The sequence below is a fragment of the Hemicordylus capensis genome, chromosome 2, assembly GCF_027244095.1.
Source record: "Hemicordylus capensis ecotype Gifberg chromosome 2, rHemCap1.1.pri, whole genome shotgun sequence".
Taxonomy (NCBI): Eukaryota; Metazoa; Chordata; class Lepidosauria; order Squamata; family Cordylidae; genus Hemicordylus; species Hemicordylus capensis.
Genome location: NC_069658.1, coordinates 402,178,939 through 403,165,978, shown reverse-complemented (window position 1 = coordinate 403,165,978; position 987,040 = coordinate 402,178,939). Strand labels below are relative to the sequence as shown.

General features: G+C 44.1%; 5 protein-coding genes and 2 long non-coding RNA genes across 29 annotated transcripts; 3 read left to right on the top strand and 4 right to left on the bottom strand.

Moving 5' to 3' along the window:
• Positions 1-24,354: 24,354 nt before the first annotated feature.
• PVALEF (parvalbumin like EF-hand containing) lies at positions 24,355-63,246 on the bottom strand. Of its 3 annotated transcripts, none has more exons than XM_053297067.1 (5): positions 63,098-63,246; positions 30,726-30,835; positions 28,560-28,695; positions 27,274-27,389; positions 24,355-25,195 (listed from the first exon to the last, which is right to left on the bottom strand). In XM_053297067.1, exons 1-5 carry the CDS (start codon positions 63,244-63,246, stop codon positions 25,149-25,151), a joined length of 558 nt encoding a protein of 185 aa, XP_053153042.1. In that variant the 3' UTR covers positions 24,355-25,148. The 3 variants fall into 3 exon arrangements, with proteins under 3 accessions (XP_053153042.1, XP_053153043.1, XP_053153044.1); XM_053297068.1 differs by lacking the exon at positions 63,098-63,246 and adding an exon at positions 61,308-61,432; XM_053297069.1 differs by lacking the exon at positions 63,098-63,246 and adding an exon at positions 44,546-44,605.
• On the top strand, positions 63,098-177,736 carry AATK (apoptosis associated tyrosine kinase). Of its 4 annotated transcripts, none has more exons than XM_053297049.1 (15): positions 63,098-64,041; positions 153,064-153,197; positions 155,625-155,768; positions 157,371-157,512; positions 161,534-161,613; positions 163,082-163,200; positions 164,912-164,999; positions 165,511-165,644; positions 168,104-168,188; positions 168,714-168,835; positions 169,891-170,040; positions 170,461-173,377; positions 173,876-174,032; positions 174,881-175,114; positions 176,855-177,736. In XM_053297049.1, the coding sequence occupies exons 1-15, from the start codon at positions 63,954-63,956 to the stop codon at positions 176,881-176,883; spliced, it is 4,623 nt and encodes a 1,540-aa protein (XP_053153024.1). In that variant the 5' UTR covers positions 63,098-63,953; the 3' UTR covers positions 176,884-177,736. The 4 variants fall into 4 exon arrangements, with proteins under 4 accessions (XP_053153024.1, XP_053153023.1, XP_053153028.1 ...); XM_053297048.1 differs by having other exon boundaries at positions 173,876-174,038; XM_053297053.1 differs by lacking the exon at positions 155,625-155,768.
• Positions 177,737-191,256: 13,520 nt separating this feature from the next.
• Positions 191,257-414,429, bottom strand: BAIAP2 (BAR/IMD domain containing adaptor protein 2). Of its 15 annotated transcripts, XR_008316360.1 has the most exons (17): positions 376,422-376,668; positions 313,476-313,551; positions 307,228-307,314; positions 265,151-265,212; positions 260,716-260,787; positions 258,498-258,635; positions 227,744-227,896; positions 221,627-221,854; positions 219,939-220,137; positions 218,077-218,278; positions 215,547-215,615; positions 214,737-214,887; positions 213,514-213,612; positions 211,548-211,582; positions 206,626-206,678; positions 198,724-198,764; positions 191,257-197,708 (listed from the first exon to the last, which is right to left on the bottom strand). XR_008316360.1 is itself a non-coding variant. In XM_053297059.1 (16 exons), the coding sequence occupies exons 2-16, from the start codon at positions 313,543-313,545 to the stop codon at positions 197,671-197,673; spliced, it is 1,644 nt and encodes a 547-aa protein (XP_053153034.1). In that variant the 5' UTR covers positions 313,546-313,551; positions 414,370-414,429; the 3' UTR covers positions 191,257-197,670. The 15 variants fall into 15 exon arrangements, 13 of the variants coding, with proteins under 13 accessions (XP_053153034.1, XP_053153035.1, XP_053153030.1 ...); XR_008316361.1 differs by lacking the exon at positions 213,514-213,612 and having other exon boundaries at positions 376,422-376,665; XM_053297059.1 differs by lacking the exons at positions 206,626-206,678; positions 376,422-376,668 and adding an exon at positions 414,370-414,429.
• Positions 224,726-225,703, top strand: LOC128345287 (uncharacterized). Its single transcript, XR_008316363.1, has 2 exons — positions 224,726-224,892; positions 225,514-225,703. It is a non-coding gene; the product is annotated as an uncharacterized LOC128345287 (long non-coding RNA).
• An 11,794-nt stretch (positions 414,430-426,223) lies between the features above and the next one.
• CHMP6 (charged multivesicular body protein 6) lies at positions 426,224-446,256 on the bottom strand. The gene is made up of 8 exons (XM_053300870.1): positions 446,098-446,256; positions 434,508-434,617; positions 432,369-432,456; positions 431,348-431,434; positions 431,192-431,257; positions 429,878-429,958; positions 428,529-428,583; positions 426,224-426,504 (listed from the first exon to the last, which is right to left on the bottom strand). Exons 1-8 carry the CDS (start codon positions 446,158-446,160, stop codon positions 426,452-426,454), a joined length of 603 nt encoding a protein of 200 aa, XP_053156845.1. The 5' UTR covers positions 446,161-446,256; the 3' UTR covers positions 426,224-426,451.
• Positions 446,257-476,488: 30,232 nt separating this feature from the next.
• RPTOR (regulatory associated protein of MTOR complex 1) lies at positions 476,489-986,717 on the bottom strand. Of its 4 annotated transcripts, XM_053294863.1 has the most exons (36): positions 985,004-986,717; positions 931,395-931,497; positions 918,432-918,514; positions 808,861-809,019; positions 800,448-800,594; positions 778,039-778,214; positions 746,514-746,573; positions 676,614-676,714; positions 675,955-676,099; positions 637,865-637,940; positions 625,811-625,912; positions 612,750-612,833; positions 611,450-611,560; positions 598,881-598,955; positions 595,615-595,680; positions 595,261-595,452; positions 594,695-594,835; positions 589,735-589,852; positions 588,451-588,591; positions 587,489-587,647; positions 567,154-567,272; positions 557,393-557,496; positions 555,619-555,802; positions 553,126-553,236; positions 535,127-535,232; positions 531,754-531,868; positions 531,264-531,388; positions 528,838-528,942; positions 512,893-512,940; positions 500,276-500,382; positions 490,758-490,885; positions 489,566-489,652; positions 481,426-481,542; positions 481,284-481,313; positions 480,639-480,768; positions 476,489-478,880 (listed from the first exon to the last, which is right to left on the bottom strand). In XM_053294863.1, the coding sequence occupies exons 1-36, from the start codon at positions 985,163-985,165 to the stop codon at positions 478,812-478,814; spliced, it is 4,086 nt and encodes a 1,361-aa protein (XP_053150838.1). In that variant the 5' UTR covers positions 985,166-986,717; the 3' UTR covers positions 476,489-478,811. The 4 variants fall into 4 exon arrangements, with proteins under 4 accessions (XP_053150838.1, XP_053150841.1, XP_053150840.1 ...); XM_053294866.1 differs by lacking the exon at positions 512,893-512,940; XM_053294865.1 differs by lacking the exon at positions 481,284-481,313 and having other exon boundaries at positions 985,004-986,715.
• On the top strand, positions 614,825-740,546 carry LOC128344540 (uncharacterized). The gene is made up of 3 exons (XR_008315907.1): positions 614,825-614,858; positions 651,634-651,766; positions 740,166-740,546. It is a non-coding gene; the product is annotated as an uncharacterized LOC128344540 (long non-coding RNA).
• Positions 986,718-987,040: the final 323 nt, after the last annotated feature.

Here is a 987,040-nt window from a genome sequence, read left to right as displayed (position 1 = left end):
AAATTTAGATCCCTCTCAGATTGAATCAGGAAGGTCTCACTCTGAATATATGTGTGCACACACTGCCTTGATACTGCCACCCAGAACAAAATTCATTCTGCGCACAGATGGAAAAAAAATTAGAGAACACACTGCTGAGGACTGTCCTATTTGCACCCCATGAGGAAGGAACATGTATCCCATAGGAAGGATGAGCATCTGGCTTTGGCCTATTGGGATCAGAAAGGGCTTTTCTCCCCTATGATATTGGATCCCCTTCCTCATCATTCCTTATGAAATATCTGGTAAATAGGTTTTGTACATGGGCCAGTGGAAAGTTGCCCATCAGCCTATTTAGAATTAGGAAGGTCATCTCAAGTCAGGAAGGTTGGTGAGTTCTTGATGGTTTGTTTAATTTGCACATTGCTTGTTGGAGAACACGACTCTCTTCCATCTATGACTGAAGAAGATTTCACTTTCTGCTGAGTGCTTCATCACTCTGAAGAATCATTGTAGTGCTGAAATTCCAACTGGTGTCACCAGGATAATGAAGGAAACCAACCTTCTCTCAAAGTGTTTTTTTAATTCAAAGTGAAAGATCTATTAAATTTACAGAAAGCAATAACAGATTATGTGAGAGACAGAAGCAACTCCAACATGACAAAGTGGTATGTTGAGAACAAAGCTGGTGTTCTCTCTGCACAGCACCCCTCTGCCCATAAATCAATACTGTGTCTTCAGGGTATTTAAGGACTGTATTATCTCTGGTCTGTGTTCTTTCCACTTGCATCTTTGCTTTGTCCCACTTTGTGTCCCGTCCCCTACCTTAGTGCGTGAGCCAGCTGGGGTGAAGGAATGATTTTTGACAGGTTCTACAACCCTAGAGATGTAAAACAGGTGATAGCATTGCAATGCTTTCAGCATGTTATAATGCTATTGTCCTGACCATCAAGCTGCAATGACCAGATTTGCAATGGTGTTTTAAAAGCATTAAAATGTTTCTAAAACACAAAAATGACTATAAAATGTTCCCAATGTTGTCAGAAGAAGGAAATGAAAATTGGCAGGAATGTCCTCCGATTACTCCATGGAGAGAGTAAAACAGTCTGTTCATTGTTACCCGAACCCTTTCCTCAGTGCATAAATGACTGCAATTTTACCCTAATCATTTGGGGGTAGAGATAAAGAAAGGGTGAGCATTGTTGCACTTGCAGCTTTTTGTGAGATCACTATTTTCCATCTTTAGTAAGGTAGACATTGCCAAAAATCACTATGAGCATTCATCCCAAGATGGTACTAACAGCCAAAATTTGTGGGCCTGGCTCATGGATTATCTGGGATGTTTTGGGGTCATGGGACTGCATATGCAAACAGTTGGTTTTATAGGGTTTCTTTTAAACACATATTTGGGTGTCCAGTTCTTGATTCCATTTCACCTCAGCAGTGAAATGCTATTCAATATGGCATTATAAACAGTTTGTCAAAAAAGACTGCAATAAAACATGGGGGGTCAGGTCTATGGGAGAATATAGGGTATTGCCTACTTCTGTTTCATGAAGGACTGGATACTGTGACTAGCATAAATTCCTATAGTTTCCATATGTTATGTTTAATGGATATCATGCCTCAGCCTCCATGCTCCAAGCAGTTCACAAAAACTTGGCACTTTTCCCTTCCTGCTTTGGCTGGTCGTGAAGAAGAGCAGAGGCAAGAACCTGCATAAGGCACTGTGAAGATCTTGAAGGGGATCAATGGTTTTGTGGGTTTTGTGCGCATGTGACTAAAGGTTAGAGAAGAATCCCAAGCTCCTCTTGGGGTGCTCTTTGTCCCACCGCCTTGCGCCTGCAGCACACAGTTTTCTAGGCAGAAAAGCCCCCAATTGCCTCAGTTCCTTCGTGACTACTGTGTAGGCTGCATCAGGAAGGTTAGCTGTCGCTCCTCATTCCTGTGCAGAGATTTTTTTTCTCGACTTCCTTACTTCAGGCTTTTTAAAAAAACTTTGCTTTTTCCACTATTCCTTGGCTTTTTTCTGACTTTGGACCATTTATTGACCATTCCTTGCCTACCATTTGTCTGATTTGGTACCTCAGAGCTCATGGTTTGACTCGGAACGGCTAGCAGCTTTTGCCCTTTTGGACTCACACTGAACTTTCTCTTATCTACTCAATATTTGATCTGTTTTTAATATTTGTTTTTCATTTTGTCTTGTTTCTCTCTGAGTGCCAAGAAAACTTTTAAGAGGTGCACCTCTTGCTGAGGAACCTCGCCCTCTTGTGATAAAAATCATTGTGTCTCCTTTGCTTAGGGGAGAGTCACAACACCCACACTTGTAAAAAATTTGTCTCTCCTTTTCTAGATGGACACAGAAGTGCAGGGAACATAGACTGAAAGCGGCCATTTATGAGTCTGTCCTTTGTCCCACAACACTGAGGTCGCCGAGTCCATCAAGGTTGATGGAGTCGATGTCGACAAAACACCGTGGCTCAACATTGGGCCCAATGTTAACCCCTAAATCGAAGATGACTTCTTGTTCAGGGGAACGTAGCGAGGCTACATCAAAAGCCCAGCTATCCCTGAGAAGTCTTCAAAAAATCATCAGCACAAGAGATCGGCTAGCCCTCTTTATTGCTCAGGCATTCCAAGACTTTGCCTTAAACCCTCAACATCAGACATCTCCCACACCCACACACAGTCTCCGTCAGCGGCTCAACATTACCACGATAAAGCGGCTATTCCATTTTTATCCAAGGTGTCATCAACATCATTGCCAAGAGTACCCTCTACACCAGTGATTCTCAAACTTGGGTCCTCAGGTATTATTGGACTTCAACTCCCATAATCCTCAAGCAAAGGCCACTGAGGCTGGGGATTATGGGAGTTGAAGTCCAATAACACCTGAGGACCCAAGTTTGAGAATCCCTGCTCTACACCAAAGACTGCAGTCCCACCAGCCACCATTCCTTGGACATTGAAGGCAACACTTGTGACACCGACCATCATGCAGGCTTCAACTTCGATGATTCATTCAACATCATGCCCTCCTTGAACATCATAAACACCTGCAGCATTGTCCATCAGATTGGACTATTCCTCACCTTCGTTGGCCAGGTCTGGGGATTCTACGCCTATCCGAAGTCGGCATTTGTCTACACCACTCCTACAAATTCTCTGGAGTCTCTCTTGGCATTCTCTGAGTACACCCTCTGTGTCTACTTTTAAGGGCTTCCCGTTGTTCGCATTGAATCATGATGAGGACTCCACTCCTGACACACCGGTCAACGTGCCTAAGACACCCTCATCTTCACCAAGCCATTTGCCTCCAGACTGTCACCATATACACTCTGGTGGGGAAGATTTAATTACTCTGATCCAGTTAAACACACATTTGACTACTTGACCTCGCTTGGGACTTTGGATCATGGATACATCAGGGGGTTTTGGTGTTGCAGAGATCCTTTTCCATCAGCTCTTCCTTATGACTTTGCTGATTACGGTCTTATTAATTAATTGATAGATTGATTTCTATACCACCCTTCCAAAAATGGCCCAGGCTGGTTTACATTAAAATAAAAATAATTAACTCAATTAACAGTTAAAATCAAAAACTATGAAAACAATTAAAAATTAAAACATATAAAACAGTTTTGAAACCTGGAAAATGAGGCCAAACATTTACAGTTTAAAAGCAGTTTAAAAACCCTGGAAGGCCAGCCCAAACCCAGATAGGTCTTAAGGGCTCTCCTGAAGGCCAGTAATGAATTCAGATTAGGGATTTCTGCAAGTAGTGCATACCACAGCACAAGAGCAGCTACAGAGAAGTCCTGCCTCTGAGTCGCCACCAGACATACCGGTGGTAACTGGAGACGGAACTCCTCAGATGACTTTAATGTGCGATGGGGATCATGTAGAAGGCGGCGCTCTCTAAGGTAACCCGGAACTAAGCCACTCAGGGCTTTAAAAGTAATAACCAGCATTTTGAATTTTGCCTGGAAACATATTGGCAGCCAGTGCAACTGTTTCAAAACAGGCATAATATGGTCTCTCGGATTGCCCCAGAGACCAATCTGGCTGCTGCATTTTGAACTAACTGAAGTTTCCAAACTACGTACAAAGGCAGCCCCACATAATGCACATTGTAATAGTGAAGCCTGGAGGTTACCAGCTGATGCACCACTGTTTTGAGTTCGACCTCTTCAAGGAATGGACACAGTTGTCGAATCAGCCAAAGCTGATAGAAAGCACTCCTGGCCATAGCCTCCACCTGAGATACCAGGGTAAGGCCTGGGTCCAGGAGTACTCCCAAGCTGTATGCCTGCTCCTTCCGGGGGAGAGTAACCCCATTCAGCACAGGAAACTCAAACTCATCCCTCAAATTCTGAGCCCCCCGACTTGCCTGGATTCCGTTTCAATTTGTTATCCCTCATCCAGCGCATTACTGCCTGTAGGCAGGCATTTAGGGAATGAATGCCATTTCCTGATGATATAGATGAAAAGGAGAAGTAAATCTGGGTGTCACCAGCAAACTAATAACACCCAGCACCAAAACTCCTGATGACCTTACCCAGCGGGTTCGTGTAGATGTTAAAAAGCATTGGTGACAGAATGGAGCCCTGAGGGACTCCATATAACAGCTCCTGTTTTGAGGAGCAACTGTCACCAAGCTCTACCATCTGCAGTCTACCCAAGAGATTGGAGTGGAACCACTGCAAAGCAGTGCCTCCTATCATCAACTCCCCCAGGCGATCCAGAAGGATACCATGGACAATGGTATCAAATGCCGCTGAGAGATCCAGAGGAACCAGCAGAGTCACACTCCCTCTGTCAGTTCCCCAGTAGAGGTCATCCATCAGGCCAACCAAGGCTGTCTCAACCCCATAGCCAGCTTTAAAGCCAGTTTGAAATGGGTCTAGATAATCAACTGCCTCCAAGATTGCCTGGTGCTGGTTGGCCACCACCCTCTCAATCGCCTTGCCCAACCAAGGGAGATTGGAGACTGGCCTATAACTATCCATCACTAAGGGGTCCAGGGAAGGCTTCTTAAGAAGCAGTCTAACTATTGCCTCCTTCAAACAAGGAGGTACCCTATCCTCCTCAGTGATACATTTATGATATTAACTAGGCCACCTCCTACAATCTCCCTGTTAGATAGAAACAGCCAAGTTGGGCAAGGATCCAGAGAACAAGTGCTAGGTCACATCGCTGCAAGCAGCTTGTCCACATCCTCAGGAGTCACAGATTAAAACTGATCCAATCTAATACTGCAAGAGGGACTGCTGGAAACCTCCTTCATCAGCCCTGTAGAAATAGTGGAGTCCAAGTGGGCCTGAATACAGGAGATTTTGTCCGCAAAGAACCCATTAAAAGCATCACGGTAGAACGTTTCCAGGGACTGATTTAAAGCAGAAGGAGCAGAAATTAAACTCCTCACAACCCGGGATAGCTCTGCTGAATGAGAACTTGTGGACACAATGCACGCAGACCAAAATCTTTTTTTTTGCTGCACACACTGCAACTGCATAAGCCTTCAAATGGGTCCTATGCTGCATCGTGTCAGATTCAAGCCGAGTTCTCCACATTCCAGTTGCCTACCCAGCCGCTTCAGCCCCTGCAACTCCTCAGTATACCAAGGGGCCATTTTAGAAGCAGGTTGGAAGGGACTGCCCTGGTGAGTTCCCTGTTCCAGTTTTCTACCAGGGCATTGTCAGAATCTCTGGCCACACCAACTTGGAAACCCTCCAAGGCTTTTTGGAATTCTAGTGGGTCTAGCAGCTTTTTTGGGCGGACCATCCTAATAGATCCACCACCCCTTAATGGGTAGATTGTGGCTGTGAAACCTACATTAACCAGGTAGTAGTCCATCTATGAGAATGGAGAAACCACCGAGTCCTCCACCTATGGAACAACCCCCTGATCGGAACCAAAGACCAAATCGAGTATGTGGCCAGCAACATGAGTTGGTTCAGAAACTAATTGGGATAGGCCCATAGTTGTCATGGCTGCTATGAACTCCTGAGCCACACCAGACAAGCCGGCCCCAAAGATGTTGAAGTTCCCCAGCACCAAAAGTCTAGGCTCCAACACCAACTCCAAAACTCCAACACCAACTATCAGCTCAATTCAGCTCAGTTAGGGAGTCAGTTTGGGCAGTGCACCAACAGAATCCCCAATCTATCCCTAGTTCCCAGCTTCAAAAATGCACACTCAGTTTAAGTCAACTGTCTCACAGGGGCCCTGGGAATGGAGATGGTATTCTTATGGACCACAGCCACTCCACCCCTCGCCCACTTCCCCTACTCTGCTCCACAACAGAGTAGCCTGGTAGGAGAAGCTAAGCCCACACTGGACCACTAGCCTCCCACAACCAGATCTCAGTTATACATGCCAGGCCAGCTCCCTCATCCATGATCAAATCATGGACAATTTCAGTCTTATTCTGAACTGATCTGGCATTGCAGAGGAGCAAGGCCAGACTCTGTGGGTAGTTGGAGCTGCTCCCTGAGGCCTGAGAATTGACAAGGCAGCTGGAAGTGGAAACAGTTACTAAATTACTGATTTTCCTTCCCCTATAATGGCCAGCTGCTCTGCCAGCACCAATTCTTCAATTCCCAACCACTATAGTAATAGCTGCCCCAGAACAGCCAGGTGCTCCCCCTGCACCATCCCACCCAAGAGAGCCCAAACACATATCTGCAATATTGGCAAAGAGGCACCTTGGCAATGTGGTGATTCTCTCTTATTTAGCAGGGGAGAGTAACTGGCCCCATTCACCCCCAGCACAGTACCTCCAGGGACTGTTGCTGGTGTCTATCTTATGTTTCTTTTTAGATTGTGGGCCCTTTGGGGACAGGGATCCATCTTATTTATGTGTTATTTCTCTGTGTAAACTGCCCTGAGCCATTTTTGGAAGGGCGATACAGAAATCAATCAATTAATCAAACAATCAATCAAGAAAAGGCCTGGTACAACCCAATAAAAATAAAAGACCAGCAACCTCTAGCCCAGATCTCCACCCCTCCCCCCACAATATAACTTCCCTCAGTCTCACCCCAAAGGCCTGCCAACACAGTCCCTCCCTAAATAGCCCCCATGCCGCTCCTCTCAGAAGAGGCACCTGGGGCAAAGCTGGTACAATGAGTGCCGGCAGATGTTGATTATCAGCACTCAGAAGGAGGGAACTGAAACTCCAGCCGATGTTCTGGCAAGCAAGAAGTGGTGGTGGGGGGCTGTTAATCTCACCCACAGTCTAGCAGGGGAGATAGGCCGACAGAGAAGGCCACTGACTAGTTATGGTCTTTGCTAGGAACAAAATGCCCCAAGAAGTTCAAGAGGCTGCAATCCTAAGCAAAGTGATTATTTGGAAGCAAGTAAAGGTAAAGTGTGCTGTTGAGTTGGTGTCGACTCCTGGTGCTCACAGAGCCTTGTGGTTGTTTTTGGTAGAATACAGAAAGGGTTTACCATTGCTGCCTCCCACACAAAATGAGATGATGACTTTCAGCATCTTCCTATAGCACTGTTGCCTGATATAGGTGTTTCCCATAGTCTGGGGGACATACTAGTGGAGATTCGAACCAGCAACCTTCTGCTTGTTAGTCAAGCATTTCTCCGCTGTGCCACTTAAGGTGACTTGGCACTTCTTTAGGTCTACTTAATCCACCAGTAAAACTTGCCACTCCTCAGGTCCCTGAGGAACCCCTCACTACCTCCAGTTCAGCCAGCTGACCCACCAGCTAGATCATTGCCCACCCCCCCAGCTGGGTTGATAGCTCTGATGCATGACTCTCAGGATGACTTATCACTGAGATTCCTTCGGGGACATCTCTAGATTGTGAGCTCTTTGGGGACAGGAAGCCATTTTACTTATTTATTATTTCTCTACATAAACTGCTTTGGAAACTTTTGTTGAAAAGCAGTATATAAATGTTGTAGTTGTAGATGAGAATGTGGCTAATCTGCCTTCTGCATCACCTGCTCAAGAGATGAAGTCTTATCATCTTCAAGTCCAGCCCAGAGACTTGCATCCAGAAACTGCCCAGAGACTTGCATTTTGAGCGGTATATAAATGTTAAATAAATAAATAAGTCTTGGATATGGCCAAGGCTCTGGGCATTGAAATCAGAGCTTCTGCACACGATATGTCTGATCTTGTCTACAACTTTATGGCATCATCATCTACAGTGCAAGCTACGGCTCTTCCCATGCTTCTTGTCCTAGCCAATTCAGCTAAGGTAGCATGGGAATCCCTGGAAGCTTCTGTCTCTACTTCCAAGTGTTTTGCAAGCTTCTACAAGATCCCAGAGAATTCTTGTCTTTTTTTTTTTTGTTTAAACATTCTCCACTGAATTCTCTTGTTGATTGTTTTGTTTAGGAAGTCAGGTAGGACTCATTCTGCACCATCTGCAAAGGAAGGGAGGAAACGATGCTATGGCAAGGTGTACTTATTCCCCTTTGTACTTGGCAATTAAGATCGCCAACTACATGGCTTGTATGGGATGCTACTCTGTATGAGACGAGCTCAGTCAAGATCTTGAGCAGGTCTCAGACTCCTGTGAAAAGTTTTTAAGGCTGCCCTAGCTAGGTCAGCAGAGATCACAAAACACCACCTCAGCACTGCCAAGCATCTCAGCAAAGCTGAGTCAAGGTCCTTTGCTGGTGCCATCTCTCCGTCACCATGCATGGTTACGATCAGCTTTGCTGCAACCTGAAATGAAGGAAAAGATAGAAAGCTTAGCTTTTGAGGGTGAAGAGCTCTTTAGTAATTTGACTGATGAGACCATGGGAAAAGTGATAAAGTGTTGTGACACTGCAAAAACCTTTGCCTCTTTGCCTTACCCAGCTACGTATTCTCAGCGCTCTATTCCTTACCAGAGGCAATGCAATCGGTTTAAGCATTCTGAGAAAAAAGAAATCAAATGCCCCTTTATAACTCTAGACACCAATATAAGTCAAGGCCTAAGCGTCAGCAACGACCCAAAGGCCAGGACTCTCACAAGCAGCAGGTTTGATACATTTCTTCTGGAAGTTCTTCAACGGCCACCCCAACCCCACAATCTGGCTGGCATCTTATTTGAAGACTTGGCATCAGCTAACAGACGTGTGTGTTCAGCATAGTTTCCACCAGCCATGCTATTGAGTTCTCTACCCTTCCTGCGTTTGCAGGAATCAAATACACCCACCCAACTCCTACCCTAGAAGAGGAAGTAGTTTCTCTTCTCTAGAAAGATACCATAGAACCTGGTCAACCAGTGGTTTAACGAAGGAGTTACTACTCAATGTACTTACAAGTGCCAAAAAAGGATGGGGGCCTTTGGCCTATCATGGACTTGAGGGGTCTGAACAAGGTCATAAAGCTCAAAAATTTCCGAAAGCTATCTCTACAACAGATCCTCCCACTTCTCATGAAATACCACTTCTCCAAACCTCTCCATAACCTCTGATGCATCCCTTCATGGCTGGGGTGCCGACTGTCTGACTTTCAAAACTCAAGGCTTGTGGACCCCACTGTGGTGCCACCAGTGCATTAACTTACTAGAGCTAATGGCTGCCTTTTATGCCCTGAAATCCTTTCTACCCCATCTCAAAGGAAAAGTTGTCCAGCTTCTCCTAGACAATATCACGGCGATAGCCTACATCAACCATAGGAAGGAACAGCTTCTTGATCCCTTTGTCTCCTGGAAACTCGCCTGTGGAACTGGTGTATACAACATCATGTCCGGCCTCTAGTCCTGCATATCAAGGGTATGGACAACCTGCTAGCAGACAACCTTGGCAGAGACTTCAATCAATCCCTGTCACATGAGTGGGAGTTGAATCCTCACACTCTTTATCACTTATTCATGCTTTGAAGAACACCATCTGTGGATCTGTTCAGAACAAAAAATGTCACCTGTATAGTTTCAGGGCAGAGATAGGTGTCAACTCTCTAGGAGATGCTTTTCAGATCATGTGGAAAGGACCCCTCTTTCTCCCTCTCCTACGGATCTCCAGGGTACATCTCTTTGCATCCGGTCACCGGTAAAGCCTTAGAGCCTGTCCCTTGGTTTATCGTGGCCCCCTAAGCCATCATTTGAGCCTCTAGTTTCGACTTCCCTTAAGCTTTTCTCTGAACACCAACTTTTTTTACCGCTGTCATTATGTGTCAGATAGTGAGCAAGCTTGCAGCTCTGTGGGCTGATTCTCCCTACACCAAGTTTCCTCCCACAAAAGTGGTCCTTAGGCCTGACCCTTCTTTTCAACCTAAGATTATGTCTGACTCTCATTTACACCCAATCATTATTTTACCTACGTCCTCTAATCCTTCCACTGCCATTGATACGCCCATGCATTCACTTGACGCGAGAAGAGTGTTGCTGTTTTATCTGGACAGGACAAATGGCTTCAGGAAGTCCAGTAAGCTCTTTGTTTCCTATATGGGTACCATCAATGGCTCATCTATGTCATGCCAACATTTATCCCACTGGTTGGCTGAATTGATTTACCTCTGTTACAAGTAGCATTTACCTCTGTTACAACCCCCTACTTGCATCAGAGCCCATTCCACTCAGGCGATGGCTACTTTGGCTGCCCACATGTCTGGAATCAGCATGCAGGACATTTGCAGAGCTGCCACTTGGGCGACAGACTTATCCTTTGTTAGGCATTATGCCTTGGACATAACACTCCACTGCCAAAGCAAACTTTGGTTATTGGGTGCTTTAAGAAGTTTGTTAGCTGCATCCTAGTTCCCCCCCTCCATTCTTGTTATGAGTTTGCTACCCATCCAGTTGTGAGGGACCATGGATCCCCTTAAAGATAAGCAAGTTGCTTACCTGTAATAGGTGATTCTTTGGTGGGATCTATGGTCACTCACAATACCCATCCGACCTTCCCCTTAACTAGGATGCTTCTGACATTTTCTGACAAAAGTGTTCTTACCTATATATCTTCTCTCCACTTCAAATACTGAGGCAATTGGGTTCTTTCCCACCTAGATAATGGTGTGCTGCAGGTGCGAAGTGGCGGGATAAAGAGTGCCCCAAGAGAAGCATGTGATTCTTCCACAGTCGTTCTGCATATGTGCACAAAACCCATTTGTGAGTGACCATGGATCCCCCTAAATATCACCTGTTACAGATAAACTTGCTTTCCTTGGCCACTGAGTGCCCTGCTTCAACTTCTGGGATTTCATGAAGCATTTCCCACATATATTATAATCAGAAGCAGCCTGGAAACCTTAAAAAAAAATACTCCAGAAGCTAGATTCTGCTGCTCTTTTCGCCTGCTACCAAAATAGTTTAAAAGACATTTGATGCAGGAAAAGGTGGATCAAGGTAAAGATCAATAACAGCAAACTCCTTTTTAAAGCTTGAGACCACTTGAAACTTCTCTTAGTGGCTGCTGTTGATTCATGGCTAATGAGCCACTCTGTTCTTTTAAATAAGTGTTTAGTATTTACATAGTGTGTTCAAGTGCCCAAAGCACTTTCATTATTTCCTTAATACATTATCTCAGATTAATTTTTTAATTTAACTAATCTAAAGACAAAATAATTCCAAAAAGCTAGCTGTGTTTGACTCTTGCAGCAAAGAGTTTTAACTACTGCTGGCTGTGAAGCATAACACATTTGTAAGTTAGTGGACAGAGGCAGCTGTGAAGTGAAAACCTGAAGCCCAATCTAAATTTTTCTTGTTTTTTTTGGAGTGTATATTCCTTACTAATAGAATTTTGGCCTGGATCTTGAGCTCCCTTTTTAGGAGGAACACAGAGAAACCTTGCCTATTGCTCACTTGATTATATTGTGCCAAGGTATGACAGTCTGAACACTCCCTTGCAGGTGCTGCACCATCCTTCCACAAAATCTCCCCTGCAGTCAAATACCTTGCACATCTGGATCAGGTACCAGCACCATGGCTAGACTCAAGTCTCAGCTCTTGATCTTATCCAAAGCCACCTGTTGTCTGATTCTTCATGTGTCAAATGTATGGTTCATAGTACTGTTTTTTCTGGTCAAAGGAAATAATGCAATGAGCTGTCTTTGCCACAAGCAAGCTCCTTGGGATATTTTATTAAAGTATATCTTACATGTAAGTTTTGAAACCCTGGATTGTTGACATTAGGACAAGGCTACATACGTTTGAACTTAAGCTTGTTTATTTAACAGATTTATTTTTCCTTTCTCCCATTTGCCTTCAAGGCAGCTTACAAGCCTGTTTTCAGCAGGGGGCAAGTTTCCACGTGTAGGGCGAGTTGCCCTATGGCAAACCAGCAGATTACCTTCTCTCATTTGATGTCTGTTCTTGAGAGCCACATTAGCTTGATGGCAGAACCTTCACATTAGGGACGGGAGGCTGGAGGAATTGTTTTAATGCTCCTTTACTTTAGGTTCAGAGGTAGGATGCCTCTGAGCATCAGTTGCAGAGGAGCAACCAAGAGCATATCCTGATTGTTAGGCTTCTCAGAAACATCTGGTGAGCCATTGTGGGAAACAAGATGCTGGACTAGATAGGCCTTGGACCTTGTATAGCAAGGTGGTTCTTTTGTTCTCACTAGCATCTGTGCCTTGGCAGTGAAGCAAACAGCAGGCTTTCCCTAGAAGCATTCACATCCTGCCTCCAGTTGGTCCAGGAGCAGAGCAGATAGTCTTGCTCCTACTGCTACAAACTTTAATTTAACCAGAATTGGACTAGCAGTGCTTTTAGTGAAAATCTGATGTTGGTATCTTCAAAATGTGTGTGTTGCATTGCATCATTACAGTTCCAGATATAGTTTACCGTTTTTACAGATACAAACACTTATGGAGATGGGCAGCGAAGCGAACCCGTGCTGGAAAACCATGTCTGTGTTGGTGAAGCTCCTTCTGTCTTTACACCCTTCTTTGGCTTTATCTGTTCTCATTAATGGAATGAATGTGTTATGAATTTTGAGCCCTTTGTGGTCAAAAGGTGTCTAGCTAGATCATTGAAAACAGACAAAATTGCGTATTAAAAGTATTCAAAATATTTATATACCACCTTTTTAATAAAAGGTTCTCTGCAGGTTCTAACCACCTTTTTGTTTCTGTAATCAGGCTGACTAAAGCATAGCAGAATAAGGAATTTTCACCGCCCCTTAGTATCTTCTTTGTTTAGAAAGATGAGTTTGAGGGTGGAAACAGATGGGGCAGTAGCTAAAGGTTCCATGCTCACCCAGGCATAAGTGCACGTATTACCTGAGTCGATCCATTTGCATGTAGAATTAGCACACCAGAGGGCAATGACCTGTGTGAGACCACTGGACTCCTAACTCTACACAAGGGTGAGATCCTAAGTGTGCATTATTACTCAGGGCATTGTGTGTCCGGTAGATTGCCTCCTAGCCTCTGCATTTAGAACTGCCTTAATATTCTATCTATGAATTTGCTAGCAACTGGCTGCCTTTACTCTCAGGCCATGATTGATTGCCCCTAGGTAGAATTTTTCACATTACTTAGGTTGGGCTTGTTTAGCAGTAGGAAATGCTTCCTTTTGGAGCTGTACTCTACCATTGAGAATTGTACCTGGGAAGACCTGGCCTTGCATTGTCTTTTCATCTCATCTACTTAATTTAATTACGTTAAACATTGCATTTGCCATTACTACAGCTAAGTGCTTTTCTGCATGTATAAGTTATTTGCTGTTCTGGTTGTGAGCTGGAAGATTATCTGAATTTTTGAGATGCGAGTTTGACTGACTGAGAAGCATACAGCCTAATGTGTGTTGAGGCCAGGACAGTGAAGAAATGGCAATCAGGCCCAGCAACTGCGATTCATGCCCTAAAGGCCCAGGAAACACATTACATTATATCTCTATCATCTCTATCTCCTAACAAAGCACTATATGGAGCCAAGAGAGCAAGTCATTCAGGAGACTGACAGCCAAGACTGAGACAACCTGAGCTTTTGTCAGAGAAGAACTTTTGCAGAAGCTGTGAGCACAACTATTCACACACATGTTAGTAACGCTCCCATTTCTGTGTGTGCCTCATACAGTAATAAAAGAGGGGACCATGAGGGAGAGTATTTGACTCATTGGGAGACACGTTTGCCTTGACTTGGATGGGACATTATACTTATCTTGTTCCTCCAATCCTGTTAATTCCAAGGATACTCCTAAAAATCAGGAAGGAGTGAGTAAGTTGCATTTTAGTGGCCCTGGAGGCCAAGGTTTCCATGGCTATGGCAGATGGCCTCAGAGAACATACTGCTTCCATGTCATGCTCACCTTCTTTCTCGGGCTTTAGGCCATGTCCTGCATCCGGACGTGAAGTCACTCTATCTGACAGCATGGAGGATCTCGCCATCTTTCCCCTAGGTCTTCAGGAAGTTCTCCAGGCATCTCGGAAACCTGTAACAACAAAATCTTACTCCCATAAGTGGAAGTAAGATTCCTTGTGTTTGCAATTCAGCATTGGTTCAATGTTCATTCCTTACAAGTTCAGTAAGTTTGCTCTTAACTTTAACCCTGAGCATTTCAGGAGCAAAAGGTATCTCGGTTGAAAACTTACCTGGCAGCGATTGTAGCCCATTCTTCTAAGACTGAACACTCCTAGCTCCGCCATCCCATTGTCAAACTATACCTTAAAAGCCTCTTTCATGTCCTCCCTTACAACCCAATCATGGCCCATGTGTGGGACCTGTCCTCGGTTCTGGCCTTTTTATTAGTGCCCCTCCCCACCCCATTTGCCTCCAGCCACCATGGATCCCCACTTGCTTACCTGGAATGTTGTGTTCCTAGTTGCAATTACTTCAGTGCTCAGGGTAGGTGAACTCAGTGCCCTGCAGATAGATGCACCATACCTGATTTTTCCATGCAGACGAGGTGGTCCTATGGCTATGCAGTTCCTTCTCAAAATGATCTCTGCCTTCCATTGTCACAACCAATCAACCTACCTGCTTTCTTCCAAAACCCGTTTACACCAGCAGACTGCAGATTATACCTCCTTGATGTATGGTGGGCCTTGGCTTTCTGCCTCCAGCGATCAGCGGAGTGGAGGCAGTCGGAGTCCTTGTTCATGTCTTCTGAGGGACAGCGACGTGGCTGTCAGATTTCTGCACAAACCTTATCCAGGTGGATAGTCTCCACAATTGAACTCTGTTACAAGTTGGTGTGTAAAGAACTGTCACCTACCATAAAGGCACCCTCCACCAGAACCATAGCATCTTCTGTGGCCTTTGAAACTGATAGCACTGGAAACTACCAGGCAGCCACCTGGGCTTCACCACATTCCTTTATCCAGCACTATGCCATTGATGTGCGGGCATGCAGGGATGCCACTTTTGGGAGAGCTGTTCTCCAGTCTATTTTTCATTAGGCCCACCACTAGGTAAGACAGCTTGCTATGTGTCCATTTGTATAAAAGACACTGAATGACAGGTTGCTTACCTGTAACTTTGGTTCTTCTACTTGGTTCTTCTTGGTCATCTCTGTACATGCATGAAGCCCATTTCTGGAAAAGGACAGATGACCACTAGAAGTGCCAAAGCCTTAAGGTTCTTTTTAAAAGCAATCAGAGATGGATAAGTGCTTATTTTGACAGGGAATGCATTCCAATGTCCTGGGGCAGCCACAGAGAAGGCCCAGCCCTGAGTCACCACCAGACAAGCCAGTGGCAACCGTAACTGGACCTCTCCAGATCTTAATAGGTGGCAGGGTTCGTGGCAAAGAAGGCACTCTCTTAAGTACCCTGGACCTCAGTTGTTCAGTGCTTTATAGGTAATAACCAGCACTTTGTATTTCACTCAGAAACATATCCGCAGCCATTGCAGTTCTTTTAGAATTGGTGTTATATGATCCCTTCAGGTTGTCCCAGAGACTAGTCTGGCTGCCACATTCTGTACCAGTTGTAGATTCCAGACTACATACAAAAGCAGCCCCACAGAGAGTGCATTACAGTAGTCAAGCCTGGAGGTTACCAGCATATGTACTCCTGTTTTAAGGTCACTTACCTCCAGAAATGGGCATAGCTGACATATTGGGCAAAGCTGATAAAAAGCACTCCTGGTCATTGCCTCAACCTGTTAAACCTGATATAGTTTCAGATCCAAGCTACATACCTGATCTTTCAGGTAGAGTGTAAGCCCATCCAGAACAGGCCGATCTAAACCATCTCTCGGGTCTTGACCCGACCCCCCCCCCCCATCAGTACCTCCATCTTATTTAGGTTCAACTTCAGTTTGTTATCCCTCATCCAGCCCACTACTGCTTCCGGGCAGGCTTTTGGGGAAGTTATGCAATTTCCTGATGAAGTTGATATGGAGAAATAGATTTGGGTGTCATCAACATATTGATAACACCCTGCACCAGATCTGATGATCTCTCCCAGTGGTTTCATATTAAAGAGCATTAGAGACAGTATGGAGTCTTGTGGAACTCCATACAGTAACTCTCAATTTGCAAAGCAACAGTCTCCAAGCTACACCATCTGAAATCTAGCTAAGAGATAGGAACAGAACCACGATAAAACAATGCCACCTAATCCCACCTCTCTCAGGCGACCCAAAAGGATACCGTGGTCAATGGTATCGAAAGCTGCTGAGGGATCCAAAAGGATCAGCCACCCCACTCCCTCGGTCAATATCTAATTGGAGATCATCCATTAGGCCAACCAAGGCAAACAAAGACATTTTGTATCTTCTCTGATGCTTCAACAAGAGCAATAACCATTTCTAGCCTACTGAACAATGTGGTACAGTACTTGTAGTGGAAATAGTGGAGCTAATTTCAGCTGAAATGAGCATTCAGACAGACACTGTCAGTGTCTGAACTGACAGCAAGGTAGTGCTATATTTTACATACACAATCCAAGGAGATTTTATGCATACATAAGCAACAGGACAGAGCACATTAGGCAGTCAGTGCAACCAGAACAATGGCACTAAGTTCCTATAGGCCAGAACCATGCTGCAAGATCAGTTTTTCCAGAGCATAAGAGAAAATGGGGAGAAGGGGCTTCATCTGCCCCTCCCTTTTTTCATTATAGTGTGGACTTGGAATGAGGGGCATTGTATGGATGGCGAAGGTGGTAACAGGGAGTTCCCTTTTACTGTATTTGCCTGAATCCAAGACTAAGTTTTTTCCAATTTCTTTGATGTAAAAAATTGGGGAGTTGTCTTAAACCCAGTGTCCTTTTTTGCGGGGGGTGGGTGGGGGATAAATACACGTATAACCTCTATTTAGCCTGTATTTAAGGAGATTGTCTTAAATTCAGAGTTGTCTTCTATTTGGGTAAGTACAGGCATTTGACACATTGCCCTGAGTCTCTGTACTTAGAATCTGCTCGCCAGTTATTAGGACTTACTATTTGTTTTTAGGCAGTGATTAGGACTTACTATTTGTTTATTTGCCCATAGGTAGAATTTCTATCCTTCCTTAAGTTAGACATTATTAGCACTAGGAAATCCTCTGCCATCAAGAACTGTAGCCTGAATGCCTTGACCTTGCGTTGTTTTTTCACTTGATCAGCCTCATTTAATCCTGTTCAACCTTGCATTTGCCATCTCCCTACAGCTAAGTATTTAACTTTCTGTATTTACAAGTTGTTTGCTGTTCTAGTTCTGCTTTTAATGAAGTGGAAGATTGTTTATCTGAACTTTTGAGATCAGATGCAAGTTTAACTAACTAGATAGACATACAGCCTAACATGTTGAGGCCAGGATACAAAACCTTCGAAGTAAGTTCCTTTTGAAAGCCGTGTCTCACAGTTGCATTATTCAGTTGTAATAGTGCTAAATAAGTAAATTGATTTTTTTTTCTGATAAGCACAGCAAGTAAGAATGGGTAACGTTAGTCTACCAGGCCTACTTTGACCTTCACAATGGCTGGGTACGTAAGAGCACGGTTTTCTACACCCAGTCACAATCTGCTGTTTGGAGTGGTCTGTGGCAGTGGCTGAGTCCCATGCTGATCTCCTGGTTCATGGAGTGCTTCCAAGATCTGGACCAGATTAGTCATGAGACCGGACTTTGTCAGAAAGGGAGAGCTACTACTCACTTCTCTTCCACACTGGGGTTGAGAAATCCAGCTAAATGCTGCTAGAGATGCCTTTGTGCTTGTTTATGAAATACGTAAGTATAAAAGAGATGCTGTCCTTCAGCGCAAAGCATCTTGTATATGCTCAAAATTTTTGGGTGGATTCTCGCGATCAGTTTGCTGCCAAAAGGAGGGGAAGGCACAAATGCTCCTGTGAGTCATGGCTGCAGTGATCATGCGTTACATAAAAAGAGGGCAGATCTCACCTTGGTGCAGTACCAAACTGACATTTAACCACCATAGATCAGATCGAAGATTCTTGGTTGTGGTTAAATGTTTTGGCATTGGTCGTTGAAAGCTGCCCTGTTGGTGTAGCCTTGTCTCATGGGTCTGGATCAATTCCATGAGGTGCACTGAAGTTTGAAGTCATGGTCTCTTCCTCTGAATGAGGTATGAAATGGCTGAAAGGGCTTCCTGGTAGACTGGCGTACCTGTTGTGCTGTGGACGACATGGATTTTTTCTTGTCCTTGAACTCTACAAGTATTTCCTTAAGGGCCTCATCCCCGAAAAGTTTTGATCTGTCGAATAGCACTGCTGTCAAATTGTTTTTGGAGTTGGAGTCTACTTGCAAACTTTCATCTCAACTCGCCCTTGAGGCAACCGCATCTACTCTTCAGGATGACAGGAGTGAGCGCTTTCTCCATGTGCATGCCCTTCTCTATAGCCTATACCTACCTGGTTATCACTGATTTCTCTCATCTTTTGTTTCAAGTTACGTTCTAATTGGGTTAGTTTGTTCGAGGTGCTATTCTGCCTCTTGGCCTAAAAGAACTGGGTGGGGCTATCTTCCCCAAGCTCTTAAGGCATCTTCAAAAACTAATTTGCATAGTCCTGCCTATGGGCCACGTGGAGAAGATAAACTCATACAGACATGTCCTCAGATGCAGCAGGAAGAAGAAGCCTTCACAAGTAAGTGAACCAATGCTCTGTTCTCATCAGGAGGTGAAAGCCTTGAATAGTAGGGCTGACAACAGCATTCTATACATGTTGAAAAGAACGTGGGTCTTCTTCCTTTTGCTTGGGAGGGGAAAGACTCTGCACCTTCTCAGAGGCACTTAGTTTGCAGTCCAGATTTTTTTTTTTAAAGGTGGTTACAAGTTTGCTATTGTCTGTGCTGCTGCTGCTGCTGCTGCTGCTTGATAGAACTTCTCGCCCAGGTGTGTGCACATGCAAAACACATTCAGTGTGGTTTTGCTTTTGCTTACTCACTATGCCCTGAATGCTTTGTAGTGGCACCCCCACTCCAGCACCCCATTGTGGAGCATGGCAGTGCCAGTCACAGTATTAGCCGCAGCTCCAGCTCCGCATGAGCACCCAGGCTTTAAATATTTAATCATGCAAAATCTAGTGTGGGAAAACATCGCTAGAAAGAGCTCTTTTGTTTCAGATGCGAGGTGGGAGGGTATGGATTTATTCCGTAGGGGGCACAGAGCAAACTGGCCTTGGAAGGCTGCTGTGCCCAGAATTATGGGCAGCGGGCTGGGGGGAACGGGGTGGAATAAACAGCCTTGTACATAGTAGGAGGCACAGAGGCAATTGTCTCCTTGCTTGGTATCCATGTGAAGGAGTGGGGAGAAATAAGATAACATGCTTGCCAATGGTGGAATGCACTATTGCCACCCAGCCCCATTCTCTCCCAACAAGATGCAAAATGTTAAGAACATCTTTCTAGTTCTCAGATTCTGGTGGTTGCTTATTACAACCACCAATTATTATAGCTAACAATATTAGCTATGTTGTTGCCTTGTCCACAGAGTTAAGTTTGTTTGGGATGGAGAGGCTGATTCCTGGGGGGTTGTCAATGTGATTCATTATAGAAATATCCAGGATAGCTCAGGATCTGGCCAACACAAATCTGTGCCATCTGGGGCATTGCATGCCCCAGTGTGCTATTCTTGCACCCAGGTGTCTGGCTGGGTGAATTCCCAATGGCAGTGTCTAGGAGACCAAGTTATTAAGTGGTGAGGCTTGTATTAATTTGGCCAGGTTTTTCAGGCAAAGGTTCCTGTGCTGCTTTGCTACAAATTTCCTTGGTAGTATAGCCCAGTACAGTGCAAGTTCTTAATTCAGTCCAGTGGAATTCAATGGGACTACTTGCTTCCTATGGCGCAGCAGGGAAATGACTAGATTAGCAAGCCAGAGGTTGTTGGTTCGAAACCCCACTAGTATGTTTCCCAAACTATGGGAAACACCTATATCGGGCAGCAGCGATATAGGAAGATGCTGAAAGGCATCACCTCATACTGCACAGGAGATGGCAATGGTAAACCCCTCCAGTATTCTACCAAAGACAACCACAGGGCTCTATGGTCACCAGGAGTTGACACTGACTCGACGGCACACTTTACCTTTTACTTGCTTCCAAATAATCACTTTGCTTAGGATTGCAGCCTCTTGAACTTCATTGGGCATTTTGTTCCTAGCAAAGACCATAACTAGCTTTCCTGAAAGAAACCTCATGATTTTGTGCTTGTTGTACTGAAAACTCAGGGGCTAAACTTGTCTTTAGCAAGGTTTATTTCTTCTAATTTAGCAGAGCATGGAAAACAGTCATATTCTTATCAAATCCAAACCCCATGAGGTTGTGGCTAGACACTGTATGTTTTGGTTAACAGTCTCCTAGATATCTGAGTCCCTGAGCTCAATATGATTTATTTACCCATCTTGCTTCAGAACTTATTCACCCTTCAGAAAGACGGCAGTGAGAGCTTCTCTGTTGTAGTAGTGTGTGTGTGTGTACACACCCATTGCCTGTACAAACATGTTTCTGTGTGGATATGAACATGCCTATGCATTGAGCACAAGATGTCTCTTGAGGCTACCATCAAACAATGACCCACACATGTATACCTATAGGATGTATCATAGCTGCTAGCACAAGACTTCAAAGGTCCACCCCTTTCTTACCTTGGCTGAGCCCTGAGTTCAAGGATTTCTTTATTCAGCCAGGTATTCAGTGGGGCCAGCCTGGCCATTCCTGATGCTTGCTTGGAACCAGGTGACCATGTAGCTCTACAAAGCAGATGTGCTTAACTCAGAAATATTATTTTGATCTCTCCCATTCACAAGGCCAGATCCGCAGCTAATGGAAAGTGTTCTTGTTCTTCTGGGGTCAAAAAGGGCCAGCCCATGTTTTTGTTTTCCTGTGTTAATCTATGCAGAGTTAGTAGTGTGTGATTATCTATATATTGCAACACTTGTGAAAATCCTCAAAGTTGCTGTCTTCCAGCTGCCCATTCTAAATGCTGAAGCCTTTTGCTTCCCTACAGTTAGCTTTGGGGTGGCTTCTTCTGCACAGGCAGATCTCCACTTTGGCTTGGATTGCTTTGGAATTTGCTGGGAAGAATCTTGCTATGCAGACCTCAGACAGCCATTGCTAGCACTGCACACGACTCACTGAGGAATGTTGGGGTGGTGAGTGCTGTAATTTTGTGCAAGCATTTCGGTATTTCCGTCCTCCCCCTAACCTCCTTGTGCTAATCCTCTGATTCTTTTTGTTCAGTCTGTTTGATCTTTGCTGTTTGCTAATTTCTAGGCCAGTACCCCTTTCAGACATGAATAATACAACTGCATTATATAACAGATTATGTAGGGTTTATCTTGGATAGTTGCCCAAGCCCTACAGTTGTGATGAAGCTTGAGATGAAGCTAGCATTGGTGACAGGCTGCTGGGCCATTATAGGTCTGGGATTTCTAGCATGGTTCAGAGCCAGTAGCTGAAGATCAGATCCAAATGTCAGCATAAATTGAATTGTTTATTGGATTCTAACATCTTGGCATCTTCTTAATTCAGATGCATGATGCAAAGCTACAGTTATAAATGAAAATGTTGACTGTCTTCAGTAATCTTGATGGAAGCAGATTTCCATGGCAACACACGGCATATATGTGAGACTTTGGATGTCTGAAAGTGAGAGGCTGCTCCTGCATCATCATCATTTTATTATTTTCAGCAAATCCCAAAAGACAGATTAACTCTGTCCAGAGTGTTTCCCTGGTAGGTTCATAAGCCCTATAGGGAAAGAGAAAGCAATAGCCTTCTCAGATCTCTGAGTCCCTAGGAGAGACTGTAAGGTAGTGTAGCAAAATGTCTATCACACCTGCCTTTTCTTAGGGCAAATTTAAAATATATTCTTCCCCTTTAAAATGAAGGTTGTATGCTGGTCACCTTCATGAATGGCTTTTTGAATACTCTGGTGTGGGTTTCGATCACAGGTCTGCTGTGTTCTGAAAAATCTTCAAGAAGGGCTTTGAGCCCAGAGGCCATGAGCGCTGTATGTGACGGAACACTCCCCGAGATCCATGGCCATGCCAAAGTTCTCTGGAAAAGCCCAGCTTGGCCAACCGTCATTTGAATTGTCTCTCTTGTGCTTGTCCTCTGAAGTATTTAAAAGCCTGCTACAGCCATAGCTACCAGTAGGTGGTGTCCTTCTCTTAGCTGAAGTAGTGGAAGCATCCTCTTGATTGTGCTGGGTTAACTTCGAGCCTGAATGGAGCATCTTTATTCATATCTTGCTCTGCAGCAAGTGTTTTCTGAGGTCTCCATTGTAGCTTGCCAAGAACCTGTACCCACACTGACTATTTCTGTTGGCAAAATAGGGACCCAGGCCTAGGTTCCCATCCAGGACCTATCTCTCTCAGGCCATGAGCTAGAATTAGTTGACAGTTCTGAATTCACAGTGCTGCGCGAGCTACTCCCTGCTGGAGAAGGGGATGCCTATAAGAGGTTATGTCCTTTGCCAGTGCTCTTCTGCATTCTTTCCATCCTCCTCTGTAGGATAAACCCCCCCTACTGGGGAATTATCTCAGCAAGGCCATTACACCAGCTAGTTAAGGGGGACAAAAACTAGCCTCTTCTCTAACGGTTTAGGATAATCTGGATCTATTCGCCTAGAAACAGCTGTGCTACTTCTTTGGAGAAAAGTCAAATGTTTATGATGACTGACAGCTGACTGTGGCATGATGGCACAGTCTTGTTTGCTCAGGGTGGAAAAATGGGGGGCAGATATTGGTCTCTGGCCATACTGGGAAGAAAATCCTACATAGGTTCTCCCTTCCACAGTGGTACCAGAAATGGCAATCAGACAGCTGATATACTGGTGTTCAAGCACCGAACATGCAAAACATGTACAGTTTTTGCTTTTGAAACATCTTGGTACTCTTGAAACATCAATGTACAATCAAGGAAGTGAGTGGAGGCTGGAAGAGATCAGCACTTACCCTCATTCCTCTTGGCTGTTGGATTATCACTGGTAGAGCACACTGTTGTTGGCTTGGTTCACAAGTATTTACAATGCTCTCAGAAAAAGGTGGTAGTGCCACGGCTGCAATCCTAGCCCTGAGTGGGCATATAGGTGTAGCAAACCCACCTCTGAGATAAAGGGTGAAGCCACTGCAAATACCAACAAAATAATGTTTGCTGAAGAAGGGCTGGACAGTTGAATTACCAAGCCCACAAATGCTTGCTTTTGGCTGAGAGGGAGGGGGAAAGGCCCAAAAAGGAAGAACAGAATAATCTTGCACACAAGTGGATTCAATTCTGTCACAACAGGAGATGAGTCACAGTGTATACTTGAAGGAGGTCGGTGGAAAGGAAGAGTTGCTATCAAGTATACACCCCCCCATTATGAAAACTCTGTGTTTTCATAAGATATCTCATCCTTCTAGACTCTGCCAAAACAGCATTTCCAGAAAGAGGAGTGTGGGGTCTGAAATAAAACATGTTATTGTTCTGGAATAAGCTACCCAGTAGTGACGACAGTGATGGGCAGAGCATCCATGTGCCCATCCAGCAAGTGATTGAATGGCGACAAGCTGCCCCTCCTCCTTGTGCTTGGTTCTGAAGAGAGGAGCAAGAGAAGTGAATTGGAGGGGAGAGTGCTGCTGTTAGAGTTGGGATAGAGTGGTGTTGCCAGCAGCAGGAGCCCAGGAGGATGCAGGGAGGGACAGCCCCAAATCTGCCACCAGAAGCATCTTGCCTCACCTTGCTGTATGGCTGGGCTGTCCCTGCCTCTGAGATACTGGTGAGGCCCCTGCAGATGGAAGTGGACAGGAGAAAAGGTTAGATTACCTTTTTTTTTTTTTTTTTAAACAGGAAAGGCTTGAGCTGCAATCTTGTCATGTTCTTTTTGCTTCGTTGTCCTATGGAAATAGATTCACACTGTACTGTGGAGACTAGTATCGGGGCCTATTTGCACAGGCTAGAAGGTTCTGTCACTAGTTTTCCTCCACCCCTTGCGTCCCATTTCTAGTGAGCAAAAGCACGGGATCAAAGAAAGGACACAGCAGCCAATGAGGTAACATAAGAGGGACTTTATTTTGCCCCAGAAAGGCATGACTAAGATAGACTTTTCCATGAGTAATGTTCCATCCATTAGGCTTTCCCTTTTAAAACGCTTGCAGTGGAGTTGGAGAGAGAATATAGTGCTAGGTGATGGGCTGTGGGTAGACTGTAAAACATGCGTGTGCACACACACACACACACACACACACACACTTCAATTACTCCCATGTTCTCCATAACACAGGCCTGTCTGTGTCTGATATCATGCAACCAGACAAGTCTCCCTCTAGAAAAGACAGGAGCCGATGAAAATCGGCAGAATCTCAGCTCAAGGGAAAGGAAGGAAGGTACCAGGCTACAGCTAAGTTTTCTAAGCAGTGCCCAAGGAATGGTTGCACCAGAGCCAGAGGGAGGATGTGCCTCTGGCAATCATCTTGCTAAGAATCTGGAGAGTGGGTCTTGCTTTTTTACACATTCCACTGCAGAAACACATGCTAAGCCAGATGAGAAAAAAATAGTTCTAGAGAAAGTAGCATGACTCCAGGCAAATATTCAAGGGGCAGGAGACATCTGATGACTGACTGGTTCCCCAGTGAGGAGAGAGGCACAGAGGTCATGTAACTAACATCTTCCGATCCTTTCTATCCTCATTGGGGGTACACAAGCCCCGTGCACTGCAAAGACCTCTCAGCAAGCCCTGGCACAGCTGTAGATTTCCCCCCACCCCATCCTGCAAAATAATAGGGAGAGGTCTTTCAGCAAGATCATCATAATCAGCAACATGGATAAGATATGTTCCAGTAGTCCCACCCCAGAAAAAAGACATCTGAGCAGAGAAGCAGGAGGCAGCTCATCTTTCTCTCTCCTATTTTTTCTTCGGAATCTTCTCCTTTGTGACCATATCGGAAAATTCTGCAATGGAAAAAGTCAGCCAAAGTAGGAAGGATGAAGAGGGAGTATTTAAAGTTTGTTGTTGAGCACTGGTTTCTTCTTTAAGGCCTAAGCACACTTTCCAGGGAGTATGTACTGCTGAATAAAATACAGCAGCACTTATTTCTGAGTAAACATGCATAGGATTGCACTGTTAGAGAATCAGACAGTGTTCCTTCACCATTTCAAGGAACTGTTCCCACTCAGGGCCAGCCCATCCACTAGGCAAACTAAGGTGCTGGTTATTACCTTTAAAGCCCTAAATGACTTGGGCCCAAAGTACCTTTGGGACCTCCAACTCTCAGTTGAATCTGCCCACCTGACTCGATCAGCTGGGAGGGCTCAGCTCTCTGTACCAACACCTACCTGGGGCTCATTTCTCAAGCACATGGGACTGGGCCTTTTCAGTGTTGTTGTTGTTGTTATTAATTGTTTGCCCCCAAGCTATGGAGCTCGCTCATGGTTGAGATCTGCATGGCTCCCTCCCTCCCAGCCTTTTAGAGGAATCTGAATACTGCACTTTTTAAACAGGCATTTGGCCAATGAGTGCCACCCCCACCCCCAGCTCTCTTTTACATAGCTGTGTCTTTGTTTTAGCAGTTTTTTATTGAAGTTTTATTACTGTTTTATCTTAACCACCTGGGTCCATTGGATGAAGGGTAGTATAAGAATATAAATAAGTGGTCGCCTAGGATACCAGTTCTGGGGGCGGGGGCACTGCAGCTCCCTGGGTGGAAATTAAGTGGGCAGTGCCCTCCTATCTGGTTTCTGGCTTGTTTTCCTTTCCCTCTTCCTCAGTGCACTCTGTCCTGCTCCATCCTGGTTTCTGAAGTGCCCAGACCCTGAATAAGGAGAGAGTGGTGTGCGTGACGGTTGGCTTGGCTGCAGTCGGACCGGTCATGCCATGCTGGTCATGGAGGGGAGCTCCTCACAGTGCTGTCAGAAGCTGCCTCTCAGGAGGTCACAGTTTGGTTGGTCCCGAGGATCTCAGGGCCTTCACTGCTGAGGGGAGGGAGGCAGCAGCAATAGAGGAAGGGTGGGTGTAGGGCGGGCTCCAAGCTCAACTCTTTCCCCTCTCCCACTTTACCTCCAAACCAGCGTGGGCAGCATGGATGATCAGCCATTTGCTGGTCACCCCTACACACTGATCATTTGACCCAGCAAGTAAACGGCCTGCATGGCTCATGTGAAATCTGAGGCTCCACACTTCTTGGCTGGGAGGTGGGAGTGCCAAAGACAAACTTCACCCAGGGCGCCAAAAGCCTTGAGGCAAGCCCTGTCCTCACCCCATGAGCCATAGGTTTTCCTCTATGCCATGCTGCATAGTTCCAAGTCCTAGCCCAAGAAGAATCAATGGATGGGAGCGGTTTTCTCATATGGCAGCACAAAATTTCTGGACACTTGTGTTGCTCTGAAGAAAATAGCTCCAGTCATCACACAAGCAGCCTTACCACTTTATGATATAGTACCCGAGATAGTAGTTTGAAGTGGCCTCTAGCTAGTGGCTACAATTTATAAGCCAGTCCTAAGTTATCTCCAGTCAGGCACTCCAGGATAATTGTAAGTATAGGGCCCCAAGCCCTATTTGCAAGCTGGCAGGCAGGCAGCCTCAACCCATCCTCTTTGAACTAAGAGTGCAAAGTGGCCATCGGAGTAGTGTAGGCTGACACTCTACATCAGGGAATTCCTCCATTGATTATTGCTTCTAGTCTCCACCTGTCTCATAACACAGCTTGTCCTAGTAGTCTCTCCCGCATGGCTTAGGCAACTTAGCCATCTCTCTCTTCTGAATCTCTTTGGTTCTAATCATGCCCTCAAGACCAACGCAAAGGATAGTGGCTGTGCAAGAGCATAAGACCTGCCAAGGGCGTATTGCCTCATTTCCCATGTGCCTAGGTGTTTACACCTTCAACTATATTATTGGAGACAGGAAACCCGGCTGGGTAGAGCTCTTCCTGTGTCAATACTGCCTCTTCTTAGGCCACTTTCTCTTTCAGAAAGACCAGAGTCTCCGTGTTATCAGTCACAGTCCTCATCACTACAGTGCGTTCTCTGCCTACCTTGAAAATCAATCCGTCCGTCTCCATCAGTGTCAGCGGCTTGGATAATGGCTTCAGCCTCTTCATCTGATAAGGGCACCACTGGCATGCTGCTGGGCACTGTGGATAAGATGTACCTGTAGGAAGGCAAGGGGTGGATTGAGCCAGAAGGAAAGCATATAACTAAGATCACTCTTGAAGCTGTAACAAAGCTAGTAGTAGAACCAAAGCTTTGTGTATTGCAGGCACTAAGCTATTCTTCCATCTCTCCTTCCCCCGGGGGGTGGGGGGGGATCTGAAACAAGGGGGCATTTCGGAAAATCTAAACTGCTGATTAATTTAGAGGGACTCTAGCTCAGCAAGCAACCTGGACATATTGTAGGGTGGCCAGATGCAACAGAAGAAAGTGTTCCTGCATTTGTAACAGTTGTGGAGAAAATGGAGTTTCAGCAGATGCAGCCAAACATACTGGGTCACAGTTGCACTTCTTGACGTTTCCTCTTCTCCACAACTAGTAAAGGCAGAGGGGTCAAGATCTGTCCTCTCTTGCAAGGACAGGTAGGGGGGTAATAGATATAAATTCACTGATAGATCTCTGGGTGGTTTGCAGATTAGCAAGACCCAGTAGTTTAACAATAGGAACAATAGCTCCTCTCCTGCTCCACAACAAAAAATAAACAAAAGCTTGTGGGGGAAGCTGGAATCTATATTCATGAGGCTAGCCCTACCCTTTGCATGGACACTGTCCTTGGACACTGTAACTGCATTCAGCACTCGTCTGCAGTAGGGATGTGCAAACAGATTCGATTCTGAACAGGTTCAACATCAGACTCATTTGGTCCGATAGCGAGCCAAACCCCTCCCCCCCCGGCCATTTGGGGGGGGGATGTGATTTTTTAAAATTTACTCATTCCCTCCAGGAGGCTTCTCTGAGGCCTGGGCCGGCCAACACAGAGGCCCATTGGGCATGTGTGGCAGCCTCCAAAACGAATGCTGCCACACAGGGCAGGCCCGGAACAGGCCGAAGACTGCCCAGACCAGGCAATTTCTACCAAACAGGAAGCTCCCACTGGAGATAACTGGGAGACTGCAGGTTTCCAATCCATCATTTCAGAATCTCAAGCAAGCCTTTTCCAGTCTAGGCATCTGTGATTATGTTCAGCTTCGGACTTTGAGGTTAAAAGTGGATATGTAAACACATTGAGTGATACCCCAAATGATTTGTATGTGTATTATGCTACCCATGCATATTTCCTTAACTTAATACACATACAAGTCATTTGTGACTGATGTCAAAGTTATCTTACTTGATTTCATTCCATTCGATGAAGCCACTGCCATCTTTGTCGAGCACTTGGAAAGCCTTCCGCAAGTGTAGCTCCCGCTCATCTGATGTCAGAAATTTCTGCATATAGTCAAAGAATTTGGTGTAGTTGAATGAAGCTGCAACAGAATGGATTCAAAAGCCACTTTCAGGTGAAATGTACTTGGACTGCTGCAGAGCCTCACAAAGTCGAGGTAAAGTCTGTTTCCCTATTAAGGGCAAAACTATGGGTCACCTCCCAAATATGCAGAGGGAAACTTGAGTTTGTTACCACATTACATATAAGGCACAAAGGCACAGCAGCTATTTAGAGTTCCCTGATCAGAGTACCTGCAAATATGACTGCTGTGTGCACACACTTTTTAGGCAAACTGTGTGTGAGAGAGACACTGACTTAACTCTGGTGACCATTTTCTCTAAAGAAAAAAGTGGCTTTGTGATAGGGAGGCACTGAACCTGTTTGTCTGCTCCAAATTACCTGGAAGCTGCTGGCTTCCTCCCCCTCTTCAAGATGCATATATTCAGCTTGGCTCAAACAGGAGCAACTGGGAGCAGAAGAATGGCTGGTGGGACAGGATTAAGCACCCCATCTGCACCTGCTGCTTTACTCACAGTGAGTCCCTCCTTAATCTGCTTTTCTTCCAAAAGTGATCATTGGAAGTTTGCCCCTTAGGTGCATGTTTTAAATGTCTTATGTGCATACCTAAGAACATAATACATGAAATAGCTCCTTACCACATAATTCCCCCATCTCCCTTATGTCCCATTAACTAGTGAACTGGGTTGGTATTGGTTTATTTCATTGTCTTAATACATGACACGGGGTCACTGGAATTTTTAAAAAAATAAACATCATTTGTCCTACAAGTACATATGACATGGCATGTTTCTCACTATTGATGTAACCACTCAGAAACAGAAGTTTGGGGTTGTCTACAAATAAATGTTGGACAATATGACCATCTTCTAAAGGGTGCTCCATTTTGAGCTGCTCTTCCCTGTTCCCTCACAAGTTTGTGTGTGTGTGCGTGCATGCGTGCATGCATTTTGAAGCTTTTAAGGTAGGAGTGTAGAAAATGCTACCAGTGTAGAGTTAATTGTTATTAGTCAAAGGTCCATAAAAATGGGTGCAATGGTGGGGAACTTGTTGGTTTTATGTGTCATGGGGTTTGTTGGTTTGTTTGTTTGTTTTCATGGTGGGCAGCTGCATTTAACTAATTTGGAGCATTAGTGGTTAAAATTCTTAGATCAGCAGCAGATGTCATTGGTCAACATCAATACTGTGTAAAGGAAAGCAGACAGCAATGTGAAACACAGAAAAGAACAGTGCTGCCTGCTTACTTTGTCAGAGGTGCTTAAGCTTGCCTGCAAACTCTCAGCTTAGATATGTGGGTTGTATGTGATTTTTCCCCCAGTGACAGTCCCAGCAGATCAGTAGGTTGCTGTCAAGAAACATCACCCATATAAAGAATCACTAGACGCCATAGAATTCTCCTGTGACTTCCCACTGCTTTGGTTTTTTATTGTGTCAGGTGGTCTATGTTACAGCATTATTCTGGCACCCTATCATCCCTTATGCAAACTAAAAGAAAGGTTTTTCATCTTGGTAGTTTGAGGAAAGATCATCTGTGGTTTATTATCATTTGATGAAACATCTTTCTCACACCTATTAATGTCAGCAGGAGAAGCAAGGAATGCTTGCCTGTCCATAGGGATGAAAAAATATACCCCTATGAAAATCTGTTTGAGACCCAAGAGATCTTCATAATCATGATATAAACTTTCATGTGCCAGTATGATAATACAAACAGCTGGGTGGTTACAGTTTCACAACTCAACAGTAGGTGAGCCTCTCAGGTATGACAATGCACTTTCAGCTTCCCACAGAGTCTGGCTAGTCTGATGGTACATATTCATCAAGATAACTTGATGTAGAATGTTAAACCCTTCACACCCATCTGTACTCAGGACTAAAAGGGCATGCAATCTGAATGCAGGTTCCTGAGGAGGGTTAATTCTTAATTGTTTCTGCATATGGAACCTAGGGACACGGTTTGCTCCATGGGAATGAATCTAGTATTCATTTATGTTCATTCACTGGGGGTCATGCCCACTATCTCTTGCAAATATGTTGCATTCTGTTCCTTACCATGATGCCTCACGTCAGAAGGCAACAAGTCAAGATCCTTGTCGGTCAGGGATGCTCCCATGGCCAAGGCCATCTTCTTGACTTGGCAAGCAAAATCGTCCTCCATTTTGCTGGTTGCAAATAGAAGTTAAATGTGAATGGAAAAAGACATTGTTGCACACAGCAGCAATGCTAGTCTAACCACACTCATCCTGCCCTCCACTAAACAACTTAGCCATACAGAAGACGCTAGAAGCAGAGAGAGGAGCAAAAGATCAGCTCTCAAGATCAGGAGATAAGCCTTAGAACTGTGTCATAACAACAACAACAACAAAATTGCACTTTATAAAGTATATTTCAAGTGTACAAACATTTCAGGTTTACAAAGCACATTTCAGGTGTAGCCTTTGCATTATGAGACTACAAAGCACCTTCAGTATCTTAAACAGTGATCTCAATAATCCTTACAATAGTCGTAAGGTATGTCCATATTATTGTACCCAGATTAAAGGATGAAACTAAGGCTGTGAGTTTGTGGTAAAGGTGATGCTTGAACCAAGGATCTCATGGCTCATGCTCTTAGCCACCACTCTGCCGTTTACATATTGCACTTTCCCTGTGTGAGTGTAACACTGATGTAAGGAGGGAAACACATGCCAGTGTACACAAAGATCATTTGGATATCCATTTTGCCAGGTGTGCATTCAGTGGAGAGCAACTGGCCCTATCCAGCCCCAGCACAGCATCCCTCCAGTGGCTGTTGCCCCCCCCCTTTTTTTTTCTTTTTTAGATTGTGAGCCCTTTGGGGACAGGGATCCAGCTTTATTTCTATGTAAAAGTTCTTGGGGAACTTTTGTTGAAAGCAGTATATAAATAGTCAGCATTGTAACACAGACAGGTGGGCTCAGATAGTGCAGCTTGCTTCCTTCATGCGGTGGTGGTGGCAGAAGTTAGCAGTTAGCTAATGAACTTTCCTCAGTTAGACGCTACCCCTGCTAACTGAGTAAAAGGGCATCTTGTAACGTGGTGAATCTCTTGTTTATCATGGGGAGAGCAACTGGCCCTATCCAACCCCAGCATAGTATTCCTTCAATGGCTGATGCTGGTGTTACCTTGTGTTTTTTAGATGATGAGCCCTTTGGGGGCAAGGGAGCATCTTATTATTCTAGGAAAACCACATCTTATTATTCTAGGAAAGCCTATTGAAAAGCAGTCCATAAATGTTTGTAGTCATAAAGAACAGCAAGCAAGTAGGGGGCTGTACATGCACCTCTGTGCCAGCATAGAGGAGGAGAGCTGGTCTTGTGGTAGGAAGCATGAATTGTCCTCTTTGCTAAACAAGGTCCACCCTGGTTGCATTTGAATGGGAAACTTGATGTGTGAGCACTGTAAGATATTCCAGCACCTGCCTGCTTGCATGCAGAAGGCTCCAAGTTTCTTCCCTGGCATCTCCAAGATATGGCTGAGAGAGTCTCCTGCCTACAACCTTGGAGAAGTTGCTGCCAGTCTGTGTAGGCAATACTGAGCTAGATGGACCAATAGTCTGACTCAGTATATGGCAGCTGCCTGTGTTCCATGCAAAGAGGCGGGCTCAGCAGCTAGCTTGCTACTCTGCCTTGAGCCAAGAGGTGAAGTTGGTGGCCTGGCTGGGGAGAGCAAGCTGGGTGAGCCGTGGGGAGGAGGACAGAGGACTGTTCATGTGGTAATCCTAACCAGGAGATGAATTGAGAACTCTGCACCTAGACAGCAGACTGAGCAGACAGGGCTCACCTGGTCATCAGCTTCACCGTAGTGAGCTGTATTTATTCTTAACTGATCCAATTTTTATCAAAATATGCATATATAATACCGTTAAACATATACAAATATTATGCAAAGTGCAGACTTGGGATGCTTTTCACCAAAAGTCTCCAATTTCCACTTCTTTGGTGATGGATATCAGCTTTTCCCACCATTGGGACCTGGCAACCCTAACACAACCCCATGTATCTTTCCCCATTGATAGCAGGAGCTACCCCAAGTGCAACAAAACATGGCAAGAGCAATGACAAATGGGAAAGGGATCAAACACAAGATCAAAGCTGTGACCCTGCTGGGCGAGATTCACGCCTGCCTTTGAAAGAAGCTGGCAGAGCCTGCCTGCCTGTGCAGATCCTGTGCTTTGACAGTGATTCCTTAGTTGTTCTAATAGAATATCCTGTGGGTAAAAGAACATTCTTCACACAGGAGGCAGTATGTATGTATAGGACAAAGTTGGTTATATGAATGCTTGTTACAGAGTGATCTGCAGTTTGCTAGTTTGCATCTTAGTAATGCCCAAAGGGCAAGCAATGACTAGTTTGGTATCGCCAAGCTAGGAAGAATGAGTACTGATGACCATGGAACATAAAGGGGGCTAAGGCAAGCTGGCAACGTCTGGGGTGCGGGGAGAAGACAACATCACCTGAATCCCCAGGCTTAAGGTGTTTGAAAACCAGTGATATACAGAATGATGGAAACCCAGCTAGCTATCTTAGAACAAGTGCTTCAGGCAGGATATCAGACAGGAGCTGGGCAGTATCCGGTTCAGCAAATGCCATCCCTTAAGGTGCAAGAGTGTAAATGCTGCAGATAAACCAGAAGGGGACAGAGTAGAACCAGATAAAGAGCTCAGACAGAAGGATGTGCGAGCTGGTCAAAGAGATCAAATGGCAATAAGAAAGACAGCACAGACCACGTAAGAGATTCCGCAAATAGATGCTTATATGCCAGTGCCAGAAGCCTCTGAGCCAAGATGGGTGAGCTAGAGTGCTGGTTGCTAATGGAAACATGGTGGAACATGGTTATTCCTGGATATAAACTCTATAGAAATGGAGATGTGAATTGGGTGTGGAGTAGCACTATATATTGAAGGGATAGAATCTCACAAGCTAGAAAACCTAGGAAGACTGGAGTCCTTCACAGAAACTCTGTGGGTGACAATATAAGGCATGAAAGGAGATGTGTTACTAGGGGCATGCTATCACCCTCCTGATCACAACAGTGACTGGGAGCTGCAGAAGTAAATCAGGAAGGTGTCAAAGAGAGACAAAGCTGTAATAATGAGTGGCTTCAATTACCCACACAGACTGGGTAAACTCATATTTGTGTAATGACAAAGAGGCCAAATTTCTAGATAGACTGAGTGACTGTGCCCTAGAAAAGTTGGTCATGGAACCAGCCAGAAAAAAGGTGACCTTGGACTTGATCCTGAGTGGTGCCCAGGACCTGGTGCGAGATGTCAGTGTCATGGAACCTTCTAGGGAACCGTGGCCATAGTGTGATCAAATTCAGTATACATGTGAGGAGAGAATCTCCAACACAGACATTTTGAACTTCAGAAGAAAAAACTTCTCTAAAATGAGGAGTTTGGTGGGGAAATGGGAAGGGGAAATCAGGAGAGTCACTTGGCTCCAGAACACATGCATGGAGGCTATTCTCACCACCAGGGGGAACTGGGATAAGGGAGCCTAGCCTGGTTCCTCCTGGCCATGGGAGCCGCACAGCTCCCGGCAGTGAATCTCACTAAATACCTCCTCCCCTTAGACAAGGTTAGTGGAGCGAGCACTCTGCTAACCCCGTTTAGTGCATCGTGTGCTGCCGCAGTGTCACAAGAGAAGGCCCACGGCCCAAAGGCTACGACAAGCCTCTCGGCCTCGGGGGGGGGCCTCCCTAGGGTGCCCTGTGCACTTGTGCGGGGCATCCTGGAACTTCTGGGAGCCAGGTGGCCCCCGATCCACACTGCCCCGACCAGCTCCGTGACAGAGCCAGTAGTCAGGTGCAAGCTCCCTGCTCGTCTGTGGGGAGAGCAGGCTAAGCCCTATCTCCCCGCAAAACCCACCTGGGCTCTGTGCACGGATCGTGTGTAGAGCCTCATGGAGTTTATTTAGAACTTCCACAATATTCCAGGTGGGAACCTGGAATAGGGAACTCACCAGGGCAGTAGACATGATTGCTCCTAAGCGTCTCATCTGACCTGCTTCTAAAATGGCCCCTTGGTATACTGAGGAGTTGCAGGGGCTGAAGCAGCTGGGTAGGTGACTGGAACGCAAGTGGAGGAGAACTTGGCTTAAATCTGACAGGACTCAGCATAGAACTCATTTGAAGGCTTATGCGGTAGCGGTGTGTGCAGCAAAAAAAAAAAAAAGAAAGAAAAAAGATGTTGGTCTGCGCACATTGCATCTGCAGGTAAGCGTTCAGCAGAGCTATCCCGGGTTGTGAGGAGTTTAATTTCTGCTCCTTCTGCTTTAAATCAGTCCCCAGAAACATTCTGCTGTGATGCTTTTAATGGGTTCTTTGGGGACAAAATCTCCTGTATTCAGGCCCACATGGATTCCACTACTTTTGTCAGGTGTATGAAGGAGGTGTCCAGCAATCCCTCTTGCCATATTAGGTTGGATCAGTTTTAATCTGAGGATGTGCACAAGCTGGTTGGGGCAGTGCAGCCTACCACTTGTTCTCTGGATCCTTGCCCAACTTGGCTGTTTCTATCTAGCAGGGAGATTGTTGGAGGTGGCCTAGTTAATATCATAAATGCATCGCTGAGGGAGGGTAGGGTGCCTCCTTGCCTGAAGGAGGCAATGGTTAGACCACTTCTTAAGAAGCCTTCCCTGGACCCCTCAGCGATGGATAGTTATAGGCCAGTCTCCAATCTCCCTTGGTTGGGCAAGGTGATTGAGAGGGTGGGGGCTGACCAGCTCCAGGCGGTTTTGGAGGAAACTGATTATCTAGACCCATTTCAAACTGGCTTTAGAGTGGGCTAAAGGGTTGAGACAGCCTTGGTTGGCCTGGTGGATGACCTTTACCAGGGAATCAACAGAGGGAGTGTGACTCTGCTGGTTCTTTGGATCTATCGGCAGCATTAAAAAACCATCGACCACGGTATCCTTCTGGATTGCCTAGGGGAGCTGGGGATAGGAGGCACCGCTTTACAGTTGTTCCACTCCCATCTCTTGGGTAGATTGTAGATGGTGGAGCTTGGTGACAGTTGCTCCTCAAAACGGGAGCTGTTATATGGAATCCCTCAGGGCTCCATTCTGTCACCAGTGCTTTTTAACATCTACATTAAACTGTTGGGTGAGGTAATCAGGAGTTTTGGTGCTGGGTGTTATCAGTAAGCTGATGAAATCTACTTCTCCTTTTCATCTGTATAATAAAATGGCATTCATTTCCCTAAATGCCTGCCTATAGGCAGTAATGGGCTGGATGAGGGATAACAAATTGAAACTGAATCCAAGCAAGATGGAGGTGCTCATTGTAGAGGCTCAGAAGTTGAGGAATGAGTTAGATCTTCCTGTGCTGGATGAGGTTGCACTCCCCCAGAAGGAGCAGGTATGCAGCTTGAGAGTACTTCTGGACCCAGGCCTCACCCGAGTATCTCAACCTGGAGAGACCATTTTATGCCCATTTTTAAACAGCTTCACTGGATGCTGATATGTTTCCAGGCAGAATACGAAGTGCTGGTTATTACCTTTAAAGCCCTGATCGGCTTAGGTCCGAGTTATCTCAGAGAGGGCCTTCTTCAGTATGATCTCCACCACACATTAAGGTCATCTGAGAAGGTCTGTCTTCAGTTGCCACCAACACGTCTGGTTGCAACTCAGAGGCTGGCGTCCTCTGTGGCTGCTCCTGGGTTGTGGAATGCACTCCTGGCAGAAATCTGTAATCTGAGTTCATTACTGGCCTTCAGGAAAGCCCTTAAGGCTTATCTGTTTGGCTTGGCCTCCCAGGGTTTTTTAACTGTTTTTAAACCGTAAAGGTTTGGCCTTTATTTCCAAGATTTTAAGAACTGTTTTAATAATGGTTTGATGTTGTTTTTACATTTTTTCTGATTTAACAGTTAATTGATTTTAGTGTTGTTTTAATGTAAACCACCCTGAGCCATTTTTGGAAGGGTGGTATAGAAATAAAATAAATAAATAACTAAGGCCCGGTTAGAATGTATACCGAAGAGGAGGACAGGTACCACCAAGTCCAGGATGCCAACATGGCTAACAAGTAAAGTCAAAGAAGCTATAAAGGGGAAGAAGACTTCCTTCAGAAATGGAATGGCCTACCCAAATGAAGAACACAGAAAGGAACACAAACTCTGGCAGAAGAAATGCAAGGAGACAATAAGGGAGGCAAAAAGATAATTTGAGGGAAGCGTAGCTAAAAGCATCAAGGGGAATAATAAAAACTTCTTAAAATACATCAGAGACAGGAAACCTGCCACGGAGTCAGTTGGTCCATTAGACAATGAGGAAGTGAAAGGGATTATTAAGGAGGATGTGGAGATTGCAGAGAAGCTAAATTAATTCTTTGCATGTGTCTTCATGGCAGAGCATATGCCTGTGTGAACCAAGCTTCTCTGGGACAGAGGCTAAAGATCTGAGTCAGACAGAGGTGACGAGAGATGTTCTAATCTGTCTGGGAAAATTAAAAATTAACAAATCGCCATGGCTAGATGGCATCCACCTGAGAGTCCTTAAAGAACTCAAATGTGAGATTGCCAACCTCCTTGCAAAAATGTATAAACTATCCCTACAATCAGGTTCTGTACCAGAGGACTGGAAAATAGCCAATGTAACACCAATTTTCTAAAAGGGATCCAGCAGGGATTTGGGAAATTACAGGCCAGTTAGCTTAACATCTGTTCCAGGCAAATTGATGTCAAGCATTCTTAAGGATAAAATGGTTAAGCATATAGAAGAACAGGCCCTGCTGAAGGAGAACCAGCATGGCTTCTGCAAAAGTAAATCTTGCCTCACCAACCTTTTGGAGTTCTTTGAGAATGTCAACAGGTGTGTAGATAAAGGTGATCCAGTTGACAGAGTATACTTGGCTTTTCAAAAAAGCTTTTGACAAAGTTTCCCACCAAATACTCTTGAGAAAACCTAGCACTCATGGGAAAAGGAACAGGTTCATGTGTGGATTGGTAACTGGTTGAAGGACAGGAAACAGAGGGTAGGAAGAAATTGACAGTTCTCTAAATGGAGGGAACTAGCAAGTGGAGAACCCCAAGGAGCTGTACTGGGATCTGTGTTTTTTAATTGATTCATAAATGATCTAGAAGTTTATTTTTACATTTATATTCTGCTCTTCCTCCAAGGAGCCCAGAGGAAGTACATAGTTAAGTTTCTCCTCACAACAACCCTGTGAAGTAGGTTAGGCTGAGAGAGAAGTGACTGGCTCAGAGTTGCCCAGCAAGTATCATAGCTGAATGAGGATTTGAATTTGGGACTCCCCATTCCTAGTCCAGCACTCTAACCACTACAGCACACTGGCTCATTGGGGTAACAGTTGGAGTAATAGCAAGGTGGCCAAACTTGCAGACCACACCAAACTATTTAGGGTAGTGAAATCCACAACATTGTGACTTTATTCACCCTAAGAGATTTTGCTTTTATGGATTGGGGAGAAGGCTGAAATCGGTTCATTAGTTGTGCATACTAACAAACTGATTAAAAAGGCACCCACAAAATTTTCCTTAAAAGCAAAACGGGGACAAAACAGCTATAACAATATGCCAGGAACAGATGCCAGAAAATCAAGACTATCCTTGGTTAAAAAGAACAATGGAGCTCATGCAGAGGTCTCTCTTTTTTTAAAAAAGTGTTCACTGCCACACAGAGGAACAAAAGAGGCTCTGTATCTAATTTGCAACTGCGTAGATTTTCTGTAGAATATTCAAGAAAAACTTCCTACATGCAAGAATAAAGAGACAACTTCAAATGCATCATTTGAAGAAGCTGTGTAATTTCTGTCCACTGTTTCTGTGGGTCATGCATATCTCTAGGGATGATTCGGGCAAGTGTACATGACTTAAGACATCTTTCAGATCTGTTTCTGTGTTCCTAGGACAAGTCACTAGGGCTTATCAGGGCACTAAGGCATTCTGTCCCCACACATGAAGGCAAGCGTGTGCCTCTGCTCCATCCCTTGAACCATTTACTTCCCCAGAGGTGCATTTGAGGATATTCAAGCATCTACAGTTGAATTCAATACCACGTAGTGGGACTGTGCTATTTACTGAGATTATCTTGCATTTAATCCGAGGGAAGGAAGTTTTCGATTGCCTGCTAAAACCGCAGGCAGATTTCAAATTCCACTAAATCCTGTTGCACTGAGCTAGCTGCTCATCTTGCCAATCAAGCCACCCAGTCTCATTCTCTTTGGCTCTTTCTCCCGTCACAGGCAGCCAAGTGTCTGCCAGCTGAGCTTAACTCCTGGGTGAGTCACCCTCTCTTCCCAAACCCTGCATTGCACACTTCATTTAACAAAAACTGCAAAATGTTGGATGACAAAGGAACACAAGTGATCAAAGAGGAGGCGGGGGGTGCATTTATTGAAGAGGGCTGCTTTCAGCTTAGCAGCAGGATCAGGAATCCAAGTATTCAAAAGAGCCAGGGTATTGCAGGGGTTAGGCTGTTGGATTTGGACTGGGGAGACCTGGTTCAAATCCCCCACTCAGCCATGAAACTCATTGGGTGACCTTAGGCCGGCCACTATCTCTTCGTCTAACCTACCTCTCAGGCTTGTTGTGAAGTTCAAAAAGATGGTAGGAGAACCATATACACCACCTGGAACAACTTAGAAGAAGGAGGGGATAAGAATGTAAAGAATCATGATCCAGGAAGCCCACTCTTGAGGGGGCTGTCTCCTTTGCACTAGAAAATGGTGAGAAAGGTCTTTCTAAAAGTGTGGAAATAATAAATGATCATGGGTTGGTGTGATGAAGCAAATTCAAAAAGCAGTTAATATATTTCTTGGGAAAGCATTCTAAAACTTAGAGACCCCCCCTGCTCCCCCACCTCATAAAACTGTAGGGAGACATATTGCCCCTTCTCTGGCAGGGCCCAGAGATAAAACTGAATGCATTTCACAAGCTACCCTAATCATGGTCAATCAGCTCATATTAAAATCTATCAAGCAAACTATTCTTCTTCTTATTATTATTATTACATTTATATCCCACTCTTCCTCCAAGGAGCCCATAGCAGTGTACTACATACTTATGTTTCTCTTTCACAACAACCCTGTGAAGTAGGTTAGGCTGAGAGAGAAGTGACTGGCCCAGAGTCACCCAACTAGCATCATGGCTGAATGGGGATTTGAACTCAGGTCTCCCCAGTCCTACTCCGGCACTCTAACCACTACACCATGCTGGCTCACTCTATGATAAACTATGCTCTCTGAGTCAGGAAAACACACAAAGTTTCCTGGTTTTTTGTTGTTGGAAGACAAGGTTAGGTCAATTATTTCAGGCTAATCTAGGACCCTTGCTGAGATCTTTTTAATGCAAATAAAAAGTAAAGCCATTTCTGCAGAAACCCCCTTTCCTTTATGCAACATGAGCTCTTCATCAGCTTCTCAACATCCTCTTGGCCCTGACTGCAGGGACCCCAAGACCACTTTCAAACTTACACCTAGAGTGAGACTGCAAAACACATGAGATTCCATCCTATAGGAGAGGAGGAGAACAATCTGGGTGCACCAGGAGAATGTGCTTTGCTACAAACCAGAGACACAATCTTCATATGCATTATTTTTCTTGCCCTCTTAGCATTAGGGATGTGCATTTCGCTTCGGATACAAAACGTTTTGTGCACAAAACAGGCCGTTTCGGCTGTTTTGTAGCCAAAACAAAACACCCAATGCTCAAAACAGAAAATTTTGTAGCAAAAACAAAACGTCCCTGTTTCGGATACAAAACGTTTTGTTGTTTCGGCTGTTTTGGAACTCCATTTTGCAATTGCAGAAAGTCTTTCTCCTTCAGTCTCCATTTTGAGTTTTGACATCTGTTTGAATTTCCAGCCCTTCGGGCCCGCAGATTGGCCAGCGAAAGCATGGGCTGATCTGCTGGCAATTGCCTCCTTATTCCTTTTAAGCAAATTTAAGGGTAAATTTTACCCTCATTGGCTAGTGGGGCAGTGTGCTTTTACCCTCATTGGCCAGTGGGGCAGTGTGCATTTCATTGTTGTTGTTTCACACAGTTGTGTATAGATCAATTGCATTTTGAGTGGGAGGGATGTGGATATGCATGACCTTTGGAAATCTGCCTGATTTTTTCCAAAGCTCTGCTGCTGTTAAAGTGTGGTGTTGATGTTATTTGGGGTGGATCTGGGGCAGAAAGGGGGCTTTGGGGGCAGAAGAGTGGTTCAGGTAGTAGTGCCCCAATGGGCTCCTGCTGCCACCCAGATTCCAAAGGAATTGGGAAAAGGGCTGATTTTTAAAGAATTTCTGAAGTTGACATGTCTTTGGGGCAGATTCGGGGCAGAAAGGGGGCCCGAGGGGCAAAACAGTGGGTTGGGTGGCAGTGCCCCAAGGGGTGCCTGCCACTTGCCCTATTCCAAAGGAATAGGGCAAAGGGCTGATTTCTTAGGAATTGTTGAAGTTTACGCTTCTTTAAGGTCCCCCCCCCCAGGGAATAAAAGAGGTTTCAGAAGACGTATAACTCCGCCTTGGGGGCACTGGGGTAGCCAGGAGCAAGTGGTGGTATAGTGCACACAGGGTGCCAACCACCCCCATGGGGTGCTGACCCATGGGGTGCTGGGTTCTGTTGTTTCTGAGGTGTTCTGAGTATAGATTCTCTGGTAGCATATGAGATTTTCAATGACAAACCATGAATCCACTCTCACATGCTACCAGAGAATCTGAATCTATACTCAAACATCTCAGAAACAACAGAACCCAGTACCCCATGGGTTAGCAACCCATGGGGGTGAGTGGCACCCTATGTGCTCTACACCACCACTTGCTCTGGGCCACCCTGGTGCCCCCCAAGTGCAGTTATGGGGCAGGAATTATGGAGGTCCATCATTCCCTATGGGTAAGAACTTTACAGACGTGCAAACTCCATTACAAATTTAAAAATCAGCCCTCTGCCCAATTCCTTTGAAATAATTCTGGCAGCTTCCTTGCCCCCACTGGGCACTACCACCCACCCTACTCTGCTCTGGGCCACCCCTTTCCCCCCAACATGAAGCTATACTTTTGCTGAAACCTCCATTCTTCCCTATGGGAAAAATCCCATACTTCAAAAATTCACCAAAAATCAGCCCTTTGCCCAATTCCTCTGAAATTTGGGTGGTAGTTTCCACCCATTGGGCACTACCACCCCCACCCACTAGTTTTTTCCCCGGGCCATTTTTCAAAATCCAAAACGTTTTGGATTCGGATTTTGCAATTTCGAACAAAGAACAAAACGGGGGAGTTTCGGATTCGGGGAAAAAACAAAACGCACAACCCTACTTAGCATAATCTCATGGTTGAGGGGAAATGAAAGGGTAGGGATTCTGAGTTAAGTTTGCTATGACACAGGAAGTCAACAGGTAGAACTGATGTTACACAGTCCACAAAGTTTCTGGAAGCATAAGCTATCCTCCAGGCTTTTAAGTAATACTATGGGAGTTATTCAGGCAACTGGCACCCAAGGGAGCTTCAGCTGACTGCAAGTATCTTGTGATGTCTACCAAAAGGGATTGGAGCAATGTATTTACAAGGGGCCTAAATCTAGCTGAGCAAGAAATAGATTCTCATCCAGGGTGGCTTTAGAAGGGGGAAAGAAGCAAATCAGCAGCACAACCTGGCAACCAAACTAGATGGGGACAAGCGGTTGCCAAGCAAGATCAGCCTTAGCAGGTGTTCTTGCACAGCTACTTAAAGGACAGGGAGGTGTCCGTGAGATCTCATGGTTTAGCTTACTAGTGACCTTTCTGGCTGAGGGGTGGGCATCTTTATGTGCTCAGTTGATGCTGAGGGGTGGGCATCTTTATGTGCTCAGTTCCCATTGCGTGGGAAGATTGCACAAAGCAATCATGCTTGTCCCTAGAAATGCTGTGCTCCACAACAGTGAAATAATAAAAGATTAGCCAAGTAAACAAACAGCTCCATGTCCAATTGTTACTCTCTTGCCCTCCTACAGGCTCTGTCCTAGCTAGTCTTGCCCTGTATAAACACGCTCCAGATGTTAAGCAAATGAGGTACCAAGATGTGGCCTTGATTGCTTTGCAATGTAGCAGAGAGCAAACCCTGTTTTTGTACTTCCCTGAAGCCACCAGGAGCAATGCATTGTGGGATGTGTGGCCCTGAACTTCCATTGAAAATGCATAGCATAAGCAACTGAACAATTCCTGCCAGACAGCCAACAGTGTGGGCTTCTCCAAGACCTCTGCTTCCCTACCCTACTGAAGGGGAGCAACACCAGCTAAAAGGCCAAACCTTAATCCTCCACAGCTCATTTCTTGAAGTCTAAAAAAGTATATCTGACATTCTCTGTTCTTGTTTGCAGGAGGGTTGTTTATTTGTAGGGCTTGGCTGGTGCTCTGAAGAAAGCTCCTTCTCCTACACGCTCCTTGACCCTCCCTTCCCTCCTCTCAGGGACTCTTATATTCGCAAGGCAACATCTTGTGATGTGAGCTTGTTCTAGGATTACACTCAGCCTAAATAACTCAGTTTTCCCCATGGACCCCATGTTCTGTCAGACTCTGTCTGCCAGGCATGTATTTAGGGACGAACAGTGTGGCTCCTCTCCCATGACTTTTGAGCATTCGGAAAGAACAGCCATTCTCATATGAGATAACTACCATGGAGGTTACCCACTGCTCAGAAAAATGAAGAGTGAGGGAAGGAGTGGAGCAGGGTGGTATCTGTGTGAAGTGCACGTTTCCCCCTCCCAATACTTCGACCCAAACCCCTTGGCTGGTACTGTATGTTAAGCCAACTGGCACTGCCAAAGGTGCCAGTCTCTATTAACCAGATTACCTCAAGTTATTGTGTCCCAACCCGTGTGGCTGTTGTACTCTCTCTACTCTGCCAGGGGAATGCCTTAATTTGCCTGGCTGAGTGTCGCTTGTAGGTAGGACTGTGGAAAGAAAGCTCTATTTTCTTGGCTAGACAAGCGGTGTGCTGAATCTGTGTGGCAGCAAGACCTGCCCCTGGTTACCTTTTAAAACCAAGTCTCTTTGGAGGCCTTCACACAAAAATATTCTTAGCAATCACGAACATTTTAGAGTCTTACCCCCACCCCCGCACTGACATTTTTGCAACGTTTTGAACATGCTTTCAGGGGAGGTTTTGAAATATCCTTTCCCCTCATAACAATAAAATAGCATTTTCTGTTCCCTCAACCACTCTGATTTTTTCTGTGCCTTAATTAAAAGGCTGCTGTTACCAAATTGTTGATGCAGAATAATCATGGTTTTTTGATACTTCTACTGCAACGGTAGCAAGCTGAAGCAAAGAGCATCTTGTAGCCTTGAGCCCATTAATGTACTGAAAAGCAAGACACACACTCAAAATCCCTTCCAATTCTTCCTCTTTTCCTGACCCCAAATGGAGAAATCCGAAACTCAGTATGAACTAGCCATGACACTACCCTCTTTAATCTGCCCAGTCCTTCCCACAGCAACGCCATCACTAACCCCTATGCAACAACTTTCAAAAAGGAAGCTGCCCAGGAATGATGGTCCCTCAGTGGGTTGGTTTGCTGTAGCCTTGCTATGCACTCACAGTAGCTGAACTTCATCTTATAGTAAAACAAAACCACATGCATGATTTGTGAGCAGAGCACACTGACTCTACACCCAGGTTCACAGAGCATCAGTATGAGATAGCTGGCATTCCTCATTAGCTCACTAACCTTGAGGTCTTTTCTTCCTCTCAGAGTCTAAATGGTTGCCTTTCTCAGTTCCAGTCATCCAATCCCACTCACTAACCAGAGAAACCTCAAGAGTGGGGCTCTATCATGTTTGGCATCTCTAACTGTGCTCCTGAATAACTGTGGCAACTGGACTGGTCAGCAAGCTAAGCCTTGGCACTGCATAGCCACATGAGGTACTTACCTGTTGCAGATTTCCTCAGCTCGAGTCTTGGCGGGCTCCCTTTGGTCAAGCTAAACCACATCCCTGGTTTATATAGGGCCAGGTTCCTTTGCTCAGCTTTGCTATTTATGGAGAGATGCACCTGTCAGAGCTGCATCCTGCAAATCTCCTGGGCCCTTTCAAGACACTAATGGATCATCTTAGAGGCTGTGGTATTATCAATTGTCACTGGCAACTAGATGCTCAGCATCAGATATCATACTGGTGGTCTGGGTGGAATCTACAGAACATGCTCTCCACTCCCCACCCCCATATGCCCACACAAACAAGTTCCCCACTCTGTAACAGAACCGGCTCTTTCCCATGTAGAGGGGTAGGCTGAGGAAGATATTGCTCTGCCTTCTGTGGCCATTTTTATTCCAACTCTCAACTCTTCAGAGGTAAATTGTCCCAAAGGAAAACAAAGCAAATTAGTTTAATTTGACATGTTAATTCATTGAAATATATGAATATGAGGCACACACTGCCTAATTTAAAAAGTTGTGAGGCAACCCTTGCCTAAACAAGTATCTGCTACTTGAAAAAACAGGCCAAATGTCAATCATATTCCCATGTATGTTTCCCCCTAAATATATAGTGAAACTAAACTCTTATCATAATTCCTACACTTCTATTAATTTCTACCTTCAATACCCTGGAACAGCTTTCCTACTTCTTGGAGCTACTACATTATCTTGCTGGACTTTCCAAAGTCCTTATCAAAGGTTCCTGAGTAAACTTAACAATCATTGGAAAAGAGAATGGGTTTCCCTTCCCTTTAGGACTGGTAACTGGTTAAAAAAAAACAGAGAACAAAGGTTAGGAGTAAACAGGTAGTACTCACAATAAAGGGAAGTGGGTTTTGCCAAAGATCTGTATTGGGAACAATGCTTTTAAACTTGTATATCAATGGTGTTAGGGGTGAGCAGTCTGGCAGCCAAGTTTGTAAAGACACCAAATTACTGAGGGTGGTGAAAACCCAATCAGACTGTGAAGGGCTCCAAAAGGATGTTTCTAAGCTGGCTGTACGGGCAACAGCACAGCAGATGAGGTTGAATTAAAATAAGGAAATGTATATTGGGGCAAAACCCCACTAATTTCACATAATAATTCCCATTATTATATTTAGCTGCTAGTCGCTGAGTGATCACCACTGAATAATGAAATATCAAGTGCTGGGTGGGTATGTGTGTATACACAGACGGTTCAAATGCACCAGTGGCAAAAATGGGGTGGCAGTCGCTCTTGCTTCCAGCCTGGCACATTCCTCCTCTAGACTCCTTCAGATCTCCTTTAACATTACATTTGAAGCCACCTCCCTCCCTATCTTTGGCAGCAGCAACCTCCTTGCTTTGTAGCCAAGTGGTGTTTCTTCAGACCCCGAGGAAGCTGTTTGTACTCGGCCCATACGGGAGACACATTTTGTTGAAGGGTCATGGGAAGGTCAGCACACCAGGCCCAGAAACTGTCACAGCATTGTCAGGGCTAGAGGCTCTTGTGCAAGAAGAGACAAGGGATTCCATTCAGCTAGGTACTTCCTCCACCCTAGCTTTCTTCTATGCCACGCCCACTCTATTGACAAAACAGCTGTGATGCAACCCAGGCTAAAAATGTTCTCTCTCCAGAAGTGTAATGTGTAGTTAATGAATCATTGCATGCGTCCTCTAGCAACCTCCAAACCCCCACACATCACTTCTCTCCCACTTTACATCGTCTAAAGGGGAACACTTCTAGTGGAATCCCCTAAATGAGAATGGCAACAAATGCTATCACATTAAGGCACCCTGATGCAAATATGTCGGCTGGCGTAATCACCTATCCCATGAGCAAACAGAATGGCTGAAGCTCAAGTTCTGAAGCAAATGTAGGAACGGATGATGGCTATGTTTGTGATTCTTATTTAAACTCAGGCAGTCCCATCCTAGGCTTAGCTGAGAGATGGCTGCTACTATACCAAACCATACATCTATGTGAAATTTTTACTATGCAGTCTAGCTTCCCTATTCTGGTGTCACTTTGTGTTTAGTTGCAGGTTTATCCTCTTCCAGCCAGCATAATCTGAAGATAGGACTACAATATTAACCAGCTGATATTTCACCACTGTTTTATGTCTGAACCTTGGCAAAGAGTCAGATATACTGAACTATATATTGAACTCCCCTACTAACTGAGCAAAGAGGCACCTTTTAAAAGTGGTGATTATCTTTATTTAGCAGCGGGGAGAGCGAATCGCCCTGTCCATCCCCAGCACAGCATCCCTCCAGTGGCTTTTGCTGGTGTCTACCTTATGTTTCTTGTTTCGATTGTGAGCTCTTTGGGGACAGGGAACCATTTTATTTACTTATTTTTATTTCTCTATAAACCATTTTTGTTGAAAAGTGGTATATAAATATTTGTAGTAGTACCCAAAGTTCTGGGCATTCAATCTACTGAATTATTGTTTATGTGGAGATTTCAATTATCATTATTACACACTATATATATTTATCTGTTGTTCACTTCCTTTCAATCTGCATTTTATTCTGGCATACATTTTGGTTTCTTTTTGCAATCTACTTCCCTGCCATTCTGAGGGTTCTATCTATCATTTAGTAATTGCTTTTTCCTTCATTAGTTTCATCTAAAAATGCTGTGAAGTGTTAATTTTATTCAGGGAGTTTTTCACTAAATGATGTCATTACAAAGTTGGATAAGTAAGATTAAGTTTTACAAGTGCTGAATTGCTAGATCAAAGCAAAACTCTTCACTGAAGCAAATGCCTCTAAAGACTGATTAATATTAACACAAAAGATCTGCATGTGGGTTAGTTAAAATCAATATGTAGCATTCCCTTCTTCTGCTATTTCTTTGGCCTGTTGGTTTCCTGGGCCACATATTTTAGTTTTCAAAAGATCACTTGCCTATTCATTCCTTCCTCCACCACAAAATCTTCACATGTTAGGAGTAATATTTTGGACCTGGGAGAATGTGACACTTTCCTCAAATGGGACATTCATTGCTATTGTGATCGCTGTTGATTGACTCTCACAAACCATAAGCATGGCAAGTGCATCAGCAGCACAGCTAGCCAGGGGTGTCACCTTTGCATCTTTTATATACAGGCAGGATGATGCTTTTAAAGAGACAGGTACCCTTACGTCTATGGTGGAAGATCTGGCAACCCTAATTGTCACTGAAATGTCACTTGTAGAATTATTGGGAAATGGCTGCCACGCTTTTGTGGAACATTTTGGGTAAATGTAGAGCCAGAATTCTAGAAAAGTTTCAGAGTTCTATGAGATCACAGCAGTTTATCCAAAGATGGGAAGTAGGTAAAATATAATGTGAAATATGCACCGGAGAGAGAAAGAGAGTAACATATTTCCAAACGGGAAGTTTACAAAGAAACTAAAGAAGTATCTGCTTTTACATGCCTCTTAAAATGAGAACGTAGAATAACAGACTTCATTTACGGACTTCATTAGCAGGAAGAAGAGGAACCTATCTCTATTCTATCTCCCTTGCTTTCTGTGGGAGGGATTTTCAAATGTTGGGAAGCTTGAATGTGACTGAGCTCAGAGCAGTGGAAACAGAATGGGAAGGTGTGGCTTTGGCGAGAGAACGGAGGAGGAAATCTGTCTCTCTTGCTTGAATGTTGCTTTTGCATTTTAACTGCTTGCCAGTAGATGGCACTGGCTCTTGGTCTTTTTTCGAAATCCCTTTGTAAAGCCATTCCCTCCATCTTAGGGTGTTAATTTGGATCCATAGCCCCAAATAAAGTAACTACCATACTTAGTCACTACCCAAGTTGAATATTTAGTGCCTCAGCACCAATCAGGATATGCCTTTCTTTTCTCCCCCACAAGGGTGGGCAGGGATCAATCCAGCCCCCAACCAATCAGAAGTCAGAATAGCTCACAGGCACCAGATTTGGCTTATTTTAAGCCAAACTCTGGGTTATGGCCCATTTGACTCACAAGTATACCCCTTAGGTTCTGGTGATCCTAATTTCTGACCAACAGCCCTCAAACAAAGTCAGCCCAGTAATCTGATTTCCTAGGGTCCTTCTAGACAGGCTGAGCAGAATTTTTGGAGCTCTTTGTGCAAAATAGAAGCACCCATTCTGCAAGCAAATGGAGTTCAGAACAGGTAAGAGTCCTCGCTACCTTTTCCCAACCTTCCCTTTCCCAGAGGGAAGCCAGCCATTTCCTCCTCTATCAGTACCCCAACCAAGCCCCCAGGAGGCACTGGATTTCTCCAGCATTTGCTGGGAGCTCTTTCCTTTACCTTTTAAAAATACCACTGGCAACTCTTGGCAAAATTAAGAGATCTAGAGAATGAGGAGGAAAGTGGGGGATATGGTGGACTGGCACTCCTCTGGGTAGTTCTTCTACTAACCAGCAAGCAGCCTCCTGCCTTCCCTCTTTTGGAACTTTAAGCAAAGCCTCGTGTTAGCTCCTTTATCTTAGTCTTTCACCTCTCTTGAGAATGAAAGGGGGGGGGGCGTTATAGCTTCCAAATAAAACAAGGCATTTTAACTGAAATTACTAATTGTACAACTTCAAACTTATCCTGTTTGAAATGTGTATGTGTCTTTAATGCAGAAATATGTTCTTATTGTTTAAGAATTATTAACATTCTGAAGATTATTGTCTTCTCTTCATGAGCAGGCAGTGCTTGGAAATCAGGCCTGTCCCAAATAGTCAAGTAGCTCTACCACTCTGTAGTTATTATGCCAGTTTTTGTTTGCTGTTGGTTGGTTATTTGTGTTTTACATTCTCTCTCTCTCTCTCTCTCTCTCTGTGAGAGGAGTAGTAGTATTGAAAGGAGTGGTGCTCAGCGTATGTTCTTTGGACAGGTTTGTGATTTATATGGCTTAATTTTCAAATCTGATAAAGGATTCACAGAACTGCAGCCGATTCTACAAAGTCTATTCCACATAAAGCCTTAATGAACTCATTGGGGCTTACTCCCACTGCTGTGTGCATAGGATTGCAGCCCAAGGACATTTCCCAGAAATGTGTATATTGTAAGAAGGGGAGAAATAAGGCTTGCTTAAAAAAAAAAAAAAGGAGGCATACCCATATGTGTGAGAAGAAAGAAAACGAGTGGGCTCTGTGTGTGGCCAAATACATTGTGGTATTTTCAAGTGGTGTGAAATGTGCAAATAGGCACTCGAGGTGCAAAACCTCCCCCCACCCCCAGTAAGCTGATCTTCTTAGCCGAGTCCTGCATGGGATGAGGAGAGGACTGATGTTGCAAGGAGGGGAGAAATGAAGTCAATGCTCCTAGAAGAAGGAATGGAGCAGCTACTGCGGGGAAGTAGAGGCATGGGAACTTTAGAGCAAGTGGGCATTGATGCTTTCCACACTGATGCCCACCATGAGCCACTCTAAGGACAGGATTCCTTTACTCACAGCCAACCAAGCGGTGAATGTAGCCCTAAATGAGCACTAAATAGCCAGCTGCCAAGTGTTAGCAGAGATTTTGGTTGAGATAAGTAAACAACTTTACAGATGAAGAAACCATGGGCTGGTGATTCACTTCTTTCTAACTTAGGGTTGTACCTGCCTAGCATTAGCTTCGCCTATGGTTACCCCTGGCTCTCTTCCCTCCCCTCTGCCCCACCATCCCCAAGAAGAAGCAGCCACTACTGTGAATAATGTGAATAATTGTCTGTTGGGATTGAGTAGCCCTCCAGTGTCTTGCACTCTCTTGTTGCTGTGAGCTGAGATTAAGAGATGCCCACAGCTGGTGGGTGCTGTGCTGACTATGCTGTTAACAGCTGGATTCCTTGGCTCCTCTTGTGCAATACTATATCTCCTCACCAAGAGGTATCTTGGTTTTAAAAATCATCTCCACAAGGCTCCTAGCTATTATCAGATCAAACTTCTGTCTCACACTCTTAGCAGATTGTTTAGTTGCAAATCATGGTGGTGAGGGGAGCAGAGTTGCAGTCTGACAACACTACCTGACTTCATATCTGTGAAGTCAGATATGCTCCAGAAGTAAGGCTGCAGATAAACAAGCCTAGAGTCAAGTCCCTCTGGATTGACCTTGGACAAACCACGCTGAGTGTCTAGGCATCAGTTCCAGTTTATAGGCTGGAGATTGTTATTAACTATGTCTTTCCTTCTACTAGAGCTTCAGGGTTTGGGAAGATATTGAGGGTCTATCTATCTATCTATCAAATTTATACCCCACCCAAACTTTCATCTCTAGGCGGCCAATAATAGTTGTTACACAACTGTAGAATTGTCTTTCCATTATACAGAGAGCCCAAGTATGAGCTAAGCATGATTCAAGTGTCATAATATCTTCGCATTCAGGCCATCCCACACATGATGCTGAGGCAAATCCAGGTTAATCACCAGGCATGTATTCAAGAGGGAGCTGCAGGTAATCCCTGGGGATCAAATGTGTTTGTTGCATTCACACTTTACATGTGTGCACTTAAAATATCTTCAGGATATATCTAAACACAGCGAGGGTGTTCTCACGAGCAGCCTGGGCTAGGCTGCTCATGTGGAGTGCCAGGATCTGCGCGGATCCTGGCACTTCTGCCCAACCTAGGCCTGCTCCTAAGCCCGGCTCTTAGCTGAGGTCAAGAGAACAAGCACCACTGAACCGAGGAGACACAGAGACGGGTGCCTAGAGAGCCTATCTGATGGGGGAATCCCTCAAGGTACCATGTTAGTCGCTTGGTGCCTTGTGGGATATGCAGAAATTTGCGCTGTGTCTTGTGGGATATGGGGAAATGAGTCCTGGCCTCTGTTGCTCCGCAGTGCTGGGAGCAGCACGGATAGTCATCCATGCTGCTCCTGGCAGTGCAGGTTGTGTGGGTGTGTGGCTTGAGCACAGAAAGGATCCAGACCTCTTATCTGGCGGAAAGTAGGTTGAACCCTGCCTTCTCCCGTGCACGCTCACATGGGCAGTCATGTGAATAGCCCCAATGTGTGATGTGGCACTGAGACTGGCTTTTAAAATTCAGCATGAAAGAGCTGTTTCGGGATTGTTTGTTTGTTTATCAAATTTATATACCGTTCAAACTTTCGTCTTAGAATAGTAGCAGCAGCAGCAAAGCAGTTGTATGCTACTGTTTAAGTCTTCAAAGTATTTATATACTTTAGTTCAGTTATTCTGAAAAACTGATTAGTTACCCTGGGATAACAGGCCCTAAATTAATTTAATTCTCTGACTTATTTATATGTTTAGGTGGGACTCAGACATCAAAGTGAGCTAAACAAAGAGTCTGGCAACATCAGGGAGTTCAGGCTCATCTCTCTTTTATCCCAGGATAATGGCCACTTCAAATGTTACACATTTCTGACACTGGAAACACTTATAAGTAAAGCCAAACTAAACATGACACAGGAGAGCCATGATTAGAATCTCCTGCAGTTTTCTAAAACACATAATATGAGCTGTTGTGGGCCCAGAAACTGGATCAGGACCATGGTGCTGGAAGAAGGGGGTTTAACCATTTCCTCCAGTGCTATTTTCCCAGGGGAAAGTGCCCCTAGATCTGTTATGGGCACCTTTGAGAAAAGCATGCAGATGACCTTAAGGTATTGTATGTTTCCAGCAGCTTTGGGGAGGGCACTTTTAATAGCAGGGGGTGGGATGGTTTAATGCCATCCTCCCCCAACACCACAGTCTATTGAATTCATTCCTCCACTCACATCCCAAAACATGTTAATGTTACAAAACATGTAATGGGATCCTGATTATGGATCCCCTGTGTCACATCTAGTTGTGCCCAAAGAAAATAAATGTGAAACCTGTGTATACAGATCAGGTCCGCACAACCTGTGACCAATCAAGCCAAATTCAGTCTCAGGCGTGTATAGTAGCCTAGCATGGGCTCAATGAATTTTTGGCTTCTTTGCTGCTTCTCCTTTGCAAGCCACACTATGGGGCCATTCACACGATTAGCAAAAATCGGGCTAGGAGAGCCTAGCCCGATTTTTTGCTATACGTGAGAACCACCGGACTCGGCTACGAGCCCGGTAGTTCCAGAGCGGGTAACCCACTCGGGAACCCCTGGTAAAAAACCCAGGTTTGCAGAGCGAGCACTCCTCAAACCTAGTTTTTAGAATTGTGAGTAGCCGCGGTGTGGCTTTGCGCTGCGCCTACTCACGAGTAGACCCCCGGCTGGGAGGCTTAAAAGCAGCTTCCCGGCTCGGGGGTCTCCCCAGTTGCTCGCGCAGTGCATACTGGGGCTTGCGGGGGCTGTGCGGCCCTCAAGCTCCCCAGCCCCCACTGGCTCCATCAGGGAGCCGGCAATCGTCGCCCAGGGCTTCCTCCCCGCTCACCCTGCAGAACCGGGTCTCATGGATTGTGAGACCCGGCTCTGTGTGTATGCTGATGGGTTCCATTGCCTTGGTTGGTCACAAGTTATGCAGCCCTGTTGTGAACTGTTTTGTGATGATCACACATGTGTCTCTTTCACTTCATTCGAGCATGGTATACATCTACTGGGAAGTAGGGATGTGCATGGAACCGGGTGGGGGTGGCTCGAGGGGGTGGGGGTGTCACTTTAAGGGCGGGGAAAGGTGCACTTACCCCTCCCCCCGCTTTCCTCCTACTGGTGCTCAGTTTCCGTAAAAGCCTTTGGGGTGGCAGTGTACCTCCTTGCCACCCCATCCTCCTCTTTGGCTGGAAGTACCAGGTGCATGTGCACGTCAGACGTGCATGTGCCCAACATGCGTACGCACACCTGGTACTTCCGGCCACTTCCAGCCAAAGAGGGGGAAGGGGCAGCAGGGAGGTACACTGCTGCTCCGAAGGCTTTTACGGAAACCAAGCGCCGGCCGGAGGAAAACGGGGGGCGGGGGGTAAGTGCACCCTCCTCTGCCCTTAAAGTGACACCCCACCAGCTTTGAACCCCCCTCCCCGGTGTTCGAACCTGTTTGGAGGCCTGTAAAAGGGCCTCCAAACAGGTTCATGCACATCCCTACTGGGAAGCTGTGGCCATCATGTATTCTCGGTATGTGCACATGCAGTTAAATAGACACACATACAGTTGTCATATGTGACAATTCACATGCAGTTTTTATGCTTTTAAATATATAAATATGTAATGTTGAAGCAGGCCCATAATATTATATTAACAAGAAGACCTTCTATTTCCCCAGATAAGCACAGTAACCTGTGAATGACTCCAGATAGTCAATAAGAGTAGGGCTTATGAAATGTCCCTTAAAAACTGGTTCAACCTATCTGGAATGTTTTATAGATCTGCTGGTAAACTGATGTAAAACTACTTTCTATTTTGCATGTGCAGCTGGTGAATTTGTGCATGCAAACATGACAGGTGCATTTTGATGAGCTCTCTAAATATCTGTATGGAGGGGATAGCTTTTCAGATTGTTTCATGGCACAATAGAAATGCATTTATTTCCTGGCTGTTGTGGTTACATCTTTCTCCTAGGGAATGTTTCTGTTGCAGGGAAATTGCATTTCCCCAGCACTTAAGTGGCGAAGGTTGGAGTGGGGTGGGGGCACAACATTTGTGGTTTGGAGTGCTGTGTGGAATGTGGCTGTACAAACAGTTGTCTAGTGCATATGACATGACTGGTGATGAACCCAGAGCCTTGCGAACTTGACTAAATGTGTGTGTTGTTGGCTATTTTATGTTAAGGCTATCCTCTCCCTTGCAGTATGACCTACCATTTTGTGAATCCCTCTTCCTTTAGTTTTAGGATGTGTGCTCCCTAATCCAGTGCTGCAGTTCATGACCCCCCCCCACTTTAAAATACATCAGAGACGTGATTCCCTGCCCTTCTGCAGCAAGTTTACCCTGTTTATTTCTTTGCATGTGCTACTATTGCTAGATCAGCATTTAATTTAAAAAAACAATCTGGAAAGGCCCTGAGCAAAATTGAAAATATTTCTTATTCTGTAGGTGACTGCAGTTCTGAAATTCACACCCACATCTTCCAGCTGGAGTTTTGTCTCAAAAACGGGATGAAATTCACCTCTCCTAACTTTGAAGAGGTAGCTGTCTCCTGTTATTGAAAAGGAATAGTGTTTGAAAGCGGAATGTGGTCTAAGCATTTGTGCTCCCACTCAGGCTAACTGCCTCTGTAACCACCCATTAAGAGTTCTGTACTCTGGTTTTACAAGCAGGAATTGTAGCTGCATACAATGCAATATTATCTTGTGCCCCAGGAAGGCAGAGAATGAGCTTGAAAAGACCAAGACGGCTTCTCAGAGAACATTTATTCGCAAGGATACCTTTAATTCTCTCTCTCTCTCCCTCTCTCTCCCCTAACATAAGATCTATTTATGGCAAGATGACATCCGCAGCGCCATGTTCTTTGCAAGCTTCACTCCTTTGAAAAATTTAATAGTGCACGCAAATTCAACTTTAAATATTAACATGGGCAGTGGGGAAAGAGAGGTCCCGTGCTAAAAACTGTACAACTGCATGGCAAGGGGACTTGCCTTTGCTGACAGTTTTCAGTTACTGGGTATGTAAGTGCTTTAATTAAAATGTCAGGGCTTTCAGGACAGCAAAGTCTTAGTCAGCTTTTATCTATGCTTTGGCCCAGACTCAACATGTTAATTGAGTATTTGAGCCCTCATTAGAATGGTCAGATGGAAAAAGAGACAGGGCTCCTGTCCCTTTAAGAGATGCACAGAAGAGGGAATTTCAGCAGGTGCAGCTAGCCATTTGGGGGGTGGGGGGAGAAAAGCTGCACCTGCTGAAATTCCCGCTTCTGTGCATCTCTTAAAAGGACAGGAGCCCTCCCTGGTGTTTGAACCTGTTTGGAGGCCCGTAAAAGGGCCTCCAAACAGGTTCGTGCACATCCCTACTGGGAAGCTGTCTACCTGTGGTAGACATCTGGTCTTGTAGGCACACTCTGATACCAAAATGCCACTTTAGCTAAAGTAGAGAAAAAGGCAAGACCTTATCCATAGTTACCTTATCAGTAGAATCTGCCATAATGGGCAGCTCCTCTGGTTGGAGTATCAGAATAGGACTTTGGAGATCCAGGTTCAAATCCTCATGAAACACACTTGGTGACCTTTGGCCAGACACTCTCTTTCAGCCTAGCCTACTTAACAGGGTGTTATTAAGATAAAATGGGTGGTGGCAGCAGGGTAGGTCCTCCGAGGGGGACCATGGACACTGCCCTCTGTTCCTTGGAAGAAGGGAATAGAAATGTAATAAATAAAAGCATTTCAGTTTCTTCATCCGGTGGGATCCAAAGTGGTGACAATAGCATTCTAGTACATTATAAACTTTGCTTGGTGACAACGGTCCAATGGTCCAAGAAGTGTAAGGGTCACTACATCCTAGAATCTGAATAACATTGTGCCATTATAATTGTGCCAGTCCCTGCCTAAAGCAAGTCAAGTTTATTATTCTCCACTGTACAGATTCAGCACTCCTTCCCTGCCCCGCCCCACGACAATCCCAGAGAAGGCAAAGAGGAGCTGAATGCAGTTAAAAGTACTTGTCCAGGAACATGTAGGCAGAGAACAGATAAAAAAACACTCTGAGAACCGTTTTTGGTTGAAAACTAATAGTATATTAAATAGTGTATAAATAATACTGGCTGACAGCTAGACTAAATTACTCATGAGTAGTCCCACTGAAATTAATGGGGCAAGTTAGTCAAGACTAACTTATACCATTAATTTCAGCTGCACTGCTCATGAGTAATTTAGTCTGGATGTCAGTCAGTAATAATAATAAGCAGTCTCGCCTGCATAAGGAGAATATTATGAATGTAGAGTGTTTAGCAGTGCTTAATTTCTAGGGTGTGGGTGGCCAACCTGAGACTCTTCAACTGTTGCTGGACTGTAACTCCCATAATAGCAATAGCAATAGCAATAGCACTTACATTTATATACCGCTTTATAGCCGGAGCTCTCTAAGCGGTTTACAATGATTTAGCATATTGCCCCCAACATTCTGGGTACTCATTTTACCGACCTCGGAAGGATGGAAGGCTGAGTCAACCTTGAGCCCCTGGTCAGGATCGAACTTGTAACCTTCTGGTTACAGGGCGGCAGTTTTGCCACTGCACCACCAGGGCTAGGGATGATGGGAGTTGTAGTCCCACAGCAGCTAGAGGCTTTTATAAGGGTCACTTTAGTTTTCAACTCAGCATAGCACATGTCTTCAGGGTTTGGGTTGGTAGTTTTAATGTCAATGTTTCCTAGATTGTACTGCATCATACAGAAGGTGGGGGAATCTGTCTGTTTTTTAAATACACACAGGCAGGGCACACACAAAAACTACCATACCAGAGAGAAATTCATAGCATCGCTCTCTTTGGGCTTTCTAGTTTACCACACAGAGATATGTCTGTGGAGCAGGGGTGGCCTTTTCATGAGGCAAGGTGAAGCAGTCGCCTCAAGTGGCTATTTACAGAAGTGCCATCAGAATGGCAAAATGCCCCCTGATGCTGCCATCAGAGCAGCTTTGGAGGATTTATCTGACCCTTGCAAACTTTGCAAGGAGCACCTCTCCTTATACTCCTTTGAAAAACATTCAAGAAGCGCAAGGAGAAAAGAGGAGGCTGGTAGTAAGCTCCCCTCCTACCTGCTCCCCTTGCACATTCAAAGCTTGCAAGGGTTGGTTTTGAAAGGCGGCTGGTCCCCACCAGAGGTGAGGGTCAAGGCAGCATTCTGCACCTTGCCTCAGGTGCCATAAATGGGCACTTGAGGTTGGGTCATCTTTATGGGCCATCCCTGCATGATCCCTCCTTTGCAGTCTGAAGTGCTGCAGTCCAGAATTCTATTACCTTATTCTGCATAATGTATAACATGGCTTTGGCTGAAACCACACATGCCTTTTCAAACATTCTAATGATCACTCAGGAATCTTTTCCTAGTTCAGTGAATGAGTATTGCCACCATTCACAAGTTATATTATCCTGCTTCAAACATCACAACACAACCTCCAGTTAGTGTGGAAGATTTTCCCACACTTGCTTACTGCAAATACAGGCCCACATTGCCTTATTACTAGATTTGGGTGCCATTTCATTGTGACATGGTGACATCACAACAGCATGTAACCGTCTCTCTACTTTACTTGTCCAGACCAGCCCCACTGCCATTTCCTCCACTATCTGATCCCCAGTGAAACTAAGATGGTGCAGTGGAGAAGCTTTCAGATGCCCTTTCCTTCATTTTCCTCAAAGGAGAACATATGAATCACTGATAAGAGTAGAGAGTCAAGATGTGTGGAATGCAAACACTGTGTATGAAAACCGGGTAAAAATACTATACATGGCAAGAGTTGTATATAGATGGTACAGCAACAGTTACTTACTTCCCACCAAGCGTGTATTAGGTGTTTGGTATAGTGAAGATAGGGCAGATGTTTATTAGTAATTATTCAGTGGTAAATGCTGCAGAATCATTGAGGTGAGCTGCCTGCCTTGCTTCTACATATTCACATCCAGCAGAGTTGTCTAGGGTTGTGAGGGAGTTAGTATATGCCCCTCCTCCTTGAATTTGAACATGGAACCATCAGTCACTCTCTGCGACATCTTTAATGATTTTTTTGCAGATAAAATCTCTCATGTTTGGGCCGAACTGGATTCCACAGTAACGGCATCCTGACTCCCGAGGATGTGAACAAACTGCTTCGGTCTGTGCGTATTATAACCTGTTCTCTTGATCCTTGCTCAACTTGGCTTATGTCATCTGGTAACTGATTATCAGAGACAGTCTGGTAAATATTATAAATGCTTCTCTGAGGGAGGGCACGATGCCTCCTTATCTTAAATAGACCTTATTTGAAGAAACCTGCACCTGCACTGGATCCCTCAGAGCTAGCTAATTACAGACCCATTTCTAATCTTCCATGGTTGGGCAAACTCATTTCAAACCAGCTTTCCAGTGGGCTATGGGGTTGAGACTGCCTTGGTCGGCCTGATGGATGATCTCCAGTTGGCTATCGACAGAGGGAATGTGACTCTACTGATCCTTTTGGATCTCTCAGCCACAGGTGCTCTTACCCTTGGACTTTGGGGCTGAGTCCAGGGCCTCTACAGCCCCTAGAGACCTCCAAATCCTCTTTAGTCTGTCCTGGGTGGTGTGGTGGCCTGGCAGAGCATGATTATGCTTAATTTGTAGGGGAGCGGGGCCTGCAAAGGCCTTTAGGCCCAGGCTTCAAAATTACCTGGGTGCACCTCTGCTTTTGGCGGCTTTTGATACCATCAACCATGGTATCCTTCTGGATTGCCTGAAGAGGTGGGATTGGGTGGCACCGTTTTACAGTAGATCTGTTCCTACCTCTCTTATAGATTCCAAAACATGTTGCTTGGAGAATGCTGCTCTGCAAAATGAGAACTAAAGTATGGAGTTCCACAAGGCTCCATACTGTCTCCAATGATCTTTAACATGTACATGAAACTGGTGGGAGAGATCATCAGGAGGTTTGGTGCAGGGTGTTATCAATATGCTGATGACACCCAGATCTACTTTTCCATATCAGCCTCATCAGAAAATGGCACAACTTCCCTATTTGCTTGCTGGGTGGTGGTGGTAATGGGCTGGATAAGGGATAACAAACTGAAGTTGAATCCAAATAAGACCAAGATACTGACTGTGGGGGGTCAGGACCCAAGAGAAGGTTTAGATTTCCCTTTTCTGGGTGGGGTAACACTCCCCCTGAAAGATCAGGCACATAGCTTGAGAGTAGTCCTGGATCCAAAACTCTCTGGTTTATCAGGTTGAGGCAGTGGCCAGGATCAGCTTTGGCTGGCATGTCGGTTACATCAATTTCTGGAGGTAAATTAACTTAAAAACAGTGGTGCATATGCTGGTAACCTCCAGGCTTGACTACTGTAATGCACTCTACATGGGGCTGCCTTTGTATGTAAACTACAACTGGTACAGAATGTGGTAGCCAGACTGTTCTCTGTTCAACCTGAAGGGACCATATAACACCGATTTTAAAAGAACTTCACTGGCTGCTGATATGTTTCTGAGCGAAATACAAAGTGCCAGTTATTACCTATATAGCCCTGAATGGCTGAGGTCCAGGGTATTTAAGAGAGCACCTTCTTTGTCATGAACCTTGTTGCCTATTAAAATCTTCTGGAGAGGTTCGGTTATGGTTGCAGCCAGCTTGTTTGGTGGCAACTTGGGACCAGGCCTTCTCTGTGGATACCCCGGGACTCTGGAATATGGTCCCTGTTAAAATAAGAACATTTCCTTCTCTGTTTGCTTTTAGGAAGACCCTCAAGATACACGTTTTCTCAGGCTTTTAACTGGAACTAATTTTTAAAATGGTTTAATTTGTTTTTCTTGTGAGACTGTGGGGCTATTCTCATGATCTGCAAAAATCGGGCTAGGAGAGCCTAGCCCAATTTTTGTAGATCGTCAGAACCACTGGGCTCAGCTGCAAGCCCAGTGGTTCTAGAGCGAGTAACCTGTTCAAGAACCCCTGCCCTTAAACCAGGTTTGCGGAGCGAGCACTCCGCAAACCTGGTTTTCTAGATCGTGAGTAGCCGCGGTGCGGCTTTGCGCCACGCCTACTCACGAGGAGACCCCCCCGGAGGGGAGGCAAAAAGCCGCCTCCTGGTTCCCGGGGTCTCGCCAGAATGCCCCGCCCCCAGCCCCCGACGGCTCCGTCACGGAGCCGGCAATCGTGTGGGTGGCCAATCCAGCTGCCCAGGGCTCCCTTCCCGCTCACCCTGCAATATCGGGTCTCACGGATCGTGAGACCCGGCTCTGTGTTTACCTTATTTTGTGAAATTTTAACTTTTAAAACTCTGTTTAATATTGTGTTAAATATACACCACCTAGAGATGTACATATCAGTGGTACAGAAATATGATAAACTAAAAAATAAAATGCGGAAGCATGAAACCTGATAGCTGGTTTCACTGCAGTCTTTCGTACAGTGTATGGTACCCATTTCACATTATTATTATTTTTTGTTGTAACAATGTTTGAGGAATATGTCCCTCTACCCATGCTGTTAAAATGTGTGTGTTTTAAGAATCCCACAATTGCAATGAGACAGGAGACATGCTGTGCTTTATTTGTTGGTTTGAGCATTGAACTAAACATGGCAATGGGTATAGGGGACGGTTCCTGGCAATTGCTTCATATTAAAAACAACAATCAGGGAGTAAATAATAATCAAAGAGGATAATGGTGGGGGGAATGATGGTGTGGGAAGGGGGAGCACCATGCAACAATGGCAGGAGAGGGGAGAAAAAGAGAGCTTATAATTATGTGGTTAATATTTAGGGATATGGAACTGATATATAGTATACTTTAAAACCGTGATTCCGCCAGCATGGTGAGTGCTGGACTAGGACCAGGGAGACCCGAGTTCAAATCCCCATTCAGCCATGATACTAGCTGGGTGACTCAGGGCCAGTCACTTCTCTCTCAGCCTAACCTACTTCACAGGGTTGTTGTGAGGAGAAACTTAAGTATGTAGTACACTGCTCTGGGCTCTTTGGAGGAAGAGCGGGATATGAAATGTAATAATAATAATAATTTGTTTTCTCATCTATTTATGTATTATGTTTTTGATTTATATCCCACCTTTTCAGTCTTAATAGAGTGCTCTTGGTGGATTACAATACAATATAAATTTATTTATCTATTTAAAATATTTATACCCCATCCCTCCAGTACACTACTGCTCAGGGCGGCTCACAACATTAGTAAAATAGATACAATGTAAACTAAGAAATTAATAAAGTTAAACATGTTAAAAGACAAGGCTAAACCACATTTAAAATACATAGCATCAGCTGCTATTTCATCTAATTACCTTATTATCTTTGTCTTCTCCTGAAGTGTGTGGCTAAGCTCGCTCACATGAGTCATCTTGAGTTCTTTCCCCCCTATAAGCTGCCATTCAGCAGCGTGCCTTCTCTCTGCTTGCTGCAGTGCTGCATAGTGTGTGCGGCCTGAGTTGTATGGTGGGAGAGAGATGGCTCAGGGTTGGTGTCAGCATGTGGGTGGCCGCCCTGTGGCAAAATCCTGCATTGGGGAGGCTTAATGAGTGGCAGTGGTGGGGAGCAGTGGGTGCTCCTCAAAACTGAGACTTTAGAGAGTCCGCTGGGCAAGCCATCTGATAAGCCATACTCAGTTTGGCAATCCCTGATCCAGGAAAGCTGATGGATGGATTGATACTGCCTCACCAAGGGTGCTGGACCCTGTGACCTTTTGTTCCCTTCTAATACTTATTCATTTTTTGCTTTTCAGATATTTTAAACTAATTTTAAACATTTCAGCACAGAATAGTGACAATGATGCTAGCCACTGCAAGCATGACTTGCTCTATAATGCATATTATTGCTTTTAAAATTATTATTATTAAATAATAATAATAATAATAATAATAATAATAATAAATAATGCATTTTGCTGCTTATGTTTTCAAAACTTTATGCCTTAGTTTTGCAATTAAATGAGGTTGAGGTTCAGGTTTGTTTCCCCCCTCTTTGACTGTGTGTATAATAGTTGCTTCACAAATTACAGGTTTCCTGCATGGAAAACATTCCAATATGGGAAAACATGCATAAAACCTACATGTAGATAACCACATATGACAATCACAGGTGTGTATTTCACTCAGTGTACAGAGAACATCTACTGGGCACCATTGGTGAAATACACAAATTTAGAATTATTGCCATACATGGCAATGTGCAGATTTCTCCTTTTTACTGGGAAATATGCCATTTCTGACATTATGGATTTAGACTATACGTCATCTATCTACATGCAATCCTCCCTGAAATAATGACGTGTGTCTGTCCCACTGCCTGTACATGGAAACTGTGAGCTATTCTATGCATGTACAATGTGCCAAAGCCTTTGGTTCCTCTCAGACACTGCATCAAAGAATAAATGTGTGCTTGTAACTGTTTCAGACATGATAGTATATGCATGTCTGATACACACTCGAGAATCGTAACCAGGACATGTGAATTGCACACGTGCTTTTGTGTGTGCAGACAGATCTGTTAGAAGGTGGCAGGAATATAGGCGCGAGAGCACACGTGTGTGAGGGTGTTTATTGAATACCACTGTTTCCTCTAGTTCTAGAATGCACACTTTGATTTATTTCTGTTTAAGCAAGCTGACTTCTGGCAGTGCTAGGCAGAGTGCTAACGCTCCAGAAAGCTGCGTCAGACCGAGGGGCTAGGGCAGGATGGGCGCAGGTGTTCCATTATGCAGGTAGGGGCATGAATGCTGTGCGGGTGTCCCACGCGCCTGGTGTGTACATAGACCGGGCGCGCGCACGGGTGTGCATGTGTGTGCGCGCGCCAAGGAATCTGTAGCACGTATGTAGATGAGAAGCGTGTGTGCGCCAAAGGGCTGTGTGGATTGTGCAATGTGCGCGCGCAACCCGCCCGGCTTTTGAGTAAAGGGTGTGTGGCGTGAGTGCGCGTGAGCTCACCCGGGTCACACTTGATTGCACGTGCAGCAACGCCCCTTCTTCACCCTTGCGCGCGCCAGTCCGTGCCACCTGAGCGAGCGAGCGAGCGAGCGCTGCCCGGCTCCCTCGCGCCCCCCCCCCCCCCCGCCGGCCGCCGCTTCCTTGCCGCTTACTGCAGTGTTGCGGGGAGGGCAGAGCAAGATGGCGTTGCTGTTGCTGCTGCTGCTGCTTCGCCCAGGGTCAGCACTGGAACAGCTCCTTCCTTTGCATTCCCACTAGCACCGGCAGCTGCTCTGGAGTGCTGCAGCCGCTCTGCAGCCATCTCTCGTGCCTTGGCATTACTGCTGCCGCCAGTGATTCCCCTCACCGCTCCAGCCTCTCCAGAGGCTCTTGTTTTGGTGCAAAGCTTTCCCCCTGTGTGGCGGGCGGGGGGCGGTGAGTGTGTGGTGGGGTTTTGTTTTTTGGCAAGACACACAAGGCTGGATCCATTCTTTCGGAGACTGCACCAGCTCAGGTGCAATTTGATTTGGCAGGCAGCTTTTTCTTTTCCCCTTAGCTTGTTTTATTTTGCATTTCCAGCCCGGAAAGCCAGCGTGGCTGCCCTTAAAAAAATAAAAAAATGGAATGAAATGAAAAAATCAAAGCAACTCTCTTATGCTACCACTTGCAACGGTGGCAACTGCAACCCGACCCCCGCTCTCCCTTAATCTTCCCATGGAGGATGCAATCTGCTAAAAAAAAAAAAAAATACCTGAAGGAGACGCATTGGGATAATAACATGATGGAGGAAGAGGAGGAGCTGCAGTACTGAATTCCCTGGCTGTGCTATCAAGAGGAGAGGAGATGGTGATTTTTAATGTGGCACCGGTGCAACTTCTGGAGTTGTGAGAGCTTTTAGCCCCCCTCCTTTCCCACCGTCTCACCTGCCTAGTGCCTGCCGCCTCTGTCATTTATTTTGGACCCCCGTTTCTCTTTCTGCCTTTTCCGCACCCCCCCGTAAACCCCCCCCCCCCACTTTTCTGCTTTGCCATGGGAATGGTGGCAAATCTCTTGGCTATTGTCATGTCGGCTTCATTTTTCAACCCCAGCTTTGCCTTCAGTTCGCACTTCGACCCTGGTAAGTTGATTTATTTCTGTAGCTTTGGGGCAAAAGAGAGAGAGAGAAATCTAACGATGTCTCAGTTTTTTCCGCTTTGAACACCCCCCCCCCCCGCTTCTATTTCCTTTCGGGGTTTGATTTTTCCTTGTCTTATCCCTCACTTTGGCTACAGAAGGAGTTCGATTTTGGAGCATGTTCTCTTTTCCCTTGCAGGCACTCCCGCATCTTGTACCGCCAGCCCTGGCTTCACTTCTTGCATTGTTTAACCCTTGACTGAACCTGATCCCGTGTATTGGGCTGTTGGTGGGAAGGTGGCAGTTAAAACAAACAACTGCACAACCCTGCATTTGTCTTGGGTAGTGATTTTAGAGGACTCCAGAGGAACAGATTATTTCTACAAAGTTACATCACCATTTACAGGCTCTTCCTGCCTCCCCCCTCTCCCTGCCACCCTTTTGGAAATTGAGGGTATGTGCAGAAGAGTTCTTGAGCATATAGGATGTGAGATAATTAGACATTTAAAACACGATTCTTGCTGGTGTGAATGAATTCCTCTGAGACAGATTTTTCATGCAAATGAGATATTTACAGTGGCCACTGTTTGAACACGGATTGTTGGGGGGTAAGAGACTGACAGAGACTGGTTTTGGTTTTCCTACCTGGAAGTTGCCTTGAATTGCAAAGGGCTGGAATTGCATATGGGTTTATGACCCTCATGGGCTTTCACTCTGTGTTCCTTAAAGGATCAGTTTGGGTAAAGGCGAGTCATAGAGGGGCAAGGGTAACTATCCACCTTGTACTGGGCCTTTCTCTGTGATGGGCTTCAGTCTGAATTAACTTCCCTTGGTTGGAAATGATTGATGTATCCCTATTCGGCCATAAACCTTTTGGCTGGTAATTGCTAGTTCTTGATTTGTGGAGGGACAGCATGCTGTCTCTGCAAAAGCAGAACTGTTGTATCCCAGAGGGACTTGCATCTCCCGGTGACAGGTTTCACTGTTTTTCCCAGCCAGAAATCCTGAAAGGGAGAAACCTAACCTCTGTGTTAGAGGCTGGAGTGATTTTACATCCATTGTCTTACTGGTGCCTATTGCTCTCATCCTCAAAAGAGCTTCCAGTTCTCTTGATGGGTGTTTGTGTGTGTGCATGAAAGTGCCACCTTTTGGTTTGTATGTCCCCGGTCCTATTTGCACACTGGTGGAAGACTGATTCAGTTGGCTATAAATGAAACATGAATTTGTCTTTAACACCTCCAAATGTCACTTTTATGCTTTCTACTGAAATTGTCATGTGAAAACAATCTGCTTGTTCTTCCCTGATAAAAAAGAACTTGGTACAGTTTTTTTAAAAAATTCCACTGCAGTTGCATCTGGCAGGCCTGGAGTGATGTTTTGGGCTCAGTTATGGGTTGAGTTTTCTTTATAGGCATTTATCTGATGAAAAATGCGCGGGAGAGATAGGGAGACATAAAAAATTCAAACTCCAACCTCACTAAATACATTTGTTTTCTGCTTGGCTGCTTTTCTCTGTTTTGTATGTGTACAATCTTCTACAAAGACAATATATACTTTTAAAAATGCTAGTTATCTGAATTATAGTTTGAGGATATGAGAAAACTCAGATGTTCATTATGCAGTCATAAGGGAACTGTGTGTTATATAAGTAGCTGTTTTGCAGCCTTTGTGTTACATCTGTAGCATATGCCCAAAATGAAGATGGGGTTATTTCCTTATGTATGTTTGCTTTTGCAGTGCACTGTCTGACCTTGCATTTCCCCAATCTAGCCACAGATAGATAAACAGAGGGGGATATTATTACTACTTTGCTTTCATCTCCATGTGTTGAATTCCATAAGCAAAGATTGTTTGGAAACGCCATTGACAAGAAATATAGATGCTTAGTTTTGATGAGTGCGAAGGAATGCACACTTGGGAAATATCATCATATTATGCTTATATAGCATTGGCTATTACCAGTCAAGAAAATGATCCTAGCATAATCTTAGGATAGCATTCTGAAAAATGTTGACTCAACATGGGCAGCCACTAAAATAACAAATGTTTCTACAGATTGTTAGGAAAAGAATAAGAAATAATACAGGAAAGATCAGAAGCCTCTGTATAAATCACTAGGAGTGTTGCATATTTAATTCTTGAATAAAATTATTTGTGCTCATTTTAAAAATTATATAGCAGAACTGGAAAAGGTATAAATAACAACTGCATTTATTTTATGAAGCATCTTCCATATGAGGAAAGGCTTAAAAAGATTTATCTTGGAAAAGAAATGAGAAGGAGAAGATGAGGAATACAATATAAAGTTTGAGCTGAAAAGCAGTGGCTAGTGACTTGTTTCCTTTTTCATAATGCCAGAATTAAAGGGAACCCAATGAAGTTAACCTATAATATTGCATTTTTAAGGCCCCTTAAAAGTCCATATTAGAACTATGCAGCTGCCGCCAGAAATAGTAAATGTAGGAAGCTACATTTGTTGGGAGTTGAATCTTCATGGGCACAATTTATTTTATATTAGGGTCACACTAACATGTAGCTGCCCTGCATGATCTGCAATGTGTCCTGGTTGGAGCATCAGCTCTGTACTAATTTGCAATTGTGCCATGGGATCTGCATCACATCATTGGTGCAATCACTTTCCTAACATTTGCTTGACTTCAGGAACTTTGTTGCCCTGGTTCATTCCATACCAGGCCATTTCTGATTTTAGGGGTACAGAGTAAATGTTGCGGTGGTGGGAGGATATCTGGTGGTGCTGTTTCTTCAATGAAATTTCCCATGGGGAAACTTGGTGGATGGATTTTGCTCTTGCTCAGAATCTGACCACTTGCCATGTTTGGATCTGGGAAGACATTTTTTCCTCTGAGATCAGATGCCTAGTGACTCTGTTCGTTGTGTTATTTCCTTTCTCTTTTTGTACATGATTTGAATCACTCACGTGAGTCACCTGGTGATATTTGCTATACTGGCATCTTTCTGCATTATAGGTGCTCTCTGGTTGTAGTACATAATGTTGGTGTTACAAGAATGGATCTGGAGGTGGGGGTGAGTTGCTTTGCATATGGATTGTCTTGCCTTTTAGCAAGGGGGACTGGATTGAGTGACTTCTGGAACTTTGATGAATTCCCTTCAACTCTTGCCTTCTGCTTCAGAGCTCTGGCTCTATGCACTCCAGAGCAGTAGCATTAACCCACTTCTCATCCAGGCAGCAAAAGAGAGGGGTTTTGTTGCTGGCACTGCAGCTGCCTCCCTGGCATTCCTCCCCCTTTGTCTCACTAAGATCACATCTTATAAAGAACCGAGGCTGGAAGAGAGAGGCCATGTAGTGGGTTTATGGCTGAGATGAGCATTGGATCATATTTGAGCTCAGGAACATATGAATGCCTTGTATCAAGTCAGACTATAGATCAGTCTGGCTCAGTATAGTCTACTCTGAATGGCAGGGTTTCGGACAAGAACCTTTCCCAGCCCTATCTGGAGATGCCAGCGATTGAACCTGGGAGCTTCTCCATGCAAATCTTGTGCTCTCTCACTGAGCTACAGTCCCATTTGAACCAGGGACTTCCCATGACAGATTCTTAATCGCTATACTACATTAGCGCTCAGATGGCAAAATACTATGTTTATAAACATTGGTTCATTTTGTTAGTTTCAGACTAAAAAAATGAACCGATGTTTGGTAAGATAATAATCATTGCTTGAGGGTGTCCACAGCCACAAAGCAGTTGGAGACTGAGAACATTCACACAAACCTTTTCCCCCACACAGAGGTTTTTTGTTGCTGCCTTGTGATGTAGGTCCACTTACAACCCTTTTCATGAATGCCTCAACATGTGATGTGATTCCAGATTGGCACAAACTGACCAGGCCTTGGAAGTCAAACTGGCCCTGGGTAATCGGAACTACCCTGCAATAAGGTTCAGGGGTGGAGGAAGTGAGTGTATATACAGTGGCTGACATACTGTACAATGTTATATGTGTGTTGCAACATAATGTTTGCACAGTTGTGCAAGGATGCTCTTGCACAAGTGCAAAAATGTGTGCAAAAGCAGTTGCGTGACAGACCGGCCATAATTTCCAATAGTAATTGGAATGTTGTGCAACTCTGTGCAGTCTTTGCACTTGTGCAGTTGCACAAACATTACGTTGCAACGCGCACATAATGTTGTTGTTGTGCAGTATGTCAGCCACTAGTCAGAAGGTTCTGTGAATGAGGGGACATCCTCAGCTGCCTCTGGGCACTTATTAAGGTGTTTCTGGGAAAGCCGTGGCTGCTTCCACTGCTTCTGGAGTGCTAGTGGCTTGTGTGGAGCAGCTGATGAGCCACTCCACATTGGTGGCACACCATGGGGATCAGAGGGAAGCCCTGTTGCTAGAGCTGTAGCTGCCTTCCTCGGATTCCACCCTTCTAGCCCCATTGATATTACGTATTGTAAAGGTATTGAAGTCCCACCTGCTGACCCATGTCGTGCCAAGAGAGGTGCACATTCCATGGATCTATTCTGCCTGCCATGGAACACCCAGATATGTCCAAGAGCTGCATGTTGAAATCAAGAATCCCACCTAGAGTGGTGACTGCCAGTCACTGACTGGTGTCTTCATGAATAGTCCTTTGTAGAGAGCAACACCAGTCTAGCAAGGATGAGAGAAAGGGGTAGATCTAGTCATATCCCATCACGAAGAGAAGGGGGGACAGGGTATCTATTCACATCGGATCACATGTTGAACATATTATGAAGCTGTCTTGTAACAAATCAGACCATTCATCCATGTAAACCAAAACTGACTGTCCAATATCTCAGGCAAAGGTATCTCTCAGCCGTATTAAGTCCTCTAGGTAGAGAGTCCATGGATGAAACCCATGACTTTCTGCTTGAAAAGCGTGTGCTTTGGTTCTGTGCTTGTCAGCTTTAAATCAAAACAAAACCTGGCTGCTTTTTAAAAAAAACAGTAATTAGATCCACCTGATCTTGCACATCATAGACCAATCTCCAATTTGCCATTCTTAGAAGGTGATTGATCACCCAGCTTCTTTAACAAGATTGCCTCTAGCAATGAGGTATTAATTACCATTGTAAGCAGACTGATGAATGCCCTGATGTACATGCAGTCAAAGGGCAAAAAATGCAGCATGCATTTAATAGTGTTCTTGTACATTGCACAAGCCCTTGTTTCAACAAGCCTGTGGTGCTATCAGTTTTGTCTTCTATGCCCTTCTCCTAACTCCAAATGATATAGTAACCACCCCAGATTTTCAAACCAGAGGGCAAGTATTTGGCTCTAAAGGCAAGTGCTTTCTTGTCACAACTCATTATAATCTGTTTCTGGATTGTGATCTGTTGGCTTGAGTGGTATCCAGGACTTCAGTAGAAGTCAAAGATGCAGCTAGCTCAAGATAATGGGGATACAGGCTCTGGAAGTTCACTGGATGCCTCTGCAGCAGAGTCTTCCAGTGTTACCTCCTAGTACATACTCTAAAGCTTATCTTTTGCCGTCATAAGAGCCAGGAACTTTTCTGTGCTTGTGCAGGATCACACAATTCTGTTTATGTGGACCCATTGTCGAATTCTCTCCAGTTGAAAAGTGTTCTTAAAGGAATGCATTTTTTATTTTAGGGGAAGGCTGCCCTGTATTGTAACACCCATGATCTCAGTCATAGAGCAAGGGTGTGAAGGAATGATTCCTGCTGAAATCTTTCCCAGTATTTGAGCAGTCTGTCCTCCTGTGGCTTCAGCCACCAGTGGCTGTACATCTGAATGTGCTGAGACAAAGAACACAAGAACAGCCCTGCTGGGTCAGCCTGTCTAGTCCAGCATCCTGTTTTTCACAGTGGCCCACCAGATGCCTCTGGAAAGCCCACAGGCAAGAGGTGAGACAAAGTCCAGTTCCTCCCCCACATCTGGTTGTCAGTTGACCTAAGCCCTATTCACACATTATATTCAACACTTATGAGTGTACAGTGTGCACAGGTACAGTTATTCACATGTTACATTAAAATGCAGGTATAGAAGTATACTTCCTATCTGTGCCATTTGAGGGGCAGTACCCAGGTTCACTTTTAAAATGGATGTGGGTACAGTCATTCACAAAAAAAAAAGTACGAGTGGTTTTTGTGTGAATGTACAAAAACATGTACAAAGATCTGTATATTTGTAAAACATAATGGCTGGTTCACGTGAACATGACAACCACGAATACTCTATTTATATACTGCTTTTCAATCAAAGTTCCCAAAGCAGTCTACATATAAATACATAAAATGGCCCCAACACATGAAGCGGGATGGGGATGCACCAAGAACACACCCACCCCGATGTCACTGAAAGGTATCCTGCCATGCTGTTGGGGCATCCTTCAGTTGCATGTGGGAGTTGTTAATCTGAACGGCCCCCAAACACACACTCCAAAACCACATGTTTAGAGGCCATTTGGATGACCAGCCCCCACATGCAGTTGGAAGATGCTCCAACAGTGCATCAGGATGTCCTTCAGTGATGTTAGGTCAGACATGCTCTTGTGTGTTGGGCCATGTTCATGGGAACCTGCCCAGTGTCTGGCAGTAAATGATGTCAGGTAGAAAATCCCAAAATTGAAAATTTGGGGGCAGTAAGTGGAGATTTGATTCTTTGCTACCTGAAAAACAGGGCTTAACCAATCCCAGGCTTTGATAGTCATGATGCCTAGAAATTTTACTGTGGTGCCTGGACTAGAATTTTCAGAGGTAAAGTTGTTTAATAAAATATTTGTCTCAGGCAGCCTGTTTCTGTTCTGAATATGTTATTTGTCTAATTTACCTTCCCCCTCCACAATGTCCATCACTAAGTTCAATGATTCCGTCAAGTGTCCATTGTCTGACTCCTAAATTTGGGGGCTGTCTCCTAAATTTGAAGAAAGGTTTATCAAGGCATGACCAATTTTTGTCGTGTTCCTTGGGTTTTGTCAAAGCATAAAAAGAAACGCCCACCACAAAGTGAAAATCCCTTTTATTGTTATAATAGGTAACATCTGACATTATAGTTGAAGTGGGGATGTAAGCATAATTTTCTGTATAGTTTGTGGGAGGTCTTGCAATGCTATAGGAGGTCTCACAATGCTTTTTTACCAATTGCTCTCTTGTAATTTCCTTTTAACTTTTATTGGGTAAAAAAATCCTTGCCACATTATACTTATTTTAAGAGGGTGTTGTTGCATGTCTACATCCCCTGTTGAAACAGAAGCAAGAAGGTATTTTTTCTCAGGTTTGTTGATATGTATACCTCTCAGTGATACTTCTATGTCTAGTCAAGGCCACTCTTTCACAGTGTATTTCCGTTGTTTTATGCTTTGCACTGTGATATAACATTCTCTAAAAGTGCAAAATAATTTTCTACAACCTCTACGTAGACTGGTAGACCAAGCTGCAGATTTCTAGAAACAGTAGACTTGCTTATTTGCTTGTGCTGTGCTCTGGCAGAGGTGTGGATTTTCTGGAAATATTTGATTTGAAAATTTAGTTGAAACTTTAGTAGTTAAACTGCAATATTTGATAGGGGTGGGTGGGAAATCAGCCAAGACACTTGGGGCTGGTTTTGTTGAGATGGCTGCTGGCACACACAATGTTTGAGTCATGCAGAGAGTGCACCTGCTGTGACATCTGTGGAGGATGTCCCAACATGCTCTTGACATATGTTTTTCATGTGAGGGGGCTTTTTATCTGAATTGCCCCTCTACACGTGCTCCCAATACCTGTTTAAACATGCAACCCTCAGGCACATATTTTGGTGATGCACAGTGGGCTTCTAAGGGAAGAGGAAATTGGTGAAAATCACACCTTCCCTCACTCAAGCGACAGCACAGCAGTAGTCTAGAATGCACACTGCTGCATGCACATAGTGCTAGTCTGGGTGTTGGCCAATGAATTTTTAGAAATGGAAACTTTTTTCCATGGAAAAATCAAGCCTGGGAAATTATTTTACTCCACATCTCTTTGCTCAGGGCATGGATATATATTCCCTCCCTCATAAGGAATGGAGAGCAGTGAGGGAGTACTTGAGAGACCTCCTCACAGGCTGGCTATCTCTGTTCCCTCTAAGGCATGCACATGTGCATGCACACACGTTATTTGATGTCTGCTCAGTCAATTTTAGATCCCGCTCAGGTTTAATTAGGAAGGTCCCACTCTGAATCCATGTGTGCACACTCTGCCTTGATACTGCCGCCCAGAACAAAACTCATTCCACACACAGATGAAAAAAATTAGAGAGAATACTGTTGGCTTCTCCCACATTCTCTTGCACTTACTGTGGCAAGAGAAAGTGGGAGCACAAGGTAACAAATAGGTGTTCTTTAAATGTCTAACTTTTTTGTTTCTTTCCTTCCTGCTTTTAAATTACTTAGAGTTTTTAGACTAGGAGGGATATGTTAAATAGTTCTATTGTAATCTAATCCTTCTCCATACTGGAAGTGCTAGATAGTAGTGAAAGTAATGGGGACCATGGGCTGTTACAAGTGTGACCCTTGGTATAATCTAACACTACAATTCCTCCTCCCACCTCCTCTATTTTATAGGGATGTGCACGAAATGGATTTTGCATTTTTTCCCGAGCTCAAAACAAAATGCGGATGGCCAAAATGTTTTGCTGAAACAGCTGTTGACCCGATTGTTTCGACCGAACAAAACTCGAACTGTTTTGAGTGTTTTGGCCATAGGGAACAATGGGGAAACTCTAAACACTCCATTGTTCCCCATGGGTAGCTCCAAGGAACACCAAAATGGGTTGTGTCGTAGGGCATGATGGGTGCTACCTACCACCAAACCCACAAAAGAAATGGACAAGCAGGCGATTTTTAACAAATGTTATCTCCCCCCCCCCAAATCCCTATAGGATCACAAGCCAGTGCCAGAAAACCAAACAGCAAGGGAAAAACAGGCCTCCAAAATGGTGCTTAAAATGTTTTGAATCGAAATGGGGTTGTCTTGTTCCAGGTTCGAAACAGGCTCTGTATTTAAAGGCCATTTTGTTTTGAGCTCAAAACTCTTGAAATGACCTGTTTGAGTTGAAGTGTTTCAATGTCAAAACATTTTGCATATCCCTATATTTTAGGGAGGTGGGATTAAAACTGAGGCGCCACTCTTGAATCAGTCACAAGTGACCTCTGTTATAATATGCTTTGGTTTCGGCAACTGTTGTTTATGGTGTTACCTGCTTATGATCTCTTTAGAGTAGGCCTTCACAAATTTGCTTTGGATCTAGGAGCCAGCTAACAACTTTAGGAACCAGACAATAGATGCTAAACAAGATTGCTGGACTTAGTGACTGACTTTACGGAGGGTGAAGGTAAATGGGCTTTTCTTTATCCCTTTGTCAACTAACATGTTTAACAGATTTTATTCTAGCTTTGAATATCCTAGTTACTGTAACTTTAGAATTTTTAGGCACCATGACTCCCTGGTGTCTGGGATTTGTCAAGCCCCGCTTTAGATTCAGAGTACTTCCAGTCTTGCACAAGTGTAATTAGCCTCTGAAGCTCCCTCTTCTTCCCACAGCCTTGGGCACTTCTTGGCAAAAGAAGAGTAGCAGGTGTCACTTAATCAAGATAGGCATAGTTCAGTTCTGAGAGAGATTCTTTTTAAGCATCTGAGTGACCCAAGGACTGAATGTTCATGTAACATCCCTCATCCTTTCTTCTCTGTTGGAGTGTACTGTTTGTCAGTGCTGATGTTGCTCCCTCCATGTGTGAGGAGGCCCAGGGTAGCTGCCTCCCTTGCTCCCCCTCTGCCCCCAAAAACACACAATGAGGGAGAAAATGATTCCATCCCTCAGTGTATGAATTCATTCATAGGGCCACACCTGGCTTCAGACTAGATGAATATGGATGTCGTTCCTTAAACAACTCAGGTCCTCTGCATTCACAGTAACTATGTGCCAAACATATAGCATACTGTTGAACACTTGATGGATGGGTGTGAATAATGGTGTCATATTCCGCAAACACTTGTCCAGCTGTCATTTGTTTGTCATTCTGCAGCATGTGTTTGCTGCATGGCTGGTGAATACAGATTGCCTAGAACTGCTTCCAGGGTAGTTCTGTGCTGGGTTAATTTGTGGGCAGTTTTTGCTGTGTTAAACGATAAGCTACTGTCTGGCATTGGAAGCCATTTATTTATTACATTTATATCCCACCTTGCTTCCATGGCGCAACTCAAGGCAGACTTGGTAGGGTTTTCAGACAGTCCTTTATCAAAGTACTAACCAGACTCCGATCCACTTAGTTTCAGCAAGGTTGTTGCATCATGTGCTTTAGATGAGACTCTGGGATCATGCATAACTTTTGGTGCGTGCATACACACCAAGGGTGCCGCCTTCTACAGTGCAGCTGTCCCAAGCAAGAGTTAAAACAGAACTTAATGTGCTGAAGTTAATGGGACTTGTTTGCTCATGGATCCAGCTTCTTAAAGCTCAGCATCTGGCTGGGCTAGGACTCTATAAATAACTTGTTTGGTCATTGCTTCCTTGTTCCTCCTAGAGGGAGACAGTAGCTGGAACATTAGGGCATCGGTAAGGTACTGATTAAGTCAGAAAGGCTTTGGAGTAATGTGGCTGATTTGTGACAGGTAGCTTCTATGGCAACATCGACCGTTTACCCTAAATAGGTACTTTACAGGTGTGGGCCAGAAATAGTTGTCAGCACTTGAGTATTGCAGATCAGCATATGCACTTTATGCAAGAGAGTTTTCCTGTCAATAGAATGGTCACAGGTTGGATGGATGATGGTAAAGGGAAGAGGCAGGGAATGCTCCATGTTGCTCTTTCTGGCCTCTGCTAATGTGAGTTAAGGGGGAATTCGTTATCACACACACACACACACACACACACACACACCCCCAAATTAATTCACCAGAAATTCCATCTTGCTTTGAAAGCACAGGGTGAGTAAGAAATGTATACTAAGCTTGATTGTGTTGGAAGAATGTGAGCTACATGTCCAGATTGTGAGGATGTGCAAATATAAATTCTTTTTAGAGTATTGGTGGGAGAGGCAGAATTGGAATCTGCCCAGTACAAGTATAAGAGAGTGAGAAACAAGGGGTTATAGTTAAGATCAGTTTGCATAGAGTTTTTGTACTCAGTCAGGTTCGCTAAAGAGTGACAAAGTATGGATTTTTCCTGACTCTTTCAATGCAGTCAGGCTGAAATGGGAATTCTAATCTGGGTTAGTGTCTGTGCACATGGAACTGGGGTATTTGCTGGTTCCAATCTGTACAGCATTAGAAACCACAGAGGCAGTGCCATGTTCACATGAAGAGTTACTTTTATTTAATGGACTTTAAAAATACTCTAATCTGATTCTCTGCATTTACTTGAAACTTTTGAAAGGAAGTCCCACTGACTTCAGTGGAGCTAACTTCCAAATCAGGCTATCAGCAATAATCCCTCTTTTCTTATCATGGAAACTGGTTCTGTATGAAGAAAGAAAAATAGCATTGGCTACTTCTATGCAGTTTATTTACAAGAGTAATTTTTCCACAAGGAGGTTCATGTTTGGAGAAATAATTTAGTGTGGAACCATGGTTTAATCATGGTTTCACACAACTTTCACACTCCCTCTTCCCCTTTGAACAAAGGAGAAGGAGTTTCAGTGCTGATTTAGATTCCAGTTCTGATTTAGAACAAACTGGAATTTGCCATGACATCCAAACTTAGCAAATGCCCACTTGTTCTAACCAGAGTGGATGCACAAACTAGGATACAAAACTAGGATTGAATCCTAGTTTCCTATTGTGGCTTGTTCATCCACTCTGGTTAGAACAAGCCAAGATGGCTGGGATCACTTCAGATGTCATGGCAAATGCTGGTTTGTTCTAAAACAAGACCAGAAGTTTAAAACTTCATCCTCTTGGAAAGTGTAGCATGAGGCTAGTGAATGTCATGCAGAACCATGATTCACATATGGTCCTGTGTGACATCTGAACTGGGCTGTTATTCCAGAGTTCTCCTTTCCCTCACATTTCTGGAGTGGGGGTGGGGGAGGTAGGTTTTAAAAACAGAGGAAGGGGGAAGAGGAGATATTGGTGCTGCTGATATCATTCACATGGACAACAGAATTTGCTCAGGATTTGCATAAACCGCCCAAGCCAGTTGCAAAGTTGGTTTGTTGTTCTAGCCCAGGGCTATTCTGCTATCACCAAATCTTTTATATGTACCCAGAGAATGTGTAGTAAAGGAAAGGTCGTGCCTTCGAGTTGTTGTTGACTCCTGGTGACCACAGAGCCATGTGGTTTTCTTGGTAGAATACAGGAGGGGTTTACCATTGCCATCTCCTGCACAGTACGAGATGATGCCTTTCAGGCTGCTGCCCAATATAGGAGTTTTTCCCCTGAGTAGGAAATCCTCAGGAAGGGTGGTGAACGGAGCATGCCCAAGACAGAACTGGACCATTTGACTTGATTGTAGGCATAGCCACCTCCCAGCCCCAGTTCAGTCTCACTCGGGATAGGACACTTAGAGAGAGAGAGTGCTTTTGCTGGAACGACTTCTTGTTGGTATTTTTGGCCTTTTCCCGCTACATTCTTCCTTCCTAGCTCTTTTCTGCTCCTTCTCATCTCTGTAGCTAGTGCGAAGGTGGGAGGAGAGCTGCACTCTATTCGAACACCAAAGTTTCCATCTACCAAACTACCTTTTTTCGTTTCTATTTGGCCCGATTGGCTTCCTCAAATTAGTTTGTTTACTTCTTGCATTTTGTATCATGGAACTGGCGCACGCAGAGGAGCTCCTACAGGGCTTCTTGTCAGAGGAAACGCAGTTGCCGCAGCACCTGAGCAGTGTTAGATCCACCCTCCCGTTTGCCGCAACTCGGCCAGGAGCATCCCCTTTGGTGCTTCCTTCTACTGCCTCCGCTTTGGCGTCTAAGGCGACAGGGGCAGAGACTTTGGGACAGCAAGCCTCCAAAGTCCACAAGAAGTCTAAGCATGGCAGGGGCCAGCCATCTCCCGAGAAAAAGAAAAAACGCAAAGACTCCCTGTTAAAAGCGGAGGGGCACAAATGCTTAAGCGAGCGGCTGCTCATACAAGCCATTTGTCGGCGTTCGAAAGTGAAACCAGGCAAGAATGGCGCCAAAATGGGAGGAAACTCTAACAAAAGAACCATCATTGAGGACAATGACCGGAGCCCAGTTGGCACCCTCCCGGTGTTCACATCTCTGCCCTGTGAGGGCTCAGCGGTTGAGGGGGAACCGACTAGCCTGCACATTCCCTTCCTGCTTCAGGATTGCTCCTCCACCAGGCCAGCTCCTGAGATACCTCAACAAGTGCCTGTGAGTACTGACCAATTCTCTCCCAGGGCTACCCAGTGGCTTAGATTATTTTTTCAGCGGGAGTTTGCCCTAGAGCAGGCCTGCACAACCTAAGGCCCGGGGGCCAGATTTGGCCCACAGGGATTATTTTACTGGCCCCCAGGTATCCTGCAGAAACACAGGAGCTGGAAACTGCCTTATAGTGCCATCCTATGCATGTTTTCTCAGAAATATGTTCCATGGTGCACCCAGTGAGTCTTACTCCCATGTAAGAATGCCTAGGATTGCAGCCTGAAAGCAATGACAATTTAGGGAGAGGAGAGGAATTGACAGTTATTTTGGGCTGGCTTGCACTCCAGGGCCCTCACTGATTGAGCAGGTACAGGACCTATTTTCTGGCCACTATTTCTTGGTTAAAACTATGGGTCAATTGACAGGGAGAATAGATCCACGAATAACTAATGATATTTTTAATTTTAATATAATAATGGGCTAAAAATTTACCTCAGCCCCTGCATGCCAAGTTGTGGATATTTCTGGCCGCCTGGAGCATTTGAGTTGTACAGCCCTGCCCTAGAGCTACCTGCGGCTCCAATTTCTGGGTCATAAGGACCATCCAATCCGGTCCCGGCGGGGAACCCTCCTTTCTCTCCCCTGGGGCTTCCTACTGACAATTCCATCCCCATCCTGCCCCCAAATCCAGTACAGGCAGTGAGATGCAGGCAGGCACCCAACAGGAGTGGTAGTGATAGGCTATCATCATCTTCGCCTGATTCCAGCATGAGATGTAGGGCTAACCCCCTTTCTGAACGGGGTCTTTTCATCCCTAGACTGTTGCCTCACTGGGGCAAGCACAGGCGCAGAAATTCATCTTCCTCTTCCTGCCCATCTCCCCAGGGAGATAAAAGACCAAAACTCCCAGCTGGGCCTTCCCCTTCAAATCCTCTAACCCCACCCTGCCCTCGTCCCTCTCCCACAAGCGCCTCCATTGGCCCCCACAACTGCTGGACAGGCCGACATCCCCTGCTGCACCTGTCCCCTCCTCAGGGAGCGATTCTTCACACTCTCATCTCCTGGATCCTACAGGGCCTTTAGATTCCGAAAAGGAAGAAGGGGAACTTTCAGAGGAAGAGGTGGTTTCCCCCCATTTCTAATTCTACCAGACTTTTCTCCTCAGTAGACTTTGAGGTCCTTTTGGCTAAGGCGAAATGCACAATTAATGATGTCTCTCCGTCAGAACCTACGCAACCAGCATCAACCCTCGATCAACAGGTTTTTCCGTCCTCGGAACCAGTAGCGTCGGTAGTTCCTTTTCCTCCTCTATTCCATAGAGTAATGTGTGCGGAATGGCAGCGCCCCGCTTCCTCAAAGCCCATTGGTAACTTGCCCAAAAAACACTATCAATTACCCATGGAGGTGTCTAAGTTATTGGCCACTCCTAAGGTGGATCCGCCCATGGCCCAGTTGGTGTCAGGGGCTATGCTGCATTCTGAAGGACAGGAACAGCTTAAATCTCAGGAGGATAGGCGCTGTGACACGCTTTTAAAAAAGGTCCATGACGCCACTACCAAATCTATTTTCGCCCGGGCATCTGTGCTGCGGGCCAAGGAGCTAGTCAAGATGGTCCCCCCTGAGCTGCCTAAGCTGTGCCAGGGCATAAACAAAATGGCCAAAGCTGCTGCACTGACAGCAGATTCAAGTTTGGATTGCATTCAGCATTCCTCCCGCACCATGATGGCTAGTGTGGTCATGCGCCGGTCACTCTGGCTCAAGTCCTGGAATGTAGACTCTAAGTCCAAATTGGCATTAAAGTTCAGCTCCCTTTGCCAGACTCGATCTATTTGGTCCAGCTCTGGACCTTGTCCTGGTGGAGACGCGGGACAAAAAGAAGGCTATGCCATCCTCTCGCAGAGACTCTAGACATCCTTTTCGTGACTCACACAGTTACTTTCGTCCCTACAGGCAGTTCTTCAACAAGACCTATCTTGCCAGGAATTTCCGGTCCCAACCATTCAGAGGCTCCAGAAGGCCATAGTGGTAGCAACAGTACCGGGGCAACTCCTGAGGATCCTCCTCCAGGCAGTTCAACCCTTCCTACTCCCAGCGCAAGCAATGATGCCATCCCAGTTGGCGGGCAGGCTGGCGGACTTCTGCGTGACCTGGATGTCCACGGCCTCTGACGCCTGGGTGATAGATGTGGTGTCCAATGGTTATTCCATAGACCTCATTTCTCCTCCTCATCTCCGCTTCAACCCCACACCTCGGTCCTCCAATCCCATCAAACATCAGTGGATGCTTCAAGCAGTGAGTCACCTACTTCAGATACGGGCAATAGAGCACATGCCATCTACTCAAAAATATCACGGCATGTATTCTATCCTCTTCTTGGTTCCAAAGAATGACGGCTGCTGGAGGGCTGTCCTCGATCTAAAGGCTTTCAATCACTTTGTCCAGAAGAGGACATTTCAGATGGAGTCCCTCCATACCATAAAAGACTCAAAGAGACCGTCCGCCCAGGGGACTGTCTGGCATCGGTGGACCTATCAGAGGCCTATTTACACATCCCTATCAGGGCCCACGATCGGATGCACCTCCGCTTCACTTACATCTGGAGCTATTTCCAGTACCACGCTTTGCCCTTCGACCTGTCATCTGCCCCGCAGGTATTTACGAAGATTATGGTCTTTCTGGTCTTGCATCTATGACTCCAGGGGGTGAATGTCCACTCGTATTTGGATGACTTGCTCATCAGGGCGTGCTCGAAAGCTCAGGCCATCAAGGATATCACCACGACTCTTACGGCCCTGAAGGACTACGGTTTTGTAGACAATTTCAAAAAGAGCCATCTCACTCCATCACAGCAGCTGGTGCACCTAGGGGCTCTGTTCAACACCACACGGGGCACGATCCACCTTCCCAAGGAGCAAAAGGACAAGATCACCAATCAGCTCCACCCGCTCCTACGCAAATGCAAGGAGGACGTCATGGTCCTGACGCAAGCTCTAGGGTACATGATCTCGTGCATGGATTGTACCCCTTGGGCCAGGTGGCACTCGCGCCCCTTCCAGTAGGTTCTGCTGCCTTGGCAAGATGACATCATGGCGGTCAACACAAAGGTCCATATCGATTTCTCAGAAGGTCAAGCAATCACTACATTGGTGGCTGTCTCCATCCCTCCTCTGGGGGCAACCATTGGCGGAGCCCCAACGCACTGTAGTCATAACAGATGCCAGCTTCTCGGGCTGGAGGGCCCACTGCCAGGACCAAGTGGCACAAGGCCAGACGCCCCATAAACTAGATGCCCCATAAACTAGCTAGAGCTCCGGACAGCTTGGCTAGTGCTCTTACATTTCCAGTGTCTCCTATAGGGGTGGCATGTCCTCCTCTGGATGGACAATGTGGCGGTCAAAGCACACATCAGGAGTCAGTGGGGCACCAAATCCAGGCTGCTGATGAAGGAATCAGATCTTCTGTTTCGCTGGGCAGAGACCAACTTGCTCTCCATCATTGCCAAACACCTAAAAGGGGAAGAAAACGATTTGGCGGACTGGCTCAGTCAGAAGTCCCTCGATCCAGGATAATGGTCGCTTCACCCGGATGTCTTCGGACAACTGACCTGAGTGCTGGGACACCCACAGGTGGACCTGTTTGCCTCTCCAAACAACCACCAACTACCCTACTTCTGCAGATACCACTCTCCCTTGTCGGAAGCGACCGACGCCCTTCACTCTCAATGGCCGGACGGCCTTCTCTACACCTTTCCTCGCACTCCCATCATCATGAAAGTCCTCAAGAAGCTAATGTTGGAGAAAGCGGACCTGATCCTCATCATGCTATTCTGGTCCCGTAGGCCGTGGCTCCCTGATATCCTCAATCTAGCTGTTCAGCCTCCATGGCGTCTGCCGTCTCGTCACGACCTTCTGCCTCAGGGTCCCTTCCTTCACCCCGACCGCCAATGGCTACAGCTCTCCACCTGGAGGTTGAGCGCGTGATGCTGGCAGCCAAGGGCTACTCTAAGCTAGTACAGGACACCATCTTGGCCTCGCGATGACCATCCACAAACCAGAAGTACCAGACCACGTGGTCTGCTTTCCTACAGTGGGCACGTGAACACAAGAAAGACCCTCTATCAGTGGGGCTTTCAGAAGTCCTCACCTTCCTGCAAGCCGGATTGAGCCTTCACCTCTGCCCCAGTACTCTCAAATAACAGGCCTCTGCCCTGGCTTTAGTCCTTCATATTTCTTCCATGTCTTCCGGACAACTGGCACTGCACCTTCACATCTCCAGATTCTTGTGGGGAGCATCCAACCTGGCTCTGCCCCCACATCAAACGTTTCCCATCCTGGAATCCGAATTGTGTCCTGAACACCCTCCTTAAGGCACCATTTGAACCTATTGCCACCATCCCGCTGAAGATCTTGTCTTACAAGGTTCTCTTTCTGGTGGCAATCACCTCTGCTCACAGAGTATCTGAGTTGGGCACACTCTTGGTGGGGAAGGAATTCTGCACCTTCCAGTCAGACGCAGTTAACCTCCGTTTAGACCCAACCTTCCTACTCAAAGTTAATTCCACCTTTCACAGAGCCCAAGTTCTCCTTTCATTCTGCCCCTCCCCGGTTCATCCCAAGGAGAAGTTGTGGCATAACCTTGACGTGCACCGGGCCCTGTGTATGTACATACGTAGAACCAGAGAGATTCGGAAGACTGACGCCCTCTTCGTTTCCTTTCACCCGCCATCCCTGGGCAACAAGTTCTCCAAGGCTATGCTGGCCAGATGGATAAAATCCTGCATTCTGTTGGCCTACATGACCCTTCACCTTCCCCTCTGAGGGGTGGGGGTGGAGTAACTGCTCACTCAGCTAGGAACGCAGCTACTTCAGCGGCCTTCTCAGCTCATGTTCACCTGTCCAAAATCTGCAGGGCTGCTACCTGGGCATCTGTCATGCCTTCCATTTGCCATTATAAAGTCTCTGGATTCTCTGAAGCTCAGGCGGCATTTGGCCGCACGGTGTTACAACAGGTTCTCTGAATACATCCCCCCTCCCAGGGACTTATGTTCCTAGCTTGGGCATGTCCCTTCCTGAGGATCTCCTACTCAGGGGGAAAAGGAACATTGATCTTACCGTGAAGGGTTCTTTTCCCCTGTAGTAGGAGATCCTCAGCCCCACCCGGATGTTCTCTTCTGGAGTTGGGGATGCAGGTTTTCTACCTGGCGGTCGCCTTTCAGGGTTGGGACAGGCCAGGGTTCAGTGCTGACTCTCAGGGTTTGTAGAATATAGGTTGTTTCCTTTCACTACTGTGCACTGCCTAATCTGTCCTCTAGTCTAGTGTCTCCCTTTGCTGTTGTTCATGTAGAGCAGGCCTGCTCAACTTAGGCCCCCCAGCTGTTTTTGGACTACAACTCCCATAATTCTCAGCCACAGCAGCCAATAGCCAGGGATTATGGGAACTGTAGGCCAACGTCTGCAGGAGGGCCGAAGTTGAGCAGGTCTGATGTAGAGCATACGACGCGCACTCGCAGAGCTCTCTCCACTGACCTTACCTTGCCTCACTTGACAGCCCTGGAACTGGGGCTGGGAGGCGGCTATGCCTACAATCAAGTCGCATGGTCCAGTTCTGTCTTGGGCATCAAATTAAGGATCTCTGATAGGTGGAATCTCTTCAGTCTCAAGACAAAACTTGTTTAAACTTTGAAGAAAAATGTTTAATTCAGAAGAAAGAAGCAATATAATAATAGCAAATAAATAAGAAAAGCAAATTTTGTACTTTGAAACTATTTCTTTATTTATTACATTTCTATAGCACCCCACCCAAGAGCTCTGGGAACAACAAATAAAAAACAAAAACAAACACCATTTAAAACAAACTGCTTAAAACAATGTAAAAACAAATTTTTAAAACAGTTCAGAGCCATTTAAAACCAATTAAAAATACTTAAGAACAATTAAAAAACCCTGGAAGGCCAGGCCAAACAAGTAAGTCTTTAGGGCTCTCTTGAAGGCCAAAAACGAGCCCAAACTATGGATATCTGCTGGGGGTGCATTCCACAGGCCCAGAGCAGCTACAGAGAAGGTTCCAAGTGGTAACTGGAGACGGACTTCTCTGGATGACCTCAGTGTGCGATGAGGATCATACAGAAGAAGGTGCTCTTTAAGGTAACCCAGACCTAAGTTGTTCAGGGCTTTAAAGGTGATAACCAGCACTTCGTATTTTGCCCAGAAACATATTGGCAGCCAATGCAACTGTTTGTGGTCTGTCTGGGTTACCCAAGAGACCAGTCTGGCTGCCGCATTTTGAATGAAGTTTCCAAACTACCTACAAAGGCAGCCCCACGCAGAGTGCTTTACAGAAGTCAAGCCTGGAGGTTACCAGCTGATGCACCACTGTTTTGAGATCGTTTTGAGAGAACTAATCTCTAGTCCACAGAGAAGGTAAATCAAATTGGGGCATATTTATTTTAATTTACAGTGCCAGTGAAGTGAGTGTTTCTTGGAGGAAAACAAAGCCTCTGGCACACAGCCAGTGATACAGTCCCAAGGATGTGTGGCTCTTTATTACCGCTGAGAGTCCATCATGGCACATAGAAGTACTTGCTCAGACCTTTGATGTGGAATTAAGTTTTCCCATTTCCCTTTCCCAATTGTATCGTCTCAGAACAAGGCTGGAGTTTTGACTCAAGGCACTTTAATAGAGAAGTTAAGCATGCCCTTAAGTCTCTCCCACTGAAACCAGTTGGGTCTTAAAAGTGCTTAACTTTGACTGGATTGTCCCGGAAGTGTTAACCACACTTGTTCTTGCTGTCTCTGGATCTCCATATCAGCACTGAATAATGGGAGTTATGTCTGTGAACAAAGACTGCTATATGGTTCGAGGTTTGTTTTTGACGCCCAGGGCTGGCCCTACCATGCAGTTTGTAGCAAAGTGAAGCAAACTGCTTGAGGTGATAGATTAAGGGTCTGTGGATTTTGAAATGTACTCCCCCCACCACCACTTGCTTCTGAGCTGCCACTGCCAGGCAGTGTTCCCTCTAATTATTATTATCAGTGAGCGGAAAGAGTTTTGTTCTGGGTGGCAGTATAAAGGCTATGTGCGCACATAACGCTCTCTCTCTCTCTCTCTCTCTCTCACACACACACGTATGCACACATTAAAATAATTAATGTGCCGCACGCAAAAAAAATTGGGCTGCTGGAGGAGGGGGGCCTGCTAGGACACCTTGAACCAGTGTCTGGCAAAGGTGAGACTACAGCAGGTATGTTTGAGGTTCCTCTCTAGCTGTTCACAGAAGATCTTTTGAGCCAGCAACAGAGCAATAAACATTGCCTAACTCTTTTGTAGCAGCAGAAGCATGGTGCGAATAACAGTATTTGGCAACCTTTGCTGCACCAAAAATACGAAACTCTACAAGACGGGGTGAAGAATTAATGGCTATCACACAATATATGAAGGAAGAGGGAGGCAAAAGGGAATTGGGGAAAGCGGGGAAAGAGAGGAGGAACACACAATTGGAAGGGAAGAAAAGAGGTTGTGGGAGCATAGGAGGCAAAAGGGAGATGGGGAAAGGGGAGGGAAGGAGAGAAGGAACAAATATATGCTGGTATATGCCCAACAGCTTAGATAGCACTAGGTTTTTTCAGCATGCTTCTTTATATAATAATAATAAACATAATTAATAATTTGATTTCTATACCGCCCTTCCAAAAATGGCTCAGGGTGGTTTACACAGAGAAAAAACAAACACATAAGATGGATCCCTGTCCCCAAAGGGCTCAGAATCTAAAAAGAAACATAAGATAGACATCAGCAACAGTCACTGGAAGTACTGTGCTGGGGGTGGATAGGGCCGGTTACTCTCCCCCTGCTAAATAAAGAGAATCACCACGGTAAAAGGTGCCTCTTTTGCCCAGTTAGCAGGGGTTTACAATGTATTGTGATGTTACAAATGGCAGGGAAATGGATCATTTTGTTTAAAACAGACTGCTTGCATAGCCTCAAGGCCACTATTCTTACATCATTTTAAAAAAGGCTTTCTCCAGTTAAGAGTAGCTCTGCACGTGCTCAAAAGCACTCTCCACTCAAGGTTATTTTTAAGGCAACCGACTCAAAACACAGGAAGAGGGAGCAGAGTCTATACTCTGTATTTCCCGGGGGAGAAACTCTGACAGTGACAGGGAAAAATTCAGAAGAGAAGTTCTTTTGAGCCTTCTTCCTTCCCCTAACACCCAAGGTCGCAGCAGCCTCCTCCAATCTCCCCACGCCTCAGACCAGCCAAGCCAAGGGCAGAGTCCTTACCCAAGCATGCACTATCCATATAGCCCTGCTGCAGCTCTGCAGTATTTTTCTTAAGGTAAAAGGGGGAACTTCCCCCTCTCACTAGCCCCAGTGCATGCGTATAAGAAATGCCTCAGATGCAGAACCTACACCAGGCAGCCACGAAAGACCAAACTTTCCACTTCCAAGCATCTCCGATTGGCCAGACAAGGGTGCCAGGTGGCTAACTCACAACAACCAAGCTTGGGGTGGTGTGGAAGTGCCTCTGGAAACAAGATGGATACACAAGAGATTAAAAAAACTGTAGGGACTCACAATTCTTGGGAAATATTGAGGGCGAAATATTGAGATAGGCATAAAGTAAAGCTGCAAGTTAGAGTCAGAACAGAAACATGCCACTGTTGCACCTGGTGTTCTGTCTTCCTCATAGAAACAGAAAAAGTCTAGAGGCCAATTGTCTGCAGGCATTAATGACACCCAGGAAGTGTCATTAATGCCTGCAGATAATTTGACTCTAGACTTTTTCTGTTTCTGCGAGGAAGACAGAACGCCGGGTGCAACAGTGGGCGGGAAAGGTAGAGGCAGAGGGGGTGGGTGGGAGAAGCAACTGGAGCCAGGCAAGGACCGGACTCCCAGAATCTGAGGCGATGGGGGAAAGGCGGCACGGGGAGAGCAGCAGCCGCAGAGGAAGTGGCACTTTCTGGGAGGGCCAGGGCAAGTGAGCGGCTCTGAAAGATTGCTCCGCAAGGGGATTGGAGAGTGTGAGCACGCGCACCGCCTCACGCCTTGGAGGGAACGGTGCTGCCAGGGACACCACAGAGAATAGGTCACTCTGGCCAAATTCTCTGGCCAGCCAGGGGCGGATTAAGGGATAGGCAAAGTAGGCACTTGCCTATGGTGGCAAAATTTGAGGGCTGGCAAATCAGCTCCACATCTTCCTTTTTTAACCTTTAAAAAAACACTCCGCTGTGCGGTGGTGGGATGGGGGCAGTGTCTGTGGCGGCTGCAGGGAGGGGTGTGAGAGGGGGAAGTTCCCCCTTGTACCTTTAGAAAAATACTACTGTGCAGTGATGGGATGAGGGCAGCGAGAGCTCCTCCTGGCTCTCCTCCTGCCTCCCAAATGACTTCTCCTCACACATGCAGAGAGGCCCCAAACAGGCTGCAGACCAGCTCGTGCAGTCATTAGGGAGGCAGGAGGGGAACCGGAAGAAGCTCTTGCTGTCCCCATCCTCTGCTGCACAGTGGCGTTTTTCTAAAGGTAAAAGGGCAGACATTTTCCCCTTGCCCCCCCCCAGCCCTTTCCTTGGAGGGACAGAGAGGGGCAGCAAATCCTTGGCTGCCTATGGGAGGCAGAATGCCCCTGTGGGCAGCACAAAAAGAGAGAGTTGTGGCATCTTAAAGACTTAATAGATTTATTGTGAACTGTTAGCTGGCAGAATGTCATAAATACTCAAATATAAAATGCAAGTTCTTTTCATGTAGGGAGCTTCAGTTAGACTAACAAAAGAGAATGGTACTCGAAACATGTTAAATGTTTAGAGACCATCGTGAGAAAGGCTTGAAGGGGCGAGTTGAGGAAGCCTTGAAAAGCTTACCTCCCACGCAGACTATCCTTTCCTTGTTGCTGTGCAGGCAGATTGCCCGCCCAAATGATTACTGGATTCTGCCGGCAGCAGGGAGGTTTGGGGGCTGAGTGGTCCCCAGAACTCCCATAATGCACTGCTTGAGTGCGCAGTGCATTATGGGGAGTTTTTCGATGCTGGCCAGGAGGCTGCTGGTGTGTGGGTGCTATGCAGAGCCGTGCAGCACTGACACACTATCAGTTAGCCCGAGTGAATGGCGCGTTTGCGCCCTTAACCCGGGCTAACAGCCAAGGCTCCCTTGCGGGCTTGCTGCCGGGAGCTACGTGGCTCCTGGCGACTCTCATGTGCAGGCAAAGCTGTGCTTCCTTAGTCTGCTTTTGTCTGCACGTGAGAACAGCCTCATAGTTTCAGAAGAAAAGTCAAAGGTGAGAGAGGAATGCCTGCCTCCTGCTGAAAGTCTGTCCAGATTTTATTAGCAAGAAATGGTCTTTGATCCTGAAAGTAATGTTTTCATGTGACATCACTCCGATGTGTACTCTCTAGAACTGGATATATGCATATCTGCCAGCTGACTGGAAAAGCATGCTGTGTTACTGAGCAATTGGTGGTAGAAGTAGAAAAACTGACCTGTGGGAGGATGCTTGGCCAGTAGGGTTATCATTGCTCTGCTTTCCTGTTGTTTATAATTAGCAACCCACCCCACTCTAGTGCAAGCAAGTCCAGGTGTTTGTATATTTCCTGCCCTTCTCTGGGCTCTCTGTATACCAGGCAGGGGCGTATCTAGAATTGAACAGGGCAGGGGTGGGAAACAGATGTCTCTGCTCTCCCCTGCCCCCGGTTCAGAAAGCTGCAGGCGGGGGCAAGGGCCCTTCTTCACCTCTTGTTGCAGGGCCCACTCCAACTTTGTTACGCCCCTGATACCACGTCTTCTCTGACATTATCAGAGTGGGGCAAGAGATAGTGACAACAGCGAGAAAGGACTAAGTACAGGTCACACAGTCCTGTCCTGTTCCATCATGTATACCCAGCATCTTTTGGAGCAGTCTTTTTTGCTGGGCAGGCAGGGCACATTGTGCTATGCAGTTCTACTTCATAGTATAGTGTGTGTGTGTGTGTGTGGGTGTGTGTGTGTGTGTGAGAGAGAGAGAGAGAGAGAGAGAGAGAGAGATTCAAAAGCAGCTCAGCTCTCAAAATACAGGGCACACATCCAAAGCAGTGTTGAGTACACACCAGGTCCTGTTGTGCTCATGATTTCCAATGAGCTTTTGGGGGGCACTGGGTAGGTTGGAATAGAGCTGTGTTGGAACCAAATATTTAAAGTTAGTGAAATAGTGACAATTTTGTCATGGGATCTAGGTTTTGCAATATAGTTTTTGTAAATAAAGAGAGACGGGGAGGATGTGAAGATTCAGGTAGAAAATAGCTTGTGGCATCTATCTTCCAAGTTACATCAAAGGAATGGCCATTGAGTAGTTGGCATCACAAGAGTAAATATCTTTGCTTCTGGGCAGTTGTTTGCTGCAGTGCTGAGAATGGTGTGCTTGGCAAGCACTGCACTGCAGCAGCAAAAGGTTGATTCCTCTTGACTGTTCATGGCCTTAGAGATTAAAGTGATTGGTTGGAAATAAGAAAAAAGAGAAGAAAATCTATATTGTGTGCCTGTTTATGGAGATTCTTGTAGCTATCTTTCCCTGCTCCTGCTGATCTTTCTCCCTTGCTCTCTTCTCTCCCCCTCCCCTGCCTAGCACGGGTGATTACATTTTGGATGATGACAATACAAATTCCTGTCAGAGCAAATTAAGAGAAATTAATACACAATGTTTGAAATGGCTCAGATCTCTGGAATTGTTCGGAGCACAAAGTATGAGTCATGCAATCCTGCCTTTCCCTGGCTATTCGAGATGCAGTGAGCCGAAAAGCCCTGGATGCTGGAGTGAGGAAAGGACTGTTTGCTGTCTACATTTCACTGGCCCTGTGCTTGCAGAAAAGACCTTTGAATGTATGCCGTTTGCAGGACCTGTCTGTGGTGAAAGGGGGTAATTTTAAGGGTGGGTGTCTATCCATTAAACATTACATTAATAGATGGAAGAGATTCCACCTATCCTAGGTCCTCAATTTCACGCGTGGAAAGGGTTTTACACTCACATGGGTGATGAATGTAGTGGCCAAGACTTGAGCTATGAATCGGGATCTCCCTGGTAAAGGTTTGTCTTATAGATGCATTAATTCACCTCCCCCCAATTCTTCCAGGCTTAACAATGGAACGAGCATTGGATACCATTGCATACGGGTTTGCAATGAACAAAGAATGTATTAAACAATGTTTAAGCAAACTTAACTGCATATTATTTGTGAAGACTACCTGATTTTAAAAAAAGCACACCAAAAACTCAAATTTTGGTTTTCCCCTTGTGCTGGAGCTCATCAGATAGGGTTGTGTGCTGAGCATGCTCTAGACAGGACTGGATCATGTGAAAGAGATTTCCTGCCGCCGGAGGTGCCATAGTCCCAGTTCCAGTCCTGTTTTGCTCAAGCACACAGGACTGAAAAGGAGCTTAGCATTTTTTGGCCTAGATTATCTCCATTTTTCTCCTCCCCCCGCCCAGCCTTAGATTGTGGGAGGGTGGGAAGGAGGCTGAATTAGACAGCAATCCAAAAACAAATTCCCTTCCTTGATACTTTGCCAGGTTCCAGTCCCATCGAGCAGAGGCCATGGACACCCTCACAGCCCCGTGGCCAAAAACACTACTATACGCATTCCCGCCTATGGCCATCATCTCCAAGGTTCTCCGAAAGTGACTCATAGAACGGGGGGCAGATCTGATCATGGGAGCTCCCCAGTGGCCAGACTGCCCTTGGTTTTCACAACTGATCAATCTCTCGATTCTCCCTACCTGGTGACTTCCTCCCTTCAGGGACCACTCGACCGAGATCCAGGGTGGCTAAAGCTCTATGCATGGAGGCTGAGCATGTGAAACTAGCTGCACAAGGATACTCCAGGAACGTACAGGATACTATCCTAGACTCTTGGATATCTTCTACCATCAGGATATATCGGGCTACCTGGACGGCCTTTTCCAAGTGGTCCTGGGCCAGATCCCAAGATCCGTAACAGGAACGATTTCCCCAGGTCCTCGCCTTCCTCCAGTCTGGCCTGGACCTCTGTCTGGCCAAACACCCTCAAACACCAAGCCTCAGCCCTGGCTTCGGTCTTGGACATTTCAGCGATGGGTCCAAATGGGCATACCCTCCACCCTCATATTTCTAGATTCCTCAGAGGAGCTTCAAACCTTGCTCCGCCACCACTCCAGTGTTTTCCTTCATGGAACCTCAACAAAGTACTAAACACACTAACACAGCCTCCCTTCGAACCTCTCTCCTCGGTGTGTCTCAAGATTCTCTCCTACAAAGTCCTCTTCCTCATGGCCATTATCTTGGCCCACAGGGTTTCAGAATTAGGTGCACTTTCATTCAGAAAGGAGTGATGCCTCTTCCATCCTGACTCTGTGGTCCTTAAATCTGACCTGACCTTCCTTCCCAAAGTCAATTCCACATTCCGCTATTCGCAAGACTTGGTGCTTCCGTCTTTCTGCTGCTCTCCATCCCACCACAAGGAACAGATTTGGCATAAGCTCGATATCTGCCCTGTGCATCTACATCAGGCGCTCCAAAGACTTTCGCGTCCAATTCCCTATCTGTGTCTTTTTTCATTCTTCTTCCCTAGGGAACAAAGTATCCAAGGTTACTCTATCCAAGTGGATCGAGGCCTGTATCTCCCTGACGTATGAGTCTCTTAATCTCCTCCTCACCCGGAGGAATTACGGCCCGTTCCACTCAGAGTGCAGCTACTACTGCAGAATTCGTGGCTCATACTCCACTCATAAATATCTGCAGAGCAGTAATTTTGGTCGTCTATTACTCCTTTCATACATCATCATAAAATATCTTCCTTCCTTACCTCTCAAGCAGCCTTCAGCCATAGGGTTCTGCAGCAAGTAGTTTAGCTACATCCTTCCCACCCATTATCTCGTACAGCTTGGGCATTTCCCTGTCTGATGAGTTCCAGCACAGAGGGGAAAGGAACATTGGCTTACTGTGAAGGGTTCTTTTTCCCTGTGACTGGAGCTCATCAGGTGTGCCCGGATGTATATAGTTTGAGTTCTTTTTTTATGGGAGGGTGTACTGCGTTTTTTGCATGGTGCCAGCTTCCAGGGATCTGCAGAAGTAGAATCTCCTCCTCTCATTGTTCCTTAGCTTTTATCTATTACTGATTGCCTTATGCTGCTTCTTCTTTGCAGTTTTTTGCTCTTACCAATATCTAGACCACTCAGCTCGAACTACAACATGCCGTACTCTTGCATCAGTCCTGGAGCTGGGACTATGGTGCCTCCAGCGGCAAATCTTTCTCATGTGATCCAGTCCCATCTCAAGCATGCTCAGTACACAACCTATGTGATGAGCTCCATTCACAGGGGAAAAGAACCCTTCACGGTAAGCCAATGTTCTTTTCTCAGAACCAGGGGGCTAAAAGAAGTCTGGCAGTCACTGATTGAACACCTTGCATTAAGGTACTTTGGCAGTAGTCATATAAACCCAACATTTGCATCAGTTTAATGCATATTAGAGATTTTAATGGGCCGTATGCAAAACTGAGTAGCGTGCTTAAGAGACAGCAAATAGGTTTTAATAAAATGTGCCATGGCTCAGAGAAACAGTTCAGCCAAAATGCAACAAAAAAGATGTTTCTTTCATTTTGATTCTTACCACTTATGACTTAGTTATCATGTGCTCCACCTGGTCTAAACAATTGTGCAGGCCATGAACAAAAATAAATTTCCTGATGTGTCTAGCTAAACTGGTCCCTATCCTTCCTACTTACTTCCAGGTAAGGAATGTCAAGTTGATTCCCAGCCCAAAGCTATTACAGTAGTTGCTGATCAGACCTCACTCAGAGCCCTCTAGGGAAGAACTTTTCTAACACCTCCCTCCCCTACTCCTCTATAGGCTGTTTTCCTTGCTCCTCGCACTGGATTGGACCACAGTGATTTGATTATCCTGGTTGATGATAGGGGGTGGTGGCAATTCTATTTTTACCTGCCAGCTTGAAAAAAGATGGTGGCTACTCAGATTTTTAGTACCACTCCTTTAGAATGTGTGCAGTTAATATAAACCAGCTTTACAGTGCATGGAAGGGGATCATAGAAGATTGTGGAGCCACTTAAATGTGAAGCAATTGTTTCTGATCCAAACTGGCTCTAGGCAACAGTGCATTCCATGATGCCTCCACAGTGTTCCAATAGTCACCATGTTGAAAGAAGTGGAAAGTAGGCTCCATTACAACTTGTAATGGCTCTGCCCCCACCATGGTTTTCATCCAGATTTGGGCTCCAGTGTTAGCTCTAGGGGGGAAAAGTTCCCATAGGTGTCAATATATAGAAGCTTGCAGGAGAGAGAAGAAGAGAGACAACATCTGCTCCCAAGTAGACCCCAGGGTGTGACACTGGGTGTCTGCCTGTTTGCTTGCCCTGCTGCCCCCCTGTCTGTTGTCCGCCCCACAGGACTGGTTGCTGTGCTGAGGTGAGGCCTTGCAGGATTGGGGCCGGGGAAGAGGGTGACTTGGCAGTTTCCTGCATTCCAGCTGCCTAGAGCTGCCTGCTCAGGGCTATATAGGCTTCTGCCAGTGGCGGCGGGCCCGCCACCGAAGGGGTGACACAAAAGGGGGTCGCCCCTTTGGGGGAGCCACTTCAGGGGACAGCGAGGGCGAGGGCCAGGTCTCTTGGCCTAGGTATTTGTATGGGGGGCATTTAATAGTGGAGCTTCTGTTTTAATTTGTCCTGGGTGAGACAATCTTAGAATGTGTCTGGGCTTAACTGGAGATGGGGAGACAGGGGGCGTGTCCACTGACTGTGGGGCAACCATTCCAGTCATGGTGGGGAACAGAAGAAGTAACGTTGGCAGGTCAGTGGGCCATTACAGGGGAAGGGGACTTGGAAATCTAATAGCTCTGTCCCCTTCCGGCTGTCCTGCCAGCTCTGTCCCCTTGGGGAGCAGTACTGAGCATCCTTGGAACCTCACCTTGCTCCTCTTTGTAATGCCAGGTTAGTCCAGAACAAATCAGAAACCATCCATGATTTGATTCTGGATGAAGGTGCCGACCTGTATGTGTTACAGAGACCTGGCTGGGGGAGGCTGGGGGCCCAGTGTGGTCCCAGCTTCTTCCTCCAGGCTACTCTGTTGAGGAGCGGGTGAGGGACCGTGGGTGGGGAGGTGGAGTGGCTGGGGTCTATAAGAATAATTTTTCCCTTACCAGGATCTCTGTTAGAGTGTTGGACCATATTGAATGTGTGTACTTAAGTCTGGGGACCAGGGATAGACTGGGACTTCTATTGGTGTACCGACTGCCCTGCTGCTCAACAGGGTCCCTAACCGAGCTGACGGACTTGGTCTCGGACTTGGTGTTGGAGTCCCCCAGGCTTGTGGTGCTGGGGGACTTCAATGTTCACTTTGGGACCAATTTGTCCAGGGCGGCTCGGGAGTTCATAGCGGCCATGATGACTATGGTCCTATCCCAAGTGGTCTCGGGGCCGACACACATTGCTGGTCACATGATTGATTTGGTCTTTCACTCTGATCAGGGTGGTGTTCCATGGGTGGGGAATCCTGTGATTTTCCCATTGTCATGGATGGACCACCATCTGGTTAAGGTCGGACTCACAATCACTTTCCACATTCACAGAGGTGAGGGACCTATTAGGATGATCTGCCCGAGAAGGTTATTAGATCCAATAGGATTTCAAGAAGCCTCGGAGGGATTTAGTGTTGGCTCTGCTGGTGATCCTGTTGATGCCCTGGTGGAGAATTGGAACAGCAAACTCACTGGGGCAGTAGACATGATTGCTCCTAAGCGTTCTCTCCGACCTGCTTCAGAATTGGCCCCTTGGTATACGGAAGAACTACGGGGGCTGAAGCGGCTAGGTAGACAACTGGAGTGCAAGTGGAGAAAGACTCGGCTTGAATCCGACAGATTGCAACATAGAGCTCAGGCGATACGTGTGGCAAAGAAGCAATTCTTTTCTGCTTGTATTGCATCCGCAAGTTCACGTCCGGCGGAGTTGTTCAGGGTTGTGAGAGGGCTAGTGAGTGCACCTCCTCCCTTGAATCAGAATCTGGAACCATCGATTACCCGCTGTGATGTGTTTAATCAATTCTTTGTGGGGAAAATCTCTCGTATTCGTGCCAACTTAGACTCCGTCTCCACAATTACCTCAGTGTCTGATGTGGAGGTGTCTAGCGACTCCTCTTGTGTGATTAGGTTGGATCGGTTCCAGTTTGTGACTCCTGAGGATGTGGACAAGCTGATTGGAACGGTGCGGCGTACCACCTGTTCTCTTGACCCTTGTCCGACATGGCTTATATTATCTGGCAGGGGGGTTGTTGTAGAAGGCCTGGTAGAGATTATAAAAGCATCTCTGAGGGAAGGTAGGATGCCCCCTTGTCTTAAGGAGGCAATTATTAGACCGCTTCTGAAGAAGCCTACCCTGGATCCCTCGGACTTGAACAACTACAGGTCTGTCTCCAACCTCCCGTGGCTGGGCAAGGTAACTGAGAGAGTGGTGGCCTCCCAGCTCCAAACAGTCTTGGATGAAACTGATTATCTTGACCCATTTCAAACTGGCTTTCGGGCTGGCTATGGGGTGGAGACTGCCTTGGTCAGCCTGATGGATGATCTCCAATTGGGAATTGACAGAGGAAGTGTGACTCTGTTGGTCCTTCTGGACCTCTCGGCGGCTTTCAATACTATCGACCATAGTATCCTTCTGGAGCGTCTGAGGGGGTTGGGAGTTGGAGGTACTGCTTTGCAGTGGTTCCACTCCTACCTCTCGGGCAGGTTCTAGATAGTGTCCCTTGGAGACTTTTGTTCTTCAAAATCTGAACTTTTGTATGGTGTTCCCCAGGGCTCCATACTGTCTCCAGTGTTGTTTAATATCTATATGAAACCGCTGGGAGAGATCATCAGGAGATTTGCTACAGGGTGCTACCGGTATGCTGATGACACCCAAATCTATTTCTCCATGTCAGCATCATCGGGAGAGGGCATAACCTCCCTAAATGCCTGCCTGGAGTCAGTGATGGGCTGGATGAGGGATAACAAACTGAGACTGAATCCGGCTAAGACGGAGGTACTCATTGTCCGGGGTCAGAACTCGAGATATGATTTTGATCTGCCTGTTCTGGATGGGGTCACGCTTCCCCAGAAGGAACAGGTACTCAGTCTAGGGGTGCTTCTGGATCTGAGCCTCTCCCTGGTGTCCCAGGTTGAGGCAGTGGCCAGAAGTGCCTTCTGTCAGCTTTGGCTGATACGCCAGCTGTGTCCATTTCTTGAGATGAATGACCTCAAAACAGTGGTACATCTGCTGGTAACCTCCAGACTGGATTACTGTAATGCACTCTATGTGGGGCTGCCCTTGTACGTAGTCCGGAAACTACAGCTGGTCCAGAATGCGGCAACCAGGCTGGTCTCTGGGTCATCTCGGAGAGACCATATAACTCCTGTATTGAAGGAGCTACACTGGCTGCCGATATGTTTCTGGGCAAAATACAAGGTGCTGGTTATAGCCTATAAAGCCCTAAACAGTTTGGGCCCTGGGTATTTAAGGGAACGCCTTCTTCTGCATGAACCCCACTGCCCACTGAGATCTGCTGGAGAGGTCCGTCTACAGCTGCCATCGGCTCGTCTGGTGGCCACTCAGCAAGCGACAAGCCTTCTCCGCTGCTGCCCCGAGGCTTTGGAATGCGCTCCCTAGTGAAATAAGAGCCTCCCCATCTCTGACAGCTTTTAAAAAGTCTTTAAAAACACATTTCTTCACCCAGGCTTTTAATTAATGTTGTTTTAATGGTTTTAATGCTGTTTTAAAATACTATTTTCAAACTTTTAAATTGTTGTAATATGTGTGCTCCCCCCTCCCCTTTTTGTCTTAACGAATGTTTTACTTAGTTTTTTTCTGTTGTAAACCGTCCAGAGACGTAAGTTTTGGGCGGTATAAAAATGTTATATATGTATGTATTGTTTAAGTTCCCCAGGCCAGTCATGGCAACCTTCTAAGATAATTCCAGCACTTACATCTTGCTTAGTAAGTGGGAGACCTGACAGACTTTGTTGTAATTCCTAATTGCCTTTCTATCTGCTTGGAATTCTAGACCCGTGGAAAGGAGAGATTACAAGTGCTAGAACCGTGGATAATGGAACTGTGAATAACAGGGTATTAAAGTCAATGAGATTGAGGGTGTTTTAAGGTTCCTGGAGAGTGGAAAGTTGGCCAAAAACAGGGGGAGAGGTAGAGGTAGAAATATATGCCTTACCATGCTCCATGGGTCTCCAGCTGTCCAGGAATGCCCCCCAGTCCCAAATCCCCCATTTTCCATGAAAAATTCCAGGAAAAAAGCTTTTAAAAAACAAATGAGCCACAAAATGGCTCCTCTGCTTTTTTACTTTCTACAGCACCACTGTAGACCATATCCATACCTATCCTTTGACCATCCCCATCCCTACAGTATGCACCTATCTATATTGAGAACTGATGTAGTGTAGCTATGAGACTAAGCTACCTTGGCAAATTTTCTTTATATCTAGAAGCCAGCCAATGAACACCTAACAAAATTACCAAACTTAGTGCCGGATATTGTGAAAGGGGAGAGTAAATGCACTCTTCCCCACCCCCTCCCAATAATATAAGCACAGCCCTGCTGGGTCAAGGCCCATCTAGTCCAGCATCCTGTTTCACACAGTGACCCACCAGATGCCTCTGAGAAGCCCACAGGCAAGAGGTGTGAGGGCATGCCCTATTGCTGGTGTTGTCCTGTCATCATTGCATAGAACATGGAAATAATTTATTGAAGGGAGCTTACAAGCCTTCCATATCCATACTGTAGAATGAACTGTTCCAGAAGTTAATGCCGCCGCCACCCTTGCTCCATGCTCAATCATTTTTATTGGAATACTTTTAAAAGCTTAAAGACAATACCTATTTAAACTTTGAGAAGGGGGAATGAAGGCACTGAAAACTCCTGTTGTGTCTGCTTCTCTTCTTTCCAGATGCCCCAACCCTGGTTATAGTTCCAATTCCATAGGCTAAACCTGATTCAGAACTGATTGAACCAATTTTCACTAAAGGATGGTTCTACCAATAAGTATATGGGAAAGGGCAACTTACTATACTTCATCCTGTTATTTAGTTGTTTGTGAATTCTGAGAATACTAACTCTCCAGCAGCAACAACAGATTTTGAGAAGTAGAAACAAGTTTAACAGTGCCTTAATTTGTTAGTCCATTCTTTTTGTATTTGGTTTTGCTGAAAGCACGCCATAAGAAACTCTGTTGGTGGAATGTTTAGGAGACTTATAATCCTGGAGATTGCTGGGTGCTAACATGTCTTTTCCATCATGCCTTTTTAGTGGTAATTTTTTTAGATATGGAAAAATCTAAGTGTAAAATTTTGTGTTGGAAAATTTTTTACCCCATACCACTGGAACAAGCCCATGGTTTCCCTGTTGCATGTCTGAAAGCTCAAACTGTGATATGGGTTCTTAACTATGGTTATTACAAACCATGTTCATACATTATGTGTTGGTGGATGTATATAGCTTATATAAATAATGTTTTGCTTGTTTGGGATGGATATTTCTAAATTCTAACTACCTTTCAAATAAGCTGGGACTAATGCAACATGGCACATGCATAGTTTGTCTCTAGGTAGTATTGGGGGAAAATCTAGATGCTCACAATTGTTGATTTTAGAGGTGTATGGGAGATTTAGGAATATTATTGTGCTTCAACTGATATTCATCACATTTCACATTGATGTGTATGTGTTAATTAATGTGAACCTGGGAGTAGATTTTTTTCAGCATATCAATTGCACAAATATTTTCTAAAGGAAAGTGCACAAGTATAGAAACTACTCCATTCAGTGGGGTATCGGGGGGAAACGGCGCCCAGGGCAAGCTCTGGCCCTGAAATGGCTCCCCCCGGCCCCCACATACCTGTGCCGGTGGCGCGGTGGTGCCCCAGGTGGCAGATCGCCGGCGATGGCGATTCGGCGGTGGCGGGCGGCGGCGGGTCACCCGCCGAGTGCGGCGGTGGCTGGTGGTGATTGGCTGTAGCGGCCCGAGTGGCGGCGGCAGGTGTGCCTGCGCAGTTGGGAAGCGACGCCGGGCCAGATGGCAGGCCTTGGAGTCGCTCTGCCTGCACTCCTCGGCGGGCGATCCGCCGCCGCTCGGGCCACTACATCACCGCCAGCCACCAGCCACCACCGCACTCAGCGGGTGACCCACCGCCCGCCACCTCCGAATCGCCGCACGCCCGCTGCCACACTCGGGGGGCGGGCGGGGGGATGCCACTTTTTGGCACCCCCCCACGTGACCCGCCGGGGTGGCGCCCAGGGCACGTGCCCTGCCTGCCCCCCCTATTGTTACGCCCCTGGCTCCATTTATCCTTGGCAAGAGGTTTAACTTTCAAAGCTGTGCCTTTTGCGCACATTAGTGGGAAGCTTTCCTTACTCAGGGCCACACAAGAAATATATATTTATTTGTACTTCGCTATTGCTTGCATTTAGCATAACTGGAACACATTTTCACCAACAGAGTGAATACACAAATCACAGCTAACTGGGCACATAGTGAAAGCATTCAGATCTTATTATGGAATTCTTAATCCATAATAATAAAAAAACCTGTATTTGTTAGCTGCCCCATAACGGATTGTTCTCTGGGTGGCTTACAACACAGGATTAAAACATGAAATAAAAACAAACAACACATTAAATCATAACAGACCAATAAGGGGGGGGATACAAAACACAGTACAAAAAGAATTTTTTAAAAGACTTAAAAAAAAATCAGATCAAAATTCTTTGATGAGGAACTTAGTATACCTGGACTTCCAAAAGGCTTTTGACAATGTCAACTGGATCACCTTGATCCAAACACTTGTTGACACTTTCAAAGAACTCTAAAAGGTTTGTGAGGCAAGATTTACTTTTGCGGAAGCCATGCTGGTTCACTCCCAGCAGGGCCTGTTCTTCTATGTTCTTTACAATTTTATCCTTGAGGATGCTTTCCATCAGTTTGCCTTGAACGGACATTAAGCTCACCAGCCTGTAATTTCCCGGATCGCCCCTGGATCCCTTTTTGAAAATCAGTGTTAAATTTGCTACTTTCCAGTTCTCCGGTACAGAGCCTGACTTCAGGGATAAGTTATATATTTTAGCAAGGAGGTTGGCAATTTCACATTTGAGTTCTTTGAGGACTCTTGGATGGATGCCATCCTACCCTGGCGATTTGTTAGCTCTCAGTTTTCCAGACAGTTTAGAACATCATCTCTTGTCACTTCTATCTGCCTCAGTTCTTCAGCCTCCATCCCCGAAAAGCCTGGTTCAGGAACAGGTATATGCTCAGTATCCTCTGCCGTGAAGATGGACGCAAAGAACTCATTTCGCTTCTCTGCAACCTCCATATCCTCCTTAATAATCCCTTTCACTCCCTCATTGTCTAATGGTCCAACCACCTCCCTGGCAGGTTTCCTGCTTCTGGTGTATTTAAAGAAGTTTTTGTTATTCCCCTTGATGCTTTTGGCTAAATGTTCCTCAAACTCTCTTTTTGCCTCCCTTATTGTCACCTTGCATTTCTTTTGCCAGAATTTGTGTTCCTTTCTGTTCTCTTCATTTGGACAGGCCTTCCAATTTCAGAAGGAAGTCTTCTTCCCTTTTATGGTTTCCTTGACGGTACTTGTTAGCCATGCTATCATCCTCCTCGACTTAGTGGTACCTTTCCTCCTTTTAGGTATACAATCTAACTGGGCTTCTCGTATTGTGGTTTTGAGTAAACTCCATGCACTCTGGAGCGAAGTGACTCTCCTGATTTTCCATTTCAGCTTTCTTTTCACCATAGTCCTCATTTTGGAGACGTTTCCTCTTCTGAAATTCAAAATGTCTGTTTTAGACTTCCTTGGTGATTCTCTCCCCACATGTATTCTGAATTTGATTGCACTATGATCACTGTTCCCTAAAGGGTCGATGACACTGACATCACGCACCAGGTCCTGGGTGCCACTCAGAATTACAGGTGAAACTCGAAAAATTAGAATATCGTGCAAAAGTTCATTAACTTCAGTAATGCAAATTAGGTGAAACTGATATATGAGATAGACGCATTACATGCAAAGCGAGATAAGTCAAGCCTTAACTTGTTATAATTGTGATGATCATGGCGTACAGCTCATGAGAACCCCAAATCCACAATCCCAGAAAATTAGATTATTACATGAAACCAATAAAACAAGGATTGTAAATAGAACAATATCGGACCTCTGAAAAGTATAAGCATGCATATGTATTCAGTACTTGGTTTGGGCCCCTTTTGCAGCAATTACTGCCTCAATGCGGCGTGGCATGGATGCTATCAGCCTGTGGCACTGCTGAGGTGTTATGGAAGACCAGGATGCTTCAATAGCGGCCTTCAGCTCTTCTACATTGTTTGGTCTCATGTCTCTCATCCTTCTCTTGGCAATGCCCCATAGATTCTCTATGGGGTTCAGGTCAGGCGAGTTTGCTGGCCAATCAAGCATAGTAATCCCGTGGTCATTGAACCAGGTTTTGGTACTTTGGCAGTGTGGGCAGGTGCCAAGTCCTGCTGGAAAATGAAGTCAGCATCCCCATACAGCTCGTCTGCAGAAGGAAGCATGAAGTGCTCCAAAATCTCCTGATAGACAGCTGCATTGACCCTGGACTTAATGAAGCACAGTGGACCAACACCAGCAGATGACATGGCTCCCCAAATCAACACAGACTGTGGAAACTTCACACTGGACTTCAAGCATCTTGCATTGTGTGCCTCTCCATTCTTCCTCCAGACTCTGGGTCCTTGGTTTCCAAATGAGATGCAAAAGTTGCTCTCATCAGAAAAGAGGACTTTGGACCACTGAGCAACAGACCAGTTCTTTTTTTCTTGAGCCCAGGTAAGACGCTTCTGACGTTGTTTGTTGTTCAGGAGCGGCTTGACAAGAGGAATACGACATTTGAAGCCCATGTCCAGGATCCGTCTGTGTGTGGTGGCTCTTGATGCACTAACTCCAGCCTCAGTCCACTCCTTGTAAAAGTCCCCAACACTTTTGAATGGCCTTTTCCTGACAATCCTCTCCAGGCTGCGGTCATCCCTGCTGCTTGTGCACCTTTTTCTTCCACACTTTTCCCTTCCACATAACTTTCTATTAATGTGCTTTGATACAGCACTTTGGGAACATCCAACTTCTTTTGCAATTACCTTTTTGAGGCTTTCCCTCCTTATGGAGGGTGTCAATGATGGTTTTCTGCACAACTGTCAAGTCAGCAGTCTTTCCCATGATTGTGATTCCTAATGAACCAGACTGAGAGACCATTTAAAGGCTCAGGAACCCTTTGCAGGTGTTATGGATTGATTAGCTGATTGGAGTGGGACACCTGGAGCCTAGACTGTTGAACCTTTTCACAATATTCTAATTTTCTGGGATTGTGGATTTGGGGTTTTCATGATCTGTACGCCATGATCATCACAATTATAACAAATTATCTTGACTTATATCGCTTTGCATGTAATTCATCAACTTCTATCTCATATATCAGTTTCATCTTTTAATTTGCATTACTGAAATTAATGAACTTTTGCACGATATTCTAATTTTTCGAGTTTCACCTGTAAGTCCAAGGTTGCCTCCTCTCTGGTTGGTTCCAAGACCAACTGTTCTAGGGCACAGTTGTTTAGCATATCTAGAAATTTGACCTCTTTGTCATGACCTGACTGTGAATTTACCCAGTTTATGTGTGGGTAATTGAAGTCACCCATTATTACAGCCCTGCCTCTCCTTGATTACAGCCCTGCCTCTCCTCTCCCCTTGAGTTGAAATGTCCAAAGTTGCAACTTTAATGTGACACCCAGCAGAATTAATATTTGTGCAAGGTGTACATTTTCAAATCAGGATGGTGTTGATAATCTGGTGCCAGATCTACTCTTATAAGCATGCAGATCCCTGAGCAAGGAAGTTTTTGACACCAAAAACACTGCAATGGCATTGTCTCAGGTGTCAAGGAGCCTGAAAATTTATTTATTTATTACATTTCTATACCACCCCATACAAAAAAAGTTCCTAGGTGGTTCACAATCGAAAAACCCACTAAAACACTGACACAATTAAAACAATTTAAAATACAGATTAAAAACGCTAAAACCCGAAGTTTTAAAACTATAAATGAAAAGCTTGGTTAAACAGGTATGTTCTTAGTTGCTTCTTAAGAACATTCAGAGAAGGGGAAACACTAATTTCATTAGGAAGTGCATTCCAGAGTCCCGGGGCAACTCTAGAAAAGGCCTGGTTTCAAGTCGCCACCAACCAAGCCAGTGGCAACTGCAACCGGACCTCCTCGGATGATCTTAATAGGCAGTCAGGTTGATGAAGAAGGAGTTCTCTTAAGTACCTCGGACCCAAGCTATTTAGGGCTTTATAGGTAATGACCAGTACTCTGTATTTTGCCCAGAAACTTATTGGCAGCCAGTGTAGTTCTTTTAAAATAGGTGTAATATGAGCTCTTCAGGCAACCCCGGAGACCAACCTGCCTTTTGCATTCTGTACTAATTGCAGTTTCTGAACTACGTACAAAGGCAGCCCAACATAGAGTGCATTGCAGTAGTCAAGTCTGGATGTTACCAACATATGCACCACTGTTTTAAGATTGTTTATCTCCAGAAATGGACGTAGCTGGTGAATCAGCCGAAGCTGATAGAAAGCACTTCTGGCCATTGCCTCAACCTGAGAAATCACGAGAGGTTTGGGTCCAGAAGTACGCCCAGACAATGTACCTGCTCTTTCCTTGGGAGTGCAACCTGCCAGACCTCCCACATTGAGTAACTCTGTCTTGCTTGGGTTCAGCCTCAGTTTGTTCTCTCTCATCCAGCCCATTGCTGCCTCCAGGCAGGCATTTAGGGAAGTTAGGCCATTTCCTGATGCAGTTGACATGAATAAATAGATTTGGGTAGTATCAGCATATTGATAACACCCCTGCACCAACTCTCCCGATGATTTCTCCCAACAGTTCCATGTAGATGTTAAAAAGCACTGGAGTCAGTATGGAGCCTTGTGGAACTCCATACTGGAGCTCTTGTTTTGAAGAACAGTCTCCAGGTGACACCATCTGGAACCTACCCGAGAGGTAGGAGCAGAACCATTGCAAAGCTGTGCCTCCCAACTCCTTCATGCATCCCAGAAGGAATACCATGGGCTATGGTATTGAAAGCCACTGAAAGATGCAAAGGAATCAACAGAGTCACACTCCCCCATCAATTCCTAACTGGAGATCAACCAACAGGCCGACCAAGGCCATCTCAACTTCATAGCCTGCCCAAAAGCCAGTTTGAATGAGTCCAGATAATCTGCTTCTTCCAAGGCAGTCTGGAGCTGAGTCGCCACCACCCTCTCAATCACCTTGTCCAACCATGGGAGGTTGGAGACAGGCCTGTAATTGCCTAATTCTGAGGGATCCAATGCAGGTTTCTTCAAAAGTGGTCTAATAATTGTCTCCTTGAGACAAGGAGGCATCCTGCCCTCCTTCAGAGAAGCATCAATGATCTTAATAAGACCCTCTCAAATAACTTCCCTGCTAGATCATGTAAGGGCAAGGGTCAAGGTGGTAAGGCAAAGTGTCCCAAGTATCTTGTCCACATCCTTGGGAGCCACAAACTGAAATTGTTCCAATTTAACCATACAAGAGAAGCTGCTGGACACCTCCACAGTAGACACTGCAGTAACTGTAGAGTCTAGTTCAGCTTGAATACTAGAGATTTTATCTGCAAAAAACATATTTTTTTAAAAAACATATTGAGCCAGCGTGGTGTAGTGGTTAGAGTGCTGGACTAGGACCGGGGAGACCCGAGTTCAAATCCCCCTTCAGCCATGAAACTAGCTGGGTGACTCCGGGCCAGTCACTTCTCTCTCAGCCTAACCTACTTCACAGGGTTGTTGTGAAAGAGAAACTCAAGTATGTAGTACACCGCTCTGGGCTCCTTGGAGGAAGAGCGGGATATAAATGTAAAAATAAAATAAAATAATAATAATAATATTTAAAATGTCACAATGGGTAATTGATGGATCTAGGTCCTCATCCAGGGGAGGAGGGGCATGTGCTAGCCCTTTCACAACCCTAGACAACTCCACTGGACATGAGCTTGCAGAAGGAATGTGGGCAGAAAAGAACTGCTTCTTTGCTGCATGCATTGCCAGAGCATAGATCTTTAAATATGCTCTGTGTTGTAATCTGTTGGGTTTGAGCAGAGTCTTTCTCCACTTGAGCTCGAGCCATCTACCTTGCCGCTTCAGCTAATTTAGAAGCGGGTTGGAGAGGGTGCTTAGGAGCAATTGTGTCTACTGCCCTAGTAAGTTCCAAGTCTGAACAAGGGCATCAACAGAATCACTAGCAGAGCCAACCTTAAAGCCATCCAAGGCTTCTTAGAATCCTATTAGATCCAATAGCCCTTTTGGGTGGACCATCCTAATAGATCCTTCACCCCTGCGGAGGCGGGTTGTGGCTGCAAGTCCAACCTTAACCAGATGGTGGTCTGTCTATGACAATGGGGAAATCACAGGTATGAATGGTACACCAACAAGTCCCAGTCTATCCTTGGTCTCCAGATGCAGGTACAGACCTTCAATAAGCTAATTCCCTGACAGGAACCCTCGTAAGGGAGATATTATTCTTATAGATCACAGCCACACCACCTCCTCGCCCATATCCTCTCACCCGTTCTGCAACAGAGTATCCTGCTAGGAGAAGCTGGGCCCACTAGCCTCCCTCATTCAGTTCTCTGTAATACATACCAGGTCAGTACCATCATCCACATTCAAGATCATGAATGATTTCTGTTTTATTTTGAACTGACCTGGCATTACAAAGAAGCAAGATGAGGTTCTGTGGGAGATTGGCACTGCTCCCCAAGGTCAAAGAGCTGGCTGTATGATGTATACTTCTGTATGGTGTATATTTCCCAAGGTTCCTTGTACCTAGCATGTTGTTACTGCAGTGTTCAAGGTACCAGGAAAGGAGGCAGGACTCACAGAGCTTGCCACTTTTCTGCTACTGCCCAGTTGCTGGTGCTGCCCTGTCATCATTGTGTCATGTGTCTTTAAACACCTGTTTCTAGAAACATATTTTAGAGTGTTTAGAGAAGTGTGTCTATATGGCCAAGAAAACAGAAACAAAGCAGGAGAATTACTTATTGGTTTCTGCCAAGCATAGATCTCTTCATTGCTAACACATTCTTCAAACAACCAAAGTGGCACCTATACACATGGACATCACCAGATGGAGTACACAGAAGTCAAATTGATTACATTATTGGTGCAAGGAGCTGGAAGAGCTCAGTTATAACTGCAAAGACATGGCCGGGGGCCGACTGTGGAATAGATCACGAACTGCTCATGTACAAGTTCCAAGTCAAGCTAAAACAGAAAAACAAAGCTATCCAGCTTCCACAGTATGATCTTGAGAATGTACCCACCATTTTCAAGGAGAACATCAGGAACTGCTTTGAAGTTCTGAACCTCATTGATAAGGAACCAGAGGAACTGTGGAATAAAATCAAAGAAGTTGTTAAGGACAAATGTGAAAAGAGACTGTCAAAGACCAAGAAATAGAAGAGAGCAAAATAGATGTCGGAACAGACTGTGGAAATTGCCAAGAAGAGGAGAGAAGCCAAAGTCAAGAAAGATAAAGACCTCAGGAAGGAACTTAATAGGGAATTTCAGAAAGCTGTTAGAAGAGATAAGGAGCAGTACTACAATGACATCTGTAAAGACCTTGAGGATGGAAATTGACATGGAAAAACAAGGCCAGTTTTCCAAAAGATCTCTGAACTCAGAAGGAGGTTTCAACTTCAAACTGGTATGTTAAGGGATGCCAAAGGACAGATAGTAACTGATTCTGAGAAGATCAAACAGAGATGGAAGGAGTATACTGAAAATCTGTACAGCAGGGATGTCACCATCCAAGATGCTCTAGAAGATATTCCCTACTTGCAAGAACCTCTAGTACGGGAAGATGAAGTTAGATCAGCACTCCGGTCATTACCAAGTTTGAAGGCTACAGGAATTGATGGAATAGCTACAAAAATATGGCAGGCAACAGAAGAAAAATCAGTCAAGGCTCTAACCAAACTATACCAGTAAATTTGGAGAACGACACAGTGGCCAACAGATTGAAAGAGATCAGTCTACATACCCATACTAAAGAAAGGAGACTTAACAGATTGCACAAACCATCGTACAATATCCTTAATTTCACATGCTAGCAAAATAATGCTCATGATCATCCAATGTAGATTAGAGCCGTATGTGGAAAGGGAAATGCCGGATGTTCAAGCTGGTTTCAGAAAAGGCCAAGGAACAAGAGATATCATTGCTGATGCATGCTGGATAATGGAGAAAGCCAAAGAATACCAGAAAGAAGTCAATATGGGCTTTATTGACTACAGAAAAGCCTTTGATTGCATCAACCATGTCAAGTTGTGGAATATCCTTAGGAAAATTGGTGTCCCAGAATATCTCATTGTTCTCATGAGAAACCTATACACAGGACAGGAAGCCACAGTCTAGACGGAAGATGGTGAAACAGACTGGTTCCAGATCGGCAAAGGAGTAAGACAAGACTGTATACTTTCCCCCTCTTTATTCAACTTATATGCTGAACATATAATGAGAGAAGTTGGATTGGAAGAAGATGAGTGTAGTTTTAAAGTTGGAGGAAGAAACATCAATAACCTGCGCTATGCTGATGACACCACTCTGAAAGCTGAGAATGCAGATGATCTGCAAGCTCTAGCAATCAAAGTCAAGGAGCACAGTGAAAAAATGGGACTATGACTAAATGTCAAGAAGACTAATGACAACGGGTACAGCAACCAGTCTCAGAATTGACAATGAAGACAGTGAAGTGGTGGATAGCGTCTGCCTTTTAGGATCGACCATCAGCAGTAAGGGATCCAGCAGTCAAGAAATGGGCCGCAGACTAGCACTTGGTAGGGTTGCAATGAAAGCCTTGGAAAGGATATTTAGATGCCGTGACAGTCAATATCTACAAAGATTAGAATCATTCGGACAGTGGCTTACACTCTATGGATGCGAAAGCTGGACTTTGAAGAAGCAAGATAGAAAAACTATTGATGCTTTTGAACTTTGGTGCTTGGAGAAGACCTTTGAGGATACCATGGTCAGCCAGGAAAACAAACAAATGGATCATAGAACAAATCAATCCAAAATTTTCACTCGAGGCACAAATGATCAGGCTCAAACTATCATACTTTGGACACATTATGCGAAGACCCAGCTCCCTTGAGAAGTCCATAATGCTGGGGAAAGTTGAAGGAAAGAGAAGAAGACAACCAGCAGCAAGGTGGTGGACTCAATTACGACAGCAATGAATGCACCACTGAGAGACCTTAAAGGCCAAGTTGAAGACAGATCATCCTGGAGAGAATCTATCTATGTGGTCGTTAAGAGTCAACACCGACTTGATGGCACTTAATCAATCAATCAAAGTGTGTACATGCATATTGTACTGTTATTACTATTACTATTTTACTTCCACGCTTTGCTGCCAAAAGCTTCGGATAGTGCTTGGTTTTTGCTCCAGTTAACTGTAATATGTTGTGTCGTGCTTATTGATATCTTCATGCTGATTTCTACACCATCCTGTTGCATGTGGTCTTCTCCTTTATGATTGCATTCATGGTAGCAGATTTTTTTTAAGGATTTTTTTTTGGGGGGGGGGGACATTTTTCTAATTCTGGTTTGTTCCTTTTCTTCTTGGCATTCTTGCAAAATTTTACAGGAATTATCTAGCAAAAGCACTACCTTCCTCTTTTGACTGAAGCCACAAAAATGGAACAATGGTACCTAGCACCGATATAGTGCGTTTTGAGCATTCAAAGCAGTTCACATACATTACTATATATTTCATGTCAGTAAAACTAACAGCCCTGTAAAGTAGGTCAGTATTATTATAATAATCTCTACAATGCAGATGGGGAGCTGAAGCTGAGAAAATAGTAGCTTCCCTAAGGCCCTTTTGTGAGTCTATAGGTATGGATTTTCCTTGCTTCCAGCTTAGTTCCTATACTTTGCAACCACTACATCGTATAGAGAAGGTCTGTTCTGATATTTGGCAGGTATTGGGGAAGGGGTCATTTGCATGACTAAATTGCCACTCTGTGTTAAAATTATAGCTGAGAAAAAAGATGAAACACTCCAGAACTTCAGTCTGATGGATAAGAACAGGATGGTAAAAGTGAAGGCTGGGGTTTCATTTCACATTTACTTGTTTCTTTCCAGCACAGTCTCCTGTAGCTCCCTACTTGGCAAACCTGGCAAAGGAGAACAAAATGCTGTGCAGACTCGCTTACTGATTTTATTTTTGGCTTCCTCCTGCCTTTCTACACCAGACTGTGAAAGTGTGTGTGTGCTTTCTGTTCTTCCATCTTAAATAGATTATTTCGCACTGAAGCATTTTCTAAAGGTCATGTATATGCAGCCTACTGCTGAGATCAACAAGCAGGGCACATAAAAGGTGTAAATCTAGCTTTTGAGTCTTTCTGAGTGCTAGTAAAGTGAAGTCAACTTAAAACACTGCTTTGGGTTTTTGTTTCTTTAAATCCTGTTTTAAATTACATCTGCACATAAGACTGACACCATGGAATATGATGAAATATTTGCTAAATTGTTTTCTTTGTGATGGGAAAATTATTTGCTGATAGGTTTGCCATCCTATCTGGTGGCAGAAAGGATATATGACTGGTTGCAGGCTTGCAGGTGGTGGTGGGAAGAGAGGGTTTCCTTCTTTAAGAACATGTCGTGGATTGTTCATCTAAGCCATCTGTGTTTGTCTTGCTACACTTATTTCTTGTCTCATGAGCTTCTTTGGCAAGGTTCTCCCTGCTCTGTTTTGGGGGCTCATTATAATCTAGGTGGTGATAGAATAGGGATTTCCAGATGGTGGCTCACAAAAGCATTGAGGTTATCAGGAATGGGTGTTGCAGAAGGGTTGCACTGTGAAGCACATAACATGTAAAACTTCTAGACTACATTGGACTATTAAGTTAAAGCTACTTTTTATTATGCCCACTCATGAGAAGGTTGGGTGAAAGACAACCCCCCACAACAAACATCTATGGTGTTTAAGCCCAGATTTCATAGCCTTCTTTTGGGGGAAATGTGGCTCTTTGACCTTTTCATGTAAATTTTTTAGTCAAGCACAATCCAGTCCATATTTTTTGTACATGAGCCCAAATCTCTATCTCTGAGCAGTTTACAGCAACATAAACAAAATAAAACTGAAATCAAAACCGTAAAATGATTTAAAACCACAGGTCTATTTAAAAAGCTTGGGTGAATAAATGTGTCTTTAAAGACTTTTTAAAAACTTATCTGAGATTGAGAGGCTCTTATTTAATCATTCCAGAGTGCATTCCAGAGTCTTGGGGCAGCAACAGAGAAGGCCCATCCCTGGCAACTTCAGATTAACCTCTCCAGATGATCTCAATGGGACTCATATTGAAGACGTGAGGGTTTTATAGGTTTTAAGCCGCCTGCAATTTAGCCTTCTGTTTAGTTAAACCAGATATGCCATTTTTTAAAATCATTAAGAGATGCATGTGTCTTGCTGGCATGGACAAGTGGAAAGTTTTTCAAATGAGGAGGAACCAAGGCACATTTGACCACTAGAAACTGGGAGCAATTCATTGGCTTACATGTCCTACAGTATAATGCAGGCAGTGCCAGATTTGCCTGCACTGCTGTGTGGCTCTAACATGCACAGGAACAGTGCTGTGCAAGGGGGCTGACTTGTGTGATCACACATTAAGTTCTACTTCTAAATTTAGGGACAGGACACAATGGGCGACCATGCAAGAGTCAGCATTACAGGTACTGCCCTCCTGTACAACAGCATCGCTGAGTGGTTTAGAGCCCCGCAGTGGTATGGACACGTCTTCAGTGCCCATCTTACACTGTGGGACATGCCTGCTAATGGTTTTATTCCCAAACAAGTGCAGATAATGTTGCAATCTATCTTAAAACCATCTCTGCCCTTGAGTTGGCAAGCCCTAGCACTTGCCAAACTACAAAAGATTTACACCTATTCGAACAATATTCATCTTGATATAACACAGAAAAGCAGTTGGTTGGAAAGACACAATAGAAAGATGTGCATAGACATATGTCCATCTTACTCCTGGATTTTGGTGAATACTCAAAGATCCCTGCCTACTAAGCACGGTGGTGGTGGTTGTGACCTTGAGCCTAGAGGCTTCAGTGTGAAATCTGGCTGGCCTATTCTTATTCATGAGTCAGTGCTAAAGGTTGCTCCTGGGTGGTCCTAAGGGTGGCATACATTTGGGGTCATTTGAAGCAGTCTCTGGACCTGAAATACATCAAAGAAACTGCTAAGCGGGGTGGGGGGTGGGGTGGCGGCAGGGTGTGTGTGTGTGTCCTGCACCGAAGATATAAGATTGCCAGAATTAAGCCTCTGGCAGTATCTTCTGCATTTCTTTTAATTTTTAAATGAGAGCTACTTTTCTCAGGGCACTCCTGATGCACTCTGACAGATAACTGGAGCCAGTCACTTCCTGTTCAGCACAGTGGAAGGTGAACTCTCTTGTATTAATGCCGCCACCACCCTTGCTCCAAGCTCAAATCCTTGCCTGTGGCTCATTGAAACAAATTCCCTGGAACACCGCCAATTATGGCTGGATTTCTGTCTTGTGCCTATGCCTGGCTGCCTGCTTAGGCCTGCAGATGAGTGTTTGTTTATATATCCTTGGGTTTAACCTTTCCCTAGACATAGGTTTATCTATAGGTGTATGTTTGGTTTTTTTAATTAAAGCATCAATGAGAGACACTCCCTGTGAGAGACAATCACAAGAATTTCCAAGATGGTCTGTATGAAACTATTTGATGATGCCAACCTGAAGCAAATGACATGATTTGTAAAATTTGGATTGTATAGTAGAAGGTTGCTTTAGTGCAACAGTTCTCCAATCCTATTTTATAGAAGTGTAGAAAATTTCAGAGGGGATATGTGAGAATCTCCATACGTCCTCCAAGTGTTGGACCAGGGTCCATAGCATCAGTGTGCTGATCATGCTTATAATCAGTGTAGCATAGTAATCTCTGTGCATCCCATCCATTATGAGTTATAATCTGTTGCTAAGGAATTGCCCTCATCTGTTTCTTCTTTGGCAAGCTTTTTTGCTTTCCTAGATCTCCTTTTCCAGTGATCTTTATACCATGTTGTGAGCCAAAGGGAACTGCTTCTCTTTTTTTTGTTTAGATGAGCTTGCCCTCAGACAGAGTACAGGAGTGAGTTCTGGTAGGCATGCTGCCTCTGTTTATTTGGCCATAGCACATGAGGAAGCTCAAATTGTTGATTTCCTCCCTCCATGCCATAGTCCCAGCCTGGGCCACCCTCATGGCTGCTGTTTACTTCCCTTATACCCCTGCTAACTGGGCAAAGAGGCACCTTTTACCGTGGTGATTCTCTTTATTTAGCAGGGGGAGAGTAACTGGCCCTATCCACCCCCAGCACAGTACTTCCAGTGACTGTTGCTGGTGTGTGTCTTATGTTTCTTTTTAGAATGTGAGCCCTTTGGGGACAGGGAGCCATCTTATTTGTTATTTCTCTTTGTAAACTGCCCTGAGCCATTTTTGGAAGGGTGGTATAGAAATCTAATAATAATAATAATAATAATAATAATAATAATAGTATGTCAGCAGGACCAGTGTTTAACATAACATGTTGTTTGTCCCTTACTCATTTACTCCTGATGCATTTCTCTCTGTTACATTCCCATTTTCCCTCCTTAGGTATCATTCCAGGGTTTTTTTAAAAAAATAGTTGAGCTCAATGACTTTTGGAACTTCCATTCAGCATAGAAAAATCATTGGAACTTTGTACTGATTACTTTATTTAACATATTTATATACCACCCACTACCAAAGTCCCTAGGCAGTTTACAGCAATAAAACAAACCAAGAAATGTTAACAATTAAAATATATTAAAATATCAAATTAAAATACCCATAAAAACTATAAAAACTACAAAATAGCGAAAAAGCTTGGCGGAAGAGATGTGTCTTTAGTTGTTTCCTAAAAGCCAACTGAGATGGAGCAGCTCTCTAATCTCAGCAGGAAATGCATTCCACAGCTCTGGGGCAACTACAGAGAAGGCTCTCCTTTGAACTGTCACCAGACAAGCTGGTGGCACCCTCAGATGAACCGCCCCTGAAGATCTTAATAGGTGGTGGGGTTCATAACAAAGAAGGCATTCTCCTAAATACCCTGGGCCCAAGTCATTAAGGGCTTTAAAGGTAATAACCAGCACTTGGTATTTTCCCTGGAAACCAATTGGTATCTGGTGTAGTACTTTTAAAACCAGAGTGATATGGTCTCTTAGGGATATCCTGGAGACAAATCTGGCAGCAACGTTCTTCATCAGTTGCAGCCTCTGGACTTCATAGAAAGGCAGCCCCATGTAGAGTGCATTGCAGTAGTCAAGCCTGGAGGTTACCAGCATGTGCACCACTGTGTTACGGTCACTCACTTAGGAACATAGGAAGCTGCCATATACTGAGTCAGACCATTGGTCTATCTAGCTTAGTATTGTCTTCACAGACTGGCAGTGGCTTCTCCAAGGTTGCAGGCAGGGATCTCTCACAGCCCTATCTTGGAGAAGCCGGGGAGGGAGCTTGAAACCTTCTGCTCTTCCCAGAGTGGCTCCATCCCCTGAGGGGAATATCTTACAGTGCTCTAGTCTCCCATTCATGTGCAATCAGGGCAGACCCTGCTTAGTTAAGGGGACGTCATACTTGGTACTACATGACCAGCTCTCCTCTCCAGACCAGCTCTCCACTTCTAGGAAAGAGTGAAGTTGGCAAATCTGCTGAAGCTGATAGAAAGCACTCCTGGCCACTGCATCCATTTGAGGTATCAGAGAGATAGTTTGGTCCAGAAGTACTCGCAAACTGCAAATCTGTTTCTTCTGGGGGAGTGTAATCCCATCCATAATCAACATAGCTATCACATTTCCTGAACTGTGTCTTCCTACAATGAACACCTCTATCTTCTTTGGATTCAGTCTGCTTGTTGTTCCTGATCCAGCCCATTAGTGCCTCAAGGCAGGCATTTAGGGAAGTTATGCCATTGCCTGTTGAAGCTGACATGGAGAAATAGATTTGGATGTCATCAGCATACTGATAACACCCTGCACGAGTCACCTGATGACCTCTCCCAGCAATTTCATGTAGATGTTAAAAAGCATTGGAGACAAGATGGAGCCCTGAGGGACACCATGCAAAAGCTCTTACTTCGTAGAGCAGCAATCTCCAAGTAACACCTTCTGAAATCTACCCAGGAAGTGTGAATGGAACCACTGCAAAGCAGTGTCCCCTGTGCCCAGTTCACCCAGATGATCCAGAAGGATACCATGGTAAATGGTTTCAAAAGCTGCTGAGAGATCCAAAAGGACCAACAAGAGTCATACTCCCTTTGTCATTCCCCTTTGGAGATCATCTATCGGGCCAACCAAGGCAGTCTCCACCCCTAACCTGCCCGAAAGCCAGTTTGAAATGGGTCTAGATAATCTGTTTCATCCAAGGCTGCCTGGAGTTGAGAGACAACCACTTTCTCAATCAGCTTGGCCAACCACAGACAGGCCTATAATTGCCTAACTCTGAAGGGTCAAGCATAGGCTTCTTTAAAAGACATCTAATAATTGCCCCCTTTAAACGAGAAGGCATCCTACTTTCCCTCAGAGAAGCATTTATTATCTCAACCAGGCCCTCTCCAACAATCTCCCTGCTTGATAATAGAAGTCATGTCAGAAGAGGGTCAAGAGAACAGGTAGTAGGACACATAGTTACAAGTGGCTTGTTCATGTTCTCAGGAGTCACAAACTGAAACTGATCCAAATTAACCACACCAGAGGATTTACTGGATTCCTCCACAAAAGACTCTGCACCAACAACGGAATCAAGGTCAGCTTGAATACAAGAGATTTTGTTCACAAAAAAAACTCATTAAAAGCTTCACAGCAACTGCAGTGGGTATAGGAAAGAATCACCCCCTTTGATAGACCTTAAATTCTGGTTCCCTTACATCCTGAAATGAAAACACAAAGAAAATTCCCTTCACCAGCTGTACTTATCCAATGCAACCTATAACATCCAACTGAAAAACATCACAATTACAGTCCAGAAAAAGTGTCAGAAATAAAAAACAAGAATTACTGAGATTGAAAAAGGATCAACCCCCCCCCCCATGTCAATATTTTGTTGAACCACCTTTTGCTTTAATAACAGCCTTGAGTCTGTTGGGATACTTCTCTATCAACCTTGCACATCTAGACGGAGCAATATTTGCCCACTCCTCCATACAGAACTGTTCAAGTTCGGTCACATTGGATGGTAGGTGTTGGTGGACTGCTATCCTCCCTGGATCCGGTCGGCCCTCCAAACTGGATGGAAGAGCAAGGAGGAAACTGGTAAGAGAGGTTACCAAGAGGCCAATGGCCACTCTGAAGGAGTTAAAGGACTTCATGGCAAAGAGTGGTTGTTCTGTGCATGTGACAATTTCAGGAGCGTTCCACAGATGTGGCTTGTTCGGGAGGGTCACAAGGAGAAAGCCACTTCTCAAGAAAGGCCACATTAAAGCTCATTTGAGCTTTGCCAGAAGGCACCTTGAAGATTCTGATGCCAAATGGAAAAAGGTCTTATGGTCAGATGAGACCAAGATTGAACTATTTGGCCTCAACACCAAACAGTACACCTGGTGTAAATCCAACGCAGCTCACCATCCACAACACACCATACCTACAGTGAAGCATGGAGGTGGCAGCATCCTGTTGTGGGGGTGTTTCTCTGCCTCAGGGACTGGGGCTCTCGTTAGGGTAGAAGGAAAAATGGATGGGGCAAAATACCGTCAGATTCTGGAAGAAAACATGCTACCCACTGCCAGACAGTTGAGGATGGGCAGAAGATTCACCTTTCAACATGACAACGATCCGAAGCACAGAGCAAAATTGACCACACAGTGGCTGAAGGAGAAAAAAGTGAACGTCCTCATGTGGCCCAGTCAGAGCCCAGACCTAAATCCCATAGAAAATCTGTGGAGAGATTTGAAGATAGCAGTCCACCAACACCTACTATCCAATGTGACCAAACTTGAACAGTTCTGTATGGAGGAGTGGGCAAATATTGCTCCGTCTAGATGTGCAAGGTTGATAGAGAAGTATCCCAACAGACTCAAGGCTGTTATTAAAGCAAAAGGTGGTTCAACAAAATATTGACATTGGGGGGGGTGATCCTTTTTCAATCTCAGTAATTCTTGTTTTTTATTTCTGACACTTTTTCTGGACTGTAATTGTGATGTTTTTCAGTTGGATGTTATAGGTTGCATTGGATAAGTACAGCTGGTGAAGGGAATTTTCTTTGTGTTTTCATTTCAGGATGTAAGGGAACCGGAATTTAAGGTCTATCAAAGGGGGTGATTCTTTCCTATACCCACTGTATCTGATGGCTCAGGAGTGGAAACAAGTCCCCTCACCACCCTTGACAATTCCTCTGGATGTGAACCTGCAGACGCAATATACGCAGCAAATAATTGCTTCTTTGCCACATGTATTGCAAGAACATGGGTCTTCAGTTCTGCTCTGTGCTGCAGTCTGTTAGATTCGAGTCCTTCTTCATTTGCATGCTGGTCGTCTACCTAGCCACTTCAGCTCCCGTAGTTCTTCTGTATACCATGGAGCTATTTTAGAAGCGGGTTGGAGAGGACGCTTAGTAGCAATCGAGTCTATCACCCTAGTTAGCTCGTTATTCCAATTTCCCACCAGGGTGTCAACAAGATCACTGGCAGAGCCAACATAAAAACCCTCCAAAGTTTCTTGGAATCCTATTGGACCCAATAGCCTCCTCAGGTGGACCATCCTAATAGGCCCTTCACCCCTGCAGAGGTGATTAGGGACTACAAAGTGAACCTTCACAAGGTGGTGCTCCATCCATGGCAGTGAGGAAATTATAGGAGTCCCCACCCATGGAACACCTCCCTGATCAGAGCAAAAAACCCCAAATCAAGTGAGTGACCAACAACATGTGTTGGATCTGAGACTACTTGGGAAAAGGCCCATAGTTGTCATGGCCATTATGAACTCCCAAGCTGTTCCTGACAGTTCAATTCAAAAGTGAATATTGAAGTCCCCACCATCAGTCTCCAATTCCAACTCTGCAACCAAATCTGACAGCTTGGTTAGGGATTCTGTTGGACAGCGGGGTGATCGGTATTAGAGATGTGCCCGAAGTTGCTTTGGCGCTGGTGGGAGTAGTTCTTTAAAGGCGGGGGAGGGTGCACTCACCCCTCCCACTGCATTTCCCTGGCCGGCGCTCAGTTATTTTCAAGTCCCTCGGGGCAGCTGCGTTCCTCCCTGCCGCCCTGTTGTCCTCATTGGCCGGAAGTACCAATCGGGCATGTGCCCATTCCGTGTGCATGCAAGCCCATCTGCTGTGCATGCACACAACGGGCGCATGCATGATCAGTACTTCCAGCCACTTCCAGCTGATGAGGACAACGAGGAGGCAGGGAGGAACGCTGCTGCCCCGAGGGGCTTGAAAATATTGGAGTGCCGGCGGGGGAAATGCGGTGGGTGAGTGCACCCTCCCCTGCCCTTAAAGAACTACACCTGCCAGCGCTGAAAGGGCCCCCGGAGCCGAAACTTTTGGAGGCCTTTATATTGGCCTCCGAAACATTTTGGGCGTAAGCCTAATCGGTACACCAACAGAAGTCCCAATCTATCCCTAGTCCCAAGACTCAAGTACACACGCTCAATATAGGCAGGTCCTCTGACAGGGATATGTTGGTTTTATAAACCACAGCCACTCCACCTCCCTGCCCACGTCCTCTCACCTGCTCCACAACAGAGTATCCTGTAGGGAGAAGCATGTCAGATTGGCTCCCTCATTCACAATCAAATGATAGATAATTTCTCATTAATTTTGAACTGACCTAGCATTGCAAAGAAGCAAGATGAGGCTCAGTGGGTAGTTGGCACCACTCCCCGAGGTCAAAGAGCTGACAGGGCAGCTGGCCGGGGAAACAGCTATTAAGTTTCTGTTTTCCTTTCCCCTGTAACGGCCTGCAAAAGAACTGCCTAACTGATTTGGACCAAATTTAGTCGTAGGGATAGTAGGCCTGCCTACTTTCCTTTCACTATCCCTACGACTAAATTCACAAGGTAGCCCACGTGTGCCTCAAATATTTACACATCCACCATCTTGAATCCGGGTGGATGACATCACCAACTATGCTGTTTAGGTATCCCTATGTGTCCCTACAACTGTACCCAATTTGGTTTATGTTGGTCCAGGCATTGTGAAGCTGATGGTGTGTTTGTGGTTGGGGGGGCAAACACAGAATGCCAGGTGATCTCATAAGCCTACTGGAAAGCAGGCTAAAAATTACAACATAGTTTATGCATAGCTTTGTTCCACTGCTCATCATGTGCACTCACTGCTTTGGATGGATAAAAAAGTGAAATTGACAAAGATTCCCTCTCTTCACCTCTGCAGCAATTCTCTCGAAACTTTCAATTAAAAATGAGGTGAAATGGACAAACCTCATCAATTTCACCTCACGTTGCCTTCTCCTTCCATCAAGTAGTAGCATCAGAAGAGTGGGAGCTTCTACAGGGAAACAAGTAGGCAGAGAATTTCCTCAGCAACATCAGCTGGTGGAAACCTGTTCAGCCTCATTAGCAAGAGAGGCAAGTGTGGAGAGAGTGATGAGCAGGTGACGTTTCCTCTGCATAACGGTGCTATCTGAAGAATAGCTGGTTATCCAACTGTGTGGGGACCACGCATTATGCCATTAGCAATGGATCCGGCTAGTGCTTGCATTGCAGTAGCGAAGGAGAAAAGAAATTACTTCTGTTTTGTAGAGGTACCCAGGCTAAAGACTGGGAAGCACTCACTTGTTTTGGTTGCAAGGCAAGCAGGAAAACCTTCCCTTCAATTAAAGCGAAGATAATTAGTGACATTAAAACTGTCATAGGCACAATGATCCTCCCATTCCAAATGCATATCAGAGTGTCCAGCAATTACTTCTAGTCATTGGGGACCTTGACCCAGTCAGTAGGTTATTTAGGTCCCTGATCCAGATGGATTCTCTGCCAGGAGGGGGGCTGCTAGCCTCCTGTTGTCTCCACAAGTCTAGAAAAATGAACACTGCCGGAATGGTGAACACAATGGTCTAACAGTGAATTAAAACGGAATGAGACCATAATTAGGGAGGGAGATGTTGGTCGAGTCACTAGTTTCACTGCCCAGAGTGGGGGCAGTTTCAGTCAGAGTACCATGCATTCCATTGCTGGCCTTGCTTCTAAGCTGAAGCTGTCGCTCGGAGCTGGACTCATTTCTGATCCTGGGCATGTTATGATCCTTCTGCCTCTGTTTCTGTAAAAGATAGTTAATCATATCCTGCCTTACATGGTAGTAGTTGAGAATGAAATGGGCAAGGATCAGTACTTTGCAACTTGCAACTATGATATGATGATAACAAATACTTTATTGACAGATGTTAAAAAAGGAGTGAAAGAGAAGAAATTGGACACAGGAGAAGAAATTGGGCATTGCAACACTTAAACGGTGACTTCAAAAGTTGACTGTATTATTTCATTGGAATGTGTAGTTATTTCATAAGTCTGATGCTGAATATCTCTCCAGAACAGCACTGTGTGTGTGAGGTGGGGGCGGGGGGAGATGTTTTCAGTTATGACACACATAGAGCAAAACAAAAAACAAAACAAAAAACCCAGCAAAGTTCTTCATGTATCAAGTGACATGCAGGAACACCAGTGTACTATGAACATTGCCAAGTTCCTCCCAGCTCTGATCTCCGGTGGCCTGTCTTGTTAGTATTACTCAGCTTAATGACAACTAAGAAACAGCCTCCTTTCCTTTCTTAAATGCAACTGTTTAGAGACAGACCCAATGGCAAAAATGTGTGGGCAACCAAGAGACAAGCACTCTGCTGTGCATTGAGTGCTGTGAGTCACTTAGCAGGTGTGTAATTAACTTCTAATAACCCCTTCTCCCACCCATCACGCTTGCCTTATTCAAACAGGAGCCACCACAGAAGCTGCCTTGAATATAGAATGCATTCAGGGGCCTGCTCACTAAGCATCTGACAGGCCTGAAGCTCCTGCTGCTTAGCACAACAGTGGAGGCCTGAGGGATGGAGGAGGAATAATAAGTGTTGAATATGAGTGCGACATGATCAACCCTCCTAGTATTCAAACCAAATACATCAGATCCCCTATTGACAAAACCCTGTATCTTAAGACCTTAGTCTATCCCATCCCAACAACTTTTTTTTTTGGAGAAGGAGCTGATATGCATACTAATCCTGTGCTAATGCTACAAACAAAATGCTGCTTCTGACAATTGAAAAATGGGTAGTAGAAGCATTCTACCCAGCTTTGGGAGCTGTGTACGCTCCCAAGTTTCGTGTGTGTGTGTGTGCAAACAATTGTGTAGAAGGAGTGGGGACTCGAGTGATTATGTGTGAGGCAGGAGCTGGGCAGGATGGTGCTATTTTACCCAGCAGTTTATCAAGGTAGGAGAAAAAACTATCTTACCCACTCCTGCAGTGCTCACAACCCCCCACTCCTCTTCCTTGTTTGCTCACACATGATTGAAAACCGGAAGCATGCACAGCACAGTGGTCCTAGGTTTTGACCGTCAGAACCAGCCTAAAGTTGGGCATATGCAAGCGGATCACTTAACTGAGCGTGTGCTCAGTGTTCTGCAACCCCTTGTGCTCTGTCTCTTTGTGCAAGCATTGCATTTGTGCAGCAAGGATAGTGGAACAGGATGTGGGCTTTCACAGCAGGAGGCATGCCACAGGTTGCACACCATGTTGTGCAAGCCTACCTTCTTACCTAGATGGAACACTAGTCTGGAATACAAACTCTCCATTTAGTGGAACAAGCTAGCACAACATGTTGGTGCAAGCGCAGCATTAGTCTGGATGTCAACAACAACTCCAACTTTGATTTGCCAGTGGTGACCCATTTGCAAAGTATCCTGTCCTGGCTAGGTGGTTCCAGACTGAGTGGGCCACTGCCCCACTGAGTAGCTCAATGCAGTTCACTGTGGCTTGTTTACACACTCAGGATCCAGAGATGATTACTGTGCTGACAGAACAACTCCTTTCTACATGTGCAAGGAATTCTAGCACATTTCAGCCACACTCTCCCTTGCTGGCCAGTCTGACTCATTCATAGATGGTGGAGCTCCTCTGTGGAAATGTGAATGCCGCCCATTAGAGGTAGCAACTTTGGTGTAGTTTTACATGATCATTTCCCCCTGGACTGAAAGAGAGGTGAGTCAGGAATTCCTGATAGTCTCAAGGTTTATTCTCCCCCTCGCCCCCCTCCCCCCACTTAGATGTGTAAGCAAATTGGAGGTTGAAATGAGTTCAGAGGTTATCACATGATAATTGACTCTATAAATAGGCGCTTTCTGAGCTGTAACTTTGGAGTCTTGCTTGTTGCTAGGTACTCAGTAACCAGCATTACATCAAGTCAGTAACCCTGGAAGATGAGCTACTTGAATAACTGATGATAGCAAATCCAATTTCCTCCCCTATCTAAACCACACTGCACAATTAGGCAAGTCTTCATTCCTGTGAACAAGAAAATGAAAGCAAGAGTTCTCAGTCTTGATGTGACTGTGCAACAAGTATAGCTGTGGATGATTAAGCATAGAACTACTAGATCCTTTCCCAGGCCGGACTCTTGTACATTCCACATTCTGTGTCTAAGGCAAGTTCTCCTTGGAATCAAGAACCCACCCACAAAGGGCTTTGAAAATCCCAATAGCATAGTGAGTTGCTCCAATGTAAGAGAGATTATGGACTCTTTCTACACTAAGACCCATGTTAAGAATAAAATACCATTCATTTTGTGGCACACCATTGTGAGAGATATTTGCCTGGTGTTTACTTTTTAAAGTGTCAGGCACCAATCAGAGCTACTTTATTTGTTTGCACTTTTAATTAATGGCACTGTTGCTTTTAGTACTGCTTCGAGATGCTGCTGTTCTGTGGTTTTACTGTCCTCACTATTTTATGCTGTATTCAGCGGTTTGTTTATTCTGATGATTTTCTAGTCTGCATTTTATCAGATTTAACTGAAGTTGATTATGATTTTGTTTTGGAAGCCGCCTTTTACAGTTCTTTGGAAAATGTAATGTCTTTGAAATTAAGACAAATATTTTGGCTGTGTTCTCACTACTAGGTTAATCCTGGTTCAGTGGGGTAGATCGACATCAGTGTGATTGTGAGAACTGCAGTAGTGGTGATCTGGAACCCTCCTGGGAAAGGTTTATTGCAGCTGCTGCTCTCCCAGAGGCTCCCCTGCCTCCCTGGGTGGCCCAAGCAGCTTCAAAGCACTCTTGGGACTGCAGAGTGTGACCAAGTATACTTAGAGCTGCTGCTGCCGCCCACTCTGGCATTGGAGCTAATGGAAGCATGGCTGGTGATCTGATGGAGTCTTCCCAGTGTAAGGGCTGCCATAATTCTATCCAGATCCCTGGAGACTGATGGATTCCATGATCCCGTCCCCCATAGCCACTAACTGGGATTGTGTGAGTGCTGCACTGCAGCAGCAACCCAGCAGCAAAAGTGATTGTGTGCCAAGAGTTTATACATACATAAATAAAAAAAATTGTTTGTATCAGAAAGAATATAATACGTTCTGAGTATACATATTATTCTCTTTTTCTAGTTTGTTTTAAGTTCATGTGGTGGAAATCTTCTGTAAAACATTGTCAAATTGTGGTAGTCGTTACTCCATTGCTAGTGGTTTCACCAGAGAACGGTTGTTAGGGTGTTTTTATTATGGGGTGTGTGTGTCTCTCATATATCTCCTGTACAGTGTATATATCAGTGATTATTCAAAACTGAAGAAATAAAGCGGTGGCAGGTAGGGGAGGCCAAGTAGTCTCAGCTGCCAGTCACTGTGTAAGCAAATAAAAGATCCCATCTCTTCTTCTGGCAACAGTCGTGCATGCAGAGTGGCTGCCTCTTGAGGTGTAAAATTACTGTTCTGGGAGCTGCACACAGATTTTGGCTCTCTGCCTCCATAGGAATTAAAATATTTATGTGGCTGTATTCTTTTAGAGAGGGAACCAATACAGATCTGAACATTTGACTGAGAATGTTAACCTAATGCTGGGTGTCTGAACTATGATGCCAGTATGCCAAGAATATTGACCAAATGCTGAGGGTTTTCCTGTTTTGAGATCTACCTGAACAGTTGAGGTAGCCCAATCGCTAAGACCCTTGAGGGTGGTGATTTCAGATACGACACACGCAGTATTGAGTCCATTAGGTTGGAGAAGTCCAAGGCAGCCCAGTGTCAAAGCTTTAGATGAGTCTTGATTTGTAGTATGGTACCACTGCATGCCATTTAGCTAGCGTAAACCTGATGTCATTCAATGCAAAACTCTAGCTGGAGGCCAGGAAATTCTCTTCCTCATGACAGTTCTTGCATGTATCTAAGTAATAGGAGCATTTCCTGAAGGTGAGTAGTGGCTTGTTCTGTTGCTGTTGATGTTAAGCAAGTAGCTCCACCATATAGCTCCATAAAGTTCTAGGCAACTTCATGGTACTGTCAAAAAAACATGTCACACTTCTAAAAATCTTTTTGCTTCCCTGCCCTTTGCCACAAACTGCCATTCTAGTAAGACTTGCCCATTTATGTATTTATTTACTTGTGTGTTTTTCCATCTAACCTTTCCTTTAAAGAGGTTCCACTTTGTCTCATAAAAACACACACAAACAAACTATGAGTTGGTTTAGGCAGGCTAAGTGATGGTGCACCCAATAAGGGAAATTATCCTCAGTGAAATTCAGACTGTGAGCCTCGACACATGATCATTTGGGGCTAGGCAGAAGCCTAACCCAGGCTAGTGAACTAGCGGGTCACAAAAGCAGAGCCTCCGTCGGGCTCTGCAAGCCTCCGATGTGCACACAATCGTGGGAGTGGCCAGCGGAAGGGGAAGCCTGCCTGGGAATTGGAGGAAGCTTCTTATGTAACACCATTTTGTGTGTGTGTGTGTGTGTGTGTGTGTATTTAAAGAGATCCAAGGGAGAGTCTAAAAATTGCAGACCCATTAATTAACTTCTGTCTCAGTCCCATTAACCTAAATTGGTGGGAAATATCTTCAAACTTAAAACTAACAAACGCTTAGAAGAACTTTGGCTTAACATGATGTTTGCGGGTGTCAGGAGCTTGTACTTCCTTCCTCCCCTAAACATGTGACCTTTGGAAGAATTCTGTTTCGCATTATGATCAGTATCACCCATGATTTCCATACTGACGGATCCTGGTTTATTCTGTCCAAAGTTGCAAAATAAAACATGATCTGAACTAGAGATGTAAAGAACTGGGAGAGGGGTGGGAATTGGGGGCCGGGGGGACAGTTTTCTTCCATTTTTCCCAAATGACTTTATCATTTCCCCCAAAATTGGAAAAAATGGGGGGAGGGGTCATGAAATATTTTATTTTGGAATGCTGAGTAAAATGTTTAAGAAAAAGGGTTCAGAGATATTCATATAAGAAAGGTTCTGGCTTTTACTCTCCTAAGCTTCTTACTTGCTTCAGATTCCTTCATCTTTTGCACTTATAGCATATGAAAAATATTGGTCTCAGTTTGGAAATACCACACCAGAATCAAGAAATAAACATGTGAAAAGGTAGTCTCAATCTAGGCATACCTTCAGCATTTAGAAGGTGAAAAAAATAAAGATGGTGGGGTGGGGGGGATCAGAAGCAGAAACTGCTGATAGGGACAGCTCAGAAAGTGAGAATGATTAGACAAAGTTTCATGTGGCAAAAATATGTTCAACAAGTCTTGGAGTTTCTCTCTCTCTCTCTCTCTCTTTTTGCAAGTGAGTATTTTCTGTATTTTCTTGACACTGGAGGAGACTAAATCCAGAATACTTAACTGTCATTGTTCTACTGTAATCCTGATAGTGGCTTAGATATAGTATAGTACCCCCACTGATTCAGGAGTTGGGCACACGTGCTCATTCTCTGCATCCTCAAACTACATCCTCACTTCTACCAAATCCAGAGAGTCTCTGTGGTTCCTAAGAACTATCATTGCTTGTTGCTTCAGCGGCAAGAATAATGGGAGGCTCATCACTACAGTCATTGGTAGCAATAGAGCCTCTGCAAACTTGGTAGAAGCAAGGCTGTGGTTTGGGGATGTACGGAACAAACACACACACACACTGCTTTTGGACTGGTGGCGTGCTGCAATTTATGCAAGCCAGTTTCTTCTGTTTTCAACATTAACTTTTTGCCTGCTTCTCATAAACAGTCAAAAACAAAGAGATGCTGGGTTCCTTGTTAGTAGATTGTAGTCCATTTGTAACAAAAATTAAATAATATTTAAAAGTAAATTAAGTTACTGCATTTGAATTTATTGTCTGGATAAACTATACTTCTAAAAGTAATAAATTATACATGATCAATTTTATGAGCAAATCAGGTTATACATTATAACCTTGGTATACAAAGAGTGACTTTAGATCTGTAAAAGATGCTAAAAATAAGTATTGCAGCATATATTTCAATTTCCCCCAAATTTTCCATTTTCCCTGGGTGGTCGTGGTGGTTCTTTCATGGCTTCAAGATTTCCAGAAAATTTACATCTCTAATCTGAACCTTAAGTTTGAAGTTGGGTTCAGGTCATGTTGTAATTTGCAACTTGGATAGAACAGGCTAGGACTGATCCGTTTGTATATCAGTAGTGGTCCTGCTCTCTTTCTAACCACAACTGGAAGTGGAATTGTTTTGAGGCTCATGTGAGTAGGAGAGTGGGGAGCATGTGCTCCGGAGGCTCAGGAACGTTTACAGCCAAGATTTAATGTTGGCTCCACGTGACATCTGAACCAGCCCATTGCATATTTGGACTTCCAAAAAGCTTTTGAAAAAACCCCTCACAAAAAACTCCTGTGTTAAATGTAACAGTTATAGGATAAAAGGACAAGTCCTTTTATTGACTAGCAGTGGATTGAAGAACAAGAACCTGATGAGAGAAATACGCGGACAACTTTCACAGTGGTGGAAAGTAAAATAATGGTGTTTTCCAAGGATCAGTATTGAGACCAATGCTATTAATATTATTGATCTGGAGTTAAGACTGACTGAGCAGTGAGGTGGTCAAGTTTGTAGATAACACCAAATTATCTAGGATGGTGAAAACTCAAGCAGGCTGTGAAGAGCTCTAAAGGGCTTTGCTGGACTAGGTGAATGAACTACACAGTCGTAAATCAGATTCAAGGTACTTAAGCATAAAACAATGCACACTGGGGCAAAACAATTCAATTTTCACATATACACTGATGAGGTATAAATTGGCAGTGACTCTCCAGGAAGGAGATCTTGTGGTTGTGGTGGATAAAGGTAAAGTGTGCCGTTGAATCAGTGTTGACTCCTGGTGACCACAGAGACCATGATTGTCTTTGGTAGAATACAGGAAGGGTTTACCATTTCTGTCTCCTGCGCAGTATGAGATGATGCCTTTCAGCATCTTCCTATATCGCTGCTGCCCGATATGGGTGTTTCCCATAGCAGGAATTCGAACTGGCAACCTCTGGCTTGCTAGTCAAGTCATTTCCCCGCTGCGCCATTTGGATAGCTCAGTGAAAATATTAACTCAGTGTGTAGGTGTGAAAAATGACAAATTCCACCCTAGAGATTTTAGAAAAGGGATTGGGACAGTGTCATAATGCTTGGTGGTACAGCCATATTTGGAATAAAGTTCTTCATCCTTGAATTAGTAATTAAGTGTGAAATCTGCAGCCATTCTAAACCAGCCTCTTCTACTCCCAGTTGCCTTTCTCCCCTTCTCTATGTTCCACTTTTTTCAACTGCACTTACATCCAGGGATTTCTGTTTTTCTAAGTTGTAGTGTTATCACACTCTCTCACCATTTGCCCTTTTTGTTGGCTCAAATGGTATTCGTTAGCTACAGATGTCTGGCCCAGCAGGGGATTTAGAATACAGACTGCTGTGATAGAGTAGAAAACAGTGCATGGAAATCAAGACCTTTAATGAGCTGCTTGCTGGATGTGAGGCAGGGGTATTTTCCAAAGAACTGTGGCACTGAAGATGCCACTTAACAGCTACTTTCATGTTCCATTTTAAAGGTACTCTGATGTAAAAACACATCAGAAGACACAAAAATGTAACATGAAGGGTTACAAAGATGTGTCTTATTTGAAGAGAGAACCTATGAACTCATTTGCTGCTTTCAGATACTTCATTCTGATATACCATTATATGTCTACATTTTCATGTCTCTTTACATATAGTTCCTCACTAGAGTACAGCTGTTCCTTTAAAACGTATGATGAGAAACAGCTACGAGACAAGCAGGAAGAGCCTGCTGTTAATCTTAAGGACTAGGAGAGGTTTTTGTTGTCAGTCTGGATGAGCAATATTGAGGATAGATCACAGACAAGTGGCAATTTCAGCTTTCTCTGAGGAAGCATTCAGCCCTTATGTTAAAATGTTGGGTGGATGATTATGTAACCAGAAGGATTTAACTGTTACAATGAATGTCCAACATTTGGTGGACATCAGAATTCATATATGACAGGTGACAATCCTAGATAAACTTTATGAATTTTTGTATGCCCGCTTTCCACAAGCAAGTAACACTCAAACTCAGAGATGTACAGTATGCATTAGAGAATGCTGAACAGAGTATATCACTAAAATATGATCGCTAGCTTTCACTAATCTTTGTCAAAGAATGGAAAAATGTATGCCCATTTTCAGACCTTTACAAAATTCAGCTTGGATTCTAAGCATTCTTGTGCAATGTCACACCAAGTTTTGGACACGCAGTTTGACATGCAGTCCCTGTTGTGATTGTGTCATTTCATTTCCTTGTTAGGAAGTAATGTAAAAGCCAAAGACTGTAACAGTTAATGGACTTAGTGGATGGAGTCCACATCTAATTAAATGTGATAGTGAGCGCATGGCTGCTGGTAGAAATGACACCTGCATCTAGTTCCCCAGTTCCTCTTCAACATCCAATAGAATTTAGCACATATTATGCCAACACAGTATTCTGTGTTTCCTCACGTCCACCACTGGCAATGTGGAGTGAGGATGGAGAACTGTCAAGTCATTGCATAAGGTAAATTCTACTAGATGTTACCGAGGGGGAGCGAGAAACATGGCTGCCATTTTTGGCACTAGCCACAGGTTTACCATTATGTTTAGTTTGGCCTTCAGGCCTGCCCATGCATTTTTGTCTGTGTGGTGCATCCCAGCTGTCCCTGAGGATGCATTGCTCTGGGAGGTGTAACATGTAACCCAGGCCCCTGGGGTACAGCTTCAGTTCCACCAGCAGTAAATGTACATCTTTACTTCATTGATTAAGTTTTTGAATGACAGTGTGGCCATTGTGTTCCTTCCCAGAGGCAGTTGTGACATCTAGTGATGTGGAGAAGAGCAAAGGGAAAACTGGGACCTATGTCAGAGGGAGATGCTTTGCCCATGAAGCAGCTGCACAGTGAGATGTCCCAATGTGATTTAAAGGTTTTTGCCCTGGGAGATGAGAAGCCCCTCCCCACACCAAGCTCACTGTATGGCCTCAGAGAAGTCACTTTTTTGGGGCTTTAAATAATTGTGACCCACCACACTATATTAGGATAGATGTTGTAACTGTTCACATTTTAAAGGTAGGACAGAGCAAGATAAGATGTTCAGCATATGAAAAAAAGTTTGAAAAGTGGTTAAATATAAAATAGCTAATTCTTGGCTTATGTTGTTTGGCTGATCTGACCTTCTGCTTCAGCACACATTTCTATTCTCTAATAGATGTGCACACACTGGAAAGCAACTTGAACAAGGAAAATGAGAAAAGCAAAGACCCTAAGCGTGATTTTAGCATCTTTCCCTACAGGTGTGTTGCCTCCTATGCTGGAAGAAGTTGGGTGCCTTCTCTCCTTGCACTGCACAGCCTTGCTTTAGCCAAAGCAATGGCCTACTTAGCTGGTGTGAGATGTGCAAGAGGAACAACCGCCTTTAGCACTAGGCTGCAGAAATGCAGTTCTGCACTAAGGGCAGGTACTTGCCTCACATTCCCTGTTGCCTTCTAGACGCTGAAGTGGCTGTGAGGGGGGCCCTGGGAGGAGCAGCCACCATTAGCGACCTTCTGCTGTTGGACTACAACTCTCATTATCTTCAGCCACAGTGACCAATAAGGGCTGATGGGAATTGTAGTCCAACAGCAGCTGGAGAGCCAGAGTTGTACAGCCCTGTGCTAGGAATGGGTATTTTAGCAAGTTAATAATGGGCATATTTCTTGCTTTTGATCTCCTCACTTCCAAACCTGCATAGTTTTCACTGTCCTTTTGAAAAGGTTTGCCTTTCTGACTCTGCCCTCTACCTGATGATCAGATGGTTTCTGGCATGTGTTTGTAATGAGAAGATTGTATGATTGTATTATGCAATACAGGATTACTACAAAGCAAGAGAGAAAACCTTTTCACTTGGAGTTTGAGATGTAAAGTGTGTTAATCGGCTCAGCCTTCTCTTCATATTCTTTACAAAAAGGTGGAAGCTTGCTTTATTATTGCTGCATTCATTGCAGAGCACACAGCAAAAAGATGAAAAGGTATTTCAACTGGGTTTAAAGTGAAGCTTGAGTAGACTCTTACCACTGCTATCGCTGCAAGTAGCTGTCTTTCTCTGCCTGATATTACTGGAGAGGATTGAACTATATGGCTAGGATGACTTTTTTAAAAATAAACAAATTCATTAGATCTGTCTCCTTAACAGAGGAAGGGAATTCTATATTCTGCAGCCATATCTATAAAAGTTCCCAGTGAAGAGGTACACTGTAATCTCCCTCCCCAACTCCTAACAGTCAAGGATTTAAAGGTTTATATAATTAAGGCTGTATTTCATTCATTCATTCAAAGTTTATTACGGTCTATGACCAGCACAACAAGGGGGAGGGAAACCAATACAATTAAAATATAAATAATTATTAAAAAAGGAAAAAAACAAGTCAACAGTCTAACCCATCAACAATATTATAACTGAAAGGTTATAGAGCAGTACTAGGGCTGTTAATTAAAAACTGGCGCACTCTTCGAGCTGCTGCACAAAAGCCCTCCACTTTCAGAGTAATGGCAGGTATGCTGTCCTCAAGCAGGAAAGCCACTTGCTGGCTAGGTGAATTTCCTGGATTAAGGCTGTATGTACTTAGTGCTTTAAAAAAAAAAGGAAAAGAAAATGAAAAACTTGCCCAGGCAATTCAAATTCAGCTTCCTTGGCAAGGAATTCTGCATCCTGTAGAAATTATGTGAGTCAAACATAACTTCTTATTCTGAATTATTCATTATCTAATCTTTGCTCTTTTGCATAATTCTGGTTTTGCTAGCCAGAGGAGGGGCAGGGGGCTATTTTATATGCTATAATATCCAAACAAGGCCTGTAATATCCCAACAAGGCAAGATTTTTTTAAAAGTCTACATGAGACACGATGATTTGATCTTCTATGCTTCCTTTTTCCCTTCATAGCAGCAACAGGGATCCAAATGGAACTGAGACCATGGAACTGGGGGAGGAAGGTTTAACTCTTTCCCTCTGTACTATTCTTTCCGAATTTACATTACTCATGAGAGCTGCTGCCTGCCCTTGATAAAAACATGTGGTTTTAAATCCTGCACCACCAGCCTGATCTAATTTGGGGCCCCTGCTGCTGATTTGATGGGAGGGGAAAGGGGGGAAATCCATTGGGAGATCTGTTCATGGATCTCCCTGTTTGGTTTGGCCCTCTGTCTCCCCAAATTCATGAACTGTCCTTGTCCATGGTCCTGATTTTAATTGTCTCTGCTGCACAATCCCAACCCTACCACACCAAATGAACCATGTAATGGTTCCCATTCTCTTCCCATAGTATCAAGCCTTCATTCAGTGTCCTATGAAACTATTTTCTCACTTGCTGCCTAGACAATAGCCTATAATTTCTAAGCCTCTGAATAATACCTTTCCCCTTTTTCATCATCTATTTAGGATAGAAAGAGTGCTGTGGTATTTGATTACTGCCACTTACTGGAATTCATGATACATTATATACCTTATATATTGCCTCCCACTCCCATCTCATGATTGGAATTATCTTCAGCTTCCTTTCTTTGCATTGTTTGGTGGAGTGTCATGCACAACACTGTGTTGTGAAATGGCCTTAACAAACCTGGTGCTAAATTTAAAAAAAAATTATCATTAGGCAGGCCCTTAAGTCAACATATTATCACTGTGGCTGTTCTTATTGTTTCATGCAACATGCATCTAATAATCCAGAATGCTGTTGATTTGGCTCAGTAGAGTCATTGAGGGAAGTGAATGCTTTTTGGCTGATTGAGAGAGATCTTGGCTCCCACTAATGAGGCCACACAAGGTAGGAAGGAAGCAATATAACTTTGCACTGAGCTATGAAGTGTGCCTTCTGCAGAGAAACTGCTGAGGTTAATTTTCCCCCTCTCAGTGATAGGATGGATGGTGCTAATTTTAAAAGTGCATCTCTCGAGAGTAATACTGCAATAATTTAACTCCCACTCTGCAAATCTTTACTGAACTCTGTGCTTCTAGCATTTATTTCCATTTGTATTGGAAGCATGGTCAATGGGCCATTACAAGCATGGACAACACACTTTCTTGTCAGACACTTACTTCTCACTGGGTGTGCTTAACATTTTTTTAAAAAATCAATATGTTGTACCAAGAAATGTCAAATTGTTACTTATCGCAAACTGCAGATTTTGCATATGTGGATGCATTTGCAGAATCGTGTGCTGCTTTGTTCTTGCTATGTAGGATGTTCACAATTCAGTCTTTGTGGTGACTAGGACTAGAGGGAGACGGGCTGGAGTACTGGCCCATTGGTCCCATTCCCTGATCTCTGGAAGCCTGGCCAAGAGGACTCTTTGGATTTCTTTTCTGAGGTGTCAACTGGGCACCACCTAGGCATTTTTTCAGACTTCCCTCTGCAGCTGTTGGGGTTAGAAGCCTACCTGCTTTTGCTCAAAAAATAGCAACTGAAATTTTCAGGAAGCCAAATTCTGTACCAGATTTTATATTCCACCCTGCATGGCAGAGATAACGAGTATGCCAAATAACCTGTAGCTCTGCACTGAATGTATCTGCTTTGTTAATTTGATGTAATGCTGGCCTTAGGTGGCCAAATAAAATGTGTCTTCCTTGCTGAGATTTAAGTCAGATAAATAGAAATGGCTTTAGTCAATATTTCTAAAGAAAGATGAAGTAGCACTTCACTCTGGTCTCTGCTTATGTGGGGTGGCAGTTAATACATTGAAGACAAGGCTTAGACCGGGGGAGGCAGCAAACTTTTGATTCTTTCTTAAAGAAGACCGTCAGCAAACACGTATATAAATAAAGAAAAATGGGGGGTGGGAAGAAAACAAATGAGAGAGAGAGAGAAAGAGGAAAAACAAGGGGGAAAGGACAAGCTATGTTTGTTAGGGCTTGTCTTTTTCTAGGGTTTGGTTTCTGGCTGGCTAGAGGTTTGGGTGGGAGATTAGCTCCAGGTAAGCCACACAGCTTGTGGGAGGGGCCGCATCCTGAAGTGACTCATTTTGGAAGGAAGCTCTTGAAGACAAGGCTCAGGCCAGAGGAGCTTTGTGATCAGGGGTTTGCAAACAGATATCAAAGGAGCTTGGTGTGGGGTTTAGTGGGGAAGTATGCGAGGAGGCACAGAAGTGGTCCCTGCTTATTACAAAGGAGACACCTAGCATGAGGAGAAAGTGGGTACTACCCCACTTTTCTAATTTTCTTGGAAAACATTGCTTAAAGCCTGACAACTGGAGCCAAGACCTCGCTTTCAACTAAACAAGCTCTGTATATCCTAAATAGCCAATAAACTCAGTTATGATGAAGGTAGAATGCCAACAGGGGAGGGAGTGCTTCCCAGTGTTTTGCACAGAGTGTATGAGAGGGCAGAAATCATGGGTGTGCTCTTGGTGCAAAGAGCTCCTGTTTCTCAGGGAACAAGTTATTTCCCTCTAAGCCAAGGTAGTAGCTGACCTGGAGAAGTTCCAGGAGGCAGAGAGGTATGTGAATGAGACCCTCAGGGACGTGCTAGAGGCATCCCACTCCCAAGCTGACAAATCCTCTGCTGTCATGGAGAATGAGGATCTCAGGCAGTGTTCACTCTAATTTTTTTCATCTTTGTGTGGAATGAATTTTGTTCTGGGTGGCAGTATCAAAGCAGTGTGTGTACACATGCATTCAGAGTGGGGCCCTCCTGATTCAGCCTGAGTGGGATCTAAAATTAACTGAGTGGACATCAAAAACCTTGTGAGCACGTGCACACGCCTTAGAACACTGGTTTCAGTCTGAGGAAGAGAGGAATTCTCCCTTAGAAGGGACCGCTTCTGGGGGTTGGGGGTCTCCTAGTAGTGAGTGATTCGATTGCTAGGGGCATAGGGAGATGAGCTTGTGACCTGCGTGTAGACCACATGTAGATGAGCCTGATGTGAAGGTTGCGGACATCACACAGTGTATGGATGGGCTGATAGGCAGTGCTTGGGAGGGAGGAGTCAGCTGTCGTGGTGTATGTCGTTTCCAGTGTTGTTGGGAAGTACTAGAAGCCAAATTTAGACTGCTAAGTAGCATATTGAAGCCCAGGACCCCCGGAGAAGTGTTTCCCGAAGTGCTACCTGTTCCATGTACAGGGCCAGTGAGAGAGGTGGAGTTGAGGGGTCTCAATGCGTGGTGCCAGGAGAAGGGGTTTAAATTTGTTAGGCACTGGGATACATTTTGGGGCAAGCAAAGCCTATACAAATACCTGTTGCAGGGGAGCAACAGCAAGAGAGAGGACATGCCCTCAACTCTTGCCTGTGGGCTTCTCAGAGGCATCTGGTGGACTGTTGTGTGAAACTGGATGCTGGATTAGATAGGCCTTGGGCCTGATCCTGCAGGGCTTTCCTTATGTTCTTATATATTCAGCCATGCAGTAGCTCTGCTAAAGATAGTTGCAGGACAAAAGTCATGCTAGAATTAAACAAGACAGAAATTATTAATATTAACAAGCATTAATTATAGTGGAAAACTGGTCTGTATTTGAATAGATTTTCATTTGATTATTTTAACTGTAACCAACCCTTGGTTTCTGTGTGGACTAGCTATAATTTCACTGGAAGCTTGAAATCAAATCTAGAGCAAACCTGACGGTGATGGCGCAATCCCAAATACCATTTTCCTTCCTCTCAGTATTAGCTGAAATGCAGTTCCATCCCTGGACTGAAAGCGAAAAAAGTTGTACTTTGCATTGCCCAGTACCTCTATGTGAGATTTACCTATGTCCATGCATCTATAAAAGACGCTGATAAAGTGGAGAGAGACTTCAGTGAAGATACAGTAATAGAAGAATGTGAAATATGTGAGGAAATGGATCTGTATATAATCTAGCAGATTAGCAAGGTGTGTGGGGAGATGTTGTATAACAATGTTGTATAATGTAAAAGGTTGTTATAAATGGAATGCAGTCTTGTGCTGTCGAGTAAGGCAAAAGGGGATGTGATTACATGGAAAAAGCAGCATCTTTTCCACTATGAGGCAGAATTCCCCAACACTTTTAATAACTACCTTTGCTCTGATTTTCTACAGGGTGGATTTGATTTAAATCAAACTGATTTAAATCACGATTTAAATCACGATTTAAATCACTAGCAGGGTGGATAAAAATCAAAAAACCCGATTTAAATTAAAAAAATCCGATTTAAATCAAAAAAATCAGATTTTTTTTTATTTAAATTGGATTTTTTTATTTAAATCTGATTTTTTTTATTTTTATCCACCCTGCTAGTGATTTAAATCGTGATTTAAATCAGTTTGATTTAAATCAAATCCACCCTGATTTTCTACCCTCCCAATTTGGTGGGGCAAACCCCCACCCCAATGTAAGTGAGGTTTTCCCAGTGCTTCCTGTGGAAGCCTTGTGCACCCTCAGAGGTCATGTATGAAGGTCTGTGAACTAGCACTGGGAATCTCATATGAATTTTTCTAGCTCATAGCAGTATAAATGGCAACAGTGATGTACTTTTGCTAATCATCTGTCTGGAACTGTCATCTCTTAGCTAAGTAAATGTTCTTTCTGTTTCATTTCATTAAGTCTGTTGTGGGCTGTTGCTTGGATTATAAGAGTAGACTAGCAGCTACTGAAGTAACTTCCTTATTTCAGATTTACCTAATAGCAGGGGTGCAGAAAGAGGGAAAGTATGAGGAACAACTTCACACTTAAATTTTTTGAGGGGAGGAAAGACATTTTTGGGAGGAGACGGATAATTAGGTCTAGCAGGAGGGTTCAGTAAAATGAAGGGGAAACTGAAATGCTTGAGGATGGGATCTGCACCTCTGTCTAGACTCTAGCACAATTTTGTTCAGCACCTCCAGTGCTTGCTGCTTTTCTTTCAGTTCTGCAATTCCATGTACACTTTGCTGCCATTATGGGAATGTACTTGAAAAGGGAACAGTTTGCTGTATTAATGACAAGGAATGAGATGCCAGAACTCTGAATTAACAAGGCAATTCAGGAGCATTCTTAAACTACACATATGATTTATTCTGAGAAGGGGGGAAAGCATGTTAAATCATGTATGTAAGAAAATCAAGGCAAGAAAAGGCATGCATGTGAATCATACTGTCCTTTGATAGTTACATTATCACTAATTACTAATTTTTTTAAAGTGAGTCTTTGGCTGTCTCTGGGTTTACATTGCAAAACAAGCTGCTGCCCACAGTCAAGACGTACTGGATTCCCTCAAAGCTACACCTTACATTTATGAGAGAAATAAATTCTGTTATCCTCTACTGACTTCATAGTAAGTTTGGGGCTGGGGAGCACAATTATGGCATTCATTCACATTGCAGAGCTCAGTGATGGGTGGTGGGGGAGGGGAGAATGCAAGTGGAAAGGTGGTGATGATCATTCAGTTTCTGATCCAGCAGCAGAGGACAAAGACATGTGAGTTTGATGCAAAAACATATGAATAGAAAACATGATAGGACAGCCAAGAAGGGGCTTCTTTGATTCAGACAATACAAAACAAGCACATTTCCATATATGATAATATATCTTCAGCCCAGCTTGTTGATTCAAGAGCAGAACATACACACTTTATTGCACTCCCCTCCTTCCTTGGCTGCTAGACCATTAGAGTCGATCAGCCTGGAGGTCTAACAGATGGTGGCTTCTTCCTCCTTCCATTGAAAATTAATTGCGTCTTTCCCATAATTTTTTAAAAATCTGTGTCATTAGGTGAGAGTGTATTCATGAGAATGAGTTAAGAATTATTAGAATTTTTTTTTAAACATTGTGATGATATTTGCTTGAAAATATTGCTAAGGTTAAGTAAATACAACTTGTGATTCTTATGATTCTAAAGGATGCATCCATGTTCAAAGAAAAGCCATATTATATTATTCTCCATGTAGGTAGAGCCATGCAGCATGATTATACTACTTGCTTTAAACATACAAGGTATGCAGATAGAAGTAGCTAAAGATTTTCCAGAAGCCATTAATCTGGAGTAATAAACATTTGCTTGGCTACATGACCCCATCACATGTGAAAAAACCCTGCCTTTTTAAAAAGCCGTGGCTTGTAACTATAGAGCAGAAGGAGCAAAACGAATCCATGCAAATCTGAGATGGGATAAAGCTCTGGAAATTTTGGAGGAGAACACAACTGCTGCAATTGTCCACTTCTGCCAAGACATGCTGCCCTCAGGGACTATGGTTTCTCTGTGTTGAGAGTTTCGCTAGCACGGATTGCTGAATAGTATTTTGCTCTCATGGCCTTTTTTAGAATTTACAAGTTTTTAAAACTTTATTAGAATTTTCACCCTTCAAAATACGACAGGTAGGTATCATATTATGGAATTAAAAAGACATATTTATAACATCAATCACCCTGCATTGTTCCATATAATAAGCAGTTTTGAACATAAGCCTAGAATCAGCTGGTTTCTACAAATGAACATTCACTTTCACCAAGAATAAATGTAGTTCTTCGATGTGGTCTCTGTGCTTTACACGAATGGGCTTTGTGCCTGTGCAGAGAGACCACGTCGGAGCTTCCAAGCTAGATTTTAACTTTTGGCGGTAACCCCGCCCCCTCGGTATATAGGTGGCTGCGCAGGCTTCCCTCTCTAGTCTTTCTTCGTCCGCAATAGAAGACACATCATTGAGCAACTCCTTGCTAGATCTTTGCTAAGTACTGCTTTTATCACCTTTCCCCCTATATTTCTGTTCAGTACTTCCCTTCATTAGCATTTCTATTTCTTCCCCGGTACACACACACACCCCGCTCCTTCCCTTGAGGTTTCGTTTTTTCCATCTCGTCGTGGCCTTCGGGCCCGGCTTGCTATGGCTTCTTTTCCTCCATTTTTCTTCGGTACCTTCTTCGGCCTGTGGCAAAGACTACAAACTTTAAGCATTGTGGTCGCTGCAAATCTAAAATCTCTTCAACAGATGGCCACAAACTCTGCCTTTTCTATCTGGGTGAAACCCATAAAGTTGGCTCTTGTCTGCATTGTGCGGCCTTTACCAAACAGGTGCGCAAGAACTGGGCCTCTCAACTTCGTTCTTGGCTTTGGGAACAAGCATTCAAGGGTACGGGCTCGGACAAACTGTCCACTATGCAGGCCTTGTCCAGTGCCTCTCCTGCAGCCTGGGGCTTACAGACCGTTTCGTCCCCTCCGGGAGTCTTGGCAACCACTCCCAAGATGAATATACTGGTCGATCCTGTGGCTCGGGCTTCAACGTTGGTACCGAGGAGTTCAGTGGCAGTGTTGATCTCGACGGCAGCACTGATTGAGCCATGCTCTGTCCAGCCAGTCAAAAAGAAAAAGAGAAAGAAGGGCCGTCGTGCTCCCTCAGAACCACCAAAAAAGAAGCAGAAGTCGACACACGATACTGAATGTCGATCCCATACTTTACAAAAGGAGAAATTTAGATACCAGTGTGGTCTATGGCTCTAGTCCTCACGATCCTGTATACGAGTCAGAGTACGACTCTGAACCCAAGGAACTCCCTCCGGAGCAACCGTGCTGCTGGACCAATCAAGACCTCGAAGCTGCTCTGGACGAGCGCTACGCCAGGCAAGTGGAGGAAGAGGCAGACTATTTCTATGCTCATCAGGAGGTTCACCAACGCCATCGGGCCTCGACCACTGCGGAGCCGCCCCTTTGGCATTCTGCATCTCCTCGCCCTTCGGTACCGGCTTACCTCAACTTTGGCTTCGATCCCAAATCCGACTCCTTCCTGAAACAACATCCATCTACCGATTCTATTGTTGTGGAGTCTTCCCTCTCTAAATTCCGGGGGTATTCCTCCTCCACCCCACCCGACAAGGAAGGAAAGAAATTGGATACGTTTGGAAGGCATTTGTATTCTGTTGCCTCTTTATTAACAAGAATTACAAATTACCAGGCCTACTACGCCAGGTATCAGTCTTTTCTTTGGGATCATATTGCCCCTTTTCTGGACCATCTCCCTGAAGAACAGCAGGACCCCTCCAAAGTTTTCCTCCATGAGGCCATGCAGGTCTCCAAACAAGAGCTCCATGCAATTTGCCACTCCACGGAAGGGGCTGCTAAGGTGATGGCGACCTCTGTTGCCCTCCGTCGCCATGCCTGGCTCCGATCCTCTGGCCTCATGCTCGACGCTAGATCCAGGGTGGAAGATCTTCCTTTTGATGGCTCCTCCCTATTTGGAGAGAAAACAGATGATAATCTTCAAAAAGTACAGAAAGAAACTTCATAACATGGCCCGTTCCATGGGTTTTCAACAGTCCACATCCCGTCCTTATAAACCACAAAAATGGCAGCAACAACCATACTCCTCCAAGCTTCAATACTATCAACCTCAAGACAAGTCTTTTCATTCCGCCAGGTACCAGCCTTACAGAAAGCATTCACACTTCGCTGGATCCAAACTGCAGCAGCGATCCAAAGGATCTCAGCCCCAAGCCAAAAGACAATGACTTGCACCCTCCTCCCTGCTGGGGCACCAGACACTCCCCTTTCATTCCCACCTGGGAAAATATCACCACAGACTCCTGGGCTCTGACCATCGTGACGGTCAGTTATGCTATAGAGTTTGCATCCACTCCTCCATACAACCCTCCGCTACCCACTCTGCCCACCCCTACTCTCTTGGTGGATGTCAACTCTCTACTCTCTAAATCTGCAATAGAACTGGTTCACAATCCACAGTCCCCGGGTTTCCACTTCCGTTACTTCACGGTCCCCAAGCCGGACGTCTCCCTTCACCCCATCCTGGATCTCTGGGAGCTGAACTCCTACATCACGTACCAGAGGTTCCGAATGGTCACTATTCCCACTATCATCTCCCTTCTGCACAGAAACCAGTGGTTCGTCTCTCTAGACCTCAAGGATGCATATTATCATATCACCATCAGACCCCCAGCACTGCCGTTTCCTCCACTTCCAAATAGCAGACAACACTTACCAATTTCATGCCCTCATCTTCGGACTGGCATCCGCACCCCAGATGTTCACCAAATGCATGGCCCTGGTGGTAGCGGCCCTGCAACAACAGAACTTTCAAATATTTCCACATCTTGACGACTGGCTTGTGGTAGCCGACGACCCTCAGTCTCTCCTGGGAGACTTCCGGATGGTCATCAACCTTCTTTCCAGTTTGGGTCTCCAGGTGAATTACGAAAAGTCCAAGCTCCGCCCTTCACGGACAATAGAATTTCTAGGGATCCTCTTCAACTTGATTCAGTCAAAAATCTTTCTGCCACAGTGCAGAATTCAAGCCATTCTGGACTTATCTACTCATCTCCTGTACCATCTGCGCCAATCTGCACGAACAATCCAGTGCCTATTTGGCCACATAGCCTCCACCACCCACGTCCTCCTGCATGCCCGTCTGCATGCCAGAACTCTTCAACACTGGTTCCTTTCGGTGTTCTCTCTGCACAAGGACTCCCTCGCCTATACCCTCAAATTTCCGCCTTGAGTCCTCGACTCCCTGACATGGTGAACAAATCCTGTCAACCTCCGTGTCAGCTCACCCTTCCAGCCCCCACATCACACCCTCCTACTCACTACGGATGCCTCCATGGATGGCTGGGGTGCCCACGGCAGTGATCACAACATTCATGGCCTCTGGTCCCTGACTGAGGCCTCTCACCATATCAACTAACTCGAACTTCTGGCCATTTTCAAGGCACTGAAAGCCTTCCTCCCACGGGCACAGGGCTCTCATGTCTTCATCCAAACAGACAATACTACCACCAAGGCTTATCTGAACAGGCAGGGCGACACTTCCTCCAGCTCCCTCCTGTTCCTAGCCATGGAAATCTGGTTCTGGTGCATTCGCCAAGGTATCACACCCCTGGCGGTCCACATTCAGGGTCAGGACAGTGTTACCGCAGACAGTAACCCGGTAATGGGTTCAGCAGAACCCATACGACATCCTACGAATGGGAACTGCATTCTCCCACGCTACGCTCCCTCTTCTGCCTTTCATTCCTCCCAGAAATCGACCTCTTTGCGTCAGAGGCGAATGTGCAATGCTGCCTGTATTGCTCCAGGTCCGAGATTGGACTCAACTCTCTAGGGGACGCGTTTGCCATGTCCTGGACAGGTCTTCTGACCTATGCCTTCCCTCCGATTCCCCTACTGCCTCGGGTCCTCCAGAAAATTTTCCAGGACCACCCATACTGCATTCTAATCACCCCTTAGTGGCCCAGGAGGCCCTGGTTTCCCCACCTCCTGCGCCTCTCCAACAACCATTACCACCACCTTCCACCCAAGCCTCACCTCCTCTCCCTGCAAGGCGGTCGCCTCCTCCATCCAGATCTGCAGCGCCTCAACCTCATGGCTTGGCTTATAATCCCAACCTTCTTGTAGATCTGCAACGAATCGTCAATGCATCTCACAAACTGGCTACCATCGTATCCTGTTCCTATCAATGGACACGATTTCAGAATTTCCTCACTACCAGGGGCATCCCTTTGCAGTCTGTCTTGGTGGAGCATATTTGTACATATTTGTTATCCCTCAAAGAGGCAGGACTTAAAATACCGTCCTTATGGGTACATCTCACAGCCATAGTAGCTAACTCCCCACCTTCGACACCATCGTGGTTCCAGCACCCTACAGTCAAGCATTTCCTCAAGGGACTTATGCACCTTTATCCGGATCCCCCTGTTATGGCCCCGGCCTGGGACCTAGCCTTGGTGCTCTCCTCCCTTATGTACCCTCCCTTCAAACCTATGGCCATGATCTCCTTAGATCTCCTATCCTGTAAGGTGGCCTTCCTCACGGCTATTACCTCTGTCAGGCAGGTCAGTGAACTCAGGGCGCTTAGAGTGGACCCTCCTTACCTTGTTTTCCACAGAGAAAAGGTTATCCTTCGACAGGACATTGCCTTCCTGCCCAAGGTAGTGACCTTGTTCCACCATTCCCAACCTATTTCCTTACCTGTGTTCTTCTCGGAACCATCTACTGATGCCGAAAGGTGCCTCCATGCTCTTGACATCCGTAGGGCGCTCGCCTTCTATGTCGATCGGACCTCCACTCTTCGTACCTCCAATTCCCTCTTCGTGCTTCATTCTGGACCCAATACGGGCAAGCAAGCCTCTGCCCAGACTATATCTTGATGGGTAGTTTGCTCCATCTCTTTAGCGTACCAACTCACTAAGAAGCCTCTCCCAACCTCTATCAAAACTCACTCAACAAGGGCAGTTGCGGCTTCTACTGCCTTCAACAGGTCCATTCCCTTGGAAGTCATTTGCCAAGAGGCTACGTGGGCTTCGAAACACTCCTTTTGTGCAGCACTACACCCTTGATGTCCAAGCCAGAAAAGACACAGCGTTTGGCAGGGCGGTGTTACAATCCATCTTCGCCTGATCCTTCCTCCAGGTGGGTATGGCACAGGTGCAGCTTGCTATGTGCCCATTCGTGTAAAGCACAGAGAACACGTCGAAGAAATACAGGTTGCTTTACCTGTAACTTGGGTTCTTCTAGTGGTCATCTGTGCTCTTACACGCCCACCCATCCTCCCCTCTTCTCATTTCTTTTCTGCTAGTCTCATTCAGATTTGCGGACTGAGAAGACTAGAGAGGGAAGCCTGTGCAGCCGCCTATATACAGAGGGTGCGGGGTTACAGCCAAAAGTTAAAATCTAGCTTGGAAGTTCCAACGTGGTCTCTCTGCACAGGTGCAAAACCCATTCGTGTAAGAGCACAGATGACCACTAGAAGAACCCAAGTTACAGGTAAGCAACCTGTCATTTTTAGAGCATTAGGATCATGCATCACTCTTCTATATATTTCCAGAAGGGCTCCCACCTGGCATAGTATAGTGCACTTAAGTTTTGATCAGTATCATCTTTCAGCAGTAAAGAAATTTTATCCATAACCATTGTAGACCATATTCTGTTGAACTATGTTCTAATTAGTGTGCTGATATTTAGCAGCTCCCCATTTGTCTAAATGCAACCATGCTGGACAATCCACAACAAACAGTTCTGGGATATATGGCAGACCAGGTCCAGTTCAGTGTAGACAAAGTTATGTGGGAAAGAGGCCATGTCCCTGCTTTGTTTCGCTTTTCTTTTGCCTTAGCAAGAGCCGAGAATGACACAATATACTCACACTAATGACCCTGTCCAAACCCAATGCAATCTTGGGTACAGAGGCAGAAGAGGGAATTCTTTGCAAGTGTTAGGAGCATTCTTAGCTTACCTTGGTAATGAAGATGGAAACTTGCTCCTGGTCTGGATTGGTTCTTGAGGTCACTTAGACTGCAACAATTTCAACAAAGTCCCTTTGAGCTCTGTAGGATTATTGTAGAGTTCTGCATAGTATGTGATATGGCGTTTGTCATTTCTGTAATTCACTTTTCCTTTATTTAGTGCTTTTGCGATTCATACCTACCCAGTCATGTTGGAATGCATGTAGAATCTGGACTGTTTGATTTCAAAATCAGAACATGCATACACATTTGCATATAGCCAAGGTTTTCCTTACAGTTTTTATTATCACCAGCTGGTTCAATTCTGTCATTTTAGTCATGTACTCAAGACCATTTTGTTCAGACTTGCAGGTTCCTTGTCTTTAAAACAAGTTCTAGTATGTATGCATGTATTTAGTTATTTATGAAAATATTTATACCCTGCCCCTCCAGTACACTAGTGCTCGTGGTGGCTCACAACATTTATAAAAGTTACAATGTAAAATCAGACTAATAAAATTAACCAAATTAACCAAATTTTATTAATTAAAATTAACCAAATTAATTAAAGGTAAAGTGTGCCTTCGAGTCGGTGTCGACTCCTGGCGACCACAGAGCTCTAAACAAGTTAAAAATCCAAGCTAAACAAGACTTAATCTGCCTACTTTCTTTTCCTAGCCCTACAGCTGGACTAAATTTGGTCCAAACTGGTTTGGCAGTTCACAAGTTAGCCCACTTGCGCCTCAAATATACATGCGTCCACCATCCTGAATCGGGGTGGATGGCATCATCACAAACTACGCCCTTGAGGTGTCCCTGTGTGGCACTCACTACAACTGTACAAAATTTGATTCAAATCGATTAGGCGGTTCAAAAGTTATTTATCAGTCGATTGATTGAATGTATTTCTATACCACCTGATAAAGAAATCTCCAGGCGGTGTACAAATTAAAACATAAAACAATATAAAACAGTTAAAATTCATAAAACAGATAAAATCTCAATAAATAAAAACACATTAAAATTTAGATGTAGACCAGGTTTGTGCCACTTGCGCTTCAAAAGTTTACACATCTGCCATCTTGAATTGGGGTGGATGGCATCATCACAAACAATGCTGTTGAGGTGTCCCTACAACTGTACCTGATTTGGTTCATATTAGTCCAAGTTGATGTGTCATATTGCAAAGTTGATGTGGTGAGGGGCACACACATGGACACACACATGGAATGCCGGGTGATCCCATAAACCTACTGGAAAGTAGGCTTTAAAAAAGGCTTTTAAAAAAATCCACAAACCACTTAAATCGGAAACACCTGCTCTTAGAATCTCTTATGCCAGTGGCTGTATTCATTCAGTCACCTCTGGCCCTTTGGGATGCTGCCACCCTTTTTGTCAGCAAGTAATTGGAGTGAAAGCGAATTTGTGTATTTTCAAGATACTCATCTTGCACCTTCAAAAAGTTCCGAAGACCACCTTCTACTGTATTTTCTAGGGTTTTAGGGGATGCATTAGTACCCACTTTGGTTCCTTTTCTAAACATTTGATTTAATAGATTTAAGGTTCATCATATTATTTTATGGCGCACCATTTGACAGCGGTTCTCTCTCTCATGTCATATAAAATTCTTAATAAACTCATTGAGCTCAATACGACTATTTCATTACTCTTGTGTCATAAGTGGTCTGAGTGAGCTGTGGGTAATCATCACTTTGTTTCCACAGTGGTCCTCAAGCATTGCCTCCCCAAAATTGCTACTTAACTCCTTAATAGGCTGCAGAGCTGCATAGTTTCCCTCTAGTTTCAGCTGTTCCTACTCTTTTATTTCTTCCTCTAACTGTCATGACTTTTTCTGTCCATAGTACACTATAATGTTTGCAGCTGGGGCCTCGTCTGTCCTTTCCACCTTCAGTGAACGTCATACCTTAGATTAAGGGTAGACAACCGGAGGCACTCCAGCGGTTGTTGAACTTGAACTACAACTCCCATCATCCCCAGCCACAATTTATTGTAGCTGGGGATGATGGGGAGGTATAGTTCAACAACAGCTGGAATGCCTCCGGTTGCCTGCCCCTGCCTTAGAATGTTCAGCTCCTTGATCTGTTCTTGGCAACTTGCAAAGCCATTCATTTGCTTTGGGGGAGCTTAGGTCTACTTGTCACCTCTCTACCAATGTTGAAGGGAGGAAATGAGGCTCCACTGATAGCAGGAAGACCATTTCACCATTCCCTTGATGCTTTTATGGAGTTCAAGCTGGCAGCTCTCTGAGTAGTTGCTGCCCTCCTCCTCCTCCTCCTGCCCTCCTGTTTCCTTCCACTCTAAACACTTCATTTGTTGTGAAAGGTTCTGGAACAGTGTAGTGATAGCCCAGCTGCAGCTTCTAAGGCAGGGGATCTGCGAGGGGAAGCAGTCCAGTCAAAGGCTCACAAAGCAGACTCACAGTTGAGCAATAAAAGCCATGGGTTGCTCTCACTGCAGGTGCCCCATCAACATAGTGCATGAAGGCCCTTTTTGTCAGGGATCTGTACGATTTTCTATGCTGGCAGCCCTGCCTGCCTCCCTCCTCCTCTTCTTCCTGAAGGGATAGGTCCATTCTGCTTGTTCCAAGGATAAAATGCTCAGCAATTTAATTCAGACAGCATTTTACTATAAACAAACACTGCCCAAAAAGTGAGATCAGTGCTTTTCCAGAAGATCAGTTTATAGCACAACAAATATGCAGGTGTTGCTCGTTTAATGAATGAGATCCAGACATTTTGCTTCCAGGCTAAGTAGCAGCTGAAGGAGAGCCAGTGCACCTCCTTTCTGCCTCCCAGCCAATCGTGGCTGGCCTTTTTCCCGCTCCAAGCCTGGGGAGGGGAGGGCAAATCTGTTGTATCCAGGGCAGGGCTAGGCGGGCTTCAGCATTCTCCCAGTACTCAAACATCACTTTATATAGAAACGTTTGATTTCCCCCACCCACCTCTGTGAGACCATTGTGATTTGAAAGTCTGTATAGAAAGTGGATTGCATGAGTTATAATGCCTGTGATGTCACTGATGATGAATACCACAACTCTACCCTTCCCATGTCACACTGAGATCCTGACACCAGCAGTCACCTTACATAGAGGGGGCTTGTATGGAACCTGAAATGGCCTTCTCTCTTGGCAAAGTGTGGAGAAACTCCCCATAGAGAGTGGCTTCAAGAAGCAGGAACAAAGTCATTTGTGCATCCATTTTTATACTCCAAAGGAGGTGCTTCCACATACCCCCTCTTGTGAGATGCATAAACTTACCTCTGATTTAGTGCCTGTGCATTTTTCTACATGGGAGATGGAAGCACAAAAAATGGACATGGGCATCATTTTGGGGCCTCTCTCTTCCCAGAAATGTGTCAAGCTTCCTTCAGTTTCACACCCTGCAGTGACTTTTCATATTTGTTTTGAGACTTTGCCTTGAGTTGCCAACTCTGGCTGTCAAGGTGAGTCTCCATCTTGCAGAGTGCTCCTTCTCTTACATGCTGGAGTAGACATCGTCCAACCTTTAATAAGGAAGTGTGCATCTCTTTTAGAATGTGCTTGTTCTTTAAGCACAGTTGTCTCTTCTAATATATTATTGAGCTGCAATAGCTCTCTGTGTGTGTGTACACAAAGATAATTATGGCATTTATTTATTGAAAGCATTTTATACACTGCCTTTTAGGCCACAGGTCTCACAGAGAAGTTTATAAGTTTAATTGAAAGGAACTATAATAAAATACTACAAGAGTCAGAAGGGCAGGCAAAAAAACAAACTTACAAGCAGTAGCAAAGTAAATGCCATTCAGCCAGTAGCATGTACAGCAATAAAAACCAAAAGCTTTGGTAAAGAGCTTTATGAAAGAGGAGAGTCTTCATAGCCTTTTTAATTTCAGCCAGTGAAGGGTTTGGTAGATATCTCCAATGAGAGAGTTCCAGGACCGCAGTGCCGCTACAGAAAAATCACTCTGTTCCTGGTCCTCCTCAGACAGATGTCAGATACTGGCTGGCCAGAAAACAGGGTTTGTGAGGGATATCTTGTCCAGGTAGGCACTTATGGGTGCTGGTGGCCCTTCAGATAGTCTGGTCCCAGACCATGGAGGACTCTTAACAGTTAAGACCAACATTTTAATCTGGGCCTGGAACCAATTAATAATAAACAAGAGGTAGTGATATTTTAAAATGTTTTAAAGTGATAAATGTAACATATATAGTGAATGTGATGTTTAGTAATAAGTCCATTAGAGATTTTTGCCGGTGTGGTGGTTAGAGTGCTGGACTAGGACCGGGGAGACCCGAGTTCAAATCCCCCTTCAGCCATGAAACTAGCTGGGTGACTCTGGGCCAGTCACTTCTCTCTCAGCCTAACCTACTTCACAGGGTTGTCGTGAAAGAGAAACTTAAGTATGTAGTACACCGCTCTGGGCTCCTTGGAGGAAGAGCGGGATATAAAATGTAAATAAAATAAAATAAAATAAAATAAAATAAAATAAAATAATAATAATAATAATAATAATACATGAAACAAAGTTTAATTCTTTACAAAAGATGTGGGTGAGAGCAGAACTGCAACCGTTCTCTTTCCCAGACATACACACAGCGAGGCTGCTCCTGATCTTTTATTGGACTAGATTTTGTACTATTGCCTTTGAACTGAGGCTTGCAGGACTGTCCCGTAAAATAAAATAAAATAGGAGCATCCTTAAAATAAAATAGGAGCATCCACTAATTTGAGGGTCCATGCCAGTGTAAGGAGAAATTGGGGCCTTCAAATAAAAGACAGTGGGGCGATTCACCGGGCTCGCAGCCAGGCTCGAGAACCCCTGCTAAAAAGCAGGTTTGCGGAGCGAGTGCTCCAGCAAACCTGCTTTTTAGGATTGTGAGTAGCCGTGGTGCGCCTTCACGCCACGCCTACTCATGAGTAGACTCCCGGCCGGGGGTCTCCCCAGTATGCCCTGCACGCTTGCGCAGGGCATACTGGGGCTTGCAGGGGCCGTGCGGCCCTCGCTCCCCCCACCCCCTGCCGGCTCCATCACGGAGCCAGCAACCTTCTGGGTGGCCGATCCGGCCGCCCGGGGCTCCCTGCCTGCTCATCTTAGCTTAGCCCGCTCTCCCCACAGTTTTTGTAAAAGCGGGTCTCATGGATCGTGAGACCCGCCTCAGTGGCTGACATCCTCACTCTACTTGGAGGAACTGTGAGGATGTGCTCTTGTGCAACCCCTAGTCCTCCCATGCATGTGGTGTTGTTGCTCTAGAAGTGCTCTGTAAGATCAGGAACCCATTGCTGGGGGTCAGCAACAGCAATGTGTTTCCAGTCCTACAGAGCGCTTCTGGGGAGCACAAGTACCACTCCAAACTCTAAGAGCTCTTGTGCACATAGGGAGACACTGGGGGAGTTGCACGAGGGCTCCTGGTGCATCCCTGTCGTCCTTTGAAGTGTGTGCACAATTGGTCAGGTTGTCAGCCACTATTGTTTTCTTTTGAAAGCTGGCACAAAGCACAGAGGCCTGCAGCCAGGAGAGGTGTATTCTCCCTGTCCTCTCAGTCCACCTGTGTTATTGTTTTCGTATTTGAGCCATGAGGCAAACCGCCACTTTCTCTTTGCATCTGCAGTTCCTTATTGCATTAAGACTCTTAATTGCAATTGCTGTAGTTATTTTAACACAAAAGAGTCTAATTTGTAACTTGTGCCATCCCATAGATCCTAAACAGAGAAAAGGAGGGGCAGCAGTGTGTATACAGTAGTGTGTATACACAGGGGAGGGAACTGAGCCCGTTCTCTGTCCTTCAGGGTCCTCCTGATCTGGCCACTCTGCCACTGAGTGGTTGAAAGGACTGTTGAAGAAGAAAGGCACAATTCAGGGCCAAACTAGACAAGGTTGCAGGAGACTGATTTCCTGTGTATATGATTTAAGTTAAAAACAGCCAAGGTGGGGGAATGATTAAATCAAGGCATGATGTGGGGAGCCTAACCCTTTGCCCTAAATCATTTTCTCTGATCTGAATTGGGCCCTTGAAGCTGCTATTTGCCCTACAGGAGGAAAAATATGGTTCCAACATGCATACCTGTATGTTTTCCCTAGGGTGACAGATAACGGGGTGGGGGGAGAAGGTATTTGGATTGTGGAAAATAGTGGCGGGGGAGAGTAAAAACAAACAAAAAACTTCCCATGGTACCATGGCATTGATCTGACCTGCAATAAATGTACACACACCATGGCTACTCTTTTAAATCTGCAAGAGACCCAGTCATGGAGCTTCCACTGTGTCTCATCTGACTGTACACTTGGGTAGAAAGAGAAGAACCTTTTTTTTGATATGCCACACAACCCACTGGGAACATCTTCTGTACTAATTCCATTGAAATCAAGAGGGCATTTCTACCCCACAATCTTCCTAAAGGCCAGGCAGTGCTGCCCCCCCCCCACCAATTGAGAAATCCCCATTGAATTCAATGGGGCTTACTCCCAGCCCCGAATAAGTCATTTAGACTCTCATGGCCAGACTACTCATTATATGCGAGATCTGTAATTGATCTCCCAGTTTGGGGGGTTTGGAGGGGTGTTGTGTTTCAACAGTAAAAGAGAAAACATTCCTCCAAACCCCACAAACTGGGAGATCAATTACAGATCTCGCATATGAGTAGTCTGGCCATGAGTGTCTAAATGACTTCTTCGGGGCTGGGAGTAAACCCCATTGAATTCAGTGGGGATTTCTCAATCGGGTGGGGTGGGAGGACACCGCTGCCTGGCCTTTAGGAAGATTGTGGGGCAGAAATGCCCTCTTGATTAAACTAAAGGTGAGGGGGACTGCCAATTTGGAGCAGCAGAGGAGGGAGTGTTCAGTTCTTTCCTTCTGTGTTTTTGAAACCAAAATGGGACTCTCCAAGCTGCTGTTTGTCCCTGAAGCGGGGGAAATTGCAACTTTTCCTCAACTGGGGAAGCAGTGGCTGGAGGTGGGGGCAATTATTTTGACTGGTAAAACGATGCAGACGGGAAGGTTTAAATCTTAACAAATTGATAAGGGAAGACATTCGGGTTTTTAAGAATGCGAATGGAAAGACAGCTCAATGCTGCCTTAGGCAAAGTGGCTTGGAGAGAAAGACTTGCCACAAATGGAAACAGTCAGGAGGAGGAAAGACAGAAGTAAAATGGACGGAGACAGGGCTTAGTCCTGTTACCTACGCTGCAAGTGAGTAGGCAGCCTGGGAGAGCTAATGTAAGGGTTTAATGGGTAAAAGCAGCAAAGGTGTTTGGGATTCAGGGCCTCTTGTGTTCTCCCTTCTGAGATCCAAGCTATATGTTCAAAGGAGCCATTGGGTACAGTACCTTCTGGGACTGTTCCATTTTATAATGTAGGGCTGTGGGGCACTGCATGATTGAATGCCCTCCCCAACATCAAAACACAACTTGAACATGGAAATGGAGCATGTTAGAAAGAGGGCTAGGGTAGGAACCTTCTCCCTGATTTGCTAGCTTTTCGAGGGCAGAGAGTATTTTTGCCAGGAGGGAGCATTTAATTGTATGATCTGCTCCCACCTGCATTCTGAGATGTTGCAGTCCCAGCATGGCTGCTGAATGCCCAGATCAGCCTGGAGGTCAGGTGTGGTCAGGTAGTTAGAGCAAAGTGGCCAGTTCTGAACTGTATTCCATTTAGTGAGCTCATGCCTATTCTACAGGTGAAACTCGGAAAATTAGAATATCGTGCAAAAGTCCATTAATTTCAGTAATGCAAATTAAAAGGTGAAACTGATATATGAGACAGATGCATTACATGCAAAGCGAGATAAGTCAAGCCTTAATTTGTTATAATTGTGATGATCATGGTGTACAGCTCATGAAAACCCCAAATCCACAATCTCAGAAAATTAGAATATTACATGGAACCAAGAAGACAAGGATTGAAGAATAGAACAATATCGGACCTCTGAAAAGTATAAGCATGCATATGTATTCAGTACTTGGTTTGGGCCCCTTTTGCAGCAATTACTGCCTCAATGCGGCGTGGCATGGATGCTATCAGCCTGTGGCACTGATGAGGTATTATGGAAGACCAGGATGCTTCATTAGCGGCCTTCAGCAATTCTGCATTGTTTGGTCTCATGTCTCTCATCCTTCTCTTGGCAATGCCCCATAGATTCTCTATGGGGTCAGGTCAGGCGAGTTTGCTGGCCAATCAAGCACAGTACACTGTATACTTTTCAGAGGTCCGATATTGTTCTATTCTTCAATCCTTGTCTTCTTGGTTCCATGTAATATTCTAATTTTCTGAGATTGTGGATTTGGGGTTTTCATGAGCTGTACGCCATGATCATCACAATTATAACAAATTAAGGCTTGACTTATCTCGCTTTGCATGTAATGCGTCTATCTCATATATCAGTTTCACCTTTTAATTTGCATTACTGAAATTAATGGACTTTTGCACGGTATTCTAATTTTCCGAGTTTCACCTGTATGTTTGAGCTCAATAGTAAAACAAATAAAACCGTCACTGGGTTGCTTTAAAGGCTAAGTTTCCCTGTCTCCTTTGATGTGTCATTAAGATTGCTTCTGGGATGCTGCCTTCCAGAGCCTAGCCCTTCAAGTGCAACATGCTGTTTCACACCTTTCTGGCTGTGATATGGCTTCTAGTTGTTCCTCCCTACCCCCAGAATGCTTGCCTTTCTTGACATTAATTTCCTTCTGCGTCCCCGCTCTGAAAGAGCAGCTGCATGGCTTCAGAGGGGGCTTTGTTGCTGCTGCTACAGTTAAATTAGAGGCATCTCTGGGATGGGGCGAGTAAATTATCCCAGTGAGCCATAGATTGGGGTTAAAGAGTAAAACACCCTGCCAGAGTTCTCTCCCTTCCCATGGGGTATGAAGAACTTAGTTCAGGTCCACATGTTGTTTCATCTCCAAGCTGGGAGGGGCATCGGGAAGCAGTGCTGGGCAGTGGGGAGTACTTTCTGGTTGCCCAGGCACTTTAAAATGTGCTATTGAGTTGTAACACAACTCTACAACCCACTGAGTATTTTTTAGGGTTGGCACCTTAAGTTGTTCTTCTGGTGCTGAAGAATTCCAGATATCCCTCCAGCCTGGCCTAGAACCTAGGCTGTAATAGTTGACTCCCCATGCTTCAATAATGTCATCCATGCCAGCATACAAATGAGTTCAACTCTTGTCAATCTTGAGTCCTAGGGAAGCAAAAAGGGGCTGTAGCTAGTGGCAGAGCACCTGCTTTGCACACAGAAGGTCTATGATTCAGTCCCCTGACAGAGTCACTGCCAGACAGTATTAGCGGTTGTAAACCACCCAAAGACGCAAGTTTTGGGTGATATAGAAATATTTAAAATAAAATAAAATAGATGGATCTAAGTACCAAAACAGTTAACAGAAGAATGTGTTCCGTGTGACATGGGATTTTGCTCATGACTGATATAGTTTGCAAAAAGTCAGGAATCCCACTGTTAGGCATGAGGAGGCAGGCAAAGCATTCTCATTGCCATGGCAATGATGTAACAGCAAGTTATTTTGCTCAGATTCACAGCATGTGTGGGATTAGAGCAGAGCACAAGCATTTGTAAGTGCATGTATGTCTAATATGCTTACATACAGGACACTGACACACAGTCACAATATACTATCATACACTTTCAAACTCTGTGTGTGTGTGTGTGTGTGTGGTCATTCACCCATGTACGTGTTTTGTCCCTTACATGCATACAGTATGTGCTACTTAACAAATAATAGGAACAACCAGTTAAAAGCTGCCCCCTAGGATGATATTAAATAGCTTAAACTGGCAAATTAGCTCCTTTGCATTACAAAGCATCTTGGATGCCGGTTGCTGCCTTTAATCTTTGTATTGTTTGTTGACGTTCATTTTCTCTCCTTTTGCTGTGAAATTAATTTCTATTGCTCCTATTGTCCCATCTCTTCTTTAATCTTCACTATATCCTCTGCTAAAATGGAATTGCTGTTCAGATTTTTAGGGTACAGCAGGCACTTTCACTCTCCATCTTGCTCCTTTTTCCTTGTTCTGAAATGTGTGCAGTCCTGATATTTTAGGAAGCATGCCATGCTTCATTTTGATGGAGAAGAGGCTGCCCTCTCTCCAAAGCCAGGCCCTGTCCAAGCACCAGGTGTCCGGAAGGCAGCCAGCTAGCCATGAAGTGCAACTGTCTTTTTTGCTCTCCTTCAATAACTGGACTTTCTGAAAGCAGTAATCGCCTCTCTCTGAGAGTATTGAAATGGATGTTTTTCAGCAAAAAGGTGTATAGCAGGGTTCAGACTGAGGGGTCAGGCAACACACTGTGTGTAGGTAGAACAATAGGTTAAAAATCTGGGGCTGTGGGTCAGATTGAGCGGGGTTTGTTGGGGTGGGATCTGTTAATGTTAAAATCAACAGCACCCATCACTCCTTTTACATGGCTAAACCCCACATCCCTCCCCTGAAAGTACACTTGCCTCTGTCTTGCACTGGTTTTCTGCCTGTCCAGGCTGTGGTGAGTGTGGGATGACATGCAGGCCAGGCAATCCACGCTGGTAGAATAGCACTCGAAGTGGTACCTCTGGCTTCTTGAGCTTCCAGGTTAGCACGCTAGCCCTGAAAATGGGGGCCACAAAGAAGGAGTTTTGGAGGCAGGGCTTCCGAGTCTTCCAAGAGTTGGGAGGAAGACACATGGGAGACGGAACTCCTGAAATCCAAGGAAGGTTTGAAGTGTAGCAACTGGAGCAGGGGACAGAATGGGAGGGGGCATTAAGAGGGTGCTTCAGAGTTAAACGAGGGCCTGTAAGTAGGGCACTGAAACTACGCAAGATTTAGTCAAGTGCCCCCTGGGTTTTGCTCCTGGCTGTATGCATTTCTATCTTCACTGAGATACTCTCTTTTTAATTTTTTGTTTCTCCATCCTCTGCTTTCCCCTGCATTTCCTTTCTAATCCTTTTTCTCCTTCTATGTCCATGTATCTCCCTACAGACGGCACTCCCCTGAGTGAGCTCTCCTGGTCCTCCTCTCTGGTGGTTGTGGCCGTTTCCTTCTCTGGGCTCTTCACCTTCATCTTCCTCATGTTGGCCTGTCTGTGCTGCAAGAAGGGGGGCATTGGCTTTAAGGTAAGCACGGAGGGATAGGCATGGCCTTAGGGGGCTCGCAGGAAAGAGGAAGTGGTTCTTCTCTCTGGAGACGGTGCTGAACTGACCCGGTTGCCCCAGAATTTCAGTGCAGGGTGCTTTTACTTCAGACCACTGCTTCTGCTGCTCAGGGAAAGCTGGGGATGGAGGAAGGGCGTGATGTGTGTGTCAGAAATGACAAGCAATGGGCAGAAAATCCTGGCAGCCGTAGGGAACCAGCAAGGAATTCCGTGGGCTGAGGGTGACGTGGGTGGGATCAGTGAGCGGCAACACCTCAACAAAGCCTGGAGGCAGTCTCAGAACCCTGCAGGAGATGGTTGTCTGGCAATCTGTAGGAGCAAGGGACATGAAGGCGGTCCTGCTGAGCTCTAGCAAGCCCAGAGGAAGATGCAGGACTGGTGAGATGGGGCTCTTGGATGCAGAAGCAATAAGATTCAGTGTGAGAGGAGGTGGGTGTCTGTGAGGGGTGTTGTCATACTATTTCCCTGGGGTATTGATTCATCTCCAGACCTGAAGTGGGTTGGGACTGCAGTGTGTCTATGTGGTGAATCAATATTCTCCCGTGATACCCTGCTAACAAACTCAGTGTAGTTTTTAAAGGTGCCCGTCCAGAGGTAGCAGTTGTTGCTCATGGGGTTGGGAGTTGCATAGGAGGGTGTTCTCCTGTAAGCTTGTGTAAGGACTCTTTCCTCAGTCTGGCAATCAGGATGCTTCTGCTGCGGTGCAAGAAAGTAAGGGCTTGGGAAAGAAGGAAAGGAAGACACCAGCAGAGGAACCAAGGCAAGAGGAAAACTCAAAATGTGCACCTGAAACAGTTTTTCAGGGGCAACTAAACTGAAATGGGTTCATCAAGAGGTAGCTCAGGTGCTTCTTGCACTTTATACTGTCTGCCTTAGTATACAAGTGTGCCTTTTGCAGGTAAGGAAGGACTCAGTAGCAGGGTGCTTTCTCTCGCAGACACTGCAGGCACTGGGGCTATTCATTCGTGTGTGTGTGTGTGTGCAGTCAGGGAAAGCAGGGTTCAACCTACCTTACCCCAGACGACCCGCTGGGAGCAGTGTGGATGACTGTCTGCACTGCTCCTGGCATTGTGGGTAAACAGAGGCCAGGACTTGTTATCCTGGCCTCTGAGAATCCCCACAGTGTGTCGCACGCCGGGCACAGGGCACGGGGGGGGGCGGGGGTCAGGTGCTCTAGGCGCCTGTCTCTGTGTCAGCAGCTCACACTGACACACGAACCCAGAGCCGAGGGTAAGGGTGCATTTGCGCCCTTAACCTTGGCTATGAGTCGGGCTTCAGCACTGGGTTTAGTGCTGCAGCACTGCCAGGATCTGTGCAGATCCCGGCAGTTCTCATGGGCAGCCAAGCTCGGACTTGGATGCTTAAGCTTGGGCTTGGCTACTTGTGAGAAAAGCCTCACAATTGTCCTTGTGTCGTGCTAGAGGGAGCTGTGAGCTTTGAGCTTGATGTTGACCAGATAGGAAGGAGGTGGGGTTGTCCCACACTCTGAAGGAAATGCTAGGGAATTGGTTTGCAGGTCACGTTTCTATTATTATTACTATTGTTAACTAAATGTATAGGCTGCTTTTCCGTAAAACACTCAAAGTGGAGTACAATCCTATTAAAAACAAATAAGTGATTATAACAGCTGTGGGCCAGGAGCAAGTCTCTGTCGTTTCTGCCCAGAGCTGCTACTTGGGGTGGGTATTGCTCTAAGTTCCCAAACCAGCTGGGATCTTCCCCTCAACCAGACTTGGCTTGGTCTGCCAGCCTACCCTGGAATGGCCCACGAGGGAGTGGGCAGTAACGTGACCTCACAGGCACAGAATGTGCTGGAGAAATGTGTTCCCTCATTGCTGAGATTCTTGCGGAGGCTCTTGGCGGCCAGACCATGGTGGAGGTGGGGCACTGGAATTGGAGTTATGGACAATCCCGTGGGTTAATGGCTTATAGCCCTGGCCAGGTTTTGCTGTGGGAACAATGAAGCACTTCAGACCCTTGCCCCCTACGCTGCCTATATAGGGGCGCAGATGAGGTTTGTGAGCAGCCTGCATGCTATCCACATGGAAATGCCACCGCTACGGCAGTGCAAGGGCACCATGGCACAGGACGCACAAGGGTGATGCTCACCCTTTCCTACCTGATTGCCGGGGCGGCCTTCGGTGGGAAAAGGCTCACTCAGGTAACTAGAAGTGCCTCCTGGCCTCTGACTGGGTTTTTCAGGGAGTGAATGGGGTGGAGCGACTGTAGTCTTGGAGCATGGGAAGGCTTGTTGCGTGCATGTGGTGGTGGTGGTGGTGGTGGTGGTGGTGGTGGGAGGGCGGCCTAACTTCATGGGCAATCACTGGGGAGTAGGACACTTCAGGATGGTGCATTTATTAACACTCTTTCTCTGGGCACTCTTGCCTAGAGCTGGAGAAGCGAATCCCAGGAGAAGAGGCTGAGGATGGTTTTGAGGTGTCTGCCCTGCACCGGGGCCAGCACAGTGCCAAAAACAGCCTGTAATGTAGAACTGGGAGACCCTGGGCAGCCCTCCCCCTGCCCCCTGACTAAGGTGAGGCTGCTTCTCCCGCAACTGTGTTTATGATGATGTCTCTCACTGGGGGGCAGGGTGGAGGGAGCAGAGCAGCCGCCACTGACCACACAAGTCAACAATCGGGGGTGACAGAATCCAGTGGTTAGACAGGGCTGTAGGCTGTTGCTCTGTATCCATTTCTTTGGGGTCTTGCCAGAAATCCCATACAGAGGTGCAGATGGAGTGGGGGCCTGGAAGCAGTGGCTCTGGCCATGACCTCAGTCCTTCAGTGCTTTGCATGGGGGCTAGCTCCCTCTCTGAATCTGCAGAGAGTTTCATACTTCACCAGTTTTACTTGTGTCCTGTTTTCAAAGCTTTCTCTCCAGCCATAGTTTCATGGAGCATCCTTTTCTTTTCAAAGGATATTGAAAATTGGCTATCATTAAACATCCAAGGAGCCGTTGCTCTGGGCTCTTGGGGCCTCATCCTGAAACCTAGCCTGAGTCCCTTGCACAATTGTGTGTGTGGGGGGAATTAAAAGAGGAAGAGTGTGAGTGAGTGCACGGCTGTCTCTGTCCCACCCACCCCCATTTTTAGTGAGTCTGTGTCTGGCTGGGAGCGTATGAGTGACTCTATATTCCATGTGCCCCTGGCTCCGTGCCTATGTGCTCTTGCCATGTGGGTGGCTGCTTGAAATTGAACCATCCCAGGCATAGCCCCAGATGGCAAGCTGTTTGTGCGAAGTGGTTTTCCACATCTCTCTTCTTCTCCCTAAGAGCAGGGGTTGCAGTGGTATGGTTGGAATAGCCCAGACAGTGTAGAGGTCTGCCTCATACAAATGACTTCCCAGACGGGATTGCTCTTGTGTGGTTCCATTTCAAATGGCTACCCCTACAGTAGGAATGATTTTGGCCTGTGTGTGACAATTGTAAAGATATCTTTTTATTGGCTCTGTTTAAGAGCCTCAGTCTGTTATGGGCATATCTGCATCACACCTATTAATAGTCATTCCCTCTCTCCTGGGAATTGTAATTCAGACGGGGAGAGAGGAAGTAGGGATCTCTAATGGAGAATCTGCAATATCTCATCAGACCACGGTTCACAGGATTTTTGGGGCAGGAAGTCCTGCCCAAAAATGGCATAGCACTGGTGTGGTTTCCTAGTGTAGATAGGGCCAATGTGTGGAAAAGCTGTGAATGTATCTGTATTTTCCCAAGTGCATATATCTCGAGAGTGTGTGCATATATTCTCCCCTTAGTGATTACAAGGAGCAGAGGATGGTGGGGAGGAAGTGGCTATCTTTCACCTGTATGTCAGTTGACACACTACTTCCCTTAAATAAGCAGAAGAGTGAAAGTAAATGTGTTCTCCCAACCCGTGTGTGTGTGTTTATGTGTGTGTGAGAGAGAGGTATGTGTATTCGTTTTCTGTTCTGCATGTGAGATGATGATGATAATACTTTAGAGTGTTCTAAGGACGTCACATGAACTATTTCAGTAAAACTTATATAACATCAGTAGGGGTGTGTGTGTGTGTGTGTGTGTGTATAAAAGGTGAATGCTTGTTTCTTCACTTTAATGTGTGTAAAATGTCTCCCTGCCCTGTGCTGGGCTCCTTTTCTCCTCCCTGTCTTTGCCTCAGGAATTTGATAATGCTGAAGGAGAAGAATATGCGAGTGAATTCTCAGCCCAGGGCTCTCCAGCCACACAGAATGGCCCTGAAGTTTACATTCTGCCTCTCACTGAAGTCTCCCTACCCATGTCCAGGCAACCTGGGCGCTCAGGTAAGCCACCAGGGCCTCTGTATTTAGGACACTGATCTCTCTGTCAGTATGAACAATGATGAGTCTTCCACAATTCATAAGACCATACCCTTGTACTCTGTGCTGCTTATCGACCTCGAATCACTACCTAGATTGCATGCCCAGAAGACTGAATTGGAATCTCTGCTCACCCAGTGCTCACGCATTGCATTGAAAAGGTGGAGGAGACTCCTCCCATTACTGCTGGGGTTGTGGATTTGTCAGTGTGGCTTAAATGGTGTCATGGGTAGATCTGCATTAAGTGAACTGCTATGATTATTGCTAAATTTAAGTTCTCTTATGAGGCTTCCCCCCACTCACCCCCGAGAAGGCTGAAACCAGTGCAGAGACAAGTGGAGTAGGAATCATATTTGGTAGTAGTAGTAGTAGTAAGTACATGCTCTTATTAGTATTCTTGTTATTCTCATTAAAGTGCCATCCAGATACATGGTAACATAAGCAAGAAGACAGGGACCCACCCCAAGGAGCTTACAGTTTAAATTTCAAGAAAGGGGAAGACGACAGAAGCAAGGGTGGTGATATGGATATATGCAAATGAAGTTATTTGTCCTTAGGCTGGGTTTCAGTAGGAGATCAGGGGTGGTTCCACACTAGACTTTTTCTCTCTGAAATGATTGGCCTACTCAGTTAAAACTGAGCCTCCACTTGATGCACGTAGCAGCTGGTTGCCTTTCTGTGGTTTCCCTTTCCTTTTACCATTTCTTTTAAAAACTGGCTTGTGGTGATTTATTTAGCCTCTGAAGCAAATGCAGTGGAGAGCTTTTCTGGTGGACAAGAGAGCCGCCCCCTCCCCCGTTGTTGCTGCTGCTGCTGCTGCTGCTATATTTACTGTTATCCCAGCAATACCTGCTTGTACCTTTCTGCCAGGATTGATGCCTTTTTGTCCCATCCCTCATTATATTTAAGCCCATTTTAGTCCTGCCCCCCCTTCAACTTCCTTGTGTCGAAATGCTAGCACAGTAATACACATTATTTTTTAAAAGAACATTTCTTGTTTCACTCAGCTAGACTTTGGAGGTAGAGGGATTTCACCTGTGACTCTAAGCTGCAGAGAGGCTGGCAAACAGCTCACTGCTTGGCAAGCTTCTCCCAGTCCCATGTGAGAGGGAGATGCTGCTTCTCCCAAGCCAGGAAAAGGTGCAGGAATCTTTCCTTCACATGCATGGAGGGGCTCAGTTGTACTGCCTGTGGAGCTCTGCATTTCTGTGTGAGTGAGAGATTTCTACACCTTCTCCTGGCTCAGGTGGTGGCGGTGAGGTCACTCACTCTGTGCCATAGAGTAGCTCGGTGCAACAAGGTAAAGCCACAAGCTCCCCCTCTCCTTCCCTCTGCTAGGAGCTATAAATAAAGAAAGAAAGAAAGAAAGAAAGAAAGAGAGAGATAAGTGCAACAAGACAGTGCAAAGACCCCTTCACTGCAAAGTGGGCTTTACAAATAATGGGATGCATCATCTCTTTGCAATGGGGATGGGCATTTCAGGATATTGAGTGGAGATGTAACACTATATGAAACGCTGCATGAACGCCAGGTACAATTTCCCTTTTAGATTACTGTAGAATAGCAATGTATGAGCAGCACCAAAGATTAGATTAGACAAGATTGTAGATTATAGCCATATTCACACATTATGTTCAGTGTACATACAGATCTTTATGCACACATGTTCTCATATTTATTTTTGCATTATGTTCAGTGCATGCATGTATGTATGTATGTATGTATGTATGTATTTTTACACTTATATCCCACTCTGAGGAGCTCAGAGTGGTGTACATGCTTATTTTTATCCTCACAACAACCCTGTGAGGTAGGTTAGGCTGAGAGATACATGACTGGCACAGAGTCATCCAGTGAATTTCATGGTTGAATGGGGATTTGAACTCGGTCTTAGTCCAATGCTCTAGCCATTTCCAATCTTTACCCTGCATCTGAAGGAGCCTGTACCCAGGTCACATTTAAAATGAATGTGTGTAGAGTCATTTGTGTAAAAAGCATGTGTACAGGCACCTGTGCATACACAAAACATAATGTCTGCACATGGCTCATATCTTCCATTGATGTAGATATGCAGACCCTTGAGTTACACAGAACAGACAGGATGCTAGCTGTAACATGGAATCACTACCCTTTTAACAAGAGACGTCAGCCCAATAAAAACATAGAGCTGTTTTATATGTTTTCCCTTCTGCAACAGCTACCTCTACTGAACAAATACTTCTAAAGCAGCCAAAAGGAGACAGTAATAGGCTCCTGGTGGTGTACACCCAAAGATCACAGCAGAGAATGCAACAGCTGGCGCTCCCCATGTCCCCCCCCCCCGTCACAGTCTAAGCTGCAATTCTATTCTCAGCAGTCTTTCTTATAGATTGCAAATGTACAGGCGCATCTTTTCCTCCCCACCCCACTTGGAGGATGCTGTCAGCCTTGCTGCCTCCAACCCACTTGCAGCTGCTTGCCGGATACTGTGTCTGGGTAGATCAAATGCTCGTTCAAGTCATGGAATTGGGTTCCCTTCGCCTACATCTGTCCTGGGAGGTGGATGCTTTGTTGTCATGGACAGCCACTGCAGCAGAAGGGAGGGGGCAGCTTTTCTGGCAACACCTTGGAGCACTGAATGGTTTGGGGTTTTTTAAAAGCTAAGTTTCCCCTTGCCCAATATGTTGTTCTTTCTCATAGGCTTTCTTAGGAAATAAGTCTGCCTGTTGTAAGGTTTGTACGATTGCATCTGCCAAGGATGTGTGGTGGGCCATCAACTTGCCCTCTGACTAAAAATCCTGTGGCCTCCAAGTAGTTGGGAATATATTCCAAATCCAGTGCTGAAAGGTTTTGGTGCAGGAGTGCTGATGGAGGTACAAAGGGGGAGAGATGATGGCAGCTAATTTTCTTTAATAAGTGCTGGCAGCAGCTGCTTTGTTGTTTGTTCTTGCTGCAGCCTTGTATAGCTGTTCTTCCAGGCCGCCCCCCCCCCCCAACTAGTATCTTCCGGATTGTTCTGGCTCTTCAGATGGGCCTGCAACTCAACAGTGCCATCTTGTGGGGTCAGGATAGCTGGGCATTCTCATTTAGGGGACACAGGGATTTTGCAGGGAACTTTTCCTGGTCAGAATACCTCCCACAGGCAAGCCCCTGGTCACCCAGGTCCGCTCCATTAACAGGTGAGTCAACAAGGCAAGGCAGGAAGCAGTGAGGTAGAGAGGCTCCTGGCTTCTCTGTAGGGGCCCTGGCATTCCCCTTTTCACCTCAGCAGAATGTGCTCCCTGCTCCTAGCCTGAGCATTTCCTCTCCTTGCCACCCCAGAGACAAAGGTTCCTTGGTCTCCAGCTCCCACGGGCCCTGCATTCTTTCCCATGAAGTGGCTGAAGAATCTGAGGCTTGCTCTGCGGCTGGGTAGGCTGGAGGAGGGTCAAGCCAGCTAGCCCTGCAGTAGGTTCCCCTCTGCTCTGCCCACACTTTTTTTGCCTGGTGCAACCCTGTGTGAGCTGAATGGTGCCCAAGAGAATGGATTCAGTGTCCAGCGGCAGCCACCACCACCGAGCTCAACAATAGGGCCTTTGCTTCTCTGTGTGATGAGAACAGTGGCGTCTGGCACTGAGGGGGCGAAGGGATGGCACTGCCCTCTCACTGGGACATGGGACTGCCCAGTGGGGTGGGCATTGCACAGCTGCTCTCTACTGCCTGAGGCTTGAAAGTCCAGCTAGAGTAGTGGGCTCCTTGGGTGTACATTTGTGGGGGGTCTCACCCACCTTCAGTCCTGGTCCTGCTCTGTCCATAGGGCAGAGATGCAACTAGCCCCAGCAGCTGGGCCTCAGGAGCGAGGATGTCTGCTTATCTTTGTGGACTCTTGTAGCTAGCCTTCTCCCCGGGTTCCCGTCTTCTTTGGAAAGCTAGGATGAGACAGCAGGCGAGGGTCAGGCTGGCAGGACAACAAGCTTGCCGGAAAGGACATGCTGGCACTCAGACTGCTCCATGTGCTCCTTCACAGTGCAGCTGCTCAAATCCACTGACCTGGGACGCCACAGTCTGCTGTACCTGAAGGAAATTGGCCATGGATGGTTTGGCAAGGTAAGCGCTTGTCCTGGGGGTGATTCTGGATCTCTGGTTTGCAGCTCTTGGGTGCTGGGGTGGGGGAGCTGCAGGTCTTGCAGGCTGTGTGGAGTGGAAGCATGGAGAATGGCATGACTCTGGTTCCTGTGCATTTTCCTTGTGTGACTTTTGACCACCACTACCACCCCCCCAGTGATGATTTATGGAAGCAGAATTGGAATAACGTGTTTTAGTTTACAGGCCACCAATAGAGATTTTAGTGCTGACTTTGGATCTGGAGCCATGCAAATGGGGAAGGACAAGAAGAAAACTTTACTGAGTAAAGTACAGGGAGATTGCCAGGACAGGGGAGGCATGGGATTGGGCAAAGAATGGATTATTATTTTATTTATTTTTACATTTTATATCCTGCTCTTCCTCCAAGGAGCCCAAAGCGGTGTACTACATACTTAAGTTTCTCTTTCACAACAACCCTGTGAAGTAGGTTAGGCTGAGAGAGAAGTGACTGGCCCAGAGTCACCCAGTTAGTATCATGGCTGAATGGGGATTTGAACTCAGGTCTCCCCGGTCCTAGTCCAGCACTCTAACCGCTACACCACACTGGTACCACCTATGGATTAGGGTTAGTACCCCTCGCAAAGACAATGATAGCTCACCTATATTTGTTTGTTTGTCTACAATTTGAGATGAGGTTGTTGGTGTGTGTCTTTTTTAAGTGTCTGGCTGGTAACCACCCCCGCTTCTCAAAAGCCAGTTTGAGAACTGGCCATGTAATGTCCCTAAAAGGACATAGGTCCTATGATGATTAGAAGCCAGTGTAGGGAAGAGCGCTTGTTAGTGGAAATGGTCTGCAGAGTAAGGAGGCTGAGGCCTCCTTTTGACAGTGTGTGTTTATCCTGTGTAAACTGCTTTTAAAGCTCATATGAGCTAGCAAGGATACACACTTTAAAATAAATAAATGAAATTGGAGCTATTATTGTGTATAGATTCAGCTTAGGACCAGATGAAGCACAAATGCAGGCTGGAGGTTTAGAGATAGTTCATCGTTTTTCCTGATCTGCTTGTATCATCTACGGGAGTTGTCCTTTTGCATGAGCACATAAAAAGCACAAAGTGATTGCTGAGGGAATGTTGGAGATCATAGAGATTGCTTTGGTTGAGGACTCCATATGTACTTCTGGCCAGTCATTGGCTTGCCTAAGCAAATGGATGACACCCATGCATGAAAAAGCATCCCAGAGTCACATGTGAATTGGCACAAGTGGAAAACCTGAGGCAGCGAGGGAGCATAAGGTTCTTAGTGAAGAACTGTGGTGAGCCATTTGGGTTTTTTCCGCTCTTCACTATGTTTGTCCTCATAACAACCTTCCTATTTGATAAATGCTGAGAGATAACAACCCGCCCTAAGCCTTGTCATGATACAGCTCCATAGCAGAGGTCCAAAATCCTAGTCCAGTGGGATATACTTAATTTTCCTCCTTTCTAGGTGTTTCTTGGTGAGGTGAATGCAGGACTGAGTAGCACTCAAGTGGTTGTGAAGGAGCTAAAGGCCAGTGCTAGCGTGCAAGATCAGATGCAGTTTTTGGAAGAGGCCCAGCCATACAGGTAAGCTACTGGGCTCTTCTGTAACAGGGAGCAGAGAGTGTCTGGGTTTCTCATTCTTGTAGCTCTCAAAGGATGGTTCCTTGGGTTGCAGCTGTGGGTACATTCCTTTTTTCTAATCCACATGAGGATGCCCCACCAATGGCAAATCCCAGCCAGATTACATTTGCTCTTTCATCGTGGCCATTAAGAAAGCCAGGCAGCTCATAGGTGAGAGGTGGAGGGCAGAGTTCATTCTAGCTGAGGACACAACTGTATGGAGCTCCAGCTTGGACTGATTGTGTGATGTTGATATGACACGATCGTGTCAGGAAAGAGGAGGAAGACCAAAATTTTGTGGAGTGGAAATTGTATGTCTTCTAGCCAAGTGCAGTGAGAGTGTGTTTTAAAGGTACAGATTCAAAAAGGCTTAAGAAAATCTAATTGCCTCTGTATTTGCTGTTTTTTCTAGAAATTTGTATTATATTTTTAACACTGTGCAGGGGACCACTGCACAGTGGGACCAAAATGACCAAGATGGACCAACACTGGGACCAAAAACATTAGGGACATAGGAAGCTGCCTTATACCGAGTCAGACCATTGGTCCATCTAGCTCAGCATTGTCTACACAGACTGGCAGCAGCTTCTCTAAGGTTGCAGGCAGGGGTCTCTCTCAGCCCTATCTTGGAGGTGCCAGGGAGGGAACCTGGAACCTTCTGCATGCAAGCAGGCAGGTGCTCTTCCCAGAGCGGCCACATTCCCTAAGGGGAATATTGTACAGGGCTCACACATGTAGTCTCCCATTGAAATGCAAACCATGACAGACTCTGCTTAGCAGAGAGGATAATTCATGCTCGCTACCATAAGACCAGCTCTCCTCCTTAGACCAGCTTTGCTTCTTTTTCCTAGGAATTTAAAGTATTCTGCCACTCCCAATACGTACCATTTGAATGGATTCATCCAGAATAATGTAACACTCCCTGATTTGCTATCCATGATGATGATGATTCTAGGTTACATCCCCATTGGATGTGTTAGCATCTATGGAGATAATTGGAAATAATTTGCTCCTTTCAGCAATCTGATGGGGTGCAACCTTTTAGGGACAGCTGCTCTGCCTTAAGTGATCTTGAGCCTATGTCTTTGAGCTGAAAAGAGGATAGGAGGGCTCCAGTTTGGAATTGAGGGGCGTTGACGGAGTCATGGGAGGGGAGGAAGGGTGCTGGGAAAGCAATGAATTACTTTACTGAGTCATGAACAAACAACCTCCTATTGTTTGTGGCCATGCTGGGGTGGCTGGCACAGCTTAGGACCCATTTATTCATTGCCCGTACAGGCCTGTGTCATAGGAACCCTTCCCTGTCCCCACACGAACGTATTGTGTGAGCTATTGGAAAATACGGGGGGGCGGGGAGGGAGCACACTGAAAGAGATCTTTCTCAGCTAACCTGATTAGGGCATCACCTGTAGGCCTAGCCTCCTAGCTGTGGACATTCCACTGCTCCTTGCTTTCCTAATAACCCTTTGTCATCCCCCCTCCCTTTGGTGTCTGAGTCTTCGTTTCCATTATTCTGCAATGCTGATGTTATCACGGTCCATCCTGAAATCCCCTGCCAGCTCTGCAGATATTCCTCAGCCCTTCCTGATCCCAGCTCTGGACTCTTCCCCTCCCCCCCTTCCCCTTTTTGCTCTTCTCCCTCTATTCCCATTTCTCTTTCTCCCCTGCTGCACAGGGCACTCCAGCACACCAATCTCCTGCAGTGCCTGGCCCAGTGTGCAGAGGTGACCCCCTACCTGCTGGTGATGGAGTTCTGCCCATTGGTGAGTCATTACTAAAGGGAAATCTCACTGCTTCCTCTCTCCCCACCAACTCCGCCCCGATTCATCCCCTGGGCCTTGGAGCAGGTCAATGTGTGTCAGTCTGTGGCTGATCCACTGTCAGATATCGCCACCTCTGACTCTTGCTTGGGTTGTCTGAAGCCATCTGCTCTGTAGATACCTTTCTATAATGTACCTGCTCTGTCCAGAATATGCTCTGGGTTGCATCGGTTAATCTATAGGTGATGGGTGGGTGGGTGTTTCTGCTTTAGATGGGGAGTGGGTTGGACTAAGGGGTTTCTGCACTTTCAAATTCTATGACATTTCCTCTCTGTGGTATTGGTGGTTTGTCCCCTACCTAGGCCTTCTTTGGGGATTGGCATCAGCCCCCTTGACTGCATTGCAGAGATGCTTTCTCTCTCTTGTTCTTCTCCAACCCATCCATTGAGATCTCACAAGAGAGGTCCATAGGCAGTGGTAGCCATGGGTAACGCTGCTGCTGCCACCCTGACAGGGTGACCTGAAAGGCTACCTGCGAAGTTGCCATGCGGCCGAGGCACTGGTGCCCGATCCCCTGACGTTGCAACGCATGGCCTGTGAGGTGTCCTGTGGCCTGCTACACCTTCATCGCAACAACTACGTGCATAGGTGAGAGTGCCTATCTGATCTCTTGCTTTCTGGTGGGAGTATGAACAAATACTGGGGATGGGCATAGTCCCTTTCTTGAGTTGGCATGGGGAGCTTCAGAATTATCAATAAGGTGTGGAGCCTGAGAAGAAGTAGGAAATGATGGGGATTTGTGTGCACACAGAGGCCTGTGAAGCAGCAGCTGTAGCTCTCTGAACCACCTTGAATGTCACCAGGGATGTCTAAAGACCCTCAACAGCACATGGACAGGAAGTGCAGCAAAAAACTAGAGCCAAACGAAAACCTTTCCATTATCCTTAACAAACCTTCAAAAACAAGCAGGGTAAAAGAAAATGCTTTATAATCTGTATATAATAACAAAATCAGTCAACCAGAAACCCATATATCACAATACGCTGAACTCTCAGTGCTCAAAGTTCTAGAAAACAAATTCTCAAAAAACCCTTGGATATAACTTTAATCTCATTACAAATTCAGACATTTACAAACAGATGCATCAAAATTCATTAATATGGACTTCCAATGTTCTCATTAAGGGCACTGAACGTGTTTCAGTTACAAATACTCATCCAAAATCAATGCTTGTAATAAACATCTTAATTTTCTTTTTATTATCTCTCTGTGTAAACCGCTTTGGAAACATTTGTTGGAAAACAGTATATAAATATTTGTTGTAGTAGTAATACTATTAATACAAACACATGACTTCTGAAGTCCAAAAATACACAATACACACTTATTTTATATTACATTTTTTAGGACTTGGAAAGTCAAAAGATTTTTGAATGATTTATGGGATGAAACTGATAATAGCTGAGAGATGGGAAATTTTGGATTCTTGTATGGGAGCTGTGTCCTAAGGGAGAGCAGAGGGCTGAGCTCTCTAAGATATTGTGCAGGGAGTAAAATTTTGTGGGCCTTTTGTAGGGATTCAGTGGGTATGCTATGTGAACAGCAGTGCTACTTACTTGTTCGTTCTTCTTGTCCTGCCTGGACACCATGGTGTTCCAGTATATGATTTACAGCAAGAAACCTGCCCACCGTGGATTCTTCTGCAGCTCCTGATCTCCTCTGACAACCTGCTCCTCCTCCCCAACAATATCCTGGTGCTGAGTGAGTGGCACTCAGAGACTCCAGCATCAGTGATTTTGTTGAAGAGGTTGGGTTCTGCCATCTCCTGGTGACGAACAGTAAGGAGAGAAAGAGGGAAATTGCAGCTGACTCTGGTGTAGTGTAGTAGCTAACAGGAGAATTCTCAAATTTAGGAAGTCCTCTGAATCTTGCCTCTGCCAGGAACTCACTGTGTGGCCTCAGGGAAGCCCCCCTCCCCCCTGCTTCTTCTTTGCACCTGCAATATGGGGATGGGATCATAATGCAGACCTGCGGTTGTTAGGATTGCAAGAAGATAGTATTTATGAAATGTTTTTAAATTTTGCATCTATGCAAAGTGAAAAGAAAATGGCTGTTTTATGGAGGAAGTGGCAGCCGTGGATAAGCTGGATTCAAGCTCAGCAGCTGACCCTTTCGTTTCAAGTAATGAACATGTTTTTGCTGGAGCAGGGAGAGGGACGAGGAGCTGTGCTGAGTAAAAGTGTCTAGACCTAGCTGAAGCTCTACTACAATCGGGTTTCATGCAGTTGCACTCTTAATTATTATTATTATTATTTAAGCATTTGCTCCCTAACCATGAAGCTGAGAAACTTGCAAAAGAAAGGCAGCTGCATTATGAGGAATTTCAAAGGAGGGCTGCTGCCAATTTTCAAACATGTCTCTGTGACCATGAATGTTTGGACACCCAAGTATACTTTGATGTTAGGCCCTCCATACAGGGGATTGTTCTTGCCACAGCACTTTGATTAGAATGGAGGATTCCTCCAGAGGTGGCTTCTACCATCACCTCCTTGCTATGATTGGAAAAAGCTGTATCTAGCAAGAATACACTTTCCATGACATACTTAAAGGTACAAAAGCTCTCTCAGGGTGAGTCTGTGTGGCATTCCTACATGGAATTGTGCCCTGTGATAAAGTATGTTAAAATGCTGTTCTCGTCAAGGATACAGCCTCATTGTTATGGGACTTTGCTGGAAGATCAGGAGAAGAGAACCAGGCAGGCAGCTGACCATGGAATCAGCAGAAGTTTTCATGCCTTGTGCATGACTATAAGGTGACTAAGCAGACTCCAAACCTGCAAGATTTGATTACTGATGCAGCATTTTGTTGGCTGGTCAGATATTCCTTCCTCACGGGCCACATTGGTCTTGGTACACTAAGCAAACCTAATGAGGCTAGATTTGGTATCCTGCCCCAGTACATCTGGTCAGTCCTTCCCTGCTTCATGGCCCCGTGCTGCTTCTGCGACTGGCCTCATCTGGGTTACAATGTGTTATAAACTCCCCTGGCTGGGCTGGGGCTTTCTGCTTTCCGTTGTGTAATCTCAGCCGGGCATTCCTTTTGTCTAGTGACCTGGCGCTGCGGAACTGCTTGCTCACAGCTGACCTGACCGTCAAAATCGGCGACTATGGCCTCTCTCACTGCAAATACAAAGTAAGTCTGCTTGTGGGTAGAAAGCTGAGCAGGGAGCACACAGGGCTGGCAAGCTTCTTGTACAAGGCTTGTCGTGCTGGCAGAGGGAGCAGCCATTTGAGGATGTGGGGTGGCTTGGCTTTGGGTAGATATCTTAAGGAGAGGCAGAAAGAACCAGTGTGGGAAGCCAGGACTTTATCTCTGCACACGCTTGAGCAAGCCTGGAGCCTTAGCAGACTCACACACAGGACCTTGTCATGCGTGCTGTGACTGGCTGCGGGAGGCCTGCTGTTTCTCTCACCAGTAATGTAACGGTGTTCATGACTGAGCAGGAGAGGCGAATGGGATCGGAGGAGGTGGGGAATAGGCTCGGTGTTACTGACTGTGTTTTCCATCAGCAATAGTTTCTTTCTTCTTGTTGGTAGGGAGTAGAATTGCAAGAGGATAAGGATGAGGGGGTGGGGTGGGGGAGTGCTGGTCTACTTCTACCTGACTCTGTGGGCGCCGGTTTGACGTGGTCTTGCTTTGGCCCTGCATGCCTGGCAGGACGACTACTTTGTCACGGCTGACCAGCTGTGGGTACCCTTGCGCTGGGTGGCGCCGGAGCTCATCGATGAAGTACACGGCAACCTGCTTATTGTCGACCAGACCAAGTCCAGCAATATCTGGTGAGGAAAATCAGGGTGGGTGTGGTGAAGAAGGTGGCCCTGAGGGTGGGATCAGGGCCCACGTGGCCAGGAGACTGACCCATAGGCCACGACCTATACATGGGCCAGGACCTAAGCTGATGGAATGAGGGCACTTGCACCTGATCTAGGCCTGCGTACCCTTCTGTTCAAGACGGTCCTGAGCCGGGTGAAAAGGAATGCAACTTGCCATCACCAAGTCAACTCTGGTAGCTCCTGCACTCCAGACTTTGCTCCTTAGGCCTAGGTGCCAGGGGGTGGGGGGGCACCCTTTGTTTAAAATAGTCTCTGCGAGGATGAGGCCAATTTCCCGCCCCCCCCTCCCCACAAGCAGAGGTACCAGGCCCATTGTCTCCTACAGAGTGTGACCAGCAAGAGAGTGGCTCCCATGAAACAAGGCCAATGGATATGCTTGCTGAGTTTGTGCCTTCTGCGTGCTTTGTGAAATGCATGCCCTGGTAACCTCCCTGTTAGACAATTGTAACGAACTCTGTCTCACGAAGGTTGTTCAGAAGCTGCGGCTTGTCCAAAATGAGGCAGCCAGACTGATTCCTGATGCCTAAGCACAGGGAGCATACAACATTGATCCAATTTGAAATCAAAGGACTGGTTCTTACTTTTAAAAGCATTTTTCATTTTCCTGTGTATATCTTTCGCCACTTTAAAGATCCATCATAAATAATCATCCAATGATCGTCAATGGACTTCTAGTTGTGGCCCCAAATTATGGAACTAATTGCCTATTGTGCTCTGCCGGAATCCTGATTATTTATACAAGCTTTTTGTCATGAATACTCCTTTTTGGTTTTATTGCTTGGTGTATTTAGGATCCCCCACCTCTTTATCCTCTCTTTTGCATAACTTTGTTGATGTGTTTGCTTCTATTCACTTTGAGAATTGTCCTGGTGAAAAGCAGACTATTTCCTACATCACTAAATGTGGCTGCCTTGACTTGGAAGGGTCTGTGTGACCCAACAAGTTTCTGACTGTGAATGTTGTGCCTGTCTGTGTGCTTTGACCCTTCTCCTTCTTGGCAGGTCATTGGGGGTGACCATCTGGGAACTCTTTGAGCTGGGTGGCCAGCCCTACTGCCACTACTCAGACCGTCAGGTGCTCACCTATGCGATCAAGGAGCAGCAGCTTAAACTCCCCAAGCCACAGCTCCCACTCTCACTCTCTGACCGCTGGTGAGTGAAAGTGCAGGGGTCTCTCAAGCAGGGGCATATCCTCACTAAGGGTCATTGATGCACAGTAGTCATATAGGGAGAAGCATGGCAGACCCTGGTTTGGGCAGCAGGAGGGACCTGTTAGGTGGGCACATACTGACAGTGACTCTTCTCTCAGAGTCCCACTCTCCTTCTCCTTTCTGCTCCACTGGAGTCAGTGACGGTGCACCTGGGAATGTTGCAAGCTTGGTGCTTAGCTTCAGTGCCCAGAAAGTGATGGGGTGGAGCTGGTTAGGGTGGGGAGGTGGTGAATTAAAGTAGAGAAAAAGGAATTGGCCATGACAGCAAGTGGAATTGGGTTCACAAGGAGTGACTAGTGGGATGGGTGGAGGTCAGTCGGTTCTACGTGGCTGCAGGCTCACCTCTGCTCTCTACTCATAGGTATGAGGTGATGCAGTTCTGCTGGCTGCAGCCAGAGCAACGCCCCACCGCTGAGGAGGTGTACCTCCTGCTCTCCTACCTGTGTGCCAAGGGGGCTTCAGAAGCTGAGGAGGAGTTTGAGCGGTGCTGGAACTCCATGAAGCCCGGGGGAGGAGGTGGGGGCTCTGGCTCTGGCTCCAGCCACGTGGGCGTGGAGCTCTCCTCCTTCCCCCTGCTGGAGCATTTCTCCAACGATGGCGACGACGTCCTCACCGTCATGGAGACGAGCCACGGCCTCAATTTCGAGTACAAGTGGGACCAAGGCAAAGCCGAGCACCTGCCAGCTTCAGCCATGAGCCCTCACGGCGCTGCCCACTATCACGAGCTCTATTATTCAGCCAGTGGCAGTGGTGGCGGAGGAGGAGGTGGCCACCTCAGACTGGGGGTCTCGCCCTCCTGCTACGAGTGCAAAGTGCAAGGCTGCTCAGGCCTGCACACGCCGGGGGTGGTGCCCGTGCTGAGCGCCCACAGCCCCTCCCTGAACAGCGAGTACTACATCCGCATTGAGGAGGCCGCCTCCGAGGGGAGTGGGACTGACCTGGATTACACCATGTGTTCCTACAGCCCTGAGTTTGGCCGTCCCTCCCGCTGGCAAACCAAGGAGGGCTGCTATGAATCGAGTAACAGCCCTACTGTCTCCCTCACTATGGAGCCTCTTCTGGGCCACTCGGACAGTCACTGGGAAACCCCTGACTACTACTCCTATGGAGGACAAGGGGACAAGGAGGCCCCATACTACGAGGCCTCCCCGAAGGACAGTGCTGAGAATTACTTGCTCCAGGAGACTAGGGACTCGGAGTGGCCCAGCCCAGCTTTGCAGAAAAGCATCTTTGCTGATCCTCTGGGCGTGTCTCCGTCAGTGGCTCCCAGCTGCAAGGAAGCCATGTCTGACTCTGTCACTCTGGAACTGGGTGAGGAGAATTCATGTGGCAGTCCTAGGAGTGAAGGGGGCGAGCATGAGGAATCCCCTTCTTCAAGCAAGCACTGGACATCCAACACTTCAGCCAACAATAACAGCTGCCACCCGCTGTCACCGTGTGAACCACCCGCCAATGACAGCTGGTGCTACCGGCACATGATCACTTTCCAGGGCCTCATGGCAGAACCACTGTGCACAGTGCCCCGGGATGAGCCCACCCTAGGGATCAGGGACCTGCGAGCAGCATTGCTGGGTGGGGAGCGTGTGTCATCATCTCACGCAAGCTCCCCGTGCTCAGACACTGACTCGGCTAGAGAGGGGGAAATGCCACCCGAGGTTGCTAGTACAAAGATAACTAGAGAGGACTCCACAGATCATCTGACAGATGGAGGGGATGAGTGCCACCAGGGCATCACACCACCAGTGAGGGAAACAGATTTGGTGACATCGCCGTCGTTATCCGTGCAAGAAGAACCAGCCAGCTTCATAGACACTGGGGATGCCATCGTGTCAGCTGAGCTAATAGCGGAGGCTTCAGGAGCTGGAGAAGATTCTGACCTTGTGGAGGAGCCCCCAGCCGAATGCCCACTCAATGTGCCACAGGAAATTAATATAGAGAGTGGGAAGAGTGTTAACAGTGAGCAGGACCGAACGCCAGACAAGACAGTGTCAAGTGCCAGCTTCCCTGACTTGGATGAGGCCAGCGATGAGGATACAGCTGAGCTCACATTTGGAGTCTTTACTGACTTCCCAGTTGATTCTTCCGAGCGGCAGGATATCGTGCCCACCTTCAAGTCCTTGCAGAAGCAGGTGGGGACCCCTGACTCACTGGAATCATTGGACATCCCCTCCACCACCAGCTCCTGTGAGGCTTTTAGCCCAACAACCTATGTGTCCTCAAGCCAGCCCAAAGCCCTGGACAGTGGCTATGATACAGAGAACTACGAGTCCCCTGAGTTTGTCCTCAAGGAGCCTCATGAGCCCCGAGAGTCCGAAACCTTTGCTCAGCTGGGGAAGATGACACAAGATGACAGGGAGGGCCAACCCACAGAGCTAGGCATCTCCAGTTCCTTCAGTGCTGAGCTGCAGGGGTTAGATGAAAAGAACCCTTACCGTGACTCTGCCTACTTCTCTGACTATGACACTGAGGGGGGAACTCGGGAGGATGGGGAAGGGGACAGTGATGGTTCTGAGGGGCACGAGCCAGAGGTCTCTCAGGTAGACACTGAAGGGCTGGGGAAGGACTCTGACCCAAATGGCAGTGCCGGTGAGTCTCTGCCTTCCTGTCCTGAGCCCACATGCCCATGTGGAGACAGTGTGGGGTGTACTGGGGAACTGTCTATCAGGGAACATGCTTTCAACTTGTCACAGGAGTTGCTGGTGTATAGAGTTGCTGCTGATGAGCTGGACTCAGACTCATCGAGAGACAAGACGGAGGGGACAGTTGTTGTGCCCCAGACCCCTGCCCCCACCACCAGATCCTTTTTCTTGTCACCTGTGGTCATGAGTCCAGAAGCACCTGGGGGAGAGGTAGAGGTAGGGGATGCAGGGCAGGAGCGTGTAGTAAGGGAGTCAGGGCAGCCTGGGGAAGTGCGGGGAACTCTCCATTGTGAGGAGGCACCGAGCAATCCTGGACTCTCCAATCTCTCGCTGGACTTAGCAGTGGTGCCATCCCGGCACTCTTCTACCCCCGCTGATCCTGAGGAAGAGGAGGATGACACCGAGGACAGTGATGAGTCAGACGAGGAACTGCGGTGCTACAACATCCAGGAGCAGAGTGAGGAGAGCGAGGAGGAGTTGCTGACTGTGCCCATTGTGGTGGCCGAGAGTCACAGTGCTCGCAACCTGCGCAGCCTGCTTAAGATGCCCAGCCTGTTGGTGGAGTCCTTCTGCGATGATGAACGCAAGAAGAAAGCTGTCTCCTTCTATGATGATGTCACTGTCTACCTCTTTGACCAGGTGACGTGTTGGGGGTAGGGCTTGGAGGGGAGAACCTAGAGCGGGAGGAGCCTGATGGAAAGAAGAAGGTGGTCCTGAGTAACCAGTAGGGCTCTGTGCCCATAGCTGTAAGCACTGGTGTCATTTCCTGGCCTCCAAGTGCAGTGTAGCTGAACATATTTGTGCTCTTCCTTCTGACTGGCCGTGTTCCCTACCATAAGTCTGTATGCTCAGACCAACTATCAGATTATCCAATGGTTCTCCTTAGGCCCTAATCTTAATCTAAGAGCAACCCTAGGATTTACAACTCTGCCTTAATTTAGCCTGGGAATGACCCAGAGAATACAGAACTTTGAGGATGGGTGAGGGGCTGGTGGCACAATTACTATGGGGAACAGAAGGCACAAGGCAAAGAAGGATTTAATTGTGTATTCCTGGGAGGGTAGCTGGGATTGCAGCAGAGTACAAGCTGGACCCCAAATAGGAGATCATTGTGTCTCTTGTGTCTCCTGTTCACAGGAAAGCCCCACAAAGGAACTTGCAGAGCAGCCTTTCCCGGGAACGACAGAGCCGCCCTTGGTGCCACCGGTGCAAAAGGATAGCAATGGCTCTCCAAGCCCAGCAGACACGACAACTGCACCCAACAGCTCCTCAGAAGGCAGTACCTCTGAAGAGAGTAAGGGTAGGATTTGAACAGGGAACGGAACGTCAGTAAAGCCTATCGCTCCCTCCAGGGTTGTATTTAGGGGGGAGGGGGCCCCTGTTCGTCCCTCTCCCTGGCGGTTCCTCAGAGTGAGGGAGATAATGAAGAAAACAGGGGAGGGGTGGAGCTAGGGTTTGCACCCATCTGCTCAGTTATAGCTACACCCCTGAGTCCCTCCCAGCTCCTGGAGGACCACTTCTCTTGCGCTAATCCTATCTCAGTTCTCAGGGGGAGACTGCATTATCACCCTGTGCAGCGCCCCTCTCCCTGCATTCGGGGAAGCGGAGAACTCACTGAATTCCATTGGGTAAGGCCTTTGGCAGGATGAGCAGGTTCCTCTTGATACTGGGTGCACTCCCACACCCTGACTGTCCGCATCTTCATTGCTTATCCTTTATCTGTATTTATTCACTCAGTCTTGTGGTGCCCTTGCTGTCCCTCTTCCTCCATAGAGAACCTACCTGATACATCCACCGGCTGCTATTCAAGGTGTTTGTTACAACCTTGAGAGCAAAAAGCCCCCCATCTTTCTGTTTTTGTGCTCTCCGAAGCTTGCAGTGTGATTACATCGTGTACAGGCAAGAGCGTCCAGTCTGTAAGCCTGGCTCCAGGTAGCCGCTTGCTTCAGCTATCTGTATTTGGCCACTAGAGGTTGATAGAGAGTGCATTATAGGAGCCTGTATTCTATAGCAAGCTCCTTTGGACTTTGGGGGACTCAGGCGGCGGTAGTTTCGTAGGTGGCAGAGGGCAGTAGGACCAGCATGGGGTGGGATCCGGGCCTGCTTCTGACTCCTCTCGTGTCTTTTTCCCCCCCACTCCAGGTGGTGGTTTTGAGTGGGATGACGACTTCCCACTCATGCCAGTGAAATCATCCCTCATGTCATCATTGACATCCGTGGCCCCTGAGCCTGCCCTCCCCAGTCTGCCACCCACACTAGTGCCAGCTCAGAAGCAGGTGTTGCCCATCCAGTTCTCACGCTTCACTGTCTCACCTGCCCCAGCGTCACGGTTCTCCATCACACACGTCACTGACTCCGACGTCGAGTCCGTAGGAGGTAAGACCCAAAAGCCCCAGTGAGGCGTGGTAACCCCCAGGTGCTTCCGGATGCTGTTTTGACCTTCAGCCAGACTTGTCAGACCACATGACCTGGTGTGGATGTCACGGGATCAGAGAACCGAGGGATAAAAATGCAGGTGTTGCGCATTGCGGGGCAAGGTTGCACTTCTGTGGAGATCTCCTTTAATGTGTTTTCTTACGTTGCTTGCTCACACTCTAAATTTAAAACCTAACTTGGCTAAGGCCATGGTTGTGCGTATTTCAGGTTACCAAATGCACCTTTAAGTAACTTTTGCCATTTTCTCTCAGTGAGAGAATAGGGAATAGGGACAGGAATACAGACTGGTCTTCAAAAAGGGTGATGTAGCTCTAATCCAGAACTTTGTGTGAACATTAATGATCTGGGGATTTTGCTTTTGCCTCTTCCAAAGTGCCTCTATCCAGCACAAATGATGTGACTGCGTGTACTATAGGGAGCAGGGCTAAGAACAATTCTGGGATATGCCAACCTCACTTTATTGACTTGGAACAGGGAAGGAATTGTGTATTTCCGTCTTTAAAACATAGCTGGATAGTACAGAGGTAAGGCTGGTTGTCCTGAATAACCTCCACTGAAACACCTAATACTTTTTCCTTGTGTTTCTGTGGACATGGCCTCCAGGAGAATGAATATAGTGCCTCCATTAACTTACGCTCAGATTCACATGCGCAATCAGTGATAGGCAAGCGAAGGAAACCATAGTGAGTCATGAAGAGCAGTTCCATAGAGCCAACATGGAATGGGGAACAGGCCATGTCGGCAAAGGTCCCATTGCCAAAAATGTTCTGGGCAGCTGAGCTGACGTAGGGACTGATCACAGTTCCCCTGGTTTTAATCTTGTCTGCCACAAACTCGTGAGGCAGCCTTAGGCAAGCCACTCCCTCTTGGCCTCAGCCCCCCAACTGGGAATAATAATGCTTGATTACTTTACAAGGTTGTTGCAAGGACCACATCAAGATAATACACATGTAGTGCTTAGCATACTCAAAAAGTGTGTCAAGTATTATGATGATGACAGTGTCTGAGATGTGATGTCTTGACACAGGCTGCTCTGCCCAAGGCAGCATAAGAAAGACCAAGTTCAACTTGGACTGATGTGGGGGCACCATAATTACATGCTTTCCAACAACAGTAAAGTTCCAGTTGGGGACCAGTGTCAGTCACACAGTTGCCATAGTCATGGGTTGGGGATCTGTGCTTTTTGGTTTCAGCAGCCGTTACAGCCTTGAATTTGTATGTTGAACCTTAATTACTCATTCAGGTGCCACACAGGTGTTGATACCTTAACTGATTTATTAAACAAGACTATTTACAGCTCCCAGAAAATGATCCCAAAAATGGGCCTGCAGCAGAATTTCTTCCAGTTCAAGAGAAGCAGGGTTGGGGGGGGGATAATCTTAAGGGGACTGTGCACAGTTAATTCGCTCTGTCTAAATACAACACAGAGTGTCATGGTTTAGTGCAGGGTTTCTTAACCTTGGGCCCCCAGATGATGTTGGACTACAACTCCCATCATCCCCAGACATGACCTTTGTGGCTGAGGATGATGGGAGTTGTAGTCCAACATCTGGGGGCCCAAGGTTAAGAAACCCTGGTTTAGTAGATAGGAATCTGCAACTAGGAAGCCCAGAGGATTAGGACTACAAGGCCTCTGTGTTGTACTTTCCTATGGCTAACTCAGCCTGTTCCCTTTTCTAGGCAGCAGTGAAGATGGTGACAGAGAGTGAACTTGGCTATGCGCTCTCTTTCGGACTTCTCATCTTGCCCCCTACAGCACTGGTTTCTGCATCGGGGCAGAGGAATAAGGATTGAGGCCCAGAACCTGAGTGGAGCAGAAGAACTCAGTGGGGCCTCGTGCTGTTTTTTTTAAGAGGCAGATTTTATTGGACAGATTGTAACTGCTGCTAGGTTGGAACTGCCCCACAGCAAGGCGGTTTGTGATGCGTGTGTGTGTGTGTGTGAGAGAGAGAGAGAGAGAGAGAGAGGAGGGTGTGTGTGTGTGTGTACAGATAGACATATAGACATATAGACCCTATAGCATTTAAAGGGTAGGAGTATGACCTCGCTAACATCACTGCCCCTCCGCCCAAACCATTTTGATGCCCCCCTCTAGCTCACACCTTGTGAAATCTTGACCCATATTGGCTTCCCAAGTTGGGGTACCGCCTTGAGACACCACCACCACCACATCCTGCCTGTCCTGTCAGTGTGTCACATGTTCTTTCCAGGCCCAGCGTGGCATATAGAGAAAGCACGAAGCCTTTCACCCCGTGCTACTCAGAAATGCTTCTGCTTGGCCCTCAGGCACTGGTACTCCTTTCCCACCCAGAGACTGCAAGCCTTCCTTGCCCTCCACTCAAGACGCTGTGTCAGGAGATCAGTTGGAGCTGTCCTATTCGGCCGTGCAGGAAGAAGAGGAACAGCAAGTGAGCAGGAGAGTGTGGTAGGCCAAATACAAGGGGCATGTAGGGGGACCAGCCAAGGTTATGATGAACTCTTATTTGGAGGGCCCACCTGGGCACAGCAGTTATTTCCCCTTTTTGCAGTCTGGTTTTTCACATAAACGTGCTTACTACTGTCTGCCCATTGCTGTCTGTTCAGCTGCATCACAAGTGGGGACACGGTTCATTTAAAATTGTGCCTGGCATTGTGTTGGCTTGGTCAGAGACCACCCTCTCTCATGTCTTAGTGACTCAACTGCAGTAAATAATCTCCACCTCCATTATGGGAAGCTTGGCCTGAGCCCGGAGTGGCACAGGAGCTGTGCCTTAATGGCCTTGGGCACATCCCTTCTCCATCTTCGCCTTGTGGAAAGCCACATGTTCCAAGCCTGCCTTTCACAAGGCACAAAGCCAAGGGAGCTGCAAGAAATAGGATGTAACATGCTTTAAATGCATCACTGTCCAAGAGGGACCCTGTAGTGCTTGGACCCACACTCAGCCCCTTCCACTCTCCTATCCTGCCTCAATTTTCATCTTCTCCCTGCCATAGTATTATTTAGGCAGAGCCTTTTTAAAGAGCCAAGATGTGCTTGCAGGAGGCAGGGCAGAAGTGTATCAGATTGCCTTGTGGTGTGGGAATGGAGTCCAACTTTCCTCTGCAATGCCTAGAGTAGTTCACACGCAGGAGGAGATTCCTGATGAGTTGTGTAGCAAAAGCAGGTCAAACTGCCACCGGGACTATTTTTGTATAAAATGTACCCACTGCTATGTATCATCTGCCCGGACAGAGTGGCAGATTTAAGTTATTGTTGCCAAAGAGATGTAAAGAGTTAACTTTTATCAAGGTGTCTTGGGGGGGGGAGAGGAGGAAGGAGTAATATAAGGGGTCTTGTTTTTGGTTTAATTTTGATCATTTTAAGGCTTAGGATAATTGTGCAATTTGGATTGGAAGAAGGCACATAATGGCAAGAGGACTGCAGTCAAAGGAGGGTGAGGGGCTCTGGCCTTTTGGGGCTATAGACCAAACATGGAAGCTCAGAATCAAGGAACAGACAGAGAGAAGCAGATGTCAGCTGATGGCAACTGTATTCCTGGCCATTCTCTAAGGGACTCTTGCAGTATTTGCCTAGAGAGCAGCTTCAGCATCAAATCGTGTTTTGTCATAGGGATTTTCTGGAGGTGAGGTGGTTCTTTTGCTTCTGTGGTGAGTTTTCCTGTATTCTGCTGACACCGGATTTGGCATTGGGGCTGATCCCTCTTCTTTGATGCGTGAACATAAGGAGCGTAATGCACTTTAATTTAAATGTTTACACACACATACATGCCTCACCAGTCATCTGATTGGATAGTGCTCTCAGTTTCCAGTGGTGATGGTGGCATCAACATTTTCTCCCCCCGCCCTTCACCCACTAATTTTAGTCAGTTGAAGATTTGCTTAGCGAAGCTGCTATCCTAAACCTCCTTTTAAGGCCCCATTAAACTCAGTGGAACTCACCTCTGAGTAAATATTGCTTAGGGCCATGCTGTTTGTTCCCAATAGTTCTTAATTCTTTCCATCCTTAGTACCAGGCAGGATGCCAGGAACCCTTGGGATTCTGTGTGTAATGTCCTTTCTCTCCCCTGTAGTCAGAATAATGTTAATGTCTGTGACATTCCTGAGTGCTTGCTCAGTTTTCCTGAGATTTGCTGTCCTTGCTGAAAGTGCCACTGGTAATGGCAAGTTAACCCTGCTTTGTCTGTCAGGGACATATGTGTTTAGCGCCAACCTCCTTGTGGCTGCTGTGATCTCTGAATGCAACTGGATAGGACCACCCTTCCCTGTAGCATGGTCAGCCGGCAGCAGTGCTCTTGCTTGGCTTTTGCCTGGTAAAGGCTGAATTTTCCATCATGAAGTTAACAGGCAGTAGTGCCATTGGCTCAGTCCCCTCCCCTTACAGATCCTTGAAATCTGTCCCTTTAATCTCTTTTTCTTGGGTGAACTTCAAGAAGCTGTGGCATCTACAGCCAGGTACTTGCAGTTTGATTCTACCAGGATTGGCTCATCCACTAGGCGAACTAGGCAGTCGTCTAGGATACCAAGCAGAGAGGGGTGCCGAAGGCCTGCGTCACGTGCACCCAGTAAGCCAACAACAGACAAGAGGAGTGGCCAGAAAATAGTTTTCAGTGTTAATCCCTGTGGTTACCAGATATACCTGGCACCCTGAGGGAATTACTAAGGTCCTGTATTCTTTCCTCTAAGTTTTGTCTGCCCGCTGTAGCTGATTCCCCCGTGGGCTGTGTTTTGTACACTGTGTTCTCCACACTAGCACATGCCTGCACCTGGAGGGACTACATTGCACAGGGGGCTGCTGCACATTCTGCTTTCTGCATGTTGCTGTGTGACATCAGAAGTTGTTCCAGCAGCTATACACAGGTGCCACCTATGGGCAAAGCTGTCTTTCATCTAGCAGCACTACTTTCAGTGGCTAATATGAGAACCTCAGACCCTAGGAGGAGAAAGGGAGTCTGCCCCACAAGGTGTAGGGTGAGGCAGCAGCTATTCTTCTGTGTAAACAGTGCAGCTTCAAGAATCCCAATCCAAATAAATTCCCCTGTACACTGAATGGTTTCCAAAACTATCATATTGTTCCGTCACTGGATTTTGAGAAAATGTATGTAGAACTTGCAGACCTGAATAGCATTGTTAAGAACATAAGAACAGCCCTGCTGGATCAGGCCCAAGGCCCATCTAGTCCAGCATCCTGTTTCATACAGTGGCCCACCAGATGCTACTGAAAGTCACAGGCAGGAGTTGAGGGCATGCCAGTCAGTCAGTCAGTCATTTTTATTTCAGTCAATGACCAGAAGCATTATCACACACAGCAGAACGTAATTTGCATAAAATATAACAGAATTTAGCCACTGAGAGGGCATGCCCTCTCTCCTGCTGTTACTCCCCTGCAACTGGTACTCAGAGGCATCCCGCCTTTGAGGCTGGAGGTGGCCTATAGCCCTCCAGCTAGTAGCCAATGATAGACCTCTCCTCCATGAAGTTATCAAAACCCCTCTTAAAGCCATCCAGGTTGTTGTTGGCTGTCACCACATCTTGTGGCAGAGAATTCCACAAATTGATTATACATTGTGTGAAAAACTACTTCTGTTTGCTGGTCCTAGGTTTCCTGGCAGTCAATTTCATAGGATGACCCTGGTTCTAGTGTTATGTGAGAGGGAGAAGAATTTCTTTCTATCCACTTTCTCCACTCCATGCATGATTTTATAGACCTCTATCATGTCTCCCCGCAGTCGTCTTTTTTCTAAACTAAATAGCCCCAGGTGTTTTAGCCTTGCCTCATAAGAAAGGTGCCCTAGGCCCCCGATCATCTTCGTTGCCCTCTTCTGCACCTTTTCCAGTTCTACAATGTCCTTTTTTAGATGTGGTGACCAGATTTGTACACAGTACTCCAGGTGTGGCCGCACCATAGTTTTGTATAAGGACATTATAATATTAGCAGTTTTATTTCCAATCCCCTTCCTAATGATCCCTAGCATGGAATTGGCCTTTTTCACAGCTGCCGCACATTGAGTCGACACTTTCAACAAGCTGTCCACCACGACCCCAAGATCCCTCTCCTGGTCAGTCACCGACAGCTCAGATTCCATCAGCGTATACTTGAAGTTGGGTTTTTTTGTTCCATTGTGCATCAATTTACACTTGCCAACATTGAACCGCATTTGCCACTTTGTCACCCACACCCAGTTTGGAGAGATCCTTTTGGAGCTCCTCACAATCCGTTTTGGATTTCACTATCTGAAAGAGTTTGGTATCATCCGCAAACTTGGCCACTTCGCTGCTTACCCCTGCTTCTAGATCATTTTTGAATAAATTAAAAACCACCGGTTCCAGTACAGATCCCTGGGGAACCTTACTTCCCTCCATTGTGAAAACTCTCCATTTATCCCTAACCTCTGTTTCCTGACTTTCAACCAGTTAGGAATCCACACATGTACTTGTCCCCTTATCCCATGACAGCTAAGTTTCCTCAGGAGTCTTTGATGAGGAACTTTGTCAAAAGCTTTTTGGAAGTCCAGGTATACTATGTCAATTGGATCACCTTGATCCACACACTTGTTGACACTATCAAAGAACTCCAAAAGGTTTGTGAGGCAAGATTTACCTTTGCAGAAGCCATGCTGGTTCTTTCCTAGCATGGCTTTACAATTTTATTCTTGAGGATGCTTTCCATCAATTTGCCTGGAACGGACCTTAAGCTAACAGGCCTGTAATTTCCCAGATTGCCCCTGGATCCCTTTTTGAAAAATCGGTGTTACATTGGCTGCTTTCCAGGCCTACAGTACAGAGCCCGATTGCAGGGATAAGTTATATATTTTAGCAAGGAGGTCTGCGATTTCACATTTGAGTTCTTTGAGGACTCTTGGATGGATGCCACCTGGCCCTGGTGATTTGTTAGTTTTTAGTTTTTCCAGACCTCGGCTCACTTGGGCTGTGATTGCTCTCTTCATGAGTGCATCTGTGAGCAGGTGGAGGGATGATTATTGGACCCAGTGAAGCCTGTCTTCCTTCTCTGCCTCTGTGAGGCTCCATAGCCCACTGCCCATTATCTGGAATGGGAGACCAGAGCATTCCATGGTTTCCCTATTCAGCCCTCCACTTGTGCACAAAGAGAATTCTAGCTTGTTCCCTGTGTCAGCGAGGTAGGGCTGAGTGGAGGAGCAAGGATGGCATTGGCATTCTAGCCTGAGAAATTTCCAGTGCTCTGCAGAACACACATGCTGAGGAGAGGAAGAGGAGGGGGGTGGCTCCAATAGGCCCTATGGCAATCCCTTTGCACCTGCAGGACAGGTCTCCTTTATCATTTAGGGTTATGATGCTCATCCAGCAGCTATTTTTTTAAAAAACACAAAAGCAGAGCATATAGGAACTCTGGGCCTACAATACAGCTAAAACTGCAGATGACCCCACACAGTAAACTTTGAGGGACTATTGTGTGGTTCCCATTCATTTGTTTCTATCCTGTGAGTATAATTTGAGATTTTGAGGTGCATAGTTAGGCCCCACCCCTTCTGCCTAGTATCACACGACTCACCTCAGCCTCCTCAGGTTTTCATTGTTCATTGAGAAGTCAGCGTCTCTGGCTGGTCGGTGCTCTCTTCCTTCCTACAAAAAATTTGCCCAAAATACTCTCACTCCCTCTTCTTTTATTTTTTGGGTTTATTCTTTCTGCCCTTTGCCATTTAGAGTTTTCTTCAGACTCAATCTTTTGTGTGTTTATTTTATCAGCGCCCCCCTCTCCTCTTCAGAGGGAACACTTCTTTGGGGGATTCCCTCCCCCCAGTACAGAAGGCCAAGAAGATGGAAGAAAATGTGCCTCCCGCCGCAGGCGCTTGTGATTAGGAACCAGACACTGCCGCCACCGCCGCTGCTCCTCCACCAGTCCCGATGGAGCGTCTGAGGAAGGCACTACACAAGCACGTGCTTCTGCTGCTACCACCGCTCCTGGGGCCGCCGCCTCCCTCGAACCTGACAGGAACTGAATAGCCCTCTGATTCAGGGGTGGAGTCAGACTCCTGTCTCTCAACCCCGGGAGACAGACAACAAAGCCTTTCCAAGGCAATTCTGTAGTGTTTGCACATAAGGACCGCCCTCACAAGGGATTACTATGCTTTCTCTCCATACACCGAACCATTCCGCGATGCATCCTGTTCCCGCACTACTCCCGCACTCCTGGCTCTCCTGACAGTTATGCTGACACTGGAGGTTAGGCACTGTGACCCCTGTCACAGTGAGGTGTATGGGGATCATTACTGTAGAGTTTGCTCTTCCAGACAGTGCTCTAGATCCTGAACTCCACAGTATGGACATGATCGAACCCCCTTATCCACGCTCTCACAGATCTCTTTCACCACCTCGTTCTTGCACCTGCACTCTAATTTGGTGACTCTTGCTCCACGTTAAAGGAGTCTGCACTTGCCAGCACCAGCTGCTTGTCATCTTCCTTTTGCTGCCCTCTCTCCTCCCCCTGCTCCTCCACTAATGCAGGACCCTCTGCCATGCCCGCCTTCTTTAGACACTGTGGGCCCAGTCCTCCTGGATAAAATCCTGCAGTCTTTTGCATCTTCATTGGACTCGGGTAGAGGAGCACACTGAAACTTCAGGTGTTTCCCCCCCAGGATTGGCTGGAAGACCTTAAGCTTCCATTTCCCTCAGAAGACCTCAGATCTTTTTCCCATCAGATCGCCCAGATGGCTACCTCTTTGGGTCTACACACTGCAAAACCAGCAAAGTCTTCTGTTAATCCTATCTTTGATCTAATTGACAATGATGCTCATCACTCTGTGGCCTTACCTATGAACCCATCCCTGCTGAAAATTACTCGTACCTGCTGGGGAAAACCCTGCTTGGTCCCTGGAACTTCCAAAGAGGTGGACAACCTTTTTAGGGTGCAACTGGATTACTGTCCCTTCCTCAAGAGATACCTGACTCCAAATTCTATTGTGGTTAAAATGGCACATAATAGGTCCTGTCATTGATAATTCTCTATGCCTGTTGATAGGGAAGGGAGGAACCTGGGCTCCATTGGCACACACTTTTTATGCTACATTCTCACTCCACTTAAAGATCCCCATCTACCCGCCCTGCATCTCCAGGTACAATCACTTGCTTTGGGAAAAGCTGTCTCCCTTCCTGGACTCCTTGCCATCAGACAGATGTGATACAGCCTCAGTTTTACAGAAAGAAGTGTTCAAATTAAACTATCAGCTTTTCCATATGGCAAGACACACTACTTGACTGTTCAGTTAGGGTTATGGCGAACTCTATTACCTTGTGACAGCATGCCTGGCTATGCTCTTCTGGCTTGGCCTCTGTAGCTAGAACTAGGATTGAAGAGCTCCTTTTTGACGGCCTGGCCTTATTTGGATCCGTGATAGATGAAACCATGGAGCATGTCCAGAAACTGCGGAACACTGCACACTCAATGAGCCTGCATTCTTCTATGACTTCCTGCTACACTAGGCCTTTTCAGCCTTCTCACATTACACCTTCTAGGCCATCCTCACAGCCTCGGTCTGACCATTTCTTTTGGCAGCAGAGATCTACACTCTACAAGATATTACCTTTCTTTTCGAACAAGCCGGCCCTACCCAAGGGCAAGGTTGCCCCCTGCTACAAGTGTGCATGATTCTTGGATCGTTGGGACGTGTCTGAGATCCTATCTGGACATGTGGGAAAAGATCACTATGGACAATTGGGTGCTTATTGTCATTTGCCTTGACTACACCTTAGAATTCCATGAATGCCCACCAAATTCTGGCCCCAAACTCACTCCTGAGAGTGGGATGAGATAATTTTACTCCACAAACGAGCAATAGAACCCATGCCGGACCATCTGGCTGATGGTTTTTACTTGTCCTATTTAACCATTCCAAAAAAGGATGGAGGTCTCTGTCATATTATGGATCTTCAAAATTTGAACACCTTTCTTACCTACAAACGGTTCTGTGTGCTGTCTCAGACATAATCATCTGAAGACATATGGTTCACCTCCCTCGACCTCGAAGATGCATACTATGGGTATTCTCTAATACAAGAAGCAACTGAAGTGTCCTCTTCTAACTGAGCAAAGAGGCACCTTTTAAAAGTGGTGATTCTTTTTATTTAGCAGGGGGAGAGCATCTGGCCCTATCTATCCCCAGCACAGCATGCTTCCAGTAGCTGTTGCTGGTATCTGTCTTATATTTCTTTTTTAGATTGTGAGCCCTTTGGGGATAGGAGACTGTTTTATTTATTTAGTTAGTTGGTTAATTATATCTATGTAAACCACTTTGGGAAACTTTGTTGAAAAGCAGTATATAGGTATTTGTCGTATTCTTACTATCCTATCTCCATACGTCCACAACGCAGGAAATTCCTGTTTCCAGATAGGTTCCTGCAAGTTCCAGTTCCAGGCTCTGCCCTTTTGTCTCTCTACCGCACCAACAGTTTACACAAAATGCATGGCAGTGGTTGTTGCCCACCTGCAAGAAAGGGCAATTCGGATTTTCCCTAGGCTAGATGATTTGCTCATTGTAGCTTGCTTAGAACACACCCTTCATTGCCGCATGTCCACCACTATTACCCTTCTGCAGAGCTTGGGTCTCAAAATCAACTGGAAGAAGTCCCAACTGACCCCTTCTCACAGAATAAAAGTCTTGGAATTGTCTTCAGTTCTATACTTCAAGCCATCTTCCCAAAGGGCCGTGTTACTCAAATACAGGAAACGGCCTTGTGCATCCTAGCACTTCCTCATCACTTGGCATGCCATATACAATGATTCCTGGGTTTCATGGCCTTCACAATGTCCATACTCCCGCTTACGCATCTGAAAATGAGACCACTTCAACACTGGTTCCTGGACTCCTTCGACCTAGTACCATCCTCAAAATGTTAGTCTCTTTGTTCCTCTAGACATACAGGGATAACATCAGATGGTGGAGCTATATGAAGAACCTGACCAGCTCCACCTCATCCTATCGCCCAGACCCCCAACTCTGAATCATGACAGATGCCTCAGGCTGAGGAGCTCATTGTGGCCGCTTGTGTCTGAACGGCCTCTGGACCCTTTCAGAACATGCACACCACATAAACTTCTTAGAGCTGCTAGCCATTTTCAAGGCCTTGAAGGGCTTCCTCCCGCGTGTCACTGGTTTGCACGTTCAGATCCTGATGAGCAATACTACAGCCATAGCATATATCATCCGCCAAGGTGGCATTTGCTCTCATTCCCTACTGCATTTGACCCTAGAAATCTGGGACTGGACCATTCACCACCATGTCCATTTTGCTGCTCTCCATATTCAGGGCCAAAAGAATGTTATAGCGGAGTCTTTAAGCAGCACCTGTCTCCTCTCTCTCAAATGGCAGCTCCACCCAACCACCTTGTGAAAAGTCTTCCAGTTCTGGGGTCAGCCTGGCATGGGTCTTTTTGCAAGCCTAGAGAACCATCAGTGCCTGCTGTTCTGCTCCTGGGCAGGCCAGGGTCCCGGCTCCTTAGGGAATGCCTTCACAATGGACTGGATCACTCACTATGCTTACCATTTCCCTCCAATTCCACTCCTTTGAGTTCTGCAGAAGATCCAGTGGGACAAGGCAAACTGTATCCTTGTGACTCCATGGTGGCCACAGCACCCCTGATTTTCCAGCCTCCTACGTCTTTCCTGCAGAACCTTTGTTCACCTCCCCTGCCTCCCAACGCTCTTGTCACAACCTCAGAGCGAACATCACCTGGATGTCTCTCACAGCTACAGCTGACAGTGTGGCACATTTGCCCCTCTGGCCAACAGAGCTCCTGACTGTCCTATCTGCTGGAAGGAAACCTTGCACTCTCTCCTCCTACAAGGCAACATGGAAGAGGTTCTGTCCTTATGTTGAAAAACTACAAACAGGTAATCCTGCTCTGGCTCCTCTGCCATTGATACTATCATATTTACTGGACCTGAAGAAGACTAGTCTCTGTGTGGCCTCCATTCAAGTACACCTGGCAGCCATCGCGGTCCACTGGCAACAACACACTCCTATCGCCATCTTTTTGCATGTCCAAGATCTTTTTGCATGTCCAAGCATTTTCTGAAGGGCCTTTCCAACCTGCACCTTGATACTCCCTCTGGCATCCCCTTGTGACTTGCCTTTAGTGTTACACAGTCTGATGTCTAAACCATTCGAACCCCTGGCTACATGTGACCTTCGCTTACTAACATTAAAGAGAGTCTTCCTAGTGGCTATCACCTCTGTTAGGAGAGTGGGTGAATTAAGAGCACTAAGGTGTGACATTCCTTACCTGATTTTTCAATTGGATACAGTTGTCCTCAGAATAGATATCACCTCTCTACCAAAGATCATTTCCTCCTTCCACAGGTCTCAAAACATATCTCTTCCAGTTTTCCTCCCAAGCCCAACATGTGAAAAAGAATACCACTGGCAGACCCTTGATGTCCATCAAGCCTTAGCCTTCTACATCAACAGGTTGTCTTCATTCCAGGACTCCAAATCCTTGTTTGTCTCTTATGGTAAGCTGACGAGAGGCCGCCAAGCCTCTTCCCAATTGATCTCTGCCTGGATTCTATGTACAATAGCCTATGAACTGGCCAAACACACACCGCCTCAAAAGATCACGGCACATTCAACTAGGGCTTTAGCCACATCCTCTGCTTTTGACAAGGGTATGTCCCAGCAATCCATTTGCCAAGCGACCATGGGCCTCTCTAATTCTGTTTTTTCACCATTATGCCCTCAATGTCTGAGTTAGAAGAGATACAACCTTCGGGGGGTGCAGTACTCCAGTCCATTTTTGGCTGAGTCCCTCCTCTCTTCTGGCTAGTTTGATTTTTCCACACATGCTCTGAGACCCATCTCCGATGAGGATCTAGCTTGCAATGCACCCAGTCATGTGAAGGACAGAGACCACTCCGAAGAGCTTTGGGTTGCTTGTACCTGGAGTTCTTCTGGTGGTCATCTCTCCATTCACATGCCCACCCATGCTTCCTGCTGCAGAGTGATTGGCTGCAGTGGATTCCTAAACTGAGGAGGTTGAGGTGAGTTATATGGTACTAGACAGAAGGGTGAAGCCTAAGAGGGATTTGAAAGCGTAGAAGAGTTCCCAATCCTGCATTCACTGAGGCATGAAGCCCAATCATGTGAAGGGACAGATGGCCACCAGAAGAACCCCAGTTAGCAATCGGACAATCCCTTTATCTTGATTTCTGACAGCACAAGGACTTGTGCCAGGTATGGAGAATTCTTGAGCCATCAGGCAGCAGAAGGAGAATCTTCCTTTTTTTGCAGTATCAACTGGTTGGGATTACAAAACTGCACAGTGTCTTATCCCAGTCTTAACATCTGTGCCAGCGTATTAGTACCTAGGGACAGGTGTACTGCAGCCATATAAAACTATATGGTGGGAAAGGGGCAATGTAGGGAGGTTTTGCAATGGGATTAGGAATCATAATTTTGCAGGATCTTTCTTTGGCCGGGGAGGTGTTCCAACTATTTGTCTGCACTGAAATTCTAAAAACCTGCTAAAAAGTCACAGAATGAGGTGTTGGCTGCAGAATTCAACTTCCTAAGAATCTCAGTCCCATTCGAAAAGAAAAACAAGTTTTTTAGACTTTTGGGTTGCAAAGATAAGCTTGAAAGTATGGGGGCAATGCCTGGTCAAAATCCCTGAAGCCAGTGGGTTACTGATCCCTCTTAAGAAGATCTCCAATGGGAAGAGAGCAGGACTTCAGTACCAAGTATAGACCCTTGCGCCTCTCTATTACCAGCTGAAGAAATTAAGCAAGGTAAGGGGGAATCTTGTAAACTGGCTTAATTTACATTAATTATAAAGATAGCAGAATTCAGCTTGTCACAAGAACACAGGCACTAAGGAGAAAGGCAAGATATTCCACTTACTTTGTTGTTCTGATGCTTGCATTCCAATTTTGGTCTCCTCATGAGATGCTACCCAAGTTGTTTCCTAGTCTCGGTTTTTCCATCAGTACAATGGGGTTATTTTAGCCCAGGCCCACTGAACCAATTGGTGGCAAAGGTAGCTGACTGTATAAGCTTCAGAGGCTGCAGACACGGCACTGGGTGATGCAAATGCTCATGACTGGCTCTGTATTCTCTTCTTCCCTGTTAAGTAGAGCAACACGGATCTCTTCTTCCTTACTGATGAAGAACGTCAGCCATGCTGTGCAATGAGGCTGCGTACTGCCATTCTAACATGGCATCATGCAAACACAAACATTGCTGGGATGAGGAGGAAGAGGAGGGACTGAATAGGATTTCTAGTGTTCAGGACTTCAGTGCTCCTCATTGCTCCTTGCCACTCTCCGTAATGCGCTGGAGCAGAACAAATTATGCAAAATACACATATTTGCATATGATTTATATAGAGCATGGAATCCAGCTTTTCTTAGCACAATTTAACTTTTGTTTCCAGAAGGCAAACTGGACACAGCCCTAGTGATCAGGAGGGTGGAGCAAGAAGTGCCTTGAGTTAAGTTGGCAGTAAAGCCAATTGAGCCCCCGGGATCTTGTTACAGCTTAGTTCCAGCCACTGTCCAACCTGCCATTTGGCTGTTTGAGAAATGAAGATGCTTCCGAATATGCTTTTGCATGGGAGTTGCCCAGACAGGTGCACTGAAGTGCTTCCAGAGCAAGCAGATTTAGAAAGCATCTGAAGCTGTAAAACCTTTGGGGGCGGAAGCTGCCCGCTGATGCCAAGTGCACAACAAAGATTAAGGAACAAGTGGGTGGAAATGAAACAGGATTGGCTCTAAAGCTGCTCGTATGGTTACTTCTGGGGCAAGTTAATCCAGGTCCAGTATCCACAGCAAAAATAAGTACTGTGCACAAAGAGGAAAATGCTTTCTCTCAAGTAATTGCCCTTATTTGAACATGTAAAGGTTGCCTCTGGTGGAGAAAGTGAATTTCAGGCCAACACAACTACATTCTCCCTAATTGTGCTTTCGGAAGACATTTGGAAAAGGAGCAGTTATGGGTAGAATGGGTGCTACTCCAAGTATAACTAGTATGCATTTGAGGGACAAAATTCCAGGCATTTCCACCAGGGAAAGGCAGGCAGGCTGGCTTTATACTGGTAGGTATCACCTGCAAATTATAATACAACACAATAGGAATTGCTGTTTGCTTAGGCATCATTAGGGATGTGCATAGAGCTGGGTGGGGGTGATATGAAGGTGGGGGGTCACACTTTAAGGGCAGGAGAGAGTGCTCTTACCCCTCCGCATCCCCCGCTTCCCCCCCTCCGCATCCCCCGCGCTTCCCCCATCCCCGCGCTTCCCCCCTCCCCCTGTTCCCCCCTGCTTTCCTCCTCCCTCCGCTTTCCCCCCACTGGTGCTCTGTTATTCAAGGCTCCTTGGGGGTGGCAGCATCCCTCCCTGCTGCCCCATCCCCGCTTTGCCCAGAAGTACCTGGCGCATGTGTGCGCTCATCACAGTTGCACGTGCGCCCCCGGTACTTCTGGGGATTTCCGGGCAAAGGGGATGGGGCGGCAGGGAAATATGCTGCCGCCCCGAAGAAACCTTGAATAAGGGTGTGCTGACCAGGAGTGGGGGGAGTGGAGGGAGGGGTAAGTGTACCCTCCTCCCCCCTTAAAGTGTGAACCCCCCACCTTCAGAGGCCCTTAAAAGGCCCTCCGAATGGGTTCGTGCACATCCCTAGGCACCATGTCAATTGATATACTCTGTCTTGCAGTCCCATGTCTCTACACTGTAGCCAGCTGTCAGGCATGTCAGTGGCGCCAGTAGGCATAGCATCCGTGGCATAGGGCTGGCGGAGTGCTGCACCCTTGCAGTTGAGAGAGGAACCATTTATAGTATTCCCCTTTCACCATGCTGGATGGTGGGAGTGTTCTACAAGGTGACCTTCAACTGCCACTTCGAAGGCCAAGCAGTGAGTTCACTGGAGAGCAGCCAGGATTGGCAGCTGTCAAGCAATTGCAGTTCAGCCTGACTGCTAGTTGCATTCCTTTTAGTACTGTGTTTGAACAGGAAGTTCCTACAGGTGTATGGTCTATAGCATCAAAATGCTTTCAGCCCCTGGGAGACTGCATGAGGACAGAGCTAGAGCTATGTTTTGGATTACGTTTTTCTAAAAAATGAGAGCGAGAGAGAGAGAGAGGCTATTTACAGTGTATATTTTATTGATACGGGTCATAATTGCTGTATTTTTTATCAGTGCCGATTTCCATACAGCTCCCAGCATGTGTGTCAAATACCATTGGTCCAAATATAACAAATAATAATAAAAGTTTTTAAAATAATGTAATCTTTGCCTACTCATCTATGCCTCCTAGCCAGCACAATATATCGAAAGAGTGGATTGTGTAGGTTGACCTAGGAGCCGTGATAGTTGGTGGATGTGCCTGCCTTGCGATAGTGACTGGGATGTAGGGTTGTCAATTGCTCTTTGACAAAGAAGTGCCTCTGTGACTTGTATGACACAGGACACATTGGGAGATGCAGAAAAAGTTGTACCTGCTGGGGTTTTCTGTCATCTTTAAGGTACAGGAACTTTGTGTTCAGAAAGAGGTGCCAAGTCCAATGAGATGGTTTTCTAGTCACTTCGAAGAATCACTTTTAGTTGCATTCTAAGATTCAGTCTCGCTTTTGTGGATGGTAGTGACTGAATTAAAACAGGGAGTGGGTTCTAGTTGCAGCTGGTGCATACTGTCCTGAATTATAACAGGGGTATGAGTGAGTGAGTGAGTGAGAATTTCAAGATTTGTAGCCTTTCTGCATCCTCACTAGTACTCTTCCTAAATGCTATTTAATAGTATGTTGGGGAGGTGGAAGAAGTGAAACCCCCGCCCCCAAAGTTCCTAGAGCAGATTGATTAGGCTTGTGTATTGCTGCTTAACAGTCATCAGATATACTTTGTTTCTGTAAGCCCCATGGCTTGAAAAGGTGGACTTGTTGCATAGGGTTCAACTGGATTAGGGATTGTTGCCGAGTACAGGGGCCCTTCTTGACTGGAGGCCTCTTAGCCACCACTAAAGAGAAGAGAATAAAATATTACCCTCTTCCCCAGTTGGACTGGGCAACTAAACCTCAGCCCTCTTGTTAATCTGAGCGTGGAGCAGGCATAAGACACCACTCTTCCCTTAGTGATGTGGTACAACACAAAAGCAAAATATTTCTATTCCTGGTCTTTTGACACCGGAAACCATCCTTTCCAAGTTACCCTTTAAAAAATTTTCTTCTTCCGACATGGTCTAAGAAATAAAGGGGGGGAAACCTGTATTATGCAACGGGAATCAGGCTAAGTTTTTAATTTACAAAATGCATTACAGAATTAACAAAATGTAGGTGTGATAGCCAGTAGCAACAAAAAGACAGAAAGTGCGGAGGGCACCTTTTGAAGATGAAATGCAGAAATCTGGAGCATTAGTCCTTAAGACATCCATGGACAAGTCTTCGAGCCAGCACAGTGGTGAGGCCACAGGGCTTGTGAGCAGCTAGTATTAACAAAATACTTCTACACTGTCTTCCAGGCAAGTGCTTTTTGTTTCTCCCTCTTCAATGATAATATACAATCAAAACAAACATTGCATTGCTCGGTGGCTTGTTCTATTTTACTTCACTAAGAGCCACCTGTGAAGAGGTGGGAGCAGTGGTGGTTGCTGATCGATAACATGTCACCCTCCTGTCTCGTCTTTTAGTGTGAATGTCGAGAAGTCCCAGGACAGTTTCACTTGTTATGAAATTAACTCCAGACTAGCTGACTGGCAGTTCCTTTTTATTCTGAAGAACAGATTTGCTGTTACCAGCCCATAAACAAATTACTCGTTTTAAACGGCAAGTGGAAGATTTGCAGTCTGCTAAAGGCATCATATCATACTGTGCGGGAGATGGCAATGGTAAACCCCTCCTGTATTCTACCAAAGACAACCACAGGGCTCTGTGGGCGCCAGGAGTCGACACCGACTTGATGGCACACTTTACCTTTGTCTATCACATTAACACCAGAAATGGGGGCCTGAGGCACAGGCGGTGCTTAAGCCTTAATCACAAGGTATGCCTCTGCGCTGAAGCCTACACGGCATTGAAATATTGTTAATTTGGAAAGCTACTGACCAAGTAATGAGGCACAAACCACAGATGCCATACATAAATACTTGTTACTAGGAATCTAGTAACCAAACTAGGAATCTAGTAACCAAAACCACAGATGCCATACATAAATACTTGTTACTAGGAATCTAGACATCTTTTCTCACAGGTAGTATGTACAGTGTGGCCATGAACACGCCATGGAAGGTGGTTGTGTGTCTCTTCCCAGTTTAACAAGACAAACACCACTTTGAACATGGCTGAAGTAGTTTGTTTTCGGGGGGTGGGGTGTTGCTGAGGGGCGGGCAGCTTAGCACTTACCTACTGTACTTGTTCAAGCAGGGGTGTAGCAAGGTTGGAGTGGACCCAGAGACAAGATTTTGAAATGGAGCCCTCCTCACTGAAGCTCAGCTCATGAAGCAAAGAAATCTTAAATGAGGCTGAATAGTATGTGCCACAATAGAACATCATCCTAAATTATTTTTTAAAAGGTTTTGTAAATTGTGGACAATGCAAGCCATTTAATGGTACTAGAGAAAGACATGCTGTTCTGGTAGCTCCAGGTCTTAACACTCACATAAATTTTGGAGGATGAATACAACTGGAGAAAGCCCTGGCGGGTGCACAACTGGGAGAGTCAGTCATATGACTTGCCTCTGGGGGGCTCCCTAAGGCAGTGGGCCCCTGGACAACTGTCTCCCCTTGCCCTATTATAGTTACGCCCCTGTGTTCAAGCAGAACTATGCATCTCTTAAAACATGGACAATGCTTACATAGTTAACCCCCTTTTCCTGCACTGACACCCTGCTAAAGAATGCAATTTTTACCTCCTCTCCCCCAAGATGATTCCACAATAATGGAACTCTACTATTTTACCTCCCCCACTGCCAGATGGTTCTGCAATGTTGGTAGGAAGTGCAGACCACATTCCCACACAATCTGTGCTGCTGCACACAGCATGGATCTCCAGAGGCCAGGATGATGCGTCCCATTCCACATATTTCACAATGCACCACACAAAGAGCCCAGTGCATTGGGGGATACTCCCGTGAAATGGGCACGCTATACACCCATCTCTGTATGCACTGGGGGTGTAAGCAGCCCAAGCACTCATACTATCCCGGTGTCGGGCTTAAGGCTGTGCTCGTGTCCTCAACCTCTGCTAACAGCCATTTTATTTCTCCCAATGCAGAAATTAGGGACACTGTAGCAAAGGTGGGGAAACTACACCTATTGAATGTCTGCCTGGACCCAGCCCTTGCCAGCCCAATGTTAAGCTAAATGATCAAGGCAAAGTGAGGGTGCATGGAGCTTAATTTGTACATGTTCGAGTTAGTAAAGCCAGCATAACAGATGAGACTGTCAAAGTCTTTACAACTTAAATGACGGCGGAAATTAAGGTGGACTCCCTAAAGCAACTTCCATGCTTTTGAGAGCATATGAGTGAAAACGGAAAGAGCACTTAGCAATAGCACTTACATTTATATACCGCTCTATAGCTGGAAGCTCTCTAAGCGGTTTACAATGATTTAGCATATTGCCCCCCAACATTCTGGGTACTCATTTTACTGACCTCGGAAGGATGGAAGGCTGAGTCAACCTTGAGCCCCTGGTCAGGATCGAACTTGTAACCTTCTGGTTACAGGGCGGCAGTTTTACCACTGCGCCACCAGGGGCTCTTATGAGTTCTAAGCAAAATTATGACAGGAAAAGGAAAAAGGGAGGACGATCCAGGTTTGTAAAAGGGTGGGTGGATGTGGGTGTGTGCTGAGGGAGGCATGAAAGCATATACAGCACCCATTACCGCACCTTAACCTCATCTAAACCAAGGGTGGAGTTTCTCTTCTTCTTCATGATATGATGATCTTGATAAGCAGAGAGGGGCCCCTATTGGTACTGTGTGTGCTTCAGGGAAGGGGAGGAAATCCTGGCACAGGCACAACTTTCCCCTTCCTTTCATTTTGTGATCCCCAGACTGGCGTTCACCTCTCCCACAGATTAGTTGACATGAAATAGTGGTGACCATGCTTGTACCAGCCTGCAGCAAGCCCCTTTTCAAACACTGCACAGTGGTGGAATATTACTAAATAGTAACCAGCTAAACATCCTTTTGTTTTTAAAAGGTCTAGCAAAAACTCTTCAGGGAATATGAGCTTAACCTTAGGTCAATGGTTTCTTCAAATATATAAAACCCCATTGAGAGATCACCTAACACCCCTGTGAACAAAGCCCCTGAGATTATTATCAAGCAATAGGAAGAAAAATGAGGAAAGAAAGTAAATAGATGCAGGGCACAAACCAGCAAGACAGTAGATAACTGCAGCCTGAGCACATCCATATTTATGTAAAAGTAAAGTCCATAGCGTTCAATGAGATTTAACCTTCCAAGAACCATGCCTAGGCTTGCAGCTCTTGCTGGATTGTACCCCTTTCATGCTGAAAATTCTACACTGGCACTTTTCAATAATGGATTAGTAGCTAAAATATTTCCTTTATATAAAAATATAGACATTGACATATGTATCTGGCTTGCGTTGCCACTTTGTGGAGGCACATTAGTAGGTAACTATGCTTAAATAAAAATTCAAGCAATTATACATTTATCTGTGATCTAGCTAATGTGTTTTATCAGTAGAATACCAGAGAGGTCCCATCTGCCTACAAACTAGGCTACTACAGGGTACCATCAACCTTTTGCAGCCTTTCACAGAGGAAAGACACTGAACTTTTCCATCATGAGGTCTGCTGGAGTTTTGTGCACCTGTTGCATTTGATGGCCAGACTACACATTCCAGGTGGTTCTAGGATTTATTTGTTTTTCAAGCAGCAGCCAGAGAGAGCTTCAGCTTGAGCAGGATCAGCAGGTGTTGGGCTGCAGCTTTCCTTCCCTGGGGGCATGGTGGGACTCCATACGTTTTCATTATGTTAGAGAACAGCAACTGGGAACTGATTTTTGAACAAATAAATATCAACAAAATGAGTAAGCCACCTCCCCTCCTAGCCCACCAGTTGGTCCTCCCCTCAACCTGAAGCTACCTGTGACTTCTTGGATTTTTTTATTTTTTAATCATGAGGAAATACAATCAGAGGTCCATGTGTGTATTCCAGATTTGGCCCTCTAGTTCTTTTGGTTGAGATTAGAACAGGCCATGGTGGTTGACCTATCGCTGGATAACTTTAAGGATGAGACAGTGATCACCTAATAAAATGACCAAGTTGCCTTTCAACAGAAGCAATCTCATTTTCATGCAATGACTTCAAAATGAGCAGTAGCTCTACAGCTCTGTGTGTGTGCTCTGCTTGTGGAAATTTTGAGCCTCAGCTGGCCTGAGTGTGCATAAAACTGCTTTTGGGATGCATTAATATCTACCTGACTAAAAGATTGTAAAGAAAGGAAGAACACAGTCTTGTTTCAGTCACAGAACCAGGACTTTTCAGAATGGGATTGACCTGTAATATTAGGTTCTGGGACATCTGAGTCAGCTTTGTTCCACAGCTTGGGACCCAAAAACACTGCATCAAGCAGGAACTGGCCTGCAAGAGGAGTTCTGGGGAGAGATTAAGCTAGCTTTTTAACTGTTGGGATTCCTCTCCTAGCTAGTCAATCAGCAAGAAGTGTGAGTGAGAAGGGACAGGTGCTCAGTCAATAGCAGCACAGGATATTTTCCTGCTTCACACATACCACAGGTTATGCTCTTTGCACAGCAGCCATCAGCCACAGGATGACTGCCTTGCCAGATTACTGCCTTTACTTCATTTCTTTGGGGTTAGTGAAAGCCCAGCATGAGAAGGATGTGCAGGTGATGCATTACCCTCAAAGCCCTCAGCCATTTCAGTCCATACAGTTGTTCCTCTGGCAGTAGAACTGTGCAGTAGAGGCGGTGTGAATTGCATGAGGGATTGGGAGCTGTTAGACTTCGCAGTCTTGCAACCCTTGGGCGGCAGCAAAGCCTTTCTTGACATCCACAGGTTCCGTTTATTCATATCCATATGTTCTGATGGTGCTGACAGAGAGAACTTCCCGGGAGGAATTCTAAGTGGCAAATAGGACATTGCAAAGTAGCAAGTTTCATCCTGCTCACACTAGCCTTTTCTGACTAATTAGAAGACATTGAGCATGGCCTATAAATAGTACAAGCAGAGAATGCAAGGTCTGGTTCATAGTTCTACCTATTTCTCTGTTCAGAACAGACATGCTATGCAATCTTCAAGATACCCATCCTTCCAAGGACGAGGCATCTCTTCTGTTTTAAAGAGCAAAAAATTAAAAACAAAACGAGTGTGCCAACATGTGCTTTTCAAGCAAGAGGCTTATATGTAACCTAGCTACAAAACCAGAGCTGTAGGAAGACAGACATTTTGATTTTACAAGGACACCATAGAAACACTGAACAGAGGCAAAACTGAAGAAAAAGTGCGAGGTATTCGCTGTTGCCCAACAACCCCAGGATCAGCTGATGAGAGGAGCTGAACGATCATTGGTCACAGTTGGCTTGAGCTGGACGTTGGCAAACGGATTCCTGTGGAGAGGAAGCAAGGTGCAATTTTAGTGGGAAAAGCTTGAGGGATTGAGTGCCTCTCACCAGACAGGGACAACAAAACAGAACAAATGAGAGACTCAAGGATGACAAAACACGAGACGGCATTAACTGGAAACAGAGTTCCTATTGCAACCAGGACAACGTAGATCAGCTTGGACAAAACGTTCGCAACAAATGGCTGTGCTTGTACGGTATCTTAGCTCTTCCTGGCAAGCTCTAACTGCCAAAGAATTCAGTGTTTGTCTTCAGGATGGATTCCCACTCTTAATTTAACTATAAGAAGTGTCATTAGGAACAAGGACAGATGGATGGGCATTGCTTTGCCTCATGTGGAGAGCAACCCACACCAGGGAGCACCTTGTGGCATCTAAAGTGAAAGTCTGTGTGTGTTCTGGCTGGTAAGGTGCTTCAGAGTTGGCACACACACATCAGAGTTGCTATGAGGATTCCACCAAAAATGTCCCTTCTCCACCTTGTACAATACAACGAATACTTATATACCGCTTTTCAACCAAAGTTCCTAAAGCGGTTTACATACAGAAATAAATTAATAAATTAATTAAATGGCTGCCTGTCCCCAAAGGGCTCACAATCTAAAAAGAAACATAAGACAGACACCAGCAGCAGCCACTGGACGAATGCTGTGCTGGGGTTGGATAGGGCCAGTTGCTCTCACCCTGCTAAATAAAGAGAATCTCCACTTTGAAAAGGTGCCTCTTGGCTCAGTTAGCAGGGGTAACTCATCCTCACCCCAGCTGCAATGGGCAAAAGTACTTAGAAGAACTTTTGCACCATTGCACTCTGAGAGGTAGCAGGTTGGCTCCAGTCCTCCATGTAGCGGCTGGGTGGGGATGACTACTCATGAGGGGAGTTCTTTGCAGTGACCTTCTCCTGGCAACTGTAACAAGCTTCAGCACTAGGTTTCGAGGCAGGGAAAATGCAGGCTGCTGACAGTCTATGGCATCAGATTAACAAAGACAGCTAAGAAACTTACTTTGAGTACCTTCAAGTTTCAGGCTGGTATTAAAAGTCCCACTGATTAAAAAAAAGAAGAAGCATATCAATTATCGATCCTCCATATATTTGGGGATTAACAAATGCATGGAGGATAGCCAATGATGGACCTATTAGTCATTATGATTATATGGAGCCTCCATGTTTAGAGGCATTATGTCACTGATCACCTGTTGCTGGGGAGCCACAGCAAGTGAGAGCTATTGCCTTCAAGCCCTGCTTGTGGGGCTTTCCTGAGGCATCTGGTTGGCCACAGTAGAAGCAGGATGCTGCATTATGCAGACCTCCAGCCTGATCCACAAGGCTCTTCTTATGGGAGGACCATGCAATTGGTAAAGAAGGAAAAGTCTAAATTTAAAGTGCTTAAACATTAGAGCAAGCAGCATAGAATAATTCTACACCAGGGATTCTCAATGTTGGGTCCCCAGATGTTGCTGGACTTCAACTCCCATAATCCCCAGCCCCAGTTAGGGGTGTGCACCGGACCGCGGACCTGCGGCTCGGCACTGGGGTGGGGGGTTCCATTAAGGGCGGGGAGGGCTTTACTCACCCCTCCCGCGCTTTGCAAGTTTGGTGCCATAATTATTTTTAAAAATGCGCCGCAGAATTTCTGGTTGCTCGCCGCTCCTTCTTGACTTCAAAATCGGGCGGCAGGATACTTCCCTGCCGCCCCCGAAGCCCCCTCAAGCCATTTGAGCTCTTGAAATCTCGCCCGGACCGAGTGCCAAAGCGCTCGGGCGGGCGGCAGGGAGATGTCTGTCCGTCCGCCCGCCCCCTTCCCTGCCTTCTGCGAAGTGCAGGGAGCCTTCTGCGCGCGCGTGCGCAGAAGGCTCCCTGCTTCTGCGCACGCGCGCGCAGAAGGCTCCCTGCACTTCGCAGAAGGCAGGGAAGGGGGCGGGCGGACGGACAGACATCTCCCCGCCGCCCGCCCGAGCGCTTTGGCACTCGGTCCGGGCGAGATTTCAAGAGCTCAAATGGCTTGAGGGGGCTTCGGGGGCGGCAGGGAAGTATCCTGCCGCCCGATTTTGAAGTCAAGAAGGAGCGGCGAGCAACCAGAAATTCTGCGGCGCATTTTTAAAAATAATTATGGCACCAAACTTGCAAAGCGCGGGAGGGGTGAGTAAAGCCCCCCCCCCGCCCTTAATGGAACCCCCCACCCCAACCCTCCCGAACCAAAACCACCCCTTGTCCGGATCGGTTCGGAGGCCAGTGGAATGGCCTCCGAACCGATCCGTGCACACTACTAGCCCCAGTGGCCTTTGGTTGGGGATTATGGGAGTTGAAGTCCAACAACATCAGGGGACCCAACGCTGAGAATCTCAGTTCTACACAATAGCCACTCTGGCTTCAGCTGAAGTGGGATGGAACTCTTCTTCCATAAAGGAATGCATAGTACTCAAGCCATCTGCAAGCAGACGTTTGTCTGCCTAACGGAGAACGCACCTCAAGGACTAGCTACCTGACTCCTGCCACTCATCTTGGGCAAGAGTACGTGATTAAGGGTCTGGTTAGGAGGAGCCGGCCTTCCTAGGAGCAGGCGCTCCTAACAAGGCTGCGTGCACAAGCTCTGGGGGAGGAAGCTGCTCTTGGGACGGCCCAACTCCCTCCGAGGTCTCCTGAGCAACTGGGCTGTTTTCAGATGAGTGGCTGCACCTCCTCCCTCCGCAGCCCCCCAGCAAATCAGAGAGCCACTTTTTACTGATATTTGTGTAGCACCCCCACGCAACGTCTTGCTTCCTCCAGAACATCTTGCATTTATCTAGGACAAGCTGCTGCTCTGCAAACACTTGGTAACAAGAAGCTACTGTGGGTCTACTCCGCACTCTCAGGTGCAGGCTGCTCCACCCTGGAGCCCAGCCACAGGGTGGAGGCAGGGGCGGCATTCCTTCCAGCCCACAGCATTCCTGATCTCGCTCAGCACAGAGAGCAGAGGGGGTGTTGCATCAGCTGCTTGCCCAAAGGCAGAGATTCTCTGAGTGAGGCTCAGCAGCAGAGAAGTGGTGCTTGAAGTTTGGCCAGCTCTGTTGGGCTTATGCCAAGCAGAGCCTATTTCAGATCAGACAGCCTGTCCTCTAAGATAGCGGCCAGCCTGGGCAAGGCGCAGCCCAGCACAACGAAAAGTGCACATTTCACACAATTAATTAACCCCCTTTCATTCCTCTCTTCCTTTTTGATCCCTGGGGATTGTGTAGGATGTTCATGCTGCTCCCCCTCCAGCATGGTTTCAACATACATGCTTGGGCAGGGTGGGATTAAACCATTTACACACTTGTACATTGACACCTCCCTCTTGCTGCTAGGGACTGAGGGCTGCGGCTGTCGAAGCAAGCCTTCCATGGGTCTGTGCTGAAGTTTGCCTCCCTCGCCTCCCTCCAAAAGCCCTGGACAACTGTATAAATCTGTTTCTGCAATCACACGGTCCTCAGGAACAGATTTATACCATTGCAAAGGGCTTTTGGAGGGAGGGGAGAGATGCAAACATTGCTCCCCCTCCACACCTGCTCAGCTGCACAAAGGAACCTGCAGTGCAGGGATGCCGAGGGCTTAATGCACACCTGCAGGTGGCCTTCCGGTGATGGAGGGCAACAGAGGGCTGTGCATCATCCTAGCCACTTCTGTATGTCACTCCCCAGACCTAAATGCAGCCCATGAGACACACTGACAAACACATTTCCCAGAACCAAAACCACTGGTTCTGACCATCTGCTCCTGAGCTATTTTCTTGGAGGCAGTAGCATGGAGTACTTTTATGTATTTAGGGAGCATTCCTGCCCTGTCTTGAGGCCTTGGGGAACAATGCATACACACACACGGCCCGTCCTACCATTTTCCACGTTCAGATACAGCAGAGCAGTTTGCCTGGTTTGAGGAGACGGATCATTGTTGACAATATAAGGATGGAAAGCTGTTTCCATATGGACAGAGGAAAAGTGCAGGGCCAGAGACTGATTTGTGCAATAGCTCTGGTTATAATTGTCCAACAACTGATCAACTTCTTGCCACATGGTGAAAGAAAGGAGGTGTTGCAAGACTAGTTTTATGTAAGGGCAATATTGTCCATACATACATGGACACACTCTGAACTCAAGTCTTTCACTGCTCACTTACCCCAGCGCCACCCCCCGCCGCCCTGGTTGCTGTCATCATTACCCTGAAAAGGCAGCCAATCTGTGTGTGCCATGTAGGTTCCCAGCACACTTACTACTCCACAGAACACAGACACACACCACCAATAATACTTGTGTTTTCTTCAAGGTTCAGAGACTATTGAGGCACATGATGGCCACAGTCTGTAGCAGATTGCTCAAAATATGCACCCAGATAGATGGAGAAAGTAACAGAACAGCAAATTACCGTGCCCCCCCCACAGATACAAGCTCAGTTTATATATGAAAACCTAGTGCCCAGCTATTAATCAGGGTAGCATGCTCTTCCACCAAATCCCACCCCTTTATATTGCCACAGAAAACCTGGGTAATGGGACTATTTCATCTCTGAATGATCTTTGTTTGTTTTATTCAAGCTCGTAACCAACCAGTTTGTCAACCACGGCCACTTCCATGTTGGTGACAAGATCAAATGATGCACTTGAGACCTGATTTCAAGGCCAGCATTAGAAACTGGAAATAAAGGCAGCAGCTCTGATAACTGAAGTAATGTTATAGTGAACCAAGACCCAAAACTTTGAAGGAAGTGACTACCTGTAAGTACACTTAGGGAAGGAAGTACACCCATCCTGACCTAGAATCCAAAAAGCCTGTGAGCAGATGATGGCATTTTGAGAAAAGTGCCCTGTTCCCATCCTTCCCCATGCTGTGGTACCCCAATTTGTCCGGACGCTAGGGGAAAATATTCCCAACAATTTAGGTGGATAGAACACCAGTTAAGTCTAAAGGGGTAGAGATGGTTTTGCAACATCACGTTTTGCAACCAACATAAGCAATTAAAACTCTGTCACAGTGGGCCTTGCTGTGTCAAAAGAAAAACAGTTATAGCAATAGCACTTACATTTATATACCGCTCTATAGCTGGAAGCTCTCTAAGCGGTTTACAATGATTTTAGCATATTGCCCCCCAACATTCTGGGTACTCATTTTACCGACCTCGGAAGGATGGAAGGCTGAGTCAACCTTGAGCCCCTGGTCAGGATCGAACTTGTAACCTTCTGGTTACAGGGCGGCAGTTTTACCACTGCGCCACCAGGGGCTCTTATGAGTTCTAAGCAAAATTATGACAGGAAAAGGAAAAAGGGAGGACGATCCAGGTTTGTAAAAGGGTGGGTGGATGTGGGTGTGTGCTGAGGGAGGCATGAAAGCATATACAGCACCCATTACCATCCATTTAGGAACCCTGCCCTCAGCACCACTTGCATGTGTATGCAACACAACTCCACTTGTGTTGCCAAGATTATACAACTTGAAAAGGAACTGGGTGTGGGTTTGTTTTTTAATCTGATTCAGTCATGATATCCTGAGAAAGAACTGTGGAATTCATACCTCTTTGGGGGTGACTGGCCTTATCCCAAGATCTGTGGCCTTAAAGGATGCTTCAAAAGCAGTCAGAAGAACAAGGTTGGGTCCCCCCCCCCGCTTAAATGCCCACTGGAAAGGCCAGGAGAAGATTATGGGGATAGGGTCTGGCATGTACACATACACACCCAGGCAGAGAGAGCGGATTCACACATTCAGTGGCATCTGAGGTTGGGGCCATGAGTGCCTAGTCCCCATGTGAGCCACTACTTTTGCTCCAGCTTCAGATATGCTGAGATTAGGTGCATCATAAAGTGATCTCAGGCAAACCCACCAGCATATCCTGCCTACTTCCTTCAGGGAACCTGACCCATGTTACTTCTATTTGAAGTGAGTTACAGATGATGGGTTCCCTAAGGAAAGTAGAGCAGGTTTGCACAACATGACCAACCTTGGCAGATTGGAAGCAGAAGCAGAGGCTCATGCAGGGAACGTACAATCCTGGGGAACCAGCTGCTTGCCCCATCCTCAGGTGCCCCTCTACGTATGAACCCATCCGGGGCGGGGCAGGGGGATAAAGATCTCTAGTGGAGCTGGAGTATAAATCCCTACTCAGTCAAGCTTCCCCAGAACAGCCTTGGGCAAAACCATGAGCTCAGTCTCCTAAAATGAGAACAATAGTTAGTGGATAACATTCATTACATTCCTTGAAGTAGGTCACTAAGAGTACTATGTTGCTGATAAATAATAATGGAGATGGATGGTCCGTCTCCACATAATCTGCAAGTCTCTGCTTGGAGATATACTGTTTCATTTACACGGCACTCAGATCAGGTCTCGATGCTCTTACAGCAACCTTTTTTTTTTTTTTAAGTTCATGGCCTTCATTTGGCTGCATTTAGCTAGCTTCTTAGACAATCCAGCAGCATTTCTAAACAGAATTCAGGTGGCTGTAGTTACTTCAACAAGTAGCTGGTGGCTAAAAGCCCTGGAAACCAGAACAGCAGACAGGAGTAAGCATTTGATTCAAGAGCGGTTCCCAAACCGTGGGTCTCCAGATGTTGTTGGCTAACAACCCTCAGCATCCCCAGCCACAATGAGCATGATGTAGTCCAACATCTGGGGACCCAGGGCTCTGGAACCCCTGCCTTAAGAGATGTTTAACAAAATCCTGAAGCTGTTCGAGTAATCGGGAAACAGAACTCAGGATTAGAAAGCCACTAGAGATGTTTATTACCCATGTCATGTTTGCCCTCTGGCATTAGCAGTTACGATAAATATGGCCATTGTAGCTGGAGATAATGGGAACTGTAGTCCAATATTGTCTGGACATCCAAGGCTGGGAACCCCTAGCCACCAGGATGGATTCCAGAACAAGAAAATTTAATTATGTCAATGGCTTCATGCATTTGAATCCTAGAACACTTACTTGGAGGGGCTGCTTCCTAGGAGACTTTTTTGTAGTTTGGTATGATGCACATGCATTTTCTTGTGCCCATCCCCTTGAAGCGGCAATGGCTCGCATGCATGAGGATGTGTTCCTTTTTCATGTGCCCTTGACTCTGATACAGCTTACATCTATTTTATAGCCTGGTATCACACCCAAGTACAAAAAATTTTCTCATAGGAAGTCGTCCAGCCCTGTTCCAAATGGGGAGGGAGGGAAGTTGAGCCTCCTGTGCAAATATGGGAAAGAACATCATCACTCTTTAGGACAGCAGCACCTCTTTGCAGTCAGTGCCGATTATTTAAAAGGCCTGCTAGTTCACAGCAAGATTAATTATCCTATTTTTAAAGCATAGGCAATTAATATCCCCTACTTAATTAATGCAGAGGCTCAGATCATTTTTCTCCCAGGGGATGTTAAAATAGATTCTTGGAGCTAAAAAGAACTAAAACCTAAAACCGGGTGGGGAGGGGGGAGGAGGAGAGGGGCGCTATCTTGAAAATTGTTCACATTGTGACTCATCGGGGAAGAGTTAACTATTCTTGTCATGGCAAGTGAGAAAGGGAGGGGCAAACGCGAGAGACTGACAGAAACCCCAGGAAGTCTCTGTGTTGCTGTGGCGCTTAAACAGAGTTGAGAGGAGGTAGCTGGGTGGGGGAGGGGTGGCGGAATCTGTTCTGTCACTGCCACATCTCAGCCCTAATCTGATGGTCCCTTGGTTGGTGCTGCTTCACTGCATGGTCGTAGCTGCTTGATGATAGCCTAGATCAGCATGTTTAGGTCTCAAATTACTGGGGAGATTGTATAGGGAGATTGCAGCTGTGAAGAGCATAGATCCCTTTTTTGGTGGTGGTGGGGTAGAGCACATTTGATTTGGGCCACCAAATCCGTGGACTTCAGTCAGTTACAAAAGGGGCAGTGCTCTGTTAAATGATACTCAAGAAAAATGTTGTTGTTTCCAGGGACTTGTTTCCAGGGACTTATACATACCCACATGTTTGCCCTGTGCTTGCTGTACTGAAGAGGGAAACTTGCTCACCATCTTAGCGATGGGGCGGGCGGGGGGAAGCACTCATTAAGGCATCTGCCTAATCCAGGGTATTCTTGCATGACTTGAGAGCTCCTAAACATGCAAAGGTATGTCAGCTGACTTCAGTGTGGAGGGCAGCACCTCCACATACGATGCCACACAGACGTTTCCACCATGCAGGTGAAGCTGCCCCTAACATGAACATCAGTGATGAATCTGCTAGCAGAGGTTCATGAATCCACCATCCACCACCCCGCCCCCCCCAGCCCCTTTGCTTTTGACTTGAGTGCACATGTTCAAGACATAGAGACAAAAAGCCAGAGAGCAACTGGAAAATCCATCACATTAAGTGGGGAGGGAAGCGGGTGAATTGAGGCCCAGTGGATTTAGCGAAACCTTACCATGCCTGTGGAAAAGCTTCAAACTACAAGCCTGAAACCAGACTGAGATCCCAGCTCCCCAGGTTTAGAAGCACCCAACGAAGTTCTTCCCAGGGGACTAATGCGGTTTAAAAAGGGTGGGGGATTGAGTATAGAGGCTGAGGTAGGCATTATGCTAGGAGTTGTGAGGATGCAGGAGTGGAACACAGAGACAGAAGCATGGAGGTTTATTCCAAAGGTCAGTGGAGGAGAAGGAATCCCGTTTCCATGAGTCAGAGAAAGGCAAAGAAATTCCTACCAGTGGACCAAGAGTTGCAAGCTAGTGAGTGAAGCTCTGAACTGACAAATCACCTGCGGAGAATGGAATTCCCTAATAGGATTGTCCATAGCTGTTCAAGAGCAGTACTTTTTTCATGGTCAATGATACCCTCCACCCCTGTAAGCTGGGACCAGGTTCACCAGTAGTTGAAGAGTCAGTCCAGAGCACTCTTAGGAGTGAGGTGAGGGGCAGAGGGAAAGGATTTGGCACATGAAAAAAACCAAATGGTTAACTTACAACTATACACAGTCAGGGACACATCTCAAAACCTGGCCACTTCAACATCAGCACTGTAATGGAAAAATAGAGAGTCTGTTTGTAGACTGGTACTTGGCATGCATGTGTACTCCGTAAATAACACCCCCAAAAGCAAAAAAGCAATTATTTAGAGCAGGCGCTGACTGCCCTTGGGATTCAAGACACTCAGCTGAGAAAGAATTAACAATGATGTTACAGCTTGCCCAGTTGCCTTGTATCCTGGATTGGAACAAGTTGCATTGGTCACCTTTGGCAATTTTACAGCTCTAACACAAAATATTAACTAATTGCCACCAAATAACAATGACAGGGTGGATGATTGTTGAAGGAGGATGAATTCAGGCTCTGGTCCTTTCTAGATTGACCAAGTAGTCGTCACCAGAACTTGACTCCCCACTATAAGACACTTAGAAGTCATTCTAAGCACACACCTGCCACTTCCCCGCCTATCAAAATGCAGAACACTTCTCCAAATAAGTTCTTTACTTAGATGTCGGCAACATTCAGATCTCAGGTGTTTGGGGAAAGGCAGTTGGGTACCTGAAGTGACAGGTCAAAGTTAAAATAACATGGCAATAATTGCACAGGACTGAAAGCTGTGCAATAATTGCACAGCAGGCTGCCATGTGATCATTCCAATTATTACATGGGCAACATGGCTGTGAAAGCAGAACACAAACAACAACAACAACATAATCATGCACTAGGTCCAACTGAAAAGTCAGAGAGAAGGCGAAGCTTAATGCAGCCTCTGAAGATGCACATCTCTGAGCTGCAATCCCACTGTAATGACCACACATGAAGCCACATGGCTGGCTGACTACCCAAAAACGACTGCCATGCGGAGAGGTTATAAACTGCTATGATGATCTTTTCTATTGCAAAGACAGTTGACTAAGCCAGGAAGTTTTCCACTACTGGCTTTTAGCCTGCATCTCCTGTGGAAGGGAGGGTGTGTGTTCACATTTTGAGAGCACTCACACACAACTTGGGTTTTTCACTGCGAATGCAGCCTGATTTATATCCGGGGTAAAAAAATCCACTTTTTGCAGCAGTTTTTTTGGGCAGCTTCGAACTCGCAAAGAAGCCTCGCAGTAAACCTGCTGTAAAGCCTGCTGTATGGGAAAGCTGCTGGTGGTGATAGTCTTCTTTTAAGGAACTGAGCTCTTATTATTCTGGGGAAAGCACCTATTAGCTCCCCCATGGTAAATTCCTAACACAGACCCCATTTAATAGCTGGCCAGTGTGGCCTGCTGAGCGTTTTTCACACAGGGCTTTTAGCTCGCTTCTCCTCCAGAATGGAGGGTGTGCATTCACATGATATTGGACAGATTTACCCCAAAGTCTCTGTGAGCTATTGGGGAGCACTTCACACATGATTCAGGTTTTTCATTGCACGCTAAGAGTAAAGCCCGATTTATATCCAGGTTTTAAAAAATCTACTTTTTGCATTGGGTTTTTTTTTTGTTTTTTTGTTTTGGAAACTTCAAACTTCGCAGTAAACTCGGGGTAAACCCTGATGTGTGAAAAATGCCCTGGAGAGCACTTTCAGCGGGATTTAGGAAATCAAACTTAAGACTTTAGCCAGATGCCCTGTGTAGCCTTGACCAAGTTGCTCTCTCAGCTTCAGCTCATCTGTTACATGCAAATAATAATTATCTGGCCCCAGGATTGTGGGAAGAGCTGTAAAGCCCTTTGTACATTCATGGAACCATAACTGGAAAGAGGTGAGTTCAGGAAAATGCTGATTAGAGGGGTGTCTCAGCATTACCAATGAATGGGAAAGTGTTTGGCAACACACACTTTGACTGCATGATCTGTCAGTGATTGATAAAGGTAATAAAACTGAAGACAATCATCAAAGCCCAACTCAATGGAGGAAATCAAACTTTTATTCAAACTCAGTACAGGGCACATTTCTCTTCAGCTTTTTTTTTTTTTTTTGCTCTTAGTTTTTCTTTTTAAAAAGCTTCCCCCCACCCCCCAGCACTTTTACAGTCTTCACATACGTTTTGTGTATTTTTTGTTTTGTTTTCATTTTCTACATACATTCTTTTACTACAGAATACCCTGGCTGTAAAAGTCTTTTGAGCAAAGTTATGACAACAGTGCAAAGAGGTTCTTATTACATATGCCCCAAATCTATTATATAAAACAAATAAAACCTTTGCTATGTGTGTAGATAGATCTTTTATATATACATATAGTCAAGATAATATTGCCAGCAGCTTTCTATACAGGTCAAATATTTCATTTTGATATTGCCATATCAAATTTCATTCCGTATTGCCAGCAGCTTTCTATACAGGTCAAATATTTCATTTTTTTAAAAAAAATCACATTGGGCTCATAAAAGAAAGGGTATATAACTTTACACTGTAGACTTTCAACTGGAACTGAAAGTGTTAAGTCTTTTAACAAGGACCATGTGACTGACTTCCCAGAATTCAGTGAATGAAGAAGCAATATCAGTAGCCATTAACTCCAATTCTACTTCATTTGCCTCTGAAGTTAATCAAGACACACTAAGAAGATTGACATTTTAGGAAGTTAAAACTTGAAATTTGCCAAAATCCATAAGGTCCACACCATACCCGCAAACACACGTATTCTGCCACCCATCTTCTACCCAAGAGAGGGGAAAACCACCCTCCAGTTTTACAAATCTTTGGATTGAGTTGGCAAACTGCATAATTTAATAGAATATCCCTTTCCCCCCAACCCATGGCTCCCAGTACCCCAGAGCACTAACCGTGAGGTAACAATACCTTCCTACAAAATATATATAATATATATATATATAATTATATGTATATATAAAACAAAACCTTTTTTTAAAAAATGGACACCGTGTTGGTGCTCAGCTTAGATGGCTGGATCAGGTTAACAGTCCAATCCTCACTAAGAACCAGCCACCGCTCTCCACGCCCCAGCCCTGTTCACTTTCCCTAAAGGAACCCTTGAAGAGCAATTGAGGGCACCAGCCTCTCTAGGATCTCTATGCACCTTCCCTTTAGACACAGAAAACTGGCATCATGGTCAACTTCAAAAAAGGATAGTTGAAATAACAGTACGTACACCATAGGCCATGCATATTTGTTTCTGGTATTTAAAAGATTTTTTTCTCTCCATTTATTTTGCTATTAATGTGCAGCTCACATTAAAGCCTCTGAAAAGGGATAGTGCATTTTTAAAAAAATAATTTACAAAATACAGAGAGAGAGAGAGAGAGAGAAATGCAAGATCATCATCTAGTTTAGTGTAAATGTAAACTGCATCCAGGCGGCTGCTGTGGGGGGAAAAACTAGCAATCCCTGTTTTGACATTTTCTACTCAAAAATGGTTTGCAAACATCAGGGAGTGGGGAGGTAGCAGCACCATGGGCTCCTTAAGGATCACGAAAGTCAGAAATCCAAGAGAAGAATGAGCGACTTTAAAACAAAAAACAGGGAGCAGATGAGAGGAGACTGCACAGAAGAAGGAGAAAGAAAACGAAGGGGACAGAGAAGCAGAAAACTCTTCCCACCAGCAGCTGCCATTTCTAGTCAAGGTTCCTCCTCTCACACTGTAGATACCAAAGTGCCACTGCCGCTGTAGAACAGAAAGAAAAAGCACAGAATGCTGCCAAACCATGCTTCGCCACAAAGAAAAGGTCTCTTGATGGGCAACCACCAAAACAGCAACACTTCTGGAACACAATGCAGTCTCCCCCTCTTTTGGAAGCAGGAGAGAGGGAGTTGAGGAAGAGGCCATGATCAGGCTGCCTGTGCAGTTGAGCTTTGCTGCAGCTCACATGGGGAGCTCCATCCTACCTACACTCAACTGCATCCATTGCGCTAGGATGGTCACTTCTGCCGCCACCATCCCCACTGTGGAAAAGGCAGGGCTACCTTTAATTCATGTTAAACAAGAGTATTTCCACCCCACGCTGGTTTATCAGACTGGGAGATGACCCGAAAACCATTCCAGCTATTGTTAGGTCAGGGATCTATGTATGTTCCCTCACCAGAGTCCTTTGTTGTGGATATTGACACACACTAGAAAGCTTGCACGCTGGAGGGCTCCTCTTAGTATGAGAACCAGGCAGCTTTCATAATGACAGTCAGAAGTCCAACAGGGTTGCAAACTAAATATCATAATAGAAGTCCATGCCAGGACTAAAGCTTACATTTAGAAAAGTATCTCTTTTTATAAATTTGAGGATTTTTCCCGCCACAGTAGTGTCTTTCTCCTTCCCACCTCACCATACCGCAAACCCAGGTTGCTTGGCTGAATGGTTAACCCCACTCTAAACTAAGAAACAGCCCAATTTTGCCTTGAAATCTATCCTTATTTCCAGGCATTGGCAGCTATTCCTCTACTATAATGGAGATGAACCCTCTTCGCATCGAACCCTCTTCGCTTCAATGAACCCTCTTCGCATCAGCTCGTTTGCCAAGGAATACAGTTGCCTTGTAGAGGATTCTGAGGCATGCCCTATCACCATCCCATATGACCTGACACTATGGCCTGTGACACACTTAATATTCTCCTGCACCTAAGTTGCAGAGGGAAATTTGAAGTGAGTAGGCAAGTTGTCTTTCAGGGACTTGCCTTTCTTTATTGATTTCTTTGTTGAGATTCTTACACTTCCAAGGGGACTCTGATTACTCTGCAGCACTGCTTTACTACTCTAGAATATTCTAACCCTGAAGGTCCTTAAATAAAATCTGCTGCACCAAAAACTAACAAGCTTATCTTGCCTCACATTGGAAATCATGGTTTCCAGTGCCCACCCCGAGGCTTGTGCCTATGTGGGAAGGGTTTGTACACAATCTTCTATCTACCCAGATATATTGTACCCTCCCTTGTTGACATTCATTTTGTTCCTCTACAATAGGTTTAAAGTGCAAAGCTCTTACCTGCTTGAGGGTCTTGCCCCATAGTCATCCATGCCCTATGGATGAAAAAAGAAGAGAAAGCCAGGATTATCACTGCATTTGCCAAAATATGACAATGGAAGATCAACAAAAAATGCACTTGCACCCAAACGGTTCTCAGGCTCAGAGTCAAAGCATGTGATCTCACGAAGGCTTTGCTATAGAAGCTAGACAGGCACAGGTGAGGGGTGAAAAGTTCTGTCCCCTTCACCAGAGGGTGACTTTGGATAGCAAAGTTGTAGGAGTTGAGGATAAAACACTGCAGTCCCACATTCAGCACTGCCTCAGCACAGAAGGAGCCTCTTGGTAACTTCACAGACATGCAGCAGAGGATGCGGAAGTGGGACTGCATAAAACGCTAGTCACGCTGCAGAAACACCCTGTGGAAAAAAGCAGGTTGATAGCATTGCAAATTCTGACAGAAGTGGGAACAGGGCTCCGAGTCCTCCATCTCTTTTGGGCATTACCTCCTCTCCCGTGAAATAATGCCGAAGAGATGGTTCAAGGCATCAGCGAGATGGATGAAATGGGTGCAGTGCCACATGGAAAAATGCAGCCAGCCCATTTCATCCCAGTGCTTCGATGCATATAGAGAAGAAAGGAGAAATGACAAGTGCTTATTTTTCCTGCCAGGTGGTGGCGAGAGGCAAGTCAAGCCACAGGTCTAGATGTGGCCCATTTCAAAACCCCATTACCATGTAAAGGAATCCTGAGCAGAGGAGGAGTTACTCGGAGGTTTCTTCTCTTCCATTCTCAACAACAGTCCTGCTCAAACTCTGCTGAGAAGAGCTTTTTGTTCAACACACAAGCGATGATGCTGAACACAGCAGTCCCAGAGGGGCAAAGGCTGCAAATGCACCCTGGAGCAGAAATTCTAGTCCCCTTTTTCTCACACTTACTGGTAAACATCACGCATTCTGGATAATGTGTACATTTCCCCATGAGGCAGCCATTTGAATCTGCTCAGGGCTGATGGCTTCTAGCTCAGCCACACTTAAGACACCCTAGTTGGGTCTGAATCTGAGCCAAGTTTCAAAAGCTAGGCAAGGAACTCATTTTCCGTGCCAGGACTCAACCCCGGACCATGCTCAATAGCAAGGAAGAAGTGAGCATCCTTCCCCAAACTACTGAACAGCTGTAACTAGCCCTGACACATCTCCAATTAGGGAAAGGGGTTTCCAAGCCAAAAAGCTACAGCTTGAACTCCAGCACTACCCAGCTAAGCACTTCTCCTGTTGCAGCCAACTGGCTATTATTCTGTAACTTATGTGTCCATAGCAGACCCTCAGATAAGCCCTTCACTTGGACTGTCCCTGAGAAATGGGCAGGTAGGTTGCTGTGGATTTTCATTATGGGCACCTTTGTCTCAAAAGGTCTCAACTGGCTTATCTGCTCTGCAGCCCAGTGGCACCCCTTGGTCCCTACCATAAAATGAATTGTCCATTGACTTGCAGCATACCAACTGCCCATGTCCATTCACTCCCTCGTTTTAATAGCTGGTAGTCCTTACTCTTTAGAGAGAGTACTCCCCTCCAGCTCTGGAGGTCTGGGCATCTGAGAGGAGAAAAATAAGCTTTGTTGACCTGTGACCAACCCATTTCTGGCAGTAGATACTCATAGAACAGCCCAATGTTACCAGTTGGGTATTTACGTTGCTGTTTTACTGCCACTCAGAGTGCCTTGCCCGTCATCAAATTGTCAATTGTTCCCTCCATCAATTTTTGCTCACATCTCTCCTGCAGCTTCATTTAATTCTTCCCCCCATTCCATTTTCTTTATTTGTTTTTTAAAGAACATTTCAACTCACTGCCTCCTTTGAGGTGGGGGGGAGGAGGAAGGAAGGAGAGAGGGAGCCAAGGTCTGCGTCCTGGGCAAGTCACAAAGATGCATCAGGCAGAAAACAGTCCCCAGAAATCCCCATGGGAACATTGTGTTCTTCAGGACTTACGGCTGTTGACCTAGGATAAGGCTGGTAGAAAGCAGGTAGCAGTTGGCAGAGGCCACTGGGATATTCATTAAGTGCACAGCCGTAGGGCATAAGGTACTCCTATAAATAATGAACATAAGCACCTGTTGGCAAGTAAGCCTCACCTGCTTGTAAAAAGACCTATGTTAGAAAACAGACACTTGGAGAATGTTCACTTCAGCAGTGGCGCAACCAGGACTCCTTTTAGCAAAACGACCTCCCATCCACCCCAGGCGCACACACAGCTCTGTGCTTTGGGCCCAGCTCTGCTTCTGCTGCTTCGCTACAGAAAACAAGGGCAACTTCACTGTCTGTAGATGTGTCCACATGTGAGAAACTAGAGCTTGCCACAAAAAGAGACAGGAGTAGCGGCTACGTCAAAGAGTTGTTTGCTGGCCTTCCTGTCCTAGCATTTCACTTCACAGAAGTTGCTAAACAGGTCACAGGAAATGCTGAACTGTGTTACAGCAGCAGATCACCAAGTGGGGCAGAATGGATTAGTCCAAAAAGATCAAGATAGAGCTTGGACATCTTATAGGTTACACCCCAGTGAACATTCCTCCAAATACAAATCATTTGCCCCACACAGTCAGCAGATTCCATCCAAGGGTACTTCTCTTTCCCACAGGAGAGAATGATCCCAAGCAAACAGCAAACATTGCTAGTGCTACTCAGGGAGAGCAAGAGTCTGCTCACCAGGGTGAGCCCAAGCACATGAACGTTTCCTTGCAGGCCATCTTGCAGGCGAACCCTCTTGTCCATAAGAAGACTTCCCCCTGAGGTCCTAGCCAGTCAGAAGTCTAGAAAGATGCAGCAGCTCCAGCTATTTGTCCACTCTTAACCAATCAGAGCTGTTAAGGAGAAATAGCTGTGTCCCTAGAGCAACTTAAACAAGATTGGTGTGTGGGCTGACAATGTTAAAGCCACCACTCTATAGTACTATTCATATACTACTTTCCAATGAAAAAGTTATCTATAGGCAATAGATATTTCCACACTTTGAGAACGAAACCAACAGTACACCACAAACATATGCATAGTGGTAGAGCTTCCATTACCATAACATCTAAATGGATTTTGTACAGTGCAGTGGATCCCAGGATCCACACCTTGCAGGAGCTGCTTCTGCCTCAGCTGCAGACAGTTAAATGAGGTTTCCTTCACAATGGGTATAAAATCCTACCCCACCCAATAAGGTCCTTCACCTGGGCAAAAGCTGGCACTGCCACGCTGTATGGCCTCTGTTTGAAAGTGCTGACGTTCTGTGCCTGGAAAGCCCGGGAGGACATGCTGTAATCTGGAGGAGGGATGTCATCTTTGTCCAGCAGGTTCCCCGTACTGCTGCTTTTCCCTTGGCTGAAACAGGACAGAAATAGGGTCAGCCTCTCCAACCCACAGAGTTTCCACAAAAGCACAGCAGACCAGCAGTCAAGTCACCACCAAGTTGCTCTCTTCTTGCCAACTCCCCACCCAAAGCCAGGATGATCAGAGAAATGAATTGCAGCACCTTCTCCAAACACTCCTCTTTCACTGGAGGCAGTGCCTGGCCATTCAAGGAATTCTCACTCTCCTTTAGCTAGGGAATTGTTGATAAATCTCAACCATCCCCACCCGAAGATGCCATTCAACCACGAGGCCCTGACATCTGCTACGCGGATCATCTCTTCATGCTTCCTGGGAAGAGTTTCTCCCCCACAGGCCAAGGTCCTCCCAACTGCAGCCGTTCCAGTACACTGTGTGTGTGTATCATTAATAAACATTCTGAAGGCCATCATTTCATCAAGCATATTTGCTTTGGGTTGCTCCCAGTGAAAAGCACCAAATATTTTCACAGCAAAGCTTGCAATACTGGTTTGACTACCTGGAGCAGGTCAGGGATGTTATTGACAAAAGTCAGTGTCAGGCTGATACTAGTTCTGGCTTGGTAAAGGTGGGGCTTGGTTCTATAAATACAAGTGTCATTTCAAAATCCCACGTGTTTGTGTGGGAGACAGCACTCCATATAACCTTCTTACCTCATGTGTAACCTGTCAGTTCCATCGCTGTCCAACACACGTGTGTAAGAGAAAGGAAACCAGCCTCTCCTATAAGTAAAGGAAAAAGAAATTTGCAAGTTGCTCTCTTACTGGAAACAGGCATTAAAGGCGGCTCTAAAAACTGCTACAGTTACTACACTGGGCAGCTTATCTCTCTCATTCCATTTTGCTCAAGCTCCAGGCTAGTGTGATTTTTTGCATATGCCTCAAATTCTACACCGTGTAATGAAAATGAAGCAATTTTGTATACTTAATGCTGCACTGTCCATTAATGTGCAATTTCTGACATGAAAAAAGTTGGCAGCATAGAGGACAGACATAGGAAGGTACTAGGAATATGAAAGGCAAGGTACTATTTTGGGTTCTAAAGCCCCACTAACTGATCTTTATTGATTGATTGATTGTTAAATTTGTATACCACCTTTCATTAAAACAATCCCAAGGCGGTTCACACAAAAATTAAAAACAAGACTATAAAAATAGTCTTGGTTCCTAAGCTTTCACAACACATCTTGAGCACCCTTTCCATAGCCACACAGAATGGAAAGTCTTCCCTTTCCCTATCCCCACTCTGGAAGCAGAGAGATATAGGATGCCCCAAATCTTCAGGCAATCAAAAATTGCACTGGGGCATATATACATTCAGGGAATTTAAAAAACAGCTTTTCTGAAAGTACACCAATGGTGAGTCCTAAGAGAAAACTTGGAAGCTTGACCAACACGCACCTATGAAGACCTCAACCCACTGAAACCATAAAGCTTTTAGCTGGCAGATTATCTTACAAAATGAAAAATCAGTGCAGCTTGAAGGGCTTTTGCAGTTTTCAGGCATACTCCTTATCCCAACCACCACTTGTATTTGGTGAAAATAAATAAGTGTGCACCATCGCATAGAGAGGAAAGAGAGAAAAACCAGACCAACTGCAGCCCCAGACACAAAGATTTATAGAACCAAAAAATTAGAGCATTAATCCCTTGATCATTGGTTTGTCACAAGAACACCTAATTTAAAACAACAAAAACTATTTGGCCTTCATCTGACCCTCCAGCAATAAGGTCTGTAATATCAATTATGGGTTTTTAATTTTTTTTAAAAAAACCAATATAATAAAATTAAAACAGATATTGGAGTTCATTGTTCTAAAAATGCACCTCATGACGTGTTCACAGCAATCAGCATCATTGCATGTGATGGACACACCTTTTTAAAAGAAATAAATATCTACTCCCAGGCTCTTCCCTGTCCTGCTTCGTTGCTTATACAAGTTGAAGCTAAGGCCCACTTCAGTTTTTACACTAGAGGGAAAGGGCCTTTTGTAACAGAATGCCCTTGCTCTGCTGAAGACATGCATGCACATACACGCACAACCTGGAAATAAAGGTTGACACTGGGACAACGAGCTTCTTACAATAGAAACTTCACGGTTTTTGGTTTTAAAAAAAAACCAAAACCTGGAGTAATTCCACCCTGGGTCTTTAAAAGCAAGCTGCTGGTCTCTGTAGCAGTTCCAACTGGGTCAGATGCCATGGTTCTGCCATCTGGAGCATTTGCTCTGTGAAGTCGCTTGTGAGGTACTCCTGTCCTCTAGGCTTGGTGGTGTAGAGGCTCACTAGCAACATGCAGTCAAGCTGCCCCAAACCCCAGCTTCCCATCTCACCATGTGGATATCAGTTTGGGCTTGATGAGTATTAAGAGCAGGCCAGCAGAAGAGCAACTCACTTGCCCTGGCCTCCAGCTCCTGGACACCAAAGCCTGGTTTGGGTAAGTCAGGTCAGCAATTTTCTGGGCAAGGGCCATTGGTCAGTGAAGCTGGCCAGAAGGCTTCTCGCTCCTCAGAGAGACTGAATTCTTTCCAGCCTCCATGGGGAGAGCAGTAAATGCCAGGAGGTTTTCCGGCAGATGGGAAAAGACTATTGCTCCAGATTTAGGAATTTAAAGCATCAAGATTCTGGTTATCAGCAAGAGCACAAATATACCCAAGGATTGTGGAGGAGCTTACCTACACAGCCGTTGCCGAGCAACAAGCTTGCCCCTATTCCTTAGGGAATCAAAAACAAACCTGCAGCAGCAGTCTTAACCCAGGGGCAGCTTTTGTTCTATGTTATGTCACAAATGCTTGGGGGAGTTAAGTGCCTGCAATTTCTTCCATTATGTTTCCTCAGGGACATATTTCTAGGTGACAAACCTAGAAATATGTTGTTGGACCTATTTCTTGTTGGACCTATTACACCGATTTCTAAGTGACAAAGAGCCCTTCCCGGGGGTGGGGGGGTGGGAGAGTAGGTTTCTGCCCCTCCCATGCAATCACTAGGCCTGCTTTATTTTGGAACTCATCTGTAGCACTGGCACTTCTGCCTGAGCACCTAAGCTTTGTCAGTCTGGGTGCCAGCCTGAGATATGTAACTAGAGGGGGAAGAGGGAGACCTCAGCTCTACTACCTCCAGTTACGAGATGGACACATTAAATCATGGCTGCAGGAGGGAGTCTCCCCATACACCACACACTCACAATTTTGTCTTCTCACTCTCTCCGTAGTGCCACCCATCTCTGGCCTCAGGTACTAGCAATGTGATGAGGTCTCCCTCCTTGAAGCTCAGAAGGGTGCTGTTATCCCCAGCGGCATGAGAGAAGATGGCTCGTACCCTTGTCCTACCATTCTTCTCCAGCCCCGCTGCCATGGAGCTGGAACGGGGCAGCGTCTTGTTTTCTGCTGGGAGGGGGGAAAGAAAGAGAAATCAAAGCTATCAAGTCAACTGCTTTCACTTGTTTTGGTTTGTGGCTGTAACATTAAAGAACTAAAGACTGAACTAAAGACTTGGAAAGGTTTTTGTATGCTGGTCAAAGTCTTTTGCATGGAGGAAAATTCAGAAGGTTTACAGAAATTAAAGCAGATACATTGTCCATTCTTAGATGTGCATCTGCTTATGGACATTTTTGCAATGAGCCACAAACTTTGTTTGGGTGATTTGTTTGTTTGTACTTGTCTGGGTGATTTTTCACCCAGTTCACTTCAGAAGAAAATGCTTCAGACAAAAGCACATCTTGAAACAAGTAAAGATAAGACTAATTTTAAGAAAACTAATGAATGCAGGTCCCTTTACAATTTCCTACCTACCACAAAGGTCTTATGAACGAGCCCCATTAAATGGAAAGGAGCAAGTAGGAGCAACATTTAGCTGGGTGCATTTCAAGTTTAATGCATAGCATCATTATATACATCATAATGCATACACTTATTCAAAGTATCTTGCTGTCTCATTAATTGTAGGCTGCACAAACGATCAGTTGAGGTATCCAGAAAAACTGGATGTTTTAATTTGAATCTTCCATAACCTTGCCATACAGTCTTGAACAAAGAATTCATAACTATTGCATAACAGAATGACTACTGCCCCTTTAGAATCCTTACTTCTCAGGCTCTGGGTATGAGACGGCATTTCCCCACACTATTGTCTGCAACGTGTGTCCAACATTTCATTAATCATCCTAAACATTCCCCTCCTGGTTGTGAATGGCAGTGAAGGGTAAAAACAAGATAACAAGGCTGAGCACGTTTCCTGGCAGAATACTCATGTGAATGTGGAGCATTGAGCCATCTCCTCTTAAAATGAGGATTGGATACAGCTGGAGATATATGCCTGTGCAGCATGGCATAGAAGAGAACAGTGATTACACAGAAGAAGGACCTTCATCATTCTTGTCTGATGCCATGAACTTTTGCTCCTTATGCAGAGTGAGTTCAATCACCTATCGCTCCAACCAAGCAAGAGCAGTAGCTATTTGGGTCCAGCTTGTATCAGTCACTAGAAATAGGACTGCAGAGTCCACCAGCAATACTAGCCGCCTGGCTTCTGATACTATGTGCAAAGACAAAGGGGGCTGTTGCAACACCTGCAAGACTTGTTGTGATGTAAGCTTTCATAGGGAACAGCCTACTTCAGATACATGTAGACATTCAAATGCGCCATACTGTGCAAAAGGCTGCAAAGAGGACGCAATGCTCAGGACTAGTCAGTTCATGCGTCAGCCAGCAGTGCTAATGCAACCTCTTCACTACTGTAGTCCCAAGAATTTCAGATTTTACTGATGAACTGTCCACAAATCTTCCTTCCAAGAATTTCACATTCTTTCCTGACCATGGTTCTAACTTCTGGCAATTCTACCACCAGAAGGCCGCAATTACTGATGCAAAAATAGCACCCAGGTGAACAATCCTCCAGAAACCTTTTGGATCTCCCTGCCGTGTTTCTGGGCACCCTCAATGCTGCCACTGTAGCCAATATGGGGAAGATGGCTCGCTCCCCAAAAGGTGGTGACTTGCTGCAAGCTTGCCCTTGTGCCCAGCCACCTCTCACACAAGACAGACTTACTGGCTGCGTAGCTGTTTTTAGGCATGTTCTTGCGCACAGGGAGAGTGTTGGAGTAAGAGTCACTCAGTTGCTTCTGAGGCTGGGGTGGGGATAAAGACTTGGGCTGAGCAGGCTTCCTGTCCGCCCAGTGGTTGTAATCTTCACTTTCTGAGCCCGAGACACCGTTCATCACTGGAATAGTCTCTTGTGCAGACATTCGCTGAAGGGGAGAGGTGGGAGAAGGGTACAGTTAGATTTTAGCATGGAGGTGACATACAGATCTCTGCTGAGCAAAAGGGCAGCTTTTAAAGTGGCAATGCTCTTATATTTAGCAGGGGAGGAGCAACTATCCCTATACAACCCCATATATCACTCTACCTTAAGTTTCCTTTTAGATTGCGAGCCCTTTTGGGGAACTATCTTGTTTTTTCCCCAGATGTAAGCTGTTTTGAGAACTTTGAAAAGCAGTATATAAATATTTGTAGTAGTGGTAGAAAGTAAGCGATCACATCCATTAAATCTTTTGTGTAAAGCATAACACCTTTTAAAAAAAACTAGTACATTTTATATTTGCAACTATTTCTATTAGAGGGCACTCAAAATACAGTTTTTGCATATTAAAGGTAAAGTGTGCCATTGAGTTGGTGTCGACTCCGGGCGACCACAGAGCTGTATGGTTGTCTTTGGTAGAATACAGGAGGGGTTTACCATTGCCATCTCCCACACAATATAAGATGATGCCTTTCAGCATCTTCCTATATTGCTGCTGCCCGATATAGTACCAGTGGGGATTCAAACTGGCAACCTCTGGCTTGCTAATCAAGTCATTTCCCACTGCGGAATACTATATTCAGAGTTGCAGCCACAGATCTGTTCAGCTCAGCCTCTTTGTGCTGAAGTTAGCACATACACAGACCTATATTACTCAGAATGCCTTTGTGCCACAATCCAAACCTGCCTGCCTCAGAGCATTCACATTAAGCTTCACATTTGACTACCCTGAGCTAATGCATTTTGGATTGCAGCTATACTGCAGACCCTGGAAAACACTAAATAGCCCATTATTATTCAGGTGCAGATTCAAATATTTCAGAATAAGGAGCACATATTCCCTCAGGCATACCTGTCTTACTTTCACAATTTCATCAGTTTTCAAGGGAAAGCAGGATTGGTTTTGGTCTGGCATGTAATTAATAATATGGCAAATATTTATATACCGCTTTTCAACAAAAGTTCCCAAAGTGGTTTACATTAAAAAACACCAAACAAGATAGACACCAGCAATAGCCACTGGAGGGATGCTGTGCTGTGGATGGATAGGGCCAGTTGCTCTCCCCCGATAAATAAAGAGAATCACCACTTTAACAAGGTGCCTCTTTGCTCAGTTAGCAGGAAGAAAGCAGGAGAATATCACCAACAGAGTAGGTAGTTTTGCTCTCTTGTTGCCTTGTTTTTCAAGAGACCACTACACCAAATGCTTCAAAAATGTCTAGCTTTTAAAAGGCTTTGCCTGCCTTACATTGTGAAAATATCATATTTGCAAGCACGAGGACAGCGCCATCTAATAGCATAGGCCCTTCTAGGAGAAATCCTCATTGGAAACACTCTGCATCCTGTAACTGAGCAAGAGACAGCCCCTGCTGCTTGGTACCTTACTGAAAAGGGAAGTATGCAATCCCAAATATATTTTAGAGGCACACAATACTTACGCCTACAAAAGGTGCCAGCTCTGGTGGGACTGGGAGTGGTTTGGCACCAGGAATAGGGTCCGAGATGATGAGGTTTGACTTGGATGTCGAGAGAGGGCTAGGCATGATAGTACCATTGCTGCTGACGGCCATCTGCTGCATAAGCTGGATAGTACGGTCTGGAATCTTGTTGGGATCAGCACAAGACTGCTGCCATACGGGGAGCTTCTGTGTCAAAATATCTTTCCCCTGAAGATATATATTAAAAAAATAGCTGAGAATGAGAACACGTGGAGACCCACAGAGAGTATTTCAGCCAAAGTGTGTGTGAGAGAAATGAGAAAGCCAGCAAACCCCAGAGCATACCACCCCCATCAGTGAACTATCCACAGCACACAGGACAATGGTTATGGGCTTGCGGAAGAAATGAGGCAATCATGAATGTGTAGCTTGTTTGACATACACTTAGATTTATTCATCATTTATCCAGTTAGTACAGTCAATGAGATTCATCTGGTCCCATGTGAGCTATAAACAAGATAAAACCTGATAAAAGACAATCAATATGTAGGTTATGATAGCTGATGGGCCAGTTAAAGGTGTATGAAACATTTGTAAAGGAAGAGAAGGATGAAAGAGAACAATTAATTTTCCCTAGGGCATCCTGAAACATTCTGCTGGGGAGGGAGCTGCTCAGAAAAAGCACAGCTCGGAAATAAAGCTCGAGTGTAATCTGAAAGAGATCTCAACCCAGGGTTTTCTCCTAAAGGGATGAATCTTGCCCCCTGCTGCATCACTAGTCTGCTCCCACTGACCAAGTCTGGGGTGGCCACTGCTGCCACCACCGCCGTCACCACCTCAATGGAACTAGAGGAATGGGACTGAGGGTGGCGGCAGCAGCAGCAGCCACCGCCAGGGTTCAGAAGCAGGGAGGAGGGGGAAGGACTCTCTCTCATCTCATGGGCACTTCAAAAGGGTAGGAAAGAGAGCGAGTAAGCAAGCAAGCAGAGCAGCTCATACATGCTATTTGGAGCTAGAGCAGCTAATTGGATAAGGAACCTGCCCAAACCAAATGTTTATTCTGTGCACTGAGAGACTCTCAATAGGCACCAGCAAAGCAGGAGAAACTGACTAGCACCCATGACATGGGTGCTTTTTGAAAAAAGAGAAAAACATGACGCAACTCTCCTCCTTCAGGTTCAAGTATACACACACAGAGTAACTTCTCTCAGTCTCCATTCACAGCACCTTAGCTTTAAATGAGAAACACTCCTTGGTGAGCAGGTACCTTTCCCATCTAGTGGTCCTCATATCAGCAAAGCAAAGCCAGTTGAGCAAAAGGCATAGCTTGGACACAGCTGGACAACTCGCTCATCTTCTTTGAACTATTGGTGATGGGAAAATCAGCTGGGACCAATGTAGTATCAGCAACCTCAGTGCTTCTGTAGTGCTGGAGTCAGAAGCTCGCCTGATGCAGTTCTGGCCTCTTTCAAAAGGGTGTGGATGTGTGCTTGTGGATGCATCTGGATGTATCCACAGACTGATACATTGCTATGTACTATCCCTCTAAATATAGTATTAAACTTGACTGGAGAAATAAAATTCAGATTCTGAATGCAAGAGCTTCCTGGGGTGGGTGGGAGGGGGTAGATAGATACAGATATAGATATATAAAGTCAAAGCACAAGGGCCACTCCATTCTCTTAAAAAAATAATCCTGGCAGCCATAACCCAAAGATTAAAATGAATGTTTCATATTTTGATAAGAGGAGTTAAAGTTAAGTGGTAGAGTTACCACCTCTACCAATACCCACTCTATGTTCATTTCTTAAGAACTAGTTCTGTGCACACACACACGCACACACACACACACCCCACACACACTTCCTACAATAAAGGGACATGCCAGGAGGGCATTGGGGTATCTGTGGGAGGCATCACAATGGGTGTGCATTTGGCAAGCCCCTCTGGGCTGGGACCTATCATCTGAAAAAGCCCAAGCCAGGATTTCCTTCCACCAGCTCCTTTAATTTCTTGTATTTCAGCTCCTTTAATTTCCCATGGCTGAAGAAATGGAAGGAAGTGGAGGGAAAAGAAGAGTGTGCGATTTTGTATTTCAGTTTGCTTCAAACATTACGCATCCAATTGTTTATTCCAAGCAAGTCAGGAACAGTTAACTTTCCATGTGATCCAACAGTACTCTCATCCCCCTCTTTGATAGTCAACTCTTCACACGATTGTCAAAACATCGGGACCCATCTCCTCCTTTCAGCTCTCCCAGTGGGTCAAGACTTGCATGATGGGTATGGGGAAAACGTAGTGGAATACTACCACACATGGGACACTTCCTCAGGAAAAGCACCCAACTTGTTCACAATGCATTGCCATGCAGCAGCAGGGTGCTGTCAACACACAATGCTGGTTACTAGGCTGCAGAGACCAAATGGCTCCATAGCAACAGCATTCTGTGCAATGAAGCCCTAGAATAGCCTTCGGCAGACTTCAGGCAAGTTGGCTGAGGGTGTGTGTGGGGGGGTGGTTTACAGCACAACAGCTGATCTCCAAGTGCAGCTGAACTACTTTGAGTTTTAAAAGATATGGCCTTTTCTAGAGCTGGAAACTCTGGGATGCCAGAAGACTGGGTTCCTGTAGAAAATGCTGATGTTCCATTAAATGGCGGTGTGTGTCGGGGAGCATTCTGCCATTTTTTGTAGCTCATCGTCTGCTTGTCCCAGTGGTTGGCTAATATGAAGGAGGGGACTGGGGGCACTGCTTGTACCAGTCAGTCTTCCCTTCCCCATGAACTGGAAACGGCGATGCTGCAGAGGGGGGCAAGCAAGTAGCAGCTCTCTGGGGCACCAGCTAATTAAGAACGGAGACCTCCTACTGCTTGATATTGCCAGGTTTTAAGCCCTGCCTCCTATTCCAAGAGAACAGCAAATGTCCCTGGGATTCCAGGCACAAGTCAGAAATGTCACAAATAAAAAATGCAATGGCTCAGCAATGGGAATATGAAAATGACAAATGGCCAACACACTTCTAATGTTCCAGGTACCGTGCAAATTGTTAGCAAGGAGAGCATGAAGCACTTCTCCCTCTTGGGGCTAGTTTAGAGCAGCCCATTGTGCTGGAGGAGGGACTGAAAAAGGCTGGAGCACTACCTTTTGTTTGCTTTTGTTCCTCTTCTGTGCAGCAAACAAGATGAATTTCCTACACTGACATCACTTCTGTTCAGAAAATAATCTTGTGTGAAGCGGCCCTATGATACACCAAATATTCATCACAGAGTGAGTAATGCCAATGATTTGTGCTTCTGGTTCTCCCCCTGCTCCTGGGTCTCAAGTGATGGAGTAAGATGCACATTTTGTCCCCATATAGGGGGAAGGATAATAATTTGTCAAAGCCATCTAGCAAGCTCATGCCTGAGATGAGACTTGAACCTGACACTCTTTCCATTATGACATTATGAGATGTCAGCTCCTAACGACACACCCACTTCAATCACTTTACAACACAGGCATGTCAACTGCACGGCAAGAAATCCAACTGCACTTCAAAGTGCAAAGGGAATGTGCCAGCTTTTTCTGCACAGAGTTAATACATGAATCACTAGGCCACATTTATTACAGCCAACAGACCCCACAATGTCCAGCTACAAAGACTGGTAAGAATGCATACATACCGCTAAGTATAAGCTACATATTTTACTAGAAGTTCACATGCTATTCCCTCTGCAGACTTGGAATACACATTACACTTACACCCACTCACAGTATGGATCAGCCACCTGCATAACTCCCCAGTTCAAAGCAAAGAGGGGTGGGGCGGAATTAAAGGAAGGAAAAAAATCGAAATAGAAGGGGAGAAAGGGTTTTAATCCCACCCTCCATTTTTAAAATCTTCATTAGAGACTGTCATAAGCCACAAAAGAAGAAGGAAAAGAAGAAACTCTACTGGCCCATTCGTGAGAGAAAAGGATTTTGTTCTTGTGTTTCAGTGACATCTCTAACATATGAAGGGCCTTAACATATGTTGGTAATTGACTTGGCATACATTATGCCTGAAGATGTTTACAACTAAAAGGAACTTTTCAGTTAATCCCTTTTATCATCTAATTTTTTTCCCAGTGTTCCAGATGGATATAATAGATGAGATGAGTGATATATTGCGGGGGGCGGGGGATGCAGCTACAGTCACTCATGCATACACAAACGCAATTAAGCTTAGAGTATGTTTGCTCATAACAATGCCAGCAGGAGTTAGCTGACAAGAAAGCAACAAGTTATTTCTTCAGGGAGGGCTCAGGAGAGTGGGCAGTTACACTTTCACAGTATGAAGACAGGAGCGGAGCGAGGCTGGTGGCGGTCTGTGTGCAGCCGCTGCCACGGGCCCTTGGCCGGGCCCCCACATCTGATGTCAGAGGCAGGGCCCAGCCAGCCACACCCCCGCATCTGATGTCAGATGCAGAGGCGTGGTCTCCCTTCCAAACGGGGCTGTGCGACCCCATTTGGAAAAGAGATCAGCCCGCACTGCATTGGGCAGCATGGGCCAGAGCGACTCTCCCTGCCTTATAGGCAGGGAGAGCCATTCCGGCCACGCTGTCAATGCAGCGCAGTCCGATCGCTCTCCTAAATGGGGCTGCACGGCCCTGTTTGAAAGATCGATTGGCCCCACGGCATTGGCAGCAAGACAAAGAGCGGTTCCAGCCACACTGTCAATGCAGCGCGGGCCGATTTTGGCACCAAACGGGGCTGCGCAGCCCTGTTTGGGACCAAAATAATGCCCCTGCATCTGATGTCAAATGCGGGGGGCATGTCTGGGGCCAAACTTGCGGCCACTGATTGGTGGAGGCCCAGGTTCTTTGAACCTGGTTCACCCAATGGTGGCTCCCCTCCCCCACCCTGTATGAAGAACTGCCCAAGACTGGTGCACAAAAGAGCTGATTTTGCTGATAAATAGGAGGTCTTGCTAACTTCTTCAGCCATAACCCACAAGTGCTTTCCATCAAACTGCTTTCTTATTGTTTATTGAATAAATTGGTGACTATCCCATAGCCACAGATGTGTCTCATTCCCTGCACTATCCACTAAATATATAAAGCACAGGGCACGAGACACATCTGTGGTTATGGGATAGAATTATTCCAAATAGTTCTTCTGCAACAGAATGCCTAGACCATTTTGGCATCGTGACGTAGTGAGCGGTACACTAATAAAATGAGATTTCTGTAGCAATTCTCACCTAGCCATAAATTCTTTGTTAAAAGACTGTAGTGAGGGGATCCTCAGATCTCATCCAAGCAAATCTCCTCTGAGGATCAAATAATGTTATGAAGCGGGGAAAGAGTTGATTATGCTACTAGTACTGCAGTAAGTGAGGATAAACACAATCCTCCTGTCTGCTACTGACTGGAAGGTATCTGGATGGGTTGACACTCTGCCTCCAGGTTCAGCTAAACACATCTTCCCCGCAAGGATCTGCCTCTGGGCTTTCCTACAATTACAACTGGCAGCTTATGTTACAAGCAGCAGCAGCTAACCACCATACTTTTATCATAATTTAGTAGCTTTCTTTGTTTATAGACAAACTGGAGCAGCTATTGAATGGAAACTTTTTGATTTAATTAATTACACTGGCAACGATCACAGGACCCTACAGATATACAATACTTGTCATACCCCAAATGCAGCAAAATTCATGACTGCAAGACAGAAGGGATATATGACAGCACAGGAAACCAGGGCCTGTACTGAGGTACATTAAGTGCATGAACAGAGGAAATAAGGGCTCAAGAAAATAAAACATGGAACAAACCAAGGGATATATCCTCCCAGATGTATTACATTCCCTATAGCAGGAGGGAACACTTTTTGCCTGGAAGCTCCTGCAAGGCAGCAACTATCTGGGTTTTAAGGCAGAATTATGGGCCTTAGTTACTGATCCTACAAACCTGCATTAAATGAAGTCACTTCGTACTGATGCTGATTTATAGGTGATCTCGAAAGGGATGTAAAAGGTTTTTGAAAATCAGATGAGGCCCCATAGAACTGCACACACACGGAGAGAGGTGTCTTTCCAATGGCTTTCCACAGATATGGTTTCCAATTGTCTGGCTCACCAACACAGCTGCTTACTCACCTTTGAATGATATGTGAGGGCATTTTTGGCCACAGCACATTGCTTTTCCACCAGGAAACAGAACCGCCGCCTCTCTTCAGTGAGTGCTGTTTTGTAGCCATCAGACACGTAGTTCTCCAGCTCGCCTTGCTTGTTGGTGATCGCTTCGATGAACTGGGAGGAAAAGAACCCCACAAGGCAGCACCCGTTATCAGAGTGTACAGTCTGAACCACAGCATATAAACAAGGCCTTTCATTTTAGGTCACAGCAACACTTGGCGATCTGTACACAGCAGGATCCCTCACACTGCTGGTATCTTTGCCAATTATCAAAAGGAAGAGAAGCAGAGCAGAGCAGCCTGTCTTCCTTTGCCATTATAAAATGTCCAAGATGCCAGTTTCTTACAGAGATCAGTTTAAGAGTGGACAGCAGGGGGCACCAGGCAACAGAGCATATGGAGACTTCATGCACACACACAATTTTGTGTGTGTGTGTGTGTGTGTGTGTGTGTGTGTGTGTGTATATATATATATATATATATATATATATATATATATATATATATATTGCTCCCCCTCACCAACCATCCTTAGTCATCTGACCTCCCCCACACAAAAGCTCCTGACTCAGAACGTGGGCTTCAGATGTTGTGTGGGTGGCAGAAGAGCAGAGAGATTCTCTCAGCCTCCCTCCTACTTAGCCTGCACCTGGGTAGTGCTCATTTTCTAGTGCCAATTGTTCCAGGCTGGCTCTGCTCCTTGCACCAGATTAAAGTGTTTTAAAAGACTTTCACACAGATGAGAAAGGGAACCAGTTGCTCCTCTAGCCTGATGTCCTCTGGATGCTGAGGATGAACACCCACCCCCCAGTCTGAATGATGGGGGAAGGGGGGTGTCTCACTCCCCCCGCCTCCCTCCCCCCCACACCACCACCACTACCATACTGTGGGTGATTCATGTGTACCTTATCTAGCACTGAACAACCTTCAAATCCATCCCCCACCCCCACCCCTGGGAACATAGAACACAATTCCCTAACAAACTCCCACAGAGCCTACTGTTCCTTTTTACAAACATTTTACTAATTGTGTTAAACAACACTCACATTAGGTCTTGATATGCCCACATTAAAATTATCATCATCATCCACTCAATCACCCAACCTCAAGCCTTCAACTTGTGGACATGGACATTCAAATCTCTATTGCATCCAGGCTTACTTTCCCACTTCTGACAGGAAGTGCACCCGATGTTTACTCTGAGCACCCCATGTTTGCTCTGAACAGCTGGAAATATTAGGAGTAAGATCCTGGTAAGATCTGGTTTAACCAGGATTGCCCAGAAAATCTTCATTCTCATAACCAACTCTGCAGTGCTCAGCAATCCTGGCAGGGGAGGAGCCACCATTGGGCGAAAGGGTTCAAAGAACCCAGGCTGCCAATGGGGAAAGGCCGTGGCTCAGGCTCCATAGGAGCCCCCTCCCATAGCCAGGCCGCCGAGAGCCCGGGCGAACCCTTTGCTGGTTATTTCAGGCAGCTCTGACTGCCCAATAGAATGTATTTCCCTTCCTCTCCCTCTCTGGAGGGAAAGAAAAGGAAAGACGTCTTGTTAGGCAGCCAACCCTGCCTGAAATGAAGAGCTGAGAGCCCGTTCCAGCTCTCGGCAGCCCAGGCCACGCCCCCTTGTTATGTGCCTTGACATGTTTGAGGGGGCGTAGCTTGGGCTGCCGAGAGCCTGAACAGGCTCTCAGCTCTTCATTTCAGGCAGGGTCAGCTGCCTAACAGGATGTCTTCCCCTTTCTCTCCCTCTAGAGAGGGAGAGGAAGGGAAATACGTTCTATTGGGCAGTAGGGCTGCCTGAAATAACCTGCAAAGAGTTCGCCCGGGCTCTCGGCGGCCCAGGCATGGGAGGGGGGAATGGGAGGGGGAGTTGGCTCTCTGGGTTCCTACAGAGCCTGAGCCACGTCCCATGCGCATGACGTAACGTGCACGGGCATATTCAATTGGGGCCGCTGAGCGGGGCTGGATGCAGGCCGCCGCTGGACTGGCTCCACTCTTGAATCCTGGTTAACCCTTTAACCAGGATCGCTGTGATTGTGAGAATGCAGCCTAAGACATGTTTAAATTGGGCAACAACCCTACTGTTCACACAAAGATGCAAGCAACCAAGCACGGACCTTAAAAGAAAATCAGTCCCAGACTTGTCTCTTTGGAACACTCGGAACTGTGACCTTGAAGGGCATAGCTACAATTGAACGAGGCCAAGCAGACAAATTCCCCAGCACTTCTGAGTGCTGGGGTCTGCCAGCTACGTGCAGCTTGCTCTTCGCTCCCTCTCACATTTCTCTAAAAAAGATGGGGGAGGGGCAGGGCCCTCATCTTCACTTTCTGTCCCAGGGCCCACTTCAAATCTTGCTATACCCCTAGCGACCTCTATTGCTCCATATCAAAGGGAAAACTGGCACTAAATGGGTTTAGTTTTTACTTGCTCCCCATCATACTAACTCAAGCTTGCTTTCCAGAACACAGTCATTTTAGGGTGAAATGCTTAATTAATGCTTATTCGTTGCAGCAACATTTGCGTTTATATAATCCCAAATTTGGTGTGTGTCCCCCATTGCTACAGTTTCCACACATGTCCTTGGACAAGTCAGTGAAGGAATGTTTACACAGAGTTCAATCAGTTGCAACAGCCAGTGTTGCAGCGCTTGTTGCATTATGGGCACAGAGACATGTACTGTATATGTTCAAAGTCTCTGGAAGCTCTCTTTTCACTCACTGTCTCAGTAACTAGTAGCAGGGGGAAGCGTTAAGTAATAGATCCATTACAGTCCCCTGCATATTACCAGATTTCACCCTCATTTCCTTCATTTATGGATACCTTTGTTAAGATGGACACACACACGTATCCGAACAGAACAGTCACCAAGGCCCAGCTGTAAATGTCCAAACCAAGCCTTGCAGTGAACGTCTCTGCTATTTACCAGAACGTCTCAGGTAGTCGGACCTAAGCAGCTTGAAATTCCATTTATTTCAGTGGAAGAGTGCTAAGCAATGGTGCTTAGCCATCTCCCGGCAAAATAAGTGTGATTCCAAAACCCTTGGCTTTGGCTCTGTCACGGCCAAGGTTAAGTGACAACCTACCCTGTGAGCGCCTGATGACAAGCCAGTGCCCCTGCCTAGGAGAAGCAGGCACCTCAGCCTGCCATTTTCTTCTCAGAAGCAGGCACCTCAGCCTGCCATGGGTCTCTCAAGTCTTCATTTCTACAGCAATTTTCTGTGCATGTGTCCACTGGCACAGATTTTGTGTGGAATCTTTATTTTAAAAGATTTATCCCATTATTCCTGTGCATTGCAGTCCAAAGTGATTTACAGTCTTCAAAATATTGAAACAGTTTAATAGCAGTTCACTTTGTTGCTTCGTTCTATTCCCTCTGTTGAATAGTTTAAATCAGCTGTGACATTTAGTGCTTTCCTGTGTGTTTTCAACTGCTGCATCCTTACTGTTGACTTTTGTGTTTCATTATTACTATTGTGTTAGCCTCATTGATACTAAGTGAAAAAGCAGAACATAAATCCCTAAAATAAATATTACTAGCATGAACCACCAATGAAATAGCATTGCAGCAAGTTAAATTCCCTGAGCACAGAGCAAACAAAAATATATACAGAAGCCACCCTCAGTCCTAACAGAACACCTTGCAAGAGCCAGGTCTTTATTAAATGTCGAAGGAGAGCCAAGCATGGACCAAATGAGTCCATTTGGCTTCCAATGGGAGGGAGTTCCACAATGCTGGAGCCACCACAGAGAAAGCCCTGCTGCTAGTGACCAATTCAACCTTACCCAGATGTTGAACAGAGCATGCAAGGAATCACGTATGGTCAAAGTCAGTCCTCAGTTATTACCTGCTACATCTGCAACCACTGCATAGAAGCCATAGTATATGCAAAATAATGTCTGCTACTAGGGTATTCACTTTTGAAGATTTTCCTGTCTGTCCTGGTAAATGTAATGTATTGATAAATTTTATTTAATGTTGTATTGTGATCAGTTTTGTTGTTTTCAGATTTACATAAGCCACCTTATGCTCTAAATGGAAAAGAAGGATAAAAATTATATTGTTATGCAGGAGACATGCTAACCAAACAGCCAGGGTACTTCTTTGGGCAGAATGCATTTTGAAACAAATGCTGCATTTTATTAGAACAAAGTAAAATGTGGGCTTGTGTAAGGAAGAGCGGGATATACCTTCTTAAAAAATCATTACAGTCAGGACGAGGCAGGAAGACACACATTCTAGCATTCTGAAGTACAATATACTATATATATTTCCCCACCCCCCGGTACAAGAACCTTAAAAAGAAAAGAGTTTTAGCCAGGAGTTCTGCACTAATAAGCAGTGCCTAATGGGAACAGAGATTGTTTCCAGCTGCATTGTCTTCAACAGTCACCTCAGCCATGCCAAACTGCAATTCCAAAGAGACTTGTGGGAAGCCATTTAAACCCGTGCACCATTTTTTCACTGTGACAAACCACAAGAAAAGCAGTTTTCCTTGGTAAATTGCACAAAGATGATATATAGCTGTTGACAAACTAAGTCAGGTAAATCAGGTGTGCTATTTCATTTCATGGAATACTAAAAAATAAAAATAATAAAAAATTTCCACAGGGACAAAGCCTCTTCTAGATTTCCCATGGGCATGTTGACGGCATGAGAGGAATGAAGAAGATGTTTTTCCTTGCATGAGGAAAAATACCCTCAATATTCAACCGTCTGTGTGTTTCCATTTAAAATGATCCTTAAAAGCACCATTATGTTGAAGAGGTTATATTTTTCAACATATTTGGGAAAGGACTCCCAAATGGATTATCAAGATCCCCCAATGAGATGCAATAGAGTCCTGCTGGTGGGTTGTTATTCTAGTGGTAGCATGAAGCCAGGGAATCAGACATAACATCATGGGCAAGAGCAGGCCAGCCCTAGCCATTAGGAAGGTCACACACTTACTAAAAGACCAAGCTCATTTAAGGACCTGGTACTGGCACAAGGTAGAACAGGGCATGCTTTCATTTCATTCAGGGTGCAGCCAGGCAAGAGGCAATACACACCACTTCTGGTCTGGTTAGACAGAGTTAAAAGAAAGCAGTCTGTGTTGTCCATTCAGCCAAAGCATCAGCCGGGTCAAAAGCAGCATGTTATCTCTGATTTGGCTCCAAGTGGAGTGAAAGACTGTTCCCGACCTTCTACCTCCCACTTCAGTGGGAAGGCCCAGTACTAGGCATAGAAAATTCTGCTCATAAACCCTGTTGCTAAGCAACGGTACTATTGTAGAGCATGGGTATGGGATTTGGAGGGCAGGTTTGGGGACCCCACTGATAGTATCAACCATGGTGGGCCCCCAAAACCTGGAGTAAGCCTAGGGCATGAGTAGCCATCCGTTCGCACAGTGCACATGCTGCGCAAAGCCATGAGAGATGTCAGAAAGCACTGAATGACCTGACTGGCAAGACCACACTCTTCTTGAGTGCACCATTTCATTAGGTGGTTGCTGCTGCAAGATGTGTGAATGGAAATGCTTGGAGGAGAGCCAAATAAACCACACAACCCATAGCTTTCAATGACAAATGAGATCAGAAGGGTTCAGACTGGGGTACTGTAGTTATTCTTACAGGTTGCCTGAGAACACTTTTTTCTCTAACAGTTTTATTTAAAAGCTGAATCGAACTTCCCCTCTCTCCTCACTTGCAAATCCACCTCGTTTTTAACTACCTTCACTACTCCACTTGGCCAGTCCAACACTGGGTCTTTCAAAAACCAATGAAACACAGCTTCTAGAGACTCAGTCCAGCACACACCTAAGAACTCAGTATTTTGGGTTTCTAGGTTGGAGAGCCTTTAGATAAATTCATGTTCCTCAGGGAAAGGCACCTGCTTAAAAATTCACCCTGAACAAAGACCTGCTCCAGTTAACAATGTCAGGGCTGTCTCTTCACACGAAGGCTGCAATACTAAATGCACTGGAAGCAAGTTCCACTAAGATCAATGGGACAAGCTTTCAAGCAGACATGCCTGGTAGCATCATGATGCAAAGGAGTCATTGAACATTTGGCTTCTATTGCACAGATTTGTTTAATTGAATCATGTTGAAGTAGAATTGATGATTTAACAAATTTTTAAAAAGTTATGTTTCTAATTGCATTTATTCCTTTATTTGGATATGCAAGCTGAATATAGTCCCTCTGAGTTAATGCTAATCAAAATTTGTCCTGTAGAAAAGAAAGGCTTTGGAGACAGTAAAAAAAAAAGGTGGGGGGGAGGTGGAATTGGGAAGTAATTAAGAGACCTGAAAGGGGGAAAAAATCAGAATCTAAGGAGGGGGGAGGTATGTTATCTCCTGAAGCTGGTGACTAATCACTCATGAGAAGCTGCTGCTGCTTATCCTGAGGGCTTGGATTGCATTGTAAGCAGTCTCCATTGTTCAGTATGTGTGTGGGTGTAGAAAGGTGTGGGGTGGCTGGGGGGGGGAGTGTGAGAAGGAGAAATGGAATGGTGCTGTTCACATAGCTCTCATCTTTACTGCAGCAACGGCCTGGAGGCTCTGCTCACATGCACTGTTCATTAATGTACTGCTTTAACTATTTGCTCATTATAGAGAGCTTGTTGCCGTTATGACTGCATGGAAATGGGCATAATTAGGAACATGGGAACATAGGAAGCTGCCATATACTGAGTCAGACCATTGGTCTATCTAGCTCCGTATTGTCTTCACAGACTGGCAGCAGCTTCTCCAAGGTTGCAGGCAGGAATCTCTCTCAGCCCTATCTTGGAGATGATGCCAGGGAGGGAATGTGGAACCTTCTGCTCTTCCCAGAGTGGCTAGATCCCCTGAGGGGAATATCTTACAGTGCTCACACTTCTAGTCTCCCATTCATATGCAACCAGGGTGGACCCTGCTTAGTTAAGGGGACAAGTCATACTACCACAAGACCAGCTCTCCTCAGACTGCCTTCCTTGAAATACTGTAGTGTGGGATAGCAGTCCAAGAGCAAAGGCACACACATACAGTCCAGGATTTAACATTATTTTCACAATGCCATTGCATCATGGAGGGGTAGCTCAGAGCCACCGAGTTTCCCTTCCATGAACTGGGATCAGAAGAGCAGCCCAAAGGTCACCCATTGCATAAATACTCCAATCATTTACACAATGTTCCCAGAAGGGCAGTGCCATCCAAGCATAGGAATTCTTCAATCGGAATTGCATTTGAAAGTATTATCCAGGCATCTAAATTAAGTGAAAGACACTCACAAGGTCCATATACAACTTAGTTATCTTCAGCCCATAATCCTTCTCCCTCAGTTTAATTATGCAGAGAAATATATTTTATCACTTGTGCGGATTCTGAGTTTGCCATTTGTTACTCACATGTTTGGCAGCATGATGTAACTTGTTTATATAACTAACTTGTGACTGGGTGCCTGCATGCCACGTGCTGCAGTGCTGTGGAAACCTAAAGATTTCTCAGAGGGTGAGAAACTAAATTAACTCTCCAAAGAAACCAAGGCAAAAACAGAATTCTGAATGCCTGCTTGGCTTCTAGCTCAGAGATGGATAAGCCTCTGTATGAAAGCACCTAACTATTGGGATAAGGAAATGGACACATTGTATGATTACCATGGTGGTCATGACTGGGCTGTGGAATTGTGCACTCTCCCCACCCACCCCCAGCTCCTCCCTGCTCATGTGTAAATTTTCCTTGCTGGCCTTAACTATGACTAACTGTGTTATGTTTGCTCTTAACTAATTGCTTGTAATTAGCTGGGATTCCATAGGCTGGTACAGGTCAGTCTAACCCTTAACTGTGGTTATGGCTAGCAAGGGCAGTGGGTGTGCAAGGGGATAAGGGAGGGGCAATTCATAGTTCTATGGCTTCATCCCAATCTTTAAACATGGTTAATGGATTAAGATGATCACATCTGCCACAGGCCTCTGGTCTGTGAAAGTTGCAGATGTTACATAGCGAGGAATTGCAAATATCAGGGAGCAAAAATAAGAAACCAAAATTTTATTTCACCTCAGAAACCAAAGAGAGTTTCCAGGCATTCAAAAGGAAAAACTAAATTTAAAAAGTAGGAAGCAAATGGAGGGGAAGGAATATCTAAGTATGCATATAATTTAAAACTACATATGGAGGTGGGGGGTGGGGTGGGCACAGGGAAGGGTGTCTATTACATCTGAGAGGAGAAAATGGGTACCATTAGGGCCATGACTGCAAAAATGAGTATAAGGTACAGAATTCAGAATCCTGAGAAACTCAGTTTTTATTATAAAAAAGAGAAAGCACATTTCTAGCCTTGAATACTGTGAAGACACTTTGAAAGCATGTGGGCAATGTTTAGTAAAATTTCAGAGCCTGGGGGTGGATGCGGGAGCAGAATTTCTAGAGACTGGGGATGCGTGTGGTGGAGGTGGATGGGGGAGGCAAGGCTTCCAGTGCCTTACACAGCTCTTTCCGCAGAAGCAGAATAATGCAAAGGAAGGAAACAGATGCAAATTGCTCAATTCGCATCATCTGTAGAGATCACAAAATGTAGATCCTCTTGGCATGGAATTTTGATTTATTTCATTTAAATGGAGATGATGCCCAGGGCTGTATATAATAAAAAATGATAGGATAATCTAAGAAAGGCAGTGGGAGGGTGAAGGGTGGAATGCTCAGCGACTAAGCAATAACTCTTCCCTGCCAGCAAGGTACATGGTAGAATAGCCTCTCCAGGGAGTCTCTGGCTAACTGTATCACTTAGCCATTTCACAGAATGGCCAGAACCCAAGAAAGTGACCTGGCAATCAGTGCAGTGTGTTGATTCCTGGTGAGAAAATCTAATGAAAGCCTTTTCCTCTCTGGCAAGAGAGGAATGTGTGTGCTACCATAGAACGTGTGTGCTACCACAGAATGATCGTGCAAAGCCAGAAACTCTGGGGATATCTCTGGGAATATCAAACACTATCAATCACACAACTCCTTAATAACAACTGGCTCTTAAAATAATAAAATGCATGGAATGCGCACCTCGAATTTAGGAAGTGGGGAAGAAACAACCCAACATGTAGCGAGTTGCTAAAAAAACCAGTTAAGTTAAAGCAGAGAGTGTTCCTCTACATAGACACAACACTACCATCAATAGGACGATACAACAATGCCAGTTGTGTAGTCAGATTTATGCTCTGCACTACAATGGGTGAAGGCAGAGACTGAAAGGCAAACATGATATGCCACTATTAAAATAAAGCATAGCTGATTCAAATGCTTGGCAGGGTGACAGATGTGTGTCTTTCACTATCATTACTTAAAACAGCCTTGCTACTCAGAGCACCAAACAGTTTGTGAATGACAGCAAAGACTACTATGCGCCTTGTCTGTTACCGCTACTAACAATTATTCCCAGCTAGACGCTGGCAACAAAGCTAGAAAGGAATTGAGGATGGCAGCAGGGAGAGGAGAGAAGGATGTACACAGGCAGCAAAACAATAACTGCCTGAATCCCTGGAGCACAGCAATGCACACCTAGAGACTGCTCCAGGAAAAAGAAGGGAAGAGGCAAGGCAGAAAAGAGAGAATATGATTGAGCTACTGGTAACCAACAGGTGTCCAGAGAACGAGGGCAGGAAGTCGGTAGGCCAAGGAACTGCCATAGGAATGGGAAGCTAGAGTCTCGGGCCAGTGCCAGGAGAATTTCCGAGCCCATGTTCTTCCTACCCATTCTGTTTGAGTGCCTGCACACACACTAGTTCAGTCATTAAAGACAAGCTTGTGGATATGATAAAACAGCTGCAAGGGATGGTGGCTCTTGGTAAATGGGAACTTCAATGTGTGTAAACTTATCAAGGTATACTTGAAGTTGTCATCCCCTTGGGCATTGACCAGAGCTTAGTAGCAAAACATAATGATGACAACAACAACAACACCAATCCAGTCAAAACATCTGGTAGACTGTGTATGTAAATAACACAACAATAACAATAATAATAATGGACAGAAGACTTTCACAGAGGTGTATGCGAAACAGGTATGCAACGAAACTTATTTCACAACACAGACATAGAGAAAATTTTGGAACAAGTACATGGATATCAGATAACAGTGACCATGCTCAGGGCCTCAGAAACATGAACAGGTGGAAGAGAAGTTAACCATTTTAAAAAAATCAATCATAGCTTCCCTGATGAAAGCACACTTTGCTTGACACAGCCAACACAGGCAAAAAGGCTAGATGAGCTACTAAGCTAACGGTGAGTGCTTGGTTTGAACAAGTATGGCAAGGCCAACCTTTTGCCTTCTGTCTTCATGTATAATGCATCTGAGTGTAAAGGGAAGATGGATTACAAATGGCTGCATCTGAATTAGATTCTTTCCAGCCAGGAGGGGGGCGGGGAGGAAGCTTTTCTAAGACTGAGATCGGAAAATAGCAGGCTTCCATGAAAACTCCAAAAGCATGAACAAAAATGAATTACCATGGACAGTTCTTATATCATTATAAGCCAAGAAATCTAGCTCTCACCTGAATGAGATTATGTGGGATTTTTCCAGGTCTTCGAGCCAACAACTTCCAAGACCTTATCAAATGCCTCACGACACCCCCATGATACAACTCATTTGAGGTACCATGTGCCTCAAGCACCACATCCAAGAATTTCAAGTGAATGTTTGTAGGCTTACAGCTGGAATAAGTATCTATGGCCGACATCCTCCTACCTAGTATTGCACCGCATGGCTGAGAAAATGAACAAACCAACCAACAGAGTAGCCATTTAGCCTCAGAACAGGTATACAGTCTTCAGAAAGGCAGACATATGCTGTTTTTATATACAGCCAGGCTCTATATGTATACTTTTGTATTTACAAAACATCCCATTTCAGATGCACTGTGCTGCCAAGTCTTTTGCACATACAAAACCTCTCCCAACATCTCCAGCTTCTGAAAGTCATCTTAATCACAGGTGCCAAAACAGGAAGGGCAAGGCAGAACGGTGTGCACAAACTCTCAGTTTTAAGAAACCCTGCCCACTGAGAGTATATCTAGAAGAGTGAGCAAAGCAGTCTGATCGCCCCACTCCAACTCCACTTCCCTCACCGCCCTTTCTGTTTCATAGTTCTTCCCAACACATTATCACAACAGCAATGAGGAGGCCTGCCTTTCTCCTTGTTTTGTTCAGTTTAGTAACAAATTATCTCCATCCCCACCCTGCGGTCTCCTCCTAACCCCCCCCTCTTGTTTTCTCTTTTTGTTCAGGTTGTTTTAAACAATTGTTAATTTGCAATCTAAGGCTTATACCCAAAGTGAAAGACAAATCAAGTTTTCTATGATCCACTGTCCTCTCTCTCTGTATAGCTTCCCATCTCACAGGCAGGAGGGAAGCCATCTCTATTGAGTGCAAAGTGCCATGCATATGTGGCATTATAAAGATACAAACGCTCAAATGTATTTCACTTGTTGACAATGTGGGTGTTTCATTTGATGCCACCAAGCACAATCCCCTCCACAAAGAACACATCTGGGATCCATCTTCCTATAAAGCTAGCATCGCAAAGGAGTTTTCCAACAGAGGACATTTAAAAAATTAGTCCCCCAGTTCTAAGGAAAGTCTCCAGCAGAGAATGTAGACAAGCCTTATGGGAAGATTGTTATTAGAGCCTTGAACATTCCAGTATTGTCAGAAGAGTCAAGTACCCAAAGGATTTTTAAAAGGCAGAACCATGCAATGAATTGGTTCTGTTTCAATTGAGATTTATAACACCAATACAACTGATTATTTTGTGTTACAACACACACACACACACACACACACACACACACACACACACACACACTAAACCATGCAGCCATTTAATTAAGCAATGCATTATTGTAACATAATGCAGAACCAACCAGCCCAAAGGCCTACCACAAAATTACCAAGCAAACATAAATCTCTACTTCTCCTCCAAAGGGATGTAGGGGAAGAGATGCAGCAGAGAAAGCAGCCATAGTTCAGTACTAGAGCACAAGCCCGGCCTGCAGAAGATCCCAGCTTCAGTCTCCAGGGTCTCTATTCTATAATGAGCACCCCAGAAAACAGTGCGTGATGGGCCGACTAACAAAAGATGTTTCCATCATCCTATTTCCAAAACCTTGGAGTGGCTTCACTATTGACAATACTGAACTAAAAGAAAGATCAGGTTCCTATCCACCACCACCACCACCCCGGTACTGGGCGGGGGGAGGATATACCTCCAAAAGTAGCCTGCTCTGTAGTAATGGGTATCAACTGCACATTTCTAAAAACAGACGATCTACATCACAATGATCCAAACTAAGTGAAATTGTAATAGATGGAAGGTGTACAGGCCAGGGGTGGGAATTAAGAATTGGCATCCTTCTATTTCATTCATTCATTCATTCATTCATTCATTCATTCATTCATTCATTCAATTTAAATACCACCCTTCCTAAGTGGCTCAGGGCAGTTTACATTCAAATCAAACACATATAATAAAACAATCAAAATTTTAAAAAACCATTCAAACCAGATTAAAATTAAAACTAGATAACATTAAAAGCCAACCACCGAATGGCGCAGCAGGGAAATGACTTGACTAGCAAGACAGAGGTTGCCGGTTTCAATCCCCACTGGTATGTTTCCCAGACTATGGAAAACACCTATACTGGGCAGCAGTGATATAGGAAGATGCTGAAAGACCTCATCTCATACTGCGTGGGAGGAGGTAATGGTAAACCCCTCCTGTATTCTACCAAAGACAACCACAGGTCTCTGTGGGCACCAGGAGTCGACACCGACTCGATGGCACACTTTACCTTTATCATTAAAAGCAAGGCTAAAAAGATGGGTCTTTAAGGCTCTCCTGAAGGCCTCCAAGGAAGATAATCCTCTCATATCCACGGGGAGTGTGTTCCACAACCCAGGGATGACAACTGAGAAGGCCTGATCCCAGGTCACCACCAGATGAAGATGGATCCCTCCTGATGATTTTAATGAGCGGTGGGAATCTTGTAGAGAAAGGCACTCTTTCAGGTAATCCGGACCTAAGCCATTCAGGGCTTTAAAGGTAATAACCAGCACTTTGTCCTTTGCCCAGAAACATGTCGGCAGCCATTTATGGAACAACAGATTTACTTGTTTTCCACACTTCAAACTTTGTTGTTTAGACATGCCTTTTTGCCGTTTCATTTTGAAACCCACATTATAACCACCAACAACTGTCAATCAGAAAAGGCCCTAGGAGAGCCGGCCAGTAGTACTTTCCCCCTTGCTTCTTTCTATGCAGCTCAACAGATCAGACAGCAAAGGTTCAGTCAGCTTTAAACATTTGTGGTACTACAATTTGTCCTTCCCCTAACAGCAACTGAGCTGGTTGCCATATGGATATAAGACACACTGTCTTCTAGCAAACTGTCACTTGTTCAAAGGAAAAGCTTCCTGCTTTTTCACATTGTATACCGACTGCTCCAGAACCAATAGCAGCTGGCTGAAATGCAGCCTAATCCACAGGGACCTAGGAGTAGGCTCATACTCTAGAGCAGGGATTCTCAGCTTTGGGTCCCCAGATGTTCAAGTTCAACTCCCATCATTCCCAGCCAAAGGCCATTGGGGCTGGGGATTATGGGAGCTGAAGTCCAAGACCATCTGGGGATCCAAGGCTGAAAATCCCTGCTCTAGAGCAGGGATTGGGAACTTTTTGGAAGCAGTGTGCCAGGTTTTCTTGGCACACTGACAAATCAAGGAGTGGGGGTGTCTTGAGGAGGGGGGCAGTCGAAGCGAAGCTGGCATCCCTGCCTTGCCCACTATGCCAGCCAGGCCATGACACTGGCCCTCTCTCCACATCACTGGTGACAGCCCCAGCCAATGGACTCACTGCTTGGCTGGAAGCCTCACACTGACCACTGCCACCTCTTCCCGGTGGCATTCAGCATTATCATGAAGCATTGCTGGCTGCCCCGTTTCTGTGCATCAGCAAACTTTTGTGCATTGTCTCCTCAATTTCAGGAGCAGACAAAGCTCAGAAGTTAGTTGCTGGAGGGAAGAGAGAGTGCATGTGTGCCCAAACTCTGGCTGGTGTGTCACTGCTTGCTGTAACAAGCAGTGGACATCCAGGACTGACACTGACAATCTCTCTGGCTATGCCAGGTGGCTGGCTCTCACATGGGCATGGTTGTTTTTTTAAGAGCTTCCATGTTTAAGAGAGAGTTGGCACCTCTGCTGCCAATCCTAGACACAGGAAGCAGTAACCTGACAGCTGGAGGCTGGCAGCAGGCATCTTCGCGGCTGGTCTTCCCAGCAGTGTGAGTGCCACTCAAAATTTCACATGCCACTCTGGGCACCCATGACATCTGTTGCTGACCCATAGATTGCTTTGGAAGCAGCATTCCACAAAACACAGTTGCCAGGTTGCTGCTTGTAACTGAATTACCTCCTGGCAACCACCCATGGGTGCTCACAGTTTTTCTGAGGGGTGGGAGCATAGTAAAATGTGTGTGTGTGTGTGTGTGTGTGTGTGTGTGTGTGTGTGTGTGTGTAAAAGCAACTGTTGCACCACATTAATCTGGCCATGAATCTGGGCAGGGTAAAGGACAACTTCCCCCTTTGCCCTCCCCTGAGGACACCCATGCAAATACCTGTCCAAACCTAGCATAGAAGATACCTCTGATCTCTACTATGTTCTCTGTGCATTGCAGAGAACTCCGGAAGATGGAGAGATCTCTTGCTTCATGCCAGATGGGAGAGAGACATGTGCAGAGAACTCAGAGGAGTGGGGGCAGAAGATCAGCCTCTTTCTTTGCATCAGGATTTTAAGGCACTTGAAAGCAATACAAATCTCTTTGCTGATTCTGTGTAAATGCAAAGCCTGGAGCCCAGTGAAAGGCTGGTCCTCCTTTTTGCCCTCCAAATTTCCATGCACGTGTCAGAGGATGCAGGGGATGGAAAGGCCTGGGGCAGCCACAAATAACAGCAGGTTACCAACACCAGTCAAAATATGTGGACCACTGCTTGGAAGACTGTTCTCGAGTCTACTCTGCTTAGGAACTATGTCATTCCATATGCAGGGCAGCAAATATTTTGTATGGCCATGTCCAAGAAAAGCCAACACATCCAATGTCCATTTTAGCAGTTTGGTTGACAGAAACATAGGAACATCCGGGAACCCTATAAATTTCAAGTATCTGGAGGGTGTAGAAATATGGGACATGACACATCTTGTTAAAAGGGAGAAGTTAGGGGGGAAATAGGGCATTCACACGACCTACCAGGAGGGCTGGCAGAAGGCTTCCCAAACCTTGCCTTCCTCCCAGACCATTGTTGTTTTGTTGGTGGGAGTGCACTCCGTTCTCCCACATGATCAGCCCTGCTCTGTGCAGTGTGGAGCAGGGCAGACTGATCTGAGGCCAGGACTCATTGTCCCAGCCTCTACGAATCCCACAATGCAGTATGCGACACACATGCTGCACTGGGGGAGTCCCCCAAGAGACGGGCGCTCTAGACACCCATCTCTGCATGTGGCTGGGCTGGAAGCAGCCCATGCTTGCACATGAGCAAGTAACCGGGGGTAAGGGAGTGTTCGCTCCTCTAACCTTGGCTAACAGCTGGGGTAAATAGAGGGGCTAGGCAACGCTGCCCCACTGGGATTGGGCCGATCCCGGCGGTTCTCATGCACAGCCTAACCCAGTATGGGTGTCCATTGCCTGGTTAGGCTGCATGTGAGAACAGCCTCAAAGTGTAATTCAGGGAAGTGGGAATGCAAAATTTCATCTAACTGGATGTAAAGCCTGTGGGAAGGGCTTCGTCTTATCCCTCTTCTGTACAGCACTTGTACCCTCTTCTGTACAGGCATTTTCAGGGGCTCCATAAATAATATAATTTTCAGTACTGCTGTAGAAAAGATACACAATGCTACAGACAATGTATTAACTCTAAGACAGATCCAAGAAACAGCCAGCTATAGTCTTCATAGCCCAAGAATTAATGGAATAGAATTGCCTGTTAGATTAAATGTGGTCATTGAATAAAGCCTAAATCCCCCACTCAAAGGCTATTAATTGGGCTACTTTTCACTCTTTGCTCCCTAGTGAATGAGCAGTTTTCAGTGTTTGAGAACAAAGACGGATCCTCTTTTTAATCTTAAGTACCTCTGGGCTTTTTACATAACTTTTTTCCAGTGTCTCTTTTACATAAAACACATATGGCCTGGTTCAAGCCCAACTCCCCATTCATTAGAGTTCCCTGACCTATAACTAAAATTATTTCTCCTTCTGGGAATATCAAAATGAGGCTTCAATTATGGAAATTTTATAAGAACTCCAGGCTATTTAAGCAAATAATGTTTGAGCATTAATAATATTCAGAGGAGGAGGAGGAGGAGAAAGGGAGTTTCCATGGCTCTTAGAAGACACCTAAATACTTAGCCCCGAGTTTTATACAGCCCAAACATCTAACCAGAACTCCCCTTCTAGAAAAACAAAGTCTAGGATATTTTATACCTAGGCATTTTAAAAAATGCAACAAGGAACAGCAAGAGATAAAGAAATCCTTGAAATCTGGTGCCATATGGATATGGTACCATATTCACCCACCAAGCAAATAAAATGTCCCATACAATATAAAAAACGGGCCATTGTGACAACAGGGGGACAGCAGTGGAGCTGATTACTGATACCATGCTAGTATTTGGGTTGGGTTGAGCCACCTTATGAGCCTGCCTTGGTACAGTAGGTCACAGGACCAAACTTAATTTAGTCTCCAATAACTGGGAGGCCTGTCATACCAGAGGATGAGGGGTAGGTAAGGAAAAAGGAAGGAATTTCCTGTTTTAGGATTCTAATTTTGGGGTTTCAGTCAAGTTAAACTGAGTGTCGATACTCATGCTTTTAACAGCACCCCAGCGGTTCAGGCACAAGGAGCTTTATCACTATCTCTCTCTCCCAAATTTTTTGTGTGTTTGTGTCACTGAGCCAGGTTCCAAAACACAAGCAGCCATGTTAGTTCCTCATGAAATGTGCACTAGAGAAAAGGGGTGTAGGGAGAAAAGGTGAAGCCTCTTACAATGTTTTGCTCGATTTAGAGCAGGCGTCCCAAACTGCAGCCCTCCTGTAGATATTGGCCTACAACTCCCATCATCCCTAGCTACTGGCTATTGTGACTGGGGCTGATGGGAGCTGAAGTCCAATGACAGCTGGAGGACACAGTTTGAGACCTGATTTAGAGGGAAATCATTCTGTAGGAGGAGGAAGTATCTGGTCTCCAAATCAGACTGCTTGTACCCAAAATTAAACTTGACTAATGTATAAGACTTGTTTCAATAACTGAAGGAGCAGGATCCTAAGCTAGTGTTTGAAAGAAGCAATTTTACATATTCATACTATTCCAGCACACTGCAGCTATACTGTCATTATACTCGATTTTCAAATTTTATCCAAGCAGATCTTTAAAAGATGATTTTGTTCTGGAGTCAAAAGGCCTGGCCCCGTTCCTCACAGAGGTCCCATCTCTCCAGCTTCACCAATAATTAGCAAGCTGGCTAGTGCTCAATAAACTCACTCCTGTCAAGACCAGAGCCTCTGAACAAGAAGTTGCAAGTCATGGAATGAATCGTGGAAGTCTCCAAGAAGCAATCCAAAAGCAAAAGTGACTATGTAGAGCATCTGTACTTGGCGTATAAATGGCAAATTGGCCAAGCTCCATTAATAGCAGATTTGGCTTGTGTAAGGCTCAGATTCTGATAAGTGTCAAAAAGAGGTGTCCCCCCACCGCTCCAATTGACCAAGTATAATCTGCATTGCTAAAGAATGATGCATTGGGGTTCACATGTTATCAACAACCTGCTTCTTCAACCTGCTTAGAACAGCATCCAGTTTCCTACCACTTTAACCCCCAAATGTACACATTTCCCAAAATGGCAGCCTTTCCCAGCATGGGAACTTCAAGCCTTTCTTTCTTAGAACAATAACCTTTTTGTGATAACTTGGTTTGCTGAAAATCTCATTTACCATTTGTTTGATTCCTCACATGTTAGACCTGCCTGATGCAAACTCCAATTTAGATATTTGTTCAGCCTTATCTCCAGTGCAGCCGTTTTTCCTTGAGCAGATTTTTTTTTTAGAAAGCCTTCAGGACAATGACAAAATGCTATAATTCAGCAAACAATAGGCCATGCACAAAAGCAGCTTTTAAACTTCCTGTGGTTCTAAAACATGAAAACAAGAGATTACAGAGTGTCTGAGCGCTGGATGTTTAGCAGCCAGTTAAATAAACGTATCTACCAAAGTAAAGTCTAGGACTCTTCCTAAGTAGCAAGAGATTCCTATTCCAGCAAAGTGATTATGTTTTTCTTCAACTGCCAAGACTAGTGTGGGGCAAGTAGCATATAACGTGTTTGCCAAGAGGAAAAAATAACCTTCAAAGGCCTGTGGTGGGACTGGCCAGGCAACAAAGCATGGGGACATTCCACTTCCAGCATCAGCAACTGTATTCAGTCTACCACTTTCATCCCTAGCTTAGCCACACAGATGTTCCTATACTAGCGTTTGAAGGAAGGGAGAGGGGGAATAATTCCACAAGCCAGGAGCATCTGGACCAAACATTAATTCCTCTGCCAGGAAGGGTGTGGTGCTCTGCTTTTAAAATAACTACTGTCAACAGGATCACACGCTTGTAAAATAAAATTGGGTGTCACTGCAAGATCAGGAGATATGAAGCCAAGCTTGCATTTCATAGCCATGTTTGGCAGCTCTTTAGTCCCATGCCGAAAGGAAATCCTCCCTCCATAAGCATATTGTCAGCAGGATACTCTGTACTGACCAGCTGCTCACTGACCACAGGCAGTGGACCCATGTCTGAGGAGCCTGCAGAATACAACAGGAAGTGAGATACTTGCTTGATAATGTGGCTGGCACTTGGGAAACTGGGCAAGAAGTGGGGAATCAAAGCAAGGTCAGGAAGTAAGAAGAGGCTGCTACATCTTGACTGAAAAACATTCATGCATCACTGCGGAAAATGACCCCTTCCCAACCCACCTGAATGTAGGCTGCCACAAGAGCTGGTCTTGTGGTAACAAGCATGAATTGTCCCATTTGCTAAGCATGGTCTGCCCTGGTTTGCATTTGAATGGGAGACTACATGTGTAAGATATTCCCCTCAAGGGATGGGGCTGCTCTGGGAAGAGCACCTGCATGCTTGCAAGTAGAAGGTTCCAAGTCTCCTCCCGATGGCATCTCCAGGTAGGGCTGAGAGAGATTCCTGCCTGCAGCCTTGGAGAAGCTGCTGCCAGTCTGTGTAGACAATACTCAGCTAGATGGACCAATGGTCTGACTAGGTATATGGCAGCTTCCTATAGCCCTATGTTCCTACAGACTCCACACACTCCATCCCATTATTAAATCTTCTGTTCCCACCAGGCTGGGAAGCAGAAAGATGGGTTATAAGGTATTTTACATCCTGCCAACTGGAGCAATTTAGCATGGGAAATTCAGTACAGACATCCAATGTCTGTATTCCCATGCTCAGGGTTACCATATGGAAAAAGAGGACCGGTCTTCTAAACCCTCATGCCGGACTGTTCTTAGAGAGCCCTGGTGGGGTGCAGGGCCAGTCAGTGCGGGGCACCCTTCCAAGCTCCTGTTAATTTTAACAGGGATTAAATGAGTGGGGCCAAGGGCAGTCGCCCGGCTTGCCCTGCCCTAAGCACAGCCCCTCCTTCAAGGGATGCACAGAAGAGGGAAATCCGGCAGGTGCAGCTTATTATGCAAGGGAAAGGAAGGCTGCATCTGCTGAAATTCTCTCTTCTGTGCATTTATCAAAGCACAGGACACCTGTCCCCTTTTCCATGTTGCAGCCCTACCAAGCTTTGCCAATCCTTAAGTAAGAATATTGAACCAGAAAGGCATCCCACCAACCATCATAGCTGTGCTCTCCACAATCATATTTCTTCCATGAGAGTTTCAGCTTAACTAAAGCCATACCCACCAACTCTAAAGACTTTTTACCCTAACCCAAGATATCAGGCAAGTGTCTGCAGCACCTCGTGGAACAGCACACTGTACTTTAGCAATATTGGACTTGTTCCAGGACTCACATCCACATCAGTGTTCCTTCTAATTTTTATCATCAGTTAATGGAAAGAGTATTGTTCTGGGTGGCAGTATCAAGGCAGTGTGCGCACATAACTCTTTAACACACACACACTAACACACAGACATTAAAACAGACCAAATATTAAAACCCACAAAATTTAGAAAGCTGAGAAAGCTTGAGCAAAAAGATGGGTTTTCAGATGTTTTTTGAAAATTGCCAGAGATGGGAAGGATCGTATCTCATCAGGGAGTGCATTCCACAATCTCGGGGCAGTGACCAAGAAGGCCCGTCTCTGTGTAGCCACCAAACGGGTTGGTGGTAACTGGAGACAGACCTCCTCAGATGACCTCAATGGGCGGTGGGGCTCGTAATGAAGAAGAGGCTCCCTTAGATATCCAGGGCCTAAGCCGTTTAAGGCTTTGTTAGTTATAACTAGCACTTTGTATTTTGTCTGGAAACCTATTGGCAGCCAGTGTAACTCCATCAGTAAAGGTGTTAAAAAGGTGTTATTGTGTTAAAACACACAATAGCTGTTATGTAAAGAACGTGCATTTTCTATAGCAAAACATTTTTTAAAGCTCAAACTAATAATATGAACAAAATCTACCTCTTTCCTTAAGTACCTGTTGTTTCATACAGTAACAGGATACTGTGCAGAACTACCAATATACCAACAGATTCAGTAGAAAAATACAAGGCATTCTTGCCATTTGTATTTAGTCAAATATATTGCTCAGACCTTTTAAATCAACCCTCCTTTACTCTGCAGTATCCTTTTTGGCAATAGGATGACAACTATCCACAATATTTCAATGGACTAGCAGTAACTTCCTAGGATTTCCCCCCCCCCACATGTCTTCACACACTGGTGGGCTCGATGCCTTGGTGGTGGCGGCAAATGGGACTCTCAGAGGGAGGAGGGAGCTGATTCCACCTCACAAGAGTCCGAGCGGTGGGTGGGGAGAAGCGGAAGCGTGGGCTCTTGGAGCCCAGCCTTTATTGGTAGAAATGCAAAAAACTAGACTGGTAGAAAAAGACAAATATTTAAACATTGACACATATACATTTAAAATTAACTTGCTACGAAAGCAAATTTGGAAGGGACAGATCACTGGAGGCGAGAGAAAGTTAGGGTTTCCAGCTCAGCCTGGCAATCACTGTCTAGAACGGCCTCTTTGGCAAAAGGAAATGGCAGTAAAGATCTAGGAGAGAACACTGAATGATCAAAATCTTGATGCAGGAGCCCACGCCTCTGTCTCTCCCCGCCCATAGCTTGGGTTCTTGTGTGGGGGCGGGACTGGCTCCCACTGAAAGTCCTGTTCACTGCTGCAGCCACGTGGGACCAATGCCCTGGCGGCGGCAGCAAACAGGACTCGAAGGGAGGAAGGTGCAGATTCCCCGCACAAGAGCACGAGCAGTGGGCGGGGAGAGTCAGAGGGGGTGGGAGGGAGAAGCAACCAGCAGCCAGGCAAGGACTGGACTCCGGAGTCGGAATCTGAGGTGACAGGGGGAAGACAGCGCGGGGAGAGCAGCAGCCGCAGAGAAAGAGGCACTTTCTGGGAGGGAAGGAGGGCGGGAGGGCCAGGGCAAGTGAGTGGTTCTGAAGGATTTCTGTACAGGGGGCATGGAGGGTATGTGTGTGCATGCAGCCACGCACCTTAGAGGGAACAGTGGTCAACGTACTAAAGCACGTTCCAAAGCCTGGTGAAATCTGGCTCTGCCTATCAAGTTATTTCTGGGCAAAGTAAATTAGCTATGCAAGTGAATATGCAGAAAATGTTCTTTACTCCAATATGTCTCTTCCAGGTGCAAAAAGCCATGAAGTCCCTTATCATAAGGAACAAGCCTTCCATTCAAAATAAGCACCAGGACCATTAGTCAAATGAGAGGGACTTGTGGGGCATCACAGGGGAAATTTGTTGTCTTTAGCCTTCAGGTTTTACAACAAGATGAATGTCGATAGATGCCATTTCCTCCCCACCTCCACCCCATCATGCAGTGGAAGGAGAATGGGTCTATGTAAATTTCTGCTTCTACAAACTATTGAAGGCACAAGTCCACTGTCATGCTGGATCAGGAAATTCTAGATGAGGCATCCTAGACAAGATACATGCAAAACATAAATGTAGGGAAAAGTAGGGGTGTCAGTTGGCCTGTATTAGGATCTTCCATAAGGATGATTGTTAAAAATTAATCTACATTTGTTCCATGTAATTGGTGGGATGTAAAGGATGGAAAGTGTTCAGTGATTTCATCAACCACGTCTCCTTTAAAATTTCAATTTTAAGATCAGCAGCCAACATCCTAGTGAAGAAGTACTAGTGCTCCAGACTAATGCAGCATTGGGACTTGGGAATACTACAACTTTTCCTTGCCCCTGTGACACCTGAAAATATGTCCCTAGAGGTTGCAAGGAAAAGGTTGGGCTTCCAAGGGAAAGGGAGGTCGTCAAAATTCACCTGTGCCCATTCAAGTGCTGGTGCTGAATTAATCGATTCCATTTGCAGCACAGATGCATCTCACAGAGCACTAGGACTTCATAGGACAGGATGTTGATCAGCATGTTCATTGCCTAAACTTTATCAGGGTAAAAAGTATGGAATTTCCTTCCCTTCCCTAGGACACATGCAGAACTGAAATGTCATCTTAACGTAGGGATTGTTCCATTTGGAGAGGTGTGGCAGAAGAATTACTGTATGAGAGTTTATTGTAGCAAGAGTGTTCTTACATTAGCCTTTAAGGCACCACAAGATTCTGGTCTTTTGTTGTTTTGCTTTGTTTAGCTGCAACAGATTAATACTGCTGCCCCACTATACAATTATAAGAGTTGCATGAAACGATAAAAGTATACATTGAGCACAGGGAAGTTCAGATATTGTTGATGCCAAACAATAGGGCTGTGCACAAAATTGGCTGGCCCGGTTTGGTTCAAGTCTGAATTGGCCTTGAACTGGACTGGGCCAGTTCAGTTTGGCCCCCCTCAAACCCCGCCCTAGTTCAGGGATATATATATATAAAATTTTAGACTTAACCCCTCCAAGGGGCTTCTCCGAGGTTGCGAGGGGTGTTCAGCGGAGGTTCCCCCCCCCCCACTGGCTTTCCTTATGCCGAAAAGCACCTCATTTGGGCGATCTTCGGCCCTTTCCTGGCCTTTCTCCATCTCAGCTGCCATACATGTGCAATGGACCCCTGCGTGGCCTGGGTCATGACACCCCCACAGGCTCGGAGAAGCCCCCTGGAGGGGATAAGTCTAAAAAATCAAAATTTAAAAAAAAATTGCAAACCCCGCCGAATGACGGGGTGGGTGGGTTCGGTCCAATGTCAAACACGTTCAGATTTGAACCTGTTCACACATCCCTACCAGACAACAATGCTCAATACACTGTTTTTGGGCCATGAACTATGGGCATGATCCAGCCAAAACTGAACTATTAAATTCCACCAATATCAGTGGGAGATTAACTCCACTCACTTCCCATGAAATCAATGAAACTTAGTGGTGCATTTGGCTTTTTAATGGAACTGAAAATGTGGGACACACTACAGCCAAAGTGTTCTGAATGTGGCCTGAAACTAGAACACCAACCCCAGACAATAGCAAGGGGGGAAATAGTACCATGTGAGCAGATTTAGAATATTTTATTTAACCCATTGGAAAAATATCCTACAATTTAGCAGTTTTTACAATATTGATTAAGCCCCTGTCACCATCATAAGACTTTTTCACAGAGATAAGCACTCTCTAAACTCCCATTGTAGAAAAGGATTTAATAAGTTTGAAAGTTGATCCCAAATTCTTTTCCTTTTTAACCCAAACATTATCAGAATGCAACATCCACATTACTACTGCATTCTTATTAACTTTTTCACATGCACTGATTGATTGATTAAGTGCCATCAAGTCAGTGTCGACTCTTAGTGACCACATAGATAGATTCTCTCCAGGATGATCTGTCTTCAACTTGGCCTTTAAGGTATCTCAGTGGTGCATTCATTGCTGTCGTAATCGAGTCCATCCACCTTGCCGCTGGTCGTCCTCTTCTTCTCTTTCCTTCAACTTTCCCCAGCATTATGGACTTCTCAAGGGAGCTCAGTCTTTGCATAATGTGTTCAAAGTATGATAGCTTGAGCCTGGTCATTTGTGCCTTGAGTGAAAATTCTGGATTGATTTGTTCTATGATCCATTTGTTTATTTTCCTGGCTGTCCATGGTATCTTCAAAAGTCTTCTCCAGAGCCAAAGTTCAAAAGTGTCAATGCTTTTTCTATCTTGCTTCTTCAAAGTCCAGCTTTCGCATCCATAGAGTGCCACGGGGAAAACCATTGTCCGAACGATTCTAATCTTTGCAGTTATAGACACGTCACAGCATCTACTGTAAATATCCTTTCCAAGGCATTGCAACCCTACCAAGTGCTAGTCTGCGGCGTATTTCTTGACTGCTGGATCCTTTACTGTTGATGGTTGATCCTAAAAGGCAGAAGCTATCCACCACTTCAATGTCTCCATTGTCAATTCTGAGGCTGGTTGCTGTACTCATTGTCATTAGTTTAGTCTTCTTTACATTTAACTGCAGTCCCATTTTTTCAATGGGCTCCTTGACGTTCATTACTAGAGCTTGCAAATCATCCGCATTCTCAGCTATCAGAGTGGTGTCATCAGCGTAGCACAGGTTATTGATGTTTCTTCCTCCAACTTTAAAACCACGCTCCTCTTCTTCCAATTCAGCTTCTCTCAGTATATGTTCAGCATATAAATTGAATAAAGAAGGAGAAAGTATACAGCCTTGTCTTACTCCTTTGCCGATATGGAACCAGTCTGTTTCACCATCTTCTGTCTGGACTGTGGCTTCCTGTTCTGTGTATAGGTTTATCATGAGAACAATGAGATGTTCTGGGTCGCACATTACTCTAAGGATATTCCACAACTTGATATGGTCAACACAATCAAAGGCCTTTCTGTAGTCAATAAAGCACATATTGACTTCTTTCTGGTATTCTTTGGCTTTCTCAATTATCCAGCGTGCATCAGCAATGATGTCTCTTGTTCCTTGGCCTTTTCTGAAACCAGCTTGAACATCCGGCATTTCCCTTTCCATGTAGGGCTCTAAGCTGCATTGGATGATCATGAGCATTATTTTGCTAGCATGTGAAATTAAGGATATTGTGTGATAGTTTGCACAATCTGTTCAGCCGTCTCCTTTCTTTAGTATGGGTATCTAGACTGACCTCTTCCAATCTGTTGGCCACTGTGTCGTTCTCCAAATTTGCTGGCATAGTTTGGTTAGAGCAGGCCTGCACAACATATGGCCCGCGGGCCATCTTTTTTCCTGGCCCCCGGGGCTATTTCCCCTTCCTCCCCCTGCTGCTTAACCCCTCCCCCCAAATTCCAGGCACTGCGTGGCTGAGAAGATGGCTGCGGGGGTGCGGGTGTTCTTCCTTACCCTCCCCCATGGCAGCGGCAGCGGCAGCGCATGGCAGCAGAAATCAGAGCAATGTTTGGGCCTGCTATTTGGCCCAGAGTTGCTTCCCAGCTGCGAGGCGCACCTGCACAGTTAAGTCTCTTAACTGCGCAGGCGTGCCTCGCAGTTGGAAAGTGACGCTGGGACAAATAGCAGGCCCAAGCGTTGCTCTGAATTCTGTCGCTGTGCACTGCCGCCACCATGGGGGAGGGGAGGGGAGGGGAGGACACAACACTCCCGCAGCCATCTCCTCAGCTGCGCGGTGGCTGGAATTTGGGGGGAGGTGGCGGTGAGACAAACAGTGGCGGTGATGAGGTAGGAGGCTACAGCGGACAGTGGCCCCATGTCCAGTGGCAGTGGTGGCAGGCCCTGGCAGAGGGGGTGGGCGAAAATGGCAGGGACGGAGGGAGCCCGGCGGGGAAAGAAAGCGTTGCCAAGGGATGGGGAGGGAAAGCTGTCAGTTGTGGGAGGAGGACGGGGACCTCCGGAACGACGGGGAATGGACTTTCTCTCTCACCAAGATTGCTCCATCATTCTCTCTCTCTCTCTCTCTCTCACACACACACATCCAAGACTGCTCGAATTCATTCTCTCTCTCTCTCTCTCCAAGACTGCCCCATTCATTATTTCTCTCGCACTCTCTCTCTCTCTCCAAGACTGCTCCATTCTTTCTCTCTCTCTCTCTCTCACTCACACACTCATGCCAAGACTACCCCATTTTCTGTCTCAAGCCAAGACTGCCCCATTTTGGCAGAGGTGGAAAGGAAGAAGAATGCATTTTATTGTTATGTATTTTGTACAGATTGCACTGTATTTATTTTATTAGAATTTTTAATTCAATTTATTTTATTTTAATTTAAATTAATCTTGGCCTGCCAGAACTTCAAAAGTTAAATTTTGATAAAATTCATTTTAATTAGTTTCACTTTAATTTGATTTAATTTAATTAATTGATTGATATTAAGTGTTACTTTAATAATCAGCACCCTAAAAATTGACCTCGGCCCACATGAGCCATGTCACGGTCAGTTTCAGCCCACCAGGTCATTTGAGTTGTGCACCCCTGGGTTAGAGCCTTGACTGATTCTTCTTCTGTTGCCTGCCATATTTCTGTAGCTATTCCATCAATTCTTGTAGCCTTCTGACTTGGTAATGACCAGAGTGCTGATCTAACTTCATCTTCCCATATTAGAGGTTATTGCAAGTAGGGAATATCTTCTAGAGCAGGGATTCTCAACGTTGGGTCCCCAGATGTTATTGGACTTCAACTCCCATAATCCCCAGCCCCAGTGACCTTTGGTTGGGGATTATGGGAGCTGAAGTCCAATAACATCTGAGGACCCAACATTGAGAAACCCTGTTCTAGAGTATCTTGGATGCTGATGTCCCTGCTGTACAGATTTTCAGTATACTCCTTTCATCTCTGTTTGATCTTTTCTGAATCAGTTACTATCTGTCCTTTGGCATCCCTTAACATACCAATTTGAGGTTGGAACCCCACTCTGAGTTCTGAGATCACATGTAACTAACAGGTATTCTGCAAAGGAACATACTTGCATCAGAATCAGCTCTCAGGCTTAGCTGGTCTGAACAAAACCTCTCAGGGGCAACTGAGACAGCATACTGCATTCAAGTATGCAGATGGCAGTAAACTCATGCAAAGCACAATGGAGATTTAATGCTCTGTTGCAGACCAGTGTTGATAGACTCCTTAGGGAAAGTTACAAAAGAACGTATGCATTTTTAGATCTACTCAGTTTCATATGAATGACAAAGAAACATGACAAAAACCCACACAAGTACTTTTGGGGGAGATGTCACAGTGCAGAGCAGCGGCAATCCTGTTCAGAATCACATCTTCGTTTGGTAAGGGTCAACACTGCATGGTAGATGGGATGTCTGAAAGAATCCAAAGTCTGAGGCTTCAGCAGCAGCTATTCAGCTCTCATGGTCTGGACAGATGCCTCTTGTGATGTGCTTTCCTCTAGCATTTTAGGAGAACCAAGCATTTAAATAAAGTTTGAAGGCCCAGGTGCATGCCAATTTAATAAAAAGTCTTTTAGATAGCTCAGCTAGACAACAAGGATCATGCAAACCACTGAATCCATGTCAGGTACAATTTCATTTCTATGTTTAATTCCAAACTTTAACCAATAGAATCTCAAAACTAAGAGGACACAAATTCATATAGCTACATGTAGAATTTTAAAAATGAGTGAAAGCTATGTTCAGGAGCTTACTTACTATTTTCAGTTTTTATACTGTCATTAAGCAGCTCAAGGTAGCATCAGAGACAACTGCTGATAAACACTCCTATTTCCCTTCAGTGACCATTTTCAAATCACATAGCCAATTAAGAACAAACAACTCTGCTTTTTCATGCAATTAAAACATGCAGCCTTCCCCAGCATAATCTTCATGTTAATCACTTGGCAATTATTTCGCTACACCTGCACCTAGAACAATAGGAAAGGCCTAAAGGAGCTGTTGCCCTCCATGCTTAGTTCAGCAAAGTATAGCCTTACCCTCCAATTACTGTTGGTTAAACTCTGATCCTACAGGGCACAACTACAGCTGTTAGTGGTACACAGCACATCAAGACAGGAAAAACCTATGCTGAATAACTGGAATCTCAATTCATCCCCACCCACAAGCACAGTGTTGGCAGGTCACCTGGCCACTCTAGTGTGCCGAGTAAGTTGTACCTCAATTCCACCCAGCCCCTGGCAAGTTGGAAGTGGAGGAGAAGCAAGAAGTTTGCAATAAAGAACATGTATTTGTATGCTGTCCTGGGGAAGCAAAACATACTATCAACTTGAAATGGCAGTGGGGTGCACACCCACACAGACACACCAGACTGGACACAGAAAGTCGTTTCTAGTTCAGGATTCAGGAAGATAAGGCAGATGGCAGGGGAAGGCCTGAGAATGGGGGGTGAGAGGAAGCTGGAAGGATAAGACTGTAAATGCTAAGGGGTTGGTCAATCTCTCTCTCTCTCTCTCTCTCTCTCTGGTTTAGAGTGCTTGCTAGGCTCCTAATTTCACAGTATTTGACAATACATTTTCACTGTATTTGACAAATACATTTCCCGCCATGGCTAGGAAAAAATAACAGCTAATAATCAGACAGGTTGGTTTAGGCCAGAACATGTTTATAGGAACTTTATTAACTTCTTGTTAGGACTTGCTGTACTTGCAGGTTTGCAGCAGGTGGGGCACCAGTTAGAAGTCACAGACTTCTGTCAGTGGAAAGAGATGATTAACCAAGCAACTACGCCCATTAACACTTTTGGCACCACCACCCCCTCTGCATGTGTTCAGGTCCACTTAAATATATCCTCAGTGCATAGCAATAATACATAATGGTCTTTGAAATTAGTCTTTTTTGTGTGTGTCTCCTGCCCTTTTCTAATTCTGCCTCTTGAAAAACTGCATATTTTCACAGGAACATAATTTCCTTTCCCCAAGATTCATGCAATGGCATTTGGTTATTCTTGTCAGGCAACAGATATTGCCTGCCTAGGGATTCTCGTGCCACAGTCTCTGGGGAACACAATCAAAATCTGATTAGAAAACAGCATGGAGTTTCAAGTGTGCTTGAAATCAGAAGTCACTTTCTAGATAAGTTATTTGTCTTTGCTAACCCCCCTGGCATATGCAGAAAAGATTTCTTCTTCTACTACTACTTCTTAGGATGAGAAGGGAAAGAGAAGAAGAAAGGAACTGAAAATTATAAGGCTTGGGGAATATTATCAGCAGAAATGTTATATATATCAACAACAAAAATAATGTTGGAGAAAGAAAGAAAAACCTATTTTCCCTCAGTTAATTCATTGACAAAAGAGACATTCTCATAAGAACATAACATAAGAACATCTCAGTTGAATCAGGCCCAAGGCCTATCTAGTCCAGCATCCTGTTTCACACAGTGGCCCACCAGATGCCTCTAAGAAGCCCACTGGCAAGAGTTGAGGGCATGCACTCTCTCTTGCTTTTGCTACCTTGCAACTGGTAATTACAGTAGATTACAGTAGAAGCATCTTGCCTCTGAAGCTAGAGGTGGCCTATAGCCACCAGATGAGTAGCCATTGACAGACCTGTCCTCCATGAATTCGTATAAGTCCCTTTTAAAGCCATCCAAGCTAGTGGCCATCACCATATCCCATGGCAGAGAATTCCATAGATTATTTGTGCTCTGTGTGAAAAAATACTTCCTTGGTCCTAAATTGACCAAGCCAGCATGGTGTAGTGGCTAGAGTGCTGGACTAGGACCGGGGAGACCTGAGTTTAAATCCCCATTCAGCCATAATAGTAGCTGGGTGACTCTGGGCCAGTCACTTCTCTCAGCCTAACCTACTTCACAGGGCTGTTGTGAGGAGAAAACGCAAGTATATAGTACACTGCTCTGGGCTCCTTGGAGGAAGAGTGGGATATAAAATGTAAAGATACACAAATGATTTCCCAGCATACAGTTTCATGAGTTGACCCCTGGTTCTAGTGTTGGGAGAGAGGGAGTCAATTCAAGTCTGTGAAAACTACAACTGCAACCAAGAATCTAAAAAGCAAACATACTTTTCTATTGCAGTTTAAAGTGGAAACTTACATAAATGTCAGACAGCATTTCTACCACAAGGAAAAAAGTTGATTTATTCCAAGTGTCCAGTTATGTTACACAATCCTATTCAAGTTTACATGCAGGGGTGTTGGTGGGGGGGAGGGGGGACAAGAGGGGACAGATGCCCTCCCTGGCTTGAGCTAGTTCCCACTAAATTCAATGGGGCATACTCCCAGGGAGAGAGGTATTGGATTGCTGGCTTCTCCCCCCACCCCTGGCCGGAAAAAAGTCCTGTGGATGTCCATGTTAGAAGTAAGTGCACCTGAGTTTAAAGGGACTTGCTCCCACGTAAGTGGCACAGAACAGCAGCCTTACTCTCTGATGTCTGTACAGCTCTTTGTGGCTTGACTCCTCCTTGAAACCAGAAGAGCAGTTACCAACAACTGGCTTATTTAGTGTGATCTGCACCCAGCCAAGCTACAGCCGAGAGGCCAACACAGCTGCATGATAAAACACGAGCAAAAAAAAGAAAAAGAAAGAAAGAAAAGAGTAGCATGCATATTGCACTGAACTTGGCACCAAGTGAAAATAATAGGAACTGACTTTTTAACCCATAGGCCTTCCAGGCAAAGCAGTCCCTACCTGCAGTTCCTTGTCAGAATACTTCTGAGGGTTCTTGCTCCCTTGGCTCTTCTTCCGAAGTTTCTTCAGTTCAGCCTGGCACTTCTCTAGTGAATCACCCTTGTTCCTTTGCTCAGTCTGGTACTTCTTCAGTGCAGCCTGAAAGTGGAAGAGGTGCGAGGGTGCTGAAAGCTGCAATAATAGTATGCTGCAAAGATTGGCAGAAATTTCCCCTGCTCCTAATGAGCACAGTGTGTACATCCTCCCTGCATGCGAATAGGTCTCTCTTGACCTCTTGCCTGCTGCAGAGGGCATGTTTTGAATGTGTGCATGTTTAAAGACAAAAGCCAATTTCCTCTGGGAGAAGTGGAGAAAATATATTCCCAGTGACCTAGAGAACAAGAATGCTAACTCCAAGAGCGCTTTATTAGCAGTATGTAAAATGAATACAACATGGTATTCTGCAGGGGGCCATGACTGGCTTTAGAAAACTTTCCCCCTTCTTTTTTCTGGGAACTGCTCACCATGAATTTGGAAGTCTTAATAAAAGGGTTATAAACAATATTCACCAGCAATGGTTTATGAAGGCTGATATGAGAGAGCTTTCAAAAGAAATATACCTCTTGAAACAGATGGGTCCAGCTCTGAAAAAGAAATTTTCAGTTTCTTTGAGATGGGCAATAGGGTTGGATGCAGCTATTTTAAAATAGCATCAGCTATAATTACTACATGTTTCTTTCAGTGTTCCTTCTAACAGGGATTCACAGATGTTATTGACTACATCTCCCATAATGCCCAGCCAAAGGCCACTGAAGCTGGGAAAGCTGGGAGTTGTAGTGAACAACATCTGGGAATCCATGTTAGAGGGAACACAGGTTTCTTTCCACCAAACCAGTACTAACCTAGAGCAGACAGTCTGTTACAGCCCAGCCAATCTGTCTAGTTTTAAGGTTAAGCCACAGAGATCTGGGCTTTCGAGTTCTGGTGGATATCAATTCAATGTGAGATGGCGGAGAAGAGATACTAGTCACTTCAAAGTTCTGGATACTAATAAAGATGAAATTACCAGCAAGCTTATACAGAATGCGTTTGTAGATAGCTTTTTATTATTATTATTATTTTAAGGCGGGAGATTCCAGCTCCACTTCCCTGGTAACTTTACTTATTTCAACTTTTGTAACAAACATACACTATTCCACTGAAATGTAATTTCTCATGACTGCCCATTTACATTGCATACCTATAGATGGTCTGGTTGGGGACAGGCCATTGCTCAGTGGTGGAGCTGAGTACATTCTTTGTATGCTGAAGATACAATCCTTGGCAACGCCAGTTAAAAGGATCAGACAGCAGACGATGAGAGAGATCTCTGCCTGAGACTCTAGAGTGCTACTGCCAGCCAGGAAAAGACCATTCTGGTCTAAATGAACAAACAAATCCAACTGTTTCATCTAGCCCATGAAGCTTCTTGTTTGTATGAAATGTGCATGGTTATTCTATGTTCCCACACAATGAGAAGAAATATGGAAAATACTGAATTTTAAGAGAATACTTTGACTGCTTCAGTTCTGTCAACCTGAACAGAAAGAGCTGGGCTCTCTGAAGTCAAAAGCACCTGTATTATCCCTACAAGTAGGATGAGAGGGAATAGGAAGGACACTTGCACTCTCTGTGCTTCTCTGACCTGTTTGAAGGCAAGTGGGGGAGAGAAGGGATCTACAAAAGTTCCCCTTTCAGTATGAGAGAAGTGCAGGACAGAAAGTCCCTCTCCACACACTGCACTCCCAATCATCACATCCAAACCAACTCTGCTTTGAACACAACACCAAACTATAGTGCAATGTGCTTACAACAATGATAAGCTGTAATCAAAGACACTCAGTATCTTTCAAAAGTTAAGGCACAACTAAGCTGTATTAAGTGTTCTTTAATATGTACTGTTGGTTATGAACATAACTTGTCTTCATAAGCAAAGGTGCATGGGTATATGATATTAAAGTGCATATTAAAAGTCTGGCAAGATCAGATCAAGGCTTAGGGAGTCCGGCATTCTTTCCAAGAATCCTAGCAGGCACTTGTAGTCCATCAAGACCATAATCAACCTTTTGCCCACCTCCAACTTATTGCAGCTGGAACATCACCAGTGGTAGTTTTATCAACAATAAGCCATCATAAATACAATCAGATTTGAGAAGTGATCCAGTTTACATAAAACCAATATAGGTTTTGTGTTACTTACACTCAGGTACCGTGAATCCAGTTCCACTTTCTGCTCCAGTTGTGTTAGTAGCTCATTATGGAATGACTTCAGCTGAGAATCAAATAGAACAGATCATTTTGATATTGATGTGTGGAGAGGGACAACTAATGTGGAAGAGGATACCAAAGGGAACATTATTAATTGGTTGAGGGCACAGAGATGAAGCATTGAGGGAGAAACACTAAACAGAATGAACATATCGGTCACTCGCTGTGACATTTTTAATGACTTTTTTGTGGATAAAAGCTCTCAGATTTGGGTCGAGCTGGATTCCACAGTTACCGCAGAGTCTATTGTGGAGGTGTCCAGCAACTCCTCTTATGGGGTTAGATTGGATCATTTTCAGTTTGTGACTCCTGAGGAAATGGACAAACTGCTTCGGATTGTACGTCCTACAACCTGTTCTCCAACTTGGCTTACTATTATTATTATTATTATTATTACATTTATATCCTGCTTTTCCTCCAAGGACCCCAGAGCGGTGTACTACATACTTGCGTTTTCTCCTCACAACAACCCTGTGAAGTAGGTTAGGCTGAGAGAGACATGACTGGCCCAGAGTCACCCAGCTAGTATCATGGCTGAATGGGAATTTGAACTTGGGTCTCCCCGGCCCTAGTCCCGCACTCTAACCACTGGCTCATCTGATAATTATATTATCAGAGAGGGTCTGGTAAATATTATAAATGCCTCTCTGAGGGAAGGCAGGATGCCTCCTTGTCTTAAGGAGGCTATTATTAGACCACTTTTGAAGAAAGCTACACTGGCTAATTACAGACCTGTAATTAGAAAGCTAATTACAGACCTGTTTCTAATCTTCCATGGTTGGGCAAGGTGGTTGAGAGGGTGGTGGCCTCTCAGCTCTAGGCAGTTTTGAATGATGCAGATTATCTAGACCCATTTCAAACTGGCTTTCGTGTGGGCTATGGGGTTGAAACTGCCTTGGCCGGCCTGATGGATGATCTCCAATTGGCTATTGACAGAGGGAGTTTGACTTTGCTGATCCTTTTGGATCTCTCTATGGCTTTTGATACCATCAACCATGGTATCTTTCTGGACCACCTGAGGGAGGTGGGATTGGGTGGCACTTTTTTACAGTGGTTCCACTCCTACCTCTCTGGCAGATTCCAAATAGTTTCACTTGGAGACTATTGTTCTGCTAAACGAAAACTGAAGTGTAGAGTTCCACAAGACTCCATACTGTCTCCAATGCTCTTTAACATCTGCATGAAACCATTGGGAGAGATCATCAGGTGGTTTGATACTGGGTGTTATCAATTTGCTGGTGACACCCAGATCTACATCTTCATGATGACCTCATCAGGAAATAGCATATCTTCCCTAAAAAACTGCCTGGGGACAGTAATTGGCTGGATGAGGGATAACAAACTGAAGTTGAATCCAAATAAGACAGAAGTACTGACTGTGGGGGGACAGGACCCGAAAGATGGTTTAGAGATGCCTGTTCTGGATGGGGTTAAACTCTGCTTGAAAGATCAGGTACGTAACTTGGGAGTGCTCCTGGACTCAAAGCTCTCCCTGGTTTCTCTGGTTGAGGCAGTGGTCAGGAGCGATTTTTATCAGCTTCGACTGATACATCAGCTACGTCCATTTCTAGAAGCAAATGACCTTAAAAAAGTAGTACATATGCTGGTAAACTCCAGGCTTGACTACTGTAATGTGCTCTATGTGGGGCTGCCTTTGTACGTAGTCCAGAAACTACAGTTGGTACAGAATGTGGCAGCCAGATTGGCCTCTGGGACAGCACAAAGGGACCACATAATACCGGTTTTAAAAGAACTGCACTGGCTGCTGATAGGTTTCTGGGTGAAATACAGAGTGTTGGTTCTTACCCATTACACCCTTAACGGCTTAGATCCAGGCTATTTAAGAGAGCGCCTCCTTTGTCATGAACCCTGCCACCTGTTACGATCTTCTGGAGAGGACTGGTTACGGATGCCACCAGCTCATTTGGCGGCGACCCATGACCGGGCTTTCTCTGCGGCTGCCCCCGTGCTTTGGAATAAGCTTCCTGCTGAAATAAGAGCATCTCCTTCTCTGTTTGTTATCAGGAAGAACCTCAAGACTCTCCTGTTTTTGTAGGCTTTTAATGAGAATTTTAATAATTTTAAAACCTTGTTTTAATATCTGTTCTATTCTATTGTTTTTATTATCATGTATTTTAATTTGTAACTTTTAAATATTTTAAATTTTGTACACCACCTAGAGAGGTACATATCAGGCGGTACAGAAGTACAGTAAATAAATAAAAGAAAAAGAAAAAGAAAAAGATTCGGCACTAAGTTAGGCAAGGAAACACTAGGGCAGCCATGTGTTTGCCAAGTGAAGATAGGTACAGTGAGGGCAATAAGTATTTGATCCCCTGCTGATTTTGTCCGTTTGCCCTCTGACACAGAAATGACCAGGCTATAATTGGAATGGTAGGTTTATTGTAGCTGTGAGAGACAGAATAACAACAAACAAACCCTCAAAAGCCCAGTGCCCAAAAGTCAGTGATGGGTTTGCATTGTAGTGAGGGAAATAAGTATTCGATCCCTTCACAAAAGATGTCTTAGTACTTGGTGGCAAAACCCTTGTTGGCAATCACAGAGGTCAGACGTTTCTTGTAGTTGGCCACCAGGTTTGCATACGACCCAGGAGGGATGTTGTCCCACTCCTCTTTGCAGATCCTCTCCAAGTCAGAAAGGTTTTGAGGCTGATGTTTGGCAACCCGAACCTTCAGCTCCCTCCACAGATTTTCTATGGGATTAAGGTCTGGAGACTGGCTGGGCCACTCCAGGACCTTCATGTGCTTCTTCTTGAGCCACTCCTTTGTTGCCTTGGCTGTGTGTTTTGGGTCATTGTCATGCTGGAATACCCATCCACGACCCATTCTCAATGCCCTGGCTGAGGGAAGGAGGTGCTCACCCAAGATCTGACGGTACATGGTCCCGTCCATCGTCCCTTCGATGCAGTGAAGGTGTCCTGTCCCCTTAGCAGAAAAACACCCCCAAAGCATAATGTGTCCACCTCCATGTTTGACGGTGGGGATGGTGTTCTTGGGCTCATAGGCAGCATTCCTCCTCCTCCACACACAGCGAGTTGAATTGATGCCAAAGAGCTCGATTTTGCTCTCATCTGACCATAACACTTTCGCCCAGTTCTCCTCTGGATCATTCAGATGTGCACTGGCAAACTGCAGATGGGCCTGTACATGTGCTGCCTTGAGCAGGGGGACCTTGCGGGCACTGCAAGATTTCAGTCCTTCACGGCGTAGTGTGTTACCAATTGTTTTCTTGGTGACTATGGTTCCAGCTGCCCTGAGATCATTGACAAGTCCCCCCCGTGTAGTTCTGGGCTGCTTTGTCACCGTTCTCATGATCATTGCAACTCCACGAGGTGAGATCTTGCATGGAGCCCCAGACCGAGGGAGATTGACAGTTATTTTGTGTTTCTTCCATTTGCGAGTTATTGTGCCAACTGTAGTCAGCTTCTCACCAAGCTGCTTGGCGATAGTCTTGTAGCCCAGTCCAGCCTTGTGCAGGTCTACAACCTTGTCCCTGACATCCTTCAACAGCTCTTTGGTCTTGGGCATGGTGGTGAGTTTGGAAGCTGAGTGACTGCTTGCTTCTATGGACAGGTGTCTTTTATACAGGTACTGTAACAAACTGGGATTAGGAGCACTCCCTTACAGAGGGTGTTCCTCATCTCAGCTCGTTACCTGCATATAGTGAAAAGACACCTGGGAGCCTGAAATCTTGCTGGTTGATACGGGATCGAATACTTATTTCCCTCACTACAATGCAAATCCATCGCTGACTTTTGGGCACTGGGCTTTTGAGGGTTTGTTTGTTGTTATTCTGTCTCTCACAGCTACAGTAAACCTACCATTCCAATTATAGCCTGGTCATTTCTGTGTCAGAGGGCAAACGGACAAAATCAGCAGGGGATCAAATACTTATTTCCCTCACTGTATGTGAGTGGAACAATAGATAGTCAAAAGCCAAGGTGGATGCTTAAGAAGTTGAAAAGCCTTTATTTTTACCTGAACAAAAATATGAGGAGTTACCTCCTCTTGAATAGCAAGGAGCTTCCTTCTTGCATGAAACTAATTGGTCAAACAGCCATGACTCTTGGCTCAAAATTAGCTTATACTGCAACTCTCTTTAGACAACCATAGGTTTTTTTGTTGTTGTTGTTGTTTTACATTCCAGAGGCCAGCGCACAATTTATGATTTTGTTTGGCTCATGGCTTATTAAAAAAAAAAAAGAGAGAGAGCCCTAATCTTATTTAAGGACTTGGCAACTATTCTGCAACAGATGTATTTTGCATCCACGTCTATTAACCGGACAGCACACTGCCCCTTGATCAGCCTCTGCAAAGCGACATGTCAACAGGAAGTGAAATGCTTACCATATCTTCTAACTGATTCTGAATCTGTCTGTGGACTTCAGCCATCTGGAACAGAACATCCCCTAGAAAATGCAAGACAAAAGCAGGGAGCAGGGGAGACCGAAAAGGAGAACAAGTTAAAGACTGCTGTGCATCAGCACGGTGGCCAGCTTTTAAAATAAATGCACATCCACTATTTGGATATTCCCAAGCCACAGTAGTTATAGCTGTCACCCGTTAATTGTATGGCAAAAATCCAAAACAGCAACAACATAATTTATTACAACCAACTACAAAAGCTGAAGTAGTGGACAAACCCCTGCTTAATATAAAGCTTGAAGAAAAACAAACAAAAAAACGAGAGAAAGTAGGGGAAGTGGGGGGAGAGGTTGCTGGGCATGATGGAGAAGCTCCAGTCTATCATTTGCAATAGTCTTAAAATGAAATTGAGGTGGTATTAAGCAGACGTAATGAGGTTAAATTTGCCTGGTTCAAAGAAATCTCCGATTGCAGCAAGGCATGCTGGGCTGAAGGAGCAATGAAGACTCTCTCACTCTCTCTGAAAATATAAAGGCAAGCAGTTATTTGGATCTCTCTCATCTAGCACTCATTGGAGCATGTGGGTCCCTTTTAAGAAAAACTTGGTAACCCTTATTTTGGCAGAGATGAATTAAACAAAGGGAAACCACATGTTTCACTTAATGCTAGAGATCTGATTAACAGCTTGACTTTGATATTTTCAGAGGAAAGAGAAGTCATTGCTTCTTTGTCCTAGGAATCTTTGGTGCAACCCTAAGGTAATTTTGCACCAGGCACAGCGTAACTTCTCTACTTCATCTACACACTTGGGCTTCTCATCATGTCCAGCAACAACTGTCTTTGTCTCTACTCCCTGTGTCCAACCACTTCCAACTTTTTGTTGTTTGTTGAATAATAAATCTGAAGAAACTAAGTTGTGATGAACACTAAAGCTTGTTTATTATTTTGTTACTTTCAGTTGGTCCGAATAAGTTGGCTGTTTGATTTTTCTTGTAATTGATCAAGTACCTGCCTGCAGGTATGGCAATTTAAATTTTTGAAAATGGTGCTAACAAGTGTGGCAGGGGAGGGGAAGTGAGGATGATACTCTGGGGCAGTGGACTGTCAGAGAAAACACATTTTGAAACACCCATTTATGCACATAAACCGTTAAGCAATACACACATATGCTGCTCTCAAGAAGCAAGCATCTACTCAATGAAGCCACACCTATTAGCTAGCTACACTTCATTGCTGCAAAAACAAAACCGCAACTGAGAAAATGTATAAGGTCACCCCTTCTGTTGAGTTGCTGGATTTCTTGCACATTTGTCATCATGCCGAATTCCTAGGCAAGGGTTTTTCCACTTGCACCTCTCAAAGTACTTTGCAACTATAATCACATTAAACCTTAACATTCTCATAAAGAAGGTGGATCTGCTTTTATTTTTGTACCCCATTTAATAGCTTGGAAATATATTAGAAGGCAACAAGAAGGCCATTGGCTGAATCTATGGCAAAGCTGGGTCTTGAATACAGGATAAGAGTAGAGGAAACCTGAACTCTACCTATAGAAGCATTGTCTCTTCCTTAAGGAATCTCTGAAGTTCAAAGAGCGAGTCTACCTCATTATAACAGAGCCCATAAAACTGAGGAGTCGACTACCTGTTCCACACTCAAAGGCAGCATTTGCTAGTTACCAGAATACTAAGAATAGCCTCAGGTAGGAAACTGAGTAAATAGATAGAAGATCTCTTGGGAGAAAATGCAAGAGGTTTATTTCTTTAAAATTACCAGCACCAACTTTTTAAATCCCCAGGGAGCTGCTGTAATCAAAATTTCACTGTTGACAAGAGGCACCTTATTAGATCTTCCTTCTGGAAGTGTGCACTGTAGTTTTTACAAGCACTCTCCAGCCAGGACAGTAGCAGTGTTATTATTGTCAGTAGACAGTACATGATGCAGTGTGTGTTGTGGAGCTATTCTAGCCTCACAGCCTGAAGCCATTCCAGCTCTGGCTGTGATCCTGTCAGAGAGAATAAAGGTAATCAGGGTCAGACATGGCACCATTTGGATGGGAGGCCCAAGTGATCCAGTCACTACTGAATTAGCGTCTCTGTGCAGGGCACTGTGGAAGTGCAGTGAAGCTGAAGAGGTTTTGGAAGCTGCCTAATGGATTCACGGTTAAAGAGAGATTCTCCTGTTCTTTCTTCCAAATATAGAAGAAGTCAGCCATAAGGTATGCTGACAAGTTTAGGGAGTTTTATTTTACTACTGCACTTTAGCAGAAAGAAAGGCCCTCACCTCCCTCTTTATTACAACAAATGCTAAACTCCACTTTTTAAAGGATTGGCAGTACTTGCAGTTACTTATATTTAGAGTAGTGCTGCAGCTAAGTATGGAAGTTAGCAAGGCCTCAGTTCAAACCTTTTCTCAGCTACGAACTCACTAACAAACCACTATTTTCTCAGCCCCAGGGATCCCCTCACCTGTATTCACTATCTATATAATTCGCGAAGAGTACCCATGGCTAATCCCAGGCATGGCAGCTCTCACAAGAATTCGAGAGCGAGCTGCTGGGAGGGGAAAAGGAAAGCGACAGTGGCAGCGAAGATAAGGCCAACAGGCAGGCGGGCGGTGGGTGAAAGAAAGAAAGCAGTGGCGCGCAGGGGAAGCAGCGAGCGGTCGCAAAAAAAAGGTGAATGGGTGGGTAGGCAGGCAGTGGCGGGGGGGGAGAGGAAGCGTGGGGCAGTGGCAGCGGCTGGGGGGGAGAGTAAGTGGTGGCTGGGGGGAAAGGTGCCGAGTGCCCAGACGCCGCTCCGATGAGACCCGCAAAGCAGGTGATGGAGAAGACGGCACAGCCTCCCTCTCCGGGCCCGCCTGCCGGCCAAATGACAGGTTGGGCCGCACTGGGACCCAATGAGGCCTCTCTGCACCTGTGCAGAGAGGCAAGGAGACAACGCAGACTCCTTCTCCAGGGCAAGCAGAGGGAGGGATGAATGGGCGACCAGCGAGTGGGTGGGGAAGGAGGAACAGGCGACCGGCAGGAGGGAAGAATGGTGACTGGTGAGCAGGGGGAGGGAAGAACGGGTGCCCGTGGGGGGAGGAATGGGCAAGCGGTGGGGGAGCCAAAGGCTGAGTACACTAGCACACAGATGCTCTGTGCGGGTTCAGCTAGTATGGGAATAATACTCTAACCTGCCATACAGGGTTGCTGCTACAAGGATATGAGGTAGCGCATGTGGAGTGCATATTTGTATACACAGTTACACTGTAACTATAATCAAGTGTACATGAATTAATGGCATACTGAATCCAAGACCAGTTTCCCCCCAAGTTTTCTGATGTTTGAAATCGGATTGGGGGGTCATCTTAAATTCAGAGTCCTCTTCCTTTGGGGTAAATGTAGGTATAACCTGTATTTAACCTCTAATTTTTAAAGGGGCTCATCTTAAATTAAGAGTTGTCTTGTATTTGGGTAAACATGGTATCCAAATCAGGTTAGATGATGATGATGATGATGATGATAATACAACTTTATTTGTTAGCTGCCCCATAACAAATTGTTCTCGCTCTCTCTCATCTCATCTCATCATTTTAGACCATCATACACTGCAGCAAGCTTTTCTCCAGTGCCTTGGCTCGGTTGCTCATAGGCCCTCCTCAGTTTTGGAAACATGGCCTTCTGCTCATCCCTTCTATCATGGAAGTTTGGGCACTGCAACAGGAAGGGGAAATGGGGTGGTGCGGGGAGAGCAGTACTATGATCTGGGGCATATCTCCAAGCAGAATGACTATGGCCATGAAGAAGTGTGGAGGCAGGAGTAAGAACCACACAGACTGCCAGTTTTAAAAACAAAAACAAAAGCCCAACCACATGACAGTGAGCCAGTTGCCAGGAAAGAAAAGCCTTCCACATTGACTACAAATGCAGCACAGCACCTGTTTGGGTAGCCAGGGATGGAAGATACAAATCCTAAAATAGGATTAAAGAACAGAGCTTTCTGAATAAAAGCATTCATAACTCTCCATCTTGCCCTTGCTCTAACCCTAACCCCACCCCTACACTTCACAGCTTCACATGCCTGAGGATTAGGAAGCCTGTCTCAGCTACAACTACCCTAACCTTTCGCTACAGTTCCCGAACACTGAAGACAACATGGGGATCACAAGGCAAGTTAAATCTAGCCTGCCTTTCCTTGTAATTATCAGGTTAAGAGAGACTCCGAAGACTGCTTAGTAAAAGTCCTTGCCTTGAGGCATAACATGATATGCCTTAAGTATTCCTCACAAAAAGCCTGTCCAGCCTCCTCTGGAGTTTCCCAGTGGCTGAGACTCTGCAACCTCTCTAGCAGAAGCTGTTCCTAGTTCTTTTTAGAGCACAACCATACAGGACTGCTTAGGTTTGCCAAAAGCACAGCGAAGTCAGGAATATGCCATAGCAGCCCACATGGTTTGCACACTTAGGGGCAGAGTTTCGAGCCCTAAAATCTCTGTCTAAAAGGATCCTGGGTAGCAGAGACTCTGGAGGGTTGTTGCCTAGACAGAAGTACAGTAGGTTAGATGAGCTAATGGCCTCAGACTCAGAGGCTGCTTCCTATGTTATTATTCCACTACACTGCATAATGTTAATAGCTCACCCTAGGGTACGGAACTCCATAGCACAATGTATCCATGCCTGTAAAAATAGATTCCTGTTGTATTATATCCAGTACATTTTATGTTTTGCTTTTCAGAAGTTTGTCCCAGTGGGGATCCTATAGGAAGTATGGGGGTAGAGTCAGAAAGGAAAAGGGAGGGAAAGGAGAAGGAGAAAATAGAGCTGTTTTTGAATAAAACCTTAGTTAAATCTCTATAAGATTACTTTGTGTTTGTGAGGGAAGCAGCTATAAAACAATTCCATTGGAAAGAACAGCCAATTTCAAGCAAAAGATTTATACTTTGCCGCATGCTATCTTCCTTACTGGGCTGCAGGGGTATAGTGGAGGGTGGGGAACGCGCAGGGACAGAGCACCGGTACTTCTCGGCTTCTCTGGCTGTTGGGTTGGGCATGGCCATGATGGAGGCTGTCATGGAGAATGCCTTCTGCACTTCTGAATTTGCAACTACATCACTGCTGGGCTGGGTCTTGAATTTACAAGCAGTTACCTTACAGTTACCTGCATACAGTGGAAGCAGAAGGTTTTTCAAGGCAATGAATACAGCTAATAAGGCTTGCTGCTGCTCAGTATGGTCCTGAATATATCAAAGCTGTCCTTAACTCTGCCAGTCACCTATTACAATTACACACACACAAGTCTGCAGTGTATGGTTTCTTGCATAAAAGGAAGGTCTGGCCAAAGGTTAAAGTCACAAAACCTACAGGAAATTGCTTTCTGGTTGAGAGGCAGAAGTTAAATAATGGGAAGTGCCTGGTCCTTATAGTCAGGAGGAGGAAAGTGATGTAATGTTATGAACTCAGCTGTAATTCATTCCACAGAGCATGCAGAACCTCTCCCCTTCAAAATACAGTGAGGCTGTTCTCATGATCAGCCAAGCCTGGGCTTGGCTACCCATGAGAATCACTGGGATCCACACGGATCCCAGCAGTGTTACGGTGCCAAACCCAGCACTAAAACCCGGCTCCAGGGATTGTGGCAGCATGAGCTGTTTGCAGCTCAGCTCACACTGACACAGAGACAGGCGCCTAGAACTTGGCATGCAAAGCACTGTGGGATACCAGAGGCTGGGATAATGAGCCCCAGCCTCAGAGCAATCCGCGCTGAATGGAGCGGCGCAGATGTGAGGGAGTGCATTCTGTGCTCCCAGTCAAAGAATGCTCATCGGGAGGTGGGGGAAGGAAAGGTTTGCAATGCCTCCCCCTGCCCCGCACCCACCCGGTAGCTCATGAGAACAACTTCAGGACGTCATACAACCCTCACTTGTGTGCAAGTCTCACAAAGCCAGACTATTTACCTGCAAGTTTTAAAGCCTCCATAACCATGAGGACTAGAGACTCTTCAGAATCTGTAGAATTGTAGTAAGAATAAAAGAACATAAGAACAGCCCTGCCGGATCAGGCCCAAGGTCCATCTAGTCCAGCACCCTGTTTCGCACAGTGGCCCCCCAAATGCTTCTGGAAGCCTACAGGCAGGAGCTGAGGGCATGCCCACGGAGGGCACAATATGCCCACTGAGGGCATATTCCACTTATGGAATATTTATAGCAATTACCCAGATTCCTCTTTCTGCAGCACAATAAACCCACTGATTAGATTTATACACAGGACAAGGTGTAGCAACTTTTCTAAAACCATATAAACTATGGCTTAACTTTGAATTCAAATCCAATGCAATATTATCTCATGGACTATTTTGGCTCTAATTTTATTTCTCAAGAACAGTAGCCCATGTAACTTGCAATTACTTAGAACTGTACTTGTCAGTATTCATGAAAGTGTTATGTTTGCTGGCCCTTCACCAAATCAGTGAAGAGATAACACATGCCTGCTTCAAAATGTTCATCATCTCAGAAGAGGGCCAGTGACAGAAGTTGTTTCTGTCAATACTTATCCAGCCAATAAAAACTTAGAAATGCTCTTAGCCTTGAGAAACCGATGGTTTACTCCTTCTTTAAGATAAATGTACATGCATAAATAAAATATTTACAACACAGAACTTCAGGGCCCTCAAGTCAGTACTGGACAGATTACGGAGGTGGGAAAAGATTACCCAAACCTACTGCAATAAGAAAACCCAAACTCACTGCAAGCTTGTAAACATGGACACAGCATCTTAAATGTAGCAAAGAGACCATTGTCACTGTTTTACCATACCAGACGTTTAGCTTTTATGTTAGTTTTTGTAGACCCTTGAGCATAGTACCAAGGCAATAGTTACATGCATTGCAACCTGGGCATAGAACAGCTGGAGCCAGGCACTGCAAATGTTTTTAAGCCTAACTAACCAAAAGTATAAAAAGAAAATTCTCTTTTTATAGAGAGAAGTAGCTCTCATCAGTGGCAGTTCCTGCAGATTTCTATTTTAACTCTAGGTTTAAGAAGAAGAAAAATGGCCCAAGTGGGTATAAAATAAATGCTTTCAGCATATATAAGGAAGTGGAAAATCCAAGTCTGCTTTTTGCCCATTGCTCAAAATAATTTTACTGAGCTGTGCATGTATATGGGTGGTGGAGGGAGAGAGAGAGAGAGAGAGAGAGAGAGAGAGATCACTTTCTCCCATGAAGAAGTAGGAAAGACTTCAGCAAACCCTAATGAGAAAGAAAGGCAACAGATCTGAATAATTAAAAAACCACATTAAAAAGTTGTGCTAGTTACTTAAAAGGAAGGGAGATCTTTCTTTGCACAAATTCTGCAGAGGGGCTCTGAACTATTTCTCTCTGTTGCTAAATACAAGCCAAACCTGGAGGATACCCAAGCAGGCTCATAGGTGTCCTTTGTCCTATGCACTACACTATAGAGACAGTTTACAATCATGTAATGACAGATCAGTGATCCTCTTTTATCAGTAATTGTTCTTTGTTGGTCAGTTAAGGTTTCTAAAACCACACACCAACTGGACAGGGTGGAACAGAAATCAGCATTCTGCCAGAGCAAAGAGTGGAGTGGAGAGAAGTAGTTTGGTGTTGTAGAAGTGGCCAGCAAGAAAAAACCTGTCTGGTTGGAAGAAACAGCCTTGTGGGATTCCAAGTAAATGCAGCCCCTCCCACTCCTGTCCAGGTATGCCACAAACACTTGTTGCCTCTGTTATTTGTGGCATCTGCATACCAAGTTGGCTACCCAAAGTGCATAAGCGCTCAAACTGCTCTCAACAAGAGAGCCATCAAAACAAGGTTTCTCTCTTAGTATTCAAAGCTTCCACAAAGCACCTCAAAAATATCAAAATTCTGCAATAAAAGTCATATATATGTGTGTTAAGCATAATTGTGGGGAGAAGGAAGAGAACTGCAATAAACAGGAAGAGGAAGAAGTATACAGAAGCAGATAGCTAGTGTGAAAGTAGCCCCTACTCGCAGGCCATTGGGAAGCTGTCATGGTCATTCACACTCTTTCTGGTTTCTGATCCTTTAGCAGTTGTTCTGCTGCAAGAAAATTTTAAGCGCTCTCTCTCTCTCTCTCTCTCTCTCTATATATATATGTATGTATGTGGCAAGCTACACCCCCACTGCAGCCACAACCAATGAAAAGGTGGGGGCAGGGCTTGCACATACCACCTTTGTCCAAGGCAGGAATGGCTGCGGAGACAGCGGCAACGATGACAGGGCACTGCGCTGGTGGCAGAGGGGGCTGCGAAAGCTCCTTCCGTAGGCCCGCATTTCGGGGCTCTCTGAGAGAGCCCTGAAACGGGCCATAAATGGCCCAACCTGTCATTTGGCAGGCCCACAGAAGGAATTTATGCCACCATCTCCACTGCCAGCGCCCCATTGTTGCCTGTCCTCTCCACCGCCATGGGAGGGGGGTGTGTTAAGGCAGGGGGAGGTGGGGCCGGGGGCCAAATCGGCCAGTGGGGAGCCGGAAGGAAGTTTCGCCATCTCTGCTGCCACCCGGATTGGCAGAGGGTGGCTGGGGCAGGGGAAGGTGGTGCAAGGAGCTGGATCAGTGGCGAGAAGGAAAGTCAGGGAGAACTAGCGTGCAGATGCTCTGTGCTGGGCCAGCTAGAAAATGATCATTCTACTTGGAACAATTATTTATTTGTTCATTTATCATATTTATATACCACCTAATATGTGCATCTCTAGGAGGTGCGCACAATTTAAAAACACAACAAATATAAAATAGGATAAATCTCAGCCTTATCTGCTATATCAATCTCAATCTCCGTAATACTGTAACATTCCCCCGCCCTTTTATATAGCATTTATTGTATAGTATTACTGTTTTATAACCTGTGCTGGTCTATGACCGTAATAAAGATTGATTGATTGATAAAATAGGATAAAAACAAAACCATCTCATAGAATAAAAACAATTAAACAGTTTAAAATTAATTTCCGTTAAAAGCCTGAGGAAACAGGTGTGTTTTGAGGGTCTTCCTAAAGTAAACAGAGAAGGTTATGCTCTTATTTTGAAAGGGAGCATATTCCAAAGCCCTGGGACAAACAAGAGAAGGCCTGGTCCAAAGTCACCACTGAACAAGCCAGTGGCAACCGTAACTGGACCTCTCCAGATGATCTTAATAGGCCACAGGATTAATGACAGAGAAGGCAGTCTCTTAAGTACTCTTCTCTGCCCCAAGATGTGGTGACAGCCAACAACCTGGATGGCTTTAAGTGGGGTTTGGATAACTTCATGGAGGAGAGGTCTATCAACGGCTACTAGTCGGAGGGCTATAGGCCACCTCCAGCCTCAAAGGCAGGATGCCTCTTAATACCAGTTGCAGGGGAATAACAGCAGGAGAGCAGCCCTCAACTCCTGCTGTAGGCTTCCAGTGGCATCTGGTGGGCCACTGTGTGAAACAGGATGCTGGACTAAATGGGTCTTGGGCCCAATCCAGCAGGGCTGTTCTTATGTTCTAAGTCATTGAAGGCTTTATAGATAATAACCAGCACTTTGTATTCCACTCTGCAACATATAAGCAGCCAGTGCAGTTCTTTTAAAATTGGTGCTATATGGCCCTTTCAAGTTGTTGCAGAGACCAGTCTGATTTTGTGTACTTGGTTTTAAAAGAAAGCAGAGACTTCTCAAAGTTCCTGAGAAACTGACTAATACTGCATCATACAATAATAAGAATGCAACGTAACCACTCCCCTGCACTTAGAATCCTCTAGCACGCTAAAGTTTTGCAAGGAACTTTGCCCAAGAGCGTAAGAGCGCAATTCCGAAAATCCCTGTGATTTAGCACAGCTATGTGACATTCTTGCAAGTGAAGCATTAGGACATCAGTCACAATATACAGCACCAACACTAAAATACAGTCGTCATAAAACAATCTTAAAAGCACAGCTAAATGCAAAATTACACTACATCTTGGGGACTCCTGTATGTAATGGGAAGATCAGAACCTTGTTATCACTTTTTAATTTAGTCCTTAAGAAACCCCATTCATTAAGATGTTTAAAAGCACCTATCGTTGAGAACAAAGTCATCCTAGTCTGACAGCAAGGAAGCAAGAGTCATGACTTGAATCCACAGGGAGTATAAACCACCACAGCTTCCATTATTGTTGCCTGGGCTCAGCTAAATGCAAGCATCAATATTTGCTATCAACATTCAAAGGCTATGAGTGTAGGGCAATACTGCCCAGATAAAATATTTTAATAGAATTTCCCATCTACCACATGAACAGCTTCCTAGCAGGTCTTATATGGAACTATTGATGGATAAAACCTGGAAGTTGGAGTTTCAGAGTCTAATGAACTGTTACTCTCTGTCTGATGCAGTAGGGATGATCAGCAATGACAGACAGAATCTGAGAGATTAGTGTTTTGTGGTTAGACTCAAGGAAGGATTTCTATGTTGTCTAGACCAGGGATTCTCAACGTGTGGGTCCCCAGATGTTATTGGACTTCAACTCCCATAATCCCCACCCCCAGTGGCCTTTGGTTGGGAATTATGGGAGTTGAAGTCCAATTACATCTGGGGACCCACACGTTGGGAATCCCTGGTCTTAGACCACCGTATTATCCCAATGGTTCTACTTGTTTAAGAGTCAACACTTTAGAGCAAGCTATCTATCCAAACTTATATAAGTATCATTAAGAAATGCTTTCATAGGCTTAAGATTTCAGATACACCTACTGCAGAATTAGAAAGGAGGTACCAATGACTCAGGCTATGTATCTGTAAACAAAACTAAGTTGAAGACCTAATACACAGTTTCCTTTATGCAGAGCACAGAGAAAGATGTATATGTCCTCTGCTAAATATGTGGAGAACTAACTCCCCAGCTGAAGTTCTATATTTCCTATTGGGCAATACTAACGCTTTTGTAACCCATAAGGGGACTCTGTTTGGTTTGGCAGCCAAGAAAATCTGGAAAAGGTCATTGGATAAAATTGCTGTCAACAGTTACAGAGATCAGGAAAAGTAAGCTAGAATGTTTACTGGCTCCAGAGTTTGCCAATGTACGTGGCACTGATTGTAAGGTTTATCACATACATATTGATGCTATTCTGTCATTAATATGACTAGTACAATAATATTTTATCTGATCTGATCTGGCTGTGAGTAGGATCAGACAGCTACTATGCAAGATTACATTCAAAAAGATGCAACACATCTCCAGAATACTCAAAGAGATCAAAATGAAAAGCTGGTGAGCAGATACCTTCACCAACAGAGTCTGAACTCGGGTATATTGATGCAGCAGCTACTGAGCAACGAAATCAAATTGGGGCAAGAAATGTTTGACACAGTATGTCATCTGCATTCACAGCACATATATGCAGCCCTCCCACAACAGGGGTGGGTGGATCACCAGTAGTCAATGGCAACACTAGTCAAGGCCACCAAGATTAAGCAGAGATGAAAATTATAGGTGCTAGTTTATGTTTAGTTCTTGGTACTTGCAAATTGCAGATAATAATTTTTATTTTATTTATTTATTAACATATTTTTATACCGCCCAAAACTTATGTCTCTGGGCGGTTTACAACAAAATAATCCACTGGTCTCAGAGAACAATCTATCTATCTAGCTCTTCACAGTGTACCTGGTGGCATCCGAACAAGAGCATTAGATGCCAAAACAATTACAAGAATAGAGAATATGCATCATCCCAAAAAGGGAAATACCAAAGAGTAACAAGTCTGTGGAAGCAAAGTGGCACAAAAGGAAGGTATGTATGCTGGTGTTCTTCACTGCAAATTCCAGGAGCCAATGCCAGCTTCCTTCAACCCTAAGTGCTGAATTGTTTATAAATGAATTCATTAGGCCTGTGTGAAGCTTCAGCCAAAGCCAAATATGCCACGCTACCACCTCTGCCCCCAGCACTGTGCAGAAGTGTCTGTTCCTAGCATAATGCGGTGCTTTCCTAATGCCTGGGGTAGGGGGTGCACTTTAAGCAAAACAGAGCTTTGTTGAGCCCTGGTGACATCTGGGAAGGTGTGCACAGAGCACTGGGAAGTGCAGTCTTTCCCAGCACTTTCCCTAGAGCTCTGTGGCTGGGGATCAATAAGGTTGCATTTCTCTTAAAGGCACCCCACCCCGGACAGCACTGGGGAAATGCAGCACTGTATGGAGGTAAGTGAAGTGGGAAATGGCTCTTGCACTGAAGAGTGTTTTCTTTTTTTAATACCAAAGTGGCTCTCATTTAAAAATTAGTGAAGATCACTGATGTGTGCAGTTTCCAGTGGGGCTTGTGTTTTAGTAGGGATGGGCCCGGACCGGTCCGGAGGCCATTGAAAAGGCCTCCAGACCGGTCCGGACCTGGGTGGTTCGGATTGGGGGTGGGGGGTAGCTTTAAGAGCGGCGGGAGGGTTTACTTACCCCTCCCGCCACTTTCCGCTGTGGCGCTGTAATCTGCAGAGTAATTGGGGCGGCAGGATACCTCCCTGCCGCCCCTTCCCCGCTGCTGGTCTGCAAAAACTCCCAGTAATCCTTTGTGCGTTCAGTTAACTGGCCTGCATTCAGGTCATTACATATAACACGATTTAGTCACATGTAAATTTAGCTCGACTGGGACAGTTATGTTTTCCTCAACAACCAGATCTTTATAAACCCACTCTCTACAGCATTGTACTGACGAATCTTGATCACTGCAAGTACCATCCATGATTAATTTTTAATCTGGAAAGACCCACCACCCAGACCACGTATACTAAAAAAAAAGAAGAGTAGGATAAGCTCCGACCACATTGAGCATGTGTTTGTTTAAAATAAAAATGCAAACATTCTTGGGACAACTACAGAGCAATTGCAAAGCATAAGGAATTTATTCTTTGTTTATTCTCAGCAACCATGTAGCAGTGATTAATGGCCTTCTGATCAAACAGAGCACTAAACTGTGCCAAGATGAAAGAAGCCTGCATGACTTCAGTAACATCAGAGCCTTCTAACAAAAGACAGTTTAATAAAGGTTGTAGTTCTCCACTGGAATGTCAAATCAACTAGGAAACAATTAAAAGAAAAAAGCCCAAGAATTAGATCTCAAACACCAAATACACTACAAACCCCTCACCCCTCCCAATAACACACATTTGGACAAAAACATATCAGGACACAACACTGAACTTGATTACAGAGATAAAGGGTCTGTCAGATGCAGCACGGAGCCAAGTTTGAATTTAACCAAGCTCCTAAAAACAAGTGGAGATTCGCTCCACAGAGAATTTACAATTTAAAAAAGTGGTTTGTTTTGCCTACTGGTGGTTTGTTTGGCTCCTCCCGCCACCCAGTCCTCCTGAACACAAGCCCAGAGTTCCAAGTCTGCCCAATTTCTGGCAATGCTTTGTGCATTACTCTTTCCCTTACCATTGGCTGCCAGCTTGGCATGGGCATGGAAAAATGGGATGAGCAGCTTCAGCTCTTTTCACCTGTCCTCAGTTACTCTCAGGTACTCAGAGCCTAACTGTGGAGCAGCTATGCAAAAACAGGCAGCATACAGCTCTTGTCAGAACAGAGCCTTCTTGTAATAGGTTAGAGGGAAAGGAGGATGCCAGCCCATGACACCCCAAAAGAGAAAGCCACTCGCAGCTTGCTTTTGGCTCCTGCCATCAATCTGCCCTTCTCTCACACCCACTGAAATTCCTGGTCAATGTCTGCAGCCAGGACACAACAGTATAGGCGAGTTGCTGCTGCAGACGGCTTATGGCAGCAGTGACATCAGTAGTTGCTAGGCAGGTTTCACCTGAGCGGAGAAGCCATGCAGAGGCGTTATTCAGCTGCTTCTCAGCCTCTCTGCAACTGTGTCTCTGTGGGCAGAGATGGAGCTCCTGCAACAAGCCAAGGATTAAACACCAGATCGGTTCAGATGCAACATGATGGTGAACCGAAGCACAGTTAAAACAAACCAGCCAACTACAAACTTTGGTTGAAAAGGTCAGTTTGTTGGGCCAAAATGAACCTCAGCTGAATTCCAGAGCCGTGTTCAGCTGAAAAAACAAACACGAAACGCTGACATTCAAACAAGCTTCTGAGTTACATCTGAATGCACCCCAAGTTTGGAATTTTTACCCATCTTTCTTTATACTGCTTCAATTTCTCTGAAGCAGTTTTACTTCTACACCTAGTGGGATATACTACAAGTCACTCTGTCCTACTTCTCTTGCTGTATCCATCCACCCAACTCATTAGCACAGCCCTGTCTCACCCAGAAAGGAGGTCAGACTGGATCCAAAGACTAGCAGAAGCACATTTATCCTGCTACTGTGGATGTGGATGGGGTAATCGGCATGTGTAAAAGCTGAGGAGGTTATAAAAAAGGTTGGTTGGGAGAAATATATAATTCTGTTTTGCAACTAAATAATCCTATGGACATATTCACAAATTATGAAATTGGTGGGCACATAGTCATTTGAGTTTTGTAGCTGAATAGTCTTAAGTAATAGCAGCACTGCAGTGCTTTTAAAATGTTAATGCACAGAAACAAACAAACAAAACCCTAGTGAGGGAAATTGATTTAAAGATTATAGTAACTGGATCCTTAAAAGCAGATCAATTATACAATTATTTCACTGAGCAGTTAAAAGCTTTTGAGCCAGTTATTAAGATGCACAAAAAGAGTGAAATCTAAAGAGTTAGGAAATCAGATGAGAGTATAATTTTTTTTGTTCTGATCTAACTTGGTTTTATCCTGAACTGCCATTAAGTGGTTTGGTTTTGGCCTTCTCTGGTTTAAAAAAAGGTTGGGGAGAAGGGGGAGGTTTGCTGAGAATCCTGGAACTGCTTTTTGTTTCTGTTTGACCCCTTGCAAATATCCTTTCTAAAATTTCCATCACCAAGAGTTATGTAACCTATCATTATTTGAGTTTAAGGAATTTAGGCAGGAACGCCTGTAATGTAGGAAGTAGATGCAGAAACACCATTGAATAGATGCATTTAGCATTTTGGTCTGATCACTAATAAATAAATAAACAAACAAACAAAGTAAGTAAGTAATCTTTATTTGTTAGCCGCCCCATAACAAATTGTTCTCTGGCGGGCTCACAACACAACATTAAAATAGCCAATATCCAACATTAAAATATCCAACACACAACAGCAGGGACGGAGCCACCATTGGGCAAATGGGTTCAAAGAACCTGGACCGTGCCCAATCACGTGCTGCGCCCTTGCGGCCCCCACATCTGACGTCAGATGCGGGGGTGCTGGTTTAGTTCCCAAGTGGGGGCCATGCAAATAATAAAGTGGAGAATAAATAGTTACTGTTCATGGGATGTGGAGTGTGTGCTTCCCACCCTGAGCCAATACCAGCTGAAGATTGCATGAAAATTTGCTACTGTGGATAGAAGAGATTACAGCTAATGTTGTTATATCCAGAGTGGTGAACACTTAACACAGCCCTATGCTTCCTTGGGGAGACAAGGACTCCTTTGGTTAAAGGTAAATGGCAGTTTCCCGCCCAGCATTTCATTGCCAGGGAGCGGGGAGGAGAGAAACAGCTTACCTGCTGATGTTCCCCAGCTACATACAGGGCTCATCCTTAAGGATAGCATTAGATCAGTGACAAATGCAACCCAAACTCTGTGGGATTTTTCCAAACAGAAGGGTTTTGTTTGCAGAATTGTCCATAAAGAGCATTTGGCCTCCAGGCTGAGGAAACGCAGCTCCCCTCCCTATGTTTTCTCTAGTAAGAAAGAGAAAGGTTTACATGGGATGCTGTGGAACAAATTAAGCCTGTCCACTGATTAAAATAATTTGCAGTTGGCATGTTTAACACATTAATAATTTACATTAATGAGCACATTCCCAAAACCTCAACATAGGTGTTGTGGGGTTTTATTTTGTTGAGATATTGAAGTCTAAGATCCCAACTTAATAGAGATCTACCACATAGTTTTAACCTTTGCCTTTTAAGAATTTTTTTCTTTTGATGTGTTATTAGTGTAACACACCAGAAAAACCTTTTTAAAAACCCACAAAAGAGTGTACTCCTCTCAGCTGACCCTCATTGGCTGAAATTGGACCCACCAATTAATAAACGAAAGATTTAGCTGACTGGTAAATTGCTCAGCAGTAGATCCAAATAGATCTCCCAAAAAGGCAAACCAAACGGTTGATACTTTACCTCAAGCTGCATCAATGCTATTGCAACTGCCCCCTTTTTTCGTTAAATATATCCTCAGAAACTCCACTTGGCAGCGCTGAGAAGTGGGGAGATAGACAACTTTTAGGCAAAGGCTAACAAGCTCATCTCCTAAAATTTAAATAGCAGCAGCTGAACAAGCTCATCTCCTAAAATTTAAATAGCAGCAGCTGAATAGATCAAAGTTTCCCATAATATGTTTGAAGAATCTCACAAAAAGAGTGTGTATGTATGTATAAAATGAAGATTGACTGCATTTTTACCAACTGCATGTTTAAAAGCTACGTATGCATCAAGAAACAGCTCTCTGATTCTGTATAGCTGCTTTTCTCTAAAGAGAGATGGCAAAGGAAGTCTGCTTGTATCAGTAGGTCTCTATTGCCCAATTACCCAGGCAACTTACACAGGAGAATGGCACTGACTCTTTTTAGGGTAAAGAGCTAATTATGCCCCTGCTAACTTGTTAAGTCAGTATCCACAACAAAGAAGTGCTATTTCGTTCAGAAACATGCTGCTGACATTCAAGCATGGGTGGATCCAAGGCGCATTATGCTGTGTAACATGTAGGCCATTGCTTTTAACATCAATGTCTAGTCTGCCTAAGAAAAAGAAAAAAAGGAACCCCCACTCCTCTAGCTGCATGAGAATTTCTACTCGCAGAGAAAAAGTAAACAGTAACAAAACCATCAGAAGAGCTTTTGACACAGCTCTTATAAGCCCTTTTTGTTATTCCTATAAAACCATCTTTAAGACAGAAAAAAGTAAGACTTAGGGGAAAGAGTTTTGTGCTACATATACTATCAAACTGAAAGCAAAACTACCTTTATTATTTCCATTTATTTATTTATTTCCATTTAGCACAATTAACAGGAAACAAAGCATGTCCCAAAACAACATGTTGGTTAGCAACTGATTGTGGCAGTATCTGAACAGTAGCGAAATGGCAGATTGTCCCTTTCTCTTCCAAAATGTAGTAAACGCTTCATTATTCAGGCGAAGTGTATCATCATAAGAAAGTATTCATCACAGATCCAGACAATCATTAGATCACAGATCCATCACAGATCCAGACAAATCAGTTTAAGAAAAGCAATCAAGTAAGAACTTGCCAATGAAGCCTCAGAGTTAGGAACTAGGCTTCTTAAAACCACGAGGTTGCACCTCTTTATCCCTTTTGCCCTTTCCTAGAAGCACATTTACCATCCCACCCACCAACCCCCGAATCTTTTGGGAAGTTACAGTGCCTGTCAGGAGCCCTCTTCAGATGTTAAGAAAGAAAGGGTGCTGTATTCACATACAGTATCTCCGAGAATGCACCCACAAGTCATGACTTCATGCTGACACACCCAGAACTTGAAGCCCCACCTGCCTGCTGTTCAGACTTACAGCATTTGTTCAAAGAGACAAACACTGTAACCATGGACAGATTGAGGCTATTCTCACGATCACCCAAAAGCAGGCTAATGGAGCCTAGCCCGCTTTTGGTCGATCATCTGCTCCCAGCAGCAAACCTCCATAAATACCCTTGCCCTTAGATGAGGTTAATGGAGTGAACGCTCAGTTAACCCCATCTTTTTGATCATGTGTTGCCGCAGTGCATAGCGACACATGAGTAGACCCTCATGAGTAGACCCTGCAAGCAGCCTCCCGGGCTTGGGGGTCTCTCCAGGATGCCCCGCGCACTCGCGTGGGGCATCCTAGAACTTCTAGGGGCCACATGGCCCCCGATCCCCGCAGCCCCCACCGTCTCCGTGACGGAGCTGGCAGTCGTGTGGGCGGCTGATCCAGCCGCCCAGGGCTGCCTTTGGATTGTCTGCGGGGAGAGCGGGCTAAGCCTGCTCTCCGCGCAGACCTCCTTTTGGCACCTCACACTGTTCGTGTGACTCGCCTCCTTCTCTTCTGAGTGGCAAATGTCTTTTAGGCACTGTTCCCTGTCCCTGAGATCTAGTGTCCAATCTTCTATGCATCCTCAAGATCAGACCTAACTTATTTAACACACACTCACAAGCCCACCAGCATCACCAGTTTTCACTGACCCTGCGATCTCTATTTCTCAGAGTATTATGGTATTTTCCCCTCCCTCCTGTCACCAGTCAGATGATACACCCTGTTGCTCCTCTTGTATCTGCATAGGGGATGCCAGCTGGAAGACTTGGAGTTGTAATTCTTGGGGAAGTACATCAAATGCAATAGCTCAGTTGTATTTCTCTCATTTAAGTCTTGGAGTTTCCTGTAAAAGGTAGATGTGTCAGCATGAGAGACACATGCCACCACCCCCTGCACTGAAATAATATGCAAGTTATATGCAAGGGTACTCTGTTGAGGAGCAGGTGCAGCGACGTGGGCAGGGAGGTGGAGTGGCTGTGGTCTATAAGAATAACCTTTCCCTGACCAGGATCCCTGTGGAAGTGTCTGACCATATTGAATGTGTGTACCTAAGTTTGGGGACCAGGGATAGATTGGGACTTATTTTGGTGTACCGATTGCCCCGCTGCCCAATGGAGTCCCTAACTGAGCTGACAGACTTGGTCTCTGGTTTGGCATTGGAGTCTCCCAGGCTTGTGGTGCTGGGGGACCTCAATGTCCGCTTTGGGGTCAATTTGTCTGGGATGGCTCAGGAATTTATAGCGGCCATGACAACTGTGGGCCTATCCCAAAGGGTCTTGGGAGCGACGCACATTGCAGGTCACACATTTGATCTGGCCTTTTACTCTGATCAGGGTGGTGTTCCGTGGGTGGGGACTCCTGTGATTTCCCCAATGTCATGGACGGGCCACCATCTGGTTATGGTTGGACCCACAGTCACACCCCACCTTTACAGGGTTGAGGGGCCCATTAGAATGGTCTACCTGAGAAGGTTATTGGATCCAATAGAGTTCCAAGAAGCCTTGGAGGGATTTAGTGTTGGCTCTGCCAGTGATCCTGTTGATGCCCTCGTGGAGAACTGGAACAGCAAGCTCACCAGGGCAGTAGACATGATCGCACCTAAGCATACTCTCCAACCAGCTTCAAAACTCATCCCTTGGTATACGGAAGAACTACGGGGGCTAAAGCGGCGAGGTAGATGACTGGAGCGCAAGTGGAGGAAGACTCAACTCAAATCCAACAGATTACAACATAGAGCACATTTGAAGCTCTATGCTCTGGCAATATGGGTGGCAAACAAGTAATTCTTTTCGGCCCACATGCATCCGCAGGTTCACGTTCGGCGGAGTTGTCCAGGGTCGTGAGAGGGCTAATGAGTGCCCCTCCTCCCTTGAATCAGAATTTGGAACCATCTATTACCTGCTGTGACACGTTTATTGATTTCTTTGTGGGTAAAATCACTCATATTTGGGCCGACTTGGATTTAGACCCCACAATTACTGCAGTGTCTGAATGGGAGGTGCCCAGCGACTCCTCTTATGTGGTTAGACTGGATCAGTTTCAGTTTGTGACTCATGAGGATGTAGACAAGCTGCTTCGAGCGATGCGGCCTACCACCTTTGCCCAGCATGGCTAATACTATCTGGCTGGGAGGTTGTTGTAGAAGGCCTGGTAGAGATAATAAATGCTTCTCTGAGGGAGGGCAGGATGCCTCCTTGCCTTAAGGAGGCAATTATTAGACCACTTGTGAAGAAGCCTGCCCTGGATTCCTCAGGGTTGAGCAACTATAGGCCTGTCTCCAACCTTCTGTGGCTGGGCAAGGTAATTGAGAGGGTGGTGGCCTCCCAACTCCAGGCAGTCTTGTATGAAACTGATTATCTAGACCCATTTCAGACCGGCTTTTGGGTGGGCTATGGGATGGAGACTGCCTTGGTTGGCCTGATGGATGATCTCCAATTGGGAATTGACAGGCGAAGTGTGACTCTGTTGGTCCTTTTGGACCTCTCGGCCGCTTTCAATACTATCGACCATAGTATCCTTCTGGAGTGTCTGAGGGGGTTGTGGGTGGGATGCACTGCTTTACAGTGGTTCCACTCTTACCTCTCGGGCAGATTCCAGATGGTGTCTCTCAGGGACTGTTGTTCTTCAAAAACTGAACTTCAGTATGGTGTCCCTCAGAGCTCCGTATTGTCTCCGATGTTGTTTAACATCTACATGAAACCACTGGGAGAGATCATCAGGAGATTTGGGGGCAGGGTGTTATCAGTATTCTGATGACACCCAAATCTATTTCCCTATGTCAACATCATCAGGCGAAGGCATAACCTCCCTAAATGCCTGCCTGGAGGCAGTGATGGGCTGGATGAGAGGTAACAAGCTGAGACTGAATCCAGATAAGACGGAGGTACTTATTGTGTGGGGTCGGAACCCGGGAGATGATTTTGATCTGCCTGTTCTGGATGGGGTCACACTTCCCCAGAAGGAACAGTTACGCAGTCTGGGGGTGCTTTTGGACACAAAACTCTCCCTGGTGTCCCAGGTTGAGGCAGTGGCCAGAGGTGCCTTTTATCAGCTTTGGCTGATACTCCAGCTGCGTCCATTTCTTGAGATAAAATGACCTCAGAACAGTAGTACATCTGCTGGTCACCTCCAGACTTGACTACTGCAATGCGCTCTATGTGGGGCTGCCTTTGTACGTAGCCCGGAAACTGCAGTTAGTCAGAATGTGGCAGCCAGGTTAGTCTCCAGATCATCTTGGAGAGACCATATCTCTCCTATCTTAAAATATCTATACTGGCTGCCGATAGGTTTCCAGGCAAAGTACAAGGTTTTGGTTATAACCTATAAAGCCCTAAACAGCTTGGGCCCTGGTTATTTAAGATAACATCTTCTTTGCTATGAACCACACCGCCTATTGAGATCATCTGAGAGGTTCGTCTGCAGTTGCCACCAGCTTGTCTGGTGGCTACTCAGAGATGGGCCCTCTCTATTGCTACCCCGAGGCTTTGGAACACACTTCCTGCTGCAATAAGAGCCTCCTCATCTCTTACAACTTTTAAAAGGGCAGACAAGACACATTTGTTCACCCAGGCTTTTAATTAGATACTGTTTTAATTGTACTTTAATTGTGTTTTGATAGTTTTAACTTTTTAAATATTAATTGTTGAAATGTTTTAACCTTTTTATTGGTTGTTTTTATTGTCTTGTAAACTGCCCAGAGAACTTGCGTTTTGGGCGGTATAAAAGTATGTTAAATAACAAATAATACATAAATAAATAAGTTACACATCTAGAAGATACCAGCCAGATGCAATCTTTCAGCACCTGACATACTTCTAATATTGGCTGCCTTTGAACAAGAAGATTAGATGCATTTCCTGAAACTTGGCTTTCTTTGTGTGTCACTCCAGGATGGGAATGCAGATTGAACTGTTCAGCAGTTTCTGCACAACATAACAGAGGTCACTGTAATCATCATTAGTCTGCTCATATAAGTGCAGGTCCCTAGTCCGTTATACATCTGTTGTCATATTAACTCCCTTACCCAGACAAGTGACCTTTTCACATTCACCATGTTTATCACCGTGCTGTTGCTGCTGCTACTGAAAGCAGATACCCGAGACAAAGTACAAATCCAATTAAGAGATTTATTAATCCCCCTGGAGGAGGATTCAAAAGGGACACTTACAAGGAGGTTTCCAATCTGGGCCAAAGGCAATGACAGACACACTTAAGGAGGTGGCAATTCAGAGCAATTTGTCTGCACTCGTGAAGAAGTTCTCTCCACATTCAAACAAGCTATTGTGCAGTATCTATCACAAAATAGCATAAGCCTCCATACAACTATTATTAAGTAGTTTATATTTATATAACATAATATAAATATATATGTATTACTAAAATATGTAGACTTTTTTATTTCTAGATGTTTCTAAGTATTACTCCTAAAACATCTATAAATTTTTACAAGCAGTATATAATGCGTTCTGCAGCAGTTATACATCTTCCACTCTTGATTCAAGCTATCTTGTCTCAGGGCAAAATGAACATGGTATAAATGCTCTGAAGGCAGCACAGGGGGCATGGTTTTACACTGCAAATCCACAGCAAGTCAGTCCATGCCATTGCCTCATACCATACTGATTTCTCATTGGCCAAAGGGTTAAAGACCAGAGGTTGCACCCCCTACCTCCCAGGAAGAACATCGTAGCAAGGGGATTGTGTGCTTGCCCCATCTATTTGCCAGGGAAGGAGCAGTGGCTAAGAGCTTACTACCTCTCCCCCTTACCAGAGAAAAACACTCTCCTCTGCGCCAGCAGTCAGTTGCCCAGAGAGAGACTACACTGGCCTCTGCCATCAGCCAGAAGGCTCCTGACTGGTACGCATGTGTAAGAACAGGCACCAGATGGTAAGAGGCAAGTGAATCAAAATGGGATGAGCACACACCCCATTCACACTGTGACCATTGGTTCTTGGTTGATGATTGACATACTGATGTTATGCCCACAGTCTGGCAATGGCAAGCAGCATCCCAAGTGCTTGAACAGAGCTCAGGAGAACTAGGAAGAGGGAGAAAGTGCTCTAGTCAGCAGGCAGAGGTAATGAAACTGCTGTTATTGCATCGTCTGTGATGCAATTCTCAGCTTCAGCAATTAACCTCAGGTAATCCTGTAGTGGCCACATCCGCACATAATGCAAAACCGAAGTTAAATGGGCAGAGGTTGGAAAGCTCAGTTGCATCCAAGCGCATGCAACCATGGTTTCGTGGCAAACCACAGGCAATGCCGGCCTGTGGTTTGCTTCCCCAAACTCCATTTTGAACCTTTGGTTTGTATAAGTTTCATCACCCCAACCTGAGGTTTAGTGGCAGTGGCATTACATCTGAACGTGGACAGTGCCATAACCATGGTTCCGTTCGCTTTCTGGAGCTGCAGTCATAGAGATGGCAGCACAGACCCACCCGGGATCGTGCCCGCTCCATGCCTGCAGTGCTTCTCGCTGACTGCCTCTCTGAGCACTCACCTCACCACCCTAATTCTGATCCAGCAAAGCAGTTGCCCAGTCTACAACTGCTACCACGTCCCAGCCCAAGCTTGTCAGCCTCTCGAACGGCAAAATCACATAGGAGCATTCCTTCTTCTCACTCTAACCCACCCCCGGCAAGCCCATTAGAGCATGGTTTCTTAACCTTGGGCACCCAGACATGGTTGGACTATAACTCCCATCATCCTCAGCCACAAAGGCCATGTCTGGGGATGATGGGAGTTGTAGTCCAACAACATCCAGGGCCCAAAGTTCAGAAACCCTGCATTAGAGCACTGGGACAGAAATATATGGCAGAGTGGCAATACCCGTGGTTGGATTTAAAATGCAGCCCCAACCAGAGATTCTTGAATGGCTAGGGACTATTTTTTGTACAATAATGTTGGGAATCATGCCCCTTCCCCTTGGGGGTACCTGTGTGGTCCCTAAGCTTACTCATGGGAAGGGCCGGGCAGCACCAGACACATCCGGGCGGTATCAGCATTGCCCCAGTGAAAGGGGCAATTCATCGTATGTGATGACAACGGATGCTTCTCCCGTGTGGATCACTTACTCATGAGAATGTAAGGCCATGGGGATACCCCTTATCAACTCATGAGAAAAACCGTCTGTGGGGACAGGGGTGTTGGGCAGAATCACTAATAATGTGTGACAACAATCCCCCTTCTGCCATGGACCGCTGTCTCATGAGTGTGTCAGGCCATGGGGACTCTATATTGAGCCAGGTTGCTCTATACAGGAAAGCCATGGGGACAGGAACCCTGGCCACTGCTCTCCCTGTCTTGGTGACTGCCACCGAGTAGTTGTCAGAGTGTGCCACCTGCCAGCCCATACACACATGTAGACATGGGCACCCTTGCTTGTGCTCCAAATGGCAACACCATTCTGCTCCAGTCACTGGAAATGGGGGCTCCCCTCTCCAGCGATTCCCTGCAGCAGGAGATCTGCATATCGTGCAATGCCGGCCTGAACGCAGGAATTTTGAATGGGAGTAAAGATCCATCCCCACACCTGGTTCATGCAAAGCTCCCCAGGAGAGGAGGGGGCTGCAGTGCAAAAGTTATATCATTAACCACAGAGCATGGAGGCCCCACACAAGCGGGGCCTCCTTTGTTGGATTAGCTCAACTCATGAGTGTGCAGTCCGACGGAAGACCAAAAGTCTTGATGAGCCTAAGGTCCTCCCCAGTAGACTGGCCTTCTCATGAGAGTGCTAGTCTGCTGGCAGCAAGCTGCCACGGGGGCAGGAGTGTGGTTTAGTTTGCATGGACTGCTTTGCCACGGTGAGGCCCCACAAGAGCATCCTTGGTCACAGCAGGCCAGACCCCAGGATCCTTTGCCCTTCCTTATATACATTTCTCCTCCTAGGAAGTCATCTTGTTCAGTTTCCTGTCCTAACAGGGAAATAGTGCCCCCCAGCCCCCGAAACTGTGCTTGTGTGAGACATTTTTGGGGGGGGCTCTTAGGAGGGTGGCAGTGCAATCACTGTTAGAAGAAGAGCTCTCATGGCATGGCATTTAAAAGGGATTTAAATGCCCTTTCCCTGCCAAGGACAGGCGGTCCATTCTGAAAAGGCACACTCGCACTCGTGCTGCCCCCTTGAACACTGTGTCCAATGACTGCTATTCCAGTGATGTGCAAATGCCTTGCCTACAGTCTAATGATGCAAGGGCTACAGAGCTTGCTGGGATGCAGCTTTGATGGACCAGGAAGAGGAAGGGGCTCCCCTGCCCTGAAATCGGAGGTTGTTGGACTAATGTCTGCAATTTAGTAGTTAGAAAAGTGAATCACGGATTTGTCAACCACTGGTTTTACAATGCAAATGCGACCAGCATGTCTGAACTGGCCCTTTGTTTTTTAAACAAACAGTTACCGCAATTCATTGTAAGGCACCTTGAGAATCATTTAGTTGGTGCATAAATCCTCTACATAGAACATAAACAACTTTGCAAATGAGTATCTGAATTCTTCCACTTGAAAACCTGCTGGATTTAGGAGGATTATTCCAAAACTATGTTGAAAATATATTTCTGGATTTTTAACATTTCAAGTAGATTACTGGGGGGAGGGGAGGGGGAAAAGAGACTATACACACAGATCCAATATAGTTTTCCAGCACCCAGGACAAGCTGTTGGGGTGGGCAAGTGAAGCAGTCACTCAGAGCACCTACCCAAAGGATGTGCTGAGCTGAAAAACCAACTGGAGTGGGGGTGCTATTTATTCTAGGGCCAGCCCTGCAGCCACCAAAGATGAAACTTGTCATCTCCCAACCACCATCACCTACCCGGCAGAGCTCCATCTTTAACTGTGCATGACATACACAATTCAGCAGAGGAAATTTTTCCCTCATCACTGGCTACAAAAATACTGTACCTGTTAAATTTTTGCATATGCACAGGAATTCTGCTAGTGGAAAAAATTAGGCAACATCCTTATTTCTTAGATGTAACCTCTGAAAAATCTCCTCCAAATGCCCCTTCCCCACATAAACTTCACTGGAGAAAACCACAACAAGACTTTTACAGCACTAACTGACAAGCAGCTGCTGCACATTCAAACACACTTTCCAAGCTACTATTGGCATTCCCTCTTGGACTAAGCAGGGTCATATTCTTCAACATTTCCACAAAAACAAATTAAAAACAAACTCTGCTTGTGGTGGAAGGACTCATCCATTCCTAGAAGATGTTTCTCATGCAGTTTTGCTACTTTAATAATAAATGCACAATTGTGCAGATTGTATGCATCTGACAAGAAATCTCTTCAAGGTTGTATTTGTGTTACAAAAGAGAATGGAAAGTGCTCAGAAAACGCAAATTGCAACATTTTGTACCAGGAAAAAAAATATATATATAAACCTCCCCCAGATACTGCATTCGTTGCTACTGCAACTGCTATGTAGGTTGCATGAGTGTCATAGGGCCTTAGTGGACTTCCCTCCCACACTGCCTACAACACTCCCACAGACATAAGTGGAATGCAATCTAGACAGCTTATCTTGGGAGGGAGGGGAAAAGAGCCTATAATTCCAGAGAGTGTGACAGTTCCATTATGAACTTGCTTTCCATTTCTAACATACCTTGTTTCATAAAGTTGCTACTACTTTGCACTTATCCAATACTCCAGTGATACATACAGTAGACTTCAAAACAGCACCACTGCAGGACTTTTTCCAGGATGGGCAAAGCCAGAAATTCAATATCACTCAACCTTGGAGTATGTCCCATCAAACTGAATGGAAACTGGTTCAATCCAGGGTGGAGGGCAACCTCTCCATCTCCCCGCCTCAAACACCCATACTTCAAAAATGTCAACTTCAGAGATTTGGCATACTTTGTTATATGTTATATTTGGCATAGCTGTTATATGGAGTCCCTCAGGGCTCCATTCTGTGACCAATGCTTTTCAATATCTACATGAAACCGCTGGGTGAGGTCATCAGGAGATTTGGTGCTGGGTGTTATCAGTATGCTGATGACACCCAAATCTATTTCTCCTTTTCATCTTCAGGAAATGGCACTCACTCTTTAAATGCCTGCCTACAGGCATTAATGGGCTGGATGAGGGAGAACAAATTGAAGCTGAATCCAAGCAAGACGGAGGTGCTCATTGTGGGGGCTCAGAATCTGAGGAGTGAGTTAGATCTCCCTGTTCTGGATGGGGTTACACTCCCCCAGAAGGAGCAGGTACGCAGCTTGGGAGTACTCCTGGACCCAGGCCTCACCCTGGTTTCTCAGGTGGAGGCCATGGCCAGGAGTGCTTTCTATCAGCTTCAGCTGATTCGACAGCTGCGTCCATTCCTTGAGGAGGATGACCTCAAAACAGTGGTGCACCAGCAGGTAACCTCCCGGCTTGACTATTGCAATGCGCTCTACGTGGGGCTGCCTTTGTACGTAGTTTGGAAACTTCAATTAGTTCAGAATGAGGCAGCCAGATTGGTCTCTGGGGTAATCCGGAGAGACCATATTACGCCTATTTTGAAACAATTGCACTGGCTGCCGATATGTTTCCGGGCAAAATACAAAGTGCTGGTTATTACCTTTAAAGCCCTGAACTGCTTAGGCCCGAGTTACCTTAGAGAGCGCCTTCTTCTGCATGATCCCCACCGCACATTAAGGTCATCTGAGGAGGTTCGTCTCCAGTTGCCACCAGCTCGTCTGGTGGCGACTTGGAGGCGGGCCTTCTTTATGGCTGCTCCGGGGCTGTGGAATGCGCTCCCTGCGGAAATCCGTAATTTGAATTCTTTATTAGCCTTCAGGAGAGCCCTTAAAACCTATCTGTTTGGCCTGGCTTTCCAGGGTTTTTAAATTCTAACCTGATTTTGGGGCTTTTAATTACTGTAACTGTTTAATTGTTGCCCTGAGCCATTTTGGAAGGGCGGTATATAAATCAAATAAATAAATAATAAATATAATCCTAGAAGTCTAAAGGAGAAAGAAATCAGTCCTCCAGGGAGTCTTTATGAGAAGACATTGGGCTGGTTCAGGCATCAAATGGAGCCTCAGTTAAAGCCGAACTTTGCGAGTGCTCGAATCCCCTTCCAATTCCCATGCAAGCGTTCACTTCTGCTCTTGGTTAAAGTAACAGAGATCGCTCATGGCATCTGAACCCACCAGTATTGGTTTATTCTAGCCTATTTACTTCAAATAAGCTGAGAATAAACTTATGGTTTGAAGCAAGTTACTCCAACTAAGCAGAGATCCTTTTCAAACCTTGGCTTACTTCAAGTAAGCAAGCGAAAACAAAGAGAGATCAGTCATGATGCTCAAACCTACTGATCTTGGTTTTCTTTAACCTAGAGCAGAAGTGGATGCTCACCCGGGGATGGGAGAGGGAAATGTGTGCTCCCAAGGCTCAGAGATATTGCGCAGGGCCCAGCTTTAACTGAGATTCATGTGATGTCTGAGCCAGCCCATTCCCCAAAAGGGTCAGCAGGGGAAACTGGACAGCTCTTTTGAAAGCCCCTTCAAATTTTATAGTGAGTGGGTTCAGACATCATGAAGAACATGGCTTATTTAGTCTAACTGTGGTTAGTTTGCATGTCTGAACCCATGCCAGTCAGTGTTTTAGTTTGGACCCCCCCCCCCCCCCAAAAAAGTTGATATTTTGAACCAAAGGTTTGAAGTTGGTTTGTTCAAACATTGGGCTTATATCTCCAAAACCAAACTTCAGATCTTGGGTTTCTAACTGAACCCAAGATTTGAAGTTGGTTTGTTGTCCTAACCATGGTCTCATATGACATATGAATCCACTATCCTAGTTTCATCTTGGTTTGTTTCAGTAGTTCCACTCCTGCAGGGCTCTCACACAGAGAGAGGCAAGCTTAGATCATGATATTCAAGGAGAAGGGATGGGATCCAAACCACAATATAGTCAAACGAGCCAAGATTGGGTGATCGTCTGTGATTCAGGTTCAGATTTGTTCAATAAATCATGATTCTGCTTGTCTGAATCCACATTTCAAGATCAGTAGATTCCTGAAGCAGCAACCCAAATAAAAACCTGGAAAAATGGAAAGGTAGTTTGTTTGTTTATATATTTGTATACAGACATACACACGTGAGGGTGGTTTGGCTACAGACAGTGGACACTGATGTTATCTTTATCTGGATAGATGAAAGTGTGTTGGGGGGAAAGAATTAACAATAAATGCCAGGTCTTATTTTGAAGATATACAATCCTGTATTTACTCAGAAGCAAGTCCCATTGTATTCAGTGGGGTTCACATGCATGTGTGCATAGGACTGCAGCCATAACTTGCAGAGAACCTTTTAAAAAAGCAGACCTAGCATTTTTTCCATTCAAATTATTTCCTTCTCCTATCTAGGTAATAGTAAATGGCAAGATGCCAATATGTGCAAAGAGGAAAAGAATGTTAAAAACTACACCTAAGTAAAATGACTCAGTTCCCGGGAATCTGTCGAGGTCTTTTGTATAAAAGCTCCACCCATCTAAGCTACATACAGTACAGGTACTCACATGTAAGCATAACATTTCTACTGTTCACCTTTCTCTCCCCTAACAAGGAAATGTGCATAATAACTTCTTTAAGAGATGTACATAGCAACTGGGGTTCATGACTGATGAACAGAAGAGACAATGATCAGAGTCCTTTGAGCATCATAATTGTGTAAACTGCTGGTCAATTTGACTTACAAGTTTAAAGGGCTGGATGTTCTGTAATTAGGTCATTATCTTAACTAAAATTATCTGCATCTACAGCCAGCCTTGTTCCATTTATAGCTTAGTAAAAGCTACATTTCCTTCCTCGTAATGTCTGTATTCTGTATGAGAGTATAAACACTCTCAAGGTATACAGAAGTATAGCCAATGAAAAGCTCTTTATGGCTTCCTAAACAAGGAATGTGTGGAATTTATATATTTTTGACACCAAGATCCAATTAGCAAACATAGGCATCTTTGGGGAAGAGTACAGAAATGCAACAGAATCCTCAAACAGTGCCCACAGTTTACTCAGAAGTAAAGTTACCTGTTGCAGGAACTATGATATCAGTTGAGACTTCATCTCAAGACTAGCTGAAGGGATAGAAGGTTAAAAATTTATTGTGACTACTGTTGCTGACATCCAACCTAAATTACTCCTGAGTAATCCTGTCAAAATTAAGTAGGCTTTTTAAATAACTCCTGAGTAGGATTATTGAGTAACTTAGTCAACGGCAGCCTGTGAATTTATTTATTGGCTAGTTCTTTATGGGCAGTCCTCGACTTAAGAAGCTTCAAGTTAAGATGAACAGCACTTAAGATGTGTGTAAACTGCCACAGGATGGGAGGCCCCACTAGACAGCTGTTAGTGAGTAGACTAGAGGAGGAAGAGGTGACAATAGTGGCTCAAGCTCATGCTGTCATTGAGACTGGCAGTATCTACTGCTGCATCGGAGGATGTGGAGGGATGGGCTGGCTCACCTGTTTCCACTTCTCTCCTCCAGCGCCTACTGTGCTGTAATAGCAAGAGGGAGGCAACCTGACCCATTCCCAGTCTACACACTGCTTCGTGCCCATCCTCCTTCCTTCCCTATCTAACCATTGCCTAGGAGGGAATGGAGGTGAGTTACCCAGTTGCCTCCCTTCTAGGAAAAGTAAGAGGGCTGGAAAGGGAGTGGGTCCTAAGGATGAACAACAAAGGATGATTCTCCAACATCAAAGGGTGAACAACCTCTGATTCATCACCATTAGCTTTGCATGTCTGCACATCTGTGACTGACACACTACCAGCTTTGACAGCAGCAGGAAGAAAACAGGGTATCCAGACTTGGTTCAGGAACCAAAGCCCCATTTATAACATTGTTTCTTGTTGGAAAATAGGCTCCAAGTTAAGATGCTTTGACTTAAGACATGGTTTTCAGAAACCAATTGTGTCGTGAGTCTGCAGACTTCCTGTATATCTACGGTGGTCCAGCACTATCCTTTACGTGTTTGACATAAAGGGTAACTTGTTTCATTTTAATGGTGAAACTGAACTGCAGATTTGAAGGTTTAGACAATGAGGTCATTTATATTACCTCAGCCACCTGCTTGGGAGGGCTGGCAGCGGGGAGGCAGGAGCTTGTCTGTCTTCCCCAGCAGACAAGTGGTAGCCATCTTGGACTCCGCTGTGCTGAGTGCCCACACAAGCAGTGGCACAGCGGAGTCCTAAGCAGGGGTCGGGAAGTCCTCCCGCATCCCAGTGTGCCCCCCCCTCTGCAGCAGAGTGCTGCTCTCAGCCACTCCTCCTCCCCGGCTTGCTGCCCAATAGCAGGCCTGGGGGAAGCCATCTACCTGGCAGCGATTGCAGACAACTGCCTGACGAGGTAAAACAAACCTGTGGTTTGTTCTACCTTGGTAAACCACTGGGTAGAACAACTGGGCTACCCTCAACTGGAGCAACCAGGAGTAGAGGGCTCCTGGCACTCCAGATGACACAAGCTGCCTGGTGTAACCCAGACAGCATGTGTCACGGGAAATGTCCTCACTGTCTCTTTGAAATGATCAGGCATAGCAATGATCAGGCATAGCATGAAAGATCACAATGTTGTCTCCAGTTGGGAATCCCATTAATTCTGCTAAGAGGAAATGTGCAGCCTGCAAACAGAATGTTTAGGTTCCTAACACAATGCACATTTTCCTTTGACATAATTCTAAACACAGAATTTGCACTTCTTTCATAAGCTGACTTCTGAATGTCTGGGAGCTCAGGTGTTTGCTTGTCCACTGCTCCTTCACAAGAAACTGGCAGAAGGAGGAAACTCTCAGCCAGGAGACTTGCCTAATCAGTCAGATGTCTAGGACTCAGAGATTATTTTTCTACACACACACACACACACACACACACACACACACACACACACACACACACCCCGAATAGGTTTCCTGTAGGAATTGTGTAAATAAAATAAACTATGTACTGTAGCCCTGATTGTATTTCTAGGTTATAATGCTCTTCGAGCTGCATAAATAAGTGATCCATATGCCTTAATCTATCAAATACTATGTGCCATTATGTACACAGTCATGGTTCAGCATGTTTTCTGTTAACCACGAGGAAGTATACAGGAGATAGGATGGCAGCCATGGCAGATCAAATCTCTCTGTCACTCAGCAATACTGTCCCTCCATCAAATGGAGTCTACACAGCTGGTAATTTTGGTGTACACAGCTGGTAATTTCTGCAGGATGTTTTTAAGTAGATAAAAAATGCTCCTTGGGGCAGGATTACAATAACTTTAGCTCTGCTACTCTACACTGCAATAGAGCAAAGGTCATACTTTCAGTCTTCCTTTGTGCAAAAGATGCTGTTCATCTGCACATGGCTGGGATTGAACTTAAGTTAGATGTTGACTTGGGGCAAAACAGAGTACATCCTTGGAATATCAGATTAGCCAAGAGTCTGGAAAGACTTTTCAGAGTCCTAACAGCTTTCACTTCAGGAGGATTCCCTAAATGCTCCACAAACCAGAGTTTTTATTGGAGCCAGAAGGCTGCATTATGACTTTTCCGGTACAAATCATGCAGCCTCTGCACAATTAGTTAGAATGATGGGGGAAGGGATTTTCAAACTAGGCAACAAGGAAGGAAGGAATTAAATGTGGGTGGTTGCTTGATGAGGATTAGCAAGGCTGCAGAGAGATTTCAAGGAAACCCAAACAAACTCTCATTATGGTGACAAGAATGCACTTGAAACAGTAACACGTGCTAAAATGTCTGGCTTTTCAGGACATGTGTGAAATCATGTGTGAGGATGCCACATTTCAATACACACACCACTGTTTCCAGATATCCAGATATCCCTTACTGCAGGCTGACATCCTGACTAAATTATTCCACAAAAGTCCGACTGAAGTTAAATCATCTTTTAGAGTAGCTCCCAAGTAAATAATCTTTTAGCGTAGCTCCCTACTGAGTAACTTAGTCTGGATGTTGGCCACAGAGAGAAAACATTTACATTTGACAGGGCCTTGCATTTAAACATTTGTTCAGGAATCCCACCTATGGACCCAAACTGCAAATTGAACAGATTTTCCTCACATCAACTGTATGTGGAAATAATGGAAATGGGGGGCCGGCACCAATGGGCTCTTTTCTATCACACTGAGGACCAGAACTTCCGAGTGTCATAATCTGAATGGAAGGCAAAAATGCCAACATCTTCCCATGCCCGCCACACACCCCTAAATCAACTGTGAGCTGGGTCTCACGATCAGTGAGACTCGGTTTAGCAGGGTGCGTGGGGAAAGCGGGCTAAGCCCACTCCCTCCGCACACGAGCAGGGAAGGAGCCTTGGGCGGCCAGATCGGCTGCCCACATGATTGCCGGCTCTGTGATGGAGCCGGCGGGGGCTAAGGAACTCGAGGGCTGCGCGGCCCCGGAAGCTTCAGTATGCCCTGCGCGAGCACGCAGGGCATACTGGGGAGACCCCCAGAGCCGGGAGGCAGCTTTTTGCCTCCCCTCCGGGGGTCTTCTCGTGAGTAGCCACGCTGTGGCTACTCACGATCGGAAAGCCTGGGTTTGTGGAGCGCTCGCTGCGCAAACCCGGTCTTTGGCGAGGGCTACAAAAGCGGGCTAGCTGCTTATAAGCCACCGGGCTTGCCTGCAAGCCCAGTGGTTTACACGATCAGCCAAAATCGGGCTAGCCTCTCCCTAGCCCAATTTTGGCTGATCGTGAGAATAGCCCCTGTGTCTTGCTAAGGACCTATTCAAGGCCTTACAGGGAAGTCCTGATACCTTCATTCACCTTCTGATAAGAAGGAAGATATTTAAGAAGGCAGTCTAAAAGCCATTTTCTCTTCAGTCACTATAAAAAGGAGTGTTTATGAATCAGGTTATGGAGGACTTATAGCACCAATAGATTTTAAAAGAAGTCTTACATCATAGGTATTCTACATTTTGCAAGAGATCCAGAAAGGAACTACATAAGACATTTAACATTAGTCCCACAATTAGTACTGTCATGCTCTTTATATAAAGTGGATTTTTAAATTTTGGATCAGTTCACTGGCATGAGATAAACAAAGCAAGGTTATTTACAGGAAAAATATTTTTTTACAGAACATGCAAATATGGTGCTGCAGGCAAAATAAAGACATTCTAAGGAGTTCCAGGCAGTTTGGATATTACACCAAATCACCATTAAAGTAAAAGTAAAGTTGTGCCGTCGAGTCAGTGTCAACTCCTGGTGACCACAGAGCCCTGTGGTTGTCTTTGATAGAATACAGGAGGGGTTTACCATTGCCTCCTCCCACGCAGTATGAGATGATGCCTCTCAACACTTTCCTATACTGCTGCCACCCAATATAGGAGTTTCCCATATTCTAGGAAAGACAGGAGTGGGGGTTTGAACCAACAGCCTCCTGCTCTCTAGCAGGTTGCTTCCCCTATTAGCGTTTTTATTTTCAGTTCCCTTCCTAATGGTCTCATGGAATTTGCCTTTTTCACAACGGCTGTGCACAGACTTGACACTTTCGATGAGCTGTCCACCATGACCCCAAGATCTCTCTCCTGGTCAATCACTGGCAGCTCAGACCCCACATTTGCCATTTTGTCACTCACTCATCCAGTTTGGAGAGATGCTTTTGGAGCTCCTCACAATCTCTTTCAGATTTCACTACTCTAAATAGTTTAGTGTCATCTGTAAATTTGGCCACTTCACTGGTTACCCCAACTTCTAAATCATATAAGAATAAGTTAAAGAGCATTGGTCCCACTACAGATCCCTGGGGGACCCCACTTCTTACTTCCCTCCATTGTGAAAGTGAGAGGTAGTACGACTGCTGGCAACCTTCAAACCCAGTTGTTATGCCCAGCAGTGGTTCTCTGGCTCTCTCCAGGAGGCTCTGACCACCATGGGAGGAGTTGCCCGGACTCTGAATAGCACGTAGTATAGAAAATAGTTAATTAAGTGTGGCCTTGGTTAACCCATACTATTGTGTTGTGTCTTTCTTGGGGTCTGGGTGCAAGGACTGTTGCTCTGCCTCTGAAGCCCACGGCACGTAGGAGAATGCAGAGCAGGCTGAAAGTGGAAATAGGCAAGCTGCTTTAAACCATAGTTTGACTACCCCATTCGGAAGCTCAAATCATGATTCCTATGTCTAGTAGGAAATCACCTAGTCATCTGTGCAGGTCTATGTGTTCTGCAAGAACTGCATTAACTTCCATTCATTTTTGGATACTGTTCAAAGCACTGGTCTTCTAGTCCCTAGATTACTGATCTTCATTATTTTTCAAGTGGGGGCCATTTTAGCTCTCACATTTTAATGTGAGAGCCATTTCCCACTGCTAATCTCTGTGCAGTGCTTTCCCCAGAAGCACCAGGGGGCACAAAAGAAAAGAAATACAGAGCCCTGGTGATTCCCAGTGCCATCTTGAACGGTGCATACAGAGCACTGGGAACTGTAGTCCTTCCCAGCATTTTGCTCATATGGGGAAAGCACTGGAAAAGACTATTCTTCCCTGTGTTACGTACATGTCTTCCAAGATGGGGTTTGAGAAGGCTCTGTTTCCCTGAAGGGAGCCCCACCAGAGCTAGGCAAACTGCAGTTCTGTGTAATAGACAGCCACTTCTGCATGGTGCCAGGAGGCTGAATGGAGTATTGAGCTTCAGCCAAAGCTTTGTACAGGCTTAATCAACAATTAGTCATGGATCTATACTTGGGATCAATGGAAGCTGCCAATGGCTCCCAGGCCTTACAATGAAGAATACTGCCCGAGATGTCCTTTAGACTAGGTTAAGGGTATCCTTAAGGGAGATCTGGTCTTGTGGTAGCAAGCATGAATAGTCTCCTTTGCTAAGCAGGGTTTGACCTGGTTTGCATTTGAATGGGAGACTAAATTGTGAGCACTGTAAGATATTTCCCTTAGGGGATGGGGCTGCTCTGTGAGAGTAACATTGGAGAAGCTTCCTGTAACCTTGGAGAAGCTGCTGCCAGTTTGGGTAGACAATACTGAGCCAGTTGGATCGACGGTCTGACTCCGTATAAAGCAGCTTCCTATGTTCCTGCGTTCTTTTCCCATATGAACATCCCTACATGAGGATGTTCATATGAGGACATCCAAAGGAGGCCCTGCTTCAGATATCAATGGTCACCAAAAACAGAAATGTTCAAGATGCATGGCTTTCCCCCGCCCCCCCTTTTTTTGCTGCATATATATTATACAAGTTCCTACACAGGGAAATACACAGTTTCCTCTTCCCTGATTATCTTTAGAACCACCGTGAAAACATTGTTTCACTAACTACTATCACTGTTTTTTTAGATTTTATTTTCTGTTATGTTTTTATCTCTGTTGTAATGTTGTGGTTTGATATTATTAGATAGTTTTAGAGTGTAAGTCTACTTTGAGAGATCCCTGGATTCAAAAGGAGGGACAGAAATTAAAATAATTTTAAAAATCCTCAGGAAGCATACCTGTGTCAGATTCCAGCCTGCAGAGTAAAGTGTGCCATCTCCAGGTATGCAGGATACACCCAAACCTGCATTCAAAGCCTTCACCCAAATTGCTTCCTTCAAAAAGGACCTCAAGGCAGTCAAGGAATTTCCATAAAGATCAAAGCTGTCATGCCAGCAGTGATGAACCTGGTTTTTTTTGGAGGCTTGTTCACTCTTTCCCTGACAAGACGGTGATGGTTTGATGGTCTAAGGTGCAAATCTGGTTCAAACATCACATGGAACCATGATTTAGTTCTAGTTTCATATGATACCCTCTAGTTTCTTGCCATTTTAAAATTGTATTGATTTTTACAATCTTAACAATCAAGTTACACTTAATTAAGTGAATGTTGACTTCCTGCTTACCAGTCTGCGTGGTTCTTGTTAACTATACATATAAGCCACTGCTATAATATGACAAAACATATATACTCCGCCTTACAATTCAATTTTACCCTACCCCAACCTGCTGTGATACTAAATTTCAAACCCTGCTGAGAGGTCCATGTTAGAAAAATAGTTCTTTAAGTAAAGTAAGAAAGGTTCCCAATCTTCTTTAAAACATTCCAAGTTTTTGTCCCTTATAAGTGTTAAGTTTTGCCATCTCCGCATATTCCAAAATTTTTATCAGCCAGTCTTCTTTTGAAGGCATTTTATTATCTTTCCATTTCTGCGCATATACTATTCTAGCCGCCATGGTTGCATACATTTAAAAAGTTAAATTTCTTCTAGAGAACTCTCCTTGAGTTATTCCCAACAAGAAGGATTCTGGCCTCTTAGCAGAGGCGTAACTAGGGAAAACGGCGCCCGGGGCAAACACTGAAATGGCGCCCCCCCACCGTGCCCCCCGCCGCCGCCCCCAACATACTACATTATACTTAGGTTTTTCCTCACAAGCGCCCGCCGCCGCTGCCAAGCCAGGCCACTGACTGGCCGCCAGGCGCCAGCAAAGCAATGGGGGGGGCGCAGGCAGCGCGGAAGGGACCGCTCGTGGGGAAGGGGGCACCAACATGCTCCCTTGACTGCTGCAGTGCTGCTGCACTGAGCAGGAAACATTTGTATTAACAAAAAAATTAAAAAAAAAATTTTTTTTAATTGGTCATGGCGGCGCCCCCCACGTGACCAGAAAAGATGGCGCCCGGGGCACGTGCCCCCCCTGCCCCCCCTATAGTTACGCCTCTGCCTCTTAGGAAATGTCATTTTAAAAATTTTCTTCAGCTCATTATATATCATATCCCAAAAGGCCTTTGCCTTCCCGCATGACCACCACATATGGAAGAAAGTTCCTTCACATTGTCCACATTTCCAACATTTGTTTGAAACATTTTTATACATGAATGCTAATTTTTTCGGTGTCAGATACCACCTGTACATCATCTTATAACAATTTTCTTTTAAAGTATAACATGCAGTGAACTTTAAATCAGTTTTGCATAATTTTTCCCAAGCTGCCATCTCTATATTATGACCCACATCTTGAGCCCATTTTATCATAGTCGTTTTAACCACTTCGTCTCTTGTCTCCTCCAAAAGCAACAACTTATACATCTTAGAGACTAATTTTTCATCGTTTTCACACAACTCCTTTTCAAATCTCGACATCTGATCCTCAAATCCAGCTTTAAGATCCTTATTATAAATTTCATTTCGCTGATGGTACTGAAACCAGTTACTAACCAAATTTTGAACTTAGATTTTTTAATTTACAGCCCTTATCTTGAAAACATAACAAATCTCTATAGGTACCCCATTCAGACTGCATATTTATCTCTTTACGTGCTAAAGCTTCAATCGGAGATACCCATAATGGAGTTTTAGGTTCCAGCCATTTTTTATATTTTACCCACACTCGCATTAGACTCCTTCTTACATAGTGATTAAGAAAATCTTTATGCACTTTAGTTTTATCATACCACAAACAGGAATGACATCCAAACCTTCTACCAAATCCTTCCAGATCAAGTATTCTGGGATTTCTTAATGTTATCCATTCCTTTAACCACGTCAAACAAACAGCATCAAAATACAACCTTAAATCTGGCAGGGTGAGACCACCTCTTTCTTTAGCATCTGTTAAATTTTTAAATAATACCCTCTAGTTTCAGCTGCACATGAGCTGATGAAAGATTTTACTTCCAATTCTAGCCTAGAATAAGATAGGATTTTCTGTGACATCCAAATGTGGTGAATCCTGACTTTTTCTTTTTTTTTTTTTAGAGTTTAGTGTGTGGTACCCAAAGTAAAACATACAACCCTCTGGCTCCAGCAAAACTTTGTGCAGATCTAAAAAGAAGTGGGACCATTTATATATCATGAATGAATGTGCATCCTGTTAACACATCTCAAACGTCTTTTTAAAACTGCATATTAAAATATATATTCAAAACACTCAGATTACCAGAAGACAATTACAACCCTATTCCAAGCAACAGTAGAGTTCTAAAAGAACAGCATATGTTCAAGCTAGGGAAGATCTTCATATGTTCTACACCCTTTTAATTATTATGTGGATGGACTATTCTTCCTATCTAGTTCCTCAAAGCTTTACTCCTATGACAAGATAAAGATAGATAAAACAGATTTTAGCTGAAAGGGTACAGGGGAAAAAACCCAACACCCCAACAACCCACCCACACAAACTCCAGGCAACGCTCCAAACACTGCCTTCAACTGTTAGTGCATCTCCACTTATAAGTTTTTTAAATTGTCTATTTATTGCAAAGATTATTGGAGGCAATTTGTTTATTTGGTCATATACTGAGGCTATTCCCACGATCAGCCAAATTCAGGCTAGGGGAGCCTAGCCCGATTTTGGCTGATTGTGCAAGCCACTGGGCTCGCAGGCAAGCCCGGTTGCCTCCCAGCGGTTAACCCACCTAAGTACCCCTCCCCTTAAACTGGGTTTGTGGAGCGAGTGCTCCACAAACCCGGTTTTTTAATCATGAGTAGCCGCGGTGTGGCTCTGCACTGTGGCTACTGACGAGTAGATCCCTGGAGGGGAGGCGAAAAGCCGCCTCCTGGGGTCTCTCCAGCATGCCCTGCGCACTCGCGCAGGGCATGCTGGAGCTTCTGGGGGCCTATAGGCCCCCGCTCCCACCAGCACCCGCCAGCTCCATTACGGAGCTGGCAGTCATGTGGGCGGCTGGGTTTGGCCGCCCAGAGCAGACTGTCTGCTCGTGTGCGGGGAGTTTCACAATGCTGAGCTGCCTCTGAATCAGAAGCAGAAGTGCTTTCATATGTTACATATTTGTGGAGGAGCATGAAGCACACACTTCCTGCATGGCTGCATCACACATTTGAAAAAGAAATTGTGTGAAAAAGACCCACATCTGGAGCTTGTGTAAGCAGCTTGCACAGCAATCCCATGCAAGCCTCTTTTTGAATGTCATACAGCCACACACAAAACAGGAGGCAAAACTACTTTTGCTTTTTGTTACCACACAAATATGGAGGTGGATGGAGTCAGGGCCAGAGGGTCAGTCTACCCCTTGGCTGTTTGCTCTAGGCATGCAGCAAATTCCATAGCTGATGTAAACAGCTCCAGTCCTCAGGCAGTCTACACAAATCGAAAATGCAACTTCCTATAAGCTGAGCTGCTCCACTGAAAAACAAAAAAAGCTTATTGGAGTTCTAAATCAATGTTAATTTTCTAGAATTCTCATTAGCAAAGTAGTGCCCATATCTCAATTGCTCTTTTTTAAACTATTGATTCCCCTGCCCCCCGCCAACTTAAAACATTCTTAAGGGTTCAGATTATATCACAGCAGTTACTAGTACCATGCTAGTCTGGTGAAGTCAGCAGACAGGTGCAGCAGAGGATCATGGGAAGGAGAATGGAATTATCCTAATTCCAAGTGCAGCCATTTTTGAATTGCTACTCAAGATCAATTGCACTGTTGTATATACATTGAGTTCAATAGAGTTACACTGCCTAGAAATACACTCTCTCACCTTCCATAAGTATCGTTCAAAATTAGGTAAGGAAAAGAAGCAAACTAGAGAAGTCACATATAGCACTCACATGTAATTTGGGAACTCCAGGATTACGAACAATAAATATGGAAGAGCATACTGAGTCATTTGTAGAGCATTTTTAACATGTCTTTTGTAGTTTTTCTTTTGTGTTTGTCCTGAGGAAAACTCAGTGACTTGGGCCACAGTTTTTAATTGTTTTAAAAGCCACCATTAAATATTTCTGGAAGGTGGGAAGTAAAACAAATAAAATTTTCAAGGCACAGCACAAGTGTCTACTTTAAACATGGCTACTTTAAGTGGCCTCCACACTATACTAGGGATGTGCACAGAACTGCTTTTCCCAGTTGGGAAAAGCCCACCACAGCAGCTTGGGCTTGAGCTCAGTTGAGCCAGGCCCTGGTCTGGTTGTTGAGTCAGTTTGCGAGGTATACTTGTAAAGGGGAATCCAGCAGGGAGTCACCTTTACAAGTAAAGGGCTCTCCTCCAGAAGGTAAATGCAGAGTGAGAGTGAGGGAAAAGGTAGTTATCTTTTAAACTGCGGTGGCGGGGATAGTGGAATAAGTGGCCACAGAGGCTCCTCCAAACCTCCCACTGGTGTCCCAAATGCCAGCTGCGGCCCATTTTGAGCCTCTATGCATGCATGGCCACCCTTAGAGTGGCCTCTGTGTGTGCACAGAAGCCATTTACATCACCATGCAACTAGTCATCTGCCATCCCCGCAGTCGCTACTGCAATTTAACAGGTAAGTACCCACATCATCTCAAACTGCGCGGGAGATGGCAATGGTAAACCCTTCCTGTATTCCACCAAAGACAACCACAGGGCTCTGTGGTCGCCACCAGTCGCCACCGACTTGACAGCACACTTTACTTTACATTTTCCCTCTCCCTGGCCTTTCATTTACTTTCAAGTCAGCTCGCGCACCCCTACACTATACGTTTTAAGTATGGTTGAGAAAAGGGATAACCCCGCTACCTATTAAGCTAATCAGGGGAGGTCCAGTTGCAGTTGCCACTGGCGTGGTTGGTAGTGACTCAAAACCAGGCCTTTTCTAGGGTTGCCCCGGGGACTTTGGAACGTGTTCTTTAACAAAGTTAGAGCCTCTCATTCTCTGGATGTTTTAAAGAAAAATCTGAAAACATGCCTGTTTAATAAGGCTTTTAATTTATAGGCTTCAAGTTTTAAGTTTTAATCTATATTTTTAATTGTTTTAATTTTGTTAATGCTTTAATTATTGTTGTGTTTTAAATTGTAAACTGCCTGGAGAATTATATATGGGACAGTATAGAAATGTGCCACATAAAATAAATAAATATCCATTAAGCAATATCAAGCATGCACCCTTGGCAAGTTTAGAAAGCCACTCTCCCCTTAAAAATCAGAAATGTTTCCTTCTCTGGAAAAGACAGAGCAATGCTTGTGACATCATCCCTCCCTTTTTGGCAGTCACCACCTTAGCATTTAGACCTTGGCTTGTGCTTGTTTACATATCAGAAGCCAAACCCCACATGCTCCAAATTGTCAACTACAGGCTTGAAAAGACATTTCCCCTGGCTGCATGGTAACAGACCATGCATTAAGAACAAAATGAACCGCATATACAGAGACAGACTGACAGACCCACATGATCTAAGCATCCCTGTGTGTTCTAAGCATTCCATACAGGTAGTCAGTCAATCAACTGACTGGTGGGCAAACCCACACTTGGTTAAAAATTAGCAAAAACTATTCCAAGCAGTCATGTATTTGCCTAACTGATAGCAAGGTACTGGTTTTTACATACTGCCCGTCTTGTTCAATATTTGCCCCTTTGCCTTATTGTGATGTATTAGTGCTCTTTCATGCATTTCCAAAGAGCAAAATCCAGCTCATTAAAAAAAAGTCAATTACGTTTTTGCTATTGACATAATGGGGTCACACCCAAAGGAGCATAAATCCAAGAATCCAGCTTTATGAAAGCACTACCACTTGGAAACCCTAAAAAGCTGAAGGCTTCAAGAATAAGATGCCCTCCATTTTGTGGGGGCATTCCTATTTAAGGTGAACTTGCCACGTTGAGCTAGTCCTATTGAAAGCATTACATTGCTCAACTTACCCAGTTCCTTAGATCCTTGGCTTTCACTGGCCAATTCCCCCATTTTAACCAGAGCATCAAAGTATCCCTTTGCTGCATAAGTCACACCTAGAAAATGAAAACACACACATATTACAGTTATGTTCATTTTTACACCAATGCTCCTTTAATGACTATGACAGAAATGTTTCATATATTGGGATCACTGTTCTCTCTAACAGGGATTCCCAGATGTTGTTCACTACAACTCCCAGCATCCCCAGCTTCAATGGCCTTTGACTGGGGATCATGGGAGTTGTATTCAACAACATCTTGGAATCCTGGTTAGAGGGAACACTGATTGGGATACGCCTGCTAATTCAATTCATGATACAGACATTTTCTTCCCTTTTGATTCTCAGTATTGCATTGTGTCCCGTATAGGCCAGCACTCCACCTAGACGTTTTTCACATCTGGCTTTTAGTTCGCATCTCCTCCAGAATGGAGGTGTGCTTTCACATACTGGCCAAATTTACCCTGAAGTCCCTGCGAGCTATCAGAGAGCACTTCACACACAATTCAGGTTTTTCATCATGCATAAAGAGTGTAGCCCGAATCATATCCAGAGTAAAAAATATCCACTTTTTACGTCAGGGGGGGGGGGCAACTTCAAACTCACAGTAAAGCCTTGCAGAAAAACCGCGGCAAAGCCTGCTGTCCGGGAAAGCTCCTGGTGCCAACAACATGCCCTTAAAACACCTATAGCTTACTGGCAAGTTCTGAACTATCCAATTGTCACCACACATGCTTGGACCCAAAACAAAAGACAGTAAGGAATAGATTTGGGTGTCGTCAGCATATTGATAACACCCTACACCAAATCTCCTGATTATCTCTCCCAGCGGTTTCATGTAGTTGTTAAAGAGCATTGCAGACAGTATGGAGTCTTGTAGAATTCCATACAGTTAACACTCGCTTTGCAGAGCAACAGTCTTCAAGTGACACCATCTGGAATCTACCCAAGAGGTGGGAGTGGAACCACTATAGATGGTTCTACCGTGCTACGTAATCCCACCTCCCTCAGGTATGCCAGAAGGATACTATGGCTGATGGTATCGAAAGCCAAGAGATCCAAAAGGATCAGCAGGAGTCACACTCCCTCTGCCAATACTTAATTGGAGATCATCCATCAGGCCAACCAAGGGAGTCTCTACCCCATAGCCCGCTCGAAAGTCAGTTTGAAATGGGTCTAAATAATCAGTTTCCTCCAGGCCACCACCCTCTCAATCACTTTGCCTAAACATGGGAGTGGAGACGGGCCTATGGACCCTGAGGGGTCCAATATAGTTTTTTCCAGGTATGATAGTCTCAAGACAAGGAGGCATCCTACCCTCCCTCAGATAAACATTTATGATGTTAATCAGACCCCCTCCGACAAACTGATTGCTAGATAAAATAAGCCAAGTTGGGCAAGGGTCAAGAGAGCAGATGGTAGAACACACAGTCCAAAACAGCTTGTCCACATCCTCAGGAGTCACAAAGTGGTCCAGTCTGACCACATAAGAGGAGTTGCTGGATACCTCCATAACAGACTCTGCCCTAATTGTAGATCCAGTTCAGACCAAATATGAGATACAGAGATAGATATATTAGTGAGTCATAATGTGGCCCTCCATCCCTTTCTTGCTCCAGGGCAGGAAAGACTGCCACAGGGCTTGTTGACTTGGCACAGTGTGGCCAAAGCACTCCAGATAACACACCCAATGAAGCCCACACCCTAAATGGAGGTGTGGGGGTTGACAGTCTGGCTCTGTGTGGCAGAATAGTTACCAAACACCCTGCTAGGAAAATGCACGAACCATGGTTCATGCAAACCCCTCCACCCTGCCGCCCACTTCTCTTTCCTGCTCCATATTAGGAAAGAGTAGCAAGGGTGGGATTTTTTGGCAATTTGGCAGCCTCAGCTGACCAAATATTAAAAATACCCAACAACTACAAGTAGTTAAAGATTTCAAAACAGAGACACACACTGAACAGACATCTGAACTTAATATCCTAAAAAGCATGGAAGACAAGCTTTTCCTTTAAAAGCTATTCTAAAATGAAACACTTTCTCCATTCATTTTCACCTGCCATGGATCCCCAATACAACTGACCAGTTTACTGAGTCATCAGCGTGGGGAAACCTCCTCACTTAAGGCCCCCAGTCTTTACCGTACATTGAAATGTATGGCAGAAATTGCACCACATTGTTATTAATATGAATGAATGACCAACACCTTATTACATGGAAATTTGGTGGTCTGTGCCCACTCTGTATCTCATTTACTTGGCACATACCCAGCACAGGGATGAGGATACCTTTTTCACCACCACAGTTACCAGAGTGATGAATATGAATTTAAAGTGTCAAAGTGCCATTTACCCATTTGGGAGAGAGAGATGCTTTTTCACATGAACCTCAAACGGATATAGCTACAGTGGTCCACACTATATGATTTCTATGCAGTTTCTTACTAGACACCGTGTGGTGTATAACCCTGTTGAGGAGACATGGTTTCCAGGGGGAAACTCTTAGGAGTACCCTTCCCAGGGCACACCTCCTGTTGTGCCCTGCACACTATCTGAACCATTACGGAGGCACTACGGGGCTCTGCTTCCTATAAAGGAGCCCCTCTCCACCAGAAGAGTGCATGAAGAACAGCTACCTCCACACAGTACCAATACAACAGAGCTGCTCTTGTGGTAGCAAGCATGACTTGTCTCCTTAGCTAAGCAGGGTCTGCCCTGGTTGCATCTGAATGGGAGACTAGAAGTGTGAGCACTGCAAGATATTCCCCTCAGGGGATAAAGCCGCTCTGGGAAGAGCAGACGGTTCCAAGTTCCCTCCCTGGCTTCTCCAAGATAGGGCTGAGAGATATTCCTGCCTGCAACCTTGGAGAAGCCGCTGCCAGTCTGTGAAGACAATATTGAGCTAGATGGACCAATGGTCTGACTCAGTATATGGCAGCTTCCTATGTTCCTAATAGGACAGATTATTTGGCTTCAGTACCAAAGCACAGGCCTAGACTCTGGAAAGCATTCCCTGTCAGGATAAGAGCTTCCCCATCTCTGGTTGCCTTCAAGGAAGCTCTTGAGACATCTGTTTTTTCAGGGTTGTAGTTATTTATTTATTTATTTAATTTTCTATCCCACTCTTCCTCCAAGGAGCCCAGAGCAGTGTACTACATACTTAGGTTTCTCCTCACAACAACCCCGTGAAGTAGGTTAGGCTGAGAGAGAAGTGACTGGCCCAAAGTCACCCAGCTAGTATCATGGCTGAATAAGGATTTGAACTCAGGTCTGCTTTTCTGAAATTGTATGTAAACTGCCTGGAGATGTTTTATATCAGGTGGTTTATAAAATACATTTAAAAAAAAAAAAAGCAGATACCCCTACAGGATAATCTGCTGTTGGTTCAAGCAGCTTTTCCTGAAGTCTCAGTCAGGAGAGACAATACTCACACAGCCCTGACTCAGATAGCTATTTTTTGTTTTAAAAAGGGAAAAAATCCCAAGGAGATTACTGAATGATGCATTTAAAACAAAAAGGCAGAGTCAGTCAGCAAAGTCTCCTAAGGGACCCCCAGGCCATCTAAAAAGAGAAAACTTTCAGAGAAAGCTTTCCCCAGGGCTTCATCTAGGTTCAGGTGCCAGAAAGTATGAAAGAACAGAACAATTAAGTTCTGTGTGCTAGCTCAGGTCCCCTCAGCTGGGGAGAGCATCAAAGCAGCCTACCTGCACTAGCTTAACAACAGAAGAGCAGATACGTATCATTAGGGAAGCAACATACATAGTCAACTTTACATTTGATCACAGCTAAACATCTGGGTTGGGACTTGTAAATGAATTTTCATGCCCATCTAGGTAGGGCCAAATAAAGTAACCAGAACAACTGCATCCAGCAAAAGCAGAAAACCCAACCTATTAGAATGATAGCAGCAACTATTGCCTTCCCTAGAAAGAGTGCTCCAAAGGCTCAAATTGCCCTTAAAAGGGGTCATTTCGCACACATTTTTGTATGTGTTTTAAGAGGCCTCCTTTTATATTTCCAGAATGGCTTGGCCTCCTGTTCTAAAATTGGCCACAGATGTAGAACAGGTTAGCAGGATACTGTATGAAGCAGATTGGGCAATCCATTGATTTTTAATTATTTTTGAACTTAAAAGTAACAAAACTTTAAAAAGTCCTATAAGTGGCTTGTTTCATGGTAGAAAATTTTCAATAACTTCTGGAACTGGAGGCCCTCCCTTGGACCATCATTCCACCCCCATGTGAAGGATTCTACCCTTTGCATTCATAAAAAAGTACAACATGCCCCACCTTTGCCCAATCCTTTACATTTCCAGAATGGTTGGGCTTAGAGTTCTGAAGTTGGGCACATGCAGCCCAAGATGGCAGGACTCTTGCTTATTTTATTTTTGGAAGCAAAGCAGCCAGAAACAGTTATCTCTATCCATACAGTACTTCACACCTAGTGAAAGTGGAACTAACTGTTAGATCTAAATAAAGAAACAAGAATTTTTTTTTAAACAAATGCACTATGCTCGAGTCGGTTTTTGTTCCAAAAGGTTGCATAAGAACAGTGAAGCAAGGAGCATGTGTTTTGGTTTTAATTTATTTTCCCTTACAAATGCATTATATGTCCAAGTTGGCTTTGTGTTTGAACTGTGGAGCAAGAGACACATGTTGTGTCCCAGTTAGTTTGTGAATGATCAAGAATCTGTGTGAATCTATTGAGGCTTGTGTAGTCTTGGCAGGGGGCAAATGCACTCTGTCCCAGATCTGTGGGTTTGTGGTGAATGATCAAGATGTATGGATCCTTTGTGGGTTGTGTAGTCCTTTTCCCCAGACACACTCTGGCCCAGACCTGTGGGTTTGTGGTGAAATCTATATGTAGAGAGAGGATGCTTATTTTACAGGGGGGCCCTGTAAGCTCATTAGGTCCAGGGTCTAAGATTACCTATCTGTACCTCTGAGAGCCACAGCCAATCCCAACTCTGCTAAGCAAGCAGCAAACCTGGAGATTTTTGCTGTACAATGTATGAAACAGCTTTGGACTCAATTCTATTCACCTGTTGTAACAAAGAGTCCTATGGCACCTTGAAAGACTAGCATATTTGTTAAGGCATGGGATTTCATGGGTAAGAGCTAGCTTCAGACACAATTAATTAAGTAGGATCTTAATCTTGAACAATGACATTAACTAGACTGCAGACCTGACACAGTAAGGCTGCCTCACTGAAGCCAGTAAGATTGAAGGAAGCTAATTATACATAAAAGGGTGACCTAAGGCCCTGAGCCCACCACATTTACCCATGACAAAGACCTATTAAAGCAAGTTAGCTACAATGAACTTAACAGAACGTTGGCTGCAACAAATCACAGTCAGCTTTTAGCTGGTTAAGGGCCTTAGTCAAAGGCAGGGTTAAGCAACCTTGGTTCTCCAGCTGTTTTTGAGCTTCAATTCCCATCATGGCTAAGGATGATGGGAGCTGTACTTCAACAACAGCTGGAGAGCCAAGGTTGCCTGCCCCTGGTCCAAGGTATTACAGTAGGGCAGGGCTGCTCAACTTTGGCCCTCCTGCAGATGTTGGCCTACAACTCCCATAATCCCTGGCTATTGGCCACTGTAGCTGGGGATTATGGGAGCTGTAGTCCAAAAACAGCTGGCTGGCCAAAGTTGAGCAGGCCTGCAGTAGGGGATATGCACTGTGAAAACTTAAATGGAACATTTACCGCTTCTCTTTAAGGATCATCCCAGCTTTGGAACACTCTTCTTGTGCATTGCTAAATGTGATGCTAAATTCCATAGCTGTAACTTCCCAATATCTATTTTAATAGCAATTCGTCAATTCAAAATCCAGACACTATTTTTTAAGAAAGGGAAATCCCAAGTTGTGTTTATCATCTAGTAGTTGTCAGCAAGCCAGCAGCCTGTTTCTGGCTCATCCTTGTAAGGAAGATGTTTCATGTCATAGCTCCTCCAGCAGCCTGCTTTGTAACAGCCCTTCTTGCCTTGTATGTCAAGCAGTGATACGTTTGCATCTTAATTCAAAGAGCTGCTCTGCAGCTTGCCTTTGGTAGGTAAACACATCCCTGACATATTCTCTTCCTTCAAGTACAGTGCGGACAAACTGCACCTGGCAGCAGGTTTTACTGTTTCCCCACCACCAGTGCCAAGAGGGTTGCTCTTCCTGTCGTTTTCATGTGACAGCCATGACAGCATGCACCAATACCACTTCACTTACCTGCCAAGGCTTTTTCATAGTTCTTCCCCATGGAAATGAAGTTCCGGAGGCTGGGGTTGAACTGCTCCATGATAGTCTACAAAATAAACAAGACATTAGCAGGTTAAGGACCACAGAGTGCCAAAGTGTTCCTGTACTCTTGTATACACATGTATGCAGGAGAGGCTGACTCACATGGCCATGCAGAATAAAGCCTTGGAAACAAGAATCCTCCCACATACACACAATGCCACAAAGACAAACACAAACTGGAGTCAACGACATTTTGTAAGACACTGAAGCTAGTTTCACAAGCAGCAAAAAGAAGCCCCGCCCAGCATGGCAACAAGCCCTCTCAAGGAGCCAGCCGCTTAACCTGGGTTTGGGGCATGAGCGCACCCAATTGATTGTGTGTCTGCTGCAGCTGCTTGCAGCTGCTTGCAGCTGTGGCGGATACACTCAGGAGGGGGGCTCCCAGTAATGCACTGCATACTTGTGCGGTGCATTATTGGGGCTCCGGGGGGTGGAGGACACCCCATGGCAGTGCTTCCCTGAGCCAAGCCCCAGAGAGGCCGAGTAAGGCACCGCGAGGAGCGGGCAGCCTGCAGGAGAGCCGCTGCTCGTCTGGGCAGGCAATCCGCCCAACCAGCGAACAGCTTCTGGTTATCTCATAGGATCATAGGAAGCTGCCATATACCAAGTCAGACCATTGGTCTATCTGGCTCAGTATTGTCTTCACAGACTGGCAGCGGCTTCTCCAAGGTTGCAGGCAGGAATCTCTCTCAGCCCTATCTTGGAGATGCCAGGGAAGGAACTTGGAGCCTAGATGCCCCTCCCAGAGCAGCTCCATCCCCTGAGGGGAATATCTTACAGTGCTCACACTTCTAGACTCCCTTTCGTATGCAACCAGGGCGGATCCTGCTTAGCTTAAGGGGACAAGTCATGCCTGCTACTACAAGACCAGCTCTCTTCTCGCCTGCTAACTCTTCACAAGGATCGCGTGAAGAGCTTCACTGTCTTCTTACAATTCAGTCCAGGAATAACTATATGTGATGAATTCCAGACACCACAAAATTCCTGTGTGAACATTTATTCTGTCAGGAGTAGAATTAATTTTAAAACAAGGACAGTGGGTGAAAAGAATGATTGGGAAAGGTAGGATAAGAACCGCTGACAATTAGTTACAAATACTTCACTCTGTAAGCAGAGCATAAGCAAAAGAAAGAAAGAAAGAGAGAGAGAGAGAGAGAGAGAGAGAGAGAGAGAGAGAGAGAGAGAGAGAGAGAGAGAGATGGCAAACTAACCTGGCTAGACACAGTTATACTGCCTTAAGCATGGTTTTTTTTGTGGGGGGCAACATATTTCCCTCTGTCTTTCTACAGAATAACATGCCAAGGACCACACAACATTACAACAGTACATACTTGAACACATGCCTATAAGTTCCAATGGCCCCCAATAGTCAAGATGTGGCATGCCAAGATTATGCCTCTGTACTTTAGCACCTCAAGAGGAGGAACAAGGACTGAGGAACTCTCATTTTCTTTTTAAGTCATCATCATCAGCTTCCCCAAAGAGAATGCAAAAATGTGCTGAATTAAATAATGGAAGCCCTTTCTGCACAACAGGCAATGTTAATCTAAACAAGTTGTCAGAGCACTGGGATTTCAGTAATGGGGAATTGTCACCCACTGATCGTAAATATACAGATAATGCAATTATCCATCTCATACACACATACTCCGCTGGTCTGTTTCAAACATACCCCTTGCCCAAGATTTGTTTCAACAGTTAAAGATTGAGCTCCTTTGCCAAAGTCGTTTCCCCTCTGCCAGACTCGCTCACTCCTGCTATCCTACTAGAAGCAGGAGGGAGAAATATTTTCTACAACCAAGGGCGTCACTAGGCACTTAAGAGATCCAGATCCCAGGCTCAGAGGCCCCCCCTCCACTTAGATAATCACACCCCACAAGAATAAATGCATATGTTTTTCAAAGTTGCTTATATTATAATACAGCACTTACAAAGAGGGAAGCAGCAGAAAGCTAGATGAGGCTAGGAGTTCTCTCCCCCATGCATACTGCAAGAGGTCATGGAGATGCCTCCACTGCCACAGTGGAGGCAAGAAATTCCTCCACTGCTGCGAGAGGACATGGAAGATGTTATGGAGCAGGGAGGTGGGTGGCAAGGTTTGGGACCCATGCCCCATGGACCACCATCTAGTGACACCCCTGTCTATGTTTGGCCTGGCTAGAAAGTGCAGTATAAGAGTTTAATTACACTGCATTATGTTGTCCTACAAGTTATGCTGAGCCACCTAATGGTGCAGTGGGGAAGTAACCTGCCTAGGGAGCAAGAGGTTGCAGGTTCAAATCCCTGCTGGTATGTTTCCCAGACTATGGGGAAATTTATTTATTTTATTTATTTATTGTTAGATTTATATACTGCCTTTCATTAAAAACAATCTCAAGGCAGCTTACAAAAGTTAAAACACATAATAAAAATGAGTTAAAAGTATTTAGCTAAAAATATAAAAACAATCTGATATTAAAATATATAATATACAAATACAGAAAACTATACATGGATAAAAACACACAGAAGCAGCAATTTAAAAAATCATGTAAACGCCTGGATAAAAAGCCAAGATTTAACAAGCTTTCTAAAAACTGTGACGGAGTCTGAGGAGCGAATGGCCCCTGGGAGAACATTCCAAAGCCTGGGGGCAGCAACAGAGAAGGCCCTGTCCTGAGTGCATGACAACCTAGCCTCCCTCATTGTCAGCACCTGGAGCAGAGCCCCCTCAGATGATCTCGTCAAGCGGGCAGAAACCCTTGGGAGCAGGTGGTCCCTCAGGTATCCCGGGCCCAAACCGTTAAGGGCTTTAAAGGTCAAAACCAGCACCTTGAATTGGACCCGGAAACACACTGGTAACCAGTGCAGCTCTTTCAAAATAGGTGGGATGTGATCACACCGGGCAGCTCCAGACAGAACCCTAGCTGCCGCATTTTGTACAAGCTGCAGTTTCCGGATATTCTTCTAGGGCAGCCCCACGTAGAGCACATTGCAGTAATCTAGCCATGACGTGACTAACGCACGGGTAACTGTGGCCAGATATGCCTTCTCGAGAAAGGGACGCAGCTGGCGCACTAGCCGAAGCCGTGCAAAGGCACCTCTGGCCACCGCCTCCACCTGAGTTTCCAAATGCAGAGCTGGGTCCAGTAGTAACCCAAGCTGTGTACCTGCTCCTTCAAGGGGAGTGCAGCCCCATCTATATCTATATCGGGCAGCTGTGGTATAGAAAGATGCTGAAAGGCATCATTTCATGCTGCGTGGGTGATGGCAATAGTAAACCCCTCCTGTATTCTACCAAAGAAAACTACAGGGCTCTGTGGTCACCAGGAGTCAACAATGACTCGATGGCACAACAAGAAGTTATGCTAGGTGAATATATTTCTATCCTCCTAATTACAACAAACAAACAAACAAAATAATCTAAGCACATGTTTAGTAGTGGGATAATTCATTTGATTTTGTTTTTGTTCTGCTCCAGAATTAAGCTCCATGCACCAACTCTGCTTCTAGGCAAACTGACTATGTATTATAGCTTTGTTTGGTTGCTTTGGCAAAAGGTTACCTCCACTCTCACCACAACGATGGCCAGAGTTTGGAAAACTAACCTAACCAGAGCAGTCTCATGAGGTATGCATTAAGACTTGGCAACTGCCAGGGGGTCATTACAAAAACCAAATTGGCTCATATACAGGTAATAAAAGTGGTAAATTCCAGTTGAGCATGCAACTATTGCTTTCTTTGCAGATTTTTTTTTATAATTAGCACTTTATTGCAATAAATTTCATAAACAAGCAATGCATGTATTAATCTTTGTTTCACTTAACATGTTCCCTATTTTAAATTATTTGCAGAACTTGTCCCACTGTTCTGCAGCAAGGCCTTTCTGGCATTTGTGTTCTCTTGAAAATTGACACTAGCATTTATGGTAGCCAGCATGGATGAACATGAGTTCAGTTGCCCGCTTGGTCATGTCTTGGGCACACGTGTTTCCAATTCCCTCTCCGTAGCAGGAGGATAGTGGTGATCAACCTTAAAATCATGACAAAAAGAGAGAGAGCAACTACACACACACACACACACACACACAGCTAGCTGATAATTTTTCAGACATGTAACTCTTGTTATCTGTTTTTATCAAGTCCAAACTTACCCAGACTTTGCTTAGACCAAAATGAAGTAGCAATATGGTTCCTTTTAAATATTATTCTATAGGAGGCATCCAAAAGAGAGGGAAAACTGGCCCCCAAAGCAAGAATTTTTGAAGACTGGGAGTTAACTCAACTTCTTCTTCTTCTTATTATTATTATTATTATTATTATTATTTTTACATTTATATCCCGCTCTTCCTCCAAGGAGCCCAGAGCGGTGTACTACATACTTGAGTTTCTCTTTCACAACAACCCTGTGAAGTAGGTTAGGCTGAGAGAGAAGTGACTGGCCCAGAGTCACCCAGCTAGTTTCATGGCTGAATGGGGATTTGAATTCGGGTCTCCCCGGTCCTAGTCCAGCACTCTAACCACTATACTAAGATACGTGCTTTAACTGTTTTCTTAGCTCTACATAATCTCAGAAGAAAAGAAAATGCTTCTTTGTGTTGTGTGTAACAAACTGTGAATGAGTCGTCCTGCCTATCTTAACTCACCAATCCAAAAAGTCATTCAATCCCTTTGTAACTATGGCACCTTACAAATGAGATGAGGAATTCACCAGCTGAGCTTTGTAGAAAGCAAAACCTCACCCCTGCCTGAACAAATAGGAACTCGCCTTGCAATAAGACAAACCATAGTCAACTAATGGAGGAAAAGGCAGGAAACCAAACAAATTCAGTACATAGTTCACTGGACTTTTCCACCTAGAGCCTTCCAGAACTCTCACACAACCTGGCTAAAAGTTATTTTTTTTTATAGCCTAAGCATATTCAGCAAATTAGATTTTCATATTGAGGAAGATCTGGTTTTCAGTTCTGTCCCTACTTTACTTGTTTCGGGGTGTGTGTTTTTTTTAAGTCCATGGCTTAGTGGACTGGCTAATTGATTAGTGGCTTGACTACAGATTAGCAGGCCAAGCCATCTGGGCTTTCCCACTGTCAGGACCTGACCAGCTGCTAGTAATTTTCTCTTCTCCCATCTCTTGCCTGTTACTAGAATAGTTTCCCAGAGGAGGTATGTACAGATTGGTAAAGAAGGGTGAAAAGGAACAGTGAGAAAAATACAGCAGCGGCGGGGGGAGGGAGCCAGAGGATTTTTTTAACCAACTTGGATTCAGAATTGGAGCCCCTTGAGATTGACAAGGTGGTTTGTCCCAATAAAAGTGTTTATGAACTGAAAAGACTTGAACAGAGTAGCGCCAAACTTATTTGCTTCTGGTAGTATCAACAGAAAGTAGCAATACCTTCAAATTCTAGTGTACCAAACTGCTATGTTTAAAATAGCGCTCTCTCTCTCTCTCTCTCTACACACACACACACACACACACACACACACAGAGAGAGAGAAACTCAAGCACTTAAAAGGGTTCCAGTTTTTTAGGAATGAATTTTCCTGGATGTGTTAGAAATTCCATACAAGAAGCCACAAACAAGCAGAGCTCAGCTTTATTGGCAATCTTCGCAATAATCTTGCATATTAGCACAGGAAGGGATAGTACAGGGCTTCCCCCTCCATCAGTCCTCAGGGGGGAAACAAAGACCTGTTACAGCACCAGTGACAGAGGCTGGATCTGGCTTCAGCCCCAGGGCTTGTATGGAACCGGAACCATGCCATTGACCAAACAGGAGCCGAGCTGCAGAGACAATTTAAAATGGGTACAGCCGCATTCCCAGAGGTTGTTCTCATGTGCAGCCCAGCCCAGGCTAGGGAAGCCCAGCTTGGGTTAGGCTGAGCGTGAGAACTGCCAGATCGGGCCCAATCCCAGCAGGCAGCACTGCCTAGCCCAGCTTTTTATCCTGGCTTTTATAGAGACAGGCACCTAGAGCGCCCACCTCCTGGGGAAATCCCACAGTGCATTGTGCATGTCGTGCAGTGCATTGTGGGATAACCAGAGGCTGGGACATGTTGTCCCAGCCTCCAGAGCTGTGCACTGTGCCATGCAATGCTGCTCATCTGGGAGCGAAGCCCACACTCCCAGAAACAAGCAATCTTTCATCTGAGGGTAAGGTGAGTTTAACCAGCCTTCCCCCCACCCGCCCAGTCGTGTGAATGACCTCCCAGTCTGCCTTTTCCCTTTTGCCCTCCCATACTGCCACAGGACATAGTTCAGTTGCACTCCTCGAAAGGGGAGGGGAGGAGAGGAGAGAGACACAAGACACTTCTGTCAAATAAGCTGATTAAACATCTGCCACCTCAATTGAAGCCAGCCAAGCAACTATAAAGCTCATTTTCTGCCTGAAGCATTTTTATCCCTCGTTCCTGAAGCCTGTTCTTTCAAGACCGTGACCACTGTAATTTACTTCTGCAAATGCAACCCGTTGCTAATGCCAAGGAGCAGCAGCAGCGCATCTGCCTTTCCCCGAGCTCAAAACAGCAGGCTATTAATTTCAAAACAGGCAACAGTTTCTTCAAGGCAATGCATCCAAGCTTGCAGATTTCAGTAGAGTACACTGTGTCTGGAGGTAACATTGTTCAGACTTTAAAAAATGTTGGTTAGCTCAGGAATTTCCTTTTAAATCCTCAGATTAATTCTGAGCAATGGCTTTACTCCAGCAGTTTTCCTAACAGGCTACCAAGTGAGCAGTGACATTTGTGTCGGTAAAGAGGACCACCTGGATCCTTTCTTTAAAGGAGGGAGAGGGAGAGGGAGAGGGAGAGAGGAGAAGAGTAAATGAAAGTAGGGGGATGGTTCAAATGAGCAGGACAGCCAGGCTCTAGAGAAGCAGCAGTCTGAAATGTTCAGCTGATTCACAATTCTCCTCACCATGAGCTGCTTATTATCGTCTTAACTGAATATTCCTAAAAGTAGAAAGATGCAACCCAGCATATTGGAGAAACTACTCTATGATTCACTTCAGTGATATGGCTGACCATTCAAGCTTTGAGACAGATGAGCCAGTCCCTTGATCAGCTACCTGGAGGAGACCATCATCGGTTGCACTAATGTATCTGCTTCTAACTGTACAAAACTTGGTGGCTGACATCCTACTGTTGTTGATATGTAGGCCAAGAAAACATGCATGCAGCTGATGTTTTCCCACTTTGGCTCATGATTTGTAGGAGGGACAATTTTGGCCAATCTCCTCTTCTCCCAGAAGTGCTTTATGCAACTTACAAACATATCCCTGAGGGTCATACAACCCTCAGTGACATATTTGTGGGTTGTATAGATCTCTTCCGGGGAAAAGGTGAGACTGGCAAAAATCATGTGTGTGCAGGCACCCATGTTGCTGAAACAGGAATGCTATTTTTGGCTGAGTGCACAAAGACTTTGTCAGGATGTCAGCCAATAACTGGGATGCTATGTTCTTTAACATAAAATGCTATACATAAAAATAAAAACTGTGACTGGAACTAGGGCTCCAGCAATCACAAGCAAAGGAAAAGTGCCTGCACTATTGTGGGGTGGGGGGCAGAATAGTAGACTTGAGCCTGAAACGTTTCAGAGGCCATTGTAGAGGCCTCCAAAACATTTTGGCAGCTGAGGCCGTTTCAGCGGCAGTGGGGGTGTTCCCTTAAGGGCGGGGGAGGGCGCACTCATCCCTCCCGCCGCATTTCCCCTGCCGGCGCTCCGTTGATTTGAAGCCCCTCGGGGCGGCAGCGTTCCTCCCTGCCGCCCCGTTGCCCTCATTGGCCAGAAGTACTGGGTGCACATGCGCCTGTCGCGTGTGCGCCCGTCTGCTGTGTATGCGCGACGAGAGCATTTGCAGCCGGTACTCCCAGCAAATGAAGGCAACAGGACGGCAGGGAGGAACGCTGCCGCCCTGAGGGGCTTCAAAACAACGGAGCGCTGGCAGGGGAAATGCGGCGGGAGGGGTGAGTGCATCCTCCCCAGCCCTTAAGGGAACACCCCCGCCGCCGCCAAAACATGGCGGAGCCGTTCCGGGCTCAAGCCTATGGAATAGGTCAAAATTGGGTGTGTGTGAGAAAAAGCTGGTTTGAGAGGTTAGATGTACTCTGCAGGCCTTTTGTTACATGAAGAAGGCCATTTTACACTTAATATTACCATCACAAGGGTTCCATATATGCATGGTTATCAACTGCAATAGTGCCTTCGGGTATCTGCCAGCAAGGTATCATTGTTGGGCCCTACGTTCTCTTTGAAGGCTGTGAGGTTTATTTTGGCTACAAATGTAACATGTTAGGAACAGAAAGACTAGAAGCTTGCTATTTCCATTTCTATATCAATCTTCTCTCTGAAGGTGAAAACCCAATATTAATAAGTGGGCTATAAAATAAGCCCAGTAGCCACGAAATTTTGACATTGTTGCATTAAACCGTATTCTGTGTGTAGCCTATATTTTAATTGCTGTATTTTCATTCATATACCCTGCCCATGGGAAGAGCCCACACCTTCCTAGAGCCCACAATTCATTAGCATCCTTGTTAAAAAGTTAAAAGGAAAGCCCACACTCAGCTGCTCCCCACACCTTCTGCTACAGAGAAGACTGGAAACTCTGCAGAAAGGGGGTGCCAGGCTTTTCTTGCCAGCACTGTCTACGTCGAGGATGCAAGGGTGTGAATTGTGGCCAGCATGGACCTGCATGCCAAGGAGGAACAAGGCAACAGCAAGTGGGAGGAATACTGCCCCAGTGGTGGGAGCAGTAGGGAAACAGGAGCATGGCAGGAAAGGCGGGGAGATAAATGGGGCAGCAAGAAGAGAAACGAGGGCAGCAGCAGCTATGCGGGGGAGAGAAATGGGGCAGTGGGGAGAGAAATACAGTGGTCTGTGTTAACGTATTGCTAGAAAGCAATACCATTCAATATCTGCATTCCTTTAAGTCCCCGCACCCCTCTTCTATTGGCAAAAAAAATGAATAGCCTATGGGTTATATGCATGAAAATACATTATAGCCTATATTTATGATAAACCTGATCTATTGTGGAACACAATGCAGCAACTTTGCTGGAGCTAAATAGGTCTGGTCAGTGCTTGCAAACCCTTTGTACACTGCCTTGAGTTCTCTCAGAGAAGAAATGCAGGCTATAAATGTAATAATAATAAGTTATATATGCATGCTTTCACCCTATGCTTCCCCCAACGAGCTGAGAGCAAATGTGCAAGGTTCCCAAGTGGCCTCAAATCCTGTTATTGAGCAGCCCCATAATTTAGCAGTTCCTGCTATTAACAGAGATACATCAAATGCTAATTTATATTCTAGAAGTTTATTCCAAAAAAATGCTTCTGAAAGCAAAGGTTGCCATTAAAAGGAAAATTCATACTGCCAGTCAACTGGAATGTGTCATCAAACATCCTCTACAGCATTACATCAATTGCTCCTGAAGTATAAGAACTCACCGAAACCACTAGTAACAAGGTGTTTCAGGGACTATTTTCCATAATTATAGGAGACATTTATCTAGGACACATTACAAGGAAGGGAATCTATACACACATCCCATCCTTCTCTGTGAATCAAGTATGGGAGACGTTTGAAGGGAAACTGCTGTCATTTCCTTCAATAGGTTTTCCTTCACACAGTTTGATCTTAATAAGTCTATAACCAATGGAAGAACATCACAGATATATAAAAATTATACTTTAGGTTGGCTACCTCACAAAACTGCATTGTGGAAAGAGAGACAAACAGTTTGCATTAACGGCCGGAGACCTAAAGTCTTCTCTGGTTTCAGTGCCACCTCTGCCATGAACTCACTAGGCGGCCTCAGGCAAGCCAATCCCCCTCAGCCTCAGATGCAATGTGGGGATAACACTTTACCTTCCTGCCATACAAGGTTGTTGTAAGGATTACATAAAGATAATACCGAGTGCTTTGAAAAAACTTGAAAGTGCTCTACAAATGCTAAGTAGTATTATTGTTAGTGGCTGTTAGTTCTGCGCAGTGTTAGCAGGATACAGCAGGAGCCACACTGGCGGAAGACTGATCTCCCTGCTTGGCACCCAGGCAGCCCTGGTTGCGCAATGCCAACACTGCACAAAACATTGGGCAGTGTACATTCTAGAGTTAGAAGACACCTTTAAGCTAGACCTGTCCAGTCCCGGTAACAAACATTTTGTGATCACATATACATAGATCTGAAATATGAAATGATGTACCTGAACCCTTTTTAAAAATCAGAAGACTGTGGATTGGATATGTGGTATGGTAATGCTGAATTTGGAAAAAAAGAGTGCCACAGCCATACCAGCATTTCAGAGAAAGAAACGCATGGACTTGTTACCAAAAAAATGTAGATGCACCCTTACAAAAGCCACGTCTCCTTAATGTGTTTTTCTCCAAGCACAGTTACAATCTTTACAAGAGATATAGCAATTATTGCACTTTAGAGAAACTATCTCAGCAGTCCAATCTTGAGTGGTATTTAGCCAAAAGCAGTATCAATCTATTTCTTTATTTCGGCCTATGACCAGCTTAATAAATCAAAAGCCACAGAAATAGAACATTTGCTGTAAGGGAAGATCTTCTATATAGCACTAGAAAAATGCAGGGAGAGGGTTAACATAAGAACATAAGAACAGCCCTGCTGGATCAGGCCCAAGGCCCATCTAGTCCAGCATCCTGTTTCACACAGTGGCCCACCAGATGCCATTGGGAGCCTACAGTCAGGAGTTGAGGGCGTGCCCTCTCACCTGCCATTACTCCCCTGCAACTGGTACTCAGAGGCACCCTGCCCTTGAGGCAGGAGGTGGCCTACAGCCCTCCGACTAGTAGCCATTGATAGACTTCTGCTCCATGAAGTCATCCAAACCCCTCTTAAAGCCATCCAGGTTGTTGGCTGTCACCACATCCTGTGGCAGAGAGTTCCACAAGTGGATCACGTGTTGTGCGAAAAAGTACTTCCGTTTGTTGGTCCTAGACCTTCTGGCAATCAATTTCATGGAGTGACCCCTGGTTCTAGAGTTGTGTGAGAGGGAAAAGAATCTCTCTCTCTCCACTTTCTCCACGCCATGCATGATTTTATAGACCTCTATCATGTCTCCCCGCAGTCGTCTTTTTTCTAAACTAAAAAGCCTCAGGTGTTGTAGTCTTGCCTCATAGGAAAGGTGCTCTAGTCCCCTGATCATCTTGGTTGCCCTTTTCTGTACCTTCTCCAGTTCAACAATGTCCTTTTTAAGATGTGGTGACCAGAACTGTACGCAGTACTCCAAGTGTGGTCGCACCATAGTTTTGTATAAGGGCATTATAATGTTAGCCGTTTTATTTTCAATCCCCTTCCTAATGATCCCTAGCATGGAATTTGCCTTTTTCACAGCTGCCGCACATTGAGTCGACACTTTCAACGAGCTGTCAACCACAACCCCAAGATCCCTCTCCTGGTCCGTCACCGACAGCTCGGATCCCATCAGCATATACTTGAAGTGGGGGTTTTCATCCCAATGTGCATCACTTTACACTTGCTAACATTGAACTGCATTTGCCATTTTGTCGCCCACTCCCCCAGGTTGGAGAGATCCTTTTGGAGCTGCTCACAATCCGTTTGAGATTTCACTACCCGGAAGAGTTTGGTATCATCTGCAAATTTGGCCACGTCGCTGCTTACCCCTGCTTCTAGATCATTTATGAATACATTAAAAAGCACCGGTCCCAGTACAGATCCCTGGGGGACCCCACTTCTTACTTCCTTCCATTGTGAAAACTCTCCATTTATACCTACCCTCTGTTTCCTGTCTTTCAACCAGTTAGCAATCCACAAATGTACTTGTCCCTTTATCCCATGACAGCTAAGTTTCCTCAGGAGCCTTTGATGAGGAACTTTGTCAAAAGCTTTTTGGAAGTCCAGGTAGACTATGTCAACTGGATCACCTTGATCCACACACTTGTTGACACTATCAAAGAAGTCCAAAAGGTTGGTGAGGCAAGATTTACCTTTGCGGAAGCCATGCTGGCTCACTCCGAGCAGGGCCTGTTCTTCTAGGTGCTTTACAATTTTATCCTTGAGGATGCTTTCCATCAATTTGCCTGGAACGGATGTTAGGCTAACTGGCCTGTAATTTCCCGGATCTCCCCTGGATCCCTTTTTGAAAATCAGTGTTACATTTGCCACTCTCCTGTCCTCTGGTACAGAGCCCGATTTCAGGGATAAGTTAAATATTTTAGCAAGAAGGTCGGCAATTTCACATTTGAGTTCTTTGAGGACTCTTGGATGGATGCCATCCGGCCCTGGTGATTTGTTAGCTTTCAGTTTTTCCAGACAGTTTAGAACATCATCCCTTGTCACTTTTATCTGACTCAGCTCTCTAGCCTCCATCCCTAAAAAGCCTGGTTCAGGAACAGGTATATGCTCAGTATCCTCTGAGTTCTTTGCATCTGTCTTCACGGCATTCAGTTTCTCTGCAACCTCCATATCCTCCTTAATAATCCCTTTCACTCCCTCATTGTCTAATGGCCCAACCGCCTCCCTGGCAGGTTTCCTGTTTCTGATGTACTTAAAGAAGTTTTTGTTATTCCCCTTGATACTTTTGGCTAAATGTTCCTCAAACTCTCTTTTTGCCTCCCTTATTGCCACCTTGCATTTCTTTTGCCAGAGTTTGTGTTCCTTTTTGTTCTCTTCGTTTGGACAGGCCTTCCAATTTCGGAAGGAAATCTTCTTCCCTTTTATGGCTTACTTGACGGTACCCGTTAGCCATGCTGGCATCCTCCTGGACTTAGTGGTACCTTTCCTCCTTTTGGGTATACAATCTAACTGGGCTTCTAGTATTGTGGTTTTGAGTAAACTCCATGCACTCTGGAGCGAAGTGACTCTCCTGATTTTCCCCCTCAGCTTTTTTTTCACCATACTCCTCATTTTGGAGAAGTTTCCTCTTCTGAAATTCAAAATGTCCATGTTAGACATCCTTGGTGATTCTCTCCCCACATGTATGCTGAATTTGATGGCACTATGGTCACTGTTCCCTAAAGGGTCGATGACACTGACATCACGCACCAGGTCCTGGGTGTCACTCAGAATTAGATCTAAGGTCGCCTTCTCTCTGGTTGGTTCCATGACCAACTGTTCTAGGGCACAGTCATTTAGCGTATCTAGAAATTTGACCTCTTTGTCCTGACTTGAATGTGAATTAACCCAGTCTATGTGTGGGTAGTTGAAATCACCCATTATTACAGCCCTGCCTCTCCTTGATGCCTCCCTGATTTCCTGCTGCAACTCCCAGTCACTGTCATCATTTTGATCCGGAGGGCGATAGCATGTCCCCAGTAGCACGTTTCCTTTCCGACCTTGTATAGTCACCCACAGGGTTTCTGTGGAGGACTCCAGTCCACTTAGGTTTTCTAGCTTATTAGATTCTATCCCTTCTTTAACATACAGTGCTACCCCTCCTCCAAGGCGCCCCTCCCTGTCCTTTCTGTAGAGTTTATACCCAGGGATAACAGTGTCCCACTGGTTCTCACTGTTCCACCATGTTTCTGTTATGCCCACTATGTCTATTTCTGCGTTAGCAACCAAGCACTCCAGCTCACCCATCTTGGTTCGGAGGCTTCTGGCATTGGCATACAAGCCCCTATACGCTGAATCTTTCCCCTGATGTATGCTACTCTTTTGACTCTTTGACCTGCTGGCACAGGCTCCCATCTGCTCTTTATGTGGTTTTGCTCCATCCCCTTCTGTTTTATTTGCATTCTTTGCAGCCTCACACTTTAAAGGATGGCTTTTGCCAAACGGGATACTGCCCAGCTCCCATCGGCTGTTCCCCAAGTGTCATTTTAAAAGCTGTTCTGAAACCTTTTTGATTTTAAGTGCCAGCAGTCTGGTTCCATCTTGGTTCAAGTGCAGCCCGTCCCTTTTGTACAGGCCTTGTTTGCCCCAAAATGTGTCCCAGTGCCTAACAAATCTAAACCCCTCCTCCCGGCACCACTGTCTCATCCACGCATTGAAACCCCTCAGCTCTGTCTGTCTCACTGTACTTGCGCGTGGAACAGGTAGCATTTCTGAGAATGCTACCTTGGGGGTCCTGGACTTCAAAAGGCTACCTATCAGCCTGAATTTGGCTTCCAGGACCTCCTGACTGCATATCCCCACATCGTTGGTGCCGACGTGCACCACGACAGCTGTCTCCTCCCCAGCACTGCCTAGGAGCCTGTCTAGACGCTGCGTAATGTCCGCAACCTTCGCACCAGGCAGGCAAGTCACCGTGCGGTCAACACGTGGGTCACAAACCCATCTCTCTATCCCCCTAATGATCGAATCACCAACTACAAGGAGGCCCCCACCCCCCAGAGGAGTATCCCCTGTGCGAGAGGATATGGGCTCATCATCCACGGAAGGGGTCCCTTCTAAAGGAGCATCTCCCTCTTCCTCAGACTGATGTCCTCCTTGCCCAAGACCTTCATTCTCCCTAACAGCAGAGGAGCTACCGGCCCTGGAGTGGGATGCCTCTATCACATCCCTGAAGGTCTCGTCCACATGCCTCTCTGTCTCTCTGAGCTTCTCCAGATCCGCCACCTTGGTCTCGAGGGAACGAATTTGTTCCCTGAGAGCCAGGAGCTCCTTACACCGAGCACACACCCACGACTTCTGCCCATGGGGTTAAAGCTGTGTTTGAATCCTCCCCTTTTCCAGCATTATTTAAGAACTGTCTTCTTTTGAGAGAGATAAACACATGTAAGAAGCTACCAAAATCAGATATTTGTATGGAGTTAGCTTGGACACAGTTACTCATGCTCTAGTAACCTCCCACTTATGCGTTGTACGTGGGGCTGCTTTTGAGAACGGTCCGGAAACTGTAACTGGTTTAAAACAGGGCCGCAAGATTATTAACTGCGGCTGGGCATTTTGATCATATCACGCCAGTGTTTCGTCAGATGCACTGGCTTCCAGTCTGTTTCCAGGCCCAATTCAAATTGTTGGTTTTAACCTTTAAAGCCCCAGATAGCTCGGGACCAGGGTATGCGAGCGAGCACCTCATCCCATATCTCCTGACTCTGACTTTAAGCTCCCTGGAGGCCCTGCTCAGAGTGCCCCCACCAAATGAGGCGAGGCAGGTGGCTACTAGGGAGAGGGCCTTGCGGGGGGGGGGGTGGCGGCACCCCATCTATGGAATAGCCTCCCCAGTGAGGCTTGCCCAGTGTTGTCACTTTGTTCTTTTAGATGCCAGGTGAAAACCATTCTGTTCACTCAGGCTTTTTAAAACTTTTTTTTTTTTAAGAAAAAAAAGTTTTGAAATGCTTTATATTATATTTTCTATTTTCTACTGTGATTTTTTTTTAATGTTATGTGTTTTAACTGGACATTTTTTTTGTTATAAGTAGCCCTATGAGCAGCCCAGAGAACAATTTGTTAACAAATAAAAAGGTCATTCACATAGGAACATAGGAAACTGCCATATAGACCATTGGTCTATCTAGCTCAGTATTGTCTTCACAGACTGGCAGCAGCTTCTCCAAGGTTGCAGGCAGGAATCTCTCTGGAAATGGATGTCGGACGTAACCCTCCCCCCCGCTTTACGTGATGTGCCTTGAAATCCCCCACCCACGAGTTACAGTACTACCTGCATATACTTCATAACCTTGTGGGTTTCCAAATCCTTGTGTGTAAATCTTTGTAGATATATCATGTACAAACAACCACTTTGTATATAATTGTGCTTTGGCAACGTACTGTATGCTTTGGTAGTTTGTTGGTTCAATAAAAAAATTCTTGTCCTATCAAAAATAAATAAATCTTGTACTATCTTGGAGAGGGAGGGAACTTGAAACCTTCTGCTCTTCCCAGAGCGGCTTCATCCCCTGAGGGGAATATCTTGCAGTGCTCACACATCAAGTCTCCCATTCAGATGCAACCAGGGCAGACCCTGCTTAGCTATGGGGAAAAGTCATGCTTGCTACCACAAGACCAGCTCTCCTCACCTCACTAGAGGGTGGACGTGGAGGCAGGCTCCTCCCGGCACACAATCACCCTTCTGACAGTTCTGCTGCTCGCTGCAGCACACAAGCCAAGCTGTGGCATGCAGCAGAGCCGGGAGCCGAAGGAGGAAGTCCTCCGGCCTCCCACAATGCACTGGGCCAGGAGCACAGTGCATTTGGGGGATTCCCCCACTGCTGGGTGCTCTTGGCGCCCAGCTTTGTGAATGCTTGGGCTGCAGGCAGCCCAAGTGTTCACAGGATGGGGAGTGGAGTAGAAGGGCATGTTCGTCCATGCCCTTCTATCCCACTATTAGCCTGGATTAAAAACCTGTCACGGAGCAATCAGGACCAATCCCAGCGCTTCTCACGACCAGTTCTACTCAGCTAGGGCAGCCCTACCTGGGTAGAGCCAGTTGCGAGAACAACCTGAAAGAGAATTATATTATTTATTATTATTATACCTGTCCCAGTATTGTACATTCCTACTGGTAGCAAGTCTCCAAGACTTCCAACAAAGATCCCTCAACCATGCTACCAGAGAACCTTTCAGACATGAACCTAGGTCTTTATACATACAGAGGCATGTTTTGTACCACTGAGCTATGGACCATAAACACAAAGGGGGGGAAATCAAGATAATCCTGTAGTTTTGGCTCCAGCTGCTAAAATGTTAACAGGTTGCCTTAAGTCGTAGTGTGCATGAGATAAGATTATTTATTTATTTATTTGACATATTTTCATACCGCTCAAAACTCACATCTCTGGGCAGTTTACAGCAAAGAAAATAAACAGAAAAAGTTAACACATTAGTTAAAACATTACAACTATTTAAATGTTAAAACAACATTTTAAAACAATGTTAAATCTGATAAAACAATATTTAGTTAAAAGCCTGGGTGAATAGATGTGTCTTTAAAGACTTTTTTAAAGTTGTCAGACATGGGGAGGCTCTTATTTCAGCAGGGAGCATGTTCCAAAGCTTTGGGGCAGCAACGGAGAAAGCCCATCCCCGAGCAGCCACCAGACGAGCCGGTGGCAAACGCAGACGGAGCTCTCCTGATGATATCAGTGGGCGGTGGGGTTCATGATGAAGAAGACATTCTCTTAAATACCCAGGGCCCAAGCTGTTTAGGGCTTTATAGATTATAACCAGCACCTTGTATATTGCCTGGAAACTTATCAGCAGCCAGTGTAGATTTTTAAATACGGGAGTAATATGGTCTCTCTAAGATGACCCAGAGACCAACTCGGCTGCCGTATTCTGAACCAGCTGTAGATTCCGGACTACACACAAGGGCAGCCCCACATAGAGAGCATTGCAGTAATCCAGTCTGGAGGTTACCAGCAGATGTACCACTGTGCTGGGGTCGTTTATCTCAAGAAATGGACACAGCCAGTGTATCAGCCGAAGCTGATAGAAGGCACTTCTGGCCACTGCCTCAACCTGGGACACCAGGGAGAAGTTTGTGTCCAGAAGCACCCACAGACTGCATACCTGTTCCTTCCGGGGAAGTGTGACCCCATCCAGAACAGGCAGATCAAAATCATCTCCCGAGTTTCAACCCCACACAGTGAGTATCTCCGTATTATCTGGATTCAGTCTCAGTTTGTTATCCCTCATCCACTGCCTCCAGGCAGGCATTTAGGGAGGTTATGCCCTCTTCCAATGGTGTTAACATGGAGAAATAGATTTGGGTGTCATCAGCATACTGATAGCACCCTGCACCAAATCTCCTGATGATCTCTCCCAGTGGCTTCATGTAGATGTTAAACAACATCGGAGACAATACGTAGCCCTGAGGAACACCATACAAAAGTTCAGATTTTGAAGAACAACAGTCTCCAAGGGACACCATCTGGAACCTGCCCGAGAGGTTGGAGCAGAACCACCGCAGAGCAGTGTCCCCCACTCCCAACCCCCCCAGACGCTCCAGAAGGATACTATGGTCGATAGTATCGAAAGCTGCCGAGAGGTCCAAAAAGACCAACATAGTCACACTTCCTCTGTCAATTCCCAAATGGAAATCATCCATCAGGCCGACCAAGGCAGTCTCCACGCTATAGCTCAACCAAAAGCCAGTTTGAAATGGGTCTAGATAATCAGTTTCCTCCAAGACTGTCTGGAGCTGAGAGGCCACCACCCTCTCAATTACTTTACCCAGCCACGGAAGGTTGGAGACAGGCCTGCAGTTGCTCAACTCTGAGGGATCTAAGGTAGGCTTCTTCAGAAGTGGTCTAATTATTTCTTCCTTAAGATAAGGAGGCATCCTGCCTTCCCTCAGAGGAAGGCAGACCTGAACATCAGTTCTCCAATATAACATATTTAAGAAATGAAGATACGTCCATACGTTTTATGTTTCCACATATCTGCATCCAAGGTTAAACCACTTTCTAATATCATACAATTTGAGTGGTAATTACAAAAGAGAAAGGTAAATAACAGTGGTGCATTGTGTTTTGTTTAATGTACAAACATGAAGAAATTTTATTTCAGTGCACAGAAGTGTTATGTTGTCATCTGTATGCTCAAGGCATCAAGAATACATTTGAACTGTTGTTCAGTTACAGCTCAGCAGTTCCATGCAACTGCTGTTTAATTCAGAAAATGAGAGAGAAACCAGCTCCTTGGAGAGAAAGAAAAATGCCTAGTCCTTGCTGGTTGCTTTCGTTGAAAGAAACACTCTGATGAGATATTTATGAGCAGCAAACACTTCCTGCGTATCTTGCTTCATACACAACTATTTAATAAAGATCAAAGCAGACCACAATGACAGAACTTACACATTATTCCAAAGTCAAGTGTGACCCATTTTGACCCTAACCCCTAGTTTATTTCATGCATTGGTTGGCTTGCTTTGACAGCATTTGAGAACATTTGCTCTGTGCAAAGCATAACCTTATCCTGGACTTCTATGCAAAAACTGAAGACCCTATGAAGAGGGCATGACTCCTGCTAATGGGTCATGCCTCAGACCTGCTGTCCCAAACTCTTAACCCACATTTAAGCACTCAACTAAGGAGTCCCACAGTCCAGGCTACAGAGATACCATTTTGTTCCTCTCATGTCATGGAGCAACCAGTCTTGCATCAGCCAAGTGCTCTATGAAAAGAGATCTAGAAACCTGGACAACACGGCCCATGGGTTCATTGATTTACTGAAGCAGGCTTGCTTTGACAGAGTTTATGAACATTTGCTCAGCAGAGTAAGAGCATTCACCCAGCCTGCATTAGTAAAAACAGTAATTAAAACTGACCAAGAACCCCCAACACTCACACAGAGCAAGGAATATCTATCTACACACACACACACACACACACACACACACACAAGAATAGTTATCCAGATTTTACCCATATTGAACTTGAGATATCAGTATCCATGCTCTTTCTAGCCAGTGCTCACATCTTTTTGGCTTTAGCCAGAGCATCAGGTACAGAAGAATCCAGAGATGCTGAAGCTAAATAGTTTAATGTGAGGCTTTACTGCGAGTTCGAATTGGACAAAACAAAAAACAAAAACAGATGCCAAAAGTGGATTTTTGAGAAGAGCTAAATGCTCCATCTGGAAATGCTCCTGGTGACCTCTTCACATTACTTACTTATACATAAGTAGGTCATACATTACTTTACATAGTGACCTCCTCACACTCTTAAGTAAAATCACTTACCTTCCTTCCACGTTTCCCAAGCTTATATCTTTGAATTTCCTGCTAGCTACGAACTTTGGGTTTGGCACATAAGAGGTTTTTCTGCAACAATATCTTGTCTGATTTTTTTTAAAAAAAAATCTTTTGCAGATGGATGTCCAGAAGCCACTTTTTAAAAGTCATAACTTGATCAGGGGATGAAGTAGGCAACCTTGGCTCTCCAACTGTTATTGAGCTCCCACCACTCCCAGCCTCTATTTGTTGTGGCTGGGGATGGTGGGAGTTGTAGTTCAACAACAGCTGGAGAGCCAAGGTTGCTTACCCCTGACTTAGATCAGCAATGGTGGGCTCTCTTATTTCAATTTCACTTTTAGTTCAGGGTCATATCAAGATTTCTGCTCCTGCACAACTGGTTTTCCATAACAGTCTGAGCCTTCCCAGACAGAAGGAGATGCAACGTGTAGATTATTTCAGCAGGAGGTAGTTACCAGTATCACTGATAATCTTCAGATTTCAACAGAGCCTAACAGATGGTTTGTTGAAAGCCTTTTCCAACAGATTGCCCAGCATAGATTGCCCAGCATAGACTTGGAAAATCTCTCATTCTCCAGTACCATGCCTTGCTCAGACTGCCCAATGCTATACAATTCTTGGCCACTAAAGTGATATATATCCACAAGCAGAAGGCTTCAATAGTTCTTTGAAGTGCAAGTACTGCAGCTTGAAGCTGCCCAACATCCAATGCTTGCTTTGCAGCTCTGCCTTTTCCATGCAAACTATACCTTTATAAGAATGTTTAGGAACCAAATTAGCATACACCTCATTTGTTTTCTGCTTGATACATTCACCCTACTCAAAGCACTTCATTACTTCAACACCTAGCCTGAAGGCTCCATATTTGCTTGAGCCACAGTCTTAGAAGAGATCCTGACAATTTTAGATCATTTTTGTTTTTTGAAGAATGGTTTCTAGCCCTAATGACTGCAGAAGCAGACATGCAACTTCAAGATAGATACCAATGATGCAGAAGTGACAAAGAAAACAAGTGTGTGTTATTTTGGAGTCCTTTATGCCACAGACGTTTATTTGTGATATCTCAATAGGTGGAGTTGTCTGTATTGGGACTTGCCATCACCCTAACCATTATTAATTAGTCCTCTTCTTTCCCAGTACTTAAGAGGACTTAACCACTGTAGGCAAGCACAGCCTTGATTCAGTGTGACATCTGCCCGTATTTATAGTACAAATTACCCCTCTATGTTGTGGTATGCTGCTGGGTAGAGCTGGAAGAATCCATCTGCTTTATACAAGACTGATAATTGATTGTAAATTGCACAAGTTAGAATGACAATACTGTCAAAACTGCCATTTGTCACACTGGCCTGTGGCATAATATTCATGATACCTTTTGCCAAGGTGCAGCTAAACTAAAGTGAGCACTTCTTAGCCAGATGTCTTACTACAGTCGGCACACTGTCATAACAATCAATTAAATTTTTACAAGCAAAACCCTTAACATCTCTGAAAGACAGTAAAGCAAAGACCAACTTCCAGACAATACTGAACATTTTAATGAAGAAACTCCCAAACTCAATGGGCATCACTCCCTAGTAAGTGTGCTTAGAATTGCAGTCTTGGGTGGGTCAAACGAAGCTTGAAATCCCCAAACATACAGACTTCAGCAACACTTTTTCTTGACCCAGTGAAGTGTATTCAGATTCATGGGAGGGCTCTGCAAAGCCTTATATTCAGCAAAAGCCTGGTTAATGAAAGCAAACAGCATTCTTGCTTGAATTCTGCTCCATCAGCATCACCCACAAGTTGTTTGCTTTCTATGTGCTGCCTAGGCAGAGTTTAGGAAAGGGGGGAGGAAATGCAACACAAAACCCTGGCAGCTAAAGGTTGAAAGGGCTTTGTGGTTTTGTTCCACTGCTCTGAATTCCCCTGGTATTACCGCTCAACTCTTTGGGATTGTTACAGCTTTAATTCAGCTGCCAAAAAATTGAAACTAATGCAAAACACGAGGGCTCCAGGATAGAGGGGGTAAAAAGTGCTATGCTGAGAGAGATGAAAAGCAATAGAATGAAGAGGGGGAATAAAAAGTTTTCTCTTACCTTGAGGAATACATTGACTGCTACTTGCAGGCATCTATTTGAGAAGTTTAAGGGGAAAGGATTTGAGCACTGCCAGTCACAGATTTGCACAAGGACTCAGACAGTCAGGAACTAATTAAAAAACTCCAATTTCAACCTCCAGGCCTTTCAAGTGCTGTTTTATTAATGAATCCAAAGAAAGAAAGAGACAAGCAGCAAATGTTTAATGTGAAAGCTGCCAACCCCATCATTTCAGCAGGTCTTGTAACCAAAAATGGACTTAGATTATATATATATACATTCAAAACAATAATGTACCTCATGTATAATCCTGATTTTCTATACTCCTGGGTATACATGAATGAAAACCATAAGGCAAGGAAGCCTTGGGCATTAGTAGACAGGAATGCCTCCAGGAGAATTGGACAAAGCAGGTGTTTAAGTAACTGGACGGTAACACCCCTAAGGTCCTTTGAAGAATCTTTATGCCCTCTCCTTGCCTTGGTATACTAAAGTTCACTAGTAAACTGGATCAGATGGCATTTAGTTAGGGGCATAGCAAGGTTGGAGTGGGCCCAGAGACAAGATTTTAAAATGCCCCCCACTCAGTGAAACTCAGCTTATGAAGTAAAGAAATCTTAAATGAAGCTGAATAGTGGTAACAAAAAGCATAGTAGGTTTTGTGAATTTTGGACGATGCAAGTCATTTAATGGTACTAGAGAAAGACATGCTGTTCTAGTAGCTCCAGGTCTTAACACTCGCATCAATTTCGGAGGATGAATACAACTGAAGGAAGCCCGGGCAGGTGTGCAGCTGGGGGAGTCAGTCATGTGACTTGCCTCTGGGAGGCCTCCCAAGGCAGTGGGCCCCCAGACAACTGTCTCCCCTTGCCCTGTTATAGTTATGCCCCTGCATCTAGTTACTCCAGAGTTCTTGCTGGGATTAAATCCACTTTAACACACTCTCTAGATCAGGGATTCTCAAACTTGGGTCCTCAGGTGTTATTGGACTTCAACTCCCATAATCCCCAGCCTCAGTGGCCTTTGGTTGGGGATTATGGGAGTTGAAATCCAATAACACCTGAGGACCCAAGTTTGAGAATCACTGCTCTAGATCAATAGCTGCCAGCATCTACTGAGTGCAAAACAGGAACCAACCCCCTAGTATTTCCTTTGGTGTAGAGGTCTACAAAAGCAAATATTCTGCCATTTTTGAAACCCTCAAAGAGTGATTGTATTCTTAGTAATTTTGATGAAAGCCCAAGGCATTAATGTGGGGCAAAATAATCATAGTAAAATCTCCAAAAGGAGTAGATGTCAGGTGAACCTCCTTGAAGAGAGAGTTCCATTAACTGAATGCCAAACCCAAAAAGGCCATTTATCTAGTTGGTCACTTTCCTCATTTCAAATGGGAGAGGCCCTTAGAGGAGAACCTCCAAAGCAGACCAAATTGTACAGGCAGACACCTACTGCGAGTACAATCTATCCCAGGATCCTCAGAGAGGCATAACAGGGAATCCAGTGCTGCCGTGCCCGCCCCCCTCTCCGCCACAAAGATTTCAATGTATATTTACAGGAGAACTTGGCTGTGAGCTAGCCCAAGGACACTCTGTGATCCAGAACAATTAATAGACCAGGATAAATTTGGGATCATCTTAATCACGTAAAGCACATCAAATAAAGCAGTTTGGTATCTGGACTCTGGAGAGTCATCAAGAAAACAGCAGCCAGGAGCAAACAATAGTTATGTGCAACCTGTCCTTTTAGAAAAGGAGGCAACTCAGTCTCTGGCAATTGCAGGCACAGACCTACAGTTTCTCTATCATTTCCCAAATGATAGAAACATTTTGAATTAAGACAAAATGGGAAATATGTTCTATCCAATGTATTTGAATCCCACCCTTCCTCCAAGTAGTTCAGTGTGATGTATATGCCTATGTAAAAAGGCTCAAAGCATTAACATAGCTTTATTGAATTGTAAAATCATTCATTTTAGTCTGTGCTGCAACTCCCCTTTTCTTTCAAGTTCTCACTTCACAGGAGAGAGAGCTTCCTCCTATGCCACATGCATTTTAAGAATATAAGAACATCCCTGCTGGATCAAGCCTTTTGGGAAGCTTTTTGGAAGTCCAGTTATACTATCTCAACTGGATCAGCTTGATCCACACACTTGTTGACACTCTCAAAGAACTCCAAAAGATTTGTGAGGCAAGATTTAGCTTTGAGGAAGCCATGCTGGTTCTCTCCCAGCAGGGCCTGTTCTTCTATGTGCTTTACAATTTTATCCTTGAGGATGCTTTCCATCAATTTGCCTGGAATGGACGTTAAGCTAACCAGCCTATAATTTCCCGGATTGCCCCTGGATCCCTGTTTGAAAGTCAGTGTTACATTTGCTACTTTCCAGTCCTCTGGTACAGAGCCTGATTGCAGGGATAAGTTATATATTTTAGCAAGGTCGTCAATTTCACATTTGAGTTCTTTGAGGACTCTTGGATGGATGCCATCCGGCCCTGGCGATTTGTTACTTTTCTTTTTCCAGACTGTTTAGAACGTCATCTCTTGTCACTTCTATCTGACTCAGTTCTTTAGCCTCCATCCTTAAAAAGCCCGGTTCAGGAACAGGTATATGCTCGGTATCCTCTGCCATGAAGACGGACACAAAGAACTCATTTAGCTTCTCTGCAACCTCCATATCCTCCTTAATAATCCCTTTCACTCTCTCATTGTCTAATGGTCCAACCCCCTCCCTGGCAGGTTTCCTGCTTTTGATGTATTTAAAGAAGTTTTTGATATTCCCTTTGATACTTTTGGCTAAATGTTCCTCAAACCCTCTTTTCACCTCCTTTATTGCCATCTTGCATTTCTTTTGGTAGAGTTTGTGTTCCTTTCTGTTCTGTTCATTTGGACAGGCCTTCCAATTTCGGAAGGAAGTCTTCTCCCCTTTTATGGCTTCCTTGACATTACCTATTAGTGATACCTTTCCTCCTTTTTGGTATACGTTCTAACTGGGCTTCTAGTATTGTGGTTTTAAGTAAACTCCATGCATTCTGGAGCGAAGTGACTCTCCTGATTTTCCCCCTCAGCTTTCTTTTCACTGTACTCCTCATTTTAGAGAAGTTTCCTCTTCTGAAATTCAAAAATGCCTGTGTTAGACTTCCTTGGTGATTCTCTCCCCACATGTATGCTGAATTTGATGGCACTGTGGTCACTGTTCCCTAAAGGGTCAATGACACTGACATCACACACCAGGTCCTGGGTGCGACTCAGAATTAAGTCCAAGGTCGCCTTCTCTGTGGTTGGTTGCAAGACCAACTGTTCTAGGGCAGTCATTCAGCATGTCTAGAAATTTGACCTCTCTGTCATTACCTGACTCAGTCTATGTGTGGGTAATTGTTATTACAGCCTTGCCTCTCCTTGATGCCTCCCTGATTTCCTCCTGCAACTCCCAGTCACTGTCAGTGCTTTGATCCGGAGGGTGATAGCACGTCCCCAGTAGCACATTTCTTTTCAGGCCTTGTATTGTCACCCACAGGGTTTTTGTGGAGGACTCCAGTCCTCCTAGGTTTTCTACCTTGTTAGATTCTATCCCTTCCTTAACATACAGTGCAACTCCACCTCCAAAGCACCCCTCCCTGTCCTTTCTGTAGAGTTTATATCCAGGGATAACAGTGTCCCACTGGTTCTCACTGTTCCACCATGTTTCTGTTATGCGCCCACTATATCTATTTCTGCGTTAGCAACCAAGCACTCCAGCTCACCCATCTTGGCTCGGAGGCTTCTGACATTGGTATATAAGCACCTATGCACTGAATCTCTCACCTGGTGCATGCTATCTTTCTTTTGACTCTTTGACCAGCTGGCACAGCCTTCTGTCTGTTCTTTATGTGGTTCTGCTCTGTCCCCTTCTGTTTCATCTGAATTCTTTGCACCCTTGCACTTTAAAGGATCGCATTTGCCGAACCGGATACTGCCCAGCTCCCGTCAGCTATTCCCCAAGCGTCATTTTAAAAGCTGCTCTACAACCTTTTTGAGTTTAAGCACCATTAGTCCAGTTCAAGTGCAGCCCGTCCCTTTTGTACAGGCCTTGCTTGCCCCAAAGTATATCCCAGTGCCTAATAGGTCTAAACCCCTCCTCCCAGCACCAATGTCTCATCCATGCATTGAAACCCCTCAGCTCTGCTTGCCTCACTGTACTTGCGCGTGGAACAGGTAGCATTTTTGAGAATGCTACCTTGGGAGTCCTGGACTTCAATACGCTACCCATCAGCCTAAATTTGGCTTCCAGGACCTCCTGACTACATTTCCCCACATTGTTGGTGCGGATGTGCACCACGACAGCTGTCTCCTCCCCAGCACTGCCTAAGAGCCTATCTAGATGCTGTGTGATGTCCGCAAACTTCGCACCAAGCAGGTAAGTCACCACGCAGCCAACACGCAGGTCACAAACCCATCTCTCTTTACCTCTAATGATCAAATCACCCACTACAAGGAGGTCCCCACCCCCTGGAGGAGTATCCCCTGTGTGAGAGGATATGGGCTTATCTTCCATGGAAGGGGTCCCTTCTAAAAGAGCATTTACCACTTCCTCAGACTGATGTCCTCCTTCTCTGAGACTTTCATTTTCCCTGACAGCAAAGCAGCTATCAGCCCTGAAGTGGGATGCCTCTATCACGTCCCTGGAGGTCTCGTCCATATGCCTCTCTGAGCTTCTCCAGATCTGCCACCTTGGTCTCAAGGGAACGAACTTGTTCCCTGAGAACCAGGAGCTCCTTGCCCCAAGCACACACTCATGACTTCTGCCCATGGGGCAAATATTCATACATGTGGCACTGTGTGCAATACACTGGGAAGTGCCCCCTCCCCTGCTGACTTTCTGTCTTCATACTGGTTCTGTTGGCAGTTTACAGTATTTAGAGAGAGCCTATTAGAAGGATAGGTCTCAGCTGTAATGGTCAGCTATTTAACTGTCCAAACAGCCTTTCTCACGATTTTCTAACATATCTCTTATCCTTCCCCATTTAAATTATTTTACATAAAATACTCAACAGCTATATTGATTTCCTATTCTACATATACTCCACAATATATAATTTCAATAAATTTGGTGGATGCCTCTGCTTTACATCATTTATTTTGTGCTGGTATTATATTTTACATGCCTCTTGCCATTCTCTCAGGCGGAAGTGAAATGCTCCCCCTACCCTCATTTTGTCACCTGATTTACAGATGGCAAGGGGTGCGGGGTGTCCTTTCAGCATTTTTTAAGGAAGCAAAACTTACAGCTGCCACCAGTGGTGTTCTTCCTGGCATCTGTTGTTGTTGTTTTTTTTTTTTTAAATGCAGCAACTGCCTAGAGTGAGGACAGGAATCATTACTCTCAAAAAGATGTGGTCATGTCACATCTTTCTGAAGTCAGATTAGAGCTGGGCCAATAATTCCTGCCCCTACTCTAGGAGGTTTCTGGTTAAAGAAAACAGAAAGCAGCTGCCAGCCACCAGGAGGAGTGCTACCAAAGAACAAGCAGTGGTGGCAAAGAAGGAAAAGGTGAACCAGGAGCAATTTGGAGGCAACAATATAGGAAGATACTGAAAGGCATCATCACATTCTGAGTGGGAGGAGGCAATGGTAAAACCTTCCTGTATTCTACCAAAAGAAAACCACAGGACTCTGTGGGTGCCAGGTGTCAAAATCGACTTGACGGCACACTTTACCTTTAACCTAACATCCCAAATCTGAGGTGTACATCCCTCTTTTCCTTCATAGCAACTGGTCCTTGGATTACCTTCACATAAATTGATTTTCTGGTAACTGAGTGGTCTCCTCTCTGAGTTGGGATCATGGATGCCTTAACTTCTGCTACTGTCATTGGCTGTGCATTGAAGCAAGTATGCAACTTGGCATGAGGCTCCAACTGCAGAGATTTTCATTTGTAATTTCTTCTTGTCATCTGTTGTTTTTTTTCCAAATTCAATTTTTATTGATTTTAACAATAACAATATTATCATTCATTAAAAATACACACACAAAAAGGAGGACTTCCCGCTCACATTTCTTCGTGAATCAACAACTATAAAATTTACCCTTGCTATGTATGATAATGAATCAAAACATAAGTTCAAACCCTTACAAACATAATTAATCTAACCAACCTGAGATTTATACTAAATTTCAAACCCTGCTGTCAAGTCCATAGTAGGAAAGTAATTCTTTAGATACAACAAAAATGGTTTCCAATCTTCTTTAAAACATTCCAAGTTTTGATCTCTCAATAGTGCTGTAAGTTTTGCCATCTCCGCATATTCCAAAATTTTTATCAGCCAGTCTTCTTTTGAAGGCAGTTCACTAGACTTCCATTTCTGTGCATATATAATTCTAGCCGCCGTGGAGGCATACATTAAAAATGTTAAATTGGTTGTAGAAATTGCACCTTGAATTATTCCCAGCAGGAAGGATTCTGGCTTCTTAGGAAATGTCATTTTAAATATTTTCTTTAATTCATTATATATCATATCCCAATAGGCTTTAGCCTTCCCACAGGTCCACCACATATGAAAAAATGTGCCTTCAAAATGTCCACACTTCCAACATTTGTTTGAAACATTTTTATACATTAATGCCAGTTTTTTTGGTGTCAGATACCACCTATACATCATTTTATAATAATTTTCTTTGATAGCATAACATGCAGTAAATTTTAAGTCATTTTTCCATAACTTTTCCCAGGCTGCCATTTCTATATTACGCCCCGCATCTTGAGCCCATTTTATCATAGTCGTTCTAACCACTTCCTCTCTTGTCTCCTCTAAAAGCAACAGTTTATACATTTTAGATACTATTTTTTCATCGTTTTGATATAATTCCTTCTCGAAATTTGAAGTCTGGTCCTCAAATCCGACATTAAGGTCCTTCTTATACATCTCATTTAACTGATGATACTGAAACCAATCTCTAACCAAATCTTGTATTTCAGTTAAGCTTTTTATCTTACAATCCTTTTCCTGAAAATGTAACAGATCCCTATAGGTACCCCAGCACATTTGCATATTTACTTCTTTACATGATAAGGCTTCAATCGGAGATACCCATAATGGAGTTTTAGGTTCAAACCAATTTTTGTATTTTAACCACACCCTCATTAAACTCCTTCTCACATCGTGGTTCAAAAAATCTTTATGTATTTTACTTTTTTCATACCACAAATACGCATGCCATCCAAACCTTCTGTCAAACCTTCTAAATCAAGAATTCTAGGGTTTCTTAACGTTATCCATTCTTTTAACCATGTCAAACAAACAGCATCAAAATACAACCTTAAGTCTGGCAAGGTAAGACCACCTCTTTCCTTTGCATCTGTTAGATTCTTAAAATTAATTCTTGGTCTTTTCCCCTGCCAAACAAACTTAGTTATATCCTTCTGCCATTGCTTAAAACAAGTTAAAGTGTTAATTATGGGAATAGTCTGAAAGAGAAACAACATTTTAGGCAAGACATTCATTTTCACCATTGAAATTCTTCCCATTAAAGACAGATTCATTTTAGACCATCTTTGTAAATCAATTTTCACTGAATTCCATATTTTGACATAATTATTTGTAAACAACAGGGAGTTGTTATTTGATAACCAAACCCCCAAATATTTAACTTTCTTCTCCACTTTCAGCTCACTTATTTCAGAGAATCTGTCTTTGGTTTTCTGATCCATATTTTTAGTTAACACCTTAGTCTTGGTCTTGTTTATATAAAATCCAGCCAGCTGACCAAATTGTTGTATTTTATCCAAGAGTCTTTCAATCTTATCCATTGGATTCTCTAAAAACAGCACATCATCTGCAAAGGCTCTCAGCTTATAATCCTGTTTCCCAATTTTGGGACCGTGTAATTTATCATCTTCTCTAATAGTTCTACAAAGCACTTCTAGAACCAATATAAAAAGCAATGGGGAAAGTGGTCATCCTTGTCTAGTCCCTTTTTGTATTACACAGTTGTCTGATAATTCCCCATTTACAATAATCTTAGCATATTGCTCCAAATAAATTGTCTTAATTGCCCTAATAAAATTATTGCCAGCAGTCATTACCTCTAGTAATCTCAGGAGTTTATAGTGGCCATGGGGTAGCTCAGGAGTTTATAGTGGCCATGAGAACTATGGGCCTATCCCAAGTGGTCTCTGGACCGACGCATATTGCAGGTCACACACTTGATTTGGTATTTTATTCTGATCAGGGTTGTGTTCCGTGGGTGGAGATTCCTGTGATTTCCCCATTGTCATGGACGGGCCACCATCTGGTTATGGTTGGACCCACAGTCACACCCCACCTTAACAGGGTCGAGGGGCCCATTAGAATGGTCTGCCCGAAGAGGTTATTGGATCCACTAAGATTCCAAGAAGCCTTGGAGGAATTTAATGTTGGCTTTGCTGGTGATCCTGTTGATGTCCTGGTTGAGAATTGGAACAACTTGCTCACCAAGGCAGTAGACACGATTGCTCCCAAGCATCCCCTCCTACCCGCTTCAAATTTGGCCCCTTGGTATACGGAAGATCTACGGGGGCTGAAGCAGCAAGGCAGGCGACTGGAGTGCAAGTGGAGGAAGACTTGACTCGAATCTGACAGATTGTGACATAGAGCACATCTAAAGATCTATGCTCAGGCAATACATGCAGCAAAGAGGCGGTTCTTTTCTGTCCGTATTGCCTCTGCGAGTTCACATCCAGTGGAGTTGTTCAGGGTTGTGAGGGGATTAGCATCTGCCCCCACTCCCTTGAACCAGAATTTTGAGTCATCAGTTACCCTCTGTGATGTGTTTAAAGAGTTTTTCACAGATAAAATCTCTCAGATTCGGGCCAACCTAGATGGAGACTCCACAGTTAATGTGATGTCTGAGCTGGAGGTGCCCAACGACTCCTCTTATGTGATTCGACTGGATCGGTTTCAGTTTGTGACTCCTGAGGATGTGGACAAGCTTCTTGGAGCAGTGAGGCCTACTTGTTCTCTTGACCCTTGTCCAACATGGCTTGTTTGATCTAGCAGGGAGGTTGTTGTAAACAGCCTGGTGGAAATCATAAATGCTTATCTGAGGGAGAGCAGGACGTCTCCTTGTCTTAAAGAGGCAATCATTAGACCTTTTCTAAAGAAGCCTGCATTAGATCCCTCAGAGTTGAGCAATTATAGACCTGTTTCCAACCTCCCATGGCTGGGCAAGGTAATTGAGAGGGTGGTGGCCTCTCAGCTCCAGGCGGTCTTGGAGGAAACTGATTATCTTGACCCATTTCAAACTGGTTTTCGGGCGGGCTATGGGGTGGAGACTGCTTTGGTTGGCCTGATGGATGATCTCCAATTAGGAATTGACAGAGGAAGTGTGGCTCTGTTGGTCCTTTTGGATCTCTTGGCAGCTTTCGATACTATCGACCATAGTATCCTTCTGGAGCGTCTGAGGGGGTTGGGGGTGGGAGGCACTGTTTTACAGTGGTTCCGCTCCTACCTCTAGGACAGATTCCAGATGGTGTCGATTGGAGACTGTTGCTCTTCAAAATCTGAGCTTAAGTATGGTGTCCCTCAAGGCTCTGTACTTTCTCCAATGCTTTTTAACATCTACATGAAACCACTGGGAGAGATCATCAGGGGATTTGGAGCTGGGTGTTACCAGTATGCTGATGACACCCAGATCTACTACTCCATGTCAACCTCTTCAAGAGCTGGCATATCCTCCCTAAATGCCTGCCTGGAAGCAGTAATGGGCTTGATAAGGGAGAATAAACTGAAGCTGAATCCAGATAAGATGGAGGTACTTTTTGTGCGGGGTTAGAACTCTAGAGACGATTTTGATCTGTCTGTTCTCGATGGGGTCACACTTCCCCAAAAGGAACAGGTTTGCAGTCTGGGAGTACTTCTGGATTCACACGTCTCCCTGGTTTCTCAGGTTGAGGCGGTGGCCAGGGGTGCTTTCTATCAGCTCCAGCTGATATGCCAGCTGCGCCTGTTTCTCGAGATCAATGACCTCAAAACTGTGGTACATCTGTTGGTAACCTCCAGACTTGACTTTTGTAATGCGCTCTACGTGGGGCTGCCTTTGTACATAGTCCGGAAACTTCAGTTGGTTCAGAACACGGCAGCCAAGTTGGTCTCTGGGTCATCTCAGAGAGACCATGTTATTCTTTTACTGATGGAGTTACACTGGCTGCCAATAGGTTTCCGGACAAAATACAAAGTGCTAGTTATAACTAACAAAGCCCTAAACGGCTTAGGCCCTGGGTATCTAAGAGAGCGTCTTCTTCATTATGAGCCCAACAGCCCATTGAGGTCATCTGAGGAGGTCCATCTCCAGTTACCGCCAACCCGTTTGGTGGCTACACAGAGACGGGCCTTCTTGCTCGCTGCCCCAAGATTGTAGAATGTGCTCCCTGCTGAGATACAATCCTCCCCATCTCTGGCAGTTTTCAAAAAACACCTGAAAACCCATCTTTTCACTCAAGCTTTCTCAGCTTCCTAAATTCTGGGGGGTTTAATATCTGGTTCATTTTAAAATTAAAAACCCAATTTCAGGGGTTTTAAAAACTTGTTGTTTTAAAATGTTTTTAAATTGTTAATTGTTATGTTGTTTTTTAATTTGTTTTAGCTCTGTACTGTTTTAGTGGTTTGTTTTAATTGTAAACCGCCCTGAGCCATTTTGGAAGGGCGGTATATAAATCAAACCAATCAGTCAATAATCAGTCAGGCAGAGCTGCTTTTGTGACTTCAGAATACACTTGTGGCTTGTACACAACTGTACAAGTTGTTTACTTGTAGCTTGTACAGTTCTTTTCCTCTGTGTGTGTGTGTGCTTGTGTTTTGATCTTGTTGTGTTAGATACAAATCTATGCATTACTATAGTCCTGTTAAGCACTATAAAGTAACTGGTGTTTTCTATATATCTCTGTATCTCTGCTGATGAGCAATAGGTGTGTGTGTGTGTGTGTGTGTTTATATTTTGATCCAACTCATTAGCTATAAATCTACACTTAGCCAGTTATTGCTAAGGCACCCACCTAGTCCTGGCTCCACCTCCACAGCTGCCCACAATTGGCTCCACCTCTCACTGCCTGTGGCTCCAGCCATTACTTACCCTGCCTAGCGCGCACACCCAGTCCCAGGAACCACCAGCTGTCACTGCACTATATCCATCTGTAAAACCAGATTTTCTCATTGTAGCTTTGTGCTGGGGTGGGAGAGGGCTCTTCACAATTTCCCCATATCCACTGTGGATGAATTAGGGTGCTGCTCTCTCGCTCTCTCTCTTTTTGCGCAGAGGTTTGTGGCATGACTAATTTGGCTTCCCTAAAATCGGTTGAGTTATGTGTTTCAGTAATGAGTTCATGTTTCACTTCTTCAGATTTTCCTTGTACTGTTCCAATCATCTATCCACCATCTTCTATTCCATATAAGGGTCATTATTTTCTGTAAAATTACATCTTTTGCAGATCATCAAGTAGCACTACTGATTTGGGTATGGGATGAGTACCAAGAAAAAAACGGCACATGTTTATGCTCTTCATGATTATGTACAGCTGACATGCCTGTGCCATTTGGATGGCAAGACAAATAGTCAATTGGCTTGTAATTGCCTGTTTGGTACTTCATAGTGAAGGTACGAATTTTGAGTCACTCACACTTTCTCAGATTTAAAATTGGATAGTTTAAGATCATTTCTAGCCACGTTTCTGTGGTCAATTAACCAGGGGACAACTGCTCTCACTAAGATACAAGAGGGAAATGATCACATTCCTATACAGGCAGTAGACAGGGCTGGCTCCAGAAGTTGGCCAAGTCAGGCAGGGGCTCAGGACTCATATGGAGCATGCTGGGAAAAGGCAGCAGTGGTGGAACAAATCTACACTGCTGCTGCCACCTTCTCCTGGCACCCTCCCCACCCACAAAATGGGAATGGGTGTTCTTGGTCAAGAGACACCCACTGCCACTGCCTTCCCCTCACTTCCCAATGGTAGGCTCCTGCCTTCTCCCCAGCTCCAGTGGTCATATGAACGACCTTTTTGTCTTGCTTACTTAATCATCATGGGTGCTAGAGAATTTGAAAGTGGGACTTGCTCCAGTTAGCATTATCTTTTATTCAGATTGAGCTTGGAGAATACTTTTGCACTTCTGACTGTTTTTTATGAGGTCCTCAGTTGTTGGTGTGATGTCTCCTTTGGATGGCCTTATTAGCCATTTACACATCTGCTTGGAGGTGCACTTCATCAGCGTTTTTGCAGCTAGATGTTACAACTACAGGAAACACACATGGTGCTAGTCCTTCGAGTCACTATCACATCCAGTACTACCAGTAATCTTATCTCTGCTTTCACTCCTACCCATGCATATGAAATTGTATCAAGCTGTATAACCAGCTTCATTTGTCAATGCTGAATGTAATCTTTGACTGTTCTTGAAATCAGTATATTCTTTCAATAATTCTTCTAATTTACTTTGTTGCTAGCTTTTTTGCTGTTCAGATCAATGGCTGCTTCATAGCCCAGCAATGAAGCCAAATTCCTTTCAGCTGCAATCATAGTAGTAACTCTGCACCTGCCCCTTTGACATATTTGCATATATTGTGGTGGCAGTGGTGGTGTGTTCATGTGCCGAATCACTATCCCAAAGGTTACTTTATCTGGAAATCGGTAGTTGCTCTTTTATGCCAAAGCAACAGTGTGCCAGGGCCTCCCATGTAAACAGTAGCTATGTGCTGCTGTCACCACCTTTTTGAGCAGGTTCAATTTTTATTCTTTACTCAAAAGTTGCAGTCCTTTTCACTTCCCAGTTCTTTGCCTATCTGATTCATCAGGTGCTTTGGTCAGTTTGCCCCTTTTGAAGCTTTTGCTTGTATGCATACTTCAATTACTTTGCTGAAATAAAATCATAATTTTTGCTTGGTTCTTCCTTTTTCTTTTAATTCTCACTTCCCAAGTGATAAGAACCTTCTATTCTTAAAGTGACAGGCTTTCTATGAGATTTCTGTATAGCATGTTATTGGGCATAGATTTTTCCCATCCTAAATTACCACAAGCATCAGGAATAAGCATATTTCACCAAAAGTCTTTTTAGAATTAAACCTGAGTAGGCATACACGAGATCTTCAAGAACTACCTGTCCCATGTACACACACCACACTGCACAGAAGGTAGAAGTCCATTTTCTGGAATACATAGTATCACAGCTTTCATTTTGAAAAATAGACAGGCACACACCACACAGTTATTATTGCAAAGAGAATCAAAAGTCAAAGGAAGCTTTATAGTTTCTTACAAGGAAGGTTTCTGTTCTGTGAATATCCCATACACTCTTTCCATAGTCATATCTGTGTCCCACCAATAACTGAGCAGAAAACCCCATCCTTTTTTAGAGTGGTCTGTTATATTTAGCTGGGGGACAATCACTCTTCCTAGGCAACCAGCACCACATCTTTCCAGTGGCTGTTGCTGGTGACTTCTTTGTGTTCTATTTCTTAGATTATGAGACCTTTTGGAATAGGGAACAATTTTATTTACATTTGCTATGTAAACTGCTTTGATTTGTTGTTGAAAAATGGTATAATAACCCAAACCTTGTAAAACACAAATTTTTAAAAAGTGATAAACCTCAGAACTGCAAATCTGTGTAAAAGGACGCAAAGTAAGTGTATGCATGTGTCCAGCCAATCAGAACTGATATTTTCTTAGCAAATATGATTCTACTGTTGAAAAGGATTTAAGGCTGTCATATTCCACAAGTCTCCTTATTACAGCATTGACACAGTTAAATCTGGTCTCCTTTCTCCACTGTCTGTTGTAATACGAACGAGGAGTCCCACATACTACTACCTTATACAGAGGGGAAGGAAAGACAGGCAGCTGAACAGAATGCAATGGAGGGGGCATTCTGGACCAGCTAAAGGGCACACAAACTTTGGTACTGCAATTTTAAAGACTGGTATTTGTGTGCTGGAAATGAGACATTCCCCATAACCTCACAGAAGCTAGGGATGTGCATGAAGCATTTCAGCGCTTCTAATTTGAGGCGCCGAAACGTTTCGAGCTGCTCCAGCCAAATTGTTTTGGCAGGGGGCAAGCAGGAGGAAGGAGGAAGGTCTTACCTGCCCCCCTCCATCACTCCTCCACCTCCCCACCACAGCACTGTCGGTATTAAACGTCATGTCATGCGGCTGCAGGGCTGCTTCTGTGCAGATGCCATTTAGGTGCTGACGCTGCCCATAGGCTGGAGAAACCCCACAGCCGCACGACATGACGTTTAATACTGACAGCGCCAGGTGGAGGAACAATGGAGGGGCAGGTAAGACCTGCCTTTCTCCTTTTAAAGCGCCCACTCTCCACCCACCTGGATGTGTGCAACACGCTTTGTGCACACCCCTAACAGAAGCACACTCTAAGACAAATTTCTGGACCCAGCACAAAATCATGCAATTACTACTGCACTGAAATTCACTTAGGAGGTTCTTAGCATGCACAGAAATACATTACCTTTCACAAGCAACAGATCTAAAGATCAGTTTCTTTTGTAAAACAGAAGACCAGTGTTTACAGGGTATTACACAATCATTCTTTACCTTTCAAAGTTTACTCCAAAAGCCTGTGGCACATGGCTGTTGCTTAATCAGTTGGCAAGAGAGAAACATTCATGTCACTGCATTAAAACTCACTCCAGAAGTATGGGAACAGGTTAGAAGTGAATGAATGAATGCAGTGCTTAATTTTGATACACAAAATATGCTGAGGATCAAGGAGTTCATCTGAAGTCACACCCTGTGCCCTAGAAGCCTTTGCTCCTCATCCCATTGGGTTAAAACTGGCTGCAACCAGCAGTGAAATAAAGTCACTTTGAACATGTTCTGAAGTGTTCTTTTTCTTGAGTTACATATTCCAGGGCAATCTTGGCACTTGGAAACGAGTTCTGGGGATCAGCATTGCATTAGATCAATTCCTGACTGTAACAGTGCCATTATGGCAGTAAACCAGCATTCCCAAAAATCTACCCAGTCACAGCCATTCTGTAGAAAGACTGCTAGATAACCAACACCTCTGCAATGGTGGCAGAGGAATTAGCACCATAAGATCCAAGCCATGCCACCAATAGGATCCTCTTGGTAACTCAGTTGGAACCATTAGTTTACATCCCTGTCCCAAATAAAGGCAGAACACTTTCAACTGGCCCAGCACTTTGTCTTCCAAGGCTTCAATTCTGCACACACTTAGAGCTAAGGACCACTGAGCTCAGCATGACATTTCAGAAAAACATAATTGGAGCACTTTCTGTGTGTTCTCTACAGCCCCAGGTGCATTAACCATAAGAACCTTGGGAAGGAGATAAGCATTCACAGAGCAAGAAGAGTTTGCCCAAGGCTGTCAAATGAGTCACTGGCCAAGCTAGGACTGGAATCAAAGGATATGAACCTATGAGATTTGAGTCTCACAGAACCAGCCAGCTACTGAACTATGCTGTTTCTAAGAGCAGCTTCTGACAGAACACTGCTATCAAGGAAGAGCAATTGTCTTGTGCTTCCGGTAACTCTACATCTTCCCAGCAGGAAAATGCAAAACCTGTGGGTGCAACATGAGGACATTATGATAAAGCAAATGAACAGAAGTGGGAGGCATTTATGCTTGTTGGCTTTTCTAGAGTGCTATTTGGTTCAAATACACTGGACTTCCCTCTCAACTCCAAGCTATTAACATGCACTAAAATGTCAGTTAAATGCCGTGATGAGAGTAGATTACATATTTTTCCAGAAAGTGTATGATTTGTCCCTAGTATGCCATACTTGTCCACTCCAGCCCACATTCAGTTCTGAGTAAATATATCCCATTAGGCAAATCAGAAGGTTTTTCAGAGTGCAGTGCAATACTGCAAGGGGAACCAAAGGTACTAACAAACAGGATTCAAAGTATATAGATACCTGCTTGGGAACAACATCCTTTGAGTATCTCCTTACCGAAAACTCAATCCAGTAGTTTGACTTTAAACAGATTTCAACTTTGTTAGTCCCAAATCAGATATTTCCAAGAAGTGGAGAACATTTTATTAACAAATTGGAGCAATCTACATCAACAGGACTTAGTTTTATTATTCCTTCCACAATGAAAAGAATTGGCCTTTATGCCAACAAAACCTACTCTGTTCCTTTAAGCAAGTATTAGTAAAAATGCACAAAGAGAAGTCAGACTTCCTGATCGTCTTCTTTCCAAAAGACTAATAAAAATCAGACTTGGTTATAATTGCATCCCTTTACTCTCTTAAACATGCAATTAGGGAGTCAGGTGAAACAGCCAAACACACAAGTCTGTATGTGCAGAAGGCCAGACCTAAGTTAGCCCCATTGAACTTGCAGAGCTCCAAAAGCAGGTGATCTTTCCAACATTAAGACTCTGGAAGTTTTTTACCAGACTCAGTACTTCTACCTTAGGCTTTCAGGTGCCGGGGTCAGGCCCCAAAGGCTTGAGAGAAGTATGATACTTGGAAGCAGAAGAGAAATACCAGAATAGAGTTGGGAGCTTGAACAGGAGGAGGCCAAGCTAACACCACAATTGTGGGTCTAAAGAGCACAGTAGGACAGGACAAAGGACCAACAGAGAAACTAGTATGAGAGGCAACAGGCAGAAGACAGCAGTATGGAAATGCAGAGGAACAACCTTGTGGCTTTCCTCAGTTTGCCAAGGTTAAAGGAAACACAACAGACCTAGGTAACAAGATAAAGTGTGCCATCAAGTCAATTTCGACTCCTGGCACCCACAAAGCCCTGTGGTTTTCTTTGGGTTTACCATTGTCTCTTCGCAAGGGTTTACCATTGTCTCTTCGCAAGCAGTATGAGATTATGCCTTTCAGCATCTTCCTATATCGCTGCTGACCGATATGGCAGGGATTCGAACTGGCAAGCTTCTACTTGTTAGTCAAGCTTTTCCCCGCTGCGCCACTTAAGGTGACCTAGGAGTTAAATAAAAGCAGTGGCATGGGATTGGCTTTCTGGGATCATCTGACTCTGTGGATCAGAAGGAGTACCCTTGCTTGCAGTGCCTGTGGTTGTTTGACTAGTAACTCCAATGATGTTTGGAATTGAAACTAGACTCTCAGGTTTTCTAGTTTCCCCATGTTGCAAGTGCAAGGAGGTAAGAATTCAGGCTTTTAAAATGCCATCTTTACCTTCAAAGAATTGACATTTTTACCTAGCCACACAATTACAATACTCAGGAATACTACAGAAAGGGAGCCATATACGCCCCCCCCACCCCACCGCCCAAAAAGGACATCATCTGAAGCACTAGCTGTGGTTTGGCAGTTTCCAAATTCCAGCCTCCAAGGTGTTTCAATGGCTGAACTGGTTGATCCGGATTCAGAATTCCACCTCATTATGTATTATTAATATTTTATTGCTCAAACAAGCTGATTGCTGTTTACATCCCAGTCATTTCCGCCCAATGTTTTCAAAATACCACCTCATAGTTTCAGAGGGCTGTACCTCTACTCAGAAGAAGCTTCACTTCTGCTAAAGATCAGATCCAATTTGGCAGAAGCCTGGCTCAGAAACACCCTTCATTGGGCCTGTAATGACATCCCACTTACGAGGCTGTAAATGGGGTTACATCACTCAGGAGAATGCTGGTAGCTGTGCATTGCAAGTATTACCATCTGGCACAGGTGTTACATAACACAAGAAGCTGTTCAGAGCATTCAGACTCTTGACACTACCACAACTTACAGGTACACACATTATTTGTGTACCTATTCTATTTGAAGTACCTGTCATCTTCCCTCACATTTAAAAACAACAAATTCATGCCATTAACTATCACCACATTTGTCCTCGATATCATTGTAAAAACGGTTGTGTGAACTGGCCCTACATGAAGCAAATATGCAGTTTGATTTGGTCAGCTGTAAGGATATAAGGAACACCACAGCTTATTGGCCAGAAACCAATCACTGGGCTAGAACTTAGTTTGAGGTCACCAAGCCCATGACCACACACACAGTCAATTATTAAAATTATATACCATTCCCCTCAGTTGCTGTCCCACAAAAGAAAACTTTGTAGAACTGTTGCTCCCAACCATACTCTTGTAGCATTCCCCAGCTCTTCAACCCTCCTTCATAGAAAATTATGTCCACAGTTCTCAAAAGGGAAGGCCAGTGTGGCAACACATTACTTTTCCATATGCTATGCAATTCTAGAAAATTTCTTTTTGAGATCAAAATCTTCTACAGGTCCACATGGTCCTGCCTCCCTTCTCTTTTGAAGGCAGACATGCAGAGATCCATGTGATACATCCAAAAGCAGACAAGTTGTTCTAGTAAGAACTAATCTGCCTACCCATGCTAACTTGGCAAAGAGGCACCTTTTAACGTGGTGATTATTTAGCAGGGGGAGAGCAATTGGCCCTATCCACCCCAGCACAGTATCTCCAGTGACTGTTGCTGGTGTCTGTTATATTTCTTTTAGATTGTGAGCCCTTTGGGGACAGGGACCCATCTTATTTATTTATTATTTCTCTCTGTAAACTGCCCTGAGCCATTTTTTGAAGGGCGGTATAGAAATTGAATAAATAATAATAATAATAATACTTTTCTTTCACTATCCCCACAACTGGACTAAATTTGTTCCAGATTGGTTAGGCAGTTCACAAGTTAGACCACTTGTGTGTCAAACGTTCATGCATCCACCATCTTGAATTGGGGTCATCTTGAATTGGGGTCATCACAAACTATGCGTTCGAGTTGTCCCTATGTGTCCCTGTATCTGTACCAAATTTGGTCCAACTCAGTTCCCATTTGTACCTCAAATGTTCACATGTCCGCCATCTTGAATCAGGGTGGATAATATCAGTACAAACTACGCCCTTGAACCATCCCTATGTGTTCCTACACCTGTACTAAATTTGGTTCAAATTGGTTAGGCGGTCCACAAGTTAGCCCTCTTACACCTCAAACATTCATACATCTGCCATCTTGGATAGAGGTGGATATCATTACAAACAATGCCATTGAGGTGTCCCTACATGTTACAAACTACAACTGTAACAAATTTGGTTCAAATTGGTTAGGCGGTCCACAAGTTAGCCCTCTTACACCTCAAACATTCATACATCTGCCATCTTGGATAGAGGTGGATATCATTACAAACAATGCCATTGAGGTGTCCCTACATGTTACAAACTACAACTGTAACAAATTTGGTTCAAATTAGATAGTCCACCAGTTAGCCCTCTTTTGACTCAAAGGTTCACGCATCCACTATCTTGAATTGGGGTGGAGGACATCATCACAAACTACGCTGTTGAGATGTCCATACAAATTTACCTGATTTGGTTCATATTGGTCCAGGCATTGCAAAGTTGATAGCACAGGATAGACAAATGGATGGACACACACACACACACACACACACACACACACACACACACACACACACACACAGAATGCCAGGTGATCTCATAAGCCTACTGGAAAGTAGGCTACAAAACCAGCACTGTCTTAGCAGCAGCACATGTACAGCGCTAGGCTTAAGGCATCCAAAGTGCAGGTGCGCTTGTGTAAGCGCATAACTTTTGCTGCTCTCTCCAAACTCCAGAAATGCTGTCTGACACACAGAAAAACATCCCTGAGGACTGCATGGCTCTCAGGGATGTGTTCCGGCTGGCTAAACAGTGCTTTTGGGGGGAAGAGTGGCAAAAATACATCTACCCTTTGGAAATGCCAAGCTTAGTGCTGTGTGTGCGCTGCTCTTAGGAGCACATGCACAGCATTAATCGGGATGTCAGTCACAGAGAGTGGCCATCGGGTAATTTCCAGTGAAGAGAAGTCTCAGAATTCCATAGTTGGCAAAATTTTACCAAAGTGATACAAGATGGTTGCTGCTCTCTCCTGAGAACACTAACTGGTTGAATACAAATATAAAAATGCAAAGCAAGATTATCATTAGCACAAATGCATGGAGGAACACATCCCAAAGCAGCCGGCAAACTATCCTTAGTTAATACTTATATTTGCATTGTACCTCCCATGATGCAAACGCTTTTAGCGCAAAGCATGAATGGGGTAATCAAAGCACAACTTATACAAGGAGGCATAAATTGAGCTCCTTGAGCCAAAGCTCCCCTCTGTCAACCTGCCTATCTCCCTCTAGCTATCAGGACACCACAACTGCCAGCCAGCCACCATTCTACTTTGAATAAGATTCTCTCCTCTTCCATCTGGATTTTGAGATAAGGCAAATCAGCTGCTCTGCCTGGATAACATTTATTGTATCTGCTGTGCAGAATCATGATCAGGCATTCTAGCTATACTCACCCGAGGCAAATACAATAAGACTAAAGGTGTATGACCAGGTTTCTCTCTGATCCCTTCATAAATGCCAAGACAAGCAGCCCATAACTTTAAGAAGAAAATGTCTTATTTTGCAGCCAAACTGAATAGGAGTTTTCAGTAATAACACAGGTACAATTTCGCTTCCCGGAGAACAGCAAAACAAAAACAAAAACAAAAAGCAGGTTCTTTCTATTGCCTACTTAAATATATACTTGTTCTAAGAGACATGAGTTTACTTTCCTGCTCTAGTTTCACATATACAATATATATCCTTGGTTGTGTACTTATTTTATACCCACCACACACACAAAATGGAGTCTAGGTTGATGAATTTGCATTTCCTGTAGGCACACCATTCTGAGGTGCTGCAGATGCAAATTTTCACAAAGTACAAGCAGAGGTGATAAGACTCCTATCAGCACCACAATGATAGCTTGTTCTATTACAAAGAAGTCCCTCAGGATGAGTCATAGTAGAGGGGAAGTGGGATTATGTTGGCGGTAGGTGCCAAGTTTTCTCCATCTCCCCTGTAATTATTCCAGATGTGTATGCAAGCCGATTGTAGTGGCAACAGTGGTGAGGGGGAGGCTGACAGTTCTTTCCACCATCTCATTAAGTGTAATCATTCCAAGGGTGAGCATTGGTAATCTAGTTCTCTAGAATCACGGCCTTTTTAAAGCAGGGTATCTTAGGAAAGGCTACTGCGGGGAAGCAGAGGGCTAAAGCTCATTTGATCCACAGAGTGAAATATGCTGCAAAAAGCAGCTGATTTTCTGGACTACACACAAGAGAAAGAGGCAGGCAGCAAGGCATCATTGCAGGCTCGCCTGGAACACCCAAGTCAGCAACACAATGGTGACTGCAGCAGAAACTCAGGGAGCACAGATAAGGAGAGAAAGAGATTGGTAGACTAATGGTCAACACCTGCCGTTGCCATTTCTGAATATGTGAGATGGGGGGGGGGAACACAATGGCAACAGGGAGAAGTCGTAGCTCAGTGTTACAGCACTATTTAGGACACCCAGGGTTTAATCCCTACTAGCCGTTGCCATTTCTGAATATGTGAGATGGGGGGGGGAACACAATGGCAACAGGGAGAAGTCGTAGCTCAGTGTTACAGCACTATTTAGGACACCCAGGGTTTAATCCCTACTAGTATTGCCAGGTAAGGCTGGGAAAGACTTCAGTCTGAAACCAAGCAACTGCCAGTCCATGGTCGGGTTCTCATGATCGCTGCAATCTTAGTCAAAACCCTGGTTAGCAATATTGGTGTGATCATGAGAAACCTGCACCAAGGCAGGAATCCCAGATCGCTCCTGAGACACCAACCAACGCTGCTGATCATAGACTTTAGATTGGTTGGAGGATGGCAGGACTCTCCTGTTCACATATGTTGATCAAAGGCCCTTAGCAGTCTCAGTCACCTGCACACAGCACACCCTCGCCTGTAAAACCACCACAGACACCTGTGGCTAGAGCAGCCAACAACTGACAAGCAAGCCTCCCAACCACACTCTGTGGCCCCACAGCCCAAATGTCTTCACCTCCACTCTGCCTGACAACACTCATCCCACACTCCTGCAATGCCCACTGACATCACCACCCCATGCCCTCCCCTTAAGAGCTACCACGCCACATGCCAACAGACGTGGAACCACCTGCCTTGTGCCCAAGACTATGACTAGCTCTACTAGCTGCTCTGTATGTGCGGGCCTTCCCCTGCTGACTGTGTGCTCCCCTGCTCTCAGGAAAGGCTTTTGCATTATTACCCTTTTCCCAGAAGTTGGGTATGTGTTCAGGTCCTGTGGCTGGGAGATGGTGGGTGTGTGGCTAACCATAGGCAATGACCAGGGACCTGCATTGGGTATTGTACTCTGAATGCAGTGGGGGGAACTGTTTTTGGTAGGGGGTGCTGCAGTGCTGGCCTCCCTGCACCCATGTGGGGGCAGCCGTGTTGGTGGATGGGGTGGAGATGCATGTCACTGCAGTTTGGAGGTGGTAGCCAGAGATGTTGAGATGGGTGCTTTCTCAATGGGGATCTGTGAGGGGTGTTGACTTGTACTTTCTGGCAGAGCTGGTTCAGCATGGGAAGGCCCTTGTGGGGGCAAGAGCTGGGGTCGCTTCTCTCTATTGGAGCTGACCCCTTTTTTGAGCACATGGCACTCTATTGTCTCCTAGGCAGATGCAGCAGCCTGAGACATTAATTCTCTGAGCGTTCCTTTCTTCATAAGAAGAGAACCAGCCAACATGGGCATCAGGAGAAGGGGAGCATGCAGACGAGTGTTGCCACCAAGAAATCTTGCTAGATGTCCATGTGAACTAGGGAAACTGATGGAAGATCCCAACTTCCTCCATACACATGTCTTTCTTTGCAACACTGAACTGGCTACTGAGGAGAGTGCATCTGGTGTCTCAAAATCTTAGACCATTTATTACACAGAGATTACTGCATGCAGGGAACATCTAGGGCTCTTTGCCATTGTATGGATTTCTGAAGTTATCCAGATGAAAGACAGAAACAGTAGAAAGCATCTAGGATCAAATGTTGTGAACGTGACATCACTGAAAAGACAAAAACAAGAGCACCAGACTTCAGATACAACAGGATTTCTAGAAACAGAGATGGATTTATTGCTGTCCAGAATTAGTGGAGGACTTTTCATCTGGCAAATGGAGTCCTGCTGAGTTTTCAGCATATAGCTGGAAAAGTTGGCTAAAGATGGAAATATTGTTTCCTTCCTTGCTTCCAGCCTTGACATCAGACATGTCAGCACTGTCCCTACTCTTACAAGCCAACTCTATTGTACATTCACAGAGTCACAGCCAAAAAGGTCGTGCTTATTTGGAACCAAAAAATGTCTGCACTTTTGTCCACGGATTAGACAGTCAAAAATTTTATTTCTGTAAACAGCAATTTGTCTCTGAATACCATTTGTAGAGGAGCAGTGGCAAGAGAGTATTGCCTTCATGCCCTGCTTGAGGGGTTCCTGGAGGCAGCCGGTGGGCCATTGTGGGAAACAGGATGCTGGACTAAATGGGACTTTGGTTTGATCCCAAGGTACCCTTTAGTTCCTGGTCACACATCTTAAGGTAACCAGGTAATTTTTCTTCTATCTTTAGAACAAGCAAGCTTCATAAAGTGCCAATAGATTACAAAACACATACTTTATTTTTGGTTCCTTTTGCTGCCCTGACAAACACATGATCTCAACGTGTGAACCTCATTCAGAAAAAACAGGAAGCAAAGCATCACACTTTGATCAGACTTGGAATCACACAGTAAGGTAAAGGTAAAGTGTGAGTTCGAGTCAGTGTCGACTCCTGGTGCCCACAGAGTCCTGTGGTTGTCTTTGGTAGAATACAGGAGGGGTTTACCATTGCCTCCTCCCGTGCTGTATGAGATGATGCCTTTCAGCTTCTTCCTATATGCTTCTGCCCAATTTAGATGTTTTCCTATGTGTTATGGGAAACATACCAACAGGGATTCAAAGTGGCAACCTCTGGCTTGCTAGTCAATATCTTTCCCGCTGCACCATCAAGAGGACTGGCAAAATCAGTAGCTTTCCCACAGAGAACGTTTGACAATCCCATATTTTCCCAAATCATTTTGCAATTAGATGACTTATTTTAAGTCACCAATAAAATTTCAGAGGCAATACAGTATTGAGAGCCAGCATGGCACAGAGAGCCAGCATGTTGTAGTAATAAGTGCTGGAATAGGACTGGGAAGACCCAAGAAAATTCCCATTCATCCATGAAGCTCATTGGGTGACTCTGGGCCAGTCATGTATCTTTCAGTGCCTAACCTGCCTCACAGGGTTGTTGTGAGGATAAACATAACCATGTGGGATCCTTGGAGGAAGAACAGGATATAAATGAAATAAATGAATGAATGAATGAATGAATGAATGAATGAAAATACTGAGCAGAACAACTATACTTAAATAGCCTGCATGCTTGACATTGCTTACCATGTGAACCACTGTTGCAAATTTCATGAAGAGCACAAACTGACCAGAGTCTCAATGGATTGATTTAGCCAAGGGATGCTCTGCCACCAGCAGAGGTTTCTTTTCATCCAGAAAACTCCTGAGATACAGGGAAAGCCATGGATAATCCAGAGATCCTTCCCCTTCAGAATCCCTTTAGACACCCCAACTACCATATTTCTCATTCAAGGAGGATAAATTTAAAAAGTCACTAGAATTCTAAGGCAAAGTCGATTTAAAGAAGTTAAGCAGAATAGCTGTGTCACAGTGAACAAATATAAACGTCTTTTAATCTTTGGCATACCAGGTGGTAGGTACAATGTGAGACAAGACATGTTTCGGTTTAGATGCAACATTAGGAGGGGGAAATAACAGGTTGTCATGGCACCAAGACCTTGACTTTTTTCCTTGGAAAAAGTCCAAACAATGTAACGGTCTTTGCATGGGTTTCTCACACAGCCCATTTCATGCCTGGATGATTATTCTTGGCTTTGAAACAGAAATAAGATTTTCCCCAGCTCCTTAGCCCCTATGTATACTTCTCCCAAAAAACTGGGACTTAGAGACAAAATTCTATACAATTAGGAAAAAACCAACACATTCTTCCCTCACTAAGCTTATACAAGATTGGTGACCTGGTGGAGGTCTGAGATTACATAAGACTGGGATTTTGATTTTCCTAACCAATGTTGATTAGGTACAGAAAGTGACTATGCATTTTATAATATTTGTCGTGTATGGTACAGAACTTAGCTTATTTTTGAAATCTGACAGTCTACTTAAACATATGGCAACAGAAGCAAGCAAAGACAACCTTTGAGAGAGCAAACCCACATTGAGCATTTCAGTGGTCCCCCAGCATGGGCTGAAGTCAAATCAGCTCCCAGAGATACTCTGCTGTGATACTTTTAGTGGGTTCTTTGAGGATAAAATCTCCTATATTCGGGCCGACTTGGACTCCACTATTTCCGCAGGGTCTGTGAGGGAGGTATCCAGCGATCCCTTTTGCAGTGTTAGGTTGGATCAGTTTCAATCTGTGACTCCTGATGACATGGAGAAGTTGCTTGCAGCAGTACGGCCTCCCACTTGTTCTCTGGATCCTTGCCCAACCTGGCTGCTTCGATCTAGCGGAGAGATTGTTGGAGATGGCCTAGTTAATATCATAAATGCATCGCTGAGGGAGGATAGGGTGCCTCCCTGTTTGAAGGAGGCAATAGTTAGATCTCTTCTTAAGAAGCCTTCCCTGGATCCCTCAGCGATGGATAGTTATAGGCCAATCTCCAATCTCCCCTGGCTGGGCAAGGTAATCGAGAGGGTGGTGGCTAACCAGCTCCAGGCGGTTTGGGAGGAAACTGATTATCTAGCCCATTTCAAACTGGCTTTAGAACGGGCTATGGGGTTGAGACAGCCTTGGTTGGTCTGATGGATGACCTTTACCAGGGAATCGACAGAGGGAGTGTGACTCTGTTCGTCCTCATGGATCTCTCAGTGGCATTTGATACAATCGACCATGGTATCCTTCTGGGTTGCCTGGAGGAGTTGGGAATAGGGGGCGCTGCTCTGCAGTGGTTCCGTTCCTATCTCTCGGGTAGATCTCAGATGGTGGAGCTTGGTGACAGTCGCACCTCAAAGGAGGAGCTGTTATATGGAGTCCCTCAGGGCTCCATTCTGTCACCAATGCTTTTCAATATCTACATGAAACCGCTGGATGAAGTCACCAGGAGATCTGGTGCTGGGTTTTATCAGTATGCTGATGACACCCAAATCTACTTCTCCTTCTCATCTTCAGGAAATGTCACTCACTCTCTAAATGCCTGCCTACAGGCATTAATGGGCTGGATGAGGGAGAACAAATTGAAGCTGAATCCAAGCAAGACGGAGGTGCTCATTGTGGGGGCTCAGAATCTGAGGGGTGAGTTCGATCTTCCTGTGCTGGATGGGGTTACACTCCCCCAGAAGGAGCAGGTGCGCAGCTTGGGAGTACTCCTGGACCCAGGCCTCACCCTGGTTTCTCAGGTGGAGGCCATGGCCAGGAGTGCTTTCTATCAGCTTCGGCTGATTCTACAGCTGCACCCATTCCTTGAGGAGGATGACCTCAAAACAGTGGTGCACCAGCTGGTAACCACCTGGCTTGACTACTGCAATGTGCTCTACGTGGGGCTGCCTTTGTATGTAGTTCGGAAACTTCAATTAGTTCAGAATGCGGAAGCCAGATTGGTCTCTGGGGTAATCCGGAGAGACCATAATATGCCTATTTTGAAACAATTGCACTGGCTGCCAATATGCTTCCGGGCAAAATACAAAGTGCTGGTTATTACCTTTAAAGCCCTGAACTGCTTAGGCCCGAGTTACCTTAGAGAGCGCCTTCTTCTGCGTGATCTCCACTGCACATTAAGATCATCTGAGGAGGTCCGCCTCCAGTTACCACCAGCTCGTCTGGTGGCGACTCAGAGGCAGGCCTTCTCTATAGCTGCTCCAGGACTGTGGAATGCGCTCCCTGCGGAAATCCACAATTTGAATTCTCTATTAGCCTTCAGGAGAGCCCTTAAAACTTATTTGTTTGGCCTGGCTTTCCAGGGTTTTTAAATCTGTTTTAATATTCTAACCTGATTTGGGGGCTTTTAATCACTGTAATTGTTTAGTTGTTCTTTTAAAATGTTTTTAAATTGTCAATTGTTATATTGTTTTTAATTTGTTTTAGCTCTTTACTGTTTTAGTGGTTTGTTTTAATTATAAACCGCCCTGAGCCATTTTGGAAGGGCGGTATACAAATCAAACAAACAAACAAACAAACAAACAAACAAGAAGAGCCCTGCTGGATCAGCCGAAGGCCCAACAAGTCCAGCACCCTGTTTCACACAGCAGCCCACCAGATGCCTCTGAGAAGCACACAAGCAAGAGCTGAGGGAACACCCTCTCTCCTGCTATTGCTCCCCTGCAATTGGTATTTAGAGGCATCTGGCCTCTGAGGCTGGAGATGGTCTATAGCCACCAGACTAGCAGCCATTGATATTGCTGTCCTCCATGAATTGGTCTAAACCCCTTTTAAAGCCATCCAAGCTAGTAGCCATCACCACATCCCATGGCAGAGTTCTTGGCAAAGTCCAGGTACCATGTTAAAACACAAACCTTTCAGTTTCAACACAGTACAGCCAACTGCTTAGAGCCCTGTTGCAGACATGAAGGCTATTGTCAAGAGCAGCCCAGCCTGGGTTGTGCTGCTTGTGTGCAGTGCCGGGACTAAGGCTGATCCTGGCGCTGCTGCCTTGCCTAATCCTACTTTATACCCCTGCCTTTAGCCAGGATTAAGGGCGCAAGTGCACCCTTGACCCAGAGCCAGGGTCATGTGTAGGCTCAGGCTGCATGTAGGCCAAGCAGACACAGTCAGGTGCCTAGAGCGTCGGACTCCTGGGAGAATCCCCCAATGGACCATCCTCATCACACGGTGCATTGAGGGATCTCCAGAGGCTGGGGAAACGAGTCCCAGCCTCCAGCGATCTGCACTGCACAGAACAGCGTGGATCGTGTGGTTGTGCGCTGAAGATGGGGCAGAAGATATTCTGCAAGAAAGGTGGGTGAAACCCTACCTTCCCACCACTGCCCTCCTGGCCATGAGGGTGACAGTGAGATTAGCCTTATTATTTATCTATATATTTAATTCTCCCAGCAGCAGAGGCGAGGCGGCGGTGGGCCCGGAGGCGGTGGCAAGGCGGTGGCAAGGCAGCGGCAAGGCAGCAGCAAGGCAGCAGTGGGCCCAGGCCTGGCCGTGGCACTCGGCCCGGCCACGGTGGTGGTACTCGGCCCAGCAGCCTGGGCCCAGCATGGGCCAGCTGGAGACTGGGGCAGAAGGTAGTGGGAAGAGGTAGCCAACCCCAAAGAGAGCACAGATGCTCTGTGCGAGATTGGCTAGTTATATATTTTACCACCCCATTGTATTGCTCTGGGCAAGTTACAATAAACAAGTGACATGTCGGCAACATAATGATGAGATCATTACAGGTGTGGCTTTTAGAATCATAGAAATATCAACAACTAGCAGCAAAATGTAGGCAAGGATGCTGCAAATTTCAGTTCAGGCTCCCTTCTTTTGCAAGGAGAAGACCTTTCATCACCATTTCTAGCTGTAACCAAGCCTTTGCTTGCCTTCTTCCCTTGTAACCCTCAACCTCTTATTTTCCACCTTTCTCATCGTCATCCAAGTTTATATTGCTCCTTAATGCAAGGACATGTTTTTTGCTTATGCTACTTTTTAAGATGCCATGTTCCCAATGACGCAAAAACAGCAATAACAGGTTGAGATGTTCCTAACTCATGGTCTAGAATAGGGGTAGGCACTCCTAGCTGTTGTCAAATTACAACTCCCATCATCCACAGCCACACTTTATTGTTCAACAGCAGCTGGAGAGCCAAGGTTGCCTGGTCTACAGAAGCTGAGGGAACAAAAAGGAAAACATTTGGATGGATACTATTGTATGCTTTCTCTGTAGCATGTAGCATTTGTCACTGTCCAACCAGTACCCTGGGCTGACCCTACCATGAAGCTCAGTGAAGTGGCCTGCTTCAGGCAGCAGATTATGGGCCAGTTCTCAGGGGTGGCATGGCAGCCTAGTCTGCACTCCACAGATAGCTGCAGAGGAAGGAAGACAAAATGGCACCACGCTTCTTTTCCTCTTCCCTTCTAATGGCGCAGCGGGAAAGCAACCTGCCTAAAGAGCAGGAGGCTGTTAGTTTGAATCCCCACTGATACGTTTCCCAAAATATAGGAAACTCCTGTATCGGAAAGCAGTGATACAGGAAGATGCTGAAAGGCATCATTTCATACTGTGCCGGAGGAGGCAATGGTAAACCCCTCATGTATTCTACCAAAGACAACCACAGGGCTCTGTGGGCACCAGGAGCTGACACCCACTTGCTGGCACAACCTTTTTCTTAAAAGAAGAGGAAATGAGGGGGAGAGATTTGAAATACGGAAGGAGCTGGGGTAAGACTTTGACAGAAAAGAAAAGAAAAAGAAAAGAAAAAGAAAAGAAAAAAGAAAAAGGAAAAAGAAAAGAAAAAGAAAAGAAAAACGGAGGAGAGGTGTCCACAGGTGCCCTGCTTTGAGTAGCAAAATGTGATGGGCCAGCACTTGTCCAGTGTTTACATTCTTACTGATACAACAGATTAAAAAAAAATCTGACTCAATGTCTGCACAAAATAATTTTGTACACTGACATTAATGGATGTCATAAGAGGCACAGCAAACCTGGAACAGGCTCTAGGACAAACGGTGAAGATATGTCCCTGTCCCCCAAACCTTCTTCTTGAGAGAGGTGTGGGGGGGGGAGCAAAGAGCAAGCTATCAACTAGCCGTGGGCCTCTTCTCTCAGGGGCCTGGGGACATGTGTGTCTCCCCCCCACCCACATTCCATTGTAGCTACACCCCTGGATAGGATAAAAACAAGTTTCTTAGTACTGGCCCCTTCAGTACAAGGCTAATAAGGGACAAATCACAGTTGACAGGTAGAGTTCTACTCTCAGAAAAAGGTCCAGTTCATGTTTCCCCTTTTGAAAGCAGGGACATCTGAGGCAACTCCCCCACAAGCCAAGGTCTCTTTGAAGAGTCAAACAATGGCTCTTGTTGAGGAGGCTGCAAACATTCTTACAAATTTGCATCTGCCAAGGTAAACAATGCCAGACCTTGCCAACCAACTCAGCAAGGACAAGCAAGCTCACAAAAGTTCTGTTCCTAAAGTCCCAGAGAAATCGTTACCTTTGTTGCAAGCGTGTTGCTACAACAGCACTTCAAAAGACAACCACCCTAAACAGCCACATCTATCACTCAAAAGCAATGGTCTTTGGAGGTCAGTCTGTTGGATTTTGGACTGGCAAATCCCATTTACTTATGCAGGCATATTTCTCTCTTCCTGTTTGCCCAGCTTATGCACTCACAGGCCTTAGTCCCTCAGTGCGCCCCAGCTCCCTTATTAGAGCAGTCTCTCCACAAGGGACCATTCATCCAGCCTGAAAGGGAAGAGTCTGCCAGACATGAGTTAAACATTTCCATGCCCTGGGACTAAGCACGTTTCAGTAAATATCAGCAGCACTGGTTTAAGTTTAAAATATGTCCCCCACTTGGACACAGGAGAACAAACGTACCATTCCCCAAGTATTCACCTGTGATACATGAGAAAACTAAATCCTTCTGGCCATGCTGTGCTTGTGAACGATGAATTAAAAGCTGGAGTCAGGGGAGAGATAGGCAGTAAAGGTAAAGTGTGCTGTTGAGTCGGTGTCGACTCCTGGCGACCACAGAGCCCTGTGGTTGTCGTTGGTAGAATACAGGAGGGGTTTCCCATTGCCTCCTCCCGTGCAGTATGAGATGATGCCTTTCAGCATCTTCCTATATCGCTGCTAGTCTAGGTGGCTTGAGATAGGCAGTGCAACTACATAAATAATTATGTGAACATAAACCATTTACTAAACTGTGCCCTTTTAAAAATAAAATCATATCCACATTGGTGTATCCTGTGTGCTTGGTTAAGAACATAACAGCAGCCCTGCAGGATCAGGCCCAAGAATTCAGAGCTCTAGAGCAAACTGGAGTGCGAGAAAAAGGCATCATACTGCAAGGTCTTTCCCATCTCCTTCCCCTGGAATGGGCTGTCTCATAGCTAGCTATGCAGACTACCAAGGAGGGAGTCAAAAGAGAAGTATGCATATCATGAAGCAGTGCATCAAAAGCCTTGATGGTTGGTGTGCAGCATATGGCCACATTTGAGCTGGGAAGTCACCAGTTCAACTTTCACTAGGTAGGTGTCTTTAGACAAGCTACTGTCTCTCAGACCTGGGTCCCACCCAATCCCAGGTGCGATGTGGTATGTATTATATTGATCTACATTACAAGGTTGTTGTAAGGTGTGAAGGAATGACTCATTTCCATTGCAGTTTATGGTTTGTTTTTCTTCGGTTTCTTCTGTGTCCCCTCCAGGTTGTGCTGGGGTTAAAGAAAAAAGTAGCAACCTCCATGTCTGAGCTCATTGTCTGCTGCACAGTTTTGGAGGGAAAGTTACATTGTGTTGTGATTGGTTGTCTCCAGACAGAGAAAGAAGGTTCTGGCTGCCTGAGGAAAGAAACTCCCTGATTGGTTAATGTATCCCTTTGGAGCTGGATAAAAGGGAGGGTTGAACAGCTGGTGGGAGGAGGAGGACTGTGAGAGAGAAGAGCTCTGTGCGAGAGAGTGTTGCTGGATGTTGTGTGAGCCAGAAGTTTGGAACACCAGCAGAGTAAGGTTGGGCTGAAATTGCTAGGGAACAGGGGCGGAGCCACCATTGAGTAGATGGGTTCAAAGAACCTGGCCTCAAGCAACGGAAGGGCTGTGAGAGCCCCCCAGAGATCATTCCCAGCCATCATTGGCTGGGTGGGTGCATTTATTTCCCTTCTTCTCCCTTTATCTTCCTTGCTGGAGGAAGAGGAAGGCAAATAAATGTACCCAGCCAGCCAACGCTGGCTGGGAGTGAGCTCTGGAGGGCTCACGTTGGCCCTCCAGTGACTGGGCCCTGCCCCTTTTGCATGTGACACCACGTGCATGTGAGCATGGTCTGGGCTCCAGAAGGCATGTGCAAAACCTCCAAAGCTCATTCCCAGCTAGCGTTTGCTGGCTGGGTGCATTTATTTCTCTCCAGCAAGGGAGAGAAAGGGAAATAAATGCACCCAGCCAGCTGGTGGCTGGGAATTATCTCTGGCAGGCTCGCATGGGCCCTCCAGCAATTGGGCCACACCCAGGTGCACATGACATCACATGCAAGGGGTGTTACTGGCATGTGTAGCGCACGCACAACAGAACCGCCAGGGCCAGGGCAGAACCTGTGCCTCCATCCCCTGACTCTGCCACTGCTAGGAAAGGTAGCAGCAAGAGAGCTGGTCCTACTGGAACCTGCTAGGCCTTGGGAGAGAAGACCTAGAAGCTTGGTTTGTTTTGCATTTTGAACTTTGTACTCTTGCCAACTGAACTTTGTATTATTTATTCCTGTACCGTGTTTGAATTTTCACAACTTTTTATTATACTAAACCTGTTCTTAGTTTTATACTATTTTACTGCTGTCTCTCTTAATTTTGTCCCGCCTCATGCCTACCTGCCCATTTTATTCACCACACGACTGAGTTTTGGTATTGTTTTTAGAAGACTGATGGTTCAGTGACTAGGAGTGGAACCAGTCACACTAGCTAAAGACCTTATTTTGTTGGCAGTGGATGGTGAGACTGAGGGCCAGCTGTGGCCAAGCCCTCACATACAGATTATGGAGATAACCTGTCCTATGATAAATGCATTGCACACCTTAAAAGTACTTTATAAATTCTGTATTAACACATGGACATGCCCAAAAAACACACCCATTGAAGCTTATTTGAAAACAGGTTTTCTATGAGAAACAGCAAGAGGAAATACGTTCTCAGAGGGCAGAAATAATGGAGCGTATAGAGAGGGTCAGTTGTATAAATGTATCCACAAGATTAGTTAAGACAGAATTATCTAGGGCAAGTAGTCAGAACATGCAGAGAGTTGCAATCTCATACAGGCTCAGAAAGTACTTTCAAGCATCCTGTAGATCCCACGGTACCAGAAACTGTAGATAAGATGAAGGATCTACTTCGCCTTCCCCTGTTCCTTATTGTAGTCACCTAAGCTGTTTGTTTTTAACATCACTCTAGCTAATACCGTAAGCCAAACCAGCCTGATAGCAAACCTCCACTGCACCCATTTATATTCCAAAATGGCATTTGAACAAGCAAGTGGCTATTTTCCCTGTAATGCGTAGAGCCCTTCCTTGTCTTACTCACATACACATCTGAGAAGTCACTGTTATGCCAGTACATATGTAACAATTGGGAGTTTTGGCAGGGTTTGTAATCTGAGCATAAAAGATTGTGGTTTGTCCAGGGTCAAGCAGCTATTTCCCAGGACCAAGCCCAACACTAGTCACACAACCTGTTGGCTATGCTAGCAGTTATGCCATGCAGTAAGGATGAACTGACAAAGCAACCTGAACCTGACCTTTGTAAGCAAGGTGTGAAAAGCAGGGATGAGCCTGTAACAGTTTATACCAGGTAGTCCTCGGTCAGTTTGGCTGCTGGCTGTAATCACAGCACGGGCAGAGATGTCAGTGGTACTTGTGCCAGCAGCAAAGCCAGCTTTTGGGGACTGCAGAGAATGGTTCCAACTTCTTTTTGCCTACATTTAAAGGAGGAATCTTGCTCTCCACCTCCAACAGACACAAAGTATGGCAGCCTGCTATTATACCGGTTTGATTTAGGAGCAAACAAATATTCCATATTTGGCAAAGGAGGCAGACACACCCACTCTCTGCCTCCCTTGTCATATAATCCTCTTACTCGAAGGGAGCAGCAGCACACAATCATGCTGCCATTCTTGGCTCCCAAGCCAATTAAGGGTCTACAGCATATAGGACACAGAGCCATCTCCAGCTGCACCCCCAGTAGAAACATGCTACTCCTTTGTGCATCATAACTTTTCCATGAAGAGAACAATAAATACTGATGTGGAAGCACAATCTCTGCTCTGTGTCTAGACCCCAACACCAATGTAAAGAGAAACACTGTGCTAGGATACACTGTTGATAGAACTGCCTTGGGGATGATTCACCCAAACCCCCAATTTGAGCAAATGTGGGGAATTTAGCTCAAAAGGGGAGACAGTTCCAAGCAGTTTTGATTTGTGTAAGCATCTGAACTCAATAAAACCGGCTTGGGAGAGAGGTTTTAATTAACAAAAGGAGTTTATTGTAAAAACAAATAAAAGCAATAAGACTAAGTTACTACGCAGTCCTAGCATAAAAGTAATAGAAATATGTTTAAACATAGACTATTGTAAGGCACATTTAGCTTAAAGTTCCAAATTATGTGTAAATTCACAGGCAGGTTAGAAAGAGTTATTTTAAGATGGGGGGTAAAGTTTCAGAAATTAGAGGGATAGATTCAGCCCTGAAGGGCTGGGCAAGAGGCTATATCACCTGTCCTCACGAAAATCTGACCCGGGCAGCTGGAGACTAGCATCCGTCTGGGGAGGTGAAGTGGGGAGCAGGAGAGTTGTAGGAATTAGTGTGGAGGGAGGCTCACGAGAATGGCTTCTCGGTGGACCCAGCTTCCTGCGCCTGCTCGGTAAGCTGGTTAGATTGGTACACGGACCAATCCAGGTAGTGATTTCAGCTCAGGTGGCCTCAATAGAGAGGGGCACACCAAGGTGGTCTGCTGGAGTTCTTGTGGCAGTAGAGTCCCAGGTGTAAAGCACAAGAGAGCACGGGGATGTCTTGCAGTTGGAGTCCCGAGTTGGAAGGACAAGGGGGCACTTGTAGCAGTGGAGTCCCAAGTGTTTAATAGACAAGGAAGCACACTGAGTCATGGGGTTAGGGATACTTCTATCCCCAAACGTGCCTTGGGGGCACTTTGCTGTTGTCATGCTCTACTGAACAAGGGAGTCCAGACAGGCTTTTTCGGAATGCATTGTGTCCAATCGTCCTTCCTGAGTAGGAAGGTGAATGAATCGCCTATTGTATGCAAGGCTGATTGTAATGAAAACTAGGGTATACAGGTGTGTCAAAAGAGTATCCTGTGCTGGGACTGACTCTCCCAAAAATTCTATCAAAAGTTTCGATGTGCACTTTTCAAAGTTACGTCACTGACTCATCCCTATTGTGAGGGAGTATGCTGCTGCACTTGTCTTCCCTTCCAGGCTAATTGCTTCGTTAGCATCAGGTGTTATCTCTCTTGCGAGATATGAGAGGAGTTTCAGAGTTCATCCTAAGTCCAAAATGACCTTGGATGCCAGATAACTCACAATAGCTTGTTCTGGAGTCTGCTTAGCTGTGCCACCACGTAGGGAGAGGGGATGTGAAGCTAATCCCCTTCGCAATTTTGTGTTACTTGCAGACCAAATCTAGGGGCAACCAGTCTACTGCCAATGAAGCAACTTGTCCCCAGCTTGTCCCCACAAACTGAGATCTCACACTGCGGTGCAGCTCCTGATAGGGATGTGCATGGAACCGTGTCTCTGAGGTTCGAAGATGGTAGGGGTGGCGCTTTAAGGGTGAGGGAGGGTGCACTCACCCCTCCCGCCGCTCCCCCGCCCCACCGGAGTTCCTTCGCAGTAAAAATCTTCAGGGCGGTAGCATACCTCCCTTCCGCCCCTTCCCCATCCTTGGCCGGAAATGGCCGGGAGTACAGGGTGCGCATGCACCCATCACACACGCACCCGGTACATCCAGCCACTTCTGGCCAAGGACAGGGAAGGGGCGGCACGGAGGTACGCTGCCATCCCGAAGATTTTTACCAGGAAGGCGCGCCAGCGGGGGAAACGTGGCGGGAGGGATGAGTGCACCCTCCTCCTCCCTTAAAGAGCCACCCCTGGGGCCTTCGAACCGGCCCCGGGGTTGGTGCACATCCCTAGCTCCTGAGCATAGCAAAAGTGCAATTTCCAGGCCTGGAGATGTAGCTGTAAACAGGGAGGCTTCTGAGAGCCAGGCAGAATAATCTCAGCTAGTAACAACATCTGGGGTTCCAAAACATCCTGCTTCAGGGCAGCCTCCCATAGGACTAAACCATGCCAGTGTAATCCTAAGCACACAGTGAACTTGTTCTCATGACCAAACGGAGGAGGGAGTTGGAGGGAAGGCAGGATCCTTCCTCCCTCCCCCCTCCCAGATGACAAGAGCCTGCTCTGGGCTCTGCCGCTCACAAGCCCACACGAGCAGTGCTGTGTCAATCCTTCAGAACTGAAATTGGGAGCTGGGTCCTCCAGCCTACACCACAATGCATTGCAGAAGCAGCAGAGAGGCAGCCCTCAGTACTGCAGCAGTTCTGCTCTACCTGGTCCCCCTTTCCACCCAACTCTATGATAAAAATGGCCACTGGATTCCGGGAGAAGTTTAAATTGTGCCAGTGTTGCAGACAACCAGAATATGGGCTCTCTTCAAGTCCTACCTCACTTTTAGCCTGGGTAGTGAGTCTGGGCTACCCAGGGGGCTCCCGCTGCTGCAGAAGACTAGGCATTCCTGGGTTAAATCTCTTCTATCCCAGAATCTTTGGTTGAGAGAACAGCCCCATATACTTGTAAGTAAAACTCAATTGAAGTCAGCATGGCTTACTTTCAAATAGGTTTGCTTGGGACTATAGTATAAAAGCACATTAAAGATTTTTTCTTTTAAAAAATGGTGATTCAGTTCTTCTGTCCATTGTTAGACTATTGAGTGTAAGGGGGATTACATCTGCACATATAGTTGTACGAGCCAGAAGAATGAAATCCTATTCAAAGAGCTGCTTAGCCATAGGCAGTGGGCTTGTGCTAGACCAGTGACGTTGTTGTCTTTTGTTGTTGTTGTTGTTGTTCTTTGAAGAGTCCTCATTACACAATCAGGTTTTGAATTTCCCCTCACTTTAAAAAGCAGTTTGCCATGTGCAGCGTGGAAGGCTGCTTCTGAAAGTAGGGATGTGCCGAGCCAGTTCGGTGCCTCCTCTGGGAAGTGCTGTACCAACTCAGGCACTGGCGTTCGAACTGGTTCAGCAGGGTGGGGAGCAGTTCCCTTAAAAATCAGGTAAGCAGCTCCTTACTTGCTCACCCACTGCCCTGCCGCTTTTCCATCAGCAGTACCCGCTCTCCAAAAGAACCCGCGTGACTGCAGTACTGCCCCCTGCAGCCTCTGTGCAGCGTCTGCAGGGAACAAAGCCACAGTTGCACACAGCCTTTTGGAAAGGAAGCACTGCCAGTGGAAAAGTGGTGGGGTGGTGGGTGAGCTGGTAAAGGGCTGCTTACCTGCTTTTTAAGGGAACCACTCCCCACCGGCGGCTGCCTGAGCCATTCATGCACATCCCTAGTTTAAAGTCCAAAACAACCCCCTTGGGCATGAGAATATTTCCATGGTTCTTTGGATCCTTGCTGATCTAAAAAGCGGGGGGGAGGGGGACTTACCAGCTTCTTCATGCCAACAAAATAATTGGGGAAGGAGAAAGAATAATAATATAGAAGTCTTCCAAGTAGATAATTTAGAATGGTCAAAGATGGCCCTGCACCAGTCAAGCGACAAAAGCAAAAAAGAAAAGAAAGCAGCTTTAAGGCATCACATAGAGTCAAATGGTGTGAGCCTAATTTAGGCACTTCATGCTTTTCTCAGATAACTTAATGTTATAATAATTTAAAGACAGGAACGGAGACTGACCCCACACAATAGTACAACCAGCTCTAGTTTAATGCATGAGAGCCTGCATTACATTCTTAAGTTAGCAAGATTTTATTAAGAGCTGTTCATGCGGCCCAGTGAAGCAGAATGGTTTCACTTACCCTCATTCTCATGGCAGAAGAATATTTTATGTTAGCTGTTAAAAGCAAGAGGTGGGGCGGGGGGAGAGAGGTATTTCAAAGATTCACTAATACTTAAAAAGCTCAACCAAGCTACAGTGCTTCTTACGGAACTATACCTAACTCAAAAGCCAAGAACAAGGGTACTTCAGCACACACACAAACTGGCTCACATTACCTACTCCCGCTGCAGATGAGGAACTAATATGGGTCAAATGCCACCTGAAATCATAGATTAAGTATTTTGGTCAACATGCTGCACAATCGAACACCAGCATTTCTGACCTGTCAGGCCTGCTGTACACATGAAAGGCAGACCCAATGGGATTGCAGAGGTGGGCAGTTTGCAACAACCTAAAACAGCATATGGACACTTGTGTTGCAATACTTCCATTGTTTCTAATGGAAGTAACACTACTGAAGTGCCTGTGAACTGTTTAGATCATCGCACAACTGCCCACCTCCACAACACTGCCAGGGCTACCTTTCACATGCATAATAACCCTTGTGGGTCGGAATCACCGGTTTTCGACTGCATAGCATGTCAGCCATTATTATTAACTAGCCAACCCTGCACAGCGCATCTGTGCGCTCTTTGGGGCTGGCGGTTACCTCTCCCCCCCCTGCTTCTGCCCCAGTCTCTGCTTCCAGGCCCAGCCACCTCTCCTCCCCCACGGCCACTTCTGCCCCCCACTTTCTTTCCCCCCTCCTGCCTGCCACCTCTGGCCTCCATGGCTGGGCCGCGGTGGCGGCAACCAATCCTCCTGGGTGCACCTCAGCCAATCAGCTGGGCTCTGGGACCCACATTCCAAGGCACACCCAGGAGAATTAATATAATAGATAATTATCCCAACCTTTCTCCATCAAATCCACAATAGTGTATCTAGTTATTCTCTTCCCTCCCCTCATTTTATCCCCCTAACCAACCTATGAGTTTAAGTTAAGCTGAGATAAAATGACTGCCCCAAAATCATCCAGTGAGCTTCACAGCCAAGCAGGAATTCAAACTCTGGTCAATCGGAAGTTGTTTCATTGTTCCCAAGCATTCAGGGGGATGATGTGGGTTGGGCTTACATTCACATGGGAAATTCCAACACTCCAGTTATGACAGTATGGTTGAGAACCACAGTAACAACCCTCTGTCCCCCAAATAGTCAGCATCATCTAAGCTATAATTCATGCATGTGATGTGCAGGATCAGTACAAACTCTTTTGCATAGGTTTTGGGGACCAGGCATGACTGAAAGTCTACACCTCAGCCTTGTTTAAAACAAAAACCGAAATACCATCCTATGCAGATATGTCCAAGGAGACCCAATTTGGAACTACCATTGAGAGATTATCAACCAACTTCTGTGGGTTTATCAAGGGACAAGTGATTTTGAATGGTGGGATATGCAACTGATAAGTTGTCTATTTATGGTGGAATAACTAACACTGGGCCACATTTATTATTATTAATTATTATTATTATTATTACTACTACTATTATTACTATTTATATCCCGCTCTTCCTCCAAGGAGTCCAGAGCGGTGTACTACATACTTAAGTTTCTCCTCACAACAACCCTGTGAAGTAGGTTAGGCTGAGAGAGAAGTGACTGGCCCAGAGTCACCCAGCAAGTATCATGGCTGAATGGGGATTTGAACTCGGGTCTCCCTGGTCCTAGTCCGGCACTCTAACCACTACACCACACCGGCTTTTGTATCTTACAATTTGAAAATACCTCCCAAGTGAAGGGTTTCCAAAAACTCATTGACTCTTTAAGTGCAACCTCTATATTGACACAAATAGACTAAAGGGTTGTATTTGAACCAACAGATCTAGCTCTTAAGACAAAAGAGGAAAGAGCGTGCTAGAAACAAAAATATTGTTCTTTTATGCACCACCTGATATACCATGTTAGAGCTGTGATTTGACCTACAGTAGTAAAGAAATAGTTTACTATGGCAACAGTGGAAATTGTATCTGTTTTAATTGTGACTCTACAAAAGCCTTCATCTGCAAAAGTCTTCAAACCTCAAATTTCAGAAGCATCCACAGCTGTAAAGTTAAGGAAGCCCCCATTATGTTGGTCATTCTGCCTGGAATTCGTGGGAAGACAATTTTGCAAGATCATCTCTCCCACTGAAGATAGAATTGTCCAAGCCATACAAAACCAGGATGGAGATTCAACCACAGACCACACCTGTACTTCAGGAGAAGAAATTCCTTGCTTTCTTCTCCAGCCATCAACTCTCTTTCCTCTATTAAAGACAGAATGATCCTTACCCCAGAATTGGTTCTCAGACCACAGCTATTAAGAATCAAGTACAAGAAGGCACTTTCATTTTAAGTACAGAAGAAAAAGTTCAATTTAAAAATACTCCTACACACCAGTCACCTGTCAGCTCTGCTCTTACATAAGACATCTCCTTACACCCATTTTAGAACAAACCCAACTTGTTTCTCTTATTTAGAAACAGAGAAAGGGGAGGGGGACCAAACAAGGAGAGGGAGGAAGGGAACTTTATAACTATTTACAAATGAATAGTTTGTAAATGACACTATGACAGTATACTTGCATAATAATGTCTGACAAAGAGACAGCAGCAGGTTACAGCTTCCGATCAGGCTATCTAACCAATATTAGCCAGGCATCAGAATGGGCAAGCTAAAATGCTATTATTTGCCTGTCAATTGGGATTCTTTTAAAGCAAACCTACCTAGTACTAAAAATCAGCTCTTTTTAAAGCTGGGGGTGGGAAAAGCATTAGAGTTGCTGCTTCCTAGCTTCTTTAGCGAACCACTTTCCTGCTTATGTCTCTCCCTCCCTTTCCGAGGCAAGAGCCACACACTACACATACATGCATATTTCTCACGAAAGGTTTATTGGACCCTCTCGCCCAATAAAGTACGATTTTCCATCAATCAGACCTCCACCGCATAACCTCATAAGGAAAGCGATAATCAAGGAAGGAGTTGCGGCGGGAGGTGGCACTGGAGATTTTTTGCCCCCGCCGCAATCACATAGCGATCAGTACAAGGAAGACTGCACTAGACGGGCTACAAACCAGGAGGAGCCAATGAAGGCATTTAGGGAGGTGAGACAGGTGTTCGGAAGGAATGCTTTCCCACACCCTTAAAACAACCCGATTCATCCAAAGACAAAGAGGATGGGGGAAGCCAGCAATTTAGAATGAGAGAGGCAGCGAAGGGAGTGGGGTAGGTTAGTGGTGGGAAGAGAGAGAGAAGATGTAGGCAAGAAGTAAGAGGAAGCAAGGAAAGCGACACAGTCTTGCAACAGGTGATTGCCTCTCAGCAGGGCACACACAAAGCAGGCGAGCATGCAACCCTGGCATCGCCACTGAACCGAGGCGAAGGAAGCCGAGAGTGCAAAATAGAGAAGTCCCGACTTCGGAGCAAGAGGGATCCACATGGGCCAGCGGGCGGGGGAGCGGCCCGAAGGTGAAAGGTTGCTCCAAAGGCAGCTAGAGCACCACCCTCGGGGACTCTCCGGACCCCGACCCGCTGAGGGTGCCGCCGGGCGACCCTCTCTCACCTTGTAGACATTCTCGGTGATCCGGTGCACTTCCTCCGAGCGCGACATGACGATGCCGGGGGCTCCGGGCAGCACCATAAACCGGACAGAGCTCGTCGGAGAGCGCAGGAGAGACAGCGAAGAAGGCTGCTGCTAAGATCCGAGTACGTTGCGGCGCGGCAGGGAAAGGAGCGACGTTTTATACCGCCTCCCAGGACCGGGCTCATCCCACAGCAGCAGCCGCCTCCGCCTCCATCCGCCCCCGGCCCCGCCTGCTCTGTTTTGCTGTGCCCTGGCGGTCGCCTGGAGGAGCGCAGCCTGGAAAAGGCGGGGAATCGGAAGGAAAGGGGGGTAGTAGGAGTCTCAGAGAGGGGGCGGCGAGGGAGGGGGAGAGAGAGGGACGACGACACGGGCTGAAGAAGACATCATGCCTGTCGAGTGAGTGGGGTTCACACAAAGCGGCGCCACACAGAGTCATCCATCCACACACACGTATCCTACCCCGAGGGAGCAGCCGTCCACTGCCCAGTCACAGACTCGACTCTCTGCCCTCCCACTTGCCGCCACACACCGAGAAGGCAGAACAATGCCGGGGGCCCTCCCGCCCTCCCACACTGGGGCGCGGGGGCACAACAAGCGAGTACAAACTGAACTACTAGTCTGCCCCCATCTCTCTCTCTCTCACGCGCGCACACACACCAGGAAATAAGACAATGCTTGCTCTCACACGGCACTTCTCTCATACACATACATTCCGGCCACCTTAGGAAGATCCAATATACACATAACACCACCACGTTATCCCCTCTTCTGTTGCTATAACTGGTGTTTATTCACATGGCCATTTCAGCCCATGGCACCTATTTTCAGTCAATCGCCCTGCTGACTTCCAGGTACCCTGCTAAGGACGAGCTAATTGGGAATGAATCCATTAAGTCGTTCATATCATAAAGCACAATGAAGGAAACAAAAGGATAACTGAAGTCCTCAACCCCAAAGAAAGGCACCCCTCCAATTGGGGTACAATGTATGCAAGTACTCGCCCCCCAGCTCATTTTACAGGCAACACCACATGCATACCCCAGAGTACCCAACTTAAACCATCTCTCACCCAGGTAACACAAGATCTGATGAATGGTGCACACCAGCCTGCCTCTCTGTCTCCTTCTCCTTACTTTCAACCTACACACACAGGATTTAATTTTGAGCCTGAGCTCAGCAGGGTGAGTGCCTTTTCAAAGCTATTGGGAATGTGAAGTAATGCTAAGAAAGTAGCTCTCCGCCTGTGCAGAGAGTTTCCCATTCACTATGAAAACAAACTTCCTCAAAACACGAGGGATAAGATTTAGAAATTAAATACCACACACACTACAATGGGGGGAAAGGACAACTACATAATGACACATTTCACTTCTCCCCCTCCCCTCCCGAAAAGAACTAATTTTGTCTCCTTTTAACTAGTTGTTGTTGTTGTTTCTTTAGTGTATTGGATGCTATGGTATATGGGGGGTCCCCCTTTTCTTATGAATTGTGATGGTCTTTGACTGTAAAACAAAGTTTGTGTTGTTTTTTCTCTTTCATTTGTGCAACATAGGGGCAAGGGCAGCTCCAAAGGAGGGGCAAGAGAGACAAGCACCCCCTCGGAAACATAGTTGCCCCACACTTGCCCCCACTTCTATTTCTCCGCTCTAAGATGACACAGCTTGCCCACCCAGAAATACACTTTGCTCCTTCTGGCCCCCCCACTTTTTTCTGGTGCCCATTACATTTTCTGAAATTGTCCATTACAAAGGCATAGGCACCAGAATACCACTCTGCACAGATATCTGTGCAGATATTTACCACACAGATATCTGCTGCACAGATATTTGCCACAACACAAATATATCAGTCATCTCTCTCTCATATGCCATAAAAAGGCAGCACAAACAAAACAATATGCTGTGTTCACCTCACCATCACACAAACACCTGAACAGGAATGCTTCCACACAATACATATAAGCTTGTTCCAGTGTGCATGCACACACACACCATGTTAGGCTTTAGTCTGCGAAAATTCAGAATATGAGTTTTGCTATTGACTTTAGTAGCCTTGGTCAACAATTATAATTATACTGGAAGGTCATTTTGAGAAGGGTATGAGGGTTAGCAGTTAGTATGAGGGTTAAGAAACTAATTCCCACCTCAGATGTGGATTCCTAGTCCTTTTCCCACAAGCATAATTACTTCCCCACCTCTTTTTCTCTTCTGGCTTGATTACTGTAGCCATCCATTGGGGAAGCAGATTTGGCCCAGAAACCACCAGATCTAGTGATGGAGGCCAGCCCTACAGGAAGGGGGTTCTAGTAAACAAACATTTGTTTACTAAAACGTTAAATAAAATATTATTTTGCCAGGAAAAGAAGAAAAGAAGGGCATACTTAGAGTGGGAGGAATTTTTAATGGAGGATATGTACATCAATAAAATACACTCACACTTAAAAACCTCAGTGATTAAATGGGCCCAGGACCTTGGTTATAACACTGACTTGGAAAAATGGGAAAAACTTTGGATAAAAGTCTGGGACTCAGCAAGCAGACAACATTTGCAAGAAGGAAAGGGGAGAGGTTTGCTGAACCTGAGCAATAGCCAGCCAATCAGGAGATGAAGAGGAGGGAGGAGTGCTGCCTGACACTCCTTCCCCCCTCCTCCTAGAGAGAACTTGTCTCTGAAGCTGAGATTAATCCTCCATTCAGAAATCAAATAGTGTGCCAGTGAAACAGGGAGGTGGGAGAGAGAAAGTTAAGAGCAAATTGTTGCATAGGCAGTGCCCCCCTACAGAGGCCCAGCAAGATTTATCCCCCCCCCCCGCACTGATCAATTTTTGCAAGAATGGAATACTCCAAATACATACATTTGGAATAACTTCTAGAAGTTATATACATATTAATATGACTTTTGAGGTAGAGGGTATTGTTCCCCAATGGATACAAGTAGCTTATACTGTATCACCTGGCCAGTGTTCTGGGGCAGCAATACAAAACAAGTAGTCTATTTGTTTTTCCTCTGTCTTTGTCCTTACCTTTGTTAGATTCTGTGGAATGGTTCATACTTTGTGACTTTTCTAAAAAATTCTAAATATGTAATATTGTGTATTACCACATCAGCTAACTATTTATCAGCCACTGATTGTTAATAGCTCCAGGTATACAGGCATGCTAGTCCTGTGTTGCTGTGAGGTATAAAAACTATTCCACCATTATAAACCCTGTACATCCTATTTGTTGTAACATTCAAACTATCTGTTCACTCTGCCTGAATTTGGCTCAAAGCAACTAGGCGTTGCTCTCCAAATCAGGGCCGGATTAAGCTAGTGTGGGGCCTGTAGCATATGTTATAAAGGGGCCCTAAATGTAAAAAAAAAAATGCACATAAATATTAAAACGTTAATTATTTACTTGCATAGTAAAGTAATTCAATTTTTTCATTTGCTATATTTTGGAGTATGGGAGACCAAGCCACAAACTCACACTTACTACAACAACAGTGAACATTTATATACCATCTCCCCCATTAAAATTCTCAAAGTGGTTTACATAGAAAAATAAAGAGTGGATAGATGATTCTCTGTCTCCAAAGGGCTCACACTCAAAAAAGAAAAATGTGGTAGGCACCAGCAACTGCCACTGGACAGATTCTGCGCTGGGCCTTCTCTTAAAACGCACATTTAGCAGAAAAGGGATACTTGATCTAACATGGACCAAATAAAACAAGTAAAGTTTTAACTTTAATTCCCAGTTGGAAGTCGGGCGTGCGGGGCCCTCAAAAATGCGGGGCCCGTAGCAAATGCTACATTTGCTACTAAGTTAATCCACCTCTGCTCCAAATATCATGCAAATCCATTAAAACCACATGTTATATATACATATATCTCCCATAATCCTGTTGGCGATCCTGTTGATGCCCTGGTGGAGAACTGGAACAGCAAACTCACCCGGGCAGTAGACATGATCGCTCCTAAGCGTCATCTCTGACCCGCTTCAAAATTGGCCCCTTGGTATACGGAAGAACTACGGGGGCTGAAGCGGCAAGGTAGACAACTGGAGCGCGGGTGGGGGGAAACTCGGTTTGAATCCGACAGATTGCAACATAGAGCTCATTTGAAGAATTATGCTCAGGCAATATGTGCGACAAAGAAGCTAATAGCTTGTTTGTCACACATATTGCCTGAGCATAATTCTTCAAATGAGCTCTATGTTGCAATCTGTCGGATCTGCCCGTATTCTGCCCGTATTGCATCGGCAAGTTCACGTCCGGTGGAGTTGTTCAGGGTTGTGAGAGGGCTAGTATGCGCCCCTCCTCCCTTGAATCAGAATCTGGAACCATTGATTACCCGCTGTGATGTGTTTAATGAATTCTTTGTGGGGAAAATCTCTCGTATTCGGGCCGACTTAGATTCCATCTCCACAATTACTTCAGTGTCTGATGTGGCGGTGTCCAGCGACTCCTCTTATGTGGTTAGCTTAGATCAGTTCCAGTTTGTGACTCCTGAGGATGTGGACAAGCTGATTGGAACAGTGCGGCCCACCACCTGTCCTCTTGACCCTTGCCCAACATGGCTTATACTATCTGGTAGGGCGGTTGTTGTAGAAGGCCTGGTAGAGATAATAAATGCATCTCTGAGGGAAGGTAGGATGCCCCCTTGTCTTAAGGAGGCAATTATTAGACCGCTTCTGAAGAAGCCTACCTTGGATCCCTCAGAGCTGAGTAACTACAGGCCTGTCTCCAACCTTCCATGGCTGGGCAAGGTAATTGAGAGGGTGGTGGCCTACCAGCTCCAGACAGTCTTGGAGGAAACTGATTATCTAGACCCATTTCAAACTGGCTTCCAAGCTGGCTATGGGATGGAGACTGCCTTGGTCGGCCTGATGGATGATCTCCAACTGGGAATTGACAGAGGAAGTGTGACTCTGTTGGTCCTTTTGGACCTCTCAGCAGCTTTCGATACTATTGACCATAGTATCCTTCTGGAGCATCTGAGGGGGTTTGGGGTGAAAGGTACTGCTCTGTAGTGGTTCTGTTCCTACCTCCAGGGTCATATCTAGGGTAGGGCAGGCAGGGCACGTGCACCGGGCGCCACTTGAAGGGGGGCGCCATTCTTAAAAATTAAAAAAAAAAAATTTAAATGGCTGCCGAAAACAAAATGGCCACTGAGCATACTCAAATGGCCTCTGCGAGGCCCTAGGCCATGCCAGGCCTTGCAGAGGCCATTTGAGCATGCACAGTGGCCATTTTGTTTTCAGCGGCTATTAAAAAAAAACAATTATTTTAAAAAACGGCCACCGCACATACTCAAATTGTCCCTGTGAGGCTCTAGAGGCCAGCAGGGGGAGGGGGAACCTTTGCAGACCCCCCGCACATGGCCGTTAGGAAGCCCCCCCAAAGGGGCTACAGGTTAAAAAAAATTATATATATATATATATATATATATATATATATATATATATATATATGTATGTCACTGTACACATATTTAGTTTGGCACTAAGTACAGAGAATCAGGGCTTGTGAATACTGAGCTGAAGCCTATGAGTTAGGATTGTATTCATTTGCTCTTACTTTGCTTCTTGTGATAAGTGAGTTAAATGTGATGTCTTAATAATATGGCTATTAATGGTGAATTTGTCTTTGAATCAGTGTGAAATCCTTTGTATTAAGGCCCACTGGGAGTTTCTTGCTCTCTTTCTGTCATTTTAACTGTCTTTCTGAAATACTAGAATATATTCCAAGCAGTGACACAGTTTACTCTGCATAGTCTTTAATTATTTTCAGACTATCTGGGAAAAGTCAAATTCTCCATTTATTTTTAAAACTTATGCAATAGCTATGCTACAAGGCATAGTAGAGAATTAGACAGGCACTTCTGTTTAGTTTTCCAAGTACACCTCCAAATAGTATTTGGGTATTTCATGAGCCCCAGCATACTGAAATGTGTAGTTTTCCAGCATTTTTTGGTCTGGCTACGTCCACTGCTAAATAGTTTTTGAAATATTAAAAGATTAAGGAGCTTGACTTGTATTTTTCAGCTGATATTATGGTAAAGTTATCTGAAAGATGGGTGTCAGATGTTTGGACAGGGGGTGCAATTTCAGTGCTTGCCCTAGGAGCTATTTTCCCTATACACCTCTGCCTACCTCTTGGGCAGGTTCCAGATGGTGTCCCTTGGAGACTGTTGTTCTTCAAAATCTGAACTTTTGTATGGTGTCCCTCAGGGCTCCGTACTGTCTCCGATATTGTTTAACATCTACATGAAACCGCTAGGAGAGATCATCAGGAGATTTGGTGCAGGGTGTTATCAGTATGCTGATGACACCCAAATCTATCGGGAGAGGGCATAACCTCCCTAAATGCCTGCCTGGAGTTGGTAATGGGCTGGATGAGGGATAACAAACCGAGACTGAATCCAGATAAGACAGAGGTATTCATTGTGCAGGTTCTAAACTCTAGAGACGATTTTGATCTGCCTGTTCTGGATGGGGTCATACTTGCCCAGAAGGAACAAGTATGCAGTCTGGGGGTGCTTTTGGATCCGAGTCTCTCCCTGGTGTCCCAGGTTGAGGCAGTGGCCAGAGGTGCATTCTATCAGCTTCAGCTGATACGCCGGCTGCGTCCGTTTCTTGAGATAGATGACCTCAAAACAGTGGTACATCTGCTGGTAACCTCCAGACTGGATTACTGTAATGCACTCTATGTGGGGCTGCCCTTGTATGTAGTCCGGAAGCTGCAGTTGGTTCAGAATGCGGCAGCCAGGCTGGTCTCTGGGTCATCTAGGAGAGACCATATTACTCCTGTATTGGAGGAGTTACATTGGCTGCCAATATGTTTCCAGGCAAAATACAAGGTGTTTAGTTATAACCTATAAAGCCCTAAACAGCTTGGGCCCTGGGTATTTAAGAGAATGTCTTCTTCGTTATAAACCCCACTGCCCATTGAGATCATCAGGAGAGGTCCGTCTACATTTGCCACCAGCTCATCTGGTGGCTACTCAGGGACGGACCTTCTCCATTGCTGCCCTGAGGCTTTGAAATGCGCTCCCTAGTGAAATAAGAGCCTCCCTATATCTGAGAGGTTTTTTTAAAAGTCTTTAAAGATGCATCTGTTCACCCAGGCTTTTAATTGATACTGTTTTGATTGTTTTTAATGTTGTTTTAGAGCATTGTTTAAAAAATAATAATTGTTGCGTTTTAAATTTCTTGTTTTGTTTTTAACTAATGTTTTAATGTTGTTTTTATCTGTTGTAAACCGCCCAGAGACGTAAGTTTTGGGTTGTATAAAAATATGTAAAAGTAATTAAGTGAGGGCATACGTTGCAGCACATGTCAAATAGCCTGACTGACTCTTCCCAGCAGCAGTACTTTCCCTCAGTAAAGATGGCAGCCACCTTCCCTAGGAATGAATAAACTGTGTGGACCATCTGAGCCACCATAGCAAAATTATCTGCCAGGGTAGACAGCTTTTACAATAACTCGTAATATATTTTACAATATTTTGCCTTTCTTTCTCTGCTGTCTTCTGCGGAAACTAGTATGTGGTCGCCTATTTGTACTCTTCAGGGTCCAATGAAGATATATGTTTATGCTCAGAGACTGTATTTTCTGTTGACAGCTTTAAAAATGTTCTATTCTGTAGACAGCAGGGAAAGAAAGAGACAGATACTAATAAGTGGGATTAACCATTAGAGTTGCCATGCCCACCGAAATTCCAGGTTTTACCTGGATTTTAAGCATCTCACTCAGATTGCTTAGCCCACCCAGATTTGCCTGGATTTCAGCTTTCATTTAGAAAAAGAAAAAGAAAAAAAGCCTAAGCTCTAGCCCTTGTAGAAGCAGAGTTATGCAGCAAAACATGCAGTCACTATTCTGCTCAGAAATGATTTTCAAGCCAATTTACATAATATGCAAATTAGGCACCCAGATTTGGAAAGCCAGAATATGGCAACCCTATTAACCATGCTACATTAAATATACATTTAGAAATCTAAGACCACTGTGATGGGGTATTTAAAATTCCTTCTTTTAAAATGCTAATACATGTTAGCATTGATAGCAAGTTTGACTTCTGTCCAACACAGACACATTTGACTTCAAAAGAGGAAACTTATTAAAAATGAGAGGACTAGTAAAAAGGCAGTTGAAAGGGAAAGTCAAGAAGATAAAGTCTTTCCAAAACACATGGGCATTGTTTAAAGTCACAATGGAAGGTCAGTGAGAATGTTTGCCAACATGAAATAGGAAGGGTACCACCAAATTCAAAAGGATGCCAGCATGGCTAATTAGTAGAGTCAAGGAAGCTATAAAATGCAAGAAGTCTTCCTTCAGAAAACTGAAGTCTTACCCAAATGAGAAGAATGAAAAAGGAACATAGAACTCTGGCTAAATAAATGTAAGCTGACAATAGGGGGGTAAAAGAAAGTGAGAGAGAGAGAGAGAGAAAGAAAGAAAGAAAGAAAGAAAGAAAGAAAGAAAGAAAGAAAGAAAGAAAAGGTTATCAAACCTATAGAAGAACTGGCCTTGCTGAAGGAAAACCAGCATGGCTTCTGCAAGGGAAAGTCTTGCCTCACTAATCTTTTGGAATTATTTGAGAGTGTCAACAGGCATGTGGATAAAGGTGATCCAGTTGACATGGTATATTTGAACTTCCAAAAAGCTTTTGACAAAGTTCCCTACCAAAGGCTCTTGAGTAAACTTAGCAGTCATAGCATAATGGGACAGGTTCATGTGTGGATTGGTAACTGGTTGATGGACAGAGGGTAGGAATAAATGGACAGTCTTCCCAGTGGAGGGAAGAAGTGGGGTCCCCCAGGGATCTATACTGGGATCAGTGCTCTTCAACTTGTTCATCAATGATCTAGAAGCTGGGATAAGTAGCAAAGTGACCAAATTTTCAGATGAGACTAAACTATTTAGAGTAGTGAAATCCAGAAGGGATTGTGAGGAGCTCCAAAAGGATCTCTCCAAACTGGGGGAGTGGGTGACAAAATGGCAAATGCAGTTCAATGTAAGGAAGTGTAAAGTGATGCACATTGGGGCTAAAAACTCCAACTTCACATATATGCCGATGGGAACTGAGCTGACCGTGACTGACCAGGAGAGAGATACAGCTCATTGAAAGTGTTGACTCAGTGTGCGGCAGCTGTGAAACAGGCAAATTCCATGCTAGGGATCATTAGGAAGGGGATTGAAAATAAAAATGCTAATATTATAATGCCCTTATACAAATCTATGGTCTGGCCACATTTGGGATACTACATGCAGTATCTTAAGAAGGACATTGTAGAACTGGAAAAGGTGCAGAAGAGGGTAGTCAAGAAGATCAGAGGCCTGAAGCACCTTCCTTACAATGCAAGGCTACAGTCTCTGGGGCTTTTTAGTTTGGAAAAGAGGTAACTATGGGGAGCAATGATAGAGGTATATAAAACTATGCATGGAGTGGAGAGTGGACAGGAGAAATTTTTCTCCCTCTCTCACAACACTAGAACCAGGGGTCATCCCATAAAACTGAAGGCCAGAAAATTTAGGACCAACAAAAGGAAGTACTTTTTCACACAGCAAGTAATTAATCTATGGAATTCTCTGCCACAGGATGTGGTGATGGCCACTAGCTTGGATGGCTTTAAAAGAGGCTTAGACAAATTCACGGAGGACAGGTCTATCAATGGCTAGTAGTCTGGTGGCTATAGGCCACCTCCAGCCTCAGAGGCAAGAGGCCTCTGAATACCAGCTACAGAGGAGCAACAGCAGGAGAGAGGGCATGCACATACCTCTTACCTGTGGGCTTCTCAGAGGCATCTGGTGGGCCACTGTGTGAAACAGGATTCTGGATTGGATGGGTCTTGGGCCTGAACCAGCAGGGCTGTTCTTATGTAGGTCCTTTTATAGATTGCTACCTAGTTGAAGAACAGGAAGCAGAGATCTCCGTAATGGAGGGAAGACAATCTCCATAATGGAGGGAAGTAAGAAGTAGGCACCCCACCCCTCAAAGATGTGTATTGGAACCAGTGCTTTTCAATGTAGATGATACCAAAGTATTCAGGGTGCTGAAAGCCAAAACACATTGCAAAGCATTTGTCCAAAAGGATAGCTTCACATTGAGGGAATGAGTAGCAAAATGGCAAATGTGGCTCAGTGTATGTAAGAATACTGTGATGCATACTGGGACAAAAAATCCCAGCTTCACATATACGCTGAGGTCTGAGCTGTTGTGACTAACCAGGAGAGAGAGCATGGGGTCATGGTGGATAGCGCAATTAAAATGTCAACTCAGTGTGTGGCAGCTATGCAAAAGGCAATTCCATGCTAGGGATAATCAGGAAAAGGGTTTTCTAAAAACTCCTAATATTATAATGTCCTTGTAGAAATCTATGGTGAAGCCACATTTGGAGTACTGTGTACAGTTCTTATTATCAAATCTTAAGAAGTATATTATAGAGCTGGAAAAGGTGCAGAGGAGGGCAACGAAAAGGATCAGGGGGATGATGCACCTTCCTTATGAGGAAAAGTTATAGCATTTGAGGCTTTTTAGAGTGGAATAGAAGACAACTAAAGAGGGACATGATTGGCTAAAATGATACACCAAGTGTATCCTACCAATCAATTTCATTCAATGAAATTGATTGGTAGGAGAGTAGGAAGGGCAAAAGGAATCACTTCTTCACACAGTGCATAATTAATCTATGGAATTCACTGTTCATAAGATGTTGTGATGACCACTAACTTTGAAAGGGAATTAGACACATGCATGGAGGAGAAGTGCAGCACCAGTAGGAGAGGGCTACTGTCTTCATTTCCCATTTGTGGGCTTACCAGAGGCATCAGGCTGGTCTGTGGGAAACAGATTGCTGGATTAGACAGACTTTTGGTCTGCTCCAGCAGGGATCTTTGTATGTAAGCTTTCTGCGGTGCACCTGGCACTAATCCTCGGAAACCAATTCATGTTTTTGAATTACTAATTACTTTTTTTCTGGGAAAAGGAATATATAAAGTAGGTTTTCAGCATGAAAAAAGTAGAAACTGTGTTGATTCTTTAGTGAACAACATTGCAGGGTTGTTGTAGAAATTCCTGTACTGATTCTAATAGTCTGCTCTTCCCTACCCCAACTGAGTCCCTGTGTCCTTTAAAAAAACAAACTTTGAACTTACTCTGAGCATTCATTTAAAAATTGTGAGAATAGCATAGCAGGTTTCTTGTAACACTCCTCCCACTGAATTTCCCCAGAATTAGATACTAAAAGGTATAGTACCTCTAAACATAGAGGTTCTATTTATGAGCCAACATGGTGTAGTGGTTAGTGCTGGACTAGAACCAGGGAGACCCGAATTCAAATCCCCATTCAGCCATGAAACTAGCTGGGTGACTCTGGGCCAGTCACTTCTCTCTGCGCCTAACCTACTTCACAGGGTTGTTGTGAAAGAGAAACTCAAGTATGTAGTACACCGCTCTGGGCTCCTTGGAGGAAGAGCGGGATATAAATGTAAATAAATTAATAATAATAATAATAATAATAATAATATCCCCCAGTGAGGCACTACCTTGGCGTGGTTGTGGGGCTTGTGTGCTCTGATGAAGGTGAGAGCTATGCCAGAGGTCCAACCATACTGGACAGGTCTCACCAGAGGAGCCGGACAAAGAGTGCATCCCCCATCAACAATATGGTGAGACGTAACTTTAATAAATCTATACCGGATCGGTCGTCGCCCAAGTCAACAAGGACCGCGCCAGATGCTATAGTCCCTGGACATCTGGTGGCAAGTGGGCAACAAGACTCAGGATCTTCAGTTGAGCAACCAGGGTTGGAGACAGCAAAGTTACTGGAAGAAACGTCGCTTAACCGAAAAAAATATACGAAAAATGCCAACAAGGAAATAATGATCTGCTATTACAAGTCTAGTCCAACTAGAAGAGGTTATTTAAAAAGAATGTACCAAATTTGGAAAGAGAAGCATCCAGACACAGAAATAACAGAACAAAGGCTAGCAGACCAGAGAAGATTCATAATAAGAAATAAAGTATTCACAGGAGTAGAGCTGGAAGAACTGCAAAGAGCAACACAGGCTCAAGATATGGAAGAAGAATTATCACCAATTGAAGAAGTTGCTCAGGCGCAGGTGGAGGAGGTGTTGGAAATCGAGGATGCCACTGTTGCTGAACTGTTTCAAAATCAAAACCAGGCAACCTCCCCTTTGCCTTCACCTCAAAAACCCAAATGCCGTTTAACAGAAAAGCAACAAGAACTAAAGCAAAAAATATCTGAGCACATGAACCAAACAACCACCAGGGTTCGACTTCCAGCTCTAAAAACAGTTGCCAAAAAACAACTTGCTCAGGCATTAAAAGATGTCAATGCTGCACTTGCAGAAATAACAACCAATAATTTGCAAGAAACAAACCAACTAATGTACAGTGCAGCAACAATAACAACACAAGAGCTCGGATATAAGATCAGTGGACCTGTCAAAAAGAAAGCAGTACATCACCTAAATGGAAGATTAGATTAGAAAATAAAATCTCCAGGCTTAGATCAGATGCTAGTAAATTGAAAGATATGAAAGACAAGAAGCTGAAGAATGAAAACACCAAACAGTATCTGATCCAAAAATACCACCTAGATTCAAGGAAAATTAGAGAAGTCCTGGAAATAATAAAGCAGCAAATAACAGCAGTGTCAAAGAAGATTAGCAGATATGAAGCCAGAATTACACAACACAGGCAAAATCTCCAGTTCCAGTAGAATCAGAGACGTTTCTACCAAAGCATAGAAGGAGAAACTGCAAGAAACCTAGAAACACCAAATAAAGAAGAAACAGTGCAATTCTGGCGGAAATTATGGGACAATCCAATAGATTATAATAAAAAAGCAGGCTGGATGAAAGAGGTCAAAAAATGTAACCAACAAATGCAAGATCTAATAATAACACCAGAATTAATAAGTGAAAGAGCAAAGAAAATTAAAAATTGGACTGCACCAGGCGACGATGAACTGCATGGCTTTTGGCTTAAACACCTAACAGGCCTTCATAAACAACTATCAAAACAGTTCAATCACATTATGAAAGGCAGTGATATTGAACAATGGCTAACAACTGGGAAAACTCATCTCATCATGAAAGACCCAGCAAAAGGTGCAGTTCCAAGTAATTATAGACCGATAACCTGCCTGCCAACCATGTTCAAATTATTAACTGGAATAATAGCAGATGAAGTCATGCAACACTTATTAACTAACAAACAGCTTCCAGTTGAACAGAAAGGAAATTGCCCGAACACCAGAGGCACAAAAGACCAGCTGCTGATTGACAAAATGATTTTAGAAAACTACAAGAGAAGAAAAACAAATCTAAGTGTTGCATGGATTGACTACAAGAAAGCCTTCGATTCATTGCCTCACACATGGATACTAAAATGTTTAGAAACAACTGGTGTCAGCAAAAACATTCAGATATTTATATACAAAAAGCAATGAACATGTGGAGTACACAGTTAACAATCAATGGCGAGGCACTTGGACAGGTTAGCATTAGAAGAGGCATTTTCCAAGGGGACTCACTATCCCCTCTATTGTTTGTAATCGCCATGACCCCACTTTCACAAATATTAAACAAAACAGGCCTCGGATACCAAACATCTAAAACATCAAGTAAAATCAACCATCTGCTGTACATGGACGATCTGAAGTTGTATGGAAAGTCCCAGTCAGAAATCGAATAACTGCTAAACACTGTCCGTATATTCAGTAGCGATATAGCAATGGAGTTTGGAATAGACAAGTGTGCTGCATTAATAAGGAACAGAGGAAAAATAACAAAAACAGAAGGAATAGAACTGCCCAATGGAAGCAAGATCAAGAACCTGGAAGAGAAAGAACGTTACAAATACTTGGGCATTCTCCAGGCTGATAACATCGCACACACTGAAGTTAAAAGAAAAATTGGAAGTGAATACATTAGGAGAGTTAGAAAAATCCTCAAGTCCAAACTCAATGGTGGGAACATCATACAAGCCATAAACACTTGGGCTATACCTGTTATCAGGTACACTGCGGGAATAATAGACTGGACCCAGGCTGAGCTAGAGATGCTGGATTGTAAGACCAGGAAAATCATGACCATCAATCATGCTCTGCACCCCCGCAGTGATGTAGATAGGCTATACCTCCCTCGCAGCTCAGGTGGAAGAGGAATGCTGCAAGTCCATCAAACAGTAGAGGAGGAGAAAAGAGGCCTTGAAGAATATATCAAGGACAGTGAAGAAGATGCACTTCAAATGGTCAATAACCAGAAACTATTCAACAATGAAACAAAGCAGGCCTACAAGAAAGAACAAGTCAAGAACTGAGCAGAAAAATGGAGAAATAAGCCCCTGCATGGTCAATATTTGCACAATATAAGTGGAAAATCAGACATCACCAAGACCTGGCAATGGCTTAAGAATGGCAACTTGAAGAAAGAAACAGAGGGTTTAATACTGGCTGCACAAGAACAAGCACTAAGAACAAATGCAATAAGAGCAAAAGTCGAAAAATCCACAACAAACAGCAAGTGCCGCCTTTGTAAAGAAGCAGATGAAACAGTGGACCACCTGATCAGCTGTTGTAAGAAGATCGCACAGACTGACTACAAACAAAGGCATGACAAGGTTGCAGGAATGATACACTGGAACATACAAGCTACCTGTAGCCAAGAATTGGTGGGACCATCAAATTGAAAAAGTTGAAGAAAATGAAGACGTAAAAATATTATGGGACTTCCGACTACAAACAGACAAACATCTGACACACAATACACCAGATATAACTGTAGTCGAGAAGAAAGATAAACAAGTCAAAATAATCGACATAGCAATACCAGGGGATAGCAGAATAGAAGAAAAAGAAATAGAAAAAATCACCAAATACAAAGAGCTACAAATGGAAATTGAAAGGCTGTGGCAGAAAAAGACCAAAATAATCCCAGTGGTAATTGGCGCCCTGGGTGCACTTCCAAAAGACCTTGAAGAGCACCTCAACACCATAGGGGCCACAGAAATCACCATCAGCCAATTACAAAAAGCCACTTTACTGGGAACAGCCTATATTCTGCGACGATATCTATAACAATTGACAATAAAATTCTGGCATCCCAGGTCCTTGAGAAGGACTCGATGTCTGGATAAAACAAACCAGTCAATAACACCTGTCTGACTGTGTAAACAAGAAATAATAATATAATATATAACTTGACTAATAGCTATTCAATAAATTTATCTAAAATATTAGTTTCCATTTCCAACTTGATAAGTGACATTAGCTTGTGTTAAGTAAGCTGCCGAACACAATCCTGTGCATGGTTAACAAGAGGAGGGTGGCCAAGATGGTAACTAGCTAGCAGCACTATTCACAAGCTCCTGCTCAATCTCCTACTTGACCTCTTCATTGGATCTGAAATTGCCAAGCAGAAACTACACAAACCTTAATCATCTCTCTCTCTCTCTCTCTCTCTCTCTCTCTCTCTCTCTCTCTCTCTCTCTCTCTCTCTCTCTCTCTCTCTCTATATATATATAATTCTCCTGGGTGTGCCTTTCGAATGTGCGTCCTGGCAGCCTAGCTGATTGGCTGGGCTGCGGGGGCGCCTGATTGGCTAAGGCGCACCCAGGAGAATTGGGTGGCTGCGGAGGCAAGGCGGCGGGCCAGGCCGCGGCCGAGGCAAGGCGGCGGCGGCGGGCCCCAGCCCGGCTGCAGATGTGAGGCGGCGGGGGCGGCCCAGCCCAGCCCAACAGCGCGGTGGTGGTGCGGCAGCGGCGGGGCGGGGGCGGCCCGGCCGCACGGTGGTGGTGGGCCCAGCCCGGCCGCGGGTCGTGGACGACAGGTCCGGCCGCGGACCGGTGGGACTCGGCCCGGTCACTGCGGTGGGACTCGGCCCGGCCGCGGCGGCACAACTAGAGACGCAGATGTTCTGCGCCCGGGCCCACTAGTGACAAATAAAAGCAAGAAGAGAAAAAATAGGAACAGCCCAAATGACCAACTAGCCAAGGCAGGGAAGCAGATGAGGATCGACTCCTACCTTCCCACCAATGGAGCCATGAGTACAACCTTTACTCTCCCTATCAAGAACATATTTACAGCCCTGGGCACAGAGAAACTTCCCTCACCCCACCCCACCCCAAGGGGAGCTACTACAAGGGAGACAGCATTATACCAGGCATCTCCTTCATTATCTAAGAACTCCAGCCTGAAAAACCTGCTGGAGCAGAGAGACAGGGGACCTAAGAGAGCTAGATGTTCCTGCAGCCACTCCTGTGCGGACCCCTACCAAAATATTTAGGAGATGCTTGCCTACTAACAGCAGAAATGGTTATACAAATATTAGGGCTTTTAAACACAATTTCAATGAAGGTAGATAAGCTCAGGCATACCTTTGATACACTTATGCTACACAAATATACAATTAAAACTTCAAACACAGACCAGCCCCTAGCAACGTCCAAGCAGCTCCCTCCTCAGCTCCAGTAGGGACCTCTGCCAAAATCACACACAATGCACACACTGGACTGCCAAAAACAACCCATTCATCTAAATCAACATGTGTACGTCAAACTTCCCAGGTGCTGCTACAAATAGAAATGAACTTCATTAGCGCCGGGAGATAGTCTTGTCGTAAAGTGATTGCTAACTCTCTGAGCCAACTCCTAAACTGCGACCCCAGCTCTGTGGACCTAGACTCGATCCACTTTTTGCCAAGCTGCCCAGATTCAAAGAGAATTCAGCTAGCCTTCAATCATCCCATCTTCCTACGTCAGCTCCTTCAGATGGTCCCCTGTCTTCTCCATAACTTTAACATAAGACCCACTAGCGTGTTTAAAGACAGCATGATTCAGCCACTAATTACAGTGAAGACCAGGAGCCAAAACATTCCTGCTGAAAGTGAGTTTAAAGATAAAGTTGCTAAGGAAACGGGCTCCGGCCATAGTAAACAGTTTTCAAATGACCCTGCTGAATCTCAGCTACCTCCACAGTCTAACTCTTTATGGCCCAGAGAGTGTGATGATCACAGGGCTATAGGCCTAGAGTTCACCGATTTGATAAATTTACTCACAACTGTTAAATAACAGGCACAGACACTGACACTCCTCTTCTCCCCGCTCAGAGCCTGGATCCACAGACAGTGACATGGACACCCTCCACCATCAATCCCCACCTGAAGGCTGAAAGGATACCTCCCCGCCGCCCCTTCTTGCTCCGCAATTCAAAAGGCTGCAACAAGCCTTCTGCGCACATGCACGCGGCGCGCGAGCTTCACGTCGACCTGACGCGACGGGTAGACCAGGCCTCCGACCGCCGGAGGCCCGGTCTACCCGCCGGGACGAGGCTGGATAGACTGGGCCTCCAGAGGCCCGGTCTACCCGGCCTCGTCCCAGCGGGTAGACCAGGCCTCCGGCGGTCGGAGGCCCGGTCTACCCGTCACGTCGGGTCGACGTGAAGCTCGCGCGCCGCGCTGCGTGCTCAGAAGGCTTGTTGCAGCCTTTTGAATTGCGGAGCAAGAAGGGGAGGCGGGGAGGTATCCTGACGCCCCAATTTCTACAATAACTACGGGTGCTGGAGGGGGCAAAGCGGCGGGAGGGGTAAGTAAACCCTCCCCGCCCTTAAAGGGTCCCCCTCCACCCGGACCGGACTGGCCAGGTCCGAACCGGTCCAGACGGTCCGGAGGCCTTTACAATGGCCTCCGGACCAGTCCGGACCCACCCCTACAACACATTGTCCATTTTTAATATACAGTTCACAGCCTTGTTTCTCTAGCTTGGATATTGAAATCAAGGAGCTTGAGAAGTCAGGGATATACAAAACATCTTTAAGGAAAAATGGTTTAACAGATCCATCCAGCAATTTGCAATACAAAATTCCTTCGCCTTTCTTCTTGGCTTTAATTGTAGTATTATTGCCCAAATAAACAGTCTCTTCAGGAATATCAAAAAGTTCAGTATAGAAAGCCAGATTATTCGAAATATACACAGACGAACCAGAATCCAAATAAATGAACTTTTCATCGCTTTGCATCAAATTAATATTAAAATTCCTGTTCAAATATCTTTCTGTAAACTGATTCACATTCTCCTTAGTAAAATTGGTGCTTCTTGTCTGATTCTTGGGACAGTTCGCCACCTTGTGGCCAAATTGGTTACATAGAAAACATCTAAAGGCATTAGTCCCAGTTGGCCTCATTTCAGGAGCAGTCTCTCTGCTGGCGGTCATGTGACCTCTCTCTCTGGACTAAGTTTCCTTGGCGGCAATGAAGCCAGATCTCTTTGTATGTAAATGTGAGGGCCCCATGCAGTTTCCTCTTGCAGCATTCCCTCCCCACCCCGGGTTTCCTCTGGAATGATCAATTGTTCCTTTAAGAGCAAAGTTACTTTCCAATTCACTTTCATAGCGTGTATTTAAAACTTTTCGCCTACTTGTTTCAGAGGACAACGTTTCCACTGCTTTCTCAAAGCTTAGATTGGTGTGGGTTTCCAATTGGCCGATTAAACTGCTATAGCTGGGGGGCATGCTTAGGAACAGAGCTTCCAGCTTCTGACTCTCTGTAAATTGTTCCCCTGCCTCTCTAAATTGAAAAAAGAAATCTTCCAAAAATCCCATAAAAGTAGAAAAACAGTCCCCGTCTTTATACTGAAGATCCTGCATTTTCTTTCTCAAGTTAAAGGTGTATGCCCACCCCTTCTTCATATGCAAGGAATCTAGCTTGCTTAGCATTTCCTTTGAGGTTCCAAGATCACATATAGTGTAAAGGAGATTTTTACTCACAGAAGCTGCGATCATCGCTTGAGATTTTGCATCCTTCATGAGCCAATGTTCTTTCGCCTTTTTCTCAGCAGCTGTGGTTCCATCTGCGGGGGGGTTCTCTTCAGTAACGTTTTGGAGTCCTTCTGCTTTGAGTGCAATCCTCAATCGAGTCTTCCATTCCAAATAGTTGTCTGCATTCAGGATAGTCAGCCTGAGTTTTCCCTCTAGGTAAGTAGCCATCCTCACTGGCTCCAAAAAGGCAGTTGCTGTAGATTAGCAATTCAGAGTGTCCACGCTAGATCTCACTGGATCTCCTGGAACAAACCTAACTCTCTAGTTGCAGTACACGCAGCTCAAAATACTGGGCCCATAACCTGTTGGAAATTCTCTGTGGTGAGAGAATCCCTTTCTCATTATAGCAGAGTGCACAGAGGCACAACACAGCGGTAGTTTAGTTAGGCATCCGTGTATGCTGAAAGTAAAGTAACTTGGAGCCAATTCATAGTTTCAAATCAATATATAAGGCATTTATTAAGGAACTCCATTCTAGATAGGAAAGTGAGGAGTTAGGATCTCTAATCTATCTATCTAGCTGGATGCAGATGGATTCTGCATCCTCTCTGCACATATGGTGCAGGGAGAGAGGCTTGCCATGTTGCAAGGTAGAAGGCAGGTAGGGAAGAGAGAGAGGAAGGAAGTTGAATCCCTAAGAGTAGCAATCTACATTTCAAAGGGATAGCATCAGAGCAGTGGAGAAGAGATGACCAATGTCTTGACTCTCTAGCCCTCTGACTTACTAGTCTGACCTCCACTGTCTGAGGCAAACAGACAGCGCAAAGTCCTTTAACTTCCAACAAGTGCAACTGCCAGAGCTCTAATAAATCCCCAGGAGCACAAATTTATGACCTTCTTGCCGGGCACTGACCCAAGTAAGGCTGTAACCACACTCAGACCAAGGAGAAAACCATTTCTTTGATTTTGACCGAGATTGAAGACAGCGACTTGGACATTATTGAACCTCCTCTCCCCTACCAACATTAACTAATTCAAGGAGCGGGAATTCCCCAGAGCTTGTCCAGCCCCAACCCAAGACAGCTCTATCTAGGCTTCCTCCCAATGCTGTAGAGCCTCAAATGTTTCTCATAGACACAGAAACCCCAAAGGAAGGGGCCCGTAAGCTAACCCAGCCCCCCATCTAATAACATCACTATGCATACCACCTACTGCTGCTGAAGAGCTCTAGACCCTACACCCAGACACGGCTACCCCAGAGGAAAGGGCCTCTACATCATACTCATCACTGCAAAAATAGCAATCACCACACGCAATCCTCAGGGACACTGCTTTGTCTGCTATGGACCCTGGAATGTTGTTTGCCAACAAGCCTCATTTCAATGGCATCACTGCTTTAATCTCCCCAGTTTGTTTGCCTAGGAGCTGCCTGCTTCCTCCATGGAGTCTGAATGCCCAGAGAGAGGTTTGGCGGCCCCTGAGCTGAGAGCTCAAGATTCTGTGTTTCTACCATCTTCATGCTAGAATCATGATGATATCGATCTCCAGTCTCTTGCTGGAAGTACAGCTGGAACTAGCTGCAGTAGATCCCACCTGAGTGACTACCTCCATCGGCTGTGTGCAGGGTGGATTTGATTTAAATCAAACTGATTTAAATCACGATTTAAATCACTAGCAGGGTGGATAAAAATCAAAAAAATCCAATTTAAATCAAAAAAATCTGATTTTTTTTATTTAAATCTGATTTTTTTGATTTAAATCATATTTTTTTTATTTTTATCCACCCTGCTAGTAATTTAAATCGTGATTTAAATCGTGATTTAAATCAGTTTGATTTAAATCAAATCCACCCTGGCTGTGTGGCTCCCTCCACCCAATCCATCACTACCCCACTGGGAATCCCTACACTGCCCCCTGCCAATATCACTACAGACCGACATCCAAAAGACCAGCATGTGGTCTTCCTCCTGACTTGGAATGTGGCTGGCTGGAACTCAGGCTGTAGGGATGTCTCCTTCACAAACTACTCGTACATCTTAACACGTGACATCATAATGGTGCAGGAATCCTGGACATTTTCAGATCTAGCACTGGGACCAGAAGCCAGTGCAGGCAGGGGCAGACCCAAGGGTGGACTGGGAGTGTTAGTTTCTACCACCCTGTCCGCATTGTCAACAAGACTTCCCCCATTCAAGCAACACTATGGCAATGGCAATTCATTTCAGACACTGCATCTTACTTGTAATCAACATATATCCATAGGCATAGGGTCCATTGGACAAGGGACGGCAAATGTCCCTGGGCTTGGAGGGTCAGAGGGCCCACAAGGGGCCCAAAAGCAGAGGCCTCCTGGGGGGCTTCTCTGCCTCTGCCTCCCCCCCCCCACCAATATTTCTCACATTAGAGCTGAACAATTAGCACTTAAGAACATAAGAACAGCCCTGCTGGATCAGGTCGAAGGCCCATCTAGTCCAGCATCCTGTTTCGCACAGTGGTCTACCAGATGCCGCTGGAAGCCGCAGACAGTTGTTGAGGGCATGCCCTCTCTCCTGCCGTTACTCCCCTGCAACTGGTACTCAGAGGCATCCTACCTGTGAGGCTGGAGGTGGCCTACAGCCCTCCAACTAGTAGCCATTGATAGACCTCTCCTCCATGAAGTTATCAAAACCCCTCTTAAAGCCATCCAGGTAGTTGGCTGTCACCACATCTCATGGCAGAGAATTCCACAAGTTGATTATGCATTGTGTGAAAAAGTACTTCTGTTTGTTGGTCCTAGATTTCCTGGCAATCAATTTCATGGGATGACCCCTGGTTCTAGTGTTATGTGAGAGGGAGAAGAATTTCTCTCTATCCACTTTCTCCACTTTATGCATGATTTTATAGACCTCTATCATGTCTCCCCACAGTCATCTTTTTTCTAAACTAAATAGCCCCAGGTATTGTAGCCTTGCCTCATAAGAAAAGTGCTCTAGGCCCCTGATCATTTTGGTTGCCCTCTTCTGCACCTTTTCCAGTTCTACAATGTCCTTTTTAAGATGTGGTGACCAGAATTGTACGCAGTACTCCAAGTGTGGCCGCACCATAGTTTTGTATAAGGGCATTATAATAATAGCAGTTTTATTTTCAATCCCCTTCCTAATCATCCCTAGCATGGAACTGGCCTTTTTCACAGCTGCTGTACATTCAGTCAACACTTTCAACAAGCTGTCCACCACGACCCCCAGATCCCTCTCCTGGTCAGTCGCCGACAGCTCAGATCCCATCAGCATATACTTGAGGTTGGGGTTTTTTGTCCCAATGTGCATCACTTTACACTTGCCAACATTGAACCGCATTTGCCACTTTTTCACCCACTCCCCCACTTTGGAGAGATCCTTTTGGAGCTGCTCACAATCCGTTTTGGGTTTCACTACCCGAAAGAGTTTGGTATCATCTGCAAATTGGGCCACCTTGCTTCTTACCCCTGCTTCTAGATCATTTATGAATAAATTTAAAAAGCACGGGTCCAAGTACAGTTACCTGGGGGACCCCACTTCTTACTTCCCTCCATTGTGAAAACTCTCCATTTATCCCTACCCTCTGTTTCCTGTCTTTCAACCAGTTAGCAATCCACACATGTACTTGTCCCCTTATCCCATGACCGCTAAGTGAGCCCAGGGAACGCGCACATGCATCTGCTCCCTTTCTCTTCTGCAGCAGTGGGGGGGGGGGAGGGAGGGAGGGGGGCTGCCAGAAGCTGATGCGGCTCTTTCTGTTTGGAGGACACAAAGTGGCGGCTCTACTGGCAACTGCACAGGGCTTGGTAAGGGCTGCGTTTCCCTCCTCCCTTCTGAATGGAAGCGCTGTTTTGTAAAGCACCCTTGGATTTACTGTCTCTGGACATTGTGGTGGAGAGGAGGAAGAGGCAAGCAGGTTGTCCCGCCTTCTTGCATCTGGTGTCAGATGCAGGGGGCATGGCTTGGGGCACTGCGGCGCGTGCAGGGTGCAGGGTGCACATGCAGTAGGGGCTCCCTTCCTGTCTTTTGTCCCCAGGGAAGCTCACTACACCCCTGCATCTATCGACCCCTCCCCACACACAGACAGAAATCTCAGATCAGGAAACTGACCATCCTTCTCTCCTCCTTCACCAATGCCTGCATTGTGATAGGAGGTGACTTCAACACCAGGCTAGGTTCTGACAACGACATCCTATACGCATGACAACAATGCTGCCAACCCAATCCCAAAGCAGACCTACTTCCCAAGTACAAGAAGTCAAGTTATGATGGTTTTTGTCTAGCCCAAATATCCAGCAGGCTTCATCTCCACATCCTTTATGGCTCCGTTTAAAATGACCACCCTGCAGAATTTACCTTCTGGGCCGGGAATAAAATGAGTGTCATTGACTATGTAATTGTCTCTGGAAACCTACTCCACTTTGCAGACCGCTTCAAAATCAATTAGACAGCAAACACTTTCCAGTCACCCTATGCCTAAAACCTTTTGCCCGGCAGCTCCACACAGAGGCTCTTTACCAATCTCACATCCTACCAGCGTCAAGTGCCTGCTGCATCAATTGGTCCACCCAACTGAATAATGGAACTACCCCCTCAGAACACTTTTAAGCCATCCGCTTCTCCCTGTTCTCTGAAGATTCCTCTAATACAATCCTTGAAAATTATAGCAACCTAGTGCAGGAACTACAAAAGCACTAAACCCACAGAAACAACGTCGGCCCCAAGCCACACCTGCATTGCTGAAAACCATGGTTTGAACCCAAATGCACTAAGCAAAACAAAAAATGCTCATTGCCAACTACAACACCTACAAGGTCAACACAAGCTTAGTGATAGTGCAGGACCTCCTCGAGCAGAAGAGGCGATACAAACAACTACTCAAACACAAGAAAAGAGACACTATGAAAGCCGCTTGGTTACACCTTATTCAGGCAGTCAGAACCCTATTTGGCGCATCACCGCAGATCACCCTAGCAATGGGCCTCATCAGAGGCCTGGGGAAAGCACTTCAATTAACTGTACAAAGGCAAAGAGGTGGACCACGGATGCTCTCAGCAAGTTGCAGAGGACTTGCCTCTCTGGCTGCCAGTGGCACCAGCTGAGATCTCCCAGCTAAGATCTGATCTCCCACTAAGACCTGGGAAGGCTCCTGGCAATGACCTAATTCTCCGAGCTTATCAAAAACAACCCAGCACGGTGGGCTCCCATTCCGGTTGTGCTGCTCCAAGCCATTGACAAGCACAGACATATCCCTAAGGACTGGGGGGGTTCGCAGTCATAGTTCACATCTTCAAAAAAGATAGGAAGGATGACCCAGCTGCCATTCTAAAATTATTTTGATAAAAAGGGAGCCAAATACATTCTTGCAACCCTTAAGCCATCTGAAGCTAAGTCAATGGCACAACTTCTACATGGTGTCCAGTTAGGTTTCTGGCAAAACCTTGCTGTGGGCAAATTTGCAGTTGGCAAGGTATTAAAGTCTATAGGACACAGGCGGTTAGGGGGAATTGCAACTGCAAAGAGACCTAAAAATAAAAGGAAAAAATACCCCAAAAAAGTCTAGAAAATAACAAAAAATATTGTAATATTGCCAAGAGCCACTAAGAAGAATGAGCAGTTGAACCTCCGGAAATTTTTTGGAACACCCTCCCCCCACCCTCAAATCACTCAAAGGCATTTTAAATTGGCAAGGGACAGCAAGGGTCACCAAGAGGAATAAGCAGATAGAACCTCTGAAACCCCGCAAATAGCGGAAACCCCCTCCCCCAATCACTAAAAAACCTCACCAACTGCGGATACTCAGGTCGCAGTTTCCCATTCGCATATAATCAGAAACGCAGTTGGTAAAACCGTGGTTTGCAAGGGATGACTGTACTTGACAGGTTGCCAGGATGCTCAGGCCATCCTCTGTCTCCCTATTACTCTCCGGCTGTAATCCCTCTAATGTTGCCAAATTCTGTGTGGCAGTGTGCAGAATTCGCTGGGCTCTAAGCACCAGCAAGAAATAATTCTTGAGTTAGTCAGCCCTACTGCTTTTACTGTCTCAATTTATCTTTTAATATTGTATAGACATTTTCTTACAGATTCTAGCATTGCAGCATTTTATAGTATGCAACTTTTAACAGCACCTTATAGATTTAGCCCTACTGTGACTCTATATTCCTCATGCTACTGTTTTAGCCATTTTTCAGTTCCATGACCACTTTTTACAGTTGCTCATAGATTTTAGCCTTACAGTAATCTTATAATAACCTCATAGTCCTTATGCTAATAGGCATAGATTATATCATTTTAAACTACTTTTAATATCATCTGTTACATGCTCCTTTTACTTTATTACTACTATTATTATTATTTTACATTTTATATCCCGCTTTTCCTCTAAGGAGCCCAGTACTACCGCTTGTAAACCGCCCTGAGCCATTTTGGAAGGGCGGTATATAAATCAAATACATACATACATACAGTACTTAGGTTTCTCCTCACAACAACCCTGTGAAGTAAGTTAGGCTGAGAGAGAAGTGACTTGCCCAGAGTGACCACAAGTATCATGAATGGGGATTTGAACTCGAGTCTCCTCAGTCCCAGTCCAGCACTCTAGCCACTATACCACGCTGGCTCTACAAGATAATATAGTTGAAGTGACTTAAACAGCCTAAAGTGCAGTAAAATGATAGCAGTAATAATTGTTAGGTATTTTACTCCCATAAGCTGCTGCTGCTGCTGCTGCTGCTGCTGCTGCAGCATACAGAGAGGATGCAGAAATCCCTGCATACAGAAGCTGCCAGTGTCTCTTGAGTAAGCCGCTCTAATGCCATTACACTGCTCATGAGAGCACAGTTCATGTGAGCTGTCTGGATAATCAAGCACAACAGAGCTGACTCATAACCTATGAATTAGCTCTCAGTATTGGCATCAAGAGTCATAGATCCCCAAATCCAACCCATTAGATACTTCCTGTGTGCCCTTTGGGTGAAAACAATTTTTCAAAACAACTTACATAGGAAGATTTACACGTCCAAATCCAATTCAGTTTTCTTCAAGAAGGCATCCTCCTCTCCCAGCTCCGGCCACCTAGTGGCCAATGTTCACATGTGTCTTGTTCTGGTGATTATACTCTGCATTCATGGGGGCAGGGTTTTCAGTTGGCATTACCACCATGTACACTGTGTGTGGTTACTAAATGCTTGAAAAGGACTAAAGAGTTTTCAAGAGGTTGCTTTCATTAGGTGAGACTTACTAAGGTTTGCAGTACAATAAAATACTGAATTAGGTTTTAGTAGAAGGGTAGTAGGAATTGAATTTCTTAACATGGAGAGCCAGCGTGTTGTAGTGGTTAGAGTGATGGACTAGGACCGAGGAGACCCGAGTTCAAATCCCCATTCAGCCATGATACTTGCTGGGTGACTCTGGGCCAGTTACTTCTCTCTCAGCCTAACCTACTTCACAGGGCTGTTGTGAAAGAGAAACTTAAGTATGTAGTACACCGCTCTGGGCTCATAGGAAGCTGCCATCAGCTACTGAGTAACACCATTGGTCTATCTAGCTCAGTATTGTCTTCACAGACTGGAAGCGGCTTCTCCAAGGTTGCAGGCAGGAATCTCTCTCAGCCCTATCTTGGAGAAGCCAGGGAGGGAACTTGGAACCTTCTGCTCTTCCCTAGAGCAGCTTCACCCCCTGAGGGGAATATCTTGCAGTGCTCACACATCAAGTCTCCCATTCAGATGCAACCAGGGCAGACCCTGCTTAGCTATGGGGACAAGTCATGCTTGCTACCACAATACCAGCTCTCCTCTCCCTTGGAGGAACGGCTCCTTGGAGGAAGAACGGGATATAAAATGTGAATAACAACAACAACAACATTGGGTGACCTGGTGAGGAAAATTACTCAGAGTAGTCCGACTGAAATTAAAAGGACAAGTTAGGCAAGTTTTGGAGGTCAGAGCCATGGGTTTAAAAGGTAGCTACTAGAAGCAATAGGCCTGTATTTGACTCACAAGTAGAGAAAGCCAGAAATAATACTGAGGCTGTTTCAGTGGAGAAGAGGAGGGGTGCTAGAAACAAGTTTTTGTTAGGGTGGCCAAAATGGCTCATCGCATTCAGCACAAAATGACAGGAAGTTACCTTGTGATTTTTTTAAAAAATCCACCCCATAGCCTGATTTCTCAGAACTTAGTACATATTCATCCATAAAGGGGGGAAATAAATAAATCCAAATCTGACTAAGGTTGGTGCAAGGAGATGTGCTGCTGGGCACATCACCATCCTCACAAAGCTGATCCTTATTTTGTTGTCTTTTGGAAAAAGAGAACATATATCAGTTATTTTAGAAGTCTAAGGCTCCAAGTCCTGATTTGGTTCATGTGGACTAAAAATGCCCTCTCTCATGAGGCTCTGTGAGAAGACATGCATTAAAATTTAAAAGGTATGTGTGTAGAGCACTGCCAAAGATGAAGAAAACACTACAGGTACCCAATATTGACTCAGATTCTCCAGTAAAAGGACAAAAATGCTATGTTTGCTGTTTTGAGAAATAAGCCAAAGACAGAATTATTTTTAACTGATGGGGGAGACGGAGTATGAGAGAACTGTCCTTTCCTTTGTGATGTCTGTAAGTTCCAGATTTAATTAATATCCCTTGAGAAAGCCAAGACAAAGATTTCAGATTAGAGGGAGGCTCTGCATGCATCTCTGTCATATTATTTTTAGGGATGTTATGTAAGATATTCTTCACTACGTCATGGGCGGACGTGGCCAGGGAGGTGGGTGGGTGGGATTGCATTTAATTTCAGAGTGAAAGCCTACCAATTCAAACAAGCTGTTCCTCTGGCAAGAGAGATAAAAGGATTTGCAGTCATTTCCCATAGTAAAGCTGGTCTTTTGGGATGCTTCATGGAGAACCTCTAGCATCAGGCTCTACCTTCAAACATCTTATCGCCCCACACCACCCAAATAATTTATCTGGTGGTATTTTCTTTCAGACTTCATGTCCAGAATTGAAGAGACAGACATGGAACTCCTTCAGTCCTAGGGGAACAGGCTACTTTAGTTCTTGTCTCTTTCTCAGTGTTTTTTCTTTCTTTCTTGGTGCTTTTTTCAAAATTGAGAACCAGGAGCAGGAATCTGCCATGGTGTGTCTGGGAAGGGCCCAGCCAGCCACTCTCTCGCTTCATAAGCTTTGTTCTGCCTCAAAGCACTGTAGCTGATCAAAAATAGGATCTATTATGAAAGCTAGCTAAGTGCTTCTGGGGTGTGGTGTTGCACTCATGGTAAATACATCTTTGCCTCATGCCATAACGTTTTCTTTTGTTTCCTTCTATTGTCCTTTTCTTCCTCTCCGAATTATTCTACAAACAGCAGGCAGTTTCTGTGCCGTAATTAAGGTCACTGCAATACTGCCTTCATTGCCGCACACACATCACTTTGGGTCTTGCTTCATTTTGGTTATTGAAAACAAGGTTTTGAATGGCTCACTGAGAAGAGGTAACCTTGGTTTCCAGGAGTTGAGCAGGTAAACAAAGGAGGAAGCCTGTGGCACAAACATGTAGAAAGGGAATAAATACAGGGTATTTATAACTGGAGACAAAGCAGCAACAACAGTTTTATTGGAAACAGACATATCTATCTGGCTTCCAAGAAAAAGTCCAGAGCAAATGGGATTCGGGGCAGCTAGACTCAAGGGATGTTAAGTGGCTATCTTAATACAGGGCGTGTATTAAGCACTTGTCACTCAGCTTCAAAGTAATGACTTGGTACACATGCACATTTGGACATATGTTGTGCTATCTTCTCCCTTAGATCTCAGATGTCAAAGAAGTCACATAGAATTGTTAATTAATAAAAGAAAAAAATGTGGGTGACCCTAATGATGAACTCCCCCAGTAGTGTTGTATGTGAACCAGTGTTGCTCTTGACTGGGAAACTAGGAGAGTTGCCAGAGCCTTTCTTGGAGATGATGCCTATATACTTTTAAATGTATAGAGGCACTAAGCATGACTACTGCCAGTGTGGTTTCTCTGCTCTTTCTCTTATAGTCTTATTTGCTGTGGCCTATAGGACTTAAACTTTGTCTCACAGTGGGTGGACAAAGGGACTAAGTAATGCAGGAATGGAACAGAAGTTGAGTAGTTCACTTCGTGCCTATAGGTACCATTTCTTATCACCTTAAGCAAGAGCAGTATCTGGTGCTCAGTTGCTTGGGTATTTCACCTTCATGCACACTGCCTCCTGCCCACTATATGTGAACAACTGAAAGGGCAGTCTTGTGCACAACTGCCATATGGCTTCAGAGGTTTGAATGATTAATTTATTAAGTGCCGTCAAGTCGGTGTCAACTCTTAGCGACCACATAGAATCTATCTATGATGATCTGTCTTCAACTTGGTCTTTAAGGTCTCTCAGTGGTGCATTCATTGCTGTCGTAATCGAGTCCATCCACCTTGCTGTTGGTTGTCCTCTTCTCTTTCCTTCAACTTTCCCCAGGATTATAGACTTCTCAAAGGAGTTGGATCTTCACATAATGTGTCCCAAGTATGATAGTTTGAGCCTGGTCATTTGTGCCTTGAGTGAAAATTCTGGATTGATTTGTCCTATGATCCATTTGTTAGTTTACCTGTTCAGGGGTTAGGTTAAATTAAATTAATGTATCAGAGACCTTCCACTGTCACAGGTGTAGTAAGGTTCTGGAGTGGGCCGTGGGACAAAAAAAAAATTGAGAATAGCTCCCCGCCCACCATCCTTGATGCAGAAGAACTGTAAGGACTCGGTGAAAAACAAAGACATTCTCAGTACACCTTTTCTCTTGCTCTTATGCAAACAGTCTCACAATACTCCCCATGCATGCAGACACTTTCACACGTTTTAAACATATATATACTTCAGCTTGAAGCGGAGATTAGTCCTCCAGTCAGAAGCCAGCAGTATGTCTGTGAGTCACGGAAGTGGGAGGGGGAACATAAAGAGTGAGTCGATGCCACTGGCCTCTATTGCCTCAGAGGCCCAGATACATCCCCCCCCGTCCCGCTTTGTGTACTTATAGCTATGCCCCATACAAGGCCATGTAGATTCATTCATGACATGTTAGGAGATGCTCGAGCTCTTGGTGGCCATGTTACTGTCTAGATCGATGTCAAGAAATTCAGGATTGACAGAAGGAAGTGCTTTTTTACACAGTGCATAATTAACCTATAGAATTCTCTGCCACAGAATGTGGTGATGGCCACTAGCTTGCTAAGCCACTTTAAAATGGGGCTTAGACAAAGTCATGGAGAACAGGTCTATCAATGGCTACTAGTCTGGTGGCTATAGGCCACCTCCAGCCTCAGAGGCAAGATGCCACTAAATACCAATTGCAGGGGAACAACAGTAGGAGAGAGGGCATGCCCTCACTCCCAGTCTCTGGGCTTCTCAGAGGCATCTGGTAGGCCACTGTGTGAAACAGGATGCTAGACTAGGTAGGCCTTGGGCCTATCTAGTCCTGTTTTTATGTTCTTCCAACCTTCAGCCATTGTAGCTGGGGGCAGTATACAAAATGTAAAACAATATAAAAGTCACAGATTATGGAAGTTGTAACCCAATCACTTCTAGGGAGCCAAGGCTGGGAACCCCTGGATGGAAGAGGACACGCAGGATGGAAAATTGACCACATATCGACCAGATTTACCCCCAAGTCCCTGATTGCTATCGGGGAGCACTTCACACAGAATTGGGGTTTTTTCACTGTGTGTTAGAGTGTAGCCCGATCTATATGCATTGGTTGTTTTTTAACAACTGCGAGTTCGCAGTAAGGCCTCACAGTAAACTCATGGTAAAGCCTGCTGTGTGAAGAACAGAGAAATGCTTTTGTTAGCTTATATAATATTATGCAAGCAGCTTCCAAACAGTGTTGACCGCATATATTTCCTAGGAAAAAGCATCATATACAAAGTGCTTCCTGTAGAATTCCTGCCACAGGTTTCAGCCGCTCCCCCACTCCTACCAATCTGTTTTGGTCTCAGGGTATTTTCAAGCAGGAGAGAAGAAATGATAATGCATTGGCTCACCGCACAGTAACATCCGCCCCCAGCTGCTGCCACTGGGGTGGAGTAGAGTTACTGTAGCAACACACCACCTTATATAATCCACCCAGTTTGACTGCAGGGTGTGTGTGTGTGTGTGTGTGTGTGTGTGTGTGTGTGTGTGTGTGTGTGTGTAAGAAAGAGAACTTCCCACCGTTGTGTGTGCATGTGTGCACTTGCATATTTCTTTAATTATTTCGTTAGTCTCTCCCCCCCCTGTAATTTATGACACTGTGGTGTCATGCAGCATCTCTCACGCATTTGCTCATTATGGCACATTAGCTAACAAAGTAGCTGTTTAAGATTCAAGGAGGGAACTGGAGAAATGAATTGTGGGGCTAGGTTTCTGGGGAAAATTAGGGGGAGTACCTCTAAGTGCCATAGAGCCCACTCTATACTTTTCCAACATTTTTGTCAACCTGGTGTGTGTATGTGTGTGTTTGTTCAAGTTTCCCGTGATAGTTAAGGATGAAATCCTAAAACTGGTGAATACTCGGTGCAATTAGGTGTGAGCCTAAGCTAAAGTCTCTCCTGCTATTTCATCTCCATTGAATTGGTATCTTAAAAACTTATCTCCTACACTCTGCCTGGTGGCAACACAAGAACCCAGCAATTGTAGTCTAGTGCAGAGAGTACATGAAACATGTAGACAATCATCAACATGTGGAGAGAAAAGTAGAGTCACACGGACAGGCCCCACTCCTTTCTGCACACCGGCTACATGCGCAGGGTGTCTCCTTGTGATCTGCAAGCAGCTTCTCTGCATGCCAGCTCTAAACAGAAGAGCTGATCAACACGTGGAGGTTGGGTGTGTGGGCCAGTGAGTATGATCCCACCACTCCTTTCCTCCAGCCATGAATAATCCCAACATTTCACATTGCTTGGACAGAGTGTAGCTGTCCCCTTGATAAAGAAATGATTTGCATTTTAGTCTTCTTCAGACATTCTTCCCCTGAGAGGTTTAGCTCCTTCCACCCTTGGTGGATCATGTTTCAACTCTCTCCATCTTTAGTCTCTCCCCTGAGCTCCCTCCAATGTATGCACTGTGTTTATTGAGGGAGCAAGCTCAGTTTTATCCTATTTATATGCTATCTTTATTCCATCATGGAATTTAAGGTGGAGATTCCCATCCAGACATCAGCCAGACCTAGACTTGCCTTTCTTCAAAAAGGTGGCTGTTTTATATGCCCTCGCAGACCATGCCTTGGGCCATTTAACCAGATAGTTTGCTTTTCCTAGGCCCCTACTTATATGTATGTCTTCACTTCCTATTAACCCTGATAACCAAGTGCTATGATTCAGGGCTTACTTTAGTCATCACATTCAAGTATGCCTGTGAGTTTGTTAAACATTATAAGCAGGTAAGGGACCAAACATTATAAGCAGGTTAGCCCAAGCCACCTAATGGCGCAGCAGGGAAATGACTTGACTAGCAAGCCAGAGGTTGTTGGTTCGAATCCCAGCTGGTGTGTTTCCCAGACTATAGGAAACACCTATATCGGGCAGAAGTGATATAGGAAGATGCTGAAAGGTATCCTCTCATACTACGTGGGAGATGGCAATGGTAAACCCCTCCTGTATTCTACCAAAGACAACCAGAGGGCTCTGTGGTCGCCAAGAATTGACACTGACTCGACGGCACACTCTTACCTTTAAGGGAAGCCCAAAGAGATTATGGTGACACACTTTAAAAACTTATTATGGGGGAAAGCTTAAGTTAACAGGAAGTCAAGGTGTAACAGACCATTCCACAAGCCAGTTTAGCTGGAATATGTGAATATAAGCCAGTGTTAAATGGGATAAGAGTCCAGTCCTTAATTATATGCAATGTTTAATGCCATGCAAAAACATCCTAATTATCCTACATGAACAAAGGCCAGAGAAGCCTTCAGGCACCTCAACTTAATATGGCCAGCAACAGGGTGGGTTCTCTCCTTCAGAGGGACATAGGAAGCTGCCATATACTGAGTCAGACCATTGGTCCATCTTGCTCAGCCTTGTCTACACAAACTGGCAGCAGCTTGCAGGCAGGAGTTTCTCTCAGCCCTATCTTGGAGATGCCAGGGAGGGAACTTGGAACGTTCTGCATGCAAGCAGGCACATGCTCTTCCCAGAGTGACCCCATCCCCTGAGGGGAATATCTCACACAGTGCTCACATGTAGTCTCCCATCCAAATGCAACCAGGGTGGACCCTGCTTAGGACATGGGACCATTCATGCTTGCTACCACAAGACCAGCTCTCATATGCAGCAGCAAGCATTACCAGTTGGTGCTGTGCAAGAGAATTCATTGGGAAGCAGCCAGCTTTGCCCCCTAGTCTAGGACAGAAGTAGCATGGACAGCTGACCTGGAGCTGCCTGTTTGGAGTCCAGTGGCAGCCCCAGGGGGGAAAAACATGGGGGGCGACTTGTGTGAGGGGGCACTTCCCCGCAACCTGCCTGGAGCTGTCCTTGCTGGAGTGGCTGCCCCTGTGAAGCAAAAATACTGTGCTTGTGCAAAGGGGATTTTGAGAGGTTGGTAGAAGAGGAGGGTGTGGCAGCCCACAGGTCTTACAGCAAGATTCAGTGACTGGCCATGGAGATGGCACAGCAGTTTCAGCCCCCTCTCACTCAGCAGGTGGGTGTGGCTCAAAGCACATTCCCGGATGATGTTAGACAAGGGCAGTCAAATTGCCCATGGCCCCTAACCAGTGGCTAATGCAGCTACCATACCAAAGCCATAGCTCCAGCTCGATAAGAGGACAGCATATCTGTGCTGTGTCCTAACTCTGATCGCAAATGGTACAGGAAATATCACCTATCTGCCGTTGGGTGCTGGTAGTGCAATACTCTGACGTTAATAATAAAAAGCAGATGCACTGTAAAGGGTTATTGCTGTTCTTTGCATCTATCCCCACTGCATAAGCTAAGTTAATGTAATAAGTCAATCGGGATATTACTCAAAGACTATAGGCCTCCATCTGTTACACATGCTTATGTGCCATTGAAGTAAATGGGCATGAACACCCATTGCAGGACACAGAACTGCTAGTCCTATATAGAGATTATATTGAACAGAACTAAATGGGGGATATATACTCCATTTTGGCTAACTGGTCATTTTAAATGAATGAAGTTTGAAATCTGTGTTTTCCCTTTTTTTCTATAGGAATTTTAGCTAGGGCATATGAAGCAGCAATCTGAATTAGGGATTCAAAGCACTTTTCCAATATTCCTTCCTGCAAAAGGAAAGGGTGTTCTGGGAAAACAAAGCACCATTATTATAATCATTCTCCAAATACTGCAGGAAGCAGGAACAGTACCTGCAAGTGTCAGCTGTTTGATGAGATTAGCAAGAAAATCGCATCAAGTCTCTCTCATGCAGATGGCCTCCCAATAGTATCCAAACATGCAACTGTGCACACAACCTGGATATCTATGGGGCAATGAAAAAAGATGGAGGGGAGAAAGGACCTTGCTTTCAAAGAAGCTCATGATGTTCAGATAGTCTGGGATCTAATGTTGCCCTTTGGGGACTATCCAAATGTGGAGACTGAAACAATAGAACGCTCCCTCCCTTAATTAGCTTTTAAAGCAGATTCTGTCAAGAGAGGGTTGCTTTGTCTTACTACTATTTTTTGTTCTTATCAGAGCAAACTCCCCCATTATTATCATGTGTTCCAATATCTCTTTCCCTCTGGTTCTACAGTGAAGCTTCCTTTCTTTCCCAATTCCTGCAGCAGAGATATGTTTTTGTCAAGCTTTCCAAGCCTTGTTTCTAAATTAGTTTTGATATTTTCCGATTTGGAAGATTTTGCTTTAAAAGGGGTAAAGTAATTAGGAACAGATTGTGTATAATTTATTGTTTCGCCAGTTTAATCTTTTAGGGACAAACAGCGAGAAAGGGACACAGGCCCTTTTACTGAGCGTGCGCGCATGCACACATACACACGCACATACATACACTTTGCAATGATAACACATAGCCAGGATCCTACCCTCAGCTTGCAGTGCCATACACATATAGAAACTGTTTAGAAGGGGCCCCAGATTAATGCTAGAGGACATGTGAGCATGGGGCTATTTTGTGTGGATGATTGTTGCATGTTAGTTCATGTTGCTGGCACTTGGGTAGCCCTATTGACATTATGTTGTACGTCTGTACACATGTACATGTTTTACCCTTGCTAACTGGGCAAAGAGGCACCTTTTAAATGTGGCAGTTCTCTTTATTTAGCAGGGGGAGAGCAACTGGCCCTATCTACCCCCAGCATAGCATCCCTCCAGTGGCAGTTGCTGGTGTCTACCTTATATTTTTTTTTCTGATTGTGAGCCCTTTGGGGACAGGGAGTCATCTTGTTTGTTTGTTTTTTCTCTATGTAAACCACTTTGGAAACTTTTGTTGAAAAGCGGTATATAAATATGTGTTGTTGTTGTTGTTGTTGTTGTTGTTGTTGTATGAATGATTGTACATGCTCTCAGTTTAAAAGTGAATCTGGGTATAGGTTCTTCAAATGCAGGGTTCAGACAGGAAGTGTACCTCTGTACATGTGTTGAATGTAACTTATGAATAGCACCAGTATGTGCATACAGATCTATACATGCTTACACTTACACTGATTGTACATGCGCTGAACACCATATGTGAACTGAGTTAGTGATATGAAATGTGAATTGCACGATATGAAATGTGTCTGCTGTTTTTTTTCCATAGCACAGCTGCGCATTGACTGTAGTAGAATGCTTTTGAGTTCACATTCATAGTTTTGGAGCTCATCATTGTACTGGCAAAAAAAGGTGCCATGAATACTAGCATGTCTGCCTCCCATCCCATGCCATACTATTTCCACCCAGTTGCTGCCATACAAGGCCTTGCAGCACACAGCTGCATCAACACAACTAAATGCCAAAGCTGCAAAGTTGTAGCCATGAAGGTGGCCATTTCAATTCTATGCAGAAGCAAAGGACACTTAGCTACTGACCTGCTTTGTGCATATTTCATGAGAGGGGACTAGGCTATTCATGGCACCTCATGCCCCCTGTTTGTCAATGCACATTGACAGAAGACACCCCGGCAACTCACCTTGGCATGGGAAGGATAGGAGGAATACTTCCACCTGTTGCATACTATGACTAGGCACCTGTGCATTTTAAAACCAAAAGCATGACCAAGCTGCCAAGAATATGGCTTCCATTCAAAGTGAACTGAATATGCGAGAAAGCTGTGTGTGCGTGCGAGTGTACACACACACACACACACACACACACACACTTACTTTACCTCACACCCAGTTCACAGCTAGCCCACATTTTTTACATTGCCACAAAGGGCCAGCATTAGGGGGTAGTCCATGGGACATGGGCCCCCACTGAATTGTTCAGAGCCCCGAATCTCATCAGCCACCTCCCTCCTCCATGACCTTTTCTAGAAGGGAAGAGCTGCAGTGGAGGCACTACACAGACCCACATGCGGGACAGGGCTTCTAGCCTCATCTAGCTCTCTGCTCTTTCCTTCCAAGGTGCTACATTACCATATTGGAGACTTTAAAACATATGTAATTATTCAGGGGAGGTATGATTGAGGGGGGGAAAAGAAACGTATCAAAAGTGGGGCTGTGGGTGTGGATCTTTTAAGTACCTAGCAATGCTTCTGCTGCCACAACGCTGCTGGAAGTATACTGAGCAATGACAGAGTCAAAAGGAGTTGGGAGCTGACTTTCGGGTGAAGCAGCCACACAGCTTTCTTCTTGCCAACTGCCATAACTTCATTCAACCTTTATTTGTATTGTGCCCGTTTTGTTGTGTGGATTGACCCTTAAATTTAATACCAGACATGAAAGGAGCATGCAGACACACACGGCTTTGAGCTAATCTGAACGGCATGTGCAAAATGTTGCATTCTCACAGGGAGTTGGCTGTGTGAACCACGTTGACTCCCTATGAGAATGAAACATTTTGCACACGCCATTCAGATCAGCTCAAAGCAGTGTGTGTCTGCATGCTCCTTTCATGTACTCCTTTTCACATAAACAGAACAACTTTGCACCTTCCCAGAAAATAGAAGATTAAGTCATAAGAAAAACCTCTGGGAGACAGCTGCTGACATCTAGTGAACAACCATGGCACTGCAGTCGCTGTATTAACCTAACAGGGTTGGGCAAGCTCATGTAACAAGCAGGGAAACTGGGGCTGTTAAAAACACGTTTACAGGGTACTTGTAGACCTTTAGAAGCATTTTATCATAATAAATGTAGCTGGCACACTTCCAGAAATCTTTGGTGCTGGCGTTTCTTCACATGGCTATTAACTTTTTGATACAATTCATTTGGGAGGTCAAAACCTGCTTTTAAAAGTCTAAGACTCAGCATCCAATCCCTGCAGCCACCAGACTTTCCTGCAGTTCTAATATTTCATAATTGTCACTGGGGAAATTCAAAACCAAAAGAACAATGGAATGGAAAGAATTCTCAGCCAAGCTATGCATTAGAGGGAACCTCCTTGTTCACTCCAGATACCCCTAATTCTCAATTTCTAACACTGTCATTTAAAAAAATATGCTATGGGGTTCATTTAATAGGTTTGAATAGTGCAGAGCAGAATACAATTACAGTACCTAGATAACACATTAACCCCATGAGATGCCTCTCATATTTGGTTACAATTGTTTGTTTTTTCCTAACAGAGCCTAGTTCCTGCTTTTCATTTCAGCTGCATGAAAAGCAGAAATTCAGCTGGAGTATTCAGTATAGAGTTCCCATCACTGCTACTCTATACTAAAGAAATATGCAAATGCTGGATTTCTGGGGTACACCTCTTGGATCACATTATGCAGCTGCTTAGGGTGGCAGCATTTCTTGGGTTGGTCCTGCTTCCAACATATGTTAGAGACTACCTCCTTCCCTTTGCCTCCCTCACACAGTTTCCCCTCCACCAAGGCATCAGTGCAACATCAGGCCAGATAGTGAACACAGAGGAGAATGATTGGTGGCTGCCTCAGAAACACCCTCCACCCGGGCTCTTCTCCATTACCTCCCCAATGGCCTTTTGCAAAGCACACCACTCTTTCCCCTGGAAATCCCTCCCCTCCCCAAAATAGAGCTTCATTTCTCCAACCCCTCAGCCATTCCCCTTACCTTACTTAGTAGGGCAGGCACCAGTCCAGCACCCCCCACTGCTGCTCTTCCTCCTCCGCTCCTCTCTCTAGCATTTTCAAAAGCCAGAGGGGAAGTCAATGTAGAGGAGGAGGAGGAGGAGGAGGAGGAAGGAGAGTGCCACTCTAGCCCAGTACTCTACTCCCCTCCTCCACATTTCCTTCCCCCTGGCTTTTGAAAATGCCAGAGAAGGAAATTGAGGGGGATCAGCACAGCAGCAGTGGTGGCTGGCACATGGTTGATGGGAAAAGGCCAGGGGTGCTGAATCTTTGCCGGCACTGGGCTAGTGGAGGTGGCCAGTGGACATTCTCCCTCATCTGCCAATCTGCCACCCGAGGTCTCACTAGCAGACCAGCCAAGGGCAGTACACAACATTCAGCTAGCACCGGGCTGCACAACTCAAATGCCCTAGTGGGCCGGAATCATCCACAACTTGGCATGCAGGGGCTGAGGTCAAATTTTTAGCACATGACATTAACATTAAAAATATTATTAGTTACTTGTGGATCTATTCCCCCAGTCAATGGACCCATAGTTTCAACCAAGGATAGTGGCCAGAGAATAGGTCCCGTCTCTGCTCAACCAGTGGGGCCCTTGGAGTGCATGCCCGCCCCAAACAAATGCCAAATCCTCTCCTTAGAGTTGTTGTCGCTTTCAGGCTGCAATGCTAGGCATGCTTACATGGGAGTAAGCCTCACTGGGCACACCATGGAGCATAATTCTGAGAAAGCATGCACAGGATGGCACTATAAGGCAGTTTCCAGCTCCTGTGTTGCTGCAGGATACCTGGGGGCCAGTAAAATAGTCCCTGCGGGCCTTATGTTGTGCAGGCCTGAGCTAGCAGTAGTTGCTGGATGACCAGTTGTACCAAGCTAGGACCCACCTGGATTTTTCCATAAATCAAAAATGTTATAGGAATACTTTTGTCCCCATACAACCAAAACCAAGTAGGCAGCTATTAAAAACCACATCCCAGCAGTGTTTAATCACAGATGCATGCAAACATCCAAATTGCCTGACATGAACAAAAAGCCACAGAAACCTTCAGGTACCTCAGCTTAATACAACTAGCTATTATTTCCTTTGTATGCAGCAACCGCCCCCAGACACAACATTTGCTTTGCTGTCTGGGCAACAGTGACTTTAGAGCAACACCTCAAGGCACAAAATAGTAGAAACCAGGCCCCACCCAGTGTGTGTGGGAAAGACACGGAGGCTAGGGCCCAGCAGAGGTTCTGTAGCTCTAGGCTCGAGTGCAACAAACCATGGCAAAAGCCAAACATGTCCATTCATCCTGTAAAGGAGTTCTCAATACCGACTCAGGAACCGGATACACCACTATCGTAGAATCATTTTAAAAATGTGCTTGCAGACATCACCATGGGTATGGACAGAACCAGGCACAGTATATGAAGGTCAGAGTGGATTTTTCCAGCAACCACAGTGGTCATGTTTTGGGGGGGCGGGGGGGGACTATGCTAAATTGTATGCAATTGTCTAATTTGCATAGTTTATTCCGAGTACTGTACTGCTTTGCTTACATACAAAACTCAGAGTTGGGCAAAAGTGTGCTGCTCCTCAGGGCTGAATGCTGCAGTTACTACAGGATCATCTTGCAGCTGACCCTCTGGTGTCTTTAAAGGTACCCAGAATAATGGGCAAATGTTCAATAGCACAGCCAGTTTTGCCCACCAAAAACCAGTTTGGCATGTTTAGACTCTAGGGCAGGGCTGTACAACTTTAGCACTCCTGCAGATGTTGGACTACAGCTCCCATTATTCTTGACTGTTGGGGATGGGGATGATGGGAGTTGTAGTCCAACAGCTAGAGGGACAGAGCTGTGTAGCTCTGCTCCAGGAATTATGCTCCAGGAGGCGCATAAAGGGCCTCTGAACTGGTTCCTCTACCTTTCCCCTATTCCAGTTGCCAGGATTAGGATGGTATTTTAGTTTAATTGTAGCCTTGCTGGATCAGGCGCAACAAGGCCTATTAAATCCAGGATTCTGTTTCCTACCAGATGCCTCTGAGAAGCCCACAAGCAAGAGCTGAGGGCTTGCCCTCTCTCCTGCTGTTGCTCCCCTGCAACTGGTACTTAGAGGCACCTTGCCTCTGAAGCTGGAGGTGGCCTATAACCATAAAGACTAGTAGCCACTGACAGACATGTCCTCCATGAATTTGTCAAGGCCTCTTTTAAAACCATCCAGTGTGGTGGCCATCACCACGTCCCGTGGTTAGAGAACTCCATGTATTAATTATGCACTGTGAGCAAATGTACTTCCTTTTGTTGGTCATAGATTTCCTGGCAGTCAGTCTCATGAGATGACCCCTGGTCCTAGTGTTTTGAGAGAGGGAGAAAGTTATCTCTTTATCCACTCTCTCTGCCCATGCATAATTTTATAGACCTCTATCATGTCTCCCCTTAGTCGCCTTTTTTCTAAGCTAAAGAGCCCCTGCTTCAGTGAAACAAATTAGGGATGTGCACGGAACTGGCAGGGGCCAGTTCGAAGGTGGGAGAGAGTACACTTACCCCTCCCTCCACTTCCCTGCCTGCCGGCACTCTGTTTGTAAAGTTCCCGTTGGGGCGGCAGTGTACCTCCCTGCCACCTCGTGCCCTCTTTGGCTGGGTGACAACACACACCTGGCACTTCCGGCCAAAGAGGGCATGGGGTGGCAGGGAGGTACACTGCTGCCCTGGAGAGGAGAGCTGCCCTTGGAGAGGAGAGCTGGTCTTGTGGTCGCAAGCATGACTTGTCTCCACAGCTAAGCAGGGTCTGCCCTGGTTGCATCTGAATGGGAGACTTGATGTGTGAGCACTGCAAGATATTCCCCTCAGGGGATGGAGCCGCTCTGGGAAGAGCAGAAGGTTCCAAGTTCCCTCCCTGGCATCTCCAAGATAGGGCTGAGAGAGATTCCTGCCTGCAGCCTTGGAGAAGCCGCTGCCAGTCTGTGAAGACAATACTGAGCTAGATAGACCAATGGACTGACTCAGTATATGGCAGCTTCCTATGATGGGGACTTTACAAACGGAGCGCCGGCAGCAGGGAAGTGGAGGGAGAGGTAAGTGCACCCTCCCCTGCCCTTAAAGTTATGCCTGCCTTTGAACCGGCGGAACTGCCAGCCGATCGAACCAGTTCAGAGGGGCATAAAGGGCCTCCGAACCGGTTCCATGCACATCTCTAACACAAATCACTATTTGCTCCTCCATACCAGGCCCAGTAATCACTTCATATACGTTATCACTGCACATCTTCCATCTTAGACCAATTCAGATTCACGTTATGAACTTAAGACTGAGCCAGATAATAGAGTCTACCACAAGCAAGAAGTGGTAACTACCAACACTTCTCATGGCCAAAGGGTGCCCACAGGATGCAGAGTCTGCTTCTGAAGGAAAATTTCTGATTTCTTTCCTTTTTATTTGAACAAAACTAACTTAATCTGCCTTACATTTGATGGGTCATAGGTAGCAGGCAGGTAGATTAAAATATCACAGGTCTGGAAACTGGTGCTGAAAGGAAATGATTATATTCTTGACGTGTTTTCCTTTCACACATTCTGGTAAGATGGCAGAAAGAGATTCTCCCACCCTATAGAGATCCCAGTGCAGATGCAAAGCTCCAGAATGTCCTTTGCATTAGCTCTCTCATCTTGCTGAGGCTTGTCACTGTTAATCTCCATCATTGCTAGTGTCAGCCGAAGACATTTTGCTGCAAGGAACACCGGGCCAAATGGCACATCCTTCCTATTTAAATAAATCACATTGCCAATTTGCTTACTTAATGCTCTCCCCTTCCCTTCCCTTTTTATTAAATCACTCCTCCCCACTCCATATACCTGCCTAGGAGGCAAATGTCCAATTAAGGATTTCTATTTGTTTTTCTCTCTGTGCTTATGTAGGAGTATTAAGGAGATTTATTAATGACGAATGTCTCCACATCCACTGCCCACTCCACCTTGCTGCATGGCAGGGTTGGTCCCGACCATCAGCTTCTGCTGTAAAGTTTACTAGTGGTCAGTGGCAAAGAAAGTGTTTATTATTAGATCTTGGTACTTCCTTGTTTTAATATTCTAACTGTAGGGATATTTTAGGTCTTAAAGAATCTGCACTCAACATACCGGAGAGACAGCCATCTCTTCCTACGTTTCCTTGATTCTCCTGCAAATAAATTTATTTATTTATTTACTGTTAAATGTATATACTGCCTTTCATTAAAACAATCCTAAGGCGGTTTACAGCAAAATTTAAAAATAAGATTGTACAAAAGACAAAATTAAAATATTAAGCTAAAAATAGAAAACAAATCTGATTAAAATTTAAAACAGAAGCATAAAAGCAATACAGAGTACAAAGAGCAGCAGCAGAGACAATCAAGTAAAAGCCTGGGTAAAAAACCATGATTTAACATGCTTTCTAAAAGCTGTGATGGAGACTGAGGAGTGAATAGCCAGTGGAAGAGTATTCCAGAGTCTGGGGGCAGCAACAGAGAAGGCCCTGTCCTGCACGCATGGCAACTGAGCCTCCCTCATTGTCGGCACCCGGAGCAGAGCCCCCTCAGATGACCTCATCAAGTGGGCAGCAACCCTTGGGAGCAGGCAGTCCCTCAGATACCCCGGGCCCAAACCATTAAAGGCTTTAAAGGTCAAAACCAGCACCTTGAATTGGACCTGGAAACAAACTGGCCTCTTCAAGTAGCCATTCTACAGACCTGAAGCAATATGTCAAAATGGTATCCTTTCTGTCTTCATTTTTTAAAATGTGTCATACAGAGGTAGAAACTGGAGGCAGAAAATGGCACCCCTCTGTTATCTCCTAGCCAAAGCTTCCTGCTGCATCATGGTCACTGGAGCTGTTAGTTGTATCCATCACTGCCTGGTTCACATATCATGTTTATTCACATGAATATGTGCCCCAGGTATACAGGCGTTCAGGATACATACCTACAATCTGGAATCTCCCTCCAGGCCATGGGTTATGAGGTTCTCAGGGTTTCAGCTTGCAGAAGGACTAGTCTGACAACATTAGAAATAAAAAGCAAAACCTTTAGTTAATCAGCAGATTACCAGATGTGCATCCCCTACTATCCAACCTTTGCTCTCTTTGAATGGATTGTACTCAGGAGAGACCACTAGGGGAAAAATATTCTTGGATATATGGTCAGCTTTAACTGAATCATGTGCTCTTGAGACAGATAATTGACTTTATCCCATTTTTAGACACTCCAACAACCCCCTTTATGTTCTTTATTCTCCACCACTACCAACTGGTATTATTGGATTGTTCCATTTGATTTTTAAGAAATCAAAACTCTGAAAAACCACCATGCAAAGCAATGAATGTGCACCACAGAACAGCCAATATTGGTCATCATATTTACGATGTAAATCTCTAGTGCTTGATGATGAGGCTACTCCTGCTTTTAACAATTATTTCTTTGCACCTTGTTCAGGGAGTGAAGACGTCCAGAGAGGCATTATTAATGGTCAATACTGCCATCCACTTACCAATCTTCATAGGAAACATAGGAAACTGCCATATACTGAGTCAGACCAGTGGTCTATCTAGCTCAGTATTGTCTTCACAGACTGGCAGAGGCTTCTCCAAGGTTGCAGGCAGGAATCTCTCTCAGCCCTATCTTGGAGAAGCCAGAGAGGGAACTTGAAACCTTCTGCTCTTCCCTAGAGCAGCTTCATCCCCTGATGGGAAGATCTTGCAGTGCTCACACATCAAGTCTCCCATTCATATGCAACCAGGGCAGACCCTGCTTAGCTATGGGGACAAGTCATGCTTGCTACCACAAGACCAGCTCTCCTCTTCCATTCATAGCAAGTTTGCCCAAATCAAAACCTGAACATCCGATGTGTACAACTGATTTGTTGGAAATCTAGGCTAAGCTGGCCGAGGGTTAGATTCATTTTAGTGCTATAATTTTATTCAGTTTGATTAAATTTCGATGTATACTTTTTTAATGTATTATTTTAAATCATCCCAAGCTTGTGAGACAGTCTACAGATTCAAATAAATGCATACATTCATGCGCAAGGGAGTCAATAGCAGTTCTAATACAAGTTGTAAGCTGTTTCCTCACCAGCTTCACCAGAGGGAAGAAGGGAGAGGAAGGGAGTGTTCCATCCACCCTGTGTCATCTTGCCGGGGAGGCGGTGAGTAGAGCTTGTGAAGTGCCAGCAGCTGACCCCGTTTCCTGCGGCCCTCGCTCTTTGGGAGCAACATTCTTGCAGCACCCAGGAGGGCCCAGAGTGCTGACTCAGTCTCTGCTGGGTCCTGTATCGTATCATGCTGGTCGTATAAAAGAGCACACTGCCCTGGGTGGTGAACTTGCCAGCAGTAGGGTTACCCCTTCGGGGACCACAAGGACAAGGGCTCTACTCTGCTGGCTGGGAGTAATTTCTAGTCGTTTTAATATGTGCCTGAGTGAGAATGTGAACCTGGGGAGAGCTGGGGGTGTTTCAATTAGAGTGATTACAGGTAGGAGAAGGTATGGTGTGGGGTCTCACTGACATCAGAAGAGGGGAAGAGTGGTTCAACATCTTATTCCTATCCCTTCCCCTGGTTCTTCCGATAATGGGAGGATTCCTGGCTTCTCTACCAGCTCATCCTTGGGCTTGCTGGTGCTGCTGTTTAATGCCAGGTCAGTCCAGAATAAGATCTCTATTATCCATGATTTAATTGGGGAGGAAGGGGCTGACCTGGTTTGTATTACGGAGACTGGGTGGGAGAGCTGGGAGAGATTAGTCTTTCCCAGCTATGTCTACTTGGGTATTTAGTGCAGCATCGGCATAGGCTGGAGGGCCGGGGTGTGGGTCGCTGTAATTTATAAAAGCCCTGTTTTCCTCTCTGGGCTCCCTGTCCGAGTGAGTGTTGGGTCAGAACGTTTGTACCTGGTACTGGGCTCTCCGGACAGAGTGGGGATTCTGTTGGTGTACCGCTGACCAGCTGTCTCCCTGCCTGAGCTCATGGAGGTAGTCTCGGATTTGGTTTTGAGGATTCCAAGAATGATTGTTCTGGGCAACTTCAACATCCATGCTGAGGCTGCGTTGTCTGGGGGCGCTCAGGACTTCATGGCCACCATGACAACCACGGGGCTGGCACAACACATGAATTGGGGCACACACTCAATCTGTTTTTTTCGATTGGACAGGAGGAGGATGATTTGAAAGTGAGGGATAGATCACGTATGCCCTGGTCATGGTCAGATTACTTCCTTCTGAGGTTTAGTGTCTTAGTGGTTACACATCTCTGCAAGGATGGGGGGAGGGCTATAAAAATAGCCCACCCCTATAAAAATGGTCCATCAGACTGATGGATGCCTGAGGGCTCTGGGGGATTTTCCAGCTGGTATGGCAGGTGCTCTTGTCGAAGCTCTAGTTGCTCTCTGGAATGGAGAGATGGCTCGGGCAGTTGACACAATCGCTCCCAAGTGCCGTCTCCCACAAAGTAGAGCCCATGCAGCACTTTGGTATATACTGAGCTGAGGGTGATGAAGCAAGCTAGGAGAAGTTTGGAACATAAGTGGAAGAAAACTTGGTGAATGAGCGAACACAGGTTAGAGCTCATTATCGAGCCTACTTGGTGGCAGTGATGGAATAGAAGAAATGCTTTTTTCGTCCACCATTGCATCCTCTCAGTGTCATCCAGCAGGGTTTTCCAGGTGGTGTGGGGCCTTTTGAAATCTTAGGTACTAGAACCCTCGGTAGCATGCTGTGATGCAATGCACAGCACTTTGAGTGTAACATCTCTCGCATCTGCTATGAGTTGGACACTATGGCTGATGCAGGACTATTGGGAGTGGTGCTGAGTAAAACCTGATCTAGTTTTGCTGGAGGAGTTTCAATTATTGGTTCCCAAAGATGTGGACAAGGTGTTGAGTAGAGTAAACACATGCATACTTGACCCTTGGCCTTCATGGCTTATTAAATCTAGTAAAGAGGAATTTTTTAGCTGGAGACAGCAGGTTCTTAATGCCTCACTGAGAGAGGGAGTGGTCCCAGCTTCATTGAAGGAAGCTATTATTCAACCACTCCTAAAGAAACCCAGTCTGGACCCAGAGGATGTAAATAACAATAGGCCTTTGGCCAATATTCCCTTCCTGGGCAAGATGCTTGAGTGTGTAGTGGCTGATCAGCCCCAAACACACTTGGAAAAAATTGACTATCTAGATCGTTTTCAGTCAGGCTTCAGGCCTGGCTTTAGAACAGATACTGCTTTGGTTGCCCTGTGGGATGACCTTTACAGAGAGAGCGGGGGTGGGGGAGTGCAACCCTGTTAATTCTCTTGGATCTCTCAGTGCCTTTTGATACTATTGACCATGGTATCCTTTTGGATAGGCTGGCCAAGTTGGGCGTGGGAGGCACTGCTTGGAGTTGGTTCCACTCCTGCCTCAAGGCCCATTCCCAAAAGTTGGTGCTAGAGGATTACTGCTCAACCTCTTGGCAATTATGCTATGGGATTCCACAGGGTTCGGAACAGAACAGGTAGCTTCTATGCCCTCCTCAGCTTTTCTGTATGCATAGCTGCAAATTGAAAGGCAAAACAAGGTGGAAGCCAAACAACTCTTAGCTCATTTGAAGTCACTCCAATTTTGCCCAAGCACGCGCACATGTGTGCACACACATAAATAGTTGCTGTGGCCAATATCTGAAGACATTCCCTCTCCCCCATTAGCTCAGCATTGCATTGGGTTGGCATAGAAACCATTATCGGGGCAGGCATATCACAGTAGCAGTTATACAATCCCCATTTTTTAAAAAAGGAGATACTCCTCCACAGGAGGATGTGTGTGGGCCACAAGGGACGGCTGGCTGGGGAGGCATGGAGCCCACTCACATCGAGTTTAAAGGCAGCAACTCCCTGAAGTCAAGGCAGCAGGAACATGGAGACCTGAGCTGATGTCAAGCAGAGGCACACCGCTGCTTCGAGGACAACTTTTGAGGAATGCTCTATTTAGAGATGACACCACTTGCATAATCACTGCTGCATTTTGATCTCCTCCATATGGATTTGTTCTTAGGGATGCTTAGAGAAAAATAAGCCTAGGATTTCTCCCTCCCCCCTTTTGAAATAACCAGTCCTTGAGAAGCACAACTACCTGGGACACAATCAAGAAATGTTAAATCCAGACGGATAAAGCACAAGCTGATTTTTAAGATAACTTCTGGGGACTCTCCTCACCCCCTACAAACCCACACACAACACAGAATGCCAAGGTTGACTGGCCAGAACACTCTCTTCCATGACCTTGGCCTGCATTAAGTTGGATTTCAAAAAAAGCCACATCAGATGCAACAGTGCCTGCATATTATGTTGGCCGACTTATTAGCAACACTGTGGAGTGACACAGCAGCTGCTTGATAAACAATAATTATCCCTTGCACACACTCTAGGCCTGCAGAATGTCATTCCCTGTCATCTCTGCATCTGATGCACTAATAATGAGCCTTTTAGAAAGACCCTTTCCCTAGATATCAGACTCCATACATAGGAGTTGCCATGAATATATATTTTGCCATTGACCAAAGATATATGACTGAAGACCAGAAGGCAAAGGCGTTAGAAATATTTTATTGTTACCACCTGCATTGCTCCTGCTTTTCTTGTTTCAGGAGCCACACTGTCCAGCACACAGGAGTCAGCCATGAGATGGAAATATCCTGTTCATGGACAGCAACTAGAGGGGCTGGAATCTTCACAGAGGCAGGATGACAGCTCTAACTCCACCTGGCTCCAGCCAGAGGCCACCAACAGGGAAGTCACAGAGGACAGCAATCTAGTTAGCTCCCTGGATACTCTTTAAGGGCACTTTGCCCATCTGCAACACTGTCTCCCGGAGGGCTGGCAAAGGCTAAGCTTTACTATCTCTTTTTGTTCCTGCACTTATTGGCAGTAAAGGACGAGACACTCTCCCATCCAGTCATCACAGGCATTGGGATGAGGTGTTAACTGGGCCCTGTGGAACTCCTACAATTCCTTGTAAGAGGAGGCTAGGAGTCTCTGCAGTACCCATGACACTAATGGGAACAGCCGGATGCTCTTTGCCACACACCCTTCCATTTGCTCAAAAAAGGAAAATCAATGAAACCAACCCTGAGCAACGGAACGGCGGGGGGGGGGGGAGAGTGCACGCACACACAAACTAACACGTTCACTCTCCACCATGGTGATGAACAGGCAAGGACAGAACTGCCACCTGGTGGATAAAGAGAATATAGCAGTATTCATTCCAGTATTCCGAACTGGCAGCAGGCAAACTATTTTAAGAAATCACAATATACTTCCCTTAATTGTTTAGATCCCAGAATGGTTTCAAGACCAATGGTGCATGTGAGAACACCACCATCACAGAGAGTAGGACTTGAAGATGAACCATAGAAGGGCTCCAGATGTGGCATTAAGGAGCACTGCCCTGGTAACAGACAAGTAATTGGAACTTGTCCTGGCAGACCACTCTGAGTATCAGGTATTTCAAACACAAATCAGCAAGGCCCCAGCTGAAAACCCACTGGGGAAAAACATCACATTCCAAGGTGCCAACTTCCCACAATGCTATTGCACATATTTTGCAGAGAGTGTACAATTCTACTTTGAACGAGATCAGGTGGGAACTGGGAAAGCAGTTAAAGAGAGAAAGCCTTTTCAGCTTTAAGCTGTTGACTCCACAAACAAAAGGTCAGTGAGTGGGGCTCTACGACTGGTGTAGGTCAAGTCTTGCTACAGGACACATTCAACAAGAGCAACCCTCTCAACTTATTAAAATGCCTAATCACAGAGGATGGCTACACTATCTCAGCAGACCCAGCACAGAGGCCATCTGGCTCTTACGGATGGATAATCTGAGATAAAGCCAAGGTGGACAGCACCTGCAAAGGGAGCTCAGGTTTAAGGGTGTGTGAAGCCATCAGACTTTCAATATCCTGCAGGCTAGTCAATGACGCCCTAGGCTTCCCTGGGATCCAGTCCCTTCCAACATTCATAACAACTCAGGTCAATATAATTAAAGGGGGCCGGGCCGGTTGGATATGTACCCTCACACGGATAAGTATTGACATGCCACATTCCTGACCCCGAGGGAGAGTAGAAACAGCAAGGCGCTCCCACCCCTGAAAAGGAGAGGAGCACTTTCAGTTCCAGCCCACTGCAGAAATGCCAACGGGCTGGGAAGGGCAAGAACCATCAAAAGCTGCTTTGCAACTATCAGGAATATCTCATTTTGACAAGCTCCTAGAAACTGAACTCTGTTCAGTATCACCACAATATGTATTTTTGGAGGCAAGAGAGACAAGATGCGAGGCCTGGGCAGGACTTAAGTACAGCTCATTAGCAAGGATTTTGCTCCTTCCCCGGAAGCAAACAGGCCATCCATTTTCTAGAGACCGAGCCCAGCAGCCTTGCATTGCTGCCTGGTGCATAGAACTGGCACTGCATCCATCTAAGGAGCACTCTCAATGCAGATACAAGACTCTTCTTGTATCTTCGCACACTGGCAAGAGCCCAAGTGACCACTACCAGCAGAAGCAATGCTCCCATCTCAGAGTCAAATTAACAGATATCGTCCAGGTACAGCCTGGTGCTCAGAAAAATCCATTCCTGCAAGAGCAGCCCACTCAGAAAAGCCAGAGAACTGAAGAAAGTCAAGAGGAAGACTGAGGAGGTCCCCAACAGTTTTCCCCTCAGTGTAGCAAAAAGCTCATGGCTGTTCCTAGCACCCACCAGTTCAGAAGGGCACCAGGGGGGCTTAGGCAGAGTTAGCAAGAGGCCGTGCTGGTGTCCGAGGCAGGACTGCCGTTCAAATCTGGTCTGTAGAAAGCATTTGGCTTCAAGGGGTTGAGAGTCACCATTTAATCCAGAGTTTAAATTACAAAAAGGAGTGCACGCAATACAAATAATCTTGATATGGGAACAACCACCAGTTGCAGCTTCCATTCTGTGCAGGAAACCTGCTCCAGCATGGCTGTTGAGTGCCAGCCACGTGGGACACCACAGCGGCCTCTCACACACCCCAGGTGTGCTGGGATTCCAGAGTTCCCCGCAGGGATCTTCCAGGAAGTGGAGTTAAGATGCTGCCACCAATTCTGGCTTTGGTTTGATTCTGACAGGTGATGTCTCTGTGAAGAGAAGGGGGAAAATTACATAAAGAGGCAAGAGTGAAGCTCAATTAACTATCTAGTGACATTATACTATTTCGTTTGGCTCTCAGTTTTGAGCCCAGTTCTCCCAGGCAGAGGTCTGCTCCGATCTTTCCTTCCTTGGAGATCAGAGGGTTTCTCTCACAGCACTTTCCATAGTAGATCCCTCTCTTTGGCCCCTGTTTAGGGAAGATCTTAATTCTCCCTTTGAAACAGAGCAGGAATGTTCTCCTAGCAGTGCCACGGTACAGTTCAACAGCTATGCAGTACCTTCCCAGCAAGATGCCAATACACCTTGGAGGGGCTAAGCCTGGGCAGGAGAGACTCTTCATGCTCATTGGAACTTCAGTCCTAGCCTTTTAAAAGGGAGACAGAAGCAGTGGAAAGAGCTTCTGCCACAGTCAGAGAAGAGTTGATGCTGCCGCAGCCATATTAAAAAACCCCATTCCTGTCCCTATGAAAACTCCCTTTCCATTGTGGAAAATCATCCCCGCCCCCTGGCCATCATGAAAATATTGGCATATGCCGGCATCTACATACATCTGTCAAAGAAAGAAGGGTAAGCTATGCAGACAGCTGCAAATGATTCACATCATATAATGTCACACGCTCTGTTAATAAAAGGCAGCTTTTGTTACTTGTTTCTTTAGAGGCACAGAAATCTGTATGCCAGCACAGTCAGAGTATGCTTAATTACAGTGACTGGTGACTGTCAACCCCAAATACTTGTGCTTTCATCTGATTTCTTGAGGGTACAAGTTTCAGGGAAATCTGAAGGGGAATAAACACCCAACCTTGATAAATAGTTCAGAAGCACAGGCAGGTTCTTTGGGGGCTCCTGATGGCCAGAGTCTAACATTCCATGCTCTGTGCAACCTTCCAGCTCCCTGCCCTGCCACATTTGGACAGCACCCTACCCGCCCACAGCTCTCTTCCCCAGGGGAGTTCCTTACACCTCCCTAACTACCCTGACATTATACAGTTACACACACACACACACACACCACAACAGGGATATGGCTAAGAGACCGACTAGTGGTGTGCTTTCTGTCTGAAGGAACTGGTTAACACTGAATCGTAGGCCCTCACGTCAATACAGAATTTGATGGGTGGGTAGGAAATGGGTGAAGGTTTCAACATGAGCTCAGCGCCGCTGCAAGATCCCTATTGATTCTTTGTGTTTCGTGCTTTAATAGGAGAAGCAGGTGACTGTATAATGGCATAAAACTAATAAAACATTACTCCTCAAAAAGGTTACCCTCTGCAACCCACTCCATCCCAGTAAATGAGCGCTAGTGTGTAGCACAGTGGCTGAGACACTGGTACCTACTGAGCTACAAATTGCGAAGGATTTTACTTGTTTTACTTATCTCTACCATGAGCTCATTAGATAGCCTTAGGCAAGCCACTCTTTCAAACCCTCAGCCTTCATCACCCCCTCATCTGCATAATGGTACTGACTTGCCTTACTCGGCTGCTCTAAGGATAACAAGTCAAGGGCTTCCTCTCTAAAATAGTACCCTAAAACGAGTGAAATGACACACATAGGGCTACTCTGGACGATACCTTACCAGCCTACGTGATTAGGAAGGGGACATGCTCGGAGTGTGCCAGTCCCAGTGTCTTCTGCAGACATCATCACCACCCTGCTAGCATATCCCTTTATCATGCAAATGAGGCTTGTATATCTGAATGGCTATTCTACATGTGCTCCACTCATCTAAAGTATATGACATATTCCCCTTCCTAAGCGCATGGGCCAGAAACGCATTATCTCAACTAGCTCTAAACACTGGGAGGGCTGCTATAAAAAGGTAGTGGAGATGCTGAAAGAGCATGGTATACTCCTGCTGCTTAACACAGGGACCTGCCAATCTGCCTCTTGAGCATGGGATGCAGTCACGGCCAAGATGGCCTCAACTGGTTGTGCTCAATGGTGGTGGCGGCGGCAGCAGCAGCTGGGGGGCGGGGAGGAGAGAAGAGAACTGAACAAGTAACTGTACCTGGAATTTTTTCTGGGAGGGGCTCTGAGGGAACCTCTGGAAAATCAATCTGTTCCTGCAAGAAAACAAGGCATACTGTAAAATTAGTATTCTGTGATGACACAGAACTTTAAACTGTTTTTCCAGATGCCCAGGAAAGTGGCAAGGAAGGACATCATTCCTTGTTCTACTCCACCCTTCCCCAACCAAAAGTTGAGCTGGTTGGGTTCTCAACTTTTGCTTCCAGTTGAACAACTGTTTATTTTTCTTGAAAATGTAATTGATAAAACTGCTTTGTCTCTTTCCTCGTTCTGCTGGCTTTGCTTTGTCCTCCAGATTGTAAAAGAAAGCACACCAAATAAGAAGAAAACCGCACACACGTACACTGTGGCTCCTCCCCTGGCCAGCGTCATCATGTTGTGTGGGAGCTGACCTGAGAACACAGCATGCCCTCTTGCAGGATTATAGCCAGGGCAGAGATTTCTCCCTCTACCTGTGGACCTTTCAGCCAAATCTGTGCTGGAGTCTGAGATTAGCAGGCACTTCAAAGAGTCACCAGCAACCACCCACCCATAGTTCCAAAGATGCAGCCCCTTCTGCCTCAGGAGTGCCCATCGCCCTGCAGGAGGCTGCACAACGTGGGCCCTCCCGTTGTGGCTGGACTGCAACTCCCATCATCCCCGATCACTGGCCACTGTGGCCGAGGAGGATGGGAGTTGTCATTAAAAAGCAAACAAAACAGCTGAAGGGCCACAGTGGGGCAGCCCTGCCCTACAGTGAATCGCCAACAAGATCCAGCAGCACTCTAGTTCAGCCAGAGTTCATCAAGAGCTCAAGAAGAAAATGCTTAGGAGGAAAGGGACCAGAACATCAGAAGAGCCCTGCTGGATCAGGCCCAAGGATGCCCATCTAGCCCAGGATCCCGTTTCCCACCGTGGCCCACTAGATGTCTCTGGGGAGCCCACAGGCAAGGGCAGAGGGCACGTCCCCATGCCCACCACGGCTCCTCTGCAACAGGTATTCAGAGGCCTCTTCCAGAGTGGTGAAGGGCAAGGGCATGCCATTCTAGAAAAGCAGGGGCACTGCCTTGAAAGAGTAGTTTCATCTAAGGGACAAGGAAGCAAACTGTAAGTCAGCAGGGAATGTGGTTCAAATATCCAGCTCCTGTATCTAAGCTGTCTGCGTGTGACCTGGCAGACTCCTTGGGAGGCCCAGAAAACACATGCAGGCAGCTATAATTAAGATATCTATAGCAAGGTCACAGCATCTGCCAGCTGCACAGGATGGAAAAATCCCACAACCTGAAGAAAAATTACCACTTCAAAATGCAGGTCAAGAGCTAATTACCAGGGTCGGGGATTAACACTCACCTGAGTGATGGCATCTAATTCTGCTAGGATGGCATCTTCATCCTCTTCAGTGAAGCTGCCAGCCACCATCTCGTCTATTTGCTGTAAAGGAAAAAGAGCAGACAGGCCACTGAACACCACAGCAGCAGCAAATCCAAGGGGGGTAGCAAATGAGCAGTTATGGGGCAGCACAACCAGGCACCCAGTAAGTGGGGTATGGAGCTATCTCCATCCCAGCTCCATAGCTTTGACTTCCTACGCTGAGACCCACCCACTTAGCAGTGTCCCTCTACTGGAGGGATGCATAACTTCAGCCCTCCGGCTGCTGTTGGACTACAACTCCCATCATCCCCACCACAGTGGCCAACAGTCAGAGATGATGGGGGCTGTAGTCCAACATCTGCAGGAGGGTCGAAGTTGTGCAGCCCTGCTCTACTGTTTGAGGACAGGCAGGCTATGGAACCTTGTTTATTCTACCAGGCCTTGCTTATTAATTTATTTTAAGAGACTTCTATCCTGTCATTCTCTTAAAGAGACCCCAAATGGCTTACAACAAATATTAGCACACATAACAGCCCCTCCACAATAAAACCATAAAAGCAATCATAAACACAATAGAATGTTACAACAGCAACCAACCACTAGAAGACTGCTTTTTAAAGTCACGTTTTCCACCTGGTGCCAGGGTGAAATGCTGCTGGGCCTCAGTGAGGGTGTTCCAGACAGATGGCACCACCACTGAGAAGGCCTTGCTCCTAGTGGATGCCCACAGCACACATACTTCAAAAAAAAAAAAGTCCACTGTTTATTTTCAGGGGCAATTTAGTTTTTACACTGTGCATGTTTACTGTGATTTTGTGGTGGTAAGCCACCTTGAATGCTCTGGTAGACAGGCAGGGTAGAAATCCTGCCCAAGCCTCTCTAATGCTCCCATTTATACATACCCTGCAACTTCCCGTGGGGACTTTCCCCCTGTATGAGAGCGGGAAACTAGTCAGGAGGCACCTCTTGGTCATGAAAAGGTCACTTCCAGAAAGAGCTATCCATTCTGAAACTGCACACCCCCTCCCTCCCACATTCCGTGAGAGCCTTACTTCACAAGCAAAGGCTGTCTCAGATCTAAACGGCCTATTTTAATCTCCGCTTCAGTACCAGGGAATAGCCCAGTCTACATTTGCATGCAACATGCCAAAGCATACTAGCTTTTCCTCCAGTAAAGAATCCAGGTGGCACAACACACACACCTTTGGCACCCAACTGAATGGGAGAGTATGTTATGAGAAGACACAGTACAATTTTTAGAGACGTTCCAAGATGACAGGAGGCAGTACCTACCCTCTGGTACTCCACAGCTTCCTGGGTCTCATCCATGATCCTTTCTACCTCTTCTATTGACATAACCTGCAGGAGAAGGAGAAATCCACATATCACATGTCAAGAAAGCTGGCCTAAAACAGCCTATATTCAGCCCGGAGCCTGGCTCATACCTACCTGGTGCATCCTATTTAAACACTCGTTGCCAATTTTGAGGCCTTCAATCACTTTCATCTCGATTTGGGTGAATTCAATATCCTGGACCTGAGGGAATGAGAAGACAACAGAGGGGTTAGGTAACACTGTCTTTCACCAAGGGATAGCAAGCAAAGTAGCCAACTGGAGCTGATACAGGGGCAGGTACTCCATTTCCCAGCTGTCACTGCAGAGGCAAGCAAAGCAGGGACAGAAAAACAGGCCTGCACAGCGCAGGCCAATGACATACTTTCCCTGGCTTCTGCACAGCACTGCAATGCCAGATCTTCCCTGTTGGGTCACCGCTTGGCAGTGGTGGCTGTAAAGTTTTTCTATTCTGCCTTGTCAAAACTTCGGGGTGGCTTATATGTTTAAAGACAAGACAAATATCAACTAAAGACCAACAGAGCAGCAGTTACAACTCTAAACTTCTGAAACTCTAAAAGCAAGTGCCAGTAAAGGAACAGTAAATAAAGCTATGTTTACCTGGCACCTAGAACTCATAACAGTGGGTCCCAGGCACACAGATGGCGAGCATTCCAAAGCATTCCATGACCACCACAGGAAAAGGCTTGTCCTCTGATCACCACTTGCCTAAGGCAGGGGAATTTCAACTGCCCTAGGTTGCTACTTTGCAGAGGAGGAGCCTCTAAGTTTAACATGCATCTTTGAACAGGCCACAATGAAGGCGACTAGCCCAACATTACTGCAGCATCAATAACAGAAAGCTGGTTACCTGAATCCTTGGGTATATGAATCTCATTAGCAAATTATGTACCCTCTGTATATACTGGATCCCATCCCCCATGGAGAATTAAGGAAGAAACCAGTTTAGATAAGCCTGGCAGGGTCCAAGTAGTCTGCAAGTACAAAGTTCCTCGTGTGTTAGGAAGTTAAGGGCAGTCATACCCAATTCAGGAGCATACAGATACCATAGCTTTAGAATCCCTGAAAATCATGAGGCTAATTATGATTTGCAGGTGTCTCTAACCCTGCCACCTACCATGTGCTCCAGGTTACTAATTTGGTTTTCCGTTTTGTCCAGCAATTGCTCTTGATATCGCTTTTTCTTCAACAGCAATTTGGCTTTCCTAGAGAGAGAGAGAACAACACAGACTGTAGTAGAAAGACCCTTGGCGCCTCTGTCCCGCCTTGCTGATCTAGACCAAAGAGCTATCTATCTGGTCCAGCACTGTTTCTCCAACAGCACCCCATAAGATGCCTCTGGAAAGACCTCAAAAGAAGGCATGATGGGGCAAGCTATCTCCTGGTGTTGTGCATCCAGGCAGCAGAAACAGACTGCTTCTAATCAAGAAAGTCCATTTTCAGACATTAGGGCTAACAGTAACCGTTACACTCGTTCAAGCATTTTGATCTTTTAAAAAGTTACCTGTGCTCATGGCCATCGCATGAGCGATTATCTGGCAGTGAATTCCATATGCCAAGTTTTGCAATGCATGAAGTACGCCCTTTTGTCTGCCTTCAGGCTCAGGGTAATCAATTTCATTGGATGACCACACTTTGGTATTTTGAGAAAGATCGGTTTCTCTGCTGTCCCAACATGCACAACTGTGTAAGTCTCTATCATGGCAGCTCTTTGTCCTTTTGCTAAAGTGCCTCAGCTTCTTAATCAATAATGCACTCCTTCCCTCTGATATTTTTGTTGCCTTTATTCCCTCTGAACCTTCTTCCATCTTTACTATACCCATTCAAAGGTGATGGAAACAAAACCTGCCTACAGTACTCTAGCTATGGGCAGACTGGAGCCTTAAATATAATGGCATCCCAATATTTGCTATTTAATTTTTAACTCCACATAAAATCAGATAATCTTAAGAGACCTGATGCCAGGTGTGTTTTTCACAGCACCACTGCAGCTGCTTTACAAGGCTTAGAACTTTAGTCAATTACTAGTTGTGCTCAGAAAAAAGTGCTGAGTTTTCCCCTAGTATAACATGGCATTCAGAGCTTACTTCAGTTTTACAAAATGATCCTGCCAGTTGTTTTACAGAGTATGAGGCTGGCCAGGAATCATCAAAAGGAGGGCAGGCACTCTCCAGAATGATTCAATAAAGGAACGTGTGCTGATGCCAAGAGAGACTGTCAAAAACTCCCATTAGTCCAAACCCTGTCACCCACTGTACTTATGCTGCTTTAGGAGCATAGGAAGCTGCCTTATACTGAGTCAGACCATGGGTTCATCTAGCTTAGTATACACAGACCAGCTGTGGCTTCTCTAAGGTTCTCTCAGCCCTATCTTGGGGATGTCAGGGAGGGAACTTGAAAACTCTTGCTCTTCCCAGAGCGGCTCCATCCCTTAAGGGGAATATCTTACAGGGCTCACACTTCTAGTCTCCCATTCATATGCAAACCAGGGTGGACCCTGCTTAGCAAAGGGGAAATCCATGCATGCTACCACAAGACCAGCTCTCCTCCCATGGAGAGTTTACGGCATTTTAAAGAGTGGTTTAAACCACTCTTATAAAAGGTTTTTTTCCTTTTAAGCATAGCTGAATATGGTTTTACTGCTAGGGGAGTTCTCAGCTAGGTGGCCAGATTTGGCTTTTAAAAAGCCAAATTCTGGCTTATGGCCCATTTGACCCACAAGTATACCCCTTAGGTTCTGGCAACTCTGGTTCTCAGCCATACTGCCTTGAACTGGAGATGCCAGGGACTGAACCTGGAACAAGCAGAACATTTTCCTTGCCACTGAGCTATTGTGCAATTTGAGCCAACATAGCTACATTTCATTAGCAGCAACACTTCAGCCCCAAATAGTACTCGTTCAGACATTCAGTGATCTTTCCACATGATGTACTCCAACTGTTTCTGGGGCATATTTCCGTGGAGAAAATGCTCAACCCAGACCAACCACGAATACAGCTGCAGCTTCGGACAAGCAGTTTCTGTAGCTCCTATGATAACAGGAAGAGCTTCTGGATCAGTGGCCGTATTAATGGATAGCCTGTATAATATACTACGTTCTCCACCGAAATGCATCCCGCATTGCTTCTTGGCCGAATGGCTAAGATCAAGTGTAGAAATGTGTCCCAGGGAGAGCTGGAGGGGGACGCTGCAGTGGGAAGATCTTGACTGAGACAGCTTATAAATCAGTGACAGAAAGTGAGCGATTCACACTTACTCTTTCTTGCCATCTTTCAGTAGCTGCCGAGCAACAGTCCTCTCCCGTTCCAGCTGCAAGAATATCCTTTTTTGATACTGTTTTAATTTGTCCCGCTGCTGTTTCAGTTGCTAGAGAAGAAAGGAAATCTGCAATTAGATGACACACTCCCAAACCTTACTACTACAGCCACTGGCAAGTGGCGTCGATCTCTCTCTTTAAAGCAGACCTAACTATAATACCAGAAGTCTCGTTCCTCCACCCACTTCATTATTGTCATTGGTGACTTGCTACAGGAGCAGCCATAGAAGTTGAACATTACTCTCTCAAAGTTAAGAACTATTTGATTACTATCAGCTTTCTGGTGCAGCATGTTTTATGTTAAGAACACTACCAGTGATAGTGGGGAAATATCCTACCTTTTTAGGCATCAAAATGCACACAAGGCTTTCAAAATAAATTACATTCAAAATAAAATTTACATATGTGTACACACACATTAATACATTAGAACACTTTAAAGTAAAACAAAAGGGATTTTAGCAATGTCATTTTAATTAAATAATAATAATAATAATTTAATTTAATTTAAATAATTTAAATAATAAGGAGAAAAGAGGCCTTGAAGAATATATAAAGGACAGTGAAGAAGATGCACTTAAAATGGTCAATAACGAGAAACTATTCAACACCAATGAAACAAAGCAGGCCTACAAGAAAGAACAAGTCAAGAACTGAGCAGAAAAATGGAAAAATAAGACACTGCATGGTCAATATTTGCACAATATAACTGGAAAATCAAACATCATCAAGACCTGGCAATGGCTTAAGAATAGCAACTTGAAGAAAGAAGAGGGTTTAATACTAGCTGCACAAGAACAAGCACTAAGGACAAATGCAATAAGAGCAAAAGTCGAAAAATCAACAACAAACAGCAAGTGCCACCTTTGTAAAGAAACAGATGAAACAGTGGACCACCTAATCAGCTGTTGTAAAAAGATCGCACAGACTGACTACAAACAAAGGCATGACATGGTAGCAGGGATGATACACTGGAACATCTGCAAAAAATACAAGCTACCTGTAGCCAAAGATTGAAAAAGTTGGGACCATAAAATTGAAAAAGTTGTAGAAAATGAAGATGCAAAAATATTATGGGACTTCCGACTACAAACAAACATCTGCCACACAATACACCAGCTATAACTTTAGTCGAGAAGAAAGAAAAACAAGTCAAAATAATTGACATAGCAATGCCAGGGGATAGCAGAATAGAAGAAAAAGAAATAGAAAAAACAACAGAATACAAAGATCTACAAATTGAAACTGAAAGGGTGTGGCAGGAAAAGATCAAAATAATCCCAGTGGTAATTGGCGCCCTGGGTGCACTCCCAAAACAACTTGAAGAGCACCTCAACACCATAGGGGCCACAGAAATCACCATCAGCCAATTACAAAAAGCCACTTTACTGGGAACAGCCTATATTCTGCGACGATATCTATAACAACAGCAATAACATTGACAATAAAATTCAGCCATCCCAGGTCCTTGAGAAGGACTCGATGTCTAGATAACCAGTCAATAACACCTGTCTGACTGTGTAAACAACAACAACAACAACAATAAACTTTATTTGTTAGCTGCCCCATAACAAATTGTTCTCTGGGTGGCTCACAACACAACATTAAAACATGAAATAAAAACATACAACACATTAAATCATAACAGACCAAAAGGGGGGAAAGAAAATATACAATACAATACAAAGCAATTTAAAAACTCTTATTTTTTTTAAAGGTCTCAGAAAACTTGCATGAACACCACAGCCTTCATGGCCCTTCTGAAGGTGGGCAGCAAGGGGTTAAGTGTACCTCTTTAAGAAAGTCATTCCATAATTTGGGTGTCACAGCTGAGATCGCCCTTTTCCTTGCAGGCACCCGCTGTATCTCAGACAGTGGGGAAATGGTGAAAGAATGGCCTCCACAAAGGAGCAAAGGTCACTGGCAGATATATATGGGAAGAGATTTTGGGGCAAGCAAAACCTGTACAAAAGAGACAGGCTGCTTTTGAACCAAGATGGAATCGTACTGCTGGCGTTTAAAATAAAAAAGGTTGAAGAGCAGCTTTTAAAATGACGCCTGGGGTATAGCCAACAGGAACTGGGCAGTACCCGGTTTGGCAAATGCCACCCCTTAAGGTGCAAAAAGATTCAGATAAAACAGAAGGGGACAGAGTAGAACCACGTAAACAGCAGACGGAAGGATGTGCTAGCTGGTCAAAGAGATCAAAGAGCCAAAAGAAAAATAGCACACACCAGGTAGGAAATTCAGCATATAGGTGCTTATATGCCAATGCCAGAAGCCTCCAAACCAAGATGGGTGAGCTGGAGTGCTTGGTTGCTAATACAGAAATAGATATAGTGGGCACAACAGAAACACGGTTGAACAGTGAGAACCTATGGGACACTGTTATCCCTGGATATACACTCTATAGAAATGACAGGGAGGGGCAACTTGGAGATGGAGTAGCACTGTATGTTAGAGAAGGGATAAAATCTAACACGCTAGAAAACCTAGGAGGACTGGAGTCCTCCACAGAACCCTGTGGGTGATACAAGGTCTGAAAGGAAATGTGCTACAGGGGACGTGCTATTGCCCTCCAGATCCAGACAGTGACTAGGAGTTGCAGAAGGAAATCAGGAAAGTGTCAAGGAGAGGCAGGGCAGTAATAATGGGTGACTTCAATTACCCACATATAGACTGGGTAAATTCAGAGTCAGGTAATCACACAGAGGTCAAATTTCTAAACACGCTGAATGACTGTGCCCTAGAACAGTTAGTCATGGAACCAACCAGAGAGAAGGCGACCTTGGACTTAATCCTGAGTGGCGCCAAGGACCTGGTGTGTGATGTCAGTGTCATGGAACCATTTAGGGAACAGTGACCATAGTGCGATCCAATTCAGCATACATGCGGGGAGAGAATCACCAAGGAAGTTTAACACAAACTGTGAAGGAACGAGGCCTAGACTTCTTGGGTTTCTGTAAATAAGCCCCTTATTAATATTCCCAAACCTCTTATTGTAAATAAGCCCTGATGAATGATTTGTACTATATTATATTCCCCAAACTTCATTATTGCAAATAGGATTTTGTGGTTGCAAATCCCTGTGCATGGAGAAGGCTGGCAGGGTCAAAAGTTCCTTCTTGTTTCACTTTTGGTATAGCATTTTGACAACTGATATTTTTGTTTGTTCTAACTGGATGGCTTAAAAAACTGTTGGGCCAGAGAAACTCTATATATTGGTAGTGTTTTGAGAGGGGAGAGGGAAATCAACAGAGTCCTGAGAGAGAGATTCTTGGAAGCCAGAGAAGTAGAGTCTGCTGGAGAGAGTCAGAGCTGAAGGTTGAAGACGACGGGGTTCTGCGGGGTTAGCCCACTCTCCCTGCAGACGGGCAGCCGCTCATAGATGGGCAGCTGGATTGGCTTGCCGGCTCTATCACAGAGCCGGCGGAGGCTGCGGGGATTGGGGGCCACGCAGCCCCCAGAAGTTCCAGGATGCCCTGCACAAGCATGCAGGGCATCCTGGAGAGACCCCCGAGGCCGGGAGGCTGCTTGCAGCCTCCCAGTCGGGGGTCTACTTGTATGTCACCACGCGCCACGGTGACACACGAGCAAAGAAATCAGGTTAACGGACCGCTCGCTCTGTTAACCTCATTTAAGGGGAGGGTGTTCTAGGCGGGCTAGCTGCCTTGGAAGCACCAGGCTCGCCTACAAGTCTGGTGGTTCCCACGCTCCACAGAAAGAGGGCTAAGCTCCCTTAGCCCACTTTCCGTGGAAATAGCCTCACAGAGTCCTGGAAGTCAGTCCGCTGGAGAGAGAAACTCAGCTGAAATCACGAAGAAGAAAGAGAAGAGCCAGGCTGGACTGAGCCCCAGCCCTGTGCTGCAATCAGAACCGCAATTTTCTTGTAAAAACAAACTAGAAGCTTGTTGATTGTCTCCACCCCACGCTTATAAGCCTTTCCACACTACTGAGGGGGTTTTTTTGTTTTTGTTTTTGTTTAATTTTGAAGGGCTATTGTAGTGGACCCAGCCATGCCAAAAGTCCACTTGGTAACAGTGGTAAAAAGGTTAGGAGGAATAGAGGGCTGTTCCTCCACACAGAAACGGAAACTTCTCTCAAATGAGGAGTTTGGTGAAAAGAAAACTGAAAGGGAAAATCAGGAGAGTCACTGAGCTCCAGAATGCATGGAGTTTACTTAAAACCACAATACTAGAAGCCCAGTTAGAACGTATACCAAAAAGGAGGAAAGGTACCACCAAAACTGGGAGGATGCCAGCATGGCAAATAGGTAAAATTAAGGAAGCTATAAAGAGGAAGAAGACTTCCTTCAGAAACTGGAAGGTCTGCCCAAATGAGGAGAACAGAAAGGAACACAAACTCTGGCAAAAGAAATGCAAGGAGACAATAAGGGAAGCGAAAAGAGAGTTTGAGGAACATTTAGCCAAAAGTATCAAGGGCAATAACAAAAACTTCTTTAAATACATCAGAAGCGGGAAACCTGCCAGGGAGGCAGTTGGACCGTTAGACAATGAGGGAGTGAAAGTGATCATTAAGGAGGATATGGAGGTTGCAGAGAAACCAATTTATTTATTTATCAATCAATCAATCAATCAATCATATTTTATACCGCCTGATATGTAAATCATCAGGCGGTGTACAAATTTTATGGAGGTTGCAGAGAAGCTAAATGAGTTATTTGCTTCTGTCTTCACAGCAGAGGATACTTATACATTTATTTAATTGTTAAATTTGTATACCGCCTTTCATTAAAACAATCCCAAGGTGGTTCACACAAAAATGAAAAACAAGACTATAAAAATGACACAATTAAAATATTAAGCTAAAATATAAAACAAATCTGACTGAAAAGATTTAAAATATAAGCATAAGAACTGTACAAAACACAAAGAAGCAGCAGTAGAGACAATCATATAAAAGCCTGGGTAAAAAGCCAAGATTTAACATGCTTTCTAAAAACTGAGATGCAGACCAAGGAGCGAATAGCCACTGGGAGAGCATTCCAGAGTCTGGGGGCAGCCACAGAGAAGGCCCTGTCCCGTGTGCATGACTAGGATCAGGTGACAAGGAGAGATAGAGCTGAGTGTCATCTGCATATTGCTGACAACTCAGTCCAAGTCCCCGGATGACCTCTCCCAGCTGTTTCATGTAGATGTTAAACAGCATGGGGGACAAGACTGACCCCTGCGGGACCCCACAGGCCAATGGCCACAGAGCTGAGCAACAGTCCCCCAGCACCACCTTCTGGACCCCTCCCCCAGAAAGGAAAAGAGCCACTCCAACACAGTACCTCCGATTCCCATACTCAAGAGGCAGTCCAGAAGGATATCATGGTCAATGGTATCAAACGCCACTGAGAAGTCCAGCAGAACCAACAGGGACACACTCCCCCTGTCTAGTTCCTGGTGTAGGTCATCCACTAGAGCGACCAAGGCAGTTTCAGTCCCATATCCGGGGCAGAAGCCAAACTGAAAAGGGTTCAGATAATCCGTATCATCCCAGACCCTCTGCAGCTTGGGACGCCACCACACGCTCTATTACCTTGCCCAAAGAGGGAAGGTTAGAGACAGGTCTATAGTTGTCCGGATTGGAGGAAATCAAGGGAGGGCTTTTTAAAATAATGGTCTTACCATCGCTTCCTTGAGGCATGATTGCATCCTGCCCTCCCTTAATGAGGCATTAATAATCACCTCCAACCATCTGCCTGTATCCTCCCTGGCAGCTTTTATTAGCTATAAAGGGCAAGGGTCAAGAGCACACGATGTCACCCGCACACTGCCCAAGATCTTGTCCACATCCTCAGGCTGCACCAAATGAAAAGACTCCAACACAATGGGACCAGATGGTACCAGAGGCACGTCTGCCGGAACTGCCCAAACCCTGGAGTCCAGGGCAGCACGGATGTGAGCGACTTTATCTGCAAATTGACACGCAAACTGATCACAACGGGCTGCAGATTATTCCTCTCCCATTACCTTGGGGGGTAATGTGTGGAGCAATGTCTTTGCTACATGAAACAGTTCTGCTGGTCTGCGCTGAGCAGATGCAATGGAGGCGGAGAAAAAGCATTTTGTGTGGGTGGGTGCGGCCACACTTGGGAGTACTGCATACAATTCTGGTCACCCTACCTAAAAGAGAATACTGTAGAACTGGAAAAGGTGCAGAAGAGGGCAACCAAGATGATCAGGGGCCTAGAGCACCTTCCTTATGAGGCAAGACTACAGCATCTGAGGCTCTTTACTTTGGAAAAGTAACAGAATATTCCACCCCTGCAGAGGTTTGAGGTAATTGCTAGCTTAAACCCAACACAGAAAGGATCTGTCCATGACAAAGAGATCTTTTCAGGCTTCCCTACCCCCAGATCACCCTCCAACCACCCAGACCAGAAAACTAGGTCGGGAATAAGACCTGACACATGTGTAGAGCCAGATATAATCTGAGATAGGCCCATAGTAGTCATGGAGGCCATGAAATCTTGAGCTAAGCCTGATGGATGTTGAAGTTCTCCAGGACAATAAACCTAGGAGCCTGCACTTCTGAGATCACCTTTGTCAGCTAAGGTAGGGGGATTGTTGGGCAGCAGGGTGGACAGTACACGAATATAATCCTAATCTGGTCTCCTTGGCCTGGTCTGAAGTAAACACACTCAGAACTGGCAGACTTCTGAACTGGGGACGTGGCCAAAATGGAATCCCTATAGACCAAAGTGACCCACGCATGAAGTCTAGATTCCTGTTTCATCCAGAAACCTGCCAGGTAGAACTGGGAGAGATTCACACTTCTGTCACCCCCACCCCCACCCAAATCTCAACATCAGACGTCAAGCCAGTGTCCTCATCTCACCTGGCATTCAATAGCAGCATACACAGATTCAACAGGTAGCCGATATGGCCACTAGAATTCTCAAGACTGGAGGAAGGAACGGAAAAGAAATAGCATGGAAGTATCTAACTCCCTTTCTCTTAACCTTGCCTGTCCTATGTCCCTGGCTGTATTTTACAAAATCTGTGTCATGAACCAGAAGCATCCACCAGGTGTGGACAGGGCTCAAACCACATACATTAAGGGAACATGTGAGGGCAAATGGCTGATATTAACACTAGCATTAGTGCTGTCATGTGAGGGGAGGGGGGAGGCAATTTTCACCATCTCCCCTTCCTTCTGAAGTCCACAATGTCTCCCATAAATATGTCCCTGGGGGCTGCACAGCCTCTACATTTTTGGGAGGAACAATGGGTTTCAGAGGGAAGGGGAGATCCGTGAAAATTGACCCTTTCCCCCACAACAGTGCAGGTTAGTCTGGATGTCAGCATTGTTGCACCAGTGCAGTGCTAGTGTGGTTGTCAGCCAGTAATCCTAAGTGTGAGGGAAGTATATTTAAGTGTGAGGGAAGTATATAAAATATATTTGTTTGGCCTGGCCTTTCGGGGCTTTTAAAAATGTCTTAATTTTTAATTTGATTTAGGGTTTTTAATTACTTAACACCCCCCCCCCCCCCGGCCTTGTGCAGAGGGGAGGGAGTTTGTCCCAGCCTGTCCTGCACGAAGCCCAAGAAGGGTTCCGTTTGACCCTTTTGGTCAAGGGGCAGGGTTTCGGCCAGGACCGACCGATCCCCGCCCCATTCTCCATTCTCTCTTCAGTTGGGGCCAGGCAGTCACAGGAGAAGGAGCTCTCCCCTCCTTCCCTCCCCGGTACAGAGCAGGTCTAGTGACTGGCTGCCTGAAGGGGCCGAGTAGGAATTTTTTGCTCCCAACGCATTGGCCACTGTTGGGTTTTTTTTCGCCTACTCCGTTCTGTGTCCTGGGTGCGTAGTTAGAGTTAGGTCGGCCACAATGGCAGGAACAGTGCGGGCAGGGTGGTAATTTGAGGGTTAGAACATCGGTGAGCACCCTTGGATATGTAAAAGGGGTGATTGGTTAATCGCTCCTTTGTAGCCTGTGTGGCACGGGGAGAATGATTGCCACGAACCCTGCTTCAGGACTTCTCCAACCTTTGGGCTGTGTGGTCCGGGGTGGACGAATGCCTAGAAGTATCCAGATCCTCTCTTACAGAAGGGGGTGGTCGGCTTTGAAGGAATTGGGTGGAGTGTACCTGCCCATTCCCGAGCCAGGGTGTGTCGCCCAGTAGGGTGCTGGGTAGGACTGGGTAGAGTTCTGACCTGCTTCTATTGGCCCACACTGTTCTCTAAGGGTGATTAATCACCTGGTGTTCCAGTCTGCCATGCCTTGTGTAATAATTAACAAAGTTGTGGCCCTTTTCTTCCATACTAAGTCTACGTGTCTTCTTGAGCTGGGGTCTGGGGACAATGTTTAACTTTTGTTTTAAAATGTTTTTAAATTGTTGGTTGTGTTATTGTTTTTGTTTTAGCTTTTCATTGTTTTATAAGTTTGTTTTAATTGTAAACCGCCCTGAGCCATTTTGGAAGGGCGGTATATAAATCAAACAAACAAATAAATAAATAAATAAATAAGTATAAACAGAAAAAACTGAAAGTGAAAGCAATTGCCCAAAATTCCTGCACTAAAAGGCTCTTAATACAGGGAAAGAACTTCATTCAACCTAGGCGGGATCTACAATTTACTGAGCGGACATCAAAAAACTTGTGGGTGTGCGCATGCCTTAGAGGGAACACTGTGTCCCAGATCCAGGGCACCAACAAGCCAAACGGTCATTGTTTCAGTGGCCTTACTGCTGAATCTCCAAAGCACATCAAAAACTTTTCACTGAATGTGTAGATGCTACCAGCTTCTTGAAAGGCTACTTTAGCTAACTGAAGGCTCAAGAGAGCACTGCAGAATGCTTCATGCTGGAATCCATTAACTGGAAGACCCCTGCTAACTGAGCAAAGAGGCACATTTTTAAAAGTGGTGACTCTCCTAATTGGGCAGAGGGAGAGCAACTGGCCCTAACCATTCCCAGCACAGCATCCCTCCAGTGGCTGCTGCTGGAGTCTGTCTTATGTTTCTTTTTTAGATGGTGAGCCCTTCAAGGACACAGAGCCATTTTATTTATTTATACCTATGAAATCCGCTTTGGGAACTTTTGTTGAAAACTGATGTATAAATATTCACTGTCGTATTCATAAAACATCTGGGTTAGCCTTCAAGGAGGATTATACTTCTTGCACAAAGCAGTCACCTTAAGTGGCACAGCAAGGAAATGCTTGACTAACAAGCAGAAGGTTGCCAGTTCGAATCCTCACTGGTACTATATCGGGCAGCAGCGATATAGGAAGATGCTGAAATGTATAATCTCTTACTGCGCCGGAGGAGGCAATGGTAAACCCCTCCTGTATTCTACCAAAGAAAACCACAGGGTTCTGTGGGTGCCAGGAATCGAAATCGACTTGACAGCACACTTTACCTTTACAAAGCAGTAAGAGGCATTCTTCCAAGGCCTGGTTCACTCAGTTGTTCGACTCTGGGTTAGCAACATTAGCTTGACTATACAAACCTACACCAAGGCAGGAATCTCAGATTCATCTTGGGCCATAAATCACCTTGGCATGGGTTCACACAAGCATGCTAATGTTGGTAACCCACATTAAAACCAGATGGTGTTAATCAGGCCTAGGAAGAAGGAACGTAAAGCCTAACCTCAGGTTCTCAGTGTGTATAGCATTTAAGACAAAAGCTATATGCACTGAATGCCTATCTTCCTTGTGCTATTAAAAACACAGGGCTTCCTCATGAAACACAGTGTCAATCCTTGCGGGAAGTAATCAGTGGGATGCCTTATGGGTACGCCACCATGAATCTAACAATGGGTATTGAATAACAGCATGTCATTACACCTTAAAGCAGGGTTTCTTAACCTTGGGGCCCCAAATGTTGTCAGACTACAACTCCCATCATCCTCAGCCACAAATGCCATGTCTGGGGATGATGGGAGTTGTAGTCCAACGACATCTGGGGGCCCAAGGTTAAGAAACCTTGCCTTGAAGGGATTCAGTTGTGTAGATGAAGAAAATGGAATAGGTTAGGCTGAAGACAGGCCAATTATGTGTCTTTCCGGAATAACACATTTATAAACCACTGCCTTATATTCCATCCTTGTCACAGCTTTGCACCCTATCAAACATTTCAGCAACTCTCAGTATTCCTCTAGCTTGCATCCTAGTCTCTCATGATACCTTCCTCTCAGATCCCAACAACCCCTCCAGCATTCTAGCTCCCCCACCATATAGTATTGTCATCATTGCATATGCATTAGTACATTATAATACACAAAACACTTGTAAGTTTGTGCTTCCATTTCACAAATTAAAATCTTAAGCCAAACAGCATGCTTGTGCTTTCAAGTCAGGGCTCTCACACAAGGCGTGCTATCTATCATTAGTCCAGTGAGTCCAAAGGACTCACCACCATACTGTATCCTCACTCCGCCAACCTTGCATGCAATGTTCTCTCTAATTCTTTCATCTGTGTGTGGAATGAGTTTTGTTCTGGGTGGCAGTATCAAGGCAGTGTGCGCGCACATGTATTCAGAGTGGGACCTTCCTGATTAAACCTGAGTGGGATCTAAAATTAACTGAGCGGACATTAAAAAATGTGTGAGCGCGCACATATGCGCATGCCTTAAGAGGGAACAGTGCTTGCATGTCTCAAAACTTATTTTGCTGCCCTTTCAACTGTCCATAGACTTGATCTTATGGGGTAGGGAATATGATGCCTTTGGACAACCTCAGTGTTAAACAGATGTCTTTTTTCAGCACTTATGCATTTAATTATTAAGAATATCTACTTTCCCCAAGATCTCTGAATAGAGAGGAATTGCAAACCAAGTGAGAATTAGAACTTGCAAAGTTCTTTTGAACTCTTACCCCCTTCACTCTTCTTAAGGGGGCCTTGTTATGTTTATCTTGCAGAAACTTGGCAAAAGGGTTCAAATCAGGAAACAAAAGAGCCTCCCAGAGCCAAACCCACTCACTAAACCATGTCACTGGACTTCAGCTAGTGATTAGGGGCCCAACAGGAGCTTGCAAGCTGACCTAAACTCACAAGGGGGCTGCTGCACGCTGGTGTGTTCCACCAAGGAAACCTGCACTCCTTAGGTTTTGCTGGGCTGGATTTCTGACAGAGAGGAGGACAAAGATCCTTTATCCTGAGCCTTTTTGGAAGGGCAGTATAAAAATCGAATAATTAAAAAAAATTAAAATCTCCAACAGCTGTGTAGAAAGAAAATATACGGGTGGACTGTTCTCTCCTAAAGAAGCGAAAGCTCCCTTTCCTGTATAACTATTAAAAATACCGGAGCCCCGCCCTCCTTTGGATCTGGTCATCCTCAAGAGACGAGAGAATGGGTACACACACACACGCATATGTATGCGTGTAAAAATATATAAATAAATGAGAACTAGAAGAGAGCCCCATATTGCAATTTGGGGTGAAACCTGGGTCTGCTACTCCTCCTGCATTTATAGTAAACTGCCTGCCAATGGGTTTCGGCACCGGGTCAGTCCCCCACAGCCAGCAGCCACGGCACTTTCCTTCTCTCTCCCCCGCTCCACCCCATCCGTGGCTCTCACCAGCACAGCCTTGTCCTGCTCGGTGACTCGGCTCCGCCGCTTTCGCCCGAACAGATTCCCCATCGCCACGGCCCCGCCCGCGCGGCGGCCCGGGCCTACACTGGCCCCACCCAGCCCCGGCTTCAGTATGGCGGCCACCAAGGCTCTACCCTAGCGAAAAAGCGAACGCGGAAGAGGACGGGCTAGGCAGCCGGACCAAGATGGGGAGGGCTCTCAAGGAAGCGGGCGGGACTTGTGGGTAAAACAGAAAAGGAACGGGGCCAATAAGGGAGGGGCGAATATTGTCGCTCGAGGAGAGCGGCTGGTGCTTAAGTTCCCACGCCGCCCGCCTGGACGCGGTTCCCGAATCCCGGCTTGTCGGGTCTTCAGGGTGGTTTGCGAAGTACACGGATATACACGTTCATCCCCCCCCCGCCCCGCCCCGCCCCATACTTTCTTGAATGCAGCCCACTTGAGAACGCTTTAGGCCAAAGCGAAGCCTTGGGCCGCACTGTGCAGGGCTTTCGGCTGTCCCAAAGCTTAACTTTGAGACGCACCAGAAACAGAATGCGGTTCCTGGTGTGTGCGCAGTTTGAAGCGGCGTCACTCCCTTGCAGCCCAACAAGCTGAGAGGCAGCGGTTGCTCACTGATTGCCAAAGGCATCGGGCGGGGTATGATTTGGGGTGGCCCAAAGCTCGCGTTGGGTTGTGGAGCCCCGTTCATTGTCGATGCTTCTTTTGAGATAGCGGCGAGCCCCTTTAGGACAAGGAACCTGCTGCTTCTCGTTGCTTTTGCGATGTAAACTTCTTTGAGACTTTTTTGTTGTTAAAAAGCGATATATAGTATATTTCTTACTCGTAATTTAAAAATGCATTTCCAAAGGGGCTGGAAAGCGATGTCACAACTGGGAACCAATATCAGCCTCACTGTGCTCTTGCTTCTAGGGAATGCTGAGGGCCAGAGAAGTCACAGGAAGCATAGCTGCTTGCTTGCTTGCTTCTTCTAGGAGTTAAAACTGTCCCATAGTACTACCAGGTTTGGTCTGGCAAATGGCAAAGAGATATCACCTCTCAACAAGAGAACATAGGAACATAGGAAACTGCCATATACTGAGTCAGACCATTGGTCTATCTAGCTCAGTATTGTCTTCACAGACTGGCAGCAGCTTCTCCAAGGCTACAGGCAGGAATCTCTCTCAGCCAAGGAAACGGGACAGAACGGGTGCCCTCATACTAGGGAACTGGAACGTTCCCCTCGTAATCAGGTTAGTAAACCTGTATGTCATTTATGCAATGCTCCTGCATAGGAATAGGGAGGGAAGACACGACCAAGAGGTTCACACAGATGAGACAGTAAATCTCTGGAAAGGTTTGTATGGTTATGTGCAAAAAGACAAGAGGCTTAAAGAACATTCAGCACCACCTGATTTTGCTACTAACAACTCTCTACTACTTCTGTTCCTTCTTATTGTCTCCAGAACACTTCTGAATGCCTGTTTCAAAGAACAGAACATTTCAACACAAAATCCATTTTGAATTCTAAGGACTGTGCTTTGGGTATTCCAGAGCTTCTACTGTAGTTTCAAATGTCAGAACTGACCAAGTATGAAACTGAAAGACCAACACATTAGGACTGCAAATGTCAGTTTCATTTAGGAACATAGGAAACTGCCACATACTGAGTCAGACCATTGGTCTATCTAGCTCAGTATTGTCTTCACAGACTGGCAGCGGCTTCTCCAAGGTTGCAGGCAGGAATCTCTCAAGAGTATCTCTTCTAAACAGCAATGGGACAAATTGTGGAAATGGACGTTGGACGTTACCCAACCCCCCCCCGATTACCTGATATGCCTTGAAATCCCCCACCCCCGAGTTACAGTACTACCTGCATATACTTCATAACCTTGTGGCTTTCCAAATCCTTGTGTGTAAAGCTTTGTAGATATATCATGTACAAACAACCACTTTGTATATAATTGTGCTTTGGCAATGTACTGTATGCTTTGGTAGTTTGTTGGTTCAATTAAAAAATCTTGTCCTAATATATAATATAGTCCTATCTTGGAGAAGCCAGGGAGGGAACTTGTAACCCTCTGCTCTTCCCAGAGCGGCTTCATCCCCTGAAGGGAATATCTTGAAGTACTCCCACATCAAGTTCATCCCCTGAGGGGAATATCTTGCAGTGCTCACACATCAAGTCTCCCATTCATATGCAACCAGGGCAGACCCTGCTTAGCTATGGGGACAAGTCATGCTTGCTACCACAAGACCAGCTCTCCTCTCCCTTCCAAATTTTAAAAGCCAGTAGGAAGACCTGAGACAGACTCATCTTGGGGTTGCCCCTTGGGTGTACGTAACCCCACCTCCCCATTGGTAAGGATTGCAATGATAGCCAGCTCTTTAGCTCTGGCTAGTAATTCATCTAGGAGAAGGTAATACTGATGTTAAAAGAATTCTGCACAGTTTGCAACAGCTGTACTAGTATGACAGTAGTGTCTTGTTGAGTGTAGGAAAGGTTCTGTACAAACCTCTCCTCCACTCAATTCCACTCTTGGTGCATGATGTATAGCTAAAACCATTCAGCTCTACAAGCCAAAAGGGATCAAGGCTCTTGATTCTCATTCACCATGTCTGGCAGGACTGGGGCCACCAGTAGCTGCTAAAAGACAGTGCTAACTGTGAATAGCTGAGGTATGGAAGGAGTGCTGGGTAACCAAGCTATGGCTGCATTCAGGAGTTTCCAGCTTTGAGCCCAGTGTTCCCTCTAACCGGGATTCCCAGATGTTGTTGACTACAACTCCCAGAATCCCCAGCTGCAATGGCTTTTGTTTGTGGATTATGGGAGCTGTAATCAACTACATCTGGGAATCCCTGTAAGAGGGAGCACTGTTTGAGTCCCCTGGTGATGCTGGACAACTATAGCTGATGATGATGGGAGCTGGTCTAAGAGCATCTGGGGACCCAAGGTGGGAACCCTTGAATAAAGGGATGGGAATGTTTTCATAGGGAATTAGAAGTGAAGAATAAGGTCTGTGGGGAATTGTGGGTGGAAACTCAAACATGGAAGTAGATATTTGTATAAGAAATTTATTGGAACAGAGAACGGAGTTAGAAAAGGGCTGCTGGTTAATTTTTTGGTAATAGACTCAAAGGAGTGAGATGGTCAAATTGTGTAATTTAGTCTGCAAGTCTTCTTGTATGTATGGTACTGTAATCTGCCCTGAGAGCCTCCAATACAGGACTTTAAAAATGAGTACATGAAATGCCTTGGGTTCTTCCAGTGTCATCTGAACGAAAGGTATCTCAAGCATTGCTTAAATAAGTGGGTAAAAAGGCAACAGCGAAGAAGTAATTTATTGCTGAAAGCAAATCCAAATTTGTGGGAGAGAAGCTTTGCATTTTGATTTATGTAAACTTTCCCCTGAGGAAGAGGTTTCAGCCTTGAAACATGTTGGGACTTATTTTCAGCAGCACATTTCTTCTGCACTGCTCCTCTTTTTTTGTCCTCCTGTCCTCATTGGTGTGGTGCTGCTCCCCCTTTGTCTGTTGCTAAATCTGTGGGTGCCACATGGTTGGTTCTAAAAAGTCCTCATGAATTCAAGGGTGGGCTTTGACCCGCAAGTGAATGTATTTTTATGCTCTGCCTATGTGCATATATTTAAATGAGGGTATGTACACATATGAGCAATGGATCCCACCTTTTCTAGAACCTTGCTAACTTTATCCTAGACCCAGTCCCCCCCCAGTCTTTCGTAAAAAGAGTCCTGCTGGACCCAGCCACAGCCTAACTAGTCCGGCATTCTGCTCCCCACAGTTGCCAATCAGATGCCTCTGGGAAGCCCACAAGCAAGAGACAAAAACACAATAGTTTTGTTCCTTGCCCTTCAGCTAGGTCTAATCCTTCTGTCTATAAACCCCACCTTGCCACCTTGTGCAGGGTTTACTGCTGTGCAATAGAACTTAGACGTCATTGGCAATGTTGTGAGGTTAACAATACCCCCATTTAAAACAAACACAAATCCTATAAAAGGTTTTGTCGACTTTAGAAAATTGGTCAGTTTGGCCTCTTTTATAAATGTCAGAAATGCCTTCTCTTGTGCTTTATAATAAAGTATGTATTTGCTTCAGTTTCCCCAGTAGGCAGAGGTCATGGACTTTTTTTCCACTAGGTGGCATGGAAGAGCCATCCTCTAACTTAGAGGTGCTGTATCTCAGAAACTGGAGTTTACTGCAGTGCTCTTCATAACAAAGGCTTGTAGCCCCTCGTCAGGTGCACAAGAAGCAGCATATCTGCCTACATGCATACAAACAAAACCAACCAATTGTAAGTTTACATAAAGAAATACAATGTTGTAAATCAAAAGAGTATTCCCAAGGTGCTGCATAGATCTGTGAATATTTGTTATATTGACAGTTCTGGAAAGGAAGTTCATTTATATTGATTTAAAGCTTTTTCCAGCAGATACCCTTAGGAAGCTGAAGCAATGATTGAACTGAAGCAGCAACATTAGTTGCTGAAGGCTAATTTGGGGCTAAACACATTCCGGGGTTGTCTTTATCCCACAATTCTGAACCAGACATTTGGGGGTGAGGGGCAGCAGCACAGAGACACATCCTTGTATTGAATGCATAACTTCTAGCATTCTGAGAAGCTGGGCTTTTCATTTTTTTAAAGAAAAAAGTTTCTAACTCTTCTGGGAGTGATGATAGATATATTTTGCATATAGGCAGGCAAGGACTGCAGGAATTTCTAAAGCTGATTTTCAGAAGTCAGGGGAAAAGGGCTTCCATCGCTCTTTGTCCCTCTCCACGGAGTATAATAAATTGTGCAAAACACACAAATATGTACAGATGTGCTTGATTTATATAGGTTGCACAGAATTTGGAGTATTTCTTATAGAATGTTGGATGCAGTATATACATAGAACCCTGAAAATGTTTGTCTGGTTTGCACAGTGGTGGCACCAGAACAAAAACTGAGGGGGCACAGAAGGAGCAAAGTGCATTTATGGATGGGCAAGCTGTGTCCCACATATTGGATTTCTTGAATCTAAATGGCGGGCAGGGGGGCAAATCTGAGGAAGTGCTTGCCCCCCATTCCCCCCCCCAGTGGTTTTTTAAAAAAATGCTATTAAGGATCCAGAATCCCGCACAAACTCAAATCCTTGTGCCATGGGAAGAGGATTAGAAGTATGACTTATGGTTAGGTTCCAGCCACTTTTGTCTGTGTATTATACAGTTGTCATGCTCTTGTATACAGGTGCTACTATCGTCAAGGAGGAGGCGAAGGGGACATGGATTGTGTTTTTTGTGCCGCCTTGGTTATGTATTCCTTACCTCATTCACTGCTGCTGCATATATGAGGAGATCAGTAGAAATGCAGTTAATATCTACCAAAGGGTAGCCAATATTTTTTTCTCACCCAGCCTGTGCTACATCATTGTTTGCCTCCATGTCATTAGGATGGAAACAGCTTTACCACAGAATGATGCATGATATACGATTGATTCTAGAGCAAGCAGAGAGGACAGAGCTCAAGCAACCAATGCAGAGATGTTCAAGCTGCAGGATATGATTGCACAACTGGGAAATCAGCCTGAGACTGCAGCTGGCACTGCTGTGCGGCTGTGGCTCAGCAGATCCTTTATTTCCTCAGCTGTACAGCCTTGCTCAGGGCAGAAGCTTTGCTCCAAAGGCATGGCTGTGCAACTTCCATATGAGTATTTTTCTTAGCACACACTGTTCTGAGGCTGGCAGCCCTGTTAAATTTATCTCTGTCTTCAACAACAGTACCCTCTAGTGGCAGGAAATGCATCAAGATGCATGCAAACAGTTTTCAACTTATTTTTGGCCTGACCCATAAAGTTTTGGGGAAAACCCACCTCAGATGCTTCCTATTTATTTAATTCCAGTTTTCTTCCACCAAAGCATAAAATGCATGCAAAGATACAGTATAGCCAAGGATATGCGGGTGAGTGTCGCTTCCAGCTCCTGACAGTTGATTACACAATCCAGGTTCTTCTATCTAGAGGGAGAGGCAGATTCTGCCGATGGACTTGAGACTAGCTGGTGGTAAAGCTGCTAGCCCCCGAAAGCAGCCCTTTTGTTGAGCTACAAAGAAATGATAATGAAGCCTGATGTCTGATGATCTGTGTTTCCTTAGTCCGAAATGTGTGTCACTGCATTAACGTTGTACAATTCTTGTGGCGGTGAAGCTTCTGCAACCAATTCTTTCCTTTGGGGGCAATGAGAGGTGTTGGGGAGAGTTGTTGGAATGCTTGCAGTCAAACATTTCAGTTATCTGAGAGAAATTAAAGTTGTCAGTTTAATTGGGGGTTAAGATGTTACACAAGCTGTAGGCACAAGGATAGGTTTGAGGACTGGGAAGTAACGGCCCCGGGACTGGGAGATCAGAGGCAGGATATCATGCTCAGATATCATGAAGGAATGACGCAGAGTAGACAATGGGCTGAGAAAAGGAAAGGGCCGGTAAAAAAGGAGGGGCCTGAGGAGAAGGCTAAAGATGAGAGGAAACGGAGGAGGCAAGAAAGGGCTCAGGAGAGGAGGCTCTGAAGAGACCTCACAAGGTCAGGAGGGGCTGTCTGGAGGAGGAGGCTGACCAAAAGACAGAGTGGTCCAAGATGGGCACAGACTGGAAAAACTGGGATAGGAGGCAACAATTGGTGGTGGAAATATGGAGTTATTAAATTTGGAGCCAAGGAAAAAAGTGAGACTGGGGCAAAAAGTGGGACTAGGCAGTGTTCTCTCTAACCCCCCCCCCCAATCTATGTGCGGAATGAGTTTTATTCTGGGCAGCAGTATCAAGGCAGTGTGCGCACACTATATATTCAAAGTGGGATCTTCCTGATTCAGCCAGAGAGGGGTCAAAATTTCACTGAGCGGACATTTAAAAACTTGTGTGTGTGTGTGTGCACCCGTGAGCATGCCTTAGAGGGAACCCTGGACTGGGGAATCCTTGCACAATGCTGAAAGGTAGAGGTACCATGCGTGGCTGCCTTGCATGGGCAAGGAAGCTTTGGAGGGAGCGGGGACCATCTGTACGCCTGGCTACAGGATCAGCTGCCCATCTCAAAAAGGCAGGCATTGTCAGGGTGCAGGAACAGTTACCAGTTTGGTAAAGTCAAAGGCACATATTTCACAACCATGCTGGAATTGGGGTTTTTGGAAACCTGGCAACAGACGAGAGAGGAGATTTTAATGTTTAGTATGGTGTTCAAGCTGACTAAATCTGCACTGAGCAGGCAGAAGCAAACACAAGCCAGTTTTTGCCTCTTGCTTATGCAGAGCCAAAGCTAGAAATCTGACACCTCATCATGGTTACCCCACATGCTGTTGCCAGGACTAATGAAAGCTGTCACTAGCTGTTGATTACTCCCTGCCCGTATGCCAATATATATCTTGTATGTTAAAGGAGTAATTGATTCTGTAGATCATATAAAATGCTGGAGTGAATCGAAATGGAAATAGCAGTCTATCAGTGTCTGCAAGTAGGTTGGGATGCCTCAGCAGCTCATCTGTGTACATATGCTGGCCATCAGGGGTGTGTGTGTAAAGCGGGGGCATCGTTGGCTTAAAGAACATTCAGCACCACCTGATTTTGCTACTAACAACTCTCTACTACTTCTGTTCCTTCTTATTGTCTCCAGAACACTTCTGAATGCCTGTTTCAAAGAACAGAACATTTCAACACAAAATCCATTTTGAATTCTATCAGGATTGTGCTTTGGGTATTCCAGAGCTTCTACTGTAGTTTCAAATGTCAGAACTGACCAAGTATGAAACTGAAAGACCAACACATTAGGACTGCAAATGTCAGTTTCATTTAGGAACATAGGAAACTGCCACATACTGAGTCAGACCATTGGTCTATCTAGCTCAGTATTGTCTTCACAGACTGGCAGCGGCTTCTCCAAGGCTGCAGGCAGGAATCTCTCTCAGCCCTATCTTGGAGAAGCCAGGGAGGGAACGTGAAACCTTCTGCTCTTCCCAGAGTGGCTCCATCCCCTGAGGGGAATATCTTGCAGTGCTCACACATCAAGTCTCCCATTCATATGCAACCAGGGCAGACCCTACTTAGCTATGGGGACAAGTCATGCTTGCTACCACAAGAGCAGCTTTCTTGTCGCAGTTCAGAATTTGGAAAGGACTCGTGAAGACTTTCACAATATGGGCCCCTGTGTGCACATCCGTATCCACTGACTGCTCCTGTTCTTCCATATTTTGTTTTAGTTTCTCTGGACCACTCCCTTCCATCTCTTCTTCTTCCTCAACTTTTCCTATCTTCCCTCAGCTTCCACTTGCTGTTTCTGTGCTTTCCAGAGGCTAAAACCCCCTTCCCTCAGACCCCTACCATCTCTGTTCCTCCTTTCTTCTCCCCCCACCCCTGCCCTGATCATCTTTTCTCTTCCTTCTGTTTTCTTTTTTCCTCCTCCTACTTGCCTACTTTCTTGGCTTACCAAAGTGCAACAAAAGCTTTAATTATATTACTAGCCAACATGGTATATTTTTGTTGGGGGCTATGGACTATTCCTTGCTTGTAACAATTGCTGAAGGCAATTGCTGCTGGCAGGAAATGGCTGGTGCCAAAGAGAAATGAGACACCCTTTTGCCCATTAACAGGTTCAAGCAAAATGACTGGTGAAGTTAATGGGGAGAGAAGGCACCATACTTATTAGATTGCAGCCTTTTAAAGACAGGAAATAATTGGCCATTCCTTTGAAACTTGCCTGAAAGCCAAGATCAAATGTGAAGTGCTAACACACCTTGATTTCCCACTAAGAGACCCCTAAATGGAGCCAGAATCAAATTTGGGCAAGGGCAATGTCCCTTAATTCTATAAGTCCTTTTACTCTTGGAGAAGCCATCGAAGAAGAGTTGACATATGAGAGCCAGAACAAGGAAAATGCATCCAGCAGGTCAGGTAAGATGTAAGAGACTGTCAGATCAACATCAAATCTTACTCTCCTAGCATGCTCCTTGCATTACAATGGCACCTGGCTGGGAAGCAAGACAACTGCTCACTCTACTGAGCTCTGGAGCATGGCGTCTCATTACCTCTGATGTGGGTGAGCAAAGCAAGTGGTTGGAACTTGCCAGATGCTATGAGGCTGCTGTTAGTTATCCAGTTCCTTATTTGTCACAAGACAAAGAGCTACATGAGCAGCCTGGATAAAGAACTAAGTTTAAATGCCACAGCATCCGAAATATGCTTTGGGTTACTGTATATTCTGTACCCCCATCACAAGAAGACTGCCTTTGAGGAGCTGCACAAGGATTCAGCAGCAATGGCACACTGATGTTTTTGCACAAAAATGCATTGATATGCGATGCCCCTAGGCAACAGTTACATGTAAGGAAACCGGGAGTATTATAATAAAAAATAACCTTTGAGCCACCCCACGTTATTCACTCCCTCCAGTGACCAGAAGACTCTCCCCTACAAGGCACACTAGCATCATGACTGGCCAGAGGCCCTTGTTTTTGCTCAGGAGGTTGCCAAATGCACTCCCTCCAGTCCAGAGGTGTCTCATAGATCGACACAATAATAAACGGTGAGCTCATGATGTTAGTGCCTCTTGTAGGGAAGAATCTCCTAGTCATCTGGGTATGTGATTGGAGCGGAGGCAAAGCTTATTTAGGGTGTTGAGCAGCAGTTTCTTACTGTTTTCTAAAGATAGTGGACATTGCCCAAAAACCTTTTTTGGGGTACAATGGCTTGTAAAGTTAGTTCCATGTTCTGGCTGCTGATGTAGTTCTTCCCTCTGTGACAAATAAAGGATTCTGTAGCTGTACGGACTGGTGGTGTTGTAGGAAAAATGAGAGTATAGAGAGAAAACTGTTGCTTAAATGATAGTGAAGGATGAGAGCTTACACTAGTCATTAGTGGTGGGAAGACCATGAATTGCTTTGGTCTGTATAGATAACAAAATATACACCTAGTATATGTATGCTCCTGTTTCTTTACCTTTATCTAAATGGAGAGAGAGAGAGAGTGTGTGTGTGTGTATGTGTACCTCTTATTCTCTCCCCTTTTCCTTAATTAGGTTTCAGTCATTATTTAGGCATTATGATGACCTTATAGGCCACACTGCCTTTCTTTGTCATTGGCCATTAATGTGTCTTAACCACCTAAGTCTGCATTAGAATTGCATTAGGGACAACTTCTTCCACTTGTTTCAGTGATGGGAGAAACAGCACTGGTTGAAATTCTCCCTTTTGGTAGTCATGACCATTAATGGTTCTCTGGTTTTACAAAGTCCAGAATTAGCACCTTGACCAAGCTAAACTAGAAAGCAAGTTAAATAAAAGTTTCAGCTTAATCTATCAGTTCAGTAACAAGATTCTGAACTTTTTAATTTTTATTTTATTTTATTTAACACATTTTTATACTGCCCAAAACGCAAGTTCTCTGTAATTTAAGAATTGGTGTCTAAATTATTGGTGGACTTTTGAATCAAACTCAAAAGATGGCTGTTAATCTGTATTGCATTCTCATCACCTTCAGTAGTGTTTGAGTGCCCATCTCCTTTCTTGTCTTCTGAATCTTTCCCTAAGGCTGGTCACTTCCCTTCATCACCAACAGAGCCTCCATGCCTCAAATAGCTGAATAAGTGGAAGAAAGTCAATAGGTGCAGCATTATCATCACTATCTTCACATATTTAATTTATTCCTGTTAAAGAAGCTCTGTCAAGAAAAAAAGGTGGCAAATCTCTCCTCCTTCCTATCAGCAATCTCCATAAAGAAGCTGTGCTAATACTGAGAACGGTCTTTCCTATTCATAAGATTTGGGGCTACAGCAGCAGCAGCCATTATACATTAGAAGGTCTATTCTGGCCATTTCAGAACTCCAATCTGGCATTGTTTTCTAGGACTTTCTTCGCTTTGAGATTGTTCTTCTCAGATTCACTTTTGCTCGGAAGATACTGGCAACTGACTTTGTCATCTCATGGTAGTTGTAATCACTGCTGCAAACTGCATAAACCATAGACTGGGGCATACAACAAAACAAATTGTACAACTCTTACAATGCTAACATAACACCTGCTTTTCTTGGTTTGTGTCCCTTGCTGACTATTCCCCAGAACTGTTTTCCTAATTACAGCCACTCATGGAATACTCTTACTTTCATTACAGTAGTTGGCATTATTGGTTGTGGCAAACTAGGAATATTTGGATGCTGCTAAGAATAAAGAAAGTATAATGAAATCACTTCTCTGTGTGGGGGCAGAAGAGAAGGAGTACTTTATGGGTGCACAGGATGCACAACATGGTTCACCTTGCTTCAGAATGACTCAGTTTTCTGAATGAGAGTGTTTGTCTGACTTGGCTATCTCTTGGAGTAAACTTCTACCACTGTAACCTTGTTTTGCAATGCTTGCAAGACTGTCGTGGTGGAAGTATATGCTTTAATTTCTTTCCGTATCGATTCATTCAACCCTATGAGCAGAGTAAAAGATTTTCAGTAAATTACTGAACAACAGTGAAATTCAAAATGCTCAAATGTTTCCTCCACTGTCTGCATTCATAGTCCATGTTTACTGGTAACTTTATGGCAAAAATAATTCATATGCTGAAAGTTGAAGAAAAACAGTGCAGTATTTTAAAAAAGGCCTTTTGTTTTGACATGCAGCATAGCTGATTGATATCAAAAGGAAAAAAGATCTTGTTTCTGCCTCAAGGTATTGTGGATAGCAGGTGGAGCCTGACATTTTATGAGAATGCATCATTAAACAAGAATGATGCTCAGCAATACCCAGCTTCAAGTACTTAGTCTTAGCAGAGACAGTATGGGTTACAAGGGGAAGACCCATGTCCATGCAGTTTGATGATCTTTCAGGAGAAAATGGATCATAACCACTGTCTGGGTACTTTCAGATGTCAAATGCCATCTAACTGGAAAATGAAGTGAATTAATTAAGCAGAAAACAAAAACGGGGACCCAGATGCACTCCTTAGTTAGAGAAATCGATTTAGGACATTTTAATCCATTTCTGACTTTGTGAGATAAGTTATAATACAAGTTAAGTGATTTCACTGGGACAGCCACTAAGTAACAGATTTGCGTAAGCGCGGAGTTTTATTTTGCAATTCTCCATTCTGGTTGCTACACCTTCCTTTATATTAAAGGTAAAGTGTAGTGTCAAGTTGTTTTTGACTCCTGGCTCCCACAGAGCCGGAAACCTGCTTGTGAGTCAAGCATTTCCCCACTGCGCCCCTTTAGGTGACTTCCTTTATATTAGGATGGTGCTATTGTTGAGGCTGACGACCATCAGTGCAGCCTGAGGAAGCCAACAGTTAACTTCAGACTCAATGGCGGCTGGTGAAGACTAAAGTTGGCAAGCCCAATTTGAGTATTTTGTCATGCCACTACAACACATTTTTTGTGAGTGTAGTGGTGGTTTACACACTTCTGGATAACCACTGTATGCCAATGGGAAACCTTTAAAGATTCAAAGGGTGGTAGTATAGCATCTGCATGAACTTAAAGTCGGTAGCCAACTGTTATTACTTAACTCCATTGTCCCAACTAACCTACTTTACAGTACTTTTATCATGGTTCATGAAATTGTATCCATGAAGTATTGTACTTTTAACACTCGGAAACATAATATAAATACTATTATTTACTATATTGAACACCATTCCCATATTTCCCAAAGATATAGTTTCTCCTACAGTGTACACAAATATAAAAACATAGAGACAATAGAAGGCAGCTTCATGAGAGAAGCAATAGAAAAACCAAAATAAAACTAGGATTAAATAGTCAGCAGTGATTAAGGTCACACAGAAGTCTTCTTGAAATTGATTTAATGCAATTAAATATTTAATTTCTTTTTTTCTTGTGTGGGCCTGGCCCCATTTGGCCCATCAAAGATTTCCTTCTTGGTCATGCCATAGATCATTACATGGGATGGCTGTGTTACTTTGCCAAAGTGCTACTTCAGAGGAGTTTGGGAGCTTTCCAAGATGCAAATTGGTTAGAGCCTTGTAACACTTAGGATTCTTACAGATCAAGGGCAGTCTGAGGGCTAAACTAGATATGAGGATTCATGCATCACGGTCTTCCGTGCTCTGGTTTTTAATAGCAGTGGTGTGAGACACAGCATAGTCCCTGAATTGGGACTATGCTGTGGAGGCCGGTGGTGTCCATCCCTTTCCTGGCCACACACAATTTTTCCACCAAGAGTTTCTCCATAAGTGCTGCTTGTTGCAACTGTATGGCAGAGGGAGGGGGGCAGATTGACAGGAGAATGGCATGGAGGAGAATGGCCTTTAGATCTTTTCTGCAATCCAGATTGGGCCTCTGCTCAGCTCGTGTCTCATTTCTTCCTTCTGCATCTTAAACAAGCACAGCTAATAGAGAGAGTTGCAATGTGATCCACATAAGAGTTTCTTACATTTTACTCCTTGTACCATTCAGCTGAGCCTTCTTGGAGCTTTCTTAGCTGAGCCGAGCCAGCTAAGTTGTTGGAGGAGTAGCACAGAAGTTGCTCAATTTGTGCATAGGTTTTGTCAGTGCAAAGTCATAATACTACTCTGGGAGGATGTCTTCACGTACATATAATTTAATTCTAAATTGAGTTTCCTTCAGTTTAAGCCTTGGCTGCATTCTAGCAGACTGGGCCCGTTCCTTTAGACCAGCATAGATGGAAAACATGGGTGACTGCAAAAAGCCAAAAGGGCAATTTGAACTGATTGGAAGTCTAAGCCTATCCTTTTGACTTATTCATAGCTGAACTAGATGACAGTCTTAGCAGCTAAAGAGAAAATTGTTTATCAGAAGTTTAGTAAAGAAAGTACTTTCGCTGAAATATGGACTCAATTTTTAGAGTGCTTAGGAGGAGAATTGGAAGCATAATGATGTATCTGACTTTTAAATGGTGCATCATAGTTTGGGCCCAGCTTTTAGAGTGCCTGCCCTTACATCTTTCGATATGGGGTGGTTAGCTTCAAATGCCTTCTGAGAGGGTGATAAAATCTGCCAGAAAATGCAGCATGACTTTTCAGTAGTAGTTCTTACTCATCAGAATGTATTATCTGCTGGGAACCACTTCAGTTCAAGCTTATATGCCTTTAGGAAAAAAATGCAACACTTTTCTATTCTGAAAAACACATTTGCAGGATGATTTGGCTTTCAGTTACTACCCTGTCCTTCTATGTACAACTCAACTATTTCATTTTTAGTGATGATTTGTCATCAAGAACATTTTTGCCTGGTTCAATGAATAGGTGTGAACAGCTGTTCTATGTAGCTGCTAGCCAGCCACGAAGTATCATTGTTGCCACATATCTTAAGTATATACAAAGTGCCAAAATTTAATGGACTCCAGAACACCCATTTCTGAAAGCAATCCAAATGAAAAGTTTAACATTTTAGTTTAATATACAACTTTCCAAGCCAACCCTTGAATGCAAACAGGTGGTAGAATTTCACAGTTCTATTCTGACTGAAAATTCCTTTTTCAGAAGCCTTCATTTTTTGGCCAGCTAAAATTTGGAATGGTCCCATTGGCTGCAGTTATTTCTTTTAGAAACAAACACATTCCCTCCTGAAATGTAGGGACACATTTCTGAAGAACACGCCCCCCACCCCCCACCGGCCATTCTATCAAAAATCTTTTTATTGAGTTAGTGAAGAGACAGGGGAAAAAGTTTGTGAGTCAGAGGAAGGTTTCCTTCTGTCCGGAGCAATAAACATGGAGTTATTAATCACATCATCTTAGGAGATCTTCAGGTCTAGTCAGAATGAAATACCACACCTATTCCTGTACCACATACCATTGAAAGTAGCTGGTTTCATTCAAGATCCCCACAGGAGCTGCTGAATTTCAAGTCTGGTTATATTTAGCTACCTACCATTGTTACCTGACATTCTGTCAAGCGATCAAGGCTCTGTCGAACAATTACTGTTCAGAAGATAAAGGATCCTGCCGGAAATGCTACTTTTGTGATAGCTTTTTGCCCTCAGCTTTGCTTCCATTTCAGCACTTCTGTGTTTCAAACTTTAGTCACAGGCAACCAGCTAGAATTACCAGTTAGAGAAGCTACCTGTTCGCTACCTCCATCCACATAAGCTAAGCATGTGTGCAGTCAACCATAAATACTAGAAATGTACATTGTACTGTGGGCATATTCAAACTAGAGATTTAAACTGGTCTTTCCCTCTTCCTAGGGAACCAAGAGAATTTGTAGCACAGGGAGGGATCTAAAAGAGAGTTCTCTGCACTTCTCCCAGGATCCTTTGGGGGAAAGGGAAGCCATGCCAGTAAAGTGATATAAAACATGTTTGTACCATTCAAGGGACCCATCCTACTCATCACTAAGCAAATAATTTATCACAGAGTATGGGGTTTTTTGGTCAGCCTTTAATTTTGAGGGTGCTAGCTGATTTAGCAACTTAACATGAACTCAACAGTTAATATTTTATAACGAAGTCTTAATATTAGGCTTCAGAAACTGAGAAAAATTGTATGAGGCTTGGACAAAAATAACATGAAGTATCTGACAGTAATGGTGATAGTGCAAAGAAAAGGAGATCAAGTGGCAGACCATGCTGGGAAGTGGGTCGTTCCTGCAGATTCCAAGATGCGCAAAGCGGTCATCTCTTGAGCTCCACAGAAACAACAGAAGTGGGGTGCAGTGGGGCTACTCCTTCTGAACAATAGCCCCTTCTGCATCACAAGCTGCTTTTGAAGAGGCTAAATATCAAAGGTAGCTTGCAATACAGCATCAATAAAAGGGTGTAGTGGAGTGAGAGGGAAAAGAACTTGCTACTCTGCAAGTCATCACCTTAAGTGGTGCAGTGGGGAAATGCTTGACTAACAAGCAGAAGGTTGCTGGTTCGAATCCACGCTGGTACTATATTGGGCAGCAGCAATATAGGAAGACGCATCTCATACTGCGCAGGAAGAAGCAATGGTAAACCCCTCCTGTAGTCTACCAAAGAAAACCACAGGGCTCTTTAGTCATCAGGAGTCGAAATTGACTTGACGGCACACTTTACCTTTACCTTTTACTCTGCAAGTCAGCCTAGCCCATAGACAACTATGCATCATGAACCTTAATCTTTTATTAGACTTCAGACTCAAAACTATTAGTAAAAAGATAATTCTTAATGCATTTCCTTCAAGGTAAAGTGAAATTGTGTAGGTGCCAAACCATGGCAGAAATAGTGAGGTAAGAGGTGGCTTAACCCTCTTTCTTCAAAGTCGTGGTTGGAACTTGATGACCATAAACCTTTCAGTAGCCAGTTAAAAGCTTATGTTTGTGGCACATCCTCTGTGATTGGAAAAAAGGAGCATCTTGTGGATTAATCACAGAAGAGGAGGTTCCATGACCGCCCCCTGTGTCAGTTCACTGCTTGCACAAGTAAGGCTACTTACAGGATTAGTTATTTTCCCATTTATGTCTGCACCTGGCTTATGAACATAGGAAATTTCCTTATAACAAGTCATGCCATTGATCCAGCTAGCTAGTATTCTGTACTTTGACAGCAGCCCTATAACAGGCTCAGGCAGAGATTGTGCTCGTCTCTGCTACCTTCGGTCCTTTAATTGGAGTTACTGAGGTTTGAACCTGGCACCTTCTGTACGTAAAGCGCGTCCTGCATCACTAGACGAGAGCTCCTTCCTGAAGTCTAAATCACAAGGATGGTTTTATTGAATGCCTATAAGAAAGTCTTATACTGAAAGCCAATGGAACATAGAGGTTAGAGTGTTGGACTAAGACTGAGAAGACTTAGGTTTGAATCCTCACTCATTCATGAAGCTCACTGGCAGTCACTAAGGCAGTCCACGCATTAATTAAAAGGGTAGGAGAAGCCTCCTACCCTGGTTTGGCATTTGGATTGGAGGGCTTTCCCTCCTACCTCATTCAGTAACTGGGTACAGTTGCTGGGTAGGAGAGAACCTTCCTACCCAGCTGAAGCTTAACAGACTTATCTCTGTCCAAACTTCTGACCATGTACAGTTTTTAAACCAGATCATGGCAGGAAGAGGAAGAAGAAGAAGAAGAAAAGAGGAAGAGGAGTTGCGGTATTATTTTTAATTATTCTTTCTTACGGTTGGTTCTGTGGACAGACATCTGACCAGCCTGGTTCTTGGTTGAATGGGCCACTAAAATCTAATTTCCAATCATTGTCGCATATAAAATGTGGTTTTGTAATGGTTTTGTGTCAAGTGGCTCTGAGAGAGATGCAGCAAGGAGAGATGTACCAAGGAGAGAAGAACATGAAAATGCTGGCAGCTCTGGCTACATTGCATAATTTAAAGAGAATCAGTAATAACTAAGGAATAAAACAATAAAAGAACAATTAAGGACAATTAAGAACAATTATGCACATTTATTTGTGCATAAATGAGTGCAGTAGTTCCCAAAGAACTACAGTCGTTACCAATTAGTTTCCTGTTCGTTTAGTTTGAAAGTGTTGGCCTTGATCTTAAAGACCTACATAGCTTGGGGACACCTTCTCCCTTATATTCCCCTATGTGCCTTAAGATCTTCTGAGGAGATGCTTCCTAGAACACCCTTGCCTTCAGAGGTAAGGCAAGTGGCCATACATCATGAAGCCTTCTTGGGAATGACACCCTCGTTTTGGAACATGCTTCATTGCAATGTAGGCCTGCCAGGCCTGCCCTCTAGTGAGCTTCTGAAGAATGACCAAAAATTGGCTCTTGAAGTAAGCTTTTCCTGAGCAATTTTTATCTGGTGATTTTTAGATAACAATACAGTCATCCCTTGCCAACCACGAGGGTTCTGTTCTGAGAAAACCTTGTGTTTGGCAAGCCATTGAAATCAATGGCAAACGGGGTTAGTGGAATTGTGGTCGTGAAAAGACTGCAAAATAGAATTTAAAATAGGAGAAAATACCCCCAAATCACCATAAGTCAGTAAGAGAAGGGGAACCCTGAAAATCACCCGCTGACCACCCAACATCACCCTGACCTCCAGAAATCACCCTGATCCCCAGAAATAGCACCCCCTCAAAAAGAATTGCCAAAAAGTCTTGCCAAACCGCGGATACTCAGGTCACGGTTGGTGAGACCGGCCACAATTTCCCAGTTGCAGATACTTAAAACTGTGATTGAGACACTCGTGGTTGGCAGGTGTTGACCATATATTGATTGATTGTTCAATTTCTGTATTACTTTTCATTAAAATACAAAAAGTACAGATATTAAATATATATTTTTTAAAAAAATACAGGTGGACCTCCTCATCCGTGGTTTTGGTATACCATGGTTTCATGTATCCGCAGTCGGGAAAATGACATCTGACCTCGGCATATGTGAAGGCGGGGTGTGTGTGTGTGTGTGTGAACCTACGTTGAGCTCAAGTATCTGTGGGTCGGGGGTGGCCGGTAATGACAGTGGAGGGCATTTCCAGCCGCTATTTTAGGAATTGGAGCCACAAAATGGCTCCTGTCAAGAAACAACCCCCCCACTTTTTTGGCCATTTTGGAGCACAGCAAGACTGGGGTGGGGGAGCAGAGCAAGGTAAGAATCTTTTCCCATGAAAATCAGGTGATTTTGGGCCAGTTTTTGGCCATTGGGGGGGGCACAGTGCAACTTGGGGGGAGCGCCCCTCCCCGTGAAAATAGGGTGATTTTTGGCCAAAAATGGCCAACGGGAACCTAACCCCCATAATCTCATAGGGATCAATGCTTCTATATTCATGGTTTCCATATTCATGGCACAGCCACAGAACAGAACCCCCACGAATATCGAGGTCCACCTGTATCTCTATTTAAAAGTTTAAAAACCTATATAAAACAGTAACACAAAAAACACAAAGCGCCAACAGTAAAAACAGCACTGTCATATAAAAGCCTGGGTGAAGAGCCACATCTTTACTTGTTTTCTAAAAACGTTGATGGAGGCTGAGGAGCGGATGCCAGCCAGGAGAGCATTTCAAAGCCAAGGGGCAATGACTCCTGCGTGATCAGCAGCCAAGCCTCTCTTGCGGTTGACACATGGGGGGCAGAGCCCCCTCCGATCTTGGCGAGCAGGTGGTCCTTCAAATATCCAGGGTGCAAACCATTAAGGGCTTTAAAGGTCAAAACCAGCACCTTGAATTAGACCAGGAAACAAATTGGTAGCCAGTGCAGCTTTTTCAGAATGGATGTAATATGATCGCAGCAGGCACCTCCAGATAAAATCCTAGCTGCTGCCACATTTTGTACTAGCTGCAGTTTCCGAATATTCTTCAAGGGCAGCCCCACGTGAAACAGTAATCCAGCCGTGATGTGACTTTATGGATTTTATTTTGGGGTATGCATTTCATTTCAATGATTATTGCAAGCCACTTTGAGAACCCTTGAGGCTATAAAAGCAGAGTATAAATCTGAAATAGACATCCAGGGTATATCTCTTCCACACCTTTATCTGGCTTAATAGTCATCCCCCCCCCCCCCACTCTGGCATCTATAGTAGTGGGCTGGCTCTGATGTCATGTTCAGACTGGCCCTGCCCACCATGCAATGTGGGACATGAGTGTGTATGCCTTGCTTCTCCCTCCTGGCACACTGTCCTGTGGCCTCATAATCATGTGAAGGAACGGTTCCTCTGAACCACGATTTAAATTAATGTAGTACTTAAGTTGCATACGAGTGGCAGTTCCAATGATATGCTCTCAGAATGGTAGTGAGGCTATTTTTAGTATTTTTAGGGTTTTAAAATCCATGTGGAACACTCTTACGCAGGAATTCAGGTAGGACAGTCTAGCACATCTCTTGGGTGACGTGTGCTGCTGCTGATTTCCAGATATTAAAATGTCTTGTCTAAATACCTCTCAATGGCTACTGGTCTGGTGGCTACAGGCCACCTTCAGCCTCAGAGGCAAGATGCCTCTGGATACCAGTTGCAGGGGTGCAACAGCAAGAGAGCCACACAAATGCAAGCCCTCAACTCCTGCCTGTAGGCTCCCAGCGGCATCTGGTGGGCCACTGTGTGAAACAGGATGCTGGACTGGATGGGCCTTGGGCCTGATCCTGCAGGGCTGTTTTTATGTACCTCTAAATATATCTTGTACTGTCATATAATTAAGCTTTACAGTAACAGATTATTTTCTGACAATGTGTGTTTTTAACTCCCACTTTAATCTGTTCACAACACTGTTCCATTAATATTTGGAAATCAAAGGCCCTGCTTCACACTGGATCGTTGAAGTTCCACTGTGGGCTATATTGCACTGCAATGTAGAGAAATTGCTGCATTTGTCCATACTTGTGCACAAAATATAGTTTAACGTAAGGTCCACGGAGCAGCAATTAGCTATGCAAATCAGCTTGTGCATGTGGAATAGATATATGAAAACCGTTTCATTGCATAAAGCTGTTTGTGCAAGGAAAATGACTCCTCTGTATGTGAAGCAGTTTCTTTGGATTATGGCACTATACTACATCTTCAGTACTATTCTACACCTATTTATTTATTTGATTGATTGATTGATTGATTTATATACCACCCTTCCAAAATGGCTCAGGGCGGTTTACAATTAAAACAAACCACTAAAACAGTAAAGAGCTAAAACAAATTAAAAACAATATAACAACAATTAACAATTTAAAAACATTTTAAAACAACAATTAAACAATTACAGTGATTAAAAGCCCTGAAATTGGGTTAGAATATTAAAACCAATTAAAAAACCTTGGAAAACCAGGCCAAACAAATACGTTTTAAGGGCTCTCCTGAAGGCTAATAGAGAATTCAAATTGCGGATTTCTGCAGGGAGTGCATTCCACAGCCCCGGAGCAGCTATAGAGAAGGCCCGCCTCTGAGTCGCCACCAGATGAGCTGGTGGTAACTGGAGATGAACTTCCTCAGATGACCGTAATGTGCGGTGCGGATCACGCAGAAGAAGGCGCTCTCTAAGGTAACTCGGGCCTAAGCGGTTCAGGGCTTTAAACGTAATAACCAGCACTATTTTGCCCGGAAATATATTGGCAGCCAGTGAAATTGTTTCAAAATAGGCGTAATATGGTCTCTCCGGGTTACCCCAGAGACCAATCTGGCTTCCGCATTCTGAACTAAGTGAAGTTTCCAAACTCTGTACAAAGGCAGCCCCACGTAGAGCGCATTGCAATAGTCAAGACAGGAGGTTACCAGCTGGTGCACCACTGTTTTGAGGTCATCCTTCTCAAGGAATGGGCACAGCTGTCAAATCAGCCGAGGCTGGTAGAAAGCACTCCTGGCCATGGCCTCCACCTGAGAAACCAGGGTGAGGCCTGGGTCCAGGAGTACTCCCAAGCTGCGCACCTGCTCTTTCTGGGGGAGTGTAACCCCATCCAGCACAGGAAGATCTAACTCACCCCTCAGATTCTGAGCCCCCACAATGAGCACTTCTGTCTTGCTTGGATTCAGCTTCAATTTGTTCTCCCTCGTCCAGCCCATTAATGCCTGTAGGCAGGCATTTACAGAATGAGTGCCATTTCCTGAAGATGAAAAGGAGAAGTAGATTTGGGTGTCATCAGCATACTGGTAACACCCAGCACCAGATCTCCTGGTGACCTCACCCAGCGGTTTCATGTAGATATTGAAAAGCATTGGTGACAGAATGGAGCCCTGAGGGACTCCATATAACAGCTCCTGCTTTGAGGTGCGACTGTCACCAAGCTCCACCATTTGAGATCTACCCGAGAGATAGGAACGGAACCACTGCAGAGCAGCGCCCCCTATTCCCAACTCCTCCAGGCAACCCAGAAGGATACCATGGTCGATGGTATCGAACGCCGCTGAGAGATCCATGGGGACCAACAGAGTCACACTCCCTCTGTCGATTCCCCGGTAAAGGTCATCCATCAGGCCGACCAAGGCTGTCTCAACCCCATAGCACGTTCTAAAGCCAGTTTGAAATGGGTCTAGATAATCAGTTTCCTCCAAAACCGCCTGGAGCTGGTTAGCCACCACCCTCTCGATTACCTTGCCCAGCCAGGGGAGATTGGAGATTGGCCTATAACTATCCATCACTGAGGGATCCAGGGAAGGCTTCTTAAGAAGTGGTCTAACTATTGCCTCCTTCAAACGGAGGCACCCTACCCTCCTTCAGCAATGCATTTATGATATTAACTAGGCCATCTCCAACAAGCTCTCCGCTAGATCGAAGCAGCCAGATTGGGCAAGGATCCAGAGAACAAGTGGTAGGCTGTACTGCTGCAAGCAACTTGTCCACGTCATCAGGAGTCACATATTGAAACTTATCCAACCTAACACTGCAAAAGGGATTGCTGGATGCCTCCCTCACAGACCCTGTGGAAATAGTGGAGTCCAAGTCGGCCCGAATACAGGAGATTTTATCCGCAAAGAACCCACTAAAGGCATCACTTTTGAGGTTATGCTAAACTTATTTATTATTTATTATTACATTTATATCCCACTCTTCCTCCAAGGAGCCCAGAGTGGTGCACTACATACATAGGTTTCTCCACACAACAACCCTGTGAAGTAGGTTAGGCTGAGAAAGAAGTGACTGGCCCAGAGTCACCCAGCTAGTATCACGGCTGAATGGGGATTTGAACCCGAGTCTCCACGGTCCTAGTCCAGCACTCTAACCACTACACCACGCTTCCTCAGATATATAATGTCAAGGTTGCAATCACAGTCTAAGCAATAGTGGCTGACATTCTGAGCAGGGGTATATCAGCCTAGTAGTGTTACATTTGCACAATTTGCATTACACAAGCATAATCTCATTGGAAATAATGGGCTTACTCTTGTGTAACACAATCCACAGAAATGCGATATTACTAGGCTGACATACTCTTGCATAGTATGCCAGCCACCGTCTGAGTGGCTGACGTAAAAGTTGAGTACTTAAGTTTTAAAAATATAACCAACTTTTTAAAATATAATCATTCAACACATTTCTAGTTCCTGCAGAGAAATGCTTGAACTGGGGAAGGATGGGGACTGTTGCAGGTTAGTGCTAATATACACAAGACCGTATGGCTAGGCCAAGTGCTCTCCCTATGTGCACTCCCTGGGATCTGGAGTTTGTGATGGCTTGTGCAAAGCATTTCCTTAGGTGGATTTTTTGGGTTTTTTTTAGGAGCGGGAAGTGGAGAACAAATAGAAATGTTTTAGGGTAACATAGAATACACGAGGGGCTAAAACAGTATTCTCTTGTGGAGAGAAGAGAAATGTTACTAAGCAGGGTGAGGTGGGGCACATGTAGTTCATAAAATTGTGCATGTTGTGGAAAGGTTATTCCAATTCTTCTAGAATTTAGGGTCAGAAATGGATTGGTATTAGATTCAAGACAGTTGAAAGAAAGTACTTCTTCATGCAACACAATTAATTAATGAGATTTGCTGTCAAGATGTGGAGATGGTAACTGGTTTAAATGGCTTTAAAAGGGGATTAGAAAAATGTGTGGATAATATGATTATCAATGTCTGGTAGCCATGACATTTAAGCAGAGCCTCCAGTTCAGAATAACTAGTTGTTGGGATGGGAACAATACTCGTAGCAGGGGAGGATTGTGCTCTTCTGTAGGCCTCCCAGAAGCATCTGGCTAGTGACAGTGGGAAACTGGATGCTGGACTAGATGGATCTGTGGTCAGATACAGAAGAGCTTTTCTTATGAGAATGTTCTCTTAAGATTGGTCATATATTTGGTTTCATTGCAAACATTCTGCAAGACAGAGTTTAGGAAATCTCTTCTCTACATGCTGTTGTAACTTTTCCATCTGAAACCCACTGGATTTTAGACAGCATATGCTTAAAGCTAAGAACGCAGAACTGACCTCTCCTGTTCATTAGACTTGCAGCAAGTCATCAAGAGAAATCAAATCTAGCCACAGTACTAAAAATCCAGAAAATATCTATTGGAAATTAGATATTGAAAAACATGTCAGGGCTATCAAATCTATTTTTCCATGTCAGCATCATCAGGAGAGGGCATAACCTCCCTAAATGCCTGCCTGGAGTTGGTGATGGGCTGGATGAGGGATAACAAACTGAGACTGAATCCAGATAAGATGGAGGTACTCATTGTACACTCGAGAGACTATTTTGATCTGCCTGTTCTGGATGGGGGTCACACTTCCCCAGAAGGAACAGGTACACAGTCTAGGGGTGCTTCTTGGATCCAAGCCTCTCCCTGGTGTCCCAGGTTGAGGCAGTGGCCAGAAGTGCCTTCTATCAGCTTTGGCTGATATGCCAGCTGTGTCCGTTTTTTAGATGAACGACTTCAAAACAGTGGTACATCTGCTGGTAACCTCCAGACTGGATTACTACAATGCACTCTATGTGGGGCTGCCCTTGTATGTAGTCCGGAAACTACAGTTGGTCCAGAATGCAGCAGCCAGGTTGGTCTATGAGTAATCTCGGAGACACCATATAACTCCTGTATTGAAGGAGCTACAGTTGCTGCTGATATGTTTCCAGGCAAAATACAAGCTGTTGGTTATAACCTATAGGTCTCTAAACAGCTTGGGCCCTGGGTATTTAAGAGAACGTCTTCTTTGTCATGAACCCCACCGCCCATTGAGATAATCAAGTGAGGTCCGTCTGCAGTTGCCACTGGCTTGTCTGGTGGCTACTCAGGGACAGGCCTTCTCTGCTGATGCCCCGAGGCGGAATACGCTTCCTAGTGAAATAAGAGCCTCCCCATCTCTAACAGCTTTTAAAAAGTCTTTAAAGATGCATCTGTTCACCCAGGCTTTTAATTAATATTGTTTTAATGGTTTTAATGCTGTTTTAAAATATCATTTAAAAATTTTAAATTGTTGTAATGTTAAAAAAAAAATTTAAACTAATGTTTTGCTTTATCTGTTTTTATTTTGTTGTAAACTGCCCAGAGACATAAGTTTTGGGCGGTATAAAAATATGATTGGTAGATAGATAGATATCATCCTCAAGTTTACAGATGTGGAAATAAGATTCAGAGTAACTTGACTGAGGATTAAATAGGAAGCATGTGGTAGAGCAGAGTCAGAGTACTGAAGCTTGGTTATCCAAGTGCCCAACTAGTACTCTAAATTGTGGTTCTCCGCCAAGCTGTTTATTTAAGCTTGTCTTGAAAAACAGCAATGTGGCTCTTGCATTTTGTGAGTCCATGGCATGATTTGAATGGAGACAAAAAGTTCCAGCAAATTTCCTGGTTGGAACTGAAGTTAGTCTGGGTTAGATTAGTAACTTGGATAGTTCCAGGCCTTCAGATCAGACTATAACATAAAATGAGATGCTAAACTATAATTTTGAAGCCCTTTGATGGTTCAAAAATATTCAATTACTTGTTTGTTTTTAAGCCACTTGTAGGTCTTGGGTCCCCAAGCTGGGTACTAAGAATTCACATTCAGTCTGCCCTACTTGTCATGTTGATCAAAACATAATCCGGGGCATGAACATTTTCAGTTCCACCCAAAGCCCCAGGTTCTGTTGCTACAGATCTTTTGGGTTTTAGAAGAAGAAAATCACATACAGGCATATATCTGTGTAAAGGTCAACTGTGAGTTGAAGGCCAAGAGGTTTCAGAAATGTTGAGGAAAGGGACTGGATAATGGAATAGGAGCCAGGATTTCAGCTTTCCCAGATTGGGGGCACCAGACAAACTATGGAGACGGAGGGATCCAGAGCTATGACAGTAAGGAGACACACTGCTCAAGTAGAGCTTTACTGAAACTTGAGAGAAAATGGTCCTTCTGATCCTTACTCTGGCAGAACACTACCCTGTAGAATTTGTAAAGGAATGCAGTTGCCACATATTTTGGGCAACAGCCACAAATTATTGGACAGCACAATGCTATTGCCCTTCTGAAGAGCAACCAAGCAGCTCAACAGATGTAAGAGCTAGGAAGGCTTCTTGTTTAAGATAAACAGTAATTTAGTATAGTCATTGCAGTTGATTAGAACACGCGCTATGGACAGGGAACATTTAGGGTTCCCATGGTAACCACTTCCACTAAGACACAACTAAGCACTGTGTCAGTTAATCTTAAACAGATTCAGACAAGCTAGACAGATGCATTACTCTTTTTGTCTCTTATTGTGACCTGTTCTCTGGATCCTTGCCCAACTTGACTGCTTTTATCTAGCAGGGAGATTGTTGGCCTAGTTAATATCACAAATGCATCTCTGAGGGAGGGTAGGGTGCCTCCTTGTTTGAAGGAGGCAATGGTTAGACCACTCCTTAGGAAGCCTTCCCTAGACACCTTAGCGATGGATAATTACAGGCCAATCTCCAATCTCCCTTGGTTGGGCAAGGTGATTGAGAGAGTGGTGGCCGACCAGCTCCAGGCAGTTTTGGAGGAAACTGATTATCTAGTCCCATTTCAAACTGGCTTTAGAGCTGGCTATGGGGTTGAGACAGCCTTGGTCGGCCTGATGGACGACCTTTACCAGGGAACCAGCAGAGGGAGTGTGACTCTGCTGGTTCTTCTGGATCTCTCAGCGGCGTTCAATACCATTGGCCACAGTATCCTTCTGGATTGCCTGGGGGAGTTGGGGATAGGGGGCACTGCTTTGCAGTGGTTCCGTTCCTATCTCTTGGGTAAATTCCAGATGGTGGAGCTTGGTGAATGTTGGTCCTCAAAATGGGAGCTGATATATGGAGTCCGTCAGGGCTCCATTCTGTCACCAATGCTTTTCAATATTTACACGAAACCGCTGGGTGAGCTCATCAGGAGATTTGGTGCTGGGTGTTACCAGTATGCTGATGACACCCAAATCTACTTCTCCTTTTCATCTTCAGGAAATGGCACTCATTCTGTAAATGCCTGCCTGCAGGCAGTAATGGGCTGGATGAGGGAGAACAAATTGAAGCTGAATCCAAGCAAGATGGAGGTGCTCATTGTGGGGGCTCAGAATCTGAGGGGTGAGTTAGATCTTCCTGTGCTGGGTGGAGTTACACTCCTCCAGAAGGAGCAAGTGTAATCCCTTGTATCTCAGATAGAAGCCATGGCCAGGAGTGCTTTCAATCAGCTTCGGCTGATTCGACAGCTGCACCCATTCCTTGAAGAGGATGACCTCAAAACAGTGGTGCATCAGTTGGTAACCTCCCGGCTTGACTATTGCAATACGCTATATGTGGGGCTGCCTTTGTACGTAGTTCGGAAACTTCATTTAGTTCAAAACGCAGCATCCAGATTGGTCTCTGGGGCAACCCCGAGACCATATTATGCCTGTCTTGAAACAGTTACACTGGCTGCCAATATGTTTCTGGGCAAAATACAAAGTCCTGGTTATTACCTTTAAAGCCCTGAATGGCTTAAGTCTGAGTTATTTTAGAGAGTGCCTTCTTCTGCATGATCGCGGCCGCACGTTAAGGTCATCTGAGGAGGTCCATCTCCAGTTACCACCAGTTCATCTGGTGGCAACTCAGAGGTGGGCCTTCGCTGTAGCTGCTCTTGGGCTGTGGAATGCACTCCCTCGCAGAAATCCATAATTTGAGATCATTACTGTTTTTCAAGAAAGCCCTCTGTTTGGCCTGGCCTTCCAGGGTTTTTAAACTACTGTAAATTGTTTTAAATGGTTGCCCTGGTTTTCCAGGGTTTTTTGCTGTTTGGATGTTTAAATTGGTTTTGTTCTGTTTTTATAGTTTTGATTTTAATTAACTGATTTTAATTGTTTTTATCCTGTTGTAAACCACCCTGATCTATTTTGGAAGGACAGTATATAAATCAAATAAATAAATATATTTCATGGAGGCCAACTGTTTGAGCACAGGACTTTCCATCTTGCTACACCTACACTTAACACCATGTTCCATCATATTTGCAAGAAATGCAATATATATTGCCAGACCAATGGCAAGTCCAGGAATCACTTAGGCAGCCCATCCATCTTCAATTCACGGTGAAGCTCTCTTCACCAGAGAGCTTCATATGGCCTCCCCGTTCTTGGTGATGGCTTGCATTGATGGGCTGAAGAATACAAGATAGTGTTACAAAAGCCAAAGTTATCCGCTCTATCTACCCCTAGGCCAGCATGTTACCTTCTGCTCTGTACCATCTGAGAATGAGGTGGTAAAGTTTTGAGATGGTAACCTACTGGGGTGCTAGAATGGCCTGAGCCATTTAAGGCTGCAAGTGGAGATACCAACTTTTAATGTTCCAGTCTTAATAAATATACCAGCAAATAGAAAACTAGCATAGTGTGGTGTAGGTGGGCTAGAAACTGGGGCCATTCACACCTACTGGGCGGGTGGGCAGGAGGAAGGCTTCCCAAATTTTGCCTTACCCCCAGACGATTGTTGGTTACTTGGTGGGAGCTTGGAGCACACTCCCACACCTTGTGGAGCAGGGCAGATTGATCTGAGGCCAGGACTCGTTGTCCTGGCCTCTATGAATCCCACCATGTACCACACAACAGATGTGATACATTGGGGGATTCCTTCAGGAGATGGGCACTCTAGGCACCTGTCTCTGTGTCTGCTGGGGCTAAACATAGTTCGAGCGAACACCTGGGCAGTCAGCTAACAGCAGGGTTTGAAAGTGGGGCTAGGTGGTGCTGCCCTGCCAGGCTCAGGCCCAGTCCCGGAGGTTCTCGCAGACAGCCTAGCCTGTGCTGGGTGTCCCTAGCCCGGGTTAGGCTGCGTGTGAGAACAGTGTCCCTGTCTCTTTGGCCACGTGGTTTATTTTTGTTTAGCGTAAGGGAGCATTTTTTAAAAAGGCATGATATAATACTCATATGAAGGATACCTTAAAAGATATTTCTCCACTTCTTTTCATAAGTTACAAATCCTGCCCCAACAAATGCATTTTCCTCCAATAGTTACCTAGTAAAAAGTAACATTTAAATATCCCTCAACAGCCATCACTGGTCCTCAAGAGCTTTCTGTGGTGGGTAGCACTCTTCAGATTTGGATAACATAGTATAGTTTTGAAGCTAGCTAAGTGAAAAGCTATTTTAGCAGGCCTGGCTTCAGCAGGTACAACTGTTGTTTAAGGAGGAAATAGGCTCCATCTTCTCAAGAGTTTCTCTGCTGCTGAAAATATTCAGTGGTCTCTGTCATGGTTTCTGCTAACCCATCATAAATGATTGGTGGAATGCACATGATTTTTTAAAAAAAACAATACCCTCCTGGTCCTTCAAGAAATCACAACGTGGTTAGACCTGCCAATATCTGCACTTGCTTCTAATCTTTCATCTAAAGTTGGGCTGAAGGGAGAAAGGGGAGGAGAGGGACAGAATATGGGCCACATCCCCCCCCGACCCTGCTCAACATGGGCTACGAGCAGGCAAAAGCAACCACCAAGCAGCGCATTACGGACACTGAGCGCCAAACTGATCTCAGCAGTGTCCTAAAATTTTATATCAGTGATGGGCTTAGATATTCTGCCTCTCCTGCAGCATATCTCACCCAGCTGGAGGTCCCAAACCACAGAAGGGCGTTTGCCTTGGCTTGCTGCCATGGCCTCCCCTCAGCAGTGCTAGAAGGCTGTTATAGAAGGATCCCATTTGCAGAGTGTCTATGCCCCTGTGGTTCAGGGCAGATCAGAACTACTGAGCATGTCCTCCTATACTGCTCGTTCTATAGAGGCATTCGTGCCTCTCTCATCCTTCCATTGTCAAACAAGTTTCTGGGACGTCCGAGCCAATTCTACAGCTTCTTGCTACTCTCTGACGCTAAGCCTGCCATTACATATAGCGTTGCTAGGTACTGTGTGGCTGAGATCTCACCTTCTCCTCTCCCTGCCAGGAAAAACAGCCATTCCCCTGTGGCTGACATCCTGAGTAACAGAACAATGTACACATGTTAGGCTCTGTGGGGATGCAACAAGGGGCTATGTGCAACTCCCTGAGACCTCGGCGGGCAAAACCTGCACTCTCTAAGAAAGGAGTACGTTGAGGTTCAGTGACGTATTTCTTCTCTTAGAGAGAGCTTCCAGTGCTGGGGCAGAGCTACTTTTGTCCACTTGTGCAACAGTACACGCAGAGGATGTCTGGGGGAGTTGTGTGCAGGTCCCTGCCATGTCCTCGCAGAGTGTCCTAACAGGCTCGCTTTGTTAGGATGTCAGCCAGTCTCTCTCACACCACAAAGTGTCCTTGCTTTGATAGCTGTACTCCAAACATTCTTTCCCTATCTATCTATCTATCTATCTATCTATCTATCTATCTAATAGCAAGTCCCATTGAGCTTGGTGGGATTTACATCTAAGTAAACATGATTGAAGTTACAGCTTAACGCGCTCATTGGACGGCCAGTGTCCAAGTTCTCCTAGCCCTAAATCTGATGTGTTGTGAGAGTCAAGGGTTGCCAGGCATGCTACTGGTCTGATCATGGTCTCCGGCATCACAGGCTGCAGGAAATGGGGTGCCTCAGTGGAACAATCCCTGCCTGGGAAGCTGATTTCTACTTCTGGAGCAAATGTTCTGTCGTCTTAGCCTGTGTTGCCTTCCCTTCCCTTCCCTTCCACTAAAATGAGGCCACTGTGACCAGAGGTGGTTCTGGCATTTACTTTTTATTAACCATTTATTTCATTAATTGTTTTACTCTCACATTACAATCTTGTGGTTTATTATTAAATGTATGCATTTTTCCTTTTAATTTTTTTTCCTGGAAAATAAATAGAGATAAGTGAACTGTGTAGGTAGAATGTTTTCTGGAGCCTTGGTTAAACTTCATGATTGGATCTCCACATCAGACCTGTGAAAAAGCACAGCCCCCACACACATGCTTGGATGGAAAGCTGACAGTCTGGAATTAGGTGTCCCCCCCTTCCCCCCCTTTTTCAAAGTCCACAACCACATTCTGGGCTGCACAAGCAAAGAAGGGAGCACAGAGGATCTTGTTCTTGAAACTAACACAATGGATGCAGGTTACAAAATAAAATACTTCCATCCATTTTTAATTGTGTGGGTTAAGTCAGTTAGATGTCGATCCCCGACTCTGGCTTGATGCTTGTTAACAAAATCCATCATCCTTCCCTGAGTTCATCGCCACTTCCTTCCCTGAGTTCATTGTCTCTTACAGAGGGACAGGTGTGGCAACAGGGGCCGAAGACTGCATATCCCAGAACAGCTGACGCAGGAGTCAGCTAACCGGTGTGTCACATCACCTTAAATTTCATTCCCATCACTTAATTTGGGGCCTGCCATACAGGTTTTTAGCTATAAGAACCATCCTCCCTGCTCTCTGATCAGCATTTTCCACGGTGGCTCCCAGCCCACAAAAAACATAAATACAGCAGGCTTTATTGAGAGAGCCAGGAAGTGGATTCTGCAGGCTAGGCAAAGCTGACATTGTCCATAATGCAAGATGCTGGATGGCTCTCTAAACATTATCACAATTGGCAACATTATTGGCAAAACTAATTTCCATGCCTCTCCACAGTTTTGTGGACAACTGGAATTGAAGCCGATGCCTAGTTGTTTCTGTATATAAAGATGCACACAGATTATCCAAGGCCAGGCAGCCTGCTAGCATGTGACTTCCAGGGCCGGCACTTGGCACAATATAGGTAGCAGCCACTGACACCATGCCATACAGGCCCTTCTTGTCTTCGTGGCCTCAGCTAACCAGGCAGGTCTATACTTGGAATTATCATCCCTTGGGCTCTGAAGGGATTGGAATCTTCATTGGATGGGAGACAGATGGGACGTGAGATGGGACCAGCATTCTCTAGAGAACAGGAACAGCAATAATTTCCTTGCAGTCACCACACATGCACGCCAACACATATACAGGGGCCCCAGGTACGTACAGCTGACCCTGTGTTCAACCTAGCTGCAAATGCCCAAAGGAGGGAAGGGAGGAGGAGGGACTGCTGCACAGGCCTGATCAGTATGTGAGTTGCAAGTTTCTGCATCCATTACCAAGCTGAATAATAGCACTTCTGCATAAGGAAAGCATATTTGGGGTGGGGAGGGGGGGAGGGTTTAAGGCAGTGGTACGATGATCAGCGAACTCCTTGCTGTCTATGTGGAGGTAGCAGGCCATTTCTTGTGCTTATGGGGTTTTGCTGCAAGCAAAAAGAGCAGAACATGGCTGGAGCAACTTAAGGATGGAGTGGGCGTAAGAGGGGAAGATCTCCTGTCCTGTCACGTGCATTGATGCAGCTATTCAAATGTGACTCTGGTTTCCCAATGGATACCAAGAAAGTGGGGATCATTTCCTGGTTTCCCCTCCTTAGTGGCAGCCAACTCTGCAGTATTTTCTGTAGCACTGAGACTTTATCCTCCTTAGGAGTCCCACTAATTCCCTTTGTCTATTCCCAGTGGGATAGTGAATGCTAGAGAAGACGGCTGGTGGTATATAAAGATGCACACAGATTATCCAAGGCCAGGCATCCTGCTAGCATGTGACTTCCAGGGCCAGCACTTGGCACAATATAGGTAGCAGCCACAGACAGTCTATGTAGAATATGTGGAACAGTAGGTAAGTTCTGAATTCACTCCTGACTCAAAGGAAACCCCACCCTGCCAGGAAGCAGTCATCTCAGGAAGTTCATGGGAACCATGTTTTCCAACAACTAGAGAAGCAGCCATGGATGGTGATGGTGGTGGAACCCGTGCAGGACATAAATGCTCCTTTTCTGTAGCTCTTGGAGGCTGGGGCTGTGAGGAAAAGCAGGAGATTGCTTCTCTCCCTCCCCTCAAAATCATCAGTAGCTAAATCAGGAGATAAAAGTGTTCAAGTTACGGGGATCGCACAGCAGCAGCAGCCAACACTAAACATTCAAGTTGATAGTTTCACTATGTACATCGTGAATGAGACATGGTCCCGCCTGCCAGAAGATGTCCTGCTCTGACAAAGCAGCCACACAGTGTTATCTGATTCGTTTCTCCACCGAGTACACTGAGATGTAGTAGTCGTTGCTTCCAACTGCCAGGTGGGGCTGTGGGGCAAAGAAGAAAACAATACAATGAGTGCCTATAGGCAAGGATCCATTCATTTTGCATGGTTTTATAGCCAGTGAAAGCCAAACCTGCCTCAGCTGCAACGTCATGCTGAGCTTTGGAGGTGCTGCTCCAACCAGTGCAACTGCAGGAACAAGTCCCTGCCTTGCTCCCTAGTTTCCAGTTGAGTACAGGAATGGAAGCTCTTCCTTGTTGCCTTGAGCCACAGCAAGACTTGGAAAGCAGTGACACATGAAGTCAGCAGGAGGTCTGGAAGATTCCGCCCCCTGCCCCGCTTGTATAAAAAATAAGCTCACCTGTGTGAAGCTTCTTTATGGATTTCTGCATATAGGAGACCCTTTCTGACTGACAGGAAGCTCCAACTGGGCAGGTGCTTATATTCAACAGCCCCTAGCCCTACACAGCAATGCATGCAAGAGTCTACTGAGAGCCCCAGGAACAATGCCAGCTCAGAAGGCTTCAAGATTAGGGGCTGGATTTAGCCTTAATCTTTAAAGAAAAGGTCAGCATGTGGAAGAGCAGACGCCAGCCTCTCAGTTTAAAGCAGCAAGTCACCACTTGTTTAATGCTCATCTAGTTCATTGCACTTGGGAAAGCAATAGATCTCCAACTCGACTGAGCTGCTTAATCCTGGACAAAACTCACTGTTCAGCTTCATGCACACAAGGCACATGAGTGAGAATCTGGCAATCAGCATGGCTGCAAGTGCATGAAATGTAGTATCAATCCAGTCCTCAGACTGGTGTGCAGTATATATAGAGCTCTGAAAATCTTACCACCCTCTTTTAAAAAAAGCAAATATCTGCTTTATAGTTAGTGTAGCTCAGGGAGGTAACGCTGATGTGGGAAGGGACTGTGTCATTCCACCCACATGGTTCCATCATACAGGCGTTATCAAAGCACATGAGACCAGACCACAAGAAGTGGCTGCAACCCTGCTGCAGGAAGATAGGAATCAGGCCATTCAAGGGGTACATGAGAGGTGGAAGGTTTATGAAAGGTGACTGGGATGGAACGTCTGCATTTCATATTGCCTCATAGTTACAGGTGTTCTTCACTCTCTATAGTATCAGCTAACTCTGCAGCAGGAGTTCCCAGCCTGCGGTATGCCAGATGTTGCTTAACTACAACTCCCATAATCTCTAGTAACAATAAATTATAGCTGGGGACGATGGGCACTGTAGTTCAGCAACATCTGGAGTACCACAGGTTGGGAACCCCTGCTCTACAATATTTCCTGCAGTACTGAGATCCTCTCTTCTTTAGGACTCCCCCAAATTCCATTTGTCTATTTCCTGTGCACAAGGAATCTATCTATATATGTAACCACAACAACCTCATATCTGTTTTGCCTTATTCCCCAGGCATCTCTTACTGCTCCACTCATGCTGACTGGCCACTGCAGGAAACAAGATGCTGGACTAAATGGATCCTTGGTCTGATCCAGGAGAGGTTGCATGCTCTTAACCTGATATCTGCTGGAGAAGGTTCTGCCAATCTTCCCAAAGTAAACAAAAAGAACATGACTACAATTTGCAAGTGATCTCAACTCAAAAAACAAGGCAGAGGTTTCTGAAATGGGCTAATTCACCACATTACCCTTTTACTGAACTGGAGTTTTTGGATTGCTTAACGCAGGGTTTTGAAAATGAATACAGCAAGTGATGGCCTCCGGACAGCCTTACTGGTTCTGTTCTGCACTAACATGGGTTCTGTAGCTGAGAAGAGAGACTGACCCAATGTGGATGGAAGGCTAGGCAGCTGATGGCACCCACTCTCTGCCCCATGAATCCATCGTAGTACTTGATATTGTTTATCAGCTCACCGTTCCCGTTGTAGATTGCAGTGAACTGATTCATAGAGCCACTGTAAGAGAAAAGAGAGAACACAGCATACCAATCATTTTACACCAGCACTGGGCTGAAGCTCTGAGGCAGAGGTTTTCTACTCCCTGGAAATAAACTACGAATGTAGGTGTCTGTCTTAAGGCAGTAACAAAAGTTCACTGTGAGCTCATATCAGCAGAGCAGTTTTCCTTTAATTCCTGGAACTTTCAGCAGAGATTCCTGGAATTTTGTAGTCTCACAGCGAAAGTGTTACGTGCTCTTTAGAAGATTTGGGGAACTGGCAGTGGCAGGGAGCAATAAGAAGAGGCAGGGGGAACACAGTCATGGGGTCTGATCATCTTGAATGATCTTTAACCATCACCCCCAGGCACCAGAACAGTGAAGCGGGACAGCTGGTCTCTACCAAGTCATGCACTTGCTGCTCTCAGGAAGCAAAGCCAACCTGCGGAGGTATGGTGAGCTGCAACACACACCATCACTGAAATCCCACCCAGGTGCTAAGGGTTCAAGGAAACATGCAAGGGTTAAAAATACCTCGGCTGCAAACATGGGAAAGAAGCCGCACTGCTTGTGCCAAGGAAAAGAAATGAAAGTGTTTGTAAACAATGGGCTCTCTTCTTCCTTGCGCTTCGTAGAGGGAAGGGATGGTACTGGGCAAGGTCCATTTAAAACTTACCATGCAAACAGGTTAGCTTGAGGGTGAATGTCCAGAGCAGTCAGTCCTTTGACTATCTGAAGGACTTTAACCGATTCTGGCATTCTTGGATCAAAAAAGCGGACATCTCCATTGACACTGCAAACCGATAAAACATTGGGTTATGAACCACTTGCTCCAATAAGGAAGACAGGCTTTATCATCCCAAGACCCGGCCAGAATGTGGAGGGTGCAATGCCAATGCTCAGTTTACCAGCAAGGCCCCTTTGCCACACTCTGAATCTTTGCAAGCTGCTACAATCCATTTGAGGCAGCAGCTGCAAGGCTCTAGGGGCTGGAGAAGCAAACATGAACTTGCTCTTGGTACAGCTCCACTCGCTCCGACACAGGACGCTGCCATGGTTTAGCTAACGGAATGGCATTAAATTTAGTTAATAATCTCTCTGCAGTTTTGCTATTTGTCTGGGCTGGTCAGTAAGCCTCTTTGTATCCCCCAGAGCAAGGTAAACGGAACACTGGATAATCTGAACTCACCTTACCTAACTGTGCCAGATAACTTGACTCCAGACGGCTGGGCCTGTGAGAGACCTTTGGCAGGTGAAGGCCTTTAGCACTGGAAAAGGTGCTTTATGGTGATGTGAGTGGGTGGTAAAGATCATAAATTCTGCCTCTGTGGGGCTTGGCAGTAACCCCTTTCAGCAATGTCAAAATGGATACGGAATGTACAAGAGAAAAACAACAGCCAACAAGGCCCCATAACCTCATTTCAGAACCAGAGCCAGCTTCTGGACTTTGGCACTGAATCTACCCCCCACCGCTTGTGGGGCCCAAGGCCCAATTTCCAAGCAGGCTTGAGCATCTCTTTGCATAAATTAAGCAGTCCAGAAGCAAGCACATATTTGCATCAATATTTTAAAGTGTGTTTGTTACTGTGTTTGTATAATGAAGTGAGGGGGAAAACACCAGCTAATAGACTGATACCATAATTATAAAGAGCTCCAAATCAGATTGGCAGGATATTAGAATCATAGCAATTATAACTACTGGCTGCCTTGCACATTAGAGGGAATGACCATGTATTGAATTTGGAAAAGGATCAGAAAAAATGAAGCCGTACAAAGCTTAGAATGTCAATAAAATAATTTAAAGGCTAATATTCAAATTTACCAGAAGGTAATGGAAAATCTTTAGCTCCATAGTTAAGTGTGTGTTCTTCAAATGTGCCAAGAATCCAGGGTACCCAGAGGCTACCAACTCCTGCATATTTTGGTAAGGGACACTAACTGAGCAAAGAGGCCCCTTTTAAAAGCAGTAATTCTCTTTATTTAGCAGGGGGAGAGAAACTGGCCCGATCCAAGCCCAGCACAGCATCCCTCCAGTGGCTGTTGCTGGTATCTATCTTATGTTTCCTTTTATTTCATGTTTCTTTTTTCTTTTGTGAGCCCTTTAGGGACAGGGATCCATCTTTATTTATTTTTATTTCTCTATGAAAACTGCTTTGGGAACTTTTGTTGAAAAGTGGTATATAAATATTATATTATTAATTATTATTATTTAGTAGTAGTAGTAGACGATGATTCAAAGGATGCTGCAGCAGTTCAAGACACCCAGATCCTGCCTTGCTGTGCATCCTTGGAAAAAGCATTTCCCTCTTCTGCTGTTCAGTGCTATCCATCTGGCCTTGATTGACCGAGCTAAACAGGATGTTGTTGCTGCTGCTGCTCAGGGCAGTTTGCTCTGGGAAGGCACCAAAGGTCCACCAAAGAGCCAGGAAAGCAGCAACACCAGAAGGGCTCCTGGAACAGACCACCATCCTTCTGGCTGGAAGAGTGAAGACGGTCAGGGAACAGGTTTCCATTGGGACTGCCATGATCTCTCCTTATGGTTTCACCTTTTATTTCCAGATGTAGCAGCTAGCAGTCTGTGTAGGAGACAAAGAAATTGGGGGCATTTTCCCGCCTTCACCTTCAAGTGCTCCTGAGTGTGTTTTTCCTTCTGAATTGATGGGGTGATTTTTCCTTTGCCTTGGCTTGAACTTTGATATTTATCTTTTGGCCTTTTCATGATAGCTACTTGGGCCTGCTTCGGCTGCTGAATCTTTCCCCCCATAGCAGGGAATGTTTACTCAAATGTGGACTCTTCCCATTGCTTTCTTGCTCATCTTAATTTTACTGTTTTGCCATGGTTTGTCACATTCTTTTCTTGTGCTCTCTTAAATTGTTGTCCCTTTGCTAATAAAACAGTTATCCTTCAAGATTTAGCTATTTTTCACAGTGTCTTCTTGCATTACTTTTATTTACATACAGTTGGATTACTCTTTCTGTAAACCCTGCAGCTTTGTCCTGTGGTGTTTTTGTTTGTTTGTTGTTGTTTTTCAAACTATTACTCATTCTTCAAGTATCACTACTCATGAAGTGGGGGGACTCTTTTTTCTTTTGTGTGCCACTATCAACCTTTGCTTTGTCTCTCACATAGAGGCGCTCTTACCCCTAGACTTTGGGGCTGAAGTCCAGGGTCTCACAGCCCCTGGGGCCCCCTAAATCCTCTTTAGTGTGTCCCGGGTGGTGTGGTCATCTGGCCAAGCATGATGATGCTTAATTTGCGGGTGGGTGGGTGTGCCTTCCAAAGACCATTAGGTTTAGGCTCTAAAATTACCTAGTTGCACCTCTGCTCTCACTCCTCCTTCTTCCATGTCAACTGAGTCCATTCATTTCTTTTTTAGCTTGCTGTTATTGACTTTAGGCCCCCCTCTCCTTTTGCTGTCTGAGACCTGGCTTTCTCTTTTTCTTCCATCTTCTTTTACAGTATCATGAGCAATTTTCAAACACATTTATTTTATAATGTTTATGGACCGCTTTTCAACACCCGCCTCCCCCACAACAAAGCAGTATACATAGCAGGAAAAAAGTTTCCCTGTCCCAAAGGGCTCACAGTCTTCAAAAGAAACAAGTTGTTCTAGTAAAAACTAATTTCCTTCACTATACACTACCTACAATGGGGTGGGCAAGGTGATTGAGCGGATGATGGCCTCTCAGCTCCAGGCAGTTTTGGATGGTGCAGATTATCTGGACGGATTTCAAACTGGCTTTTGTGTGGGCTATGGGTTTGAGACTGCCTTAGTTGGCCTGATGGATGATCTCCAACTGGCTACTGACAAAGGGAGTGTGACTCTGCTGATCCATGGGTTTCGATACCATTGACCATGGTATCCTTCTGGACCGCCTCAGGGAGGTGGGATTAGGTGGCACGGTTTTACAGTGGTTCCACTCCTTCCTCTCTGGTAGATTCCAGATGGTGTTGCTTGGAGACTATTGCTCTGCAAAGTGAGAACTGAAGTGTGGAGTTCCACAAGCCTCCATACTGTCTCTAATGATCTTTAACATCTACATGAAACTGCTGGGAGGTTTGGTGCTGTAAACCCAGATTTACTTCTCCATGTTGACTTCATCAGGAATTGGCATATCATCCCTAAATGCCTGCCTGGAGGCAGTAATGAGATGAGGGGTAACCAACTGAGGATGAATCAAAATAAGATGGAGGTACTGACTGTGGGGGGTCTGGACCCAAGAGATGGTTTAGATCTGCCTGTTCTAGATGGGGTTACACTCCCCCTGAAAGATCAGGTACGTAGCTTGGGAGTGCTTCTGGACCCAAAGCTCTCTCTAGTTTCTCAGGTTGAGGCAGTGCCAGGAGCGTTTTTTATTAGCTTTCGCTGATACTTCAGCTATATCCATTTCTAGAGGTGAAATTGAGCTTCCTATGTTTCTATGTTAATCATTGCTTGGGAAACTGCTTTGGAGGGGAGGGGTCTATTCATTTCATATATTTGGTTGTTCATTGCTATTTCTTGAGATGAACGACCTCAAAACGGTGGTACATATGCTGGTAACCTCTAGGCTGTATTACTGCAATGCCCTCTATGTGGGGCTGCCTTTGTATGTAGTTCAGAAACTACAGTTGGTCCAGAATGCGGCAGCCAGGTTGGTTTCTGGGTCATCTAGGAAAGATCTTATTACTCTTGTGTTGAAAGAACTACACTGGCTGCCCATACGTTTCTGGGCAAAATACAAGGTGCTGGTTATTACCTATAAATCCCTAAACGGCTTAGGCTCTGAGTATTTAAGGGCATGTCTTCTTCACCATGAGCCCCACCACCTAATAAGATCATCTGGAGAGGTTCATTTGCGGTTGCCGCCAACTTGGTTGGAGGCTACTTGGGAATGGGTCTTCTCTGTTGCTGCTCCTGGACTCTGGAATGCATTCCCTGTTGAAATAAGTCTCCATATATCTGGCAACTTTTAAAAAGGCACGGAAGATACATTTATTCACCTAGGCTTTTAATTAGATTTATTATGGTTTTAAATTTTTAATGTTGGTTTTAAATGATTTTAATTGTTTAATTGATTTTAATTGTTTAATGGTTAATTTATTTTAATTGTTTTTATTTTGATGTAAACCGCCCTGAGCCAGTTCTGGAAGCACGGTATATACATAAAATAAATAAAATAAAAATAAATATTTGCTTTGACCTGATTCGGAAGGTTAATTTGTTTGGGATCCAAAGCTTCATCCATAGACTATAATGTAAAATCACCAAAGTGTCAAACTTTTTCATTTCTTGGCAGGATGGGATGAAAATTGTTGGGTAATGCCTCCTGAGCATACGAAGCTTGCCAATTTGCAGACAAATAACTACAGGAGTTTCTGTGCAGCAAACACTTTAGAATGTGAGGTCTGTCATTGCCCTTTTTGAGTTCTGACACCAAAAAAAGATTCTTTGGACTCTAATGGGAAATCACTAACACACCTATAACTTTTTCATTTATTGGGAGAAGGGGATGAAAGTTGCAGGGACGATAGCCCCATCTGAGGGCATGATGCCTGCCAAACTGCAGACAAGTAGGTACAGATATTTCTGTGCAGGGACACTTCTATATTTGAGGATTTCCCCTGATTTGAAATAAACTTCTGAATCAGATCTGAATAGCCCTACATCCTAGCCTCACTGAGTATCCACTTAATAATACTATTCCATCTCCTCTCAGTTCTCAGGAACTTCTCAGTTCCATCTGTTTCTTTGACTCTTTTCTCCGTTCTTTCATTCCACGCCCCCTGGTATGCTGGATCTGATATGCCCTCTATCAGGGCTGTTAACAGCTTTCTGTGATCACCAGTAAATCAATATGAATTTATTTTCTTGTTGCATTGCTCCTTTCCAAAGTTCAGCGGATTCTTCTGATTCCACTGCTGCTCTACTTTCTTCCACATTGCAAACATTCAAAGGTTGTTCACATGACCTTTCTTCTTGGAGCTTGGGAGGGATGGTGGGGAGGCAGGCTGCTCATGATCACCCATCTTCTCTAAGCTCTGCCGTTCAGAGCGGCACACAAGCAGTGCCATAGTGAGCAGTAGAGCTGGGAGCCAGAGGAAGAAGTCTGGATTCCACCACTGCCAGCTGCTCTTGCTGCCCAGGTCTATGCTTGCATGGGCTGCATGCAGCCTGAGCATGGACATGACTGGGGAGTAGGGTAGAAGAGCATGCTTGCGCCCTTCTCCTCACTATAAGCCCAGGTACCAAGCCTGGGCTACTCCGGTGAAGAGCAGTGGGACAGATCCAGGTGTAGAGCTGCTCATATGAACTACCTTTCAGTCTTTTTGCTCCATTTGTTCAACAATCTCATTGGCCTTACCCTGCTTATTCTTGTTTAATTCTTGGCCTCCGCTTCTGAGGCCATATGGCACAATGCCACACTCTTTCTAATCCCAGTCACTTTAGAACCAAGCATGTTTTCTTTTTCTTTTACTTGTTCTACCGTCTGCTAAGTAAAATGATTTTCCTAAGTTTATGTTCCATTCATCTTCCCTTTGGCACCTTCACTTCTCCACCCACCATCTTATTTATACCTATTTCTCTTCTCAATCTTTGAATCAGTTTTTTGGGGGGCTAAGGTTTTGACTATTTGAGCTTCTCCCCCTCCTCCTCCCTCCACTTTAACATTTTAATCACTTTCCTGTCAAATTTCTTCCTCATCTTCATTTACAATTTCTCTCTATGATTTTGTGCTGTTTATCCTTTCTTTTAAATCAACATCTTGTGTACTTGATCCTCTTTTATCTTAATGCATTTGTTCCCACCATTCTACCTTTTTGATTGCATATATTTTTAACCTTTCACTCTTTTCTGGTATCAACACTTTTTTTTGTCAGAGGTCTGCTGCTGTTATCCCCATTTGAAAGGAACCTTCCCTAATTACCATCCTGTTTTTCTTTTACTGGTGGCAGTTCCTATGCCATGACCACGTGAGGCTTGGAGGAGGCATCCAGAAGGCAGTCTGCCACTGCCATCCATCTGCTGCTGGAGGTGGCCTAGGTGAATGCTATGAGGGCCTCTTACTCACATTAGGCAACTCTCTGCCTGCTGGATAGCGATATTATAACAGACTACCACCCTCAAGATGTGTTTATTAATTACATCCAAACCCTCTGTTTCCTCTGGGGAACTGAAGGCAACATGCACAAGGTTCCCAGATAGTATACCTGTGCACACTGAAAAATGTCAGATCTGATCTGACTGGGAAATTGTTGGGACCAAGTTTGGACTCTCAACTGTTGGATTGGGTTGGGTTCGCTGACATTTTGTTGGACCACCCTGCTCTCTCCCTGTCATCCTCCCTTACCAGGGACTGTGTGGGCCCCTGGGGATAGCAGGCAAAATGTCCATTTCGCTCCTATGGCACACTGGTGACACGTGGTGCAGCTGCTTTACCTTTTGCTGTGGCTTCTGTTTCAAAATGTACCCCCCCCCCCACTTAAGTTTGTTTAGTTCCCAAGTGGCATGACAGATTGTGGGATATGTCCCTTAGAAAAGCAACACATTCCACAATCCACTGCACTGCTTGGGACCAAAAATAGCTTAACTGGGGGGAAGGGGTACAAAGAGGACATTGCACCTGCTGTTCCCTGGCCCCCATGCTGTCCATGGTAAGAGGGGGAGAGGGAGAGGGTGGAAGAAGGGCAGTTCCTAAATCAGGGACAAACACACATGAGTATATGGAAGAACTACTCATCTGGGAAGCTCAACCACTTCAGCTCCCTTCCAGGAAAAATAAAAATCATAACATTTGCTGCCCATCCCAGTGGTAGAAAAGTGTTATATCTTAGAGAATTATATTTTCTTTCAATTCTGTATACAAGGAAGAATCTCTTTCAAAACAAACTGCGGCTTAGTGGCAGTAAATTATATTCTGCTGTCCTTTGAATGGGACAATAAATAAACAAAGTGCTCCCACACCATATTTACAAAGCATGAGCAATGGATTTATGCACAGAAAATTGCTAGATGGGGAAATAATCCTGCATAGCAATAAGCCCAGAGCATGCAATGCAATATCTCTCTTGGTGGGTTGCTTTTTGTTTCATTTTAGCTTTTTGTTTGCAAACCAGCAAGTCTTGCTTGGATTACCCACTTCTTCCTTCATAGCCACCAGAGATGCTTTTCCATTTAGTATCCTTATCTTGCAAGCTCTCAAAGTAGATGCTGGATGTTTTGAAGATGCAAGCAACTGGCAGCAAAAAAGTGGATTTCTTGGTAACCCCTCCCAAAGACTGTCACAAGTAGGCCTAGCACACAGAGTGCCCATCCACAGGCCCAAACCAATGCCAGAAAGGAAGCAGAGGGTGGTGGTGGGGGTGGTGGTACTATGCACCCAATATTTATGCCAATTTGTAATGCATGATGTCACACACTATTTCCTGGCCTTTGGAGTCCCTCCATTCTTTTGGGGCTTTGGTTAGACCCAAACCTGAGATGAGATTGATTATCATCAATAGAACACTTGTTTAACTGAGGGAGGGGAAAGAACTCAACCTGTTTTCCCTGACTGAAGTTTGCAATGGCCAAGTTGGAAAATCCTTATTCGGAGGAACAAGGTTACTCATTTCCCCTCTTCTCTCCCACACCCTCCCCGCCACCACCTTGGAGCTTGGGAGCAGGAGTTAATTGCAGAGTAGAAATGCCAAAGTGAAGAGCTCAAACCTCATTGCTGTTTAAATACCAGAGACAGATTTTTAAAGAAGAGAGTGCAAAATAATGTTTTGACAGGAAAATGTCGCATAAATATTCAGAGGCCCTAGTTCCTTTTCCCTTTTTTTTTTTTTTTACCTGACACTCATGATGTTGCCTTCAGGATGTTTCTGCAAATACGCTTTCACCACCCAAGCTGTGTGCTCTCGATAGGTCATCACACGGCTAGAACAAAAAGGGGAAATTTTGTGAGACGAAGCTGGAGAAAACCCGGAAATCTTATCTTGAACCATCAACTTGCCAGGGAATTCATCTGCCTCCTGGAGCTGGCTTTCCAGTTAGACAAAATTTCATGCCTTTGAATCAGAAATGGTAACTAACTACAGTACCACACTGTACAGCTGCATGCTCCAGTAGATACTCTGGTGTGCGCTGGTAGGCAAGGAGAAGTAAGGAAAAATTACTGCATGGGCAAGTAATAAAGAATTACTTATTGGACACTTAGCTCTACCTTCAGATTTGCCTCCAATGACTTTCATAAGTTATGTATATCAGAGAGGGAAACAATCCATACAATACTGTTACCATTCTCCAACTTTAAATAGAAAAAGTGACTTTTCTGAACAGCCCAAGTTGATTGACACAGCACTATCTTATAGAATTAGTTTCCAGGTCACAGCTTTTTCAAATGAGCAAGCAAGTAGTACAGAGTTTGGCAGGTTAGTCCCTGAGCAACTGCAATTTGCAGATGGTAAGGTAAAAGTTTAAAGTTGGGAGCATTAATACAGGGGCAGCATGTTGCTGGAAGTGGATTCTGTATCCTGTGAAGCTAATCCCAGACTTTCATAACCTAATCACATTGTAGTTCAGAGTCTAGGAATTAAGTCAGTGTTAGAATTAACTTTTCTAGGGTATGAGAGGCCATGCCTTCTTAAGATGTATCAAAATATAAGATGGAATGTTCATCTATGACATATCTAATGGGAGAAGAGCAAGATCTCTTTATCAGAGGAACATGCAAATAAGATGATTTTCACCATGCCACCACAAACCTTCCTACAGAAAGATTTTGTGATGGTGTGCAGAAAGTCACCAGAGGGGTTTGGAGTATGACATTCTTTAAATAAATAATTAAAATTGATACATGCAATCTCATTTCCACATTGCATTTCCCGGCACTGTGATCAGTTAAGAAGAAAGTACATCGTGATCCCTGGAGCAGTGAGGTTCCCAGTGTGTATGGGGGCACCAAGGCAAAAATCCAACATCAGTGAGTGTAAAGGATGAACAACACTTGCCAATTGCAGAGATGAGCAGATGAGTCTCTTACCATTCACTCAGAGCCATCCGCTTGTCAAAAACACGGACGGAGCCATCGCCAAGCCCTGCTACAATGAGCGAGCGATGAGAGTCACAGGACAGGCTGGTGACGCAGCTGTCAGCCCCCGTCGGAATATCCTAGGGCAGAAAACACATAAGCCGAGAAAATGAGAAGCATTTTTATTATTTTTATGTATTACATTTAAGTAATTAATTTATTACATTTAAGTGCATGGGCTGTGTAACTCAGCATGACCCTTCTAGTGAGGTATGAATAATCTGCAACTCCATTACTTGAGCACTGATATAAGACAATGTAAACAGGCAACAGTGACAGTTGCACCATACAGGCTCAGATCTGGGCTTAAGACTGAGGTGGACTTGTTATCTAGAGAAACAAATGACAGCTGTGGAAATGCAGTTCTGGGAATGTGAAGAGTTAAATGTCTGAGAGAAGAAAGTGGAATGAGGAGTATTTCAGAGAACATGATTGTGCAGGAGACAAACAAAGGAGACAGCAAGGGTACAGATGAGCTCTCTAGCACTGAGCTCCAGAATGGAGTTAACTGGATCTTTAGTTCTAACAAAATTAAACACACAGATGAGATCATCAGAACACCTGCATAGCATCTACACAGGGATTCAACAGTTGATGGAGACAGCTGAGTGTGATAGTCATCTTTGTTTATTTCTCTTTCCTTTCCTAGTAATGCATGAGATGATCTTATCCATGGATGTGTTATGACTGTCATGAAGCTCCTACTATTTGGGGAGCCACTGGAGTGCAGCAGCTCACCATGAGTATCAGACTGTTTTCATAATGAGGTCACAAATTATTCTAAAGAAAGGGTTTGCATCAGTAGGTAGAAATTGTCCAAGCCATGTGGCGAGCAAATGCAAAAGCTCAGCTCACTGCACTGCACTACCCACCAAAAGAGTCTCCATGTTGTCACTATACTGTGTAAACTGGCCGTGTTATAGCCAGGTCTGATACGAAGTGCTGGCTATCACCTCTGAAGCCCTTAAAGGCTGTTACCCAGCAGAATTCAAGGAAGGTCTTCTCCCATGCAAACTTCATTCCCTCAGATCCCATGATAAGACTCTACTCTAGGTTCTTTCCACCTGGAAAGTGAGAATTGTTACGGCACTGAGTAGGGCCTTTTCTGTGGTGGTGTCTGCATTATGGGTCAGTTTTCCCAGGCAGGCCAATCAAACACCCATCATAACCTTCCTTCTGCTGGTTGGTGAAAAGATTCACATTTAGTATGCCTTTTCAAATTATCTCTGGCTACTGTTTTAATATGCTATGTGGATAAGCTATTAAACTGGTGGTCTGTATAGTTACCATTTGATTGTCGCTGTTGCATGATTTTATGTTTATTATATATATTGTAATGTCTATATGTTGCCTTGAGCATTTTTTTTAAACTAGAAAAGGAGATGATAGATGTCAGTCACCAAAGGTACTGCAAGAGAAGTTATTGATTTAAATTTTTTTTAAAAAAATAAAAGGTACCGCCAGCAATTAGGGATGTGCACAGAACCGGTTCTGCGCACTCCCAGGAGGTGTGTGTGTGTGTGTGGGGGGGTAGCTTTAAAGCACAGGGAGGGTGCTCTTATCTTCCCTGCTGTGCTTCCCCCTCCGGTGCTGCTTCAAAAACTGCTATTGTGGGCTGGCCATATACCATATAAAGCTGTTAATTCTGTTTCTGGGACCATTAGTAAAAAAGAGAAGGTAACTTAGGGTGGTTTCAGAAGTTAATTTTTCCTCACATGGAAAAAGTAATATGGGCTTCTTTACACATAAACACACATTAAATATATATTAAAATGGAGAGTCTTTTTAAAATTCAGGCACATGCATCAGGAAGCCACTACTCAGGCAGTGATTCACATATCAATAACTTCATCTCTGCATTGGGCGGTGGGGCGGGGGGAGCATGTGTAGCAGCCGTTCGTCTGGAGGAGAGAAATCCTCGTTACCCACTTCATACAAATACCTAATTAGCACAGATAAATGTCTAGGTGGAGTTCTATTCTCCATAAAAAATCTTTGTCCCCAACCAGTCATAAATGTGTGGAAGGGCAGGAGGATGAATAGATAAGAGTTGTTTGAAACATACATTTCCCTGGAGGGAAATAAATCTGTTCTTGCTGAAAATACATCTGGCAGCTTAACTGGCAAATGAGGGAAACCCAAACATACATGCAAGGGGAGAAACAGAACAGGTTACAGGCAGCCAATGGCTCTTTAAACAAGTACCAGTTGAAGGGAGAAGTCTGCAGGACAAGAGCTCTTTGTTGTGCAACAAACCAAATCACAAACACCACAAGAGCCGCTGAGACAAATTCATGGAGGACAGGTCTATGAATTAGGGATGTGCACTGAATTGCTTCGGCGTACATCTGAGGGTGGCGAGGGGTTCCCTTAAGAAGAGGTGGGCAGGTCCTACCTGCCCATCCTCCAAGCCCCCACCGCCCTGTGCCACCCTACTGCGGCGCTCTTCACATGGAAATACCTCCTGCAAGTGGCAACTTGTGTCCTCCTGCTTGCCCCTTTAAAACGCTGTGTTTCAGCAATGGGATGCGTCCCACGGCATCGGCACGCGCAAGGGATGCCGGAGGACACATCCCATTGTCGCAGCACGATGGAATGTCTTAAAGGGGCAAGCAGTACAAGCTGCTGCTTGCAGGAGGTATTCCTGTGTGAACAGCTCTGTGGCAGGGCGGCAGGGGCTTGGAGGATGGGCGGTAGGACCTGCCCGCCTTCTCTTAAGGAAACTGCTCACCCCGTGTCAAAACGTTTAGGCCCCACGGAACCGAAGTGTTTCAGCACCTCTCCAAAGAGGCGCTGAAACGCTTCAGGCTCATCCCTACTATGAATGGCTACTCGTCTGGGCTATGGGCCACCTCCAGCCTCAGAAAAAATATGCCTCTGAATACCAGTTGCAGGGGAGCAACAGTGAGAGAGAGGGCATGCCCTCAGCAATTGCCTGTGGGCTTCCGAGAGGCATCTGGTGGGCCACTGTGTGAAACAGGATGCCGGACTAGGTAGGCCTTGGGCCTGATCCAGCAGGGTTAAGATCTTATGATCTTAAATACCTTGAAGAGCAGCAAAAAGTATGAGGAAGAGAACTCTCAGCAGAATGACCTGGCGAGCAGAAGACATTTATGCATTCATTCCTGCTAACTTGGCAAAGAGGCACCTTTTAATGTGGCGATTCTCTTTATTTAGCAGGGGGAGAGTAACTGGCCCTATCCACCCCCAGCACAGAACCTCCAGTGACTGTTGCTGGTGTCTATCTTATGTTTCTTTATAGATTGTGAGCCCTTTGGGGACAGGGATCCATCTTATTTATTTGTTATTTCTCTGTGTAAACTGCCCTGAGCCATTTTTTGAAGGGTGGTATAGAAATCAATCAATCAATCAAATAAATAAATAATTCAGCCAAACTGCAAAGGGAGTTGCCAAAGTAGTAGAACTTCAAAGAGCACAGCAAATGCAGCTAGCCTCTGCAGTTCACAATTTTTGCACGGCATTTTACAGACGATTATAGGAGTACATAACCTGCCTTGAACTCCAAAGCCATATTATTTCCTCTGGGGAGAAGAAAAAAGGACATTACCAGAAAGTGTTTCCTTTTAAATGGTAAAAGCTATTCCATTTTGACATTTTGCCTCTCCTCAAATCTTGCAGCAGATAGCCTTACAGTCCTTTATAAGCTCTTTGGGGCAAGTAATGCTTCCTCACATTGATATGGGAGTAAATTAAGGCAGAAGTAATTAAGTAACTTGTGTAAGATGAAACAGTGCAAGGCTGTGGCAAGGTTGGAATAGATTCCTGAGTCCTGATTGGCTCCTACAGGATTCTACACTGTACGTGCCCATATACTCTGGAGAGAAATGGTCAGGACAGAAACCAAGGGCTGTATACTTTTAAAAATAACAACTTTGGAAAGTAATAAATGCAAAGAGAAAAGCCAGGATATTGTTGGAAAGACACACAACAACATTATTCTAAGGCCGCAGCTCTTCCCTTTTTATCTGCCAGATACAAAGGAACTGCTTGGAATAATAAGAGTGCAGCTGTGAAAAAGAATAACAGTTTCAATTAGGCAACCAAAAATTGAGCAACATATTCAAACTAGGATAATAATCAGAACTGGTTCTGCAGAATTGTGTTAGCTAATTTCACACCTCCTTCCTATTTTTGCTCCTCTGAGCCCAGCCACCTTCTCTGGTTATTTTTTGCATTCGCTTGTTGAAAAGATTAGATGAACAGTTTGCTGAAGACAGCTATCCAGGATTGCCAAATTTTTATTCAGATTGGGCTACAGATGCTCTCACCTCCAAATCAACAAGTCTCACAGAATTACCGAGTTGGAAAGGGGCCACAATGATATTCCAACATTTTCAAAGCTTCCATAAATCATCCTATGCAACCTAGACTACAATCCAGATTAGAGATCTCTCCACAGCATGCCATAAGCAGAGAGCAGAGTCACTGGTAAAAAAGTGCTGAAGGAAACAAACAGCTCCAGAAGACCTCTCTGCAAGTGAGTAAAGTTATGGAGCTTCAAGGGAAAGCAACACTCCCCATCACATTCTGTAAATATGGCTCCCTCCCCAGGCTGTTAGTCTGAGGGTGCTTCTGCAATCTGCCAACTCGCTTCCTCACTTGCTGTGGCATGCTATTACAGCCAATCTGCCAGTACAGAAAACAGTGGTGTTGGGGATGGGGAACAGAGAGATTTCTGACATAAAAGTAATAAGGAAAACAAATTAGCACCCATGATTCAGAAATAAATGCTAGATCAGAATTAAATGAGTTCTAGGTTTGATATCCTGGCTTGTTCACAAACCAAACTCTGGTTAGAACAAACTGGGATTTGCCAGATTTGGAAGCAACAACCAACTGAGGGTTGTTCTAAATCATGGAAGCTGCCATTTCCTCCCCTTGAGTAGAAGGGTGAGAGGGAGTGTGTGAGTCTAGTAGCACTAAACATGGTTTAGCATGGTGTCTGAACCTGCCCTTTGTAAGGCTGTGCAAGTCTTGAGCCAGATCCCTGGTAGTGCAATGCAGACACCTTACACTCTACATCAGCGTGGTAACTTGCCAGAGGAGGGAGCTATTGGCCTATTTTCTGCTGTACTTAATAGCCACCATTACGGAGGGTGGGAGTGCACAACACAAAGGGCCAAGAGTATTCGACTTGGTTCTGGGAAGCTCTGGATTCTAGCTTGGCTCCTCAGTCTAACCAACTAAACACACAGGGACTGATTCAGCTGCTCTCCTACTGCCTATCCCTTCTTACTCGTGGATTCGCTTGATCGCCTGCCTGCTTAATGGCTCTACTGTCTGCTCACATTCAGGACACTACCCTGAATGTGAATCCTTGAGGATTGGAAAGCATCCTCAAGGATAAAACTGTAGAAGAAGCACATAGAAGAACAGGCCCTCCTGGGAGAGAACCAGCATGGCTTCTGCAAAGGTAAATCGTGCCTCACAAATCTTTTGGAGTTCTTTGAGAGTGTCAACAAGTGTGTGGATCAAGGTGATCCAGTTGACATAGTATACCTGGACTTCCAAAATGTTTTCAACAAAATTCCTCATCAAAGACTCCTGAGAAAACTTAGCAGTCATGGGATAAGGGGACAAGTATATGTGTGGATTGCTAACTGGTTGAAAGATAGGAAACAGAGCGTAGGTATAAATGGATAGTTTTCACAATGGAAGGAGGTAAGAAGTGGGGTCCTCCAGGGATCTGTACTGGGACTGGTGCTTTTTAATTTATTCATAAATGATCTAGAAGAAGGGGTAAGCAGCGAGGTGGTCAAATTTGCAGATGATATCAAACTCTTTCGGGTAGTGAAATCCAAAACAGATTGTAAGGAGCTCCAATAGGATCTCTCCAAACTGGGGGAGTGGGAAACAAAATGGCAAATGAGCTTCAGTGTTGGCAAGTGTAAAGTGATGCACATTGGGACAAAAAATCCCAACTTCAAGTATATGTTAATGGGATCTGATCTGTTGGTGACCAATCAAGAGAGGGATCTTGGGGTCGTGGTGGACAGCTCATTGAAATTGTCAACTCAATGTGCGGCAGCTGTGAAAAAGGCCAATTTCATTCTAGGGATCATTAGGAAGGGGATTGGAAATAAAACTGCTACTATTATAATGCTCTTATACAAAACTATGGTGTGGCCACACCTGGAGTACTGTGTACAATTCTGGTCACCACATCTAAAAACGGACATTGTAGAACTGGAAAAGGTACAGAAGAGGGCAACCAAGATGATCAGGGGCCTAGAGCACCTTTCTTATCAGGCAAGGCTACAACACCTGGGGCAATTTAGTTTAGAAAAAAGGCAACTACGGGGAGAGGTCTATAAAATCATGCAGAGAGTGGAGCAAGTGGATAGAGAGAAATTCTTCTCCCTCTCACATAACACTAGAACCAGGGGTCATCCCATGAAATTAATTGCCAGGAAATCTAGGATCAGCAAATGGAATGATTTTTTCACGCAACACATAATCCACTTGTGGAATTCTCTGCCACAAGATGTGGTGACAGCCAACAACCTGGATGGCTTTAAGAGGGGTTTGGATAATTTCATGGAGGAGAGGTCTATCAACGGCTACTAGTCGGAGGGCCACCTCCAGCCTCACAGGCAGGATGCCTTTGAGTACCAGTTGCAGGGGAGTAAGAGCAGGAGAGAGGGCATGCCCTCGACTCCTGCCTGTAGGCTTCCAGTGGCATCTGGTGGGCTACTGTGTGAAACAGGATGCTGGACTAGATAGGCCTTGGGCCCGATCCAGCAGGGCTGTTCTTATGTTCTTACCCTTGACCAACTGCTGGTACGCCAGAGAGGAGACAGAAGAGTTCAGACGAGATGCAGGTGGTCCAATACAAAATATTTTCTCAATATATCATTTTGAATACTGTCTACTTTCAAGACAACCATCCTAGCACCTAACCTGGTAATCTTAAACTTTAGGTGTGCTTTAGAACTACAACACCTGCCCTAAATCTTTTCTTACAGTAAAGATTTAGGGCAGGCGTTGTAGTTCTAAAGCACACGCACCCACCCACCCTTATTCTCTCCACTACTCCCAATGTACTACTACTATTAATAATAATATTTATATAACACTCTTCAACCAAATTATCAATGCGGTTTACAGTACATAGAAAAATAAACACATAAATAAGATGGTCCCCTGTCCCCAAAGGACTCACAATCTAAAAAGAAACATAAGGTAGACAACAGCAACAGTCACTGGAGGGATGCTGTGCTGGGGTTGGATAGGGCCAGTTGCTCTCCCCCTGCTAAATATAAGAGAATCACCACTTTAAAGGGTGTCTCTGAAGTGCTTCTAGTATTTCAAAGACTGGGCAGTAGGCACTTCTGAATTTGATTTCCATGGTTTTGCTGCTCTTGGTTTTGCAGTATGATTAAGTTTTGAGCCCCTGAATCATTGCAAAAACCAATTTGCACTATTCAAGAAGTAAAATGCCTTTAAGATGCTCTCAGTACAATCATTAATCATTCTCATTTAAATATTTTCACCCCGCTGATTTCTGATGTTCCCTAATTTGCACAGATAAAATAATATTTGAAAATAATTAAGATTAGCATAGGCTTAGTTGTGCTGCATTGCAGGGTCAAAGTGTCATAATTAATGTTCATCCAGAGGTAATTAATTTCTTAAAGCTTTGGAGACTAGGCTTCATTTCCCATAGTAGTTTAGACAGAGATGTTACCTCATTACATGGCTGAAGAACAGGTTTGATTTAATAGTAATTGACGTGAACACATACTTTTTGCTAAGGTGAGCAGCAGAACAATTTTAGCAGTGAAAGAATAGATGATCGAAAGCACACACACACACAAACACACAAACTTTTCTTGGCCATTCTCTGTGTCTATGAAAAGAAGAAGAAGCAAAATTGGCCCTTCTATGATGTGGAATGAAGAGAGCTTCTTCAGATGGCTAGTGCAGGGGAATGGCAAATTTTGGGGTTGTCAACAGCAGAGAGGTGAACTAGGCGATTACCCAAAGGGCTGGCAAGGGTTAGATGGAAGAGAGGTGAACTAGGCGATTAGGTTAGACGGAACTAGGCGATTAGGTTAGACGGAAGAGAGGTGAACTAGGCGATTACCCAAAGGGCTGGCGAGGGTTAGACGGAAGCTTTGTAGGTTTCCCAATTGCTCAGTTCCTGGCATTGTGCTGGACAGACAAGGTCCAGAAGTTGCTGTATGTGTGTGGTACAGAGGGCGTGCAATTCATGTCTGCTTTCACCCAGCCTCTGTTGTCTGCCTGGGCAACTCGTGGTGATAGCAAGGAGCTTTGCTGTCTCAGTGTGGGATGTGGCCAAGGAGGTGGTCAGGAGGCATAGAGAATGGGCAGCATTCTGTAGCCCAGTTATTGGGACTTGTGGGGGTGGTAAAATGGATAAAAATGTTCTTTAGAATGTTTCCTACTTAGTTAATTTATTGATCATATCATGCATGTGCATGGCAACAGTCTCTGGCTTAGGTCACTCTTTGGTATTAGGTGCTCTACATGTGCCTGAGTACTCAGACATGGATTCACTGACTGTTCTTGGGATGAGTCACAACCTTGATGTTCCCCCAACCATCATACAGCATGAGAAACACTGATTTAGTGCTTATAATTCCCACCATGCAGATGTAAGACAGAGAATGATCTGAGGGCACATGGCACACCTCTTCCCCTGAAGCTAATGGGATTTGGTCTTGAGCACTGCCTGGATAAGCAGACTGCCAGGGAACCATATGCAACAGGAGTAACAAGTATAACAAAGATAAACAGGGCCACTTCTTGAAGAGAAGTTTTTTTTAAAAAAAATGAATCGATGGATTGGAAAATAATCCTATTTCAAGGAAAATGTATAGCCTTGAGAAGTGCCAAGTATAGTATCTTTGCAAAGTCTCTGGTACTGTAGCCAACTTTTAAAAGAAAATTAGGCATGTCCCAAGCATCCCCCTATATCCAGTGTTCCCTCTAACGGATTCCCAGATGTTGACTACAGCTCCCATAATCCCCAGCCAAAGGGCACTGCAGCGATGGCATCTATATAAGATATTCCCATCCCCACCTCACAATGGTGCTGCAATAGTAGGGGTTGTGGACTGATTTCATGAACAGGTAAGCCTTCCGTATGGTAAACTTAAAACCTCTCTCACACAAGATGTTTCTTCTGTTCTGGATGCCCAGATGCCAGCAGCAGGAGCCCTTGAACCCACACATGGATAAGGAAGCTAAATTTTGCTCTATTACCGTAAATACCGTATTTTACGGACTATAAGACGCTACAGAATATAAGACGCACCTTAATTTTAATCCAGTTTTTCAGAGTTTTAACATATTAAACTGTTAAAACATATAAGACGCTCCTGAATTTTGGCGGATATTTTTCAAGGAAAAAAGTGAGTCTTATAGTCCATAAAATACGGTAAACATGATTGATTGATTGATAAGGAAGCTATACTGTGGTTTACCTGCACTTTCATTTCTCGGTCCGTATCCCAGATTCGGATAACCCGCACATCTCCAGAAGTCATAAGGAGCCCAGTCTCTTGTTCCCAGTCCACCACCATCCCTGCTCCTGAGGAAAGAAAAAGGTGTGGCATACAAAATCATTCTCTGGGCACAGATGTAGAGCTGAAGATATTCAGAGCTTCTACAGTACTCAACACCAGGCTTTTTGAACAGCTAGAACATTATAATGCTATATCTTAAAATTCTGTGGAAGAGCATGCAGGTCCTTTGGATACAAGAGGGGGAAAAAAATCTAACAAAGCAAGCTTGCTTCTTGCTGATATCGCTCACTCTATTCAAACTATATTATACTCACTAAGGATGACAAATTATATCAGACCAAACCTGCTGACCACTTAACTCATTTTAAACAAAGTGATTTGCATGAATGTTGCGAGGAGAAGAAAAGAGTGTTGGACTGATAAATCTTGCAGATTTGTGCAGACATATACACAAACAAGACTCTGTTCAAAGAGTTTGCTGTGATAGAGGGTCCTTCACCCTCTATTGCAAGAATACCAGATTCAGATTGGGCTAAAATGACACATCAGTAGTACATACATACTAACAATCCAGATTTCAGGGAACCATGACACTGGTAAATTTCCTTGTGTGTGGGAATGTTGATTTTTTACACACACACACACACACACACACACACACACACACACACACACACACACACCCCATGTTCCTAACAGGTCTAGGACCAACAAACGGAAGTACTTTTTCACACAACACATGATCTACTTGTGGAACTCTCTGCCACAGGATGTGGTGACAGCCAACAACCTGGATGGCTTTAAGAGGGGTTTGGATGACTTCATGGAGGAGAGGTCTATCAATGGCTACTAGTCGGAGGGCTGTGGGCCACCTCCAGCCTCAAAGGCAGGATGCCTCTGAGTACTAGTTGCAGGGGAGTAACAGCAGGAGAGAGGGCATGCTCTCAACGCCTGCCTGTAGGCTTCCAGCAGCATCTGGTGGGCCACTGTGGGAAACAGAATGCTGGACTAGATGGGCCTTGGGCCTGATCCAGCAGGGCTGTTCTTATGTTCTTAACATGAAATGTATTTTACAGAAGGGACAGTGGAGCAACTAAATTTACCACTCCAAAATCCTGAATCAAATAAAACTTAGAACAGGTCTAGCTGTCAATCCCTCTTCTAAACACATTAACAACATTTTGAAGTACATGTTGGCTGGGGGCTCTCTACCCATATACTGGCACAGCATAAACTGATTGCCAGAGGAGGTGGGAAGGAACTCTCCATCGTGGTACAGGAGTGTTACAAGGGTTTTCTTTTCCCTTAAAGCATGGCATAGACTCTCATCACAGGCAAGCTGGCAGACAAGATGAACTAGAAAATCTTTCTCCTCGGCATCAGGTTTTAGTTCTCCTCATATTATGGGGATTTAGATGCTCAAAGTAAAGAAGAGCAAGTCAATAATGCTCCAAGTTCACATGGCATGATTGTGGTAGCTATTGTGGATGAAGAGGAATGGTAATTTTGCAAAGTCTTCTTGCTGGAGGATTCTCCAGTGTTGGATTCCAGCTTGTTTACTTTGAATAGTTTTCTTCACAGAAGTGTGCATAGAACTATGTCTATGCACACAAATCTGCAGTGAGGGGAAAGTGCTCCGGCAATTATCCCCCCTCCCATTTGACTCCCTGGAGAATGGACCATGCACTTCCAATTTTGCCAAAGGGGTGTGCATGAAGGGTTTCTATAGAGACACGAACAATCCATTGTTCTAGACATGGAAAAGATGAAATGAATTTGTTGCAGTGAAACAGCCTCTTCATCTTGTTTGTCAACAACATCCAATGGAAAGTGTGTTTTCTCATGTTTCTGCACCTAGATTCCCTTAGGAGGAGGGCAGATTGTGAAAAGAAATGGCTGTGGAACCGGAGAGGATTCAGAAGAGCCTCTTTTGTAACCCCATGGGACAGCAGTCACAAGTCCATTCTTTCCACCACCTTCCTCATCACTTCAACCAAGGCCTCTATGGAATAACCAAACAAAACACTACTGCCATCAACACACCAAACTTCTGAAAGAGACATACGAAAAGCCTTGCTCCACCCTCACAAAAAGCCCAAACTGCTGGTCAGAAAATACAATCAAGTACTCGTGTTTGCCTTCCTGAATATAAAGCCTGAAAGGTTATTGCAACTGGAGGTGAAGAGGCACCATACAGCAAGGTGGCATCATCATGGTAGCACAAGAGTTATGCCGCCACAGGGATGAACACTTTGGGGGCTTTGTGGGGCACAAAAAGCAAAGAAGTGAAAATTGCCTCTCTTGGAGCTGCCTGCCCCTCAGAGGATGCTCAAGGTATGTGCATCGAACAGAGTCTTATAATCATATCTCTGGGCTGGTGCTCACAATCTTTTACATGTTGGGAGGAGTGGAATCTAGGGCTTCCAGAGCTGTGTGCATCCTGCCCCACCCCCCATTTTGCGATTGTGAGAACTCAGAAAAGATCACTGTTGCCAGCTTGGCACTCCTGGGATTGGTAATCTTAGATCTGAAGTTGGGAGGAGGAGCTTGGGCTGGTGCGTTGCCAACTCAGTAGCGGCTGTCTTTTCGGAGTCCTCACAATTGCAAAACAGGACTGTGAGTGGCTCCAGAAGTCCTAGATTCTGTTCCTCTCGACTTCTAAAAGATAATGAGATCTTTCCTTGAAGAGCATATCCAGTGGCCAGGCCCATTTCTGATACTGCCAAGCTCTGCTGGATCTCTCTGGAATGCCAGGGCTACCTGACAAGCCCATAGCCCTCCTCGCCACCCGACCCAGATTTGTAATGTAATAGGGAACAACTAAGATGGTAAAACCTGCCCCCCCCCTGCCGCCGCCTTTGGCATCCCCTCCACATACACTTATGCTGGCTATGAGTCTGCTACCTGACAGCTTTTGATCCTATTGAAGGAAATGGGGAGAGGGGAATAAGAGAGAATTGCAGCTAAACTGATGGCTCACATCTTTATCTGGACATCCAAATTGATTGTGTCTTCAGCTTTCCTGGCATATTTGAAGAGTGCAAGAGATTCGGAGCGAGTGAGAAGGCAGTAGTTTAGATTATAAGCACCTCTGAAGCATTTTGCATTTGTCATCTCGTTTATGGTTTGTACGACAAGATAAACGCAGCAGGCTTAAGATGGATGCAGCCTTTTCGTCTTAAGCAGGCGGCACTTGAGAAAGTGATGCTAAAGCTGCCAGTTTTTCAGCCAGTCACTCACGTTTTAAGACAAGGATCTTATTCTCTGTCAGCTGCAACGTAATCTGCAGGCCACACAGGGACTACAAACTTCCCTCCCTGCATGAGTGCATGCATATATTGGAGGCTGCAGTTGGATAGACAAGATGAAATCTAGAGAATATGAAGGTGATGCTGGTGAGTGATTCAAATATCCTGGAGAGAACTACTCTGCCTGTAGCGGATAGGGTTAGTCTGCTGATTACTGCATCTCTGATTACTGCAATGCATTCTATGTGAGCTTGCCCTTGAAGACATCTCTAGAGATATAGAGATGTCTATATCAGGCAGTATAAGAATACGATATAAACAAACATACTTGGAAGTTGTAGCTAGTACAAAATGCTGCTGTTTATCTCTTGATGGATATTAGGAGGCAGGTGCATAGTTGGCTGATTTTGAAACAACTGCACTGGCTCCCAGCTTGCTTCCAGACTGAACGTAAGATGCAGTTCCTCAGCACTGAAGTCCTTCATGGCCTTGGGCCCACATACCTTATAGAAGGTCTCTCTGTACAAGCCTTCTCGGCATTTGCAGTCAGCAGGTCAGGTGCCTGCTTCAACTACTTTCATTAAGAATGTAAGAGGCAAGGAACGTGGCCTTAACTGCTGTTGCCCCAGGCTCTTGAACGCCCTCTTTCATCTCTTTTCACAAAGGATGGATAGTGTTTTTTATTCTGTAGGGCTCTTGGTTGTGAAGAGCTAAAGTAATTTTTTAGGCTTTGCTTTCTGCTTGCCCAGCTTTTTTGGAACCGAGGATAATACATGTATTGTTATTTAGCTATTATTAATTTGCTATAGAGAGGTGGCAAACATGTTTCAAACTGATATTCATTACTGAACTTCAGTAATGCCTTTGTTCTTGATTCAACTGGTGACTGGTAATAAGAGTAGATTCTGCTTAATGATGATATGACAAAGTAATCTAAGATTCATTGCTTAGTGAACAGAATGCTCAAGAGTGGATGAAGAATTTAAATTCCTGGCTCTGTTGCAATCTGAATGACCTTGGCTAAGATATCTATACTTACCCATGCCTGCCTCTCAACTCTTCCATCTGCAAAATGGGAAAAACAATTTTCTCTCCTTTGTGGGTGGGGAGCAAAGGGCACAGAAGAATGTTCATCATATACCACTGTAGGAGAGTTGCTCTTATGGAATATCTGCCCAAATGGAATTTCCTGTCTACATGTCTTTGCTGCTGCTGCCTTTTGCCACCTTCTCCAGCCACTGTGTCTTATGAGTATTGTCCTACACAGTTGATTGGGTGTGGTGGATTCTCAGTGCCTTTCCCTTCACTACATCTTGACCCCACTTGGCAACTTTGCTTAAGAGAATGCTACTCATATAGATCCACACAAGGAGTGAAAACACTCATATAATGAGCCAGGGAACAAAAGAACACCCTTTGACATCCTGATAGTGAGAAAAACAGAATGCCCTCTACCACCACTACATGGACCTGTGTGAATTTCTTGCCACCAGAGGGTGCTTGTGTGCTGAGAACCAGGAAGGCACAGCATCCCTCCACCCTTAAGGGACTGCAGCAGGCAAGAGGAACCCCGAGAGATGCTCAGATGATCCCATCCTCGAGACACGAAGAGCAAAGAGAACTGTTGTGGCAGCAAGCCTTTGCATATAAATCTCAGTCATTCATAACTGCATAAACATAGAGAAGGCTGTGAAATGCTAATTGCGGGAAAACTTGACACAATTAAGAGCAAAGTAGCTGGTGTGTGTTATCTACTTCAGGGCATACTGATGTTTATTAAAGCAAGCCTGAGGTTTCCAGTGCTTTTCAAAGAGGGAACTATCATAACATTATTGGATCATGTTTACATCTCAAGTTCCTTGTCTTGAGGATGAGAGGCTCGTTGCTGACTCTTGATTTCTTTTTAATTAAAAAAAAGAAAAGGAAAAAAAATCTTTCCAGAAGATGCTAGGAGGGTGAGAATGATGATTCCCTGAGGTCTTTTAGGGCCTTTCCAAACAATTGTTTTTGCATGCAATAAGTTTTATGTGCAATTATAGTTGTTACTCATTTGTTGGAGGGATCCAGATAACCTTTAAGGCCGTGCTTTCAATTGCAGGGATATTTGCATTTCCCCAGCACTCAAGTAGCAGTATTTGTAGGTGTGTAAATTATATCTTTCCCTCTTCCTTCAGCTAATGCAGCCACTGCAATGATGTGCAAGTGCTGCGTGGAGTGTGGTTGCATAAGCATCACATCCACCTACTGACAGAGCTTGTGAAACTCACCAGTGACAAGTGAAAGTCTCCCTTGCCTCCATGACCATGCTATTCTGCAAGCATGTTTATTTGTTATAATTCTTTTACTTCTTTATAAGCGGAATGCCCCTTGTTGCACAATCCTAACACCTGAACACTCAGCCAGACATGTTCAAAAAGCAGACAGACCCCAGCAAGGTCATGCTCTGCCAGCCTGACATGCCGTGAAGACATGAAGTGGCCTCCTGATCCGGGGTCAGGCCCTTGGTCCCTCTAGCTCAGCCGTGTCTATTCTGACTGGCAGCAGCTCCCCAGGGCCTCCGGCAGGGGTCTTCCCCAGCCTGAACTGGAGATGCCAGGGCTTTAACTAGGGGCCTTCTGCTTGCAAGCCATTTGTATGACCAACACACTGTGTTCCCTTCTGCACGTCAGTTTGAAGATCTAAATAGAGACCCCAGATGATATTGCACACTAGTGAAATACAATGCCAGTCATGTGATTTCCCGACCTTCCGTCCTGGGATGGCTGGGGAGAACCTTAGGACATCGAGACAGCAGCCATATTCTGGCTTGCCCTTTTTTTGTTTCTTCAATAGCAGGCATGTTTTAAAAGCAAATGGGGGGCACGGCTGTAGCTCAGTGGCAGAGTATCTGTTCCGCATGCGGAAGGTCTCAGGTTCAAGTCCCTGGCATCTGCAGGTAGTGCTAGGCATTGCTGGAGCAGAGAGAACATGGTCTTGCTAGTGTCTGCTACTTTATGAAAAGCCTGCCTGTATTACTGAGTTTTAATGTACTTCAGCGATTTCCTTTCAATATCTTTTAAAAAAACCTGTCCAGTAGTTAAGAACTTAGTTGGAAGCATGGTTCTGAGTGCTTCCACCTTCAAAAGCGAAGTGGGTAACCAGCAGCAACAGGGCCTTCCTGGTAGTGGTACTTGGGCTGTGAAATCCTTTCTCCCTTATTAATGGGGCACAGGAGTGCCCCTTTAGATAAGGCAAGTAGTTAAAAAAAGGGTCTACCATTTTGAGCCTCAGAATTGTTTTCTGTATCACTAGGACATTTGTTGAGCTGGTAACTTGAAACTTGGCATGCATGATCTACTAGACAAGGCCTACAAATGTGTCTAGTTTCAAAGTGATGTTGAAAATCACCACAGGTACGGCAAGTTAAAAAGTGCTGAAAATTGACAAATTAACCCCTTTTTGCCCAAAATTTATCCAGACATATCTTATATTTCTTTCAAATCTGGTGAAAATTCTTTTCAGGCTTCTCTAAGAAGAGTGCCTTTTACTGGTGCAACATTTCAACATTTATTAAGATTTTCCTGCCCCTTTAAAGCCAATGACTAGCAAGTCCTGGCAATGATATACAGCATATGGCCACTCTGACAGGAGAAGCAGCTAGTGGATTCTGTTGCAAGTGCAATAACTATTGCTTTAGTGATGAAATGTGAACTCCCAGGGAACTGGGGTGGAGGGACATGGAATGGATACGTGAAACAAGCCAAGTAGTTAGTAGCATTGTGGCAAGGAAGCAGTAGTGATTTTGGGGGTGTATGGAATGAATTCTAGAAATTGTAGCAGAGGCTGTGAAACAGTCTGTTTCTGAGAATTTAGAAAGAATGTGATCCCTAGGAGACAGCATGGGTTTATGTAGGATAGGATATACCCGAACCGTGGTCCGCGCACTCCCAGGGAAATTAGGAATGGAACTTTAAGAAAAAGGAGAGCTGGTGCTTGCCTGCTCTCTGCCGCCCCTTCCAGCTTCCTGCTAGGGTGGTGCTTTCCAAAAAGCCCCATGCACCATCAGCACATTCATGGCCTCTTTCTTAAAGTTCCCTTCCTAATTTCCCTGGGAGTGCTCAAACTGTGCTTCGAACTGCAGTTCAGCCACATCCCTAATGTAGGACTAATCATGCCAGACTAATCTCACTTGACAGAGTTACTAGTTTAGTAGATCATGGGAATGCTGTGAATGTAGGGTATTTCGATTTGAGCAAAACATTTGATAGAGTATTCCATTATGTTGATACGATGGTGAAATGTAAGCTAGATGATACTGTAGCTGGTTGAACAAGTGCGCATTAATAGTACAACTGAGTGCTCCATGTCAACCTGGAGAAAGATATCCAGTGGAGTCCCACAGGGCTCTGTGCTGTTCAACATTTTTATAAATGATTTGGATAAGGGCATGGAGGGAATACTTCTCAAATCTGCAGACAACCCAAAGCTGGAAGGGAGATAGCTAACATCTTAGAAAAAAGAAGCAAGGTTCAAAACAATCTTTACAAGCATGACCACTGGACAAAAACCAACATGGAGAAGTTCAACAGAGACAAATGTAAAGTCCTAGATTTAGGTAAGAAAAATCTAATGCACAGGTGTACGATGGGGACGACCTGGCTTGGCAGGTCTAAACTTGAAAAGGATCTATGTGTGTCAGTAGATGATAAGTTGAACATGATGTGGCTGTTGAAAAATGTCATGCAATTCTAGGCTGTGTTAACACAGGCATACTGTCCAGAACACAAGCCGTAATAAATCCACTCTATTCTGCACTGGGTCAGCCCTCACTTGGAATAATTTGTCCAGTTCTGGGCAATGTATTAAAACAGTGGTTTTAAGGATGTTTATCAATAACGCACTGGAGTGGGTTCAGATGAGGGCAACGACGAGGGATCTGGAAACCTAAGAGGAATGGTCAAAGGAGTTGGACCTGTTTAGCATGGAGAAAACATAGTAAAGGGAGAGATGAGAACAGTCTTCAAGTATCTGGACTGCCACATAGGAGGAGTGGACTTGTTTTCTGATGCTCCTGAAGGCAGGACTAGAACCAATGTGTTGGAATTACAGAAAAGCAAATTCAGGTTAGACACAGCTAGCTAGACGCTAGGGAGAATTTCCTAACTAGTGGGCAGTGGAACAATTTGCCTCATGCAGTAGTGGGCTCTCTTTTACCAGAGGTTTTCAAACAAAGGCAGGACATCTGCCAGCAACAGACAGCATCTGTCAGTGCTGCAGCCCTTTCCTGCACTGAGCAGGGGGGTGGACCTCCAAGGTCCTCCCTAACCCTAAAATTTTAGATTATCTTCATTAGCTATTTTTACATAATTGATGATTTATTATTGCGTAATGATGCTGTAAGCCACCCTAAAAACTGAAGATTAAAAAGTGTGGTAAAATATTGTAAACACATACATACACAATAGCACAATAGGAGTTCACCTGCATTTGAATGGTACAGTATATTCTCTTTTTATGATAGTTTGTTGTTAGCTTGAGAGACCGCTTGGGGCTCTGCATATATAGTATTTGGGGATGAGTACACAGAATATACGTATCATAATAAATAAATACAATATCAAATAGTACAATGGTACAAAGAAGAATGGCAGCTGGCAAGGCATAATTAAACGAAGCGGGGAAACATAGGAACATAGGAAGCGGCCTTCTACCGAGTCAGACCATTGGTCCATCTAGCTCAGTATTGTCTACACAGACTGGCAGCAGCTTCTCCAAGGTTGCAGGCAGGAATCTCTCTCAGCCCTATCTTGGAGAAGCCAGGGAGGGAAATTGGAACCTTCTGCTCTTCCCAGAGCAGCTCCATCCCCTGAGGGGAATATCTGGCAGTGCTCCCATTCCTATGCAACCAGGGTGAACCATGCTTAGTTGAGGCGACCAGTCATGCTTGCTTGCTAGCCAGCTCTTGCATTCCGAGAAGAACCCACCTTTTACCCCAGTCACCACAAAAGTGGTAATGGAACATGGCAAGTTCCTCTTGGAATGAAATAGCTGGCTAGCAGACAGCACTGCAAAAACAGCATGAGGTCCCCTGCTCAGTATGTCTGCGGAGGATAAGACTACACTAGGAAGCGGTGAGGAGGCCTCCCTTTCCATGGTCAGGATCTGAGTCTTGAATCTGGGAACACTAAGCAGGGCCTACAGGCTGTTCATCCTGGCTTGGGGCTCCTTTTTGGCGTATGTGGATAGGTGCAATTGCTCGAGCCACCTGGATTGTTTCACTGAAGTACTCCTTATCTGCAGTTACCAACTGAATGGTGCACCTTGCTGGTTGGTTGTGACAAAATACAATCTGAATGATTCAAAGTTAATTTGGGTCGAGGGAGTGCTCTGTGAATGCACTCTACTTCATTTCCATTATGTGTATCTGCTTTCTGGGATGTGAGACAGAGTTGAACTAACCACACTTTAAAGTCTTGGTGCTAATCAATCACTAGGATTTCTGGCATATCTTTGTGTGTCTGGCACTTGGAGTGGTGCTGGAGAAACGGAATAGGGCTGGTGCCTCAAGTGCTGGCTGCTCTAAAGATCCAAAGTTAACATTTCCAATGCCTGGAAAGAAAGAGGCCCTTCTTTGCAAAAGAACTAGCAGTTCTGCATGAAGTACAATGATATATAGGCAATGTGTATCAAATACACATTAATACACGCACCTCTGTGGAACAATTCTCTGCATAAATTTCAATAAACTATCCTGGCATCATAAACGGCTGCATTTCAAGTACGCACACTTTGTGCAGTCCCCCCCCCTGCCCGCCCCCCGGGGGAAAGAAAAGAAAAGAACCCATTGCTGGAACACAGGCAGTGTCTAAGTAGCATTTTGATTAGTTTAGGAATGTGTGCATGAGCCACAATACAACAGCATCCCAGAGATGTGCAGTTGATCTTTCATACCCATATCCTCCTGGCTGATGAATGAGCATGTCTCTGTTTTAATTTCCAGGCAGCAGTGGGAAAGCTGCATTACTTCATCCTTCATTAATTCCTAAAAATGCCCCCTCCAAGTGACGCTCCTCCTTTGCCAAGCATCGCCCACAGTAACACATGACAATAGAAGAATATCTAGGACACAGGGAAGCTTAAATTACCAAACCAAAGGGCCTCAGAATAGAGCTGCAGCTCCCCTGATTACTTTATTTTCATAAAACGCCTGGCCTCTCAAAGCATTGCTCCCCATCTCTGACTACAGAGGCACAGCAGATGTCAATCCTAGAGGCAGAGAGCCTCTGGGACCCACCATCTGAATTCTGTTTAAGCCCCCTCTAGACGCCTCCATACTCAGCCAGATATTGTTCACGTTTTGAGCTGATTCTTCTACAACACAAGGGATTCACCGAGAGAGATCCCAGATCCCCTAGAAATTCTTCCATCCTGCAAGTGGGTTTGCAAGGTCATTGGATCTCTCCCTAGACAGAGCTTTAGTTTAAAGCTTAGTGTTTCTCATTTTATATCATTTACCTGCCAAAACATACCTGAACCCAGTCGGCTTGTTCTCTGCTCTGCTTTTCCTTGGCCAGCGTTCCAGATATCTAGTTAAAGTGTAAGTGGGGCCCTCTTCTGCTCTTTTGGGAGTATGGAAGGGCTGCTTAGAATCTGGGACATAGGGAACTGTGCCACTATTGCTACATTATTTACAATGTCAGTATGGAAGAAAACAGTCTGATGTAAGTTTTACCCTTGGTCATTTCAGTGGACTTACTGAAAATCGCATATGATGTCTTAGGCTTTGTTCAATTACTTAAAATTTCAAAAGAGCAGACTCATAGTTACTCTGGAACTGCCTACAGCTTTTGTCTACTGAAATAGCAGAAATCAGGCTGAACCAAATGCTGTGCTCCTATGGTAGATCTACTCTGTTAGCAGTCCCCAAACCCTAAACTATGAGAGAACAGTTCTTTCTCGACATTTTGTTACACCTGACATGGAAGAATCCAATGGATGTGGTGCATATGTACTCATGGACTTGTGTGCTCATTTGTTGCTGTGATGTTGCAATGTGCAAAGTCATTCTGACATTTTTTTAAAGACGGGGCAGAGATTTGGGGAGTTCCATTGAGTTCAACAGGTGTGCCAGGCTGCCGCCGAATCAGAGCTATCTATCTGTGTGCTTTTGACAGACTGCTGCTGTCTGAACATTATCAGTATTGATTCTTCATGGTGGTTGCATTAAGCTCTCTGATGCTTAGTGTATCAAATGGGAAACCCCTTCAACCTTCATCTTGCTAATTTTAGTCCTGTCAATTTGCCAGTGTGTTTCTGCAAAATGGAGAGCCAGGATGCTAACAGGAATGCATTAATTCTGCACATTCCTCTCCACTGCCTACCAATAATGAGAGGAAATCTAAAGGCCCCTAGTAAAGAGAAGCCTGAATCACAAACACACAGCTACCTTTGTTCTGGTAATCGCTGCAGACACATTCTAGCCCTTATCAACTAGTGAATATTAATAATTCACAAAGCGCCTAAGAAGATTACATCAGCTTTCTGACACATACCACACATACAGTGTCCTGTTGTGCCAGCCATCTGTCCGCATCTCAAAGGCAGAAGTAACAGAGAAGGATTTCAAGTCCCATCCCACTACTTGGAATGCCAAGTCTGAGTCTGAGGAGCTGAATATATGTTTCACCATAAGGATAAAACAATGCTCAAAGAGTTCCAGCCATTTTTCCAGAGGAGGAAACCCACTTTCCAGGCCATGTCTACCATTTACTTTCGCTCTGTTTACTTCTACCACAATAAACAAATGTAGCAATCACTGGTGATGGAGGCTGTTTAAAAAGTGGCACTCAAGCATTCTAAAATGCCCTCTTGTTACAAGAATGCTGGGCTGGGGAAGCTGTATACACACCCTGGGCTCCATTGCTCTGGGACAACCATTAAAGGTATCCATACCACAAGATTATAGCTGCATATTCTGAAAAACCATCCACATTTCCCCATTTTGTGAACAAGCACCCAAAGCAATGCACAATGCTTCCACCGCCGAATCTCTTCCTTTCATTTCCCCCCCATTGAACACAGAAACCCACCTGGATTGTATATGCCCATGATTTAGAAGTCCACATTGTTCATTTATAAGCAGGCAATACAAGGCAAGGAACAGGAGGGGCAGAAGAAGCTAAGCCATCTTCCAAAAATTAACAGGACCAACCCAGGAGATGTTAGAAGAAATGCCAAATCGGGGGCGGGGTGGTGGTGTTTACAAACAAACAAACAAAAACAACAGATGAGATTTGAAGAACCACCCCTCCCAAGTTGATCATAGGTAAGAGGAAAGAGAGCACTCACCTCCCTGTTTACTTCTGTCAAGATAGATTGAAACCCTTCGGGCCAGACCTGTGAGAAGACAGGGATTAAGGGGTTGATGCTAAGGGTAAGTTGGTCAGCCAAAGCAAAACAAATCTTAAAAAGGATTAGAAAAAGCAACCCAAAAGGAACAGAAAAGAACACAGTTAGAGAGAAGCAGTAGCAGAAGAGGTCTCCAATCAGGGAGGGAAAGGCAGACGAGTAGCTTGAACGCAGCAGCAATCCTAGGAAGCCATTACCCAAGGGGAGAAAAAGAAGATTTTTCCCCCTTTGGGCTCATGTCCCCACATCCAGTTGGTGATTTTCTCTTTAAAAACGGTCCCTCTCCTGCACCTAGAATGAAAGGTGTCTCATTGTCAAGGGAGAGTGAGAAATGAAAACACTGCTCTCAATGACCCTCAGCATTAAAAAACAACAACACCCGCAGACAGAAAGCCAAACACAAAACAGCAAGAATCTGTTGTTTAGGCCTTGCAGTCTGAACCACCGGCTTGGCCGTGGAACAACATAATGGGCTCAGCACAGCACACTTCAATGATTTGCTAACGAGTACTACTCAGGCAGAGAGGGAGGACAATTTACAGAGGCTCTGCTCAAACAACTGCTTAAGTGCGTAAATTAGTTGTACAAGGGGATTCATTTGAAGTCATCAGAAAGGAAGCTGGATAATGAGAGAAGCTGCAGGGTGGCAGCAGCACAGCTGTCAAGATGGGGTGTTTTAAGTCCATGCTGCGCCTGGCAGCCCCTGGCTTGCCCCCAGAAGCAGGAAGGGGACCTGCCTGTCCTGCCCAGGGCAGGTCTCGCACAGGCACTCCCATACATTCTGCTCCATGGTTGGCTGGCTTGTTTAATCTAGAAGAAGGTAAAGAAGTGCTAATTGACAAGAGTAGTTCACAGAAGAGTGCCAGAGATGCTCCACTCGGAGGCAGTGGTTTAGACAAGGGTATCAGAGATACCCACACATTGAAGTTCATGGCCCATTTTCTCAGTTAAAAGAGGTCATTTGCTCTGCACTCCCTTTAGTTCCCTTTTTTCCAAGGTAAAGAGCCCCAGATGCTGTAGCCTAGTCTCATAAGGAAGGTACTCCAGGCCCCTGATCATTTTGGTTGCCCTCTTCTGCACCTTTTCCCACTCTACTACAATATCCTTCCTAAGATACGGTGACTAAAGCTGTACGCAGTACTCCAGATGTAGCCGCACCACAGATTTGTATAAAGGCATTATAATATTAGCATTTTTATTTTCAGTCCCCTTCCTAATGATTCCTAGCATGGTATTGGCCTTTTTCACAGCTGCCGCACACTGAGATGACACTTTCCATGAGCTGTCCACCACGACCCAAAGATCTCTCTCCTGGTCAATCACCGACAACTCAGATCCCATCCGTGTATATGTGAAGCTGGCGTTTTTTGCCCCAATGTACATCACTTTACACTTGCTTACATCAAACCAAATTTGCCATTTTGTTGCCCAGTCCCCCAGTTCAGAGAGATCTTTTTGGAGTTCCTCACAATCCATTGTGGATTTCACTACCCTAAATAGTTTAGTGTCATCTGCAAATTTGGCCACTTTGCTGGTCACCCCAACTTCTAGATCATGTATGAACAAGTTAAAGAGCACTGGTCCGAGTACTGATCCCTGGGGGACCCCACTTCCTACCTCCCTCCATTGTGAAAACTATCCATTGATTAGGTTTTTGCTCCTTCTGCCTTTTGCAAATCCATAAAGAGAAAGGATGACACAAAATGCAGTCATGCTGACAGAAACTGCCATGTCCTCCTCCTATCAAGTTCAGCGGACTAGCTAGGAACCTGAATGCATCTTATACATAGTGGCCAACATGCTGCAAAATCCAAAGCTGTTATTTCCAACCAGCCAGGGCTGCTGCCAGAGGTGTAGTGGGCTGGGACATGCCAGGATCTGTCCTGACACTTCATCCAGCCTTAGGTCCCAGGCGGTACACAGGAAAAACCAAGAGCAGCACCATCGTTGCTGGGAGAAAAAAAATGGTGGTGCTGGCGTGGGGGAAAAACAAGCGCCAGGCACCGCCAACCTACTAAACTGTCCTGCCCGACTCCCCCCCCCCCACCATTCAGCCAGTGGGACTGACTGACTCTGAGGCTAGGCAGGTGGCAGTGGCAGGTCAACACAGGCAACTACCGCTGTGCTCCAACCTGTTACAATTGCCTCCTGCCACCACAGCGTAGACAACACACAGCACCTCTCTCCAGGAAGATTTTCACAGGGCTTTTAAAGCCCTTTAACTCGCATCTCCTCCGGAATGGAGGGAGTGCGTTCACATATCGGCCAGATTTACACCGAAGTCCCTGTGAGGTATTGGAGAGCATTATTTGGGGGTTTCACTGTGTGTTAAGAGTGCTAAAATTCCACTATTTGCATCATTTGGGGGGGGACAACTTTAAGTTTGCAGTAAAGCCTCCCAAGAAACTCGTGGTAAAGCCTGCTGTGTGCAAAGTCCCAGGAGAGGCTCTCCTTCTCATCCAAGATGTGTGTGCTTCCTTCCAAGTTCAGCAGCTCACTCTTCCATTGTGAATTCTCATTCTATCATAGCAAATGAGATTTTTTTCAATTAAACAACTCTCATGACCCCACTTTCACTTTTTCACACTCTCAATTACTATGAATATGAGGAAGTAATCAATTTAACACACTTCACCTTATGAAGACAAACCTCAGAAATTCACCAAAATTCACCCCTCTGCCCAATCACTCTGAAATTGGGGACGGGTGGTAGCCTCCACCCATTAGGCACTATCTACCAGCCCACCCCACTCCTTTGGGGCAGATCCACTTTCTGCCCCCAATCTGCCCCAAGACACCAAAACTTCAAATATTCCCCAAAAATCAGCCCTCTGCCGAATCCCCCTGAAATTGGGGTGGTAGCCTCCACCCATTAGGCACTACCACCCCACCCCACTCTTTTGGGGCAGATCCACTTTCTGCCCCCAAACGGCCCCAAAGTCACTAAAACGTCAAAAATTCTCAAAAAATCAGCCCTTTGTCCAATCCCCCTGAAATTGGGGTGGTAGCCTCCATCCATTAGGCACTACCACCCCACCCCACTATTCTGCCCCAGTCCCCACTTTCTGCCCCAATCTGCCCCAAAGACATGAAAACTTCAGAAATTTCCCAAAAATCAGCCCTTTGCCCGATCCCCCTGAAATTGGGGTGGTAGCCTGCACCCATTAAGCACTACCACCCCACCCCACTCTTTTTGCCCAGATCCCATGCTATGCCCCCGAACTGCCCCAAAGTCACTAAAACTTCAAAAAATCCCCCCAAATCATGAACCGAATCACCCGAATTTTTCAGGCCCGAAATTCGGGTGATTCGGCTCGGGCCCGAAAAATATCGGGGGACATCGGGGGTGATTCAGTTCGGCCCCAAATCACCCGAAGTTGCTCGTTTCGGGCACAGATCGTTCTGTGCCCGAAATTTTTTGCACATCCCTACTCCAGGCCAGTCAGATGTTGGAAAAAACAGGTTGTTCACCTGTAACTGATGATCTGGTAGAGATCCGTTGATATCCATTAGAATGGGTTCTGCGCCTGCGTGGAAGCCTCTTGGTGTCAGGTTTTCACAGCTCCTTTTTGGTGCCTGCGCCCCGCCCCACTTGGCTATTTAAGGTGGGAGGAAGCGCAGGCAGCTCAGTTCCTTGGAGACCGCCGAAGCAGTCTAATAGATGGTGAGTTCTACTGGAGAGACCCACGGTCCACTGCAGAGGTTCGGTTCGGGAGGGTCTAATGGATATCAACGGATCTCTACCAGATCATCAGTTACAGGTGAGCAACCTGTTTATCTGGTACGGGATCCGTTGAATCCGTTAGAATGGGTGTTTAGTTAGCTCCAAAAGGAGGATGGAGCAGTGGATTATTGTAACACCCTTTTGAGGAGACCTCTCCCAAAGTTCACCTCTGCTGCAGGTCAATAGCGTAGTGCTTCACTAATGGTTCTTCTGAAGACCAGGTAGCAGCCTTAAAAATATCAGGGAAGGAAACCCCCGACAGGAAAGCTGCGGAAGCGTCAAATGCCCTTGTGGAATGCGCCTTGATGGATTTTGGGGCCGGTACTTTCTGTATTGCATAGGCTAGGTGAATAGTCTCCACCAGCCAATGAGATAGACGTTGTCTGGATAGCGCCTGTCCCATAGCAGAGCCCTTATATGACACCAGGAGCTTTTTTGTCTTTTGGAATGCTTTAGTCCTGGAAAGATAATATAGTAGAGCCCTTCGGACATCCAGGGAATGGAGAGCTTTCTCCAAAGGCGTGGAGGGAGATCTGAAGAAAGTGGGCAGAACTATGTCCTGGTTGACATGGGAATCTGAAACTATCTTAGGCACAAAGGTGATGTCTGGATGTAGGAGGACCTTGTCCGGGTAGAACCAAGCATATGGCACGTCCATATGGAGGGCAGTAAGTTCACTCACTCTGCAAGCAGTGGTGATAGCCACTAAAAAGGCAGATTTTAAGGACACATGTCTAAATGAAGCCGAACTCATTGGCTCGAACGATGGTTCTGTTAGAGCAGAGAGGACTAGAGAGATGCTCCAAGGTTCCACAGGTTTGAGTACAGGAGGATAGAGATTTGTAAGTCCCTTCAAGAAACTTTTACAGGAGAAATGGGAGAATAGCGTCCTACCATCCCAGCCAGGATGTCGAGAAGAGAGAGCCGCTAGGTGCACCCGTATGGATACGTTAGACAACTGTGATGTCTTCAGGCTTGTCATGTAAAGCAAGACCTCCCGAACGGTGGCCTTCTTGGGACGGAATCCGTCAGTCTTTGTGTAAACCGCAAACCGCTTCCACTTGCTGGCGTAGTTTCACCTCGTAGATAGTTTACGTTCATTCAGCAGGATCTTTTTTAGCAGGCGATCCGCCACGCTGTCAGTTGTGGTGTGAGAACTTCGGGATGTAATACTCTGCCGCCCTCTTGAATCAGTAGGTGTGGCAGGGGCGTAACTACAGGGGGGGCAGGGGGGGCACATGCCCTGGGCGCCACCCCGGCGGGCCACATGGGGGGGTGCCAAAAAGTGGCTCCCTCCGCACCCCCCTGGATCGCCCGCCGAGTGTGGCGGTGTGCGTGTGGCAGCGTTGGCGATGGCCTGGCGCCCCTGCGCAGTTGGGAAGCGGCGCCGGGCCAGCAGGCAGGCTCGGCGCCGCTCTGCAGTAGTCCTCGGCGGGCGATCTGCCGCGCCGCTGCTCGGCCCGCTACAGGCCATGCCAATGCCGTGGGCGACCCGCCGCGCTGCCGCTCGGCCCGCTACAGGCCATCGCCAACGCCAATGCACACCTGCCGCGCTGCCGCTCGGCCCGCTACAGGCCATCGGCAATGCCAACGCACACCTGCCGCGCCGCCGCTCGGCCCGCTACAGGCCATCGCCAACGCCAACGCACACCCGCCGCCGAATCGCCGCCAGCGCCGGCGATATGCTGCCTGGGGGGTGCCGCGCCGCCGCCAGGTATGTGGGGGCCGAGGGGGCGCCGGGGGGGCACCATTTCAGGGCCGGCCAGCTCTGGGCGCCATTTCCCCCCGATACGCCACTGAGGTGTGGGCAGTTCGGAAGTCTCTGATAAATGTGGGAAGTCAGTTTGAGTAAATGCAGAAACCATGCTTGGCGCGGCCACCATGGTGTGATCAAGATGCACTGTGCAAGAGCATGCAAAAGATGAGCTATTACTCTGCTCACAAGTGGCAAGTGGGGGGGGGGCAATGTACGTATGATGGAGTGACCAGTCCAGTTGGAATGTATCCCTCAGCGAACAAGGATCGTGTCCCGCTCTGGAGCAGAAAAGTCCACACTTTGTATTCTGTGTCGTAGCGAACAAGTCTATCTGAGGATGACCCCAGAGGTCAAAGATTCTCTGGAGCTAATGGTCATTCAGTTCCCACTCGCGTCGGTCCGTTGAGAACAAGCGGCTGAGACCGTCCACTAGGACATTGTCTGATCCTTTGATGTGCATTGCTACCGGTGTTATACTGTGCTTGATGCACCAATGCCAGATCTAAATGCTCAGTGCACAGAGCGATCTGGAGACAGTGCCCCCGCCTGTTCAGGTAGGCGATAGCGGTGGTGTTGTCCAATTGCAACTGAACTACTCGGCCTCGTAACATAGGAAGGAAGGCCTTCATGGCTTGAAAAACTGCTAAGAGCTCTAGAAAGTTTATGTGCAGTTGGCATTGACTGCGTGTCCAAAGTCCCTGAGTTGTGGCAGTATTGCAATGACTGCCCCAACCTTGTAGAGAGGCATCCATCGTGACCCAAATTGATGGGGGTTGTGGTTGAAAAGGCACTCCTCTGAGTAGGTTGGAGGGCCCTGTCCACCAGGACAGTGATTGAAGGATCAGTGCTGGCAACAGTAGAAGCTTTGTGGAGCTGTCCTGGAGCAGATTGAAGGACAGGAACCACAGCTGCAGTTTCCTCATTTTCAAGTGTGTGTACCGCACAGTTGACCTGCAGGAAGCCATCAGACCTAATAGCCGTGGTATGTGCCATGCTGTTTGAGACGGCGCAGCCTGAAACTCCTGAACCAGCGATGCAATGGTCTGAAAACGGTCCTCTGGGAGAAACACCCTGCCCACTGTGGCGTTGAGCACAGCTCCCATGAACGATATGGTCGGTACCGGCGTCAGGTTGGACTTCTTCAAATTGACCTGTATTCCCAGGTCCTGGAAGAGGTGTAACATGTACTTTATCTGAGAAAGTAACTCTTCTTTGTTTGTTGAGGACAGCAGCCAGTCGTCTAGGTACAGGTACAGTTTCAGACCCTTTGTTCTCAAATGGGCGACCACCACCGCCATGCATTTGGTAAACACACAGGGGGCCGTGTACAGTCCAAATGGCAGAACTTGGTACTGGTAAAGTGAGGTCCCCAAGGTGAAATGCAGATACTTCTGAAAGGAGGGACGGATTCCTACGTGAAAGTAGGCATCCTTTAAGTCTAATGTCACAAGCCACCTCTCGTGATGGAGAAGAGGTAGGATGTTCTGTAATGTCATCATTCGATACTTTTTCACATGGATGAACTTGTTTAGATGTCGTAAGTCCATAATTGGTCAAATCCCGCCATCCTTCTTTGGTATCTGGAAGTAACGAGAGTAGAATCCCTGCTGCCAACTCGCCCATAGCACTGGTACTACAGCCTTTTTTTGAAGGAGTTCCTGAATTTCCTGAAGTAGGGCCGGTGTTGCTGTTGTGAAGCGTATGCCCCTGAAAGACAGCCGGGTCTTGAATTCTATCACGTAACCGGAAGTCACAATCTTCAAGACCCACCGATCTGATGTTATGCTGCGCCATGCTTTCGCATGACCTGCCAATCTGATGGAGTTGGTGGCTAGTAGGGCCGGCTGTGAGATGTTGTAGGCCGGAACTAAGTCCTCCCTGGTGTTCTGGGAGGGAATGTAAGGGGAAGTCCCAGGAAGTTGCAATGGGCTGTTCTGCGCTTCAAAGGCTCTGTTTGTTTCCATCCGCCTGTTTACTGAGTTGACCAGAGGGAAATCGGCCCTTCTGATACGTTGCTCGTTTATTGAAGGATTGGAAAGACTTACGGAAGTCTCTCCAGTCCTGTTGCTTGAATGATGACCGGGGGCAGTAATAGGACCGCTGTTTATTCCCATAGGAGGTTGACGGTGAGGTAGCAGACATAAAGGTTTTAGCAGTAAATTTAGACTTCATTTTTTCCATGGTGGCATCAGTCTCCTCTGAAGAGAGTCCCTTACCATCAAAGGGGAGTCCTTCTATTTTATCTTTCATATCTTGTTGCAGGGCAGCAGACCATAACCAGGCATGACGACGAAGAGTGATAGTTGTTGTAATGGATCGTGATTCTAATTCTGCCAAGTGCTTTGCCGTACTTAACTGCTGACAGGTAAGGTCACCAGCTTGCTGCAACATTTTATGGAAGCGATGTTTCAGTTCCTCCGCAGACAGTGTCTCCAAGTCCTTCTCTAAAGCTTCCCAGATACAATAGCTATACTTGGCCATGCAAGCGGAATAGTTGGCCACCTTAACCGATAGACAAGACGTAGAATATAATTTCCTGCCCATCACATTAAGTTTCCTGCCCTCTTTGTCTGCAGGGGTGGTATGCCGCCATCCAGATTTGGAAGAAGTAGCACAGTCGATAACTAAGGAGTTTGGGACCGGGTGCATAAACAGGTAAGTATTATCCTGCTCTTGTACTCGATACAGCCCCTCAGGCCTTTTTGACATAGGTGTAGATGTATGAGGTACCTGCCATGAGCATTGTGCTGCACTGGAAATGATGGGCAATAAAGGAAGTGCAATCGGTTGTGCTGATTGAGACCGTTGCATAAAATTGTATACTGGGTCGTCTATAAAGTTGTGAGGTGAGATCCAGGCCCAGTGCATTAGCCATTCATCTTACGTGGGAATGGTAAGCTTTCAATTCTTCCGTTGATGAAACATGAGAAGGTGTAACCACATCTGGCGATGGATCCAATTCCACCATCTCAGTGTCAGACTCAAAATTCGATGAACCATGGTGGCTCGGAGGATCGGAAAGTGCACGGTGCGTTGGTAGCTTTGGAGATTCCACTCGTGGGGCGAAGGAGCAGGCAGAACATCTGTTTTTGACCCTGCCGACATGGAAATTTTCAAAGAAGTCTGAGTAGCTGTATGGGTTCTTGTTTGAGTGCCCATAATGGGAAAGAACTTTTTAGGAGGAGGCGGAGGAGCAGACGGTTCTGGTGTTGATGGCAGTCTTCTCCGCCATGCTCGGTCCTCTTGAAAGTCATATGTAGCACCAGGCGAAACTGTACCTAGTAACGCCATTTTCCGTGACGGGGACACATGGTGACTGGAGCCGCATGTGTGCCAATGAGTTGACACAGTGAGCTGTGCGACCGTGAGCATCTGTGGAGCAGCCTCAGCAGCATCTTCTCCAACATCTTCAGGAGGGGATCTAGAGGCGGGGCCTCAACATCCTCTACATCAGCACCCTCTGATGTAAAGGTCATAGGTGCATGGAACCTAGGGGTTACCGTGGTGATGTTTGTCAGTGTGTTAAGAGCAGACAACTGGGCATCTTCCTTCGATGTTGATGGCGAACGAATAGCGGTCACTGCAGGCACTAAGACCTTAGTCTTTGGTATCGAGAATGTTAACGTTATCAGCGTCGACGTGGATGCCATCGGTGGGTCTGTCGAAGTAACCCCTATTGTCTCCTTCGATGCCAACATCGATGTCGAAGTCTCCAAATCTTTCGATGTTGAGTGCAATGAAACCGTCGATATCGACGTTGTCAGTATCGAGAAAGTTTGGGTCTCGGCACTGTAGTGGTTGGTATCGGCTTGTTTGATGTTGAAGTGGTTGGACATGTCGATATCGAGTGAAGTGCTGGCTCTGGCATTGGAGATCCTGACTGCGTTCCGGATGAGCGCACTTTCGATGTCGAGAGAATCTCGACATCCTGGGCCGATTCCGGCTAAGGAGTCGATTCCGATAGGGTTTTCTTCTTTTTCTTTTTGGCGGGGTCAGTCGGAGACGCCATTTTGACGCCCGGACTTTTCGAGGACTTAGGGGCTTTAGCGTGGGGCATCAAAGTTTTAGACTGGGCCAAACCCAGGTCCTTCGAGCCATGCGGCTGAGGTGATTTCGCTACAGAGGAGGGCGCAGCTAACACATCATCGTAAAGAGAAGAGCGTAGATGGAGCTCTCTATTTCTCCTCGTTTGCTTCGAAAAAGACTTGCAAATCGTACAGGCTGAAGTTATGTGGGCCTCACCCAGGCACAGCAAACACAAGCTGGGGCAGTCTTGAGAGGGCAATTTAGCGTTGCATTTAGTGCAGCGCTTAAAGTTTTTCTTTCCATTCGGGGCATCCATTTTACTCACGATCCAAGGTCCATTGCTGATAAATCAATCTGATCTTTCATCGTGTTGGAAGGGTTAGAGAAAACAGAGACAGTCACAGTCCGGGTCAACAGGAGAATAATAAGTCAGAATCAATAGGCAAAGAATAGTCCAAAGTTCAGTCCATAGTCAAAAACCAGTAGAAGTATAGTAGAAATTGCCAAGGAAAAATACGAAGGAGCCGCAGAAACAGAGTGATCCCTACAGCGGTCGCAAAGGAACTGAGCTGCCTGTGCTTCCTCCTGCCTTAAATAGCCACGTGGGGTGGGGCGCAGGCGTCGAAAAGGAGCTGTGAATACTCGACACCGAGAGGCTTCCGCGCAGGCACAGAACCCATTCTAATGGAGTCAACGGATCCCGTACCAGATCCTATGTTCAAATTCCGACTCAGTCACAAAATGTACTGAAAACCTTAGACCAATCACAATTTCTCAGTTTAGCTTACCTCACAGGGTTGTTGTGAGGATAAAATGGATAAAACAAACAAATACACAACAGGGTTTTATTTGTCTATTACTCATATAAGATGATAATTTTTATGCTTTTCAAATGTCACTAGTCTAATTTGCTCAGCTAAACAAAAACGTATGGAGAAATGAACAACTGTGCACTGCAACACAATGTAAAAGAATTCCACCACCCCACCCCCACAAAAACAGGCAAATTACAGGCTTGTTTAGTCTGTGTGTGTGAGAAACAGACAGACAGCATAAACAGGCAAATAAAAGAGATAGAAGTGTTAGTAATGTTGTATGAATATATGAGGTGATTGCAGTAGGAATGTTTGCTAAAAAAAAGTTGAGCCAGGGGAATGTGTGAGCACAAGTGTGCGCATGTGAGTAAAAGTGTCTGTGTACATGGGGAATATGAGATATTATTTGCACGGGAGCAAGAGAAAGTGTATGTTGTTTTGTTTTTCACTATGTCCTTACAGTTCTTCTGTGGAAAAGACACAGGGAGAGTGGGGAGGAGAAGAAGGCAGAGGGGCCTGCAGGGGCCCATCTTCCCTTTTTGTTCCAGGGCTCACTGCAACCTTGCTACCTTATCGAATAGACCAAAACAGTAGGGGGAAAGCAAGGAAAGGCACATAGTTAGGACAGCTCAGACAACATGCAGTACCGCAATGGCCAAGTATTGGGCTTATTCTGGTGTCTATATTGGCAATTCCCGCCCCCCCACCCCTTCACATGGTACAAAATAGTAACTCTACAATGAATACACAATCTTGCTGATGCCTATATTGATTTTGGATGTTTTCATTACAGTCAAAGCAGGTTAGATGGTAGCTAAGTCCACACCCACTCAGCACTGGCCAGGAGATAAAGTATATGAGACTCCTGGTTCCCCGAATCTCACAGAGGCCCTTTCCTGCATGGCAACACGACGGTTCCAATTTTCACACAATCCAAAATGTTGAGACAATTAGCAACATGAAATGTGCACCTGTCTTTCTTCAACTTCACTCTGCAGCTGGACAACAATTCTGGCTGGTAGAAAATATAAGCCAGGCAAGGGCACAATCAACGCTGGGGGGGAAATCTGATTGTTATTGTGATACGTGGTCAGTACAGAGGGTATTCCTTTAGGATCCATTTCTACAGGCACCATGAATGTTTTGCTAGAGTAAGAGAACTAGACACTCTATTATAAGATGTCTTTCCTTCGTGCCCTCTTAATCTAGTCCAGCCTTCACAAATCTTACACAAAGCGGCCGAGTTCACTCCTTAAGAGTGTCTTCTCTTCCTGCTGTTCACTCAATCCCTGTGTGAGGTCAGTGACCCATTTTTCATCAAGATGATTACATCACCAACAGAGGATTAGAAGGTGCAGGAGGAAGATGGAGGAAAAACAATCAACAGCAGAGGCGGCTGAAATGCAGATATTATTCCTCTGGCCATGTAAGAAGAGAAGCACAACACAGAAAATTGAGGCCATGAGCGTAATGGTCTCAGAGAGACACAAGGCATATTATAACCCTATGCTGAACTGTACCTGCAGTCTCCACAGCAAAGGCTAGCACTTCTGCTGAGAATCTCATTTCTGTAGAAGACTCATTTAATTCACCCTGAGCCTTTGCAGTGAGTGAATTTCTCTTGGTGTTTAACTAACCCTATCATTTCCACAGTAGAATGCAGTGGTAAAAGGAATCTCAAGGACTGAAAAAGCATTTGCATGTTTCTATCAGAAATGCATATGCCTCCTCTCAAGCTCTTATTCACCCTAATGGGTGAATGGTGAAGAAGTTGCTGGGTGGAAATCCTGGCCAAGGTGCAAGAGTGGAAATCAGACATAACCATTGTAAAGGAACCTTTGCAATTCCTCTGTTGAGGAATATGCCCACTCCTTGTTTCTATATCCCCTCTCTTTGCTGATGCTATAAAGAGGCCTGAAAAAGGAGATGGTCAAGAACAGTGAAGATGTTCTTGCTTTGAAGCAGACATTAATGGCATCAGTTCCTTTACTCTGGTAGCAAGCAAGTTGCTCCCATGTTGCAAATCAAGTTGCTTTGGTTGCTCCCAAGAGGCAAACAGTTCATGTCTGTTACTCAGACTTGGCTATGCCTGCAAAACAGGATTTGTGGACTATATTTTATTTCAACGTACTTATCTGCTTTGCTCGCAGTGCATTCAAACGTTCAACATCCTCTACTGCTAGTTCCCTCAAAACACATCCACATTTTCTTGTTATGATGCTTGAATATCTTAGAGTAACAGGGTAGTCCCTAAGATCCATGGGGAATCTTTTTAATTGAGAGGCAGACAACAGCAGACACATAAAGGGAAGGCACAGGTCACAATTAGATTTGACCAGTATGCACTGGCCTCTGTGCTGGAGCCCAGGGGTTGAAGCAACATTTGCTTGTACACATTTTATTAAATTGTATCAAGTTGCAATGTAATTTTCCTTTAGTCTAGGACTATTTTTTGTGTAGTAACTCAAAACAATAAAAATATGCTTCCGAAGGGATCGCAGCTAAACCGAAAGAGTTCAGCCAATTTCTAAAAATGGTTGTTCTCAGAACTGATAACAAAGCGCTTAATAACTGCTAAATCACAAATTAAGATCAAAACTGAAGATATTACAGTATTACCGTACAGCAAACACATTAATTGTCTGTAATATGGAGGGTTCTCTCCCTGCCTTAAAATATATTTTTGGTTTGACATACTGGCTTTTCAAAGAAGCTTTTTCTTTTGTAAGTGATCAGACTCTTCACGTAACACTAGAGCAGGGTTTAGTATTATGAGAACAAGCGAGCACAAACCTTGGGTTTGGACCCTCGCTCCTCTCCTCACATGTAGAGATTTAAAGTGCCCAACAGTGATTAGTGGAAAACCATAATTAGTTGTTTTGATCAAACCAGACAAATAATAGTTTATATAAAAGAGGACTGCAACCTGCAGTTTGAAGGTCCAGCTGGCAACCCTGACTTGCCACCGACTGCAACTCGAAGCTTCTAATCTCCGGCCAGATTCACATGTAATGGGAAACTGGAGTTAAAGTGGGCAGAGGTTGCCAAACCTGTATATCCGAATACATGCAACTCCAGTCCTGTTTGAAAATCGACCCGAGGTTGTGCTCGGCAAACTCCAATCTGAACCCTAGGCTTCTAGTCAGTGTTGCTGCTTATACCCGAGGTTTGAGTTTGTGAGCGTTGCAAGCAAATGCAGAACTGGAAGCTGCATTAGCTGCAACTGGAGTTGAGGGAGGAAGGTCCTCCCTCTCTCTCCAGCTGTGTGGGCTGTCCTTCATGCATGCAAGAAAGAAGCCCGCACAGCCAATTCCCCCTCCCTGACTGCAGAGAGGCTGCTCTCTGTTTCATCCAAAGGCAGACCGGAGAGTGGGGGTGGGGAGTGGAACAGTGGGTCCACTGGACTCGCAGTTCCGTGTTACATGCTAGTATGGCCACAATTTGCAAAGGGAGGAGTATGGAGGCCTGAGACTTGTGCCTGCTTATTTCCAGAACATGAAACCATAGTTTAACTGGGTAGCTCCTAAGAGTGTTTGTTAAGAACTTTGCTTCTATACTTTTCCAGGATTCCAGTAACAGAGGATTGATTGCGCTCTATGATGTTTTGCCTATTAAAGACTAGATCTCAAATTTAGTCTTTAATAGGCAAGTCCAATTTAGAATACTATATCATCTATAGTAATTCTTTTTAAGTGAACATTTTTGCCTAGTGATAAGTTACCAGAGATCACTAAGGATATACCCTCTTGCAGTGATGACAAGAAAAGGCATACAAACTATACTAGATTAAAAATGTAGTTTTCATGATTTGGTGGCTTTATTACTGAAGGTTTTGAATATGTCATTTTATATTTTGCTATTATAACTGCATTTCTTCTATTTGTACTTGCAATATCTGGCATTGTTATAGTTAAAGGCAAATGCAATTAATAAAATTAACTGAATTGTGCAGTAACTGAGTGGTTATGCTGATTCTCAGGTGGGCACTTTGCAGATGCCTCAGGCACGGTGTGTGTTACAGTAACATTAAAGAAAGATTCAAGCACAGTAAAGGGCCAATAAAGACCAGACCTGGAGAGATCAACTTCTGGTTGGAATGTGGTACTCAGCTCCACTCCCAAAGCAGTACAGGCAATTAAAAAGCTGTAAGCTGAGCATGTTTCCACTGGCTTCTGTTTGTTTTTATTGATGACATTCCTGTAAGTGTCAGAATTTCAGACACAGCAATGTTGAAAGTACATGTCTAAATTCCAGCACTTTATGATCAATTCCATGCCCATGTAAATGGTGTGCTTTAGAATTTGGGTTCATAGCATATGGACCTCCGCTTTCTGGCTGCTAGGCCGAAGAGGCTAAGAAAGAATATCACCATGAGATGTGTTTAAGGGAAAGAAACAGAGTAAAGGCTGTCAACATTTTTAGATCTGAGTGAGGAATTGCATGTGAATTCCAGTTTATAGCTAGAAGGCACATTATACAGGAAAAGCAGGGCAATGTGAGGGAGAATGGTGACATTAAAGAAAAATATGTAGGCAGTGCTACTGAAATGTAAAAATCTTAATGTTCAAAGGGTAGAGATTTTTATTTTGACAAGTCAAACCACTACCACTTACTGGCTACACCATCACAAATGTTCTAAAGGGCTAGCAAAAGACTGGATTAGCAAGAGGAAGCTTTCAAATAAGCAGTTGTCAAGCTCCACTGTTGAGATACATGGGCTCAGAAATGAAAGCTGTCAGAGCATTAATGACTCCCCATGTCTTGGAAGCAGAGCAAGTACCCTTCTGTTATAGCATCTGACAGAAGCTTTGGGTCACCTCACCCTGCCTCAGCCTTTAAGCCTTGTGTGCTTAGCGATGGGTCTTGTGTTGACATCAAGCCCTGTCGGGATACAAAAAAGGCTTGGGGCCATTTACATCTACTTGCACTACTGTCCTGTCTATGTGACATTTCCCATTCTCTCTTGATGACCCACTCCCCCCCCCACCCCCAAAACCCAACACAGCAGGAACTACTACAAGCAGAGCTGGATGAGCGAAAGTCAAGGCAGGATGGGCAAGGTCATAGGAGAAGCATGCCAAGCTGGGACAAGGGTAAACACGCAAATCAAAAAGATAGAGGCAGCAGGTGAACTCTTGGGTATACCCCGAAGTGAGTGAAGATAACCAGCTGTGATAATGAGTTCAAGGAAGGGCAGTGCTCAGTTCAGTCTTTTACAACAGTTCTCTACCTAGAAGCAAAGAAGTTAGATCTGACTCCAGTAATGCAACTCCAAGGCAGGCCAGGATGGGGAACGAAGTTGCATCTCTTTACTGTGAAAAAGAGTGTTGCTGTATCTACTCCCCACCTGGCATCTCTGCTTAGGCTTGCATATATTTGCTTTTAAAACATAGTGAAGCATAGCTTTTGCATTAGGTCACTCCATAAAAGTCAAAAGATGGTTAATAAGATGTTGCTGAAGACAGAAGGAGAGCGGTCTACTCCATGTCAGCCAGCGCTACTCCAAACCATGGCAAGTTATTTTTACCCCTCCAAATCTGGATGGGGTGTCTGGTCATACCTACCACGTGTTGTTGGCAGCATATCTGACAAGCCCTGCCAGGCAGTTACCATCTCAGGATTCTTCTCCAGGTCAGCAAAGTTTTTCCACACCCTTATTGCACCATCATCTTGAAGGAAGGACAGAAAGGAAAACACAAGGTCATGCCAGTCCTAAGATGTGCAGCAGTTGGCTGCGAGAAGAGAAAACTGGGAGACTGTTGCACAATTAAATGCCATTCACTCATTGTCATTCCTGATTCTGTGCTAATGTAAAGTTCATGTAGCTTGAGGTTGATTCCACTAAGTCATGGTTTTCCCCAGTAGGAATCAGGCATTACGAAGAAGTTGTCAGTGTTCTACAGAAAGCTTGATTTCTTCCTTGACAGAAAAGGTTTTTGGAGGGTGTATCTCTTGATTAAGTAAAGTTGGTAGAATATCAAGCTGCCTTCCATTCCCAGTCTTAGACAGCAACTTCTCTGGCAATACAGACCATACTTCTCCCTTTCCATGCTTGTTGCTCTTGACAGGCAACCAGGCAAACATTTTGGAGGTGTCTTGCTCCCTTTTTCTCATCACATCATTCACCTCCTGCATAGCACTCACAGATGATCCTCACCTAGATTAGAGCACCAATGAAGGCCAAACTAGAAACAGTGGTGGGGTAACTGTGATATAGTGTCTCATTGATTTTTTAAAAAGTTTAACAATAGCTTTTGGTGTGTGGGTAGGGGCAAATCCAGTTAAGCTTGTGCTGCTAAGATGTGTGTATTCTAATCCTACTGTATTTCCACAAACAATATTCTTGATTAATCTTCCCCACTGAAGTTGTGATTTGTCCCATGGGGCAAAACATACAGGTATCATCTTGGAAGCTCTTTTTGTTTTTAAGATATGGGCACTCATGCTGACAAACATGTACCAAAAGGGTTCATTGTGGTTGCAAACCCCACCCCACCCCACCGTATCTACAGCAGCTTCTTTTTCTTGAACCATGTCTTCTACGTTTTGGATGTTCTTTCCTTAAAGCAGGCTAGGCTTTTATACATAATCTCTGTCTGGAATGACCACCTCTAAGGCCAGCCTGTTTGCAGCACATTATTTATTTCCCCAACCCTTCACTGTGTTTCCCCCCTCTTGTCATCCAGCAAGAACTTTTTCAGTGTTTAAAAATCATTTAACTGGTGTGCCGGCAGGGGGGGCGGGGAGGAGCTTTTAGAGACAGCACAGCCCCGATCTCCCCATTTTCTAATTAAGCCAAACACTTTAGCAATAGGAGACTGATTGACATATTGAAAGAGGGTTGAGGACATATGAAAATCCAGTTAGCAGCTTTCAGAAAAGGGGTAAACAGCATTTCATGCTGCCACTCTAGTATGCAACAGCACACTTTTTCAGCAATATATTTTTCAGTTTATCTGTTTGGAATCAGACAGGGACATTCAAGAAGCTCCACTGATGAAAGCAGCAGTATTCAAATATGGCTGATGAGGACAGAGTTAATTTCTTTTGTACTTGCTGTGGACAAGGCTTTTGTTCATTAAATATATCAGCATTGTTCAGGTTGGGTTGTATATGCTTTGTTGCTTATAAAGATCTTGTGACTACCTGAACAAAGCTAAAATAACCGAACACAATTGTAATGGAAAACAATTAAGAGTGTGCTTAATAGTTTCCAAAGGAATGTCATCGAGTCCTTAAATGCATGGCTTTATTTGAAAAATAATAATTCCCACTTTATTGAACACAATTTATTTTCAGGGTGGCCCTATCTTTGAATGTGTGCATGCTCTCTCATTCACTTCCTCTCCCCACCCCCCACATTCCAGTTGCTGTTACAGGGAGTTGAGAATCTTGCTTATACACTATACAGTACTATTGTTCAGTAGCATTTTGCTCCTGAATGTAATGATTTAATGGTTTGCTCTGTAATGCTCCAACCAATAATGCTGCTTGTTGGCTTCCAGCCTTCAGTCAGAGTCAGCAGAGGAGGAGTCTAGAGTTGTGACAGCCAGAGGGGTAAACGCTGTGGGCTGGGGTAGTTCTTGGCAGTCAGTATCAAAAGAATGACGATGAGGGATACCCTTGTGCTGGAATCTCCTCTAATTCCCAAAGTGTTTTTTTGCTGGGAAAGAACGGAGGGCGGGGTAGAGAACAGTGAGATATTCACAGGGTAATTATCAAATGGGAGCCTGAAATGCTCCAATGTGTTAACTGATTTATGGGGAACTCTGCTGCCAGGGTGCAGTAGACACAATGCATAATAAAGGGCTCAAGTGTGTACTTTTGGTCAGAAAAATAAATACAAAGCTTCTTTGGTGGGTCTCTCTCTCTCTTTTTAAAGGAAAGGAAACAAATGGAATGACCAAGACCATTAATAGCACAGTATTACCTAACACCTTAGACACTTCTTCCTCTTCTGATTTCTTTTCAAAAAAGGAGCCATGCCTACCTGTAGCAGTCAGGAGCAGAGAATAGTCTTGCCCATTCAGATATTCCATAGCAGTGATTCTGGTGTAGCGTGGATTTCCATTGTGAAAATAGTCCAGTTTTTCTCCTTTTTCCCAATCCCAGAAACTGGGGAAGGGTGGAAGACAAAATCACACACACACATTAGACACCTGGGTTCAAGCACTGAACAGTTATCTGTTCTACTGAACAGGATACTAAACGTTATTCTACACACTGGATCCAAACCAAATGTATTTTTCCCTTCAGAGTATTTAATGTCTCTTGATTAGTGCCTCATTCTTGTACCTCCAGTTTCTGTAGAAGGAGTAACTAGGATGAAACTTTATTATAACTGTCTGGAATAGACCTGGGCATAATAAGGCAACTGTATTCATAAAACCTTTCCTTAGCAGCTAGAGCAGGACACCAGTTCAAATACACCCAGGCTATTATCACAACATGAGGAAAGCCCTCACAACCCCATGTCTTACCAGACGCTGTCTTTGTCAGCTACCGCTATACATGGGGTGAATGGGTGAAACTTTACCACTGAGGGCATGCCAGGGTTCTTGTTCAGAAAGATTTGATCATCAAGTCTTGAAATGCCTAGAAAGTGTGAGGGGAAAGCCAAAGCAAGAATTGATATCAGCATCCAGGATTCAAATATCAAATTGACATAGCTTGCCACGTTTCGGCAGGACACAAACTCCCAAGGTGGATTTCCTCATTAAACCAAAACCACCACCACCACCCCCCAAACCACTTTCCCTCAACAGGTTAGCTTAATTTGTCCTGAGTTGACACAGAAAATGGAAACATCACCCAGTGTCCATTCAAGCAAGAGCTGATTTGGTGCGCTTGATTCTGCCCAGCATGATATGTCTATTTCCTCTGTGAGGCTGAAGGCAGGGAAGGACTGCCAAATGGTCTTCATTGTGTGATATACCTCTCCAGACATCCTACTGCATCTTACAAGAAATCTGAGACTTTATTTAACTTCTCAGAGTTGGAAAGCCACATGCTACATGGCTGACATGGAAGTTGGCCAATTAGCAAAATGTCAACTTCACGGGCTGTCAAAAGGTCCAAAACAGGCTGGAAGTGGGGATCCATGAAGAATCTTGGGCTTAGGGACAAATCTGCTTGGAAATGCTATTAAAGGATTTTTTTTACTTTGCCTCTTTACACTGAGGCAAAGAGACAGTCTTCCCATACTATCATTCTGGTGTGCAGCTATGTGCCCACCATTTCCTTTTAAAAAATCCTTGAGGCTGTCCTCTCTGCTGACTCAAGCCTCCCAGGTTCCTAAGGACTGAACTGTATGTGAGAGACAGACCATCTCTCCTGGCAGATTAATATTTCACACTAATCTTTCCACAGCTGACATCTCAAGATGGGAAAACACCCCAAATTCTCTCTTTCCCAGAGAGAGCAATCTTGAGTCATGCTGAAAATGACAGCATAGTTGAACAGCACAAATTCACTCCCTGTTATTCACTGACCAAGCCAACTGCAGACAGGAGTAGTGATGTCAATTCTAACCACAGCTATGTAAAATTAAGGGTCCACTTCAGCAGATACAAGGAATTCAAATGTCCTCTGTCATTAAACAATCAAGCCCACAGCCTGACTGCTGCCTTGTAAATGCATAAATAGTTATAAATAAGCAAGATGAGCTTTTTGTAGGGAACAGAAAATACATGCTGATGAAATGTGAGCCCAATGCATAGTGGGGGAGGGGGGAAACCATACGCATAAAAAAGACCACACATAAAAAGCACTGCAGAAATATGACAGGATATGAATAAACAATCATTTATGGGGCTCCATAAAGCCAAAGGATACTGGAGTCCTTCAGGTGCCTTGTGAATGTTAAGAGGATACATCAGACTCTTGCAGAACACAAGGCAATTTGGCAAGGCTGACATCCCTGGCAGCATTTGACACACATCAGACTCTGACTCTGCCCTTTGGACAAGGTGGAAATACTGGCATTCTGCCTGCAACACCCTTTCTTGTAACTAAACTGCAATATCTATCTGAGATTTACAGGACAGGGAAGAAAGGCCAAAATAGGCAGTCAATAGCATGTGTTAAAAGCCTTTGAGTAATTCATTTTGTGCTGGATGTTTTGCCGCTTGGTAGACATGTCACCTCTGATTGGCATGGCTGCTGAATTGGGCTCAGGGCTGTGGAGTGGACGTGCACATTTAAACAGGGGGAAACCTGCTGAATGTCTGCATCTCTCACCATCTTTCCAATCCTTGGATTTTCCCCCAGCCCTGCTAAGACTAAAGGAATCAAACAACGTAATTATGTTTGTCTGGATTGACTAGGGGTGTAACTGAACAACTTAACCTGACTTCTGCCCTTACATCTTTGGAACACACAATCCACACAATGGATTGGAAAGACTGCAACTATGATTTATTTATTTTTTAAGACTCTGAGCGGCGTGGGTGTCAAATGTTCATTTTAGCCCTCCTGTGGCTTCCTCAGCTGGAGCACAATGTTTGTGCGTGTTGATGTGGCCCTTTCCTTAACCCTTGTCTGGGACAACTGTCTCCTGCAGGACTTGACTACAGCTGCTGGATACTCCTGTAGCATAATAAAATACACGAGTGTACCCATATTATAAGGAGAAAGTAACAGAAGGATTTTAAAATGTTCAAGTTTTACCACTGGAATTGTTATATATATTTTTTGATGTTGTGACCTTCTTTGATGACTTTGATTAAAAAGCAGATTATTAATCCACAAAACAGGGTTCCTGAAAAGATGCTGGCTAATGGCTGGGATGATATGCCTGAATCCTAGGGAAGTACGGATGACAGACTCACATAAGGCGACTGAACTTCTGAAGAAGGACTCAGAACTATCTGAAGACTCCTTCATTGGGCTGACAGAACTACATTTGTGTTCTGATTAGAGGTGTGCCGAACCGGTTCGATCTTGAACCAGTCCACCACAAACCGGGGCAGTTCAAGCAGTTCTGTCACGAACTGGACCACCTGCTTCAGGAAAGGGGGCTGGTCCACGATCAACCCGAACAGAATCCAGTTAGAAGAGAACCAGTTTGCCTGTTCAAGCTGGGCTAGATTGAGGACAGCGACTAAGAGGGGTGAGGGCAGTGCCGGTGGGTAAGGGGGGGAGAGAGGCATCTTTCAAAGTAAAGGAGATGTCCCCTTACCAGCAGTACCAAAGCTGAGCAATGGTGCTCCTCCCAGCAGCCTGCACGCAGTAGCGACGTGGCTCTGGCACTCATCTGGCTTCTGCACCATCTCCTTTACTGTTAAAGATGCCTTTAGCCACTGCCTCCCCTGGCGCCACCCTCACCCGTCTCATTCAAGTACGACTTGAACTGGCAAACTGGTTCTCTTCTAACTGGATTCTGTTCGGGTTGATCGTGGACCAGCCCCCTTTCCTGAAGCAGGTGGTCCAGTTCGTGACAGAACTGCTTGAACCACTGTTAGGTCCAAATTTGTTCTGAATTCATACCGAACTGCAAAAAAAAAAAAAAAAAGTCTGTGAACACCCCTAGTTCTAATGCAAAGAGACAATTCTCCACACCATCTGTCCTGGCAGATCAACTGGTCTTATCACAGTACCCAAGCATTCTAAGGAAGGAGTGCTGTGGAAGTGCCTATGTGTTGTTGCCAGTCGTTGCGCAACCACCCACCTCCACTTAACCTCTGGGCCTGCCTTTCACGTGCACAGCAGCCCCAGTGAGTCAGAAATGGTGATGGTCCATTGTACAACATGTCAGTCTCTGTTCTTTTTCATGGCCTTGTAAGCAAGAACAAACAAACATTCTTAATACTAGGAGATGTATAAAGTGGGGGATGGGGGAAGAGAGTTGCTCACCCTTTTGGATTATTTTCTGTGCTTGCTTTCGGACTCTGGCATTGCGCAGAAACCGCCACTCCCTCTCTTTGCGGATCTGGCTTTCCAAATCATGCTCTTCTGGAATCTACCAGTAAATTGAGAATAAGTGAATACAACAGGAAAAATGGAAAAGAAAGTCTCCTTGCAACTTCACTTCTTTGTTTCCATCAGTCAGAACAAGATAATCTTCAACACATACAGTCTGACTAAGAGCAGCAAGAGGAAGATGAAGGTTGCATGCCCTCGTATATTCCTTTACCTTTCAAGCTAAACATTATAACAACCCCCACCCACCCCAGGGCTGTCAACTGATGAAAGACTGGGTAAATTAAAGGTTTCCTTTTACCCAGCAAATAAATACTACATAAATTCTACACAGGTGATCTTTTAAGAAACCTAATAGAGGGAACATTTTTCCTTGACTAACTGCATGGAAGAGTGATTTACTGTTTGGAAAGTAATCTGGAATACATTGTTTGGATGCAGATATGTATGGATTGCTCAGAAAAATGCTGTCAGCAGTGAAATCCTCTCACTGGGGATAGCTCCTTAAAAACACACACATTTTCAGCCCATGATTGATAAATCATACTGATTAATCAACAAACCTTTAAAAACCAACTCTTTACCTACTACTTAACAAGAGCTTTGCCTTTTGCCTTGTCTCAGTCAGGCTGTAGGATCTCAGAGGAAGAGAATGAATGCTCCTGTGTCATCTTAAAGAGCAACATAAATTTATGACGCTTATATAAATGGTACTTCATGGCAGATATATTTGAATCCAGTGTGATGAACCAACAAATGTATGGCAAGTACTGAACAATTTAAACACTCATCTCCATGGCTTGCTTCTCTTTAAATGGAAAGAGTGCGAGTTTTGCATAATTCCTCCCTAATAAATGGCACCATAAAGCACTTGGTGGGGAAGTGTAAATATAGAGAACCTAATTCATGGTAGGGGATACATGTGGAAATCTTGTGTTTCTTGTGTTTGAAAAGCAGTGCTTCATTATTTATCTTAAAATCACGGTTCTCAGAACCAGTAAAGCTGGAGAAATTGAAAGGTTGTTTTGGAGTCTCCCTGCATGAATACAATACCAATAGATTCACAACACAAATGTTTCCATATAGTACCTGAAACTATCATGATATCTGGAGTGGGGCCAAAACTTGGTGGTAGTCTACATTCTTTGCATGCAGGTCAACACGTCCAGTTAAAGAATCTCAGGTAGCAGGTCTGGCAAAGACCTCTGCCTGAAGCCTGAGACTAGCTCCAATCATAGATGACTTTCAGCCTCAAGATAAAGCAGCTTCACATGAAACATGGTCATCTGAAATTTCCACTGTGTGTTAGCTTAAGATATAATTTTCATTAGAAGACAGATTTTTAGAGCAAGAAAGGTTGCTCTGCCAGGCTATACTGATCAGGAAACTGACTATGTGGATCCACTCTTAAATCCTACTTACTTACTGCCACTCATATACACTTTAGAAACTGTGTGAATGTGTAGGAGAATGGAAGGAAATTATAGCTAGGTAGACCCACTCTTTAATAGGGGTGTGCACGGAACTGGCTGGTCTGGTTTGGTTCATGTCTGAACCGGACCAGTTTGGTCCGGCACCCCCTCGAACCCCGCCCCCCAGTCCGGTCTGTTTCTTTTTTAAAATACATTTTTAAAAACTTCTCTCCGGGGGAGTTGTTGGAGGTGGCGGATGGGGGTGTCCACAGAGGTTCTCCCTCTGCCTGTCGTCCTCCCTTATTGCCGCCTCTGGCCATTCGAGCCTTCCCCCTCCGGTGCAGTGGCCATTCTGGAGGCCGCCGCACCTGTGCAATTGGCCTCTGTGTGGCCTGCCACTTCCAACTCCTCCCCTGAAGGGGGTAGGTTTTTTTAAAAAAGGTATTAAAAAAAATCTGCGAACCCCCTGAACAATCGGGGGTTGTTCGGTCCGGGGTCGACCAGGGTCCGACCCCTGTTCGGTCCGGTTTAACCCTGAACTGTCAAACTGAACATGTTCGATGTCACACCTGTTTGCACATCCCTACTCTTTAATCCCATGTCATGTTCAAATGCCAAAGCTAAGCATGATTCTTTAACACAGAATCAAGTATTTTGTTGAGAGTGTTGTCACTGCTGTGCATCGACTTGATCACCATCACCAATGCACAACAGGCTTGACTGGCAAAACTGCCACAATTATTATTGTTGTTGTTGAAGCTGCTTTTCAACAAAAACATTCACAATAGGTTCACACAAAACAGAAAAGGGGGGGGGGACCACAAAAAACAGTTCTCTGCCCCAAAGGGGCTCACAGTCCAAAAAACAGAACAAGTTGTTCTAGCAAGAACTAATCTGCCTATTTTCCTTTCACTATCCCTTCAACTGGACTAAATTTGGTTCAAATCAGTTAGGAAGTTCACCAGTTAGCCCACTTGCGCCTCAAACCTTCATGTGTCTGCCACTTTGAATTGGGTGAATGACATCACAAACTATGCCACTGAAGTGTCCCTATGTGTCCCTACAGCTGTAGCAAATTTGGTTTAAATTGGTTAAAGCAATTCACATTATCCCACTTGTGCCTCAAATGTTCACATACCTGCCATCTTGAATTGAGGTGGATGACATCATCACAAACTATGCCACTGAGGTGTCCCTACATGTCACTCACTACAGCTGTACCACTTTTGTTCAAATTAGGTAGTCAAAATGTTACCCCTCTTGTGCCTCAAATGTTCACACATCCACCATCTTGGATTGGGAGGATGACATCACAAACTACACTACTGAGGTACAGCTGTGGCAAATTTGGTTCAAATCAATTAGGCAGTTCACAGGTTAGCCCACTTTTGCCTCAAAGGTTCATGCTTCTGCCATCATTAACTGGAGTGGATGACATCATCACAAACTACACTGTTGGGGTGTCCCTAAGTGTCCCTACAACTGTACCCAATTTGGTTCATATTGGCCCAGGCATTACTAAGTTGATGGGGTACACACATATACCACGCACACGCACACGCACACACACACACACAGCCGGTGATCTCATAAGTTTACTTTCCTTAAGGAAAGTAAGCCTCAAAAGAAAAAGACACAACAGAGATACCAGCAATAGCCACTGGAAAAGATGCTATGTTGCGGATGAACAGGGACAGTTGCTCTCCCTCTGTTAAATATAAGAGAACCACCACTCTAAATGGTACCTCTTATGTCCACTTGGCAGTGGTTGATGCATGTTCCTATTGGATTAAGAGAGAACACTCCTTCACCCCACAACTTTTAAAATTACAAGTGAGGTTATGTATGGATTTGGAAAGATCCTGCCCCATTCAAAAAGAGGAAGGAAGGAAGGTTCAACTGCAGCAGTGATTGCTGTGCCTATGCAACTTGTGAAGGTGGTGCTATTCACTTTCACTATAAAAACAGAATATCGAAACCTGCTTTCATAGGAGACCAGAACTACCATAGATTAGTCTTCACCTTGCATTTTGAAACGGCTGCTGAAAATAAGGATGCAGTTATATAACTGAATGCATGAAAACACATTTTAATGTAAAAGCACAAGAGCTGACTTCTTGTACAAAGAATGTGACGTAAAGGTGTATTTCTGATTTTCCTAATGAGGCCTGCAGTGTGCACGGACTCTCTCTCTCTCTCACACACACAGCCAAGGTGCTTTGCTTTCATGACCACCTACTTCAAAATTATTATTCATAGCATGATGGGGATTCTATTGAAAATAAAATCAGTACAGCTTAGCAGTTCGTACTGTGTCCTGAGGGACCTGGCCTTGGTTACCACTGAGAACACAGAAAACTGGCAGCTGTTAAAATTATTCTAGAACTATGGTCCCCAATATAGGGCTCCAGCAGGGGAATTTTTCTTTAGTGTGGATCAGAACCTGTCTTGTTCAGCATACATGGAAAAACTGATCAATATATTTGTCAGGAAGGATATACCTAGAGATTACTGTTAGAGGCCCAGCAGACAGTCCCAGACTGTCCAGTAAAACATAACCAGCCCAATCATATTGCCATGCAAACTGTGCTTATGGAAGCCTACCAAACAAATCATAAGAGAAATTATTGAGGAAGATTGCTTATTTTTTTTATTTTCCCCCAACTGGTTTTCCTTTTGCAACAATCCAAAGTTTATTAGATGGAGAATGACAAATGACCAGTAATGTACTGTAATAAGCAAGTCCAAGATAAATGCATCCAAGCATATTCAAGTGGAGAGATATTACATTTTAATGAAAACCTAGTTTTTAGAGGAATAAATTAGAATAAGATCTAAAAAGGCTGTAACAAGAAAAGAAGGTGAGGAGCATGCAAAGAATCTAGGAGCCCTTCAAAGATCTGGACTGGGAAATGAACATCCTGTTCCTTCCCCTTGTAACACAATTTGCATGTAGATGTTGGTAAGCGCATCCCAGCATTGCTATCTGGGGGGAAAAACATGGGAAGCTATACATAAAAGAGAGGAGCCTGATTTTACCATGACATGTAGGTAGCAAAGAGCCTTCAGCTGATGAGACGTTGGCCTATGATGTCAAATATGCTGTGAGCTTGGGAGGCTTGTGGTCCTGACCTTTGCTTCACTGAAACTACTCTGCCATGCAAAACTACAGATGCCAATGGTTATATAATTAACTTTGTTCCATGCAGGCAGTATGTGGGGACATAATATACAGCAATAAACAATATTTTTGCCTTAAACTCTAATGAGTGGCACTGACGAATGATTAAAAAACAAACCCATGTGCAAACAACTAATGGGGGCGGGGGGATTCGGAGATCAGCACACATATATGAGTGAATGCAAATGTCTCAATGTGAGGCTAACAGACATGCTCAGTTGAGTAGGAATCAAGCACATAGATCAGCAAGGGATTATTTGAGAGCTTATTCCCCAATGAGTGATTCAGCCAATCATTCACTCTTTTCCTATGAGGAAAAGTGCAAGTTTGGGGATTTTTAGTTTTGAAAGAAAGAAAAAAGATGGAGAGGAGTTATAAAACTACTTTTGGTGTGAAGAGAGATAGGGATTTGCTGGTTCGGCTTGGTTTTGGCCTGATCGAACTGGACCCGGTTCAAGTTTGAATCTAGGTGGTTCAACTAGCTTGAAGCTATGCTGGTAAAGGGGAATCCAGTGAGGGGCAGGGGGGCTGTCAAAGGTATAGAGCGGGTGGAGGGAAGTAAATCTGTACTTACAAGTACTACCCCCCACCCCCACTGGCCTCCCCCCGAGTATCCCGGGCCAGTAACAACCCAGTTCAGGCCTCCGCACATGCACAAGGGCCATTTGTGTGACCATGGAGTATGCATAGTCATGCAAATGGCCTCTGTGCATGTGTGGAGGTCACTAAAATGGTCCCTGCATGTGCCCGGAGGCCCATAGCTTTGGCCATCATGGCCCGGGCTACTCGGGGGGACCCCCCCGGTGGCTTCTACTAGTAAGTACAGATTTACTAATTTTATTAGTAAGTACAGATTTACTCTCCTCCCACCCCCTCTATACTTTTGACAGCCTTCCTGCCTCTGCATATATTGGTAAAGGGGAATCCTCACCACATTCCCCTTTACCAGTATAACTCTGAGCCAGCTTGACATCGAAGCTGAGCCAGCTTGATGTCGAGCCCACCTCGAACCGAGCTGGCTCACACACCCCTAGAGAAAGAGGAATTTTTCCCCCTTCTCTCACAGTGTAAGAACTTGGGGTTACCTGATGAAACTGACTAGCAAGAGATTCATGAGACACAAAATAATGTACTTCAGATGATGCATAATTAATGTATGGAATTTGATGTCGCAACATGTGGTGATGGCCATGGGCTTAGGTGGTTTTATAAAATGAGTAGACCAATTCATTGAGGATAAGTTTGTTAATGGCTATTAGCCATGGAAGCTCCATCTTCAGAGGCAGGATGCCCCTGAATATCAGTCACTAAGAGGCAACAGTGGGAGAGGGCTATTGCCTTTGAGCCCTGCTTCCTGGAGGCATCTGCTTGGTCACAGCGGGAATCAGGAGAATGGATTTGATGGATCTTTGGTTTGGTCCAGCAGGGCTCAACTCATATATGATTGTCTCCTCCTTGCTGTCAATTTTTCTATGTCACTTTGCAAAAAAAGTCTTCTTATAGTAAACAGAAGCGGAGCTTTTGGCTTCTATTCTACCGTCATCTACTTGGGTCTCCCAGAGGTATGTGGGTGTCTGGAATAGTGTTACATGATTAGGATCATGACATACTACAGATTTCTAACACCTCTTGGCTTCCACTCAGACAGAAACCAATTACAATTCAGAAGTCTCCCACCGAGCATTGCCATGTGAAAGTCAATGAAGTTGTTCTCCTTTACCCATATCAAGATGGAAACAGTCAGCAAGGGGTTGCAGAAATAAGGACAGAGAACGAATTTACTCCTTGTAGCAAGAAAAAATGCTACAGGAAGCTATCTCCTGGTTCAAAATGCTGAAGCAGTTTCCTGAGAGGTTAAGCCTTCCAGCTGAGCTAGTCTAGTGTCACTGAGATACTGAAGTGTAAACATGGGCCCTTGAGGGAGGGAAGGGTGTGTGTGTGTGTGTGTGTGTGTGTGTGTGTGTGTGTTGGGATTACAGTTAAAGGTTCCTGAAGTTTGCTGTCAGGCTTGGGGGCAACATCAAGACTACTTTTGCCCAATGCAATTTGAAGTTTCCAGCTTGACCTTATCCATTTTTAAAACGCTGAGCAAGGGGAGAAGGGAGGATCTTGATTAGGTGAGCACTCCTAGAAGTATTGGTTAAATACCTACAAGCAAACATGATGCAGCACTTTCTTCTGAAATAAAATTTGATCTGATATTCAATAAATCAAGGTCTGATTGATGTATAAAACTGAGCCAGTGATTTATAATCCTACCAGTTCCTGCAAAGGAGCAGAATGTCTATTCTCAGAGAAAGACTGTCCTTTCTAGAGCAAACCTTACAAACGTTAGATGGACATGGTCCTTCTGCATTTATTAATTGCAAAGCATCTACTCTGTCACATTGCCAGCTGCTTGAATTTGTTTGCACTACCTTAGCATAAGGGCCTAGAAACATCTGTCTCTCATACCGACATTTAGTTCTCATTTCAACTTGCTTTATCCTGGCAGCTGAAATTCCCAAAAGGCAGGATAAGCAAACCAGGGTTCGTTTATCCTTGAATGTACCAAGAGTGGCATTTGCAGGAGAGAGGAGAATTCTGCATAACTCCAGCAAACAACAGAGACTGTAAGAATGCCAGGCTAGCCTAGACAAATGGTACAGCTGCCAGAAAAACAACACAGCTGAAATGTGCAGCAGAATCCAGTTTTACCATGCAGGATTCACAGGGGTGGCCCTTTCATGAGGCCAGGTGAGGCGGTCACTTCAGGTAGCAAATTACTGGGACACCAGCAGGGAGTCCAGATACCACCTGCTGCTGCCTTCAGAGCAGCTCTTTGAGACTAATCTAACCCTGGCAATCTTTGAAAGGAGTACCTCTCCACACACTACTTGCAAAGTTTGGTACCTTGTCTCAGGCACTTTAGTACCTTGGGCCACCACTGAATATTCACTATATACGCACTAATTATTGCTCAGCAAAGTATTACAATACTTTGATGCAAAACATGCTGTGGCATACTAGACTGCATGGGCCAGAGACCATGAAATGTCTATGACAGGCTGCCAAATATATGTTTTAGCAGTTAGCCAATTGTTCATCCTTATGATGGGCAAAGGGGGATGGTAGTATAGGATTTTCAAGGACATTGCAGGAATGTGTGTGTGTGTGCGCACACGTGTGCAGGGGTGTGTGAGCACAAAGATATATTGAATGCAACCCTGGTAGAATCCCTAACAATGGGTGCCAAGTTGCGCCCTATGCAAACTTGCGGGTGTGGTGAATTGCAGGAGAGGTGAGCCTCCCCATGACAGCGGGGTGGCCATTCTGAAACAATGGCAATGGTACACACTGCCACGCTGGCTGGCAGGGGGCACAGTTTTGCAGCAACTTGTCTGCAGTCCCCAAGACAAGGAAAGCAGTCTCCAGGGTACCCTTCCCCGCGGCTCACCTGGCTCTGTTGAGAGCACCCATGGTCTGACACTTCCGTGAGGGAGGTGTTACTGGGAGAAGGGGATGTTTTGCCTTCTGTATTCATTTCAGGTTTATCAGGGCAATTCTCTGCCTTTCCCTCTGATGGTCCTTTTCATGAGTTGCGCAGGGGTGTCCCCATGGCCTTTTGCTCCTCATGCCTGAGCACTGTGCCATGGGTCAGGTGGCTCGCTCCTTACAGTAGTAGTACTCTCCCTTGTAGTAGTAGTACTCTCCCAGGGGCACTACTGTCCCTGGCAACCAGCCTTGATCATGAGTAAGCTCAAGAAGCAAGAACCACCAACCTTTCAGAGAGAAACATAGAACTTGGCAGTTCCAGAATCCCTGCTTGTGGCAGCCCCTCAAATCTGGACAGGAGCGCCCCCCGCCCCACTATTTGCTCCCTGGCCAGAGAGGGGATGCCTTGCTCATGTTGGCTATCCCTGCCATGAAGGGGCCCTTTGCCGGGGCATACCCACCTGCCTTGACGGTGTAGACACATGTTGGGCACAGACCTTTAAACCCGTTCAAAGCTTCCAGGCTGGGTCCGGCATGGCGCCATATGCAGATCTCCTGGCACAGGGATTCCGAGGAGAGGAGAGCCCAGGATTCCAGCTGCCCCAGGATGGCGGCCTCGCCCTTTGGGGTCGCGGGCAGGGGTGAACATCCCCCATGGATGTGTGGGCTAACAGGGTGCAGGGTTTGACAGCAGCCTGGCGGCTGTTGCTGAGATTGGGACTGCTCTCGCACAATTACCCATTCCCGCACAGGGCATCTTCCCTCGCTTCCCTTAGTCTGCCACTCTCATGTGAGACCGGTCTGTGGGTTAATGGGCTAGGTCTCCAGCATGGTGATGGCCATTTTCTGTACAACAGGGATGCCATCCCATGCATTTGCACTTAGTCCTCCCAGACAGTTCTTCTCATCAGGACTAGATAGCAAATATCCCCACCTGGGGAAGGGGCTGGTCCCCCCCTTCCCCAAACTTTCTGTGAAAAAAGTAGAATTTTGCTGTTTGTGCTTGTGAACATATATGACTGTTGCTTATTGGGGAGCAAAGCACTTATTGCCTCTCCTGTCATTCTATGCCCTACTGCTTACCAAGTGTAGGGAGCAAGGGACAGGGAGGGAATTTGGGGATGCCCCCGTGTGACCATTCAGCTTGGCAGGCTGACCAGTCCAGAACGAGGCATGGTGGGGTTCCTGTAGCCTGGCAACTCCATAGCCACATAGCTGACAGGAGAGGCAGGGCTGGTTTTCCAAGAGGCTGCCAGTGAGAAGTGCTAAAAGCATGGAGCAGCCACGTCCTCAGCAGCCACGTCCTCAGCAGCCATGTTCTCTATTATTGCGGTTTGGAAATTGGTGCTAAACTGTGGTTATAACTGCGCCATAATGTTTTGGTGGCAAAACCTCCAGACTTGGCAGCGAGTCTTAGAGATAACCTAAAGTTCAAATTGGAGTTTGGTGAGGCAAACTGGAGGTTGCTTTTGGCCCGTAACCAGAGTTTTGCGCATTTGGATGTAATGTTCAACCTCAGCCACGTTTAAGTGCAGTTATCTGTTAAGTCTGAATGCTGCCATATTGTTAATATAATCAACATTTTATTAATAAAATGTTAATATTTATTAGCATTCACATTTTATTTTATTAATATTAATAAGACCTTAATCTTGTTTATTAGTCTTTGAGTTCTTATCCATAATGGCTTAATATCTATTATTTACATATTACTTTTCAACAACAAAAGAAGTTCTTAAATTAGTTTACAAGGCAAAAGGAATAAGAAAGTGGTCCCACAAAGGGTTCACACTGAAAAAGAAACATAAGAGAGACACTAGGAACAGCCACTGGAGGGATGCCATGCTGGATTGAATAGGGGCAGTTGCTATCCCCCAGTTAATTGGGTAAGATGATTGAGAGGGTGGTCATTAAACAGCTTCAGATGGTTTTGGAGAAAACGGATTATCTAGACTGGCTCTAAGGCAGGCTATGGGGCTGAGATGGCCTTGGTCGGTCTGATAGATCATCTTTGCAGGGAATGGACAGAAGAAGTGTGACTCTGTGGTTCCTTTGGATCTCTCAGCTGCCTTTGATACCATCAACCATGGTATCCTTCTAGATCACCTGACGGGTCTGAGGATAGGAGGCACTGCATTGCAGTGGTTCCACTCCTATCTTTCGGGTAGATTTCAGATGGTGGCGCTTGGTGACAGTTGCTCTTCAAAATGGGAGCTGTTATATGGAGTCCGTCAGGGCTCCATTTTGTCACCAATGCTTTTTAACATCTACACAAAACTGTTGGGTGAGTTCATTAGGGGATCTGGTGCTGGATGATATCAATATGCTGATGATACCCAAATCTATCTCTCCATGTCATCGTTATCAGGAAATGCCATTATCTCCCTAGTTGCCTGCCTATAGGCAGCAATGGGCTGAATGAGGGATAATAAATTGAAGCTGAATGGAGGCGCTAATTGTGGGGGGTCATAAAATGGAGGATGGGATAGAATCTCCTGTTCTGGATGGGGTTACACTCTCCCAGGAATCACAGGTACATAGTTTGGGAGTGTTCTTGGATCCTGCTCTCACCCTGGTGTCTCAGACTGAGGCAATAGCCAAAAGCGCTTTTTACTAGCTTCAGATGATACAACAGCTCCATCCGTTCCTTGAAGAGAATGACCTCAAAACAATGGGGCATCAGCTGGTAACCTCTAGGTTCAACTACTGTAATGTGCTCTGTGTGGGGATGCCTTTGTACGTAGTTTAGAAACTTCAGTAAGATGAAATGTGGCAGCCAGATTGGTCTCCATGGTAACTCACAGAGACCACATCATGCCTGTTCTTAAACAGTATGTCGATATGTTTCTGGTCAAAATGTAAAGTGCTGATTATCACCTTTAAAGTCCGGAATGGCTTAGGCTCGTATTATTTGAGAGAATGCCTTCCCTGAAAGATCTCCATCACTTATTAAGATTATCAGGAGAGGTCTGTCTTTGGGTGCTACCAGTTCATCTGGTGGCAAACTGGGATCGGGCTTTCTCAGTTGTCACCTTTAGGTTGGGGAATGCACTCCCTATGAGTATAAGAGGCTTATTGTCTTTGGGGGCCTTCAAGAGAGCCCTAAAGACTCTCTTGAGGGTCCCACAGGGATCGGTATTGTCCCCCATGCTGTTTAACATCTACATGAAGCCGCTGGGAGAGGTCATCCGGAGATTTGGACTGAGCTGTCAGCAATATGCGGATGGCACTCAGCTCTATCTCTCCTTGTCATCTGATCCTAGGGAGGCGGTGGATGTCCTGAATCGGGGGCTGGAGGCCGTGATGGGTTGGATGTGGGCTAACAAACTGAAATTGAATCCGGATAAGACGGAGGTACTGTTGGTCAGTAGGAGAGCCAATCAGGATGAGGAGATTTTACCGGTTCTGGATGGGGTTGCACTCCCCTTGAAGGAGCAAGTACGCAGCTTGGGGGTACTACTGGACCCAGCTCTGCTTTTGGAAGCTCAGGTGGAGGCGGTGGCCAGGGGTGCCTTTGCACGGCTTCGGCTGGTGCGCCAGCTGCGTCCCTTTCTCGAGAAGGCAGATCTGGCCACGGTTACCCACGCCTTAGTCACGTCGCGGCTGGATTACTGTAACGTGCTCTACGTGGGGCTGCCCTTGAAGAATATCCGGAAACTGCAGCTAGTGCAAAACGCGGCAGCGAGGGTTTTATCCGGAGCTGCCTGTTGGGAACATATCACCCCCATTTTGAAAGAGCTGCACTGGCTGCCGGTTCGTTTCCGGGTCCAATCCAAGGTGCTGCTTTTGACCTTTAAAGCCCTAAACGGTTTAGGCCCGGGGTATTTGAGGGACCGCCTTCTCCCAAGGGTTGCTGCCCGCTTGACAAGGACATCTGAGGGGGCCCTGCTCCGGGTGCCGACAATGAGGGAGGCCCGGCTGTCATGCACTCGGGACAGGGCCTTCTCTGTTGCTGCCCCCAGACTCTGGAATGCTCTCCCAGTGGCCATTCGTTCCTCGGACTCCATCACGGCTTTTAGAAAGCTTTTAAAGACTTGGCTTTTTACCCAGGCTTTTACATGATCGTTTTCTACTGCGGCTTCTCTGTGTTTTTATTTGTTGTATTGTTTTTATGCCTGTTTTTATATGTTTTTATACTTTTAACATGATGTTTTAATTGTCTTTTTATTGTATGTTTTTAACTTTTGTAAACCACCTTGGGGTTATCTTTTTAACAAAAGGCGGTATATAAATGCAAAAATAAATAAATAAATAAATAAAAATAAAGACCAAACTTTTCAGTCTGGCTTTTAATAATATTTAATTGGTTTTAAATGGTTTTTAAAATGAGTTTTATGTTATTTTTAACTATTTTTTATTTTATGTTAAAAAATTTAAATGTTATATTATTTTACATTTTTGTATGTTAACTGCCTGAGTCATTCTGGGAAGGGCGGTATATAAATGAAATGAAATAAATGAAAGTTATAAGAGAGCCACCACTATGAGCACTTCTGAAATCCCCTGACCTTCAAGGACTGAAAAAAGAAAGACCAAATTTCTCTCAATGGCTCACAGACAGCTTATCTTACAACATGTACTGTCCATTTTCTGCCCTAAGTTCCGCTGAGACCTTGGAAAGATGCCCAAGGAAACTAGCAAGGGCCTTCCTCATATGGTATCTACTAGGTAAATTTCCATGTTTATTTACAGTCAGTCACAGTCAACATAACTTTGTTGTCAAATGACTAGTTCTGAATTTAGTGACAGTTGCTGCAAATTTTGCCACCTAGCCGAGTTGTTAAAGCTTAGTTTCAGCACTATATACAATTCACTGTTATTTATTTGTTTATTCATCACATTTATATACCGCCCAAACTTTTGTCTCTGGGCGGTTTTAAGTAAGCATATTTTGTATGAGCAACTTTTGTTTGCTTTGATTTAGGTGATGAACTACTGGGCCCCTATAAAGGTTAGCTTACATACAATGCAGAACTACCAGAAATCAAGAATGTCAGACGGCAGGGAAAAATAAGACTAGAAGGAAAAGACTGAGGAAAAGAAAAGAGGAAGTTTGCAGCACCCACAGCGTCTGCAAAATGCAGTTTCACGAGAAAGACTATGCCTGCCACTTTATCACAAATGGGGAAAGGGGACAACGGGAAGTTAATATGAAAACATTATATGACTGCAGTAACCTTACAACAATGGCAGTGAGAAAAACTGGGGAGAAAAGCATCTTACTGTGCAAATCACTTTTATAGATTCTAAGTATCATGAGCAGAATCCACTAGGGCTGCTTTATCTGCAAGCCCTGATGAAACAGATGGGAAATCCTATTAATTTCCAATAAGGATCACAGAGAAAAACTCTTGGTGGACTATACCCCATATTGTTAAGGACAAAATGACCATTGTGCCAAGTAGTACAAGGCCCTCCTAAATCACATTGCTGGGCAAATCTCTGTAAGCATCGTAGCTCTCTGTGCAATTACAAGTAATTATTCAAAGTACTGCAGATATTCTTAAACCTCTAATTTTAAAAACACTTAAATGTTCAAACTAAAAAAAGCCCATCACCCTTGGTGCTTAAAACAATGTATTTTGATTGGCTGTCTGGGATGATTTATTAGATTAATAAGGCACCACTCTGGTGAAGAGCTATTATCAGAAAGTAGACAAATGTTTTTAATATCCATTGAGAGTTAATATATTACCCACTTTAAATGGAAAAATAAAGACACCATTATCCTTTAAAAAAACCCACAAAACCTACTGTTATCTGGACTCTAAGATAAGCACATAAAACTCAGTTTGGCAAAGCAAGTGTTTGAAGTGAGACCAACAGCTAGAAGCTTACAAGATGCCTATTACATTATTATTATTATTTCCAAACGTTTCACTGGCTATGTAGCTATGGCTATCAAGAGGAAATTAATTACATTTGTACTGTGGTTGATGAAGAACCAACTGTTTAACTATCTAGAGGATTCCCTGGGTGATTCAGTTTTCAAAAAAATAATGAACAGAGATCTGCAAAGCTGCCTGTAATATATGAGGTAGTATAAAACACTTAAGTCATGGAACCATTTAGTGTACTATACTACATCATTTCCTAATACTTAAGTGAGTGGTGCCATGCTGACTACTATGGCAGCAAGCTAAGAAGTCCACAGAGCAGCAGATAAACCACCCACTCCACCCCGCACTCGGTCAAGGAATGTGTGTTTCAGGCACATCCCTCCATCCTGATTTACTCCCCTGTCCCGGGATACTTTTAGTTGTTAGGCCTTCTGCCTGTTTCACAGCTTAGAAGACCTTTTCAAGGAAATCCCAGGTATGCAGAAAAATATAACGAACAAAAAGCAGCTGCCCCCTGTGGTCCAGTGAAGGTTGTGCGTGCACATTCTCTCCGGAAAGCACCTGTGCCAGCAACCAAGAGCCCCTTCAGACTCAGCAGTGTGGGAACTGGTGCATATGGTCTCCTCCTTATGCTACTCTGCAGTGTCAGAACTCCGACAATGTGGGTGGAGCTAGCTGAGGCAGACACACGGCCAGAACAATGAGGTTAATGGAGCGCTTGCTCCCTTAACCCCATTTAAGAGGGTGGCGAAATAGGCGAGCTTGCCGCCGTGGAGCCACGGGGAACCCTTAGCCCAGTTTTGCTCACTTGTGAGAATAGCCTCAGTATGTGGTACGTCGAGGTTTAATACAATAGCAGTGTCAATGAAATTTTGTTTTAAATAAGTATGCTGTTAAGGTTCAGGCAAACTCCAATTAGTCAATACAGGTCCATGTATGCAATCTGTCTGGTTTACTTGAGACAGTCAATTTAATCCCAGAATCCATCGCAAGTAATATTTTAACATCTTTACACTGGAGATAATGCAAAACAAAAAAAACAAACACCCCAACAACCACCCACCATTACAGTGCCTACAGGAAAAGGCCTACTTCGGCTCCTTCTCTAGCCAGTGAACTATGGCACAGTATACAGTAGTAGAAGAGCATTTATAGGTGATTTTGGAAGACACACATACACACTGCTAACTGTTATGCTAGTCCAAACTGGCATGCCTTTTGGCAACTCGCCACCATGCATACAAGCTGTAAGGGAGAACTGAATCCAGAAACTTGCTCTGCTTCACATCCACAGACACGTCTGTAGTTTCTCCAACACCCAATTTCCATTGCCTAGCCTCACCTATGAGGCCATCTCTCATGCCTCCTTAGTCTTGCCCAGTAGAGGCTTCTATGGTACCTGAGCATGTATTCTTACTGGGGAAGAAGGGTGCTTTTTATGACTGAGATTTTGAAAAGAGGCCAGAAAGTGATGAGTTGCAGGCCAAATTGTAGACAAGCAGCCTGGCAACGAATCGAAACTCCAAAGATTCATTAAATCAAGTAGGGTCAAGTCTGCATTGTTACTGAGGATGTGATCCGTTGACCTCTTTCCAGGATTAAAGAGCCTTCACTTAAGGCACAACTTTGAGGCACTGTTTAGTGTCAACAAAGCTAGAACCCAGCTGTGAAGATAGTGAGACATGAATAGTTTTAGCCTTGCTGCTGGAATACAGGGGCTTCCTTACACAGCAAGCAAAAGCTCTCACAGTGTTGTTGTTTTAAATAGTTTGTGTGGATGTCCCTCTGGGACAGCAGACAGGCAGAATGCTTAATCACGGCAGCTCTCCCAGGAAGCTCAAGTACTGCCTGGCTCAGAGAAATACTGCTTGCTAACTGTTGTAGGCCACCAAGAAATGTTGTTTTTCATATCAGACAAAGCTACAGAATGTGAGTTGCAAGAATGTTGTACGTTTGCTTGTGCTATATGCCAAGGTTATGGAAGGGTGTCTCACCTACAATCACCATGTGTTTAACATCCCATCCCCCTACTTCAGTCACCCCACTTCGCCTGCTTGTGTGCAAGGAAGAGTTAATATGTATAAAACATACCAACGTTATCATGTTCAGTAATACCTAGAGACAGCATTAGTCTGTTTATGATATCAGGCAGAATGTCAGGATAGTGAATTCAGCTCTGTCCCTTTACCATGGAGATGAACAGGAGCAAGATGAGAGATGGGAGGGAGCAAAATCTTCTTTGAAGACAACCCTCTGTAGTAATTAGCAAAGAAAGATATGGAAAACACAGCTCCCTGCAGCAAATATGCAACCAGCTGTTTAGAAACCATCCCTCTCCACACCACTGTGATCATTTTGGTATTATTATTATTATTTATTTACACAGTCAGACAGGTGTTATTGACTGGTTTGTTTTATCCAGACATCGAGTCCTTCTCAAGGACCTGGGATGGCTGAATTTTATTGTCAATGTTGTTGTTGTTATTCTATATAATATTGTTTAGCATATAAACAATCTCTCATTCATGACTCTGTGAGACAGTTTGGCATTATTCCTGTTTTTATTTATAGAAATGGAAGCTAAAAGAAGAAGTGTCCATGGCTGAATGGTTTCTGAACCTACATTTTTAGAGACCAGAGACAGAAATGTTCCTCATTTTGAAATCTGTCCCTGCTATTGGTGGGTCCATCAGTGGTGTAGCATGAATAGAGACTAAAAGGTTTAGATGAAACCGCCCCCATTGTCATGCATTGTCATAGACAAACATCCTATCTAGATACAGCCCTACCCTAGGCACTCCAGCAACTCTTGCTTCAAGGTCTTATCCACCTCCAGAATCATTCTGTTAGAAGGACCACATAACACAGTTTAAGCGATTTTAAGCAGGTACAATGCTTGCACCTCAAAAAGTAAAAAGTGTGAATGAGACAAACTACATCACACAGGTACACTTGATAGTGAGCCAGGATTGACTAAAGCTCTCTGTCAAGTGTATACTCGATTAGAAACTTAGTACTGTGGAACAGCTCATATTTGTGTTCAGCTAGTGCTTGTTTATTATCCTCATGGTGCTCATAATCTAAGGGAGGCTTCATGTGTATTAAACAAGTGGCAATGATGGCTGACATATTCTCTTTGCATTGTTTCTGTGTAATGAGTCAAATATGATTTCTTGCTTCTTCTCAGTATAGACAGAGATCATGGATGCACAAATTGCTTGAATTTCTGCTATTACTATTTAAAGCTGTCCTGATTTACAGAGATAAGAATACTGGATCTGTTCCATATCTGAACTACAGGGAAAATGCCAGACAAGGTAACTGGGAAATTTGGCTGGTAGCCTGGGAGCAGAGAGATCTGGCATCCTTGCTGCTGTGGAAAGGGAGATGGCAACGCCACCTTCAAACATAGCCCATACCACGATTTCACAGCAAGAGGCAGCTGTAGACAAGTGTGGCCTCAAACTTGCAAACCCTCTTTATTTTGAGGAAATTTTTTGCAGCATCACACTCATAAGGTGTCAATCAATTCTCTCTATACTGCAGTGGCAGGGACAGTGTTACTTTAGCAATGGGTGCAAATACACCCCCTTTGCCACCCACTTCCAATTTTTCTGCTGCTGATGGAATGAAGCTGGGAGGTGTTCTAGTGGAGGCAAGCCACATCTACCCAATCTATCCTTTCCAGCATTATCTGGAAAGTCTCCACAGACTGTAAGCACAAAACAGATATACATTTAGAAAACATGTTATTAATTTGCCTGACATCATCTATGCATCTGCATGCCTATTATTGAATGGAAAGGAATAACGTTTTTTGTTTTTAAATCAATGCTCAGCTCCAGTACAGGAAAATAATAATAATAATGGAGAGAAAAAAATGAGATTGAGGATTGATTGAGACTATGTGGTGTCTAGGGGTGGAGGAGACAGAGCACAAGTATCTGGTTCGTTTTTCCAGGATGGTGCATTTGCATGATTCTGTAACTCGGAAAAAAAAGTTTATGGAAGAAAGACAGACTATACCTTCATCACTGGCTGGGCAAAATACTTGGCACTCCATTCACAAAACCCTGTCTGCATTGTTGCCGACATGAAGTTTTTGTGCCCCACTGTATCATCAGCATCATCAGCTGTCTGTCCAGGAGAAGAGTAAAAAAAAGAAGAAGTATATCAACTTCAGTCACAAGACCTACATTTCCCCTTTCCTCTTATATCACATAGATCACAGCAGAATGTCAATCACCAAGAATAAGGTATCGGACAAAAAGATGACAAAAGCATTATAGCATAGAATTTGACCCAGATTCATTGTGAAGTCAAGCAAAACTTGACTTTCCTTTTTGGTTTTATTGTGATAATGATCAAATGCTGCCCTCATGTATCATATAGAAGTGGATGTGCCTTGTAAAGAAGTAGACACATATTGATCCTTTCAATAACACTAAAAGGGCTGAACATCTTAGGGGTGACCCACATTTGTAGATGATACAGAAATTCTATTCTGATTCTATTCAGGGATTCTGTATACTACTATGCATTACTAAATATAAGCCAAGATTCTTCCTACTGTTGGAAGCATGGAATTCAGTTAAAAGCTGCACAGCCAAGACTGGGTAAACTAGTTGAGGGAGGAGTCAAGCTGCCTAAGGCCTCCAAATAAAAGCAAATCATCTATGCATACTAATTAACATGGTGATAAGGCCATCCAGAGGGGAAAAGAGGAAGAAGGCTTTTCAGGTTTAAAAAACAGCCTTAACCAGCTTGACTGCTCAGTCTTTGCACTATTTCCCATGGGAGTAATTATTCTCAAATGAAACAAATAGTGGAGCTATTCACACAACCACGTGGGTGGGCGGGGTTTTAGCCTCTGCTGTGCACAAGCCGCACGCCCACAGGACCTGTGCTGCCGGGAGCAGCACAAATGACTATCTGCACTGCTCCGGCAGCGCAGAGCAACAGAGGACTCAATATCCCGGCCTCTGAGTATCCCATAGTGCACCGTGCACCAAGTGCGGTGCACTGGGGGATTCCCCCAGGGGATGGGCACTCTAGGGGGATGGCCTAGATTCTAAGGGGATTCCTCCAGGGGACTTTGTGCCCTCAACCTCAGCCCAAGCTTGGCTGCCTAAGACTGGTCTTGGCTGCTCATGAGAACAGTCTCAGTGCCTCAGGTATCTGGGTACTATTCCCATCTCTTCTGCTGACCATTAAGGAAGACACCCTTTACAACTGTATCCATCTCTACACATGTTAATCAAGCGCCAAATAATACTATACGATCAGCCCACTGAACCTTCTTAATTTTATGAGGAGAAAAATGCAATGTAGTTGGGGTGCACTGATGTATCGAAATGAGGGGTGGCCTTTCATGAGGTAAGGTGAGGCAGTCGGCTCAGGGGGCAGATTATTGGAGTGCGCGCAGGGTGCCAAGATGCCCCCACCATCATGCTCGGAACAGCTCTTTGGGACTGATCTGACTCTTGCAAGCTTTGGAAGGAGCAAGTCTCTTCATACTCTTTGCCAAGCTTGCAAGAAGTGTGGAGAGATAAGAAGAGGCTGCCAGCAGCCTTTTCTCCTCCCTGTTTGCCATGCAGTTTCAACACTTGCAGAGACGGGTTTTGAAAGGGGGCTGACCTTCACCAAGGGCGTGGGTCATGGCAACATTTTGGGCCTTGCCTCGGGTGCCTCAATACTTCATGCTTTACTTGCATGAAGCATATTAATTCAAACCACCACAAATGGATCAGGATAGTATTTGTTTGCCAACAGTTGCTGGGCTAGTGAAAATGCTGTTTCTGTTACATGAGAGGTAGAGGAAGTCTGTGATCACCTGGGCTGGCAGATTTATGTGGGAGAGGGCTCCTGTGTTTTCAAAGGGTCGAATTAAAAAGGATAATTTCAGTAGTTGGAGCTTATTCCACCACTATGATAGAGAAGTGGCATATGTTAAAAATCTCCCTTCCCTTCTATGCAAAATTGAATCTGGCAAATTACTGAAAATTAGGCTGTTTGCATATTATAAGAAGAAACAAAGTATTTCCCATCATGATACAAGCTGCAGGATTTGGCCAACTGAAAGATCCCTGTACCAAATCATATGTTTTATTGCATGATATATCAGTTTACACAGAAACAATATATGAACCAGTCCTTGATTAAGATGTATTAGCAGCATTCACATGAGGAAACAATGTTTTCGGGTGGGGCGGGGAGTATTGCATACATTGAGAATTGCAAAATGTGAAGTGAAGGGAGAGAGAATAAAATCCTATTAACACCAGGGCTGAAAAGACATACATCAATTCCAAATCACAAGTATCAAATACCTAGGCGCCAGAGATTTCTCCAGCCTGCATTACATTATTTATTGAACTGATGCTGCCAGGATTTAAGGAAAACAACTTGCTCCAGCAACAATAGGGGAGGGGGAAAGCATAAGAAAGAGTACTTCAGGAACAGGAGAGCAATGGGTCAAACTTCACGTTGCAAGGATTTTTAGGAAGACCATGATCTTACCTGATCTGGGCCCTTGTCAAACATTTTCCTTGTCCTTGGAAACTGGTGGGAGTGGGGAGTGTATTGCACCCCCATATTGCCCACATTTGCAGGTCTTACAGATGAAATGTCCCTGTTGACTGGCTGCTTTGTCACATCGTTGGTCAAGCTGGAGCTGCTGGTGCTAGTGGTTGGTGGTGAGCCTCTATTAATGGGAAAGAAAATATGGGTGAACACAGCACTGGATAGTCTTTTACCAGGATAGCTGAAATCAGCTGCTGGCTCTCTGTAGGAAAGATAGCTAAATTCCTCTTTTTGCTTGCTCAAGGATAAAGCTGTTTTGTTTTTAGACAGTGAATGTTTTCCAGAGTAGTAGCACTTGGCCCTTGCTCCAGTAAAATTGCAGGGGGGGTGGGTGGGAGTAGAATTTGAAATAAAATCCTGGAATTCCCTGTATCTTATATCCAAATGCAAGAATTGTGTAGCAATATTTACAGAAAGGTTCCTTATCTACAGTCAGTGTGAGGTTACTCTTAACTGAAGGACTACTCAATGAAAATGAAAGAAGTCTTCATTCTATTGATTGTAAGCTCCCAAGGGAAACTTGACCTGTTTTTATTTCCAACATACAGGTTAATCAATGTGCTATCAAATGTATGTATCCTGTAATGTCTGAAGGGCAGCTTTTAAATACATACATACATACATACATGCATGCATGCATTAGGAAGCTGAAGATATGATTGTTTCCTAATGTGCGTAACCCTATGAGAAACAATACACTTCTGCCACCTTTCATACATTGCATAATATCAAAACCTTTTTCAGCACAGAGATCAATCTTCCTCTCTGTTGAAAAAACTATGATGTGAAATGGCCATAACACAGTTAGGGAGAAGCTTGTATATCCCCCCCTCCGCCTTTGACTAACCTTTGGCCAAAAGGTTTGAATATCCCCAGGGTGAAATAAGGCCAATTTAAAGGGGTCCTTTAGTGGTGGTGGAGTCTGCTGGGATTGTACCAGGTCCATTTTACGGGGGAAGACATTTGTCTGAAACTCCTCTCATGTGAAACACTTTGTTGCTCACCACTCCAGGAAGTTGGCTTCAGAATTAGCTATAGACTGTATCCACATAAAAACATCACACACACACACACACACACACACACACGGAGTCATCTGGGTATAGAAATAGGCAAGTTGGTCCTGCCTTGTGTCAGATTGCCTTGAAAATAAGTGGAGCTAAATGAATAGCTCAACTTATTTTTGAGGCAAATGTGAATACCCCCACAAAGCTCCTTTTCTGTTACCCACAATTCCCCAAGACTCTTTTAAGCAAAAGTACTTGTTTGGGCCAAGGGTGGTAGTAATCCTGTGGCTGTGGGGAAATGGAAGATCCGATCTCTCCCCTCCAGCCTTCCCTTGTCCAGCATGTTGTGTATGACATATGAAGAAGGACCTCAGTGGCTATTGGGTAACATCGTTTTCCCAAGGTTCCCTCCTTCCCACAGCTGGAGCACTGCTAATGAGACTACACTTGCCCCAGACACAAATGTTTTGCTTAGAGAAGGGAGAGGAGGCGCTTGGGGGATAAAGGTGGGTGAGTGGACAAACTAGGAATTCTCCTCTGGTGCAGATTTTAAATCTGAGCCAGAAAAGAATGCTGGAGTTTTCCAATGCTTGCCATTTTATTGAAGCAAGCATTACAAGCACCCGAAGCTTGTTTCCAGGCCTGGAGAGCTTCATCACCATCTCTCTCTTTGTGATGCAGAAGCTAGAGTATAGGCAACTTACCCCACTTGATGTATGTGCATGCCCTTGTTGGTAGGACTGGCTGGGGCAGACTGTGTGAGGGAGGAGGTGTCAAGAATGCGCTGGGGGCGGGCATTTACTGTTGCCTAGGAAACAAATAATTGAACAACAAAGGGTGAACAAATTTCAGCCTCTGTTCATCACTGGCAATAAAATCTATGTTCATAACTGGAAAGAAACTCTCAGCAGGTGACAGAAGAACCACTCTTGATCATTGCTGCAGCATTATTTTACTTCTTAAGAATACACCTACCATTAAGGGTCCCATCTGATGCCTGTTAATAAAAAGCTCCCAATTAATATTCAACACTCCTCTCCATAATATGTTAATAATAATATGTTGCACTGGCACTTTGAGAAGCAGCAAACTTGAGGTTACTTTTACGACTGGAACGGTCATATTTAATTTCATTAAATGATCAATTTGACAAAATGTCAGAGCAGAACTAGAACATATTGTGTCAACAAATTCCCAGAAACCAGAACATGTAAATAGGCAAACAAATTAACATGTGTGAATGGTGCTTCAGTGGTAGTTAGCAGCTCACCTCAAAGGAAAGAAAAACCAAAACCCAAAGGAAAGGAAAATCTCAGTATATGCAGTGGTGAAAATTTACTTCCTGTCACTATAACTGGAATCCCTCCACTGCAAGCTCTCTTGAGATACTGGGCTGGTATGGGGGAAAAACTTTGGAGACAGTGACTCAAAAGACAAAAAAATAAATGTAGCCACTCTATCAATTCCCCAAAGGTCATATACATTTTGTTTATTGCTTCTTGAACTCTTGGGGAAGGGGAGGAGCAAGGGAAACAGAAGCAAAGAAGTGTGAAGAACCAGGCTTCTAATGCAACAGAACTTTCACTCACAGAGGTGTGTCAAATCCAAAAGAGACTGAGCTGATGGCCATTAAGATCCCAGCCATCATTTAAAAAAAAAAAAAAGGTGTAAAGAGCTATCAACAAGGCATTTGGTAACTTAGAGAAATAAATAGCATAAACAGCAGAGAGTGTTCCAAGTAGGATCTGCATTGGCACTTTACACCCACAATTGCTGGGTGCACACAGATCACTGGATCAGTTGTGCTTGAAAACACACATTGTCTCTTCTCCAGCACTCAGCTTGTTGAGCTAACCTTTTGAGGTGGCTTTCTTCTTTCCTCCCTATTCCCCTACCTAGATTATCAAAAGAGATATTTGAATAGTGGTTTGTGGGTTTTTGGGGTTTGTTTTAAAGGACCAAAGCCCTCATGAATACTTCACTCTGAAATGATGGATAATTTGTGAATGTGCAATGATACAGTAACAACCACATCAATGAGAGAAGCTGTTGCAGGTACAGCCAATATTACAGGTTACATGTTGGGGCTGAGCTGCTGCCTTTCCTATAATTATATCTGGCCTCAGAACTGCTTGGCAATACATGCTAGGGTTTTTAAAAAAATGCTTATTTTCCTTTGTTAAGGACAAACAATCAGTTCTAAAACCAGAATCTCCGAATTAGCTTCTAGGGTTAGAGAAAAGATTTTTCTCCATCTGATTCTAATAATTATAAGCTGGATTCAGGTCAGACTAGTTTTAATGAACTAGCAAAATCACACTAGAGTAGGAAACCTCCCACTCCAAATATTCACAAGTCAAAAGGTGGTTGTAAAAAGAATAATACAATTACTTTCATTATGCTACCCAAAAGATTCTAATTATGAGTTAAATCCAGGACACATGAATAATAATAAGGTAATAATCAAATTCTTCACTTGAAATAGGTTTCTATAAGGCATCTATCTCAAGGCATATTGAAAGCTATACAGACACTAATAGACAGTTTATTACTATGATAAACTTATATTAATGAACAGCCAGAAATATTGCTGCAATGAAAGTAATCCAAGGTGACTGCAAAGACTGCCCTCTGTGGATGCCTTGAGATAGCATGGAACATCTCCCACAGAAGCAGGGATGCTCAACTTCAGCCCTCCTGCAGACCTTGGCCTACAAGTCCAACAACAGCTGGAAGGCTAAAGCTGAGCAGCCTTGCACTAAAGGTTTACATCTGTTAAAGGGGCTGATATGGTGGAAGCAAACATAAGTATGTACCCTTAATAGAATAAATCTAAACCAGAAGTTGAATGTACTGTACTTTCCAGGAAATATACTACTGCTGGCAGTTCCTTTTTCCTGACTGAGAGGCTCTGAAACATTTCAAAATGTTTGCAAAGCCTCTTAGGTGGGAATAGGTGACTGTACTGTCATCAAGAGTGCATCTGGCTGCCAGAGTTGTTGGAGCTCAGATGCCTTCATTAGCACCCAGGAGAGAGGGAGTGGAAGGCAGCAAGAGTGCATGCAAGACTTTTATGGATCAGGACCCTGGTTTGTGGGATTTTTTAAAAAAATGTTCTTTATATATTGGCACAAATTTGCAATAGAAGAATGCATAGGTTTTTCCTGTCTGAAAAATATAGTAAAGAATGATCCAGGAGAGTGACGGATGACGACTCCTGATCATGTGATCCTTGGCAGAAAAATCCTTGGCAAGCAAATCACACCCACAAAGCTGAGGGACCGCTGTTTTTTTGTCATGACAAGCCATGACATGATCATTTTTTGTCATGATAAGCCACGACATGGTCATTTTGTCATGGGATAAGCTGTGTAAACAGAGGGTATCATTTAGAGAGCAGGATACAAATGCTGAATAAGCCATATTAAACAATCCTGTCAAAGCCTATCTCCAGTTGTTATGGTATAGACAAACCTCAAGTCCCAGCAGCCAACAATCCATTTGATGAATATGTTCCAAATCACTTTTTCAAAGGAACAAACTGAAGGTTTATTCACATAGCATTCCTACCATATCCATCCTTTCTAGGACAAAAGACAGTGAGTAATGGAGCCTGAAGAGTAACTAGGGTTTGGTGCTTGCTCATCCACAGAATTGCCTGTCATGGAGGATATGTTGCACAGGGGCTAACTGTCAAGGTTAAATGAGCCTTAAGCCCCCCGTAGAAAATAGCTGGTGGAAACAATCTGGCGGCAAACTGCTTCAATAATTGTAACTACTGTGCATTAAAGGTCATTTTGACTTCTTCCAATTATAACACAAAAAGCAAATGAGCAACAGGACTTTTAAACAAGTTAAAAGCAAAGTTGTTCACCCCATTAATGGCTTGAGTCTAAAGGTTGTACTGTATGAGTGAAAGGCACTTGTGCTCATGCTAGAAAAGGGACCATGTCACTGATCACCCCCATTACCCAAAACTGGCTCCTGGAACACCTCCAGAGCAGCTTTTCAGGAAGCTGTGGAGGAGGAGGCAGAATCAGCAAACCCCTCCTACATGTACAGAAGTGTCTTATAAAAATTATTATTATTCCTATGACAAATATTTACACCACATTTCAGCAAAGAAGTTCTCAAAGTGGTTTACATAGAAAAAGAAATAAGATGAATGTGCAGCAGGATCTCTGGATTCAAGCTCAAGTCTTCATTGCCAAAAAGAATACAGTTAAGACTAGATAGAATGGAGTTTGTGCATCTTTAGTGCGGGACACAATAGATCTCTAAAACAAGTGAAGATGCTCCTGTTTGTAAGCTGTTTGACAACAATGAAGTAGGGATGTGCACGGAACCGGTTTGGAGGCCTTTTATGGTTTGGTCGGTTTGAAGTTGGGGGTGATAACTTTAAGGACTGGAGAGGATGCTCTTACACCCCCATCCTGCGTTCCCCCCACCGACGCTTTTCTCAAAAACGGTCCTGTCAGGGTGGCAGCGCACCTCCTTGCTGCCCCAGTATGTCGTGGACTGGAAGTGGTTGCAACGTGTGCATGTAAAGTGGCCACTTCTGGTCTGTGACGTACTGGGATGGCAAGGAGGAACACTGCCGCCCCAGCGGGGGGGGGGAGCACCCTCCCTAATCCTAAAGTTAGAGTTATCCCCCGCCCCTGCCTTATTGCACATCCCTACAATAAAGCAATGTGCATCTCCCTTACAATAAATTGAGGTCTTATTGACACCTTTGTTGTGCACTTGGATTTCAGAAGTTTACAATTTTGCTCATTTGGAATAAAAAAAAATTTTTTTTTGGAGCTACTAGTAGACAGGAGAACAAAAATCTATATTCTATTTATAGTTTGCAGCCAGCTTCTTCCAGTTTAACAAACATTTTTCCCATTTAAAATAATGAAGAGTGCCTGTATAAGCACACAGGAACAATTAACATAGCTTTTTAGCATGTCAGTTGGCATAATGCACACTGCAGTTTTGACCATGGCGAAGGCAGACACAAATGGGATTGAACCACTCCCTGCTAGTTTGATGTAAATACAAAGGAGCCATGCACCCTCATCATGTTCACATTGGTTTCCAAACAACAACAACAACAACCCACATACAAGGTAAAATCACATGATCATTTTGGTATGGTGATAAAAAAAGTCTCTATTTTTCCATGACGATTGGTCTCATCAGTGCTTCAGCACCTGTCAGGATCATGGCATACTACATCCTGAATGATATCAAATTCACATATTCAAAATGTTTTTATGCAAGTATTTGAAGCATGTGTACAGGGGCGTCAGAAGAAGAGCCCCCCCCTCCAGCCGCCATGTAATAAAGGGACATGCTGGGAGGGTGTCGAGAGGTCCACAGAGGACATCCCAATGGGAATGCTCTCAGTGCGTCCCTTTCCTGATCGTATGTGCCAGCGGCTATCTCATCTGAACCTGATCTCTATAAGAATCACCCTGGAGTATTCAAGATGCTAAAATATAGTAACTGATGATGTTTTTACCACCACATCAAAATTGCTATCACACTAGAAGCCCTCAGTTGTAAATGTAAAGCCAAAGCTCAATTCAAACTTTACCAGGATCGTCACATCAACCTAAATCTCATAAAAGGCAGAGATAAGATGTTAAGGCGGTAAAATTCAGTTACTGAAATAAAATCACAGATCAGGATTTTGTGGTTTTAACATTCCATTTTCATGGGTTTAAACTTATCTTTTTTAGTATAATCACTTGGAAACAGGTGGTTTGGAAGCTGTATAGCTCTGAAAAGTGACAGGTCAGTCTCCTTGCAAAGACTTGGTCTTAGATGTTGAATTTAATATTAAGGCAACAATGAAGTTCAACCAAGCACATAGGAATGTTAGTTCAGAGAGACACTTTGATCACTCTTGAGGATTCACCAGAAAATCTTGGAACTGATTCAGACATTCAGCAGAAGTGGGGAATGAGGCCATTCAACTTCTAATATAATAATCAAAGAGGGGACTCTTGGATCTCATTTGTGATGAGATGCAATTCCAATGTTATATCAGAAGTATAACAGAACTCACTTGTGATAAACATCTGTATTAACCATGTTGTTACCAATCACTGCAAAAATATCACAGGATCAGGTAACCTGTCAGTTCAGTGGTGCTAGCAACCATCACAAGCTCAATGTGATTTCTGCTCAGCATTATTTCAACAGTACTTAATTGGACATATAACGAAGGTCATTGCAACATCCCCTTTTACTGCATGATAACATCAGTTAAGTATCAAATACTTAGGTTTCTACTGAATTTCCCATTATGTCAAACAATATCAAGTAATACCCTGCCAAAAATGTAGCCATTTTCCGTTATCTTCTTTATGGCACCAGGAGGATATACATAGTGCATTCTGGGATGTAGTCCAGAAATTGTTGTGTGGGAAGAAAAGTCATTGGCAGAAAACATCAATTATTACCACCAGGTTAAAAGACTAACTGAACAAGTACACCAAATTTGAAACTCCATGATTTATTTAGCCAATATGATGTTGTAAAAGCTCAGAGATTAAGACACACAAAGGATGAATGGCAAGTGAACAACTGGCAGCTGCTGAAATCCTCAAAGAACATTTTCTGTGTTATTACCATTTGCCAATCTGCAGTTCTACCTCTTTCTCATATCTGCTAACTCTAAGCCAACAGAGTTGGACCATCCCAAACGGGATCATCCCAAACTTGTTGCAATGATATTACATGGTCTCTGCTCTGCTGCTATGGGCCCCAACACAACTGCCAGGGCCCTTTTAGCACAGAAGCAGAGTGCAGTGGGGCTTCATAACTTAGCTAAGACAAGAGTCCCCACAAAAATATGGTTATGCATATGAAAAGAATGAACAGAAATGTGAATTATGGCAACTGGTGATACAATAAAACAGTTATTTTCCTGAACACCGTCCATTCATAATTATGGCAAATGGGCATAAGGGTAGCTTGGTAAATGTACAAACCAAAGACTGCATAGTCTCTCTAGAGAACTCAATAAGGACTAGAGTATATGCTGCAATGTAGCCAGTACACTGTTGTACTGAACCCTAAGATCATCACTGAGGATCACTGATCATCATATAATTTTGGATTAGGCAGTACAGAAGGTCTGACAGACTGCATCCAGGAAGAAACCCACAAGGGACAGAGGAGTCCTTATATGCTGAAATTCATTTTTAAAAATCCTCTAAAGGTTTGTGGAACTGTTAGTGAACTGTTATAGAAGATACTTGAAGAGTTTCTACCCTAACTGTGTAGGTATCAGGGAGAACACTGCCAATATCTTAATGCAGGGCAAATCGATATCATTCTGACTTCACAGGTAAAGTCATAAAGAGGGTCAATACAGAGGAAGGTAGATCATTCACGGATGAGTCTTATAGGTTGTTTAGCAGCAGTTGTATAATCCAAGTGTGCATGAAATGTGTGCATGAAATGACCAAGTGTGCATGAAATGACCAAGGGCTGGGGATGTGCATGAATCAAAAATAATGATTCAAATTGGCCCCAAACAGGTGTCACCCCCACCCAGGTTTCAGCATTAAAAACAGGTTGAATAGATTCAAGATAGAATTGATTTGATTCTGAATCGATTCAACCAGTTTTTAACGCTGAAGCCTGAGATGGAGGGAGGAGAGGAGAGCCTCCTTTTATCATTTTAAAAAGGCAGAAAGAAGTGCCCAGGAGCCAGGACTTTACCTTTGAAGGGCAGAGAGTGAAGTGGGGAAGGGGGTAGCCCACCGGCCACTCATTTTAAAAAGAAAGAGGCATGGAGGTGCCTTTGAACCACTCCTTGGCGTTGCTGCTGGTGCTGAGGGGTGGTAACTACAGCAGAGCGCACAGCAGGGGGAGGTAGTGAGCTGACCCACCATTCCCCCATGGTCCACCGGCCACTAATCTGGCCTCCGTGCAGTCGCAGAGGCCATTTGAATGGGTAGCATGGTGCGTTTGCACAAGAGCACAGTGCTGTCCATGGACCTAATCCATGGATAGTGCAGTGCTCTTGTGCAAGAACACCGTGCTACCCATTCAAATGGCCTCTGCATGTGCTCAGAGGCCACGTCAGTGGCTGGCAGGCTACAGGAGGATGGTGGATCAGGTCACTGCTGCCTCCCCTGGCCCCTGTTGAACGCTCTGCAACAGTTACCACTCCTCGGGGCCAGCAGCACTGCCGGGGAGTGATTCAAAGGAACCTCCATGCCTCTTTCATTTAAAAATGAGCAGCCAGAGTGCTGCTGGGGAATGATGGGCCAGGTCGCTGCCTCCCCCGCCCCCCGGCTGCACTCTGCCCAGAGGTCCTGGTACCTCGGCACCTCTTTCTGTCTTTTTAAAGTGATAAAAGGAGGCTATCCTCTCCCTCCCTCCTCCCTCTACCCATCGGCTTTAACATTAAAAAACAGGTTGAATTGACTTGAATCTAGCAGATTCAATTCAAATTCAAATCCAATCATCTCTTTTGATTCTTCGAATTGTTCAAATCAGCCAGATCCGAGTCAAGTAGATTCAGATCCAAATTGATCTGCACATCCCTACTAAGAGTGCTTTCCAATAGAAAGCAATTTATGAATTCTCCTTGAAGACAGGTTCTACCTAATCAAATGAAAATCCTATCCATTGTAAAACTTCATTCTGCCATAGAGGAACACACAAACTTTAATTCCAAAATCTTCAAATAGTCAGATGCTACATAAAAGAATTATGATATTACATTGCTTGAAAAGAGCAGAGCATTAGAAAATCACCAGAGAAAAAACATTCACGAGTCTAATACCAAGCAGATATGAGAAACTTCCAGGCCTATGCTTGCTAAATCACCCTGTTGCAACAAAGATTATTACAAGAAATGGAATAACAGTGTGCTCTATCCTACGAAGGCAGTAAACAAACCTGGACTAAGGGGAAGTGCATTGTACTTGTGCATCCACATCAGTTCATCCATAGATTTATCTACACTAACTCAATCAAATGTAAAAGTGATGTGAGAAAAAGTAAGGTTCAAAATATGACTCCCTCCTTCACCACTCATCTTGGATATCAAGAATCAGGACTGTTTTACTCTTTATGCTGACATTTATCTGCTAGAGTCATCAGAATCTCAGGAACCTCAAAGAATGCTGATACAAAATACTCAAGAGAGACATGGTCAATCAACTGATATGGTTTTGTTGTGTACTTTAAAATAAGTATTTTAAAATAAAAAATATTGTCTTGTCTTAGAGGAAAATTCAGTGTAAATAGGACACCTCCCAGGGCATCAAAATAGTGCCATCTCTTGTGGCAAATGTAGCTCAGGAACTTGAGGCGAACATGCTGGAATGAATCACCAGCCAGAGAGCCTGTCTCCCATTGGACTAGTTCATGCTGTTAATTTGTTGGAGCAATAAAAAAAGACCTGAGCCAAGAACATAACACAGACAATGTCCAAATGGCTCTTAGCAGCAATCTGGTGAGAGTGGAAAAAGAAATATTTGATGATCAAATCTACAGAAGTGCTTAGGTAGTGCTTGGTTTGTGGTGGAAGATTTGTTATCACAAATGGCTTGTGATAACAGCCCAGTTATCAAAGCTTCTTCAGCTAATAATTCTAGGATAGCAGTGGTGGCAGCCTCTGGGGTAAAAAACAAAACAAAACATCCTTGCAAAATGAAGGATAGCAATAATGGTGGTACTTTCAATCCATACAAGAAAGGTGAGAAGTGGGATGGAGTGTCTGCATGCTGACTCACATGTACTAGATCACCTGCACTGGGCAGCCGTTGTGGCTTCAATCTGCAATCCAGTCTCACTCTCACTTGCATAATCTAAATGAGTTTGCAAAAAAAATAATAACCAAAAATGCATAAGGCCAACTTTGTCTAGTAGACATTCAAGCAAAGCTCTATTTATCAGGTTTCCTATGTAGACCCTTGCATAATCCAAATCCAGTAACTTCTACCTGGTCAGCTGCCTCTAGTATGTGGCTTCTCTTCTGGAGCTTTTTGGACATCTATCTGGGGTCTTTATGGAGTTATTTTTCCTCAGAGATAGTGTGGAAGGGCCTTTCAGTTTCAGCCCTCAGCAAAAGCAAGGGTGAGCTAGGAGAGGTAACCGCATATTGTGTAAAAACGGACTTCTTAGACACTTCCGGTCAAATAATATAACACACAACTTTAAAACTTTGCGTTTCCCTTTTGTCCTACATGATCTGCATTGTAAGCTCTTTGGGAAAGACAGAACTTTCTCTTTTTAGTTTAGCTGCTACTACCCAGACTTTAGCACTTGGGTTAGAGTAAACTACAAATTAAAAGCAGCAATTAAACAAACAGATTTATGTGAGAATCCAATTCCATGGCATTCTACATTATTTTGCTGATTGACAACATTATTTCAAAAAGCCTCCAAAAGAGCACATTTTAGACCTATCTACTCACAGTTTGCACAAGCTTAACAGCACATAGAGGTTTACCTTGTAAGCAATGCTGTTGAGCACTTTCATAGCCAAGTCTGAAACATCTGGATAGGGATCAGCAGCCAAGTGTAAGAGGACTCTCCAGATCTGTGTATAAACACTGTTGAAAGAAACCCCTAGAAACAAAGGGGGTGGGGGAGAAAAATGTTATATCGGAATTACATTTTCTGGCTTGTCATATTTTATTTATTTATTCATTTAACTAACATATTTGTATACCACCTACTACCAAAGTCTCCAGGTGATTTACAGCAATAAAACAAACAACAATTTTTTAACAATTAAAACACATAAAATAGCAAATTAAAATACCTATTAAAACTACCAAATAGCTAAAAAGCTTGGCTGAAAAGATGTGTCTTTAGCAGCATATATTATATGCTGATCTTATTTATTTATTTATCTATGCAAATCACTTTGGGAACTTTTGTTGTATATTCATATTTGTAGTAGTCATAGTTCATGCTTGCTACCACAAGACCAGCTCTCCTCCCACACAGTGTTTCACACAGTGCATTGTGTTTTTATTTATTTATATATATCTTTATGGTACAAGACCAAACATAGCATACATACAACAAGCAACAATAGTACAATTGTCGGGGGGGAGGGGGAGGGAATAACACATACAATCATATCAATTAAAGTTTTGTTAAAACATTTCTTATTTTTATAGCAGCTGCACAAAATCTAGCTGTAGCCATGGAAATTTCCTTGTGCCGACCTGACAGAAAGAGCTCAACATAGAACTCATCCTGATGTCCCGGAAATTTGCACAAGTAAGGTTCGAGCCAGGAGGTACAGATAGATTTGTAAAAAGTACAGTATAAAAGCACATCTGCAGTTGTCTCAACCACATCTGCACCAACACACAGTGCATTGTAGCTGTGACACGATTTGTGGAAGTGGAGCCATTTCAGCTCTGATAACACTGTTTGTTTAAATAAAGGTAATGATGAATACCAATGAAATAAATATTCATATGCAATTCACACAGGAAAGTACATTTCCCTTGATTGCACCTCAAATCATTTCTTACCGAACAAGTAAATAGATTCTGATAGTTTGGTTTGTGAACTCTTGTCCAAAGACTGGAGCAGGATGTAGCTAACAATCTTGAGCTATGTACATATGGACTATCTTCTTTTCTATCTACTTCTTTTGGTTGCACAACCAATAGCACAATTTTCTTTTTGATTGAAAAGGTGAAAAGGCATTACACAAACTACAAAATAACCTACTTTCTGATTTTTCATTTCCTAATGCAATGTGCAAATTAAACAAATAATTGTTTAACAGCAGAATGTATTCTGGTTAAAACTAGTATTTCTTTAATGCAACAACACTCCACTCTTCTATCCAGCACTGTGAAGTAGACTTCTTTTAGATACCATGCTACAATTCATCTAGGGTTATCCAAGAAGCAGTGTGGGTGGAGCACTGGCTTCCCATATCCAAGCTCGGAGTTCAAATCCTTGGGCAGGTGTGAAGCTCCCTGGGTGGCTTTGGCCTGACATCCAGACCACTGTTGCGCAAGTGCAATGCTGTTGCACTAGCCCAAGGATGTAGCACAAGGACATTGCATGAAGAAAATAATGGCTGTTCTTTGTCTAGCGGAAAATGTTGACAGGTTGCAGAATGCACTGCACATTGTGCAACTGTATAGCACCACCACCACCACTATTTATATACCCTCTCCCTGCTTTAAAAGGCAGGGACACATGTTCCTGGCCAGGCTGGAAAGCCAGTGCTGGTTAAGCTTCTCAAAATCGGAGCCATGCGGTGAAACCTCTTTGTGAGCAAAACCACATCATCAGATGCATGGGGCGTGGCTGGGGCATGAGTCATAGCTCCTGAGTGCAGTGGACTGGGTTCTTTGAACCCATTTGCACTACGGTAGCTCTGCCCCTGTACAATAGTACTGAGCTTTTTAATGCTCTTACTGTTTTTTAAAAATCAAGTGGTTGCCATCTTATCTGAATGTCCTTACTATATGCATTAACAGACATGATTACTTTTAGCAGGCCAGTGGTGCATCCATATGGGCCACAGAATACTGTATGATGAATTCTCTACAGCCTGATATTGGGTAGAGGTAGTTAAAAAGAATTTGGGAGATTTTTGATGCATGCTAGAAAATAATTCATTTTAGATTGGCCCCATTACATTTCTGATGATGCCAGAAGGGATTTGCCAGGGTCTACAGGCCTTCCTGTCATGAGCTTTCTTCACAAGCTCTCCCTTCTGCCTCCTTTCCCCAAACTTACCTAGATGATGAAAGCATCTTGGGAAACACGGAAACTATCATTTCCATGCTCCCTGGTGAACCTGGACTCTGCCTCCAGAATGTGTGTGTCACTTGGCCAGGCCTTAAACTCTCCTGTCTTTCCCATTCCCATTCTTTCAGAAAGGTGGTGGTGGGATGGGACCAAAAAAAAGCCCATTCCAGCTTGTACCTTACCTTTTAGGCATGTGCAAACTGGTTCGGGGGTCCGCAGTTCACGGTTTTGGTTCGGGGGTTCGACGGTTTGGGGGACAAACCAAACTCCCCCTCCCTGAAGTTCGGGGGGTTCACAGACCAAAAATGCTTTTAAATTTTATTTATTTATTTTTTAACCTTGTACTCCCCTTGGGGGAGTTCTTGGAGGCGGTGGGGTGTGTGTGTGTGTCCGCAGAAGTTCCCCCTCTCACCGGCCTTCTAAATCAGGCGCCCAGCCCCCAACATGACCACTGGGTGAAGGCCGAAAACCAGCCAAAGAGTGCCCGAATGGGGCGAGGGGGTGATGTAGTAAGCCGGCGGGGAACCTCCAGGCTCCCCCCCCACTGCCTCCAGGAACTCTGAGGGGAGTACAAGGTGTGTACACACACACACATAAACATAAACAATGTTCGGTCCATGACACCCCCCCCCGGACTGAACGGGGGGGGGGGGGGTTTGAGGGGGTGCCGGACCGAACTGGCCTGGTTGGGCTCGAGTGCACATCCCTATTACCTTTGGAGAGGTTTGTGAATGATCTGGAATGACTCTAGGAGTGACCTGTGTAATTTAGTTTCCCGTCCCCACCTCAATGAAACTTTACCACATAATGTTGCTGGTGTGCTACTGCTCCATGCATATGGGCTGGTACCCAAGATGAATACATGGAATGGTGGCTTTGAGGAATAGGAACATAGGAAGCTGCCATACACTGTGTCAGACCATTGGTCTATCTAGCTCAGTATTATCTACACAGACTGGCAGCAGCTTCTCCAAGGTTGCAGGCAGGAATCTCTCTCAGCCCTATCTTGGAGAAGCCAGAGAGAGAACTTGAAACCTTCTGCTCTTCCCAGAGCCCCTCCATCCCCTGACGGGAATATCTTACAGTGCTCACATGTGGTCTCCCATTCAAATGCAACAAGGGTAGACCCTGCTTAGCTAGGACAAGTTATGCTTGCTCCCACAAGACCAGCTCTCCTCCCATGTTTACCTGGGTAAATTATCTGCCTGTTGCCAGCACCACATTTAAATTGGGTCTTGCAATTGTTAAGATTCAGAGGTTATTTCTCTGATGTTATGCCAGTAACATATTATTTATTTAGTGCATTTATATACTGCCCTATACAAAAGGTTCCTGGGCAGTTCACAATATAAAACCCATTAAAACATTACCCTAAACAAAACAATTTAAAATACAATAAAAACTCTAAAAATTGAAATTTTAAAACTATAAACTAAAAGCCTGGCTAAACAGGTATGTTTTTAGTTCCTTTTTGAAAACATTCAGAGAAGGGAAAAGTTTAATTTCATTAGGAAGCAAGTTCCAGAGTCCTGGGGCAACTCTAGAAAAGGCCCGATTACGAGTTGCTACCAACCGAGCTTGTGGCAACCACAACTGGGCCTCCCCAGATGATTCTGAGAGGTGGTGGGGTTGACGAAGAAGAAGGTGTTCTCTCAAATACCTCGGACCCAAGCCATTAAGGCTTGGACATCAGGCAGTATAGAAATATAAACAAACAAATAAATAAATGGCTTTATAAGTAATGACCAGCACTTTGTATTTTGCCCAGAAACTTACTGGCGGCCAGTGTAGTTCTTTTAAAATGGGTGCAATATTATCTCTTTGGGCAGCCCCAGAGAGCAACCTGGCTGCTGCATTCTGTACTAACTGCAGTTTTCAAACTACATACAAAGCCCAACGTAAAGCGCATTGCAGTAGTCAAACCTGGATGTCACCAGCATATGCACCACTGTTTTAAGGTCGTTCATCTCCAGAAATGGATGTAGCTGGCAAATCAGCTGAATCGGATAGAAAGAACTCTTGACCACTGCCTCAGGGCGAAGTTTAGGTCCAGAAGTTCTCCTAGACTATGCACCTGCTCATTCCGGGGGAATGTGAACCTGTCCAGAACAGGCAGATCTAAACCACCCCTGCTAACTTGGCAAAGAGGCACCTTTTAATGTGCTGATCCTCTTTATTTAGCAGGGGGAGAGTAACTGGCCCTATCCACCCCCAGCACAGTACCTCCAGTGACTGTTGCTGGTATCTATCTTATGTTTCTTTTTATATTGTGAGCCCTTTGGGGACAGGGTTCCATCTTATTTGTTTATTTTTCTGTGTAAACCGCCCTGAGCCATTTTTGGAAGGGCTGCATAGAAATCAAATTAATAATAATAATAATAATAATAATAATAAGTCATCTTAACCTCCCACAATGAAAAGCTCTTTCTTCCTTGGATTGAGCCTCAGTTTGTTCTCCATCATCCAGCCCATTACTGCCTCCAAGCAGGCATTTCGGGAAGTTAGGCCATTTCCTGATGAAGCTGACATGGAGAAATAGATTGCGGTGTCATCAACATACTGATAACACCCTGCACCAAATCCCAATGATCTCTCCCATTGGTTTCATGTACATGTTAAAAAGTATTGGAGACAGTATGGAGCCTTATGGAACTCCATATCGGAGCTCTTGTTTCGAAGAGCAACAGTCTCCAAGAAACACCATCTGGAACCTACCCAAGAGGCAGGAGTACTGCCTGCAGAACCACTGCAGAACCATGCCTCCCACTCCCAACCCATTCAGGTGTCCCAAATATGAAGAAATATGAAGAATTTTCCTAAGTTGAAATCTCAATTCCTTGCAAAGCTCTTGAAGCACCATACTAAATGTAAACGTCTAACCAAATTCACCCAAATCAATTTAAATTTTAAAAGCATACAATACACAAAAAATAGCATAAACAACCCCATCTGTAAAACAGTATTTCCAGCACCAGGTCTTATCACCTCATCTTAGGTATGCAAAAAACAATCCTAAAGAGGACCATCTTCAAGCACTGGCCAGTCGAGCTTTTGTGGACAGAGTTCCAGAGGTGTAGTGCCACTACTGACTGAGAAACTCCTAGTCCTGGTTGCAGAGGTGCACCTAGGAAATTTTGGCACCTGGATGCCTTTGGAGCACCCACTCCCAGTAGCAAGCTAAGCATCATCCCCTTGCGCGCGCCTGCGCGCGCGCACACACCATGACACATGCAGTATTTTCAACACATGGGTTCTTGAGGGCACAAACAGCAACTGAACTCAGAAGAATATGATTTATAATATGATTTATTTGGTCAGTTCTAAAATAACCTGCAAGATCATGTGGCTGAATATCTTAGGTCATTTTTGTTATTTAATTTTGTACAAAATTCCACCCACCAGAAACAACCACCAGGAAATTCCACCCATGAGAAACAATCACCCTGCTACTGATCACATAATCAATTTATATGAAACAATGACAAGTCAAGAGCTCCTGATCTTATGGTAGTTGCTGACTCTCAACTAACTTCAGATTGTGAGGACCACTTCTGATATTTATCTTTGTAAAGGAAAAAGTATGATAGCGTCCTTAAACTTATAGGAGTCTGTAATATTATCTTGGGGTTTAATGGCATCATTAAAAAAAAACAAAACAGTTGGTCCCTCACACCCACCACCTTTTAATTGATTGATTGCTGCCTTATGGGTTTTTAATCACCATAAGCTCAGTGCTATTTTATCTGGTGCTGTTTTTATTGTTTTATGTTCTTTTTAAAAACTATGTGAAACAGAGAAGAAACAGAGACTCAAAGAAAAATAGGACATTTGCTAAAGGATCAGACATCATGAAGCTGGTCAAGATCCACTCTGTTTGCCTGAGAAGGCAAATCCTTGAGAGGAAAAAGAACTATGACTGCCACTTGACTTTGGTTTTTTGGGGCTTCTCCCTGTGACCTCATTGGCAAATAGGGATGTGCACAGAACTGGTTCCATGCACTCCCAGGAGGGTGAGTGGGGGGGGGTGCTTTAAGGTGTGGGGAGGATGTCCTTACTCCCCCTGCTGTGTTTCCCCTGCAGGTGCTGCTGTCAAAATCACTGTCGCGGGGCGGCTGTATCTCCTCTTGCTGCCCTAGTCAACATAATACTGGAAGTGGCCAGCGCATATGTGCGTGTATCCCCTCTTGCTGCCCTGGTCAGCATAATACCGGAAGTGGTCGGCGTGCATGTGTGTGCGTGAAGCATGGACATGTGCCGGTCACTTCAGGTATTATGCTGACGGGGGCAGCAAGAGGGGATACAGCCGCCCCGCACCAGTGAATCTGACAGCAGCACCGGCAGAGGCGATGTGGCGGGGAAGGTAAGGACCCCCTTCCCCGTGTCTTAAAGCAACCCCCTCCCCTCCTCCAAACTGGCTCGAACGGTGGGCTTTTGAACCAGTTTGGCAATCTGTGACTAGACTGCTGAACCGGTTCACGCACACCCCTACTGGCAAACTCCAAGCCATCCCAGGCAGAGCCAGTGCTCGACTCTAGCTTGGTGACTACCAAGTGACCTCCCTCCCCTCCCCTGATAAAATATACCTTAGCTTGCCACTGAACAATAATGGATCTAAAATCACTTTAAAAGAACAGAAAACTGTCTGGGCAAACTGGAGTTTGCACCTGAGCTACTTTATTGGCTTTTAGCATGTACTCCTTTGCTCTTGAATTAATATGAAAACCATCAATAGACTACTGGGTACCTGATATGGGCCTGGCTATTTAATGAGATCTCAACTTTGGCTGATATCCCAAGCATCCGTGCCCCTGCTGGGCGGAGGGCAGGCCACAGACAATAGCTTTTGCTGTGCCAGACTTTGGGATCATTTAACTAGCTTGACTTTTGGCATATTTGCTCTGGAAGACACAAGAAAAAAAGAGAGAGGCAAAAATGATGAAAGTCAGGAAGATGCCAGCTGTCAATGCGTCAGGCAGCTTGCACCACCAGGAGAGCTCTCCATAGCCCTCTTCTCCCTGATCAGCATTCTGCCTCCTGTGCTCTTTGGTTCTATGCAGAAAGTTACATAAGGACTGCTGGGAAATCTCAACTGTTTGAGATTCCTTTTAAAGTTCATGAAAGGCCAGGAAGGTGGGGGGAGTCTTATCTCTTAGTATTGCAATACCCTGAGCTAATACACACCAACATTCTCTCATGACAGAGGGGAAAAGAAAGAAACACACACACCCCCTTGTTTCAATATATCTGATTTTTTAAAAATGGAATTCACCACTGTAATTCCTCACTCACTCACCAGCTGAGGAGAACAGAGGGGATTTCTGTACAGGACTTTTAAACTCATTAGAATGAATACTGAAAGGTGTGCTCCCCTTCTCTCTTCCCTATATGCTATTTCCCCTTAATTTTCTTTTAATGAAAGGATTGGTCATAGCACTGATTCACATGAGTGACACATCCAAAACAGCTTCTTGTCAAGTTTGAACGAACTGAGTCAGTGTGCTGATAAAAGGAAATACCAGCAGCAGGAGGGAATAGCTGCTCTATTTCTGCATAATAGACTGTAATAATAAATAAATAAAGAGATGCAGAAACAAAGCATGAGGCATGAGTGTATGTTCTGGAAGTTCATCTAAAATGACAGTTATATAATTAGCTGGCCATTTCAAAACTGGTTAAATGGACCTTGCAGTACAACATTTGCAAAATGATTCCTTTTAGCAATGAACATGTGAAGTAAATTGCCTTTCTTCACTGATGGTTTTTGGTTTTTATTCAGATATGCATGGCACTTCATTCAATTTAACAGTGACCATTAGGGAATACAAGTGGTTTACATCTTTCATCTTTATCACCCTGAGTATTGAAAGGGCAAGGCTGAGTGGCACACAAAAGTTAAGATTGTTTCAGTGTCATTTAATTTCCTTCCAATGCCTGGCTTTTTCAGAGTTCGTCTTCTCCTTAATTTTTTTGTACATGTAGGAAGCTGCAGGAATTACATAGCACAGTTGGCAGATGAAATGCTCTCAACTATGGAGAGAGCCAAATTCAAAACTGGGGCTAGTGGGTTCAGAAACAAACTCCACTAGTTTGGAAATGCCCTCCAATAACAAACTGGGCCAAACACCTTTCTGAAACTTGCCTCAGGACCAGCTCCCCCCGCAGTTTTCCAAACGGCTAGAGACAGCAAAGGTTCCATTTTTAAGTTACCACATAACAGTGCCTGGATGAACAGACTGAACTTGGAGAAGATAAATGTTACAAATCTCAACATTCAAATACTATGTTAAGGTTTCTTGAAGTGAGTAGCAGCCCTTTTAAAAAAATGTCAAAGTCATCCCACATCTAATTTGTGCTTTCATTTTTAAAGCACTGGCTTCTCTTCATCTTTCCTCCGTTTGATGCAAACCAGTTCAAAGGGTTATGGCGGCTGCCATTTTGTTCACATATTTACTTGTTTTTCTCCCTTGCTGATTGGTTTTCTGCCACTACTTCTGATTGGCTTGCAATCTCCTTTCCTCTGGTTGGCTTGTTGTCATTCAAAATCAAGTGTTGTCAGAGCAACTCTACCAACATTGGCTGAGGGGAGAGGGACAAGCGGGGGAGCAAAAAGGAGGGGGTTTCAAAGTGTATTTAAAGCCCAGGCAGACAGTGCCTGGCTTCACTCTGCCTCTTGATCTGGAGGAAGAGAACTGGTTGCCTTGCTGCATTGTCATTTTTCTGTGCCTGCTGCTGCTGCTACCTTGCTTTTGCTGGGCATCTGTCCTGCCCTCCTGGGCCTGCCTGCTGGACCTCTCCCACCTGCTGTGCCTGCTGAGCTGAATCACTGACTCTGCACTGCAGCAGACACTGCTCTAATGGGCCTTCTGCTGTTGGGTGGCGGGGAGGGGTCCAGCAGGCAGTACCTGTCTCTCATTTATTTTTGAGCAAATAAAGAGTCTCTGTCTTTCATTTATTTTTATTTTGCAGTAGCAACTGCTTTTTGTTTCCCTAAGTTATCAGCACTACAGTGAATTTAACTGGTTGCTGTTCCCCCAACCCGTTCCTTTCTGATTTTTTGAGTGGATGGATGCCCACCTGACTGCACACCAGGTTGTTGAGTGCCAGTGTATGCCTGGCCAGATTGCCTGGAGCTCTTCGTCAGACAGACTCCAGCAGAAGATGCTGAAAGAAGACGAAGTCCGATTGGTGAACTATCCCCACTCCCACAAACACCTTATTGAGTCCTTTCTTTTAAACAGGGCCCAGTTTGGAGGAAGGAATTTATGTAGGTGGGTACTAGGAATGGGAAGCAGAATTAGGAGCGTACTGGGTAGCATAGGCCACAGTAATCCTCTGCCTCCCTTCCTTTAGATTTGCCCCCACTGTTGCTTGCGCCCCTCCTCCAACAAAGCGCCCTGGCCAAATAAAGCTTGCTTCTTTACTTTGGGTGTGTGTTTTTGTTAATTTTTCTAGCTTCTGTGTGTGCACTACAGTGCTATAAATAGCACCATGTGTGGCACACGCAACATAACAAATAGATCACCTCTGGCCCCACACCCCCTAAAGGCACTTCTTTCCCACCCCCAACAGAGCTAGGGCTTTAATTGAAAAACCCCAAGAAGATGTCTGGGAGGGTGCATAGCAAAGCTAGGAGTAGAGTGATGGGCAGAGGGAGGGGTGATGCTGCTGGTCATGGGAGGCAAAGGTGGTGAGAGGGGCTGACTCCTCAAGTCACTGCTGTCACCCTATCCAGTGATGACTGCTCCCACAGTGCAGCTGCCTGTGGTGGAGGAGGTAGAAGGAGGGGGGGGGGGCCCTCTCCTGTCAGGGAAGAAACTCTTCCTGTGGCAGTGGAGGAGGAGGTGTCATTGGATGCTAGCCTAACAGCTAGATCTCTCTCTCTTCATCCTCCTCCCAAATCCCTGGTGGAGGTGTGACACCCCCCCCCCCAAGTCTTAGGCTGAGAAGAAACAGAGGAAGTTATTCTGGTTGTTTCTGGACCTTCTTGGCTCCAGACCAATGGGGGCAATAGTGGCCCCCAGCAGGAACCAGCAGCCTCAGTAGTAGCAAAACCACCACAACAGTCCAGGACCAACAGCAGCATGGTGTGGGACCACTGTGAGGTCCTCCAAGGTGACCCTAAACATGCTGCCTGCACCCACTGCAGGGCACAGGTCAGCAGGGGTAAGGACCAGGGGTAAGGACCCTAAGCAGTCTTGGGATGTCGGTGATGATGAGGCACCTGCATCATCATCATCTGGGGGTCCTTGCTCCTGCTGGCAGCGCTAGGCCACCTGCTGTGCCCTAGACTAGCAGCTGCAAGGCCCCTGCTCTCAGGGGATGTTGCCAGTAGCGTAGTGGGTTCAATTGGTGGGCAAGCAGTCTGGTCAGCAGGAGTCTCATCTCATCACCTGGACCATTGAAGAGATTATAGCTCTGGATGACCAGCCATTCCAGGTTGTGGAAAATGCCAGTGTCTGCTGGCTGCTCCAACTGCTTGCCCCTGAATACAAGATCCCCTCACACATCATCTTCAGTAGCGGGTGGTGTGAATGCTGCTTTCCTGTCCCTCATGGCACACTGGTGGGGGCAGGAGGAGGGGAATTCTGCTGTTGGTGGTGTGGCCAGCCCCTCCCATGCAGCAAAGTCCAGGTGGGCTGGGTTGCATGTGTAGCCGATGGACACTAACCACACTGCAGATGAGCTGTTGGTGGTCATCTAACATGAGGTGAGGAATGGCTGCCTGGGCAGCCAGACCTTCACCGAGGGTTCCTGGTCACCGACAATGGTGCCAACATGTTGAAGGCAGCCCATCAGCTGCAGCTGCAGCTGCAGCAGCTCATCCCCTGCTAACTGGGCAAAGAGGCACCTTTTACTGTGGTGATTCTCCTTATTTAGTAGGGGGAGAGTAACTGGCCCTCTCCACCCCCAGCTCATTACCTCCAGTGACTGTTGCTGGTGTCTATGTTGTGTGTTTTTTAGAATGTGAGCCCTTTGGGGACAGGGAGCCATCTTATTTATTTATTATTTCTCTGTGTGAACCGCCCTGAGCCATTTTGGAAGGGCAGTATAGAAACTAAATAATAATAATAATAATAATAATAATAATAATAATAATAATAATAATAATACCTGGCAATGGCTTAAGAATGGTTGCTTGAAGAAAGAAACAGAGGGTTTAATACTGGCTGCGCAAGAACAGGCACTAAGAACGAATGCAATAAGAGCAAAAGTTGAAAAATCCACAACAAACAGCAAGTGCCGCCTTTGTAAAGAAGCAGATGAAACAGTGGACCACCTATTCAGCTGTTGTAAAAAGATCGCACAGACTGACTACAAACAAAGGCATGACAAGGTAGCAGGGATGATACACTGGAACATCTGCAAAAAATACAAGCTACCTGTAGCCAAAAATTGGTGGGACCATCAAATTGAAAAAGTTGAAGAAAATGAAGATGTAAAAATATTATGGGACTTCCGACTACAAACAGACAAACATCTGCCGCACAATACACCAGATATAAGTGTAGTCGAGAAGAAAGAAAAACAAGTCAAAATAATCAACATAGCAATACCAGGGGATAGCAGAATAGAAGAAAAAGAAATAGAAAAAATCACCAAATACAAAGATCTACAAATTGAAATTGAAAGGCTGTGGCAGAAAAAGACCAAAATAATCCCAGTGGTAATTGGCGCCTTGGGTGCAGTTCCAAAAGACCTTGAAGAGCACCTCTTCAAGAACACCATAGGGGCCACAGAAATCACCATCAGCCAATTACAAAAAGCAGCTTTACTGGGAACAGCCTATATTCTGCGACGATTTCTATAACAATTGACAATAAAATTCAGCCATCCCAGGTCCTTGGGAAGGACTTGATGTCTGGATAAAACAAACCAGTCAATAACACCTGTCTGACTGTGTAAACAAGATGATAATAATAATACTAAATAACAACAACAACAACAACAGTTTGTGTCCATATGGTGTATGGCACACACTCTGTATCTGGCTGTGACAGATGCACATGGCCCTGAGGCTTTTGCTGGGCATCTGTTGAGGCCTCCCCGCTGAAGGCTCTGCTGCTGCCATGGCTGCTCTTATGGAGAAGTACCATAAGATAGAAGCCCACTCCCACTGGACCAAAAAGGCTAGGCGGATGCTCAGGGAGAGGCAGTGTGAGTTCCGCCTACCTGAACACCTAATCACTCAGGATGCTCCAAACTGGTGGAGCTCCAACTTTCTCTTGCTCCAGCACCTCCAGTAGCAAGAGGCAGCCATCCCAAGTCCTGGCAAGGAGGTATAGCTTAGGAGTGTGTGACCTGTCAAACGCAGACTGGAAACTCAATTCTGAGGTTGTCTTGGCACTAGAGCCGTTCTTTATTGCCACGAAAAGCTTGTGTGCCAAGAAAGTAACACTGAACCAGGCTTTGCCTACCATTCTTCTCCTAGATAAGATGATGGGTAACCTCCAGACCTTGCTGACCACTGGGGAAACACGCACCCTGGCAGGCTGGCTGAGCACTGGAATGGTGGAGAGGCTCTTCAACATGTGGGGTCAATCAGCAGAGCATGTTTTGTCTTGCCTATGTGACCCAACAATGAAGGGCAATGCTGTCTCCCTGATGAGCTGCCCAGGTGGAGGGCCTCCTGGTTCAAGAGGTTAGGCAGGCTGAGGAGAGGAAGCTGTGTCTGAACCAGGAGGAGGGTGCTGGAGTGCCTACTCCTAGTGCACACTCCACCCCCAGAAGCAGCATCACCACTGCTTCCTGGGCCAGCAGTGCCAACGCAGTCAGCAATTCTGTCCAGGCATTCTGCCCAGTGGTTCAGATGAGGGTGCCTTGGCACCTTGCCAGGAAAAGGGTGGGGAGTCCACCGAGCCCTGCAGCAGTGCTGAACACTATGTTCTGCAGTACCTGCAGGAGCACGTGGCAGACCCAGAGATGGAACCGATCCAGATTTGGGCAACACGTTGCCAAATCTGGCTGGACTTGGAGGTGATTGCTGGACGGTTCCTCTCATGCCCACCAACCAGCGTCTAGAGAGAGAGAGAGAGAATTCTCCATGGCTGGGGTCATGGTGACACCCCATTACTTGCACTTGGCTGCTGGCTTGGTAGAGCAGCTGGTCTTCCTCAAGGCCAACCTCCACCTGCTGGGCTATCCTGAGCTGGACATGGAGGGTGAGTGACTCATGGTCACTCACACCCACTGCAACGCCACTGTCAGCTAGCCCCACCCTGGCCAACCCCCAAACCAGATGTGTCACAGTCTGCCTGTTAGTGCTGCTGACACACACACACACACACCCCATCTCCATAGCCAGGGATGATGATGGATTGGTGCCCTGAGGCCCAGTACCAATTGGAGGCTGTAGTAGAGCAGGCAGGAGATTTGATTTTGTGTGTTACTATTGTTGACTCCCTGCCCCCAAGCAGCACAGACATGCAAGCACCCCCCACAACTGTGATGAGTAGGTTGACTGGTGCCCTGACATGTATCAGCCAGGCAGGCTGTCAGCCGGGACCCAGCCAATCTGAGACCATGGTTTAGATATTATCCAGAAACTAAAGGAAGAACAAAGAGTTCTTCTCAAGGAAGTGTGTGGTTTTTATAAGTTTTTTAGCACTGAATATAATATGCTTGCTGTGCTGTTGCTTTTTGTGTTCATTGTCTGGTTTTGCTGGATCTCAGATGGACAAAGGCAAAACTTGGGTGCCTGCTTGCCTGCCTTTAGTTGATGTGATTTGGTCTGTTTGTGAGATGGTGTTGTGGTGAGAAAGGGACAGTGGCAATCAGCTCTCTCTACTGTATGTAGTATTTTCTAGGTGGTTGCTGTGAGATGAGCTCTATGTCCTTCCTCAAGACTAACTTGTGCTTCACTCAGTACTCTGGTCTGCTCTACAATCTGCATTGCAAGGTGAACTCAGTCAAAATGTAGCTTCAGAGGATGTTGTTTTAGTTGAGTTTTAGGCTATACTTGATAAGGGTGCATGCTGCTGCTGCAATTGAGTCAAAATTATGTGCCAGTGTGTGAGAGAGCAACTTGTGCCAATGATGCAGTGCAGGAACCTGGCACTATGGCTGGCAGTCGATTCTGGATCAGTGATTATTTTTTGGACTGTGTTTGAAATGAATTGTATGTGTTCTGTGCTGGGAGGGACAGATTGAGATGATTCCCTTTTTTAGTACTGTGTTTCAAAACCTGTATGGCAGTGAGCTGTCTTGCCCATGGGGAATAATAGGGAACTCAAATCACCCCATTATTCCCCATGGGTAGCTCCTAGGGACACCAAAGTGGGTTGGGACCCGGCCCCGGTAGGGCGTGATGGATGTTTTGCAACCCGCAAAATAATTGGGCAATCAGGTGATTTTTAATGAATTTCTGAATGTTTTCTGGGTCAGTAAAGGTAAAGTGTGCTGTTGAGTTGGCGTCGATTCCTGGCAACCACAGAGCCCTGTGGTTGTCTTTGGAGGGGTTTACCATTGCCTCCTCCCATGCAGTATGAGGTATTGCCTTTCAGCATCTTCCTATATCGCTGCTGTCCGATATAGGTATCAGCAGGGATTCGAACTGGCAACCTCTCGTTTGTTAGTCAAGTCATTTCCCTGCTGTGCCATTAGGTGGCTTTAGGTCAAGCCTAACCCTAGTAGAGTTAGTGTTGGCCTACTGACCTAGGGGAATAAAAAATTCATTTAAAAATAGCCTGATTGCCCGATTGTTTTGTAGGTTGGGTGGTAGGTAGCACCCATCATGCTCTACCATCCAACCCACTTTGGTGTCCCTAGGAGCTACCCATGGGGGATAATGGGGTGGTCCAAGTTCCCCATTATTTCCTATGCGTGAAGAAATTCAAGCTAGTTCAAGTTGATTTGTTGAATGAACTGGACCATCCAGTCAGTTTGACCAAACCAATTTATGAACCCATGGTCTTGTTCGAATTTGGTTCAAATGTAAGCTGAACCACAGAAACCGGTTCCACACAAACCCCAATCCTGAACAATATGACCCAGCCTCAGATCCTTGGAACCAGTCCTTGCTTCTTGCCTCTGACTCACACTCTGGGTCAATTTCTCCCAGACCTTGCTCAGCATCCAGTGAGCTCAGTCAAGCCAGAACAGGACATTTACACCACTAAACTTACAAATGTTGTTGTACAAAAGTGAAACATGCCATTGCCTAGCAATCAACAATATTCATACAACTATGGTGTAAATTATATGTAAGTGGCCTGTGCTCTTTAGCTCATGGAATCCATATTGTGGCCTTTGGTCCTGAATGTTACCAATTCTAAGCCTGAGTAAGTGAGGATGAATTTAAACAAGAGAGAATGGACTGGATTTGTCAGTCACTAGTAGTTTACATAACCAATTTTACAGGTCAACTTAAGCTCAAGCATCCCAAATGAAGGATGGACCAAGCTCAAGTTCTTAAAACTATTTCCTTTGGGATACAGCAGAGAGAAGGCTGTAAGACTCTTTTGAAAGTGTGTGTGTGTGGGGGGGGGGGGGAGAATGCATGAGGAGGCAGAAAACCCCCGGCCTTAGAGCTAAGCACTGAAAGTAATGGGATTCTGTATATGTTATGAATTTTAAACACTTCCATAAGCTATGTCGTTTACAGCTGGATATAAGCTATTCCTGACTGAATATGAATAAGGAAGGCACTGGAGAACTGATTTTGTGCTTTAAGATCCTCTCAGTCATCTCTAACTCTTTCCTATGCTCTTTTTTCAACTCTGCTCTAAAACTCTCTAAGACACATGCAAATAATTAGATATGTAGTTGTTTACTCCAGCATAAGGCAATAGGGAAATTATTTCACAGATGGAAGCAATAGGATATTTTATAGTGCTGAGCTGAAATGGGGACAATTTTTGTGAAAGATTAAATTCTCTGCATCTTCATCCCTGATCAGTTGGCATCACGGTCCCAGGAGCAAGACCACCTATCTTTTAATATATATATACCCCAATTAATATTATATATATAAAATTAATATTATATATATAAAAAAAAGAAAAACGGAAAGAGCCTAAGCTGCAAGTGGGCACAAAAAATGTAAACATTAGGGGTAGCATTAGGGCACAAAAAATGTAAACATTAGGGGTTTTTTTTAATGTAGCTCTTCCAAAACTCCCCTTTTGGGCTGAAAGTGTCAACTTTTGAACATTTGACACAATTATGCTATGTAAGCAATTCTCTGTTCCTCAAAGATTTATAATACAGCTGGGCTGCCTTAGCCTGGTCTGAGTGCTTGAGAGAGTTAAGGGAGCAAGCCTGATTAGTTTCGCTCAACCACACACAAAAATCCAACTGTACCATATAGGAATCTTAAGTTCTGTAGTATTCTTGGCTCACTGCTCTTGGGACAGACCAAGATGCAGTTTGAGGGAGAAAGTGAGGGGCATTGCAACAATGGTTGCAGAGGTAGTGATCTGAGCTAAGAGAGGCAACTCCTCATCCCTTCCCTGCAATCCTTAGTCTAAACTGCCAACATCACTGTTGCGATGAAAGTTGCCTGGGCCAGCAGCTTTCATCAGTATCAATCAATCCAAAGATTGGGTGTAGCTGGGCTACAGTTTGCTGCTTAACCTGTATTCCCAATGATGTTGCCATATGGGACACATATCCATATGGGACACATATCCAGAACCTTAGGTCCTCTGAAGGAGAGTCAGGCTTTACTTCCTGTGTTACATCTGTTGGGGAAGACTGGGATGCATCATCAGAATAATCTGGTTCCTTTCCTGAAGAGTCCTTTGATTGTGATTCCTCAAGCGCCCTCAGTTCTGTTGCCTCCCGAGTGCTGAGCACGGGGACTGGTTTTGGGATGGAGGACTTGCATCCTTCTTCCGCCCCTCCCCACAATGTTGACAGTAAGGCTGGATTTGCAGCAGCAGCACCTCTTTGGAAGTTGAAATTTGTTTAGGTGTCACCTGTTTTGCCTGAGCAGTTTTGTGGTAGTTTATTTATTTATATTTATTTATTTGTTATTTACATTTATATCCCACTCTTCCTCCGAGGAGCTCAGAGCAGTGTACATGGTTATTTTTATCCTCACAACAACCCTGTGAGGTAGGTTAGGCCAAGAGCTACATGACTGGCACAGAGTCACCCAGTGAGTTTCATGGTTGAATGGGAATTTGAACTCAGGTCTTCCCGATCTTAGTCCAACACACTAACCATTATGTAACTCTAATTATGTTGCCCTGGTGGATAAGGCAATCCAGCTCTGAAACAAGCCTGAGAATGTGAAAATTAATGACATTGAGATCTGCAGGGGGAGCAGAAACGTCGATACCAATGCAGGCAGCTATTTTCTGATCCACAATGTCGATATCTAGCAACCTGGTATTGAGGTGAATGGGACTGGGACCTAGAATACTCTGTGTATCTGTCATCCTACTCATCCTAGTCACATAAGTCAGTGGCCCACAGTATCTCACTTCCTGGTACCGATCCTCATGGTCCCGACTTCAGGATAGATGCTGGTGGTCTCCATCGCTGTCCCTTCTATCACTGCCCCTTGCTTTTAAAGGGATGGGGCACAATATTAGTGAAGGAGAGTGTTCATGCCTCAAATCTGATGGAGTTGGAGAACGGCGGTGGCTTAAGTTCAATGGTAGCTCCAAAGGTTTCTATAGCCCTGGATCCAATAGAGACACAGGCAAGGGTATGGTCAAGAGTCAATGCTGTTCTGGAGTTGACACTTGTTCCGCAACAGTGGTTGTTTTAGAAGCAGTTTGCCTTGGCTTCTGTTTCTTGAGTATCTTGGGAAGCAACTGTCCCGCTGAGAGTTGCTTAGGCTTCTTGGGCTTTGGCATGTTTTGTGGCAATGTGAGTGCTGCTTCCATCAGATGCATCTGGTGGGTCACTGTGTGAAACAGGATGCTGGACTAGATAAGCCTTGGACCTGATCCAGCAGGGCTATTCTAGTGTTTTCTTTTTTGCCAGGTCTGTCTGCTTTACTGACTTGATTCAATGGAAACCATATGCGTCCGTGACTGCTTGTCAGTTGGTGGTGGTACCAAAGGAGGATGAGAATGGATAAACACTGAATTCTCCAAGTTGGAAGGATTCAAAGGGCGTCCCTGAGTGTCAGCAGATGTTCCTTGCTGAGATGATACATAGTGTGTAGTTGTGGGTAGGGATGTGCACGGAACCGGCCAGGGCTGGTTTGACGGCGGAGGTGGGATAACTTTAAGGGTGGGGGAGGGTGCACTTATCCTTCCCTCTGCTTTCCCCCCGCCAGCACTCGCTGGAAAACTGGTGCGGTGGGGCGCCAGCGTACCTCCCTGTCCGCTCTTCGGACCGGAAGTAAGTGGAAGTAGCTCACTAACACGACATGTGTGCATGTGCCTGATGTGCGCAGGCACGCAAGCTACTGCTACCTACTTCCAGTCTGAAGATCGGACGGGGTGGCAGGGAGGTACGCTGCTGCCCCACCAGACCAGTTTTCCAGTGAGCGCCAGCAGGGAAAAAGCGGAGGGAGGGGTAAGTGCACACCCCCCACCCTCAAAGTTATTCCACTACTCTTCGAACTGGCTAGGGTTCGAATCTGTTCGGAGCCCCGTAAAAGGGCCTCTGAACAGGTTCATGCACATCCCTTGTCGTGGGACTGCTAGTTCAGGCTCCCACAATAGAGACCCAAGTCAGAGAGCCTGATTCTCTTGTGCCTGCTTGGTAAATCCCTGGCAATGGGACCAGGTCTTGAGGGTGTGTGCCTCCCTGAGGCACAGAAGGCAGCAAGAATGTCCATCTGTGAGGGAATTTTAGTTTTTTTTTTGTAAAATTTCTATACCACCTTTCATTAAAACAATCTCAAGGCAGTTCTACAGTAAGAGCAATGTTTTAAAGAAACTTTTCCACTCGCCATGCACTGAGAGTTTTGGCGTCAAAAGGGGAACAACCCCCCCCCCCAGCAAAATGAACAGAGAAAGAGAACTCTGACAAAGCAGTGGAGACTCTTCAGTGGACAATTAAGAACCGAGGGGAGAGAGGAGTGGTGCACTAAACCACGGAGGGGGTGGGATTACCACCAAAATCAAGCAGAAAAACAAGAGTTATGGAACATTCTCGATGGAAGCTCCATGCAAGTGCAGAGCCCATCGGTGTGAAACCACAGAGACTATGTACAAGAATGAGTTCTTTGGATCGTGACATATCCATGTGTTGCTGAATGAGAAAGAAATCCTTTCTTCTCTCACATGCTCCCTTCGTTTCCACTATGATTTGGCTCAGAAGCTGAGCAGGGATGGAAACTAATTAGAGCACTTGAGATAGTAAGATCTAGATCCAGATCCCTTGATCTATTTCCTTTTTCAGCTCCAACCACTCATGGGAGACTCAAGAGAGGACATCAAACCTCTCCTGGCCTGGCATTCCTATCTGTTTTTTCATCCTTGCTGAGCTTCCCATCTTTCACCTCCCGTGTCCCCTATTGTGGTGCAAGTGGAACAGTTACTCTGATTTGGTAGCTGCCTATCCTACTCAGAGAGGGACCGATAATGTAGGTTGATGGAATGGTGGCTCGGGGGAGAGAAAGGTTGTAGTGGGAGAGAAGGAGCTGGGGCACAGGAGCTCTCTGCCTCTACCACTACCCAAGTCCACCTGAGCACAGGCACTTTAGCAAGTTTAATCCTTAGCACATGGTTGCAAATCGCAACATGAATGCAACTGGTTTCATAGACTTCTCTCCCAAGCCCTAGGAAAAGAGCATGATAGAAACTGAAACAACAGACATACAAACTCTGTGGAATGTTGCAGACAACGCAGATGTCAGTATCAACAAGGTTGTTCATCAAGAACATAGGCCATGTAACCTGCCCATCTCTTTTCTAGTCTAGAATGCTGGGAGTGGGGATATATTCCCATCAACATTAGCTTCTTATGCCTGGATTCGTAAGCAGGAAAAAACCAATAATCACCTTTGCAGATAACTGACACACCTCCACATACAGTGCTGCCATTGCTCACATCTACCCATTCCTTCTTGAAAACTTCAAGCAAACCCCTGTTTTTATTTTTCAGAACCACTGGCTTGGATGGGGTGGCTTGGAAATATCCTGACTCACCTATGAGTGAATTCAGCGAGGAGTAGGAGCTGACTCTTCTCATCTTGTCAATTGTTTCAAAGGACAGGATATACTCTTCATTCTCGGGGCTGCCCAAAGTGCTGCTGGCACTACTGCTGGTGCTCAAGTTCCCAGGGGAAAATGCAACGGAGTTCCCAGCTGTTGAAGAAGAACCACCACAGGGACAGTGAAACAAGCACATTTGTTGGAAGTAGTAACACTTACCCTTTTTGGCATTCAATGACAGGCAAGAGTGCAACTGCCCTGGTAAGACCAACCCAAAACTTCCACGTTTCCTCAACACCAAGCATTTATGCTTCAGCAGCTCATAAAAGCTGGGAAGAGAAATACCCGTGTAGAAAAGGACTCTGAATTTTCCTAGGCTGGGACCATTAATTTTTCCCTCGGCAGGTGTCATGGCATAATTTCCAGTTAGCCCATGATGGTTTCTCCAGATGGTGCATCATAGCAGGGATTTGAGTAATGGACAAAATAAAAGCTGCAGTGCTACTCTGCCTTGCTTATGTTCTGAAAACATATGTAGGGAAGCAGAAATTAGCCACAGCACAGACACATATCTCTGTAATGTGGGGATATTCAGAAGGGAGTTCAAAGGTTTGCCAGATGCATGCCTCAGACTCTTGCCTTATCATTCCTACATATAACACAGACTAAAAGCAGGACAAGATCCTTAGAGGTGACCAGAAGAAAGAGAGAAATTTAAGAAATAATGTTTGCAGGGTAATTTGTATGCTGGTATATTGACTTATTTCCATCGGACTGAGAATACTATGAAAAATTATGTATACCAACCAGGTTTAGGGACACTGTCTACTCTGCTGTAGGCACTGAATCATCCCAATATGGCTCTGGCTGGTAGCAATCATATGGCTATGCTTTACGGGGGGGGGATTCATGCGTGGGGGAGTAAAATGAAAGATAATACTGAAAAGCCATCTTACATTCTTCATTCAAGCTGAGGTTCTGCAGAGATTTATTCAAGTTCCTTGCTGTGGTGACTGCTCGGATATTCCCATAGGAGCTGACAGAACGGAGTCTTGGTGTGCATGGACTGTCCCGCACAGGAGTCAGGCTTCCACCTTCTATGGAGGCAATATTTAGCTATTACCCACCCAGAGAAATTAAAAAGCAGATCTTTTACTGCAATGTGGAAGGGCAACAATAGTTTCAAACCAGTCAGTGGCATAAAGTAACAGGGTTATACCTTGCAGGGAAACTGAACAAAAGTTAGTATGTTCACTTCCCACCACATCCTCCTGAGTCATAAGAGAAGGATTTCTCTGGTTTTGTAACATGATTATGGCCTAGCTTTTAAACAAAGTAGGCCTTGTCAGTTCGTAAATGGAAAGGTAATACAACTCCTCCTTTTAAATCTCTTTTGTACCAGAGCTCTAACGTGACATTAAGGGGACTTCTTGGAGAAGACACCTTCTTGCAACTAACATCTGAATATAAGACAGTGTTGGCATCTGCACAATTAAGGCACAGGGGGAATTTACTGATCCCTGCTGAGCAACCTTCCCTACCTCTCATGGGACCTATGTGACAGCCTCATGCACACACCATTTAACTTAATGCAACAGCGTGTGATGATGTTGATGATACTGTGTGATGCTCAATATCTTTTCCCTAATAAGAGAGCAACAAAAGCCTAATGATCTTTTCTCTGGATACATTTTAGTATTAAACGATACTATGTACCTATAGTTCATCATTACATAAAATAAAATAATCAAACCATGGTGTGTGCTTGCACTCAAACCAGCACTGGAAACCATAGTTTGATTGTGCAAACCATACTTTGACAATTTGGATGTGATGTCAAATTATGATTTTTACTAAGCAGGAAGTCAGAGAGGGAACCGAAGCACACATAGAGAGGCAAAGAGCAGCATCTGAGACTCATTCATGTAACACTTAACCATGTTTTGGCGTTACATGTGAACTAAGCCCATTGTTTTGCCACTGCCATTGCCTGGTCTGGGAGAGCCCACACTACAAACAAGAGGAAGTTCAGTCTTCATGATCCCTCCTTTTTCAATAAAACACAGAAGGATTTCAGTCTTTTAAAACTAGAGATGAAACAAGGCCATCTGGAAAATACTCGATGGGAAACAAAGTTTTTCAGATATCTATTGGCTAGATCAACAGGCACAGTGTATTACCCTCCCCCACAAAATTAGCTTCCTAAACTTTCTTGGTCTACAAAGAAAATGCTGTAATACCTGGAGCAGCAGGAGAAGGCGGTGCATAGTTCTTTTCTTCTTCCATAAACTGTAAGGCAACAGTGCAGAAATTGCTTTCATACTGGACCACCAGGTGACTCAATGCCACCACCAACTCCTGTGGAGAGATAAGAAAGAAAAACAGACTTCTGAACACTGTGTGTCAAATAACTGATTGCAAGGAAGTTCTATAGCAGCAAAAGCAGGGCACATCTGGGTCACCAAGCACCTGATAATTTTTTAGAGAGAAGAAAATAGGATCTCCATCTTCAGAAGTCAAGGATGCTGTTTGCTGAAATGCTGTGATTCTTACTAATTAGTTAAAGCAACCTGTACGTGTGCAAGAATGGCTCTTGGATTATTACTTCAGTTTAGAAAATAAAACATATGTCCCATCCAGCCAAACTGGGAAAGGTTCAGACTCACAGTGCACACCTATATTTTGTGGTCCTGAGCTGGTTTGGAGTACAACACCACAACCAAAACTGTTCTTTGAGGGGAAGGGAAGAGAACATCCCGTTCCCCAAATATAGGCTGCATTTCACAACCACAGCAAAAGGCATTAAACCAGGATAGATAACCAAGATCAGATCATGGTTATCAAGACTCTGAGATGTACATGTTTCCTTCTAAAGTATTAATAGTATATACAGCACATCTCTCTCAGTCCTTCCTTTGCACACACACAAAATAAAAACATGGCAGAGATAGCCGTGTTTAGCAAATTTCTTCGCTTTTGTGATAATGCAGTAGCAAGCCCCTATCTTTTCAAAAATAAGGCAAGAGAATCAAGTCCCTGTGAAACCTGCCTTCTGACAAAATTAATACCCATTTGTCACCTTGAGTAGAGATGAGGGCTTTTTTTTTATACCCGGCTTGGTGAAACATTGATTTTTCTATCGCTTTAGTGTGAAGATCTAAAGAAAGCTAGCGTGTTTGACTCCAAAATGAATTCTTTGCAACAAAAGACCTTTTATTCTTGGCCAGGCTCCCCTTATTCTTTGATTCAGCTCAGTATTGTCAAAGTGATGTACTGTCACAGGAAGTACTGAACTGGAAGTTAGGACACAGCTAACACATCTCCTGTCCATACAAATTTCCCTGCAGGACAAAATGAATCATACTAAATGGCAAGACTCTTGCATGGCACACTAGGTCACAATCTGGACTATGACGGCTAGCCTACCTGTTCTCCAAGTGTGCCTGACAGAAACATGATGATGTACTATGAGAATTACCAAGCTGCTCAAAGTGGGTGATACAGTCCAAAAAAGGGAATCAGATTTGATATCTGACTAATATCAAATATCCCTGAAGGCCCCAGAATAAAAATTTGGACAGCATCACTCAGCATTGAATCCAGCAACTCTGAAACCACCCGGAGAACCTCAGATTTTATTCTGTCAAATTTCCTAGTATTCATGTTTTGCAAAATTCTATACTTGTGGAAATTTTTAGTGATTAGTCAATTAGAGATTTAGTGATTCAGTCAATTGATAATCACTACTATCAATGCAGTTTATTATATTTGTAGATGTGCGACTAGTGTCCTGATTACCTGGACAGGAACTGGAAAAACAGAATGTATCTGGGATACAATAAATCTGGCAATGCCAAGTAGAGGCCTTCGGCCAGAGTACCCCTCAGAACTAACAATTGATCAAGGTGCTACTGCTCTATAATGACAGAACAGAATAAGCAATCTTCAAGTGACTATCTACTATTTCATTCTCCCCCTCCCTTTGTGGTTTATGGAAAGCTCTTTGCTGAGCAGAACTGCCCTGTTCCTCCTCTCTCTTGCATACCCATCCCCTCTTCTTCCTAAAGGACTGTCACACACTTCATGTTTCCAGTAACAAATTAATATTCATATTTAATTCCATAGGTTGTAATATATGCTATCCAAACCATGATACAAGGAAGAACATTACAGAAACAGAATGTGGCTTTTGTTTCCAGAGGAATTAAGTAACAGAAGCAATGAGAAATTCTCCCGAGTGTCTAGGTTTCAGAGACAGAGACCAACATAGCTAATCTCACTTCCTTGTCTCCCCCCACTTTTTTATGCAGGGCCTCTGAAATGAAAGTACTGACACACACGTCTGACAGCTCACTGCTGACAGATATCGTTTTCCTCTGGCATTCAGCAGTGCACTTTCCAATGGTGGATATGTTGCAAAGTCTAAAATAATCCTTTTTTAATGCCTAGTCTTTCATTATTTTGTTATACAATGCCCTTTTCCGTTTCAAAGGGATTTCTTATACTGTACAGCAAATGAAATGCCACATTGATAAAGACTTCATGTCTGGCCCCACTGGTGAAATGACCTGACATTCAGGTCAGACAAGAAAAAGCATTTAGCGTTTCCAGAGTGATGGCACCCCCAGGCATCATGACGGAAAGGGAATCCATGAGGCTCGTGTCCGCAACTCAAGGGCCACTTCCCCCTCCACAACCCCAACCCTTGCAGCAATTCTTCTAAATCACACTCTGGTTGGTAAGCTTAATTTGATTTTCTTCAGAACAGAAAGAGAGTGTGCGAGCGCGCAACACGATGTTATTCTTCAGGCTAAAAACACAAAGCCGAGTGGAACCTGACATTTATGTAAACCTCTCAGGAAACAGAGAGACAAAATGATGGACACGGCAGGACTTGCCTTTCAGAAAAATCACTGACAAAACCAAGAACTGGCATGACCTGCAGGTGTGCAAAACTAGTGACGACTACACATACCACCATCAGGCAGCCAAGGTGCTTGTCTCTAAGCAATACCCCTTTCATTACACATTTATCCTGGGATAGCAGAGGAAAAGTACTAAAGGAGAGGAATAAGATGGTGATGCAAGTTTTCCATTATTTAAAGGGAAATGCTTTTTAAATTGAGAAAATGGCACCTGCTTGTAGATGAAAGCAGCTTCAGCTTCCAGAGACTTCAACAGTTTTGCTGAAGATGAGATTAAAACAAGGGAAAACCAACAAGAAGGGGCCATGTGGGGACCAAAAAGGAAGTCTACTGTGCTGTCAAGTTAATATCATAGAGATTCCCATTGGCAAATGGATAAGGGGAATACAAACAGTTGCTGGCAAATTCAACTGCACAGGGAGCTGTGTGTGAGGAACATCTGGGGTCGAAGCTCAGTGGGAGGCAACAACTTCTGTATGCAGAAGGCCCCCAGATTTAGTCCCTCTCATCTCCATATTGGGCTGGAATGGACCCTTGTCAGAAACTGTGGAAAGTCATTGCCAGTCAGTGCAGGCAATACTGAACTAGATGGACCAATGGCTTGATTTGGTATAAGGCAGCTTCCTATGTACATGTATCATGAACACAAGTCAAGTGCAGAAAAACAAAGCAAACCAGAGGACTGACAGTCATTGGCATCAACCACTTCAAGATGAAGTAATTCATATTCTTCCTCTCCCTGCTCCCCACAACAAAGAATATACAAGCTTTGCTTCACTGCCTAATGCTGCTAGACCAAAATTTCAAAAATAATGTATTTTCTTTTAGTTGTGCTCTGTGGAGCTGCAATACCTGATTGTAAGGAACAATCATCTTATTCTGAAATATGAAGGTAGACTTCAAAGTAAGAGACATCTGAAAATCATAAATTGCCCTCTGATAACATTGAAAACAAATGTGTTAGTTGAAATAACTTTTTTTTAGGATCACGTTTCAACAAAATGGGTATAAGCTGGTTTCCCTTGGGTTGAAAGATCTCTTTTTAATTGGAAAGGGGGAAAGTTAGCAGAGCCTTTATCATTACAAGAGTTTGCAAGTAAAAATAATTTACACTCCTTATTTTGCACCTCTGCAAGGTGGGCCACTATTATTTTCATTTTATCAAATTGAGTGTTAGAGTAATATGTCTAATGTAATCCAGTGAATCCACGATTGAGCTCATTTTGGACCCAGGCCTGCCTCCTTATTTATAGCTCAACCATTCACTATGCAAAGTGTTTGCAAACAGTAAGGACTTGCTTAAGATATGTTTTCATACTTCTTTTTCAGGGTGTGACAAGTTTATGTGCTGCTCCAAGAAAAAAATAAGATCTATACACAAATTGCAAAGGCAAAGGACTGGTTCAGCTGCAACAGTAAACCATGGTTTAGCACTATATGAATAAGCCTAAAGAAGCCATGGACTCATGCACTCCCCCATGCCCAGCCCAATCATGCATAAGAGAAGGGAAGTGAATGTATTCATTTTCACTTTAAGAACAAATAATCTTCCTGCTACATATGCACTCAGGAATCTGTGGTTGTTAATTACCAATAGTTAGAACAAGCCAGGATATCAAAATAGGACCAAGTCATAGTTTGATATCCTGGGGTTGTTTAATCTATTATTAATTAACAAACCACAGTTCCCTAAGTTCATATGGAATGTAGAACTGCAGTTTGTTTTTAATGTGAAAACAAAGCAGTCGGCAGGGCAGGGGGAGCACATGGCTTCCTTAGGCTTGTTCATGTTGCACTAAACCATGGTTTAGGGCAGGACTGCACAACCTTAGCCCTCCAGCTGCTTTTGGGCTACTCCTCCCATCATTCCCAGCCACAGTGAGTGGCCAATACAGGGATTATTGGAGTTGTAGTTCAACATCTGCAGGAGGACCAAAGTAGAGCCCTGGTTTACTGTCACCTGATTAAGTCATTGTCTGAACAGATCACATGAAGTTGCCTTACACCAAGTCTGATCATTAGGCCATATCACAACAGAATTTCTCCATGTGCACAGGCAGAGAGAACAAAAGATTAAATATATCAACTTTTTGTACACAAAGTATATATTCTACCACTCTAGAGCTTCCCCATTTTCTATAAATCAAGATTATGAATAGCTATAGTGAACTATACATACGGAAGGCAGACAAAACTAAAAAGGCAAGCTCTAGTTTTGTCAGCAGTGACGTGGGATCATTTGCACAAATCTACCCTGCTCCTTGTGCTATTATACCTTTCGGACCATGGGGCTTCCATCATTGATGAGCTGGGCCAGCATCATTGCAACGTTGTGATCAATGGTGGTAGAATGATCAGTCCGCTCAGCGGAATTTCCTACAAAGGTGCCAAGGGCAAAGACTGCAGCACAGCGAACCTGCAAAAGAGACATAGTTCACCACTGTTGTCTAACCTAACCTCTTAGCGTGTCCTTTGTAATATACTCTTAAACTTTATTTTGGTGCATCGAAAGATGTTACTAGAGAATGATCTAATTATTTTGGAAAGAATATCTAAGAATATCTGAATTAATTGCTTCTAGTGAATAAATGAGACATGCAAGACATGCTTATTTTACACAGCCAGTAGTTTCTAAACATATTAGTTGAAAGCTAGTTAAGATTCAACCACATCCTTGATAAATGTTTCTGTCAGCTGGATGCTTTCAAAGATTTAGTGTTGATCCTACAAAAATAATGCAGGCTATTTCTTTTGAACAGGCCATGTACCATCGTGAGGCTGCTTTGGGGGGCAAAGCTGAATGATTGGCCACAGTGGATATTAACAAATTTAGCTGATTACCTCTGGGATTGGATCAGAGAGAAGACTGTAGAGCTTTTCATGGGCACTGTCTCTCACACCACACCACCTTGCAGAGTCAAAATTCTGCCAGATACGCCCCAAGCAAATAGCCACCCACTGGCGCAGAAGAGGATGTGGATCATTCAGCTGCTCTAGGCAAATGGCAATCAAGTTCCCTTGAAGACAGGCTTCCTAAAACAAATGCATGACACTGTAAGAGTAGTTGCTTGCCAGTATGACAGTATCAAATAATACAGGTGCACTGGTTTAGGGCAGTCGTTTCCAACTTTTTATTCAAGATTATTATTGAGGTCAGATGTGGAGCCAGCCACCACTTTCCTCATTTGTACTCACCTGCCCTGTGTTGTAGCTGTTGACAATCACTGCCAAGATGAAAGCGGTCATCGTCCTGTGTTCAGCCTTAATACACATACACAAAAACATGCATTTTTGAAATCTGAAGAATGCTTCAGGGCAAACCTTAACAAAAAATAGGTGTCATCTTCACTGCAAGAGCTTGCATTCTTTGACACTGGGAAAATTTGAGAACCCTCATCCAAATTATATTGTTTGATGAAAAAAGGAAAATGGCCTTAAAAGGAAACCAATCCATCTCAAGTGGTAGTGGGGCTGGGCTTTGACTAGCAGAGCAGTGAGTTACTTCCCTTTATTTTAGATTCAAGGTTGCTCATGAGGGGGAAAAGTGCTGCCCTACATTAAAAAATTGATAGCCACAAAACAAAATCCCTACCAATACCAGAAAAGACAAACAGGCCCCTGTCAGACAAAGAAAAGAGACTTCACAGTCCTTTGTACCCTATTTTAAAAGCATCCTGGGATTTTGTTGCTGTCTCTTCTTCAATATGGGTTGGATAGCTCACAATAGCTCTGTGATTCAAATACACTTAAAGAACAAAAAAAAAAAATTTCCCCAAGGCCATTCTGTTTTATATGCAGTAAGACTAGAAATTATGCTGTACTTTGTTATGTCCCCCCACTATGTGCAAGGCTTTTATTATTTATTTAACATATTCATATACTGCCTGATATATACATCTTTAGGCAGTGTACACAATCCAAATTGCAATATAAAAACAAAAAACAAACAATTAAAACACTTTCACAGAATAAAAACAAACACAATTCACAAAATGAAACAAAATAATTTCACAAGATAAAAACAATTAAACAGTTTAAAATTAATTTCAATTAAATGCCTGAGAAAACAAGTGTGTCTTAAGGGTTTTTTTTAAAAGCATTCAGAAATGTTATTTATTTATTTTAAAAGGTAGACAAGAGTCCAGTGCCCCTTTGGTTCATGCTTGCAATAGCAGTATTTTGAAGAAAAAGCAGTGACAGCTTTTTCTGAACTTGTTGCAACAGTTTTTCCTCAAACAGACTTTAAGGATAGTTATTGTAAAAATCTGCACAATAGGTTTTTGGAGATGGAACAGGTAGTTCTATAAGCCACTAACAATAAACAACCTTAAGTCCACTTACTGTGGCCTCCTTCATAATGACAAACAATTCTGAGCAACAGAATAAAATGTGTGTAATAACAGTTAAGTAAAAACTAATGGAGGGTCTTTCGTTTCCTCCTTGGTTTGCCTGGTATACTGCACCCTCACTATACCAGTGCATCTTGTTTCCCAGCAGTGGTCAACCAGATGCCTCTGTGAAGTTCATAAGCAGGGCATGAAGGCAACAGCCCCGCTCTTTTCTTGCCCGCCATTGCAGCAAGGACATAATGGCATATTACCATCAAACATGGAAGTTTCATTTAGCAACCATGGATAACAGCCATTGGTAATCTGTCTTCCATGACTTAATCTAACACCCTTTTGAAGCCATCTAATCCAGTGGCTATTGAACAACTTGTGGCAGTGAATTCCATCAAGTAATTATACATTATTTGAAGGAGAACTGTATGTTGTCTGTCTCTTATGGGAGAGGGAGAAAAGAGGTGGAACAGCAGTTTATTTTAACTAAGGTTTATTTAACAAACTGGGATTGGTGCCAAAGACTATCACCAAGTCTTGATTTGTTTTGTCCTGTCATGATTTGTTTAGGTCCCACCCCTTCTTCTCATGTCTTATGATCTAGGCTTGCCTCTCTCTATGTGAGAGGCTGGTGAGGGCAGAGGTAGTAAACAAATCAAGATTAAACCACAATTACTGGTTCAGACATCATGCAAGACCATGGTTAGGATAAACCAACCAACTTCAAAGCTTGGGTTCAGATTCTGGTTTGATTGCCTGAAATAAACCACAATTTGATGACTGGAGTGGGTTCAGACATACAAGCTAAGGTTCAGACATATAAGCTAAGTTAGATTGAATAAACCATGGTTCTGTGTGATGTACAGGGGCGTATCTAGGGTAGGGCAGGCAGGGCACGAGCCCCGGGCGCCACTTGAAGGGGGTGCCATTTTTAAAAATTATTTTTTTTTAACAGCCACTGAAAACAAAATGGCCACCGCGCATGCTCAAATAGCCTCTGTGAGGCCCTAGGCCATGCCAGGCCTCAAAGAGGCCATCTGAGCATGCACAGTGGCCATTTTGTTTTTAGCAGCCATTTTTTAAAAAATGGCGACCACACATGCTCAAATTGTCCCTGTGAGGCCCTAGAGCAGGGGGAGGGGGAACCTTTTCAGACTCCCATTGGCCTTTAGGAAGCCCCCCAAAGGGGATACAGGTAAAAAATTTTAAAAATTTAATATAAGTCACTGTACACATATTTAGTTTGGCACTGTGTACAGACAATCAGGGCTTGTGAATACTGAGCTGAAGCTTATGAGCTAGGATTGTATTCATTTGCTCTTACTTTACTTCTTGTGGTAAGTGAGTTAAATGTGATATCTTAATAATATGGCTATTAATGGTGAGTTTGTCTTTGAATCAGTGTAAAATCCTTAGTATTAAGGCCCACTGGGAGTTTCTTGCTCTCTTTCTCTCATTTTAACTGTCTTTCTGAAATACTAGAATATATTCCAAGCAGTGACACAGTTTACTCTGCATATCCTTTAATTATTTTCAGAGTATCTGGGAAAAGTCAAATTCTCCATTTATTTTTAAAACTTATGTAAGAGTGATGCTACAGTGCATAGTAGAGAATTAGACAGGGAGGTTTAGTTTTCCAAGTATACCTCCACACAGTATTTGGGTATTTCATGAGCCCCAGCATACTGAAATTTGTAGTTTTCCAGCATTTTTTGGTCTGGCTACATCCACTGGAAATAGTTTTTGAAATATTAAAGGATTAACGAGCTTGACTTGTATTTTTGAGCTGATATTATGGTAAAGTTATCTGAAAGATGTGTGTCAGATGTTTGGACAGGGGGAGCAATTTCAGTGCTTGCCCTAGGTGCTATTTTCCCTAGATACACCTCTGGTGATGTATGAACCCACCCATTGTCTTCTCTATCTAGTTTTTCCAAGCTACTCCTCAACAGGACAACTGCATGTTAAAACTACATGGTAAGAATTTTCTCTCTACAAAACCAACAGCACAGCTGCCTTATAAAAACAGCATATAAGCCAAAATAAAGAAAACAAGCAAGGTCTAAACATAGTTAAAAATGGGGGAAAACAACAACCCGCAATCTGATTATTTGTCCTTACCGGCATGTAGGGATCTGCCAAAACAGAAAGGAAATATTTGTGACCATTGTCCTTCACAAGGTCGGCTTGGCATGACTGAAAACGAGATACCGGGGTGGGGTGGGGTGGGAGAGAGAAAACAATGAATACAATAACCTGAGGAGAATTCCTTTTATGCCTCTAGATGCTTTATTAATATTTCATGCCATAGTAATTTTTTCTCCTTCAAATACAATTTTCAATTGATCTGAGAAACAAAGACATTGAAGCAGGTTTCTTTGCCAGGACATTGGGGGTGGGAATCTTGGTCAAAAATTGCATTATGGAAGCACAGGACAGCTGTTTTATGTCCAGGGAGTCTAAGGCCCTCGGACAATATTCCACACATTGTTCATTCAGATCTTCAACTTTGCATGTTTGGAGAGCCCTTGGTAGCAATCATCAACAAGCCACATCTGCAGAGGACAGTTCAGCTCTTGTTCATTCAGCCTAGACATTGGAGCCAGGAGAGTACAGTCATCTGCAAGGCAGGTGTAGAAAAAGAGAACTGCCTTCCACAATACATAACTATATGTCTTCTCTGACAGATAAAATTCAGAGTCCTCCTATTTCTCCTACAGTGACCTCTAAACTCCTGAAGGCAGAATGCCATGGGGAGAAAGAGGATGGATTTAATGTGCACATGCTTTTCCCTTCCAGAAGCTGCTTTGGAACCAGGTGGCTCATTTGGCATTGGCATTCCTTTCTGTTCTCTGAGTATGATGGGGCAATTTGCTTTGGATTAGTCACAAGACTGCTTAAAGTACACCATCTGAGAACTCACAAACAAGTAATCTGAATGTTGTGTGTGCTGCAGTGCTAAGCAGGTTCTGTTGATGCTCCCTCTTGTACATGCCTCTCAGTGAACACAAATATGTCAGTCCTAGCCCCCAAGGAGCAGACAAAGGGACACAGTTTATTGCACAGCCATGATCATGCCATTAATTGTAATACTTGGTTTCCAACAGATTTCTAGTAATTGTAGGTGTGGAAATAAGATTTAAAAGTTGACAGGAGTCATGGTTGGAGCTCTAAGGGTAGAGGGCACCAGCCCTGTTCTTACTTACTGCCCTATGTTATCTAGTGAGGATAATTTCATCTATGCCTCTACTAGACGTTTTGCAAGTAGAATAAAAGACCACGTTTACCCAAAAGGAAGAGGACTCTGAACTTAAGATGATCCTCCCAATTTTTAACAACAAGTAACTTGGGGTGGAGGGAGGGGGAGGAGACATAGTCTTGGATTCAGGTAAATAAAACCCCTAAGCATGTGTTGAAGAAGTAATTAGTCTGTTCATGATGAGGCTGTGGAACCTGGCTGTTTGAATTGCGGATTTTTTGCGCTTTGATAGGAAGCAAACAAATCTAAGTGGAAAGCATTCTTCCAATACTGCAGAATTTTAAACTTCCACCAGATCGCGTTCACAGACCTATCATGAAAGAGAACAGGAATAACTAATCTCAACCTGATCTTTTTAATCTGTATTCTTCAATGGCAATGATTCCAAAAGATCTGCCATGGAAGAAAGTGGCCTTTAAAGAAGACACTAATCACTAATTAAAAAAAAACACCTTCAGGATCATGTACGGATTCTGTAAAGGCCAATTGATTGAGAGCACCCAGGCTGCAGCTAGGGTGCATGGTTCACAGACAGGTGAGAATGTTAATCTGAGACAATGGCAAGACCACAAATCAGTCTAAAAGGAAGGTCAAAGCCAAAGTCAAAAGCTGCATACAGCTTGCTAAATTACATGGTAAAATGGACGCAATACCCATAAATGCACAATGCTAAACTATGACAGTGGTGGGGTTGGGATAAGATACGACCGGAAATATGGACAGATACTGAGAGCAATATAGAAGAGAAACTGTTACAGGATGAAGTATGTACAAGGATGGGGCTACTACAGGAACATGGGTTCAGAAAACAATATAGAGGTAACAGTATAAGCAGAGCACAGATGCAGAAACTGGTCAATCCCAGACAGAAACAAGCAAGAAGCAGGAGCTGGAAAAAGCAGGAGCTATGGAAAAACAAGCAAAGTACTTGCACAAAGGCAGGCCTAGCAGCAATCAAGAAAATGCAACTATAGCCACACAGGCAAAGCTCTGGGGGACAATAGAAATGTATATGGATAGCCTTGTCCAGAAAGGAACACAGGATTGAATGGCTAAAAGGCCACTCATATGAAACTAAGCTCATACTCATCTTCTGGATAGCTCACTGGATGGTACAACTGCCCAAGAGTAATCTGTCCCGAGCATACTACAAATTAGGAGTGTGCATGAACTGTTTGGCATGGTTCGGTCTGAATTTGGACCATACCACACCAAGGCAAAACAGTTTGGTTGAACTGATCAGCTGGGCCCGTCGTTTCGATGAACCAGCTCGAACTAGTTCACGATCAAACCAGCTTAGTTCACAGCAGTCCAGTTCACAAGTGAACCGGTTCTGCACATCTCTACTACAAATCTGCGGATTGCTATATACCTGATCGGAACAGTACATTCTTCTTTGCTTCAACAATTTCCCCTCTGGATTGGCAGAGATTACATGTAGACTGGTTTGTTCTGATCTAGAGGCCAATGCCCATTGCTCCTGAACAAGAAGCTGCCCAAAGGTGCTTTAGATTGCTCATCATCGTAGATGCTCCAGGCAGCAAACATATGCAGCAGCTTTCTACATACAGAATTTAAGCAGAGCCAGCATTTTCTTATGACACCAAACCCTTTTTGCCATCTTGTGATGGCACACAGAAAATAGCTACATTAGGGTGGTAATTTGCAGCACATGTGAACAGACTTTCATGTGGAACAGCCATCAGAGGAAGCAACTTCCAGAAGTCTACATGTGGCTAATAATTCATATGCACCTATCCCTAAATCGATCTAATCTATACTTGAAGGGATTACTAATGAGCTTTATTAGTAATATTATCTGGCCTCATACACAGGGATGTGTATGACAGGATGGGTAGATAGATCCATCTATCTACAACTCAGCTCCCAACATTCTGTCACATTACAGCATGACCTAGAAAGAAAACCTAGAAAGAGGCTCTGCTGAAAAGAATATGTTTAATTACTGGAATCAGCAGGACAATAACAGGTTTGATTCTCTCTCCAAACTGTGTCCCCAAGTGCATTACTTTCCATTCTCCAATATGTGAACCCTAACCACTCCAAAAGAACAGTAAAGCACAGCACTTCGGAGCACTGTTCTTGTGAGAGTGAACCTTGCTCTCCACCCCAGGATGGCCAACACTGGGTGGCATGGTCTTCACTCACAGACAAACCACAGAGGGGTGCAACACATCTGTAGGTAGAGTGCACAGAGATACACTGCATCCTTCTTAGAAGTCCTTGAAACAGACATGCCCTCCCCTCCCTCCACACATAAATTTTGCTAAGGTCTAAAAATAAGAATGACACAGCCAAGCTCTTCTGATAAAGAAGAATTCCCTTTGAAAGTGAGCTTTCCCCCACATTTCACAAGGGATGCCAATTAATATAGAATCAAGGAGTCTGGTTTTTACTGCTAACAATCCTCATCAGCAACCTCTTCTCGAGACATCGTGTACTAGCATCCTGGCTCAGGCTTTGGGGATGACATATTAAGGCCAGGAAAAGGGGATGAATGAATACATACATATATTTATACAAACGACTAAAGTGACAATTGTTAGAGAGCAGAGAAGAGAAGCAAGCTGACTTTGCTTTGAACTCTCCTTGTGGCAATGAATTCTGTAAGATGCTACAAAGGGGGTGGGTTGGGGGGCATACTAATGCATTTTTAATCAGGAATAGAGAATGAAAAGGGGTGGGTCTCATTGTCAAAAGAAGGGGCCAGAAAGATAGGATGCAAGAGAATATTACATTGCTGAAGTAACTAAAGCTGCTTTTTGCAGGCAACTGCAGAGCAGGAGACATCCTGGAGTCAGACTGTATGCACAGAGAGGCTTGTTTGTTGCTTTGGGGTATAGCCGCTTTAAAAGGCTGGCTATTTTGTTCTCTGTTTCACAGTGGTGCTGATTAGCAAACTGGTCACTTAACTGTATAGAAAAAGGCTATTTTAAATACCAGTTTCTCACAATATTTTGCCACCTGAGAAAAGCAAACCTGTAGAAGAAGATAACTGGATCTACAAATTGCTAATCTTTACTCTCAATACGATACCTGTGACAAATATCTGATGTACATCATCTCCCTCCTTCAAGGAATCACCACATGCCACTAACAACATAACGTTGGCAAGCATGTTGCAAAAGTGTGAACTGGGAACACTTGCCAGCAATAGAAATCCTCTCTGTATACAGAAAGGAGTAGGTGACCATGGGCTTGCATTGCACTGAGCTCGATATCCACCTCATTAAGCAAGCAAGCAATTATTGTGATGCTGTGGGAAAACAGCATCCAGGCAGGAGTATTCCTGTTCCAGTTCAAGTACGGGGTGCTGTATTTATATTTGAAGAGCACTTTTTTTTTAAAGTCTGGAACATTTTTTTATTGGTCACAAGATCTCACTGTTCCCTGCAAATTCTGCTAGCAGGATATTTATGTGGCACTTAACGACACCATTTAAAGAGTCACAAGCTTTCCTTCTGAAAATCTGAGAATACTTTTTAAAAAATGTGTATTGGCTTTAATGCACTTAAATACTGGGCAGTCATTCTGTTACTAATGTGGTAGTTTCTCACTTTATTTGCAATTAGCATCCCACTGGGACTCTCAATACTTGGAGCTTAAATTAATACTGCCCAGTTTATGCACTGTCATGGGGTGGGGTGGTGGTGGTCAGTTGCAGTGTCATTAAGAAGTCATTGCAGTTCTAAGTTACAATTGACTTGTTAAGTCTGGTGCCTGCTAGTAGACAAAGATTCTTATATTTTATATTTAACACTTTATATTTATCAATAGATATGACCAGAAGAAAATTTTGTGGATAGCCCCATAAGCTATTTAAATGAGTGGAGATAATAGATACTTGGAATTTAAGAAAGTATTCCCCACAAAATCCATGCCCGGCATTAATACATGCAGATTACCTGACCTAACCTCTTTTTACAATGGATTTTGATATCTCATCACATTTTTATTCCTACAGGTTGGCTAAGGGAAAGCTCTCTCTGGCATAGCAAAATGTCCCCACAAGACAAGTCACTCCTAGCTCGCACTGCTCCAAAGGTCATTCTCTGGGCTGGCACATGCTGAATAATTTATGGCTGTGGACCCATAAGGATGAGGAGTCACATTATAGTCCTTGCCTTGTCAGTGCACTGGCATAATCTCACCACAGTTTTAATAGTAGCAACACCCATGACCAACATGTTTGCTGAGAGTTATCAGACACTCTGCTACCATTTTTCTCCTCTTCATGTGCTGAGATGGACACTATCCAAAACACTCAGATAACTAAAAACAGTGTGTTAATACTACTGTAACAAATGTCAGGATTAACCAAACATTCCCAAATGCTCAAATACTTACAACCAGAAAAATTGCTCACAACTTTTAATACACCACTCCTGCCAACTTGTTCAGTTTGCATGGCATCCCAGCCCCCCGCCCCAACTTTTATGGAAAGGTCTAACTAGAGACATTGCAAAACAAAGTTTCCCAATACAGCACACATTTATGAGTATAAGTGCATACTTGTGGCATCCTCCCACTTCTCTCTCTGATCTACCAGCTCTTTCTTCCCTCTGCAGACAAAACCATAAAATGCAGCAGATTCCTCTGACTAGAAGAATATAAGAGAAAAGCTAGCAGGAAGAATCAGTAAATAGACTCCTCTGAGTCTTCCTGGGTTCAACAAGATGCAGAGATTGAACAAAGAATGAGATGAACCACAATCCAGGGAACAGTACTCCTAATAATAAAATTATACCCTGGTATAACTGTAATGATAATATGTTACGCATTGTAAAGAACCTGAAAGAGAGTTCCAGGAGCTAGAGAAATGTTGGAACTAAAAGTTATGTTTGAATGTCTCTTTTCATTTATTATGCTCTCACATGGGTCTCCCATTCGGATTACTGATTACGTATGTATCGACTTAGCTTCAGCAGTTCTGTGGTATCATATGCTCTCTGAACATTCACTGGGCCCTGAACTACAAGTAATTGAAATGAACACATGCTGTACACCTTGGAAAGGATTGCTCTGGCACAGTAGTTCTATTTAACAACCCACTACTACCAAAACCTCACATGCTCAAGGAAATTCATTGAGGGAAATGTACTTGGAGCAAGTACTCCCTCCTTCCATTCTTCCTTTTACTGCACATTTCAACAGATGTGTTTCACTGTGGATGAACAATTAATCACTGCATTCATCTTCCAGTCAACACAATGAACAACAGCTTCTCATGATTGCCTACAGCAGCTAGGACAATACTTTCACTTACATTCACAGGACATGCCCCTGCAGTCATTACCGCCTGACATAAATCTTACAAAGCAACTAACTTTGGAACACCATGAATGGTAATGGAAAGGCTTCGACATGTCTGCTCACAACCCTTGTCATGGCATGTGCTTCATCACCCTCTGGCAGGGATGATGAGATAAATCCCCCCAATTGTGCTGAACTTCAAAGGACTATGGGAAAGAATCATAGGAATATAGGAAGCTGCCATATACTGAGTCAGACCATTGGTCTATCTAGCTCAGAATTGTCTTCACAGACTGGCAGCGGCTTCTCCAAGGTTCCAGGCGGGAATCTCTCTCAGCTCTATCTTGGAGAAGCCAGGGAGGGAACTTGAAACCTTCTGCTCTTCCCAGAGAGGCTCCATCCCCTGAGGGGAATATCTTCCAGTACTACTTCTAGTCTCCCATTCACATGCAACCAGGGCAAACCCTGCTTAGCTGAGGGAACAAGTCATGCTCTCAGCCCTATCTTGGAGAAGCCAGTGAGGGAACTTGGAACCTTCTGCTCTTCCCAGTGTGACTCCATCCCCCGAGGGGAATATCTTACAGTGCTTACATGTATTCTCCCATTCATATGCAACCATGGCAAACCCTGCTTAGCTAAGGGGACAAGTCATGCTTGCTATGACAAGACCAGCTCTCCTTATTCAACTCCAAGCCAGAAAAGAAGGCTAGGGTTTCCTGTTTTCATGCTGCATAGCTGGGGTGCCCCAAGCCCCTCATCCATCCAGCACCAAAGGAAACCCCCAGCATCTCTCTCTGTCTCTAAGGGAAAAGGTTGGGGTTGGCTGTTCTGGTGCTGGACAGTTGAGGCACCCAAGAGTCTTGCTTGTCCAGTGCCAAAAGAAGTCCCAGACTTTCCCTTCAGCTCTGGAGGGGGAGTTGGGGCTGGCCCTTTTGACACTGTACAGTTCAAGTACCATATACAGGTGAAGTACCTCCCGCATTCCAAAACAATTTCCTGCTCCCCTTCCTACTCTCTTTTGAGCTGTAAAAAGAGGGAGAGGGCAGAAATAATCCCTGCAGCCATGGTGGAATTTGCTGGTACAACTTCAAGGGCCGCCCATGCTCACTTCCCTTTGCTGTTCCAAACTTAGAGCTGAGGAAGGGTCCCTGACTGTGTACAACCTGTGTACAACTGTGGTCAGTTGGAAGGCTACTCTGTGAAGAGCAGACACAGCTGAGAAGGTGAGCAAGCTTTTCTAAACATCTAGCCTTTCCCCCTTCAAACAAACTAACAGAAAGAGGGGAGATTTTCAGGGGCTGTTTCTCTTTAAGGGGTAGGTCAGGGAGAATGAAGATCTTGGGCAAGAAGGACATCAGTCTGAGGAAGAGGGAAATGCTCCTTTAGAAGTGACCCCTTCCGTGGATGATGAGCCCATATCCTCTCGCACAGGGGATACTCCTCCGGGGGGTGGGGGCCTCCTTGTAGTGGGTGATTCGATCATTAGAGGTATAGAGAGATGGGTTTGTGACCCGCGTGTTGACTTGCCTGCCTGGTGCGAAGGTTGCGGACATCACGCAGTGTCTAGACAGGCTCCTAGACAGTGCTGGGGAGGAGACAGTTGTCGTGGTGCACGTTGGCACCAACGATGTGGGGAAATGTAGTCGGGAGGTCCTGGAAGCCAAATTTAGGCTGATAGGTAGTGTATTGAAGTCCAGGACCCCCAAGGTAGCATTCTCAGAAATGCTACCTGTTCCACGCGCAGGTACAGGGAGACAGGCAGAGCTGAGGGGTTTCAATGCGTGGATGAGATGCTGGTGCTGGGAGAAAGGGTTTAGATTTGTTAGGCATTGGGACACATTTTGGGGCAAGCAAGGCCTGTACAAAAGGGATGGGCTGCACTTGAACCAAGATGGAACCAGACTGCTTGCGCTTAAAATCAAAAAGGTTGTAGAGCAGCTTTTAAAATGACACCTGGGGAACAGCCGATGGGAGCTGGGCAGTATCCCGTTTGGCAAAAGTCATCCCTTAAAGTGCAAGGGTGCAATGAATTCAGATAAAACAGAAGGGAACAGTGCAGAACCGCATAAAGAGCAGACAGGAGCCTGTGCCAGAAGGTCAAAAAGTCATAAGAATAGCATACTTCAGGGGAGAGATTCAGAGTATAAGTGCTTATATGCCAATGCCAGAAGCCTCCGAGCCAAGATGGGTGAGCTGGAGTGCTTGGTTGCTAACGCAGAAATAGATATAGTGGGCATAACAGAAACATGGTGGAACAGTGAGAACCAGTGGGACACAGTCATCCCTGGGTATAAACTCTACAGAAAGGACAGGGAGGGGCACATTGGAGGTGGAGTAGCACTGTATGTTAAAGAAGGGATAGAATCTAACAAGCTTGAAAACCTAGGTGGACTGGAGACCTCCACAGAAACCCTGTGGGTGACTATACAAGGCTGGAAAGGGAACGTGCTACTGGGGATGTGCTATCGCCCTCCAGATCAAAACATCGGCAGTGACTGGGAGATGCAGGAGGAAATCAGGGAGGCGTCAAGGAGAGGCAGGGCTGTAATAATGGGTGACTTCAATTACCCACACATAGACTGGGTAAATTCACAGTCAGGTCAGGACAAAGAGGTCAAATTTCTAGATACACTAAATGACTGTGCCCTAGAACAGTTGGTCATGGAACCAATAAGGCAACCTTGGACCTAATTCTGAGTGACACCCAGGACCCGGTGCATGACATCAGTGTCATCGACCCTTTAGGGAACAGTGACCACAGTGCCATCAACGTCAGCATACATGCGGGGAGAGAATCACCAAGGATGTCTAACATGGACATTTTGAATTTCAGAAGAGGAAACTTCTCCAAAATGAGGAGTACGGTGAAAAGAAAGCTGAAAGGGAAATCCAGGAGAGTCACTTTGCTCCAGAGTGCATGGAGTTTACTCAAAACCACAATACTAGAAGCCCAGTTAAATTGTATACCCAAAAGGAGGAAAACTACCACTAAGTCCAGGAGGAGCTCACAGGTACCGTCAAAGAAGCCACAAAAGGGAAGAAGACTTCCTTCCAAAATTGGAAGGCCTGTCCAAATGAACAGAACAGAAAAGAACACAAACTCTGACAAAAGAAATGCAAGGTGATAATAAGGGAGGCAAAAAGAGAGTTTGAGGAACATTTAGCCAAAAGTATCAAGGGGAATAACAAAAACTTCTTTAGTACATCAGAAGCAGGAAACCTGCCAGGGAGGTGGTTGGGCCATTAGACAATGAGGGAGTGAAAGGGATTATTAAGGAGGATATAGAGGTTGCAGATAAGCTAAATGAGTTCTTTGCATCTGTCTTCACGGCAGAGGATACTGAGCATATACCTGTTCCTGAACCAGGCTTTTTAGGGATGGAGGCTAGAGAGCTGAGTCAGATAGTAGTGACAAGAGATGATGTACTAAACTGTCTGGAAAAACTGAAAGCTAACAAATCACCAGGGCCGGATGGCATCCATCCAAGAGTCCTCAAACAACTCAAACGTGAAATTGCTGACCTCCTTGCTAAAATTTTCAACTTATCCCTGAAATTGGGCTCTGTACCAGAGGACTGGAGAGTAGCAAATGTAACGCCGATTTTCAAAAAGGGACCCAGGGGCGATCCGGGAAATTACAGGCCAGTTAGCCTAATGTCCGTTCCAGGCAAATTGATGGAAAGCATCCTCAAGGATAAAATTGTAAAGCACCTAGAAGAACAGGCCCTGCTGGGAGTGAGCCAGCATGGCTTCCGCAAAGGTAAATCTTGCCTCACCAACCTTTTGGACTTCTTTGAGGGTGTCAACGAGTGTGTGGATCAAGGTGATCCAGTTGACATAGTCTACCTGGACTTCCAAAAAGCTTTTGACAAAGTTCCTCATCAAAGACTCCTGAGGAAACTTAGCAGTCATGGGATAAGGGGACAGATACATGTGTGGATTGCTAACTGGCTGAAAGACAGGAAACAGAGGGTAGGTATAAATGGAGAGTTTTCACAATGGAGGGAAGTAAGAAGTGGGGTCCCCCAGGGATCTGTACTGGGACTGGTGCTTTTTAATTTATTCTTAAATGATCTAGAAGCAGGGGTAAGTAGCGAGATGGTCAAATTTGCAGATGATACCAAACTCTTCCGGGTAGTAAAATCCAAAACGGATTGTGAGGAGTTCCAAAAAGATCTCTCCAAACTGGGGAAGTGGGCGGCAAATGCGGTTCAATGTTAGCAAGTGTAAAGTGATGCACATTGGGACGAAAAACCCCAACTTCAAGTATATGCTGATGGGATCCGAGCTGTCAGTCACTGACCAGGAAAGGGATCTGGGGGTCGTGGTGGACAGCTCGTTGAAAATGTCGACTCAATGTGCGGCAGCTGTGAAAAAGGCAAATTCAATGCTAGGGATTATTAGAAAGGGGATTGAAAATAAAACGGCTAATATTATAATGCCCTTATACAAAACTATGGTGCGACCACACTTGGAGTACTGCGTACAATTCTGGTCACCACATCTAAAAAAGGACATTGTAGAACTGGAAAAGGTGCAGAAGAGGGCTACCAAGATGATCAGGGGCCTAGAGTACCTTTCTTATGAGGCAAGACTACAACACCTGGGGCTTTTTAGTTTAGAAAAAAGATGACTGCGGGGAGACCTGATAGAGGTCTATAAAATCATGCATGGTTCGGAGAATCTGGGGAGAGATAAATTCTTTTCCCTCTCACACAACACTAGAACCAGGGGTCACTCCATGAAATTGATTGCCAGGAGGTCTAGGACCAACAAACGGAAGTTCTTTTTCACACAACGCGTGATCCACTTGTGGAACTCTCTGCCACAGGATGTAGTGACAGCCAACAACCTGGATGGCTTTAAGAGGGGTTTGGTAACTTCATGGAGGAGAGGTCCATCAATGGCTACTAGTCGGAGGGCTGTGGGCCACCTCCAGTCTCAAAAGGCAGGATGGCTCTGAGAACCAGTTGCAGGGGAGTAATGGCAGGAGAGAGGGCACGTCCTCAACTCCTGCCTGTGGCTTGCAGCAGCATCTGATGGGCCACTGTGCGAAACAGGATGCTGGACTAGATGGGCCTAGGGCCTGATCCAGCAGGGCTGTTCTTATGTTCTTAACCATGCACCATGAAGGTCAGGGACTGAAGCTGAAATCCTATACATCATTACCTGGGAACGTGAGCACAGTGGAGCTTATCTTGGATTGCACTAAAGGGGGGGATCAGGGTTCTAGTACCACTCTTTTGGCTTAGCTACAAAAGCCAGTCAACATTTTTAGAACCCTGGTAAAAGCCTTTCTCTGGTAAAAGGTACAAGCATTTCTCTGCCTTAGGGGTCAGAAGAGCAAGTATGGGGTGGAAATGACTTCCTATCTCAGATCCCAGAGTTGCTGCTGAATGCCAGATCACAGAAAACATAATACTGTATGTAAATGAGGTCTAAAAGATGTACATCTCTGGCATACCAAAACATGTACTTCACCAATCTAAGCTGGAAGGCTGTAGCTGGCCTTATTTGTAAAGCAGTGAATGTGTCCTATACCCCTGACAAACAATTTCATTGGCATGTGAGCTTCCACAGTGTTGCGTGCCAGATTCAATGAATACATTCTTACTCTGAATTATACATTGAGACCTGAATCTCCAGCCAAACAAGAGCATGTATTAAAAATAAGCCTTTTTTTTCCAGAACAGCTTGAAGATTACTTTTCATTTTCTTTGAAGTCCAAAATCCTCTTAAAACATTATCCAAAACATATTTAATAATACTAAACATAATTCTAGATCACCAGCAAGAAAGGATGCCAGTGCCTGATCATTGCTCCCTCCTCCTCCTCGGGCTAGAAACCATCAGTCAGAAAACGCAATAAAAATACTAAGTCAGGACCAAAATCAGAGTGTCTGACTTTTAAAAATATCTCTTTCTGTTGTCGCAATATTTACTTTGGTCAATATTTTCTGTTTGCAATTACTTTTGTGTACAATACAAGCCAACACATATGCAAGTCGTATAGACAGAAAGATTGGCAGGGCCACACAAAAAGAATATGAAAATTTGCCCACTGCATATAAAGGCTGTATGGTACAGACTGGATCAGACAAATAAGATGCAACTAATACTAGCTCACAAAAGTATTCAGGGACTCATAGTTACTCACACTGTCCACTGCAAGGATTTTGGCCCAGATGAAGACAAGAAGAGGTCTTAGCTCTCGAGCAGAACTCTGAAGGAGCTTTAGCACATAGGGGAAAATGCCAACAGACAAAGCCTGGGGAAGAAAAATTGGGGACAGAATGTAAACTTAGGGTGTGTAGGGTGGAAGCTGATAAAGGTGACTTGCTTGCTATCCACCTATACTTTAATAGGTTCTGAAATGTCTACTAAGAAATCATTATCACAATGGCAACGCTAAAGAGATAACCTCTGTACATTGGTCTCAGGTTAGTTTTATTCCTGGATCACCTGGTATTTTCAAATGTATCTGGCCTGCCAAATCAAGGCTTAATGAGCAACATACTCATTCATTCATTCAATTTCTACACCGCTCTTCCAAAAATGGCCCAGGGCGGTTTACACAAAGAAATAATAAATAAATAAGATGACTCCCTGTCCTCAAAGGGCTCACAATCTAAAAAGAAACATGACAGACACCAGCAACAGTCACTGGAGGTACTGTGCTGGGGGTGGATAGGGCCAGTTACTCTCCCCCTGCTAAATAAAGAGAATCACCACGTTAAAAGGTGCCTCTTTGCCCAGTTAGCAAGGGTTCATACTCATAGTGCACTACTCTCCTCCTCCCTTCGATCTGGGACACAAGCAAGCAGACTGCTTTTCACTAGAAACTATTTTATTTTGGGTGGATACTATGCTGTATCTTCACTACTTCTCACTGATTTTTCAAATTGTTCATTTTTACATATAAGTAGCTGCTCCCAAACACCTTACACACTTAGCTATGAACACTTCAAATCAAATGATTTTAACGTCCTTTCTCCTTTAAGGTGAATCAGGCTCAGGTAGTCCATGTGTGAAGTGTGGGCAAAATTTACAACAGCTTGGCATTCATCTAGTTTTTTATTCTCCTTTTACTCAGCAGCTTGCTTAACAAATCCAACATGCCCATAAGAAGCTGTCTGAGCATTCACATCACTTCGCTTATTATTACTATGCCCAGCCTTGGATGGAATTGGATAGGCCAAATAAGGATAAGGACTGATGTCTTCAGCTAATGTGTACTACATAGAAAAAGGATTCTCATCAGCTTCTAGAGCCCGCTAAAGCTCTGGCAGACTGATTTATAGTGACCTAAGTGTCTTCTGGTTTCTGACAGATAGCAACAATTTCTATAAACAAGTAGGACATTTTTCACATCCTGCAAGCAAAAGTTCATCATTCATATATGGTGATTCAGAAAGAATTTTTCTTTTCTCAAAGATATGTCCATCATATGTACCCACCAAGCTAACAGCCCAGGGACCCAGGTCCAAAAACCGGCCCAGTAAATCAAGGGCTCTCAGCCGATGCACTTGACTCAACAGCACCTGCAAAAATAGAGGAGGAAATAATATTACTGCAAAGAATATCAACCTCTGAAATGACTGAGCATAAGTAACCAGAGAGACTGGGGAAATGGGGCTATGCCCAAGCATACATATTTCATTTTCAACAAATGTGTGGTAACTGTACTCAATACAAACTACGAGTTCGAACTCTAAACAGCACATCGCTGCCAGCATGCAAAAAGCCAGCTGGGAAGTGGCATGTGCACCAACCACTACTTCCCTGCTCACTTTTCACACGCCACTGACATGCTGTTTAGCTTCCCTGTGGCCATCCTTCTACACCATCTTGAAGATTATGACCCCCAAAAATGAGCACCTCTATCTTGCTTCGATCCAGCTTCAGTTTATTATCCCTCATCCAGCCCATTACTTCCTGTAGGCAGGCATTTAAGGGGCTAATACCATTTCCTGATATTGATGAAACAGATTTGGATGTCATTAGTATATTCATAACACCTAGCACCAAATCCCCTGATGACTTCACTTTAACATGTAGATGTTAAAAAGCATTGGTGACAGCATGGAGCCCTTGGGGACAATATATAGTAGCTCCCATTTTAAACAGCAACTGTCATGAAGCACCACCATCTGAAAACTACCCAAGACATAGGAGCAGAACCATTATAATACAGTGCCTCCTATCCCCAAATATCTCAGGTGAGCCAGAAGTATACCATGGTCAATGGTATTGAAAGCCACTGAGAGATCCAGAAGAACCAGCAGAGTCACACTCCCTCTGTCAATTCCATGGTGAATGTCATCCGTCAGGTCAACCAAAGGTGTCTCAATCCCATAGCCCACTCTAAAGCCATTCTCAAATGGGGCATCAGTTTTCTCCAAGAAAATAATCAACTTGGATCTGGTCAGCCACCACCCTTCTCAATCATTTTACCCAACAATGGGAGGTTGGAGCCTGGCCTATAATTATAGGGGATCTGAAGTGGGCTTCTTAGGAAGGGGTTTAACTACCGCCTCCTTCAAACAAGATGGCATCTTGCCCTCCCTCAGTGAGGTACTGATGATATAAACTAGGCCAGCTCCAACAATCTCCCTGCAAGATGAAATCAGCCATATTGGGCAAGGATACAAAGAACAGGTGGTAGGCTGTACCGCTCCAAGCAACTCGTCCCCATCCTCAGGACTTACAAACTGCAACTGATCCAATCTAATTTTGCAAGAGGGATTTCTGGACACTCTGCTAACTGGCCCTGCAGAAATGCTGGAGAGCAGATCAGCCCAAATGTGAGAACTTTTATCTGCAAAGGACTCATTAAATGCGTCACAGTGAGACATTGTTTTTGGAAACAGATTTGAAACAGAAGAGATTTGAGTTAAACCCATAACAATCCAGAACAGCTCTGCTGGATGAGAACTTGTAGACACAATGCATGCAGAATAAAATAGCTTCCTTGCTGCACATATTGCTAAAACATATGCCTTCAGCTGGGCTCTATGCTGTGTCTCATCAAATTCAAAATGTGTGTTCCTCCATTTGCGCTCCAATTGTCTACCTTGCCACTTAAGCTACCGTAGCTCTGCCGTATACCATGGAGTTAATTCTGAAGTGGTTGGAGAGGATGCTTAGGAGCAATTGTGTCTACTGCCCTGGTAAGTTCTCTGTTCCAAGTATCCACCTCAGAATCATCAGCAGAAACAACTCCAAAAACCTCCAAGGCCCTTTGGAATCCTACTGGATCCAACAATGTTCTTGGGCGGACCATTCTAATAGGTCCACCACCCCTGCAGGGGTCAGACCTGACTGTGAAACCAACCTTAACCAGTAAGTGGTTCCTCCATGACAATGAGGAGACTACAGGAGACCAGACGCACGGAAAACCCCTCTGATCTGAGCAAAACTCCAAATCCAGCATGTGACCAGCAACATGTGTATGTCCTAGGACAAATTAGGATAGGCCCACAGTTGTCATGGCAGCAGGGTGGGCAGAACACCAACAGAATCCCCAGTCTATCCTGAATCTACAGTCTAAGGTACACACACTCAATGTAAGTAAATTCTTTCACAGGGATCCTGGTAAGGGAGATGTTAGTCTTATGGACCACAGCCACTCCACCACTACCCCTGCCCACTTCCCCTGCTCAACAACACATTACCCTGAGGGAAGATGTTGGGCCCACACAAGACCACTCTCAACCAGGTCTCAGTTATACAAGCCAGGTTAGCTCCTTCATCCATGATCAACTCATGGGTGATTCTGATCTTATTTTGAACCAACCTGGCGTTATAGGTTCAATGGGGAGTTGGAACTACTCCCCGAGGCCTGAGAGCTAGATGGGCAGCTGCAAGGGAAAAAGGTAATTATATTACCTGACTCCCTTCCCCTGTAACGGCATGTTGGCCCGCCAATGCCCAATCCTCTCTTTCCCACCAGTACCGAAACAGCCACCCCAACCTCATCGAACCTGCCCCTGGCTCCATCCTTAACAAGAAAGCCCAGAGACATCCCTGTGAACAGCTTGTCACCAACCACTAAAACTAAACCATAACAAAAAACTAAAACTAAGACTGGAGGACCTTAAACATAACTTCCAGTCAGACTTCAGCCCTACACCAAAGGCTGGCCCCCTTTGGCGGCAGATTTGGTGGCCGCCTGCAGGTGGGCCGCCTAATGACACCTGTACCAACAGCTGCACCTCTGGCTTGCCCCAGTCAAACACCCCAGCCCCCAACTCTCACATGGATGCTGGAATCCGGCTGATGGAACTGCCCCCCATGCAGCTGCAGCTCATCAGGGCAATCAGAACTGCAGCTGAAGCCAGCAGCAGGAATCCTAGCAACTGATATTCTCTGCTGGTCAAGGCTGAAGGGAGGAGGCAAGGCCAGCTCAGCAAACCTCCTGGCTCAAGGAGATGCAGATGGGAAAAGGTTTTTGTTTATAACGTTTTAGTTGGTTATTTTAATTTGTTTTATATGATATAAGGTTTTTATTGTTGTGTTTTGATTTGTAAACCACCCAGAGATTTTATATGGGGCAGTATATAAATGTGCTAAATAAAGCGTTGAGCTCTGTGGGGAAAGCACTGGGAAAGACTATGCTTTCCAGTGCTCCATGTATGCCTTCCCAGACATTGCTAGGGCTTTCTGCAGTTCTGGTTTCCTTTACAGGCTCTCTCTGGTGCTCTGCAGAGCACCTTAAGAACAGCCCTGCTGGATCAGGCCCAAGGCCTATCTAGTTCAGCATCCTGTTTCACACAGTGGCCCACTAGATGCCTCTGAGAAGCCCACAGACAAGAGGTGAGGGCATGCCCTCTCTCCTGCTGTTGCTCCCCTGCAATTGGTATTTAGAGGCATCTTGCCTCTGAGACTGGAGGTGGCCTATAGCCATCAGACAATCTGTGCATGAGTGGTGGGAACAGCCACCTCTGCATGGGGCTGGGGTGATGTGCCATTACTCAGCTGCAAATATTCTGAGCTGAACAATTGCACAGGCCCATCCTGCCCTGCCCTGCCCTCCAATGGTGAGTCAGCCTTCTCCTCTTATCCCTGCTTCACAAATCTGGCAGTGGTCCTGAAGCATAGGTGTGCATTTAGCACTCCAGAGGAAATCACAGGGGCAGGCAGAGAGTGAACCCTGCAGACTGCATTCATGCTCCTGGAGCAGTGCACTAGTACTGAAGCACTGGTACTGAGATCTTGATGGCTGTCCTGAAGACATAGGAACATAGGGGAACATAGGAAGCTGCCATATACTGAGTCAGACCATTGGTCTATCTAGCTCAGTATTGTCTTCACAGACTGGCAGCAGCTTCTCCAAGGTTGCAGGCAGGAATCTCTCTCAGCCCTATCTTGGGAGATGCCAGGGAGGGAACTTGGAACCTTCTGATACTCTTCCCAGAGTGGCCCCATCCTCTGGGGGGAATATCTAACAGTGCTCACACCTAGTCTCCCATTCATTTGTAACCAGGGTGGACCCTGCTTAGCGAAGGAGACAATCATGCTTGCTACCACAAGACCAGCTCTCCTCCCATGACAATTTAAAAACTTGTAAAAACAAATTTGCATTGATTTTGACTGGTTTTCTGTTTTTGTTTCTCCCCTCAACATAATGGTGTAGTATGCTGTATAAACTGAAAAGGAGTGATAGGTGTGGTTTCCATTATCATGTGCTTCTCAAACACAAGGATGTGGTGCATTAAAGGGTGCTCCTTTGGATGAAACTAAGCAAAAGCCAGGAATGTGATGGTGTGTGGGGAGAAGTTAAGAAAGAAGAAATATTAAAGTGAGAAATAGTTCTCCAATCCAAAGATATACTGAACAGCAAGAAGCTACTCAAAAAGGCTTGGAAGCAGTAATCAGCCTTTGCTTTCCTTGGCAAATTGATGCTAAGAGGCTAGAATGAAAGGCAGGAGGGAGTAACACATTAATAATTTAATACAAACTCATAAAGCCATATCCAACTATGTTAACGAGCTGTTACTGTAGTTCTACTGACTCACATTTTGCTGAGTGTGAAATATTATCAGGCTGTGCCCCGTTTCTCTTGTAACTGTCTTAATAGTTACCTTAATACTTTCCTGTCTTTGTGTGTTATCAGTGAAAATACTTTCCTGTATTCAAGTGTTCTACACTGGTGTGAATTTGCCAGTTCTCCAATCTCACTTGTCTTGAGCTGTTTTCCAACATTACTAAGCTGAGAGGAGTGGGTCAGCTGGGAAGGCCACTGGACTCAAAAAGAGAGAGGCAGCAACCTTGTTCAGGGATGTTGTCCAACATACACCTCTGTAGGCAGCTCCTATCCAGGAGTGATTCTTATATTATAAAATAGCTGATACCAGTTGGAGCAAACCCCTGAGACAAGGCCCAGGGTGAAGCCAGAAACCACAAGATCCTACATAAAAGGGGATGCTTTAAATGTCTCAGATGAGCTATTTGCATGACAACCATAGATTTACACAATGGTAGGATGATATTTAATGTTTTATTTCCAGACCTTTTCTTAATAGATCCTAACCATTATTGACCTGCAGCTACAGCACATGGCAATGCTGTATTCAATTAGCTATCCTCCATGATCTCAAAATCCCCTTTCTAAATAGATCTAGCCCATTCAGATATTATCAGCATATATGAAGATATAATTTTTTCTTATCTTAATATGCATCACTTAACATTAATTCTCTTCTGCTATTCTCTTGTCCAGCCATCCAGTTTGGAGCAATCTTTTGGGGGGTATTCTCATTCTGCTTGATATTTCACCATCTTGAATAATTTGATGTTATCTGCAAACTTGGTCTCACACTATTCACCCCAACTAAAAATTATGTATGAATCACACGTTCCAATACAGATCCTTAGGGAATCCCATTGTTTACTTCCCTCCTTTGCAAAAACTGTTCATCTATTCATATATTCTGCTTCCTGTGTGTGTGGATTTTTAACAAATTACAAATCTATGAAAGGACCCAGGCTCTTATCTCTTTACTGCAAAGTCTTCCTTAAAAGCCTTTGGTGAGGAACTTGATCAAGCATTTTAAAAATCAAAGAATCCAATGTCTACTCAGTCATCCCTCTCTATACATGTTGATATGCTCAAACCTCAGAGATCAACCACTGCGATTTTGAGATTCTTTTTCTCTTCTGGGGGTAGATATGTTCCAACTGCCATCAAGCCAAGGTTATTCCCCAGCTTCTTTATGGCTCTCAGATCTGTATATACAGTGATTTCCATCCACTTGAGAGGGTCCAGTCTAAAATCCTTACGGCTATATTTTCAACCCCCTGCTGTGTGTCAAAGCTTGGAGTCCTGTGCCCTGGACTTATATCTTCAACGTTTGGGTTGGTCTGAGGAACATTTTATTTTTTATTTTTTAGGAGATAGGCATGAAGAAGTTACCCACAGGGTTGCTTGCTTTTGCTTGGAGGCATGTAAAATAAGGTGTCCGCAAACTGGTTTTTAAATTTTTACCTATGTTATTGCATCGATTGTATTGCTCTTTGCTGTAGTGTTTATTTGGTCATTGACCGTAAATAAATGAGTTCAGTTCAGTTCAACGTTTGGTTGAAATCGATTTATTCCCCACCTGGCCTAGCTCCCCTAATTTTTAAGGATGGACATCCCTCTGACTGGATGCATCTAATTACTGAAAAGCTAAAATCATATGGGCTGTCAATGAAATATCTTCTCCCTCTGGGCTGTGATAATGGTATGGTGATCCTTAAGAGGCATATCAAACTGGTTCACAAACCAGCAGACTGGTTTGAATGCACTTTGAATTTGAACCGAACCACGAAAACCAGTTCTGCGCACAGAAGGAGGAATGAAGACCAAGACTAGGGGTACTGTATGTAGCCTGGCAAAGTTGTTGGGAACTTTGGTAAGAGTACTTTCAGTAGAGTAGAAACAGTGAAAAACATTGAAAAGTATCAAGAATAAACCTGAGGAATAAGGAATGAAAGCAGCAACAATGATCAGGCAGCTGGTGAGAGAAATGAAATGTGGGGCAGAGCAAGAGTGAATGACAGGTGGGAGGGTCCATTGAAGGATTAAAGATGACTGAAAGAGGCTGGTGAGGAGGAGAGCTTGTAGAAAAACAATGCTGCTTTTAGTATAAATTATCAAACATTACTTCCTTTATTTATTAACTGACTGCCTTTTTCTGGAGTGATATGTCCTAAATAAATCCTATATTCTTTTAAAACAGTCAGGTGTACTGGCCTGGATGTAATCTAAGCTTAATATATCTCATCTCATCTTCTTGCCTTGACAGTGGCTCAGGCAGATACATTTTAGAAGAGTAAGTGGTGGCAGCTATTTTTTTGGAGATAGGTTTTGGGGAGGCTAGACCTAGTGGCCAAGATGGCCTACTAGAAAAGGCCTTAAGTTGGCTTACTAGTTGATTCCTGGGAGCCAAGCCCTGAGTTGGACTCCAAGTACATCACAGCTCTACTTGAGACATAACTGGTTGTCATGCAGCAAGGCACCAAAGAAAAACAATACTTTATCTCAAGTTGCATTGGAACAATTCCATTCATTGCTGAAAACTGATACACATTTTTTTTAAAACAAATTTTTAAAAGGATGCTTTTACTTCAATACTTCATTTCTGAGTGCAAAATCATATACTGAACATAAATCAGGCTTTGTTGGTATAAAACTACAATGAACTTTTCAGTTTCTATCTAGCAACTTTGATCCTCTCCAATAAAAAGAGAAGCTGTTTTCAAAGTCAGAGAGGCAAGTATACAGAAAAGGAAGTGGACCTGAGATGTGGTGTTTTTTTAAAAATTATCTTTTGTATATGAAAATACCAAACCTCCTGTCCAAGTAGGGACAGGAATACAGAAAGTATTCCAGAAAGTATTCCAGAAAGACAGAAAGTAGGGACAGATACATTCGCAGAGATTTTGTATTAAAGAAATTGCAATATACAACAGGTCAAATGGCAGCCAACACAATTATTAACATGGATGAAACAAAAGCTTCCTTTGCATCCGCAACTAGGTTTCGCCTTCATCAGGCAACTACTAATCCTACTGAGCTGCACTGGACATAGTCTGGAAGGGAAATACCTCACCAAGGATTAAACAATCTACTACTCAGGCATGTTCCAAAGCAGCCAATGTTTTTGCCTCTATGAGCTGTTGTTTTCTTTCCTCTCTCTAACCTCTGCATCACAGATTTGTTTTTGTCAGGCTTTTCCCAAGACAGAAGAGAGTCTAAAGGGATTGAAATATTTAAAGTCAATAAAAGGCCATTTACAAGAGGATTGTTTTCCTGTGACTACGACAACGTGGCATAAATGCCTGGCACTGTTCTCAAGGCACGCTAATGCCCCTCTTCTCTAGGGAGAGTCAACTCCAGGAAAAAGGGGGTGGAGGGGCACACACCATCAAGGTCTCTCTCTAGATGCACTGCACAAACAGGCACGCCAAAGAACTGAAACATTCTTCTTACAAATAGAATTAATTTAATCATAATTCAATCTGACTAAGCATTGTGAACTTGGTTGCCCTACCGAATCCATACCTCTGCGCTGCCTTTTGCACTGGCTCAGTCATTTCACTCCATGAAGGGGTAGAGAGTAGTTAGGTATCTCAATATTGTTGCAAAATTAATTATCAGTGCAGACCCCTGGTATAAAGTCACTTGACAGATCTTATACTGGATAAGAAATGTGCCTCTCCCAAATGCTTTGCCAGAGATAAACTGCCCATTTATCACCCCTCCCTCACAATGATCTCCCAGGCTTCAGAGGTTCCACAAAATGAAGATTCAGACTCACAAAGATTGATGATACTGTCAGCCATGATGCAAGATCCTGGATCTAAGTGGGAATGAGAGTCTTTTCCCGTTATAAGGGAGGGAAATGGATGCCCTTGGATAGGTAAAATAAAACTTCATTTCTCTTAGCAGGAAGAGCCTATGCCTTACTATCTCCAGCAAAAAAGGAAAAAAAGGACTAAATGTCTTCAAAGACTCGCAGGAAATAATTAAAAACATTTTGGCTGCAGCCAGAAAGACAATTGCACATTACTGTAAAATTGTTAGGATCCCAAGCACCAATGTGTGGTTCTCAAAGGCATGGCATACTGCAGTAAGGATAAAGGTAATATTTGACTGAAAGCATGACGAAATGGGCAAAATGTATACTAATTTCAGGGAAGCCTATGGCCATTTAGAAGATATTAAATGTAAAGGATAATACTGAAATAATCATTTTTCAGTGCTAAGATGTTACAAGTCTTTCCAGATGACCTGTATAATCTATTGATTCTGTATATTTGAAACAAAAACCCATGAGAGAGAAAGAGAGAGAGATGTCACCAGCAGCACGACAATTATTTATTTGTTCGATTTATATCCTGCTCTTTCTGATAGCTCAGAGTGGCTTACAGCATTAAAAAATAATTATTATGTTCCCAGAGGGCTCACAATATTTAAAAAGGAAAAAAGGAAAGCGGGGGGGGGGGGGGTTGACAGAGGGAACGGCCCAGAAGGCACTTTGTCCTACTAAGGTTGATGGGGAGCCTTACTGCTTGCCTCATCCTCTGCTGCAGCTTGATGGTAATGGCTAAGGAGGAGGACTCCACAACTATGACCAAGCTGAGCAGGAAGCTGCTACTTCTTTGCACTCTTGCCAGCTGAGATTTGGTCCCTGACCTTGGACTAGTCTGTCACTTAGCCACTGGATAGGAAATCTGAGATCTGTTTCAGTCTGTCAGTGCTCTGACTCTTCTGCTAAAACTGTATAGCTAAAATCAATGGATATTTTAATGCAAACAAGGTGATAATGCATTTCTCATAGACCGACAAGTCCCTATTGTCACTAGTAGTTGTTAAAATAGTGAACATTAAGAGAGAATGACATTCAGCAAGAGTGGGTGTTCTGTGTAAGAGTTTGGCTGACACAGATGAAAAACACAAGCAGGATCCACCCAGGTTTGCATTTGAATGGGAGACTACATGTGTGATCACTGTAAGATATTCCCCTTAGGGGATTAGGGATGTGCATAAAACCGGTTCTCCCGGTTCGGTTCGGATCCGAACCGGGTCCGAACCGGACCAGGGTGGTTCGGTTTTGGTTTTGCCAAACCACCCCCCCGGTTCGGATCCGAACCGGTTCGGATCCGAACTGAACCGGTTCGGATCTCAAAAAATAGCTGATTTGAAAGGGGACCTTGTGTTCTACCTGCCACCCAAATTTCAAGTCGATTGGACCTTCCTCTGATTTTTGGCGATTTTTTAAAGTTTTAGTGACTTTGGGGCAGTTCGGGGGCATAGCATGGGATCTGGGCAAAAGGAGTGGGGTGGGGTGGTAGTGCCTAATGGGTGCAGGCTACCACCCCAATTTCAGGGGGATTGGGCAAAGGGCTGATTTTTGGTAAATTTCTGAAAATTTCATGTCTTTGGGGCAGATTGGGGCATATTGGGGCAGAAACTGGGGGCTGGGGCAGAATAGTGGGGTGTGGTGGTAGTGCCTAATGGGTGGAGGCTACCACCCCAATTTCAGGGGGTTTGGACAAAGGGGTGATTTTTTGAGAATTTTTGAAGTTTTAGTGACTTTGGGGCAGTTTGGTGGCAGAAAGTGGATCTGCCCCAAAATAGTGGGGTGGGGTGGTAGTGCCTAATGGGTGGAGGCTACCACCCCAATTTCAGGGGGATTGGGCAGAGGGCTGATTTTTTGAGAATTTTTGAAGTTTGGGTGTCTTTGGGGCAGATTGGGGGCAGAAAGTGGATCTGCCCCAAAGGAGTGGGGTGGGCTGGTAGATAGTGCCTAATGGGTGGAGGCTACCACCCATCCCCAATTTAAGAGTGATAGGGCAGAGGGGTGAATTATGGTGCATAGAAAAGGTGTGAATTCTCATTCTATCATAGCAAATGAGATATTTTTCAATTAAACAACTCTCATGACCCCACTTTCACTTTTTCACACTTTCCTTTACTATGAATAATATGAGGAAGTAATCAATTTAGCACACTTCACCTTATGAAGACAAACCTCATACAAATAAATTCACCATAATTCACCCCTCTGCCCAATCACTCTTAAATTGGGGATGGGTGGTAGCCTCCACCCATTAGGCACTATCTACCAGCCCACCCCACTCCTTTGGGGCAGATCCACTTTCTGCCCCCAATCTGCCCCAAAGACAACCAAACTTCAAAAATTCTCAAAAAATCAGCCCTCTGCCCAATCCCCCTGAAATTGGGGTGGTAGCCTCCACTCATTAGGCACTACCACCCCACCCCACTATTTTGGGGCAGATCCACTTTCTGCCCCCAAACTGCCCCAAAGTCACTAAAACTTCAAAAATTCTCAAAAAATCACCCCTTTGTCCAAACCCCCTGAAATTGGGGTGGTAGCCTCCACCCATTAGGCACTACCATCACACCCCACTATTCTGCCCCAGACCCCACTTTCTGCCCCAATATGCCCCAATATGCCCCAAAGATATGAAATTTTCAGAAATTTACCAAAAATCAGCCCTTTGCCCAATCCCCCTGAAATTGGGGTGGTAGCCTGCACCCATTAGGCACTACCACCCCACCCCACTCCTTTTGCCCAGATCCCATGCTATGCCCCCGAACTGCCCCAAAGTCACTAAAACTTTAAAAATTCACCAAAAATCAGCCCTTTGCCCAATCCCCCTGAAATTGGGGTGGTAGACTCTACCCATTGGGCACTACCACCCCACCCCAAAATTTTGCCCCTGGGCCCCTTTTTACCCCCCCAAATCGATTCGGATTCGGATTAAATCCGAATCCGAACCAAATCAAGGGTGATTCGGGTGACCCAGATTCGGGCACAAAACAGAACAGGGGTGATTCGGTTCGGGTCCGAGCCAAATCACCCAAAATCCCAAATTGCACACCCCTACTAAGCACACACACAGAGAAGAAGCAGGAGGCGGAGTGTGGATTCTATGATAGCATATTAGAGTGGATTGTTGGTGTCTCATTGAAAATCTCATTTGCTATCATAGAATCCACACTCAATACCTCAGAAACAAGAGAACCCTGTACCCATGGGGGTGCCCCTACCAGAGATCCCTGTACCCCATGGGTTAGAAACCCATGGGGGTGGTTGGCACCCTATGTGCACTACACCACCACTTGCTCTGGGCCACCCCAGAACCCCCATGTGCACTTATAGGGCTGCTGAAAGCTCCATTATAACTTATTATGAGGAAAAACCTTAAAGACGCGTAAACTTCAAAAATCACTTAAAAATCACCTCTTTGCCCAATTCCTTTCAAATAATTCTGATAGCTTCCTTGCCCACCCTAGGAACTACCACCCACCACACTGCACTCTACGACACCCCTTTCCCCCCGACGTGAAGCTATACATTTGCTGCAATCCTAATTATTCTCTATGAGGAATTCAAAAACACTTAACAATTCACCAATAATCAGAGGAGTGTCCAATTGCCTTGAGATTTTTTGGGTGGTAGGCACCCATGCCTGTCTACCACCCACCCTGCTTTTGTGCTCCTAGGTCCTCCACAACAGGGGATATGGACTGGTTCGGGTCCAATTATACTCAATGAGAAAAATAATTAAAAATATTTCAAATATTCATAAAAAATCATAGGGGTGTCTGATTGCTTCAGGGTTTGCATGGTTGTTGGCACCCATGAGTGCTCCACAATAAGAAATAATGGCCTGGTTCGGGTCCCATTATATCCTATGAGAGAAAAATAAAAATATTTTTCAAAAATTCATAAAAAATCGTACGAGTGTCCGATTGCTTTGGGGTTTGGGTGACAGGTACCCCTGGGTGCCAGCTACCATCTGACCAATTTTCAGCTTTCCGAACCGATCCGAACCGGTCCGAACCGGTTCGAAACGAACCACCCCCAGTTCGGTTCGGATTCGAACCGAACCAGGGGTGGTTCGGTTCGATCCGAACCTCCGAACCGGAACCGGTTCGGACCCGAACCGGTTCGGACCCGAACCGGTTCGCACATCCCTATAGGGGATACAGCCACTCTGGGAAGAGCATCTAGATTCCAAGTTCCCTCCCTAGCATCTCTAAGATAGGGCTGAGAGAGATTCCTGCCTGCAACCTTGGAGAAGCTGCTGCCAGTCTGTGTAGACAATATTGAGCTAGATGGATCAATGGTCTGACTCGGTATATGGCAACTTCCTATGTTCCACACAGGTGAAGGAGTTAAATTTGGTAGCACTGGCTAATAGCCTACAACCTCAATTTATGCTCAGCTGGGAAGCATTTGTGGGTGGGGCAATGGGACTGTGCCTGTGTGCAATGTGTCTTTATCAGCAAAGGCCTAGCAAACAATCAGCTCCAATTAGTCTTGAATGCAGTCCACATAATTTATTTACCCAAACACCATCTGGCAGAGAGCAAAGCAGTCAGGGAAAGACATGCTCGTAAATATACACACAGAGAGAAAGTTTGCAGCTGGCTGGCTGTCCACATGTTTCAGCAGCCTCAGCTAAGCTAGCAGTCTTATTGCTTGCCAAGATGACTCACCTGCAGTACAATTGGAAGCTGTTCAGGTGGGTTGCGGTTTTCTACTCCCATTGTCAGCCACACCTGGAATGCTGTGAGTTGCTCAGCAAAGAATGGGCTGTGCTGTTGGGGGAAAATGAGTATGAGGTCATCAGAAACCACAGTGACAAATGAATGTCCAAAAAACCAAACAGGAATGCCAGGTTTAATATCTTTTGCTAAGAAAAAAGTAGTGGAAATAAGAACGATTTTTGTTTAGGTACCTCAGGTTACCATTAGCAAAATCAGCACATTTTACAGAATGCTGGAAATCTAACTCCTCAGACCTAAAATGATTTGTCTAGTAAAGAAATGGAAGGAAAATCAATCTATTAGATACAGGTTTTTGTATGTTAATCTGGTGTGTCCATTTCCCAGTTATAAATCTGACAGGACATACATTCATTTCTTCATAGATATGCTTTCACATATTCAGTGCATGATTCTGCCTTTGCAGAATCCAAGGTGAACATTATTCAGCAACAATGAAAGATGTATTTCTTACTTCCATTTGCATCTCCCTGGCAAAAGAGGCTCACTATTCAGACATGCAGTTTTGGATTGCATCTCTGGTGTCTATTTTTTCAAGAACACAACTCAACAAGGTGGTGTTTTTTTGAGATGTGCACGCACTATCAATTTTCCATAGCATTTTAGGGACATAAAAACTAACAAAGTTTCTGAATCTTCCAGATTTACTAACATCTTAACAATATGAAGAAATAAGTGTAAATTCAGCTTGAAGCAACCTGAGACATGCCCTGCTAGAACTGTGTGAACCTAAGTAGATCCAAGGTCCTTTCTGGACCTCCTTCCCTTTCCACTTCTTGTATATGTATAGTTATTTTATTTCTTTTAGAGTCTACAGTATAGCTAATACAGAAATCCAACTGGGTTTAAAAGATTGATTTACTTTGATATTTACAATATTTTGTATTATCATCTTGATGAGGCAGGAAGCACAGTGCCAATCCATCAATTAATGCAGTGCTGCACAATTTTTGCCCCCCTACAGATGCTGGACTACAACTCTCATCATTCCTTACTCACTGTGGCTAGGGATGATGTGAGTTGTCATTCAAAAACAGCTGGAGGGTCAAAGATGTGAAGTCCTGAATTAACTCAACATACAAAGCTGTGTGATCCTTCTCTTGAGCATTTTCAAAAGCAGTTCCTGGCCCCCAACATGTGATCCTCTCCATCAGACAGATAGGCAATGGTGAGTTTCTGCGCTTCTGGCAGATAGTGTCGAGAGAGAATGCTGCTCCTCAAAAGGGTCATTAATTGGCCTTAGAAGTCTGGAAGATTGTTTTGTGCACGAAGAGCTGCCTCACTAAGACAAAATGTCCTAGGACATATCCTTATAAAAATGGCAAATTAGCATTTTTGGGCAATTTTAGACAAAAGAGTCATAGGAATGTTGATAAAATACCCAGCCAATCTGAATTTTCATTTCAGAATCATAGAGAGCATTAACTGCTTGAATCATTGAGAGACAGTGGATGCTGTACAACTAAATTTCTGTACAAGGTCTTCAGGAAAATTGAGATGAAAATGCACAAGACAGGAATGAGTAACAAACTGTGAAAGTTAACCACATTTGTGCAAAGCAGGATATCAAAAAACATAGGGGATTTCCCCCTGAATCAAATATTTACAAATTGAATTAAAAAATAAACAGTTGCATAGTGGAATACAAACTTGCATAAGGAGAGAGCTAAAGTAGCCAAGAGGGAGCACATGCTGTCCTTAATTGTTGTTCAAATCAGTTCCATTTTAGGTTTAGAAGAAATTGGTCTGTGTATGAAGGTCACCACGGGCTGACATGGCATGGTGTGTGTGTGTGTGTGTGTGTGTGTGTGCGTGAGTGAGAGAGAGATTTGTATTTATATACTGCTTTTCAATAATAGTAATCAAGGTAAATGAAAGATTACCTCAGCATTATTTAGGGAAGGGACTGATTTAAAGAGGGCCACTTCAAACAGGGGTTTATTTGTTTATTCTGTTGTTATAGTTTTGACTTTAATTGTTAACTGGTTTTAATTGTTTTTATCCTGTTGTAAACCACCCTGAGCCATTTTGGAAGGGCGGTATATAAATCAAATCAAATCAATAAACATTTGGCCTCAGCTAAGGGATAAATTCTCCCCGTGATGTCACCGGAAGTTTAACAGGTCCAGCACCAAACTTGCCACTGCAACTCTCCTCTAACACCCTGCTTTTTCAAACTTACCTTAATGGAATGGCCTACTGGTAGCGGAGATCTCAGGCTTAAATACTGGACATTCCTCATTCCCAGATGGAAGCATTATGAATTATTTTTCCCAGGGTTTCCAATGGCAATGGACATTCCCACAAATGTGCACAGAAGTATTCCTGCTTGGTCCCATCTGCTCCCAATGACATGCCCCCAATTCTTTCTTCCATGATGCCCTCACCACCTCCCTTTTCCAAATGTATCGAGGCAAAGGAGAAGGGCAAACAGATTGTGTAACAAAGCATGGGAAATTAAATGTCCAGTGCTCCCCAGCGGCAAAGGAAGAACGTACAAAATAAATACAACTGGTCTTACAGTTTGGCTATTTAAAATATATATTTTTAAAAGTGCCATTGCAAATAGCAAACTCTAATCTGCCTTAAGCCTGAGGCCTTCTAACCTCCAGCCCCACTCCTTTCGTGAGGATAAATTAAGGGAAGGGTGGTGGTGGTATTACGATACTGGTAATTATGAGATCTGTTACCATAACTAGTATTATCAGGCTACTTAAATATGTTTGCAATGTAATATATTTTAACTGTTAAAGGATTTTCCCCATAGGGAATAATGAGGATTTGAGGATGCCCCATTCCCCACCTTTGGGGGGTGTCAGGGTACCCCAAAGCGGGTCTGGGGGCACAGCAGGGCCAGCCTCCACCCCCCAAGGCACCCTGTCATAAATCTGTTTGCTCGGCTAACCCAACAGGATTTACAACCCCTTCAGTTCTCCCTCTGTGAGTTAAACAGGAAGTAGCAGCGAAGCTGCACAAAGGAAAACAAAAGACTCACAGAGAAAAATAGTAGTAAACAAATCAAGTTCCCTGAACTAAACTAAGTACCCCCCTCTATGACAACTGAGTATTAAGTGAAAAGAAAACAACAGAGAAAGGAATGAATAGAACAAAGGACACCAGAGCAAGGAATTAATGGAACAAGAAACACAGAGCAGGAAAGAACAGAACAAGGGGAAACTGGAACTCGAAAAGTTGAGGAATTCTAAACAGGAACACGGTCTGAGGTAAGCGAAAGTTGCTAACAGCATCTGTGCAAGTCACAGACTGCTTAATATATGGCTCAAGAGAACCGGCAGCCAATCAGGCTTCCCTGAGTCAGCACTTCTACTTCCTCTCCTGTGATATCCTACACCTGCGTGTCTCCCACTGAGCCTTCCTCTTGAGATGTCTTCTCAAGACAGGTGAAATCCCAGCCTCCTCCTGATCAGTCTTCATGTCTGGCAGCTGTTCTGATTCCTCAGCTCCAGAGTCTGGTCTCCCTGCCAAATCCTGTTGCAGTGCCTCTGAGCCCTCACTACCAACTGTATCATCTCGTTCCTCCTCTGACTCTTCTGAGTCAGAAGTCTGAGCCATGACAAACCCCCAAGTTGATAGGATTTATTGTTGATTAATCAGAAAATTTTTAAGAATTAATTTTTGGCTCTATTGGAAACCATTGCCTGAGCTTTTCCATTCAGAAAGAACACTGTGTTCCTTTTCACCTTAATAGCTTAACTGCTGTGACCCGAACTCAGAGTTCAGAGCAATAAGCAATTAAGGTCAGTAGGTGAAAAGGCACTCTGATATTTCCTATGGAGCCAATGCATGTCTATGGAGCCAAAAATTAATTCTTTAAAAATTCCTAATTAATCAACAATAAATCCTATCAACTTGGGGGTGCCTGGGGGAGTGGAGGCTGGCCATGCTGTGCCCCCAGACCCACTTTGGGATGCCCCCAAAGGTGGGGAATGGGGCATCCTCAAATCCCCATTATTCCCTATGGGAGGAATAAAAAAATTGAAAAGATCTTCAGAAAATCATTAATAATCACAAGAGTGCCTGGTTGCTTTGGTGTTCAGTGGGTGGTAGGCCACCCGTTTTTTGCCCCTAGGTAGTCCACATAGGGAATAATGGTCAACAATTAAAAAAAATTCAAAAAATCATTTAAAATCATAGGAGTGTGTGATTGCTTAGAGGTTTGGGTGGTAGTTGGCACCCATGAGTGCCTACCACCCAACCCAGTTTTGGAGGCTCAAACCAGTTTGAACTGGTTCAAAACAGTTCAAAACAGGTTTGAATTTGAACTGAACCAAAGAGGGGTTCGAGCAAAACCAAAACCGAACCTTCACACCCCAGTTCAAATTTGAACCGAACCGGGCAAACTGGTTTTGTGCACATCTCTATTAATAATCTTCTGAAACAAAACTTTAAAGCAGGAACAATATTTTTTTTTAAAAAAATCTTGACCAGACTACACCCCACAAGGTGGTGGTTGTGTTTCAAAAGGTGGGATGTAGTTTGTTTTTAAGACGTCAAAGCGATAGCCTTCTGTAGGTTATCACAATAGGAGTGATTAACAAACCTCTTTGGGGCTAGGAAACCCCTATGTGTGAAAGCATCTTGTGTGTCCACACCTGACTGTTCAACTGCCCCAGGCTCATCAGTAAGGTACTACTGTTCAACCAATAAAATATCAGCTCAGAAAGTTGCCAAGCCAAGCTAAATGTAATAAAAGTGGGAGACAGGGCTGCTTCAAAAAGCAGAAGCAGTAATTAGAAGATGATAGCATTTTTTTGCCTACGCCCAGTGTTTTAGTGTGGAGCAACTCATCGTTATTTGAAGAAATTGAGGGTCACTTATTTATGTGCTTCCATCTGTTAAGCATCTTATAGCATGTTGTACACTTGCCTTCTCCCCTTGACTTGCTTTACTCTTCATACTGGAAGTGAATGAGCCCTTGAATGAGCTCTGCCTATTAATTTGCCCTAGGTATACTCATGGAAGATGAAACTGTTCTTTAACCTTGGAGGCTTGCTATGACAATGTTTAAGAAATTCTGTGTGAGAGCATTTGACATCTAAGATACTGATTGTGACGTCTGCCAGCCCAGTTACAAAACTGAATGACTAACCTTAATAATACTTAAATTCTCTTCCCCCTCGTGGCTAACGCTTGAGCCTCCATTAAACCACAATTTCTTATAGGATTACTGCTGGCTGGCAGACGCTAACTTCGTCTGGTGCACAGTAATTCCTGATGGATTGGAGAGCAAAATGTTGATTAGGAAATGGGGGTTAGGATCAAGAATGTTCAGCAGTGTTCAATTCACTGTGTGTAAAATGAATGTAATAGAAAACTAAGCCCCTCTCAATTTAACAATGCACATAGAGTTTTAGGGCATAGTTGTGATGCAAAAGCTGACCAACAGCTAGAAGCCAGTAAAAGCAATGATTTGGTCTACATGGAACAAAACAAATTGGTGTGGGCAAAAATAGATTAAAAATACAATTAGGTGTTAAGCTGCTGCTTTAAAAATGATATTCATCAATCTTCAAAGATGAGTAACAAAGTAGAAAGATAAATCCTTATGCAAAATTAACTAAACCAGGTTTACAAAACAAACAATGCATAAGGGGGCAACTCTTTTCTCATTCTACATATGGTTTAACTCTGCTTCTTTCCAAACCACAGGGCTCTTTCATAATTTCTGGAGTATATACCTTTGGCTGATGAGATGCTGGAAATAGAGCAGTCACACTGGGAGAAAAGTTCATAAACACATGGCAAGAACCAGAACCACCAAGGTCATAATCTTACTGCAGATGATGACCTTGTGAAAACATGTTATTAATGAGCTTTGTAGTCAGAGATATGAAAAAAGGTTGCCTAGCACAAACCTCTGGAAAAGGCAACCTGACTGCATTACTGAGAAAATCAGCTTTTTATTAAAAAATCAATTTCATTTGGCTGTGTTTAGAAGTCCAATGCTCCAAAGTACACAGGTCAACTAAAGGTAAATACACTTAGTCTTAAAGGCCTAGCTTCATGCTGAGCCACACTTGTTTTTTGCACATTTAGGTAAGCCAAGCCACACTAACTACTGACAAATCCTGGAACAGCTCTTCCAAAGCCATGCTAAATAAATAATGTTTGACAAACATATCCAAAGACACACATCTGTTTTCAGAGGTGGTAAGGGAGAGAATGTGTTATACAGTATTTCTACCACTAGAATGCTGTTCAGTTGCAGCCACAAGTATTAGAGAGACTTCTTGAAGCCATGTCAAAATGCTGCAGTAGGTAACACATTAGCTTTTCCCTCTGGCCATTAGCTTCAAGACTTTAATAATTAGTAAAGGAATAATTCATTTTAAGGTCATAGATTTCTGCTGTCATTGCTAGCAAACTCAACTGCATTTTTTTTACTCATAAATTTCTGCTGGGCTCTCATCCAGTCAGTGTTATATATCTAGAAGCATTTTTGCTGAAAGGTTTGGAGTGCTGCAATAGTCACCAAGATGGGGCTTATCACACATACACCACTCTTTTTCAGAGAGTTATATGACCAGTAAAGCTTTCTGGAACTGCACCACAGACTGCACTATCATTTTCATTTCTTTCAGCATTCAGAGAAACTGTTCTTCTACAGTAATCCATTCATTCATTCATTCATTCATTTATTCGATTTCTATACCGCCCTTCCAAAAATGGCTCAGGGCAGTTTACACAGAGAAATAACAAATAAATAAGATGGATCCCTGTCCCCAAAGGGCTCACAATCTAAAAAATCTATTCTACTTCCCTCCTGCACACCTACCTTTATTCTATCAGGAAGTGTTCATAGCTCAGGCTTCTAGAACTGTTGCTATGACTGAATCACTCTCTCTCCAAATCTCTTGAACAACTCCTTTACTCTGCAGTCTCATAGTTATGTTTCCTAACCTGAGAGTCAAAGTCCCCATTGACTTACATATTCACCTTGTTGCTGCATTCTGCAGACAATGCCAACCTTTACTGATGTTCACTTTCAAGTACATTTATACTCCCTCTCTCATTACCTTTAGGAAAACTACTCAATCTAGATCTCCCTAGAAACCAGCTTCTCTTGCTATGTTAACAATAATCTGGAAATAGTGTGGTTGAATGAGTCAAATTATACATTCCCACCCTTCAAAGGTGGCCACACACAAATGTAGGCACACTCTCATCTTGATCTTCTTATCTATTTCTGCAAAACAGAGAGTGTTCTTCTCATCATGCTTGCTGGTAACACACAACAAGTTTTTCCTCTGGATGGGAATATGGCCACTTCTTATTTACTGTAGCGCACCCACAACATTCCACTTGAAGGGTGAAATGGACAATTAACGCCAATTAACATTTGAATGATTTGCATGGAAAAGTCCTCTTGTTAATTAATTTATCATCTTTATATACCACCTGATATGTGTATCTCTAGGCAGTATACATAATCCAAAATACAACAAATATATAAAACAGAATCAAAACAAAACAATTTCACAGAATCAAAACAAACCATTTAAAATTAATTTTAATTAAAAGCCTGAGAAAACAGGTGTGTCTCGAGGGCCTTTTAAAAAGCAATCAGAGATGGAGAAGCTCTTCTTTTGACAGGGAGCGTATTCCAAAGGCCTGGGCCAGCCACAGAGTAGGCCTGGTCCTGCGTCATGATGAAACGAGCCTGTGGCCAACATAACAGGACTTCCCCAGATGGTCTTTCTAGGCAGCAGGATTCATGACAAAGGAGGCACTCTCTTAAGTATCCTGGACCCAAGCTCAAGCACCCATACCAAGAATGTATATTGGGGGTTGCTTGTTTAAACATAATCCCACCTCTCTAACATGTCAGCACCATGTGGGGAGAAATTTTGACTGGGGGACACTTTCAGATAAGCAATCTTCTGAGATGGTACTGGCATGTGAGAGAAATTAATATGCTAATTACAATTATGTGAATTAAATGGTTAATTAGAACATTGTGCCAATTATGCTAATTGACTGGAGTCAGACCAATTTGGCTGAAGTATTGCATTAAACTTTATTTCGCATAATGGAATGCTAATGGAATGGATTGGACTTTGGAATGCTCTCCTGGTGGCTATCCACTCCTTGGTCTCTATCATGGCTTTAAGAAAATATGTGAAGACTTGGCTTTTTACTCAGGCTTTTATGTGATTGTTTCCATTGCTGCTTCTTTGCATATTGTATGGTATTTTTATGTAAGTATTTTAATTTCTTTTAATTAGATCTGTTTTTATATTTTAGAATAATATTTTAATTGTGTAATTTTTATAGTCTTGTTTTAATTTTTTTCTATGTGAACCGCCTTGTGATTGTTTTAATGAAAGGTGCTGTGTGAGAAATCTAAGTCATAATGTTGGACTGCACAAGGAAGTAGGGTCACTTCTGTGGTGGGTCCACTGTGGTGGGTGTGGTGGGTTAAGGCTGTGGTGTTTAAATGTGATTTGACACATATGAAGAGGCAAATTACACAACATCAGCCATTTCCTGCATTGAAGCACTCACAATCAAAATAAATGGTACAAGGTACTGATTTTGAGCAGTGTTTTGCTTAAATATGGATGGATGATGTAGAGTGTTGTAGTTAACTAGGTATCAAATTTATCAACTGGATAATCAGTCACCAAGTACATTGTGGCTAATTCAGAGATATTACATTTTGATTAAACAAAAACATCCTGTGCTAATGGCCAAACTAGATGCCACTGTGGCAGCAGGCCCGTAGCCAGCTGGTGGCATGGTATGTATGTACCTGTCAAACCAATAAATTCTCTTTCCTCCCCAGACTCACTGACTGTTTAACTGAACATTTTATAACCTGCCTCCCCTGACTTCTGCAATCCCCCAAATTGTTTTTGAGGCTTGTTACAGGCCCATGTGGCAGACTGACCTGCTTAAACACAGATCTTCCTCAATCACATACAAAGGGAAGAGGTTGTATTTGGTTTGTTTTCTAAAACAAAAAGAAGCACTTAAGTGAGGAATGCAGTACGTCTAGCTTACCATAATCTGTACCCCTCACTGGTGCTTTTCTCTTTAGCCAACCTCCAGTACTTGAAGTGTGCTCAGCTAGGAGAAAAACATCTATGGGGAGAGGCTACCTGGAGGCAAGTAGTGGGCAGGAGAGGGCTCTGCATGCTTCACCCATGTTAAAAATGGGTCCCTCTTTCTATGTGACTAGTTAAGATCTGTGCTTAACACAGCAATCTGCCGTTATCACATTTATCACCCTAAGACATCAAGACATTGAATAAGTACCTTGATCATCTACCTGCAATTCTGAGGGCCAATCAAGATGCTCCTTGCAAGCAAATACATGCATTAAAACTTGAATGGCCACCTTGTTTATGGAAAAGCAGCAAAACAGCTTTGGGAAGGGTAATTTAGAACACAGAAGGAGAAGATAGTGGTGTAACACTTTCTCCTCATGTTTTTCCATGCCAATCCACTGCCATTGCTCAGCCATTTCCCCCTTCACAGGGTTCCAGATGCCTGTCTACCCACACAAACATACATGTGGAAACTCACAAGGTCTGGAGAGAGTGGCTGGGGAGCAATTTCAAGCTGAAAAATGGAGGACAGATAAAAGGGTTAAACACCACCTCAAACACACATCATTTTTATGTTCCAACTGCCCTTCTCAAAGCTGCATGCAGAAGATTCAAAGTTCCCTCCCTGGCATCTTTCTCAGATAGGGCTGAGAGAGATCCCTGCCTGCAACCTTGGAGAAGCCACTGGCAGTCTGTGTAGACAATGCTGAGCTAGATGGACTCACAGTTTGACTCAGTAAAAGTTAGCTTCCTATGTTCCTATCCAATTTAAAAACAATGACTATGGGATTTAAACAAAACAGATGTGTGCATGTGAATCATCTAGTTCCGCCACTAAAAAGCAGGTGATAAAAGGTAAAGGAAGAAAGAACTGGGCCTATTATGAGCTAAAAATGCTTGTGCAAGTTAGACAAAATAGGCTTATAGAGTTCCTCCATAGAGTTCCTCACAGAGTTTTGTAAGTCTGTTTTGTACTGTAACTAACTGACACAATGCAATGTCAGTATTTCCAATCTGCTGGGCCTGCTGCACATGTGAAAGTCAGCTCTGGTGGTGTTGTGGAGGCGAGCAGTTGCACAACGATTTAAAACAATACACAGGCACTTGCGTTGTACTACTTAAGATATAAGCACTGCAAGAGATTCCCCTCAGGGTATGAAGCCGCTCTGGGAAGAGCAGAAGGTTCCAAGTTCCCTCCCTGGAATCATCACCACGATACGGCTGAGAGAGATTCCTGCCTGCAACCTTGGAGAAGCCGCTGCCAGTCTGTGTAGACAATACTGAGCTAGATAGACCAATGGTCTGACTCAGTATATGGCAACTTCCTACGTTCCTACTTCCATTTAGAGAAGTGCTCGAATTGTTTTGGTGCCTCATTAGCGAGGGGTCAAAACAACTCAGGTGGTGTGCATCTGAAATGTTTTGGTAGGGGGAGAGCAGTAGCTTTAAGAGGCACGCAGGTCCTCACCTGCTCTCCCGCCACCCCGCCACTGTTCCAGTCATGGCACTGTGCTTCCCCAAAGGTCATGCATGGCTGTATCACAGCGGTGACACACAAATGGCCACTGTGCAAGCGTGGCAGCCCTGTGCATGCCGTCACCATGCTGCCTTTTGGGAAGGACAATGCCGTGACCAGAACAGCAGCGAGATGGAGGGGGAGCAGGTAAGGACCTGCATGCCTCATTCGTAAAGCTATCGCTCTCTGCCTCCACGCAGCTGCCTGAAATGATTCATGCACATCCGCTACTTCCATCGTTTCCAGTGCCTCTACAACTCTGCGAGGGCTTCCTTTCACGTACGTGGCAGCTTCAGAGGGTCGGAAATGCTGATTTTATAGCATGCTATAAAACAAAGTGTCCCAATTTTTCCAAAATACAACTTTTCTACATAGTGTTTGCAGCCATGCTGGCTTCAGGAGTGCTGATTTAATTTAAAATTAATTACTTAATTAAAATTTATTCTACATTCTTAGCAGTGTGATACTATCATGACATGAGCTTCTGTGAGCACCTCCTTCAGAATTTCAGCTAGCTCCCTTCCAGGATGAGAATGTGCAATTCTCCCTCTGCCTCATTTAACAGTAAAAAGAAAGAAGTTCTCAAACCAATTATATGATACTCTACATTTTATGAACGCCTCCCCGATAGATGCCCAAATGCATATATAGCAGCTACTGCTCAGCCTTCTCTGTGTTCAGAGCCACTCAGCCAGCCCCTTTACCATGCAGGCTATTTTTTTTAACAGTGGAAACTTCCAGATATACCTGTTAACTTGTTAAATCTAGGACAAGGGCAGAGCCACCATTGTGTGGCAGGGTTCAAAGAACCAGGGCTACCAATGAAAAGGGCCACTGGTGCTCTCCTTGTGCGTGACATCAAGTGCAAAAAGTGCATGGCCCAATCTATTGGAGGTCCCGCCCCAGCCCTCCCAATTTCATTTATAAAAGAAAGAGCATGATCATGCACAAGTGCAGATTAGGGTGAAGAGGAACAACTATATGAAGTATTTTACTTCATATGATGAGTCAAATTAAACAACCCATGTTACTGTAACTTTATTACAAGAGGAACTGATAGGAATCACCCCCGTATAGGTATCTAAGAGTTCTTTCTTTCCATTTAGTTTACAAAAGTACTTTTTCATTCATGGGAAGCAAAAAACACCCTATGAATTAAGAGTAGCAGTGGAACCAGAATTAACTAACCCCTAAATTAAGGGGGGCTGGTCCATCCCTTTAGGTCAGTTACTTATTTGGGACTTACAACTGACCAGAACTCTCACATTTGCTGGGAAATATCTTTTGGAGTAAGATGGCAAATATATATAAAAGAAAAACGTTCGTTTTTCAACTGACCACCAGTTGATCCCCACAGACTAATTCATATATGTTTCAATCAACAACTTGGTAACTTACTCTGAATGCAGTTCCTTCTTCTATAATGGTGGGTAACTGAGAAAGACATATATCCACAGCGAGGTCCCAAGCTTGCCTGGGGAAAGATGTAATATGAGAATATTAGAAGTCAAAAAGGCAAAAAAAAAAAAAAAGGTATGCAGATCATTGTGGTACCAGATTAGCTTATTTCACATCCTATAGTTCATTGCTTTCTGCAAGATGTCTTAGCTCAACATTTCAGCACATCATGTTCCTGGTTATACATTCTCAACAAGAACTATATATTGCTACACATATAAGCAAACAACAAATCCTGTACATTTTTTTGTATTTTTCTGAAGCTTATTCTACTCCCCACTCCAGTGGGGAGCAGTGGCAAAGAGAGGTTGAAGGTGGCCTGGGTGCAAACTCTAGAGCACCCGGCTGCCCCTTTGCCACCCCATTGCTGTGGCAAAGAGAGGTTGAAGGTGGCCTGGGTGCAAACTCTAGAGCACCCGGCTGCCTCTTCGCCACCCCATCGCTCCCCAGCAACAGCGCAGTTGAGGCATGTCTGCACTCCAGCCTCCATTTGGGCGAGCAGCAGGGCCTGGGAGGCAGCAACAGATGGAAGGAGTAGTGTGTGCCACGTGGGAATGGGCAGCACAGCTGCTGAGCAGTGGGGGAGGGGAGGCAAGCAAGGCAGCTCTGGGAAGCTGGCCATGCAGGTTCTTCCGACACTACCACCCTATTGAAGTCTGCTTCACTGCTTTTATAGCTATTACATTTATTATATCTCTATATATTATGTCAAAGAGCTTTAAAGGGAAAGTGTGCTGTCGAGTCAATGTTGATTCCTGGCGACCACAGAGCCCTGTAGTTTTTCTTTGGTAGAATACCGGAGGGGTTTACCATTGCCATCTCCTGCACAGTATGAGATGATGCCAAAGAGCTTTGCAGCACCTTAAAAACTAACTGATTTATCACAGCAGAGGTTTTTATTGTTTTTGTTGCCAACAACTCTTTGTTGTTTTCACAACCACAGACTGACATGGCTACCCCTTTCAAATTAATAGAATAGAATAGAATAGAATAGAATATATTCTTATTATACAACATGGCCACAATCCAGTTCAGAATTTGGGGTACTGAAGCCATAAGAACATAAGATCAGCCCTGCTGGATCAGGCCAAGGCCTATCTAGTCCAGCATTTTGTTTCACACAATGGCCCACCAGATTCCTCAGAGAAGCCCACGGGCAAGAGCTGAGGGCATGCCATCTCTACTGCTGTTACTCCCCTGCAAGTGGTATTTAGGGGCCTCTGAGGCTGGAGGTGGCCTATAGCCATCAGATTAGTAACCATTAATAAACCTGTCCTCTTGAAATTGTCTAAGCTCCTTTTAAAGCCAACCAAGTTAGTGGCCATCACCACATCCCATGGCAGATAATTCCATAGATTAATTACGCACTGTGCGAAAAAGTACTTCCTTTTGTTGGTCCTTAATTTCTTGGCAATCAGTTTCATGGGACAACCCCTGGTTCTAGTGTTGTGTGTGAGAGAGAACAATTGCCCACTTTCTCTACTCCATGAATAATTTTATAAACCTCTATCATGCCTCCCCCTAGTTGCCTCTTTTCCAAACTAAAAAGCCCGCAATGCTTTGCTATGAGGCTATGCCTTATGAGGCTACGTCTTGCCTCATAAGGAAGTTGCTCCAGGCCCCTGATCATCTTGGTTGCCCTCTTTTGCGCCTTTTCCAGGTCCACAATGTCCTTTTTAAGATACGGTGACCAGAACTGTACACAGTACTCCAGATGTGCCCACACCATAGATTTGTATGAGGGCATTATAATATTAGCATTTCCCCCCAGTCCCCTTCCTAATGACCCATAGCATGGAATTTGCCTTTTTAACAGCTGCCACACTCTGTCCCAACACTTTCCATGAGCTTCTCCACCACGACCCCAAGATCTCTCTCCTAGTCAGCCACTGACAGCTCAAACCTCATCAATGTATATGTGAAGTTTGGGTTTTTTGCCCCAATATGCATCACTTCGCACTTATTTACATTTAACCACATTTGCCATTTTGTCACCCACTCCCCCAGTTTGGAGAGATCCTTTTGGAGCTCCTCACAATTTTGGATTTCATTACCCTAAATTGTTTAGTAGTCATCTGCAAATTTGGCCACTTCACTGCTTACCCCAACTTCTAGATAATTTATGAACAAGTTAAAGAGCACTGTTCCCAGTACAGATCCCTGGGGAACCCCACTTCTTACTTCCCTCCATTGTGAACACTGTCCATTTATTCCTGCCCTCTGTTTCCTGTCCTTCAACTAGTTACCAATCCACAATTTAACCTGTCTCCTTATCCCATGACTGCTAAGTTTACTCAAGAGCCTTTGATGGGGAACTTTAAAACACTAAGATAACTGGCCAGTAGTTTCCTGGATCCCTTTTGGAAAATCGTAGTTACATTGGCTACTTTTCAGTGCTCTGAGCAGTGATGAGTTCCTTAGGACACTTGGGTGGATGCTATCTGGTCCTGGCAATTTGTTAATTTTTAATTTTTGAAGTCAGTTTAGAACATTCTCTCTCATGACCTCAAACTGGTCTAGTTCTTCAGTCTCCAAGCCCGAGAAGCTTGGTATATGCTCAGTATCTTCTGCAGGGAAAACATGAAGCCCATTGAAGCCTATGAGCATAATGCATAAAGTGCTGGGCTGTGGCCATCATCTATACTTATGCCATCTTGTAGATACCAGACTCATATCTAGCAAATCTAAACATAAAGCAGGAAGTTCCTCAAAATGGATTCTTTGTATTAATAACTGATGCTTGTTTTTTTCCAAGGTTTAGCCAACAAAAATGCTTCATTTAAAAATGTACTATCTGCTTAAAGCTTGGAGGCAATCTTGTTTTTGTGCTAGCTTTATATTTAATAGTAACTTTTGACATAAACCTTAATGTTCTCATTAAAGTCCTAATATCCACTAAGGACACTGCACTCAAAGCTTTATATAATCCATAACTTTAATGTATATAACTCAGTGCTGTGCTCATCCTGAAGGTGGCTGGTTTTCATTCTGCTAGCTAGGCAAGGCAAAGTCCCCTCATGAAGAACCAGACCTGTTCATAAACACTTTTGAAAATTCTGCTCATAGATGCAGAGACAGAGCTATTCAAGGCTCTTTGGTATTCTTTATTTAAGGCATCCTCTCATTCAAATGTAGCTCAAGCCCTTAACACAGTGATTCCTAAACTGATCTGCACTGTGCTTTCTGGTGGTTCACAAGGTAACCAGGAATGTAAGAGGGAACATGTTGAAATCTTTTTCTATAGCTGTTGAACACCGTATCTATCTATCTATCTATCCATCCATCCTGTACACCGCCCCAAACTTCTGTCTCTAGGTGGTTTACAGCAACATAAACAAATTAAAACAGAAATTAAAACCTTAAAACCATTTAAAACCATCTATATATTTAATCTTCCTGGGTGTGCCTTTAGAATGTGTGTCCCGGCGCCCAGCTGATTGGCTGGGTGGTGGAGGTGCCTGATAGGCTGAGGTGCACCCAGAAGGATTGGTCACTGCGGCGGCGGCGGGCCCGGCTGCGGAGGCGAGGTGGTAGCAAGTCCTGGCGGCCGCACTTGCAGAAGGTGGGGGAGGGGGGAGAGGTAACCGCCAGCCCCAAAGAGTGAACAGATGCTCTGTGTGGGCCGGGGTTGGCTAGTAGATCTAGTTAAAAAGCTTGAGTGGGTAAATTTGTTCTTAGACACTTTTAAAAAGTTGACAGAGATGGGGAATTAACAGTTCTGCACAGATGCAACAGCACTGAAATGAATTGGGTGAAGGAAAAGGGGAATTGCCAAATAGTGGTCTGACACTGATAGGATGTCACTTGAGACATGTATTGACTGATGTATTTCAGTGACAAGAGCATATGTAAACCAAGCAATGCCTACCCCACTATCAAGCAATGCTTTACCTCTCTCTGCACATTCAGCATATCTGAGTGCACATGGAGTTTCTCAGAGTCAGCTATACCCTAAGAAAATTAAGTGACGAGCAACAAGCAAACCATAGTCATAGTGCCCCATACGAGAAATGTAGATTTTCCAAAAAATTCTGGCTGTTATTGGGGGGCGGGGGGGGGGGAGATACCATGCATTTTTTCATCATTTGCATAAGCAGCTTTGTTAATAGGACTGAAAAGTATTTCTGAAAAGTTTCCCAACCACCTTTTGTCTCTGACAAAATATCAGTTTAACAATCACAGATTTATCAGAATACTTCAACTCCAGAGGCAAATAATACTTTTGGCTGTCCTCCATACCTCATCCCATCTCACCTCCCACTACAAAATCTTCAAGTCAGGTATTTTAAACCAACGGGATTGTGAGATGCACACCAATTGCAAAGGCTTTTCTTGTAAGGGGAACACAAACAAATATCTAAACACAGTGGCTTCTCCATGGCTTATGGAAATAAAATGTTATCATTAACAGGCTAAACAAATTTCCAATAACTTTTATGCACAGATACAGTAGATAATCAACACACCGGATTTTAGTTGCTTGCATGAGTAGTACCTCCCTTAGATTTTAATCAACTATGTTCTACCCAAGAGACAAACTACTGAAAAAGCAGTAAACTAGCCGAGTCCAGCCTGATGGTGTATGTACCACAGCTCATCTATGAGCTGACTGCAGATTAAAAAAAAGCTACGCAGAGAATAAAAACTCTCAATTTCTTCTCTACTGTTACAGACCATACAGTTTGTTTTATTTGTTCCTTCTCCTCGCTCCCCATGGCTCCTTTGGTAATGACCTTCCTTTTCACAATAGGATGCCTATATAATTATGAGGTGATCAGGGGGATAATCAAAACAGCTTCAAAGCAAAAACAATAAATGACTCCTATGTGCTCCATAAATGCCCGGGATGCAGGCAAAACAGTCACAGCCAACAGTTGTGGGAGAGATTTATCTCGGATTGTGACAAGAGATAAAGTCAATTATTAAAATTAAATCTATATTCTATTTCTGAACTTAGCCTACAGGCAGACATGATGTTAGAACATTTAACCAGTTTGCAGGGACCAGTGCTGGTTCAAGGGGTTGTAGCGCCCTTGGTCAAAATAGTCCCCTGTGCCCTAGTATTTTTTTTAATGTGGGCTTCTCCAAGCCCCGTCCTGTGTCTTACATCAGATGCAGGGGGTGGGGCCAATAATGGGGACTGGGTGATTCCTCAAAACACTGACTGGGAAGCACTGAGGGGCTGGTGGGCTCCGCCCCCTGCAAATCAAATCAAATAAATAAATAAATAATAGTAATATGACATCAGATGCAGGGGTGGGGCCACTGCCCAGGTGAGAGTCTGTTAGGACCCCCTCCCATTCCTCCCTAATTACTGTTTCATTGAAACGCTGGCTAGGGAGAAGGGGGCGTGTGCTCCCAGCTGGCGAACCCGCTGGCTGAGTGTGGGAGGGGGCAAGGGGGCACCTGGCTGTGGATGTGTTGCAGCTCTTTTTCGGCGCCCATTAACCTTTAGTGCCCTTGGCCAGGGCCACTTTGGCCACTGCCAAGCCCTGGCAGGGACTTGGTTGATGCTTTTTTTGGACAGTTCTCACTCTGTAAACGTGAAGAATAAGAATACCCAATGGTAACTAAGAATACCATTGGTAAATAAGAATACCATCACCCAGCTGACTGGTAACCACCATTGCTCCACCCCTGAAGCTCATTTCAGTCCTTTCTTTGCAAAAGAAATCATCAGTGTTGCTGCCTATTGGGTGTTGCTTTTACTAGTCAGGAGCACAATGAAGGATGCCTGGCTTCTGAAGCCAAAATTAAGCTGTTTCTCTGAAGTACCATTTTAGCTTCAGAGTCCAGGCTTTGTCCTGCCCCTTCCTGCAAAATCAAAGCAAAATCAGAGCACCTGCTTGGACTAAAGAATCAAGGCACTCCTTTACATGTATCCTAGTACGGTGTGGAGTGGGGGCGGGGGGGCGGCAGCACTCTTACAGCATTCATTGGTGTTTAGATTTGTTGGCTGGAAACTGGGAGAGTGGAGGAAGCTTAGATTATGAAGCCAAAATTCTGTTTCAGAGATCAGGCTTTCCCTTGTCTCCTAACTCATACCTTCCAGACTCAAATCCCAAATGGCACTATGAATAAAACTTGCCTATAGATGTGTGGAGCTATGTTGCTATATCGATATTTTTTAGATTCAGATGAAGGACTAATAGTATTGCCAACTTCAGGAACAGGAAATAAAAGAAGGACAAGACTTACAAAACACTATCCTAATAGTTAGTGAGAGCCAATAACATTGAGGCTTTGAGATGAATGCTGTTTATCTATACTACTTAGGGGTGAAGGGGCATGGAAAGAGACACATATACAGCCTTGATTTGTGCTGCTTGCAAATTGTAGAAGACACCAGTGTAGGTCATTATCCGACAGAGAGAGATGTTGCTAAGATGCTGGACTCCTTTAAGGCATTTCAGGTAAAGAACACAAAATATTGGGGGTGAGTGGGTGGGAAATCTGCAACAGTTCCCACAAGGTCAAAACTTGGAATGCGTTAAACACGTTCAGCAGAGAGAAACTCAGTGGCATTTGAAAAGAGATTTCAGCAGATTAAGGCAAATCTCTTTCCCTCCTTCTAACAACACATCATTAAAAATCAATGCGGTCATATCAGTCAATATTATTCAATCTTTCTGAAAGCATAATCACCAGTATCAGAATTTAATGAGACCGCCTTTAGCAGTGTAAAGAGTCAGTGATTAACCAGAATTGCTTCACAAGCACTGTTCTATCCATTTTCTTACTATGCTACAGCCTTCAAAACATTTTTTTCTTTCCTTTATTTGGGCGGGGGGGGGAGCTTTGCAAGCAGGAGAAGACTTGCTAATATTTCACACGTGTTAATGTTTAGAGAGAAAATGTTAGGTACTTCTACAAATATGCAAGTAAAATGGGCTACTGCTCAATAAAGGCCACTACAAATGCCCAGAAAAAGAATATCAAAAGGGAAAATTTGGAATTATTCAAATGCTACCCAGAGGGGGAAATTGAAAGTAAAATTAAGGAGGTAGAAAGGTAGGTAGATTATTGGTAGATTATCTTAATTCACTTGAAAGGTAAAATATAGCATAGCATAGTCTTTATTTCCGTCTTTGACCTGCATAACAGCAAAATAGACAAAAACAGTTCAATCTATTCCTACAAAATAATAAAAAGTCTCTATAAAATTACTTAGTAAAATAAGTAGAAGAAGCTAGAAGTTAAAACTGTGAACATAAAACTATATATAAAAGTTAATCAACACTAATATCACAATGACACTGAGTATAAAGGTAGAAAGACAGCAAAATTATATAATTAATACAGAGCAGTGTTAAATCTCATACCATATTGTATTCTATACTATGTATGGCAGCGAGTGGAGGCAATATACATATAGGCGTTAGAATATTTCGTTCTTAATGAGCTCTAAATGAATTTTGCTAGCTATAAGGCAGAACTTAGCCACATTATAGGATCTAGAGTCATTCTGATCTGTCAAGAGGAAATTTTGGTAAAAGGAATCAGTACAGCCTGGATATGAGCTAATATAAGAAGAGATGAGCTTATGCTGAATATAACAGTAATACTGACAGTAGTAAAATAGAGGGATGAGTAATGGTAAGGCTTCCATTTTGGAAGCATTTAATAAAGACTAGATCATGACAATATGGAGGCACATTACAGGACACTGACTTGGATACAAGCCCTCTCACATTTGCACTTGCTCACAGAGATGGTGCTTGCCCAATAGTCATAAATCTGTTGGCACGGCTGACCCGACAGGATTTACGATCCCTCCAGCTCAACTTCTGTGAGTCAAGATCGAAATTCTGCAGATAAGAGTAGCAGCTTCGCTGCACGGATGAAAGTGAAGAATGACTGTCAAAGATAAAGTAGTATAAGCAAAATAAAGTCCCTTGAAACTAAACTAGGTTCCCCCACTCCCCATCTAACATATCTGAGCAATAAGTGAAACAAAGGAGCAAGGAAGGAACAGAACAAGGACAGGCTGAAACAAGAAAGGGTGAACAATTCTAAGTACAAGGAACACTGTCTGCAGAAGGCAACGTTGCTGACAGTACAGTCTCAGGACAGCATCCGCTTGATATAGGGCTCGAGATAACCGGCAGCCAATTAGGCTTTCCTGACTCAGCATTTCTATTTCCTCTCCCGTGAGATCTTGCACCTGTGTGTCTCCCACTAAGCCTTTCTCTTGAGACGTCTTCTTAATACAGGTGAATTTCCAGCTTCCACCTGAACAGTCACCTCAGCCCTCATCTCTGCCAGCTATTCAGATTCCCCTGTCTGCTGCTGCCTCACCTCAGCTCTAGAGTCTGTTCTCACAGCCAGATCCTCCTGCTGTGCTTCTGAGCCTGCTCTCCCAACCAAGTCCTCCCCCTCCCAACCAAGTCCTCCCCTCCTCTTCTGACTCAGAGGTCTGGGCCATGACACCAATCCTCTTGTTTCTAACCACCTTAGAGGTTTTTCCTCCCTTGTTCCTGTATTAATGCTTACAATTTTTCCTCTTTAAATGGTAACTTATTTACAACTCTTCAAAAAGCCACTCTGGAGTGGTGGGGGAACCTCCAGACCTGTGTGCAATGTGGCACAGTGAGAAGGGGGGGATAATGGTGTTCGGACCCAAGCTTTAGTTATCTGTGAAAATGTTCTGCAGATGCTTTTACTGTATGAACAATAAGGAATATTAAATAAGTACCCCATCTTTATTATGCTGCTCCTGAATAAACACTGTCCTTGCCGATCACAAGTCTCATTTGATTCCTCAAAGTGGTTTTTAGCCTACTTTCCAGTAGGTTTATGAGATCACCCTGCATTCCGTGTATGTGTGTTTTTGTGTGTGTCCTCATCAACTTTGCAATGCCTGGAGGAATACGAACCAATTCAGGTACAGTTGAAGGGACACCTCAACACTGTAGTTTGTGATGATGTCATCCACCCCAATTTAAGATGGCAGACGTGTGAATGTTTGAGGCGCAAGCGGGCTAATGTGATTTGAACTAAATTTGGTACAGTTGTAGTGAGTGACACACAGGGACACATCAACAGCATAGTTTGTGATGATGCCATCCACCCTGATTCGAGATGGCAGACATGTAAACATTTGAAGCACAAGTGGACTAACCTATGAACCACCAAACTGATTTGAACCAAATTTGCTACAGCTGTAGGGACACACAAAGACACTTCAGTGGTGTAGTTTGTAATGATGTTATCCACCCCAATCCAAGATGGCAGACACGTAAACATTTGAGGAACAAGAGGGTTAACTTGTGGGTCGCCTAGCTGATTTGAACCAAATTTGGTACAGCTGTAGTGAACGACACACAGGGACACCTCAAGAGAATGGTTTGTGATGATCTCATCCACCCCAATTCAAGACGACAGATGCATGAACATTTGGGGCTCAATTGAGCTAACTAGTGAACCGCTTAACCGATCTGAACCAAATTTGCTACAGGTGTAGGGACACAGAAGGACACCTCAAGGGCATAGTTTGCAATTATGTAATCAACCATGATCCAAGATGGTGGACAAGTGGATGTTTATGGTGCAAGTGGGAACTGATTTGGACCAAATTTGGCACAGTTGTAGGGAAACTTCAAATGCATAGTTCTGTGATGATGTCATCAACCCAATTCAAGATGGCAGACAAATGAATGTTTGAGGCGCAAGTGGGATAACTTGTGAACTGCCTAATCAATTTGGACCCAATTTAGTCCAGTTGGAGGGATAGTGAAAGGAAAGTAGGCAAATCAATTCTTACTAGAACACCTTGTTGTAATGAAAAACCAGCACTTATTCACTACTTACTTAGCGGGTAGATGAAGACTTGGCTCCAGAAGTTTGAAAACCAAGAGAACTGTTACAGTCTTAGTTAGCCCATGGTGTAGAAATAAAAGGTTAGACTACACAAAGCTATGTTGGAAGACCACTAGTACGCCATGGGAAGTAAATCCATTAAATCACAAAGGCTCTTACGAGTCCAAAGTCCTTGTTTAGAGAGGAGGCTGCCTGCTGCTTTTATATGTGATTTACTGCTCTGACCCTGCTTCCTTTCAATGTGCCGCCTTAGGACAGATAATTTTGTCATGTCTCTGCAGCCAATGAGATTGGAACATTCAGTCCCCACTGATGCAAAGACAGGGCAGAATTACATGCCGTCAAATAAGACTGTCCTTTTTGTCTCTGCATGAGTCCAAATGAACAGCATGCTGCCTTAAACACAGAGGATGTGTTTCCCTAGTGGCAGCTAAACTGGACGCTTTCCACACCTTGAAAGCAGAGTGTATAATAGTCAAATGTTCACCCAGTTTCAGTTTAGGAAAAAGTCGCCTAGACAACCAGATGTTGGGGACACATTAACATAGCTTAACGCTCTAAAATGACCCTATGAAGGAATGAGGCCTGATACTCCTTTTTGTGGTTTATAGATGGTTGTATTGAATGAGTCAATGTAACTGCTTACTGCCGGAGGCTATCCTCACGATTGTGCAGGCAGGTGAGTGGGGAGGCAGGGTCCAACTTACCTTCCCCTAGACGACCAACAAATGCTTCTGGGAGCATGGCTTGCGCTCCCAGATAATCGGCGTTGCTCCAAGCAGCGTGAATCTCCAGAGGCCGCAATGATGCATCCCTGCCTCCGGATATCCTACAATGTACAGTGATGTGTGCGGTGCATTGAAAGATACCTCCATGAGATGGGCACTTAGTGCAAGATGGGCACTCAGTGCAAGCAGCCTGAGCAAACAGCCTGTGCCAGCTCGTGAGGGCAGTGCTAGGATCTGCGTGGATCCCGGCACTGCACACAAATAGCCTAACCCAGGCTGGGTTGCCCTAGCCTGGGTTAGGCAGCTCGTGAGAAGAGCCTTCCTATGTTATTAGAAATGAAGAAGCTGTGCAGGGATCAAAGGTTCACAACTCTTGCTCTACAGTTGATTTAGGAGTTTTTCCCCTCCACAAATATTTGATTAGATTATGTTTTTTAAAAATTGAAAGAACTTTAGCTTGTTTGGTTGGGTTTTTTTGGTTTTTTAAAGAAAAATGGTGGGGAAAGAATGAATAAAAAAAGGCTTGGCTGCAGCAGAGAAGTCAGTACAAGTTGTAAGAGCAGAAGAGAGACTCAAAGTAAAAGTTGGAGATACAATGTAGAGTCAGGAACAAAAGCTGGAATGGTGAAGATCCAAGCAGACTGCAGGAAAAGCTGACATGGGCAGTTAGAGGCAGAAAGCTTGAAATCACAGAACTAAAAACACTGCAGCACAGGAGAGATAGAAACTGCTAAGATGAATCAGTGAGGGAGCCAGGCCTATAACAGGGGAAAAGAGGAAAGCATTGGGAGAAACAATCCTTTGCACTTCTTTGAGACTGCTGATAGGCTTAGTTTGCATAGGCTAGTGGACTTGATTACTGCAACACCTTACCTGTACTTTTGCTCAACTGAAGTTCTTGCTATTTTTCATGTGATATTACTGCAATGTTTTGGAACTAAGATGATTTTTAACCAAGTAAACTTTTAAAAAAGTGTTTCAAGAGTGTCTCTGTCTATAAATTTCTCCTCCACCCTCACCCCTACACCTACTTGGCTAGATTAAGGTAATCTACCAATCTACCTTTTTGTAAAGCTGAGGAACAGAGGCTACAGTAACTAGATCAGGAGTGCACCTAGGTAATTTTGGTGCCCGTACCTGAAGGGCTTCAGATGCACACAACTAGATTTAACACAAAACAATAACAGAAATGTTGCTGTTGGTTTAATTATATAACATTCAACCCAAAGCGGCTCAGGGTGGGTTACAACAAAAATTCAAATAATTTAAAACATAAAATAAAAGCAATTAAAATAGTAACATAAAACTAATTTTTAAATCATTAAACCCTGCTAAATATTATTAAAAATCCGGTAGAAAAGATGTGTCTTTGTGGCTCTCTTGAAGGGCTCCAAAGATGATAAGCCACTTATACGCACAGGGAGTGTGTTCCACACTAGGGGCGACAACTGAGAAAGCCTGATACTAAGTCACACCAAATGAACTGGTGGCACCTGAAGACAAACCTCTCCTGATTATCTTAATGAGCAGTGGGGATCTTTCAGAGAAAGGCGCTCTCTCAGGTAATCTGGGCCTAAACTGTTCAGATGTAGCTGTTCAGGTTTATTATCTCTAAAGGAGGTAATAACTAGTATTGTCCCTTAAAGGGCTCAAAGTATAAAAAGAAAGCAGAAAGCAGACTCCAGGAACAACCACTAGAGGGATGCTGTGATAGTGTTGGATTGGAACAACCGCTTTCCTCCTGCTATATTTGAGTCACCACTTTCAAAGGTGTCTTTTTGCTTGGTTAGAAGGGTAACATATATTGAAAGGTTGCTTACCTGTAACTTGGGTTCTTCTAGTGGTCATCTGTGCTCTTACACGATTGGGCTTTGGGCCTGCACAGAGACCTCGTCAGAGTTTCTCCAAGCTAAATTCCCTCTAAGCGTTTAGGTGGTAGCCACGGCCCCTGTGGATATATGCAGCTGCGCATGACTCCCTCCTCAGTCTCTGAGTCCGCACCTGAAAACGACTAAAGAGGGAAGGCTGGGTGGGCATGTAAGAGCACAGATGACCACTAAAAGAACCCAAGTTACAGGTAAGCAACCTGTCATTCTTCAACGTGGTATCTGTGCTCTACACGATTGGGCGCATACCAAGCTGCACCCTCTGCCAATCTTACCTGGAGGCAAGATTCAGGCGAAGAGCGATTCAGGCGAAGAGGCATTTTTGCTGGCACGAACATCTAGGGCATAGTGTTGCATAAAGGAGTGATGTGATGCCCAAGTGGCAGCCTGGCAGATGACGTCAAGGAGAATGGACCTGTCAAAGGCTGTAGAGGCCGCCATGGCTCTTGTGGAATATGCCTTGATCGAGGGTAGAAGGGGTCATTTCGTGATCTGATAGCACAAGGTAATTGTACGTACGACCCATTGAGATATAGTCCGAGGAGAGGCTTGTGCCCCTCTATTAGGTCCGGAGTGTGTGAGGAAAAGGCACTGGGAGGTACGCCAGTCAGCTGTCCGATGAACATACTATGCTAGGTCGTGGTGTACATCCAGAGTGTGAAGGCGGTGTTGGGCGTCATCCTCTGGATTGGGAGAAAAAACTGATAAGGTAAGAGGTTGGGAGCGGTGGAAGGCAGACAACCTTGGGTAAGAAGGAGATGTCTGTACGGAGAATGACTTTATGGGTAAGAAGGAGATGTCTGTACGGAGAATGACTTTACCCTTGTGGAAAGTCAGATACGGTGAATCTACTCTGAGAGCTCTGAGTTCACTAACACGCTTAGTGGAGGTGATAGTGCTGAGAAAGGAGACTTTACATGAGAGTAAGTCAATTGAGGCAGATGCCAAAGGTTCAAAGAGAGGCCACATGAGGCATGTAAGTACTAAGCTGAGATCCCAGGTCGGAGCCATGGCTGGAGAATCCGGATACAAGTGAGATAGTCCTTTTAGGAATCTTTTTATGATTGGGTCACAAAACCAGGAGCAAGAATGTAACTGAGAATGGGCGACAATGGTGGCCAAATGGACTCTCAGCGACAATAGTTTCAGGCCAGATTCCTTAAGGGCTAGGAGAAAAGGCGCAGATGTGCTGACACCTCTGTCTGGGAAGCATTCTTGGATTCCAGAAATTTAAGGAAACATTTCCATTTGTGATCGTAAGATTTCACTGTTGCAGGTTTGTGGGCTGCCGAAAGGACTTGAAGTTCAAGTGGGAAGGAGGCCTGATTACCATGCAGTGAGATGAAGTTATGGCAAGTCGGGATGAAGAAGACACCCGGACTGCTGGGTGAGAAGATGAGGAATCTCTGGTAAGTGTTTGTCGAAGTTGTTGGAGAGGTGGAGGAGGTGAGGCAACCAAGGCCTCCTGGGCCACCAGGGGGTGATGAGGATGCACTCCGGTTTGTCCTGTACAATCTTTTGTAGGATTTTGGGGATCAAGGGTATGGGCGGGAAGAGGTAGGCTGAGAGACCCATCAAAGGGATCATGAAGGCGTCACCCTGTGAGTTGTGGCCTAAGCCTGTCCGTGAGCAGTAGAGATGGCATTGCGCATTGAGTGGCAACACGAAAAGGTCTATTGTTGGTGGGAACTAGAGGTCAAAGAGAGAGTTCAGTGTCGGTTGGTCTAGTTGCGACTTGTGGGAGGTACTGCCGATCCTGCTGAGGGCATCTGCCTGTATGTTGGTCTTGCCCTGGATGTGGACGGCTATGGGGGATATGGAGTGCCGGATGCACCAGAGCCAAAGTCTGATGGAAAGGCGTAGCAGGTTAGGAGAGGACATACCTCCCTGTCTGTTCAGATAGGCCTTTGCCATGGTGTTGTTTCTTTGGACCACTATTGTGGAATGAGCGATGAGAGGAAGAAACCTCTTCAGGGCTTCTCATAAGCCGTTCCTAGCTTCATTGCTAGGAGTTCTAAAATACTGATGTGATGAGAGGCCTCAGTTCTGGTCCATAGGCCGTGGAGGTCGAGGACATGGGTGCCCCAGCCTCGTTCCAATGCTTCCATAGTGAGGATTAATTAGGGCTGTTGAGGGTGGAATGGGGAGCTGACAATGAGGTTGTTGGGGTTGTTCCACCAAAGAAGGGAGTGCCATATCTGCAAGGGGATCTGTAGATGTCGAACTGAGGAGTCTGACTGAGGATGAAACCTGTGAAGGAACCATTGTTGCAGGACCCTGGATCTGAGGTGTGCATGAGGAAGCATGTGAGTTGTAGGAGCCATGTAACCTAGGAGCAGCTGGATAACTCTTGCTGTGTGGCAAGGGCGAGAGAGCACCTCTGTCCAAAAGGAAAGGATTGCCTGAATCCTCCGGTCTGGAAGGTAGAGTTTTGCCTGGACAGAGTCGGAAAGGAGGCCCAAAAACTCTATGGACCTGGTTGGAGTATGTTTGGATTTGGCGTAGTTTATTTGGAGGCTGAACGCATTCAGGAGAGTGACCATGGTTGTTAAGGTGTGGCGCAGATTCTGCGGGTTGTTCGCTATGAGGAGCCAGTCGTCCAAGTACGGGAAGACCTGAATACCCTTTTGTTGCAAGTAAGAGATGATCAGGGCCATGCATTTTGTGAAGACCCTCGGTGCCGAGGCTAGACCGAAGGGTAGCGCCCAGAATTGATAGGTTTTTCCTGCCACTGTGAAGCTAAGGTACCACAGGTGTTGGGGTTGAATGGTTACGTGGTAGTAGGTATCCTTCAGGTCTACGGAGGTGAACCAAGCCCCTCTATGGAGGAGGGCTAGGATGGTAGGGATGGTGACCATTCTGAACCGTTTGTAATTAACGCATCTGTTGAGTTCACGGAGGTCTAAAATAGGTTGCGGGGCACTGTCTGGTTTCGGGATGGTGAAGTAAGTGGAGTGGAAACCCTGAGAAGATGGGTTTAGCACCGGTTCTATTGCATCCTTGTAGAGTAGGGACTCGATCTCTGAGAGGAGGATAGGTGTGGGTGGAGTAGCAACGGGAGAGTTGAATGGAGGGGGAGCTGAAAATAATATTGCTTATCCAATCCTTACAATAGTGAGGACTCACGGGTCTGTCGTAATGTGTTCCCAGGTTTATTTTTACATTTTATATCCCGCTCTTCCTCCAAAGAGCCGAGCAGTGTACTACATACTTAAGTTTCTCCTCACAACAACCCTGTGAAGTAGGTTAGGCTGAGAGGAAAGTGACTGGCCCAGAGTCACCCAGCTAGTATCATGGCTGAATGGGGATTTGAACTCAGGTCTCCCCAGTCCTAGTCCAGCACTCTAACCACTTGAGATTTTGAGATTCAAGATCTTGAGATCTTGAAATTCTTGAGATTGAGGTTGAGAGAAAAGGAGATAGACGGGTCCCCCATCTGAGGTGAGGCCGGGAGTCATTGTCTCTTTGGGAGATCAGGTGAGGGTCTGGATCTGGGTGCTGACTGGCGGCTAGAAGGAAAGGAGGTATGCCTTCTATAGAGGAGAGCTGGTCTTGTGGTAGCAAGCATGACTTGTCCTATTAGCTAAGCAGGGCCCACCCTGGTTGCATATGAATGGGAGACTAGAAGTTTGAGCACTGGAAGATATTCCCCTTAAGGGATGGAGCCGCTCTGGGAAGAGCAGAAGCTTTCAAGTTCCCTCCCTGTCTTCTCCAAGATAGGGCTGAGAGAGATTCCTGCCTGCAACCTTGGAGAAGCCGCTGCCAGTCTGTGCAGACAATACTGAGCTAGATAGACCAATGGTCTGACTCAGTATATGGCAGTTTCCTATGTTCCTAGGTTTGGTATCTAGGTGCACGAAAGGAGCGATCAGGCTGTTGTGTCTGATTCAGTGGGCATTGGGATTGGTGTTGCTGCCAGTAAGGGCAAAAGACAGGAGATTGGAAGTTCATGGAGTGCGCAGTATTATGAAGGCGTTGGACATTTGTAAGGTTTCGTCTGTCTTTTCTCCGAAGAGGGCTTCTCCTTCAAAAGGTGAGTCCTCAATATGTGCTCGCACTTCGTGGGTTAACCCCGAGGAGCATAGCCAGGCATGTCTACGAACAGCAGTGGAGGTGGCTACCACCTTAGAAGCACATTTAGTGGAATGTCTAACTGCATGCAGTTCTTGTGTGGCTAACTGGGCTGCTTCCCTGAGGAAGACCTTAGCTGGGTCCTTCTTGTCAGGAGGAAGATGGTCTAGGAAGGGGGCTAGGCGTTCCCAGAGGAAATGGTTGTAACGAGCATTGTACGCCTGATAGTTGGCGATCCGAAGATGCAGGGTGGAGATTGAGTTGAGACGTCTGCCAAAGGTACCCAGCTTCTCACCCTCTTTATCTGGTGGGATGGAAGCTGGCGCCCTCTATTTTTTGAGAAGGAGGACTCAATGACCAGAGAGTTAGGAGCCGGGTGTTTAAGGAAGAAGTTACCTGCTTGTTCATCCTGGGTATGGACTCTGTAAAAACTTTCAAGTTTCTTGAAAGTAGAGATGATGGTTTTTGCCAACAAAATTTTGTGATGTCCATGAGGGCGGAATTCATAGGAAGAGACACAGGAGTGTGTGTGTCTGCCTCAATAAGACTGAAAAGAGGATCAGGATCTGCCTTGGCCTGGTGTGAGAGTTGTACCTCTAAAGAGTTAGCCATGTGAGAGCTGTAGTCTGCATAAATCTTATAGTCCTCCGAGGGAGAACTGGGTTTTAGGTCGGACAAGAGTTCCTGTGGAGATGATCCAAGGGACGCCATATCCGAATGATATGATTCAATGTCAGGATCCTCGCAGTCAGATTTTAATCAGATGAGTCACCCTCAATGGTAGGCAGGTCAGGGTCCTTTGGGGTTTCGGGGAGGTTCTGATGTCTAACATCAAAGTGGGTAGATGTTGGAGGGTGGGACAGATGATTTTGTGATGGAATCTTAGGTGGAAGCAAGGAGGTTGATCTAGGTGGAGGAGGTGACAGTCTGTGTGGCAGTGGACTGTGGAAGAGGTGTGATGGCTGTAGGAGGCTGAGTTGTGGTTGGTGGTTTTACAATAGTGTGCGGTGGAGATTAAGAGCGATCCCTAGGGGTTGCCCTGTAATCCCACTGGTCCAGCTGGGATGTGTAATGTTGAGAGGGCAGATAAGTAGAATGCTGTGGGGGTTCATATGAGTCCCATTGTCTGGAGTGGTAAGGCGGCTCTGAAGGTTGACGACAGCATCGGTAGTCGTCATAAGTGGAATAGCAGCGGTCCTGATAATAAGCACATCAAGGTAGGCTAGCTATATCTGTGGTCTATGGCTATGGTCTCTATATCTGTGTTCAGGGTGTAGCCTCTCGAATTCAGAGTCCAAGTCCTCTTCTAAGAGATCAGTTTCGGGTTCAAGGGCTGGTTCCTCTTCTTCAGCATTTGGTTCCAAAAGAGGGTCTGGTTTGTAGACTGGATCTTTGGGTTCAGATGGAGCTGCCATAGGGTCTTCAGTATTGAGGCAGTCCTCGGGTTTGAGGATGTCTGGGGCAGTAGCCGGCATGGGTTCAAGGTGCCGTTCCTTGTGTTGGAGTGGTTTGTTAGAGGTTAACTTGCACTTTTTCTTTTTGGCGGGAGGGTCGCACAGTGGGGGAAGCTTCCGCTTAAGAGGTTGTTCAATGTCTGAAGCCTGTTGTGGCTTCTTTTTCTTTTTTATGGCTAGAGATGCTGTGGAGACCGTTGGGTTTGATGTTGTTGGGATAGAAGTGGACGGTACAGTGGGAACAGTCAGTCCCAAGGACAAGGTAGGAGATGTAGGCTCTGGAGGCAGTTCGGGTCCAGGCGTCAAAGCGTCAGACAAGGTAGAAGATATAGGGGGCTGTAAGCCCGAGCCTGGCGGGGAGTTGCTGACCACCGCCTGCATAGAAGAAGGCTGAGAGGCTGCCTCAGATTATTTCAACACCTGTTCCCAGAGCCAAGATCTTAAACAGGAGGCTTGGTTCTTCTTAGCCTGTTCGGTGAACTTTGCACAGTGTGTGCATGGATCTACTTTATGTGTCTCGCCGAGGCAAAAATGGCAGTGATTGTGTCCGTCAGTGGAGGGGATCTTAGCCCTGCACCGGAGACAGAGTTTAAAGATGACCTTGCTGGCCATAAGATGCAGGAACCAGAAAAAAAACGCTGAGCTCCGAAGGGTGGGCGGGGGGACGTGATGGAAAGAAAACACTAACAGAGAGAAGAGATAACCACATCAAAATAGAAAGGAAGAAAATACTAAGAAATGGATTAAGAAGGATAATTACTTTGAAAAGGTGATTTATCTCGGAGCCACTTGAGAAGTCAAACTGTTCACGGATGAAGAAAGACTGAGGAGGGAGTCGCGCGCAGCCACATATATCCACAGGGGGAGGGGCTACTACCTAAACGCTTAGAGGGAATTTAGCTTGGAGAAACTCTGTCGAAGTCTCTGCGCAGGCACAAAGCCCAAATGCGTAGAGAACAGAGACCATGTCGAAGAACTTGTGGATCTACAGAGAAACAAAGCCAGTGAAGGTACAATTGCTTGTTTTCTATCATCAACATTAAAGACACAGCACATGCCCACAGATTCAGTTTCAAGATTATTGCACAGACAAGTTCTTAAAGACACTGTAATGGCAGCACAACATCCTGCTGGCACTTGAGAAGGCAGAATATTTCATCTTGCTTATGTAAAAACTTTATGGTATTTTTGTTGAGATAAGTAGCTAGCTGAAAGTAATCAACATATGTAATGCCTGACAGGAGTGGTAAGCAGGTTGTATTTGCATGAGCAGATAACTCTTGGAAAGTGGTATCCCAAAGTCTCTGTTTAATTAAATCTAATGCAACCTCAAGACCAACATGGTAAATTAGGAAAAAAGAGAAACTGATAAATCGAACCTTATGAGAAATTAATTTTATCTATCAACTATCCATCATGTGAGCTGAGAGATATGAGTTCTGTAGCACTGTGAAAGTAATTGATCTTCAACCAAGATTTGATAGCTCCTGCTAACCAGACCCTCACAACAAGTGGACAATGACCAGTTTCCAGAAAAATCACATCTGGTACACATCTGAGAACATACTGTATATTAAAGTTAATTAAAAACAGGCATACATATGATCTGAATCCAAAGTAATACCTTTAATCCAGATGGCAACACCGAAAAGAACTTGAGCTTCTACCTTGGCATTAAAATCTTCAATGATTGCAGGCATGTACTGGCCACCTTCAGTACTGAAAAATCATTAAGAAGACTAACCGATTGACTAAAACCTTTCTGGAGAGTGAAGAATCTGATAAGCCCATGATACAGTGAAATGAAAAACACTGCCCAAGTACGTGAACCTTTTAAATTGTTCCAACAACCTGTTATCAGCTGCCCACCCATATCTTATGAACCTCCTCAAAGACTATAAGCTAGTTTATCTTTAATTGGAATTGCAATATCCAGAAAACCAAACTAAAAGCAGATTTACATGAACATACAAAACTCATCCCCAAATTTGGCCACAGGCAACGCTTTTAAAGGTTGCTGTGGCCAGTTACTGAGTCCTAAAGTAAAGTGTGCTGTCGAGCCAGTGTTAACTCCTGATGACCACAGAGCCCTGTGGTTGTCTTTGGTAGAATACAGGAGCCAGCTCGTTGATAGAATACAGATTGCCTCCTCCCACACAGTATGAGATGATGCCTTTCAGCCTCTTCCTATATCTCTGCTGCCCAATATAGGTGTTTCCCACAGTATGGGAAACATACCAGCGGGGATTCGAATTGGCAAACTCTGGCTTGCTAATCAAGTCATTTCCCCAATTTATACTTATAAAAAGAAACATGAGAGTCTTGCCCTGCTTCCTATGAAAGAGATACCTTTAAAATATTTTCATTCATCTCATGATTGCCTGTTAAGAGGAAAGCAGTTTCATTTTTTTTCCTCTGCAAAAGGAAGGAATGAAGGCATCAAGGGAAATACTCTAGAAGGAAAGCACAAAAATCTAGGGCTAAGTCAAAAGGGAGAACATATTTTGTGAAAAACACACCCCATAACAAGATTCAAATATACCCAATTCATGCAATGTTCAGGAGGGGGATTTATGTGAAAGAGTGAAGAAGTTTGCCAGTTTAGGGTGAGAGCAGGAAACACTGTCCTCACTTTTTCATCATGTTTAAAAAAAACCAGACCCTGATTGCCTGTAAATCTTCATCAGTAAACCTGTTCAAAGCAAGGACAATTTTTCTGTCCTTACTGGGATTTGGCTTCATGATGTCATCATCCAGCAACATCTGAGAAGCTGTGTGATAATGTGATGTCACCATATTGCCCCCCTCACTGGCTGAGATGATTTCAGGGAAAACACCATTTAAAAGAAAAAAACTGACAGCAAAGTTGCAGATTGAGGAAAGAAGGATCTGTAGACAGGCAGTGAAAAGTGCACAAAAAACTAAAACATGAGAGGGATTATGTGAAACCTCTACTCTGAAACGTGCCTTTGACTTGAAAATTTGTGTGGGTGAAAATCTGATGCAGCCCTAAAGATGCCAGGAGTCGACACAGACTCGACGGCACACTTTACCTTTAAAGAAGCCTCCATCTGCACTTATCAATCAAATCAATATGGCACTCTGAATGAAAATGTAAAATATAAGCTATTACTTTGAAAGATCACAGGTATTCTAGAAAAGGCAGGCAGTATGATTCCCCCATGACTCCACATCAAAAATTAAAGTATGGAAAGGCCTCTGTGATTCTTGTCATTAACTCCCCTCTTTCCCTGGAAGAAATGGCAGCAATGTTTTACTTTGAAGTGTTTATTTCCCCTATTGAAAATTTAATCTGTCTTCTCTCCAAATACACATATAGCAAAAATATAATATACTTTTGAATAATTTATCCCAGTCTTCTCCAACTTGCTTCTAGTTTAAGCCTCCTGAGGTACAGCAGTGCCTGACTTTATAAATAAGGGAAGGAAGGAAGGAAATTTCCAGATTTCCTTAAAGTCCACTTGATTATGCTGGAGAGGATTAGAAATTGTTCAGATTGCAATGCTATACCATTTCAGAAATGAAACAACTAAAAAAGACTCACTTTGATCCTCTTCTTTCACATGGAAGGTTGTAGAAATGATGTTGGCTTTAATTTTCTGAAATGAGTCAGTCTTACAAATGCTTTTAGTCCACCTCAGGGTTTTGATAACCAATCACTTATGTCTTAGCCTAATGTTTTCTGCAAGGTTTACTTCTGAATGTTGGAATGGATTTTCTGCTACATAAGTCTGAGTAGAAAGCACCCATATTCTGCGAGCATCGACACCAGTTTGTCTTATTGCATTATAGATTTCTGGCACTGTGTTAAGCATTTCAGTCTGCAGTGAGTGCACTGAGCAGGTTATCATGTCTGTTGTTTCTGCAGCCATCAATCAGTGCTCTGTCGTATTTGATTTCAGATTTTTGCTTTAACTCACTTGCTATACATCAATATAATAAGTAATGAATCCTGTTCTCAGATGTATGTGGTTAGTGTCTGTGTGTGTGTGTGTGTGCACGAGCATGTGTGTGTGTACTTGCACACAATGGGGCAATGCTAATGCTAACCATTTCACATTTTTGAAGGTGGAAGTGTGAATGAATATAGTGGTACTTTTGAAAATGGTTCCGGCAATAAGCTTTAGTTTGGAAAGTTCATTGTGAAAATTATCTACAATTTTTCTAGGTGTTTCTCAAGACTAGTTTATTGAGGCATGTGCTGCCTTGGTGTTACAAATATTGACTTATCAGTAGTGGCTTAGCTCTTTTGCCTCTGTCCCTCAACAAAACTTTGGCAGAACAAAATCAGCAGCAAGACCAACACCAGAAAGCAGTAGCATGACATAAGAACAGAAAGAAGTAGGGAAAACATTAACTCTTTCCCCTTGTGCAAATATTTTCTGCTACAGTGGGTTTTGGCCCTCTTAGATGGTGGGAACAGGGAATGTGACAGGCTGTTCTGAGGCAGTGATTGACAGCACTATCTTAAGCATGTAGGTATCCTCATTTTTAGTCACAACACGAGTCTTTGGCTCAGTACTGTTGAAGACTGGGAGACAGATAAGAGTTGTGGGGTGGACAACTCCTGGTCAACAAGATCTTTCAGGAATTCAAAGCATCTAAATCCACATTGTCAGGGTCAGCTTGGTATGGCACAGACTTCTTGGTAGAGAAGTTGCCCATCATGATTTAAGCAGCAGTGCTTTTGGATCAGCTCCCCAAGAAGCAGTTCAATAAGTCTTGGGCCCTATCACAGGAGCCCAAGAGACCTGAAGACACATACAGGGGCAGTAAGTAAACTAACCTTCCAACTGGAGCACGCAATACCAGTTCAGCACTGCTGGTCTACATGAAAGAAATGCATGAGTAGCTAACAAAGTTGATGGAACACCTGGGACATCGTTAACAAACCTGCCCCATGTCGAAAGATGTTCCATGTGCTATGTCTCCTTGACCTGACAATTCAGCTGGTCAAAGAATGTGGTGCTGGACAATTACGGATCCAAGTGCAACATTCTGGCCATAAAACTGATAGCAACCAAGCGTTCTGGTTGTTGTCAGTTCACCCACAGAACTTCAATTTGTTAGGATTCAAATTCCAGGAGGGTTATTATGCTGATAAAGCCACACTACACAACCTGTGACACATCTGTGAAATTTAGCATCTTCTTGGTGTGGGCTGTCAATGGCATGACAAGCCTCATGTATGATATACACCATCTTAACAATATCTATTTGCACTGCTCCTATAGCCTTCTTTAGCTTTAGCACAGTCAATGGCTATGCTGACCCCTCTTCACACTGTGTGTGCAAGGCCTTGGTGAGTTTGGAACAGGTAGACTAAGTCCAGGCAGTGGTAAGACCCTGGTTGCATATGAATGGGAGACTACATGCATGAGAACTGTAAGATATTCCCCTTAAGGGATGGAGCCACTCTGGAAAGAGCCACTCTGAGCAAGTTCCCTCCCTGGCATCTCCAAGATAGGGCTGAGAGAGACTCCTGCCTGAAACCTTGGAGGAGCCGCTGCCAGTTTGTGTAGATAATACTGAGCTAGATGGACCAATGGTCTGACTCGGTATATGTAGTTTCCTATGTTCCTAAGATGTCTATAATTCTGAGGTGCCCAAGCATCTGGGATACAGCTTGAAGTGTGAATGTGCTCATCTATTTATGAGGCATCCCCCTTAGGGGCGGCTTTCCCCACCATCTCTTCAGATGTCCTAAGGGCTAGGCAAACTGGTAACTCAATCCAAGCCTGATCCTGTGGGAAGAGCACTGCACTTCTGGAGATACAATGCTCCCAAATAGTTTTGCTGTCAGACTGCATGCTAAACTTCTTTCCAGTCCTCGCCTGGTTATGACTGTGGCTGCACATGCCTCAGTGTCCCCCCAGCTCACTTATTTGTTCACTGGACAGCTCAGTGCTGCATTATCTTTCAGGGCTTACTGGCCCTTTGTCTGAGAGGAACTTCAAGGTGCATTTATTTATAAATTGAGCAGTTACAGCAGTCACATCATGGTCACTTATTGGATCCCTTATTTCTCCTCTCCCCTCCCCACATGTGAAGGAAGACAGGTGGATTCCCAACATTTAACTCAAAGTTGTATCACAGCCACTGTGTAAGTTATAGTTAAACAAAATTATGTTGGATGATTTGTGGAAAATACAGTAATCCTTCGTAATGGCCTACAGATACCAGATTTTGCATGAACAAACCTGCCACTGAAATTAGCCGAATGCGAACTACTATTTACACTAGAATATGTTGGGGGTGGGGGGAAGGTTTAAATATCACTAGCAGACCCAGCGCATAGCATCTGCGCTGCTATTTGTCTTTGCCCAGCCGGGCTCCTTTGCTTTCTTGCCCCGTCGCTTCCCCCCCTCCCTTCGGCTCTCCTTCCACAGTCTGTTCCCCGACGCTTCCCGTCCTTCCCTAGTCCGTTCTCCATTGTTCCCCAGCCGGGCTCCGTCGCTTTCTCTCCCCATTGCTTCCCCCCTTCGACTCTCCTTCCACAGTCTGTTCCCCGATGCTTCCTGTCCTCCCCTAGTCCGTTCCCCATTGTTCCCCAGTCCGTTCCCCGCTGCTCCCCCCCCTCCCTTCTGCCCAGTCCTCCATCATTCCAGAGGTCACCATCCTCCTCCCACCACCGGCAGCTTTCCCTCCCCGTCCTCCGGCAGTGCTTTCTCTCCCTGCCGGGCTCCCTCCTTCCCCGCCATTTTCTCCCGCCTGCCTCCTCTGCCAGGGTGCACCGCTGCTGCTGGGCTCCCTCGTGCGGCCGCTGTCCGCTGCCACCATTATTTCTCCCCGCTGCCACCTCCTGTCTCCTCCTACCACCTCATGGCCGCCACTATTCCCACCCACCCACCGCCTCTTCCTGGCCGGCGGGGCTTCGCCCACCACAGCCGCCTCCTCCTCCAGTCACCCAGCCGCCTCTCCTCGCCACCGCCAGTAACATCCAGTCGGCCACACATCCCCATGCACGTATCCGGCTAGTCCGGCTAAGCATATTAATTATATAGATTTTGCTTGTATTTTTAAAAGAAGAAATACCCGAGATAACTAGCAGATTTTAACTGTCATTTTTCTCAACAGACATTCACCACTCAATAATCAGATCAGTAATTCCCAATCCATATCATGCCCCAAAGAAGCAGATCTTTCTCATTCACATTTACCATATATAATCATTATTCAATAAAACAAAAAACATTTGAAGTTGAATCCTACAAATTTCAAACTGTTCTTTTACTTCCCTTCTGCAAGCACATTAAATATATCTATATCTATATCTATATCTATATCTATATCTATATCTATAACACCTATATTTAAATCCTCTATCAGTACAATCTACACAACTGACTTTGCCCAATCAACAATAGGCCTCACCTATTAGTTGCATATATTGGATAGAAACCCAGATATATGATAGTTGCTCCTATCTTTAAACTGACAGTAAAACACTTTGTGAAGCATACAAATGTATTGCTCTTGTTCTGCCACAAAAGGAGGTATACCATGAAGAAAAATGGGCATGATTCAGCAAAACATGTACACTTTGTGCACTGAAATTCTTTTTCTCTCTACCCTCCCCTGAGCTGAGCTCCTGCTCCTCCTCCTCCATCCCATTGCTTCCATCCCCCTCTTGGTTGATCCTCCATCCCCCTCACCCCTCTTGGTCGTGGCTGCAGTGTTGCTGGCACCAACTGGCCAAGCCACGGCCCCCTACCCCCAGAGACCTCCCCACTTTCATCCCGCTTCTCCTTCTCCCTGCAGGAATAGCAGCAGCAGTTGACCGGGATCCTCCTCACTGACGCTGCTGCCATGGCTGCTTGTTCCCCTCAGGACGCTGAAAGGCTCGGGCCCGTCCCTTGCCTGCCTGCCTCTGCCAATGGCCTCTGTAACTCAGCTGTGACGGTTGACCGGGCCCTTCCTCGCTGCCACCATGGACACTCATTCCCCTCAGGTTGCTGAGAGGCCCAGGCCCATCCCACATCCTCCCTGCTTTCTCTCTCCCACTCCCTTCTTTTTCTCTCTCCTCCACTCATTCTTCCCCTCTGTCTTTCTTCCCCATCCCTCTCCCTCCCTTCCTGAGTTAACAGATCTTGTTTCCTCATCTAATTTGCACAATGGCAGCCTCCTCTTGCAGGGGCTCTTTCCTCCCTCACAACCCCTATCTTCGCAGACCCCTGCCCACTACCCTTTTATTAGCCTACTTTCCAGTAGGCTTATGAGATCACCCGGCATTCTGTGTGTGTGCCCATGTGTCCCCCCTATCAACTTTACAACGCCTGGACCAATATGAACCAAATTGGGTACAGTTGTAGTGACACATAGGGACACTGCAATGGTATAGTTTGTGATGATGTCATTTATCCTGATCCAATAAGGCAGAAGCGTAAATTTTTGAGGTGCAAGTGGGCTAACTTGTGAACCACCTAACCGATTTGAACCAAATTTGCTACAGCTGTAGGGACATATAGGGATGCCCAAATGGCATGGTGTGTGATGATATCATCCACTCCAATTCAAGATGGCGGCCACGTGAACATCCGAGGCACAAGCGGGCTAATTTATGGACTGTTTAACCGATTTGAACCAAATCGTGTACAGTTGCAGTGAGTGACACACAGGGACACCTCAATAGCATAGTTTGTGATGATGTCATTCACCCAATCAAAGATGGCGGACACATACACTTTGGAGGTGCAAGCGGGCTAACTTGTGAACCGCTTAACCAATTTGAACCAAATTTGCTACTGCTGTAGGGACACCTCGACAGCGTAGATTGTGACAATGTCATCCAACCCAATTCAAGATGGCGGACATGTAAACTTTTGAGGCACAAGTGCACTAACTTGTGGACAGCCTAACTTATTTGAACCAAATTTGCTACAGCTGTATGGACACATAGAGATGTCCCAATGGTATAGTTTGTGATGATGTCACCCACCTTGATCCAAGATAGTGGACGTGTGAACTTTTGAAGTGCAAGTGCACTAACCTGAGGACTATCCAACACATTTGAACCAAATTTCATACAGCTGTAGTGAGTGATACACAGGGACACCCCAATGGTATAGTCTGTAATAATGTCATCCACCCTGATCCAAGATGGTGGATGCATGAGCATTTGAGGTGCAAGAAATATAACTTGTGAACCTCGATTTTAACCAAATTTAGTCCAGTTGTAGAGACAGTGAAAGGAAAGTAGGCTGGTTAGTTCTTACTAATAGATATAGAGATAGATAGATAGATAGATATCTCCTCTACAACCTTCGCACTAGTAACAGCTGTATTCCAACTGACTTTAACTATCACAGGCTCCTCTTCCCTATCTGCATATGAAATTCCCACAGCCCAATCACCACGGTGCTCCTGCTCTGTTACCTCCGACTGATAAAGCACTGTGTGGGCGGGGCTTGTCATGCACCATTTGCCACAGACCAACTAAGCCGTTTATATGTACTAGCTGAACCCGCACAGAATATCTGTGTGCTAGGACTTTGTTGCTCTCCTTCACCCCTACCACAGCCCCTGCTTTATTGCTCAGTGTCAGCCATCCACTGTCATTCGCCCCCTCCCTGCCACTTGCTCATTCACCCCCTCCCTCTCAGGGGTGTATCTAGGGTAGGGCAGGCAGGGCATGTGCCCCGGGTGCCACTTGAAGGGGGGGGCGCCATTTTTAAAAATTAATTTTTTTTAAAAAAAAAATTAAAGATGGCCACCGAAATCAAAATGGCCACTGTGCATGCTCAAATGGCCTCTGTGAGGCCCTAGGCCATGCCAGGCCTCGCAGAGGCCATTTGAGCATGCACGGCAGCCATTTTGTTTTCAGCTGCCATTTTGGAATATGAATATATATATATATATATATATATATATATAGCCACCGCACATGCTCAAATGGTCCCTGCAAAGCCCTAGAGGTCATTGAGGGGAGGGGGAACCTTTGCAGACCCACCCCATAGCCTTTAGGAAGCCCCCGGGCAGGGCTACAGGTATTTTTTTTAAAAAAATTAATATAATATAAGTCACTGTACACATATTCAGTTTGGCACTATGTACCGAGAATCAGGGCTTGTGAATACTGAGCTGAAGCTTATGAGCTAGGATTGTATTCATTTGCTCTTACTTTGCTTCTTGTGATAAGTGAGTTAAATGTGTCTTTCTGAAATACTACAATATATTCCAAGCAGTGACACAGTTTACTCTGCATATCCTTTAATTATTTTCAGAGTATCTGGGAAAAGTCAAATTCTCCATTTATTTTTAAAACTTATGTAATAGTGATGCTACAATGCATAGTAGAGAATTAGACATTAGTTTTCCAAGTACACCTCCACATAGTATTTGGGTATTTCATGAGCTCCAGCATACTGAAACCCGTAGTTTTCCAGCATTTTTTGGTCTGGCTACGTCCACTGCTAAATAGTTTTTGAAATATTAAAAGATTAACGAGCTTGACTTGTATTTTTCAGCTGATATGATGGTAAAGTTATCTGAAAGATGGGTGTCAGATGTTTGGACAGGGGGCGCAATTTCAGTGCTTGCCCTAGGCGCTATTTTCCCTAGATACGCCTCTGCTCCCTCTGCTTGCTCGCTCACTCACCCCCTCTCTGCTGCTCGCTTACTCACTTGCCCCCTCCCCGCTGCTCACTCATTCACCCTCTCCCCACCACTCGGTCCCTCCCCACTGCTCTTTCGCTTGCTCGCCCCCTCCCTGCTGCTCATTTGCACACTCCCTAATTGCTCACTCACTTGCCCCCTTGCTGCCACTCATTCACCCCCTCACTGCTGCTCACCTCGCTCAATCACCTCTCCCCCACCCCTCACTTTGCTCACTCGCTCCCTCCCCGCTGCTCACCTCGCTCACTCCCTAATGATCACTCGCCCCGCCGCTTGCTCACCCCATCCCTACTCACTCTCTCACCCCTCCCCGCTCACTCACTTGCCCCTCCCCGCTCACGAATCCCCCCCCAATGCTCACTCACTCGCCCTCTTCCCACTCTTCTTCCCTATCTGCATATGGAATCCCCACTGCCCAATCACCACGATGCTTCTGTTCTGTTACCTCTGACTGTGGGCGGGGCTTGCCACATAAAACTTTAGTGTATTTTTATTTTTAGATAGATAGATAGATAGATAGATAGATAGATAGATATAATAAATAACAGACAAGAACATCAAACCACAGCTTAATCCTCTTGCTTCCCCTCCCCATCCCCCCAGCCCTTCTTCAATCCATCCTTCTTGCCTCACCGCTGAAAGTTTACTGCGACTTAACAACACCAGCACCTGCTCCTTGCTTTGACCCACCAAAGGTGGTGTTTTATTTTTCTTCTCCTTTTGAAACAGTCTTTTAATGGGCATCAAGAAAATGTGTAGCACTGCAGTAATGCTCACAGCATTTCCATTTCATAGCCCATTACAAACTTATTAAAAAGACAATATGTAAGTTATTTATATTTGAGCTACTGCTACAAGCACAAAGCAAAATAAAATAGTAATGATGATTATAAGAGGAAACATGTTGAAAAAACCATTTCCTCATATTTTGCTATTCAAGCCATTTTGAGGACTTTGTTGCTCAAAAAGCAGCATATGAATATTTTTAATGGGGGGGGGGGAGAAACCCCACACACAGAGACCAGATTAGAGCTATAGCAGTTTAGTAGCCCTCACGAACAAAACCAAAAACAGATCCATTTTCTTAGAGCATTTTTTCTTCTCTCTTATATACTCTTTAAAGCTTTTAATACTTTTGAACTGACTAACTTTCTCACAAGAAGGCATATTGTTGGGATGCGGAGGGTTTTTCTTAGAAGTCTGTATCAGAACAGTTTTGCCACTGACATACTTTGAAAATGATTTTTTAAAGTGTAAATCAATCTCTCTCTCTCTCTCTCTCTCTCTTGCACACACACACACCACACATGCACACAAATTCATATTACTTCTCTCTCACACACAGTTCATGGGGGTGGGTGGAAAGAGAAATACAGTGGCTTAAGCAAGGGGAACAAATCACTCTCACACACAAAACAAACAGATAAGGGTTGGTTGGGTTTTTTTGTTTTACTTTCCTGGGGGAAAGAAGCTGAACAGCCAACTTCTTCTGCATCCCATTCACTTAGCAACTTCGTCGTCCAAATGCCAGCCAGATCAGGGGGTGGGGGAAAGAAGAGAGAGTCTTGGGATGCTCCGCCTCCCGCACAGGGGAGAGAGAGAAAATATGGAGGCAGAGAGCAGCAGCCAGGGCAGGCGCACACGCAGGAGCTGAGAGCAAGGCTGCCAAGTGGAGAGGCAGGCTGCTTGCTGCTCGCTCGGCCAGTATGCACCTCTGCACGCTCGGCCAGTGTGTGCCACCGCAGAGCCCAGGGAGTGAGGGCAGGCAGGCGGAGGTGCACATGTGGTGGGAAGGCTCAGGCTGGGATCTGATGAGGGTGAGGGAAGCTGATAAGCGGAGAAGCAGGCTGCCCACCAGTCGCTCAAGCAGTTTGCCACTGTGGGAGCCAGGGAGTGAGGGCAGGCAGGCGGTGGCACACGCATGGTGGAGTCTCAGTTTGGGAGCTGAGGAGGGTGAGGACAGCTGCTGAGTGGAGAGGCAGGCTGCTCGCTGTTTGCTCGGCCAGTGTGTGCCGCCATGGGGCTTGCCCTGGCACGGGGCTTGGGGTAGTCACCCCACCCTAAGGACGGGCCTGGGCTGAAGCCTCCAAGAACTTCAGCTATAAGAACCTCTTCTAAAAATGAATTTTTGATGAACTGTTCCTGGTCCAGTTTCTGTGGCCTGTGGTGCATGTGATAGAGCTATGCGGGCAATACTGTAGCCCAGCTTCCCCAACCCACTCACTAGATTTGGTCTCCCCCAGTTAGGAGAACCAAATGAGTTTCAAAACCAAAGCCTACAGGTGTGTTGCTACATGCCATAAAGACATGCTTTTTAGAAACACAGGGAGGAGAGCTGGTCTTGTGGTAGCAAGCATGAATTGTCCCCTTTGCTAAGCAGGGTCTGTTCTGGTTTGCATTTGTCTGGGTGACATGTGAGCACTGTAAGATCCCCTTAGGGGATGAGGCCGCTCTGGGATGAGCATCTGTATACTTGTATGCAGAAGGTTCCAAATTCCCTCCCTGGCATCTCCAAGACAGGACTGAGAAAGATTCCTGCCTGCAACCTTGGAGAAGCCGTTGCCAGTCTATGCAGACAATACTGAGCTAGATGGACCAATGGTCTGACTCGGTATAAGGCAGCTTCCTACATTCCTATCTTGGACAAACAGCTAAATGACTGTTCCTGCTATATCTAACAGAAGAAAAGTAACCAAACAGATTTCAGTATATGATAATATTTAAGGAGCAGTATGCCGCCTAATAGCACAATGGGGAAGCAACCTGCCTAGAGAGCAGGAGGCTGTTAGTTCAAATCCCCGCTGGTGTGTTTCCCAGAATATGGGAAACTCATATCGGGCAGCAGCGATATAGGAAGGTGCTGAAAGGCATCATCTCATACTGCACCAGAGAAGGCAATAGTAAACTACTCCTATATTCTACCAATAAAACCACATGGCTGTGACGGCACAACCATGAGCAAACAAACAATGGATAATTTGGGGGAACCGGAATTTTTTCAGTAGTGAAGAGATAATAAAAACTAGAGTCCCAGAAAGATACATGATAGCAAATAGGAACTGGGAAGTAAGGCAAGTAAAGCCATCAAAGGTAATCTCAAGTGATTTGTACTGCAAGTGAAGAGAGAGGATTCCCTTCTGTATATTGAGAGTGTATGCTGGAGAAAATCTCCTTCAGGCGCATACAGATACACAGAAAAAGATAGGGCGAAATCGCTTCCATCTAACTCCTAAAAGGGGGCTGCCATAATTATTCATGAGATATAGCAATGCTCAAGTCAAGTGGAAAAATATTTCACAGCATATGTATATCCCTCTGGTGCACTCAGCTGAACAGCGTACTGCTGCGATAGGCTGTCAACTGTGCTATGCTTTCCTTTCCACAAAAGCTACTGAAACACATCTAACAAGACTCTGGCTCCCAGATTGGTGAACTTTGAAGAGGCAGGAGCTAGACGGAAGTGGAGGGTGTGTGTGTGTGTGTGTGTGCGTGCAAAACTAAATTCTGCCAGTGCCAGTGCACCAGAATAACTACAATGAACATGACACTATATAAACATCTTATGTGTTAATACCTAAAGTAGAAGCTTTCAGACAACTGCCCAATATACAATAGCTTTTGGAATCATCAGGCTGTGAGAATGCAGTGAAACTAGGCTGTTTGAAATCACCCATTGGACCTAGCTGCCAACACAGCAATTTCACTTCACACAACAAGTACAACAGCAGTTAATGCACTAACTACAGGAAGACTCTTGTTTTCCTAGCAACAAAATACAGCAATAGATAGAGACAATATCCACAGAATAAATGTGCAGCTTGAGTGTATACGTGTGGACCGTGTGTTACAAATGAGAAACACATACACACATTTTTGTGTGTGGAAAGTTTCCATTTTCAGAAAAGAGATCAGCTGACAGACTATGAGGGCATCCTCATAACACAAGCTGCCTGGGTAACCCTGGGCAGCTTGTAGTGTCTGGCGCTCCAGTCAACGGTAGCCCAGTTCTTCTACCCAGTGTTTCGTTTGGGTGATTGCTGCCAGATAGAAGGCTTTCCCCTGGCCCACCAGCATTTTGGGCAGCAAGCTAAGGAGAAGGGAGTGGCGGCACCGAGCTACTAATGAGAGCAGCCGCTGCACTGCTGGCGCAGGACACTCTGGGATGTGGGAGGACTTCTTCCTCCCTATCCCAGATTTGGCATCTGCTGCACCATCACTCATGTGGTTGTGTGGCATGGCAGAGGCAAAGACAGCCGTCGCTCATCTGCGGGGGAAGGCAGGTGAGCTCCTGCCTTCCTCCCAGTCCTCCCAATTGGTGGCTTGAGGCTGTGGGAATGACCTCAATGTGTAGAGCAAGCAAAGAATTCATTCAATTCTGTATTTTCTGAATTTCTAAATTTAGTGTAGATTATAGTCCAGGAGAGATGTCTGAATGACGAGCAAGACTAGAAGATGAAAGCAAAGCAAAAACTGGTTATTGAGCATTTCAAAAGGCAGGGTCCTCTTTTCACAATGTGTTGTGCTACTCTAGTGGCCCTTCCAAGGAGAAGGAGGAGAATGAGAACAAACAAACAAATATCAACATGGTCTTATTTTTTTCAGCGCTTATCTGTAATGTCGTATTTTCTCAGTGACCAGGAAGGATAGCGTTCCATTACATCTGAAATACAAGAGAGCTTACAAGTCTCACACTAATGCACACTAAGTTATAGCACTGTGGAAGTGTATGTTTATACAAGAAAACCTCGATATTTGCAGGGGGTTCTGTTCCACATTATAACTGTGGATACGGAATCCACGAATATCGATGCATTGGGGCAGTGAGGATTGGGGGACTAGGTTCCCGGAGGTGGTAGTGTTACCTTCTGAAACAGCCACTGTGTGGTGGGGATGGCTTTAGAAGCGAGCACTGTGGTGGGGATGGTGGCAGAGCACATGCATGTGCTCAGAGAGGCCCAAAATGGGATGCAGAGCGCCCATGCGGTCAGCTGGAAGAGAGCTTGGGAGGGAGAAAGAGTCCATGCTGCTGCCTCCACTGCTGTGCCCACCTCCTCAGCCATCCCTGCTGCACAGCGGCGGTTTTAAAAAGTGCCTCCACCGCCACCCCAACCCACGGACGGATATGTGTGTTGCACGAGGGTATTTTTTTGAGTATGCCGAGGTTGGGTGCCTATTCCCAGAGTGAGGATACGCGAAGCCGTGAGTGTTGAACAGGCAGATAATAAGGTTTGCCTGTAATACATGATGCAGTTTCAATAAAGCCACATCATTCCAATTAATGAGCAGTGGGTTGATGTAGACTGCTCTGGGATGGGGCAACCCCAAGTAGCCTTTGCATCTACAACAAATAAGCCAAAACACTGCAATCAAAAGGTTGTAAAACTGATGGGAAATTAGCATCCAGAGCAGAGATAGGGTGATATATGTGTAATGTGGTCTGCAGGCAGCAGACTAGGGATCATATTTTGTCTATCCTGATCTAGAGCAAAGACTGAAAAAACACTGTAGTCAAGAAGTCATGTCGGGGTACTCCAGCCAACACACACAAGTGGGGAGATAGGAGGAAACTATCTTTAACCTTTCTATCAGACCCCCAAGGAAAGCAGATTAATGTACTGCAAACCTAATTGTTTATATTATAGGACAATAGAAGTATCTCTCATGGGAGAACAGCCAGTATTCCTGCAATGCTCCCAAGCACTCAAAGTGCAGTGGTGTGAATGATTTATTTTTTGTTGCCCAATATGTGTCTGACTACTCAGCCTGCTAAGACATAGAACACAACAACTCAGGCTCAACATTTTTCCTCATTGTGGGGATGAGGAGAGAAGTTAATCCCTCACCCACATTTACAATTTTAAGTTTGCTTAATTTATTTTTGCTTGATAAACTGCTGAAAGACTTCAGAACAAAAGGCACTAAAAATAGTTAAGACAGACCCTACAACGCCTAGTGAACTAAAACATAAGGCAAAGTTAGTACTTCTTCATTGCAGCCAACCAAGCATAATATATTTATTACATTGCTTACTGGATAATGTTAGCCCATCTAAGCCATTGAGATAAGGTAAGAAAAAATCTCAGTAAACAGAATTGTTCACCATGCTATCCCCAGACTCTGGCTAAAATTAAGAACATCTGCTCCTGGAGAAAGAAATAATGTGGTCTTTTACACTTCAGGCTTTTCCTCTTCCAGTACTTGAGTGATCATTTTCACCACTGAAGTTGCTAGTTGGATCTTGAACCTGTCACTGATGATCTCTTCAGTCTGGCTTGGCTGCTGGGATGCTCATCAGGTGGAATATATTTTATTTCTTTATTTCTTTAACGTATTTTTATACTGCCAAAACTAATGTCTCTGGGCAGTTTACACTAAAATCTATGATTCATATGATTAGGCCTGACCACGTAGTTGTAGATATGCTCCACAATGGTCAGCAATTATGATTATATCATGCAGAAATAGCTCCCATGCCAGATTGTGGGCGCATATGTGAAGGGAGCCTGTTATCTCAGTGTGTGTGCTGCTGCTAAGCGGAGGAGCCAAGCCACCAACACGAGTTAGATCTATCACCTTTTCCTTTGCTTTACAGCTGAAGTGTTTTCAGCCTTCAGGCTCTCATTATTGCTGTTTCAGTAAACGTTTACTTTTATCACTCACTGTCTGCCACCTTCTGCAAATTATTAATAATGTATGTCACAATACCCCACCATAGACCATTTGTTCGTTATATTTTCTTCACTACTAATACAGGCCTCACATGCTATGCCTCCTGCTTATGGTTGCTTTAGCTATTACAACTCATCACTGGACTAATAATTCACTCATTTTATCATTCTCAGCAACCTCAGTGGAGAGATCTTCTCATTTTTTGAAATCCTAGTAAATTAAGTGTCCTTGGCTCCCTTTATCTACTGCCTTAATAACTTCCTTTAACAGAAACTTCATGGCTCTGTATTAATGAAACTAAGTAATCTGGACCCTTCTAGGTTATAGTTTACCAGATATTGTACTATTGTAGCTCCATTTAAATAAGTGTCAGAATCACAATTGTTGCTTTCTCCCCTCTCTTTTATTTCTTGAGTGTTTGCTAGTTTGCTGTTTACTAAGACACTCTGGAGAATAATTCTGCCATTTACATTCTTATTCATCGTATTAAAATGAAATAAGCCAACAGGAAGCAAATGTAGTGCGCAACTCTGCTTTACTACCATGTGAGGCAATTTTAGCAGCATCACAGATCCAGTCCTTATAAAGCTACACAATTAGCTGTCCAGGCCACATTTATCATGCCTAAATGCCCTCATAATTGCCCTTTACCCATGTGCAATAGATAGAACGTTCCATTATTACCTCATAGGAAAGGCACTGAAAACAAATTACCTTCCCTCTTTGGGATCACTCAGCAAAAAGCAGTTTCTAAATGAAACAAAACAACAAATGGCAGGTTTAAGCCTTGGAGTGCCTTTTCTCAAAATAAGTAGGGATGTCCTGAATCATTTTGGTGTCTCTTTGAAGAGGTGCTGAAATGATTCAGCTCCCTCCAGCCGAATCATTTTGGTATGGGGTGGGGGTGCATTTAAAAGGAGGCAGGTCCCACCTGCCCCTCCTGTGAGGCTCCCCCACCCTGCACCGCCCCATCACAGTGCTGTCCTTCAAAAAGCTCCTCCATGAAAGCAGCAGCCTGTGCTGCTGGCTCCTTTAAAGTGCCCCACTGTGGCGATGGGATGCTGCCCCCAGCAGCCCTCGCACAGCATCGGCACACAAATGCGTCGCTGCCATTTGCGGGGCCAGCATGTCACAGTGGGGCACTTTAAAAGATCCAGCAGCACGGGCTGCTGCTTTCATGGAGGAACTTTCAGAAGGACAGTGCCACTATGGGGTAGGGGTTCGCAGGTAGGACCTGCCTGCCTCCTTTTAAATGCACCCCTCTCTGCCCCCTGGGATCTGCACAAAGTATTTCGTGCATATCCCTCCACCATCTGAGGTGCAACAAGTGGGCTCTGGAGATAGAGATATCATGTCACACCAAACTTGGAACAGCCTCCCAACAGAGGTCCACGTGGCCCCTATGCCATTCACTTTTTGCAGGCAACAAAACCAATTTTACTTCTGTTTTGGTTTTGGAAGATAAATTGCTGCTGCTATTTTTTTTTTAATTGATTGATGTTGGTGGTTTCTGCTTTAGTTATTTACTGCTGTTTTTATTATTTTAACACTTATAAGCTGCCTTATGTATTAGAAAACCAGGACAGGAATTACAGTAATCAATAACTAAATATACAAAAGCACTTACTCCTTATTAATGTACTTAGAACTTTACTTCTAAAATGAAAGATACCTTGAAGTCCATGCCCTCTGCTCTTAAATCCTGCACTCATAAAGGCAGATTATTGGAAACTAATTATAGTGAGGGGAAAGCCTTCTGTGCATGTACAATGGCACATTTCATTACCTCCTCACAGGGATAGTATTGTAAACAAATTCCAGATTGTAGTCTTGGTGAACCTTTTCTCAAAAAAAAAGGTATCTGTTTAGTGGGGGGTGGTGGAAGGGTCACCTGAATGTAAGTTAAATAACAGCATCTTATGTTAGAAGAGTATTATCCAAGGCCCTCTTTAGGACTACAGCTTACATCCAGAACAAAACATCACAATGGCTGACAAAGTGGCGCCTCCAGCAAAATAGCATCTCAATCCAAATAAAATGGGGCTTCTATATTAAGAATATTTCACACAATCATAACAATCTCTCTATATAATACGCTAAGGTCATACGTGGCAAGCCGCACCCACACAGTCATTTACCAATCGGAGGTAACAGAATAGAAGCACCGTGGTGATTGGGCAGTGGGGATTCCATATGCAGACAGGAAAGAGGAGTGGGGAAAGGGTGAGTGAGTGAGTGAGCGAGCGGTGGGGAGGAGGCAAGTGAGTGAGTGAGTGAGCGAACGGCAGGGATGGGTGAGTGAGTGCGAGCAGGGCGTGAGTAGGTGAGCGGCAGGGAGGAGGCAATTGAAAGCAAGCAGGGAGTGAGCGGGCAAGCGGTAGGGAGGGGGTGAATGAGTGAGGCGAATGGCGGGGGGTGGGTAAGCAAGGTGAGTGGCAGGGAGGGGGTTTGTGTGCATGGGTGGCTGACACTGAGCAAGAAAACAGGGGCTGTGATGGGGGGGGGGGGGCAAGAAGAGCAACAAAGTCCTAGCGCACAGATGCTCTGTGCGAGTTCAGCTAGTATACCCTAACAGACCTAGGAAAGAAGACATTTGGAGACAGATATTAAATGTGTATATTATCTTTCATTCCTGATCTATGCATTAATCAAAAAAAGCGCTGAAGAGATTTTGATGGTACTAGCATTGTCTGACAACAGCTTCTGAAATCATTATTAGGCTTCTGTACAATGCCTTCAGAACATACAATTTTCTGGTGGATACTTACCACATGGCATGCATATAAGTTGGAGGTAGACGCGGACTACTGACTGGTGTGCAGTTGTAAGACCTCATTATCCTTTCTGCCAATAAGAAGTTACGAAAGAGGCTCGCCACTAATAGGTCTTGCCTGAAGAGCTTTTGAAAAAGATCTGTGAAAAAGACACAAAATGGATAACATCCATGAAGAACAGGAAAGTGATTTAAAACATGATAAAACGGGAGGTCTGAATATTTCAGGCAAGAATAATTTCTGTAATAGCTATTTCTACCATTATATGCTCACATTTTAAGCACAATAATGGAAGCTAGCTGAGTTTTCAGCTGTGACTTTAAACCTAAGTACCAACATTCATTTTGTTTTTGTATCATTTCCATAGATAAAAGGTACTATAAAGTCATCTAATACAATCATCTTCATCTGAGAGGCAATTAATGTTATTCTGTCACTTGTCACACCCTAGAATTAATACAGTTTACAGAAAACAGAACTATAGTGTGCCATGGACAAGAAAAAAATAAAGAGAGGCACCTGATATCTCAAGGGAGTTTGCTTTTTCATGTCTGGGTTCTCATTGCTTCCTATTATTGTTAGGTCATACATACATACATACATACCGTATATCCATTTCCAATAATTCTGTAGCTTATTGGCCACACTCTTACCTCTGGGTAGGACATTCCATGCAATTGTATCTGTGATGGCTGTAAAGATCCAATTCAGTTCTCCCAGAGGTGTTCTCCTGTCATTTAGCCTTCCAGGAATTCTACAAGAAATTTTTTTTATTGTTAAGCAGAATAATTTTTAAAAAATCTATACCAATGGCCAACACATTGCTGTGCAAGGAAATTATGTTTTACTCCTTATATTATATTTTACCCCTATATTAAGTTATTATATGACCATAAGTAAAATGCTCATATATTTGACTTAATTGATTTACTGTTTTCTTTTTCATATGGTAGCTTATTCCACTTACTGTCCCCATCTCCTATGGTTTCTTCCTTCAGAAGGTTCAAATGTTAAGATCCAACAAAAAATAAAAATAAAAATGCTAGACAACAACAAAGGCACCTGCATAGTTCAGAATAAATGCTAATAAGCAAACAAGGGAATACTTTACAATCTGTTTTTTCTAATTATTCAGTATAGATGAACTGCATACTAAATAACTGAATGAATTGACTAATAAATTAGTGAAACTTTTGGAAAATAGGCAACTGGGGAAGTAATGGAAAACTGAAGCAAACCACAATGCAATATGGTGTTTGCTTTATGGTAGTTAAAGAGTGATCTCAAAAACTAACATTCTGTGAGTCTGACTTTATCCTTACTAAAATAATGGAATAAATATCTATATTACTAAACATCTAAAGAGCAATGACATAATGGTATATAAAAATTAAATATTGTAGCACAAACCAATAATCCACTTTAAACTGAAATTTTGAATATAAAGACCATACAGATGAGCTGAACAAATGATATCCAAGGCATTAGGTTGTTAGAAAAGCAAAACAATGCTTCTTCTAAATATTGTCAAGCTTTATCTTATCTGTACTCTGCCAGCATTTAAGTATCCAAGTAAATTATAGCTATGATCCAACCTGATTTTGAAAACAATTCAATGGCCACATTCCAATACGCAAGTACCATGCATTCCACAAAATACCAGCTAGCTGTGTTCATCAGTTGCTGAAGTCATTACACAGAAGAATGTTCTAACTTCCCAGGGGTAAATTCCTTACTCAGAAGCAATATATTTACCCCGGGGGAGTTATAACCCCCCCCCGGGGCATGGTTATTAAATATATTATTTTATTCAGTACTCCTACCCATCCTCCAGAAAGCTCAGAATAGTATAGTGAGCTCACTCACTCTTCACAAAATCCACTTGCTAACTCTTCAGTTGTGAGTGCCTCCAGCCCTCTGACGAGCAAGACACCCAGCATTATAAAGATCTCCTCACCAGAGGTCTCGTTGCCATTTTTTAGAAGATAAGGAACAGCAGAAATCCTTTCTGGGCAGTAGGAGAGGCTCCCATGGTTTCTTACCAACTCCATATCCCAGTACAAATGACAAGACCTGCTTCTCTCCTATGTCCTCTGCCTGTTTCCTCAAGAAATTTGAGGAAAGAAAGGGGATCGGTGGTGAACAAAAATAATAAATGAGCTAAGTCTACATTTGCAGATTCAAGAATGCAGTACTTGTGCTACTAACACTGCACTGGTAATGAGAATGAGGGATTATTTTCATCCCCTTCATTCTGAAGCCCATTGTGTGAGATAAAAATATGCCCCTGAGGACTGCACAACCTTCAAAGACAAATTTTTAGCAGGCACAGTGGGCTTCAGAATGAAGGAGAGATCAATAAAAATTGCCACTCTTCCCAGCACCAGAAGTGTGTTCACAGCCTGAACACTGTGTTAGCACTGCTTTAGTCTTGATGCCCAAGGTCACTCACTAAGTTTCATGGCTACAAAGGAATTAGAAAAGTAACAGCCTTTTCTTATTTTCTCTTTTTGGAGAAACATTGTAGCAGATTTAACCCAGTCTTTGTCTCAAAGCAAGCTCACGTGAGGGGAAGAAAAATGCTGAATCATTCCCTCTATGCTTTCCCAACAAAGGCTGTTCCTTTAAATTTAAACTGTTCCTTTGGTAGCTCAATCGCTGCCACTATGCCCACTTTTTAACAGAGTTTAATTCCCCCCTGGTGTGGGCGAAATTCCAGGGAACTCTCCTTCTCTTTACTATTGGAAAAATAGTAAAAAAAACAAACCCAAAAAAACCTCTACGTGCAAGCCTACATGTGATGAGAACTCTTGGTAGAGTTGCTGAGCAATTAAAATTGAGACGTGTTTGCACCAGAGTAAAACTCTGTTAAAAATCCACTCAGAGGCAGGTAAAATGCAAAGAACAAAAAGAGAAAAACTTTATTCAAAATACTACAGACTGCTTCCATCTGATGCTTTAGTTACAGGCAAAGGAAACATTCAATAGTTGCAAGGAGACTTCAAAAAGGATCACAGTTGCAAAGAACAGGGATATAGGAACCTTTAAAAGCAGCTTTAAAGGTTACAGAGTTTTGCAGTGGCTTGGATGGATAAGTGGGCACAGGTTCAGCATTCCTTAGCTTATTATATTACAGATAAAACACAATAAAACAGTTGTAAGGATTTCCACAGTACAAAAAGGAAAATAAGTTTCTGACATGTACTAACTAGCAAACTATTCCCTAGACGAAATCCCCTTTTCCTTGGAGACTCACCCCTCACATGATGAGCTTCAAGTATCCTACAATCCTGTCTCTCAAGGAACTGCAGTCCTTTTCAGTAGCCAACTCCATGGCTACCCATCCTGTTGAAAGCACAGCCAGCCTCCAATTGAGAACAAAGAACCTCTTCTCTTCCTGCCATGAGGCCTTTTAAGTCCGACTACTGTGTGCTGAGTGGTTGATCCCTAGAGGTCACTGCCTGACAGTCAAGACAGGGTTCACTTCTGGTTGTTGTTGTTATTATTTATTCGATTTCTATACTGCCCTTCCAAAAATGGCTCGGGGCAGTTTACAAAGAGAAATAATAAATAAATAAGATAGATCCCTGTCCCCAAAGGGCTCACAATCTAAAAAGAAACACAAGACAGACACCAGCAACAGTCACTGGAGGTACTGTGCTGGGGGTGGAGAGGGCCAGTTACTCTCCCCCTGCTAAATAAAGAGAATCACCATGTTCAAATGTGCCTCTTTGTCAAGTTAGCAGGGTTCTTAGGGAGGGAGGGGCCGTTCACTACAAACATATTCAATAAAACGGTATCATCTAGCAAGATTATTAATAGTCAATCTAAATTACTATCAACTGCATTTTTTGTCAGATATAAAAGGGCACAATTTGCAATTCCTTCCAGGTACAGGTGCAGAATTTACCCCATTAAATATTGTAAAAAATATTACCAAATGAAATCTGATTGGTAGTATTTTTAACATATTACTAAGTCATGCACTTTCTACCACTCAGGTTCTACAACAGCATTTTGCTGGACAGGTACCTTATTCCAAGGTGATGGTTAAATATACTGAATTTGTTGTCTTTGCAACAGGTGGCATCTGTATGACCAAGGGATTTCTAGATGGAAGTTATCAACACTCTTAGAAAGCATTAATGAAGCTAGAACATTAAGTTCTTCACTAATGTGTACAGTTTTTTTTAAATACTTAAAACCCTCAGGGACCTCCTTGTGAAGGAGACACTGTATTCATTAAGAATATTAGATTCATTAGGCAGGGTTTTTGTTAGTATTTTTGCATATGAAAATTACAATCTCTGAAGATTTTCATATTTCCTTCAAAGTCATTGTAAGAGGCTCCTTCTTGCCAAGAAACCCTCAACCACTTAGGGAATTCAAGAACATTAAAATTGTAGTATTGATGCTGAAACAGATCAAAAAGCAGGATTAGCAAATGCAATGGGTCAGTTCTGACAATGTAAGTTTAACCTTCCTAAGCCTGCATGCTCCCTCCTCCCTTTCTCTCTTCAATTTGCTCCAGGGGAATATTGGGTTGCTTAAACAACAGTTCTGTAGGGGGTGGAGTGTAGCTGCTGAAGGTGGAGGATGCTTGAAGGGAAAGCACCTAGGTTCCTGGCATTTGGAGAGTAGATTCTGCTATACGCTGTATTCCCAACGGCTCTGCTGCTGCTGCTCAGGCACGATTGAGTCAGTGGGACATGTATTACTTTATTGTGTCTTTTACAGAGATATACGTTCTCTTCTTATTGGTCCAATTTTGTTACATTATCCAGGCAGGCTGGACAACCTTTATGTAGATTTCCTCCTTTCTGACTCTGATGCTGAGATTACCTACTGTGTGGCCAAATTTTGTGCCACTGCTTGTAACATCAGGAAACAAATGGTGAACCCTTATGTTATGTAAGGTACATGTGTTCTGGCGCTGTGTTGGTAGTTCAGTATTATTCATGATTATTTAGTATCAGAGTATTTTAAATTATGTTGCCTGTAACTGTTGATTATTGTAATTGCTGGCTGGTCGTGGACTGTAATAAATGAATGAGGAGGAGGAGGAGAGGAGGAGGTGGTGGTTCCTGGCAGCATTTACTTATGAATCAAATACTAATTGTGGACAATCTATGCCACAAATGGGCAAGCATATAAAAGGGAAACCCCAACAAGCTAGGAGTGATCTTTAAAAATTCCTATTCTCCACAAACAAAAAGGGAGAAGGTGAGCAAAAGGACACTGAGCAAATCAGGCCTAAAATGGAGGCTGCAGCAGGCCTAAAAGGGCCTGCAGCAATAAACAAAAAGAACTAATTTGCAAAGAAATAAGTCAGTCAGAACTTTGTAACTGATAAGCTTCAAGAGCTCCTGCACCCATTGAAATCATTATATCAAAGCAAAGCAAAACAGAAGAAGGGGCGGCAGGAAGATATCCTGCCGCTCCGTTTACTTAAGAAAGTATGTGTGTGCGCACGCACACAGAAGGCTTCTTAAAGCCTTTTTGCACTTTATGCCATGACGCCAAGCGGAGGAAGGGGCGGCAGGGAGGAATCCTGCCGCCCCATTACTAAAACAATCGCTGCAGCAGAGCGCTGGAGAAGGGGCGCTCGAGGAAATAGTAAGAACAATTATTCCATGAAATACAGGCACTGGAGGGGGGAAAGCGGCGGGAGGGATAAGTAAACCCTCCCGCGCCTTAAAGTAACCCCCCACCCCAGTGCCGGACAGCAGCTCCACGGTTCTGTGCACACCCCTAGTTACAGGCAGGAGTGCATCTCAGCCTTATCTTGGAGATGCCAGGGAGGGAACTTAGAACCTTCTACATGCAAGCATATAGGTGCTCTTCTCAGTGTGGCCCCATCCCCTCAGGGGAATATCTTAGTGCTCACATGTAGTCTCCCATTCAAATGCAAACTAGGGTGGATCCTGCAAAGAGGCAATTCATGCTTGCTACCACAAGACCAGCTCTCCTCCCTATTAGCATACTGACATCAGCAATATGGCCAGGTATCAGGGCTGAAAATCAATTATAGCAAGTGAGAGGTATGATTATCAATTTTATTTATTTGTTTGTTTGTTTGATTTCTATTCCACCCTTCCAAAAATGGCTCAGGGCAGTTTACAAAGAGAAAACAACAAACAGGATGGAACCCTGTCCCCAAAGGGCTCACAATCTAAGAAGAAACATAAGACAGACACCAGCAACAGTCACTGGAGGAATGCTGTGCTGGGGGTGGATAGGGCCAGTTACTCTCCCCTGCTAAATAAAGATAATCACCACATTAAAAGGTGCCTCTTTGCCAAGTTAGCAGGGGTTTGAGTTCTGAATTTGAGTTCTGAAAGCAAAAAACAGTTTGAGCAATATGGTTTCAAAGTGGGGAATGGGGCTTTTAGGAGTCTAGGAGTGATGATTTCATTGGAAAAGAGATTCACTGTTCACAGACATTTTCACTCCTGTGTTAAACAAAATAAAAAAGAAATTGCTTTGTTGGAACAGTATGCACATGCTTGGATTATGAGCATTATGGCAATATGAATGTATTAAAAGTAATCCAGGTTACCTTTTTTAATTTCAATCCATTGCAACTGAAATCCCTTACAAAACTTTACCTAAATGGTAGAAGATCATAAATAACTTTATACAGGGAAACAAAAAAGCCAGACTAAGCCACAAAACTTTGAAAGCACCGGTAGAAAAAAGGAGGTTTGGGTGCCCCAGATGTACCTCATGCCCCACTTGTACTACACGGCTGCCCTGGTAAGGCGGGCTATAAAGATGAAAGAGGTCAAAGAAAGTCCCTCATGGTTAGACACTGAAGGTCAGTTAATGGAAGCAAGGTCCATAGAGGAAACACTTTGGCAACTTCAGAACAAGAGATCACAGGAGGATTCCCAAAAACTCATTTTCAGCCTTGAATTTAGCAATATGGGATGGATGGAGAAAAACTATCTAGGAAAAGATTTAAGGCAAAAGCTTATGGCAAAAGCTTTAATGCTGGGACAAAGTGCTAAAGTGCTTTTTAGACTGTGAGCCCTTTGAGGACAGGGAACCATCTTATTTATTTATTATTATTATTCCAATATAAACTGCTTTGGAAACTTCTGTTGAAAAATGGTGTATAAGAAGTAGAAGTAGTAGTAGAACTTTCAGGGTATAGGGAGCACACATTACTAATGTAAGCCAAATCGTTGGCAAAAGGGTAAAAAGGCTGAATTAGATGCTGAATTTGGATGGGCAATCCCCTAGTTTTAATTTTTCCAGACTCAGCATTTACTGGAGCAAAATGGTTATCTAGGGGAAAGGGAACATCCAACAATGATAGAACTGATCATCAAAGGGGAGCGGTACCTAAAAACATTTTCTCTGTGACAAATATTTGCTAAACCATCTCAGCACACGCCATACTTAAACTAAAAAATGGGAGGTGGACATAGGTCACCCACTACAGGAGGAGGAGCAGGATCAAATCTGGTCATCCTGTCCTTTAAAACTTTGGACCAAAACAAAATTGCCTTGTAAATTAAATCAGTGTAATACAAGTCATACAAAAATGATTTCTGAGGAAGATGGTTACACTATCTGAATTATAGAGGCCAAAAGACAAAGCATTGTGATAAGCCAGAGAGGCTGAAATGCATGTTTATTCTGTAATAGATACAGGCAGACCTCATAATCCACGGGGGTTCCATTCTCAGCTACAACCATGGAGAAGAGAAGCCCAGATAATGAGGCACTGAAGCAATGGGAATCAGGGGTTATGTTCCTAGAGGTGCAAAAAATGGCAAAAACCATAAGAAACAAGAGAAACAACGTGTCGGGCAATGCTCTGTGAGTTTCCAGCTGTCCAGCAATGACCCCCGCTCAAAGACCCAATTCCACAATTTTTCTGTGAAAAATCACGAGGCATTATTATTTTAAGCAAATGAGCCACAAAATGACTCCTTTCATCAAAATTATGGCCAGAAATGACCTTGGAAGTCATTTCTGGCCACCCAGAAACTGCATATGTGAAAATCAACCCTTTTTTCAACTGTGTATACCAAGGCTGGGTGCACATGATCTGACCATGGATACACAAAACCGCAGATGTCAGAGACGCATGTAAAAAGGTCCACCTGTACACTGTAAAGTGCATATCTGAAAATTTGTTGGGCAGGAGGGAGAGAGAGGGAAGGTTGTAGGGTTTGTGAGTATCTGTAAAAAGATACCAGATAAGCTAACTACTTGCATAAGTAGTAAAATATATATATATATAAAAAAACCAAAATCAAAAAATTACCCCCTCAAAACCCCAAACACCCTAACAGTTCTGTGTTGTCGAAACCCAGAATTGTTGTTTAACTTTGGTTTACAAACCACGGTCTGAAACCCAAACTGTATCTTGGTATCAGGTAGTAACTTGATTTATTGTTATTACTACATTTATATCCCGCTCTTCCTCCGAGGAGCTCAGAGGTTATTTTTATCCTCACAACAACCCTGTGAGGTGGGTTAGGCTGAGAGATACATGACTGGCCCAGAGTCACCCAGTGAGTTTCATGGCTGAATGGGATTTGAACTCCGGTCTTCCTGGTCCAACACTATAACCACCATGCTATTCTGTAGAACAGTAGAACTATAGCTTAGGGTTTGGGCCACATCCTGTATAGGTTTTTTTTAGCAAACCAGGATGCTGACATCACAGGTTCATGCAGGGACCAAAGAGGTAAGGTGGGAAGGAGCAAGGAGGTACAGAAGGGTTAGTGACATGTTCATAACTGATCATGTCAGCTGAAGCAGTGTGACATGCAGGTGCGCCAGCGACTTCCAGTCATATCCGGAAGACAAGGGCAATGGGGAGGCAGGGAAGTACCTCAATCGGCTTTGCAAAACACGGACGCCAGAGGGGGGAAAGCGACGGGAGGGGTCAGTGCACCCTCCCTCGCTCTTAAAGAGAGACTCCTGCCGCCTTCAGACTGGTTCAGAAGCCCATAAAGGGCCTCCGAACCGGTTCTGTGCACATCCCTAACAGAAGACCAGAAACTGGATCATGCAGTAGCTCTTTAGTTTTTGTATTAAACAGAATTACAGGAGCAAATAAAGATATTTTGAACGAACATTCATGGACTAAATTCCCCATTTAAGAGGGAAAAGGGGGGTTTTTTAATTAGAAAAAGGAAGAGCAGATATTGTATGTCTCCAAGAGACTCATATTAAGAAAGACAATGTTAACTTATTGGAGTATAAAAGTTTAGGCCAGAAATACATAGCTGTGGCAGATAAGAAAAAAAAATGGTGTAGTGATATATATCAAAAATCTGTCTTAGACTTTGGAAAAACAGATTCATGACAAAGATGTCAGTTTCCAAATGGAATCAATAAAATTACAATTGCTTCAATCTATGGGCCTAATGACAATAAGACAAACATTTATGATCCATTTTTAAAATTGTTATTGGAAATAGTTGAATGAGATGTCATAATTTTGGGAGATATGAATGAGGTGCTGTCCCCAACTCTGGAAACATGGAGGATTATATGTCATCACTGTTCTTGGTTGACAAATGGAGATATAAATATCCTTTAGAAAAGCCATATACTTGTTATTCAAGTCCTCATAAGAACATCCCTGCTGGATCAGGCCCAAGGCCCATCTAGTCCAGCATCCTGTTTCACACAGTGGCCCACCAGATGCCGCTGGGAGCCATAGGCAGGGCATGCCCTCTCTCCTGCTCTTACTCCCCTGAAACTGGTACTCAGAGGCATCCTGCCTTTGAGGCTGGAGGTGGCCTATAGCCCTCCAACTAGTAGCCGATGACAGACCTCTCCTCCATAAAGTTATCCAAACCCCTCTTAAAGCCATCCAGGTTGTTGACTGTCACCACATCTTGTGGCAGAGAATTCCACAACTTGATTATGCGTGAAAAAGTACTTCTGTTTGTAGGTCCTAGATTTCCTGCCAATCAATTTCATGGGATGACTCCTGGTTCTAGTGTTATGAGAGAGGGAGAAGAATTTCTCTCTGTCCACTTTCTCCACTCTATGCATGATTTCATAGACCTCTATCATGTCTTCCCGCAGTCATCTTTTTTTCTAAACTAAATAGCCTCAGGTGTTGTAGCCTTGCCTCATTAGAAAGGTGCTCTAGGCCCCTGATCATCTTGGTTGCCCTCTTCTGCACCTTTTCCAGTTCTACAATGTCCTTTTTTAGATGTAGTGATCAGAATTGTACACAGTACTCCAGGTGTGGCCACACCATAGTTTTGTGTAAGGGCATATTAGCAGTTTTATTTTCAATCCCCTTCCTAATGATCCCTCGCATGGAATTGACCTTTTTCACAGCTGCCGCACATTGAGTCGACACTTTCAACGAGCTGTCCACTATGACCCAAGATCCCTTTCCTGGTCAGTCACCAACAGCTCAGATCCCTCAGATCCTCATCAAACATATTCTAGAATTGACATGTGTTGGATGTCGAAGTAAGTTTTACCTAAACTGTTAGGAGTGGAAGTGGCACCTTTAACTTATGCAGATCAAAACCCATTAATTGTAAATTTAAGAAGGGGAAATAAAGCCCCAAGAAGATGGTGACAATCTTCTATTATTACAGGAGAATATTAAACAAAAGTGTAAAAAGGAATTAAAGAGCTTCTTCCAAATCAACATGACCTTGGATATCTCCTTATTTACAGTATTGGAATCTAGCAAAGTTTTCATGAGGCCTTTTAAAATATATAGATAGATAGATAGATAGATGGCATTGAATAGAAAGAAAGACTTACAGAAGCAGAAAGAGATTCTGACAAATGAATTACAGCAGCTTGAATTAAGGCACAAGCAGAACCCATCAGTGAACACATTGCAAAAAATAAAGGAGTCTCGTAAACAAAGAAATCTTATTGAAGCAAAAGTAACTTAAAATAAAATGAATTTTACTAAACAGAAATATTTTGAGAAGGGCAATAAATCTGATAAAATATTGGCATGCCAACTGAGAAAAGAGCAGGAGAAGAGAACTATTACTTCAATATGGTATGGTAAGGAGTTGCTTTCTACAACAGATAAGATGGCAGATCAGTTTGTTAAATATTATACTCAATTATATGGGAAGAAAATGCTGGATTTGGAAAAGATTACACAGTACTTGGATCATTCACAGATCAGCAGAAAGAGTCACTTAATAAGCCAATTGCAGAGGAAGAGATAAAAGAGGTGATAAAGAAACAATCGTCGAACAAATCTCCAGGGCCAGATGGTTTTTTGGCAGCTTACTATTTCAAGATATTTTAATTAAACCACTGACTCAGGTGCTGAAAACAACACTGCCATACGGTGCCTTCCTCATGGTGGGAGGCTTTTATTTCTTTGATTTATAAAGAAGGGAATGATCCAACTCGTCCAAAATCATACAGATCTATCTCATTAATGAATGTGGATTACAAGCTCTTTACGGCTATCTTGGCAAACTGACTAAGGAAATTTTTAACAGATATAATACTTGCAGATCAGACTGGATTTGTCCCAAAGAGATATATGAAAGATAATATAAGATATATTCTGAATGCTATTGATAACATTACCCTGGGAAACAGGAAGGCAGCGATGATTTTCCTTGATGCAGAGAAAGCTTTTGACAATTTGGAATGGCCGTTTATGCTTATGCTGTTGAAAAAGATGAATTGTGGATTGAACTTTTTTTCATGCATTCCAAGTATTTATCAGGAACAGACAGTGAAGATAATAGTGAATGGGACAATATCTAATACATGTCCTATTATGAAAGGGACAAGACAGCGATGTCCACTCTCTTCTTTGTTGTTCATATTGGCTCTTGAGCCATTAGCAAGCAAGATTCGGCAAGAGATTAAAATAACTGGAATTAAGATGGCCAGGCAAGAACATAAAATAAAAATTATATGCCGATGATGTAGTGCTTACAATTATTCAGCCAAAGGAATTATTAGATTTGATAATGGAACATATACAGCAATTTAGTATGGTTTCAGGATAAAGGATTAACAAAAAAACCCATAGATTATTACACGGAACTTAGTGGAGGAAAAACAGCAATACTTGAAAGAAAGAATTGGAGTTCATATTACTGCTAAACCGATTAAATACTTGAGGATAAATTTAACGGTTGTCAATAAGGATCTATTCAAAAATAATTATTTGCCGATGTGGAAGAACAATTGAGAGAAAAGACATATAATCTGCAAAAATTAACAGTTAATAAAACAAAAATGAAATCATCTGAAATTCTTTTTGCAGGTTGGACAAGTGCTCCTTCATGGTTTCAATATTCACCGATAAACAGCATAGTGCAGAAAGAGATACAAAAACAGGGGGGAAGCTTAGAGAATTGACGGCTTTTGAAATATTAATAACACAAAACTCCAAGCACTTACTAGGACTTATATACAAGTTGTTATTGAAGTACGATACAGAATTGGATCAGATAAAAGACAGCATGACAAAATGGATGCAAAACTTTAAAAAACAACAGTTGATACTAGCTGACGCAGCACAAAGCATCTGCACACCTAGTTCTCCCTCCCCCCCACACTGCAACTGATCTGGCTCCCTGCCCCATCTTCATTTCATCTCCGTCCCTTCGGTCAATTCACTCTCCCCACCCACCCACACCTTCGGCCAGTTCACTCTCCCCCTCGCCACACCTTTCGGTCAGTTCGTTCTTGCCCTCCATGCCACCACCGTTTGGCTGTCCTCCTCGTGAGGTGGTGGGTGGTTGGAGCCGATGTGCACTCTCCTGCTGGCTCACAGTGGCGCCACCTCCTCCTCAGCCTCCCTTCCTCCTCAGCAGGCTGGCTCGGAGAGAGGCTCACCCTGCTGTGCTCTGTTCTGTTCTGCCAGGAAATCTCGTGAGAACTGCCACACATGGGATTAGCCACGGGTACGCCTTAGAGAACTATATATAGAGATGCAACAATGGGAGTATCAATGGAAGATGAATATTAAATTTTCAGTGAATAGCACATTAAGAGAAAACTGGTATAAAATGTATTTTTGCTGGTCTCTTGATGATTGCAAAGATAGACAATAAATCTTCTGGTAAATGCTGGAAATGTATGAATCAGGTTGGAACTTTTTATCATATGTGGTGGATGTGCAGTAAAGCTAAGCAATTTTGGAAGACAATTCATTCTAAGGTGCAACAAATTTTGAATACTGACTTTCAGATGTTACCAGGTTTTTTTGGTTAAATAGCATAAAATCTTATAATACCTGTAAAATATACCGAACTCTCTTTATATATGATTACTGCAGCTAGAATTCTCTATGCTAAATATTGGAAAGTTAATTTAATTCCATCATTAGAAGAGTAGTAACTTAAACTTTGGGAATATGCTTCAATGGCTACGATTACTTTATACATAAAGAAATCAGAGGATAAATTTGTTTCAAAGTGGGAACCATTTATATATTATAATTTGGTTCATAGTTTAATGCCTCATCCAAGATTTGGATTTTTTTTTTTTTGCAAACTGGGATATAAGTTCTATATCTTTTGATGGTTGTATCAATGTCTAGATATGTTAGAATGAATTGTTAGATATGATAGGGAACTGGAATCCAAGTTGATGTATTTGATTATTGTGAGATGTCATATGTGTTTCTTCCCCACCCCCTTCTCATTTCTGTTGGCTGCTTTAAAAAAATATTTATTTAAATAAATATTTTTAAAAAATAAATACATATTTATTTATTTAATACATTTATGTGCCACCCACTGCAAAAGATGTAAGGCAGTTTACATATAAATATAAAATTACATATGTATGCACATAACAGATGTGGCTATCCCAACAGTCAGAGAAAAGGAGTAGATAATTCAGTCATGCAAAAATGACTCCTGAAGCCTCCATTCCAGTAAAACAGCAATGTGGCTCCTCCTTAAGATATCACTCTATGTTAAGTTTCCATGGATCTATGTTTGCTTTTTGCTTTTTTTAAGGAAAAGTAACACAAATTAGTTCCTACCATGGCAACTTCCCAAGTAGCAATCTCTAGCCCATATTGTTCACATCCGTGGAGGCTTGGCAGAAACTGCACTAGCACAGATTCACAAGCTTGAGCATTTTGGGTAAGAATCAATTCAAATCTCTGCAAACACTGAAATGTTTACACAATGACCCTTTCTCCAGTGAGGCTGAACTGACAGTAGCTCAAGGAAAGTTTAGCAGTAGATAAAGCAGCCCATGGTTCTGCAATTAGTTTGCTAGAGATTAGAGAGGCTTTACCAAGTGGTACTGGAAAATAAATGCTTAATAAACTGTGCATTCTCTGCAAATAACTTCTACATATCAAAAAATGCACTTCAAACAGGATGAAGGACTCCCTATGATGGGAGGGAAAGCTGTAACTTTATTCCATACAGGAGGGAGCAACAACAGTGGCCTTTGTGGTGTTTTAAAATATTTTTGACAATCATCCAATTGTCAATCCTTATATGTTCTGATAGAAACCCGTATCTTTTATAGCTTTAACCTATATCTTTTATAGGAGACCTTTATACAGTGGTTGTGCTCATATGTCTCAGGTAGATTTCAGATGGTGGCACTTGGTGACAGTTACTACTATATAAACGGGAGCTACTATAAGGAGTCCCCAAGGGCTCCATACTGTCACCAATGCTTTTTAACTTCTACATTAAACCACTGGGTGAGATCATCAGGGGATATGGTACTGGGTGTTATCAATATGCTGCTAACATCCAAATCTATTTCTCTTTGTTATACATATCAGGAAATGGTATTAGTCTCTTAAATGCCTGCCTACAGGCAATAATGGGCTAGATGAGGGATAATAAACTGAAACTGAATCTAAGCAAGACGAAGGTGCTTATTGTTGGGGGTTGTAATCTGCAAGACGGGATATAACGTCCTGTTCTGGATGTGTTTACACTACCCTGGAAAGAACAGGTCCGTAGCTTGGGAGTGCTCTTGGACCCGGGGTCCCACCCTAGTGCTTCATGTTGAGGCTGTGGCCAGGAGCACTTTTACCAGTTGCGATTGATTCGACAACTTCACTCCTTCCTTGAGGAGAATGACCTGAAAAAACTGGTACATCAGCTGGTATCCTCCACGTTGGACTACTGCAATGTGTTCTATGTAGGGCTGCTTTTGTATGTAGTTTGGAAAATTTAGTTAGTTCTAAATGTGGCAGCCAGACTGGTCTCTGGGGTGTTCTAGGGAGACCACATTATGCCTTTTCTTAAACAGTTGCACTGGCTGCTGATATGTTTCTGGGCAAAGTACAAAATGCTGGTTATTAACTTTAAAGCCCTGAATGGCTTAGGTCCACGTTACGTGAGAGAGTGCCATTCTCTACATGATCTCCACCACTCATTAAAATCATTTGGGGGGGGGGAGGTCCGTCTTTGGGTGCCACCAATTCATCTGTTGGTGACCTGGGATCAGGCCTTCTCACCTGTTGCTCCTGGATTGTGGAACGTGCTCTCAGAGGATATATGAGGATTATCTTCCTTAGAGGCCTTCAGAAGAGCCTTAAAACCCCATCTTTTTAGCCTGGCTTTTAATGATATCTATCTATCTATCTAATTATCCTAAACATACCCGTCGCTAATCCCATGTGTGGCAGCTCTCGCAAGAGTTTGTTAACAGCTGCCTAAGGGACAGCAACAGGGACGGGGAGAAAATGGCAGCAGCCGCCAGCCGGCGGGGAGGGAAAGGAAAGACAAGCGCAGAATGAACTGGAGCTGAAGCTGGGGGGTGGGGAGGAGAATGGACTGGGGCTAGAGGGAGAGGGGGGAAATGACAGGAAGAACTAGGGGCGCAGATGGTCTGTGCCAGATCAGCTATTTTAATTTTAATCTGGTTTAAATGTTTTTGTTTAATTTTAATTGTTTTATCATGTGTTTTTGGTTTTGATGTAAACTGCCCTGAACTACTTTAGGAAGGGTGGTATATAAATTGAATAAATATAAATATAAATGAATGAATGAATGAATCTTCCCACCCCCAGTCATTTTATGGCAATTCCAAAACTCTAGTGTTTTCTTGTGAAGAGAACTATAATCAGAAATGTCCAGTTTCCTTTCATTTGTCACTTTCCCACTGTATGCTCAGAGCAGGACTGCACGTTGATCAATACAACTATTGGCGATTTTATAACAACCTACCCTAGAAGGCTCTGGCAGGATAACATGTTTTATGAAACTGAACTTTTATAAAGCCACATTAATAATTTTTTAAAAAAGATATATTAAAGTACAGACACAGAGCTAAAATAAGCATCTGCTTCCACCCAGGCATTAAACCCCTCCTCAAATAAAGGAATCTTACACTGCATGTATAAAAATCTCAGAACTGGGCTATGTTGAATAACTAAAGGAAGGAACTCTACAGGAAAGGAAGTGGCCACTGGATGCACTGCTTGACACTCTCTCACCATTTGTTCCAGACGCATGAGACAGTTATTAAAAACCCTTTCAGCAGATCATACATTGTGATGGAACAATCTGCAACTTCCTATTGATTAGTTGTGGGCCACTTCTGTTGTGTGGAGCATCACGGATACAAAAGCTGTAGTTTGTGAAAATATTGCTCCATAACCACAACAGTGACTTCTGATTATCAGTGGGATAAATTCTCCAGCTACTATCACTGTAAGCCATTGGCCTTTGCTATGGGAACATTTCCCAAAGAGATTATCTCTAGGTAATTCAAGCTACAACTGAAGCAAATAGTCATGACACTTGGAACTGAAATTTCACTCCTGGACTCCACTTGTTACCATGAGTGGGTGATGTACACACTTCTACTGTCACAGCCCTAGTGATACCATGCAAGCTCTCCAAAAGATTCCATTTCTGGCACTAACCTGCTTTTCATAGGGGTGGCAGGGAAAGAAGCAAAACTCATTCAGAATGTGTGCCATGCTTTCCCATTTCAGAGCTAACACAATGTGGCACCCTTCCAGAAATTGTTTCTCTATTGAAAAAGTCTCAGTGATCCATTGTAATTAAAGCCTGGGAACCGTGCATTCAGCTTGGTAAAGATGTGTAAATGGAGTGATACCAACGTAAATTTACCTCATTATAATAATATGTGCTACAATGGATCTTTTTGGAATGTAATAAAAAGGCAGATGGGAGACTATCCTGGAACTTTGCAGCTGAAAGTGGCACAGTCAAGCACTTTGCTGTCCGACATAAATCTCTTTACAGGTTGCCTTGTAGTATTACAGCTCGGTAATCAGTGCAATCATCCTCCAAATGGACCAATTAAACATCACAGAAAAGCACTTTTAGAGTTTAGTTTCTGTAAAATATCATATGTTTGCAAAACTCTTTTAAAAGCTTGAGAACAGAAGTCCCATCCCTAACACTTATAGTTCTCTCCCTGACACCCAGTTTCAGTTTGGCAACCAGTATGGTTCCTCCAGTTCAAGGCCATGAAATGTTTTAGGAGAGAGCAAAATAATATTATAAAAGAAAACATTCCAAAGGCATTAAAGTAAACCTCTAAAAAATACAGCAACAAATGCCATACTTATGAAAAATCAATTTTTCATTGAAATAACAGCAAAATCACTTACACTCTTTCCAGTGTCTGTGTTGCAGAACACAGACAATCTCACAGAATGCAATCAGAAGTTATCTTAATCTATCAAATTTCATGTCCCTTTTTTTAATTCAATGGAACTACCAAGGTACATAAACACCTGCCATTTCTAATTCTAAGCCCTAGTCTGTTTTCCTTAAACCTAGGCACACTAGGGATGTGCAAACCGGCTCGAGTTCAAGCCGGTTTGCCATCAAACCTGGCTGGACTGAGGGCTTGTCCCCGGCTTCCCCTTAAGCCGAACCAGACCTGATTTGGCTCAAACTCAAGCCGAACTACCCCCCCCCAATCTGAGGCTTCTAATCTCACACACACACACACACACACACACACACACACACACACACACACGTAACACACCGCCTCTGGGGGCTCTGTCACAACGGATTTCTGGCGGTTCCCTATCCTCCCGCCAGCCTCCATTCGGTCCAGTTCAGGCCATTCTCAGCTGTCTTCGGACCATTCTGGGCCATTTTGCACTGGCGGCAGTGATTTTGGAGGCTGCCACACATGAGCACTGGCCATCTGCGTAGCTGGGTCATGACCCAGGCCACACAGATGGTCAGTGTGCATGCGTAGTGGCTTCCAAAAGGCTGCCACCAGCGCAAAAAGGCCCAGAATGGGCCAAAGACAGCTGGAAATGACCCAAACATGGCCAAAAGGAGACCAGAGGGAGGCTGGCAGAAGGAGAGGGAATTGCCAGAGGACACAACCCCCTGTAATTAAACCAGAGGGTATGTTTGGGGTGGCAAACCAAACATGCCCGGTTCTGTTTGAGTCCAGTTCAGAATCAAACCGAACTAGGCATACCGGTTCCATGCAAACTCCTAGTGCATACTAGGTTTAAAACAGAGAGCCTTTGTATTTCATGTCACTATACCACTACAGTTAATCTGTGTCAAAGGCTTCATCACCACAAGTGCAAAGCACTACAGAATCTCTGGAAGAATAACATGAAAATTTTATATTTTTGAAAGAGCTGAGCATGTTTAAAAAAAAAAGTAGAGTATGTTTTCTCACTTTGTTTCCATGTTTCATGGTTCTAGCTTTTCTTATAATCATTGTGGGCTTAGGAAAAAATCCTGAACATGTACAGATCTAGAAGCATTTGTAATATGAAATACAACTATATCTCATGCACAAAAAGAGGTCTGCTTCTGAAGCACAGCATGGTCAAATTCTCTGAGCCGAAGGCTGACAACCAACTACTTTCATATTCTGACGTTTTCTGCCTTCAGAACGAAAACATAAAGGCAATTTCTTGTTTGCTTTTTAATCAAGTGCACAGTGGAATTACAGTGATTGTTTCTAGGAGAAGTTTACACCCACACACCACTTACAGTGGCTGACATCCTTACTAACAGTGTGCCAATGTGGCCAAAAAACCACCATGCATATCATGCTAGTAGCCTCCCTCTGAAGCATGGATGTTTGCACAGGGGTGATTTCCACAGATCCCCTTCTTTGTGGGTCACACAGAGTTTTTCAGGCCATATGGAGCGCTTCTGGGAGGAGCAGAAAATAAGTGAAAATTTGTCCCGTGCATATGACCACTAGGAATGCACAATTCAATTCGCACATTAATCGATTCCCAACAATGGGGGGCAATTCATAGATTCACCCGTGAATCAAATCAGCCCTTAAATGAAGGGGTTGATTCAAGGGCAAATCAAATCACCCCCAATTCACTGCAAATCGATTTGCATGATTTGTATTGGGGGCACCATTTTCCCTCAGTGTTTTTCAATTACTGAATGGTTTTCTGTCACTGGCTTCCGAATGGCTCGAGAGCTCCTTGTTCTTTATTGGCCTATTGTTATTCAAATAAAGTGTTGCCATGGTCAACTGTGTCCCCACTGGCTGGTGGGGGGAGGAGTGAGCAGGGAGGAGGGAAGCCAAAGGAGGGATTTTCCAATTGTATTTAAGGGGCTGCTTGGAGGTAAAGAGACTCATTGCTTTTGGGGCCTCAGGAGAGGATAATTAGAGAGAGACTGCAGCAGCACAGAGAGCAGGGTGGTGGTCTGGGACTGCCTGCCTGGCCCTCATTGAGTTGAGCGGTGTGGTGAGTATGGGAGATAGTTTTCTTTGACTCTCTCTAATTTTTTTAATCCTTTTAGTTTGTACTGCTGCCAGCAGCTACTTTTATTTTCTTATTTAAAAACAAAACAAAACAAAACAAAAACCAGCAGCCCCAATGGCTTGAACTGGGTGGTGCTTGGAATTTATTTCCTTGTGTAGTTTATTTTTTCTCTCATTGCTTGTAGCCAACCCACTTTAATAACTGGGGTGCTGTAGCCCCCCCCCCCAAGTTTATTTAAATTGTCCCAGTAGCCCTCAGCTTAACTGGACGCTGTTTGGAATTTTATTCCTTGTTTGTTTTTTCTCATTGCTTGTAGCCAGCCCCCAGTGGCTCTAATAACTGGCATGTGTTATTTATAGTTAGTCAGTAAGTAAGTAGCCCTGCTGCCACCTTTGCTGCTGCTGTCTGTGTGCTGCCTGGTGCATTATTTTTTTGTTTATGTAGGCTGCTGTGTGGTGCCCAGACTGTCAGGCTTCCTCTGTTTACCTTTTTATATTTCAAATTCTCCTATCTGTGGTAGCTAAGGTGGAAGTAGCAGGGAGGTCCTCCCCTGTCAGGGAAGAAGCTCTTCTTCCTGTGTCAGCGGAGAAGGAGATGTTGTCAGTTGCTAGCACAGGCAGATTGCTCTCTCCATCCTCCCCAATACCTGTTGGTGGTGTAACAACCCTGCCCCCCATCTGAGACTGAGAAGGAGCAGGAGAAAGTCATTCTGGTTGTTCCTGGACCTTCTCAGCACCGAACAGAGGGTGGTGGTGGTGGCCCCCAGAACATACCAGCAGCCCCAGTAGCACCACCACCAAAATGGTTCCAGACCAGGAGCAGGATCTTGTGGGACCACTTTGCACTCTGCCATGGTGACCCACATCATGCTGTCTGCATCCACTTCAGGACACAGGTCATCAGGGGCAAGGACCACAAGCATCTTGGGACAATGGTGATACTGCATTACCAGGGGGTTCCTGCTCCTGCTGGCAGCAATAGGCCTGGTGTGTCCTCAAGTAGTGGCAAGGCACCTGCTCCTGCTACCAAGCAGGGGATGTTGCCTGAACCGTGTGTGCAGTTGATGGGCAAGCAGTCTGGTCACCCAGAGCCTCATCTCATCACCAGGGCCACTGGGGAGATGATTGCTTTGGATGAGCGGCCATTCCAGGTAGTGGAGAATGCCAACTACTGGTGACTGCTCCAACAACCAAATCATCTCATGCACAACCTTTAGCAGGCGGGTGGTGCTTTCCCTGTACCAGGCGTGTAGGGAGACATGTCAGGGCTGCTGCATACAGCAGCACCTGACACTAGCACGCACTTCACTGCAGATCTGTGGACCAGTCCCAGTGGGAGGCACGATACCTCAGGATGTTCTGACCTGGTGGAACCTTGCATTTGCTCCAGTATCTGCAGGAGCAAGAGGTGGCCATCCACGCACTGGCAAGGAGGTGTGGCTTGGAAGTGTGTGATCTATCCAACTAGGACTTGGTGTTGCTTTCCGAGGTTGTCTTGGTACTCAAGGTTATCTTGGCATTTGTTGCCACAAACAGCTTATGTGCCGAGACAGCAACACTGAGCCAGAGCTTTGCCCACTGCTCTTCTCAAGAAGATTATGGATGAACTCCAGACCACCCTGACCGCTGAGGAAGCAATAGAATTAGAAGGTTAGCTGAGGAATGGAGTGATGGAATGGAAGCAGCAACCCCTTGAGTGCATCACCAGCACATATTTGTCCTGCCTATGTGACCTAAGAATGAAGGGCAAAGCGGTCACCCCAACCAGCTGCACAGGTGGAGGGACCTCCTTGCTGAAGTTAGGCAAGCTGAGAATGGGAGCTGGGGGCTCAAACAGGAGGAGGGTGTTGATGTGCCTACTACTAGTGCGTAGTCTACTCCTAGCAGCAGTACTATCACAGCTGCTTCCTGTTCCAGAAGCACCAAATAAGCTGGTGGTTCCTCCTCCATGTTACACCCTATGGTTCAGGAAGGGGTTCCTTGGTATCTTGCCAAGGGAATGGGAAGAACGCGCCTAGTCCTACATCAGTACTGAGCAGTGTGTGCTGCAGTCTCTGCAGGAGCAGGCCAGGAGATGGAGCCGATCCAGTTTTGGGTAATGCATCACCAAGTCTGGCTGGACTTGGCAATGGTTACTAGATGGTTCCTCTTGTTCCCGCCAACCAGCATCCAGAGAGAGGGGTGGTTATCTATGGCCGGGGCCAGGGTGACACCCCAATACTCATGCTTGGATGCTGAGATGGTAGAGCAGCTGGCCTTCCTCAAGACCAAACTCCCCCTGCCAGGCTATCCCAAGCTGGCCATGGAGGATGACGGACTCATGGTCAGCCTCACCCACTGCAACACCAATGGAAGCTTGCCCTACCCTGGCCAAACCCAAAAGTGTCACAGTCTGCCTGCAAGTGTTGCTGACACACACCCTGATCCTCCTACCTGACCCATGGGTCAGACTGTTAGCCGGGGCCCAGCACCAATCTTAGGCCATGGTGTGTTATCCAGACACAGGCAGTCAGGCAGGGATGCACACTTACAATGGATGAGAAGAAAAGTGAAGAGACTTCTTCTCATGGTAAGAAATGAGCTCCATGTCTGCCCTCGCAAGTAACTTGTACTTGACTCACAGCTCTGGACTGCTGCACTCTGCATTGCAAAATGTACTCACTCAGTCAAAATGTGTTTGAAGACCAGCGTTCCCTCTAAGGTGTGCGCATGTGCACACAATCACAAGGTTTTTTTAATGCCCAGTCAGTTAATTTTAGATCCTGCTAAGGTTGATCATGAAGTCCCCACTCTGAATGGATATGCACTCACACTGCCTTGATACTGCAGAGCAGAACAAAATTCATTCTGTGCACAGATGAAAAAAATTAGAGGGAACACTGGTTTCTACCAGTATTCCCTCTAAGGCATGTGCACACACATTTAAAAAATATCTACTCAATTTTAGATACTGCTCAGAAGGTCTCACTCTGAATGCATGTGCACACATACTGCCTTGATACTGCTGCCCATAACAAAACTCATTCAACACACAGATGAAGAAAGTTAGAGGGAACACAGCTGAAAATGTTGCTGTAGAAGAGCTTATGGCTATGCTTGCTGGTTCCTAAGGGTGCTGCTGTGGTAGCTGTTGCAAGTGAGGACAGAGTCATGATTGTGTGTGAGAGAGCAATTTGTGCCAACGATGCTACTGCACTGCAGGTACTGTGGCTGGCAGTGGATTCGGAGTCAGTGATCCATTTTCGGCCATCTTTGGACTGTGCGGTATAGTGGTTAGAGTGTTGGACAAAGACCGGGAGACCAGAATTCAAATCCCCAGTCAGCCATGACGCTCACTGGGTGGTGACTCTGGGCCAGTCACTTCTCTCTCAGCCTAACATAATCATGTAAACTGCTCTGGGCTTCTTGGAGGAAGAGTGGGATATTAATGTAATAAATAAATATTATTATCATAATAAATAAATAAAAAATAAAAATGAGGCGATTTGAGTTCCCCATTATTCCCTAGGGGCAAGTCACAATTCTCTCCCCAGTTTCAGATTTGATTTGTCGAACTGGCCAACAGTGGCTAGCTGGTTTGATGACTCGATTTGATTTTTTGCAATTCAATTCAAGGTTGAATCGAATAGCAAACAATGATTTATGCACATTTCTAATGACCACCCATGCTCCAGAAGTGGGTTTTCTAGCACTGTGCATATGCTTGTTAGTGGTGGTTTGTTTTTGTTTTGGTGGCATGTGCACACTGTTAGTGAGGACATTGGCCAGTAATTTCCTATGGAATTCAACATACAACTGTAACCCTCTTATAAGAATATAAGAACATAAGAACAGCCCTGCTGGATCAGGCCTAAGGCCTATCGGGTCCAGCATCCTGTTTCACACAGTGGCCCACCAGATGCCTCTAGAAAGTCCACAAGCAAGGGCATGCCCTCTCTCTTGCTGTTGCTCACCTACAATTGGTATTTAGAGGCATCGTGCCTCTGAGGATGGAGGTGGCATATAGCCACTAGACTAGTAGCCATTGATAGACCTGTCCTCCATGAATTTGTCTAAGCCCCTTTTAAAGCCATCCAAGCTAGGGGCCATTACCACATCCCGTGGAAGAGAATTATATAGATTAATTATAATTATAAGCTGTGTGAAAAATTACTTCCTTTTGTCGGTCTTAAATTTCCCAACTTTCGGTGTCATGGGATGGCCCCTGGTTCCAGTGTTGTGAGAGAAGGAGAAAAAATTATCTCTGTCCACTCTCTCTACTCATTGCATGATTGTATACACCTCTATCATGTCTCCCTGTAGCCACCTCTTTTCCAAACTAAAGAGCCCCAGATGCTGAAGCCTTGCCTCATAAGGAAGGTACTCCAGGCCCCTGATCATCTTGGTTACCCTCTTCTGCACCTTTTCCAGTTCTACAATATTCTTCTTAAGGTATGGTGACCAGTATTTTTGAAGTTTGTAGCCACAGACATTCATAAAAGAATTACAAAAAGAAAACAGAGCAGTCAAGTATATAACAAGAAGAAGGTCAGGTGAATCTTACAAAATACTTGGGAAAAGTGGTTGATTATATTTCCCTTGATATTACTTTGACATTCACTGGAAAGCTTTTGACACAGAAGACAGATGTCAAATGTCCCTTGTTGAAAATCTAGCATATTTTTATGATTAGGAACATAGGAAGTTGACATATACTGAGTCAGACCATTGGTCCATCAACACAGACTCGCAGCGGCTTCTCCAAGATTGCAGGCAGGAATCTCTCTCAGCTCTATCTTGGAGATGCCAGGGAGGGAACATGGAACCTAGAAGCTCTATGAAGAGCTCCTCCATCCCCTAAGTGTTGTTTCAGGCATCATGTAGAATCATAGTTAAAGCGAAACATTGTGATTCCAGTGGTGGTGGGGAATAGAGGAAGATGTGGCGTTGGCAGGCTAGCAGGCCTACAGGGTAAGGGAGATCAGAAACTTAATATCTGTTACCCCTTCCAGCTTCCCTGCCAGCTCTTTGACCTTGGGGAGGAGTACCAAACTGCCACAAAACCTCACCTTGCTTCTCTGTAATGCCAGGTCGGTTCAAAATAAAACAGAAATCATCCATGATTTGATCGTGGATGATGTAGCTGACCTGCTATGTATTACAGAGACCTGGATGGAGGAGGCTAGTGATCTACCTGGGTCTAGCTTTTCCTGGCAGGATACTCTGTTGTAGAGCAGGTGAGAGGACATGGGCGGGGAGTAGTAGTAGCTGTGATATTTAAGACTAATATCTCCCTTACCAGGGTTCCTTTCAGGGAATTGGCCTATAATGAATGTGTGTATCTACATCTGGAGACCAAGGATAGACTGGAACTTATGTTGGTATACCGTTCGCCCCGCTGCCCAACAGAGTCCCTAACTGAGCTGGCTGACCTGGTTGCGGAGCTGGTGTTGGGAGTCTCCCAGACTAGTAGTTCTAGGGGACTTTAATGTTCACTTTGGAACCAATTTGTCAGGATCGGCTCAGGAGTTCGTAGAGGCCATGGCAACTATGGGCCTATCCCAGATGGTCTCAGAACCAACGCACATTGCTGGTCACACTCTCGATTTGGTTTTCTGCTTTGATCAGGAAGGTGTTCCATGGTTAGGGACTCCTGTGATTTCTCCATTGTCACAGACGAACCACCATCTGGTTAAGGCTGGACTAACCCCTCCTCCGCATGGTTGAAGGACCTACTAGGATGGTCCCCGCCAAAAGGCTATTGGATCCCATAAGATTCCAAGAAACCTTACAAGGTTTTAAGGTTGGTTCTGTCAGTGATTCTGTTGATGCCCTGGTTCAGACTTGGAATAAAGAACTCACTAGGGCAATAGACATGATTGCTCCTAAGCACACTCCCCAACCCGCTTCTAAATTACCTCATTGGTATATGGAGGAGCTACAGGGGCTGAAGTGGCAGGGTAGATGGCTCGAGCACAAGTGAAGAAAGGCTCAGGTAGAATCTGACAGATTACAACACAGAGCTCATTTGAAGATCTATGCTCTGGCAATGTGTGCAGCAAAGAAACAGTTCTTTTCTGCCTGCATTGCTTCTGCAAGCTCACATCCAGCTGAGTTGTCTAGGGTTGTGAGGGGGCTAGTACATGCCCCTCCTCCACTGAATAAGTATTTGGGTCCATCAGTTACCCATTGTGACATTTTAAATGAGTTTTTTACAGATAAAATCTCTTGTATTCAAGCTGAACCAGACTCTACAGTTCCCACAGAGTCTATTGTGGAGATGTCCAGCAGCTCCTCTTGTGTGGCTAAATTGGGTCAATTTCAGTTTGTGACTCCTGAAGATGCGGACAAGATACTTGGGACACTGTGCCTCACCACCTGTTCTCTCGACTCTTGCCCAGCATGGCTTATATGATCTAGTAGCGAGGTTATTGGAGAGGGACTTGTTCAGAACATTAATGCTTCCTTGAGGGAGAGCAGGATGTCTCAAGGAGGCAAGTATTAGACCACTCTTGAAGAGACCTGCATTGGATCCCTCAAAATTGGGCAATTATAGGCCTGTCTCACTCCAACCTCCCATGGTTGGGCAAGGTGAATGAGAAGGTGGTGGTGTTTAGGCTCCAGGTGTCACGCCCTCGGTCTCAGATAGCGAGGAGGAAGGGGAAGCTGACAGCCTTTCTGCCAATGCAGGGGTGCCTGAGGGGCAGAGCTCAGTTGTCAGTTCCCAAGAGACAGCTGGTGTTTCAGAGCAGGCACAGCAGTCTGGGGCAGCAGAGACAGCGACGGACAGACTAGAGGATGAGCTGTTTGGGCAATCCCCACTGACTCCACAGCAATGGCGTGTCACAAGACGAAGAGCACAGCTGGAAATTATCAGGAGGAGTAAATGCCTCTTGAAGAGCGCTGATAAGCCTTGAATCCCTGCCAGCTGAGAGTTATCAGCTTGGACTATAAAGCAAGTCAACAGCTTACTGTTAGCTGCTGGAAGACAACATTTGTCAACCCTCGTGTCGACAGCTTTCAGCCCGAGCATGATATAGAGAACTATTCCGAGCCGTGTTTCGTTTCTGCAGCCCAGTTTGTATTGTGAACTATCTTCCTGGACTTCCCTTCTGGGTGGCTAGATTGCTGACACCAGGATGTCTTAGAGGAAGCGGATTATCTGAACCCATTTCAAACTGGCTTTTGAGCAAGCTATGGGGTTGAGATGGCCTTGGACAGCCTGTTGGATGATCTCTAATTAGGAACTGATGGGACTGTGTTGATCCTTTTAGATCTCTGGGCGATTTTCAATACCATCGACCATGGACTCCTTCTGGGGCACCTGAAGGGGTTGAGTGTGGAAGGCACAGATTTGCAATGGTTCTGCTCCTACCTCTCCTACCTGGGTAGGTTCCAGATGGTATCGCTTGGTATCAAAACAAGAGCTCCAGTATGGAGTCCCACAAGGCTCCATATTGTCTGCAATGCTTTTTAACATCTAGATGAAACGGATGGGAGAAATCATAAGGGGTTTTGGTGCAGGGTGTTATTGTATGATGATGACACTCACATCAATTTCTCCATGTCAGCTTCATCAGGAAATGGCCTAACTTCCTTAAATGCCTGGAGACATTAATGGGCTGGAGGCAGTAATGAGCTGGATGAGAGAGGACAAATTGAGGCTGATCCAAGCAAGATGGGGGTACTCATTGTGGGAGGTCAAGACTTAGGAAGTGGTTTAGATTTGCCAGTTCTGGATGGGGTTGCCCTCCCCCAGAAACAGCAGGTACGTAATCTGGGAGTACTTCTGGATCCAAACCAATCCCTGATTTCTCAAGTTGAGGCAGTGGCCAGGAGTGCTTTTTATCAGCTTTGGCTGATTCACCAGCTACATCCATTTCTGGAGATGAATGACCTTAAAACAGTGGTGCATATGCTGGTAACATCCAGATTTGACTACTGCAATGTGCTCTACATTGGGCTGACTGTTGGTAGGTCAGAAACTGCAGGTAGTATATAATGTACCAGGTTGGTCTCCAGGGTTGCCCGAAGAGATCATATTACATACATTTTAAAATAATTATACTGGCTGTCAATAAGTTTCCAGGCAAAATACAAAGTGGTGAATATATATATATATATATATATATATATATATTCCTCTGTTTTTCTCAGTCACCAGTCCATTGAACTGCACTGGTCCACGAGGCACTGGATACCAGTCCATGAGGCAAAACTCACACACACACACCCCCCAAAAAACCAATTTTGGGCTGGCGGGGGCCACCAGAAGCGAGGGCTGCCTGGAAATGAGCTCCGGAGAGCTGCCCAAAATTGTTTTTTGGGGGGTGCCTGGAGGTGGAGTTGGGGGTGAGGGGGCAACCCCCTTACTAACTGCTGGTCCAGGAAACTGTGCATGAATAATGTACCGGTCCATGACTCCAAAAACATTGAGTAACACTACTCTAAGGCATACCTGTGGCTAATCCCATGTGTGGCAGCCCTCACGAGAGTTTGCAAGCAGCTGCCAGATAGCCATGGGTACACCGCCACCAGCTGTAGGCGGCGAGGGAAAGCACCACTGGCGGGAGGTGAGGGAAAGCGCTTGCTGGGCCGGCCAAGGAGGGAAATCACTGGCCAGTCCTGCAGGTGGGGAAGAAAAGTGTCAGGAGTCGGTCAGGCCAGTGGGTGGGGAGGGAAGGGAAAGCAGATTGGGAGGGGAAGAATGGATTGGGGCTGAACAGGGGAGAGGAGAACGGACTGGGGCTGTAGCAGGGAGAGGAGAGACAGGGAGGATTAGGGGTGCAGATGCTCTGTGCCAGGTCAGCTAGTTACCTATAAAACCCTAAATGGCTTGGGTCCGAGGTATTTAAGAGAGTGCCTTCTTCTTCATCAACCCCACCGCGTGTTAAGATCATCTGGGGAGCAGTTGGTGCTCGTTTGGTGGCATCTCATACATGGGCCTTTTCTAGCGTTGCCCCAGGACTCTGGAACGCACTTCCTAACGAAATTAGTTTCCCCTTCTCTGAATGTTTCTAAGAAGGACCTAAAAACATACTTGTTTAGTCAGGATTTTAGTTTATAGTTTTAAAGTTTTGGCTTTAGAGTTTTATTGTATTTTAAATTGTTTTAATTATGTTAATGTTTTAATGCTTTTATATTGTGAAACGCCCAGGGACTTTTTTTGTATGGGGTGGTATATAAATGTACTAAATAAAGTAGAAGTAGAAGTGAAAGTGAAAGTGAAAGTAGAAGTAAAGGTAGAAGTGAAGTAAAGGTAAAGTAAACATAAAGTAAAAGTAAAGTCTGGTTCTGTATGATGTCCTCAGACTTGGGAGTGTGTTCCTCCCAGGAAGTGAGATAGAAACAATCCAAGCTTTAGATTACTTTTTCCCATAGGAAGACCTTAACTTTGGTGTGCTGCCATGCCCTCCCGTCAGCTGTTTTAGGAGGCAGGTTCATGAAGATTCCACCTGCAGAGAGACTATGTCCTTGTGACTCAGGGCAGGTTAAAATCACAGAGCATGTTCTTCTCTTTTGCCTCTTTTACTGAGATAGTCACGCCAACCTTATTTTGCCAGTACTTCTCAAGTATCCTGGTCACTTAAGTAAATTTCATACCTTACTGCTGCTCTCGGATGAAGCCCCACCATTATGCATAACACTGCAAAGTTCTGTGCCACAGAGCCATGACAGCTCCTGCCTAGAGGGACCTTGGGCTGAGCCTACAAAATCCAGTCTTAGCCTCAGCTTTCACATAGCCTACTGTATCCTGTAAAGCTATTGTAATTGCATAATGTTAATTATTTTCTATGTAAATATAAACACCCTTAACTATTTTAAAGTACTTTTAAGTATCCTTCTGGTTCACTCTTTATTAGGACGTAGACACTATTTTAAATATTATATTTTAAATTTAAATCTTCTTCTACCTTATTACTACTCCATACTTACATAGTTTCATAACAGTAGTGTTATATTTTATATCTTTATCTCCCATTCCCTGCTTGTGTCTCATGTATTTTATTGTTCTTATGCTGGTCTACGACTGAATAAAGGTGATTGATTGATTGATTACTTCTGAGTTAGGTTAGAAACAAACCAAGATTAATCATGACAGCTGAATCAGTTAGGCTACGCAAGGGCCATTAGCACATGTGTATTGGCCTCCAAAATGGGCGATGGGTGCATAACAGAGGCCAGCAGGGGAGAGGGGACCTCTGCAGACCCACCTCCCCTGCCTCGGAGAAGCACCCTGGAGGGAGTAAGTTGAAAAAAAATGTTTAAAAGCCCCCCTTTTTAAACCTTTTGGTCTGCAAACACCCCAAACGGCCAGAGGAGGTTCGGTCCAGGGTCAAGCTGAACTGGGGGTGGTTCAGCTTGACCCCAAAATACCCTCTCAAAATGCAGTGCTAACTTGCTCTCTCTCCTTAAACCGTACCATTACAAAGAGCCTTTGGTTTAATCCCTTAATTCTCAATCCCATCTGAAGCAAAGCCTATATACATGTGACTGTATTTGCAAACATCCCTCACTTGTTAACCCTGCCTCTCTCCCATTCCATCCCTCTGTTGTCTCCATCACTTGAAAGATATAGATGGTAAGTTCCTTATGTCAGTCTTTTTTGCTTATGTAATTCTGCAAAGCACGGCATAGGTTGCTGATGCTGAGTAAAATCATCACCATCATCCCCCAAGTGATGAACAGGGGGAAATAATGAAAAGAGAAAAATGTTCTTTTTCTTTAATGGTAGTGCTACAGAAAATGAATTATTTCAAAAGATCTTTGCCTAAATTCCAAAAACCTGGCACAAACCCATACATGTTTCCACAATAGCTAAAGTACATGAAGTGTTTATCCTAGAGTAGCTTCAAACTTAAGAGCTTGTTTCCAACTACAGTATATATTAAGGAATGGAACAGTGTTGCCATGAAAACCATGTAGAGTATGATCTTTACTTTGCATACACAATAGGCTCTTTCCAAAGCCCGGCTCCCTCTGTAACAATGACAATAAAACTAAGTGCAACATTTCAATAAAAACAGTGATTTATTGCCAGACATAAACCTTTGAGGGCATCATCCACAAATGTAGTCACAAAGCTGCCTCCCCTCTGAACCTCAAGCACTAATGAGACATGTTTTACAGTTTACACTAGCTATTTGCCATCACTAGCTCCCTGTTACCCAAAATCTCCCAAGCAGATTTTAAGCAAAATACTACTGCATTTTATTTAAGAGAAACCCACCAGCTATTTAAACTGGCTTTTCTTAGTCTTTACAAGATATATGCAGGAGGTGCCCTCCTAAGGTTGAAAGTATTGCATCTCATTTAACTTGGAATTTATCTTACGTATGAATGATAAATTAAGGAAATAAGTTCCTTGCGGTCATGAACTGTTGTCTATATACAAGTCATCACTTTGGTATTATTAAGATATATAATAATACACCCATAGCCAGACCAGACACCCTGGGCAATGTTGCACTTGTCTGACAAAGGGGGAGACTGTATGAAGCATGTAATTATTTAGTAGATTGAGAGGAAACACTCAAACATAAAGGGATATATGAACTGTAGTGGTCTATGAAAGCAAGCCTTTGTGACACATCCAAGATGTACCAACAGGAATAGATCTTTGATAGATGTACCAATAGGAATAGATTAATTTCCCTCAACCTTCCTCCAATATAATGTAGCTCACCACTCTCCCAGATGCAGAGCTATGCAAAGGATCACAAAAAGTGAAATAGGGTAATGCTGCACACTTTATATAAACACCCATACAATTTTGAAATCTGTAAGAAAGGCTTTGCTCCACTTCTGGGCAAAGTGCTTGGACTATCTCCACTCCCTTGAAATCTTGGGTTATCGGCAGCCCCATGAAACTTCCGCCCAAAGGGATCTCATAGGAGCTTAACACCACTGTCCTTTATAAGGTATACAAAACTTCTCTTTTTAGAAACACCTTTTGCTTTGAGATTTGATTCTTCTATTTAGGTTGCTTATTATTTATGGGCTTTATCTATTTTAACTATTATGTGTTTATAATTTAAACTTAATCTGTTTTAAATATTAATGTATTTCTTTTTTATTTTTGTAAAATAAAAACTTTGGGCTGAAGCTCTCTCAATAACTAAAATGAACATTCATCAAGCAGTTCTCTATTCACCTATCCCATGTAGGTGCAACCATCTAATTACATTGCCCTCCTCATATGATGCCAATAACTAAAACTGCTGATTGCAGTGCTATGAAGCAACTGAGCAGGCTACATACAGCTACAAGTGTTGGATCTATGCCTATGCAATATTTTTACTGCCTATTAGCTACTCAGACCATAATACATGCTAAACTTGCTCCACTCAAAAACAAAAAAAACAAAACTAGGATAGTTAAAAATGTATTTTGTGCTTAGCCCTTTTCTCCAGGAAATGATGCAAATAATGAGAAACTAGAGGAAGATTTGCTGTGCAAAAAGAAAGCTGCAGGAATTCAACCAGCATTACACAAGCAACTAAGCTGCTGTTATTGTTAACCCCCCCAAAGACAAAAGTTTGGGGCGGTTTACAAATTTGATAAATAAATACATAAATGAATGACTGAATGAATGAATCTACACTTCCATTTTTATTTGAATCTGTAAAGATAAAACATTGAAGTATTGACTACAACCCTCAATCTACCTTCCAGATTTGCTATTATAAAAAGCAGCACTGCTTAATTAAGCATCTTTGATGGTACATTGGAGAATTGGCTTATTTTGTTGCGCTGCAGCATGATTTCCACATTTCCTCCCAATTATTCACATTTTTCCCTGCTGTACAGTCTCTGGGGATTTTGTTTTCCCTGTTTCATCTCTAAATTAGCTCCTGTGGAATCATTACTCATCTTATCAGTGACTGGCAGACATTAATGAATTACTGATTTCCAACTTGACACTCTGCATGATAGTTATAACAGAAACAAAGGTAATTTTAGCATCAGACTTGTTATTTTGAATAATTTCTGGGAAGTAACCATTTGTGCTTGAAAAAGGTGCCTGATTGACAGTGTTAGAGATCAAAGCTAAGTCCCCAATGAATGACTACAGCACAAGCAGCAGCAAAGCTAGCTTTCCTTGTCTTGCTTTTGTATACATGGACTATCTTGGACCTCCTTCAGTTGCGACTAAAAAATTGGGAGTGGGATGTGTTTATCCATTTTCCCTAAGATAATGCTGGTTTCAATATTCTGGAAATTAATAAGAAATTGGGCATGTGAATAATTCACATCAAACGTAGAAGCAGGCTTTTAACAACATATTTTTGAATATGACCACAAATTAGTTTCAGAAAGAAAAATGCATGAGTAATGGGCAGCAGAATACATATGCTGCCAGACCTCATACTATTCTTTTAGCTCTTGAGTTTCCCCCACTCTTCTAATATTCTTGAACTATACACATCCAATCCTAGATGCCAAGTTCTGCTGCTGATACACAATTTTCTGACGTCTCCAAATAAGGCTATTTTGGTCACTCCAACACTCCACACTTTATGTGGCAGCTGCAATAGGCTGCTGGGTTTGTTTGGGTAATGAGACATTTCATTTCTCCGAAGAAGGTGCACAATAATTTACTCGAAAGGTCTGCAGCTTAATTGCACAACAAATTCCTTTTCAAGATTTAAAGACAGCTAAATTATAAATTACGATAGCCATGTGCTGCCTGCATTGCCTATCTAAATTTTGATTTGGGAATAGTAACAAAGGAACACCATCACATGATCTTTCTAATTACATATAAGAGATTAAAGTGAGATAATTTTTAATACAGTATATTGCAGTCTGGGGAACCTTACTTTAAACAATGTTTAATGAATGTAGCTCTTCTTTAGAAAAGCATACTCCATCTTGGTTTGGCCACTCTCAATAGGCAAGATGCTGCCCTGCTTACTACAAAACAAGACATGGCTTTCAGATAAAAGAAACTTAGTTGTCTGGCATTACTGTTGCAAGACAAGAGGAATAATTCAATTCTTACAATTGAGGCCAAAGGCAAGAAAAGTGCTTAAAGAACTAAACATTTAGCCATGGTTCTATGCAGCGAAATCACCTGTGCATACTGTGGTTGCTGACAGCTATGCCTACATGTTTCCTATGACTGAAGTCTCTGTCCAGCCCCAAACTGACTAATTCTCCTTATTTAGGGAGTTGGCATTCACTCCCATTCCACTCAACCCAACTATACTTTTTTCTTGCAGATGAAACATACTACCCTGTCAAACAATGGTTAGGGTACAGCTTCACACCCTTCACAGGATTGCTGAGGATGTGTTCAATGCTTTCCCCGCCGTAATTTACTTTAATTTGGGTTTTAGTTGACCTAAGCCCATAGTGCCTGAGTTGGTTGGTTGTCTTTGTTTCCTGCAATGATCTATAATTTGCTTTTAAAAAATATTCTTTGCTCTGTTCTTTGAAGAGACACAGTAGGGAAAACTTCATAGTTCATGAAGCGCCTAAAGGAAATACCAAACAAGAGCTGGATTTCTAATCTATCTCACAGCAAAAAGAATATACTCTACAGGTCTGAGTGGCCACAGTAAAAGATCAAAAGGCCAAGTTGCTTTTTGATCTTGGGGAGGAGGTTGTCTTCACAGATATTAACTTCAGCAAAACTCATTTTGATAGCCCAGCTAAATCATCATCAAAGTTTGTGTAAAGCAGAGACTATCTACCCTGAACTACCAAACAGCCAATGACTACATAAAATCTGCATTGACTGGAGGGCACCAGAACAAAATGAGCCAATTGTGGAGGGCTGAAACTTTGCACATGGAATGCACCTCACTTCCTCTTTTTCTCTTCTCATTCTGTTTAGTCCTTAGTGGTTTGGGTCCCTCCATGACAGTTATGGAGAGCTTCCCTCTTAGGCCATTCAGAGGATTGAATTTCAGTGTTATATCCTTGCTTGTTCCCATATTGTGGTGAGAACAAGCTGATATTATTCTGAGCTTAGATACAGCAAATACCCATTTGTGTAATACCAATAACAGAACCTGCACATGTTCTCTTCTCACAAACAAAGAAGGGAAATATGAGGGCTTGAAACTTGTGACAGTAATGTTAAACCACTATTTAGTCAAACACTGTCCAGTCACGGGTGTGTGAAACTAGGAAAATAAGGTGTACCACCATTTTTAGGAAATACAAAATTGTCTTCCAAATTGGTATTGCTGATAGCCCTAGTTCTAAATGTGAGGCTTTGCAACCTCAATATTAAAAATTGGGAAGCGGGGGGGGGGGGAGATACACAAATCTTTCTATAATGTACACAAAAAACAAGAAGTTATAGTAAGAACTAAACTGCCTACTTTCCTTTCACTATAATCTTAATTGATAATTATTATCTTCACAAGTTAGTCCGCTTGTGGCTTAAACATTCAGGTGTCTGCCATCTTCAACTGGGGTGAATGACATCATCACAAACTACACCACTGGGGTGTCCCTATGTTTCTGTATAATTATACCCAATTTGGTTCAAATTGGTTAGGCAGTTCACAAATTAGCCTGCTTGCACCTCAAACACTCATGCATCAACCACCTTGAACTGGGGTGAACGACATCATCATAAACGACACCGTTGAGGTGTGTCTATTTGTCCCTGTAACTCTGTCAAATTTGGCTCAAATTGGTCCAGGCATTGCAAAGTTGATAGAGGGACACACGTGGACAGAAAGCTGGGTTTATCTCATAAGCTTACTTTCCTTAAGGAAAGTAGGCTAGAAACTGGAAACCTGTCTGTAAGATGAGTAGAGTTTAAAAGTATATTTTGTTTTTCAATTTATACCCTGCATTTCACAGTAGCCCCAAGACTGCTTTGCAATAGTGCCAAGTCAGCAAATATAAACTTTAAAATCAAAATTAAAAACCTAAACACACAACTTATGCATTAAAAACCAGAACACAGGACAACAAATGCAGCATTTAAACAACATCTACAGAGGCCCCCTCCAGTAATCTGCTAAAGGTCTGGCAAACAGGTAGTCTTTAAAAGCTTTTCTTAAGGCCGCCAGGGAAGGAACAACAAAAACCCCCTGTGGTAAGGCGTTCCAGGGCCTGGAGACTGCCACCAAAATGGCCCTGTTCTGTGTGCATGCCATTCGAGTCAGTGATGTTACCAGGGTCTGCTGGATACGTGTTTACTGCCAATATCCATCTCTATGCTTTGCTTAAAGTGAGAGAAATCAGCATCAAATGGGTGCAAACTAGTGAACAGCAAGAAAATACTAGAAGTCCTGTGGGATTGTGGCTGCAACGTTGACACACTGGAAAGGGAATAAAGAGAATGGAGATGTAACTCTGAAAACGAGTTATTTTATTGAGGGATAATGGGGGTACAGGAAATTAAAAAGTGGATGGGTAATCCTGCAGCAAGTTTTCCAAGTTATAGTACTGGGAAAGGAGGATAGAGGCTTGAGGGTGAGAGAAAGAGGGAAAGCTTTTGTCATAGCTACCTGAATCTAGCTGTGGGAATCCTTCTGTCAGGTGAGCTCAAGCATGTAAGCTCATTAGATGTGCACCCTGACGATGTGGGGTACAGAGTCCGATGGTGAGGTTCAAATGCAAGGGCGTTCCGGGCACAGTGTGGGCTTGAGAAAGCGTGATGGCAGTTGCCGTTGGCAAATGCAAGAGCAAAAGCAAGATTCCAGCAAAAGTGTTATCTCATGTTTGAGGGGAGTTAGAGGCTTTAAGGCCACCTAATGGCACAGCGGGGAAATGACTTGACTAGCAAGCATGAGGTTGTCGGTTCGAATCCCTGCTGGTTTGTTTCCCAGGCTATGGGAAACACCTATATCAGGCAGCAGTGATATAGGAAGATGCTGAAAGGCATCATCTCATACTGCATGGGAGATGGCAATGGTTAACCCGTCCTGTATTCTACCAAAGAAAAACCACAAGGCTCTGTGGTCACCAGGAGTAAACACTGACTCAATGGCACACTTTACTTTAGAGGCTTTAAGCTTTAACTGAAGGTTAGAGGAGACTGGTAGATGGTCTCCTTCAGGAATTTCCTTCCTGAAGTCCCTGCTCCTGCAAAGGCGTGAATATTGGTTATTGATTAGGTTATGTCAGGTGGCTCCCTGTATACTCCTATAAACAAAAGTTTTGTGAAAAGAGTGATAGCCGGGGCAATCACTTAAATAGGTTTTTGGAAGAGGGCACATCACACATTCTGGTAAATACCTGCTTAACTTTGTTACCAGGAGGGAGGGAACAAGGCAAAAATGTTCACAAGATCTCAAGCTTATCAATGTATTTTATCAAGTATTTTGATTGTTGTATTTTTATTATGTTTTATATCAGATTTATTGTAACCTGCTCTGAGACCTTTGGGTATAGGGAAGGCTAGAAATGTAAATAATAAATAAAGTGGAAGAAGGCTTGCATTCCTTTCACTTTTGTCTCTTTTCAACTTTAATTGGGTCTGTTCTGCATCTCTCTCTGCCTATGCTCTAATGCAATTGGAGAGGGGCATTTCTTCCAGTCCTTTGCAGTCATTTGCAAATGACCAGACAGGCAACTAGGGAGATGCCTTGCCAGAACGGGCTTTTGTCTGGAATGCAACCAGGATTTCTCTTTCAAACAGGCTAAGGGAAGAAAATGGCTGAAAGGTTAGGTTTGAGAGGTACATAGGGGCACTCCAAAAATGGAGGGTCTCCCCGGTCCTAGTCCAGCACTCTAACCATTACACCACACTGGCTCTCTGAAGGTTGCCAGTTTGAATTCCCGCTGCTACTATAGGGGGCAGCAGCGATATAGGAAGATGCTGAAAGGCATAGTCTCATACTGTGCGGGAGGAGGCAATGGTAAACCCCTCCTGTATTCTACGAAAGAAAACCACAGGGCTCTGTGGGCACCAAGAGTCGAAATTGACTTGATGGTACACTTTACCTTTAGGCACTTCCTTCAGGTATCCAGTACCCAAACCATACAGGACTTTAAAGGTAATGACCAGAATTTTGATTTGAACCCCCAAACAGATGGGAAGCCAATGTAAATGAAATAGAATTAAACTGAACATGCTCCAATCTGGAGGCCCTCACCAACATTCTGATCACAGCATTTTGCATCAATTGTAGTTTCCAAACGCTTTTCAAATGTAGCCCAACATAGAGCATGTTGCAATAATCTAATCAAGATGTGAGTGCGGCCAGATCTGCTTTCTCAAGAAAGGGCATCCTTTGATGCACCAGCTGTGCAAAAGCAGTCTTGGCAAAAATTCTGTTTGATTTTCCAGGAGCAACCCAAAGCCAGGAGTAGCCCCAAGATGCACACCTGATCCTTCTGAGGAAGTGCAACACCATCCAGAACAGACTGAATTTCACAGATCAGCTTTTTGACTGACCACCCCCTCTATCTTGCTGAAATTGTTTCAACGTGTTAGTTCACACCCACCCCATCATCACTTCCAAAAACTAGTTCAGAACATCCACTGATTTCCTGAGATCACATGACATAATGAGATGGAGCTGGGTATCAGCATATTGGTGACACCACAGCCTAAATCTCCTAAAGACCTTTCCCCAGCAGTTCTACATAGATGTTAAATAGCATATATAATCCTCTTCTCAATGCAAGTAAGCAGCAGCTATTTGTATGTAACATCTTTACAAAATCTATTCTTTTCTCTTGTTTTTATTAAAGCTCCATTTTCCCTTGCTCAGACACTTACAGATAACTCAATGAATGAAGGCGAAAGGAACCACCTCCTTTTTCAGCTACCAGTCTCTTGTAAAAACTGCTAAAACAAATGAAATTATTCAAGTTTCAACATTTCATTATACAACATTCTAAGCCCTATAAGTAAAAATCAAATTTTTATGTTTTTCATGTTTAAAATGTTAACTTTCCTATCCTGAGGTTAGATTTTAAGACCACCTGAACTTTCACAGCCACTGTTCAACCCCATTAATCTTTACAGAAAGCTCAAAAATGTTTTGTCAGTGATTATTTCAGTGCTCTGAATGTTAACCCTGTAGAAACAAAAGCAGGAAGCAAGATGACTTGTTCACCAAGCTGAGCTTCTCCATTTCAACATTTATGTGAGCTAACATACATTGACATTCCTTATTTCATTGTTTAACATGCTTCTATTGCTGCATCCATGAGAACAATTTAAGGAAAGAAACAGAAGATTCAAGAGTCCTAGTGGGGCTAAACTGATGCTGGGAGAAAGAAGCCAGTCTTATCTGATTTAATAAAGGTGACTTTTACAAAGACTGCTTGCTCCAGTTGGGGGGTGGGGAGAGAAGAAGTGGGCAAAAAGGTGACTACAATAAGGACAAACAGCAAGTCCCCCATTACGTAATAAATACAGAAATCCGGTTTGGCAAATGTTCCGACAGCTTAATCAATACTCAGAGGTTTAATGATGAAAATCTCCTTTTCAATGTACCATTTGGCAGCCTTGAGAATATTTTCAACCACACTGGCTATTTATAAACACACACAAAATGCAAAATAAAGTTTCCCAGTTTACACAGCATAGATCCACTAAGACATTTTCTGTTGATTTAGTGGTTTCCATCTGACAGAACCGCTGAGGTGGTTTAAGAAAGAGATAGCCTTGACTCTTCTGTTTGCAGGAGACAACTACAAAGACACAAATGTCTCTTTCCTAGTAGGGCAGAAATCTCAATTATAGATGAGATGAGAGCCCCCTGTGAAGGGACTGCTCTTAAACTTTTCCATTTTAACTCTACAGCAGTCCTCTTTGTGGCTAACATACACAGAGAGAAAGGGAAGCCAGTACAGTTTGCACCAGTATTTTAAAAGCGGAGCTCATCGAAAGACAGAGCCCCACACCTAGCAACTGCTATCTATCTGGCACCCGTGTCAGATGAAAGGTACTCTTCTTTTCTCCCCTCCAGGATGATGATAATGATGATGATGCAAGATGATATTACTACCATGAATATATCTACATTGTAATCCAGTTGTAATTATCATTCTCCAGCATCACCAGAATTTCCAGGCTGTCCAAAAGGTGATTAGTACAGCTGGAACTAAAAGCACCAACAATCATGATGTACATAACTGTGGTCAGTCAAATGCCTCACGGTCACTGCCCAAGTCCCGACTCTCACAATGCCCTTGAAATGACACTCCTTCTTTAGATAATACACAGAATCCCTGATAGGCAAAGCAATTTGCAAGCCCCTGACAACCATTAAACAACTTATTCAGTCAACAACACACTTAATACAATGCACCCCCCCAAAAAAACCCAATGACATACACCAACAAACAAACGAACAAAAACAAAAATCACCCCCCCCCCAAGTTGCATTAGTAAGAGGCGTAGAAAATTCTGTCTGGCCCAATATGGAGATGAGTTATGTTTGGGATTGTGTGCCACTGGTGGCCAAGAAAGAAATACATTAAGAAAAATCTGCATTACAGTAAGCTCAATTCTGTCACAAGAAAAGCTGGATTCATTGATTGACCTTATAAATATTTTGATTTTAATACTGATGTATTGTAGTTCTGTTTTAAAACACCTCGAGCACTATGAGAGGAAAGAAACAAGTACTTTAACTACAATGAACCTATTCACAGAATTGTCCATATAATGCATGGTTTGTGGTGCATTTTATTCTGCAGAAGTGCCTCTGTCTTCTGACATTACAGCAGGCATGGCCCATAACCGTTCAAGCATATTCACAATCATAAGAGTTGAAAACTTGCTCATTCTTAAAACAAAGAATGAAAACTACAGTTACTGTTTACCCTGACCAGTGGTAGCTCTCCAGGACAGAATTTTTCCCAGGGCAGGGACCGAGGGCAGGGACAGAGACTGGGACGTAAAGCATACAAATGATGTTACTGACCTCTGCCCCCTCTCATTCTGTGCTGTTGAAAGAAAAAGAGGGAGGGAAGGAAGGAAGGAAGGAAGGAAGGAATGAGTTTTAAGTTTGTGAGCACAAGTGTATCTCATATAACATTCCACCTCCAAACTCTGATGCCTACAATCAAGGGAAAAACCCCTAAAATTTTAGTTTCAGAGGAAAGAAAATATTCCTTGTGTGGCTACCAAGGCACCACACATTAAAAATCCATCATACATAATAATTTCTTTGTACTTCAGAGGCTATTAACACATGCACTGATGCCCCTAGGAGGCTGTTGCCTGAACTGATTAGTTATTTATAATATGAATCAGAAACACCTACTCTATTGTCTTCTAGTACAGCATAAATTCTAGTCCACAACACTGGGAGTTTTCAAACTCCTGCCAAAGATGGGAGTCCTCAGCAAACTGTACATGTCTCTACAGAAATGCAAGGACGGGGAACCCTGACAAGGAATTTCCTGCAAGCCACAAAACAGCATTCTCTAAACGTGACAAATGCAATTGGTTCAATGAAGTATACTTTTCTGCTCTTCACAACCCACTTTCACAAAACCAAGAGTCACATCCTTCCCAGGATACAATACCAAAGGAGAAGTGAAGCCACTACTACAGTATTACTGAAAACAACTTTAGCAGCTCCTTTTTGGGAAAACTGTGCTGAGTTGGGCAAGCTCCTCCATCTTTTAAATAATCATAAGGCTAGGAAGAATAAGAGGCAGGCACCAATTAGTTGCCTCCACAAATGGATATTTCAGGATTGCAAGCATTTTTCCTCAAGTCATGCCCAGCTTTATGAGTTATTTAACAGCATGGATTTTTAATTCTACTGTCTGAAACATAGGCTGCATACAGGAACTGCTAGAACAATCAGGATAAAACACCAATGCAGAGTGTGTTGTATGCAACCTAGATGACTGCGATAAAAAATACATGAAGCACGCTGCAAACAGCAGGAAAAAATAATTGATACTTTCAGCAGTAGCATAACAAAAACAAACCTGAAAAATCTACAGAGCATTTAAGTTAAGGGCAAGGTTCCCATGTAAAACAGTCCCCAACACAAGTGAAATTGCTGAAGACATTCTGCTGTTTTATTTACTTTACAAAGCAGGTTTCCAAATATGCTCTTGTAGAAAGCTTCTCTTTCAAAAGCAGTGAGCCAAAGAGATTCTTCTTTATGTTTTCCCACATAATCTATCATTACTGAGAAGCCTTATTTACTTTGCCTGCCTCAGGCCGTCTGGCTAGGAACTTTATGAAGGAACAAGCACTCTTTGTTAATAGATTAGGCAGTGCCAAGAGGGTCATGCAGTATCAGATCTTCAAATCTAGGTCTGGGTATCCAACGGCAGCCAATATAGCCACTGTGACTACCACCTTCTTTACAGAACACAGCTGGGAGCTGACAAAACATTTCATATAAGAATATTTTGAATTGTATCTTTATTAGTTATATATTTATAACTAATATATCTTTTGTTATATTATAACTAATATTTTGAGTTAAGATATAACTCAAAGCAGAAGTCCCCAGTCTACTTTGAATAGTGATCTTGTGAGTCAAAAGCTTCATAGCAAATTTGTCAAATGTTGCTGAGGCAGGGTGCAAGTACGGGAGGGGGAAGGGGGAGAGAGTTAGAAGAGTTGTTCTTTTCCCTGAACACATGTCCACCCACCACCACTCAGCAGTGATTCACTGTGGCTGCTTTGAGAGTAAAGTAGGGCAAGGGGGGAATGATTGGTCTCCCATTCCCACTCACCACCTCTCTAATTTCTAGAGTTTCAATCCAGTTTTATCAAAAATGTACAGATTTCAAATTAGCTGTCAAAAACTAGGCAATAGAACTAATTTTATATAAACAGATGACTTGAAAGGTCTTTCAAATTAAAGACTTAACATTTATGGCTAGGTTTCAAAACGTGAGGTGGTAGTTATGTTCTTACATACATTCCATCCACAATGGTGAACATACATTTTCTGGGCTAGAGGATATACAGAGGGTAACACATGCATATTCTCTCTCTCTCTCTCTCTCACACACACACACACACACACTCTGCACTGAAGTATTAAAATTAATTAATTTAATTTAATTTAATTTATATACTGCCCTTCCAAAATGGCTCAGGGCGGTTTACAATTAAAACAACTCATAAAACAATGAAAAGCTAAAACAAATTAAAAACAATAAAACAACTAACAATTTAAAAACATTTTAAAACAAAAATTAAACATTGTCCCCAGACCCCAGCTCAAGAAGACATGTAGACTTAGTATGGAAGAAAAGGGCCACAACTTTGTTAACTATTACACAAGGCATGGCAGACTGGAACACCAGGTGATTAATCACCCTTAGAGAACAGTGCGGGCCAATAGAAGCAGGTCAGAACTCTGAAGTCCTACCCAGCACCCTACTGGGCGACACACCCTGGCTCGGGAATGGGCAGGTACACTCCACCCAATTCCTTCAAAGCCGACCCCCCCCTTCTGTAAGAGAGGATCTGGATACTTCTAGGCATTCATCCACCCCGGACCACACAGCCCAAAGGTTGGAGAAGTCCTGAAGCAGGGTTCATGGCAATCATTCTCCCCGTGCCGCACAGGCTACAAAGGAGCGATTAACCAATCACCCCTTTTACATATCCAAGGGTGCTCACCGATGTTCTAACCCTCAAATTACCACCCCGCCCGCACTGTTCCTGCCATTGTGGCTGACCTAACTCTAACTACACCCCCAGGACACAGAACGGAGTAGGCGAAAAAACCCCCAACAGTGGCCAATGCGTTGGGAGCAAAAAATTCCTATTCGGCCCCTTCAGGCGGCCAGTCGCTAGACCCGCTCTGTACCGGGGGGGAGGGAGGGGAGAGCTCCTTCTCCTGTGGTTGCCTGGTCCGAACTGAAAAGAGAATGAAGAATGAATGAAGAATGGGGTGGGGATCGGCCGATCCTGGCTGAAACCCCGCCCCTTGACCAAAAGGGTCAAACGGAACCCTTCCTGGTCTTCGTGCAGGACAGGCTGGGACAAACTCCCTCCCAGGACAGGCTGGGACAAACTCCCTCCCAATTATGAAACCTTCACAGACATAGGGCTCCCTTGCTTGCACATAAAATCAGCATTTTTACTAAACCTCTTAAAACAAACAAAAAAATAGCTTTTTATTCCTAGATGCCCTTAAAAATATATATATGTACCAGAAGAGGAGCAGAAAGATCAGATTAGGTAGGCATCTCTGTGGCTGTGCCTTATTGGTCCTGCTCCTAATGCCCCTTAAATCTGCTATACCAATATTTATTTTAATTTTATTTATTTAACAAATTTTTATACCACCCAAAACTTCTGTCTCTGGGAGGTTTACAACAAAAACAGAAAAGTTAAAACATTAGTTAAAACAAATAAATGACAAAAAAATATTAAAAATTGGTTAAAATAAATGACAACAAAAAGTTAAAACCTCACAACAATTTAAAAACTTAAAACAATATTTTAAAACAATGTTAAATGCCTGGGTGAACAAATGTACCTTTAAAGATTTTTCTTTCAAGATGGAGCCTCTTATTTCAGCAGAGAGCGCGTTCCAAAGCATTGCAGTGACAACTGAGAAGGCCCGTCTCCGAGCAGTTACCAGACGAGCCGGTGGTAACTGCAGACGGACCTCTCCTGATGATCTCAATAGGCGGTGGGGTTCATGACGAAGAAGATGTCCTCTTAAATACCCAGGACCCAAGCTGTTTAGGGCTTTATAGGTAATAACCAGCACCTTTTATTTTGCCCAGAAATGATCAGCAGCCAGTGTAGCTCTTTCAATACAGGAGTAATATGGTCTCTCCGAGATGACCCGGAGACCATCTTGGCTGCCGCATTCTGAACCAGCTGTTTTTTCTGAACTACATACAAAGGCAGCCCCACATAGAGCGCATTACAGTAATCCAGTCTGGAGATTACCAGCATATGTACCACTGTTCTGAGGTCGTTTATCTCAAGAAATGGATGTAGCTGGCGTATCAGCTGAAGCTGATAAAAGGCACCTCTGGCCATCGCCTCAAGCTGGGACATCAGGGACAGGCTCGGATCCAGAAGCACCCCCTGGTTCCTTCTGGGGAAGTGTGACCCCATCCAGAACATGCAGATCAAACTCATCTCCCGAGTTCTGACCCCACACAATAAGTACCTCCGTCTTATCTGGATTCAATCTCAGTTTGTTATCCCTCATCAAGCCCACCACCGACTCCAGGCAGGCATTTAGGGAGGTTATGCCCTCTCCCGATGAGGCTGACATGAAGAAATAGATTTGGGTTTCATCAGCATACTGATAACACCCTGCACCAAATCCCCTGATGATCTCTCCCAGAGGTTTCATGTAGATGTTAAACAACATCAGAGACAATACAGAGCTCTGAGGGACACCATACAAAAGTTCAGATTTTGAAGAAAAATAGTCTCCAAGGGACACCATCTGGAACCTGCCTGAAAGGTAGGAGCAGAACTACTGCAAAGCAGTGCCCCCCACTCTCAACCCCCTCAGATGCTCCAGAAGGATACTATGATTGATAGTATCGAAAGCCGCCAAGATGTCCAAAAGGACCAACAGAGTCACACTTCCTCTGTCAATTCCCAACTGGAGATCATCCATCAGGCTGATCAAGGCAGTCTCCACTCCATAGTCCACCTGAAAGCCAGTCTAAAATGGGTTTAGATAATCAGTTTTTTCCAAGACTGTCTGGAACTGGGAGGTCAGCACCCTCTCAATTACCTTGCCCAACCACGGAAGGTTGGAGACAGGCCTGTAGTTACTCAACTCTGAGGGATCCAAGGCAGGCTTCTTCAGAAGTGGTCTAATAATTGCCTATATAAGACAAGGAGGCATCCTTCTCTCCCTCAGAGAAGCATTTATTATCTCTATCAGGTCTCCTACAATAATCCCCCTGCTAGATAGTGTAAGCTATGTTGGGCAAGGGTCAAAAGAACAGGTGGTAGACCGCACCGTTCCAATCAGGTTGTCCAAATCCGTAGGAGTCACAAACTAGAACTGATCCAACATAACCACACAAGAGGAGTTGCTAGACACCTCCACATCAGACACTAAGTAATTGTGGAGAGAGAGTCTAAGTCGGTCCGAATACGAGAGATTTCCCCCCCACAGAATTCATTAAACACATCACGGCGGGTAATCGATGGTTCCAGATTCTGATTCAAAGGAGGGGGGCACATACTAGCCCTCTCACAACCCTGAACAACTACTCCGGACATGAACTTGCGGATGCAATACAGGCAGAAAAGAATCTCTTCTTTGCCACACTGTCACGCCCTCGATCTCCGACAGCGAGGAGGAAGGGGAAGCTGTCAACTTTCCAGCCGAGTCAGGAGTGTCTGAGGGGCAGAGCCCGGCTGTCAGCGTTCATGAAACGGCTGTGGTAGATCCAACTAATGATTTAGAGCAGGCACAACAACCTGAGTCAGCAGAAAGCGTGAGAGACCAATCAGAAGAAGAACTAGGCAATGAAATACTGACACCACAACGACGCAGGCGCACTAAACGCAGAACGCAATTAGAATCTATTAGAAGGAGCAAACGCCTCTTGCTGAAGGCTGATAAGCCTTCATTATTGCCAGATGGGAGCTATCGGCTTCCACTATAAATCCTGTCACCAGCCGTCTACTCCTTGCTGAAAAACAACGTACATCATTCAGTCGACAGCGTTCAGCCAAGCCGTGAACTTCCCTGGCATTTGGCCAGACCTTGACACACACGTATCGCCTGAGCACAGATCTTCAAATGCACTCTATGCTGCAATCTGTCAGATTCGAGTTGAGTCGTTCTCCACTTGCGCTCCAGTTGTTTTCCTTGTTGCTTCAGCCCCTGTAGTTCTTCCGTATACCAAGGGGCCAATTTTGCAGTGGGTCGGAGAGGACACTTGGGAGCAATCATGTCTACTGCCCTGGTGAGTTTGCTATTCGTTCTCCACCAGAGCATCAACAGGATCGCCAGAAGAGCCAACACTAAATCCCTCCAAGACTTCTTAGTATCCTATTGGATCCAATAAGTTTCTCGGGAAAACCATCCTAATAGGTCCCTCACCCCTGAGAAGGTGGAAAGTGCTTGTGAGTTCAACCTTAACCAGATGGTGGTCCATCCATGACAATAGGGAAATCTCAGGAGTCCCCACCCACAGAACACCACCCTGATTAGAGTGAAAGACCAAATCAAGTGTGTGACCAGCAATGTGCGTCAGTCCTGAGACCACTTAGGATAGGCCCATAGTTGTCATGGCCGCTATGAACTCCTGAGCTGCCTCGGACAGATTGGTCCCGAAATGAATATTGAAGTCCCCCAGCACCACAAGCCTGGGGGACTCCAGCACCACAAGCCTGGGGGACTCCAGTACCACAAGCCCGAGACCAAGTCCATCAGTTCAGTTAGGGACTCTGTTGAGCAGCGAGGCTATTGGTACACCAAGAGAAGTCCCAATCTATCCCTGGTCCCCTAACTTAGGTACACACATTCAATATGGCCCAGCACCTCAACAGGGATCTCGATAAGGCAGATTGTATTCTTATAGACCACAGCCACTTCACCTCCCCGCCCGCGGTCCCTCACCCACTCCTCAGCAGAGTATCCTGGAGGGAGAAGCTGGGACCAAACAGGGCCTCTGGCCTCCCCCAACCACGTCTCCGTAATACAAACCAGGTCAGCTCCTGCATCCAGAATCAAATAATGAATGGTTTCTTATTTGTTCTAGACCAACCTGGCATTACAAAGGAGCAAGGTGATGTTCCGAGGGTGGTTGGCACTGCTCCCTGAGGTCAAAGAGCTGACAGGGCAGCCAGAAGGGGAAACAGCTATTAGATTTCTGATTCCCCTTCCCCTGTAATGACCCACTGACCTGCCAACATTACTTCTTTTGTTTCCCACCACCACCGGAATTGCCACCCCACAATCCGTGGATACAGCCCCTGTTTCCCCATCTCCAGCCAAACCCAGACACATTATAAAAGAATCTCGCCCAGGTCTCAATAAAAAAACATAAGCCAAACTATTAAATGCCCACCCCACCCCCACATGCGGGTACGTGGACCAGGAAGCCTGCCCCTCACCCTCACTGTCCCCCAAAGGAGCAACCCATTTTGGAGTTGCCCCTTTGGTGGCAACCCCTTCAGTGGCAGACCCGCCACCACTGGCTGCACCCTATATAGCCCTGAGCAGGCAGCTTTAGGCTGCCAAGTCACCCCCTGGGCCCCAGTCCTGCAAAGCCTCACCACAGCACAACAACCAGTCCTGGGGGGCAGAAGAAGAAGAAGCAGGCAGGCAGGCAGGCAGGAACTCAGTCCCTCATCTTGGGTTTCTGCTAGTTACAACACCTGAAAATCTGTATGATTAATTTTGTCAAGCACTATTCACAAAAGAGTGACTGGTATTGAAGTAAGTAAATAAGTATAATAAAATAAAATAAAAATAAACAACTGTATTTGTTAGCTGTCTCATAACAAAAGTGTTCTCTGGGTGGCTCAGAAAACATCATTAAAACATTAAGTAAGATTCATAACACACGAAATTACAACACACCATAAAAGCCCAAAACCAAAATACAATACAAAACAATTAAAAAACCTTTTGAAAAGTCAGTTTTAAAAATCAAATTTAAAAATCAAAATTTAAAAAGCCTGAGTGAACAAAAAAGATCTTTACCTGGAGTCTAAAAGAACAAAGTAATGAAGCTAGGTGAACCTCACTGGAAAAACTATTCCGTAAGTGGGGTGCAACCACCAAAACCCTCTCCCTAGTAGCCACCCACCTCACCTCATTTGGCAGGGGCATTCGGAGTAGGGCCTCCAAAGAAGATCTTAATATATGAGTCAGGACATATGGGGCAAGGTGCTTTCTTAGGTAACCCAATCCCAAGCCATGTAGGGCTTTAAAGGTTAAAACTGTCACTTTGAAATGATCCCAGAAACGGATTGGGAGCCAGTGCAGCTGATGAAGCACTGGTGTATTATGATCAAAACGTCCAGGCCCAGTTAATAATCTTGTAACTGCAGTTTCCAGACAATTTTCAAAGGGAGCCACACATCCAATGCATTGCAGTAATCCAAGCAAGAGCAGAGCATGAGTAACTGTGGACAAGCTATCTCTGTTCAGGTAAGGTCACCACTGGTGTATCAGCGAAAGCTGATAAAAAGCCACTAAGATGACAGCGTTCAATTTTGGAAACTGTTCTAAGAAAAACTGACAAATTATTCTGCAGGGATGAACTTGAAATTGTACCTACCACACTTCCGGAGTGTTCCCTGACAGCAGCTAAAAGCCTAGGACAGCAAGGATAAGGCAGACACTAGGTAGGACTCAGCAGCTTCCTCCCTCTTTCCTGCCTGAAAAAGGCCCCATGAGAATATGAACTGTTATGCTGAGCCAGGGAGGAGCCACACTATGGGAGGAAGGGCATCTAGCACCATTTCAAACATTGCATAGCCAACCACCAGAGCTGCCATCACAATAACAGTACCTATTTGCTCAATAACCCCTCCACATTACTCAGCTGCTAACCATTTGGTTTACTGCTTGCTTAACCCTGGCTGCAGTCTTCCAGTGCCTGTGTTTGGAAGGTGGCTGGTGGCAGACATCAGCTAGTGGATATGGTGGTGAAACAGCTAGTGGATATGGAACAGTGAATAGGGTGAACGGACGTGCTGATGACTGGAGAAAATTGCTGCTGGACTTCTGGTCTCTGCAACTAAGGCACTGCTGTGGCTCTGTGCTGAGCATACTCATCTACTACTAGCCAGGGAGAGATATCAAGAAATAACAAATTTGAGAGATGGACTGATGTGTTTGATGTGCAGGTTAGCTTTTGTTGTTGGTGGTGGTTAACATATTAGTAATAATGAGGACCAATATGAAGAGAGGGCAGTTTTGTTTCAGATTCCATCTGCTTTACAGAGTAGAGAACGAGCTGGGTCTCACGATCCGTGAGACCCGGTTTTGTCAAAACTGTGGGGAGAGTGGGCTAAGCCCGCTCTCCCCGCAGACGAGCATGCAGGGAGCCCTGGGCGGCTGGATCGGCCGCCCACATGATGGTCAGCTCCGAGACCAAGCCAGCAGGGGCTGGGGAGCTCGGGGGCCGCGCGGCCCCCGGAAGCCCCAGTATGCCCTGCGCAAGCACGCAGGGCATACTGGGGAGACCCCCGAGCTGGGAGGCTGCTTTTAAGCCTCCCGGCCGGGGGTCTACTCACAAGTAGCCGCAGCGTGGAGCTGCGCCGCGGCTACTCAGCAGTTAGCCCGGGTTTGTGGAGTGCTCGCTCCGCAAACCCGGGCTAAGAGGTGGGTTACAGGAGCGGGTTAGCCGCTCCGGAACCACTGGGCTCAGCTGCGAGCCCAGTGGTTCTAACAATCACAAAAATCGGGCTAGGATTTTCCTAGCCCGATTTTTGTGATCGTAAGAATAGCCCCAACATGTGATTGTTCTTCAACAGCAGCTCTGCTGTGGTTCAGATGTAATACTAAACCATGGTTTAATGCTATATGAACCAGTCTTGGAGAGCTGCAGGCTCACATCCTCCTCCATGTCCTCCTCCCTCACACACGAGTGAAGGAGAGTGAAAGCTTCTACTTTTCATTTGGGAACAAACCACAGTTCTGTCTTTTGTATGAACTCTGAGAACTGTGGGTTGTTCTAGCTTTACTTTATTAACAAATCCAGATATCAAGCCACAGTTTGAACTGTGGTTTGTGTTAGAGTGGAAGTGGAAGCAAAAGCTTTGTTTACTTCCTCTTGCATGTGGAAGGGTTTCTGAGGCTTGTTCAAATAGTGCTAAGCCAAAGCATAGTGTTACACCAGAACCAGGCCTATACTTGTGGTTACTACAAGATATAAAAAAAGTAAACATATGCACTTGCAGTGGTGCAGCAGGTAAGCAGCTTGCTTAGGGAGAAAAAGGCTGTCCGTTTGAATCCCCACCAGTGTGCTTCCAGACTGTACCTAGTCAATATATTTTTGTAGTCACCTATATTGGGCAGCAGCGATATAGGAAGGTGCTGGAGGCGGATGCTCACTTCAGTCACAACGGCAAGTCATCGTCTCATACTGCGTGGGAGGAAGGCAATGGTAAACCTGTATTCTACCAAGAAAACCACATGGCTCTGTGGTCGCCAGGAGCTGACACCAACTTGATGGCAAACTCTCGGCACGTAAAATGCTCTAGGGTTGGGGGCTGGGGCTAGGGCTGGGTTTTTATTTTATTTTTTTGGCAATTTACATATATATCTAGGAGTAGGTCCTTGAATCTTGTTGTAAATATTGTATTCTTTGAATGAAACCTTTCATGGCACTCATGTGCTGCAAAACAACTTACAAAACCGTATGCAATTATTCTTTGAAGTATGAAGTTCTTTTTAGTAACTGTGTTGTAGTCTCAAACAGAGACTTCCATCCTGATTCTTGGAGAAGTTGCATTTCCTTGAGTCTTCATATCTTCTAGATGTAAAAATTAGACTGGTTCAGACAATATAAACCATAGTATTAAGTCATGATTTAGATTATCATGAATTATCCTGCCCTCCTGTCAGGTTTGTACTCTCCCCTTCCCCTCTCCTCCTCTGCACATCAGAGGATAAGATGGAAAGCTACCACATTCACTAACCACATTTCACCATTACATCTGAACTCAGGGAACTGTGATTTATTAATAAACAAGGATATCAAATTAGAATTCGATCCTGGTTTGTTTAATAAAACACAGAACAAACCACAATTCCCTGAGTTTGGACATAACAGAGATCTGTTATTAAAGTGAAAACAGAAGGTGAAGAGTTCCAAGATCTCCTCTGGTGTGTGGAATAGAGGGCAGCATGGAACACGTGAGTGATGGGAGGGCAAGCTCATTCACAATAATCTAAATAATGGTTAAGGGATGTAAACAATGATATGATTAAGTAGTCTTACTGTAAATACATTGCAGTAAATATTCACTAATGTCATCATTTATTAGCCAGAAGTAGAACAGTGAGGGTTAACAATACAGATGCCCTCCTTCACTCTTACCAAAGATGAACTGAGCTAGGCTCTGTCCAATGCAAGGCAGTTTGGGACCAGTAGCCCCCACCATTGTTCCCTCTAACAGAGATTCCCAGATGTTGTTGACTACTTCTCCCAGCATCCCTAGCTTCAATGGCCTTTGGCTGGGGATTATGGGAGTTGTAGTCAACAACATCTGGGCATCCCTGTTAGAGGGAACACAGGCCCCCACTACCCTCATTAAGGTGCAGTTCAAATCTGGGTCAGTCCCAGCTAACCTGACACCTAACCTATTGTCAGTAGCATTGGCAAGGGAATGGGGAGAATAAGGTAGGTATTCTGGCCTGAGGGATAGACACTGAAGCCTGAACACCTGGGACCAGTATGAGGAAAGCAGGTTGGAGCTTCTTTTTTGTCTTCCTTTCCCCCCTCCTAATCAGAGTTTTGAACTAGTGAATGGTTAAATGATATTTTAATAGTTTAAATGGTTATGTTTTAAAAAGAGGTTTGCGTCCCTACCATCATTTAGATGTTTGTTTGAACTGGCTCTTTGTGTTTAAGAATGCCAACACATATTGCTATTCTCGAAAAGCTTAACTTAAAAAATAATAATTTCTCTGCCATGAATTCAGTGGCTGGCCTCCAGCTAGTCATTTTCTCTTAGTCTCAATATTTCTCATTTGTAAAATGAGACAGCCTCATTTTACAAGTGAAGAATATAGAGACTAGGAGAAAATGACTAGCTGGAGGCCAGCCACTGAATTCATGGCAGATGATTGTGGCGGGAGGGTTCTGCAACCAGGTCTTTGCACAGCATTTCTGGTGAATATTTAGGTTCAATATCGGCATCTCACATCTATAATAATTTAGATGGGGATTTGCAATCAACAGAGGGTATGGCTAGTGGTGGTGAATGCCCTCTGCCACTGGCCTTGTCTGATTTGTAACTAGGTTCAGTAAATCAAGCTAGTTTCCCCCACAAAGTCAGAAATTGCTTGGTTTATTTTAAGGTCAAACCAGATGCTGATTAATCCCTGATGACATCGTTGGGAGCACAAGGTCCAATTTCTCCCACCAATCCCACTTTCCTGGTACCAGCTGCTGCTGCTCCAGTGCCCAGGTGGGTAGATTTCTGTCTCCCACCACTCCAAGTGGCCGAAGAACTATTATTATTATTATTAATATTAATACAAATATTTATGTACCGCTTTTCAACCAAAAAGTTCTCAAACTGGTTTACACAGAAAAACAAATAAGATTGTTCCCTGTCCCAAAGGGGCGCATAGCAGAGGCGTAACTACTATTGGGCAAGGGGAGACATTTGTCTCTGGGCCCGCTACCTTGAAGGCCCCCCCAGAGGCAAGTCACATGATCATCATCCCGGCTCCCCAGCGCCCATACTTCCTTTGATGTTCCGGAGGTATTCCTTCACTCTCTGTCTCTCTCGAGTTCCCTCCCTCCTTTCCCCATCTCCCTTTTGCTCCTCCTTCCCGACCCCATCCTGGCCCCGTCCAGCCTGCCTTCTCTGGCATTGGTCAGGGTTCTCATTGGCTGGTGGGTGGACGTGTAATGCATCGGAGCCCTCTGCACATGGAACCAGAAAGAGCAAGCAAGAGAGATTGCAGTGTGTGAGGGACGCCCATGCACCATTTATCAAGGCTGCTGTTCCTGGCTTCCCGCCTTGCTGCTGGTTTAAGTGTCTGGCCCCTGCTTCGTTCCTAGACAGGGAGGGTGACAGGCTGCTGTGTGTTTGTGTGCTGAGGAGGAGGAGAGACAAGGAGCCTGACTCCTCAGGTGAGCGATGGCTTCGACAGGCTCCTTCTTCCTTTTTCTCAGGGTGTGGGAGAGTTGAGGGGGCTTGGTGCTGCTACCACAGCCTAAAGGGACACCCGGAACTGTGCTTTAACAAAAGCCATTATTGCATGCAAGAGAGCCTCCAGTCTATTTGCAGTTCATCCTAATAAGCAAGCGGATAATTTGTGGGGTGGGGAGAGACAACAACATGGTCTGTATATGGCTATTCTCAGCGTTTTAATAGAGGCAGCGCATGTGGACTTAGTTAGGGAAACCAGGATATTATAGCTGTTACTGGGGCATTAGCAACTTCCTCCCTGCCCTCGCCAAGGTAGAAGTGAAGACTTCATTACATTTCTAACTCAGGTCAATGGTTTAATTGGCATTTATTGTATCTCCCCATTCCCTTCTCTCTCACCTTAATGAGTTTGTATTTAATTTCTAATATTTATAATTCTAAAAAGGGACAGGCTTTATGTGAAATATTACAGAGGGCTAACATGTTTCTTTTTCTGTGGGAATCTCTGCTTTCTATATGTTTATGGAATATGTATACTGACTATATAAATCATCCTTTTAAAGAATACTTCATTTACACAAAATGCCAATTCAAATCTAACAGGGATAAATACTTGTCTTTCTCTAGTACCAGTAAATGACTTGCATCATCCACAATTTACAAAACCTTAAAAAAAATAATTTAGAATGATGTTCTATTGTGGCACATAGGTCGCGCGCGTGTGTGTGTGTACAAACACATAGATACATATGAATGAGATAGATATAGATATATTAACGATTTCTTTACCTCATGAGCTGAGCTTCAGTGAGGGGGGACCCATTTTAAAATCTCATCTCTAGGCCCACTTCAACCTTGCTACGCCCCTGGCTCATAGTCTAAAAAAGAAAAACAAGGTAGTCTCCAGCTACAGCAAAAATGCAGTGCTGAAACTGGATAAGTTGCCCTCCCCCTGATAACTATAAGAGAGTCACCCCTTTAATCTTTGCTTATTTAGGAGGGGCCCTACCACTAGGAGGTAGGGAAGAGAGACATCATGACCAGGTAACTGGAATGGGTGGATTTGTGGGAAGGAGGAGTTATTCTCTGACTTAGATTAAAATATAAACCAGAGAAGAACTCAGGGGTTGTACTGCTTGCCACAGATTTAAAATCAATAAATCAAAGTTTATTACAGTCCATGACCAGCACTACAAAGGAACAGAATAGAACATATAACACAGTTTAAAATAAAAACATAATACCACTTATATCACAATACCCTCGGGTATAATACTGAAACCACCAAAACCCTCCCAATCTTAAGGAGGGAGTTAATTACTAAAACTCAAACATTTATAAAATAGACAAATGAATATTCAATTAAATAAAAAACATAAATAACAATTAAAAAGGATAACAGGTCAGCAGTCTCAAAACCCACCAACTATACTAGAACTAGAAGCCTATAAGGCAGCACTGAATTTATTAATTAGAAGTTGACACTAGGGGTGTGCAATTCGGGTTTTTGGCGATTCGGTTCAGGACCTGAACCGAATCACCCCCGTTCTGTTCTGTGCCCGAATATGGGCTACCCGAATCACCCGTGATTCGGTTCGGATTCGGATTAAATCTGAATCCGAATTGATTCGGGTAAAAAAACAGTTCCCAGGGGCAAAATAGTGGGGTGGGGTGGTAGTTCCCAATGGGTGGAGTCTACCACCCAAATTTCAGGGGGATTGGTCAAAGGGCTGATTTTTGGTGAATTTTTGAAGTTTTAGTGTCTTTGGAGCAGATAGGGGACATAACGTGGGATCTGGGTGAAAAGAGTGGGGTGGGGTGGTAGTGCCTAATGGGTGGAGGTTACCACCCCAATTGCAGAGGGATTGGGCAAAGGGCTGATTTTTGGTGAATTTCTGAAGTTTACACGTCTTTAAGGTTTTCCCCCATGAAGGGTGCATTGCTTCATGCCGGGGGAAAAGGGGTGTCCTAGTGCCGGGTGGGGTTGGTGGTAGTGCCGGGTAGGGGCAAGGAAGTTACCTGAATTTTTTCAAAGGATTTGGGCAGAGGGCTGATTTTTGGCTAATTGTTGTAGTTCACGAGTCTTTAAGGTTTTTCCTCATAAGTTATAATGGAGCTTTCATCAGCCCCATAAGTGCACTTGGGGGGTGCTGGGGTGGCCCAGAAAGAGTGGTGGTGTAGTGCACATAGGGTGCCAACCACCCCCATGGGTTTCTAACCCATGGCGTACAGGGTTCTGTTGTTTCTGAGGTTTTCTGAGTGTGGATTCTATGATAGCAAATGAGATTTTCAATGAGACACCATGAATCCACTCTAATTTGCTATCATAGAATCCACACTCAGAAAACCTCTGAAACAACAGAACCCTGTACGCCATGGGTTAGAAACCCATGGGGGTGGTTGGCACCCTATGTGCACTACGCCACCACTCGCTCTGGGCCACCCCAGCACCCCCTAAGTGCACTCATGGGGCTGATGAAAGCTCCATTATAACTTATTATGAGGAAAAACCTTAAAGACGCGAAAACTTCAACAATTAACCAAAAATCAGCCCTCTGCCCAAATCCTTTGAAAAAATTCAGGTAGCTTCCTTGTCCCAACCCGGCACTACCACCAACCCCACCCCGCTCTAGGACACCCCTTTCCCCCCAACGTGAAGCGATACACCCTTCACGGGGAAAACCTTAAAGACGCGTAAACTTCAGAAATTCACCAAAAATCAGCCCTCTGCCCAATCACTCTGCAATTGGGGTGGTAGCCTCCACCCATTAGGCAATACCACCCCACCCCACCGTTTTGGCACAGATCCCACGTTATGCTCCCTATCTGCCCCAAAGACACTAAAACTTCAGAAATTCACCAAAAATCAGCCCTTTGCCCAATCCCTCTGCAATTGGGGTGGTAACCTCCACCCATTAGGAACTACCACCCCACCCCACCATTTTGCCCCTGGCACCCGAAATTCGAGCAGACGTCACATCCAACCTTTTTGCGTTGAAGTCAATGGGATGCAAAAAGGCGGGAAATTCAAATAGACGTCATAGCTCAAAACGGAGGGGGGGAAAGATGGCAGAAATGGACATCCGAATCACCCGAATTTTCGTGCCCGAAATTCGGGTGATTCAGCTCGTGCCCGAAATTTCTCGGATCTTTTCGTGGGTGATTCGGTTCGGCCCTGAATCACCCGAAATCCGTTGCTTCGGGCACAGATCGTTCTGTGCCCGAAACGTTTTGCACATCCCTAGTCGACACAATGTTCGCGCTGCCGCACAGAAACCTGCCACTTTCAGAGTAATGGCAGGAACACTATCCTCAAGCAGGAAGGCCACTTGTTGGCTAGGCAAATTTCCTGGGGAACGAGCCAGCAATGGAAATATTAATTCTAAACCTAAGTCCCTATAAAAGGAGCAATAAAGCAGAACATGTTCGATTGATTCAACTTCCCCATCATCACAAGGGAATAGATGCTCCGCATAAGGAGTCTCACTGTAGCAACCTTCAAGAACAGCAGAGGGAAGGCATCTACATCTAGCCTATATGAAAGCCAACCTATATTTGGGGATGTCTAATTGTTGCAAGTACATTAAAGGAGCAACAAGGTACCTTGTAGTATCATTACAATAAAAACTCGGGGACTTAGGTAAATCTTCCTGCTGCTCCGTGTCTAATGTTTTTTGTTTCACCAAGGCACGGGCTTGTTGTACTTCCATTTTAAGCAAGGTAAGCGGAAACAACCCCAATGTTTGCCAATTTAGTAAGTATTTTATGTCAACCTCGATGTTACAAGTTTAGTAAGTATTTTATGTTCCCAGGAAGCATGAAATGAATCTTGTAATATGAGATACCAGACTACCATGATAATTATGGATCTTAATCCAATAAAAAATTGTAAGCATCCAGTATCTAGCTTCCACTTTAACTAGACCTGTCTCCAGTCTCAATCTGGCATTAGAGACACAACGGGGGGTCAAAAGTACAGCTCTAAGGAATTTAGATTGAATTTTCTCCACCAGCTGAAAGCTAGATAAGGGCCCTAGCTGCGCACCATATGTAAGCTGAGCGAGAGATTTAGCAAGAAAAAGTTTAATGGCAGAAGGTATAACCCCCCCCCCTTTACTCCAGAAGAACCTGAGAATAGCAGACGCACTCCTCTGAGCATTCTGGGACACACAGGCAGCATGCAGCTTCCTAGAGCCCGAGGCATGGAAAAGGACCCCCAAATAGCTAAAGGTAGAAACTTGCTGAATAGGGTGGTCATCAATTTTACAATTATAACATTTAGATTTTTTACCAAGGGCCATAATCTTAGCTTTAGCATAATTAATTTCAAGATGATTTTCTTTACAATAGGAGGCCAATACCCCTAGGGCACGTCTGAGACCCACAGGTGATCTTGCCAGGATAAGAGTATCATCAGTACACAGCAATGAATTAATGTGTCTCTCTGCTAGCTTTGGAGGATGAAAATTCAAATCCGCCAAATGACTAACCAAGTCATTAATATAGAAATTAAAAAGAAATGGAGCCAGTATACAACCCTGGCGTACCCCTTTCTGAGTGGGCAGATTTAAAATGAGCAATACAAGTTGCTGAGGTTAGTATTTCAAGCCAAGGAGTTACAAACTTTAGTCATCACTACATATGACTTGTAGGTATTTGTGATTGGCTCTGCCGCCCAAGCTGCCACTTCAAAACTGACTTGGCTTGGTGAATCATAGTGAGAGTCACCTGATCCCACAGTCCAGTCACTCCTATTGTCAAAGACAATTTCCTGCTAGCAATCAGAGAACAATGAAAAGTACCTGCCAGTGGCTGAACCTCTATAGAGCCCTGTCAATATAACTAGAAAAACCACAGGAGCAATAATGTGCATGGAAATCTTCAACCAAACAATCATGTTTCACAATGAGAAATCACAATCTTGTGAAGTGGGAAACTAAATTCTGCCATGAGAACTTGCTTGTTATTGATATTACTTTGTTGTGAATCATGAATTGAGCGGGGGGGTAGTGACAGGACAGTGATGGATGCTGTGGGAGAAAGCACTGGAAAACTATAAGCACAACCTCTGTATCAGAAAGTTGCTGGGGAAAGGTGGGCAACTATATTATACATTTCTGCTACTTCTAACAAGCAATCTGCCACCAGTCTCAAAAGACTTGGGACTTCGAGTCTCAGAAGATTTGGGCTGACTACTGTGTCCTAGAGTTTGATACTTTGGAGCTACTGGTATTTTCTGCAGGGATTCAGTGACTCCCTTAGCAATAGCTGCCAAACCCTGCAAAGGGGTTGAGAAAATGAAAAATAATTGCAAGAGAATTAGAGCAACTGAAGAACCTTATCAAGTATTACATCTGTGTACCTATAAATGAACACCTATTCATTACAATTATAATGCAGGCTTTACTATTTTGCCATTTTTGCCTCAATAGGTGGGGGGGGGGAGAGTTAATTGGTTGTGAACAGGCTCATCAGAAATCTAAATAAGTCTATAGTATGTTCCCCCCAGTTAATTTTGATAGGAAATGCTTCTAAAGGAAAGACATTGTTAGAGGTGTGCAAATAAATTTGCTAGCAAATCTATCCACCACAAATCGGGGGTAATTCGCTGATCTATTTGTGAATCTAATCACCCCTTACATAAAGGGGCTGGTTTGACTGCAAACTGAATCACCCCCCGATTCATGAAAATAAATTCAAAAGCAATTCACCGAGCAGTCACCATTTTGTCTACGTGTTTTTCAACCGCTGATTGGTCTCCTGGCACTGGCTTCAGATGGGCTTGTGAGCTCCTTGCTTCTTAGTTGGCTAGTTGTCTTTCAAATCAAGTGTTGGCAGGGATAACTGTGCCCCCATTGGCAGGGAGGGGGAGGCCAAAGGAGGGAGTTTCAAAATGTATATAAGCCATTTCTTTTGTGCCTCAGGAGAGGAGGGAATTCTAACATAGACAGAGAGAGACTGCAACCAGCAGCACAGAGGAGAGCAGAGAGACTGTGGTCTGGGCCTGCCTGGCCCAGCAGTGAGTGGAAAGACAGAGTGCCTGCTCTGACTCTATTTTTTTCTAATCTTTTAATTGCAGTGCCTGCCAACTGCTTTACTTTCCCCCCTAGTTTTTGTTTTTAAATACCAGCAGCACCAGTGCCTTTAAACTGGGTGCTGCTTGGGATTTTATTTTATTATTCTTGTTTCTAGCCAGGCCCACACCCAGTGATTTTTCTTTCTTTCCCAGTTTAAAATATTTCTATACCACTCAAAACTTGCATCTCTGGGCGGTTTACAATTAAAATCATGTAAAACATTAAATCAATTAACAATTAAAATCACATAAAGATTAAAAACATTTAAAACCCAGTATTAAAATTATTTAAAACTATAAATCTAATTAAAAGCCTGGGTATCTTCAATGCCTTTTTAAAAGTTGCCAAGGATGGAGAAGCTCTTATTTCATCAGGGAGCTCATTCCAAAGTCCAGGGGCTGCAAAGGAGAAGGCCCATCCCTGAGTAGCTGCCAGATGAGTTGGCGGCAGCAGCAGCAGCAGTCAAACCTCTCCAGATGATCTTAGCAGGTGGTGGGGCTCATGGGGGAAGAAGATGTTCTCTTAAATACCCAGGGCCTGAGCTGTTTAGGGCTTTAGAGATAATGACCAGTACCTTGTATTTTGTCAGGAACTGACAAAAACTGAATTCCTTCAACACAGGAGTAATATGGTCTCTCTTAGATGACCCACAGACCAACCTGGCTGCCGTGTTCTGAACCAACTGCAGTTGGTTCAGAACCCACATAGAGCACATTGTAGTAATCCAGCCTAGAGGTTACCAACAGACTTTAATAACTGGGTGCTGTGTGTATGCGTGCACTGCAGCCTCCCCCCTGCCCCGCCACCCCATGATTTTAAAATAGTAAGCAGCCCAGTGACTTCACTGGGTGCTGTATTTGGATTTTATTTCCTTGTGGATTGCTTTGCTTGTAGCCTTCCCCCATTAGTAACTGGGGTGCTGTGCTCCCATCCCCCAATTTTATTCAAATTGTGGCAGCAATGCCAGTGCCTTTAACTCAGTGCTGTTTGGAATTTTATTCTTTGTATTTGTTTTTTCTTAATAACTGGGGTGTGATGTGGATGTGGTTATTTTTAAATTATTACTTTACAGCCCTGCTGCTGCCTTTGCTGCTGCTGCTGTCTTCTATGTGCTGCCTGCCTGTACCTGGTAGATTAATTTTCATTTTTTGTAGGCTGGTGTGTGGTGCTCAGCCTGCCAGGCTCCTCTGTACCTTTTGGGGGTTTTGTTTTGATTGTTTGGGTGGGTGGGTGCCTGACTGGTGCCCACCTGCCCTTCCCCCAGCTAATACTGGTGGCTGCTCAGCTCAAGAGTACCTATGAGATTGACACCTGGCAGACTCCAGCCGAAGATGCCAGATAAGTGAGACACCCCACCCCCAGTCAGGTTGTTTGAGGAAGAGAAGGATTAGCTAGCAGGACTGTAGGTGAGGCCATGGTAACCCCCTGGCCCTTCTTTGTATTCCTTTGCCTTGTACTTTCCCCCACTGTTGCTTGTCCCCCTCTAAAAAGAAACCCCACCACCACAAAAAAAAAAAAAAAGCCTGCTGCTTTATTTCTAGAGGTTTAATTTTTTTAACCCTCTCTGTGTGCGCAACACAGTGCTATAGGTAGTGCTGTGTGTGGCACACACAGAACACAAATACACCACCCCTGATCCCACACCCCCTTAAAGGTGCTTCTCCCCACCCACCATCAGCATCAGGGCTTAAATTTTAAACAAAACCTTAAGAGAGAGTGTGAAACACAGCTAGGAGTGGAGGGATGATGCTGCTGGTCTTGGTGGGTGACAGCAAGAGGGCCCTACTCCTCGAGTCGTTTCCACTGATGCGGTTGCATGTGGGCTCTCCTATCCAGAGGAGCCAGGTGTCGCAGTGCAGCTCTGACAGCTGAGGTAGAAATAGCAGGGAGGTCCTCCCCTGCTAGGGAAGAACCTCTTCTTCCTGTGGCAGTGAGGGAGGTGTCATTGGCTGCTAGTCCAGCCAGATCACACACACCATCCTCCCCAATCCCCAGTGGTGGTGTGAACCCCCTCCGCCCTGCCCCCACCGCAAAAAAACAACAACCCTGAGACTGAGGGGGAGCAGGAGAAAGTCATTCCTGGACCTTCTGAGTCCCAGATAGAAGGTGGTGGTGGTGGTGGTGGTGACCCCCAGAACAAACCAGCAGCCCCAGTAACAACAACACCAAAATGGTCATGGACCGAGAGCAGCATGATTTGGGACTACTTTGAGCACATCCCTGGTAGTCCACACTATGCTTTCTGCAGCCACTGCAGGACACGGGTCAGCAGGGGTAAGGACCAAAAGCATCTGGGAACGATGGTGATGCTGCAGCATTGCGATGGTATCACCCAGGGATCCCTGCTCCTGCTGCTGCATTCCACCCAGTGGTTCATGGAGGGATTCTTTGGCGCCTTGCCAGGGGGAGGGGAGGAGCCCACTGAGCCCTGCAACAGTGCTGAGCAGTGTGTGCTGCAGTACCTGCAGAAGCTGGTGGCAGACCATGAGGTAGAACCCATCCAGTTTGGGGGAACATGTCAAGTCTGGCTGGACTCGGCGACAGTTGCCACATGGTTCCTCTTGTGCCCGCCAACCACCATCTAGAGTGAGAGAGTGTTCTCCATGGCTGGGGGCAGTGTGACACCACATCGATCACACATGGACATTGAGATGACAGAGCAGCTGGTCTTTGTCGTAAATCTGTCAGGCTAGCTGGACAAAATGCAATGGGGACAGAAGCAGCACAGCAAAATTCAACAGGAATAAATTCTCCAAACCATGTCCAGTCCGAGTCAGTCCAAAAATCCGAAATCCACAGGCAAGGTCAACACAGTCCAGGGTCCAAACATGGTCAAGGCAATACAGGAACACAGCTGATTAGCTCGCAATAAAATGTTGTTGCTATCAGTAGGGAAGGCATGTTACAGGGGTCTTAAATAGGTTGAGCCCCCCGGTGCTGTTAATTAAGAGTTGCTGAGTCAGCAGCTTTTCCTGTTGTTATATGCATGCGTCGTCTTAGCTCTTGCTGTCTCTTGGATCGGCGCCTCTCCACAGCTGAGACTGTTGATGCCTCCTCCACAAGAGCTGCCTCACCCAGCTCTAACTCATCTTCGACTCCCTGTGCATCAGACCCACTCTCCTTTGCAACCTCTGGTCCTTGCCCACCCTCTTCTGCAGTCAACTCTCTCTCTATCTCTATCTCCAACTCCTCCTCGGAGTCTTCCAGCATGCTCATGACAGTCCTCCTCAAGGCCAACCTCCCCCTGCTGGGCTATTATGAACTGGTCATGGAGGGGGAATGACTCATGGTTATTCCAACACACTGAAACACCACTGGCAGCTTCCCCCACCCTGGCCAACCCCAAGCCCAGATGTGTCACAGTCTGCCCATTAGTGCTGCTGGCACACACAGACATGCCACCGCCATGGTCAATGATGAGATGATGGACTGGTGCCCTGACCCAGGTGGGCTTGGGCCCAACACCAATCTGAGGTCATGGTATGTTATCCAGACACAGACAAACAGACAGGGATGTATGCTTACACTGGAGAAGAAGAGAAGAAAGAAGACTTCTTCTCGTGGTCTGGGCTTGAGAGTAACTTGTGATGCACTCACAGCTCTGGTCTGCTGAGTTCTGCATATGCATTCTGTATTGCAAGCTCAGGCAAAATGTGGCTGGAGACATTGTTCTAATTGAGCTTAGTTTGGCTGCTAAGGGTGCCCCTGTGACTACCGCCCAGAGTCTTCGGAGTGGGCGGTATATTAAATGTTGCTAATAAATACATTTCTGGTCGAGAGAGCCATTTTGGAAGGGCGGTATAAAAAACAAACAAACTTGTGATATTACTGCAGCACAGGCACACTGTGATTGGTAGTTGATTCTGCGTCAGTGATTTTTTTCTTGGCCATCTTTGGACTGAGTGTTTGGCAAAATGTGTTGTTCGGTGTTGGGAAGGGCTGTGTGTGCTTTTGTTCTGCAGTGTTGTTTTTCAAGGTAGGGTTGCAAAATGTATGTACCCTGCATAGGAAATAGTGGGGAACTTGAATCACCCCATAGCTCACCATGGGTAGACCTTAGGGACACCAAAGTGGGTTGGGGGGCAGGGCATGACCTACTGACCCAGATAAAATTTTAAAATGCATTAAAAATTGCCTGATTGCCCGATTGCTTTGTGGGTTGGCTGGTAGGTAGCTTGGGTCATGCCCTGCCACCCAACCCACTTTGGTGTCCCTAGAGCCTACCTGTGGGGAACAGTGGGGTGATTCAAGATCCCAATTGTTCCCTATGAGGGCAATTTGCAATTTGTTCCTGAACCTCCGATCTGATTTGTTGAACCAGCCAACTGTGGCTGGCCCATTCGAAGAATCTGTTTATTTGTGATTTAATTTGCTAGCTAATGAAATCTCAAAAACAAACAAACAAAAAACACCAATTCATGCACACCCCCAAACACTGCAGAAATCAAATTATCTCTTGTTAATTGCTCCCAGTCAGTTGCACCTGGATGCAAAACAACTTGTAAGGAGACAGGTTCAAAATCACTAAGCAAGATAACATGCATCAAAATTGTCAACGTTTTCTTGCAACAAACTTATTTACAAAACTTACATTGCAAAAATGCACGCAGTAGGTGGTTTTGCTTTAATCTTTTAAGATCAAGGTTGGGGTTAAATAAACTGAACTGTATTTTTTGGAAGAAAATCCTATCAATTCTTATCAACTTGTTCTGCATTCTATGTATCTGTACTTATGAGAAGTAGAATACTAGTTTTGTTTTTATTTTCACAATTTTTTTTGGCAGATGCTCAAGATGCAGAAGAAATTTTAGAATGATTGCAGTGACTGAAAAAAGTAGTAGCTTAAAGCAAGCAGAGTGAAGATTTCCTGTCTGCAGTACTGCAGCTATGCAACCCACAATCTCATCAGTGCCAATGCACTTCATTGGGTCTGCTGTACTGTAGTTCCATGCTATCCAAGTGCTAGATGAATGACAGAGCTCTATCAATGCATATTCAGCTGCAGACACACTGCAGCGCCAACAATATCAGCTCTGCTCAATCCAAGCTTTCATAAAGCACTAACACTGCATCATTTCACTGCTTAACGTCTTCCTGGCATCTTTGCCTATTCTAAAGGCTGTTTTACACTGGCTAAAAAAGAGAGAGGAAAATCTCAATGTCATTTACCCCAACAAAACTCACAGCCAACGTTATGCTGAGCTATATACATTTCAGGAATGACAAGAAAAGATACTTAGAAGATGCAAATAAACCAAGATATATTGTTGCATATATGTATATTGGCAAATAATCTAATAATGTGCATGGGGTGACTTGAATGTGCAGAGAAGCCTCTTTTCTGCTTTTAAAACCCCCAGCACACTGCCCCACTGCAACACACACAGAAGCATAGCAACATGAATAAAAGGCAAAACAAAGTTGTCTATCTTTATCTGATGTTCGCTGAGAGCAGTCTGTATGTGATCACACATGTCAAACTAACTCACTGGAGGGCAACTATAGCAAGCAGTGTCAAAAGCTATAAAAAGGTCCGTTCCCCACCCTTCATCAGCCTGAATCAGGCAGGTGCATATGAGAGGGAGAGAGCCTCCTTGTTCAGGTCAAAATCCAATTGTCAGGCTACTGAGGCAGGGATGTGCACAAGCTGGTTTGATGCCTTCTTTGGGAAGCGCCAAACCAGCATGAGTGCCCGCAGCCAAATCGGTGCAGTGAGGTGGGGAGCGGTTCCCTTAAGAAGGAGATAAGCAGGTCCTTACCTGCTCTGTTGCTGCCCCGCCACTTTTCCAGGCACAGCGTTCACTCTAGCAAAGGCTATGTGCAGCTGCAGTGCTGTTACCTGCACCTGGAGCGCTGTACCTGGAAAAGCAGCGGAGCAGTAGTGGAGCAGGAAAGGATCTTCTTAAGGGAACTGCTCCCCACCCCGCCCACATGAAAAGTTCTTGCACATCCCTGAGGTGCCAACATGCATGGGCTGCAACCAGGGAGGAGGGGGAAAATGTGAATGTGCATGGACCGCTTATGAACAACAGTTAACAAGGGACCACAAAGCATCACCTATTTAGAATTAGAAGCAACTTCAAGATCCTCCCTTGCCATCAGAAAGAAACATTCCATTTCTTACCCCATCAGAATGCTGAGCAGAGACCACATACAAACAGGGATGGGGTACACTGCAGGAAAGGTGTTAAACTGACTATATACTGGAGATGAGGGAGGAAGGCTCTTTTATTTCCATTAGTCTTCCTACAGGTTTGACTGTCCTAGTGTCATACAGTAGGAATACAGGAAGCTGCCATATACTGAGTCAGACCATTGGTCTATCTAGCTCAGCATTGTCTTAACAGACTAGCAGCGGCTTCTCCAAGGTTGCAGGCAGGAATCTCTCTCAGCCCTATCTTGGAGAAGCCAGGGAGGGAACTTGAAACCTTCTGCTCTTCCCAGAGTGGCTCCATCCCCTGAGGGGAATCTCTTACATTGCTCACACTTCTAGTCTCCCATTCATATGCAACCAGGTCAGACCCTGCTTAGCTAAAGGGACAACTCATGCTTGCTACCACAAGATCAGCTCTCCTCTCCTTTAAAAGAAAAAGGGTGGGGGGGAAGCATCTAACAGCATCCAAGAAGTGCTGCCTTCCTGTAGCTCTGGAATGTTTAGAGTAACAAGCAGCCAGGAATGTCTTGATTCCCTGTCCCCACCCCTATCTTACTCGGCTCAAACTTTGGGGTCCAGTATGAAAAGTCTGGCTCTTTTGCACCTTCTTCTTTGAAAGAGTGTGAGAGAAATAGAAAGAACAGGAGTTGCTTGAGGAAACAGCTTCAGCTACTAGACACAACAAACAGCTCAGCCCAAGGCAGAGTGACAAGAAGCAGAGCTTCACTTCGTGAGTTTGGGCGGGAGAGCGAGGGCAGCCTCTGCTAAAGCTTTGAGTTTCCTCCAAACTGAAACAACAGGAACCCACAGGGTGGGTTGGCTTTTTGTTTGGTTCTTTCGCTTATGTACTTCTTATTTCTATACCGCCTGATACAGAAATCTCTAGGCTGCCCCTTAGTACTTGCTTTCCCTTTCTGATTCAGGATAATATAACTAAAAGGGATGTCATTGTCTATTGGCAATATCTGCGCTCAGGGAAATGCACTTTGTGCTGAGCACGCAATCAACCCTAGCCATAAGAGAGGTTCCTACGGCAATGGCAGCAGCCAAGCTATCTATCTATCACCATCAGTATACCTGGCAGGCAGTGTACTAAGCAGAAACTAATATATGGGCCCCTGCCATGAGGCACTTAGCTTGTAACCTAAAACTCTATCCAGGGAGAGGCAACAGTGGGAGGGGCATAAGATGACATGGAATGTACAGAGGGGGAAGGATATATTTTCAGTTCGGTTACATTATTTAAATTTTAACGATATGGTAGAGGAGTAAACTACTTCCCAGAAATATGTAATTTTTAGAATGAAGGAATATGAAGCAAGAGAGGTGATATCACATAGGTGATTATTTATTATTTCTTGTTTGCACAGTCAAACAGGTGTTATTGACTGGTTTGTTTTATCCAGACATCATGTCCTTCCCAAGGACGTGGGATGGCTGAATTTTGTTATCAATATTGTTGTTGTTACAGGTATCGCCACAAAATGTAGGCTGTTCCCAGTAAAGTTGTTTTTTTGTAGTTGACTGATTTCTGTGGCCCCTATGGTGTTGAGGTGCTCTTCAAGGTCTACAGATCTATCTGGTGTATTGTGTAGCAGATGTTAGTCTGTTTGTAGTTGAAAGTCCCATAATATTTTTACATCTTCATTTTCTACATCCTTTTCAGTTTTGTGGTCCCACCAATTTTTGGCTGTAGGTAGCTTGTATTTTTTGCAGATGTTCCAGTGTATTATTATTTCTTGTTACACAGTCAGACATCTGGTTTGTTTTATCCAGAGATCGAGTCCTTTCCAAGGACCTGGGATGGCTGAATTTTATTATCAATACTGTTGGTTATTATTATATCATTGCAAAATATAGGCTGTTCCCAGTAAAGCTGCTTTTTGTAATTGGCTGATGGTGATTTCTGTGGCTCCTATGGTGTTGAGGTGCTCTTCAAGGTCTTTTGGAATTGCATCTAGGGGTGCCAATTACTACTGAGATTATGTTGGTCTTTTTCTGCCACAGCCTTTCAATTTCAATTTGTAGATCTTTGTATTTTGTGATTTTTTCTATTTATTTTTCTTCTGTTCTGCTATCCCCTGGTATTGCTATGTCGATTATTTTGACTTGTTTTTCTTTCTTCTCGACTACAGTTATAACTGGTGTATTGTGTGGCAGATGTTTGTCTGTTTGTAGTCAGAAGTCCCATAATATGTTTGCATCTTCATTTTCTACAACATTTTCAATTTTCTGGTCACACCAATCTTTGGCTACAGGTAGCTTGTATTTTTTGCAGATGTTCCAGTGTATCATCCCTGCTACCTTGTCATGCCTTTTTTTGTAGTCAGTCTGTGTGATCTTTTTACAACAGCTGATTAGGTGTTCCACTGTTTCATCTGCTTCTTTACAAAGGTGGCACTTGCTGTTATTGTATTATTATTTCTTGTTTACACAGACAGGTGTTATTGACTGGTTTGTTTCATCCAGACATCGAGTCCTTCCCAAGGACCTGGGATGGCTGAATTTTATCATCAATACCGTTGGTTATTATAGATATCGTCACAAAATATAGGCTGATCCAAGTAAAGTTGCTTTTTGTAATTGGCTGATGGTGATTTCTGTGGCCCCTATGGTGTTGAGGTGCTCTTCAAGTTGTTTTGGAATTGCACCTAGGGTGCCAATTACCACTGGGATTATTTTGGTCTTCTTCTGCCACAGCCTTTCAATTTCAATTTGTAGATCTTTGTATTTGGTGATTTTTTCTATTTCTTTTTCTTCTATTCTGCTATCCCCTGGTATTGCTATGTCGATTACTTTAACTTGTTTTTCTTTCTTCTCGACTACAGTGATATCTGGTGTATTGTGTGGCAGATGTTTGTCTGTTTGTAGTCGGAAGTCCCATAATATTTTTACATCTTCATTTTCTTCAACTTTTTCCATTTTATGGTCCCACCAATTTTTGGCTACAGGTAGCTTGTATTTTTTGCAGATGTTCCAGTGTATCAGCCCTGCTACTTTGTCATGCCTTTGTTTGTAGTCAGTCTGTGCGATCTTTTTACAAAAGCTGATTAGGTGGTCCACGGTTTCATCTGCTTCTTTACAAAGGCGGCACTTGCTGTTTGTTGTTGATTTTTCTACTTTTGCTCTTATTGCATTTTTGTTCTTAGTGCCTGTTCTTGTGCAGCCAGTATTAAACTCTCTATTTCTTTCTTCAAGTTGCCATTTATTAAGCCATTGCCAGGTCTTGGTGATGTCTGATTTTCCACTTATATTTTGCAAATATTGACCATGCAGTGGCTTATTTTCCCATTTTTCTGCTCGGTTCTTGACTTGTTCTTTCTTGTAGGCCTGCTTGGTTTCATTGGTGTTGAATAGTTTCTCATTATTGACCATTTTAAGTGCATCTTCTTCACTGTCCTTGATATATTCTTCAAGGCCTCTTTTCTCCTCCTCTACTGTTTGATGGACTTGCAGCATTCCTCTTCCACCTGAGCTGCGAGGGAGGTATAGCCTATCTACATCACTGCGGGGGTGCAGAGCATGATTGATGGTCATTATTTTCCTGGTCTTACGATCTAGCGTCTCTACCTCTGCCCGGGTCTAGTCTACTACTACTACTACTACTACTACTACTACGATGATGATGATGATGATGATGTGCGCTCTGACTTCAGGCATGTTTGGTGCTGGAGGGAAGAGAAGGCAGATGGAGTGGGGGCAGGCGGGGGAGAGCATGCTGCTGCTCCTTGCTCAGCAGTTCAGCATTGACAGAGAAGCCAGACACCTGCTGCTCCTAAGGCATGCATGGTCAGACAGCCACACTCCTGTAGGGTGGCAACATACAAACAGCCTGCAATGCCGATGGGCCCCACCCACTGAGACTGGTGATGAGGTGGACGAGGGCAGCAATGGCATTTGAGGCAGGGTGTCATCAGCACTGTGTCGCCTCCCCCCACCCCCGGATAAGACCAGCTTTAGGGGCAGGGAGTCTCATTGCCGTGTGCTGTTAGAGATATATTTGGATATGGGAATGGAGAGTGTGAATGAGGTTGAAAAGGTGTGTATGTGCATGCACACACGCACAATGTAACGGAAGGCTTTGATAAGGATGAGATGGCATTTGCATGCAAGTAGGATGCACTCAAGAGACTTCTCTGGAGAACCAAGTTTTATCCATTAGGTTTTTGACATTAAAAAAAAAAGAACTGAAGGAAATGTCTCCATATAACTTCTGTCTTAGGTTGCTAATAGGTAGGGACGGGGACTTTCTACAGTTCTTACTAGAACTTCATTGAAATGGCCAACCTGACTCAGTTTGTGACTGCATGTATGTTTTTGTGCATTTCCATTCAAGGAAGAATGACAGACTTTGCCCTTAAATTCAGAAATATATTGTTGAGTGAATTCTAATACATCAGGAATTGGCTTTGCAGACTTACTTAAAACCCATTGGATCTGAAATGAATTCAGCAAACCTCAGAATTAGGTTCCTGAACTTGCATTAATTCATAATTGCATTGTTAGCTGAAACATATACAAGGCTGGGGCACACACATACCACCACCACCATATGACTATAAGAAGTTTCCTTGCAGCATAAAAACTACATTGTCTGGATCATCCTCTCTGGCTTCATTACTTGACCTGGTGCCTGGATAGCCTACTTTGTTTTCACTTCTGTTTCAGCTCCTTTCAGAAAATAGTCCAGAAGACATCTGACTTCAGACCACTCTTTGACCACAAGAACAATCTTAATTCTTGCGCCATTGCCTTGCTATTAGTTACTTTCTTGTGTCACCTTGCCGCAACAGCTGAGATCCGTTTTCTCCAGTATAACAGAAGCAAGCAAAACATCCCTGAGTCATATACACTCCTAGAAAGCTGATGGGAAGGAATTTTTATCTACGTAGAAGTTCAGTCTGCTTACCAAATGTATATTTAAGAAAAAGGAAAAACAGACAAATGAATGGTTTTAAGGTCTCAAAATTATGCTTACTTCTCTATTAAATCCAGTGTGACTCCTGGTACCAGTCTCACACTCTTCTGCATGCAGAACCTGCAGAGAAAAGAAGAGATTAAAATTAAATCACACTAATTAAATATCTAATGACAGGTTATCCAAAGGTTTTAGGGTAGAAACAAGTTCCTCATTATTAGAATGCTTTTTAATATGATAGGTTGACAAAAGTTTCCTACAGCATAGCAGGAAACAGTATTTGCTGCACTCATGATTATGCAGTGATTTCCATCATCCCAGCAGCAAGCTTCTGTATCTTAACTGCCAGAACGACAAGTTTCCCCACAGATGGGATGGGAAGAGAGTGAAGAGGGGAAAAGCTCATTCATCCACCACAACTCCTAGGAGCAGGAGCAAGGCACTAAATAAAAGCTGAGCTAATGGAATAATTATCCATGGTAGCTGAGGGCTCCCCAGAGAACAGACAGGAGGAGGAAGAAGAAGAAGGTGGGTGTCAAGACAGCAGTATCTGGATCCATTCAAAAATGTCTTTAATAAAATAGCAGCACTTGCTGGAAAGCAACCAACACATCAATTATTCCAAATTATCCCCCTCATCTCAACACTTCAGCCTAGACTACAATTTCAATCCAGACCACGGGCAATGAACATATGCACCACAGAAATAGAACAGGTAGTTCCAAATGACTTAAGAAACAAACATTTAAGATAATGTCTGCAGTCAAAGATTTGGCTGGATATTTTCAAATCAATGGGAACTTCACCTCACTTCTCCCCCTTTCCAACTCATAGCCAGGAGTACCTCATCTTCTGCTCAGGGTGGACTGATTGAAATCAAGGTGATTTAGAACTGGTGATCTAAATATGGTTTAAGTCAGCAAGAAAAGGCCAATTTAAATCATTGATTTGAATCCAATTTTTCCATTATATTCTTATACAAAAATGCACTGGTTGCTAAAACCATTAAGCTGTGTTTTATGTCGCTTCATTCTAATAACCAGGCTTGGCATCCCTTTGTTGTATTGTTTACATTTGCCACATTTCCCCTTTTTATCCAGCAAAGAAATCTTTTCACAATGTCCTCAAATTGGGTTTCCAGCTGCAGCCATGATGGGTTTTTGTAGACAGGAGCTGATTGGAATAATCACTAGAAGGTCATTTTCCTTTCTTGTGTTCTTTTCTGTTTTAGTCTTCTCCTTTGTCAAATAACTGCCCTACTGCTAGGTAGATCTCATGAATCTACCATCTCATGGTAGATCCATGAGATGATAGGTAAATGCCAATATTGTTGGATAGATAGGATGGGTACAGACACAATGCAAAACAAAGCTAAACCATGGTTTGTTTTAACATCTGAACCCAAGCCTGTCCACTAACTATGGTTTGCTTGGGGCCAACAAATTAGGATCTGAAACCATTTGGTTTGCAAACTACAGTTTGTGCTGTGGTTCACTGTTATGTCCTAATTCACACACCACTGACAAATGACAGTGAGTATCATTGCTGTGCCGCAAGAGTCTTGACGTTGGGAGCGAACATTTGACTTTTGAAGCTGAGTCCTGAGCAGATAGGAAACAAACAAGCAGCTCTAAACTATGGCTTGATTGTTGCACATCTGGAAGCTGGTGTGGGTTCTTTTCATTGGTTAGCTGCACAAACTATGGTTATGCCTGAACCTAGTCACTGAGCCATAAATATTTATAGTGTAAAGGTAAAGTGTATCCTCGAGTCGGTGTCGACTTCTGGCAACCACAGAGCCCTGTGGTTTTTCTTTGGCAGAATACAGGAGGGGTTTACCATTGCCATCTCCCATGCAGTATGAGATTATGCCTTTCAGCATCTTCCTATATCGCTGCTGACTGATATAGGTACTTCCCATAGTCTAGGAAACATACCAGAGGGGATTCGAACCAGCAACCTCATGCTTGCTAGGCAAGTCATTTCCTGCTGTGCCATTAGGTGGCTATTTATAGTGTACTGACTCTGAACTAGTTGCAGAGATCAGGTAGTTACTAGACATAAAACAAGAGCAGGAGGTAATCAATGGATTCATTTGGGTGACACCTGTAATTACTTGCCAGTCCCTGGTAAATGTTACGCTATATGAGGACTGGCAAAGATACTTTCCCGCTATTCTTTTGTTATAAAGGAAGGCAGTCTATCCTAAGAAGGTCTTAAGTACAGCAAAGAAATTATATAGTTGTATTTAACTGAGTTAAATATTATTCTTTTTAAAAAATCAAATCATTCTATTTTTATTCACCCTGTCTTTGTCTGTTCCCTCCTGCAGTTTTCCTCCTCTGATGTTACTCCTCCCTTTCACCTTTCCCTCTGGAGCACTTCCACCAGCCAGTGAAAGAGACATGTTGGGTCTCAAATCTGTATGGAAACAACAGCCTCTGATCTAGAAGCCCTCCTCTTAATCCCTGAAATGGAGCACAAGGACTGTCTCTACTTACTCAGTGGTGACAGAGATGCACTCTGAATCGATTCAGAGTCATTTCCATCTATTTACACTTCATATGCTCCAGGGTTAAAGTCCTGCACTGAAAATAGATGTAGAGTCTGAGCCCTGGCACAAATTAGCCAGTTTCCTTCTGCCTGCTGCCTTCTCAGCCTCCAACGACCACCTTTCCTAGATCCCCATCTGTTTTTTCAGATCCTTCTGCCTGCTGTGCCCTCTCTCTCTAGTATCAGAACAATTCAACCACTGACAGATAGACCCCCTTCTACTTGCCCAGTTGTTCTGTGACATTAGGTGCAGCCATACCTGATACTTCATCACTTTCATGAAATACCTCACTGCATTACAATATCAATATTGATTTCTCTCTGCACCCTAAATACAGCCGTCAAAGCAGTATTGAATGTTTACTTACCATCAGTTGAGCACTAAGTACTTTATAGAATATTAAAGTTCCTGACCAGGGGGCATAAAAAACTATGTTACAGCAAGTCTTTTACACTAGATGAATGCATTGCTGCAAAATACAAAACTGTGTATCAATTCTATGTTAATCTACAACAGACCCCAATGTACCTATGTAATTATCCAGTATGACCATTTAATTCCATACCCATCATCCTTTTCTTCCCACCTAGTCAAACCTGAAAAATGAAATATTCTGCAAGTACAAATATTATCTGTATACAGGAAAGCCATAAGCACATTTTAAAAAATATATGTTAATCTTACTTCATATACTGTAGTTTTGTTTATACTTTTGCTATGTATATTTCTTGAGAAAAATAAAATGTTTCCAAATTATGACTGAAATTTTTACCTTCAGTCTGCAACTGTACCACAATACTTAAATGAGCAAAAAATGTAGACACAGTTTATAACTGAAGAACAAGTATTAAACATCTTTGGCCACAACCACAAAATTAATGACTGTCCAATGCCTTGAGATTTGAGGATCAATGTGCACCACAGTATTAATTTATATGCTATCACAGGCACCAGCAAACTGCAAAGCCTTGCTGCTTGATGGCCACTGACTCACTTGGAGCCTAATATTTCCCTTGAGGTCTCCCATCACATGTGACCTGAACTCACCCTGCTTATCTGACAGGATGCCATCAAAGGGTCATCTGGCCACCAAGAGGTGTAATGTGAATCATTCCTTTCTTCTTCATCAGTTCCTTTCAGCTTCTTACAAGCTACATATCAAAAGCCTAGGTATCAAGTTGCAGTCATCTGCCTCTATACAGAAAGCCCTTGTCATGAACAAAATAGATACTATTCCATGGTTCCCCAAAGAAGCATTCCGGCATATGCTTTATGATCAGAAGGCTTTTGATTAGGGCTTGCTGGTTTAGCTGTGGCAGGCCTCCCACATACCTAATGGAGCTGTGGAATGTCATTGTGTCAAGTGCTTCTTTCAGTTTCTCTTTTTGAAAAATGGAAAATAAAGTACATATCTGGGGTCAGCTATAACAAGATATTTCCACAAGCTTTACGAAGCTGTCATTTTGCTCTCTCCTTAGGGGCATTCAACAAAAACATATAGGCGTATGTAAATAAAGCTGAGACTTCAGAAATTGCAGTGGGGGAGGTTCCGTTTCTCAAAGGAGACAGAATAATGAATCAGATTGGGCTGCTTTTGATTAGTAAGGAAAACACCCTTCCTAGGGCATCACCGGTTCACTATGGACCTGTTTGGTATTCAGCTTAATGGCACAAGCTCAGCAAGTGCTCCTAGCTTTCATGTTCACAGGGCTACAACTACCACAGGTCTGCTATCATACTTCAGAATAGATTAGTGAAGGAAATGCTCCTAGTCCTCTCCTTTAATGAGCTCCTGCTGTCTCCAGGCTCATTCTGTGCAAGGCAAATGGGTTTATACCAACTATTTTGTGGGAGAACCTCTGCATTTTTTTTCATGAATAGCAAAGACTAAACAAACAGGTTTGCTTATATTTTGTTCTTTTCTGCAGCCACAATTTCAAATAAAATACCAGTTTGTGAAGAAATGTTTTGCCAAAAAAAACAAAGCAAGAGGGAATGAGAACAGTCAAGTATTTGCACGAATATCTCAGGAAGCATAAGGGATTGGAAAGATGCACATAGTTAGCACTCAAATGGGTCCGCAGGAAGAACCTGACAATCTATATACGGGAGCTCTTAAACAATGCACACAATGAAATGTAGAAACCTGCATTCCAATCTATTTATCTAGTGTTCTAAAATGCAGACATGCAGCAAAAATTAGATTCCAAGAACCAAGTCTGCAAGATCAATGCGTGGAATTGGTGTGTGTGTGTGTGTGAACTGGGGGATTGGACCCACAGAATGAGTGTTATTGGGCAAAATCAACTTAGGTTTTTTTCAAGATGCTTCACATCTTTCTAAGAACCAAAGCTGATGGATGATAGATGACACTGAGAGGATGATAGCTGTTGCTGTCTATTAACCATATTTTCATGCATATACCCAGCAGACAAGTGTAACCCACACCCAAATACAGATGGATTTCATTATCCACGGGGGCTTCATTCCCACATATTACCACGGATAATGAGTCATTGAGTCTATGGGAATAAGGGGGTTAGGTTCCCAGACCAACCCTCCCCCACAAAAAAGGCGAAATATAGTGCCCTCCCATGCTCCATGGATCTCCTGGTGTCTAGCAATTGCCCTCCAACCATGGTGTCCCCCCCAAAAAACCACATATCCCCCCCCCCATTTTTCCCCGGAAGTGAACCACAAAATGGCTCCCATGGACAAAACGGCAGCCAGAAATTACCTCCACGGTCACTTCCAGCCCTCTAGGAACCATGCATAAGTGGGTTTTAACCCTTTCATATCTGCAGATAATGAAACCGGATGTCAATTAGACACCCACAAATATGTGTTTGAGGTTCTTCTGTATATCCCTCAGAAAAATAGCTTTATGTTTTTGTTTTTTTTTTAAACTTGCCTAGTCCACACCTGTGCATTGCCCACACTGACCTGCCACTTCCTGCTAGGAGCCACCAACAGGATGGGGTAGAATGGAAACAGGATGCGGCCTGTGCCTCCAGAATCTCCATCGTATGTATATTTTGTGTGACTCACACCTATATAGATCCCTTCCCCCACTCCCCCCGGGTGGGAAAGAAAAAAAATGTATCGTCCATAGAGCATAAGCATATGGTAACAGCAAGGATGGAACTTCTGGGAAAATCTAAGAACTGATATCAGGCAATGGAAGACCTGATGAGATCAAGAATTATTGGTAACAAAGGCATGGCTGATGTCTACAGAAGTGAGGAGGAACGCCCTTTGACTGAACTCTAAAAGATGCCATATATAGATTCAACATTGCTTACTAAAGGATAATTATGTCCAGTGAAATCTCGTGAGTCTTAAGAGCTTTGGAGAAACATTTCCAGGCTAGGAAATCCTTGAGTTCAAGGGATTCTCAGAGGCAACCGAGATATAGTTTGTGATCTACAGTGTGGGTGGAGATGGAGCACTGTTTCCTCTAACAGGGATTCCCAGATGTTGTTCACTACAACTCCCAGCATCCCCAGCTGCAATGGCCTTTGGCTGGGGATTATGGGAGTTGTAGTCAACAACATCTGGGAATCCCTGTTAGAGGTAACACTGAGATGGAGATGAAGTAAGGAGCCAGTGTGACCTTCTCCCTCAGTCAAAAGGAGAAGTTAGATTGGAAGAGGCTTTTCAGGAGAAGCATTTAGTTGGTGATATATCCTCACACAGTCTTACTGATGTGGAACTGAGTCTTTTAAATAAGGGGTTATCTTTTGTCCCACTCCTAAATACAATGCTTATATACAATGCTTTTAGGACTAGGATTAAAATCTTTAATTAAGTTTAAACAAACATCTAGATGAAGTTTAAGCAAACATTTGCCCCTGGTGGCACAGTGGTAAAACTGCCGCCCTGTAACCAGAAGGTTACAAGTTAGATCCTGACCAAGGGGCTCAAGGTTGACTCAGCCTTCCAGCCTTCCGAGGTCGGTAAAATGAGTACCCAGAATGTTGGGGGGGCAATATGCTAAATCATTGTAAACCGCTTAGAGAGCTTCCAGCTATAGAGCGGTATATAAATGTAAGTGCTATTGCTATTGCTATTTGGAAATGCAACAGAAGGTGCTCCTTCCAAATTCAAGCCTAAATCACTACAATAAACAATCCTAATACTATTACATTTGAGAAACTAGTATTTCTATATATCGAACTAAGGGAACAGAGATCATATAGAAGGTAGTTTAATCTTTCACACTCAGAAAGAATGACTATGGATTCTTTGTCCAATGATTCTGATATTGTGATTAAACCTGCTGATGAGGGAGAGGTTATTGTTCTAAATATGTCTGATTATCGTAAGGAAGTTTTATGCCAGTTGGGTAATCTTAATTTTTATACACCATTGGATCATGACCCTACCAAAGATATTAATCCTATTATTAAAGTTGTGGTACAGGAAGCAGTTTTGGGGTAAAGTATATAGATTCTCAAAGCAGTGCTTTTTTGCAGAAAGATTTCCTAATAACTCATGTGTACACACACACACGGACAGAGTTTTCCAACTTGGGTTTGAACTATTATGTCTGGTTCTGGATTATAGGAACCATTAGTTCGGTCTTTAAATTCATTTTTAGAGTCCCTGGTATTATAATTTCCCTCATATATTTGAGATACTAAGCACTTTTTACATTAGCTTTAAGGGCTGGAAGTTGATTCTCCATGACTCACAACAGATGTGAATATGTCATACACATCTATAGTCCATGATGAGGCTAGAAAAATTATTTCAGCTTATTTAGATAGACATTCCAGTTGTTTTCCACCTACACATTTTTTAATTAGACTAGTGGAATTTAATTTTAGAAAAGAATTATTTACATTTTATTTACATTGCCAGGCCGGTCCAGAACAAATCAGAAACCATCCATGATCTGATTCTGGATGAAGGCGCCGACCTGGAATGTCTTACAGAGACCTGGTTGGGGGAGGCTGGTGGCCTGGTCTGGTCTCAGCTTCTCCCTCCAAGGTACTCTGTTGAGAAGCAGGTGAGGGACCGTGGGCAGGGAGGTGGAGTGGCTGTGGTCTATAAGAATAACATCTCCCTTACCAGGATACCTGTTGAAGTGTTAGACCATATCAAATGTGTATACTTAGGTTTGGGAACCAGGAGACTTCTGTTGGTGTACCCACTGCTCAACAGAGTCTCTAACTGAGCTGACGGACTTGGTCTCAGGCTTGGTGTTGCAGTCCCTCAAGCTTGTGGTGGTGGGGACTTCAATGTTCATTTCAGAACCAATTTGTCCAGGGTGGCTCAGGAGTTCATAGCAGCCATGACAACTATAGGCCTATCCCAAGAGGTCTCGGGAATGACGCACACTGCTGGTCACATGCTTGATTTGATCTTTCACTCTGAACAGGGTGGTGTTACATGGGTGGGGACTCCTGTTATTTCCCCATTGTCAAGGACGGACCACCATCTGGTTAAGGTTAGACTCACAATCACTTCCCACCTTCACAGGGGTGAGGAACCTATTAGGATGGTCCGCCCAAGAAGGTTATTGGATCCAATAGAATTTCAATAAGCCTTGGAGGAATTTAGTGTTGGCTCTTCCGGAGATCCTGTTGATGCCCTGGTGAAGAACTGGAACAGCAAACTCACTGAGGTAGTAGACATGGTCGCTCCTAAGCGTCCTCTCCATCCCGCTTCAAAACTGGCCCCTTGGTATATGAAAGAACTACGAGGGCTGAAACAGCGAGGTACATGACTGGAGCGCAAGTGGAGACTCAACTCAAATCCAACAGATTGCAACATAGTGCGTTTGAAGATCTATGTTCAAGCAATACGTGCGGCAAAGAAGCAATTCTTTTCTGCCCAGATTACATCTGCAAGTTCACATCTGGTGGAGTTGTTCAGGGTTGTGAGAGGGCTAGTACATGTCCCTCCACTCTTGAATCAGAATCTGGAACCATCGATTACCCACTGTGACATGTTTAATGAATTCTTTGTGGGGGAAACCTCTCGTATTCGGACCGACTTAGATTCTGTGTCCACAATTTAGTGTCTGATGTGGAGGTGTCCAGTGACTCCTCTTGTGTGGCTAAGTTGTATCAGTTCCAGTTTGTGATTCCTGAGGATGTGAACGAGCTGACTGGAATGGAGCGACCTACCACCTGTTCTCTTGACCCTTGCCCAACATGGCTTATACTATCTGGCAGGGGGATTGTTGTATAAGGCCTGGTAGAGATTATAAATGCTTCTCTGAGGGAAGGCAGGATGCCTCTTGTCTTAAATAGGCAATTATTAGACCACTTCTGAAGAAGCCTGCCTTGGATCCCTCAGAGTTGAGTAACTACAGGCCTGTCTCTAAACTTCCGAGGCTGGACAAGGTAATTGAGAGGGTAGTGGCCTCCCAGCTCCAGACAGTCTTGGAGGAAACTGATTATCTAGACACATTTCAAACTGGCTTTTGGGCGGGTTATGGGGTGGAGACTGCCTTGGTCAACCTGATGGATGATCTCCAATTGGGAATTGACAGAGGTAGTGTGACTCTGTTGGTCCCTTTGGACCTCTTTTGATACTATCGACCATAGTATCCTTCTGGAGCATCTGAGGGGGTTGGGATTGGGGGCACTGTTTTGCGGTGGTTCCACTCTTACCTCTCGGGCAGATTCCAGATGGTGTCCCTTGGAGACTGCTGTTCTTCAAAATCTGAACTTTTGTATAGTGTCCCTCAGGGCTTCGTATTGTTTCCGATGTTGTTTAACATCTGCATGAAACCACTTGGAGAGATCATCAGGAGATTTGGTGCAGGGTGCTATCAGTATGATGATGACATCCAAATCTATATCTCCATGTCAACATCATCAGGAGAGGGCAAAACCTCCTTAAATGCCTGCCTGGAGGCAGTGATGGGCTTGATGAGGGATAACAAATTGAGACTGAATCCAGATAAGATGGAGGTACTCATTGTGTGGGGTCAAAACTCAGGAGATGAGTTTGATCTGCATGTTCTGGATGGGGGTTACATTTCCCCAGAAGGAACAGGTATGCAGTCTGGGGTTGCTTCAGGATTCGAGCCTCTCCCTGGTGTCCCAGGTTGAGGCAGTGGCCAGAAGTGCCTTCTATCAACTTCGACTGATATGCCAGCTGCGTCCGTTTCTTGAGATAAATGACTTCAGAACAGATTACTGCAATACACTCTAAGTGGGTCTGCGCTTGTGTGTAGTCCAGAAACTACAATTGGTACAGAATGCGGCAGCCAAGTTGGTCTTTGGATCATCTAGGAGAGACCATATTATTCTCGTATTGAAATTTTTACACTGGCTGCCAATAAGTTTCTGGGCAAAATACAAGGGACTGGTTATAACCTATAAAGCCCTCAATGGCTTTGGCCCTGATTATTTAAGAAAACGTCTTCGTTATGAACCCCACCGCCCATTGAGATCATCAGGATAGGTCCATCTGCAGTTGTCACCGGCTCGTCTGGTGGCTACTCGGGATGGGACTTCTTCACTGCTGCCTCAAAGGTTTGGAACGTGCTCCCTGCTGAAATAACAGCCTCCCCATCTCTGACAACTTTAAAGAAGTCTTTAAAGACACATCTATTCACTCAGGCTTTAAGTAAATATTCTTTTAATAGTTTTAACATTGTCTTCAAACGTCGTTTTAAAATTTAAATTGTTGTAATGTTTTAACTTTTACTGTATCATTTATTTTGTTTTAACTGATCTTTTAATTTTTGTTGTCATTTATTTTAACTAATGTTTTAACTTAGTTGTAAACTACCCAGAGATGTGAGTTTTGGGCAGTATAAAATATGTTAAATAAATATGTTAAATAAATGAATAAATTTTGAGATACTATCACCCTAAGTTACCTCAGAGGGCTGTTATCATCATAAACATGGGGGCGGGGGAAGCCATATGAAAGAAAAGCACTTTGTAAAGAGAGAGAGAGAGAGAGAGAGAGAGATCATTTCTGGGGTTTTGTATTTTCCAACCTCTCACTCAAATTCAGCCATTTCTTGGATTGTAATATACTCAACCACTATAGCCAGGGTCCTATTTCTCTACAATGTTTCTGAGACCTAGTACAGAGTTTAAAGTCAGTCATATGGAAACTTTCCTATTAAGGAAGTATTGATAACACAAATTGCTAGTGAACTCATGTAATTTTTATTTTAACTTCAACACAAAACTTATGAGAAATTCTGTAACATGTATGCAAAATTCTAAGATTTCTATGTGTTGTAATGTTAGTTTTATTAGGTAACCTCTGTCAATATTTTAAAAGAGCCAAAATTCCTGCAGATTTTGGACTGGTCCTATCAAGGTCTCCTTTAAGATCAGAAAGCTTTATCGAATTTCTATCAGATATTTAAAAAATTTTAAAAACCTGTGTGGCATAAATTCACAAAAGTTTGACAAAACCTACTAGTTTTCACTGCATCACCAAATTAAGGTAAAGTGCGCCATCAAGTCAATTTCGACTCCTGGTGCCCACAGAGCCCTGTGGTTTTCTTGGTAGAATACAGGAGAGGTTTACCATTGCCTCTTCCTGCACAGTATGAGATTATGCCTGTCAGCATCTTCCTAAATCGCTGCTGCCCGATATAGTACCAGCGGGGATTCGAACTAGCAACCTTCTGCTTGTTAGTCAAGCATTTATCAGCTGTGCCATTTAAGTTGTATCACCAAATTAGGGAAGGCAAAATGTCAATTGTAGTATAAGCCTCCTTCCTGTTTCTATCAGAAGTGACAACTTACATAGTGTTGACCCTTTAAAAAAACAGGACTACAGAATCATGCTGAGAGAAGCATTGCTTCGGAGTTAAATAGCCCACTCAAGTTCATTTTATACTGCTAAACCATGCAAAATGTCCTTACATGTATCACTTCCAAAACCAGTCATTAAAGGGATCAGAAACTGATGTTACTGCAGAGCTTTGAATCTCAACTTGCCTGGCGGCACAAAGCCAAGCCCCAACTCTCTTTCCATAAAGCCAGTAAAAGAAGAAATCAGCTAATCCTGCATTCTTGCAGAGCTGTAAAGAATTTTAAATAGGATTGGAGAATACAACATGAGCCCATCATTGCTGGTGGTCTTTTTGCAATCAAAAGGCATACCTGGGGTGGGTGGTGGGAAACAACCTGTCTCTTGCACACTTTCACAGATTTTATTAGAATTACTAGAGCCTATTTATCTTTAGTTTGAATCTCAACAGATTTCCCCCTAATAAAATCGCAGTTCAAAGCTAAGATGATCCGGGGCTGGTTTTACTCTGAAGAGATACGAAGCAGACTGCAGATTCTAAGAGGAAGGATCTCTTCCTCTAATTTAATCTCTATATTCTCCTGACTGGCAAATTCAGTCAAAATGGACAAATTTCTACATACAGAGCACCAATCCTAGGGATATGCTCAACATTCTCTAGATCAGGGTTTCTTAACCTTGGGTCCCCAGATGTTGTTGGACTACAACTCCCATCACCCCCAGCCATAGACTTTGTAGCTGGAGATGATGGGAGTTGTAGTCCAACAACATCTGGGGACCCAAGGTTAAGAAACCCCGCTCTAGACTGTGTTTCAATATAATCTCTGCAAACCTGAGCTGAGCAAAAATAGTCTGCTTTCACATTTGTTATTGTCAAAAAAGACACACACACCCTTTTAGTGTGTAATCAGGCAAGAAAGGAGGCACCCAAGTGAGCAAGCTCTTGTCCTCAGCTTCTGAAAAGACCAACAGCTTCTGAAAAGACCAACGATTTATTAATCTTATGTAATTTTCTTGTTTTAATAATGTAAACCACATTGGGTGCCTTTGTCAAGGCAGAAAGGCGGTATAACAAGGCAATAAATAAATAAATAAATAATCCAGTGCCCCACTGATGTTTCAACTGGTTTTAATCTAAATCATGAACACTAGAAGTCTAATTTTTAGCTTTAGTGCCCCAAAGGCTAATGTTTAAGGTAACATTATGAGCAGAACCCACAAGGTCCAATTTAGGGAAGCAACCTGGATGCAAGGGAGATGAACCTGTCTGACCAAGCTCATGGAAGCTCCCAACTAAGTTAAAGCTTACTCTCTCTAATCCCTCTTTTCAGTTTGTCTGAGTATAGACAGGGCTGGGGCAGCTACCACTCACATGGGTTGCAGGAGGTAAAGTTAAAGTTGTACCGTCGAGTCAATGTCAACTCCAGGCGACCACAGAGCCCTGTGGTTGTCTTTGGTAGAATACAGGAGGGGTTTACCACTGCCATCTCCTGTGCAGTATGAGATGATGCCTATCGCTACTGCCTGATATAGGTGTTTCCATAGACTGGGAAACATACCAGCAGGGAACTGAACTGGCAACCTCTGGCTTTTTAATCAAGTCATTTCCCCACTGCACCATTAGGTGGCAGGAGGAAGTAAGAGTAAACAGTTCTTTTACTTCCAAGGCTAGGGACCTTCCTTGATCTGTGCCATTTGGGTTGCACAGTTCTTAGGAAGTTTAAAAATCAGGGATTGAGAATGTTTGCATAGTTCTGTCTGAGCTGTGAAGAGTGTCCAGGACTGAAAGAAAAAGTAGATAAACATATTTGATTTTCATGCTGTTTTCATAACTATCCCTTCTCCACCAACCATACACATTTTGTTATGAAAACTAAAATTTATGAAAATTAGTCTCAGCTCTACTAAAGAATCTCTTTTATAATGTTCTTCCTCAAATTAAGCATTATCCTTGAATTTCAGGGTTGTACATATCCACAAACTGCTTTTTCCAATATAATTGCTTTGGATAAAATATGTTTTTGAAATTTTGCGATTTCTATTTTACGAAGGGGAGCAATGGTTTTACACTTGTTCTCACGTAGCTGTCCCTGATGTAAATGCCGAAGCTTTTATCCTCCAAAATAAATATCCTCTGAAATAAACAGGACTTTTGCTTTCCTCCTCCCATGTGTACAGAAGTCTTCTTTACAGTATTGCTAAAGAAGAATTATAGGAGCAAATGCAATTTTTTATAATGATAAGAAAGTTTCAACTAAAGAAAGGAGTAAATAAATCCAAGAGGCGAACAAACCATAGCAATTAGGTATGAGGCAGAAGTTATTTTGGATGTTTTCAAATTAGATACTAGCAATTTTATGCAATACAGAAAAAGGCAGACATCCTACAGGTACCTTTCAGTCTGTCATTTTAAAGCTCCCATATAACAATCAGGGGGTGGACTTGTAAGTAAAAAGGAATGGGGGAAAGTTCCTTTTTGTAACAGTGCTGACGCTAAAAGCTTGCTAAAGTTGTGTCCCAGGCTGTGGCCTAAACAGCAGTTGCATACCTATCTATTTAAAAGAACCATCACTCATCGGTTCCCTTCAGTGCCTTTCTTCAGTTTCATGATGCAACTTAATGGAAGCAATAGACCACACTAAAACAATGCCGAAAATTATGGCAAACGAATGCAAGGCAAAACTTGATATGCAATTATTCAGAGGGCTCTGTTGATATAATCGTTGAAAGTTATGTGTGAGCTATCTAATCACATTTGTATCATGAAGTTATGTAGAATTCCTTTTTAATACATGGGCCTTCTCATGTATATATATTTGCCCACTGTATTAAAGGTGTAGGAAAGTCAGGTGCCCTAGCTATTGCCTTACATGCACAATTCAAAGTAGTGGACACTACCTTTAACAAAAACAACAAAGCAAGCCTGTAAACTTGCCATTGTGGCAAGCAAGTATTGCTTCCAAGTGATTAGGCAGAAAAGCCTTTCTTTTGTTTTGGCCCACAAATGACTAGTAACAAGATTGTAAAGGTAAAGTTGTGCTGTTGAGTCGGTGTGGATTCCTGGCAACCACAAAGCCATGTGATTTTGTTTGGTAGAATACAGGAGGGGTTTACCATTGCCATCTCCCGCGCAGTATGAGATGATGCCTTTCAGCATCCTCCTATATCACTGCTGCCTAATATAGGTGTTTCCCATAGTCTAGGAAACATACCAGCAGGGATTCAAACCAGCAGCAACCTCTTGCTCGCTAGGCAAGTTACTTCCCCGCTGCACCATCAGGTGGCTATACAGCCATAAATAGCTTTAAAAAAAAAAAAAAAAAAAACCTGGCTACCTTCTTCACTGTATTCCATTGTGATTACTGAACTTCCTGTTAACAGTATTTTACACCAAATTAAATACTATTGCTTGCATTAAAGACTATTGCAATAAAGACTCTTGCAATAAAGACTATTGCAAGAATAAAAAGTCTTACTCAAAAGCCATTCTTCCTTCTCCTGATCAGGCAGGCTGAGAACAAAGGAAATTCATTTAACTCTCAGAGTTGGAGAGATCTTACTTAAGTAAGTGGCAATTGATGGGGTTTGATTTCACAACCCATGACTGCACAAATAACATTTTCAGATGCAAGATATCAAACAAGGTATCAAAGCGGTATATAAATATTCATCGTTGTATTTGTCAAACTGCCCATGTTGGCAGATGATATTTCAGAGGCTAGCAAGGCCAGTAAGGTTTCCTTTACTGATCTCTGAGAAAAGAGGAGCAAAGGATAGGAGTTCTGCAACTATTCTCTTGCCCCCTGTGGAAAGGTTTCACAGCAAAGTGGAAATGTTCAAGCAAATTGTGATACAAAGGAATTTCAAACCAAATGACAGACAAAACAAGGTAGAGTGGAGATCTTATGGGACATGATATCCAGGCCGTATTTCACTGTGAACGATATTAGGTCCCAAGCAGTCATCTCTAAGTTTCCATTTAGTTCATGACTAAATCTATCTTCTATCAGCAATTAAGTCCCATTTGTTCTGAAAGTCTCAAAAAAAGGACAGCCAGTAGATTAGGACAGCAGATGTCTCTGCCTAGAATGAAGCATAGGTCCACATGGCATAGATCAGGTGGCTGGATTTTCAAATTGAGACATATGTTAAAATAACAACAGACTTTTGTTAATTAAACTAGAGATGTTGCTGAGCATTGCAATTTCTTGGCTTGCAAATGCAAACTTTGGTGACTTGTCCAAATACAGTTGTCTAAACGGTTGTCTCAAATACGGATGTCTAAACGGTTGTCTTGCCTCAAATAAAAGGTGAGCATTATAACTCCTTGAGTTGTTCTTTAGCTTTCATTTTAACTTGAGTCAGATAAGTCTTCAACTCCTCCCTCCCACCTCTAGGCGTCCACCTCCCATCTACCCAGCTCAACACCACTAGTAGGGATGTGCAAAACATTTTGAGCTCAAAATAGGCCTTTTCAAGTGATTTGAGCTCAAAACAGAAAACTCTTAAAATAAAAGGCATATTTTGAGCCTGAATGACCCTGTTTCAATCTGAACATTTCAAGTGCTTCGAACGCAGGGGTGGATTAAGCCTTTTGCCATCAATAGGCGGCCAAGGATTTTCCGCCCCTACCGCAGCGAGGAGGGTAGTGGTGGCAAGGATGAAGCTCCCTGCCTTTTACTTCTAAATACTGCCACCAGTAAAGGCTGCACAGCGGCAGCTGTGGGGAGTGAGGGGGGACGAGAGGCAAGTCCCCCCTTCACATTAGATAGATAGTTTATTTATGGTCTATGACCAAAACACAGCACACAAACTGTTAAATACAGAATAAAGTTGTTAAAACAATACAGTATCGTGTTAAACAAGAAAATTCAAGCTAATCTGTCCACATCTTATTTTGCAAGCCACTGCACAAAATTTTGCCATTCAACCAGTAATCTCCACATGACAGTCCACTAAGAAATAAGCCACATAAATGTCATCTGAATGACCCGGGCACTTTTTAAAACAAGGCTCAATCCAGGTAGAGCGAATAACTTTATAAAAAGGACAATAAAGCAAAACATGAGAAATTGTCTCAGCCCCCCTTCACATTAAAATGCCCCTGCATGGAATGGGGCAACTGGGAGGATTGTGTTGGTGGTGGGGGGAGGAGGTTTTCCCGTTTTACCTTAAGGAAGGCAGCTTCTCCTGCGTGTGGGCATTGGAACAAGGGAGAGCTCCTTCCAGCTCCCCTCCTCCCTCTCAAATGAGTGGCACACCCCAAAGCAGCCCATGGTACTTCCAGCCACTTCTGGCCGAGGACGGCAACGAGGCGGCAGGGAGGTATGCTGCCACCCCAAGGGACCTTGATACAATCAAGTGCCGGCGGGGGAAATGCAGCGGGAGGGGTAAGTGCACCCTTCGCCGCCCTTAAGGGAACACCTGCATGGCCTCCAAAAGCCGAAATGGCCCTGGTGGCCAAAACATTTTGGAGGCCTCTATAATGGCCTCCAAAATGTTTTGGGCACATCCTTAGTTTAGACTCTTTGGTGTGTAATGAATCCTCATAGGGATTCATTATGAGGAAAGGTTATTAGACACCAAAGAGCCTAAACACTTGAAAAAAAATTCTAGAACATAAACTGAGTAGTACCCCACTGCCTTGTGGGGGGAGAGAGTGTAGTTGGCACATGGCAGTTGACAGCTGGCACGGTCAAAAGGACAGTCAAAATGAATAGAAGAAATGAAGGTGTGTAATAATGAATCCTCATAGGGATTAACTGAGGGAAAGTTATTATACACCAAAGGATCCAAACACTTGAAAAATAGTGACCACACATTTTGCTCCATAACTCCACTTCTACAAGGGCTAGAGCTTAGCTTTTCTTAAAAAAAGAAAAGAAAGAAAGCTGGGAATCTGGGGGAATTAATAGGAGTGATCCGAATCTCAAATCCATCCAAATCGAATCTGGCACGATTCGATTTGTACCCGAATCTAGCCGATGGACCACAGGGGGTGATTTGTTTTGCCTCCAAATCACCCAAATCAGCTAGATTCAGGTCCAAATCGATTTGTACCCGAATCAATTTGCACATCCCTACATGTTACGTGTACATAGGAAATGGACATACATACACACAAATGCTTGGAGGGAGCCCAACAGCACCATGACTAATTCTTTCCACCTAATTAAGAAGGGGAATTGGAAACTTTCAACATCCACTACTTGGTATGCAAAATATGCCTCTGTTACCTGTTACAACTGCAGTATCTTGGTGACCTACTTTCAGCAAAAATGAAGTTTAAGCTGTGACTCAGGATTTAACAACAAAACACACTGCTTGAAAGGTCTAGTGAAAGGTCTATTTTCCACATTATTAATGAGCTTGCTATGCAGTCATGTGAGAAGCAATGATCTTTATAAACTAATCTCAAAGAGCTGCAAAATGTTAGCAAGGTCTTCAACCTTTCGGCAAGCAGCACATACAGAAAACAATTCCCTTGTGAAGGACTGCATATTAAGAGCCTGTAGCATAACAGGGGGACTAAACATTTCTCCTCCCAGAATCACATAGGCTTTAGTGTAAGTGAGAGAACAGTCTGAGGATGCCATGCAATGCTCGTACAGTCTAGTCTCCGAGTTTTCAAAGAGAAAGCTGAATTTTCCTACAAAGGTGCAAGCATAGCTGGTGGAACAAAAGAGCCTTCCTACTTATCCCACAAAATCCCAATTACTGGGTGAGATTGTCTATCTAGAGACTTGGAGTGAAGTGTTATCAATATGCAGACAACAAGCAAGCTTTCAGGTCTATCAATCAATTACCAAAAATTTGAGTTGTTACGTTTCAATATGGATTTAAAAGCTAAAGGGGAAAAAATAACCTCCATAACTGGCATACTTAAAATTCCAAAAGTACATAGGAACATAGGAAGCTACCTTAGCTGGTCATTACGTATATTAAAAGAAAAATGAAAAGTTGGGATAAATTTCAGCTTTCTTGGTAGGGCAGTGTAGCTGCTGTTAAGACGTTTTTATTACCCCCAAGTTGTTGTATCTATTTCAGGTTCTTCCAGCTAGTTTATATTCTTCTACAATCCAAAGATGGCAAAAATTATTTCTGTCCTTTATACATGCAAATAAAAAGGGCTTTCTCGTAACGTGTTGATACTAAGTCAATTTTGTGGGAATGGTAACCAGTATAGAATCTAAGTAATGGGTCTCCTTGGAACTCCATGGTGAATTTAAAAAACAGATTAAAAGTTTACCATTTCATGCTGACCTTATCAAAAAGATAATTAATTCTACTTCTAATCAATTTTTAAAGCCAACTATGGAGATTTAGAGCAGATGACAATCTTGCCTATCCCCCTACATCTCACCACTTAGTTGTAGATCATCCTTTTTGTGTGGAAATATTTGGAGGGCATAATAGGGTAAAGGATAATTGGGTTAACGTTTTGAATTGGTAACATCTATAATAATAATTTAGACCTGATCTCTAGGAAGCTAAAGTATATGAGTTATTATGCACTCTGTGATTTGTGATATTAAATTATGTAATGTTCTGCCTTTAATAAATAAAAATATTTAAAACAAACAAACATGCAACCCTGTCTCACACACTTCCTTTCCATCTCAGTGCAGGGAGAATGCAGAAGTTCTGAATCAATGTCTGATGTCAGTAATACAATGGATGTAACTTATATGACAAACTGAAGCTCAGTCCAGATAAGACAGAGGTGGCTCCTAGTGAGTAGGTCAACCAATATAAGAATCAGGATGTAGATAGTCTTGGAAAGGGTTGTGCTCCTCTGAAAACAAATTTACAATTTGAGGTTGGTCCTGGGCCTAGCCTTGCTCCTGGATGACCAAGCTGTGGCCAGATTGCACTCCTTCCTTATTAATTATTATTAATTATTATTAATTATTATTATTTATTTGATTTCTATACTGCCCTTCCAAAAATTGCTCAGGGCAGTTTACACAGAGAAATAATAAATAAATAAGATGGTGAGCCCACACATCCTTTGAGGTCAACTTCAGAGGTCCTCCACTGTCTGAGATGTGGTTTGTGGGATTGCTGGAGAACACTCTCTCTATAGCTTGGTCCATGGTTCTAGAACTCTCTACCAGGCAGATCATCCTGGCCCCCTCCTTGCTGACATTCCATTATGATCTAAAGACTTTTGTCATGTATGATGTGATTTATTACTCTGCTGTTGGGTGCTTTGGATTGTTTGCTCTTTGGGTTTTTTTAATTAACTAATTATAGGGAACATCCAAAGTAGCATATGCTGAACAAAGAGTTAGCGGAAGCAGTGATCCCCTTTCCACTCTTTCCCCTTCAGTTGGAAAAACCATTCCTAAGGGCCAAGGGATCTTTGGCAATGGTATCAGATGCTAGGCTGGTGGCTTCATGAGGAGGGGAGAGGTCTCAGAAATTGTACTGACACTTTCTGCTAGTGGAGGGAAGGTGTCTCTGCACCTTTCTCCCCACCCCTGCAGCCACTTGATGCAGCACCCCACACTGTTGCTTAGAGTCCCTTGACCATTGAGAATGGCTTTTCTGGTGTCCCTGGGAGCTGCATGGAGGAGGGTAGGAAATTGCTTCTGCTAACTCTGCTAACTAATTCTGCACATGCTGCTGCCAATGCTACCCTATATGTTTTTGTAAACTGTTTTTGTTTGTGGAAATGGAAAAATGGGGTATATGATTTAAATAAATAAATAAATAAATAAATAAATAAAGTACATTTCTTTATTGTTCTTTGAAGATCTTTGTGATTTTCCAATATCAAGGGTATCTAGGATGAAACAGTACTTTTTCCCTGGACACTTTCCACACTTTTGGTTGTGAGATACAGAGCCAAACTTGGAGTGTGGGCAGCTGCAATGAGGATATATGCTCTTGCAAAACTGCCTCAATATTTGTTAAGCTCCCATACACAAATAAGCCTCTTTTATAGCATCTTCAAGTTTGGAAGGGAAGGAATAGGCAAAGGAAATTACTCTCTTGACCTTCCAGATCCTTCGAGGTGTGTTCTGTAGATTCACACTTGGCAAACAATTGTGTTCAATCTGGCTCAGCACTATCACTGCAAAAAGAAAAGAAGAAGAAAAGAAAAGCCTTCTCTCTTTTCCCTACCAGCTTGGTCCCCCACTACACATAACAGGTTTTTCTCCCCAGCTCCTCCAAGTAATATTTACAAAAACCAATCCTCACATTTCATTAAGTTGTATGCACTGGTAGATCCAGTACATATGAAGAATGCAGCTTACATTACAGCATTCAATCTTAGCTCCACATCTATTTATTTTGTAGATACACAACTACTATGATTTTGCTCCATCTCAGCCAGCAAATATGCATGGTAGCCCTTTGCCAAGCACCATTCTGAAAGATGGCAGAGCTATTAATTTTGGAACACAGATTTTCTCTGTCTCCCTTTATGGCCATGTGGAGCCAGGTGTACAAAGTACTAAAGCATCAAGGCAGCAGCCAAGAAAAAAGAGTAACATTAAGAAAAGGCCTGATTTATATAACTCATATTGATTCTCAAACAGTGAGTAAAAAGAAGCATGTAGGCAGTTCTCCAGACTGCTGGTGAGATTATCAACTTGGTCCTTGGGGGCACATGTGCCTTAAAAATAAGTTGCTATGATGGGGATGTGGCGACTGGACAGATAAGGGTTTAAGACATACCACTATGAAAGTATGTAGGTGGACTGCAAGGTCAGCATCAGTGTCTCCACAATACAGAAGGAGGACTGCTAAAGCCTAAAGATAATGTACATTGTGCGGGGTGGGGGGGAGAGCTGGAGTGAGGCTAGTAGTATATGAAGCCACCTAATGGCACAGCAGGAAAGTAACTTGCCAAGGGAGGAAGCAGATGCTGGTTCGAATCCCCGCTGGTAAAAACCTATATCCGGCAGCAGCAATATAGGAAGATGCTGCAAGGCATAATCTCATACTGCGTGGGAGATGGCAATGGTAAACCCCTCCTGTATTCTGCCAAAGAAAAACACATGGCTCTGTGGTTGCCAGGAATCAACACCGACTCGATGGCACAACTTCACTTTAGTAGCATATGACCAAGATTGTGGGCACAGAGACCTCTACTCAATTATTGTAACCTACTCAGAGACTTTTAGAAGGAACAGGTTTAAATGGTAATAAATGTTGGGCCTAGAATAATAAATTAGAATAGGCCTAATAGAATGGGCCTAGGTAATAAATTACCTAGATTAGTGTTGCTACTGATCACCTCTATAAATGAACATGCACAGCTTCTCAAATTTAATGTGCTGGAGAATAGCTATAATTATTATTTTCCAGGATCCAAGGAAAACAGACTTATACTTCTCTGAAAATGTTATTCACATGGTAACACATACAGGACAACAGGAGTTATCAAAAAAGGTCGAGGTCTCTGAAGAGCGCTTGATCCCTGTCCTCATGCAAGTACTTTTCCCACTTGAGTCATGCACCTTCTGTCCTATTCTTCCTTAACTGCAACATAGAACAGCAGTAGGAACCAAAGGCTTCCCTAATCAGCTGCAGCAGGGTTTCTTCCCTTGTTATATTTTATCATTATAGCATTTTTCCTTTTCCAGTTGTATTCATTGCCTACTTGTTTGTTCATTTAAATTTTTTTTTAAAATAAAAGAATGGGGAGAAGCTTGTGTTCTCAGTAATGAAAAGGCCTTCTAAAGTGCTATGGTCCAGATGTTCAGTATAATAAAGCAGCTGGTACACTTCTGACCTATATGGTACACTTCTGACCTATAGAACCAGAATAATATTGCTTGCTGAAAGGCTTACTAAATGCGGCAACTTTCAGTCCAGTACATAAGTTCTACTGTCCATCACAGTTAACGTGGGGTGGTTTTTTTTTAATAGATTCAAAATTTATTGATTTATTGAAGATGAACTCAAGTTCAAAAGTTTGCTTACAATTAGTATTATTCCATTAACCAAACAGAATTAGACTATCACATATTTTTTTTATTTATCACATTTATATTCCGCCCTACATGCAATCACAGGGAGGTTCACAATCCAAAACAACCACCAAAACCTAAAAATCATATAAACAGATTAAAATTATCATAAATAAGACTTTAAAACTTAAAAAAACACACATATGCATTAAAAACCAAAACTTATCTATGGAAGTGAACTGCCAGACAAATATAAAAATTGCAGACAAAGTGCAAGCCTATACGAGTTTACTTAGAAGTAAGTTTCACTACATTCAATGAAGCTTACCCCCAAGCACATGTGCATGGGACTACAGCCATAGTTTGTTAAAACAGATTATCCCATGACATCCACTGTAGTGGAACACTGATGTTCTTGCTTAGAGGTGGTCAAACTATTGCTTGAGAAACTAACAAATTTCCGGGGAAACAACTGAACTCAGAAGCTGTCTCAGAAACTGGACATTTTTTAAAAAAATGTTTTTTTAATCAACCATGTGATTAAGCTCATGCTTAAAGAATCAGATTTTTAAATATTTAAATCAGTTTTTTCCCATTTAAAATATTTTACAAACAATTCATAAAATAATTAAGTCAAAGATGTCACCATGAATACTAATCATAACTATTATATTTAAACATGTTAACAGCAGCATATGGGAATGAGAGATAACAGACTTGATCAGTCTTATTCTGCAGGCAGAAGTGTTCTTACTTCTGGACTTTGGGGCCGAAGTCCAGGGCCTCTACAGCCCCTGGGCTCCCCTAAATCCTCTTTAGTCTGTCCTGGGTGGTATGGTCACCTGGCGGAACATAATTATGCTTATTTTTCCAGGGAAGCGGGGGCCTCCAAAGGCCTTTAGGCCCACGCTCCAAAATTACCTAGCTGCACCTCTGTCTGCAGGTCGTGTACATGCAGCGCGCACGCGTGCACATTTACACACACACACACACACACACACACACACACACACACACACACACACGCTCACCTTCTCCTCCCAATACAAAGACTAAGAAGGTCAATGAATGATTAGAGGATTTGGGGGGATGGAGCCAATCTGAGCAAGGAGAAGTCTGGATATAAATGCACGGGATGGGGAGGGGAGGAGAATAAAAAATTAAACCAACAGTGAACAGAACATATTCATGCAGTCCTGAGGAAACCTTTTCCAAGTGTTATAGAAAGGAATTCTCCATTGTAGAAGGGAAACACCTGTCATGACAGCAGGTCGTAGGAGAGATCCCATTTGGGAGTATTTTAATGAAGTTCCTGTAGCTGTAGGTAAGAAAGGCATGAGTGCAAAATGCAAACAGTCCAACAACGAAATGCAAGGCCTGGTTGCCTGAATGAAACCTCCAGGAGATGTGTACCCACCTTCTAAAAATGCAGCCTACATCTATCTCTAAGTATGTATGAAGGTTATATTAGACAACAAGAATGTACTTTTATAGAAAATGATGGTTAAATGGAATCTTCCTGACTAGTAACTTAAATTGTGATTTAAATCATTAAACTTGAGTCCTTCTGTGAAGCGATTTAGATCATGATTAAAATCATGATTTATATCAAATCAACCCTACTTAATCCAGACCCTTAAATGTGTTCTTAATTTCTGAACTGTAGTTTAATTTAAATATGGTTTGCATCTTCACGGGATGGTTATATTTCTTGCTTAAAAGGTGTGCTCATCAATCAAGGCCCCCAATCCCCACAGCCCCGGCCGGCTCTGTGACAGAGCTGGCAGTCGTGTGGGCAGCCGATCCGGCCACCCAGGGCGGCCTCTTGATCGTCTTGATAGTTTGGCTAAGCCCACTCTCCCTGCAGAACCCCCTCTGGCACTTCACACCGATCGCATGAAGCGCCTCAGTGTATTATTTTTCTGAAATGTAATACTCTGAATAAAACAAAGTTTATCTGTAGCATCTGAAGTCTCTGTTGTATGCTGGTCAATCTGTCTGCCTCTCATAAGGCAGGAACCTGGTGTCAGAATGCCTGAAGGACCCTACCTGTGAAAATAAGAGGGAAGAGATGGTGACATCATTAAAACCACTGGCAACTGTTACTGGATCTTTGAAAGGAAAACATTCATATTCTTCAGGGATGTTGCTGACTATCCTGTTGGTGAACATAAAATCCCATATATGTATAAATGGGCCACTCAGAAGAAATTACATATTTTAGGTTGACATGGACCCATCCTTGATGCTTCCTGCAGTAAATGCTGTGGACAGAGTGGAAGTAACATTTTGCAGGCTTGGAATGGGGAAAGATAGATTTGAAAAGAACTCAGGAAGTGAGCTGCAGACAAAAAGCTCATTATCAATTTGCTTAAAAAGCAACAAATGTATGTCTCTTTTTGTTTAACCCCTATATAAAAAAGCAGTTATGAGAACCCTAACAAATACATAGGCTGATGACATATTCTCTGCTATACCTACCTCAATAATTTGAAATAGTAAGTAACTTTGTATACATGCTAAAACAAAGGAAGGTATATAAGTGTCTATGGCAAAGTCTTCAGGGGTGTTTTGCATATCACACAATCCGCTTACAACCTAATTCCCAAATGTATTCTTTGAGCTGCAGCAATGTGCTCAAACAACATGTAGACTTGGAAACAATGAATATGGTAACTAGGTTTAAATATTGTCATGATTCATTTGCCACACTGTATTGATTCAAGACTCTCGTGTATGACAATGAATTGTTTGCTCACTTTTCCTTCACTGAATGATGTCAAAGCAAATTGAAGTTATATAAATATCATTAATGTTGTGCCACCAAATAAGCATTGGGAAAAGAACAAAATATTCCAGGAAACTACCTCATACAGCATTAGAATGTTGCTTAGGGCACAGAAATGCCAGGAGTATTATCTTTCAGATGATGCAGCCTCAAAACTCTTATAACTCCCTGTCATCAATCCTGTACTGTGTTTCAGTTTTGGGATGCTCTTGTCAGATATGGCTGGCAGGTGATATAGTCTTCCTCAATTATTCTTCCTTAATTACAATTCCTCAGTACTTTTGATCATGCAGTTAACTTACTTTCCTAAACCACCTGGCGTTGATGTAGCAAGTTTTACAGTCAGGGAGATTTTCCTGGTTTTGAAGTTATTTGAAGGGATTTTTATTTTAATGCCTTTTGACCTGCCATAGCCAAATCTGTCCTTACTAATGTGACTGTATCTAAGAAAGACTTTAGCTTTGATATGAAAATGTAGTGATCAGCCACCCCTCCCCTAAAGAGTTAACTGAAAGTGAACCCCGTCCTGAATGACAAGCTGGTGAACTCCAGGGCTCAGCCAATCAGCACACCAAGTGGGTTGGACCTAGAGAGAGGATGGGAGGAAAGAGAGTTTTCTTTGTTAGGAGAAGCTGGGCTGGAGGTGCAGAGAAGAATACATGTGGCTAGGGAGGATGGTTGCTGGAGGATGACTGCAGCTCTTGTAAGATAGAACTGCATGGGCTTGAATTCTCATCCAGGGTTTGGTGAGTTCAAGACAAAGGAAGCCAGGGCTTTAGCTTTGGGAAGTTTAGTCTAGGGAAAGTTTGTTTAGTCAGATTTTGCGTTAGACTTTCTGTTTCTTTGGTGTGTGTTTTGTATATCCCTGATACTGGTCTATTATTGCTTATCTGTAACATAACTATAATAAGAAACACTAGCCTTCACCCATCCAGCCAGGGCATTGCAAAAGCCTCTGTAAGTTTTTAAAGGTGCTTTTGTATTTTCCTATATACTTGTTCCTTGCAACTGGGTAACCCCAATTTCTAAAGAGTGACACCCCAACATCATTCAGGGTTTTGAAGTATTCTTGAAACCTACTGAGTATTTTTATCTGTAACTAAAAGCTGAAAAAGCCTCAGACAGAAACATTCTGTGGTACTTGAATAAAGTTGTTTTATTTTTGTTCTTTTCTTTTACAAGCCTCTTGGAGTGGGTTTTTAACTCAGGAAAGGGTGGGCTAAAAGGTGGATTTCTCTGGTGCAAACACGTCTCCTCAGGCGGTCAACAGCTGTCAGCTTTCTCACCACATGCAGGCTTGCACATGGAAGATTTTTGTACTTTTCCAGTCGCAAAAAATAGAGTTTTCCATTGGAATTCCAGCCCAAGCCCAGGGAGGTTCAAGCTCTGTAATACGGGGGGGTGGGGTGGGGGTGGTAGCCATTTTTGAATCTACAAAAAATAAAGAAGAGTTCTAGGAGTAGCCTTTGCTGGAATGCTAAGCAGGGATGATTCAGCATTTGTCCTTCCCCTCATGTGAGCTTGCTCTGACACAAAGACTATAATCTGCTACAGAAAATCAATCATGATGGCCAGGATGGCAGCTAACACCTTCTTATCAATCAAATTCCATTTTTTCAGAGTCATACTGTTGCAGGAACCTGTTTATGGACTAAACTATATATCATTTACTATTTTATGAATAATCTAACTGGTTTGATAATATATTGTACAGATTTTGTGCTATTGCCCAAAATATATTCACATTGGTAGCCATTTTATAATTTGTCACCAGACTTCTAAAATACTTTGGCATAAATGTCAGGATTAATATTAGCTCGCACCCTAAATACTGTCAGAATTGAGTACAGCATGACTGCAAGAATCACATTTGTACTGGTAAGGATTCATGTCAGTCATCTTGGCTACCTTCTTTAGGACTGGGGTCAAAGCTTAAATGTATCAGCCAAGGTACAGACAGATTTTGGATTCAACCAGTCAACACACACATACAAACACCTAAAAGAATCTCAAAACCAGGGAAATTCCTTATTAGATGACCACAAATGGTGGCTACATTTCACTGGACATGCCAATGCTTTCCAAAACTTCAAAGCGTATTTCCAAAAAGGATTAGTGGAAGCATTAGTCTGATTTCAAATATATATTCCCCAACCTTGAGCATAGGTTGGAACATATACAGGTGTTGTTGGGTTTTTTTTTTAAATCATACTAAAGAAGCATAGAACATATTTCTGCAGGCAAATCAGACATCCACAATTTTTCAAAGATAACCATTAGACAAACACTTTATAACCAGGGAACTGAAATGGCTTTAAAGAACAGTCTAGACAACCTTCACATCTATACCTCTTCCTCCACCCCACATTTGCTACCCTATTGGGTTCTTGCAAAGGGTACATTCTCAATCATTAGCTTTTTCGATAACTTGCACCTTACATTTGTAGGTTTCCTATAAAGACAAGACATACAGAACACTGCATTGAACAATTATGTTCTGAATGCCCAGAAGAACTATAGATGTCAGAAATGGAGGGAAAGGTACATTTCAGTTGATTTGCAGCTCATATTTCTCAACAAGTCATGGAAATAATTTGGAGTCCTGCTGCATAATGATTTTAAGGTACTGTAAGCAGAAATCTTTCTTCCCATACCAGCCAATAGAGAAGGAGAAAGCTGTAATTTACTTTTACCTGAGATTTATTTTTCTGAATTACATTAATAACTCAAACTTCCTAAAAGCTCCCGGGTGGTCTAAACTGCAAATAGCTTCAGCTCTCATTTGTTTGTGTATAAGCACACATACACTGCAACTAGGCATATGCATTTCCTGAAGGATCATAACTATAACTCTCTTTGAAGAGAGCCCTATATCCTCATCTTCCTCTCCATATGCAATATCCTATATTCTCATCTCCCCTCCCCAGCACCTGAAACAAAAGTAAGAAGGAGGCCACATTTACTGTTCTTGAGTAAATATTCTCATCTCCCCTCCCTGCTGCACCTGTTTCTGTCCAGAGATTGGAGGGAAGTTATATTAAGACCCAAGAGCAAAGGCAAGAGGAACAACTCTTCATTTCACTGATGTGGTCCTGTCTGTCTAGCTTCCTGCCTGCCATCATAAAGCAAGTAGGAAGTTCTACCAAGGCTGGATGTACCAATAAGTGGAGGGTTCAACCCATCACTTGTGCAGCTATGTCACAATTTCTTTCCCTCTCAGTTGTTTTAAGTTGGAAGGAAGGGATATGGCTGACAACTAGTATACAAAGGCCAAATTTTGGAGTCCATGCTGGATTATTTTAAAGCTGCTTTTTATTATTTTTGGAAAACACTCTGGGTGAGATTTCACTTTACTGTTAGCAACAGACTCTTATTCTCTAGACTACATGTAATGTTTCCCTAAAGTTGCATCACATAAATTTAGAATACACACCAATGGGTTCCTCAAACTAAACTGCTACCTCAAAGGTATCCATCCTTAAAATCAACAGTTATATCACATTTTCATTTATGCAAAGCCTTCAAATTTTGATTCTGCTTTTAAGTTGAAGCCACTAAATCTTATCTTATGTTACTATCTTATGTTTCTTTTTAGAATGTGAGCCCTTTGTGGACAGGGTTCCATCTTATTTGTTTATTTCTCTGTGTAAACTGCCCTAAGCCATTTTTGGAAGTGTGGTATTCCAAAACAACTTGAAGAGCACCTCAACACCATAGGGGCCATAGAAATTACCATCAGCCAATTACAAAAAGCAACATTACTAGGAAGAGCCTATATTCTGTGACGATATCTATAATAACAACAGCAACAACATTGATAATAAAATTCAGCCATCCCAGGTCCTTGGGAAGGACTCGATGTTTGGATAAAACAAACCAGTCAATAACAACTGTCTGACTGTGTAAACAATAATAATAATAATATTAAATGCCGTTGCTTCCATTGAATCTGGTACACTACAAGTCTTGAGATGAGAGATATTCGGAGGGAAGAAAATCCAGATGTCTTTATTTGAGTTAGGCAAAAATATAAGCATCCCTTCCCCCTCTTCCTCACACAAAGGGCTCCTCAGTTTGTTCATACAGCAGTAATACAAGTTAAAGGATGTCTCTGGGATTTAATTTTTCTCTTTACAGTATATATGACTTCCTTATAAACACAGATCTATTTTTTACTGTTCCATTCTTTTTCTGCCTCTAGGGTAGAGAGTCTATAAACAGTTTTTGAATTACAAAAAGTAACTGAGATTGAACAGCAATCTCAAGGGAGTGATGATATCTCCCCTGCTAACTGGGCAAAGAGGCACCTTTCAAAGATGCAATATAAAATTTAACAGGGAGAGAGAAACTGTCTCTATTCAACCAGCACATCGTCCCTCCAGTAGCTGTTGCTGGTGTCTACCTTGTGTTTCTTTTAAGAGTGTGAACCCTCTGGAGACCGGGAACCATCTTATTGTTGCTATTCTTTTTCTGTGTAAACCACTTGGAGAACTTTTTTTTGTTGAAAAGCAATATAAACAAGAACAACCACCATCATCGTTGTCAGTCTAAATGCAGTACAGGGATTTGTTAGCAGCAGGCCATCAATCCACCCCACAACCATCTTCTATTGATTAGGCTAAGCAAAAGAAAGCAACCTCCTCACCATTCTGGTCTAAAGATATCAGTGGGCAGCAGACAGACTGCTTAGTCATAACTAAACACCACTGAAATCAATTAGATAGACAATCATAACTAACTTAAGTCCCATTACTTTCAATGGACTGGGGTCATAGCTAACTTAGTCTGAATGCCACCCATAGTTGCTCAATCACTTCTAAAAACAATATTTGTGTGCCAGTTGCTTTACTATTTTTATTAGCCCTATGACTCATGATGATTATTGGGGTGCATCATAATACCCATATTACTAAACAGTAACTAGGGCTGATAGTGATTTTCCTAAGGGAAACTTGCATTTGAATCCAAGATCAAATCCATTGGATCACACAAGCTCTTGGCATGTCAACTAAGAAGGGAAAAGACAAGTGATAGGAAAAGTGTGAAAGAACCCCCACATATAAATGCCTATGTATGTTGATGAACATCCATCACCTCAAACACAACTTTCAGAGTAAAAAGGATAAATATTTAAAACGACAAAGCAAGTGTTATGGAACATTAAATCAGCACATGTTTCACATCAGTTATTTTCTATGCAAATGTAATTAACTAAGCTCTGATTGTTTCTTCCTAGGACATGCCAACCAACTGTTGCTCTACTTTTAGGGACCACCCTAACCTCACCAACCTTAACATCACAATGTTAAGGCTACCTGTCCCCAAGAATTATAACTGAAATTGGTAAGACTACTACATAATAAATATTTTGAGGACTGTAAACATAATGACTTATGGTTTAATATTCCTAATGTTTGCTGCCAGAAGACTGTTTGGGACTTTTACATCTAAGGGGGAAAATAGTCTTTATGGATTTCAGCAAAGGTCTGCTCCATATTTTATCCAGCAAAACTGAATGCTACATATACTGTATATGGGTTTGGCATCTATGCTTCTCATAGGAAAAATGTAAAGTGTGGGTGGCATAATTATACCTTTAAACACCTGATTGAGCCAGGGCTCCCCAACACATAAACATGGGCATTTAAAGCCAGATTTACATGAACCACACTTGAAGAGCTTCTTGCAGGAAACACTAGAATACATGGAGCAATTGAGTTTCCATGCAGAGATATGCCCAGTATTTCCAATATAAGGTATGCCAATGTTTCCATTCCCAATATGTCTACCAAATGTGTTTACCAAATCAATAAAGCAATCCAATAGCAACAATTCAACACAACTTGTAAAAACAGAAAAGCCAACAAGTGTATTTTAATTCTACACTGAGTCATGAAAAACAAAAAGTGAGGGGAGATAAAAGGAACTGAACCTTGTTTAAATTACGAATGCTTATGCACCATAGTTATCAGGTATGTGTATGTGTCATTTGTTTGCTAGAGTAAACTTTTTAGAACAAGCTTTTATCTCTTTCTGAGTTAGCAGAAGTTCACATCACCTCAAATTATCTTCTCTTAATTTTGTTCATTGTGCTATTACTTAACTAGCTTATATGAAGCATTTCTGTAACATATGGGATTTACAACCCAATCCTCAAAGTATAGTTCCAATATAAATCCCCAATGAAACAAACGGAATGTGCACAGGTAAAGGAGTCTGAGGATCAGCACTAGAGCTTGTCTGAAAAAATGGTCTACTGATCTAACATTGTTTCACACCATATGGTAGTTCTGATTTGTGAAAAGGCAGACTATTTTAATTTCTAGCGCAGTAAGTCCCTTAATCTGAACAAACCCAAATATCCAGCTAGAATCCAAAATGTAATAAACAGAAAGATAATCAAAGCCAGGGAGGTGAAAGAATGCTTAATAAAATGTTCCCCCAGATGAACACCTCAAATCCTTGTAATTCAGCATTGCAGAGAAATTTTAGAGCAGCTGAAGTATCTGGGTCAACAAGACTATCAGTACAAAAGGCAAGGCTCACAGAACACACAATATCAGTAGGTAAGTCACTTACCATCTCAGTGCAATCTTGATGGGTGTAGTAAGGCAGGATGTGAACAGGTCAGCCGGCAGGTCAGGGATCATCGGTAGTAACTCACTGGCTTCACATGCAGCCAGCTGAATGCAGTTTTTCATTGAAGGGGGTAGGGGCATCTGAGCCAGGGGATGATTTGGGTTAATTGCAGCCACCTTTACGGGAATAAAAAAAAAACAACCCACAAAAGTTAAGTCTTTCTGACTTAACTAACTATATTTAGAAAATCCTCTGAAAACATAACCTGTTCAGAGATGCCACAGCTCAGTGAATCATTCCATTCAGTACTTATTAAATTACTAATGATATGGTATTGGTGTATCAGAATTAATAGTTCTAACCTATATCTAACAGCTTATCCAAAGGATGCCTTCGTGTGCTCCTTGGACGTTGTACAGCACATGATCTGGAGTACAAAAAACATTTTGTGGAAAGCAGATCATTTTTCTTAAAGAAAGATGTCTGTGTGCCGTGACAGATTCTTCATCTGCCCCTATCAGCCATGTCGACAACTGGAGCTCAAGACGGGGACTGGGAAGGCCACCTGAAATGAGGGCTCATCAGATGAGACTTGTACTACAGTAACTGCTGAAAATGCAAGGCTACAGATATATATTTTTTCCACAGCAAGCTTGGTTTAAAGTACATTTTTACCTTTACAGTAACAGCAAAAAGGGAATTTAGGCAAGACATCCAGAGATTAGTTAGTGAGATTTGGGAGACCTGAACAAGTTTTCCTCCAGTACCATCACTACAATTCTTAACGGCCTCATCTGCTCCATGCCAGCCCTATTCCTTCTTCCTTCACCAGCCAGTCATCCACCCCAAGATCAATCTGCTTAACTTGAAACCAGGATTTTGATTTGCTTCCTTTGTGCAGACTGTGTGTACATGTAAGTTAAGTTTCTGTTAAGCATGCAATATTATACTGGGAACCAGCCAAAAATCAGGTCAGCAGCCTTTCATGAAACTATCTACATCTGATGCATATTTCTAAAAAAAAAGAAGAAGAAGAAGTGGGGGGGGGGAGGTCTTTAATGTCTTGGTAGATTTCTGGTTTTAAATTCTGCCTTGCAGCAAGAAAATACTTGTTTCAGCCACCCAAAATGACACAAATCCTTCAATGGCGATCAAAGATCAGTTAGCTTTAAAAATCTGGATAAACTGGCTGCTCCTCATTTTTAAAGAACCAAAGTTACATTTCCCATCAACAGTGTGCATTAAAACACAAAAGGAGGCTTGCATGGGGATGTTCTGGAGAAGTGCATGCAAGGAGAAGGGCAAATTTTTTCAGGGCAAAAGGAAGAGACTCTTTATATGAAAGGCACATACAGAAAGGAAAAGAAAATTAAGTGTCTTCATTAGTGGGCATATAACAGCTAAAATAGCATCCAGGCAGCTCAGTTTAGGGCCATTAACAGTAGTCAGGCTATAATTAATCCTTTTGTCCAAAGAAATAGGTCACAAGAGAAATATCAAAGCAAGTCACTTCTATGTCAATAACATTAACAAGTATAGAGCCAACACAGTGAAACTGCTCCAAACAGGAAATTGCTTCCCAAGGTCTTGATGACATCCTTGCTACAAGTTATGATTGGTCCAGACACAGTCTGCCATGAAATTTGAGTCATAATGAAAGAAAGTCAAGGTAACAGAAATGTCAAATTCAGTTTTCACACATAAGCTGTATGCTGATTAATACATTATGTTAACAGTACTAGGAAATAGAGCTTACACAAATGTTATTAATTTTTCTTCACTCCAGGTGTTTTACTGGAATATTTAATAGAAACAATGGGTTAAAGAGAGGCAAGGCATCCCCTTTACAAATGAAAGGTTATGTGAGAGGCACAAGAGTTTCCAAAGGACATAATTTACTGTACAGTCCTCTCCATGTATGATGGGAAAACAAGGATATCAGCAAAAGCCACAGCCAAAATCCAGCACCACAATAAAGAACTGAAGCAGCGAGTTCAAAGGACGTAGGTGCTGAAGTAGAACTGAAGAACTGAAGAACTGATGTAGTGAGTTCAAAAGGACATAGGTGCAAAGTCACAGTCAAGAAATAAGTTGAGAGTAAAAACTGATATCTCCTGGAGGACAAGAATTCACAAGGACAATGTAGGGCTGGAGTGGACTGAAACACTGAGGATTATGGTGTACCAGAGAACATAGACATTGAAGAAGAATGGCCTGGGTATAAATACTATTGTGCAGACAAATGCAGAACTGCCCGGTCTAGCCAATATGAGGTTAGAGTCTCTATCAGTCATCAAGGCTGAGTCCAAATGGAATGCATGAGATGAATTCTTGTCTCCCACTAGAAAACATACCCACATACTTGGTGACTGGGGAGAGTCTTTTTTTGTGTTTTTATAGCCTTTTCTTCCTGGTAACAGAATCAAACATGGTGTAACAGAGTGATGGCCTAGGAGCAGGTAGACAAGCATTCAAATTCCCATCAGTCATGAAGCTCACTGGGTGTCCCATCTCTCAGCCTAATCTATTTCACAAGACCACTATGAGGCTAAAAAGCAGAGGAAGGAGAACCAAGGGTGCTACTAGCAGGTCTTGGAAGAAAGATGAATTATAAGTGTGAAGAGGAAGAAGAGGGAAAAATCATACAGTCAGTCAAGTCTGCCTGTGTGATAACATCATTGAGGGCAAATGAAGCTAGTTAAAGCCCTCATTCTGAACCAGGCCTGCACAACTCAAATGATCTGGTGGGCCGAAACTGACCGAGACTTGGTTCATGGGGGCCGAGGTCAATTTTTAGGATGCTGATTATCAAAGTAACACTAAATATCAATCAATTAATTAAATCAAATTAAAGTGAAATTAATTAAAATGAATTTAATCAAAATATAAATTTGAAGCTCTGGCAGGGCAAGAGTAATTTAAATTAAAATAAAATGAATTGAATTAAAAATTCTAATAAAATAAATTCAATACAATCTGTACAAAACACACAACATTAAAATGCATTGTTCTTCCTTTCCACCTCTGCCAAATCATCACACTTAACACGGAGCACATTTAAGGAAAAAAATTAGAGAAAATTTTCTATTAATTTTTGATAAGAAGGTTACACTTACCTTCACCACACAGGCTTTTATGAGGGAAAGAGAGAAGTGAGACAAGGAAAGAAAGGGGCAGGCTTGGCTTGAGAGAAAGAGAGGGAGAGAGAGAGAACCCAGGAGAGGCTTGGCTTGAGAAAGAGAATTGGGCAGACTTGGAAGAAGAGAGAGAGAGAGAGAGAACGAGAACATGGGGCAGGCTTGGCTTGAGAAAGAAAACGGGGCAGACATGGAGGAAGAGAGAGAGAGAGAAAATGAGAACACAGGGCAGGCTTGGCTTGAGAAAGAGAATGGGGCAGACTTGGAGGGAGGGAGAGAGGGAGAGAGGGAGAGAGAGAGAGAGAACAGCACGGGGTAGGCTTGGCTTGAGAAAGAGAATGGAGCAGACTTGGAGGGGGAGAGAGAGAGAGAGAACAGCACGTGGTAGGCTTGGCTTGAGAAAGAGAATGGAGAAGACTTGGAGGGGGAGAGAGAGAGAGAAAATGAGAACACGGGGCAGGCTTGGCTTGAGAAAGAGAATGGAGCAGACTTGGAGGGAGGGAGGGAGAGAGAGAGAACAGCACGGGGTAGGCTTGGCTTGAGAAAGAGAATGGAGCAGACTTGGAGGAAGAGAGAGAGAGAGAAAATGAGAACACAGGGCAGGCTTGGCTTGAGAAAGAGAATGGGGCAGACTTGGAGGCAGAGAGAGAGAGAGAGAACGAGAACACGGGGCAGGCTTGGCTTGAGAAAGAGAATGGGGCAGACTCAGAGAGAGAGAGAGAGAGAGAGAGAGAGAGAAAGTTTTAAAAGAAACTGTTTGAAACAGCTATCTCACTGCACATGGCCTGCATTATGGAGAGCTACTTCAGCACCAGGCAATCACTAATCTGCTTCCGAGATAAGAACATGGGAGGGGACTCAAGAATGCAACTTGGCCCTTTCTGCCTTTGTTGGCCAAACACTTACTGCACAAGCGGCAAGGGTGGGCTGCTGCAAATGTTCCGAGGCGCTGCAGCAGTGGCTGACCTCGAAGGCGTTGTGGGAATTGAGGCTGATGTCCATGAAGGCCAGAGGGGAGCCCAAGCAAGGGAGAGTCCTGGTTGGGGAAGCCGGGCTCTCCGCTTCCTCAGAAGCCGGCATACATACAAACATACAGCCTTGCAGGCTGTATGTTGTGCAGGCCTGTTCTGAACTAACTTTGTTTCCCTCAGTAACATTGCAAAGCCACTGAATCCGGCTGGCTACATGACAATGTCATTGTAACTATAAAGAAGGGCAAGTTTGCAAACAAAGAGAAATAGCACCAAAGCTGCAGCCAACTGGAACTACAAACAGCAGAGAACTGTCATGGCGGGAAAGCTTGAGGTCTAGGAAACATAGCAGGCCTCCCAAAAGCTCATTCTGTGCCAAAAAAATGTTTGGCTCAGTCCTATCAGACATTCATAGACCCTGCTCTCCCTGATTAATATGAGTATAATGATCTCCTCTCTAGCTTTCCTAGGTAGATAAGCTTTCAGCCCACAGATATGGTTAATGTCAGTGTGTGTATGTGTACATATCCATATCCATATATGTATATGTATATATAAATAGTTTCTTTCAGGCAGCAGACTTGCTAATATCACCCACATTCTATGATAATTTATAATGCTGAAGGCATTATAAGTCAATCTTTGGAGAGAAAGGTGTGTTTGCAAAGTAACTCAGCCAAAGTAGGTGACAAGTTTGTCTGAGGCTTAGCCAGAGGCTACTAGGGGCTTCTCCCACAGCACGACACTAAGATGAGAGGCCCAGTTTTGATGGGCTGGGTGGATAAATTTATGGCAACACTGGCATGTTTGGGCAATATGCTCTTCGTCCAGACACAGCAAGCACTCACCATCTATTGAGGGGAATTTAACCCCATGCTTTGTACACTTTTTGAAAAAAACCTTACTGGTCATAAGCACATGGCCTTGGTCAGGTGAGAAAGCAGCTAAGGTGAAAGAGTGGGCAACATGGTAAAAAAGCACTATAATGAAATGTAGAAATATAACAGTAAAACAAATTAAGTAAAAGAGAAGAAATAAAATGTTAAAGGTGGCAATATGCTTGTTTAACCAACTAAGAAACAATGGCCAAGATTATTCTTGAGAGTATCCACTGTGGTGGTTAAAGAATTCAAGGAGAACAGCCAGGGACTAGGCTATATCCTCTATAATAAAGAGGTTGAGTGTGCGCCCGTGTCCCTGCCCATGTCTTTCTCAGCCGTTCTGGGCATGCGCAGAGCGCATGCCCAGAACGTCCAAGAAAGATACGGCCGCAGGCAGCAGGCGGCCATGTGGGAGGAGGAGAAGCGGCGGGCCGAAAACAGCTTACGGGGAGGGCAGATGCGGCAGCGGCGGGACCGGCCCTGCCACCGAAAGGGACAGAGGTGGCAGCGGGGGGTTTGAACCGACCGCGGGGCAGGGAAAGGTGGCGGCGGCGGGTCCGACCCGACTGCGGGGGAGGAGAGGTGGCGGCGGCACCACCGCCGCCGAACAGGGTGAGGAGGCAGCGGGAAAAGGGGCCGGGGCCGCCGCCGCCAACAGACGGAGGGAGGAGCCGGCAGGGGAAGCCGGCCAAGGCGCCGCCACGCAGAGGACGGAGGCAACCGAAGAAGCCGGGCGAGGCGGCGGCAGAGCCGACGACGACGAACGGGGGAAGGAGGAAAATACTAACTGCCTCCAAGCCCAGAACAGCCGGCAGCCCACATTCATCCCCGCAAGCCGCCATCTCCAAACCCACCTGCCGCCGCCTCAGACCTATATTGTGCGGCCAGCTGCTCAAGCACCTCCTGCTCCTCCTCTACCTTCTCCTCAGCTTCTGAGGAGCCCGGATACTGGGGCGGAAGGTGCGGGGAGAAGGCTACTAGCGCCCGTTATTTCAACGGGCTGAAAGATACTAGTACTATCATAAAAAGGGAGGGGTTCCCACCAACACTCTCTAAAGCAAAGTTCTAGGAGATTCTAAATGTGGGTATGTGCACAACCCCAATGGCAAGAGACCACACAGAATTTTTGTCAGCAAGAGACACGCATTTTTTGTGAAAGACCTGACTTGTCTTCAGGGTTTTATGCTGTGTTTTATGGTGTTCCTACTTCTAATGTCTTTGATATACAACCTCACTTAAGTTCATTACTACACTGCAGATTTTCACATAGACTGACACCCTCACTAACTGTGCACCTGAGTGCCAGGAAGAAGTGCCCCCACTGAAACAATTATGGAGGGAGAGGGGATTTTCGCCAATCTCACCTTCCCTTGGAAACGCCTGAGCTATCCAATGTCTCTGAATGCTGTATGACCCCGAGAGACATATTTTCAGGTAGCACAGGAACTTCTGGGGAAAGACTAAAATTCCTCCCTCTTGCAATAATTGCTGCAGACTTCTGGAAGCTCTCCACACTGGGGATGCTTCTTCCCAGTGTGTGCTACAAGGTCAGTAAAGAGGCCGGCTGCTGTTTTTACCTTCAGTTTGCTTAACTAAGTTGATTTGTAGTGTTTTCAGAAATTTTATCATTTGTGTAATAAAAAGATTTTTTCAGAGATTGTTTTAGGATTGTTTTAAGTAAAATATTATTATATGGAAGTTTATTTTCATTAGTATACATTTTGTGTCCTGTTTAGAATATTCTTTTATATTGATTCCTTTTCAGTAGAACTAGTTTGTATTCATTATCATTTTCATCCTATATTGTGACTTTATTAACCACTGTTTTAAGATTTTGTATAATTACTTTTACTTCATCTGTCTATTGCAGTGCTCCTAAAGAAGGTATACACACTGAAATGTGTTGGGCATACAAAGGATACAATTTTCTAATAAATCTCACACTTCATTCTGCAACATGTTGAAGCTCATCTCCTCTTTTTCTTTTGCTGTCGTTGCGGTACTGCCCCCTTTTGTCTCTGTTACAGTCACCACCTTGTCAACTTTGAAAGATGCATGTTCAGCATCTTGTTCACGCACAAAAACAACTTAGTCGTCATTATTATTATTATTATTATCTGTAGAGGTTTTTGTTTTTTTAAGAGACTAATAACAAGATTAACTAATCACAGGAAAGGAAATCCTTTTTAAAAATTCTGACACCTTGTCAAAAATGTAAAAGTGTGAGCTCTCAACTGTTTAGCTCTTTTATATCCGAAATCTTCCTCTGGGCCTCCTGACCTATTCAAAATCTCTGTATCTCTACCCATTATTTTCAGTCTTATAGTTCAAGCCTATGCAGAGTTAGGTGCACCTAAGGACAATCAAAGGGCTTAGGTAGATAAGACCAGGCTATTAAAGTAACTTTTCCTCTGATATGACAGATATGTTTCTAAAGCTGTTTTTGAAAATGAACTCTTCCCATATTTACCAATCCACAGGACTTCAGATCTCTTTACTGTTCTTTTCTACATGTAGTTTCCCCTTTCAATAAGGGGGGACAGATCAGAAAGAATGGCAAAGGTTCTTGAAGTTTATTTGTTTCATAACCTCATCAGAACTTTTAGACAGAAATAAATAGTGAAAAAGCATGTGAAGGTCTGTTTTTCTGCCCTAGTCAACATCAGCAACTAGGTTCCTTAGAAAATATGATATGAAAGCTGATACTTCAGTTATTTTAAAATATCATTGCATGTATTTATCAAGTATATCACAAGTGATCAATCTGCAACATACAAGTGGCACAAGTGGTATATGTACAGTATGTGGCACTTTCAAAAAGGAACATGAGCTATGGTATAGACAGAGTCACATTGCGCCTCTGCACATTGTGCCTGCCTCCAGCAAACTGTGCCTGCCTCATGGCTCAGCAGGCTAGAGGCAAAACTCCAAAAAAGCACAGGAGGCTTCATATGTACTACACTACTACTATGAATATACCACTTTTCAATCCAAGTTCTCAAAGCAATTTACACAGAAAAATAATAAATAAGATGGATCCCTATCCCTCAAAGGGCTCACAATCTAAAAGGAAACTTATGATAGACACCAGCAACAGCCATTGGAGGGATGCTATGCTGGGGATAGATAGGACCAGTTGCTCTCCTCTTGCTAAATATAAGAGAATCAGCACTTTAAAAGGTACCTCTTTGCTCAGTTAGCAGAGGTACTACAGCATGCAGCACACATGCCAAAAAGGTTGGCAACTACTGACATATATTTTACAGTGAGTTTTAATCTGGTTCTTCAGGAATGGCCCACTGGAATGAGAAAGGCAAATTTTATTCTAACACTTAAAGTACATAGATGACAAATAAAGAGTTTCAGTAATTACAAGAATACTGAGATCATTTGTACTTTGGAAATGTAAATATAAATAACACCCATATAATGGTATATAGATGTTCAGTATTACTTCTGTGTTCAAACTGAAGCTAATGACCTTGAGATCAAAGGCAGATAATCAATACAACCAATTTGGTTGTATCTTACAACCAATTTGTAAGAACTGCAATCACTTATTACAAATGAACATGAAGATCCTATTATTCAACTGAAAGTCATTATAAAGATAGGCATACATCAAACTTCATCCTTTACTGTGAGCAAATTAGAATTTCCAACTATGATTTAAAGAGACAATGATGCATCAAGCACCATTTGGCCCTGAATCAGCAAGAACTGCCTTTTCTTCAATTTTCTTTCCTCACACATATACAGAACTTACAGGCAACAAATACCAAACAAGAGCTCTGCTCAGTCAACAAGAGCAACTGTCTTCATTGTAAAAACGTAGGCTTTAACAGGAGTCTGTGGTCAGGCAGCTGAAAAATTCATGTCACAAACTGACCATCACAATATTGACCATTGGACTATGTTACTATCAGCATCAGTGCATAAAGACACTTCTCGGGAGCAGCAGCACTACCTGGAAGTTACCTTCTATGTTGTTTGCAACTTTTATCAGGGAGAAACAAAATCACACAAAAAATTCATATTTGTGAAGTATCATAACTTTTTGTTTTAATGGTTAACATATGTCACAAAATCAGCATATTAGCTGCCCCCACTGAAGGGGTACTTCTAGACTGATTTCATATCAGAAAAAGACCTTGTTCCTTGTAAGTATGAAGAACTTACTTGACTAACTCTTGGCAGTCCAGAATCTAAAATCAGCCAAGAAGTTATGCCATTTATATCAAGGCAGCAGCATTTTCTGATTGCACATTGGCTGAGAGTGGCTCTGTGTTTGGTGGAAATATTAGTGTTGCCAGATTTCCAGAACTGGTTGAGTTTCACCGGGCAGCCTTCCATTTTCTAGGACAACCTTCATTTTGAATATATACCACCAGTAATAATCTAGTGAGAATTGTGTGTAGTAGGCCTTAGACACACTGGCATGTGCCTAGAGTTGGAAGTGAAATCTAGAAGGACGCCCTGACCTCCTTTGCTGCGCTCTAAGCCTTTTTCCCTTGTAGATTTCAGCAATTCCCCATGTCAATCCGTTGACTGCCTGACACCAACCTACTATCACCATCCGTAGGCTGGTGACAACAGCACACACCTAAGTCTCATATTCAGCACAACTGATCGGTGGCATGAGCATCAGTCAATTAGTACACTAGTATATGCAGCTGCACTTAATAGGGAATTTAAGAAAGCTGTTAGAAGAGACAAGAAGCAGTACTACAATGACATCTGTATAGACCTTGAGGATGGAAATAGACATGGAAAAACAAGGAAAGTTTTCCAAAAGATTTCTGAACGTAGACGGAGGTTCCTACCTCGAATTGGCATGTTAAGGGATGCCAGAAAAGATCAAACACAGATGGAAGGAGTATACTGAAAATCTGTACAGCAGGGACGTCAACATCCAAGATATTGGATGTCATCCCCCCCAAACTCCTCCGCAACAGAGGAGTTGCGGGGGATGAAGCGGCTTGGTAGGCGACTAGAACGCAGGTGGAGGAGAACTCGGCTCGAATCTGACAGGATGCAGCATAGAACCCATTTGAAGACCTATGCAATGGCGGTGCGCGTGGCAAAAAAACAATTTTGGTCAGCGCGAATTGCGTCTGCGGGCTCACGTACGGCAGAGTTATCCCGGGTGGTGAGGAGTATAATTTCTGCTCCTTCTGCCTCAAATCAGTTCCCGGAGACACTCTGCTGTGACGCCTTTAGTGGGTTCTTTGCGAATAAAATCTCCTGTATTCGGGCCGACTTGGACTCCACTATTTCTGCAGGGTCCGTGAGAGAGGTATCTAGCAATCCCTCTTGCAGTGTTAGGATGGATCAGTTTCAATCTGTGACTCTTGATGACGTGGACAGACTGCTTGGAGCGGTACAGCCTACCACTTGTTCTCTGGATCCTTGCCCAACCTGGCTGCTTCGATCTAGCGGAGAGATTGTTGGAGATGGCCTGGTTAATATCATAAATGCATCTCTGGGGGAGGGTAGGGTGCCTTCTTGTTTGAAGGAGGCAATAGTTAGACCTCTTCTTAAGAAGCCTACCCTGGATCCCTCAGCGATGGATAGTTATAGGCCAATCTCCAATCTCCCCTGGCTGGGCAAGGTAATCGAGAGGGTGGTGGCTAACCAGCTCCAGGCGGTTTTGGAGGAATCTGATTATCTGGACCCATTCCAAACTGGCTTTAGAACGGGCTATGGGGTTGAGTCAGCCTTGGTCGGCCTGATGGATGACCTTTACCGGGGAATCGACAGAGGGAGTGTGACTCTGTTGATCCTCCTGGATCTTTCGGCGGCGTTCGATACCATCGACCATGGTATCCTTCTGGGTCGCCTGGAGGAGTTGGGAATAGGGGGCACCGCTTTGCGGTGGTTCCGTTCCTATCTCTCAGGTAGATCCCAGATGGTGGAGCATGGTGACAGTCGCTCCTCAAAGCAGGAGCTGTTATATGGAGTCCCTCAGGGCTCCATTCTGTCACCAATGCTTTTTAATATCTACATGAAACCGCTGGGTGAAGTCATCAGGAGATCTGGTGCTGGGTGTTATCAGTATGCTGATGACACCCAAATCTACTTCTCCTTTTCATCTTCAGGAAATGGCACTCACTCTTTAAATGCCTGCCTACAGGCATTAATGGGCTGGATGAGGGAGAACAAATTGAAGCTGAATCCAAGCAAGACGGAGGTGCTCATTGTGGGGGCTCAGAATCTGAGGAGTGAGTTAGATCTCCCTGTGCTGGATGGGGTTACACTCCCCCGGAGGGAGCAGGTGCGCAGCTTGGGAGTACTCCTGGACCCAGGCCTCACCCTGGTCTCTCAGGTGGAGGCCATGGCCAGGAGTGCTTTCTATCAGCTTCGGCTGATTCTACAGCTGCGTCCATTCCTTGAGGAGGATGACCTCAAAACAGTGGTGCACCAGCTGGTAACCTCCCGGCTTGACTATTGCAATGCGCTCTACGTGGGGCTGCCTTTATACGTAGTCCGGAAACTTCAGTTAGTTCAGAATGCGGCAGCCAGATTGGTCTCTGGGGTAACCCGGAGAGACCATATTACGCCTATTTTGACACTGGCTGCCGATATGTTTCCGGGCAAAATACAAAGTGCTGGTGATTACCTTTAAAGCTCTGAACGTCTTAGGTCCAAGTTACCTTGGAGAGCGTCTTCTTCTGCACGATTCCCACCGCACATTAAGGTCATCTGGGGAGGTTCGTCTCCAGTTGCCACCGGCTCGTCTGGTGGCGACTCGGAGGCGGGCCTTCTCTGTGGCTGCTCCGGAGCTGTGGAATGCGCTCCCTGCGGAAATCCGTAATTCGAGTTCTCTGTTGGCCTTCAGGAGGGCCCTTAAAACATATTTGTTTGGCCTGGCCTTTCAGGGCTTTTAAATATATATATATTTTTAAATGTTTAATTTTTTAATTTTTAACTTGATTTAATGTTTTTAATGACTTAACACCCCCCCCCCCCCGCCTTGTGCAGACGGGAGGGAGTTTGTCCCAGCCTGTCCTGCGCGAAGCCCAGGAAGGGTTCCGTTTGACCTTTTTGGTCAAGGGGCGGGGTTTCGGCCAGGATTGACCGATCCCTGCCCCATCCTCTATTTTCCATTCTCTCTTCAGTTGGGGTCAGGCAATCACAGGAGAAGGGGCTTTCCCCTCCCTCCCTCCCCGGTGCAGAGCGGGTCTAGCGACTGGCCGCCTGAAGGGGCCGAGTAGGAATTTTTTGCTCCCAACGCATTGGCCACTGTTGGGTTTTTTTCCGCCTACTCCGTTCTGTGTCCTGGGTGCGTAGTTAGAGTTAGGTCAACCACAATGGCAGGAACAGTGCGGGCGGGGTGGCAATTTGAGGGTTAGAACATCGGTGAGCACCCTTGGATATGTAAAAGGGGTGATTGGTTAATCGCTCCTTTGTAGCCTGTGCGGCACGGGGAGAATGATTGCCATGAACCCTGCTTCAGGACTTCTCCAACCTTTGGGCTGTGCGGTCCGGGGTGGACGAATGCCTAGAAGTATCCAGACCCTCTCTTACAGAAGGGAGGGTTGGCTTTGAAGGAATTGGGTGGGGTGTACCTGCCCATTCCCGAGCCAGGGTGTGTCCCCCAGTAGGGTGCTGGGTAGGATTTCAGAGTTCTGACCTGCTCTATTGGCCCGCACTGTTCTTTAAGGGTGATTAATCACCTGGTGTTGCAGTCTGCCATGTCGTGTGTAATAGTTAACAAAGTTGTGGCCCTTTTCTTCTATACTGAGTCTACGTTTTCTTGAGCTGGGGTCTGGGGATAATGTTTTATTTTTGTTTAAAATGTTTTTAAATTGTTAGTTGTTGTTTTAATGTTTTAATTTGTTTTAGCTTTTTATTGTTTTATAAGTTGTTTTAATTGTAAACCGCCCTGAGCCATTTTGGAAGGGCGGTATATAAATCAAATAAATAAATAAATAAATAAATAATAAAATATTCTAGAAGATATCTCCTACTTGCAAGAACCTCTATTACGAGAAGATGAAGTTAGATCAGCACTCCAGTCATTACCAAGTTGGAAGACTACAGGAACTGATGGAATAGTTACAGAAATATGTCAGGCAACAGAAGAAGAATAGTCAAGGTTCTAACCAAACTATGCCAGCAAATCTGAAGAATGACACAGTGGCCAACAGATTGGAAGAGGTCAGTATAAATACCCATTCCAAAGAAAGGAGACTTAATAGATTGTGCAAACCATCGCACAATATCTTTAATTTCACGTGCTAGCAAAATAATGCTCAGGATCATCCAATGCAGATTAGATCACCACGTGGAAAGGGAAATTCCGGATGTTCAAACTGGTTTTAGAAAAGGCATAGGAACAAGAGACATTATTGCAAGATGCATGCTGGATAATTGAGAAAGGCAAAAATACCAAAAAGAAGTCAATATGCTTCATCGACTACAGAAAAGCCTTCAATTGCGTCAACCATGTCAAGCTGTGGAATATCCTTAGGAAAATGGGCAACCCAGAACATCTCATGGTTCTCATGGGAAACCTATACACAGGACAGGAAGCCACAGTCTAGACGGAACATGGTTCCAGATAGGCAAACAGACTGGCTCCAGATAGGCAAAGAAGTAAGACAAGGCTGTATACTTCCTCCTTACTGCAGGGGTGGGGAACCTTGGCCCTCCAGCCAATAATTGTGGCTGGGGATGATGGGAGTTGTAGTTCAAAAACAGCTGGAGGGCCAAGGTTCCCCACCCCTGCCTTACTGATTCAACTTATATGCTGAACATATACTGAGAGAAGCTAGATTGGAAGAAGATGAGCATGGTTTTAAACTGGGAAGAATAAACATCAATAACCTGTGCTACGCTGATGACAGCACTCTGATAGCTGAGAATGCGGTTGATCTCCAAATTCTAGTAATGTAAGTCAAGTAGCACAGTGAAAAAATGGGACTACGACTAAATGTAAAAACAACTGAACTAATGACAACGGGTACAGCAACCAGCCTCAGAATTGATAATGAAGACACTGAAGTGGTGGACAGCTTCTGTCTTTTAGGATTCACCATCAACAGTAAAGGATCCAGCAGTTAAGAAATATGCCGCAAACTAGCACTTGGAAGGGTTGCAATGAAGGCCTTGGAAAGGATATTTAGATGCTGTGATGTGTCTATACCTACAAAGATTAGAATCATTTGGACAAGGTTTTTTCCATGACACTCTACGGATGTGAAAGCTGGGCCTTGAAGAAGCAAGAGAGAGAAAGAATTGACACTTTTGAACTTTGGTGCAGGAGAAGACTTTTGAGGATACCATGGACAGCCAGGAAAACAAACAAATGGATCATAGAACAAATCAATTCAGAATTTTCATTCTAGGCACAAATGACCAGGCTCAGACTATCATAATTTGGACACATTATGCAAAAACCCAGCTCCCTTGAGAAGTCCATAATGCTGGGGAAAGTTGAAGGAAAGAGAAGAAGAAGACGGCCAGCAGCAAGGTGGATGAACCCGATTACGACAGCAATAAATGCACCACTGAGAGACCTAAAAGGCCAAGTTGAAGACAGATCATCCTGGAGAGAATCTATCTATGTGGTCGCTAAGAGTCGATACCGACTTGACGGTAATCAAACAATCAATCAATTCAGGTCTGGACCATGAAAAATTCAGGGCTGCTCAGCTACTCATGCTGATCACTGTCCAGGAATTATTCCTCCAAATGCCTCATATGTTAATACTGCAGCCCTATAAGGGGAATTTAATCTGGGCTAACTGTGCAATGCTTATAAAGCTAAAAAGCTTTAAAAAGCATCTTAAAAGATGCTTCATCCCCAAGACAACAGAGGAAAGAGTGGTTGAGAGGAGGTCTCACACTTACATGATCCCTTATTTATTTAAAATATTTATGTACCTACTTTCAGCAACAAAAAAGTTCTCAAAGCAGTTTACATTGCAAAAGGAATGAGAAAATGGTTCTCTGTCCCCCAATAGCTCCCCATTTAAACAAAGAAAAAAGAAAGAAACACTGGCTCAGGACAATATACTGAGATGAATACGGACAGTCACTCACTACCCTCCTGCTAACGTAAGAGAGACACCACTTTAAAAGGTGCCACTTTGCCCAGTTAGCACAGTTTTGAGCAACAAAGCAACCGCTTCCCAAAAGGGACTGGCAGAAGTCAAGAGGACTGGACCTGGAGACTTGAAGTTACACCTCCAATAATTCTGAATGTTAGTGAGGCCTGGTGATTTCCCAGAACTGAGAGCATCCCCATCTTCTTTGCCTGTGAGCTAACAAAGCTGAAGGAGGAGGAGGGCTCCTTCTTCCCAGAGGCTGACAGATTAGGAAAATTCCCCACTCCACTGATATACACGGCAACACTCCCCTGGCTGTAACTTCAAAAGATTAATCAGTGCTGAAGCTGGAAGATGGAAAACAAAATCAAAACCACAAATTTGATTCATCAGTTCTGATCACAAGCAGTTAGTCATGTACCCTACTCAAGTCTAAAGGAACAAGCACTCCCACAGTAGCATTTAATTCTTACACACAGGAGGAATAAAAACAAGGGACTGTGCTGCTGTTGCAAAAAGAATATCAAGAGATGCAAAAGAGAGTCTAGAATGAGGCTGCTGCGAAGGGGAGCTAAGCACACCTAACACTGATGTGTATGTATTGATTTCTATATAGCCTGAGCAAGGTCCTGTAACATGCATAAATTCCTTCTATCCCTCTTTTCAGCGTCTCCTGACATGTAATAAGGCGTTTCAGATATACACAATTATGTGGGATGACAGAGGAAGATTAAGCAGCCTTTTGTTTAACACAGTGCACTTCAGCAGCTCATTTAGCTTTCCAGAATTATGGTGTGTTTACAGATACTCTCTGAACTCAATGAAACTAGTTAATTAGATAACTGAGTGCTATAATGGAGTGCCTTTAGTCCTCAGTGAGATCCACCAAAGGACTGGAACACATGCACAACTTGTTTTCTGTTCAGCCCACCACCTGCCTTGGAATCAGAGTCTTGCTCCCAGCCCACACATGTACTAGCATGAGGTCAAGTCTTCAAGGCCAACTGTCGTGGTTCCTGCAAATCCCAGTGTTCACATGCAAGCATCCCATGAGGCATAACATTGTCCCCAAAAGGGGCGGGGGGAGGTTAAGAACAAGCAGCAGCAGACCATACATCTAAAACTAAATACCTTTGAGGAAGGGGTAGAGACCAAAAAACATTTTCCGTTCTATGAATTAGGTCAAAAAATAAGTGAACGTGTCTCAGTCTATGTATGACACTATCAAAAGATATAGCCATTACTGCTGTCAAACCCTTCAGTTGGCTTTCATTCTCCTCCTCACTTTTGTTTCTCTTCTCTGCTTCTTGTTATTGTATTGGGGGCCAGGACAGGGGACCAGACAGTGCCTTTTCAGGCATCCTTCTCTCTCTCTCTCTTGATGGCACCGGGTGAACTGCTTTGATGTCACTCCCCCTATGATGACAGGAGCACTTCTAACTGCCAACGGCTGGCCTGTCTGGGCCCAGGCTTATAAGAGTTTGGGCAAAAAAGTCTCTGAAGATCCTAGAATCTAAATTCCAACATTCCTTAGCATCTAATATGAAATGCAACACCTTCATAACAGACACAGTAGAAAACGTAGGGTTTTAAAATAAATCTTGCAGGTGCAGATTCATTGAGTCATCTCTGATATTGCTTCTGAAAGTAGAATATACTGCTTGTAAGTAGAGATGCCAGAAAATTCTGCCAGAATGAGATTATGGGCTTGATGTGTGTGGTGTAGCAGTTAGAGTGCTGGACGAGTTCAAATCCCCATTCAGCCATGATACTTGCTGGGTGACTCTGGGCCAGTCACTTCTCTCTCAGCCTAACCTACTTCACAGGGTTGTTGTGAGGAGAAACTTAAGTATGTAGTACACCGCTCTGGGCTCCTTGGAGGAAGAGAGGGATATAAAATGAAATACATACATACATACATACATACATAACCCTAGATCCAGGATGCCTCCCAACTGTGGACAGAGAAGACTATTCAAAGATGAGACAAGGTGAGAAGAGTCCACACCACCAGGATCCCCTGAACTAGGAGAATCAGCAGAACCCAAGGACACAGTCCTGCCTGAGGACCTGCCACAATTAGCAGGAAGTCCCCCAGCACCACTGCAGTTTGCACTTAGAAAATCAGGCAACACCTCTTTAAGCAACAGGGAAAGGAGGGTCTGGGTCCCTCCTAGATCCATGCCTTGACAGAGATCCCAGCTTGGCATAGAACAAAATAGCAATCCAATTTCTGGGATAAGTAGAGAACCCACTATTTTCTAGTGGATTCCAGGTATAGCCAGGAAATTGCATGAGACCAGGCCTAGCACAGGCTGAAGATATGTCCAGGCTGTGCTTGGCTTTACCTTACAGACTTTGAGGCATCTGGAGGTACAATTACATTATTAGAACATGGATGATGAGGTTCAGAAACATATTTAGACTACGCTAGGCTTCATCACACATGCTGCAAGACGTCTGATATATTAAAATGTTAATAACAATCATTCTTACCATAACTGGGAATGGTTAATGTATAGAGAGTCTAAAATCTAGAGGAAAAATAGATAGCACTTTCTAGGAATGTCCCTCCTCCACTAGAAGCTCCTCCTCTGCCTGAAGTCAGAATATCTCCAATCCAATATGTGATCTTCCTAGAAGTAGGCTACCGTAATGCAACCATGCTACTCAAGCTGCGCAATGGACCGACAAAGTCTTAAATTGGATGGCTTGCTTCACTTGGCCAAAAGTAGGGACAAGAGGAAAAAGGGGAAAATCCAAGTGTAGAGACTGTTTTGAAAAGCTCCTTTGCTGCTCAGTCAGAACCCTGTTACCCTGTTAGGCCTATCTAACATTTGGAGGCAAATCAGGAGTTCCTCTTTTTGGTGCTATGAGAAGCTTCCAGACCCCATCTTCTACCCCAAAGGAGGTGCTTCCTGGCTGTTGCAACTGCTCTATTTACAGCAGGGAGAGAACATACATATCTGAACTTTTGGGCTTCTTGTAACACTGTCTCGCTGTCCTATTAACAATCTTCTTTGAAACATGATTCTACTAGGAGTACACCACCGTATGGCACATTGCACCTTTCATTTATGGACATAGTACTGGAGAATCTTACACAGAGCTTTGAAATGTCCATCGGGATTCTGCTAAGTTAGAAAGGCACTTTATAAAATAAAGCTCTTCCATTCTGGGTGATTAGGAGAGGAAATTATAACAGAGTAACAAGAAAGATGTTCTCACCTTCTGTTTTAAAAAACTGAATACAAATATGGCTGAATTGGCATTTAACATTTTCAGAACACTGAACTGGCATTTCTGCCCTTCATCTTCAGTCCCTCAGGAACAATATTCATGCTGAAGAAAAAAAAATCTTCCTAATTGCAGTCCTTCCATTGAGATTTAAAAGACTTGAGCAAACATTCCCAACCTGAGCCCGCAAAGGAAAATACTCTTTCCATAATGCTGATTGTACATTTAAGAGGGTGCTCATTCTACGAATCTGCATTCACAATGAGAGAGAACTGTGATAATATTTTCTTATTGCTCTTGTTCTTTAATTTGCTCGGTGAACTTTGTGTTAAAACAGTACATAATTATTCATAACAGTGGCCTCTTACAAATCACAGCTTTCATTCTGAAGAACGATTCAAGCTTCTAGACCTTATGATTAACAAAGAAAGATCTACATATTATAGCGAAAAATGGGGAAATACTACACTGTACTAATTAAGACATTTAAAATAGATAGCATCCTAAACTGCAGAAGCCTCCCCAACAGCTAAGCTCGCTGGTTAACGATGAATCATAATCCATTCACATTGCTACTGTTTCATATATTTTTAAACACTATGTGCACAACCATTTCTGATCTGCTAGTTCAACGCACCATCTGGCCATTCCTTAATCCCTACTACTATCAGAGGCCAAATTTTTTTAAAGTATGTCAAATTATGCCATGAGTCGATAATCCAGTAGGTCAACCTTTAAAAAAAGAAAAGCACATAAAATAATGGAAAATAAATTTCAAACAGTATCTAATAAATGCAGCTCATGCTTTTCAGTCTCCTCATTATACTGACTTCCTTCTTCTAGATTGGAAATATTATATTTACCAAAATAAACATTTAGCGATATTAACTATGAACAGATTTTGTGTTTTTAATATCCGCTATTTATACAAGCAACCATCTGAACAATAGCCAATATTATTAAGCCTAACAGAAAAAATACCAACACGTCTTAACTTTTAATTAAAATATAGTACCAAGATCAAAATCTAAGTTAATTATGAAATTATGAAACATATGAAGTACTTTTATATTATTATGCATGTCATCTGAAAACAACCTGCATTTTAAATCCTGAATACATTGTTTTAAAACTACAGGCATTATATATTTAACGAGGTGCATAGCATTTCATATGAAGAGTATACTCTGAAATTGAAAACCATATTTCTTAGCCAGCTAATCCAGAGCCACACTTGCCATGCTCAAGCAGAAGGTTATTGCAATCTAAAAGGATACCAATCGGGAAATGTTGGATTAGTTGCCTGAGGGCAAAGGGTTTGCATAAACAAATCTAACAGAAACTTCTAACCAGCACTGGATTAATGTTAAAGAGTTTTTCATCAAGCAATGCATATAGACATTGTTCATCTCTGCTCTCCAGCCAATACCCACTACTCCCTTCCAGCTTTGCAACACTTCAGCATCAATTCCAGTTACAGACAGCTTTCTCTTCCCAAATGAAATACCTCAAACCAAACACGTCAAACAGGCGCTAAACCTACAGCAATGTCTAGCGAGAGGTTATGAAGGGGTATGATCCCGTGTGGTTCTAAGATTTTTTTGACATTCAATTGTCCAAAATTTAGGGAAGGAAAACTCTGAATCCCATGCAAAATTATCATTGAGTCATGGAGGGCAGCAGGAATACATGGGGTGCCACCTTCTGTTAAACTACACCTCCAGATTCCATGGGGAGAATCAGGACCAGCTCCAGCTTTCAGGGGCCCTTGATAAACTATCCTTCATGGGCCCCCTGCTACCTGGGTGGGTCCTGGGAAATTCCCTCTACCACCACAAGAAGGCTATGAGTGGCTTCAAGGATCAACAGTGGGCCCTTCCGAGGGCCCTGGGCCCTCAGCAGCTGCCCAGCTATGCCGAAACCTGGCCTGAAGGATACCAGCTATCCCTGTTCCCATGATAAATTGCTTCAGGGTCCCATTGAAACAAAAGGGTAAGAGCACAAAGAAGGAGTAGAAAAGAAAGATAAAGAAAATAAAGCAGCTATTTTTAAACAATCAGATGACCAGAGGGAAATACCTTAGTTTTTTCAAAGCTCATCTATATATTTATTTCTCCTAGGCATACCAGTCGCTAATCCCATGTGTGGCAGCTCTCGCGAGAGCAGCTGCCTGGGGGATAGCGACGGGGATGGGAAGACAATGGCGGTGGCAACCAGTCAGCCAGAGGAGGCCCGGCCGCTGGGAGGAGGTGGTGGAGATTATTTTTAAAAATGCCCACCGCACATGCTCAAATGGTACCTGCGAGTCCCTAGAGGCCAGCGAGGGGAGAGGGGGAACCTTTGCAGACCGCCCCCCCCCCATGGCCTTTAGGAAGCCCCTGGAAGGGGCTACAGATGGGGGAAAAAATTTAAGTTAATATAAGTCACTGTACACATATTCAGTTTGGCACTATGTACAGAGAATCAGGGCTTGTGAATACTGAGCTGAAGCTTATGAGCTAGGATTGTATTCATTTGCTCTTACTTTGCTTCTTGTGATAAGTGAGTTAAATGTGATGTCTTCATAATATGGCCATTAATGGTGAGTTTGTCTTTGAATCAGTGTGAAATCCTTAGTATTAAGGCCCACTGAGAGTTCCTTGCTCTCTTTCTCTCATTTGAACTGTCTTTCTGAAATACTAGAATATATTCCAAGCAGTGACACAGTTTACTCTGCATATCCTTTAATTATTTTCAGAGTATCTGGGAAAAGTCAAATTCTCCATTTATTTTTAAAACTGATGTAACAGTGATGTTACAATGCATAGCAGACAATTAGACAGGCACTTTTGTTTAGTTTTCCAAGTACACCTCCACATAGTATTTGGGTATTTCATGAGCCCCAGCATACTGAAATTTGAGGTTTTCTAGCATTTTTTGGTCCGGCTACATCCACTGCTAAACAGTTTTTGAAATATTAAAAGATTAACAAGCTTGACTTGTATTTTTCAGCTGATATTATAGTAAAGTTATCTGAAAGATGGGTGTCAGAAGTTTGGACAGGGGGCGTAATTTCAGTGCTTGCCCTAGGCGCTATTTTCCCTAGATACGTCTCTGATGACCTGAGCAGGTAGACAGAATTATGTGTTATCAGTGTTACAATGTCATTACAACCTTGCAGGTAACCAATCCCACTCCAGAACAAATATCAGTTCCTTACAACAGATCTTTCCAGATCTATTGTAAAGGTCTGTAACACACACAAGGCACGTACAGGTGGGCTTGTAATATTTGTGCTTTAACATACACAAGGCATGGTCAGGTGGGCTTGTAAAAATGTGAATAGGCTGGAAAATATTTAACATTTATCTGCAAGGTTCTGCTATTATGTTTGGCTATTTTCTGACTGTGATAAGCATACTAAATTTCAACACAAGGTTTTTTGTTCAACAAATTATTAGACTTTTGGACAGTCTCTGTAATCACAGTCATGATTCAGATCCATTTGGCTTGCCTACTTGCATTCTGAGTGAAAGTCAAAAAGATGGAAAGGATTTAGCAATATAAAATAAGAAATTGGTTTTTAATGACAAAGCTCTGGCAGCTACATGGCAGGAAGAAAATATCTAGCCAAATTCCAAGTCAAAAGGCACGTGAAACCATCTTAAATTTAATGGCTTCATCTTGTATTATTCACATTTGCAACAATAAATTTAATACTAAAACCACAAAATGTACCCCTTTTATTAACAACTCCAGAACACTTCTACAGGCTGTAAAACTAATGGCAATAGCATTGTGTTTCCTTTTTCATAACTCTTAAAAAACACTTAGTTTAGTGACTGTACATTTGGTTGCAACAACAAGAAACAGCAATAGATCTCAAAGTCTGCAATGTGCAAGATATATCGATGTACTTCGCCTCTGGCTTCATCTCAGCTATAAAAACCATTAGGACACAAACTGAAACGATTAATATTGTTGTTTAATTAACAGTTCTATTAATGATCCATGCTATAATGTTTTCTACACCATTTTTGTCAGTCGCATCTTTCCTATTGCACCTGATTCCAAAGAAAATAATGCCACCGCTCCAAAACACTCCTCTCTTCCTGTTCCCCATCAGCCCAATGCAATTGTTAGATATCTCACCTCCAGTTCCTGTTCCCTCTGAAGGGCAAACTGCTTGAAAGATTTTACAATCAGACCAGCGTTGGAGCAATCATACACAAAAATTGAGGGACTGCCCATCCATGTCTGCAGGTCATATATGGATAGTGGGATGTACTGAGTGTAGTTCTGCAAAAGAAACAAGAACACACATTACACCACACAGTGACAATAACCTTTTGACAGGCCTTTTGCCTCCAATAAACTGTAATACTGAACACACCACAAATATCCCCCAAAACAATGCAAAAAATAAAATGGTGCTGTGTCATCAGGTACCCCACTAGAAAATCATCCAAGGGTCTACCCAGTTTAAAATTTGCTCACATTCACTTTCATCTGTGCTAACCCAGCTCTCACTGATAGATATTATAGGGCATGCCCTTGCAATGCTTGTTCTGAACAGGACTGTCATGACTGTCACCCCTGCTAACTTGGTAAAGAGGCACCTTTTAACGTGGTGATTCTCTTTATTTAGCAGGGGGAGAGTAACTGACCCTGTCCACCCCCAGCACAGTATCTCCAGTGACTGCTGCTGTTGGTGTCTATCTTATGTTTCTTTTAGATTGTGAGCCCTTTGGGGACAGGGATTCATCTTATTTATTTATTATTTCTCTGTGTAAACCGCTCTGAACCATTTTTGGAAGAGCGGTATAGAAATTGAATATATAATAAATAATAATAACGAAAACAGTCCCAACTTGAGAAATAAGCTGGATTTAAGCTACTAGGTTAAGACTGCACCAAACACCCAAGAGCACGCATAGCAGTGTATGCTAATTATACTGCAGATGGTTTATATTGCTAGAGACTTATACTGGACAATTACCTTTGTTACTATTTCCCACAAAAAGTTAAAACCAAATATGCTTTGTATATACCACTTTGCAGCAGACAATGAATTCACACCAGACATTCCTCACATGAGGGATGGATTGCTGCCTGAAGGACTAGAAGCAGGAAATCTTGTAGTAGATGGTCCATCACAAGAGCAATCAAAGCTCAGCTCTTTGCAGTGAGGTTAATAGCAAAGGAACATCAATGACATCCACACACAGAGGATGATGGGGCCTTTCTCTGTCATTTAAACTCCACTGTCTTCAAGTAAAGCACTTAGCACACTGCAGTCTATCTTTGGATCTACAGATTTATTTCAGTATGCCTCTCGCCCCCTCCTGCCTGATGAAACAAATGCATAGGCAGTTGGGTCCCAACACAGGAAGGTAGAAAGGGGGAAACGAAGTTCTATGAAACATCAGCAGTATTAGTTTTAAAAATTATTATAGTATATGTCGCTTTTCTACAAAAAGGTTCTCAATGCAGTTTATTTTATTTTATTTTTTAACATATTTTTGTACCGCCCAAAACTTATGTCTCTGGGCAGTTTACAACAAACATGGAAAAGTTAAAGCATTAGTTAAAACGGATAAATGACAACAAAGAAATTAAAACATTGGTTAAAATAAATGACAGCAAAAAGTTAAAACATTACAACAATTTAAAACCTTAAAACAATATTTGACCCCTGCTGACTTGGCAAAGAGGCGCCTTTTAACATGGTGATTCTCTTTGTTTAGCAGGGAAGAGTAACTGGCCCTATCTACCCCTAGCACAGTACCCCTCCAGTGGCTGTTGCTGGTGTCTATCTTGTGTTTCTTTTTAGATTGTGAGCCCTTTGGGGACAGGGAGCCATCTTATTTGTTTGTTATTTCTCTGTGTAAACCACCCTGAGCCATTTTTGGAAGGGCAGTATAGAAAATCAAATAAATAAATAAATAAATAAATAAATAAATAAATAAATAAATAACATTTTGCCTAGAACTATATAATATTTCTACATAGTTATTTTACATAGTTAACATAGAAAAGGAATTATAAGGAGAGTTAGCTCTGACCATGGTTAGTATCTACTGATGTAACCATGAGACATGGTTAAAATTGCTAGAAAGGAAGGTATCCATGCAGAACAGGGGAAGAACCAGTCATAGTAAACATTAAATCTGCTCTAGGAAATCTCCAAGGGAGAAATATTACCATGACAACCTTGTTTTCTTCAATTTCAACAAAACTGGCATATTCCTAAACTTCTCCTGTCAATTTCAAAAAATATGGGTTTTTCAGAAAATTTTGAAATAGAAAATTCCCCAGAAAAATTCACCCCTCATTTGCATAAAATTTGCATTAATCCCCCCCCAATACTATGCCATTTTTTTCTGATATCCTAAATAAAATGCGAGCTGATGTGGCTATTTATTTATTTATTTATTTATTTTCTATAGTACCACATCCAAAGGCTCTGGATGCTGTACAACAAGTAAAGTGTACAACAAGTGTACAACAAGCCCCTGGTGGCGCAGTGGTAAAACTGCCGCCCTGTAACCAGAAGGTTGCAAGATCGATCCTGACCAGGGGCTCAAGGTTGACTCAGCCTTCCATCCTTCCGAGGTCGGTAAAATGAGTACCCAGAATGTTGGGGGCAATATGCTAAATCATTGTAAACCGCTTAGAGAGCTTCAGCTATAGAGCGGTATATAAATGTAAGTGCTAGTGCTATTGCTAAAAAACAAAGGCAAACACCATTTAAAACAAGCTACTTAAAACAATGTAAAAACAAATTTAAAACAATTCAGAATAATTTGAAACCAATTAAAATACTTTAAAATAATTTAAAAACCTTGGAAGGACAGGCCAACAACGAGTCCGAACTATGGATATCTGTTGGGAGTGCATTCCACAGACTGGAAGACGCTTCAGAGAAGGCCCGGTTCCGAGTTGCCACAAGATATGCTGGTGGCAACTGGAGAGGGACCTCTATGGAAGACCTCAGAGTATGATGGGGATCATACAAAAGAGGGCACTCCCTAAGGTAACCTGGACCTAAGCTGCCCAGGCTTATTTGACCTATTTATATAGTTAACAATAATTTAAAAACCTCCACCATATTAATTTGCCTTTACTGTATCTCATAGGTTTTTCAAATAGTGAAGTAGAACTTTTAGAAATGAAAATTTTTCCATGGAAATTTTTTTACTTCACATCTCTGGTCAATTTTCTTGACAATCAAGCTGTGGACTTGATAAGGAAAAGTGTGTAGATCCTACATATGCAAGGTTAAAGGTAAAGTGTGCCATCAAGTCAGTGTCGGCTCCTGTGGTTGTCTTTGGTAAAATACAGGAAGGGTTTACCATAGCCATCTCCCGCACAGTGTGAGATGATGCCTTTCAGCATCTTCCTATATCACTGCTGCCCAATATAGGTGTTTCCCATAGTCTGGGAAACATACCAGCGGGGATTCAAACCGGCAACCTCTGGCTTGCTAGTCAAGTCATTTTCCGCTGTGCCATTAGGTGGCTTATATGCAAGGTTACAATTGCGAAAATACGATTCTCTAAGTTTCTCTTAAAGAGTAGAAACAAAGACCTTTGTTCAAGGCAAAGCATCTGGTCATGTAAATCAACTTCCTTTAGCCATACACTTTCCAGGATGGCAACCTTTTTCACCTACATCTCTAGTCAATTTTCTTGCCAGTAAATCTGTGGACTTGATAAAAAGTGTGTAGATCCTACACACTTAATGGCTTGGGCCACCTTCTTCGTTATGAACCCCTGAAGATTAAGATCTTCAGGGGAGGTTCGTCTGAGAGTGCTGTCAGTTTGTCTTGTGACAACTCAAATGATACCCTTCTCTGTAGTTGCCCAGGGGCTTTGGAATTCACTTCCTGCTAAGATTAGAGCTGCTCCATCCCAGCTGGCTTTTTAGAAAACAACTGAAGACACATCTCTTCAATGAAGCTTGTTAGTTAGTTGGGGTTTTTATTGGTATTTTAATTTGATCTTTTATGTTTTAACTGTTAAATTCTTGGTTTGTTTTATGCTATAAACCGCCTAGAGACTTTGGTAGTGGGCGGTATACAAATTTGATAAATAAATAAATAAATAAATAAATAATAAACTTATCACAAGGCTCACACAACTATCATCTGGAAATTATTGTTGTTGTACTAAGATCACAATCTGACATAAAAAAAACTAGCCACAAATAAGTATTGGAACTATTTACCAGATGTCTCCTGTGCACAAACTATTCAAATGAATAGGAATTACTCAACAGCACTCCATTTGTACATGTCCCATTCATTTCAATCAGACTTGTGAAGGAGAGATGCCTAGTAGATTGTGTCCTTAGAAATTAACAGAAAGGTTTGCCTTGATGATTAAACATGAGGATAGATTTGCCTTGATGATTAAACATGAGGATAGATTATGTTCCCAGGCAAGTAAAGGAAACACCACTGAAACACCCTCTGATGTAATCACATCTCTTCTAAAGTTGCTTAAACTACCAGAAAAACATTTTTTTAAAGAAAGTCCGAATCAGTTTCATCCAGTTCTAGCAGCTTAAAAGGAAGGAAATAGGTTTCAGTTTTATAGCCTATTTTTACAAATTCTGTGCAGTTATGCTGCCAGAATAACTACTTTTTTCATTATTGTAAAATCTATGATAGACAAAAATAAGAAAAAAGAGCAACCAGGAAAGCCCTTTCACATTTTTCTGTTTTTTCAGTATGAGATATTTTCTTTTTAAGGACAAACCACTGACATTCATATTAACTTCTGTAACAACTTTTTAAGGGTTCTTGGCATTTCTTTCCTGTCTGAAAAATTTGTGATTTAATGGCATCACAGTAAATGGAAGAACAGATTTCAGGGAATAACTTAGAGAAAGCTCATCCATTATCTCCATGTAGCCTATCAACATAACATTGGCTGTCTTGCTTCCTTTGTCAAGCTGCAAAGCAATTAAAACACCCCAAGTCTTCAAAGGAATAGCATATCATTTTATTATGCTGCAACAGAACATTAGGCTGTTGCTGCAGCAGTAAAGCGGGGGGGGGGGGGGAATCTAACAGTACATATTTCCTGGCTACCTTTGAGGTGTTCCTGTATATCTTTGCTTCCCACTACAAGTTAAGATGCTGCAAGTATTAATCAAAATGAATTAACAGTCCTCCAATAGAACTGGTACCTTTTGCCCTTCAGCCCTGAAATGTCCCATCCCAAGGTAATACAGTCTGGAAACAGGAGGAACACTTTGCAATTTTCCCCCCTCATACTAAATATGCAGAGAAAACCCAGGTTTCAGTCCAAATAAATGAACAGAGATGCATTGCAGATTATTTATTTATTAAGATCCTCTTTATCTGTCAGGCTAGATTAAACATCAGAAAACTAGGCTTGGTTCACAAGGCAACCCTGAAAGATTAGGCTAGCCACAAAAGCACTTATACCACAACAACTACAACATGACTGGAGAAATGAAAAATTAAACTTGAGGAAATGCATAGAGGAAGGTGGAGAAAAGGTAAGGGGTAAGCACGCACACACACACACACACACACACACACACACACACATACACACACCTCTCTCTTTAAAAATAACAAATCAAATTTAAGAATTTGCTTTTAAAGTGTCTTATTCAAATTGTACCATGTTTTCCTTTTCATTTGGATCCCTGTGGAATCTCAACTCTGCTTAGTTAAACCAAACAACTAAGATCTGGCATTTTGGCTAAAACAAATCAGTCTGAAATAATACTTCCTGAAGGGTTTATCCTTTTTAATCTATGTATCAAAATATATTATGCTTAATCTCTTCATAAATATAAAAATAGGAAATGGGTGTTTAGACTCACACAGTCCCAGTGAAAACACAGGTCTTCCACTGAAGGACAAAGAGGTAATTTGCAGTCTCTCTTCAGGAGCAGCAATTCCACAGCTACAAAGGAGGTCACAGCTACACTACTACCACCAAGGGCATCCCAGGGACACTCAACAGTATGTCAATCCAATTGCTAGTGACTGTACAATCAACAGGATTTCAATCTGCTACATAAGAGGACCACTGGGAGAAATTTATTTTTCCAGAATGGTTCGGTGTCTTAATACATAACAATTGTTTCTATTTTGCACTTAAAATCTCAAAACTTCAGTTACACAGAACAGAAAGCTGAGTAATTTAAACACATTGTAGCAATGCATAATATAGTCATTTCTGTGAGCGTGGCAGCAGGAAAAGTGCAGATTTAAGAACTTGTGATGCCTAAAGACCCTTAATAGAATAATTCCACCTTGCATTTAAGGTAAATTAGAGTTGTGGCCCTCAGCATGACAGCCAGAGAGTCTTGCCACCCACTAACTATCACCACTATAGCCAGATGCAATGAGATGCCCCTTCATCCTCACTTAAGGCAGTGATAGCATTAGAACTGGCAGCCAGGCAAAGGAGTGGGGAGGGCCTCCCCTCGTTTGTTCACAACAGCAGCTCCTTCTCATAGGCTAGGTCCCTGTCCCCTGCAGCCCTTGCTGACATCATTGTTTGGTTCTTCTTCTCCTTCTCATCCACATATCTGGGATCACACTGGTGCAGTACAAGTTCTACAACCCAGACTCTGAGGATTAGGAAAAGGGACTTCTGTAATCTAGCAGCAAATGCATAGCCAGCATAGCACCTTCCGTATAAGGAAAGGCTATAGCAGCTGCGCTTTTTTCCATTTAGGAAAGAAAGACTAATACAACAACAAATATTTATATACCGCTTTTCAACAAAAGGTTCCAAAGTGGTTTACATAGATAAATAGTAAATAAATAGGATGGCTCCCTGGCCCCAAAGGGCTCACGATCTAAAAAGAAACATAAGATAGACACCAGCAACAGTCACTGGAGGTACTGTGCTCATGGTGGAGAGGGCCAATTACTCTCCCCCTGCTAAATAAAGAGAATCACCACATTAAAAGGTACCTCTAAAACAGGCTATGGAGAAACATGAAATTGACTGTCAGGAAATTTAGGACGGAGAAGAGGAAGTTCTTGTTCACACAACACATTATTTATGGAATTTACTGCCACGAGATAATAATGGCCACTAGCCTAGATGACTTTAAAAGAGGATTAGACATGTTCATGGAGGAGAAGTCTAGCATTGGCTATGAGTCAAAATGCAACCTGCCCACCCCAGTACAACTGTAGTAGTGAGAAATGGTATAAAGACAACATGTGTTTATCAGAATAGATAGGGAGAACAGCATTTTCCAAAACCATTTATCGATAAGGCAATTGATCCCCAAGAAAGCAATCTGAAAGCCTGTCTGTAAAAAAATGTGGAATTGTCAGCATCCCTCAAATAAACACACACACACACACGTGTGTGTGTGTGTGTGTGTGTGTGTGTGTGTGTGTGTGTGTTTCAGATGGGGGAATGGATGCATACTGCTTCCCCTTTTAAGAAGAAGCAAATCACAAAGAAGCTGTCAAATTCTTTCTACACGAACCCAGTCTTCCTTCATAATCTGGACTGCAAATCTTTAAGACCTCTCCTAAAAATAGGAGATATTTTTGCTAGCAAATGCACAATAAATAAATTCTTAATAATGCAGTTGGCACCACATCCAAATTTCATTGAACAGTAATTTATTTCTCTCACTCTTGAAACACATTCAGAATCACATTATTTCTATCTTATTTATTGTCCATTAAACAAGGCCATGGATGTGTGTGTTTAAACACCAGATTTAGCTTAAATAGTCATTACTTTAAAAGTTAGGATGGATGCTAATAGTCCTGAGCCATAACAGCCAAATCACTAACCACTTACATGGGTAAAACATTTCCACAAGGGTAGCCTTGTTACAGCTACATAGTCATCCATATATATAATTTATTTTCTCAATATCCTTACTCTCTATGTGCACAAGCTCAAGCAGAGAGCACCACTCTATATGAATACACCCAGGGGCATAGCAAGGTTGGAGTGGGCCCAGAGACAAGATTTTAAAATGGGCCCCCCCTCACTGAAGCTCAGCTCATGAAGTAAAGAAATCTTATGAATAGTTATACACACACACACACACACACACACACACACACACACACCCCTATGTGCCACAACAGATCATCATCCTAAAAAGGTTTTGTAAATTGTGGACAATGTAAGTCATTTAATGGTACTAGAGAAAGACATGCTGTTCTGGTAGCTCCAGGTCTTAACACTCACATCAGTTTCAGAGGATGAATACAACTGAAGGAAGCCCAAGCGGGTGTGCAGCTGGGGGAGTCAGTCATGTGACTTGCCTCTGGACACCCCCCCAAGGCAGTGGGCCCCCAGACAACTGTCTCACCTTGCCCTATTATAGTTATGCCCCTGAATACACCCCCCCTAGGAAAAAAGACACAAGAAGTTCATAACTTCACCTAGGGGTGCAAAAGAGAGTGATCAGAGTGAAGCTCTGAGACCAAACATTAGCAATGTTGCTTCATATTTTATTGGTTTTTCCTGTTAACATAGACAAATTTGAGGTAAGAGGGAGTGTGATTTAACTCCATTTGCAAACCACAAACCTTATTGAAGACCCAAATTTCTCCATTTACAGTTGGCCTGGGGACACCATGTCCATTGTAGTGGAAGAGGACTCTCTCTTCCTTGGCATTTCGACGCAATGAGGTACATAACTTCTTAACTTCATCCACTGTAGGATCGAGGCTCTGCTTGTACCGGGCCTAATTGAAAAAACAGAAAAGAAGAAGGACTAAATTACCTGATCTGATTTTTTGCCTATGTATAAACATTAATAATTGGAAATATTTCTACAAATAAAGAAGAACATATTCATTTGCCTAATGCAAAGCAATCAATATAAAGTGACAGATGTGCCATTTTTTAAACTAACTTTGTTTGCCCCTTTAACAACCCTCCCCATGAACTTTTTAATCTCTCTTAAATTATTAAACACCCAAATAAACTCAAGCAAATAGCTTTAAAAATGTCCACCCGCTATAAAGTGTCTTTCTCTTCACAATGCATAATCCCTCCTACAATTTATATTGGTGCCAAAGGAACTATCCGCAGTTCTGAAACGATGACAGAGTAAGGTTGGGGATGCTGCAACAATTTAGATCTAGACAGTAAGTCATTAAACTTTCAAGAAGCAGACATTCCCGTCCATTCCTGTTCAAACAAAGGTTTATTGTGACTTAAACCTCTAATGTGTTTTAAACTCACTAACAGATTATGACTTTGATACAAAAAGTCTCGTACAAAGGGTTTGTGCAAGTCCCCTTCCCTTATTATTTTTTTCCTTTGAACCTTGCTGGATCAGACCCAAGGTCCATCCAGTTCATCATTTTCTTTCTAATAATTGCCAGATACTTCCAGCATTCCCACAAGCAGGATATGAAGGCAACAGGTCTCTCTGTTCTTTGTTCCTAGCATCAAATATTCAGAGCTATACTGCCTGAGTACTCTAAACCATTTCCATTCAGCTGCTTTGGTGCAATCATTCCCACTGATGGAAAGAAAACAGATGTGACAATTTTATATACAGTATAAGAGCATTCTGACAATACCATCATGGACATCTTGTTATGTACAGAACATACATGGCTTTCCACAGACTGCAATATAATTTAAACTCTTTCTCTTTTCATATACACGGTGCGATTATCATTAAACTTCACTGCCTTGTGTTTGAAAACTGCTCATTTATAATATAACATTCTTACTGAGAAACTATGTGTGATGGAAAACAGAATACAATGATGAGGACTGAACTGAATAGCCCACAAACTACATTTAAAAGGTGGGTATGCATATTGCATCAACTGAGATATTATCTTGCAGGAGCGTAATATGATAATAGAAGAAACTATGAGAATTACCAAAAAAGCACAACATCAATCCAATGTAACATTTCCCCCTATCTGGAGGAATGAATTCTACAAGCAGAAGGTGTACTTCTTGCCTATCCCTGCTCACATATCTTTTCAGCAAAGTTGCCATCAATTTTGCACTCCTGTGTGATGTTGTTCATGTTTACCCGCCCCGCTCCCCACAAGGGTGCCTCCATGGATGAAAAGCAGTTCACCTACACTGGCTCACTGCAGAGCTCTTGCATTAGCTTCAGCAAGGATTGAGTGAGACTAGCCACCTACTAATATCTATATTAGAAAGTCTGCTCAATGCTTGCAATTTAAGTGGGGCAAGGTGAGGAGAGAAAACAACCAAGCTATACTTTCAAATTTAAAAGGACAAAGTTACTCCTAAACAAAACTGGTTTTCCCATGTTACACCATGGCCTTTCACAATATGCTTTTGCAACACCAAAATGAACTACAGCATTCTATCATACAGTATCAGAAATGGTCCCAGTAACCTTTCAAAACCCATTTCACTTTCAGTTTTTTTGTGTTGTTTATGGAAATAAAGCAGCAAGCTCACACAGTGGTGATTCTCAGCATTTCAAGCTGCTCAGTGAAAACATGGAGTGCAATATTCCTGCCTATTCATCTGTGCTTATGAGCAAGGGACAAGCAGCTGCAAGAAAGATGCTCAAGGTTTGTCACTCAGGGATGTTGTGCACAGAGTAGACTGCATTAATGCAAGCACTGCTTTCTACCTCATCTCGTATCTTACAGGGGCTGTTATGAAGGTGCTGATTTGCAAAATGCATGCCCTAAATCATATTTTGCCTGTTGGCACCTTTACAAGACACTATAACCAAACCTTCGAGTGGTAGGCAATTTTTCAGTTCCCAGCAGGGGGAAAGGGACACAATTTCCTGGTTGGAATTTCCAACACGTCCCCCTAGCATAAATATTAAATTGAGCTGACAATTAACAAAGCTGAATGCATACCTTTAAAAGAAAAGTGCCCTCATCTAACTCTACATGAAGTAAACATTTTACTTCCACATTTATAAACACAGGCTTGCAGGCAGAAGGAACAGGGGAAAGACAGAGAGTCTGTAAATGGGCAGTTAAATATCCACCTGCCAAGCCTTTGATTTTTCGTCTACTTCATTAAACACCATTCTAATACGTAGACAAACAAAATCCCTATACATTTTACCCATGATGGAAAGATTAACCAGCAATTTTGCTTTTCTTTTGAGAGCATTATGATACCCCCTTTAAAGAGAAATAGAGGAGAAGCAGGATAATGATTAGGGCAATGGAAATTTACAGAAAAGCAAAGTCACACTAACAATACTTAACAAGCCCTATTAACATTTTATGTTCAGCACGCGCACAAAGTACACACATACAGACCCACATGCATGTACAATTATTCACACATGATGTAATACACTGCCTACCTGTACTATCTGATGGGGTCTGTATCCAGGGTCACTTTAAAATTAACACAAGAACAGTCATTCACACAAAGACATGTTCATATGTACAGAAACCTATACATGGAACGTAATGTCTGAATAGGACTATGGTGACACAGATAGGCTGGGGATCAGACTACTGTCAGGGACTCCAGGGCTCGAACTGGGAACTTCATGGACTGAGATAAATAGCCCAGTGAGAAGCTAGCAATGGCAAACCACAGCTCGTACTGAAAATTGCATGCCACACCACAAATAGTTATTATTTATTTATTTTATTTTTTGCATTTTTATACCACCTTTCTGGCCTGAATAATGGGAGAGATGGCTGGATATTGCCAATTACAATAATTATAAGAATTAAATCGGCCAGTGAAATATTGCAAGTCCAGCAGCGAGTTGATGATGCCACTTCACCAATGTAACTGAGTTCCAATAAGACCTAGCTGCTACTTCAGATTCAGAATTTTGTGCCTCCAATACTCCCAAGTCACAGATTCACCTCCCCCTGGTTGGGTCAAATGTCTCAAAACTGCTAGGACTCCTTTACTGAGAGGACTTAAGCTGACAAATATAGCAAAAGTTCCAGGGTGAAACTATGAACAGGGCATGTTCACAGAAATCGACATTCAATAAATAGACCCCTAGTTCAGCTTCTGAGGCATCAGAGAGTATGGGAATCCATTGTTGATCTTGATGCTTATGTCACTGCATAACAGTAGAGGGCAGTAACTGTGTGCTATTCCCTATTTTTCCTGCTAACAACTTATGGTGCAGGCATGTCTTTAGCATGATGGAGCATTTTTGCGACCATTTTAATTATTTTTGACTTTTCTATCTCTCAGATTTTTGGCCTCCCCTTCTTTTAATTCATTTCAGCTTGTGAGCATCAGTAGTCCCAGTGACAGCAAGTTCTCCTGTTGGATAGAAATTTGCTCATATAAGCCTGTTGCAACAAAAACAAGGAGTCCTACATACATATTGAAGCATACACTCTCATGAATGAGAGCTCATTTTGTCAGATGTATGTACTTCCATTATGTACTAATTGTAAAAGGAATGGGTGATGGTTTTAAAAGCTGTTCTTTTCATTCATTGGGTGTTCCTTTGTCCTAGCGCCATGTAAAAGAATAAATACAACTCCAGGGTTATTCTTTCCAAAGAGATGCTAATCAGGTCCAGCATCCAATGACTGAGGCAGCATGATTAACCACTGCTGCCCCCCATTTTTGCCCCCTCCACAGTCACAATCTCCCCACCACCACAGCCCCTGATCACATCCCACCAAAGACAAAATGTGCACAAGATTATGCCACACACACATTTGCTCATGTCCCCCAATCCTGATCTCTCCCCTAAGCCTCAGTCTCCCTTTCTTCCTTACAGACCTCCTTTTCTAGCAGGGAATATTGAGACATTCTCTACCACTCAGGCTCATCCTCTTTTTTCCCACCCGTAGTGATCAGTCTCCCCTCCCTCTAAAGAGTTAACAGGGAGTGAACCCTTGTCTCGACTGACAGGCTGGTGAACTCCAGGGCAGCCAATCAGTACACCAGGTGGGTGGGAACTAAAGAGAGGTTGCTGGGAATTCTGGGATCAACAAGGGCAGTCTTTGTTGGAGAGAAGCATGTACAGAAAGGCTTAGTGAGGGGCATGGAGCTTTTGCTCCTTCATGGTCAAAGCCGTCATGGAGATTTCTCTCATGGAATAACTGCAGATCCTTGTGAGACAGGATTGCAGAAAGCTTGATTCTTATCAGGTGTTGGGTACGTTTTCAAAGGAAAGGGGATTCAGCATAGGGAACAGTTTGTTAGTCAGATTTTGCGTTAGAAACTTTTATTTCTTTGTGTGCTTGCTTTACATATTCCTGATACTGTTCTATTATTGTTTAATAAGATACGCTAGCCTACACTCAACCCACCTAAGGCATTGCAAAAGACTGTAAGTGTGCCTAAATGTAAACTTTTAGGTGTTCCTAAGTGTAAACTGCAGCTGAAGCCTACGACAACCTATTTTTGTAACCTAAGTATTTCTGAATGTATTTAAAACTGAAAGCCTCAGACGGAAACAGTCTGTACTAATTGAATAAAACTGGGTGGGTTTTTGTTGTTGTTCTTTTCTTTTTACAAGCCTCTCAGAGTTAGTTTTTAACTCAGGAAAGTGGGGGCGGGGCAGAAAGGGTAATTTCTCTGGTGCAAAAGCGTCCTCAAGTGCTCAGAAGCTGTCTGTTTTTTTCTCATCCCATGTAGGCGTACACGTGTAAGGGTGTTTTAAAAAAAATTGCCCAATCCCCTGTTACAGAGGGACCTTGGATTAAAGCACTCAATCCACTAGTCTGGTTCTCTACAAGCTTTAGGGAGCTTGGTGGCAGCATTTAAAATCTACTAGAAATATAGAAAGGTTTTATGAGAAGCCCACCCAAGCAGCTCAGCAAGGATGACTCAGCATTTTATTTCCCTCACGTGAGCTAGCTCTGAGACAAAGGCTTTAATTCACTTCACCACCACTTTTCAAAAAGCAAGGAGAGTGGAATTGGGCAGGGAGGATGACAACAAGCCTAAGTAGTGATGCTACTGTCACCACTAGATCAGGTAGGGTAAGGTGACCAGTGTGGTGGTGGTGACCAGTAAAGTGGTGGTGCCCCTGCTGCCACCATCCCCTCTCATCCACTGCCTGGGGCAGCCACCTCACCAGGCCTCACTGATGGGCCGGCTCCAGATCAAACCATATAGATCTGGTAGGTCTGCAGGCCGCTTCAGGGGAAAGGAATGTAGAAACATAATGGCTGTTTATCCTTCCAGCAGGCCTGCCATCTCTTTGACCTTGAGGAGCAGTGCCAATTACCCACAGAACTTCACCTTGCTATTCTGTAATCCCAGGTTGGTCCAAAATAAATCTGAGATCATTCATGACTTGATTGTGGATAAAGAAATTGACCTGGTATGCATTATGGACACCTGGTTGGGAGAGGCTAGTCCCAGCAGTTTGGTCCCAGCTTCCCCCAGTGGGATACCCTGTGCTGGAGCTGGTGAGAAGATGGGGGTAGGGAGGTGGTGTGGCTATGGTCTACAAGAATACCATCTCGCTTACCAGGATCCCTGTCAGGCAATTGGCCTATACTGAATGTGTTTACCTAAGCCTAGGGACCAAGGGTGACTGCTGCCCAACAGAGTCCTTAACTGAGCTGACAGACCTCATTGCAGAATTGGCACTGGAGTCACCCAGATGTTGGTAGTGGGGGACTTGTTCACTTTGGGACTGGGTTGTCTGGAGTGGCTGAGGAGTTCATAGCGGCCATGACAACTATGGGCCTATCCCAAGTGGTCTTGGGACTAATGCATGATGCTGGTCACATGCTCAATTTGGTCTTTTGCTCTGATCAGGGTGCTGTTCCATGGGTGGGGACTCTTATTTCCCCATTGTCATGGATGGACTTACTATCTGGTTAAGGTAGGATTTGCAGCCACAACCCACCTCTGCAAGGGTGAAGTACCTATTAGGCTGGTGCACCCAAGATGGTTACTGGATCCAATTGGATTCCAAAAAGCCTTGGTAGGGTTTCAAGTTGGCGCTGCCGATGATTCTGTTGATACTCTGGTGTAAACATGGAATAACTAATTCACTAGAGCAGTTGACACAATCGTTCCTAAGCATCCTCTCTGACCTGTTTCAAAATTAGCACCGTGGTATTCAGAAGAATTACAAGAGCTCAAGAGGAAATGTCGATGACTAGAAAGCAAGTGGACAAATCCGATAGATAAGCACATTTGAAGATCTTTGCTCTGGCAATAAGGGAGGCAAAGAAGCAGTTCTTCTCTGCCCACATTGATTCCACAAGTTCCTGACCATTGAACTTTGGTTGTGAGAGGGCTAGTATGTGCCCTCTCCTCCTTGAACTTGAATTTGGAACTTTGAATTTGAATTTTGGAACTTTGAATTTGGTTCACCCACAGTAACGTTCTGAATGACTTTTTTGCAGATAAAATCTCTCATATCTGGGCCAAATTGGATTCCACATTTATTGCAGAATCTACTAGGGAGCAGTGTTCCCTCTAACAGGGATTCCCAGATGTTGTTGACTACAACTCCCATAATCTCCAAGCAAAGGCTATTGCAGCTGGGGATGCTGGGAGCTGTAGTCAACAACATTTGGTAATCCCTGTTAGAGGTAACACTGCTATGGAGGTGTCCAATAACTCCTCTTATGAGATCAGAATGGATCACTTTCAGTTTGTGACTCCTGAGGATGTGGACAAACTGCTTTGGATGGTAAGTCCTACCACCTGTTCTTTTGACCCTTGCCCATGTCGACTCATTTCATCTGCCAATAGTACTATCAGATAGGGTCTGGTACATATTATAAATGCTTCTCTGAGGGAGGGCGGGGTGCCTCCTTGCCTTAAGGAGGCTGTTGTTAGACCTTACTCAAAGAAACCTGCACTGGATCCCTCAGAGTTAGCCAGTTATAGACCTGTTTCCAATCTTCCATGGTTGGGCAAGGTGCTTGAGTGGGTGGTGGCCTCTCAGCTCTATGAGGAAACAGATTAGACCCATTTCAAACTGGCTTTTTGGCAGGTTATGGGGTGCAGAATGTCTTTGTCGGCCTGATGGATAATCTCCAATTGGATATTGACAGAGGGGGTGTGACTCTGTTGATCCTTTTGAGTATTTCAGTGGCTTTTTCATACCATTGACTATGGTATCCTTCTGGGTTGCCTTATGGAGTTGTGATTGGGTGGCACTGTTTTACAGTGGTTCCGTTCCTAGCTCTCTGTCAGATTCTAGATGGTGTCGCTTGGAGACTGTTGCTCTGCAAAGCAGGAGTTCCAAAAGGCTCCATACTGTCTTCAGTGCTTTTTAATATCTACATGAAACCGCTGGGAGAGATCAGCAGGAGATTTGGTGTAGGGTGTTATCAATATGCTGTTGACAACTAAATCTATTTCTCCATATCAACTTAATCTAGTAATGGCATAACTTCCCTAAACGCCTGCTTTGCTTCAGAAATTGGCTGGATGAGAGATAATAGACTGAAATTGAATCCAAAAAAGACAGAAGTACTAAGTGGGGAGGGGGATAGATGCAAAGTGCTGGTTATTACCTATAAAGGGCTTAAAGGCTTGGGCCTAGGGTATTTAAGAAAGCACCTCCTTTATCATGAACCCTCCCACCTATTAAGATTATCTGGGGAGGTCTGGTTATGGCTACCACAGGCTCGTTTGGTGACTACTTGGGATCGGTACTTCTGTGTAGCTTCCCCGGGGCTCTGGAATGCACTCCCTGTTAAAATCAAAGTTTCTCCACCTCTGGCTGTTTTTAAAAAGACCCTTAAGACGCACCTGTCTTCTTAGGCTGTTAATTAATATTAATCAGTGTTATATCATAATTATTTTAATCAGTTTATCCTGTTTTTACATTTGTTGTATTTTAACTTATGTACACCACCTAGGAATGCACATGCCAGGTGGTATAGAAATATGGTAAATGAATATTATTTGGTTTAACAATTTAATCAATTAGCAGTTCACTCAGGTACATCATCTGAAGCGCCTCTGGATTGTCCCCTTCAAAAATACAAGGCTTTTCTTTTTAACTATTTACATGTCCCCCGTGTACACAACAGAATGCCAAAGAAGAAAGGAACAAGAAGAGCCCAGCTTGGTTCTTTTGATTCATGGTTATTTCCCCCCAGATGTTATCCTGTCAAAATGAGTTCTCTAAAATAGCGTCCACAGCTGTTGTATGATTTTAATGACAGCACAAATATTGTACAAACAGTAAATCAGGATGTTAGATTCCACACAAGCATACACAAAAAAACCCATTTTCATCTCATGAATCTGCAGCTCGAAGTTTCATTTCCTTTCAAATGAATGTTCTCCTCTGCCATAAGCCATTTTGGTTGCTTTGTGTCTTAATAACACACAGTCAGCCCTATTGCTTGCAACTATTGCCTATGATTTTATTCCTTTCCTACTCCCCATTCTCCCCTTTTGCCACCCCTCAAAATAACTATGTACAATGAGTTATATTCTTTGAAGAAATGGCAGGAGAGATTAAATTTGCTTCAATGCGTGCAAAAAGGGGGGGGAGGAAAAGCCCCTCTCACACAGAAACACCTGATTTTTATTTTATTTTTAGTTAACATATTTGTATACCACCCAAAACACAAGTCTCTGGGCAGTTTACAACAAAACAACAAAAACAACAAATAAAAAGGTTAAAACATTACAACAATTTAAAATTTAAAAGCTTTTTTAAAAAGTAAACAATTAAAACAGTATCTAACTAAAAGCCTGGGTGAACAAATGTGTCTTGACTGCCTTTTTAAAAATTGTAAGAGATGGGGAGGCTCTTATTTCTGCAGGAAGCATGTTCCAAAGCCTCAGGGCAGTAACGGAGAAGGCCCGTCCCTGAGTAGCCACCAGACGAGCCGGTGGCAACTGCAGACAAATCTCTCCTGATGATCTCAATGGGAGGTGTGGTTCATAACGAAGACGATGTTCTCTTAAATACCCAGGGCCCAAGCTGTTTATGGCTTTATAGGTTATAAACTAAGACCTTGTATTTTGTCCAGAAACTTATCGGCAACTTTTAAGATAGGAGTAATATGGTCTCTCCGAGATGACCCAGAGACTTACCTGGCTGCCGCACTCTAGATTTCTAAGCACCTCCTGTTATATTACTTATCACTTCTTAATTCCACCCCTCTTTCAAGGAGTTCAGGGAAGAATACACAAGGCCCATTTTATCCTCACAACAACTTGTTGAGGCAGGCTGTGTGCAGAGATAGAAGCTTGCCCAAGTTTGGTGGACTGCCAAGGCTCAGTTCAGACTGGAACCCAGGTTTTCCATATCCAAGTCCAAAATTATAGTCACTACACCATAGGCACTAAACACCCCCAAACTCCTCTTCTCTGAATTCACCATGCATCCGACATCATGTGTAGCCCAATATCAATACCTCAGTGTATACACACATTATTATCCAGGTGGTGCAGAAGTTCCACAAGTCATTTAAATCGAGGCAGCAGTACATACATAAGGTTTGGGAGAATCTTTATAGTCCACTTATAAATAAGTGAGTGGACTATAAAGATTCTCCCCAACCTCCAGGACTAAGCTCATCTTCAGAGGAAAGTACCACTTATCATTAATATAGTCACCCAGAAAATAAGACTGTTTGCTAGACAAATGCTTACCTCTGACCAGGGTGGATTTGATTTAAATCAAACTGATTTAAATCATGATTTAAATCACTAGCAGGGTGGATAAAAATAAAAAAAATCCAATTTAAATAAAAAAATCCAATTTAAATCAAAAAAATCAGATTTTTTTTAATTTAAATCGGATTTTTTTTATTTAAATCGGATTTTTTGATTTTTATCTACCCTGCTAGTGATTTAAATCGTGATTTAAATCGTGATTTAAATCAGTTTGATTTAAATCAAATCCACCCTGCCTCTGACAATATCAAAGCTAACAGCAGCAGTGTTGCCTCTAACAGGGATACCCAGACGTTGTTCACTACAACTCCCAGCAACCCCAGCTGTAATGGCCTTTGGCTGGGGATTCTGGGGGTTGTAGTCAACAACATCTGGGAATGCCTGTTAGAGGGAACACTGAACAGAAGTATAAGTTTTGGAAATGCAGACTCTGCATATACGTGCACAGGTAGGAACAAGTTAATGGGGGCGGGGGGTTGTCCAAAATATTGTAAAAAATAATTTCTGATTTATCATCTACCAGTTGTTTTTAACATAGTAGGAAGTGACATAATCAGGGTCGACTCGAGTACCTGTGCTGCACTGAGCATTCCATGCTGCCCCAGATTGTTGCTCCACCTGCCTCGCTGCTCCCTGCCATTTCCCAGCTGGCTAGTGCAACACTTCTGCATGAATTCTCTTCTCTCGGGCGTGCTCACAACAAGCAGAGAGAAAAGAAAACCCATGCAATGGTAAGCACTACGCTAGGTGGCTGGGAAATGGTGACAAGAAGCATCTATACCCTGATGCCATCCAAGTCTCCTAATGCAAGCACACTGGCATCAGGGCACAAGCATGGAACATTGGAAGCCATATCAAACAGAAAAGGAGTCCAGAAAAGGAGTCCACCAGCAGCCAGTCTACCTGTCAGCTTGGTAGACCTGGCTGCTGGTTGACCCTTTCTCTAGTTGACAATTGCCTGATCTGGGTTCTCATGCCAGCTGCACAGGTTCTCTTTTCTTCCCTGCTCACTTGGAACAAGTGAGAGAGAAAAGAATCCATGCAGCTGGCAAGAACTGTGCTAACTGCTCGGGAAATTGAGACGGACAGCAGCAGCAGGGAGCAAGGCTAGTGAGATGACGACCCCAGGACATGGGGGGCAGGGCTGGGCAGGATGCCTGTAACTCACCACCCCAGGGTACAGGTACTGCCTGAGGTCATCGCCTCACCTTGTCTTACAGGTGAGCCACCTCTGGACACAACTGTTCAGGCACCACGCCCCAAACAGCCATATTCTTTGCCATGGGATGTGCCATGGGATGTCAAACCAGCTTGGAAGGCTTTAAAAGGGGGTTAGACAAATTCATGGAAGAAAGGTCTATCAATGGCTACTAGTCTGGTGGCTGTGCGCCACCTCCAGCCTCAGAGGCACAATACCCCTCAATACCATTGGCAGGGGAGCAACAGCAGGAGAGAGCCCACCTCCGGCCATTGGGCTCCCCAGAGGCATCTGGTGGGCCACGGTGTGAAACAGGATGCTGGACTAGAGAGGCTTTGGGCCTGATCCAGCAGGGCTGTTCTTATGAGCAATTACAGAATAAACATGAAGTTCTCTTTCCAGGCATGCAGTACAGAGAAAAAAAAGCTTTATATAGCTTTGGATCAATTACAAGGGAAAGGGATTAGCAAAACAAAAACCAGCAGTTACTACAAGAGTGGCCAATATAATTGCTCCTGAGGAAAGTACATTAGGGCAGTCCTTTCAATTGACAGAAAACTGACACATGCTGAGAAACAGATTCTAGCAGAGAAGCTATTCATTGCTGTCAACCAAGGTACCATTGTTTGAGCTATCTGGCTGGTAACATATGGTGAAAAAAACACCAAATTGTACATCCTGTACCTGAAGTGAGCAAATCATTCTACACTACAGGTGGGCGTGTCTGCCACCATGATCTGGTGTAGATGCAACTCTGTCTTCCTGCAGAGCAATGATCAAAATCCAGACTAACATGCACAGGTGGAGCAACATTTTGCATGTGCAGTCAGGAGAGGGGCAATATTCACCCATTCACCCTTCTTTCTGCAGCCCTCTGTACCTCCTGAAAGTATGTTTCAGAGGGTCGAAAAGTGCCCAGAAACATACTTGCAGAAGGCACAGAGGACTGCAGACAGAAAATCAGCCCTCTCACCATTGTGAACTGTTCCTCTACATATGCAGTGTTGGTCCAGATGTCAGCCATTGTTTACAAATTAGGGGTTAGCCCTGGAAACCCACATTTTCCCCCACATTCTAGGGCATAAATTCCCCTCTGCCTTCTATTGTCTGCCTGAACCATTGCCTGGCATAACACTTGCGCTAAGGCTAACCATGGTAAACACTGACTAGAGTTTCCATCTTAAATAGGGTTTGAAAACTGGGTACGTGTAATGCTGAGCCAAGGTGAAGTCCAACAAGGGATGGGAGGAGAGAATTCACAATGGAACATGGAGGAAGAAAGATAGACCAAGTGCACACTATAAATCAGAAGCTAGCCTTAAGAATGTCCACCTTAAGAATGGTGTGCAGGGATCCAGCATTTGATTTGCATCATGTATATGATAAAACTGAAAGCTGTGTTTTTCTATATGCTATCAAAATGGCTAGATAGATAGATAGATAGATAGATAGATAGATAGATAGATAGATAGATAGATAGGAAGCCACAAGTGGTCCATTGCTCTCTTGAATTGCACATTTCTGAAAACAGGAACACAAAGGGGTTCCCCCCCCCCCTTTACATATATACTGGAAAAGTAGGACACAACTTCCAGAAGAAACTTATAGCAACTTTAAATGGAAAAGCGTGAAAACGGACAAGAGATTTCTCACTAGTGTCTTAATAGCAGATTCAGATGACACTAACAGAGAGGAGAGTTACACATCATTTCACATGATTAATTCCTTTTCTCCTCTGCCCCCACACCCAATCTCTCTCACAAACCACAAATTCAGACTCTAAAGTAAGAAAACTGGACGCATTTCATTGTGAAGCCATCTTCATTTTCAGTCCACATGGCTTTGAGAGTCCAGAACAGCACATTTTGTTCCTCCAAACTGCGCAGCACCTTTGCCCTGCCACTCAAGTTTGCAGTCAATAGGTTTACAACCTTACCCCTCATGAAGGATTAACCAAGGGCAGCAACATACAAGATCATTTTGGCGTCATTAAGATTAAGTAGACAGAACCACATCACTATGCAGTAGTCCATGAATAGCCAGTTCTTTCCAGGTAACTTGGAGAGAGCTTGAATGTTGACTAGCTCAAAACAAACAAACAAACCCTGTATCAAATCACATATGACTGACATCTAAATTAATTTACTATATGAGTCAATTCTCACGATTGCCAGGGACGGGCTGGGAGGGCACTACTCTTAACCTACCTTCCCCCCACCCCAACCATCCATCTTTGGCACACCTCCTGCATACCCACACAGGCAGCCCTGCTCTGTGCAGCTCCATGAGCAACAGAGCAAGGCAGAGGGATTCGGGTTCAAAACTAGTTCCAGCCTCCAGATATCGCCCAATGCAATGGGCAACACGTGCCTTGCAACAGGGATTCACCTGTCTCGTGTCTCTGAGTTCAGCCTAAGGAGACACACGCTACCTGGTAGCCGGGGTAAGGGTGAAAAAACACCCTTAGCCTTGGCTAACAGCTGGTTTTCTTAAGAGGGTTAGGCAGGGAGGGAGTGGAGGGCCTAACCTGTACCCATTATTTGCCACTGATAGATGTTTCAAATCCATGTTTTCAAGCTTGAAGACTTATTTTAGCAGAAACTGAGCAAAAAAAGAAAAAGAATGGTTTCTCTGCATAATTCTTAGATTGGAAAGTTAAAAACCAGCACCATTATACAATAATTAAAAAGTAATTGAAGTTCTGGGGGATACGGCTCCTCTGTAAGAGCAAACTAGCCTCTCTCACCACCTACTGTTCACCGACTCATGTTACTATAGTGATGCCTTAAGGAAATTATTCCGCATTGGACAGATGTCATTGCTTCTAAAATAGTTTTCTGAATAGTTCTGTTTGGCCCTTGGCAAGAAAGTTTTGTCTCTGATTAGGGATATTAGACGGAACAATCTTGACTGCATTTCCTTTGTTGATGGTGTGCAGCCATTTCTGTCATTCCTAAGCTGACACCAGCCTCAGAGTTGTCAAAATGCCTTGTTGATGTGTACTGCAGGACAAGCATGAAATTGCTGGTGGTGATGTCAGTCAGCTGCTTTTCTAGTGAGAATCTGATTTTTCTGATTACTTTAGTGAGTGACTCAAGACATCATGTCAACAGGAAAAGCCTTGGGGAAGTCCAGTTTGAGGACAATCTCAGTTCAATTTATACAATTAAAACAGAACACGTTGCTTATTTCAATCCAATGCTGGGCACACATCAAACCTGACAGATAACAGCTTACCACCATTATTCAATTATTTACCCTTGATTAGTTGGAGACCTCATTTATAAACAACTTGGGCAGGAAAAAAATAAATAATTTTTTAAACCCATGGGTTAAATATATGAAATACACACTTGACAGACAAATCTAAAACTGAACTGTAGTAGTAACAAAAGAAATGGGTGAATTCTTTACATTTCACTTAAGATTTATGATGGGGGTGGAGAAAGAAACCCTAAGATTTATTAGGGAAGGGAAACTAAAACAATTTTAATCAAGACTATGAAACCAATCACCTAAATCCACATTTTAAAGTGCACAACCAGTTCTTTTGTTTCTGTGATGCTCAGTACAGCTGCCAGGGATTTCTGTGATAATTTTATATTGATAAAAACTTGATAAAAATATGAGGATGATAACTAACACAATATCCTGTTATTTTCAAGAATTTTTTTTTAAACTGCCCCTCTAATTGCCCTCAGCAGGTTTCAATATGCCAAAAGCTTTTGTTATGACAATGTAAGCATATGAAGGAGCAGTTAGGAGACAAGATTGCCAAGAGGTGCTATGCAGTCAGTGCTTCTGGCACAAAAGGAGGCCTGAAAAGCAGCTCACAGATATTTTATAACAGCAACTCAAGTGATGTATATAGGCAGGAGAGAAATATGCATGTAGGAAAACTTCACTAATGTTTTCAGCATTTAATAGATTAAAATCCTGACTTTCAAGAACAACATAAGAAGACAGCCAACAACAATAATAAAATAGAATTCAATTAGCTGGGCCAGGTGCAGAGCATCTGCGCCTCTAGTTCACCACCATTCCCCCCCCCAACTGCAACCCCTACTGCTCTTTCTCCCTCGCCTGAGCCATCCCACCTGCCCCTGCCGTCTTCCCCACTTGCACGTCCACCCACCACCCACCCGCCAGTGCCTGCCCGCCATCGCCATTGTTTTCTTCCCTGCTGCCTTCTTCCGCCCACCCCTGCCGTTTTCTTCCCACCCAGCCTCTGCCGCCTTCTTCCGCCCACCCCCACCGTTTTGTCTGTTTGCCCAGCTGACGGCTACCCCCTACCATCTTTTTTCCCTGCCAAGACCCTGGCCCGGCCACCGCCACTGCCATTTTCTTCCCTCCTGCCCGTCCCCATCACTATCCAGCAGCTGCTTGCAAACTCTCACGAGAGTTGCCATACATGGCATTGGTGACAGGTACACCTCAGAGAAATATATACAGAACTAGTAAAAACAGACCATAAAGATAAAGCACTAAGAAAAAACCCCAGCAACATTTAAAATATGTTAAATAATAGAAAAGACAAAAATCATAACAGCTTTTAGCTAAAAACTTTGCAAAATAAAAAAGCCTTGACCAAAAATTTAAAGCAGAGGGGATGTGGCAAACCATCCTGGGAAGAGAATTCCAAAGCTGCAGTGCCACCACAGAGGAAGTCCTGTTCCTGGCTCCTACCAACAGAATCTGTGTCAAAGGTAGACAAAAAAGCAGGATGGGTGGGACTGACCATAAAGAACGAGTAGGTTCATATGGTTAAAAAGGTGGTCCTTGAGGTAGTCCAGGTCCACCCCCACACCATATAGAGCAGTTTAAATGGCAACACCAGAAGCTTTAATTTGGCTCAGAAACAAACTGGCAACCAGTGCAGTTTACAAAGAATTGGTGTCACACTGTAGTGCCACAAGGTTCCCACTAGCAGCCAACTGGTTGCATTCTGCACAGTTGAAGTTTCCAAAACAACTTCAGGGGCAGTCAATATAGTATTTGAATGTGACCAAAATACATGTGCAGCTGACATCTGCTGCAGCAGTTCTCCTGGACAAGAGACAAACTGCTGTTTTAACTGGTGGCTGCACATGCATTTAGCTTCTTTGGACTGTAGACTAAGAAAACACTACAGCTGCTTACGTTCAATCAATGGAGTAGGGAGGGCTTAGGTGGCCCATGTTGCCCTCCAAAACCTGGCAGTGCCCCACCACCAGCACAGCACCCATTTTCTCCCCACTGTGCACACACAGAGCACCCCTTCTCTCCATGCCATGCATACAGGACACCACTTCTCTCCGCGCCATGCGTGCAGAGGTGGTGATGGCATTGGCAGCCTCCCTGATAGAGCAACCTGGGGTAGGCTGCCCTGCCCCGGGGCCTCAGCTGCCTGCCATGTGGCAGCCATCTGAGCAGTTGGCACCAGTGCTTCCTCTAATTTTTTTTATCATCAGTGAGTAGAAACAGTTGTGTTTTGGGCAGCAGTTTCAAGGCAGTGTATACACATAACTCGCTTTCTCCCCTCCCCCTCACACACACACCTCTATAAAGAAACAATGCACACATTTTTTAATCTCGCCCCACCCGTCCCCACCACTCTTCATTTATTTTAGAATAGAAGAACATTTTAGAACTTTTAGAACATGACTCTCCTTGCCTGGGCTGGCTGAGCTCCCACTGGCAAAGCCAGCCTCCCAGTTGTATCTTTTCTCACCCACCCCCTCCGCCTCTCACTGCCTGCCACTCGGGTTCTTCTGAAGGAGGGAATCGTCTCCCTCAGTTTCCTGCTGCTGAGCCCAAGTGGGTTCAGAGAGCCTCCGCCTCTCCCCACCCACCGCTCAGGCTCTTCTGAAGGAGGGAATCGTCTCCCTCCAAGAGCCCCATTTGCTACTGCTGATCCCATGTGGGATCGGCAGGACATGGGATCGGGGAGAGGCAGAGAGGGTGAAGCGGCAATGGGGAAAGGACAGCAGCCGCAGCTTGGGGAAGCTGCGTGGAGGGCTTGGATAGTGTGCATGCACATGTGCAGCCGCACACCTTACAGGGGACAGTGGCTGGCACAGCAGCAGATTGCCATGCCTACCACTCAGCTGGCCATCATGCATGTGTGGCGGCCAGCTGAGCAGCAGGGGCAGTGCTGCTCCCTCAGGGAGGCAGCGGGGAGAAAAGGCACTGAGGGGTCCAGGTGCCCACTGAACCCGTACACACAATTACAACTTGGCCCCTACGTGCAAACTCACCCTTTGACTGTCCTCCAAAGTGAAAAAAATTAACAAACGTGTTTCAGACTAGGTTTGCTCTTTGTCACTCACCCAGACAGAGTAACAGTTGCCCCTGCTGACTTCCTGAGTGGTAAACTGACCAAACTTTGCATGCAGTTAGTCAGGTTTGATGTATGTACTAGAACAGAGATTCTCAACGTTGGGTCTCAAGAAGTTATTGGACTTCAACCCCCATAATCCCCAGCCCCAGTTGCCTTTGGTTGGGGATTATGGGAGTTGAAGTCCAATAACATCTGGAGACCCAACGTTGAGAATCCCTGTACTAGAAAGAGGGCGAAAGCTCAGACTGGGCCCCACCATGTCAGGTTTTCTATGTGATTATTTTGACTTAAAACACTGGTTGATCTGGCAAGGTAGCCTGATTTTGTCTGTCCTGGCAAGCGGGCACCAGAGCTCCCACCTGCCATGGAGGAAATACATCAAATAGTGAAATTTTCTGAAAAATTTTAATGCAAATTTTATGGAAATGAGAAAAATTAATCAGATCTTTTCCTGGAAAATTCACATCTTTGCCAGTATCACTAACTGTTTCAGTCAATGGCTCAGATTTTACATTCTGTCAAATAAAGATAAAGCATGTAACATTTATTAAGAATGTTTATATACTACTTTCAACAATAAGAAAAAAGGTTCTCAAAGCAGTTTACACAACAAAAGGAATGAGAAGATGGTTCCTGGTCCTAAAGAAGCTCACAACTTAAAAGAAAAACGGGGAAACACAGCAGGAGCCACTAGAAAGGACACTATGCTGAGCTGAACGGGGATAGTTGTTCTCCCTCTGCTAAATATAAGAGAGATACCACTTTAAAAGTTGTCTCTCTGATGAATTAGCATGGGCAATTTATTTTAATCCAGGATTTCAAATGTTTACATAGCTTCACTAAATCAAGATTTTATGTATACTGCATACAATTATTGTTAATTATTAACGTAGTTGGGAAATTCTAGATTGATGCATAGTATGCAATATTTTGCATTACATCTACAATAAACTGTCAAACAGCTATGTTTTATCTTATTAACAGCTCATTATGCATCCAATTCAATCGTCATTTGTTTTCAAGTGCTATGACAGGGTGCCTTTCCTAATGACAAGTCACCAAGACAACATTCCATCTGTCTTAAACCTTCAAAATTTGAAGAATCCTTCCAGCTTTACAATTCAGAGATGCCTGCTTATTCTACAGAATAAATAATTGACAAATGCAAAAACAAAAACAAAAACAGAAAGGTAGCTACTGTTTGGATTTTTTGGACTATTCAGAGATGCCTGCTTATTCTACAGAATAAATAATTGACAAATTAAAAAAAGGGGGGGGGTAGCTACTGTTTGGACCTAAACAAAAGAAAGACTCAAACAAGACTAGTACTTATCAGTTGAAAAAGCATGTAAACAATACTCTAATATTCAGAATCCTTGAAGTTTTATGGAGAAGTGTTTAAGCAAGTACAGAAAGAACTGACAATTATAAAACTTGAGGGCTGGAAGAGAATACAAAATGCGGCAGCCACACTGGGTATCCCAGAGTGACCACATTATACCTGTTCTAAAACAGTTGCACGGACTGCCGGTATGTTTTCAGGCAAAGTACAAAGTGCTGGTTATTATCTTTAAAGCCCTGAATGGCTTAGGTCCAGGTTACCTGAGAAGGTGCCTTCCTCTACAAGATCCCCACTGTTCATTAAGATAGGGAGGGGTCCATCTTCAGGTACCACTGGTTCATCTAGTGGTGACCTGAGATCACGTCTTCCCAGTTGTCACCCCAGGTTGTGGAATGTGCACCCCATGGATTTAAGAGGATTAACTTCCTTGGAGGCATTCTGGAGAGCCTTAAAAACCCATCCTTTTAGTCTGGCTTTTAATGATTTTGGTTTTGATGTAAACTACCCTGAGCCACTTTAGGAAAGCTGGTATATAAACTGGAAGAATAACTAACTAACTAAAATCATCTGAATGACACACTCACACAAATAAGAAAATCAAGGCTCCTCATGCCAGAAATACGTTCAGGACTAATAAATTTAGGCTACAATTCTGTGCACAGTTAAGCTGTGAAATGTCACTGAAAAGAACGGGGCAAGCCTGAATTGTGCACCAGCTGAGTTGGCTCAGTGAGATTAATGCCTAATGTGATCTATGCAGCTGAGATAGAGATACATAAGTTCAAAGTATAAAATACACATGTATAAGATATCCAGATGGCTAAAATACTAATACAAAACTTGGAATCTCTCTCATCCCCCCACTCTATCGCACCACAATGTATTAAAATACAGCAGAAAATCTAAATCAAACTAATTCTGAAATAGGCCAACACTGGTTGGGTACTTCAAGTGAGTCAAAACAAAAATGTGCAATACAGCAAGCCTGCAAGCTATGTGGTGGTGGTGATGGTGGTGGTGGTGGTGGTGGTGGTGAAGCCCCACTTGAGTTCAGAACTGGAGAAATACCCAAAACCTAAAGCTGCAAAAAAACTTAGGCTGAAAACCTAAGCATTTCTCCCCACAGACAACACAGTAGCCTTAACTCTGCATTATCCAACTTTTATAGTTTGGGTCCAGCTTCTGAAAGGAGTTACTCTTTCCTCTGTTTCATGTCCTGATTTCCAAGACCTGACCACATATATTCCAAGTTAGAACAGAAAGGGCATACATTGATAGGATCTCACTGGTACCTAGAGAATTGTATTAACACCTTCAAACCTTATGATAACAACAACATTTATATACCACCCTTCGTCCTAGAACCTGAGTGAAGGAAGGAAACGTCGTGTCATCAAGTCGGTGTCGAATCCCGGCAACCACAGAGCTATGTGGTTTTCCTGGCAGAATATAGGAGGGGTTTACCATTGCCATTCCCTGTGCAGTATGAGATGATGCCTTTCAGCACCTTCCTATATCGCTGCTGCCCAATATAGGAGTATCCCATATTCTGGGAAACATACCAGCGGGGATTTGAACCAACAGCCTCCTGCTCTCTAAGCACGTTACTTCCCCGCTGTGTCATTAGGTGGCTGTGAAAGTAGTGAACAACAAATTAAAAACTGACAAGTTGTTATGGTAAGAATCAATCTGCCTACTTTCCTGTCACCATAACCTTAATTGATAATTACCATCCTCACGTTAGCCCACTTCAGCCTTAAGCGTTCACACATTTGCCACCTTGAATTGGGGTGGATGACATCATAACAAACTAGGCCACTGAGGTGTCCTATCACCTGTAGCAAATTTGGTTCAACTCAGTTAGGCAGTATATAAGCTAGCTCACTTGAGCCTCAAACGTTCATGCGTCTTCCAACTTAAATTGGAGTGGATGACGTAATTACAAACTACGCCATTGTGGTGTCCCTATATGTCCCTTCAACTGTACCCAATTTGGTTCATATTGATCTAGGCATTGCAAACCTGATGTGGGGGGAGTGGGGAGAGACAAACATGGGCAGAATGTTGGGTGATCTCATAAGCTTACTTTTCTTAAAGTCAATTTAACAATCACAAGCATTTCACTAAATCACACTAAAAACCAGAAAAGACAGCTACAAAACCAACTAAAAGGAAGTCAGACAACAGCTATTAACTAGCCAAAATCCTGAATGAAAAGTTTAACCTCCAAAAAACTGGGAGAAAGGGAGCCATGCAAATCTCAGCTGTGAATCAGTTCCATAGCCTAGGGGCAATCACCAAGAAGGCCCCGACTCACATACTCAACAAACAAACTTCAGCCAGTGTCAGCACACAAAGCAGAGCCCTCCCAGCCTACATAATCAGGCACATAAATTCAGCTAAAAGCAGGTGGTCCTTAAGGACATAATTGATTAGGGATTTAATGATAATAATAACAAATATTTATATACCGCTTTTCAACAAAGAAGTTTCCAAAGCAGTTTACATAGAGAAATAATAATAAATAAGAAGATGGATCCCTGTCCCCGAAGGGCTCACAATCTAAAAAGCAATATAAGATAGACACCAGCAACATCCACTCGAGGGATACTGTGCTGGGGCTGGATAGGGCCAGTTACTCTCCCCCTGCTAAATAAAGAGCATCACCACATTAAAAAGGTGCCTCTTTGCCCAGTTAGCAGGGATTAATGATAATAACTAGCATCTTGAATTGTACCCAGAAGCAGGTTGGCAGCCAGTGCCCCCACTTCAAAATCACTGTAATATGCACATTGCAGATATCAATCTGGCTGCTGCATTCTGCACCATTTGTAGTTTCCAAATACTTTTCAGGGGCAAGCCCAAGTAGAGTGCATTACAAGAATCCAAACACAATGTAACTAAGGTATGGCTGACAGAGGTCAGATCAGGAAGGGGCACGGCTGGTGCACTAATAACCAAAGTGGTGCAAAGGCACTCCTAGCCACCTGATTCTCTAAAACCAGCATGTATCTAGGAGGACCCCAAGCTGCAATCACTGTTCCTCAGAGGGAATGCAAGCCTGTCCAGAACAGGTGAAACTCCCTACCTCGATAAGCGCTTCTACTAGCCACCACCACCTCAGTCTTTTCTGGATTAATTTTCAACTTGTTAGCCCACATCTAGTCCATCAAGGCCTCCAAACACCAGTACACTATCTCTTCTGGTTCACTGAGATCAGATGACATAGTGAGATGGAGTTGGATGTCATCTCATATTAATGACAGTGCAGTCACATCCCTGAATGATTTCCTTTCAAAGGTTTCATGTAGATGTTAAACAACAAGACAGATTTCTGCAGGAGCCCACAGGACAGCAACCACAGGTTTAAGCAGTAGATTCCCCAGTAACACCTTCTGGATCCAACTCTCCAAAGTAGGACTGGAACTAGTCCAAAACTGACACAGCGAACTCCAACTCAGAGAGGCGGACCAGAAGCATACCATGACTGATGGCACTGAAAGCCTCTAAGAGGACAAGCAGAAACAACAGGTACTCATTCTTCCAGGCTAATTTCTAGTGTATATTCTCCATCAGGCTGACTAAGGCAGTTTCAGTCCCATAACCAGGTTAAAAACCAGAATGAAATGGGTCCAGACAACCTGCAGGAATCAAAACCCTCTGCAGCTGGGCCAGTACCATGCACTCTACCACCTGGTCCCAAAAGAGGAGATTAAAAACCATCCTGTAGTTGTTAAGATGAGAGCAACTAAGAGAGAACTTTTTCAGTGCCCAAAACAGATGGAAATTTGCCCTTCCACAATGAAGCACGGACAATAACTTCCAGTGACAACCTCCTCCTTTGGCAGTATTTATCCTCCAAGAATGGAAAGGGGAAAGTGCATATGATGATGCCCAGGCCCGTAGCCAGACTAAAGGTCTTGGGTGGGGGGGTGGGCAGGTTATATAGCCTTTTAAAAACACTTTGCAGCCTGGGGCACTTATATTGAAGTACTGCAAAAGTCAACAGAACTACCATTTTCTGAATCAATGTCTAATAAATGCTTAGCCCACTCTCCCCACTCACTCTCCAAAACGATCGTGAGACCCGGCTCAATAGCACTTAAAGCTTAATTAAAGCATATTAAAACATCTAGAAGTTCACTGTACAAACGCTTTTAAGACACTAGTTCTTTTGAGGAAAACCATATGGGAGCTGATAACCATTTTTCATATCTTGAACGGGGACTTACTGCTTTGGGGACTTTTATGTTTAAAAGTGAGGTGTGTAAAGGAAAGGCAGAGGTGGGGGTTATCCAGTCAAACCAGTTTAAAATTAGCAAACAATCCAAGATACTAGCTCCCTCTTCCCCAGCGCGCGCGCGCGCGCACACACACACACACACACACACACACACACGATTTTGAGAACTTGTTTGGTTGAAAAACAACTATATTTTCAAAAACCACCACCAAAGACCAACCAATAACTCCCCCTCCACCACCCCCTCTTTTACTTCCTGCTCTTTCTTTTCCACAGAGAGGAAAATGACTCACTGCAAGTTCTGAGGGAAAGTTCACATGGGACAGGACTTAGAGGGAAGAGCAACAATTTTAAATCATGTTCCGGGCAAATTGATGGAAAGCATTCTCAAGGATAAAATTGTAAAGCACATAGAAGAACAGGCCCTGTTCTGATGGAGGGAGTTCCTTGAGAGTGTCAACAGGTGTTTGGATAAAGGAAACTCAGTTGACATAGTATATCTGGACTTCCAAAATGCTTTTGGCAAAGTTCCTTAGCAAAGACTCTTAAGAAAACTCAGCAATCATGGGATAAGGGGACAAGTGCGTGTATGGATTGCTAACTGGTTGAAAGACAAGAAACAGAGGGTAGGTATAAATGGAGAGTTTTCACAATGGAGGGAAGTATGAATCAGGGTACCCCAGGGATCTGTGCTGGGACCGGTGCTTTTTAATTTTAATTAATTAAGCAAGGTGGACAAATTTGCAGATGATACCAAATTATGTAGGGTAGTGAAATCCAAAACAGATTGTGAGGAACTCCAAAAGGATCTCTCCAAACTGGTGGAGTGGGTGACAAAATGGCAAATGTGGTTCAATATTGGCAAGTGTAAAGTGATGAATACTGGGACAGAAAACTCCAAATTCACATATATGTTGATGGGATCTGAGCTGTGGGTGACTGACCAGGAGAGGGATATTGAGGTCATGGTGGAGAGCTCGTTGAAAGTGTCGACTCAATGTGTGGCAGCTGTGAAAGGGGCCAGTTCCATGCTAGGGATCATTAGGAAGGGGACTGAAAATAAAACTACTAATATTATAATGCCCTTATTAAAAAAAAACTATGGTGCGGCTACACTTGGAGTAGTGCATACAATTCTGGTCACCACCATACCTAAAGAAGGTCATTGTGGAACTGGAAAAGGTACAGAAGAAAGCAACCAAGACAATCAGGAACATAGAGCTCCTTCCTTATGAGGCAAGGCTACAACATCTTGGGCTTTTTAGTTTAGAAAAAGGACTACTGCAGGGAGTCATGATAGAGGTTTACAAAACTTATGAAATTCTCTGCCACAAGATGTGGTGGCAGCCAACAACCTGTATGGCTTTAAGAGGGGTTTGGATAACTTCATGGAGGAGAGGTCTATCAATGGCTACTAGTCGGAAGGCTATAGGCCACCTCCAGCCCCAGTTGCAGGGGAGTAACAGCAGGAGAGAGGACATTCCCTCAGCTCCTGCCTGTGGGCTTTCCAGAGGCATCTGTTGGGCCACTGTGTGAAACAGGATGCTGGGCTAGATAGCAGCAGGGCTGTTCTTATGTTCTTTCTTTCTTTTTAAGTAAAAAAGTATCTCAGGCACAAACAAGGGCTTGGAGAGGAGGGGGGAGAACAGGCACACAAAGGGAGGCTTTGAACTGGTGTTAGAATATCTCTCACACAGAGATTCACACACACAATCCATAAATGTGGGAAGCAGAAAAAAAACACATTGACTTCTGAGAGGAAGAAATCACATACACAAAAACAAACAAATAAGGGTTGTTTGTTTGACTTTTCTTTTTACTTGAGCCCAACAGACAGATAGCTTCCAGCTCCTTCGCTAAGCAACTGCATTCAGTTGCCAATGGGGAAGGAGCACAAGAAGAGCACCAATCAGAGATGGTGGCTACTGCTGGGACAAGACAGGGCTAGTTTTTAACCCTTTTCTTTCTCTGCAGTCGCTGTCCTCCTGACTGAAAAATTGAGATTGGGAGTCACAGAGAATTTGCCTTGGGGAGACTGTAGTGGGGGGGGGGATGAGGTGGAATGTCAACCCCTGGCAATGGGTCTGATGATGCCTGCACACTACCAAGAATCCTGTTCACATAATCAGGCTCCACAAGCTGAAAGATCTACATATCTACATATATAAAAGGCTAAGGATGTATGTGGCAAGCCCCGCCCACACAACGCTTTACCAATTGGAGGTAACAGAACAGAAGCACCACGGTGATTGGGCAGTGCAGATTCCATACGCAGATAGGGACGAGGAGTCTGTGAGAGCAGAAGCACCGTGGCGATGGGGCAGTGGGGATTCTATATGGAGATAGAGAGGAGGAGCCTGCGATGATTAAAGTAAGTTGGAATGCAACTGTTACTGGTCGGAAGATGTATTTGATTATAGAGGAGAGAAGAATCTATATATATATACACAAGTTGTTCTAGTAAGAACTAATCAGACTACTTTCCTTTCACTGTCTCTACAACTGGACTAAATTTGGTGTAAATTGAGGTCCACAAGGTAGATCTCTTGCACCTCAAATGTTCATGTGTCCACCATCTTGGATCAGGGTGGATGCTGTCATTACAAACTTCACCACTGAGGTGTCCCTGTGTGTCATTCACTACAGCTGTTCCAAATTTGATTCAAATTGGTTAGACAGTCCTCAAGTTCATGCACTTGTGGCTCAAAGGTTTATGCATCTGCCATCTTGGATCGGGGTGGGTGACATCATCACAAACTATACCATTGGGTCATCACTATGTGTCCATTCAGCTGTAGCAAATTTGGTTCAAATTGGTTAGACTGTCCACAAGTTAGTGCACTTGCGCTTCCAAAGTTTACATGTCCACCATCTTGAATTGAGGTGTATGACATCACCACAATCTTCACCATTGAGGTGCTCCTATGTGTCCCTACAGCTGCAGCAAATTTGGTTCAAATTAGTTAAGTGGTTCACAAGTTAGCCCACTTGCACCTCAAAAGTTTACGCGTCTGCCATCTTGGATCGGGGTGGATAACATCATCACTAACTATGCCATTGAGGTGTCCCTATGTGTCACTCACTGCAACTGTACTTAATTTGGTTTAAATTGGTTAGATAGTCCATAAATTAGCCCGCTTGTGCCTCAGATTTTCACTTGGTCGCCATCTTGAACTGGAGCGGATTACATCATCATACACCACACCTTTGGGCATCCCTATGTGTCCCTACATCTGTAGCAAATTTGGTTCAAATCGGTTAAGTGGTTCACAAGTTGGCCCACTTGTGCCTCAAAGGTTTACGTGTCCGCCATCTTGGATCAGGGTGCATGACATCATCACAAACTACGCCATTGAGGTGTCCCTATGTGTCTCTACATCTGTACCCAATTTGGTTCATATTGGTCCAGGCGTTGTGAAGTTGATAAGGGGGGACACACGGACACACAAACAGAATGCTGGGTGATCTCATATGTCTACTGGAAAGTAGGCTAAAAGGGGGAGTGGGGAGGAGTCTGCAAAGAGAGGGAGGAAAGAGACCCTTCAGTAGAAGGAGGCTGCCACTGTGAGAATTTTATAAAAAAATTAGATGAACAAGATCTGTTAACTCGGGCGGGGGGGGAGAAAGACAGAGGGAAAGAGCGAGTGGAGGAGAGAGAAAGAGAGAAAAAGAAGGGAAGGGAAGGGCGAGAGATGGGCCCGGGCCTGTCAGCTGCCAAGGGAAATGAGCAGCCATGGCGGTGGCGAGGAAGGGCCTGGTCAACCACTACTGCTGCAGGGAGGAGCAGGAGCTCGGGTGAGGGTGGAGAGATACCTGAGGTGAGGGAACTGTGGCACCGGGTGAGGGGAGCAATCAAGTACTAGCACACAGATGCTTTGTGTGGGTTAAGCTAGTATCCACATAATCTACAATGTAGATAGAAAGTCGCTAGTTATAGATGATTCTGCATGAGTAAAAGAGCTGAACTTCACCTTCAGGAAACTGACATGACAATCTCACAATTCTACACTTGCCAGGCCTTAACCACTAATACAGTATATGAAAGTGATGTGTATGTGCATGCAATTTAGGAGGTCTTTAAAGATAAGAAGCTTGATGTTAGGAACACAATCGTTAATTGCAGGTGCAAAGTGACATTATCCATTTCCCCTTCTAGTATTTCAAACCACTTTAAGGAAAAGGACAGTAACATAAAGCTAAACTGGTAGAACAGATTTATTCTTGTCACATCAATACGGAAGGGGAGGAAAGAGCCCAGTATTCTACACTGTAACTTTTATAACTCATTACTATGCATGCAAATATCTTCCCTTCCCTTGAGAAGAAACAGTACCACCATGGCATTACACACAGTTGATCCTGGCACTGCATATTTTTACCTACAGCATATATTGTCATTTCCTGTCACACTTCATGATCTCACTCACTGGAGGGAAGCACTTTTTGTATTTCTGCAAGCTTCCATTTCATCATACTGATTGCTTTGGGTAAGCCACACACCACTGCTAAACCAATTAGCGGGTCAGAGAAAACACCTGGCGAAAATCCTGAATGGGCAATAAAGCAGCCTGCTATTAGATTAGACTTTGCTTACAATGACTGCAAAAGAGGCCGTGTTGCTCCTTTCCTATCCAATAGGGAAAGGACAAAACAAAGCAACACTGTCTTTCCTCTGTGTTATCCTATTAATTTCAGGAGTGATTTCATTCTTTCAAAAATAAATAAAACATCCACATGTTTAATGATTACCAGGTGAAACATTCTCTCACTCACTCAAGGGAAGAATTTTTTGTGTTTGTGAGGGCTTAGATTTAATCATGCTGACTGCACTGAGCCAAGTCATACACCAACACCTATAAAACAATGTGTCACAGAAAACACCTGGTGAAAGCAGGGTTGATTTGATTTAAATCATGATTTAAATCACAATTTAGATTGCTTCACCGAAGGACTCAATTTTAATGATTTAAATCAAAATTTAAATTACTAGTCAGGAAGATTCTTTTTAATCATTATTTTCTATAAGAGTACATTCTTGTCTAATATAACAAGATTGTGCTCACAAACTCACATCTGGCAGAGTTGTTCAGGGTTGTGAGGGGGCTAGTAAGTGACCCTGCTCCCTTGAATCAGAATTTGGAACCTGCTGTGAAGTGTTTAATGAGCTCTCTGTGGAAAAAGTCTCTCATATTCAGGCCGACTTGGATTCAAACCCCACAATTACAGCAATGTCTGATGCAGATGTGTCCAGCAATTCCTCTTATGTGGTCAGGCGGGATCACTTCCAGTTTGTGACTCCTGAGGATGTGGACAAGCTGCTTGGAAGGGTGAGGCCTACCACCTGACCTGTTCTCTTGATCCTTGTCCAACATCTTATATTATCTATCAGGGAGGTTGATGTAGGCCTGGTAAAAATCATAAATGCTTCTCTGAGGGAGGGCAAGATGCATCCTTGCCTTAAGGAGACAATTATTAGATCTCTTTTGAAGAAGCCTGCATTGAACCCCTCCAACTTAAGCCACTATAGGCCTGTCTCCAACCTTCCTTGGTTGGGCACAGTAATTGAGAGGGTGGTGGCCTCCCAGCTCCAGGCTGTCTTGGAGGAAAGTGATTATCTAAACCCATTTCAGACTGGCTTTCGAGTGGGCTATAGGGTGAAGACTGCCTTGGTCAGCTTGATGGATGATCTCCAATTAGGAATTGACAGAGGAAGTGTGACTCTGTTGGACCTTTTGGATCTCTCTGTGGCTTTCAATACTATCAACTATAGTATCCTGCTGGAGCGTCTGAGAGGGTTGGGGACACTGCTTTTCAGTAGTTCCACTCCTACCTTGCGGGCAGATTCCAGGTGGTGTCTCTTGGGTACTGTTGCTCTTCAAAATTCGAACTCTTGTATGGTGTCCCTCAGGGCTCCATATTGTCTCCAATGTTGTTTAACATCTACATGAAACCACTGGGAGAGATCATCAGGAGACTTGGTGCAAGGTGTTATCAAATCTATTTCTCCATTTCAACATTATCAGGAGAAGGCATAACCTCCCTAAATGCCTTCCTGGAGGTGGTAATGGGCTGGATGAGGGATAACAAACTGAGATTGAATCCAGATAATACAGAGGTACTTATTGTGCAGGGTTAGAACTCCGGAGATTATTTTGATCTCCCGGTTCTGGATGAGGTCATACTTCCCCTGAAAGAACAGGTATGCAGTCTGGGAGTGCTTCTGAACCCACACCTCTCCCTGGCCTCCCAGGCTGAAGAGGTGGCCAGAGGTGCTTTCTATCAGCTTTGGCTGATACGCCAGCTGCATCTGTTTCTTGAGGCAAACGACCTCAAGAATACATCTTGAGGGTGATACATCTTCTGGTAACCTCCAGACTTGACTACTGCAATGCACTCTATGTGGAGCTGGCCTTTGTACATAGTCCAGAAACTTCAGTTGATTCAGAATGCAGAAGCCAGGTTGGTCTCTGGGTCATCTGGGAGAGACCATATCACTCCAGTAATGAGAGCGCTACACTGGATGTCAATACGTTTCCAGGCAAAATACAAGGTGCTTTTTATTTTATCTATCTATCTATCTATCTATCTATCTGATATTTTTATAACACATTATGTAAATCTCTAGGCGGTGTACAAATCCCAACATTAAACTCACAGGTTAAAATACATAAAACATGATAAAAACAATATAAAACAAATTATTAAAATTCAAACTAAAAGCTTGCTTTATAACCTATAAAAGCCACAAACAGCTTAGGCCCTGGGTCTAAGAAGAGAACATCTTCTTCGCTATGAACCCAACTACCTATTGAGATAATCAGGGAGGTTCATCTGCAGTTGCCACCGGCTTGTCTGGTGGCTATTCAAGGACGGGCCTTCTCTGTTGCTGCCCTGAGGCTCTGGAATGTGCTCCCTGCTGAAATAAGAGCCTCCCCATCTCTGACAACTTTTAAGAAGTCTGTCAATACACATTTGTTCACCGAAGCTTTTAATTAGATACTATTTTGATAATTTTTAACATTATTTTAAATTTTTAATTGTTGTTTTAGCCTTTTTAATTTGTTGCAATTTGTATTTTATTGTGAGCCACCCAGAGATGTAAGTTTTTGGCGGGATATAAATATGTCAAATAAATAATAAATAACCTTCATACATAATTACAGATAGTTGTAGGTTTCATTTTTAGAAGGTAGGTACACATTTCTCATAATGCTGTTTTATTCAGGCAACCAGGCCTTGCATTTCATTGTTAGTTTACATTTTGCATGCATGCCTCTCTTACCCACAGCTACAGGAACTTCATTAAAATATTCCCAAATGGGGTCTCTCTTACAGCCCGCTGCCATTTCCCTTCTACAATGGAAGATACACTCAGAAAAGGTTTCCTCAGGACTCCTATATGTGAATACGTTCTGTTCACTTTTTGTTTCTGTTTCTATTCCCCGCCCCCACCATCCTGTGCATTTATATCCAAACTCCTCCTCCTTGCTCAGATCTACTCCATCACCCCAAATCACCAAAAAGTGCAAAGACAAAGAGGGTCAATGGAAGTAATAATTTCATTGACATTCTTTGTCTTTGCACTTTTTGGTGTTGGAGGGTGGAGAGCAAGGACTCAACTGTCTGTGTGTGTTGTGTGTGCTGCATGTACATCACCCGCAGAACAGGACTGATCAGGTCTGTTATCGCGCATCCCCATATACAGTACTGCTGTTAACATGTTCAAAGAATATAATTAGATGTTATGATTAATAAAAATGATGATATCTTTGACCTACGTTCTTTATGAATTGTTTTTAAATCAATTTGAATTTTAAAAAATCTAATTTAAATTTTTTTTAAATCTTGCTTTTTAATTATTATTTTTAAAAATCATCAATTTTTATCAACCCTGGGTGGAGGTCTTGAATGGCTGATAGAGCACCCTGTTAGGAACATAGGAAGCTGCCTTAGACCACTGGTCCATCTGGTTCAGCACCATCAGCATTGACCAGCAGCAGCTCTCCAAGGTTTCAAACAGGAATCTTTTCCAGCCCTACCTGGATATGTGAGGGATTGAATCTGGGGCCTTCTGCATGCAGACCATGTGCTATTTTACTGAACTATGGTCATCCCCCTCACTAGACTACTTGCTACTAATCATTAGAATAATTGCTGTGGCTAGACTACTACTGTAGCAGAACTTGTTAGAGGAGTCCTGTTGGCTCTCATCTGCTTGGCTGAGTTATTACAGCCTGCAGATATGCACAAGGTGTTTGGTGGACTGGAGCCTCTCAAATCTTCATGACCCTGGCCCTTCTTAGTTGTTAACTACTAACTGAGAGGACATGACTGATTAAGTCCAAGAGGTAATAAATGTCTCATCATGAGAGGAAGAGCTTCAAACCACCTTGAAGGAAATAGTCTTATGACCACTCCATAAGAAGCCTGATCCTGATCTATATCATTGTAATAATTATCAGCCAATCACAAATATCTCATTTTGAATGAAGAAGCTTGAACTGATTATGGTTGTGCAGTTCCAAGTAACAATGGATGCAACTGATTATTCTAATCCCATTTCAGACTGGGTTCAGGGCTGGATTTAGCACTAAAACTAGCTTAGGTGTTCTCATGGACCTGCTAAGAAGGAAGTACAGAGAACAGCTTTTTATATCCTTTTGAATCACTTATCTGGGATGGAGATGAACGCACTTTTGTTTTATTTATTAGATTGATAAACTACCAGATATGAACATCTCCAGGCAGTTTACATAAAATTTAAAATAAATAAAAACAACCAACTCCCCTTTATTATCCTCTTTTGTTCCCTCTCAGTAGTTTGTAAAATGTACTGGATGGAGTTACACTCCCCAAGAAAAAACAGGTACACAGTCTGGGAGTGCTTCAGGATCCAAGCCTCACTCTGGTGACTCCAGCTGAGGCAGTGGCCAGAGGTGCTTTCTATTAGCTTTGGCTGATACACCAGCTGCATCCATTTATTGAGATAAATGACCTCAGAACAGTAGTGTATTTGCTGGCAACCTCCAGATTTGATTAATGCAATGCACTCTATCTGGGGCCACCATTGTATGTAGTCCGTAAACTGCAACTGGTGCAAAATGTGGCAGCCAGTTTGGTCTCCGGGTCATCTCAAAGAGACCATATTGCACCTACAGTAAAAGAACTACACTGCCTACCAATATATTGCTGTGCAAAATACAAAGTGCTGGTTATAACCTATAAAGCCCAAGTGAGACCTTATCTTGAGTGACAGCTGGTGAACTCCATGGCTCAACCAATCAGTCCACCAGGTGGGTAGGACTTGAGAGCTGCAGGGGGAATTCTGGGAAACAAGAAAGGAAGTCTTGGCTGACAGTGCAGACTAGCCTGAAGTCTGAGCATGGAGGAGGACATGTGGTAATGGAGTTTGCTGCAGCAGGATGATTGCAGATCCTTGTAAGACAGGATTGCAGGAGGCTTGATTCTCATCAAGGGTTTGGTGAGTTCAAGGACAGGAAGCAAGGGCTTTGGCTTCGGAAATTTAGCATAGGGAAAGAGTGTTTGGTCAGACTTCGCATCAGGAATTTCTATTTCTTTGTGTGTGCACTTTGCGTTGTCTTAAATATCTGTTCTTTGCAACTGAGTAACTAAGATTTCAAAGTGTGCCGCCCCAGAATAATCAGGGGTGCTTCTGAAGCATTCTTGTAACCAACTAAGTATTTTTAAGTGTTTCTAAAAAGCTTAAAGTCTCAGACAGAACAGTCTGTAGTAATTGAACAAAAGCTTTTTTCTCTATTCTTTACTTTTTACAAGCCTCCAAGGGTTGGTTATTAACCCAGCAGGAGAAAGGAGGCTAGAAGGGGGATTTCTCTGATGCAAAACACGCCTCAATGAGGGCTTGGCCAAATTAACAATTAGCTCCATGTACAGGCAGACGCCTGGGAGAACAATTGGTGTTATTCTTGCCTATTAGGAAGGAGGAGCAGATTTTTGTATTTGCCCAATACCCAGTTACAGAGGGGCCTTGGACTAAAGCACTCAATCCAATGGTCCGGTTCCCTGCAAGTCTTAAGAGTGCTTGGTGGCAGTAATATTAACCTACCAGAACTTCTGGGTTTACCAGAGTCTTTTTCTTAGCTTTTCTGGGTTTAGAAAGTTAAGGATTTGTAATCCTCTGTGGGCAGCTTCTCTGAGCATGCTGCGGAAATGACTCATCGCTGATAGGAGTCATTCCTGAGCTAATTGATTGAGAAGGCTGTGAGGAGCTGGTTAAACCAGTTCAGCCAGTTTATTCATTAACTGGTCTGAGTCAGGAAAGGAAAATTTCCACACATCAATTCGCCACAGAGTTGTTTTATTGTAAACTGCCCAAAGACATGAGTTTTGGGCGGTATACAAATATGCAGAATAAATAAAATGTTTAAATCAATAAAAATAAACTTTTGTTTAACATTTTACAAACTACTGGAAGAGAACAAAACAGAAGAATAGGAAAGGGAGAGGGAAACTCACAGAAAAGCATATCTAGATTATTGGCTGGAGGATTCAGAATTATAGGAAGTAGTTCATGGCTCAAGTAAGCAGAGAAAATACTCAGACAAACATGACAAACTGTGTACACTCATCAGCTATCCCATTTTTGAGACCTTCGGAAGTCAACAATCTAGTTCTAATCCTGCTAGATATTTAACTCAAATTACAATTCCAAAATATCGCAGGATGTTCACATTAGCTTGTTTTAATGCATTACCCACCACAGTGCTCAAAGGAAAGTTCAGGAAAATCCCATATGCTCAAAGACTTTGCCCCAGTGCATCAGACATCCCACGTTTTACTGTACTGTGAGTTATATAGGGATTTACATTATCATTAACATCTCTCCATTTTTAATAAATTTCCCAGGCCACATGAATTAATTTTATATCAGGTTTTTTTGCTGTCCGACCAGAAAGATGAGATAATATCGCTAAATATCACTAATTATTGTTTGATTGCTAGCAAAATCAGGCAACAAATGCTAGCTTCCGTGTAGCAGGCTCATGTAGTGAAAGGGGTACAGATTTATTCTGTATAGTATATGTATACAGTAGTTCCCACTGTGTTACTATATCATGTTTACTCACCTGCTTACTTTTATTCGACCTGTCCTGTTTGCTGGTCTGTGACCGTATCAAAAAAGATTGAGATAGATTTTGTACTCAAGTGAAAATCTTCCAGCTTGTCTGAGTTTTTGTGCTAGCTTTTTAATAGATTGTATGAATATAGCTAGTTCATTATGGAGTGGATATAACAATTTTGAATAGAATTAGAGATGTATCCTAGTCTGGTTATTCTAGACTATAAAGTATCACATGTATATGGAACTGGATATTACTATAGTAGATTGTTTGATAATGATGTTCTAAATTGGTTGCCAATAGTTTCTCTCCACCTCCCCCCATAAAAGAATTTAATGAGTACCCAGAATGTTGGGGGCAATATGCTAAATCATTGTAAACCGCTTAGAGAGCTCCAGCTACAAAGCAGTATATAAATGTAAGTGCTATTGCTATTGCTAATATGTATTTAGGTCACCATTCAGGCAACTTTATACTGCATATTATTTTGTTTCTATCTTCATCCATGGGGTTTTTTTAATTAGTGTCATATAAGCATTTTATAAAATGTTGGTGGCACTCTCATATTGATTTTATTGTCTTCTTATATTTGCATCCACTCCTGACAAATATTTTATCAAAACACAATAGGCAACTCAATTTTTTTCTTGGCACCTGTTTGATGTTTATCTCCCCACCCCACACGCACAATTTGGCACTGCCCTTTTATTTTTACTTTTAAAAGGCCAGCACCAAAGAGGGGAAAATACTAACCCTACTTTTTTTTCTAAAGGAAAAACATTCCTAATGAATATTCGCCACAACATAGCAATCCTGTGGGGCCATGGATTGTTCTGCCCCACAGCTGACAATGAGATTCCTATGTGTAAAGGGATCTAGATCTTGGGTATTCATCTGAACCTACACAGATTGAAACCCTAAATAGGCTCCCTCAAGGAAGGAGGAACAGCAAATGCCAGCCAAAATCAGCAGCATCAATGGGAGCCCCCAGGTCCTTCAGCCCCTGAACAGCTGGAGTTCTTCCATCCTATATAAATTCCTTCAGAGGAATCCAGAAACAATGAGGTTCCAGCACCCTCAGCGAGAGCCGTGTTCCATCTCTGGGACTTCCTTCATCACCACCAGAACCCCAGGAGTAGAAGTGATACCAAGTCAGGGCCAAGCGCCAACATCAATGGCAAAGTGCTTTGCCTTCCTCGCCTGGCCTTGCACTATGGACTTGGCTCTGACCAAACTTTGCTTCCCAGCACAGATGTTCCTTGCCCTGCTGAGCCTGGGCACAGAAAAGATTTTATGGAAATATATCTGTATGTTCCAAAATTGCAGCATAAAGATACAAGATATCTCTGAAGGCCAGTTTCAAGGATGGCTGAGTTTCAATACCACATCCAGCTCAACACAGAGTTCACAATACTGTTCTTATTTGGCAGTAGCGGACACAGCATACAAAAAAAATGGAGGAAAGCTGATTTATAACCTTTATCCAAGCCAAGTATTTCCAAGCAAAATGTTGTTTTATATTTTTGTCAAGTGCTTCCTCTACATTCAATTAGAAACAAGCAGCCCTTAGTTTTGTTAACATTTCCTAAACTTTGTTTTTCACACAAACCCAAACTGGCTTATCCTAAATCTCTCCACTTCTTAAATGGGCATTTGAACTGGCAAAAATTGCTCCTGGATCATTCTTGGAAGTGCTGCAGGGAATTTAGGATAAGTGGCTTCCTTCAGTCATTGTAAAGCTGCAGAGATCACAACTGACCTATGGTATCAGTTCAGAAGATCTCCCAAAGTAGTCAGAACTGCTGCATGGGGCTGAACAAATGACGGCATGTTGCATGGCAAAGAACCATTTTTAAAGGCCAAGAACTTAGAGGCAAAAGAAAAACCACTGCAGAATAGCTATCAAGGCTCACACTACTATAAAGACAATAGGTGCAATCTCTCTCTCCTAACAAAATAAATAACAGAACTCCTAGTGACTTGATCAGTCTTTCTAGCTGTGGAGTGCAAGTTGCAGATATCTCTATGGCATCTGCACAGAAGAAAGAGGTGAGGAGATCTCTGCTGTCAATAAGAAGATTTACTAGGAAACTGGAGGTGTTGGAGATACCACTGCAGCTCAGTGGTAGAGCATCTGAGATCCCAGGCTCAAATCCTGGCAACATCTCTAGGTAGGGCTAGGAAAGACTCCTGCCTGAAACTTTGGAGAAGCCACAGCCAGTCAGTGTAGACCAGAGGTGGGCAAACCTGGCCCTTCAGATGTTCAGCAATAGCTGGAGGGCCAAGTTTGCCCACCCCTGGTCTACACAATACTGAGCAAGATGGACCAATGGTCTGTCCTGGTATAAAACAACCTCCTGTGTTCCTATGAACACCACTTTTAATTGTCTCTATAAAACTTACAAGAACCCATTAAAGTAGGACAGTATTACCCCCATGTTACAGATGAGCCATAGTGTGGAGGCCAAGAAACAGAAGCTTGCTTAAGGCCACCAAGTAAATCCATGACTAAGCTGGATTCTCAGCAAGGGACTTTCAGCTCATAGTTCACATTCGCACTCAGTGATGGAAAAACTTAAAAATGTCTGTTATAAAGAACAGTTAGAACTCTTACCAGTGAGAAAGCTTTCACTTTATTGCAGGTAAATGTTGATACGTTCCCTGGAAAGTTTCCAGTCAACCTAGCCATTCCATTATTAGCCCTGGTAGGAAAAGGTGGTAACAAACCTTGCTCCTATCCATCCAAGTTTGGGGGCAAGAACAAAGAGAGCAAAAAGTTTCCAAGGCAGTTTACAGAACAGTTAACACAATATAAAACCTACACAAGTAAGAATTAAAATGGAATATAAAAATACAAATCTAATTAATTAAAAGTTTAAAAAACATGTACACTATAACCGTAAGATACAAAGCAGCAGCAAACCAGAAACTCATTTAAAAGCCTGGGCAAAAAGCCAAGATTTTTGTATACATTAAGCGCTTCGAACACTGTTTGTTAAATAGGAAAAGTGCTTTAACTTCCTAAATCTCAAACACTGTCAATGGTCTAGCACAGAGTGCACTGGCAACTAACACACAGAGAAAGCATTCATTTACTCCCAAAGGCATTTAGGAAGGACAATCCTCCCCAACGTCAGCCTCTGCTCCCCTCTCCCAGGCCCGTACCAAACTTTACAAATGTGCTGATGTAATGAACTGTGCCTGGTTTGTTTCTTGATCAGGGGGGTTGGGGGTGGGGGGAGTGTTTTCAGAGCATGAATGCTGAGCCAAGAGGGAGGGGGAAGGATGTGAGGGTGGTGGCGTTTTGGAGAAAATGACTGTTAACATGTGTCAGTTAAGTCAGAAGGGCGTATTTGTTTCTTTCATAAGACTGTCTTATGGATAAGACTGTCTTTCGTAAGCTGGGACCCAACCAATTCATTTTGGCATGTATCCCAAAAAGCCCTGCATGCCGTCAACATGCACATGATGTCCGCGCACGCACAGGCACTATCTGCATGGTCAGCTACACCATACTGAACATGCAAAAGCACACAAACATGCACGGATGCCATATGTGTGCTGACGACACACAGGGCTTTTTGGGACACGTGCCACAGCAGCAGGAACACGGAAGGGGCAGCAGCGGAGAGCAAGTAAGTGCCTGCTTTCCATTTTCTTAAAGTTCCCTTTTTAATTTTCCTCAAAGTACTTGAACAGCGTTTTGAACCACACTTCAGGCACATCCCTACTGCTAAGCACAGTCATCTGAAAATGAATTGGTTGGGTCTCACCTTTCCCCAACTAGTTTTCATCACCCACAATAAGTGTGTGCTTCATTCAGATATGACCACAAAAAATCGTCCCCAAGCATTATTTCTGCTTCAGTGGCAAATCAGCTGACCCATAAGTGCCACAGAAGTTGTGACTTCCTGAGCTGACTTTAGCATATATTTAGAAATCACTTGAAAAATTAGACTGGCCCCCACTTTGGGGATGCTTCATTAACTGACTAAGACTTATCTTTTTTATTGGCCTGTCATCTTATTCAGTCACATATCTCTCAGCATAACCTACCTCAACAGGTTTGTTGTGAGGACAAACATAACCATGTACATTGCTCTGGGCTCCTTAGAGGAAGAGCAGGATATAAAGGAAATAAATAATAAAATATTTGATGGTCCTTCCTATTGTCAATTACCTGGTAGTAAGTTTTTAGTTTCTGTAGTGTTATAAATTGTTTTAATTTGATGTTTTGCAAAATAAATATTAGTAGAAAGAGTCCTGATACATCAAACCAAATGTCCCATAGTGGTCAACCAGATGCTTCTGTAAAGCATACAACCGGGGCATAAAAGAAATGGCCCTCTTCTGCTGCTGCTTCCCAGTAACCAGTACACAGTGGCAGATCATTCATTCATTCATTCATTCATTCAATTTCTATACCACCCTTCCAAAAATTGAGTCATCTCATGGTAGCAAATTCCATTTTACACTGTGTGAAGTAGTCCTAAATCTACTGCCAATTAATTTCACAGGATGACCCCAAGTTCTAGTAATAGGAGAGATGGATAAAATATTATTTCTATCCACTTTCTGTGTATTAAGCAGTTTTATAAACTACTATAATATTCCCCCTCAGTAGTCTTAAACTCTAAAGCTCCTAATGCATTAGGTTTTCCCTCACAGGGAAGATGCTCCAAACACCTAATCATTCTGGTTGCCCTTTTTTGGACATCCTTCTGCAAATGCGGAAACCAGAGCTTGCACACAAGTATCCCAAATGTACCACAGATTAATGCATAAAGGCATTGTTCAAAACCATATCTGAAATAAATTTGGTCACAAAGTTTATTGGGAAGAGGGTGGTCAGCACAACAAGAGAAACTCCAGTGTGCCCTAGGAGTCTAGCACAAAAAACAAATATGTGTGCTAGATACTAAGGTCATTCACACAACTGCTTTGGGTGGGGTTAAGACAGGATAGATCCTACCTTCCCACATACAACCTCCAGGTCCTGGTAACTTGAGTGACCACACGATTACTGCTGTGGCAAGCGACACAGTGATCTGGAGGGTGGAGCAAAGCCCTGTCTCCAGGAATCCCACAATGCATCGCGCAAGCAGTGCGGTGCATTGTAGAAATCCCTGAGGCCAGGTCACTCCTTTCCGCAGCCTCTATGGTGGCAAAGGCTGCTGGCAACCCATGCCCCCACACAACCAGGTAATGGAGTAGGTTGCACGTGCACTCTCCAATCTCCCTTTCAGCCTGGGTAAAAGACCTGGGCTACCCAGCCAAGGAGCACCAGGGCTGATCATGATCCCCACGGTTCTCTCGATCAGGTCTACCCAGGTAGGGCTGCACTTGCCCAGCTAGATCGGGTCATGTGAATGACTTCATTGAATACCTCCCTATATGCCAAGATGTCCTTACATATTAACTATCCCTCTATCCCCTGACACCCAATACTTGGTTGATACTTCACCAAATTGCCAGGCTGGGGCCAGTTATACGGGTTATCATAGATTCAAATGCACAATTCACTCCAGGTTTTTCTTGGGCTCCAAAAAATGGAAGGAATGTTAGAGAAAGAAGGTTATTAAAAGTGTTAATACTATTAAAAATTACACTTGCTCTTCAAGCAACAAAATGATTAGATATATGTTGCACTTCCATCTCCTTTAAAATGCAGTTATAAAGATTTCTAGATGTATTCCTAATGAAACAATGCCTTGTTCTCTTCAGGCCACAGAGGGGACATGAATACCTGGAGGCAAGAAGGCTCTCAAAGGGCACAGTGGTTTAATTATAAGTACCTCTGGGAACCTTTTAATCACTTGTTATAAATGATGGTGCATACTGAAATAATGCAGTCCTCCGTGCGGAGAACTGCAGTGCATCATTAAATATGCTTTGGGCAGATGCAGTTTTGAACAGATCACAGCAGAAACGCTGAGGTTGCCAATAGACTCTGCATTAGATCACTCTGGTCTATAATCATAGATCCTTCTAGTAGAGCAACCTGGAAACTTGGTAACAGGCACAGCACCACTCACACTAATGTAAATACACACACTCTTAGAAGTCAGACAAAGTTTAGGGACACAGTCACATGGAAGATCAAGACCATTCTGAAAATTCGATGGCAGCAAAGAGGAGGACAATTATTGGGGAAAGTATATGCTGCTTCTCCCAGAGGAGAGGGCAACCTCCTACCTCCCTTTGTCAGGTAGGGACATAAATTATCACGAGGAACCAGAAGGCTTCTCAGGCAGATCCTACTTTAATACATTACTAAATCTTTATCACCCTATTTCTGCCTTGTATGCTCCTTGCAATCCAGGCTTCACAGAGCATGTCCTGCTGTTGTGTGTCTGCTTCATCCTGGTGATATGTTCCTTTCCTGTTCACACCTCGGTTTCAAATTCAAATTACAAACACATACATCTTGCTTTTAACTATATGTCTGCTTCTTCCCATAGTGACTGAGAGGTCTGGGAGAGATATGATCCCATTGAAGCTAAAATAAGCAGAGTGGGCATCACTATCCTAGATGCATTTTAGAGCACAGAAGCCTTGAGGGCAGCTGCCCTATGTCTTCCTAGACCTAGGTTCAATGCCCAGTGAAACCTCTCAGCAGAGAATTATTTGAAATTTCTTAGTAAATACACAGATGCCACAACTTCAGAAGAACAGCTCTCTCTGATTTGACAGGACATCAAAAATAATGATTTTAAGACTGGAGGAAGACTGAAAAATGGCTATGCCAAAGGCACAATTAATCAAGAAGACCTGCAACCATAAAGGTGGTCTAGATGGACAAAACACCAAGGAGACCCATAAACAACCCTGGGTCTCCACTCAGGGGCATAAGGAAGGTTTACAGGAGTCTGTTTTAAGATGCTCGGAGAAGGTGATGAAGCAATACAAAGAAACTTGAGTTCAATTAGCTCATGCATAAAGTGTGCAGGACCAGAAGAAAACAAACTCTTCTCAGTCAGCTGATGGCTAGCAAACAAGAGGAATTAATGGGTAGACACAAAACAGCAGAGGGAAGAGTCAAATTGCAGGTGCCAAACATGTGCAAAATCACTCAAATAAGCATTAGAGGTCTGTTCTATCAGTTTATTTAAAAGGGAAATAGGGACATCCCTTCATATAAACCTGCACCATCATTCTTCCCACAAACCATAAAAATAGAAACAAATGCACACACACTGTGTGCGTGTCACAGCACACTAAGCAGCTGTAAGTGTGCCAAAGCCAGCTGTCATTTATCTTTGCTGGCACTACCATAAGAAAACATCACCTGCTTGGGGTGGGGGTGGGGGGGAAGCATTTGTCATCTCTGCTGCTCTTAAGAGGCCATTAGCTACCAGAAACGGAGGGAGGGGCTACAGGCAGCCTTCCATTATTTCATTGGGATATGGAGACTCCTGACATACAATTATGTTTCATCACCATATTATTGCTGTTATCTATTCTGAATCTATCATCAAGGAACTGGGTAAGCTACAAATATGAATGAATTAGTATTCCAAAATAAACCTTAACACAGGGCCATGAGTAAATCCATTATTTATTATTATTTGCTGAGTAATGTGCACATACTCAATTATTAGATTCCATTCTCTATTCCCACCCCATACCAACTGTACCAGGGGAGTGGGGGGCATAAAATTTGAAATTATGAAATGTTTTGCATAATATGTTTGCTTTGGTAAACTTAGTATAATCTTTGGAAAACGAATAAACTACAATGAAGCCAGGCATCTTTAGCCTTGTCTGTGCAACTCCATAGTACTTCACCAGCAAAAGCTGCAAATTATTCTAAGATCAATTCTATTGCTTATGGCTAGGACCAACTCCCCAACCTCAGTTCCAGTCTGTAAACTGGGAATGATCATGACCTGCCTCACCATAAACATTTACAAAGCACTTCACAATTCAAATGTTAGACAAATAAGTGATACTTTTAGGTACTACAACCAGGCTGTATATAAAAAGTGACGCCGTTCCTTTGATCAGATCCAAGGTTAAATTAATCAGGCTAAAGAATCTCTATATAACATGAAAACCTACAGGAATAAATATGTCTATAGATACTACAGATCCTTGTTCTGAGATGTCAGAGGAGCAAGAGACAATATTTCTATTGAGACATGACGAAGGAAACCAAAATCTTAAATGGCTTAAGGGCAGCAGACTGACAGTTGGAGGTTAATCTTAAGATGATACAGTCACAAGTCCCAACGCTAAGACCTGTTGCATCCGTTAATAAGTGTTTGGGATAGGGTAGCATCACTGTGTTAATACATGATATTACACTAATGTAATTGTTCAGGCTTGGGGAGCCCATCCATGTTTATCTGCTGGTGTGCCTACAGCTGAAGATGTATGTTCTTGTTACCTACCCTGAGCCTTAAGGAAATGTTAAGCTATATACCTAAATAACTATCGTAAAGAAGTTGTATAGACAATTGATATCTGACTCAGAAGTCATAGAACAGAGGATTTTTCAAAATGCACTCAATTAAGGGCAGGTGACATAATTATTCCTCTTTAATTGCTACTGTATCCAGGGAGAGTGTACCCAAGTAGAAGGGAAACTGGAGTGTGCTGGCAAGCTCAGCCCCCGCCCCCACAGTCCCGCCCCAACAGTGTTCACAAATACAGAATCTGTCTGTACAGGGAGAATTTGTCTGTCATTATCTCCATGATCGGGATCTTTCCCCAGGCACAGTTTGTCTCTGTACATAAATGCTGTATTTGTGGAGAGCATGGGGATAGTACTGTGGAACATGTCAGCACAGAGGTCAGGGTTGTCAGCCTTTTCCCTTGGGTAATGTACCCAGGAACAGCATCCACAGTTTTTTATTACACCTGAAGAAGGTTAAAGTCTAAAGAAAAGTCTATTGCACAATTAAAGAGAGATGGTAAAGCATGGAGAAATCCACAAAATTTTGACGAAAGTTTATACCAGTACCTGGCAAAACACAATGGTCTGTTAACACTGATTCGGCGCTGACAAGGTTCCCAAAAGACTACGATCAGCAAAGCTACTTCAGATCATTGTTTTAAATTCACATATGTAGGAATCATAGTTAGGAGGTTAGCTATGTTTAGCACTGGTACAGATGTCATTCTAAACCATGGCTGAACTCTGAGAAGAGTAGGGAAGGAAACCATTTTAAAGGGGGAGGAGGGAAGGGAATCAACATCTGAGGCTGGCTCTTGATTTCCAAAACAACTGATTTCCAAACCAACCGCCCTGAGCCATTTCGGAAGGGCGGTATATAAATCAAATAAATAAATAAATAAATAAATAAATAAATAAATAAATAAATAAAATAAACTGCCAGCATTACACCTATACCAGAACCTATACCAGGCTAACAGTCCCGTTAATGCAGTGGTTCTCAACCTTTCTTAACAAGTGTATCACTGCTGCTGCAGACCTTCAGCTCAGGTAACCCCTTGGAGAGAGAGAGAGAGAGAGAGAGAGAGAGAGAGAGAGTGTGTACATACACTTAAATGTTATAGTTAGGGTGACAGCCACTCCCCTCCTTCCACCAAACATAGCCACAATCAATAGAATTATCTGCTTGTTACAAGGGAGTTACTAAAGGCTCCTCCAAACAAGATTACCCTCTATCCACCCATGACCAAAGACTACTAATTTTATGAATATTTACATACCACTTTTCAACAAAACACAGGGAGAGGTGACAAAGAGGGAATTGGCAAGAGGGCACACAGAGGATGCAGGAATGAGAAAGCTTTGAAGAGTCAAGGAGCCTTGAAGAGGAGTGGCAGTGGCGGCAGGCAGGCACACATGCATGCATATGCAGGAGAGGAGAAAAGTAGGAAGGAGGTTGGCAGAGGATGACACAGGGACAAGGAAGAGCAAGGATCCTTGAAGAAAAGCAGTGGCAGCAAACATACACACAAGCACAGGGGGTATGCTTCACGCTGTCGGTAGGTGGGGAGGCATAAAGAAGTCTGGGAGGCCAGGTTACTGTGAGTGCATCTATTGCTTCTATCCCTCTGGTCTGGAAATGAGAGAAGCGAGGAAGGTGATGGCTGAATGGAGATGCGAATAGATCTACCTGCAGAGTCCCCAGTATCGAGGTCAGATAGAGGAAGACGTCCAGGTGGAGAGACCACTCTGCCGGGTCCACTGCTTGGAGACTGAGCCAGTCTGCCTGGATGTTGGCTACTCTCCAAAGATGTTCTGCCGCGAGGGAGGCTATGTGGACTTCCACCCATCAAAAGAGGTCAGTTTCCTTCATGAGTGTCTTGGATCTGGTGCTGCCCTGATGGTTGATGTGTGATTTGGTGGTGATATTGACTGTCCGTATGAGTACGTGTTGTCCTGCTATGAGAGGCAGAAAGTGAATGAGAGCCAGACTTACTGCTCAAAGTTCTAACTGGTTTATGTTGTGAGAGGCTTCGCTACAGAACCAGTGTGCCTGGGCAAACTGGTTGGAGCAGTGCGTCCCCACCCCCAAGTCCATCAGCTGGCATCAGTTGTAATGGTGATCCTGCGTGGGTCCAAGAAGGGGAGGCCCTTGGCGGTCACTAGGGAGAGCCACCACCAGAAGGAGCTTTTGCCCTTGTGAAGAAAATGTACACTCTTGTGCGTGCGGGTCATGATTGCATGGGGAAGGATGAGCCATTGTAGAGGACAGGAATGCCATCTTGCCCAAGGCGTGAACTCCAGGCAGGCAATCATCACCTGGTACAGGAGCATCAGGTCAGTGGAGGACTGGTGTAGTAGAGGGTGGATAGAAGAGTTTCTCCCTCTTCTCTGGGTTAAGGGAGACCAAGACCTGGGTGGTGTCAAGGATGGTGCCCATATGTTGAATACTTGTGTTGGTCACAGTGGACTCTTCAATTCATTGATTAAGAATCCATGCTGATTGAGGCACTGTATGGTGCTTTCAAGGTCCTGTTGAGCCTGGTGTAAGGAGGGAGATCAGATCAGGATGTCATCCAGAAAGGGGTGTCAGATAGGCAAAGATGAGCGACTAGGGTGACTAGGATCTTTGTAAAGACCCATGGGGCAGAAGAAAGACCAAATGCGAGGGCACGATATTGGTAGTGCTGGCAGTCATAGCAGAAGTGGAGGAATTTTCTGTGAGTGGGGTGGATAGGTATGTAAAGGTATGCTTCTGACAGGTCTATTGATGTGAGGTAGTTGTGGCACTGCATCGCCGTCTTGATGGTTCGAAACGATTCCATCCTGAACTTTCTTTTTTTGACATATCATTTTAGGCGTTTTAGATCTAGGACTGCCTTCCAGGACCCATCCTTTTTGGGGACCAAGAAGAGTATAGAATAGACAACTGAGCATTCATCGGTCGATGGAACTAATTCTATTGCCTGGATCTGGAGGAAGTGAAGCACTGCTTGTAGCATCATGAGCTGTTCTGGGGGATTCTGAGATTTGGGAAGTGACAATGTAATATTGAGAGGGGTATGTGGTTAAATCAATGGTGTATGCTTCTGAGACAATATGTAGAACCAATTGGTCTTGGGTAATACAATGCCAGGACGAGGCAAAGTCTGTCCTGACTGGGGCTGAGTCATTGTTTCCTTGAAGACTGGTTGGAGGTATTGAGTGGTGATCTGCCTTGTGGTTTAAAGGAAGACTTGCAGAAGTTCCTGGACTAGTTAGAGGGTGTTCCATATTCTGGCCTTGAGTAGCGAAAGGATTGGGAGGAAGGACAAAAGGGTCGCTTCAAATCTCTGTGGGAGGGAGGAAAGGAGGGCCTTCTTCTTGTTGAGTGTTTCAACCAGAATGGGGTCCAGGGACTCTCTGAAGAGCTTCCTACCTGGGAATGGGGAGGAAGCAAGTGCAAGTCTGGATTTTATATCCACTGACCACAAGTGGATACTTCAACCACAGGCATCGCCGAAGAACCACACCTGAGACCATTGCTCTGGACGCCTGCTGGATACAGTCCAGGCTGGAGTGGGCCATGAATGCTGCCGCTTTTGACATGTTATTGATGCCTTGTCTCAGCTTGATGTTCTCAAGAGTAACCAACTGGACGAGTTCCTTAGCCCACAGGATGGATGCCCGTGCGAATATCTAGTTGGCAGTGGTCACTCCAATGATGGCAGTTGTTGTTTCATGAGCTTTTTTGAGAAGGCTTTCATATTTTTAAATCTTCCATGGTTTTGAGTTGCTCTTGTCCCTCAGGGTTGAGAACCAAGTTTAAAACCAGTTGTGCTACTGGAGCGTTTACAGTCGGGAAGACAAGTAGGGATTGAATTTCCTGTGGGAGATAATACATTTTTCTGTGACATGCCCCTACAGACCTAGAGGACAAAGGGGCTTTCCACTCCTCCACCATCACATCCTTAAACATAGAGGGAAAGGGGAGACCCGGTTTGGGGGCAGAAGAGACAGGGAACACCTCTTGATCTATGGTAGAGGAGTCTTGGGTGGCATCCACCTTGGTCACATATTTGATAGTGCGCTTGGCCTTGGCAGGCATCATGGGGTCTGCACCAACAGCCACTCACTAAGCCTCAGAGAGGATGGCGATGTGGGCTGTTTTTAGCCCCTTTTGGCTTGATTTTTTTCTTTGAGGCATTTCTTCTTTTTTAAGACCATTTTGCCTGGCACAGGTTCTGCTGCCAGCGTCCCCTCCATGGTGGAGGGGTCAGGGAGGAGGTCTGTAGGGGAGGCCAGGCTGGGGAGAGTCAGGAGCTCCACAGAGTGTTTGAGTTAAAAATAGGCCTCTCATCCGGGAAAAAACACTGAGCTCTCTAGCTGGAGTTGCCGCCTTGAGCAAGACAGGAATGGAACTGGCAATTGGCGCTGTCTAGCACCGGAGGCTAGAAAAATTCAACTACTTCCTGTCTGCTTTGAGCATGCCTGAAACACAACCCACTATTAAGAATGGCCTACAATCTCTGGGGAAATTTTTTTCCCTCCCTCTCTCACAACACTAGAACCAGAGGTCATTCCTATGAAACTGAAGGTTGGGAAATTTAGGACCAACAAAAGGAAGTACTTTTTCTCACAGCACACAATTAATCTATGGAATTTTCTACCAACGTATGTGGTGATGGCCACTAGCTTGGATGGCTTTAAAAGGGTCTTAGACAAATTCATAGAGGACATCTATCAATGACTGGTGGCTATGGGCCACCTCCAGTCTAAGAGGCAAGATGCCTTTAAATGCCAGTTGCAGTGAGTAACAGAGGACAGGGGCATGTCCTCAGCTCTTGCTTGTGGGCTTCTCAGGCATCTGGTGGGACACTGTTTGAAACAAGTTGCTGGGCTAGACAGGCCTTGGGCCTGGTCCAGCAGGGCTGTTCTTCTGTTCTTATGTATGTTTTAATTACTACATTTATTAAAGCCTTAGTAGTAATTCATTTTTTTCAGGGAAGCAATAAAGAATGTCATAACATTAAATTCAAAGGAATTTCAAAGTTAAGATAATTATACTGACTGTCATTCATTTCATCGTCAAGAACAACCTCTTTTGGGAACATAATTATTACAGAAAACAGAGTACCCGCATTTCAATGGAAAGAACATGAGCAAAAATTCTTAACTAGTCAAAAACTAATTTTTTTTTAAAGGGACCATATTTTCAAGTGAGGAGGACCAACAGCATTAGCTGCATCTGGCAGTCTGTCATCTACACTGACAGATGAGCCCAGACACAATCAAAAGGCTTCTTCACACTGGGAAGATGAGGGTAAAAAGCATTAGAGGATTTGGAAGAGTTTCCCCCTTATTCATCTCAGCTGCTCATCCCATTTGCCTGTGTCCTTGCTCACCACACAGTCAACCCCAAAGTGCAGGATAAATGGAGAAGTCTGCCAAAGCTGTTCATAACAAAGAGTCCTTTCCTGTGGTTCTGGCTTAGGAGAAAAATTATGGGATGTATAATGAAGGGGGAAAGGGCTATGCTGTGCATCAGATAAGTCACTGGAAATTGAGGGCCAGTTGAAACACCCCTAAGGGCTGCATTTCGTCCTTAGGCCACTACCGGCATACTCCTACAGCATTTCCTTTGTTGCTATTGGATAACAATTTTGGTGAGGATGTGGGGGCAGGCTTTTTTTTTTTTTGGTAATTCAAACTAAATACAGTGTACGTTTGAAAGAGTGAAAATGAAAGCAACTATTATTTCATGTTAGATGACATCAAGACCTTTCCATGCATTGAATTTTGCCTTGTGAATCATATGTTTACACATTTCCAACCCCCAAACAATTAAGAGGTATTTTCATATTCTTATTTGCACCAATAAGAATACCTGGTGCATTACAGTAATATTCACTTTATGTAAAGAGTTTGTGGGTCATAAAACACAGCAATTACTCAAAAACATTGGGGAAAATATTATAGGATTGATTTTATTTTATTTTATTTTTAAAGAAAAAACACTAGGAAACTGGCAGACACCAGTTTACAGGCCGTTTTCATTACCGCTCTCTTTAAAAAGTTAGAAATTGCAAGACTAGCTCTATATCCTGCTGGGGAGAGCCATGTCACCTGCATCCTGTGCAGCATCTAGCAGGGCCACTTAATAATGATTCGAAACAGGAAGTGCTAGCTATACCGCACTGCAATAAAAATCTGAGTCACAGAAACCACCGGCTCATCTGGTGGCTACTCGGGGACGGGCCTTCTCCATTGCTGCCCCGAAACTTTGGAACATACTTCCTGCTGAAATAAGAGCCTCCCCATCTCTTACAACTTTTAAAAGGGCAGGCAAGAATTTATTGTGGAGGGCTTCCAGGTTTATGCACTTGAAGCATCTTGGATAGAATCTCACTCAGCTCGGGGGGGGGGGGGGCTTGAGGGGTAGACCCTCAGGCGGCCTAGTGGTCCTTGTTTCACTGTCTCTGGCAATTCAAGCCAGAAAGTTATTAATGAAGACCAACTTGGCGTCGGTTGTTCATATACAGGTTGAATCTCTAATGTTTATTCTGGGAAATGTGTATATCCACCCCCCCCATGCCAAAAAGAAATAATAAATCAAACATGGGAGGACTTAGAACTCCTGTTAGAGGATCTTCGTAGGCAATTTCCAGGCGTTCAATTAATAGTTGCTGGAGATTTTAATGCCCAGATTGGACATGATGATAACAGCTTATATACCAAATTCCATCTCTAACCTCCTATAATAGATCCCTAGCGTTCCTTTAAGGATGGGGTATCCTCCTATGCTGGTTTGAAAATGCTACAGACAATGTATGCCCAAAACGTCTATATCATAAACAGTGCGATTAGGGGTGATTATCCAGCGGAGTATACTTTCTGGTCAGCTGTGGGAGCTTCAACTATTGATTATCTGTGGTTCAGCGTGGAACTTTTAAGTCTGATTGAATCTTTTAGTCTCACCTAGATCAGATAGTGGTCATTTACCCCTTGAATTAACCCTGAGGGCTCACATAGAGATCCAAAGATGTTCCTTCACTGAGTTTAATGATGAGTCCTTAGAGGTACTCCCTGCCAGAGTGAGGTGGTCCCCAGTAGTGAGGGAACAGTTCGCAGAATTTTTAAATACTGCTACTTTATTGAACCTGAAGGAACAAATCTTGAAGGGAACTGATGTAAAAAGTGCCTTTTACCAGATAATCGGTCTTCTGCGCAATAATCTTTGTCATCCTCTTAAGGTTAATTTGAACACACATCCTTCCATACCTTGGTTTTATGAAGAGTGCCAAAATTTTAAAAAGAAGCTGTATTTAGAATATATCGGATGACTCCCAATCAGCCTATAAGTGGCACTCTCATACAACTTAAGAGGGAATATAAAAGACTAATTAAGCAGGGAAAAGCTGAAGCTGACACAGCAGATTGGGTTCGATTGATTTCAGCTGCCCAATTAAAGAATTGTTCATTGTTCTGGCATTTAATTGCCAGATATCTGGGCAAGGATATTCCTAGAGTGTTTTCCCAAATACTTGCACGGGTGTGGAAACAACATTTTTCTAAGTTATATGCAGCTTCTGGAGATTCCTATGAAGTAACGGGCGACTTAGAGAGCGTTCCACACTGGCCGCCTGCTTCAGAAGCCGAAATAGCCTCCCTATTGAACCAGCCTAAGTCTGGTACAGCCCCGGGTTCAGATTATATCACCATAGAGTGTTTAAAAGAAAACAGTGATTGGTGGATACCAGTCCTGGCAGCCCTTTTTTCTTTTGTTGATCGAACAGCCCAGATCCCCAAGAACTGGGGACTTGCCATCATTATTCCCATCTATAAGAAGGGTCCCAAAGATCAGCCAGCTAATTTTCATCCTATTAGCCTTTTGAGTATCATTGGAAAGCTGTATGCCAGGCATCTATTGGGACACTTCATGGAATGGCTTGATGTCAATCAAATCCTGGCGGATGAGCAAAATGGGTTCAAGGCAGGTAGATCCACCATGGACCCGATAATTGTCCTGCAACATCTGGCTGAAAAATACTCAGGGAAATCCCCAGGGGCACTCTATACTGCTTTTATTGACTTCAAAACAAGCATTCGACCAGATTTCTAGGAGTAAATTATGGGAGAGGCTCGCCCAAACAAATATCGACAGGAGACTTCTCCTGTTGATGGCTAAATTAGACGAGAATACCACCCTTAAAGTAAGGCTAAACAGGAAAGGCCAGGTGACTAATTTAATTTCAACCAGGACTGGTGTCAAGCAAGGGTGCATTTTGGCCCCGGCATTATTTAACTTTTATATTAACCCCCTTGTGGAACGCACGAGGAAATTGGATTTTCACCCACCCAAATTAGCTCAAAAACATATTAATGTGTTATTGTATGCTGATGATGCTGCGTTGATTTCTAGGACGAAGGTAGGACTTAAGTGAATTTCGAAAGAGCTGGCCAACTTTTGCAATGACCACGAACTGTCTTTGAATTATGATAAAACTAAAATCATGGTCTTTGCAGCTAGACCTAGGACACTTACGTTGATACCCAATGGGCATACTTTAGAGCAGACCAGACAATTTAAATATCTTGGATTTGTGTTATAGGCCAACAGAAGCACTACAGCACATAGAGATTATGTTATTACTAACGCTCAGAAAGCCGCCTCAGCAATTTGCTCCTTGCACATAAAGAAACGAGCTCACTCGCTGCAAGTACCATTAGAGCTTTTTAAGGCCAAGGCTCTTGCCTTGCTCCTAGTGGGAGGCGTACTAGGGAATAAAACTAATTATTCGAAGTTGGAGATGGTCCAATCTAAGTTTATTAGGTCTCTTCTTAGATTATCGTGCTCAGTTTCAAATGTTGCTATTAGGCTTGAGATCGGATGGCCATCTGTAGAAGCAAGACTGTGGAAAATGGTTTTCTCTTATTGACTTAATCTGATTTTTTTTACCCTACAGGCATTGCTCCCTTGATATTGGAGGATGGCTTTATGACCCGTTGGAAAAATGATATTAATGCAATGATATTAATGCAATGATATTAATTCAATGGGTTTTTCCCTGCCCCTGATTAGAACTCTGGGCCACACCAAGGCCAAAATTGCCATAACTCAATGTATCTGGGATGTGATGAAGCAGAGGGATGTTGCCCAAATAGGCTCTGGCCTATTCCTAGGAGATCAAATCAGTAGTCACTCCCCCGCTGAATATTTACTTAGGATCTCTAATGGGGATCATCGTAGGGCTCTTTCAGTGGCTAGACTTAACGCCCTTCATACGGTGGCATTGGAAGGACACTTTGGGAAGGTGCCCTATGGTCAAAGATTATGCCCCTGCCAGAATGGTGAAGTGGAGACCACGGAACATCTGATGCTGAAGTGCAGATTTTATACTGAATTAAGGGGAAAGCTTCTCTCCCCACTACTAACTCATTATAACTCTAATTGCCCTTCTGATGGGGACAAGGTCCTTTTTTTGCTTACTGCTAAGTCAGAGTACACTTACAGGAGGGTAGCAAAAAAAAAATTTTCATAGCAAGCAAGATTCTATTTAGAGTGATTGAGGCACGAGATGCCGGGTTGTGCACTTCAGATTAACCGTTTTTATTTGAATGAAATTAGTTATGCATACGGTATTTGAAGGCATTAATGTTTTATGTATTTTATCTATTTTACTGTTGTTGTTGTTGTTGTTTCCCTTTTTCTTGTATTTATGGTGGCCTTGGGCCGAAATAAACAAATACAATACAATGCAGTCAAGACACATTTGTTCACCCAGGCTTTTAATGAGATACTGTTTTAATTGTGTTTTAATAGTTTTAACTTTTTAATTTTAATTGCTGAAATGTTTTAATCTTTTATTGGATGTTTTTATTGTTTGTAAACTGCCCAGAAAACTTGCGTTTTGGTCAGCATAGAAATGCATTAATTAATTAATTAATTAATTAAATGTAAACCTAAATGCTGTGGAAAGAATTAGTCCCAACTGTTGCCTTTGCCAGGTAGGACAAATCTATCTGTGTATATAGTTCTCTAAGATGTACCCATCGCTAATCCCATGCGTGGCAGCTCTCATGAGAATTCACAAGAGAGCTGCCGGCAGGGGAGAGGAAAGTGGTGGCACCAGCCGACTGGCTTGCAGGCGAGGTGGGAAAGATGAGAGGGGAGAAAACGGGGGCGGGCGGGCGGGAGAAAACACCAGCAGCTGTGGCCAGCAGGCAGGCAGGGGGGAAGAAAACAGTGGGGGGGGTGAAAATGGAGGGGGCTCCTGAAAAACCAAGAAAAACCAAGGGGAAACTGAGAGGGAGGGGGGAAGGAGGGGGAGAACTAGAGGAGTAGATGCTGTGTGCCCGACCCAGCTAGTATTAAATGTTTACCATATTTTGCGGCAGAAACACTGCATCAGCATAAAAGGCACACTACAGAAAAAAGGTTGATTTTCTTTTTTACAACCCAGCAGAAATGCCACATGGCATAAAAACTGCAGCTATATGGCATTATTTATTCCCCGCAGGAGGAGGGAGGAAAGGAGGCTGGGATTTGGAGGCTGCAGACGGGAGGGTTGCCTTCAAAGAACAGGTAAGGCGTTCCTCACCTGTCCACCCTCCCCGCTGCTTTCCTCCCGCCTGGTCCCGAGTCTGAAGGAGAGGCGCAAGGCTACAGTGTTCCTTCCTCGAATTTGAAGGTGAGGAAACTCAAAACCTGCTTCTCAAGTTTGGCCACAGGCAGGGTGTGTGTGTGTGTGTGTGTGTGTGTGTGTGTGTGTGTGTGTGTGTCTTCAAAGAATGGGTAAGGTGCTCCTTACCTGTTTGCCCCCTCCCCGCTGCTTTCCACCCACCGGCTCTCAAGTTTGAAGGAGAGGTGTGCGGCTGCAGTGTTTTTTCCTCCAGCCCCATAGGCATCAACCCAACCATGTGCATGCTGAGGATGATCAGGGCTGCAAGATGGAACACTGCAGCCCCACACATCTCCTTCAAACTAAAGAGCTGGGGAGGAAATAGCGGGGAGGGGCAAACAGGTAAGGAGCGCCTTACCTGTTCTTTGAAGGCACCCCACCACACGCCACCCCAGGAAATGCAGGAACAATGAATGCACATCCTTAGCTGCAGAGCCCCCTCCCTCAGACTCGAGAGCAGTAGGAGCGGTGTGAGGGCCGAAATGGTGCCCTTTCTCCCTCTCTTTCTCCCAAAGAGAAAACATGCATTAGTGTAAATGCTGTAGGCGGTGAAGATTTTAACATTTTAAAACATATGTGCCACAGCGTTTCTGCCAAAGAATTTATTTAGCCTATTTATTTAGCATATTTATATACCTCCCAAAACTCACATCTCTGGGCAGTTTGCAATAAAATTAAAACATTAAAAACAATGTAAAAACAATGATGGATTCCATAAGTCTAATTAAAAGCCTGGATGAATAAATGTGTCTTAACAAAGATGGAGAGGCTCTTATTTCAGCAGGGAGTGCATTCCAAAGCCTAATCTAACATTTGTAATAATATTTGAAAATATTAGAAAATTGGATCTTATCTAATGAAAGGTATCTCCTAAATAATAATTTAATAGTGATACAGTCAACAGCATAAATAGCTAGGCACTGATGTGTGCGAACCAATCTCATTCTCATGCTGTGGAATTAAAAAAACACAACATTATGTCATCTTTATTGCCTCAGACTAGCACTTGGTAGGGTAGCAACGAAGGCCTTGGAAAGGATATTCCAAGGCCTTGCTGACCAACAGCAAGGTGGACTCGATTACAAGAAGAATGAATGCTCCACTGAGAGACCTTAAAAGCCAAGCTGAAGACAGATCATTCTGGAGAGAATCTATCTATGTGGTCGCTAAGAGTCGACACTGACTTGACAGCACTTACTCAATCAATCAATAGCAGGACTGCTTGTCTAATAGATTACTCTGGGTTATCTGTTAATATCTACATCCTACCCTATCTGAAGGCTCAGGGGTAAAAACTAGTTTAGAAACAAGCAGAACACATACAAAAAATATACAGTGAATTAAAATAATGGCCTGCTAGCTTACCCACCAACCAGCATGCCACCAGGGAAAGGGAGTCTCATAATAATTAGCAAGGCAACCTCTCTTCTACCTGTCAAACCATGTACAGACACACTCGGTTAATCTTATTGGTTGCAGTGGACCATGTGAAAGATGGTGATCTCCAAGCTATGTGGGACTCAATATATTTAGGGCTTTATAGACAAAAATTATAACGCTAAATTTAATCCAGAAAGAAAGAGGAAACCAAGCACAAACTCTGGAACAATAGTATAAGGATTTGAAGATTACACCAACTCAGCTAAGTTCAATGTCATGTTGAGATCCCTCTTCTACTCCCGCTTAATCAGACTGAACCAGGGGGAAAAAATTAGAAGCTCAGTTTCAATGACAACTAAATAAAGGTTTTCATATGAATTGCTTTCATCTTGATTCTCTACTTATCTTGACAAACATTAGCATGAATGTTCATCTTCTCAACAGACATGTACATTGTCAATTGCTTGTTCAACACTTCTCAAAAGCAGCTATGACACAGACTTTTTGTAGAAACCACACTATTCATTCAAGGTAGTCTATGAGGTCCATTTAAGAAGCTCAGGGTCACACCACCTGGTTCCATCTTCTTCCGCTTAAAACAGAAAGGCAGGTTAAAAAAAACTGCAACGGAAAAGTGGGGAAAAGTGGTAAGAGAATAGATGGAAAGAAGATGAGCAGTAGAAAATAAAAGCAAGAAAATAGGTCAAAGGAATAACTAGAGGCAGGGAACAAACATGTTAGGGAGAGCAGGAGAGAGAGTGGGGGGCAGGGGGCGTGGGAGAGTCAGTGGGATTTATTTATCATCTTGTTTCCTGGCCAAAAATGGCCCTTGAAGTTGTTCACTCCCCACCCCACCCCCGCTTCAATCCTGCTCTCTCTTGTAGTAGAGCTAATGGTGGTGGCTATTCCTTTCAACCCTATTACAAAATGGAAGGGCTTCTTAGGATAAACAGAATAAGCCTTTGACTCCAGAGAGGCACAGAGTGGGAGTACAAAGTCCCAGTGCACAATGCTGGAAAGATTCACTTTCAAAACGTAGAGATGAAAGCTGCACCTAGAGGAATTACCAGGAAAAACATGGCAATTCCTTTGAATAATGCATCTACTAATGGTTTCCGAACAAGGACACTACAAAAATTTATTCAAGGACAGCTGAACTCATCTTAGCAAACATTCACAGGTTAAGGCCATCAACACTCAAGCCAAGCCTACTTTATTTTCCCTTTTACCAAGATATACAACTTTACTCACATTGATGCTAAATAAATCTTTGAGAAAAATAAATTAAAATTAGTTTAAGAATAAAAAAGTAAAGATATGCATTTATGATGAAATAGCATCAAGTGGAAAAAAAGAAATCCCAGATGAGATTAAAGAAGTCATTTGATCAGATAATCAAAATGACTGTCAAACATTTAGGGACAAAGTGTGCTTTACATTCAAAACACTGCTTACTTCTGATGTTACAAAAAAAGCTAATAAATGTGTTCTCTTCTGAGATGACAAATGCCAATTTATGCAACAGTTTCATGCAATTAATTTCCTGATTGATGCTTCCTTTCATTTATTTCCTTTAGGTAAAACACTGTGATGGCAGATCAGGGGACTGCAGATGACAGAAGGAATCAATGAAGTACATCAAGATCAGCAGCTCTACATAAGGGTTTCAATGTCCACATCACAGCCTGAAAGAAAAGGGAAGGAAATATGCCAGTGGCAGTTCGCAAATTTTCTCAGTGTATTTTATTGTGAGCTGCTCCAGATTTGCTCCCCGGTGAAGGCAAGAAACTACTTTCTACACTGCAATCATTGTGGTTCTGATAGTACAGGCAAACTTCTGCATTCATGGAACTGGAATCTGCAGTTTCGTTTCACACATCCGCGGTCGGCTAATTGGCACCCAACCTCGTTATACGTGACCAATAACCAGAACACAAAGGATTAAGACTCAGGTGAGCGGAAATGACCTCTGAGGTCATTCCCACCCACCATTGTGTGGCTCGTTTACTTGAAACCGTGATGAAAAATCATGGGAAAATGTTTTTAAATGGACAGTTTTCAACTTCTGGATCACTGGAGGCCTGTAGAGTAGTAGGGCACTATTTTGCCCTTTTCCTCCCCCCATTGTTATTTTTTGCAGTTTTAGGGCCTCCTAGAACCTAACCCCCATGGTCCCATTAGCCCAATGACTCAGTATTCGCAGTTTCCATATCCGCTGTAATTGTGGAGTATGGAACCTCTGTGAATACTGAGGTTCTCCTGTACTGCCAAATGAGTAGCAGTTTGGTACCTTTCAACTCTAAGATTACTAATACTTAGATTTCCCCATCCTCTCCCTTACAATTTCAGAATATCTAGATCCAATGAAAGGTTTGGATTTCTCAGTCAATCCATATCAACTGTGCATGTGGTAATTAGCGTGGGGGTAAGATACTCTCCATAGCTGTAAGATTATGTTTCAGCTTTCATTTGAAACAAAGCAACCTTCTAGACTTCAGGAAAGTGAAGTATTAAAAATATGGGATAGATGTTTGCTAAAAGGATCAGAGTGAGAGGGGGGATAGGGGATGGAATTATCTGTCTCCATACTAGTTGTGTGTAACTCAATGATTCTCTTCAATAAAGCAGCCCACACCTTGCCACAAAATCCCAAACAGCCCAAAATTCTTATTTTTCAGACTCCAATCTCCAGGTGTGAGCATAGCCTCTCAAAATTCAGTTTGTTGCCTCTACTTCAGAGGATTGAAGAGGGCATATTAAAGATGAGAGAACATGACAAATGGAGATTTGATAAATAGGGATGCATATCCCACCCCCCAAACATTTGAGGAATTCCCTGCCTCACATTACTGAATTTCCACACACACCCCAAAGCTCATAACTCGTACCTTCAATCTCCAAAACATATTTCCTTCCCCTATAAAAAAGGGTCTTTTCTCTCCCCCACAAAAAAATTGAAGTGAGGAATTGCTCCCCACACTTTCCCTTTGTCTGCATTCCTGTTGATAATGGCAACGTCTTATTCAGATCCCAACCACACTGTTTAGTCCATTGTCTGTTCTGCCTCATTTCCTTAGCCTAACCTGATCCTCTGTTGTCCTGAGCTTCCTCCCTGTTGAACTTCCTAACCTCAGTTGCCTGGTTTACATGCTTCTTTCTCTTAGTTTTTCATGAATGGTCTTTAATTCCCCCCACAGACTTTCCTGTCCTCAGCCTTTTTCCATAGCTATTGATATGTGATGTTCACAAACATACTATCATAGCTCCACCAATGGTTAGGAAGGGGTATGAAAGCAGCTATTTTGTATGTATGTCTGTTTGTGTTTGTTTACTATTTCCATTTCCATATCACCTTTATGCCAATATACAAAACTAAAGCTTACAAAGTCGCACAGATTTTTCATTGTTCTACTTAAAACCAATCACCAAGCAAGAGCTGCTTTTCATATGTTTTAAATATTATAATATATACATGTGGACTGTTAGATCTAACAACACCGTTCACATATTATATAAACATCTGAAGGGCATGAGCCTTTAGCAATCATCCTAAAATCTTAAAATAGATGGCAGCAATGTAGAATATTACTATGGAATTTACTTCTGGAATTCACTCACTCAAGGAAAAACAATTAATTCATATCCACTCTTAACTTTTGTGAAAAGGAAAACATAAGCAGGTATTGAAGCCTTGATGAGTCTATGCAAGATAGGCCTGGTTGTCACTGGGGTGGTAAACCTGATATGCCACTCCAGACTCTACGCTGGGGACTCACATGGGGACTGGGAACTCACACTCCATACCACCACCACCACCACCACCCTACACACACACATACACCTCCCTCTACATAGAAAACTAGTTGTCAAGGGAAAAGATGCTAACATATGCTTCTCCTGACTCATTAAATTTATTACCTCCATGAGAAACAAGGTCCAAGTTACATGGATTCACCAAGACATCAAGTCTGTGTTCTAGTGTAAGAAACTTTTGAATAACCACTCAGAAAAGTTAAAAATTGTTATGTAGGATAGCAAACATTATTTTGAGTGAATCATTTACATAAATGTATTCTAGAAATAAGGCTTTTCATTTGCAGTCTCCCACTACTTTATGAATCTTCACTTGGGGGTGGGGGATAGGATAGAAACTTTTGCAATCCAGATCAATATGTAAAAAACATGAAATTGCCCCCTCACAGATTGCCGTCAATTAAACACAGCTTAGCATAATTAAACACAGTTTACCATCAACTTCATTACTAACAATTCATTGCAGATCCACAACATTTGGTGAAACCAAGTAATCAAATTATCCCATAACAAAACACATTTATGGAATTTTTATCACTGAATGTTTGTTCACTACATGGCACAACACTTTCCCTTGCACTACCACCTTCTGCCACAGTAAAGAATATCAATGTTTTTAAACAATATTCATTTCTATGATCAAGTGTTTATACAATTGGTGGTTTCTAACAGTTCTTGATAAGTCTCATTATTCTCACTATAATTTCATAGTATTGAAATAAATAGTTAATGGGGCGCAAAAATAGAAATAAATATTTATAGAAAACACTCTGCATTAGCCAATTTAATACTGTGCTTGGTATGCTGCCATTTGACTAGAAAGCCTATTATCAATTCCAATGCAGAAACAGCAATAATAGCTCAGCATTAGAAAGCACTATAGTTGCCAGCTTAGAAATAACACAAATAGAAAAAAAAATCACACTGTCCAAAACCAAAGCATTTAAACAACAGACTAAACACAGAACGAAGCCCTGCATTTTGGTTGGGGTGGGTAGGTGGGTGGGGGTGAAAGAATTCAGTAGTTTTACAAAAGGCCACAAGTCTTAACACAATTTAGATGAAGAGTACTTCAAAAAACCACTATAGTATATATGGCGAATTCAGATACATTTAAAAAGTGCAATTATCCTGCAACGCTACCAATTCAAGCAACACTAATTCAGTGTTTTTAGCTTCCTGTGAATCTAAGTGAGATGTGTGGCTAACTAGATTATGAAGTTAAGATGTAGATGCCTGGAGCAGAATGGAGGGACTGAAGCAGACAGAACTACTACTTGTTATATTTTCCAATCATCTCGCATTACAGTTTAAATTAATCTACATTTGTAAGGAATAAACCAAGTTTCTTTTTCTGTATGGCTGTTAATTCTCTTTAGATCACCCACTCAGAGACTGCAAAGCCGGAGGGAAATCTTCCTTAAATGAATTCAAGCTAATTATCCAAGAGAGTGAGAATTTAAACTAGGAGTAATACAAGTAAATGCTTTGGATTTTTCCCTTTCACAAGACATACAGAACATCATGATTACAGAAAAGCAGCAGACAAGAAGAAGCTTTTGTTGTGAAGATATATTTTCCAATGCAAAAACAATGATTTTCTAGCATGCAACAAGAGGGAAAATAGCAAAGATGTTTCCACTGCAGAATCCAATGTACTTGCAGACCTACCCCTCACTGCATCTTCATTCCTAGTATATGCTTAATCAATGTTGCCCCAAGAAAAACTTAAAGAATACAAGGCAATAAACCAATTGCATCCCCTCCTTTAAAAAGTTTTGACCCGCTGCAATGAAAACACAATGACAGAGCTATGTACACATGTTCATTCCACCATGTTCAAGGAGAACATCAGGAACTGCTTTGAAGTTCTGAACCTCATTGATAGAGAAATGGAAGGAGTATACTGAAAATCTGTAAAGCAGGGACGTCAACATCCAAGATACTCTAGAAGATATCCCCTACTTGAAAGGACCTCTAGCACAGGAAGATGAAGTTAGATCAGCACTCTGGTCAATATCAAGTCGGAAGGCTACAGGAATGGATGGAATTGCTACAGAAATATGGCAGGCAACAGAAGAAGAATCAGCCAAGGCTCTAACCAAACTATGCCAGCAAACTTTGAAAACGACACAGTGACCAACAGGTTAGAAGAGGTCAGTTTACATACCCATACTAAAGAAAGGAGACTTAACAGATTGTGCAAACCATCACAAAATATCCTTAATTTCACATGCTAGCAAAATAATGCTCAAGATCATCCAATGCAGATTAGAGCCCTATGTGAAAAGGGAAATGACAGATGTTCGAGCTGGTTTCAGAAAAGGCTGAGGAACAAGAGACATCATTGCAAGATGCATGCTGGATAATTGAGAAAGCCAAAGAATACCAAAAAGAGAACAATATGCTTCATTGACTACAGAAAAGTCAGGCAAGGAAACTTGAGAAAATCTACTTGGGATGCGCACAGGCAATAAAAACCTGAGTACAACCTCAGCTAAATTGAAGGAAATAATTTGCAGCACGTTAACCACTTATTTCAAAAGACAAGCCATTTCTCAGTATGGTAAGACTTCACAGCACAGGGATAGCAATACATTGCAAATGCAACATTTCTGAGTGTGAATTCACTCTGTATAGCTCTGTATAGAGAATTAAACAGCATGTGGATGAATATTTCCATTTTATTCCTTGCCTCTCTCCACCACCCTTCAGTTTTGCCAGCTTACAAGGTAGTAAACCAACATTGTCTTTTTAAGGGATGTATTGTCCACTTACTTTTGTGCCATTTATATCTGTTTTTTAAATGCTCGGTCCCTTGCCAACAACTTTGCATTCTTCTGACTTCCTAGATCAGGGAAAAATCTAGACTTGGGTTTCACAGAGACCATTTGAGCATGTGCGGTGGCCATTTTTGTTTTCAGCAGCCTTTTTTAATTTAAAAAAATGGCTGTCACACATGCTCAAATGGTCCCTGTGAGGTCCTATACCTTGCCAGGCCTTGCAGAGGCCTTTTGAGCATGTGCAGCAATCTCCAAAATGGCCACCGCTCTGATCTTTGGGGTAGGGGGAACCTTTGCAGACCCCCACCCTGCAGCCTTTAGGAAGTCCCCTGAAGGGGCTACAGGCAAGTTTTTTAGATTTTTTTTTTAAATCTGCAAATTGGGGGGGGAGGCAGCATAGCACAGGCGCCCCCCCCCCAGTAGTGCTTAGGGCACATGCCCTGGCTGCCCCCACCCCTAGTTTCGCCTATGAATACAAATTGCTTGGGGACATGCACAAATCCATTATGGAAGCTTTCTTCATGACCAAGTGTTAATGAGGGCAAGGAACAAAGTCACATTCTATTCTCTCTCTCTCTCTCTCTCTCTCTCTCTCTCTCTCTCTCTCTCTCTCTGTTTTAAGGCATCCAAGTGCAGCTTCACTGCAACACTTTGTTGACATTTGGATTCTTGAGTTTCTGAAGAGTTAAAGATGTATCTAATTGCATAGTTGACATATACCTGAACAGTCTAAATTGGTATCATTGGCATGGCACCAATGTCAACGGTGCAGATTCAGAGCTGTTTCTATTTCACAGGGGATGAAATGTATTTGCCTGCAATATTAGAGGTTCCCAACCCAGGTCTGAAGGCCAGTGCCATTAAAAACAAAACAAAGTATTAAAATAAGCATTTAAAATAGGGGTCTTTAAAAGATCACCAGCTGTTGTGGCTATCAGAATTGACACACAATCAGAAGCAGATGGATGTATCAATATGCAACTGCTCTGTGGCTTCCTTTATTCTTAGAAAGCATAGGTTCTGGCTATTGCACATGAGTATGAGGAGGACCAGCAACGTAGTGTCTGTATATGTATGTATGTATGTATGTATGTGTGTGTTTGTGTGTGTGTGTGTTATATGTATAAGTGTTCAAAACACTTTAAAGCACTATAGTAATGCTAAGATCGTCACTTCAATATATTTGAAGTGTTAAAAACACTTCAAATATATTATCTTGCTGTAATCCTTACAACAGTCCTGTAAGGTAAATGTTTTTAGCCTCAAATTGCAAATGGGGAGCGGAGGTTGAGAAGGAGTGGCACTGCTCAAGGTCACCTACCAAGTTCGTGGCAGAGGCAGGATTCAAACCAAGCACTGGTCAACTTTACCTCTGAATGGAAAGACAATCTAGTAGCTAAATTCAATTATTTTGACTACTGTACTCAATTTTTAATACGTTTTCCAAGCCATTAATATACTGCTTTAAAGTACTGGTAACACTCATCAATCGAGCCAATCTTTGTTAATAGCCTCTTGTGAGGGACTCACAACTGACAAGAGTCGGTTCTCATTAAACTATTCCTTTGATTTATTCTTCCAAAGAATATTAAAGAATTTGCTTCCACATCGCTATATAACCAAATTGAAGGTCCATACTAATCTAATTTGATTACAGACTTTAGAAACACCTTAAACCCCACACAACTCCCTTCTTTTTTCTTTTTTTTAAAAAAAGAATAAAATGTTTGCCACCCTCCAAAGATCCAAACATTGCAGTTACTAGATGAGCTGCACGCTTCACTAATAGCCAAGCTTTGTTCCCTGTTCCTTCAGAACTCAAAATTCTCACCAAAATGATTTATTGCAATTTCGTTTCAAGAAAGATTTTGTGTAGTCTTTCTTTTTCCCTGCCTCCAATAAAGAGGTTTAGGGGCCTTGAACTTACATTAGCTTTGAAGAAACAGAAAAGCTCAAGGCACATGTGGAACTGAACAGAAGACCTTCTACAAATGCAAAATGAAATGGAAAATAATGAGTAATCTATATGGAGGATAACATGTAGCCTTTCTATCAGACTGTATCATCTGACAATATCTTATGTAACACCCTAGCCCCATCTAAGAGACTTTCTATAGCACTCACTGCATTAAGAATTACTCTGCTCCGACACATATTTATCTTGAAAGGTGCAGCAATCCCAGTATCTCAAGGCTTCAAGGACTAGTTTTGATAGCATAGCTGAGAACTATTTATTTAGTTCACAAAGCATCCTTGTAATATGGAAAGGGTGAAAAATCTCATTAAGTCCTGAGCTTGTTGCCCATGTCAAGGACTTCTGAATCTCCACTTGTCAGGGCCTAGAGGGATCTGCTGCTACAACAGATCTCTCCTTCAGTGGCTGAAGGTTTTTCCTGCAGGAACATATTATTCCCAAGGATTTAAGACTGAGAGAGGGAGCGAGGGAGGGAGGGGGAAACTTCAGTTTCCACTATGTTACTTTATTGGTGCTAATCTATTAAACTGCTTTAGCATGTGTACAGAAACTGAGAAACATATTAATGTAGACTCATTCCTAGGCAAAATCAGGCTAATTAAATGAAGACCAAAGATTCAGACAGTATACAGAACGTAACAGGTAGTATACATAAATTTACTAAGACTTAAAATTTAACCAGTCTCCTTACAATGTCTTATTCATAAAATCTGCATGTGCCAACAATGAATGATGCACTAACATAAGAGGAAACCACTTTTAAGAGCTGTATGTGTGGCTATTCGCCCCCATTTGCAGGCTGAGAAGTTGCAAAGAACAGAAGTAGCTAGCTTCAGAACAAACAGTGGCATCTTTCTCTGATTTGAAATGACAAACTGTTGTTAACTGAATGCTACATCTAATAAGGCACATCCAATAATCTGCACCATAAAGTAGATAAACCCCTTTTCTTAAGAACTATAATGACTGCCATCCAGACTAATGAAATGCTGATGCAGTACATGCCACAGAGGAGGGGCAATTTTCATCAACTTCCTTCTGAAGTTCACTCCCTACAATATGTATCTGAAGGTCACACAGCCCACAGGGACATATTTACACAAGTCGCACTTGGCTTCAGAAGAAAAGGGAGACTGATGAAAATTGCACATCCCCATGGTGTGTGCTGTGCGTTCACTGCTCCAATGCTTCTTTGCTTTGGATGTCAGCCAATATTCTCTCTCTTCCATTTGAAACATGGAAGAATATAGGAGCAAAGCAATGTAAATATGACAATTTATTCAAGTTTGCAGAGATCCTATCACAGAAAAAATGTGGAGGACTACTGCCAGCTTTACTATGGCATGCCCTCGGCAAAAGAGTCCTGAAGCCCTCTCTTTAGCTGCTCTCAAGTACCACCTTTCTACTTGAGATCAGCAAAGCAATTTTTCAAAGGCTGGCACAGTAAATATTTTTCCTTTTTTACTGAGGGGGGACAAGTCAAGCCACACAATCTACTTTTTCCATCTCATTATTCCGCAGTTCCCTAAGATGGTTTAGGAGTCCTGAAGGGTTATATCACAAAATGCTGTGAACAGGAAATTAAGTACACACCAGAATACAACTTTGAAACTGTAATAGTCAGTAGACTGCTTAACTGCCATACAGCTGTGTCATTTTATCCTTCCTCCTTTATTTTTCTATTTTAAGAGCTCTTTAAAGTTTCAGACTACATGTGGCTCTTCATTTCCTAAATGTAGACTCATCAGTACTGTAAGGTTCAGTTCAGGCTGCAGGACTGCAGTCTGAAGCAGAAACACAGCTCAATGTGGAGTCATTTTGATGTCTTCAGACTGCAAGATGCACCAGCCCCACCAAGACATACTCCTAATCAGAATTTGCTTCAGAATCCAAAAATGTACTTTGTCATCAACATCCGAGACTTCGTGCTAACTGTATTTGCTTTCCTTCAAGCGCACTAGTGGTAAAGTTGTGGGGGTGAGAGAGGAATGACCATACAGGAAGAATAGCAGAGAATGTACTGCTTAAGAGTCTCAGAACAGAAGTACAATATAACGTTTTGCATAAGGCTGCAGAAACATAAGTAAAGAAAAAGGGGGGGGGGGACACCACAAAAGATGTTAGAAAGAATAATATGATGATCTGCAACTATTCCATAAAGAAAAGGGAAACAGAGGAAACTGAGGGCCCTTTGAGCAAATGGGAACACAAGTTATTAAAAAGCAATGAAGAGAGGTAGATAATTCAATACCCACTTTGCTTTCATCTTCTCAACTGGATTAGTAGGAACCAACATAAACACTAGGTAAGACTTCAAATAATATTAATCAGCTCTTTTTGTATGCTCATCTCTGGAGCCTTGAAATGAATCCAAGGCAACAGAATCTGACAAACTACACTTTTGGGTGCTGATGGAACCCAACTGATGAAATATTTGCAACAGCTTTTACAAGAATCACATTTTGGAAAATTTTATTGACAAAGTGTTCAGCAGGGCCACCAAATGAAGGATCAAAGGTATGAACAAAATGCAACACAGCAGAGTTTTAAAATTGGCTTTCAGAAAAAGCTTACCAACTCTTAATTTGGACAATCCTAGGGAAGGCATTGGGTTAAATAAATCTTCTAGTTGTCTGAAGCACAGTGGAAAGGGGAAACATGAGACCAAGTCTTCAATCCTTTGCACACATTCTTGGGAGCAAGCCCACTGTACTCAGTGGGACTTACTTCTGAATACACATGCACACGATTGAGCTGTATGCCTCTTTGGAATTTTCATCAAAGAAATAAACAGAGTGTCCTATATATCCCTATCTCCACTTGGAATAGCTAGCAAACATCATTTGCACTAGCTGGCTAATATGCACAGAATCACTCTAAGAGAAAATCTGCAGCAAAATATACTCTTTGCCCTCCCTTTGCTAAAGGGCCTTCTGTGACTGTTCACAAAGCCAAGGTGTTTTTAGATAGGTAACCCAGAGGCTGGGTAGTAATTACAGAAAAACGTTAATCAGATTTAAACAACAGAGCTGATAAGCCCTTTCAAGAAGTCTCTCTGATATTAGGACTTTCTGAATATCCTCATTAGGGAGGAAAAAACCAATGCCAAGAGCAGAGGCCTTACAAAAATATGCTCAGGTAAAAATCATTGTTGAGTCTCAACCCATTGTTATCCCTGACCAGTGTTCCCTCTAAACAGGGATTCCCAGATGTTGTTGACTACAACTCCCATAATCCCCAAGCAAAAGCCACTGCAGCTGGGGATTCTGAGAGTTGTAGTTAACACCATCTGGGAAACCCTGTAAGAGAGAACACTGCCCCTGACCACAGGGAATACTGCATTAGCAGCTCCATAATTAGACATTCATGACAATGCAGTTTTAGATCCTTAACTCAGTATAGGTCATTCATTTACACAACTGAATCATGCTTTAATCTACAAAACCACAAAATTTAAGGGCAAGTTAGACAGAGTATTTCATTCTTTCAAAGCTTGTTCTACAAAATGAAAACTCTGTTCTATATTACCAGTTTTGAAGACAGTACCAGGATTCCATAAATAATGGTTATTTCAGATTGAATATGCATTGTGTAAAAGGTAAACCAACCACCTAGTGTCCAGAGCAGAATATGGAACCAGTGTAGAGAGAGAGCTCTATGTCTACACTTGGCGGCCTGTTCCTATTAAGAATCAGCCTGTCACATTCTAAACCCACTGAACATCAAAACAGGATGGAAGCATACAAAATTCACATGGTACACTGTAATTGCCTCTGGTTCACCACAAAGCAAGGGTTTTAGCCTTCTCACCAGCTGGCAGGCCAGAATATTTTACTATGATAAGACAATTAAATAAATAGATTCACAAATCATAACAATTGTGCAATGTGGAAATAAAATAGTTGCTAATTAGCATCTTTGCCCACTGACTGACAAGGATAGGACAGGGTTCAAAGAATCATAATGGTTTCATTGCAATAGCCCTGTTCAATAAAAGCAAAGCTTGCATTTCACTAGCAAAAGAATAGTGCAGCATGGGGACAGCCACACTCCCAAGTCCATCAGCATCTGAAAGACAAACCTGACTTTTCATGCAAAAAATATCTGATTAATTTTCAAAGGCTAGGATAATGGTATCTGAGGTGCTCTGTTAACCAAATTCTGACGTTTTCCCTATAGACTCAAGAGGTCCAGAATACAGATTTAGAAACAACCTATTTTGCTTTACTTCATTTAGAAATACCACATTAGATTTTAGCATAAAATACCACTAGATTTTAGCATAAATCTAGCAAGCAACACTAGAACAGATAGGTCTTTAATGGCTTTCTTCTCATTCGAAGAATGGCAGCTTATATTTATTGTTTAGCAAGGACAATGAGAGTTCAAGAAAAAATTTCAGAATGGCTGTGAATGGTCTGCACATTTGCATGTTATCTATCATAGGGATGAAGATTCCCACAGACTAGCCCAGAGAGCAAAGGAACTGCACACTCTGTGTGCAGTCAAAATCACTGAACAAAATACAGAACAAGTACTGTATTGCATGTACTACATGTGTTTCCATTAGCACAGCTTTTCTAAGGAACAACTATAGGGAATTTTAAAGCATCAGCACTCACTGTAGTGACAGCTATTTATCCAAAGAGAAAGTACTTGTAAGATATGGGTAAGTCAGTACTGAGTATCCAACAGCTACTTTAGTGGTTTATGTTAAGCGCATTTGCAATAACTTGTGGTTATTGGTGAGGTTGTCCTTTCAGACTTTGGCAACAACTTCACCGTTGCCCCAGATTCTTCCACACCAAGGTCACTTTGCCTGCAGTACTTGCATTTGTCAGCAAGATAGCAAGGCCCAGAGGATTTTCCCATTAAAATGTTTTTGCAAGTTTCTTGAGTGTGTTCCAAGATGACTGCTGTAGAATGCATGAACAGTTCACAGCAGCTCAGTGCTTGCATTTCACCTCTCCTCAGTCTCAACCACTTTTTTCAGTACACTCTATAGAAATGCCTTCCACTTGTATTTTGATGCACTCCTGTACAGCAGGATTCCCCAGTTATATTTTGTGCTCAGCACTGCTCAGAGTACATTTGGCTTTTCATGTACAGTAAGTACTCCCATATCTAGTGCATGTTTCCTATTCACAGCTGAGAAAAGACACTGAGCATACGGAGAAATACAGCAACAGAACTACAGTGTGTTATTATGGAACAAAACCAAGGTACTACTGCAAGTTGGTCACTGCTACAGAAGGAAATGAACTGCTGCAGCTGATGGTCTCCTGCTAACTTAATTAATATCTGGCTGCATCTTCCAGTACATTTGCCTAAAACAGAGAGGGGGAAAGTGAGTGTAAGCTAAAAAGGGATATTATTTTCTGTTAACGTTTTCATCAGATGCTAAGAGTCACTTTTTTTTTTGGCAATCTGAGTGATGCTACAAACGAGTCATTCCTTTTGGCTGGGGACTACTCCCACAGCACAATCCACATTCCTGCTTCTACTGAATAATTCCTACAGGGAAAAGCACTGAGAAGCAGATAGGGACAGTGATTGAGCTGTTCCTATAACATGATTCCTCATCCGTCTCTTGAAAATTACAAGGTTGGCTTTGAACTCTGAAAAGTATACAGTGTGCTGTGCTTGATTGGCCAGCAAACTCGCCTGACCTGACCCCATAGAGAATCTATGGGGCATTGCCAAGAGAAGGATGAGAGACATGAGACCAAACAATGCAGAATTGCTGAAGGCCGCTAATGAAGCATCCTGGTCTTCCATAATACCTCATCAGTGCCACAGGCTGATAGCATCCATGCCACGCCACATTGAGGCAGTAATTGCTGCAAAAGGGGCCCAAACCAAGTACTGAATACATATGCATGCTTATACTTTTCAGAGGTCCAATATTGTTCTATTCTTCAATCCTTGTCTTCTTGGTTCCATGTAATATTCTAATTTTCTGAGATTGTGGATTTGGGGTTTTCATGAGCTGTACGCCATGATCATCACAATTAGAACAAATTAAGGTTTGACTTATCTCGCTTTGCATGTAATGCGTCTGTCTCATATATCAGTTTCACCTTTTAATTTGCATTACTGAAATTAATGGACTTTTGCATGATATTCTAATTTTCCGAGTTTCACCTGTATATCAGTCAGTAAATAACATAGGAAGCTGCCATATAGTGAGTCAGACCACAGGTCCATCTAGCTCAGTACTGTCTACACAGATTGGCAGCAGTTTCTCCAAGGTTGCAGGCAGGACTCTTTCTCAGACCTATCTTGGAGATGCCAGGGAGGGAACTTGGAACCTAGATGCTCTTCCCAGAGCGGCTCCATCCCCTAAGGGAGCACCTTACAGTGCTCACACATCATCTTGCATTCATATGCAACCAGGGCAGACTCTGCTTAGCTAAGGGGACAAGTCATGCTTGCTACCACAAGACCAGAAATATGATTGATTGATTGCCACTAAATCACTCTTAAAGCACATACCCTACTTATTCTAGAGAATCACATGCTTTTTCTGATACATTACAATCCCTATGGTTTCCTGTATATGTCTCCCTGACAGTGTTCTTCATACATCAAATTAAAAACCAGCTGAAGAACAAAGGCAAGCACCCTTGGTGCATTAGTTCCCAGTTCTAAAGCAACTCCCTCCATAGTTCTGACAACTTTAAAGTGTTTTTTAATTGATGCAAGCCTCTTATTTAAAACAAGAATTTAATAATGTTTATACTCAAAATAATTATCTGCCCTGAATATGAGGAACTACTAAAAAGTTTTAAAATAAAACCAGCACTAGCTATGACAGAAATAGATGCATGTCTTTTTTTCACACCCATGGAATTTTGCAAACTCAAAGTTCCAAAAAGTGGAATCTGTTGTTTCAAACCTGTCCTAGGACTTATTGTGCACATATTTTTAAACTTTGATCTACTTTCCTGAATACTAAAAAGGCAAGGTACTGCAAGGAATAGTTGCCTCTGTTTGTGAGAGTTCAGCAATGCAGACAAATCGCCACAGGGCACTCCACAACTTTGTTGGTGTATGTGCGTACTATCCTACCTTGACCAAAAACAAGAAGTCGACCTGTTCCCTGTTTTCCCATCTAATGCTCCCTCCCCAACTCAGGTTCCAGCTCAAAATTTACTGAGAGATGTGAGCTTACATTAATGTCCAGTTGGAATCCTGGGTTGAAGCAGAGCCTCCCCTTGTAGGTGCTGCACTGCAAATATGCTTGTATGCCCACATCAAGAAGGAGGCAGGCTCTATTGGACCTTATGGTATGTGTTCTATTCATGTGTAGCTGCATTCTCAGCAGGAGGAATCAGAGCACAAGTAAACAACAAATGCACTTGTACACATTAAATAGTGGATATAGAGACGATTTGCTTAAATGGACTAGAGAATTTGGTTTACTACAACAACAATATTTATATACTGCTTTTCAACAAAAGTTTCCAAAGCGGTTTACATAGAGAAATAATTAATAAATAAGATGAATCCCTGTCCCCAAAGGGCGCACAATCTAAAAAGAAACATAAGACAGACACCAGAAACAGCCACTGGAGGGAGGCTGTGCTGGGGGTGGACAGGGCCAATTGCTCCTCCCCTGCTAAATATAAGAAAATCACCACATTAAAAAGATGCCTCTTTGCCCAGTTAGCAGGGTTTAGTTCTTACAGCTGGTTCTTCTGGTTCAGAAACCTAAACAAGTCTTCTAAATACAAGACTAAGCACTGAAAGCTCAAATATGGTGGCAAACATTTGACAAGAAAAACTGTAATCTAGTATAGGACAGTGCTTAAGATTTATCCAAACCTTGTACTAAGAATTTTTTTTAATCTCACTTGTACTAAATTCAAGATGTCAACCTTGAGAGAGAGTTATTAGGACAAAGGCATATGCTGCAGGGTTTGGTTAAGAAAGCCATTTCCCCCAAAATATGAACATTAGGATAGTGGAACCAGTGCTTTTGGCAAATTTTCTCTTTGGGAATCCTATAAGACTTATTTTATAACAGTAATTAGCATTTGCTGCAGCTTTAAAAGCAACAAGCCTACAGAAATAAAGGAAAAGCAACAGCTTGGAGAGAACCCAATAATTAGGTCATGTGTTCAATTAGCTTTCATGCTTAACTAGTTACTCTTTAGGAAATGTTCAGCCTTTGATGTGCAGTAGGCAGTGCACCACTTAATTAGGAAGAAAGAAGAAATGCAAGAGAGCAAAACTTCAGAACCATATCAAAGTCCACCTAGATATCTAATGAGGGGTACAACAGCCCCAACAGAAGACAACATGCAGAAAGGGGTGGGAAATGACCTTTCCATGTAGATTCTTCAAGCAAATAATCTGCAATACTGAAATTAAGAAAACATTGTTGAGACAGGAACAAAGATGTACCACAACAGCACAAGCAACATTGCTGTTTGTCAATGTTTAGGGGGAAGTAAAGTTGTGCAAAAAACAATGAGCAGTACAACACTTATTGACATTTGTCTATTAAAAACATATATTCTGCTTTTTCCTCAAAGATCATCCAAAGCAATTTACAACGAATCATTAAAACAAAAAGGGGTTGTCCTTTCATGAGGCAAGGTGGGGTGGTCACCTCATGCAACGGATTACTGGAGTGCCAGTGCCAGCACAGTGGCAAGATGCCCTACAGTGCTGCCAATCGTGTAGCTTTTGGGGACTGTTGTGACTTTTCCATGCTTTGCAAGGAGCACTTCTCCCACTCCTTGCAAAGCTTGCTAACAGAGCAAGGAATGAGAGGAGGTTGCTGGCAACCTTCCCTCCTCTCCATCCTGCTACTTTCAAAGCTTGCAAGGGTCAGTTTTGAAAGAGGGCTGGCCTCCTCCAGGTATGTGGGGCAAGGCAGTATTTGATGCCTTGCCTCAGGCAACACAATACCTTAGGCTGCTCCTGAAGACAAAAATACACAAAAACAGAGAAGCAGAATACTACAGTAGTCTGAAATCAAAAGCCAAGGAGGGTATAAAAGCTTGATCACAAATAAATTTTGTTGGTGACAAAATATCAACAAAGAGGAAACTAATCTCACGTCCCATGGAAGAGAATTCCACAGGATGGGTGCCACAATAGAGAAGGTCTTCACATTTGTTGCCACTGGGCAAGTTTCAGAAGGCAGAGGGACATGCAAGAGGGAAGTAACCAAAACATGGGTAACTACAGCAAGTTTGACAGCAGTTGGGAGGACCAGCCAAAGCTGGGCAAAAGTACCCCGAGTCATGGCTGACACCAGACCATACAATCTGGACACAGGTAGACAAATATGATCTGACAGTTATCAATGACACTTGCTGGAATGGGGCTCATGACTGGAATACAGTACTTGAATACAATAGGACTTCTTCAAGGGGAATAGACCCATGAAGCTGAAACCCTGTCAAAATTGTCCAAGTTCAAATGAAAATAAAATAAAAGGAGAGAGAAAGGGTTCAGAGGAGGGCAGCAAGTATAGGAATGGGCCTGGAATGGTTGAAGCAGCTGGGCATGTTTAGCCTGAAGATGACTAAGGGGAAACATGATGGTAGTCTTCAAATATCTGGAAGGGTTCACACAGAAGGAGAGAGCTTTTTCTCAGCTGCTCGAGGGCAGGACTAGAACCAAAGGATTGAAATAACGAAGACGCAGGTTTAAGATAGACATTAGGAAGAATATAAGAGCTATTCAACAATGGACCAGTCTTCCTTGTGCAATGGTGGGCTCTCCTTCACTAGAGGTTTTCAAACAGAGGCTGGACAGCCATCTGTGAAGGGTGCTATAACAGCTTCCTCATACACCAGGGGATTGGACTAGAAAACCTCCCTTCAAATTACAAAATTCTGAAATTTCATGATTCTGTGAGTAAGGTCGGGTCTGAGACCACTCCCAAATGGAAAACCTAGTCGTTCAAGAGGAGTACAACTCAATCCAGAATAGGCTGACACACCATCATGGAGTCAGCTGATTTCCTGACCAGGACAACCTCTGCCTTGTCTGACTTTAATTTCAGATATATAGCACATCTCACCTGCTTAAAGTGCTTCACACGGATTATCACAGTAAACCTTTATAACAGCTTGGTACAGTACTATCTAGAGTTTACAGCTGGAATGACTGTGACTAAGACAACAACAGGGCCTTCACTAAATCCACCTGACGAGTTCATGGCTGAGATGAGATTTGAACTAGTTCGCTTTCCAGCCAACAGTTCATACCTTTTACTACTCCAAGTCATTGGTAGATTTAAGGGGTAAAAGGCAAATCCCCCTAAAATGATATTAGCTGAGAAATGTTTTTTTCAAATACTAGCAGAAGCAGAACCCACACTAAGTTAGCAATGACTAAATCCCACTGGAATTAATGGGACAAGTTAGCTGTTACTAACTTGTCTCATTTACTTCAATGATGCTTAGTCATGACTAAATTAGTCTGGATTATGTCCCACACTTTATTTTAAAGTGTCTAAGTACAATCATATTATATAGAACATTTTTGCCTTAACAAAATCCACAAAATGAGACATGACAAATAATATGAATGTGAATCCCTGAAAGCTTCACCACAAATATTTTATTCAGGAATAGGTTAACCATATCAAGTTTCAAGAAGTGTGTAGGAAGAAAATGAAAGTTTGAATTGTCTCTGCCTCGATTCCTTTACAACTCAAGAAACACAGTGGAACACATACCATTTAAGACACTCTCTCTCCTGGACTAAGAATCAATTGTGTGTTACTTTCCCTCCATTCCCTCTCAAGGCCCCTATTCATACATTCAGACAGAGCCAGTTTTGAAATTGCATGACAGAGAAGCTATGTGAGCAACTGCATACCAGGTCAATAGCCTCCAAGATGGTTTTAAAAACAACATATTTTTAAAAATGTAAAACTGTTCTAATGTTTTAATTTTCTGCTGTCATCTATTTTAACTAATGTTCTAATTTTTAATTCAAACATCTGAGCCATTAATTGGTCTTAATTTGGCCTGGGAAAATGACCTACAACAAACTATTAGCGACTCCCAATAGAATGGAATACTGAAATGGAAGCCGGTATTTTCTACCTCTTCTCAAATTAGAGAGAATTTTGTTAAGGTCTTTCACGGGTGGTATTTGACCCCTTCTAGATTATCCCACATTAATAAGAGTTTGTCCCCGCTACGCTGGAACGGCTGTGGAAATAGGGGAACATACTTCCATTTATGGTCCAGTATTTTCTGCTTTTGGACAGAGGTATTTTTAGAAATGGGTAAAATTACACAATAGAGGTTAGATATGAGACCAGAGTTGGCTCTATAAACGTATTTTCGGGAGCTAATTTGGCATTATTGTCTTAAGGATATTATAGTTTTAATGTTAACTGCGGCTAGATTATCCATTGCACAATACTGGAAGCATAAAACCATGTCTTTGACATCTTGGTATCAGTCTATGTGGCATATTGCCATATCTGAAAAACTGACCCATATTATTCATCTTCAAGTGGGTCAAGCTAATTCTAATGATTTTTTCATGATATGGTCAGATTTTATTCTGTTCACAAATCAAGATAATTTTAGTCATTCTCCTCCATCTAATTATTTACATATCTGGAAGGATGGTTAATGGATGTCATTATGTATCATTTTAAAATATTTTTTTAAAATGAAAGAACGAACAAAAACCCCTAATGTTCTAATTTTTGTTATTTATTGTGTTAGCTAATGTTTTAATTGTTTTGTTGTCCTTTATTTTGTTCTGTTGTTAACTGCCCAGAGACATAGATTTTGGGTGGTACAAAAGTATGTTAAATTAAAAAATTAAATTAAATTAAATTAAAAAGATGAACCAGGACCTCTCTGCAAACACCCTATTGCACAATGCTCAGTGTGCACAATTCTCCCCCTCAAAAAACAAGGAAGAACACAATAGCACCCTCGGCTCAGAGGGCATGGCTCACACCAGCACAGGGTAAGTAACTTTGGCTCTCCAGCTGTTGTTGAACTACAATTTCCATCATCCCCATCACAATTCATTGTGGCTGGGGATGATGGACAGTATAGTTCAAAAACAGCTCGAGAGCAAGGTTGGCACCCCTGTATTAGAAGCTCTCTGCATGGTGGAGAGAAGAGGCTCACTCCACTCCTCCACTACAGTGGTCCCACTACAGTGGTACTACAGTGGTCCCTCGACTTACGAACTTAATCCGTTCCAAATGCATACTCGTAGGTCGAAAAGTTCGTAAGTCGAAAAGCGGTTTCCCATAGGAATGCATTGGAAACGAATTAATTCGTTCCGGAGCGAAAGGGGGGGGGCTTTACTCACCCCTTCCATGAAAGTAAGGCACTGTACTGTACTGTATTCCTTGTAGTAATCGGGCGGCAGGGTGCCGCCCGCTTCAATCTCCCTCGGCGCGGGCTCCCGCTTCTCGTAGCCATAATCAGGGCGGCAGGATCGCTCCCAGTCCCTGCCGCCCCCTTCAAGCTCAGTCCCCCTCGGCTGGCGGCCACCCCCTGAAGCTTCCCAGAGGTCCCCCACCGCCCCCTTGTTTCCAAATCTAGCCCCATTTAAGAGGACGGCAGGAGAACTCCCTGCCGTCCCCTTCCCCCTTGCCGGCTGGGCTGCAACTGGCTTCTAGGAAGCCTTTCACGTGCCTGCGCAAAAGGCTTCCTAGAAGCCAGCTGCAGCCCAGCCGGCAAGGCAAGCGGACGGCAGGGAGTTCTCCCGCCACCCGCTCGCTAAAGTTCCCTAAAAGTTAAGGAACTTTAGCGAGCGGGCAGCAGGAGAACTCCCTGCCGTCCGCTTGCCTTGCCGGCCGGGCTGCAACTGGCTTCTAGGAAGCCTTTTGCGCAGGCGCACGAAAGGCTTCCTAGAAGCCAGTTGCAGCCCAGCCGGCAAGGGGGAAGGGGACGGCAGGGAGGTTAGGCTGAGAGAGAAGTGACTGGCCCAGGGTCACCCAACTAGTATCATGGCTGAATGGGGATTTGAACTCGGGTCTCCCCGGTCCTAGTCCAGCACTCTAACCACTACACCACGCTGGCTCTTTCATATTGTAATATGAAATTACAATATTGTAATTCATATGTAAGCATTTTGTTGAACTCTTTTTTAGCATACTTTCCTTATGGAAAGTAAGCATACGAGATCGCCTGGCATTCTGTGTGTGCGTGTGTGTGTGTGTGTGTGCGCGCGCGCCCATCCATCGGGTATGTTTGTGTGTGTCCCATCAACTTTGCAATGGATCAATATGAACCAAATTGAGTATAATTGTAGGAACACATAGGGACACCTCAACAGCATAGTTTGTGATGATGTCATCCACCCCAATTCAAGATGGCAGACATATAAACATTTGAGGCACAAGTGGACTAACTTGTGAACCGCCTAATTGATTTGACCCAAATTTAGTACAGTTGTAGTGAGCGGCAGAGAGGGACACCTTAATTATGTAGTTTGCGATGTCATCCACCCCAATTCAAGATGGTGGATATGTGAATGTCTGAGGCAGAAGTGTGCTATCTTGTGGACTATCTCACCTATCTGGACCAAATTTGGTGCAGTTGTAGTGAGAGACAGATAGGGACACCTCAACAGCATAGTTTGTGATGTCATCCACTCCAATTAAAAGATGGTGAACACATGAATGTTTGAGGTGGAAATGGGAACTGATCTGGACCAAATCTGGTACAGTTGTAGTGACACATAAGGACACCACAAAGGCATAATTTGTGATTATGTCCTCTACCCTGATTCAAGATGGCAGTCGCATGAACATTTGAGGCACAAGTGATTTGGAAATGTTCTAGTCTCTCATCCTTTTGGACAGAGGTATTCACGGAAATTAACAGGATTACAAATCAGAAAATAGGATTATGCTCCCAGCTAGCATCAGTAAATGTATTTTCTGGGGTCAATACAGATGTGACATCAAAAAAATTAATTGTGTATATGGTAACTGCTGCCAGTTTAGCTATAGCCAAACATTGGAAAAATCAAACTATGTTGATAGACAACTGGTACAAGAACCTATGGCATATCGCGATCTCAGAAAAGCTAATATTATTCAGTCCCATTCAAACCAGACTACTTAATGCTTTTTATGTATTTTGGTCAGATTTTATTCTTTACACTAATTGGGAAAATTATGGTTGTTTTCCTACTGCAGACAATATTAGAATTTGAATGGATTGATGAATCAGGGTTTGTTGTATTATGTTTTGCTGTTTGTGTTTGGATCAGTATTGTTTAGCATTGTAAATTTGTTTTAATAAAGGTTGTGTTTTTTTAAATGACTCATCAATTTCAACCACATTTAGTCCAGTTGTCGGGATAGTGAAAGGAAAGTAGGCAGGTTAGTTCTTACCAGAACAACTTGTTTTCTTTTTAAAGAGTGGTTGCTTTCTTTTTGATACTGTTGTTTTCTATATTTCAATATTCTTATTTTATATTGTTTAAAAAAACATGAGGGTCTTTGGGAACCCAAAGGTGGGCTGTTAAATATTGTGAACAAACACAAACAGGCATCATACACAGTGTTTATACATGTTATTATATGGATGTACACATATTAGAAAGGCATAATTATATGTGGCTTCCCAGGATAGAAATTTAGTCATGTCTGAAGCAGGTTCTTGTTCATCTTTGTGTTCCTTTCTGCATCCCTATGCACTGTCTCTCTGATAAGACTGCATGAGTTACTAATGCATTTTGAGATGTGTAGGGGGAGATGATTAGCAGACCAAATGATTCTTTTACTCCTGGATGAATCAGCTCTGTTCTTTTATTCCCTGTTTGCTTGCCTTTTAGAAACAAACAGCAAAAGCAAGGGGACTTGTTTTAAATATTTAAATCTATACAAGGAAAGACAAGAGAGAACAAGCCCACGTAGGAAAAGGGGTGTCCCTTGCATTCTACCCTTTCTGAAACTGTTTCAAAACAGAAGCTCATTCAAGGAGCAATATCCAGAGCCTTGCTTCAGTGCCCTGGTCTGCTTTCAGGCTAAAGGTAAAGGTAAAGTGTGCTGTTGAGTTGGTGTCAACTCCTTGCAACCACAGAGCCCTGTGGTTGTCTTTGGTAGAATACAGGAGGGGTTTACCATTGCCTCCTCCCGCGCAGTATGAGATGATGTCTTTCAGCATCTTCCTATATCACTGCTGCCCAATATAGGTGTTTACTATAATCTGGGAAATATATCAGTGGGGATTTGAACTGACAACCTCTGGCTTGCTAATCAAGTCATTTCTCTGCTGTGCCATTAGGTGGCTTGCTTTCAGACTACTTTACTCTTAAGCAGTAAATTTAAGTCCTATGTCCTGACTAATACACTGCCTCCTTACAGTCTTGCTTAAACGCCCCCCTCCCCCAGAAAAAACCCTAGACTGACACAAGTGACTTCTACTCCAACAGGAGTGGATTAATCTGAGTGTGCTGTTTAGTTGCAATTCCTTTGTAATAGGAATATATGTACTGTTAATCCTATAATACTGGGCACACAAAGTGGAGGAGTTAGAACATCTGGACCATATGTTAAATGCAACAATCCTTTATAATATTACGGATGTTTGGTTTAGATATAAAATGGAGGATTAGGATCCTTTTTTCAATATGCCAAGTTTGAAATACATTCTGCTGCTAGTTACTATGAGAACCCAAAGGTCTTCACAGCTCCTGGCTTTGTACCACTAGAGAGAGGGAGAATACACAGATGGCATTTGACTGATTTTAATGTGCTTGGAGCCCAAAAACAAAATCTAACCTCTCCTGCATCCACAATAATTGTTTATGCAATCCAGATGCTAATGCTGAGCACAGTTCAAAAATGTCATTTAAAATTAAAAAGGTGCATTACATTTATCTTTAGTACCTGCATTCTTCATATTCAGAGATAAGCAACACCAAAACGTCAGCTTTGCAGGACTGCAAAATGGTGATGGAGAAGGTTGTTTAACCGATACAGAATTATCTGCCTTCCTTTTGCCGTACAAAATAAAGATATGTTTGACATTACTGGCCTGTTCTCCTTCACAGGGCAAGCTTCATTAAAATCTCAACCAAGGCCACTGTTGCCAGGACAGTTTATTTTGGGGTTGCAGTCAGCACCCCTCTATGAACTTTGGAGCTGTGGGCTCACAGCCTCCATCTTAGATACCTGAGCTCACGGGATCATGCACAAGCTCATATTTGGCAAACTATATAATTTGATTAATTAGCATAAACAAACGTGGGGTGATGCCACCCAAGATCAGAACAACAAGCGACTATAGGCAGTCATCCCCATTGCCTCTCTTTCAAAAGAGAAAGAAAGCTAGCAAAGTAGACCCCAGGTCAAAGAGACCTTCAAAAGGGAAATAGGTAACTCCCTTCTTGCAAAATAAAAGAAGCTTCACTAATCTTCTCCTCAGGAACTCAGAGAAGCAAGGTACATCCCGACCCCACCACCAACACGTTAATGATCAGTCAAGGATCAGGAGGAGTCATTAACATTCAAAAGACCCATCTCTCTCTCCAGCTGGAGACATCTCGGTTGGCAGATAAGCTTTAAGTACACCCATTCAAACTGTACACTTCCTTCCAAACCATTCCAACTTTTGTTCCCCAGGATTACACCCAAGTTGATGAATTAATGCAAACTTTAATTTATTTTTCCACATGCTTCCACATATAACCATGCTGGTTCTTCAGCCCACAAGTGGTCAAACTGCGCTACCTGCCTCTTCTTTTTTCTGCCGTTCTGCTCAGCCCCTGCGAAGAGGTCTGCCTAGATATTTCCATGCAAGTGCAGTGAACACACCAACAGATTGGGACCAGTAATACCAACTTCCTATCCCTTTAAACTTCTCGCTCTTTCCTCCTCTAAGCCTGCATTTTAGTCCTTTCTCCAGTAATCCTTAAGCTGATTCATTGACAATTGGGACCTTAAGCTAAAACGCCTCTACATGAGAATCTTGTTATCACTGCTGATTAGAATTTTGTTGCTTTGACTAATCACCATTTTCTCTTCCTCTACCCCTTTTATCTTTAAACTAGTTATTTTAGGCCCGTTAAATAACGGGCGCTAGGAGAGTTGTGCGCTCCGGGCCCCCAGCTGCCATTCCCCCTCCCGCCACTGCCAGCCTCCATGCTGCGGCCGGTCTCCCCGGTCAGGCAAGGGCCCCGGTCTTCCACCCGCCCGGCTGCGGTGGCGCCAGGCCTCGGCGGCGGCTCTGCCGCCACCTCGGCCGGCTTCCCCCGCCGCCTCTTCCCCCCGCCCGGCTTCGGCGGCGCAGCTAGGCCTCGGCCATGGCTCTGCCGCCGCCTCGGCAGCGCCTCGGCCAGCTTCCCCCACCGCCTCCTCCCCCCACCCGGTTTCGCGGTGGCCACTTCTCCTCGGCCACCGCTTCTCCTTCTCCCATCCATCATGGCCGCCTGGTCCCGGCGGTTGTGTCTCCCTCGGCGTGTTCTGGGCATGCATCTACATGGACGCACGCCAAGCTCTTTATTATCTTTAAATAAATCTGACCGTATTGCACTTCCACCTTCTCATCATTTTCCAGACCAAAACTTTGCTTAAATTGATACTGTAGTGGTCTGCTCCACATAGTCATATTGATTTCCCATGTTAGCACAAAAGCCCAATTGGAGTGTTTAGCCAGCACTCCAGAACAGTTCCATTAACACCACCAAGTGGCAGACCTATACTTCTATACTTTGTACATAAGGTTTATCACCTTCTGTACAAAGGGACTTTCTGCTTTCCCAGGTTCAAACCTATTCCTTTGCTAGAGCCATCTTTCGAGCACAATTCACCATATTTTATCTGCTACTTCATTCGTTTTCATTCAGACAGCATGGGGAAGTCTGATATTTTCCCAAATGAATAACACGGTAATGAACTGTGAATCAGGGCACCACAACAAGTCAAGCTTACCCTTCCCTGCACAGTCATTTGTTTGATGAAGACTTTGCACTCTACTAGTTTTCAGCAGCTCATTTCCAAAAGCTTTGAAGACCCACAGGCCCAAAGCCTGATAGAGAGAGCATAACTACTGGTTCATCCAACAACAACAACAACAACAACAACACCTCTCAACTACTTCCAAGTCTGAACTTCAACATGAACTTCATTTAGGCCTGTTTTAGATATTACAATTTTCTGAGTGTGGATTCTATGATATTTTTAGAGTGGATTCATGGTGTCTCAAATTAGAGTGGATTCATGGTGTCTCATTGAAAATCTCATTTGCTATCATAGAATCCACACTCAGAAAACCTCAGAAACAACAGAAGCCTGTACCCCATGGGTTAGAAACCCATGGGGGTGGTTGGCACCCTATGTGCACTACACCACCACTTGCTCTGGGCCACCCACGCACCCCCTAAGTGCACTTATGGGGCTGATGAAAGCTCCATTATATCTTATTATGAGGAAAAACCTTAAAGACGCGAAAACTTCAACAATTAACCAAAAATCAGCCCTCTGCCCAAATCCTTTGAAAAAATTCAGGTAGCTTTCTTGCCCCAACCCGGCACTACCACCAACCCCACCCCGCTCTAGGACACCCCTTTCCCCCCAACGTGAAGCGATACACCCTTCACGGGGAAAACCTTAAAGACGCGTAAACTTCAGAAATTCACCAATAATCAGTCCTCTGCACAATCACTCTGCAATTGGGGTGGTAGCCTCCACCCATTAGGCACTACCACCCCACCCCACCCTTTTGGCACAGATCCCACGTTATGCCCCTATCTGCCCCAGAGACACTAAAACTTCAGAAATTCACCAAAAATCAGCCCTTTGCCCAATCCCTCTGCAATTGGGGTGGTAACCTCCACCCATTAGGAACTACCACCCCACCCCACTATTTTGCCCCTGGCACCCGAAATTCAAGCAGACGTCACATCCAACCTTTTTGCACTGAAGTCAATGGGATGCAAAGAGGCGGGAAATTCAAATAGACGTCATAGCTCAAAACGGGGGGGGGGGGGGAAGAAGGCCAAAAAATGGAGATCTGAATCACCCGAATTTTCGGGCCCAAAATTTGGGTGATTCGGCTCGTGCCCGAAATTTCTCGGATCTTTTCATGGGTGATTCGGTTTGGCCCCGAATCACCCGAAATTCGCTGTTTCGGGCACAGATCATTCTGTGCCCGAAACGTTTTGCACATCCCTAGTTTGTACACCACCTAGAGATGTATATATTAGGCAGTATATTAGATAGATAGATAGATAGATAGATAGATAGATAGATAGATAGAGAGTTTCTCCCCCCTCCCCCCATCCAAAGGAAACTGAAGGAGGAGGCAGGTCCAAGAGACTCCTTTCTGCCCTATCCCAAATAGCTCTTCTTCATTGGGAAGGATGATGGACAAAAAAGCGATCCTTCTCATGGTCTTTAGCTCAATTTGAAGGAATAGGAGTAGAACAGAAGGTTTCATAGAGCAAGTCTGGGCTCACTTCCACGGATTATGGAAGCAGGTTCAATGGTGGATGAAAGGGAGGTGAGCAGGAGTCAAATCGAAAGAGGACACTGGTGGTAATGTGCATGTGAGAAATGAAGCTGGGATATTAACAGGAAGATTCTATTCTGCCCTTTCCACAGCTCATCAAGGCTGGCAGATCTCTAACTAGTTTTCTTTTTAAAACCACATTTGGAAAAACAGGCCTCATCATTGAGTATGAAAACACATATAGCCTAGAGGGTGAAAAGCTCACAGAGAACTGTGACTTCAACTGAAGGGGAAAGTTTCATTTTAGTGCATGGTCTGATGATACTGTAAAGGAATGAATACTCTCAAAAGAGTGGTACATCTGCTGGTAACCTCTAGGCTGGATTACTGCAATGCCTGCACTCTATGTGGGGCTACCTTTGTACATAGTCCGGAAACTGCAGTTGGTTCAGAACGTGGTGGCCAGGTTGGTCTCTGAGTCATCTAGTAGAGACCATATTACTCCTGTATTGAAGAAATTGCACTGGCTACCGATACATTTCCGGACAAAATACAAGGTGTTGGTCATTACCTATAAAGCCCTAAAGAGCTTGGGGCCTGGGAATTTAAGAGAACATCTTCGCCATGAGCCCCACCGCCTGTTAAGATCATCTGGAGAGGTTCGCATGCAGCTGCCGCCAACTCTTCGGGTGGCTACTTGGGAACGGGCCTTCTCTGTTGCAGCCCCTGGACTTTGGAATGCACTCCCTGTTGAAATAAGAGCCTCCTCATCTCTGGCAACTTTCAAAAAGGCACTGAAGACACATTTATTCACTTGGGCTTTTAATTAGATTTATAGTTTTAAATAATTTTAACACTAATTTTGAAATGTTTTTAATCTTTTAAATGATTTTAATTGTTAATTGATTTAATGTTTTACATGATTTTAATTGTAAACCACCCAGAGACGCAATTTTTGGGTGGTACAGAAATATTTTAATTAATTGATTAATTAATATCTGTTACTAATCCCACGTGTGGCAGCTCTCACAAGAGTTCTCAAGCACAGGGAGGAGGAGGGTGGTGCAGGAGTCCGAGCGAGGCCAGGCGGTGAGCAGGAGGCTGAGCGAGGCCAGCAGCCACGATGAGCCCAAGGCCAGCACCAGCAGTAGCAGCAGCCGGGTGGGAGGCTCCCTAGGCTGGAGGGGCCTCCCCATGGCTGCGGCAGGAGCAGCAGTCCGAGGCCGGCTGGCTAACCTGCTGTGCTGGACTGGAAGCTGGGCCCCAGGTGGGAGGCGAAGAAGGTAAGGCTGACATGGGGAAGTTTCAGCACTGGGTGGGCAGTCATCCAGACAGTCAGCCGGCAGCGGCACCAAAAGGCCGAGGTGGAGGCGCAGCACCAGAGCCTAGGGCAGGAAGCACCCGCTGCTGGGAGGGAGGTGCAGGAGAGGGAAGAAGGATGCAGGAAGCCGCAGCAGAGGCTGGGCGGAGAGAGGCAGCTGGGCCCCCCGAGGTAGACTGCTTCTGGACAGGGAGGCTTCATCTAGCTGGGCCTAGGAATGCCCAGCGGAAGCTCCTGGCTAGCCAGCCGGTCCCTGTTGGAAAAAGGAGGCTGGGCAAAGAGGCTCCAGCACGGCTTTTCTTAGCAAGGGTCCAGCAGGGTTGTGGAGGAGGAGCATGAACTGGGGCTGAAGGGGGCGGAGAACAGCTGAAGGGAGGGGGGAGAACAGCTGAAGGGAGGAGAACAGCTGAAAGGATGGAGATGAAATGAAAATGGGGGAGAAGCAGGAACAACTAGGGGAGCAGATGCTCAGTGCCAGGTCAGCTAGTTATAATTATATTTATTAATTTGACATTTAAAACATTGTTCAGAAGCTTAGTTCAACATTTTATACAGTTAAGTAAATAACAGGTAGAAGTTCAGCTGATTATCTCTCTTCCTGAAACAGTATGAAGAGCGGGAGTACTTTTGCACAAGCCTATATCACAAGGGCTCACTATTTATTTATTTATTTATTTATTTATGTGACAGACATATTTTTATACTGCCCAATACTTACATCTCTGGGCAGTTTACAATCACATGATGCAGCCATAAATAATTCTTTCATTATGGCCAGAAATATCACAAAACCAGTTACTAAAATGTAAATAAACTATCACTAAAATAATTCATAGGCTATTTCCTATTCCAGTTATTAATTATACACCAACATACTTGTGATGATTCCCCTCACGCAGCTGAATAATAAAAGATGTAATGTTAATGATAATGGCTATATTTCAAATATTTTGTAGCCATTTTGTTGAACAGGGAATTTTTCTGATTTCCCAGCATTTAGTAAACATAACGTATGTTCTAGCTACCATTCATAAATGTAAAACAAGTTATGACTGTGCACAGTTAAATGTACAAAGGCAGCCAAAACAGAATCCAGTCTCTTGCCTCTAAGCTGATATAACTGTATATCTCCTGTGGGCTGCATGACCTGCATGATATGGATTTAATTTATTTATTGTTAGCTTTTTGTATCACCTTTCATTAAAACAATCTCAAGGCGGTTTACAAAACATTTAGAATATAAAACTATAAAACAGTTACACAAAAATATTAAATTGGAATATAAAAATACGAATCTAATTAAAAGCTTAAAAAACATACAAAACAGGACTATAAAATATAGAGCAACAGCAACCTTGTACACCACCTGGAGATTTTTATATCAGGCAGTATAGAAATATGATAATTAAATAAATAATAAAAAGGCAACATTCCACTTGCTTTCTAAGAACTGTGATGGAGGCTGAGGAGTGGACGCCCACCAGGAGAGCATTCCAAAGTCTGCGGGCAATGAAGGCCCCGTCTCGCGTGCACGATGGCCGAGCCTCCCTCATTGTCAGCATGCAGAGCAGAGCCCCCTCCAATGGCCAACAAGTGGGCAGAAACCTTTGGGAGCAAACAGTCCCTCAGATATCCACCACCCATACCGTTAAGGGCTTTAAAGGTCAAAACTAGCACCTTGAATTGGTCTCGAGGGGGAAATTGGCAGCCAATGTAGCTCTTTTAAAATGGGTATAATATGATCCCAGCATGCAGCTCTGGATAAAATCCAGCTGCTGCATTTTGCACTAGCTGCAATTTCCAAATATTCTTCAAGGGCAGCCCCACACTGAGCATGTTACAGTAATCCAGCCATGATGTGACTAAGGCATGGGTAACTGTTGCCAGTTCTGCCTTTCTTGAGAAAGAGACACAGCTGGAGGTCTAGCCGAAGCTGTGCAAAGGCACCCCTGGCCACCACCTCCACCTGAGCTTCCAAAAGCAGAGCTGGGTCCAGCAATACCCAGGGGAGTGCAACCCCATCCAGAACCGGTCAATTCCCCTCATCCCGACTAGCTCTCCTACTGACCAACAGCACCTCCATCTTGCCTGGATTCAATCTCAGTTTATTAGCCCACATCCAATCCATCGACGCCTTCAGCCCCCAACTCTGGACATCCACTGCCTCCCTAGGATCAGGTAATAAGGAGGGATAGAGCTGAATATCATCTGCAAAGTGCTGACAACTCAGTCCAAGTCCCCAGATGGCCTCTCACAGCAGTTTTATGTAGATATTAAACAGCATGGGGGACAAACCCAACCCTGTGCAACCCCACAAGTCAATGGCCAAAGAACCAAGCAGTAGTCCCTCAGAACCACCTTCAGGACCCTCCCCCAAGAAAGGACTGAAGCCACTCCAAAGAGGTACCTCCAATGCCTATACTTGCGAGGCAGTCCAGAAGGATACCATCGCTGATGGTATCAAACACTGCTGAGAGGTCCAGCAGAACCAACTGGGACACACTCCTCGTGTTAAGCTCCCGGCATAGGCCTTCTACTAGAAAGATCAAGGCAGTTTCAATCCCATATCCAGGACAGAAGCCAGACTGAAAGGAGTCTAGATAATCCGTTTCATCCAAGACCCTCTGCAGCTGGGACCACCACACGACACCTTGCCCCAAAAGGGAAGGTTATAAATAGCTACCAATATTCAAAGGTATGCTACCTCTGAACATTGTTTCATTCAACCATTATGGCAAATAGTCAGTGACAGCCCACTCCTTCATGAATTTATCTAATCCCCCTTCTAAATCATCTGCACCAGTGGCCACACCCACTTCTTGTGGTATCAACAGAGGGCTTTTGGCTTCTATTCCTCCTATTTTTCTTTTCAATAACTTCTTTTTAATAGTGTGTCATATAATGTTGTTGAATTGAGAGTACAGTAAGCCACACTGAAAAATAAAATAAAAAACAACACACAAAGCAGTCTTACACAAAAGACAGTTGGCACATATAAGCCAATACACCCCAATTATTAAGAAATTCCCAAAATAGAACATTTCCCTCTCTCTCCTTCAAAACCAGGCCTTTGAATTAAGGCAATATATGTCATGATCATCAAGGAGGGGGAAGGCTTACTGAAATAACGTTTCCCACTTTATAATTCACATATCTTGAGCAATGGTGCATTCTCATTGGTTGCTATACTAATTTAAACAGATTGGCTTGCAATGAGACACTACATAATTTATACTTGCTTAGAGACAGGAAAGAATCATAATAATAAGATTTCTGTTTAGCTCTCTCGTTACCAATGCAAGTAACAAAACAAGAGCATTTATTAGAAAACTACCAGTATAATACTTGGTATCACAGAGTAAGTCCCACCGAGTGCAATCCTAAACATAGGATTGCAGTGTCAGTACTTAGATCTTTCCCAAAGCAAAGGCTGGTGATTTTACGGAGTAAACAGTGTTTCTCCATGTGCTAGAAAATAAAGGAACTATACCCTTTGGTTGACAGTCTAAATATTCATAATTTGTATAATAATAAATACACAACCTGTTGTGTCAATTTCTAATGCTTGTCTCTTGAGTGTCACATTTTTTTGTCCTCTGTTAGTTCTTTTACAACTCAAAGCAGATTTTAATGCATGTGTTTTATACAGTTTGAAGGGATTGTGAGAGCGTACATTTAACATGGAGGTTTGTATATAATTCAGATTTCACTTTCAACTAAGGATGTGCAAATTGATTTGGATACCAATCAATTTGTACCCAAATCTAGCTGATTTGGGTGATTTGGAGACAAAACAAATGACCCCTGTGGTCCATTGTCTAAATTCCGGTACAAATCGAATTGTGCCTGATTTGATTCAAATCGATTCAAGATTCAAATCCCTCCTATTAATTCCCCCACATTCCCAGCTTTCATTTTGTTTTAAAGAAAAGCTAAGCTCTAGCCCTTGTAGAAGTGGAGTTATGGAGCAAAATGTGTGGTCACTATTTTTCAAGTGTTTGGATTTTTTTGTGTATAATAACTTTCCCTCAATGAATATCTATGAGGATTCATTTTTATTTATTTATTTATAAATAAATTCTATTTCTACAAGGGCTAGAGCTTAGCTTTTCTTTAAAACAAAATGAAAGTTGGGGATCTGTGTTAGCGTTAGGATATGGCAACTTTGAATCCCCATTGTTTCCTATGGAGGAAATGTTCAAAATCAGTAAAAACTAAATAAAATCATTAAAAATCAACCAAGTGTCCCACTGCCTTGAAATTTGGGTGGTAGGTGGCATCCATGAGGACCTAACCACCACCCAGATTTGGTGCCCCTATGACCTTTTTAAGTGGTCCAAATCGGTCAAAATCTGAATCAAACTGAAGCAAATACAAATCGAAGCAAATACAAATCGAATTGGGGGTGATTTGTGGGGGTAGATTTGGACACAAAACAAATCAGGGGTGATTTGTTTGGGGCATAAATCATATTTTTAAAAATCAGTTTGTGCACATCCCTAATTTCAACCAGGACACTTTTAAGTTTCATTTCAAACAACTAGAACATTTCTTAAATGAAAAACATCAAAAACATGTATTCTTATCTACCCAGCTCAAAACATGGAAGACTACCTCTTATCAGAAGCCAGTACTCCAGCACAAAACAGGCTAAAACACAGCTTTCAATATGGTTTGCAGTGACAACCATAAACTTACATCTAAATATGGGTCAAGCCATAGGTGCATGAGTCTCCAGATACAATAATGAGACGGGGAGAGGATTCCGAAGATATAACTCACATCTGTTTTTACATAATGAGAACTATACTTCTTAGCACACAGTGTGCTCTAGTTCTAACTCTTGCCAACATTGAAACATCAGCTCTAAAGTTTACTTTAGGAGTGCTGAGGTACATTTTAGAAGCCTGGCATGCCAAATTGTCTTTTATTAAAAGAACTTGCATAGATTTCTTTGGACTTTTCCCCATTCCAAATGCTTGCAACCACCACTGGCAGCTTTTTCAAGTGCCCTCGAGCAAGCAAATAAAAGTCAAATAAGTAACCATAATTATTATAGCCCACAAGAAATTTTACTGCTACTGCTTAAGTTTTAAATTGTTCAGACCAACTTAACAAAACAGAGTGTTTGTGATGTTGAACAGCATTTTAACAGTTAGCAATAAAAAGTTGAAATGTCTGATAATGCTTGCAGGCTGCAAAGGAACTCTGTAAGCTGCTGCACCAAAAACAAGGAGTGAAATTAAAAAACCCAAACAAACTTCTGTTCACTGAGTTTAGTCACCCACCCACTCATACATACACACGCTGTCAATCCTGACAAACAAGAAGCTGGAGTGTATATTCCAAGACAAGTTATAAAACCATAAACCACAGATATTTTTATATCTTTGCTCTTGAAGTTGCTAGATAATTTGTCTAATGAAGAGGCCCAAACTTTTTTCCAGGGGAAGGTTCTATATCTGAATATAGATGCAGTTTATTTAAAAAAGAAAAACAATCTCAATGCAAAAGAAAAGTTGCTCAGCCACTATGATTATTCATCATCTATATAGCATATTTTCAGTACAATTCTATGGCATAGACAGCAGAAGAACATTGAATCAGGTGCTGGGTTAATAGTGTTAGTACACCTTGAACCCCACTCCAGAACAAAGAATTTGCTCCACACCCTTTGCTTGGGTAGCAAGAATAATTAGTGCTAAATACTTTAGTCAGCACCACCACGGAAATGGCCACCGTGCATGGGCAGAGGCCAGAAGAGCACCATTTTGGAATCCAAGATGGTGCTCGGAACAGCTTGGAACATTCAGCCTTGGAATGGGGTCGTTCTGTCGGAATGAGCGGCTTGACTGGTTGTCCCAACTGAAGGTTCCATGCATTTTGCATTCCATTCCAAGCTCGGAACAGAACACAAAATGTTTTTCATGCACACCCTTACAAGTTTCATATCATTTTCCTTACATGCAAAGTACTTTCTGTTTATGAAATACATAACGTGAGAGGCAACTCTCAGACTCTTGCGGCAGAACTGAAAGCACTATACATATAGGTGGTCCTCGTTATCTGGGGGGCTTCCATTCTCGCCTACAACTGCGGATAACAGAACTGAGGCTAATGAGACCTTGAGGCAATGGGGATTGGGGAGTTGAGTTCCTAAAGGTGAAAAAAGGACTAAAAAGGCAGAAAAGGGCAGAAACAACAGAAATAAAGTGCTGCACTGTGCTTTGCAGGTCTCCAGCTGTCAAGCAATGCACCCCTCAACCCCAATTCCGATGATTTTCTGTGAAAAATCATGGGGAGAGGGTAACAAAAGAGTCACAAAATGGCTCTGTTCAGTAATATGGTGGCTGGAAATGACTTCTGAGGTCAATTCCAGCCACCCAGGAACCATAGATAAGCAAATTATTAGTATACCTTCAACCACGTATAGTGGGGTTGGGTCTACATTGCCTGATCACCAATTCGTGAAACTGTGGGAGCCAGAACCATGGATAATGAGGGCCTTGTATTATGCTGCTGAATATATATGAACACTGGGACTAGTACCTAAGCTGGACACTCAAGTGGAGGTCCATCCTGCAGGTAAGAGATAGGGGACACCAATGGAACAGTGTATAAACAAATAGTGGGTATTTTCTTATAGTCTTTGATATACCACAAGAGACCAAGAACGTCTCTCCTGAATTTGATTACTATGTCCTTGACTGATTGAGTCAGTCTAGTAATGGAAATAACAAAGAGATAAGATGCTCTTCATGGGAGTCATAATATAACTCTATGTTAGCTTCAGGGAGATATATTGCCATCCAATGAAATCTTTGAATGAAGAAGCCTAGGAAAAGAGGATATTGGGGAAGCTGAGAAAATGTTCTAAGATTAGACCGAGATCAGTAAGAACATCCAAGCCGATGTAGAAGACATATATGTAGGAAAGAGGAAAAGAGATATTTATATCTAATTACAGATCTTAATGAAAGCACAATCAGGAGCTAAAAAATGAAATGGTTAAAACCCCATCATCAACCAAAAGGAGGGGGAAAAAGATCCATTTCATGCAAATTTAATGAGCATATGCTGCAAAGTACTTCACACCAGATTCTAAATTATGTAAACTATGTGCCATCCAGCCTACAATTTTGCCTTTGGCTACACAACCTCGTTTGCAGTTTGTCACAAATACATAAACAATATGAACTAGGCAAAGGTTTAGAGTCCAGGGGAAAAGAAAGCCAGGGGGTGACCATTATAGCTGGAAACAGGGGCAATATTTGGCTCCCTGAAGAGAACCTGTCAATGACTGTGGGAAGATCTATTACAGAGTAGCTTTTGTTTAATGCTCCATGCTAAAACTGCCAAAATACAAAGGAGGAGTTAATGTTTTTTGGATGAAGGTACTCTAACTCAGTGCCAAAACTGCATTCTTCCAGTTGCAGAGAAAAAACACTGGTGTCCTCTAATGCCAGAGTACTGGAAAAGGAACACTAGCATGTAAAGGACAAATTCTGCCAAGCATGCCACGATACCTCATTCTCCCATAGAACTCTACATCTCTAGGAGTACCTATAATGAAAGGTGCATTTCACATTAGGGAGGTGGACTAGTCTTGTAGTAACAAGCATGACTTGTCCCCTTTGCTAAGCAGAGGACAATGAATGGATTGCATATGAATGGGAGGCTACATGTGAGGGCGCTGTAAGATATTCCCCTTAGGGGATGGAGCCACTCTGGGAAAAGCATCTGCATGCTTGCATGAAGAAGGTTCTAAGTTCCCTCCCTGGTATCTCCAAGATAGTGCTGAGAGAGATTCTTGCCTGCAACCTTGGAGATAATTCTGAGCTAGATGGACCAATGGTCTGATTTGGTGTATGGCAGCTTCCTGTGTTCCTAAGCCCATGTACCCAACAGATGTACTTAAAGTATTCTCTCTCATGTTAATCTAAACTGTTCATAGATAGGGATAAGATGAGTTGTTTTTGTGTATTGGTGAACAATGTACATTGTTCTACCACTGGGACCAAGGAGCAGGCTGTTATGTTTCTATCTGTTCAACTACATCATGCTCTCCCAATGCAGGTAACTAAAATATTGCTTACCAACAATTTACAATACCACTGATGCAAATATATCGATGCAAAAGAGCTAAATTCTACTAAAATTATGAAACAAATTTTTATTATGATTTTTGACATTTGGTTATTGCTAAATCTAAAGGAACAGGCAGCTACAGACTGTTTTCCCCACATTTTTATTTATTTGTGATGCAGGAGGGACAGCGGAGAGAATGCACTGATTTTGCATCATATTACCCAATAAGCTCAGGCTACATTGCAATTAGAAGGCCAGATTCTGAACACTACAAGCATACAGAGATGCTTGTATAGGATGCATACAGATCTTTACCTGATGATGGGAACTCTGTGTTCAGAATCTTCTGGTCAATTAAGGCAGTTCACAAACCAATAAAGTGAGCAGCAAAAAATATGACAGATGCTAATGGATCATGTCTGTATCCAGAAATTATGTATTATGGAACAAGGCAGACGTGGTTTGGAACGTACTTCATTGATGCTGACAACAGTCAACAATAAAGCTTCAGCTACAGCCAAAGTTAAGAAATGGTTTGTTTCTAAGAGGAGATTGGTAGAATTAGCAGCCTTCCTGGGAACCACACTTTATGATTTGGGAGTCCTGGCCTTAAATTGTTTGATTTACTTAGTAGTGAGGGAATTAGAGGACCTCTTCTTTATTAGTCAAGTGAAGAGAGGGCTTTGGTTTAATGCACACATTTGGCAATCCATTTAAGTAAGTTTGTTTGTGAATCAGCTAGCCAAAGCAGAATTCAGAACCGACGGGCAAGAAGTACTTTCGGTCTTCCCTATAGATCTGCTCTCTAAGGGGCCTTGAAGGCAAGTGGTGCCTCCTGGCTAGGCCCTGCTTTTCTTCCATGCTATGCCTTCGTTGCACAGCAATCTCTGTATTCATGGCAGTAACAATATGAGGAGGATTTGAGGGTTGATGTGAGGGGGTGGTAGTGAGGTAGAGATGTGCCCAAACCGCAGTTCGAAGCGTGGTTCAAGCACATTTTGGGAAATCTGGAGGGAAACTGTAAGGAAAAGGAGGGAAAGTCCTTACCTGCTCTCTACTGCCCCGTTCAGCTTCCTGTTGGGGTGGCATGCCTCCCAATGACACACACCCCCATGCTGGCGCTGTGTGGGAGGTTATTGAGAGGTATGTCACCCCAGCAGGAAGTTGAATGGGGCAGCTTAGAGAAGGTAAAGACCTGCTCTCCTTTTCCTTAAAGTTCCCCTACGAATTTCCCAAAATGTGCTCAAACCATACTTCGGACCACAGTGCGGGCACATCCCTATGCTGAGGTGCTGATTAAACCATAAACCAATACAACCATAAACAGTACAGTAATGTCAGAAGTGTTTGAATTCTGCAAATTGTTTTTGTTTGTATTTAATTTTTAACTATTTCTTCACAGCAAGGACTGTGCAGTGTGCTGATAATACTGAGATCCTTTGTTGGTGACGGTTGTGTGCTGTGGATTTCTGCTGAAATTTTTCTGTTGTGGGCAGCTGTATTTTTAACCATAGTTTGGAGCACCAGTGAACAGTTTCTTATACAATCAGCAGATGCCACTGATTGACATGAGCATTGCAAAAAGGAAAGGAAGCACAGACCTGAAACACAGAACAGTAGAACACAGCTGGCTGCTTTGCTTTTGCAGAAGCCCAGGCGACCCCTGAAACCAAAGGGACTTATCTTAAGAGTAGTTAAATATAATTAAGCTTCTGAAGTGGCCATTTTCTGTAGAGGGGTGGAGTATAAATCAGGTCAGAATTTTCTAAACCCTTAAATGTCCAGAAATGTGAGGGGAAGTGTGGGTTTTGCAGAATGAGCAATCATCCCATGGCACACACTGGGTAACGGTATGTTATACAACTCTGCCCTGGTTTTGAAAAGCACAAAATGCAATGCAAGGCAGCTTTTTCCTTGAACACCAAGACATCAGTATGAAAGTTGGTGTGCATATTTTGGATAACATTTTCCATTGCAATGACAAATGATAGCTCAACTTTCTCGCCTGTTTTCAAGGGGGACAAGAAAGATGTAAAATACAATGTAACTCAATATCTGAGTTGAAGATTAAGAGATCAGAGTCAAATGTGGTATAATGATGACATTATCATCTGTTTGAAGACAGAACACTTGCTCAGCCTCTCACTCACTTTCAAAGTGGATGGGAGAAAAGTGTAAAATATATTATAATATATGCCTGAAAGATAGCAATACTAAAATGGAGATGGGCATGTACAGAACAATTCTTCATTTCATATTCAAACCTAAACCCACTCCTCTACCCACACACCCCAAGCCCTAAGTCTGTTCTGGGGCTGCATCCAGGCTCAAATTAAGCCTTGCACCAAGGATTGTATTGCACAACTGAAGCCGAAAACGTTCTTCATAATATCTAGTTCAGCCACCTATTCTGAATTTCTGTTATACAGAAATCAGTCCTGACAGATGATTTTATATAACCTACGGATGACTCTTCCACAACCTCCCTTGACAATTATTCTAATTATTGTGATTCTTAACATCAGAGAACTCTTTTACTGATATCTAAAGTTTCCATAATTTATTATTTGACAGTTGTCTCTTCTTGTGGTAATTTATTTCAATTAAGCTTAAGCGAAATCAACTTCCTACCATTGCATATTACTTCATAGAACAGTCTTCTGTAGATTAAGCCATATAATAGTAAATGTACCTGAGAACAAAGATGGTATAATCATCTTTAGTGCTTCCCCTGACCTCTAGTTGCCCACTGCTTAGGCAAACCAAACAAACAACAAACCTGTGCTCTTCACAAAAATTATTGCATGGTAGCCACATGGGTCTTCTACCTTGTGTCAGTTTGACAATCCAGTGTTTCCTGGATTAAGGGCAAACTGAGGGCAAAGAGATTAAGTTCTCTGAGATACCTCACCCTGGTATCTCAGTTGGAGGCCATGGCCAGGAGTGCGTTCTATCAGCTCCAGCTGATTCAACAGCTGCACCCATTCCTTGAAGAGGGTGACCTCAAAACAGTGGTGTATCAGCTGGTAACCTCCTGGCTCGACTACTGCAATGCGCTCTAAGTGGGGCTGCCTTTGTACGTAGTCCGAAAACTTCAGTGAGTCCAGAATGCAGCAGCCAGATTGGTCTCTGGGGTAACCCAGAGAAACCATATTATGCCTGTTTTGAAACAGTTATGCTGGCTGCCGATATGTTTCTGGGCAAAATACAAAGTGCTGGTTGGTTATAACCTATAAAGCCCTAAACAGCTTAGGTCCGAGTTATCTTAGAGAGCGCCTTCTTCTACATGATCCCCACCGGACGTTAAGGTCATCTAAGGAGGTCCGTCTCCAGTTACCACAGGCTCGTCTGGTGGCGACTCAAAGGCGGGCCTTCTCTGTAGCTGCTTCTGGGCTGTGGAATGCACTCCCAGCAGAAATCCATAATTTGAGATCATTACTGTCCTTTAGGAGAGCCCTTAAAACCTATCTTTTTGGCCTGGCCTTTCAGGGTTTTTAAATGATTGAAAAACTATTTTAAATTGTTTTAAATTGCTGTTCTGATTTTCCAGGGTTTTTTAGCATTTGAATTGTTTAATTGGTTTTATTCTGTCCATGTTCCTGATTATATTATGTATATATTATTACTATATCATGTGTATTATTATGTATGTTTTAAATTTTGGTCTATGACCGTAAATAAACATGATTGATTGATTTTATTCTGTTTTTATAGTTTGATTTTAACTGTTAACTTATTTTAATTGTTGTAAACCGCCCTGAGCCATTTTGGAAGGGTGGTATATAAATCAATTCAATTCAATTCAATTCAATTCAATAAATACCAAATCTGGAGAACCTTGCAAAATGTGGTACAGTCAGATACGGCCCAGTAACATGTGGGCTTGATCACCGCTTTACAGTAACATATCTTCATACTTAAGATGCAGCCTTTCCTTTAAGCATAAAGGCAGTGCTGAACAACACAATTAGCCCTATTTGTCCATTGACTGTAGCCACATTCAGACACTATATTGAACACTTGTACAAGTATACAGTGTACACAGATACAAATTTGCACAGATTATTATTCACACATTATGTTGAACACAGGTACAGCAGTACACTTCCTATCTGTACCATGTGTACTATGAGAGTCCAAACAATCCCAGCTTCCCCATCTCTAGCCACACTATCAAACCAAAACATCAAAGGGTGGATTCCTAACTAGTGCTTCACAGTGCAAATCTCCTTCCATGTCTCCATCAACCCCCCATACTGCTGTAGGTTCCTCAACCCCCAGGAAGGCTGTTGGGGGAAAGAGGAAAATGGCTTCCACTCATGAAACAACCAGTCCAAATGCTAGCCAGGGCTCACTACCCAGTAGCTTAGGCAATGTTGGACTCGCACCAAAGAAAATTAATTCCTGAATAAGAATTTATTTATAATAAAAAGAACATGGATTATAGCTAAGACTACTAAACACAGGTTAAACATACTTGTCCTACTGATAGCATTTAAAGATCCAGGGGTGAGGCCCAGCTCATAATTCCTCCTCAAAGAGGTAGGAACAGTTGCAGAAAGAAGCAGAGCCTTTTTCTAATATTGTCCTGACTGGAATGAGTTCTTTGCCTATATATATATAGAGAGAGAGAGAGAGAATGAGAGAGAGAGAGAGAGAGAGAGAGAGAGAGAGAGAGAGATGACACCTTGTTTCTATTTAAGAAATGAATATGAAAATAAATACAATAAGGCTTGCCTGTTTCAACAAGCTGTGGAAAAGTGATTCTGTTGTTTTAGATCTTTCTTTCTTTTTACTACTCCTGTAGATGTTATTGGAATTTTTATTCCCTGATTTTCTTTGTTGGTATGTATTGTGTATTTTATTGTTTTATTGATGTCTCATGTTGATTATGAGCTGCCTTAAGCAAACCAGACGAGGTGGGATAAAGAATAGATGCTTCCTCGCTATCATGTGGTTGCTGAAAGTTCAGGGTTTCTTACCAAAAGCAAGAGCCCACCTCTGCTTCCTAGCAGCATTAGATTGCATCCTCAAGATTAGTGAAGAACCCCACTCTGTGGACCTTCAAACAAGCACAGCTCCCACCAATGGAAGACAGCTTGAAGTATATACAGAAAACACTTAATGGAAGCTAGCCTTGCTATTCAGAGTGTTTGCAGTTCAGAGTGATACGGTGTCATGAACTAGACTCACCTTGACACAAGGTCACCCATCCTGACACACTTGCACATGGGAAGCCGCCACGATCACTATACATTCCTTTCCCTAGATCAAAGGTACATCCGCCCGCTCCATCCGCCGCCACAAGCAACACATCTTCCTAGTCTCTGCTACAGAAGATTTTAGGTCTCTCTGAGACTTAGTAGCATGAGAACAGACAGGAACATTGGGGGAACTTGTAGACTGCATCTTCGCTGCTCAAAGCATATCTCCAATTAAGTAGTTTAGTTTAGTATTATTATTTTTTTTATTCGATTTCTATAATCCCCCTTCCAAAAATGGCTCAGGGCGGTTTACACAGAGAAATAATAAATAAATAAGATGGACCCCTGTCCCCAAAGGGCTCACAATCTAAGAGAAACCTAAGATAGACACCAGCAATAGTCACTGGAAATACTGTGCTGGGGGTGAATAGGACCAGTTACTCTCCCCCTGCTCAGATTGATTCATGCTCCTTGCTCAACACATTTGAAAATGCAAGTGGGTTCTCAAGCTTATCAATATAATTGTACCATATGTGAGAAACAGAATTTCCTTCAGGTAAGTAGTAGTAGTAAATTTATTACGGTCCTTAGACCAGCTTAACAGGTAAAACATTAGACAATTGAAAGGGAGAAAACCATCATTTTTTATTTTATTTTATTGTCCTGCTGGTTGAGAGCAGGGTGGGGGTAGCTTGTCCGATCAGCTTCTTGGAGGTAGAGACTAGTCTCCTAGCTAACTGGAACTATGTAAGTTCAGGAAATCCTCTATTTTGGACACATATGCATTAATACATTTGGGTCCAGGCTAGAAACAAATAGGTAACAGAACAAGAAGGGAAAGTAGGAGTAAGGCTTCCCTATTGTTTAGAGAGGGAAATCCAACTATTTGTGACAAAAATGTAGTATGGAAATAACCCATCCCCCACCGCTTAACTGTAGAACTCTATTTTTTTACTACCAGCTGTCATGTCAAAGTCATAATTTACACACTAGCACATAGACCATTCTAATCTGTGATACTGATTGGGCTTCATGGAATCAGAGAAACTGTATCTAAGTAAGTGAGCATAGGAAGCTGCTTTATACGGAGTCAGAATATTGGTCTATCTAGCTCAGTAATGTCTACACTGATTGGCAGTGGCTCTCCAAGGTTTCAAGCAGGAATCTCTCTCTGCCCTACCTGGAAACGCCAGGGAGAGAAATTGGGATCTTCTGAATGCAAGCATGCAGATGATCTTCTACTGAGCTATGGCCCCACCCCTTAAGGCAAATATCTTACAGTAGTCACTCATGCCACTGCAAACCAATGTAGACTCTGCTTAGCAACTGGGACAATTCATGCTTGCTACTACAAGACCAGCTCTCCTCCCTGCACATGAAGACAGGCAAAAAGCAGAGTAGACTATGAAGCTGGCACTATGGTTTAACATTACAAAAAACAGGAAGCAACAGCCCAGCATACTAAAAGTTACCAACCCCCACCCCACCCCCTCAAAGTATGGTCTGTCTTGGCAACCCAACACAAAACACATACACAGACTTTGAACAAGTTAGAACCTTTAGGGGTTTAATTCACAGGAGTTTAGATACACAGTGTTGGAAAGCTAATTGACTAACCTTTGAAATTCTGTCAGGAGTGAGGGAGTAGCAAAATGACCTCTGGGACCCCCATCACCAAAGTCCAGAGTACAGCTTAGTATGAGGATACATTGAATGCAGACTAGGTAAAGGTAAAGTGTGCCGTCAAGTCGGTGTCAACTCCTGGCGACCACAGAGCCCTGTGGTTGTCTTTGGTAGAATACTGGAGGGGTTTACCATTGCCATCTCCTGTGCAGTATGAGGTGATGCCTTTCAGCATCTTTCTGTATCGCTGCTGCCCGATACAGGTGTTTCCCAGCAGGGATTTGAACCAGCAACCTCTGGCTTGCTAGTCAAGTCATTTCCCCACTGCGCCATTAGGTGACTCTAATGCAGTGTATAATATTACTCCTCTAGGGCAACTGGTCTCTTCTCCAAAGAGTCTGCTTTTAAAATACAATATTGAAATAACCCCCACTCATAAAGGTAAAATTCTTGTTTGTTAGGAAAATTCCTCAAACAACTCTTCATTGTATACCAGCAACTTTGTGATCTTCTGCCCCTTCTTCCCAATAAAAATTCCATTTGAGCCTTGCAATGAAATGCCTGTTTTATTTAACGGTAATATTCTGCAGATGAAACAAGTTGAAGCATTTTTTCTCCTTCTGCAGCAGCAAAATTTATACAGCTACACAACAACAAGAGAAAGTCTTAAATTCAATCAAAAGAAATACTTAAAGCAGTGACAAACTGATAAATTACATAGGCAGGCGTTCAATAATACTTGGCAAAAAGAGCTGTACCAGACTAACACAGAGCAGAGTTGGTTTTGGAAACTAAAAGTACACTCAACATTATTTCTAAGATTCTCTCAATATTATTTTCAGAGACTTTTGTGTTTTCTTTCACCCAGTAATTACCCAGGCAGATATTGCAAACACACTCACTGAATGAATCCAGTAACTTAAGTCTGATAAGCAAGACGGCATTAAACACTGATGCCTCAGAACTCCACATCTTAATAGATAATTCTTCCGACACAGTTCATATACTTGGTGATCATTTTCCAATCATCAGTCTTTGTCATGTACATCTCCAACCTCTCTTCCCTACATTGGCTATATATGTGATCTGGCATTTGGTGATCCTTTAGCCCTTCCTCCCCCTCGTCTTCTTTGCCAGCCATCTAACCAAGTTGGAGGAGTTGAGGGAAGAGAACAAAGACAAAAAGTAGGTCTATTAGTATTTACAGCAAAGATCTAGGAAATTCAATCATTCCCCTATTGTTTTATTGCAGATAGCCCAGCAACTTCTCTTTATTACTGCAGAAATACTCCAAAAGCTGGCTGAGCGCAATAAAGCAGTACGTGTTCAGCTTTGCAATGTTTCAAAGGGCAGTGATTTACTGCTACAAACCAAGCACCTTGCACACAAAACATCTGAGCTCAGTAATTGCCTCATGTTTTGTGCAAACTATACAAGGCAGCGTGAGGTCTGCCCACACACAGAGGACCTGCTGCTACCAGAAGCCTCCTCCCCACCCCCTTCCCTCAATTCCATGGGCTCCGTTATTAAGCAGCAGAGAGACCTGTTTGTTTTTGTTGTGCCCTGAGGTTTTACTATAGGTTAGGTTCCATATGCTGTGTTAAAGCTTCATGTCAGCCAGCCAATCGGCTGCATTCCAGAGGATTCATTATTCTTCTTACTGCTGAAAACAGAAGAGCTCTGGAATGGCACGTAGCTTCAATGCTTGAAACTGCATGACTCATCAATAAGTGTAATAATGTGCTATCATTGCAATTTTACTTGTAAAAACCATCGTGGCCTTTCATGCTCACAAAGGTGTTACCGCCAAGGGAATCAACATTCTTATAACAAAAATGTTTACAGATATCATATTTCCTAGCTACATATTCCCAAGTATGCCAGCAAATACTCCTAGGTCTGCTACAGCTGGATAGAAATAGCATGAGTGGGAGTAAGAGTAAGAGGTGAGAAAGAAGCTATCCTTTTTATGCTTCCATTGCCTCTAAGCAGTATTTCCAATGGAAGAAACCACAGGAATTTTATGAATTGTAATTTATGATTTTAAGTAAAAAGCACATATCACACAAGAAATTTGTACCTAAACAGCATATGCCCATTAATGCAATGTGCAAGACATTCCGAGATTTTCAAAGGTACAGCCTTATTCAGTTTAGCTTTCCTTTTTCAGCTTTTTTTTTTACCTTTAAGCAACTTTCTGAAAATACCAAAATGAATAATAAAATATAGTAGTTCTTTTCCCTTTAGTATTCCTACACTGTTTTTCATTTCCTTTTAATTCTATTTTCTTTGGGTAGTGGGAGGGGTATACAGGGAAAGTTAAGAATGAAAGCTGTAGTTTTAAAAGCAAATTTCAATAAAATATAACCGAAAAAATCCTTTTTTAAAAAAAAGTTAAAACATCCTAGATTGAGTCTTGTTTTATATTTTACAAGTAAATGCAATTGCAGCGAACAAGTTGCTGCCTGGAAGAAGGGCATGCCAGTGTTAAAAATACAATAGGGCTTTACCGGGGAGGGGCACTTTTTGCAATATCTTTTGGTAATGACAAAAACACTTCCCACCCCGCCTTGTTCTCAGTTGGTTTTGTGCCACAATGTAGGAAAATCAGATTGGTTATGTGATGTGATAACATCTTTGTAGATTAGGAGTAGAGAAGACACCGCCAACCCTTTTCATTTTGGCCCTTCCATCCACAAACGGGAGTTTATCCTCAGAAGTCCATGGAATTATGCAGGGGTTTCTGGGAGAGAGCTCCCATTTATTTATTTGATTGATTGATTGATTTTCTATACTGCCCTTCCAAAAATGGCTCAGGGCGGTTTACACAGATAAATAAATAATAAGATGGATCCCTGTCCCCAAAGGGCTCATAATCTAAAAAGAAACGTAAGATAGACACCACCAGCAGTCACTGGAGGTACTATGCTGGGGGTGGATAGGGCCAGTTACTCTCCTACTGCTAAATAAAGAAAATCACCAGGGTAAAAGGTGCCTCTTTACCCAGTTAGCAGGGGAGGACCATCTCATTTGCAGATGAGATGGTCAGGAGGAAGTGACATTTCAGCCAACTCCCTTGGCTGAAAGAGTTGCATTGCTGCTGCAACCATACAGGATACCTCAGGGGAAAGTACTGAGCATCTGATGGCCTAAAAGCCCTCAGCAAGCGCCTATGGGTGGTCATCCCTGACACCAGTCATGAACAGAAGGATGGCAAAGCAGCAATTCATTGGAGAACACAAGGTGAGGTTTCGGGGAGCATTTTGGTCCCTCAGAATGTAGTAGTTTTGCCCCCCAAAGTGAAATGGGTCAATATTTGTTGCAGCCTACAACATTTATGGGGCACTCTGTTTCAAACCTCCTGAAAGAAAGCACATCCTGCAAGCTCAGCTCATTGATTTTACATCAAAAACTTTCATCAATAACACTAAATTGCCTGTAGCTGCTATACAATTTATCTAACAAAATATCCAGCCAGTCAGCAAAACATCAAAGAACTATTACTAGGCCTTTATTGTATCTTTAAAAAAAAATAAAATGTTAATATTAACTAAACTTGCCCTGGACATATTCCCCTTTGTACCCCCCCCCTTTTTTTTTCCCTTTTCTTTTTTTTCTCTTTTGGTGAGACAACTGGTAAACACACTGACAGTTCATACAGCTGCAAAATTAAAGTTACACCCTCCACTAAAGGGAGGAAAAAGAGAAAGAATGCAAATCATCAACGAAACATACTTTTAAATCACAAAATAGAGAGTTTTAGCCAGTAGGCTACACCAGAAACAGAATCCTACTGAGCTAGAACTTGAATTGCTGCAAACCAAGGTTGGAAGTCTGTTTTGATCAGCAAGAAACCAAGCTTTAGAAGTTTGAAAGTAGAGATCACTATTGCCATAGCTTAGGGCTGCTCAACTTTGGCCTTCCTGCAGATGTTGGCCTATAACTCCCATAACTTCCATATTCACCCAGGCTTTTAATTAGATTTATGGTTTTTAAAAATGATTTTAATTTTAATGTTTAAATGACAAGGAGGCCTTAGTTATCCTACTAGTTTTCTTTCCTCAGCTCTAATTGCTGTGATTATTGCCTTGGAATATCCCTTAACATAAAGATTTCAAAACAGCCACAACAGTGGCACTGATACAGCATTTTAGACTCCTCAAAGTGCTTCGCATAGTTTAGACAATGGCCCACAAATTGTGGCTGGTCTTGGTAGTCAGCCAAAATTTGTGCTCACCATCAACCCTCATCTCCCCCAAGTGGGAATGGTGTGATCTTATTTGAGGCACTCCAAACACCTTCAAGGCCCACAACAACAGGGGCAAGCCCCCACTTCCCTCCTCTCCTCTGGGCTGGCTAGGATGTAAGGATGGCTCTTCCTTATCACAATGAGCAACTTCAAAGTTGGTACAAGGTCAGTGAGAACCCCCACCTTCTCCAGGTTCCGGGGAATGACGTGGACTCTATTTTCCACAATTTAAAAAAAGGGTGCTTACCAACCTTGCTACCAGAGATCCTTTACAACTGAGGATGCCAACTTATATGCCAAGCATATGTTCCACCACCGGGTTATACTGCCTCTCTAGTCCTCTCCTGGGGCTTAACAATACATCTCTGAAGCACATTTTGCTTTAATGAGTCTCCATCACCACAATTATGTTAAATCCCAATAGTAATCTGTTCCAATTTCTAATCAGCTTGAACAAAATTTTTATTTTAAATTGTTCAGGAAGGGATTACTCTCTGCATGTGGCCTAAGCAACCAAATAAAATGTTTGCTTTGGCAATTTATTATCCTTATTGATTTTATAAATTATACAGAAACAAATAAATTAATGATGAAAAATCCACATGTCTACATGTAACTAGTTAGGCTTTTAAAGTAAAATGACCAGGAATAAAATTGCCTAAGGGTATTGCTAAAGCTAGGGCAAGCTCATTCTCATCCAAGCCTTCCTCTCAGGAGAGGAAAAGAATACTAAAAAGATTTTCAAAATGCAAGAGTATGCCCTAAAGCTGTCCACTGATCAAGATTTCAAACAATAAGGACTGCTTTCTCTGTTTACCCAAATAACAATAAGATGGCCAGCTGAGCAGAGCAGGAGCATAGGTATACCCTTGTAAATGTACAACGCTTGTGAAACCTAGATACATTGAAAGTGAAAATGAAAAACAGTCTTATAATCTTGTACAAACTTCTCTGGTTCAGAAAAAATGAAAGACATTCAGTTTGGCCCAGTCAGTAAAATGGCTAATTCCTGTAGACACAGCCGGTTCACACTGAACGAGGGATCATTTGCTGGTTTAGTGTTACATATGCAAGAGAGTAAGCCCCTCACCTCTCCCCCCCCCAACTCATCCATATAGCAATTCCCTACATTCTTTCCTGATCTGAGGCTAACCATAGCTTGCCATTTCATCCAAACCAGCCAACTATTGTTTGTGCTTGCCCTGCAAATTATTATTCTAAACCAAGATTTGATTTGATCCTGGTTTGCAGGGCAAAAACAAACCATAATTTGTCAGTTCAGACAAAATGGCAAACCACAGTTTTGGTTTGGGCAGCTGCCAGGATCCAGGACACTAAGAAGGGCCTACTGCTGATCCCAAGACCACCTCTGTGCCTGTAGCCTTCATGCGATAGAAGCAGTGTGAGTCTTGAGGTTCATCCAGCAAGGACAGGACCGATGGAGAGCACAGTTGATCCCCCTGAAACTTGGAACCAGTCCTGCTATTCCCAAAGTGTCACCACCATAGGCAGAACTGAGTGATCAACCTCCTCTTTAGGAAGCTATTTTTAAATGAAAAAGCTCCCCACATGGGTACAGCAACTCAACCCTGCTAGCAAATTCCCGCATTCTAGGGTTGTTTTCCTAGAATGAATAAAGTTGCTGCGCACATGTAGAGAACTGCTGCACACAATGAAGCTATTCACACGAGTAGCCCAGTCTGCGTTGGGCTGCTAGTTTGGAGCACCAGGATCGCTCCCAATCCTGGTGTTTCCAGGACTGGTGTTTCCCCTGCTAGCCTGACTCTTAAACTCAGCCCTTAACCAGAGTTAGAGAGCATGACTGCGCCCTGAACTCCAGGTTCAGGATTGTCTGTGTGTTTGGACTGTATTCAGCCCAAACACACACAGAGCGAGGCGCCTAGAGCACCCAATTCATGGAGGAATCCGCCAATGCACCATGCTCATTGGGTGGTACATTATGGGATACCTGGAGGCTGGGCCTAGTTTTCCCGGCCTCCAGAGGTCCGCACTGGCAGGAGTAGTGTGGGTTGTATGGGCGTGCGCCAGTGCGCCAAACAGGAGCTCCTTGCTCATCTGTTGGGGAAGGTAGGTTCAATGCTGCCTTCCTCACCCCTATTATGGTCATGAGAACAACCTTAATGATCGCTTATGTGGAAAGAAACCTCCTGATCCCAGTTTTTGGCAACTCTAAATCTAACATCTGAAACAGACCTAAGAAACAGTAAAGAGCAATATAGTCTAACTAGCCAAGATAGCAAAACTACACCAAGAACTGATGGTACAGAAAGAGAGACCATAGCCTACAGAAAATAACAGCTACTGCAACGTCTTTTGAAAAAGCACAATGGGGGAAATGCTTAAGACAAATGCCGGTGTAGAAACCTCAACTTTAAAAATCACCCCTACCATGTTTTAAACTATGCTGGTCCAACTGAAGTCTTTAATTTTGAGAATCTGCAAAATTATTATTATTATTATTATTATTATTATTATTATTATTATTTAAAAAAACATTTTATACCGCCCAAAACGTATGTCTCTTGGAGGTTTACAACAGAATAAAAACAAAGCAAAACATTCGTTAAGACAAAAGGGGGGGGGGACACACACATTACAACAATTTAAAAAATTTTAAATAATATTTTAAAACAGCATTAAAACCATTAAAATCATTAAAACAACATTAATTAAAAGCCTGGGTGAAGAAATGTGTTTTTAAAGACTTTTTAAAAGCTGTCAGAGATGGAGAGGCTCTTATTTCACTAGGGAGCGCATTCCAAAGCCTGATGAACTGGTGGCAGCTGCAGACGGACCTCTCCAGCAGATCTCAGTGGGCAGTGGGGTTCATGCCGAAGAAGGCATTCCCTTAAATACCCAGGGCCCAAACTGTTTAGGGCTTTATAGGTTATAACCAGCACCTTGTATTTTGCCCGGGAACATATCGGCAACCAGTGTAGCTCCTTCAATACAGGAGTTATATGGTCTCTCCGAGATGACCCAGAGACCAACCTGGCTGCCGCATTCTGGACCAGCTGTAGTTTCCAGTCTATGTACAAGGGCAGCCCCACATAGAGCGCATTACAGTAATCCAGTATGGAGGTTACCAGCAGATGTACCACTGTTTTGAGGTCATTCACCTCAAGAAACGGACGCAGCTGGTGTATCAGCCGAAGCTGATAGAAGGCACTTCTGGCCATCGCCTCAACCTGGGACACCAGGGAGAGGCTCAGATCCAGAAGCAACCCCAGACTGCATACCTGTTCCTTCTGGGGAAGTGTGACCCCATCCAGAACAGGCAGATCAAAATCATCTCTTGAGTTCCGACCCCGGACAATGAGTACCTCCGTCTTCGCCGGATTCAGTCTCAGTTTGTTATCCCTCATCCAGCCCATGAACAACTCCAGGCAGGCATTTAGGGAGGTTATGCCCTCTCCCGATGATGCTGACATGGAGAAATAGATTTGGGTGTCATCAGCATACTGGTAGCACCCTGCACCAAATCTCCTGATGATCTCTCCCAATGGTTTCATGTAGATATTAAACAACATTGGAGACAATATGGAGCCCTGGGGAACACCATACAAAAGTTCAAATTTTGAAGAACAGCAGTCTCCAAGGGACACCATCTGGAACCTGCCCAAGAGGTAGGAGCGGAACCACTGCAAAGTTGTGCCTCCAACTCCCAACCCCCTCAGATGCTCCAGAAGGATACTATGGTCGATAGTATTGAAAGCCGCCGAGAGGTCCAGAAGGACCAACAGAGTCACACTCCCTCTGTCAATTGCCAATTGGAGATCATCCATCTGGCCGACCAAGGCAGTCTCCACCCCCTAGCCAGCCCGAAAGTCAGTTTGAAATGGGTCAAGATAATCAGTTTCATCCAAGACTGTCTGGAGCTGGGAGGCCACCACCCTCTCAATTACCTTGCCCAGCCACAGAAGGTTGGAGACAGGCCTGTACTTGTTCAAGTCCGAGGGATCCAGGGTAGGCTGGATTTATAATCTCGACCAGGCCTTCTACAACACCCCCCCTGCCAGATAATATAAGCCATGTCGGACAAGGGTCAAGAGAACAGGTGGTAGGCCGCACTATTCCAATCAGCTTGTCCACATCCTCAGGAGTCACAAACTGAAACTGATCCAACCTAATCACACAAGAGGAGTCGCTGGACACCTCCACATCAGACACTGGGGTAATTGTGGAGATGGAGTCTAAGTCGGCCCAAATACGAGAGATTTTTTCCACAAAGAATTCATTAAACACATCACAGTGGGTAATCGAAGGTTCCAGATTCTGATTCAAGGGAGGAGGGGCACTCACTAGCCCTCTCACAACCCTGAACAATTCCGCCCAACGTGAACTTGCGGATGCAATACGGGCAGAAAAGAATCGCTTCTTTGCCACATGTATCACCTGAGCATAGGTCTTCAAATGAGCTCTATGTTGCAATCTGTCATATTCAAGCCGAGTCTTTCTCCACTTGCGCTCCAGTCATCTACCTCGCCGCTTCAGCCCCCGTGGTTCTTCCGTATATCAAGGGGCCAGTTTTGAAACAGGTCGGAAAGGACGCTTAGGAGCAATCATGTCTACTGCCCCAGTGCACTTGCTGTTCCAATTCTCCACCAGGGCATCAACAGGATCACCAGCAGAGCCAACAGTAAATCCCTCCAAGGCTTCTTGAAATCCTATTGGATCCAATAACCTTCTCGGGCGGATCATCCTAATAGGTCCCTCGCCCCTGTGAAGGTGGGAAGCAATTGTGAGTCGGACCTTAACCAGATGGTGGTCCGTCCATGACAATGGGGAAATCACAGGATTCCCCACCCACAGAACACCACCCTGATCAGAGTGAAAGACCAAATCAAGCATGTGACCAGCAATGTGTTTCGGCCCCGAGACCACTTGGGATAGGCCCATAGTCGTCATGGCTGCAATGAATTCCTGAGCCGCCCTGGACAAATTGGTCCCAAAGTGAAAACTGAAGTCCCCCAGCACCACAAGCCTGGGGGACTCCAACACGAAGTCAGAGACCAAGTCCGTCAGCTCAGTTAGGGACTCTGTTGAGCAGCGGGGCGATCAGTACACCAACAGAAGTCTCAGTCTATCCCTGGTCCCCAGACTTAAGTACACACATTCGATATGGTCCGACACTCTAACAGGGATCCTGGTAAGGGAAAGGTTATTCTTATAGACCACAGCCACTCCAACTCCCCGCCCATGGTCGCTCACCCGCTCCTCAACAGAGTAGCCTGGAGGAAGAAGCTGGGACCACACTGGGCCCCCAGCCTCCCCCAGCCAGGTCTCTGTAATACATACCAGGTCGGCACCTTCATCCAGAATCAAATCATGGATGGTTTCTGATTTGTTCTGGACCGACCTGCCATTACAGAGGAGCAAGGTGAGGTTCCAAGGATGATCAGCACTGCTCCCCAAGGTCAAAGAGCTGGCAGGACAGCTGGAAGGGGGAAACAGCTATTAGATTTCCAAGTCTCCTTCCCTTGTAATGGCCCACTGACCTACCAACGTTCCTTCTTCTGTTCCCCACCACGGCCGGAATGGCCGCCCCACAGTCAGTGGACACGCCCCCATCTCCCCATCTCCAGTTAAGCCCAGACACATTCTAAGAATGTCTCACCCAGGACAAATTAAAACAGAAGCTCCACTATTAAATGCCCCCCCATACAAATACCTAGGCCAAGAGACCTGGCCCTCGCCCTCGCTGTTCCCCAAAGGGGTGACCCCCTTTGGTGTCGCCCCTTCAGTGGCAACCCCACCGCCACTGGCAGAAGCCTATATAGCCCTGAGGAAGCAGCTCTAGGCAGCTGGAATGCAGGAAACTGCCAAGTCACCCTCCTACCTGGCCCCAATCCTGCAAGGCCTCACTTCAGCACAACAACCAGTCCTGGGGTGTGTGTGTGCGGATAACAGACAAGGGGGCAGCAGGACAAGCAAACAGGCAGGCACCCAGTCTCACACCCTGGGGTCTACCTGGGAGCAGATGTTGTCTCTCCTCTTGTCTCTCCTGCAAGCTTCTGGGGGCTGAAGTCACTGGCAGAAGCCTATATAGCCCTGAGCAGGCAGCTCTAGGCAGCTGGAATGCAGGAAACTGCCAAGTCACCCTCCTCCCCGGCCCCAATCCTGCAAGGCCTCACCTCAGCACAGCAACCAGTCCTGGGGGTGTGGGGGTGGGGGGCAGATAACAGACGGGGGCAGCAGGACAAGCAAACAGGCAGGCACCCATTCTCACACCCTGGGGTCTACCTGGGAGCAGATGTTGTCTCTCCTCTTGTCTCTCCTGCAAGCTTCAAAATTCTAACTACATAAGTGGATAGGCAAGGTATGGATATTGCAAAGTCATTATGGTCACAAATACATTCCATACTTTAAGTTTAAACCAGGGTTTTAGCACATGCATGCAGGTACTATGAAAATGGAAACATATACAGATATATCTACTTACCCTTGGTTGCCAGTTTTCATATTGCTTCTGCAAATTTGCACCAATGGTTTCCAGAGCTTTCTGTGGCCCCATTGACAAAGGATCTAAGACACATAAAAGAGCCGTGAGCTTTTTTGACCAGCCCTAAAGGCCACTAAAGTAATTTCTACTGCATTTGGGTATGTATGCATAAGTATTCAAATACAGACTCTATAACCCATAACATTACTTTCTGCTAGCCTAATACAGTCTCTGAGAATGCACATTACCAAACCAGGAAGCCTTTATGTTCCTCTACAAAATGTTTAAAAGGTCAAATAGGTGACATTTCCCCTCCTGCATTTATTTATTAAAGTTATATCTGACCTGGGTCTCAGTGGGATCCCTCAAAGCAGCTCACACACAAAATAAAAAGTTTATAAAACTATCAGAAAATCAGTATAGGAGTGTGTGTGTATGCACACGCAAGCAAACAAGCACACACGCAAACACTTGGTCTCCCAGTGCAGGTATAGCTTGTAGTACTGTATTTACCTGAATTCAAGACCGTTTTTTCCAAGTTTGTTCATGTTAGAAATCAGGGGATCGTCTTAAATTCAGAGTCCTCTTCCTTTTGGATAAATAAGAGTATATCCTGTATTTAACCTCTATTTTTAAAAGGAGCTCATCTTGTATTCGGGTAAATACGGTACCGAGAAAAACAGGTTGCTTACTTGTAACAGATGATCCTTGAGTGATCCTGGGTATTCACACCACTAGGATACATGCCTGTGTAGGAGCCAGTTCAGGAAGATTCCAGAACTTTGTGTGGCGCTCCCAACTCCGCTTACGGTGTGCATGCATCCATCAGAAGGGCAAGCAGAGTGCCACTCTCCTTGGTTCCTGGATGACAGCCAGACTTCAGCAACCATCGTGAGAGGAACTGGAGAGGGTAAGTGAGAGAACAGATAAGTAATATACACACATTGCCCAGAGCATGACCTCCAAGTAAGAGGGGATGTAGGATGGAATGTGTGAATACCCAGGATCACTCAAGGATAATCTGTTACAGGTAAGCAACCTGTTTATCTTTGACATGATCCCAGTGTATTCACACCACTGGGCAATTAGCAAGCTCCTATAGGAGGAAGGTTTCTTGGACCTCTCCCAAAGCGTAGATTCTTGGAGGACCGAAGGTCTAGTGTATAGTGTTTAATGAAGGGTGGTCTGAAGACCAGGTGGCTGCTCTCCAGATCTCAGCCATGGAGACGCCTGATAAACTGGCAGCTGAGGAAGCTACCACTCTAGTAGAGTGGGCCTTAACGCCCTTGCGAGGTTCCTTACCTTGAGATTTGTAGGCCTCTACTATAGCTTGAACAATCCAGTGGGACAAGCATTGGTGAGTGATCCTGTAGTGAACAGCCCTCCACTCCCCTAAAGAGTGAACTGGAAGTGAACCCTGTCCTGTCTGTCAAGCAATGACCTCTAGGGATCAGCCACTCAGCACACAGTGGGCAGCTTCTGGAGGACCTGGTGGCAGGAAGTGAAGGGGGTTATTTGTTCTCAGTTGGAGCCAGGCAGGATGAACAACAGGTTGTCTGGCCAGGCAATGGCAGCAACCAGGAGCTCTACAGGAGCCTGAAGTCTCTACCATGGATTTGGTGAGTTCAGGAGGGAAGCCAGGGCTTTGGCTTCGGGGAAAGGTTTAGCCAGGGAACCATGTGTTAGGTAGCCTGCGTTAGATTTCTTTTGATTTTGTGCTCTTGCAAATCCTTACAATGCGTTTATTGTGTTTTTATCTGTAAGGTAACAAAGAGGAACTGAGCCTGAGCCCTTTTATCCAGCCAAGGCTCTGTAGAAGTCTCTGTACCCTGTAAAGTTGTTTTTAAAGGTTTCTTGCACCTGGCGGGGGGGGGTGCTTTTTGAATTATCTTTTCAACTGGGTAACCATGATTTTAAAGTGTGCCACACCAAACACCAGCTGGAGTGATCTTTAGGAGTAATCTTGTAAAGTACTATTTCTTTTTACCTGTAACTACAAGCTAGGAAAGCCTCAGACTGAAGCAGTCTGAAGTATTTAAGAAATTTTCTTTTCTCTTTTTGTTCTTTGAACTTTCACCTGCCTCTGAGTGGATTTTTAATTCAGGAAAAGGGATTTTACTCTGGTGCAGACATGCCCCAATGTTGATTGCTCAGCAACTCACACTACCAAGTTTTCTCTTCACGTGTAGGCTGCATGAGGAAGGTTTTCTGTATTTTTCCATTGGTAAAGAAGGAGAGTTTCCCTGGAATTCAGCCCACATGGGAGGGGGGGAATAAACTCTTAAAAAGTGAGCGTGGTGGCAACAACTGGACTACCAAAGCAGCAATTTAAGTTTTAAAGGAACAGCTTTTGTTGAACAAACATGGAGGGAAAGATGCAGCACTTCCCCCCCCCCCCACACACACACGTGGGCTGGCTTTGAGACAAAGGCTAGGCTTAAATCCACTATTCGAAACAGATCCTCATGCCTTTTTTTGTCCTTTCTGTAGGACAAGAAGAGTCTATCATTCTTACGAAAGGGACAAGTTCTGTCAAGATAGAAGGCCAGTGCTCCAAGAATATCCAGCATGTGGAATGATCGCTCTAAATCGGACTGCGGGGCACAGAAGAACACCAGGAGGATTATGTTTTGATTGATGTGAAAACTGGCGTTTATTTTAGGAATAAAGGACAAGTCCATACCGGTGTTCCTTCTAAGGCGCGTGCATGTGCACAGGCTCACAAGTTTTTTTGATGTCTGCTCAGTTACTTTTAGATTCTGTTCAGGCTGAATCAGGAAGGGCCCACTCTGAATGCACCTGTGCACACACTGCCTTGATACTGCTACCCAGAACAAAACTCATTTTGCACACAGATGAAAAAAATTAGAGAGAACACTGGTCCATATGCATGACTACTTTGTCTATGTGAAATCTGACATAAGGAGAGTCAGAACTAAGGGCACACAATTCTCCCACCCTTCTGGCCAAGCTAATGGCTATGAGAAAAGCCGTCTCAATAGACAGAAACCAGAGAGGAACAGAAGCCATAGGTTCCAACGGACTGTTCTTGGACTGTTTGTCCTTGGACTGGACTGTCAAAAGGCAGTCGTCAAAGTACAGGTATACCTCCAGACCAAGATAATGGAAGTGAGCGATCACCACAGCCATCACGTTGGTAAACACCCTCGGGGGAGTGGAAAGCCTAAAGGGTAGGACCTTATATTGGTAGACGTGAGGGCCTACCATAAAAAGAAGGTACTTCCTGTGTTTTGGATGGATTTGGACATGAAAGAAAGCATACTTTAAATCGATGGCAACAAACCATCTGTCTCCCACCAGGAGCTGAAATATGGATGCAATGGGGATCATGTGGAATTTGGCTGCCTGCATGAATTTGTTGAGTGCCTGGAAGTCTAGGATAAGATGAATTCCTCCGTCCTTCTTCAGCACTTAGAAATATCTGGAATAGAACTCATCCCACTGAAGAGCTGGCAAGACAGGCTGTATCGCATCTCTTTCCAAAAGTGACACCACCTCCGCTTGGAAAGCAGGGGTTGGAGTAGTTGATCGCATACCCATGAACCAGGAGAGGGAATGAAATTGTATGGCATAGCCCAATTGGACTATGGAAAGCACCAATTTGTCCATAGTTATGAGTCTCCAATTGTCCAGAAGTTGAAATATCATGGGTACTTGGGCAGGAGTGTCTGAGTTATCAAAGACCTTGTTTTGAGTTCTCGCCCTGTTTTGAGTGTTGAGTATTGGACTTCCCCCTAGGCTGGTAGGGTTTAACAGAGAGTCTTGAAGACTTCTTAAAATCACACATGTCAGTGGGCTTCTTTTTGAGATCGATACTTCCCATAGGCAGTGTTAGAGGCATAGAATGGCTTTGGCTTAGACTGATAGCCAGTCTGATTAGTCAAGACTGCAAATGACTTCGGAGTCAGCTTTGATTTTTTTAAACTTCTCTAGGTTATCAGTCTCGGTGCTGAGGAGACCTTCACCTTCGAAGGGGAGATCCTCAAAGTTTATCTCTAGTTTCGTATTGTAACGCTGAGAAGTGAAGCCAGGCATGATGCCATAAAGCTACCACAACCGCTATATTTTTAGACTCACCTTCCATCAGATGGCAGGCTGTACTAATCTGCTGCCTGTTGACATCAGCTGATTTATTTGGAAGCTCTTTGACTTTAGCTAGCACATCCTCCAACCTTGTTTTGGCAAGTTCCTTTTTGCTCTGGCAGGCAACATGTGGCCCCCAGAAGGAATGTTGGTATTGTGCCATGCACATGGTGTAATTTGCAATGTGCACTGCAAGTGTGCTGGTTGAATAGAAATGTCTCCTTAGGGAGTCCAACTTACAACCCTCTTTATCAACCTGGGCCACATGTTGCCCGTCAGAGCAAAAAGAAGAATAGTTCACTACCAACAAAATAGGTTGAGGGTGTTTAAAGAGGTATTTGTAACCCTCCTCCTGGACTTTGTACATATTCTTCAGGTGTCTTGAAGAAGGGGCCTTAGTAGATGGTTTCTTCCAGGTTGTCTGGAAGCTTGTAAAAGCAATAGTAACATTGGCTGTGCAGTGGGCTGGGAAGCCTTTGCAGTCTGCAAAAACGTGTACACAGGATCCTTAGAGTTCTCAGTGACCTGTTTGAGGCTGAGGCCTAAGGTCTTGGCCATGTCAGAGATCAAGATATGATAGTTCTTACGTTCTTCCTTAGGTGAATCAGAGGCCTTTTTAAGCACCTCATTATCCAGAGATGGTTCTCACAGGACCTCAGTTGTTTGAAAGTCAGTATCTGAATCAGGTGCAGGGTCCTCAGGGACAGGGTACAGTTCACCAAACAACGGGGTATCCCATGGGGTATCTTCAGGGGACACTGTAGCCAGGCTTTGTGGTTCAACCAGCAAATCGGGCTGTACAGGTGGGAGTATTGGTGCCACTGGACGTGGTGGATCAGATCGAGTGGTCGATGCAGGAGGAGACTCTGAGTCAGTTTGTGTCAAGTCCACCTTTGCTTTCTTGGGGATGATAGACATCGAAGCAGCAGATGAAGGAGTGGCATGCTGTTTCATATCAGTCTTAGACTTTCCCAGTTTGGCTTCTTTCAACTTTGCCCTATCCTTGGAGGATTTCACAGACAGAGGCAATGTCTTTGATGATGAAGGAACGGTCGGTTTTGACACTGGAGTGGTGGACAAGCTCAACATCGAAGGTTGAGGTTTTAGCGCCAAATTATAAACGGCATTCTTGAACTTCAAAAGTCTAATTTTACAAGTTTGCTTAGAAAACTCCTGACAAATTTACAATTCTCCATGTTATGTTCTTCTCCTAGACAGAGAAGAAACAAGGAGTGTCGATCTGTAGAGGGACAGAGGTGTTACATTTCCCGCAACTCTTAAACATATTTTTCTTTCTGTCATCAAAACAGTCCTATAAACAAAGAAAGCAATGATATTCTCTCACAGGAAAACAGTCAGAAAAACATTCTCTCACTTATTCAAATGGCTGAGGCGGCAAACCCCAGCCAAAGCAGAAGAACCTTCTGAGGCATCTGTACTGGTCAGCAGTCGGAAAGGAACTGAGGAGAGTGGTCCTCCACCCGCCTTCTAACGGATGCATGCACACTGTGGGCAGAGTCGAGAGTGCCACATGAAGCTTTGGAATCTTATTTATTTATTATTTAAAATATTTCTATACTGCCCAAAACTTGGCATCTCAGGGCGGTTTACAATTAAAATCATTTAAAACATTAAATCAATCAACAATTAAAATCATTTTAAACATTAAAACATTTAAAACCCAGTATTAAAAATAGTAAAACTATAAATCTAATTAAAAGCCTGGGTGAATAAATGTGTCTTCAGTGCCTTTTTAAAAGTTGTCAGAGAAGGGCAGGCTCTTATTTCAACATTAAATGCATTCCAAAGTTCAGGGGCAGCAAAGGAGAAGGCCCGTTCCCAAGCAGCCAACAGATGAGCTGGCAGCAACCGCAGACAAGCCTCTCCAGATGATCTTAACAGGCAGTGGAGCTCATGGCGAAGAAGACGTTCTCTTAAATACCCAAGGCTTAAGCTGTTTAGGGCTTTATAGGATATAACCAGCACTTTGTATTTTGCCCAGAAACATATCGGCAGCCAGTGTAGTTCTTTCAACACAGGAGTAATATGGTCTCTCCTAGATGACCCAGAGACCAACCTGGCTGCCACATTCTGGACCAACTGCAATTTCCAGATTACATACAAAGGCAGCCCCACATAGAGCATATTTCAGTAATCCAGCCTAGAGGTTACCAAATGTACCACCATTTTGAGGTTGTCCATCTCAAGAAATGGATGCAGCTGGAGTATCAGCCAAAGCTGATAAACAGCCACCACCTCAACCCGGGACACCAGGGAGAGGTTTGGATCCAGAAGCACCCCCAAACTGTGTACCTATTCCTTCCGAGGGAGCGTGACCCCATCCAGAACCGTCAGATCAAAATAGTCTCTCAAGTTCCGACCCCGCACAATAAGTACCTCCGTCTTATCTGGATTCAGCCTCAGTTTGTTATCCCTCATCCAGCCCATTACTGCCTCCAGGCAGGCTTTTATGGAGGTTATGCTTTCTCCTGATGATGTTGACATGGAGAAATAGATTTGGGTGTCATCAGCATACTGATAACACCAGGGTGGATTTGATTTAAATCAAATTGATTTAAATCACTAGTCAGTAAGACTAGATTTAAATCATGAGATTTTTTTTACATAAAGACTCATTTTTGCTGGTATAATCTTAATATTTACAACCAGATGAAGGCTTCATTTTTTGGTCCTCTTCTAGATAGAAAAATTGCCCAAAATAATCTTACAGAAACCTCTGGAAGTGCATGACATTGTGAATGGATTAATGGAATCCATTTACCAAAAAATTTAAACATTTCATATATAAAGCCTCATTCTACCTAATTAAAAACTATTCCTTATTTCATGATGACTAACCTTTGGACTATAACATAACTTAAACAGAAAACTATCTTTAGATAGATTTTTTCCTCAAAAAGCATTTTATTTTAAAAAACCCAATTTAAATTTTTTTAAACCCCGATTTAAATTAAAAAAATCCATTGGCTGTTTTTTTTTTTTTTTAAATCATTGATTTTTATCCACCCTGGATAACACCCTGCACCAAATCTCCTGAGGATCTCTCCCAGAAGTTTCATATAGATATTAAACAACACTGGAAACAATATGGAGCCCTGAAGGACACCATACGAAAGTTCAGATTTTTAACAACAACAGCCTCAAAGAGACACCATCTGGAATCTGCCCATGAGGTAGGAGCGGAACCACTGCAAAGCAGTGCCTCCCACCCCCAATCCCCTCAGATGTTCCAGAAGGTCAATAGTATCGAAATCCGCCGAGAAATCCAAAAGTACCAACAGAGTCACACTTCTTCTGTCAATTCCCAATTGGAGATCATCCATTAGGTCAACCAAGGCAGTCTCCACTCCATAGTCTGCCCCAGGCGCGGCTCATGAACGTGCCTCTGGGGGGGGGGCGGTGGGCGGCTTCTTTAACTGTAAACGGAGCCAGTTCTCCGTGCCGCCCAACAGCCCTCACAGCGGGGAATCGCCTCTGCCACTCACCTGGCCGCTGGCGAGGGCTCGCCTCCATGGGAGCCAGGTGAGTGGTGGAGGCGATTCCCCACCGCGGGGGCTGCTGGGCAGCATGGAGCACCGGCTCCGTTTACAGTTAAAGAAGCCGCCCTCCAGAGGTGAGTTCACAAGCCGCCCCTGGTCTGCCCAAAAGCCAGTCTGAAATCTTCCTGAATGGGCTCCTACACAGGCATGTATCCCTGTGGTGTGAATACTCTGGGATCATGTAAAGGATCATATTTAGCCTATGGTTTTATTGAGTAGGAACACATAGTAATTACTAAACTGTTGCAGAGGATCCACACACCTCACACCAGCTAACAAGCCAGTTGAGGGGAAATATCCAACACTCAAACTGTAATTTTCTGTTCCTGGAAAATGCAGTAAGCCCAAAGAGACCCTATTACAGATCAGAAAGAAATGATTGAACAGGTTACATAGACAAAAGTAAATAACACGATCTTTACCTTGAATTAGAGGACTTGATAAACAATTTGAAAATGGCAGATCATCCCCAACAGTAATGCAACATAACCATGGGTGTCCGGGGCGGGGGCAGTCCCCCTACCAGATCGAGACAGTCCCATTCAATTCAATAGGGCTTACTCCCTGCAGTCTTTGACCCCCTCTGGGAAAACTCCTCTAGACACCCATGAATATAACAATTGGCGGCATCCGCAACAGCACTTGCACAACTGTGTAAGCCATATTTCCCAGGCCATTCCTCCTCCTTGAAGCCCCTAAAGCTGCCTAAAAAGCCATTGCCAAAACGTCAAGGACCCTCAGTAATGGCACAAGATGAGGCATAGGTGGCTGCAGGAAGAGAGGGGAATTCCAGGAAACCAAGCTAATACACACAAAACAAGAGTATGACCTGCTACAGGTGTAGGGCCTCTGCCCCTTCTCCAGCTCTGTGATGCATCCCATGAATACCAGCTTTCATTTCCATAAAGTGGAAATAATGTATTCACTATGCAACCAGATGTGGTGGACCTGCTTTGTCAATATTAGTGTTGCAGTATAGCCACATTCCTTGGGAACATTCCATTCCAAAGTAATCAGTATTGTATGACTGCCTCTAAGACAAAAGACAGTAATTGGTTGCTCCTGGGCCAAATTGTGTCATCTTTCCCCCTTCCAACTACCAACCACAGTGGCGAAAAGCAGTGTAGACATCTGACAATAGGCATTTGCCTGCATCAAGACTGCAATCCTTAGCTACTCACATTTGCAAGACTGGTTTTCAGGGCTAATTCTCCCAACTCTAGTCAAAGGAAAGAGTTGCACCTGGAGAGCCTGAGCAAGTCTGGTAACAAAGGGAGAGCATGCAAAACGTATAGGAAGGGAATGACAAACAGCTTACTCCTGTGTAATCCTATGGATGATCCCAGAAGTACCTGCTTTGGAGGTATCTTCAGACCCGAGTCCAATACAAACATCTCACCTGGTCCACTAGAATAACTAGTCACGTTTAGGCATTCAGGTTAAAGGGGACTTTTAAAAGGGGGACTCTTTTCCAGTTATTTATTTTATTGCACTGAAATAAGAAGTTCATTGTGTTTATTCTACTTACCAAAAAAAATGAAAAAACTGAGAGAATAATATCTCCACATTGAATATTGATTGCACATCATTATTCCAGGCTATGTGTGCAATACCTCTAAGTGTACATTTAATATGGCTATCCAATTGCAACACTTTTAGCATGGAAGAAGGGATAACACTCCCTGAAAGAATTGAGCACTTCCTATCCTGGTATTTCCTCCCCTACCTACTGTCAGTTCTGGACTTTTCCCCCACTACTATTCACTTTTTTACTGATGCATTGTGGCATTTTGGTCACATTTAAGCAAAAAAGGTCAACTCCAGCATTGCTTTACAGAGTTAACCCATTTCTAGAGGCCTTAACAAATTCTTCCACATTGACTGTCTTGCTCTGATGCACAGCCTCCATTAAGTATTGTAAAAAAAGAAATATTTCAGTTGAACAAAATTACTTCTGTTCAGTATTCATTTATAGCACTATTAAAACTGGAGGGTTTTTTTTCCATGCTGCAGGACACAGATCTTTCTTAGTAACATTTTCTACATTCATATTGTGACATATAATACCTGTGTCATAAAGTGCAACCAAAATAAAAGGACAGGTGTCATTTCTCTAAAAAGAGAGAGAGATAGAAACACCATCTATTACCTGAAGTGAAAACAGCATGACTAACAAATGTAGCTTCCCCAAAGAGCAAAACGACTGTACTTTGCAGCTCATTCCAGGCAAATTACTGAAGATATGTACACCTATCCTTCAATCTCCTTCAAAGCATAAGGGCATATGCGCAACAGTTTTAATCCAAGAGAGACAGGGTAAAGATTTCAGGGAAAGTGAAAAAACCAGAGTACAAAAAACATTACTTAGTGGCTATGGAAATACTAGCACATTACATTTTTTGCATGTGCACAAAGATACAGATTGTGTAAAGCCCACATGTATAAATATTATACACAGTGGCACCAGGATAGAAAACAAGGAACAACCAATTCCAAATGGTCTTGTTGGAGAGATGCTCAATCCTTGCCTTCCTTTCATCTCTCTCACTCACTCAATATCTGGGGTCCAAGTATGAAAGCAGGCAGCACTGTATCTCCCCCACTCTTCATTCACTGGCTTATTCTGCTGGAGATGCAGGGATAGAGATGCAGAGTGTGGCCTCTTCCAACACTTCCATTTTCACAGCTGGAGGACTACAGTAGGAATGCCAAACATTTCTATTGCTCCCTGCTGTTATGGCCAGCAAACAACAGCAGGGTAGAGCAAAATGTACTCCTGCCTTCTTGGACGCTAGAAAAACTGTCTGAGGGAAGCAACAATATCCATGTCTTCCTCTGCTACTTAAATATACTAAATAAATATATTAAAATAACTAAATACATACATATACAGCACACTGAGCCAGCAGCTGCAAAGATCTGGGGAGAGCTTATCTGCACACTAAAGCCTTGTTAAGATGTTATACAAATTAGGAACTCTGTATTCACATATGACATCCCCAAGAGCATTCTTGGAAGCCTCAATCTCACACGAATGCACTCTGAAGTCCTGCCCCACACTGTCCCCCACTTACAGCATTTGTCTGAAGACACAAATGCTATACTTGTGGAGAGATTCTTCCTATGATTAGAATTCTTGGGCACCCCAGCTTTCCACAGCATTTGTTTCTTCAGACAAATGAGAGAGGCGAGTGGGGTTTCAGTGTATATCAGCAGAGGAGCACGGCTTCCAAGAGCACACTTGGGGACACTGTACACAAACATAGCAACCCTACTTTGTATAATGTCTGAACAGGGCTTAAAACAGGCAAATAAGTTTTTTACAAAATCCCTTTTTTCTTACTTATCAGGGCTTGTAAACCTAGAGATCCAAGTACAGCAGCCTGGTAAGATGGAAAGCTATGATGTCCCTGTTTTGCTGGGAGCCCAGCAAGGGGAAGAGCAAACTCATAATAAGATGAGCATGTCAATTCTGCACCCTGGTTTCCATAAACTGAAAACGAATGTTGTTGAAACACTCCAAATATTAGCATTATTCCATTGTTGTTATAACCCATTTGTAAGTTTTGGACTCAGACTTGTACAAGCAAGGAGAAAGCCAAAGTTACCTTTACACAATTTAATGTGTGTGCATAAAACAATGAGCTTCTGTTAATGGTGCTGCAGTAAATGCCACAGTCATTTTTTAAAACATACTGCCTTCTTAGCAACTGCATTAAAACTGATGTTGCAGCAGCCTTGTAGAATAAAATAAGAGCTTCTTCTTCTCTGTCTGCTTTTAGGAAGACCCTCAAGACACACCTGTTTTCTCAGACTTTTAACTGAAATTTTAAAACTGTTTAATTGTTTTTATCCTATGAGATAAAATAATAAAACTTTTTCCTTTAGTTTTTACTTTTTATTATGTGTTTTTAATTGTTTTTCCTCTGTTTTCTATGTTGTGTTTTAAATTGTGTACACTGCCTAGGGATGCACATATCAGGTGGTATATAAATTAGACAGACAGACAGACAGACAGATAATATGAAAACCAAACTGAATCTGTAAGCTACTGAAAGAAAATATCAACAAGAATGCCTCTTTGTTCAGGGAAAAGCTCCTTCCATTTATTATGATTGCACATACTGCAGCATTTTCTACATACTGTTAGCCTGTTAGAATTGTTGCCCTTATTAAAGCTGTAGACCCAACATAGGAACTCTGGAGTAATTTTATGATGAATAAAAGCAATGAACACTGGGAAATGCATGATCAAGTAGGGAAGCTGCATTCACACTGGAAATGGGATGTATGAAAGTTCATTTACACAGTAGTACAGTTCAGATAGTTGGTTTTCCCCACCGCCACCACATTCAAGTGATCAAAATTACTAGGATCTATCCCGCCCCCACCACTCCGCTTTATTTGTTGTTAGAATAATCCATGCTTTTATGAGATCAAAATAAAACTGAAGCACAGAAAAGGAGTCAAGGCTGGTTTTCTAGAATGTCTGCATACATTTCTAGGATTATCTTTGATGGAGAACAGAAATAATACCTCAGCCCAATGTTTATTAGGGACTATTTATTCCCAAACAAGAATGATCATTTTCAATGAAAGCAGTAAAGAAAAACCAAACATACACATGAACTTAAAAGCAAAAGAATTCTGGTAGGAAAAGTTCTTGGACAGGCCCTCCAACTTTGAAATTATTGTCCATGACTTTATCACTTTAATTTTATGTCACAACAGACAGGAATGTGCACATATTACAAAACAGAATTATAAGGAATTTCTTTATATGATACAAAAGCAGCATACTATAAGATTAACTTCTATATTAAGATATCTCTTTTTAGCAGACTGTTTAATGCAAAATAGCTAATTTTATACAGATCTAATCCTGGCAGGTATCAAATGCTTCCCTTCATCTCCCTGTAGACCAGGAAATGCACAGTGGAGACATAGTAATGCACAATTTAGCACACACGATTCAAAACTGGGGCAAGATGAGGATTTTCAAAGAGGTTACAAAAACAGATTGGGATCCACATGCGGAAGAAATCACCCCCTCTGCAATCCCCGGGAATAACTACAGAATAATTCTGTAGTGAAGCATTCTTAGAAAATTATGGAATTTACTTCCCTGAAGGACTTACCTGAGGGCAAAAAACATGAGATCAAATCTCTTTCAGAAACATCAGAAACCCTTTTTTACCTGAATAATATTGTACTTCTATGGTTAGCCAAGTCCAGAGCCTCAGGACAGGACAGGACAGGCTAAAAATTTAAATAAATAATAATATTCAAATGGACTCACCTATCCAACATTCAAGACGGGCACATGGAGTTGTCTTCACCACATCAGGCGGATCCACACCAACATTTAGGCACAATACTAAGGCAACACTAACAGTCTTCATCTGGACGGGGCGGGGGGGGGGATAAAGAAAAAGGATATGATCAGCACTCCACACCAAGACAATCCTATACCATAACTGACTTTAAGACTTGTGTATATAATGTCCAAATATTCCCACATGACAAAGGAATCAATTACAGTTCTGTTCTAATTTGACCATGCAGGACAATACCAACAATACAATGTTTCAAATTATTAGCAGCAATGATACAGCTAATTTCAAATTATTACGTGCAATTGCTTAGGCTGAAGAGTCTAGGTACCTATACAAGCATATGAAACTGCCTTATACTGAGTCAGACTATTGGTCCACCTAGCTCAGTATTGTCTACATTGGCAGTGGCTCTCCAGACAGGATTCTTTCCCAATCCTGCCTGGAGATGCAACAGACCAAATTTGGGATCTTCTGCAAGGATGTGCAGAAATGTGCTCTACTAATAAGTTACATAAGAACAGCCCTGCTGCATCAGGCCTGAGGCCCACCTAGTCCAGCATCCTGTTTCACACTGTGGCCCACCAGATGCCACTGGGAAGCCCACAGGCAGGAGCTGAGGGCATGCCCTCTCTCCTGCTTTTGCTCCCCTGCAACTGGTATCCAGAGTTACAGATCCTATCCAAACAACAAAAAGCAACTGCATTATTCCTGATGCAGTATCCTTTCTGAATGTAAACAAGATTCTAACAAGCACATACACAGATGGGGCAACGACCTGGTTGTCAACAAATAATAAATATTTCTGTTGCTGCTGTGCACAGACAGTCCAGGAAACAAACAAAAATGCATTATGAGATGGAATCCTGCCATTCAAAAGAAAATATATTCCCATATACCAATGGGATATACCACCAGTGCAAGCATTTTTGTGATTATGTTTATGCAGCCTGAAAGTTCAATTGTGCTATTATATTTAGAGTAGCATATTGAAAACTTTTTAGACAGATTAGCCAAAAACAGTAGTGATAATTATGCATTCCAACTCAAAGCCACTCAATACATTCTCATTCAAATGGAAGATAACCAGTTCTTTCAGACCACTGATGTATCCACAAAACGCTAACTCAGGTAGGCACAGGCAGATGTTCTAATTGAAATGTTTGTACTCTAGTACCTTCTGCAAATTTATTGGCAAGGTTATTATTATTTTATTATTATTATTATTATTATTACATTTATATCCCGCTCTTCCTCCAAGGAGCCCAGAGCGGTTTACTACATACTTGAGTTTCTCCTTCACAACAACCCTGTGAAGTAGGTTGGGCTGAGAGAGAAGTGACTGGCCCAGAGTCACCCAGCTAGTTTTATGGCTGAATGGGGATTTGAACTCGGGTCTCCCTGGTCCTAGTCCAGCACTCTAACCACTACACCACGCTGGCTCTCTGATCTAAACCTTCTGAACCTTCAAAATGGCAACATTTTCACTACAGCTTATTTTCTGCATGTTGTAGGAAACCAATGATTGTTGGGAAAACATCATACCAGGATTCCTCCTGATGAGTCAAGTTCTGATGTCAGAACTTACTTTTCTTGGTTCTTTTCTACATAGGAATAAACTAGATACATTGCTGATTAACAGTATAGAAGGAAACTTAAATACAAAAACACACTCTGAACCTTCATATCTCCACATCTGCTTCAAAACCAGAGCAATCTGCCTCAAGCCATTATTTTTAAGAAGACACATAGGGCTGCATGTATGTCTTATGCATTCCTAAAGCTCTTAGTGCAGCTCTCTAGAAGACAGGTTGCCAGTGTGGATCTGTGCCCAGTTTCATGGATTAGGCAGAGTCTAACCGAAATGCTTTATTAAAAAGTAATGGAAACACATTATTCAGGATTCCCAAATAAATAATGCAACATAGTATGTCTTGCCTTAAGTGACCACTCAGGAAGCCAGCAAAACAAAATGGATGTGAAAGGTGTTTTCTTAAAAATTTTAACAGTAATATTTTTTAAAAATAAAGGGCATCTATTGCAGGTGGATCACAAGCTACAGTATCACCATACATGTTGATCACACAGGGAAGGAATCTATTCTAGGCATACTCAAAAAAACCAGCAGGTTTAATATCTTGTTTACACCACATGCCTTCTGTTCATTTCACTTGATTTAAAGTTAACATAACATACAATTGACCTGCTTTATCTGCAAAATGCAAAGCTGGGAAACGATGTGCTCCCCAAGTTTTTGTACTTAACTCTCCTAACTGAGCAAAGAGGCACCTTCTAAAGTGACTCTGGGCCAGTCACATATCTCTCGGCCTAACCTACCTCACAGGGTTGTTGTGAGGATAAACATAACCATGTGTACACCACTATTGGAGGAAGAGTGGGATATAAATCTAATAAATAAAGTGATGACTCTCTTATAATTTAGTAGAGGGTGAGCAACTGACCCTATCCAGTGCCAGCACAGCATCCCTCTGGTGGTGGTTGCTGGTGACCACCTCATGCTTCTTTTTAGACTGTGAGCCCTTTAGGGACTGTGAACCATCTTATTTCTTTTTCTATGTAAACTGCTTGGAGTCTGTTTTGTTTTGTTTAAAAATGGTATATAAATATTTGTAATAATAATAATAAATAATATCAGAGGGCAAACTATGCTATTCCAAATAGCAGTCCTGAAAAATGCATGCAAACAGAAACCTAATATTAACCATGAGACTTTGCTGCAGTTCTGTGTGGCAGAATTGGTGGTTTCCTTAGGTACCTGCCTGTCTATCATCTGTTCCTTATCTATCTACCCACTGTCATAACAAACGTCTCTTCTCCCTATTCCTGATTATTCATTGCAAATTTGGACTATTCTGACATCACAGAAGCATGCAATAATCCATGTCCTGCACACTATTCTTTAAACTGAATTTAAGGTGGTGACAAACAAGTACATTGTGTCCATACATCCCCAAATAATAACTCAGCAACATCCAATGTGTGAAGACACAAGGCAGGAGGAAAGGGGCATAGGAAACTAAAGCATGGCAAGGAGGATGTAACAAAACAGAAATGGACTATAAACACTGCAAGCTGAGATACACAATATATGATCAGAAACTCCAGCAGTACAGACAAAGTCTAATGCTCTATGTACCAGGTATTTCATTTTCCTTTAAAACACAGCCTCCAAGCAAGAAACCTTCAGCTGGTAAATGCTGAACAGGACTTCTCAACTTCAGTGGGACTTCCACTGAATAATGTAGGCAGGATATCAGCCACTGATTTTAATATCATTCTGTCCATCGAAAGAAACAGAGCATTAACTGTGTATCACATCTAGTCATCAGATGAACAATTTCCTTATGACAAATCAAAACCATCAATGTGCTGTGAAATTCATAAGTATTGACTGCCATAGATAGGAAATATTGTAGAACACAAAAGAAATTTAAAGTTTTCATTCCTTTCCAACACCCCTTTATATGAAACTACAGAAATAGCTATCATTTATTTAGTTAGTTGATTTATATCCCACTCTATCCTGTGGGCTCAAAGAGGTGTAGAGCATTTTTTAATAAATATTTAGTCTTGTCCACGAGGGCATCACAGTGTAAAATAAAAGTTAAAAAAGGAAACTCATATGTACACTACCCTGAGCTCCTTGGAAGTGGGGGAGAATAAAAGTGCTATAAATAAATCATATTTCCAAATACTGTAAACAGTGGAGAATGGTTAGCCTTTCATCTGTATATTCACTATTGATATTCTATATTTTAAATGTTTTTTGATAGTTTGATTCTATGGAGTGTTTCCCAAAGGTCCCAGCATCCGCACACAAGTTATATTGATGAGCAGATGCTGGCTCTTCCTCCTCCTCCAGTTTCCCATGCTTCTTCCCCCCACCCCCCACCCCTTTGGATGAGCTGTTATTTCTTTTAAATGTGCCTAAGGAATGCAAATCCATCTTGATTTCTTAACTATGTAAGGAGGCAAAACTCTTAGATCTAGCTGAATGAGCACCATATTGAATGCAGACAACCGGAAAAGTCTCCCATCATCACAAGTTTAGTAATTATAGTTATTCTCATCACTAAACTGCCAGCCTGTTTTAAGGGTTGTGTTTAGAACTAGAAATGCTTCTAGCCCTAAAGAATTTGCACATGTCCAGTACTAAATGAGAATTAAACTAGAGGAGCAGTCATGGGATATTTGTAGAGTACATTATTTGTATGCAGAAGGTCCTTGGTTCAGTCCCTGGCATCTCTAGAAAAGACTGTGAAAGATCCTGTCTGAAGAGCTTTTGCCAGTCAGTTAGACAATACAGAGCTAGAGGGACCATTGGTCTGACTCAATGTAAGACAGCTTCATATGTTCAAAAGGTTTCTTAGGGCCATTACCCATACTACTCTTCACATACCAGGCATAGTCATGTAGCTCCTCAATTTCTTCTATGTGTACCTGGGCTGAAAAATACACTCTTACCATAATTGACAAAATGTGAAGAATAAGTAACACAATGAATAAGTAAACTCTGAGGTAGCCCCTGCTAGCAATCAATCAATATATAAAATAGGTGACCGTTTTTCCTCCCTACTGAGAGTGTTTGAATCAACAATCCATTGTAAGGATTGATTAGTTCAAGTGTTACCCTTTGTGTCTTTTGTATCTGTCCCGCTTTTCTCAATGGCATGGGATAGCTTTCCTCAGTGATTGCAAACAGCAAAGGAGTTGAGCTAACTGGTGCAGAATTTAATACAACACTCTAGCAGTGAGTCCTGCCTTAAAAGGGTATGTGTCAAGACACCCCCCAATGCACTTCAAAGTAAGTGATAGGTACACTCCCATAGGGCAGGGCTGCACAACTTCGATCCTCCAGCAGTCCTTGGACTAAAACTCCCAGCATCCCTGACTATTGGCAACTATGGCTGGGGATGATAGGGGCTGTAGTCCAAGAACAGCTGGAGGGTTGAAGTTGTTCAGCTCTGCCATAAAGCTAAACATCTGCACATGCCACACTTGTGTGTTCTAAGATAGAACCAGACTTAGCCAATTTTTTCTTCTCTCTTGAGCAATAAGGCTTATAAACTGAAATAGCTGGTAAGTGCGAAATTGCTTTCTCCCATTTCCTAAGGGCTTTTCAACCCTGTGGGAATTCCTGTGAAATGCTGGTGGAAGGAATCATTTCAGAAATCACGCTGCTTCCTTCTGCATCCTAGAAAGCATAATTTAATCCCTTGTTAACATAAAACGGGGATGAGGAACTTGCATAGCATCCATGAGGGCAATACGGTTTGATCAGTGGCTTGCCTTAGAATGCAGCCTATGCCCTGGCTTGTGTTCTGCAGCAAGACCTTTGGACAGAAGGAGGGGAGAGCACAGAGACACAGAATTTTTACTCTGAAAACACCTGGGATTCCCCCACTCAGCCCCCAACCCCATTATTTCCACATTCAATATCTTTGCTGTGTGTTCCAGTTTCTAGCTTTCTTTATAAATTATACATTTGTATGACTGCAGCTTTGCTGTAAGTTTTTTGCCTGCTGTTCTGAATCTTAATTATCACCCCAGGGAGGTGAAGATGCGGGTGGCTTTGCTTTAGACAGGCATGGGAATGCTGAATACTTAATATGTAAATATCAGTGGGAGGGGTTCCCCCTATATATGAGATTGTGAAGGAAGGGACAGTGGTAAACAATCCTCAAGAAGTGATGGTGGTACTTCATACTCCAGCTCTGTACTACTTTGGAGCCTTAATGTCATTAAGATACAAAGAGTCTTGGAATCCATCCCCTTCTCATGGACATGCCAGAAAACATGTTACGATTAGACTTTCTTCTGTTGCCATTGAAACAGCCGCATTGGGCAAGCCCAGGGACTGAAGCCAATTGGCAGTTCTTGACTGCATGCTACAAATGTTGCTTTATCTTAAGATAAAGCACAATTTAATGGCTTTTCATCTTTAAAACACTTAATGTCTATAGAACAAAGATTGTGTTTCCTAATAAAAAATAAAAAGCATGGGAAGAAATAAACTCTCAAAACCTCCAGACTAGATTACTGCAATGTGCACTATGTTGGGCTACCTTTGTATGTAGTCCAGAAACTACAGCTGGTCCAGATTGCGACAGCCAGGTTGGTCTCTGGGTCATCTAGGAGAGATCATATTACTCCCGTATTGAAAGATCTACACTGGCTGCCGATATGTTTCTGGGCAAAATACAAGATGCTGGTTATAGCCTATAAAGCCCTAAATGGCTTGGGCCCTGGGTATTTTAGATAACTCTTCTTTGTCATGAGCCCCACTGAGATCATCAGGAGAGATCCGTCTGCAGTTGCCACCAGCTCGTCTGTTGGCTACTTGGGGATGGGCCTTCTCCGCTGCTGCCAGGAAGCTTTGAAACACACTCCCTGTTGAAATGAAAGCCTCCCCATCTTCATTCCTGTTGAAATAAAAGCCTTCCCTAGATCTTTAAAGACACATCTGTTCACCCAGGCTTTTAATTAAATACCTATTTTATTTTATTTTATTTTTATTTGTATACCGCCCTTCCAAAATTGCTCAGGGCGGTTTCCAATTAAAACAAACCACTAAAACAGTAAAGAGCTAAAACAAATTAAAGAACATCATAACAATTAACAATTTAAAAACATTTTAAAACAATTAAACAATTACAGGGATTAAAACCCCCGAAATCGGGTTTTCAGTTTTAAAATAGACCAAATACTAAATATTGAACTTTTAAACATTGTTTTAAAATATTGTTTTAAAATTTTAAATTGTTGAAATGTTTTAACTTTATGGTGCCATTTATTTTAACTAATGTATTAATTTCTCTGTTGTCGTTTATTTGTTTCAACCAATGTTTTAACTTTTCTGTTGTCATTTTTGTTGTGAACCACCCGGAGAAATAAGTTTTGGGCGGTATAAAAAGATATTAAATAAACAAACAAACAAACAACTTTGAATACATTTGCACATATGCTCCCAAACTGACATAATTTCCTCTAATAATAAAATACTTCACATAATTCACATTTGTCACCCAACAGTTTACTTACTAGTTTACTCCCTGCTGATTTGGCAGCCTGACAGGGTGCGGATGAGTACTTTACCACTACACTGTTGTTTGAGAGCATAGGTGCAAATGCACCCTTTGTGTCTACTGATGAATTTGAGACAAGCAGAGATGGTGTTCAGCTGAGCCATACAGATATACAATCACTCTGAACATTTTTAAGCTATACCCTCAAGTATATGGGTCATCTGCACTCTGTCCATGCCATGAATGGTCCTCTCTATCCTGACAGAAAGAATGTGTGAAAACGAATTTCCCATTATTTACATGTTGGGGGTGAGGAAAAACCTTTTCTACATTTCTTGCAAGCAAACACACTAGATGCAACAGAGCTTCACGCTTGCAAGCAATTTCTTTCTTTTTTACACAAACAAGGCACACAAATGACATCTAAACAATTCTACTTTCACACGAAAGCCTGAATGAATCACAGCTCTCCCCTTGTGGTCTCACACCTCTGTCAAAGAGCTCCTTGCTACACAGCATTTTTAAAATATTACCTTAATTCTGAAATGTCAAGTTGAAAATAATGGTAAAATACTTATTATGATTTATTTGCAGCTCCTGCTACTTTATGACAAAGTTATTTTAATACTGTCAATGTAATCAATTCATTTATGCACTCACACTCAGCAGGATGCATCAAAAGAAGTGACTCAGCTGACAGTGAAAGATTTTTCCAAATCGAGAAGCTATTACTACAGGATTATTAAAGATGAATTTCATTTCCTTTAAACTATTGTCAAGGCAACAAACAAATGCTATGCTCCATCAGAAGAAAGAAAACATTTCTAAAACTTTACAGACTTCTTGCATACATTTATATAGTGCTCCCTAACTAAGTAAAGGAAGGAAATACTTGCTAGAACTCAGGTTTTGCTGCCAAACAGTACTGGGAGGTTGCAGAAAAAGCTTTAGAAGTACTTTGTTTGTAATCGAAGGCATTTTTAATAACCCAACCCACAATTTTTCCATCAAAAAGAAAGAGATGCATGGAAAGGTAGGGGAGGAAGAGCCTGCAATTTACAGCTGTTAAAAGATATGAAGAATAATGGGATAAAATTTTAACTATACTCAATGGCTAGTAATTCTACTAGAAAACTATATTACAAGCTGAGCTATCCAAAACCAGAATGGAAATGCATACTAGTGAACTGGAAAGCTGCAGCAAACATGCCTATTTTTATTTACCAGCAGTTGGCAACACCTATATAAATAGGTGTGTACATAAATGTATGCAAATAAATGTGCAGCACACAGCAGCCTTCAAATGACCATGCAATGTCTTTTTCTTTGATGCAATTTGGGCAAGGTCTGGTGTCAAACAGAAGTGACAGCTAAAAGATTCTGAAGATACTAATCAGCTAACAGAGATGTCAATCAAGCTGTCCAGACAGTTGCTAGTGCTCATTTAACAGAAAGTCTTGGCCTCAGATTCCCACAGTACTTTTGCCACATTAGCCATGTTATATGACATTCTATTTTGAGGACAAAGAAAAGAAAAAGAGAAAATACTGAAAGGTGTACCAACTTTTCAGCACTCAAGTCTTCAGCTAAGTGAGACTGAAGGTCCAACAATAGGAGCCTTCACAAGCAAGATTTTTTTAGGTCAACTTCCCACTATTTGGATGAAGAGTATATTCAGTTACATTTGAAGATAATGTATGTATCCATTGGTACATGCAATGGAACAGACATGTACAAACAATTTACATTAAGGTGAGCACCACTTAGAGTGTACGCTCTTCATTCCTGGTGTGTGAAGCAGCCCAAAGTAATGAAGTCAACTGCGAAATCATAATATTTGAAAGTATAATTTCTCCACTCTTAAGACTTTCAGGATATCATTCCTTCAGAACACAAAACCATCATGAATGCAAGGTCTGGGTTTTTGTGTGTGTGTTCTGCAAATGAGGGGATGTTTACATTTAATTTTAAAAAGTCCTCTCTGTTCTTCTGGAACCACCACAGAGAAAAGAGAGGACTTTTCATTAACATAAACATTCCCTCATATGCAGCAAACTAATGATGTCAACCCCTGAAAAATCCTCCTTCACAGTTTGAAATTATTACTCTGGCACAGGCATCTACAAATCCACTTGCCAGCTTGCAAGTGGCAAGTGCTCCCAGCTCCTGACATACAGATCTCTCCTCAAGGATCTCATTTCCACTGGCATTTTTGAGAAAGTAAGAAACAGCAGGAATCCTTCCTGTGCAGTAGGAAAGGGCTCCCACTGTTTTTACCATCTCCACCTCCCATGGCAAAGGACAGAAGACCTGCTTCTCTCCTAAGTCCTTTGCCTGTGTGCCAGAAAAAGATGTGAGGAAGAAGGAGGGACTGCTGATGACCACAAATAATGACCGGCTAATGAGTTAAACCTACATTTCTGGATCCCTACATACTGCATGGGAGGAGGCAATGGTAAACCCCTCCTGTATTCTACCAAAGACAACCACAGGGCTCTGTAGTCGTCAGTAGTCGACACCAACTCGACAGCACACTTTACCTTTACTCTAGTACTTGGGGCTTTTTAAACTCAGATACAAGTAATGTCACTTAAAATTGTTCCATTAAATAAAAAGAGTACTCTTCACACCACTTTCTCCCACTCTTTAATTGTTAAAAAATCTTTAATTGTTAAAAAAAATCTAACAATCCTGACTTTAAAACACGATGATACACTAGTAGAATGCCAGCCATTTTAGCAGAAGGTGGAGGGAGGAACTGAGTATTGAAAACACCCCAAGATCTTTTATGTATCCTCTGTAAACAGATACATACACACGTGGACAAATTTGTTGGTACCCTTACAGATAATTAAAAAAGAGTTGTATGGCTCCTGAAAAGCGATTAAATGAAAAGCAATTGTCCCATGTATACCTGCATGCCTTTGATATGTCATCAAGTAAAGCAAAGCAAGTGTGAAAAGAGAGAAAGTATTGCTTATTCTACAAAGATATTCTAAAGTGGCCTGGACACATTTGTTCGTACCCCTAGAAAAGATCATAAATAATTGGACGAGAGTGATTTTTCAAATTAGCTGTTTTCTTTAATTAGTATCACACGTCTCCAATTGTGCAATCAGTCATTCAGCCTACTGAAATGGAGGAAAGTAGTCACTCTGCTGTTTGGTATCATCGTGTGCTCCGCAATGATTGTGGACCAGAGAAAGCAAAGGAGAGAGTTGTCTGAGGAGATCAGAAAGAAAATGATAGACAAGCATGTTAAAGGCAAAGGCTATAAGACCATCTCCAAGCAGTTTGATGTTCCTGTGACAACAGTTAAAATATTATTAAGAAGTTCAAGGTCCATGGGACTGTAGCCAACCTCCCTGGACGTGGCCGCAAAAGGAAAATCGACCCCAGAATGGGCAGAAGGATAGTGAGAATGGTAGACAAAAAGCCAAGGACAACTTCCAAAGAGATACAAGCTGAACTCCAAGGTTAAGGTCCATCAGTGTCTGACTGCACCATCCATCACTTTTTGAGTGACAGTGGGGCTCAATGGAAGAAGACCGAGGAGGACTCCACTGTTAAAAGAAAAATATTTTTAAAAGCCAGACTGGAGTGTGCTAAAATGCATATTGACAAGCCGCAACACTTCTGGGAGAATGTCCTTTGGACAGATGAGACAAAACTGGAGCTTTTGGGCAAGTCACATCAACTCTATGTCCACAGATGGAAAAATGAAGCTTTCAAAGAAAAGAACACCATGCCTGCTGTGAAACATGGAGGAAGCTCGGTTATGTTTTGGGGCTGCTTTGCTGTGTCTGGCACGAGGTGCCTTGAAATCTCAAGACTATCAAGACATTCTGGAGCAAAACGTACTGCCCAGTGTCAGAACTGTGTCAGAACAGTGTCAAAACGTACTGCCTCAGTCTTAGTCGCAGGTCATGGATCCTCCAACAGGATAATAATCCAAAACACACAGCTGAAAGCACCCAAGTATGGCTAAGAACAAAAAATTGGACTATTCTGAAGTGGCCTTCTATGAGCCCTGATTTGAATCCTATTGAACATCTATGGAAAGAACTGAAACATGCAGTCTGGAGAAGGCACCTTCCAACCTGACACAAGTGGAGCAGTTTGCTCAGAAAAGTGGGCCAAACTGCCTGTTGACAGGTGCAGAAGTCTCATGGAATCGCTTGTTTGCAGTGATTGCCTCTAAAGGTTGTGCAACAAAATATTAGGTTAAGGGTCCCATCATTTTTCTCCATGCCATTTTCATTTGTGTTATTATTTGAAATATTCTGTTGCATTAAACCACTAAAGCGTTTTTATGCTTGTATTTTATAGTTTTTAAATTAGGTTTGTTTTATATTTTTAGCTTAATATTTTAATTGTCATTTTTATTGTATGTTTTTAACTTTTGTAAACCGCCTTGGGGTTGTTTTTAATGAAAGGCGGTGTACAAATTCAGCAATAAAATAATAATAATAATAAAGCAGTCTGATTTTTGTTAAATGCGGAATAAAAAATGATGGGTGTCAATTACGTTTGTCAGTTTCAAGTTATTTCAGAGACAATTGTGGGTTGTTCTTTTTTTGTGGAGGGGTACCAACACATTTGCCCACACGTGTATTTCACTTATCAGTGAGACCATGTTACTCACTGTCAGGAATGGAAAGAGGTTTATATCCTCACTGCAATAACATCCCCAAATTTCATGCTTTACATTTTCCCACATGTGTGAATGCCAGCCATTCAGTTATATGTGACTAGTATTTTTAAGCCCGTTATAATAACGGGTGCTAGCTTTCCCCCCTCTTTTAGCATTCTTCCTTTCTATTGCCCCCTTTTTTGTTTTTTGTTTTGTCCCTGTCTCTCATCCTTTCTCTCCTTTCCTTCCTGTTCTTGCTCTCCTTTTCCTTCTCTCTCTCTTTTTTAAAAATGTTTTATTCTTTTCGTTATCTTTTTCTCTCTTCTTTCTATAATGGGCGTGTTCTTTGGGGCTGGTGTTTTCTTTTGTGTGTGTTTTCCTTTTTCTCTTTTTCTATCTTTTGTTTTTCTCCCCTTGTTCTTCACTTTTATCTCTCTTATTTTCCTTTCCTCTCTCTTTGTTTATTTTGGTTCTTTTCTTTCCTTTCTCTCTCTTCTCTCTTCTTTCTTTTTCCTTCTTTATTTCTTTTTCCCCCTCTATAGTTCTGTCTCCCTCCCTCATTCCTTGTTTTGTCTCTTGCTGTCTGTCCTCTCCCCGCGATCGGTCTGTGCGCCGCCCCAGCCGCCCATAGTGCCGCTCGAAGAGGCGAGTCATCACCACCACCAGCAGTCGCCTCGTCGCGGTTCAGGGCGGCTGCTGGGGGAGCCGCCGCCTCCGGCTGAAGCGAAAGAGGGAAGGAAAGGGAAGCTCTCTCTGCGCTGGGGGCGGATTATTGTAGAGGCTGGCGGTAGCAGGCAGAGAGGTCACAGCGCCAAGGGCAGAGGAGGAGAAGGAGGCCGGCCGCCGTCTGTGGGAACTTGAGCCACTTCGTCGTCGCCGCCAGGAAGGAGGAGAATGGGGGCTGCTGCTGATGGCGCCGTGTCCCGGGGGCGGCCACTGCTGCTGTGGGCCGCCCTCTGCGTGCCCATGTGAATGCTGCCACCGCCGTCGACCTCCCGCCCACCCTCCCAACTGCCAAGTCCTTAGCCCCGGCCCACGTCCGTCGGGCGTTGAAAGTCCTTAATTTCGAGCATAGCCTTTGCACAGAGAGGAGCTCTGTTTCCAAGCTCCTCTCTCCCTCTCAAATTAAGGACTATCTTCGCCCGACGGACGCGGCCCGGGGTAGGGAGGACTCGGCAGTTGGGAGGGCGGGTGGGTGGGCGGTAAATGGCAACGATTGGGGCAAAATGCCCGGCCGTGGGGCCGGGAGAGGAGGACGGGCGGCGGCTGTGGCGGGAAGCAACACTGGTGTTGGCGGAACGGCAACGATTCGGGCGAAATGGCCACCCGTGGGGCCGGGACAGGAGGACGGGTGTCGGCGGCACAGCAATGATTGGGGCAAAATGGCCACCCGTGGGTCCGGGACACTGGTGTCGGCGGTCCTGTTTCCCTTGGGCTGTTCTGGGCCTGCGCTTTGCGCAGGCCCAGAACAGCCCAGGGAGACAGGGACGCAGATCCCCAACGTTCCAAGGCCACGGACACTCACTTAGGGCTTTATTATATAGGATAAGCTTAAAGGATGCAACTGGGACACTGCTAAGTAAGGCTCAAGCCTGCTCGCTACCCAGAAAGTGAGGGGAAGCAAGAGATGCATGAATTCTGCTTTAATTATATTTGGGGATCAAGCTTTTTTCTTGCCTTTTAACAAGAGTCAGGGTTTCAGCCATATGGAAGCTAATTAGTTTTCATGGCAAACTAAAAACAGCAATAGAATCACAGAGTTGGAACAGACCTTCGAAGAGACTTGGGTCCAATTTGGACACTCCAACCCTGATCTACACTTACCTGAGATCAGCATTTCTCATCATCCAAATGCAAGGAACTCCTACAACCGCAGTTCCATTGCCACCTTCAAACCGCAGATTGAAACCTTGGTTTGAAGTTTGCAGGAACTGGAGCTCTGCTGACCCCATTGTGTCGTTCAAATGCAGTAACCTGGGGTTTGCGCTGAAGCTCCTCGTGTAAGCATGCCCCCTCAGGGCCAATGGTTTCAAGGCAAGTGACTTGCTCAGTGGAAGAGGAAACAGGAGGGGGAATGCAGGGCGAGGAAATGAAACAACAGCAGCCGGATCGTCTGCAGCATGATTCTTGGCTTCCGAGGTTAATCTCAAGTAAACCTACCCGCCGCTTCACTTGTCATTTGAGTGGGCCTTTCTGGTCTAAGTGCAGAAACTGCTGCTGCATCCCTGACAAATGCCTGTCCAGCTTCTGTTTGGAAACCTGCAGCAAAGGAGAGCCTACCACTGCACAAGACAGACTGTTCCACCGTCAAAGAGCCCTTACAGTTAATTCTGCTTAATGTCTAGCCTAAAACTGCTTCCTTGTAATTTCAAACCATTGGTTCTAGTCTTGCTCTCAAATCAGGAGCAACAGAAAACAAGTCTATTCCTCCTTCTATTTGACATCCCTCCTACTGACCACCTGCTATAACTGAGAGGCTTTAAACTGAACCTGGTGGGAGAGGATGACAAAAGTGCATTGCCAGGGTCAAATAGGTGCCAAAAGGTAGAAGCAAAAGGGGAGGGGCGGGTTTGCTCAGAAATTGACAAGTCACTACACCATGGAAGCCAGAAGATGGTGATAGCCACTGTCTCTGATGGCTATACACTAATCCACAGAGTATGAGAAACAAAACAGGAGGAACCTGAAATCCAAAAATGAATGGATATCACTTAAAACTTGGTGGGATGAGACCCATGATTGGAATATAGTATTTGAAGGGCATAACTTGTTCAAAGGAATAGACTGAACAGAAAGGGAGGAGGAGTTGCATTCCATAAATGAAGTTTTCCTTGGACACATTAACAAATTTTCAAAGAGGCAAGTGTTAGTAGTAATGGGGGTCTTCAGTTTTCCTGATATCTCCTAGAAGTCTAACTCTGCTAAAAGTGGAAGGACAAACAGCCCTCACTCCTGTCCTTACTGACACCATAATCAGATATTTAAAAGGGGTAAAATCACACCTACACAGTGGTATTCTGGGCTTTATTTGACAATATTTGACAGTGGTTGGGTAATAGGCACATAATCAATCGATCTGACCAGTCAATTAACCGGTATGCTGACCCTGTGCCACACCGCACTGAAAATATTAACTGCTTCCCATTCGACAATGAAAGGCAATTCACCAGATAGAAATGACTGAAATGCTATGCTTAAGACAGAAGCAGCAGATGGAAAATTGGTTCTACAAACCTTCCTTGGCCTTTTTGATTGTAGAAATAAAGGTGTTTGTCACCTCAGCCATTAGGTGACTATTATGCTCTCTTCCTCTTACTCAGAGAGTTTCTCAGGACCCATTGCCTACCTAAGCCAGCAAGAAGGCAAGCGGCATTACAGCTTAATCACTTTTTAATTAACACTCAAGTACATTACAACTTGGCGGTTTATTCTTACTAAAGAAAGTGTGATGGGGTATGACTAATGCAGACTTGCTTTTACTAATGAGCCACAGTGATTTAGTACAGCAGGAACATAATGCAATTACAACAGCCAAATCTAACAGCCATGTCTCATATCCACTACTGCCTTGCCTTCACGAGCATAAACACTCAGAGACATTTTAATACATAAACATTTGAGTCTTCTAAAAATTACTGCTTCTAAAACATTCATTTTCTCTGTTGAACAGGCTCTTCAGAATAGAGGGCAAAATTGTGTGCATGTGCGTTTTAAATAAAGGTAGAGGCAGGTAATTCAAGAAGCTTCCACATCACTCTTAATATTGATTAGTACCAATCTTGATTCAGTTATACAGCTCAAATAATACTGATATTTCAAAAAACTGCTCCCTTTTTAGCCTGCATAGGAACTATACTGTGAAATCATTGGCATTTTGTAATTGCTTAAAGGCACTGACATTAACAATTGCAGGCAGAGTCTAGGATCCAAATATCAGCCCAACTCCTTCATACAACCAAATGGATTTTACTCTTGTTTTGCTCAAGCCTCTTCCCTCCATGCTTCCACTGAAATGGGAGATTTTGAGATGCAAGTTTCAAAAGTAGGCTATAATGTGACATTAGGGTAAGCTGCTCATATAAGAACCAAAATCCCTCTGGGCTGGCACAATTTCCACCCCACCTAGCGTGAGTGCTCTTTGGATTGCAGCAAGGCTCTTCACAATTATTCAGTTTCACAGAAATCTGCAGATACTATCACCATTTGGCCATGGAGTCTCAGCTAGCTTTACATCAGAAGTAATTCCAAGGAAAGAATATAAGCCACAAAACTATAGCAATTATACTGACAAAGGCCCCAACCAAAAGCTACTTTACTTAAAACAGAAACCGAGGTTTGGTAATGATTTTAAACACAGATTATTATTACTACTACTACGAATACTTATATACCACTCTTCAAGTAAAGTTCTCAAAGCGGTTTGCAGAGTAAAATAATAACACATAAATAAGATGGTTTCCATCCCCAAAGGGCTCACAATCTAAAAAGATACATAAGGCAGATACCAGCAACAGCCACTGGAGGGATGCTGTGCTGGGGCTGGAACGGGCCAGCTGCTCTCCCCCTGCTAAATATAAGAGAATCACCACTTTAAAGGGTGCCTCTTGGCTCAGTTAGCAGGGGTCATTAGGGTCTCTTCAGTTGTGGTGTCGCAACTCTGGGATGCTCTCCCCAAGCAGAGGTGCATCGAGGTAATTTTGGAGCCTGGGTCTAAAGGCTTTTGGAGTGCCCCCCCCATGCTGCAAGTTAAGCATCATCCCCCTACACACCTACACACACACACAGTCACACACACACACAGTCACACACACACACAGACAGTATTTTTAACACATGGTTTCTTGGGGGCACCAACAGCAACTGAACTCACAAGAATCTATATATCTATATATATAATTCTCCTGGGTGTGCCCAGGAAAAATGTGTCCCGGCAGCCCAGCTGATTGGCTGAGCTTTGGGGGCGCCTGATTGGTCCTGGCGGCACACCCAGGAGAACGGCGGCGGCGGCCATGGCCGCTGGTGGGCCCAGCCTGGCAGCGACAGGGACAGGCCGAGGAGCCGAAGAGCCAGGCCTGGTCGGGCGAGGTGAGGAGGCGGCGGGGGAAGCCGGGTGAGGCGGCGGCGGGCCCGGGCGGAGGAGGTGGCGGGCCCAGCTGGGAGGAGGTGGCGGGCCCAGGGGAAGCCGGAGGCCGGGGGAAGCGGGCCCGGGGGAAGCCGGAGGAGGCGGCGGGCCGGGCGAGGTGGCAGCGGGCCCGGCCGGAGCCACGGGCGGCGGTGGTGGGCCCAGGCAGAGCCCAACTAGAGGCACAGATGCTCTTTGCCTGGGCCCACTAGTATATGGGTGTGCCTTGGAATGTGCGTCCCAGCGGCCAGCTGATTGGCTGGGCAGCGGATGGGCCTAGTTGGCTGAAGTGCACCCAGGAGGATTGGTCATCATGGCAGCAACAGGCCTGGCCACAGAGGCCAGAGGCAGCGGTGGGCCAGCCCAGCCGCGGAGGCAAGGCCCAGGAGCAGGGTGGGGTGGGGAGAAGGGGGGGGCAGAAGTGGCGGTGGGGAGGAGAGATGGCTGGGTCTGGAAGTGGAGACTGGGGCAGAAGGGGGGGAAGAGGTAACTGCTGGCCCCAAAGAGCACACAGATGTTCTGTTCAGGGTCGGCTAGTGAAAGAATATAAAACAGGGGTGTGTGTGTGTGTACACACACATGCAAATATGCATTAGCAGAAACATTTCAACATGCAACATAACATATTCCCATCCCACATCTTTATTTCCCCACTCAGAGGGGAAAAGAGTGTCTCTAAAAGCACTCAGGCCAGTGGCGACCACACCAACCAGGACAGACTAAAGAGGATTTGGGGCGTCCCCAGACTCCCACCCAGAAGTCCAAGGGTAAGAGCACCTCTGTCCCCAGCACAGGTTTCATGGCAGCCATATTATGTCTTTTTGGTGCAAGGTAAAGATATATGTGTGTTTTTTAATTTACCAAGCTTTTTAGAGGTGTTTTGTGTGTCTTTGGCTTTTATCATCTCTCTGCTATTCCTGTTTTATTATGGTTTGGGGGGGAGGGGGGTTGACCTATGTTAAATGCTCTGAGAAGTTATTGCCTGAAGAGTGGGTAAGAAATGTTCTAAGGAAATTAACAGAATTCTGAAATACCACCCAGCTGCAGATTCCATAGTTTGGTAGATAGGGGCTGCTGCTATCACACGAATACTAATAAAGAGATTCTGGAACAAGAGCTATGAAGGGGAGCTACACTGCAGAATGCATCCTGGGAGCATGAGTCTCAATACACAAAGAGCCAGATAACCCGATTCTAAAGTAGGCATCTAAAAAGTAAATCCCACTTATTTCAATGGGTCTTACTCCTAAGCTAAGTGTGCACACATTCACAGTCTGTGGCAAAACGTCTTTGCTAACTGAGCCAAGAGACACCCTTTAAAGTGGTGATTCTCTTATATTTAGCAGGGGGAGAGCAACTGGCCCTATTCAGCCCCAGCACAGCATCCCTCCAGGAGCTGTTGCTGGTATCTGCCTTATGTTTCTTTTTAGATTGTGAGCCCTTTGGGGACAGGGGACCATTTTATTTGTTTTTGTTTGTTTGTTTTGTAAACCACTTTTTGAACTTTGGATGAAGAACAGTATAGAAATAGTAGTAGTAGTAGTCGCCGTCAGGGCCGTTATTAGGGCAGGGCAACCAGGACAACCGCCCTGAGCCCCACGCTGGCACAGGCCCCGCTCTTGGCACACTGCAGTACAACATGCCCTCCTCTCCCCCCCAGTTCCAGCCAATTATCTTTTCCCCTAGCCAATCTTTTGTGTCTCTGTGCAGCTTGAAAGGCTCCCAGGCAAGCTGCTAGAGTTTGGTCTCTCCCCACCTCTCAGCTGTTCGGTGGGTGGGCAGGGCTTCCAGAGAGGCCTCCATGCAGGCCTCGCTGAAGCCTGGAGCTGAGGAAGGAAGCAAGAAGGAAGGCAGGCAGAGTGTCCAGCACCAGAGCTCTCTGAAGACCCTCTGCCCAGCCCAGCCTTAGTAATTGAGGTATATTGTGATTTCTTTTTTGTGGTTATCTCCCCCCACTTGAATATTTAAGGATTGGCTTGCCATAGGGCTTTGGTAATGAGCAGAGATGTAGGGCAGGGTGGGAGGAATATGTATGTTTCAATTGAAGTGGACTGGACAAATTGTTGGGTTTTTTTTTCCCTTTAATTAAAAAAAACCCATCCAAAAAGTCCTGTAAGTGGCTTGCTTCATGGCAGAAAATTACAAAAATGTCTGGAACTGAAGCCACCCCACCCTTAGACCATCATTCCACCCCCATATGGAAGAATCTGCCCTTTCCCTTCATAAAAAAGGGTAGAATGCGTGCCCCCCTTTCTGCCCCAGCCTTTAGATAACCTGGAATGACTTGGCATAGGGCTTTGGTATTGAGTAGAGATGTAGCGCAGGGTGGGAGCAATATGTATATTTAAATTGAAGTGGATTGGACAAATTGTTGGGTTTGTGTTTTTTTAAAAACCCATCCAAAAAGTCCTATAAGTGGTTTGTTTCATGGCAGAAAGTTATAAAAACTTCTGGAACAAACAATATATAATATTTATTTATTTATGAATGCACTATGCTCAAGTTGATTTGCAACCCAGAAGGTCTGAGAACTGTGAAGCATATGTTGTGCTTTTTATTTTTATTTCTTTAGAAATGCATTATATGTCCAAGCCGGTTGGACGTGTCCAAAAACCTCACTCACACTATTTACACTGCATGTCATCACTCAGTATGATTCTATAATGATATGAAATGTTAAGGAGGCCCCACACATGCTGATTCACCCCCAGCCCTGCACCCCACTAGGGACAGCCCTGGTGGTAGTGGGAGGAGGAGGAAGAGGAGGAGGGGTAGGAGTAGGAGGAGGTGGTTAACTGTTCTGTAAAGTGCCTGGAGAGAAGAGAGTCATGCCATGGTATGGGGGCAACAGCTGAGTACTGAGGAAGGCTATTAGGGCACATCACTCCACAGTTAGGCAACATCAGTGCTCGGTATCTTAGAAAGGCTGCGTGCTGAACGTAAGTGGGTGACTGGAGTTACTTGGGTCTGCAAGAAGAACTGTGAGAAATGCTGACAGTGGCTGAGGGAGAGGGGAGCTGATGAAGAGAAAGCAGCACAACAGATCAATTTTAACAGGGTTTGCATGGGTAAGCAATGCACAAAAGCAAAAGGGGTTGGTAAGTGGACAGGTGCAGGGCACTCCTGGGCTCTATGGGCAGGTGGACTGGTTGTTTTGCTGCTTTGTGCTGGGTACATGCAGCACATGCCTGCCACTGTGGGTTACCTGTGCTGGCAGCTGTTTAGGCAGAGGACACTGACTGCATGGCCCCAAACATGAGGGTGTGTGAGAGAAGGAAGAAGAGATCATGGATCCCAACACAAGTGGCCCTTTGGTAAGTCAGAGTAAGGCAGCATGCAGGTAACTGAGCCAGGTGATGCAGACGCAAACATGAGGAGGAGGGAGCAACCTGTCACTGCCTTGCTTGCCACTTCCTATTTGCACACATCCAGGCTCAGACATTATGATTACAATTGTAGGTGCCATGATAAACTAGCACTTTGATTTCTCAATCCCTCATTAATAGACAGGAGAACATAGAACATGCAGGGTTATATGTCTGCTGTTTCATATGTCCTGCTGTCACACTTCCTCTTTTTTCTTTCTTTTTTTTTTAAGAAGACAGCTTCAGAACCTTGGCCCTGCAGCTGTTGTTGGATTACAACTCCCATCATAGCCAGGCACATTCAGGGATAATGGGAGCTGTAGTCCAACAATAGCTGGAGAGCCAAAGTTGTGCAGGCTTGTTTTACAGTGTCCTCTTTTTGAAGTTTTAATCTGAAGTCATTTACTGAGGATTCAAGTCAAATGGAATCTGCTTAATACTGAGGATTCTGCATGCGCATAAGAAGGTATCTATATGAAAAAGTGCTTGCTGAAGAACAAGCTGATAGTTTAGAGTTAGGTGAGAAAAATGTATAAGTAGTTCTTTTATTTATTTATTCATTTCATTTCATTTCATTTCATTTATAAACCGCCCCATCCAGAGGCTCTGGGCGGTGTACAACAACTTTTAAAAAGACATTAAAACACACAATTCAGAACACAGTGCTAAAAACAATATAAAAACAATTCAAAACCAATTAAAACCAATTAAATGGTTACCAGCTGATGCACCACTGTTTTGAGATCATTCTCCTCAAGGAATGGACGCAGCTGTCGAATCAGCCAAAGCTGATAGAAAGCGCTCCTGGCCATAGCCTCCACCTGAGATACCATGGTGAGGCCTAGATCCAAGAGCACTCCCAAGCTGTGTACCTGTTACTATTGGGAGAGTGTAACCCCATTCAGCACAGGAAGATCTAACTCATCCCCTAAATTCCGATCCCCCACAATGAGTACATCCAGCTTGCTTGGATTCAGCTTCAATTTGTTATCCCTCATCCAGCCCATTACTGCCTGTAGGCAGCAATACAGGCTACAGGCAGTAATACAGGCATTCTAGTACCTGTATTTTAATTTTTTAAAGCCTTTGGGAACATAGTACTTCATCCTGAAAAGGAATAAAACTCTCTTTATACCTCCAAGCAGACAATCAAAGACTAGCATTCCTTAATTTAATCGAACCCTTACATCATGACACATTTATTATGAAGAAAAAACAGGTTGCTCACCTATAACTCTTGATCTGGTAGTGATCCATTGTATTCATAAGACCCTCCAGAACCTCCCCACAATAGTAGTAAATAAATAAATAACTTGACAAACCTTGAGTGGTTGCTGAAATATTGTCAGTTTATGGCGATCTGCAAGAAACTCAGGAAATGGCGCCCCCAACTATCAATTTTCAATGGAAGCACAGAGAGCACACGTGAGGCAGAGTGGGTGTCACAGTGAGCTAGCTAGTCTACCCATGAGGTCCCTGCGCAGGCGCAGAAACCATTCCTTATTAATGCAATGGATCACGATCCAGATGAGCAAGTTCACAGACATGCATGCACATGTGTACGTGTAACATCAAGTGATAAGAATAAAACAGAATAGGGACACCAACAAATCAGGTCACAAAGTGTTCATATCACCAGATGCCACTTTAAATAGAATATTTTTCAAAGAAAGCACCTTAGACATGTTCAGCTGTGAGTTATCAAATTATATGTCACAATAATGCAATGTACATGCTTATGTATTTCATAGAGCTTGCTTCCAAGTTAAGTTGCTCAAGATCAAGACCTTAGGGCCAACTCATGTGACAGAAAGCACAGCCCTATTTGTTTACCATTGACTGACATCCTTGAAAGGGATTTTGAATGTTTCAGAACACACTGTAAACACTCCCTTAAAGAACTTGTGGTTGGCTAAGACTACTGGGCATATATTTACCACATGCACACAAAATGAGGCACACAAATTCACTTCAGATGTTACAGGAAAGCACAGTTCTATGTACTGATGGATATAGAAGGACTCATCTCTTCTGTAATGCGTGAAGTAGTAACAAACGTTGCAGTCAGCAACATAACTACCTTAACAGCTTAAGTACAGTCATCCCTCACCAACCTCTAGGGTTCCTTCTGGCACAACCTCACCGTTGGCAAATTGCTGTTGGTAAAGCATTAAAGCTTTGCCAACAAAGCATTATTCCAGTGAGCAGAATAACATTCCAGTGAGCAGAATAACTGGCCCTATCCACCCCCAGCACAGTACCTCCAGTGACTGTTGCTAGTGTCTATCTTATGTTTCTTTTTAGATTATGATCTCTTTGGGGAAAGGGATCCATCTTACTTACTTACTTATTAATTAATTATTGTGTGTGAACCGCCCTGAGCCATTTTTGGAAGGGCAGTATAGAAATCAAACAAACAAACAATTAATAAAGTCTATGGGAAACAGGGAATCAAATAAATAAATAAATAAATCAGTCAGTCAGTCTATGGGAAACAGGGAGTTAACGGAACCATGGCCACAAAAAGACTTACAAATAAAAAGGGGGGGAAACCCAAAAAATGCTATTTTAAAGAATCACAAAAAATTATATATTGCCAAGCAGTAACCAAGAAGAATGAGCAGATCGAACCTCTGGAAATTTTTTTAACTCCCCAAAATCACTCAAAGGCATTTTAAACTGACAAGGGACAGCAAGGGTCACCAAGATTAATGAGCCGATCGAACCTCTGAACCCCCCAAAATTGCTGAACCACCCCCCATCACTAAAAAAACCTTGCCAACCGTGGATACTCGGGTTGCGGTTGGCAAAACCAGTCACAATTTCCTATCCGCATATACTCAAAACCACAGTTAGTAAAACCATGGTTGGCAAGGGATGACTGTATTAAGAACAAATGCATCCCAAATAACAGAAATATCATATTGATATGCAGAATATCACTAATTAAAAGACTTGCGAATTGTGGTTCCTCACAAAGCCTTCAAACAAATGGTTTCTATAGTGCTCTGAGAAATAGATGCAACTGTGAACTAAGAAAACTCTAGAAACCAAGGAGCTTTTTTCTTTTCATTGCACAGACATAACTAATTAGGCAGAGCCTTTCACACTGTGTGTGGTAAAATCAAATTGTGACCTCCCAAGAACTTTTTTTAAAAGTAGGTATACAGTTGTTACAGAGAAATCCCTCAACAGGTAATCATGGAAGGTCAACATTATAGAACATCAAATGACCCCGTTTTGATTTGAAACGTTTCAAGTGTTTTGAGCACCATTTTGGAGGACTGTTTTTCTGGACTTAGCATGTTGGCCTATCTACCCATTTGGGTCGGCAGAGGCTCTAAGTCCAGAGCCTCTGCTCTGGACTTAGACCATCAGCCTGCCTTGGAAGACTGGTCTACTGGGTAGATGAGTCCTCCGAGGTGGTCCAGCATGCTAAGTCCAGGGTGGAGGCCTGGTCTACCCACTGACCCCAACTGGCAGACCAGCTCTCCCCAGAAAAATAGCCCTCAAAATTTTATCTATTTATTACATTTATATCCCGCTCTTCCTCTGAGGAGCTCAGAGTACATGGTTGTTTTTATCCTCTCAACAACCCTGTGAGGTAGGTTAGGCTGAGAGAAACACGAATGGCCCAGAGTCACCCAGTGAGTTTCATGGTTGAATGGGGATTCAAACTCGGGCAGCCAGCTTGTCCACTGTTTTGACGAAATATTTCAAGCATTTTGCATTTCATTTCATGCTCAAAACAAAATGCAAAATCCGTTCTGTGCACATCTCTAATATATAGTGCCATCCATGCATATGGTGCTTTACAAAGAATAAGTCAAGTCCCTGACCCATGTTACCCCTGGTAAGTGAGCCAAGAGGCACCTTTGAAAGTGGCGATTATCTTATATTTAGCAGGGACAGAGCAACTGTCCCTGTCCAAACCCAACAATGGATACCTTGTGTGTTTTCGTTAATGGTTGCAGGTGCCTATCTTGTCTTTCTTTTCAGACTATGAGCCTTTTGGGGACTGGAAATCATCTTATTTCTTTTTTTACATAAACCACTTTGAGAACTTTTTTTTTGTTGAAAGCAATATATAAATATTTGCAACAGCAGCTCACAATCTAAAACTGGCACACAGGAGACAACATAGGAAGGAAATGGAAACAGACACAGATACACTGGGAAAGTGTGTGTGATTATTTCATTTATGCATAATTACAAAAGAATAAGCTTGTACAGAATCCAGGAGGAGCCAAGAAGGCCGATAATGTAGTGAGGAGGAGAGATAATAACTGGGAAGATGGAATCGATGAGGCATATAGTGGAGTTAGACAAAAACAGCACAGGGAACTCATTAGGTTAGACAGTGAATCAAATCTTCTAACTCTACTAAATTACCCAGCTTGTGCTAAACACTTGACACTGTCAACAGGAAAGTTGCAAGAATAATCCATTCTGATGACATGTTCCATGTGTATACCCTGCAGACATCGTCCCAAGAAGTGTAAAAACATCACACCTAGAAGCTGATCATAAACTGACATTTCATACTTCATCCGCCTAACTGTGAAGCTAAAGAGGAGCACTGCTGCAGCCTGGAAATGTAGACTGCCTATATGTAACTGAAGCAGGTACTACAGTCCCAATTTTAGGAACCATCACATGGCAAGCAGCTCTCATGGTTGCTGCTACTGCAAAACTGTGAGAAGCCAGTGAAAGAAAAGGAATGCCTCTCCCTTGGCCCTTAGGCACAGAATTCAAATTCTGAAGGAAGTATGGTAATCCATATCATCTCCAGCTGTGCGTGACTCTACTACTATTATAAATATTTATATTCCACTCTTCAACCAAAGTTCTCAAAGTGGTTTACATAGAAAATTAAATAATGCATAAATAAGATGGTCCCTGTCCCCAAAGGGCTCACAATCCAAAAAGAAACATAAGGCAGATACCAGCAAAAGCCACTGGAGGGATGCTGAGCTGAGGTTGGAGAGGGCCAGTTGCTCTCCCCCAGCTAAACATAAGAGAATCACCACTTTAAAAGATCTCTCTTTGCTGAGTTAACAGGGATGTGCACAAGCTGTTTGTGCACCTGCCAGCAGGCTGGGGAGTGGTTCCCCTAAAAAGCAGGCAAGGAACTCCTTACCTGCTTGTCCCTGTGCCCCCCGCCCGCTTTAAAAGATCTCTCTTTGCTGAGTTAACAGGGATGTGCACAAGCTGTTTGTGCACCCGCCAGCAGGCTGGGGAGTGGTTCCCCTAAAAAGCAAGCAAGGAACTCCTTACCTGCTCGTCCCTGTGCCCCCCGCCCGCTTTTCCACCGGTGTCATCCGGTCTCCAAATGGCCACGTGGGGCTGCAGTGATGTTCCCTGCAGCCTCCATGCAGCGTCGGCACGCAAATGACCGAAGAGCTTGTGCACCAGCCGTGTATGCCAACTCTGCATGGAGGCTGCAGGGAACAGTGCTGCAGCCCCACACAGCTGTTTATAGAAAGCGGGCGCCGCCTGCAGAAAAGCAGTGGAGCAGCATGGTGGGGACGAGCAGGTAGGAAGCTCCTTACATGCTTTTTAAAAGAACCGCTCCCGACCCACCCGATCTATCTGGTTTGAACGCCCAAGGCAGTTCAGCACTTCCCAGAGAAGCCACCAAGCCAAACTGGCTCGTGTACTTCCCAACTTGGCTCTGCAACTGAAACTCAGCACTAGTTTGGAGAGATCAAACAAAAGAGAAAGTCGTCTAGCTGCAGCGGATTCCATGCTGGACTTGGGCTTTAGATATCTGAACTCTAGTCCCTGTTCAGCTGTCAAGCTTGCTGGAAAGCCTTGAACAAGTCAGTCTCTCTCTGCCATTTCTACAAAATTGCTTCCCTAGAACTTGAAAACAATACAAATTGTCTCCAGATCAGCAGCCCTAGTCCTTCTCAAGGTGGATCTCCTCTAGCTCTTGTCTCACCTTGGTTTCCCAAGTAGTAATAAACAAAATATGCAGCCTCTGCTTGTCCATTCTGTTTAATCATGCACAGAACTTGAGACCAAAGTAGACATTTGTTGACTTCCAAGTAACAAGACTAAGGTGTTCGCTAAACAGGGTTGGCTCAGCATCCCACTCTCTGACCCCATCAAGCAATAAACAACAAAAGTCTTCCCTCCATTTATCATTTATCATTTATAATCTCAACTACATTGGACAAATTTTACTGAAACAAAGGCAGCTTGTTGCAGGGTATCCAATCCTATCCTCTGCCTGAGAATTCCCTTAAACATTTTCAAACATATAAAAGACACACACTATACAATTGCAAAATCAAATACCACATGATTGTGTCTGTATATATGTATATGTATATATAAAACCACTGTTATGAGGTCTCAATTTGGGACTCCCTGCATACCCACGGCACCCCTACAAAAGATTGGCATAGTTTGACATGTGTCTGAGAGCAAGAGTCTGGGGAAAGACCAGTGTTTAGCACTGAAGCCAAAAAGTAGCTTAAGGAAACAGGTACTGAAGGAAGTATGGCAATCGCTTCCTATCTTCAAGAGAGTCTGTAAAAGGCACCCCAAAACAACATTTCCATATAGCAACTCTAAGGCATGCCAGAGACAGGCAGAGCAAGTCTCCATAGTCTTCCTCCCCGCTCCTCCCCCCCTCCGCCCAACCCACCCAATACATTCTTGACATTCCTCCTTTAGGCATTAAAGTCATTGAGTCATCTTCTCAGGATGCTACAACTTTCCCAAACCAGTACTTTGTTATCTCAGTAAACCTCTCTCTTGGTCTAGCTCTTTTTAAATCCCATTTTACTATTGTTTCCCATGGGTAAATCAGTAACTCCAGGCAGTGGCACACCTAGGCAATTTTGGAGCCCAGACCTAAAGGCCTTTGGAGCCCACCATCCCTCAAGTTTATTTTGCCACCGCTGCAAAATAAGCTGCAATGCACTACAGTATTTCTTACACATAACATTTTGCATGAACAATCCTGCTACTTAAAATTAGCTAAATGCACTTTTTACACCAGATTATTCTCACAGAAAACTGGAAACTGAGAGAGAGAGAGAGAGAGAGAGAGAGAGAGAGAGAGAGAGAGAGAGAGAGAGAGAGAGAGATTGATTCTGACTAAGGTATTTCCCACTGACCTGCATGATGGGCAGTCCGGCCTGCCACTCTTGTCTCTTCCTCCCACTGTACAATCCTGGGATGGTGTAGATCCAAACTGCCCCTCAGTAAATACTTCTTTAAAATGCAATGAGGCAGCAGCTTGGGAATCTAGTTGTTAATGCCAATAGATCAGCAAGGTTGCACCCGTGGTGGCAGTGGGGCACAGTCGTATAGCCACTCCAACATGACCATAGCTTGGCCCAGATATGCTCACCACAGCCACTTCGGTTAGGCCTATAAACAAACTGTGCAATGCAGCTGATTTACACACAAAATATAAAGGTTTTAAACCAGGTTAGCTGTCATGGGTTCCTCCACAAAGAACCCTGGGAATTGAAGTTTTGTGTGTGTGTTGACAACTCTCTGATAAAGAGCCCAAGCTCCTCCTCACAGAACTACAACTCCCATTGTCACCGGGGAAGAGCAAATAACTGCTTAAGTCCCTTTAAGCCTGTAGTGTAGCATTGATATGCCCTCGAGTTACGCACTGGCAGCAGTAAGAGACATCTAAAGAGGTCTCTGATTTCATAGAAAAAAGGGAGCTAGCAGGGTTCCTTGCCATTTCCCCACTAGATGGCTCTGACTGAGGAAAAAACAGAGGGAATTACTCTCCACTTTATCGCCCCCACCCTCCACCTTTCTTTTCCCTCCAAACCAGGGATGATACCCTCGGCATAGCTGAGTAATGGAAGGCACCCCCCTCCCCCCAGCTTCCCTCATGCTTTTGGTTTTTCAGGACTTTTGCAGAGTTCAGGAGTTTAGCAAGCACAGAGCAGACACTCACACTCACACATAAACAAAACACACAAACAGACCTAGAGGTGATTCTCACAACAGCAGGAAAGTGGGAGAAGGGAGCTTAGCCCGCTTTCCTGCGGTTGTGTGCTGCAATGGGAGCTGTGCAGCTCCCGGCAGCAAACTGCAGTAAGTATCCCTCCCCTTAAATGAGGTTAGCAGAGCGAGCACTCCGCTAAACCCATTTGTCTGATCATGAGCTGCCGTGACGCGGCTCCGCACCATGGCAACTCACAAGGAGATCCCTGACTGGGAGGCTAACACAAGCCCCCCAGCCTCGGGGGCATCCTTGGACTTCCAGGGACCAGGTGGCCCCTGATCCCCGCCACCCCTACCGGCTCTGTGATAGATGGCTCCCTGCTCGACCCTGGCTAACTGGGCAAAGAGGCCATCTTATTTATTTGTTGTTTCTCTGTGTAAACCGCTTTGGAAACATTTGTTGAAAAGCTCCAGTTTTGTCATTAAAAAAGCCAGACTGTAATTTGCTAAAATGCATATTAACAAGATGCAACACTTCTGGGAGAATGTCCTTTGGACAGATGAGACAAAACTGGAGCTTTTGGGCAAGTCACATCAACTCTATGTCCACAGATGGAAAAATGAAGCTTTCAAAGAAAAGAACGCCATACCTGCTGTGAAACATGGAGGAGGCTCGGTTATGTTTTGGGGCTGCTTTGCTGCGTCTGGCACGTGGTGCCTTGAAATCTCAAGACTATCAAGACATTCTTGAGTGAAACGTACTACCCAGTGTCAGAAAGCTCTGTCTCAGTCGCAGGTCATGGATCCTCCAACAGGATAATGACCCAAAACACACAGCTGAAAGCACCCAAGAATGGCTAAGAACAAAACACTGGACTGTTCTGAAGTGGCCTTCTATGAGCCCTAATTTGAATCCTATCGAACATTTTATTTATTTGTTTGTTTGTTTGTTTATTAAAACATTTTTATACCGCCCAAAACTTACGTCTCTGGGCGGTTTACAACAGAATATCTATGGAAAGAACTGAAACATGCAGTCTGGAGAAGGCACCCTTTAAACCTGACACAGCTGGAGCAGTTTGCTCAGGAAAGAGTGGGCCAAACTACCTGTTGACAGGTGTAGACATCTCATGGACAGCTACAGGAATCGCTTGTTTGCAGTGATTGCCTCTAAAGGTTGTGCAACAAAATACTAGGTTAAGGGTCCCATCATTTTTGTCCATACCATTTTCATTTGTGTTATTATTTGAAATATTCTGTTGCATCAAAACTCTAAAGCAAAGTCTGATTTTTGTTAAATGCAGAACAAACAATGATGGATGACAATTACGTTTGTCAGTTTCAAGTTATTTCAGAGACAATTGAGGGTTCTTCTTTTTTCGTGGAGGGGTACCAACACATTTGTCCACGTGTGTAAATAGTTGTTGCCATTGTCTGTGGGGAGAGCCTCCTAGTCTCCACAAGGGCACTCCATTTTCTACATGCACACAAAACTCTTCCCCCTTCTCTTCCTTGAAGAAATTGCAATCCAAGCTCTTTGGTGCAGAGAGCACCTGGCTGCTCCCGCTTTCAACTCCAGGCTGCAACCCTGCTCCCTGATTCACAGCACACTCCACTTCCTCCCTGCCTAGCTGACTCGTGCGATGCCCATGCATGCATGCATGCATCACGTACTTCCCCCATTCGCACTGTGCAGGCACGCTGCAGCCCTTGCCTGCTATAGCCCAGTGGCAGAGAAGCAACCTGGACTACTTGGCTGGCTCCTGCTCTCACTACCACCCCTGCAAGGCTGGGCCCACCACAGTCAGCCGTGGAGGCAGCAAACTGGTTGAACTCCACCCATGGCCTTCGCTGTACATGGCCACCCGCCAGCTGCAGCGGCGCCACCATTCGGAGGTGCCCCCGGTGGGTCTTGGTGCTCTGTGCACATGGCCACCCGCTGGCTGAGGCAGCACAGCACGGGCCGGCACCACTGCCACAGGGGAACATGTCCTGGCTCCCAGGGGGACCTTTGGAGGGCCCCCTCTCCCGGACAACCAGACCTCAGACCGAAGGTCCAGTCCAAAGAGCACCCCTGACTCCAGGTAATCAGTAACACTTGAGAACAGAATTAGTGGTCTTTTAACCTTATAAAGTGCCCCTTAAGCCCCTTCTAAGGCATGCAGTCTTTGGGTCACATTCTAGACTGTCAGCCTCTCTGTTCCATCATCATACTCCACCTAGTATATTAAAACCAAAACTCTATTTCAACAGTCAAAATAAATAACAAAGTACAACTACTGAGTGATATCCTAGGGAGGGCAGGGGGAAGCTTAGACCACTATACCGGATTGTGTTTGTTAAATCATCTTGCTAAACCAAGGCCTTTTATGAGTTCAGACAGCCTTGGAGAACATAGTTAGAAAATATTAGCACATTACAGTTAATAACTATATATTGAGAAACTGCTACTGAAAAGCCTGCAAGAAAATAAAAGAACCCTGCCTGCCTGCCTGCCCATGACAGATTCTCTTATTAGAACAGGACACACACAAATAATTCTTCCAAGAGAAAGTATGCTGCCAAATAATCTTTTCTCCCACCCCATTTTATTTACTACTTCCCCTTTGTGGCCCAACACTACCTTATTTTTCAATATTTCATTTGAAGTGCCTGATCTGTGACCAGCATTGTGCATGCCAATATTTATTCTCTATTCTTGAGTTCCATGTGTTTTAAAAGAACATTTTTCCTTGAAAACTGACACCAAACTGGCAAGGATAAGCAATAGTCTAGCTGGCCCTGAAGACTAATGCAGTTGCTTCCCTTCTGTGCTCTCCCCACAGAAAGGGAAAATGTGCATGCTACCCTAACACTATAGCTATTTGACTCCCCTTATAAAAAATTGTTCTGTTTCAATATAAACTACTCTCTTCATATATCTTTCCCCCTGACCCCACTTTTTCTAAAGTGTTGAAAGATAATAATTTCAAGGAAACAAGATGAGGCAACAAGAAAGCTGTTACCTAAGCAGTTTTTTTAGATATATTAGCCTTGATAAGATATATTGCTACTAACAAAATGACTCAAGTTCTGACATAATTTAGAAGCACAATGCATGTTCAGAAACACATTCAGATGGATAAAACCAATAGAAGGTTCTTACGTTTTTGTTTTAAAATAAAGCATACAAAATTGAGCAGGAAGAACTGTCAGGGTTAAGAACCTGCATTTTTTTTCATGTGAAGTCTCAAGGTCAAAATTAGGGAAAGGGACTATGGCTCAATGATAAGAACACATGCTTTGTATACAGAAAGTTTCCAGTTTAATCTGTGGTATCTCCAAATAACACAGTACTGAGAATGACCCCCATCTGAAATCATAGAGAACTGTTGCCAACCAACAATATGATTTGACCTGGCATAAGGCAGATTCATAAGTCTGTATAGTTATTCAATTCCAGGATTAAATTATTCCAAGCCCCAGATCATTTAATACAATTCCATCTATAGCAAGTATTATTTGCATGCACATGGATTTCTAAATAAAACCCATGCCATGAGCAACATTTTGCATGGAAATCACAAGTGGCACAGGCAGCAGCAATATAAAGAGCAATGTGCTATACCTGGATGGAAGCTGGAGAATCAACAGTCCTGGCTAGAGCATACAAGCCCTGCTTCTCTAGCAATACACTACTACTCGCTTCATTGTTCAGTAGACCAGAGGCAAAATAACTTCATAGTACTGCAGAAATGGAATGTGTATTGCAGTGTGCACCAGAGAGACATAATTCCACACTTTAGACACAATTTGTGGCCATCATTGATTTAGTTGGCCATCATTGATTTAGTTGGGGTACTTCAGTCACCTGGCCCACTATAGTCTGGATACCTTTGGGGTTGGGAACAGAATCAGTATTGCATGACATCAGAAGGAAGATCTGGACAGCCTTTTGGCTCCTTTCAACACTGTGTACATCATCAAAAGTCATCCATTTATTCAATAGCATTTTTAATAAAACAGTTGCACAATTAAGCTCCAAAACGGCTGGTTGAGACAAGGAAGTCAAGAACTGAATACTAAACCAGTACAGATCTAATAGTAGTAGTAAACAAGAATTATATTTTATAACCAATTTTCACTGGCATATTGCTTTTTTTTTTTTTAATGTGAAGAGCCAGCCAAAAACACAGATATCAAATGGATCTTAACATTCTTCTAGAACATCAGTCTCTGTTATTTCAATTTTGTCTGCAGAAAAGACTATGTGACCCCTAAATCCTCTGTGGTAAATACATTATTATTTTTCATTTCTAAGATTCTCTCAACTGCATCCTTTTCTTCCCTAATTTTTCTCTTTAAGCCCTTGTGATCAAGCAAATCTAGACTTCCTGGCTACCTCCAAAATTTGTTTTGTGTTTTTTTCATTTTCTCTTTAGCCATCTGTTCTTCAAGTTCCATTTTGTTTTTTTCTGGTTTATTTCTCACATACTGCTTGCTCTAATTTGTACTCCTTTTCTTTTTAGCAAGTCATTAATTTTCTATTTTATTTCTTACATGTCTTTTCAATGATCTGATAAGCTGTTTAAAGATGTATTGCAATCACTGCCTAATTAGTCCACAAATACAAGAGAGAGAGAAAGAAATCTTTAAAAGAAAAAGACAAAGCTTCCAAGAGGAAGAGAGGGCATAGTGGTGCTTTGTCTAACATTTCTTCTATCTGTAACAGAGTGGCTGATACCCACACACACTCTGCTCAGAAATTCCTGCTTGTGTCAGTCAGTGCCTACTAGACAAGTTCTTAAATCTAATTTACTAAAATTGCTTTTAAAAAGAATTTATCATCACAGGTACTTTAATTTATCTGAATTTGCCATTATTTCAGCATGCCTAGAAGCATGCTGTTCATATTATCATTCGGGGGGGGGGGGACTATAACTTCCCTAAGGCCAACGCTTTCTAGTTCCCCAATTCAGCCACAATAACTCCCTACAAAGACACCTGATAGTTTTCTACTTGGTGCATCACAATCCGTTATAGTTGTTTACTTTAATGTTATATACTATAGCAGGGCTTGGAAACTTTACACATTAGTACAACTCACCCCCTATTTGTGAGTGGACCCTGTTGCTAGCAGTGCTTTTCTGCAAGCTTCAGAAACCTCTCTTATTATGTTTGAGACTGCAGGTGTATGGGTCTGACTTTTGACATGCTCAGGAGCCTTACAGCATCGTGAATCCTCCATTTACTGGCATACTGAAAAACAGTCACTAAGCAGTGGGGACAGTTACCCCCAGATTTAGCAGCTGCCAAGGCCAAACTGAAAGGGAATTAACCTTGTGCCTTCCCCATGCTTTGATACCCAAGAAGACTCATGAAGTTAACTCAGCTAGAGTGGGCGATATGAACTCAGTTATGTACCCATTAAAACACAGATTAGTTTACTAGGTGTTTCAAACCGAAAGAAGTTCATATGTTTGCATGTGCAATTGCTCTATTTGCATTAATCTGTTCATGCATTGTGTTGTAGTGCAGCATGACAAACAATGGGATCTTTTTGAGATTCCCCAGAACTGCCCTACTCAAGAAAGGGCAATTTGAATGTCTGCTCAGGACAGGATTTGGTTGTTATCTGCCCCTCGATTCTTGAGCCAGTGTGCTCCTCTTGGTTTCCAGTGCTCCTCACTTGGTTTCTGTATTTTGGAGTCACCCATTACTTGGATGCTGCAGTGGACACTTGCTATACCACTTAGTGGTGTTTGGCTCGACAGGCCACGCTTGCTTCCAGGCCCTAGATCAGTTCCCTTGCCGGATACAATCTGCACAACACTCCTTGCCACCACCTGGAGCTGGCTTCGCAAGAACAGATGCCCTTTGGATCTATCTCTACTACCTAACTCCCTTAGGAACATAGGAAGCGGCCATATACTGAGTCAGACTAGGTCCATCTAGCTCATCATTGTCTACACAGACTGGCAGTGGCTTCTCCAAGGTTGCAGGCAGGAATCTCTCTCAGCCCTATCTTGGAGATGCCATGGAGGAAACTTGGAACCTAGATGCTCTTCCCAGAGCAGCTCCATCCCCTAAGGGGAATATCTTACAGTGCTCACACTTCTAGTCTCCCATTCATATGCAACCAGGGTGGTCACTGCTTAGCTAAGGGGACAAGTCATGCTTGCTACCACAAGACCAGCTCTCCTCTCTTTGATTCTTCACTGCTGCTTGCTGTTCCCTGATCCATCCCAGAGGAAAGAGGTCCTTCGGTTGCTCCCGAGCTACAAGGATCCACTTGCTACTGAAGGAAGAAAAGAGGTTGTATGATAATTGCGGGCGCCCCAACCTGGGCTCCCTCTATCTCTCTCATAATCTGTTTCTCTGAGTCTCTGGTCAGTCTAGAAGCTATGTTAATTCAGACACTGAGCTAGATTTCCTCTTAGCTGTTGTATGGTTAATTCTGTAATGTATTTTAGTAATAGTATTGCTTTTAGTGACTCTTATTCTATTGTAACCCTCAACCTTCTGTTTTTGAACATTTCTCTCTCAGTCAGTCATTTTCCTGTAACCAACACTTTGCATTAAATTTATTCTGATGTGGAACTGCTCCACTCTGAGCAAATTTCCCCACACAAAGCACAAATGCAATATTGTGGTGTTCACCAATCACCCCAGAGCAGTTCCATTAACAACCCCATGCCCTTACATTTGAGAACCTTGCATCCTTGTTTCCAAGTAGACATTTTTGCTTGTGCTCTATAAATTTCACAGTTTTCACTCTAAAAGTGTGGAAATTGCAAGTTAAGATTCCCATCTTAACTTCCATACCAGAGGCGTTTGGATGGGCAGGTATATAAATATAATAAAATAAATATAAACTAGCTGACCCCGCACAGAGCATCTGTGCAGTCGTTCACTGAGTCTGTGGCATCCCCCCACCCGCTGCAACTCTCTCGCTCGCTCTCCCCCCTACACCTCTTTCCCCTCCACAACTCTCTCGCTCGCTCTTCCCCCTACTCCTCTCTTGCTCGCTCTCCCCACTGTCCTCTCTCTCTCTCTGTCCTCCATCTTTCTCTCTCTCTTTTCTCCTGTGATTCTCTCTCTCTCCTCAGTCTTTCTGTCTCTGTCTCGTAGTCCTTGCTTCCCCCTGCCCTGTCAGGCTTGTCACCCACTCGCCTGCCAGCCTCCGAACTCCCTGCCACTTCACGATGTGGCCAACCGACAGCTGCCCGCAGCCCCCAGAGCCAGCTGTCAAACTCTTTTTGGCTTTCTGGAGCGCCCGCCCACCAACCGTCCATAGCCAACAAACTCCCTGCCACTCCCAAAGTTGCCCCCAGCCTCCAAGCTCCCTCCCACTTCATGGCGCAGCACAACCGTCAGTCGCCTGCAGCCCCCAGAGCCAATTGTCCAGCTCCCAAAGCCACCCCCAAAGACAGATAAGCTGTACAGATTGTGTACAGTGTTGTATATTATGCTGCTTTAGAAATGACATTCACTGAACTTACACATTTATACACACCTTCTTACTTGTAAGTATACCCCATGCCCTTTTATGTGATTAAGTAGATCCACAACCTTTCTCCTGAAAAAATCTTGCATCCTTACTTGTGGGTACACCTTCCATTCTTACCTGCCAGTAGACCCCCAAACTTACTCATGAGCTGACCAGAACTTTCTCAGTGGTAGTTCCTCAACTTTACTTGTGAGCAGATATCACATCTATACCTGTGATTACACATCACATTCTTACTTGTGAGTAGACCATTAACTTTGCTCCTGAGTTGATCCTCAAACTCACTTGCAAGTAGATATTGCATTCTTGTTCATGGGTACCCTCACACCCTTATCAGTATACCTCACCCTTATTTGTGATTAGGTCTACTCTTAAGAAATGATGCAAAGTTCACTTCTGAGCAAACTTGCAGGTCTACTCACAAATAATATGCTCTACTGATGAATGAAGGTGGGCTTCACTGGTGAGTAAGGGTGCATCCCTACTCACAGGTAGACAGTCAGCCTTGCTCGTGAATAGCCTATTACCTAGAAAGAATGTAACATCTACTGGTGAATGTGAATGGAAGGTGTACTCACAACTAAGGATGCAAGGTTTTCTCAAGAGAAAGATTGTGGCTCTATTCACAAGTAAGGGCAAGGGGTATAAGTAAGGGTGAGGTCTACTCAGGTGTGGGTTCATGGAGTTTCATTTTCAGTTTATAAGGCACAGAAGTTAAGATGGGCACCTTAACTTGCAATTTCCACACTTTTCAGAGCAGAATGAAAATTGAAAGCATCAACTCTCATCTTAAAACCAAAGGTTTATGGAGGACTGAATGAACATCAGCCAGTCCAAACATAGAAGAGCTATCATGCTCCCACTGCAACTGAACAAATAATAGCGGAACACGTGGCTTCTCTTTATCCCTGCACTGACAATATCCCCAACATCTCCCTGATATGCCACCATGCCTAAATACTGTACAGAAACATGCATAGAACCTTTCCTCACACACATACACCCCTACTTAAATCCTGAAGCTGTCTTTGGAAGGAGAAGCAATGATTCTCCATAGCCTTTCCCAAATCAGATCCTGAAGTGGAATAACATTTATCATAAATTATTTGGTCACTCAATTTTAAATTACTCAATTCATTATTTACTACATTCATTCTTTATTTAGACATTTATACCCCACCTTTCTATGATAAATTACACTCAAAATGGTATTACCCCATTCCTTCCACTGATGTCTAGTGGCAACCCATTTTTAAACAACATAATCCATTTTGTAAAGCCCTGTTCTAACTGTGGATCAGTACCTAGTTTACAAAGAACAGCTGTTCCTTCTCAAAGGAGTGTGACTAGCCCTCGCTGGCTAAAGGACACTCAGTCTTGAGTGTGCTTTGATAACTCTTTGCCTTTTGTATGCTTATGACATTTCCTTAAGCTTAGAATTTTGCAGACCATAATACAGACCTTGACAAATTTTCTTTGGCTCTAGGAGGCAGCCCAACAATTTAGGAGTCAGATGGTCCTTTGCTCTACTGGACCCTCAACTTGCCCACAGCAATGCCCTCCACTCCATTTTTAAAAATTTATTTAACTAACGTATTTGTATATCATCCACTACCAAAGTTTCTAGGCAGTTTACAACAATAAAACAAGCCAAGAAATTTTAAACAATTAAAACATAAAAAGTTCAAATTAAAATTACTATCCATAAAAGTGCTAAAAAGATAAATAGTTTTGTGGGGAGGGGTGGATTCCCTTCCCATGGCATGTTCATCATATCTGACTGGTTCAGACAGGCAATGGACCAATGGAACCAAGAGGAGGATGAAGCAACCTGCCCTGCTTTGCTTGCTCATTCCTCTCGGTCACATTGGTTCATCACCAGGTTCACCAAGGTGAACTGGATCTGAAAATTGTCATGCCCTGCTATCTCCTAGAGGAGAGCTGGTCGTGGGGTAGCAAGCATGACTTGTCCCCCTGGCTAAGCAGGGTCCACCCTGGTTGCATATGAAAGGGAGATTAGAAGTGTGAGCACTGTAAGATATTCCCCTTAGGGGCTGGAACCACTCTGGGAAGAGCAGAATGTTCCAAGTTCCCACTGATATGTTTCCCAGACTATGGGAATCTATATCAGGCAGCAGCAATATAGGAAGATGCTGAAAGGCATCATCTCATACTGCACAGGATATGGCAATGGTAAACCCCTCCTGTATTCTACCAAAGAAAACCACATGGCTCTGTGGTCACCAGAAGTCAACACCGACTCGACAGCACAACTTTACAGAGGTATGTACAGAGCTTCAAGTTACCCCATAACTTTCCATCCCTACCAAAGATAATCTTTTCAGTTAACAAAGCAGTTCACTGGTTTCTCCATTTGCAACAGGTATTCCCTCAAAAAGCTAGAAGAAAATCTGTAAGACACCCAAATATCATTTTTTTTAAAATTCAGTATTGATAAACTGAAAGAGAGCATATAGTTTGAACAAAAGCTTTAAAATCATTAATAATTCACATGCTCTGGTAAGTAGTCCATAGTCATTTGCACCCTAGAAGAACACTTCTCACTATGGTGGCAGTGTGCACTAGATTCCAAGCTCAGCTCCTTAAGACTGGTTGTTTTTCTTTTTCTTTTTACATTCTGTGGATCTTCTCTTCCATGACATCCCATCACAGTCAGACAAGAGTAATAGGCTTCCTATTTCTCTGGCTTTATTTATTCAATAAAAGAAACAACTAAGCAACATTCAAGGACAGGTAATTATACAAACCTTGACCCTAATAAAGTTGCTAGATTTAATAATAAGGACCAGGGGCAGAGCCACCATTGGGCCAACGGGTTCAAAGAACCCAGACCGTGCCAAATCAGGGGCTGCGTAGTGATATACCCATGCAAACCATCCACATTGGGAGGGCAGTCTAACCTAAAACTAAGGCCTAGGGAACCACAGTACAGCCATCTAAATATGAAGTCCCATAACTCTCTATGCCTCTTCCACACTGGAAACTAAGGGGTTAATTCCCCCAGCCCTCTCTGCCCAGGGAGGTAGCCTTTACCTCTTAAGGAGTAAATCTGCTGCAGCTGTTGAGAGAAACATAGACAAGGGGCCCATATAACTCACTGACACCTCTAGGAAGATAAGGGAAGGGGCAACGAACAGGGAAATGGAATAGGCTATAAAGGGTGGATGTTGGGAAACTGAAACAAGTTTCCCAATGGTCAATTGTTTCGTTCTGATGTAAACAAAGTTGGATCTGCACTGATGATAGGCTTTGCATTCCTTCTAAGACTTTTATTACACCATGACAGATGACTAAGCTACCCTCTGTGTATAAATACTTACCTGTAACTGGGGGGTCTTCACTCTCAATTTGGGTGCGCCCCGAAAGCCTTACTTGCTAGCAGTAAACATCCCATAAGCTTTTCCCTGTGTGTGTGTATTATTTGGCGTCGTGCACCACCCAGACAAGAACCGGCTTTCACGGTTATATCAGTCTCGTGGCCCCAACATGGCCCCCGCATCTGACGTCAGACGCAGGGGTGCTAGCTTAGCTCCCGAGCAGGGGCCGCACAGCCCCTTCAGGAGCTATACTAAGGCCGGCGCTGCGTTCGTAGCACCAGCCAGGAGCAGCTCTTCCCTGCTAAGACAGGGAAGAGTTGCTCCTGGCTGCGCCAACCTAAGTAGCTCCTGAAGGGGATGTGCGGCCCCTTCAGGAGTTGAACCAACTCCCGAACGGAGCCTCAAGGCTCCGTTCGGGAGCCAGACCACACACACGCACACACACACGTCTGACATCAGACACGGGGGGCGGGGTCAGTGGGCCAGCTGCCATGGCCACTCACAGGTCACCAGCAGTCCCACTCCGTGCCTGATATGGACAACAATTACAGCAACATTAGGAAGAGAAATCAATGTGCAGGTTTTACACACACATACACACACACTTTGCTTTTGTATTATATGAGTTTGTGAGAGTACTTTCCGTTTACTGACTCCTTGTCCAGCAATAAAAGGGACAAACTCCGCCACTGTAAAGTTGCTCATGAAACTTCAGCATAGTTATGTGAGGCAAAAGCACTTTTCAATATAAATTTTAAGGTTTAGGTTTTAGGTAATAATTACCTAATTTGGGTATTTAGGTTTGCCTAATTTTCTGGTATGGCCAGACTTCTTTAGGTCCAACACAAAAATATTCCTTCCATAGAGAGAGGGTAAAGTTTTGGGCCCTGCAGATCAAAGATAGGAAACAGTGAAGCCTACAGATAACTAAGACAGAAAGAAAACTGAAGAGGATGAAGAAAAACAGGCAATGACTAAGCAAGTTCCAGAGAGATGAAGAGTCCTTAATGATATGCAACCCCCTCAGTGCTTCAAAAGGTCCAACCTCCTGCTGTTCATTCTCCAGTGGTAACAAACGATAGCTCTAACTTTGACCTTGAGGGCTACAATTCAACATTGCAGGAAAGCACAATAGATCCTGCATGTTGCTCACTACCATTAATGAAGCTTTCAATTATACAGTGGAGAGAAACGTCACTCCTGAACACATACTGTCTAACAGACACAAATTTACAGAATAAAATAAAGATCCAGAATAAGTCGTAGTTCACATATTCCTGGAAGTTCACAGTTCCAAACATTCTAAATATATTTTAATTTTCTAATATATATTCTAAATATATGAATGTTCTAAAAATATGTTTAGAGCCACACAATTACTTTTATAGCTGTCTCTGAAACAGGAGAGATATTTCATTTTAATATGAATGCAAGTATCTAGAGAGGGAAATAAGAGTACAGAATTTAAAATACTGGGGTGTACGGGAAATAACTATGTTATCAGCAGGACCACTTAAGCAAGATAACTTTTTTTTAAAGATACATATTTTGTGAAATGTTAGTGATACCAGCTTACCACTTTGACACTTGCAAACCTCTCCTAAGCAACAAAGTAGAAGTGATTACTACATTGTGTTACAGCACTCTGGATAAAACCTGATGGGGAAAAATACTCCCAAAAATTCTATAGTAAGAATACTTAGCATTGCCAGATCAAGAATCATGTATCTAAAAAGTTCTTTTCTTATTCTTTTAGTAAATGGGAAGGACTGTGTGTGTGCACGCGTACATGCTCTTGCGTGTGTGGTACAGACTGACAGAAAAACACACTGAAAAGGCCATTTGACTTATTCGGTCACCTCACAACTACAGTTCATGAGCAAGTCTTCTCATAAGCCCACATAACCTCAAAGACTCAGTTAACCCTAGGTCACTGTACCCCATTTAAGGAGGAAAATAATACAACAAATTTGTGTTTTATAGAAGGACAGGTTCTGGTCTAAGCATTTAGAGACATAAAGTGTGCTTACAGTATTAACAGCAGCATTTTGTGGGATCTATATAGGAAAGGTGCTGAAAGGCATCATCTCATATTGTGCAGGAGAGGGCAATGGTAAACCCCTCCTGTATTCTACCAGAAGAAAACCACATGGCTCTGTGGTCGCCAGGAGTCAACACCGACTCAACGGCACAACTTTACCTTTATTTGACCCCTAGCACCATGAGTGCATAGTACTTTCATTTTCCCATGTTATGCAGTAGGGGTGGTCGATACCTCAATATTCATGCTTGTAGAAAGAAACATTGGTAGACTTACCATGAAGGGTTCTTTTTCAGGGTATAGGGAGGTCATCCTAACATGACGGTTTGTCAGTCTCTGCATGCTCCAGACAGGACCAATCAAAATTCAGGCACCGTATAACTAGTCAGGCACCTGTCACTCAATCCCTAGTTCTGGGACTGTAGAGTATAGAGAAAACTGAGAAGGAGAACAGAACTAACCCCAAGAGGGCAACCATAATACCAACAGTGGAAGAAGAATAGGTAAACTCAACCGTGGGAGTCGCTCCACCTCCCGTAAAATAACAAAACCAGATCCCCCCCCCATCTGCGGGCGAGCCAGATGACCTCCCTATACCCTGAAAAAGAACCCTTCACAGTAAGTCTACCAGGATGTACCCAAGCAAATGAACAGGGAAGGAAGCAGATGGTTAAACCACCTGCTGCAACACCATTCTCCCCACCTCAGCCTGTACTGCATGGAAAGACAGAATTTTATAATGTCTCACAAAAGGTGACACCAAAGCCCACGTTGCCACCTTGCAAATTTCCTCCAAGGGCGCCCAAGCCGAGAACTCAGCCAAGGTACTGGACACCTTGCTGAATGACTGTAACCCCCAGTGGAACTGACAAGTGCAGAGATTCATAGGCTAGGGCGATGACAGCCCTAATCCACCAACTCAAGGAAGCTTTCGTGACGTTAGAACCCATAAAGGAAAGGTGAAACGACACAAATAAAGAATCAGTCTTACAAAAAGAATTTGTACAGTTGATATATATCCTCAGGGTGTACCAGGACTTTTCCTTAGGGTGAGATGGCTTAGGACAGAAGGAAGGCAGCACCACCTCCTGACTCCTATGGAAAAGCGAATTTACCTTAGGTTAAAAGGTCAGATCTAATTTCAAAACTACCGAATCTTTCTGAAAAATGTATAACTCCTTATGTACAGACAAGGCAGTCAGCCACCTCAGAAACTCTTCTGGCTGACGTAATGCCCATGAGAAAAATGACATTTAAAGATAAGAGCTTTAGTGACACTTCTCTGAGAGGTTCAAAGGGAACCTTAGTCAGGGCATTCAAGACCTTGTTCAAGTCCCAGGAGAGGAACCTATGCACCAGAGGAGGAGCCAAGTTATTAGCCCCTCGTAGAAAACTCTGAATATGAGGGTGCAATGTTGAAGACCCAGGAACAGACAAATCCAACACCAAAGATAAAGCAGAGCTTTGATGTCATAAAGTGTTTGGACAAAGACCCATATCAAGCCCAGACTGTAGAAAACCCAGAACCTCAGACACCCCTGCTGAAGGCGGGTGAATACAATTCTTAACTCCCAGGAACAAAAAGCTGACCAAGTGAATTGATAAATGCGGGAAGTAGAAGGTCTTCTTGCAGCCAGGATAGTGTCCTGCACCAGCTTAGAGTATCCCTTGTCCGCTAGCGCCCTGCTCTCAATCTCCACACGTGGAGCTGTAGCCATGCTAGATCCGGATGAAATAGGGGCCCTTGAGATAGGAGGTCCATTCTTAGCGGAATGGACCACAGCGGAAGAAGTGACAGAGAAAGGAGGTCCGAAAACCACGGTCTGCAAGGCCAGTAAGTTCAACCCCTTCTGTAAGGAACTTGCAGACGACTAAATTGATGATCAGTACCAGCGGAAAGGCATACAGCAGACCACGCAGCCATGGCAAAGTGAGAGCATCCACTCCTTCCGCCAGATGACACCTGTAACATGTGTAAAACCTGGGAAGTTTGGCATTGTTGCGAGATGCAAACAGGTCTAACTATGGGACCCTCCACATTTCCACTATCTGACAGAAAACATCCGGATACAGGGCCCACTCCACGGGATCCAACCACTGGTGACTCAGCCAGTCCGCCTGAAAGTTTATGGCTTCACTCAGGTGTTCCACCGCAACAGAACCTAGATGGTTTTCTGCCCAAGCAAACAGCAGATTCTATTCCCTCATGAAGGCCTTGGATCTGGTGCCCCCCTGATGACTGACATGGGCTTTTGCTGTCATGTTGTCGGTTCTTATGAGTACGTGTCTTCCCTCCACTAACTCCTGGAAGTGAAGAAGTGCCAGATGGACGGCTTTCAGCTCGAGCCAGTTGATGTTGTTTGTCAGATCCGCCTGGGTCCACAACCCCTGCGCATGGTCCATCTGGCAGTGAGCTCCCCATCCGGAGAGACTCACGTCCGTCGTGACTGTTATCTTGTATAGAGTCTCCAAGGAAAGACCTCTTCTGCTGACATTCTGGTGTCAGGGACACCGTGGCAGTTCGGGTATTGAACAAGGCTCCCAGATGTTGAAGGCACTGAGATGGCTGTAGATGACTTTTTTGATGGTTGATGACAAAACCATGTGTCTCGAGTATCTGGACCATCTGCTGCACATCCTGGGTAGCTAGAATCCGAGACGAAGATCAAATCAGCAGATCGTCCAGAAATGGATGGACGTGAATCCCCTGGAGATAAACATGGGCGATTACTGCCAACATTCGTTTGGTAAACACCCGAGGTGCTGAGGAGAGCCCGAAGGGAAAGGCCCTGTACTGATACTGTCTTTGATTGTAGGAGAATCTCAGGAAGCGTCAATAGCTTGGGTGAACTGGCACATGTAGGTATTCCTCGGAAAGGTCAATGGACGCCAAAAAGTCCCCTGATTGACTGCGGCCTTGATCGATTTAAAGGACTCCATGTGAAACGACTTTTTCCTGACATAACAGTTCAGCCGCTTCAAATCCAGGATCACCCGCCACGATCCGTCCTTCTTGGGAACCAAGAGGATCAAGGAGAAGACGCCTACACATGACTCGGCCCATGGTATGGGCGCTATAGCCCAAATATCCAGCTGATGATGGATGGTCTGATCGATCAATAGTCTTTTTGACCGGACCTTGGAGGTTGGTGTCACCAAATAAAAATCGGGAGGAGGTGTCATAAAATCTATGGAGTACCCCTGACAAACCGTCTGGAGGACACAGTGGTCGGAAGAGGTTGCCACCCAGGCCTCTGAAAAACTGAGAAGCCTGCCCACAACCGGAATCGTGTCATTGCTTACAATTGTGTTGACCTGTTGAGTTGGAAAAGGCTCTAGACTGGAATCTGGTGGTTCCTCTGCCACAGTTGTTCCAGGGCTGGTGCCAGGCAAGCCTAAAAGATTGATCCTGGTTGTCTCTGGCATTGTCTCTGTATTGCCCTCCCGGCAGTCGAGAAAAAGCCCTGTTGGGACGAAAGGAAAACTGATAGGAAGCATTTCCTCGAAAGGGTCTACGAAACTCCTTACGTCCCCTGGGCATGGCCTTATCCCTGGTCTCAACTAACAGTGGCTCCAGGAACCCCCCAAATAATTTAACCCCGAAGAAGGGGGTAGCCACCAAGGTAACCTTAGACTTCGTATCAACATGCCAATTTTTGAGCCATAAGCCTCTCCATACTGCTACACCCACGGCCATGGCCCTAAATGCATGCTGAATTCAGTCCAAACTCGAGTCTGCCATAAGGGCAGCGGCTTTAGCAAGTTTATTTATGCCCTGGCACAGTACGACATTTTAAGGAGGTATGAGCTTAACCAATTCCTTTGTCCAAAGGACGGATGCCCTGGCAAATATAGAATTCGTAGTGGCTGCCCTGATAACTGTGGCAGATGCCTCAGCCATCATGACATCCTTATATAACATAGGAAAAGGTACCATAGCAGCCGAAGCAGCGGCGGAGGGAAAACCTCTTGGTCTAGACCAGATGCAGCAACAGTCCCCATTTCCTGAGAAACATCTTTAATAATCCTTTTGCCCTTGGCCAAGAGGACCTCGTACTCTGAGATAGTAAAGAGACACATAGTACTGGGCTTCTCCGCGGACGTCTCTTTGTCAGACAATTCACCCTCCTCCTTCTCAGACTCAGATGAGTGTGTGTCTGAAGAGAGTGGAACACAGGACGGCTGCATACCATTAGGAGGAGGCTGAGGAGGCATAGCCAGTTGCGGAATTCCAGGTATAGATGGCACAGAGGGAAGCACTGATCCTGCCAGTGAGGGCCCAACATGACCCCCTGAAGGGACCAGAATGTGAATAGGAACAGCCCTCCTAGGAACTTTTGAAGCCTTCCCCTCCGAAGAGGAGGAAGACCTGGGATGCCTCTTTTTATGGAAAAATCTGCTCTGCTTTCCCAAAAATCTCTCACACACACCATCAGGAATGGCCCACCTTGCAGGGCTGGAGTCGGGGGAGGATGAATTTGAAGGAAGTCTAGGACATCCTGTCCCCATCATGATAGGAATGTGTGGGACATGATCCAGAGGAACAGAAGGACCAGTAATTAGAAGGGCCAGGCACCCCTGAAGGCGCAGCAGCACCCAGCAAAGGAGTGACCACAGACAAGCACTGCCTTGTAATAAAGTCCCCCAGCCATTGAGTGACATCAGGAGACATATTCAAAGCCTGTAAATTACTCACAGTAGATGCTGCTGGCAACACAGGGGTGGCAGGAGCCAAAGGAATCAGACCCTAAGGAGGGTCTTGGGGCCGGCATGGATTGTTATCTGGAGCGATCAGACCTGAAGGCAGGTTGGTAGGCACAGACAGCATTGAGGGAGAAAACAGATCCCGCAGGGGGTCATGCAGCCTAAACGGACCCCAAGGGGAGTCAAGGGGAAACTCAGCCCCATAAACAGGAGTGCTCTGCCTGCATGACAAGTCACCAACATCAGCAAGCACTAGCAAACTAGACCCTTGACCAGGAATGCCTCTCAATAAAACCACCGCAGCTTCACTGGCAGCCGGAGCTGTGCACAAAATGGCCGATGGCACAGAACTGGGCAGGGAAAAATCAGGCCGTTGCCCTCGAATAGCTTGTAACTGCAGCCTTTCACGGAGCAGGGCTGCTGGAACGCGCTTGTGTTTTCTCCGCTTTTTAGCGCCCTCCAGATCCTTCACATGTTTCATTGTCTTCACCGCTTTTTTGAGTGGTGACACAGATGTGGCGGGATACGCAGCCGAGCACCGACTAGAAGTGCCAGGCTAACTGAGGGGAAGCTGATCCAGGAGTCTTTGAATAGGGGAGGAACATCCGTTCAGGTTCCTCTGAGACTCTGAAAGAGGACCCGCCGAGAGAGAGCCTTTCAACAGGTCCCCAACTTGGGACACCTCCATAGCCCAACAATACAATGACAAAGTCAATGAATTCGAAAATTAACATTAAGGAAACAAACAATTTGGTATGGCAAAAAATGCGACTCCCTTTCCCTCCTTGCACACAGAAGAAGTACGAATGGAAAAACTAGCCTGAATAGCCTGAGAAATATACGAAGAGTTAATAAACTCAAACCAAAAACTGTCTATCGGAGCGAGACAGGACAGGAACTATAGCTTAAGTGACAGATGCCTGACTAGTTATACAGTGCCTGGATTTTTATTGGTCCTGTGTGGAGCATGCAGAGGCTGACATCCCATCACGTTAGGATGACCTCCCTATACTATATAAAAAGGGCACTTTTAGACACTATTACCGAGGGTGTGGTTAATAAAACACCACAGGGCACTTAACCTCATTAATGTTGATCCTGCCATGGAAGATGGAGAACATGGAACACAATGTTTAATATTCTCAAATGGGGTACAATTGGCCCCAATTTTGACTGAGGGTTAATCAAAGATCCACTGGAACACTACAAACCCATGAAGGCAGGACAGTGAACAGATTCTTTTCTCCTGGCCCTACAGAGCCTCAGTATGGTGAACAGTACACTGAGATAAAGATTAAATATGAAAACACAAAATAAATGCTTATTCACATATCTTACATTTAAGCAACCAGTATACCAAGACCAACCACAGGTTTTGGCACACTACCAATGGAAGAGCATTTTCTGCTTGGAGAAACATAGAATTAGGGCCACAGCAAGCACACAGCAGGTCACGAAAATAGACAGCCAAGAATAAAAGTACATATAATGTATGGAGATTAATAAAGAACAACTCTGACCAAATGGAAACAATCTTTGAATCCCACATGCTGGATGGAAAACAGACAAGCATATTTAAATAGCTTTCAGAAGATTCACATACCCTCTTGTCTCCCAACTATATACAATGTCAACATAAAAAAGAAGTGCTCATTGTCAAATGAACAGATGTTACACTTCTTTCCTCACAAGAAGCTTATGAGATGCAGCCCACTACCATATGTCTATTTAACACTGCATTTCAAGGCTACTAATGTTTATTCCCAATGATCTACCAAACCAGAAACAGGGGCAGGGAGATCAGGAGATTGCATCACGGTGGGTTTTTTAAAAAATGAAAACCACGACATTTATAAGTATTTTCTACTGAAGTAGGGAGTTTAGTTAGCCTTCCTCTCCACCCCACAAATTTTCTCCAGTTTTTGCACACAAAAGCAATAGACTCTTAATAAGCTTGTCATAACAGATATCAGCTACCCATTTATGCCAATAACCTCCACCCTGGTACCTAATCACTTAGAAACCACAGTTTTGGTTACCTCTACCAAGAAGAACAACATCAGAGTCTTCTCTAGAATCATAGGGAAACAAACAATTATATTTAGATCACATTTTGATCATGAATTGTTTTTCCTGTATTATTATTACTAATTTTACAAGCACAGTTAAAATAAACACTCCCAGAAAGCAGTTCAACTGCAGAGTCTCTTCAATGATTCTGTATACTAGCCGACACGCACAGAGCATCTGTGTGCTGTTTGGGGCCAGCTGTTCCCCCCTCTCTCCTGCCCCATGCTCTCTTGCCCCCCTCCATCTCCCTCCCGCCCCACTCTCTCTTGCCCCCTCCCTCCCCCTCCCACCCCACTCTCTCTTGCCCTCCCCCTTCTGCCCCTGCCCCTCCCTCCTGCCCCTGCCCCTCCCTCCTGCCCTCCCCACTCTCTCCTGCCCCTGCCCCTCCCTCCTGCCCTCCCCACTCCCTCCTGCCCCTGCCCCAGTCTCTCCTGCCCCACTCTCTCCTGCCCTTGCCCCTCCCTCCTGCCCCACTCTCTCCTGCCCTTGCCCCTCCCTCCTGCCCCACTCTCTCCTGCCCTTGCCCCTCCCTCCCTCCCCCCACTACCTACACTGTGTATTTTACCTTCACTGCCACAGGCCCTCCTTTTCAGGCGGCGGGTGGCCAAGAAGGGCCCCCCGCCACCCCCGCACCTCCTCCCGGGTGAACAGGGAAGTCTTGCCGTCCATTTCCCTCCCACCCCAGCCTCCAACGGGAGCCCAGCCTTCGCGGCCGGGCCCACCATCAACGCCGCCCGGCCTCCGCGGCCGGGCCCACTGCCCAGCCTGTGGCCGCTGCCCAGCCTCTGCAGCCAGGCCCGCCGCCCACCAATCCTCCTGGGTGTGCCTTTGCCAATCAGGCGCCTCCACCGCCCAGCCAATCAGCTGGGCGCCGGGATGCACATTCCAAGGCACACCCAGGAGAATTATATATATAGATTAAACTGCTTTCCTGTAGATTAAGTCAGGCCTTGACAAATTTTCATTGGATCTAGATCAAAAATGTGAAGCTAGACAATGGGCACAACAAAATTATCAGACATTATGAGGGGAGGGTAAATGGACTCCTCTTTATCCCATTTACAGTAACATACTCTGAACAGAAACAGAGCCACCTGGGACAAATACAGATTTATTCAATAATTCTACCTCTGAATATCCTAGTCTAGACTCCACAGTTAAATTTCTAGGCACCATTGCTACCTGATGCCTGAGCTTTGTCAAGCCTTAAATTAAGATTTACGAACACATATGAACCCAAATTCAAAGCTTATACCAAGATGCTATCATTTGCCAAATATTCTGTCCATTTTTTCTTAAGAGGTAGACATAATATCCTCCAGCCTGAAAGAGTTCTGAAGAACGTGAAAGCTTAGCTCACTATTCTGATACTTCTAGTTGGTTGTAATAAAAATATTAGCCCTACTGTGACTGTGGGAGTTTTTCTCATTGCATCAACAAGGCTACCAATGATTTTGTACATTATAAACATCTAAGTTCCTGTTACTATAGCAGTATAAATCTCTAAAGATATTGAGACAGATAAGAGAATAGAGATGGAGAAGGAAGAGAAGCAGGCACTGCTATGTATCCTCCATCCACTGAATGGGGAAGGCTATCATGCAGCACTAGATGTTTGCGGAGCAAGCAATAATGAGTTATAAGGAATGCTTGCCTTCCCCTCTGCAGATCTTTGCAATATGCCCCCGCCCATCCAACTGCTTGCCCCATATGATCTGGACAGGTCCTCACTACCTCAGAGACACTATGCAAAGGTAATACAGGGAGACCTGTACCAGTCAGCAAAGGAGATCAGGATGCACGTTAACGACAATTATAACCTCCAATGATTGACTTTCGGAACGCAAAGATTTCTGTCCATAGTTCTGATGCTGAAAGTGCCGGTAAATCTATCCATTAGTGCTAGTTCTTGAGAAGACTGTGTGTCATACAGACAACAGTAAGTTCTATTAGACCATTAGAACAAAAAAAAAAATCCTTTCCTGTACATTTGCATTAAAGTGGAAACCCACGGTCTGGCTATTCCCATAAAGGAAAGATTTAATTCTCACTTGGCAGGTTATGAAGCAACAGGGAGGGGAGGAGTGTTAAAATCAAACTACTACAACTAGATTTTTGCTTCCTGCCTGTTTTAGAAATCAATATAAGTAAATGTGGTTCAATTTAAATGTCTGACTTTGGTAGCAACTTGTCAGTAGAAATCCAACAAATTCAAGACCCTTTTATTTTAATGAAGGCTTGCTACCAGAGTTATGAGATTTAATTCCACATTCAAAGTTAATTCCTACTTTAAGTGATAAAAAAAAATCTTTAAATAAATAATAGATCAAAGCAGTGTCATTTTGAAAGGAGGCAGATACACACACACCATGGATCTAGGCTATAGAGAATAAATCTTCAATGAGAATCCTCTCTCTAAGAAATTTCAGGTTCTTTGTTCCTCAAGTCAGCTAAATCTACTAGCAACATCTTAGAAAGCATTTTCAGGTATGCATCATCAGTGGTATACCAGTCACAATTCAATCCTGAATATGTTTACTCAGAAATAAATACCACTGTGTTCAATGTGATGTGTGTTTCAAGTGCACATATGTGGAGAATTAGTATTAAATCTTTTTTTAATAGGCACCAATAAATTTAAAACTTTAGCTTCCCAACTCATGCTATGGAAAGTCTGGATTAGGAATCTTGTACCTGAACAATAATCCAAACTAAATTGGTTACTTAAAATATAAATGTGCTAAGCAGCCCAGTCCTCAGGAAATCTGTCATAACAAAAAAGACACATGTAAGATAACAAGATAGCTCTTATGTTCTGTCTAGTCCTTCACCCCAGTGCCCATATAAATTAAAAGGGGCGTGATGGAATCCCCAAGTCAGAACATACACAAAGACCATCCCATCCCATCGTAACAGTTCCATAAGTATAAATTAGTCAACTATTTTGCTTCAGTTCTGCAAACAACATAGCTGCAAGTTGTGCCTCCACTTGCATCAACCATCCACTTACAGGGGAATGCATGCAAGATTCTTGACTATAAAGTTTCTGGAAATATTTGACTGTGTTAATTTGCCTGACCAGCAGACATAAAAGCATCTTCAGCCAAAAGTGAGAGAAGAAAGGTTTTCAAGAGCTGAATAAGAAAATTAAAAGGAATGTTAATGTCCTACCCCTAGCTCTACGTATTTGCACCCATGCATCTGTCCGTGACTTACCAAAGTAATGCTGCACTGGAATTATAAACACATTTACCTAGGAGAGAGCCCCATTCAGCAAAATGGAATTACTTCCAGGTTAACATGCATAGGTCTCTGGATTTGCAAAAACATGAAGTAACCTGTATATACACAGGAAGCTGCCATATACAGAGCCAGAGTATTGGTCCATCTAGCTCAGTATTGTCTACACACACTGGCAGTAGGGATGTGCACGGAACCGGTGGGGGCCAGTTCGAAGGAGAGGATGGGACAACTTTAAGGGTGGGGAGGGTGAACTTACCCCTCCCTTCACTTTCCTCCCTGCTAGTGCTCGCATGAAAACCAGCCTGGCAGGGCAGCAGCATACCTCCCTGCCACCCTGTCCACTCTTCAGACCAGAAGCAAGCAGAGTAGCTCACACCTGCACACGTGGAAAAGCGGAGAAAGGGATGTACACCCTCCCCCGCCCTTAAAGTTTGACCCGCCTTCAAACCTCTCAAACTGCCAGTGTTCGAACCTGTTCGGAGGCCTGTAAAAGGGCCTCCGAACAGGTTCGTGCACATCTCTAAATGGTAGCAGTTTCTCCTTTGCAAGCAGGAATCTCTCTCTCAGCCCTATGTTGGAGATGCCAGGGAGAGAACCTGGAACCTAGATGCTCTTCCCAGAGCGGCTCCAGAATATCTTACAGTTCTCACACACGTAGTCCTGCTTTCATATGCAACCAGTATGGTCCCTACTTAGCAAAGGGGACAAATCATGCTTGCTACCACAAGACCAGCTCTACAGAGCATGAGTTCACACTAATGTAATCGATATTCTAACAAAATCGCCAATCCCTGATTACAAAATAAAGATAACATGATCCAAGTTGTAAAGTTCCAAAGCAAAAAGTATTTATAGTTCATAAAACATATTTACAGCTCATAGAACCAAGCTTCCAATCCAAAGAGTTGATATTTGCTTTTATCTCCCTGGATGACTGAAATTCTATGCTTTCTATAGATTTGCTATGTGAATGTAAACATGTCATCAGCCTACTTGCCTACCTTCAAAATGGAACTTTAAAAGATTTTTCTCCAGATTACTGAAAGGATTTTGGAGCAATTTACTTTCTAAAAATGTGCTTTATAACTCTGACATTTTTTTTAAAGCATTAAATAAAATGCTTAGAACGTATGACAACATGTCAGTAACTTCTGGACCCAGTACAGTCTAAAATAAAACATGTTCCATGGAGTATTCTGTACTTCCTACAAAAAATAGCACAGGTTTGCTATTAACAAGTCATCTGATTGTCACTGGAGATTAAAATTGCCCCCTGGACACCAGGAAGTGGCCAAGAGCCCCTAGGTTTCAGCACATTCCCCAGCATGAGCCTAGCCTTTTCAAAAATATTTTTAAAATCCACTGCACATACTCTGTTCAATGTTGACAGAACTCTAATCAATTATTAAGCCAAAGCCTTCTCCTTTGTTTTGCAAAGAGCTTGTGGATTTGTATCCCTCTCACACTAATCAAGACTTAGTAAATTAACAACTCATTCTGCAGACTGTGTGATTATGGCAAAGCTCCAAGAGCCATAGGAAAAGGCACATTCTGCCTGACCTTAAGATATGATCAAAGATACTATGGCAGCTCCAATTCACTCTCCCTCCTTCGACACACATTAAGCCCCCTTGCACAGCTCAGCTGCCCCACATAACTGCTTCTCCTAAACATTTATCAATATCTTCAGTGGCAATTACTGCTCTCTGTGAAAAGCTCAAGTCACAACAGGACACAGTATGTCCTTGCCAGCATTGATCTATGCGTTAGCGCTACTGCACAGCAACAACATAGGTTCAGGCTCTTAGGCAACTAGAAGTCCAGGAGCATATTTAAAACAAGACTGTGTTCCTCCCCATTTTGCTTAATTAACCTTCAGAACATGCTATAAAAACAAGTTCGCTAGAACTACTGAATAACGTTTGTATGCTATTAAAGTTTTCCTTATCAGAACAGAAGTTCTACTTCTTAAAACAAGTATGGGGGCTATTTAGGTAGTTGACAGCATTGACAAACTATGTTAATTTATTTCAGTGACTCCCTATTTAAAATTTCTATTAGATGTTTCAGTTAGTTGGTGATCCTGGAAGAGCTCAAATGCAACAAATTATTTTCCACATAATTCCAGGACACCTAATGAACAGGCCTGTAGCTGAATTGCCACATCTTTTCTGCAAGATGACATTATCTAGTATAGAGCAAAAATACTACAATTCATCAAAACTACAAATTTTTCCCAGTTCTACAACACAATCAGCCCAATACCATTTTGGTAAAACATGTGTTACAGGGAGAGAAGTTAAGACTTCTCATCAATGCAAATCTGCATAAGACAAGCATACATTTATTATTCTTTGTCCATATAATTTCCCAAATATCTTATTTTTTTAAAAGACAAAACAAATTTAAATAATCTTTAACCAGCATCATATTTTTGTTAGCATATACTGTGGCCATTTATCAAGTGTTTAAGACTAACTAAAACTAAGCAATTCGAAAGCTTCAGGACTGTTCAGGCCCCCCAAACTCCATGTGAAGAAGTAGTAACATTAAAAACGCCCTTCCTCCCAAATAAAATCATCTGCTACAGATCATTACCCGGTCTTTCATCCGCCAACTCTGAGCCAGTGACTTTGAGCCCTCAATTTTCTCACAGTGCCTCTTCTTCATAAAGGCCAAGGGCAGATTCCAGTCAGTCATGTCTGACTCATCTTCCTCCCCAAGCCCCAGGAGGGGTGACTGCAACATATCAGACTCCATCAGAGAAGGAACTAAGAACAAGTGATCAGAAATCTCCAATCCAACACAATGTGAAGAGAAGGGTAGCTAGGAGAGCAAGGGTATCCAGCAATTCTTGTTCCAGATGAAGCTTTATGGGAAGGAGCCCTTTCAGAATGGATTCTGTAGTGCTTGCATTTTGGAATATGTGTGGCCAAGCTTTCTACTCAGCAGCTGAGAGATTCCTTTTCAGGGTGGGTTGGAGAGTAGTGCAATACCAACACTATGGGCAACTGGTAGTGTCTGGAAGGAGAAAAATACCACGATCAAGATGAAGTTATGAGGCAGAGATATGCATGTGGATTCTTTCTTCTGCCTTATTCAGAAATAGGATATAGAATCATGTGAACTATGTTACAATACCAGAAAGGAATACTGTGGCTGTATATATATATATATACACTTGTCTTTATTGAAAGAAGGCTCTCGTAGAGATTATGATTTATTTTTTAGTTTAAAAAAAAGATGTCAGAAAAAAATTGTCCACAATAAAGTTTTGAAGAGATGGATCTAGATGCATCTATCTATTCAACGTTAAAGATTGTGGCTTATAATTGGGAATTTAGCAGAGTGCTTTAATCATGGTCGATTATCAGGACAGAGAGTATAGGCTTCTATGATATCAGGACAGATCTGGCATTTTTGTTCAGGATAAAGCTGGTACCTTGTCCCAGGCAGAGACTCTGTGAACACCACAAGAGATGTTGCATGGAGAAAGTTCCTATTTGGGCTAAGAAGTCAGAGCAGAAATTTCTTTTCAAGCAACAGTGGAAGCAAACACATAGGCTTAGTGGGAAGTACTGTTCAGCATGTGTCCTTGTTACAAAAATTTGCCTTTAAGTGATGTTAGCAGAAATACACGGAGCTTGAAAGGGACAATCACTGCTTTGGATTCCAATACGAAGATTCTTAGAACAGGAGCAGGTAGGAGCTACAGAGAGGTGCAGGCTTGCAACGTGGTCCCCTGCTCAAGGCAGAACGATAAGAAGGTGCGCCAGGATCCTATTTCAGACAAAATAACTGCTAGTAAGGGCAGAGCTTTCAGGGAAGGGGACGATTTGGCCGTAGGCACCTCTGTTCCAGACGTGGCTATCCCTATCCTTGATGAGGATGCAGAAGAAAACGGCTCACCCGCGAAAAGTCCACCCCTTGTGGGGGCAGTCCGGTTCAGGCGCTGGGGCAGGCTCTCCCTCCAGGGCCTGTTCCAAGAGCTTCTGGTGGCCGGTGGGAGGGAGGACGTCTTACCCCCGCGGGGGTGCTTGCTCTTTGGTCGGCTGCTGCGACGGAAGCCCAGTCCGGCCCATCGCGTCACCCACCTTGGGCTGCTGGAGGCTCCTTTTCGCTTACAGGATCCCCAGAGAGCGGGGTGAGGGAAGCGGAGGGAAAACGTCCCGGGTTGCCGGAGCACCAAACTCCCCTCAGCAGCACACCAAGGAGGCAGCCATATTGCCAAGGCCCACAATGCATCGCGACGACGGGCCGTCGGCTGGCTCATGCTGAGTCAAATGCATTCGCTACAAGCGGACTCAAGGAAGGAGGCGGGGGAAGCAGAGCAGGGAGTGACTGGGTTGCCTTGACAACCACCTGAGCATTCCCTTGAGGATATGAAACGTTGTGGGAAGGAAACGGGGCCCGACGCCGCCGCCGCATGAATTTCTCTGCTCTCTCGCCACCTCCCTCCTCGTCGCGACAAGCAGATCTACAGTCGTGCTCATTGGGAAATGGCCAAGACCCGCTTGGGATATAGAACTGTAAACAATAAGGTCGTTGCCTATTATTTTTAAACATAAAGTTGTCGCGTTTCAGTGTGAGTCAGGAATTGCTTTATGTTGCCAGAAACAGCTGAGCTTTCTCTTG

Coding starts and splice junctions, on each gene's coding strand:
- RPTOR (XM_053294863.1), bottom strand. CDS start 985,165: ATGGAGTCTGATATGTTGCAGTCACCCCTCCTGGGGCTTGGGGAGGAA. Junction 809,020..918,431: donor ATGAAAACTGGCAACCAAGG/GTAAGTAGATAT, acceptor TTTTTCAATTAG/GCCCGGTACAAGCAGAGCCT. Junction 800,595..808,860: donor AAATTTGGGTCTTCAATAAG/GTTTGTGGTTTG, acceptor TTTCTTTTGCAG/AACTACACTCAGTACATCCC.
- BAIAP2 (XM_053297054.1), bottom strand. CDS start 376,499: ATGGTGCTGCCCGGAGCCCCCGGCATCGTCATGTCGCGCTCGGAGGAA. Junction 260,788..265,150: donor AGAATCAGTTAGAAGATATG/GTAAGCATTTCA, acceptor TTTGATTCTCAG/CTGAAGTCATTCCATAATGA. Junction 214,888..215,546: donor ACTGACAGGTTACACATGAG/GTAAGAAGGTTA, acceptor GTCCTGTTTCAG/CCAAGGGAAAAGCAGCAGTA.
- AATK (XM_053297048.1), top strand. CDS start 63,954: ATGGGAATGGTGGCAAATCTCTTGGCTATTGTCATGTCGGCTTCATTT. Junction 165,645..168,103: donor CGCAACAACTACGTGCATAG/GTGAGAGTGCCT, acceptor CCTTTTGTCTAG/TGACCTGGCGCTGCGGAACT. Junction 175,115..176,854: donor CGACGTCGAGTCCGTAGGAG/GTAAGACCCAAA, acceptor TCCCTTTTCTAG/GCAGCAGTGAAGATGGTGAC.
- CHMP6 (XM_053300870.1), bottom strand. CDS start 446,160: ATGGGGAATCTGTTCGGGCGAAAGCGGCGGAGCCGAGTCACCGAGCAG. Junction 432,457..434,507: donor CTGAAAGATGGCAAGAAAGA/GTAAGTGTGAAT, acceptor CTCTCTCTCTAG/GAAAGCCAAATTGCTGTTGA. Junction 431,258..431,347: donor GTTTAAATAGGATGCACCAG/GTAGGTATGAGC, acceptor CTTCTCCTGCAG/GTTATGTCAATAGAAGAGGT.
- PVALEF (XM_053297067.1), bottom strand. CDS start 63,246: ATGGCTGCAGAGCGGCTGCAGCACTCCAGAGCAGCTGCCGGTGCTAGT. Junction 30,836..63,097: donor GCCCTCCCCGCAACACTGCA/GTAAGCGGCAAG, acceptor ATTTGCAACCAG/CAAAATGGAGGACGATTTTG. Junction 28,696..30,725: donor TTCTGACGTGAGGCATCATG/GTAAGGAACAGA, acceptor ATTCTGTTGCAG/CTTCATTCAACTACACCAAA.